The 1,036,383-nt window shown below is 40.6% G+C and overlaps 43 protein-coding genes, 3 long non-coding RNA genes and 1 other non-coding gene across 98 annotated transcripts; 27 read left to right on the forward strand and 20 right to left on the reverse strand.

Annotated features, from left to right (window-relative positions):
* Positions 1 to 17,475: 17,475 nt before the first annotated feature.
* On the reverse strand, positions 17,476 to 18,132 carry LOC144062285 (uncharacterized). The gene is made up of 3 exons (XR_013296373.1): positions 17,914 to 18,132; positions 17,676 to 17,815; positions 17,476 to 17,589 (listed from the first exon to the last, which is right to left on the reverse strand). It is a non-coding gene; the product is annotated as an uncharacterized LOC144062285 (long non-coding RNA).
* A 15,708-nt stretch (positions 18,133 to 33,840) lies between these two features.
* atp11b (ATPase phospholipid transporting 11B) lies at positions 33,841 to 59,032 on the forward strand. Of its 2 annotated transcripts, XM_077583702.1 has the most exons (30): positions 33,841 to 34,147; positions 36,654 to 36,770; positions 37,815 to 37,904; positions 38,991 to 39,071; positions 39,265 to 39,372; positions 40,483 to 40,611; positions 40,894 to 40,997; positions 41,074 to 41,121; positions 41,256 to 41,320; positions 42,105 to 42,186; positions 42,599 to 42,749; positions 43,295 to 43,492; positions 43,688 to 43,846; positions 43,937 to 44,124; positions 44,588 to 44,656; positions 44,761 to 44,834; positions 45,727 to 45,830; positions 46,117 to 46,298; positions 47,153 to 47,356; positions 47,466 to 47,619; positions 48,213 to 48,315; positions 48,401 to 48,546; positions 49,078 to 49,137; positions 49,249 to 49,376; positions 50,202 to 50,340; positions 50,706 to 50,729; positions 51,686 to 51,751; positions 51,866 to 51,969; positions 52,068 to 52,233; positions 58,643 to 59,032. In XM_077583702.1, the coding sequence occupies exons 1-30, from the start codon at positions 34,121 to 34,123 to the stop codon at positions 58,898 to 58,900; spliced, it is 3,528 nt and encodes a 1,175-aa protein (XP_077439828.1). In that variant the 5' UTR covers positions 33,841 to 34,120; the 3' UTR covers positions 58,901 to 59,032. The 2 variants fall into 2 exon arrangements, with proteins under 2 accessions (XP_077439828.1, XP_077439829.1); XM_077583703.1 differs by lacking the exon at positions 50,706 to 50,729.
* Positions 59,033 to 59,916: 884 nt separating this feature from the next.
* On the reverse strand, positions 59,917 to 66,354 carry LOC144062374 (uncharacterized). Its single transcript, XR_013296392.1, has 3 exons — positions 66,180 to 66,354; positions 64,083 to 64,217; positions 59,917 to 60,438 (listed from the first exon to the last, which is right to left on the reverse strand). It is a non-coding gene; the product is annotated as an uncharacterized LOC144062374 (long non-coding RNA).
* Positions 66,355 to 67,278: 924 nt separating this feature from the next.
* Positions 67,279 to 76,590, reverse strand: mccc1 (methylcrotonyl-CoA carboxylase subunit). The gene is made up of 19 exons (XM_077585191.1): positions 76,276 to 76,590; positions 75,832 to 75,875; positions 75,443 to 75,582; positions 75,262 to 75,357; positions 74,408 to 74,529; positions 73,891 to 74,038; positions 73,581 to 73,702; positions 73,390 to 73,501; positions 71,598 to 71,679; positions 71,396 to 71,523; positions 71,139 to 71,322; positions 70,943 to 71,052; positions 69,730 to 69,946; positions 69,579 to 69,665; positions 69,421 to 69,470; positions 68,572 to 68,709; positions 68,160 to 68,267; positions 67,875 to 67,946; positions 67,279 to 67,809 (listed from the first exon to the last, which is right to left on the reverse strand). Exons 1-19 carry the CDS (start codon positions 76,329 to 76,331, stop codon positions 67,678 to 67,680), a joined length of 2,148 nt encoding a protein of 715 aa, XP_077441317.1. The 5' UTR covers positions 76,332 to 76,590; the 3' UTR covers positions 67,279 to 67,677.
* Positions 76,591 to 76,914: 324 nt separating this feature from the next.
* Positions 76,915 to 82,681, reverse strand: lamp3 (lysosomal associated membrane protein 3). The gene is made up of 8 exons (XM_077585193.1): positions 82,626 to 82,681; positions 80,913 to 80,963; positions 78,836 to 78,940; positions 78,628 to 78,710; positions 77,979 to 78,104; positions 77,802 to 77,874; positions 77,529 to 77,699; positions 76,915 to 77,457 (listed from the first exon to the last, which is right to left on the reverse strand). The coding sequence occupies exons 1-8, from the start codon at positions 82,651 to 82,653 to the stop codon at positions 77,318 to 77,320; spliced, it is 777 nt and encodes a 258-aa protein (XP_077441319.1). The 5' UTR covers positions 82,654 to 82,681; the 3' UTR covers positions 76,915 to 77,317.
* Positions 82,682 to 82,703: 22 nt separating this feature from the next.
* Positions 82,704 to 88,856, forward strand: kng1 (kininogen 1). Its single transcript, XM_077585192.1, has 8 exons — positions 82,704 to 82,875; positions 84,153 to 84,293; positions 84,622 to 84,738; positions 84,868 to 84,943; positions 85,980 to 86,149; positions 86,217 to 86,327; positions 86,422 to 86,517; positions 87,696 to 88,856. Exons 1-8 carry the CDS (start codon positions 82,819 to 82,821, stop codon positions 87,981 to 87,983), a joined length of 1,056 nt encoding a protein of 351 aa, XP_077441318.1. The 5' UTR covers positions 82,704 to 82,818; the 3' UTR covers positions 87,984 to 88,856.
* LOC144063170 (phosphatidylinositol 4,5-bisphosphate 3-kinase catalytic subunit alpha isoform-like) lies at positions 88,718 to 108,472 on the reverse strand. 3 transcript variants are annotated; one of them, XR_013296508.1, is made up of 27 exons: positions 108,126 to 108,472; positions 107,682 to 107,776; positions 106,896 to 106,988; positions 106,653 to 106,821; positions 106,357 to 106,483; positions 105,215 to 105,424; positions 104,912 to 105,006; positions 104,645 to 104,800; positions 103,608 to 103,853; positions 103,375 to 103,460; positions 103,039 to 103,144; positions 100,808 to 100,960; positions 100,561 to 100,695; positions 99,015 to 99,139; positions 97,779 to 97,860; positions 97,464 to 97,628; positions 96,488 to 96,591; positions 96,210 to 96,405; positions 95,907 to 96,013; positions 95,709 to 95,830; positions 95,564 to 95,642; positions 95,289 to 95,459; positions 95,102 to 95,219; positions 94,477 to 94,628; positions 93,142 to 93,304; positions 92,021 to 92,339; positions 88,718 to 90,627 (listed from the first exon to the last, which is right to left on the reverse strand). XR_013296508.1 is itself a non-coding variant. In XM_077585190.1 (26 exons), the coding sequence occupies exons 3-26, from the start codon at positions 106,949 to 106,951 to the stop codon at positions 92,232 to 92,234; spliced, it is 3,207 nt and encodes a 1,068-aa protein (XP_077441316.1). In that variant the 5' UTR covers positions 106,952 to 106,988; positions 107,682 to 107,776; positions 108,126 to 108,472; the 3' UTR covers positions 88,718 to 92,231. The 3 variants fall into 3 exon arrangements, 2 of the variants coding, with proteins under 2 accessions (XP_077441316.1, XP_077441315.1); XM_077585190.1 differs by having other exon boundaries at positions 88,718 to 92,339; positions 96,210 to 96,381; XM_077585189.1 differs by having other exon boundaries at positions 88,718 to 92,339.
* Positions 108,473 to 109,796: 1,324 nt separating this feature from the next.
* Positions 109,797 to 123,878, forward strand: zmat3 (zinc finger, matrin-type 3). Of its 3 annotated transcripts, none has more exons than XM_077584180.1 (7): positions 109,797 to 110,046; positions 115,121 to 115,809; positions 116,797 to 116,937; positions 117,863 to 118,029; positions 118,598 to 118,617; positions 118,920 to 119,023; positions 119,214 to 119,361. In XM_077584180.1, exons 1-6 carry the CDS (start codon positions 109,920 to 109,922, stop codon positions 118,982 to 118,984), a joined length of 1,209 nt encoding a protein of 402 aa, XP_077440306.1. In that variant the 5' UTR covers positions 109,797 to 109,919; the 3' UTR covers positions 118,985 to 119,023; positions 119,214 to 119,361. The 3 variants fall into 3 exon arrangements, with proteins under 3 accessions (XP_077440306.1, XP_077440303.1, XP_077440305.1); XM_077584177.1 differs by lacking the exon at positions 118,598 to 118,617 and adding an exon at positions 123,037 to 123,878 and having other exon boundaries at positions 109,800 to 110,046; positions 119,214 to 119,385; XM_077584179.1 differs by lacking the exon at positions 118,598 to 118,617 and having other exon boundaries at positions 109,801 to 110,046; positions 119,214 to 123,878.
* A 1,063-nt stretch (positions 123,879 to 124,941) lies between these two features.
* On the reverse strand, positions 124,942 to 129,023 carry LOC144062617 (E3 ubiquitin-protein ligase RNF14-like). Its single transcript, XM_077584181.1, has 7 exons — positions 128,752 to 129,023; positions 127,814 to 127,944; positions 127,307 to 127,738; positions 127,152 to 127,230; positions 125,689 to 125,901; positions 125,260 to 125,432; positions 124,942 to 125,164 (listed from the first exon to the last, which is right to left on the reverse strand). The coding sequence occupies exons 1-7, from the start codon at positions 128,897 to 128,899 to the stop codon at positions 125,036 to 125,038; spliced, it is 1,305 nt and encodes a 434-aa protein (XP_077440307.1). The 5' UTR covers positions 128,900 to 129,023; the 3' UTR covers positions 124,942 to 125,035.
* A 109-nt stretch (positions 129,024 to 129,132) lies between these two features.
* On the reverse strand, positions 129,133 to 139,021 carry LOC144062153 (ankyrin repeat and MYND domain-containing protein 1-like). Its single transcript, XM_077583189.1, has 18 exons — positions 138,999 to 139,021; positions 138,771 to 138,900; positions 138,264 to 138,410; positions 138,004 to 138,198; positions 136,814 to 137,055; positions 136,478 to 136,694; positions 136,206 to 136,364; positions 135,898 to 135,999; positions 134,928 to 135,106; positions 134,685 to 134,856; positions 133,534 to 133,674; positions 133,353 to 133,457; positions 132,969 to 133,076; positions 132,119 to 132,241; positions 131,779 to 131,880; positions 130,453 to 130,618; positions 130,343 to 130,385; positions 129,133 to 130,280 (listed from the first exon to the last, which is right to left on the reverse strand). Exons 1-18 carry the CDS (start codon positions 139,019 to 139,021, stop codon positions 130,007 to 130,009), a joined length of 2,628 nt encoding a protein of 875 aa, XP_077439315.1. The 3' UTR covers positions 129,133 to 130,006.
* Positions 139,022 to 139,393: 372 nt separating this feature from the next.
* Positions 139,394 to 139,465, forward strand: trnah-gug (transfer RNA histidin (anticodon GUG)). Its single transcript has one exon. It is a non-coding gene; the product is annotated as a tRNA-His (tRNA).
* Positions 139,466 to 140,640: 1,175 nt separating this feature from the next.
* On the forward strand, positions 140,641 to 163,992 carry arhgap39 (Rho GTPase activating protein 39). The gene is made up of 11 exons (XM_077584606.1): positions 140,641 to 140,768; positions 153,489 to 153,920; positions 155,596 to 156,862; positions 157,245 to 157,409; positions 158,804 to 158,989; positions 159,863 to 160,076; positions 160,257 to 160,330; positions 160,417 to 160,616; positions 160,931 to 161,022; positions 161,353 to 161,522; positions 161,958 to 163,992. Exons 1-11 carry the CDS (start codon positions 140,758 to 140,760, stop codon positions 162,150 to 162,152), a joined length of 3,006 nt encoding a protein of 1,001 aa, XP_077440732.1. The 5' UTR covers positions 140,641 to 140,757; the 3' UTR covers positions 162,153 to 163,992.
* A 680-nt stretch (positions 163,993 to 164,672) lies between these two features.
* Positions 164,673 to 174,400, reverse strand: rad54l (RAD54 like). The gene is made up of 17 exons (XM_077584190.1): positions 174,033 to 174,400; positions 173,858 to 173,938; positions 173,177 to 173,293; positions 173,030 to 173,090; positions 171,856 to 171,991; positions 171,689 to 171,758; positions 170,753 to 171,041; positions 169,454 to 169,578; positions 169,229 to 169,379; positions 168,137 to 168,263; positions 167,960 to 168,034; positions 167,103 to 167,233; positions 166,911 to 167,021; positions 166,646 to 166,848; positions 165,469 to 165,648; positions 165,214 to 165,377; positions 164,673 to 164,952 (listed from the first exon to the last, which is right to left on the reverse strand). Exons 1-17 carry the CDS (start codon positions 174,033 to 174,035, stop codon positions 164,748 to 164,750), a joined length of 2,229 nt encoding a protein of 742 aa, XP_077440316.1. The 5' UTR covers positions 174,036 to 174,400; the 3' UTR covers positions 164,673 to 164,747.
* Positions 174,401 to 178,414: 4,014 nt separating this feature from the next.
* Positions 178,415 to 185,318, reverse strand: artn (artemin). Its single transcript, XM_077584752.1, has 4 exons — positions 185,181 to 185,318; positions 183,587 to 183,648; positions 182,180 to 182,354; positions 178,415 to 179,692 (listed from the first exon to the last, which is right to left on the reverse strand). Exons 1-4 carry the CDS (start codon positions 185,209 to 185,211, stop codon positions 179,286 to 179,288), a joined length of 675 nt encoding a protein of 224 aa, XP_077440878.1. The 5' UTR covers positions 185,212 to 185,318; the 3' UTR covers positions 178,415 to 179,285.
* Positions 185,319 to 189,453: 4,135 nt separating this feature from the next.
* On the forward strand, positions 189,454 to 200,827 carry polr1b (RNA polymerase I subunit B). The gene is made up of 15 exons (XM_077583924.1): positions 189,454 to 189,697; positions 190,251 to 190,418; positions 190,793 to 190,939; positions 191,239 to 191,371; positions 192,020 to 192,156; positions 192,754 to 192,977; positions 193,069 to 193,240; positions 194,400 to 194,571; positions 195,683 to 196,098; positions 196,536 to 196,706; positions 196,789 to 196,945; positions 197,008 to 197,204; positions 198,017 to 198,267; positions 198,700 to 199,207; positions 200,393 to 200,827. The coding sequence occupies exons 1-15, from the start codon at positions 189,521 to 189,523 to the stop codon at positions 200,765 to 200,767; spliced, it is 3,405 nt and encodes a 1,134-aa protein (XP_077440050.1). The 5' UTR covers positions 189,454 to 189,520; the 3' UTR covers positions 200,768 to 200,827.
* Positions 200,828 to 201,387: 560 nt separating this feature from the next.
* On the reverse strand, positions 201,388 to 214,399 carry kdm4aa (lysine (K)-specific demethylase 4A, genome duplicate a). Of its 2 annotated transcripts, none has more exons than XM_077583926.1 (22): positions 214,282 to 214,399; positions 212,816 to 212,980; positions 212,579 to 212,754; positions 212,283 to 212,397; positions 212,023 to 212,216; positions 211,290 to 211,339; positions 211,121 to 211,224; positions 210,867 to 211,004; positions 209,842 to 210,047; positions 209,646 to 209,779; positions 208,525 to 208,910; positions 208,261 to 208,354; positions 208,003 to 208,187; positions 206,771 to 206,975; positions 206,621 to 206,697; positions 205,393 to 205,448; positions 205,198 to 205,306; positions 204,726 to 204,914; positions 203,706 to 203,876; positions 203,516 to 203,635; positions 203,114 to 203,206; positions 201,388 to 202,804 (listed from the first exon to the last, which is right to left on the reverse strand). In XM_077583926.1, exons 2-22 carry the CDS (start codon positions 212,951 to 212,953, stop codon positions 202,664 to 202,666), a joined length of 3,081 nt encoding a protein of 1,026 aa, XP_077440052.1. In that variant the 5' UTR covers positions 212,954 to 212,980; positions 214,282 to 214,399; the 3' UTR covers positions 201,388 to 202,663. The 2 variants fall into 2 exon arrangements, with proteins under 2 accessions (XP_077440052.1, XP_077440051.1); XM_077583925.1 differs by having other exon boundaries at positions 208,261 to 208,357.
* Positions 214,400 to 214,796: 397 nt separating this feature from the next.
* Positions 214,797 to 258,539, reverse strand: ptprfa (protein tyrosine phosphatase receptor type Fa). 9 transcript variants are annotated; one of them, XM_077583903.1, is made up of 39 exons: positions 257,737 to 258,539; positions 257,516 to 257,657; positions 256,285 to 256,341; positions 256,130 to 256,155; positions 245,897 to 246,051; positions 245,685 to 245,830; positions 243,729 to 243,870; positions 241,821 to 242,009; positions 240,304 to 240,321; positions 239,159 to 239,269; positions 238,368 to 238,379; positions 235,436 to 235,705; positions 234,753 to 235,334; positions 234,325 to 234,461; positions 233,539 to 233,683; positions 232,489 to 232,797; positions 231,708 to 231,901; positions 228,684 to 228,801; positions 227,851 to 228,432; positions 225,307 to 225,404; positions 224,977 to 225,233; positions 224,811 to 224,889; positions 223,683 to 223,892; positions 223,356 to 223,519; positions 223,189 to 223,200; positions 222,225 to 222,337; positions 222,040 to 222,072; positions 221,531 to 221,628; positions 220,539 to 220,662; positions 220,290 to 220,465; positions 220,111 to 220,230; positions 218,709 to 218,863; positions 218,206 to 218,491; positions 217,557 to 217,735; positions 217,347 to 217,473; positions 217,034 to 217,159; positions 216,794 to 216,948; positions 215,871 to 216,006; positions 214,797 to 215,633 (listed from the first exon to the last, which is right to left on the reverse strand). In XM_077583903.1, exons 5-39 carry the CDS (start codon positions 245,994 to 245,996, stop codon positions 215,565 to 215,567), a joined length of 5,772 nt encoding a protein of 1,923 aa, XP_077440029.1. In that variant the 5' UTR covers positions 245,997 to 246,051; positions 256,130 to 256,155; positions 256,285 to 256,341; positions 257,516 to 257,657; positions 257,737 to 258,539; the 3' UTR covers positions 214,797 to 215,564. The 9 variants fall into 9 exon arrangements, with proteins under 9 accessions (XP_077440029.1, XP_077440037.1, XP_077440030.1 ...); XM_077583911.1 differs by lacking the exons at positions 223,189 to 223,200; positions 238,368 to 238,379 and having other exon boundaries at positions 256,130 to 256,341; XM_077583904.1 differs by lacking the exons at positions 256,130 to 256,155; positions 256,285 to 256,341; positions 257,516 to 257,657; positions 257,737 to 258,539 and adding an exon at positions 249,604 to 250,043.
* An 18-nt stretch (positions 258,540 to 258,557) lies between these two features.
* Positions 258,558 to 261,539, forward strand: hyi (hydroxypyruvate isomerase). Its single transcript, XM_077583914.1, has 8 exons — positions 258,558 to 258,916; positions 258,990 to 259,101; positions 259,724 to 259,841; positions 259,909 to 259,987; positions 260,056 to 260,105; positions 260,169 to 260,238; positions 260,640 to 260,774; positions 260,846 to 261,539. Exons 1-8 carry the CDS (start codon positions 258,706 to 258,708, stop codon positions 260,899 to 260,901), a joined length of 831 nt encoding a protein of 276 aa, XP_077440040.1. The 5' UTR covers positions 258,558 to 258,705; the 3' UTR covers positions 260,902 to 261,539.
* Positions 261,540 to 261,755: 216 nt separating this feature from the next.
* On the reverse strand, positions 261,756 to 306,988 carry szt2 (SZT2 subunit of KICSTOR complex). Of its 6 annotated transcripts, none has more exons than XM_077583898.1 (74): positions 306,844 to 306,988; positions 305,871 to 305,996; positions 305,610 to 305,798; positions 305,207 to 305,377; positions 305,015 to 305,137; positions 303,361 to 303,514; positions 303,175 to 303,281; positions 301,959 to 302,169; positions 300,201 to 300,371; positions 298,844 to 299,075; positions 298,653 to 298,782; positions 297,901 to 298,046; positions 297,655 to 297,807; positions 297,307 to 297,421; positions 296,247 to 296,455; positions 295,932 to 296,171; positions 295,167 to 295,245; positions 294,424 to 294,512; positions 294,177 to 294,345; positions 293,969 to 294,086; positions 293,122 to 293,235; positions 292,835 to 293,038; positions 292,669 to 292,766; positions 291,936 to 292,074; positions 291,578 to 291,862; positions 291,237 to 291,447; positions 290,891 to 291,018; positions 290,327 to 290,594; positions 289,991 to 290,153; positions 289,823 to 289,915; positions 289,361 to 289,439; positions 288,961 to 289,269; positions 288,678 to 288,813; positions 288,494 to 288,610; positions 288,223 to 288,292; positions 287,967 to 288,152; positions 287,133 to 287,327; positions 286,618 to 286,807; positions 285,317 to 285,391; positions 285,002 to 285,140; positions 284,779 to 284,914; positions 284,385 to 284,505; positions 284,155 to 284,307; positions 283,216 to 283,318; positions 283,016 to 283,130; positions 282,244 to 282,331; positions 282,051 to 282,169; positions 281,662 to 281,826; positions 281,189 to 281,273; positions 280,541 to 280,720; positions 279,465 to 279,668; positions 279,125 to 279,321; positions 278,635 to 278,795; positions 277,634 to 277,731; positions 277,423 to 277,555; positions 276,916 to 277,046; positions 276,683 to 276,730; positions 275,827 to 275,990; positions 274,769 to 274,954; positions 270,874 to 271,129; positions 270,573 to 270,652; positions 270,263 to 270,388; positions 269,763 to 269,965; positions 269,475 to 269,571; positions 268,952 to 269,032; positions 268,627 to 268,701; positions 267,632 to 267,697; positions 266,357 to 266,570; positions 265,381 to 265,558; positions 265,193 to 265,315; positions 264,144 to 264,654; positions 263,424 to 263,534; positions 263,276 to 263,344; positions 261,756 to 263,214 (listed from the first exon to the last, which is right to left on the reverse strand). In XM_077583898.1, exons 1-74 carry the CDS (start codon positions 306,967 to 306,969, stop codon positions 263,071 to 263,073), a joined length of 11,178 nt encoding a protein of 3,725 aa, XP_077440024.1. In that variant the 5' UTR covers positions 306,970 to 306,988; the 3' UTR covers positions 261,756 to 263,070. The 6 variants fall into 6 exon arrangements, 5 of the variants coding, with proteins under 5 accessions (XP_077440024.1, XP_077440023.1, XP_077440028.1 ...); XM_077583897.1 differs by having other exon boundaries at positions 292,669 to 292,769; XM_077583902.1 differs by lacking the exon at positions 267,632 to 267,697.
* Positions 306,989 to 307,605: 617 nt separating this feature from the next.
* Positions 307,606 to 311,114, forward strand: ddx10 (DEAD (Asp-Glu-Ala-Asp) box polypeptide 10). The gene is made up of 2 exons (XM_077583913.1): positions 307,606 to 309,043; positions 309,801 to 311,114. Exons 1-2 carry the CDS (start codon positions 307,742 to 307,744, stop codon positions 310,959 to 310,961), a joined length of 2,463 nt encoding a protein of 820 aa, XP_077440039.1. The 5' UTR covers positions 307,606 to 307,741; the 3' UTR covers positions 310,962 to 311,114.
* Positions 311,115 to 312,033: 919 nt separating this feature from the next.
* LOC144062543 (transcription initiation factor TFIID subunit 4-like) lies at positions 312,034 to 320,386 on the forward strand. The gene is made up of 15 exons (XM_077584029.1): positions 312,034 to 312,457; positions 312,649 to 313,050; positions 313,199 to 313,320; positions 313,383 to 313,493; positions 314,482 to 314,604; positions 314,737 to 314,859; positions 314,936 to 315,025; positions 315,158 to 315,313; positions 315,379 to 315,490; positions 316,131 to 316,212; positions 316,347 to 316,638; positions 316,705 to 316,830; positions 318,729 to 318,785; positions 318,868 to 318,975; positions 319,072 to 320,386. The coding sequence occupies exons 2-15, from the start codon at positions 312,657 to 312,659 to the stop codon at positions 319,195 to 319,197; spliced, it is 2,022 nt and encodes a 673-aa protein (XP_077440155.1). The 5' UTR covers positions 312,034 to 312,457; positions 312,649 to 312,656; the 3' UTR covers positions 319,198 to 320,386.
* On the reverse strand, positions 319,060 to 323,945 carry LOC144062542 (uncharacterized). Of its 4 annotated transcripts, XM_077584028.1 has the most exons (5): positions 322,682 to 323,945; positions 322,118 to 322,311; positions 321,351 to 321,495; positions 320,973 to 321,281; positions 319,060 to 320,688 (listed from the first exon to the last, which is right to left on the reverse strand). In XM_077584028.1, exons 1-5 carry the CDS (start codon positions 323,921 to 323,923, stop codon positions 320,536 to 320,538), a joined length of 2,043 nt encoding a protein of 680 aa, XP_077440154.1. In that variant the 5' UTR covers positions 323,924 to 323,945; the 3' UTR covers positions 319,060 to 320,535. The 4 variants fall into 4 exon arrangements, with proteins under 4 accessions (XP_077440154.1, XP_077440153.1, XP_077440152.1 ...); XM_077584027.1 differs by having other exon boundaries at positions 320,973 to 321,498; positions 322,118 to 322,272; XM_077584026.1 differs by having other exon boundaries at positions 320,973 to 321,495.
* On the forward strand, positions 322,870 to 333,381 carry lrrc41 (leucine rich repeat containing 41). The gene is made up of 9 exons (XM_077584030.1): positions 322,870 to 325,021; positions 325,272 to 325,438; positions 326,628 to 327,333; positions 329,308 to 329,532; positions 329,609 to 329,776; positions 330,554 to 330,652; positions 330,823 to 330,951; positions 331,035 to 331,107; positions 332,484 to 333,381. The coding sequence occupies exons 1-9, from the start codon at positions 324,928 to 324,930 to the stop codon at positions 332,701 to 332,703; spliced, it is 1,881 nt and encodes a 626-aa protein (XP_077440156.1). The 5' UTR covers positions 322,870 to 324,927; the 3' UTR covers positions 332,704 to 333,381.
* A 7,063-nt stretch (positions 333,382 to 340,444) lies between these two features.
* On the reverse strand, positions 340,445 to 379,698 carry LOC144062588 (cadherin-2-like). The gene is made up of 16 exons (XM_077584117.1): positions 379,546 to 379,698; positions 376,818 to 376,926; positions 361,077 to 361,303; positions 358,791 to 358,997; positions 357,408 to 357,563; positions 354,156 to 354,300; positions 353,694 to 353,866; positions 352,724 to 352,861; positions 352,467 to 352,652; positions 352,137 to 352,390; positions 350,129 to 350,271; positions 348,698 to 348,934; positions 347,672 to 347,905; positions 347,071 to 347,210; positions 346,214 to 346,381; positions 340,445 to 343,119 (listed from the first exon to the last, which is right to left on the reverse strand). Exons 1-16 carry the CDS (start codon positions 379,591 to 379,593, stop codon positions 342,913 to 342,915), a joined length of 2,772 nt encoding a protein of 923 aa, XP_077440243.1. The 5' UTR covers positions 379,594 to 379,698; the 3' UTR covers positions 340,445 to 342,912.
* LOC144062587 (desmoglein-2.1-like) lies at positions 361,179 to 443,686 on the forward strand. 8 transcript variants are annotated; one of them, XM_077584112.1, is made up of 18 exons: positions 361,179 to 361,327; positions 363,946 to 364,128; positions 367,636 to 367,722; positions 406,924 to 407,089; positions 407,758 to 407,835; positions 408,957 to 409,085; positions 409,200 to 409,355; positions 409,786 to 409,927; positions 410,422 to 410,582; positions 410,670 to 410,804; positions 411,001 to 411,186; positions 411,275 to 411,537; positions 411,710 to 411,852; positions 413,491 to 413,709; positions 436,011 to 436,253; positions 437,585 to 437,715; positions 437,800 to 438,036; positions 438,723 to 441,055. In XM_077584112.1, exons 5-18 carry the CDS (start codon positions 407,794 to 407,796, stop codon positions 439,644 to 439,646), a joined length of 3,111 nt encoding a protein of 1,036 aa, XP_077440238.1. In that variant the 5' UTR covers positions 361,179 to 361,327; positions 363,946 to 364,128; positions 367,636 to 367,722; positions 406,924 to 407,089; positions 407,758 to 407,793; the 3' UTR covers positions 439,647 to 441,055. The 8 variants fall into 8 exon arrangements, 7 of the variants coding, with proteins under 7 accessions (XP_077440238.1, XP_077440236.1, XP_077440237.1 ...); XM_077584110.1 differs by lacking the exons at positions 436,011 to 436,253; positions 437,585 to 437,715; positions 437,800 to 438,036; positions 438,723 to 441,055 and adding exons at positions 413,797 to 414,039; positions 415,301 to 415,431; positions 415,516 to 415,752; positions 416,614 to 418,372; XM_077584111.1 differs by lacking the exons at positions 436,011 to 436,253; positions 437,585 to 437,715; positions 437,800 to 438,036; positions 438,723 to 441,055 and adding exons at positions 413,797 to 414,039; positions 415,301 to 415,431; positions 415,516 to 415,752; positions 416,614 to 418,372 and having other exon boundaries at positions 407,763 to 407,835.
* A 1,191-nt stretch (positions 443,687 to 444,877) lies between these two features.
* On the forward strand, positions 444,878 to 458,893 carry LOC144062586 (desmoglein-2.1-like). Its single transcript, XM_077584108.1, has 14 exons — positions 444,878 to 445,001; positions 449,395 to 449,517; positions 449,648 to 449,806; positions 450,430 to 450,571; positions 450,650 to 450,810; positions 452,205 to 452,339; positions 452,427 to 452,612; positions 452,935 to 453,434; positions 454,004 to 454,146; positions 454,390 to 454,608; positions 454,696 to 454,938; positions 455,726 to 455,856; positions 455,928 to 456,164; positions 456,356 to 458,893. The coding sequence occupies exons 1-14, from the start codon at positions 444,954 to 444,956 to the stop codon at positions 457,514 to 457,516; spliced, it is 3,588 nt and encodes a 1,195-aa protein (XP_077440234.1). The 5' UTR covers positions 444,878 to 444,953; the 3' UTR covers positions 457,517 to 458,893.
* A 2,791-nt stretch (positions 458,894 to 461,684) lies between these two features.
* Positions 461,685 to 468,009, forward strand: LOC144062645 (divergent protein kinase domain 1A-like). Of its 3 annotated transcripts, none has more exons than XM_077584237.1 (5): positions 461,685 to 461,837; positions 464,624 to 464,758; positions 464,847 to 464,954; positions 465,055 to 465,234; positions 465,635 to 468,009. In XM_077584237.1, the coding sequence occupies exons 1-5, from the start codon at positions 461,757 to 461,759 to the stop codon at positions 466,436 to 466,438; spliced, it is 1,308 nt and encodes a 435-aa protein (XP_077440363.1). In that variant the 5' UTR covers positions 461,685 to 461,756; the 3' UTR covers positions 466,439 to 468,009. The 3 variants fall into 3 exon arrangements, with proteins under 3 accessions (XP_077440363.1, XP_077440364.1, XP_077440365.1); XM_077584238.1 differs by lacking the exon at positions 461,685 to 461,837 and adding an exon at positions 462,347 to 462,441; XM_077584239.1 differs by lacking the exon at positions 461,685 to 461,837 and adding an exon at positions 462,379 to 462,436.
* A 657-nt stretch (positions 468,010 to 468,666) lies between these two features.
* On the forward strand, positions 468,667 to 475,915 carry fbxl5 (F-box and leucine-rich repeat protein 5). Its single transcript, XM_077583923.1, has 11 exons — positions 468,667 to 468,979; positions 469,754 to 469,969; positions 470,188 to 470,283; positions 470,755 to 470,950; positions 471,036 to 471,221; positions 472,703 to 472,828; positions 473,124 to 473,269; positions 473,559 to 473,641; positions 474,129 to 474,689; positions 475,087 to 475,235; positions 475,397 to 475,915. Exons 1-11 carry the CDS (start codon positions 468,791 to 468,793, stop codon positions 475,471 to 475,473), a joined length of 2,025 nt encoding a protein of 674 aa, XP_077440049.1. The 5' UTR covers positions 468,667 to 468,790; the 3' UTR covers positions 475,474 to 475,915.
* Positions 475,916 to 476,588: 673 nt separating this feature from the next.
* Positions 476,589 to 499,401, reverse strand: cc2d2a (coiled-coil and C2 domain containing 2A). 5 transcript variants are annotated; one of them, XM_077583919.1, is made up of 40 exons: positions 499,191 to 499,401; positions 498,967 to 499,051; positions 498,058 to 498,111; positions 497,886 to 497,966; positions 497,620 to 497,740; positions 496,914 to 497,005; positions 496,737 to 496,838; positions 495,366 to 495,449; positions 495,086 to 495,268; positions 494,824 to 494,983; positions 494,100 to 494,236; positions 493,898 to 494,029; positions 493,156 to 493,365; positions 492,987 to 493,093; positions 492,762 to 492,902; positions 491,755 to 491,911; positions 491,092 to 491,354; positions 490,737 to 490,914; positions 489,325 to 489,478; positions 489,088 to 489,235; positions 488,260 to 488,392; positions 487,987 to 488,190; positions 486,989 to 487,081; positions 486,784 to 486,875; positions 485,184 to 485,198; positions 484,099 to 484,266; positions 482,918 to 482,975; positions 482,728 to 482,837; positions 482,565 to 482,661; positions 482,379 to 482,477; positions 480,944 to 481,120; positions 480,791 to 480,805; positions 480,516 to 480,710; positions 480,339 to 480,428; positions 479,262 to 479,375; positions 478,671 to 478,805; positions 478,473 to 478,595; positions 478,340 to 478,398; positions 477,044 to 477,242; positions 476,589 to 476,882 (listed from the first exon to the last, which is right to left on the reverse strand). In XM_077583919.1, the coding sequence occupies exons 1-40, from the start codon at positions 499,202 to 499,204 to the stop codon at positions 476,697 to 476,699; spliced, it is 4,965 nt and encodes a 1,654-aa protein (XP_077440045.1). In that variant the 5' UTR covers positions 499,205 to 499,401; the 3' UTR covers positions 476,589 to 476,696. The 5 variants fall into 5 exon arrangements, with proteins under 5 accessions (XP_077440045.1, XP_077440043.1, XP_077440047.1 ...); XM_077583917.1 differs by lacking the exon at positions 485,184 to 485,198 and adding an exon at positions 485,405 to 485,509; XM_077583921.1 differs by lacking the exon at positions 485,184 to 485,198.
* Positions 499,402 to 500,007: 606 nt separating this feature from the next.
* On the reverse strand, positions 500,008 to 506,376 carry c1qtnf7 (C1q and TNF related 7). The gene is made up of 3 exons (XM_077584342.1): positions 506,228 to 506,376; positions 502,508 to 502,732; positions 500,008 to 501,013 (listed from the first exon to the last, which is right to left on the reverse strand). Exons 1-3 carry the CDS (start codon positions 506,247 to 506,249, stop codon positions 500,385 to 500,387), a joined length of 876 nt encoding a protein of 291 aa, XP_077440468.1. The 5' UTR covers positions 506,250 to 506,376; the 3' UTR covers positions 500,008 to 500,384.
* A 955-nt stretch (positions 506,377 to 507,331) lies between these two features.
* cpeb2 (cytoplasmic polyadenylation element binding protein 2) lies at positions 507,332 to 528,786 on the reverse strand. Of its 2 annotated transcripts, XM_077584096.1 has the most exons (11): positions 528,701 to 528,785; positions 522,420 to 523,563; positions 520,824 to 521,099; positions 517,867 to 517,957; positions 516,017 to 516,067; positions 515,911 to 515,934; positions 515,255 to 515,428; positions 514,850 to 515,058; positions 514,603 to 514,717; positions 514,343 to 514,524; positions 507,332 to 512,911 (listed from the first exon to the last, which is right to left on the reverse strand). In XM_077584096.1, the coding sequence occupies exons 2-11, from the start codon at positions 523,185 to 523,187 to the stop codon at positions 512,684 to 512,686; spliced, it is 2,118 nt and encodes a 705-aa protein (XP_077440222.1). In that variant the 5' UTR covers positions 523,188 to 523,563; positions 528,701 to 528,785; the 3' UTR covers positions 507,332 to 512,683. The 2 variants fall into 2 exon arrangements, with proteins under 2 accessions (XP_077440222.1, XP_077440223.1); XM_077584097.1 differs by lacking the exon at positions 515,911 to 515,934 and having other exon boundaries at positions 528,701 to 528,786.
* Positions 528,787 to 532,994: 4,208 nt separating this feature from the next.
* ndnf (neuron-derived neurotrophic factor) lies at positions 532,995 to 544,548 on the forward strand. Its single transcript, XM_077585122.1, has 4 exons — positions 532,995 to 533,309; positions 539,297 to 539,500; positions 539,721 to 539,845; positions 541,797 to 544,548. The coding sequence occupies exons 2-4, from the start codon at positions 539,298 to 539,300 to the stop codon at positions 543,179 to 543,181; spliced, it is 1,713 nt and encodes a 570-aa protein (XP_077441248.1). The 5' UTR covers positions 532,995 to 533,309; position 539,297; the 3' UTR covers positions 543,182 to 544,548.
* Positions 544,549 to 549,300: 4,752 nt separating this feature from the next.
* On the forward strand, positions 549,301 to 584,655 carry prdm5 (PR domain containing 5). The gene is made up of 17 exons (XM_077584176.1): positions 549,301 to 549,410; positions 549,497 to 549,595; positions 551,135 to 551,218; positions 551,381 to 551,503; positions 553,060 to 553,228; positions 553,513 to 553,690; positions 554,063 to 554,158; positions 555,240 to 555,361; positions 555,966 to 556,045; positions 556,408 to 556,492; positions 556,571 to 556,728; positions 557,242 to 557,335; positions 559,144 to 559,304; positions 562,518 to 562,611; positions 576,383 to 576,468; positions 581,946 to 582,050; positions 582,914 to 584,655. Exons 2-17 carry the CDS (start codon positions 549,503 to 549,505, stop codon positions 583,076 to 583,078), a joined length of 1,893 nt encoding a protein of 630 aa, XP_077440302.1. The 5' UTR covers positions 549,301 to 549,410; positions 549,497 to 549,502; the 3' UTR covers positions 583,079 to 584,655.
* A 57,461-nt stretch (positions 584,656 to 642,116) lies between these two features.
* Positions 642,117 to 648,604, forward strand: LOC144062713 (chymotrypsin-like elastase family member 3B). Of its 2 annotated transcripts, none has more exons than XM_077584359.1 (9): positions 642,117 to 642,266; positions 642,694 to 643,167; positions 643,396 to 643,484; positions 643,565 to 643,662; positions 644,506 to 644,634; positions 644,747 to 644,883; positions 645,790 to 645,932; positions 646,352 to 646,504; positions 647,286 to 648,604. In XM_077584359.1, the coding sequence occupies exons 2-9, from the start codon at positions 643,125 to 643,127 to the stop codon at positions 647,301 to 647,303; spliced, it is 810 nt and encodes a 269-aa protein (XP_077440485.1). In that variant the 5' UTR covers positions 642,117 to 642,266; positions 642,694 to 643,124; the 3' UTR covers positions 647,304 to 648,604. The 2 variants fall into 2 exon arrangements, with proteins under 2 accessions (XP_077440485.1, XP_077440484.1); XM_077584358.1 differs by having other exon boundaries at positions 642,694 to 642,866; positions 643,012 to 643,167; positions 646,352 to 648,604.
* Positions 648,605 to 649,480: 876 nt separating this feature from the next.
* On the forward strand, positions 649,481 to 665,156 carry slc34a2b (solute carrier family 34 member 2b). Its single transcript, XM_077583668.1, has 13 exons — positions 649,481 to 651,548; positions 652,388 to 652,441; positions 652,521 to 652,655; positions 653,841 to 653,969; positions 654,048 to 654,191; positions 655,474 to 655,585; positions 655,663 to 655,858; positions 657,569 to 657,658; positions 659,436 to 659,547; positions 660,603 to 660,770; positions 662,089 to 662,205; positions 664,077 to 664,201; positions 664,279 to 665,156. Exons 2-13 carry the CDS (start codon positions 652,396 to 652,398, stop codon positions 664,801 to 664,803), a joined length of 1,899 nt encoding a protein of 632 aa, XP_077439794.1. The 5' UTR covers positions 649,481 to 651,548; positions 652,388 to 652,395; the 3' UTR covers positions 664,804 to 665,156.
* Positions 665,157 to 682,970: 17,814 nt separating this feature from the next.
* psmb11b (proteasome 20S subunit beta 11b) lies at positions 682,971 to 687,387 on the forward strand. Its single transcript, XM_077583484.1, has one exon. The coding sequence runs from the start codon at positions 685,028 to 685,030 to the stop codon at positions 685,817 to 685,819; it is 792 nt and encodes a 263-aa protein (XP_077439610.1). The 5' UTR covers positions 682,971 to 685,027; the 3' UTR covers positions 685,820 to 687,387.
* A 6,413-nt stretch (positions 687,388 to 693,800) lies between these two features.
* LOC144062276 (cadherin-24-like) lies at positions 693,801 to 726,826 on the forward strand. 2 transcript variants are annotated; one of them, XM_077583482.1, is made up of 14 exons: positions 693,801 to 693,993; positions 704,993 to 705,431; positions 712,772 to 713,066; positions 714,650 to 714,769; positions 715,907 to 716,074; positions 719,360 to 719,541; positions 720,582 to 720,838; positions 720,916 to 721,052; positions 721,207 to 721,328; positions 722,040 to 722,157; positions 722,448 to 722,759; positions 723,873 to 724,059; positions 724,133 to 724,514; positions 725,176 to 726,826. In XM_077583482.1, the coding sequence occupies exons 2-14, from the start codon at positions 705,090 to 705,092 to the stop codon at positions 725,860 to 725,862; spliced, it is 3,309 nt and encodes a 1,102-aa protein (XP_077439608.1). In that variant the 5' UTR covers positions 693,801 to 693,993; positions 704,993 to 705,089; the 3' UTR covers positions 725,863 to 726,826. The 2 variants fall into 2 exon arrangements, with proteins under 2 accessions (XP_077439608.1, XP_077439609.1); XM_077583483.1 differs by lacking the exon at positions 693,801 to 693,993 and adding an exon at positions 700,660 to 702,438.
* Positions 726,827 to 729,210: 2,384 nt separating this feature from the next.
* On the reverse strand, positions 729,211 to 735,037 carry cltrn (collectrin, amino acid transport regulator). The gene is made up of 6 exons (XM_077583037.1): positions 734,813 to 735,037; positions 733,143 to 733,201; positions 732,918 to 733,003; positions 732,129 to 732,245; positions 730,801 to 730,995; positions 729,211 to 729,958 (listed from the first exon to the last, which is right to left on the reverse strand). The coding sequence occupies exons 1-6, from the start codon at positions 734,877 to 734,879 to the stop codon at positions 729,802 to 729,804; spliced, it is 681 nt and encodes a 226-aa protein (XP_077439163.1). The 5' UTR covers positions 734,880 to 735,037; the 3' UTR covers positions 729,211 to 729,801.
* A 2,939-nt stretch (positions 735,038 to 737,976) lies between these two features.
* On the forward strand, positions 737,977 to 753,763 carry reps2 (RALBP1 associated Eps domain containing 2). Its single transcript, XM_077585106.1, has 18 exons — positions 737,977 to 738,341; positions 742,364 to 742,487; positions 742,752 to 742,879; positions 743,811 to 743,919; positions 744,267 to 744,386; positions 744,479 to 744,546; positions 745,225 to 745,383; positions 745,706 to 745,759; positions 746,235 to 746,310; positions 746,421 to 746,495; positions 746,618 to 746,669; positions 746,736 to 746,875; positions 746,982 to 747,043; positions 747,257 to 747,316; positions 748,840 to 748,926; positions 748,996 to 749,111; positions 750,590 to 750,695; positions 752,813 to 753,763. The coding sequence occupies exons 1-18, from the start codon at positions 738,141 to 738,143 to the stop codon at positions 752,879 to 752,881; spliced, it is 1,806 nt and encodes a 601-aa protein (XP_077441232.1). The 5' UTR covers positions 737,977 to 738,140; the 3' UTR covers positions 752,882 to 753,763.
* A 5,374-nt stretch (positions 753,764 to 759,137) lies between these two features.
* Positions 759,138 to 822,772, forward strand: nhsa (Nance-Horan syndrome a (congenital cataracts and dental anomalies)). 3 transcript variants are annotated; one of them, XM_077584391.1, is made up of 9 exons: positions 759,138 to 759,623; positions 808,310 to 808,456; positions 809,583 to 809,716; positions 810,275 to 810,337; positions 813,209 to 813,407; positions 815,297 to 815,431; positions 816,320 to 818,620; positions 819,230 to 819,335; positions 819,537 to 822,772. In XM_077584391.1, the coding sequence occupies exons 1-9, from the start codon at positions 759,341 to 759,343 to the stop codon at positions 820,105 to 820,107; spliced, it is 3,939 nt and encodes a 1,312-aa protein (XP_077440517.1). In that variant the 5' UTR covers positions 759,138 to 759,340; the 3' UTR covers positions 820,108 to 822,772. The 3 variants fall into 3 exon arrangements, with proteins under 3 accessions (XP_077440517.1, XP_077440518.1, XP_077440519.1); XM_077584393.1 differs by lacking the exon at positions 759,138 to 759,623 and adding an exon at positions 804,996 to 805,177; XM_077584392.1 differs by lacking the exon at positions 810,275 to 810,337.
* A 990-nt stretch (positions 822,773 to 823,762) lies between these two features.
* On the forward strand, positions 823,763 to 828,046 carry rai2 (retinoic acid induced 2). Its single transcript, XM_077584007.1, has 2 exons — positions 823,763 to 823,949; positions 825,561 to 828,046. The coding sequence occupies exon 2, from the start codon at positions 825,605 to 825,607 to the stop codon at positions 827,018 to 827,020; it is 1,416 nt and encodes a 471-aa protein (XP_077440133.1). The 5' UTR covers positions 823,763 to 823,949; positions 825,561 to 825,604; the 3' UTR covers positions 827,021 to 828,046.
* Positions 828,047 to 828,193: 147 nt separating this feature from the next.
* LOC144062536 (uncharacterized) lies at positions 828,194 to 837,883 on the forward strand. Of its 2 annotated transcripts, none has more exons than XR_013296412.1 (3): positions 828,194 to 828,682; positions 832,685 to 832,858; positions 837,771 to 837,883. It is a non-coding gene; the product is annotated as an uncharacterized LOC144062536 (long non-coding RNA). The 2 variants fall into 2 exon arrangements; XR_013296413.1 differs by lacking the exon at positions 837,771 to 837,883 and adding an exon at positions 833,588 to 833,873.
* LOC144062533 (sex comb on midleg-like protein 2) lies at positions 829,144 to 840,628 on the reverse strand. 2 transcript variants are annotated; one of them, XM_077584006.1, is made up of 15 exons: positions 840,515 to 840,628; positions 839,098 to 839,207; positions 838,928 to 838,987; positions 838,720 to 838,790; positions 837,802 to 838,036; positions 836,715 to 836,803; positions 836,393 to 836,636; positions 834,888 to 835,162; positions 834,662 to 834,761; positions 834,389 to 834,592; positions 833,105 to 833,269; positions 832,724 to 832,852; positions 831,759 to 831,965; positions 831,480 to 831,640; positions 829,144 to 830,743 (listed from the first exon to the last, which is right to left on the reverse strand). In XM_077584006.1, the coding sequence occupies exons 2-15, from the start codon at positions 839,117 to 839,119 to the stop codon at positions 830,618 to 830,620; spliced, it is 2,088 nt and encodes a 695-aa protein (XP_077440132.1). In that variant the 5' UTR covers positions 839,120 to 839,207; positions 840,515 to 840,628; the 3' UTR covers positions 829,144 to 830,617. The 2 variants fall into 2 exon arrangements, with proteins under 2 accessions (XP_077440132.1, XP_077440131.1); XM_077584005.1 differs by having other exon boundaries at positions 834,389 to 834,761.
* Positions 840,629 to 843,444: 2,816 nt separating this feature from the next.
* On the forward strand, positions 843,445 to 872,434 carry LOC144062166 (cyclin-dependent kinase-like 5). Of its 4 annotated transcripts, none has more exons than XM_077583217.1 (18): positions 843,445 to 843,584; positions 846,287 to 846,442; positions 849,147 to 849,181; positions 856,732 to 856,777; positions 857,567 to 857,703; positions 857,794 to 857,914; positions 859,354 to 859,413; positions 860,479 to 860,569; positions 861,432 to 861,621; positions 862,060 to 862,140; positions 862,206 to 862,369; positions 863,119 to 864,112; positions 865,431 to 865,526; positions 866,664 to 866,772; positions 867,450 to 867,573; positions 867,658 to 867,763; positions 868,833 to 868,973; positions 870,143 to 872,434. In XM_077583217.1, exons 2-18 carry the CDS (start codon positions 846,406 to 846,408, stop codon positions 870,473 to 870,475), a joined length of 2,865 nt encoding a protein of 954 aa, XP_077439343.1. In that variant the 5' UTR covers positions 843,445 to 843,584; positions 846,287 to 846,405; the 3' UTR covers positions 870,476 to 872,434. The 4 variants fall into 4 exon arrangements, with proteins under 4 accessions (XP_077439343.1, XP_077439344.1, XP_077439345.1 ...); XM_077583218.1 differs by having other exon boundaries at positions 867,468 to 867,573; XM_077583219.1 differs by lacking the exon at positions 865,431 to 865,526.
* Positions 872,435 to 874,063: 1,629 nt separating this feature from the next.
* LOC144062168 (retinoschisin-like) lies at positions 874,064 to 877,722 on the reverse strand. Its single transcript, XM_077583221.1, has 6 exons — positions 877,630 to 877,722; positions 876,786 to 876,811; positions 876,454 to 876,646; positions 875,308 to 875,449; positions 875,029 to 875,224; positions 874,064 to 874,679 (listed from the first exon to the last, which is right to left on the reverse strand). The coding sequence occupies exons 1-6, from the start codon at positions 877,682 to 877,684 to the stop codon at positions 874,527 to 874,529; spliced, it is 765 nt and encodes a 254-aa protein (XP_077439347.1). The 5' UTR covers positions 877,685 to 877,722; the 3' UTR covers positions 874,064 to 874,526.
* Positions 877,723 to 878,688: 966 nt separating this feature from the next.
* On the forward strand, positions 878,689 to 891,316 carry LOC144062169 (AP-1 complex subunit sigma-2-like). 6 transcript variants are annotated; one of them, XM_077583223.1, is made up of 8 exons: positions 878,689 to 878,791; positions 879,203 to 879,381; positions 881,561 to 881,669; positions 881,761 to 881,898; positions 882,562 to 882,592; positions 887,203 to 887,265; positions 889,211 to 890,235; positions 890,892 to 891,316. In XM_077583223.1, exons 2-6 carry the CDS (start codon positions 879,203 to 879,205, stop codon positions 887,262 to 887,264), a joined length of 519 nt encoding a protein of 172 aa, XP_077439349.1. In that variant the 5' UTR covers positions 878,689 to 878,791; the 3' UTR covers position 887,265; positions 889,211 to 890,235; positions 890,892 to 891,316. The 6 variants fall into 6 exon arrangements, with proteins under 6 accessions (XP_077439349.1, XP_077439353.1, XP_077439352.1 ...); XM_077583227.1 differs by lacking the exon at positions 887,203 to 887,265; XM_077583226.1 differs by lacking the exon at positions 882,562 to 882,592 and having other exon boundaries at positions 884,105 to 887,265.
* A 582-nt stretch (positions 891,317 to 891,898) lies between these two features.
* Positions 891,899 to 1,022,997, forward strand: sox14 (SRY-box transcription factor 14). Of its 2 annotated transcripts, none has more exons than XR_013296494.1 (4): positions 891,899 to 892,126; positions 893,789 to 894,088; positions 979,249 to 979,449; positions 1,022,670 to 1,022,997. XR_013296494.1 is itself a non-coding variant. In XM_077585056.1 (4 exons), exon 4 carries the CDS (start codon positions 991,290 to 991,292, stop codon positions 992,064 to 992,066), a length of 777 nt encoding a protein of 258 aa, XP_077441182.1. In that variant the 5' UTR covers positions 891,899 to 892,126; positions 893,789 to 894,088; positions 979,249 to 979,449; positions 991,282 to 991,289; the 3' UTR covers positions 992,067 to 992,583. The 2 variants fall into 2 exon arrangements, 1 of the variants encoding a protein (XP_077441182.1); XM_077585056.1 differs by lacking the exon at positions 1,022,670 to 1,022,997 and adding an exon at positions 991,282 to 992,583.
* Positions 1,022,998 to 1,036,383: the final 13,386 nt, after the last annotated feature.

Here is a 1,036,383-nt window from a genome sequence, read left to right on the forward strand (position 1 = left end):
TTTACAAAGAAGAATATGTTTATTTTTTTTATTTTTTTTTTTTCCTTCTTTTTATTTTTTACTTCTCCAGGAAAGCTCAGTATTGTTCATTCGATATGACATCATCATTGCTCTCCTTTTTTTTCTTTTTTTTTAAACATATATATTTTTTTATACATATATATATATATATATATATATATATATATTATTTTTTTGTATGTGGGTGAGTATGTGTATGTGCGTGTGTGCGTGCGTGCGTGCATGCGAGCGTGTGTGTATTCATCAGTTCACCTAAAGCCTATTAAAAAAAATCCCATACTAATAATATAATATAATAATAAATTGCCAAATGCAGAAACATCAATGTAAGTTATCACGATGTGGTGGCTCTCGCTAACAGACAGAATTAAGTAACCAGAATTAGGTTAAAAAAATTTATATACGTAGACCATGTTTCTATAAATTTTGATATTTGGTTTTTATTTGAGGCAGATATTTTTTCCCTTAGAAGAATATGTTTAATGATGATGATCTATATTGGTGAGGTCAAGTTCGACAACAAACTCATCCATCTTAGACGCCATTTTGTGCTTTGTGACCGTTGGAAAAGTCACGATGCAATTTAGGCAGAAAATAATTGGCCAATGTGTCGTTTTGGTCTACAGAGGTCAAAAAAGTGAGCAGTATGATGGAGATTTTTTTTTTTATTACTTTTTTATATATAAGATAATAAATAAATACATAAATAACTATATAAAAGAATATATATATATATATATATATATATATATATATATATATATATATATATATATATATATATATATATATATATATAATCAATAAATAAGTAAATAAATGAACAAATAGCCTTTTTTGTTTTGTTTTGTTTATTTCGGACTACTTTAAAAAAAAAAATAAAAAAAAAAAGCTCATATGAACAATTAAATAGGCCAGGCCCTAATAATACCATTATTAAAGGTCATTTAAACACATTTCTTTTTTCAGAAATGTGTATCATATTGGTAGCCCTTCGGATTAATCGGTTCCCAAGAAGTAGCGCTCAGCTGCATAATATTTTCATTTTTGCAATAATGATGACTCTAACACATTACTTGACTCAGTGAAGTAATCTGACTACAGTTACTGTGTAAGGTTATAAGCAGAGTTGGGCAATTTACAACATTTTGCTGGTGTGTCATTCATCAGTCTGTCATTTTATTTTAGCCACGCTTCTGTCATTACTTCATCACCACTTTTTCAGGACCGAGAGACAAAGGTGGGCATTCCATCCGTACTGGCCGTCTTTCATCATTTGTCAACAAAAGTGGCATCCCTCAGTGATGGACTGAGAGGTTTGTTGCTATTTGACCTGGTTAGTGACGATTAAACCCACTTCCGTCAGTATTTAATCCGTCATTTTTTATTTGATACTTTCTCGTCATTTGTCAGAAAAACGGGCATCCGTCAGTACTGACAGAATTCCCACCTTCGGTTGTAAGTGTCCTTAATTCCCCTTAAACATACAAAGAGCTGGAAAATGAGATTTGGAAACTCTCTACCCCATATTTTTGAAAATTTGGCCAAAACGTCATCACCGTTGGTGTACGGACAAAAAGCGTAGAAATATACAACACGGTGAAAATAATCCTGTTTGCATGGACTTGGCCACGATCAAGTTTGACATGAAACAATGTGCTGGTAATCACTAAAACAATCATCTCTACCATGACGACAATCTGTAACTATAAGCGCTGTGTGTCTGGGGCCCTCCCTGGTAGAGAACGCCAGCGGCCCAGCTGAAAATTATCGCATTTAGCTTTCATCAGACGGCTCACTTTACAATCACAAGCAGCATTTACACACAAGGCGGACCTGGCCTCTTTCCTCTCCTTCTTTCCATCCATCCATCCATCCATCCATCGTTCCCTCCTACCTAATCCAGCCCGAACCCTCGCTGGGTTGCTGTCTTTCTTTCTTTGCGGAAAGGTGATCCCCAGAATAGCTCTCAGATCAAGACAGGAAGGTGTTAACTGCAGATAAATGTGATCAAGCGTCTCTGCTATCACATCAGAGTGGCTGGATGGCTGCGTGGCGGCCCCAGCACATTTCCACACCAACGCAGATTATCTGCCCTGCTTTTTGGGCCATCTTGGATTTTCACACCAAGTCAAATAAAATGAGCAGATTGCATTGTGAGATCAAGACAAATTTCCCCGTATGAAAATAATAAAACCACAGGAAATGTTTTTTTTTTGTTTCAACAAGGTAATGAATGTACGACGGCGTATTAGGGCCACGTATAAATATATATTTTTTAGAGGGAAAGGGCAATATTCTGAGAGAAAAAAAAACCGCAAATTTGCCACTTTTGCGTGTTTTTTTTTAAACTCATTTACTGCCATTGACGGCTATAGACGTCCAAAATTCATTTTAACTATTTCCATTAGTTTAACTTTTTTTTTTTTTACTTTTGTTAACACGAGTATGAAAACCTAGAATTTTTTTTTATTGTCCATCTAGAACAGATGTAAAATTTGTGATTCATCGTTAAGTTAACTAATGAAGTCATGTGATTCATTACAATAAAAAAATGCAGTTGCATGACGCCCCTAATTTTTTTTTTTAATCGCGTCAGGCGATGAAAATTTTTAATTGTCATTAATCGCATGACTTCAATAGTTAACTCACAATTTATCACACATTTTATATATGTTCTAAATGTACAATAAAAAAATCTAGGTTTTCATACTCTTGTTAACAAAAGTGGAAAAACATGTTAAACTAATAGAAATAGTTCAAATGAATTTTTGTCGTCTATAGCCGTCAATGGCAGTTAATAAAGTGGCAAATTTGCGAGAAGAAAACTCAGAAACTTACGAGAAATATACGTAGTGTACAACTCGGATGTTTGTGCCAACACTTAAGCATTCACACTTTGAAGCGTTGCGTACTGCCAGCGACAAAGACGCCTCACTTTGCGAAGGTCCACACCGTGAGGATCAAGCATTTAAGTTAATTTGTTAAAATGTATATTTATTTGTACATTTATGTTTCCAGAATCATTATTTGCACATACATTTTGGTTGTTTTTTTTTTTTGTACAGGTAACTAAGTTGACGTGTTGAATCTGCTGGTCTCCGTCATTCGCTTGCATTTACCTAAAGAATGCTAGCTTGTGATTGGTTCGTGTTAGTCAGCTGATAGTGGATCAGGAAGTGTTGTCGCTGTAGCTGCCGTGTATGAAGAGTAAAGTTGTCTGTCTCCATCCTGCCTTTTTATTTTCCATTAACCACCAACAAATCCACACATTCGACTATTGCTACGCTTACTAGTATTTGTCGTAAGTTGAGTAAGTTTACTACTTTGGGAAGTGGCAAATTTGCAAGTTTAATTCTCGGAATATTACTTTCTGAAAAAAAAAATATTGATACGCATTCCTAATATGGCGGCGTATGAATGCCCTTTTGTCTCTTTTTTTCATGAAAATATTTCTATTTCAGTGTAATGACAACATCCATCCTTTTCTAACCCCTTCCTTCTTTCGCCATTTCTCGGCCTGCTCTCCCCCTCCTGACAGTTTACGTGACTGAAAAACCATTTATCCCACCAAGGACGTTTTTCCCATCCAAGCATTCATTCAGTGAAATTATACACTCAACACATAATAGAGTCTGTTGCTATCGTCTCAGCACAGAGAGACCTCAAACCCGCATATTCTCTGAATACCCCAGACAATAAACAATTCGCTCCTCATGTTCAAATGGAATTTTTCGGACAAAATCCCTCAACTAAAAAGGCATAAATTGTTTCGCCGCTGAAGGGGCCTCAGCCGTTCTGTAGATGTAAGGAAAAGTTTTTCTCAGAGTTTGCCGCCGAGGAGATTCCTCTGAGCTGGCCATTATCTCAGGGAGGAAGTTAATTAAAGTGGCCCGCTTGGAATCAATGGGGGAATTTGCCGCAGCGCCGCGGACGGAGCAACAGACTGACAGGGACGAGCAGAGTGACGGCCATGACACCACTTCCGCAAAGAAGATTAGCCCGGAGACAAAACTCTCGCCTGCGATCAGCGCCGCAGTACAGTACGCCTTTCCTCCTGGATTACTCCTCTCACAACCCTCCCCTCCTCTATCTCCTCATTTCTATCCATCCATCCATGCGTTCCCCCCCCCCCCCCCATCTCCCATCCCCAAAGAACTCGGGGGCTGGCTGGGATGCTTGTCTTCAAAGCTTCTCCCCTCCTTCCATCCCCATAATTCCTCACATCATTACCAAGTTTCCAAAACTTAATTTTAGCAATTACACATGCAATTAATTAATAAATGTGCTGTCATTACAGCCCCTTGTGCGATCTGAGCTCCATGAATGGGATGTTGAAATAACGCGGTCAAATGAACCGGGAGCGCTTCACACTGAGAGGGAGGGAAGAATAGAAGCAATGTGATTGTTAGGAAGGGATTGTCAAGTTAATCGTTTAAGGGGCTGCTGTTCTATCAGGCGTGCGTCGGTAGGGAGCCGGAGAGACAGACGAGGAAAAAAGCGCAAGACGGGAAGAGAGTCGGGCCGTGTTTTTGTGTGGATGACTAAACTATGTTGTTATGATTTTGTTTGTGTTGCTGTTATGTCCCGTGTGAGGACGATGATGTTCTGATCCGTGTTTTTGTATAAAGACTTTGCGTTTCTCAACTCCCGTGTCTTGTGTGTGGTCGGGTCCTAATTCCGCACCTCACGTGACAAATGTACGCCGAAGCTTTCTTCTCCTATTGGAAATACCTTCATACATCATCACAATTGAAAGAAATGCCGAGTCACTTTAATGACATACAGTAGCTCTTCAAGCTAGCGCTGATGCTAACGAGTTTCACAGTCTCACAACTGAAAGTCAGCAGGACGTTTTGGGGGTTTTTGCTAGCGCTAGTCTCTCAGTCTTAGCGGTGAAGTGACACAACCAACAGCAAATGAGTTCTAACAAAACCAGAAACGGGAAACCTCGCAAACAATCACAAGAGTGAAAACGCGACTCAAATTGTACACTTGCTTGCATCACGACCTTGTCCTTTTTTTTTCGCTGACGACAAAAGGTGACCATAGGAGAAGGTGGCAACATTGACCAAATCAGTAAATTAAGATTTGCACTATTTAGCTCAATTTTCTCTGAACAAACAGTCCAGTACGGTGCATCATTCTTCAAGCCCAAAACAAAAGAGAACTCTGGTCACATGATTTTCTAGCAGAAATGCGCCTGACGCTCGTGGCAAAACGAGAACATCAAAATGTTGAGTCATAGCAGATCTGAACTGCGAAAAAATTACCTGCATGAAACAGTCTGCACTCTTCCAATTCCTTACACATGCCAGCCAATCAAAACAACAACTTTTCCTGCGGGTTTTTTTAAGCGGAAAAGGGGGCAATTCCACAAATTAAAATGCTTAAATGACAGTCAATCAGGCTTGTAATTTCGTCTGGTATAATTAGAGGCTGGGAAAACTAATTACTGCGGAGAAACCTAACTCTGCTCTTACTCTCGTTCCTCCCACCTACTACAGCAACCCTCATCACCGAGATCAGGTGACAGCTATCAAACTCGTTAGGCTGGCAGAACTGGCGCACACATACGCGCGCGCTCGCACGCACGCACGCACTCTCACAGTTCAGTGAGCAGCCGGGGCCAAAAACTGAGAGGAGCGGGTGATGAGGATGAAGAAGATGAAGCACAGGTAATCAAGAAAAAGTGGCCACAACAACAGATTGGGGTCTTAATCAGTAGTACAGAGCCAGACATTAAAAAAAAATAAAAAATAAAAAAGTTGAAAATATACTGAAATTAGATTTTTTTTTTTATTAATGTAGCAAAAAATATGTGCATTTTTTTCAGTCTTATCTCCGAGTGACACCGCAAACTAACAGTTTGCGATAATTTCTGTTAACAACTTGAATTCCAAATGAAATTGATGGAGCAGAAAATACATAACTCTCAATCAATCAATCAATCAATAAATCAATTAAGCCTGTATTTATATAGCAAAGTGCTTTTCAAAACAAACAATGAAAGTAGGTGAACTTTAAAACTGATCGTTAACACCTCCGTGTTTTCTCTACAGAGAAACGGATGGATTGTGGAAATATTTATCAAATGTTAAAATCCAGCTAACGTGTTATAAAAGTTGAGTCAAACGCAAAAAAAAACCGTTTTCACTTTGTCTGATGCGGTACAAGAAGGTTGTTGAAATGTTAAGATAGGTTTCAGGGTCGAAAACTGAAACATCAGTTTTGTCCTGGTTGAGTTGAAGGAAATTCTCTGCAATGCGGGATTTTATTTCTAAAATATAAAGTATCAATCGTGTATCGCTGAATGTCATCAGCCTAACTGTAAAAACTTATGTTGTATTTCCAAATAACCCAAGTGGCAACAAGTATACATGAAAAAAAAAAAAAAAAGTGATGGACCTAAAATTGAACCTTGTGGAACACCACAATCCAGCTTGTGACCTCCTGACAAAGAGTAGTCACTCATGGTGACAAAATTCTCTGCCAGTCAAGTCGGATTTAAACCAGTCAAAAACAACACCCGAGAGTCTTGAGCAAACAGAAAACACACGACAGGTGAGTACTCATTTTTAGTGTTTGGCACACGCCCTGTTCCAATTGCACAGGCGTTCTTTGCACTTGTATTAATACCGGTGTGCCTCGTAGTTCCCAGCTTGGGTAAACTGATAGGTGCTCCTGGATGGAGTGTAGTCGAAGCCTTTTAAATTGTGCAACGATTAGTCCCTTTCACTTCCCCGCCATGACAGGGTAATGAGAAGGTATCACCGTCAAGACACACTCGTTACACCCCGGAAAGAAAAAAAAAACTGGTTCTGTAAACACGTTGGGATCCAAATTGTGCCTGGGGCTGAATTCTGTCCTGGATCTTTTTTTTTTTAAAGTATACTTTAATGACTTTCTAATTTCGTGTTCCCAGTTGTTTTTTTGTATCTTAATTAAATAAAATTCAGTAAAATGACAAATAAAATATCTTGTAGCTCAAAATGGAACAACCCTCCATAAGTAAGTAAGTAAATAAGTCAAATAAAAAGTTACTGTACATTCTTTTGAAATGACATTGTGAAGGGTGGGGGGTGGGGGGTCGTTTCCAAGGTGACCAGAGTCTCATTTTTCGCCAGCGGCCCATTCCCAACCTGTTACCAAATGAGCCAGTGCAGCAACCACTAAAGCTTCAAAGAGCCTGCGAGCCGCCACGGGGGCCTCTCATGTCGCGAAAGCCGATACCGGAGCCGCAGCTTCAAGATTTCAGCTCAGGCCATGAAGAAAGATGGACAGACACACAACTTGTAGCCCTAAATTGATAAATAAATGTTCCCTCTTCTCTTTTTTTTTGATCATTTATCGAAGCGGTTTATTTTCATCAGCTTCAACCGGCGGTGATGGCAGCACATCCAATCATTTACTTTCTGGGACTTTTTCAAAAGTTTGCGTAAAATTCACTTGATAGTTGGATGGAAACGTTCAGTTACAAGTCTGTCTCATCTTCGACCCCCCCCCCCCACCACCACCACCACCACCACCCCCCTTTAACTCCAGCCTCCATTTCTTGCTGTTTCTTTCCTTCTCTCATTTCTTTCATGCCTCGAGGTTGTCCAGCTTCAAAGATTATTTCTCCCCATGTTAACTGTTTTCTAACAGTTTTGAAATGATTTATCTTGCTCTCATTTTTTTAATATTACAAAAAGCTGGCATTTGAACATGGGTGTGTCGACTTTTTTTTTTTTATCCACTCTAGCTTCAAAGATCATTGGGACAGAACTGTAACCGTCGCTAAATATTGACATGAGTTTCACGTATTTTATAAGTCGCAACAAAGGAACAAACAAATGACTTTTTATGATAACTACATCAGCACCTTACTCAAATCTAGTGAGCGGGATTATTTCCAATAATGATTTCATCTACTGTGGCTGATTATGAGCAGGAGAAAAAGCATTTCCGCCATTTTGGAGACGGTGGACCTGTTAGATCTATGCTAACTAAAGCTGTGAAAGGCAACATTTTTATCACTTCTATTAGAATCTAATCCTGGATTTTCTCAAATGAAGTGTATTTATTTTCCCATTTCAGGAGAAACATGATTGCACATAAGATTCTAATAACCATCATTTTTTTTTCCTGCCCACCCAAAAAGCATAAAAGGAATATACGGCGAGGGACATTTGATTGATTGATTCATCCATTCATCCATTCATTCATTCATTGACCTCTTCAAAGAGTCATTTCCATGGAGACGACCTCAACTGTGAGGCAGGCCACTTCATTATTCCAACACTTGTCAACAAAATTGGAAGAACACGCAGCTCTTGAGGGTCAGGACTGAAAAAAAAATAAAAAAAATCTAAATCTAAATCTAAAATCTACATTTACTACAATACAGCCTGAAAAAGTCCAATCTGAAAACACTGTCAATAAAAGTTATATTCAGAACAAGTTCATTGAGGAGTACTCGTTATTTTCCTAACTGACAAATTTGGCAGATCTGGTTATGACCAATGTGAGTGGGCAAGCGTTGTTGCAATATGACCCCCAGTATGGAGAACCCCAAAAAATAAATAAATACAAGCGTTGTCCACAAGAGAGTGCCAGAGAGAACCTGACGTCCCCGCGACACATGTAAAGCAGAATACGTGTGTTTGTACCTGCGCGTATGTTCAGGCACTGAAACGACAGCTGGCAAACGGAGGAAGCTCCTCTTCGACCTTTTCTTTCCTAACAGATTTCGTGTTTTCTACTGCTACACCAGAGAAGGGCATCAGATTTGGTCACGTATGGGAGGGCGGCAAAACGAACCCCGACCCTGATCAGGTAGCTGACACACTTACAGTTTCTATTCATCTCAACTTGTCCCTGTGGTTTTCTTGCCACTTCATCCCGGCCTGAATGCGATCATCTGCTCCCCCTGTATCCACCTGACTGCCTGCTGATCCATCTGTCTGTCTCTTTGCCTGTCTGTCTGTCTGGGGCCGCGCTCTCTCACCAGGGTTTGATTACAGCCTCAATTGACGCCCTGTAAGACGAGTAAAAGCCAGCGATTCTCTGGGGGGCTCCGGGGAGGCGAGAGGGGGCGCGCGGCCAGGTTTCGTACCTGGGAGGGTGCAGCGCTCTGGGATTAGGAGTGGCCGAGAGGCCCATGGGCATGATGGAGGGACGGATGGGTGGATCCACTGACTGATGATTGTGTAGCCCTGGGGCCGGAGAGACGGAGATCACAGCGGGTAAAGAGAGACCGCCGACGACACTGCTGAGTTGAGTTACCTTCGCGCTGAGCGCACTGCATGAACACATTGATAGGATTTATTGTGGAAAAAATATTCTTCATTTTATTGCACATGTATCCTATTCTTTGGTCAATGGTTGCTGTTTTATACAGAAGCGTATTGCATTCATTTGAAAAAAGAAAACTCCTGTTTTTCTTTTTTTTGTGTAGTGTTTTTATTTTTTGTTTTTCTGAATACATTTTTTGCTGTTTTACTGCATTTTTTTTCTGTCATAAAAAAATTCCGAAAGACGAGGGTTTCGGGGGTCGATATTCAGGGAAAAAAATGGGAAAAATTACTCCGAAAAACAGAAAAAAATATTCAGAAAAACAGGGGAGGGAATTATTAAAAAAACAGAGCACCAGCTTTTTTTTCTGAGTATTTTTTTCTTTCTTTTTGCTGACTCACTAATGGCGGACATTTTCCCGCATGCAATTTGCTTCTATAGAAACTTAACTGTTAGCTTACTAACAGTTAAGCAGAATTTTTTTTTTCAGAAAAACAGAATATGAAAATAAAAAATACACAAAAAAAAAAACCTTCCCAGAAAAACAGGAGGATATTTTTTTGTGAGAATTTTTTTTAAACTTTCAGTTTTCAGTCTTACTGATTTTTTTTTTTTTGGCATTAAAAATATAAAAAAAAAAAACGGGGGGCTGAGAGAACTACGCTTCCGTAGTTTTAAAAATGCTAAAATAAATCTGCTGTCATTTAATTTTGAGAACATTCATTGTGCGGACCTCAAAAGTCAAAATCTCAGGACTCAGGAACTCGGGGCTCTAAAGTGAAAACAAACATTACTGTTAATTTTAAAGCTCATGTGCCACTCCTCCTGCATGACGTACGCCATAATGGAACTTAAATCATATCCGGTTTCCAGTTCTGTTTACCGAGTACGATTTTCTCTCTCCAGAGTGTTTATCTGCAATAGCTAGCCAGCCGGAGCACATTGCTAGCTAGCTTGTGCGACATAAATAGCACCGAGCTTGCCTCAACATCTGACTACTTGCATCCAGCAACAATTTTTTTAGGACTGTCTCGGAGATATCAGAGAAACTTATAAGTCTTGGATTCTCAGTTTTGTTATTCAATCAGTTTCGATGAGACGCTAATTTTGACTTGACCTACAGAATATTTTAGTCTTAAATCGTAACGTATACATTGATGGCGCTCTGCTATGGATACCAGGGCTCAATTAGTGTTGGCATGTCTTTTGATCTGCAGTGTAGATCTGGACAAATTAACTCAATTACAAGTCCAATTAAAAGACACTGTGACCACTTTCTTTCAATCTCGCCTTCTTCCTGACAGTGTGCAGTCCATTCAATAAGAGGCACTAACGCGGTCCAAAAATAGATTCCGTTTCTCCTTTAAGGAGGCTGTTCCATTAAGATAAGTGTAGATTTTGGTGTAATCCTACTTGTCAAATTAACATCAAAAAAACGAGTCTGCCTTGACAGAGCAGAAGAGCTGCTATAAGAGGAGATACATTTTCTCAGATCATTTCCCACATAGGCAAAGCAATGATTTAAAATGCTAATCAATTTCTTCCTACCTGAGGAGTTTAACTAGATGTAGATGTCATTTTTTTCCAAGACTTATTATATTATTATATTATATATATATATATATATATATATATATTTATATACTTATATATTATATACTTTTATACTAATTAAAAAAAATACTAATATTTTATACTTTTATACTATTATATACTTTATATACTTATATATTATATATATTATTATAATATTACCATATTTTATACAGCTACCCATGTAGCATGCAGAATATTGAAAACGGGCCTAAAATAACATTGCAAACGATGCTTTTGAAAGTCCTAAATTAACTCATTCACTGCCATTGACGGCTATAGACGTCAAAAATTCATTTAAACTATTTCTATTAGTTTTTTCTCCACTTTTGTTAACAAGAGTATGAAAACCTAGAGAAAAAAATATTGCACATTTAGAACAGATATAAAATGTGTGATTAATCGTGAGTTAACTGGTGAAGTCATGCGATTAATTACGATTTTAAAAAAATTTACGCCCCTAATTTTTTAATAATCTTTTATTTTATTTATTTAAAAAAGATCAAAGAAAAAACAATTATTAAAATTTTAGGGCGTCAGGCAATTAAAATTTTCTTCTTTTTTTTTTTAAAGAAAAATGAAAAAAATTATTAAAACATTAGGGGCGTCAGGCGATTATAATGTTTAATTGTAATTAATTGCATGACTTCACTTGTTAACTCACGATTAACCACAAATTTTATATCGTTCTAAATATACAATTTTAAAAAATTCTAGGTTTTCATTCTCTTGTTAGCAAAAGTGGAAAAAATGCTAAACTATTAGTAATAGTTAAATAAATTTATGGCACTGAATGAGTTAATATAAAAGGATTGATTATACCATGATGCAAAAGCTCACTTGGGAACTGGACTTCTTGACCAACAGACCACAGACTGTCAGGATCTACAAAACCATCTCCTCATCCATCACCCTCACCTCTGGCTGCCCTCAGGGCTGTGTACTAAGCCCCCATCCTGTTCACACTACTGACCTATGACTGCTCTGCAAAATTCCTCAGCTGTCATTAGGGTGATTTTTGTGGACGACAAAATGGTAGGAAACCGAATCACACACAACGATGAGTCCAAGTACAGAGAGGAGCGAGAACATCCGGTGGGCTGCTGCTGCAACCACATCCTTTGCTGCATTGCATCTTTGGAGGCGATCCAAATGAGCGAGTGCCAGGGATGATGATGTGATACCTGCATGCTAACGAAACAGCTGACACGACCGGCTGTTACAGCTGAATTATGCAGAGAGGGAGTTCTCTGGTTCTGGCCGGACACCTGTTGCCTTCAACAGCTGCCTGTCTGACTTGCCAAGTGGCGACTCTATCGAGCTCACACTTTTGCTATTATGAACTTGGGGACATCACAAACAGAACATGGCATGAACTTGTTACTTATACGCCCCCCCCCCCCCCCTTTTTTGTATCCCACTTCAACAACTTAGAAAAAACAAACATGATTATTTATTTATTTAGTTAGTTAGTTAGTTAGTTATTCATTTATTTAGTCATTTATTTGTTTGTTTATTTATTTATTTGTAAGCAGGTAACAGGTGTGTTGGTGTAAAGCAAGATGGGTGGAGAATGCCGATTACTAACCGGACCATATGGAGAGTGACAGTCAGAATTAGTGCTCCACCCCTCTCCTTTTTAATCTCTGATTACAGTTCACCTTCTTTTCGTCATTTTCCCTTTAGGATCATCTTCAGTTTCAAATCATTGAAGTGGACAAAAGAAAAGTCTGGAAATCTTATAACTTGGGGTGAGATGTCACCTAATCCTGGGATCAAAGATGAATGCCTAAATGGTCATGCAAATGTGAATTAAAACATAGAAGTTACGTTAAAATGCTTCATGAAGTGTCAAGTTTATTTTAGTTTACAAAAACTAACAAAAAAAAACAAAAATTCAAAAACAGTTTTGTTAATGACGTAAAATAAAAATAAAATTGCTTTTTAAAAAACTGAAACTACATTTTATGTTTACAAAACTAGCTAAAACTAACTAAATACACTTATAGCGAAAAAGTCCTTCGTTTTAGTCTTTGGTAATTAATTTAATGCCTTTGGGGATGATCTTAAATAAGATTTTAAGTCGATTTATTTCGATATTAACCAGAATAAGGACGTTTGAAAGTGTGTCACACAGAAGTGATGTCATCTAGCAGCAGCCAATAGAAAAGCACCTTCAAATGTATTACTTTTTTCATTTTACCATGGTGTTTTTTAAATATTGCGCACACGTAATACACATTTAAAAAAAAAAAAAAAAACTAAAAAAACTAAAACTAATACTGAAACTAACTCAAACTAAGCATTTAAAAAAAAACAACCCTGAAAACTAATTACAACTAACTACATTAAAAAATATATTAAAAAAAAAAAAAAGCTCAAAACAAAAACGAATTAAAATGAGAATTCCCAAACGATAACAACCCTGGTTTTGCCCTATTTTGAAGTTTTGACATTTGGACTGAGCCGAAGCAGGAATTTTGAGCAGATTCTCTCTTGCTCCTGCTCGGTGCTACGATGCGTCATGGTAGATTTACAGTCTCCCCCCCTTGCAGCATGTACAGTATATCATGTTGGCATGCAATAAACCTCGTCTCTACACCTCCATCCCACCCCTGCCACTCCTGTCAGTGTGTTTGTTGCCATGAATGGGATTTAGTGTCACACATAGGGAGTGTATGCGTCTTAAAGCATGTTCTCACACACCCCTGTCCCTCCCTCAAGGAGCGGTTGCACGTTGCGTGTGGATGTGCGTGCATGTATGTCACTTAGGGTTAATGTAACCCTGGCACCAAAACTCTTATCACTGTTGGACAGGATTCAACACTCCACCTCAGTGTCAAATGAAACACCAAAAATGTGTGCTTGTACACACGTTATCTACTTATTTCTTGGCATGTCATTAATACTTGGAGAAAGCAATAAACTATTTTATTTCTTGTCAGGCATTGCTGTAAGTATGCACTCAAGTACACCGGCTTGGAGTCTGCTTTGAAATCAGCTTTGGAAAACATTCATATGTTGAAAATATCGGAATAAATACTTTGGTTGAAGTTGTCTGTTATTTCATTTTTACCTTTTTCAATTTAGATGAGACATGACATGAAACCAGAGCTGTCCCTTGCTACTGTGCGCAGGGCCTCTTCCTTAGCTATTTTTTATTATTTATTTATTTTTATTTTTATTTTATTTTTTATTTTTTTGCCATTGCTTTGCTTTTGTATCTTATGGAAGAGGAGGATTAGGACCAGTGAGGGGTGGGGGGGTGGGGGGGATGGGGTGCGTTGTCAGGATTCTGACTTTATTTGCAGCATTCTGACTTTAAAGTGAGAATTCTGACTTTATTCTTTATTCTCCTGACTTTAAAGTCAGAATTTTTAGACGAAAGTGATAAATTCAGAATTCCGAGATTGAAGTCAGAATTCTCTCTTTAAAATCAGAAATCTGAGATTAAAGTCAGAATTCTGTGATTAACTCATTTGCTCCCAAAAACATATAAATATGTTCTATTTTATATGTTTTAAGTGTCCCAAAGACGTATTTATACGTTTTTTATGGGGGGGGGGCAGAAGGCTTTGATGCAGCCTCTCAACTGCAAAGAACGGTTGAAGAAATGGTAGTTATTACACAAACGGCCAGCAGGTGGCAGCAGATAGCAACCAGGGTCATGTTGAAAAAAAGCAAATTTACTCACAGTTCTAAATATATTTCTGAAAAAAATTATGAAAATTAGTTATATTCTAGTGCTAATTGCTGCAAAATGGAAACAGATAGAAATGTACTTTTTTCCTGATGTAAGAAGAACTCGAATCTTTCTTTTGGTAGGTCCCATGTTTTTATAGCAATGGAACACAAAATTTTGTGGGCCTTGCAAAATCAGTCAAAATCCAGTAAAACAGCCGGGAGTGAAGGGGATTGCTTCTGTGAAAATGGCTGGAGTGAATGAGTTTAGAATACTCATTTTAAAGTCAGATTTTTGAGATTAAAGTGAGAATCCTGACAACCGTTTTTATTTATTTATTTATTTTCACTGGCCTTAATCCTCTTCCGTAGTATCTCGTAGTTTACTTCCGTCTCAAGCAATGATTAGCTAACAGCTTATCAAAGTGATCAGATGAATTGTATTGATTTTTTTCTTGAAATATGCAATTTATAAATGTATTGCGGCAGAGTATCAAGGGATTTAAGAAGAACGCACCCATGTGAAAATGGCAAGAAAGTCAGAGGTATCAAAATCTTCCTCTCGATGCAAGGGTGGCCAAAGAGTGAACAGTGGCCCCCCCTGGCCACCATGTAGCGCCGCATCTGGCTCGTCGATGAAATGTTTGATGATTACATTCAATTTTTAAAGTGCCTGTCAATGGACATTAAGACTTAAAATGAAGTATTTAACAATATGCGTTTCAAAATGCTGGTCTTCCTGTTATCTTATCTCTCTTGCTTTTGAAAATGACAAAAACTTGTGTCTGCCAGTGTTTTCCAAATGTACCAGACTGCAAACTATTATCTGGATCAGCGGGATTATTGCAGCCACTTATTTAACAAACAGAGGGCGCCGTCTGTTTGACTCATGTGAGGGTCTCACTCGACAATGTCTCACCGTAATGATAATATTAATGTGTATCAAGTTGGAGTCAAGAAGAACAATTGGAGTCAAGCCGCCACGGGGTGTTTGCCAGCTTATCTCAACGCTGCTGTGGCCAGAGACAATTGGCATTATCTGCGAAACATGTTATTACAAAGACCGTCAAGTTCGAGTAAAGAAGAGGCAGCGCGCAGAGATCCGTCCGAACACGTAAAGATGAAGGCGCAACTTCACACGCAGGTTTATCTGAGAGGTCAAACTTATTATTAACCCCAGGGGTCCCGTGTATTAAAGTCTTCCTCCCAAAGGACAAAAGATCTCCCTGAAGGGAATAACAATCACACACATGAGCCTGATAGCTTTTTAAAAGGAGTGAAAGGGAGATAAATATTCCGCAATTGCCTCCTCTTTCTGCTGTCACCGCGTACACACCCTGCAGGGCCCTCATGGCCAACATTTTTGATTTCATGTGAAGCCTGATTTGGACCATTCCTATTGTTGACAGCCTTTTATGTGGTTATATTAGCTACTGGGGTACAAAGGTAGGATCTAACCAGAGGAAAGCAACAAGAGAGAGGAGAGGGACAATATTAACTCATTCACTGCCATTGACGGCTATTGACGTCAAAAATTCATTTGAACTATTTCTATTAGTTTAACATTATTTTCCCACTTTTATTAACAAGAGTATGAAAACCTAGAATGTTTATATTGTACATTTAGAACAGATATAGAATTTTCATCCAAGTTGTACACTACGTATATTTCTCGTAAGTTTTCTTCTCGCAAATTTGCCACTTTATTAACTCATTAACTGCCAATGACGGCTATAGACGACAAAAAATAATTTGAACTATTTCTATTAGTTTAACATTTTTTTCCACTTTTGTTAACAAGAGTATGAAAACCTAGAATTTTTTTATTGTACATTTAGAACAGATGGAAAATTTATGATTAATCGTGAGTTAACTATTGAAGTAATGCGATTAATTACAATGCAAAAAATTGAATTGCCTGACGCGATTAAAGATTATTCAAAATTAGGAGCTTCAGGCGATTACATTTTTTTTTTATCGTAATTAATTGCATGACTTCACAAGTTAACTCACGATTAATCACAAATTTTATATCTGTTCTATATGTACAATAAAAAATACTCTAGTTAACAAAAATGGGAAAAAAAAAGTTGAAACTAATAGAAATAGTTCAAATGAATATTTGTCGTGATCGGTTCGCTGCAGTCTGTATTTTCGTCATTTTCTGCCACATGGCCTTAAGGGTGATTCTATGAAAGATGATTTATAATTTGTGATCGAAACACCCAAACGCATTCGGACAGCTCGGACAGTTCTAAACCTTGAGTAAGCAAGCGCTTCCAAGAAGTAGATCCTGCATTTCCCATTGCAGCTTGTGCTTTTCAAGGTGAGTTACATTCAGTGCCCTTCGGCAGCTTTTTATTAAAAACTTATTAGTAAATAAATGAATAAATAACAGTAATGGCCTTGGTTGTCTGGCATGTTTTAGTTTTCTCTGCAAATGAAGCTATAGCACGGAATGTGTTTACCCACATTGGTGCAGTGTTGAAAAAAGAAACGCGACCTTTCTGAATGCGCGTTGAGCGGACACCAATGCGACTTTATCAGCGGATGTTTACCGAGCTTGGCCAATTTTAAGATTGTAACGTGTGCAACAACAGGGGGTGAAAGATTCTGTCATTTCGTCGACCGTTCAGTGGCAACCGTATTCCAACAAATGCAGCAAAGGAACTTGATTTCCTTTATAAAATGCATTTTATGCTAATACAGAGAACTGGCATATCCTGGTTTCCATCCTGACACAAGCCTCATTGCACTCGTTTTCGAATTTGGCTCATCTCGCAATTCTTTTTTTTTTGTTGTTGTTTCTGGAGAGCTCAGTATTGTTCATTCGGTAATTTTACCGATTTGACATGTCATCATCATTGCTCTCCCTTTTTTTTTTTTTTTTTTCATCTCGCAATTCTAATGAACTCATCACTTTGATTTGAGGTCCAGTTTCTCTTCTGGGGATGTTTGATGCTGGCATTGTTTGGTGCTCTTTGGTTTCACGGCAGGTCAGGGTGGCATGAGAATGACCTGGCAGGTGGGGTCAGGGGTCACGGGGTCGGGGCGACGCTCACGTACAAGAGTCGCGTTACACACGGGGGAGACTGAGGACTGACCTTGTCATTCACAGTCGACAGATCAGAGCGGCCAAGCGTTACCTCGACTGGCCGGGCAAATCTCTCAACGCAGAGCAGAGTCAGACCATCATCTTCATCATCATCATCATCATCATCATCATCGATCTAAGGTTACTTGTCTGTAGGACGATTGAAATCATAGTTCACATTATGGGGATGGTTAACTTTTTTTATATTTATATATTTTATATATACATATGTTTTTTTTTCGAATTACCTCATATCCAAATCAGGATGGTCCACGGTGCAAGGGATAATGTTTTCCTATTTATTTGGTTGCTTGTTGTTGTTCCAACATGCCAAATGATTTACCTGTGAACAGTAAACGGGCACACACACTCAGATTCATCGGGCTTCAGGATCCGACAGTTTAGCATGAAAGCAAAGGTGAAACTAAATCTGTAAATTGCAGAGCAGGGAAAGGAGGGAGAGAGAGAGAGAAAGAGAGAGAGAGAGAGAGAGAGAGAGAGAGAGAGAGAGAGAGAGAGAGAAACAAGGGTGACAGGGATAGACAGAGCGCTGTTATCAGACCAGGTCCGCGTGTAACCTCATCCCCCGGCTTGTGTTTCCTGATCAGGTCACCTGACCAAAACCTTGGCCTGTGATTGGATGATTGGCTCGAGCAGTCAGGTAATGGTGTAAGGTGAGTGTGTGGGAACAGGAGAGGGTGATAAACCTGGTGTTTGTGCGCTGTATGTGTGTGCCAAGCGCGTTAAAAAGACTTTTTTCCACAGCAGCCATGCGACCCAACCCACTACTGGCCTTTCCTTAAAAGTTGTATGCAAATTTCTCTCCGAAAAAAAAGAGATTCATTTAGCAAACACAAAATAAGTGGGAGGTTGAGAAGCAAAGTGTAAAACAAACCATGAAATCGTACCTCGGCTTGTTTAGCATTCTGCTTCGTTTATGATGAATTACTGTAAGTCCCATTTACATTTTAAAGACAAATGTATCCTAGCATCTATTTTTGACAGCATAATACAAAGGGTTAGGGTTGTATACAACAAAAAAAAATTCAGACTACGAGTATATTTGACGAGTCACCGATACCAAGTACCGTACTTTTGATGCATTAAATTTCCCCACAAAACAATGGCAGATCGTTTTAAAGGCAAACCTACAGTATATAGTTGTTGTGTGTGGGAGGGATTGTCGGTCAGTGGGAAGGGATTTTCTGGGAACTGCACACCACATAACATTTCTTTCTCTTTCTCTCTCTCTCTCTCTCTTTCTCTCCTTTTCTTTCTCTCTCAGTTACTCACACACTCACACGCACACAAACACACACAGAGGCCTGATTAATTGTACCTAATTAGCAATGCTAATGACCAGGTGTCTGAGAATCAGCCAGTTTCTTCCAGCGAGAGGGACTGAGAGGGGTTCGTGTGTGTTCGTGTGTATGTGCGTGCGTGTGTGTGTGTTAGAGCAAAACCTAAAGAACTCAAAAAGTTTTGTTTTTTTTATTTTAATTTTATTAATTTTTTCCTCTACTGGTCATAGAAAGTATTAACACGTCACATAAAGAGTAAGAGTAACTTTAAAAACACTTGGGTCAAAAGTAACCCAATTATGGCTAAAAAATGGACCGGGGTCAATTTGACCCAACTTTCTGGGTTGTTTTATACAAAATGACCCAAATTTTTTGACCCCAATTAAAGGATCTGACCAATATTTATGAGTTGTTTTACACTAAAAAAACAATTTCTTGACCCAAACTTGAGTTGAATTGACCCAAGTAGAGGATCGGTCCATTTTTGACCCACAGTTGGGGTTACTTTTGACCCAACTGTTTTTAGAGTGTACTGTCCACTTGATATTTATTTGTATTATTATTTATTTATTTATTTATTTATTTTTTTATTTTTTTTTTATTTTATTTTTTTTTTTTTTTTATTTATTTTTTTTATTATTTTTTTTTTTAATTTTTTTTTTTTTTTACTTGTTAAAAAATAGTGACCAACCCGCCACAAAAAAAAAAACACCCCGGCTCTATACTAACTGCCTACGTGCTGTATAGGTCTAACCTGTACGTATGCGTATATTTTATACAGTAGTCTGCTCGCAAGATGGGAGGAGCAAGATGGCCGCCCTGTCGCTTCAACGGCTTGCACAGGCGTGTATGTGCTATCGATTATCCAGCCATATATTCTTCTTTTTTCTTTTCTTTTTTAAGTCATGTTGGATCTTTGCTAATGGACTTGCATAAAACTAAGACAAGCTTCGGATTAAGGGATTTCAAATATTTGTTACACACATTCACTTCCTGAGCCCGAGTCTCATGACAGACACAGGAAAACAGAGCAGCCGTTGGCCCGTGAGTGTGCGCGCGTCCGTGTGACAATAATGAGCAAGATGCATCAGTGAGCTGTGTCATCCAAGGGCACTGTTGGGAATTTGGGAAGTGGATGATTTGGGCTCACACACCTCCTGCTGTTTCCAACAAATTCCTCCAGAGGTGGTCTTCTTTCACCCCTTCAACTCACAACAAAACAAGAAAGATTCTAAAAGCACAAAAGCTGCTCGGATGGAATTCATCAAAACAGAACGGAAATGGGTAACATTTCCATCAACTGCATGATTCATTTGTCTGCCTGTTTATGAACTTCAATTTTCGCTTCACTCCTGTAACTGATACGCTCAAAAGATATCAGTCACAATACTGTGTATCATTTAAAAATAAATAAAAATAATCAATATACCCCAAATTCCAAGACGCTTTTATTGCTTTTTTCAAAAATCGCGTCAGGCGATTACATTTTTTTAATTTTAGCAAATCACTGACTTTACTAGTTAAGTCGCGATTAATCACAAATGTTATATCTGTTCTAAATGTACAATCATTTTTTCCCTAGGTTTTCATACTCTTGTTAACAAAAGTGGGGGAAAAATAAACTACTAGAAATAGTTCAAATGAATTTTTGACGTCTATACCCGTCAATGGCAGTGAATGAGTTAAAAAGGCTTTTTATCGATATTTTTTTGCCCACCAAATTTGAAGAGCACCTCGTGTTAATTCTTTCTCCATTTAATGTTGATCCACTGCACGCTCTCTTCCTCTTTTCCAATAAATTAATTATTTGCATCATTTAAAATGAAAAAAATGACCCCAATATTTTGACATGAAGAAATATTCTTAACCCCTGGGCGTTATTTGACCATTTTTTGGCTTTTTGTTGGTTCTGACCAAGCCATTTCAAAATAAAATAACGCCCAGGGGTTTTAATGTCATACGCAAACATTTCTTAACTCTTTGACTGCCAGACGTTTTCAGAAACGGGTTGTCCCCGGTGCCAGCCGATTTTAAGCATTTTGACTGATCTTTCAAGGTCCATAGAAAATTATGTGTTTGGACTATGGAAACACACATACTACCAGATGAAAGATTGGACTCTCATCTTTAATCAGAAAAAAAAGTTTGTTTCTACCTTATTCCGTTCTTCAGTAATCAACAATAGAAAATGGTTAGTTTCACCTCTGTTTTGGAAAAAAACGTCTTTTAACGTCTTTGGCACTCCTCCATAGGATTTTACTAAACGTTATTTAACGTTTTTGGCAGTCAAAGAGTTAAATGCGCCACGTTTAACGTGACCATCCGCTGTCACGCTAAACGATCACCTTCGGTCAAAATTCATTCATGACTAACGCGATCATTTTTTGTGATTAATGAGTTCATGCTTTAACTTTGACAGCACTAGTACACAAACAAACCGTGGTGCTGATCAAATAACTGGACCGAAACTTTCCGCCTCACATAGACTGTACTCGACAAGGTTGGATGTTATTGGATTCAGACGTAAACAATGAACTCTGGTGCTGGTTCACATTCACTGCGTTCGAAGGAAGCTACGGTCTGATTTAATTTGGCAAGGATTGCGGCTGGACCGGCGGCCGCATCGGCGCGAGCCAGGGATCACACATGCTGCTTAAAAGGATTAATTGGAAAAGGTATTCATTTCATTCAGGCCATGTGAACAGTAACAGACGGTATAGCAGCAGACCGCAATCTTGGCCGGCGCGCGCGTCTGTGGAAATGGCGTGAGATTCGGTACCACAAGTATCAGCAATTCACTAAGTGGTCCGGTTGGAGTGACAGAATGACTAAATGGTCCAAAACGGACAAACAAAGATCCATATGCCAACGCTGTGCATATGCCAGCTCCCTCTCACTCGCAGCGGGCCAAGTCAAATCTTGTTGCTAGGTTTTACATGCTGGCAGGAATCCAAGCTACTCATGCATTGAAGTGCCCTGTTGGACTCCCTCTCACACACACACACACACACACACACACACACACACACATCATATTTATCATGCAAAGCAAAAAGCAACCATTGATGCGCAAGCCAGAGTGAACATTTTTAAGACCGGAAAAAAAGGGGAGAAGGGCAGGCAGAGAGGGATGGAGTCGAATTTCAAATTTTCTTGGCTGTCACAAGTTACAAGACTGAACGTTTTATAAAGTTAAAGGACAGCAAACCGGACTATAATGTGATTATCAATTAGGAGAAACAGTTCATGTGAAATGTGTAACGTACCCTTTTTGAGGGTTTAACGTCCGTAAAATAAGTGTTGGAAGAGAGCAAATGCAAGCAATCGCGACTTGTGGACGTTATTTCAATTTTCAAACTATCAACAGCGGAATAGAGAAATGTCCTCAGTATTTATCTTAGAGATTCGCATAAGAGGAAGTCAACCTCACTAAAGATGAGTCAACTAAAATACTGGTTGAATAAAATAAACTTAAAACCAACTTCTTTGGTAGAGAATTCACTTAAAGAATGTACATTGACAACATTTACACACATTAACAGAAGACGCTTTAAAGTAAAGAAATAAAAGTAGCTTTAAAAAATGACTCAATGACTGTGAAATTAATCAAAGGTACGGGAGAAATTAAAAGTTTTTAACCTGGATTTAGAAGCTTTTACACTCATCGCTGATTTCCTTTTCTGTTGGAAGTTTATTCATGTGCATGCATCATAACATCTAAATGCTACTTCACCATGTTTGCTTTGATGTCTGGGCAGTTAATATATAGAAAATGGATGGATGGATAGTTTTGCATGATGATGGAATGTCTGGTTTTCAATCGTTATACTTTAAATGACAAGGTCCCCATTGCCAATTGTGATTTTTTTTTTTTTTTTTTTACATTAAGCTGACCTTAGCTCATTCACTGCCATTAATTCATAAAAAAAAAATTCAAAAAGAATATTAAAAATTAGGGGCAACAGGCGATTACATTTTTTTTATCGTAATTAATCGCATGACTTCACCAGTTAACTCACGATTAATCACACATTTTATATTTGTTCTAAATGTACAATAAAAAAGTCTAGGTTTTCATACTCTTGTTAACAAAAGTGGAAAAAAAATGTTGAACTAATAGAAATAGTTCATATGATTTTTTTACGTTTATAGCCGTCAATGGCAGTGAATGATTAATTAAAAAAAAAAATTTAAAAAAAAGATTATTAAAAATTCGGGGCATCGGGCGATTAAAATTTTTAATCATAATTAATCGCATGACTTCACTAGTTAACTCACGATTAATCACACATTTTATATTTGTTCTAAATGTACAATAAAAAATTCTAGGTTTTCATACTCTTGTTAACAAAAGTGGAAAAAAAATGTTGAACTAATAGAAATAGTTCATATGATTTTTTTACGTTTATAGCCGTCAATGGCAGTGAATGAACATTTTTTTTTTAAAAATTTAAAAGATTATTAAAAATTTCGGGGCATCAGGCGATTAAAATTTTAAATCGTAATTAACCGCATGACTTCATTAGTTAACTCACGATTAATCACAAATTTTATATCTGTTCTAAATGTACAGTAAAAAAAAAAATTGTGGTTTTTATACTCTTGTTAACAAAAGTGGGGGAAAAGCTAAACTAATGGAAATAGTTCAAATGAATTGATGACGTTTATAGCCGTCAATGGCAGTGAATGAGTTAATATGAGGAATGTGTAAAATATCATATTTTTTAATGTTTGGAAGTATTTGCGAAAGTTTAATATCCATCCATTTTCTATAGCAAGAAGAACATAAAGTTGAGATGTTATACCCGGAAACCCAGAATGTGAGACCAACATGTTAACCACTAGCTCACCGTGACGATAAACATTTGAAGCTAAAATCAGAGCAATGTGATTATTTGCAAAAAAATGTGCCCAATGATCTATTCCAAAAATTTGGCAAAAAATATGACTTTTGTCATTGTGTCCAATAAAATTGTATATATCACTCCGTATAATCCTGGGAAAATGAAATTTATCTTCCTGCTAGAATAAAAAAGCTAATTTAGTTATCTTTAATAGAACTTGGACATATGCCACACCTGGTTGAGGTCAAAGCTCTCAACATGTCGGTTAAGGCCCTTTAAATCCATTAGCTCAATCTTACTCTTGACTGTAAGACATCAGAGTCAACATTGACTTCTATGCAACTCGACTCAACTCAATTGGGGTTTTACGTACAATAGATCAAACACAAATACTCTAAACACGCTAATATTGACTCAATACGAAGCCATTGATACACTATAGGGCACACACATGTGTGTGTGTCAGTGTGTGCGTGTGTGTGTGCGCGCTCGCTTCCAGTTTGGGCTGGGATTAGCATCATTACAAAGAGGCAGCAGCTGCTTCAAACAGCAAGTAAACATGGAGAGAGAGTGCACGTTTCCAGTGTATTTGTGTGTACATTAGGCCAGGTGTTAATAGCAATCGCTGGGTTGAGGAGTGACGTCATCTTAAAAAAAACACACACACACACAAGCAAGCAAAAATTTACCTTCATGGATCAGGTTGGTGTGGGGACAACAGTGATCTAAAAATTGAGACACATTTTATTTTATCAAGGCTTTTCACATAAACGTTTTCATGACCAACAAAACTGACATAACTAGTGATACTTGCACCCGTTGCTCTGAATCTGGACGACGTAGTGCTGATTGGTGGGTGGATACTCCCATCTAGTGGTGATTTAGTATATTTAAAAAATATGTATATATGCTAAATGTAATGTTTGGATTTGGCGTTTAGTAGCAAATTATTCGATATCAAAACACTGATTTCAAAAGAAATAATAATAATAATAATGTTCTCCATTACAATGAGATGATGAATCATTGTATGTTGTCTCCCTAATTTTAACATTTAATTAGCAGGTGTTGTCTTCTTTTTAACTCAAGTTAAACATAAAGATAAACAATATGTTGCCTCTAAAATAAATACATAATAACATTATGAAAAATATATTTTTAAAAAAATGAGAAAAAATAAGTAATGAGCCTGACTTTGTTATTTTACTCTTAGAACATTTACCACAAAAAAATGGATGTCCTTTAAATAAGTTCCCTTTTTTTTTAAGAAAATAAGTTTTCTTTTCTTTTTTTCCATTTGAAGTGCATACATACCATTTTATTGACAGGCTTATAAAATGACAGAATTTTACTTCTCATCTTAAAAGCCCCAGCAATGTGCTTGGTCAGGAAATACTTTTATACACTATTATTGTAATAATGACTAAATCAGTTGCTGTTGAGAATTCTAAGATTTCACACTTGTAGCTGCGGTCTAAAAACAATTTAAACTTCATTTAAATAATACGAATAGTCGTGAAGAAAAAAAAAGTTACATGAAGAGCTGAGGCCATTCAATTAATTAGACTTTTGTCAAATAGGCCACACACCAACACGCACACGCCTCGAGATAGGCACTTTTCAAAAGCCCCCGTTTCCTTTTCTTTCCTGCTTGGTCTGTTATGATTAACTGTTGGGGCGGTGGGGAGGGGTTGGAGGTGTGGGGGGTGGCATGCTGCCTCTTTAGAGAACAAGATATGGGGACTGTGGTGATGAAAAACGTACACGAGGCAGAGGAAGGTAAGACAGATGTTTGGTCTGGACCTTATAGAGGTAACGGCTAAACATGCTGGTCTTTCTGTCTCTCAACACAAACATTTGGTTCTGGAAGTAACAGAGAGACACAGACGCCCCCCAACTAAATAATTTGGACACTCAATGACCTCAAAGACTCTGCGCCAAAGAAATAAATTTTGTTGTAAGCCGGTGGGGAAAATGATGATGATGACATTTTTATTGATGAATAATGTAAGCTAAATTATCTTTACCGTAGTTCATATACAGAAACACATTCTCTCTCACACACACATAAAAAACACACACCCGAAGTAGCAACAGTGGTGATATCAGTTGGAACTCCAGCGAATGAAGATAAGCGAAGTTGTGAAACGAACTGAGCAAATCTTTACACTTCAGCTCATATCTAAGCTGTTAGATGATAACGTCCGCCTGTCGCACACTCGCAATTTCAGCCCGCGTTGGTGGTCTTTCTTTTCCCCTCCCCTCCTCGCCCTCACTTGTAGATTAACCAACTGACTGACTGGTATGTAAAGCTCAATTCCGAGACGTTAGTCAGACTGTAGCTGAGAGTTAATCTTCACTCCCCGCCAATCCTGACTTTTAGGTTTGAAGATCAATATGAGATCAACATCTTAGCGTTTACTTATTTCCAGGTCTTGACATTAGGATCTGATCCACAATTTAGAAGATAACACATTTTGTTTTGTCCAATAAATAGCTCTGGATGTTTACACTCCATTTAAGATTTGGGTTTTGTATCGTAATACTATTCTGAAGTGCAAACAACGTGAAAACCAGAGAGGCGTCTACTAGGAACCCTCCAAAGTTAGCTTAGCGCTAGCTTGCTGGTACGACAGACACAACATGGATGAATTTAAAACTTTACCAAAAGCATAACAAAACAAAAAACACATCCTAGGTTCTGTCCACTGACTTATATATGAATGGACTAACAATATCGCTTACCCACCGTAGAGAGAAGGGAAGCTACCGGCGGCCATCTTACGTTGCCACTCGCTAAGCCTGCCTGACTATAATACAATGATTTCTCCGCAGCGTTTTCACGTTATTTTCTGTCTCTATGGCAAAAATGCTACCATGTATGGCATACGGTTGTACCAATAAATCTGGGGGAAAGAAATTCCATCGCTAAAAAGATGTTTTTAAATTTTCTCTTATAGGGTATATCTTTGATGGCTACTCAAAGATTTGCCTGCATCATGTTGTCAGATCTATCAACAACCAAATGAAAAGAAAGCACATCAGGTGAAAATTCACTTCGAAATGTAAACAAACATAACCTCTGAGGATCCTAGTGTAAAAAAAAATGCACTTATAAAAGTGTTTTCATAAAAAAATAAATATAATAAATAACAGTGACAACGTAAAATGGCTGCCTTGGTAAAAACGCTTTGGACAACATGTGTGAAGCACTATTTAAGTGCACTCCGTTTATGATCAAATTAGATTTTTATTGTTTTGTTTTTTGATTAAACTATTCGCATTGATGGTTTGGTATACGGATTTGCGCATGCGGATTTTGAGTGTGAATCCAAGCTATAGTATCCGGGTTGGGAAACAACCAAAGCTGAGAGAAAATGTCAGATCAGCTATTTAGAGAAATATTTGCCATATTTGCCGTAAACATTTCATCTGTCAATTTAAACGAAGATGCAACCAAAACAACATAGATGAGAAGACAATCAAGCTTAAATCAAGCACACATTTGACCTGCTACTGCTAAAGACTACACTTATACACATCGTAACTGGAATTCACGAGTTCCCAATCACTCCGGAGGATAAACGTAACTTCTGCGCAAGACGAGACATATTAACCAGTACCTCTGTGGCTGTGCGGCTGCAGGTGTGCATTACGCGTGTGTGCATGTGTGTGTGTTGGGAGTGGCCAACATTCTCTCCTGGTGCTGGAGCAGAACAAACAGGGATTAGAGCCACACCAGCATGCAGGTAGAAACAACTCCCCGTTCCTCGTCGAGGACACACAAACAGCCAGCTGCTGTGGCTTACATGATGTCAGGGCCATTAAAGTCATGTAGCAAGAGTGGGGAGACGCGCAGATGAAAGGCTTGTCATTGCAACTATTAGAGGACTTATAATCGCTGATGGACTGACAGGTTTTAGCGCCTCAAGGCGTGGAGGCTGCCGAGGCACACGGTAGAAGATATTTGACGCTACGCTCTGAAAATGAATTTGTTTTCTATGATGATTCAGAGTGATTGTCCATCGCTGTAGTCGTCTTTATGAATGAAATACCACTCTGTCTTCCTGTGCCTTGTTTAAATCCACCAAAATCTCATGACACCACCTGCGTCACAATTTAGACCTGCTTTTTGCGAGTCTAAAATACATAAATCCGATGCATTATTATTTTTTATTATTAAAATAGAGTCTACTTTTTGTCACCAAATAGGCAGGCTCAGGGATGCTAGACTAGACTTGCCCCGGCACCAAAATGAAGATGCACCCGTTTTTACGTTGAACGCATAAGCTAGGGGTGGGTTTTTAAAAAATAATAATAATAATCGACATCTAATTGATTTTCCTTTTTGTAGCCCAATATTGAGTCATAAACCATAAATTTATCATTTTAATATGTCCTATTTTTCGTAAGTTCATTAGAAAATAAAATTATAAAGGCCTAAATGTTTTTGAGGCTTAACTTAGACAATTTAGATTTAGCTAAGACAAGTCAGAATCTTTTAAAATGATATTTACAATTATTGAATTACAATTATGAAAATGGTATTTTTACGTCATCCTTGTTGATGTCAATGTTTGTGTAGCACTTAAATAATGGTAACGTGTTTTTTTAAAATAAAGTAAATCATGATTTATTTATTTTTGACCAGTTACTGCTTGCGCATAATTTTATTTGGAATTTAATGTTTGTGAAGTTTTTATCATGTCCTTAATATTTAAGAAGAGTTGATGTTAACATAAACATATGTTTATTAATCGATGTTGGATTGAATTGAGTTGAAGTGAATCAAAGTTATCTAAGGAAAAAAATTGAAATTGAATCAAATCGATTCAGGAAATTAGTATCGACCCAACGCTCTCATATACACTTCACCTTCCATCTTCAAATCTTGTGCAGACTTTGTGTGATCAACTAAAGGTTTTCTAGATAACATTGGCACACATTTTTGCAGTTGTACGTGCAAAACTGTCAAGCAGCAAATCCAAACGTTCCACTAATTCTGTCGAAAACTACTTCTACCATCTACTTAAACCATGAACCGAGATGTCCATCTGCTAAGATGAACCCGTGTCTAACATGTCTGAACACATAGAAACACACACTCAAGAATCAAAAGCAGCTGCTTTTTCCGTCTCTCCCGAGCTGAGGGGATGTGGCGAGGATAGGGGGCCCAAAAAGCCAAGGTCACTGGGACCGAGCGTTACTATGACAACAGCAAACACACACACATGATATTAACCAGACACATGTTGTGATACTCACAGTTACCATAGTAACTTGATAAAGACACATCTTTTCTTGCTCTTAAATGGAAGGTCATTTTACAATATTCAAACACTGACACTTCCGAATAGTAATTGTCAATCCGTTTCTATGCCTCCATGTTGAGTATATTGATGTAATGGATGCGTTGTTTAGTGTGTGGCCATTCCATTAGGAAAGCTCCTGAAGCTCAAAGAAACAAGTCAGCGCGAGGTGGCGGGGTGTGCCCGTGATTGCATGGAAAATGATTGACGCCTTGTTGGTCACACCTTCTGTATCTGATTGGTTGATATTCCTCAGCCTCTGTGATTTCTTAAAAATCTAATTAGATGTACAAGATGGGGCCAGAGAGGATTTTCCCCCCCCCACAGATCATTTTACTTTTCTTTTTTTTTTTTTTTTTTATTACACAAAATTCCCTTTTTTAAATTAAAAAATTGTACACATCCATTTTGAAAATCAAAAGCAGACCTTGAGAAAATTCCACTTTGTACAATTAACTCATTCGCTATAGACGTCAAAAATTCATTTGAACTATTTCTATTAGTTTAAAAAAAAATAATCCACTTTTGTTAACGTTATGAAAACCTAGTGTTTTTTTTATATTGTATTAGAACAGATATAAAATGTTGTGATTAATCATGAATTAACTAGTGAAGTCATGCAATTAATTATGATTAAAAATAGTACTTGCCTGACGCCCCTAATTTTTAATAATATTTTCTTTAAAAAAAAAAAAAGATTATTAAAAAAAAAAGAAAGAAATCAGGCGATTACAATTTGTAATCGTAATTATTCGCATGACTTCATTAGTTAACTCACGATGAATCACAAATTTTATATCTGTTCTAAATGTACAAAAAAAGTTTGCATACTCTTGTTAACAAAAATGGAAAAAACTAAACTAATAGAAATAGTTAAAATGAATTTTGGACGTCTATAGCTGTCAATGGCAGTGAATGAGTTAACATAACATAACATTTTTAATGTTTTTTTAATCAAATTAAAACAAATAATGAGAATGACTATTATTTTATTATCATGAGAGACTGTTTTATATAGTTTGCATCCCTGCTGTGATGCACTCAAATAAATAGAAATAAATATCTCATATTTGATTAATAAAACAAGCCCGGCAAGGACACCCCCCGCCCCCCTTGAAGTTGTAATTCCGCATATTGACCTGAAGAGGGAGACCAACACCAGACATCCCGTTTCTATCGCAGCCCACATCTGTAGACAGATCTATTGCCAAAACAAAATGGACATCATTTTGAGATCATTTAGAGGCAAAGCCCAAAGACAACCCCCACCCCCCACCCCCACTGAGGCTAATGACCAATTGGCATTTGGCCCACCATCCAGTCTAGAATCCACCCCATTCGTTTTCTAAATTGCTCTGAGGCCGGAGCACTATTTCAGCTCTGCTCCTCGGAGCCTCGTTCCCCGCAGAGAGATAGATGTTAATTCTAATGCAAGCAGACATGAATATACACACATACAAAATGGAATCCAAAGCCGGAGCAAGCAACCATTACGGAGAGACAGGAAGTCTGCACAGCGATGGAGAACTTGTCCTAAGCCTATTAATACTAATAAGGATAGTTGGCGGTAATGATTGAAAGCCACTTAGTGCTGGGGTATACAAAGAGGATCAGCCAAGGCACCGTTAAACAGGCCTGAGGGATTAACTCTGTCCAATACTGTACACGCTGACCAAGAGGGAGGCAGAGCAAGGGAACTTTATTGATACAGCGTATCAAATACAGAAGGCGTCTAAAGCACAACAGCTAAAAGTCAAAGCATCAACAAACAGAACTGAAGACATTTGCAGAGCAAAGAGAAGAAAAAGTGGCATATCAATAAAAGAACGTACATTGACAACATATCTGCAAACGAAAGATTTAAAGACATTTAAAAAGCAAAGGAAAGAAATCAAATGTGGCTTTCTGAAATCGTTTTTTTTTTAAATGCTTCAAAGACCTTCCATCGTTGGTGGAAAAAGCAACGTTTTTAACTGGATTTAAAATCATTTATACTTGGGAGCACATTTCACTTCCGATGACAACTTATTCCATCTAGATGCAGCATAACAGCTAAATGCTGCTTCACCATGTTTGTCACATTCATTTTACTTCAGCTTCGGTACACAAAACCAAAAAATGGCGACCAGCTAAAATCCAATCTTGAACCCAATCTGTCGGGTCAAAATAAGCGACCCAGGCATTACCCGGTGATTGATTTAGGAAAGTCAAAGCATCAACAAACAGAACTGAAGACATTTGCAGAGCAAAGAGAAGAAAAGTGGCATATCAATAAAAGAACGTACATTGACAGCATAAGCACATCTGCAATCTAAAGATTTAAAGACATTTAAAAAGCAAAGGAAAGAAATCAAATGTGGCTTTCTGAAATCGTTTTTTTTAAAATGCTTCAAAGACCTTCGTTGGTGGAAAAAGCAACGTTTTTAACTGGATTTAAAATCATTTATACTTGGGAGCACATTTCACTTTTGATGACAACTTATTCCATCTAGATGCAGCATAACAGCTAAATGCTGCTTCACCATGTTTGTCACATTCATTTTACTTCAGCTTCGGTACACAAAACCAAAAAATGGCGACCAGCTAAAATCCAATCTTGAACCCAATCTGTTGGGTCAAAATAAGTGACCCAGGCATTACCCGGTGATTGATTTAGGAAAACAACCCAGCATTTTTTTTATTTTATTTTTTTAACTGTGTAGCAATTTTAGGAAATTTTAACAATTGTGTTTAATTTGACGTCAACGCAATGTCGTGATTAATTCTGTGTGGTGACAGCACTTAACAAGCACTTGCAAAATGACAGAATAGTTTAGAATACAAGACTGGGACCGCAGCCAGGCATCATTTGGGAACTTTGCCATCCATTTCTTTTGACAAGACATCAGGGGCACGAGCCGCACCACTTTTCATTGCAATCGACTCAGACGTGCGCACGCCTGAAGCACACAGCATTATGAGTCGACTACGGCTACAAACACTTGTCACTACAGACCATGTATGTCCATTTTATCATGTCAAACTCACAGATGTCGATGCCGTGGTGGTTTACGGAGTTACATAAATCAGCGTAAGAGAGATTACCGCAGCAGTCACATGGGAGCGATTGCTGATCTTAGGGCTCGCATACAAACACAGACAGATCGAGGATTAAGCACAGGATTTGCACAGTCAATCTGTCCTATAAAGATGGTGTTTCAGCATCTACTCGGCATATACTATAGTGGAGAAAAACACAATGTAGTTGGAACTTGGTTGAGCTGAAGAGTTCATGTTAAAAGTACTGTTGCACAGTCAGTAATTTAGTTAGCCCACTGAAAGCCCTGTCCATTGACTTCAGCCTGGAAATAGGAATTGTAATTGAACAAAATTGCATAGAACGCGCTCATTCTGATGCAAGAATTGCATCCCATCACGAATGAGTGTTTTTACTCTTGAAATGGAATGGTACAAAAGGTAGAAGTATTATTCTTACAATGAAAACAAAGTTGATATTATCATACTGAAGAAATTTCTATCTCAGCCTTTTTTTTTAAGTTCTCATTTTAACTCATTCACTGCCATTGACGGCTATAAACGTCAAAAATTCATTTGAACTATTTCTATTAGTTTAACATTTTTTTCCCACTTTTGTTAACAAGAGTATGAATGCCTAAAATTGTTTTATTGTACATTTAGAACAGATATAAAATGTGTGATTAATCATTAGTTAACTAGTTAAGTCATGTGATTAATTACAATTCAAAAAAATTGCTTGTCGTCACAATTTCTTTTTTTAATGAATTTATGGCAGTTAATGAGCTATATGTTCAACACGGGATCTCTTTGTAGACGTGCGGATTGATCATCTGGCTCATAAACTTGTAGTTTGGGTTTGAAATACATCATATGTGAAACCAGTCCTGGATCTTATCGGACACATCTTGTAAAAGAGAAAGTACTTTGTGTGCAGAGGTTTTTTGGGGGGTCATTTGTTCGCTGTGTTAAGTTGTAGGGCTGCTCGATTATGAAGAAAATATTAATCACGATTATTTTGGTAATAATTAACATCACGATTAGTACAATCATAAAATTGTTGGTTCATTACAAGAAAACATTTTAACGTTAAAAATATTAAGACAAATCAAATTTTTGGAAACACTATAATTATGTCAGTTCCTTTTGGATGAAACAAAATGTATTAAATTAATTATTTTTTTAAAGGTGCAAATAAATATAAATTGAAACAACTCAAACAACTCAAAATTATTATTAATAATCTTTTTTTATTTTACGATTATACTGATTATGTAATTGTGGAGTGTAATAATTGAAATTGTAATTGAAACTTGATTACAGAAAGCTGTCTATATATTTATTTATTTACTTTTACTTGTGTCAATGAATGCAATTGAATCAATAGCTGTACTTTTTTTGTCAGTCTTTTTTCCCCCCCACTGTTGTAATTGTGTGGCTACATTTTGCCACCTCTGCCCAAAAAAAAAATTACCCTAATCATGAACATAACAATACTACAGATCTGACTGTAGCCAAGTAACAGCAAGCATTCACGTCAATTTATATTCATCCAAATGTCCAAAATCTGCGTGGGCCTCCTGTACTGAACGTACAGTCAGTGAGCTTTCCTATCACTCAACAGGGGGCGCTGCAAGGCTGCCCGGAGCGCATCGACTGCGCAGAGCCGCGCACGAGAGAAAACAGCAGCCGCACAGCGTCCGTAAGAGAAAAGCAATGAGATGTAGCGTAGCTTGCTGGGACTTGGTGTGGTCTCTCGTCTGGCACTTTTACGGTGGAGCGTTTGTCCAAATATCAGCTCAAAATGAGAAGAGCCGACTGTATTCTTTTGCACAACGACGCCGTGTGAATGTGTCGCGTGATGCGACCGAAAAGAGTTGCCTTTTGGGGGAAACGTTTATGTTTTGGGACGCTTTCGACGGGAGTGGCTAGTTGCTAGTGCTGGCTAGCGGCTGTCGTGGCTACTTGGGACGGATTTCTGCAAGGATGCTACGATGGATACGGCAGCAGCTGGTAAGATTTCAGAAGTGACATTCTCATGGTGTTAACCGCAAAGTGCATTTGAGACGCGTCACTTGCATGACGGATGACAGCAGCTCACAAAAATGTGGACGAACTTAAGTTGGCCAGTTTGCTAGCTAGCGTTGCCGGATAGCTCTTGTCGATGTGTCATAAATATTTGTCAGCCCCTGTTTTAATCCAGCAATCCGGCCGGCCGGCGAACGGACAGTTGTTGAAAATGACAAAACAATTCGGTAAAGCAGACAGTCGGGTGTGTTCAGTTGAGTTGGCATTGAGTTGGTTTCCAGCTGGCGCAAGTTGAGACGCACTCTTGACATTTGGTAAACTTTTGCAAAGTCAATTTAAAGTTGATTTGGTTCAACTCGTCTAAACGAGTGTTTGCATTGCTGTTGTGTGGGATTACTAGCCGTGTCACGACGAATTAGAAAACTAACAGTTCGTTGTGGTGACGCGGCGACCCAAATCGTCCCCGAACCTCCGCATTCTTGTTGCATGATCACTGGCGTGTAGTTTGTCTAGAAGCCTTAAAATTCTCGCCTGGTACGACTCGTTTCGTATTTGAGGTCACAAGGCTTTGATCGATCAGCATCATTTGTATTCTCACCTGATCTAAATTTATGTTGTTGTTGTTTTTAATAGCATTTGTGTGACGTTGCAAACGTTAGACATGTCACGTGAGCTTTGGAATCTGTGCACACGTTAAACACGAATTTCTGTTTATAGGATATTGTCTTAACTATACAATGTTGGAGCAATGATTTAAGGATGCTGTAAAATTGGCAATAAGCAGAGATGATTGATCATTTTTAGAGTAGTGTTTTTGTTACTTTGACAAGCATGTGACGTCAGCACAAAAAATGACTCCATATGACCATGACATGTCACATGGCAGGGGCAGTATGTTTTAAATGGAAATGGAAGGAGAAAGTAGTTCAAATTGGAAGCAAAAATCGTGTGAGAAGTCATGTGAGAACTGCATGCCTAGACTGATGAATAACATACATTCATTACATTGTCATTGGTCCAATAGAATGTAAAGATTTAATCACACTTCAAGTAAAGCTGTACATTTTTCACCTCGTGCTCATGTTATATTTGATCCCACTTTTTCAAGATTTTATGTCCATACTGCTACTTTGAATTCAAATTTTAAGTTAATTGACTCTTGTCTGTCTCAAAAGTTTGAAGCCTTAATTGACCTCATTGCAAATTCAAATATTACTTATCTGGTCGTGTCCGGTGACACGGAGTCCCGTCCCATTAATATAGTGGTGGTTAATTTGGATGAGTCCCCATGGACAAATCCTACTGTACTGCTTTTCTTTTTCTGCTAATTGGGTAACGTCTCGACTCTCAAAAGACTTTGAGAATACTGTACAGCGGACTTGAATTTTAAATGTTGTGTACTTGACAAGACACTCTTAATTGTTTGGTGTTTGCATCTCAAAAGGCTTACAGCAATGACAGCATACCCTCAAAAATCGAATTTAGAATTTAAATTAACTCATTTGTGTTATTTGTGGAACAGTTAACATAAAAAAATGAAATATTAAATACTCATGTCAGAGGCCCATTTGGCAAATTGTGAGTTCGTTCATTTTGATCCTATTTCATTTACCATTTGCAACTCTATTTGCAGATTGGTGCTACATGGTGTTCGAGAGTTGTTTGTTCAGCCACGAGTCATATTTGTATTGCTGTGTTGACAACAGTCATACCATCAAAAACAGCAGATAGTGAATTTGCAAGTGCAACTCCAAACCTGCGCAACATTTGGACCGTCGAGATTGTACAGTATTTAACGTGTGCGTGCAGCTCAAATGTGTGGCAAAGATGACATTTGATGAACACTGGGGAAAGGCTCTTGTGTTAATTGCAAAAGGGTACGAGACGGTAGTGTTGCACTTGTACACTTGGTGTGACAATAATGATTGTGCAACTTGGTTGCCGACTGTACTGTAAGGTGTGAACTTCCCCGAATACCTGACACAGCAGATGGAGTAATAAAGTGATGGCAACTTTTCTCCTTGACCACCATGCCGCCTCCCTTGAGCACTCATTTGAATGTACCGGCATATTAATGTGTTTTTATGCGGGATTCTTGTACTCGGGCTGTTCAACAGTGAGTCAGCAATCATTTTACCAGATGCGGTTGGCGTTCGGTTTGCGCTTCTCACTTCCTGGCACACGATGTTTGAAATAAAGGTTCAGTTGCAGTTTCCTGTTTCTGTCAAATCTGGTGGGTGACAACTTCACGAGCATTACTGTACATTACTTTGTGCTCACTTTTCAGTGGTGTAACGTATTACTTGGAACGATTTAGTGGTTTCCAAATTATTTTTCTGGTCTTGCAGCAAAATAGACAAAGTAACCACTCTTAACTGAATTGGAATTGAATAGTACTCAGGAAAACGTGTGACGGACAGCTACTGTTATTAATAAATGTTATGCATTTCTTCTGTTCTACATTCTCTCTCGTATCACGTTCACCTCCCAGGGCTTTGACCCCCCCCATCAAAGCGACACCAGGACGGTTTATGTAGCAAACCGTTTCCCCCAGCATGGTCACTACATACCTCAACGTTTTGCCGACAACAGAATCATATCATCAAAGGTACAGTACTTAAATTGCAACAGTTTGATGTGTTCTCTCGTTGTTGTCCTAATTTGGCCTTGTTGATATGTAGACGTAAGAATTGCTCGATTATAATGCGATGTGCCAAGTTTGGTCCGTATTTGGATAAGGGCGGTTCCCATCTTATTGCTATCTAATATTATTAGGTGGCTCGTCATTTATTTGAACATAAGTTTAGCAAATGTCCACATCATATACAATAACAATGCATTAGGTACAAAGTTACAAATAAATAAATACATCTGAAAAACGGGGGGGAAAGTATTCCAAAAACAGGGAAAATTATGAAAAAACAACAACACTGAAAATATATATTCAGCAAAGCAGGATAAAAATTACATAAACAAAAAAATAATTATTTGAAAAATAGAAAGTAATTAAAAAAAATACAAAGCACCCAAAAAATTACTAACAAAAATTTTTTTTTTGGGGGGGGGGGATTCAACTGAATGCGCTTCCGTGAATAAGTGATCATTTGAAAATGTAAACAATGGAAGACATTTATAGAAATAAAGTGTTTCATATTAGTATTGATCTGTTTCCTAATTGTCTTCAGAAAAATAAATGTAATTACCGTATGTACCTGACTATAAAGTGCATCGGGTTATAAGCCACGCCCACCTGGTGTGGATTATTTATTTATTTATTTTCCCCCCATACATATTGGCTGTGCCGCGGGTACATATCATACGTTGTGAAATTAGATAGTCAGGAGCGGGCGTTCACACAGCGACATCCGCATACCACACATATTTTAAAAAATCAATACATTAGCCGCACCGTCATATTGACCACAGGGGTCAGAGTGCGTGGAAAAAATAGCATCTTATAGTCTGGAAAATAGGGTAATTAGAAATTCTTGTCAACCAAATTTTGTGGTCGATTTAGCCGATTTTCTTTTCCAGCTATAATAATAATCCTGAATCAAACTGGTCGCCCTTCACACTAATCAGTAGCCAAGTAGCTCTCGGCTTCAAATAGGTTGGTGACCCCTGCCCTAAATATTGTCGTCTTCTTTTGCAGTATACTATTTGGAATTTTGTCCCCAAGAATCTGTTCGAGCAGTTCAGAAGGATAGCCAACTTTTACTTCCTCATCATCTTCCTTGTACAGGTAAACACACACTTTTATCTCCTCTGTGACATCGATCTTTGCTCCTCTGTCTAGATAAAAATGTGTGTCACGTTAAGGACAGAGGAGCATGAGTGAATCAGCAACTTACGGGTACCAGTAGGACGTCTGTTAATGTACTGAAATGCTGCGCCCTCACATTAGTCAAATATGGAGATCTGCAACCATCCTGAAGCATCATCAGTCCGCCCCGGCCAAGCAAAAATTTGGCTCACAAATGTTCAAATCGCTCCTCTTGTTATTTGAGCCTGTGTAGTGAAGCCCAAGCAATTGACTTGACTCTTTGTAAAAGGCTACATTTTCACCCACTCGACTTGTCAGTGACGCTTAAGTCATATTTGCCTCACGGGATAAAAAGACCCCTTTGCATCTCCACGTTGTGAAAAGGCAAATCTGACCATTTTTTTAAATGAGCTGAGATGGATAACTAGATTCGAGCTGTTGAACCACTCTGCCCTTGTCACACCAAGTACGGTATCATGGCGGCTTTTTAATACAAGACAAATTTACAGCAATACTTTGAATATGGCTTAAATTCATAAAGACGGCGGGTGGATGGGGAAAATCAAAAAAAAAAAAAAAGTTCAAAAAACGCTGATAATTTTTTTTAAAGAATTGTGGGGGGGAAAAGAAAAATTTGCAAATATGCACTGATCATTTCTTGTAGCCCATTAAAGTATTTTTACTTTTTTAATACTGAAAGTAGCCTACCATCTTAAACTGCCTGACGAAGGCACATCATCCGGCGCAACAGTAGAGCAAACGGTCAATATTCCGCTTTCTACAACTAATTTGCAATGACAAATACAAAAACAAGGCAGTTATTGTAGTTTTACCAGAGATACGTCAAACCCAGATACGATACGATACGATACGATACGATACGATACGATACGATACGATACGATACGATATACTTTTTTTCCTGGGCGGGGAAAATAATATATATATATATATATATATATATATATATATATAATTATATATAATATAATAAAAATACCGTAAATATACCAGTAATGCAATTATAATGAATGATTTGATTATGTTTACTCTATATCTTTCCAGTTAATGATTGACACACCGACTTCCCCAGTCACAAGTGGTCTGCCTCTTTTTTTTGTCATCACAGTAACTGCCATAAAACAGGTGAGGACTTCTACCTGGTGACTTCCCTTGTTGTACTAGTTCCTGTAGTACATAACCTAGATTGGATTATTCTGTTGCAAAATGGTTTGATGGTCGGCATTGCACCTTCCAGGGTCAAGCGGTGAATGTTGATGGAGGTTCGCGCCGATGAGTCAAGTCTAATGTTGCGCAATCCCATTTGGTGTCTTGACAGGGCTACGAGGACTGGCTAAGGCACAAGGCGGACAATGAGGTGAACGGGGCCCCCGTGTTTGTTGTGCGTAGCGGAAGCCTGGTCCAGACGAGATCCAAGAACATCAGGGTACGAGGGAAATGGTCACCTCAACAAGATGTGTTCTTTAGCTTCTAATAATACCGTTTTTTTTTTCTCTGCCAATAATATTCTATTCAATGAGAGGGAAAAACATCAAATCATCTGTTGCACAATTATTAGCACCCCTGATGTAGATACTTTGTACGACCCCATTTTGTCAACAAACGAATCATCTCCTATAATGTTTCACAAGATGGAAGAGCACAGAAAGAGGGCTCTTCGACCATTCCTCGTTGCGCAATTTCTCTAAATCATTCAGCGACCTGTGTCCTCTCCCCTGCACTCTCTTTAACACCCTTAACTCATTCTCTCCCAGCCATTTTCACTGAAGCAACCCCCTTTGCTCTCGGCTGTTTTACTGGATTTTGACTGATATTGCAAGGCCCACAGAATATTGTGCTCTATTGCTATAAAAACATTGAACCTACCAAAAAAAAGATTACATTCTCTTCTTTTATCAGGAAAAAAATATATATTTGTATCTGTTACCATTTTGCAGCAATTAGCATTAGAGTATAGCTAAGTTTCATCATTATTTACAAACCTGTTGAAAACACTGGGGAAAAGATCTTGTTGCAACATGACCCTGGCTAATCTCTTATACTCTGCTGCCACCTGCTGGCCGTTTTCTGTAATAACTACCATTGCTTTAAGTGATCTCTTCAGGTCAGAGGCTGCATCAAAGCCTCCTGTGTGCTCTAGCATAAAACAAAAAAATCCTTTAAAAAAACATATAAATAAGTCTTTGGGAGCATGGTAACATTTAAAATAGAACATATTTAAACGTTTTTGGGCGCAAATGAGTTAACGGGTATTCAATGGGGCTGGGGGCTGAGGTCTGAGGACGTCTGTGGGAGGAGCTTGATTTTGTATCTGGTTAGCCATGTTTACAATTTTCTGTATGAGAGTTTGATTCTGCAAACAAAACAAATCAAAAAAACATAGATTTTAACACATCTTATCCAGGGTTGCCAATAACTATGGATGGCACTGTATATGAATACAAACGTGTCATATTTATTTGAAATTAACTAACTTGTGTACGCTATTAATGGATGCGGGTCCATATGTGTCTTGTGTGTTTTCTGGCCTGTTTAGGTGGGGGATATTGTACGCGTAGCCAAAGATGAGACATTTCCAGCTGATCTGGCGTTGCTATCATCGGACCGTTCTGAGGGCACTTGTCACATTACCACTGCCAGCCTGGACGGGGAGACCAATCTCAAGGTGTGTGTGTGTGCGTGTGTTTCTAAGTGCGCCAAGACGCTGGGCTGGATCGAAGTGCGAGAAAATCATTAACAGGCAGGCAGCCATTCGTTTCTGTTGCTGTCCTATATTTTGCTGCCTGGTCCAATGCGGGCCTATTTGGACATAAACATTACGAAGGTGGATCCTAATTTGTGGGACGTAGAAAGATGATACAAAGATGAAATTCGTTCACATTGCCTTAACTTTGTCTTTCAAAAATATTTTCAACATGAAACGGGTTTTGTGTGTCCGTTTTTGTAGACGCACTACTCGGTGGCAGAAACAGCTGTTTGTCAGTCGGTGTCCCAACTGGAGAGCCTGCAGGCCGTAGTGGAGTGTCAGCAACCCGAAGCTGACCTTTACAGGTAATTTCAAACCACAAAACGCTTTTGTATGAAATCCAAGTCAAACCCTGTTCAAAGGCCTGCTGATCCTTTGCAGGTTTGTTGGTCGAATAACAGTGACTCAACATGGGGAGGACATTGTCAGGTGAAATCTCATTTATTTCCTTGTGGAAGTTTGTGTGTGTGTATAGATATAAATATGGCATTTTAATGTGACTGATAATAATGTTTTATTTAAAAAAAACTAATAATAATAACATTGTTTATACTGTATGTCAGACCACTAGGTCCGGAAAACTTGTTGCTACGAGGGGCCAGGTTGAAAAATACCAAAGAGATATTCGGTGAGTCACACTTAGATATTAAAAAAAGGACTTTGTTTAGTGCCTTGAGTTACAGGAAAAGCGGCGATTTAAAACTATAACGGAATAAGTGACTTAAGAATCCGACTTAATTCTGTTTTGAAATGAGCCAATGTAAATTTTGTCTTTTTTGGTGCTGGCGTGCATTCATTATGGAGGTGTCAAAAATTAAACAACTATATTGATAATTAAGCGATCGTTTTTAGCCCTTGTTTATCTTAAAACTGTCCAAATCATCTGATTTCAGCATCTGAAAGTAAATATCTCATTTCTGTAGTCTTTTATGAAAGCAGAATGATTCTCTTTGTGTTTAATTAAAATAAGACAACGTGCAAACATCCGCTTTTGCTTTGCAAAACAATGGTCAATGTTTTTCCCTGTTTTCTATTTCCTATTTTCTATTTCCTAATTTCTAAGTCCTAATCAACTAATGAAAAAAGTATTGCTTGCTGTATGAATAATCTGTAATCGACATGTAGTTGAACCTGAAGCTCAGAAATGCAGAGTTTGCACTTGGTTTCAAAAACTTTGCTGAGTACGCTTTTTTTTTTCACCCCCATTAAAAAAATAAAAATAAAAATATTATATATAAAATTATATCTGCATTTGTTTGATGATCTTAACATAAGTGTGGAAAATGCCAAAAATAATTTGAGACGTTGCAAAATGCTTTTGTTCGCGGCACTCATTACCTAAATGCATAAATGAGCAATCTCACATTCTCCTCATGTAACGCATTCAACCATATTTGTGTGTTTTACTGAAGGTGTTGCAGTTTACACGGGGATGGAGTCCAAAATGGCCCTCAACTATAAATGCAAGTCTCAGAAACGTTCTGCAGTCGAGAAGTGAGCATTTTCAGTTTCAAGTTGCAAATACCGCCATTTCTCGAGAATAACATGCATTCTCCAAAATTGCCCTTCAAAAGCTTTTTCCTCGTACACTGTATTACAACTGTCCCAATTTGCTGCTATCTACACTCAAAAATGTAATAATGCACATAATAGTTTTTGTTCAGACATTTTGTTGTTGTTGTTGTTTTGTTTTTGAAGATAATTTTTCACATCTTGTTAACACTTTTGGCTTTCACCACTTCCTGAAGTGACCACGTGATCACACAAAACCGATGTATAGTACATCAGGATGTTCCAGATATAGAACTAGCTGTAAAAAAAAAAAATAATAAAAAATCATGCTATTTTAGAGAAATGAGGGTAGTCGGGTACGTATTGTTTAAAAAAAAACATTTTCCCTTACCAGATCTATGAACACCTTCCTAATCATCTACCTGGGCATCCTGCTGTTCGAGGCTGTCCTCAGTACCATTCTGAAGTATGCCTGGCAGGCTGAGGACAAATGGGACGAGCCTTTCTACAACCAAAAGACGGACCAAGAGAAAAACAGCAGCCCGGTAAGCAATCTTAATCTTTTTGCCAGTAAGTCCGGTGATTTGCTGCAAATATTAGATGCTACGGATATACAGCACTCCGAAATATACTAGCTAGTTGCTACAAATACAAATAAACAAAGCATTTTTGATTGACTGTGATTAGCTCTGACTATTTAGCATACGGTATGCTTGGGTTTAGCTCATTCAAAACCAAAAACGTATAAATGATTTTGAATACTTTGTCCTTCACTCCCCAAAATGTATTTATACTTTTTTTTTTTTATGTTTTTTTAATGCTAGCGCATACAGAAGGCTTTGATACAGCTTCTGACATGAAAAGGTGGCTTAAAGCAATGGTAGCTATTACAAAAAACGGCCACCAGGTGGCAGAAGAGTATAAGAGCTCAGCCAAGGCTAGCTTTTTTGTTGTTGTTGTTGCTTTATAAGTCAGATTTGTATCATTATTATTGAATATTCTTACATGCTTACTGCTATACATTCCGATTGTTATGCTCTTAACCGCTTACTGCCTTTTTCTCGTCACCGTCCCCGCTTCCCTCCTGCAGATCTTGAAATTCATCTCCGACTTCTTAGCATTCCTGGTTCTCTACAATTTCATCATTCCCATCTCGCTCTACGTTACTGTGGAGATGCAGAAGTTCCTTGGCTCCTTTTTCATAGGCTGGGATTTAGACCTTTACCACGAGGAGAGTGACCAGAAAGCTCAGGTCAACACCTCGGACCTCAACGAAGAACTCGGGCAGGTAGGAGATGGAGGTGCTCACTTCTCAGTGTTGGTACCATGAAGTGAAAACAGTAAAGCACTGAAAGAAAAAAGACAGCAAAATGTGAAGAAGTATCTTAAATTTTGTATTGTTGTTGATTTTGCCAGTTAACTTGTCAAATGTGGAATCTTGAGTGTTGAGACACATGAGAACCTGCAATGATGTGTTTGACAGGTGGAATACGTGTTTACCGATAAGACGGGCACATTAACAGAAAATGAAATGCAATTCCGGGAGTGTTCCATCAACGGGATCAAATATCGCGAAGTTAACGGCAAACTTGTGCCAGAGGGCCGAACGGATGATTCACCAGATGGCTCGTCACCTCATTTGGTAACGCCAACTCTATACAAAGCATACATTTATTGAATTTTAAAACCAAACGTGCACATTGTCTTTTTTTTTTTCTCCTTTCCCATTCAGGATGGAGAGGAATTGTTATTTCTCAAAGCGGTGTCATTGTGTCACACAGTCCAGATCAGCTATGACCAACCAGACTGCCTCTCCGGGGCGGGCGACCCTTTCTCCCACGTGAACGGATTTTCGTCCAATGGAATGGAATATTATGCCGCTTCGCCAGATGAGAAAGCTTTAGTAGAAGCGGCAAAGAGGTCAAGTTTAAAGTTATAAGCGCAAGCGTCCTTCTTCTGGTTAAATAAGTTAAATAAAAAATAAAAATAACTTGAATGTTTATGGGAAAAAAACAATACAGAAAAACAGCTACTGTTTGGTATTTAACTTGAGTTTCACCTTACAGCAGCAGCTTCACATGAGATTTGAACGGGAAAATGTGAGATATTTTGTGCGTGCTAGACTTGAAGTAATACAGAAAGGTTAGAAAATCATCAATGGGCCATGTTTGAATTGTGCAATAAAATGCTTGTGATGTGATACAGCAATCCCTCTATAATGGAAAAACAAGTCTTATTGCTTAATTAAAATTTAAATAATGTATGTAATTAGATGTTAAGAAGAATTATTGACCCATCGCAGTGTTGCTTGGCGAGAGGCCAGCCTGGCTGGATTGTACTGCTTAATTTCTAACAGATTGTTTTTTTTATGTTTTATCCTTAGGATTGGCGTGACCTTTACTAGTATCCGAGGTGATACGATGGAAATCAAAACATTCGGCAAACCAGAGATGTACGTCGTTCGCAACTGTTTGCATCCTGTCGTCACAAAGTTTTGTGGAATTGTTTACTCGGGATGTTTGTTGTACTTTTAATGAAATGTTCTTACATTTTCAGATATAAACTGCTCCATGTGTTAGAGTTTGATGCAAACCGCAGAAGGATGAGCGTCATACTCGAGACCCCTTCAGGTATCATCACTTTATTTTTATTGTTGTTGAGAAACTGTGTATTAATTGTGGGAATCTTTGAATGTCTCACGATTCGATTCCAATTTTTGGGTCTGCGATTCGATTCAGAATCGATTTTTGATTAAGAATGATTTTTGATTCAAAATGGTTTGACTGACAATGATTTTTGATTCAATCTATAGATGTGCAAGGAATCGTAAGGACCTACTCCAGTTTGACTCGCTGATGCTAATTAGCGCGCTACTCGCGGCGCTTTTATCACTCAAAAGAACGGCTCCGCACTGCAAAAAAACAACTTTTATTGGAATAACTTGATCGTGACTTTTTCCTTCTACTCTCTAATGTGGCTACAACTTAACAGTGTATTAGACAGCGTGGAACCACACTGCCCCTAAGTGGCCAAATTGGGTACAACATGAACAGCACTCCAAATAAAGACACACACAGACAAAGGCAAGACAGTATAAAATAATTTAAATGAAATCGATTTTGGGACATTTCAAATCGATTCTGAATCGTACTAAATGAGAATTGCGATTTTATGATAATCGATTTTTTGGGCACACCCCTAGTGGCAATGCTTAGACAGATTGCAGATCACGTTTTCTTTTTATTCATTTGCCATTTAACTACAATTACAAATGTGTCATTTTCACGTAATTTATCATTCAATTTACTTCATAAGCACATGCATTCAAATCTAAACTTTCAGCTAATAGCCTTCAGCTTTTCTGCAGAAATTGCACTTACTCTAGTGTTATTTAGCTAATTATTAACAGCTGATGAAATGAAGAATGCCTTTTATATTCGAACATGTGCAACATTTTTTTTTTTTTTGTAATATATCCATTTCACCTCAAATGTTAATTTGATGCATTGATTGAATTTCAAGGTGGCAAAGTGCTGTTTACCAAAGGAGCAGAGTCGTCCATTCTACCTTTTGCCACTAGTGGTGAGATCGAAAAGACAAGAATTCACGTAGACGAGTTTGCCTTGGTGAGTAATGTGTTGTGCTTATTCACTTCTTTTTCAAAGTGTTTAACATGTTTCTTTTTACATGTGCACTCAGTCTGATCTATATACGACATATACAGACGATGCTATGCTACTCTACGCTAAGCAAAAAAACAAATTAGGGACGAAAAATTGTATAATTGTCATATAATGCAGCCAAGTATAGTAAGTGTTTAAGAAGAGCCAATTTAAAGGGGAATTAAAATGTATTTTCATAAATTGTCAAATTTCTGCTCATTGCTCTCGTCTGGTTTTCTTTCTTTTCCAGAGAGGGTTACGGACCCTGGTGGTAGCATGTCGGCACTTTAGTCCTGAGGATTATATTGAGGTGGACCGGCATTTGAGCAGTGCCCGCACCGCGCTGCAACAGAGGGAAGAGAGACTTCAAGAGGCCTTCAGCTATATTGAAAAAAATCTGCAAGTGCTTGGAGCCACAGGGGTGGAAGACAAGTAAGGATTTCTCAGAACTTGCACATATTGTTACATCTGATAGTGGGTTGGTTACGACTTGATGGTTTTATTGCATTTTAGTCATTTAGAAGTCTTGTTTTCACTTCTCTGAAGTACTATTAAAAGTGTTAACACCATGTCCGTAAACCCAATCACAAGTCAATTCATGTTTCTTTATCATAAACGTGTCATATGCCATTGTTGTGTTTTTTAAGGGAAGTGGGGGGGGGGGGGGAAGCATACACACTTACAATAAGTATAGAAGAAAGTTGCGATTGAATTCTATTAAGTCGTTTTTCACTCATTGGGAAAAAAATTGTGCCTCTGCGTAGTGTTATCTCACCTGTGGGTATGTGTTCCCACAAAATTTGTGTGTGGATATTCATAATTTGAAGGAAAAACACTCCCAAAGTCGATGCTAACTTCCTGTTAGCATTTGAATGGGATCATCCCTTCGCTTTTAGCATTAGCGCTAGGCTAGCGATGTTTTGTATTTAATCATACAGTGGATGTAATTCTGAGCGTCGTGTGTTTAGTTTTACAGTTAACGCCAACTGGGATGTCATTAAACAGCTTAAGGGACGCTTGGGTGGGGGGGGTCAACAAAATAATCAGAATAGCACACTTACTAGTTGCTAATGCTATGTAAGCAATATGGTGCATTCAGGGTACTTTTGCGGCATCGGAAACTTCAGTTTTCTTCGATAAAGTTTTAAAGAAAGGAAGGAAAATATAATTTGGCCCAATTGGCAGATTGTCTTGGCAGATGTTTGAAAGCCAACAATCGGCCGGGCCCTAAAAATAATAAAAATTTAAAAACCAAAAGTCATTCATCTATGATATTTATCTTTCAGACTCCAAGACAAAGTTCAGGAGACCATCGAGGCTCTGCGGCTGGCAGGAATCAAAGTGTGGGTGCTGACAGGCGACAAGCACGAGACGGCCGTCAGCGTCAGCTTGTCCTGCGGCCACTTCCACAGAACGATGAACATCCTGGAGCTCCTGCAGCAACGCTCCGATCATGAGTGTGCCGAGCAGCTGCGCAGGCTGGCTAGAAGGTCTTGTGGAATTACATTTCCTTTTCATTCTTGTATTAATGAGAATGATGATCATGGCTTGAACTAAAACTGCTTGTTTGTAATTTTGCCAACATTTGTTTGTTCCTAGGATAAAAGAGGACAATGTTATCCAGCATGGATTGGTGGTGGATGGAGCCAGTTTATCTTTAGCATTGAGGGAGCATGAAAAGCTGTTTATGGAAGTTTGTAAAAACTGTTCCGCTGTGCTTTGCTGCCGCATGGCTCCGCTGCAGAAGGCAAAGGTAGCAACATTAAGATTTTAGGTTTAGCTTTTTAATAGGCCATTTTTTTGTATTATATAATTGTGGGAATGCTGAAAATATGCCTCATTGGCATTCTTACTTATTATAGCATTTTATTCTCCCCACTTTTTTGCCTTGCAATAAGCCTAATGCATCTGATTTGCACCGTTCAAATTTCATCTGATTGCACATTACTTACAGTTTTCACACAATTTAACATGAAATATCAACTTTTCCTCATTCATTTTCAATGAGACTGACATTGAACTGAAAGTCCCACTTTCCACGCCCACTTCCATATATTTTCAACTTATCATCATTACCAGCTGTCTGACAGCAGTTGGTAAACCAGGAGGTCGCAGGTTCGAATCCCACCTCCGACTGTACATTGCAAATATATCCATGGCCATTATGCTAAGTGATATACATGTATACCAACTGACTATCATATCAGGAAATGGATTCTAATTTCAATGTAATTATTTAAGCACATGCATTCATCTTTTCAGCATTCTCACGCAATTTCTGCAGAAATTGCACTTTTGTCTAGTTATATACAGTACATGTTTGGAATCAATTGACATTTTGTCCAGGTGGTGCGTCTTTTAAAAAGCTCTCCAGAGAAACCAATCACCTTAGCTGTTGGAGATGGAGCCAATGATGTCAGTATGATTCAAGAAGCCCATGTTGGCATCGGTAAACGCCGTCGCGCCTTTTTAATCGTGCACTCTCCCAGTCTGGGAATCCTTGCCCTGATGGCTGTTTTTTTGTGTTGCTGCAGGAATTATGGGAAAGGAAGGTCGGCAGGCCGTGAGAAACAGTGACTATGCAATTGCCAGATTTCGATTTCTGGCCAAACTACTGTTGGTCCACGGTCACTTCTACTACATTCGAATAGCCACACTTGTACAATACTTTTTCTATAAGGTGAGTCTTGCCAAACAAATTGGAGAAGTGTCTTCAAAAAAGGCTATGAATCCGTTTTGACTGCAAATTATACACACTATAAATTATCTGTTAAATCGGTTGGTTCACTCTGAACATGTTAAAAGATAATATTTTTAAATTAGCTTTTTGTCTTGGTTTAGGAAAAGAGCTTGTCAAATGGTTGTTGAGTTAAGAACCAATCCTCATAAGCTGTTGATCATCGCCATTGTCATAAGAAATACTAATAGATTTTTTTTAAATTTAATACAAAAAATGTGTTTTTTTTGGGTGAATTGTCGCTGTCCTGTGAAAAACACTTATGTCCATAATTGTCTCTCTTTTTTTATTTTTATTTATTTTTTTTACATTTTTACAATAATGTGACCAAGTTGAATGCAGACATCCTAGAAATGTAAAAAAAAATGTTTTTTAAATAAAATGGACTTAAATGTTTTTCACAGGTCAGCGATGAAATGGAAATTTGTATTACATTTTCAATAAATTGAATGCAATGTTCTTTCTCTTTTGCAGAATGTGTGTTTTATCACACCCCAGTTTTTATACCAGTTCTTCTGCCTGTTTTCACAACAAGTAAGCTTTTTTTATTTATTTTTTATTTTTTTTGCCATTCTTGTTATTGTTGACTGTGCGTTTTGTTTTTCATTTCCATGTTTCACAATTGATGTTCCGACTTTTTTCTAGACGCTGTATGACAGTGTTTACCTGACGCTGTACAACATCTGCTTTACTTCACTGCCCATCCTGGTGTATAGTCTGTTTGAACAGCTTGTTCATCCCCACGTCCTGCAAAGCAAACCCGTCCTGTACAGGTAACTTAACTCTATAAAACCTCCAGGACGGTTCCGCTCAAACCGCAGATTATTTACTGTGTGAAGGATGTATAAAAAATGATATGCAGTGGCATTAACATGTATTTGTGATGTGATTTCTTGAGACAAACTTTGGGACATATTTTTACTTAAAAAAAAAAATACAGTTTGGCAAATTTCATATTTTATGACATTTGGGGGGTTCAACTGCATTGCCATTCAGGAATCTGCCAAGAACCTGAAATAATTACCTTGGGAAAATAAAATAGTCTTTGTTGAACTTGTTTTTGATGAATGTTCTTACCAGCTGAATCATGTCCCATTAACTCATTCACTGCCATTGACGGCTATAGACACCCAAAATTCATTTAAACTATTTCTATTAGTTTAACTTTTTTTTCCCACTTTTGCTAACAAGAGTATGAAAACCTACAAGAAAAAAAATATTGTTAATTTAGAACGGATATAAAATTTGTGATTAATCGTTAGTTAACTAGTGAAGTCATGCGATTAATTACAATAAAAAATTGTAATGACGGGCCTAATTCAAAAATATATATATTAAAAATAAGGGGCATTTAATCATAATTAATTGCATGCTAATTTTTTATCTCTTATAAATGTACAATTAAAAAAATTCTAGGTTTTCATAAAAAATGAAATGAAGTGATTTTTTTTTTTTTTAACTAATAGAAATAGTTCACATGGATTTTTGACGTCTATAGCCGTCAATGGCAGTGAATGAGTTAAAGTACCAATACAGATTGTTTTTCCATATAATGGAACATTTGAAAATGTTTTGCTTCCATTTTTTTTCTTTTTCAGAGACATCAGCAGGAACTCTCTGTTATCGTTCCGGACGTTCCTCTATTGGACTTTCTTGGGGTTCTGTCATGCGTTTGTCTTTTTCTTTGGATCCTACATACTGATGGGCGAAGACACCACACTTATGGGCAATGGACAGGTGTGTGTTTTGTCAAATCGCATAAATTGAACCCAAACTCCCACCATGCCCAACTTTGTGATGAGCTTTTCCTCCTGTTAACGGTAGATTAGAGCAACTGCAAAACTGTAGAGTCATAATGTCAATGTTGTTGACATCTGCATGGCTTTTTACAGTAACGACTCCTTAACTCTCTGTTTGCATATGTTTTATTTCCCTAATGGGCAGTTTCACTATTAACGCGTATGGCACTCTGCTTTTCTTCATTTCACCTTGCACCTGTTTGCAATTGTGTCATCCTAACTTTTGGTGACTTTTCTCGCTTTCTGTATCTTCTCTTTGCCATCTTTCATTGACCCCTGCCTTCATGCTGTGCATGTTCTCAGATCTTGCGAGCTAACAGGCAGCTGGTAAGCATCAGCTCTACATTTGAAAGCTCTCTTTGGGGCGGGTGGCGCTCAACCAGTTTTTCCAGTGGCAGTATTTCAACAGCAAAAAAATAAATAAAATTGCAGGTTATATTTTTGTTTCCAAACACCAGTAATGATTTTAACCAATTGTCACTTTTGATTCCATAACTTCACTTTAAAATGAATGGTTCTCCTTTGCCAAGTTGGTCACTCTAGTCTGTTGTTTTAATATCTGAAGTTTTTTTTTGTGTGTGTGTGTGTGTGTGTGTATGAACTGCATAAATTCAATCTTTAGCTTCTCTTTCTTTGGATATACCTTTGGCAAGAGAAATAAATGCATGGTTTTACTACTTATGGCGAGTTGAAGGTTTAAGATGGGCATTTATATAACTATTATTTATTCATTATTGTTAACTCATTTTGAAATTAATTTGAAATATCACCATGCTCCCAAAGACGTATTTATACGTTTTTTTTACATGCTTGAGCATACAGAAGGCTTTGATGCAGCCTCTAAACTGAAGCGAATGCTTGAAGCAATGGTAGTTATTACAACAATGGCCAGCAGGTGGCAACAGAATATAATAGATCAACCAGGGCCATGTTGTAAAAAGCTCTTTCCCCCCACTGTTATAATCAGGTTTGTGATGCTAATGCTAATTGCTGCAAAACGATAACTGATAGAAATGTTTTTTTCTTGTGAAAGAAGAGACTCAGTCTAATCTTTCTTTTGGTAGGTTCCATGTTTTTATAGCAATAGAACACAATATTCTGCGGGCCTTGCAAAATCAGTCAGAATCCAGTAAAACAGCCTTGAGCGAAGGGGGTTGCTTCAGTGAAAATGGCTGGGAGTGAATGAGTTAACAGGAAATATTTCAAACTGGATTCAAACAGCTGATGAAAATGACTTATTTTGTTGATAACATTAATTCTATGTAATTATATGTCACCTACAGATGTTTGGCAATTGGACATTTGGAACATTGGTCTTCACAGTGATGGTCATCACTGTCACTTTAAAGGTAAACAATATAAAATGTTTTGTTTTTGTGCATGCAAATTGTCATAAATGTTTTGTAACCTGTCGATATAAATGTTTTACTCTCTGTTATTGCCCTGTCTTACTTAAATAACAGCTTGCATTAGAGACTCACTTCTGGACATGGATGAACCATTTTGTGACGTGGGGCTCGATAGCCTTCTATTTCATCTTCTCTCTCTTCTATGGAGGAATCATCTGGTAAGGAAAGACCTGGAAAGAACCATTTGGTTTTGTTTCATGAATGAACATCCTTCTATCGCTTTAAGCATAACATTGTTTTTTTTTTTCTCTTGCAGGCCATTCCTCCACACGCAGGACATGTATTTTGTATTTGTGCAACTGCTGTCCAGTGGCTCTGCCTGGTTCGCGATCATTATCATCGTCATAACGTGCCTCTTTCCTGATGTGGTGAAGAAAGTGTTCTATCGACACCTCAAGCCCACCAGCACACAGAAAAGTCAGGTAGAATGGGTAGCGAAGGAGTTGGGGACAATATTAATGTCATATGAAATTTTTTTTTTTTTGAGTGGGTGCTGGAGAGCCCTCCCACTGAGGACTCCCAACATTCTGCTGGCTGGTTTTAATAATGCCATCTGCAATGATAGTGAGACCTGTAAAGGCTTGATTGACTAAATAACGCTATCCTTATATAGTTTCTCTTTAGATTTCCAAATAGTCCATCCTGCTACCTTTTACTTTCCATTTGCATTAATTGTGATTGTACCAGTACCTTTTTGCTTCTGCCTTCAGGCATAGACTCCTCCTGGAGCCCGTGCACTGCTGTAATTACATATTCCTCTATATGGACTCACTATTTAATCAGGAATTTAATAATGCAGACATTGCGTGTCTTAAAATATGGCTAGAGCCGCAAGATGAAAAATCTGTGACAGAAAACTTAAGGAAAATTCTCAAATTACCTATTTACATATTCTGCATTTAGACTCTCAGTAAACACATTTTCTTATAGCATATGCAGAGCGTTAGGTGGCACGTTGAAAGCGCATGATCTCATTTTGATATGAAACACAAACACACAGTTGTCAAAGTGTGCATGGTCCTTTTTCTGCAGGAAACAGATTTCATACCTTTTTGTCTGAGGAAAAAAAATGTCTTCTCCAATCTTGTCCGTCCGCTCTAACATTTGTCTAATGTTGTCCTTGTGTGTTTGTGTGTGTGTGCGGTTTCTCACTGTCTAACCTCTCTGTATGCTTTCACTCCTTTCCCGGTGTAGATGTATTCCAACTGTGTGGCAATAGGTGATGACTTCATCGCTCTTCAGCCTCTGTCCCGAGCCAAGAATCAGCTGGGCAAAATTAGGTAGTGGACATGAGACAGAGTCAGCCATGAGTTTGAAATACACTGTGTTCCAGTTTATTATTTATTTATATTAGGATTATTTACATCAAATATCAACCGTCTCGGTAATCCCAACAACCTCCTGATACAAAATCTTTTAAAAATCTGGGCTATTTTGATGGCTCCAGCTGGATGGATAATAGAAAGTGAGACTGCCTGAAGGTGTCCAAATACAAATTCTAACTTATTGTTTCATCAATGATTGCTTAAATCAGGGGTGTCCAAACTGCCAGGGCTATTTTGAAGTTTTCCGACTTTATTAACTCATTTGCTCCCCAAAACGTATAAATATTTTAAAATATTTTACGTATCCCAAAGACGTATTTATACGTTTGTATGTGTTTTTCTATGCTAGAGGATACAGAAAGCTTTGATGCAGCTCAACTGCACAGACCGGTTGAAGCAATGGTAGCTATTACAAAAACGGCTAGCAAGTGGCAGCAGAGCAAAAGAGATCAACCAGGACCATGTTGCAAACGAGCTGATTTGTGAATAATGATGAAATTTAGCTATATTCTAATGCTAATTGCTGCAAAACAGAAACGGATAGAAATATATGTTTTTTTTTCCTGATGAAAAAAGAGATTCAGTCTAAACTTTCTTATGGTAGGTTCCACGTTTTTACAGCAATAAAACACAATATTCTGTGGGCCTTGCAAAATCCAGTAAAACAGCCGGGAGCGAAGTTGCTTCAGTGAAAATGGCTGCGAGTGAATGAGTTAATTTTATATGTTCACAAATTAGACCTTGACACAGTCAGCGCAACATGGAAAACATTTTTGCTTCTAAACCTGAAATATCTGACTTAATTAAATTACAAAGAGAAATATTTCTGTTTTAGATTTGAATGATTTATTTGCATATCTAGAAAAGTAGGCGGTATTTTTTGTATATGCTGAGGGTCGCTAGAAAATGGATGGTGGGCCGCAAATGGCCCCCGGGCTGTAGTTTGGATACCACAGGCTTAAGCAATAAGCATTCATAATGAAAATTAGATCGAAACTCAAATGTTGTTTCCCAGGTCTGAACTTGATTCCGATTTTAGCAGCATGCTGTACTGTTGGAACAGCGACCCCTTATTGATTTTTTTGTTACTGCATGCATTGGAAAATTCAATCGGCATTCTCATGGGACTTGAACGATAAAGAGGGCTCTCGCTCGATGAGATCAAAACGGCGACATCAGTCATCTCAATTCTGTGCATGCCTTGCTTTTTAGCGAGAAGCTAGCTGACTGCAACATTCATTCTGAGATGCCGTCCATTTGTGACTGTTACGCATGATGTCATCATTCCCCCCTTGCCACTGCATGAACAAAGTGCTGAGCAATTTGAGTGGATAAATGATCGTTGAATCACGTAATTACGATAAGGTTTTGGCAGTCGCTCATAACCCGCGGCGCATTCTGGAACGCTACCAATCCTAATAACCATTAATTGAATGGTCAGATCTCCCCGCTGGCCATCTGTAAGACGTCGGCGTGTCACACACACGAGCCATCGATTCGTCTTTGTATTCTCAGTCCAAAACCATCCAAATGACGCCTAGAACGCATGTCAGTCCAGCACCCTCAAAATGTTAAAACCACCTCCTTCCATGTGTCCAAGTGGTCCACTTGCATGGTTTTAAGTTTACTTAAAATAAAAGCAAGACGCCATCATGGCTGCATGACGGACTCTTGGACCGCTCTGGAACTTCCTGCCATGCACACTAGCATGGTGTTGCTGCCTTACAAGCATGATAAGACTTTTGAAATATGAATGACTTAGAGTTGCAGATATCAGTACACTCAATGAGGCAGGGCAATTTGTAACCTCTTAATTAAATTCAGATCAACGACAGTCTATTCTGACCATAAATTCATTGGGTTGTATTTCAGAACATTATTATTAATAATCATTCCTTCAAGACTCTGACATTTGATCATAAAAGCTTTATTAACAAGAGGTAATGTGGTAATATTTCACTATTGAAAATCATTTCTGTAATATTAATATATATATAATATACAACTGTAATATTACAATTAAGCATAAAAAATACTCATGACAGATGAGAAGAGGTAATAATAATAACGTAAGAACTAAGACACACTTAAAATGAACGATCTGCTTTCACCAGTGAGCTAAACAAAAAAATAATTACACCTCATTAGTCGTGTCTTAACATTTAGACTAGTTATGCATTTTTAATGTGATTGATTTTGTTGTTGTTGTTGTTGTTTTTAAATTAATTCTACTATCTATATCTTTATAATTAGATCACAGTTGACTAATTACCAAAAGGTTCTCTTGGGTTTTTTATTGTTTGCTTCTTCTGTCACTTTATAGTCTCAGCAGCAGTTTAATTGCTTTGCATGTGTTACACAGGCAAATCCCTTTTCTTGATACATCTTTTTATGCCTACAGTTAACAAACACATGGTTATTAATTTTTGTCTAATAATGTGTTAAGCAGCAGTTTTGTCAGAAAATCAACTCCAGCATCAGTGACCGACCGCATTCACAATTCAACATTTCTTGGGGCTTTGGCTCTTTTTGAATTTGTTTGTGACCTTCCCTCTTAGTTTTAACTCATTCACTGCCATTGACGGCTATAGACGTCATAAATTCATTTGAACTATTTCTATTAGTTTAACGTTTTTTGCCACTTTTGTTAACGAGAGTATGAAAACCTAGAAAAAGTGTTTTTTTTTGTACATTTAGAACAGATATAAAATTTGTGATTAATCGTGAGTTAATTAGTGAAGTCATGCGATTAATTACGATTAAAAAAAATTATCACCTGACACCCCTAATATTTAATAATCTTTTCTTTTTCCCAGGAGAGCTCAGTATTGTTCATTCGATTTGACAACATCATTGTTCTCCTTTTTTTTAAAAAACAAATAAATTTAAAAAATTTAATAAATGTTTTTTTTTTTTTAAATATATATACATATATAAAAAATCAAGGTTTTTCATACTCTTGTTAACAAAAGTGGAAAAAAATGTGAAACTAATAGAAATAGTTCAAATGAATTTTTCACGTCTATAGCCGTCAATGGCAGTGAATGAGTTAAAAATCATACGATACATTTAAAACGAACCAATAAAATACAGGTAGGCCTTCAATGCAGTTTAAGACGTCATACGAGATCAAAAATCTTTGTTGCTATGAGCACGTGTTGCAACATCAGCAATTTTGCTACACAGCAACAAAAATGACGTGACTTGTATGTTACCTGATATATTGGCATGTGCGTACTTTTTTGCTTTTGGAGTTTGTGATCTTCAACCAGTTTGAGGTGTCCGAGCTATAAGCTGTTCTCTCCAGCCAGCAGAGCTCACTGTAAGCATCTTGTGTCCTTCAGATGGAAAAGGGTGAGGGTTCAGTCGGCCCAGAATATGACTCTGTTAAGGCCCGTCGGCGCCCAGGGGAGGACAATTGGCACCTGCTAGCTGCTTATCCTCCCCCTGCTGCCCCCAGCCCAGACCCTTGATACCTTAGGTAGTAACATTCTACTCTCCCATTGTACTGTACTGTCATTGCCCCGGAGCAAAATGTCGTCCATTGGACCAGCCAACCCTGTGCACCCTCTTACACTTGCCTGCGTCGTCAGTCCTCCTCCTCCCATGCTTGTCAGTCCCAACTTTTATTTTGGTTTTGTTTGTCGGGATGACACCCTCACCTTCAATATGAATTGCTTCATGTTGTCATCTCCGCCCCACCATTTGACAGTGCTCGTCTAATTAGCCCCAAGTTTCCCAGACCTGGTCTCCTGCCCAATATTTTTTTAAATTAAGTTAGGGAGAATGCACTTGGCATGCTGAAATCTTTAGTCATCTTGTTACTTATGTTGTCCTTGAACCATATTTTATTTTATTTTATGCTGCCTGTATCCTATCCCATGTTGAATCTTGTCTGCCGTTACAGTATTTGTATGTATTTATTTTTACATAACTGTAAATGATCAAGCTGATGATGCAAGGACATAAGTGCTTTGTCCCCACGTGACTGACACCTTAACATTACAACTTACAACGTATCATGCAATTGCATTTGGCACCTGAAATTAGTCTTACAAAAATGACTACTATTATGCAAGCGCGCCATCGCTTCAAAGTGCTTGTTTGTACAAGACTGATCATGTATTGTTTATCAAAGTAATGGAAGTGATTTACAAACACACCACATCTCCACTTGAGGACTGATTGCTGTTTCACAGATAAATTAAATGACTCACCCAGTTAGAGCGAACAGAATCGATCACTGTAAATTCTAAGATGATTACAGTATATTTATAGTACACCGTAAAGCAGTGCTTCTTAACCGTGTTGGAGGTACTGAAACCCAACAAGTGTCCTATGCGCCTTCACACACAAAAAAAAAATCGTTTTATTTTTTTTCAAATTCAAGAAGTGGATATTAGGGTTGACTGGTGAACAATATGAACATGAAGAGTAGCCTTTTCATTGAATCTGGCTCTCCTCAACTAGGTTCTGCAAATCATGCAGATAAGACGCTGACTCCCACCACTCAACTTAACTCTATATTTATCGAGCATTTTTAGAACAACCAGCGTTGTTTTCTTAAGATGGAATACAGGGGCGGGCAGATACAATAGAAACATCAGAGGCCCCAGAATTGAGCCCTGTGGAACGCCATACGCTCCGTTATACATGCGAATAGATTTTGCACATGTTCGTCCGACAAGTTCTGCTTGCTATGCAGACATCTCGGACTTCGTGTTGCTTAATAGTCTTCAAAATATCAAGTATTTAACGAGTTGTCTTGCTCATAGTCTGCCGTTGTCGTTTATGTTCTGTTCGTGTTTCTCTGCTCTATATTTTTAATCTGAAGTCAAACAAACGGTGTTAGTTCTGCTATAGTTTAAATCGCGTTGTTGGTTTTACTCTGCAAGGAGTCGTTTCAGTGTAGAGTGGTAAAATATTTGCACGTTTTTGGGTAGGGCTGTGCGAAACGAGCTGCTGGCCAAGCTTGGCTCGTAGTTTTTTTTTTTTTTTTTTTTTTGGTGATGTTGGACGTGAGTGACGGATCGCAGCTATGACAAGTTGACCTGCACTGATCTTCTCGAGGCGACTGTGCCACAACTCATCTCGTTGTGAACCGTCACATTAAAATGCCATGCATGGACTCACTGCAGTGGGATGGATGCCGGGTCCAAGGCTATAAATCGCAGAAGAATGGAAGACATTGATTCTCTTTACTTGATGTAGGTCGTTCGTTTCACTTTATGTCTCCGAATCGATCAGATGTTTAATGGGCTCCTTTTTTTCATGTGATTACAAAACATGGCCAAAGGTTTTCTTGTCATGTCTTGATTGTAAATGTGTCATTTGTCAGCATTTCCGTCCCATTTGGGAGCATGCTTTGAATGTTGTCCATTCCCCGAGACGGCATGTAACGTATCGTTTGAGAATGATAGAGGCTTTGTTTGTGTTGCTAATATATTCTTCTCTTCACATCTTTTCTCTACCCTATTCTTTCATTCTCTTCCCTGCCTTCTTCCAGTCTTTATCAGCCCCCCAGGCCCTCAGCTGCGTGGAGTCCTTGTGCTGCTACCAACATGGGCAGAGCGGCTGTTCCCGCCTGGCCCGCCTCCTGGAGCAAATGAGCGGACAGTGCCCGACCACCAGCAACCACTGCGACACATCCGGCCGCAGCAACAGGTGGGGAGGACGGCGAGAAATGATTTTCAATCCGGATGAAAGTCCACCCCGTCGTGGTTTCCGATATTCCGTCCGCAGGCCTGAACGTTTACGCTCATAATGTGGCTCGTGAGTGCTTGAGTGGCGGGCACACTCATTTGTTCAACATGAAATTATGGGAGAGGGGTATTTTAAATGTTAATGGTGTCAGGCGGCAAAGAACTAAAGGTCAGAGGTGGCAAATCCAGGTCCAGAAAGTAAAAACCCTGCCACAGTGTGGCTTTAGCCATTATTGTTAGCTAGCTAGCTCCCTAGCAGGTAAACGAGCACCATGTGAGCTAGCTATGTAGCTAGCTTTATTTATAATCCAGGTCCAGAAAGTAAAAAACCTGTCACAGTTTGTCTTTAGCCCCAGGTGCCAGCTGGCTAGCTCCCTTGGTGCTCGTTTACCTGCTAGGGAGCTATCTATCTAGCATTGATGGCTAAAGCCAAACTGTGGCAGGGTTTTTAACTTTCTAGACCTAGATTAATAATAAAGCTAGCTCTATAACCAGCTCCCATGGTGCTTGTTTACCTGCTAGGGAGCTAGCTAGCTAGCTAGTATCAATTGCTAAAGCCAAACTGTGGCAAGGATTTTACTTTCTGGACCTGGATTTGTGTAATATCCACTCGGGTCTACCAAGCGCTTGACTGCAAAAGGTTGACTGAATTGATTAAAATCATCATTCATCGTAATGGAGACCCGTCATGATATAAAGGCATGCAGCAGATCTCAGTATTACTCACTAATATGTAACCTGTTTTAATTGTTGGCCATTCATTAGTGTCCTGTTTGGCCCCCTCTGTGTGGTATTTAGGACCTCACTTTTCAGGGACACTTTATTATGCACTTTAACAGATGACTTCAGAATCTATATAACTGACATAGTTAGCACCTTTTAGCTTGAGTCAGTAAACGGCGCCTTCCCAGCAGAGAAGATGTTCAATACGGTCAACTGGTGCCTGAAATTCAGGACTTCAGTGCCCAGAGTTAATAAAGGCATGATTGTATTATTGGAAACAACTAGGCTGGGCTCTCTGTTGCAACGTTCAGTCAACGATGATGAAAGGGTTGGGCATCTTTATTTCTACGTTTTCATTCTAAAATGTATGAACGCTATAGAGTCTATAGGGTGTCAGAAAAGTACAACGTTGTAAAATGGTCCAAGTCCAAATTGGACGTCTCACTTAAGCGTGTGCACATAATTAAAATTGTCGGCATACTTAATAATTACGGGATTGTAGTCTAGGTAATAATCTCATTAACCCACAAGACCTTCAATTATTCTGCAAATAATTAGTGTGCCATTTCAATGAGCTAATCTCTTTGGGCCATCATTTGAAATGACCACAAAGTACATCAAGTAATTCCTGTGCCAGAAAAGATTTCCTTGACCTTTCCATTGAAGTGGCTTCTTCAAACGTCATCATCAGAATACATCCCTAACGTAGCGTTTCCGCAGTCTAAACTCACCGAGAAACCTAAAGTGCCGGTTTTTGTTTGTATCCTTTCCTCCTTCACACGCTCGTGTCCATCTTGATCGTCGGAGTAGGAAAACATCACGTCAGTCCGTGCGGGCTGTTTGCTGGCAACGGCCATCTTGTCTGCAGGCCACAAAGCTGGAAGAGGCATGAGGTGTCAAAGAGGCTTTCCCTGATGAATAAACCGGACGTGGCCCTGTTTGTTTGGCATACCTCTCGGCTCTTTACAAATGTCAAGTCACCTTCACGCGCGCACGCACACACCTTTTACTCAGCCTAATTCCAGTCCCAAGCCAATATTTTGCCGCTGGATTGTAAAGCCTTATATGATGTGTGTCTTGAGGTCTGTTTTTGTAGTCCAAGCAGAAGAGTTGACTGGTTCACATTTTGAGCCATCTTATTTCAAGTCGATTGTTTAGGATTCAGCAGGTCTTAAAACGGTTGTCTTCACCTTTTAGAGCGGAATTGGAAAGACAAGTCAAGGGATTCCGTAGTTGGCCTTGTAGATGATGTTGTTCTTGCCTTTTTAATCACCAATGATTTCTCTTTGATCATCATTTTTGATTTGGGTTGAGTAGATGAAGCCTCATGTCGATTTCGATGTGTTGGTTTTAGTTCACATTTGAGTCCATGTAGGATTTGAGAGTTTGTATGATTTTGCTTTTATACGCCATCACCATAGATTTGAAATCAGATGTGATGGGAAAGACATTCTTCTCACAAAATGGCAGCTGTCAGGACCTTAAAAGTAAATGTAAAAGGCAAATATGTCAAAATAATCAAAATAAAAAAGACGTTTGAAAATGTCTTGCTGTCATGGTCTGAGCTCATGGACGTGGCCAAATTGTAAGTTCCTCCTTGGAAATCCAAGATTTCACCACTTACTACCAAAAAAAAAAAGATTAGAGTCTCTTCTTTCAGCAGGAAAAGTATATTTCTATCTGTTTCCGTTTTGCAGCAATTAGCATTAGAATTTAGCCAAGTTTCGGCATTATTCACAAACCTGTTTAAAACTGTGGGGAAAAGAGCTTGTGGCTGATCTCTTTTACTCTGCTGCCACCTGATGGCCAATTTTTTAAATAATAACTACCATTGCTTTAAGCATCCTCTGCATCAAAGCCTTCTGTGTGCTCTAGCATTTAAAAAAATAATAATAATAATTAAAAAAAACGTCTAAATACGTTTTTGGGATCATGACAATATTTAAAATAGAAAATGTTTATAAGTTTTGGGGAGCAAACGAGTTAATATAATGTTGCTGTATGAAGGCAAAATCACAAACACTGATTTTTTTCAAATCCTTCCGGAAGAAGATTTTTATCCATCATCCAAATGAGGCATCAGTACTTAACCCCCATCAGATTTCCAATTGCACTTTTCCATCCCTCATTGTCGCCTCCTGTTTCCACCCCGCCTGCTCGCGCGGGTTTCGAATGCCCGATTGGCAAACGACAAAGCCGGCTGTCGGCCCGCTGCGCTCGCGCCCGCCTTGTGGCCGGCGCCCTAACCTCCGTTACTGCTGCCTCGTTTCAGGTGTTGGGCTGACGCAGACAACGATCGTAGTGTCCTGACGCTGTCGCCCATCGAGGTCACCCACTGCTGAGCAGACCCCTCCCCACAACCCCACAAACCCACAACCTCTCGTACCGGCTTCTAAGCGTACTTAGTGGACTCAGCTGGAGCTGCTAATGCAACCAAAAAGGACACTTGAAGGTCCTCGGCAGCGCATGAACTTCGTTTGAGGAGACAGACCTGCTTGAAGGACGTCGCACACTTCATGTCCATCTTACGCTACATGCACGACTACACTCGTTGTCCTCAATAGTAAGATAATTCAGTGCACTAGTAAAACACCTTGGGTGTACTAGTAGCAACTGTGTGTGGTTGTTTTTTTAATTTTATTTAATTCACTGCCATTTACAGTTAGAGATGTCAAAGATTAATTTTTACTGGGCTGGCAGTGAATAAGTTAATTACTACCTCCCACTACTATGCAACATTTCTGTGCATTATCATAACAACTACTTGTTAAAAGTTGTCAACGCTGAGCACGAGTTGACAACTGCACTCAATATTAACCAGTACAATCTTGTCACTAGTAGTACGAGCTGCCATCTGCACGCTACTAGTGAAATGCTAAATGATGGCTAGTACAATTTTACATCACTAGTAGTTATTAGCGCACTAGTAGTATTAGCGCACTGCTAGTACCATTTGTGAAGCAGATGGAGTATTTTGTCACCAGTAATGCTAGCTGACGTTTGCATGCTACTTGCAATTAACTTAACTCGTCAATTGTGTCACTCAATCATAGTGACTAGTTGCACTATTTAAGGCCTGCGTGCTACTGATACTACCAGTGAAGCACTAATGTTACCTAGTAAAATTTAATGCCACGATGTACTAGTACTAATGAAGCGCTAATTGTTAACACAATGCTGGCACGAGTACTAGTTGAAATATCAAGTTTGTCAATAACAAAATTGACATCTGTGCACTAGTAGTAAAGTGCTTAATGTTAACTAGTAGAATTTAATGCCACGTACTAGTACTAATGAGGTGCTAATTGTTAACAAAATGTTGGCACTAGTACTAGTTGAAATATCTATACTACGAGTACTAGTGAAGCACTAGATGTTAACAATAGAATGTTGTTACTACTACTACTACTACTAGTAGTAGTAGAAGCACTAGCTGACATCTGCATGCTCCCATACAAGCAAATTTAACTAGTACATTTAGTCACTCAGTTGTACTAGTTACCTGTTTGCCACTGATACTGTCAGTGAAGCACTGTTAACTAGTTGATAACCACATGCGGTCAATGCGAAATGTCAAATAGTAGGATTTAATGTCACTAGTAGGCACCTACACTGCTAGTAGTATTAGTGAAGTGCTTAACGTCTCTCAGTACTAGTTTAGATATGAGCACTACTAGTACAAGATGTTAACAAGTTGATTTTTTTTTATGTTTCTTCTAGTGCCTGCAGCAGTAGTTGACAGTGTGCAGAAATGTCATACAGTTCTGGGAAAAGGGTTACTAGTAAGACTGAGCTCAAGTTGTTACACTAGTTTACTGAATTGCCTTAGTAGTGAGGACAAAGCGTGTACTAGTGCATAGATAGAAATTTAGATGGATATGAAATGCTCTGGAATAAATGCTGAAACGTCTTCCATCAGTTTGCTCATCATCAGTTGGACGGACTTGAACCACGAGCCGCCCCAGGACTGACGAGTTTGATGGTGGAAAGTCTCTTGCAAAAAAAAAAAAAAAAAAACGTGACCACCTTCGCAACCTGCACTTTTTGCTTCACGTTTCCAAATGCAGCCGCGGCCTGCTCGTAGCATCCAGGACCCCGTCCGTCCGTCCGTACGTCCACGCGTTCCCCAATTGTTCGTGGACCTCCACGTGGATACCAAAGAGCTGCTGCGTTCTTTTTCGTGCCTACCCGCGCTCGCGCCCGTGCGGCTTCCTCGTCTCGACTCTCCCGACCTCAAAGTGTGTTTGTTGTTGAAGCCATAATTGTTTTTCAGGAAGCAACCACCCCCCCCCCCCTCTCCCGCCCGCTTATCGCTCAGTTATTGAAGGTACTGTAAATAGATGGCGGCTGGCGAATTTGTTGCCTTTGGTAGTCACGGCTGCTGCGCGCCGACTCTTGACCGACGAATGTTTGCGTCTCGTTTCAACGGCGTCAACGTCATCTCGTCCATTCTCCACGTTTCATTTTCATTTGTCAGCATTTTGTGTTTGCGCTTTGGATGTTGATGTCTTGTTCACCAACCTGATGATGATGATGACGACGCCTGTGCATGTTTGCGGCCTCGTACCACCTCGCTCCAGTGGCCACGTCCTTCTCGTGGTTTCGACGTTTAATCCCAATCAATAAATCGCACTCCAGTGTGTTGGGAAGGAAAAACTGCAAGACAACCGTTTTAAACTTGAAACCATGTGATGTTTTTTTTTCCCCTCAAGATCCTCCACAGCCTTCCACAGTCTGATTGTCTTTTCTGTTTTGTTGAAATGATTGCTTTCCTGTTACTTGTTTCCGTTCCGTAGCAATATTGTATGCGAGTGGGACTGCCACTCGGCCTCATTGCAGTTCATTTGAAGAGTTCAAACATATTTTTGAATCGAACCAAACGCATACTTTTTTTCTACTTGCACCTTTTTTTTTTCCAACCAGTGGACCTCATTGTAGCTGTTAAAAAATTGCGCCACGGTAAAAATTGTTTGCACATGAAGGAGAATTATTTTTGTTTTGCGTATGACAAATGCTTGTCATGATGTCGTCTTTTGTGGCCGGTGATTAGATCAACTTGTGATATTTCTAAACTATATTTGAGAATCTAAAAGCTGTACTTGCTAAATCCCAAATATACAAAAATAAATATTTATTTGAAAATCATTTGATGTAGCCAGCGAGAGGCACTCGAGAGGCATTTGAACAACCTACAATCTAACTTTCTATATAATAATCTTTGGGAATTGAAGGCTGCTTAGATATCACCTAAAGTTCCAAAGCTATTTGTGGGAGTACATTACTCAGCCATTTTATTTTTATTTCTTCCATATAAAATGTAATCCATCTGAAACGCTTTCTAATTCACCAGCGATATCTTGGTACTATTTGCACCTACTGAACACAAGTAAAATGATGTGGGTATATTTATAACAGTTTGTTCTAAATGGGATCGTGTGAGATATTAGCAGCGTCAATGATGCACAACTGCTCAATTCATTCTGGCCAACATCGAGAAAAAAAAACAAACACTTTACTTGGCAAATGGGCCGTTTTCCAATTTGTTTTGGAACAAGTTCAGACTTTGCAGGCCTAAATGAAATAAAATGGCCAAATGAAAGTGTTAACCAATCCGTGCTGTGCATTAGAACTCAGCTGATGTGACTCAGCAGCACTCAAGACACACACACAGCATGTCCGTGCGTTAACTGGGAAGCATTTGGATCATTTCATCACTCCTGTTGGCTGATGTATGTCGTCTATCATTCCTCTTGTCTGTAATACTGTCGTACAGCTGATGTTTATGAAAATGCGGTTATATTTATGAAATAAATACGTTTTTAAGAAGAAGCTGTTTTCTCGTTTTGTTGACCTTAAAAACAATTTTTTAACCCAATGGCTGAGACACTAGGAAACCAACGTTGACACGCCCGTTTTCAGGGCCCCTGAACACGCTCGACTTTCTTTCGTGGCATTAATTAGCTGCGCCCGGCTCCAGGTGGCGGAGTGGAACCGTCACTTGCCTAAGATGCAGGTTGGCGTGGGTTCGCTTTCCCGCCTGGGAGACCATGTTTGTGTGGATGAGTGCAAAAAAAAAAAAAGTTAGCTACGCCCGGACTGACTAGGGTTGAATGTTTGTCATTTTCGATGCTCCAAAAAGTGTTGAAAAAAATGAAATAAACGTGACATCATAAGATGGTGCAGAATTAAATTGCGATTTATTTATTTTTCATGATTCTAACCATTTTTCAACCAGTCATCTAGTGGTTAACTAATCATTTTTAAAACCCATTATTAATTTCAGCATTAGAATTAATCATCGCTACAGTAGGTGGCGTTGGTCCTGGTGGGGCTTGTAGCTAGTGACTGAGCCACTACTTCGAGCGGGGTTCGTAACTTGCCGCACAACGAAAAACTGACAATTATAAACACGCCCGGACGCCCGGAAAGAATGTAATAAAGTGAATATCTCTCAGTAAAACAGCCTAATTCCTCACAAAATCAAGCTAGCAATAGCAATAGCAATGCCAAACACCATGTAAAGTGAAACAGCCAGTTAATTGAAGCACATCCACAAAGCCAATCTTCCCTTTTGCACCATTCTTTATAAAAAAGTATGAATAATTATTTGTCCCTTACTTTGCTGAATATCCGGTAGCTAAAGCGTTGGTCTCCCATCCTTCAAAAAATGGCGTTTTCCCTCAAAACAAAGGCATGAAAATAGTTGTATATTCTCCAGAGTGGCGTCATCTTACCGCTTTGCTTTGCTTTGCACTAAGTGTGTTTTGAATTCACGAATGCACTGTGCGAACGTACGTTCGCATAGGAATAATACAGTGACGTAAAAAGGCTGCGTAGCGATCTGCCTATTTGCGGACTTTTCTACCGGGAAGCTGACTACGCATGCGCGAACACACGCAGATAGGGCTGGGGATGGAGGATAATTTTTGCAGCATTTTTGCCTGCAGGCCAGACGAAGTAATGATTCATTTTTAATTGGAGTTATGAACATCACCAAATGTTGTCACTTTAAACCTATAGGTAGTGTAGGCTTTCTGAAATGAAATAAATAATTAAAATAAATGGAAAAGCCAAACTCCATGTCACTGTAAGGATCGTATGCCGAGAAAAGTTTCTTGGAATGAGCAATATGGCGGCTTCAAAAGTCAGGCCAGACGAAGTAATGAGTCATTTTTAATTGAGGTATGAAAATCACCAAATGTTGTCACTTTTAAACCTATAGGTAGTGTAGGCTTTCTGAAATGAAAGAAATAATTAAAATAAATAGAAAAAGCCAAACAGCACGTAAGGATCGTATGCCAGGAAACGTTTCTTGGGAGGAGCAATATGGCGGCCTCGCGGCTTCAAAAGTCTTGCCCTATCGGCTATCTAGTCATATACTCAGATCAGTGAAACGAACCCAGAAAAAAAGATGAGCCGTGATTGGTCGTTACCTGTTTCCTGAGTATCTGTGATGACATTTTAAAGGCATTAATTGTACATGAAAAACAGTGAAGTTATAATGATTCAAACACAATACCACAGTACAACACTTAACATATGTCTAATTTATTAGTAACAGTAAAGATGAGCCAATGTGTACTATTTGCTTTTAAAACTAATCAAAAACAAGCTAAAAAGCCTATCAAACATTTAGCCTTAACATTCTGGAGGGCCAGGATAAAGTTCTATTATATTTTAAAAATAAAATAAAAAAGTCACACATTGAGTCTGGGGATTGTTTGACACAAGGTTCATTTGCATTAATGGAGTAGACTTTAATACAGGTTTTGAAACAAGATACCAACCATAATGTAGAATCTGCAAAAAACTATTGATCGTTCAAAAAAATCTCCCTCCCTCATCAGTAACTATTTCTATTAGTGTGAAGTTCTGCCAGCATTCTGCTAATTGGTCACTTGTGGTCAGAGAGACGAACGACGTGGATGTTCTTCCAAAGCAACCACGGTGCTGCCACAATTAGCCAGACGGCAAATTACAACGACTCAAAGAAGTAATAAAGGCAGCAAAGTGTAAAGGCCAGTCTCGTGATGATGTTAGCATTTCAACTTGAATCCCTCCAAAACCTCCATTTTGAGCTCCAGTCTCAACCATTCCAGACTGAGTTTACGCCGAACTACTGGGCAGCCTCCTCGTCGGCCCCGCCCTCTTCTTCCAGTTCCACCAATGGGGCGTGTCGATTGGCCTGAGAGCCCTCGCTGAAGAAGACTTTTTTGATCACCCCCGATTTAGGAGCCCGAATGATGTGCTGGTGACACATTAAAGCAGTCGCTCGTTACCTCCGTTGGAAAAGTGTGTTTACGTTTGTCTCACCTCCATCTTCATGGCAATCATGACCATCAGTGGGTCACCGACGTTGACTTTGTCGCCCGCCTTCACCAGCACCTAACGCAAAACGAGACATTGTCAGTCCATTGGGCAGCCATTTTGTCTTGTACCGTCACTTGCTGTGTGATTGTTTTTTTCATTCAATTTTGTTACATTTAAAAACAACTTTCTATCAAGTCTCGACATTAAAGAAGGTGATAACAACGCCGCCGATTTCCATCCCGTCGATCGTAACCAGGCCTGGCAAGGGTGAGGACGAGATGAAGTCACCTTCTCGATGGTTCCGGTCATGGGGGCCACGGCGCCGCCCTGAGCGGCCGATCCGCTCACAGCGGCCAGATACTTTGGAACCGGAACGGACACGTCAGCGCTCCCCTCCTGCGCACGACAACATAACTGTTAACGTCCGTCATGGGGACAATGTGGACTGTCTTTTGAGACAAGGGGTCACAATGTCCACAATATTTCAAATACAGTGAAAATGACGGCACTTAATGTTAAAACTCGTCAATCATGTTTTTTCAATGCGGTTAAGTGGAGGGAGCGAATATATAATCATTGAACACAATATCCTGTGGGGACTTTAAAATGTCAAAATCTTCCAAAATGGCTGCCATTGAATGAGTTACTATATGGGCTAGCAAGGGTATGGAAAAATGCGCTCAAAATGTTTTCCACTGACCATGGAGAAGAGATGAACGCTGTTGTCCAGGATCACCAGCTTGGGCCGAGACTTGACGCCATTGACGGAGCAGTGCAGAAAGGAAGCCCCGCCCTCTTTCTCCAGCTCCCCCGTCACGTCAAACTCCTCCTCGCCCAACTGGATGCACCCAACACAAAAAATTAATAATAATCACATTGCTTTGATTTTAAACATTTTGATCCGAGGTATCAAAATAAATTAAAAGCTAATTGATGATCACATTGAATCAACTATTTTTGTAATGGAGTAATTCAATTAGGGGTGGGAATCTTTGAATGTCCCACGATTCGACTCAATTCCGATTTTTGGGTCTGCGATTCGATTCAGAATCGATTTTCGGTTAAGAATGATTTTTTTTTAATTCAAAATGATTTGATTGACAATAATTTTTGCTTCAATCTATAGATGTGCAAGGACTTATAATGATCTGCTCCAGTCTGACTCACTAATGCTAATTAGCGCGCTACTCGCTGCACTTTTATCACTCAAAATAACGGCTCCACGCTGGGAAAAAAAAAACTTTTATTGGAATAACTTGATTGTGACTTTTTCTTTCTACTTTCTAATGCGGCTACAACTTAACAGTGTATTCGACCGCGTGGAACCACACTGCCACTCAGTGGCCAAACCGGGTACAACACGAACAGCGCTCCAAATAAAGGCACACACAGACAGTATAAAATAAAATCGATTTGGGGACATTTAAAATCGATTCTGAATCATACTTAAATAAGAAACGCGATTCTTATGAGAATCCATTTTTTGGCACACCCCTAAATTCAATCGTGACAGGTAATTTTGATAAGGACCTGTTAAAATGTGGCTCACCTGCATTGTGTAGCTTCCATCTTTGTTGTATGTGATGATCACGTCGACCTCTAAAAAGCAAATAAGAATCGTTTTTGTAAAGGACGGTCATGACTAAAAAGCTATGGTGAAACAAATAAACCACCTTTCCAGTTGAGCACAGGGTGCGAACTACTTACTCTTATCTCCCAGCTGCAGCGTCATGTTCCTGTGCAAGTGCGTGTTCAGCCTCCAGCCGCTACTGGAGCCAAATGGCGAGAACGGATCTGGCGGGCACAAACGCACACGCACTGATGGATCTTTTCCCTTCAAACGGTCGATCGTTCTCACCTGCGGAGGTGCCGGTGAAGTCCTCTGTGCTTTTCCTCTCGTGGAGCAGCAACCCGAGGGCCGCCTGGCAGAGGGTGGCCCCGGAGGGAGTTTCCGGCGCGGGGAAGAGATCGTCGTAGTGCTGAGGGATGAAGCTGGTGCTGACATTGCCCGCCTCAAACTGCGGGTGGCCCGACAGGCTCAGCAGGAAGTTGATGTTGGTGCTCAGACCGACGATCTGACGGAAGAACAGCAAACTCGGTCAACACAAATCGCGTGCTGTTCGTTTTTATAGAACTACTGATCAATTATTCGACAATTAATCGATTACCAAATTAATTGATGGTTATTTCTGGTGGTGGTTCTTGATGGTTATCTATTTTTTTGGCTATTTTCTGATGATGTGTTCGGGACCAAGTCAGTAACGGAATCATAATTAATTGATGTTTGTGCACTGTCAATATGAAATCTGATTCATAAATCAATCAATAGATTGATGGATTATTAAAATAATCGTTTGTTGCCGGCCCTAAATGTAACCATTTTCAGTTGCCAAGATTACATAACATTTTTTTTAAAAAATAGGTTTTATGTTTACTCACTGTAGCATTTTGAGGTTTGATGTCAAATATAAAGTGCTTTACAAATACAATTTATTATTATTATTATTATTATTATTATAACAATGGTCAAGAAATGTACTAAATAATTGTAATAAATTTTTTTGATAGCCCATCAGGATTTCATAATAATAATGTAATATGTGTTATATTTAGTAATATTTATCAATTAAGAGTTCAGCAGGTGGATTATTTTATTTATTTTTTTTTAAAGGTCATGAAAATGTTTGATGAAATCCATATTGTGCAAGCTTTTATAGGTTAAACTTCAAAACAAAAAAAGAAAATATCCCAAAAACCTGATACTCTAGATAGGGTTGGGTCTTAAAAAAAAATAAAATAATCGATATCGAATCGATTTTCCTTTTTCGAGCCTGATATCGATTCATAAAACCATGAATCGATTATTTTTAATATGCCTTAGAAAATAAAATTTTAAAAGTTGAGGTTTAAAAGTATTTTCTAACATTTATGAATGACCTGACTTCATTTACTTCAGAATCTTTTTCATTTATATTTACAAATATTGAACTAGAATTCCAAAACTATTTTCATCTCATCAAAGTTTGGTTAAAAAACAAACAAAACGGATCTCCATGGATTCCATGCCTTACATTGTATTGCCTTAAGCAGTAGCGCAGCTTCTTCAAGGCAGCGGGGCGGTCCTCCCCCCACACCACAAGCTTGGCTATCATCGGATCATAATGAGCAGACACCTCGTCTCCTACAAACACACACAAAATATATGACAAATGTTGCTCACAGACGATATGAACGCAGAAAGAACTTTGGACTGCAAACTCCTCACACCTTGTCTGACTCCAGTCTCGATGCGAGTGTGCCCGTCTGACGGCGGCGTGGAGAGATGCAGCAGAGGCCCCGCCCCCGGGAGGAAGTCATTGTTTGGATCCTCCGCATAAATGCGGGCCTCAAAGGAGTGACCTGTGAGCATGATGTCATCTTGAAGCAGAGGTAGGCGCTCCCCTGCTGCCACCTGCAGGACAGATGGAACCCTAGGTGAGATTTGGGACGCGTCCAAGAGGTCAGAGGTCAAACGCTCGGCTCACCCGCAGCTGCCACTCCACCAGGTCCGTGCCGGTGATCATCTCGGAGACGGGGTGCTCCACCTGCAGCCTCGTGTTCATCTCCATGAAGTAGAAGTTGTGCCGGGCATCCATGATGAACTCCACCGTGCCTGCGCGGGTGTCATGGAAGGTTGCAGGTTGGCGAACGTGCGTGCGAACGTGCGTGCGTGCGTGCATATCTGACCTGCTCCCACATAGTTGACAGCTTTAGCTGCTTTCACGGCCGCTTCACCAAGTTTACGTCGAACCTCAGCATTGATGCCAGGCTAAAAAAAATATACAATTAATTAATTAATCATTTTGCACACCCCCAAGTTCAACCCCCCCCCCCCAAAAAAATGTACTCATTCACTGCCATTGACGGCTACAGACGTCAAAAATTCATTTGAACTATTTCTATTAGTTTAACATTTTCCCCACTTTTGTTAACAAGAGTATGAAAACCTAAAAGATTTTTTTTTATTGTATATATATATAATATATATATATATATATATATATATATAGATATAAAATTTGTGATTAATCGTGAGTTAACGAGTGAATTGCAATTAATTACGATTAAAAATGGTAATCGCCTGACGCCCCTAATTTTTAATAAGATTTTCAACAAAAAAAAAAAAAGATTGGAAAAAAAATAATTAAAATTATTTTTTATTTTATTAAAATTTAGGGGTGTCAGTTGATTAAAACTTTTAATCGAAATTAATCGCATGACTTAACTAGTTAACTCACGATTAATCACAAATTTTATATGTTATAAATGTACAATTTTTTTTTTTTATAGGTTTTCATACTTTTGTTAACAAAAGTGGGAAAAAAATGTTAAACTAATAGAAATAGTTCAGATTAATTTATGACGTTTATAGCCGTCAATGGCAGTGAATGAGTTAATACTTTGTCCTGCACTCCCAAAATCATATTTATACATTTTTTATGTTTTTATTAGAGCTGTCAAACGATTAAACTTTTTAATCAGATTAATCACATCTTACAATTTTGATTAATCGCTTAATTAAAAAAAAAAGCTTTTTTATCCCCAAAAAATTCCCGCCAAATTTAAGATGAGAGGTTATGTGTTCATTCGTTTGACATTTAATGTTATGAGGACGTCTTCAACATTTTTTGATCCACTGCACACGCTCATCCATCCTCCTCTTTTTCTAATCAGTTAATTACTTGCAAAATTTTTAATGGAAAAATATACCCCCAATATTTTGACATGAACAAATATTCTAACTGTGATACGCAAACATTTATTAAATGTACGTAATTATGTTTATTGCTAAAACACCTTACTACCTTAAACGTAGCATCCGCTGTCACGCTAAAGGATAATCTATGGTCAAAATTAATAGTGCGATTAATTTGCGTTAATTTATGACTAATGCGATATTTTTTGTGTGATTAATTAATCGGTTAACGCTTTAACTTTGACAGCACTCGTTTTTATACTAGAAGGCTTTGATGCAGCTTTTGAACGGCAGAGAATCGGTGATGCAATGGTAGTTATAAAAAAATAAAAATAAAACGGCCAGCAGGTGCCAGCAGAGTATAAGAGATCAGCCAGCCAGGGCCATGTTGCAACAAGCTCTTCTTCCCAGTGTTTAAGACAGTGGGGGAAAGAGCCTTTTGCAACATGACCCTCGTTGATCTCTCATACTCTGCTGCCACCTGCTGGCTGTTTTTGTAATTACTACCATTGCTTCGCCAGTTCTCTGCAGTTCAGAGGCTGCATCAAAGCCTTCTGTATGCTCTAGCATAAAAAAAAAAAAAAGTTAAAAACAACATATAAATAAGTCTTTGGGAGCATGGTAATATTTAAAATAGAACGTATTTATCCGTTTTTGGGAACAAGTGAGTTAATGACCCGCAAAATCCCTGGTCCTAACTGCTCATTCCTTCAAACGCTGATCGATTCTCATTCCGTGTTTGGACTTGCTCATGTTATGCGGTTGCCGAAGGTGGAAACTCACTCCCGGCGCTTCCTCGATGATCTTCTGATGTCTCCTCTGCACGCTGCAGTCCCTCTCAAACAGGTAGACGGCATTACCGTGCGTGTCGCCAAACACCTGAACCTCGACGTGCCTGCGCGCACACACGATCACTCGCACCCCAAAGTCACACTCAACACAACGTCGGTCCGTCAAGTTGGATTGTTTCTTACCTGGGATCCTCCACAAACTTCTCAATCAGCATCACGTCATCGTTGAAGGATTTGACGGCTTCTCGTCTTGCGGATTCCAACTGTTCCAAGAAGTCCGACTCGGACTGGGCAATGCGCATCCCCTGAACATCAACATGTCTGAGTTATTGCTTTCAAGTTGATGAGTTTGTCTAGTAGACGCACTTGTGTCGTCAGTTTCAGGTTTGCCAAGTTTGGGAAAATTGCATCGGGGCAACAAAAATCAAGAAGGAGTACAGGCACCTTTTTTTCCCCTGTCAAGTTCCAAATATATACTATTTTGCCGCCTCACCTTGCCACCCCCTCCACGGACCGCCTTGATCATCACAGGGTAGCCTATTTTTTCAGCCTCCGCTTGCAGTCTCTCATTTGACTGGTCATCGCCGTGGTAGCCGCCAATGATTGGCACCCCTGCAGCCGACATGATGTGTTTGGAAGTGCTGAAAAATAAACACAGAAGCTCAATTATTACCCAGCTTGGCACTAAATGTCATTGTACCTCCTTTTTTTTTTTTTTTCCTGGAGAGCTTAGTATTGTTCATTCGGTAATTTTACCGATTTGACATGTCATCATCATTGCTCTCTTTTTTTTCTTTTTTTTTTCTATGTGGGTGAGTATGTGTATGTGCGTGCGTGCGTGCGTGCGTGCGAGTGTGTGTGTGTATTCATTAGTTCACCTAAAACCTATTAAAAAATCCCATACCGTTCACCTAAACCGAACACTTCCAGCCAGAGGCCTGAGGCCGTCAGGAGACCCGAGGAAGGACCAAAGAAAAAAAAAAGGAAAGTGAAATCCAGCACCGACGTACCTCTTAATGCCCATATCTCGGATGGCAGAGGATGGTGGACCAATGAAGATGATTCCATTTTGTTTACAAGCCTCTGCAAACTCCGTGTTCTCAGACAGAAAGCCATAACCAGGGTGGACTGCCTGGACAGAAAACAGCAACGCAGACACAAGGAAAACTGCATAAGTGAACCCTGTGGGATATGGAGGACCAAAACTGCCAAAAAAAAAAAAAAAAAAAAAAAAGACAAAATAAATGAATAAAAGTGAATATAAAAATATAATTCAAAAATTTTATAAAAAAAAAAAAAATGAATGGAAAAAATATATATATATATATATATACACAGGGTGTCCATAAAGTCTCTTTACCATTTAAAAAAATTATTAAAAATGCAATTGATTAGATATTTTATTCAGATTTGTTCTATTGTATTCAGTGTTTAAAAAAACACACAGTGTTTATCATTACTGACCTTAAGCAAAGGATTACTGATGCCATTGCCACAATTGATGAGGCTATGCTACAGCGAACATGGCAAGAAATGGAGTACCGTCTTGATGTGCTTCGTGCAACTAATGGTGCCCATGTAGAAGTGTATTAAAAGAGGTAAAAAAAAAAAAAACAACTTTAATAAACGCTGAATACAATAGAACAAATCTAAATAAAATATCTAATCAATTGCATTTTTAATAATTTTTTTTAAATGGTAAAGAGACTTTATGGACACCCTGTATATATATATATATATATATAAATAAACAAATAAAAGTAAAGATAAATGAGACTTTTTTTTGCTCGACAATTAGTCTGAAGGGACAGTTTTTGTAGCCAATGTTGCTAGAAGTGAAGTAGCAGCTGAAAAGTCCACTTACATGTGATCCAGACTTCTTCGCCACTTCTAAAACCTTCTCCATGCTGAGATAACTCTGCTGGGAAGCAGGCGGCCCGATGTGGTACGCTTCATCCGCCTAGAGAAACACACACAAAACAGAGAATAAACTTGAAATAAGGAACTTTGGTCTGATTTCAAAGTGGAACACTGAACTATCTCACCATGGCGACATGCATCGAATGTCTGTCGGCATCGCTGTACACTGCCACAGAGCGGACGCCCATCTTCTTTGCTGTGCGCATGACCCGACAGGCGATCTCACCTCGGTTGGCTATCAGCACCTTCTCTATCCTTCCCACGCCTGCCAGCAACATCACAAAATCTTTTAGTGACGTTTCATTAAATAAAATTGCTGACTTTTCCCACATTTTATGTTACAGCCTTTTCCCACTATTGATTAAAAAAAAAATCTTTAAATATTCTACACACAAAACAAAACAAAACAACCCATCATGACAAGAAAAAAAATAAGTTTGAGGATTTTGGTATATGAAAAACAAAAACACTTCAAAATCACATGAACATAGTAAATGCATTGTGCATCTCTCACCTCCCGATAGAAGTCTCACTCCTCTTTTTGTCCATAGCAATTTTCTGGAAAGAGATTTTGCACAAAATTAATTGAACGTTGGCTAATCGGTGCTAAACTAATTTAGTTGGTACTGTAAACATCCTTGTCAACGTTAGCTGACAGCTCTGCTGCTACCTCATTTAACCTTGCTCAAATATGAACACAAGCAAACCCCTCTCCAACCACTACCACAGTTTTGACAATACTATAAAATATATGATACACCAATAATAATTTGAATTAAGGCTTAGCGAATTCGTGTAAATTCTCGTCTTTTTCTTCTGGTTAGCTCGGTTAACATTAGTCGACTTGCAAAAGTGATTGGTAGCAAGCTAATGATGAAAAACAGCAGGACGACCGAGTGACACGACAGCGCGGGCTTTATTTTGGAGACAGCGGCGTGTAGGTAAATCATTTACTCACTGCGTGAATATCCTTAAACCGTGGAGAGTTGGGAAACTTAGAATGACTGCAGCCATTGCTGTCAGTTTGGTCGACTGTCTGCAAGCTAGCTAGCTAGCTAGCTCACTGACTTACACTGTGGAAAAAGGCGAAGCGAAAATATACAAAAACATTCGAACGCCACTCTGTCCGCGTTTCAAAACTAACTTAAAATTAGGCAAGCGACGAAACACGTAATTTGCTCAAATATGACGATTCAGCGCTGAATAACAACAACAATAAAACGTAAACATAGAAACAAGTCTGTTTTATTTTTGAGCTTTACAGGGATCCGTAGTGTCGATGACCAATGAGGTTTGTTGATATGGAGGTGGGTGGATGCTGCAATGACGACAAAGCACCAGCAGGTGGGAGCATTTCAAGCCATTTGGTACAGCTAGCGTACTGTACTGCAGAAGACGATTGTAATATTTGTTGCATTGTTTATCCCCCCCCCCCCCAAAAAAAACTAGGTAATTAAAATGTATTTCTTCATTGTATACTTATTTTTTCATGTAAATAAGTAAAAAAAAAAAATTGGTTAATTTATTATAAAAAATAAAGTAAAGATTAACTGTATACTAAAATACTGTAAAAACTTGTAGCGTATAAAATCAATAGTTTTATTATTAATTGTAATTGTATTAATTATAAAAAAAATATTTATTTTTTTCAATTCATAAAAAAATAACTCACTGCTATTTTATTAACATTTGAATGGTTTACATACACATTATAAATTTAATTGTTTTGTTTTCTTCCACATTTATGAATGGCCCATATTTGAAAATCAAATGTGTACCCTTAGAACTAAAGCTTGCCCATCCCTGGAATGCAGCATTCATTCACATTCATTGATCTGATTGTCTTTATTTTTCTGTAATTTTGTTTTAAACTAACAAAATTAAATGTACAATGGTGGAAATCTACTTTCATTGTACAAACATATTGTTCATAATTTCAGGAGATTCACCTGAGAGACAACATCCAAATACTACATGACATCAACCATTTGAGAACAAGCTTAGAGTCTTTCATAGCTACGAGTGCGATTTTCTTTAACCAATAAGAAGGTCACGACAGCAATCATCAAAAGGCCAACTGCGACGCCCCAAAGGATGATGGGAATGATCCTCTTGTTAAAATCAGCCAAACACTCCTCCACTGAAAAAGACGAAGCAGATGTCAATGATTGGAGTAACAACAAAAACATGAGCAAACAGAAGTTCATTCACCGTCTCCATAACGTCCGTCGGGCACACTGAACGCCTGCATCTGGAGAGGTACCAGCTTGATACTCATTTCTGAAGATATCAGAAGCACCTTTGCAGATTTGCACCTAAAGCTTCGACCATAGGATGCTGCAAAGAGCTTGTCGTGTGACACCAAACCCAAAAAAGTCTTATCTAAAAAAGGGGGAGGGATCGCAACAAAACTCACAAACTTAGTCTACATGCTAGAAACATCCGTAAAAGTTATTTCATGTGTCCTTTCTTTTTTGGTCTTACTTGCACATCCTAAGCAGACGGGTTGAGGAGACACCGAAGCTGTCAGCTCTGTGACAGAGAACATATTATTTTCCTATAGGAAGAGAAGACAAATAGTGCTTTGTAATTCCCGGACCGGTCGCAGATACATTTCTGTGTTCTGCACTTAAAATTGCAAAAGTGTTGAACGTGCTGTACCTTTTTGAAGGTGAAATTCAGGCTGGCGGCATTATCGGGTAGTGCGAGAGACAAGACAGCTGATTCCCTGTGACAGGAACCGCTCACTATCACCTTGACGGGGTCCAAGTTGAAAAACCAGCTCTTCTGAATAGTTCAAATGAGAATATCTTTTTACTCATTCTGTCCATGAATAAAAAATAAAAAAAAAATTAAAAATAAATTTAAAAAATATATATATTTTTTAATTTTTTAAAAAATATATATATTTTTTTTAATTATTATTATTTATTTTATTTTATTTTTTCAGGAGAGCTCAGTATTGTTCATTCGATTTGACATCATCATTGCTCTCCTTTAAAAAAAAATGTTTTTTTTTCTTTCTCTTTTTTTTTTTTTTAATTTATTTTTAATTTACTTATTTTTTTTATTTTGCATGATCCAACGATCTCAGGAGTTTAGTTGTCACTTGTCAGGGATTTTACTGCCCTGGTAGGGTCCACACAAGCACAAAATGTCTAGAGCATGTCTCTATTTGTTTTATCTGAAAAACAATACGCCGTTAATGAATTGTCTGGAAAAACAAGAAATTTCACAAATTCCCTTTTTTCTCACAAAATGTGTACACACAATCATGCATAACAGCAATGAGGTGATAAGAGTGTGTAACCTTTTTTATGATGACAATATATTGTGCCCCCAGGGTAGCTTTGATGCACAGTTGCCCTTCTGGGTTTTTCATCGTGTAGGTTCCTGCGGAAAAGCAAAACGCGATAACAAGACTTGGTCCAATTTTGTGTGAAAAACTGATTTGTGCCAAATATGATACTTGTAAACGTAGCGAACTGTGAAGGAAGTCATGTTGTGTCTGTGTGTACCTATGAGAGGGAGGACCTCCGAGGGGTGCAGGACCGGCCAGTAGACGTGAGCCCCAAAACTTGAAGCAGCCGAGACGGATTTATCTTTTCCAACTAAGTGGACACCTATGTGAGAATCCCACCATTTACGCTTACAAATTATTATGAAGAACAATAGTCAACAATTCCCTAAAATTGTCAAAGTGATCAATTTCTTCTTTTTTGGGGGTGACTAAATTCTAATTAACTCATTCGCTGCCATTAACGGCTATAGACGTCAAAAAAATCATTTTAATTATTTCTATTGGTTTAATTTTTTTTCCACTTTTGTTAACCAGAGTATGAAAATCCAGAAAACAAAATTGTACATTTAGAACAGAAATAAAATTTGTGATTAATTGTGAGTTAACTAGTGAAGTCATGCGATTAATTATGATTACAAATTTTAATCGCCTGACGCCCCTAATTTTTTAATCTTTAGGTTTTTTTAATTTTAAGATTATTAAAAATGTTTTTAAAAAATAAATTACTTTTTAAAAAAAAAACAAAGAAAAGATTATTAAAAATCAGGGATGTCAGGCGATTTTTCGTAATTAATCGCATGAGTTAATTCACGATTAATCACAAATTTTATATCTGTTCTAAATGTACAATATTTTTTTTTAGGTTTTCATACTCTGGTTAACAAAAGTGGGAAAAAAATTTAAACTAGTAGAAATTGTTCAAATAATTTTTTGACGTCTATAGCCGTCAATGGCAGTGAATGAATTCATATGTTTGTTAGCCTTTTCAGCTAACAAAAAACATTCATCACTTCAAACTTCATCCTGTGCTTGAGTTGCTCTTCCAAATTTTACATTGTGAAACCACCAGAGCTAACAATGGAAACAATTCGCTGGCCTAAACAGACCAGGCTGACGACACTACCGATAATCGGCACTCACTCACTTCATAGTTAAATAAAGAGAACTAAAGCAATCAGAGTTATTCTATATTGTCATAATTGTCTCAAATGAACTGCATATATTGCACATAGATGTACGTTAGTAGTGAGTTTAAGTCAACATTCTTGAGCAACCAACATGTGCAAACCACAATAACCTTTACTAGTGACGGTGCAGATGGCTCATTGAACCGCACCTTCATTTCAGGGATGCTATGAGTATTTCAACCAAAAATATTTGAATGGATTTTACAGATAGTCCGAAAACTGTCCAGAGAATGGCTGCATATGTACAAGAGAAGAACTAACCTACTGCAAATAAACTTGTCACTTAAAAGCAGGAAGGGGATATTATAGTGAAGGACCTGACATTGACCCTTGAGGAACTCCGTTTGAGATGCTATTAAGAAAACATATCATTCAGAATTCATAGTTTAAAAATGACATCCTGATTAATATTACATTTTGGGAATATGAATTATCACGCAAAATCCAGCCGTTTTTATCCATCTCAGTGGGCGGCCATTTTGCCACTTGCAGGGGGCTCGCTCAGGCAAGGACCAATCACAGCTCACCTGTTTTCTGAAGCTGCACTGTGATTGGTTGTCACCTGAGACCTGAGCGACATCGATGCCATCTTCAGTCGACAGCAAGTGGCAAAATGGCCGGCTGGATTTTGTGCAGTATTAACCAGAATACTGTAATTAGACTAGTGGGGTTGCATAGAACATATTATTGTTTAAAAAAAAAAAAATGGGGTTGACTTTCTCTTTAAATGATATCATACAATTGCACTCAAAATGACACGACCCAAAGGTGACAGGCTTACAGTAGTTGCATCAACACAACTAGTATTACAAATGGAAATGATTAAAGTTGTTGAAAGTTTGTATCATGCACATCAACACCTTGGAAATCGAACTTAAACTTAAAATAAAATAACAGTTGTGACCAAGGGTGAGTGTACTGCAAACGTTGACGAATGTGAGAGGAAACCACAAGAACCTTACTGACAGCGCGGACCGCTAACATGAAACACACCTTCGTTTCAGGGTAAACGATGACTCTTTGAAACTAAAAGACCTTCGTTTCAGCATTATGACGCTTCTCGAATGTATTGTATGAGAAGAAACCATGAAATGTCAGAAAACATACCTGGAATGAAAGCAGCCAAGAAAAGCAAATGCCATCCACTTGTATGATCTCCTTGCATGATAAAGAAGAAAAAAAAGGGAGATTGACAGTCTTAGTGGATGGCGATGCTACCTCCGGGTTAACACCATGTAAATGTTGAGCTTTTTTTTTTTTTTTTTCTGACAACCACATTGAGTCTCTTAGAGAGGAAGTGAAGTGTCACAGAATTGTAGAACAATGTGTCACCCTGCTTCGATACATCTCCATTTGAGAAGTAATTACGTAGTCTCAAAATGTTTTGTTTTATTTTTTACAATATCGGGAGTTTTTATCAAGGATGTAACGATAACAGCAATGTCGTGATATATTAACACATTCACTGCCATTGACGTCTATAGACGTCAAAAATTATTTTGAACTATTTCTATTAGTTTAACATTTTTTCCCACTTTTGTTAACAAGAGTATGAAAACCTAGTGTTTTTTTATATTGTATTAGAATAGATATAAAATGTGTGATTAATTGTGAGTTAACTAGTGAAGGCATGCGATTAATTACAATTAAAAATAGTACTCGCCTGACGCCCCTAATTATTAATAATCTTTTCTTCCAAAAAAAAAAAGATTATTAAAAAAAAAATTAAAAAAGAACTTTAATTAACAAGAGTATGAAAACCTAGATTTTTTTTTTTGTACATTTAGAACAAATATAAAATTAGTGATTAATCGTGAGTTAACTAGTGAAGGCATGCGATTAATTACAATTAAAAATAGTACTCGCCTGACGCCCCTAATTATTAATAATCTTTTCTTCCAAAAAAAAAAGATTATTAAAAAAAAATTAAAAAAGAACTTTAATTAACAAGAGTATGAAAACCTAGATTTTTTTTTTGTACATTTAGAACAAATATAAAATTAGTGATTAATCTTGAGTTAACTAGGGAAGTCATGTGATTAATTACAATTTTAAAAAAAAATAATCGCCTGATTCCCCTAATTAAAAAAGAAAAGATTATTAAAAATTAGGGGCATCAGACGATACATTTTTTTAATTGTAATTAATCTGCATTTCTTTTTTTCACACTCTTGTTAACAAAAGTGAGGAAAAAAATGTCAAACTAATAGAAATAGTTCAAATTAATTTTTGACGTCAATAGCCGTCAACGGCAGCGAATGAGTTAATATCGCCATCCTCCCCACAATATCATGATCATTACCATATCGTGAGGTTCATATATTTGTCGTATTGTGATGTCTGGATATTTTTTTACATCCCCAATCAGTGCTTGATTGTAGTTTTTAATTGTTGATATGCTGAATGAAGAGATTGCTTTTGTAATTTAACCCACTATAGTTAATACCACGGTGAGCAACAGATAGACAAAAAAAAATAAAAATCTGCAAACTGTATGAAAGGTTCAGTGCACTGGATGAATCCAAGTGGTGGAGGATAAAGGTCGTCAGGGACAAAGTACCAGCTAAACACACAAACCGTGCAAACTGTGTGCAAAGGGAAGCATTAAAACACAAAATCCGACGGAAATCTTTTGATAATCTATCATTTATAGCCACTATGAATTAATGAGCAAGAAAGTGTGTGTCGGTGAAAGACACACACGCTCGTCTGAAGTCGCTGATGATTGCGGGGGCCTGTCTCATGATGTCGTGATGAAGTCTTGTCTCTTTCTCTGGCTTTGACTGCGCAGGTCAAACAAACAAGCAAACATTGACTCACCACACAGATTGTCTGTGTATGCGTCCATGTGTGTGTGCGCGTGTGTTCTGTCTGCCCTCCTGTCCTGTGTGTCGATCAGTGAGTCATCATCCTTGTCAGCGACGACAGTATATTTTCAGGAAAACTTCATTCGGTCGTCCATTCCGGGGGGAAGAGGAGTGCAGTCCAATCGGCTCTTGTCAGAAGAAGCATAATGAGGAGCGGAGTGGGTCTGAGTTTGCTGGTTCTGTTGGGCCTCGCTTTTAGCCAGGTAAGAGCATTCAAGTCAAATTTTTTATTTATTTTTTTGGGCTCCTTGAGCCAAGCGTCGCGTGCGAAGGTTTCGAAATGGTTCCAACTATAGGGTGTCAAAATTCATTTTTGAGTTAATTTAATGTTCCTTTATTTTTTTTTATTTTTTTTATTTATTTATTAAAAAAAATTTAACACGCGATTAATGACCGCCCCTTACTTGGAAAGCTTGTACTGGTGGAATTCCAGTCGCAATGCGGCAGACACGTCCACGTCAAAATTTTGCAGTAATATATGTAATAATAATGCATATGTTTGTGGAAACTTGGGTCAAGTTGCATTTTACAATTGTAAAAATGTGCAGAATTTCACAAGTTACTACATGTTAAAGATTAGATAGCGATTAATGTGAAAAGAAAAATGCACTACTGGGCTGTCAGCCACTAACATCTTACAAATGCAATTATGCCATCTAGTGGCAGAAAAATGTCCAACACAAATCAAGATCACACTCATTTTTTACAGTAAATCTTTTTAATTTTAACTCAATTTTATAAATTATTATGAAACTGCTGTATCAATGACTGAAAGGTGAAGCCATATTTCTGTTAGTTTAACATTTTTCCCACTTTTATGTTAACTCATTCACTCCCAGTCATTTTCACTGAAGCTCTTGGCTGTTTTACTGGATTTTGACTGATTTTGCAAGGTCCACGGAATATGCTCTTATATTGCCATAAAAACATGGAACCTACCAAAATAAGTAAAATAATAAATAGTCTCTTCTCTTCTTTCATCAGGAAAAAAATGTCTATCTGTTTCAGTTTTGCAACAATTAGCATTAGAATATAGTTTCATCATTATAGATATAAGTTTCATCATTATTCACAAATCTGATTATAACAGTGGGGGAGGTTTTTGCAACATGGCCCTGGTTGATCTCTTATACTCTGCTGCCACCCGCTGGCCGTTTTTGTAATAACTACCATTTGCTTCAAGCATTCTCTTCAGTTCAGAGGCTCCATCAAAGCCTTCTGTTTGCTCTAGCATAAATAAATAAATAAATAGATTTAAAAAAACATTTTTAAAAAAACGTAAAAATGTGTCTTTGGGAGCATTGTAATATTTAAAATAGAACGTGTTTATACGTTTTTGGGAGCAAATGAGTTAACACGAGTTTGAAAACTTGGAAAAAAATATTGTATTGTACATTTTATTGTACATATAGAACAGATATAAAATTTGCAATTAATTGTGAGTCATGCGACTGCGATTGACCTTTGTCGACTCTTGAAGGACGACGTCCAGCCGGGCGTTCATATCTTCTGCGATGACCCGTCCGTTGAGAGGGCCGTTACGAACGCCTTACACGCTTTCAATGACAAGTTGACCACCGGATACAAGTTGGCCCTCTTTCAGATATTAACAGCCACCAAGGTAAGACGTTTTCAAGTGTACATGTATTCATTTGATTTGGTGATACAGCTCTGTTAGACTACTGCAAATTATCCCTGCCTTGCAGCTAATTCTCTCATAGAGGGAAGTATATTGTGGTTCCTCTTTTATTTAACAACAGTCATCAGCGTTAGCAAATATTAAAATGAATTTCTTTTCTTTTTTTTTTTAAACAAAAAAACAACAACACAATGACAGGCATGCAGATTTTGCTTTTCAGAATAAATATGACCTCCTCATGGCAAAAATATTTTTAAAGAAGTCTGTTCAACAATAAACTGTTTGTGTGTGTGTGCGTGTGTTTCCTCAGTCAGAGAGCGACTCCGAATCGTTCTACTCGCTGCAGTTTTCCAGCAGGAGGAGCGACTGTCTGGCCGGAAGTCCCAGACCGTACACAGACTGCAACTATCACCCTTACGGCCGCAAAGTAATCCCATTTCATCGGCTTTAATTGCACTTTGTGTGAAGTGAATCTCATATTTCAATTGTTGACTTGCAACTGCACATCGCTATGATTGACTAATTGCCCCTCCCAAAATCCCGGTGTTTCGTCAAGGTGCCAATCTCATGCAACGCCACTGTCGTCATGACGGAGACGGAGATAAACACCAAAGAGGTGCACTGTCTGCTCGGTGAGTCGGAGAAGAGGAGGAATTATTCCATCAAAAATAAACAAGTATCATGTATCAATCGCTAGGCAGGACTCGCTCAATGTCGGAAAGATGAACTGCAAATGATGTTTGCCATAGTAATCAATAGAGTCCAAAGAAAGAAAGAACACAAACATTTGCGTTGTCATTGAGAAAAAATGGTCGCATTTACCGTGTGGTTACTGTTTTTGTATAGTCGAAACTTCAACTTAATAGTGATGTTAAGTAATGCTACCTACAACACTGTGACATTATTTGAGGGCGAGGGCGGGGGGTAAAGCAAAAAACAGTAGCCCACGGCTAAACTTTGAGTGGTCCCTTGATTTATTTTCCCCCAGTCAATAAAGTTATTTATTTTTTTAATTCCTCAGGGGGGAAAAAAACTGAAAAAACGGGCAGGTAATGGGGGAGAAAATCATTGGGGAAAAAATATATATTACGCAAGCGTATTGCATTCACTTGAAAAAAAAACGTCCTGTTTTTCTGACTATTTTTGGGGGGGAGCCTTGTTTTGTTTTTAATAATTTTTCCCTGTTTTATTTTTCTGTTTAAAAAAAAACTTTTTCTGAATAATATTTTTCAGCCTGTTTTTCTGAATATTTTTTTTGACAGAAAAAAAAATCTGTACACCTGAAAAAAATTAGTCAGAAAAACAGGAGGTTTTTTTTGTAGTGAATGCAATACGCTTCGTAATATATATACTTCTTTTTTTTTTAAGTTTTAAGAAAAAAATGCTGAGAAGAATCAGTTGAAAAGCATCAACTGTAGTTATAAGTTGTAATGTCACTATTCGCCACTAGGTCGCGCTTACCCTGGGTCTTCTGCAGTACTACAATATGAGTAAGCCGAATCATTTGTTTACAGATTTGGAATGATATGCAGACCAAACATAGTACCTCAATAATATCAACATTTTCAGTGGTTTAATTTTTTTTTGTGTGTGTGTGTGGGGGGGCTCAATGTTTTGTGCCATCCTTGAACGGTCACGAATAGAATCTTTTTGGTAATCTTTGTCCAGATGACCATATCGTGCCAGAGACAGCTTCCTGCCTGGGCTGCCCGATTGAGATTGACCAGAACTCTGAAGACATTAAAGTTCCTCTATCAGTCTCCATCTCCAAGTATAACTCCATCTCCAACTATACGCACCTGTTTAGTCTTAACCAAATTGGACACTCAACAAGACAGGTAATGACTATTGGTTTGCGGGAGAGAGCAAAGTATTCGTGTTAAAAACACGTTTGTGGCCTTTTAGGTGGTGGCGGGCTTCAGATTTGAACTGCGATTCGACATGAAGAAGACCACCTGCGCCAAGGCTGAACACAACGAACTCAGTGACCTGTGCGTGCACGACAACGAGACCATGGTAAGTAAATATGCGCATGTTGGCCTTGCTGTATGTGACGTTGGCCGGGCGGATTTCTCACAAGCTCTCCCCGCTTGCGTGTGTGTGTGTGCAGGAGATCATTAACTGTCATTCCACTGTGGATGTTGCACCATGGAGACATGTGCCCCCTCAGGCCAATATTGAATGCAGAGAAGGTCCTCTGGCTCAGGTAGGCAAAGTGAAGCATATGTTACGACAATACTGTGGCATATATTTAACTTGCGGATTCATTCCTCCTAACACAATTAACTCGGGCGATAATAAAACGATTAGCAAAAGGAGGTAAAGGAAAGCTAGAGATTTAAAAAGTCTACACACCCCCAGTTCAAGTGTTTTTGTTGTTGTTGTTTTTTTAAAAACAAAAAATGAGAAATAATTTCTTAACTTTTTCTACCAATAATGCGACATATAACCTGTACAACAGTAATTTTTTTTTGTGTTAATTTTTTTTCTTTCTTTACTTTTGTTGTTTAAATTGAGTTAGTTTTCATTTTGTTTTAGAGCAAGTTTGATAGTTTTCATTTGTTTTTACTTTTTCCAAAAATTATTAGTTTTAGTATGAGTTTTTTTGTAATATATGATGTATTTGAGAGCAAGATTTTAAAAAAAGAAAAAGAAAAGGTAAGTGTTACGTCATAATCTAAGCTATAATTCTCAAATGGCTGTGACTTTCCGTCATTTGGATGGACGTAAAACAATAATGTCGCTAGAATTGTAGTAATTGATTTAAGATGTAGTTTCAGTTATTTATTATTATTATTTTTTAGAGCAATTTTATTTTTATTTTATTTCAATAATTTTTTATTATTTTTTTTCAAAATTTGAGTTTGGGTTAATTTTTGTTAGTAGTAATCATTGACCATAACAACCTTGCTGTACCGGTATGTCTTTTTTTGTTTTGTCTTTTTGTAGCACGCCTGTCCCGCAGCTAACGTATTTTCATACAAATATTGATTAATAAGTATTGAAATAAATAATTATTTACTGTATTTATAACTTTAGTACTGCGCGAGCATAGATTAGTGATAGTCTACGGTAAATTCCAATTTACTTTAAATAAACATTGCCATGATTGGCACCCCCGCTCCCACCCTCAAAAAGTTGCCTAGAAATGCCACAAGATGGCGGCAGAGCACATGAAGCGCCTAAACAGAATACAACATGGCGTCAAATCGGTGAGCGCCCCGCACCAACCCTCCCCCCCACCCTTGCGACTACTAGTCATTACATAATACACACACTCTTCAATCGTTACCTTCCTGCCATTATATGGCTGAGCCACATTAGGTGATCATACATAAAACGATTCCTTTTCTTCAAATTCTGAGCCACAATCCCCTTGTGCAGAGGATGCATGATGTGCCCATGACGACCCGGCGCCTGCCCCCCGGCTGGACCCCCTTTAGGTCAGTAGAATCTCCCATCTCTGTGTATCGAGTGCTAACCAAAGAGGAATCATCGGAGGAGGACGCGACAGGCGCATCTCCCACTGCCGCAAACGACAACAATCCCTTCCACTGCCCGTCCAAGCCATGGAAGAAATTCCGCCCCGCCCATCCTGTCGCTCCGCCCCCGGATGGCACACTTCCGCCTCCCACAAACGGGCCTCTCCTTGATGAAGACCTTCTGGAGTGAACGCCTCGTCAAGGGAACGTGTTCAAGTCATAAGAATCGACTCTTTCATTATTGGACTGTTGTGAAGAAATATCCAAATGCCAAAAAACAAACAACAAAAAATGTTACGTAAAGAATTAGACATGAAATAGTTGATATCAGTCCAGTGAATAGGCTACATTAACTGTTTGTTGTTGTTGTTGTTGTTTTACTTTATTCAATAATTTCAATTTACAAACAAAAGTTGGGTACATTGAACAAATACCTTTCAACACAAGAACATCAAACAAAAACAACACTAGGGGGTAACTAAGAATACATGTCAAATAAAATTATAAAAGATTTGCTTTTTTTTTCTTGCAATATCTAATTGACAAAATATAAAGCCTGAGTTCGTACATTAACATTTGTATATACCGTTAATGCAACAGAATCATGTCACTAATGTGGGATTATAAATATTTCCTATAGTAGTAGGTTGATAGTGTTTTTTTTTTTTTCTGGGCTGTTCATTTTTCTAATAGAACAAAAGTTCGTTTCAGCCCCTGTTGATGAACTTTGATTTAAAAATATACCCCCAAAAATGTGAGTTTAAGGAAGTAAATAACAAAGGGCTTCCTGTTAATTACATTTTGCCACTAATGTGGGATTATAATGTATATCCTAGTAGTAGGTTGATAGTGATTATTTTATTTTTTCTCTCTCTGGGTTGATTTTTCTAATGGGATAAAAGTTCATTTCAGCCCCTGTAGATGAAATTTGACTTAAAAATATGCCCCCCCCCCCCCAAAAAAAAAAAAAAACTTCAAGGAAGTAAATAATAAATTGCTTCCTGTTAATTACATCTTGCATTGAAGAGTTGAAATGTTTTATTAAAGAGGCCTGTTTCGCTAACACCGATGTTGGAACCACACTTTGTGCAAAAACACACAACAGTCTAGTGAATGTTTAACAAATGTATTTGTACATCTTTTCAGGACGCTCACAGGGTCAGTCAGTCAATCCAGGTACAAACATTTTACCCTGTGACCAAGCAGCCAAACAGAAACATAATAAATAAAAAATAAAAATAAAAACACACACATGTGAATGAGAAGACAAACCGGTCAAGTGATCCAAAAAAAGGAAGCAAACTTAAGGCATTCATTTATCAATATGTGTACTGACTGCTTTTCAATCCAATCTCATGCAGATAGGCTGTGAAAAAAGAATACATTGGCCCAAATGTACATTCATAGTTTCGGCTAAGGTTTTGTCAGCGTGTCATGGTATGGAAATGGACGACATGTAAACACGGCATATTAAAAAAAAAAAAAAAAAAAAAAGTCTGATGACCATATTAGTGTTTCCTTTGGGTCATTTCAGAAGAATGCTCATAAGTGGTAATCAACAATGATTTGATCCCAACTGGAGTTTCTGTATTTGTACAAGTGCATAAGTTTCAAACCCTCAAAATCCGTTTTTAAAGGCTCAACAACATAAAACTGTTACATTCACAACAGGAAAACAAAACGTTTTTTTACAAAAATGAACACAAAACAAAACAATTTCTCCGTTTCACATTAGTATACGTCGTGCATTTGTTTTGCATCGGGTTGTGTTATTTGTTGAAACTCTTTTGACGTCAGAATTTCTCAGTTCATTATAAACGGCTAAAATGTTTTATACGAGAAAAAAGTATTTTCAAAGTCCTAAATCAAATTTCCAAAAAGCATACATTGCTGGGAATCATTTTGAGGCTCATGTGAACAAATACAAACGTATCGACTTGCTAACTATTCATGGAAAAATGACCTATTATGATGTCAGTTTCACATTCACAAAATGGCACAAGAATCCCGCAAGCACTTACAGACAACATTAAAAAAATACACTGTGGTTCAAACATTTCCGATACTTGAAGGAAAATATCCAATGAAAATGTTCAATCTAGTTTTTTTTTTCCCCCCTTTCTGCATCTCCTTACAAGCGGAACCAAATGCCAAAAGATGTACAAGTGCAGGGAGTTGGTGTGCAAACACACACAGACAAATGAACACGTTCAGTACATTCACATGGACAGGGAAGAACATTCAAACACTCATTTAGTTTAAAAAAATAAAAAATAAAACTGCATGTATACTGCAAAATAGTTCATGGCCGTTTTCAGATAACTATTTCTGAAACACGAAAAAAAAAAAAAAAAAAAAAAAAGACTAACTGATTTGCTTGACTGCATGATGAACTTTGAACCACCTCAAAAAACAGACCTAAAAAAAAAAGGGAGTGCACATCTGAAATACATTCAAGCAAATACATTAATGCTGCAACACAACATCGCAGCAGAGCACTTTTTTTCTTTTTCTTTTTTTTTTTCCAAATACAATCAAACGTGAAGTTGGCAGGTTTTCGTTTCATGTCGGGCTAATACAGGCAGCATGCGCACATTTTCCGCTAGGTTCGCGTCTCTGTCCTCAAAGTGTGCCCCCGCAAAATGGTGCCGTTGGGGCTCAATAATGTCAGTTAAGGGTTAAAACCTCACGGTGTGATTTTGCCGTGTCGCATTCCACCTTCTCAAGATGGTCGTTGGAAGATCAAAAGGCAAATTCCCATGCGTGCAACATTGCGGAGTGTGACGCGGTGACACAAAAAGGCATTTTTAACAACAGGAAGACGTCACATTCCCCTGGATGAACACATACAATAAAGCAAAATTCCAGTTAGTGCATCAATAAGAGCCAAGACAAGAGTGTTTGCTTTGCTCAACTGAAAAGTATTAAAAACTTCTTAAATAGTAATAATGATGATAATACAGAAGAGGATTACGACCAGTGAAGAGAAAAAAAAGGGTTGGCAGGATTCTCACTTTATTCTAAATCATAATTCTGACTTTAATCTCAGAATTCTGACTTTAATCTCAGAATTCTGATTTAAATCACGCAATTCTGACTTTAGTCACATAATTCTGACATTATCAGAATTCTGACTTTAATCTCACAATTCTGATTTAAATCACGCAATTCTGACTTTAGTCACATAATTCTGACATTATCAGAATTCTGACTTTAATCTCACAATTCTGACTTTAATCTCACAATTCTGATTTAAATCACGCAATTCTGACTTTAGTCACATAATTCTGACATTATCTGAATTCTGACTTTAATCTCACAATTCTGACTTTAATCTCACAATTCTGATTTAAATCACGCAATTCTGACTTTAGTCACATAATTCTGACTTTAATCTCACAATTCTGACTTTAATCTCACAATTCTGACTTTAATCTCACAATTCTGATTCAAATCACACAATTCTGACTTTAGTCACATAATTCTGACATTATCAGAATTCTGACTTTAATCTCAGAATTCTGACTTTAGTCACATAATTCTGACATTAATCTCAGAATTCTGACTTTAATCTCACAATTCTGATTTTAAAGTGAGAATTCTGACTTTGTGGGGTGGGGGATCAGAAAGTCAGAATTCTCACTTTAAAGTCCGAATCCTGCCAACCTTATTTTTTTTCTCTTCTCTGGCCCTAATTCTCTTCCATAAATCTGTAACCTGCCCCATGACAACTTTGTTTCCATTGAGATACTGAGGACTACCCCCCCCCCCCCCCCAAAAAAAAAAAGTGGCAAGTGGAAAAGAAAAATGACTGCAACTTTCCAAAGTCATCCTTGTGTTTTTGTTTTGTTCTAAATGTCAGTTTTGATGAGGAGGCAACAATCACCCTGAAGTTGGTTGAAAGATCTCAAGGCGCACCACCAACAAATGCTCCCAAGTTTCTTTGAGATCCGGGTGGAAACAAACAAGGACGCCTTGGAGGCAAAAGTGACGCTGACCTTTTTTTTTTTCTTTTTCTGGAGAGCTCAGTATTGTTCATTCGGTAATTCTACCGATTTGATATAAAGTGACGCTGACCTGACGGGGGCAGTGCCAGTTTCACCACAAACATGGTGGAAGACCAGAGACGAAGAGCAGAGGGCAGCCATACTCAATTCAAACATTTAGTTCATTTTTTTTTTTTAGGTTGGGGCCACAGTGCAGCACTAATCAAGCAGCAAAACTCACCCAGTGGCTACATTTGTAGCTAGATGACAAAAATGGTCTTTTTGCAGTCAACTGGTAGTTGTCCTCCACAAGTGCAATGCTCATTGGGTTTCCAGTGTTAAATAATTAAAAAAAAAAAAAAAAAAGTGATTTCAACAAAGGCCTCAGTGCCAACACAACAAAGAATTAGACAACATTGGCAGCGGGGGAAAAAAAAAAGTTTGAATGTGGCTTAGTTTAGTGCATGCTGCCGAATTGTGTGGAAGATCCAGTCCATCTTGGTGGTCCACCCGCCATGGTGGGCGTCGTTCATCTGTTTCATAAAATAGTCCAACGCCTCCTGCAGAAGGAGGAACCACAGACGACAAGATTGGATCATGCAGACGTTCGGGTTAGACCGCAAAAAAAGTACTTCAATTTAACAGACGATCAGCTCCAATTAGTTTGCTGAACATGCTCAAATTCAAGTAAATTCAAATGACTTAATTTCAGTATTTGTCTATATTTTATATACTGTACATACAAAATTATTGTCATTATTAAATAGTTTTTCATATTCTTAAAAAAGACAATTGAAAACCACTTTTTCAGAGCAAAATAACTGTTCAAAACGTTAAAAAAATAAAATAAATGCATTTTTAATGTTGGTCATCATGGTAGTGTACAATACAAACAAAAAATACTTGGCGTGCTAAAAAATTTTTTTGTTGCTGGTACTTGGTGTAAAATTTTGACAATTACTGATCCTAGAGGCTTTTTTTTCCCAGCTGACTTTTGACAAGAGGCTGCCAACCAATCACAGGGCGCATAGAGTCACTACTCGCGAGGGATGAGGACGGAGCCCTGCTGCACATCACAAAAATCACCCAAGGTTTAGAATTGGCTGTAAATGCCACAAAATAGCAACATGCTTTTATCTTGACTATTGACACTCCTCCACTCACTTCAATGTCATTTCTTGTCCCCAACATGCCACAAGATGGCGGCAAAACGATATTTTCATATTGACGTGGCTTTGGCCTATATACAGAAATGGGTGAATAAGTAAGCCCGTCATTTTAATCCGTTCTCCAGATGACGTTAGTGTGGAAAAAAATCGTACCCATATTTCCATCAATAACATAACATAACTTAAATGATACCTGTTCAGTTTTTTCCAGGGCCAACGTCTTCCTAATGTAGGCGATGTCATCAAATGACTGCAACTCAGGCATGCCGGAGCCCAGCATCATGGAGAACAGGTTGATGAACAGGTTGGCATGCTGTCGGATGGCCAGGTAGGCTTTGTAACACATTTCCTGGAACCTGCAGGCATCAAAAGAACGTGAATGTGCTTTGTAGTGCTTAAAAAGGCAAATGACACATCAATGGTAATTTGAGTAGATATTGTATTAAACTTCTGAAGCGGGAGAGCTCTGAAGGCAGCCGCAATGAGGCCATGAAAGGTTGCACATTTACAACAGTCAGGTAAGAAGTCAATATTAACTCATTCGCTCCCAGCTGTTTCACTGGATTTTGACTGATTTTTGCAAGGCCCACAGAATATTCAGTTTTATTCCTTATACCAAAGTATATTTCTATCTGTTTCCGTTTGCAGCCATTAGCGTTAGAATATAGCTAAATTTCATAATTATTCACAAATCTGTTTCAAACTGTGGGTAAATGCGATTTTTTTCAACATGGCCCTGGTTGATCTCTTATACTCTGCTGCCACCTGCTGGCCTTTTTTTTTTTTTTTTTTTAAATAACTACCATTTCTTCAATCATTTTCTTCATTTCAGAGGCTGCATCAACGCCTTCTGTATGCTCTAGCATATATATTTTTAAAAAAAAATGTAAAAAATTTATAAATACGTCTGAGAGCATGGTAATATTTAAAATAGAACGTATTTATACGTTTTTGGGAGCACATGAGTTAACAATTCCACTGTTTTAAAATAAAAAATACCAGTTAACTCATTCCCTGCCATTGACGGCTATAGACATCAAAAATTCATTTGAACTATTTCTATTAGTTTAACATTTTTTCCACTTTTGTTAACAAGAGTATGAAAACCTAGATTTTTTTATTTTACATTTAGAACAGATATAAAATTTGTGATTAATCGTGAGTTAACTTGTGAAGTCATGCGATTAATTACGATTAAAAACAAAAATAATCGCCTGATGCCTCTAATTTTTAATAATCTTTTCTCTCTTTTCTCTCTTTTTCAGGCGATGACATTTTTTAATTGTAATTAATTGCATGACTTCAATAGTTAACTCACGATTAATCATAAATTTTATATGTGTTCTAAATGTACAATACTTTTTTCTAGGTTTTCATACTCCTGTTAACAAAAGTGGAAAAAATGTTAAACTAATAGAAATAGTTCAAATACTTTTTTGACATCTATAGCCGTCAATGGCAGTGAAAGAGTTACTATTGACAAAGTAAGAAATTAACTGGTCAGTAAATTTAAAAAGCGTGCGTGTACCTCTCAAACTCTTTGGTCTTGGCGCACTCCTGGGAGCCCTTACTGATGACGATGAGGAAGTCTTGTGTCAATACGAAGGGCACTCGCTCTCTCTTGTAGCCAAACTTCTTTTTCTTATGATCCAGGAAATGTCCAAAATCGATATGAAATAACTGCGGCACAGTACACGCAAGAAGTCATTGCTCAATTCCTTTTGTCGTACTCGATTCCACATCCTCACTTTTCAAATCCTCGCAACAAAACAAAGCTTGCCTGCTACCACAAGGTGGCGCCAAGTGATTAGGTTTCTTTTTTTTTTTTTTTTTTTTTTTCGGGAGAGCTCAGTATTGTTCATTCGATTTGACATCATCATTGCTCTCCTTTTTTTTTTTTTTAAATCCAACAAATCAATTAAAAAAAATTTAATAAATGTTTTTTTTTTTTGGTTTTTTTTTCTAATGGAAAAGTAGGACTACTACTAAAACTGGCATGGCACCTGTTCATCAAAATGCCACAGGAGGGCAACAAATCCCTGTCCAATAATAATAGAAGAGTTTACTTTGATATTGGACACCATTTTGTGGCATCTTGTTGCCAAGGTCATGACTCTTAAAATCCCGAATCCAACCAGAGTGTGTGCTTATACCTGTCCATCATCTTTGACCATAATGTTGCTGTTGTGCCTGTCTCCAATCCCAAGAATAAATGTAGCTACACAGTAGCCAGCGCAGGACCTCGTAAAAAGGTCCACGGCCATATCATACCTGCAAGACAAATACAGGAAACGTAAAAAAAATGGGACGAGGCAGTCAGAAATGACACGACGGACTTACATCTCTCCTTTGTTCTTGTCTCTGAGCCATTGATGCAGAGTGTTTGAATTGAACTGCAAAGCCCCTTTCAAGCCACCTTTACACTGAATCTGCATGATGGTGTGTGAGCTGCGAACCACCTCAATGAGACCCACGCAGTCTCCTAATGACAGACAGCCATATGGCAGCATGCTGGAGTGGGGGGGGGGGGTTAAAGTGCACACGCATGACAAGCTTCTGACAGTCAGGTGGGAAGTTAAGTGAAAACTACAAACTGTAGTAGAGGAAACATGTACCGGAGGTCAAGTCCCTGATTCTGCCAAATGTTCTCCATGATTTTGATAATCTGCAACGTCAGCATATCTTGGCGCAGGTCTGCAGCGCAAAAAAGACAAGACAGTTAAAAACACAGCGACACCGCAATGATCTGATGTCTTTTACCGTCTCCGTTTTTGAAGATAATCTCATTGTTCTGAAAGAGAAGCTCAGACATGATGTCCGGATTTTCCCAGTTGAGCCACAGCGGCCTCTTTGCCGATGACATGATCCTGCATTCCTCTAGCCTGCGCATTAGCAACCTGGCATTAGTCCCCTTTTACACCGCGGCACGTCCCTTCATGCTTTAGCGTTATCGCTAACCTCAGGTTGCCCAGTTGGTGTGCCGGGTTAAGAGGAGAGGTGAAATTCTGCAGGGCGTCCATGTAGTCAGGTCTTTTCATCTGGTCCACCAGGAAGCGCATCTGAACCTTCACGCACAAAGCAACACAAGCACATAAATATTTTTGAAACAATAAACGAGGTCTGAAGATTTAGCACACCCCAAAAAATAAAAAATAAATAATAATAATAATAATAATAATAATAATAATAATAATAATAAAAATAATAATAATAATAAAAAAATTACAATAAATGAAAAAAATATATATCAATGGGAGTGACCTTCTGTGTCTCATCCTTTTTCTCCTGTTTAAGGATATCAGTGAGATTGATGAGTTTCTCCATGGCCTCCACCTGCCTGCTCAGGTGTTTGAGGTACATGCCACAGGCCCTGCAGTAAGCCTCTAACAGCAGACCGAACCTTTGGCTCACCGTTTTGTTGTGCATTTCGGCCCTGCCAGAAAGAAGAAAGGCAAGACTGCTGATTACATTTGCACTGGAGATCAATTTCAGCAAAAAGCAAAGTTGGTATGCGAAGAAAAAAATGTGAATGAACTCACTTGAGATGCCAAAAGAAAAAATGTCCTATTCTTTGATTAGTTAGTGCCTTTTTAAGTAGAAAACGTGCCAGAGGATTGTCGAGGTACTGCTCATATTTTATAACCTGGCAAAGGAGAGACAGAAATGGACAATCGCTTATAAAGAATTTTAAAAAATTTAACCGTTTTAAGTAACTGAAAATTACAAGACACCTAAAACATCACAAATACAGGAAAGTCAAAAAAGAAAACATTTAAGACAAATATACTGTATCCCAATTATTTATTTATCGATTTATTTATTTAAGTGATGTATTTTATTGTACCGTTTTTTGTTTCAAACCCTTTTTTTTTAACTGTTATTTTTTACTGTACAATAACATGTTTTTAACCCTCAACTGTAGGACTTTGAGATTTTGCTGTTTTTTTTTTTTTGCATTACTATTATTATTATCATCATCATCAACTTTATGTTTCCTTAGAAAGTGGTTCTAAAACTGGAGTCTGCAAGTCATAACATGTGGTGGGGTCAACTAAATATTTTGTAACAATTATTACTACAAAAAAAAAGCCAGCTATGTTGAACGATAAAATAATAGGACTAGACCAATGACCCCTTTGAGACGATTAAAAGCTGATAGAATTGAAACATGAAGTCTTGAAGGCATATTTTTCTGAGAATATAGTTGTATTTTTTATAGAATATGGTTATCTTTTCAGAATAAGTTGTATTCTCAAGATTCCTTCTTCTACAACTTTATCTTAATGATTCACTTATTTACTTAATGAATTTGCTATTCCAACCATATGATTTTTTTTCTCCCTTCAAAGTACGCATTGTTGTTTTTTTATTTTTACATTGTAGGTTTGTTGAATTGTCATTAGGATTATGAGGTAGTCCTTGAAAAATTTCCTCCCGTTTAAGGTGTCCCCCGGATCCAAAAGATTTGAGGACTCCTATTTTAGGACCCCTGATAGACACCGACCATGCACTTACCTGTACAAGCTGGATGAGGTACTGCGACAGTTTGTCATCAGTCAGGTATTTATCAAGGCAGCGGACAGCAAAGTGTCTGACCATGGGGTCCGGGTAGTTACAGTCCAGCAATTCCATGGCTTGCTCTGGACGGATGGACGGCCAATCCTTCAACAGGCAGTACATCTGGCACGCACCAATATAGAGAAAAATATTTTACATTTGCATCATGTTAAAGATGAGCGAATAGCAAGACTAATCTTTTCAAATGCTGTGCATTTGTCAGTAAAAATCTGCTCCTGAAAAATAAGTGAGCCACATTTTGAATCGCAATACCTGTGCTACTTCATCTCTGGAGTTCCATTTCACAGCAAGGAGGATCTTGGGAAGAATTTCTGGGAAATTCATGCAGTAATGCCTGGTAAAAAAAAAAAAAAAACGAAAAACATACAGTATCAACAAGTTGTATGAAAAACAAGCCTATTTTAACATATTTTCTCATTTAAAGTGGAAGTCAACCTAAAACATTTCTGGGCAATAATGTGTCGTATGTGACCTCACTAGTCTAAACATGACATTCTGATTATTATTACATTTGTGAAATATGAGTTATGACAGCAAAATCCAGTAATTTTTACCCATCTCAGGGGGCGGCCATTTTGCCACTTGCTGTCGACTTAAGATGACATCAATGTTGCTCAGGGCTCAGGCAACGACCAATCACAGCTCATCTGTTTTCTGAAGCTACGCTGTGATTGGCTGTTATCTGAAACCGGAGCAAAATTGATGTCCAAAATCCAGCCTTTTTTATCCATCTCAGGGGGGGGCGGCCATTTTGCCACTTGCTGTCAAAGATGTCATCAATGTTGCTCCGGTTTCAGGCAACGACCAATCACAGCTCATCTGTTTTCTGAAGCTACGCTGTGATTGGCTGTTACCTGAAACCAGAGCAAAATTGATGTCCAAAATCCAGCCTTTTTTATCCATCTCAGGGGGGGCGGAAATTTTGCCACTTGCTGTCAAAGATGACATCAATGTTGCTCCGGTTTCAGGCAACGACCAATCACAGCTCATCTGTTTTCTGAAGCTACGCTGTGATTGGCTGTTACCTGAAACCGGAGCAAAATTGATGTCCAAAATCCAGCCTTTTTTATCCATCTCAGGGGGGGCGGCCATTTTGCCACTTGCTGTCAAAGATGACATCAATGTTGCTCCGGTTTCAGGCAACGACCAATCACAGCTCATCTGTTTTCTGAAGCTACGCTGTGATTGGCTGTTACCTGAAACCGGAGCAACATTGATGCCATCTTCAGTCGACAGCAAGTGGCAAAATGGCCGGCTGGATTTTCAACTCATATTCCACTAACGCAATATTAACCAAAATACTGTAATTAGACTAGTGGGGCTGCATAGAACATATTATTGCCAGATAAAAAAATTTGGGGGGTTGACTTCCCCTTTAAAAAGTAAAAGAAAACCATAGCCATCCCATTTTTGTACAGGAAGATTAATGTATATGAAAATGTTACTTTGAACTTCTAAACGTATTACTATTATTATCTAGGCAGCTACCGATGTCTCCACAGGAAGTCTTTCTCCTGTTCAGTGATTTCTGAGAGAGGGTCTCGGTTACTGAGCTGTCTCAGCTGATCAATGTCACTCTCCGTCAGGGCGTGATCTCTCGCCACACGATTGCTCTGCAACACAACAGCGGAGAAAATACACTCGACTTATTATTCATATCATTGGAATGTACTATTCCCATCTCAGGGGAAGCAAAGATGTGAATCGGCGGTGAGGGTTTGACTGCGGGGTAAACAATATAGTGGAGGGCGATTCAGGCATCCAGCCATGCCATCATTGTGCAAAGCAAATGACGCTTGGACAAGCTGCAGTGGTGATGCATTAGAAGCTGTTAGCAAAGCTTCTCAAACAACTCAAGTTACAGATAAAAGCTATCACTTAATACACCAGGTTACTCCTTTATCATGAATAAATCACCTGTGTCGTCTCCCTTCTTTGTGTCAACCCAGTATCTGATAGACCCATTAAAGATACCTGATGTACACATCTGCTTAAATTACAAAACAAAAATGTTGATTAACTTTGGGGGGGGGGGGGGTCTATGTCACTTTTGTAACACAGGACAGGAGAAAAATAGATTTGTATGTTGCATGGCAACATTAATAATTGATTATGAAATCACGTCATGCTGACGGAAGGAACGAGGAAGGCGACTACCTCATATCAGTAGCATCACGTCACTAAGCGAGCGCCTCAGCGTTGTGTGACGTGAATGCGCACGTTTGAGACCCAGAGGCCTGATCTTTTATTGATGAGAGTTCAAATGTGTTTGATAAGACTTTCATAGAGCCTGAATCAAATACTACGTTTTTTCCACGCACTCCTCTGCATTGGCCATGTAAATGGTAAAAATGGTTTTAGTACCATTTGAGAAGTATCAGAACTTTTAGCAGGGATGTGATTTGACCAAAGTGAAATTATCTGAAAATTTAGCCGGGGGTCTGGGGGCCGCTGGCACTCGCTCATGGGTTTTCCGTGTTTTTAAGTACTTTCAATGCACTCACATGACAAAGAAATAGACAAAACAACAGCATAAATTTTCAATGTATATTGAACTATCCCATATAAAATGGCAGTTTTAGTCAACTCAAAATCAGTCACATTCAAAAACATTGGACTGTCTTTGCTTTTAAAAACTATCACTGAGAATATCATCATATCTAACTAATGTGATTACTAAGTTAACACATAAATAATGTTGAAGAGTTCAAATTTCATGAACAAATAATTGTATCATGACCAAATGAAAAGTAACTCATATTAGAGCATACCACAAATGTCTTTGTTATAGCAGAAGATGTTATCTGTCGGAGTCATGTGCATACACAATGAACTACTAAAAAAAATAAAAAAATAAAAAAAAAAATTGGGGGGATAAAAAAAAGCGGAATTCCGCGAATTAGCGGAAAAATCACATCCCTGTTTTAGGCCATTTGACCAGAAAGTCATTATGATGAATTATTTTAGGCGAAAACACCAACCACCCATTCAATGAATCACGCCCAAATTTGTTTGAATGGATCGTCGTCGATACCTGTCCAGAGAGGTTGTAGTTGAAGCCGAGTTCTCTTGAGATGGTCCAGTTGGCGTGATCCTCCACAGCGTTCATATCTGGGTATTTAACTGGACTGCTGAAGTGGTCAAATTCCAGTTCTAGGCACGGTGTTTCCTAAACAACACAAGTCGCAACACTGAATTAAATCATCTATTCTGACACCTCAACTCAACTAAGTGCTTCATCCTGTTTTGTGGCATTGGAGCAGCTGATCTTATTGGTTTACCTTATTGGGGTTGGAGCCTGTGACTCCAATGGGGTTGAGAAGATCTTCTAGGCCATGAGGAACCGGCCAGAGGTTCAGTGCCATCTTGTTGGACACCAGAGTGTGAGTGTAGTCAAACAAGTTGATATTGCCCCAAGCCAGTGGACAGTGCTCCTGTAAGAATGAGCAGGAAGAAAAAAAAAAGTATAAATGTGAAGAATCCAATCAAATCCAGTACACAAGTTATCGGCAGAGGTGGGTAGAGTAGCAAAAATTGTTCTCGAGTAAGAGTAGCACCAAGACGTCATCTTTCAGTTGACTCTTTCGGGTTCTCATCATGCCTGCCAGTCCTCAACCAGGGCCGCATTCTTGTATCTAAGCAATGTATCCACGGAAATGCTCTCACAAGTCAGTCAAGCGGAGCGCTTACCGAAGTCGCACAACATTTACAGATTTTGGAACTCGGCGCACACAAAAGGCGCATCTCATTATTAGGCGCGCCGTCGATTTTTGAGAAAATGTATGACTTTTAAGTGCGCCTTATGGCCGTAAAAATACGGTAAATCCAATGTATAAATGGGGAGGCGGGTAACGACTCTAGTGTAGCCCAATATAGCAAAGTAAGAGCAGCGTTTCTTCTTCACACATCGACTCAAGTAAAAGTAAAAAGTATTGTGTACTCTTAGAAGTACTTTTTTTCTTCTTCCAAAAAGTTACTCAAGTAAATGTAACGGAGCAAATGTTACCTCGTTACTACCCACCTCTGGTTATCGGCTATAATATTCCGTTCTGAAGACTGAATTCTAAACTTTGAATTTGTTTGAACCCTATTTTCATAGACTGGTGCATCTTAATTTTCATGCCGGCCGGGGCAAGCCTAGTTTACAGTACAGTTAGACTGCACTTTGCACTGGGTACGAAAATAGGCCCCTTTGAGTCATCCAATCTTGTGTCAATCAAAACTGAACATCACTGTCTATGTTTCGGGACCCAAATTTATTGTTGCGTTGATGCCTTGTTTTATTGCCACTTTTACTGACACCAAAGAAAAGTTTACGGCAACATCGTGATCTACAAAGAGAGTCGTCAGCGATGGTGATAAACGTGTGGGGGAGGTGGGCAGCATTTCATGTTGGCAGCCGGTCAAATTGTGGCTATTTAAAGTAAATGCTCGAACAAAAGGCTGCTGTCGAGAGGTGTTTATCTGCCATTCAAGTGCCGCATGAAAGAACATCCGCAAAGCTAACCTCAACCTGGTGGGGCACAGCAGGGGAAAGGACGAGCCCCCGGTGTCTGTTTACAGTATCCATGTCGGACACTCACTGACACAATACGCACACACATTTGTCACTAACAGTGTTTTTCACCAGTGCCCTAAACAAGTGTTTGATTTAATGTTGACAGACACTGACCATTTTTTTTGTCTAATTAAACTTTATCTAATTTAGATTAGTTTAAATTATAGTGGATTTTTATCTACTGTGAACAAAAGAAGCAGTAGGAAATGGATGGATGGCTCTTGCTTGATACAGAAGCAATAAGTGATCAATTTCAAGACTGATATTTATGCTATAAATACACAGTAGTAATCCTTCATTTGGCGCCATTAATAAGCTGTAGTGAGCGGAGAGGACGACGACGTCATTCATTCATTTAACGTCGTTAACTCATTTTATCCCAAAAACGTATAAATACGTTCTATTACTATGGTCACAAAAACGTATTTATACGTTTCTTATGTGTTTTTTTATGCTAGAGCATACAGAAGGCTTTGATGCAGCCTCTGAACTGCAGAGAACGCTTAAAGCAATAGTAGCAATTACGAAAAACGGCCAGCGGGTGGCAGCAGAGTATAAGAGCTCAACCAGGGCCATGTTGCAAAAAGCTCTTTTCCCACTGTTTTAAACAGATTTGTGAATAATGCGCTCAAAAACCACCGGCACACCGGGCAGTAATGTGGTTGGTAGTGCAGTTTAGTGTTGAATTTCCCTATCTACCGGTTAGCGCCACGCAAAAGCTATGCAAACATTTAGTGGATCTGGCCCTGAGTGTTGACACAAATGGAAAAGTCCCCTCTCGCTGATAGAGTTTCTGATGACGTATTCTGCCACCACAGACCTTGATTAGGAATTAAGTAGAACCAAAGACGCTCCCTAAGATCCCACCTGAGCTAAAAGGAGAAGTTGCTGTAGATAAATTTGAAACGCTAGCTATGGTGGCAGGTTGCATTCCTATATCACTTTCTATTGTACCTCTTTTGCTCCCTTCCTGCCTTTGACTGAGCAAATGGATAGGCAAAGTCTGGCAGCTCGCGGGACATCTGGGATGTACATGTCATAGGTCAGCCACTCATTCCACCTGGAGGTGCAGAATAAACAAAGAGGACATTTGTCAAACTGCCTGATGGTAGATCAAAAAAGAAAAATGGGAGTAGTGTCGAGAAGGTTTTGCAATGCAGCTGGACAGAAGTGGACTTGAAGAACTGGTGGCTTCTGTTATTTTACTGAGAGGTATTTTGAGGAAACAGCGCCCGTGCAAATAAGGAAGAAAATGTGAGTGTGTGAAAGTTAAACTAGTGAAAGTGTTACCTGGGGTTAGAGCAAGGCACTCTCTGTGTGTTCACATTGTCACACATCTGTTCTCCTCCATGGTAAATACCCGTTCTCACATAAATCTAAAAGAATAGACAAATAAGAAAAACAAATGTTTATAATTCACAAATAAGTCAGGGTGATCATGACGCATAAATTACACACTTCTTAACATGCACCATAAGAGTTGAACTACTAAATCATCTGAAAAATACTTAGTCTACTCCCACCTTGTCTATGTCTCTAATATTGACGTTGACGTAGGTGGCACAGAGGATCCGTATTCGCAGCGTTCCGTTGATGGTCCAGAGTGACTTGGAAGCTGCCTCGCCGTTCATATACGACGACGCCGTGGAGATGCGACGGGAGTATGACGGCATGACAAAGTTGTCAGAAGGCAACTGCGTGTAGAGGCTGTCCTTAGCCATGAGCATCAAGTTAGGCATCCTGCTCAGCATGATGCAACTACGAATGTACTGGTGGGTCAAGGAGAGAAAGTGCATTTATCAAAATATGTGCACAGCGTAATGAGCTTCTAGCAGTTCATCAGTCAGAATAAAGAGGGACTTTCAAAGAAGTCATGTTATGAGTCGGTGGTTCTCAACCTTTTTTCTGTGAAATATTTTTTCAGCCAAATATTCATTCCCTAGTCAGTGCAAAACATTTTGTGTTTGGGAGGGGGTGCTAAAACCGAGTGCTGTGCCATCATCGTCTGATTTTTTTAAACTTTGGAACTCTCTTTGTATTTAGGTGCACTCTTGAACTGTTCGAAAAATTAATAATAATAATTATAATAATAATAATTAATTGAATTACAAATAAATGCTTTGTGCACATAAAAAAATTGTATCAACATTAAGTGTCCTCCTTTGGGCTCATGGTAAAGCTCTGTTCTCAACAAGAAATAATTAACTACATTTTAAATAAAGTTTTTAAGTGATTGATAGGTGGCATATGACAAGTTGGGTCGAACCATTCTGCTATGGGGGAGATGCTGGGTTTTTAGGACACTGAATTTGAATACCCTGCTGAATACAAAAATCATTTTACAAGCTTATATTTTTCTGAAATATTTATATATATTTTTTCAAATATATTTTAATATCTCCCCTGCAGTGTCTACACGTACCCCCATTTGAGAACCACTTTTTAAAATCATGCTCTTGAAATTTCTACCAATCTATCTACTATCTATCTATTGTGTCATGAAAAAGTATTTGCTCCTTTCTCAAATGATGACAGTATGCTTTTTGCATACGTGACTTACCTTATATTGGCTGATTGGGTACTTTTCCAGCAGGTACTCATCACAGCCGCACACTTTGAGGATGTATTTACCCTGATATTCCTGAACACACATTTTCAGTTGCTCGGGCGAGAGCAGCATACTGCGTGTCTTCTTTCGAATGGCCTCTGCAATCACCTGCAATCAACAATGGATGTTTTTCTTTAAGTCTAAATTGTTGGTTTGGTAAAGCGGTGAAGCCGATCTTGTATTTCTGTTTAGCTGGATTGCACACATGCATTCACTGACCTGCTCAGGCACGCAGTCATGGTTGATCTTCAATGTGTACTTTTGTTTGTCGTTATTCGGAGAAACAATCACCCAAATGACAACAATGATTTGACCTAAAACGGACGCAGACAAACAGGTGAGAGATGCTGAATCATGCATTTCTGAGTGGATCTTTCTTGAAGGCTGTGATCATGCAATTTGGGCTGGAATATTGTATTAAAACATTTTCAGTTCACTGGTAGCCTGATTCATTACTGCTGTAGTATTTCACAGACTTTTTTTTTCTTTCAAATAATAGTAAAATCATGCAAACCCGCCTACCTTTGTCCAATTTGCTGTAAATGTGTTTTGGGAGTTCTTGCGTGGATTCTACGTTGGGCGGATAAACGTAAAGGGCTCTGCTGTGGGGCCCAGTGGCATCTCGCAGTTCCACAGAGTCTTTACAGACATTCAGGATGTTTCGCCTGAAGTCCTGAACTTCAGGGTCCTTCACCAGGTCGAATTCACACACGGGCATACCGATGGCAAAACCTGGCAAAACAAGAACGTTTTCATCTTAACAGGTTGCATGAGAAAATTAGATTTATAGTTTCAAACTTCTACTCGTGTTGCCAACACAGGGTTTTAAATTAACGTGACTGTGTTGGGCCGCCCAAAGTTCACTGGCAAATTTCTTAAATAAATATGATAAAATCAACACATTCTAGCATTTTTTTTTCAATTTCAATTATTGAATTCTAAAATGTACTTCACTCTTTAAAAGAAAAGAAATGAAAGGCGACAGAAAGAAGTACAAATCAACACACACAAAAAAAAAATAATCAACACAAAATGAATGACAGCAAGCGGTTATATTAAATGTTCAATATTTTCAGTTGAACCCACTTAAATCCATCAATTATCATGACTTTTTTCACTGTGCTGCGCACATTTTTATTGTGTGTCAATTCAAATCCTTCCATAAGGAATATCTTGAACAAGATATGAAGTCCAGAAAATGTCAAATATTGTTAAATATTCATTAAGATTTATTACTACAATAAAAACCAAACATGCAAAAAAAAAAAGTAGCTACACAGAAGTAATTTTTTAACAGATTGAATAATTTAATATAAAGAAGCGAAATATGAAATAATTAGTGAAACGTATTCTATTTTATCATGAATATCCCAGTTCTGCCTTGGCCACCACAACATGGCTCATGGTGGCGCCCCCAAAAATGTGCAATGTAAACTTCTATTTCTATTAATATTTAATACTAGTGTGTTGTCATAGGACGTCATACTGTATTTCCCCAAATGAAATAATACAAATGCCATTCAAAGGATTATTTTTGCTAATATGCAGCCTGATCATGTATTTGAAATGAACACCAACATTTGTACTTTTCCCTCCTTCTTACTCTTCAAATGAATGAGCCAAAATGGAACATAACCCACTCATCTGGCTCTATTGAGACTCACCAATCTCTCTGTTCAGAATCTTTTCCTCTCTGTTGCCAACTGGTTCAATGACCTTGAGGAAAGGCTGAAAAAGTCGGAGGTCGCACAGCCGCCGTGTCTCGTCAAAGAACTCCTCCCGCTCAGCTTCCTATAGACAAGAAAATTGAGTCTCTCTCTCTCTCAACTATTATGTTCTATAGTGAAAAATTAAGGCAAAATCGAGACCGTTTTCGTTAAGCATTTACACGGTGTGTCAATGCCATTTATAATACTGGTTTCTCTGTCAGAATACTCAAGTGGGGACTATGTATGCTTACCTGAGTAACACTGACAAATATATAAGACGTCTCCTCCTGCAAGAGATGGTGGAGGGGATATTTTCTGGCTTCTTTAAACAGCTCATGCTTGATGGTGATGAGAGTTGCCTCACGGAGGCACTCCAGGGTCAGAATCATCCCATTGGGCAACAGGCAATCCACCAAGATCCTGCAAATACACACCCATTCCTTGTCAAGTACCCAAATGACATGCGTATCTTAACTGAATTTGGCAGGCTCTACCTGGGGGGCATCAGGTGCAGCCCCCATAATTCCCCGGAGGACGGCCTGGGAGGCATCTTCCTCTCCGTCTCCCAGTTCAGCCACACAGAAAAGCTGCAAGGACAAGGATTAATTTATATTTTGGGGGGTTCACACTAATACACGAATTTACCCACCAGAATAAAAAGAGTGTAATTCAATTTATCAGCAAAATCAAACACAATGAACACCAAAAAGACAAATGTTCACATTTTATTCTACTGAAGGAAAATTACTGAGAACTTAGCAGGAAGTCCATTTCAAAGAATGCGTAGTATTACTGTGTAAGATGAGCTTTTTACAAAATAAACAGAGTAAAGGGCATAATGTGCATTGAGCTATTCTGTGGGCTGTGACCCTGATCAGGATGCAGCTAAGCACTTTGGGCCAAAAAAGGAAGCTTCCTCACAAAACAGGATGTGGGGAGTGGGAAAACATTGGCCTCCACACAAGCTTGCTTTGAATTCTCAAACAATAAACAGTTGAATGGACCTGGGACAACACTTAGCCAACCTAAAACAAATCTTTAATTTTGACATATTGAATTGGAAATTTATTTTTAAAAAGCCATTTAATCATTTGCTTTCGACAAATTACACAGAAGTCCTATCATAGAAGGAATTTGTGGTACTATTACCATTTCAACTGAAGCAAGTGCCATCCACCAACATAGGATGTGAATATCAAATTGCAGTAAATTCATACAAATGTATCATTATTTTATTATTATTATTATTATTATTATGAGGATAAACAAGAGTGGCATACCTCAGCGAGCAGAAGGTGAAAGGCTAGTTCCACCCTTCATCTTTCAATCCAAGCTGATGTTGTCACTTGGAGGTGTGGACTGGAGAGAGATGAGACTGCACACAAACATCAACATCAACATCAACATCAGGTCAAACGGGGGTGACGTTAGCAACTAGGCTAGTAACGGGCTAGCTAACTTGAGTGACAGCCCAGTGATGCTGCCAACTCATACTGAGGCATAACGTGACATAATGATGATAAACCTTGTGTGATATTTCACTGGCAAGTACCAAAAACTGCCAAGTTATTGATGTCCATTATAATACACGTTTTTACACATACAAAAATGCTAATTTCGAAACAGCTAGCTTCTCGTTCACTCGCATGGGCTGTCTGACGTTCTATAAGCTCAAAAATGTACTCATGCTGCTGAAATTGTGCTACACCACATACAAAACTAACCTTCCGTTTTCCATGGGCGTCAACGTGGTGAAAGGTTTGAAGATGATGTTGTAGTCTCGGAACGGCTAACGCCAGCCAGCCAGCCAGCCAGCGAGCCGAACCCTCCGGTTCTCGGCGGCGGGTGTTGATGGCTCTCGACGCCGGTGTTTTGAAAAAGAAAAGCGGTCAGTGCACCTATCGTGACGTGGGCGGGACCATTTTAATCCAAAATGGCAATTGATCTCCTCCGCTGTGTTGCAATAATAACTTCTTCGAGGCCAGCGCGTTCAAGCAGGAGAGATGATGAACGCTCGCGACTCGCGAGGATGTTGTGAACTGAGCCGGTCGGGTCAAGTTGTGCAGCGGGATACGTCGTCTGTTGGGGGTCCTCCCTCATGTATCGGCATCTAAACATTGGAGTATGCATGCTAGAGGAATTACAAATCTATGGAGTTTGTCAGTCTACAGCACGTGAAGGTGATATTTTTTGCTCATTTTTCGCCAATCTAAAGTGTTGAAAATGGATTGTGTCTTTTGAGGTTAAGGTTAATGGTATGTTTGAACAAGCTGGAAAGTGATGGTTTTCGAGTTGCAAGGATTCCGCCCGATGCAGTACAAGTCAATTATTAAGTCCTTCAAGTTTCAAAAAAAAATCCTGAGGAATTGTGGCAAATAATCACGCAAGCAAAGCAGAACTGTCCATCTGGCATACAGGGCAGTTGGGCAGTTGCCCGGTGGGCTGGCATCCTATGGGGCTGATAATGTAGTATTTTCCCAGCGGCGGGAGGGCGTCTCGGCTATCTGAAATGCTTCGGACACTGAGACAGACACTACACACTCGCAGCCTCGCACCCGTCGACGGGAACGCGCAAACCGAGTGGCACAAAGGCGGAAGCGCAAGTATTGGGACGCGGCCCACACGTCGCAAACCGGAAACGGAAACAAAGTTGATGGGTGAAAACGCGGAAGTCGGAAGTCCCGCCTCCTCCCTAGCATATAGTCCATAAGGACAGCAAACTGAACCAGCCAACATTTAGCTTGGCAAGGCACACCCACTTTCTTAAACGTAAGACACAAGGCACAAAACAAAATGTGCAATCAAATTTGTTTATATGCTGTGATGTTGGCGATTCTTCGTGAGCAACGTCTCTCTTCGGCGCCGGAATTCCATTATAACACCAATCCTCAAGTTTATACTGCAAGAACAACATAAATCATTCATTACTGTCTCTCTTCGAGTAGACATGTTGAATTTACTCCGTATGCTCGTCTTCACTGATTGCATTGAAAAAGGCATTTGTGCACTAAATTGGATCCCTAGTGATGACAAGGAGTCAAGTACAGTAATAGTTATGGACCTTCATCTGAATATGAATCGAGTAGGCCTACAGTGCAGAAATAGCTTTCCATAAAGTGTCGGAAGCGAAGAGGTAGCAATAAACTGTATTTATACGTGTCATCATTACCGCCCATGCAAATCAACCGCCGTGGTATCGGACGTGGACTATACCATTAAGAAGGGGGTGCTAGGTAAACATTGGCACAAGACCGGTCTCGTCTCTGGGTCTTTTTTGTACCCTAGCGCGTTCGTTATAGTAAATAACCATTATTAAGCGAAATGTTGAGCACTTGCTTGCTGAGTAAGCGCGTACTCGCCCTTAATGGGAATGTCCCCCTTAAATGTCCCCCCCTCCTTCTGCGAACACCGCAGTTCCCCTCAACGAGTGCTAGGCGCTGTCACACTGCCCAGCCAGCCAGCCGGCCGCTTTTTTTGGGGGGGAGAGAAGTTGGCAAAGGGATGCGTCGTCTGCAGTGATGGCGCTGCAGCTGAGGAACCCCGGGGATGCGGCGTATTACCAGAGTGCACAATACTGCAGGAATTTCACCTCGCCCGCCGCCGTCAGCTACAGCGGCAGCAGCCATTATCTGTCCCGCTTGCCAGGTAAGGAAGATGCTCGCCACGCACGACCTGCTTGCTACTGGATGTCAGCAGTTTTTTAATGCCTCGCGGCGCAGCGAGGATGAGACGAGAGGCATTAGCAGATTTTCCATTTGGGACGTTTTGTGCCCTGCTGCTAAATATCAAAGAGGGGGGGAGGACATCAAGCTGCGGTCGTCCGATGCACAGATTGTCTATTTTGAATCACGTGGAGCCTTTCTAATTGAACATTAATGCAGTATTTGACTTGTGTCACTCCTGAGGGTTGTTGGCAGGTGAAGTGCCAAGAGGAGGCCATGCAGCGGTGTTTATTGAGCACACATGATGCTGACATCTCATGTACTGTACAGTACACCCACGCAGTCGCTGCTCAACAACATGCTGCAGCACAAATGATGCAGGTTTGCTTTCCTAACATCTGTTCAAGGAGAAGTCCCATCTTACAATCCCCACATAAATTGTACGTGAATGCTGAGAGGGACAAACACTCAGAATTCTTGAGGTGGACATATACTAGACACTGTACGAGAGCAGTAAGCTAAAAAAAAAAAAGAAAGAAAAAAAGTTGATGGCTTTGCATTAGTGCAGTACAGTAATTGTGAACAGCGATGTAGTATTCATTCAGCCCATGATGCATTTTGTGCTTTTCTTATTACCCAGTGAAGCAGATGGAAGAAGCGCAAGAGGCATGTGCTTCTCATTGCTCCATAATTGATGTGATACAAAGGGTAAAAAAAAAAAAGACACTTGGCCTATTTAGAGATTCTCAGCGGATCCCGTGAGATTGTCATGCTCCAAAAAAGGAAGAGGTTAGTGTGTCTTGATTTGAACCTGGGAAAAAAAAAAATCTGGCAGGGAATAAAACTTCTCAAGAGGTTTGGAAAAAGAAAAAAAGACAGTCGCAACTGTATCAGAGTTTTTCCTTTGAATAATATTGCATATAACCAAGTTTGACAAAGCACAGTTCACAAATGGCAATGCTATTTTTAACGACTAAAAAGTAGTAAAAGGAAAGCTTAAAAGTCTGTGCGTGTTAGGCATCAATTGACTTTGTTTTCTATTTTTGGTGTAGTAACCTTTTGCAGTCCACTCTACGATCAGCCACAAGTAAAATATGCCTTATGCATGTATTACTTATATTGTGTGAGTGAGTCACTGCAAATAAAATGTAGATTGTTGTTGGCTCCAGCTGCTTAAATACTGAAATTATTACTAGTTATTTAACCTGAAAATGCCCATAGGTGAATTAGCCTTGTTACAATACCAAAAACTTGACTTTGATACTATGCCTGCATAATAGTACTTTGTGTAATATATATTTTTTTCATTTAACACTTGAACACAAAACATTTTTAAGTACTAAACATTTTATATATATCTTATACGGAAGATGTTTTAGCAATGATATCATGATCAGATGTAACTGTAAGGTGACTAAGATTATCGTATGCCTCCATCAAGGTTAAACTAGTAAAACAATAATAATAATAAAATTATGCCAAACAACAAAGCAGTAAAATCAATAGCCCAAGCGATAAAAATGAGATTTATAGGAATACACTGACTAGGGGTGTGCCAAAAAATCGATTCTCATTTAGTACGATTCAGAATCAATTTTAAATGTCCCCGAATCGATTTTATTTAAATAATTTTATACTGTCTTGCCTTTGTCTGTGTGTGCCTTTATTTGGAGCGCTGTTCATGTCGTACCCTGTTTGGCCACTGAGGGGCAGTGTGGTTCCATGCGATCTAATACACTCTTAAGTTGTAGCCACATTAAAGAGTAGAAGGAAAAAGTCACAGTCAAGTTATTCCAATAAAAGTTTTTTTTTTTTTTTCAGCGCTCTTATTAGCATTAGCGAGTCAGACTGGATTAGATCATTACAATTCCTTGCACATCTATAGATTGAAGCAAGAATCATTGTTAATCAAATCATTCTGAATCAAAAATCGTTTTTAATCGAAAATCGATTCTGAATCGATTCGCAGGCCCAAAAAATCGGAATTGAATCGTGAGACGTTCAAAGATTCCCAGCCCTGACAGTGACTGAACCTTCCTTGTTCGACCCGCTACATTTCTGTTGCCCTTGGAGACCGCATGGTTATTCAGGATTTGGGATTTTATACCAACCCGTTCTATCCCTTTTCCACTTTTATTTCAGTGGCCCTGCCTTGTTGCTTTAAAATGTTGACATTGCCAGTCAGGCGTAAATAATTGTTTGGGCTTTTTATGGAAGGGAGCCCAGTCCTGCAAACAATGCAGGAACCGTTAAAGCGATCAGCCAGCATAGGAGCTATGAACTGTCACGTCAATGCCACTTTTAGCAGTCGGTCGTATCGGCTTGACAGACGGAGGGAAGATATGGTTACTGTCACGATATCCACGAGTTCACATACTGTGTATATACATAAAACTGTTTTTAGTGTACTGTACTGTGGTTGCAGAGTGAATTGTTGTTGTCTATTACATGAAGGTTTCAGAACTGCCGTTCATATTCACTAACGGTGCATACTATGTTAACTGAACTGTCTTCAAGCACTCACAATGAAGATGTATATAATAAGTTACACTACAATTCCCAACTTTTATTCAGCCAAGGCCCATGGGTCAGCACCAAAAAAAAAACGGCACAAAAAAAGTTAGGCCTGCTCAATTATGAAGGAAATATAAACACGATTATTTTGGTAATAATTGAAATCACGATTAAGATGATCATTTATTTTTTGGTACAAAATTTTTAAATGTAAAAAAAATATTAAGACAAATAAAATTCTTTGAAACACTATAATTACGCAAGTTCCTTTTGGATGAAACAAAATGTATTAAATTTATCATTTTAAACATTTAAACAATGCTCAAATCTTTACATTTAAACAACTCAAACAACCTAAATTACTATAAATTATCTTTTTTTTTTACGATTATGCTGATTTGGAATTGTGGAGTGTAATAATTGAAATTGTAATTGAATTTCAATTAATTGCACAGCCCTACAAAAAGTATGATGGACACACAATTTAATTGCACCTTTTTACCAAACAGTGAAAGAATGTTTTATTGTTCTGTCTGTATTTACGTTGCTGGCATACATAGAAAAACAACAATACATTATTTGTCATAAAATAAGTCGTATTTATGGCTGGTGGATACTAAAGTGACAAAGTAGTGCGAAAATCAATGCAAAATGAGATCTAGTTATTTAACCAACACATCTAATAGCATTCAGTGGGAAACGGCGTCAGCTGATGGTAATTAATGTCCAGCATAGTTTTCTGCTGAGGTCAAGCGTGCCAGGTGACTGTCATGGCCGATTGGAAACACAAACAGCCCAGTGTGTTATTTCGGGGCCATGAAATGCTGCCATTGGGCAACCAGTAGGATTCGGGATGAAAGCTATGACACAGCTGTTGGATGAGGACTGATCCTGCAATGTACACACACACACACACACACACACACACACACACACACACACACACTTACACACACATAGAGTCGCACAATCTGTCACTTAAATGGCACAAACAGCTGATTTCTGAAATCAACCCGCTTTTTGGCGTTCTCTCTCTCATACGTACGCACTTTTATTTGTGTAGCACCCAACTTGGGGCTGTCATCTGGTGCGTGTGTGTGTGTGAGTAAGTGTGCATCTGTGTGTGACAGTCTTTGTGTGCTCGACTGCATTGCTGCTGGCTCATCCTAATCTTTCCAATCCCCAGTCAAGTGTGAAGCTTTTCTGTCCCGCAGTTTTCACTTGCCGATTTCTTCAGATGCCTCCTACTGCCTCCGGGCTTCCTTCATCCCGCGTTTAACACCACGCTTAGTTCCAACTTATTGTCACTGGACATGAGTCAGAGCTTTTAAATGGCAGGTACTTTGTAAAATTGCCAGAATATTTGAAGCATTCACTTTATTCTACTCCAGAAAAACCACAGTCATATAAATGATGTTTTTATTATGCTTAAAAAAAAAAGGCAATAACAGATTTTATTTATTTATATATATATATATATATATATATATATATATATATATATATATATATATATATATATATATATATATATATATATATATATATATAGAATCTGTTATGGAAAGCTTTTCTACAATGCGCCACATATTTTCATTATAAGGCTAACAATTAGCCCTCTAAAAAAATCAAGCTAGCTAGCCACTTGGGTAAAATTCGAATGAAAATATATATATTTAAAAAAAAAAAAAAAAAAACTAATGTTAAAAATACTTTTTCAGCTCATACTACACACTTTTAGCCCCTGGTGTTAGCTAACTAGCACCTGGAGGTGGCAAATCCAGGTCCAGAAAGTAAAACCCCTGCCACAGTTTGTTTTTAGCCCGAGGTGTTAGCTAGCTGTCTAGCTCGTTATCTAGCTAGTAGGTAAAAGTAAAATCCCTGCCACAATTTGGCTTTCAGCCCCTGGTGTTAGCTAGCTAGCACCTGGATGTGGCAAATCCAGGTCCAGAAAGTAAAAGCCCTGCCACAGTTTTGGTTTAGCTCATAATGCTAGCTAGCTAGATAGCGAGCACCTGGAGGTGGCAAATTCAGGTCCAGAAAGTAAAAACCCTGCCACAATTTGGCTTTAGCTCAAGGTGCTAGCCAGCTGTCTAGCTAGTTATCTAGCTAGTAAGTAAAAGTAAAATCCCTGCCACAATTTGGCTTTTAGCCCCTGGTGTTAGCTAGCTAGCGCCTGGAGGTGGCAAATCCAGGTCCAGAAAGTAAAACCCGTGCCACAGTTTGGTTTTAGCCCGAGGTGCTAGCTAGCTAGTTATCTAGTTAGTAAGTAAAAACCCTGCCACAGTTTGGCTTTAGCCCCAGGTGCTAGCTAGCCACCTCTGTGTCTGTTTGAGTGATTTTTTCCAATATAATCATCATCAATCACGGCTTGAAGAAGGTGACATCATAAAGCATTGAAAAAGGCTTTAATAAGTGATCTGTTGAATCGATTTTCTCTCAATTCATGCTTTTAAGGACCCTTAGTTCTAGACTCCAAATGTCTGGAACGGTGGCACGTTTTCCTTGAAATCTGAGACTCACCCGGCCTCTCCTCCCCTCAGGTCCCGAGACCATGTTGAAGCCCGCTCTCAGTCTCTTCAGCCATGCACAGCAGCCTTTTCAACACATGGACTCTTTGCACCAGCTGGGACCGCCACCGATGGTGCCTACGCAGCCTCTCGGCCCCCCGCCCGTCATGCACGCTGCGGCAATCGGACCGCCACATGTGGTCGCCGCCCAGACTCTGGTGCCCCCTCCTATCACTCACACATTGAGGCCTCCCCCCATCGCTCCCATCCATAGTTTAGGCCCGCCGCCTCAGCCACTCGGACCTCCGTCTCTGGACCACTCGCAAGCAATGGCGCCGCCTTCCTTAGAGCTCGCACAACCGCTGGGGCCTCCTCCTTTGAACCACGCGCACGCGTTGGTTCACCCCGTGCCTGCTGGAGCCAACAGATTCCCGCTGCCGCCCAGCCCCTTGTCGTCCCCTCTCATCCCGAGCCCGGAACTCTCACAACTGCCCCTAAGGCCCGGACCTGCCGTCATCTCATCGCCAGTGTCCGGTCTTATTCCAGGTCCCCTTCCAGGTCAGGCAGCCCCGGCCAGCGAGCAGCCCCAGGAAGAGGGCTCTCCTCTGGGCAGGGAGGAGCAGGAGGACGCGCTTGCCCTGGAGGAACTTTGCAAACCTTTGTACTGTAAACTCTGCAATGTTACTGTCAACTCAGCTCAGCAGGCACAGGCTCACTACCAGGTTAGCAAGCACATGCTTATATTTTTTATTAGGGCTGGGTATCGATTCTAATTTCCTCAATCGATTCGATTTTGAGTCACAAGAGTTCAGTTCGATTCGATTTCGATTAGGGCTGTGCAATGAATCGAAATTCAGTTACAATTTTAATTATTACGCTCCACAATTACAAAATCTATATATAATCGTAAGCAAAAATAAAAGATTCTTAATACTAATTTTGAGTTGTTTAAATTTATATATTTACATATTTTTTTATGACTAATTTAATAAATCCTGTTTGGTTCAAAAGGAACATACATACTTACGTTTTGCACCAAAAAACAAAACAAATAATTGTCCTAATTGTGATTTCAATTATTACCAAATTAATCGTGATTAATATTTTCTTCATAATTGAGCAGCCCTAATTTCGATTTTTTTCCCGATATGATTCATCTGAATTCAATCCGATATCAATTTAATTATGGCACATCAATTCTTCTTAAATGTGTAGTACATGGTAAAAAGTCCACAAATATTAAACTCTAAAGTAAATTTTAAGTGTTACACAACATTTCCATCAACAAGGATTAGATGAAAAATATTTTCATAATCTAATTCAACAGTTGTAAATATAAAATAAAAAGATTCAGAATTGTCTTTAAGTCCGACCTTTCGTAAATGTAAGAAAATACTTTTAAATTCATGCCAACTGTAAAATTTTAAGAAAACACTGATACAAAAAAATAAATAAATAGTTGAAATGAATTTTTGACGTCTATAGCCGTCAATGGCAGTGAATAAGTTAAAATTCTATTTTCTTAAAAAATTATGGGAAAAAGGGAGATATAAAATAATCGAGTCATGGTTTTATGAATCGATATCTGGCTTTGAAAATGAAAATGGATTCAATATCGATTATACCATTAAAAAATTATTTTTTTTTAACCCAGCCCTACTTTTTATGTTGAGCATGCTCCACTCGTTGGTCACATTCTGTCTCTGCAGGGGAAGAACCACAGCAAAAAGTTGCGGAATTTTCTAGCGGGCAGTCAGCAGCCGCCAGCCATCAGGATCCCTGAAATCCTCGAGGTCGCCGGACAGACAAACCTCATCTCAGGGTCGAGCGTCTGTGATACTGCAAGGCAGGTAAGGCAGCAACCTATCGGGTGAGCCACTTTTAATGCAGGAGGGATGCCGTCTGCAGCCAACACAAGTCAAATCTGAATCAAAAAGTCAAAGATTTCAAAGACAGTACTGCGGAAACCGGCCGTCATCAGTCATTTCTTTTCATTTTTGGAGGGGAGCTGAGCAGAGAGGGGAGGGGTGAGCAATAGCTCACAGGTGCAAGGAGGGACAAAGAGAAGAACATACACGGGTGATATTTTGCTGTGTTGATTAATGTGCATCGTAAAAAAAAATAATAATAATAAAATAAAATAACAACACAGTGCCAACTGGTACTAGTTTGCCCCAAGGACAGCGCTGTGACTTACATAGAAGAATTGAAACAGAAGGAGAATGTTAATTTTCTTTCTTTCTTTCTTTCACTTCTCTCTTTCCCTCTTTCCTTCTTTTTTCTTTCTTTCTTTCTTTCATTTTCTCTTTTTTCTCTCTTTTGCTTCTTTCTTTCTTTCCCTCTTACTTTCTTTTCCCCTTTCTCTCTTTCTTTTTTCTTTCTTTCCCTCTTTTTTCTTTCTTTCGCTCTCACTTTTTCTCTTTCTTTTTTTCTTCCTTAGTTACTTTATTGTACCAAATATTTATAATGTACCAGATAATTATATATTGTTTAAAAAATAAAATTGTGATTGTGTTCAATGGAAAAACAAAGCTTTTTAATTTACCCCAAAATATATATTTACATTTTTTTTTTTAGCTGTAATTTTAATACCGTGGAAGTGCAGTATTTTCGCTCACAGTTGTCATACGGTCAGAATCTTAATATCAGACCATGCCTATTAGTGATGATAGTGTGATCATTTATGCAAATAAATGTCCTGTTTTTGCTGGTTTCTCTGTTACTGTTGAACCCGTCTGACAAATAACGCTACGCTGTGTTGTCGTGTGTCTGCAGGCGTTGTACAAGGGGCCCACTCGGGTGATTTTGGCCACAGAGAATGACTATTGTAAGCTGTGTGATGCCTCCTTCAGCTCACTGTTAGTTGCACAAGCTCACTACCAGGGCAAGAACCATGCAAAGAAACTGCGGCTCGCCGAGGCGCAGCAGAACTCCAATAACGTGTAAGCGTCAACGATTTGCTCATTGTGCTGGAACAAGTGCTTGAAGATGAAAAAAACATATACAGTCTGCATATCTTGGTTCAGATTTATTTTCAAAAAAAATTCCTTCAATATTTAAACATATAGAAAATTCTTCAGCGTTTTTTTTCTTTTTGTGTTAAAAAAAACGTTTGTTTGTTTTTCAAATGCATTTCAGTGGGCATCAGTTACAGTATATGGAGATTTTTACTCTTCATGGGTCGACCAGGTCCCTAATCGACAGAGTCGACTGTACTTAACTTTTATATTTAAAGTACATTAACAGAATATCAACTGTTTGAAAATATTTGTACAGCTCGCAAATATCTAAACTAGGAGTGTGCCAAAAAATCTATTTTATTTAAATTGTTTTATTCCATTGTTTGTGTGTACAGTACCTTTATTGGCTGTTCATGTTGTACACGATTTGGCCACTTAGGGGCAGTGTGGTTCCGCATGTTCCGATACATTGTTAAGTTGTAGCCACATTAGAGAGTAGAAGGAAAAAGTCATGATCAAGTTATGCCAATAAAAGTTGTTTTCTTTGCAGCGTAGGAAGAGCATTTGCCGGTGAGTAATGTTAAGATGCTTCTCTGTATACCTCCCTGAAGCGTTTTTGCATGAATAGCCGTTCTTTTGAGTGATAAAAGTGCTGCGAGTAGCGCGCTAATTAGCATTAGCGAGTCAGACTTGAGTAGAGGAAAATCGTCTCCGTGAGACAATTAAAGAGTCCCGCCCCTAATGTAAACAGATATAGAGTTTCATTCATGCCTAGGATTTGACAAAGATAAGCGTTTAAATGTTAACATTTAGTTTTTGGGCTTGTCCCAGATCCAGTTTGTCATGCTAAAGACAGTGACCTTCAATTTCAGGGATTGTAGCGGCGAAGTTAGCCCAAGAAGGAACAGGAAAGATGGCAATGAGTACAGACTGGTGAAAAATCGACGTAGCCCACAGCTTCCTACCTCCATGCAAGGTAAAAGCGTGTCACTTCCTCTTGCATGGCTCATATTTAGACGAAAAAATGTTGGTACAATAATTCTAAACCTCTTTTAAATGATTTCTCCCTCCCTGTATGTGGCTATAGGGGAAATTGGTTTATTCTTTCATTAGCAGGGTGCTAACAATGTTGTCCACCGATTTTTTTTTTTCCCTTCTGTTTCCAGGGCCGTACTACAACCCCCGACCAAGGCAGCGGATCCCCAGGGATTTAGCAATGTGCGTGACCCCCAGCGGACAGTTCTACTGCTCCATGTGCAACTGCGGAGCTGAGCAAGAGACGGACTTCCGACAGCATCTGGAAAGCAAGCAACACAAAGCCAAAGTGTCCGAGTTGAGGTACCGCAATGAGATGGAGAACTTGGGCTACAGCTAAGACCGTGCGGGGAAACAAGAAGCGGGATGAAGGAGGATGGAGGGAACAGCATGAGACCAAAATGGGAGAAGGAAAATATTTGTTGCGGGCATTTTATTGAGGGATTAGTGTCAAAATCGAATTTCTTTAAAAACCCTCACGAGACACAAAATGATGCAGCTTTGGTTGTAGTCAAATTAGACATCTGGTCCACTTTTTTTTTTCCAACTCAGGATCCGGGTGAAACTAAAGAGGTCTTGTAGCCACATGAGAAACAAAACCACCGGTGGGGGTCTTATGTAGCTTGTGAATGGGATCAAATCCAAAGCACAACTAAGATGATGTGACAGGAACTCGGAACATGAATCTGTCGGCCTTGGCGGACCCTGACTGGTCCTTAGTTTCAGGCTTAAGCCTTCACCCAAACTGGCCTTGTTTGTGCCTTCAGTCGTCGGGGAACGGAAATTATTACAAGTAAGCTTTGGCCGACCAATTCGGGCAATGGCGTTTAGATTTCTGATGACTTTTCTATATTCTTGCGTGATTGCTTTCTGTGTAAATAATGTTAAGGTAAATTATTCAAATGTATTAGAGGAATACGTAAAGGTAAGTAGGTAGGTAAATATACTGTACATGTGTTTAATATTGGGTTCATATTTATGTCTACTAATATAATATGTCTGTAAATATATAGACTCTATAATTGTCAGGAATTTCATCTACTCATCAGTACTTAGCATTTACAGTCAAAACCAACATGGCCATTTTTTTTCTGATAGGGTACCTTCTTGCTTGTTATATATATCAAAAGTGGCAAAACACTATGAAATTGTAAGAGAAAATAGTATTGATTAGATGTGTCAAAATTAGTGCGTTAATTTAAAGTTCCTTTAACGCCACAAATTTTTTTAGCGCGCTGTTAACAACCCTTTGAAAGCCTTTACTGGGGGAATTCCAGTCGCAACGTCTAAATTTTGCAGTAACAAAGTTAATAATAATGCATATATTTGTGGAGACTGGGGTCAAGTTGTATTTTACAATATTAAAAATGTGCAGAATTTCACAAGTTGCTTCATGTTAAAGATGAGATATCTCTTAATATGAAAAGAAAAATGCACTGTGCTGTCACCATCGTCTTACAAATGCAATGATGCCATCTAGTGGCAGAAAGATGACCTCAACACAACTCAATATCACACTCGTTTTTTACAGTAAATACATATTTTTCATTTTAACTCAATTTTATGAATTATGGAATTACTGCATTAATGACTAAAATATGCAGCCATATTTATATTAGTTACATTTTTTTCCCACTTTTATGTTAACAAGACTATGAAAACCTTGAAAAAATATATTTTATTGTACATTTAAAACATTAAAAAAAAAAATTATTCATTGTGAGTTAACTATTGAATTCATGCGATTAATTACGATTAAATATATTAATCGCCTGACACCTATAGTATTAAAATACTTCATATTTTGCACCAAAGATAACGTAATGTCATATTCTGACCATTATAAGGTTTAGAATTATTGCAGTAATGACATGCAAAAAATGCAAAACATTATAGCCTTGTTAGACATTCTTGTATAAGTTCCAGTGAATATACTAAATTCACTTCAAGTCAAAATTGGCAGAGGTATAAATATTTTATCCACTCATTAATTTTTGGAACTTATTTTTTTTGTAATAAAAAAAGTAACATTTTGCGTCGCCATGTAGATCACACGAGTAAATTAATGATCAGCAGGCGCGCTCCCATTAGTTGCACACTGAAGCATTTGGCAGCTTTCCAGCTTTTGCTCAAGGCCATACAGCGGATTCATCTCGAGCAAACGTCAACGCTGCCCCATCCGTCATCAGTGAAGCGGCGTCATTGTGTCAACCCGGCGGACACGAAAGCCACATGCATCTCTGAGCGTCGTTAGGAGCAACTCAATAGAAGGGAGACCATCATGGGAATTGATGTCGTATGGAGCGAGCGCTGATATTTTTGAGTTTGGAGCATGTGAGCGAGACAATGAGAGACACAAGGAACTACTGGGTTGTTGTTTTTCCTACCGCTGAGGATGGCGGAGTGAAATCTCTGGTAGCATCGGCAGAATCAGTGGTCATGGGGGGGTCTATAGGCTAGAACAGTGGTTCTTAGCCTGGGTTCCATCGAACCCCAGAGGTTTGACCATTCAATCTCAGGGGTTCGTAATTGTTGTTATCCCTTCATACTAACAACGTCGAGCAAAAAAAAAAAAAAAAGTATTTACAATTATAATGGAACGTATGGTGTTCCACAGGGTTCGATTCTGAGGCCTCTGCTGTTTTCATTGTATCTGCTGCCCCTGAGTTCCAGCTTAAGAAAACGGCAGTGGTTGTTTTAAAGTGCTCAGTGAATATTAAGTTAAGTTGAGTGACGGGAGTCTGCGTCTTAACTAATTCTACCAAGTAGTGCCACACAACTCGCTCTCGAGCAAAACTAAAGGAACACTTTTTTCAGATGCGTGGGGAGGGTGAGTACAAGAACAGCAATTTCTGAATTCAAGGTGAAGAGAGCCAGATTCCATGAAAAGGCTATGCTCCCTGTTCATTTTGTTCACCAGTAAACCCTATACTAGGTGTGTGGAAATTAGTGCGGTAATTTTGTTCCTTCCAATGTCAAAATTTAGCAGTAACAAAATGAATAATAATGCATATATTTGTGGAGACTTGGGTCAAGTTGTATTTTACAATTTCACAAGTTACTTCATGTTAAAGATTCGATAGCTCTTAATATGAAAAGAAAAATTCACTGTGCTGTCACCAACGTTTTACAAATGCTGATTATGCCATCTAGTGGCAGAAAAATGACCTAAACACAAATCAATATCACACTTGTTTTTTACAGTACATCTTTTTAATTTTAACTGAATTTTTGTGAAGTTACTGTATCAACGACCAAAAGATGCAGCCATATTAATATTGGTTTAACGTTTTTATACACTTTTATGTTAACAAGAGTATGAAAACTTTTACTGAACATTTTATGCTACATTTAACTCATTCACTGCCATTGACGGCTATAGACGTCAAAAATTAATTTGAACTATTTCTATTAGTTTAAATTGTTTCCACTTTTGTTTACAAGAGTATGAAAACCTATAATGTGTTTAGAAATACAGATATAAAATGTGTGATTAATCAAAAATTTTAATCGCCTGCCGATTATGAGAAATTCGGGGCGTTAGGAGATCGCATGACTTCACTAGTCACAATTAATCACAAATTTTATATCTGTTCTAAATGTACAATAAAAAATATAGGTTTTCATACTCTTGTTAACAAAAATAGAAAATAATGTTAAACTAATAGAAATAGTTCAAATAATTTTTGGACGTCTATAGCCGTCAATGGCACTGAATGAGTTAAAACAGATGTAAAATGTGCAATTAATCGTGAGTTAACTATTGAATCCTGCGATTAATTACAATTTTAAAAATGTAATCGCCTGACACCCCTACCTTGTACTATTCTGAATTTTAAAAAATTATATTTTATTTTTGAGTAAAGAAGGGTTCGATGAAAGCACGTAGGAAACCTGTGGGGTTCAGTACCTGCAACAAGGTTAAGAACCACTGTTCTAAATCGTCTTTTTCAGGAACATTTTACATCAAGGACAACGCATGTGGCCACAAGATGAGACTCAAAAAGAACTTTAAAAAAAAAATACAAAGTTTTAAGACGTCTGACACTTAATTTGCATCGTTTGCATGAGCCTGAAAAGTGTACATGGAGTGTATATTGCCACTTTTTTCAACAAACATTTATAAAAACTGGGTTTAAGCAAGTGCATGATGAGACGAGACACTGAAAAATCCATTCTGTCCCAAGCCAGATTTAAAAATTACATTAATTTCTCAGGAAAGTTTACATTAAAATGGTCTTTGATCTTGGGGGGCGTCCTCTAGATTTTCACATTTTGAACAGACTAATTGTGACAGTACTCGTAAAATTTGTTAAAAGACACTAATTGTCTTCAATGAGTAATGTAGTTTGTATTTTTAAGGTAATAAATAACACATTATTCAAGTTAAAGTCTGTGCCTATCGCGCAGGCGCTTGAAATCTCTTTTGTGCACTCAGAATTAATTCAGCTTGCTGACATTGCTGCCCAAATCTGCACTGGAGTTTTATTTATTTTTAATGTGTTACAATGATACATCTTTTGAGCTTATTCTTTGTGCATGTGCATACCCAAAAACCTGAACTCGTTTTTTAGTATATGTGTATGACGATGAAACTCAAAAGGGACATGTTTTTCCATTCTATGTTGACACGGGTGTATTGGAATTGTCATGATGCTGTTCACCAATGAAAGATGCCACTTAATGACATGAACTTTCTTTCCTGCTGTCGCGGAATGAATGGATGACTGAAGACACACATTTGATGGTGTATATTCTTACTGAAGAATAAACATGGATATTATATTAATAATTAATTTGAGATGATGATTACAGCATTTATGCATTGCAATGCTTCCAAGGTTTAAAAAAAACAACAACAAAAAACATTTGTTTACTTTGACTCATTTCTATTACTCTACCTGGCCAGGACTGCTGCTTAAGCGTTTACCTACATTTAGTGATCCCAATACTGACATATTGATGATGTCATCTCAATTTACTGAACATAAAACTAGCGCGCTCGGAGGATGCTATTATTGACTAAACCATTGAGGACATGAAATGGCTATATTAATCAGAGGTGGAAAATCCAGGTCCAGAAAGTAAAAACCCTGTCACAGTTTGGCTGCCCCTGGTGCTAGCTAGCTGGCTAGCTCCCATGGTGCTGGTTTATCGGCTAGGGAGCTAGCTAGCTCTGCCACAGTTTGGCTTTAGCCCCTGATGCTAGCTAGCTAGCTCACTCGATGCTGGTTTATCGGCTAGGGAGCTAGCTAGCTAGCACCACAGGCAGCCAAACTGTGACAGAGTTTTTACTTTCTGGACACGGATTTGCCACCTCTGATATTAATAAATGTTGTTACAATTATATTGAATTAGACAGTGCTCTAGAATGTTTATGCATTGCCTCCCCCTAGTGGCTGTTGAAGAATATAACAAGGGCACACTCCTTCAAGAATGTACAAGTCCAGGTAAAATGTGTTCCACTTCCATCTCTCTCATAAAATATGAGCCAATTATTCTGAAATGAAATGAAAACTCCTGCATTCATAATTGTTCTTTAACCAAGAAAAAACTTCTGGATGATATTTTTAGAATAGCCAATAAAATGAGTTATCTTAAGATGTTACTCCCTAAAAAGAGGTACCTTGTGTTGCGCGTGGAGCAAGAAAGGTATGTTTTCATATGTTTTATGGTTTTATTGACCATATGTAAAATATAAGTTGAAGTAAAAAAGGGAAAGAAAAACAGGAATAGGACGAAAGTAAAAAGTTATAAAAAAAAGCAGTGCATCTCTTTGTTCTACGGACTTCTTACTCAAACGGAGGCCATGATCTCGATTTGACTTATGAATCATTTTCATTCAATTAAATAAGACAGTGCTCTAGAAGGTCTTTAGTGGCTGCTGAACAATGATGAGCGCATGCTCCTTCAAGGTCCAGCAAAAGTGCGAGGCTGACGCTCATCGATTATTCTAGTATTGAGAACATGCACCCTCCCGAAAGTGTTGGGATGCACTCCCATATGAAAGCATGGCCAGGCAGTTCCAGCAGAACAGTTGTCGACACTGGGAGCACGTCATCATGTTGCACCCAAAGTTCTTCTGCAAAACAAACAAGTGAGGAATTGCATCAAAATATGCTTTCGATAAATTTCCGATAAAATATACAAGATAGGAAGGCTCATGCGTAAACATACCTCGATGCTGCAAAAGCAGTGGGGACAGTTTTTGCTGTTGAACTCAATCCAGTGCTCGCTCAGGCAGTCCTGTAAACTGTCAAACAGGCCCTTTCGACCGTACCTGCTCGTTAGCAGGCGTCGCCTCTGTCCACTACCGCTGGAATAGTCGTCCCATAGAGCCTTCATACCCTCTGAAACACACCCAGCAACATTTCTAATACTGTATGTTGCACACATGTAGGGTGTATAATAATTCAGGTTGGGCATGAATTGACTGGGAAAAAATCGTGTTCTTCATTTTGATTCTAGGGTCATATGTTTGCATTGAATGTTTTTTAAAACACCAGTAAGCAGAATGTTACGTCATTGTGACATTGGATTTATAAAAAAAAAACAAAAAAAAACAGTGACAGCCTCTTTTGTTTAAAAAGGCAAACAAAAGCCTACCAATTGAGTGTGGCAGGTCCGCATTGCCTTCCTGTGGATCTTCTTGTTGCTGGCTCTTCAGCAGCCAAGTTGCCCTGCAGTCACCAGTTCCGTGGTAGGTCTTTTTGCAACTAACGCAGAAGGCAAAGGCACAGACGGAGCACAGCGCCACACAGCTACCCTCCTCCAGAACGACAGGCGAGGCACACGAGGGCCGCGGGCAGTAATTCACATCTGAAGAGAAAAGAGAATATAATGGCTTTTAATTGTTGATCTCTTCCATTCTGTTTCTTCATCAAGTGGTTTCTCGTCTCTTTTTATTATTATTTTTTTTTTTATTAACTCATTCACTGCCATTGACGGCTATAGATGTCAAAAATTCATTTGAACTATTTCTATTAGTTAAGCTTTTTTTTCTTCACTTTTGTTAACAAGAGTAGAAAAACCTAGATTTTTTTTATTGTACATTTGGAACAGATATAAAATGTGTGATTAATTGTGAGTTAACTAGTGAAGTCATGCGATTATGATTACAAATTTGAATCGCCTGACGCACCAAATTTTTAATGTTTTCTTCTTTTTTTAATTCATTCATTGCCATTGATGCTATAAATGTCAAAAATTCATTTTAACTATTTCTATTAGTTAAGCTTTTTTTTCTTCACTTTTGTTAACAAGAGTAGAAAAACCTAGATTTTTTTTTTTATTGTACATTTGGAACAGATATAAAATGTGTGATTAATTGTGAGTTAACTAGTGAAGTCATGCGATTAATTATGATTACAAATTGAATCGCCTGACGCACCAAATTTTTTATGTTTTCTTCTTTTTTTAATTCATTCATTGCCATTGACGCTATAAACGTCAAAAATTCATTTGAACTATTTTTATTAGTTTAACTTTTTTTCCCGACTTTTGTTAACAAGAGTATGAAAACCTTAAAAAAAAAATGATTGTACATTTGGAACAGATATAGAATTTGTGATTAATCGTGAGTTAACTAGTGAAGTAATGCGATTAATTACAATAAAAAAAATATCGCCTGTCGCCCCTAATTTTAATAATCTTTTTTTTTTTATGAATTCTTGGCAGTGAATGAGTTAATTTAGTTTTTTATTTTTATTTTAAAATTATTTGAAATTAATTTTATGGACGTTATTTTATGTTGGGATTAAGTCCAGACATAATATTAATAATATTTGTAAAAAAATAAAAATAAAATGTATAAAAGCACAATTATTGTATGTATGTATGTATGTATATATATATAAATAAATAAATGCCACGTCCCAACAAAATAATTTGAGTCACATCGTGTTGTCAACTGTGTTGTCACAGAGCAATGTTGAATAACCACATCCACACCTAAGTGTGACGTATGCATGTAGAAGGAGCGCATACATTCGAGCACAACACAAAAGCGTGTAAGGCAATATTTAGCCAGCTACCAAGCACTAAATTCACATATAGTGAAGCGCCATTACCTGCCATACAGTCCAGGGCGGACTGCAGAAGAAGCCGGTCGTAACGTCTGAACAGTTCCTCTCCTACCAGACTCGCCACCTTCCAAATCAACGAATCAAAGAAATCGAAAACATCCAAATGCAGCGAATAGTTACAAGAACATTTTGAACTTTACTTGTGCTTGTGTAGGTAAGGCTGAGCATCCCGCCTGAGCACAGGTGACACCGAGGACATTTCCTTCCGTTATCCGGAGCTTGCAGAACTCGGCGAGACAGGCCCGACAGAAGACATGGCCGCACTCCTCTATCTGTACGCAGTCTGATCCCAGATAGCTCATGAAGCACACAGCGCAGTCGTAAACCGTGCTTTGAAAAACCTTCTGAGCCCGGGCCGCGTCATGGATCAAAATCTCAGACAGGAGAGTTTGCGCTGGACTCCGTGAGAGACCAGATAATTCTGTGCCGGGCTCGTTGGACAGCTCCAGCACAGAATCGATATTCAGGAATGTGAGCGTATCTTCTCTCAAAAACTGTGCCCAGGAGAAAAGGACCACGTCACCTCCGGTGGCTCGGTAGAGATCGGTGAGGCGAGCTCCCAGAGCTGCAAGCTGGAAAAGGCGGATGTGATCCATGTCAGAAAAAATTCAATCATGCACACGTTTGCGCGTTGCTCAGATTATTACCTGCTTGTGAGTCAGCCAGTTACAACGTATGGTGAAGGAAGGAGGAGCGGAGGAGGGATAATCCTCAGGGAGTTCAAAGGTCAGAAGCAGAGGTGGAAGGAATGATATCTTGTACTGCTTTACGGTCTCACCTTCGGAATAACAAATATGTGTTCAATTGGGAACTATTACTATATTCGTGAGAATCCTCATAAACATTTGGGTATTCTTGCTTTTGGGTGAAACTTCAAAATGTATCTTAAACAGGGGACATTTTAATTTTTAATGTGGCCTTCTCTTCCGCTTCTGAGCACACGTCCAAGTCTTCCATGTTTCTGTACTTTTTTAAATTACTTTTGTTCTTATAGGCTATATACAGATTTTTTTTTTTGTGGAGCTTTTGTCTGTTTTACAGAATAATTCGTTTTCTGGTTTTCAGGGTATTTTTTGTTTTTTAATAATTGTTTTTCAGAATATTTTTTTCATGTATTTTAAAGATATTTTTTTTCTGTTTTTCCGAATATTAAAAAAATATTCATGGCAATAAATAAAAAAATACACAAAAACAAAGTTCTAAAAAACATTAGTCATAAAAACAGGACTTTTTTTGAGTGAATGCAATACACTTCCTTAGCAAGGAACTGTTTAGTAATTTATTTTGGTATTTCATTAATTTTATTACATAAGAAAGAAATAAAGTATACGTTCATAAACTGATAAACATTTTTTTTATTACTTTTTTTGCTTAGCCTTTAGAATACAAACATACAACAACTTTTTCGTATCCTTGACTTTTGGTCTTACATTTTTCCACTTTTGCCATTTGTTTTTAGTAAAAGCAAATGCTAATTTTTCTACATTTGATGCTGAGGTTGTCTTCACCAGAAAGCTGCTGTAGCGCACGTTCCATTGAAACATCATAACAAAGTCAGTGACAGGGCAGAAAGCATTTCCTTTACCTTCTCGGAGTGCCACCAGAAATCCCGAGGGCAGTTCCACTAAAACCCGTAGCTCTCCAGAGGACTTTGATTCATGGCGAGCAAACTCATCTGAGCCGAAGATACTTTGCAGAGCAAGCAGTTCATTTTCTTGCTCCTCCGTGCCCATTCCCGTAGTAGAAATGAGGAACAACACCTTTCAGGTCGTCTTGTTATTCTCGTGTTGTTTCATGCCTGTCCGTCCGTCCCGCTGCTGACTCATCTGGATGATGTAACAAACAGGAACCCGGAGAAACTGTACAAGCAACTCCACTGCAGTGCGTGTATGACACTATTAATGTGCTATTATTGACGTGCCATCCAGACGTGTTACAACTCTTGTATATATATTGATTTCTTTATTTTTTATATAAAGAAGATAATGGATGCCCTGACACAGGCTCTTGTGGTAATGATGCCCAAAGTATCCCTTTTTTCCCTCCCACTCTTGACTGCAGAAAATTCACACAAAACGTTGTCTCCTAATCCATTTTGTAGACATATCACATACTGAGATTCAATTGGAATGTAGTGACACGAGTTTTAATTAATTAGCCTAGATGACGTCACTGATATTTTAAGAGCATGAGCAACAGGAGGAGTCTGTAATTATAATTACTAACAAAGTACACAGTTTTCCCCATTAATTCCTGCGCTATTCATCCCTTTTTTTTCCCCACAAAAACCGGAAGTTAAGTAATTGTTGTGCGCATCAACTTCCGGTAATCGCTCGAAGCAAGGTGGATCGCTGAGTATATTGTACACTATCTCAAACATTTGCCGATGTGGAAACTAGCACATTCTACAAGAATACTCCATCACGTAAAAAGATGAATGAAGAAAGGGTACACATTTTTCCTCGAGAAACTCATCAAAAAGGAGACCGTCTTACGCTTCATGTGCGTGTATGTCGCCTAAGGTCAGAATACTTTTATGAATGTTATTGTAGTGGTGTGTGCTAACCCATAGATGGCAGTGTAGCGTCGAACACAAGAACATTACAGTCACCAATATTCACCCACACATCTCTACGTCTAATGCCCAGTTCAACTTTTGAAAATATAAAAAAACAATCGCCACACCTTTGATTATATTAGCATTCAGCTTGCAATGATTTATACTATAGACGATGTTTCTGTAAGGTGTTTCAAATTCTTGTTCCATGTGCGATTGATCGCACATGAGTAAAATCTCACTCCTCTGAGTTTTCAGAGGATGCCGGCCTTTGATTCAAAAGTCAGCACGCTTCGCTTCTAAGCCGGCGGCGAGGCGGTGGCGCAGGTATGAACCAGTGGGTGAAGTTTGAAGGAAGGCCATCAGTTATATGTGGCCGTCTTCGACGTCGACGGCCCTTTTGCAGACACGCCCGGACGCACTCTTCCTTGTGGCCTTTGTTCCATGCTTTTAGCTTACAATTGGTTGAGCAGAAAAGAACCTTGTGGCAGCGAGTGCAAGCGTTTAGTGTCACAGCTGCAGAGCGGCCACAATGGTAGCAGAATCGGAATGATTCCCTGGGAAAATATTCAGTTAGAAATATGAACGGGACACTGTCTGAATGAGATTTTTGCGTTACCTTTGTACAGGAGGTTCATCTTCAGAAGAGCCCTCGTCGTCACCTAGGAGCAAAGGAGCTCGTTAACTCTCAACACTTAATATCATGCGAGAAAATTATTATATACTCACTATTCTGTAAATGTCTCCTTTCCCACTCTAAGTACGCTTTTTCTCTCTGGACAGCCTTGTCTCTAAGGATGTCTCCCATTAGGCCAAGCAGGTTACGTCGTGCTGTGAATGTTTCTCTCTCCTCCATGTTGAGCGCATTGAAGGGCGTGTTGGCAATACGAGAGTCCTACATGGCAGTTTGACACACAACTGTCAGGTTACAGCCAGTTGTATTGCAAAATACAAAGCCTTCTGCCGACGCATGATCAAAAGCACTGACCTGCATTTAAGACATGAAATCGTAATCATTTATTTCCAACAGTAAACCGTCTTCATTTCATAGTGTGTCTTGGCTGCACAGATTCAAATTTTTGCAGTTTTTTTGGCGGCCAGCTGTATTACCATATAAATCTCCCTCCGTGTTTGTTTATTTTTTTCATCTATGAATCTTGGGGCGCTAATTAGCGAGCCGTCAGGCTTCGCGTTTTGTCTCCCTCTGTTGGTCATTTTGTGTTTCTCAGCCTGAAGGCAAATTCCTTGTGCGTTTTTTACCAATAAATCAGATTCTGATCCTGGTGTAAACTTCCCACGGCCTTGTTTTTTTTTTCTCACCAATGTGAACCAATCAGATTTTAGATTAAATCATCAAAGCCAGATAGTGGGCTTTTTTGGTGTTGTCAGCATTTTTTTTCCGGCCTCTGATTGGTTCAGAGCTACTCAATTCCCACTGAGGAAAAAAAAAGATGACTGTTGGACATGATTGAAAATCCTTTTTGTGGCGAACTTTAAATAAAACTGAACAACGATTATGGAAAAAAATATCATCACAATTATTTTAAATTGAAATCATGATTATTCAAATGATTATTTATTTTTTGGGTACAAAACCAGAAAATGTTTAAACATTAAAAAATATTAAGACCAATTAAAAACAATAGAAACACTATAATTATGTACGTTCCTTTTGGACCAAACAGAATTTATAATAATATATATTTATTTATGCTGGCAAAAACCTCAAGTTGGAGTGCAGCATGTGCACTGTGCAGTAGGATGATCAACAACAAAAAAATGCAAATATTAAGACAAATTTTAAAAAATTGAAATAATATAATTATGCAAATTCCTTTTGGATGAAACAAAATTTATTAAATTAGTCATTTTAAAATTTAAAAAAAACTGTGTAAATGTAAACAGTGCCTGTTAGCTGGCTTGCTCTACCCTGTTATAGGACTGTGCTTATGAATAAATTATGTCCAAGGTTTGGACAAATATTGATCAGATAGACCGCGAGTATAAAAACACCACAAACAACATTTCACTTCCTGTTTTGAATAGTTGTCTTACCTGGTTGAAAGAGAAGTATGCATAGTCAACTGCGGTCCCTCTCAGATCACCGATGTCAACGATCATCAACATATCAGCACCAGCCTTTTCTAACATGTCCAACTGCATCACACATATAAGTAAAGTTATTGACAATATAAGTATAAACAAAAAAGCGTTGTAAAAAAAAATAACTGACTGTATCCTAAATTCTTTTTTTGGGGGGGTAAAGATTATAAAACTGTGGGTGTTGCTAAATCAGGACTGACTAAAAACCACAGCAGTAAACAATTCAATAATATTTGTTTACCATCTTCAGGAACCGGAATTCAGTGTATAGATGGGTGATTAAATAATGTACCAGTTTGACTCTTTTGTCGTCCAAGTCGTAGCTGAAGTTGCTGAGGGCGCAAAGGGCATTGCCCACTCCAAAGCCCAAGGGAATGTTGGGATCTGCACCTCCTTTTAGCAGCGCCTTCACGGCCTTTACAGAGGAAACAGGTTCATTGCATCATCACAGTCAACCCGGGGCACGTAACAGACAACCATTCATTTTGGGAGGAAACTAGAGTATTGAGAAGCAGGGATGGGGAATATCAAAACTGGACAGGGCCACAATTTTACATCAATGCTACTTGTGCAGCACAAAGGACCATGCACTTCCTAACCAGACGTATGACAAAAATGATTTAAATATAAATAAAAATGGAAGAAATTGTAGAAAATTGTAATATTTTTGAGGTACGATATGTTTGTTCTGCATGTCATTCCAAATCCGCAAAAATAAAAAATAAATTAGACCCAGTGTAAGCAAAACTAAGATATGATGATAATAATAATAAAATTTATTTTTAATGCTATATATTTTTATTTATTTATTTTTTATTTTATTTTTTTTCACTTTTTGGATTTTTTCCTTTTTTTTCCTGGATTTATTTTTTATTTTTTTTGCCATTTAACCCCCATTTTTCATAGAAAATATATATTGAATGTTTATCAGTTTATTTTTATTAAGATTTCTTGGGGGGGGGGGTAAATTTTTAATTAGTAAGAAAGAAAAAAAAAGTTGCCCGTACCTGACCTAGACTACTCCACATTTGAACCCAGGACCCTTCTTGCTGCAAGGCACTTGCAAGCAAATGCACCCACTGTGCTACATTGAGAGTTTCAGTGTGTCTGTGAAAGGGTTTCATGTCAAGGCAGTTAGTTACCAAGTCATTGCTTCTTGATATGGCCAAGGAAAGAGGTGAGTGTCCGCTCCAGAGGAGATCCGTTCTGGCTCTGTGGGAGAGCAAGAGTGACACCGCCTTGCTGGCATTCTGTGTACAAAGCACACAAGTTGATTATTTGTTGCTGTACGTTCTGCAGGTTTCCAGATGACCTCAGTTTCCCCACATTCATTTGTGTCCACTTAGTATATAGAAAAAAAATTAAAAAACAGATGACCAAAAGTAATTTTGAATATGGGCACACACATTTACAATATTACAAAATAAATCTTAAGTGTTATATAAAATGTGAAAAACAACAACCAAAGGAAGCCCTACTGTAAATCCATTCTCACTGTGTGACATTGCTGTACTGTAATCGCTCACCCTGTGGTCAGTTTCTCTCTGGCAGATCATGTGTAGAGCTGTTCGACCTCCTTCTTCCGGACGCTTCCTGGGGTTTCTGCATGATTTTCTTAATATGATGAAAACCTGCAAAACCATCACAACTTGTGCTTAATCATTCTAGACAATCAACTATGTCCAGACCAGAAGACACATGCTGTACCTTATCAAGTTCATAGATCTCATTCTGGTCGGATGCGCGTGCGTCCGGGTCGGATAACGCATGCAGCAAAAGTTCGATGATTTTGGGACTTTCTGGGCCCGGCAAAGCTGCAGCCACGTGCAGAGGATAAAGGCCTTTCCTCTACAACCAAAGGATGAGCGTGTTACATTGACAGGTCAACTGTTTCAAGTTTTTCTGAAACTGACATGAAATTATGCAAAAAAAAGTAACCCAATTATGGATTAAAATTGGAACGATCCACTTTATGGGTTAATTTATTTCAAGTTTTTTTTTGTAAACAATTGTTGACTCAAAGTTGGGTCAAATTTGACCCCATTTTCTGTTTTGTTTAGGGTTTTTTTTTTAAATACAAAATGACCCAATTATTGACCCAAAGTTGGGTCAAATTAACCCAAGTAGAGGATCTGTCCATTTCTGACTCATAATGGTTGAGAGTGGGTTGTTTTATACAAAATGGCCCGGTTTTTGACCCAAGTTGGATCAAATTAACCCAAGTAGAGCATCTGGCCCAACTTTATGGGTTGTTTTATACAAAATTAAGTTGTTGTTTTTTGGTGTGTGTGTGTGGGGGGGGTGGAGTTAGGTCAATTTGACCCAAGTAGATGATCTGACCCAACTATCTGAGTTGTTTTAAAGAAAATCACCCAAAATCTTTTTGACCACAAAGTGGATCAAACTGACCCAAGTAGACAATCTGACTCAATTTTCTGGGTTGTTTGATGCAAAATGACTCAAGTTTTGACTCAAAGTTGGGTCAAATTAACCCAAGTAGAAGATCTGACCCAACTTTCTGGCTTGTTTTATACAAAATTAAGTTGTTGGTTTTGTTTTGTGTGTGTTTGGGGGGGGTCAATTTGACCCAAGTAGATGATCTGACCCAACTTTCTGGGTTGTTTTAAAGAAAATCGCCCAATTTTTGACCAAAAAGTGGGTCAAACTGACCCAAGTAGACAATCTGACTCAATTTTCTGGGTTGTTTGATACAAAATGACCCAAGTTATGACTCAAAGTTGGGTCAAATTGACCCAAAGTAGATAATCCGTCCATTTTTGACTAATGATTGTGCTTTTTTTTTTTACCAAACTGTTTTTAGAGTGCATTAAAAGTGAAAGAAATCCTGAGAATGCTACCTGAAGTGAAAGACAAATACCAGTCTGAGCTCCACTCAGTAAAAGTCTCCTAACAGTCTCAGTGTCTCCTGCCATAATGGCCACAAAGAGGACAGGTAAGGGGACTTTGCATATATTGGGGTCTGCGCCTCGATCCAGTAGCAGATTCAGTGTGGACAAACGAAAACGGTGCCTGGTAACAAAAACATCTCATTTACATACAGTAAATAAATGGGCTAGGTGGAAAGACTATCTCTGACTTACATATACTTTTGTGCAGATAATCTGCGCACAGTCTCCTGAGTATTGAAATGCTGAGGATACCCAGTGCGACTCAGCGCCTCGGCTGCGCCCTGCAGGATCTTCTCCGAGACTTCGATATTGTAGCTGTACATGGAGCAGGAAGAAGAAAAGGATTGTGCTGGGGTCAGTTCATTGTCCTGCTGCAAACACATAAGAAAGACATTCAAGAGCTAAAGTCTGTTCAATTAAGGAGAGATTGTTTCATTATGCGCACTTTCTTTTTAATAATAGTTTTCTACTGCACACTAGGAAGTCGTGCCTGGAAGCCCAAATCTGCATTTGCATATTCATTTAGCATTTATGAAATGAAGATATTAAAAAAAGATCCTAATGGTAAATGTAGTGGATTATATCGGGCTTTATCTACAGCATATGTTGTCCAAAATGCTTTACCAAGCCTCATATTCACTTTTTTGAGTGTACCAAAACTGTGTGTAGCCGATGCGCTAACGCAGCCGCATCAACCTACGGAAAGTTTTCCTTTTTAGTTTAGAATGACATATATTGACTTCCACGATCCCTCTGCGCACACTGGCCAACGGCAGAACCTAGGGTGTTTTAAAAATAACACAACTTTTTGATAAAGTTTTAATTAATTCACCCGTGTGATCCATACATGTCGTGTCTGTCATACTAGCTAGCTTGCGCTAAGCTAACGTGGCTAGTTTGTCTCTCCGCTCCGGTGTCCAAATTTGCTAATTCCCTTCGTGCTAACACATCTTCAGAAGCCAACAGCGAAATAATGAGCATCATATTAAGGTGTTCACTCAAAGTGAGGCAGTTGTTTGTTGTTATCTGGCTAAACATTCCACAAACATCGTAACGAAGAGGACGAGTGACTCCCCATCTACTTACGTACAAATATCGCTAACCTGTGATACTAGTACACCCGACAATAATATGTTGTGATTCCAATCAGATCAACCATCACCTGAACTGGGTTTTCCGAAAGTGGCACCTCCTTCTCCTGGTTGGCGCCGTTCTGATCATCTGGAGGATTTAACTCCTCAACAGTGGGCTCTTCAGTGATATCCTGTGAAAGGTTATGACAAGACATCATTGTAGCAGATATATTTAATTTGTTATTTTTTTAGTAGTATTCTCAGCATTTTGAAAACTTGTATGGTTAGTAATGCTCTCAAACCGTGACTCTTCCCTATGCATCGAAATACACAGCGAGCGCCCCCTCGAATTATTTCGATTTCTGCCCGACTGTCAAAATCCACTCTCAAATCTTACCTGCGTTGGTGCGGGAGGTACAGAAAAGGTGTACAAAGACTGGACGGGATAGTAGAGGACATGACACACTGACAAAGAAGACATGCCCTCAAAATTCAGCTTGTCAATACAAGCCCCCATATCCAATAAGAGGTGAATCACATCATTGTGGCAGTTTATCTGAGAAACACAACAAATCATAACAAAAACACTTCAGTCAGCACGACTGCAAAAACAGCCGGCTAGCAAACGAGAAACTAAACAGAACAAAATGCGGCGAGAAGACGTTTTACTGTGGCAGCAATCAATGCGGTGTGTCCCTGAGAATCGGCGACGTCGGGATGAACGAGGCCATCCAGGAGAATCTGTAAAACAGCCTCTCGTTCCCCGATGGAAGCCTGATGGATCAGAAGCTCTGATGCCACTTCCAAAGCTCCTTTTGGACCAAAACTCTGCCTTTGATATGAAAGAACTTTTTCAATATCCCAGTCCAATTTTTCAACCTGTTGTCTGAGAAACAAATGTAAAAAAAATTTTTTTTTTTTAAATGACAACACAAATGTTAAGACTGTTTTCATGCACTTTTTACTTTGTGCATATTTTGTACAACCTTTAAAGTTGTACCTAACCTGTGCTTGTGAACGTGAGCCGCCATTTTGTCTGCCAAAGGCAGAGGGGAGAGCGGGTCTCGTTTGTAGCCCTCGTACGGCTGAGAATCGGATTCCCACAGCTGGCCAAAAAATTGCTGATCGAACTCTCTGCGAACGTGCGGAGGCAGCGGTAGGTGGTCCCCATCGGTGGAATAATTCTCAATGCCGGAGGGGCGGATTGTATTGTCATCATATAGCAGCAAATCGTCATCTGTGTCTACCTAAACAAAAATGTACATTTACAAATCACGCAGAACCAAAATAGAAATGCAACACTTTTGCTTGTGACCATTTCTCAGGAACTTTTGAGGTCCTGAAAATGGAGGTAGTCATGACCGGAGGTACGCAAAGGATATAATTCTTATTAACACTGTAAAAGCCCAAAATATCTTTGAGAACATTTTAAAGCACTAAATCCATGTAGAAAATCTATCATCATCATCATGTGGCCCAAATTACAAATTAATGAACTCATTCACTCCCAGCCAGTTTCACTGAAGCAACCCCCTTCGCTCCTAGATGTTTTACTGGATTTTGACAGATTTTGCAAGGCCCACGGAATATTGTGTTACAATGCTCTAAAAACATGGAACCTACCAAAAATAAAGATTAGAGTCTCTTCTTTCATCAGGAAAAAAAAATATTTCTATCTGTTTCCGTTTTGCAGCAATTAACATTAGAGTATAGCTAAGTTTCATCATTATTCACAAATCTGTTTAAAACAGTGGGGAAAAGAGCTTTTTGCAACATGGCCCTGGTTGATCTCATATACTCTGCTGCCACCTGCTGGTCGTTTTTTTTGTCATAACTACCATTGCTTCAAGCATTCTCTTCAGTTCAGAGGCTGCATCAAAGCCTTCTGTATGCTCTAACATAAAAAAAAAAAAAACATTTTAGAAAAACGTATAAATGTGTCTTTGGGAGCATGGTAATATTTAAAATAGAACATATTTATACGTATTTGGGAGCAAATGAGTTAAAAAATCAAACATAGTAGTTATTGAGGAAAATACTTAACCCCTGAATGTGTCCTGGCAAGTCCATCAGGGATAACTGTGTGTGGAGTCTGGTAAAGCAACAAAGAATGGACATGTAAACATCAACCCATACATAGTTTTACTCATAAATTAATTGTGTAAATCCAAAATGTGAATTCTTTAATGACTTGCCTGACTTTGAGAATTTGATGCAGCCTTTTGCTCCAAGTAGACGCCATATTCAGTGGACGTTTTTATGCTGAAGCTGCCTGGCACCGAGTTACAAAGCTGTATTAGGTGCTTGCCGTGCCATAGGCCGACATCTTCACATCCTGTTGGCTCACTAAGCACACCAGGACCGAACCTGTGGTCAGCATGGTACAAACCCTGAAAAGGAGAGGAGTCGTTTATTAGCATTCAAGAGCATCTATAAAGTCAAATTTATTTGTCACCTTAAATGTTCCTCCGTCAGGGAAAATGTGTTCTCCGTATCCTTCTCTCCAGTTAAGGTAGAATTTGCCGATGAATTTGTTGCCCGTTGGCCAACTGTACGTTCCGTCGCCATGCCTGTAGTCTTTGTAGAAAAAGCCTTCGTAGAACTACACAAAACAGAAACACTGGTGGATCATAGTGTTTTGCTCAGATATTGTGTATTTGCACTACATTGTGTGCAGTAATGTAATCGTAGAAGTAATAAGTAATTATCTCTGTCAATTCAACTCTGCATTCCACCTTTAAAAGACTGCAATTGTTCTTTCTCTCCTGTAGATGGCAATGTTTTCCACACTTTTGCATTTTGTTTTTACTGATACATGCCGCATGGTGCAAAACACTGTAGAAGCTTTGCAATATGGCGAGAAAGCGAATTTGTGATCTTTTAAGGTAACGGGGGGCAGGATGGAACCCAACTTGAGCGTCTTTGAGAAACTTGAATAAGTCATATGCCACCTTGACCTTACCTCTCCAGTTTTCCAAGTATAGACTCCCTTTCCTTGTTTGAGGCCGTCAACAAACTCTCCCTCATATTTTGACCCGTCGGGAAATTCCTGAACACCAAATCCCTGTCGTCTCTCGTCATAAACTCCTCCGCTACAACACCCTGCCAGCGGTTTTACCAAACCCCTGGCTTCACTAACATCTTGGTGGCTTGACATTTAAATTAATAACTGCTGGATTTGTTTGCATACCTGCCAGGACCTAATTGGAACATTATCACCTTTCTAATATCGTACTTGAGAACAATGACGTACGTGTTGGCAGTAATTAGGACCTCTCATAGTGTGCGAACTAATGATGTAATGTTTGCATGACACTGTGAGAAAAAAATACCGCATCACATGACGTCATCACACAGCGCTACCACTGACTTACGTAATGTATTCCAAAATGTAAATTGGCGCCTAGCTACACATTCTTATGTTCGAAATATTTCATCATTCTTAAATGTAAAATTACAGTAGAGGAAAAAGCTACCCTCAACATTGTACATGCCAATAATAAATAAATAAATATACTGTTCATTTTGAATACTTTTCTAAATGAACTTGGTGGTGAGATCTGCTGTTGTCATTCGACGTCACACGCCGTGATCGTATAGTGGTTAGTACTCTGCGTTGTGGCCGCAGCAACCCCGGTTCGAATCCGGGTCACGGCAGTTTTGATTTGCACGAAACTCTTTTCACTCCATTACATCACATGCAGAATTTAGTTTTCTTTCCAGTGGTTAGCCTACATTTGATATTTTGAGCATTTCTTCTTCTTCTTGAGTATCATTTCGGATGTTGAGTTGTGGCAGCTTTGGCAAACCACCACACGGGGGCGCTGCAGTCCATCTATTCCGATACTGGACAGTACAGAACACGTCCAAAACGACACTTCCATTTTATTTTAATGGTCTATACTAGCCAATGTAAGAAAATGTTGATAATTAAAGCGTGTTTCATTCTGTTGTCCAATATTGGATTTTTTGTACGCAAACATTGCACTTTTGTGGCCAAATATCGATTTTTCAAGCATAATATTTATGTGCGCAAATATTGTACACATTTTGCAGCCAAACACAGATGTTGAACGTTTTGTGGCCAAGTGCAACCTTTTGCAGAATAAATATAATGCTTTTATTTGCAAAATGTTAAATTACCCACGTTTCAGGCCAAATATGTGTCTTTTGTAACAGTTTCTAGCATTTTTGTGTCAAATATAGGATCACATAATTTTCGAAAGAAGACGCTAGTGGATCTGTGGGAATTTTGGTCCATTGACAAGGTCGGAGGTCACTGCATGTTTTTCCACAGTCACACCATGCTCATCCTGCCTGACATTTCTTTATGGAGCTTGCTTTGTGCACGATGTACAAACGGAAAAGTGTTTTAATTCAGGCTGGCTGTTTACACCTCTTTTGTCATGATGTCCGCCCTCAAGCGGACTGGAAGATATCTGTCTGTCTGTCCGTCTGTGCGTCCTTTCCAGGATGCCCCAGAGCATGCTGGGACTGGCGTGCTGTCACGGAGCATGCGTTAGGTCTCGTACGGTTTTCTTCGATTGAACGCCTCACCACAGTGCGCATTCTCCCAGATGTGCCATTCTAGCTAAAATAACCCCGCTCTAGAAGGAAGTTAGTCAATTTCAGAATAAAACGCCCCACTAATTTTTACACAGGATGTAATCATTAAAGGGCCATTGTGAAGTACACAATGTTTCTTAACCATAACGTTGAGACGCGAAACCGTTATTGATTTAAACGAGATACGCACAGTCGGAAGCGTTGGGCTATTGTTTTCACGTGAAAGCCTTAACCGGATGTGCTCTTGGTGCTTACCGCTCTTTTGACTTTCGTCTGGCCCGAGTTGGGGGACTGGTTGGACTGCGGCGGCTGCGTTTTCGGCCAACATGGAGCGAATCTCTGTGGAATTTACTCGCAAGCGATTTTAACAACCGCCGGGGAAAATGGCCGAGAGGTGAGTCTAACCGTCGCGTGTTTTCGTCGTTTCGTCGACGGGATGAAACGAGCGATATTGCCTGGCGAGGACGGCCGGACGGTCGTCGCGTCCGGGCCACCATTTATCAACGTTCTCGCCAAAGAGACCGTGGCAGGTGCGCCTGGCTCGGTGTCAGGTTCTCGCCGACCCTCGCTGGACTCTGTCGGCGGGCAGCGTGGCCGCCAGTGCCCGGTAGGAGGCTGCTGGCGGGCGGCTGCCGGTTGCCTGCGTGCACCTGTCGGAGCGAATCGTCCTCACCTCAGCGGAATGCGGCTAATGCTAACGGAGGATGCTAACGGAGCATCAGTGCGGGATGAGGAGGATGAGGAGTATTCAGCATCCTCACCGAGGATGGACTGAGTCAATCTAATGTTGCCTTTTGTGTCAACAAATGTTGTGTATTTATGGAGAAATAATCTTTCCTCCATATGTTATTTATGGGGTTTGGGTAAAGTCTGTCATTTTTATGGGGTTGGGCAAAGTCAGTCATTTTCTGGCGAAATTCAACTTTTTCTAGTCAGCTACATTGCGTCTGTGCACAAATATAGCACCATAAATCGTCACATTTAGACGTTGAAAACCTAATGCAAAGTTTTTATGGCCTCTCCCTCATCCGGATGATGGATGAAGGCAGACAGCAGGAAGTGCAGCGCCCTTCTGCTTCCATTGCGACGCCTTTCAGGCACACGTTGCCTTCTCCCATTCGGCGACTTCGTCAAAGAACGAGGAGGGATTTTCTATGTGACGTCATAGAGCCGTCAGGCAGCATGGCCGCTATTGGCTAGTTCGCCTGCTTCGCAGTATGGAGGTTGAGGGTTCAAATCCGGTCACTTGCATTCTTGTGAGTTTGTCTGACCAGTCAATTGGTGGTCTATATGTGTCTTGACTTAGGCGACCGATTCCATGGGTTGTCTCTAAAAGTGCCCAAAAAATTAGCTGGCGACCAGTACACTATGTTCCGTGTCTTGCCTAAAAATGCCTACTCTAGCCAAGCACCAAATCCAAATTGATGGATAATATCATATGGCATATTTTGTGTCCGCTGCTGGAGAATGTAACCCAAACTAGTTTGGCAAAATCAGCTGCTTTTAACATGAATTTCAGCCTTTGCCCTTTAACGTCCCTTTGGTGCAGGGAGGCCAAATTTGCAAATGGATGATAAACTCAGCCTTTCCCCATATGCCGAACAGGAGAGCTCATGCTGGGCGTTGGGAAAAGTGCTCTGAGGTGTGTTCCTGACTCACTGCTCAGCTGCGGTCCGATGGAACATTTAAAACAAGCCGAATTTGAATGCGGTCTGGCCCCCGCGGGAAGGCGAGCGCACTCGACCTTTGTTCTGTGGACATTTGGGAAGTTGGGGAGGAGGAGGAGGCGAGGCTAGCTTGCATCTGGCACGCCATGCTACACAGCCATGCTAGCATGGTTAGCCTCGCTTAATAATTGATGTCTGATACATTTGTGTGTCACACGGATCGTGTAACCTCATGCAAATCACGACAGGCTCACAAACACATACACATTTTGAGCCTGGTTGATTTGAGCCAAGGCTGGTTTATGCAAAATGCAAATTTTGGTATGAATACATGAGGATGGATGTGTGTTAAAACTGTTTGGCATAATGATGATCCATTATCATTGAAGGTCAAAATAATAGAAACAGCTGTCAGTAACCACAGTAAAGTACTGTCAATGTTTAAATTAAGTCCTGAAATTTGCCCAGAATACCTGTTTCTAAACAAAATCAATCAAAACAATCACGCCCGTTTCTATGTGGAATCCTTGGAATAAAAATTTGACGCCATACTACGTCTCCATCCATGCAAATTGAATAGCATAGTCAAACTAGCTTCACAATTTAGCGTCACCCATGCTTACCTGCTCCAAATTGGCGCTGATTTGAACTAATTCTATAGTTGGAGTTGGTCAAAGTCCGAGCCATGGAATATGGTTAAAATGGCTGACTTCCTGTTAAATGTTGGCCGTGGATGCAAACAAACATGTCCACCAAATATTGTGGTCCTAAATAAAACTTGAAACCAAAATGGCCGACTACCTGTTCAATTTCAGGCGTGGGTACTTAAACTGATTGATTTCATGAGCTCCTTTATCTAAAAAAATTAATTGTTTGTGTTTCTAAATTTCGAAGTTCTTAAAGGACCCATCCAGGTGAGGGAGTGGCTGGTGCTGAATGGTGGAGAACCAGGAAGTCATTGACTGTAGTGATGATTGATAGATTTTTTTTTTTATTGACGACTGCAGTCATTGATAATAGTTATTAGTTTAGTTAGAGTCTTTTAGGAAAAAAATGAATGGACGTCACACGACAATAATTATTCATTAATTGGGACCCAAATTACAGTTTGAAGTTCCAAACAAAGGTTTCAAGTTAACGTTTCAAATGAATGCTTAAAACCTGGGTTAAGGTTTCAAAGTTGGCAGAAGGAGCGACGATGGTTGGTGGTCATTGTTGACTTGTTGGGGTGCTACGCGCTAATCTTTGCTAGTAGCTAGCAGCAGGTGTCTGTTGACTGGTGGCCCGTGTGTGTGTGTGTGTGTGTGTGTGTGAGTGTGGTTGTCAGCAAGCCGGGTCTATTGGGGGCGGGGGCACTTTCCCACTCTAATAGGATTACGCTGTATTGTTGAAATGCTGCTTCCAATGTGTGTGTGTGTGTGTGTGTTAATGTGTGCGTTTGTATGACCTGTTTGTCAAAGCTTGTGTTTGTTGTTTATGTGTGTTGATTGTGTGTGCGTATACATATTGTGTTGATGTGTTGCTTGTGTGTGTTTGTGCAATTGTGTGTGTTAGTTCATACTTTGCTTTATTGTGTGTGTTGAGTGTGTGCTTGTGTTAATTGTGTGTGTGTTGATGTGACAAGATGCGGGAATGTTAACAAGGAGGAGACCATTTTAATTAACTGTGTGTGTGTGTGTGTGTGTGGGGGGGGGGGGGTCGGTATTACACACACACACACACACACACTGACAGGTTGTGAAAATGAACTAAATCCCGGCTGCCGTTGTTGTTGTTTGAGTGGTGGCGGCAGTAGATCAACGCAAGAACCTGCAGTGGAACACTTTGATTTACGCACGCACGCACACACACACACTTGCGCGGGCACACACCGACACACACTACTCAGTGGGGGAGGTGGCGCGAACTCCACCAAGCTGCCACCGTCACACCCAAAAGTGCTTTTGGGATGCTGAAATGTTAATTTGTCACCTGAAGGAAAAGCTGGCAAACATTGCTAATTGATGCGCTGTGTGGAAAAAAATGAAATTTTAATCCACTTTTGTGGTAAACAACAACAACATCGCAAGTACGGGTAGCAGGATTTTGTTCTCATCTTTAATTTCACTTTTAGACTACAGCCAAGTAATGAGAATGCATACTGTATAACACAACAGCTTAGTAGGCTGCAATAATAGTCCAGTAATAGTAATTAGTTGTTTTATGCAGAGGATAAAAAATTACGAAGATAACGAATTATTAAGAACTGCCACAATGTCTATGCTACTTATCATCGCCCATCTATGGCGTTTTACATTGTGTTTTAGCGTTAAGTTGTAGAGTTAATGTGGTTTTTGCCACCATCTAACACCAGTAACTTTGATTTTTGCTTACAAAAAAGTTGGCACCACTAAATATAACTAAAGAAAATAAAGACAGTTACAATTTATGTATTTAGAACAAGCATAAAACTAGCTTAATGCTAACACTTATTAGCGTTGATGTTGTGGTCCTTGTACGACAGCACTCAACCGTCATATATTATTTATCCTCTGCATAGATCTGCACATATTACTGCCGCGCTGATGAGTTCGGAGAGGAGTTGAGACATTGTTGTGAATCCCGCTTGGGTCTTTAGGTGCAGCGTGTGTTTTGAGTTAAGAGCGTGGACATGGAATGAATTCATCTCATGTCTCCATTAATGTTCATGTGAGGTGGTTCCACCTTCAATATGAAGGAAGGACGGCTGCGGCGTGATGCCGACTATTGAAGCAGAGCTGCTCATTTTGCGCGCGTGTGTGCGCACGTGCTAATGGCTGTGATTGGTCCACAGGGTGTAGGCTGAGGGGTCAGAGTGGTCAAACAAGCCCACTCAAGTGTTCCACTTGCTATTCGAAGCCACTCAACCCCCACAATCTGTCTGTGTGCGTGCGTATGTGTGTGTGTGTGTGTGCGCGCGTGTGTGCGTAATAGAGCTGTAAAAGACTCTGGCAGAGCACAATATGTCTCTTGATGCCCTTGATAGCCTGCTAGGCATATCGTGTGCTGCAGAAAGGGGAACATTACAAAACAAAATTGCAGTCGTGTGAACTTGTTTGAATTATGGTTTCGAGCCAGGTATAGGGTAGCAAATCAAAGTGTTAGTTTCAAACAAGAGTTATGGTTTTAAGTCAGGGGTTTGGGTTTCAATTTGGGGTTTGAACTCAGGTTAGAGTTTCAAATTAAGCTTTAACTCTTTGACTGCCAGACGTTTTCAGAAAAGGGATGCCGTGGGTGCCAGCCGATTTAAGCATTTTAACTGATCTTTCAAGGTCCACAGGAAATTATGTGTTTGGACTATGGAAACACACATACTACCAAATGAAAGATTGGACTCTCATCTTTCATCAGAAAAAAAAGTTTGTATCTGCCTTATTCCATTTTTCAGTAATCAACAATAGAAAATGGTTAGTTTCACCTCTGTTTTGAAAAAAAAAACGTCTTTTAACGTCTTTGGCACTCCTCCATAGGATTTTACTAAACGTTATTTAACGTTTTTGGCAGTCAAAGAGTTAAAAAACAGGGTTGGGGCTTCAAGCCTGGGTTTGGGTTTCAAGTTAGGGTTTGAAGACTGGGTTAGGGTTTCAACGTAACGTTTCAAACATTGGTTATGGTTTGAAGTTTGGGGTTGAAGGCAGGGTTACATTTTCAAGTTAGAATGTGAAATTAAGGTTTCAAGTTTGAAACCCGTGGGTGGTATTGTGACCCGTTTTGGGCTTAATGATGATTCTGACCAGGCTATTTCAAAATAAAATACCATCCACGGGTTATGGTTTCAAGTCAGGTTTGGAGTTTCAAGTTTGGGTTTTAAATGAGTGTTTGTGTCAAGTCTGGGTTACGGGTTCAAACTCAAGTTAGGTTTTCAAATTAAGCTTTAAATGGTTTCAAGTTAAGAGTTTCAGGTCAGGGTTAGGGTTTCAAGTTAGGGTGGGTTAGGTTTTAAATGAAAGTTTCAGGCCAGTGTTAGGGTTCTGAACTCAGATAAGGTTTTCAAATTAAGATTTAAAAACCGCCTTAGGGTTTCAAGCCTGGGTTTGAAGTTTGGGTTGCCGTATAAAGTTAAGTTTCAATTTCAATTTCAAATGTCGTTAAAGTTTCAATTCTGGATTGGGGTTTCAAGTTGGGCTTTTAAGTTACGGTTTTAAGCTTGGGTTAGGCTCTAAGTTAGGGTTCCAAGACAGGCTATGAGGTTGAAATTTGGGTTTCAAGATAGATTGGTTGCAGTTTGAAGTCAGGGTCAGGGTTTCAAGTTAGCATTTCTAATTAAGGTTTCAAGTTTGAATTAGGGTTTAAGTCAGGGTTGGGGTTTCAAGATAGGGTTTCGAACTTAGTGTAAAGCTTCAAACTCGGGTTAAGGTTTCAAGACAGCATTACTATTTCAAACAAGGTTGCAGGTTTTAAATGATGGTTTATGAATTAGGGTTTCAAGCCTGGATTGAGTTGTCAACATTTCCTTCCAGGGACAACAAATTGCCCTTACCCTACCTTACTGTTATACTGTCCTATTCCATTCCTTACCACATTGTACTGTTTCGTACCGTACCCTCCATCGCATGTTGCAACATGATCATGGCATTCAAATAGTCATTGGCATGAATCGATGAGTTGACGTTTGGTCACATTGACATCCTACCAGCTGCCAGAACGTTCCGTCTGATGCGCCATCATGGGATTTAGGAGGCAGGGGGGCGTGGCGGGACGGTGGGATGAGGGAGATGGATCGGGTGGGGGGTTGGGGGGGGACGTCTGATGTCACGCTACCTTTGCAAATGTGGCACATGAGCAGCGGCGGAGGGTCACACCATCGCCAAGGCCCCGGTTGCTAGGAGACCGTCTCCCCCGCACTCCACTGAGACGTAGCATCCGCTGTAACGCATACAATACACTTGTGTGTGTGTTTGTGTGTAGTACAATGTGGGAGAGAGCATCTCTACCGTTGAGTTTTCATGTTCCGTGACAAAGAAACAATCTGTTTTGATGAGGCGCAACATGGAAATTTGGACTCACAAGGATGCTAATATGCTAAAAGCAAGGGGCTTAAGGTCGCATCTTGGGGAATCCCGTTTTGATGCTTGCGGCTGCTGTTTTCAGAGCTTTGAGTCACGGACAGAGATGCCAACACTCCTGTCAGGGTGGGGGGTGGGTTGTGTGTGTGTGGGGGGGCTGATTGATAGTAAACAGAGGATGAGTGAGGGTGGGGGCTGGGGAGGCGGGGGCGTGTCACTCGCTGTATCTCTTGATTGGTATTGACCGTGGAATCCTCCGCTCTGTTAGTCATGCACTGATTGGACGCAGGCCGCTCACTGACACGGAAAGTCATTAGTGGATGTGGACCATCCTCGGCGTAAATTTGATGGGACGACATCCGGGAAAGGATTCACAAAATCTGATTATTATAAAATGCTCAACGTCTCATATAAAGAAGTACTGTGAGTCCTTTTCAGATACACTTGACTTTTTCATCATTTGATTACATGTTCAAAATTACATCCAGTCAATAGATTTTTTTTGTACTCATGTACAGTATTGCTATTGACAACCTTTTTAATATAATTGAGTAGTCTACTGATTATCCCATAGATAAATTGAGTAATGAAATAAAATTGGTTTTGTTTATTAAACATAACTTTTATGTATGAGGTCCAGAAATCTACTGTAATATCTATGGCTTTGAGTGTGAATGGCTTTAAAAGTCAGGGCCCGGCCTCCGCGTCAGCAAATGATTAACAGTGGGTACATGCGTCCTCTTGCTCCCACAAACAGTAGCACCTAAAACACTCTTTCTGAGAAATGAAACAAGTTGACTGCACAGTAGTTCCTCCCCAAAAGTGTGCACTCCCACATTTTCTGCCCTGTTGCTAACCAAAACAGCAGCTCCTACCACAGCAAAAACCGTCTAAAATGAATTCAAGTGTGAAGTCTTGCCGTATGTCCACTTTTAGCGTGTAAGCGGTTGTGATAACGGCCTGCCACAATCGCTGCTCATCATGGTGGCAGTTGGTAGAGTCGATAGCTCGCGAGCTAACAGACGAGCTAGCATGTGCTAACGGGCAGCACGTGCGCTAGCCGGCGGTGCGCAGGACATCTGTGCGGGCGCTCTCACTGTTGACGGTGAGGATGATGGTCGAATGGCGCGAAATCAGCTGATGCTGACTCACTGGCAAGCGTAGCGTGACGGCGGCTAGCTAGCGCCGTGCGTGCGTCGGGAAAGAGCAGCTCATGCATTTCACATGAGCCGGCTCACAAATGGACACAGCAGCGATCAATGTTTAATTAGCCGCACATAGTTTATTAGTCACGCTGCGTGTGTGTCACATGACATTCACTTGACGAATAGAAACGTGTCACTTTGATTCGTTTGGAAAATGCTTTTTATCCGTCGAAAATGAGAGAAGAAAAGTGCACTTTAAGGAAATCTGTTTTCGTGCCCAGCGCAAGTCTAGAACAAAGTGCAGTCTAACTGTGCGCGTGGGTGGAGTTTGATTTATTTTGCCAATTTTGTAGACAGGTGCATGTAGCGCGCTGTTGTGGGAGCGAACACAGCCGACGCCCCTCATTTCTTTTAAGTTCAACATAGAGAAAGATGGGCTGTCATGGCTACATGGCAAGTAAATGCAGAGCATCGGTGCACTCAAAAGTACAAAGTACATTGAGAAAAAGTAGTATTGTTTTGGCTTGTTGCTTTTAATGGCCTGGACAGTTGAAGATGAGACAGGAAATGGAAGCGAGAGGGAGGGACATGCAGGAAAGAGCCACTCGGCACGGGAAGTGAACCGATTAATAGGTCATGTACATCTGTTGGCTTTTGCCTGGATCAAGTCCACCAAAATCACATTTCACAAACTGCGCCACAACTCGGCCCTGCTTTTTTACCTGCTCTAAAGTCTAGTCTACTTCCTGTCAACAAATTATTAATCCATCATGAAAATGAAAATTCGCCCATGCTCTTGTCTACAAAAATGGTGCCCAAAAAGTGTACGAGCGAGGTTTTATGTAATTTTAAAACATTCTTTACAGTCGCCATGTAAGCGTAATTAAAAACAAAACAAAAAACAAATCAGAACTCCAGGTCCCACTTGACTTTCTTTCTTTCAGTGACTCAGCAATAGGGCTGGAGATAAAAATCGACCAAGTCGGATAAATCGACTAGATATAATGATGTATGTGTGATCTAAATGGTAGTGTTTACCTTTAAATGGTAATCGCTAGCATGCTAACGCTAATTGTGTTTGCTAACCGTTTAGCATAGGCTAATTGTGTTGGTGGTTAATAATGCTCATGCACAGAAGATAAATAATTCAATGGTAATCGCTAGCTAGCGTGCTAATGCAAATCGTGATTGCTAAGAATTTAGCGTAGGCCAATTTTGTTGGTGTATAATAATGCATTATATACAGAAGAAATAATAAATATTGAGTGCTGTAGTTATATTCACTTCAACTCATGTTTAACTTCTTAACTTCTTAAGAGAAGAGTGGATCATGACAGCCCTATGCAGCAGGGTGCCCTCGCTTGTTATTTAGGCGGCTTAATGACCACTTAGCCATATGTTCGCCCCCTGGTGGTTGTCAGACTAGTTGAGAAAGTGCTTGATTAGATACGCCCACATTTGAAATGTAAAAATGGCCGACGAACAGTTCATTTCATCGTGGCACAGCTAAAATCGTGATCACGAATTAAAATTTGATTTATTCTGCAGCACATGCATATTTTGTATTGATATTGTTTAATAAATCAAAACCAATTTGTATGCAATTACTTGAATAATTCATGGGGTAATCACGAGAATAATCCGTTCTAAAAATAACCGATAGCTGCGGCCCTAGTGTTTTACATTCCGGCCCCCGGCGTGCTTCCTAAAAAACCCAAGGAAAGAGTTGTTTTTAAAACATAATTATGACTCCAAGAGACTTATAATGGCTTACATAAAATGATTTTTTTCATAATTAGTCATTAAAAGCGGTGTCGTGTGTGGGAGGAAAAGCTGCTACGCTTGAGTTGCAATGACGAGGTGGCACCAAAAGCCTTTGCGGCCGTGTTGTGTGGAGCGGCAGGGGGGGGCGACTGGCACCTCCAGTTTTTTCGGGGTGGCGTATTGTTCTGGCGGCTTTCCTGGAGGCTCTTTTGTGTTGGGGAAGGGTCCAGTTGACCTCAGGAAGCTCACCGGGAATCCGCGGAGAGGAGATGCTGCGCTTGGATTTGAGCGACTGCGACAGAATGAGTGGAATGCCGCGACGCGGCAGATGGCGGGGGAGGAGCCCGTCGCCTCTCCTCGGAATAACTCACAAAAACATTCTCCCTCTTCCTTCTCCTCTTTCCTGTCAACGCCGCTTCAGGACATACCGCGTAGGCCTACAACTAGCGATTATTTTTAGAATCGATTCATCTGCCGATATACTTTATTTTGCTTATCATTGGTCTGTAACATCGGTCAGAAAATGGGTAAAATGTCTTCCGTAATGGAGGACAACAAAAATCTGAGACAGGCTAAAATTCAGAGAACAATTGGGAGTTAATCAATGTCTGTAAAGAATAGATCAATGATCATAATATTGTGGATTAATTTGATAATCATTTTTTAAACAATAATTATCAGGGCAGCAGCTAGCAGATATTTTAAGAAGCGAGTATTCTATCGATGATCAAATCAGCATTATTAAACATTAAACAATAATACTGATACAAATTGAGGTGCAGGTATTGCTTTTGTGCCAAACTATTGTTTTGCATGGAGTGGTGCGTGCGTTTGCCGCAACATTAGCCCGTTAGTCCAGACCTTTTTTTTTTTGTCTAATTATTCATCGTTTCAGTTGCTACACTTCATCAAACTTTTAAATGGAATTTTTAAAATTGTTGTGGAATTTCAATGTTGCAAGCTACCACAGTATTAAAAATATTTGCAGAAAATTTGTCACACATTATAAACAGATATCATAGTATTTTTGATTATTTGTTAAAAGTATGTAATGAAAATTTGCCATGATTTTTTTTGCCCATTTGAAATTATATATAAATCTGAATGTTACAAAATATCATAAGGATGGGCGAGAACCGATATTTTGGATATTTCTGACGGATGCAGAGACCAGCCAGCGATACTTTAAGCAAAAATAATAATAATAATCTGTAAATAGGTCTTAAAAAAAACGATTTTTGTTTAATTTTTGTATTTTTTTGTGTGTGTGTAAAAAATAAAAAATGTTCACTTTTTTTAAATTTAGAATTAAGCGGATGTTAAATTTGTTATTAGAGTTGAAGATTACAAGACACCATTTAATTGTTATAACAAACCACACATTTTGCTTTGTCAGCAAAAACACCGGATCAAGAATGTTTTTTTTCTTCTTGTGTGGTGTTTGTGTGGCTTTTCTCTAAATACTCCGCCTTCCTCCAGAATTCATTGAAAACATTGTTGAAGGCTGTAATAGACAAGACATACGTTGTCAGTGTTGCATAGTAGATAAGACGGGCAAATGTCTGCGTTGACCGTCGTCATTCCGGAAGCTTGTTATGTCCCCAAAAAATCTGTAGAGAACAGTGTTCAGTCTAATTCGAAACGTTTTCCTGTGTTTAATCTGGATTACAATCTGGCGGATTTGCTTAGCCGAGCAGAAGCAAGCGGCGAGCACTTGAAAGCCAGGAAAGACAAAAAGAAAGACATGCACAGGAATGCAAAATAAGCAAGACAAACGTAGCATTCAGAGACATAAAGCGCCGAGGACGCTTTGAGAGAAGCTGGCCAGCGGACGTGACAAGATGTCGGCTCTCGTGGTAAACGCACTTCAAGCCTCTTTGGATGCGCTTGGAAAGTTTGCTTCACGAGATGACACAGAGGAAAAAGAGCTCATTTGGGCGAAAAGGTCCAGCAGAACGCTGACTTTGACGCTAATATTTTTTGATTACGCAACACCTCAAATTGTAAAGCAACAAAAACAAGAATGAGAAAGAGCTTTGTTGACAATTTATTTACGCATATACAACTTTTAATCCACTCAAATCATTAGCTTCTGATATTCAGAAACGTGCTACTGTGCCTGCAATCTTCAGCTTTTAATTATTTTTGCTTACACGAACATGAGCCACTCAAGTGTGTGGAATGATGTCAATAGCGTGCGTGCGGCAGCAAGATGGCCGACGCCTCACAGGCATCAGCTGAGCGTGTGGCAAAAAACTTGCGGCGACCTTTTAGCCGCTCTGATTGTCCTTGTCTACTTGCGTTAGCGTAACAGACGCTAGCTCACACTTTACAACCCCGTCCTGCCATTCCTGCATTTGCCTTTGACACAGACGTCGTCCTGCCTGTCTGCTTTCCGTTAGCACCTCAAAAGTTGCCATGTCCGTATTTCACGCAGAATAGCCACATGGGAAAAATTTACACCGGGTCGAATAAAAAAAAAGTAGAAAAACGTCAGCTTTAACAATCTGTGTGAAAGGGGTTACTGTGTCAATCGTCAGTTTGTCGCTCGTGAATATTTCATCCCGCGTCGTCGGCTTAAAAGTGGGTCATTTGGAACGCAAACGCGTGAAGCAATTACGGCCAATTAATCCTCCCGTCGCCCCTGCGGATTTCTTGTTAACGGCCCCCTTCTGCTCCATTTGACACGGAGGCACTGTGACAGCGTCCATGCACGAACATGTGCTAAATGTGTTTTTTTCGGGGAGGTGTTTAAGGAAATTATTCATCAATTTCATTCCTGTTATGAAACATGCCAGTCAAAATATTATACAGTTTGCAAGTGTTGCCATTTTCACACAGAGAGCTTGCAAAATTGTCCCCCATTCTAAATGGGGAGCTGAAGTCTATCCAGTAATTTCCCCATCTGACAACGTATCAGAAGTGCAACAGAAACTTGTGTGTAAGGGGATAGTGTGGCGTTTCAACACCCAACACTGACTGCTCCGTTGCGGTGATGTCATCTAATGATCTGAACGCAGTCACAACAGTTGTGACTGAATAATTTTGGATCTCCTGATGCAGCGTAAACAAAAAGGGGGAAAATACAGTAATGTAATACAGTTGTACACGGCAAAGATAAATTTATTGTAACAAAGAGAAGCTTTAGAGAAACACATATTTGCCTTTTTCACAGAATTGCAGGGTTGAAGACGATTTGACATTCATAATCTTCAGCAAAAACTAGGCTGTGCTTGAAATACTTCCTGTTTTCACTCTTTCAAATTTAGTGTCAAACATTCTATTGTGCCACCATCTAGTGGCCAACAGTGGAATTATACCCAAAATAAGCAGCAGCTAGAACAAAGTAGTCAAAAGCTGTTAAAAAATAAATAAATAAACGTAAAAAAAATACTACAACATTTTCAGTCCTTGCACCATTTTCAATTTCCTCTGTATTCACTTGGGTGTCGTTAGCATAGCCACATGCTAACCAATCTTAGCTGACCGAGGCTCGCCGTTTGTGTGCCGCCAGGTTGGAATGGGTGGAGATCATCGAGCCGCGCACGCGCGAGCGCATGTACGCCAACCTGCTGACGGGCGAGTGTGTGTGGGACCCGCCGCCGGGCGTGTGCATCAAGCGCACCGGCGACAACCAGTGGTGGGAGTTGTTCGACCCCAACACCTCGCGCTTCTACTACTACAACGCCTCCACGCAGCGCACCGTCTGGCACCGCCCGCAAGGCTGCGACATCATCCCGCTGGCCAAGCTGCAGACACTCAAGCAGCACACCGACGCCGCCAGCCCACGCCACGCCGCCGCCACCACCGGGGGCAGCGGAGGGGGAGGAGCGTCGGCCGACAACAGCCCGGGACGCAACAGCGGGGTCAGCCGGGAGGGGAGCACCTCGTCCTCCCTGGACCAGGAAGGGACGGACAAACAGGCCGGGAAAGACGAAGCCGAGCGGTGAGTGAGGGGACCAACGGGGTAAGATAGCTTAATAGTCAACATTTTCACTTCAAGGTTAAGTAAAACTGCGAAAAAACTAAAATTGGGGGGGAAATGTTAATGAAATAAAATAAACATGAAAATGCTTTTAAAAAAAACTTAATGAAATTACATTTTACATTTATAAAAACAATTTGTGATTACAGCAAAAATGTCCTTTGTTTTCATTTTTCTCTATTAATATCATACATGAGCTCTGGTGGTTCATTTTAAATGTTTTTTTTTTCCCGGTATCGCTGTACATCCGTAGATACAGAACAACCAAGGTCAGTTGTGTGACAAATGTAACTTTGTTAAACAATGCTTAGTTTATCTTGCTATTGACATATAAATAACTCCATAAATTTAAAAAGCTAAAACTAATACTAAAGCTAATGAAAAACAACATCGCAACCGGATAGACTTCATTCATAAAAAATAGGGCCCGACGCGAGTCAGCCAATGTTAGCTCTTTGTTAGCTCTTTTAGCATTGGCAAAAATCAGCTGTTTTTAAATATATATATATATATAAATAAATCAAAATTAATTGCTGTAAGAAAAAAGATGATATTTTCCAAATTAATTGGCTGATCAATTTATCAATAGAATTTTATTCAACCAAATATCAGAATCGGCCCGAATTCTTTTTTAGTTTTTAGTTTTTTTGTATCGATCCTGCCCGAGTTTGAACCCAAATTTACGTTTGTGGAATAAGAATTCAACAAATAATTTTTGTCCATTTTAATCCATCGCATCTTGGATGTTATCGCCCTCTGCTGTCAACTAAAATTACCATCACAACTGCTCTCTCACGAAGGTCAAATGACCAAACTTGCAAAACGGACTCCCTATGTATGCTGCAACAAAGCTTAGTCACAATTTTTTTTGTGTCTTTTTTCGGGAATTTCAAAAATAAATCATGGCAATTATAATGGACATCAATTATTTGCAGATTTTTGCTTTCCGTTTATGTTTTTATTCAACTTTGAACTCTGAGTAAAGAGCAGCTGATTAAGATCTGCGTTTTGAAAATAAAACAAAGTTTTGACATCTTGCATTTATATTGTCTACTTCTCCCGTGTACAAGAACAGTTTTTTTTTTTAAAGCAGAATGTTTGTTTCGAAAAAAGGCCTGCGAAGGCTTTGAAAATGTTGCGTCCGTGTTTGGCCTTCAAAAGACTGGAAACGTCTTTGAAGGCTTCTCTTCTTTGTTGTCACATTCTCACGCTCGCGCCATTCAGCGACCATTTAGCACCCGCTCGCTTCCGGGGTGTGAAAGCGCCAGGTGACCAATCAATTTCACACTCGGGTCCTCTCCTGGTTGTCGGCGGATGAGACGAATGCCAAGTGAGGAGCTCGCTCGCTCTTTCGGTGCCAGATGAAATTCTGGCCTGATTAAAGCTTCAACGTGAACTCAATGAACTAATTAATTAAACACTCGCAACCTTTCATTCTCTAATTATTGACTTAAATTTGCTTTAATCTCCTGCTCTCCCCTTTTTCACCTCATTGTGTCTCTTCACTTTGCATTTTCTCTTTTTTGCTCATCACCTCATCTTTTTCCATCTCCTTCCTGCTCTTTGTCTCCTCTCCTGTGCCCTCATGTCCTTTCCTCCTCTTACCCCGCGTCCCTTCTCCCGATCCCCACGCCAGGACGTCCCCGTTCAGGTGGAACACGGGTACGAAGGAGCGCATGCTGATAAAGGTGACGGACCGCGAGCCCAGCTTCCTGTCCCACCAGGGTAACGGTTACTCCCCGTGCGACCCGCCCACGCCAGGGGCTCTGTCGGGCGGGGGCACGGTCACACGCAGCCGCCGTTCCTCCGGGGGCGGCAATACGGCGCCCTCGGAAGCCGACGCCTCCCCGGCCCCGTATCCGGAGCGCCGGCATTCTCCCTTCCTGAAGCGCGCCGAGCTGGGCGGCTCCCAGCGGCGCTCCTCGGCCGACTCGCAACCGTCGTCGCCGCGCTACGCCTACGAGCCGCCGCTCTACGAGGAGCCGCCCTCCGAGTACCAGCCGCCGCCCATCTACGAGGAGCCGCCCTCGGACATCCACCTGTCGGACTCCTCCTTCTACGGCACCGGGAAGTCGCCCGCCCGCAAGACCTCGGTGCCCCTCTACCACTCGCCCAAGCAGTCCCCTTACGGCCAGCTGGTTCTGACCCGGCAAAAGTGTCCCGAGAAGGCGCAGAGTCTGGAGTACAGTCCTGTGGGGAAGGAATATGTCAAGCAGCTGGTGTACGTGGAGCAGTCGTCCTCAAGCCCTCGCTTCAAGACGGCCGACCGCCTGCTGCGCTACGGCACCACCGGCGGCTACGGCGGCTCCTACGGGGGCTCCTACACCCTACAACACAGCCAGTCTCTGATCAGGGACCCCCGCCTGCTGCTGGACTACAGCGGCGAGGGTGGCGAGGGGGGCCAGAGGTTGCTTTACGAGGACTCCATATCCTGGTCGTCCAGCCAGACTCACTCTCTGTCCTCGTCCTCCGCCGGGCCCTTCTCCCCCGGCGGAAACCGCAAGCGCAAAAGCCGCAAGCCGTCACTGCCCCAGGAGCTGGCCCGCTGCGGAGCCCCCGACGGCGACTTTGGGGGCACGGCGTCGGAGGCCATGCTGGCTCAGGCCCGGCTGGCGTGGGAGGCGCAGCAGGTGATGAAGCAGCGCAGCAGCTGGGACTCGGGCCAGGGCGGCGGCGCGCAGAGCTCCAAAGACGGCTACGAGAGCGACGGCGCCATGCCGCCCCCGCTGCCGGGCCCGGTGGTGAGGGCCTTCAGCGAGGACGAGGCCCTGGCGCAGAGTGACGGGCATCTCTGGAAGAGGAGCACCTTCGAGCGCCTGGGATTCCCTCAAGCCTTGCTGGAGAAGAGTCTGTCCATGCAGACCAGCCTGGCCTCGCCCGAGACGTACCTTCACCCGTCACAGGTACCACGAGATGGCAAACGTTCGCACAAATCATGGTTGTAAAAGTGGTAAAAAAAATTCAGAACAGTTCTATGAGAGGTTAAGCTAGTGAATTGTGAAAATTGGACGGGAATTTATGGGAGTTACCAGTGAACAGAGTCCATGGCAATTCAGATCTCACAAACACATGTACATATGTAAATTAGACACACACAAAAATTGACAATTAAGCTTGAAAATCATAAAAACTTTAGTTTGAGCTGGGAAAATATACCCATCTATTCTTGTAGCTAGAATCGTGACCGAGTACTTAGTATACTTGGTTAGCAGCCGCCAGGACCGGACGGTTACCCGCCTGAAGATTTCCACCAATCACCTGCCTTTTCACTTCTTCCCGTCTCAGTCGGAGGATCTGGGAGCCTGCGCTCAGTTTGAGGCCAGTCGCAACGCCAGGAACATGATGCCGAGCGCCAGCTGCGGCGTTTTCCCCGAATTCACCCTGAGGAAGCCGTCCTCCGAGACCGACATCGAGAACTGGGCGTCCAAGCACTTCAACAAACACACGCAGGTGCACAGGCGCTACCTTTAATGCTCACTTAACTCTTAACATAATACAGTCAAGCAGGTGAGCTCAGTTTTTTTATTTTTCAATTTCATAACTTCTATCTCATAACTTCTCAGATTTGAAGATCTCAGTATATTTGATATTCATTATTTCAACACACTTCATTGAGAACAATTACTACTTTCCTATTAACCTAATAGCGATCAAATGTGTGACTAGCGAATACGCAAATTCATGGGGTTTTACTGTATGGGAATTTGTGAGCGGTGATTAGCTGGATATTGGCTGTAGATATTCATTATTTCAACACACTTCATTGAGAACAATTACTACTTTCCTATTAACCTAATAGCGATCAAATGTGTGACTAGCGAATACGCAAATTCATGGGGTTTTACTGTATGTGAATTTGTGAGCGGCGATTAGCTGGATATTGGCTGTAGATATTCATTATTTCAACACACTTCATTGAGAACAATTACTACTTTCCTATTAACCTAATAGCTATCAAATGTGTGACTAGCGAATACGCAAATTCATGGGGTTTTACTATTTGTGAGCGGCGATTAGCTGGATATTGGCTGTAGATATTCATTATTTCAACACACTTCATTGAGAACAATTACTACTTTCCTATTAACCTAATAGCTATCAAATGTGTGACTAGCGAATATGCAAATTGATGGGGTTTTACTGTATGTGAATTTGTGAGCGCCGATTAGCTGGATATTGGCTGTAGATATTCATTATTTCAACACACTTCATTGAGAACAATTACTACTTTCCTATTAACCTAATAGCGATCAAATGTGTGACTAGCAAATACGCAAATTCATGGGGTTTTACTGTATGTGAATTTGTGAGCGGCGATTAGCTGGATATTGGCTGTAGATATTCATTATTTCAACACACTTCATTGAGAACAATTACTACTTTCCTATCAACCTAATAGCTATCAAATGTGTGACTAGCGAACACGCAAATTCATGGGGTTTTACTGTATGTGAATTTGTGAGCGCCGATTAGCTGGATATTGGCTGTAGATATTCATTATTTCAACACACTTCATTGAGAACAATTACTACTTTCCTATTAACCTAATAGCTATCAAATGTGTGACTAGCGAATACGCAAATTCATGGGGTTTTACTGTATGTGAATTTGTGAGCGGCGATTAGCTGGATATTGGCTGTAGATATTCATTATTTCAACACACTTCATTGAGAACAATTACTACTTTCCTATTAACCTAATAGCTATCAAATATGTGACTAGCGAACACACAAATTCATGGGGTTTTACAATTTGTGAGCGGCGATTAGCTGGATATTGGCTGTAATAATCACAGTAATAATAATGATGATGATGATGATGATGATGTGTGTGCGTGTGGGCAGGGTCTGTTCAGGAGGAAGGTGTCCATCGCCAACATGCTGGCGTGGAGCAGCGAGCCCATCAAGAAGCCCATGATCGTCACGTCGGACCGCGGCGTCAAGAAGGAGGCGGTGGACATCTTCAAGCTCATCCAGACCTACATGGGCGACCGCCGCAGCAAAACCGACCCGCTCTGCGTCGCCCTTGAGGTGCGGCCGGCAAAAAAAAGCAGCCGCTGCCTCGAGTGATGAGTTTTTCCAGCTGTTGTTTCGCTGATTTCTCTGCTTTGACTTGCGCTGTATGTTGGCACGGATCTCAACTCAAATCTCTTGACAACAAACACGCAGCTTTGCTCTAGGAAAGGCCATTTAGCTTCATGCTAATAAACAACGCTAAGTGTCATAGGCAACAATGGTGACAAAAGTCATTGATGTCCTGCTGTTATAAAACGCTTTAAGCAATGGATATTTCAACATAAATGGTGGACCAACAAATGAGGCATACGGTATTACAGTTTTTTTAGATTCGAACAATTATTTATCATTTCCATTACGTTGATGCTAATTACCATTAGCCTGTCAATGGTGTTTTACATTTAATGTTGGCATTAAGCTAAAGGACTTAAATTGTATTTTTCTAAGTGTTTATTTGGATTGTTTTTAACTTTGAAATGTTCATTTTGATGCCCAAAAAAAAGATTTTATGAGCCTTTTAAAGGGAGTTTTAGGACGTAATGATAGGCAGCAGCGCCCTCTGCAGGCGTGGTTTGGAAAGTCCAAAAAGAAAATAGCGTAGTTTTTCAACTTTTTTTTTTTTAAACAAAGCTATTTTTTTAAATAACTTTTTAAGCAAAGGCAATTACATTTCTAAACAAAACAGTTGTTTTTAAATGAAGCCTTTTTTTTTTATTTTTTTTTTTTATTATTATTATTAAAGAAATGTTTTCTTAGCCATTAAGTTTATACCATTTTTAAACTGAATGAGAAATGTTTAATTTTCGAGAGCAAATAATTAGCAATGTGAAGTAAAGAAGCCCACGCTGGTTTTATGACGTCTGCCCCCCACCCCCCCCCCACCCGCAGGTGGTGGTACGCGGGTGGAGCAGCCAGGGCCTGCGTGACGAGCTGTACATCCAGCTGTGCCGGCAGACCACGGAGAACTTCCGCTACGACAGCCTGGAGCGCGGCTGGGAGCTGATGGCCATCTGCCTGGCCTTCTTCCCGCCCACGCCGCGCTTCCACAACTACCTGGAGGGTTACATCTGCAGACACATGGACCCCCTCAACGACACCAAGGGTACGCACGCCCCATCACAAGTTAGCAAAAAACGCTAGCCAAGATGTCGTATCTTGATCGCCTTATTTTTCTACCAACGAGGTTGAAATATTCGGAACAGCTGTCAGTATGAATCGGAATGATTTTTTTTATGTTATTCAAATCAAGATGTTTTTTTATTTGTGTGTGATTTTTTTTCAGGAGTGGCGATAAGCAGCTACGCTAAACATTGCTACAGGAAGCTAACCAAGGCGGCGCTCACCGGGGCCAAGAAGGTACCGCCCCGTACTGCCATCTGATCCCATCTAGTCCGGTCCGGTCGAGTCCAATCCAGTCACGCGTCTCCACGTTGTGTCCTCAGGGTCTTCAGAAGCCGTGCCTGGAGGAGATCCAGCACGCCCGCAACGCCATCTTCAGCCCGTCCATGTTCGGCTCTTCCCTGGAGGAGGTCATGGCCCTGCAGAGGGAGCGCTACCCGGACCACCAGCTGCCCTGGGTCCAGACACGCCTCTCCGAGGAGGTCCTGGGCCTCAACGGGGACCAGACGGAGGGCATCTTCAGGTCGGGGACACACTTTCGGTGTCAATCAATTTGAAAGTGAAGTGAGATATCGACGTCATTCAGAGGGTTTGTCGCATTCCTGAAAAAAAAAAAATCACCCCTCGACAACCGTTTCACCGACTTATGGGAAATTAAAGCGTGCACGAAAAAGTATCAATGGCACAAATTGAAAAGGAAGTTGGACATTTTGCGTCAAAGCGTCCATTTTGAACCAATTCCAGAGCTTGAACTCCCAACGAGGGAATTTGTCCAATCCAAGACAGACGGGCTCAGCTTTAGTGGCAAAAAAACCAAAATGGTGTTTGTATGTCCAGGGTTCCGGGAGACATCGACGAGGTGAACGCTCTCAAGCTTCAGGTGGACCAGTGGAAGATCCCCACGGGACTGGAAGACCCTCACATTCCAGGTCAGCCGCTCACGTACGACACGTACAACAAAAAGTTCTGCATTTTCATCCATTTTGTTTTTTATTCATTTTCGACATTTGGTTTTCAAATGCATTTTTTTTTACTATATTTAGTTTTTAAAGCAGGCTTGCTAACTTTTTTTTTTTAATGGTTAGTTTTATTTTTTTAATACTTGACAAAGTCAAACACGGAGGACATTTCTGCTATAATTTTGCTTTTGTTTTTTTTATATGTCGTGTCAGTTAGTGCTCCCATTTATATTTCATTTGATGAACATTTTTCTTCCTTTATTTGTTATTTTGATTTAACATGAAAACAATCCCGCGCAGCGTCACTGCTGAAGTTTTGGTACCGCGAGCTGGAGGAGCCGCTCATCCCGCACGAGTTCTACGACGAGTGCGTCAAGAACTACGACAACGCCGAGGCCGCCGTCCAAGTGGTGCTGGGACTGCCGCACATCAACAAACTGGTGCTATGCTACCTCATACGCTTCCTGCAGGTACGAAACGTGCAAAATTCGCCAAATGGGGGAGGGAAAAAAAAGCACAATTTTTTAAAATGAAATTAAAGTGCAGTAGTTGAATGTACTGTAATTTAACTTTATTTGAATTTTGAAAAATCATGCAAATTTTTGGGTGTTATTTATAATTAATTTCATTATAATGAAGTGTTTTGTTTTGTTTTTACAAAAATTCATGTTCATTATAAAAAAAAAATCGAAATGCAATAAGCTTGTAACAAAGGGGAAAAAATAAGCATTAATTTCCATTTGTGAGCCAAAATTTGACCAAAGCTTTTTACGCAATAATTTTGAGGAAAAAAAATACTTTAAACCAAAGCGCAAAAATGAGAACATACAAATATAATAATAATAAAAAATAATGAAATGTTTTCGAATTGACTGACGGTCCGATGTTGCCGTGGCGACGCGCAGGTGTTCGCGCAGCCGCCCAACGTGTCGGTGACCAAGATGGACGTGAACAACCTGGCCATGGTGATGGCGCCCAACTGCCTGCGCTGCCAGTCGGACGACCCGCGCGTCATCTTCGAGAACACGCGCAAGGAGATGTCCTTCATCAGGCTCCTCATACACACGCTGGACACCGGCTTTATGGACGCCATCCTATAACCCCGCCCCCCGAAAATAATAAACACACAAACAAAGAAGGCGGCATGACCCACACCCCTGCGGTACTCCGCGTGCCTTTATGGAAAGCCCCTCCTCCATTTTTTCCACGGCCTTTATGTCCATGCGCTAGTACACAATTTGTCCTCACTAGGCAGATAATTCAGCGCACTAGTAGCAACTGGGGCACGCATTTAGACGACTGTCTCACATTTTTTTTTCCCCTTTTGTGTGATTTCTGCATTACAGCAACTTTGATGTACTAGTACAACATTTACATATCACCAGTAAGGCATGCTTAATTTTCAAGCCATTGCACTAGTAGAACTACTCGGGAGCATTAGTACAACAAGTGCAGTAGCTTACTACTAGTGACATTTTCACAACTGCCTTCCACTCCTTTGACATTTCTGCACACTAGTACGACTAGGGTGCACTAGTAGAACTAAATATTACTAGTGAGACAAAAATGCACTAGTTGACATCTGCATGTTACTCGTACTAAATGTTAAACTAGTATAATTTATAGTAGTCACACATGGTTGTCAACTAGTGCAGCATTCCCCTCACTTGTAACATGTAATTGTCCTACTAGTGTGCAGAAATGTCATACAGTAGCCTCAGATGTTCTACTAGTGCTTCAAATGGTTTTATTTGGGAGGACCCAAATTTGAACTAGTTTTTAAGGGTGGATTCAGCTTAGGGTTGTACTAGTATGCCAAATGTGGCACTACTAGTGAAGAAAATGTCACAAGTGCGCCAAATTAATGGTCTTACTATTGAGAAGAAAGCTAGTACTAGTACATGGATTGTAAACTGGGTATGAAAGCTGTGGAGGAAATGCTGCAAGGTCTTTCCATATGCCTTCACAGTGCAGGACCAGGACATCCCGCCCCCTTTGACGCTGTCAGGTCATGTGACTTCCTGCCGCCGCCGCGACTCGCCACTGATTTGTGAATGTGTCTTTTGGTTTACTCGTTTCACACCGTTGAACACAAACGTGCTTCTCAAAAACAAAAAAAAAACAAAACAAAATACCCCTTTCACGCAGCACCGCAAGTGCCGACACTTTCACACATGAAGACGAGCCGGAACTTTCTTCTGTCTGTGCGAAAGGGTACGAGAGTGGTGTGAACACCCGACATTCGAGGCGGGATCAATTCCAGGAAATGCGTTTGGAAAAAGTGGACTGGCGCCTTGAGATACAAGTGACGCAACTTATTAGTTGGCGCCTTGAGATAAAAGTGTTCAAACAAAACCTAAATCATTTAAAAATGTCTTCATGAGGATTTTAAAGGTTAGAGAAGTTGACTGACAACATGTTTTTTTAACCTGCTCTTATTTTTTAACTTGTAATTTATTTATTTATTTGATGCCTTTTTGACGTGTTGTACGCGTGTCAGGCGAATGTGTGTGTGTGTGTGTGTGTGTGTGTGTTGATGTACATTAAGCGTGTACAGACTGTAAAAAAAATAAAAAATAAAACAAGGGGTAAACGACGTATAGAGAAAGTGCTGTGAACGTTAACGTGAGACAAACAAGCTTTTAAAGACTTTGTAAATTTCCTCACGTTGATCGAAGTTTCCGAGTCTATTTAAACGCTTCGTTGTGGGCGTGGCTAAGCCCTGCGAGCGGCCAATCAGCATGCACATATAGTGACATCGAAGCCGATTGTTTCAATTCCAACGTGAAAAAGAAAAAGTTCTTTTTATATCAGGACGTTTTTTTGTTTTTTTACTCAACGGGAGAAGGAGGAAGATCCGTGTTGTATGTGTCACTGTCACTTCCTGTCCAGACTGAACGTGTACCAGACATTTTTGCTTTAATAAAAGACTCAAAGCGACTTTTGTCTCGTCTCGTCGTACTTTTGCCTTGTCAAATGTTTTTAATTGCCTCTCCGGGTTGAAGTTTGTCATAATAAACAATATTTAAAAGAACAACCATAGAAGTGCCTCACTAGAGTCAATTTAGCCCGATGCTAACACGTGATGGAAAACGCCATAGACATGCTAATTATTGGCATTCACTGTGGCCATTTTAGAACCGTTTTGGATATTTGAACACAAACAGTGGTCCAAAGCATGGAGACAATAAAACAATACTCTCAGATATATCTTTATTTAATTTTATAGAGCACTTTAACTAATATTCCTGCGGTTTACACGAACATTTTTTTATGTACTCCGTTATACTGCCCTCCGGTGGCCGAGATGGGCACAGCAGAAGGGAGAGTATTTAAGTGATGCATTGTGACAAAAACGCTTGATTTATTTTTAATTGTAGTTTCAGTTAAACTTAAGCAAAAACTGTTACATTTCTTTTTTTTTCTCATAAGTTTTATGAAGTAGAATGCCACCAGGGACCTGACCCGACCACAAATAGTGATAATTTGCAAAAAAATACGTATAAGCAGGGGAATGGACCAAAACCCAGAAGGAGCAAAAATGTACACAAGTGCTATTTTGTGAAATGACAACTGCAACTGGTCAAAGTTTGAAATACAGACGCACAGCCGTCTAAATGTATGTGGTAACACAAACTTTATTTTTACGATAAAAAAACAAACTAACAGAATAACAAACAAGCAATAAATAGGTGTCAAACGACGCCTCTCTGGTCCTCGTGGGAGCGCTGGTGGAAGACGAAGGAGATGGCGGCGGCGTCCCAGCAGGCCTTCAACACTTGGTCCCTCAGGCCTTTCTTGTCCCAGCTGTGGTGCCACTGCGACAGGTCGCTGGTGCAGTCCAACTCGGGCGCAGGGGGGCGCGACTGGACGCCATTGACGCAGCGGCGACAGCGGAACCTGTGGGAAGTCATTTCAAGTCACGAGTATGTAGCTACTAGCTAATAATTAGCCTAATTAACAGCTATGCTAACTTCCGTTAGCCCATGCAGTCGCATTCGTTAGCATTAAGCTAAATAACTGGTTTATTCAATATGACTAAAATTGTGGGGAAAAAATGACGGATGCAACAAAGTTTGTGTGCTTTGATTTGGATGACAACAAAAGCTCAAACAAACGTCCTGGCGTGCCGACGTACTCGTCAGAAGAGCAGATTCTTACTTGTCGTGCGTGTCGCTGGCGGTCTCGCTGTTGAGCGCGAAAAGCTCTCGGAGTTCCCCGAGCGAGAAGTGGCGCTCCACGTCCTGCTCCTCGTCTACCACGCAGCTGCTCAGCGCCTTCTTGTGCGCTTGCCTCTGCAGGATCTTCTCCTCGATGGTGCCCGTCTGCGGCCCACGATGGTGTCATATACTTTTTTTTTTTTTTTTTTTTTTTTTTTTTTTTTAAATCGTCTGCCGGCCACGCGCGCCAACTCACCGACAGCAGCCTGTAGACGTAGCACGTCTTCTTCTGGCCGTCCCGCCACACCCGCGCCATGGCCTGCTCGTCGTTGGCCGGGTTCCAGTCGGGGTCGAACATCACCAGGCGGTTGGCGCCGATCAGGTTCAGGCCGCAGCCGCCCGCCTTGCTGCTCAGCATGAAGATGAACTCGCCGCTCTGAAACACGACGGCCGCCATCTTAAATTTGACTCTGGAGTTTTTCGAGATACAATTTGCTGTTTTGACTTCTTCTTTTTTTCCGTTTTTTTTTGCTTGGACTTGAATGCAAAAACTCTTCGCAAGTCATTCACTATGGAGGACCAAAACTGCCCAAATTAAAAAATAAATGACTAAAAGTTCAAATAAAAATGGATATAAAAAAATATATAATTCAAAAATTAAATAAAAATACAAAAATAAATGGAAATAAAAACAACAAAATATCTAAATATCCATACATAAATAAATAAAAGTAAAACAAAAATTAAAAACGAAATTTAAAAAAATTAACATAAAAAGAAATGTGGAAATAAAAAAATAAAATAAATATATAAATATATAAATAAACATCAATCAATAAATAAAGACCCGAGACACGCTTGGGGGAGTTGCTGTTCTGTTTTTTGCTTGGACTTGACTGCAAAACCTCGTAAGTCATTCACCTAATGAAAACTGCCAAAATTAAAAATAAACAAACAAATAAATACATAAATAAATAAAAGTCTAAAAGTGAAAATAAAAATGGAAATAAAAACAACAAAATATATCAATATCTATACATAAATAAATAAAGGAAAAAATAAATTTAAAAAAACGAGATTCAAAAAGTAAATGTGGAAATAAATACAAAATATATAAATAGAATTAAAAATAATTAAACAATCAATAAATAAAAACCCGAGACACGCTTAAGACTACCCCCTATTTGAATAATATTTTCATACTGACAGGGTGTCTGCAGCATGAAATAAATAAATGTAAGAGCAGTTTTTTTTTTTTTTATAAATATATATATTTTTATATCCATTTTTGCTTTCACTTTTATGTATTTATTTATCCATTTATTTTTAAATTTGGGCAGTTTTGGTCTTCCCTAATTCACTGCCAGTCCATTCAAAATGACGTCCATAGCCGTCAATGGCAGCGAATGAATGAGTTTCAAAACGTGGCTTACCTCGGGACTGTTGAACCTCTCCACAATCTTGGCCCTCTTCTTGATGGACATGGTTCCGTCCAGGCGCACGTAGGAATACCTTCGGGCGTGGCACAACTTCTCAAAGATGTCCAGCGTTTGCGTGTAGTTGGAGACCAGCACCACCTTGTCGCTGGTGCTGCTCCTGGTCACGGCCAGGATCAAGTCCAGGACCAGCATTTTGCCTGCGACGAGATTGAAGCGCATGACGTCACCCGGGACCACGCTGGCGCCGCCGTCTTCTTACCTGACAGTTGCGGCTCCACATTTTTTACCGAGTAGCCGGCGGGGAAACGATCCAGAGCGCCTTGGAAGCCTTCCTCGCCGCGCACGCACTTGTCGTGGATGAGAGCCGGGTCTGATACGCGACAAGCGCCGCCGTTTGAGTTTTAATGCGTGTTTTTCCACTTGAGGGGAGCGAGTGCGAAAGAAATCTCACGGTTGCAGAGTTTCTTGAGCGAGGTGATGGACGAGAGGGAGGAGACGCTGATCTTGCCCGCCTGCAGCGCCTCGACGGGCTTGGCCTGCCGCAGGAAGCGCTTGTACAGCTCCGTCTGCAGCGCCGTCAGCCTGACGGGAGACAATTTACAATTTCCATCAAGCGCACACGAGGATGGAAAGCGCCTTTTGCGCTGCCTTGGGTTTTTGGCCTGTTTTACTGCCACTTCCCCTCTCTGAGCTATGTTGCACACCATGCTAAAAATTTGGGGTTTTAATCGCAATTAATCGCATGACTTCAATAGTTAACTCACGATTAATCGCACATTTTATATTTGTTCTAAATGTACAATTCATAATTTATAATATATAAAATCAAATATAAATAATAAAAATAAATATGAAATATAATTTCATAATAATTACTAAAATTGAAATTAGAAAGATGTACTGCAATGTAAAAAAACGAGTGCGATATTGATTTGTGTTGAGGTCATTTGTCTGCCACTAGATGGCATCATTGCATTTGTAAGACATTAGCAACAGAGAGCTATCTACTCTTTAACATGAACTAGTGAAATTCTGCATTTTTAAAATTGTAAAATACGACTTGGCCCCAGTCTCTGCAAATATATGCTTTGTTATTACATTTATTACTGCTAAATTTTACGTTGACACGTCTGCTGAGTTGCGACTGGAATTCCAACAGTACAGGCTTTCCAAGTAAAAGGCGGCCATTAAATTAACTCACTTATTTTGACACCCCTATTAAAAATACAATTAAAAAAAATAATCTCACAAGACTTGTCAAATTGTTGAGTCCTAAAATGAGCGCAACGTGGGGCAAATTCCACTTACTTGCAGCAAACCACCTGCTCGATCTTCACAGGCAGATACTTGGACAGGATGTCGGACGTTCGCCTGATTAAACACCTGAAGACACACAACGGTCACGTCCACTTTCACCCCGAAGCGGAGGTGGGGTGCTCGGGAGGAAAGACTCAAAAAAAAAAAAAAAAAAAAAAAAAAAAAGACCTGTTGACGATGCCGATGAGCTCCTTGAGTTGGTCTTCTCCTTGCCGTCGTTCTTTATCGCTGGCGTCGGCGTCGCGGCCCTTCAGGATGGGCAGCTCGAATCGCTTCTTGAACTCCTGAGCGGTACCTGGCGTGACGCCGACATCATTATTCCCTTCAGAACTTGAACCTGCATTCTTGCCTTTTGCTATGAAATGTGCTCAATTGTAAAGCCTGCTTGTTACGCTTGTATGGCAGTTAAAATGTTCAACATCTTTACATCATACTCTGCTGCCACCTGCTGGCCGCTTTTTGTAATAACATTGCTCTAAGAGACCTCTTCAGGTCAGAAGCTGCATCAAAGCCTCCTGTATGATCTAGCATTAAAAAAAAAAAAAAAAAATTAAAAAACGTATAAATATGTCTTTGGGAGTGTGGTCATATTTAAACTAGAAAGTTTTGGGGAGGATTTGAGTTAAAAAAAACAACAACAACAGATTAATCAATTAAAGTAATTAGTATCTGCAGGTAGGGCTGGGCAATAAATCAAATTAATTTGATACATGGTCTGTTTAAAAAATTTGCTACATCGTGAAACCGAATTTTGTCTTTTGGATTTTAAAAAGTTGTTGTTCTTATGTTCTGCTACATCCAATTCTTTTTGTGAGTTAGAATTTTGCACAAGTGGCAGAATGCTGAATGAGTGGTTTACAAGACACGTCTACAATGGCTACCAACTCCTTAATTGTGGCATTGAAGCACAAACTATGAATGCTAAGTTTATGTTCAAACTGATTTAGAATCAGTATACATTATTGTTGTCTGAACATTTTTGCACGGGAATTATTTTTGAATAAATGAAACCGTTAAATGTTTTCTGAAATTATTAGATTAAAATCGATTCAAGTCGTAATCGTCCTGAATGACGGGAAAAATCGCGTTTTTAATTTTTTGGGCTATATTGCCCAGCCCTAATCCAATTGTTTCCAGATTTAAAGCACGTCATCTATTCATTAAGGGTAAAACAAAAATTCCTTTAAACCAGGTGTGTTAGAGGAGGGAACCACGCAGGATGAAATCTGCCTGGCACACTTTGAGCGTGCGAGCGCTCACCCAGGATGCCGGCGTTGACAAAGTGCACCAGGCTGAAATACTCCAGCAGGTCGTTCTGGATGGGCGTGCCCGATATCAGCACCCGCCTCTGGGCACGCATGGCGTTGAGGGCCTGGTACGTCTGGTTGTCAGAATTCTTCAGCCGATGGCCCTGCAACGCAAGCGCAACTGTGTGTGATGCGCCACAAACGGCGGGCGTCATCGCGTCAGGCGGCGTACAAATACCTCATCGCAGATGATGAGTCCGACTTGGCCCTTGTGCAGAACCTCGGCGTGCAGCCGGAAGGTCTCGTAGGAGATGAGCAGGATCGGCGTCGGCACGCGGGGGCCGCGTTGCGAGATGAAGTTCACTAGGAAAGGCGGATGGAAAGAGTTTGAAGTTCTTTGTAGGGCTGCGCAATTAACCGAAGTTCGATGACAATTTTCATTATTACGCTCCACAATTACAAAATCAGCATAATCGTAAAAAAAAAAAAAAAAAAAAAAAAAAAAAGAGAAGAGATTATTAATAATATGGGTGTCAAAATGAGTGCGTTAATTTTGAGGTTATGTAAAGTTCTTTTAAAGCCAAAATTTTAACGCACAGAAATCCTGTCGTGGTGGAATTCCAGTCGCAATGCTACAGACACATCCATGTCAAACTTTTAATAATAATGCATACATCTGTGGAGGCTGGGGTTGTATTTTACAAATTTTTAAAATGTGCAGAATTTCACAAGTTACTTCCTGTTAAAGATTAGGTAGCTCTTAATATGAAAAGAAAAATGCACTGAGCTGTCACCAATGTCTTACAAATGCAATGATGCCATCTAGTGGCAGAAAAACGACCTCAACACAAATCAATATCACACAGTACATCTTTGTAATAATAATTCATAAAATTAAGTTAACATTTTATGAATTATTACTAAATTACTGTATCAATGACTAAAAGATGCAGCCATATTTTTTTTTGTTTAATATTTTTTCCACTTTTATGTTAACAGTGTGAAAAGTGGATATTTTATTGTACATTTACAACAAAAATTTGTGATTAATCGTGAGTTAACTATTGAAGTCATGCATTTAATTATGATTAAAAAAATAATAATTTAAATCACCTGACACCCCTAATTTAATACTAATTTTGAGTTCTTATTTTATTTTAAAATAACAAATGTAATACATTTAGTTTCATCCAAAAGGAACTTGCATAATTATAGTGTTTCAAAGAATTTTGTCTCAATATTTTTTTTACATTTTCTTGTTTTGTACCCAAAAATAAATGATCGTCCTAATCGTGAGTTCAATTATTACCAATATAATCGTGATTCATATTTTCTTAATAATCGAGCAGCCCTAGTTCTATGTATAAAAAAGACATCGTAAATTTTTTTTAATTGACTGCGAATTTTGATGTATGCTAACCCCCCCCCATCCTAAAAAAAAGCCTGGCATTTGAACAAGGGTGTGTAGACTTTCATTTGGTAGGTCTCCAACTATTCTTGCTTGCAATTCAAGTGTTCACCCTGACAAAGAATGTACCCAGTTGCCGGTCGATGTGGTCCTTGGACCCCCCGTCGATGGCCAGGGGTGCGACGCGCGCCCCCAGCCACTTGGCCACCTCGTTGTACCAGTTCCGCACCAGGCTGGAGGGCGACACCACGATGGCCTTGTCGATCTCGGGTTTGGCGTCGGCGCTCTGCCGCAGCAGCGTCCACACCAGCGCGATGCACTGCAGGGTCTTGCCCAGGCCCATCTCGTCGGCCATGATGCAGCCGAAGGAGCCGGGGAGGCGGCGGCCCGTCACGCAGTCCCACAGGAACTTCACGCCCTGAAATTGGGATGCCGGCATTTAGCGGCTGATGGAAACATTCGTACTTTCTTCTTCAAAGATTCGGAATTGTTTTGAAGCGGAATCAATTTTCTAAATGTAAGAAAATTATTTTAAATTCTTGCAAACAGTAAAGCTCAAGAAAAATAATATTTTGAATATTTATAAATATTATTTTAAAAATGATAAAAAATAAAATAAAATTGAAATAAAATTCTATGTTCACATGAATTTATGGGGAAAATACTTATTAAACTGAAAATGATCAATTTATGGTTTTATGAAACGCTATCAGGTTATCAAAATGAAAATTTGATTGATCGATTTTATTTATTTATTTTTAAACCCAACACTGTTGACATTTACAGCCACAATGGCGGATTATCATGTTTGCACTCTTTTCTTGAAGGGAAACTTTTTTTTATGGGAAACGTTATAAAAAAATAAAATAAAATAAAAAGATTGGCTCAAGTTTCAATTCTACCTGTAAGTGTTAAAGGACCAAAAAAGATTTTTTTTTTATTATTAGAGTAATTAAATATTCATATTAAATTTTTCATTTTTCTTTCCTGGTATGTCTTGCCTCATAAAACCTGATTTAAGATAAGATAAAAAACAATCCTTTAATGACATGAAATGGATTTGACCTCTCTCTGGTGAGGTCTGAGCACCTTCCCCAAGATCGGATCCACAACCACGTGCACGGGAATCTTGTCCCTGCGCAAAACAAAAAAAAAAAAAAAAAGGTGACAACAAAATGAACCAATGAAATCATCACAATTGTTATCCGTTTAAAAGTCAAGAGTGCCGCTACTTGTCTGTCGTGAGCTGCCCGTGGGCGCTCAGCGTCTCGGGCTCAAACAGAACCAGGGCGTCATCGGCAAACGGGTCGTGAAGCGCCCGCCTCACTCCGGCTCGCCTCAGGCCCAGCGTTCGGATGCCCAGAGGGCCTGCGGAAACAAGTTGCAGTTCACACGTCAAAGAAAACTGCTTTGTAAGTTCTGTCTGAAGAAAGGACCACGGTGGTAGCTTCATGCTAACTGCTAAAGCTAATGATACGCAGTCAGGTCTGTAAGTATTGGGACACTGAAACAATTCTCATCTATTTGGCTCGATAAATTTTGTTGGTTGCGTTCCCAGGATAGTGGGGTTTTGGGTGGGGGGGGGGATGTTATTGTCCATCTGCACTGTGAAGCGCCGTCCAAAGAGTTCTGAGGCACACATGACCAACTAACAATTGAACATTTATTTTGTTTCATTTCAAATCCATTGTGGTGGATGTCCAAAAAATAAGACTTGTGCCCATGTCCCGGTATTTATAAAACTAATTGTAGGTAAATTACAGAAGCTAAAGCTAACTATTAGGGATGGGAATCTTTGAATGTCTCACGATTCGATTCCGATTTTTGGGTGTGCGATTCGAGTCAGAATCTATTTTCGGTTAAGAACGATTTTTGATTGGCAATGATTTTTGCTTCAATCTATAGACGTGCAAGGAATCGTAATGATCTACTCCAGTCTGACTCGCTAATGCTAATTAGCGCGCTACTTTTATCACACAAAAGAACGGCTCCACGCTGCAAAAAAAACAACTTTTATTGGAATAACTTGATTGTGACTTTTTCCGTCTACTCTTTAATGTGGCTACAACTTAACAGTGTATCAGACCGCGTTTAACCACACTGCCCCTAAGTGGCCAAATCTGGTACAACATGAACAGCGCTCCAGTAAAGGCACACACAAACAAAGGGAAGACAGTAGAAAACAATTTAAATAAAATTGATTCTGGGACATTTAAAATCGATTCTAAATCGTACTAAATGAGAATCGATTTTTTGGCACACCCCTACTAACTATGCATATTAAAACGTCTTCTGTCATATTAAATTCCAAGAACTTTATATACCACTTGTAATTCCTAGAAGTGAAGGCTAAGGCTTCATCAGATATGTTGAGTACTGCAAAAGTTTTGTTGCTCAAAACCTCACCCGTGTAATTGGGGATGGGAACTTTAAATGGCTTGGAAAGGATCCGACGAATAAATTCCTCCTGCGGGAAGATTTCCATCAAGTGAGAAGGCAATTAAACTCAAAAATCTCTGCTCAAGTTAATGGCACATCTTCACGCGCACTCACGTGTTTGTTGCCGTCAGGGCACGCGGGACGAACGTTGAGCTGCGTCAGCGGCCTCCTGAACGGAGACACGGGACTTGGTCGCATCTCCGCTTGGCCGCTTTTACTTCTTTTTTTCCCCTGTGGACCGTCGATCACAAATGTCGCTCAGTGCATGAACATCTTCATCTTCAAGTCAGTTGGGCAGCTTGATTTACACAAACGTAGTGCTTTGCTGCCATGTTGTTGCAATTGTGTTTTTTTAACTTTTGCAATGATTGCATTAGTTTACGTTGAGTGGGATGTGGTACGGAAATTAATGGATTTTCAAAGCTTTTTTGTTGTTGTTGTTGTTGCAAAGAACAAATGTTTCACTTAATTAGGAAGATTACTCTTTTGGGATCATTTGACATGCAAAAAAATAGCGACCTGTTCTTCAATATTTCATTCCCACTGATGGATGAACGTTTGCGACACTAGCGAACGTTGTATTCATGTCAGGAATTGTTAAAAGTCGTCGCGTTTCCTAAACGTTCTCTAACGGTCTTGGGTGAGGGAGAGAGAGAGAGAGAGGGGGGGGGGTGTAACACGTAGAACTAGGTACGATTAAACATCATTCATTATGTTGACATAGTTTGCTTCAATTCACCACAGTGTAATAATATTTTGCTTTTTGAATTAAACTTTAGTGGCAAACTAACTGACCGCCGCACACGTCCACTCTTCGTCCTCATCGTCCTCGGCTTGCTTCCGTTTGGCCACCTGACTGGGAGCCAAACTTCTTCTCTGGGTGGCCACAAAACAAACAGACAAAATCAAACATGTCAACTGGAGACTTTTAACGGTAGTTCATCATAACACGTTATACTTTGGAGCTTACCATGTTTTTTTCTCTCTCGCTGTTGTCTTGTCGTCGTCGTCGCTTTTCGGCTGTAAATTAGCCGGCTAGCATCTTTGCCAGCGCATCGACGAGCCTCCAAATGAGACGTTTGAGCCCCAAAATCAACGTTTGACTTGACTTTTTTTTTTAATGTCTGACTTTTATAGACATTAACGTGCGAGTACGGAACCCAACGACAGGGCTCTTAAACTGCGCGCTAAGCAACTACGGCATGCGCGAAGGGGAAAAACACACTTTCTCTTTTATTCATGATGTACTCTATTAAATAGTAAGACTGCCGTTCATTCAAACCAACATTTTTGTTAGAAATTTAGTACAGACAAAGAAGTTGGAGTGTCACGTCTCTCTTCACCAATCTCAGTTTAATCACGATGTGGTTAATGGTTCATCCCGGTAAACCCCCCTTGTCAAAATCAAAATGGCACGTCCTTGGTCTTACGTATTTAATGAAGCCGGAAGTAGGAATAAACAAAGCGTTACTATATTCCTTCCACTTTATTGGTATAAGTGACTGTTTTCAATCATATATATATTCTTGAAAATTAGTTTTCTAGGGGAACCTAGTGAGTCGGTAGTTTTTTAAGATTATCCACTAGATGTCGGCATTGTCCAGAATTTAATTGACAAAAACTTTCTGTCATTTATCGATCAATATGAATTACCCAACTAATATTCTAAATAAAGAAACACATACAACAGGGTCAGCACCATCCTTTTCATTTATGAGAAGACGCTGATCGTGTTAATGATTTGTTACAATAATTAGGCAACAGATAGTTATCAAAAGTCAACACTATCTTCATAAATCTCTGCCAGTGTTCCTAGAAAATCACAATGTCCCATCATCGCGGGCTACTCATGTGGTCTACGGGGGCTACCATGTGCTCGCGGGCACCACAATTGGTGATCCCTGATCTAGAATAAAACAATAATCACATCAAAATAACAATAGGTACATTTTACCATTCCACAAACATATTTCCGATAAAATAGAAACAGAAGTCATAAACAAGAAATAAAAACACCATCACTAGAACACTTTTAAAATACTTTACTGTGTACAAAATGTGTACAAAAGTTACAAAAATAGTGATTAGAATGCATTATATATTACGAAAGAATGCATTGTCCAGTCCCAAAAACAATTTCCTTTGCAATAAAATGACTCAGATGAATTAGTAGACAAAAACATTAATTACTGATTTATGGGTTGCTTTTATTATTCACTTAATGTGTTACTGTGTTGACATTTCACGTACAGTCCAATAAAGTACAACACGTCTGCACACGATCGGGATTCACGAAGGTGACTTCTTCACACTCCGTCAAGCTCAAGTGGAAAAACAAAGTTTGTGACGCATTTCACAACTGTCAACGTATTTCGTTTTGAAGAAAAAAAAAGTGGGGTGGACAAAAAAAAAAGCTAAATACTGTATATCATATGTGACTCATAAATATCCTGCAGTCACGGTGAATGCAAATAGCGAATAAATAAAATAATTTAAAGAATAAATATGTTTTATTTACAGTAAAAGTCGAGGTGATGCATGGCATCCCACAGCAGCTTTCTCCACTATGTTCATTTTTAAGACGTGATGAAAGTATTCAGGCCAGCTCAGCGTAAAAACTATTTTACACAAACTCTACATTTGACAAATGACTGACTAGAAACTAAACAACGGGGCCTTCAAGAATGATATTTTTGCTCCATTTTGACAGATTGAAGCGATGAAAACACAAAGTAAAACATATATCGGATGTTAAAAGGGAGAAATGCTGTAAGACGAGAATGACTTCAAACAATGTGAAACATGATCAAACAATCTTCCTGAGGCTTTTTTTTCTCCTTGAGTGTCTTAAAGATACAGTACGTGGAAAGTTGTGACTTGAGAGCAAAAACGAGGTGTTCTCTGTGAGCTATTTTTTGCTGATAAGATCATCTGCATGAAAACAAAATCCAAAAATAGCTTGAAAGTTGTATCTGTTTTCATGCGAGCACCACTAAGGCACTTTCACAAAAAGAAAAGATTTAGGAGTTTATACAGTACATGTTTTTGAGGCCATCGGTGATCAGAGAGAGAGAGAGAGAGAAAGTAAACAATGTCTGTTGCACTTTCCAACGAATACATTTTTTTAACCTGCTCTACATATTTGAATGCTATTGACATTCTCAAGGTATACCTAACAAACTGTTACTGCTGCACTTGTTTGGATTTTTTTGTTTCCTAAAAAGAAGGCAAATTGTTGCACTTTCCTAAAAAGAAAAGATTTACGATGTAATATGTAAGTTAAGGCTAAATATGTTTTTGTTTTTTTTTACAACATAATAATTCACACTGATCAAACTGATTCATGTGTCTGCATTGTTCCTTTCCTTAAAAGAAGACAAACTATTAATGTTTCACTTTCCTAAAAAGAAAAGATTTAAGGCATGAATGATTTTACAACCAGACAACTCAAACTGTTACTGCTGCACTTGTTTGGATTTTTTTGTTTCCTAAAAAGAAGGCAAATCGTTGCACTTCCCTAAAAAGAAAAGATTTACGATGTAATATGTAAGTTAAGGCTAAATATGTTTTTGTTTTTTTTACAACATAATAATTCACACTGATCAAACTGATTCATGTGTCTGCATTGTTCCTTTCCTTAAAAGAAGACAAACTATTAATGTTTCACTCTCCTAAAAAGAAAAGATTTAAGGCATGGATGATTTTATAACCAGACAACTCAAACTGTTACTGCTGCACTTGTTTGGATTTTTTTGTTTCCTAAAAAGAAGGCAAATCGTTGCACTTCCCTAAAAAGAAAAGATTTACGATGTAATATGTAAGTTAAGGCTAAATATGTTTTTGTTTTTTTTACAACATAATAATTCACACTGATCAAACTGATTCATGTGTCTGCATTGTTCCTTTCCTTAAAATAAGACAAACTATTAATGTTTCACTTTCCTAAAAAGAAAAGATTTAAGGCATGAATGATTTTACAACCAGACAACTCAAACTGTTACTGCTGCACTTGTTTGGATTTTTTGTTTCCTAAAAAGAAGGCAAATCATTAATGTTTCACTTTCCTGAAAAGAAAAGATTTAAGGCATGGATGTTTTTATAACCAGACAACTCAAACCGTTACTGCTGCACTTTTCTGCATTGTTCATGAAAAGAAGTTGCACTTTCCTTGAAAAAAAGAAAGAATATTTAAGATGGTATTAGCGATTTAAATACTGACCAAATGTGAATCTTAACACCAAGTTACGAGCTAAACTGTGATTTTGGCCGGCACCTGTTGTGAATCCTAAAATCTCCTAGCGTGATTTCCGGATGCGCAAAAGCGTTGGCTGCGCGAACGTCGGCGGCGGCGGCGGCGGCGGCGGCGGCGTTCTTTGTTTGCGAAGACGACGCTTGTTAATGGTGTCGCGTCTCAGCGCATCTAAAATTAAACGGCGTGTTGAAAAGCCGTCACTTTGAAGAACGCTTGGCTCACGTCTATATTTGTCCTGGCATCCCACAACACCGTGTCATCGTGTAAACAAGGCCACTGTGGCGGCCCGTGCGTGTGCGTGCGTGCAAGATATGACAGTGGCATGTTTACCTTGACCTTGGCGGCAAACATTTGACTGCGGTCTGGAAAAGCAGGAAAGAAGTCTGCAAAGTGTTTTTGGTCTTGAATGTGCTCAAACCATCGTCTTTTTTTTTTTTTTTAATGTCCTGAAAATATTAACTCATTCACTGCTATTGACGGCAATAGACGTCAAAAATTCATTTGAACTATTTCTATTAGTTAAAAAAAAAAATTCCCACTTTTGTTAACAAGAGTATAAAAACCTAGAATTTTTTTCATTGTACATTTAGAACAGATATAAAATTTATGATTAACCGTGAGTTAACTATTGAAGTCATGCGAATATTTACAATTGAAAAATTTTGGTCTGGCGATTCAAATTTTTAATCGTAATTAATTGCATGACATCACGAGTTAACTCACGATTAATCACAAATTTTATATCTGTTCTAAATTTTCATACTCTTGTTAACAAAAATGGAAAAAAATGTTAAACTAATAGAAATAGTTCAAATGAATATTTGACGTCTATAACCGTCAATGGCAGTGAATGAGTTAAAGAAATGCCAATTGAGGTTGGCAGACTTGGGTCAAGAAGCAGAAGCCAGAGTTCAAAGCAAACATGGTGAATTAGCATTTAGCTGTTGTGCTGCACGCAAATGGAATAAGATGTAAATTAAGTCAGGTGTAAATGTTTTTAAATCCAGATTTTAAATTATGATTTTTTTTTTAAAAGCAATTCTCAATAATCAATTTTTCCAAAATCTTGTTCCTGCGCCTTACATTCTTTTACTAATTTTAGTAAACTACTTTTAATGTATTTACTTTGTTTTGTTTTTTGGGTAAATGCCTTTAAATGTTGCATCATCAATTATTATAAGCACATTGATTTACCTCGTTTATGAAATACGCTATATAAATAAATCTGCCTCGTCTTTTTTGTAAGACTCGGAAAGCTGATCAAGCACACATTTCCGGTTCTGATGCAGCCGTCGAAGGGAGAAAACTTCCGTTCTCTTTAGGTGGCGTTCATACGCAACGTAATAGAGATGAAAGTGGCGTCATTTTTTCCGTTTTGTGGCTGCAGAAGCCCGTGAATGGGATTTTATAACAACTGGCTCAAAGTTAGAAAACTGAAGTTAGGTATACGGCAGCAGTGTGAAAAGGGGCGGGGCTACAAAGGTAACAGACGAACAGCTGATACTTGAGATATTTGTTACTATGCCCAAAAGTGTTTTCTGTCACTGAGTTGTTCTCTACCATTGACGGGTATACTCGTCTACGTACATACGTTATATACGTTTTACTGCTCTACGATGAATTTCAACTGCCGGCAATGCGCGATTGGCTGCTCTGAAAACATCCGTTTAAGTAAAGACGCAGTGTCGTCAAATAAGCAAATTACCAGTTGGCAATCATCAGTTCCAGGAACTTTCAGATGTAGTACTCGCTCCAATCTGCACAAGTCCGAAGGGCTTCCCCTGAAGAGGGTCTTCTTTTGAGCCACAACAAAATGTGCATCTTCCAAAAAAGCTCTCTTGGGGCGATCTTGGCGCTGGTTCTTCCCACCGGAAGGTTCCGGTTCAGATCCCCAGCTCGCCCGCCTCGAGCGAGCCGCCAAGCCGCCGGCGAGTCCTCACCGTGACATCACGACAGGGTCGAAGCGATCGGTCAACCGACGCAGCCGCATTCGGCGGCCGAGAGCCAGCGGATGGTCTGCCACATGGCGCGAGCGTCCATGAAGGACACGGCCTCGTAGCGGGTGGGCCTGCAGCACGGGTGGCCGCTGACCTTGCGGGCCGAGACGCCCCCGCGCGCCACCAGGGCGCCCAGCGCCAGGTCGTAGTTCCTGCGGCCGGCGCGGCACGAGCCCACGCAGTATTTGAACAGGACGATCTCGTCCGAGTCGTAGCCCAGGCCGAGCTCGCGGACGCGCGTCTGCCGCTTCTCCATGCGGCACTGCGAGCCGCCATTGGGCCTTTTGGGTTTCTTCCGGGATGTCGACGGTTTGACGTCGCGAGGGGAGCGGCGCCACCGGCTCTGAGCGGCGTCCACGTCCTGGAGCAGCCTCCATGTTTCTAAAAATGCACAATAGGCGAACTTTGAGTTTCAACATTGCACGGCACGATGAGTCGGCAAAATGGTGGCACGAGCCAAATCATTAGGTACACTTTATCAAGTGCTCAAACAGTAATGCTAGGTAAGAATACACAAATATTCGAAGAATGAATTTGGGGAAATATAGTGTTTCCCACAGATTTTAAATCTACTTGGGGGGGGTCCTCAGTCGTGTTACTGGTTGTGACACGTTTTCCCCCCTTTTTTTTTTAAAAAATATATTTTTATTACATTTTCTCGAAAACTTAATTTACTGGAAATGAACACTAGAAAATTGAAAAAAAAAAAAGTTAAGTGTTGGAGGGGGGTGTAAACTATTTTTACATTTTACTACAAAATATTGAACAGAAAAAAAAGATAAATTAAATATTTAAAAAACTAAATTATGAAAATTCTTTACAAAATATTTAATGAAAATGAAATTCTATGAAAAATGAAAATAATTCAAAATGTTATACATTAAAATGCAAAAAAATATTCTTTTTTTGCACTCATAGGATATGTAAACTTATGAAAAAGGCTTAATGCCCATAAAATCTCAAATACTGTGGCCATTGTTTTTTTTTTATATTTTCAGAGGTTGAAGTAGACATGAGTAGAAATTATGCATTTTGGTGATGATTCATAGACTATTTGTGTCATTAACTCATTCACTGCCATTGACGGCTATTGACGTAAAAAATTCATTTTAACTATTTCTATGTTTTTTTTTTTTTAAATCCACTTTTGTTAATAAGAGTATGAAAACCTAGAAAAACTATTTTATTGTACATTTAGAACAGATATAAAATGTATGATTAATTGTGAGTTAACTATTGAAGCCATGCGATTAATTACAATTAAAAAGTAGGAGCGTCAGGCGATTAAAATCGTAATTAATTGTGAGTTAACTCATGATTAATCACAAATTTTATATCTGTTCTAAATGTATAATAAAAAACAATTCTAGGTTTTCATACTCTTGTTAACAAAAGTGGAAAAAAATGTTAAACTAATTGAATTTGATGAATGAATTTTTGACGTCTATAACCGTCAATGGCAGTGAATGAGTTAAGAAACATTAAATTTTTGCACATGTACAGCTGTGTTCCTAACATGACATGTAAAGAGGGCATGTAAACTTATGAGCACAACTAAGAGACAAAAGTAAGACAAAAAAACAAAATAGTACTAAGGATCCCTTCAGGGACCTCCGGAAATAGATCACCAAACCAACCATGTTATTATCGGTCCAAATATTCAATAACTATAATAACTACACCACAGTCCCGCCAATGCTTCACTTTCTCTCGGAGCCACACGGCATTGCTTGTCGGTTCATGCCTCCATGTTTACGGCAGGAAAACCCGTACTGTAATCAGCAGCAGGCACACGTTTCGTCGAAATGTTCCGCAGGGGAACAACTCGTCCACGTCGGCTCGCGCAGCCACGTTCAGACACGCACACACACACGCGCGTAATGTCATAATTACACAGAAATATTTTCATGTTGCACGTCACGCTCGGCGAGCTGTGACTGTATAAACACGAACCGTGTTAATCGTTGGAATCGTTTCGCTGCATCGATTGATTTTGATCTAATACGGTGGCGTCTTCATGGCCACCTGGGGGCAGTAGAATACAGACGGTCACGGCGACTCCGTGTGCCGCCGGTGTTGCGCCACTGTTTGTCACCACACACCGATGCTATTTGTTTATAGCATTAAGCTAGCTGACTTGAAGGCTAAGCTATATGCTCGATTTAAATACACCATGTGTATGTAACGCTGTGTGATTTTTGTTGAGTTCACTGCGCACCATCTTATCTCAAATTTCTGCTCTCAAGTCAAAGCAGGTCATGCGGGTGACTCATATCTCAAGGCAGCACTGTAGTGTGAAAATGAAGCAGTTATTGGCGATATATCCCCGCTTATTCAAGAACTTTTCGGGTAAAAAAAAAAAAAACAATTTTTTTTTATTAAATGCAGATTTTTGTTATTCACAGGTTCATCCGGTTCTAATAGTGGGGTTCTACTACTTATCTTGATGATGGAGTGTTTGAGTGCTTTTCCAAAGGATGCTGCGTGGTCGGACGGCTTATTTTTACCCGGGCTCCGGTGACCAAGCTCGGCCTTGAGAAGGTCCAGATACTGTAACTGGACTATATTAAGATGCTCCCATGTGCCAGCGCATTGTAGCGGTTAGCTTAGCATCAGAGTTGGATGAATGGGTGAAAGAAGCAGCCAGTCGAAGGCCGAAACCACGGCTGCTATGCTCATTAGCGCCCCCTGGAAAGTTAGAAGCCCCGACACCACTTCCACTCATCGAGACAAAATAGGGTGACCGTTGTTATCCAAACACAAAAACACATTCAGAGTCGGCCATTTTGCCCATTTCCAGGAGTTTGCATTAAAGCACATGTTTCGTATTCTTCCGTGGAATTGTAGTTGAAAGATGAAAAGGCCTACCGAAGGCTTCTGGCCACAAGGGGGCGACGTGGTCTTGGGTCTCAGGGACAGGTGGCCTCCAAGAAGGCCGCCCGAGGACACGCCGGTGCGGGTCTAGCTGGTTCTCTGGACCGTCGTCCTCAGACAACACGTCTTCCGCCAGGGCGAGCAACGCCGCCATCAGCCACAGCATCACCTGACACAAACAAAATGGATGCCCGTGAAGAGGTAGCAGTGAAGACACGTGATTGGACGAGATTGTGGACATGCAAGCCGTCACTTGGCTGATTTGTCATCCGAGATACGACCATAAATTTGAGCTTCACAACAGTGGTTTCCTTGCAGTTGCTAAATGCTAACAGACTCAATCATTTATTTTTAAACACATTGACGCGACCAAATTAGAATTGGTGGAAATGTGTTCCAACTTGATGAAACAATTGGGACATTTTTCATATACGTTTTGTTTTAAAAAGCAAAAATGTAATCAGCCACGCTTTTTCTTTGGCTTTTTTCCGTGACGCCATCACAAAAGCGGCGTTTAGCATTTAGCATGGCTGTGGTGTTTAGCGTGCGTTTACATGTGTGACACACTAGACATTGTGGAAAGTGCAGCCGCTCGCTCAACTGTCACCGGACACGTGGTCGCTCGCTCCCGCTGAATATTTTACGACGGCTATTGAAGCGAGCGCCTCTGCGGCCGCATCGTCATGGAAACGATGCTTCATGCTGTTCTACTGTATGTGAAATAATTCACACATGTTTTTTTCACTTATCTTTGTTTTTGTAAAATGTAACTTTCATTTATTTGCATGGTGATTTTTCCTCATACACGACGTATTTATTCTTACAAATATTTTTTATTTTGTTTTTTTACTATGACAATTGTCTCCAAGCGTTAACTTATGACATAACAAAAATTAACATAAATTATGAATTATTATTTATTTTAGTGGCTTTTGGAGTACTTTTTTCTTGTAAAATTTATGGTAATGTTGCCACTTTACATATGCCATTTTTCTCATAAATTGTGAGTTTATTCGCATTAAAATTTCTATAACTTTACATATAAAAAATATAACTTAATTTTCAACACTGCGGTTTTTTATTGTAAAATATCCCTAATCGCATAACATTACAATGTTTTCCTTGTAAATTGTGATCTGACATGACTTTTTTCATAAAACATAAATATTGTCAACACTTTGCAACTGTTTATGGTGAAATATGACTATTTGCATAGCGACTTTTTTTTCGGAAATTAAAAACATTTTCACATTGCTACTTTTTTCAATTTTACTCCCAACAGTTTTTTTCCATTAAAATACAAATATATCTCATGAAAATAATTTTTTTCCCCCCCGTGTTCAATTGTACTTTGACAAACAAGGCTGCAGCGTATCCAATTGGCCAGCGCGTATTGCTGACCTTCCAGTTCTTGGGCTGATGCCGACCGTGTGAGGCTTTGTGCCTCCACCAACGTTTTCCATCTGAAAGACAAAAACAACGTCAAGCATAACGAGGGCAGGGAATGCCGGCGGCGTTTCCTCGGAATTACGACACGCAGGCATTGGTGAGAGTTCGCCCGTTCCGTGACCGCGCTGCTTGTCACTGCACAACGCTAGCATCTCAAATCATCTTTCCTCACTGAAATGAATGGAAATGTCATTAATTTGTTCCAGCCTCCCCAAAAACACCAACATTTTTTTTTATAAGAAAAATAGCATGTAACATTATTGAATCAAATGTAAAGTATTCAACAGTATGCGCATCACGATTTCATGTCTGATGTGCACACTTTTGACCACCAGGGGGCAGGCTCATACATACAACTGCATAAAAAATAAAATTGTAATGTTAAGACAATTTTTTTTTGTTTTATGAGAATAAATGTAACTTTTTTTTAGTATAAATGTCTCTTGCATTAGTAGATTCCCCTTTTCTTGTCAATTTTTTTTTTGCCCCCATTAAAACTTTCGGCCAAAATCTTTGCGACCATTTGCAACCTTGAACGAACACTGACGAAGAACAAACATTTACTACATTGACAAAAATCTATAATTCGGTGCATGTTCAATAATTTATGTTAAACTTTATTCAACACATTTTTCAAGCTCAGTGATAAAAATTTTCAATATTCACTTCTAAGCACAAAAAGGAGAACAGCAATTAGTTGCAAAATCCAGCGTGACGTTCTATCCCATAAAATGAGACAACTTACCCCTTGTAGGGCAACGTGTTGACACTTTTGTGGATTTCTTTGCACCCACTGACACAAAATATGAACATGAATACAAAATATGTACCGGAGAATTTGGTCTTTCATTCGGTGCACAATTTGGTTATATATGATATATTGATTCCAAGAAATACATTTAAGTGTGTAAAAAGTGTCACACCAAGCCCTAGTTTTCCCTATTTAACGTTTCAAGTATACAGGACAAATTAATACATACACAACTGTGTGTTTTTAACCATTAAGTACAAAATCTATTTCACTTTTATGTACTATACATTTCAATAGTATGTTGTTTTTCTTTTGGTGCTACTTGGGAAGCAAAACAAATTATTGGGTGCAAAGTTTGCAAAGCACTGATATAATTGTCTGAATAATATCTTACCGAAACATACAGTGCATTGAATGTTGTTTATAGTAATAATAATTATTTCAAACAGCAAAATCGAACACAAAAACCTTGAAATAGCTTAAGAATAATTAACTGCCGGTACTCCTTTAATCAAGGGAGGCCACTTTATTAGGTAGGCCTACACGTGCAGAAAAAGATTGGACTTCTTTCCTCCTCAATCAAAAAGCAATAAAACACTTTTCCCCATTTAACTTTTGACAGTCGAGCAACTCGCATAAAAAAGCCCCACGTGACCCGTTTAGGGTCCCAGAAGTAACGCGTCACGAGAACGTTCTACTGCTTCTACAACGTTCTCCGGCTTTACAGAATCATGTTCTAGAATGAGATGACGTCATTTGGCATCGTTTATGGCGTCGGCGTAATCGGCGTCTTACCTGTCCGCACCTTCCCGCTCCCGCAGATCATGGACGCAGCTCCGAATCCACGCGCGCGTGCGTGCGTGCTCGCTCCCGCGAGCCTTCGCTGCCTGCGTGCGCGTGCGCCTCGCAGCCGCGTGGCCGCGCAGAGGCCAAATGGGTCGTGCAGCTGGCACGCATGCGTGATAGATAGATAGATAGATAGATAGATAGATAGATAGATAGATAGATAGATAGATAGATAGATAGATAGATAGATAGATAGATAGATAGATAGATAGATAGATAGATAGATAGATAGATAGATAGATAGATAGATAGATAGATAGATAGATAGATAGATAGATAGATAGATAGATAGATAGATAGATAAATAGCTAGCTAGATAGATAAATAGCTAGCTAGATAGCTGGCTAGCTGGATAGATAGATAGATAGATAGATAGATAGATAGATAGATAGATAGATAGATAGATAGATAGATAGATAGATAGATAGATAGATAGATAGATAGATAGATAGATAGAAAATATTTTCAACCATAACAAAATTGTCGGTTTCGTATACACACTTGTTCTGTCCCTCCGTCATGAGACAAATATTGCGTGTCTGGAAAAAAAAAAAAATCACATGTGCTCATCTTTTATCAAGATGGACTCCAAAGTCGTGCAGAATCTTCTGAAGTCTCCTGATTGCTGCTCAAAGCCTCAAAGCCTCGGCAGCTTCCTTGTATGGGCCGAGTCAGCCGGAGCGTGACGGGCGACAGGGCACGGAAAGAATCCTGGCCAGGCCGGAGAAAAAGTAATTAGTCCTCGAGGTCAGGCGTCACCAACCACCGGCTACCGGTCCGCAGGGCATTTGGTCACACGTTGTATAATATAAAAGTACTCGCAGTCATATGTTCTTTATCCTCTGCAAAAAACAACACTTATTAGTGACATACTAACATTGAAATTAGTACTCTAGTACTACTCTGGGTAAACAGTTCTATCGTCTGATATCCAGCGCTGGATCTGCTTCTCCAAACATGACAAGTAGTCAGTAGTTGTCGGCGCACCTCCACATGTGTGGGGGGCCACGACCCTCAGCAGGTCGTCGGTCGGCTCGCCGAGGACCACCTCAGGGGCTTGTTGACACTACGCTGACCCCCATGAATGGAAATCCAACAAGATGCCCAAACCTGCAGGTGGAACAACTACCTAAGGCACAATCCGGAGAGGCTCCGACGACCCTCATGAAATCTCACAACTTTTACAATTTCACCTTGTCTATCTGTCCAACCAAAAATGGTATCGGATGCAAATATTTTCTGATGCTCTGGCAAGCAATGTGTGTGTTTTTTTGACAAAGTTCAAACTGGTGTGAATTCCCTAGAGTCTAGATAACTCATAAAAAAAAAAGCTTACTATAACTCATCAAATTTTTGTTTTCTTCCATGTAATTTAATTGGACATTAAATATGCGTGGATTTTTAGTCCCTAGTCTTGTCTGTATTTTCTGGGGGGAGCTAGTGATGGACAAACAAAGCTTCATGAAGCACTTGTAATACTTTTTGACTTCTCTAGATGGCACTCTTGGTTTAAAGATGGAAATTTAATTCATGTCATTGTACTAGTCTTTTTTTAAACCAAGAGCACCCTCTAGAGGAGTAAAGAAAATATCGCAAGTGCTTCATGAAACTTCATTTGTCAAAAAACAATGTTTTTAATCTAACCTGTGTTGTTTAATTGATTGGGTTCCGTCCATATTATATTGTCATTACATTACTTAATATCAGAGATTTGAAACAGCCTTCCAAATGCTCTAAAACGGTTTGCAAAACCGATTTTCCGATTCAAACCGTTTGTCGTTATACAGTACCCGAATATATGTCCGTATATATAACATGGGACATTAAATAGGGGCGTTTTGGCACAATAGGAAACATTAGCTTAGCAATATAGCCAAGAAATGTCGACGACAGGCCCATATGGGAACCCCCTTGTCTCCGGGATGACTGAATGAATGAACACCTTGGCCAGATGAAAGCTGAGCCGAGGCCAAGCCAGGCAGCTCCATCGGTGCTCAGACCACCAAAGCTGAAGCTGAAGCCTCCTTTGTGTTTGACAACAGCGGCCGGGTCAAGGAGCTTCTTTTAATAGAGGACACCTGCTCTGCCGCTTTGGACTTTTTGCGGAACTTTCTATATGTCTGTTGTTCTCGGCGATACTGCATTCCTGACGTGCGTCACCTGTGACTCCGTCTTTAGATGACTGACATTATTGGAATAACATTCAGTTGACTAAACAAGGATTCTGATTCGCAACTGTTCTTTCGTGATGGGATTAGAGAGCAACAGAGGGGTAAGCAGATGTGACCCACTCCAGCACTTGATGCAATTTCTTGAAACTATATTTACTGAAAATAAAGTTCTACATAAAGAAATGTGAGCAAGAAAAAAAAAATGTGAACAAGGATGAACTGACAGTTTGGGGTTGTAGCGCCCTCTGTTGCTTTGGCATGTGCTTGACAACCTCCAGACAGCAAAAAACTAATTGTCCAATTGAGAACATTTAGGTAGTAATAGTTAATAAACTTGCATTCATCTGCATTTTAAAAAGTTGTCATTTTGAGAATTAAAAAAATGCGCCGTAAAAAATAAAGCATTGATAATTGATTGAAATCTCAACATTTGCGTGTTTCATATTAATGGTAAAGCGGTGAGAGAGCGTGAAGCTGAAACGAGCGTGATGACGTCACGCGTGAGTCACGTCTGAAGAATGTGAGCAGCGGGAACACGCTGAGCAGAAGGAGTTTCCCGGGAGATGTGCGGTGATTAAAAAAAAAAACATTACGATTGGAGAAGAAAAAGAAAAAAGGAGAGCTGTGTGCGTGTTTCTGCTGTATTAAATATAATTAACCATCGTGGCGAGCTTTCTGTGGAATGTTGACAACTGGCTAACTTGAAGCAACACGCTCGCTAAAATCGCTACAGGCGACAACGTGGAGAGCAGCAATAACGTCACGCGCCATCTTGATGACATCAGAAATTGTTTCTGGATTAGTAGTGCAACAATTAATCGGAACTATTTTGACAATCGATTAATCATCTAGAGTCTTTTGTTTTTTGACTGTCCAAATCTTCAGTAGGCCTAAATATTGTCAGATTTCTGAAGTCCTGAAGCCTCACCTCCTGATACAACTTTTACATGTCTGATTAGGGAGTGATAAAACTTTTCATTCAACTTTATTGCAAGGTTAAACGCACTGACAGCAAGAGCCAAGGTTCAGTTTTCATAACTGGCTAAAGTTTTCAGACAAGGGGAAGGAATGGAAAACTGAGTTACATTTCTAAACAGATTAGGCTTTCAAGACAGGGTTAGGGTTTTAAGTTACGGTTTCAAAACAGTGTGAGGGTTTCAAACTAAATGTATGGTTTGAAAAAGCGATATCATGGGGCAACAAAAAGAAGAAACTTCAAAAATGGCTAATAATGTAATCCAGTCTGTTCTTTTTCCTACTAAAACTCCAAAACAGGAATATCCTCAATTTAAAATTATTTGTAAGTAAAACGCAGCGATGAGATTAAAGCAACATAAAATAGGCTACTATTCTGCTGTTAAAATACCCGAAAATATATATTTTTGGAAAAAATACGAGTAGTCACCAGTCTTCTTCATTTTTTATTTTGTACGTTACCGCCATCTTGTGTTTAAAAATGGCTGAATCATGACGCAAACCTCGTGGAAATGTTGTAATGTCAATCCTTTTATTCAATGTTGTTTTTAAATTTGCGAGCTATATGTGTGATTTACTTTCAAAATCTATGTGTCACTTAATTACATTTGTTTACCAAAACTACACACGACGTAAAAATGCTCTACGGCAGTTCAAACTGGACAAACTACACGCACAATGAGTGTGCGTGTAATCTGAAGGATATAGCTAATCCTGATCAAATTCAGACAAAGTTTATATACCGGATTTGTTTCCTTAAATTAGGCATTTATTACGTGTCACGTATTTAAGGATTTTAGTTAACTAACGACCGTTTTACGAGTAAAATCCGGATAGCGAAGGAAACTTTCAGCTCCCATCAGTGAAACTTGTACGGCAGCCGCATGGGGACTAACAATGCGGTTGCATATTCGCAACACGTATTTAACATTTAGGGCAATTTAAGCATTTATAATTCATAACCAGTCCTAATTAGTGTACATTATGTAATTATTTGTTACAGTCACTTTCCATTTTTAGATTTTAATTATTAATACAAGTCATTACCTTTAGATTTCAAAACGTGTTAGCAAATCGCGAAAAAGCCTTTGGCCTTCCGTATGCGGCACTTCCGGGGCGAGCTCGCACGTGTGGTAAACAAGCATGGACGCCTCGGAGAAATGGAGCGATGTAGCCAAAAGTCCGAGTTTGAAGAACCTGACGGACGGAAACTTCGGCGTGCTAAAAGAGAACCAATGTGACGCTGTGCAGGATTTGGTCAAAGCGCACATCGACTCTTTCGATCACGCCATCTGCGAAGGACTCAGTCGCGTCGTGCAGGTCCCACAAACTCGCACGATCACTAACTAACTAACTAGTCTCTCAAAAGTAACATTATACGCAGATTTGCTTATTCAGCGTCTACTAGTTGTGTATAAATGATGTGCACTCAGCAGCCATTTCTAATTATATTGATAATGCTCACTTTTGATTGACACAGTCATCGATATAAAGCTGTTAGTGCATACAGATACATATGTGAGTCAAAATCTTAATTTATTTAAATTAAGGCCTTGTTTATTCAAGTTGCAGTTAATCCTTCCACAGCAAAACGTGGCATTTGAAGTGTGTCTTGTTTCTAATTAGGGTTTTAAATCAGTCTTAAGGTTTCAAAATAGGGTTTGAAGCCTGGGTCAGGGATTCAATTCAAATATTTAAGCAAAGCTTTTAAGACAGTTAAGGTTTCAAGCCAGGGTTAACGTTTTAAATTTAAATTCAATTCCATCCACTGTAAATGTGCATGGCAGTAAATGAACACAAATGGCGTGTGTCGGTGTCAATGCTGTGTGAAGCTGCAGTGTACCTAATGAAGCAAGTGTGGGCGTGTCATCAGGCCACAACGCCGTTGGAGTTCATGCTGAAGGGCGAACGCATCAGTCTGGCGTTCGTGGAGGCCGCCGTCCAACCGCCGGCCGTGTCCAAGGGCAGCGTGTGCCGCGAGATGAGGGTCTTCCCGGCAGAGTGTCGCGCCAGGAGGTGTTCGTACAAGGGCAGGTTGGTGGTGAGTAATGATTAAAAAAAAAAAAAAAAAGGCTTCTGCAGGGGAACCATGATTTTTACTAATTGTTTTGAGAAATGCATTTGTTTGAATTCTGAGCTGAGAAATGTACCAACTTTTTTGGTCCCTTAACATCAAACTTTTGTTAAGAAAAAGTTCTGCAAAAATCATCAGAATTGTTTTTTTGGGGGGGGGGGGGTGCATAATGTTTGAATGTCATGATCTGGTTGTAATGTGAAAAAAATATTGGCATAAACCAACAAGACAAAAATCAGCTGGTTTTTGCCAAGTTTTAAGAGCTAATATCAGTCATTGATATCGGCCGGCCAATTAATCGGTCGGGTGCTACTTTTGACCGCGATTTTGTATGCGTCCAGGCGGACGTGAGCTGGTCGGTGGACGGCGTCCCCAAAGGGATCATCAAGCAGGGGCTTGGGCAAATTCCCATCATGGTCAAGTCCAAGTTGTGCAACCTGCACGAGATGTCGCCACAGCAGCTCGTGCAACACCATGAGGAGGCGGAGGTAGGGTTTCAAGTGCCCGTTGGCTTCCAAAAAATCAGGGTTTCAAAGTAAGGTTTCAAGCCTTGTTAGGGTTTCAAATTAAAGTTAAGGTTAAGTTACGTTTAGAGTTTTGAATTGAGGTTTGAAATCTAAGTTAGGGTTTCAAACATGGGTAATAGGGTTTCATGTCAAGGTTAGGGTTTAAAACAAAGGATAGTGTTTCAACATAGTGTTTCTAACAAAGGTTAAGGGTTCAAGCAAGGGTTAGGGTTTGAAAGAAGGGGTTTTGAATAATTCAACGCCGTCTGTGTGGTGTTTAGGAAATGGGTGGCTACTTCATCGTGAACGGCATCGAGAAGGTGATCCGAATGCTGATCATGCCCCGGAGAAACTACCCTATCGTCATATCACGACCCAAGTGGAAGAGCAGAGGCCAGGGATACACGCAGTATGGTAAACACCCCACTCTTCAGCCCCTTTCACACTGCCCGGCAAAGCCACCTTCCTTCCCTAAAAAAGTGCGTAAAAGGTACCAACACTCATTGGGCGTTTTGAGTCCTGCCGCAAATTTTCCTGATCCTAAAGTAGTTGCTGGAGTTAGCACGGCAGTGGCTGTGTAAAACCCGGGACAGATGTGGGATGAAATTTAACACTACTCGTTCACCCATTTGCCCTGCTGATGTTTCAAAGGCATTTGTTACCGTTAAACGCAAACATAATCTCTGATTACCGGGATGCTGTGCTGCTGCCTGAAAGGGGACACATACATCAATGCTGTGTGAAAGGCACAGGCTGAGGAATCCCTACTCACTGATACAGTTTTGCTCAAACTGTGTCAAATCGTCATGATCAAATGGTGCATAAAAGCCAGAAAACAGTAAAACACTGGCACGTCATACAGTGTGAAAGGGGCTTTTTTGGGTGCATTATCCCTGCAAGTTTTCATACCGTCTCCAATCATATCAGATAATTTACATAATCTTGACACCCCCGTCCAGCTATTGGCTCGATTACAGACAAAAGGCCAATTTTGCTAGGCAGCGTTAAAGGGGCTTTTGTTGTTGGGTTGTCCCTGCGTGTTTTCATGCCGTCTCTTGGCAGGTATGTCCATGCGCTGCGTGAAGGAGGAGCACACGGCGGTGAACATGAACCTTCACTATATGGACAACGGAACCATCATGCTCAATTTCATCTACCAGAAGGAACTTTTCTTTTTACCGCTCGGCTTTGCGCTTAAGGTACCGTACAAAACGTTTCAACAAGCTTTTAGTCCTAAACAGGGGTTGGGTTTCAAATTAAGGTTTTAAGTCAGGGCAGGGATTTTAAATTAGGGAAAATTTAAAAACAGCGTTAGGATTTTATTACATTATCAAAGTAGGGTTTCAAGACTTGTTAAGGCTTTCCAAGTAGGGTTACAAACAATGTTACGGTTTTAAGTGTTTAAAAGTAGGGTTTCAAGCCACAGTTATGGTTTGGAACAAAGCTTAGTTTTCAAAGTAGGGTTTCAAGCTAGGGTTTAAGATTGGTTTCAAATCTTGGTTAAGGTTTTAAACAAGGGCTAAGGTTTCAAATTACAGTTTAAAGCTAAAGTTTTGCTTTAAAAGTAGGGTTTTTAAAATTAGGTCACAATTGACTAAAGTTAGGGTTTCAACTAAGCCTGGCTAAGGGTTTCAACTTAATGCCAGTGTTTCAAGATAGGTTTTGACTTTCAACAAGTGGTAGGGTTTCAAATTTGGCTCTTCAAGCTTGGATTTGCGTTTTGAAATGACATTTTCAAGCCAGGGTTGGGGCTTCTGCAGGTGTTAAGGTTTCAAGTCCGTAGTTTTTCTTTGCAGGCTCTGGTGGACCTGAGCGACGCGGAGATATTCTCGGAACTGATCAAAGGCACGGAGGAGAACTCGTTATACCGCAGCTGCGTGTGCGAGATGCTGCGCTTGGCGTCCGAGCAGGGCTGCACGTCGCGCCCCAAAGTCCTCGACTACCTTGGCCGGCGCTTCCGCGTCAAACTCAACCTGCCCGAGTGGTACACCGAGCGGCAGTGCGCCGACTTCCTGCTGGAGTACGCACGCACGCCCGCCCGCCCGCTCGTCGCCACGGCAACAGCGAGTCTGCCCCCCCCCCCGCCTACTAACTGCTTCCTGTTCCCGCAGCGAGTGCATCTGCATCCACCTGCGGACGGGCATGGAGAAGTTCCGGCTGCTGTGCCTGATGTGCCGCAAGCTGTTCAGCTTTGCCAAGCAGGAGAGCCTGGAGGAGAACCCGGACAGCATCGCCTGCCAGGAGGTCCTCACCCCGGGGCAGCTCTACCTCATGTTCCTCAAGGTCAGGGCTATTTTTAGATATTCTATTTGAACTTTTTTTTTTTGCCATTTTACAGTGATTATTTAATTAAGACAAAAATATCAAATTTATTAATAATGTAAACTAGTTTACATATTTCCTTGCACATCCAAACGTTTGTTTTACCTTTTAGTTAATTCTAATTAATTATAAATTAAGAAAATAAGAACTTATTAAAATATTTGACAGTATTTTCCATGGGTTTCCCTTGTTAAAAACAATTGGCTAATTTAATAAATAAATAAATAAATAATAATAATAAAAGAAAAAAAGAGAACTTATTTTTTGGGCAACCACTCTACATGCATGTACATTTTAAAAATATTTTTGATAATTGGTTAATGCTGATTAATTATACAGTAACTTAAAAATATTTTAAAAAACAAACTGTTACATGTACATAGAGTTTTTTAAACTTTCAAAAAACAAATAGCTAATTACAGTTTATTATAAATAATTTTAAAAAATTACACTAACAATTTCGCACATATAAATATTTTTGAACATTTAAAAAAAGTTTATTTATGAACAAATTAATAAAAATGTATTATCATGAAATTATTATATCATAAACTAATTTACATATTTACTTGCACATGCAAACATATCTTTGACCTTTTAGTTCATTGTAATTAATTATAGATTAAGAAAATAAGAACTTATTAAAATATTTGACAGTATTTTACATTAATGTACAGATGTTTTTTTTACCTTTTTAAAACAATTGCCTAATTTATTCTAGTTACATTTAAAAAATAAATGAGAACTTTTTTTTTTAGTAACTATTTTTTTACATGCATGTACACTTTTAAAATATTTTAAATAATTGGTTAATGATGATTAATTATACAGTAACTTAAAAAATATTGTATTAAAAAAAATACAGTTACATGTACATAGATTTTTTTTTAACTTAAAAAAAAAACATGTCTAATTCCAGTTCCTTATAATAATAAAAAAATACACTAACAAATTTGCAGGTATAAATATATTTGAATTTTTTGTTTTTATGAATAAATTAATACAAACGTATTATTATGAAATAATTCTAATAAAAAACAAAACAAAACTGACCCTTGAGCCCAAAAAGCATCGTACCCGTGCGAGTATGCATGACGTCCCGTTTGATGCATTCCGGCAGGAGCGGATGTGGGCGTGGCTTGTGTCAGTCAAGTTGGCGTTTGAGAAGCGAGGCAGTCGGTTGAAGGGCGGCTGCACGGCCGAAAACCTCATCAAGATGTTCAACCTGGGAAGCGACCTCACCAAACCTTTCGAGTACCTGTTGGCCACCGGCAACCTCAGCTCCAAGTCGGGTCAGCGCCGCCTTCCGCACTTGACATGCTGTCAGAGACTTTCAACACAGTGTTAGGGTGTGAAGACGGGATCGGACTTTAAATTCAAGTTTCTAGATTTGGTTAAGCTTTCCAAATAAGGTTGAGGGTTTCAAGACAAAGTTCTGGTTTCAAAGTCGAGTTTTAAAAGTGGGTTAGGGTTTCAGATGAAGGTTTCAAGATCAGGTTAGGGTTTCAACAGAGTGTTAGGGTTTTAAGTTGGAGCTCAAAGATATGGTCAGGGTTTGAAACAAAGATGAAGGGTTCAAGACATGAGTAAGGTTTCAAATTAGAATCTGTAGACACAGATAGTTTCAAGCTTTATTTAAGGTTTCAAATTGGGGTTTCAAGACATGGTTAGGATTTGAAATGAAGTTTTCAAGATGTAGTTAAGTTTTTAAGACATGATTTGGTATTAAAGTAGGGTTTCAAGACAGGATTAGGGTTTCTACTTAGTGTTTAAAGATAGGGTTAAGGGTTCAATTAAAGTTTCAAGACATGTTTTAAGTTTCTAATTAGAACTTCTAGACAAAGTTAGGGTTTCAATTAAAGGCAAGTATTTCAAATTAAGGTTTTGAGCCATGGTAGGATTTCAAGTTAGATATGGTCAGGGTTTGAAACAAAGATAAAGGGTTCAAGACATGAGTGAGGTTTCAAATTAGAATCTCTAAACACAGATAGGGTTTCAAGCTGTGTTTAAGGTTTCAAATTGGGGTTTGAAGACATGGTTAGGGTTTGAATGAAGATTTCAAGACGCAGTTAAGTTTTTAAGACATGATTTACAGTAAGTTTCAACTTAGAGTTTAAAGATAAGGTTGAGGGTTCAATTAAGAAGAAAGAAATGTTTTAAGTTTCAAATTGGAATTTCTTGACAAAGGTAGGGTTTTAATTAAAAGGTACCCTTACCTTTAATTAAAACTAATTAAGGTTTTAAGCTCTGGTAGGATTTCAAGTTAGAATTTCAAGATAGGTTTAGGGTTTCAAACTGAGATAAAGTTTCAAGTTATGGTTTCAAGCCATGTTGAAGGTTTTAAGGTAGGCTTTGTGACACAGTTTGGGTTTCAAGCGTGTGTTGTCAATGTGATGTTGTCAGGTCTGGGCATGCTGCAGACGTCGGGCCTGTGCGTGGTGGCCGACAAGCTCAACTTCATCCGCTACCTGTCGCACTTCCGCTGCGTGCACCGCGGCGCCGCCTTCGCCAAGATGCGCACCACGTCGGTGCGCAAGCTGCTGCCCGAGTCCTGGGGCTTCCTGTGCCCCGTGCACACGCCCGACGGCGAGCCCTGCGGCCTCATGAACCACATGACGGCCAGCTGCCAGGTGGTCACCACGTCCGTGCCCACCGTCACCCTGCCCGCCCTTCTCTGCTCGCTGGGCGTGGCCCCCGCAGACTCCGCCCCCGCCGCTCCCTTTGCCGACTGCTACCCCGTCGTGCTGGACGGCGCCGTGGTGGGCTGGGTGGAGGCCCGGGTGGCCCCCGGGGTGGTGGATTCGCTGCGCAGGTTCAAGGTAGCCAGCTTGACTTCTCGTGGAAATTTACGATGTTTAAATATAGCCTGGGTCAAATTGACCCATTTCAAAATTAAAGTACTATAAATAGTAGTTTTTCATGATGAAACTTGTTAAATTGTTGACTTTAAATATTTGCAAAGAAAGTGGTTTACAATGTTTAAAGGGACGCGCTTTTTATCATTAAATATAGCCCGGGTCAAATTGACCCGGGAACATCATTGCTGTTCCTGAGAAATTAAGCTAACAGGCGGTTTAATTCACGAGAGGTCATTTTGTTTGTTTTACTTTTGTGTCTCATAGTCTACTTCTATCTCATGTACCGATTGGCTAGTTAACAGCCAATCCCAGTGGTCCACGTAGCTCCGCCCCTGAGCGTCTGGTTCCTTCGGGTTCCGTCAACTTTCCGTAAATCCACCGTCAATTTGCCACTTTAGGTCTTGCATGAGAAGAAGGTTCCTCCCTGGACCGAAATCGTTCTGGTCCCCAAGACGGGCAAAGCCAGCTTGTACCCAGGCCTGTTCCTGTTCACCACGCCGTGCCGCTTGGTGCGCCCCGTGCACAACCTGGCACTCGGAAAGCAGGAGCTCATCGGCACCTTTGAGCAGGTAGCCAACCGGAAAGCTCAAGAAAAAGCCAAGCGCAAGCGTCGTTTTCTTTTTTTGCTGACGTTTGCGTCTTGTGTGTCAGCTTTACGTCAACGTGGCGGTGATGGAAGCGGAAGTGCAAGCGGGCGTCAGCAGCCACCAGGAACTCTTCCCGCACAGCATGCTCAGCGTGGTGGCCAGCTTCATACCCTACTCGGACCACAACCAGAGTCCCAGGAACATGTACCAGTGCCAGATGGGTGAGTGACCGCAACGGGTTCCGCTGGTCTTTCCCGCTTCTGACTTGCGCGAGCGTCTTCAGGTAAGCAGACGATGGGCTTCCCCCTCCACGCCTTCACCGAGCGCTCGGACAACAAGCTGTACCGGCTGCAGACGCCGCAGAGCCCGCTGGTGCGGCCGTCCATGTACGACCGCTACCAGCTGGATAACTACCCGAGCGGCACCAACGCCGTGGTGGCCGTCATCTCCTACACCGGATACGACATGGAGGACGCCATGGTCAGTAGTGCTGGAACGGGAATGGCCTCCTGTCTTAGCTTAGACTAGCATAGCCTAGCCTAGCTTAGCACCCTTGGCGTACCCTTTCCAATTGGAGATAGCCCGATCTTCTTTTTCTTCCCCCCCCCAAGACTGATACGATGCGGATTATTAGTAGTCAAAGAGGCCGAAAGTAAAAAAAATATTGGTCAATTTTTTTTTTTTAATACAAATGCCAATCTTGACTTAATGTCTTAAAGCATTAATGCTTATTGAACAATTTTTCAAAGTGTAGATTTTTTAAATTATTTTTTTATTTTATATACACTTCATTTTAAATTAAAAAAATAATAATTCAGGGAGCTTCCAAGGTTATCACAGTAAGTCTTAAAAAGTTAAATAGAAACTGGATACCCATTTATTCTAATGTCGAACAAAAACAAAAGGTTCAGAAGGTTCCCAGGGTCAGCAGCATCTCTTATAAAGTTAACAGTGACAATTTTAAATAAATAGTTTAGCTTTACCTTTTATGGTTTGTCAGATTTGGGGAAAAAGTTGGCAGGTCCAGAAAGTTAAAACTCTGCCACAGTTTGGATTTAGCCATTGATGCTACCATGCTACCCATGGGAGCAAGCTAGGGAGCTTGCTAGCTAGCACCTGGGGCTAAAGGGTTTTTACTTTTTCTAACCTAGATTTGCCACCTCTGGAAAAAAGGCCTGTAACGATAATCGTCAAAATGCCCAATATCGGCGCAGATATTATCCCTATTCCGAGGCATTGACAAATTCCTCCATTTTGTTTCTGGTGCACCCCCCCACTCCCCCACTGTCCAGATCGTCAACAAGTCGTCGTGGGAACGCGGCTTCGCTCACGGCTGCATCTACAAGACGGAACTGGTGGATCTGGCCGTGAAGGCGCGGGGCCAGGACGGTGTGGTGTTCGGGGCCAAGCCGGGAGACCCCAAGGTCAACGAGCGACTGGACGCCGATGGACTCCCACCGGTGGGCGCCATGCTACGCTACGGCGACCCGTACTACAGCTACATCAACCTCAACACCGGACAGGCCTTTGTCACCTTCTACAAGTGCGTTCCACCACATAGCTTAACTGGATCAATGCAAGGTTAAACATAAAAAAATAGTTTCACTTTTTATCTAATGAACTTAAGATGTGTTGGATATTAAGACAGTAGGGAGACACTTTTTTTAAAAGTGACTTTTACCTTGAAGGAGGTTGCCAAGGTTAAAGGTCACCAGAAAGGTCAAAAACCAAATTTGCATCAAACCACATTGAGTTATACCTCAAATTAAAGGGCTTGTCGAATGCGTTCATTATCTTTTTTTTTTCAGTAGGTATGATGGTAATAATAGGTATAACGTAACAATAATCGTCTCTTAAGTCAAAAATCAATTCACTATATACTCCGTCATGTCACGTCTCATTTTAAAGGTCTTGATGAGAGTTTTCTTGAATTGCTGTTATTTTGACAGGAAATAATCCTATGCTCTTCCTGCAGGAGCCACGAGGCGTGCGTGGTGGACAACATCAAGATCTGCGGCAACGACACCGGCTCGGCCTCCTTCAAGCGCGTGTGCATCACGTTGCGCGTGCCGCGCAACCCCACCATCGGCGACAAGTTCGCCAGCCGCCACGGCCAGAAGGGCATCCTGAGCCGCCTGTGGCCGGCCGAGGACATGCCCTTCAGCGAGAGCGGCCTCAGCCCCGACATCCTGTTCAACCCGCACGGCTTCCCATCGCGCATGACCATCGGCATGCTGATCGAGAGCATGGCCGGCAAGTCGGGCGCCCTACACGGCCTCAGCCACGACGCCACGCCGTTCGCCTTCTCCGAGGACAACTCGGCGCTCGACTACTTTGGCGAGATGCTGCGGGCCGGCGGATACAACTACTACGGCACCGAGCGCCTCTACAGCGGCACCAGCGGCCTGGAGCTGGAGGCCGACATCTTCATCGGCGTGGTTTACTACCAGAGGCTCCGGCACATGGTGTCCGACAAGTTCCAGGTAAATACACGGGCCCCATCAAGATGTTTTTTTTAAATGCATTTATTTACTTATATCTGTTTTACTGGATTTAAACAGATTTTGCCAGGCCCACAGAATATTGTGTTCTATTGAAATCAAAACATGGAACCTACCAACAGAAATATTAGTCTCTTTCATTGGGAAAAATAAATAAAATTTCTATCTATCTGTTTCCGTTTTGCAGCAATTAGCATTAAAATATAGCTAAATTTTGTCATTATTCACAAATCTATTTAGAATTGTGAGTAAATTTGTTTTGTTTTTTTCAACATGGCCCTGGTTCATCTCCTTTGCTCTGCTGCCACCTGCTGGCCGTTTTTGTAATAACTACCATTTCTTCAACCGTTCTTTGCAGTTGAGAAGCTGCATCAAATGAAATTATTACTTATTTTTGTTCCCTTAACGTGGTTTAATTAGAAATAGGAGAGTACCGCTCTACCAATAACAGGCCTTATTTCAAGGTCAGGTTGCGGCCATTTTACAAAAGGGAATGTGAAATTAGAAGAATAGAAAACTGAACTGAATAAAAAATACTCGTACATGTAAACAAAAACGTTAATAATCCAAATTTTCAGATTTTTTTTTTTTAAGCAAAATAAATGTGATATTTATATTAATCATTTTCCTAAATCAGCAAAAAAAAATTATTGCCACATAGATGCTATTTGTTAGCCTTAATATCATGTTTCCCATCATGTTAGCCTTAAGCTAGCAAAGGCTCTGCAGTTGTTTTACATGCACATGTAATTGTTCACTATTTGCCAAACTGCAGCTGGTGTTGAAGTGAGTTGAGCTGCTCTCAAGTCAGAGCAAAAAAAAAACAAAAGGACGGCTCGAATCTCAAGGCACCACTGTATTGTTACAAGGGATGTTCGATACCTACTATTATTCTGTATTATGTATACACTTGAGTACTCACCGATGGAGCATTACATAAAACTTCAGTTAACACAATTACAGGTAATTGTGAGTACTGGCAAGGAATAGGCTTGATGTTTTTTTAATTAGATTTTTTTCATTTTTAACCTGACTTATCGGTGGTTGGCATCGTCAACATTCGCAAGTACCTGATACCTTCAAATAAGACTGGTAGCACTTATTACTGTATGTTTTTATTTTTATTTTAAAAAAAAAACTTTCTTACCGTGACGTCTGATGTGCCAGGTGCGTACGACGGGGGCGCGCGACAAGGTGACCAACCAGCCGGTCGGTGGCAGGAACATCCAAGGCGGCATCCGCTTCGGCGAGATGGAGCGCGACGCGCTGCTGGCGCACGGCTCGTCCTTCCTGCTGCACGACCGCCTCTTCAACTGCTCGGACCGCTCGGTGGCGCAGGTGTGCGTGGACTGCGGCAGTTTGCTGTCGCCGCTGCTGGAGAGGCCGCCGCCCTCGTGGTCGTCCACGCGCCACCGCCGCACCGTCTGCGCGCTCTGCGGCAAGAGCGACTCGGTGGACGCGGTGTCCGTGCCGTACGTCTTTCGCTACTTTGTGGCCGAGCTGGCCGCCATGAACATCAAAGTCAAGCTGGACGTCAAGTGAAGTTTCCGCAGGCCCTGTGGGACGTTGCTTTGTGTATATAACAACTTTTTTTTAAACTGAGAGCTGCTTGTTTGGGATTGAATAATGCAAAGCGCTACCAGTTACGTACACACTTCTGAATTGGCTCATTATACACCTAAACATATGATCACCTGGCTTGCAGAGTCAACTTATTTGCATTTTTTTTGGGGGGCGGGGGGGGAACTCATTTTTCATGAGAAAAACGTATAATAAATATTCCTACTTGTACAAGAATGTTTTTTTTCTTTCTTTCCCCAAATCAGTTTTATCGGCTGTCATTTACACGTACGACAAAGCTGGCAGTTTCTTTTAAATGGTGTTCTGGCTACCTTTTTTTTCCCTTGAGTCCTCAAATATTGGCCTTTGCTCAAAATATACTCTAAGACTTAGAGAAGTTAATATTACTACATTTATATTTCTTAAAGGGCATTTTGATAAACACCTTACCACTAATAGATGCCTAGTGCTTTTCCGCAGTTCAGTACAGTCACCATTTGAGAAAATCCTCTTTTCAATACAAAAAAAAGAAAGATCTGATCCGAAATCTACTAATTTTTTGCATATATATATAAATATATATATATTCTTCTTTACTGAAACAACTTTTACAAAATCCTTTAATATCTGGAAGTGTATTTTGACATTTACACACAAAACGCAAACATCTTTTACAAAAGACGGACACTTCTTTAAAAAAAAAAAAAAAAAAAAACTAAAAACATTTTATGAATATATTCTCTCAGCCCAAAATACACAAGCTGCCCTGCTAAAAATTAAAAGCGCTTTAGACTTAAATTACAAAGTTGAAGGGAAGACGTTAAAAAGTGTAATCTATTTAAAAATGTTTCTCTCTCTCTCTGGGGTAGAAAAAATAGTGACATCTTCAGAAAAACAAACGCCCATTCGGTGGAATGACACGTCAAGTTATGTTAGCGTAGCTTAGCATATTTATTATGTTGCCTCGCTCCCAGTGGAGCACTGAATGGCATGTTTTCTCTATGTATATGTGTGTGTATATTATATGTATATGTACATAAATATGTACATATATGTATAACATTGCATAAAACTATTGTATATAATTTTCTGGTTTTAATGTAGCAGTGACAAGCTAGGCAGGCGGCAAAGCTAACATGCTAATGAACAAAACATGACTGTTTTATGTTTTTGTGTGTATAAAAGGCATTGAAAAGCACCAAGTTGAGGTTAAAAAAAGGAAGAAAAAAATATGAAAAGTACAAATGTGTGTGTTTGTGTGAATGCAGTCAGATGTGAACTGGTGTATACAGACCCCCGGACATGACATTGGGAGGAGGAAAAAATAAATTAAATCGTGGCCACAATATAGACAAAACGTGTGCACAAAATGTTCATTTGCGGCCACATCTAACTCATGAGTCAAGGCGGCACTGTATGATTGCCAGACCATCAGGTAAGCAAATGGAGTGCACCTTTTTCAATAGAGAATCACCGTAATGCAGTTTCTCGCAAAGGTGTGCTCCATTTGTTCACCCAGACATCCAAGCCGGTCAAGGGAATGGTATCAAACCCACAATTGAGCATTTTGTGCGCATGTGATATGAATAAAATGATTTGTTCCCAAGTCATGTGTGGGGCGCCTGCACGTTGATGATGTCATAGGCGTTGAATGGCGTGAAGTGAAGACGTATTCCTGCACTTAAACGTGAGGTCAATGAAATGAAACACTTTGCCGCCATTTTTCTTAGGTGTTGTTGCTTTCTTTTGGGGCGAATGAAAAATACTGCCCTTACCTCCGTTTGGGAAGAATAGAAAAAGTCATGAAAAAAAAAAAAGAGTCCCGAGTGGTCCTGGCGGTGAGGGCGGTCGGCAGTCACCCCCCCTCTACCTGGTGGGCTACTCCATGATGGCTCTGTAGATGACGGGTTCGATGTAATCGCCGCGGTAACGGGAGTTGATGACCCGCTGCCTCTTGGACTCCCGGATGATCTCCTTCCCCTCGAAGATGCCGTCGAAGCGCATGTCCGACGCTTTGGACTGCGCACAAAGATGAAAGGTCATATTACAAAATGGGCGAACCTCCACCCGGTCGCAATTTACAATTTGAAAATTCAGTCAACTTATCATCTGACAATATACATGATTAATCATGCCTATATTTACAGTTATAAATTGAGCCATTGCTTTCTGTAGGCGTAAAAAGCAGGACTGAAAAGGATTTGACATTCTAGATCATCTTCAGCAAAAACTAGGCTGAACTTGAAATAGGCCTACTTCCTGTTTTCGCTCTTCTTTCAAATAAGAATGTTAAACAAAACAGCGTGCCGCCATCTTGTAGACACTCACCAGCCTGGACTTGACCCTCTTGGGCAGCTCCTCATCCAGCGAGTAGACGTCGTCTCGCTTGGCCGTCAGCTGCGAGCCGTCCTCAAACTCCACCTGCACGCACCCGCACACGCCGGCTTCAGGACCTTATTTCAAATCGACAGTGCTGAATATGCACAATTTGATGATGATTCAGTTCCTGGTTTGGGCAGCAACATTGGCAAAAGCGATGATAAACGCTTTCCAAAGAAAAATCGGAGAAAATAACACAAAGATAATTCGTTTGCAAAATGCCAAACTGTGATTTGATTGCAGCCTTAAAACTTTCCATTCCTCTCCTGTGAAATGTGCAAAACGGAGTTGGCCCTACTGTGGTTGTCAGCGGCTCGTTGGTCGAAGCTGTAAAGGCGTATTGTTTCCTACCAGGTACATCTGGACCACGCGGCACGCCACAAACTTGGCGCCATACACCAGGCCGTCCGTCCAGCGCACCTGCACCACTTCACCCTGGGGGGGCGGGCCCAGCTGGGCGCAGTCTCGGCCCTGCCGGGTCAGACGGGACGAGTGTGTTTTGACGCTTTTGCAGCAAAATGCATGAAAAAGGAGAACCCACCACAATGTCCTCAGGGAAGAGGTTGTCGCTGAAAGAGCCGTCGTCAAAGTTGACCTGGTAGAAGGTTTCCTTGGACAGTTGCACCACGTCGCATTGGTAGTAGCGGCCGTTCTTGTGCTTGCAGATCACTTTCTGGCCCACCGTCAGCTCCTGCATGGCCGCCTTGTTGCGCTGACACAAACACAAACACTTTTTTTTTTCTTCTGAAAAACATGACTACTATCAAGAATACACAGAACAAAACTAAAACTAAAAAAAAATACAACAAATTTTGAAAGTAGACATCTTTTACTTGAAAATATTAAACTTTTATACTAATACTTTATTTTTTAATATTCCCTTCTTTTATCTAGGAAAAATATGAAAATTAAAAAAAATATACCCTGTTTCTAGAAACTACACAAAGCTTTTATCTTGAAAAATACTATACTTAAACTACAAAAATTCAACTTTATTTTCATAATATGACTACTTTATTATCAGCAGAAATTATTTTCTTAAAAAAGAAATTTCCCAAAAAAATCAATTTTACATTCCACATATACTGATTTTTAATGTGGACAATTTTGATTATTCCTACGAATATACATTTTAATTGAGAAAAATCAACTTTATTGAAAAAAATACAACTTCTTAAAAATGGCTTTATTTGTATATGACTATCTAGAAAAGATAAAAATGTCAAAATAAAAACATTTCTTGAAAATATACGCCTCGACCCCCAAGAATGAACAGCTTTTTTTCTTCTAGGAAAAATATTCTATTTTTATAGTACAACTTTGTTTGTGAACATTTATACAAAAAACTGTTTTTAATCTTAAGTTTTTTTTGTTTTTGTTTTTTTAAACCATCTTATACACACATAATGACTTAACTTGGGAAAATAAAGTCACACTTTTTTTCCCCACCTAATGAATGCACAACTTTTCTAAAAATAAATAAATTAATAATACTACTTTATTCTCATATTATGACATCCATGGCAGACTTAAGTCAAAAAGACGCTGCGTGAGAGTTTACCTGGATGTGCGCAGGTCCTTTGTGCCGACAGCAGGTGACGTGCACGACAAAGGGCCAGTCGTCGGGCTGCATGAGAACGCCGGCGGCCTGCGCGCACGTCGGGTGGTAGGCGGTGGGGCAGCGCCCGTGCGAGCACTGCACGCAGCAGCCCGACGCTTTCTTCATGCGCTTCTTGCAGTAGTAACACTTCTGCAAACAGTATACACCACTAGTTTGCACCCAAATACTCCTCATTTGGGTCATTTTTTGTTGCTGTGTTGGGAGATAAATTCTGCGTGGCCAATTGAAGCTTGTTTTTAACTAATTTTGGAAACAGGTGAATTTTTTTTTTAACCACCTTCGATTGTGTTACATTCCAGATCATCCCCATTCAAGACAACTGCGATATAGAAATGCCCTACTGAAATATTCTCTAGGCACATTTTTATATAATTGATGGCACTTAAGTTTCTATATGATGTATTCTTTATACCAGTTTGAATCTCTGCAGAGGGATGCCGCTCAGATCCACGGGACTTCTCTCCGTGATGTTGACGAAGCGAGCTTCCAGCACGGCCACCGCGCACAGGACGTGCACCCACCTGTCACAGCGAGCCCAACGTGTTAAGTGCACGCGGGGCAATGCGACAACTTTTCAACAACCGACAACAGCACAAAACAAACCTACTTGTTGTTGTTGGCCTTTTGCAGCGCGCCGCCCCGCAGACAGCACAAGCAGCAGTTCTGAAAGACACACACACAAAAATTAAATGCATCCATCTAGATCTATGCACAGATTTTGTGTGTCGGTTACATATTTTTATGCTGGTGATAAACAACAATTACAAATTTAAAAAAATCAACAAGCTTTTTGTTTGTCAGAGGTGTGCACACTTTTTGGGCTTTTCTCAGGGGAAAAAACATGACTTTATTGTCGCCGTTAAGGATTTTTTTTTTAATTAAAAAATAAGATATGTCAGTCTTTTAGAATCAAAATCTTTAAAAAACAAAACAAAAAACAACAACTTTATTCTTAAAAGATTTTTTTTTTAATAATTAAAAACTAGACGTTTGAAAATTTTTTTTTTATTCTTTATTCTTTATTCTTTATTCTCACAACTGTATGACTACTTAAAAAAATATTTCAAAATGAGAGTTCTTGGGGGGGGGGAATAGTAGGGCTTTTTATACTATTCTTGGAAAATGACAACTTTTTCCTGAAAGTATAAAACTTAATCTTGAAAAAAAAAGGCACACTAATCTTGAAAAATAACAATTTCTATATAAAAAAAAATCCATCTAAAAACATTACTTTATACTATTTTACTTTTCTCATAAAAATGTGCCAGTTTAATATTCAAAATGTACAATTTTAGCTTGCAATTTTTATCCTTTTATTTATTTTTTTTAAAATACCTTTTTCTTCATGAACGTAAAAAAAAAGAAAAGTTAATAATAATAATAATAATAAATTTTAATAAAAACTTTTCATCTGTTTTTTGTTTTTTTATTATCATTAAGGCCCGGAGTGCATGAACGCTCTTCTCCTTTTCAAGCCAGGAGAGCGGATACATCATTTTGTTTTGTTTTGACCAATTCTTGGTCTCATAGCCGATGAAGCAAAAAATATACACGAGAGGGTGACGAGGGCCTCGTAGCATGTCCTAGAGTTTTATTCGAGGAGCATTTATGGCTGAGGCAGATTCGTGGGAGACGCGACTGAAGCCGCAATTTGACGGCTTTGTAACAGAATGGACGACGAATAACGCCAAATGTGTAAGCTCTGAAATGTTTTTGGAATTATGTTTCTATCTGCTTCTGAGATATCAATTATTTATAATACTACAATTGTATTATATGACATGAATTATTATTTATTAACAAAATTATTTTACTGCAGCGGCAGACGTCCTAACCTCTGTCATGGCGTTGGCTTTGCAGCGGGCACACTTCCACTCCTTGCTGACGCTGGCAGGATCGACGCCATAACAACCTGGTTGGGACAACATGGCAAGAGGTGAGCGCGCGGCTGTCGGAAGGTTCGGCACGGTGGTGGCGCGACTGACTTGTGTGGACGCGGACGCTGCAGTGCGAGCAGCTGACCAGGAGGCTCGTCCCGTCCTCCTCCAGGCGAGGCGTCGCCGGGGTCTCCTCGCACTCAGAGTCTTCCTCGGTGGTGGTGGCGAAACACGTCTCCGGGATCAGCGGCTTGGTGCGCATGTGCCCACCCCGCAGCATGACGGGCGCGTTGGTGCCGCTCGCACCCTCTGTCTGGAAATGGGAGGAATGTTAGAGCTTTTTGCCGTGACTGTTTTTTTTTAAATAAAAATAAAAAAACATACACACAACTTGTTTGAAATACAATTATAGCCTTGTAAAATTCCAACATTGTTTCCGGTAATCTTAAGATATATTTTTTTTAAGGAAAATAAAAATCATAAAACTTGTTTATTCATCTAAAAAAGGTTTGTTTTTTATTTGAAAATATTTTTAATCTAAAAATAAACAAATCTGATCTTTTTTAATACATAGTAAGAAAATGTGTCTTATGATGTAATTTTTGTATCTGAAAAAATGTTTTTCTGATTTTATTTTATCTTGTAAAAATATTGGTCTTTGAAATTGCACTTTTGTCCCTCATAATGTTACAGTACGACTTTTTCTTGACTTCTTGATTTTTTTTTCTTGAAAGAAATACTACTTTATTCTCCAAATATTTAAACTTTTACCCTTCCCCCCAAAAAACAAACAAACACTAAATTGTTATTTTTTTTCCCTCACAAAAATATGTCGAATGAAAATAACGTGGCTATTTTTATAAAATTGGTATTTTAATTTTGGATTAGCTTGTTTCTTGAAGAAAAATCTGACATTTTACTTTTTCCTCTTAGAAAAAAAACATTTTATTTTAAAAGCACTACTTTTTATCTTGCAAATTCTGACGATCAAAAATAATCCCATTTTTAGCTTGAATTATTAATTTTTGTCTTGCTTTATGTTTGGAATATATTTTAATCTACAAAAAAATGTGTGTGAAAAAAACTTCATTTTTATTCTGTAAAAACTTGAAAATCTGAAAACCTATTTAAAAATGTGACTCTCATCCCTCATGTTACGCCTTGGAAAAAGACTATTCTCCTGATATTGCAACATTTTATTTCAAAATAAAGCATCAATACTACTAAATTTAAATATATATATATATGTGTGTGTATCAAAGTGAATGTGTCCCCCCCTCTCCATAAAAAACAGCTAGGAGGAGGTTGCGGTTGAGGTGGACGTTGAGGCTGCGTCATACCTGCTGGTATGCGACGAAGAGCGAGCATACGGAGCAGTAGGGCGGCTTGGAACCTGCCCTCTGGTTGTACTCGCGCTCCTTCTTTATGTTGGGGGGTCGATTCTGCCACAGGTGGGTCAGAGGCTTGGCCCATCCTTCCCCCTCCAGACCGCCCTCCCCCACAGGAGACGCCTCCTCTGGAGCTTCTAACACACACATGAGCACATCTGAGGACTCGAACCCGTGCACAAAACGTTTGCAGTCCTTAGGAGGGCGCACCTTCATCGCTGTGGCCGTCCTTGATGAGCGGGTGGTGCCCTGGCAGCTGACCCAGATCATTTCGCTCCGCCTCACCTGGCGCTTCTTCTGGCCCCTGCTGGTCACAAGCGGTAGTGTCATTTGACAGCCTTTTTTGCCAACTATTTTATACTTGGTGCTGAGTTCATCTCATTCTGTGTCGGAAGAAGTCTGGCTTTGCCGGGGCGTGCGAAAAGGGATTTTTACAATACAGTAGAGTGTATTGGTCACATTGTCAAGACTCACTTTGCTGACGTCTTTGTTGCCCTCGCTGCCGTCTTCTTCGTCTTTGGGCACGGCGTCTTCCTCGGCGTAGTCTCCTTTGGCGTAACTGTGCACGTGCAGGACATCGGCGGGGCTCAGCGTCCTCTGGAAAGCTTTGCGTGGAGACACGCTGCCCGGCTCGGGATCCTCGCCGCCACCGTTCGGCTCAGGGTTCTCGCCGCCCGCCTCCACAGAGCATGGCGCCACCACCTGGCCTTCTGCAGGCTCTGGCATGTGGTTTGTGGTCGGGTTAGCCTCGTTATCCTCCTCTTTTCTTGATGGACTTTCTTGTCTGTCAGGCTTTGCTTCGTTTTCCTCTCCTTTGACTTCTTTCTTTTGAGGCTTGGACTCCAATTTGACAGTTTGGTCTGGGGAATAAAGTAACATCCCTAATCAAATACCTGTTTTTGTTTTGCTTTTTATCAACAATTTTCCAACGAAATTACTTATGTTTTGTAAATGTGAAAAATTATTAGATTGATAAAAGCAATCTTATTTTTTTTATCTAAAAATAAATGATTTAAGTTTAATTTCATAATTGTTTGTAACATACAAAACAAATATTTTCTGAAAGTATGTATAAAAAATGTAATCAAATAACTTTTTGATGTAAAAAAAAATGGTTTTAAGTTAATTTTATCGAATTGGAAAATTATTATTTATTTTATTTTATTTTAAACTCATTTTTAATTGGGTCAAAACCTTTTTCATACATTACAAACAAGATGTTCCATTCGCAATGGCAACTCATATTTATCCACAAATTAAAATACCAATGTATAAGCTACATTAAACCCACAACATTAAAAAAAACGATTTCTTTTCTTTTTTTTCCATCAAAAAACAAGAGACACACAAAAATAACAAAGAATCTGACCAACAGTCTTGACCAAAGCCTATCTAGCCAAGAGAAATACAATTCGTCACAACACAAAAAACAAAAGTCACAAATATAACCAACAAACCCAGAAAAAAACAACCCCCCAAAAAATTAAATGAGCAAAATTTAAATTTATTTAATCTATTTTGTATATCTGAAAAAAAAAAACAAAAAAAAAGAACATTTTAAGTAGATTTTTTTTCAATATTCATTCAAGCATTACCGTGCGTGTCTGGCTCGACTCGGACGGAAGACTCCATCTTGGCCCTCTTTGGCTCCGCCTCCTCTTGGGCCAACTCGCCTTTGATGTCGTCACCAGCGTCGAGCGGTCGCTTGGCGGCTGTCTGAGCTTTAGGGCTGAGGCGCGGAGACGTCCGTCAAGACGTCGCCGGACGCCACCCGTCCACGTACGAGCTTACCTGGCGGCCGGGCGGTCGTGCTCGCCCGCGTCATCCTCATCGGGGGGCGTGCTTTCCTTGAGGAAGATGGCGGCCTCTGGCGTGGGCTTGGCGTGGTCAATGGGAGCGTTGTCCTTGCCAGCTTTCCAAAGCTTGTAACGCTCTGGCTGGAACTTGCGCACAAACACGTCCATTGAGATCTTCACCATGTCCTGACGGCACGAACACTGACAAGTGGCAGGGGCGGTCAGACAGGAAGTCAGAAATGTGACGGGAAGACCAGTACAACACTTGAATCACGAGTCAATCGACTGCATTCATATAATATATCCACTAATCATTTGTTTGATTAGTGAGTGTATTGTATCAACGCAATATCAAATAAATCAGTGTTAGCGCAATTTTCTCAACATTCCACAATTTTTGAAAATTATCAAATTAAATGATGTGAAATTATTCTATTTGAAAAATAAACTAATTGTTCTTATTTACTTTTTACGTTGAACAAAATAAATAGCATTTTCAAATTAAAAAAAATATTTTATTTTTGTTTTGTTAATTTGTGTAACTATTTTTTAAACATTTATTTAAAAATTATTAAAATGAAAAATCATTAAATTGAAATTTGATTACTTTTTAGATCTTAGTTAAAATTATTATTATTTTTTTTTACATTTCTCATTTTTAATTTAAAAAGGCAGGTAAATAAATTTTAAAAAATCTTTAAATTTTAAGTTAATTGAAATTTGATGAATATTCAAACTTACTTTTATTATTACATTTATTTATTTGAATATAATATGTTCTAAGTTCAAAGGACATTTTAAATTGTATTTTATTTCAACATTTTCTAATGTAAAAAAGTCATTAAAATCTTAGTTAAATAAAAAACAATTCCCATATTAAAAAAACAAAAACAAGTATTGCTTTATTTGAAATCAAGTAAAAAATATTTTTAAAAAAACACACTTTTTTTAATTACTCATGTTTGCCAATAAAATAAAAATGTAATAATTTTTTCAAATTTTGTGTGAAAGCTGGCATACCAGAGTGGCTTGCTTGCCATAGTCAATCCAGCGCTGCGTGGCAAAGTTGGTGGACTCGGCGCAGTTGAAGCCGTGGTTGAATCCGGCGTGATAGCTGAACGGGAAGGTGACAATAAACTGCCCCGCTTCCTGCGTCACCTGCACGATTCACGCCGAGTGTTACCAAACTAGTTGAGCAACGGAACATACCGGAGGGAATCCCATCGTTTTGGTTTCATGTTGCATGTCGACTGTAAAGTGAAAGCAAGCGTCACCTTTTCAAAGGGAATTCCGTACTTCTTTAAGATGGACGGCGAGATCAAGGTCATCTTGTGGCGCAAAAAGGCCTCGCAGCTTTGAGCGTTGCCGGGAAAGAAACCTAAACGCAAACACGTCACGGTAACACCTTCCTCTTCAACAAAAAGACGAAGAGAAAATACGTACCCTTGGCAAGACGCTCCAATCTCCTCCCATGTTCCGGCGGGACGGCGTACCTGGAACCAAAGATGTCTAATATATAGCTCATTATTAAACATGGTTTAAATTTGACAGTAACTTTGCCGTCTGTAGCCGTTGCATTTTGCTTTGCTGTCGACTGAAAATGTCATCACAGTGGCAAGCTGAGCCCTTCGGCACAGTGATGTTATTTTCAGTCAGCAATGAACAAAATGGCCGCCCCCACATGGATAAAATGGCTGGACTTTTCTGCTTGATTGCACAAACACAATATTAATTTACATATTACTGTAAAAAAATAATAATTGTTACTCGAATTCTCCTTTCTGGATACGTGGGAAAGGGACTAAGGGTAGATATCTCTATACCAAAGTGGAAGTTTTTTTTCTGTATTTTGGGGAATGAGATGGTGAGACTACTCATAATAGTCATCCATCCATCCATTTTTTTAACCGCTCAGACATGTCTACCAAAATTTCATGTAGCCAAGTCAAACCTGCCCTGGGGGATACATTTCCAAAATAAATCTTTAGTTCATCATGGAAGGACATATGGAAATTGCCTACATAACCCTAAAATGCTTTTCAGGTATGTTTTTTTTTAACATTTTTTTTTAACTAAGTCTGCTCATGTCTATCAAACTGCATGTTCCTAAGTCGAACTGGTGCCAGGGGCTGAATTTTCCAAAAAAAAAAAAATACAGGGGAGCGAGTGAGCATACCAGGACTTGGGCTCTCCAAAGTGCAAGTAGTTGATGCTGTATAGGTCCATGTCCTCTGTGTGCCAGGCAAAGGCGGCCTTCCACATGCCGAAGTAAAGATAAGGCGTGTTGACTCCTTTAATCTTCACGCCGCTCTCGTTCTCCACCGTGTCCAAGATGGTGTTGAGGCTGCCGATGTTCCACTCGCTCACGTCCTGCCAACCCAAAAATTGCTCAGCAAGTCCGTGACCCGGTCCGCGGTCCGATCCCTGGCTACTCACCGGGTCGTAGAGACTCCCGCTGACGTCGGCTCCGTAGAGCGGCGGATTGAACGTCAGATTCTTCCAGAACTTGCGCTCCAGCTCGTCAAAGTCCACATAACGCGGATGACAGAACCTGGAAAATGGAAAACCTTACACCATCATGTATATCCAAGTGCAATGTTGTTTTGTACTGCAATTGTTTCCAATCACTTCTGTATTAATACATTAAGTATCTATTTTATACACGTCTGTATAAATAGTACATATTACCAGCTACTCCACTCTCTACTCTAGTATGTGAAAGTTTAACCTACTTGTCCATGTTGGAGGTCTTGCGGAACTCTTGCACGGTCATGGGTTTCTTCTGGATGTTGTACTGCGTGAAGAGGCCCGACTGGCCCGTCACCACCTGCTGGATGGGAGCGGGAATGACCAGCTCGTCCATGTCGTCGTACGTCTTCCGTGGCCTCCAGCCTTTGGGAGGGATCACCTGCATCGGGAAACATGTCAGTAGGACCTTCGCCAGGCGGAGGCTTTGTTGCTCAGCGTACCTTGGCCATCCCGGCTCGGTGCGCTCCCTGAGACTCCATATAGGCCACGTAGCGGCAGAAGTCTCGGAAGTCCTCCGCAGATGGCGTGAACGTCATGATCCTGCAGGCCGCACTCTGGGGGGCCGAGTCGCCACTCATCGTGGGACGTCTTCTTTCTGCTGGAAGCTGGAAAATACACCATTTGTGAGTTTTTCCAAACACAAGGCTGTCGATTGGCTGACGACTTTTTAATGTATTTTTTTGCTTTGATGTGCTAGCAAAAGTTGCAGCAAAAAAAATTGTTTTCTTTACCATATATCTAATGATGTCATTACTATCAGTTTTTTTTTTTAGGCTTTGTAAAGCGCTTTGGGCACCATAGATGTAGTTAAAGCGTTATGTATGTGCACTCCAATCTACCACTTATTTATTTTTATTTATTAGTACAATATGCAGAGTAGAACTTTTCATATTAAAGACACATTACAATTTTTTTTTGTTTTGTTTTGTTTTTTTGGGGGGGATGCTGGAAGGGATTAATGGTATTTCCATTCATTACAATGAGGAATGACGATTTAAGATGAGTGTTTTGCATTACAAGCGTAGACTGGGAGAAATTTAAACTTGCATCTTTGACGTTATAGAGGGCTATTAGCGTTGTAAATAAGGCAGAGACATGTAAATATTATATCCGCCAATATTTTTTATTTTTATTTTTTTACACATTTCAACATGAATGAAGAATTAAGACAAGTACAACTGAAAGAGTTTATGATTATGCTATAAAAACAGCAATGGCATTTGTCAAATGAGAGGCTGTTCAAAAACGTAGTTCAGTGTGCCGTTCGTAACCTCAAAGCGTCAGTTCCGTCGTAAACCAATCATTTTTTAAATCTTATTTTTTAAAACAGAAAGTGGTTACTGTTATGGACAGAAGTGCCTAGAAGGCTAATTAGAATGCTGAAATATGATGAAGTGAGTAAACGTAAACTTGGTGTCGCTAAAAAGCCACTACAGTATATTGCAACCAAACCGTCCAATCGCAAACCAGCCCGCCTACTTGAGCGAACCAGTTATACTCATGCCGGCCTCCGATTGGCTGAAGGGCGTGTCTGTCACCCACTGTGGCCCAGTGACAGCAAAGCTCCTCAGCAAAATATTTTGCTAGCTAAACATGCTAACGGATGAGGACAGCGCGCTTCGCGTTGTGGGAATAAAAATCAACTCGGAAGTCAAAAGACACCTAGACTACTTGAAGCAATACAAAGTGTGGGATAACAACTCGTCCGCGTACGAAAAGTGGAAATTTTACAGGGGAAGAAGAGTAGCAGTGTGAGCGCACTGAAAACTGACAGCTGCCCTCGCTTAGCAAGTTAGCACAACTAGCAAACAGCTTGTTGCTTGCCTTCTCTCTACGCTGCAAAACTTGCTTTTGCTCAGACTTTTCCGTGCGAAAAGCTCACGCGAAAGCGTCCTAAATTACTTACGTGCAAAGCAACGCGGACGTGTCGCTCGGCCTCGGAAGCCGCGAGTTAGCGGTGTAGAAAGAGAGACGTGAAGTCCGGGTAGAAAAGACGGTCCTCCATTACGGCGGTGACGCATGCCCAGTGTGGGTTTGTTTACATGGATCAAGAGGGAGGGGCTTACTGGTCTGACAACCAATCAGAAGGCTCCCGTTTTGTTTTGTTTTCTAATACACAAATAATGCAGTTAATTAAGAGTTTTACGTGCACCAAAATAATCTAATTAGTACTTTAAAGCAAACTAAATTATATATAAAAATAATCATCTTTTCTTGACATGTGCATGCATGCACGTTAAATTTGACCTCTGCATGTGAGTCCCAACACAGGTATGTGCAGGCTATGACTACGATCATAAGTAATAATGATATACAGCACAGTACTGTACGTATAGCGTCCTATACAATGGTCAGTGCATTTAGCACTGACAAATAAAAATAGAAGTAAATACAAATGAAATGGAATGAGGAGCCTGAACATCAAGGTTTTCAAGTCCTTTTATTTGCACCATTTTTTATTTAAAAATAGAGAGGAGATCACATATGCGAGACAACATAAAATATGTAGAGATTTATTGAACTTAATGCATCTTTGCCTCATCCACAGATGACTGAAGCACTTCCATTTGTCCACCCACCCCCCAAAAATCTCTAAGCCACACAAACTATATGTTCTCATCTTTGGAGTGACACATATCCTCTGTTTTATTATTATATCTTTGCAAAATCCCAATATCTCAGGGCATGCTCCTTGTCGACTCAGCCACGGCTCACGTGCAAGTAAACAGGAAGTGCAACCAGACCCGCAGTGGCTCAACATCCTGTTGAACATTTTCGGAGCCATAAAGTTTGATCCGTTTGTTTGAAGTGCTCCATGGTCAAAAAGTTAGGAACCCCCCCACCTGTCCCCCCCAAAATAAAAGTAACATTAGAGTATCATCATGTCTGTGGTAGAAAAACAAAGTAGCAGCAGGTGAGTATTAATAATAATAACAATAATCATGATCATAATATGTGGGAGCGTGTTGAAAAAGACATGTCCTCAGCAGTGCTTATAGAAAGTGAAAAGATTAAGACGTGATAGAAAATCATTTGTACAGGATCAACGAAGGGGCAACGGGTGTTCAGGGGCCCGGGAGGGTTCGCCGAGAGTCGGGAGTCAGTCCCCCATCCATCCCCGATTGGCAGTCACCTGATCGTGCTTGGAGCGAAGTCAGCATGGCTGACAGAAGGGTGCTTATCAATGTGCTATGTTGCATAGTGGTCAAAGCTTCCCAGGTACTCCAGGGCGGCCCGGTAGCAAAGCTGGTACTGGTCCTGAAGACATCAAACATAATCAATAGGTCAAAAGGCTTCAAGTTGTTTACTGCCAGTCTAAGTTGAAGTTTACTCATAGCTACGCATTTTACTGCATCTTACTGAGCCAACAGAATTAGCTTTTCCTGCTCACTACAACATTTTTTTGTGGACTTTTTAGTCGACTGTTGTCCACTACAGTATATAGCAGCTTCTTTTTAGTGATTGGGGAGTAGGGTACGAGTACACAAAGGTTACCTCGGTCTGCACCATGGCGGGCCGCTGAGTCCTGAGGGTCTTGACCGTGTGGAAGATGTCGACGGCGCCCTCGTACCTCATCCTCTCCAGGACGATGCTCAGCGTGACAAACACGCCGCTGCGCCCCACGCCGGCGCTGGTGGTCGGGGACACAGTATTAGGGCAACCAATCACAGGCCAGCTACTAACTGACTGACTGATTGACTGACAAGCTAACAAAATGTTTGGGTGACTAACTTACCAACTGTATAACCAGACTAGACTACTAAGTAAGTAAGTAAGTCATTTTTATTTATACTTTTCACAGACAAAAAGTGCTTGACTGATTAAAAAAACAATCAAATAAAAAATACAAGAAAAACTAAATAAAGGTCCCAAAAATATTTATTATTATTATTATTTAAATGATTTACTATGTAAGCAATTAAAATGACTAAGTGACTGACTTAATAACTGACTACCTATATAGTCAGTTATTAAGTCAGTCACACTCTAAATAGCTAGCTAACGGACTAATTAGCTGACTAACTGACTAACTATACTCAACTCAACTTTATTTATGTAGCACTTGAAAACAACCATACTAACTAACTAACTAACTAACTAACTAACTAACTAACTAACTAACTAATTGAAATTATTGAATAACGAGCAAGCTGACTAATTAATTCACTGACTAGCAGACAAAATGACTAACTAGCTGACCAATTAACTGCTTGCCTGACTCACTAACAAACTAAATGACTAATAGACAAAATGACTGACAAAACAAAATTACGAACTAGCTAACTGACTGACTAGTAGACAAAATGGCTAACAGACTGATTGACTGATTAACAAACTATCTAAAATGACTGACCAACTGACTAACTATCTAACCAAGTGTCCCTTAATGTCGCGATGGATGTCCACGGAGCGCTCACCTGCAGTGCACAGTGATGGGTCCGTCTTGGCCGAACTGTTCCTTGGTTTTGTGGACTTGTCCGATGAAGTCGATGAAGCCTTCTCCGTTTTTAGGAACTCCCTGCTCGGGCCAGTCGCTGAACTGAAACTGCCTGATAGTCCTTGACTGGCCATCCTGTCAAACAAACAAAAGGGTCAATTCCCACTTACGGCTACGGTGCGGCTAGTGCAATGATGGCAGACGATTGGTCGCCACCTACCCTGGCGTCAGTCACTTTGAACTCCCTTAAGATGTACTGCGGCATGTTGTACTCCGCCATGGGGTCCACTACAAAGTACTGGTAACGGGCTGAGCGCTCAGCGGGCCAGTACTGATGGCACTTTTCCTGTAGAGTAGGCATGGGCTGATATTAGATTCTGACACTATGATAACTGTGAGCAAAAATATTGTGGCATCACCGTATTAAAATGACAGCTCTAAAATGACTTTTAAAAAAATGGGTAAAAAGAACCATTGAACCCAATCTAGTTTACGTTGCACTACATTTCAAATGTCCTCCATTCGTGTTTTACCCGTCCCATCTCGCGCAGTTTGGTGAGCATGACAACAATGGTGGAGTTGTGTTCCCACAGCATCCTCCAGAAGTCCTCCGTGGTTTCCGCCAAAGGGCCCTGGGAGGCGATGTAGGCTCTCTGCAGCCTGGTGACGCAAACGCAAAGCCGGCCAGTTACAGCCGAGGGCCACCAGGGGGCACTGTGGACACGCAGGACGAGAGGACTGGCCTGTATCCGTCGATGAAGCTGGCGTTGATGTAGTCGGAGCCTTCCACGCCTCTGATGGGCTGCAGACACACGCGGCTCGACTCGAAAGGCATGATGTTCACCAGGCGGTTCTTGAACTTGTTGCACGGCAGGTTGGCGCTGATGAAACGCGAGGTATGTGCTTTGGAGTTGGCCAACTTCTGCATACACACACAGACATACACGTGCAAACATTTGGTGGCTTAGCTGGGTATGTGAAAATAATTAAATTAAAGAAAATACATTTATTGATATAAACATATTACGCAGACGAATATTATTTAGGGTCCACATTTTGGAACATTTTGCTTGTTTATGATTTACTTAGCACGCATTAACATTTCATATAATACATATATGAATAATATATTGTCGCTGCTATGTGAAAAAGAATAATGTCCATTTTTATCTTAAAAAAAATGTTTTGGGGATTAAACTGAATGCAGACATAACAAAAAGTTTTTTTTTTTAAATGGACATAAGTGTTCACATAGGAGCGACGATATGGTATGAAATATCATATTTAACATCGGAAAACTGATTAGCCGATTCATTAGATACACCTCCCGAAAATCTTTAAAATGAATCACAGTGCTGGTAAAATTTCGTCCAAATATCAACCAATACTGACCTTAAACTCCAGCTCCATGGCGGTGACGGTCTCCCCAGGCGGCACGTGGCTGAGCTTGTGTATGTGCGCGTAGAGGTTTCGGGCGGCCACCTCGGTGTTCCCGCACACGGCGGCCTCCAGCAGGGCCTCGTGGATGAAGACGTATTGGTCTTCAGTCTGGACCATGTAGTTCCTTTGGGCCCTCATGCAGGTGACATGTCCGTACACGTCCACCGAGTGCTCGTGCTTCATGCGCTCCAGCATGGCGTCGATCACCATGAAGCAGCCCGTGCGGCCGACCCCCGCGCTGGAACCGTGTCAACACGTGCTATCAGGCTAAGCTAGCATGCCAAATGATGACATCACACAATGACGTAGTGTTTTGATGCTTGCGTTGTGGTCTGATTGACTCCCGTCCACGAGATTATTAAGTCAAGAACCAGGAAAAAACTACACAACGCCGCGATGCCAGCATTTGATGCTATTAAACAATATTACGCAATTGTGCTTTCTTGCGCGTTTACCTGCAGTGGACCACCATGGGTCCGGCGTCAGGGGGATTACAGGCTTTGACCCTGCGCAGGAAGGCCAGCGTGGGGGTGGGATATTCAGGCACGCCGTGGTCGGGCCAGGCCATGAACTGGAACTGCCGCACCTCCCTCCTCTCGCTCGAACCGTTCTGAAGCAAACATGATACAGACATCAAATATGATGTACATGCGACGCTAGCGGTACCATATCGTCATTAAACGTGACGTCCCTTTCAACCCGTTCATGTTCATCATCCACTTTTTTTTATGTAAAACTCTCTCCCCTCCCTTAAAAGTACTCGTCCTTGCATACAACAATATAGCATTTAATGTGATGTAAAATGAGATGTATAGAAATGTGGTGTCTGGACACTAAGTATGATGTAAAATAGGTACATTACAGGTGCATGAAGGTTAATGTGGTACACAAGGGTGTACAGTATACAATAAATCTGATGTAAATTAATAATGTAAATAAAATACCTTAATGTAATATTGGTATATTCGGGGTGTATAGAAATTATATATGTTGTAAAATTGCTACATTGGAGGTGTATAAACACTAAATATGATGTAAATATGGTGCATAAAATATGTATGACAATGTGGTACATAAAGGTGTATACATTAACTCATTCAATCCCAGCCATTTTCACTGAAGCAATCCCCTTTGCTCCTGGCTGTTTGACTGGATTTTGACTGATTTTGCAAGGCCCACAGAATATTGTGTTCTATTGCTATCAAAACATGGAACATGGAAAAGAAAGATTAGAGACTCTTCTTTCATCAGGAAAAAAAAGTATATTTCTATCTGTTTCCGTTTTGCAGCCATTAGCATTAGAATATAGCGAAGTTTCATTATTATTCACAAATCTGCTTAAAATGTGGGTAAATCAGCTTGTTTGCAACATGGCCCTGGTTGATCTCTTCTACTCTGCTGCCACCTGCTGGCCTCTTTTGTAATAACTACCATTGCTTCAACCGTTTTGTGCAGTTGAGAGGCTGCATCAAAGCCTTCTGTATGCTCTAATATAAAAAAAAAACATTAAAACATATCAATAAGTCTTTGAGACACTTAAAACATTTAAAATAGAACGTCTTTATACGTTTCTGGGAGCAAAGGAGTTAAATTATGACTGTAAACTACATTAGTGGTATATAACATTGAATATGATCTAAATATGGCACATGTATAGAGGTACATTAGAGGTGTATGAGATTAAAAATGTTACATTAGAGGTGTATGGACAATTGGACATTAACTCATTCACTTCCAGTCCAGTTAAAATGGATCTTTGACGTCTGTAGTCGTCAATGGCATTTAATGTGGATGCATTTGTGGTATATAGCTTTATATATGATTGAGTTCATGATACGTATGGTACATTAGCCTGACCTTGTAGAGTGCAAAGGTGCGTACGCTGTAGGTGGCCAACTCCACAGTGTCCAACATGGTCACCTGGATCATGCCGTAGGTTTCAGTGCCACGACTGGGCCAGTATTGGTCGCACTTCACCTGCAGGGACACACACATGAACATCCTCCTCTTCCTCATAATCCTCATCACACTCGTACCCGCGACTTCTCCTCCAGGCGCGTCATCATGACGATGGTTGAGGTGCGCTGCTCCCACACGAGCCTCCAGAAGTCTCCAAGGGTGTCGGGCAGCGGTCCCTGCGTGGCGATGTAGGCGTTCTGCTTCCTGTAGCCGTCCACGTAGTTGGCGTTGATGTAGTCGCTGCCGGGAACTCCTGCCGTGAGACCGCATTGGAGTCAAATGAGCTGGGTCAAAAGCTGCAAAGCGAGAGGTGGGTTGGTGCTCACCGTCCACGGGTGCGAGGAGGACTCTGGTGTGGTCGTAAGCGATGACGTTGGCGTAGCGATTCTTTGGCTTGTTGATCTCCATGTTGGAATGTTCCCATGTGAATTGCTGACCGGGGTCAATGGACTGAAGGGAGACACGTAAATGTTGCCTTGATTACACGTATCCATCCCAAAAATTCTTTGGATTCACGCCAATAAAAATCGCAATGTGATACGGTTCACTACTATTGCAATACTAACAATTCACATAAATATAAATTAGGGGTGTCAAAATTAGTGCGTTCATTTTGAGTTAATTTAAAGTTCCTTTAACACCACAATTTTTTTTTAACGTGCGATTAATGACCATACTTGGAAAGCCTGTACTGGGGGATTCCATTCGCAACACAGCAGGCACGTCCATGTCAAAATTTAGCAGTAATAAATTTAATAATTAATAATGCATATACTTGTGGGTTCAAGTTGTATTTTAATTTTTTTTAAATGTGTAGAATTTAACAAGTTACTTCATGTTAAAGATTAGATCGCTCTTAATATGAAAAGAAAAATGCACTGAGCTGTCACCATCGTCTTACAAATGCAATTATGCCACCTAGTGGCAGAAAATGACCTCAAAAGAAATCAATATCACACTTGTTTTTTTACAGTACAGGACATCTTTTTAATTTTAACACAATTTTATGAATTATTATGAAATTACTTTATTAAGAACTAAAAGATGCAGCCATATTTCTATTAATTTAAAAACATTTTCCACTTTTAAAAATATTTTATTGTACTTTTTATTGTGCATTTAGAACAGGTGTAAAATTTCCGATTAATCGTGAGTAAACTATTGAATTAATTAAAATAAAAACTTTAATCGCCTGACACCCCTAATATAAATACAAAATCATTCACACTCCCAAAATTGTTGCATAAGATTTGGTCAATACATTTTGAGGTATTTGTACTTCAATTAGTGCGTTTATGCGAGTGTGTGTGCATACTACCTCGTACTCCTGCGAGAAGCGCAGGCCGTCGTTGGCCTTGAGTCGATCGATGTGGTCGGCCAGGTCGCAGGCGGCGATGGGAGGATGTTGTCTCATTCCTAGTGGAGAGACCACACACGAGGTGAAGAAAAAACTTGAGCTCACACAGACACACTCAAACAAATACATACACTAAAGCAAAGCCGGCCCAAGGCTAATTAAGCACCTGCCTAGGGACCCCTGATGAGAAATTTGGTGGAAAACATGCTTGTAATATCAGTAAAACATGAGGGGAAAAAAATGTGGTTCAGATTTTCTGCAAAATGAAAAGAAAAAATCTAATAGACCCAAAAATTGATGTGGCGGGCCGAATCTGGCCCTCAAGCCTTCCGTTTGACACCTACGGCGTAGATGACGTTCATCATAAGAGAGCAATCAAAAATTTTGACCTCAAAAGTATCAAAATTAAACTTTGCTTAGGTCCCTAGGGACACATGGGCCAGCTCTAGGTGAGGCGAATGACAACTAACTTGGTGTAGTTGGACAACTGAGGGTGCTGCCACCTGTTGGGAGGAGGGCAAAACGTCACAAATGGTTCAGTGGACTGGAAGTGATGTAAGGTGTGGATTTTGTGTTTTGCACACACAATAGCTTGCCAATCGAAATCAACAGTGTGAAGGTGTGTTTTTGTGCGTTCGCATGTGTGCGTGCGTGCCTTGCGTCTGATAGTTGAGCCTCCTCATCTCCACGGGGTCGGCCGAGTTGGCCAGCAGTGAGTCCTTCACGCCTGCCATATGCTCGTCTTTGGACGACAGAGACGTTCGCTTCCTGGAGGAAAAAGAACAACAGAGCATTGAATTAAGTAGCATTGGAAAGGTAGCATTGAATAAAGTAACATTAAAAATGTAGCACTTAAATATCACTGAACAATGTGGTATTGAATAAAGTGGAACTGACTGAATAATGTACTTTGGAAAAGTGGTATTGCATGAAATTATGAGTACTAAAAAAGTAGCGTCGGAAAAGTAGCTTTGAATGAAGTAGCATTGAAAAAGCATCAATGATTTGAAAATATAGCTTAGTATAAAGCATTGAAAGAATAGTGATGAGAAAGTAGCGTTTAAAAAGTAGCTTTGAATAAATGGCAATGAATAATGTACTTTGAAAAAGTATCACTGGTAGTGGAAAAGCAGCAGTGAATATCAGCATTCAGAATAAATTAGTTTAACATTGAATAATATAGGTTTGATTTTTGAATACTGAAAAAAATGCATTGATAAGGTAGCAATGAGTAAAGTAACATTACAAATGTAGCATTTAAACAGTAGTAGTGAATAATAATAAATAATAAATAATAAATAATAAATAATAAATAATAAATAATAAATAATAAATCATAAATAATAAATAATAAATAATAAATAATAAATAATAAATAATAAATAATAAATAATAAATAATAAAGTCATTTGAAAATATAGTAAAAAAAAAAAATTAATAAAACATTGAATAAAATTCCATTGAATAAATCCAATCTATTTTCTATACCGCCTATCTTATCAGGATGCATTTATCAAAATAAAATTGAAAAAGCGACATTGCAAAAGTAGCACAAAATAAAGTTCCGTAGTAAAAAGAGTACAAGGGGATTGTTAAAAAAAAAAAAAGCGCTCGCTCACCTTTCCTGTTTGCTGCATCCAGAGAGAGAGGGAGAGAGGGAGAGAGAGAGAAGAAAAGCAGCCGGCAGAGAAAGAGTTCAAAGGTCAAGAACATGACATTCAATGCAAACGCTAACTTGTGTCAAAAAAAGGAGCGCTGCAGTTGTGTGCAATTCAGTGTCACTGACCTCTTGAACAGTAGAATGGCGATGACGATGATGACGATGAGGATGACGGCCAGCACGGGTCCCATCACCCAAAGCATCTCGGGATCCTCGGAGTGGCGCGCCATCCCGCTGTGGAGCTTCACCAGGATGGCGTCCGAGAACGGGCTGGCCGCCAGCGTCCTCTGCTAAAAAATGGGCCAAACGCCAAATGTAAACATTTAGCATCAAACTGGAAAGAACGCAAGACGATGTTAACAGTTTATATTCTTGTCTTTTTTTTCTCGCCACACTTGTTGCGGCATTCTTTTCTTTGTGTGCTTCTTTTTTTTTTGCAATGGAGACTCTTACAGACTCGCGGTCCGTCAACTCGGCCAGTACGAAGAATCGGTACTGCTGTTGCCCTGGCAACGCCTTGTTGCGGAAGTCGTGGTACACGTGATCGTCACCCAGCGTGAACACCTCAGGAAGCGAGTCCAGCTTGGCCGCCACGTACGGCCGCAAGAAGTCGCTCTCGAGTTGCCTCCTCTTCCTCCGGGCGTCATCCTCCCCTTCCAGGAGCTATACAAAAGATTAAAAAACAAAACAAAAACTTTAACATGATTGATGGGATCCAATGTCGACACAGGTTTTTTTTCCCCCTATTGTCTCATTGAACAAGTTATGAGATTTTATGAGGCTTAAAGGGGAAGTCACCCCCACCCAAAAAAATGTTTTGACAATAATATATGTTCAATGCAGCCGAAATATGGTATTCTGGTTAATATTGCGTTAGTGGAATATGAGTTAAGCAGCAAAATCCAGCAGTTTTTTTTATCCATTATAGAGGGTGGCCATTTTGCCACTTGCTGTCGACTGAAAATGACATCAATGTTGCTCAGGTCTCAGATAACAACCAATCACAGTGCAGCTTTAGTAACAGGTGAGCTCTAATTGGTTGTTGCCTGAGCCATGAGCAACTGTGATGTCATCTTCAGTCGACAGCAAATGGCAAAATGGCCGCACCCTGAGATGGATAAAAACGGCTGGATTTTGCTTCATAACTCATATTCCAAAAATGACTAATGAGGTTACATATAACATAATATTGTCAATAAATGTTTAAGGTTGGCTTCCACTTTAAAGAACCCCGTACTTCATCTTGTTTTTGACAACTGAGGTAAAATAAGGTGTGTATAATAAGCATTTGTTAGTATCTATATTGTTTGAACTTATCAAGAGTATACTTAAATTAATGTACTTTTTCTCTGTTTTGTTTTTGTCCAATGTCTAAATCTATCTAGCAACATATGCTAGTTACCTTAGCTTTATTTTTTTACCTCCACCAAGCTCAAGTGGCATTGTTTTGATTGCCATTTGTTACAACATTAGTCTTACCATATTTAGATCAAATGTTGAGCCTTTGTGTACTTTTAGGGCCACCGTACTTCACCATGTTTTGACAAGTGAGCTAAAACAAGACACAGGTCACACACTTACCTCTTGGAGGTCCATGTCTTCAGGGTTCTCCCACCTCAGGGATGCTGGGGTGACCGGAACCACCACAACATAGAACCACCTGTACATTTGTAACATACGTCATAACGTACCTTAGCGATGTAGATGGAAACATCTGAATATGTTGAATATTCAGGACAGCACACACCTGAACGAGGTTTCCGACGGAACCCGAGGCAGCCGCAGCGTGACTTTCCCGCCCTCCTCCACGTCCTGCGGATACTCTGAAGGTTTGTTCAGGAGCAGGTCAGGAGCGGTCCGAATGGAGACCTGCTGTTGGAGGCCGCCGGCGCTGTTCCCGCGGCTCATTAGCACAAAGGAGTATTCGGTGTCGGGTGTGAGCTGTGTGATGAGCTTCTTCTTGAGTTCGCCGCGCACCTCCACGCTCTGCTGGTTGTAGAGGATCTGCCGGAGATGATAACATCGCCGCGATGATGGCATTGCTGCCGCTACTATACGTCGATTAGAGACTTCCTACCTTAAGGGGCACCTCGGACTCGAAGATCTCAGGAACATCCCAGGTCAGCAGCACGGACGTTTTCGTCACTGCCTTCACACCAAAGTTCTTGGTGAATACTGAGGGAACAACAGAAGGATTGATGATTTATTTTCATTTGACAAAACTTCATTTCGTTGTTTCTTAGCTCTAGTTACTTCAGCGGCTGTGTGTGGTCAAAAACCAAGTCAAAAAGCAAGCTAAGAACCAAGTCACAAACCTAGTTGAGAACCAGTCAAAAACAAGGGCGAAAATCAAGTCAAGAGCCAGTCAAGAAACAAGTCTAGAACCAATAGAACCAAGTCAAAAAGCAAGTCAAGAACCTGCCAAAAATCAAGTTAAACATGAAGTCAAGAATGAGTCATGAGGCAAGTCAAGTCAAGTTAAGAACCAGTCAAGAACCAGATTAAAATCCAATCAAACCAAATCAGTCAAGTACTCAATCAAGAACCAGGAATTTAATAAGTCAAGAACCCTGTCAAAGATCAAGTCAAAAAGTGCCAGGCAAGAACCAAGTCAAAAAACAGTCACATACCCAGTCAAAATCAAGTCAAGAACCAGGTCACAAACCAGTCACGAACCTAGTCAAGAACGAGTCAAAAATCCAGTCAAGAACCAGGTTAAAAACAAGTCAAGTACCAGTTTATACCAAAGTCAAAAAGTGGCAGTCAAGAATCAAGTCAAGAACCACGTTAAGAACCTGACAAAAATCAAGTTAAACATGAAGTCAAGAATGAGTCATGAGGCAAGTCAAGTCAAGTTAAGAACCAGTCATGAACCAGATTAAAATCCAATCAAACCAAATCAGTCAAGTACTCAATCAAGAACCAGGAATTTAATAAGTCAAGAACCCTGTCAAAGATCAAGTCAAAAAGTGCCAGGCAAGAACCAAGTCAAAAAACAGTCACATACCCAGTCAAAATCAAGTCAAGAACCAGGTAATAATCCAATCAAGAACCAGGTCACAAACCAGTCACGAACCTAGTCAAGAACGAGTCAAAAATCCAGTCAAGAACCAGGTTAAAAACAAGTCAAGTACCAGTTTATACCAAAGTCAAAAAGTGGCAGTCAAGAATCAAGTCAAGAACCACGTTAAGAACCTGACAAAAATCAAGTTAAACATGAAGTCAAGAATGAGTCATGAGGCAAGTCAAGTCAAGTTAAGAACCAGTCATGAACCAGATTAAAATCCAATCAAACCAAATCAGTCAAGTACTCAATCAAGAACCAGGAATTTAATAAGTCAAGAACCCTGTCAAAGATCAAGTCAAAAAGTGCCAGGCAAGAACCAAGTCAAAAAACAGTCACATACCCAGTCAAAATCAAGTCAAGAACCAGGTAATAATCCAATCAAGAACCAGGTCACAAACCAGTCACGAACCTAGTCAAGAATGAGTCAAAAATCCAGTCAAGAACCAGGTTAAAAACAAGTCAAGTACCAGTTTATACCAAAGTCAAAAAGTGGCAGTCAAGAATCAAGTCAAGAACCACGTTAAGAACCTGACAAAAATCAAGTTAAACATGAAGTCAAGAATGAGTCATGAGGCAAGTCAAGTCAAGTTAAGAACCAGTCATGAACCAGATTAAAATCCAATCAAACCAAATCAGTCAAGTACTCAATCAAGAACCAGGAATTTAATAAGTCAAGAACCCTGTCAAAGATCAAGTCAAAAAGTGCCAGGCAAGAACCAAGTCAAAAAACAGTCACATACCCAGTCAAAATCAAGTCAAGAACCAGGTAATAATCCAATCAAGAACCAGGTCACAAACCAGTCACGAACCTAGTCAAGAACGAGTCAAAAATCCAGTCAAGAACCAGGTTAAAAACAAGTCAAGTACCAGTTTATACCAAAGTCAAAAAGTGGCAGTCAAGAATCAAGTCAAGAACCACGTTAAGAACCTGACAAAAATCAAGTTAAACATGAAGTCAAGAATGAGTCATGAGGCAAGTCAAGTCAAGTTAAGAACCAGTCATGAACCAGATTAAAATCCAATCAAACCAAATCAGTCAAGTACTCAATCAAGAACCAGGAATTTAATAAGTCAAGAACCCTGTCAAAGATCAAGTCAAAAAGTGCCAGGCAAGAACCAAGTCAAGAACCAAGTCAAAAAACAGTCACATACCCAGTCAAATCCAGTCAAGAACCAGGTAAAAATCCAATCAAGAACCAGGTCACAAACCAGTCACGAACCTAGTCAAGAACTAGTCAAAAATCCAGTCAAGAACCAGGTTAAAAACAAGTCAAGTACCAGTTTATACCAAAGTCAAAAAGTGACAGTCAAGAACCACGTTAAGAAAAAAGTCAAAAAAACAGTCATGTACCCAGTCAAAATCTAGTCAAGAACCAGATAAAAATCCAATCAAAAACCAGGTCAGAGCCAAGTCAAGAACCAGTTAAGAATTAAGTCAAACACAGTCAGGAACCCAGTCAAGAAGCATTCAGTTGCCAAGTCACAACCAAGACAAAAACCATGTCAAGATCTCCCTTGCAAGGTTGAAGAGTGTGAGGGTCAAGTTGTGCCGACCTGGCATTGCGGTGGACATGGTCCTGCTCTGAATGCTGGGGCTGAGCGGTCCGCCCCCCTTGGCGGTGAAGGCCTGCACGCGGATGTCGTAGGTGGTGTCGGGCTGCAGGCCGTTTAGGCTCATGCGCGTTTCCGCGGTGGCGTCGGAGCTCTCGTTCTGGCTGTTGATGTCGCGGTAAACCACCACGTACTTGACCATCTTCCCGTTGCGCTCCGCCAACGGGGGCGGCTCCCATGCCAGTCGGGTGGAAGTGGCGGTCAGGCCCACCACGCTCAGGTTGAGAGGGTAACTGGCGGGCGTGTCCTCGGGGGTGTTGATCTCCTTCACGTACTCTTCGCCGTTGCCCGCTCGGTTCTTGGCGCACAGTTTGAAGATATAAGCGGCCCCCTTGTGGAGGCCGGTGACGGTGAAGTGGTCGTCGGTCTTGTGGAAGTCTCTGACGGCGAAGGCGTCCTCCTCGGCCCGCTTGTACTGCAGCCGGTAGCCCATGTGCTCGCCCACCATCTCCTTGGGCGGCTGCCATTGGATCAGCGCCGTGTTGCCGATGGTGGTGCTGATCATCATGGTGGGCTTGCCGGGAACTGTAAACACAAAATAAGATAGTGACGTTGGATGACCCTCAATATAATGATAAGATGTTTACATGTTTGTAAACAATCAGGATAAGTGAGTGACTACTGACCTGAAATGAAACCGAAACAAAAACGTGCTATTTTGGGGGTTGTGCTACCAAATATACACCAAAAATTTTTTTTCTTTTCTAGATTTCTGAAACTTTTCTCAATGGCTCTGCAGGGTTTCTTTACTAACGCCACGACTTTTGCTAACGCACCTGCCCCCGTGGTGGTGACCAGCCGGGCCTTGCTGTGGGCGCCATCTCCCTTGGTGGTGTACGCCGCCACCGTCAGCGAGTAGCTAGTCTCCGGCAGCAGGCCCGTCAAGATGGCTTCCTGTTGGGAAAGGAATCAAAAACTTTTTGAGAACTGGTTCTCAGTTGTTTTTTTTTAGTAAAATTCTTACTAGAAATGTTTGCTTTAAAAGAGCTAACCTTGAGAACTAAGTTGAATACGCAATTTGCAGCACTAATTGTTTTACTTACCTGATTAGAATTGCTAAGAGAATCAAATAGGAATCAGCCGATAAGCAGTAACAATAATGTGATCATAATCATAATTCTTTTAAATCAATTAACAACATCACTGGACACCACCAGGAATTCAAAATGGAGGACATGACAGAAGAGCTGTTTATCCACCAGACAGGTGAACGACATCACACTGAAAACTTAAAGGTTAAAAAAAGAATGAAAAAAAAAAGAAAAGTCATTTGTTGTTTGTAGAGGTCCAGTGAATGCAGGTGTGTTGAAAGAGGAGGCAGGTGAGGTCACAGTAAGATGGCAGCCGGCGCTGGAGCAGAACGTTCTGCCGGTGGTCTCGGCCGCGTTTTGTTTTGTTCACCCGGAGGAGCGTCGCAGCCGATTTGCAGCTTTCCCGTCTCATCCCGGCCAGCCGCCAAATCCGAGGCGTTCCGATGCAAGCCGCGCGGCTGCCGTGGGTGTCTCTCCAGGGACCTGTCTCACGGCCTCAGCCTGATAAGTTTAGTGGCGCCCCCTGGCTGTGCTGATGCTGACAATGACGCTGATCGGAGGCAACGTGCAATTTCCTCTTCACCTTACACAACACGCACCGCATTCACTCGGCTTTACAGTGCAGCCACACCTGAGCCAAAAATGCTAATAAACGTTAGCACACAACAATATTAGCAAACTTCCTTTTAGAGCATTATTCTAAAATGGAATACATTAGTATTATTTTCTTCAATAATCTAGACTTAACAACCTCCCATATTGACAACGTGAAAAATGTTTTGGGGAAATTTTGGCAGATTTATTAAGGATAAAAACCTAAGCCACAAGCTTGGCACACTTAGTTTGACCCATTTCATCTTTTTGGAGGAGCACCATCAGGTTGGCTGGCGCACACTTCTAGAAATGCTCTGGACTCTGGATGGGCCGCTCCATTCCCAGCCAATCCGAGTATGCCGGCCAACGACTGCACAAAGACAGCGTAGCGTGACATTACATCCGATCACTATAACTAACATGTAGAGAACCCAATGACGACCAGTCAAATATACAGACATATGGAATCCAAGTCACGATTGACTGCGTGACCTTGTAACGCTTCGTGGAGTGATCAGATAAGATTGGTCGCCATCAAGCTGCTCGCCTGAGTTCCCCAAAACAAAACAAACAGGTCACGTGACCAAAAAGCATCACACCCGGCATGTCGACACGAAAGCGAGAACAGGAAGATGCTGAGAAAACGTGAACGGGTTCGAGTCAAACGTGAGGACACAACTTTTTTTTTTTTGGGGGGGGGGGACTTTATTTTCACATTATAAAATTTACCTTGTTCAATCAATTGTAATATTACTTTTATCGTAAAATTAAGATTTTTTTCCTTATAGTATTTTTTTTAACCCCTCATTTTTTGTGATTGATAATTTTGTCATAAAAACAACAAAATATTTATCGGAATTTTAGAATGTTATGATTTTTATTATGAAAAATTAAGGCACGATAGATAGATAGATAGATAGACAGACACTGTATTTTATGAACCCACTTTATGAATCCTTAGGGAAATTCCAGGTGTGATATTCCACACTGTATAAGGATTAGATGATTGCCTGAATGTTTTCTGTAATCATCCTATTTGTTTTCAACGAGGACGTCTCAGAGGAGACGCAATGCGTGTCCTCAGACAAAAAAATGAGATGATTCAGATTGTTCGGGTGCGCGTGGGCACGTCTGTGCGTGTCGCACTCTTCCTCAACCTCATCCTCCTGGCACCCTCAGGCCACGTTCCATTTCCCTCATGCAGGCTGATTCTTATCCGCGTTGCCAAAAAAGAAAAAGGAGAGTGGGAAAGTCCGAGTTAATCTCCTTGTTTTGCACACGGTTTGTTTCCAGGGTGACTTTTCTTGGTGTGACTTGATGGAGCGTCTTTGCTTTCTTTTCTTTTCTTCTTGTTTTGTTTGGCTTGCGTGGGTTTTGTGACAAGCAGGGCAAGATTTCTGTCCAATACTTGCACTTGCCCCAAAGGGGGTAGACAACAGGAGACTAATTGTGTCTCCTTATATGTTATCTAATATGTTTAATATGTTTATGCTTTATTCCACTTTTCTACTCCCTATAAATGTCCCAATACTTTTGTCCACGTTGTCTTCGCTTTCAACTTCCTGTCTCAATACTCTTGTCTACATTGTCTTCATTTTCCACTTCCTGTGTTCTGATACTTCTGCCCAAACTCGACATTTTCTCCAAGGCTCCACATTTTCTAAGTGTCCTAATACTTTTGTCCATGTTGATGGGTGACATTTTGACCGGATTTTCTTCCTGTCCCAATCCTTATGTATACTGCACTTTTTTTTCTTTTTTACTTCTTGCGGGTGTTTCAAAAACTTCAAGTGTTGTAACATCCACAGGAAGTAGGAGGGTGTCCCAATACTTTTGTCCAAGCCCCACAATTTATTCAATTCCTGTAGGTGTCCCAATATTTTTGTCCAAACTTCACTATTGATGTACTGTAAGCATCCAAATACTTTTGTGGAAACTTAAAGTATTGGGACAAGAAGTAGGAAGGTGTCCCAAGTTAGATTATTAAAAAAAAAATATATATATTAGAACAAAGTAAAACCAATTTTACTCAATTTACAAAAAAATTGAGAGATATGATTTTACATGTGACCTCATCAAATACATTTGGAAATATTTGAATTTGTACATAAATGTGGGCAAAAAGTATTAGGACACTGATTGTTTGTGAGTTTGAATTTGAAAACAAGCGAGTACCTGAGCGTCAGGGTGGGCAACGTCCACGATGAGGGGCTGCCCGTGAGGCTCGCCTCTCTCCATTCTGGAGTAGACGATCTGGTAGCCTCGGACGTGGCCATTCTGCTTGATGGTCAGCGGCGGCTTCCAGCTCACACGCACCGCCGTGGCGTTGACGGCGTCCGCCTCCACCTTTCTGGGCGGTGCTCCAGGCACTAAACACATACAACAACAATCGGGTGGATGCCACGGAGTTCCGACTTCCGGCTTTTACACATCAGCGCCGCTTCCGGCCAGCAGCCGTGTTCCAACACTCTACCCCCCCCCCCAACCGCTTCGGACACTGAGACAGACACTACACACTCGCAGCCTCGCACCCGTCGACGGGAACACGCAACCGTGGGGCACAAAGACGGAAGCACAAGTACACACGTCGCAAACCGGAAACGGAAACAAAGTTGATGGGTGAAAACAAGGAAGTCGGAAGTCCCGCCTCCTCCGTGGCATATAGTCCATAAAAACAACAAGATGGTTTTTATCATTGGAAAATGTGGTAAGTAAAATAATGCATATTTAAATAAGCTCCAAAATATAACAAATCATTTAGATTTGCATAATAAATGTGTTTAAATTAAGAATGACTAATAACTACGGTAAATAATATTAAACGGAAATAACAAACTAAACATCAGCATCTCTGCAAATTTTCATGGAAAGCGATTAGACAAAAACACAAATGTTCTTCCAAGGAGGATGAAAGAAGGCCTTTGAAATTCCCGGCGATGTCTTCCCATCCACGTACCGTCCTCCTGCGTCCTAACGTAGGCCGGCGGACTCTCCGGCCCGGGCCCGACGTCGGTGACCGCTCGCACCCACACGGAATATTCCGTCCACTTTTCCAGACCCTTCAGCACGAAGCTACGCTCGTCAGCACTGATGCCCAACACCCGGTGGCGCTCCCTGTCCGGCGCGCAGTAAGCGAGGGAGTAGCCGGTGACAGCGGCGGCAGCATCGTGGGGCCCGGGTGTGGCGGGTGGTGGCGCCCAACTCACTTGGATGCTGGTGGAGCTCAGGCTGAGCAAGTGGACGTCCTGGGGGGGCACCGAGGGGGCTGATGGGAACACAGACGCAGATGGAAGACAAAGTGCTAACATGAAAACACACAAAAAGTATGCACACATGGTGAAATGGCACAAAGACACAATGTGGCGGGGGAGCGAGGACTGACTGGAGATGACGGTACAGGTCGAAGTTGGGCGTAGTGAGGCCTGGTTATCAGCGATCTAAGCTAACATGATAGCTAGAGGAACAAGCCATCTTGTATTTTGTCTTGAAGAGTCCAGTGAGGGTTTAATGAGGACCAGTTTGCATCGTGCTAATTTAGCACAGATCCAAAGGATGTTGCCCCCTTCTCTGAAATCTTCAGGGCCCAAGGAACATTTTGCTCCCTTGTCTTTCATATTCGGTAGTACAGCGATTGTGTTTATAGTCCAGTTAGCATTTTGCTAAACTAGCAAATATCCAGAGGAACATGTTGTCACCTTGACATGTCTCCTTGTCTTTGGTATTGTAGAATCTCCCATGTCTTTTAATCTCAGGAAGTCCTGTGAGTGTTTAGGGTCCAGTTAGCAACATACTAACCCAGTACAGATCCAGAGGAACCTTTCGCCACCTTGTGTTGCTCTTGAGGAGACCGGCTAGCAGAATGCTAACCTAGCACGGCTCTTGGATAATTTTGCTAGCGTGTCTTTGGTCAGTGAGTCATTTAGGATCAGTTAGCATCATGCTAACGTAACCCCCCCGCCCCACACACACACACACACACAATCCTGAAAACACATTTTTCACTTACTGGATCGGGCGGTCCTGCCTTCGACGGGTCTCGTGAAAACTCCTAAACCCATCTCAGACTTGGCGGCCAGGGTGAAGACGTAGACGGTGTCGGCTTTCAAATCATCCACGGCGTATGATCCAGTGGGTTCAAAGGTCACGCTGTGCTGCCAGAGCACAATCAGCATGGTTCATCAAATGTCAACCATCTTGGATCTTCTTCCAATTCAGGGCTGGGCAAACTTTGGTGCTCAAGGGCCAGTTTTTATTTTATTTTTTATTTTATTTTTTTTATAAATGGGGCTAGCTCATTTGTAGATAAAGAAAGAAATGTTTATAAAATAAAATACCTTTTAAAAAATTGTAAATTAGAGTAAACGCGGCAGCCATGCAGCATTATGTTGCCTCAAGATTGAAAGTCTGGATGTTTTTTTTTAAGACAATAACAATATTAGGCTAGATAAGATACATTTGAGTAGGCCCATTTTGTTAAAAATTGATTGTTGTTGAGTAAACGCGGCAGCCATGCAGCATTATGTTGCCTCAAGATTGAAAGTCTGGATGTTTTTTTTTAAGACAATAACAATATTAGGCTAGATAAGATACATTTGAGTAGGCCCATTTTGTTAAAAATTGATTGTTGTAATGCTACGTTGAAAAAGAAAGTGCATCAGCCACGAAGGTAAGGGTGTACTGAATCATTTCTGCCGATTCTGCTGATTCCACGTCAAATAATCACATTCAAATGTGCCCCTGCCCTTGCCCAGCCCTGATCAAAATGGTAAAGATGAATCCAAAGTCCATCTACCTTCTCCTGAGGGTCGTTGGCCTCCCAGTAGCGCAACTCGTACCCGACAACCGGGTCCTGGACGGGCCATAGCCACGACAGCATGATGCGAGAGTCCAGCTCGGCTTCGGCTTCCAAATCTGAAGGCTGAGCAGGAACTGAAGAAGGATGAAGAAGAATCTGTGTTTGATTTATGAGGGTGTAAAAAGGTGCAATTCAGTAATAACTGAGAAGGTCACTTGACTTTGTTGGTGGCTTTTATCTTTCACATGCAGTGTGTAGTCATTTTTCTCCCAGTAGTTGTAAAAGTCGGGGCCACTACGACTATTTTGAGTTGTATGCACTAAATTGATCAATTATTATGTCATTAATTAGTATATTATGGTAGGATGTGATACGATAATATGATACGGAATAGGAGGCGATTGAAAATATTTGGATGCACGCACCTCCTTGCTGCATCTTGATGAGCAGGACGTTAGACGGGGGTCCGTCACCCACTGAGGTGAAGGCCAGCACCCTGAATGCGTAGGTGGCATCCGGGACCAGTCCGGCCACGGTGGTCAGCTGACTGTCATCCGTGTTGTGTTTGTTCCAGGCGCCGAGCGGCTCCTGGGGATCGGCACTGTAGTAGACCCGGTATCCCCGAACCTGCCCGTTGGCCTCCTCGGGGGGCTCCCATTGGACCAGCACGGTGTTGGGACTCAGCATCCGGGCCTGGACGCGAAGAGGAGGTGAGGAAGGCGCCTGCTCGCTGGTGCGTGTGTCCACAAGGGCCCCAGGCGGGCCCCTGCCCACGTTGTTGACCGCCATCACCCGGAATTCGTATTGGGAGAAGGGGCTGAGACCGCCGATGCTGTAGCGAGTGGTGGCCACGCCGTCAACCTCCTGGAAGCCGTTGTCTGATGCCTTAGCTCGGTACTGGATCACGTAGTAGGACACGGGCTCCGAGGTGCCCGAGTCCCACGTTAGGGTGACGCTGGTGGCGGTGGTCTCGGTCACCGTCAGGGAGGTGGGGGGTTTGGGCAGGGCTGGGGGGGTCACAGAGAATTAAATGGAAAATAGTAGCACCCATTGGTGGGAAATAATCCCAAAACTCGCATTGACCAAAAATATAGGGTTTTTTTTCTACCTTTGACGGTGATCTGCGCCGTGGTCTGGATCACACCCAGCGAGGATATGGCCACGCAGGTGAAGTTGGCCGACTGGCGGATGTTATCCAGTTCCAGAACGTTGCGTCCGATGGGCATCTCCTCCTCGCGGGTCAGCTCAGTCTCGCCGCTCATCCACTTGACGTAGGGCATGGGGGCGCCCACCGCCACGCACGTCAGGTTCACGCTGCCGCCGGGCATCACCTCGTGGTGGGACGGCGGAATGGAGAAACGGGGTGGCACGCGACGAACTGCATGGGGAGGACGGAGGACGAGACGTGGCATCAGGGGAGGGTGCTTAGAGAAACGGACATCGGCACGGAAGATGGGCCTTGAGTTTGGAATCACTGATTAATCGAGTCAAATCTTTATATTGAATCAAAAATTGCATATCTGAGATCTCGATTGACCCTCACACAATGAGTTCTTAGATGAATTAGTGGACTCGACGGAAAACACAGCAGACTCGAGTTGACTGGATCAAGCTAGCGGACTCACAGGAAACACAGCAGTAGCTGATGATTTGATTCAACTGACTTGTGTTGATTTGGCTCACTGACTCGGGTTAGTGGACTCATTGGAAACATGACAGACTCAAATGTTTCGGTTCATTGACCCAATTTATTTTAGCTCACTAGACTTGTGATTTGGTCCTTTCACTCGAACTAGAGGACTCGCCTAACTCAGATGATTTGGTTCATTGACTCAAGTTGGTTTGGGTTACTGACTCGAGTTATTTTGGTACAACGGAATAGTTGGTTAGCGTGGGCCGCATGAACTTCAATGACTCAAGTTGATTTGACTCACCGACTGAAGTTAGCTGACTTGCAGGAAACTACAGATTAACTGACCCAAGATTTGGTCCACTGACTTCAGCTAGCATGCATCTGAAACAGGCAGGCTCATGTGACTTTGTCACTGACCAAAGCTGATTTGGTTCACTGACACAAACTAGCGGACTCACCAATAACACCACAGACTCAGGCGATTTGATTTACCGACTCGAGTTACCGGACTCTGGTATGACCACTGTGGACTCACCAGAAACGCATCAGACTCCAATGATTTATTGACTCAAGTTGATTTTGTTCACTGGCTCAAGCTAGCTGACTCACCGCAGACTCATGTGATGTGGTTAACAGACTCAAGTTGATTTGGTTCACCAGAAACGCCGCAGACTCTGATGATTTGGTTCACTGACTCAAAAAAGCGGACTCTCCAGAAACACTCAGATGAGATTTGACTTACTGACTCACTTATATGAACACAGATGGACTCTTGTCTTCACTCTCTTTGGTTCACTGACTTGAGTTGGTGGACTGACAGGAAACACTACAGACTTTGATGATTTAGTTTACTGACACGAGTTAGCGGACTCACCGCAAACACTGCTGGCTTTGATTATTTGGTTCACTGACTCAAACTTGCGGACTCACAATTAGGTTCACCGACTCGAGTCAGCCGAGTCGCTGGCAGACTCAAGTTGACAAGTGACTTAATTGAAGTGGATCATTTCAGTGAGTCAATCCATCCATTCACAGGTTTTGTTTTTACAATACCACATCCCAAAATGTTTTGAGTATGCGAGGATTTTGTTAAATAACGCAGCGTGGACGGCAACTTAAATGACACCAGCATCCTTAAATGGCTTCCAGATGTTTGTGGACACTCTTATTCTCAACAGTCACTGGATGAGGCGTGCTGTGTACCTAATGAAGTGGCCGGTTTCCCCGTTAAGAGGCTGTGTAGTTCTGACCATGCTGGCATGGAGGGAGGCGTTAGCACATTAGCATGTTAGCACGTTAGTCCGATCATGATGCAATCACTTTGATGTTTTTGAGTTTAACCCCCACGCCCAGGTTGCCATGACAACACTGGAATGCACGTAGCGAGGTGATGGGATGGAATCGTGCAAGGTGAGGGTTTGGGGGGGGTTGCAACATGTAAGGATTTTTATTTTAGCTGATATTTTTATTATTTTACTTAATCAAATACAAAATTTTGTCTTTACTTTTGTAAACCTTTTAATTTTTAATAATATGTCAGCATTTATGCTTTATTTTTATGAAATGAATAATCAAGGATTTATTTTATCTTTAGTTAACATCTAGCATTATTTACGTATACATTGGCATTTTTTTTTTTCATTATTTAAGTGAATAATTAAGTATTATTTTTCGAACTTTACTTGTATTACTACTTATATGAACAGCTTTCCTTATCTTATTTGAGTGAAATATAAACTTGTTTTTTATTGTAGTTACCAGTTGTCATTAGTGAACAATAACACTTTTTTCAATTAACTAACATTTCTTGTTATTTCAATCAAGTGAATATTTTTTTCACTTTATGCACCTTTCTTCTCAAATCAAGTCAATATTATTTCTTAATTTATCGAACATTTTTATTATACTTGAGTGGATTTTTTTTTTTTTAAACCTTATTCACTTTTTTTTTTTGCGAGCATTTTTCACAATTTTACTAAAGTCAATGATTTTTTTTTTTTTACTGTAGTCAATATTTGTCCTTACTTGCATTATTTTTTATACCATATTAACCATTATTTAAGTAAACATGATGCATGTTATTTAGTGATGACGGTGTGCTATTATTCGTGAGGTCAAACTTTGCTTTCATGCTTTTTTGTGAACAAAAAAAAAAAAATGTAAATGACCTGTTTGATTTCACAAAATGTGGAAAGGAGTCGAGTGCAGGCATCAACAGGCAAAGCGGTAGCAGGGAAAGGGGAACAGGTGTGGTCTCGGGGCACAGGCTGGGGTGGGGGTTCCGGGAGAGAGAAAGGGGATTGCGAGGGGGGAGGCCGGGACGGGCCTGAGGCGCCTGGCGACATGCCAACGCTGCCTGGCTCCAGTCCAGCGCACCTCCATGTCCAGGGCGAGTGTGGAAACAAACCTTCTCGCTGGTCTGCAGTGTTTGCAGTGTTTGGGTTTTGTTGGATAGGGATGGAAACGCAGGGGGAGTCGACAACAACAACAACGATGACAACAACAACAATGATGACAACAACAACGAGAGAAGGGAAGCCAGGAGGAAGGAGACAAGGAAAAACAGAGAAGAGTAAAACAGGCCCAAAATATGTTTAAACACACGCACACACGCAGATACACGCACACAGAGAAGCCTGATCCATGTTTGACCATTTTAAACATCATCATTGTTTCATCTTTGATTTAAATGTCTATTTGGCATCAGAATTACGGTCAACATTATGCACAGGACACAGATACACACACACACACACACGCATGAATGGATGGATGGACGGACGGACGGACGGACAGCGGACCAATTAAACTAACAAACAAATGAAAGGATGGATGGAAGAATGAATGGATAGATGGAAGAAAAATGAACAAATGGCTGGATGAATATATAACAGAGAAATGATTCATGGATCAACATTAAATGAATGAATGGTAGAACTATCGTCTGATGAAAAAAACAAAAAAACAGAACGAGAAGATAACATCACAGCTGTAAAGATAAAAAAAACAACAAGCACAATTCAAAATGGTGACTGTGCTTCTAGCTAGCCGGTGGCTAACTGCTAATATGGTTTAACAGTCATTTGAACACAAATCATTTAAACCAAGAAGACAAATGAAGGCAGCAGACAAATCTCCAGACAGGAAGTCCTGGCATGACGAGTGAGGAGGCCTTGGCGGAGGTTCTCCTGGTCTTACCTCGTACGTAGAGGTTCGCTGGAGCCGAGTATCTGGTCCCCGCTGAGTTGACGGCCACACATTCGTACTTTCCTTGGTCTGACTCCTCGCTGTTCTCGATCTGAAGAGCGCCTGCGGATGCATGTCAAAGGTCACATCAGCAATATCTTCCACTTAATGACTACTCAAGCGTAACAGAGTTCATATTCTCCTAGTAACATTAGCAGTTAGCCGTTAGCGCCTTTTAGTGTAGGGTATTCACTCTTTTTATATAATAATAACCCAAATTATGATACAATTTACTCTAAGTACAAGACAATTCATTGCAATTATAATACAATTAGCTCCAATTACAATATGATTAACTCAACAATGTGATATAATTCAGTCCAGAGTCAAGCCGGATGTTGGCGAAAATTCATTTCCTGTGTTGGCGGGCAGTTGTCGTTTGTCTTTTCACGCAAAACTTACCTGACATGGCAACTCCTCCTCATGTCCTCGTCATAAATATGTTTGAGAACTTTTGTCGGACATTTGTGTTTAACTTGAGACAGAAAACATAGACGTGTCAATTGTAGGCGCTGTGACATACTAATCATGCAGCTGTGACATGTTTTCAGAATACATTTGCGAAATGCATCATGGGATGGACTTGTAAGATGTCAACATTGTATGTGGAGCAGTGCTGACCTTTCGGGAAATGTTCCCCTAATTAGTACTAGCTGCGGGTGAAAAGTTTCGCCACCCTAGGACACTGTTTTGTTTCCAAAGAATTGAATCGGATGAACTAGTGCATTTGCAGTTTTAAACCAAAACCACAAACTAGCGAACGCACTGCTAACGTAAATACCAAATATTGGGTTTCACTCTAGTTAAGAGTCCTTGCGAAACTTTCTCTTGAATTAGTATTTGGAGCCCACAAGCGGCAAGTGTTCTTCTTAACTGTTGGCGCTAAGATGCAAAGTAAAGCATTGTGATTCCATTCAAATCAAGACAGAAAAGAACACTACAGCTTTTGAGTGTTCTTTTGATAAGAAGCCTCAAGTGTTGAAAGAGGACAAATGGAAATGATGATGATAACGTGGAGGTGGATGAGGAGGTCTGGTGATTTTGAGGGGTTCGGGTGGAGGTTGTTTGGGGGTAGTTCTGTAGTCTAGCATTCTTACCTCTGATCGGTGTACCACCTGGTGAGGTAAAGTCAATGCAAATAAGACCAGAAAGAAGTTTTCATTAGTCGGGGAGGAAGGAGACAACACAAGACTGTTACTCTTAATGTGTAATTAAAATAAGTATATACTAAGTATTTCTTGTTTTTACTAAGCTGTTATTAAGTGCTCTCCTCTCATGTTTTCATTCACACACTATCATTTTCTACAGGTGCTACTTTAAATGGTACACCCTGTTGTCAACATGGACTACAACTGATGTTTACACAGCTTTCAACAGTACACAACAGTTGCTAAGCTACTAGCTACTTAGTTCACCTTCTTACTCACTTAGCTAACGTTAAGTTATCTATCTCACTCATAAAGCAGCTAACTATTTTGATGCACTTTAGCTAACTGGATTTTACAAACAAATTGCTTACCGTTCTAACATCAAGCTGATCTAATCTGAATTACTCACAGACCAGCTAACAACCAGTGGCTAGAGTTTTTCCCAAGTACTGTGCTAGCCAGTTTTGCCAACTATGTTTTACCAACAAGGACGCAGCTAGGCTCGGGTTACACAAAGACTAGCTTACTTACAAGTTACAAAGCATTTCTTGGCTACACTCCAGCAAGTAAATGACCAACAAGCCGAGCTACCTGCTAACAAACAAATTCTTACACACATACCGAATATTTAGCTACAATCTAGCTAACAGGGTTTTTTTTGTTTTGTTTTTTACATATGCTTCATCACTACAGACTACTTAGCTAGCCTCGCGCTCTGTCAATCACAGACAAGATTAGTTTACCAAATACTATTTTATTTTATTTTATTTTTCCTGAATTGCAGATGCCTTGACCAAACTCTTATGAACTTACCGACCACTCAACTACATTGGTCACGACTGCTATATTAGGCCTAGCTAGCCTCGAGCTTACTACGCCAATGACTTATTAAATGTAATTTTAATTAGTAACCACTTAGCCACCTGCGTGGAGCTGCTCTCTGTTTATATCCATTGAGGAAAGCCAAATAAGCTAATTCTGCCGTTTTTGCTAACAATAGCACGCTAAATCTGTTATATGAGTCAGTCACATATGGAGGTGTGGTTACTATGCAGATGTCATGCATCTGGATAATAAACCAAGTCCCAAGACAAAGAGGGGCCCTGGAAGCTGTGTGGCCTCACTTGGCCATCAGCAGCTCTCCAAGGGCCCGGAGACCCGGGTGGGCAGACGGGCTGGACCTGCCATGACACTGCGGCGTCAACTGACAGATTTATGGGGTGTCATTGTGAAAAATAATAGTACTTTATTATCTTTTCACAATGTTTGCTTCAAGAGGGAGGCAGTGGAGCATTAATTAGCGAGTCCGGGGCACAGGTATGTTTGCCTTGGTGGAGGTCTTTCAGTGATCGTCTTTACAGCAGAGGGGATTCCAACCAGTCTGCTACCGCGTTACGTAGCGGCCATGTCGCGTGTCTAAGCGGTAGCCATGTTGTGTGTGGCAGCCATGGTGCGTGTGACTGTACCTGAGCGCAGCTGCTTGATGCGTCCGTTGCTGCTTTCGATGTCCACGGGCAGAAAGTCCTTGAGCCAGAAGATCTCGGGGTCTGGGTTTCCACTGGCGGCGCACAACATGGTGGCCGTGCGCGTCCTCTCCACCACCTTCAGCTGAGGACCCATGTCAATGCTCGGGAAGCCGTGAGGGATCTGCTCCTCTGACACAACATAGCATCTTTTTAAATACAGCCTACATTGAATTGTTAAAAAAAAAACGAAAGAAAAAAAAACAATTGTTTTAAAATCTGCTTTATAGAAAGGGCCTTAATAAAAATGTACTTGAATGCAGTATAATAGTAGTTCCTATGTTTAAGGTCTTGTTGGCCAATCAGAAGCCAGAAGAAAATCATTTGTTGAAAAGGGATATCGATTTGATTATTTTTATGTGCATGAATGGTAAATATTTACATTAAACCCCCTCTATCATTTCAAAATTACCCGATAACATTACTTTCAAAACAAATGCCTTACTATACAGATGATGTGATTCTGAAAAAAACTACAAAATTCTTTTGACTGTTTCGAACCACCACATCGGGCTGCGTCGTAACGTATGCGGAACTTAGATGTTCTTTTCCTTAGCTGAGATTCCAGCACAGATTTGAGAGCCGCTCCGGTTTCAAAACACATCGCGAACAAAGTGTGAACATGAGGCGCCCGCCGTTAAGGCGAGCACACTTGCAACCTGATCGGGCAGCCAAACAAAAGTGACTGAGGGGGGAATGCGGAGAAGGAACTTAAATGGGTTTCGCCACTGGATTCCATTGCACTGACCCAGCGCAACGCTATAGTATAGTGTGCTTGTCAGGTATGCAAAGTTGTACAATGTGATGTAAAAGTAAATAAAAAAAAGGTTTTAAAAAAAGTAAATACAGTAAAATGAGGAAATTAAAAAAAAAACACATAAAAATAAAATAACAATAAAAAATTATAAAATTATAGAATAGTGCAATAAAATGTAAATATAAGTTTAAAAAACACAATTAAAATCAGTAGTAAGCATAAAGCAGTTTAAAATATTACAATATAGCTGCAATAAAAAATTACATATAAAAAAGAATAAATAGCACAGCATAGCAGTACATATACTATATGTACAACATTAAAAGTACCTAATATACCTAAAAATATCAATAAAAATAGAAGCATGGTATAGCCAAAAATAAATACAGTAATAGCATATCTATACTTACTATAGAAATTTTGAGATCAACTAATAAATTGCTAGTGCCTAGCCCAGCTGTCTTAGGATATAAAAATAAAATTTCATCCAAAGTAAGCGGCTCAGAAAATGGATGGATGGATAAACGCGTCACTTTGACCGTTGGCATGTACTCGCCCTCCACGTCTTGACCTTGTTGTGGCGGCCGTGCAAACATGCGCGAAAACATGCGTGCGTGCGGCGGAAGTTATGCCTGCTGGATCACGTCTGTCCAGAAAACAGGTGCGCACCTCAGTATTTTTATGGATATTTCCCAGATCGCTGATACGGAATTGGGGGTACTAAAGGGGGGGGTAGGCTGTCAATTTAAGTGGGTAAGTGACCCAATACCGGGGTCGTGATAAGGAACACCCAGGTCTCGTTTCTGTGTGAAAGCTGCCAGCACGAATGAGGGTTTGAATTCGAACAACAAATTTCCCAGCTTTGTTGCGAGACAGAGCAGAAGCTGTGTTTAAGGGTATCCCACAAGGCCGGGACCGAATAGACAAAATTCACTCCTCCCACACTGTTGTCACATTACAGTGACGCCAAAAAGTCTAATGCTGTGTTTTTAGCCCCTTTACTTAGCATTTTTTTCCCCTGGGGCTTTTTTTCCGTGAGAAAGGTACCCTGTCTTGAGCCCCGTTCAGCCAGCGCACGGAAATGGGCGTCTTACCTTCCAGGACAGTGAGTTTGGCGCTGGCGTTGATCTCCCCCATGCTGTTGGCGGCGGTGCACTCGTAGACGGCTTCGTCACGGTGCGTCCTCAGCGGCTGGATGCGCAAAACTGAACCTGAGCCGTCATCGAACTCGATCACCTGCACGGATGGGAGACAGGCCTCGTTTGGCTTAGTTTAGGTTAGCCTAGCTTAGCTTAGTCCAGCCTCGCTTAGCTTAGTTTAGCCTAGTTAGGTTAGTCTAGCCTCGCTTAGCTTAGTCCAGCCTCGCTTAACTTAATTTCACCTAGTTTAGGTTAGCCTAGCCTAGCTTAGTTTAGCCTCGCTTAGCTTAGTTTAGCCTACTTTAGGTTAGCCTAGCCTATCTTAATTTAGCCTAGTTTAGACTAGTCTAGCCTATCTTAATTTAGTCGAGTTTAGGTTAGCCTAGCCTAGCTTAGTTCACCTTCGCTTAGCTTAATTTAGCCTACTTTATGTTAGCCTAGCCTATCTTAATTTAGCCAGTTTAGATTATTCTAGCCTAGTTTAGACTAGTCTAGTCTATCTTATCTTAGTTTAGCCTAGTGTAGGTTAGCCTAGCTTAGCTTAGCTTCCTCATCATTGCTGGGAAACGTAACTATTTTTCCGTGATCAAAAATTGGGAGGGTACAAGTAGTAGAAGCTAAAATGCATGAATGGGAGACCATGCAAGGATGGGCAACCTAAGTGATGGCGGGGGCCACAATTTATCATGATACATGACAAAAATTAAATTTTAAATCTGGAAAAAGAAAAAAATTAAACGCAGGCCCATCAAAATCAACATATATAACTGAATTGAAATGCATTTGGATTTATGTTTTAAACACAAGCAATAGACTCCCCCCCAAAAACAAAATGAGTAGAACCCCCCCCCCACGCACACACACACAATTATTATTATTATTATTATTAGTAGTAGTATTATATTGAAAAACATTGGGGGGGGGGGGGGGTTGTTGGGGGGAAGATGCTCTGATATTGGCATTTTATTAAGCTACAACCAAGGTTAGATGTGGAAGCGTTTGTTGGTGCGAGGACCACCTAGCGAGGAGGAAGTTTTGCGTCCAATGACACGCCTGGGTGGAGATCAGGTATGTGAGGGGTCTCAGAATTGGAATGGTTGTGGGTGGGGGGGGTGTTAAGTTAACGACTCCAAGGTCGGGCCACGGGGCTTTGCACTTCCGCCGCGGCATTCCTGCGCTAATGAGGGAGGGGGCGAACGGCAGTCTTCCCGACGGGGAGGCGTCACTTTGGCCTTTGGGCTTCACTTGGCAGCCGAGCGGGAAGAAGAAGACCAACATTCCTGGAGAACATTCCGTAGTCCCCGCAATGCCGCTGGCCAATTACGGCGCTCGGGTGTGCCGATGGCGGCTCGACGAGCAAAGAGAGGAGCGAGCATCATCCCAATCAAGCAACAACAAATTCTGTTTTGCTTCTGCCGGCAACTTAACAAATGTTCTCAAGGGTTCTTATAGGCGACGTAAAAGGTGTGAAATTTTCTTTACAAACAAACCGGATTGCGATAAGCTAATTTCTTAAATACATTCTCAAATGTGTCTTCTAGACAAAATGAGTTAAGACACACAAACAAACAAAAAACACCATAAATTAGCATAATTTTTTTTTTTACCTTTATATCATTTAAATTAAAATTCACATATGTATATATACATACACAAGTCAAAATATGTTTATTAATTTTTTTTAAAGATGCTTTCATTTGAATTTCAAATCGGTTCATTTATAGAAAATAGTATGTAAACAAAAATTTTGCACGTAGCATGAATTGTTCGTGGCCATTTGTAAGCCGACGTTCCACTGTATATTGAGAGTAAAGATCTTGTTTTCATTTACTTTTTTTAAGCCTTTTTAAAAAATAAAATCATGTCTATCACCAGCTGGTAGACTACATGCATGTCGTGCCGGCGCCGCACCTCAAATCGCTGCGAGCTGACTTTCTTGCCCTTTTTCATCCAGGTGATGCGCGGCTTGGGCTCGCCCACCGCCTGGCACACGAACGAGGCCACGCCCCCCGAGATGCCCGTCTGGTCGTCGGGTGACTTGACGAAGCTCGGCACACCTGCGAGGACAAACAGCGCCGTAAAGCGACGGGTACCGTAAATGATGCGTACCGTACTGTACTCACTGTCGGCGCGAGACGGCAGCGTCAGCCAGGCCAACGATAACGAGAGCACCAGGAGGGGAACGGCGCCACCGTCGGGCCGACAGATGCGGCCCATGCCCATCGTCTCCTCTCCGGCTGCTGATTGGCTATAAAATCACGCCGTCGTTAAGTGACACCTGCCCGGGAAAATAATTCAAAGTTAATTCATTCACTGCCATTGACGACTATAGACGTCATAAATTCATTTTAACTATTTATATTGGTTTAACATATTTTTCCACTTTTTTTAACAAGAGTATGAAAACCTAGAAAACTTTTTTTTTGTACATTTAGAACAGATACAAAATTTGTGATTAATCGTGAGTTAATTAGTGAAGTCCTGCAAAAAATTACAAATTTTAATCACCTGACACCCCTATTTTTTAATAATCTTTTCTTTTCTTTTTTTAAATAAATAAAATAATTGTAATTATTTTTTCCAATTTTAAATTTAAATTAATTTTTTAAAGAAAAGATTATTAAAAATTAGGGGCGTTAGGCGATTACCATTTTTTATCGTAATTAATCGCATGACTTCACTAGTTAACTCACGATTAATCCAAAATTTTATATCTGTTCTAATACAATAAACGGAAACGGCCAAAATGAGCCCTAAAAAATGATTGTGTAAGCTGATTAATTGTAAAAGCCTTTCAGTCACTCACTCAAACCTCTGAAGTGACATCCACCCACCAAAAAAGCTCTCACAGGTACACACGTGTTTGATCACATCTCAGTATTGGCCACCGCCAACACGCACACGCGTCATGACGGCGCTTGACCGCGTCAAAGGCCTCCGAGTGTCAGGACGTCCTTAAGGTGACGCTTCCTGACCCGGACAGGTGCCCAGCGACGACCTGTCGTAAACACGCTTAAATGTGAACGCCGCGGAGCCAGCGCGTCTACGGCCGCCACAGGCACCCCCAACTACGACACCCGCCTGAGTGCTTCTTCGTATTCAATAATTTTGGGAAAAGTTTTTTTTAATATCACAAAAAAGTGCCAATTGAATAGGGGTGTGAAGACTTTTGTATAGTCTAACAATGTTGTGGTGTGGTATAGTTAAGTGTGCTTTGAAGAGCAGAGAGGGCACTAATCAATGAGCACACGTGTCAGGTGACATGTTTCCTGAAAGAGGAAGTGCACAATAGTGGGATTAGCTACATTAGCGCTGGAATCTCAAAAAAGGCAATTAACCTGCACGCTCACATTCCAGCACGGGGCAGCACGGCGGGCCTCAAACACATTCATTACATTGGACGTAGAAAAGAAGAAGAAAAAATGCATTTTGTTAGTTAAATCAACTTAATAAGCTCTTTAAATGTAGAAAATTAGCCTAAAATGGCCTCTTCAAAACAAGATAGTCAACATACTGTGTGTTTTCAGGCATGGCTTCATGAGACTTTTTTGTGAGTCTACTCATGATAGACGTGATTATTTATTTATTTTAATTAAAATTGGCTGCTTAAAAGCAACTTTGATTATTTTTTTTGAGGGGTGACTCATGATAGACATGACAAAAAAAATTCCATGCTCTTAAGTTGAAACCGACTTCAGGGACTGTATTTTCCCCAAAAATTTAAGGACCCCTGGACAATTTCACAATAAGCTGAAAATAGCTGCTTAAGGCCAAAATGGCTGACTTACTGTGTTTTTTTTTTTAGCATGTCATCTTGAGACTATTTTGTGGTTCTACCAAATTACATGTAGTAAAATGAATCTGTTTTGGGGGGCTGAATTTTAAACATTTTTGAAAATGGCGAAAATGAGCCGGAAATGGCTGCTTGAAAACAATATGGCCGACTTCCTGTGTCTTTTCACAATGCCTCCTTGAGACTTTTCCCCCCTCACATTCTAAGCTATGTTGTATTACGTTTTTATAAAATACAATGCTATCTTCCTTTTATAAAAACGTGACAAAATTTGCTAAAAAAATAATAATAAAAAATTCTATGAAAGTAAAATAAATGAGTTATCAAGGTACTATTGTTTTTGGTTTAGAAGAAAAATAACATCTGAAGTTTGACGTACTTTGGAGCGATAATGTCATGAAAATGAAGGATTAAATTAATGTTAGCATTAGCGGATCTTTGAGCGATGATGTAAGTGAGCAGCCGCGTTCCGCTAGTGGGAACCGACTCGTGAAAAGTGTCCACATTCATGTGTGTGTGTGTGTGTGTGTGTGTGTGTGTGAATGTTGTGTCTCACAGACGTAATTCCAGCTGCGCGAAACTTAAACTTCCCCCGGGACTCTTTTGCTACGCAACGTGTAAGATTTCTCACCGGAAAATGCACAACAAGCAGCCAGCCAGACAGCGCGGAAAACTTTTTTTCTTTTGTCTCTGGGACAACTAGAATTTTAAAAATATGTAACATTATTATTAAGAGTAGACATTGAGAAATCAGTCGTTTAACTCATCACACGTACAATTTTCGTCAAGTTTGACAACCTCAGGACAACTTCTTTTTTTTTTACACATCAAACAAGATACTAGTAACTCAAACACTTGTGGATTTCTGTTTAACCATATCAAATTTACCCTATTTAAGATTTAAGAATTTTTTTTGCCGCTATTCTATTTGTTATTCTTCAAAAAAGTCCACATTGTATTTAACACAAGCAACTTTGCTTTAAAATGCCCGCACTAGCTTCATGCTAACATGCTATAAAACCAAGTTGCGGCATTATACCTCTTTAACAGATATTTGAACACAGAAACACATGTATGAGACAGATAACATCAGAATAGTCATACTCTTTATCTTCTGCCAAAACAAATATTGTTGCAAGTTAGTGAGTTGACTTGACTCTTCTTCGTTTGTGTCTATGTGACCGTAATTTACTGCCCCCTGGTGGTCAGGAAGGAGCAGCAAAATAACCAGAATAGCAGCATGAAAAGATGATGCACAAATTGATTAATTCTTTACGTTCTATTTAATGATGCTATTATGCAATTATTTTAAAAAGGACAATATTATACCGTGCTATTTTCTTTGATTAAAAAACATCCCAAACAATTATCGTAGTTTTTTTGGGAGGCCATAATGACTTATGTTCAATTTTTTCAGATTGTTCCTTAAGTATGTGATCCCAACCATTTGTGTAGACACCTGCAGCAGGTTCAAAGTGCACGACCGGGTCAGTGAGCAGCTCGCCTTGATTCCATTCAATCAGTTACTTACTAACAATTGCAGCAGTTACTAACTTACTAGCCAGCATGGACTTGCGCAGATTACATTCACACTACACTGAAAGCGCAAATAGCAAACGTTACGCTCTAAAAAGAGAATTGCTGATTAATTTAATTCAAATGAATATATTAAGTTAACTCATAATTAATTAAACTTAATATATTCACTTTAGATTAACTTAATTCAATTGTGTGTTACCAATTAATGTAATTTTATTAAATTTCTAATCTAGAATTGGTTCAACAGTTCTCTTTTTAGAGTGTTACAGTGGCGTTTTGAATGCTACTTTATTTTAAACGTTTTTGTTTTATTCACTTTTAAATCTATTTGAACACGACATACACAGAAATTGGCATACAACATAGACAGCTAGCATGGAAAAGGTACACAAAAAAATAGACACGTGATTATAATAAACATAAATCCCATCGACCCTTCCCCTCAGAAAATTCTATTTTTTGAATACAGCCAACATGATGTGCAAGCAGGTGTCTCACCTGCACCTCAGGTACCCCAGATGAAGAAAACTTTCCAGGCAATGAAGAAAACTGACTTCGGAGGGTGAACAAGAAGGTCCGAAGGATACCAAAAAAAGACATCCAAGGGATGAGGAAGACTTTCCAGAAGATGAAGAAGACTCTTCCGAAGATGAAGAATCCCTCCAAAAAACGAGGATGATGAAGAATTTCCTGCAAGAACGCTGGCAAGCCTTAGACAAATTCTCTCGCAAAGCCCCTAAAAACGCTCCTCCTTCTGGCTGCTCAACATGGAGCCTTGGAGTTTTTTTTGTTTTTGGCGGGGGGGGACTACTGTGTGTAGGGGTTCCGGCGGGGTCACCCACAGGTGGAGGCCGGTTGCAGAGTCGTGATCGATCCGACAGCCGAGATCGTTTGCTGGCGTCCGCTGGGAAGCTGCCCGCGTCTCCGGAGTGTGGATGATGTCACGGGTGTTCGGTTTCCAGCCGGGAGGCAGGGGGGGGGGGGGGGACATAACATCCATCGGGGCTTGGGTGGGAACTGTGCTGGAGGTTTGACCCAGGTGAGAGAGGCTCCTCCCTCCAGTGCAAATGGAAGAGGAGTGTTTGTTGGGAAACAGCAGAAGTGTGGATGAGGGTCTTCACAAAGAGTTTTGTTATTTGAAAACACAGTAGTTGCTGTTTTAGAGTGCCTCATTGTGGGCCGTGAGTGTGCGCAGGTCACGCAGAGATAAACAGAAGCGTGAAGAGAAGGGAACTTTTTTTTTTCTTTTTAAAGTTTGACTTGACAGCCAGTGTGTGCACAGGGGCTTCGTGGCCACTCTAGAGCGCCTTGTTGTCCCACTTGAGTGCACGCACGTCATGCAGAGAAAGACACATCACAAAATTTGGGACACCAATGGCGCATTGCTGCTTAAAGTTGGACCCGATGTTGACAATTTTGCGAGTATAAGCCGCGGAGGGCTAGCGAATTTGCAAAATGGGATCTGTGCCGCTGTGGGAGTGGTCACAGTTGACTTCAATCATTGCAAATAGTACTTGCACCCTAAAATCGCAACATGACAGAAGCTTATCTGCGTCATGAAGTGTCCACTTGGAGACCTTTTTTTTTTATAATTGCTAAAAAATAGTTGCCACCCCGCCACGAGCCCCCCATATATGTCTAATATGTACGTATACATATAGTTTATACAGTAGTCTGCTCGCGAGATGGGAGGAGCAAGATGGCCGCCCTGTCGCTTCAACGGCTCGCCCACGGGCGTGTATGGACTATCCAGTCATATATTCAGATCAGTGATGAAAATACAGCCCTTTATCTTTTGTTTGGCACTTCCTTTACATTAATTTGAGCAGTTAGCCATTAGCAGCTAACTGCTAGCAACGGGCACCATGATCTTCAAATGTTTACCAAAAAGGACACAAAAATTACACAGACCAGTTTTTCTTGGGCTAGCTGCAGACAAAAACATGAATGAGGGGTCACTGTAACCCGAGCCCGTTAGCTCAACAAGACGTGAGTGTTCTCTTCCAGGCCATGGTGAACGGCTGTCGTGACTCCTCGGGGTCATGAACTTTGCCCCCTACGAGGAACATGGTGCAGTAAGACGAGCACCATAACGAAAACGTGACACGAGACGCGAGCGCCTCCAGCAGGATGTCAATATGATGTCACATGACCGCGGGTGGCGGTGGGGAGGTGGGCAGGATGCAGCCACACCAAAAGATCGGCCACGCCCATCGGGGAAGGCCATGCCCGCTTTTGTGTTGGTGTCATGTGACTTTTGACCCCGCGTGAGTTCATGTTTTCTGCAGTGATTCATGTGCGGCAGAAACGCGAGCGGGTTGCCTTTAGAAGGCAAAAAAAAAAAGTCTTTGTGTTGTTGAAATGGATACCGCCCCCACCCCACATACACACACACACACTCAACAGTACAGACACAAACCCCGGACCACCGACAAGCCCCTAAAACACTTCCTTCATCACTGGCTGGAGAATAAAAGACTTTTGTTTGCTCTAAAGTTCATGTCGGATCAAGAAACATTCCCTCAAGAAGACACCGTAACCCAATTAGTTGCCAGCTGTGTCATCCACTTCAGAAATATAAACGCCTCCCTCAAACAGACGAGTAAAAAACAGGCAGCGGAGTGTAACGACCTCAGTTCACAGTCGCTTTTGTTCACACATGAAAGCAGCGAGACGATTTCAGCTCTGTTGCTAACAAAACACCAGCTCCTAGTCAGGCATGTACAATTGGACATGCGGTCATGTGACGTGGTCAGGTGATGACGACATGGTCAGGTGATGTGGTCAAGTATTGGCGGCCATGTCAGTCAGGTCAGGTGGACATGCTAATGTCATATGAACAATGTTTAAGTCAACCTTAAACATTTCTTGAAAATATTGTTATATGTGACCTCACTAGTCTAAACATGACATTCTGATTAATATTACATTTGTGGAATAAGAGTTATGAAGCAAAATCCAGCTGTCTTTATCCATCTTAGGGGGCGGCCATTTAGCCACTTGCCCTCCACTGAAGATGACATCACAGTTGCTCAGAGGTCAGGCAACAACCAATCACAGCTCACCTGCTTTCTGAAGCCGAGCTGTGATTGGTTGTTACATAAGACCTGAGCAACATTGATGTCATCTTCAGCCGACAGCAAAATGGCCGCCCACTGAGATGGATAAAATCAGCTGGATTTTGCTGTTTAACTCATATTCCACAAACGTTATTAACTCATTCATTGCCATTGACGGCTATAGACGTCAAAAATTCTATTAGTTTAACATTTTTCCCACTTTTGTCAACAAGAGTATGAAAACCTAGAATTGTTTTGATAGTACATTTAGAACAGATATCAAATTTGTGATTAATCGAGAGTTAACTAGTGAAGTCATGCGATTAATTACAATTGCAAATTTTAATCGCCTGTCGCCCCTAATTTTTAATAATCTTTTTTTTTTAAATGAATTTATGGCAGTGAATGAGTTAACCAGAACACCATATTTAGAGGGTTAGGGTTAGGGTTATTTCAGGAATTATTCGTTTACTTATTATTATTTGATTATAAACTGAAGCCTCTAATTTGTTCTCATCACACCTCCAGTGTATCCAGTGAGACAAAATGTGTGTGTTCATTTTGTCCCTACAGGTGCTGTGAGGAAGTGCAGCGTCAGCACCGTGCTGGTCTCCTTCCCACTGGTCGAAAAGCTGCTACATTTTCACGACCTTCTCACACACACGCGCGCACGCGCACGCCCCCCCCCCCCCCCGGTATTGCGTAAGCACACAATTCCCGTTGATTTTAAAAGCTATACTGCCACGATTACCTCAATGGCTGCCGTGACGGTTTCTATTCGGCAACCGGAATCCAACCGTTTATTTTCCGACGGATGCATCAAGCAGGTTTTTCAACCGTGTCAGATAATAAAAGCAACATTCAATCCAAAATAATCATCGAAGTCGGCTTTTTAGTCAGCAACTGGTATTTTACCATTTTATCCTGTTAACTATTTCAGAATAGAAAACTGCAAAGACAAATCTTTTTTTTTTTCTGGTGAAAGAAGAATCGATGCTTTCTTTTTGTACACAACATTTTGCGTGTCATGAAAGAGCCGGCAAAATGCCGTGAAATTGATACAGGCACATTTTTTTGGTGTGTTTGCTATTTGCTGACAATAAACATTTATGGCTGAGAGAGCACTGTCAACCTTCCATCTTATTTTCTCGGTCCTGTAATTTCACATCAGAGCGGTAAAAAAAAAAAAAGAGCAAAAGTAAAAGTAAAAGAAGAAGAAGAATCCGCTGACTCCTACAGCCATAAAAAGATGAAAGTGTTCTCCATCGAAGCCCTCAGGAGAGCTCGTTAAAGTGAACATCTGACCAGAGAGACGGCAGACGGACACACTGACCGGGACGTCCAGATCACACGCAGCTAACTCCAGAGAAGATCTACTGAACTGCGGGAAATGACAAAAAAAAGTCATCCTGAATGCTGAAGGCCATGAAATGGAGGGCAGGTGCGGCTAAGTGGAGCTCACATTAGAATGCGTCCCAATACTTTTGTCTTAAATCCAAATTTTCGACACTTTTCACTTCCATACCGGTGCCCCAAAAATTTGGTTTCCATGTCCTGCTGGTGTCCCAATACTTTTGTCCACATTTTCTTCACTTCCTTCCGTGTCCAAATACTTTTGTCTACATTCTTTTTTGTTGTCACTTCCCTTTGTGTCCACTGTCAAGATACTTTTACCCACATTTTTTTCACTTCCTGTAAACACTTTGGTCCATATTTTATTTCTTGTCGGCGCCTCCATACTTTCATCAATATTTTCTTCACGTCTTGTAGGTGACCCAATACTTTTGAGTAGAGACTTGTCACTTCTTGATGGTGTCCCGAGACTTTTGTCCACATTTTCTTCAGCTCCTGTAGACGCACGCCCCAATGCTTTTATCCAAATTTTCTTCACTTCCTTCTGTGACCAAATACTTTTGTCCACATTATTTTTTGGTGTCCCAATGCTTTTTGTCCACATTTTCTTCACGTCCTGTTGATGTCCCAATACTTTTGTCCAAATTTTCTTCACTTCTTTCCGTGTCCCAATACTTTTGTCCACATTTTCTTCACGTCCTGTTGATGTCCCAATACTTTTGTCCAATTCATCTTCACGTCCCCACATGTCCGAATTCTTTTGTCCAGATTTGTTTTGTATTTTACTCATTCAGTTTTTTTTTATATAATTGTTTTGGACAATCCAGGACTTTTTGTGTGCAATGTGCATCAGCCAGGCATCGTGAAAGCACGCCCTCTAGTGTCCAGTTGGTGCAAGTGCTTGTTTGTCTGTTTGTTTTTGTTACCCTGGCATTGGGCCGCCCCAAAGCGTCCAACGGAGCGACAGATTGTCGAGCGACGCGAGCGCGCCAAAGCTTAGCGGGGGTCGCATCCCGCCATTGTCCAGGCCGGAGATGTTACACCGGCCGCGCTAACATGGCGCTAACATGCTAACGACATATGGCTGTGATTCATCGCCTGCTCAGGAAGTGCTTGCCAAAAGCTAAAACACAAAAATGACCATCTTTAAGGATAAAATTCACCTTTTTATGGCTTTTTAAAAATGGATTTATGTGTACTTTAAAAGCAATTTTTTGGGGGGGTCAAATGTAGCTATTTTTTTGTGAGTAAATATAGCATTATAAGCACTTACGTATTATTATACTTGCCACTTTTTTTTTGTGTCAAACTAGAGGATGGTATAGTGCAAGTGAAGCGCTGCTGTGGCTGAAGAGTGCGCCGTGCATGCAGACGAGCGCGACTCCTCCAGCATGAATGAAGAAGAAGAGGAAGATGAAGATGAAGGCGGCGTCATGTGCTTCATCAGTATTCCACCGTTCGCTCTCAGGATGATTCGCTCGTCCCCGCACGCCTTTGACGCCGCCACGTAACACATTGCTTTTGGGAATAAAAGTTGACATCGGAACAGGCGGGAGCACATTCCCTGTTTTTGAAGTTTTGTGGTAGTGCCTTGAGATACGAGTACGGTTTGAGATACGAGTGAGTTTCAGACCCCTGACGTTAGATGGCGCCACTATCTGTTTACATTTGTTTCCTGCAGTGGAAAGACAGTACCAGTTGGTGGCGGTAAAGCGTCATTAAGCTGATTTAACAAATGCAATTAAACATGGAAGGACAAATCATTAGGTATAGGCGTGTTTTGAGACACATACAAAACTTGCATCTCAAGGCACCAACTGATATCACTTTTATGACAATCTACATCAATTTTGTGGTGTAAGTATTGTGACAAAACAAAACTTTTTTTTGGTCGGCTATTGCGCTTTGGGGGGCAAATACAAAAAAATTGTGGAAAACAATAACATTGTCCAACGTCATCTTTTTGTTCAGAAATAGATTTTTTCATTACAAAATCTTGAAGTGAACTAAAATCGGAATGGCAATGCACATTTGTGGCTTAAAGTCTTTTATTTAAAATTTACTTTCAAAACAAAAATATTTCGTAGCCAGTTTATTATCAGTATTGCATTTAAATGGAAATATTTTTATTGGAATGTTTACTATTATTACTAATACTATTATTGATTTTACATTATTCGATGATTCAACAATGTGTAGGTTCAAATTGTTTTATTTTCTTATTACCATGAACATTAACAGCAGCTAACTTCTTTTTACACTTGTATGACAGCTAATAATCAAGCAATAATTCAAATATTTTCATAACAATGAATAATACTATAAAAACAAAATAAAAATCGTCTTAACAAATTACTAATAATTTATCATGTACAACTGATACAACATATAAAATAAAATTTTAAAACAACAAGTGTAATCTTAATAAATCGGTAATAATCTATTACATCCAGAATATGTTCTAGTTTTTTTTTTTAATTACTATTGATTTTATGTTCTAAATGATATCGCTAATTGTTATTCAGTGCTGACAGCCAAGCATGTACTGATTTTAACCCAGCGCGTGAATGGCGCGCGTACAGGTGTGACAGCGTGCACGCGCGTACACTCACCATGTTCCCGTGTTGGTGGTCTTCTTCTTCAGGTGGTCCACACCAGAACATCAACAAACACAAGAGCCCCAAAACAAAACAAAAACAAAATCAATCCTCACGTGCAAGATCCACTACCGCAAAATCAGATGAAAAAAGTCCCGATAAATCCTTGCCTCGCGTGTACGTTGTTCTCCTCCTACGGTGCCGTCCGGTGGTTCAGCTCAGTCCGCCTGAGTGGCCGCCCGTCGACAAGAACCACAAGAAGAAGAAAAATAAAAAGAGGAGGGAATGAAAAAGAAGCAGAAAGAAAGCCTCTGAGCCCCGCGCTGATGCCCGCTTGTCGCTCGGGAGACTTCGGGCAAGCTCGGCTCTTTTCGGGAAGGTCCAGCGCACAAGGCTACGCTGATTGGTCGATTAATTTGGCGGCTAACTTGTAGCGTTTACGCAGCGTCATTTGTGACGTGGCAACACTCGCGTCACATTAGACGGTTTCAAATAATAATAATAATAATATTTCATTTGTTTTGAACTTTTATGACATGGCAGTGTATGACTGCAGTCTTAATTTAGCTTAATGTTTATCATTTCAGTGATTCCTTTATGACTAAACAATACACATGAATACAAAAAATCAATACAGGAAAAAATGCATTAAAAAAACTGATATCTGATGTTCTTTTTTTTGTCTATCTATCTATCTAACCAGTCACATAAACCCAACTAACTCAAAGTAAAAAAATATATACGTGATGGTAATGTCCACATATGTACAAAGTTGTGGTCAAGCTGCCCCCCCTCCCCTTTAACCTCCCCCCCACTCCCCATGTTGAAGAAGCCACCAGATGGCCCCGCCCTCCTGAGGGCATGCATGCTAATATTAGCTTTATTCTCTTAAGGTAGACTTCCAGTGGCAGATGGCACGAAGCATACTCGTCACTGCACAATGTCCCTCCACTCGCTGCCGCAAATCATGCACATTACAAACAAAACAATAAAAAAAAATAATAATAATTTCCCATCATTTGCAAATCACTTCCAAAGCATCAAAACAACTTTAAAAAAATGACATTCAAAAATACATTTGTGAGCCCTATTAACTTGCAATAATAAAATCAAGGACAAAAAATGCATTAATTGTAACAAAATAATTAACTCAATGCTAACTGGTAAAATTATATACTGTAATGTCATTCACTTGTAGTAGCATGTAGTTAACTACATTATAGTGCACAGTTTTGCCTTCCTACTAGTAACACATAGTTGAACTACTAGTATGCCAATGTTGTCATACTAATGAGGAAAAAGCGCATACTAGTACTTGGAACGCAGGCATCGAAGAAACGCTCAAACAATGAGGATTTATTCATGTTTGACACATGGCACTATTAGTGGAAAAAAACTTACTAGTACATGCAGCCAGGGGCGTGCAGAGGTGGGGTGGGAAACAGCCACATTGCCCCGGCCCCTGGTTGAGAATTTTTTTTACGCGCCACTGCTTGCCGCCACTTGTGATGTAGCACCACCTGCTTCCACAAACGTGTCGTAACTGGACAGAAAAGTGATGTGTTGATTTGACAGTAGTGATAAAAGTAACTTTCATGGTGATGATTGGTGTAATGACTTGCCTCTGCCAGAGGGGGTGCTGTGAGCCCAAGTGCTAATGAACGAGCGTTGCCCAGGAGGGGTGCGCGGGGTGGCATCGCAGCCAGCTAATTGACTTCTTCACACTGGCACTCGCAAACACACTTGCACGCCAACATCATGGCCGCCAAAGTTGCCGACAGGATGCCTGCAAAATTTCACTAATCACATCAGAGGGGTAAAAAAAAAAAGAGAAAAGGGAACTATCTTTCAAAAGTATTTTCGTGAACACTGGAGCCTATCCCAGCTGACTTTGGACGATAGGTCCTATACAGTATGCCTTTGTGGACTGATTTTGAAGAAAATTAAGTTCTGAATGGTTTCCGCTTCGCTTCTGCATACGTCACAGTGGACATAAAATTAAAAGTTGCCTTTTCCATCTTTAAAAAAAGGTAACAAGAAAATAATTAGATGTTTAAAGTCACGTGACTAGTTACGTTTGCTCGTAATTCCAAACACGTCACAGATGACGTAATAAAACACGATAGTACACATGTAATCATGCAGTGACTTTATTATTTGAATTAATTAATTTAAAAAAACGAACAGATAATACTGGAATTTTAAAAAAAAGTTCTCGTTAAGACGTTTTTTAACGTTAAAAAGACAAACATTTGTACACATTTTAGTTGTTTCTTTAGGTGTTAGAAAACTACTAAACTATCGGGAGTCACGTGACTAGCATCCCTCCACTTCCGTATACGTCTCAGATAGCGATTTCAAAATACAGCTGCCTTACTTGAAGTGACTTTTGCAAGTTGAAAAAAAATAACAGCACAACTAGACGCTATATTACACCTTTATATATGATTGTTTAGATGTTAGAAAAACTAAACTATGATGAGTCACTTGACCACTTTAGACTCGTTGCACTTCCGCCTACGTCACACTTGCCCGCATTTTAAAGTTGGCGGACTTGTTACTGGCGGAGGGAAGGTGAGAAACCCTGCACGATGTCGTCCTCCTCCGCTGCACTTCGCTTCTGCGCCAACATCAGCTGGCTGTTCACCGAGCTGCCGGACTTCTCGCAGCGGATGCACGCGGCAGCCGCGGCCGGCTTCCGAGCAGTGGAGGCGGCCTGGCTCTACGACGCCGACCTGCTGGAGCTCCGACGGGCCAAAGACGACCACGGCCTGGAGGTCGTCCTCATCAACACGCCGCCCGGTCGGGACAGAAGAAACGACATCCCTGCATCTTATCATCATCGACGATGATTCATCGTCATCATGTATTACAGGTGACGTCACGGCGGGCGAGCTGGGCTTGGCGGCGGTACCTGGCAGAGAAGAAGACTTCAAACGAGGACTGGATCAGGCCATCGTGTACGCACGAGCTCTGGACTGCAAAAGGTCACACGCACGCATAAGCACGCGCGCGCACTGCCCTCAGCAACTCATAAATACAGTATATTGTCTAAAATTTAATGCAAACAATTCAAATCATTTAACTTAAAAATATTAACTATATAACAATTTTCCCAACTTGTGTACTTATGTCTATTGAAGAAATAAATTATTTTTTAAAATTTCAAATAATTCATTAAACCTTTTAAAATTTGTTAAAATGATTGAAATTAAATTGATAAAAGGCCCAATTAAAAATGTTTAGAAAATAAAATTGTATACAAAATGCTAAAATTGCCTTATGTAAAATTCTTTGGCCAATTTTGTACGAGTTAAAAGTTATGCTTTTTTTTTTTAAACAAAGATTTTAAATATACAAAAAAAATTCATGATTAAATAAAAAATGCCATTCATTTGAAAGTCTTGAATTTGTATTAAATAAAGAGCCTAATTAAAAGTTTAGCTAATACAAATATATATGGTCTTTTAAAACATTTTTTTTTATCATCTTAACTAATTCATTTAAATAAAAAAAATAAGTTCATTTAAAATTGCATTCAAATTTTATGTTACAATAATGTACAAAGCACCCAATTAGTATGAGTTTTTTTTTTCTTTTTTCTGTCAGGATCCACTTGATGGCAGGCCGTATACCGGCGGGGACGGATGGTGGTGCCGCAGTCGTCCAGGAGATGGAGGCGGTGTTCGTACGGAACCTCAAGTACGCCTCCGAGCTGCTGTCCAAGGTGAAACCGCGGACGTGCCGTCGTAGCAAATGAGACAACAACAAACTCAACCTCCTCTCACCGTTAGGAAGGAATAACTGGCCTTATTGAGCCAATCAACACGCGGCTGACCGACGCTCGGTATTTCCTGTCATCACCTCACGATGGTATAAACTTGTTTGGCCTAAGCCAGAAAAAACAAATTGTCTCTCGAGCTCGTTTCCTTTGTGCGCAGCCGCCGCCATCTTGGAGAAAGTCGCCAAGGACAACATCAAACTGCAAATGGTGAGTGGACGCTCGCCAACTTTTTGTTGATGTCAGCTTAATGTCCACATTTTATACTTCCAGGATGTTTTCCACTGGCAAATTATGGATGGAAACCTGACGCAAAACATCCGGCGATATTTGCCGCTGCTGGGTAGGCAACGCGCTAACCGTTAGCATTAAGCGATGTATCCCAACCGCTATTGAGCCAATGTACTTATTTGAGGAATAAGAAAAAAAGAAAAAAAACACAACAACCAAAAAACTGTAGATGCACAGGTTGATGATGTAACTTCTGCTATCCAGTGGAAGGTCATTTAATTGCCATGCCTGTCACTGTACACCACTGGCATAGATAGTTGAACAAAAATATTATTTGTAGTGGGAAAAAAACAGTAACATGAAGTAATAAAAGAAAAGTAACACCTGCAAACAACCGGAATTCGAATCATTAGAATCGACTATCTTAAAAATAGAATGTGATCAAATTTGATTGAAATCTTCGCAGCATTATTTGTGGCAACCGATGACATCATTGCAACGTTGTCGCGCCAGGTCACGTTCAGGTGGCTCAGGTTCCCGGCAGGAACGAGCCGGACAGTGCCGGCGAGATCAACTACGACTACGTCTTCTCCCTGCTGGAGGCGCTCGGCTACCGAGGCTACGTCGGATGCGAATACAAGCCGCTAGGTGGGCTAACGGCCGTGATCCCAGCATTTGTCCCACTCCATGTTATTAACCTCGCACTTGTACTCTTCCAGGAAGCACGCAGGAAGGTTTGGGTTGGCTCAAAGATTACTGGACACGCAGGAAGTGATGCAACACAGCAAAAAGTTGCTAATGTAGTATGATGGAAAAGTTCATATTTGATATTTAATTTTGTGTAACTGATTTTCACGTGCTTTTTCACCTTTCAATAGTGAATCGCAACAGCTGGTTTAATTTGATTCCAAGCTGGCTGCTCAAGAACTAACAAGGTTTTCTATAACATTACATGACAGGCAAGATTTAAAGTAAATAATTTGAACAGTTGTAAATTGCAGTCGATTGCTTTCCCCCTCCAGTCCTGAAGGTGGCGATCAAACGCATTGCAAAGCGGCTGACTTAATTCTAGAGATCGGAAATTTTTGGTGGGGTTTTCACATGATTCATAAAATTGTTCAACCTGCTCACCCAAATGTTATTAGAAATTGGTTAAATAGTTTCTAAAGGGCAAGACAGGCCCACCATGCTTTTTGGTGGTGCTGCAACATTTACTTGGTAAGCTCTCTCAGCCAACTGAATGTTTTATCTCGTCAACCACGCCCAAGAAATGAAAAATGTGATTTATTGATGATTTTGTCAGAGTGCACAAAGTCACCTGTACTGTATACTAACATATCCAGTCAAATCTTTTTTTTTGTGTGTGTGTGTGTGTGGGGGGGGGGGTATTCATTTTGATACATTTTAATTAAAAACTGTGCAAATCCACTGCATTGCAGCTTCGCAAAAGAAAATATTCTCCAATTTCTGTTTTCCTGCATATCCATCAGCAGTCTGATTATGTTTGTGTTGAATCAAAATAAAACATTTGCTCTTACTTTAGAAAACAGTGAGGAACTTTTTTTTTGCCTATTTTCTGACATGCTATAGACCAAACCAGTCAGAATTCAGAGTTTCATCAGAGTAATCATGTTTTTTTTTTTTAAATCCAATTCATTGAATAATCGCCAAAATAATAAACAGATAAATCAATTATTAAAATATTCATTAGTTGCTACTTTACAGTATTTAGTCTATTGACGATAAAGTTGAAAAGTGCAGTTTTTCTGTTATGTCTTCCAGTGTTTGACATCTCTTGACAACCCTTTCTGGCAAAGTCGTCACTACAGTGGATGATTATTCAAAAGTTGATGAATCTAAAAAAAAAAAAAAAAAAATCCTGATGTAGGTTATCATAATTCATGCATGAAAGGGTTAAAGATCACTAAGTGTGTGTGAGTGCGTGTACATTTGGCTGACAGTGACACTTCAGCGCTGTGCCCCTCAACAAAGGGCGGGGGTAACTCTGTAAATGTCCTCAGAGTTTGTGCGACTCACAAAGTCCCCCAAAAATATTAGTAAGGCACTTTTGGGCAGTGAAAAGCTAAAAAAAAAAAAAAAAAAACACGGACTGAAATCTCAGAACAAACACTGCTGCGGTAGCAAAGTCCAACACAAGGCACAAAAAGTTCAGGCACGTCACTGGCCACCAATCCAAAGTCTGACTTCCCCCTGAACAGGAAAGTCCCAAAATGGATTGAAACGTCCCAACATGTCCTTATCAGGGACTGTACTGTGCGTGTATGCTAGTCCCTGCCATTGATTGGCGACCAATCCATGGTCCTCAGTCAGTCAGTGATAGACTCTGGTTTCACTCTGACCATTGTAAGCGCTACAAGATGGGTTTTCAACATGTCACACTGCTGGTCCTGAGACCAATCCTGGTTCCAAAGCCCCTCAGTCTTCTCCGGCCTCACATTTAATATGTTCCAAGATGGATGAAAAATTCAGGACTGAATGCACGTATGGTGGTCCTGTGATTGACTGGCGACCAATCGAGGATGCAGCCTGCCTTTGCAATGGATGGATGGAAAATCCCATATGTTCCATTTCATTCCGGAGTCTGCAAGTCGTACTTGTGGGAATGTCGTGTCCGGGAGTGTTTTTCAACACTTTCACGCACCACCTTGTCGAGCATTCCTGAGCAGGGACCACTCATTATGAGTGATTCTGCGCTAACTGCTTAGGACCCAAAAGGAGTCCAAATTCAAGAATTTTAGATGAATAGAAATATGATCCAGAAATGTCAAAATAAATAAAAAAAAATTTTTTAGCAGCTTAGCTTAATGCTAACGTCAGCAAGCCGTAACATAGCTTCTGGAGCTAGCCAGCGTGCTATCGACAACTGAAGCAAACTGGGACTCTCATCAGATGCGAGATCAGAGACAAAAAGAGAGCGCGCCGGTTACAATAGCCCGGTCCAGAGGTTGTAGCAGGCCGTGTTGATGACGGACTCCAAGTGATGGTACATGGAAACCAGCTGAAGTGGCGGACTGCTGCCGTCCTGCGGCCTCGGCGGCAGCGGCTCTCGCGGAACCACTTTCAGACCCTGCAATGACAACATTGTGGAAAATGCGCTCTTTGATCGAGTTGCCATCTTGACAACTCACCGTTTTGCCAGCTTGGGAGTCGAGGAAGACCAAAACGAAGCAGTCGGTGAACTTCTGGTTCAGAACAGCCTGTAGCGAAAAAGACAGCGGGTTGGATTTGATGCCCACGTGATGCGGGTTTGGGTGGAGTACGAAGATGAAGTCTCACCAGGTATTGGATGCCGCCGTCGTCAAAATGTCGACAACTTTGAGGGAATCGACCCAGCAGGACTTTAATGAGACTCTGGTACCAGGCCGTACTCATATTCAGGAAGCAGTCCTGCAGGGACACCAAAACCACCAACATGGCACATCATAATCTCACAAGATAACTCATTCAAACCGAAAAACGTATAACTACGTTTTTTTTTTATACTTTGTCCTTCACTCCCAAACACGTATTTATATGTTTTTTTTTATGCTAGGGCATACAGAAGGCTTTGATGCGGCTTCTGACCTGAAGAGGTCGCTTAAAGCAATGGTAGTTCTTACAAAAACGGCTAGCAGGTGGCAGCAGAGTATAAGAGATCAGCAAGGGCCATGTTGCAACAAGCTCTTTTTGCCAGTGCCAGTTTATAGTGAATAATGATGAAACTTAGCTGTATTATATTGCTGCAAAACGGAAACAGATACCAATATACTTTTTTTTTCCTGATGAAAGAAGAGACTCTAATCTTTCTTTTGGCGGTTCTATGTTTTTATAGCAATCGATCTTGCAAAATCAGTCAACATCCAGTAAAACAGCCGGGAGCGAAGGGGCTTGCTTCAGTGAAAATGGCTGGGAGTAAATGAGTTAATGGTCTTCAGTAGGGCTGTCACTATTGAATCTTCTCAAATCAATTATTCACCACCTCCTCTGTAACACTCAAAAGGAAAGGGTGGTTCTCACCAGCTGGGGGTCGATGTCCGCCACTGAGTGGCTCTGCACGGCCTCCAGCAGCTCCTCCAGCTCGCAGAAGGACAACTTGGCCAGCTTCAGCTTGTCCAGGTGCTCGCCGTGGAAAAGCCTCCTCCACAGGTTGTCGCGGCGACAGTGCCCCATGGCTTCCTCCACGCTGGCCTGGATTTGCCGGCGGGCGGCGGCCACCTCATTGCTGAGCAATGGGAACAGCGGCGACGGGTAGAGCAAACCCTGGGACTGGACGGCGGTGCCCACCAGAGGGTAGAACTCATTGCCGTCGCTGGGTGCGCAGGCCTCGGACCCGGATCTGGTGGGTTCCTCCCACAGGTCTTGCTCGGCGCTGGGGGACGTGCAGGCCTCGGGGCGATCCAGGGGCGGCCGGCCGGCCAGCTCGCCGGGCTCACGGTGGATCTGAGGAAGCTTCTTGAAGCGCCGCATGTCAGCCGTGAGTCGGGGGAAGAGCTCACGCTGACTCGTCATGATCACGTAGAAGTGCAACCTGCACAGATACTTTGGTCTTAAAAAGGCGACATTTATGGAAAATGGCTTTTCAATGTCTTGTATACAAATAGTAGTGTGGCTAACGTGACAACCAACCAAGTGTAAAACGTTTCTTGACAATAATATGTTCTATGCAGCCACACAAGTCTAAAAACAGCATTCTGGTTAATATTGCCCTAATGGAATATGAGTTAAGCAGCAAAATCCAGCCGTTTTTATCCATCTCAGTGGGTGGCCATTTTTCCACTTACTGTCTCGACTGAAGATGACATAAAAGTTGCTCAGGGCTCAGGCAACGACCAATCACAGCTCACCTGTTTTCTGAAGCTAAGCTGTGATTGGTTGTTTACCTGAGGCGTGAGCAACTGTGATATCATCTTCAGTCGACAGCAAGTGGCAAAATGGCCGCCTTCTAATAGAATAAAATAGTGGGGCTGCATAGAACATATTGTCAATCATTTTTTGGGGGATTGACTTCCTCTTTAAGTAAACCTTTTGTCAAGCGATAATTTCTGAAAACGCGTCTTCCTTCCTACCTCAGCAAGTTCCTTTCCGCCTCCGACTGCTCCTCAAAAGGAGCGGCATTGTGACACACCACCAGGGACACGTCAAAGTCGTCATGGTGATGAAGGCCCTCCAAGTCCTTGTAAGAACCCGAGCTTGAGCAGGGAAAGAATTTCGAGTCAGGCCAGACAGCTCAGACATTTCTTGCCGTTTGTCCTACCTGTTCCATAAGGCGACCAGAGCGTATTCGTGGAGGTCCGGCGTGGCCTTCTTGGCGTCGGTGGTGACGGCAGCCTTGGACATGCGCAGGGGCTTCAAGCCGTACATGCCGGCGTGGTCGGTGATGTAGTTGTACAGCTGGTGGGCCGTGATCATCTTTGTGGAGGTGGAGAAGCTCCCTTGATCAAGAGGATGGAGGACAAACAGGAAGTCTGCTAGAAGCACTTTAACGTGGAAGTCAACCTTAAACATTTCTTGACAATAATATGATATATGTGACCTCACTAGCCTGAGCATGACATTCTGATTAATATGACATTTTTAGAATATGAGTTATGAAGCAAAATCCAGATGTTTTTATCCATCTCAGAGGGTGGCCATTTTGCCACTTGCTGTCACCTGAAGATGACATCACAGTTGCTCAGGAAACAACCAATCAGAAGTCACCTGTTTTCTAAAGCTGCGCTGTGAATGGTTGTTGCCTGAGCCCCGAGCAACTGTGATGTCATCTTCAGGTGACAGCAAGTGGCAAAATGGCCGTCTCCTGAGATGGTTAAAAACAGCTGGATTTTGCTGCTTAACTCATATTCTGCTAACACAATATAATTGTCCTTTGGGGGGGGGGGGGGGGGTGTTCCCTTCACATTTAAACCCACCACCTCATTATGTGGAAGCTTTTGTGCCAGTATTAAACAATTTTAAACTTTATTGTGAACCGAAATTGTCTTGTGTCTAACAATTTTCACTCATTGTCTAAAATGGCATCCAGACTTTCAGTCTTGTGGCAACATAATGCTGCACGGCTCCCGTAGAATGAGGGAAGAGTTCTACAACACTTTTCACTCAGTTCAATCGTCCAACAGATTTGTGTTAACAGTCCACTAGTATCAATTTATGAAGAAGTATTAACTTGACCATATTTGGACATAGGAAGTTCCTGCCCAATATGCTTTTGGAAGGCTCGTCGTCATGCCCACCTTGGAAGACATGGTTGCGTCCAAACTTGGGGATGTCGGGGTGCTGCATGATGAAGTCCCTGAGGAAGTCAGTGAGCTGGTAGCCCTGGCGCAGCGTCATGTGGCAGCCCACCAGGTATTGGTGGACCACACGCAGGTGGAAGTCGTAGCTGAACGAGTGCACGTGCATCAGGTCGCGCACCTTGTCGCACTCCTCGGTGAAGAGCATGGAGAGCTGGAAGACAGGTCAGGTCGTCAATCTCGCGTCGGTCACACCCCAAAGCAAAGCGGAGCATTGTGGGAAATGAGGAGAAAGGTAGCAAGACCAAGCTGAATCATCAGATTAATGGTGCTGCGTTGCGTACGGTTAGTGAGGATGTTCTGCAGTTGTTCTTTACGTGCTCTATAAACAAAGTTGAGTTGAGTATACTGCACATTCCATCTGGCACATACTAAAGGTAAATTGTTGGCTTGGTGAAGCGATGCCGCCATGAGGGAAAATACAATCAAAAAATCTTTATGGGAACTTTCTTTTAATTTCAACAACTTGCACTCTGTCCTTTGCTCAAATCCAGGAGACGGCGGCTACAAGTGGCAACCATGGTGAAAAGATAAGAACATCCTTTTGACGCGGACGAATAAAAACATGAACTTTTCCATCCCCCCCTTGTGGTGTTCCTGCACTTCAAGCGTGACTATCAAACCGGCGTCATTACGACTAGTCCCTAATCCGCCGTCCCAGAAGGCTCAGTTGGCAGCCAAGTCAACTCCCGCTGTGACTTTGACGGGAAGGTTCAGTCTGAGGGTGACACCACTTGTTAGCTGGGACCAAAAGCATGTTGGGAAAAGAAAAGTCGTCGAACCAGCGTGGGCCCCGAATGTGCGCCCTGGGGAACTCCGCACAACTGCTGACTTTTCATCCGCGTTTGACCCATGCTTGGCACCTTCAACGTAAATAAAAACAAAACAAAGCATACAAGCGAAAGGGAAGAACAAGAAGTCCAAGCAGGAGGAAACTCTTGCAGGAGAAACTGGGAATGAATCATAACGAGCAAGCAGCCAGGAAATTAGAGAGTAGCTCAGCAGGTCAAAGGTTCTATGAAACCTTTGTCGAGGCGACCATTTAGCAAACAAGGAAGTTCCCGTCAATTTGACTGCCAGCCAGCCCGGAGAAGCAAAAGGAAGGGCTGATGAGACTGGCAAGCAGAGCGGCGAGGTAAGGACGAAGGGGGTTCGAATGACCCCCCCTCCCCGGCCCCTCGGCGCCTCCCCCGCCTGATAGTGGCCGGGACGTACCCCACAGTCAGACACCTGGGCGGCGTCCGGGAACGGCTTACAACGAGGTTTGATGAGCAGGCCGCCCTGATGGAGAGATGACAGGAAGTGTGTTGTGTACGTAAGGGGGGAGGGGTGGGGGTGGGTGAGAGGGAAGGGGGAGGGGTTTAAGACAGAAACACATGGACAGGCGGAACAACATCATGGAGTCGATCTGGCGATAGCTAAAAAAAAAGAAGTCATATTCATGATTTATTTACACTGGGCTATACCGAGAAAACATCAAGCCACCTCATGAAGACAAATTGTTGAGCTGACACTCAAAGTAACCATGGACTGATGAGGCACATGCTGGCGGCCTCGTATGCACGTCTGGGCGAGCGTATGGCGTCTGATTGGTCGAGAACCAGGAGCGACCACGGGGCAAGCGCAGCTTGGAGAAAGATTGCATGAATGCCTTGATAGTCTTGAGATTTCACACTACCCTGCGCGGATTCAAGACACGCCATGCTGGGTGTAGCAAAGCAGCCCCAGAAGACCGTTAGCATCATTTTTCTCATGGTAAGTTTCATGATTTAAAAAAAAATTGTTCTGCTAGTTAATTTTAAGTAAATTTTTGCTGAGAGCCTTTTGAAATCTGATTTATTTATTACCCTACAATTCAGCTACTATTATAACAATAACTCCTATAATTATAACTCATTTGCTCCCAAAAACGTATAAATACGTTCTATTTTAAACATGACCTAATCCCAAAGACGTATTTATGTTTTATTTTTTGTGCTCGAATATCCAGAAGGCTTTGATGTAGCCGCTGAACTGAAGAGAATGCTTGAAGCAATGGCAATTATTACAAAAACGGCCAGTAGGTGGCAGCAGAGTATAAGAGATCAGCCAGGGCCTCATTCCAGTGTTTGTGCTTTACCCTGACATTGTGGAATATGGGCGGGGCATGGTGTCAGAGTTTTAGAGTTCTTCTGAGCCGCCATTTTGTGACGAAAACCATAAAGTCCTACCTGTGAGTTGACCGACTGGCCCATGGGGATGCGAGAACACTCCAGCGCGTACTGCTTGACACAGAAGTAGCTGCCCTGCAAAAAAAAAAAAAAGATGCTTCAAAGCTACAAATAATTCTATTAAAATAGAGAGTACCTTTTCCCACATTCTACCTCCATTCTTTGTAGCCTATCATACTGACACAGTTTGCAAAAATTTTGTTAACATTTGCATTAGCATGAAATACTCCTAATGAACACGCCAATGAGCAAAACATTACTATCTTTTTAAAGACATCATTTTGTTGTTGTCTTCAGCGAGCGTGATGCAATTTTTTTATTTTACCTGAAAAGCCAGCTCTATCAACACGATCCCACCTGGCAGCGCCCTCTGGAGGTGGTAAGCGGTGGTGGCGGACACAGTGGTCTGGAGAGTGGATTGACAAAAATAGACGGTGAAAAAGCAATAATAATTACGACATGCGATAAAAGCTTCCTAAAACTTTGTCTTGTTTGGAAATGACATCAACTAAAACAGAAACCTGATCTGAATCACCTATATGTAAAAAATAATAATAATTATATTTAAAAATATTTCACACATTTTTTTTTATTACTGATATTTATAATCACCATCCATTAAATTGTCAAACAAATCTTTTTTTTTAAGTTGAGTGTACTGCATTTGAATTTTTTTTTATTTTAGTTTAAGTGTCATAGTATTGAATTATAATTCAGCAATTACTTTACATGAAAAATATGTCAATCATACATGTAACATTGTGCAGTAAAATAATTAATAAAATAAAATAATTTATTGAGCATGTATTGCAGTTGATGGAATTTCAGGGCCAGTTGCGCTGACTCACCTTGGGGCTGTCTTCACTCTTCTGCTTGACGTAGGAGAAGGACATCCTGCCCTCGGACGACATGGAGCTCAACATGGCGGCGCGAGCGCGGGCGGTGCTGGCAAACAAAATGGAGGACAAGCAGGGGAATCAGTGGAGGTTTCGCTTAAGTCTGACACGAAATTGAGTTAGTTCGTTAGCTAGCAAGGATAGACTCCAGCCTGCCCGTGAGCCAAATGAGGATAAGCAACAGATTGTTGGCATGATTGAATGATGAATTGGATGCGGGCGCCACGGGTGGATACAGACCTGCGAGCGGGTGACTGCGGGCGCACCTGCACCAGGATGAAGCCCAAGCTTTGTAGGTACTGCACATACTGCTGCAGGAAGCCGCTGGAGATGTCCAGCAGCCAGGGCTCCTCCTTCAGCCGGCCGGGCAGCATGTCGCCCGAGTCGCTGCTGTAGCTGCGGTCGCGCCCCGACGCCGTCGAGTCGCTTGAGCGGTGACGCTTCTGCAAGATAGTGTGAATGTTGAAAACTCTTACTCAGCATACTAAAACCAATCCATTAAGCAGTTAAATAGTTTTTTTTTGTCTATACAGTTGTTTAGTGACCAGGCCAGCCCACAAATAGTGAAAATCGCCCAAAAAACATTGACATTATAATAACATTGAAGCCTGGGATATTTTCCATGAAAAACAAGGTTTATTTATAGTATGTTAGGTGCGGGATGCGAAAACACTAACACCAGTCTGGACTTTCTTTGGACACCCCCAATTTCGAACCTCCATTCCCCCCCAGTCCAGTACCTTGACAGGCGGCTGAGCAGCTTGTTCTTCCTGGATCTGCTTGCGGAAGACAGGGTCAAAGAGCAGCGGCGTGGCGCAGTAGTGGACCAGCCGGGACGACTGCTTCAGGGTTTCCAAGTCGGCCAGCTTAGGAGGAGATTTGAAAAGGTGAAGTGAATGACAGGAAGTACAATTTTATGCTCAAGTGTCACAGCGTTATAAAGCTTTAATGGTGACTTCACTGAACTGTAAAGGCGACGTCATTAGTACCACAATTTGTGTGCTATAGCATTTTTATTTACAACTATAACTGATGCAAAAGTGAACGCACCGCGATGGGCATGTTGGACTGCGCCGACCGCTGCTGCCACGTCACAAACAGGTTCTCAATCTTCATTTGCTTCTCCAGCTCTGTACACAAGAAAAACAATAGCAACAATGCAAAGATCATAACAATAAAAACAATATAAAAATGTAGAAATCAAAATGAATAAGCAGTTGCATTTCTGCTCATTTCCGTTAACTTCTCTATGTTGTTTCATATTAAATGTTAGCATTAAGCTAGCAGATTAGCGACTAAGAGCATATTCATGTAAAAGCGCTAGTGTCAGTTAAAATCCGAGTCTGTGTACCTCTCCTCTCAGCCGCTTTGATGTCCAAGAGTTGCCCGCCGTGCCGGGCGACGGCGTCCCCGTCCGTTAGCGTCCTGATGGCGCACACGTCCCTCAGAGCCTCGTCAAAGGGCAGCAGCTCGGAGGGGAAGTGAAGCGGGGCCAGGCTGCGGCCCGAAGACGCCAGGCGACCCTGCTCTTTGCTGGCCAGTGGCGGGACGGCGCTGCGGAGAAGAGTGTCCGGCTCCATGGACGGACCCAGGAAGGGGTTGGGGTCCTGGACAATGAGCGACACCGCTCATGTTATTTCCAATGGTGCATACTGATATCATATTTAATATAGGAACCTTTACTGTCACACTATGTCTTCAATGTAATGGTGCATTTTTAAATCATTATCTATACACATGAACAACATTTAATTAATGGACCTCACATTTAACAATTTTTAATTAATCTACCTGTAATGTACCAAACTGACATCATTTTAATGTCTAAACAACTCTAATGTATATTTAATATGGGTGCCCCAAAAAAATAAAAATAAATCACGACTCTCATTTAGTACAATTCAGAATCGATTTTAAATGTCCCAAAATCAGTTTTATTTACATTATTTTATACTGTCTCGCCCTCGTTTGTGTGTGCCTTTATTGGGAGCGCTGTTCATGTTGTAAACAATTTGGCCACTTAGGGGCAGCGTGGTTCCGTGTGTTCTGATACACTATTGGGTTGTAGCCACATTATAGAGTAGAAGGAAAAAGTCACGATCAACTTAAGCCAAAAAAAGTTCTTGTTTTTTGCAGTGGAGGAAGAGCATATGCTTCTCTGTATACATTCTTTGGAGTGATAAAAGTGACGCGAGTAGCACGCTAATTAGCATTAGCGAGTCAAACTGGAGTATATCATGGCGATTCTTTGCACGTCTATAAATTGAAGCGGAAATCATTGTCAATCAAATCATTTTTTAATCAAAAATCCTTCTGAATCGAATCGCAGACCCAAAAAATCGGAATCGAATCGTGAGAAAGTCAAAAGATTCCCACCCCTAATATTTACCTTATGCATTATAATAGTTTATGTTATGATAAAGCTGCTGCCCCCGCGACCCGACCCTGGATAAGCGGTAGATGATGGATGGATGGATGTTATGATAAGTGCACATTAATGAACTTTTCATAATGAAGAATATTTACATAAAATGTCATTTCTATACAAATATGTACAGTAGCATCTTTACATATTTAACGTCAATGCCCCTCTAACGTAGCCTATTGACATCATATTTAATGTTTGATTGGGTTTCATTTGTTCTAGCCCACCAATGGAGCTCACCAGGGAACAAGATGGTGACTTTAAATCCCCACGCTGGCTGTTTGTCGAGCAACTTTGGGGCGCGTTAGCTCAGCGGAGCAGCTCGGGGCCGACACGACAGAGCGCAGCGGCGGCGGTCCCGAGGCGAAAGAGGCGGGAGGAGCCGGAGAGGCGGCGGGGGCCCGGCCGGTGCCCCCCTCCGCCTCCCGTCACAGCCGTGACAGATGAAGGCCGATTCAGGCAAATTTTCTGCCGCTCTGACTCTGCTTCCTGTCCGAGCTCGTTAGTGACGCGGCCGTGAAGGCCATCAGGGGGAAAGCTAAAGTTCTTTGCGCTTGGTAATTGGCCGCAGGGGGCACGTGGGGCGGGGGGTTGTGGGAGAGGGGGGTGGGGGCACTTAAAGGGCACTTTGCTGGAAGATGCTGCTCCAGTAAATCTCAAGTACTTACTCACAACATGCTACTTTATCTTACTGCAAAATAGATTCATTTTGTTCCTCAAAATTCAAAAAGTCTTGAAAAGTGAAATGCTTGCAATACTTTGTTCTCCTTACAAATTCTACATACAACAACCCATAATGATAATGTGTAAGAAAAAAAAATTTTTTTTTTTTTTACAAATTTCTTAAAAATAAACACTAAATGTCAAAATGCTGTATTTATAGTGGGTGTTGAACCGATTAGTCGACTTTACTGCTATAATTACATGTTTTTGGCACTGGTAATTAACTCATTTGATACAAAAAATTATGTTAATTGATGATGTTTCAGTTTGCTATCTATATTTGAAATGGATTAACGGACTGGTCCATCTAAATTGTGGGCCGGTGTAAAATGGGGTAAAATGTGGGAAAATAATAATCAAAAAAGGTCGGCCCAACGGGCATCTGCCATGCATGTCAGATGGCCAGTCCAGCCCTGGTCCGCATCGACATTTAAAGCTTCAAGTTGACGACTGTTTAAACATGTGAAATAGGGGTGTTGACCAGTTGATTTAACTAATACACATCTACGCATAGAGCTTGAATTTGATTAATTGCTGCTTATAACGAGTTATAAATACTGGTAATTTAGGACACTTTTATTAAGTAGGGGTTGAACCAGCAGGTCGACAAAAAAAGTACAATGGAAAAAAAAAAGTAGGAGAAAAAAAAAAAGAAAGATTTCCTTCATTTAAATCTGCATTCCTCATTCAACCTACCACCCCACATGCCTAAGCAACCTCCTGTTCTCGATTATCAGAACTTTTTGTTTGTTTTTACAGCTCTGTACAGAACAAAGAATGATATTTCTGCTTGTTTTTGTACTTTCAAGTTTTTTTCAGCTTGTTCCCTCATTTATAAAAAACACATCAGCACATCACTGACGAGTTATGTTTTGCTTTTGACTGCAGAAATATCAAAAATCAGCCCGTCGCTGCATATCTAATAAAAAAGCAGCGGCTGTGTTTTTTGCTGAGGCGCTCAGAAGAGGAAACGGACTAGAATGAAAGCTGAGCGTAAAGCCAGAGCTGAAATCGATTTAATCCAAAGCAAATCTCAACACAGCATTTCTTTTTGTGATGACTCATCAATACATTTCCATATATGGACTCACTCCTTGTCACTTCCTCTGTGTGTGATGTGACGATGAACCAAGCAAGACGAAACATGACAAATGTTCAAGCTGCAAGCAACGATTGGAAAAGACGACCACATTATGTGGCATACACAAATAAATTTGACAATTTACTGCTGTCCGTCTGTCTGTCTAGTCAGGGGTGGCCAAGTTCGGTCCTCGAGAGCCACAATCCAGCCTGTTTTCCATGTTTCCCTCCTGCAGCGCAGCTGAATCGAATGATCAGCTAATCAGCAAGCTTTGCAGAAGCCTAATAACGATCCTGATCATGAACCAGGTGTGTTAGGGGAGAGAAACATGGACAACAGGCTGGATTGTGGCTCTCGAGGACTGAACTTGGCCACCCCTGGAGTACATGTGGGTTAAATTTGGCAATCTAATGAGAGAAAAAATGTATTGTTAAAAAGGAGATGAATAGTTATAGAAGCAATATCATTGTTGTATTTTAGTTTTGTTATGTGACTCCACAATGGGAGTTTTTGTTTAGTATGCTCCCTACTGGGCAGCTATTTTTATTATAATATTTATTTTTTACCACCTCCCATATTTAGCCATGTCAGGACGCGACCATTTTGCCTTTTGCTGTTGACTGGAAATGATATCACAAGGCAAATGAGCCTAAAACGGCTGTTTCAAACCAAAATGGCTGACTTCTTGTATTTTTTCCAAGTACAGTTTCTTGAGACTTTATTCTGTGTGTCCACTCATGACAGACAAGCCTACCAAATTTCATGTCACAAATTGAAACTTCAATATTTACATTCTGCATCTTTTAGGACTTACTCTTTTTTTTTTTTTAAAGTGAGTTTAGCAAGGGAGGACAAGGTTTGACTTCCTGGGGCCACAACAGCTGCACGCATCGGGCCGCGGGACCTGCCGCCTGGTGTGGCCCGTGAAGCAGATGCTGGCCTTACAGGTCGCTTCCACCTCAGCTGGCAGAAGCGCCGGCAGATGTCCGCCCGGTGACGTGAGAGGTTGCCACTTACCCGCTTGGAATGGATGTCGTGGAGCGGCGCGTCTGAGAAGCAGTGGTGATGGAACAGGCCCATCTTCTGGCTGAGCAGGCAGTGCAGCACGTGGGCCCGGGCGTTCTGCCACCTGACCAGGCGCACCAGCTCGCGGTTGAGCGAGGCGCCCAGGTCCAGAGACCAGTTGTAGCTGTACAGCGTCACCTGCAGGTGGGTGACATGCAGCGCGTCAAGCCGAGGAAACAGCACATTATTTAGTTTCACACTTATACTCAACAAAAATATAATCACAATTTTATTTTTTTTTGCTTCCATTTTTTATGAGATGAACTCAAGGATCTAAAACATCTTCCACATACACAATATCACCATTTCTCTCAAATATTGCTCACAAGCCAGTCTAAATATGTGATAGTGAGCACTTCTCCTTCGCCGAGATAATCCATTCCACCTTACAGGTGTGCAGAGGTGGCAATTCCAGGTCCAGAAAGTAAAAACCCAGTTTGGCTTTAGCCCCTGGTGCTAGCTAGCTAGCTCCCTAGCAGGTAAACAAGCACCATGGGAGCTAGCTAGTACTGATTGGTTTTCTCACAGAAAACAAAACTGCACCTTTCAGAGTGGCCTTTCATTGTGGGCAGTCTAAGGCACGCCTGTGCCCCTACATGGTGTCTAATCAGCATCTTGATATGGCACACCTGTGAAGTGGGATGGATTACCTCGGCAAAGGAGAAGCGCTCACCGTCACAGGTTTAGCATGGCAATGGGAGCAAAAGCACAAGTGTTGCGTCAGCAGGAGTTATTTCAGTTTAACCACTTTTTTAAGATTATTCAATGTCAAATCCTGTTTTTTACGCCTACACTAAGCAAAGGCTGTATGTTCTATAAGTAAATATTCCTGCGGTTTCCTGAGGAGCTGTGACCATCTCCATGCAAATCCTTTTGTCTGTATTATGCTGCCCCCAGGTGGGCAAATATATAGTTAAAACTGAATTGAATTGAATTTTAGGACCTGTGTGATCTGGTCCAGTTTCCATCCAAATCACATGCTAAAACATCCTCCAATCACCCTCAGTCACCTTTTTGTCCAGGATGCGGATGAAGAGGAACCTCTGGCGGGGAGCCGGTGCTGACGCCCAGCCCGCCTGTTGCTGCTGGCCGGAGAGGCTGGAGCAGTCACCCTGCTGCTGTTGCTGTTGCTGCTGCTGCTCAGAGGCCTCAAAGCGCTGGAGGCCCTTTTGTGCTGCACACATTCAGAAGGACGAGGAAGGGGGAGTCAAGGACATTTCTGGAGGTGGTCAGTGAACAACCACCACAATGTACCTTTGCTTTATGCACCATTACTCAGGGATGTGATTTGACCAAAGTGAAATTATCGGAAAATTTAGCCGGGGGGGGGGGGGGGGGGGGAGCATGACCAAATAATTATATCATGACCAAATGAAAAGTAACTCATATTAGAGCATACCACAAATGTCTTTGTTATAGCAGAAGATGTTATCTGTCGGAGTCATGTGCATACACAATGAACTACTAAAATAAAAATAAAAAAACCGATTTTTTTTGGGGGGGGGGGGGATAAAAAAAGCGGAATTCCGCGAATTAGCGGAAAAATCACATCCCTGATTACTGTACATAAGGTATGCAAATGAGAGTCTCTGAGGTACTTCCGGGTGGCAGAAAAGTCATTGACAACCGCTGACCTGACCCTGACAAAAACTTGTTTGGGGTTGCGCCGCAAAATACTAATGAAATGTATGTAAAGGTGAAGAAGAAAAAATAACTCACCTAAAATAGGTTAGATGTATATGATTAAACATATGTATGCATGTGTACTGTATATATGACAATGCCATTGAAAATTGCTTCAGCTTTGTTTTTGACTTGTTTTTCCACTTGTGTGACAGTTGTTAATGTAGAAGAAGTCATACTTACGTGTGAACCTATTAAGCGCCGCCATGTTTTCCTCCTCTAAACTGTCGTCTGTGACCCGAGATGGAAAGACGGGACGGACGTAAGACGAGCGACAAGAGACAGAGAAGACATGGCTCAACAAGAAGTCATGTTAAGTCAACACGTGTGTTAGACACATATACACAAAGACACAGGTGACGCCAATGACGACAGGACGAGCGGTTAAAGATGTGGTTCAGGTCGGTTGTGTTTGCCTTGCTCGGTGCTGCAGTGCCACTGCTGGAAGTTCCTCCCGATGGCGATGAAGCTGCGGGATGCCTCGGGAGGACGCCACAGGTTTTGCAGGGTGGACAATGGAACGAAGATGTCTCCCGATACGGGACAGCTGGAAGCAGATGGAAGACATTTTTGACACGCTGCATTCAGTTTGTTTTAGTAAAAAAATTAAAATGGCACCGACATACCCTTGAGATACGGGTTTATAATCCGTCCAGTGACCACACTTTTCCTCATTAAAATTAAATTTAAATATCATTAATTTGTACCGCTAAATTATTAAAATGACATATTTTAAAATGCTTTTGAGCTGACTGCACTTATTTGTTTAATACCGTCGCTCAACTTTAACCAAAGTGTGACACTGTTGCCTTTTCTGCATGATTTTCTCCCAGCTAGCGATAGGCTATAAGGTCCTCCTAGTTCAGGATTACGGTGCCGCCTCCCACTTTGCTGTGTGCGTTTTGGCCGCGACAAGCACTGACCTGGTCTTGACGAAGACCTTGATGCTGGTGTCGGCGGCCAGCGATCCCACCAGATTGACCAGCTCGGCCAGGATGGACGGCAGCAGGAAGTGAGATGCCACATCGGCCGAGCACTGCTGAATAGACGGGCAGCCTGTACAAACCGGAAGCAAAACGACATGATTGATTACCGAATTTAAAAAAAAGCCGATTCATGTAGATTAGGGCGTACCAAGCTCGGCCATGAAGGTGATCCACAGCTGGCAGGTGAGCTGGTAGACGGGATGAAGAGCGCCCACGTCACCCTCCTCCAGCTGGCACGCTTGCCTCCTGCAACAAAAAAGTGGACATTTTTCCAACTACTTACACCCTGCAAGCCTTTTCCCTCTAAAATTGGAAGTTGGTTAGTTAAAAAATTTGGAAATTGGTCAATTAAAATCAACGTTTTAATTTGTTTATTGTACTTATTCATCTATATTATTAAAGGTGCTCAATGCAGGAAATTGAATTTCAAATCACTACTGCCATGTGTGGCCAAAAAAAACAACTGCACAGACTCCCTTCTTCATGCCCAGACAGAGGACGGGAAATTCAAACCTAAATCTAGTCTTTAAACAATTGGCCACAGCCTTGTTGGAGTTCCCATTGTGAAGATCTAATGTGTTAATCTGCTAATTAGAAGATGTTTGAGTCATAAATGGTCAAATAATAAATGCTATTGTAAAGATATTTTTTGGGCAAATTGCTCCATAGAGCATGGGTGGATTCATTTATTGTAAATAGTAAAAATAAATAAATAAATAAATAAATAAATGCCATACGTAAATTAAAAAAAATAAGAAATGTATTACTACATTTTCTTCAAAAAACAAATCTTAGTAAAATGATTTAATTTTTACACTTAATTGATACAAACAAATAGTAAATTATTGTATATTTAGCATATGTTTATTTAATTAAATTGTTTTATTGTAAATAATTCAAGTAACAAAATTAATTAGTAATTAAACATTTAATTATGAACTGATTATTTTAAATAAAAAAAACTAGTTAATATTTATATTTACCATATACTGAATACATTTTAGTAAATAATTGGCATAGTTATAAATAATACACTTTCAAAATGAGTATGAATTATTACAAAAAGTATCACACATATTTTACATACAGATCTGAATAATTTATTTGTATTCCCCCCCAAAAAATAAAAGCACGTCTGACTGTACGTACCTTTGTGCCTGTTCCAGCTCACCAAGCTTCTCTTGCGACCACTGCTGCTTGACGCTGTCCGTCTTGTGCCGGCGCCGCGCCACGCGACCCTCCTCGCCTCGCTCCGGCACGATGTCGTCCGTGGTTTTTGGGCTGCCCAGCTCCGACAAATCGGGTTTGCTCTGCGGCCACAAACAGCAACAAGTTAGGGCAGATACGAAGTGTGCTAGTCGTGGCAAGTAAGGAAATATAAATATTTTATTACAGTACTAAAATTATTTTTTTTTAGGTACAGTTGTCCCTTGCTATATCACGCTTCACTTATTGCAGGGTCAGCGTATTGTGGTCGTGGATATTTTTTTATTTGCCGTGCTGCAAGCCCATTTGTAAAAATAAAACAAAACTTATATTACCTTTTTTTTTTTTTTTAAACCGGTGATTAAAAATAAATACAATGCAGTATAGAAATAAATGAAAACATACGATTCGTGAGGATTTTGCACCAACCTACCAGAATGTCCCAGAAGCTGCGGCGCATGCTTTTTCCGGTGGGCGTCGTGGACTCGGGCGTGCTGGTTCCTGTCACTCCAGCGGTGCTGCAGCCGCTGCCGGGATGCGATAAAGTGATGGGCGACGGGCTGCTTCTGAACACCCGAGAGCCGCTACGCTGCCGGGGAGTGTCCTTCACCTCGGGCAGACTCAACATGCCTGAACATTGGAAATTATAAACAAACCGGTATCGCAATGTCATTTTTACATAAAAATACACGTGATGAAACAATATTTTTGTGACGATGTCCTGTGTACAGTTTGGTGTATTCTGCAACATTAGGTGGGCAGCGGTGTGTCACCTTTAGTGGGGTCCTTAAGGGGAACATGTGCATTGGAGTTGGCGCAAGTCAGGCAGAGCGGGTTGGGCAGCACCCGAAGCTCCATGAGTACGTCACACAGGGCGTGGCGCAGCGCCCCCTGCAGCTTGTCGGCCAGCTGCGCCGGGCTCACGTTGCCTTGCTCCCACACGTCGAAGCGCACTAGCAGTGGTGTTGCCACCGCCTCTAAATAATTATTCAAACAAAAAGTGTCAAATTCAAAAAGTCTCCAAGAGAATCGCAGAGAATATTTGCTGTATGCACTAGTAACACAATAAAAAAAAAGAGGAAAATAAATTGGTACTACATTTACAAATATTTTTTTAAATAAATTATTATTTAAATTACAGTTATTTTTTTTAATTAAGTAATTAGGAAACTGACATTTTTAGAAAAAAAATAGTATCTCAATGTCGTGTTTAACAGTAGAAACAAATTTTTAATACTTTAAAGAAGTAAATTACAATATCAGTTACACATTTTTAAAGATAATTTGTATGCAAATTTTAAGTACTTCTAGAAGTAGCAAATTTGAATGTCTTTTGATTTTTTTTTAAGTATATCATTAAAGTGTTTAAAAAAAAGAGAAAAACTCAGACTCATTTACATGTTTTTTAAATACAATAAATTTGTATTCAAGTTTTTTTTAAGAGGAGAAATTTATTTTGCAAACGTATATTTAAATAAACGAATTATTAACCAATTTATGAACATGTGTTTAAATAAATAAAGATGTATCTAATTTAGAAATACATATTTTAAATCAATTGGTCTAAGAATTTACAATTTTTTTCAATTTTTTTTTTAAGAGAAATAAAATTAGGATATAATTTGAAAATATATATTCTTATATTTCTTTTATGTTAATATTTTTTTTTGCAGTCATTGGCTGGCCATCAATGTATTCAAGTGAAATTAAGTCAAAAGTAACAGTGAAGTTACTACATACCTCATTACAACAATTGCGTTATTAATATTATAATGTAAATGAAGGACTTACATGTAATCTGCTATATTTTGGAAGCAATTCTGAAACGTACTGTAACGCAACGCCTCACCTTGGCTCCTGCCATCGTGCGCAGCGTTGGCCTTCACTCTCAGCACGGTAGTCAAGTGGTCAAAGTGTTCAGGCTGCAGTGGGGCAGAGCAGTTGTCGGTCTGTCTGCCGTAGTCCTGGGCGGGGGCCTGGAGGGGATGCCCCAGGGCGTCCACGAACGTCAGAGTAATGCAGGCGATTCCTGCAAAGTGTGAGAGGATGTGAGAGGATGTGATCAATGAACGATGAACTTGACATAAATATCACATTTGTATCTGTGAAGTTGAAGTGGGATTTTGTTTTTGACTGGGTCCTAAACAGGTTGCAGTACAAATTCACAGCAAAGCATTGGAACTGTAGGAATCATAGATCATAGAATGAACTAAGGTGAACCAGCACCAGAGAGTTAAGGTCACTTGCCCGCCTTTGTGTAACCGTACAAAAACATATTTACTGAGTGAGCTTCATTTTAAGGGAATATCCTCTCATTGTTTGTTTGACCAAAAGTTTCCAAAATGGTCTCCCAGAAATGCTGCTGACAATGTACAGTATACTGCAAATATCTTGGGTTCAATAACAGATCAAATTGTCACCTGCAATCATCTGTCTGCGTACTATTTGAGCCATCTATTTATCCATGAAAGTCCAAACAAAGAGGAAGGAGATGTACCTTTGCCTCCCGTCCCCTGACCTCCAGGCTTGTTGTAGAGGTAGATGTCGCCGTCCGCAACATCGGCGTTCGAATGAAAGCAGTGCTGCAGAAAGGAAATGCATATGACCAATTTGCTGAAGTTTAACAAGCTAACATAAGTTGTCTGTCATCTGTCATTCATCATGTCATTCATCAATGTTATGGTAATCAAAATTTGAAAGGAAGCAACTTCTTGTTTGTTGATGAAGATGATTCACCTTAAATCTAAAAGGCTGTTTGAATTCAAAATTTTAGGTGTGACCAAAAAAGGCCCAGTCAGCAGCTTATTTACTTCTTCAAAATGAAGGGATATTATTATGAGGACAACCGTGTCCAAATTTTTGGACAGAGAGGAGAGGCCCACTATTGCAGCCATCTACGGCAGGGGTTTTGGGTTTGAATCCAGGTGGCTCCATTCCATTTTTCCAGAGCAAAAAAAGTTGAGGTGTTACCTTGAAGTGGTGCGCCGTGTTGCTGTCCGTGTACTTGGGCACATGCAGGAAGATGAGCAGGTTCTGGCGGAGGTAGTGAGACACTGCCGAAAGCCACGGGAGACAGAAGTGCGGGAGGCCGAACGTCATCACCTCGCTGGAGGGAGAGCCTGACGGTTGGATGAACTGAACACAGCAGATGAAGCAGCATGAGCTTCTTTCACAAACACAGACGGCAAAATCGATCACAGCTGGAACAGGAGATCTGTTGTTTAGCTTATGGTGTTCAGACAAAACAGGTGTTGGAGAAGTGAGTGTCAGTAAGGGTGCACGCTATGCCACAGAGGGGCGAGGAAAAAAAGCCTTTTTTTTTTAACATTGTGATAGATGCTGCATAAAGAAGAAGTGACCTCCACGTCGGCAGGTGTCAGCTTGCAGTTCCTGACGAGCATGACGGTGATGATGTCCAGCGTGGTTTCATCCAGACGTTTACGCAGGACCTTGACCAGCTCGTCTGTGATCTCAGGACCTTTCGATCGCAGGCAACCATCAGCTGAATTTCTTTGACATTAAGCCGATGTTTGAAGATATCCCATCGGTTACCTGCATTGCCCACGCCATGCACCAGCAGCAGGATGTGCTTGTCCACTTGGCCCACTGGACGAGAACCCTCCAGAGATGACCTGGAACTCTGACAGCCCATACACCAGACATCAGTACTGTTTTAATGGTTTTAGATAATTTTGTATTATCCATGCATCTAGTATACATGACTTAAATTTTGCAGCAATCAGGCAAAATGCCAACACTAAGGCAAGTTCTTTCTTTCTTTTTGAGGTGTTCAAAATGACAGGTTTAAACCAATATGGCAGACTTGCTGTGCATTTTCGGGCATGGCTTCTTGAGACTTATTTTAGGTCAACACATAGATCGCTTGCTAAGCTTTCATGTTGCTAATTAAAACTAGCTTTGGGGCTGAATTAGCAAAAAAAAAAAAAAATCGCCCAAAAGTTCTTCTTTGACGGACCCTTTGAAAAAGGTAAAAATCAAAATGAGCCAAAAAGTGATGTTTCAAACCAAAACAGCAGACTTTCTATGAGTTTATTTTTTTTGTGGGGCTATTTATGGTCTGGAAAAAAATATTTGTTAAACTAAAAAAAATGTAGTACAATTTTGTAGCAATCATAGAAAATCTACATGACAGGCTTGTCTGGAAATGGCCAGAATGACACTAAAATGGCTGCCTGAAACAAAAAAAATGTAATAATAAAAGACTGCTGGTAGAATTGACAATCATTTCAGTTAAGTTTTCTTCATCATTGAACGTGAAGCATTAAGCTCCCCCCCCCCCCCCCCCCCACACACACACACTTACCATGAGGTCTTCGGTGTAAAGCGGCTCCTGACTTCTGGCCAGGCTGAGGGAGCGAGAGGTGTGGAGGCCGCCGTCCACGTCAGAGTATTTGCCTGCTTGAGACGTCTCGTAAAGTCTGCGTGGGATCAAGCAAGACGTGAAATGAGATGAGAGGCTTGGCTAAGGCAACAGGTGAGCAAAGAAGAGATGGTGTCACCAACCTGAGGTAGAAGACGGATTTGGTGGTACGCTCCTGGTAGACAAACATGTTCTTCCTGTTGACCACGCAGAAGGAGTTGAGCACGGATCGTAAGGCCTGGATGGCTGAGATAAAACAAAAAAAAAAAGGACAAACAAATCAAGAAAATCATGCAGAGAAGCGTCTCAGTGTATGATTTATTTATTGATTACAATGGTCGCTTCAAAACAAAATAGCAAACTTCCCGTGTTTTTTCTGGTGTGGTTTCTTGAGATGTTTTCGTCTATTCATGCTAGACAAGTCTACCAAATTTTATGTTACTAGGTGAAACTAACTTCAGGAAATTATTATTTTTTTAATTCCTTGAACAAGTTTCATAAACTTCAAATGAGGCGAAACTTGCTGCCTCAAACCAAAATGGTAGACTTCCTGTGTCTTTTTGTGGATCTCCTCAATATAGCCATGTCTGCCAAATTTCACGTTGCTAGGTGAAACTGACCTTGTGTGCTGAATTTTCAAGTGGGAGTTATTTTATGGAGAGTCCTTGCTGCCATGCTCTGCCCACAGGTATTGACAAAAACATTTAGGATCTAAGGAAATTATGAGTATTTTTGGGAATTGCTTCTTGAGACTGTCAAATTTCATATTGTTCTGTGAAAGCTGCTTTAGGGGTTACATTTTCCCCCAAAATCAGAGAATGGGATCATGTTTGAACACAAAATCGTCAAAATTAGATGAAAAGTGCTACTTCAAAACAAAATGGAAGACTTCTTGTGTCTTTTCAGGCATGGCTTCTTAAGACTATTATGGGTGACTCAAGTTGGAGGTAAATTTTCCAAATAATACCTGGGAACATGTTAATCTTTGAAGAACCCTGAAATGGCCAAAAAAGACCCTAAAATGGCCCTTTCAATACAAAATGGGTCTATTTTGTGGTTCTCCTCTTGAAAGACGTGCCTACCTCTGGACACACCCATATTAGGTCCCATCTTGAGTCTTGGGTGTATGTGGATGACGGTACTCCACACCACATCGCAGGCAAAGTGTCCTGGGATGAAGTGCATTGTGGCAGCCAGGTAATCTCTGGCTTGGTAGCTCTCCTCGGCGTGGTAATCTACAGTGCACCAACACATAGCATCGCTTACTACTCACTCCCCCGACATCAAAGCACGGAGATGTCGGGCAACCGACCGTCCGATGTGTTGCGCCTCTGCCTGTATGTGGACTCGCTCTTCCAGATGTCCTCCTCACTCTCAGCCACTAGCAGGGAGTTGCACACGTGGCTGTCGTGAAGGTCTTGCAGCAGCATGTGCTGATAAGGACAACCACCCAAGGTGTATGGAGGTGAGCACAGAAAATGCTGACATCTCACTGGCTTATACACATTATATGACATCTTCACTAGCAATACGAGTAGCATGCAGATGTTATTACTGCATAGTTTTGCATCAATAGTAGTAACAGTAAAAGAGCATTCGAGTCATTCTACTAGTGACAAAGAACATCAGTGGTAGTGGTGGTATTAGAAGCGATAGTAAAGTCGTGGTTGTAGTAATAATATTAGTAGTAGTGATGGTGCCGTTACCTGGTTGACTTTGCGACACAGCTCTCCAATCTTTCTCACCACCATCTGGTGCAGTTGTAAATATTCCGGCAGCTCTTGCTTGTCTTCCCTGCTCTCCTGATCCTTGATGTTCATCTCCCGTTCCTCACTCACGCTCCTGCACACATTTAAGAAATCTACGACTTTCTGGCTCAGACATGAACCATGAGTTGTTGTTCGGAAGGTTCCAGAGGACCAGCCCCACCTGGAATGCGAGTAGACCTTGACTCTGTCCTGGTCAATCTTAGCCATGAGCCAGAAGTCTGGCATCAGAGGGGTCTGACTCTCCTGCTCGTCCAGGATGGGACTCTCGCATTCTGAGTCGCTGCTGCCACCATCGTATCCTTTGAAGGAAAAAAACAAACAGCTGAGCATCATGTAAATGAGAGGAGTTCCACAAGGGTCAATGCAAGGGCTCAATGCATTTGGTATGGATAACGTAACACGTGATTCAAATTGAGGATTTTCTCTTATACTTATTAATTGTATTTTTTTTTAGAAAAGTGGATTTGAAACTCACCTTGCATGTCAGAATCCAAACTTCCTTGGCTTGAGATGACGCTCTGCACCCGACTCGGCCTTAGCTTCCCGAAGCCTGTGAAAGAGTATAGTAATAGTGCTGAGCACCCCCAAATAAAATTAGAGGTTTGGATGGGGCAGCTGAGTGAACTATTTTGGATATTTGTGTTGTTACCTGTCTTGGTTAATGACTTGGTTCTTAACCTATTGTTTATTTGGGGCAGCCTAGTGGACAAGCGGTTAGCACAGTGGCTCACAGTGTTTTACTTGCCCCTAGGTGTTGTCAGAATACTAGACAAAAAGTCTACACACCCCTGTTTCAAATGCCAGGTTTTTATGATATTAAAAAATAAGAGCAAGATAAAAATGTTCACAATTGTATCCACTGTTAATGTGTTCTATAACATGGACAACTCAAATGAAAAAATAATAAATAAATAAGAAAATAAACTGAAATAATGAGGTTGCACAAGTGTGCAAACCCTCTTCTAATTGGGGGTGGGGCTGCGTTCAGAATGAAGCAATCCAATTAAAATTTGTAATAAATAGGAGTCTGCACATACCTGCCACAATTCAAAGTGCAGATTAACACCAAATAAAGGTCAGCTTCTCTAGTAACTCTCGAAAGACGGCCAACCCCGCTACGGCATCTTTTGCGGTGGTTCCGTTCCAAATACAGGGATGTGATTTGACCAAAGTGAAATTATCTGAAAATTTAGCCGCGGGTCTGGGGGCCGCTGGCACCCAGCTAGGTCCAGGGCAGTGCCCAGTGGGGGGGAGCTCATGGGTTTTCCGTGTTTTTAAGTACTTTCAATGCACTCACATGACAAAGAAATAGACAAAACAACAGCATAAATTTTCAATGTATATTAAACTATCCCATATAAAATGGCAGTTTTAGTCAACTCAAAATCAGTCACATTCAAAAACATTGGACTGCCTTTGCTTTTAAAAACATTCACTGAGAATATCATCATATCTAACTCATGTGATTACTAAATTAACACATAAATAATGTTGAAGAGTTCAAATTTCATGAACAAATAATTGTATCATGACCAAATGAAAAGTAACTCATATTAGAGCATACCACAAATGTCTTTGTTATAGCAGAAGATGTTATCTGTCGGAGTCATGTGCATACACAATGAAAATCGATTTTTTTTTTTGGGGGGGGGTTTTTTTGGATAAAAAAAGCGGAATTCCGCGAATTAGCGGAAAAATCACATCCCTGCAAATATCACTTGGCTGCATTGCAGCGCTCAGTTAAATGTACAGAAAGGTGCTGTGGAGTGGACTCACTGTGAGATGCGGACTGCACCGACTCGGCCAGGCTGACACTAGAGGGGGTCTTGGGGGGCGAGGTGAACTCGTTCAGCAGCTGGAGACTAACGGAACTCTGCGTGTTACCGCCATCTGTCTTCAAAAGACCGTCTGGCTCGCCGAACTCCGCCGTCACCTCTCCGTTGGCGTCAGCAGTGACGTTGGCAGCCTGTGCGTAAAACGATTAGAAGCTATTGGTTGTTTAAACTCCCTGTAAAGTGAAAACAATTGCGTCTTTATTTTCCTTTTCAACCTCCTCACTCTTCAGACTTTCACTGTGTGACATCCATACACTAATGGCAGATAATGCGGCACTTTAAAAGCAGCTCCATCCGCTATATATCGCCACAATTCTACTATATAGATGTCAGTGTTTAGACGTTCACCGCAATCATCTTCAAACGTGGAAAGAATTTAGAAACTATTTTCTGTATTCCATTTTCAGGGTCTTTAAAAGACTTAAAAACTGCTTGAAAATATTAAGACTTTCTTACCACATCTTCGGCCTCAGCATCACTTTCCAAGAGAGACTCTTCCTGAGACGGCGGCGCCCTGTTGGCGGCGGTGCTCTCTGATAGCCTCTTGACGGCGTGGATCCTTTGAGGGTGCAGCCTACTCAGTGACGCGTAGTAGAAGCTGTCCTGCTCGCTGTTGAGCACGTAGTCAGAGAGTGCCATGCGACGGAACTCCTGCAGGGGGCGCAATACAGATTAAAGGGGATTAGGGTACATAGAACCTATATAGACTGGTGCCTTGAACAACATGAATTCATATCTTGTGCCTCAAATAATGTTCATCAATTGAAATGAATGAAAATGCCCTTAACTCTTTGACTGCCAAGCGTTTTCAGAAAAGGGATGCTGTGGGTGCCAGCTGATTTAAAAAAATAAATAAATTGTGTTTGGACTATGGAAACACACATACTACCAAGGCTTTCCTCCACCCGTTTCCCAAAAAAAACATAGTTAACGACTTTTAACGTCTTTGGCAGCCCTCCTTAGGATTTTACTAAACGTTATTAAACGTTTTTGGCAGTCAAAGAGTTAATCCATTCCAGTGAATCCCACCCACCAAGAGAAATAGCATTGGGAGTAAAAATAAACATTTTGAAGCATCTTTTTTGAGGAATTGTTAAGTATCTGCAAAAGTGCTGCTTGTTGTGAAGAAAGACAGGACAACAGAAACTTGCTCCTCCTGCTCTGTTGTGTCCAAAATCATTTTTACTGTCTGACAACAATTTTTCACACCAGACACTGACATCAGCTAAAACTAATTTTTCTGAACACTACTGTGAAGGCAGTCGTATCATAACGAGCGGAGCGACTTGCCTCCTTGAACTTGCCCAGCGACTGCTCGGGCCTGAAGACAAACTGCAGTGGGACGTCCTCGCTGCGACAGTGTGGCCGTCCGGCTGAGTGAACCACGTGTTGCGCCACCTTGAGCAGAGTGGCCGAGCCGATGGTGCGTGAGTGGCGCAGGGCCGACACAATCTCGTCCTCCAGCAGCCAGCGAATCTGACCGAAAGGAAATGGCAAAGAACGTTTAGCGGCCTCTATGGGTAGGAGAGCGTCACTGCACACTCACCTCGTCCATAGTGGCCAGGATGGCCAGCTTGTGAGGAAGCGGCAGCTTGGACAAAGGTTCGCCACAGACCCTGACAGAGGACAAAAATTTGATTTTGGCATCTGTCTTTGCACCAATAAATGAAATCATCTGCCTCCATTTTGAGCTTCAACTTTAAAAAGGCAACATCCACCCATTTTCTTTCTAATCGATAGTCAATCTGTTGATCAGTGGTTGTGCTATTACTTTGGCTAAAGTTAAACACACAAAGAAAAACTTGTTACACTCTCACATGTCCACATCAGCTCCCTTCAGTCCCTCCAGCACGGCCGACAGCTCCTCATCGGACCGATACGACGACGGCTGTCCCGGAGAACGATTCAGGGACACGCTGCTCTCAGACGTGTACCTGCGAGACCACATACACGACGTGATGACAAATTTAAACGCCGCATTTAGCATCACCACCACCTCACCTGTTGTGATGAAAGTCCGCCATGACTTCGATCTCCAGTGGTAGAGTGAGGACAAAGATGTCCAGCGTGACCGAGAGCTCATTCAGGTCCACCAACTGTAAGGCCTCGGCGTCCTCCAGGCAGGAAATGATTTCACCTGCAGGTACAACATTCAAAAGCAGTTTACGGTTGTTAAACTTCACAACCTGGTTCCACCACAGTTGTGCCTTGAGATAAGAGTTTAAAATGTCTTCTTTTTTTTTTATCATCAAGAGAGCTATTACTAATATTTGACCTTACTCACCGAGGCAGGTGGGCAAGGTGTGAATGGGTGTGGATCCGTGGCAGCTCTTGGCGCTGACAGAGCAGGTGACGTGCAGGAAAAGCGGCGGCATGTCCATCTGCGGGCCCTCCGCATCCAGCAGGGAGTCTCCTTCCTCCAGGATGCTGAAGGAGTCTTCATCCTGATCCTGGTTGACCGTGTTGGAGTCCGAGTGCGAGCGTTCCTCACCGCCACTCAGGTTCCTGATGCCGCCGCCGCTGGGCTGCTCCTCGTATTCCACCACCAAATCGTTGTCGCTCTCTGTGGTGATGCAGCCGCCGGATGTCATTTCTGCAAACATAAGGTGCCAGATTACATCTTCCCTCTGATGCGGAAGTGGAAAACAAAATGGTGGCCGGAAAGATGTTGGCAAGAACCTCACCGTCTTCAGTGGCTTGCTCGGCTTCAGACACCATCTCTTCGCAGGGCCTCACCTCCATATCACCGTCCTCCGAGTCCTCCTAGAGAAGCCAAACATGTCACATATTCACATAGTCCTGACATGACGTAACAAATGCACACAACATTGTGGAACTACCACATGTCAGTGTCTACTAGTGAAAAGGGTCATATTGGGGATAATAAGTAACTCATTACGTAATGAGGCAGAAAGGGCTGGGGAAAAAAAGCGCAGTTTCGCCAGAATATAAACATGGACGCACACAATATTGTGGTACGACCAAATGTCAGAGTCTAGAGGGTCTAGAGGAGGGGGTGGGGAAACAACTCTGGAGGAAACGACAAGAACCAACATCGTTTGGACATAAAAAAAGGTGCTGTAGTACCTCAAATCCCATTCAGATTATTTTCAAGAAATTGAGGTGATGAATGTGGACTACCTCACCTCCTTCTTGGACGACGGTGGGCAGTAAAAGAAGTAATGTGGATTAGAAGGCACAGGTTTGAAATACTGGAACACGATCCCCATGAACTTTTCCTGTGGAGGTCGAAACATTTCAGTGTTGGCACAGTAACAGCGTGTCATGCGCCCCACTCCTCCGTGATATTTTACCTGAATTATTTTGTGCACGTCAGGACACATGTCACAGGTAGGATGCGTCTGGAGCAACTCGAGGGGGAACGCCGGGATCTTCCTGGAGACCTCCTGGATGAGCCGGGGTTGGGGGGCGGGACCCCTGGATTCCGCTTCGCTGGCGGCATCTTCCATCTCAAAACTATTTGCGTAAGAGATGTGCAGTTCATATGGAAAGTATTCACAACACACACTACTTCAAAGTGCTTCACTTTTCAAGACTTTTACAATTCTGAGGGGAAAAAATGAATTGTAATCCATCTTGGAATAAGGCTAACATAGCTAAACGCTGTGAACGTCTGCGTGTTCTTCTACCTGGACAAGGAGGCCACAGCAGACTTGACGTCTGCTCGATCCTCCTCTGCCTCTCCGACGATGAAGGTGGCAGACCTCCCGGTGGGTTTGGGGTGCCGAGTCCACGTTGGCGCTTGGCCGTTCTCCCGGAACTCCCGGATGTGTCCGCACAACGTCTGCAGGAAGGTCGTGATGTCAATTTCCTGCAGGGACTCCTCACAGTAGTCCATGGCCATCAGGACATCCTGGGAGCTGATGCTGAGCGACTGCTGGAGGCTCCGGTAGACACCTGAACGCCACACACAAGACAAAAAAGATTACCGTTGTCTGCCAGAAACAATTGCTTTTAACAAAACAGGGTGGGAGAAGTGAGTATCACGTGAAAGGCTGGGGCTGTGGAAATTCACAGTCCAACTTGGACCCACCATACCACATTGAAAACTTTCAGACAGAATAGCAAGCCAGACAATAAAATGTGTAATTACCCCTATGTCTCTTGCCTAGTCTTCTATTTAAAATATGGTGGAATTCCATAACCAGGGTGACTAAGAAAGTATACCCAAACTTGTGGTTTAGGTGGTTCACCTTTGGCGAAGCTCTGCTGGTAGTGTTCCTGGAGCAGGCTGCAGTAGTGGGCCAGCTCTTTGTGCTTGTGAGGCTGCGCCAGACGGTCGGTCCAAGGCGACGGGCTGCTGCGGTCCTGAGAGAGCGACCTGTCCGGACACAATGAGAAGGAAATGATTAGGATAACTACACAAGTGATGGGTTACGACGAGTGGGTATTTTCACTAAATCCACGCCCAAAGAGTTGGAAATGTTTGCAAGCACGTATATCCTGATAAAACGCTAATGCTAATATCAATAATTGCGCGGGGCAACCTAATGTGGGTTGCACGTGCCTAAAGTGAAGACGTGAACGCCGCAAATGTACCTGAAGAAAATGTCCCGGGGCTGCCGGTCGGCGGCGGGGTGTACCAACTGCTCCTTGAGCAGCTCCAAGCAGCAGTTGTATACGTAGACGGGACACTTGAACTGTGTGCCGGCGCTCTGCTGGGACAGCTGGCGGCCCAGGATGCCGTCACTGCTGCCGCCGGGCACGGCACAGCGTTGGACCTCAGAGAAGTGAACTTTGTCACCCAGATCTACAACACACACACACACACACGTGCATGGAAAAGTGTGGGTGAAAAGTGGTTGTTTTAACCGTAAAAAGGGGGGCATTTTGAAACCCTGTAGCAAGGAGACCCCCATTTGCAGCTGCCGTACACTGACCTGAGCCGGGCGTTCCGGGCTGGCTTTCCGACATCCTATTATCCCAGCAATCTGTCGGCAGAGCCTCAGGGGTCCCACTCGGCCCCTCCAAGGGAGACGAGACAATGGGCGACGTTGCGTTGAGGCACCCGCCGCTTGAGCTCCTCCTCATCTCCCGTCCACCAGTGGATTCGGACGGCGAGTCGACCTGTGACTTATTGCGGGGTGTCAGCATGTCGTCCTCCTGCGTGCTGATGTGACTCAAAGGCTCCGCCTCCAGCCCAGAGGTCATCAGCATGAGGACATCTGAAGAGAAGAAAAGTAGACACGTTTATACGTTGTGGTAGTTTGTCAGTGAGCGGGAATAGAAATGCGATACCTGCGTAGGTGGCTGGCAGGAAGGTGAGCAGGATCTGCTGGGAGCTGATGTGCTTGGCGTAGCACCTCCACTGGGGCACGGAACAGCTCTGCCCCGCCAGCGAATGCTCATCAAATACCAGGTCGGCGTTGGCCAAACTCTGACAGTCAAACACACAAACATTCAAAATGTTTAGACGCTTTTCAGCCAATTACTTTATTTGACATTGATGTGTGATGGTTTCCTTCTTTTCATTTTCAATTGTACTTTTAATATCCTTGTATTACATATATTATTTTTATTTATATCATAGTATGTTCATATTTATTTTTCTAACATTTACACTAACATGTATACTCCATCCATCTAATATTATTGTTCGTGTTGTCCGATATTTGGTATTGTTTCCTGATATTTTGGTCATAATATATAATATAGTTAGTTGTATTTCTTTAAATTTATTTTTCAAATATTCAGTATTATTATTTAAATTATTAAATATTGTTGGCAAATACTTTCGTTAAAAATTTTACATTTATCAGTTCAATATTTATGTCTTTTGTTCAATATTTTTTTAGATACAATTTTTCGTACAAACACAAACACTTTTTATGTTATTAAATTATCTTGCGTTGTATTAATTTCCAATATTTTTGTCATAACATTTTTTTAGGAATTTTATTATATTATAGTATTATTTTTACATTATTCTGGGCCATGCACTAACGTTATAAATAAAGTTGTACAGGATTACCTGTAAAGTGCTGGTGGATTCCGTCATCTCTTTACTACTGCCGGTTAAGTGAAATACTGACATCACATCCTGTCTGTCCAGGGGGCTCGTGAAGTCTTCTGCTGAAAAAAACCCAACAAAAAACATCATTAGACTCGTGAGATCTGCCAGGCCGGTAAGGACTCACCGTTGATGACCGGCAGGGTGAAGGGGGCACAGTGGCCGTCGCGCTCGCGCTCCAAGACGTGGCGCATGAATGCCGCGTGGTCGCCAATGGCTACGGGAATCTCGCGGTCGCTGAGTTCCTGCTCCAGGCTGCTGTGGAAGAGGCCCAGGAGCAGCTCGTTGGGAAGGCAGGAGCCGCTGCGGAGGTGCTCCTCCATTTCCACCTCTGTACACACACGGACGGTGTCGTTTGCCCACAATAGAAAACCATCCTGCTTAAGATGTTTCAAAGAAAAATAAATAAAATACCTGTGCTGAATGTAAGGAAGAAGAGCTCCACCTGCTGACATTTGGGCAAGAGCTGGATGAGATCAAACTGGAAAGGAACCATGTGAATGCTCTCCTCTGAGGTAGAAGGATTTCCTGAAACCAGATGAAAAGGTGGAGGACAAAGCCGAGTAAATATTTGGTACACTTTGCATGGTGTAACAGCTAAGGTTTTAGAGTTTTGCAAAAAGAAAAGAAACATGGATGTCTTCTCCTAAAAAAAACGATCGATTTTTTTCCTGTACATTAGTATGTTTACGTAGTCCACTTATACTCTGCCCTTTGATGAGCTGAGTAATTAACTCTTTGACTGCCAGACGTTTTCAGAAAAGGGATGCCGTGGGTGCCAGCCGATTTTAAGCATTTTGACTGATCTTTCAAGGTCCATAGAAAATTATGTGTTTGGACTATGGAAACGCACATACTGCCAAAAAAAGATTGGACTCTCATCTTCCATCAGAAAAAAAAGTTTGTTTCTACCTTATTCAGTTTTTGAGTAATCAACAATAGAAAATGGTTAGTTTCACCTGTTTTGAAAAAAAAAACGTCTTTTAACGTCTTTGGCACTCCTCCATAGGATTTTACTAAGCGTTATTTAACGTTTTTGGCAGTCAAAGAGTTAATTAAAATAGCAAAGTGATTTCACTGCCCCCATCATTATGTCAACTTTTATAGACTGATAGGCTCTAACTGTATTCTGTTAAAATAGTTGTAGTTATTAATGTTTCTAAAGATTGTTCACTAATTGAATTATAATATCAGCCAGACTGGTAATTACATATGGTTGTTAGAAATGAAAGCTGAGAAGAAACTTGAAAAGTTTGGTCACCTATGGTGTCCTTGAGTCCAGAAGGCACAGAGCAGACTTGGTCCTTGTTCTGACACAGTTGACTCAAAAACTCAAATGTCATCATAGTGGACATGCAGGCTGAATCTCTGGGAAAGATCTGGATAAGGAGAAAAAAAAAAACACCGCAAAAGTCAACCAATCGGGGGGGGAACTATTTCGAAGTGGGAATGGTCGCCGAGTGACGCACGGCTTGAGGCACTTCCTGGTAGCTGAGGCCCAGCAGGTGGCGATGTTGTTCTGAGCAGTTGGTGATGGTGCCGCTCTGAGGCTCCACCCAACATTCAGTCACCAGGTTGAGCTCCATGTCCACGTCCACCGCCTCCACCTCTGTGTCGTTGTCGTCGTCCGTGGAGAAGCTGTAACATTTGGGACAACTTTATTGACAAGCAGTGGCGACCAACAAACATCAAGCGAAGGCGCAAACAAGGCGCTACCTGTCTTTGGTGGAGGTCGCATGAGGCGGGAAGAGGATGTACTGGACGATGCACGAGTGACTCTCTCGCTCAGAGTCGGCGGACATACCCTGGCGTGGACACAAACAACAAGCCACATGCTGCTTCACCAAGACAATTCAATTAAATGTTGAAATTTTTCAATTTGCATGTTAATGAACATCACATTGGACACATGCATGTTAACACACCACACCGGATTATAGCTATAGCCTAATTTCCATCCGTTGTCCCCAGGTTGATCACAGAAATGGAAACAAATTATCTGTTCACATGTAAAAAACATTAACAAAAAAAAACATTAATTTTCTACAGCAACGTCATTGGCGTGGCGACGATCAACATTAATCAGTTTTTTTTTTCAATTATTGGTTGTTTGATTCAGAATTATTTTTGTATTTTGTTTTTATTGTTTATTACTTTGTTTAACTGTAATTTGTTACATAGTAAAGGTTTTTGTGAATAGTGATGTAGGCGTGGATGATTGACGATCATGCTTATGTTATCATTTTCAGTGTTTGTTATCTCAAACTATGACAGTGATACTATTATTTTGGATATTCTTGTTTTTTTTGTTATATATTGAGATGCCTTGGTTGGACTGTACATTGACAGTAATGTATATTTACTGAAAACTTTGAAAAAAAAAATTTATATTTAAAAAACAAAAATCTGGATTGTTAGTGCTCTAGTTTTGTATCCAAGATGTAACTGAAGTCATTTACCTTCATAGGCAGCTCAATGACCATGTTGACGATGCCGTCTCCACTGGCAGCAAAATTAAAACCCTCCGACAGGCGGATCCTTCACAAAACAACTTTCAGAGTCAGTCTGCTTGAGCGGGATAAAACAGAAGACAAAAGGAAGTACAGTAGTGCCTTGAGGTACGAGATAATTTGTTCTGTGACCATGCTCGGAACTTAACACTTGCATCTCAAAGCCCTCTTTCCCCACTGAAATGATTGGAAATGCCATTAAAATGTTCCAGCCTCTCTCCAAAAAACTCAACTCAACTTTATTTGTAAAACAAATGTTTCCTTTTCAATTAATAATATCATACTACGACTGAGAGTGGTAAAAAACAATCTTTTTCAAAGAATTGTTGACTTATGGGCTCTGTGCACAAATCCACTACTTCCTGAACTCAATACCACTTCTTCATTTCCTGTCTTTCGTGGTTGGACAAACTGATTAATCCAGGTGTGTCTGGCCATTGTCGTCGTGGTTACTGAGGTCAGGCACACATGGATTAATCAGTTTGTCCAATCATGAAAGACAGGAAATGAAGCAGTGATACTGAGTTCATGAATTAGTCGATTTGTGCAAAGAGCCCTTATTCTATTTGTCAAACTGCTGTTTGTTGCGAAGTGAGTTTACTTTGCCGCCACCACACAGCGCTCATCAAAGCAAAGAATTGCCCAAACGACGACTTGTATGTTGAAAAATTCGTCGCTTGTATCTCAAGGCACCACAGTACGCTGGAGACTCACTCGGACAGCATGGACAGGATGTGGGCGACGGCCTGCATGGCCACGGCCGGACCCTGGCTGTTTTGCACTGCCCAAACCCAGCGCCGGTGCAGAAAGTAGCGGGACAGTGAGGCCAGCGTGGACGAAGCGGCACGGTTGCCCGCCACGTTGAGGGGCGCTGCCCCGCCGGAGGGCTGCGAGGACGAGTTCTCCATGCTGAAGATGAAGGGAGTCCTGAAGTCCAGAGGCAGCTTCTCATATCTGGAGAACAGATCCAAAACACTCACAAAAAAAAAAATAGAAAAGCAACTTTTGTGAACTGAGGCCTGAACCGACCTGATGAGCAGCTTCTCGAGTGGCTTGTTGAGCACTACAACGCACGGCCGGTCCGACAGTGCCTGCTTGGGGGTGGAGAGGGCGGGAGACTTGGATGGCGATGGCTGTCCCGCCGTTGCCTTCCTCTTTGTCTTGGGCGTGGCTTCCTTGCTCTGAATGCGGTGCGGGAAGCGCAGCTTGAGGATTTGCTCGCGGAGCTCGTCCACAATCTGACCGGCGGGGAACACAGAATAGACACTAAGTACGGTCCCAGGATTTAAAAAATAATTGGCTCTGCAAGTACCACTGCAATGACCAATATTGAAATGCATGAGAGCAGTAGCGTAGGAATAAATACTTATCAAAAACAAGACACACTTTACAAGAAAAAGGGCAAAAGATGAAATATTATGAGAAATGAATTGTCTGAGACCAAAACGAAATACAACAAGAAATGTTGAAAAAAAATGTTACAACAAAAAAAAAAACAATCAAACTGATAATGTTATTACATGAAAAATATTTGCCATTTATGAGAATGTCAAAATAAAAAATAAAAAACATCTAATTTAACAGGAATAACGTTAAATTGTTATATGCAAAAACTTTGAATTTTACCCCAAAAAATAAGTAATACATTCATTAAAAATGTATTGCACATAAAAAGTAAATGAAGTAGCAACTATAAAAACACTTATTAAATACCACTGAACTGTACATGGGCAGTGATTCATTCGTGTACCACTAGAAGGAGCCAAAAATTTTAAATGTGAAAATCATTGATTTAGAATGTTGTTGATTATTGATATTGGCTTATGTAGAGTAGATTGCAATGGTAAGCCTAAACCAAAAAATAAAAAATAAAAAGTTTTAAAATAAACCGTTCTTAAAGTTAAATACAACCGAATTACACTTAGGCAGCAATTCTTTCACGTACTACTGGAAACATGGAACCCATGGAACACTAGAAGGGAATCACTAATCTAGTATAGCAATAATACATTTTTGAATCTTTTTGATTATTGACACAGCTAAAGTTCTGAGTGTATTATTGACATGATAATCTGAAATGTTCTGCTACCTTGTTTCGAACATGCGCCGGCGTGCCGATGGGGAAGCCCAGTCGCAGAACCATGCAGGGGGTCTTGGAGATCAGTCGGACCAGATAGAAGGAGGTTGGAGGTTGCTCGAGGGAACTGCGGACACACAATGTGGACCTCACACATGTTGACAAAACAACTGCACATTATGTTTAAAGCCTCCTCTCGAGTTAGAATGGTTCTTTATCCTTGTCAAAGGACTATTATTAAGTTGGGGCTTTGATTGATTAATTTGGCAAATATTTTTTCGATTAATTGATGAATCGGGGAAAAAAAATAAAAAAATTCCTCAACCAGCTCAATGATAATAATGTCCCCATTGTCGTCACCTGTATATGAGCTTGACGTAGGAGTAGCCCTCTACCAGCACGAAGCTGCTCCAGTCCCTCAGCAGCGAGGTGAGCGCAGAATGGGAGATGCGACACTGGATGGTGCTGTAGCGGCCGTTGTTGCCCGCCGTGTGCAAGTGCTTGGGTACCGGCCTGCATACACACAAACAGATACATTTATATGCAACCAAAGACACGTATACACACACAACCAAACACACAAAGACTGTGTTGTGCGCGACTCACATGTCGTGTTCCAGGATGATGGCGATGCGGTGCATGTGCAGCCACCTCTGCCAGAAGTTGGCATCCATGGAGAGGATGGGCTTCCAGTAGGAGGCGAACTGTGACTGCGAAGAATCTTTGGAGCCACCATGTTGCAGGGACAAAACCTGCACCACCCGCAAAACCACATCATGACATGCCCTGCTTATGTCACCTGTCACTCGACTATCATGTGTTTGGACCACAGGTATACAAGCGATATTGGAATTTTGTGTTCAACGTAGGGCTGCAATGATTAAAAAAAAAAAAATGTTAGGTAAGAATTCACTGGGCCAGGCCCCACCTTTTTAATTAATCATGCATACTCAAAGTCACACATACTACTGTAGAATGTGAGGATGGTAACCCCAAGTGGACAGAAATAATACAGGCACCTCGCATGTACATGTGACTTGTGAGTTTAATCATGCAAAATACATTTGTATCCAATTCAATAAATCGACAGTATAATCATTGAGGTGCAACAAATCGATTCATGGACAACTACGCGATTAACAAATTCATTGACTATTTGGACAAACAATTACTTGTTTACATACATTCATTTGCTCCCAAAAACGTTAAAATATTTGAAGTTTCCCAAAGACGTATTTATACGTTTTTTTTACAACTAGAACATCTGAAATTAATCATAAGCGCTTTAAATGGTGAAGGTGTGTGCTGACTTTCTGGAAGGACAGCGTGAAGGTGGCTTCTATTGTTGTTGTGCTTACCGGTGTGGTGGATCCAGGCGGGATGTAGAAGAGCGGAACTCCATTTTTGGTGCTTTCAGGGATGGTGTAGTTCTCCGGAACGGAGTTGAAAGATTGCAGGTGTACCAGCATCTGATCCGTCTGGTTGATGCTGAAAGACAGCCAGCTCTTAATTATTCCATGTCAATGTCGGTTGGCCGTTTGTGCGGTACCTCTGCAGAGTGTTCCAGAAGCGGCGGATGACCGAGGTGCGGTAGGGGCTGGTGATGGGCTTCCTCTGTGTGCAGCTGATGTCGTGCAGGATATCGTAGCTGCCCTCCATGGTCACCTCCACCCGGGTGGTCCGCTTGCTGGGGTCCATTGGCCACGAGGCGGACGCCACATACTCAATGTGCATGTTGTGCTTCCACAGCAGCACCAGCTTCACCTCCAGTTGGCTGCCACCTGAAAGCAAGCAAGACGCACAAAGTCATAATGAGTTGTAATTGTACCAGAAAAAAAAATCTTATGCGAAACAATTCATGGGAAGTCAATATTATGAGACACAATTTGTAGGAAGTCGGAAACTTTTTAGAAACTATTTGTCAGAAGTCGAAAACGTATGAGTGCTGATCTTACAAAAATAACATTAAGAGAATCAACAACAAGAATAAGTCTGCAATATCGCTAGAAAAACACTGAAAACTCAAAAGAAAAAAAACCTAAATTTTTTAGAAAATAGTCATATTTTTAACTCATTCACTCCCAGACATTTTCACTGAAGCAATCTCCTTCCCCTCTGGATTTTGACTGATTTTGCAAGGCCCACAGAATATTTTAAAACATGGAACCTACCAAAAGAAAGATTAGTGTCTCTTCTTTCATCAGGAAAAAAAGTATATTTCTATGTTTATGTTTTCAACAATTAGCATTAGAATATAGCTAAGTTTTATCATTATTCATAAACCTGTTGAGAACTGTGAATGAGCTTTTTTTTTTTTCAACATGGCCCTAGTTGATCTTTTTTGCTCTGCTGCCACCTGCTGGTCGTTTGTGTAATAACGGCTTGGGATCCCGTCGGAGGGGCTGGCTGAAGTGGCTGGGGAGAGGGAAGTCTGGGCTTCCCTGCTAAAGCTGCTGCCCCCGCGACCCGACCCCGGATAAGCGGAATTGAAGACAGAACGGAACGGAACAATAAAAAATATAGTTAAGTTGTAATGAGAAAAAGTCATGGCCTTAAAAGGAAAAAATAATAATCTTGACGAAAAAAGCTATACTTTTATGACAGAGAAATTGAAATATTATGAAAAAACAATTACAATATTCTGAGAGGAAAAAAATCATAAATTTTATGAGGGGAAAAGAGTCATAATATGAGAAAAAAGAAAAAGAAAGAAAAAAATCCCCCCCACAAAAAAGTAAATTTTATAGGAATAAAAAAGGCATTCCCCCAAAAATTAAAAGTTGCAATGAGAAAAAAATTGTAATCTTATAAGGATAAAATCATACACTTTTGAGAAAAAGTCATAATCTCATCTCATGAGGTGAAAAAAAACGTAATCTTATGAGAAAAGGACTTTCTCGTGCAACCTTTGGTGAGGCTGATCTCCCGGATGGTGTAGCCCTCCCTGAGCCTGACAGACACCACGCTGATTAGATAAGCGTGCACGTCCTTCTCCGTGTGCTTCTTCCTGCGCATCACCAGTGCCGGATTGCCGCTTGCCGACACCAGGTGCTCGTTGAATAGCTTGTGCTGGGACACTGCAAAACATCAAACATCCAGAATGTCACAGCAACAACAAAAGCCAGAACCTTTCATGAAAATAAAAGGTCATGTTACCAGAAAATGATGGTCATTTTGTGACAATTTTTTTCATGCAATTTTACAAGAAAAACTCGTACCCTTCTGAGAAATAAGTCAATCTCACGAGAAAATGTAATCATTTTATAATGTAGAATCTTAAAATAAACAATTTATAAAAAATATCTTATAAAAAGAAAGTCTGAATCTGATGGAGAATCAGTGTACATTACAAGAATAAGGTTGTATGCTTGAAGAAAAAAAACAAATAATTTATTACAATAAAATATTTAGGGGTGTGAATTGCCTAGTACCTGGCGATTCGATCCATAGGTCACGATTCGATACCGATTAATCCCGATACGAATCGAAGTCGATTATGGCGGGGAAAAAATCTCTTTGCATGACAATGTATTTATCTGAAACTTCAGGCTTCTAACTGTGAGCCACTGTATTTAACAAACAGGTTGCAATCTGTTTCATGCTTGAACAACATTGAAATAAAACATTAAGGCTTAATGTTCCAATAATATAACATTCTTCCATGCTTAGAGTGTGAACCCTAACCCTGAGTAAGACGTTGTGTTGATTAACTAGTCATAATCTTACAAATTAAAATTTTGAAGAAAATAATTAGACTTACAAGCAGAATTTCCTAATTGAAAAAGTCGTAAAATGTTTGCCTTTTTTTACGAGAAATTAAATAGTAATTTTATTAGAAAAGTTGTAATTTTGCAAGAAGAAAAGTGCGACACCTTACAAGAAAAAAGTTGCAATTAAAAAAAGTGCAAAATCAAACTTTTAAAAGGAAATAGATTTTTTTTTAAAAAAAGATGCAATATTTCAACTAAGCCACAAAAAAAAAGTTAATAGTCTACAAGGAAACACATTTTGAGAAAGTAATTTACAGGGATGTGATTTGACCAAAGTGAAATTATCTGAAAATTTAGCCGGGGGTCTGGGGGCCGCTGGCACCCAGAGCTCATGGGTTTTCCGTGTTTTTAAGTACTTTCAATGCACTCACATGACAAAGAAATAGACAAAACAACAGCATAAATTTTCAATGTATATTGAACTATCCCATATAAAATGGCAACATTTTTTAGTTTAGTTTTTATTTTTAACATTTAGTCAACTCAAAATCAGTCACATTCAAAAACATTGGACTGTCTTTGCTTTTAAAAACTATCACTGAGAATATCATCATATCTAACTAATGTGATTACTAAGTTAACACATAAATAATGTTGAAGAGTTCAAATTTCATGAACAAATAATTGTATCATGACCAAATGAAAAGTAACTCATATTAGAGCATACCACAAATGTCTTTGTTATAGCAGAAGATGTTATCTGTCGGAGTCATGTGCATACACAATGAACTACAAAAAAAAAAAAAAAAAATTGGGGGGGGGGGATAAAAAAAGCGGAATTCCGCGAATTAGCGGAAAAATCACATCCCTGAATTTAAATAAACAATATATTGTGAAAATGTATTTTAAGCAGGTATAGAATAGACCACATGTGAGATGAATGGTCTCACCCACCACTTAAGATGTCCGAGTTGATGGCCTCTGGGGTCTTGAGGAAGGAATACGTGAGGAAGGCCTTGTGGTAGGCGTTCATGTCCTGGCTGTCCAGGTCCAGTGAAGGACAGTTGGGCAGGTAGGATCCGAAGGTGGCCACAGAGATGAACTTCATCAGTTCCACGTTGGGGATGTAGCCGAAGCTGCAGTCGTACGAGTACGGCCCGCCCACCTAAATGGACGCACGCCCAATAATTCCCATCACATTGCACTTGGTATACCGCAATTAAGAGTCTGAGAGACTCTTTTGTGATTAAAGGAATACTTCACTCATTGAGCCATTTTCAGCAGTAAAACGTTAATAGTGTGTTCAGAATGAATTTGATAACGACATTATTTTTTGTATACAATTAATACCTTTAACAACTTTTTTTCTCCACTTGGTGTCAACTGAAGATGACATCACCTGTGCTGAGGAAATAGATAACGACCAATCATGGCTCACCTGTTTGGCCAGCAAACTGAGCCATGATTGGTCGTTACCTACTTCCTCAGCACAAGTGATGTCATCTTCAGTTGACAGCAAGTGGAAAATTTGGATTTTAAAAGGTATTATTCTACATGAAAATTATGAAGTTATCAAGTTCATTATGGACAAAGTATTAACTTTTTACTGCTGAAAATGACTCAATGAGTCAAGTATCCCTTTAACTCTTTGACTGCCAACCGTTTTCAGAAAAGGGATGCTGTGGGTGCCAGCTGATTTAAGCATTTTGACTGAACTTTCAAGGTCCACAGAAAATGTTGTGTTTGGACTATGGAAACACACATACTACCAAATGAAAGATTGAACTCTCATCTTTCACCAGAAAAAAAAATGTTTCTACCTTATTCCGTTTTTCAGTAATCAACAATAGAAACACCTTTTTTTTTTCCATGAATGATGCCACAAACACCTAAACAGTGCTTTACTTCTGTAAAACACTACCACCAACAATGAAAAAGTGTTTTCCTCCACCCGTTTCCCAAAAAACCCCAAAAACAAACATAGTTAACGTCTTTTAACGTTTTTGGCAGACCTCATTTGGATTTTACTAAACGTTATTGGCAGTCAAAGAGTTAAGGACTACATAAATAAACCTGACTTAAGAGTCTGTAGAGGTTGAGGGAGTAGTAGTAGTTACGCATGTAGTAGATGAGTTTAGTTATGGTTATGAGAGTTGAGTTGAGTAAGAACCTGCACAAAGGAGCATGTGATGGTTCCACTCCTCAGCTGGTTGAGCAGCGTTTCACACACGACAACATCGGGGACGCTCATCACGCCGTCCGTAATGATGATGATGCCTGGAACACGCGTGTGTTGTGTGGGTTAGGCTCGCGTGACTGACAGCAACAAGAAAAGCAGCGAGGGAGGCCAAGCTACCGGCACTGGAGTTGGAAGGCAGCAGCTGCAAGGCCAGGATGCCCTGGCGCACCATGCTGACCAGGCCCATGTCTGACGACACCATGGAGACGTTCGGCCTCTTGGGAAGCTGATCTTCCACGCCGTTGCCATGGAGACCACACTCCGCCGAACACTAAAGGGCAAATACAGTCAAATATGACTTCTTAGTAGTAAATGGATGAGGGGGGGAGGGGGGTGGGGGGTGGGATATACCGTATTGCTTCAAGAAAAAAGTCTGAATCTCATGAGAAAAATGTATCTTATGGGAAAATTGAAATTTTGGGAAAACATTTGTAATCTTACAAGGGAAAAAAGTCCTCATTCAGGGATGTGATTTGACCAAAGTGAAATTATCTGAAAATTTAGCCGGGGGTCTGGGGGCCGCTGGCACTCAACTAGGTCCAGGGCAGTGCCCTGGTGGGGGGACAAGGGGGGCCCGGAGCTCATGGGTTTTCCGTGTTTTTAAGTACTTTCAATGCACTTACATGACAAAGAAATAGACAAAACAACAGCATAAATTTTCAATGTATATTGAACTATCCCATATAAAATGGCAGTTTTAGTCAACTCAAAATCAGTCACATTCAAAAACATTGGACTGCCTTTGCTTTTAAAAACTATCACTGAGAATATCATCATATCTAACTAATGTGATTACTAAGTTAACACATAAATAATGTTGAAGAGTTCAAATTTCATGAACAAAAAATTGTATCATGACCAAATGAAAAGTAACTCATATTAGAGCATACCACAAATGTCTTTGTTATAGCAGAAGATGTTATCTGTCGGAGTCATGTGCATACACAATGAACTACAAAAAAATAAAAAATAAAAAAAATCAGAATTTTTTTTTTTGGGGGGGGAGATAAAAAAAGCGGAATTCCGCGAATTAGCGGAAAAATCACATCCCTGCTCATTGTATGAGGGGAAGAATCAGAAAAAAAGTATTTATTTTATGAAAATTAAAGTCCTAATGGTAGGGGAAAAAAAGTAAAAGTGTTGAGATTTAAAAAAAAAAAAACGGTTTTATGAAAAAAAGAATTATGAGAGAAAAAAAAGGAGATTAGTTCATTTGTTGGTGTCTGTTTCCTGTAGTGCTCCGTCCATCCACTTTTGGATTTTTTTTTTCTTCTGCTACTTCCAGTTTTGACGTTTTGTTGTCAATTTTATTTTCTCTGTAATGGCTTTACTCACCAACTAGTGCCCCCATTGTTTAATAAAAGCCTTGTTTTGTGGCCAACTCTTGGTTGTGTGCCTTGGAGTTCCAAGATTTGATAAAAACGTGCTCTAACACTTGTAACCTTATGAGAAAAAAAAGTCGCAATATCAGAAAATGAAGTGGTAATCGTACGAGGGGAGAAAAAGGCGTAACTTTATGAGGAAAATAAGTTGTACCGTTGTGAGGAAAAAAGTCGTAATGTGAAAAAAAAATTCTCAGGAAAAAGTCTTAATTATAGTCATAATCCGTTGAAGAAGAAAAAAAAACATAATTTCACGAGAAAAATCTTTCTCTTTCATGAAAAATAAAAACAGTCATAATGAGGAAAAATTCCCAATTTTCTGAGAAACACAAAGTTATTTGTTTATATTTCATATTAGTAGAAACGATCTTGAAAAGTGGTAATCTTACACTTTCATGCTGCTGATTGAGCACATGGGCGATGTTGCTCTCCACCGCTTTGAGCTGCTGGTAGATGTGATGCAGAAAGTGGCCCAGGTCCGTTCGCTCCAGTTGACATCCCTGCACCAACACCTGCACGAGACCCACAAGTTGAGCCTACGCAAACGCTTCGGCATCCGGGAAATGAAAAAGACGGAAGACCTGATGGGATGAGAGGCCAAAAATGGAGGAATAGACCAGAATGGTGGTGAAGATTTTGGGCGTGAAGAGCTGCTTGGTACCCGGGACCATGAAAGGTTGAGCGAGACCGGCGAGACATCTGGACAAGGCGTGGAAAACCTCGTCGAAAATCATCTCGCCCGTGCTGTCATCCTGGGAAACGGCGCACCTGGGTTAACATGCTAATGCTAAAACTAAGCTAGGGAAATTGAGGGTGCAATCGTGGTTGAGGGTAGTTAAGCATGTTGTAGTTGAGGGGTTCGTTGCGGCCTGCACATTTACGGTTTTAAGGCGAGGGGATTAATTGAATTCCCATGCTTGCAGATGGTTCTTCAGTATTAGTCTGAACTGAAATAAAATGGCGGCCGAGCGGCGCGGAACTCACCACGATCCCCGTGGACGGGCTGAGGTCCAGCTCGATGATGAAGCGATACCTGCGTGCCAGGAAGGTGGCGCGAGTGGAGGGCACCAACAGGGCAGGCTGGACAGAGTTGGCGCGGGGGGACAAAGGCAGGTCTCGCTGCCATCCTTTGGGTAAAATGCTCAGCAAGTCCAGCTCATTTGCGGAGTTGAGCTGCAATTGAGCGGATGATCCCGATTGGTCGCCGGATGGTGGGAACGCAAACGACAAGAAAAAGAAACTCACCAGCTCCGGCTTGGACGTGGGCCAAATGACTTGGTTGAGTTTCCCCAGAAACCAGGCCAGGCGCACGTTCCTGGAGATGCGGTACTCCTCTTTCATCAGCAGGTAGATGTGCTCGGCATCCTCCACCTGGACACATCGGAAAATCAAATATTCATTTTTTTTCTTTAAGTATTGTGAAATAATTTATGTAAGGTTAAAAAAAAAATCTTAAACTACTGTTTGACCTTCCTTCTTCTGTACTTCGTACGTAATGTAAAGCAATACTAAAAATAAATAGATTTCTAATCAACCCTGAGCGCTCATTAATTGACAAAGGCAATAACATTTTTGGTATAACTGTAGTTAGTTTTAAAAACGTAAGATGCCGTTTTAGTCAATTTTTTTTTTTAAGCATTTTGATTTTTATTTTGCTTGTGACATTTTTTTCAATTTTAGTTCTCATTATTTCATTATCTACAATAACCCTGGTGTGTAGTAGAAGAGGGTGTAGCATGCAGTGTTTAACAGTAACAGGTGTATTTGAGGGTGTTGTTAGTAGTTGCGTGTCACAGCTGTTGAGGATGAAGTAGTGTTGCGATATTTGGTGGAGTAGATGGTTAAGGCAGTTCCCTGCTATCATGTACACTACTACAATGACGTCACGATGATGCAATAACGTGACGTCGACATATTTTCCCGCCTATTTTTGACACGACTGCATTTGGATGTTATAATGAATGACAACATGAAGAAGTCTCTCCAACACACTTGTCAACAAACTGAACCTCATGAACTAAGAGCACGGCGGTAGACGTCGGCTGCCGAGCTAATACGAGGTGGCAGCCTTAAAACACAAGTTCATATTGAAAGTGTCCAAATGTGATGTTTCCAATTTGACCTGCTTGCCTGGTTGATGACTAAACAGGAGCAACAGTGAAATCAAACCAATGCACCACTTTTCTCCTTGTAACTGCATTTATTAGGCTCGACTCACCTCAGTATCCTGTCTCTCTGCCATGCCGTGCGTCGCATAAGGACCGCGGGGATGTTGGCGGTCGTCAAAAAGATCGATTTGGAACTTGTTTTTGGCCCAAACTGTCTTCTTGTTTGTCATGTACATGGGCAATGGACGCGTCTTCTTCGCCTCCCCTCCACTAATGTGGTGGTTGGATAACTGCTATCAAACTCACGAGCGCCACTGAACAGTGTGAAGTAGAAACTACAATTATATTATATTATATTATATTATATTATATTATATTATATTATATTATATTATATTATATTATATTATATTATATTATATTATATTATATTATATTATATTATATTATATATTAATCACAATATAGATGACGTGATTTTATGCGCATGTCTAAAACTATGAGACGAGTGGCTCCTGGTTTAATTCGTAGTGTTTGTGCAACATACAATAATGTCTTGACCAGAAAAAAAACCTGACGACTAAAAAGAAGGTACAATGGTACTACATACTTCTTTTTTTTTAAAGACATAGATTTTGTAGCTGAAGTGAGCATCTGCACCGGTTAAATGGCAAATGGAATCTTCATAATAAAATACAAATAATTAATAGATAAGTATGAAGTGTAAAATATGAAAGAGATGAGCTCATTAAGTGTGAACTAAGATCTCTCTTTTATTACATTTCTTTGTACATAAAGGAAAAACAAGCAAAACACTCAATTGATGGCGCTAAAGCCCTACATAGTTTGCAAACGAAAAAGAAGAAGAAAACTACGTTGACGCTTCGTGATGACGCCATGACAACGCGCCGTTCGCCCCACGCTATTACAACCGCGTCCCTTCGTTGGTGCGTGTTTATCTATCTTTTCTGCTGTTGTATTTGTTTTGAATAAATAACAGGAGATAACATGGCAGACAACTCGGATCCAATCAAAGGCTTTGAAAAATGGAAAAAGAAATACAACCTGAAAAAAGCTCGCGTAAAGCGTGAACGAATCCCAATGAAGAAGAAGCCGGAGTGGCAGGTCGAGCGAGAGAACATCGCTCGGCTGGTGAGCAGGTACGGCGACATCGACATCAAGGAAGTCATTAAGTTCTCCGACTTTCCAATTTCCAAGAAAACCCTCTTAGGCCTGCAGGGGTGTCAGTACAGGCAGCCCACGGAGATCCAGAAGCAGACGATCGGCTTCGCGCTGCAGGGAAAGGACGTGCTGGGCGCCGCCAAGACCGGATCTGGAAAGACTTTAGCCTTCCTCATTCCAGTGCTGGAGTGTCTGTACCGCCAGCAGTGGAGCTCCGTGGACGGCCTGGGCGCCCTCATCATCTCACCCACCAGGGAGCTGGCCTACCAGACCTTCGAGGTACTCCGCAAGGTAGGCAGGAACCACGACTTCTCAGCGGGGCTCATCATCGGTGGCAAGGAGCTGAAGGGCGAGTCGGAGAAGATCCATCGCACCAACATCGTCATCTGCACGCCGGGCCGGCTGCTGCAACACATGGACGAGACGGCTGCCTTCCACGCGTCGGATCTTCGCATGCTGGTGCTGGACGAAGCCGACCGTATCCTGGACATGGGCTTCGCCGACACACTCAACGCCATCGTGGAGAACCTCCCCGTCGGCCGGCAGACGCTGCTGTTCTCCGCCACGCAGACCAAGTCGGTCAAAGACCTGGCGCGCCTCAGCCTCAAGGAGCCCGAGTACGTGTGGGTCCACGAGAAGGCCAAGTTCAGCACGCCGGCCACGCTGGAGCAGAGCTACGTGGTGTGCGAGCTCCACGACAAGGTCAACATGCTCTTCTCCTTCATCCGAAGTCACTTGAAGAAGAAGATCATGGTGTTCTTTGCCTGCTGCAAGGAAGTGCAGTACTTGTTCCGCATCTTCTGCCGCCTCCGGCCGGGCATCCCCGTACTGGCGCTTCACGGCAAGCAGCAGCAGATGAAACGGGTGGAGGTCTACGACGAATTCCTGCGAAAGAAGAACGCCGTGCTCTTCGCCACGGACATCGCCGCGAGGGGTCTGGACTTCCCCGCCGTCAACTGGGTGCTGCAGTACGACTGCCCCGAGGACGCCGACACCTACATCCACAGAGTGGGCCGCACCGCCAGGTACAAGGAAGGTGGCGAGGCCCTGCTGCTGCTGCTGCCCTCCGAGGAGACGGGTATGATTGCCCAGCTGCGGGAGAAGAAGGTGCCCGTCAACAAGATCCAGGTGGGTCTCTTGGCTCTCTCTTTGTGTGTGTTCGCTTTCTCGTTTCGGCAGAAAACTTTATGATTACTTTTTGTTTAACATTATTATTGCAACCATTAAGGCAGCAGGCTAAAAAAAATAATAATTTCATCTGCAGCCCCTTTAGGCAGCCAAGTATAACTCTTGTTTACGCCTTGCTTGGATTTTGCTTAGTGATAAAGTATAAACATACAGAACGTTTACTTCCTGTTTTGATTTCTTCTTGAGCCCATTTAGGTAGCAAACTATAATTCTTCCTGTTTAGGATTTGTTTCTGCAATCACATTAGGCAGAAAGTAGAATTTTTTTTTCACTATATATTTCTATTTCTTCTCCATTCCGTTTAGGTAAAAACTATTATTTATTATTTTGGGGGATTTGTTCTGCAGTGCAGTTAGGCAGAAAACTATAAAAGGTTCCATTTACTTTCAGTTTTGATTCCTTCTGTTGCCCGTTGAGGCAGCAAAATAGAGAATTACCTAATATACCTTGAGTTTTCATTTTCTTCTGCAACCTATTTAAAGCAGCAAACAACAAAATCTACTGTTCACTGTTTAAATTTCCTCTTCAGTCCTTTGTGGTAGCAAATTGCAAAATGTCCTTTTTCCTCTTGTTTTTGATTCCTTCTGCAGCCCGTTTATGCAACAAAGTAGAAAAAACGCATTTACTTCCTGTTTTTGTTTTCATAACTTCTAAACTGAGGTTGCGATTTATTGATTGACCGTCTGCTCGATTGCAGGTGAATCCGAATAAGCTGCAGCATGTTCAGCAGAAGCTGCAGGCCTTCCTGGCTCAGGAGCAGGAGCAGAAGGAGCGCGCCCAGCGTTGCTTCGTCTCCTACCTGCGCTCCGTCTACCTGATGAGGAACAAGGACGTGTTTGACGTCTTCGAGCTCCGGCTGCACGAGTATGCGCTGTCATTGGGCCTGGCGGTGGCGCCCCGGGTGCGCTTCCTCAACAAAGCTGAGGCGCAGAGAGCCGAGAAGAAGACTGAGGAAGAGGAGGAATTGAGCAGCTTCAAAGCCCAGCTGAGAGGAGATGTTCCTCGCCAGGAAGAATCTGAAGATGACAGTGACAAGGACGATGATGAAGATGAAGATGACGACGATGATGATGATGATGATGGTGGTGGTGATCGGGTCAAAGCGCCCCTCCTGGATGCAGACGATGACGACATGAGAGAGTTGGACTTCCTCACACTCAAACGAAAGGATGTCTTCAGTACAGAGGAAGAGCCACAAGCCCAGATGGATGACTCCAGCAAGAAGAAGAGTCAAAAGGTGACCAAGTTTAAAGAGGCCAAGAAGATTCTCAAAAGGAACTTCAAAGTCAACACCAAAGTGGCTTTCACCGAGGAAGGACGAGCCATGCAGGTGTGGCCTCCCGTGCAGCGCTCGGCCGCCAGCCGGGATGCGGCGCAGGAGGAAGGCGAGGAGGAGGACGTGTCAGGGATCAACGTGGAGAAGGCCAAGGAGAGGCTGATGAGGGAAGACCGGGAGTTTGACAAGCAGGAGTACAGCCGCAAGGTGAAAGCCAAACATCGCGAGAAGAGACTCAAGGCCAAAGCGGCCAGGAGGGAGGCCAGCAAGCAGCACGCAGGCAAGTCGGAGGACCACGACGATGATGAGGAGGATGAGGTGGTGGCGTATCTGGCCGACAACGGCGAGGAAGAGTTTGACCCCAGCACGCTTCCGGACCCTGACAGGCGGCGCGATGAAGACGAGGATGAAGATCAGCCCGCTAAACGCAGCTACAGCAGCAGTGACGAAGATGAAGCACCAAAGAAGAGGAAGAAGAAGGCAAGGCAGCACCAAGAGGAGGAACACGCAGCGCTGGACACGGGGCTGTCGCTGGCCGAGGACGAGGAACTGGTCCTGCAGCTGCTCTCGGGTCAAGCGTGAAGGCAAGAGGAAGGGGTCCATTTTGTTTCCGTTAACCGTTATCATAGTGTCACATGTAAGACTTGACTCTCATCCAACATTGAAATCTTTGGTATACTGTACATGAATCATATTATTATAACTTGGATATAAAGTTATTCTGTTATGAAATAATTTTTGGTGTTTGTGTTTTGCTTCACGATCACAACAACACCAGATCCCTCCCAGAGATCCTCAAGAAAGTGGTGGTATCACCCCTTTTTTTTTCTTCCTGAAATTCAATAGATTTTTTTGTGTAAAGGGGGGGGGGGGGAGACGAGAGGAACATACATTTATCCTCTTCCAGTGTGCCCTGAAGTTGGCATGTTAGGAACACTTGGCTGACAGAGGCACGTTCAACTGCAAGCATAGTCGCAGTCGACACGACACAGTGAAAACATGGACAGGGTTATTACTAATAAGGACGTTTTCGACATGATTAAGTGGAATGGATTGGATAATGACACACGAGAAGCGTGGACGACCTTACACATGGCAGTACAGGGAAACCAACAGATTTATGATCATATTTTTTCATAAATAAGTTTTAAAAAATATTTTTTTCAGTAAAAAAAACAACTATATATATATATATAGAGAGAGAGAGAGAGAGAGAGAAATACACAACCAATTAATTTAGGGAGGGCTTAAGAACATTTTAGGGAGGCTTGAGCCCCGTAAAATAGGTCTAACGACGCCATTACCCTGAACGCATCGCGTCACTGATAACCACAGTACAGGCAAGGTGCGGTGCGTTCATGTCATTGCATGTTCAAGTCACTGCAGACTACAATGCGATATTTACATAAACTTACAATGAATCTAATGTTTCTTTCTTTTTTTATTCGGTTAAGTCACCTGGAGCGTGCGAAATGTGCATAGTTACAAACAATGATTATACTGTGTTATTTTGTAAGAAGCGTAAACACGAAATAACGAGTATGCCCCACGTTCTTCCAGTTTATCTGAATGCATCACCGGTAACCACTACCAGAGAGTACGAGCGGTAAGGCGGGACGGTGCGTTCACGTCAACTGAAGAGTACGTAATTTAAAAATGCATGCCTCGAGACGACACCGCCGCCTGTTCAACGTACAAACTTAAAACGCCACTCGGCGCCCATCTTTGTAACATCTTATACTTTGTATAACGTGTATCACTTTATATTTTATATAAGATGTGACAAGTGAATGTGGACCTTTAATTCCTCATTCTTAGCAGCGCGTTTCATGTAATGTTTCGTAATTTGGCTAATTGGAAGTGTTAGCAAACATTTCAAAATGGTTTGAAATTAGACTCGTCAAACACGCGATGTATGAAACTCTTGTCGCTAGTGTAGCTAAAACACATTTGACTTTGATAATCCAGTTAAATAGAAATTAACACGAGAACACCTGCCAACACATCGGTTTAACAGAAGCCAAACGGTCATTGACGTTTGGGTATGCTTAGAAAGTCAGCACAGTAGCGGCACAAAGGTAAGTTTACTTGTTGTACTGTAGTTTGTTGAGAGAAAGAAAACAAATAAAAAACATGTGACTACACTTTTTTTTATAATTCCAAGTGTTTCTCTCTTAAATTTAAATTAAAGCACCACATGGACAATATTGTTTAAAAGTGTCTTAAACATTGAATGAATTGCATCAAGTCACATGTGTTTCCCACATAGAAGCAACTATGGCTATGAATAAAGACCCCACGGAGACAGTCCAAGATGGAGAGCCCTGCAGCATTCAAGTGAAGACCCTGCAGGCCACAGCCAAGTGTGGTTTTGTTCCTTCTCCAGGTGTTTCCAAGGTCGAAGTCTACCAACCCACCTCCCCGGTTCCGTCCCCTCAGACGTCCTCCCCCGCCGTCATGGTGGTAACCAAGATTTCCAAGCCTGGCGGGGCAAATGCCAATGGGCCCAAAGCGGTTCTGAGCCAGGCCACAACCACCACCATGAAGAACCCTACCTTGGCCCAGGGGAGGACGGTGGTGATAACGGTGCCCAGGACGGTTGGGCCACAGGTGGCTGTGGCGCCTCGGCTGACTCAGACACGTTTGCCCACTAACATCCAGATTCCACCAGGTATTTGATTTTGACTTCACGACAAAGTCAACATGACAAGATTACCCCAAAATGTTTCAAGTGCTGTCGTTTGTCCTTAAAAAAACAAACAAACAAACTAAAAATTCAACATTTAGATATGTTTACATACGTATATTTATATGGGCAGGTATGATGCTGATCCGCAGTCAAAGTGGTCAGCTGATGCTGATGTCCCAGCAGGCTTTGGCTCAGGCGCAACAGGGAGTGAGAACCGGCAACGGTCCGGCCACCGGAATCCTGGCCTCCCAGGTATGAGTATATCCCGCAAGCCCGCACTCACATGCACTCACGGTGGCGCTCTGCAACATCAGGTGTCCACGGCAGCTCCCACGAGTCAAAGCAACGAGAAGGTTACAGTGATCAGGATGACGGCTCCTCAAACTTTCCAACCGACGGCGGTCCAGAAGACGGCAATGGTCAAGGTAGGAGCACATCCGGGACTGTCCTCTCTCGCCAGAGTGACTTGTTTGTCGATAAAGAGATGAAACACAAAGAAAATTTCATATCCCGATGATGGTGAGCAAAATGATTATCAGTATTATCATTATGAAGATAAAATAAATACTTCAGGGATCTGATAGCAGGAATGGATTGATGGAATATAACACCAAAAAATGTAAATGTAAGATATGCATACGTTAGAGGAAAAATACAACTTTAGTGCAGGAAAACGGTAAAATACATGAGAAACAAATACACAAATTTACAAACAAATTAAAAATATTTTAAACAAACATTTCTTACAAAATATAAAATATCAGCTAAAACTACACATAATAGAAAACATAAACATCAATAATAAAATGAAAACAGTATTAGAAAATAATAATAAAAAAATTGTAGGAAAAAGTATAAACAAGTACTAGGAATAAATTCAAGACAAATAATTCAAAAGGAACAATGCAAAATCTATTTAAAAAAAATTACACATAGAATATAGTTTTTTGATAAAGGTAAAAAAAGAAAAAGAAAAATACAAACATTTTAGTTCAACTATTAGAAACAAATACCAAATATTTGATAAAAAATACAAAAACATTAAAAATTCTGGGGCAAAAAAAGTATTAGCTGAAAATACAGATAGTAGCAAATAATTAAAAAAAAAAGACAAGACAAGAAATATAACAAATATTAAGACTATTAAATGTCAATAGATGCAAAAAATATATCAACAAATAATGTATACAAAAACAAGACAAAGCACAAAAGACATGAAAACAAAAATAACTAAAATATTAGATTAAAATGTACATTCTTTCTTCATCTGTTGGTATGTGAGAGACTGAAAAACAACAAAAGTGCCACTAAATGCAGTAGTAACAATTGTTAAAATTCATAGGCTAAAACTAAATGCTACAAATATTGTCACGGTTTCTGTGTAAAACTTTCACTTTGGCTGTGTGCCTTCAGGTGCTAGGCGTGACTCCCAAGCCAGCGGTGGTTCAGACCGGCGGTGTAGCAGCTGAACACCGGGATACTTTTCAGCCGGTCACCGTGGAAACCAAGAAGAAGCCCCAACCTACATTTAGTCAGGCAAGTGCATTGAACTTGGATATTGGAGAGCATCACTTACTTTAGTTTAATTCCACCAAAAGGCAAATTTCCAAAATACATTTCAAGTAAGTGTGGTCACAGAATCTAGCATTTTGTCCTGCTGACCCCCAGGAGACGCTAGAGAGCGTGAAGAAGTGCAAGAACTTCCTGGTGACGCTGATGAAGCTGGCGTCCAGCGACCCCAAGTCCACCAACATGGCCAACAACGTGCGAGGCCTGGTCCGGAGTCTGCTGGTGGGCTTCTCGATATTGCCGTTTGACTTTCCGCATATTGCTGTCGAGTCACGTGACGTCCAAGTTGTTGTTTTAGGAAGGCAGGATGGAGGTGGAGGAGTTCACCGAGGCGCTCTATAAGGAGCTCAAGTCCACACCACAGCCCTGCTTGGTGCCGTTCCTCAAGGTGAGTGAGAGACAAGAACTTTTTTTTTTAATCATTCACTGCCATGGCATTTCCATTTGTCACTGTCATATATTCATCCATTCTGTTTTCAACGTGACAGTCATGAATACGTTCTTCTTCTTCTGCTGTCAGAAAAGTCTCCCAGCAGTGCGTCGCCTCACCGCAGACCCGCAGGTATTCGTCCAGCAGGCCTGCTCCTCGTCATCGGCGCTGTCCTCCTCCTACAACCCAGCTGTGAAGAAGCCCAATGAGAACCCAACTCCAATTCCGAAAGCCCTCCCTCTTGTGGTCCGTGCTATTTGAATGATAACAATAAAAATCATGTCATATCCTGCTAATGATTGGTTTTGCAGTCAAGTGGCGCAAGCGTGATGGGCCAGTCCAGAACTTTCACTTCCAAGAACTTCAGAACTCCTACCTCGACCTCCAAAGTGATCCCGGTACAGATTGGAAAAAACTTCACAGGTAGGCACTTAAGCTTCTTTTGCACTTGCTCGTGAGGGCCAACATGGCTTTTTCTTCTGTCTTTGAAATTATATTAACCCAATCACTGGCAACCATTTTCACTGAAGCAACCGCCTTCGCTCCCGGCTGTTTTGCTAGATTTTGACTGATTTTGCCAGGCCCACAGCATATTGTGTTCTATTGCTATAAAAACATGGAACCTAGCAAAAGAAAGATTACAGTCTCTTCTTTCATAAGGAAAAAAAGTATATTTTTATGTTTCTGTATTGCAGCAAATAATATAAGAATATAGTAAAGTTTTGTCATTTACATTCCTAGTGAAAACACTGACAAAAAGAGCTTGTTGCAACATGGGCCTGGCTGATTTTCTATATTCTGCTGCCACTTGCTGGCCGTTTTTTCTTGTAATAACTACTTGCTTTAAGCCACCTCTTCATGTCAGACGCTGCATCAAAGCCTTCTGTATGCTCTTGCATAAAAAAAATTTAAACAATAATTTTCTTTTTTTTTTTTGTTTACAGTTTTGGGGTTTGAATGAGTTAATGGTCCACAAATGATGGTGTGAGCTGTCATAAATCTGTGTTTAAAAAAAAAAAAAAAATTATTATGTTTTTTTTTATTTTTATTTTTTTACTATGAGTATTCTCCATGAAGCAGCCTTTTGCTCAAGATCCTCAGTGCACCACCAGACTTGCTTTCAGGGACACTTCAGCCTCATACAAGTAAGAAGATCCTGATGCATTTCGCAAAACAACTGCGCATCCAAATTCTTTCATCTCAAATGTACCACTGGTGGCCACACACTTTGAGAATCACTGAATTAGCCAATCATTTAATCTCTCTGCATCCCCAACAGAGAAGAGGATGACATTAACGACGTGCCGTCCATGGCGGGCGTCAACTTGCGCGAGGAAAACGCTCAGATCCTGACCAGCGCGGTGGGCTCGGTGGTACAGTCCTGTCAGGATCAGCTCTTCCTGTCTCCGGGCCCCGTGCTGGGCCGTATCCTGCGCACGGGACGCCCTCTGGGGGTGAGCCAAGTGGGCCCCGAGGCGGTGGCTCTGGTTTCTCACGCCGCTCAGGAGTATCTCCGCAGCCTTCTGGAGAAGCTCAGCGTGATGGCAGAACACCGCAAGATGACGCTGAAGGTACTCCGGTCGGGCTTCCAGGTTTGTGGTGCGTTTGAGCTCCTATTGCCCGCTTGCCGTCCGCAGGATAACCTGTGGCACACTAGAGTGAGCGACGTGCGCGCGCAGCTGCATTTCCTGGAGGAGGTGGACACTTTGAGGAAGAAGAGGCAAGATGAAGAGGAGAGGGACAGGATGATGCGATTGGCCAGGGTCAGTCTCACGCCACTTGCGGCTTCAACCCTGTCTCACTCCAAATTTACCTCATGCCGTGTTCACTCTCATTCCTGTTTTAATCACCCGAAATCTGCCTCACGTTTTATCGGGTCTAGTTCTTGCCACATCTTGACGCATGCCAAATTCGGTGTCATTCCTGTCTCCTTCCTCTGGTGTCAAACTTGTCTCACGCCACTTAATGACCTGTAAAGTTCAGATGGGAATTTTCACTGGTTCTTTTATCTTGAACGCTCGCTATACTAATAATAACAACCAAGGAGACTGCATACAGACGCTCCCCACCTTACGAACGAGTTACGTTCCGGACGATCGTTCGTAAGGTGAATTTGTTCGTAAGTTGCTTCTGTGCTATATTTTGTATTATAATTTGTGTTTAAAGCCTATATAAGTATATTGAAGGTTTATGTAAGTATGTTTAAGGCTTGTACAAGTAACCTGCATTGGTTTGTACTGAAAAAAACTTAATAAAATGGAGAGAATACGTACAGTACTGTACTGTACTACGTATGTTAGAGAGAGAGAGCGAGAGACACACACAGTATGTACATGTACGTAATAAGATAAATAAAATGAAGTTTAACTTACTTTTGGAAGATGTACTCGATGCTTAAGGAGATGATGGAGGAGGATTTTATATCATGAGAGATTCTTCGTCGTCGCTGGAATCGGCTTCAAAAGTTATTTCCTGCTTCATGGGGACCGGCGTTTTCTTCCTCCTCCTCCTCGCCACGTTGCTCAGCCTCCAATGAGCTCTCACAGCGCCAATCGTCGGTATTAGCGGCGGAAAGAAGCACTACGCGCAATACAAAATCTAACTTACTCTTTCCAAACATTTTTCGACATACTGTACGCGCAGAAATGTTCGTATGTACCGTTGTTCGTAACTCGAATGTTCGTAAGTAGGGGAGCGTCTGTATTCTCAATTGAACTATTTACTGGATGCCAGAAAGATCGAGTACACAGCTAAAGAGCCTTTTCTGCTGAATGCGGAAGAAGGTCTAATCTATTCAAATTGTCTTGACGCCAAGCCAGGACAAGTCACAGTGACACAACGGCCTAGCTTAAATCACCTATCAAATCATTTAAGGTGGATTCAAGGATTTTCTCGAAAAGTAGAAGCCAAATGTCTGTCAGGTTTAAAAAACTGCGCATGCGGAAGACCATCCTACCAGCTCTACTGCTCGTCCGGGGGAAACGCCTCTCAAATGTTTCTAACGTCGCTCATGTTCATCAGTCTTTTTAATCTCTGCCGCCGGCCTCGCTTCAAAGACGGGTGTCCTCTTGGGGCTCTCAGCCAAGTATGCAGTGAAATATGAATGGCTGAATCCGAAAGCTCAGCGGCTACATGCTACAAACACTCCCAAGTGCGCATGCGCAGCTAGGAAGTAGGAATGAGCACGCACGACGTTGTTGCAGAAGATTGATTGACAGGATCAAGAAACAATCGTTAAGATTATCCACCCGGAAGGCGCAGCAACAAAAAATCCTTGAATCTACCTTTAAGAGGCCTAATACAACAGGCCAAGCAACAACCAATCATGGCTCACCGGTTTTCTGGGTTTGGTCAGGTGATGTCCGCAAGCTGAGCCCTTAGCTACTGTGATGTCATTTTCAGTCGACAGCAAATGGCAAAATGGCCGCCTCCTCAAATGGATAAAAATGGGAGTATTTTTCTGCTTAATTCATTTTCCACAAATACAAAATTAATCATAATACTGTACCGTCTTTAGACTGGTGGGTCTGTGTAGAACATATTGGAGGCTGAAATTCAATGAAATTGTTCTTCCCAAAAATACACGTTCACATGTTGGTGTTGACGAGCGCCCCCACATCTGTTGTAATCTTGTCTCTCCGCGTTTGTCTCTCGCCGGCAGAGTCGCTCACACACCGAGGATCCGCTGCAGCAGCAGCTAAAGCAGCGAGCGAAAGAGGTGACTTTTCACTCCGTGTGAATTCCATTTGCACAGTTTGTGGTTTTGCTGACTCGGTTGTTGTTGATGTTTCCTTGTTGAGTTGCAACAAATGGAAGAAGCTCAGCTGCAGAAGCGAGAAGCAAACCTCACCGCTCTGGCGGCCATCGGCCCCAGGAAGAAGAGACCGCTTAGTAACATGGAAGGCCAGGTACGAGTGCGTGTGAGTAGATGAGGGATTGTTGTGTGTAAATTCTGCGTGTGCCAGTAAGATTATTTTGTTTTTGTGTGTGTGTGTGTGCATCAGGTGTCGCTGGCACCCAGACAGGCCGTCCATCGCGTGAGCCGCGTGATGCTTCGGGACCTGCTGGTGTGCATGGAGCAGGACCACTTCCTGCGACACTCTCTCACCTTCTACAAGGCCATGCTCTGACCGCTCCAACCATTCGAACCTGAACCACTAGAATATGGATGCAGTGGTGCCCTGAGAGAAGAGTGGAATTCACGTGTATGGCAAATCGTCTTTCTCGATTCAAATAAATAGAACTACCATCAACTCCGTTCTGGCCTCACCCCAAAAAAAACAAAAACAAAACTGCTTTGTTTAATAAGAAAAAAAATCATAATATAAAACATAGTTGTAACATAATTACAATAGAACGTAAAGAATTCAACATTGTTCAGTTCAAATTCATTGTGCTGCTCCTGTTGTGCCCACTTTAGCCACTGGGAGGAGGTATAATACATTCATGTTGACTAATAAAGAAGAGCTCATTGATACTCAAAAATAAGATGTTTTCAACCCCTGGGGGGAAGCATAGACTAGGGTAAAAAAACTAAAATAAAGTGAATGTATCAGGTGAAAGCACGAATAATCAGAATCACGGAATATTACCGCAAATAATGGGGGGGTGTTATGAAAAAGAGTTCCCAAAATTCATGAATGTCAAACCGCATATACGGAGTGGCCTCTGCATTTGTTTTTTCGCAGAGGATAAAGAATACATTACTGAGTTTTGTCAAATGTTTCTTTTGTTGTATATATCGATATACAGTAATCTTGCAATTACCAATGCTAGTTGTTAGCCTTTCAATAGCTTTTTGCATCAAAAGATAGCATTAAGCTAGCAGGGTTGGTGTTTATGCACAAAGTATATTTATTTTTGTTTCATGTTAAGTTTGACAGTAGTCTTTAAAAATTGTTCACTTTTTGCCAACCAACTGCTTATTGTATCTAAAATTTTCACTCTTAAGCTAAAGCAAAAAATAGCTGGAACAGCAGCTCGTATCTTTTGCAAGTTTAGTATTTTGTGTTTGTTGTAAAATATATTTTTTGTGCGTGTGTTCTTGTTCATTGCAGTGGACCCTGCTAGCAAATACCAAAAATCCACGTATCATTGACGACCATTATAAATGCTTAGGAGGAAAATGTTATACTTTTGTTAACGCCCCAAAAAAATCTTGAAAAAAAAATGCGAATAGGTGAATCAACAGCTGCCGAACCACAAGTACGCAAGGTTCCACTGTATTCCGATGCTGTGCTTATTATTTTGTATATGTTGAAGCTTACATTGAAGCTGTCTTTTTGTTGCACTCTGTTAAATTAAAAAAAATGTCTGCAAGCGTTTTGTGTCATGTTGTGCCTAAAAAATATTTTTCTTCTTTACAGAGGATACACTTTGTGCCGCACTTCCTGTCACATGACATGGTCATCATTACCGTATTGACAAAAGCAGTTTTTCCATGTGTCGTCTGATCGCCGACTTGACTTTTACAGCTCTTCACATTTGATGTGTTCGGCGGGGCGCCGGCCAGCCGCCGCGCCCGCCCGACCTAACAGGTACTGGCTGAAGTATGAGGAGGCGTCGGCGCTGCCGCACGAACCCGCTACCCGGAATCCTCTGTCTTGGAAGCGCTCCAGCACCTGCAGCCGCAAGCAAGTAAGAAGCGAAACTCAACTTTTGAACAGATATTCAAATGACCGAACTTCCAAGTTTCAAACTCCCACAGCAGCTACAAAAACGGCAGCTACGTAAACCACTACACTATGGACCTAGCATTCCTGTTTTCAGATGAAATTCCCTCCCAGACCAGATATTATTGGCATTGCTGTTTTCATAAACGTTGAAGGCAAATTAGTCTTCCATAAACCTCCCAAGCCAACTACACAAAAAGTCCCACAGACACTATATTATCTGTTTTAGATACCTGTACAGAGGTGAGGCTACAGTAGTCGTTGAGAGGAAAGCGACAGATGTGCGTGGCATCGTTCTCTGGTCTATCGCTTCCGGGTTCGCACACAAACTCTCGGACTTCCGGGAAGACCTCCTCCAGGGTGGTCCGGCGACCGTTCACGCTGATCCTCTCGCGCAGGTCTTGAGCAACGTGAACCACTATGCACTCCCACGGCGACGCTTCCGCACTGTTGCTTTCCCGCCTGCGCCGCCAGCGCAAAAGTTCTGCCTGCAGAGGAGCCAGCTGGAAGAAGGAGGCCTCTTCATACAGCAGCGCGTACTCCTGCGGCACAGCCACAAGACAAGAAGAAAAAAAAACGCTAGACGACCAGCCCCGGTTGCGCGTACTCACATTGAAGTCATCCGGGAGGAGGAGCTTGGAGGTTCGCATGAAGTTGAGGATGTAGCGGAACATGGCGCCGTCTCGATCGATGAAGTAGTGCTGCCGCAGACCGTCCAGCACGATAGGCTCACTTCCGTTGAACAGTCGCCCGATCCTGCTGACACACTGCTAGCGCGTCACATAACGAGAACAACCAAGCCAACATTTTTTTTTTTTTTTCGACCAATCAGCACTACAAACTTAGAATTCCCAACAAGAATTCACAAAAGTGGGCTATGCAAACTACTGTATGTAATGAGCCTCCTGCACCGCTACACTGAACTCAGCCCCGTGAAGCACTCCACTACAAATTTTGCATTCATCCTTTTGTAAAAGAGATTTAGTCTTAAAAAGCTACAGAAGTGGTCTACATGAATCGATGTACGTCATGAGCCTTCCACGCAGCTACACTGTTAGCAATGTGAACCGCTACATTACAAATCTCGCACATGCAAATTTTTAAACACAGTTTAGTCTCGTAAACGCTGCAATACAAAACTGCTGAATGTCATAAACCTCCCACCCACAGCTACACTAAGTCAGCAATGTGAACCACTACACAAATGTTGCACTCCTTCTGTAAACACTTGAGACAATTTTGTCTTAACAGGCTACAAAAGTCAGCTACTCAAACCGCTACATAAACAAGGAAGATATTTTTGTCTTAAATTGACCTTCTCGCCACACCAAACCACTACATTACAATCTTGCTCTGTAAACGCTCCAGCGCGTCTCACCGTGACTCGGGGTATTTTGTGAGGGTGTCCAGGCTGCTGGTGTATGTGTGACCCCCCACATCCACGTGGACCGGTGCGTTGCCTTTGCTCAGTTGGGCCAGCGAGGGGACGCCGGACAAACCCGGGAGGGATACTGAAGTCTGCCCTCCGCTGTCCTGGGACACGACACACTCGATCAGCACCTTGTCTGCTGGCTTTGTAGGATTAGAGATAACAAACACACTGATGGACTTAATCCAACTGACAAAAGCGTGTGTGAATAATACTATTTAGCTTTAGGCTGTCACTGTATTGCATGCTGTGTAAATTAATTAGTGAGGTGTGGTTGCCTTGGCAACAGATGCCATAATGTTCTTGCTCAATGGCCACTTCATCAGGTACGTTAATGCAATAAATGGACTCTGGACACAACATTAGGGACACACTAATTCAACAATTGCTATTGATAAAGTATATGAATGAAACAATAGTGTGGTCTTTGTAATGGCAGACGTTTTGGAAAGAGATTACTTGGCCCAGGTGTAGGCTACCTATAATGAAGTGTCCCGTGACCTTTCAGGCTACCTGGGGGACGGTGGAGCGGAAAGGAGACTGAGCATGCGCCTGGCTGCCTCTGGCTCCGGACTCCGCGTGCACTCTTTTCGGGTGAGGAAGGGAGAGACTTCCGACCTGAGCACCCACGTGACCGCGTTGCGTTGCCACGGCAACCAGGCACCGCTCGCTGCCGCCAGTGTCAGCGGTGATTGCCGCGGCACCGCCCACGATGCTGTCGAGCGTCGCTATGGAGACGGCGCCGATGCAGTGGTTTGTGTACGTCCTGGAAAGCTTGGCGGCGCGCGACAGCATCTGCATGCGCGTGCCCAGAAGGTTCTTGCCGACTGCCTTGTTCTCGAACCAGGTGTCGTCGGCCGGACCCCAGGCGTCGCGCGGCCGCTGGAAGAAAGCTCGGCACAGCGGGTTGCGCTTGGCTAGGTAGTGCTCGAAGCTGGCGTACGGGCACAGCGCCGTCCGCGTCTCGTACATGCGCGGCCGCAGGGTGACGTCGTCGTCGGGGGACGTCTTCCGGCTGCCACGCTTGGCTCGGAAGTAGACGAACTTCCGCCCTTGCTCGTCGGCGGCCAGCGCGAACGAGTCTTCGCGGAGCTCGCGCTGCTTCTCGCGGCCTCTGGTGCTGAAGTACATGCAGGTCTCGAACCAAACCTTGTTGAGCAGCCCCGGCGGCGTGGACGCGTCGAACATGGACGACTCATAGAGGCGGCGCAGGTCGGAACGCGCAATTGCCTGCTTCTGCACTACCGGCCCGGAGCCCCGTTCCTCCAGCCGCCGGATGACCGCCGCCAAGGCGAGATTGGCCCCGCGCAGCTCTGGGTCCTTGGTGAGGTCCAGCGTGCGGCAGTGGGGCGGCTCGTTCAGGTAGCGGTTGAGCGAGCTCCGGATGCTGACGAGAGACGACTTGCTGTACAGCTGGCCGCTTTTGGATCGCGCTTCCGCGTAGAAGGAGCGCAGAAGTGCGCACAGCTCTGCCTTGTCCAGGTTCTCGAAGTCCGGCCTGCGCGCCTTGTCGCTCAGATACTCCCGGAAGATGCGCACCGCGTAGCGGGTCGCCAGCCGTGTGTTGTCGCTGAGCCGGCTGCGCTGCGGGGAGGTCGGGTGAGAGTCGGGTGCAACGGGCTGACTGCCGTCCGCGCTCGGGGGGACGACCGCCACTGACTCCCAGCCCTCCTCCCCGGTGATGCGCACCTCCTGGATGTCGTCCTCCCACCCCGTGAGCTCCGTGCAGCCTCGGCTCTCAGGCGCTCCCGCCATATTGCGGTCTGCGTGCCAAGCGGTCCGCCTGCACTGCGCATGCGTTATATTGGACCGCAACGCCACCCCCTCCCATGCACCGCCACCCCCAAAAAAGTCATTTTGTGGTTTAGTGACCTTCATTTGTGCTCGTACTTGTTCTACGTGCAGGGCGCGTGTACAACGACGCCAGGCTGCTCCGTGGATACCAGCAACTCATTGATTATTAATAGAGAATAAAAAATGATTCTTGTAACTTCAAGAATGTTGCTAAAAGTGCGCGTGGCCCGTTTTGTCACCTTAAGGAACTCGTACGTGACGTCACATCATGAGCTTGTGCGTGCATGGTGTGAGGGAGTGCGTATATGATGCGCATGTGCTTTCTTACTTCAAATGCGTAATTATAATAAATGTCTTGTGGCAGAGTATCAAGGAATCTATATGCATTCATGCAAAAATGGCAGGAAAGTCACTGGATTCAAAATCAGCGGTGCATGGCCTGGCCTTGGCCGCCACGTATAGCTCCGCACCTGCTGCAGCGGTGCGCAAGATATGTACATTGAGTCTGACTTGCAGTCAGGCCGATCAAACGTCAAGATGCGCCTTCACAAACTTGTTCACACAGTTCGGAATTGTGTTTATTTATTTAGTCAAGACATTGGGTTGAGAGTGCCAGAGGACAAAATATTTTATTTCATTGGAATGTAGCCTACATTGTGCTTTTTAAAATTTTAGATGAATATGACAATAAACTGAAACTGTTACTGAACTGATTGAAATTGTGAATTGTAAACGAGTGTGATTCTACCACCCCCTGCCAGTGGTGTCGCTAGTGTTCTTACGGTAGCTATTTTCTCCTGTTTGCAGCCATTTTAGAGTGGACGTCACTTCCTGGAAGTTTTTTTTATCAACCTATATTTTGAGTAGTGGAGCGGTGAGGTTTCCAGGCTGCACTCTTGGATATTTTTTATTTTGCACGTCGCCAGTACAGTACACACACGGCAACAATAATTATTGTGTTCAACATGGAGAGAAAGATCACGACTTTAAGGGACGTGTGCTTACAAAAAGTCCATTTTCATTTCAGTGTTAAAGATTTGGGCAAAGCGGCAGTTCTCAGTAAGGGTTTTTGTGTGTGTCATTTGTCATATTTTGATCGTATGTTTACCAAACGCAGCAAAAAAAAAAAAAAATGCATATACGTTTACCAAATGAAACACGTGTTTTTTTAAATTTGTTATTTCGTTGTCGTAGGGAGGGGAAATGGAGTAGAATGGACAAATGGTCACAGAAATACATTCCTTTGCGACAATGGGCTTTTTTCTATCTCCATCTCTGACAAGCTTTTATTTGGTTTCCTTTGCGTCAGATCTGCCATCAGACCTGTTGAAAGATCTCCTTCCTTACATGGACCCAGTTCAGCTGGATCAGCTTCAGCCAGACCTTGAGGTCAAAGGAATATCCACCTTCTCGGCATGGATGAAGATGTACCAAGAGCTGGCGGCGGACAGGAAGCAGGTGGCGGGCAGGAAGCAGGTCACACATGGACTCAACCCCCATTTTTTATTCAAACACATTCACTCTCTGACTTGAGTGCACTGTGCTCGTGCGAATGAGGAACCCCCAGTTGACGGACTTACGATTGACAGACTGCGGCTACTGTGCCCATGAAATTTACTTTAATTTAGCGATGACAGAAGCCCGGTTAAAATAATGTTGACGGATTGATGGATTGCCGATTACAGCTCGGTTCTGTTTGAAATAATTGACGATTGACAATGACGGAAGGGTGTCCTTGCTGTTGACGAATTACTGACACTCAAAATTCATTGACGCGCACACCTCTGCTTATAATTTGATTTCTGTTAATGCATGACTGTCCCTCACTCAACTAATTCTATAAATATTTTGAAAATCATTTTGACGCATCTGTAATGAGCCAGTACAGATGAACAATTCAGTTTTATTTATTGAAGCAATGGAATTGACAACATGTTAGCTACAATGAAAATGGTTTGTGGGAAAAATAATTCTGGTTGATTTCCATTTTGATTTTTAGTCTACTTGACTTTTTTTACTCAAGATTTTTTAATTGAATGTTTTTAATTTACTGTGTGCGTCTCTTGCTTTTATTGTTGCCTGTACTGTGCACTTGGATATTATTTATTTATTTAACACACTTTACATTTATAAAATAAATATAAATTACAATTCCTAAAATAGGAGAAAGGAAAAAACTTCTTCCAAGCAAAGTAAATAATTAGAATACTGCAGTGTTAATGTAGAAACCAAGTCGAGGTAATTTTACTGGAATGTTTATTCTCCCTTATATTAAATTAATTGAATGAAATTAGTGAAAAGGGAGAAACAATGCCATTAGAGGTGCAACAATTAATGGATTAGTTGATAACTGATCAATTATGAAATTAATAAACTATTGTGATAATCGATTTATCATTTAAGATGTATTGTTTATCTTCAAATTGTCCAAATCCTTGAAATTTCATCCTCTCAACAGTACATTTTTTAAATTTTCTCAAGTCCTCCTTTAATGGAGGCTGATTGACAGATTAATTAAAATAATTGTTCGCTGCAGACAGTTTGCCTTATTGAAATAGGAATAAAAGAGCTGCAATTAATAATTATTTTAATAATCAACTGAATCTCTTGATTATTTCTTCAATTTATGCCCATTTTTTTCATCTTGTGGTCTATCTGATTGCAGCAAAGGACGTTTGACACTTCACAAGAGGTGAAAGTGGAAGTGATGCGACGGCTGTTTGCCCAGTGTCTCCGCGACAGTTCCATCAACCTGGACAGCTGGTTTTACATGAGTCTGAGCCAATTCCTGTCGACGGCGGTCAAATATGTCAACCACGTGGCGCTCAGCTCTGACACGGAGCCCGACGTGGACTTGAAAGCGGGGGACCCGCTTCTCGCCAGTCTGGAAAAGACGGTGGAGTCGCTGACGTTGAAGTGGACGGGCAGCAACACGTCCCGGGAATTGGCCGGACTGCTGTCCTTCTTGGTCCATCGCTTTTTGGACCACGGCGTGGTGAAACACGTCAGCCTGTACTCTCCTTACAGCAACTTCTTTTCATGGCTGTTCACTGAACGCGGCCATCTGTATAGACCTGCCATGGATCGCAACAACATTGACAATTTGACTAGCTCTTTTGCTATCTATGGTGAAAGTTTAGACCAATATTGTGATGAAAATGGTCCCAACGTCAAACGCTGCCGGATGGCCAATAATGAACTGTTTTCATGGCATCGTTGTATAGACTCTTATCCCGGCTGCGTGACGCCGTGTCCAGGTTTAAAGATCCAAAGTCTGGTAGTGACTGAGTGTATTTGGGAACACGTGAAGGATATCATCAAAATTCTGCCCACGTTTGACAGCCTGACCAATCTGACGCTGCAAACGCAATGTGAGTGAGTGTAACTTCTTTGGTTGCTGTTGGGACGAGTCCTTGTGTCTCCAAAATGACCTTGTCAGGAAATCCTACCCCCCAAAAATCGCCATCTTGAGTAAACATGACCCAGGATGAAAGACAGATTGTCCAAAGTTTGGGATCATGTCGCAATTACTAAAAGAAGCAAAATAGTGAGTGCAATGTAAGTACAACCGTCTTGAGTTAAACAGCCGCACGCCAAGTAAACCTTGTTAGCGAACTGAATATAGTCAACCTTTGCTACTTGGATGGAATTGCCCCTCCACAACAGGTGGTTAGGATGCAGGGATGGTCTTTCCTTCACTTTATGAAACAAACGGTAACAAACAACTTTAAAGGGGAAGTCAACGTTAAAACATTTCTTGACAATAATATGTCATATGTGACCTCACTAGTCTAAACATGACATTCTGATTAATATTACATTTGTGGAATATGAGCAAAATCCAGCTGTTTTTATTCATCTCAGGGGGCGGCCATTTTGCCACTTGCTGTCTACTGAAGATGACATCGTTGCTCAGGCAACGACCAATCACAGCTCACCTGTTTTTTTGAAGCTGAGCTGTGATTGGTTGTTTCCGGAGACCTGAGCACCATTGAGTGGCTAGATTTTGCTGCTTTACTCATATTCAACTAACGCAATATTAACCAGAGTACCTGTGGGGCTGCATAGAACATATTATTGTCAAGATTTTTTTGAGCGCTGATCAGGGGATTTCCCGCTGATTGGGGAAAAATTATCGTTTTTCTTAATTTGCAGTAATTTTAGGTTTATTATGTACTTTTATTTATTTATTTTTGGTTTATTGTCGACTTCTCGTCAAACTTTTTGACAGGTTTGACGTCACTTCCTGTCCCGCCCCTTCGCTTTAGGTCCCGCCCCATTTACACAAATATGGGCAAATTTCCTATGATGTCATACTTCCGCCCCGCCCCCTATGCCCCAATATGGACTTCATATGACGTCATACTTCCGGTGGCTGAGAACATGTCCCAACATGTCCTGTTTTGACCCCGCCCCTTATGTCCAAATGTGTCCTAGCATTAGAAGGATGATGTCATTTTGGTGTCATAGGAAGTCCATATTTAGGCATGGGGGGGCGGGATGAAAACAGGACATGTTGGGACATGTTCTCAGTCCCCGGAAGTATGATGTCATAGGAAGTCCATATTTGGGCGCTGGGGCCGGAAGTATGCCGTCATAGGGAAATGTGCCTATATTTCGGTAAAGGGGGCGGGACCGGAAGTGGAGATGTGGGACATGAAGTGACGTCACACCTGTGAAAAAGTTTGACGAGAAGTTAGATACTAAACCTTTCTGTGGCCAAATAAGCCAAAGATATATAAATCTTGCCAAATGGAACGGTAATGGCTTATGTTACACAATGGTACGTTTGTTTGTTTTTTCTTTTTTTAACTCTTTGACTGCCAAAAACGTTAAATAACGTTTAATAAAATCCTATGGAGGAGTGCCAAAGACGTTAAAAGACGTTTTTTTTTCAAAACAGAGGTGAAACTAACCATTTTCTATTGTTGATTACTGAAAAACGGAATAAGGTAGAAACAAACTTTTTTTTCTGATGAAAGATGAGAGTCCAATCTTTCATTTGGTAGTATGTGTGTTTCCATAGTCCAAACACATAATTTTCTGTGGAACTTGAAAGATCAGTCAAAAATGCTTAAATCGGCAGGCACCCACGGCATCCCTTTTCTGAAAACGTCTGGCAGTCAAAGAGTTAAAGTGGACAGTGATAGTAAAAAAAAAAAAAAAGATATCGGAGGTTTTTGACCGACAGTGATGCAGCTTTTTAAAAAAAAATAATAATAATTATGTATAGTCTTATATCGTTTTCTCTGTCCATTTTAAATTAGCAATCAAAAAAGAAAAAGTGTCTTGATTCTAAAGTTTGGTGGTGTTTTTCATGGATTGTTCAACTTATGTTTGTTTAGTTGGATATTCGCTTCCCATCTGGGTCATCGAAGACATGGCAGAAGCGCTGGTGTCTTTATCATCACGTCCCCGCCGCTCGCTCCGTCGTGTGTCCATCCGCACGTTGCAGTGCGGGGACGTGCTGTGCGACCTGCTGCAAGCATACCGGGAGCTGAAGGAGCTGGATGTGGGGGTCACCAGAGTCATCACTCAGGACTCCAGGAACAAGCAAAAGGAACTTGAAGGTGAGTGATGCAGTGCTGGTCTGAGATTGAAATGGCCGAAGTGGGTCATCTCTCCATTTCGCTGATGTTCCCTCAGGTGAATTTCAGCTGGAGCAGCTGTCAATCACTCTGGACATGACAACGCAGGACGCAGACTTCCTGTTGACCACATTGAGAGCGTGCCCCCATCTGCTCTCGCTGCACGTTTCGGGCATGCGCTTGCCCACCGGCCACTCCCAAAAGGAACTCCTCAACACACTCGCAGGTAAGCAGTCCGACGTTATGATGTAACACGCAATTTGCCTTAAATGATGAAATACAATGATTACGCAAAAGCGATTTCCCGACAGTTCATTTGTGATAACGGCCACGGCGCATAATAGAAATGTTCAGACCTGTCTGTAAATAGTCTAGTGCTGTCACTATCGAATATTTTTTGAATCGCTTAATCTATCGATTATTCAACTGATTAATTGACTAATTGGATTTATTTTAATTTTGCATGAAAGTTATTATAAAAGCATTTTTTTTCCTTGATTACTGGTTATTAACCAGTGATTAGTGTTTATTTCATACTTCATATTCGTATAGTGATTAAAAAAAAAAAAAGGTGGATTGACGTTGTACTGTTACCGGTTCGGTCATTGATTTCCAAAGTAAAAACAGATGTTTGAAAATGTCGTATTTTGATTAAACAAAGAAGATAATCAGTCTTCTTTCATGAAGGACTACAAAAATCAGGGGTCAATTACTGTTGATATGCTAAAATCAGAGGATTTGGACAATTTATATTTGATTGATATATATATAAAAATATCTGTTGATTAATTTGATAATTGATGACCGATGTGACAAGCGTGCGTATCACACAAGCACTTATTCCAGTGTTCGACGGTGTGAACGATAGTTTAGCAATTAGCATGCCATCGCCATCTTTCTGCTGTTTTATTACTTCACTGAGGTCTTTTTTTAATGTTCTCTTGGGGCTGGATAAGCAATTCACATACATCTGATGTATAATATGACTGACGTGTGCGTTTAGAGTCAAACGTTGACCTGGCGAGTCTCAACTTGTACAACCTCAACTTGTCCGATTGTATGGAGGAGATTATTAAGATGCTGAGTGTCTGCAAACTGGAAGGTAAAAAGCTCCTCCTCCATTTCGCTTCACCCTCCACCGCCTCTTTGTTCTCACCTTCCTCTACTTCATTCCTCACAATCTTCTTAATTGCTTTTTCTTCCTCCTCCTCCTCCTTGTTCTCTCAACCTCCTCTTCTTTATATTCTCATCTTGTCCTTTGTGGTCTTCCAGAGCTCCACCTTGCAGACTGTCGCCTTCTGGAGTTTGCCGCCGACAAGGCTGCGAGTCTGCGTCAGCTGGTGGACGCCCTGAAGACGTTGCCGTCCCTGCGGAAGCTCAATTTGTCTCACAACCGGCTAGGTACTGTAAGCCTCGCCGTCACCTCACCCGTGTCGCCGCTTTCTCACTTGACGGCCAACTCGGTGAGCGTTTGACATTTGCAGCCAAACACGTGCACGAGCTGGCTCAGCTCTTCTCCGGACCTGCGTGCAGCTCGCTGGAGTATCTCCACGTCGGGTGAGTGGTCCCTGGTTCGATTGGAGATAATTAGGGATAGACCGATTGTTGGCTGGGGCGATTATCGGTGTCGATATTCAGCATTTTGACGAATATCGGCATTGACCATTTTGAAGAATCATATGGCCGATAATAGATCCATTTAAATAAAAGTGTTCAGGGGTGGGGTTCAAAACTAAGTAAAATTTTAATACTTTTTTGAAATTTTAAAAAAACTATTTACTGTAGCAAACAATGGGGAGCTATTTATGTTAAGTTTTAAGTTTTAATTAACTCTTTGACTGCCAAAAACGTTATATAACGTTTAGTAAAATCCTATGGAGGAGTGCCAAAGACGTTAAAAGACGTTTTTTCAAAACAGAGGTGAAACCATCTATTTTCTATTGTTGATTACTGAAAAACGGAATAAGGTAGAAACAAACTTTTTTTTCTGATGAAAGATGAGAGTCCAATCTTTCATTTGGTAGTATGTGTGTTTCCATAGTCCAAACACATAATTTTCTGTGGACCTTGAAAGATCAGTCAAAAATGCTTAAATCGGCTGGCACCCACGGCATCCCTTTTATGAAAACGTCTGGCAGTCAAAGAGTTAAAATTTTGAAGGCATGCTAGTGTCTTTGGAAGACCCCTGAACTTTTTGTCAGATTTCTAAAACAAAGATGTCTTGATTAAGATTATTTTTTTTAACTCATTCACTCCCAGCCATTTTCACTGAAGCAACCCCCTTCGCTCAGTCGGCTGTTTTAATGGATTTTGACAGATTTTGCAAGGCCCACCGAATATTGTGTTCTATTGCTATAAAAACATAGAACCTACCAAAAGAAAAATTTGAGTCTCTTCTTTCATCAGGGAAAAAAAGTACATTTCTATCTGTTTCCGTTTTGCAGCAATTAGCATTAGAATATAGCTAAGTTTTATCATTATTCACAAATCTATTAAAAACTGGGGGGGTAGCTTATTGCAACATGGCCCTGGTTGATTTCTTATACTCTTCTGCCATCCTGCTGGCTGTTTTTGTAATAACTGCAATTGCTTCATGCATTCTCTTCAGTTCAGAGGCTGCATCAAAGCCTTCTGTATGCTCTAGCATAAAAAAAAACATAAAAAGTGTATAAATACATCTTTGGGAGCATGGTAATATTTAAAAAAAAAAAGTGCAACAACTGGAATGAATTAAGGGCATTTCCATTCATTTCAATGGGGAAATATGATTTGGAATGTGTCATTTGTAGTCAGGTTGAGGCTCATTATTACCTCAATTTCCAGGAACTTTTACTTCTTCACGCTAGCACCTGGTTGCGCAGAGGGATACTACATCACACGGTAACTTCCAAAGTTTCTAGTTCCAAGGTCAAACTTTTGTTTTCTTTGTCCAGGGCCAACTTCATTCAGCCAGCAGACTTGCTGGTGTTTGCCGAGACCTTGAGCTCGCATCCTCCACCACGCCGACTCACCCTGGACCTTGCGACCAACCCGGGAGATCGCGACGCCGACACGTGGAAGGCGGCGCTCGACAAGCTCCGCCCCTTCTGTCATCTCCTGACCAATGAGTGGGACTCGAGGAACGTCATGGCCGATTTCATCAGTGTCATGTGAGGCGGCTGAAGGACACGTACGTAACAAGCAGAGAAAGTCCTTTCTTAAAACACAACGCCTGCAAACAGGAAGTGACAGCGACATGCTGGCATGCGAGTCGCTGAGGCAAATATGAAAAAGCGTTTGAGCATTTATTTGCTTTCATTGATATCCAGCTCTCATATAACCTTCTCCATTGAAATCCATGGAAAGGCCATCATGGCAAAAATGCTCACATGGATTGGGCTTTTCACTGATGTCATAGTACATCGCTTAATAATGTAAATATGAAGTAGTATTTTTTTGTTTACTTTTTTGCATATTTTTATTTAGTGTATATATATATTTTTTATACTACTATATTGATCCGTGTGCACAATTTGTCAAGGGACATGAGGTAAAATGTGGGTAAAAGTGAGATTTAGTGAAAACTTTCCAGCAAAAACTTACTGGATGTAATGAAAGTGCATCCAGTACTTCACTTTTAAACTTTGATGGGGGGTTAATCAAGCTGTGACTTCTTGCATACATGGGATTTCTTATTTCTTCATTTGTAATAAATTTGAAATAATTTCTCAAAACGGTTTCACAGTGTCATTATGGGATGTGCAGTGAAACTGTGTGAAAACTAGCACTGGTTGAGTATCACTTTTCCCCCTCACACATTTGCTCTCCATATATTTAGCTTGCAGGTATAATGACATCGGTGTCCTCTAGAGGGCAGCATATATCTGCCAGCAAAAACTGGAATTTGCAGGGCGCAAACATGTTGTCCCTCACACCAAAACATCCACGGGCCAGCAAATTGACACCTCAATCGGTTGATAAATTGATTCATCTGAGTCAGTAAGTCGACAAATTTGATGGGCCAGCAAATAGAGATCCTGTGACCCAGTAAAAAGGTATGTCTATAGGCCAGCAACTACACACATTCTTTCAATGTAACATGGACTGATCCAGTGTATACAGTAGCATCGAAACTGAAGTTTACAACTACTATATAAATAGAAAGCTGCCCATGATCCCACCCGTAAGCTAAAAAATAGACAACCGTTTTCCACGTTCTTGTTTCACTTGAAAGTGTAATAACGTATGTGTCCTCTAGAGGGCAACATTTTTCACCCTCCCAGGTTTTTTGGCCTGCAAAGGGAACGCCGTAACTAAAATGTGCTCTCTCATCTTCCTCTCTCGCTTGCCCCTGCTGCTTCCCACAATCTGCCGCTGTCTCGAGGGAGGCAGCCATGTTTGTTGTTGCTCTTGAAATAACCTGTTTATTCTGCATGACGCTTTCATCTCGTGACTGGAGTTTTTTTTTTTTTATCTCTCTCTTTCCGATCTGAGATGTCCTTAACTTGCCCGCTCGCAGTCACCATATTGCAGTTAAAAATAAAAATACAATTAAAAAGAAACTTGCAAAATTTTCAGTAGTACATAACAAAAAGTTATGTCTGAAAAAAAAAATCACCTATTTGTATCTATGCACATATTTTTGTGCTTCTAATACCGCAATAGAGCCAAAACACCTGTTAGCAGATTGGTAGCTAGTGTTGTGACAGGGTTATTGAATAAATGTAAAACAACCACAACTAAATTCTACTTTTAAGGGCTGCCAGGTGGCGACATTCAAACCAGAGTACTTGCCAAATAAAATGATTTAATAGGAATTCGGACTCAAAGGCACTTCTCTTGTGGCACGTCAACACAAACACATGCGATTGCTAACCGATGCGTAAACAGAAACCTTGTTGAAAGAGAAGAGCTCTGTATGATTTACAATAACCACTTGCCATGGAAGAGTCTTCCTGAGTAAGGTTTCAAGTCTGAGCGAGCTCAGTGTGTCTCTGCCAGCACGCTGATAAGAGTCACACTGCCCGCTTCCCCTGGCAGTTGCCACGGCAACCAGTGTCTCAGCACAGAGCCGGCGTACAAAATAAAATATTTCCAAGTCTCCAGACGGACCAGTAAACAGTAGACATTTACTTGCCTGTGCTCCAGCAAATAGACACACCCTTGGAACAGTAAATAGTACCCATCCCTGGCCAGTCAGTAGACAACGATGGGTAAGCAAATGGACGCATCCATGATGGGCCAGTCAAACCTTACAACCCTTCACCAGCGAATAGACACATCCCTTCGCCTGTAGATACATCCATGTACCATTAACTCTTTGACTGCCAGACATTTTCAGAAAAGGGATGCCGTGGGTGCCAGCCGATTTTAAGCATTTTGACTGATCTTTCAAGGTCCATAGAAAATTATGTGTTTGGACTATGGAAACACACATACTGCCAAAACAAGATAGGACTCTCATCTTCCATCAGAAAAAAAAAGTTTGTTTCTACCTTATTCCGTTTTTGAGTAATCAACAATAGAAAATGGTTAGTTTCACCTGTTTTGAAAAAAAAACGTCTTTTAACGTCTTTGGCACTCCTCCATAGGATTTTACGAAACGTTATTTAACGTTTTTGGCAGTCAAAGAGTTAAGTAGACACATCAATGGGCTGATAGATTGACTAATCTTTGGGCAAGTGCATTATCACATTATCATATTGCTAAAATCCAGTAAGTAGACATATCCCTGTCACACAACCTTGGTCCAGTAAATAGACACATCCTTTTGATCCATTATTGAGACATCTGTGACGTTTTCATGAATTCAGAGTCCTCAATTTACAATAATAAGTAGTCGTGTATGAGAGTGCTATCATCATAGTTTGGCAGAAGTTTGAAGATAGTAGAGTGTCAAAAGAAACTTTGAATCGTGGGACGTCTTTTAGTTTGACGTGTGAGTGACAACAATCAGACGTGCTTTTATTGTGCCGGGAAGAGGCAGGAACATGAATGATTGATGTAGAGGATAAGAACAAAGGGAGGAGGAAAAAAAGCTCCTAGAAAGTTTGGACTTCACAAAGATGCCAAGACTGACTCCCATCCATCCTCAATCTGTCAAGAACAAGTCAGCTTCTCCTCCATCTTTGTTGTTCTTCTCTTCCGTCTTTCCTCTGCGGTGCCAAATGTGCCTTGAGCCTTGCAGCGCATGCGGCAAAATGCAAACGATGACGGACGAAAGCACTAACATTGGAAAACAAAAACGTGCTTTGTTTTGTCCTGTAAACTGTCAAGAGGAGAATTATACATATATTTTTTTACAGTATAATTGCCTACATTCATGGTAAAAACCCAAACTATGTCGCAGTAACATTTTAATATAATTTCAAACTAATCTTATAGCGTCCCATCTAAGACGCCGGAACTGGTCTACTTCCTGGAAGTCTACTTACTGAGCAAGGGAAGTGTCTATTTTTAGTGAGCCATGCCGCTGTAATGTTTGACTGACTGATAGATTGAAAGATCTATTTTTAGCACGATAGCACATCAACACTTACTAAAAAGTCAACCAATGGCAGCCCAGTCCGACAGCAGGAAGACGAGACCTAGTCAGCGAGAGAGGAGTAATACATGCCGACTGAGCGAATGTGTTGCTCAGCCAATAACAACACACGGCTGGCACACTTACAGACAGCAGCAGGAAGTCAACATAGAAGAAGAAAAAAAAGATTAGAAGTGTTTGCCAGCGTTAGCACAACGCTGCCAAGTTGTAGGTAGCAGCTATGTGAGCGGTCGCCAACACCTTTCTCACTCGCGTGTGAGCGGCAAAAAGCAGATGGCGACTGATATGGCAGATATGTGTCTTAGTAAATAGACACATCCATGGGCTAGCATCCACATCCCTGGGCTACTAAATAGAAGCATCCAGAATATGATTAATTGGCACTTCCTTGGGTCAGGAAATAGACACATCCCTGTAATCTAGTAAATACTCACATTACTGGGCCAGGAAATAGACATATCCATGGGTCGGTAAATAGACACAATCCCCGTAATTCGTAAGTATTCACATCACTGGGCCAGGAAATAGACATATCCCCGTGATCTATTAACTCTTTGACTGCCAGACGTTTTCAGAAAAGGGATGCCGTGGGTGCCTGCCGATTTAAGCATTTTTGACTGATCTTTCAAGTTCCACAGAAAATTATGTGTTTGGACTATGGAAACACACATACTACCAAATGAAAGATTGGACTCTCATCTTTCATCAGAAAAAAAAGTTTGTTTCTACCTTATTCCGTTTTTTCAGTAATCAACAATAGAAAATGGTTAGTTTCACCTCTGTTTTGAAAAAAACGTCTTTTAACGTCTTTGGCACTCCTCCATAGGATTTTATTAAACGTTATTCAACGTTTTTGGCAGTCAAAGAGTTAAGTACTCACATCACTGGGCCAGGAAATATACATATCCATGGGTCAGTAACTAGACACATCCCTGTAAGCTAGTAAAAACTTTCATCACTGGGCCAGGAAATAGACATATCCCAGTAATCTAGTAAATACTGTACTAGAACTAGACATATCCATGGGTCAGTAAATAGAAACATCCCTAGGATCTAGTAAGTAGACACATCTGTGGGCCAGTAAATAACCACATCCAGGAAATGTATACATCAAATACAAATTGAATAGCCTAATCTCTGTGATCCAGTAAAAAGACACATCCAACTGAGCTAGAATATAGACACTAAATGGCAGCAAGTGACCAGTAGTAGAAGAAGAAAATGTTTGAAAGTGTTAGCCAGCGTTAGCGCATCGCTGCCAATTTGTAGCGTTGAAAATAAATGTGCCAGTGACGTGAATGGTTGCCAACACCTTCCGCACTCATGATGAGTAGAAAGACGCAGAAGGCCACTGCAACCACATGAAATAACTGACAGAAACTTCCCCAAGATTTTTTTGCTTCTATTTTAAATTTAAAAAGAAGTCCAATCTTAATCCGCTTTATGTGTTTGATACTAATATGCTAAGAGACGCTTGTATTTCCAAGGAGCTGACAAGATACCTTCGCCACATGATGCCGTAATCTCCATCCTGGAAGAACGGGACAAACCCCTTTGAACGCGCTGCCGTCAGTCATACTCACGAGCGCACGTCCTCCTCCTGTCACGCTAAACGCTAAATGCTAGCTAGCATCCCGCAGGGGAAGAAAAATTGTAGATTATTCCTTTCTTTGCGTTAATGCTAGCTGTTGCTGTCGCCCTTGTTGGCGACAACATGGCCGCCTTGACCATGCAAAAATGCAAATACATGCTGACAGGGTTCAGGTCTATTTACTTGCACAAGGATGAGTCTATTAACTGGCCCGGTGATGCTTCTGTTTACTATAAAACCTAGAATTGTTTTTATTGTACATTTCAAACATATAAAATTTGTGATTAATCGTGAGTTAACTAGGGAAGTCATGCGATTAATTAAGATGAAAAAATTTAATCGCCTGATTCAATAAAATTAAAAAAAAAAAAAAGAGTAAAAATTAGGGCCATTATATATATTTTTTTAATTAATCGCATGACTTCAATAGTTAATTTTTTCTATCTGTTCTAAATGTACAATATTATTTTTCTAGGTTTTCATACTCTTGTTAATAAAAGTGGATTTTTTTTTTTTAAATAGAAATAATTTTAATGATTTTTTTTGACGTCTATAGCCGTCAATGGCAGTGAATGAGTTAATGTGCAATCAGTTTAAGGTGTTAGACAGTTTGCTTGTTTAATAAAAAAATGTATCTTTACAGTAAACTGTATTGTGCATCTTATACATTTTATTTCCCATTTAACAGCTTGGGGATATGTCTATTTGCTGGACTGTTAAGTCTGGGCTCTGACTTAGAATTATTGGAATTGATTTGGATTTTTTTACCCCTCACTTTAAAAAAAAAAAAAAATCCCTTCTTTCTTATTGCATCAAGTGTATGCCACAATGCATGACTGCTTCCAGAATTTTCCGCTGACATTTGTGTGTGTGTGTGTGTGTGTGTGTGTGTGTGTGTGCGTGTGTTTCTGCTTGTGTGTAAAGAAAGGCTGGTTAATGAAGAAGCTGAACGGCTTTTCATCAGAAGCAGCAGGCTGAACGTCTTTGACAGTAATTGCAGGTATGCAGACACTGAGTGGACCAATCACAGCTAATTATCCTGTCCCAGTGTGTGTGTGTGTGAGTGTGTGTGTGTGTGTGCGTGTAGCCCATCCCCTGCTATTTGAGGATTTGTATTTGGGTCAAAAATTCATAACGGGTTTTATCTTGGGTTGTACGCAGGTTTGGCAGAGATTATTAGCAGAGATTATATCTTGAACTTTGACCCAAACGGCAATAAGGCCGCAACATAAAGTTTCCGGCTGCACTGGACAGCCAGAAAAGTTTTCAGAGCACTTCACTTTTGGAATTTTGCATACATTTAAAAAGTTTCAATGGAAAAAAAAAGCAACAATAAGTAAAGTATTGAGAGTGCGCGTCCGGGGGCGGTCTATGTTCTGGAAGGATAAGCGGCGACGAGCGCTTGAGCAAGCGTCTCTTTAACGTGGAAAAACCTTCAGGCACACGCTCCACTTTGATGATGCTTTGATTTTATTTTTTATTTTTTTAAGCCGCTTTTCGACTTCTCTCCTTTCTGTGACTTCATCCCCTTGTGGTCACTTTATTAGGAACACCACCTTCATCACATTTGCACTTACAAAAGTCAAATGATTTTCTGGTTACATAAAGATTTCTATTCATTGCTTGACTAATTGGAATGAACCTTTTAGATATGTTTTGATTTTTGGTGTGACTAAATCATTTCTTAGCTGCAATTTTCACAATGCATTTTTTTGTAATCAACAAATAAAAACTTTTTAAAATCATTTAAATAAATTGTTACACAGTTTTAAATTCATCTATTTTTTTTTTTAAATGGTGATTAAAACTAAGATTTACATAAAACATTTTTAACTCATTCACTGCCATTGACGGCTATAAACGTCAAAAATTCATTTGAACTATTTCTATTAGTTTAATTTTTTTTTCCACTTTAGTTAAGTATGTAAAACTAGAATTTTTTTAATTGTACATTTAGAACGGATATAAAAATTAGTGATTAATCGTGAGTTAACTAGTGAAGTTATGTGATTAATTACGATTACAAATTTTAATCGCCTGATGCCCCAAATATTTTAATAATCTTTTCTTTTTTAATTCATTCACTACCAGTTGCGGCTATAAACGCCAAAAATTCATTTGAACTATTTCTTTTAGTTTAACATTTTTTTCCACTTTTGTTAACAAGAGTATGAAAACCTAGAAATTTATTTTATTGTACATTGCGATCAGATATAAAAAATTGTGATTAATCGTGAGTTAACTATTAAAGTCATGCGATTAATTACAATAAAAAAATAATCGCATGTCACCCCTAATTTTTTTAATAATCTTTTATTTAATTTTTTAAAATCTTTTCTTTAAAAAATAAATAAATATATAACTAGTGAAGTTATACGATTAATTACAATTAAAAAATGTAATCGCCTGTCGCCCCTAATTTTTAATACTGAATTTATGGCATTGAATTAGTTAATTTGCAATTAAATGTCATTTTAATCTAAAGCTTTCTATTTGAAGTTGGATAATCAGTTAAAATTAAATTTAAAAAATTGATTTAATCTATAATAATGCAAATCTCTTAACAGAATATAAATTGAAGTTAAAAGTCAATAAAAACATTAAAATGTCTCTATAAGAGAAAAAGGTTTAAAAAATGTAAAACTACATTAAAATATACAAAACGAAGACAGTTTCTACATTTAAATTGAAATCTAAGACATGATCTAATGTTTTTTTTTTAATGTATATTTAGAAATTTTGCGTGGGCACTGGTGAAAAATTGCACTTTGGTCATGATGAAAAGCTGGAAACATGCAAAAACATTTTAATGTGTGATCCAAAGAACATGTACAAGGATTGCGATCGTTATCCAACAACGAGAAAAAGCAAATAACAAAAATTTGTACAGTTTACAGTGAGAATCCATCTGGAATGTTCCCTCCCGACAAAAACACCAACAAGGCCCTAGGAAAAAAGAAAACGCAAAGCTTCACTTCGGCTTCAGCGTTTGGCGAACTTGTGCGCTACCAAGTGCAACTGACGATGGCTCCCTCTGGTGGCCTGCGGCTGCATAAGTTTTATTTTGCAAACAAACAGAAAGAAGAGCTTGGCGTTTACTGTACATGTCTTCTTGCCAAAATAAAAGAGAAAAAAAAAGTCAACTTTCGTGTGCAGCTCAAACTTTGAGCCACTCGACACTTGGGGGCTGCTCCTTTATGACACCTTTAGCTTTTCTTAGCCACCAACAAATAAACATTTTGAAAAAGTCAGTAACTAAAATAAAAAAAAATCACTTGGTAAATGTTTTAATATAATTGTATTAGTTTAAATTATTTTATTAATACGATTTTTTCAATGTTAACATAAAGGATAACATCTTAATGCATTTTAATTTATAATTGTCTTTGAAAATTTTTATTTATACTTTTAATGTTTTTATGAGATTTAAAAAAAAAAGTTGGCAAAAGTTTTACTTTCGTTTTTTTTGCATAAAAAAATTAAAATTACTGCCTCAACAAAATTGTACCTTTTAGACATTTTCAATTTATTAAACTATATGTAGGTTTATTCCATGCAGATTTAAATTAAATAGTGATAAAGTAAATTATTTATATATATATTTTTTTACTGTTAAACTTAATTTTAATATTTTTTTTAATTATTATTTTTAAATAATATAGAAGCAAATTAAAAAAATAAAATTTTAATTTCCAATTACCGGTATGTCACTTTTTAAACTGAAAAATGAAACTAAAAGTTGACAAAAAAAAGTTTTGTTTTTTTAATTAATTTTTTTTTTAAATAAAAATCCCGCCAAAACGTTTACTGCGTCGACTTTTTGGTGGCTAAATGCATGCTAACAGCATCGTACCACAAAAGTGCCACTTTTGTTTGTTGTTGTGACGTCAAGATTTGAGCAAAGTGGAGCTGCACAGGAAAAATGACATATTTTTGTTGACCTTTCACCCATCCGTGTGTCCGTCCAGCGTGCCTTTGTGGGAACTGCGCACACGCACAAAATGGCGGCCAACCCTGGGCTTGCTGGAATTATGGGTGGGCAAACTTTTCATTTTTCAGAATTTTTAATCGACACATGCGCAAGTCATTTCAGAGATGAAAAAAAGTGAAAATGTTTATGTAAAGTTGTCCATTTCACTTATTTCATCATTATTAATAAAACAATGATAAGAGAAGGTTAATCAGTTTGTTTATGTTGTTTTAATTTTTGCTTAATTGTAAAATTGTTCATTATAGGGCTGCAACTAGCAATTTTTTGAACGGCCCATCAATCTGTCAATTAATTTTTCAATTAACTGATGAATCAGATAAAAAAAATCTTCATCCCTTTATTAAAAAATGGCAAATATGCAAGGACTATTGTATTTTGATTAACCATTATTTAAAAAATAGAATGATTTCAATGTTTATGTCAAATTTTATTTTATTTTAATTTAATGAATACATTATTTGTACTTTTGACCATTATTTGTTTATTTTAATTAGTTAATTCACTTATTTAATATTATTTTAGAACTCATTTTAATCAAGAAAATTTAAGTAAAACAGGTAAATATTTTATTTTTATTTCTATAATTAACAGCCATTTAATATTGTCTTAGACTTTTTTGTAATTAATTAATTTATATGATAAAAATATTTGTCTAGAAATTGAATACAAGTAAGATAGTTTTTATTTTGTATTTTTATTGACACAATTAACTCATCTAATAAAATGAGTATAATAAAATACTAATATAATAAATGATTCCAATGTATATGTGAAGTGTATTCAATTGTTTATTTTAATAGGAAATTCACTCTAAATTAAAAAGAAAAAAGTAAAAATAAATTAATTCTCATTTTTAATTAATTATAGTTAATTAACCAATTATCTAAATTTAATAAATATTTAACTTTTGCCACTATGTATTGTTATTTACACTAAATCCATTTAACAATTATTAATGAGGACATAAAAAAAAGAATACATTTAAGGGATAACGGGCTGAATTAATTACAAGACTGTTGAAATGTAAAAGTTTGTTGGACCGCATGTTGCCCACGGGCCGCACTTTGTCACCCCTGCTCCAAATGGACCAATCAGAGCCAGCCAGCGCAAGCCTAAGACAAGAATGTACATAAAGGCACGTTTGACCTCAGTGTTCACGTGAGATTCAAGTGGAGTCCGCGTCGCCGCCACGCGTCCCAAATAAAAAGCGTCCCTCCTGGTCGAGGGTCGGATTTCGGGCCGGGCGCCGTCCCGCTCTCAGTCCTCGCCGCCGCCATAGAGGTCGGCCAGCTTGCGGAACCTGGGCCCCCATTCGCCGAGGTAGTCGTAGTCCTGGTCGGCGCAGCTGGAGGCCGAGTGCAGGCTGCTGAGTGAGCCGGCCGTCGAGCCGCCGCCCTCGTAGTCGAACACCAGCAGCGAGTCGTAGGGCGGCGCCGTCGGGTCGTTGTCCGCCGCTTTCAGGCCCTGAAACGAGAATTGTCTGCGATGTTTACTTGTGTCTTATTTTGAAATGATTGCTTTTAATTTGAAAGTCCGCGCTGTATTTCCGTTTCCTGTTTTCGATCCTCCGTTCTTTCAGTTCACGGCGTGCAGTAATAAATAACGACGTGAGTGTCCGTTCTGATTCGTTCCAATTCTATTTCATGCTTATCTGTGCTTAGTAAGATAATATGAGTGTTTGTGTATCTTATATGTTCGTTTTTGGCTGTTGTTTGCACTTATTAGCAGTTGAGTAGTTAGCTAGTCATCGCTAACTGGTAGAGTGTGTGGCTGTTAGTAACTTGCTAATATGAGTAACGGAGAGCAACGATACAGTAAGTTTTCATCCCAAATAGCCGGTAAACATTTATATTTTTTAGTTTATGTGCATCAGGAGTGTAATTTGCTTTTGAATGATAGACGCACTCAGATAGTTGCTTTTAATGTAATTGTTTTCTGTCCTTTATTTCTCCAGATACTGTAAATCTGCGCATGCGAATAAGTCTGCATTTTGAGTTTATTAAATTATTCAGTTCAACTGAAGACTTGCATTCTCTCTTACCGGAGCGCCCTGTGGTGGTTAATCAATCCTAATTGATCAGTTCAGAGTTTGAATCCTCTGACCATTTTCAAAAATTTCCACTAAAATCAAGAAGTATTGAATTCATCATCAAGTCAACTATATAATAAACCAGGAGTGAAACCATTAATCGACTATTCATTACATTGGGATTTTTATTTAGTGGACCATAGTACTCAACTACAATCCATTTTTTAATAATCTCTATATAGTGGTTGAGTATTGCTTAATTGTTTCAGCTGTACAGTCGACTACAGAGTCCACTATATAAAAAATCCTTTAAATTGATTAAATAATATTCGATTAATCGTTTCAGATCTAGAGTCAACTATGTAGTTTGCTATATAAAAATGCTAATATAGTCCCGGATAGGTCTATTCCCCCGGAGTGTGATCACCTGTAACGCTCAACAACCCAGGCAGGAAACCGATTCTCTTCCCATCGCAAGTGTCAATCATCATCACACAATTTGCCGCGAGTACCCGCTACGGGATTACGGCGGTAATTCGGTTTCTCCGTACGCACCATCAGAGCCCACTTCAAGCCTCTCGTCACCTGTGTGGACCCTTTTTACGCTGTCTGACAGGTGAGTGGCACCCCAATGTCAAACTGGCTAACCTCCTTGTTACTCACCCCCCCCCCCCAAAAAAAATCCAACAAACTCAAGTCTTCCAATAATGTGATTTTTTCTTTGTTACCACAACCATTATTTGTCTACTAAGCGTGCATTTAAGAGAGCTGTCAAAATTAATTAATCGACAACTAATCGATTAACAAATAAATTGACAACCATTTGAATAATCGAGTAATCGGTAGGAGCCATTAAATAATATCGACGCCTTCTTAAAATAATCGGCTAAGTAATTTCAGATTTGTCAGGAAACACAAACAATTGAACCATTTGCATCATGAGGAGATGATTTAGGCAAAAAAATAATATTCACAAAAAACGAAGTAGGTAATTATTTTAAGTGAGTGACAATATGTAATATAAAATTATAGTTAATAAATATATGTAATGCAATATAAATAACAATATAATGCACATTTAATATACTGTAATACAAATAATACTACAAAATAATGAATACAATTAGAAATAATTTATATGTATAATTGTATTTTTGGCTTAAATAAATAATTATTTATAGTCAGTAATTGGGGGGGATATGGTCTTGTAATACTGTGCACTTTAATCTGATAAAAAAAAAACAACTTGATTATTCGATTAATTGATAGAATAATAAATTCTGAAATGATCATGACCAAGTGCAGTATTTGCAGGAAATGCGTGTGTTGCAGGAGATAGACAGCAGGCGGCGGCGTGCAAAAAAAAAAAAAAAACAGATTACGCATGGGGAGGATTTGGGTCAAACCGGACAGACGCTGCCTGTTTACTACTAGAGGAGATTCCACAGATTAAGACGAGTAACTTCCATTAGAAAACACACACGCGCGCGCGTGCACACACATTCACAAATAAAAATGCACACTAGATTGATGATGTATCGTGTCAGAAGCTCATGTCAACCAGTTTAGCAACCCAAGGTGACGTTTCGCAATCAAATGAATAAAAATAAAACAACTCCTTTCCAGCCGCACAACAGAACAGTTAAATTTAGCTTCTCTTTATGAACGTGTGTTTATAAATAAATACTGTAGGCCTATACAGAAAGAAATAAAAACCTATCAGCGAATCTCCATTTTTTCTCCTTGCTCGGTTTGTAGCATGATTGGTGTGATCGCAGAGTATGTTTTATTTATTTTTAAAATACTTTTGAGAGTATTTTTTTTAATTTCTCATGTAAATCTATTTTGTCTAATATTTTTTATTTAATGCGCAGGACGAAAAGTACTCAATTTGGTCAGTAGATGGCAGTGTAAGATCATGGTTACCCACTTGTAGTTTAGTACGCATGCGCAAAGGGCCAGTTTCTAGGAGCCGACGAGAACGGGCGAAAGGCAGACAAGTGTTGCGGTGCGGTCTTTGTTTTAACATGTGAACATGTTTTACAGGTGGGCAAAGTTTTATAAATTGCTTTATTATATCCCCATATGTTTGAATACTTTCTATTTGTTTTTTTGTGTGTGTAAAATAAGTGTACAGCCGCTGTGCATACACACCTGTTAGCTAGTGTGAAGTAGTAAAATGGCGTCTACTTGCGATGTGTTGGCGTTTCAGTGTGTCAAGTGTAACGTGACATTATATCCTCTCAAATAGTGTATTTGGCTCCAATTGTGTAGATAGTGTGTTCTTTAACAGTTTATAGCTGTTTCTCTAGCCTAGCATCATGATAAATAAAATTTAAAAAACACAAAAAGCCCAGACACCAACTAATTTGTCACGACCACAAGAGTCTTCAAGCACATGCACACAATCACACACATCTTAGTCAAAGCATCATTTGAAGCCCTACTCGCAGTTTCCAACAGTAACCTCATTTGAATGTGAACAGGTGGTTTGGCGTTGGAGGCCACTTGGAATCCAAATCCACAAACCTCATGGATGAAGTCGCCGATGTCTCCGGGGTGCGGCGCGGCCGACCTGAGCGGATAGCGGTGGTCGTGGTGGAGCGGCCTCTCGTCCAGACGCCGGATGCCCACCTTTGCGCCGCACTCGTTCTCCGCCACCGCGTCGGGCTGCTGCAGCTGGCTCAGGTCGTAGTCCTGAACGCACGCAAATGCAAAAAACGCACATGACACTATTGGAGATGCACAAATCGTCGTCACTGAAAGTTCACCTCTGCGACAAGCAGAGGTGCTATTAAGTCATTTGGAGTGGACTAAAAAAAAAACATTCACTGTCTTAAAACCTTAACTTAAAAACCTACTTTGAAACATGAACTCTCTAGTTCAAAACTCAAACCCAGACTTGAAACCCTAATTTCAAACCGTCACCAGTCTATGAAACCTCTTGATACCCTACTGTGGAACCCTAACCGTACTTCACAACCCAAACCCATGCTCAAAACCGTAATTTGAAGCCCTGTCCTAAATTTGAAATACAACAATCAAAACAAAGACAAAAAAATAATAAATATATAATGACCAAAGATAATCAAGTTAAAACAAAAAAAAACATAAACATGAAATATGAACTGCAAATTGTTAAATGACTTAAGATATAAAATGAAAAATTAGACAAAAGACAAAACTGTAAAGTGAAAAAAATATTTTAAAATTAAAAGCCATTGAAAAATGACAAAATAAAAAATACCTAAAAATTGAAAATAAAAATATGAAAAATTACATAAAAAGGAATTAACAATGTATGTTTCAAAAAACATAATATTAGAAATCAAATGAATTCTGAATGAAAACTTTGGAATGGAATACCAAATGGAACTTGTTGTTACCTGGTCCTCCTCGCCGCCACCCTCCTCATCATACTTGAGGATGTTGTCGCGCACGTCGTCCTCGGGGTCGATGAGGAGCTGCTTGGCCTGCCGCTCTTTGTCACGCCTTTTCATCCACACGCCCAACAGCAGCACCAACACTAAACACACACACACACACACAATCATTTAATTTTTTCCACGAAAGCGTGTTTATGTCCAAAAGGTTGGGAAGGACCTCCATTTGAAAAGTGAATGCTGATTTGAAACTCAAACCTGACTTTTAAACCCTTAAAGGCCACCAGGAGAGAGCAAGCTTGCTTGTCACCAAACAATTTACACTTGTTAAACTCTTGTTTGAAGTTACGTGGTTTGGAATGTCACAGTTGCTAACTTGTCTGTTGTGCGCTCAACTCTTGTTGTTTAGCGCTCTTTATTTTGGAGCATCTTCCTGCACCTTTAGCGATGGGATTTCTCTATATTAGACAAGGTAGAATTATTTGGGAGTATCTTTCGGCTTGCGAGCAGACAAACAAGCCTCTGCGGAGGAGACGCGCGTGTGCGGCATGTGAGTGTGCGTGCGTGCGGCTCTGCTACCGTTTAAGTCAATCTTCAACATTACCGAGCAGCACGATGATGCAGATGAGGATGCCGATGACGGCGCCCATGCCCAGGCCGGCGGCCATGACGCGCTGCACGTCCACGCAGTCGCCGTGGCGGTCGCAGCGGCACACCTTGACGCGTAGGTACGACGTGTTGGTCATGGGCGGGTTGCCTGAGTCGGTGATGCCCACGGGTACCTCGTAGACGCCGTGCGCAAGCGGCCCGCCGCGCAGACGCAGCTGAGCATGCTCACCTGCCGGGCCAAAACCGTATTTTGTCATTGTGGAGACGTCATGATGTCTGACTGATATTGCGTTTGTGGAATATGAATTAAGCAGTAAAATCCACCTGTTCTTCATCTCAGTGGACAGCCATTTTGCCACTTGTTGTCGACTGAAAATGACATCACAGTGCCTAATGGCTCATCTTGCAAACGTCACATTAGCAAACCCAGTAAACAGGTGAGCTGTGATTGGTTGTTACCTGGACTCTGAGGCACTTTGATGACATTTTCAGCCGACAGCAAGTGGCAGTACAGGGCAAAATGGCCGCCCCCCCCTGGATTTTGCTGCTTAATTCAGATTCCACAAATTCCATGTTGATCAAAATACCGTGTTTAGACTAGTGGGGACGCATGGAACATTTTAGATTTGGAAAATGTCGTTTTTACACCAAAACACAATTTTTGATCACAAAAAGGCTAAATTAGGCAATGAAAAATGTACTGTAAGTTTGGCCTAGAAAACACCCAGGAAAGGCTACATCAAGTCACAATAACATAACATTCATTAATAAGATGATAAAACTCTGTTTATACTCAAATGGACTAGTCAATTAAATATTTTACAATTACAACATTAACATATTCTCACAAAAAGGCTAGATTAGAATATGGCGATATCAAGTTTTGCCAGCCAAACCCCGAATTTGTTACCAAAAAAGACGTTATTCTTAGATTTTGTTTTAAAAGGAAAAATCCTACCAATAAAAGACTTTTTTGATAAAAAAAAAAAACTAGGTCTCACTGTGGAGCGCGTCTGCTTACCGCTGAGTCGGCTGAGCGTCCAGTTGCGTCGCACGTCCGACGGGCGGGTGGGCAGCTCGAATGCGAAAGGCCCGGCGTTGGAGCCGAGGTCCGGGTCCACAGCGGTGATGTTGATGCCGCTGCCAATTTCGGGCCTTTCGCACATCTCCACCTCAGGAGGGAAGACGTGCGGCGCGTTGTCGTTGATGTCCATGAGGTACAACTGGAGGGTGCCCGTACCGCTGGCGGGTGGCACACCTGTGCAGACACGCACATGGAAAACACACACACATGCATACACACACACACACACACACACACAATACATAAACACACAAGACCACATAAACAGATGCAGATAAGACACAGAAAACAGAAATGAGCCGATTAAAGACACAAGACACACACATTCAGCAGAGATGCACATATACATTTAACACAGATACACAACACACACACACGGTGTTTTGTGAAGCTGGTGATATGGCATTTCCGGGCGCAAACAGAGGAAGCACGGCTGTGACATTCCATTCTCTCCAGCCATTTTCCATTTTCAACAGACAATTGTTTATTTCTGCGACTATAAAGAACGATTATGAGCAGAACCAGAGGAAGAATTTGGGAACATGGGGAATAAATGCAAGTATTGTAGGCAGTGGACACTACAAAACTGTTGTCCCCCGGAGGGCCGGCGATGGGGTGAGAGCAATGGCAAAAACAACACCATAGCTTAAAAGAATGAGTTTCTGCATACAAGTACTCTCAAAAATGAAATAAAAATTAGCTCAAAATGCTAACATTATACTGCTTATAAGAGGCCTAGTTAATATGATATAATATTTGTCTGCTCTTAGCAAACTAATTTATAATTAAAAAAAAAATGCTACTGCTGATAACTCAAAATGCTAACGTCCTGCTACGTAGATGACGTAGTTGTGATACTGACGTCCACATTTCACTCAGTCGGAAATGAACCAGAGCAATTCATTATTTTGTAAAATAATGCTATGCTGTTATTAGCAGAAAATTCTAACATCATGCTACTTTCGCTAGGCCTAATTATTTTAATTGACTCGATGGGGAAAACCAAATCAAACAATTTCTTATTTCTAACTAACTTGACACTATGTGGTGTTCGCTCAAAATGCTAATGCTATGTTACGTAAGACCTAGTTACTATGCAAGACGATTAAATCTGTCAAAAATACCCCCCCCCCCCCAAAAAAAAACAACCCAAACAAACAAATCAACAGAAACACGTTGACTTTGTCTGCTCCAAGATCAGTAATTTATTATCTGCAGAATTCTGTGTTATTAGCTCAAAATGCTAACACAACGTTTGCAACGTCAATGGTCTTGGCTAGACAATCATCAGGACACTTCATTAGGCACACGGTGTAATCAAAGCCTGTGCCTCGTGTGTGGATGTTGTGCTTGTCTTTGTAGCCTCACCGTTATCTACGGCCATAAACGTGATGTTGTACAGGTTGTTCTTGACGTATGGCGATTCGCGGTCCAGGATGGCGATGGTGGAGATACGCCCGTTGACCGGGTCGATCTCCAGCCAATTGGCGGGGTCGAACATCTTGGAGTACCTGGGGCAGTCGGTGCAAAAAAGCCAGCTGTTAGCCACGGCTAATTTATTCATACACTGCCACCAAATCAACCAAGAGAACGCCTTAAGAAATAAAGTAATTAAAGCGGCTACATCTGTTGAAATGCTTAAATATCAACTGTTACTATGCAGTCGCATTTGGTTAAACTGCATATAATCTAGTCTCGTTTCACGCAATAACAACTTGAAAGGAACATAAAAACATCTCAGAAGGAAAGTAAAAGCACCTGACTACATAAGACACATTCCAAGAGAATCCGTTAAAAGTGAGCCACTGAGGATTTTAAATACAGGCGAGGGACAAGCTCTTTTAAGTTTCACATATTTTTGAAGGCTATTCCCGGAAAGTGGAGCAGAGCACGAGAAAGCCTTTTGTTCAATTTCAGTCCCGCAAGTCAGAGGAGAATAATTTCTCTAAAATATCTTTGAACAATCAAAGAGTTGATTTAAGACGGGAGCATAACAACAATCTTTCTCAGTCCAAGTGTTGGCACATTTGCCATTTGTTTGACTTGACTCAACTTACCCATGGAAAAATTTCAAATTCTTCAAAAAAGAGGATTCAAGCTGTTCACTGCTACGCAAAGTTGAACTTTACTATCAAACTAAATGTAAAACTATGAGAATTACACATTGTGTTTTTAAAACAAACGCATAGCATAGCCTTTTGTCCCGTAGGTTAATGCTAATGCTACATAATGGAAAACATAATGGAAAACGCAAGTATGACCATTAAAGCTACAAATATTAGAACACAAACAGTGAAGCCAAGCCACACATAGACATTCAATATACAGTCATACAGTATATGCTTTATCTTCTGTAAGGATTTTGGAGGATGCCAATACGGTACAATATATACGGATTGCGTTCCTTTTATTTTCTGAGCAGTGTATATGACGCTAGACATTATTTAGACACACACTGACGACGAGTCAAAACTGCTTGGAGGACATAATCCGACAACAAAAAGGAGGCATTACAAACCACACAGCGAGTGCGTTTGAATGTCCATGCGCCTTTTGCCAGCCCCCGATTGGCTGTTGCTAGGCAACAAAAACGGGAGTGCTCCATTTAAGATAAGATAAGATAAGATCCACTGATTGTCACACCCATCTAAGTGGGGCGAAATTTGTTCTCCGCATTTGACCCATCCCCTGAGGGAGCGGTGAGCAGCAGCAGCAGCGCCGCGCTCGGGAATCATGTGGTGATCTAACCTCCCAATTCCAACCCTTAATGCTGAGTGTCAAGCAGAGTGGCAATCTGTCCCATTTTTATAGTCTTTGGTATGACCCGGCCGGGAATTGAACCCACAACCTCCCAGTCTCAGGGAGGACACTCTACCACTCGGCCACTGAGCTGGTTTAGAAGAAACATTTAGAAACAAACAGTCCTGTAGACTCAACTGGCAAACTTGCCGGTCTGGGATCAGTTTTTTCTTCTTTTTTTTTAATCTTGGAGGGGGGGGAAGTAAACGTGGTCTTATCTCTGCCGGGAGGCAAAACATTGACGATATGAAAGTGTGAAAGCGCTACGACGGATGGATTTATTCACGGCACTTTGATGTCACGGAGAGGCACTGTAAAACGCACTCTAGGACCGCAACCCGACTGCAAAATCACAACTAAAAATCACTACATGCCGATGGTAAAAAATCCTTAAGTCATCTGCAAAAAACTGCAATGCGTCTATGAAATGCCAATACTTGACAGGGTACTGTAAAAGCCGATCTAACTACACAAAAGGACAACTGCAAGAAGCCAAACTCAATAGTAAAACTAACATCGGAATCTGATGGTAAGACAACCGTGTCAAAATAGCCGTAACCCTCTTGGGGACTCTTACCGGATGGTCTGTCTCATGAAGCGGTCGGGGTCTTGCGCTGTGAAGGTGGTTAGCGGCGAGCCGGCGGCCAGGCCCTCATCCAGCTTGATGGGTTTGGGATTGGGGCTGAACTCGGGGCTCTCGTTGAGGTCCAGGATGCGGATGGAGACGGAGGCGGTGGACTGGCGCGGCGGGTGGATGCCACGGGCCAGCGGGGCCTCGTTCTCCGCCGCCACGTTCAGCACGTACGAGCGAGACAGCTCGAAGTCGATGGGCTGGGGAGGAACGCGCAGTGGGTATCAGTGCGGCACGGCACAGGGTGTAGTCGGTTATGGGTCAGAGTGTTCGCACCTTGACCACGGTCAGGAGTCCCTTGTTGGTGGAGGGGTCGGTAGGGATGGAGAAATGTCCTTTGGAGTCTCCACTGATGATGCGGTAAACGGCGTTCCAGGCCGAAGAGTGTGGCTGGTCCTTGTCCGTAACCGTCAGGTTGGTTACGATCACGTTCACCAGGTTCTCGTGAACCTCGCCGAAGAACTGCCGTAGACAGCAAGGTCAGCAGAGGAAACCTTTTGGGATGCACCGGTTAAAAACGGGGCGAGACGTACTGTGTCGGTGGTGAATTCCGGCGGGTTGTCGTTGACGTCGGTGATCCTGATGACGGTGGTGGCGGTGTTGGAAAGACCGTAAGTGGGGTTGCCCTCCATGTCGGTGGCCTGGATGATCAGCGTGTACTGAGACACTTTCTGAAAACAAACACAACCGGGAAGAACGCAGAGATGAGTTACCATGTGACAACATACGATACAAATCACTCTAATCACCATGTGACAAGCTAGGATTCTCAGCACATGTGATAAGTTACGGTTACCTTCAATTAACACGCCATAAGATTCAGTCCAACTGCCACACGATACAATACTGTATGGTTCAGTCAAATTACCATGAGACAGGGTGCGGTACAATTTTCTCCAATTACCATGTGATAAGATTCAGTCAAATTTACAGTTAATGTCATTTTCCATACAATAGAATACGATTTATATTTTAAATTAGCATATGACATAAGACGATTCACTTGAATAATCCGATACAATGCACTTCAAATGTGACAACATACAATTTCCCCCAATTACCATATGACAAGATATGGTTCTCTCTAATTACCACGTGGCAGGATATGATTGACCTCATTACCATATGACATGATACAGTTCACTCCAATTATAATGCAATACCATTTATTACAATTACTAGAGACCTCCTCTGATTTTTAATAATAATCTTCAGGTACAACACTCGCGCTGTCATGAAGTGACTTATCAACGGGCATCCTCAGCCTCCATCTTTATGACGGCCCCGTGCTGGCATGCAAATGACAAATGACGTGCCCGTCGGAATGGCGAGAACATTTTGCCGGCTCTACTAGTGTTGGATTATGACAAAAAAAAAGACACAATCTGTCTTTAGCGCTGCGGGAAGCGCTGCGGGCCAGACAGACGCTGACAGGCGGAGACTCCATATGCCCAACGCACACCCCCACCTACCCGTCACCCCAACCCACTCACACACACACACCTCGCGGTCCAGGCCTGCTGCCACGGTGATGATGTCACCAGTCTTGTTGTTAATGGTGAACATGTTGGGGGACGGGCTTTGGGGACTCTGAGTCAGGATCTTGTATCGCAGCATCCCATTCGCTGTCTTGGGATCATCCTTGTCCACAGCAGTCACAGTCATCACAAAGGTCCCTGCAAGAAAGAAGAGAGCGCATAAAAATAAATAAGTAATGATTAAAAAAAAAAAAGTTTTTTATTGTAACATCTATGCAAATTTTACATTAGCTCACCTGTGGAATTCCCTGTTAATATTAGCATTAAGCTAATGAATGTTCATGAGACAAAACAATATTTTGTCTCATGTGACAGTTTAGAGTCAAACTACTCATTTGGTAAACTGCGAGTGGGTAAATGAGAACAAGCATAAGGAATGCTTCAAAAGATGTGTTTTAATATGTTTCATATATTTTGACAATTGCACCTGGTTTGGAGCCCTCCGGCACGGTGCCGTTGAAGACGGTGTGTGTGAACTCAGGCCGGTTATCGTTCTGGTCAATGACGTTGATGTGGATCTCCACGGGCGTCTCCACCTGGTTGCCATTTAGGTCCACTGCGTGGGCGCGTAACTGCACACAGCAAACACATAAACACATACACACAAGCCACAAGGCTACGTTTAGCATTAGCAGCAACAAAACAACAGCAGTGTTTGGTTTGTGGATATGTGAGTGCAAATATGTGATGCGGAAGCCCTCTTAAAAGGTCTCAGTTGTTATCCTAGGACCAAATTTGCATGCTCAAAAATTGACCAACAAATGCCATGGTCACGCTCCCTGATTTTTGATTTTTTTTTTTTCCAGCCCCTGAAGCCAATTTCGCTTGGCCACAAAAAAATTGGTATGTGTATCTATCAGGAGTAGAACCACCAAAAAGTATCATGCCAGAAGAGTGACAGGAAGTCTACCATTTTGGTATAAAGCGGACATTTCAGGGTCCAAGCATTGCGGTATACGGATTACCTCTAGGGGTGTTTGAAATAATCATTGCGCACAGAAAATTATACATTGTGTATACAAACACAAAAACATAGCCTCCACTAACTCATACATGGGCTAACAATTAGCATCTATCTTGTTGCATCAAATCTTGTTACCCTTCAGCGCTGTATCAGAACACAGTGCAGCAACACCAGGTCATTATTGTGTGTTTTGATGTCAGAGTATTATTTTTTTCTTCATTAAAAAGCAATTTTATTTGTTGTTTTGGGAGCGTGGAACAGATGAATGGCCTTCCATTCATTTCAGTGGGGAATGATGCATGTGTTTTTCCAATAACAGCAATCCTGTGATAGCACGCAAATATCCACCCTGGGCTTGTGAACAGCAACGGAACGTATATTGGACACCTCATGCGCATGTAACAATCTCCCTTTAAAGCTATGCAGTTCTATTTATGTTCACCAATACTCTTCATGTAGATTTGCGTTTTTTTTTTGGTCTTTTAACCACAAAAAACACACCCTAGCATTACCATAAACGTTTGTCTCTCAGCATTGGCATCAAGGAGGTACAAAACACCAATGCGAATGCTTGACTCTCAGCATCGGGCCAATTAGACGCCTGGCTGGCTAGTCTTCGCCTACTTTGTTGTTGTCAGCGCGGCAGAGGAGCAAGATGAATGCGTTCGGCATGAAAAAAGGCCAAATATGATGAATAAAGCTATCTGCTGGCCTGCGACCCTTGGCCAGTAAATCGTTTAGGGCGTCCTCTCGCTCATGAATAAACATGGCGGCCCATCTCGGCTCACACTTCTGACAACTACATCCAGCGTCATGAATATTCATCGGGCGGCTTAAATGCAAATGGCCCTGCTGCGACTCCAGATTTGCACTCCCCGGTGCTCCGCCGCGCAGCTTCCGATCAAAAGGTTACGCTCGTCTCTCAGAGAGGCGGGTGACTGCGGTAGACGTCGTCAGGCTTGAATTTAAGGAGAACTTCGTCTTTTTCATCTCTAAGCACAAGAGAGAATTTATTTGGTCCAGCGTGGCAGTCATGTTGAAAATAAAACAGGATGCGTGATTCTGATTCGGGCTCAATTGGCTGCATTCCCGCGTAGTACAGTAAACCCCATTCTATTGCGGGTTCTGGGTTCCATTATTTCATAGATTTTTAACTACATTGTTCTGTTTCCCGTTTTTTATTATTATTATATGGTGGCATAGTAGCTGCGTTTCCATTACAGTTTTTCGCAAAAATAAAAGCGATATTGTACTATTTCGGAAAGGCGCAGTTCTCGTAATGTCCCGTCTCGCGGGATCTCGCAGTTCTGTAGGAGGTGCTCATGATGTTTACGGAAGACAGATTCCCCGGAGTTGTTAATATTACTTAACGACCATTTCTCATGCAAGGATATGGGACGTGCATTGAACGTAGGCAGCTCCGACACGAAAGTGGCCCCGTACTTCCTACTTCCTTTCCTCCGTGATCGGGCGGGGGTCACATGACTACAGGGAATGTGCAAAAAGTGTTTCCATTACACTTTTGCAAAATACTTCTATTTTGACACGTCTCAAAAAGCACCTCATGAGAGCGTAAAAACTTTTTTGCGATATTTGAGAGTTTTCCATTACCAGCTTGCATTTGTGCAACTTGCACCCTATCCTTAAACCCAAAACTGAGGGTAATGGAAACACACTATTTATTTGACACAAAATTTGACGGAAGAATGACAACAGGAAGTATTTCAAGATCAGCCTTATTTTTGCTAGACGATTTAATCTGAATTCCGCTTTAATCCTCATTTTTACAGTTACAGAAAACAATGGCTGTAAATTGATTATACTGTACAATGTACATTTTTTGGGCACGATTAATGATGTTTATTGTCATAAGATAAAATAATTTTGTTTGGATAAAATTGGTTTTGTTTACTCTAAACAGAGAGATTGGTATGCTTTTACACAGTTTGTACAATGTTTTTGTCTTATCCATTGCTCTTGTGCTCTCACTCTCACACGCTCTCTTTCAATGTTTTTAAATGAGCTTGTATTATTTTAAAACTGCATTTAAAGACCTTTAAAAAAGTGTTGTAACTGCTATAAAAACAGGCCTAAGGCAGTACAGTATTTTTATATTGCAGATTTCACTTATTGCGGAACGTAAACCCCGAGATGGAGGGATGATTATTATTGTTGGGTAAAAGTGCAGCATGGTGGACTAGTGGTTACACGTTTATGAATGTCTGCCTCACAGTTCTAGATACGGAGTTAGAATCTCCGCCTGCCTTAGTTGAATTTTCCTTGCGCTTGCTTGTGTTACCACAAGGTAATTAATATCCAATCACTGTTGTGCGTTGGGCACAGTTGTAAAAGTATCCGGAATCAAGTTAAGTTCAAGGAAGTGGTAAAACGCCCACGAGCATGAGCAGAGGAGTTGAGACAAGAATTTGAAGAAGCATGTTCAATTTGTTCGAATTTCTGGTATGTCTTAATTTTTTATCGATAAACATGGACCAGTGAATTTGTGGATTAATAATCCAGCCGTCTATTAGCTAAACATTTTATCTTCACGAGAGTCGCAGGCGTGCTGGAGCCTATCCCAGCTGTCATGGGGCAGTAGACGGGGCACACCCTCAACTGGTTACCAATGACTGAGATACTTCAAAAAGGCCTCGGCATCGCATACAGAGCCCCTAACAAATCCCCAAAAGTCAGCACAGTCCGTACAGAACTTACATGAAAGTTGGGAATGTGCTCCCGGTCAAGAGGCTTGGTGACGGACAGCTGACCCGAGATGGGATTGATGATGAAGATGCCCGTCGGCGGCTGGTCGGCACCAGGACCCGTCACACTGTAGCGCAGCAACCAGCTCTTGTCTCGGTCCGATCGGATCTACGGCACAGGCAGAACCCACAGATGAAGTACTTGGGAACAATAGGAAAGGTGTGAAAGGAGTTTTAGGTTAAATGGAGTGTGGGCGGTGGTATGCATAGTGAGCAGAGGGCAAGGATCGGGTGGGGGTCTTGCCAATCCGTTTAAGATATACATGGACATGTATATTTTTTTCTGCCTGAGCGAATATGAATATAAAGTTTGAGAAGCCTTGCTCTGAAAAGTACCGTCCAAGGATTAACCTCCAGCAGGAATTCCTGTCAGTTGCCACGGCAACAGTGGATCGCTTTCATGTGTCAGAATTCTTGTTGCGTTTGGTTCCCAAACAAGATGGAGATATTTGCCCTCACAGGCTCTCCATCACTTTGGGGTGAATAATGAAAACGTACATGTGGCCCGCTGGGCCCGGCGGCGTGTTCGCTCGGAGCGAGGGTTAACCGCCACGCCTAGGGGCACGCGTTCACTTTCGGATCGCTGCAACTGTCAGCCTGCATTAAATTAAAGGCTTTCCCATGCTGATAAGTCTTTTTTTTTTTTAATGTGAACGATCAGGACACGATAGAACTATTGTAACCCTTTTCCATGGCTCCAGAACCTTGCTGAACACACACATAATCAAGTAAGAGCAAGTCTAAGTAAAAAGCAATGTTTTGCTTAGCTCTGATCTCAGTCTTGCTCAGTCATCTCATGTACTGATTTGCTTGCTGATCAGTCACCATTTTGCAATAACGCCACTTCGCATACAGTCAGCTCAATTATATTTATTCTTTAAATATCTTTACCCTCTTAATTGCCTAAATCATCTCCTCATGATGTAAATGGTTAATTTTTTTGTTTCCTGAAAGAACTAAAAAGAAAAATTAGATATCAAAATTGGCCAGGGGAGTGGCCAGAGAGTGACAAGTGGTGGGTGGTCACAGTCCCTTGTAGCTCTGCCCCTGTCTGACCCCCCCCAAAACAGACAATTTTATATTTGGCCACAAATAAGAATAATTTTCCACAAAAATGCAATAGTTGACCACAAAAAAAGTGACTTCCCTCCAAAACATTAATATAAAGGCTGTAACATACAGTAACGACTAAAATGATAGATTTTTCCTGGCTATTTTACATTTTGTGAATGCGTATTGTGCCTTTGCAATACTATATTTGCTATGTATCCAAAATGTGTTACAGTAGTTCCGTCTGTCCTGGCAGCAGGCATGTTGTGTGCTGCGTGTGTCTTACTCTGACAAGGTCCTCAGGGAACTGTCCTCGCGAGTTCTCTGGCACGTTGATGGGCGGAATGACCCAGTCCCTCTTGACTCGCCGCAGAGCACCGTCGCCCCTGACGACCGCTCGGCTGCTGCCGCTGCTGCGCCACGGGAACAGCGTCTTCATCTCCGTCTTCATCTTGGGTGCGCGCTGACTCAGCGTTGCGTCACCGGGCTTCACCTGCAAGACAAGGTAAATAAACAAGCGTCATGCGCCGCCTGTGGGACGTGCACGCATGCACACTGTCAACCACGTACATGCACACATGAAGACTGGAATATACTCTGACATGCACACAGTTTGTCACAATTACTCACACACTCGCTCTTTCTCTCAAATGCACAACACTGAGACGGGCTCAGCGACTGCATGTACTGTATGAATTGCTGCTCTCATCGCGCTGGCTTGGATTAATGCCCTCATTACTGTCTCTCTGATGAATGGCCGCCACCTGTCACTGTGTGTATGCTTGTGCGCAAGTGTGTGTGTGAGCGCACAGCTCCATCATGGTGGCGGGTCACCATCAAGAAGCGACGCCGGAGGCTTCACCCTGGCTCGTAATAAAAGAGAGGAAGAAAAAAAAAACGCCTGACCCCGGACATTTTCAGGCGCCGTTGGCCGGCTTAAATGTTGTCCAGGGAATAAAGCGCCATAAAAGCCTCATAAAAAGGCCATAAAAAGTAAAATCGTTTGTTGAATAGCATGAAAAATGCATTCTAGGAGGAAAGGGCTGAAGTCAACGTCAGATAGCCTAATTACAATTAAAAGGACAAAAAAAAGTGTGGGAAAAAAATGTGATCCACTTTGATCAATTTCTGATCCCATTTGGCTTTTTGTTTTCTACACACACAAAATGAGGTAGAGGTGGTATCCTGACTATGATGGGTGACTACCGATACAAGGTATCGGTGCCAATACCAGTCTTATTTTAAGGTATCGGTACTCACGGCGGTGACCTATCCCATTATTAGCCGCCCTCCTGCAGCCATTTTACAATCAGGGACTAGAAATTAGAAATTATATGAATACAAAGTTGCCATCAATTTTTGCCATTTTTTAACTACAATCATAAAAAATTCACCCACTAGTAAATATTAAGAGAGAGGGGTCCAAAAGGCTATCGTTAGTGGTTAACAGCGGATCAGTTGCTAACAGCTAGCATACAGTAGAGTAAGTGTGCAGCTATGTATCCACTATTTTATGTAGAACCGAGTCGAAAACATAATTAAATCGCTAATATAAAAAGGGTTAGGGTTAAAATATTAATACAGTTAAACGTTTTAAAAGAGCAATCTTGTTATGCATGATGGGTCTTGGTCTCTAACCTCCACTAAGAGTGAAGTTTCACTGTACTGCGTAGTCAAGCGCTAGTCGCTGCGGCGAGTGTTGACACTGCTTGTTTGCCTGGCTGGCTTCCAAGATGCGTTCAGATGAGAGCAGACAATCAAAGGCGGGTTAAATGCACGCTTATTAACGGCATTATGCGCAAAACAAACTGACAGATGGCTCTTTGACTCGCATTCTGTCTGCGGCAATCGACGTTCTGCCAAACCAATGCCTGCCTGCTGGGAATTTTATAGTGTGCTAGTTACATTTGTGCAGAGTTCATGTTAAATGATTAAGGGCACCCTTTGGGTGGGGGGCAAACAATGTAAATTCAGTATCCTGGTTTCCTTGCAAGGCCATTTGACCTCAAAATAGTAAAAAATTCTGGTCGCTAAAAGGGTTTCTAATTGTTTACATGAATGGGGATGTTTGACATCACTTTTTTGTCAGATCCCTGAATGAGTACTCAACTCTTCAGTACTCACCGATACAGATACAAAGGTACCGCCACCACAAAAAAACAACCTAAATATCCCAATGTAGCATTTTTTTCTTCATTTTAAAATTGCATGAAATTAATGGCAATGTTCTATTCTTCAAATTTCTCATTTCTAGTTCCTGATTGTAAAACGGCCACAAGACGGCTGTCGTTAGTACCAATACCTTAAAATATAAGGCTGGTATCACCACCTGGTATCGATATCGCCCATCCTGGATGAATATTTTCAACCATAAATATACGCTATGATCTCAAAATTCATCTTTCACTACTACTTTTAAAAATAAATGGCTTATATGATCATTTCAGTTCAACAGAGCAAAAACATAGATGTGGCAAAGACTCTACGGAACTTCCGCTAACAGGCTAAGCTTAGCTCCTCCCCTAACATACAAAGATCTTAAACAATCAAGATGTGCCCTCGTCAATCTCACCTGTCCACTCCCCGTTGTGTAGGGCTGGACGTGAAGGCGCACTCTGGTCTTCCAGACCTGTCTGGTGCGAGGGTGTCGAGCGTAGATGACCGCCATTTTCTCCCCTTCTGCCGCACGATTGACCGTGTAGACCACACCCTCCTGGCTCACGTGGAAGTCGGACGAGTCGTCGGCGCTGAGTTGCACCTTCTCTCCGCCGCTGCCATCGTCGCAGTCCCGGAAGCTCACTGAGGAAACGATGGCAGATGGATGTAAGCGAAAACACTCACAGGTTGACGAAATACACACAGTAAAGCACTGTAAAAACTTCACGGATGCATTTTATATGCTCCACAGCGCCACCTGCGGGTCATGTCGTCTTTATTTAAGCAAAACTTTGATGGTTTTGCAGTGGCATGTCAGAGAAGCGTAAACGAATTGTGTGATGTGCTAATTAATCAAGCGCTTCAAAGTGATGAAAGTAAATCCATTTAATCCTCCAATCAAAAACAAGACGTCAGCGCCGTTAGCTTTGTTCTGCCCGAGAGCGCGGTGCCTGCTCGCATCACACCGCACCTGATTTATGCTTAATTGCAGTCACAGCTCGCATTCACGCGTCTATTTTTAAAAATGAATCTACTTGGGAGTCAAAACAAGAACTGCTTCCACTTTTACATAAAAAATATTCACATGTTCTCTAGTGAAGTAGGTGTGTGTGTGTGTGGGGGGGGCACAGCATGAACCTGGAAAACAAATTGAGCTAAAATTAAACAGAATAAAGAGGGGGGGAAACCACTAATATGATTGCAGCTAAGGCTCTTATTAGAGCAGCACAATGAATTGATGCATGAAATTAAGAGGGACAAACATTTAACTATATTACTCTTTTTATAAAATACAATTTTATAGACAGCTATTTTCCTTTAAAAAAATACTTAACAATTATTTTGTTGTTACAAGCTACTAAAAAGTCACATTTATATCACGTCCCGTCGATGAGCTACATATAAAAAAAACAACAACAACGGTAAAGGTGATTAAATAAATTTAAGTAAAACTGTAAAATGGTAGTCAAACATTTCCCATGATGCATCGGTTCTTGGAAAGCTCGCGCATCTGTCCCACTCCGCCCTCCTTTCCCGCCGACCTGCTGGCTGTCAATGCTCACTCATTATCTACGCTGGCGTGGAAAAACAGCCACACCGTTGGATTTAACACACCGCTGCTCCACATGTGAGTGCAAGAAGAAGGAAGTGGAGCGGAACAAAAGAGATGTTGCTGGCTGTTTTGCCTCAGACCGCTCGCGTGGGCTAAAAAAACAACTAAAGGCCGCACGCGCCAGACTCGGACGATGTATGGCGAATAATTTATAGGTTTTCTTTCTAACCTTTCGAAGGACATCTTCACACATCTTCCACTACGGCAGCACAACAAGCTCAACCCTGCAGGGAGGTTAAAAGGCACTTTTGCCCTGCAACCCCCCTTCAGGACTTCAGTGATGGCTGCAAGCAATGTTTAGTGTCTCTTTGGAACATGTGCCATAAAAACACAGCTAACTTTTCATTTGTGCATATTCACACCGTAATTGGGGGATGTAGGCCAAGTGAAAATCTGTGAGTAATTGAGGCTCCCCCTTAAAACGTAAAAAAATTGCATGTCACATGATGGCGGCAAAACACTACATGAAGCTCCTCAACTTATCACACAATCTCGCCCCATCAGAGTTTCTCCACCGATGACTTGGTGGCTAGGCAGGATGAAGATCAGCTATTTTTAAATTAGGCAAAAAATAAATAAATAATTGGCATCATATTTCTCCGGGATCTCAGTTGACCACTTAGATCAACTAAAGTATATTGTGACAATTAACATGCTTTAGTGGCAAGCTGGCACAACAAACAGGCGGTGAGCAAACAGAGCGAGGGTCACCTCAACGTGTTTGGCGGCACACCGACACGGACTTTGACCACGGGGGACATAGAGGGCCGCTCGAACGCTGATCGGGCCGAAAACACAGAATGCTGGCTACGTGTAAAGATGGATTTCGAAGCCCAAATCCCGCCACGGTCGACCGTGATAGGCTTAGCGCACAAAAAGACGCACACGTTTACATAAACACACAAGCACGCACACGCAAAGAGCAAAGATTAAAAGTCAACAAAGAGAACTTAACCGGATTAAAGCCTCACTAGTGAATTTTTCCAAACAATTTTCCCTGTGCTAAATAATCACAAATGCTGCTCAACTTTCCAGCCTGGAGGCGTGTGTGCGTGCGTGTGCGACAGCTGGGTGTTGCTAGATAAAGTGTGTCTTGAAGCCCAGCCAGAGGTTGCGTCTTGGCACTGTCAGCCACCCGGGAATGTGGATAATATGATTTTTTATGAATTTCATTAAGACACGCTCGCTCCCTCTCTCTCATGGGCCGCACCTTCACACACAATGAACACTGTGGAAAATACTCAATTACACATTGATTATCATCGCAAAAAAATGGACCCCTTGTGAAAATAATCGACTGAGAAAATGTGGTTGCACAAGTGCACACACCCCCGGTGGCGACTCCAATAGAGATGTGAATAGGCCGTTAAAAACGAATGCCGAGTCAGAATTTTTTGATTCGAGTCAGAACGGGCCATAGCCTTGTTGCGTTGTTGTTACTGAGTATGTGGAATGAACACACCTTTCAGTTTGTGTCACATATGTACTGTATGTGGTAGGTGAGTCCTGCGTTCTGTGAAAAGCTTGCTGCCTTCGAGGCGGACACCCATAATTGTTTGTGTGTGTATTGGAATATTTAGCCGGGTAATGAGCATTAAATTCGACTGCTAAGCAGTGAGTCAATAAAGCACAGCTCGGCAGTGCATCAACACTTTTGTTTACTTCATTGCAGGCCTCTCACACGGTCACATACGAAGGGTGCCACTCGGACACTGGCCAGACTGGAAACGACAGGTTTTCTTAGCGGTAGCTAACTGGCGTGACGCAATACAGAAGGCTATACTGGAACGAAGCAAGAAAATCACCCTGGATTCTGTGGTTGGTCAGTGTACAACGAGGGATCCTGCAAGTTGAAGTAAGTTATTTTAAACTAAAAAGGAGAACATACCGGTGTAAACTCCGGTTTTATTATTTTATGAATTGATTATTCTATTAATTATACCATCAATTAATTGAATATTTCGAAAACAAAAATGTTCTTTTTTGTTTTTAACCAATTACTGTTGGTTAAATAAGTAAAAGCCCAGAAAATGGGGAGAAAAATAAGTCTTGTTTTGAATTATGTCATTGTCATTTGTGTTTTATATTAGCAAAATGGGGGGGGATTAAAATCCGAAATTTAAATTATTGTGAAATAAATGCGAGATCTAATTTTAAAACCAAATCACCTCCATCCACTCTTAGCTTTAGCCTGCTAACAGCATCTGTTAGCTTTTGTGCTCGCCAAATTCGCTAGCCACCAACAGACGAGCTGTGAAATCCAAATGAAAGCTTTGATAAACAATCTGTCAGCAATAGGAACAACCATGAAATCTTCCCCGAAATAACCACCACTCTAGTGTAACATTTTGTTGGCATCACCTCGGTCTCCATGGCAACCGCCCAGCCAGGAGGATGTTGTCCTCCATGGAGCCTTCAAGCAGCGCGTCAAATCCATCAAAACATCGCCCGGCGAGGTAAACAAAAAGCCACGGCAGCATTTCACACGCTTCCCGTCTGACGGATGATCTGAGGCCAATTAGCGCCGCGACAGGCCGAAGCCGTCACCTGCTGTTCACACGTTTGTCCCTTCATGGACTCCACACGTGGCAGTGTTAATGCGGCCACAAGAAGAAGAAAAATCCATACACTTGAGCGATGGCGGCGGACCAACGGGAATGCTGGCCTCAGCTCCACCGCTGCCATTCATCTTTTTATTACTGTCAGGAAATATGCGCCCATGCTTTTTGCCAACTCAGCACAACTACTGCAGCAGAGAAAAGCAGGAAATTTGAAATTTTAGATTTTCTTTTTTGCAACAGAATGTGGTAATAAATTGGAGTTACTTTGGAACATTCAGTACAAATAAACTGCTGACATTCTAGTAAATTGGATTTCAGATTTTGAGCATTTTGGTAGACAGGCACGCGTGCTTGGCGTACATACTCTGGCACATCTTCATTTTTGTCTCGCTGGGCATTTAATACATTACACGCCTCCGCCGCACCTGACAATTTGGTAGCAGAAAGCAGAGTAGAATTAATTTTGGGATGTCAGCACAAGTTAAGTGCAATGTTCCAGAAAACATAAATGACCCAGAGTTATTTGTTTTCAAATTTGCCAAAGAATTTACAATTTAGTTTTGATATTTCCATCCTGTAAAGTATGTAGTTGGATATTGTCACGCTTATCATGTCCACTTTTGTCATAGTGAAGTACCAATTGATTTAAAAACTGTTCAGAAATTTCAATTATACAGTACACTGTCAGCTTGCTAACTGAAGCTCTGCCATAACCATGTATCCCTTATATGCTAAAATTAGCCAAAAATGTCCTCCTTGTCATTGTCCACCCTGTCAGTAAGCTCACATATATTGTTGTTTGACTGAATGAGAAAAAAGTGTGAGAGCTTGACCAATATGGAGCATATCATCCACTTATTAAACTTCAAATGAAAAAATAAAAACAGATTTGGGGGAGTGAAATGGGGAAGTCTCAAAGGTACTTATTGGTAATATCAACCCCTCTGCATTCCAGAAAACATGGATATTGGATTACTTCAGACTTTCACCTTAGAAAAATGCAATGAAGTAGAAAATTCAACCTGAAATTAAAATAATTTAAGCACATCTGCGAAAACTGTCAGATTTCCCGGATATGTAAAACATCACACGGATAAACAAACAAGTCCGCCAAGTGTTTAATTCGGAATATTAGCACTCGTACTGATGTAGCACAGAAGCGAGCCTAGCCAACCGCTCGCTCTTATCGTAGCAACGCAGCATCACCGGGCCTTCTGCTTAGCATCAAACGGGATGTTTTCATTACGTTTATGTGGCGGCACTGCGTCATGCCGAGGCGCATCGCGGCAAATTGACAACAGAGAAGCGCTGACTCGCCGCCAGATGTAAATCCACTTTATGATGGACATATAAATCTGATACATACACACACACACGGAGCCAGAGAAGTGGTTTAAGGAAAGGCTGCTCTTAAAGCCAGTCGCCATCTGTTATTGCGACAGTGCAGGACACACAATCAATATTTGTAGCGCCGCGCTGCGACAAGCGCTGATGGGCTGGGCCCGCACTCGTGGCCAAATGAGATTTACTTCATTACGCTTCTTTATTTAATTGTGCCAGCGCCTGCATGGAGACGCCAAAGAGCCCGCGGGGAAATCAAACTGCCCGCCGCATTTTCCATTTCATTTTTAATAGAGCCATTCGGCTTATAAGGACACAATAGACGACGACGTTGGCCATCAAAGCAAAACAACGCGGCGGCTATTTAAGATGATGATAATTGACTTTTAGCTTTGCGCCTCGTTTTGCGACTGCTTTGGTCCCACAAAGCAGAAATTTCACGAGAGCTTCGTTCAGAATCACTCTGTCTCCTACTGTTTAAGGATCCTATATAATTAACGACACCCGAGTAGTGTTCCAAACATTTTTCATGTGATGAGTCAACTATACTGTATATTTCACTATATAAGATCCTTATCTAGTCATTAGGGAGGAAAGGAAATGAGTGAAGTGACTCCATAACCAGTACTGGATGTCAGGATTTTCAGTGGACTATTAAGTCAACTATATAAAAATCCCTATCTAGTGATTTGGGAGTACAGAAATGAGTAAAAGATTCCAGCATGGCCAGAGTCTGGTCAACTTGGACGCCTTCAAGACTCATTCTACTGTGGCGGACTATGAAGGTACACAGAACTACACCAACTTCATAGACTTCGGAAAGCTTTTGAGCGGTTACGCCGTGACACCCAAAATGGAAAATCATTCGTTCATCATTTTGCATTAGTTATGCAACACAAAACAATACACCGCAAGTTTCCCTTCTTTTCAACAACCAAAATGATGTTTTACCATCAGAATCATTGTGAATGGCAACCTGACTGAATGCTTCCTTGTGGAACCTGGTGTACGGCAGAAACGCATCGTTTCCCCGATAATCTTCCTGAATGCTATTGATTCTAGACCATGCGTAAGACCATAGCAGTAAGACCTAGCCAAGAGGCATCCAGTGGACTTTTGTCTAGGAAAAAATGTGGATTGGAATGCTACTCTGATTCAGAACTGCTTTTAAAAAGCCCAGACAACCACTAATATGATATATGTGAACTCCCTTTAAGGTTTTGGCAGATCATCACATATCAACTTTTGCATTCAAGAAATTGCCAAAATCAGAAATGTAAGACTCTCATGCCAATCCTGCTCACGACCACTTGGGGGCATAATTTGCAAGGTTTCTGACGATTGCTGTGATGTAGCATCGTTGTCTTCGATTAATTTCTTTCTCTGGTGACACCATCTCTCAGCATTTCACCTGCCATTATTGTGAGATAATTGCATTTTCTCTGCTGTTTGTTTCCAAGATGATTATGCCGAGAAAAGCGATTTCCCCCGGGGCATCCATCTTGCATTGGATTTTCCGACCGGATCTGAGACTTGTGACTTGCCAGGTAAATTACAATCCGTGCTTCAGTGATTCCGCGACTAATGGCAGTCGCCATCGCCGCGCACACACGCACACGCACACAAGCACACGCACACGCACATGCACACACCGGGTGTCATTCACAGGTCCGCTCGCTGCCCCTCGGAAATAGATCACTACTTGAATTTGGGCGAATCAAGCGCACCTTTTGTCCGTCTCGGGAACGTTTAGTGCCGTTCTCGCCGCGGGCCCCCCGAGGGAGGAACCTCACTTTCGAGGGTGTGGGGGTGAAATAGTTGCGGGAAAAATGATCCTGAGTTTTCATCCGAGACCGCCGGTAAACGACGTAAATCTCATTGGCGGAGGAAATCGATGGCGGCGCTGCAGGGGACGAGCAGCCCGGGAAAAAACACACTCGCGCGGATGCACACACAAGCACACACACAGAAAGAGATAAAACAGCGTTTTGGAGCACCTGAGGCTGCTGGGAAGTCTGACCTGGCTTAGTATTCTGAACAACTGCGATTTGAGCTGTTAGCTACATGAAGGTGCACAAAGTAAAGACGTAGACTTCGGCTGTTTACGGAATCACTCTCTTAACCACGATACAATGGTACCTCGACTTTTAGTTTAATGAATTATTATTATTATTTAATTAATTATTTAAACTTGTAAGTCAACGTTTGGAATCCGACACTCAATTCACTACTCTCTCATTATACGGAAAAGTATTTTTCGTTGAAGTTCAAACTCTTCTTCATGTATTTTGTCTGTCTGTATTATACTGCACTGCCCCCTGATGGCCATGGTGCCCATTACAATATGTTTTTACACCGTACAATACAGTAGCTATTTTTCTTACTAAAAATTGTTTTGAAGGTGTTTTATCTGGAGCACGAATGGATTAATGGTGCTTCCATCCATTTAAATGGGGAAGGAGGGTTCAAGATTGGAGTGTTTTGAATCATGGAACAAATTCAACTCGTCATCAAGGCGCCATTGTTGCTCACTTTGTGAAAGTCCCGATACAGCGTTTAGGGAGCATAAAACGAGTCCCAACGTCTTCGTTAGCCGCTAGTTTGCCAGCTCTCATTTTAAGTCGATTTCATCTCCCACAAGCTTCCCATCATCATACCGAAATGAATGAATGAATGGAGTCCAACAAAGAGAGCACAGAGGCCACTAACAGTGACGCAGATGGCTCCATTTGGCACGCCGGTGCTTACTTTACACCACCTTCCATTGCTGATTTGTCACATTTGTGCCGCAATTACGGTTAATAAAATAGCATTTTGGCTCCACTGGCCCCGGACTACTTTGCTGCTCGGCGTGCAGCTTTTAAACGGAATCCAAGCTGACGGGTGTCGTTTAGGTTAATGTGTGTTGTGTTAGACAGATGATTAATTAATTTGGGAAGTAAATCCTGCATTTTTTTTTTTTTTTATGACCTGATCATTTTTTTGGTGTTCCTTTCTGTTGACAATGGTAATCTATAATCCAACCTGATGCATTGTTGTATTACTTTTTAGAAGCTTTAGCAAAACAAATCAGTATTTGTTGGGCAAACATTTGATTAAATCTCAACTGAGCTCAATAGACACACACGCCAAACACATCATGGACCTTGAAAGCAAATTTTGACTTATGTACTACCTCATGACCTCATGTTACTACAGCACTACTTACACCCAACCCTTTTTGTGTGGGTTTAGGTGGCTGGAACAGATTAATGGCATTTCTATTCACTTCAATGAAGACTCAATTAGCCTAACTCCCAAACAACTCACGTAAATATCCCGCCGCGCCCTCCTACACACACATACACGCATGCACACTCATACATACACTGGTAGCGGTTAGTCAGATGTGAGGTCGGGCGTGCAGACATCATTCATTTAGCAGCAAATGGCTGAGAGACAGCGAGAGGGAGGGAGACGGCGGAAGATAAATGGGCGGACTGGATTTAACGCAACACGGGGAGAGAGAGAGAGAGAGAGAGAGAGAGAGAGCACCTACGGGACATCAGGCACACACACACAGACAAACACACACTAGCATGAACTGTGGCGCTGGGATTTGTAAACTCCGTGTAGAGATTGTAATGAGAAACAGGCCTCACACACGCACAGCCAATGTGTGTTTGCTGTGTGTTTTAATGTGATGAAGAGAAGCAGTGACTTTTGTCAATGTCAGCATTTTTTTTTGACACACAGAAACTGGAAAAGGCCTCAACAATTGACTACAAAATGAAATAAGTCTAATTGGTTTTCTTGTCTGTAGAAGATAAAAGGAGCGTAGACAAATCTTCACAGAAAAAAATGATCATTTGCTTTTCTCCAGGAAATATTAGACTGCTTAGAGGGGAACTCTAGGCAACACTTTTCTTTGCAATAATATGTTCTGGCTACACTAGTTTAAACACGGTATTCTGATGAATATTGTGTTTGTGGAATAAGAATTAAGCAAATTAATCCATCCATTTTCATCCATCTTAGGGCGCTGCCATTTTTGGCTCGTACCACCCTCTGCTGTTGTCTGAAAACGGAAGTCAGAGTGCCCTCGGGCACGCATTGTGAACGTCACGTATCTGTTTTTGACACATTTATTGCTTTAATTTAATGGATGTTGTGCTGCTCCATCTGGTGTGTGCGCCTAGGCCACATGGGGCAGTGTAATATATACATACAGATATACACAAAGACAGTTTTAACTCCTCAGTACGGCAGTAATATTAGTTATTCATCGCAGAGGATGAAGAATATATGCCAATGAGTCTTGTTAAGTTTGTCTACTACAATTTGTGTTCAAATATTTGTTGCTTGAGGGGTTATAAGACTGCAACGATTAAAACTATTCGTTAGCCAGTCAATTCTGTTTTACACTATGCATAAAGCTAGCAGGGGCGTTCTTAAGGCACATATCTCAAGGCACGGCTTTAGTCGCACAGAATGACTTCCACGCATGCTGCGTGTCAACGTCATGAGTGTTCTCATCTCTGCGTTTTGTTTACACATTAAACGACGTCGCTCGCTGACAGCTCTCGCCGGGCGGCGCGGCGGAGACGTTAAGTGTTGGGAAGCACACCGCAGAGGCGCTAACAAGCGGAGGAGAGAGCAGCAGGATGGAAAGGCGCATTCAGAGAGGAGGGATGAAGGGATGGAGCGAAGGGAAGGGGGGGATGGGAGCGCTTTGATTCGGGATCCCCATCTCGCTCCATCCCGCATGCAGCTGCCAGGCTGATGTATGAGGCCGGAAGAAAGGAGGACACGCTCCCCCTCCCCGGCTCGCGAGAGGAGGGACCGTTAAGGCTCATTTGTGCCACACGTGAGAAAAACGCTTCCGGAGGCTTCCGTCCAAACGCATTGCAGGAGGATTTGTGTCCAGAAATGGGGGACAGTCATCAGATGAAAAATGTGCACACGTCTAGAAGTGAAACATGTTTAGCACAAGCGCCACGTTTGCTATTCAATGTTAACTTGAAAAGTGATCACAAAATTAAAAAATAATAATCACCTTAATTTAAAAATGTATATTCTCTAGAAAAAACACACATTCAAATCATGAAATGGTACATAAAAAATAATATTTTTTAATTTAAAAAAAAATTGGTCCCATATTATTAGTTAAAAAATGACAAAATAAAAAAAAAGAAGTAAATTACATGTATATTCCCTTGAAAAATAATAAATTTAAATAATGCAATATTTATTTATTTTAGATGGAAAATACATACATTTCAAAACCAAACTATGATGCATACATATACATTAATATAAATGATTTTAAAAAATACACTATATTAAGAATGTATTGTTAAAAATGTGTATGCATGAAATGATATAAATAATATTTTTACTTAATTAATCAAAGTCAAATATATTTGAAAATCACATACTGTAAATAAATGTAAACAATTCAATCTTACACTTGCATATGGAGGAGCACAAGTTACTTATGTCCATTTAATAGAAAATATTATTGCAAATTGAATCAGGGATTTTTTTTTAATTCCTGCAGGCACATACAGTGTGTGCATGTTGACCTACAGATCTTTTTTTTTTCAAATGCATGAATTTTAAAATACAATAATCAAAAAAAAAATTTTATTTTTTTTTTTAATGGACAGATGGATCAGGCCAAGAAAAACACATGGGAACCTATTATTGATTGAAATAAATGTGGTACATAAATATTAACGTTTGGATGAAAATGAGTCTTGGATGTCTTTATGTTGCAAACCAGACAACTCAAAGAAAATAATTCCATTAAAAAAAAACATTAAAGCCCAAGGTTTTCACAAAACATATAACATAGGCTGTAAATATAAATAAACTTGACTTGACTTGTATGTGGTCCGCAGGCCATACTTTGTACACCCTTCATTTTGATTAGAAGAGGCGCCCTCTAGTGGATTCATTGCTAAAGCTCCATCAATGGTTACATGTTTACAAATTTCAATCTATTTTTGCGTCATACTGGGAGCAGAAAAAAGCCTCGAGTGGGAGGCCACGCTTGCTTAATGTGTGTGTGTTGGCTCGAATGGTGGGGTTTTTCCAGTGTGTCTGTGTGTGTGCGCTTGTTAGTCGTATCACCGATGGACACTTTCTGCGTTAATAGGACGGATGGATGGGAAAACGACCAAGGTCAGAACAGCCGGGCCTGTTGCTCGCCACAGGAAGTGCAGAATAGCAGCTGACCTCGGTCTGACTCACACACACGTGCACGCACATACACACACTTAGCGGGGGGACAGTCCTCTGACTAACATGCTGGCCTGGCAGCTGTATCAACTTTCCCTTCCCACATTTTGTTTTTGTTTGCTGGCGTTGTGAAACAGAAACCTGACTCAGTTCCCCGAAACCGTTTTCTCCGTTTTACGACGTTTCCAAAAAAACTTTTAAGAATGCCGACAGGATGCCAGGAATATTTTCAACGCGCAAGACATTCTAGCAGCTTGTTTAAGGCCATGTTAATCAAATTTGATGACACAGTTGTTAAATGACAATAGCCCCTTGCACAATATAGATAAATTATTAGAAATAATTCAATAAGTCAACAAATTGTCCACAAGCACGGTAGATGCATCTTTCAACTCTAATATATTTCATGATAATCACTACCTTGTACAATAGAAATAAATTACTAGAAATAATCTACAGAGTCAAAAAAATGCTGCAAATTGGACTGCAAACTTGGCCTACCTGTGGCACAGTAGACATGTTAATCTATTACTGTAATGCGACCATCCCTGACATAACCACCACATAGCGTGATACAAATAAATAGAATGACTAGAAATAATCCATAGTATGAGAAAGTGTCTTTTAATTAATCATAATCCGCATAGAAGAAAATGGACACACACAACTAAAACATGTCATACAATTAATATAATGCAGTCATTTCTTTAAGACAAACTCTATTTTACACAATAAAAACACCTCCGAATAATTAAAAGAGTCAAAAGTAATCCACGGCATGCCGCGGAGTGTAAAATGCTGAGTCGTGCTGCATCTTCCAGAAATGCACTCGCACAAAAGAGCCCATTATTAAGATGGAAAGGGTTTTTTCCACTACTGGTGAAAGTCGATGGTAAGCGTTTTCAAACAATTGACTTCATCATATTATCTCCACTTCCTGTTTCCTGTTAGCTATCCGTTAACTGTCACCTCTGACCTCCTTTCCCATCATCCCCCACGCCATCATTCTTGTCTGGTCCCGCCAACTTCCATCCTCTCATTAATAACACACACTTGCTCTGCTCCAATTAAATAATTCACGATGCGCAGAGCCGTCTGATTGGATTGGAAGGCGGCCTGCTCGCCAAATGATCCTCAGATCGCTTCAAGCGCTAATTCGCAACCGGCCTGTCGGCCATTTTGGGTGTCATGAACAGCTAGCAAACAAATTAAAAATAAATTAAAAAATCTATTTTACTGATATGGGTATGTGAATTATTAGCAGTTATAATTCAAAAGGAAAAGAAAAAAAATATATTTTTCACACGTTAATGGCAAAATGTCTTCATGATCTTCATCTATTTTGTGATAATGTTAATTCCATTTGTGACTCTGCAGGATTAGGGTTTCACTAACCCTTTTCCTGAAACCTAACATTCGCATGAAATCAACTCTTTAGACCCAAAGCCTTGCCTCTGGCTTCTTTGTGAACCCTAATTTGAAACCCTAACTTGTTAGGCAGTAATAACGTAAACACGGCCGGCTGTCACCCGTGTCCTGTTGTTCTTCTTGTTGTTTTGTGTTCGTTTGTTTGACCGCTGTGTTGTGTCTGCTGCAGACGCTCTCGCCGTGTTCCACTTGGCCGCGTCTGGACAAACTCAGTCAAGCGCAAAGGCGCGCACATGCACGCACACGTTCGGCTTTGTGTCATTGAGACTTTTTGCTTGTCTCATCCATCTAAAGTCACTTTTTTGACCTTTTTGTGATGGAACTGAGACTTTTTCTTTGGTCTGATTTTCACAGTCTGAAGGTTCAAATCAATTTGGTTTCCCCACAAAAAGTGAAGCAGAAGCTTCCTCTTGACATTCTGGCTGAGCCGCGTATTGATCGATGTTTTTTGCAAAAACAAAAGGAGACGCTTCCAAGCAAAAGTCTTGCCTTGTTGTTTTTTTGGCTTCCGCTTGAAGAGGCTGGAAAACGAGTGGCGTCCACTTTGTTGCAGTAGGAGCCTGCCAGATATTGGGAAATCCTCACTTCTTCCTGACTAAGTGATAACTTATCATTTTAAACCCTAACCCATACTTGAAACATTGACACTGACTTCAAGATCAAATTTGAAGCCGTAACTTGAAACCCGAATTTGAAACCATATTGTACTTGGAATCCCTAACTCCATCTTAAAAACCTGATTTAAAATCATTCTTTGAAATTCTGATCCTGACTTAAATGTGACTTTAACCTAGACGTGAAACCCTAACCCTGTCTTGAAATCATATTTTTAGACCCTGACCTGACACTTTAACTTTAATTTGAAACCCTAACCCAGACTTGAAACATTAACACTGGTTTTCAAGCATAACTTCTGTTTTAACCTGTTTCACTTTTGACACTCTAATGCTGACTGAAATCCTAACCCAAGGTCAAAATCATGATTGTGTGAATGTAATTGTTTTTTTTGGAAGGTTCTTTCCTTGACTAAAAACAAAACAAAAAGTGAAGAGAAGTTTGAGTCAGATGAGAAAGTGCCCAGTTTTGTTCCACACAAGGCCTGGCATGACTGAAGGATTAAAGCCAAACTTGATCCAAACAAGTTAAATCGAATGGAATCAAATCGAGTTTTAACTGTGAAGCGATTCATCAAAGTTCAAAAGATAATTCACAGTTGAATTAGCCTGAAAATTAAAAACCTTTGTAACATTTTCCACAGTTTTCTATTCTGTGAAGAAATCACGCGTCAGATCTTTTCTTAAAAACTCTGATTAACCCTGGTTAGAAAGCTTAAATTGAAACCCTAATTAGACTAAGTAGTTGAAAATTAGATTTAACCCCAACATTGCCTTGATAACCTAACCCAGACTTGAAACCTGAACCTTAGTTAGAAATCCAAATTTGAAATCCCAACCCCTATTTGAACCTTAACTTCTGTCCATGACACTGCAGTTCAAAAGTAACCCAATTATGGATCAAAAATGGACCGATCCACTTTATGGGTCAATTTAACCCAACTTTCTGGGTTGTTTTATGCAAAATGACCCATTTTTTGACCCAAGTAAAGGATCTGACCAATATTTATGAGTTGTTTTACACTAAAAGACTCATTTCTTGACTCAAAGTTGGATCAAATTGACCCAAGAAGAAGATTGGTCCATTTTTGACCCACAGTTGGGTTATTCTTGACCCAACTGATAACCCGGTCTTGAAACTCTACATTGAAGCTCTAATTTTGAAACCCTAACTCTAATCGGAAATCACAACTATGCCTTGAAACTGCAACCCTGGCTCAAAAAATTCACACCAGCTTGAAACCCTAACTTGAAAACATCACTTGAAATCTTAATACTCCTAAGCCTTGAATTTGAAACCCGAACCTAAATCCTTGTCTGAAAGCCAAGTTGAGTTGATAGCAGTGACAAAGATGCATGTAGTAAAAACATCAACATCACTTCCTCCATGTAAACTTGTTTTTTAATTTACCCCCCCCCCCCCCCTTTTTTTTTTTTTTAAGGTACTGTAATCTCTTCTGGTGCAAACAAACAGCTTCTGCTTTCATGCCGGGAATCAAACGTAAATATTTAAGTCCCTTCAATCTTAAACTTAAGCTGCCACCACTGCGCATAAGCTTCAAATTTTTTTTAAAACTATTTTTAAATCCTGTTGCTGAGTTGAGGCCAAATATTTGCATGCCTGTGATTAAGTGCGCGCACACGCACATTCACGGCCACGCGCGCGCGCACACACACATACACACACACAGACGAATGTATTCATTTGCCTCCAAGTAAAAGTTGTAAGCTGAGTAGCATTCACGCTCCTGGCATCCAAAAAGAAGTTTGGGACTTTCAGGAAGAGGTTTTCACATTACGTTAAAAATCATAGATTTGTTTAAAAAAAGAAAAAGAAAATAAATGTGTGTGTGTGTGTGGTGTGCATTAAGGGTTTGAGTTTGTGTGAGGCAAGTGTATAAACTGCTGACCTTTGAACTTGTTTTGTCCTCAAATTCAAGTATTGTGCAACAAGACTGAGCACACAAAAGCCTCAAACGTTGAAAGCAGAAATACATGGAATGTGTGTGTGTGTGTGTGTGTGTGTGTGTGTGTGTGTGTGTGTGTGTGTGTGTGTGTGTGTGTGTGTGTGTGTGCGTGTGTGTGTGTGTGTGTGTGTGTGTGTGTGTGTGTGGGCATGTCAAGTCTGTGTGTGTTCATGTGTGTGCGGGTGTGTGATCACAGACATCCAAAGTGTGTGTGGGCTGCTTAGCGGATGCGCCTAATCCAGCTCCACTCTCAGTCTTTGCAAAAACCACCCACCCTCCCCTTCAATCTCCATTGTGGCTCAAATGGCCGCATTACTCTTAAACAACCCCCAACCACCAGCGGGAGATTATTACTCCGTCTGTGTGTGTAAGTGCGTGTGTGTGTGTGTGTGTGTAGCGTGCGAGACTGACCGTTGACGACAGCCTGTCCCTGTTCCAGCTCGCTCTGCGTCTCCACCGTGTATTCGTCCAGCGAGAAGCCTCTCATGCATGGCGAAGGCAGTCCTCCTAGGACCGCCACCTGCATGCAGCAAAAGACAAATGTGGGACAAATGTTGTGCAAAACACAACTAAGCACTGTGTGTGTGTGTGTGTTTTTGTGCTCTTTCGGTAACACCCTAAAACACATTTTTTGTTAATGTTGCTGATAACCATAAGGTCAATATATTAATACTACAGGTTGCTTTTACCAACATCAAACAATACAACCAACACGCCAATTAACCGATTAAATAATAACTAACCAGACCACCCTCAACTGTGCAACTGAACAAACCAACCAAACACTGTCCAACCACACAACTAACAACCCAAAACAATTATATTTCTCATTAACAATAACGAGCCAACCATCTATCCAACTACCGACCAACCAATCAACCATCCAACAGACCAACCAATCAACCATCCAACAGACCAACCATTCTAACAACCAACAGACCAACCAATTATACAACTATGCAGCAAACGAACCAACTAATTAACCAACAATGCAACTAACCATCCACCCTCCCACTTAATCAACCAACTATCACATCAAATAACCAACCAATTACTCAACTTGATGCAATTAACCACCGACCAACTAAATAACTCACCACCCAAACAATTAAACATGAACTAAATAAGCAAGCAACCAGTTAACCAACTAGTCAACTAACCACTCAGCAGGAGTCATTTCATAGGTATGCTTTGCTTTTTCTCTGGTTTTGTGAGTATGTGTGTGGTTTTGTCTTTGCTACATTGTGGGGCCCATACACGCATGTTTTTCCAGGTTTAACTACCATTGTGGGGACCAACTTGAAAATGTGGGGACATTTTGGTGGTTCCCACAAGTTCAGACCTCGTTTTGAGGGTCAAGACTTGGTTTTAGAGTTTAGGATTGAATTGGATTATGGCTGAGGTTAGGGTAAGGAATGGGGGTAGGCAATAATTTTTGATGGTTGGGGTTATGGGAAGGGGCTAGGAAATGCATTATGTCAATGAGAATCCCCCATGATGATACAAAGACAAGTGTTTGTGTGCGCGCGTGTGTTTTAACAATTTTTGTTAATGAATGGTATTGGTGATGTCAGGAAATGGAAGTTATTGCAACATAGGAAGTAAGCCACAAACTCCGATGAAACCCAAGACCCCCTGCGGGAATAATAACTGCAGCGTACACAATTAATGAGGTCAGATCATTGTGAAGATCATTAGTGTGTCTCCTGTTGTTTTCAACATGGACCCCGGTGCCCCTCCCTCCCCCATTCCCGTCTGACGTGCTTGCATGTAAAGCATCTGTTGCAGCTTGTTACCGCTCTAATGGGTTAGTATGTGTGGGGGTGCGATTAAGTGGGGGGCGGCGGCGTAGTATGGCCACTGATTTGCTTCCACTTAACCCAAAAACTTGGATTTAGCGTAGCCGGATTATATCAGCAGGAAGTCGGCTCACATATGGACCAGCCAGCAAACGTTCTACGACCGAGTCTGCTTCCCAAACTAAGCGAAGCTAAACTAAGCTAGGCTATACCTTTAAGCTATTGAGCGTCTTATATTCACTCACGTAGAAGACATTTTATGTTGATCCTTCATTAGAAGAAAACACTAGTAAGGATAGCCGAGAACTGCGAGAACGCCAAAGGATTGATAGTAATAGTAACAATAGAACTAAATTAAATATAGCTATATATCTAGCTAAATAGAACTAGTCAATACAGATAGAACTTGTGAAGATGGCTAGAACTTGTAAAGATGGTTCAAACTATAGTAAAGTTAGTTATATAGATAAAGAGAATTGGTAAATATCAGTTGTAGTAGTAAAGAGCAAATATTGTTAAACTTGTTTTGTCTACCTATATTTGTATACTGAAGCTCATTTAGTATAGATAGAACTACTAACTATAGCTGGAACTAGTATGCTAGATATCCAGCTAAACAGTCAGACTAAACAGACTAGTCAACATACACAGAACTAGTAAATACAGAAAGAAAATAGTAAACAGATCAAAATAGTAAAGATGGCTATCTAGACAAATAGAACTTGTAAATATAGACACTTAGTAAAGATAGAAGATAGAATGGCTATAGCGCAATAGAATTTGCACTTGTTTCGATGGATGGATGGATAGATAGATAGATAGATAGACAACTATTATACAGAGAGAAAACAATATAGACAGAACTAAACTAGTACATAAAGATGAATAGAACCAGCAGAAAAGATTTTAACAGGAATCATTATGGGATGTAAGCAAAAAAGTGTGTGCGTATGTGCATTCGTTCGTGTGTGTGTGTGTGTGTGTGTTCCATCCCACCCTCCAGCAGCCACTGTGCAAATAAACGATGGCATGTCAAAATGAATGACAGGATTACCATGGCAACATCAACATCATTACGAGCTGCTCTCAAATCAGCAACAGCCCCCCTTTCACTAATCATACTGTATACTGTAGATACATCATGATGATGAGCTGATTTCAGATCAGCCACAAGCCCCATCATCCCCACACTGTACTATCACAAAAGCAGCAGCGCGTGTGCGCAAAATCAAGCGCTACTATCGGAGCATCTGTGTGTGTGTGCTGCAGCCAGGTGGGCTTGGTGAGGATGAGTGGGGGTCTCGCAGTGTGTGTGTGTGTGTGTGTGTGTGTGCGTGTACCTGCAGCGGGGCCGCCATGAGCGTCCAACAGATCCACACTGGCCGCATGTCGAGCTCGTTTCTCGGGATCCTGCGTCCCTCCAGCCGCCCGCCTCGCCTGTACTGTGAGCCTCTGCGCTCAGCTGACGAGCCAGACCCCCACTGCCTCCCCACCGCCTCCTCGTTCTCCTCTTTTGCCTCCTCCTTCTCTGTACCCGCCTAAACGTCTCTCTGGCGCCCCCTACCGCTTAACACACTCATGAAAATCTTTTACAGCTAGAGTACACTTTTTTTCATCCCAGGGGAATTGAACGATGTACTTTGAGTGTGATTATATATTTTTTTGTAATTTGATCCATCATCCATGAGGGGCCCAAGAGGGCCTACTCGGGGGCGCACAGATAAAATTGGGCCCCAATATAGTTAGCACGGCCCTGACCAAACCAGTAATTGAGTGAGAAAAAAAAAAATATATATATTTTAATACATTATAAATATTGTTTATGGAAAATGTGTATAATCTAGTATAGATAGAATTACTTAAATATACTGAACAGAACTACAGTAGTACAGAAAGGTACAATTATAGGAATAAAGATAGATCGCGGTAAACAGCTTTCCTGGATATTGTAGCAGGTTGTATCGCATTCAGCACAATGCAGCCCTTTGCTGCGCATCGTAACAGATTGTAGCGCAATGTAGCGTGTCGTTGAAGAATGTGAGCGTGAACGCATGCCTCCTGTACACAAATCAAAATCAATACTTTTTATATAGAGAATGCACGCGCGCACGCACACGGTCGCAGAGTTGAAGCGCAGAGGCGGATGAAATGTAAAAAGTTTTCTGTAAAGATCACAGAGGTGAAGGAGACGGCATCATGGGAATTTGAAAAGACAGAAAAACAAACCAAAAATGCTATAACAAGCTTAAAAAAATGAGCTAAATTAGCCAGGGGTGAAAGGTTGCATCAGTAGCTGCATTCCAGAAAGCTTTTTTTTTTTTTAAAGTTGCCCTTACGATGGCCACAGATTGATCCTGCAACACACTCATTTTATTTACTGTACATTACATCTGATCGTTCTTTTAATCCAAACGATCAGTTTTTATCTGTCAATATGACCAGTGCTTGACATCTTTTTTAAATGTGTATAGCAGTTAAATTGCTATGAGTGCACTTTTCAAAGCAGGCGTGTGGACGTGGGGGGGAAAGCTGCGGGAGAATCTGGCTTCTTAAAAAAAAAAATTCAAAAAAAAAAGATGAAATAAAATGTCGGATTTGGGACGCGGCGACGAAACACAAAGAACGGCTTTGAAAGTGTGACGAGAGGAAGAGGAGGAGGAAGATGATGATGATGATGCTGAGATTTGGCTCACATGAACGCTAGATGGGGATTTGGACGGAATGAAAAGAAAAAAATTGGCCCACTGCATCAATAAGGATATGAAAAGGTGTGTGCGTGGAACGTGTTTGCGCAAACTCCTCATCGTCTTTTTTTTCCGCCGCGTGTCCATCCATTTCTCCTCCTTATCGTCTTTTCCATTCTTCTTCCTCTCTCCTCGTTCTCTCTCTTAAGTAATCTTTTCTCTCCCAGATTGTTGTTTGCCCGCAGGCGTTTTCCTCTTCATCTGTTTGCTCCCTCGATGCTTTCTTCCCCGCTCGCTCACTCGCTCGCTCCTCACACAAACTCACAAACATGCCACGTGCAGTTAGCGGACATAACATTAGGGACACCCACACCAAGTGTGGCTCTGTAAAGGACCACTGCTGCCGTACTGATAAGTGAGACCATTTCCATGTACATTTTATCCGTATACTGCCCCCAAGTGGCTAAGGTGTGAACACCAGAAAGAGCAGCACCATTTCAATTGAAATGAAGCCAAAAATGCGCACTTCATGTCTTGACATTCTGTTTAATGATGTCATCTTATTGTGTATAATCTAAGCACAGTAATGTTTGAATAGCAGACAAGGTGTTGTGCTAGCATGGCGCAAGCGTACCTCATCAATTGCTACGTCACACACGCGTGAATGGTTTCATCTCGTGTGTCAGCATGCATGGCTTCCTCCTTTCCTGGGTTTTCATGTTTGAGGCTCGGGCTCGTGCGCCGCTCGCTCGCCTTTCTCCTTGATTACTCTGTGTTCTCCTCGTCGCTCACCACTGTCAACTCCAATTAGACCACAATGCCAGCCTAATATGTGTGTGCGTGCGTTGGAACGGAGGATGCTTGAGGCAGCAGAGTTTTATAACATCGCGTTTTTCGTTTTTATGACACAAAAGACTCAAAATTGTCGCCAAACATGCACGGTTACAGACACAATTATTTACAATTAGAATTGTTTACAGGGATGTGATGTTTCCGCTAATTCGCGGAATTCCGCTTTTTTTATCTCCCACCCCCCCCACCCCCCAAAAAAATAAATTCCGATTTTTTATTTTTTATTTATTTTTTATTTTTTTAGTAGTTCATTGTGTATGCACATGACTCCGACAGATAACATCTTCTGCTATAACAAAGACATTTGTGGTATGCTCTAATATGAGTTACTTTTCATTTGGTCACGATACAATTATTTGTTCATGAAATTTGAACTCTTCAACATTATTTATGTGTTAACTTAGTAATCACATTAGTTAGATATGATGATATTCTCAGTGATAGTTTTTAAAAGCAAAGGCAGTCCAATGTTTTTGAATGTGACTGATTTTGAGTTGACTAAAACTGCCATTTTATATGGGATAGTTCAATATACATTGAACATTTATGCTGTTGTTTTGTCTATTTCTTTGTCATGTGAGTGCATTGAAAGTACTTAAAAACACGGAAAACCCATGAGCTCCGGGGGGACCCTAGCTGGGTGCCAGCGGCCCCCAGACCCCCGGCTAAATTTTCAGATAATTTCACTTTGGTCAGATCACATCCCTGTGTTTACATACGATTGTTCAAAATGTTATGCAAAACATGGCCATGTTAACTCATTTGCTCCCAAAAATGTATAAATACGTTCTATTTTAAATATCACCATGTTCCCAAAAACGTATATATAGGGTTTTTGTCTTTTTTTTATGCTAGCGCATACAGAATGCTTTGTTGCAGCATCTGAACTGAAGAAAATGCTTGAAGCAATGGTAGTTATTACAAAAACGTCCAGCAAGTGACAGCAGAGTATAAGAGATCAACCCGGGCCGTGTTGCAAAAAGCTAAGGCATGAACCAATCAACAACCAAGTCAAGAAACAAGATAAGAACAAAGTCAAGTACCAAGTCCAAAACCAGGTCAAGAACCAATAGCAATAACCAGTCAATAAACAATTTGAGAGCCAAGTGAAAAAATAAGTTAAAACGAAGTCAAGCAGTAGTGAGGAACCCTGGTGAGAACCCCGTGAAGAAGAGAATCTAGACTCAAGTCAAGAACCACATGAAGAACTGGCCAAGAACAGAATCAAGAACAAGACCAAGAGTCAAGTATCAGTCAAAATCCAAGTCAAGAACCAGTTCTGACCATAATCAAGAACCATTGCAAGAACCCTGTCAAGAAGCAAATGAACCCGGCGAAGAAGCACATTAGGAACCAATTAAGAACAAAGTGAAAAAGAACTATGTTGAGAAGCATTTAAGAAACAAAGGACCTGGTCAGAGTCAAGACCCAAGGCAGCATCCAATCAAATACTAAGACAACAACAATAGCTAGAACCCAGTCAAGAAGCAAATGTAGAACTAAGTCAACAACCGAGTCAATAACCAGTCGAGAACCAAGTTAAGAAAAGTTAGAAATAAAACTACGGCAAGAACCGTGTCATGAACCAAACGTAGGACCACGCTAAGAACCTGGTGTCAACAACCAGGTCGATAACCATCACAAGAACCAGTATGTTCTCATTTCCGACCTCGGTCTCAAACAATCAAGCTGATCAAAGAATGTGATCATAACCATGCATCACATGTGCCAGCACACGCATGTGCACATGCAATATGTGTTGTGCAGCAAAGTGGGCCAGCTTGACAACCCCGCTGCCATCCAATAAAAATAAAATATCTACAACATGATAAAAAGTTGGGGGTGGAAAAGATGTGAAATCGAAAGCGCTTACTTATTCAGAGCCGACTGACTATGTGGGACGTCAAAGTGGGACACGCTTCTCTTTCATCATTCAGCACCAAACTGCACTGTAAAGTAGATGTCATATTTAAAAAAAAATAAATAAAGAAAAAAGATTTCTACCAGAGAAGATGGGGAGGAAGCGTTTACTAGACATTTGATTAGGTACACCTTCAGCACCAAGGTACAAATCCATTGGTCCATTGGTCCCCGGATTCATGCCAAGGCAATGGATGTTGTAAGGTGTTTATTATTTCCTAGCCATCTTGAACACATCATCAGGAAACGAACTGACTGAGTTAACTCACCGCGTAGCTGACAAACAAACTGACTTGCTGATTCTTTAGCGTACTGACTGAATGACAAGATTACTTATGAACCGACTGGCTGATTGGCTAATTAGCTAACTGATTGAATGACTGACTGACAGGCTGACTGACACATGATCAGACTGGCTCATTAACCAACTGACTAATTCAAGCGGAAGCCAAGTCATAAAATGTTGTGCTCCCACTAATCCCAAAAAAGGATTCTGACTGCTGAACTGACTTACTGATAAAAAATAACTGATTTACTGACTGATTTAACTAAAAAATGTGCGAAATGGCTGACTGACTAATTAACTGACTGAACTTGGTGATGCAGGTTGAACGGTGTCAGAAGCGGTGCCTGGCGGCCAGCCGGCAAGTGAAGCAGATGGAACTGGGAGGGGGGGGGCGGATGACGATGTCGTGTTTGTAGTGCCGTTAGTCACCGTGACGACTTTGCCCTCCCGAATGCGGCGGCCATCTTTCATCCCCCTCCTCTGTCTCATCCATCATAGCCGCCAGCCAGCCTGCAAAATTAACGACTGCGCGTGAATCAAAGTTTTCCTGCAGGAGATCACATTTGCACATAAAACAACATCTCTCACGTGGAAAGTGTTTGATTTTTTTCATCTGTCACAGGAAATAATGTTGAAGCCCACTCACATCCAGATCCTCCATTTTGGGATACAGTGCACTCTCATTAATTAACGATACGCAAAATAGCTGCCTTTGTTAATCAATACTTTCATTGATGTGCTACAGAGAAATGAGCAAATCGGCAAAGGTTTACTGTATGATTGCAAGTGTTTGAGTCGGCAGCGGGAAGGAAGAGACTAAAGGAAGGAGTGTGTGGGCGCCAGGCAGCAGATTGAAGCCGCGCGCACGCGCCGACACGTCTCATAATTAAAAGACGCCAGCTGCCAAGTCGGCAGCGACTGACGTCGCTTCTGCTTCCGCCTCCCGATCCAGTTCTTCGTCTTCCCCAGCACGGTCACCTCAGCAATCGCAAGTTTACTGTACGTGACGGGATGATTGGAATGATCTGCTCGATAATTGGCAGATATCAATCGGGTGGGCGGATACGAACTGGACGTGGATATGAATTTGGCGGTCATGAAGTGTAGCGAGCAGGAATGAATTTGGTGGTTATGGGCATCAACTTGACAGGTGTTAACTTAGACGGGTAGAAATTGCTCAGGTATGACTTGGAAAAAGAGCGACAGATGTTAGCAGCACCATTGAGGGACACCAGGATCTATTTTTACGCACTCTTTGGCGCTCGGTGTGGCTGTGAAGAGGAAGAATGCACTCAAGTTAAAGATTGATTAACAAACCCTGAGTGGAACCCAGAAGTACTGAGCAGGATGAAGTTGTTAACGTCAAAGTGACACAAATGACGGCTGCGCATGAAGGCGGCACCAAAGGTGGTGGAAAGTTGACTGTGGCATCAGTGGCCTGTAGATGGCGCTAATGCACATTTCACACCAGAGCCGTATATAGAAAGAGTGCTGGAATCGACTGCTGGTCACATGACATATATGGAAGCCATCTTGTTACCCTGTGTTGGCCGTTTTCTCTCTATAGACGGCTAAAGAAACTCTTCAACCCGCAACTTTTTTTGTGGAGCTGCACCAAAATGCCAAGTGCCTAAACTTGACTTACTAGTTCAATCATGGAATCGGTTCTGATGTCGTATATACATCATTGACTGACAAGCTATCTGACTTACTGCTGTACTTGTGAATGACCAACCAACCGATTAACCGACTAGCCAAGTAATCGACTGCAACTGGCTGACTAAATAACCATCTAACTAAACTGACCAAAATGACTAACTTAATAACTAACTAAAAACAAGTAAAGTCAGAATATTTTTTTTACATTAAAAGTCAAATTTTCCTAAATGAAAACTGCCCCTATTTTAAAGCCACAGTGTGTAATCCTTAGCACCATTTTGTGGTGAACTAATAATTCATTCTATTTAATAGTAATCACTAATTATATTACATGGCTTCTAGTCTCACCTTACAAGATGCTGCCAAATTTCGCTTATGATTATTTTTCGCCGCTTATTTTTCAATGAGTCCCGTGATTCGGGCTCCTTGTCACCTTCTGCTTTGCTCTTGCAAGCTTTTACTAACTTTTTTTCTTCTTTTTTTTTTTAGCTTCTCCCTCTCTCGTTAGCCACTCCAGCTAATGGCGCCCACTAAGCTGCACTAGCTGCTCCAACTAAATCCGTCTCGCTCGGTCTTTCAGCGTCGCTCGGCAAGATGCTCGTTTGTTCACGCATAATAAGAATTGGTAGTAGGCTTGCGAAGTGTGGTCTCTCTGAGCCACCGTAGTGTGCATGCTTCTAAATGCATACATTTTGGTTACATTCTATGCTATAGTGACATCAGTTGGTTACTTATTACACACTGTGCCTTTAAAGTAAAGTCACATTTTTTACATTTTTTGAGATTTTTTTTCAAATATGATAAAAAAAAATTAAGTCTGAGATAAGTTTTTTTAAACTCAAAAAGCCTGACATTTTTGTCCAAAAATGTGTTTCTTTTTAAGTACTTTATTTCCATAACATTAATAAAATGTACTTTATTGTCACTGCAACAGGAACCATGACTTTTCGTATTATTTCCCCCTCCAAACCCCCCCCCCCCCCCCCTGTCAAATTACAACATTATGCTTAAAAAAAAGGTCTTTTGGTACAAGTCGGATGTACAGTAATTGTGTTAATAAAAACATTCCGTTGGAAGGCGATGTCAGTTTGCTTGTCGGCCATTTGGAGTGACAGCAGAGTGACACATGTTGTGAAGTCGACGTGAAAAGCTGCCTTGTGCTTTTTGATGCCGCTCGACAGCTTCTGCTTTCATATGCTAATGCTGAGCAGAAATGACTCACTACAAGGACGCGGTGAGAGAAAAAAAAAAAAAGTAATTCTCGAGACAGAAAAATCACATTGGAATTATAAATAATAAAAACGACTTCTAGGAAGAGCTGCATCGTTGAGTAAACAGGAACTTTCTGACTTAATTTGCTCCAATTAATAAAGCTAACCGCATGTCCACTAATACATTATATATATAAAACACATTTTCTGTTGGTGTTTTTATGGTGCTGGAACAAATTAATGGCATTTCCATTCATTTCAATGGGGAATGAGGATTTGTTATACAGGGTTTGAGTTACACGTGTGGTCACGAAACTCTTAAACTCATATCTCAAGGCACCACTTTAAAATATAGTCAGGATTTGGTTGGACTGCTTGCCAAAGAACAAAGAGCTGCTGTTTTGGTTAGCAACAAAAATTAGCTTAGCTTTCATGTCCTTTCATGAATGTACTTTTTGACAAAAAGTCACGTTTTTGTCCAGAAAAAAAACTTCGGAATCCTGAAGAGAATAAAATCGAATTTCCTAGATGAAAACTTGATGAAAAGTTTTTTGTTGAGAATTATTTTTTTAAGGCTATATTTTCTCTAGTTGCACCGTTTCATTTGCTAGTGCAACGAGTACAAAGCGGCGTTCAAAGGAGCTCAGCAGCGAAGTCGATGAATGACTGTTAATTCCACTTAGCATCATTTTTTTTTTTTCTCCCAGAGAGAGGCAAATATCAAACGCTGTCGTGTCATCAACATGACACCTCAAAGCGGCAAACAATCACGCACGTCGCTACTCTTACAAGTGCGTGCGCGCATGCGGGCGCTTTGCCTCCTTCAATATTTGTGTGGCTAAGCAGCAGCGAGCTGACAGGCCCTCGGAAGCTCCAACATCCTTCTGCTGTCAAGAAACACGCCAGCTGAGCTCGCACGCTGACTTTCACGCAGCTTTTCTACTCACTTCAAAGCGCACACGCACAACACGTATGTTCAGACAACGCTTTGGTGAGCGTGTGTGGAATCAGGAGTGGTGGAGTTTTTCCCAGTTTCTCTCGGTCCTGGCCTCTGATGCCCGTTAAGACTCTTTTGAGTTGAAGGGTTATATCGACAATGACTTGATTGTGTGATGCTTTGGCTTTAGGCCCTTTCACGCTTCTATCACAGTTGGCTTTTACACATTTTCTGCCCCATTTTCAGTGTGAAAGGCACAGATGTAGAAATGTCGGGTTGAGGGTCAACGAGAATTTTTTTTTTTTTGCGAGCAAAGGACGTGCCAGCGTCAGACAAGTATTTCACTGTCATCATCTGCTGTACTTTTCTGATTGCAGGAGGTAATGTTTCAAGCCCCTTTCACACAAGCTATTAGCACAGGAGTGGAAGGTTTAACACCCACTCGAATGAACTGTGAGGAGAGATTGTCACCCAAACTGGTCTCCTCATCCATATTGATGGCGGAGTCGTTCAATGTCACCGGAGCCTGCGTTTCCGTCCGCTTCCGGTAATAGCAACGCCCGCGCAAAACCCCATCCCCCGCCACATTTAGGTCTCATTGATGTCTTTGTCCCCTCTTGCTTTTTACGGTCACCGGCAGAACATGGATCATATTTGTCGTCCTTGACCAGTGACCTTCGGAAAATACAGCAGAAAAAATAGAAAGTTAGTACTTTCTAATTTTATGATGCTTTAGAATCAGTGATACAAAGATATTCATTTTCAAATAGATACTGGACAGTATAACACAAAAGGACTATGTTTAATTGGTCACTACCTGCTAGCCATTAGCAGCTAATGAGTTGTTAACTTCCACCTTAATTGGCATCATCTTGACAAGTTGACTTCCCTGCTAGCTGGCTGACTGACGAACTGGCAGGCAAAATGACTGACTGGTTAATTAAATAAATGACTGACTGACTGATTGACTCTTAATGACTGGCAAACTGTCTGACTGCTTGATTACCTAACTAACTATTTGACTAACTGACTGTCATTGACAAAGTAACTATACTGACTGACTGTCAAACAAATAAACTAACTTGCTGACGGATTGACTGCCTGATTAAGGGACTGACTGAGACTGAACGACTAAGTAAAACTAAAATCGACTGACTAAATACTGACTGACGGACGGATTGACTGACTGATAAACCAACTTGGTGACTGCTTGACAAATTGTCGAACTCATTGAGTAACTGAATAAGTCACTGACAGATTAGGTAACTAAGTGATAGTTGCTGATTTATTGGCACAGTGACTGACCAACTGACCTGAACTTACTGAGTGGATGCCAGTCTGAGTGACTGACAATTCACTGAGTAATTGACAAAGTGATACTAACTAAATGAAACAAACGGACAAAAGAGGTGATCGACTAACTGACTGACCGTCACGTTGATGTTTTTGTCCATTTCGCTTTTTATGGACACTGGCAGAACTCGGATCCTTTTTATTTTTCCTTGAGGAACTTTGGTTCTATCCGAGTGCTTCTCAGCTTCACTGAAGCTGGAAATCAACTTTTCCAATTACATTGCCAAAATAGAACAGCCCCAACGCTTGCTACGCATCGACTGACTTCTCTGTCAGAACTATTTCTGTCCAACTGTCTACAAACCTATGGATTAGGAGCAAATCAGCCATGTTAATTATTCATTTGCATAGTTGGTTGGTTGATGGTCGGTTGTTTTTTTTTAATTGGGTAACTGGTTTGTAGGTAATTTCATAGTTGGTTAGCAGTTGGGTGAGTGAGTATTCAATTATGTAGTTGATTTAGTGTGTGTGTAATCAGTTGTTTAATTGGTGAAATGGTTAGTTTGTGAGTTCCACGTGCAACGCCACCTGCACCAAGCCTCATTTGCATACTTCAAGCCTTTTATAGACAATTGCACCTTCAAGTGAGCCTCTCGCGTGTGTTTTTCCAATTTTCTGTGGCGGTCTCGTGGTGAGAGGCGCGGGATGTCAGGGATCAGAGGGAGAGCCGGGCTGTCGGCGGTAATTGATGCGTTTGAGGAAATTCCGCCACACTCAAACCCGCGGGGACGCCGAAAGGCAGGCAGGAACGCTAAATAGCGAGACACGCCGTTCTGTGTTGACTCTTTCATCAGCAGACATGCACAGAAATGTAATCAGTTTGTACACCTTAACATTCAACTCTCACTTTTGTACTATAGCAAGTGAAACATAAACTGTACATATTGTATGTGTGGATGCATTTATTACACATTAACTCAAATGAAACAAATGAATCCAAATTTGATATAGAGCTTCGAATACATATTTTTTCTCGTATTATTGTGAAAAGTGAGATAGCTTGGTTGGATTTGTTGTCTAGTTGGTTTGCTGTTTTGTCAGTTGGTAGTCGGCTGTGTTTTGGTTGGTTGGTTGTTGACTTGTTTTATTTTTGTTGTTTGCATGGTTTGTTAAGCAGTTTGTTTTGTTAGTTGGCTACTGTCGCTTTTATTGTTTTAATCATAGGCTGTTTGTTGACTGATTGCTTCTTTGTTGGTTGGTTGAAATGCAAGTTTGTTGGGTAATTCACTGATAGCTGGTAGATAGTTGGTTATTACTAGCTAGTTTGGTTAGTTTGTTGGGTGGTTGGTCAATCAGTAGGTTAAATGATTAGTTAGTAGGCTTGTTGGTTGTTTAGTTTGACCATTGGTTAGCAAGATGGCAAGTTGGCAGTCTTTTTTTGTTGGTTGGTTGCCTGGTAGTCGAGTGGTTATTAAGTTACTAGTTGATTGACTAAAGTTAGTTACTATTTGGTTGACTGACTGGCAGTTGAGTTATCTTGCTGGTATGGTTTAGTTAGTTAGTTAGTTGGTTAGTTTGCAGACCATTTGTTTGGTCAGTTTGGTTGGTTACAGGTTTGTTTTGTTTGGTTAATTGGATTAGTTAGTCAGCTTTTTGTTTGTTTGTTTAGTAAGTTGTGTCTACTTTGTGACATATTTCAAATACTGTAAATGAATTGTAAAAGTAAAAGTGGTCATTTCAAATGTTGCCAACGGAATGCTGGTAAGAGTAAATGGGAGCTAAAATGGTATCTTATCACATCTCATCATCACCGTCTTATCACCTCCGCTGTGTGAACAAGTTTTCTTCTTTTTTTAACAGCCCACGTGCTGCGTTACGGTGACGTGCTGATAAAGCTTGCGCATGCACGAAGTTCACGGCACACGCTAACGCTATTTTTTCCGCTGACTGACAATCATTTTGAAACTATGCATGCAGGTTGCCATAGCGACGCACTCAAAGTGAGATGTAATTAAGAGGAAACTCCAGCGCCAAACTTTCTCAGCGGCTAAATTTAGGTTGTCAGGACTCAAATGAGAACATCTAAAGATTTTCAGATTTTCAGGAACATTTTACCTGGAAGTTTCACTGGGGGTGTGAGGATCTTCCGTTGCCATGGAGACCATCTTTAGTGTTCAAGGGGCAGGAAAGGAGTTAACCATATGAATAATGAGGTGGCGGGGTTTACATTTACAGACGCTCCGCAACCTTACGAACGAGTTACGTTCCGGACGATCGTTCGTAAGGTGAATTTGTTCGTAAGTTGCTTCAGTGCTATATTTTGTATTCTAAGTTATGTTTAAAGCCTATATAAGTATATTGAAGGTTTCTATAAGTATGTTTAAGGCTTGTACAAGTAACCTGCATTGGTTTGTACTGAAAAAAACTTTTAATAAAATGGAGAGAATACGTACAGTACTGTACTGTACTACGTATGTTAGAGAGAGAGAGCGAGAGACACGTTGCTGAGCCTCCAATGAGCTCTCACAGCGCCAATCGTCGGTATTAGTGGCGGAAAGAAGCACTACGCGCAATACAAAATCTAACTTACAGCATTTCTTTCCGAACATTTTTCGACATACTGTACGCGCAGAAATGTTCGTATGTACCGTTGTTCGTAACTCGAATGTTCGTAAGCAGGGGAGCGTCTGTACAATCCTGGTTTAAAACACTAACCCTGGCTTGAAACCTCAATTTGAAACCCTGAATCCAAATCTGAACTCTAAAACTATACAGTATCTTAAAACCCTAGTTTCAAACCCTAGCTCTATCTTGAAAATTTGAAAAACGAATCCTTGTTTAATACCCTAACTTTAACCTTAACCTTTAACAGTCCTTGTTTGAAACCCTAATTCGAAAACATAACCCTAGTTTGAAACCAACGCTGACCTTTTTTATAGTCCTCATTTGAAACCCTTGTATGAAAACCCTAATTTGATACTAACCATAGTTGAAAACCCTAACCTTGGCATCAGACCCTAGTTTGAAACGCTCACCCTAGATTAAAACCCTAGCCTTGTTTCATCATTACAGTCTAAACTAGTTGTGTGTCATTTTGGCGTGTGTGCGCATGTGAGTGTGTGTGTGTGTGTGTGTGTGTGTGTGTGTGTGCGTGTGTGTGTGTGTGTGTGTGTGTGTGTGTGTGCTACCTGGCTGTGAATCAGGATAGACTTGAAGCTCATTAAAAGTTTGTTCCTCTGGAGGAGACTTGACTTGTACTTTTGCTTCGAGTTCTGCAAAAAGAATGATGATGATGATGATGATGGTGATGAAGAAGATGATAATGACGACCTATTAGTCTTTTCATGCTGATAATCGCGGCTAAATCCCTCCACTTGGGTTTGACTGAAGGCATGCTGGTGTGATGCGGTAATGAGTGTGCGTGTGCGTACAGTAAGGTCGCCATGGCAACACCGCTCCCCGCGGTCAAATGTTGACGGAGGTCCAAAATCTTGACAAACACACTATACCATATGTTTTATATACTGTCGTATAATAATAATAAGTAATACATACAACACAATCAACACAAGGACGATGATGATTTTATTTGAAATTTACCCTAATTTGAAACCCGAACAGTAGTTTGACACCCTAATTTGAAAACTTAGCTCTGATTTGAAGCCCTCATTCAAAATATAAGCTATTATTCGAGCCTCAGCGATACAGCAAAGTTAAGATTTTATTCATATCTGGATGTATTATTATTCATGACAATATTATGATTTATTGGATTCAAGATTAAAAATGTTCACAAGTGGAATCCTTCCTTTAATATTAAACAAATGTAATAACCTATCTTGAGACCCGGATTGGAAATCCTGATCCTAGTATTGAAATGTAAACCAGGCTTAAAACAAAAAATGTATGACTCTAAACCAGGCTTGAAACGCAAACTGTTTCTTTGTATCCATGTATTCATCGTGTGTTGGTTTTGATTTGCCACCATGATAAAAAATATCAGCCAATTTTTTTCCTTCTCCTTTTCGTTTCAAGTGGTGTCATGTGACCCAGCATTTTTTTTAAAAAACTTTTTTTTTAATGTTGCGTGTTTGAGGACGGCGCTTTAATGAATAATTGAGAGCACGTTCTCTTGTCAGCGCGTCACAGGGCATCTTTGATTCAAACACTCCGGGACATCCCGTTCCTCCTAACATCCTCCCGCCCTCCCGCCGTCACTTCGGCTTTTGATTAAGAAAGAAAAAGAAAATCTAGAAAAATGTCTCCTCGGTGATGATGAGAGCAGGAAAGCTTCATCAGGAAGACACCGTCAGGATCAAACCAGGACACTTGTGCTGAGAAGCAGCTTCATTAAAAAGACACCACAACAACAGAAAATACCTCATAACTACAATAACAACTACAACAATCTACAATATTAATTTAAAAATTACAGAAATAACACTACCAACAATAAAAAAAAAGAAAGAAGACAAACTACAATAACAGCAGGAAGGAAAACACAACAATCAACAAGGACATAATTTACAACAATAATAACGTCAACACCAAAAACAACAACAGAAACTACAATAACCACTACATAAACAATAATTACAGAAATAACAGCACCAGAAACCACAACAATCAACAAGAACCAAGACAAAAAACACAAAAATCTGCCACCACCAGCGACGATAGAAACTACAACAATAACATCAGCAACTACAACCAAAACAATAACAGAAGCTACAACAACACCGCTACCACCCACAATAAAAGGAAACTACATTAACAACAACGGCAACCCATCTTGAAACCTGAATGTGAAACCCCAACTTTAGTCTGAAATCCTAATTTTCAAATCTAACGCTGTCATGAACCCCTTTTTTGAAACAGTAATTTGATTCCTTAACCCTAGTTTGACAGCACGGTGGCTGACTGGTTAGCACGTCCGCCTCCCAGTGCAAAGGACGTGAGATCGAGTCCGGGCTTCGGCCTTCCTGGGTGGAGTTTGCATGTTCTCCCCGTGCTTGCGTGGGTTTTCACCGGGTACTCCGGTTTCCACCCACATTCCAAAGACATGCATGGCAGGTTGATTGGACGCTCCAAATTGTCCCTATGTGTGATCGTGATCGTGAGGTTGTTTGTCTCTGTGTGCCCTGTGATTGACTGGCAACCAGTTCAGGGTGTACCCCGCCTACTGCCCGAAGCCAGCTGGGATAGGCTCCAGCACCCCCGCGACCCTTGTGAGGAAAAGCGGCCAAGAAAATGGATGGATGGATGGATGGATGGAACCCTAGTTTGAAACTGTAATCCAGTTTTGAAACCCTAATCTGAACCCCAAATCTAGTTATAGTATGGGCCCAATAATTGAGTTTTTAAACCCTAACCCTAATGTCTTCAACCCCTAAGCCCAGTTTGACATCCTAATTCTGAGGTTTTGGATATTTCCTTTCTCCAACACATCTGATTCCTGATCAGCTCATCATCAAGCTCTGCATAAGCCTGACAACGATACTGTTAATTAGAATCAACGGCAATTCGAGTAGGGAAACCTCTAAAACCTGCAGGACCCCCACCCACCCCATCTCGGACCGCAGTTTGCCAATCTGAAACTCTAATTTGAACCATTAATCCAGGTTTAAAACACTAATATGGAACCTTGACTCTAGTTTGAAACTGTAAACCCTAATTTTGAATTAAAGCCTTAATTTGCTGCTCAAATTTCCATTCTCGCATCTCCACATTCAAACCAGTGGGAGGTGAAATCAGGCGAATGCAGCCTTACACAAATGGACAAATTTGAACCAATCACATTTTATCGCGATAACAAGTATGATGTCATCCGTATGCGAGAAAATGACATGAGGGTTGAGGCTGCGATCCGGCGGTTAGCGTGAGCAAAATCAGCTCATCGCTAACTGACATTTAAAAAAAAATTCCTTTAGCATGGTGTGAAAATTAGCATGGCACTGAATTATTAATTGCTGCTTATATATTTAAAAAGGAAATGTTTATCTGCGTTGTACTCCCTCTGGTGGCCGAGTCTCATAGGAGCGACGTTCCGCGTTAAAAATCCATGAAAAGTCATTCACACGACATTAATCTCAAATCCCGATTTATGATGAATTATGCAAACCTTTGCACTTATTATTTGTGGGGGGATTAATCTGTACCACTAACCCAGGCTTGAAGCCCTAATGTGAAAGCCTTACCCTGGCTTCAAATCTTACAAACACTAAAAGCAGGGATTGATTGACAGTGGTGGAAAAGCGGATTCACATTTTGATACTGAGCTGCCTTGAGATAAGAATTTTAAAAAAAAAAATCCTAGCGTAGGGGTCACCAACAGGGTGTAGCCCCCAAGGATGACATGGGCAGCCCCCGGGCTCAGACGGATATCCTACAGATCATGCGTTGTGTTTGCCGTTTCTTCCATGGAGGTTTTCCTTTCCTTTGACCTTGCCGTTCCAATACTTTTGGGGGATACTGTAGCTCTCATTTTTGAAAAAGGTCGGTGACTCTTAACCTCGTGTACGTGATGTACAGATGCGTGAATACGAGTGTCAGATTGTGATATGGTTATCTATCATGTCATCATCACAGAAGGGACACGCGACTCTTGGTAGCCCGGATGTGCGTGTCAAGTGAACTCAACACACGTCTTGGTTGTTTTCTTTCATCTTTGATCCTGTGCGCTCATGTTGCGTTTTCTCAGGAAGCCGTGGCGTTAATTCATCTTCCTGCCAGACAAACCCAAAACACACAAACAGACAGCCAAGCATTTGGTTGGGTTTCCTCTTCCGCCGCTGATGTGTTGCGTAGTAAACAAGAGGCCTTAATGAAATCTTTCATCAGCAGCTGACTGGCCGCTGGGGACCGCCGCCGTCTAATGCGCCAATTCATTATGAAAATGACTTACGAGATGCTCATTCCAGGCGGCGGCAGCCATTACGCGCCCCGCGCTGATTGCATTATGACGGCGGAGATGTTGCAGCTCAGCTGAAGGACGTCGCCCTTAATGACACAACACAAGAAAACATTAGCGGCGAGAGTGACGCGTCAAATGCCGCCATCGTCAGACTTTTGGTCTGGTCTCGGATCCCGTGGGACGACAGTGAACCGGGTTTTTTTTTTTTTTTTTTTTTTTTACAGGAGAGCTCAGTATTGTTCATTGGATTTGACATCATCATTGCTCTCCTTTTTTTTTTTTTTTTTTTTTTAAACCAACAAATCAATTAAAAAAAATTTAATAAATGTTTTTTTTTTTTTTAAATACATATACATATATATATATACATATACACACATATATATATATATATATATATATATATATATACTTTTTTTTTTGTATGTGGGTGAGTATGTGTATGTGCGTGTGTGTGTGCGTGCGTGCGAGCGTGCGAGCGTGTGTGTATTCATCAGTTCACCTAAAGCCCATTAAAAAAAAATCCCATACTAATAATATAATATAATAATAAATTGCCAAATGCAGAAACATCAATGTAAGTTATCACGATGTGGTGGCTCTCGCTAACAGACAGAATTAAGTAACCGGAATTAGGTTAAAAAATTCTATATACGTAGACCATGTTTCTATAAATTTTGATATTTGGTTTTTATTTGAGGCAGATATTTTTTCCATTAAAATGTGATTTATGAGGAGGTTAGACCATTGGTCGATATTCAGAGTTTGTTTCTTTTTCCAGTTAACAAGAATTCAGTGAACCGGGTTTATCGCGCTCTATCTTACACAAACTTTTAAATGATCTTTTGTTAAATTTTGTTTTTTACAGCATACTGTACAGGCAACTCTGAGAGTTGTTGTATGTCTTTATTATACTGCCCCCAGGTGGCGACACCAAAAGGAGCAGCACAATGTCCATTGAATTGAAGCACAAAATGTGTCAAAATGAGATTTAATTCTTTGCGTTCTATTTAATTATGTTATTAGGTATTTATAAAATACAATTTTAGTTTAACTCTTTCACTGCCAGACGTTTTCAGAAACGGGTTGTCCCCACTGCCAGCCGATTTAAGCATTTTGAGTGATCTTTCAAGGTCCACAGAAAATGTTGTGTTTGGACTATGGAAACACGCATACTACCAAATGAAAGATTGGACTCTCAGCTTTCATCAGAAAAAAAAAAAAAAGTTTGTTTCTACCTTATTCCGTTCTTCAGTAATCAACAATAGAAAATGGTTACTTTCACCGAAATTCTCTCTTTTGAAACAAAAAACGGAGAAAAAGAGCTTTTTGTGAAACGATGTTACAGTATTTCATGCACTCTAGTGAATTGTACACTTCTTTTTGTCCATGAATGATGCCACAAACACCTAAATAGTGCTTTACTTCTGTAAAACGCTTTCACCAACAATGAAAAAGTGTTTTTTGATTGCAAAATACGTTTATTTCCATTCAACAGTGTAACAATTTGACAAAACAATTTCGCAAACTATTTACAAGTGTGTGCAACTGTGGTACTACTTACAATTATGTGGATGTTTCAAATACAGTTTTACCTTTTGTAACGCTCTCCTGCGTGCAAGGAGACGCCAGGACTCGCACAACAGTTTACTTTCACTTTCACATTGGTCCGTTTTGCGTGCAAACGTTACACTTTCTTGACGGCCTTTTTTTCCGGGGAATAAAAAGCAAGTAGCAGACTGTACACACTTCCTCCGATGAATATGCATTGGACTCGGGGCACTCTCCGTCGTCCGATCGAACGTCCGCCTGTGCGTGCTCGGTTGCGCTCCGCGTTACGACACCGTCATAGCCGCCGCGTCAGCGGTTCCAATTTCGCCGTCAAGCTCGGATTCACCTTCATCATCATCGAGGATGATCACCGTCGTCATCAATGTACTATTTTAGCGTTGGTCGATGCCTTTCGTCTTGTAAGTGTAGAGCTGCTTGCAAACGCTCGCCATTGCCCGTTCCCTCCTCCATCTAGCTCCATCTAACGTCTTCTACGTCAATGCTTCTCAACCACGGAGTCACCACCCTCATCTTCATCATCGATGATGATCATCGTCGTCAACAATGTGCTTTTTCAGCGATGCTTTTGGTCTTTGAAAAAAACGTCTCGGGGCGTGAGCTCCTCGCGACCGGCCGCCATTTTTCCTTTGTCTTCCATTCTCATCTCCTGCTCGACGCTCTAGCTCCGCCTCTACTGACGCCCACCCGATCTTGTCAAAAGAGAGTCATCGCTGCCCTCTAGGGGCCAAAAATAGTCATTAGGAACAACAGACAGACTGGAAACTTTCACCAGACATGCGGAAGGGTTTCCTCTACCCGTTTCAAAAAAAAAAAAAAAAAATCATTGGATGACGTCTTTTGACGTCATTGGCAGTGAAGCGTAGGTTTTTACTTGACGTCTTTAAACGTCAGTGGCAGTGAAAGAGTTAATTAAAATTAAAATTGTATTTTTTTCTGAATATATCCATCCATCGCTTCTCTGGACCCACTCATCCTCACCAGAGCAAACGAGTTAAACACTCTTGCGCGCGTCCCATTTTCTTTCTCTCCGTGTTGTTCTGGCGCCAAAGAAAGAGATAAAGGCGGCAGACGCATCACAAAGAACTCAAACTTGTTTGTTTTTTCTGGCACGCGCTATAAAAGAGTGAGTTGAAACACAGGCCCAGACTAAATGCATTACCGGCCTCATAAAGTCAAACGGGAGACTTTCAAGCAGAGTTCGTCGAGAAGATTTAACAGGAGGTGACGGGGGGCGAAACATTAAAACATTTCAAAAGTGTGACGTGAAGTAAAAGTCTCAAGTAATTGGTACGTACAGGATGTGATGGCGCAACATCAATGACATCGTTCATGCCAGTATAAACCACATCACAGAAATCAGGACACGTGCTGCATTCAAGGAACATGTGAAATATTTAGTGGTTTGAAATATTTAGTGATTTTGCAACGTATGGACCGATGTGTATGCGTGTGTGCATGTGTGTCACTGTCACAATATGACCCACTCCTCGTTCTTTAATCTGTATTAGGGATTCGCATGATCACAAGTCCTGTAATATTTGTTGCATGAATTTAGCTCTTTTCCCCCCTAAAATAAAATATCATGTTATTTTTAAAATGTAATTCGTATTACAAAATGTATCATTGTTTAAAAATATTATTATTGTAAATAATTGGTTGGAACATTATGAAGATAATTTTAAATGATGAAATTAAAAATGTAATATTTATCATTTAACTCTTTGACTGCCAAAAACGTTATATAACGTTTAGTAAAATCATATGGAGGAGTGCCAAAGACGTTAAAAGACGTTTTTTTTTCAAAACAGAGGTGAAACTAACCATTTTCTATTGTTGATTACTGAAAAACGGAATAAGGTAGAAACAAACTTTTTTTTCTGATGAAAGATGAGAGTCCAATCTTTCATTTGGTAGTATGTGTGTTTCCATAGTCCAAACACATAATTTTCTGTGGACCTTGAAAGATCAGTCAAAAATGCTTAAATCGGCTGGCACCCACGGCATCCCTTTTCTGAAAACGTCTGGCAGTCAAAGTTAATAAATCCATTATGGGCAAAGTTTTGCCCACTTATCCTTGCTCGAGTGGATCTAAAAAGTCTACACTTTTTTGTGATATAAAAAAAAGAGATCCAATAGAACAGCTGAACTTTATTTTGGGTTAATTAGTGGCATATTAAATACTGGCAGGTGTTTACCTACTCATTTAACGCGCAACTGAATGTGATTGGTTATTTCTGAGCACAGCTCTGGTTTATAGTACTGGTTTATAGGTTATAGTAAATTAACGTTGGAAAATGTTTTGACATGATTTATTTTGGTCTCATCTTTTTTATGTAACAAAAACCTGGCTTTTCATATCCATTGTAAATTATAAATGCATGAATTATTTGGCAAGTATGCAAATAAGACAATTACTGAGACTGCCAAAACAAAATGCTGTACTAGTGTATCATGATTTTCAGTTTTCGTTTTTTTTGTTTACAGCCGACTGGAGCTCTTTCAAGTCAGACCGAGTAAACTTCCAAGTTTTTTTATTCCCAGTTTTTCGAAGGCAACAAATTATTTCCCAGAAGCCTCACTGACACAAACTCAGACATCCATAAAAGTTGAGAGTGAATAACAAAACACTCCGCGGAACAACAGCAACAGGAGCTACAAGAGATTCTGACATGTTCTCAAGCTGTAGGATCCAGTTGGAGACCTGCGTCATGTTTGGTACCAAACAGTTCAACATCAAAAATTCATTCGCTAGTTGGTGTTCTTGTTTTTTTGGCAGAGGCCGCGGTCTGCATATGCAATGACAAAAAGTCCGTTGTTTAACTTTTAAGGGTCACCTATCTGTCTGGTAAACAACTTTCAAATTTGCTAACAATCAGACAAAATCGGCAACAGAATTTCATTTTGAAGAACCCCCTGGAAATAGCCAAATAGTCTCTTGAATGTGCAATTCAAAGCAAAATGGCAGACTTTTTCTTTCTCTTTGGCCATGGCTTCTTGAGATATTTTTGTAAGTCTACTCATGGTTGACAAGTCTACCAAATTTCATGTTGCTCGGTAAAACTGAATTTTCATAAAATATCATGGCTGAGTTTGTCTTTGAAGGGCATCTGGAAATGATCAAGCCTAAAATGGCTGCTTCGAACCAAAACGGTGGACTTCCTATGTCTTTTCAGGCATGTCTTTTAGAGAATTTTTATGGGTCCACTCGTGATAGACATGTCTACCAAACTTCATTTTGCTAGCTAAAACTCTTGCAAAATACATGTAATGGGACTCCATATCTGATGCTTGTCAACGCATTGTAATGCTCTATAGAGCCCCCTAGTGGCCTGTTTTTTGATGAAAATAAACCCAATCATGACTGAGCATTGCTGTTCGACAAAGTTGGCTCGTATTTTTCTTAAGAAAAAGGACAAAAACAAAACTAGTGTGAGAATTTCAAATGACAAGAAGTTGTCCTCAGAGACAGCCTGCCAGAAAGTAATAAATAAATAAATAAAGGAATAGATGAGAGTCAGCATCTCCTTTTTGGTGTCTCGGCTTGCAGAGGGCTTATGAATATTTGATGACATCATTTTGGGGCTGTCAAGTCACATGACAAGACGCATACACGCTATTGATTAATGATCAGGGCGCACTTATTGTCTTACAGTGACACAAATTCTGTCATTACTGCTTCTCCGCGTGCTTTGTTAATTTTACAGCAAATCATCAAATATAAAAGCTATTTTTTATTACTAAAAAATAATTGGGTAAAATCATCATTAGGAAGCACTAACATTAGTTATGTTTATTCACTGATCTGTATATATTACTGGATAGCCCATAGCCCATACATGCCCGTGCAAGCCGTTGAAGTCACAGGGCGGCCATCTTACTCCTCCCATCTCGCGAGCAGACTACTGTATAAAGTATACGTATACGTACAGATTAGACATATACAGCTCGTGGTGGGGTGGAGATCTTGGCGGGTTGGTCAATAATTTTTAACAAATGGACGTATGTGCTGCTTTGAAGACCCCAATTTTTCTGTTATCGCTCAATTAATAATTCAAAATTATTAGATATGGCAGAGGCATCTTTTGTTGAATTGATTTAGTTTCTATGCTTTCCATTTAAACATTCCACTGTCTTCTTTCGCAGGCTGTCCTTTTGAACAGTGTCTTTCTACTGAAGTTGATCAAGCGCTAGCTCAGCTAATGCTAACAGATGGTTAGCGCATTCCATTTTAAGGTTCAGCAATCTCAAAGCTGAGATGCGGCAAAATCGTCATTAGTGCTAAAAAACAAAAACAAAAAAAGTCCGGCAGGCTATTTCCCCCCCCCCCCCCCAATCCTCAGATGGCGCAGTCTAGATGAAATAAATAATGTGCATGTTGACACTTTAATTTGAGTGCAGCCGCTCATTCGCTGAAGTTGCTGCGTAAACATTTGTCAGGCCCGGAGCACGAGGCGCTAACGTCTTGATGGAACGGGCCCGATCGATAGCAGTAGCGTTCCGCATCGTTAACTCCGGCCTGCCGCGCGGCTGACGCTAAGCTAATTAGCAACATAATGGAGTGAACGCTTTGTGATGCGTTTGACCGAGCTCTTGACACCAAGCTGCTGACTTTTCCGGCCACTTTTAACCGCCGCACTTCGCAAACACTTCATTAACCGGCTAATTAATCCTGTAGTTGGGATGCGGCAGGAACAGGAACGCACTTAAGAGCGTCAAAAGCTTTATATTGTAATACCACATGGTTGCTAGGAAAAAAGTCAATCAAATAAAGTGAAAGTACTCACATGTTGTTGAAGACGTTTGCGAGGTTCCGAATAGTACGACACGCCGAAATAAGGTCGCTTTGTTCCTGTTGCTGTGTTGTCGCCGGTGCAGAACAGGCACAAGGCAACAAGCATATTCGTCCATGCGATGGTTGTTAATAAAGGTACACGATCACTTACAGTTTACAGTGCAGCTAATTAGAGAGTTAAAAATAGATTACGCTGACAAATGGGGTGTCAGTGACACTCCCAGGGGTGTGTGTGCGTGCGTGTACAACAATATTTATGCAGAACCGCATGTGATGCAATGTGTGTAATTGTGTATCTTAATGTGTTTGTGTAGAACAATGTGTGAGAGTGTGTGTTGTGTAGCGTTTAATGAAAGCAGCTGTTGGCTCCGATGGAACTAATTGTGCTTCCTTAAAGCGTCGCATCCGTCTTGATTTGCCTCAGTAAGCCGCCGGAAGCCATTTCACGGAATTAATGGAGGTGAGGCGCGCGGGCCGCATCAACCAGCGGGAATCGCCGCCTCCATTAGAGCGACGACGATGCAAAGACGATGGTGACATCACCAAATCTATCTCTCTCATTATAGCGGCTGATTCATAACATTGACATCAACACCACAGTATACCGTAGTGATGCAACTTGAAGACTTATGCCTGATTCTGATTCCGTATCCCACCATTGATTTAGTCCCCCCTTATCACCAACACGCACATTTGCAGAGGTGAGGCGCCAACGACGCCACAGAGGCTCTGAAATTGTGGCGGCTTCTATGATAAACAAGTCTTCATTAAAGAAGACAAAAAAAGAACAAAAAAAAGAGGACCAGCGCGTTTGAAGGCACAAAAAGCGCCGCGGGGATTTTCAAGGTCTTGTCTAATCCGCTGAAGATTGTTTACGGCCGACGCTAAAAGCCTGCAGAAGAAGAACAACAAAAACGTGAAGATGAGCAAGAAGATGGACAAGAAGAGCAAAAAAGAAAAACAAGAAGAAAAACAAGATCAAAGAAAGAAAAAAACTGAGAGAAAATTATAACAAGAATGAAAACAAGAAAAAAACAACAACAATGAAAAATAAGAATTTCTAATTAACTACTGTGGATTTAAAGAAAGTCCTTGAGCACTTTCAAGTGTGGTGGAATATTGATCAGTGAGTCATACAAATATGTAGCAAGCTGAAGGTGGGCATGTGCGAAATTGGCAAACATTTGCCACCAATTTTGAGTCAACTGTTTAGGGAATTAATAGCAAGAGAGAAGAAGCTATTAGAATGTCTGCCGCTTTTAGTGTGCATTGTTCGATAGCGGCTACCGGAGAGGCCGAGCTAGAAGAGGTGGTGACCCGAATGCTAAGGGTCCGAGAGAATTTGGCCTGCCCTTGTCTTTTCCGGGCTGACGGTGATACAGAAGTCTGCAGGGATACGGGGAGGAGGGGCAGAGAATGGGGGGGCTGCAGTCAGATTCCTCTACTTTCTTCCTGAAGGCTTCAGCTACATTTATCAACAACTCTCCTGGTTATGTGACATGTGCTCAAATGCGAACACTTCACCCTTTTTTACAAAGAAAGGATCTAAATAACTTAGTATGTTAACCTAAAAAGTCTTGAAGTAACCATGACATGATGTCTCCTTCACCTCTTCCGTCTCCCCACATGACCGCAGACAGGTAGGCAAGCAGTGACATCTACAGGCTGAGTGAGTTATGTGCATGTGTGTGTTTTTTCTGTTTGCACGTGTGTGTGTGCGTGTGCTATCGGTGTGAAAAAAAAAGTGGTATTGAACATTCCTAGTATGTGTGTGTTTCCCGAAAATTATTAATAATTTTTATTGCGTCTTTCTGGTCAGAGTGGCCTATTAGTGTGTCTGCCACATTCCTCTTCATCCTCTTCTCCAGCCACCCAAATGAAATTTGATCCTGTGGCCCTTGTAGACTTTCACCCACCTCAGTAAGTAACATGAGAAGTACATCAAAAAAAAAGAGCACACTGGGCTGCACACTAGAACAGACTTTTAAAAAGTTATTTGTAACCAGAAGATAGTGAGACCACTTAGCTCCAAACTGTCTAAAGAGGACATTTGGTCCATTTCGCAAGCAGATTTTCCCTTAAATGTTGTTCAACTTGTGAAAGGTTGACATAGAGACGGAAGAAGAAGAGTTGCCTTGTATGCTAACCTAGCAGCTTAGCATGCTATGATGCTAGCAACTCTTCTTCGTTGGTCTCTGTCGCAACTGGATAAAAAAAAAACAAAAAAAAACGATTGCCTTGTATGCTAATTTAGCAGCTAGCATGCTATGATGCTAGCAACTGTACATCCTTTTGTTGAAAACTGACTAAATCAAGCAGGAAGGTGGGATCTAAACACTCTCTCTGCTCTGATTGGTCAAGCATATTGAATGGCATTAAGCTAAAGTAACCATACAAACAATGAGCGTCTGTTCCAAACCCTCATGTCAATCAACGTGGTCTCCCACGGCAACGCTGATATTGCCTTTGTCGTCCTCTTGTACTCCCCCCCCCCCCCTCGCAAAAAGAAAGCAAACAGCGTTGAGCCATCAGAATTGATGGATATTGCAACTATTGTAACGCAAAGATGTTAAAGGTAATGTTGTGAACGTGTCAGCTCACGCCGTTGGAAATATTTGTGTGCGGGGGCGGAATCCAGCATGAATGTTTGCATTGGACTTTAATGCATGAGGGACTCTTGTAAAGCTCGTAACACACCCAAGGTGTGCTGGACTGCTGACTTCTTGATTGACTGATATTAAATGAATGTGTGTGTGTGTGTGTGCGCGCACGCATGTGCCTTACCGACCAGTACAACGAGTTTAGAGGCCTTTGAGGTTTAGTTGATTGAGATACGTGCAAATATTCAGCAGGTAACTTGATGAAACAATTAAGACAATTATATGCAGATTGTTTTTCCCATATGAATCTGGTAAAGTGGTCGCTCCACAATGTTGTGTGCATCCAAGTTCAGGTTCCAGGGAGCTAATTGTATGCCACTAATTAGTTCTGCCTATAGTCTACTTTTTTGTTTTTCTGTTCTGTCTAGTTTGAATTATTTTCTCCAAAAAAGCGGTTAAGAAAATGGATGGATGGAAGAACTATTCTCAGTAGAGTGACGTGGTGCCCTGCGAGATTGTGTGCATTAATGTTTGTTATGCCACTAATTTGGTCAACCTAGTTTACCTTGTGTCTTGTTATTTGTATTTTAGGCTGGTTAATGACACTATTCTCTGATGTGGCACATTTACAAGACACTTCTTTTCACTTTATAGGGACTTTAACCCACACTGTCCAACATTATTAGGTTCAACTCCTCATGGCCGAATGGCAAGTTTGCATTGAAAGAAATATGTCAAGCAGTTTTCTGACTCACGTCGAAGTGACACTCCTGCACTCAAATGGAAAAACACCGCACACCCTCCCTGCCCCCCCCCCGTCTGATAAGGCAAACACTTGTTGTACGACTCGTTTGACGGATGCCGCTTTAATCGCTACGTCCACCCTGTCATCATGTTTATCACCTTTTAACAAATGTGTCAAACACACACAGCTGCCAAAGGAATTCAAATTAATGCGGAAGGCAACCAGCGTTTCCGTCGGGGTGGGGCGATGGTGACAACCATAAAGTTTTTCCTTTAGGGTTGAGAAAAGTTTCACAACAGACGATAACCGTCATAATAATATCTGCGAAAATATTGAATTAAGCATTCCTGGCTAGTAGGTGATGTCATTGAATGTACACGACATTGTGGAGTGACCACACGCCAGAGTTCCCTGGGGAATGGAGGGAATATTTTGAGAAAGTGGCAGAATCTTTGGAACAAATAAGGAAGGAACGTGAGCATAGATGTACAGTACATGAACATTGTGGAGTGACCACGTCATAGTCGACTGAAAAAAGAAGTACTTTCTGGGCAAAACTAAAGAAAACATTAAGAAACCAGGCAGACTGCATGGAATAAATAAGTGCAGTAGCGCTAAACACAACACACACAACATTGTGGAGTGACCACATGTCATAATTGACTGAAAAAGTACTATCTGGGCTAAACTAAATACATTAAGGAATGAGCCAGATTGCATGGAAGAAATGAGTGGTCCGAAATGTAAACACGATATACGCAACATTGTGGCGCTAACACGTCATAGTCTACTGGAAAAAAAAAAAAGCACTTTCTGGGCAAAACTAAAGAAAACATTAAGAAACGAGGCAGACTACATGAAAGAAATTTGTGCATGTCGAAATGTAAACACAACACACACAACATTGTGGAGTGACCACATGTTAGATTGTACAGGAGGAAACATTTTGGGAGGGAGAGATGTAGAAAGAAGTTAGGGAGACTAAATAATGAAGAGAACAAATAAATATTATTGTTAGGTGGAACATAATAATAGATGTAAACATTATGGAGTGTCCACACATTATTCTACTGTGGTAAACTGCCCTGAAGCTTGATTATGGACGAACACAACATTGTTGAGCAAACAAATGTGAAAGTATACTGGGAAAAAAAAGGAGAAAATCAAGTGAGACATTGGTGGGATCTAAACATTTTGGAGTAACCACATGACAGTAGCTATATCCGATTTGATCTGATCCATTTTGATTTCCAGGGAAGCCATGACCGGTTGGGTCAGGTTGAAGTCTCTTCCTAAGAAGTCGCTGAAGATTCACACAGGACACGCTTGACGGATCCCATTCAAAGGCTTCGACTTCTTCTTCTGGTTTTTCTTTGTGCTGTTGGCAAGCGGGGACTTGTCTCATATCAACTGCATAAAAGTATGTTTAAAAAACACATGACACACGTCCAATATGAAGGATTAAGTGCATAAAAATATATATTTTATTGATGCAATTTATTCATATATAGTATAATAAATCAGTAATACACAAACCAATAATTATTGTACAGTATAACAAATAATGTTTAAAATGTTATCCAATCAACATATAAATAAAAATAACGATTTATGAATTCATAGATTACATCAAATCAAAAAAATAAATAAAACTATACAAATACTGTAAATACACAAATAATATAATGGTAAAAAAAATGTACACATTTTCAATAAAGTGGATAAAATAGAACACAGTGCCAATAATTCCCATTCCCGGAGAACAAATTTCGCCCCACTTAGATGGGTGTGACAATCAGTGGATCTTATCTTATCTTATCTTATCTTATAGTAAAAGTATAAAAGCACACTTTTGAAGAACGACTTCAAAATGTTGATAAATGTTGCTACTGATCCTTCAATGTGCCAATAAGCGTAAGTCAAAAATGTTGTCAATATAATATAATTTTTTTACGAGGGCATCTAAGTTGCTTGTTAATAGGCGGTCCTTATGTCAGAAGTTCATAACATTTTACGCACGCACGCACACACACACGCCCCCCCGAGAGGGCGTTATGCTGTACAAAGCTTCCCTCTCCTCTTTCTCAGCTCAGACCTGAAGAGGACCTCCTGCAAGGCATCATTATGGTCCGAGTGCTTTTTCCTGCGAGTGTTTTTTTTCTAATGGTGAGTGAATTTGAATTATTAATATTTTTGTGTCAGTCAGGATGTGGGCAGGTGAACACTTGGAATATAAATAGGTGGAAAGTAGTAAATCTACTGACATTAACTCACCACACATAAGGAGTGTTTTTTTTTTTTTTTTTGCCTTACATGATGTTGACTTCACACTACAAATTTTTTTGATGGGGTCACGAAGCGTAAACAGGTAGACAGTAAGGATATGTACAGGTGGATGTTAAACACATAAGTGGACAAGAGGAAATAATTGGATTATTTATTTCCCTTTATTATTTATTTGGTGAACATGTAAACGTGGAGAAACCCCCCCCCAATTGAGAACATCTACAGGTGAACGAACATAAAGGACCGGAGGGACATATATATGTGGAGGTGGACAATCGGACATGCACTGGATATAATGTGGAGGTGTCCTGAGGTGGACATGTGCGCACACAAAAGTTGAAAAGTCCAAATGACAAGTGTTAAGCCTTCATTCCTCTGCAAATACATGCAGGTTGCCATGGTGACCAGTCACGTGCTGGTTGACCTGTCTTAAGTTTCACACGGACAGAGCACCATTATGAGCCAGACAATTACAGCCCCCCCCCCCCCAAAAAAAAATCAAGAACCCATGCTGGAAAGATACAAGTGTGACATTTTGCTACCAAGCGGCCATTTTAGAGTGATTTGGGACATTTCCAGTGTTACTACTACAAATTGGTCATATGGACGTTTTATTATTATTATTATGGTTGTCATTAATAAATATCATAGTTTTTTTTTTTAATACAGCTACATTTACATTTAGCAACATGAAATTTGGTGGAAAAGCCTCAAGAGACAAGACACAGGAAGTCAGACATTTTGCTATGAAGCGGCCATTTTTGGATCATTTTGGACATTTTATCCAACTGCCACCAAATTTTAATCAGATATTCTAGACAGACAAGCGACAAAGTTGCTTAGACTTGAGTTTTTTGTTTTTGTGAGCTTAATAATGGACAAAATCGTCCGCAAAGACAAGAACTTAGCCTAAACGGAAGCTCATTGAAATATATGCGGATTGAATGATAAACCTGCTTCGAGTGATGTCATGGACTTTCCTGTTGTCTACTGCGTTATAGCTCCAGAACACACTTGTACTAACGCTCCACTCTGGGAATGAACCAGTCCGGAAAAAAAGAGAATGGATCATACCTCCAAAGCAGCTCAAGGAAAATGAAGATTATACTGGGAAGCAATATATAGCCAAGGTAAGAAACACTTTTATCCACAAGGAGGCGCTACTGGAGCATGTGTAGCATCCCAGCATTGAAGTTCCATTTTTGCAGTTCCTATTCAGTTTTTGTATGTTGTGTCTATTTCAGATTCGATCAGATTTTGAAGTTGACGGGGACATTAGCTACTCCCTGCAGGGCGTCGGCGCAAGCGAGCACCCCTTCGACGTCTTTGTGGTGGACCCCAAAACGGGACTCATTCGTGTCACCCAAAAACTGGACAGGGAGGTCATCAATACTTACAATGTGAGCAACCCCTTCCTCAACCACTCAGCTCCTTTTTGCTGAATACCCGTAAATAAATATATCTTTCTAGTACTGAATCAGAAAACATTTATTGACTTTTTTTTTTGATACTTGATATCTCAATGTTTGGCAAAATGGCCATTTCATTAGGTACAGCTACACCCTTTTTGTGTTTTACAAAATAAAAACATTGAATATGAATTACGTCATTTTCCCCCCAAAATTTAACAATATAAAATAAGAATATAAATTTGAAGACATAATATCAACATAGCTATATGCGAAACAGGCTTTTTTTGTGTGAGTTTTGGGGCTCGTGGCTCAAAAAAAAAAAAAAAGAAATTGGGAAAGGCTGTTGTAATACCTCAAATCGGCCATTGGTGATGCTGTGGAGAAAGTCAAGTAAAGTGACTGCTATTTGTCCTTTCAGCTGTTGGGCATCGCCAGATTCAACGACGGCACCGAGGCGGAGAAAAGGATAGACATCCGCGTAAAGGTGCTGGACGAGAACGACAACGAGCCACAGTTTGACGCCATGCAGCCCGTGGACGTGGACGAACGCAGCCCTGCGGGTTAGAGAACAGATGAGCGATAATAACACTTGAGACATACAGATCCATGAAAGTAAAAACAATTTCATTAACTAAATAAAATAAAAACGAATATGCTTTTCAAAAAAACGAAAACTAACTGAAACTACATTTTATGTTTACAAAACTAACTATAATTATAGCGAAAATGTTTACCTGCTAGGAGAGCTAGCTAGCTAAGCTAGCATCTATGGCTAAAGCCAAACTGTGGCAGGGTTTTGCTTTCTGGACCTGGATTTGCCACCTCTGCGCACAAGTAATACACAATAAAAAACAAAACGACGACTAATACTGAAACTAACTAAGCATTTTGTTAAAGTAACTAAAACTAATAAAAACTAAGAGAACCGCCTTGAAAGCTAATTAAAACTAACTAAATTTAAAAAAACAAAAAATCCAGATGAAATAAAAACTCACTCATATGAAAATTCCAAAACTATGATAACCCCGCATGCTTTGATATCTGTGTTTTTCAGGGACGCCCATCACGACCGTCACTGCGACTGACGCCGATGAACCGGGCAGCCCCAACTCTCAGCTGTTCTACACCATCGTGAAGCAGGACCCACCTCACGACATGTTCCGCATGAACAACGATGGAAACATCTACGTTGACAAATCTACCCTGGATAGAGAGGTAGTACCAGCTCCTCCAAAATCAACCAAATGTCGAAAAAAGCGAGAATCGCACAAACTTGTTCACGTTGTGGTTTTGTGCTGTCAGACAACAGATCGGTACTTTGTAACGGTGCAAGCTCAGGACCTCAACGGGAACCCTGACGGACTCACAGGAACCAGCACGCTGACCATCAATGTGCTGGACATCAACGACAACCTTCCAACGCTGGAAAAACACCAGGTATGTGTTGTTTTCATACCACATGCTTTGCGATTTGGTCTTATTGTCAAGCCTTTGACTGCTACTGGTCATCTCATTGGTCACGCAATCTGTTACAGTCGTCCAGTCTAGATGCTATGAAAGCACGGATCAGAGTTTCAAGAGTTCTTGTCAAAGGTCATGTAATAACCCGAGTTGGTGCGCATTTTATTTGTAGTACGAAGGCAGCATAATGGAGAACACGAAGGGTGTGGAGGTGATGAGGTTCAAAGCTCAAGACTTGGACCTGAAGGACACGGAAAACTGGCAAAGCGTGTTTGATATCGTGAAAGGCAACGAGGCCAAGTACTTCAGCATCAAAACGGACCCAAAGACCAACGAGGGAATCCTGATGCTTGATAAGGTATGCACAAAATAAACAGAAACACGCAGGCTAGCCATGTTAGCTTCACAACAAGCCACAATTTGAAACAATATGTCCGATTTCGCAGCCGGCGGACTATGAGGACGTGAAGGATTTTGTTCTTGAACTCACCGTGAGGAACAAGGCTCCACTTTATGAAGGACTTCAGCAAAGCACGCCGTATAAAGCATACGTCAAAATCAACGTTCAAAACCAGCGTGAAGGTCCACATTTTGATCCCAAAGTCAAAGTGATCACAATATCGGAGGGCAGCAGCACTACTATCAATGATGTCATTGCTCACTACCCGGCACTAGATGGCGACACTGGGAAACCAGCCCAGAAAGTCAAGTGAGTGGATACACACTGTAACATTTGTTCCATGAAGATGTATTGATTAATGCCCAACAATCAATTCTCTTCATCTCTGCTGTTATGTTGCATTTTGTATGGCACCGATGGTTCCGATCGAAAGCCCAGATACCAAAATACGCGGCATTGCAATTGGTGTTCTGTGTTGTAGATATCTTAAAGGTTCGGACCCTGACAACTGGCTCACCATTGACCCAGAAACCGCAGACATCAGACTGATCAAGATGCCCGACAGAGAGTCCACTTTTTTGGTCAACGGGACGTACTACGCTCAAGTGATCTGCATTTCAGAAGGTACGCTGCCACGATTGTCGCATTACGTAACCTCCTTAGATGTTAAGATGCTGAATCATTTTGGTGTTGTGCCGACAGTAGTGGGAAGTAACGAAGTAAACAACCAAAATGGTAATTTAGTGTAAAATTGTTTTTTTATTTTGATCTTCAAAACTCATTTTGACCTCTAGCAAACTTCCCGTGTTTTAATCTTATTTCATAAGCATTCCATACAGTTCAGGAGTCCAGCGTATAATTTCATGCTGGGAGACAGCGGCAAACTGTCACGTACGTTGTGTTACGTGAAGTCATGTTGAATATTTATGAATAAAGAAAGCTATTTATTTTCATATTCTAGTAAATTGTGTCCTACCATTGACAGTCTGTGTTTCCAAAGGGGTCGCCATTATAGAGTGACGTCACATTATAGTCCGTCGTGAAGTGGGGATACTTTTTTTCCCGATTTTGACTTCCTGGTTTGAACTGGGAAAAGTCTGACTTCCGACCATCTTTGAATGCAGCATAAGTCATGTCCACTCACCACTGCAATAATCTTTGGGTCTGAAGATTAAATACAAATGCCGATCTTGACTTTGTTGTAATGTCTTAAAGCGGTAAATGGTGATTGAACAATTTTTCAGACTTTTCAAAATAAAATGGTTTTTTTTATCTTAAAAGTTAAATGAAAACTTAAACAAGTAAATACCATAGCTCCTCTCTATAGTTTTCTACAGAATTTTTTTTCTTCCAAAATTTAAAAATACCTGAAATCTTAAACTTTCACATTTCTAGATTTAATGTCAAACAAAAACAAATGGTTCAGAAGGTTCCCAGGGTCAGCAGCATCTCTTTTAAAGTTAACTGAAAATTTAAATAAGTAGTTCCCTGAGATTAAAATCGTTTTAGATTTATCTCTTATCAGCCGTCGGATTTTTTTTTTTTAAAGGCCGATACCGATATTGGTTACAGGGATGTGATTTTTCCGCTAATTCGCGGAATTCCGCTTTTTTTTATCTCCCCCCCCCCCCCCCAAAAATCCGATTTTTTTAAAAAAAAATTTAGTAGTTCAATGTGTATGCACATGACTCCGACAGATAACATCTTCTGCTATAACAAAGACATTTGTGGTATGCTCTAATATGAGTTACTTTTCATTTGGTCATGATACAATTATTTGTTCATGAAATTTGAACTTTTCAACATTATTTATGTGTTAACTTAGTAATCACATTAGTTAGATATGATGATATTCTCAGTGATAGTTTTTAAAAGCAAAGGCAGTCCAATGTTTTTGAATGTGACTGATTTTGAGTTGACTAAAACTGCCATTTTATATGGGATAGTTCAATATACATTGAAAATTTATGCTGTTGTTTTGTCTATTTCTTTGTCATGTGAGTGCATTGAAAGTACTTAAAACACGGAAAACCCATGAGCTCCGGGAAGCCCCCCTTGTCCCCCCACCAGGGCACTGCCCTGGACCTAGCTGGGTGTCAGCGGCCCCCAGACCCCCGGCTAAATTTTCTGATAATTTCACTTTGGTCAAATCACATCCCTGTGGTTAAAATGCTCAATATCCCTAATGTTGATTGGATGAGGTTGAGATTGGGGGGAAAAAACAGTCTTTTGTGTGATTCCACTTGTGTTTCCCGCAAACAGACATCCCCTCGAGCACCGCCACCGGCACTGTGGCCATCCAAGTGGAAGACTTCAACGACCACTGTCCCACCCTGACCAGCACCCTCGAGACTCTGTGCCTTCCCGACGATGCGGTCGTCGTCAGTGCCGTCGACGGAGATGACTTCCCCAATGGAGCTCCGTTCACCTTTGAAATCCTGGAGGGCACAAAGGGAAAATGGCAGGTGGAGCATCTCAATGGTGAGGAGACAACATCTGGTCTGTTTTGGATCTCGGTGGACTTTAATCTTCAGGCTGAACCTCATGGATTTGAATCTGTGTGGGCAGATACCGCAGCCATCCTGAGGGCCCAGCACTCCTTATGGCCTGGTCTGCATGAGGTGGAATTATTGGTGAAGGACCAGCAGGGAAAGGCGTGCTCGGAGCCACAGAAGGTGACGGTCAAGGTGTGCACCTGCGAGGATGGAGCGATTTGTGGAAGACGAGGCGGACGAGGTCAGCCTGACAAGAAATCCGAGTTGGGACCCGCAGGCATCGGACTTCTGCTACTGGGCCTGCTGCTGCTATTGCGTAAGTGCCATCAAACCAGTGTGGAACATGGATGGAAATCAGGAGGAGAGTTGTAGCGCATGTATACATTGTTGCCAGTAGGGGGAGCCCATGAATCTCTTCATGTTGTCACCTTCATCACACACGTGTTTGACATTCAAGATGTGACTCAGAGTTTCGTTTTTTTATGGCGAGTCATCAAATTTAGTGACAAAAACTTGAAGTGAATATTTGATGGAGATTAAATCTGTAGGAGGTCATCTTTGAGGGTGTCATGGTAATACCCCAAATGATCCAAAGTGATGCGAAACTAATAATAATAATAGATGTGAGATATCCTTGGCGTTTTTCAGGAAAAAAATTGATGTTGAAGGGAAACTTTTTTTGAAGAAATTCCGATGGGTCGCATATCTCTCTCACATGTATGCTTCAAATTTGGTAGAAATTGGACAAAATCTCATATTAAAAGGTGATAATGTAATAGTAGTTGAGTGAACGAGCTACCTCCTTTGACGTTAATAGCGGCCAGTTGTTTTTTTTCTCCTCTGTGAGACATGAATGCATTTTTGTTCTGTTGACATAATGTGCATTATTCCCCCCCAAAAATAAATATGGTGCCATTAGGTACTAGTTAGCCCCAATGATAACATGAGTAGCCCACCAGTGATGGGACACTTAATAAAACAGAAGAAGAATGATAAAATGTATTTATTTATTTAAATTTTTAATGGCACACATATTTTTTTTATTAAATATGAAATTAAATTACATTAAAAAGATTTTGTTGAAATTGTTTTTTTTGAAAACGTGTTGAAAAAAACGAAAATTTTAAATATTTGTTGAAAAAAAATTAAATTAGAAGAAAATGCAGTTTTTTATTTATACAAATTTATATGGTTCATTGTGGCTCAGTAGTAGTGTGGGTTTGATCGCATGCTATTTTGGCCACATCGAAGTACCTTTGAGCAAGATACTGAAACCCCAGTTACTCTTGTCGATGTCTATGTCAATGAGTAGTCTCACGTGGAGTGCTTTTTTAGGGCCTTATAAGTTGGAAAAGCGCTATATAAATGAAGTACCATTTACCAAATATTTCAAAAAAGGACATTTTAGAGCTGTCATTTTGATATGATATTTTTGCTCACAGTTTTGTGTCAGAATTTAATATCATGCCATGCTTAGTTGAGCGTTGGCATTTCTCGTTTATATGCCCACTCATATCAAATAAATGACAGATGAATATTTTTAGATATGAAATGCAAGCGTGTTGTTTTTGTTCCAGTGGTTCCCCTGCTGTTGCTCTTTTGTCAGTGTGGTGGCAATCTGGGCCTGCCGAGAGGTGCTGCGGAAATCCCATTTGAAACCGAGTCCCACTTGATCACCTACTGCACCGAAGGCCTGGGGGAGAACGCGGTTAGTCCTGACCACTCGGCCAGCTCTTGAAATCACTTGTGCAGTTTTTGACTTGTGTCCATCCGTTTGCCGGGTCGGTGGCAGGAGGTGCCGCTAAACCTCATCCCGACGCAGCAGGTCGCCGTAGACAGGAGCGATCACGTGAACCAGTCGGTCTTTGCAGACACCTTCCAGGGAAACATGGAGCAGTCTTGGGGAAGGAGGCAGGCCAACGTCAACACTTACTCCAGGTTCGGGGGTGCAGCGGTGGGAGGTCAGGCCATGGCAGCGTATGACAGCATCGCTCTACCGGACCACCTGATCGCCCAATACTACCAGCAGGTGAGAAGTAGCTTTTGTATTATATATTGAGTGGAATTTATAACAACATTAGGTCAACAACTATGGAGGACGAAAACTGCCACAATAAAAAATAAATAAATAAGTGAATAAATGAATGAAAGTGAAAATAAAAATGGATATAAAAAAAAAAAATTCAAAAATTAAATACAAAAGATAAATATAAATGAAAATAAAAACAAAATATTTATATATCCTTAAATAAAAGTAAAAAATAAAAAACGAGATAACAAAAAATACAAATAAACATAAAAATAAATGTGGAAATACCAAAATAAATATATTAATATAATTAAATATCAATCAATAAATAAAAATACTCTGCTCTCATATTTATTTATTTCATGCTGCAGACGCTCTGTCAAGACAAAATGTTATTTAAATGAGGGGGCGGTCCTAAGCGTGTCTTGGCTTGGACTCCGCCATTGCAAACTGCCTTTCAATGGTCGCGTGAGCAGCTGGACGAAGAAGGAAGTCTCGCCGGCTTGCATGGGAAGCTCCAGCAATGGACGACTATCTTGTCCACTGTCAACACGACTTGTTGTCGAGCAACTCAAGTCGCAAGTTATGGTGACTTTGGACATTTCCACATTTATTTGTAATTTTATTTTTATTTTTTGAATCTCGTTTTTTTTTTTTAACTTGTATTTATTTATGGATATATTTTATTGGTTTTCTTTCCATTTATTGTTATTTATTTATTTTTTTAATTTTATTTTTTATATCCATTTTTATTCATTTATTTATTTTTAATGTTGGCAGTTTGGGTTTTCCATTAACCACAGCACTGGATCAGTTGTAATCATCACAACTTTCAAAATTTTTTATGTCATGTTTCAACAGAGAGTGTACAGCGAAGGCGGCAGAAGCAACCTGGCGGAGAAGGACGCTCACTTGAAGTACAATTTTGAGGGCCAAAGCTCTTCGGCCGGCTCAGTGGGCTGCTGCAGCCTCCTGGAGAACGACAACGACCTTCAGTTCCTCGACGACCTGGGCCCCAAGTTCAAGACCCTGGCGGAGCTGTGCGGCGGCCAGAAGATCCAACCCGATGTCATTCCACCGCCAACAAAGATCTTGACAGAACCAAGGCCGGAACTCATGAAGCTGCCACCAGTTGTCCCCAAGGTAGACCAAACTGTGACTCAGGTGGTGAAGGAAAACATGACTACGCGGAATCAATGCATGACGGCAGTGATGGGAGGAATGGAAAACCAAGGCCAGATGTTCTTGCTCCAGCAGCAGCAGCCTGTTTATTACGCCGCCGCCACTCCCATGCAATACGTAGTCCAGCCACAAGTCCAGAACGCCGTGCTTCTGGCTGAGGCATCGGCTAGCAATCTCCAGGGCGTTGTTCTAGCAGGAGCTGGGCAAGGCATGCTCGTGTCTGGCGGACACACCAACGATGCCGGCCTGGTGCTGGTAGAGAACCCCAAGATCCACACCGGGAATCAGCCCAGCCTCCAGAAGATGGTGGTGGTGGAAAGCAAGCTCCCTGTGGAGTCTGTGAAAGTTCACAGGGGCAGTCGAACCGCCACGGTGCAAGGAAGGGGAGAAGCTGAGCGGATGTCTGGAGCTCAGAGCGTCCTTTTGGTGGAAGGCTCATCCAGCAGAAACCCAGCTGGAAGTATGTCCCAGAAGAGGAACACTTCTGGATCGAAAATGTCCTTCAACGTCAAAAGCACCACCACCAAGTCCACTGGAGCTCAGCAGGCTTCAGGCAGAATCCCAACGTACCGCAAGGTGGTGGTGCAGGAGACACGCAAATGATAGATTTGGGGGCGATTCCCATTGTAATACTTTTCCCAACTGGATTAGGAGGCAATCCTGCTGACTGTTTCCAGTGCAATGAACTCAGTTCCCTCTTTTTTTCTTTTTTTTTTTGGTATGTAAAAGCATGTTTTTTTATACACTTTTCAGCACTAGTAACAAATGTAGAAACAATCCAGGACCTTTCATACCTGCAGATGCAAATGATATTTTTGCCATTTAACTTCTATTTTTCATTTCACTGTTTGCAAATAGATGAAATTGAATGAAATTGACAAATTAGTTAATTAATTTAATTGACCATTTAGTTAATTAATTAAAAAAATTAATAATGCATTTGAATTAATTAGTTAATGAAAACTTACATTACTGCACTAAATAAAAACAGATTTTTTAAATGATAATTATATATTTTTTTAAATAGTTTTTAAACCCGGTTATTTCATATTTTTTAACTAAACAAAAAAAACACACAAATTTTACTCATTAATACACACATTTATTAATAATTACAGTAAGTCAAGTCAAGTAACTATTCAAGAAAATAAATATATAACAACGGAATAAATACGTTTTAATGAACTAATTTTACAGTAAAAGAAAAACGTGTAAAATGCTGAGCTTCATAAAAATAGCATACACAAGAGGAGCACTTTGGGTGTATCTGCTGAGATTGTGTGTGCCTGTGCATTTGTGAGCTCTGTTTGTGAGCTTCTGTTTTCAACCCCCCCAACACACACAACACACTTTTACCTGTTGCCGCTCTGTGAAAGCTCAACATGACGCTTCATAAGCGTATCTGCTCATTTGGACAAATAAATACATGTCAATCTCATTTATGTTTCATATTATAAGTGCCAGGCCCGTGTCTCTATGGATGCATTAATACTTTCGATCTCATGCAGATTTATATAATTCTGTCGTTTCTAATACTTAGATGACGGGCACTGTCAGTTTGTTGACTACTCGCTCTCAGACACACCTGTGGAGGAGGGCAAACAAACCAGCAGGTTTCAAGGCCACACCCCGTCATCTATGCTCAGAAGCAGCGCAACAGAAATACTGAAAAGTATGCATGAAAACCCACAATGCTAAATGTTGGTTTTGACATGGTTTGGCACATCTGCAAACATTCATGTTAGATTAGATTAGATTATGATATATGTTAGTCCTAACCCTAAAACCGCCCCCTAAATGTAATTCTAACCGGAATCCTGACCCTCTTAAACTATATCACCAACGCTGAGCCTAATCTGAGCCACTAACCACTAAACAGTAAACCCCCCTAAACTTTTTCAATGTTATTACTTGCATCTAACCCTAATCCTAATTGTAACCCTCATAATGGTATTCATATTTTGCTCAGCAAAAATTGTCTTTATGTCAATAATATGTTCTGTGTGGCATTCTGATAAATATTACGTATGTGGAATAAGAATTAAGCACAGTAAGAATTTTTTTCTGCTTTTTTTTTTTTTTTTTTTTTACTGTTTCAAACATACACATATGTATCAAAGACAAATATATACAAAAATAATGTTTTTTGTATAGCACACCACAAAATTATAAGACGGAGCAGTATACAATGAAAATAAAAGACACAACAAAATAAAATACAATTAAAAAGAAAACAAAAGCTAGAGCTTTTCACATAACATGTATTTGAGTAGCAAATTTATCTCAGGGGCGGCCATTTTGTCTTTTACAGCCATTTGTTGTCAACTGAAAATGACATCACAGTGCCTACGGGCTCATGTGTCTCCTGCTTTTGGTCATGTGACGTTATAATATATATAATATATAATATTGATCAGTGAGTCATACAAATATGTAGCAAGCTGAAGGTGGGATGTGCCAAATTGGCAAACATTTGCCACCAATTTTGAGTCAACTGTTTAGGGAATTAATAGCAAGAGAGAAGAAGCTATTAGAATGTCTGCTGCTTTTAGTGTGCATTGTTCGATAGCGGCTACCGGAGAGGCGGAGCTAGGAGAGGTGGTGACCCGAATGCTAAGGGTCCGAGAGAATTTGGCCTGCCCTTGTCTTGGTTCTTGCAGTGTGTAAGTCATTTCCGGGCTGACGGTGGTACTGAAGTGAGGTCTGCAGGGACATGGGGAGGAGGGGCAGAGAATGGGGGGGGCTGCAGTCAGATTCCTCTACTTTCTTGTGCGCTCATGAGCACTGAAGGCTTCAGCTACATTTATCAACAACTCTCCTTGTTATGTGACATGTTCTCAAATGCGAACACTTCACCCTTTTTTACAAAGAAAGGATCTAAATAACTTAGTATGTTAACCTAAAAAGTCTTGAAGTAACCGTGACATGATGTCTCCCTCACCTCTTCCGTCTCCCCACATGAGCGCAGACAGGTAGGCAAGCAGTGACATCTACAGGCTGAGTGAGTTATGTGCATGTGTGTGTTTTTTCTGTTTACACGTGTGTGTGTGTGTGTGTGTGTGTGTGTGTGTGTGTGTGTGTGTGTGTGTGTGTGTGTGTGTGTGTGTGTGTGTGTGCGTGTGTGTGTGTGTGTGTGTGTGTGTGTGTGTGTGTGTGTGTGTGATGGGCGAGCAATACCAGGTATCCGGCTGATGCCTGGCCTTATTTCAAGGTATCCGTACTTACAGATGCGTGCTCAAGATGGCATCTTGTGGCCATTTTACGATCAGGAACTAGAATTCAGAAATTAGAAGAATAGTAAATCACCATTCATTTCATGGAATTTTAAGGAGAAATACTATATTGAAATATCTTTGCTATCGGTCTGAAAAAAAAAGTGGTATTGAACATTCCTAGCATGTGTGTGTTTCACGAGAATTATTAATCATTTTCATTGCGTCTTTGTGGTCAGAGTAGCCTATTAGTGTGTCTGACACATTCCTCCTTTTCCTCTTTTCCTCTTCATCCTCTTCTCCAGCCACCCAAATGAAATTTGATCCTGTGGCCCTTGTAGACTTTCACCCACCTCAGTAAGTAACATGAGAAGTACATCAAAAAAAAGAGCACACTGGGCTGCACACTAGAACAGACTTTTAAAAAGTTATTTGTAACCAGAAGATAGTGAGACCACTTAGCTCCAAACTGTCTAAAGAGGACATTTGGTCCATTTTGCAAGCAGATTTTCCCTTAAATGTTGTTCAACTTAGAGACAGAAGAAGAAGAGTTGCCTTGTATGCTAACCTAGCAGCTTAGCATGCTATGATGCTAGCAACTCTTCTTCGTTGGTCTCTGTCGCAACTGGATAAAAAAAAAAAAAAACGATTGCCTTGTATGCTAATTTAGCAGCTAGCATGCTATGATGCTAGCAACTGTACATCCTTTAGTTGAAAACTGTGACTAAATCAAGCAGGAAGGCGGGATCTAAACACTCTCTGCTCTGATTGGTCAAGCATATTGAATGGCATTAAGATGAAGTAACCACACAAACAATGAGCGTCTGTTCCAAACCCTCATGTCAATCAACGTGGTCTCCCACGGCAACGCTGATATTGCCTTTGTCGTCCTCTTGTACTTTCCCTTCTGCAAAAGTAATGTTAAAGGTCATGTGTGAACGTGTCAGCTCACGCCGTTGGAAATATTTGTGTGCGGAGGAGGAATCCAGCATGAATGATTGTAACACACCCAAGGTGTGCTGGACTGCTGACTTCATTGATTGATATTAAATGAGTGTGTGTGTGTGTGCGTGCACGCATGTGCCTTACCGACCAGTTCACGAGTTTAGAGGCCTTTGAGGTTTGGTTGATTGAGATATTTGCAAATATTCAGCATCTAACTTGATGAAACAATTAAGACAATTATATGCAGGTTTTTTCCCCCTAGATGAATCTGATAAAGTGGTCACTCCACAATGTTGTGTGCATCCAAGTTCAGGTTCCAGGGAGCTAATGTATGCCACAAATTAGTTTTGCCTGTAGTCCAAAAAAAATTTCTGTTCTGTCTAGTTTGAATTCTTTTCTCCAAAAAAAGTGCGCGCACACACGCTAACATTAGCTTAGCTTCTTAGCATGACTCAGCCTCTGATCGTTGATGTATTATACTTGACAGTCTCCACTTGGCAGAAGCTTTCCTTTGTGTCCTAACTAAAAAGTTGCCTACCTTTTGTTGGAATGACACACTTTGTCTTCCGCGTGTTTGTTTTGTTCCGGGTAAAGAGAATATTGATTTTCTGAATACAGACTGGAGATCGGTGAACAGTTCCTTCGAAGGATTTATTTTACAGAATACTCCGGACACAAGCGGGTTTACAGAAGCACAGCTGTTCCTCGCAAGTGTGTTCTTACAGCGGTACTCACAGTATTCTTATACTATTTTGAAAGCAGTATCACAAAACCCCCAAACCCCCAGGAAACAGCCCCCCAGCCATGAGTTAAGACTTTTACAGCATTCAATACACATGACGACAGCTGGAAGTAGATAAGACTTTTACAGCATCATTCAATGCACATTGCCAAATGGCCCATTGATGTGGAAATAGAGGAGCCCACCCCCCCCAAACGTTTTATTCATTGATTTTTTTATTCACTTACTTCCTTATTTATTTATTTATTATTATTAGTTATTATTTTATTTTAGTTACTTCATTGACGTCTTTTTGTGGTACCACAGTTAAATAGGCCTTCTATTTATTCAAAAACATTGCTTATTTCCCCCCGAAAAAAATAAAATAAAATAAAATAATAAGAAACAAACAAATAAAAATGTCCGAGCCTTAAATGTTTCAGAAAAACAAAGATTTATGATTTCTACCAGGGGCAGAAGGGGAGATGGGGGCACCGGAGGAACCCCAGGCCCAGCGGGGAGAGGCCCCGGTCGTCACCCCAACGATCTAAGTGAAAAACTAACCCTGTTACTGAGTTTGCCAGCTCGCCGACTGGCGAACTCTACCCCTAAACCGTGAGTGTGACCCCACCCAGTGTATATACATAAGTGTGTGTGTGTGGTGCATTAAAATTGGGGGCAGGTGAACCGGAGCAGAGGGAAATAATATCCCCCTCTGCTCCGATCCACCCGCCTCCCAGGCATGTCAAGGAGCGTATGTGGTGCATTAAAAGAAATTAATGGGGGGGGGGTGACCGCAGCACTACTCCATACTGCGGCCTGCCCCAACCGATGCCCCCCCCCCCCCCCAGTTGTGTGGTGCATTAAAATTGGAGGGGAGCTACCGGGGACCGCCCGAAGTGCATACCGGAGCGGGGCGGGCACAACACCGATCCCGCCCACTCTCCCGGCCCCCGGAGCGCCGAGACCCAGGCCACGGATGGAACCCCTGGCCTAGGGGAGGGGGAGGAGGGCGGACAGGGGAAGGGGAGGGGACGGGGGAAGGAGACGACAGGAAGGGCAGGAGGCAGCGGCAGGGCCGCAGAGAGAGGGGGAGAGGAGGAGGAAGGGCGACGAGGGAGAAGGGACAGGGAGGCGGAGGACGGGCGGGGAGAGGCGAAGAGGGAGAGGAAGCAAGGGGGAGGAAGGGGGAGGGGAGAGGGAACCACGGGGCACCCCGGCGGCCCACAGGCCCCGACCCACGTCGCCGGGCCCAGAGCGACGGACCGCGCCGGGGCGGCGCCGCCCCGAACACCAGGGAGAGCCCCGCAACACAGCACCCCCCACGAGACCCAGGGAACGACCAAGACGCAGCCGCCATCCAGCAGCCAACAGAGGGGCAGACGACGGTTGACAATGAAGGAACCCATCCACCGTCACAGCAAGTTTTCATCCAGTTATTCACACCCCCACACTTCTCACATATTTTTACCTGTTCTCACCTCATTCCCTTCTGCCCCCGTTCTCTCTTCACACCCCGAAGTCACATGCATTTCCTTCTCTCCCACACACTTATTCAGAATGGTTTGATATTTGCCGTAAATTGAACCATTCCACTGTCCCTAAGAAATTTTCCCTTTATTTTGTTTTATTCATTGATTTATTTATTCACTTACTTCCTTATTTATTTATTTATTATTATTAGTTATTATTTTATTTTAGTTACTTCATTGATGTTTTTATGTGGTCCCACAGTTAAATAGGCCTTCTATTTATTCAAAAACATTGCTTATTCCCCCCCGAAAAAAAAAAAATAAAATAAAATAATAAGAAACAAACAAATAAAAATGTCCGAGCCTTAAATGTTTCAGAAAAACAAGGATTTATGATTTCTAGGATTCCATAACAGAACGAAACTACCTTGTGGGTTCCTTAATTTCTCAGAAAAACAAGGATTTACGATTTCTAGGATTCCATAACGGAACGAAACTACCTTGTGTTTTATTCAGATTCTATCAAAACCGCTCAAACTTCTTATTCTCTTATCTCTCTTATTTCTCTTCACTCAGTCATTTCTTATGCGGTCATTTCTTCGTAACGTTACCCCGTATACAAGGACTTAGGTTTCTAGGATTCTACAGTTTCTAGGATTCTAAAATAGAACGAAACCAACTTGTATATTCAAATGTCTTAGTAAAATCCGAAAACATCATTTAAACACTCACCCAGCTCTACTGAGGAAATTAAAACAGTCATAACTAAATCTAAACAGTTATAACCTAAATCTGGGCAGAAGACTCAACAATCCCCAATTCGGACTCAAAAAAATTTTTTTCATTAAAATATTCAACTATAAAAGAGGACATAATTGTGTAAAAAGAACACGTATATCACCCGCTATTAACATTTGTCCCGTAACCGCTCTCTGTACTGCCAACTGTAATTGCCACCCCCAGATTGCATAGGCGGAAGTTTTATCCATCAACGTTCGGGTTGGATCCTGGACGTGACACTTTAATTATACTACTTGATCCCACTTCCTCATTCGCAACGCCATCAGTCTTGCTTTCGCTTTCATTTACACAACTTTCTTATCACTCTCACCCACCCTTTTTTTAATTAATTTTTATTTATTTTTTTTATTTTTTTTAACAGTCAACTCTAGAGCCGCCGCTCCTCCAACTCAAGCCTTTTTCCATTTCTCTCATAAATATCACCAAACACACAGTTGAAGACATTGTAAAAAAAACATCCATTCTCGCAACACTTCTCATCCACTCCCCTTTTTTTTCTTTTAATTTTTACAGTTACTTCTTGGCCTTCTCCTGATTCACTTTCGCTCACCATCAATTGTCTTCTTTCTCTTTCCTTGCTCCCCTCACATCCCTTCCTAGACTGTTTCAACGCACTACCCATTGCCATCATTCTAGCATTAGCCATCATCTTATCTACTTTTCTACAGTTTTCTCTGACTTTTCTTCCTCTTGGAGACATTCTATTTGTCCTTTCTACTTCTTTTTCCAACAACTTTCTTTTCTTCACACATGCTCGTTCCACCTCTCATCAATGAACACCAAACAAGCGACGGTTGACAATGAAGGAACCCATCCACCCTCACAGCAAGTTTTCATCCAGTTATTCACACCCCCACACTTCTCACATATTTTTACCTGTTCTCACCTCATTCCCTTCTGCCCCCGTTCTCTCTTCACACCCCGAAGTCACATGCATTTCCTTCTCTCCCACACACTTATTCAGAATGGTTTGATATTTGCCGTAAATTGAACCATTCCACTGCCCCTAAGAAATTTTCCCTTTATTTTGTTTTATTCATTGATTTATTTATTCACTTACTTCCTTATTTATTTATTTATTATTAGTAGTTATTATTTTATTTTAGTTACTTCATTGACATTTTTATGTGGTCCCACAGTTAAATAGGCCTTCTATTTATTCAAAAACATTGCTTATTCCCCCCCGAAAAAAAAAAATAATAATAATAAAATAATAAGAACAAACAAATAAAAATGTCCGAGCCTTAAATGTTTCAGAAAAACAAGGATTTATGATTTCTAGGATTCCTTAACGGAACGAAACTACCTTGTGGGTTCCTTAATTTCTCAGAAAAACAAGGATTTACAATTTCTAGGATTCCATAACGAAACGAAACTACCTTGTGTTTTATTCAGATTCTATCAAAACCGCTCAAACTTCTTATTCTCTTATCTCTCTTATTTCTCTTCACTCAGTCATTTCTTATGCGGCCATTTCTTCGTAACGTTACCCCGTATACAAGGACTTAGGTTTCTAGGATTCTAAAATAGAACGAAACCAACTTGTATATTCAAATGTCTTAGTAAAATCCGAAAACATAATTTAAACACTTACCCAGCTCTACTGAGGAAATTAAAACAGCTATGACTAAATCTAAACAGTTATAACTAAATCTGAGCAGAAGACTCTCAACACTTTGAAGATATTTAATCAGTAATTGTTGGCTAGTGACTAGCATAAGAAGCTAACATAGCAACACCAGGCATTTAGGATCCAAAACAGTCTGTCAAGTGTTGTGGAAATAAACATCACCAGCTCGTTTACTCAACACACTGTTGTAATGTAAAAAAAATATGTGTTGATTAAAACAAAAACATTTTGAACCAGTCATACCACAATGTTTTATCATCTGATTTAGCCAACGTTAAGAACACACTTTTTCTCTAATATACTGTAATTGCGCCCCTTTTCTTTTGGGGGGGGGGGGGGGGGGGTTGGGTAAATGAAAACTACCACAATACAACCAGTAATTGTTTGAACTGCTGACGGCATATTTTGCACCAACATTTTGGTGGCATGATATGGACATTCAAACTTCAGCGTAGCTCTGTATGAAGACAACATTTTCTCTCATAATAAGCTTCCAGTGTTGAGAAATTAGCATGCATAACATTAACTTTGCAGCTGATTGAAACTTGATCGTTTTGAGGTTCAACTCCTCATGTCCGAATGCCAAGTTTGCATTAATAGAAATATGTCAAGCAGTTTTTTGACTCACGTCGAAGTGACACTTCTGCACTCAAATGGAAACCCCCCCCCCCCGTCTGATAAGGCAAACAGTTGTTGTATGACTCCTTTGACAGATTCCGCTTTAATTGCCATGTCCACCCTGTCATAATCTTCATCACCGTTTGTCGTAGGTGTCAAACACACACGGCTGCCAAAGGAATGCAAATTGATGCGGAAAGAAACCAGCGTTTCCGTCGAGGTGGGGCGATGGTGACAACCATAAAGTTTTTCCTTTAGGGTTGAGAAAAGTTTCACAACAGACGATAACCGTCATAATAATATCTGCGAAAATATTGAATTAAGCATTCCTGGCTAGTAGGTGATGTCATTGAATGTACACAACATTGTGGAGTGACCACACGCCAGAGTTCCCTGGGGAATGGGGGGAATATTTTGATATTTGAGAAAGTGGCATAATCTTTGGAACAAATAAGGAAGGAACATAAACATAGGTGTACATGAACATTGTGGAGTGACCACGTCATAGTCGACTGAACAAAAAAAGAAGTACTTTCTGGGCAAAACTAAAGAAAACATTAAGAAACCAGGCAGACTGCATTGAAGAAATGAGTGGTCTGAAATGTAAACATGATACACACAATATTGTGGAGTGACCACACGCCAGAGTTCCCTGGGGGTGGTGGGGGAATATTTTTGACATATTTAGTGAAATGGACAACAACAAAAAAGAGGGAAGAATCTTTGGAACGAATAAAAATGAAACATAAGCATAGATGTGCACAATATTGTGGAGTGACCACATGTCATAGTCTACTGGGGAAAAAAGCACTTTCTGGGCAAAACTAAAGAAAACATTAAGAAATCAGGCAGATTGCATGGAAGAAATAAGAGCAGTAGCGTCCCAAATTCTAAACCCAACACACACAACATTGTGGAGTGACCACATGTCATAATTAACTGAAAAAGTACTATCTGGACTAAACTAAATACACTAAGGAATGAATCAGACTGCATGAAAGAAATGAGTGGTCCGAAATGTAAACACGATATACGCAACATTGTGGCGCTAACACGCCATAGTCTACTGAAGAAGAAAAAAAAGCACTTTCTGGGCAAAACTAAAGAAAACATTAAGAAACGAGGCAGACTACATGAAGGAAATAGGTGCATGCTGAAATGTAAACACAACACACACAGCACTGTGGAGTGACCACATGTTAGATTGTACAGGAGGAAACATTTTGGGAGGGAGAAAGCGGAATGTAAACACAACACACACAACATTGTGGAGTGACCACATGTTAAGATTGTACAGGAGGAAACATTTTGGGAGGGAGAAATATAGAAAGAAGTTAGGGAGACTAAATAATAAAGAAAACAAATAAATTACATTGCTATGTGGAACATAATTATAGATGTAAACATTATGGAGTGTCCACACATTATTCTATTGTGGTAAACTGCCCTGAAACTTGATTATGGACGAACACAACATTGTTGAGCAAACAAATGTGAAAGTATACTGGAGAAAAAAGGAGTAACCACGTGACAGTAGCTATATCCGATTTGATCTGAATATCAACTGCATAAAAGTATGTTCAAAAAACACACAACACACGTCCAGTATGAAAGATTAAGTGCATAAAAATATATATTTTATTGATGCAATTTATTCATATATAGTATAATAAATCAGTAATACACAAACCAATAATTATTGTACAGTATAACAAATAATGTTTAAAATGTTATCCAATCAACATATAAATAAAAATAACGAATTATGAATTCATAGATTACATAAAATAAAATGGTCATGTTCAATAATGAAATTCTCTAACACTATACAAATACTATAAATACACAAATAATATAATGGTAAAATAAATGTACACATTTTGAATAAAGTGGATAAAATAAAACACTGTGCCAATAATTCCCATTACCAATTATAGAATAAAAACATTTTTAAAAAACATTCAGTTGTAATCCACTCATTAAGTGACTGGATTTAAAATACTAAAACCTACTATAGTAAAAGTATAAAAGCACACTTTTGAAGAACGACTTCAAAATGTTGATAAATGTTGCTACTGATCCTTCAATGTGCCAATAAGCTTAAGTCAAAAATGTTGTCAATATAATTAAATTTTTTACGAGGGCTTCTAAGTTGATTGTTAAGAGGCGGTCCTCATGTCAGAAGTTCATAACCTTTTTACGCACCCACACACACACACGCCCCCGAGAGAGGGCGTTATGCTGTACAAAGCTTCCCTCTCCTCTTTCTCAGCTCAGACCTGAAGAGGACCTCCTGCAAGGCATCATTATGGTCCGAGTGCTTTTTCCTGCGAGTGTTTTGCTTCTAATGGTGAGTGAATTTGAATTACTAATATTTTTGTGTCAGTCAGGAGGGGAAAGGATGTGGGCAGGTGAACATATATATATATATATATATATATATATATATATATATATATAGAATATAAATAGGTGGAAAACGGTAAACCTACTGGCATTAACGCACCATGAATAAGGAGTGGCTTTTTTCTTTTTTGCCTTACATGATGTTGACTTCACACTACAAAACTTTTTGTTGGGGGTAGAGTAGACAGTAAGAATATGTACAGGTGGATGTTAAACACATAAGTGGACAATAGGAAATAATTGGATTATTCATTTCCCTTTATTAATTATTTGGTGGACATGTAGACGTGGAGAAAACCCCCCCAATTGAGAACATCTACAGGTGAACGAACATAAAGGGACAGGAGGGACATGTATATGTGGAGGTGGACAATCGGACATGGACTAGATTAGATTAGACTAGATTTGTTAGTTCAAAAACAAATTGGTCACACGGATGTTTTATTATTATTATTATTATTATGGTTGCCATTAATAATTATTATAGTTTTTTTTAATTCAGCTACATTTAGCAACATGACATTTTGTAGAAAAGCCTCAAGAGACAAGACACAGGAAGTCAGACATTTTGCTATGAAGCGGCTATTTTTTGATCATTTTGGACATTTTATCCAACTGCCACCAAATTTTAATCAGATATTCTAGACAGACAAGCGACAAAACTGCTTAGACTTGAGTTTTTTTTTTTTGTATTTTTGTGATCTTAATAATGGACAAAATCGTCCGCAAAGACAAGAGTTTAGCTTAAACGGAGGCTCATTGAAATATATGCGGCTTGAATGATAAACCTGCTTCGAGTGATGTCATGGACTTTCCTGTTGTCTACTGCGTTATAGCTCCAGAACACACTTGTACTAACGCTCCACTCTGGGAATGAACCAGTCCGGAAAAAAAGAGAATGGTTCATGCCTCCAAAGCAGCTCAAGGAAAATGAAGATTACACTGGGGAACAGTATATAGCCAAGGTAAGAAACACTTTTATCCACAAGGAGGCGCTACTGGAGCATGTGCAGCATCCCAGCATTGAAGTTCCATTTTTGCAGCTCCTATTCAGTTTTTGTATGTTGTGTCTATTTCAGATTCGATCAGAATTGGAAGTTGGCGGGGACATTAGCTACTCCCTGCAGGGCGTCGGCGCAAGCGAGCACCCCTTCGACGTCTTCGTGGTGGACTTCAAAACGGGACTCATTCGTGTCACCCAAAAACTGGACAGGGAGGTCATCAATACTTACAATGTGAGCAACCCCTTCCTCAATCACTCAGCTCCTTTTTTGCTGAATACCCGTAAATAAATATATCTTTCTAGTACTGAATCAGAAAACATTTATTGACTTTGTTTTGATATTTGATATCTCAATGTTTGGCAAAATGGACATTTCATTAGGTACAGCGACACCCTTTTTTTGTTTTACAAAATAAAAATATTGAATATGAATTACGTCATTATCACCCAAAATTTTAACATTATAAAATAAGAATATAAATTTGAAGACATAATATCAACATAGCTATACAGACGCTCCCCTACTTACGAACATTCGAGTTACGAACAACGGTACGTACGAACATTTCTGCGCGTACAGTATGTCGAAAAATGTTTGGAATGAGATGCTGTAAGTTAGATTTTGTATTGCGCGTAGTGCTTCTTTCCGCCGCTAATACCGACGCTTGGCGCTGTGAGAGCTCATTGGAGGCTCAGCAACGTGGCGAGGAGGAGGAGGAAGAAACGCCGGTCCCCATAAAGGAGGAAATAACTTTTGAAGCCGATTCCAGCGACGACGAAGAATCTCTCATGATATCAAATCCTCCTCTTCCTCCTCCTCCATCATCTCCTTAAGCATCGAGTACATCTTCCAAAAGTAAGTTAAACTTCATTTTATTTATCTTATTACGTACATGTACATACTGTGTGTGTGTGTGTCTTTTGCTCTCTCTCTCTAACATACGTAGTACAGTACAGTACTGTACGTATTCTCTCCATTTTATTAAAAGTTTTTTTCAGTACAAACCAATGCAGGTTACTTGTACAAGCCTTAAACATACTTATATAAACCTTCAATATACTTATATAGGCTTTAAACATAAATTATAATACAAAATATAGCACTGAAGCAACTTACGGACAAATTCACCTTACGAACGATCGTCCGGAACGTAACTCGTTCGTAAGGTGTGGAGCGTCTGTATGCGAAAAAAAAAAAAATTGGGAAAGGCTGTTGTAATACCTCAAATCGGCCATTGGTGATGCTGTGGAGCCAGTCAAGTAAAGTTGCTGCTATTTGTCCTTTCAGCTGTTGGGCATCGCCAGATTCAAAGACGGCACCGAGGCGGAGAAAAGGATAAACATCCGCGTAGAGGTGCTGGACGAGAACGACAACGAGCCACAGTTTGACGCCATGCAGCCCGTGGACGTGGACGAACGCAGCCCTGCGGGTTAGAGAACAGATGAGCGATAATAACACTTGAGACATACAGATCCATGAAAGTAGAATTTTGTGGCATTAGATCGATTGCTTGACCTAAGTACAACAACTCGTGCTTGATTTATATTTCACTGAGGTACAGTGTTCTTGTCTGAATAATGTTTATCTTGATCAGGGTCAGAGTTGAAGCCATGCGAATGTACAGTACCACTACATCATCAGTGACAAGTCTATAGTCACGCATTCCCTCCGGTTCTGATCATTGCATAATTCATTGGAAAATGAGGACGAAAATGGTGAAAAATGCCATCTCTATTTGAAAAAAGAAAGAAATGTATTTCTAATGCCACAGTGATTAGAATTTAAAGTAAACTAAAATGTCACACAAAACAAATCCTACATATGTGAAAGTCTGAGCATTGCCGTTCCACTTGAGTCCTGTAGATGGCAGTGTAACGTTACAAGACATGTGACAACTGATGACACAGCCATTGGCTGGATCATTCGGCCTCAATGCCATTTCTTCTTCTTTGGCCCCGGTTTGTTTTCTTTATTTTATTTTATTTTGCATTACCCTAGCATGTCTCCTTGGTAGAGCAAAACTTATGGCATGCTTGCAAGGTTATTTTAGTTCACGAAAACTTCAATTTCATTAACTAAATAAAATAAAAACGAATATACTTTTCAAAAAACAAAAACTAACTGAAATTACATTTTATGTTTACAAAACTAACTAAAACTAACTATAATTATAGCGAAAATGTCCTTCGTTTTAGTCTTTGGTAATTAATTTAACACATGAGCCTTTGGGGATGATTTTAAATGTGATGTTAAGTATATTTATTTCACCGGAATAAGGACATTTGTAAGTGTCACACAGAAGTGACGTCATCTAGCAGCAGCCAATAGAAAAGCACCTTCAGATGACGTCGCTCCGAGGCGACAACGAAATACAATGCTAAGTAAGAAATTTGTTACTTTTCTCATTTAACCATGGTGTTGATCAAATATTGCGCACAAGCAGAGGTGGCAAATCCAGGTCCAGAAAGTAAAAAACCATGTCACAGTTTGGCTTTAGTTTAACCCCAGGTGCTAGCTAGCTAGCTAGCTCCCTGGCTAGCAACCATGGTGCTCGTTTATCTGCTAGGGAGCTAGCTAGCTAAGCTAGCATCTATGGCTAAAGCCAAACTGTGGCAGGGTTTTACTTTCTGGACCTGGATTTGCCACCTCTGCGCACAAGTAATACACAATAAAAAACAAAACGACGACTAATACTGAAACTAACTAAGCATTTTGTTAAAGTAACTAGAACTAATAAAAACTAAGAGAACCGCCTTGAAAGCTAATTAAAACTAACTACATTTAAAAAAACAAAAACTCCAGATGAAATAAAAACTCACTAAGATGAAAATTCCAAAACTATGATAACCCCGCATGCTTTGATATCTGTGTTTTTCAGGGACGCCCATCACGACCGTCACTGCGACTGACGCCGATGAACCGGGCAGCCCCAACTCTCATCTGTTCTACACCATCGTGAAGCAGGACCCACCTCACGACATGTTCCACATGAACAACGATGGAAACATCTACGTTGACAAATCTACCCTGGATAGAGAGGTAGTACCAGCTCCTCCAAAATCAACCAAATGTCGAAAAAAGCGAGAATCGCACAAACTTGTTCACGTTGTGGTTTTGTGCTGTCAGACAACAGATCGGTACTTTGTGACGGTGCAAGCTCAGGACCTCAACGGGAACCCTGACGGACTCACAGGAACCAGCACGCTGACCATCAATGTGCTGGACATCAACGACAACCTTCCAACGCTGGAAAAACACCATGTATGTGTTGTTTTCATACCACATGCTTTGCGGTTTGGTCTTATAGTCAAGCCTTTGACTGCTACTGGTCATCTCATTGGTCACGTAATCTGTTATAGTCGTCCAGTCTAGATGCTATGAAAGCACGGATCAGAGTTTCAGAGTTCTTGTCAAAGGTCATGTGATAACCCGAGTTGGTGCGCATTTTCCTTGTAGTACGAAGGCAGCATAATGGAGAACACGGAGGGTGTGGAGGTGATGAGGTTCAAAGCTCAAGACTTGGACCTGAAGGACACGGAAAACTGGCAAAGCGTGTTTGATATCGTGAAAGGCAACGAGGCCAAGTACTTCAGCATCAAAACGGACCCAAAGACCAACGAGGGAATCCTGATGCTTGATAAGGTATGCAAAAAAATAAACAGAAACACGCAGGCTAGCCATGTTAGCTTCGCAACAAGCCACAATTTGAAACAATATGTCCGATTTCGCAGCCGGCGGACTATGAGGACGTGAAGGATTTTCTTCTTGAACTCACCGTGAGGAACAAGGCTCCATTTTATGAAAGACTTCAGCAAAGCGCGCTGTATAAAGCATACGTCAAAATCAACGTTCAAAACCAGCGTGAAGGTCCACATTTTGATCCCAAAGCCAAAGTGATCACAATATCGGAGGGCAGCAGCACTACTATCAATGACGTCATTGCTCACTACCCGGCACTAGATGGCGACACTGGGAAACCAGCCCAGAAAGTCAAGTGAGTGCATACACACTGTAACATTTGTTCCATGAAGATGTATTGATTAATGCCCAACAATCAATTCTCTTCATCTCTGCTGTTATGTTGCATTTTGTATGGCACCGATGGTTCCGATTGAAAGCCCAGATACCAAAATACGCGGCATTGCAATTGGGTTCTGTGTTGTAGATATCTTAAAGGTTCGGACCCTGACAACTGGCTCACCATTGACCCAGAAACCGCAGACATCAGACTGATCAAGATGCCCGACAGAGAGTCCACTTTTTTGGTCAACGGGACGTACTACGCTCAAGTGATCTGCATTTCGGAAGGTACGCTGCCACGATTGTCGCATTACGTAACCGCCTTAGATGTTAAGATGCTGAATCATTTTGGTGTTGTGCCGACAGTAGAGGGAAGTAACGAAGTAAACAACCAAAATGGTAATTTAGTGTAAAATTGTTTTTTTTATTTTGGTCTTCAAAACTCATTTTGACCTCTAGCAAACTTCCCGTGTTTTAATCTTATTTCATAAGCATCCCATACCGTTCAGGAGTCCAGCGTATAATTTCATGCTGGGAGACAGCGGCAAACTGTCACGTACGTTGTGTTACGTGAAGTCATGTTGACTATTTATGAATAAAGAAAGCTATTTATTTTCATATTCTAGTAAATTGTGTCCTACCATTGACAGTCTGTGTTTCCAAAGGGGTCGCCATTATAGAGTGACGTCACATTATAGTCCGTCGTGAAGTTGGGATACTTTTTTTCCCGATTTTGACTTCCTGGTTTGAACTCGGAAAAGTCTGACTTCCGACCATCTTTGAATGCAGCATAAGTCATGTCCACTCACCACTGCAATCATCTTTGGGTCTGAAGATTAAATACAAATGCCGATCTTTACTTTGTTGTAATGTCTTAAAGCATGTTGATTGAACAATTTTTCAGACTTTTCAAAATAAAATGTTTTTTTTTTATCTTAAAAGTTAAATGAAAACTTAAACAAGTAAATACCATAGCTCCTCTCTATAGTTTTCTACAGAATTTTTTTTCTTCCAAAATTTAAAAATACCTGAAATCTTAAACTTTCACATTTCTTTTTTCACATTTCTAGATTTGATGTCAAACAAAAACAAATGGTTCAGAAGGTTCCCAGGGTCAGCAGCATCTCTTTTAAAGTTAACTGAAAATTTAAATAAGTAGTTCCCTGAGATTAAAATCGTTTTAGATTTATCTCTTATCAGCCGTCGGATTTTTTTTTTTTAAAGGCCGATACCGATATTGGTTACAGGGATGTGATTTTTCCGCTAATTCGCGGAATTCCGCTTTTTTTTATCTCTCCCCCCAGCCCAAAAAAAAAAAAATCCGATTTTTTAAAAAAAATTTTAGTAGTTCAATGTGTATGCACATGACTCCGACAGATAACATCTTCTGCTATAACAAAGACATTTGTGGTATGCTCTAATATGAGTTACTTTTATTTGGTCATGATACAATTATTTGTTCATGAAATTTGAACTCTTCAACATTATTTATGTGTTAACTTAGTAATCACATTAGTTAGATATGATGATATTCTCAGTGATAGTTTTTAAAAGCAAAGGCAGTCCAATGTTTTTGAATGTGACTGATTTTGAGTTGACTAAAACTGCCATTTTATATGGGATAGTTCAATATACATTGAAAATTTATGCTGTTGTTTTGTCTATTTCTTTGTCATGTGAGTGCATTGAAAGTACTTAAAACACGGAAAACCCATGAGCTCCGGGAAGCCCCCCTTGTCCCCCCACCAGGGCACTGCCCTGGACCTAGCTGGGTGCCAGCGGCCCCCAGACCCCCGGCTAAATTTTCTGATAATTTCACTTTGGTCAAATCACATCCCTGTGGTTAAAATGCTCAATATCCCTAATGTTGATTGGATGAGGTTGAGATTGGGGGGAAAAAACAGTCTTTTGTGTGATTCCACTTGTGTTTCCCGCAAACAGACATCCCCTCGAGCACCGCCACCGGCACTGTGGCCATCCAAGTGGAAGACTTCAACGACCACTGTCCCACCCTGACCAGCACCCTCGAGACTCTGTGCCTTCCCGACGATGCGGTTGTCGTCAGTGCCGTCGACGGAGATGACTTCCCCAATGGAGCTCCGTTCACCTTTGAAATCCTGGAGGGCACAAAGGGAAAATGGCAGCTGGAGCATCTCAATGGTGAGGAGACAACATCTGGTCTGTTTTGGATCTCGGTGGACTTTAATCTTCAGGCTGAACCTCATGGATTTGAATCTGTGTGGGCAGATACCGCAGCCATCCTGAGGGCCCCAAATTCCATATGGCCTGGTCTCCACGAGGTGGAATTACTGGTGATGGACCAGCAGGGGCAGGCGTGCTCGGAACCACAGAAGGTGACGGTCAAGGTGTGCACCTGCGAGGATGGAGCGATTTGTGGAAGACGGGGCGGAAGAGGTCAGCCTGACAAGAAATCCGAGTTGGGACCCGCAGGCATCGGACTTCTGCTACTGGGCCTGCTGCTGCTATTGCGTAAGTGCCATCAAACCAGTGTGGAACTTAGATGGAAATCAAGAGGAGAGTTGTAGCGCATGTATACATTGTTGCCAGTAGGGGGATTACATGAATCTCTTCACTTGACACCTTCATCACACACGTTTGACATTCAAGATGTGACTCAGAGTTTCGTTTTTTCATGGCGAGTCATCAAATTTAGTGACAAAAACTTGAAGTGAATATTTGATGGCGATTAAACCTGTATCTTTGAGGGCGTCATGGTAATACCCAAAATGATCCAAAGTGATGCAAAACTAATAATAATAATAGATGTGAGATATCCTTGGCCTTTTTCAGGAAAAAAATTTATGTTGATGTCATTTTTTTTGAAGAAATTCCGATGGGTCGCATATCTCTCTCACATGTATGCTTCAAATTTGGTAGAAATTGGACAAAATCTCATATTAAAAGGTGATAATGTAAAAGTAGTTGAGTAAACGAGCTACCTCCTTTGAAGTTAATAGCGGCCAGTTGGTTTTTTTCCTCCTCTGTGAGACATGAATGCATTTTTGTTCTGTTGACATAATGTGCATTATTCCCCCCCAAAAATAAATAAATAAATATGGTGCCATTAGGTACTAGTTAGCCCCAAGGATAACATGAGTAGCCCACCTGTCTGTTCTAAACATAGCTCACCAGTGACGGGACACTTAATAAAACAGAAGAAGAATGATAAAATGTATTTATTCATTTAAAATTTTAATGGCACACATTTCTTAATGTACACAATATTTAAAAAAAAAAAAAAAAAAGTATTAAATATGAAATTAAATTACATTAAAGATTACATTAAAAAGATTTTGTTGAAATTGTTTTGTTTTTTAATGTGTTGAAAAAAACGAAAATTTTAAATATTTGTTGAAAAAAAAATGGTTTTCAATGGGAAGAAAATGCAGTTTTTTATTTATACAAATTTATACGGTTCATTGTGGCTCCGTAGTAGTGTGGGTTTGATCGCATGCTATTTTGGCCACATCGAAGTACCTTTGAGCAAGATACTGAAACCCCAGTTACTCTTGTCGATGTCTATGTCAATGAGTAGTCTCACGTGGAGCGCTTTTTTAGGGCCTTATAAGTTGGAAAAGCGCTATATAAATGAAGTACCATTTACCAAATATTTCAAAAAAGGACATCTTAGAGCTGTCGTTTTGATATGATATTTTTGCTCACAGTTTTGTGTCAGAATTTAATATCAGGCCATGCTTAGTTGAGCGTTGGCATTTCTCGTTTATATGCCCACTCATATCAAATAAATGACAGATGAATATTTTTAGATATGAAATGCAAGCGTGTTGTTGTTGTTCCAGTGGTTCCCCTGCTGTTGCTCTTTTGTCACTGTGGTGGCAATCTGGGCCTGCTGAAAGGTGCTGCGGAAATCCCGTTTGAAACCGAGTCCCACTTGATCACTTACCACACCGAAGGCCTGGGGGAGAACGCGGTTAGTCCTGACCACTCGGCCAGCTCTTGAAATCACTTGTGCAGTTTTTGACTTGTGTCCATCCGTTTTCCGGGTCGGTGGCAGGAGGTGCCGCTAAACCTCAGCCCGACGCAACAGGTCGCCGTAGACAGGACCGATCACGTGAACCAGTCGGTCTTTGCAGACATCTTCCAGGGAACCACGGAGCAGTCTTGGGGAAGGAGGCAGGCCAACGTCAACACTTACTCCAGGTTCGGGGGTGCAGCGGTGGGAGGTCAGGCCATGGCAGAGTATGACAGCATCGCTCTACCGGACCACCTGATCGCCCAATACTACCAGCAGGTGAGAGCTGCATACGCAGGTGCAGCTTTTGTATTATATATTGAGTGGAATTTATAACAACATTAGGTCAACAACTATGGAGGACCAAAACTGCCAAAATGAAAAATAAATAAATAAGTGAATAAATGACTAAAAGCGGATAAATAAAAACGGATATAAAAAAATATAATTAAAAAATTAAATACAAAAAATAAATATAATTGAAAATAACAAAAAAAAAATATCCATAAATAAATAAAAGTAAAAAATAAAAAAACGAGATAAAAAAAATACAAATAAACATAAAAAGAAATGTGGAAATACCAAAATAAATATATAAATAGAATTAAATATCAATCAATAAATAAAAACACTCTGCTCTCACATTTATTGGACGACTATCTTGTCCACTGTCAACACGACTTGTTGTCGAGCAACTCAAGTCGCAAGTTGTGGTGACTTTGGACATTTCCACATTTATTTGTATATTTATTTTTATTTTTTGAATCTCTTTTTTTTTTTTTTTTACTTGTTTATTTATGGATATATTTTGTTGGTTTTCTTTCCATTTATTTTTTTAAATTATATTTTATATATCCTTTTTTTTTTTTTTTTTTTTAAGTTGGCAGTTTGGGTTTTCCATAAACCACAGCACTGGATCAGTTGTAATCACAAATTTCAAATTTTTTTGTGCCATGTTTCAACAGAAAGTGTACAGCGAAGGCGGCAGAGGCAACCTGGCGGCGAAGGACGCTCACTTGAAGTACAATTTTGAGGGCCAAAGCTCTTCGGCCGGCTCAGTGGGCTGCTGCAGCCTCCTGGAGAACGACAACGACCTTCAGTTCCTCGACGACCTGGGCCCCAAGTTCAAGACCCTGGCGGAGCTGTGCGGCGGCCAGAAGATCCAACCCGATGTCATTCCACCGCCAACAAAGATCTTGACAGAACCAAGGCCGGAACTCATCAAGCTGCCACCAGTTGTCCCCAAGGTAGACCAAACTGTGACTCAGGTGGTGAAGGAAAACATGACTACGCGGAATCAATGCATGACGCCAGTGATGGGAGGAATGGAAAACCAAGGCCAGATGTTCTTGCTCCAGCAGCAGCAGCCTGTTTATTACGCCGCCGCCACTCCCATGCAATACGTAGTCCAGCCACAAGTCCAGAACGCCGTGCTTCTGGCTGAGGCATCGGCTAGCAATCTCCAGGGCGTTGTTCTAGCAGGACCTGGGCAAGGCATGCTCGTGTCTGGCGGACACACCAACGATGTCGGCCTGGTGCTGGTAGAGAACCCCAAGATCCACACCGGGAATCAGCCCAGCTTCCAGAAGATGGTGGTGGTGGAAAGCAAGCTCCCTGTGGAGTCTGTGAAAGTTCACAGGGGCAGTCGAACCGCCACGGTGCAAGGAAGGGGAGAAGCTGAGCGGATGTCTGGAGCTCAGAGCGTCCTTTTGGTGGAAGGCTCATCCAGCAGAAACCCAGCTGGAAGTATGTCCCAGAAGAGGAACACCTCTGGATCGAAAATGTCCTTCAACGTCAAAAGCACCACCACCAAGTCCACTGGAGCTCAGCTGGCTTCAAGCAGAATCCCAACGTACCGCAAGGTGGTGGTGCAGGAGACACGCAAATGACAGATTTGGGGGCTATTCCCATTGTAATACTTCTCCCAACTGGATTAGGAGGCAATCCTGCTGACTGTTTCCAGTGCAATGAACTCAGTTCCCTCTTTTTTTCTTTTTTTTTTGGTATGTAAAAGCATGTTTTTTTATACACTTTTCAGCACTAGTAACAAATGTAGAAACAATCCAGGACCTTTCATACCTGCAGTTGGCTGAACCAATTGATTGGTGAAAGACCCTGTAAAAAGAATTCAGATGCAAATGATATTTTTGCCATTTAACTTCTATTTTTCATTTCACTGTTTGCAAATAGATGAAATGGAATGAAATTGACCATTTAGTTAATTAATTTAAAAAATAATAATGCATTTGAATTAATTAGTTAATTAAAACTTACATTACTGCACTAAATAAAAACAGATTTTTTAAATGATAATTATACATTTTTTTAAATAGTTTTTAAACCCGGTTATTTCCTATTTTTTAATTAAACAAAAAAACACACAAATTTTACTCATTAATACACATATTTATTAATAATTATAGTAAGTCAAGTCAAGTAACTATTCAAAAAAATAAATATATAACAACTGAATAAATACGTTTTAATGAACTAATTTTACGGTAAAAGAAAAACGTGTAAAATGCTGAGCTTCATAAAAATAGTTGAAATGGCGAACACCAAATAAAAGAAAGCATACACAAGAGGAGCACTTTGGGTGTGTCTGCTGAGATTGTGTGTGCCTGTGCTTGTGTGAGCTTCTCTCGCCCAACCGGTTTTCAACCCCCCCCCCCAACACACACAACACGCTGACACTTTTGCCTGTTGCCGCTCTGTGAAAGCTCAACATGACGCTTCATAAGCGTATCTGCTCATTTGGACAAATAAATACGTGTCAATCTCATTTATGTTTCATATTATAAGTGCCAGGCCCGCGTCTCTATGGATGCATTCATGCTATCTTTCGATCTCATGCAGATTTATATAATTCTGTCGTTTCTAATACTTAGATGACGGACGGGCACTGTCAGTTTGTTGACTACTCGCTCTCAGACACACCTGTGGAGGAGGGGAAACAAACCAGCAGGTTTCAAGGCCACACCCCGTCATCTATGCTCAGAAGCAGCGCAACAGAAATACTTAAAAGTGCTCCTTTCACAAGGTCAAATGAAGGCCTAATCTTTTTTTTTTTTTTTTTTTTTTTTTTTTATAAAAATGAAGGCCTAATCTGACCCACTAAACATTAAAACCCCCTAAACTTTTTCAACGTTATTACTTGCATCTAACACTAATCCTAATTGCAACCCTCATAATGATATTCATGTTTTGCTCTGGGAAAAAAAAAAAGCAAGGAAAATTGACTTTTCTTTGTGATATTTGTCAAATTAAAAAAATAAACGTGAGATTAATGAGAAATAAAGTGGTCTAACATTATTTATTTATTTTATCAATAAAGGCATAGCTTTAGAGAAGTCAGGCAAAAATTGTCTTTATGTCAATAATATGTTCTGTGTGGCATGCTGATAAATATTACGTATGTGGAATAAGAATTAAGCACAGTAAGAATTTTTTTCTGCTCTATTTTTTTTGTTTCAAACACACATGTATCAAAGACAAATATATACAAAAATGATGGCTTTTGCTATAGCGCACCACAAAATTGTAAGAGGAACGAGTATACAATGAAAATAAAAGACACAATAAAATAAAATACAATTAAAAAGAAAACAAAAGCTAGAGCTTTTCACATAACATGTATTTGAGTAGCAAATGTATCTCAGGGGCGGCCATTTTGTCTTTTACAGCCATTTTTGTTGTCAACTGAAAACGACATCACAGTGCCTACGGGCTCATGTAACGACCATCACGGCTCACGTGTCTCCTGCTTTTGGTCATGTGACGTTCCCACATTGAGCCCTTAGGTACTGTGATGCCATTTTCCGTTGTGGCAGTAGAAGACAAAATGGCCGCCCCCTGAGATTGCTAAAACAGGTCGATTTTTCCTCTTCATTCACACTCCGCAAACACAACATAAATCAGAATACCGTGTTAAGTTAAACTGGTTGTGAGCCCATAGAACATGTTATTGTAAAGAGTTTTGGACTTGACTTCCATTTTAATAAGATGAATGCTGATCTTTAGTTCCAATTCTGAACTATAGGATGCAGGCAGGAAGTCCATTATTGCACTCAACACTTTCCTCGCCATTTCCAAGATGGCTGCGCCCATGAAAGCAGGTTTCACCATCCCAGAAAGGAGATTGGCAAGTAAGTACATCTTCATGTTGTCATTATATTAGTGAATGTTCATCAACTATTGATACATTTGACAAATGTTTGGACTAAACTAGAATCCGAGGAAAATCCAAATTTTGGTCAAAACAAGTAACCAGAGGAAGTAATCATTGCCATAGAGATCACCCAAAATACAAAATTGGAGTTAGCTCACTCTCGTTCTCAGTGGCGGAAATATTCTCACTAGCTAGCAAAACAAGTTGTTTGGATGGATGACTTGTTTTGGGCGTGGTTTGTCTGCTTTTCAGTCATCATGTAAGCCAATTAAATGTGACTCATAGACTCCAGTCTTTGTTTGTGCTGTCGAGTCTCGGCAACACCGACACGGTGAGGGGCCCAAAGAGTGGACTTCAGATCCAACTTTCACCCCTAGGGGGCATGGCGCTCTATTTTGGCTAACAATGTTTAGACGCAACTGACTCTCTCTATTCTTGCTGACATACTACTAGGTTGGGCAGCCAATCACGAGGCTAAAGTGAAACCGATCCGATGACATATGATCCGGCAACAAAACAGGCCCGACTACTGAAACACAGCCGGTGGAAGCCCAGCTTAGTGACAGCCGCATTGTTCCCACCACTAACTAACTCACCTACACTACTACTTACTAACTTACTCACACTTTCTGGGCGTGGCACTCCTGTCAGCAGTTTTGGGCGAGACAGCGATTCTCACTTCTTCGAGACGTCCTCATATTTTTGGGATGACTTTGACGTTTCTGACATGTGATACAGCCTAAAAAAAAACGTGTTCAGGGATTAAATAGGATGTTGATTAGATGGTACATTAGAAATGCATAAAATATGATATAAGTATGGTAAATTAGAGGTACACGTTTTCAAGTATTAATGTGGGGAAGTATAGGTATTAGGGCTAGGGCTGTGCAATTAATCGAAATTCAATTACAATTTCAATTATTGCACTGCACAATTACAAAATCAGCATCATTGTAAAAAGAAAAAAAAAAGATTAAAAAATATTCCATTGCAGTGATTTAGGAAAATAAAAATCTTCCTCAACATGATTGACATTTTATGATGTGTACTGTGTAGGCGTATGTGATACCTTTCATGGTACTAATCACATTATTTCCATAATTGGGCTGATTTTGTCCATTTTCATTGAATTGTTTGTAATGCTGTTTTAAAAAAATATATATATATATGAAGACTCAATTGACTTTAGTATTAATACTAATTTTGTGTTGTTTCAATTTATACATTTGCACTTCCAAAAGGAACTTGCATAATTATAGTGTTTCAAAGAATTTTATTTGTCTTCATATTTTTTTTTAACGTTTGAACATTTTCTTTGAGCAGCCCTAATATTAGGGCTGGGTATCAATTCTAATTTCCTTAATCGATTCGATTTCGATTCACAAGAATTCAGTCCGATTTGATTTCGATTTTTTTTTTCCCCTTCTTCCCCTGATTCGATTCATTCACTTCAATTCAATTCCATGTTGATTCATTATGGAACATCAGTTTTTAAATAACAAGGACATGACAAACATTAAATTCCAAATTAAACTTTGCGGCCATCATAACCGGTTAGATGATTTGAACTTTTGAGGAAGACTGCCACACAATAAAAACTACAAATGTGCTGACTGCTTTTAAGTCTGTCTTAAGGGTCACTGCATCCAATCAGATCATGACATGAAGCCAACTTAACCAATCATCAGCTAATGTGCTGCCTTGCTTCTTTTTTTCTTTTTCTTTTTTAATTCTATCGGCAGCTGCCAAAATGTCGCAGCACCGCTTGCGTGTTTGATCAAGTTCTGCTCCGTTTAGCAGCGAGAACAACGCCAACTATAAAGGTGCACTTTTCTGCCGCGTAGGTACAGTTGTGTTGAGAATACAGAAATATTGTAGCAGGTGTGTTTAAACAACACAGTCAGAGTCAAAACCATGACAACATTAGACACAAAAGAGTTTGTAAAAACAAAAGTTATCATTAACAGCAAATGTGTTAAGTGGTCTCAAATGTGACAATTGACATGAAAGTAGTAAATAAAGAAAATGTTGTAAAATGTCAGGTCAAAATGCAGGAAATGTAGAAAATGTTGCTCTAACTGTAGAAAAGTTAGAAAATGCAGGTCAAAATGCAGTTAAATGTTGGGTCAAAATGTAGTTAAAATGCTGTAAAAGGAGTAAAACGCTGACATGTAGACAGAAATGTTGGGTCAAAATGCAGTAAATGTTAAAAAAAAATGTTGATAAAGTATTAGTCCAAATGAAGTTAAAATTTATTAAAGTGACTAAAAATGTTGGTAAATATGTAAGGAAAGGAGATCAAACTGTCGTAACTAGAGACAACGGAGGTGAAAAGCAGTTAATGTTGTAAAATGTGTGGTCAAAATGTAGTAAATGTTTTTCAAAATGGGCTTAAGGGTGTAAAATGTAGGTCAAATGTCATGAATGGTGTGAAATGTTGGTCAAAATACTGTCAACGGTGTCAAATGGAGAGTTAAAATGGAGAAACTGTTAAATGGTGTAAATGTATCGGATCAAAATGTGTTATAAATGGTGTGAAATGTAGTAAATCAAGTTAAATAGGATGCTAGAATACTTTGTCTTGACTTGCGTAAAAATATCGAATCACATTTGCAAAACGGTAAAGTTCGCATTTATTGCCACCACATTTTTTTCCGTCCCTACAGGCACATATAAAACACACGCAGTAAGTGGCTAATAACTACACATTGTCTATCGTAATCATCGTGCCGCGAACAAGGGAACAAAATGGAATCTCATAAAAAGCAAAACATCGCCGTTAAAAGTCACGTTCATGAGTTCAATAATGAGGAGCCGATAGAACGGCGAGGCCTCGACGGGGACTGACGTGTTCACATGTGACACGCACACAGACAGAAACTCGCACACACACGAACCTGTCACAGCCTGCTAGGTGTGTGTTTGAGTGTGCGGTGAGAATAAAGTACTCCTCCCCTTGATAAATAAGCCTCCTCCCTGACCGGTTGGTTTCACATTATCAGGAAGCGACGCGGGCCTCGTTTCATGGATGCGGACAGCAGTCATGATTATCAAGTTTGTGTCGCTGTTGTTGGCTGTAAGTACGAACTTTGACATTTTTACGGTTGTTCACCGTCGCAGGAAACCTGTGTGGAATTTTGGAATGTGAAACTTAGACCTCTCGGGCATATGTGTTACTTTTCCATACCTTGTAGAATGTCAATAATTGTAAACGTTAGTTTGGGTGTGTTTATTTGACACTTTAATGTGTTGATTCTTAATAGGTGGTTGTCATAGCAATGCAGGTGCAAGTTGAAAGTAACGCTAAAGGCAGTCAGGTGCAAGTTGAGGGTTCATAAGATTGTGGAAATGCTGCAAAATGTCGGTCAAAATGTACTGTAGGTAAAAGTGGTAAATTGTGTCAAATGTGGGTTGAAATGGAGTACAACGCAGGTAGAATTGAAAGAAAATTGATTAAATCATTCACATCCAATGCCATTTCCTTCATTTTTATAAAAACAAACAAATTTTTACATTTACAGCATTTAACTCATTCAATGCCATTGACGACTATAGACGTCAAAAATCCATGCGGACTATTTCTATTAGTTTAACATTTTTTTCATTTCATTTTTTATCAAAACCTAGAATTTTTTTTATTGTACATTTATAACACATATAAAATTATCATGTGATTAATTACGATTAAACGCCCCTTATTTTTTTTTATTTTTTTTTTATTAGGCCCGTCAGGCGATTAAAATTTTTAATTGTAATTATCACATGACTTCACTAGTTAACTAACGATTAATCACAAATTTTATATCAGTTCTAAATTTACAAAAAAAAAATTCTAGGTTTTCATACTCTTGTTAGCAAAAGTGGAAAAAAATGTTAAACTAATAGAAATAGTTTAAATGAATTTTTGATGTCTATAGCCGTCAATGGCAGTGAATGAGTTAAATGCTGTAAATGTAAAAATTTGTTAAAAAAAAAAAATGAAGGAAATGGCATTGGATGCTGGTGAAAATTGTGTCAAATGGTGGGTGAATGTTGGTAAGATTGTATAATAAATGTGAAAAACGATTGGTCAAGATCTGTTCAATGGTGTAAAATGGTGTAAATTGCGTAAAATGTCAAGTGGCAGTAAAATAGTGCTCTAAATGTTGTAAACATTGGAAAATGCTGGTCAAAATGCCATAAGTGGTGTAAAATACGAGTTAATATTTAACAAATTGAGTAAAATGTTGGTCACAATGAAGTAAGTAAATGAATTGAAATGATGTTAAATGCTGGTCAAAATGCACCAAAATGGTATAAATGTTGGTTAAATGTTGGTGACATCGTGGTAACTGGTATAAAAATGGTGGTCAAAATAGATTAAATAGTGTAAAATTGGTTCAAATATAGTAAAATGACAAAAAGTAGGTTACGTAGATAAAGTTTTTGTGAAAATGCCTGTTGCTCATAAAAAATATGTTAAATGCCATCAAATGACTTTCAAACAATTTATTTAATTTCATTCATTCACACAAAAGCACCCGATATTTCCAAGTGCATAATTCCGTATACTTTACGATAAAACATTTGGCAAGTTGTCCGTCTGCGTCAGCCAATCATCTGCTCAACACACCGTGTTCATTTTCCAAGGTCGTCTGCGCTTGTCATATAAAACCAAAATGTTTGACTGCGCTCATTAAAAGCATGACCCGGGAAAACATATTTGTGCGGGTCGTTTAGATAAGCACGTCACGTTGCACAGTCAACATCAAGTCCACAATGTTGGACGTCGGGCAACGAGGATGTGAATATCGGACAATAACATATTGATACTGTATTGAATTGGATGCTAACGTAGCGATACTCACATGCTAACATATTGATATCGGATGATAACCAGGCCACGGGACACCATCTTTCGGCTATTTCAGACTTACCTGCGGAAATGCTTAACACTTGAATTGACGCTACATTTGAACATAAAACAATATTTAGCAGTTCGTGTTTGTTTGATTGTGAGATTTGTCGACACACTGAACAGGAAATTGCTTTATTCACGCCACACGTAACCGGAGAACGGATACCTTAGCTTAGCTCACCGTTCTTCATTATGCTAGCGCTAGGTGGTTCGAAGGAAGATTAGGTTTAGGGCCTCATATAATATCTTAGGGTTAGCATTTGTGTTGTTCAGAATGGCTAGTTTAGGGCTAGGGTTTGGGCCTTGTATTTGTCAGAGTTAAGCTAAGAGTTCGACCTTATGAATAGCTTATGTTACGGTTAGCATTTAGCCTTTCAAAATAGTTTAGCAGTAGGCTACTGTTGGGCTACTTTATATCTAGGTTAGGGCCTCTAAAAGTAGTTAACGTGATCTTGCTGGCTAATGCTAATGCTCTTCTGATGCTACGAGTAGCAATTCCCTGCGGGAAGGTTTCTTTCACGCCTATTCTGTACATTCTTTACCAAGTGCGTGTGCCGACTTGATGACTTTTGGCAGTCAAAGGATGCGGCGCCACGCCCGCTTGTGTGAGTTTTGTGTCATCGTTGCTCGCATGCCCCAGCATGGAGTTCAGTCTGCGGGCGTGGCAGGTTAGACGGGCAGACAGGCAAGTTGACAGCTAGGCGGGGAGCTAGGGTGTGTCGGCAGCTCCTCTCTGCGTTCATGTGTCTGTTAGGAGGCATGAGGAGCGATATAGTCACTGTGAACTTGGGGGTTAGGGTGAGAATTTAGGATTAGGGTTGGAATTTTAGGATAGGGTGTTAGGGCTGTATGTGTTGCCATGTTAGGATGTTAAAGGGTCAGGGATACAGTTTTAGGATGTTAGGGTTTGTTTTAGGGTCTTAGAGTTATACTTAGGGTGTTTGGATGTTAGGATGTTACGAATAGGTTGTTAGAGTTTGGGTTCAGGATTTTTGGGCATGAAGATATTAGCATGTTCGAGGTTTTGGGTCGCGACAGCGAGCAGTCAAGACGCTTTCAATATAACAATTCTATAAAATAATTCAACAGCAGCATGTCCTTGTGCTATATATATTTATAATGCTAGCATGTTTAGAGATTAGAGTATTGGGTTGTTAGGGTTAGAATAATAAGGATGACACCCAGATGTTTGGCTTAGCATGTTAGCATGATGTTAGCATGCTAGGATTAGAGTTTTGGGATGTTAGGGTTCGGTGGCAGTCTAGTAGGTCGAGGTCAAGGTCGGTGTTTTGATGCTAGGGTGTGTGAATGTTTGGGCTAGTTGGAATGCTAAAGGCTGTGGCTACATTAGCATTTAGGAACATTATGTCATGACCATGATTGAACATCACATTTCAGTGTGAATGCAGAAAAAATAGGACCATTGTGGTGTGATTAATGTGATTCTAATTATTACCATGACGTTTTTATGACTGTTGTTGGCTTATTATAAATTTTGCTGACTGTTGACGAGAGCAGGGCCAGGCCACGTGTTCACGTTAAGTCCGCATGATTTACTGTCACCTTGCCACCGCCTCAACTTTCAGTTGCAGGCCCGACAGGTTTGTCCACATTCAGCCGCCAAACCAGCGCCCGCCGATGTCAGTCAAGTGCCTCAGGCTGACACCACTGTGGGAAGAAGGGCAACACGGTCTATACAAAAACCTCAAGCATGTTGCGAGATACTGGGAACAAGAGTCAGCAGCATTACATGAAGCAGCTGTATATGCGTCCATAAATATGACACATGCGACAGAAAAAGTCGGAAGCGCGATACTGTATAAAGCAGCAACACTTTTCCACAAGTCTTATATATAATAGTTGAGAGAATCACTGTTTACATTAGTTTAGCAGGAAAAAAATTAAAAGAATAATTATTTTAAAAAGAAACTGAAACCAATTTAGTTTTTTTTGTACTTTAAATTATTTTGTAGCTACAGATAAATCAAATAAGTATTTTTAATTGATTTTATTTTTTATAAAATAACATTAAAGCAGAGCTTCTTTTTTTAAAGTCAATTTAGCTTTACTTCTAAACAACAAAATCACGTTTGCTGCTTTACACAATGTGAATTCAAGAAACAATAACTATTAATTATAGAAAAAAATCAATTGTTCAATATGTTATCACGTTTTTTTTTTTAAATAAAATCCTTTCATTGTCCTTGGATTAACCTGGAAAAAAATGCTCCTCAAAGTTAGAAAGTTGCTCTTCAAATGAAGCCATTGATTCACAAAACTGCTCCACAGAGTAAAAAAAAAAAAAGATATACCATACAGGGAGCCACAAGTTTACGTACCTCTTGCTCGCTACCTTGCATCCGCACGTGCACACGTGAAAAGTGCAGCATTTAAATAAAAGCACCGATATTTGACATTTTACTCTGACTTCATGGACCGCTGAGGTTTGTCCTATACCATACTATAAATGCAGTTGTGAATGTAAACAAAAGGTAGCAAGCAAGAATAGTCAGCAGTGTTATATCAGGCCAATAAATACACACGCATTCATGAATGTGAATCCTTTTGCCAGCTCCAGACGGTTGCCCCGGTGGAGGGTGGTCAAGTCCTATCCAGACAAAAAAGGCACTGGATCCCGCCTCCAAAACCTCTCAAGGAAAACTCGGAAGAATTCATCAATGAAGTTGTGGCTAAAGTGAGTACAGAATGCTACAGAACAGTAGCAGGCATTGTTAGGCATGTGCTTTGGCGCCCTCGTGTGGTCAATTTGTGCACAGGCGGAAACGTGAGTGCTTGTATTAATCTATCTGCACTGTACGTTTCAGATTCACTCGGACTCTGATGACCGGAAAGGGAACATAAGGTACTCCCTGGAGGGCGTGGGTGCCAACCAGTACCCCTTCCATGTCTTCGTGGTGGACCCCAATTCGGGCCAAATTAGGCTCACCAAAAAGCTCGACAGGGAGGAATTCGGCATGTACAATGTGAGTTGACAAGGGCCAATCAGCGTCCTTGGTTTATGGGCCAATCAGAGTCCTTGTTTGACAGGATGGGGAGGAACAATCTAATAACAACAACCATATCCAAATTAGGCTTCAAATTCTAAATTGAAACTTCAAGCCTGGTTTGAAATGTAATCAGATTTGAAAGGCTAATTTGAAATGCTCGAACGTTTGAAACCCTAGACCAGACTTGAAACTCTACTTTGAAACCCTACTCCAGTTTTAAAGCCCTGACAAGGTTTCAAACTATTTGAATCTCCACACCAGGCTGGAACCCCTAATTTAACCCACCACGTTGCTTGAAAATTTTAACAATGGCTTTAAACAAAGGTTAGGTTCTGGTTTAAAACCTTAATCAAAGCCTTAAACCCAAATCTAAAATCCCAACCTTCCCAATCCTAATTTAACTTTAATTTGAAGTCTTAAACCCTAATTTGAAACCCAAACCAGGCCTGAAACCTAAATTTGAAACCCTAACCCCAGATTGAATGCCTAATTTGAAACTCAAGGTGAAAAATCTCATTTGAGAGCCAAGGTTGGCATTAACAACCACTGGCTGGAGTCTCGATAACTAAGTGTGACGTGACCGGTCGGCGTGCTTGCAGCTGTCGGGCGTGGCCACCTACTTAGATGGCAGACCGGCGGAGACAAACATCAACGTCCGCTTCAGGGTGGTGGACGAGAACGACAACCCTCCCGTCTTTGACGTCATCCCGGCCTGCTCGGTCAACGAGCGCAGCGGCGTAGGTGAGCGGAAGGGTCGCCTGGGCGGGTTTGTGCTCCGCCGTGGCGTGTGTCTGATTGGTCGCCTTCTTTTTGTTGCAGGGACGTACGTGACTAAAATCAGCGCGACGGACGCCGACGAGCCGGGAAATCCCAACTCCCAGATCGCGTACAGCATCGTCAAACAGGAGCCGTCCAACGACATGTTCTACATGGACAGCGACGGCAGCGTCTACGTCAAACGGATTGACCTGGACAGAGAGGTACGGTGTGGACATGCCTTCAAACCCTAACCCTTGAAACTCTTAACCAGACTAGAAACTAGGGGCATTCTGATCAGGGTTTCGTTAACTTACTCCCTCCCAGCCATTTTCACTGAAGCAACCCCCTTCACTCCCGGCTGTTTTACTGGATTTTGACTGATTTTGCAAGGCCCACAGAATATTGTGTTCTATCGCTATAAAAACGTGGAACCTGCCAAAAGAAATTAGATTAGAATCTCTTCTTTCATCAGGAAAATCTGTTTCCGTTTTGCAGCAATCAGCTAAGTTTCATCAATATTCACAAATCTGTTTAAAACAGTGGGAAAATAACTTTTTGCAACATGGCCCTGGTTGATCTCTTATACTTTTCTGCCACACGCTGGCTGTTTTTGTAATAACTACCATTGCTTCAATCATTCTTTTCAGTTCAGAGGCTGCATCAAAGCCTTCTGTATGCTCTATCATAAAAAAAAAAAAAACATTAAAAAATAAACATATAAATACGTCTTTGGAAGCATGGTGATATTAATAGAATGTATTTATACGTTTTTGGGAGCAAATGAGTTAAGATGCCGGTTCCGATAATGATCATCCATGAGTGAAATCGGCTGAACATTACGGATCATAAGGATTATCTGCACATTTCACATCAATACGTACATCAATTCTACAACAAAACAATTTGTCTTTTTTTTTTCAATTACTTGATAAATTTAATTAAAAAAACATTCTATCCAAATTTCCATCCCTTTATTATACAAAAACATGAGATGCAGATGATCTTTTTTTTGATCGGCAGTTAAAGGCATTGATTGACATGCTAATCACGTACTTTTCCATGGAAATTGGCCAATCACGATCGGTGGTTGACCACGATCAGCGGCCGATCAATCGGAGCACCACTAAGAAACCCTAACTTTGCCTTGAAATGCTCATTTGAAACTTGAACCACTAACACAGTTTTAAAACCCTGATTTGAAACCCTCAAAAAGAATTTAAATCTTAAATTCACATTTGAAACCCTAACCCTTGAAACCTTTCCCACCCAGGCTAGTTGAAACCCGAATTTGATGCCTTTACTGTTGTTTAAAACTCTAACCATGACTTTAAACCTAAATTTGTACCCTAACCTAAATGTAAAAGCTGGCTTAACTACTAACACTGTTGTCATGCTAACTTAAAACCCTCACTCATAAATCTTTACTAGACACAGACTTAGGCTCAACATCCCCATTTGAAACCCTAACTTGCTTGAAATTCTAATTTGATACTCTTTACCCATGTCAGAAACCCGAACCATGCCTTCAAATCTTAATTTGCAAACCCAGACTTGGAAAAACCCTACTTGAACTTGAGCTCTTGTGTTTTTGCCCTGCCGCCAAATGACCTTTCAGGAATCGGAGCAGTACACGCTTACGGTGAAGGGTCAGGACCTGAACGGTGCACCAGGCGGGAACAGCGCCACCAGCACCGTCGTGGTGAAACTGCTCGACGTCAACGACAACCAACCCACCCTGGAAAAGAGCCTGGTAGGTCACGTGCAATCGCAATGCCTCGATTTCGGTGAGGTGTTTGGTAGGAACGGTATCAAATGTCCCGTTGCGGTCTCCCGGCAGTACGAGGGCAGCATCGAGGAGAACACGCAAGGCGTGGAGGTGATGCGGATCAAAGCTCAAGATCTGGATCTGCATGGGACCGACAACTGGCAAAGTGTCTTCAAGATCGTCAAAGGCAACGAGGCCGGCTACTTCAGCATGATCACTGACTCGGCGACCAACGAGGGCGTCCTCATGCTCGATAAGGTACGAAATGTCAAGTAAGGTTGAGTCACTGAGCATTGTAAAGCTTGTGAAGGATGATTTGTAATCAGCATCCATCTTTTGGAAACACTAACCCACACTAAAAAACTCCAAATCTAATCATAACCCTTGTTTGAAACACTGTGCAAGTTCTAGCAATAGTTTTATATTAGACTCGACTTCTGCCTGAGAAACAAAAGCAGCAAATATTGAAGATTGGGCCCCCAAAGAAATCCATAAATAGGCGTCGATTTACTGTACGAGTAAATAATGTTTTGAATTTTACCATTACACAGTCCATTAAAGCGCATGTGTCTTCTTACAGGCTGTGGATTATGAGGACGTGAAGAACCTGGACCTGGGAATTGCTGTACTGAACATGGCTCCGCCCTTTGATCCATCTGACCCATCCACAGCTAGCATAGGATTTGGTGCAGGAGGAGGAGGAGGAGGAGGAGGAGGTGGTGGTGGTGGTGGTGGAGGAGGAGGTGGAGGTGGAGGAGGCGGCGGAGGAGGCGGAGGCGGGGCAGGCGGAGGCGGGGCAGGCGGAGGAGGTACCTCTAGCAGTACCAGTACAAGTTGGTTACAAGGTTTTAACACCGGCATGACGAGTACAACTGGAGGAGTCACTTGGAAAGGCACCTCGTACAAAACCTATCCCATCAAAATCAAAGTCAAGAACCAGCGTGAGGGTCCGCATTTTGACCCCAAAGTCAAAGCGATCACCATGTCGGAGGGAGGCAGCTCCACATTCAACATGGACAGCATCATCACTCGCTACGCCGCGCTGGATGGCGACACGGGGAAACCGGCCACTAACGTCAGGTGAGTGGCTACACCTGATGCAGTCTCACTTCATTGGTCCAAAAAATATTCTTTACAGTATCTCCCACAAGAAGTCACAAATGGTGTAGTAATTTGTGGGTAGGATTGGTAGAGAAAATTAGATTAGATTAGATTAGATTAGGATTAGATTAGATTAGGATTAGGATTAGGATTAGGATTAGGATTAGGATTATATTAGGATTATATTAGGATTAGATTAGGATTAGATTAGGATTAGATTAGGATTAGATCAGTGGTTCTAAACCATATTGGAACCCCACCAGAACTCTTCTTTATTGAAAAATAAAATGACGACCCCCTCTTCTCCGGGAACCCCCACCCAGATTAACTAGAATTGCTCAATTTGGCATTGCAAATTGTGCAGTCACTCAGTTCAACTGTATATTTAAGAGCACTTCAAAACAACCACTGCTGTTATCTTAAGACTGAACCCAAAGGCAGCAGGTGCAATGAAGACAGCAGGGGCCCCACAATTGAACCCTGTGGAACACCATACTTTCTCTTATACATTGCACAAAAAATAGCTGAATGTGTGCACTGTGTTGCAGGTATGTGAAAGGTTCGGATCCTGACAACTGGCTCACCATCGACCCAAAGACCGCTGATATCAGACTGAACAAGATGCCCGACAGAGAGTCCACGTTGTTAGTGAACGGCACCTACTATGCCAAAGTCCTCTGCATTTCTGAAGGTACACAAACCACAATCTGCTCCTGAACCTCTTGTCAGTTCACTCCAGTTTACTTTTGAGTCCCAAAGCGAAACGTGTCTTGTAGACAGGGTCAAAGACAGCTGGGACACCTTGGAAACAGTCAATGCATTACTCTGGAGGGAACTCAAAATCTCTCGACCCCATTTTTCTTCATAAGGTGTTAACGTAGCTTCCTTATCAGAAAAAGACACTGAATCTTGCTGGTCTATTCCCCACAAACAGATGTACCATCAAGTACCGCCACCGGGACTGTGGCCATCCAAGTGGAAGACTTCAACGACCACTGTCCCACCCTGACCAGCACCCTCGAGACTCTGTGCCTTCCCGACGATGCGGTCGTCGTCAGTGCCGTCGACGGAGATGACTTCCCCAATGGAGCTCCGTTCACCTTTGAAATCCTGGAGGGCACAAAGGGAAAATGGCAGGTGGAGCATCTCAATGGTGAGGAGACAACATCTGGTCTGTTTTGGATCTCGGTGGACTTAAATCTTCAGGCTGAACCTCATGGATTTGAATCTGTGTGGGCAGATACCGCAGCCATCCTGAGAGTCCCAAATTCCATCTGGCCTGGTCTCCACGAGGTGGAATTACTGGTGAAGGATGCGCAGGGGGTGGCATGTCCGGAACCGCAGAAGGTGACGGTGCAGGCATGCACCTGCGAGGACGGAGTGATTTGCGGAAGCCGAGGCGGAAGAGGTCAGCCCAGCAAGAAGTCTTCGTTGGGACCTGCAGGCATTGGGCTGCTGCTACTGGGCCTGCTGCTGTTACTACGTGAGTAAAAACTGGTCTTGGTCTGGTTAAGGTATGATGGCGTATTAGGGCAAGGTATCATTTATGTATTTTTCGGGGGGGGGTAATATTCAGAGAAAAAAACTTGCAGATTTGCGACTGCCACTTTATAAAGCGGCAAATTTGCGACGAAAAGAAACTCCGAAACTTACGACAAATACATGTAGCGTAGCTATAATCTAACGTGATGATTTGTTTGTGGTTAATGGATCACTGTTTATAAAATGAAAAAGCAAGAATGGGGACGGAATTATTCTTAATTTAAACTTTACTCAGCCTACACGGCAGCTAGAGCGACAACACTTCCTGATCCACTATCAGCTGACTAGCACTAACCAATCACAAGCTAGCATACTTTAGGTAAATGCAAGTGAATGAGAGTGGCAGATTCGACACTTCAACTTAGCTACTTGTACAAAAAAAATACCAAAATGTATGAATATGTAAATATTAATTCTGGAAACATAAATATACATTATAACAAATTAATTTAAATGCTTTATCTCCTTATTTGAAAACCCGACCATAAAGTATTACAAGCATACGAATTGTACGCTAAAAGTATTTCTCGTAAGTTTCTCCGTTTTTTTTCTCTTGCAAATCTGTCACTTTATAAACCCACAAATTTATGATTTTTCTTCTCGCAAATTTACCACCACGACCAAGAACATAGACAATTCAGCATGCTAGTAGGATATAGAATAAATGCTTGCCATACCAACCGGCTGTTTTGGTGGCGTCTAAACAAAACGACTTTCTGTTCCCGCAGTCATCGCTTTACTGCTGTTCTTCTGCCAATGCGGTGCAGCCGCAGGTATACCCGGAAACTTTATCGATATGCCTTCTGACACCAAATCCCACCTCATCAATTACCGCACCGAGGGCCAAGGAGAGAACACGGTGTGTATTGGAAAACGTCGTCATCTTTACTTGTGCAAGAAATGTTCTGACAAACGTTTGAACGGTCGCAGGAGGTGCCGCTGTTGAACATGCCGACGCAAGTCGATGCTGTGGACGTCCCAACACAAGACGCGCAACTTTACGGGAACAGCAGCAACATATATGGCTTGCAGGAGGACTTCTCCAATATGGAACGAAATGCTGCTTTGGGAATGAGAAACCAGCGAAGAATCTACAAAAGAGAGTCGGGGGCAGCTTATGACGATATCGGTCTGCCTCAACACATCCTTGCACAGTACTACGCTCAGGTGAGACTTGTCAAGCTTGCCCCTTTAAATGTCCCAATCAGAGGTGTCAAAAGTACTCAAACTCTGTACTTAAGTAGAAGTAAAGACAGAGTCTGGTAGACATTAAAGTACTGATTCAATGATTCAATTTAAAACTAGTAGATATTTGCAATACACTTGAATCAAAACATGACCGTGTCCTCCTTCAACAGAAACTGAGCAATGGAGGAGAAGACCTGGCAGTGAAGGACGCGCTCTTGGTGTACGACAACGAGGGCCAAGGGTCTTTGGCCGGCTCGGTGGGCTGCTGCAGCCTCCTGGAGAACGACAATGACCTGCAGTTCCTCGACAACGACCTCAGCCCCAAGTTCAAGACCCTGGCGGAGCTGTGCGGCGGCAAGAAGATCCAACCAGATGTCACTCCACCGCCCCCAAAAGTCGTGATTCAACCGAAGCCCGAACCCCCCATGATACCGCCAGCTGCCCCCAGAGTAGACCAGACGGTGACTCGGGTGGTGAAGGAAAACACGACCACGCGCAACCAAGGGAGGACCGCGGTGATCGAAGGGGTGGAAAACCAAGGTCAGATGTTCCTGCTCCAGCAGCAGCAGCCGGTCTACCTCGCCGCTGCCGCCCCGATGCTGCAGCCTATGCAATACATGGTCCAGCCGCAAGTCCAGAACACCATGCTGCTGGCTGAGGCGCCAGCCAGCAACCTCCAGGGCGTGATGTTGGCGGCTCCGCAAGGCATGCTGGCGGCTCCGCAAGGCATGCTGGTGCAAGGACAAACGGTGTTGTCTGGCGGACAAGCCCAGGCCCCTGGCATGGTGCTCGTTAGCGGAACCCCTGGGTCACCTACACAAGGCATGATCGTCCAAGGACAGACGATGGTATCCGGCGGACAAGCCCAGGGTCCTGGCCTGATTCTGGTTAACCCGGGGTCACAGACACAAGGCGTGGTAGTCCAAGGAAAGAAGGTGGTGTCCGGGAAACAAGCCCAGGGGCCCGGTGTGATGTTGGTAACCGGAACGCAGGCAGGAACCTTACCAAGTGTGACACTTCAGGGAAAATCCACGCTGTCCAGGGGAAAAGCGCCAACCCTCCTGAGTGGTGCTAGCAACCTGATCAACGCAGGGACCCTCTCAAGCTCCCAGACCGTAATGGAGGGCAAGGTCCCTGTGGGGAAGGTGGTGAGGACGAGCCAAACCTCCATCGAACAAGGCGGCGTCCGACTGCCAGATTTCGCCTTGCCCCAGATGAGCAACATCCCCGGAGCTCACAGCACCACCATGACGTCATCCAGCACCGGCGTGAGCCGAGTCCCCACATACCGCAAGGTGGTGGTCCAGGAAGAGAAGCTCACCGAACTGTGACACGGGACAAATGACTCTTGAAAGCAACTTTCCTCAAGGCGTTTCCTCAACTATTTTGTCACCGTGCCGGTCTTATTGGTGGCGGATGTCCTGCGGCAGCCCTGCCTCGGAGCAAGGCTACATGCGGCTGCACGTTCCTGCTATACGGCTCCGAGCCGACGTACACGTTACGCTCTTGCACCCTCAAGTAGAATGTGGAGACACTAGCAGACACTTCATGGAGATCCCGTGCCGGTTTAAGTGCGCGGGTATCTCTTTGTTGGATACGTTGGCTTGGCCTCCATGTTTCTTCGCTAGCTCTCATAACCAACCGGATAATTAGCTAAGCTTTGGCTTCTCCGACTTTTTAACAGCTTTGTGAACTTTCTAGACTTAAGTGTGACACTTGATAAATGGTACTTCATTCATGTAGCGCTTTTCCACCTTACAAGGCCCTCAAAGCGCTTTACATTCACCTACTGATGACGCATCTTGCGCAAGGATACTTCAACATGGTCACAATGGCATGGAACCGAACCCACAACCTCTGGGTTGTGAGAGGACCGCTCTACCACTGAGCCACTTTGGTGTGTCCTAAATGAAGCTTTTTGTTTTGTTTCCCCTTAGCAGATGTCTTAACAACACATCTGCCACATGTTTTTGCCAAAATACTCCAAGGTTAAAGTATTGCAGTACACTTTTCACCATCTTGCTGAAACAATCACCCCAGTATGGATTTGGTTATTTTCCCTGGGGGGAAGCAGCACTTCCTTTGTCAATTTGTGTGCAGATCCATGTATGTGGCTGATGCAGTTTACGTATCGCCAAACACACAATATCTGATCCTCACTGTGTCAAGATTTGTGAGGTGGCAAATCCAGGTCCAGAAAGTAAAAACCCCGCCACAGTTTGGCTTTAGCCCCTAGTGCTAGCTAGCTCCCTAGCAGGCCAAACTGTGGCAGAGTTTTTACTTTCTGGACCTGAATTTGCCACCTCTGGTCAACAAGTAATCAAGTATGTGTCATTGGGCCAATAGTAAACAGCATTAAGGGCATCTTAATGCAGCTCTGCTTACCTTAACGTTTCAAACAGTGGATTAATTAGTTGATTGATGGATGGACAGGTGTTTCCCAAGACTTTGGTCCATGTGGGGTATTTGGCATTCAGGATTTGGTCTTTCTGTTGATGATAAATATTCTGCTGACTGGTGAGCAAACTTGGCTATGGATGTGCTGTACAGTATGGATGCTTATGGATGTGCATTGCACCTGGGTGGGATCATTGTATGTTTTTCATATGTCAGGAGAAGGTTTTTGTTTTTGTTTTTTTTAACAGCGCTTCTCTTTTTGATTGATTTGAAGATGTTTTCTATAGCAAAATAAAAAAATGAGGCGGCTAGATTGATGCGTGTCACTGGTTCTTTCGGCTCGTTAAACACGAGCGACTCATTCGACTTGTCTATGATGAGTTGAATTACAGCACAACACTTTTATGGAGAGATATTCCATAAAGGTCTTTTCACACTGCACTTGGTTTTTATGGCGTTCACAGGGGTTGTGGGGTATGCAGGGTTGACAATGTCCTGGAGCAAGTCTGCGCATATTTGGGCAGTCAACCAGGAAGTAGCCTGGAGTTTTTCGCCCCCCCCCCCCCCCCTTCTTAAATCATATCTAATTTCTCGTGTCCCAAAGATCGGCATACTTGAACATCGCAGTTTTTCCCTCCATTTTTTTCCCAGGCCTTTTCCTGTTCAAGTCCACCAGAATCTTTAGCACTCTGACATCACTCCGCCAACCCCTCTTTTTAGATTTAGAAATTTAGAAATTATAGATTTAAATATTTAAAAGATTTTCAAATATGACATTACTAATTATAAGATTAAACAGTAAAAAACAAATTTGATTTAATAGGAGAAAAATACAATAAATTAAATAATTTAAATAACACGATTTAAGAATTCAGAAAATGTTTAAAAATAGTAAAATAAAAAAATGGTAAATAAAAAAAAATTAAATTAACACACCAAAAAAGGCCACTTTGCTCTTTTTTTTTATTTTTATTTTTTAAACTAAGTAGGATTTTGCTCAGCAAGCTATCTTTGCTACCCGAGAGTTCTGTTGTCCGTTTGAACAAGATAGATAGATAGATAGATAGATAGATAGATAGATAGATAGATAGATAGATAGATAGATAGATGAAAATGAAAGAAATGGAGGGAATAAAATGAAAATGCATGGCAACATTAGCAGTTAGGAGCCCTGTTACCTGCAGTCATACATTTATCCCAGTAGTCATTTTGTTTTTGCAGCTAACAGGAAGTGCTCGGTATCTTGACGGGACCGAAGCCGAGGAGGGAGTCCCGTTGACCGTCGCAGTCCTGGACCAGAATGACCAAACGCCGTATTTTCAGCCGTATTCTGGCAACGTAACGGAGGCCAGCAAGGAAGGTACTTGTGACACCTGCAACTTCAAATTCTGGGGGCAGCCTTGTGATTGATTTTCTCTGTACAACTTCATATTTACACTGGATGCATTTAAAATGTTTCTAACGAACTGAAAAAAAACTCAACCTTTTTTAATACATATATATATAATATATATATATATATATATATATAATATAATTAAAAAAAATACCCTGGTGCTTACCTTATTTAGCTACTGAAAGCAACTCTTGGAATGATTTTCAATCATCAATATAGACAATGTTGCGTTTCATTGCATGCTGCACAATGTAGACAACTGCATTTTTTTTTTTATTGTCAATAGATGATGTACCTAATAAAGTGTCCATCATGTTGTTTTGTTTATCCTCCCACTCTCCAGTTACTCTGCAGCTATTAGCATCCTGATGACATAATGACAGGAAATGAGCGTGTTTGTGCTTCCACTTTTGCCTTTTTTGCTCTCCCTCACAGCAGCTTCGTAACATTTCGCTGTTAGGAATATTTTGTCTCTTTTTAAACAAACCTTTATCTAATTCACTGCAATTTTCTCTGTAGTGAAAAAAAAAAACAAATCTATTTTTGTTTGTTGTCGCTTAGAATCGCTGAGGAGTGGGCGGCAACTGTTTAGCCAATCAGATTTTTGGGTAGGATCGAGGACAGCAGGTGTGCGCAACAATATCATAGCGTTGAATTCAGTGGTACATTTAATAGTTTTTTTTTGTGAATTTAGGATATATAGTTGTTCATATAATCTCCTTCAAAAAGGAAATCATTGTCAATTGATGCAGGTGACTTAAAATTTTGTTGTTAGCTCAAAATGCTAATGTTGCGCTTTTTATGTGAGGCCTATTAGCTCATCCGCATTGTCTTCAAAATCACTCCAAAAAAATCAACACGCACACTTTTGTCTACTCTATGATAAAAAATCTATGTGTATTATCTGTCAAATAATGCTATGTTGTGGTTAGCTCAATGCTAACCGCTACACACGTAAGGTATCAGAATGCCATTTGAACCCACAATAATCTGGTAGTAAATGAATGGAAATGTCATTAATCAGTGCGCGTTAGAAGCGTATTTCTAAATGTGCCATAAGGACCATATATGATGCTAGCAACGGCGCTAGCAACTATTTGTGCTTGCTACGTTATCGAAGAGATTGATATCCGGTTTGCATCCACCAGGGGGCGTAGAGGATTGCTATGACTATTGTAATAATCTTTTTGGGGTTTTTATTTCATTTCAATGAATTGACATACTTTTTTTTTAACATATAAAGTCTGTGTTTAGACTAGAAATGAAATGTGATGTCAGTAGGGAATCGAGATCTACGTGTGTGTGTGTGTGTGGTTTCGTCTTTGCTACATTTCCAGGTTTAACTACCTTTGTGGGGACCGACTTGAAATTGTGGGGACATTTTGGTGATCCCCATAAGTTCAGACCTCTTTTTGAGGGTCAAGACTTGGTTTTAGAGTTTAGGTTTGAATTGGGTTATGGCTGAGGTTAGGGTAAGGAATGGGGGTCGGCAATCATTTTTTAAGGTTGGGGTTCGGGGAAGGGGCTAGGAAATGCATTATGTCAATGAGATGTCCCTACAAAGATACAAAGACAAGTGTGTGTGTGGGCGTGTGTGCAGTGGGCGGGCGGTTTTGGTTTGCATCACGACAGATGCGAGCCTCGCTTGAAAGCAGCCTCTCCGCGCAGCACCTCCGCGTCCTCCTGCTGGGGGGGCGCAAGGCAGGGGGGGGGGTGCGTCACGTCACGTGCGCTCCGCTGGGCTTGACGCCAGCTCGGTGCCAGTTTGCTGCTCGGCCATGGCGAGAGCTCAGCTGCCATGGAGATTCTTCTTCTTCATCATTTTCTTCTTTTTCCGGAAGCCCCTGCACCCGCAGCAGGTTAGTCAAGCTGGCGTGTGCTTAGTTGTGTGTTCGCGCATACGTCCCTGCGGGGTCTGATCATCTGCGTTGCTATGGCGACCGCTTCCACCGTGAAGCACGAATCCATCCCAGTCGTCATGCGGTGAGGCGTTAACTGACTTCTAGGGACTTTGAGAACATAGACTCAGGTAGACGTACGCGTACATGGAATCACAGATTTAATAAGTCTACATAGCTCAATTAGGTCGACGTCATGTAACTCGCTATAGACTTAAAGGACCTAAATTCACATCGACTTGTTTAGATTTATATCGACTCTGTAAGTCACAAGTTTGATAGACGTCTATAGTCTCACTTAGTCACATAAATGGTTTTACGTAGACTCGCAGCACATAAATAGACTCACATGGACCACTCATCATGCGGCGAAAACTTGTTTTCAGTGCGTTCTTGAATGCAACACTGTAAAAAAAAAAAAGTTAAAAAAAGTGCACCACCTGATGAGCGTTAGTACTTGACGAGGGTGACTCGAGGTGAGGAGGGTCCCTGGTGGCCTCAACCACGGAAGTGAAACTCTGATAAGCGATCACAGACGGATAAGGAAGTTGTAACTTGCGGTGAGGTGAGGTTGATGGCTGGTGGTGAAGCGCTGAGCATATTATGGTCACATTTACAATTTTACAAGCCGCGCAAACTTCTTGTGTGTTCATTCAAGGTCGCAAATGTTCGCCAACAGTTCTTTCTTTTGGCCTACAAAAAAGGAAAAATTACAAAGTGACAACTTGTTACTCTAAAAGTACTTGTAAGTCAAGGTACATGTATATTTCACATTGTATTTTTTTTTAAAAGGATACTTGACTCATTCAGCCATTTTCAGCAGTAAAAAGTTAGTTTGTCCAGAGTTAATTTGATAACTACATTACTTTAAAGTAAAGATTGATTTGAAAGAGTATTTCAATATTAGCGCTATTATTTGCACGTGTCACACTAGTGCCATCATTTCATGGAAAGCCCCGCCCACCCCCCTCATGTTTCCATCGGGAGCCCATTAAGCTCCGAGCTTTATCGTCATCCATAATGTATGAACGCCGAACACCGAAGCCAAAACGTTCTGCTCGTCATCACCTCCGACTGCAAGGCCAGTACAATTCAAATGGACACTTCATTAGGGACGCCAGTCACACAGACAGCGCCGTTCATTACATCGTCAAAATGTAACAAAGTCGTATGGGAAAAGGCAGCAACCTCTTCTAATTAAGAGTCGCGATCAATACGCGATCAGTTTGTGGTTGTCGCGTGAAGGCTGCTCAAAGCCAACAGAAGGCCACGAGAATTGATTGCGGCCTTGCGGCTACGCAAGGAAAAACCAGCTGACAAGCGGCAGGTTAATGTAGCCTGCATGGGTGGCGCTTCAAATGAGGGTTTCAAGCCAGAGCTGGTTTATGAAAGTAAGGTTTTAAGACAGGGTTGGGGGGGTCAAATTGGGGTTTCAAGGATTGGTTGGTGTTTAAAACTAGGATTAGGATTTAAAAATGAGGCTAGCGCATCAAGCTAGGCTAAGGGTTTTACACTTTTTCCTTCATAGATTTAACACATTTCTTGAAACTGAGTTGATATTTTCAAATCCGAGTTAGGGTTTGAAATTAAGGTTTCAAGTCAGGGTAAGGGCTACAAATGAGGGTTGCAAGCCTTGCTGGGTTTTGTTGTGGAGGAGATCTTTTCCTCCGCGTGTTCGTTTTCTTTCGGGCAGTGAGAATGTTGGTTATCTGGATACAGGCTGGAGATCGATGAACAGTTCCTTCAAAGCTTTTATTTCTACAGAATATTCCGGGCACAAGTGAGTTACAGACAATGGCTGTAGCCTCTCACAAGTGCGAAGATTACAGAGGACTTACAATATTCTTATACTATTTTGAAGGGCGGTACCACACAGTTTCTAGTAAACAGTTCCTTGGAGTTGACCGGACATGAGATAAGACTTAAGGACATCATTCAAACACAGACAATGGCCCATTTGAGGAATAGAGGAGGTTTTTCAGTCATGACTGCACCTGGCAGAAATTGCGATAAGACTCACAAGGATACATCCGCAGAACAAAGCTCTATTGAGGAAATAAGGAAATTAAAACAGTTATGACTAAATCTGGGCAGAAGACCCTCTTCAGTTTCAAAGTATGGTTTCAAGTCTTGATGAAGATTTCAAACAAGCTTAGGGTAATGGTTTCAAATCCACAGTTAGGGTTTCAAGTTCAAATTTCAAATCAGCGTAAGGGATTCAAATCACGGTTAGGGTATCAAAAGAGAATTTCGAGCATTGTTTTGGGTTTCAAAGTAACGTTTTAAGACTTTGATTGGCTTTCAAACAAGGATGAGAGTTACAAGCTTTGAGTTTTGTTAAAGGCTTCAACGACGTGCTTCAACTAAGCCTTGATTAGGTTTTCAAGTCAGGGTTAAGGTTTGAAATGAGTGGTTTGTGTCAGGGTTGGGGCTTTCAATAAGAGTTGACAGGCTTGGTTTGGGTTTCAAAATAAGAGTTTTTATACAAACAATGGAGTGGGTTTCAAGTCAGGGTTAGGGTGTCTAAATAGGGTGCCAAACCTGGATTTAGGGTTTCAACTAAAGGTAGGGCTTTTAAGCCAGTGTTTGGAATAATATATTGATGATAGAAAGGGAGGGTGAAAAGGAAAAGCACTTTTGTGAAACCTGATGCTGAACTCAAGCACTCTCACTCTGTGTGTGTCTGTCCCCGTCCCCCACCCCCCCCCCCCCGCCCCCGCACCTCACCAACCCCTCCCCCTCAATAGGCACGTTTGTCGTCGGCGCACCTGAAGTGTTTGTTCGTATGTTGGCTGGCGGTGTTGGTGGGCAGCTGGGTGGTCTACGTGGAGTACTCGTCCTACACGGAGCTGTGCCGAGGACGCCAATGTGCCGCAGACATGGTGAACAAAAAAAAAAAAAAAAAAACACTCAGCAGATTTTTGCTTCTTTAAGCCAGCGATCTTGTCTGATGCTGATGTTGTGTTGAAGTGTGCCAAATACAGAAAAGGCCTGCTGGACGGCTCGGCCTGCAGCAGCTTGTGTGACAAGAACACCTTGGAGCTCAACAAGTGTCTCAGCACGCATGCCACCAAACAGGCAGGCTTACTCGAAAGCAAATTCACCGATAAACCCGATTGTATGGTCAGCAATTCTTCAACTTTCTGTTCCTATAACTCTTCTGGATGTGGTTTTTCAGGTGTACTCGGGCATGTGGGGCGATCTGGAGGGCGTGGTCAGGTGTCAGATGGAGGAGGCCCCCGCTTACGACGTGGGCAGCCAGATGGAGGCCAGGAAGGAGGGCGCCGCCCTCTTCGACACCCCCGCCAAGGGGACCTCCATGGAAAAGTTCAGGGAGATGATCCTGGACCACCTCAAGGTAGGCCGTGGAGAACTTTAGACCAGTGAGTGCAAACCAGGGTGCCATGGCACCGTGATAGAACGTATTTTATACAGTATTTGTCTGACAAAAGTTGTGAGTAGTGCTGTCACGCTCTAATATTTTTGGAATCGATGGAAAGAGCATATTGCAACATTGCTTGGTTGATCTCTTATACTCTGCTGCCACCTGCTGGGCGTTTTTGTAATAACTACCATTCTTCAAACGTCCCTCTTCAGTTCTTGTATGCTCTAGCATAAAAAAAGAAGAAGGAAAAAAACGTATAAATACGTCTTTGGGAGCATAATATTTAAAATTGACTTATATGTTCTTGGGAGCTAATGAGTAATTAATCGATTAATTTCCCCCCCAGCTTTAGTTGTGGTTTTGTTCCTCACAGGCCAAAGTGGACGAGGAGCAGGCCAACCTCGGCGAGTTGACCGTCCGTGCCCTGGCGGCGGCCGACGCCAACAAGGACGGTCACGTTTCCTTGGCGGAGGCTCGGTCTTCGTGGGCGCTGCTGCAGCTCAACGATTTCCTGCTGGCGTTGGCGCTGCAGGAACGTGGACACACGCCCAAGATTCTCGGCTTCTGCGGTGACCTCTACGTGACGGAGAAGGTCCCGAACGCCCCGCTGTACGGCGTCAGGGCGCCGGCATGGGTGCCGGCATGGGTGTGGCGCGCCACCGACCACTGGTTCACCCCCGCTTGGCCCCACAGAGCTAAGATCTCAATCGGGCTCCTGGAGCTGGTAGAGGATCTGTTCCACGGGGCCTTTGGAAGCTTCCTTATGTGCGACCTGAGCGCTGCCCACTTTGGGTATACCGGTCGCCATGATTTTAGGGTGGCGAACGCCCAGAACATCGTCCCCGAGGCCACCTTCCGGCAAGCCATCCGGCAGCAGAGATGCGACAAGGACACGGACTGCGTTTACGGCGTGGACTGTCTGACTTCCTGCGATCTCACCAAGCGGCGCTGCACCCCCGAGGTGGCCGAGCCCAACCTGGCTAAAGCCTGCCGAGTCTTGGAGGACTACGTCCTGCAGGGGGCGCCCTCGGACATCCGCCAGGAGCTGGAGAAGCAGCTGTACGCTTGCATGGCGCTGCGGGGGTCGGCGGAGCAGGCCGAGATCCAACACTCGCTGGTTCTCAACAACCTCAAGACGTTGTTATGGAAGAAGATCTCACACAACAAAGACTCCTAAATGATTTTACGGGAGTCTTATCCCTCTTATCCTACCAAAATATATTCTTGGTAATTCTGATCTGGATCCAGATCGATGCCTTTTTAATACGTAGGGTGACCATGTTCCCATTTCCCAAAAAAAAGAGGACACTTGAAATTGTGGTACCAGTCGCAGTTACAGTGTACTTCACCGGACATGTTCAGGATTTTATAAAACCCTCACACGCCCGAACAGGACGTAATAAAATGGTCTGTCCTCCCAAAAGAGTTGGTCACCGTGTTTATACGGACCCATATCGATTCCATTATTTTGATGCACGACCTCCGGGGGGACCGAAGGTAGCTTTAGTTCCTGGAAATGAACTTTTGTGGGATTTACGATCAGAGGTGGCAGATCCAGAAAGTAAAAACCCTGCCACAGTTTGGCTTTAGCCTCAGGTGCTAGCTAGCTAGCTCCCATGGTGCTGGTTTACCTGCTAGGGTGCTAGCTAGCTAGCCAAACTGTGGCTTTCTGGAGCTGGATTTGCCACCTCTGTTTACGATAGACTTAAAATCATCAACACATCATTTGGGGTAGTTTAGGTAGTCTAATTTTAACCGAAACTGTTTGGCTTTTATTTACATAAGCCTTGTTTTAATTGACATTACTTTTGGAGGATTTACGATATTCTTATTTTAACTACTGTCATCTAACCAAAGTAACTATTTGGGGATAGACAAGAGTCTTTAGTTTATTTATTTTTTAATCTTTAACGGTATTCTTTTTAACCAGTACTAATTTAGTGGGAATTTAAAGAAGTCTTTGTAACCGGACTTAACTTTGGGGGATTTCAGGCAGTGTTTGTTTAGCCAGTTTAATTTGGGGGGGCTTGTCTCATTTTTAACCAGTGAATCTTGGGGCATTTGCCGATTGGATCAAACGTAAATATAACCAAAGTGTGATCTGGTTTATGCCAGTTGTATGTGGGATCAACCCAAGAGAAAAGAAGCATTTCCTATCAATTAATTTGAACAAAATTAACCTGTAGGAAGCTGGCCTTCTTCTAGCTCGGTTCCAACATTAGCATTAGCATTAGCATAGTAACAGACTTCAAGAAGGAAGTTGTGCGCCCTCACCTCTTCTTCTTGACCTCTGTGGGAGGTTTCTTTTCGGGGACTGGGCTCATTTCCCCATACTGAAAACGGGAAAGTGCATTTTAGTTAGTCCTGAAATTTCACCCCAAATCGGAATATCACAAACGTTTTGTGAGTAGAGTCATTCACAAACAGCTTTTCTAATATATGTAACACACATTGTTGATGATTTAGTACGTTTACTTTCTACTACTACTTTAATTTGAGCATGAAACTAATCAGTAAGTCAAACTATTTATAATTGTATTGCACACATCTAAATCTGGTTTGCTGGGTTCTTCTGTGTGAAAGGCACATCCAGTTAAATTGAATAAATTAACGTCACAGCACGCACACAGAGAGAGATCAATATTATTTTAATATGTGTATTGATTTTGTGACATTATTGTAGAGTGAGATTTTTCTAATGCAAAATAATATGACTTGGCAAAATAAAGGTTGGGAAATGGTGCTGCATTTTTGAATGAGGTGAGCATTCACTGTCACAGTAGTATCACGCTTTAAGATAATTAGATGCGTGAAAATCAGGCCACAAAAGTTCAGACAGCTCAAATGACTGTTGTTGACTGTCTTTTGAATAACACAATCTATTAAGCACATCCAAATTGAAGTAGATGCCATTTTTGGTTCATGTTGCACAAATCTGACCAAAACCATCAATACTACTTTTGGCAACAAATAAATACAATTTAATTTTCACACGTATTAGAATTTAGGTTATAAAGGTCAGTGCCTTGTTGGCCCTCCGCCCACCATGCGTACAGTGTACTGTGAAAACTGCCATTTTTGGACGATTACTGTCATTCAATTTGTAACATACTAACCCGTATAAATTATGATCACACTAAATTAATATAGTACAGTACTCAGCAAATGTTAAATCAGCGTTGGCAAGTCAAAACAAATTCAATACCGCCCCCTGACGACAAAAGACGTCGTCACAGTCAACGACACATTGGTAGTCACGTGATCCTATTAAACACGCCCCCTTTTTTTTTTTTACCAGAGACGTACATAATTCCCGCCTTGAGTGGGTTAAGCCATTGTTACAAAACGTCCGCAGGTCTGCCATATTGAATGTGTCAGCAAAGTGTTCGTGCGTAACGGCATAGGTATCTATCACACATCAGTGGTATCTATCAAGTAACGGACCTCACGGTGACTCCCGGTTCAAGATGGCGGGTAGAGCTACGCGTCCTCACCCAGCCAGGGCTTACTCTAGTGGTTGTGTATCTCTATGATCTCAGCCATGGACCAAACCCCTACAGTGACGACAACAACAACGACGACGCAAGAGCTAAATGCTAACGTAGCTAAATACACATCTACCAGTCTGGTCAACATGGCTCCCTTTCCGGACGAGGTGGACGTTTTCACAGGCCCGCACTGGCGAATGAAGCAGCTGGTGGGCCTTTATTCCGAGAAGGTGGGAGTTTATTGAGCCTCTGTGATCTTAAAGTCTTCTTTAAAAATAAAAAAAACCTGCACATCGCGGCAACGGTACCCCCAAAAGACGACACTCGCTAGCGTTAGCATGTTAGCTTGTGGGGCTACGTGGTTATGCAACAGGCTTTTATTAGGACACCACACCTCTTTTTTTGTTGTCATTTAGCGGATACCCGACTGAATATTTTCTCATTTAAAACTAAAATATTATGACGGTAATGCGACGTAACGTGCGCTTGTCTTGCAAGCTTGCGTTAGTGAAGGGGTGTTGCTGTTGCGTAGTATGACGTCTAATAAAAAACATTAAATATGTAGCAATTATGTACTTTCCCATCCACAAAATCAAACAGTAACAGTTTCTTTTAATAGACTCATATTTTTAAATTAAAGTTTGTCACAATTTGTGCTTCGATTGAGATGCAAGACGAAAATAAAGAGTCATAATTTATTGAGAATACTGTTGTGTTGCGAAGTAGTTATTTTTGCTTTGACCGGCAACTCGCGAGCTAGCGTTATTTCGCCGTGCATTGCTAATTATCATGTTTTATTTCTAAAAACAGGAAGTTAAAAATCATAGTTTTATGGGAATATGCCACTTTGAGACTTATGCGAGTAGAGTTGTATTAGTCCACCGAAAAATAATAATTTTTGTTGGGAGTTTTTTTTTGCCACCACTTTTTAAATGACCGTTTTGCCTGCCAATCTGTGTTTTATTTGACTTGCGGGGTTCATATGTTTAATTGTTGCTCGGCAGCTGTCGGAGACCAACTTCTCCAACAACAGCGACTTCCGCTCCTTCCTCAAGTCGCTGCTGGCCACCTTCAAGGAGTTCAAGATGCACGAGCAGATCGAGAACGAGTACATCATCAGCCTTTTGGAACAGCGCTGCTGCACCGTCTACAACATGCACTCGGACAACAAACTCTCCGACATGCTGCTGCTCCTCGAGAAGGGCCTGCACAATGTCAAGGTCGGCCTGCTGTCATGCAACTTTATTTTTATATATATATATAAAAAAAAAAATGCTGACTCATTGTGTGTCATCTGGACTAATATGAGTCTCAGCAGTCATTTTCGAAAGTGAAAGCAGAGATAAGTTGCTGTCAGTGAGCATGTTTTGTAATTTGCAGCGACGGCGCTAATGATGTTTCGAAATCAGTCAACAATGCTTTTTGCGTGCGTTTTCAGAGTGAATACGAGCAGCTCAACTACGCTCAGCAGCTGAAGGAGAGACTGGAGGCTTTCACGCAGGACTTCCTGCCACACATGAAGGAGGAGGAAGAGGTAACATATGTGGCGTGAAAAATAGCTTCTTCTTTTTTTTTGTTCCTCAGCCAAAAATGTACATGCACAAAACACTGCTGTTCAATCGTCAAACATGAGAATTTGTCACGGATTGCTCAAAACAACTTCTGATTTGCTCCAAATGACTTGCATGCGGATGCCACAAGATGGCGACAAAGCCCCGGGGATGATCATAAATATAAATATCTTGTATGCATCATTAAATTCAACCCAAACAACTCACCTTTACATCAGGCTGAGCTAGCATACTAGCTTCATTCTTGCATGGAAAATGCTAATTGGGATTATTTAGGAATATTTTGGATTAAAAAAAAAAAATCCCCCTTGACTACAGATATAATTGTTGTCAATTATTCATTGATTTTTGATTATTGGCTTGTACATTTTTTGTTGTCCAAAGTGCGGTCAGTTACGCAGAAGACGCGAATTGACGCGCTTTTTCCGTTTCAGGTGTTCCAGCCCATGCTGATGCAGCACTTCAGCTACGAGGAGCTGAAGGCCATCAAGAAGCAGGTGATGGCGCAGCACTGCACGCAGCAGCCGTGGAATTGCGCCGCCGACGTCCTCAAAGGCTTCAGCCTGTGGAGCCGCGCCGAGGAGCTGCAGAAGGCCTTCAAATATGCCGACCACGAGAAAACCCACTACGGTTAGCCTCACCATGCAGTAGTAGCAGCTTTTAACAAAAACATAACCTAAAATTATATTCTAATACCTAACTGGTCTTCCCACAGAAGTGGAGAATGATGGGACTTGCTCGGTGCACGTCTCCCACCTTCCGTCCGAAGTCGTCTTGCGGATCTTCCGCTATTTGGGCCCTCAAGATCTTTGCCGCTGCAGCCAAGTGTGCGCCTCCTGGTCTGAGCTGACCAAGACCGGTTCTCTGTGGAGGCACCTCTACCCTGTCCGCTGGGCCAGAGGTAATCATGGCATTCATGCAGGGGGGTGGAGGGGAGGGGGGTGCAGGCAATCCTGAAAGGAATCATCGGCAACTTTCTCACTGCTGTCTGTTGACCTCACATGTAATTATTATTATTTTTTTATAATAATTAAATAAAATAAAAAAAGACGTTTAGTCACACACAGATGTAATTACAAGAATTAAAAAACATCACTTTTTTTTTTTTGTTAATTGAGTCATATTACAGGAAAACATCTAATAGTTTGTCATTAAAATTGTAATATTTTCACAAAAGATAAATGAACATTAAATATGTAATTGTACATGCCACAATAGATTAAAAAAAAAAATCTAATATTGCAGGAAAAGATATGAATTTCTGAGTCAAGGAAATTATTTTTGTAGTTGCATATGGAATAAAGTCTGAACAATTTTGTTGAAGTGTGTCTAATGACAAACTATCATTTTCACCCCCCAAAAAGTTATTAAAAAAACAATTTCCAAAATTTTATGCAACTTTCCTAGCATAAAAACCTCACATGTATTTTTTTTATTTTTTTTTTAATAATAATTAAATAAAATAATAAAAGACGTTTAGTCACACACAGATGTAATTACAAGAATTAAAAAACATCACTTTTTTTTTTTTGTTAATTGAGTCATATTACAGGAAAACATCTAATAGTTTGTCATTAAAATTGTAATATTTTCACAAAAGATAAATGAACATTAAATATGTAATTGTACATGCCACAATAGATAAAAAAAAATAATCTAATATTGCAGGAAAAGATATGAATTTCTGAGTCCAGGAAATTATTTTTGTAGTTGTAATTGCATATGGAATAAAGTCTGAACAATTTTGTTGAAGTGTGTCTAATGACAAACTATCATTTTCACCCCCCAAAAAGTTATTAAAAAACAATTTCCAAAATTTTATGCAATTTTCCTAGCATAAAAACCTCACATGTAATTTTTAAAAAATTTTTTTATAATGATTAAATAAAATAAAAAAAAGACGTTTAGTCACACAGATGTAATTACAAGAATTAAAAAACATCACTTTTTTTTTTTGTTAATTGAGTCATATTACAGGAAAACATCTAATAGTTTGTCATTAAAATTGTAATATTTTCACAAAAGATAAATGAACATTAAATATGTAATTGTACATGCCACAATAGATAAAAAAAATAACCAATATTGCAGGAAAAGATATGAATTTCTGAGTCAAGGAAATTATTTTTGTAGTTGCATATGGAATAAAGTCTGAACAATTTTGTTGAAGTGTGTCTAATGACAAATTATCATTTTCACCCCCCAAAAAATTGTTAAAAAAACAATTTCCCAAATTTTATGCAATTTTCCTAGCATCAAAAACAAAAGTAAATAACTTTAATGAGGGGAAAGAGTTACTAATGAAATATGAAATGAATGAGTGAAAATGGAAAAACTTTATTTTCTGAGAAACTAAGAAAGCAAATGGCAATCAATCCCTAGGCGACTTTTACAACGGCCCCCCCGGCAATTGTGACCAGGAGCCGGATGACGGCTGGGTGAAGAGTCGGGAGAACGAAGTGCGCGCGTACCAGGAGTGGGACGAGGATGCCGACATTGATGAATCTGGTGACCTCCTCTTATCCTCATTTTTGACCAGACACATACAACAGTGAAACAGTGATACCTTGACTTAAGAGATGATTTCCTTCCCATAGCAAACTTGTAACTCAGATCACCTTTTTCCCCTCTGAAATGAATGAAAATACTATGAATCCATTTCAGCCACCCAAAAAAAACAAATTCAAAAAATGATCCGATGATGGCTCATTTGACTATTTAATAACAAGTCAAGGTAACACTCTTAAATAAATAACAAACATGACTGTTATAATTCTGATTGAAATGCCGTCAAACGTGTCAGACGAGTGCGGCGGCTCGTTGGCCATCAGCACGGCCCAGCGTGAGAAGCGACTCCTGAACGGAATCATCCAGAACCTCCTCCCGGTGGTGGGCCAGCACGTCAAGTCGCTCGTGCTGGCCTACGGCTCCACCGTGTCCAGCAAAATGGTGCGTCAGAAATGGATTATATGACGATTATATTGACATCCATCACCAATTTTTCATAAAATACCTTCATTTTTGAGAAATTAATATTTTATGTATTTATTTTATGTTATTAATATGCAGTATTAAAATTACACAAATACTGGAAACATTTTAAAAATAAATTGGAAAAATATAAATATTTTTTAATACAACATTTTCAAAAACTTAACTATGAAAAAGAATAAATGGCAAAAAAAATAGAAAGTGTGATGAAGCAACCATTTGTATGAATTGAAATGTTGTCGAACAGGTGCGCCAGATCCTCAATCTCTGTCCTAACGTGGCTCGTCTGGACCTGACGCAGACGGATGTCACCGATTTTGCTTTTGACAGGTAAATTCCAACATTTGGTTGGCCGATCTGCTTTGTTCTTGACAATCGTGCCATGTTTTTACGGTTCCATAATCTACAGCGCTATGCAAGCTAATTGCCGCCAAAACATCGTTCAATATCATATTTTCATGTGAAGGAAATTGCACTCAACGGTACTTTAAAAAAACACAGTAATGTAGCGAAGAGTATTGTACTGAGCACGGAGCCTTGGGGGACACCACGGTTGACACAAAACCATGATAAAGCTACTGCAGCAGCATAGTTGTGACTTCTTTTATCGTCAAAGTTGAGTGTTTTTATATAGAGCATTTTGCAAAAGTGCAATTATCTTTACAAACTTTTCATTTCCACAAATTCAACTTGCCTGATATCTGCTAATGCTCCCTTTCAGACGTGACATTCATTTTGAAAAGAACGGCAGTTGATAATTTGTCGTGGACAATTCTTACTAAGATATTCTTGAAAAATGTCTCCACGTTGTCCTCAGCTGGTCCTACGTGGGCGCCTGCGCTTCTCTGCAACATCTGGACCTGTCCGGTTGCGACAAGATCACCGACCACGCCCTGAAGAGACTTTCCCTGGCGCTGGGGGACCCCGGGGGCTCCCCGTGGCAGTCGCGGCGCCACCGCCGGCAGCGGGCCGTCCTCTTGAAGCAGCGGGCCGGCGGCTGGGGGCCCGCGTGGGTGCCGGCCGACATCGAGGACTCGGCCGAGTGGACGCGGCGAGGCTGCGAGGAGATGGAGGAGGAGGAACGCTTTGTGGAGACTCAGCTGGTGGGCGGCCTGTGCTGCTGTAGGCGGGGCCTCACCGTCAGGAACGGCCCCAACGCCGCCGCCATTTTGCACTACGCCGTTTCGGCAGACAGGTTTTGCGCTCACGCCGCCTGCTGCAATGGCGGCAATGGCGACGCGGCCCTCAGGACTAATGGCCGCCCCTCGCCAATGGACACGAAACGCCCCAACAACAGGACTAACCAATCGGGCGCCAGGCGCACGCTCAACTTTCTCAGCCTGTCCGGATGCTACCAGGTCACAGATGTGGGACTCAGGTAGGTCTACACATATCAAGTAAAAAAAAAAAAAAAATATATATATATATATATATATATATTGAAATGGTTATTTTACTGAGTATCCCACAATTAATCAGATGAAATGTCTTCTTTTTTTTTAATCAAACAGCAAAAAGTGCATTTGATGTTTAGATATAATTTTTGTCCACTTGGGGGCGCCATCCTCACATGTCGCACTAGTAATATATTGACACTGCTATGTGAAGTCATCTTTATTTAAATAGTGTGGTCAACAAATGATAGTTGCTCACTGCAAAGCTTCAACTTTTATCGTTTTTCTTTTACTATTTTATTTTTTATCTCCCCCCCCCCCCCCCCCTGAAAAAATCACACGATTGAGTGTTGAGTGTTTGTTGTCGTCGTTGTTTTCGAGGGCCATGTCGGAGCTGGGAGGCCTTCCGGTCCTGGAGCATCTCAACCTATCAGGCTGCCTGTCGGTCACGGAGGCGGGGCTTTACCAGCTGGTGTCGGCATGCCCCGCCCTCAACGACGAACACTTCTACTACTGCGACAACATCAACGGTACAAATCCGCACGACATAAAAAAGGCTTTTGTGTTGCTGCATTTGTCATCTTATTCTCTAATCCCAAAATCCCCATTCTTGATTTTTAGTGGACTTTTTTTTTTTTTTTTTGCAAACGACATCATACACTGACTGTTTTTTGTTTGTTTGTCTGTTGAGGTCCAAACGCAGACACGGCGAGCGGATGCCAGAACCTGCAGTGCGGATTCCGGGCGTGCTGTCGCTCCGGAGAGTGAACCGACATTAGCCACGCCCCCTCCCGCTATAATTGCACTTTATCCACCTGGGTGTCACTTGCTGTACGTTCCTGTGTGAAACTGTTAAGACGTCTTTTCTCCGTATGCACTCCAAGGACCAGAGTTTCAAGAGCCGCTCTTTCATCCTAACAAGCGTCCATCCTTACTCATCACCCTATTCTTAGTTTTGTGTTTTTGTTTTTATTTTGACAAGCCCGACAAAAGGGTTTTGAAGCAGCTTACAAACACTTATTAAAAAAGGAAAAGCAGAGAGGAAGATTTTCATTTCATGAGGAAAAAAAAAGTTACCCGACAAGACACAAAAAGTTTGTACATTACAAGAGCCAGAAATGTAAAAAAGAAAGTTGAAATGTAACAAACATGCCTGCAATTGTTTTGTTGTAATGGAAAAAGATGTTTGAATAAAGTCAATATTTTGAGAGATGATGTTTGTTGGAGAAAAAAGTTGTATAATAAGAAAGTTGTACTTTTTGTTATTTTTTTAAATGATTGTCAAGACGTTGACTATCTTTTTCTTTTTTAAATACTGCTGTGTTTAACATTTGTGAGATTCTTAGAGGCCTCTTAGTTTCATTTGAATTCCCAAAACAAAATGTCTGATGACCTTTAACTCATTCACTGCCATTGACGGTTATAGACGTCAAAAATTCATTTGAACTATTTCCATTAGTTAAACATTTTTTTTCCACTTTTGTTAAGAGTATGAAAACCTAGAATTTATTGTACATTTAGAACAGATATAAAATTTGTGATTAATTGTGAGTTAACTAGTGAAGTCATGCGATTAATTACGATTAAAAAATGTAATCACCTGACGCCCCAAATTCAAAGGCGGTTACAATTTTTAATTGTAATTAATCGCATGACTTCAATAGTTAACTCATGATTAATCACAAATTTTATATCTGTTCTAAATGTACAATATTTTTTTCCCTAGGTTTTCATACTCTTTTTACCAAAAGTGGAACAAAATGTTAAACTAGTAGAAATAGTTCAAATGAATTTTTTAACGTCAATGGCAGTGAATGAGTTAAAACACTTAAATTCTGCTGGGGTACACACACAAAAAAACGACACAAAATGAAGCCCACAAGTCAAATGACAACATTTTAAAAGCTACTCCCAAATACACGTAGCGTCAAGACACGCCCAAATGGCCACGGATTCCGACGCTTGTCCCTCCAAAATTATTTTTGCGCAGGTCAGGATCGCACGAGCGAGGCCAGGTACACCCAGACGGACAGCACGTTGTTGGGGTACGGGTGCACGTAGACGGCCAGGGAAAACTCCACGTTGGCCGTCTGAATGGTGTGCACCCCCGTGCTGTACACCGCCTCCACCACGGGGCCCATCTCCGAGAAGGCCATGTGCAGCGGGAAACCTGAAATCTGACAAGGGGTAAAAAAAAAAAAAAAGTCTCTATTTAAATGAAAGCAAAAAAATATATACTGAGTGGCTCGTATGTTACAAAATTCAAAGGTTAGGGTGGTCATTTGTATCTCAAGGTGCGAATTGTTGGTGATCTTTATTCGCCGTAGTCGCCACTCACCCGGTTGTCACCCAGCAGGTTCTGCAGCTCGTGGCGGTGACCCTCGGCCAAGTCGCGTCCGGCGCCGCCCCCCACGCCGCTGGCGCTCTGCTCCAGGCTGGGCAGGAAGTGCTTGAGGGCGGTGGTGCAGTACCGGTTCCAGCGGGTGGGCCGGTGGGGGCGCCATTCCATCAGTTTGTCGCGCAGCAGTTTCTCCAGCCTGAACTCAAAACCAAAAGACGACCATTCATGCAAAGGCCACTTCAAATATTGCTTTTTAAATGACACAAAAGGGACAACTTTTTTTTTTTTTTTTTACAGAATTGATTTTATAAAAATTATTTTTTTACGGCGACCTCTAGTAGCAGGGTGTGAAAAAAAACTTTTTATTAATATGCTCTCAATTAATTAATCTGCAACCTCAGATTAACACGTTAAGAAGCAAAGAACACACATTTTGCTATGACCATTAATACAAATGAAATATTAAGACGGAAAACCCCCTAAACTGTTTTCCCATGCCTTGTAAATGACCCCGCCAAAAAAAAAAAAATTTCCCCTCCTTTGGCTTTCTCACATAAATATTAAAATATTTTGTTTAATTAAACCCCCAAAATATTTGTACATGACGAATAAAATATGTTTTAAACAATGTTTTTTACATGACTATTAAAATGTACCTAATTACTGTGCCTAAAAAAATAAATAAATAAAAGGTTTTAAAAATTACCCCAGATCAAACTTTTTTCATAATTTAAATAATAATAATAAATAAATAATAATGTGAAAATCTATGAAAATATTTAATTACATTTTTATACCAAAAAATAAATAAATTACATGACCATTAAATTTTTCCATATTATCTATATTTTTTACATTACTATTTTGTTAAATATAAGTCACAATTTAAATTATATTAATAAACAAAAAATACTCCTTTGTTTGTAGGTTAGTGTTTATTATAATTAAGTTATGTAATAATATATCGTCGCTGTCCTGTGAAAAACACTTTAAGTCAATTTTTGTATTTTTTTTTAAATAAATTAAAAAAAAAAACATTTTTACATTTATAGGATGAAACTGAATGCAGACATCCCAAAAACGTAAAAAAAATAAACTGGAGCTAATTTTTTTTTACAGGACAGTTAATGTTTGGTCTGGAAATGATTTTTTTTCTCCCATTTGCATTAAAAGAAATTGTAAACAGAAATTCTATTTTGTCCCAACGCAGACAGCGTCTCCAATTTTCTCCACTACAACATCAATAACTGTAATGTTTCTATTGCATAGAGTACATCAGGTGTCACCTCTCACCTGTCTTGAAGCTCCGCTGCGGTTGCTTTGTCGGAGTGTCGGTACACCAGCTCTTCCGGCTGCACGCACACACATTTTATAATCAAATAATACACCGGCCGCCATTTGCACACGCTGACGCTCCGCTGGTCACCTGCACGCTGTTAAGTCCAGGATGCGCGAAGGAGCGTGTAAAAAACGGCCGCCAGCCGTTTGCTCGACTCACGTCGAAGCTTATCCTCATGGGGGAAACGTGCTCTTGAATGTTGAACCACACCTGCCGCAATCAGCAAGAGGCGTGATTGTGCGCTTTTACCAGACTGTGTGACGTCGCAAGCCATTATTTACTGACGTTGTCGGCATTGACGAGGCAGCCGACAGCCTGCAGGGGGCAGAAGGTGTCGTACTGCCCGTAGTATTGTCCGCTGCTCGGGTTCCAGATCAGGTAGCGGCCTTGCTCGAGTGTCAGCACGTACGCGCTGGATCCCTGACGACACAAAATAACATTGAAAAGCAGGTGCACGCAACATCCGACCTCCGAGAGGTCAAATCGATAAAATAAAAAAGAAATAATAAAAATGTGTGCACCACACTGCCCCCAAGAGGACAAGGCATGCACAGCAGGAATTTACCTGTTTACTTTTTGTTATTGCTCCTATTTTAGTATTTTGTTTTATATTTAAAGTTGTACTTGAATAATTGTAGATGAATACATTTGTAATTGAAGCTAATTATTGAAATCAATGGTATTGTTTATGAATCATGATTTCAATATCAGTCAAAATGATCATTATTTTTTAACTACTATGTGTACGGTACTTAGCAAAACTGTAATAATAATCATTTGAATTACTGTTATTACTTTATGTTTTAAAGACAATACAATACCTGTCTGTCTGCTTTTATAAAAAAAAAATAAAAAAAATACAAATAGCCGGCTCACCTCCGGTATGGCAGTGCCAATAACGAGCCAGGCTTTCTTGCCCAAGTGCAGGAAGTAGTTGCACAACAACACGGCGTGCTCCTCTTCGTCTCCTGCCAGCAATGTTAGGAATTGCTGGGGGGGCGAAAAAACATACAAAATATATTTCATTAATATGGGGAAAATGGGAGTGTGTTTTTTTTTATTTCATTTTTTTAAATTTATTTTAAGTTTTAATTACAAAAGGAAAAAACATCAAATTTAACATTTTTTTTGTTTTACATTTTCTTTAAAAATGCTCCAAATAGTCAGACAATAAAAACGTCAAAAAATAAAATTTAAATAAAGACGAACCCTCAAAAGTGGGTGGTTATTTTCAAAAAATCTGATTTGACTTTTTTTTTTTTAAACAATACATTTTTCTTTAGAATTGCTCCAAATAATCAGATGATACATAATCTATAATATTCTAATATAATATTATAATATTATTAAGTGAAATTCTTATATGACCTTTTTTTAACAATACATTTTTCTTTAAAATGTCTCCAAACGATCAGACAATACCTAAAAATGTATAATAATTTATTATTATTGTTATTATTTTTTGAAGTTTTAATTACTAAAAGAACCATCAAAAGTGGGTGGGTATTTTAAAAAAAAATCTTGATTTTTTTTTTTTTTTTTTTTACAATACATTTTTCTTTAAAATTGCTCCAAATGATCAGAAATTACCCCCCAAAATTCAAATTAATTGTTTTTGAAGTTTAAATTACAAAAAAAACCTAAAAAGTGGGTGTGGCATTTTTACAAATCTGATTTGACATTTGTTTTACAATACATCTTCTTTAAAACTGCTCAAAATAATCTGACAATAAACCCAAAATGTATAATAAATTAATTATTATTTTTTTAGGGCTGTTCAATGCCACTTTCCAAACTGATACCAGCACAAATTTTAAAGAAAAACCTATATAACCCAATATTACCATTTTCCCTATAATTTGCATGAAATTAATTGCGATTTTCTATTCTTCTAATTTGTAGTTGCTGATCAGAAAACGGCCACAAGAGGGCAGCCTAAAGTATGATACTGACATCACAGGTGCTCCACAAGTCACAGATGCCAGCGAAGGAGACTCTGTCCGGCAAAGACGGGATGAGCGAGACAAAGCGCGCCACCCGAGCCTGCGTGGTTAGAAAACAAACACGTTACAAAACAAAGTGCTACCATTTTGCGCGCATCAACCGCCATTGTTAAGCCGTCGCGTTCACCGCGGCCTCCTGGGGTTCGTCGGCCAGCAGCTCTTGCGGCGGGTTGAGCGGCCGTATGTAGCGCGTGATGAAGACCGTCTTGCCGTTGAGGTCCACCACGGTGGTGGCGCACGGCCGGCCCGGGAACTCGGCGGCCGCCACGCGCTCGAAGCGCTCGGCCGCCTGCAGCAGACGCTCGTCCTCTTGGCTGTCAAACTGGGCGGAAACATTCAAAATTCAACCCGAGGAGGATGGCGGAAAGGAGCGGCCCACGTGCGACTCGAACGAACGGTTACCTTGAGTTCTTTTATCTAGAACATGCAGAGGAAAAAGGGACGTGCCAAGTCCCGGTATTGAAACATAAACATGCAAATAAATGAGTTAAAATGTAAAAACGACATGCAAAAGTAGTTAGTGGTGAAATAACGGTAGCACGTTAAGAGGCGGACCTTCTCCCTGATGGACTCGCCGGGCATGAGCTGCGGCTCGATGGTGATGAAGAGCGTGATGAAGGCTCCCTGGCACAGGCTCTGCATGGCCTCGTAGGCGCCCGTGTTGCCGTGGCCGCGCTCCTTGCTGTAGCCCAGCAGCACGGCCGGCGTGTTCACCTTGAACGTGCCGTCGATCTGCCGCAACACACACACACATTTGGGTTTTTTCAAATATTGGTGTATTTTTGTCGATTTATATTGAAATATTTAATATTTTTCATCCAAAACTTTAGTCAGAATGTTTGTGTATTTTTTGTAGTATTTTTGTAACATTAAAATTTTTTGTATTTTTATTTTTTTTTTACAAATGTTTGTGTATTTTTGTCCATTAAAAAAAATATATGTGCATGTTTCATCTAATGTTTTGTCAGAATACATTTGAATTTTTCTTTTATATTTTGTATTGTTCATGTAATATTTTTGTAACTTCATTAGTTTTTGTTTGTGCATTTTTAGTTAAAGTATTTTTCAAATATTGTTTTAATTTTTTTTGTCATATTTGTATTTGTCATCTATTTTAGCATTTCTTTTCAAATCTGTATTTTTTGTCTAATACTTGCTTATTTTTTAAAAATATCTTATATGGCTTATATTTGTGTATTTTTTCACAATATTTGGATGTTATTGCGTATTTTTGTTTATTTCTTTTTAAACCTTTGCACGTTTTTCATCCAATACTTGAGTCAGAATGTTTGTAATTTTTTTGTATTTATCATGTCATATCTTAGCTTTGTTATTTTTAATCAAAAAAAGTTTTAAAAAAAAGTTTTTTAAAAATATTTTGCGTGCATTTAAAAAAAATTGCATAATTTAGATCTCATATTTTGTCTGAAAATAAATTTTTTCTTTAATATTGTTTTTCATGTAATATTTTCATAGCTGCATAAAAAATATGCGTATTCGTGTATTTTTGTGTTGCTTTGCTGATATTTGTTTGTTTTTTTCACTGAATACGTTTGGATTTTTTGACCTGTGCTTATATTTTATCTAATATTTAGATCAGAATAGTTAGTATATTTTTTCTTTTTGTATGCATTTTTCAAAGATTGTTTTTCATTTATTATTTTTGTCAGAAAATATGTGCATTTATAGCCTATTTTTGTATTTTCTTGTGTAATTAAAATTTTCAATATTAATGTATTTTTAAATTTATCTCATTGTTCCTCTAATATTTGTGTATTTTTGTCCTGAATATTTCGACATTCTTTAATATTGTGGTATTTAAAAAAAAAAAATCTTTTGTATTTTTCAATTTTTTTTTATAAATTTCTTTGAGCAATACTGTGATAGAATACTGACAATCGTGATCATTTTGCTTAATATAATGATGGTTTAATCTGTACAGTGTCGAGTGTATCATATCTCTTATATGAAAAAAAACCCCTCATCTGACCCTGGACTGCGAGTAGATGGTGCTGAAGGGAATCTTGACGGATCCCAGCCAGTGCTTCTCCACCCGAGTGTGCAGCGTCTTGCCTTGGTCATTGTCGCTCTGCGCGCACAACAAGCTCTCACATTCCGACCACCCCGACGACATTCATCGGGACGTTTGGAGAGGAAAAACAAACAAACGACTCACCAGCCCGATTTCATGAACCACCTCATCAAATATGTTGATGAAGACGTCATCCTTGACCGACTGCAAGCTAGCGATGCTGTAGTCCCCGTTTGGTGCACTGATGGGACAAAACAGGAAGTGTTGACAGCATTTCTATCATCATCCGACCGCGATTGTTGTTTACTGAAAAGGCAGCTGCAGCTCCTCGTTCCAGCAAGGGTTGGGCCCGTCGGCGGTGGTGGTTTGGAAGACGTTGCGCTGGAAGGAGACCTCCACGAAAGGCCTCACCTGAACCTGCGGCACAACACAAACACTTCATCGCTTCTTGTTGACCTTTACACCTGCCACCGCGCCCGCCCAAGCGTCCGCCCTACCTGGCTGATGAGCCAATCGCTGGCCTGCAAGACGCCTTGCGACAACTGTCCGGCTTTACTAAAACATGAAGATGAAGTTACACGTTAGGTGAAAAATAGTCAATAATACAGCGGTGCCTTCAGAGTTACTTTGACTTGACTTTTGTGCTCCCCTTTTACCATTTTTGGTGCAGGTATTTTGCCAAATTATCTAACCATGGCTGCTTAGAAAGTACAAAAAATGCTGATAAGAAGATTAGGGATTACAATTTTTAATCGCCTGACGTGCCTAATTTTTAATAATCTTTTTTTTTTTTTTTTTAAATCGTATCAGGCGATTAAAATTTTTGATGATAATTAACTGCATTACTTCAATAGTTAACTCACGATTAATCCCAAATTTTATATCTGTTGTGAATAAAAAAATTTTTTCTAGGTTTTCATATTCTTTTCAACAAAAGTGGAAAAATGTTAAACTAATAGAAATAGTTCGAATGAATTTTTGACGTATATAGCCGTCAATGGCAGTGGATGAGTTAATACTGAAACTAACTCAAACTAAGCATTTTTTAAATGACTAAAAATAACACAACCACCCTGAAAACTACTTATACAAACTAAATTAAAAAAAAAAAACTCAAAATGAAATAAAAACTAACAAATGATAATTTCAAAACTAACAAATCTGCATAAGAATCTCAATTCTCATTTAGTATGATTCAGAATCTATTTTAAATGTCCCAAAATCGATTTTATTTAAATTATTTTATACTGTCTTGCCCTTGTTTGTGTGTGCCTTTATTGTGAGCGCTGTTCATGTTGTACCCGATTTGGCCACTTAGGGGCAGTGTGGTTCAGCGCGTTATGATACTCTATTAAGTTGTAGCCTCTTTAGAAAGAAGGAAAAAGTCACAAATTATTCCACTAAAAGTTTTTTGGGCCGCGTAGTAAGAGCATATGCCGGTGATAAATGTTAAGATGCTCCTCTGCATACCTTCCTAAAGCGTTTTGTATGAATAGCCATTCTTTTGAGTGATAAAAGTGCCGCGAGTAGTTCGCTAATTAGCATTAGCAAGTCAGACTCAAATCCTTCTGAATCAAAAAATTGATTCTGAATCGAATCGCAGACCCAAAATCTTGAGACAGTCAAAGATTCCCACCCCTAAAGAAGACGCAAAGTTGTACGGCGGCGGGCCGCTCACCCGCCGTGCGAGCGGCGCACGGGGACGTCGTACGCCCGCAGGATGTTGACCAGCAGCTTGATGTCGCCGTCGGACAAGTTCTGAGCCGTCACCTTCTTCCTCTCCTTCCGCTGAGGCTTCAGAGGACGCTTGGGCTCAGCCAGGTGGAAGATGTTTAAGCCCAGAATCCTGATTGTTGCCCACAAAACATTTGATCAGCTAATACAATAGTAGTGTCAATCTACATCAGGGGTGTCCAAAGTCTGCCACGCCGTCCATTTGTTAAAGATGTAAAGCAACGAGCTCAGCAGACACGCATACATATCCATATACTGTTTATTAATAGGGCTGTCTGTCGATTAAAGTCATTGCGATTAATTGTAAATTAATCACATTCTTTATCTCTCCTAACATAAGTATATCTTGTTAACATAAAAGTGGACAAATATGGCTACAAAATACAAATGCGGTTGTATCATTTAGTTTATTGATAAAATAATTTTATAGTAAGTAATTCATAAAAATCCAGTTGACAGTTACGGTTCAAGGAGTGTGAAATTTCGAGTCATAGATTTGTGTTGAAATAATTTTCTGCTACTAGGGGGCATTGGCGTTTCATGTTGGATGTTGGTGACTTTAAAATTACATTTTTGGTTTCAAATTCAGAGCAATTGGTATTTTGGAAAATGAAGCAACTTGTGGACTCCGCGCCATTTTGTTAATTGGAAATGACAACTAGTCACCAGTCCCCACAAATAAAATTTTTTCATTACTTATTATTGCTAAAATGTATTACAGTATATATACTGACGTTTGGACACCCTTGATCTACATTGAAGGACAAATTGTCTTCACAGAAACAAAAGCCAACAGGATTATATCTCATAACACTCTTCAGTCCCGCCAGGAATTTGTACAAACTGACGGGTGGACTTTAAAATACTGTGTACACACTTTTGGAGCCAAATTAGAGAATGAAAAAAAAAACATCTTAGCAAAGCCATGGCGGGACTGAATACGACACAAAATCTACTGCTACTAATGAGCTGGGTTAAGGGTTCAAGCTAGCTGGGAAAGGGGGGCAGGAGGACAAGAACTGAACCTACCCTGGACCGGCACCACTGTTAAACATGCATAGCAGAAGAAAACAAAGAGATAAATACAATAGAAAACATGAAAGCAAATAAAGAAAAAAACAAACCCTGACGACCAACTTTGTGATTGCAAACTGCTCCTAAATGACGCCTTGAATGGTGAAAAAAAAAATAAAAATAAAAATAATTAAGATCCACTTTGGAAGACGTAGAAACTCTTTAGGCGTACTTACATCATCAACTCTGCCCTGCAAGTCATTTGCCCGGGATTCCTCAGCTCTAAAAACTCACTGCCATCTCGAAGGTGGCGATCTGGCACTCTTTGTAAATATGCTCTCCTTTTCATTTGTGTGCGTGTGTGTGTGTGTGTGTGTTTTGTTGTTGTTGTTGTCATTTTGGTTACACAAACAGAACAAACATGCAAAGGAAATACAACACAGAAAATGAAATTAGTGCTTTCCCTACAAGGACATGCATGCAGCGTGCAGTCAATACAAGCACGAGGATTGTAAACCTTTTCACCATGATGCCGTCACACATACTTCCGGGTGGCAACAAAACTTTTTTCAACAACAGAGAGAATATTTGGTGCAGAGAAAAATGTCTGCCATGTTAAGTTTAAATAAATTAATGCTCGCATTCTTCTTCTGTTTTAATTCTTCTTAGTAAGTCACAGTGTCCCATCACTGCTGAGCGATTTGTTTTAGAACCTAACCATGGGCTTCTCATGTATTCCTTGGGGCTAACTAGTACCCACTGGCACCATTTTTTAAAACTTTGTTTTGTTTGATTTTTTTTTTTTAAGGTACAATGCATATTAACTAATTTGCTGCCATTGACGGCTATAGACGTCAAAAATTCATTTGAACTATTTCTATTTAACATTTTTGCCACTTTTGTTAAAAAAAGTATGAAAACCTAGAATTTGTTTTATTTTACATTTAGAATAGATATAAAATGTGCAATTAATTGTGAGTTAACGATTGAAGTCATGCGATAAATTACAATTAAAAACATTTAATCGCCTGACACGATTAAAAATAAAAGATTTTAAAAAAATTAGGGTGATTTTTTTTTTAAACTAATAGAAATAGTTTAAATGAATTTTTGACGCCTATAGCCATCAATGGCAGTGAATGAGTTAATCAACAGAGCAAAAAGGCATCCATGCTTGCAGTGCCACTTTGGATTTTGCTCCCTCCCTCCTTTTGCTCCTCAGTGTTTAACTGCTCACTACTTTCTTCACAGAGGAGAAAATAAAGTCAATTGGAGGCAATTCAAAGAGGCGGCTGTTTAATCAAAAGTGTAAGCAGCCAATCAGATTGTGCCCTGCTTAGAAGTCAAAAATGGTAAAGAAGAATTCATTACTGGTGGCAGCTAGTATTAGCGGTTATTGAAACACATCCATTTTCCGAACCTCTTATCCACGGTAAACCATCAAACCGGTAATCAAACCAAAACGAATTGGTGAAAAAAACATATTTGTAGTTGCTCACTTTTGCGCCACCTGGAAGTAGCCTTTGTTAACAAACACTATGAAAAGGTGTGAGGTGAGTTCAAATGATAGAAATGTAGATGAGTGAGATTATTTAGCACTTTTGGATCGGGTTACCCAAAAAACGGCATCTCCTCCTCGATGACCATGTCGGACAACATGAAGTGATGGCTGGCCAGGAGGAACCTGTGGATGACCGCCTCACGGATCTGTGGGGATAAATGTGCATTACAGTGAGCCTCCATTTTGACGGGGAATAAAAACAAGGCTCACATTTAAACAGTTGATAACAAGCGACATGGGATTCTTTTTGCTGAGTCACCTTTTGGAGGTACTTGGCCACCAAGGCTCTGTGGGAATCCAGATGATCTTTGGTATCGATGATTTCGCCTTCTTTCAGCCTCTTCTCGTAATTCTGAAAGAAAAACAGGCCATTCTTATATCGCTGATTTGAGTGAAAATGACAAGACATAGATTGCAGGAAAAAAAGCCAACCGGGGAAAGTTTCAGACTTGTTAAGGTGGTATCGAAGCCATAACAACAAAAAAAGAAAAATTCGACATGTTTTTATTTTCGAGGGGAAAAAAAATTAAAGTTTTGATTTAGGTACCATTAAAAAACTGCTCGCCTGATTTTTGCGAGTTCATTTGATTTGATTTCACATTTAACATTCTTAAACATTTATTTTGTTTTTAATTAAAATCACCAATTTTGAACACTTGTTTAAACTGTTTTTATTTTATTGTTTACCAGATGTTTCAACAGATTTTATGAATTTATTTAAATTTACCAAATACATTTTTTGATTAATCGTGAGTTAACTATTGAAGTCATGCGATTAATTACAATTAAAAATTTTAACTGCCTGACGCGATAAAAAAAGAAATTTAAAAAAAAAAATTTAATCATAATTAATCGCATGACTTCACTAGTAAACTCTTGATTAATTACAAATTTTATATCTGTTCTACATGTACAATAAAAAAATATATAGGTTTTCATACATTCATTTCAAAAAAAATGTTAAACTGATATAATTCAAATTAATTTTTTGATGTCTATAGCCATCAATGGCAGTGAATGAGTTAACCTTTTTTACGTAAAGCATTTTAGACCATACCCAGATAGTCACAACGTTAAAAAGAAAGCCAGCCCGGTCCCTATCCCCAACCAATAAAATTTGAAAAAATATTGATTTATTAGCTGAATTTTTCCTCCTAATTTTTGATGCTACTTTCAGGATGCCACCTTGCATGTGTAAGAGTATTTCTTGATGCCGTGGCTGATTCTTTCCCGCCTCCTTCATTGGAGTCGACCTACCTGAAATACTTTATCTGTGACCTCTCTCTCGCGAGAGGGGACGCACTTGTAGTTGCGAAACTCCGGCACCTCCTGATTCCGCAGCGCCAGCAGGCGGAAGCGCCGGGACTGCGCCAGGTCGTCGTCGCTGGCAAAGTTGAACTCCTCCTGCAGCTGCTCCAGACGGAAGTAGTCAGGAGCCGTCACCTCGCCGCTGCTGGCCACCTGAAACAAACAAATGAAGACAAAAATGTAATACATGAGTGATGATTTCTTTTTTTTTCTGGTGCATACTTTGAGCAGCTGCATAATGGCGGTATTGTTGGGATCGTTGGGGTCCAGTCGAGACTGCATGGCCCACTCGTTGATTTTTTTTACATCACCAGACGAGGCGATGTGGGAGACGGCATCAAAATGGCCGACGCCACTGAAAAGAAAAAAATCATTAAATACTTATTATTAACATGTCACATTGGTGGTTATTTATTGTTTTGATATCGCAAGACTTCAAAATTTGTTTGGACAACTATCCAACTATATAAAATATATATAAAATTGTATTTATATATATATACAAAAAAAGCAGATTTTGTGTGGTTATGTTATTTGTTCATAAAACCTAAAACAAAAAAAAAGTTATTTCATATGGAAGTATGGAACTGCCAAAATTTTCAATAAATATAATAATATATAATATAATAAATAAAATATATTTTGACTGGGGAGTTCAAACATATATAAATATGTACTTGTAGGCTAATGCTACAAAGATAACATATTTTCCCACGCATTGCAGACACAATAATAATAATCATATGAGTTACAAATAAACAATGTTTTGTTTTTTTTAACTTAATTTTCAAGCTTTTTTTTCTTCCCTATTCTCGCATTGACAAGTAATAGTCTGTGGTATTATGGGAAAATATGCTAAGTTTGTAGCATTTAGCCTACAAGTATGTTTGAACGTATTTAGGAGTAAGTTCGAAAGTACTTGCCAGTCAAAAATGTTTATTTAGTTCACATTGGCAGTTCCATGCGTCCGTAATTTCATTCGTTTTTGTTCGCTATAATAACCTTCATACTAGAGAAAATAAAAACAAATTGCGACAACGGCTCTCGTACCCTTGAAGGGCACTTGGATGCTGCGACATGGGAGGCGCGAGCGGCACGTCGTCCTTGCCGACGCCCCAGCAAACGCAGCACGACACCTTGCCGGAGGTCAGGAGGATCACGTTGTCGCTGCCTTCCGCCGTGAAGGAAAGGGGAACATCTGCGCATTTGAGAATTATCACAAAAACATCAGCATCAACGTTTTTCCAATTGTACGTTTTGATATGAACAAAAAAGCGAGACACTGACCGCTGCCCACGCCCTCGTGGTCAAACATCACTCTCTGGTTGCTACTGAACTCAAATTCCTCGATGGAGGAGTTGCCCAGCAACACAGAGGAATGTGGCACGGGCACGTAGACTTGTGCCAGGAGCGAGCACGACGAGCCCACCTCCTCAAAGACCTGCGCAGCACAAACACGCAGTTACATGGATGGCAGATGGCTCAATAGATCTTCTCGTGTTTGGAAACATGTTTCAAATAGGCATGGGTTCACAAATCTGTTTAAAACAGTGGAGAAAAGAGCCTTTTTGCAACATGGCCCTGGTTGATTTGTTTGTACTTTGCTGCCACCTGCTGGCCGTTTTTGTAATAACTACCATTGCAATGGTTTTGTGCAGTTGAGAGGCTGCATCAAAGCCTTCTGTATGCTCTAGCATTAAAAAAAATAACATTGCAAAAAACGTATAAATACGTCTTTGGGACACGTAAAACATTTAAAATAGAACGCATTTATAAGTTTTGGGGAGCAAATAAGTTAAGGACAATAAGCGTCTCCCCTTGTCGCCACCCCCCCCACCTCTCTCCATTCTTCCCTCCTCCTCCTCCTCCATGCAAGACTGCACGTGCAGGTGCTGTAGAAGAAGAAAGTGAATTGAAGGCAATTACCTTCAAATTGGCTCGTAAGAGTTCATTACCGGTGATAGACGGTATTAGCGGTTATTGAAACCTTGATTTTTTTTCAGCTCATGCCTAGTTTGAAAAAAGAAAAAGAAAAAATGCTTTAACTCATTCACTGCCATTGACGTCTATAAACGTAAAAATATCATTTTAACTATTTTTATTAGTTTAACATTTTTTCCCCAACTTTTGTTAACAAGAGTATGAAAACCTAGACATTTTTTTAATAATCTTTTTTTGTTGTTGAAAAAAAGAGAAAAGATTATTAAAAATTAGGGGCGTCAGGCGATAAATTTTTTGAATTGTAATTAATCGCATGACTTCAATAGTTAACTCACGATTAATCAAACATTTTCTATCGGTTCTAAATATACAATACATTTTTTTCTAGGTTTTCATACTCTTGTTAACAAAAGTGGGAAAAAATGTTAAACTAATAGAAATACTTCAAATGAATTTTTGACGTCTATAGTCGTCAATGACAGCGAATGAGTTTAAAAAAAATTGTAATTGGTACAGCAGAAGCTGTGGGTGTGTGAGGAGGTTAAATCAGTTGGATGTCGTAAATAGTTGGAGAAGCGGCAGTAAAACAGTCTAAAATGCAACAATCAGGGGTGAGATTGAGTCAAAGTTTAACATGACATTGAAGGTTTTGTTTACTAATTGAAAGTTCATTCTTTTGCCACTCGCAAGTAAATGTGATGTCACGGTGAAAAGGTGTGGACCGAGTCCACCATATACAGACTGAGCAAATGTAACACCTGTAGGGTAATGCTTCGAGGACAGTTGACAATTTTCAAGTTGAAAATCTGCCCAAAGTGCACTCGGAAGTCGGAAGTGAGCGCGCGGGTGTGAGTCTGCGACACTTCTTTGTCGTTGTACAGAATCTTGACGAAAACCCGCCGTCTGGCAACGTCCTCACGTCGAGCAACTTCACCCCTTAAGAAACGAGGAAACAAAAAATGGTTTCAAAAAATTTGTTATGAACATGAGCGAATTCACAATGCCAAGATGTGAATATTGAAAAGTCTGAAGAATGGTTGGAATGTCTGACTTTCATTTCAATTTGTCCCACTCAATCACTGCCTTCGATTGCAGCAACTGAAGTCCTCGTACCTGGGGCAGAGCTCCGTCTCGGAGACCTTTCCGGACGCGGTCAGTTCCGGAAACAGGTTGGCCTCGCCTGGCTTGCGGCGTATTCTGGACGCTTTCTCGCGGACCTGCTGCTCGATGGCGTCAAAGTCCAACTTTTCCGGCGGCTCCGGCTTGGGGGGCCCTTCGTCGGCGGGCCCCTCCGATTCGCTCGCCTCCTGCTCTTCTTCTTCTGTTTCATCCTGAGTTTGTCCTTTCTTCTTCTTCCGCTTCTTCTTCTTGGATTTCTGCAGAGAGTAAGCCATGCATTACAAAAAAAAAACAATCAAATCTATATGAAAACACTAAAATACATTTCAGTTAAACCACAGCTAGTCTAAAATCTGCTCTCTCAACCTGCTTGACGTTGGAATTTTGGCCTGTTTTACTGCCGCTTCTCCTCTCTCCTGCACCCTCCTCTCCTGCTTGACTTGAATTGAATTAACAGACCAAATGAAGCCCCACGTAAGCAAACACTTTTGGGAATATAGTTTAAATGACACGGGCCAGCACTACTGGTTGTAAAGCCACGCCGTGGCAGATTAGCCTGGCATGGCAACAGAGAGGATAAAATCTGATTGGACAGAAAAATCTAAAATCCACATTCATGTACTGGAAGCAGTCAAATCAAAGGAAATGTTAGGCCACCTGCTTCCTCCTCCAGGCCTTCCACTCGTCCAGCTGCTTTTTGTAGTCGGCCATCTTCCTCTGGTAGTCCACCTCGCCCTCGGCCTCCAGCTCCCACACCTCCGACAAAATGTCCCTCTCGTACTCGCGCTCGTCCGACTGGCGGTCCACGTTCTCCCTGGGGCGGGCCCGCGCCAGTTACACATACAGTAACAGGGGAAAAGTAAACAGATACACTTCTTAAAAACGTGTCGGTTGGACTTAAAAATTCCAGACAAATAAAGTCAGTGTGGATGTGTTACAATTTTTAATCGTAATTAGTTGCATGATTTCGAAGTAAACTGAACTGAAGAGAACGCTTGAAGCAATGGTAGCAATTACGAAAAACGGCCAGCAGGTGGTAACAGAGTATAAGAGATCAGCCAGGGCCATGTTGCTGAATAATGATGAAACTTAGCTATAATGCTAATGCTGCAAAACGGAAACTGATAAAAAAAATTCCCCTGATGACAGAAGAGACTCTCATCTTTCTTTTGATAGGTTCCATGTTTTAATAGCAATAGAACACAATATTCTGTGGGCCTTGCAAAATCAGTAAAAACAGCCGGGAGCGAAGGAGGTTTCTTCAGTGAAAATGGCTGGGAGTGAATGAGTTAACATAAAAGTAGACAAATATGGTGACTAAATACAAATGTGGTTGTATCTTTTAGTTCATTGACATAGCAGTTTTAAAGTAAGTAATTCAGTTATTAGAAATTATAGAGATATAATGAGTCATACATTTGTGTTGAGGAAATCTTCTGCCACTAGATGGCATTAGTGTTTTAGGTTGCATTTTATGTTGGTCGTTGGAGACATGAACAAATCCAATGTAAAATAAAGCATGAACAACAATTGTATATACAATTTTAATGCCTTGGGACGTTATATTTAATGTATATTAATGACATTTAAGGCCTTCATTTCAGCAAAATCCATTTGGTGACTTATAATGCTTTTAAAACAAATTTCAAAAAAAATATCCGTACCGTCTTAGATAGAGCTTGTGAGATGTATTGGTGAACTTCTGAAACTCTCTGAGGGCCTTGAGCTCCTTCCAGACTTTGATCAGATTCTTCAGCAGCGTCCGGTCCTTCTCCTGCTCACCGTCGCGCAGTTGACGCGTGTTCCTGTGGCGACATCCGCACGTGGTGAGAAAATAGGGCGGAAAAACGGGGAACCGGTCGCCGCGATCGCAAAGCCGGTCCGCTCACTTGACCTCCACGCTGTACTCCACGATCCGCCGCTGCATGGCCTGCGAGAGGCTCTGCTCGCTGTGGATCTCCAGCATGTTCCTCATGGTGTTCCTCAAGCCGTTCAACTGCAGCACAAACGTATTTCGTTGACCAATCGGCAACCAGGCAATGAACCGTCGCGCCTTACCTTGTCGGTGAGGTGCTCGGCGAGGTTGTTGCGCTGCCGGTTGAGGTACTGATCGAACAGCTGAGCCAGACGCGACGCCAGCACGTGCTCGCGACTGAAGAGCGGGTGATGGGAGAAGATGAGCCCCGACACGTCCACGTCCAGCTGGTAGCCTTGCTCGCCGTCCGCCGCGTTGGAGATGTACTGCTGCGTGCGCTTGGAATTGAGGGGCTGTGGGGAATCGTGAACCGTCATTTGATCGGATGCGTCTTGTCACGAGAGGCGATTAATTATTATTATTCAAAAATTAACTCATGATGAATAGCAAATTATTTGCACATTTTATATCTCAATTTATATCTAAATTTACAATAAAATGTACAATAAAATATATTTTTTCACATTTTTCATACTCTTGCTAACATAAAAGTGGGAAGAAAAACCAAATAGAAATACGGTTGCATTTTTTAGTCAAACAAATCATAAAATTGTTTTAAAAGTAAAAATATGTACTGTACTGCAAAAAACGAATGTGATATTTATTTGTGTAATTTATTACTGCTAAATTTTGAGGTGGACATGACTGCTGCGTTGCACCTGGAATTCCTCCCCACTACAGGCTTTCATTAATCACACGTTAAAAAGATGAGTTGCGTTAAATACGCAATATTAACAAAATAATTTTGACACCCCTAGTTGTAACAAACATTAATTCTGCAACACCAAACTGCGGCATATTAAATCTAACTGTCAGCCAGCTGACCTTCCTGTAGACCGTTTGCAGGTCGGGGTCCAGGTCGTCCTCCATGTGGAAGAGCGGCGGCCTGGTAGAGGATTCCTTGATGGGGTCCGGCAAAGCCATGATCCTGCCGTCATCGCCGAACCACTTGGCTCCCTAAAGGGAAGGAATGTGTCAAAAAGACAAAGCGGAGGAAAACGACGGTCCGGCGCGGCGGGGACGTCACCTCCTCCATTTTCAAAAGGCGGTTCTCCAGAATGTTCTCGTTGGCGGGCGTCACAACAGGCCGCTGGCCCACGTAAAGGCCCTCATCCTCCAGATAGCGCGGCCTCATGTTCTCAGGGAGTTTGGATGAGATCGGCACTAAGACACCGAGATGGGAAATAGGTTTGGTTTTCTTAACAATGGCGTGAACTTGAACAAATGACTTTCCATTTCGATTCATTTCGTAGAGGAAAATTGGGCTGTGCAATTAATAGAAATTCAATTATAATTTCGATTGTTACACTCACAATTACAAATTCGGCATAATCGTAAACAAAAATAAAATATTAATAATACTAATTTTGAATTGTTTGAATGTATACTTTATATACACTTTTTTATTTTAAAATGGCTAATTTAATAAATCTTGTTTGGTCCAAAAGTAACTTACATAACTATAGTGTTTCAAATAATTTTAATTGTCTTCATATTTTTAAATGTTTAAACATTTTCTTGTTTTGTAGCAAAAAACAATCGTGATTTCAATTATTAACAAAATAATCGTGATTATTATTTTTTCCATAATCGAGCAGCCCTATTTGACACGATGAGTAAATTAAGTTGCATGGCAAGTCGCAGAACAAATTAATTTGATATAATCAAGGTACCACTGAATGTTGTAAAAACAATTTTTTACTCATAAACGGCAAACTATGAAAAAGTGTGGGGGACGTCAACTTTCATACCCGTCTGAGAGCTCGGCGTGTAGACGAGCGCGCGGTGGTGCCGAGCGATCGCCCGCAAGCCGATGTACTCGGCGCTCCTGACTTCCACGAAGTCCTTGGACGTTTGCTCGATGACGAAGACGTTGCCGTCCTCGTCTTGCATGAGAGGCTCTTCCTCGTTCTGAAGGCGAGAGAGCGAGAAACACATTTTGGTTTCCAAATCTGCAAGGACGTGTGACGTCCACAACCACGTTGGATGCCAAATGATTAAACTACATCTTACGTGTTCTTGGTTTTGTTCCTGGCTGTTTTCCTCAGCCTCGTCCGGCTCTTGGCTGCCATCCTCGTCCGATTTCCCCAGCTTTTGACTCTTCACGCTCGTGCTCGCCTCCGGCTCCGGCTCCGGCTCGAAGTTGAGCGTGAAGAAATTGTAAGCCTCCTCAGTGGTTGGGCGCTCCCTCCCCACCTGTTCGACAGCCCCCGGGGATAGAAATGGATGGTTGTAGACAAACAGCTGCATATCCCACTGGTGATGTAACATATTTATTTCGTGGCCGTTTTACGCGTTTGGTGGTCTCTTGGAACTTCACCCTGGTGCTGGCGGCCTGAGGCACAAGCTGAGCGCTGGATTCACCTTCCGAATCCGCCTGTAAAGCAGCAGCGCAAGTTCAGTCGCATGCACTTTGTCCACTATTGAAGGTCAGTCAACTATGTCACTATTGAATATCTTTAGAATCAATCATTTCATGAATTCTGCCACGGATTAATCAAATAATGTAAATCTCTAAAACAATACTTTTATTATAATTAGATCAGTGGTTCTCTACCCTTTTTTTCAGTGACGTCCCCCCTGTGAAATATTTTTTTCAGCCCTAACCAGCGCAAAACATTTCTGATTGAAGAAAAAAAAAATATTTGAACCAAGTGCTGTGCCATCATTGTCTGACTTATTCAACTTTGGAACTCTATTTGTATTTATGTGGCCTCTTAAAACTATTTGGAAATAATAAGATATAACTAAAACAATAAACAAATAAATAAATGTATTAATTAATTATAAATAAAGAGTTGTGCACATACAAATTATTATCAACATAAAGTGTCATCTTTTGATTAAAAAAAAGATTATTAGTACTAATTTTTGACTTAAATTTATACATTTGCACCTTTTTTAAATTTTAAAATAACTAATTTAATACTTTTTGTTTCATCCAAAAGGAACTTGCATAATTATGGTGTTTCAAAGAATTGTATTCGTCTTAATATGTTTTATTTGTTTTTTACGTTTAGACATTTTCTTGTTTTGTACCAAAAAGAAATAAGCAATCGTCCTACTGCACAGCGCACAACCTGCACTCCAACTTCAAGCTTTTGCCAACATAAATAAATAAATAAATATTATTATAAATTCTGTTTGGTTCAAAAGGAACTTATATAATTATAGTGTTTCTGTTTTTTTAAATTGGTCTTAATATTTTTAAATGCTTAAACATTTTCTTGTTTTGTACCACAAAATAAATAATCATTTCAATAATCGTGATTTCAATTATTGCCAAAATAATCGTGATTCTATTATTATATATAGCTATTGTTTTTCTCCATAATAGAGCAGCCTTATCAGCTCTATATTTACCGAAATTTTAAATAAAGTTTTCAAGTGATTGACAGGTGATTCTAAGTGACGTATGATAAATTGGGTTAAACCATTCTGATACGGGGGGAGATGCTGGGTTTTTAGGACACACACTGAAAATGAACACCCTACTGAATATAAAATTCATTTTATTAACTTGTCTGTTTTATAAAATATTTACATATACTTTTTAAATATATTTTCAAATCTCACTGGAGTGCCACGTACCCCCAGGACCCCCATTTGAGAACTACTGAACTAGTTTATGGATTAATCGGTAAATTTTGCCACCTCTACTCACCTCTCTGTCGGACCTCACAAGCGTCGGTCTGTCCCGGAGGCTCTGCAGGCGACTGGCGTCGACCGCCGAGGTCTCCTGACGCTGGAGACTCTCGCCTTGCGACTAGAACGCACGACAACACGCAAATTAACAACCGTCTTGTCCTGCTCAAACAGTCAAAATTTCTTCCTGGCTCACCCTGGCCGCTCTCAGCTTCTCCTCCAAACGTCGCGTCACGAAGCGGTCGAACTGCTGCGTGGTGCGACTCTTCGGGGCTTTGGAGGCAAGGCCTAGATAAGGGGTGTCAAACATACGGCCCGCGGGGCAAAACCGGCCCGTCAGCAGCCTTAATATGGCCCGTGAGGACACAACACAAACTGCAGTTTTTCACTCAAATTTGTACTTTCCTGCAGGTGGTCATTCCCTCTCCCGTTTCCTATCAACTCTTCAGCTGTCCTGTCAATTAAAGGCTAAAAAGCCCCCGCCCAAAAAATATATATATATATATATATATATATATATATATATATATATATATATATATATACACATACTGTTATTGCTTATTTTATACACTGGGGGGCGCACTAAGGACCAGTTCAATGATATTCTGAAATTTTGGCTGTTACTCACGATTTAATGCGAAACAATCTTGCGCTCATTTTTGTGAATACATTTCAGATTTCCCTGCAATAAGATAATATTAAATAAGAATAGTTTCCAAATGTACTTGTAATTATTTGCACCCAACAAAACAGGAAATATTTTGATATGTTGTTTATTTCAAGATTATAAGGCCACGGTCCGGCCCCATTGAGATCAAATTTGAGTCAATTAAATGAGTTTGACTCAGCTCTCTAACTCCATCTCATGTAGTTTGTAGATATGAAAATAAAGTAGTCACTCGTTGTTGGAGGGTCTGCGGTCCTCCTGGAAGAGCCTTCATCTTCACTGAGGTGTCGAGCGCTGGAAATTTCCTCCACGTCGTCACCAGAGAGCTCCTGCACGGACATCTGCTCCAAAAGCTTTGACACAAACACAATTTGCAAGTACAGTAAGTCCCACTGTAGTTACAAGGAGTGGTTTGTTTACTAATATTGCCACTATATTGACGTATGTGTGACATCATGGTGAAATTGTCTGCGAGAATTAAGTGCAAACAACACAAACCCTTTTCCTTCTCATTTGTCTCTGGGCCCGTAATTTTTGCTTCAGCGTTTCTCCGGGGTCTTCCTCGCTGCTTTGAGGATCCTGCAACACAACAGATAACACGCATAGTTAGTACGCTAAGAAAAATATGAAGAAAGACATTAAAAATACAAGAATCGTACTGTACACCCACCCTCATTGGTGTCTGTAGCGACTCTTCACTCAGTCTGGGGGACGGAACCAGAGCCTGGAAAGAACGTGTTGAGTCACGTTTGACGCGGTGCATTCAAGCACACCCGAGCGTTTTAGTCTTACTACATAAACAATAAAAATAACACTTAAGTAAATCTACTCTGGTGCAACGCTTTCAAATATTCGCCAAAATGCCACCCTAAACGCCCGGCCCCGACCAAGTACAAGAGTAGTATAATAGAAAAAAAACTGACAAAGCAGATTGAAGTGTGACAAAAAAACTACAAAATAATACCCAAAATTCAGCAAAAATGAAGAAACTGACAAAAGCTGACAATTAATTATAAGACTTGAACAAAAATGTGACCAAAAAAATGACAAAAACATGTAGAAAATTAAATAAATAAATTAAAAAGCAGACAAAAATACTGTATATGTAAAATTCAAACACACAAAATGCCATGTAAAATTAAGAAACCTGACAAAAATCTGACCAAAATACTTAAACATAAATCTGGTAAAGACAAAAAATCAAACTCAAACAAACAAATAGCTGTCAAAACACGTCAAAAGAGAGAGAGAGAGAGAGAGAGAGAGAGAGAGAGAGAGAGAGAGAGAGAGAGAGAAACGTTAACTGAATTAGCCCCCCGCCAAAAATGGGCAATAATGCAACTTAAAAAATAAGGCAAAAATGGCAAATGTCAAATATGCACACAAGCATTTTCTTCCACAAAGAAAATCCGGAGTCGAGGTTTGAACCCCGAACCAAAGAGCTGCGAGGCAGACTTTTGCCAACCACATCCCACCAATGCTGTTTATGAAATCATCTGTTGTTCCATCAGCATCAAAAGTACCCCAGGAAGCGTTTTTCATAATGAGGAAAGCAAAACACACTGTTGTGCTACTTTACCTGCTCGTCGTCGCCATCATGTTTGAGTTTCCCCAAAGTTTCTTGCAAGGATCGCCGCTGCTTTCGCAGTTTATCTCGGATGGCGCTAGTAGAAAGAAAAAGAAGGGATGGAGAACCGCTAGCGTTAGCTTAGCCGCGTGGCTAACTGTCGCTGTTTAACATGGAATTACATTGAATTGTCGGAACTGGCTAAAGCTAAAAAGATGCTAGCTATTCTACATTACCTCGGAGAAGCCATGGCGAGAGTAGCGGATCTGTTTGACGATAAAATGTGATTATTCCATCGCGGCTGTTTGGTTCATTATAACCCCCTTGTGTGGGTGTGCGGTACACGTTTAAATACTTGTTCTTCCCGTGTTATAATTCCGAAATACATTTTTAACGTCAAGAAATTGTGGCTCTAACACGGCAAACGTTTAAGTGACTTTCTTAATCCCCCGGTTGTAATGTACGACAACAATGTGACGTTTTGCAGTATGAGATTTTTCATTGGCTGGTTAAAAATGTCTGTCACCAAGAAACGCTCTTCTATTGGTCCTTGTGTGATTAACCCGCCCATATCAAAAACGCTCCCCCACCCCCAGCGTTGCTTAGTAACGACACGACGCCGTCTACTTTACGACGGAACGTGAGAAGCCGCCATTGTGCTATAACCGCAACGTAATACAAAGCTTATTAGCATGGCAAATTGCTTCAAACAAACAAAAATACACATTTTGAAGCAAATAAATAAGGGAATAAATACATAAAAAAAATACAATAAAATAAATATGTATTAGTAACAATGTAAAGGTAGCACAATACATTATTTTTATGCACTTTGTATCATAAATAAATAAAGTAAAGTAAAGTAAATACAAAGATCCTAAGTCCAGTACTTTTCAATGAGCGGAGGAGGACCCTTTTGACTTATGGTCCTAAGCTCAGAATTGTCCATAGTGCAAAATCTCACCAATAATATGGAACCAAATACAGAAACTTGAACACCATTATTCCTCCAAACAATGTTTATTTAACTTATTTAGAGGGTCAATACACAGATCCATACACACAACCACTCACTCACATTCACACCAATTTCTAGTCTTCAATCAACCTGCCATGCATGTTTTTGGAATGTGGGAGGGAGACACAGGAAGGCAGGCTGGAGCCCGGATTCAAACGCACAACCTCTAAACCAGTCATACACCATATTACTGTAAGCCATTCCACAAATAATAAATTTAATATTCCTTCTGGGTTTCAGCCAAGCTCAACAGCTAACTTAACTTAGGCATTTATTTATCCAGTTTAGGTGGATGACACAGAGGGGTGGCCATTATTTGAGGAAATACAGTAATATTACAAATCCTTTGAAAAACAATCCAATCAAACCCAGAATATTTAGCTTGCTAGCTTAGCTCGATTCTCGGTTTTCCTTATGCGTAGTCTGCTGCCAGTGTGTCAAAGTAGTCGGTGTCGGCGTAGAGCAGGAAGCCAGAGAACAAGCTGTCCGCCCAACCCGGGTCGGCAAATAAACCATTCTGGTCGTGATAAAAGATCTCCAGCCACACGCCGTCTTCGGGGTTGAGGAACATCACTGTGGACCCCGAGGCCACGTCGTGGTTGCCCGTGTTGGCGTCGAAGGTTTTGATGCGATGCTGTCCGTTGTGCATCAGAGCGATGGCCAAGTGTTTATTAGCCAAGGTGATGTCATAGGAGAAGTAATAAATGCCAGGATACGCACAGATGAACTTGCCCGTTTGGGGGTTGTAATGGCCGCCCTCATTGAGGAGGACCTTGTTAAACTTAATAGGTGTGTTCTCTGTCGGGTAGCTGTTGGTGATGCCCGCGGAGAAGGCGGATTTGGGTGTGAGGCTCCCGCATTTGCATTTCCCCGGCGTCCCGCGAATGCCGCGTTGGCCCTTTTGTCCTTTCGCACCGATGTGGCCAACAGGGCCCAGAAGACCTTCGTCTCCGTTTTCCCCCGCGGGACCTCGTTTTCCCAAAGGACCTCGCTCACCTCGCTCGCCAATCTTACCTGTGGGTCCAACTCTGCCCTTTAAACCTGAAACGCAAAAGTCTAGCATTAGGATTTGATACTGACGGAACTCATTCAAACCCAAAAACGTATAAATATGTTTTTTTAAAATATTTTGTCCTTCACTCCCCAAAACATTATGTTTTTTAATGCTAGACCATACAGATGGCTTTGGTGCACCTTCTGACATGAAGAGGTGGCCTAAAGCAATGGTAGTTATTACAAAAAACGGCCATCAGGTGGGAGCAGAGTATAAGAGATCAGCCAGGGCCATGTTGCAACAAGCTCTTTTTTCCAGTGTTTTCAACAGGTTTGTGAATAATGATGAAACTTAGCTATATTCTAATGCTAATTGCTGCAAAACGGAAACAGATACAAATATACATAATATTATATTGAAAGAAGAGACTCTCATCTTTCTTTTGGTAGGTTTCGGGTTTTTATAGCAATAGCACACAATATTCTGTGGGCCTTGCAAAATCAGTCAAAATCCAGTAAAACAGCTGGGAGGGGTTGAATGATAATAATCCATTAGAACATTAAATCATTAATCATTGTAATTAATTTAGATGGTGAGCCAGTTGTTGGTAATGAAACTCATTTTGTTATTAAGCTAGACAAAAAAATGCAACACTAAAACATCATAGCAAAGTTTACAGACAGCACAACTGTTCTAGAGGGAGCCATCTTGACCTGAACACCTCCAAATCAAATGAGCTCATAGTGGATTTCTTCAGGAAAAAGCAGAGGAGCTTTTTTTCCCCCCTCAACATACAGTAAATGGGGCTCAGGAGGTGGCTAGCATCAGGTACCTCAGCATTAGCGTCTCATCCGTCAATCTTAGAGAGCTGATGGGATTCAAGGTCACCTTGAGGGTGCTCAGGAACCTCAACAAGCAGACCACAAAGACTTCCTGACACCCCAACAACAGACTCTCAACAGACTCTCAACAGGCTGCTGAGGGCCAAGAAGGAAAAACTGAGAAAAAAAATCTTCTTTCTTGTTTGCTACTTAAACCTTAAAACTGTGTGGAGGCGGGATTACGTAACCAGAGACCCAATTGCTTGCGTACTGAACAGGCAATTGAAAAGCCAAGTTACCAAAACACCCTTAACACCTGGCTTCCCTCAACACTTGCTCACTATTTAAAGAAGAAAACGGAAAAACTCCGTGCGGTGTCACGCATGAAATCACCTCGGAACGCGGCCATGTTGACAATGCCGCGTGGGCCACACGATCTGTTCCCCAGCCGCCTATTTTCATGCGAAGGATACGCCGTGACCGAGCAGCCTTTGAAAACTTCCACTCGCTGTGTGTTTTTGCGTGCTAAGGTGAAATATATGCTTCATGGGAAACTTCCTCAATAAAAAATAACTCCGTACGACGCTGTAAACAAGCATGATGAACGGAAATGTAATTATTTAGGGCGTACGCAGCTCCACCTTTGCTAATAATAATAGTGGCTTTAAATTGAAACCATATGGAAGCTGACGACACATGTTATGCGTACAGTATTATTACCTGGGTCTCCCTTCTGCCCCTTCTCCCCTGTCCTGCCATCTCTGCCATCTCTTCCGGGGACGCCGGCGTTCCCGTCCACTCCCGGTGTCCCGCCCGGGCCGGGCTTGCCGGGCGGTCCCGGCGCCCCTGGGACGCTGCAGAGGAGACGCGGCGCTCCTTTCAGCAGCTGTCCGACGACGCAGTGGCACAGGCACACGGCTCCCATCAAGGCCCACATCTTCACATCTGCGACAAAAATGAAAACAACAAAGATGCTAAAATGTTGTCTATCAATGTTATCTCTGTTTAATAAGGTTTACCAACAAGTTTATCTTCACAATTAATATTCCAACTGACCTAGTTTGCCGGCTGTTTCCTACCTACCGACCGTCCGATCTACCTACCTATCTACCTTTCACCGTTTGAAGCACAGGTCTCAAACTCCGGTCCTCGAGGGCCGGAGTCCTGCATGTGTTTATAATCTAATCACATCATTATCAGGCTTGTTGAAGAAAATAATCTTTTTCTTCGCGTGTTCGTTTTCTTTCGGGTAGAGAGAGAATGTTGATTATCTGAATACATGCTGGAGATTGGTGAACAGTTCCTTCGAAGGTTTTATTTTTACAGAATATTCCGGACACAAGTAAGTTTACAGACAAATGGCTGCATTCTTCTCGCAAGTGTGAAGTTACACAACATTCTTATACTATCTTGAAGGGGCGGTAGCACAACGCCCCCTCCAAACAGCCCACCTGGAGTTCACCGGACATGAGATAAGACTTTAAACACATCATTGATTACATTGTTGTGGAACTAGATGAGATCCCAGTCATGGCGATAAGACTTTAAAAAACATCATTGATTACAGACACCTGGCAGAAATTGCGACATCACTCACAAAGACACATCCACAGATAAAAGTTCTACTGAGGAAACAAAAAAATGAAAACAGCTATGACTAAATCTGGGCAGAAGACCCTCTTCAGGCTCCCGCAGAGCTTGCTGATGAGCTGTTTGTTTGAAACGTGCCAATTCCGGCCCTCAAGGACCGCAGTTTGAGACCTGTGATTTCAAGGACCGTGTTATCTCCTTAGCTATCTCCTGCTGAACAACATAACTACCTAACTACCAACCTTAGCCACCATTTATATACTTAATAATAGCTAGCTAGCTAGATATTTACCAAGGATGGAATGGTACTCGGTCTTAGGTACGCTCTGCGTGGGAGAATACGATAAGTTTTGCAAGTCATTTGCAATTCACTTTGTATTGACGCTCGCGCAAGCTAGCAGGAGTAGAACAATTGAGAAAGAACAATTTGAATAACCAGCTTCATTTCAATATTCGGTGTGGATTCAATTGGTTTATCCACTGAATACAACAGCGAGAGAATGAAAACTGAAGAGAACAGAACCATCCTTCTAAGGAAACAGGAGCAATATGAACAAGCGTCTCCTGCGTTCGTAGAGTTGGCGAATCCAGATCCAGAAAGTAAAAATCTTGCCACAGTTTGGTGTTGGCCAAAGGTTGAGTAAAAGCACCAGCAGCCAAAGCCAAACTGTGGTAGGGTTATCACTTTCTGGACCTGGATTTGACACCTCACAATTGAGTTGACTCGAAAAGGTAACATTAGCAAAAATAACAAGTGTCTACCTTTGAACACACCAACCGTGTCTCTTAAGATAAACAAAAGAAAATAAACCGTGCATATAGGGAACATTTATCTTCTGGATACAGAGAAGCGGCGGCTTTACTCGGACGATCTCTTCGATCTCTCGAGCTCTTCTCGGACGATGAAGGGAGAGCCCGGACACCCTGTGGAGGAAACGGATTTGTTTCTGCAGTCATTTCTTTCGGTCAAAACGATTACTATCTACTAATTATCTCGTTTTATGAGAAAAAAATCATCTATGAACCTGTTAGCACATCTTCCCAACTGCAATCTCACCTCGTTAGCTACCGTACCTATGACTAACTTACCCATCCAACTGCGGAATCTACCTACCCGTTTGTCTGTTGATCTACAAAACCAATCTAGTCAGCCAATCAAATTTGACGACAGAGTTCGGAAGAGGCCAGATGTGGTTCTCACAATGAGCAGATTACAACTTGACTCATTTTCGCACTCTCATCTTCTCAAGCGACCCTCGGGCTTTTGTGCATTTGCGAGAGTCTCGAAATGAAACCTCTTGTCCACGAGCCAACTCCAGCCCTCGTGCCAAAACATTCCCGAGAGATGACATCACGCCAGGCATTATTTTTTCTGTCTGTCCAGGGGAACCTCGGCATGCAGTTGCACTTGTGCAGACAGAACGCCAAGCAGGAATGTTGCTCACGGGGAAACAATCCCCATCGTGTGCGAGTTGCAACACAGCTGGGCTCCGATCCCGTTCGTCTGGCAAGCGTGCCGATGTCCACCAGAACACGGGGATTGCGCCGATCAAATCGTTCTCGGTCCTTCGTACGTTTGCACGTGTGGGTGTGAGAAAAGGAATCAATCAGCAAAGGGGTGGGCGGAGAAGGGAACATGTGTGTCAGCCCTGCAGGCGTAAATCAAACGTGCCATGTGGAAGCACGCTTGGACAAGTTGATCTGCACGCAAACAGGAAGTCAGAATTGGACGGACAAAATGATCCTGACCCGGAGCCCTTTGCGGTGGCGTCAGTGCGGTTTTGAAGAATGAAACCCCGCCTGTGTATTTGCCTCCAAAATCGTGATGATGTCAGCATTTGTTGATGGCCGTCCCTCAAGAAACGACTACAAAGTGTTTGTGCTTTCCATGGTCGGATTTGCGCTAGGGACGGGCACGACCGTTCTTTTAAGTTTTGAGTTAATTAAAAAGAACTGTTCAAAATATTAGTTTATGGAATCGTTCTACCAGCGAGCATGAAAGTAGTGTTTTTTCGGTGACTAGTTCTTTCCTTGGAGAATCGTGAATCACTCAAGGCAAGACTACACTCACCGACTGAACTGGTATGGAAGTACGGTGACTCGATGAATCGTACGCGAACGAGAAATGGATGTAGGACGTTCACTCGCTGACTCGTTCATGAACACAAATAGCGTGGCTGTATGTTCAGTAAAATCCCACCCCCGTCTGACGCTGGCTGCTGATTGGTCGTTCGCTAAGACTGACGGAAAGAGTGCGGCGGAGCTCAAATGAACTGAGAAAAGAACGGATCACTTCAGGAAGTGATCCGTTCGCTCACGTTCATTGAAAAGATTGCTGATCGTGAACGACACATTTGCGCTAAAAATGTATTTTTTGTAGCCTGCATTGTATGTTTCCTCTATACTGTCACTTCCTTGTAACTGTTCCTCTTGACCTAGTCACCCTTTTGTGAAAGAGATCACGATCTCACCCTCATTGGTTGAATGAAGACAAGTAAAAGTCTTATAAAAGTCAAGTAATATTTTGTTAGACCGTTACACCGATGCTGCATTAGCCTGTCTATGTTTTGCTTTGTGTGTTAGCATTAAGCTAGCAAAGTTCAAAAGTGTAATTCTCCTTGAATAATGTCAATCAAGTTTGACTGCAAACTTGAACTAAGAGTGACAATAAAAGACCTGAAGCATCTTTTTTTCGCAATCACAATTATTCCTGGCTCGTCTTTTGAAAAACACAATCAAACCAATTGCAGGCACGATTACCGCTAATGGCAAAATCTCCCGCACATGCACCAAACGCACGGATTGCCAATAGATGACCCGATCCATCAAGTCCAAGCAAGTGAGTCTTACCCCCCATGTGGAAGCCGTTCATGTGCAGAGCTCGCAATCTTATTCCGCTAACATGTTCCTCGTCTTTTTGCGTCCGTCAGACGTGCGCGAGCGTTGCTTGTGCTTGACGGCGTCCTGTATGTAGCGAGTCGGCGAGAGCAGCTGGATGGACTCCCTCCATGGAATCCACCCTCCATCCCGTCCTTCCCGCCCGCCCCTCGGCCCGGATCCACTCCCCTTCTCTGTGTCTCATTCCTGTTCTAAAGTCAGCTGACATTATCCGGGCAATAAGCAACATGCAGACGCACTCGAGACACACTTGACTTTTGCAGTATCTGAGCCGGTTATCTTCACTCGGGTCGCAGGTGAGCTTGATTAAATCCCAGCTGACATTGGGTGAGAAATGTGGTAAATCCTGACAATTGCAGAGCACTTAACAGAAGGACAGAGTTTCCGAGTCTGACCATAGCCACGCCCCTCTCTTACGTGTTCTCAAGTTCACTAAGAATGCATAGACAGCTTCAACAAAGTAGCGGTGCTAGCAATGCTAAGCTAGCATTAGCACCGTAAGATGATACGCTGATAGCAGGACTCCAGCATCTTCTCTCTCTGATTGGTTGTTTTTGCTTGGGGGCGGTGGTTGTTTTGTTGTTTTTAATCGCACACTTCGCCTTTAAAGTAGTTGAGAATTAAAGTTATTTTAACATATTAAATATTATTTATAAAAAATAATGCTGTGAACATGATATTTCCTTTTGCTGCAAAAATTAAGGTAAAATAAAAATCTAATAGCGATGAAAAAATACACCAAAGACAATAAAGCAAAGAACACATGTAAAACAAAAATCAATGGAGAAAAATATTAATAATGGAATACTAATTACAAAATTAACAAACATATGTTAATCATACCAAAAATAATAACATATATTTATAGAAAGAAAAATCTACAAATAAAATAACATACAAAAAAAAATAGAATGAAGCACAATTTTACAGTAAATGGCATCCTTACTTTCAGTTGCAATATAATGTTTTTACAATAATTTTCAATAAATAAAAAGACGATTTGTAAAATACACAACGTATTGGGAGTTTCTGATGACAAAATCAAAGCAGCCATAGTGTGTCCAAACAGAATGGGTCTTTATTTAGCAAGTGACTTGAAACAAAAAACAAACAAAATTGTAATCACCAGTTAAATACAAAACAAGGCCAAATAAAAAATAAAACTCAATGTTCATTTTTCATATCAAAAAAACATTCAGGAATAATCACTACCATTAAAATACCTCATAACAATCAGCTTTTGTGAGTCTGTATTGTAAACTCTGATTTTAGAAATAATTGAACAATAAAATTAGAAATAGTAGCTTAATTAAAACATCTTCCGTAGCTCCACATCAGTATACAAAATAATACCAGTGACATAAAAAAAAAAAGTCTCAAGAATTCTGCTACTGTTGGGTGAAAAAAAAACAGAAGAAGGTTAAAACAAGGTGAAAATATGCATGAAAAAGTTCTCTCCTTTTGTTAGCAAAACACTATCCAAAATAACTACAATCATTTACATCAGTACAAAGATATCTGGATTTAAAAATAGTTGCAATGAAAAAACGGGGTCTGGTTCCTTTGTCTTTTTTTTTGTTTTGTTTCTCCTCATTGGACAGTAAAAAAATGACACTGTGGATCAGAAAACTCTGCAAAATATGCAATGAAAAAAATAAAATCTGCATCTTAAAAAGGTTTTACACGGCAAGTCTTACTATTTGTACAAACATTAGAAACGGTATTGCACGTCACAACACAGAATCGAGGTTAGTCAGCCTTTCAAAATGTGTTATTCGAGAGAGAGAGAGAGAGAATAATAATTCAAGTTTCAAAGCGGGAGAATCTCAAGTGTCTTCTGGAAAAAAGAAGAACAAAACTTACATGCTGCCTTCGTCACGCGTGTGTATGAAAATAAGAATCATATCAAAAACTGTGTATGTGAGAGTGTGTGTGAGTGTACGATAACCTGTTGTGTTGGAACTAAAGGTTTGGACATAAGCAACCCTCCTGTTACTGTACTGGGTCAATTTGACCTGGGGCATGTTTAATTATTCTTGTGGCAGATTTAAAAAATATATTTTTTTTTAGTCTGTGCATCATAATTTATTCATTGTGACTCCTTCCGGTGTGCACAAATTGGCCAACGGGGGCAGTATAATACTGTCATAAGATACAAACGAAGAAGACTTTTAAAACTAAGTAAGTGTGTCGTCATTCTTCGCAGAGGACAAAGAATATATGCCGGTGAATTTTTGTTATTTATATAACATTATGTGTTAGCATTAGCAAGCGGAAGACAAATCTACCTGGGTGTTTTAAATACAAAATTTGAAATTCTATTTGTTTTGTTGTTAAGTTTGACGGTACATTTCAGATTTTTGAAGATTATTTACTATTTACGTCTGACAAATTGCAACCTTGTTGAAGTCTCAGGAAAAAAAATAAAAAATCAGGTCACTAGTCTCTCAAGGCACCATTATATCCACCACCACTTTACTATTTTTTTTCCTAACCAGGCCCAGTTTCGTAGTGTTACCCCCCCCAAAAAAAAATAAAATAAAATAGGTTGTATTTATTTCTGACACGTTCGGATAATGAAACATCCCAGGGTCAAAGTGACTCAAGAAATTCATCACTGTAACAGGAGGGTTAATAGAAGGGCAATATAATCATTTTTAAATAGAAAAATACAATCAAAATGAAATATTTTTTTGTCTACAAAAATAGTGAAATAAATGTGATTTTTTTTTCTTTACAAAAACAGACAACAAATAATTTTTGTTTTTAGAAAGAACAAAACAAAAACGACACAAGTCAAGTGTTACAGGTGACCGTATTCAAACATCAGGGACGACATTTAAGAATATATTAAAAAATATTCAATTCCTTCTCTATCCACACACACACGCACACACAAACGCACAAACAGATAACTTAAGACTTCACACGCTACACATGAAAAAATTGCACAATAAATCATCTGTGGGACAATAAATAACAGGAGGCTTTTGAAAAGAATCTGCACTTAAACCACAGCGGGTGAATAAGAAATATATAGAAAAGTAGTGCATAATAATATATATATATTACTGTATTAAAAAAATGCAATCAGGGAAGGTCCAGTGAGGGGAAGTAGTCAACACAAGCGACAGCGTAACCATGACAACACAGCAAATACACACTTGTACAGTACCATCCGAGGAAGATTGGCCCGAAACACCGTCCAATCAAATCCTTTGCATCCCTGTCACCATAGAAATGGTAAACCCCGCCTCCTACCCACCTCTTGGCGATGTTGGTTAACCAGAGCCTCGGTCTACGCACACACACACGCGCACGCGCGCACACACAGATGGACGGACGACAACAAAACAAAACACAACCACCGAAGAGCACACTTTTTGTTTTTTTCGTCCACTAAAAGTCTACAGCAGAATCACGTTTTCGGCTTAAACGGACAGATAAACACTGACGCATGCAAGATTAAATATGTTTTTTTTTTTTTGTATTATTTCACTCGGGAGTTTCACCCCGACACACACACTCCTTTTAGCTTCATGCTACTTAGAACTGATTTGTCTTGTTTTTTTTATTGTTTGCTCATTTGTGTACGTCCATCCTAGCATGCTAGCTGATTTCAAACATGCGCTGCCATAAATGCATCACTGCATTATTTATTTATCTATTTTTAACCCTCATGTTACGTTAAGCATGTTCAGGAACGGCAACAATGAAAAAAATCTAAATAAACATTATGTACAGCTTTGGGGAAAAATTAGAGTGTGCTGCAAAATGATCAGTTTATCTGGTTTTGTTATTTAAAGTACAGCTCTCAATGTTTTTTGTTGGCTAAATTTTGCGACGGTTTTAGTATGTCTGCTCAAATTTCGTACAAAAAAAGAAAAATATATGAATAAAAAGTGTTTCACGGATTTGGTGCAATTTGGTTTTAACCAGACTTTCTGGAACGGATCGTCACGAAAACCGCGGTTCCAAAATATATGTTTGAGTAAAATAAACCTTTTTGATTTATTCTATAAAATATTTGACAACATAAATCCTAAATTCTAAATATTTTCATTTAGAGCATTTGTTTGCATCTTCAAAATCTTTTTTTGGGGCTCTTAATTTTTTCCACTAACAATTTGCCGCATAAACTGCATCAATCCATTTTTAAAATAGTTTTCTTGCGTTAAAAAAATGTAACAGGAGGGTTAAACGCCATCAAATATTTGTCCTATAGAACTACTCATACAGTATATACGTTATTTTCTTAATAGCAGCGAGGTTTCCTACGATAGCTTGTTGCGTATACTGTAAATATAGTAAGCAGTGAAAAGATTCTGAGGTATCATTCCATGGAAATCACAATGCGTGGCGTTTCTGCCCCCCCCCCGCCCCGTCTCTTTCGCCCGTGTCACTGATTTATATAAACGGCATTGACACGAAAATGGGAGGTGGGCAAAGTCGAGCCAGAAATGCGTTTCCTCAGGAGGTAGTATTGGAGCCGTAACTTTGCGCTGAAAGCAATTGTCGTGTCGTCAAAATGTCGTGTTGGGGCTAATTTGATTAGCTCTCAAGTAATTTGCTGTCTAATAAACATGACACCAGTGTATCCAATCATTAGTTTTCCAAATAAATCAATTTTAGACCCCGGTAAGTGAATTCAAAGATTTGTTTGTTACATCATTCATGTTTGAAGAGAACTGCTAAACTGTGTCGTACTAAATTGTAGAGATTTAGCGTTCAGCATTTCCTGACTGTTCGGCTAAAACGGCATCAAGTGACACATTTCGGCATCCGGCATGTGTCGCTCCTCCTTCCTATATAAGAACTTTGTCCACATCAGCAGTTAGCTGCTGCTATCGGGACATGCTGTTAGCTAGCTAGCTAGCTAGCTAGCGAGCTAGCTATTGGTCTACACCCCCAAAACACTTCTACCCTTCAGATAGTCCACTGATGCAGCTGCTTTAGAGCGCCTTGCTGTTCTCAGAGCTTAATAAAAAGTCAGTCGAGAGCGATTTACTTTTGTTTCGGGCAGAAGAAAGACGCAGAACCAAGTAGCGTCCATTTTCCAAGCTTGTAGAAGTAGTGTTTAACAACGTTAACGTATCATTTAAAAACACATTTTATATACTTGACACTTATCTTAATCATTCAAATTTGATAGTTTTTTTTATTTTAAATAACACTCTTCTCTGGAGTGTGTCAAATTTACAAGACATTTATTGTCACTTTACAGGGACTAAATCTAGTGCCCATCACTAGTTCTGTGTGAAAGGCAAAGGCGGACAAATTCTGTCACGGCTCTGGTGTACGCTAGCACTTTAGCAGGAGCGAAGCTACAATCGCAGTTAGTTTGCTCTCTAAATGAGATCTATCAAGGAAATATAGTGCTCATCCGTTATTTAAGAAAGACAAAAGTTCCGCTTTTGCAGGACCGAACCAACAGTTAGCGTTTAACTGTTGGTTTAGTCTCGATTAGTCTTCTGTCTAAAAGATTTTTTATCATGGAAATTTTAGCGCCCATCCCAGTTCTGTGTGAAAGGCAAAAATTCTTCTGTGACAACTCAGATTCGGCAAATTTGCAGGATCTGTTTCCTGAAAGAGGCTAAAAGTCAGTAGTCTCACGTCCTAGAAGCGCGTCGGCATTTTTTCTGCTTCCTATCGTGGTTTGCTACCTTTGGTTAGTGTCCTCAGCAGGCTTGAGGGCCGGATGCGCACCGACCGCATGCGGGTGGCTAGCAGCGGACCACCACCCCATGTGCAAACATTCCCACATAAAAATAAAAATAAAATAAAAAAATGTATAAAACTCAATTTCTTGTTTCACCTCTAGAAGATGAAGGTACCACAAAAAAGAGCCTGAGATGTGAGATGGAAAAGAAGCGATGCTAAAAAAGCTCGGCCGCTATCTAAAATGGCGCGTATGCGGTTTAGTGCAGGGCTGTCCAAACTTTCTCTTCCAAGGGCCAAAAATGGACAAATCAAAGGATTCAAGGGCCACTTTGACATCCTGCAACTTTATCACGTCAAAACCACGCCAAAATGGTTAAATATCGTTGCTGTCGGGTGGAAATATGTCCGAATATGGTCAACTTTTTCGCAAATCGATTCTGTGGTTCTGACCTTACATCATCTGCTATTTTTTACTTATTATTATTAAACTGATTATTAACAAATTTAAAGTGTTGAAAATAGCTTGAGATCCAATCTTTTAAGTCTCTTGAACTGATTTGAGAAATACTGTAAAACGCCGCCTGACTCTGTGGTCGCTGAGCTGTCTCAAGATCGGCTACAAGACCTTTGGAAAAGAGTTTGGGAAGATGACTACTGTTTGGACACCCCTGCTTCAGCGTTATGAGTTGGGGTGAGGGGGTTGGTGGGGTGTGTGTGTGTTGGGTGGGGTTGTTATACTGATAGCTTCTAGTTCCAGCGGAAGTGGATCTGGCGCGGACGGTCGGCGCCCTCCTTGACCAGGGGCTTGTGGAACTCACGGCCGGCACGCGAGTGGATGTTGGCCCAGCAGAACTCGCAATAGTACTGCAGGCAGGTGACGTTGGCGCAGAAGAAGGGCGCAAACTTGCCGCCGCAGCGAGCGCCCTGGCACTCGTCGCACAACTGGTCGTCCAGCACGTACGGTTTCACTTCCACCTGCGACGCCAGCACACCAGACAAAAAAATGTCAATCTATTCACCAATCTCAATGCAGTTTGTCAGTATGTCAATCAGTCATTGATCTAAATCTGGACAGTCAGTCTGTTGGTCGATCGGACAATCTTTCGACCAATCTCAAACTGTTCTGTCAATCAGACAATCTCAATCCGGTCTGTCAGTATTATTCGTCCATTGATCAGTCTGTCCAACGATCTACATTCTACCACTCATTATGACCGTCAATTGATCGGTCGGTCATTCAGTCTTTACACCAAATTATCCACAAATCTCAATCCCGTCAATCAGCAAATCCTCTAGACTAAATCTAGTTAACATTGTGTCAGTTATGATGATCTGTCCACCAGTGTATCCACCAATCTCAATTTGGTGTGCCAGTTTGTCCACCAATATCAATCCACACCGTCAGGACAATATGTCAGTCAATCTGTTCAACGGTCAGTCATTAAATCAATTGGTCGTTGTGTAAATTGGTCTTTTCCACCAATATCAATTCACTTGCTTGTTCATTCTGTCCACCAATCTTAATCCGGCCCGTCAATCTACCAGTCTATGCGCCAATCTCAATCCTGTCTGTCAGTATGGCCATCAGTGTTTCCACGAAATCTGGTCATTCATTATGACAATCAGTTCGTTGGGTGGTCGGTCAGAGGGTTGATCAGCCGTTCAACCAATCTAACCACCGATCTCAATCCATTAGATTGGTCAGACTTCCTGTCTGTCTGTCTGTCAATCTGTCTACCAGTCGATTTCCTCAAATAGTCACATAAAAGAGTCACCGTCTGTTTGGTTATTCGGATAAAAATGACATCAGTTAACTCATTCACTCACAGCCATTTTCAGTGAAGCAAGCCCCTTCGCTCCTGGCTGTTTAACTGGAGTTTGACTGATTCTCAAAGTCTCTTTGTCTCTTCTTTCATCAGGAACAAAAGTATATTTGTATCCGTTTCCGTTTTTCAGCAGTTAGCATTAGAATATAGCTAAGTTTCATCATTATTCGCAAACCAGTTGAAAACACTGGCAAAAAGAGCCCGTTGCAACATGGCCATGTCTGATCTCTTATACTCGGCTGCCACCTGCTGGCCATTTTTTAGTAATAACTACCATTGCTTTAAACTACCTCTTCATGTCAGAAGCTGTATCAAAGCTATCTGTATGCTCTAGAATAATTTAAAAAAAAGACATGAAAAATGTATAAATAAGTTTTTCGGAGTAAAGGACAAAGGATGAAAAAACATATTTATACGTTTTTGGGTTTGAATGAGTTAATACTACAGAGCTGACTTTGCTGAGTTTAATTCATACCACGACCACACTTGCAACTCAAATCACTTGTACAGCAAACCGACTTTTCCTAATGAAAAGAATGGAAATTCCACTGCAATGCTGAAGACAACAAAATCATCATACCCGTTTATCGATGTCGCCGTGCTGCAGCTGCACAAATCGGGCGCTGATGGCGGCGATGTAGCTCTGCTGGTTGGAGAAGGCAACACGCCCCGCCCCTTTGGGGTACTTGAGCTCCGGGTCGGTATCGATCCCAGCGTAGCAGACGCCCCCGTAGAGGCGGTCCATGATCATGGCCAGTTCGACTAGGCGGGAAGTGAGACCACCACGAGTTAGTGATCTCAAAGATCCTGATGAAGAAAAGACAAAATGGCGGTCATTACTTGCTCTCAGGGGACGAGGGACGCCTCCCACAAAGATGGTCTTGCGAGGGTCCAAGGGCTGAGAACCATCCATCACAAAGTCGCTGTCGCTCAGGTTCCACGGGCGGATTTGCACCTGCAGATGAAACACTCCTTTATTCTCTTTGATTCTCACCATTTCAACACAAATTCTGACAAGACATTCAATTAAAAGATAAAGTTAGATCCAGTTTTTCATTTGCAATATTTCCAATGCTGTCCTCCTCACAGGTTTATCCTTGATGGTGGGGCTGGAGACGCACAGGTAGAGCTTCCCGTCCTCCTCCATGCAGGCTTCAATCAGGGCCTGCACTGACGTCTCCTCCTGGAACAGCAGGAAGGCGTATCCTTTGGGTGGAAAGTACGATTTGCTCTCAGCTTTGTGCGGCCAGTCAACCACCAGGTGACCGAAGCGGCGGAAACTGGACGTTATTTCGTCTGCGGGAGAAATGGAAACAAAACAAAAAAGGACGTGACTGTAAATATTAACGCACTAACATAAGCACTTTTTTTGTGTGTTTAATTTCAAAATTAAATATAAGTGAACAATTTATTTTTATTTTTGGATTACCACTAGAGGGAGCCTGCATACCACACTGTCTTTGCAGACCCGATTAGGGCCGGTCATTCTCACCTTCATCTATGTCAGGCGGCAACCCGCCCACGAAGACCTTGCGCGAGAAGCGCTCGATGCGCTCGCCGTTCTGATGCGGGAAACAGCCGGCCGAGCCCAGAACCCCCGGGATCCCCTGGTTGCCATGGCCATCATCCAGGAGATTGTCGTCGATGGGGAAAAGAGAAGAGCGCCCTGGAGGGGGAGATTGAGAGCAGGTGACATCAAGGGCAAAGGCGTTCATGTGTTATTGTGGTATTTCGGCACCTACGAGGATTATCCGCAATTGATTTGAAACACAAAGCTGGAAAGAAAAAAGCCTCCCCTGCTCAATCCAATAACATCAAGCATGCCCCGTCTTTATGCACAACACAAAAAAAATGGATGACATTGTTTTAACTGCACATTGAACATTTTCCAAATCTATCTATTTATCCATCCATCCATCCGGTTAGCAAAAACAGCATATGTGTAATAATTTGGAATACAGTGAGAAACAAAATGGCCTCCTTTTCGATGGTGTCATCATCAATGAACATTAATCAGTTAATTACAGGCTGCTGGCTTTTCTGAATCCAGACAAAAACAAAAGCACAGTAGGGGAAAAATAAGTCACATCTAAAAAATAAAATAAAAACACATAATAAGCAGATGTGTTTAATTAATTGAAGGTTTACCTCGACGTCTCCCATAGCTCCTAGCTGCGTGTAAATATAGGAGAATTTTTCAGGTCGTAAAAGTGTCGCTGGAAGTGAACAACTAATGACATGAAAAGATAATTACCATTGAGCATGAGGAGCCCGTCGGCAGTCTGGTTCAGGCATCCAATACGCCCTGGCCAAAGAAACACACACTCAGTCAGACATAGCTGGAATATTGCATGTTAGCTTAACATGCTACCCATCGCGTTATGATCAATCGAAACTTAGTCCCGTGAACGGCCACAATGTTTAGGGACCGAGCACTGCCGCAAACTGCGGAAATCAGCAAGTAACTAACTGACACACCCTCAAAAGGTTTGTTAGTGACTATAGATGGCGTCAAAACACTACTTTTCGGAGAGGTTAAAAAATGTATAATGTGTGGCTCTTGCTAGCAGGAGGATTGCTTAACTTTGACAGTTTCTAATGGCTGTCAATAACGCTAAACAGTGACATTTTAGAAGGCCTTGAAAAAATCTTTTCACAACAGTTTTCAGCTTGCTGACCATTGAGTATTTTGCTAAAGTAGCCATTGGGCTAGCACTGTTTGTTAGAATCGCTAGCTTGTTTGCCTCGTTGTTTTTTTCCCCCTGTGATATAACAGGATGCTATTATGCCACATAGCTTCGTTTGCTAGCTAGCTATTATCAATGATCTAAAATTAGCAATATTGTATTTGTAAAGGCATAATTTTTCCTCCAGCTCTTGTGTTTTTCTCTTAGCAACTCATTAATGTATTGTGTAACTATTTAGGAATTAGCCTATTCTAGCTTACATCTTCTAAGGTAGCCCCATGGGTCTGCCAGATATCTTATCTTTAACATTTATGAATAGCTTTACAAGTTTAAAAAATATATATTACTCCAAGTAGTAAGGGTCAACCCAGCTAAAACAACTTAATTTCTAAAATTGCATATGAAGTCCCCAGCGTTTGGAAGCTACTAAAAATAGCAACAGCAGCCCACCCTGGCCAGCCTTCCTTCGCCTTAGCCCGGCTACTCCTGGCTGTCAAACGCAGCATGTGAAAGGGCGATGGCGTCTAAAATTAGCCCTACTCGTTATCCCGCAGTCTCTGCTCGGCCCGTGTCCTTTCCATCTGCTGCTACAGGAAGAATAACAAAGCTGCCCGTGGAAAGGGGGGTCCGGTGGTGTGTTTATGACCTCCCCCAGGGTGGTTGCATATAATACATCATCCCCTGTTTGCTCATAAGAAGGATTATGCATACTGTAGAGAATGTTTGCCATGAAACTTTGCAAGGGTTGGGAAAGGCTGGTGGAAGAAATAATTTTAATAAGCCCTGTTTACGGTTCAATTCAGTTTGACACCATACACTTAGTAGATGTTTATCAATGCCCCCCCCCCCCCCAAAAAAAATTTGGGGGTTAAAAATGTTCATTTTATTTATTTCAATGCATTTATAATGACATCAATTATCCATAGATTTTTGCTATTCCCCACTAATTGATGTTATTCTTTTGTGAGGCTGTGACGGATTGATGGCATTTCCATTCACGTCAATGGAAAAAGATGATTTGGTTTACAACTGCTCTTACTTACAAGCATGGCGGCGGATTAAATTAAACTTGTATCTCAAGGCACCACTATAATACTTTCTTGCTTTGGCTTGAGCACAAAAATAAAAACAGAGAATAGGCTCAACATTTTGAAAAAAATCTTGCGAAGCTGCAAATTTGTAAATATATGGCGGTTCACTGTACAGTACACTCGCCTCTACGGCGTTTTCCAGGTTAACCGGATCAGAGTCGCTTGGTGGTGTAAATACCCAGCAGGAGGCCCACACATATTAGGCTCTCAGTAGGGGAGAAAATAAGCTTTGGTGCAGTAACATTACACAGCTTCTCAGGAGGCCTCCCATTCGACACACACGCACACACACACACACCGTCAGAAAAGTGATAGGCGGCGCTCACCTTTCATGGGATCCTGCTCGGCTCGCATGATGTCAATCAGGGAGCTCTCCAGCGAATGCATGTTGAGACTCTCGTACAGCCTGGAGCGGTCCTGGAAGCACAACAGAAAAGGTGTGAGACGGTTTTATGTCATCACAATTTGTCTCAGGAATCATACTTCTAATAATAATAATAATTTTAAAAAAGCCTGGCCAGTGTTTAGCCTGGCCGGGATTAACATTCTTTCCGTATTTATTCAGTTTAGAGGTCCGCAAGGTATGCTGGCCAGGGCTGTATATGGGCAAGCCCCCAGATTTACGGGCCAAGGGAGTCCAGGAGTGGAAACCAGAACTGAGAAGACAGTAATGAAACACATGACGCACTCATTGGCGACTATTTTGGTCTCCTACTAACATGATGAGCTCATGCTATACTGTATGTTGAAATGGAATCAGCACTCGAGTAGATGGCATGACCCGATTACATACCGTCCATTGTATGTTCCATGTATGTCCATGTACAGTACGTACGTATGTCAATTTTCACCCAAGCCAAGAATATTCTCAAAATAATTGTCTGTCACATTGATTTTTAATAGGAATAGACCGATTAATCAGACGGCCAATTATATTGATTGATTGATATTCTGACTTTCCAAATAATACCCGAGTTTTGCCGATTAAATCTCGATATACAGTAAACACTACTCAATACGTAACGGCACGTATGATAAGTTCTAACATAGAAGTTATCACGTTCAAATGTGAGAATTGTCACATTCTTACGAGATAATTTTCACATTTTAATTTTTACATTTCAGCATCATTTTTTCGTTTTATGTGAAAAGTTTAATGTTTTAACATGATATTTTTTTCTGTTATAATGTTAATATGTTTCCTGTTTTATGGGATATCACATTTTACTTTGATAAATTACACAATTGCTGTAATGCCAATCCCTCTTTTACATCTGATTTACGTTCAGTCAGTGTGTTTCCATCCATCCATTTTTATTCGAGTTTTCAAAAAATGCGAAAATAAAACTGAATGGAAACGCTAGAAATTCGAAAAAGGGCCCAAAATTTGCAACAACAAAACAGAAAAGTTTTTAGGCTTAGATGGGGTGGATTTTGAAGCATATCAAAAAAAGGAAAATGCGAATTTTGGCTACGGAAACAAGTTTTGCGAATAACCGCTGGCAAGACCGGATACACGTCGCACGTTTTGACCGAATATTACGTCACACGTACGTTTGTAGTCCCAAAGCAATGTCAGTCGATAAAGTAAGGTATAGTTGTGGGGACGACGAAACAGAAATCTTTTTGGAATGAATTAAAGAAGCGAATATCAATGCTATTTTAGATAGAAAACAGCAAAGAAACGCTACGATTTATAAAGAATTACAAAACAAAACTCATATGACGTCATCGCACGGCGCAGTCGCTTCCTGGTCTTCTTCTTCTTCTTCTTTTAAATTACTGGTGAATCACATCTCTATGGTGTATACCGCCATCTAAGGCGGCGGAATCCCCTCTCAACAGATGGAAACAGGCACAAATCGCATTTTCAGTCATTTCGAAACAGTTGGATGGAAACCTGACAGCTGTGTTGCATTTGAAGAGGTGGGATTTGGGAAAGACCGATTCTTGATATGAAAGACGTTTTTTTTGTCCACACTCACTCAGGTTGAAAACAATGGGACTGCATTATTGGCACCATCCAATGGAAAGTGAACACAATGAGATCTGTGGATTATCGTATCGCTGATGTTTTTCTGCTCTTTTTTTCTTTCTTTGCTCGAGCAACCTTCCGGTGTACGTATTCTTCTAACGTTTGAGCTCAAAGCGGGGAGCCATTTCAACAGTGCTTGTCACCGACTGCCAAACATTAAGCAGAGAGGAAGGAAGGAGAAGGTCTTGGAATCTGAACAATTCCTGCTGTGACAGTGTTTATGGAAATGAAGATCAGCGCCATCCGCACGGTCGCCGCCGCTTCCTGAAGCAGGAAGCATTGTACTTCATCGCATCCATATCTGAAGTCATTTGGTTTTTCGGTAATCCGTGGTGACTGTGGATTCTTCCGAAATGTCTTTCCACAGAGGAAAATGCAAGTTTATATATCGAAACTACAGTATCGATAGACAAAACATAAGAAAATATTATTTTATAAATGTGTAATACTGTTAGTTTTGCAGTCATAAGGACTTTGCGCAAATTGACACCCCCCAGAAACGGTTGTAATTGCCTGTAGATGCCACAAGATGGCAGTAAATAATTATTTCTATTAGACTATTTGAAGATTAGTAGAATATTTTTATTTTAATATTAGACATAGCTTTGGCCTGCGCATAAAAACAGTTTAAGAGGTGATCCCCCCCCCCCCCCCCCAAATTCACCAATGCCAAACTACGAATATGGGGCGTTACATTCTTGTATCATATATTATTCTTCAGTGGAATCCTATTCATGTCAACTTGACGTAAATTGTAAAAAAAAAAAAAAAAAAAATGAATTTGATATTATTACAAAAATCACTTTCCCAAAATAAGTGGCTCTGTGTTATATGTAATGTTCACATATCAAAAATGATACCGTTTTTCACTTCAGCGTACAAAAGGGGAGGTTTCAAAACACGTCAAGTATGGACAGAAATGTGATTAATCGTCTTTTGTCCTTCTCGAGAAAAGGCAGTAATCTCATTTTGGCCAATTCCAGCGAGATATGATCACCAAACCAGGATGACACACAAGCCATGTGGAGCACTTAGCGGCCAATCACGTCAGTCCCCATGTGAGTCGGCGGCATGAAATGACATCATTTAATTTTCCGGGAAAGACATTGTACACGCCACGCGTATTGGGTTTCATCAGATTCATGTTATCTTACCTCGTGTGAGGAATAATAATGTTTTAACACCAGACGAGCCTCAAGAAAAAAACAAAAAGTGGGCGGGGTCAAATCCATCCCACCTGTCACATACCTGGAGTGGCATCAAAGTGTTACTGTTGCCGTCGGTGCGAAAGACGTTATCGTCCAGCCACGACTTGTGCCCCAGCGAGGCGGCCGAGCGCGGGAACTTGGGCGGGGCGATGACGTTGCTCTGGTAGGATTTCTTATGGGGCGACGAGGCGTGGCCGCCCTGGCCCGGCATACCCTGGGCGCCCGCCCCCTTGCGGTGGTCCCGCCCCCAGGACACGCCGCCCGAACTCCAGCCGTTGCCCTGGTGAGCGCCCCAGGGGGACTGCTTCATCACAGGCTGTGGGGGGGGTCAACGGAAGTAATTAGGAGATGGAAAAGTGAAGGTTGGATGTAAATGATGTTGTATGATTTGGATCATGGGAAAACCAGAGAAATGTTTGTGACATTATTACATATGCCAACTTCTGTTTTTTGTGGAAAATGCCTGTTGAAGGTTAATCTGCGTTTTTTTGAGGAATTTTGGGGGGTTTACCCCAAAAAATTCTAATGCATTTGGTCCCCACAAAATTTACTCAGTTGCGCCCCATGGAAAGTTAAGAATTGGGGGTGTCAGGCAATTACATTTTTTTAATAGTAATTCATCGTAATACTTCAATAGTTAACTTACGATTAATCACAATCAATTTTAGATCTGTTCTAAATGTACAATAAAATGTACAATACTTTTTTCATACTCTTAACATAAAAGTGGAAAAATGTTAAACTAAAAAAATATGCATTTCTTAGTCATTAATACAGAAATTTCAAAATAATTCATAAAATTTAATTAAAATTAAAAAGATTTACTGTACTGTAAAAAAAATTAGTGTGAAGTGTGATATTGATTTGTGTTGGTCATTTTTCTGCCACTAGATGGCATAATTGCATTTGTCAAATGTTGGTGACAGCTCAGTGCATTTTTCTTTTCATATTAAGAGCTATCTTATCTTTAACATGTATTTTACAATTTAAAAATATGCAGAATTTCACAAGTTACTTCAACTTTACCCCAGTCTCCACAAATATATGCATTATTATTATTACATGCATTACTGCTAAATTTTGACGTGGACGTGTCTGATGAGTTGCAACTGGAATTCCCTCAATACAGGCTTTCCATTAATCGCGCGTTAACAAAATGAGTGGCATTAAAGGAACTTTAAATTACCTCAAAATTAACACACTAATTTTGATACCCCTATTAAAAATATAACAAATAAAGAAAAATATCCCCCAAAATCAGTTTGACCAATAATCACAAATTGGGTGACATATCTATCATAACAGAACAGTCTTAAGGATCATTATTCATAATCAAACTAAAAGTTGTTTTTTTGGTTTGAGCTCTGTTGGGGACCTTCTCTGCCTCTTCCTCTTGCTGTTATTATGCGTCATCTCTTCCAGGAATTATCAGTGCTGTCTGTCATGTTGCGGTACAATGTGGCATTGCAGTGAACGCGCAGCTATAAATGGGGACTTGCTTTGTAAATTAAAAACCCAATGACAAAAAAATGACTGCTTAAAATATAGTACTATAGCGAACGATAAACCGCGATATAGCAATATGCAGGGGGAAAAATGACCACTTTCTGCCTGGCACATAAGGTCTGGCGCCCACCTGATGTTGGTTGTAGTTGTTCCTATGCTGCAAGAAGGCGCCCTGCTGGTTGTGCATCTGCGGGCTGATGGGAGAGCGGCGGATCTGCGGCGAGAAAGGCCCGCCGAAGCCCTGCACGTTAATCCCGGAGCACGGATTAGCCGAGAAGCCCTGGAAAAAGGCCGGGTTGACGGACGACGATGGCATCCCCGCGTAGAAGCCGCTGCTGTCGGCGGAGGTGCAAGGCGCAGGTGGAGCGGGAGGAGGCGGGGGAGCAGGAAGGGGGGGAGGAGGGGGCGACGAGCTGCAAGTCTGCACCGACCAAGGCGTGCCGAAGCCCGCAAGGGAGGGCGAGCACGAGCCGCCACCTCCGCCGCCGGTGCTTTGCATCTCCGGGAAGGCGGCGCCCAAACCTCCGGGCAACATGTTACAGTCATTGCCGTTGCTGACGTGGTGGGCCCCGGGGGAGTCCATTAGGACGGCGCGCGGCGGAATCACGGAAGTCGGCGGCGGCGATGGCCTCGCGGCATTTGCGGCGTCCTCGCGCGGGTCGAGGGGCGAGGAAGGGGCCGCCGACTCGGGGGCGAGCTCGCCGGATCGTCGCTGTCTTTCCCGGCCGATCTGAAGGTCACGGGCGGGCCGCGTAGGACGGAAGCCTCGCCGCTCGTAATCTGGCGGCACCGGGCAGGGGCGGTCGGTTGTCGCCGGCTGTCGGCCGCAGCTGGCGGGCTCCTCGTCGGTGGACGGCGGCGTCTGAGTGCGTGTCACCCCCGCAGGCTCATCCTGCATGTTTTGCGGCACCGTTCCGCCTCGTTACGCTTGTAAATGATGACAATGTGGAGGGAGGATGTCTGGCAGATGAGGGAGGGAGGGGGTCCGGCCTACGGAAACCAACACCGGCTCCCTCTTTGGTGTGGGTCGCTATGGCGAGCTTTCACCCACGACCCATCGAATATGCTTTTTTGGGGGGGGTAACGTGAGGGGGGTCCTGCTCGCCGTTAGCTCGTGCGGTCCACGTCGGTTGCTGGCTGCCCCCCTCCTCGCTCCTCTGCTGCTGCGGCAGAGGGATTAAAGGTCTCAGACGGAACCGACGTCACGGTCGCATCACGCCCGGGTGCGCGCGCCTCGACGCCGGCCTGCCTCGCCTCGCTTGCTGCCCGCCCGCCTGCAAAGAGCGCCGCAGAGTTTACGTCATTTTTCCTCTTTGGTGCTTCATTATTCATAAAGTGCAGTGTGGGGCGGACACCCTTTTTGCAACTCTAAACGTAGAACCGATACTGTTATAAATAATGCTATATACAGTACTTTTAAAAATAACTTATTGGAAGGAATAAAGGAGGAAGGGTCACCACCAACCCTATTTTAAAACCCTAATATTAGCTTGAAAGTTGCAAGCACTGGCCTTGAAATCTTAACCCTAATTTTAAACCCTAACCAAAAATATATGATTGGAAACATAACCCAGGCTAGAACCTTGAACTTGAATTTCAAGTCCTTGGTAGAAACCCTACCTTGAAACCCCAATCTTGTCTTGAAACCCAACTTTGTCCTTCAACTCCATGTTTGAAACCCCAATTAGAAACCCTACTTTGGAACACCAACCCAGGATAGAACCTTATTTTGAAACCCTAACCCTGTCTTTGAACTAAAAAATAAATACAAATCTTAACCCTGGCAAATCTGACTTTAAAGCAAACCCTGCTTTAAAACCCTAATCTTTGGTTGAAGCCATTTTTTTTCAAACCCTTGTCGAAAAACCTAACACAGGCTAAAAACCCTAGTTTGAAACCCAAGCTCCAAATCCATATTTTGAAACCCCACTTTGAAGCCTTAACCCTCACTTGAAACCCTTGGATGTAAAAAAATAAAATAAAATAAAAATCTCAGCACTGGGGTGCCCCAAGGCTCCATCCTCTTGCCACTGTTTTTCTCTGCCTAGACTAATGGCACCGGATAGACAAAACAAACAGACAGACCGACTGACCCCACATCAGGGCAACGTGGGCCTTGGTGGATCCGCACTCCTGTCAAAGTGGCAAATGCATCACATTTTAGTGGGATTACTTCCTGGTGTAACCCATCCGTCCTTCTCACTGCACCTTAATCCTTTTTGGGATGTAAGAGAAACCCCCCTCCCCTCCTTAAACTCTCCCACCCTGAAAATTCTCACCGCAAGGTCCCAGATGGGACAAGCCGTGCGGTGGCCTCGTTTGGTGGGCCAGTGATTAGCCAGTGTTGGAGGAGGGAACGAGAAATGGGGCAGGCTGCCAGCTGCTGATAGTTGCAGGGTGGTTTTTGGGGGGTGGGGGGATAGAGTGAGTGTGTGTGTGGAGTGTGGTGGGGTGGGAGAGATTCCCAGCTGCCTCCACCACATACACAATGTGACACAGCTATCCAAAAGTGATAGGAAAAAAAGCGATATTATGGTGGCAAAAGTAGTCGCACTCCATACTTAAGTACAAGTACACATTTTTGTGTATGACTCCATTTCAACTTCTGTGCTTAAGTAAAAAATAAAAAACGTACAGATTTAGGAACGTACAAATGAATTTTTAGTGTCAGGTACATAAATAAGGCAATGATGCCAGCCAAGAATGTTTCAATAATTTCTTAACAATGGCCCCAACATCGGTTTTCAATTAGATCAACCAGAGTGAAGTGAAGGAAAACTGTTCATTTTATCTGTGTTCTATTGTCTTATTTTGTAAATTTGACTGATTTATGGTAACTGCATTCATTTCAATGGGGAAAGGTGATTTGAGATACAAGTGACGCTTCTGTAAAAAATAACCCAAATTAGATAAAAAAGGGACAGACACAGCTTTTTTGGTTAATAATTATCACTCTTAAAACTACTGCATCAAAAATAAGCCAATTTTGGTCAAAAGTTGGACCAACCCACTAATTGGGTCAATTTATTATTATATTTTATTTTTTAGTACAAAATTGTGTTGTTTTGTCAATTTGGGTCAAATTTACCCAAGTAACAGGCCGGGTTTTTGTGTGTGACCAAAGCTGGTTTATGGGTGCAAAAAGTTGGGCCAAATGAATAACCCACATAGCACGTTTCTTGTGTGTGTGTTTTGTATAAAATAATCAATTTTTTATGTTGTTTTTGTTGTGTTATTTGGGGTCTCTGTTACCCCGTTTGGCTTATTTTGGTCTGTTTTTTGGTCCTTGTTGTCGTTAAAATACACACAAGCCACTCACAAGCACCTGGCTTTGCTAAAGCTTATCAAATGTGGCCGTGTTTGTAAAGCATGTCGTCTCTCATCCTGTCGTCATAGCAACAGGTCATCTGCATTACTTTGGCTGTGCTTGATTACTCGACCGGGCTCATTGTGCGTATGCGATTACGACACATTGATCAGTTCATCCTGTTTGACTATCGGCCGTGATGACTCCCATTAATGGGAGTGGCCCTTGTACCTGTAATCCCATCTGGTGTGGTGTGGACCACTCAACATGGGTGCTGATGATGCGGAAGACGACATCAGGGTACTGATTTGTATAGTCATATAGTCATTTTCTTTTAAGGCCATATCAGCTAGCAGCTAGCCATACTTGAGGCTAATGTTAGTGTGCGTCAATGTTTTTATATATATATATATGTATATATATATATATATTTTTTTAAATGTTTGTATGTTTTGGCATCCCTACCATGGCTTTCATGGCTCCATCTGATTGGGTCATTGTTGTGGTTTTACTGAGGTGTCTTTGTTGCTCTCAATTGTCCCTTTGTGTGCTCTCCCTGGGAGCTGAATAGCTCTTTGTGACGCCGGCACTTTTTTCTTTTCTTGTTGTCGCGTCGCTACACCGCACACTCACCGTAACCACGTCAGATCGCAATCATTTGTTTCTATCTGCGAGGGTCACATGACACATGTCACATGGCACATGGCCGCCTACTGCCTACATGCGGTCACTCCATTTGGATGGAGTACATTCAGCAGAGTTCCTGGCACACCTGTAAGAGGTGAAAATCACTGATATAGAAAGAGCACATCAAAGAATGTTTCAATAGTTTGACCAAAACACATTTAAATGTATTCAAAAACGTATTAAAGGGACACTTAACTCATTGAGCCATTTTCAGCAGTAAAAAGTTAATATTTTGTCCGGAATGTTTTTGACAACTAGATTATTTTTTGTACACAACTAATACCTTTAAAAAAAACTAAACTAAACTAAAGATGACATCACCTGTGCTAAGGAAGTAGGTAACGACCAATCATGGCTCACCTGTCCTGTGGGTTTGGTCAGCAAACTGAGCCATGATTGGTCGTTACCTACTTCCTCAGCACAGGTGATGTCATCTTTAGTTGACAGCAAGTGGAATTTTTTTTTTTTTAAAGGTATTAATTCTACATGAAGTTATCAAATTCGTTCTGGACAAAGTAATAACTTTTTTACTGCTGAAAATGGCTCAGTAAGTCAAGTATCCCTTTAAAACATAAATAAATAAATTAAAATATACATTGTAAAGTATTCCTTAGTATATATATATATATATATATATATATATATATATATATATATATATATATATATATATATATATATAAATGTTTATTTATGTAGATTTATATGCTAAACCTGTGTAAGGACAAATATGTGAAACGTCATAGACAGGCTAACTAACAAGGCTTAGGGTTTTAAAGTAGGGTTTTAAACAAGGGGTTAGGTTTCAAAGTTGTGTTTCAAACCCGGGTCACAATTTATGACAGTGGCTATAAAATTACTGGTTTAAAAAAAATGTAACTGTCAAAATGTATAACCTCTGTTTTCAAATTTGGGTTTCAAACTATGGTTAATTTTTCAAATTAAGATTTTAAGATATGTTAGGGTTTCAAATTAGGAGTGGGGTTTCAAATTAGGGTTTTAAGCTATGCTTAGGTTTTCAAACTAAGGTTAGGGTTTCAAGGTAGTGTTTTTAAATTAGGGTTATGGTTTCAAAGTAGGGGTTTAAACTATAGGGTTTCAGAGGAGGGTTTCAAAGTAGGAGTAGGGTTTCAAAGCAGGGTCACAATTTGTAACAGTGGCTCTAAAATGAATGGTTAAAAAATTAAACGGTCAAAATGTGTGACCTCAGGTTTCAAACTATGGGTAGGGTTTCAACCTAGGGTTCGGGTTGAGTCGAGTGTCCTCCTCCTGCTAATGTATGCCTTTAAAATGGACGCTGTTGATATGGAAAACATGCTTACTGCACATGCTTCCTGACAGGGGGGCTTGTGATTGAATCAAGGAGGAAGCACCTGTCTGCATTAGTGCAGGTAATGTAGTTATATGTGCGTACATCTGCCTTGTGTACAATGTCGGGGGGGTTGACGGGGAATGGGGGGGGGGGTCGCCTGTGTCCCTTAAAAAAGCAGAGGGTGTCTCCAGACGTCGATTATAGAGCCAGCAGGTGGACTTCTTTCATGTTTTTTTCGCCCCCGTTTTTTCGTGGGGTATAAATACAGATTTTTAACCCCTAAAACGGTTAACACGTCTTGTACTCATTTTTAATATCTTCTTATTTTTCTTAATTCAAGGCCTCAGTATAACTATAAAACTGTTACACTACCGCCATCCAGTGGCCATTGTGGTTACTGAAGGTAGTGATGCCGCAACCCGCCTTTCTGTCATACTAGCAGTAAAAATAATAAATATAGATAATAAAATGCATGGCATAATTTTTTTTTTCGCGGTACAGCATTGCTATACCAGCATCATGCAAACCTGCAAATACTGATTTTGTATCATCTCGCAAGGTAAAATATCAATAAACCAGCACCAAACATTAATATTACCATGAATTGTTATTGCTCACTGTCAAGATGAGGTGGTGTATTGCACCGTTATTGGACAGGAAACTTTGAAATACAATAACGAAGTATATCTGTGCCATCAGATTCTGAATTTGTAATGCTAACGCTAATTTTCCTCTAAAAAAACTATGGTTATTAGGAGGGATTTTTCTGTAGTTACATGTTGAGCCAGCTGAGGGCAGTGTTCACCAGCTTAATGACTGGCTGAAAACAATACCTGACGGAAGAATCCTTACCTCCAAGGAGTCTATTGAGAGATAAATATTGGCTTCAAGTATTGCTCTACCAGCTTCAAATATTCTATTGATATCAGAATGTGGAACATCGTCATTTTTCATGGTGCAGTATTGACTTAGTGATGTATTGTTCTCTCTGAAGGTAAAGCATCCATACGGCTTTATCAGATAATGTTATCATAATGTAACGCACGTTAGCATCAGAATTCAAAACTGTCGCTCACACAAAAAAGCATTGATATACGATGATCACCTGTTTTCTGAGTTTGGCCATATGACACTTGCTGAGCCGTGATTGGTTGTTACCTGAGCCCTCAGCAACTGTGATGCCATTTTCAGTCGACAGCAAGTAGCAAAATGGCTGCCCCCTGAAATGGATAAAAACAGGTAGATTTCACTGCTTAATTCAAATCCCACAAATGCAATATTAATCTAAATAAACTAGTGGGGGGCACATGGAAAATATTTCTGGAAATACATGTTTTCTGGGGTTGACTTCCCCTTTAGAACGCAGAAATAAAACGAACATCTCAATTCTCAATTTCACACGGTCCAAAGTAAGGTGTAACTTTGTAGCCGTATGTTTGATGACGTCATGCTTTCCTCCTCTCTAATCTCCCACCGAACCTGAGAGCGTCTCCTCATCTTCGTCTTCTTCCTCACCGTCTTCCTCGTGTTGTCTGTGTTTACTCTACACATTCCTCGCCCGGAGCTGCTCAGCTCTAACGTTTCACTAAAAGGACTCAACAAGGCTTGCGCCATTGTCAATGTAAACTTTGGCCTTTTGTTTACATGCGGCACCACTCCCCCCCTCCCTCCAGTCTTCCCTTTGAGGCTAATGTCGCGATCTCCTGCCCTCTTATTGGATAATGTCGACATGAGGCGCTCGCTCGTGTCCACTTCACGTCTGCTTTCAATTGAGCCTTTCGGGAGTTTTTGTCTCATCGGCAGCCAAAAGATGCTCTGATGTTTTCCGAGAGCCTGACTTCATGCCAGCATGGGAAACCTGCGGTCCCAGGGCCATGTGGGGTTCGTTAGGAGCATCATGGTAGCGTTTTTGGCTAACCAGTTGACAGCAGCGTAATCTAGTTGTAGTCGAGGATAGCACAGGAACATGGAAAAGTGAAAACATGATAAAAACAGCAAAAACATACAAATAAAATATTTAAAGAGCTTATCACCCCCCTCCCAAAAATATGTCAGTAAAATCTGGGAGACGTAAAATATGGTAAATGGCAAAAATGAGAGAGAGAAAAATATGCAAAATTGATAACAGGTAACGGCCAACAAAAGACAATATTTGACAAAACCTAGGAAAAAATAGCCAAAAAACGTATTTCTAAATCAAATCATCCGTGTATTATTTATTTTGAAGAACATTGTAAGATGTGTTGTAATGGTTGTGAGAATGTTTTGTCACTTGCTAAGATTATGTATGGTTTTATTGTGCTACGCATAACACTAAAAGTTTTTTATTTGGGGGGGGGGGGGGGACATTCTTATGTCAATAAATAAGACAGTCAAAATAATTAGAAACACATGCAGGATTATTTAAGAAGTACGGAATACTTTTTTTGTTTTTGTGGCAGGCTAAACCAAGGAAGATTAATCAAGTGAGAATGACCAAAGATCAGAGACTATTAGCAGCAGTGACAATGTGACCACTAATAACCACATACAGTCCAGTACGCGAAACAATGTGACATGATTTGAGTGCAGACCGCTGCCAAGGCCCCAAAATGGAGCGTTGGTTGCTAAGTAGGCTACTTCCTGGTTCATAGAAGATGGCGGAATTGGACACTGCCATGATGCCACAGTGACCAATAAATTCCATGATTCTTTTTCATTTGCTATATCAAATCGGGCAACTAAGCCGCAAATAACAGACCTAAAAAAAAGGTGACAACATTTGGAAATACAAAAACATGACAAAAGCAAAAATATTTTATACCTCTGGCAAAACAAATACAGAACAAAAATGTGTAAAGAAAACAATAAGTGAAAAAAAAAATGCAAAAAAAGCACAAAATGTAACAAAACTTGGCAATCAAGTGGTCAAAACACAAACACATGCCAAAAATTGATTGTCTGAAAAACACATTACAAAAATTCAACTTTCAAAAAGCTGGGGGAAAAAAAATAAAATAAATTGTCACAAAAACAAAAAAAAAAAAAAGGACTGACAGAAATAGCCCCCTCAAAAAAAAACATTACCCCCCCCCCCCACACACACACACCACAAAAAAAGACAAAAGCACAACAAAATTGAAAAAAAAAAATCCGACAATATTTGACAAAAATTCTCAATGATATGATAAAAAAAAAAGGGGGGAGGAAAAAAAGTTTAGCAGATGTGATGCTGTGTGGAGCACTGCTGAAGGCAGAGAATGAGGAATGCTGATGGGAAATGTCGGACGAGGACGTCCTGGCTTTGGCCGCCGTGTTTCCTGTTCCGTGTGCCCACCTGGCGGTCAGCAAACAGCTCGTCTGTCAGCGCACGCCAATGACACGACAGCACACAAACACAAACGGGAAAAGCTGTCTTTGTTCTACCGGGGGCCGTTTTGGGGACAAGGCCCTCTCGGAATTGATTCCTTTTCACGGCTTCTCCATACTCAAAATGTTTGTAAATTTCAGCTTCCGATGACACAGCTTCATTTATGCAACGTAAAATTTGATAGACCTGTCAGTCTGGGGGTTCCAAAAGTCATTCTGAGAATATTTTATAGATTTTTTGGGGGAACGGTATGTGTCTCGTTACATCTGGCATAAATGTAACACAGCATTTTCTGGGGATGCTTAGTTGCTTCAGGACCTGGATGACTTGTTGTTATTGATTAACCATGAATTTCTTTACTAGAAAATCCTGAAGGAGAATTTTTGGCCATCAGTTTGTGACCCAAAGCTGAAGGAAATCTTCTGGACAACAATCAAAATTACATCAGAAAGTCAACTAAAATAAATAAATAAATAAAATTTTTGAGTGCAGAATGTCGGCGGAGAAGTCCAAAACTGAATCTAACTGAAACGCTGTGGCAAAACCTTCAAAAAGCCATTGATGTAAAAAATAAAAAAATCTAATAAAAAAATAAAACTCGTGTTGCCGAATTAGATTTAACAACTGCATTCCGTGTTTACTTGTGCCGTCCTTGACTATTATTTAAATTTGTTGATGACGGTAAAACAAAACCAGAAAATGACCCATTTAAGATCCCTCCTGACACAAACTACTCCACGCATTACACTGACAGTCCTCCTACATCCGCTAGATGTCACTATTTCACCAATTTTAGTTGTCTTCCGTCTGCTTCATCAACTTCCCCATGAATACATGGCTAACTTATTATTGACATATTTTTTATCCAAAGTGTTAAAATGTAATTAGAGGAATGCATGTGCATATAGTGGAGTGTGTACACAGAGAACAGGAAAAAGCAGCATCCCATAATTCCACATTGTGTGCCCCCCCCCCCCCCTCCAGCATTGAAAGCACCATTCACTCTTATCTGAGCACAAATATTGACTTACTCGTGTTGCTTTTTGTCTTCCCAGGGAATGATCAACAAGGAGGACACAGTGGGAAGTGGCGCAAACCAAAAAACAATCAAACTGAATTGCTCGGATTCTTCTTGCCAGCTGAAGAAGGCCGAATTTAAGGAGCACAATCATTTGCGCTGAGGAAATCAGTCCACTTTTTACACATAATTTCAGCAATGTATTTGGGTAAAACTAGAAGAATCCCCTGTGAGTTATTCTTGTAAAATTGAAACTTAATTCATGTACAAATTATGGTAATGTCACAACTTTATTATCATTAAAATATTCAATTTATGATAAAATAACTAATATTATTATTTTTGTAAAATAGCAACTTCATACTTTTTGAAAATTAGGAAACATTTGTAACAAAACTAAATAGCAATAGCAATTTAATTTAGTTCATTATTGTAAAACGTTTTTCTTCATTAAACACTTATTCTTCTAAAATTACACATTATTTGTAAATTAGTCCTTGAAAACGACAAACGCATTTTCATAAATTTACAAATATACGTTCCTATTTTTCCTGCCTTTTTAACGTGTCGTCCTCCGTGAGGTTGAAAAAAGTAATTAGCCTAGTTGGGCAAAGCAAGGCGTAGAAAGTACAGGCATCTGTTTTTTAAGAGTAAAAAGTCAAAAAAGATTTCCAATTGCCTACAGATGTCACAAGATAACGGCGATACACTTTCTTTCTGATTAGACAAGGCTATGGCCTGATGAAATGAAGCTCCTCCCCTTATTTTAGTATGAAAGATTAGTATACTAATATGCCACCAGATGGCGCCAATGCAATATTTTCTGTTAGATGAGACAAATAGGCTCTATTTTCATAATAGAGAACCACATGGGGGGAAAAAAAGTTAATTTGACCGTTTTATTAAGGCAAATAAACCCTCTGCTATTCATAGTCAGAAAAATCTATTTAAATCTAGTAATGGAGTATTCTTACTTGAGTAGCCGCCATCAGTGGTGTAGGGTTAGGATACTTCCTCATGTCACCACTTTCTCTCTTTCCACGAGTGGGCTGGCGCGTCCAATCCGCTGGAGGTCTCCGGAGCGGCGGGGGAGGGACGCGCGCATGCATGCGGGATACCCTCTCACCCTCTCACTCGCTCCTGGAGCTCATTTTGGCGCTGGCTCCCACGCAGGCACACACACCACACGAGAGAGCAGGACACAGCGACCCTGAGAGAGGGAGAGAGTCAATGTGAGAGCGAGAGAGAAAGAGAGAGGACTACTTGCCCGCGAACAGAACTTTTTCTTCAGTGGAGCTGCAGCACAACATCCATCGGAACACGGCAAGCTGCTGGTTATTTCAAAAGGTAACTTTCGTCTTCTTTGCATCTATGATGCGTTCAAACGACTTCTTCTCGTGGGACGTCCCCCCCCCTCCCCAGCTTTTCCCTTGTGCTCGTTCAAAGAGAGGAGAGAAGAGAGGAAGTGGCTTCTTTTGTTTTTTATTATTTTGTGCGGTTTGCATCCCTGGGATCAGTTAAAAAAAAAAGTTTTAAAGAATCAAGACGCGGCTCGCACGCAAACTTTGCAGTGGACTCTAAAAGCAACATTAAGTGTTTTCATTCAATCGAGAAGTCTAAACGCAACGCGAGTGTTTTGAATCACAATTGTTGGCAAGAACTGCTCGCTGTTTGAATTGCGGAGCCTGAACACAGCACTAAGTGTTTTTCATTCAAGACAAAAAATGACAGTTCAATTGAGCATCCTGAATGCATCAAAAGTGCTTAAATTTAAAATAAAATAAAATTAATCTTGCTGTTTATTTGCGGACAATGAATGCAACACCAGTGTTTTGACTCATTGTTCGTCATTATTTAAAAAAAAAAAATTGTTTAATTTTCTTGCAAAGTTTGAAATGCAGACCCTGAATGAAACGCATTCAAGAAATGACTTAGTTGAATTGATGAGCATGAACGCACCACTAGTATTCTAATTTATTATTTAATCATTTTGATTTCAATTTGCACATAAAAGTCGACTTGTCGACCCTGAATGCACCGCTAGTGTTTTAAGTAAATAAATCCTCTTGTGGGTTTGTGGACACTGAACGCAACACTAGTGTTTTTCTGTTTTAACTAAAGAAATGACATTAGTACATTGCAGACCCTGAACACACCATTCATCCATCTAATGTTTTTAATTAAATCCAAAAGGTACCTTTTTTGACCTTTGAACCCTGAAGGCAACATTAGTGTTCTAATTGATGAAATCGCCCTGTTCTAAACCGGCATTAAAAATTCAGAATTCCGGACCCTGAATGCAACATTTTATGCAATAAATTCAAACTTTGAATGGGGGACCCTAAATGCACCATGAGTTACTGATTCATGGAAATGGCTGTGTTATTATTTTACACTTGTAGGGTTTAGTACATCCGTCTCACGTTTTTTCTCTGGGTTTTCCGGATTCCTCCCACATTCCACAAACATTCATGGTAGTTTAATTGAAGACTCTAAATTGTCCGTGGTTAAGAATGTGAGTGTGGATGCTTGTTTGTTTATATGTGCCTTTGCGACTGACCAGTTCTGGGTGCACCCTACCCCTCGCTCAAAGCAATGTCGCCATCTACAGGGATCTTTTAGTCATGACAGTAATTTGTGAATCTGAATTCCACAGACAAGGCGTGAAGGCAACTGATAAGTGAACTGTATAGTCCACTACACCAACATCCCACCATAGTGGTTATGAAGTACAGCGTCAGGACTCATTCCCTACACCCTAAACACCACAAATAGATTTCTACTGCACATTTTATGGCACTATGAAGTCCACTATATAAAATTCCCAGTGATTAGGGAGTAGGAAATGAGTAACTGATATGTGGTAGGTTGCATGGGCGGGTGGGAGAGGAGGCACTAGCGAGGGTGTTGGTGGGGGGGTGTTGGGGTTAAACTGTGAATAAGTGAGTTTAGTAGCGGGGGTGAGGCCACAATGAATGATGAACAACAAAAAAAAAAAGAGAAAGTGTTGAAATGGAAAGGTCCGCACGGCATAGCGTAACTAAAGCCACATTTGCATATGAAAACTTGCGGCTGAAAGAAATTCCGACAGTGTTGCTGCTGTTATTGTCGATCGGGCCTAAGCGCTATTGCCGAAATCAGTCATTCTCTAAGTGCGAAGAATCACTGGATTAAATGTCACAACTATGCATAATGTTAGTGTTTTAATCCAGGATGCAGTTCAAATGAATTTAACTTTATAGTACAGCACGTGTTTTGAATAACAGTTTTTCTTATTTAGGTACAATTTTACATTTTACATACATGTCACATACATCGATTTTAAATAAAGTTGTATAGCTAGATCCATAAAACCATTGGGTATGATGTGTTATGCTTTGGATCATGTGCTTTTCCTAATTAGACCGTTAGATAAATGTAGAACATACAATGCGGTATCCTTTAGATGGATGAATTATCCATCTCCCTCCCAAGCCTCGTTCCCGCCAGTCATGGAGCAGAGTTTAGAAGTCAAAGTGTATTTTTTTTCCCACAAGGCTTCCCCTTGCATGGCCCTTTGGGGAAGACTTTCTTTCCCATGGGCCATCTTCCCTTGGCCGAGGCCACAAAGCCACCACATCACTCGGATGTCCCTCCCTCATGCCTCCCTTTCTTGCATGAATTTTTCAGAAAAAAAAGCTGAACAGAAAAATGTGTCAAAAATATGTTACAAGAAGTAAAAAATGTCAACAACAAAAATCTGCCACAAAATGGCTTAATAAATAACAAAAATGTGTCCAATGCTCATTAAAATTACAAAAATGTTTAAAAAAAAAGAGAAAAAAAACAGACAAAAATACATACAAAACAAACTGTAAAAAAAATCTGGCAACCCCCCTCCCCTCAAATATGTGATAAACCTTTTCCCTTTCTCCCATCCCTGAATGACATTTTGTCGGCAGCTGACCCCACTGGCTCAACATTCCAGGATGCGGCGCTAAGTGCAGAGCAGGGGAAGGAAAATGGGCTCGCGCTATCTCGCTCGTGACCGCCTGGAAAACTCCGGAGCTGCCATGGATGATTGTTTTGGATGGCAGGGAGACAGCCATGATGCCAAGAAATGCAACCGCCAAGTCGTACGCTGTATTGGATCTTGAAGCCTTACTTAGTGTTCTTTTTTAAAGTGGGTTAAGGAGTATTCAAGAGTAGCGGACTTGCTTTGGAAGCCCCTCATCTTCCTCCAAACAGTACAAAGGCCCCCGCAGAGCCACCGTAAAATGTCTTTATTTGACTTGAAATCAAACTGTATTTTTATTTCGTTAATGAATTCCATGTGGCCGAGAGCAGCTCGCGTTTTCATCCTGATGAGGAGCCGGAGGGAGAGATGAAGTGACAGAGGTGGGGGCAGAGCCACTTTGTTAGTATGGTAAAACGGACGAAATGAGACAAAAAGCTACCAAAAATGTAAGGAAGAAATTTTTCTCAAAATAATAATAATAAAAAAAACTGGCAAAATATATTTTTTAAAAAAAAAAGGCAAAACTTGGGCAAATAAACAAAACAAACAAATAAATTAACAAAAAAATAATATGAGGAGCAAGTGAAAAAAAACATGACCCAAAAAATCGAGCCAAAAACAAACTAAAAAATATCAAAGGTTTGATAAAAATTGAGAAAAAGAAACTGACACAAACCTGGTACAACTGGAAAAAATATATTTAAAAAGCAACAAAAGTTTACATTAATGTGACAAAAAACTAAAAAAAAGACACAAAAAAGAGGCAAAATTTGGATCAAAAATGGGGAAGAAATGGCAAATATGACAAAATGACACGACAAAACCGAATATACAGTAAATGTGCCAAAACGTATAGAAAAAGTAAAAAACAAAAAAGTTCTCAAAAATGAAAAAAACAAAAAAGTTCTCAAAAATGAAAAAAAAAAACCTAGCAAAAATGTGACAAAACTTAGACAAATAAAAATTGACAAACCAACCAAAAATACAACACCTAGCCCTGAAATTTGACAAACTGAAAGCAATATATAAATAAATAAATAAATAAATAAATACTCAAACCTGATAAAAATTGTGTAAAACAGAAGTAGCCTGTGTGGTAGCGGTTGCATGACCTCATATTTCGATAAAGCCGATACTAATGTGATGGAAGTCAGCTTGACGTCGATTGGACCCCGATGACATAATTGAGTTTTTTTCACTAATCAAGAACATCACAGGATGATCTGTTACAGCTGACACTTTATTGTGGTGCGCCTGCCAGAGGGTGGGGTGGGGGTCGGGGGGGGGGTGCAGGAGATCCTCATTTTATTATAATCATTGCGTAACTCGTAAAGTCGACTACTGTGTGGTATGCTTCTGATCACGAGTTCTTCCTTTTCGTCAACTAAAGACGCTTTTGCCTTTTTGAATGCCCTTTCCCCGCCCCCCCACCAAACTATCATCATGCAGTCATTGCTACAACGTAGATCACACGTTCCAGATGCAATTATTTTGTTATTATGTCACGCAATGACAGTGTGTGTATGTGTGCGTGTGCGTGACCATGTTGACATAATAGTGTATCTCAGCACGGCTGCTCCGCACGTGTGCTCGTGTGTGTGTGTTTCCTAATGATGATGACATCATGACACTGAAGGCACAAATCTTAATGTGACAGGATGTGACATAGGCGCTAAAAGTGAAAACATTTGACTAGAGTGTTATGAAAGCCTTATTTCTTCTTCCTTCCTTCCTGTCTTTGACATACAAATATGAAAATAGCAAAGCCCTCCGGAATGTCTTTACATCTTGTTTTTTTCTAGCTTTACATTAATTTGACTTCCAACATGAGTAGGAGATGAGAGGTGTAGTTGCTGTGGTATGCTTTGGATCAGGAGGCGTTCCTTTTAGTTAGCTAGTTAATTGCTCATTTTTAAACTGCTCTTAACATACTTGTCGGTACAAAAAGTGATGTTTTGCTGTATGTGTGTGGTCAGCAAGAGAGAGGCTGCTTGGTTGTTGTTTTTTGTTTTTTTTTGGTTGGGTTTTTGGTTGGTTGCATGGGTCGTTTAAAGGACACGGCGTAGATGGCGGTAAAGTATCTGGCTAATCTGCAGCCATTACGCTGATTAAATCGCCAGGGATTTGAGCGTTCCCATCAACTGCAATCAATGGCTCCAAAATCAATAGGACATGCGAGATCCTCTCAGCAGCACGCCCATCTGTGCGCCAACAAAAACGTCAATAAATGTTAAACGACACGGATTTGGGGGATTTTTTAAAAATGTATTATTAAGCGGTTTATGAACCTGCTGTGGTTTCCCTTCTTCACGCATCCGTGTTTTAAAATTTAATCCCTCCGTCCGCTTGGTCGCTCGCCATCCTTTCACTTTTTATCTGTCACGCGATAGCTAATCTGTCACTCGCGTTTAGCGTTAAGTAAGGTCTCGCATCCGCAAGGCAAAAAAATAAATAAAATACAAATTAAGAGACCATTGCAAAATTACAGTTGATCCGATTTTCCTCTTTATAGACATATGTTAGAGTATAACCAACATTTTTGTCATTCTATGTACTACTGATAACAAACATTGTTACCAGTCACTTGGAGAATATTTTTGCACAAAATGAAAAATTGCCAAAATAACAAAAAGGTCGAGTATTTCTTTGGTCTCTTAAATTTCTTGCAGAGTGTATATACAGTGATACCTTGACGTACGAGTGCCCCAATTTACATATTCAAGTTATCGCTCAGTCAACTTTCTGCTTTGTGTTGCAAGCAAAAATTTGACGTGCGAGTGACCTTGAGTGAAACAACAACAAAAGAAAAACGGAGTAGCCAAAATTGTCACTTTTGTTCAAAAATTTTTTTTTTCAAGTCCCACATTTATGTCATCTTTTTATGCTTTTGTATAAGTAATAAAAACAGAAAAAACTACAGCTACAGCTACGTGTCCTAACATGGTACATACCATAAGTTATTTATCCAACGCAACTATGCTTCATTACTGCTTTTTAAAAAATAGATTTTTGTACTATAAAAAAAACAACTGAAGCTATAGCCATCTTAGCATGTGCCTGAAGTAGCGTTAGCTTAGCTCGCGTTGAACTAAAGGATAGAAAAATTAACTAAAAAGGAAAAAGTGCTTGAATTGTTATCTTGAAATATTTTTGGGTACAAAAACGTTAAAGCCTAATTAAATACACAGTTACTGTTAGTTATCATAATTTATTATGAGACATGCTAGCTGTTGTTAGCATTGCTCTATCGAGAGTGAAGCTAAAATTGCTGAAGCTAACATGAAGTGAGTGAATCAAGGTAATGTAAATTGACAAATATCATTTGTTTGTGTTCCAGGATGAGGCAGTGTAAAGGATGGAGTAGTGGGCTGCTGCTGCTGGTTCTACTGGGGGTTCTGGGGACTCTGGCGCAGAAGCTACCCACACGAGATGAGGGACTTTTCCAGATGCAAATCCGAGACAAATCTATCTTCCACGACTCATCCGTTATTCCCGATGGAGCAGAGATCAGTGGCTACCTCTTCAGAGACACGCCCAAAAGGTAAGAATCACAAAATAACCTCGGCAACATTGTTTTGAAGCACCCAACATTGTGGAGCAAGCACATTCGTGTAATGTAAATCAACTTTAACGCTGTGCGGGTTTACAACAAGATCAATCATTTATCTGAGAGACATGTTGACATGCCTGGCTTGGTGCTGTGGTTCAGTACTTGATTTGACGCCAAAATCTGACGCTGGTACTGGTAATGGTTCCCCCAGGTACTACTTTGTGGTGGAAGAAGACAACACGCCACTGTCGGTTACGGTGACTCCGTGCGACGCGCCGCTGGAGTGGACACTGACGCTGCAGGAGCTGCCCGAGGAGGCTAGCGGCGAGGCGTCAGGTAATGGACCAGGAGGACCGCGAACGGGCCTTAATGAGTAGTTTGATGTGGAAAAGTGTGTGTGTTGGCCGGGTTTTCATTAAGTCGCTCCGTCTGACCGCTTGTGGGCCGGCATGCCTTTAATTTGAGACTCGGTGCGCGTGAATTAAAGCCATTACGTCCCTTTACTTAGGCCGCCCTCATCGTTTCATGTTGGGTCCCACTTTGTCTGTCTGTCTGTCTGTGTCCTGCTTCCCTCCTCTTAAAAGTCTAACTAGAAACCTAAAGTATCCTCCAGTTCTTTTTGTTTGATGCTGAGGCATCACAAAAGCTTTTACCAACGATACCAATACTTTCATACTTTGCCAGTGATACTGGCACAAACCTTTGCCATTGATAACTGACTGTAGCGTTTCTGTATTGTCAGCGACAGAGACAGTAATAGGATACTTTTCTATATCGCAAAGCTTTTCTACCAATAACTTTTCTTTGTCATCTTTATGGATACTACACCAATATTTCGACAACGAAACTGGTAGTATCATGATACTTTACCATTGATACAAATACTATCATGTAGGCTTTACATGATCAGGATATTTGGGGCCGAACACGATCACAGATCAGCGAGTTGAAAAAAAAAATAATAATAATTCCGGTCACTGATCCGATCATAAGACGGAGCAATACCTCTATTTAAATACCGGTAACTTATTTATTTACTGTATACAAAAACAAAAAAAAAAGAGGCTTTACAAGATCGCGTTTTTTTGCGGCCAATCAGCGAGTTGTACAAAAATGATAGTCAATCTCCCATTCAATCAAAAGATGTAGAAATAAATCTAATTAAAGAACTTGCATATTTACAGTCTCAATAGCTAAAATCCACGTATAATTGACGCCCATGCCATTGCCAATGACACCGATATTTTCACTATAGTTTGACAACATTGTAGATATTACCACCATATTTTGCAAACCATACGACTAGTATACTATAGTACTTTTAATGCGAGCAGTGTAGATAGTATCATGATACTTGTACATATCACCACTGTGCCAACAATACAAATAGTATCACGATACTTGGCCAAGTTACAGATATTAGTACCAGTACTTTGACTGGGCATCTGAAAATAAAAGACTCTCTAAGCTTGGGTTGTCCAAAGTCCAGTTTGTGAATTTGCCAACCGCCACATACTGTATACTAAAAAATACCTTTGACATGGCCCTCCATGCTATTTTAAAAAGAAAGAAGTGCGGGATAGTATTGGGGGGTTAGTGAGGGCTCTCTGTGCGACATAAGCATCTAAATGGTAATATACGTGAACACCTGGACGGATGTCACGTCAAACCTCAGCCAGATGATTTATTGCTCGCATTCACTGTCAAGGACTTGTTCCTGGCATCAAAAGTAGCAGAGTTGCTTCCGTAAGTGGCGCAACCATTTCAAAATTGGACTGGGGAGTTTGTTCTCATGGCTGTGCTGGGAGCAGATCACTGGAGCGTTAATTTTTAGTACACCGCCGAGAACACTCTCTGGTTGTCAAACATAATATTATGGTTTCTCTTGCAAGAGCTTGAACTGTTTCCGAAGCCACAAGGCGCTCCTTTGTAGCCAAGGCCAAGTCAACGGCCGGCCGGCGCTGTGATCTTTTTGGGATGTTTGCAGTGAAAACACGACGGGCGTGTTTGTGGATAATTGTACGCGTGAAGCTTTCCTCGTCGTCTCACTGCATCCAACCTTCAAAACCCTCACATCAGCGATACCAAAAGTATCAAGATAGTTTGCCAACAACACTGATGGTATCGCGAGACTTTGCCAACAATGTTTTGTCAATGATATCAAGATTATGTAGTTATCATGTATACGGTTTGATGTTAAACTGCCAACAATACCGATGGTGTCAATCAACTTTGCCAATGATATGGACCGGGTCACTAAACCTTGTTGTGCCTGTGTTGTTTTCAGGGGAGCCTGAGCCATTGGACCAACAGAAGCAGCAGGTGACGGTGGACGAGGGCACGGAGCTGTTCACCTACAAGGGCAACGATGTGGAGTCCTACGTAGCCACCAGCACGCCATCCGGCCTCTACCAGTTGGAGCTGTTGTCCACCGAAAAGGACAGCAACTTCAAGGTGTACGCCTCCACCACACCAGAGTCCGACCAGCCCTACCCGGAGCTGCCCTACGACCCACGCGTGGATGTGACCTCGCTGGGTCGCACCACGGTCACCCTGGCCTGGAAGCCCACGCCCACCGGCTTCCTGATGGGCCAGCCGGTGCAGTACTGCGTGGTCATCAACAAGGAGCACAACTTCAAGAGCATGTGTGCCGCCGAGGCCAAGATCGGCGCCGACGACGCCTTCATGCTCGCGCCCAAGCCGGGCAGGGACTTCAGTCCGTTTGACTTTGCCCACTTCGGCTTCGTCCCGCCCGGCAAAGATCGAGGCCTGATGAGCAACAAGATCTCGCGGGCGTACCCGCCCAAGCCTAAAATGTCGGACATTCACAAGTTGTGCATCGGAAACAAAAACATCTTCACCGTCTCCGACCTAAAGCCTGACACGCAGTACTACTTTGACGTGTTCGCCGTCAACTCGGCTACCAACACTAGCACGGCCTACGTGGGCACGTTTGCCCGCACCAAGGAGGAAGCCCGGCAGAAGACGATGGAGCTCAAGGATGGCAAAGTGTCAGATGTGTTCATCAAGAGAAAAGGAAGCAAGTTCCTTCGCTTCGCCCCCGTGTCCTCGCACCAGCGGGTGACGCTTTTCGTGCACGCCTGCTTGGACTCTGTGCAGGTGCAGGTGAGGCGCGACGGCAAGCTGCTGCTCTCGCAAAACGTGGAGGGCGTGCGACAGTTCCAACTGCGCGGCAAGCCCAAGGCCAAGTACCTGATCCGCCTGCGGGGAAGCCGCAAGGGCGCCTCCACCCTGAAGGTGCTGGCCACCACCCGAGCCGGCAGCAAGCAGCCTTTCCCGTCCCTGCCCGAGGACACCCGCATCAAAGCCTTCGACAAGCTTCGAACCTGCTCCTCCGTCACCGTGGCCTGGTTGGGAACGCAAGAGCGAAACAAATACTGCGTCTACCGCAAGGAAGTGGCCGACGACTACGGCGAGGAGCAGAGGCGGCGTGAGCAGAACCGCTGCGCCGAGCCCGAGACGCGGCGCAAGTCGGAGAAGGTCCTGTGCAAGTACTTCTACAGCCCCAACCTGCAGAAGGCGGTGACCACGGAGACGGTGGCGGGGCTGGAGCCCGGGAAGAGCTACCTGCTGGACGTCTACGTGGTGGCGCACAGCGGCCACTCAGTCAAGTACCAGAGCAAACTGGTGAAAACGAGGAAGTACTGCTAAAAATGACTACGCACAGAGGAAGAAATCTATTATAAATATATATATGGAATACGTTTATTTAACTCTTTGAAAGATATACAGACTGACTACTCACTTGCGGCGGAAGACGGAACTGTTGCTGGAGACATCCACCTGTATATTTATGTTGACATTTCCCCTCCGCCTTGTGAGCAGGCTTGTCTTTCATCGTCGCTGCATGACTCTTGACTATCGGAAATCAAAAAAAACAAAAAAGTGACTGATTATTTTGGTACCTGTTTTATTTATGGAACATATACAAACAAAAGTAAAGTCACATCTACGAGTTCTGACGGTGGGGGTTCGAATATGGGCATTCCTGTGTGGAATTAGAATCTGTACTTTTTTTTTTTTCAATTGCATTTGAAACAGTTTTTTACACAAGAATCTGTACTTCGACTTACAGAGTGTGACTACGTTTGCCATCAGTGCACGTCACAATCAACCTGGACCACGATCGTGATTCATCAAATGATCCATCCGTCTGTATTATATCAAAGACAAATGTGTTTTAAGTGTTATTGTACAGTGTTCCCTTACTATGTCGCAGATTTTTAAGCAATCATTTTTCTTGTACTGTATAATTACTTCTTGTGATGCCCTTGCATGTGGGAAAGGACAGCCACAGTTGCCGATGCACTTTTCAGCCATCAATTCAAAGCTGGGAGAACAGCAAAACCTAAACGCTGCTGCTGTCGGCCACAGCTCACACAAAGACACTCAGATGGAGACTCGGCAATACGTTACAATATGTACGGTATTTTGTGTACATTTTATTTTTTTGTCTTTAAATTTGTACAATGTGTTTAAAAAGTGTTTTAATAAGTTCATGTGTTCAAAGTGTGTTAAGGGTAAAACTATAACAAAGATATCTTTTATATGCTTTCTCTATATTGCAGATATTGACCTGTTGTGAACGTGTCCACACAAAAAAAACATCATATTTTCATTTGAAAACAAACAATTAAGAAAATAATCAGTCACTTTTTAATTTGATGATTTTCGCTGGCCAAATGAAAATAGAAGGAATGATCCACGGATTGAGGACGCCATCTTGTACAGACCTCTCGCTGCCTATTGTCCACCAAGACTTTTAAATTATTTTATACTTTTTCTCTGTGTGTTTCACTTGATGAAGTGTTACCATGACATTCCCTCGTGTAATCGCTCTCTTGTAACTGTGTCCCGTGCTTGGCGATGTTGTGTTATTATCACTGTATCAATGTGCGTGTGTGTTTGTGTGTGCCATGGCCTGAATGTGTGCGCGAGTGTGTGTCATGAGTACAGAGTTGTCCTGCCAATATTCATGTACATAAACACTAAATATAGAAGACGTAATCTCTGTGTCACCCCGGGTGTCGTGTTCTTTTCGTCCGAGCACAATCGAGATAAAAGTGCCTCATGTGATAGACCGTAGAGACATTTGAAACAATCACAATTATGCTGACAGACTAGTAAACTTGACCGTCTACAAGTTGAACAACAGTTTTTTGTAATCGCGTATATTCTTGTAATTATCCATATGCAGTAATTTAAGCCACTCACTCAGTAGCACCCCTTGAGAAGTTAGCCCGCAAACTATTTTACCTATCAAAATTAAATTTGGTTGGTATAATAAAATACCTGTATACATAAAAATGTTGAGAAACCATGCTGCAAATCGAACAGGAAATCAGCCATTTTGGTTTGAATCGGCAATTTTTCACTCTGTAACATGAACAGTTTTTCCCCGCCAGCACCATTTTCACCAGTTAACGTTAAATTGGGTGGACTTTTGTGCTATAACATGACAAACAAAAAACTTTCAAGGACCCATTTTGGAAATTTAACAGTGAGTCAGCCATTTTGGTTTGAAGCAGCCATTTCTTACTCTGTAATGTCCCTTTAGAAAGTTAGTCGACCACATTAGAGGGTATAGGAAAGCCAGCTCGGCAATTTAGTGTTGCCCATCTTTCTCGGATACTGACTTCCAATTGGGGTTTGTTTGGTTGAACTTCCTAGTAGGAGTTTGTCAAAGTATGAGCGCTATAATTTAACTGCCCCAAAATGGCTGCTTCAAACCACACTATCCGACTTCCTGTTCAATTTCTAGCATGGGTCCTTGAAACTTTTTTATGCATCTTACAACATGATTTTATGTTGGTAGGTGGAACTTGTGTTGGTGGCATTTTTCTCTCTAAGTTTTTGTGGTTGAAAATGCGATCAAACTTTGAAGTCATGGGCTGCTCCTATTGGTCGGTGTAGGCCAGGGGTGTCCAAACTATGGCCCGGGGGCCTGCGGCATAAAAATGACATATGACATGGCCGCAAGGCTCGTTAATTTTTTGTTATTTTTTAATGTGGAGGTGGGCAGTGTGAGAAAGGAGTGTGCCCAAAAAAAATAGGTTTCACTATACTGCTAATAAATTGGATTATATACTGTAGAGCTTTGCTAGATAGCTACTTTGTATGCAAAGATACTAATAAAGTATTTATAATGAAAATAATAATAGATTTTTCTCTTCAAAACACTGGGGTGAATAAAGATAATTCAATTTTACAAGCAAAAATGTTTTCTACCACTTTCTGCTCTGTGTCATGGGCAGATTTATGAACATTAACGATCCTCAAGTAACTGTTTAAAAACGGTCAGCTTACACCAGTTTGCTCTTATTTTGGATCTGAACATGGATTTGGTGGGATAAGTTAAAGTAAAAAAAATTCAAAGTGGCCCTCATATCATTTCATTTGTCTGTATGGGGCCCTCAAAATAAAAAAATTTGGTCACCCCTGACAACCTTGCTTTTGCCACCCGGAAGAGCGTGTGACGTCTTGGCGAAAAGTTCTTTTCAGGGCACTGGTGAATGTTGTCAAGTACGCTCAGCGACAATTGGGCGCTTCCCCACTTGGAGGAAGTGCAGGGAGGCTCCTGCCACCTGAATTCCATTAACCTCCTGTTGCCCCGCAATAATGCGGAGGAGCTTCCAAGGAGCTGCCAGAGTGTCATGGATAGCCTGATAAAAAGCGGATGCATGTACTCACTGCATATGTGAATGCCATCTAATGTGTGTGGTTAGTTGTTTTAAGCTTCAACACACACACCAAGTAAAATCAAAGCAAAAACGATTCATATTCCACAACATTGCTTGACATTCATTTCCTCATAGAAAATTATGGTAATTTTATAAAATGATAAAAGTAGCCTTAAAAGGGTATGGGAAGTGGTTAAAAGTTTCTTTCTTCAAACCAAACTGATTGACTCACCGCCGTGAGAATTGGCACTAAAAAACATAGCTCAATTCTGACTGGTTTAGAATCATGTCATGATCTCAAAATGGGCTCCAATACTTCCTGAACTCAATAGCTTAATTTCCTGTCTTTCATGAGTGGACAATCTGATTCATTCAGGTGTGCCTGACGTCAGTAACCATGACGACAATGGCCAGACACACCTGGATTAATCAGTTTGTCCAATCATGAAAGACAGGAAATAAAGGAGTGGTATTATTAAGTTCAGGAAGTAGTCGAACTGTGCCCATTAGCTTGTGGTACCATGTGGTCCATCCCGAAATCTTCGTCCAAACACACTGGTTCTTTTGCTGATTCCAACAGCCAAAAAGGAGGGCCTTTCTGCTTAAATTAGTATTATATATATATATATACCTCAGTAGAAATATTTAGATATCTACTTAAGATTTATTTTTGTACCAAATGTAGGCCTGTTTTATTACCGCTTCTCCTCTTTCTTGCTCCCTCCTCTCTTGCATAGAGAGAGGGCGAGTTGAAGTTGGTACGGCGAATTCCGCATTGACCGACCAGTCCGGGTCGTTATATTTTAAATATTACCCTTCTCCCAAAGACGTATTTATATGTTTTTAAATGTTTTGATTTATTTATGCTAGAGCATACAGACGGCTTTGATGCAGCCTCTGCACTGCAGAGAACGGTTGAAGCAATGGTAGTTATTACAAAAACGGCCAGCAGCTGGCAGCTGAGTATAAGAGATCAACCAGGGCCATGTTGCAAACAAGCTGTTTTCCCCACAGTTCAAAACAGATTCGTGAATAATGATGAAACTTAGATATATTCTAATGCTAATTGCTGCAAAACAGAAAACACAGATAGAAATATACTTTTTCCCTGATGAAAGAAGAGACTCTAATCTTTATTTTGGTAGGTTCCATGTTTTTATAGCAATAGAACACAATATTCTGTGGGCCTTGCAAAATCAGTCAAAATCCAGTAAGACAGCCGGGAGCCAAGGGGATTGCTTCAGTGAAAATGACGGGGAGTGAATGAGTTAAAAGGACTCGCACATTGTTCTAACGCTATCATTGTATAGTACCACATTATGATTTAAATGATTCAACTGATATTTACACAAAAAAGTTATGGCCCTATGACAATCAAGCCATATTTATTTTTTAAACAGATTTTTAAGAAAAAGATGTACTTTTCCCCCAAAAATTTAAGTTTTTTTTTTTGTTGAATTTTAGAAATAGGAAGTTGTTCTAGTTTGCGTAAAGGCTCGTGTACGGGCTGTGAAAATGGAGCTGCAAAACAAGGGGAGACTACCTTGTAATTTTTTCCTGCTTCATCAGCACTGTAATTCCCCCAAAAGACGACTCAGGATCGTCCAAATGAAAACACGGTTCGTCCCGTGACCTCACCGCCTCAGGAAATGGTTTATTCGGCCTTGAAATAGGGAGTTGCGGCGAAGCAGGCGGGCTCCCCCTCCCAATGTAGCAGTATCAGGTTTGGGCCATTTGAGGGGGGTTGGGGGGTGCACACATCAATTTTGGAAAATGGTGTATGGAAGCATTTGTGCGTTGGCCAAATGGGAGGTTTTCCCTCCAGAGAAAATATTTGCTCCAGTCTGAAAGAATCTCCACTCGGCCGTGTCCTAAATGTGATTTGTGTCGTTTTTGGCGCGGGCTGACATCAGTCGGTGGTCCGAGAAAAAGACAGCGCCCGGACGGCTGGCGGCGGTCCATAGAGTCTGAGTGTTGGTCGGGAACGTCTTTAATTAAGAGACAAATGCGTCTCTATCGTCTGCTTTGTCAATTTGTCCAACGTATAGCACTGCCATCGTCCATCAGGCTGAAGCGGTTGGCGATGTCTAGGCCAGATCCCGCTGGAAATTTATAATAACTGGGGAAAAAGTCTGTCATTTTAAAGCCATTCACTTTGCTCGTGCCAAAGAATGTGACGCCCGTCTGTCTAATATCAAATATAAATAGCATCATATAGCTTACAGTCATATGTCAAAGGTAAAGAAAGACGTTCAAACAATTCGGAAATTCAATGAAATTTGATGTCGTGCGAAACATTAGCCAACTACCTCAAACAGGTGATCTGAATTTACGAGGACCCTAATCTTAATCCATTTTTTTAAAGAAAAAAAAGTTTTTGAATTTCAAAAACTCTTTTAGAAAAAATAAAATATTTTAATGACAATGTTTTTTGTCAGTAAATCGTACGACAATAAAGTTTTTGCGTAAACCAGGGAGTAGCCTGCTAACTGACGACTCAACTTTTGGTATCATTTGGGTGTTGGCGGAGGTCTAGTAATTTAAACTATATATAATGATTTCGATAATAATATGAACAGTAGAACGCACGCAAGGATGCAAGGTATGCAGTCGTATTTATTTCAAGATACATAAAAATACAATAAAACAATACAATGCAGATAAAACACAATAAAAATACAATAATGTGAATGTTATCAAATTCAAGATGTAATTTAGTAAAGTACTACTGACAAAAATGAAATCATACGATACAATCTGAACATTAAAGCAACAACGTACTACAATATAAATGTATCTAATAAAATAATTATAAATCAATAACTAAAGGATAGTAAAATAAACATGTATCTTAAATGTAATAATAAAATATGTATAACTGTGCTATAACAATACTAAAAAAAAGAAATCTTAACAAAAATGTTAAACAATATTAAAATATATTTGAAAATATAATAATAACCCAACATATATAATACAACAAAAATCACGTTGGAATCAACCAAATCCTGATTTTGCTGAGTTCGCATTGATTGGATGCAGCAAAAGGTACAGCTTCTAGTTACAAACTTTTTAGACCAATCAGAAGGCGCCGTTTGCCTTTCCTGCCCTGAGCAGAGTAGCAACAAGTCCGACCTGGACCTGGACCCGCACCTAGACCTGGACTAACCCCGCCGTGGAGGACGTGAAGAAACACAAAAGTGAGAATGCTCCCTCGCCTCTGACGTCCTGCCTCCAAAACGTCCATTTTGTCGAATGTTTTGTTTTGTTTGCCCGCTCATGACAGAACACCATGTTGGGGATGTACGTGCCGGACAGATTCTCCCTCCAATCGTCCAAAATCCAGGATGGAATCGGTCTGTTCACGGCGCGACGGGTCAAAAAGGTTTGTCCTTCTTTCCCCACCTCGACAAAGCTTACTTGAAATCCGCGTGTTTTGTTTCGAGGTGGCCCCTCTTTTCAAAGTGGCTGTCAAACGCGAGAGAGTTGTGACGTGAAGTGCCACGTAGCAACACAACTTTTTTCCCCCCTCCACACCACCACCACCATTTTTTCCCCTTTTCACGTTCGCCGAGTTCACATTCACGACAGCAACTCGACAAAATAAGTTAACTTTACTGCAAATGACGTGTGAATAATCCAGAAAGGCACTTACGGAGCATCTCCTCGGTGTGTTTATATGAAGTAGTTCTTTAAAAAAAGGGGGGGAAGATGACGTGTGCGGTCAACACGCCCCCCTTGCCTGGAGTTTAGGAAGTTGAAGGTGCGTTCACGTGTTACACGCAAGTGTGGGACAATTTATTTCTACGTCATCCACTGCAAAAAATAAAAATAAACCTGTAATAATTATTATGTAATATTGCAGCGATAAAGTGATTTTCGTTGGCGCTCCAACAGTCAAAACACGACATTCTGATTAATATTGTGTTTGTGGAATTTGAATTCAGCAGCAAAATCCACTTTTAATTTAATTTTTTTTTTTAACCCATCTAAAGGGGCAGCCATTTTGCCACTTGTTGTTAACTAAAAATGATATCACAGTAGGCCTACCTACGGCTTAGGACAGGTAATGACTAACCTTGCTCTGCAAGATGAATTCTTGCGGTATTTGTGAGTTCACAAACTCCGGACAATTTATCTTGTATCGAGCCTGTTGATTTCCACTGATCCGAACCACTGATGGTTCGAACCAATCACAGAGCGACATTGTGTTTTGGGCATGATATTCAGGTGTGACGAAACCAAGAAGTCGGGCAAAAAAACAAACCTTACCTAACTTGGACGAATGAGCGCTTTAATTAAACGTTTCACAGTTTTCTTGTTGAACATTGAGAGGCGCATTGTGCATTTTTAGCTGGAAAAGATGTTTGTGCACCCCCCCTTTTTTTTTTCTCTTATAAGGGTGTTACTCAAAGATTCGTCTGCATCATGTTGTCAGAGCCATCAAAAATCAAGTGAAAGTCAAGCACATCAGTAAAAAAAAAAATGACTGCGAAATGTAAACCTAATCTCTGTGAGTCACAAAATGGTCAATGCAAACAGGGAAGTTTGCTCTTTGCAAGGCTCTCATTACCCCATACAGGGATTCAAGTGTAAAACGTGCTCCGATAGCAACCAATGGCAATGCAAGATGGCTGCCCTCTGGCTTCAGCTATGAGGAGCATATGGACATTCCATTCATATTGCCTGTTTTCTGAATTTGGTCATGTGACGTTCACAAACTGACTTTCCCTTTAAAGGTACAATATACAAATGCGTTTGCGGCCATACCCCAATCACTCAAAAAAAAATTCAATATCATGTAATAATGTGATAAATATCATGTTTTAATGTGACAAGTTTCACATGCTAACGTGATAAGTTATCAACTTTTATCAATGTTTATTACTGTTTGACAACATGTTCTGTTATTTTGTCCTCAAAGGGAGAAAAGTTTGGCCCCTTCGCAGGTGAGAAGAAGCTGCCGTGCGAGCTGGACGAAAGCTCCGACACAAGGCTTATGTGGGAGGTGAGCGCATGTATGCTACATTACCATAGACTGGCTAACGGAACTAGCATTGATATTGTGGTGGTGTCTTATGAAATCATAATGGAAAACCTATTAAATAATTGTACCGCTGTATGTTTTTATAAAGTGTTATAGTATAGTGTGCAATTTTTCTCATTGCAGGTCCGTGGCAGTAAGGGTGACGTCCTGTATATCCTGGATGCTAGCAATCCGCGCTACGCCAACTGGCTGCGTTTTGTCCACCAGGCGCCCTCGCAGGAGCAGAAGAACCTGGCAGCCATTCAGGTACATTTCGTCTCTATGGCAGACACAATGGAGCCTTTTAAAATGACTTTTAATAAGTCACGCTAGACAATAGCATGCCTCTCTACTCCAAAATGTTTGTGGTGTGTACCGCATGTTGTTATTATTTTGATTATTGTGATTATCCTTGTCAATCAAACATCTCTTTGTAAAGCCTTCCCCCCGCAATTTTTTTAATTTTTTTTTTATTAATTGCAATAAATTATGAGCTATATGAAAAAAAAAAAAAAAAACTAAAATATGGAATGCTTGTAAGTACATTTTAATTTACTGCTTTTGTTTCCTTATTACAAAATAGATGCCATTACATTTTTACTCAAAATTCTACAGACATCTTTTTTTTGGGGGGGGACAAGTATACCTGATGAAAAGCTTGTCCACAGTACTTTTGAGCTCAGACTGGGGCGACGGTTCATCTTTCAACCCTAAGCACACAGAACCAAGATATCAAAGGAGTGGCTTTGGGACAACTCTGTCAATGTCCTTGAGTGGCCCAGACAGAGCCCAGACTCGAATCACATTCAACATCTCTGGGGAGATCACTAAAATGGCTCTACACCAATCCACCCCAATGATAGGTGAGCCAAGCTTGTGGCATCATATTCAAAAGTCCCGCGTGACATAAGCAAATCAAAGGTGATATATTTGAGCCTTACAACTATGTTGAGTGACAAGTGAGCCTGGTTCAAAGTTCACCAGATCAAACCCTTAAAAAATGTCTTCATTAACTTTGTTGTCCCGAGACATCCGGCTAATGACGTCAAACTTCTATTTTGCCAGAACAGGGGTTATTCCAAAAACGCATAAATAACGATTAAGAGGAGGAAAACGGCACAATAAATGTCAGCGCTGACGAAAGGCAGAGCTTTAGGACACATGCGGGTGACCTTTGGGCGGCCAATCACGTGGGCCGTTCAGGGTATTAATGCAGTGAGGTGCACCTCTTTGACCTGTTGTTTTTTCATTTTGCTGAAGGATCATCTCCTTGTCACAGACACGCGAATTTAAAGTGAATGAACTCATTGACTGGAAGCCGTTTGCAAAGCAGAGTTCCCGTATTGGCAGCCATTTCAGAGCATTTTGACTGATCCTTCAAAACCTACCAAAAGTTCTCTTCGTTCATTAGAAAATAACTTTTGTTTCTAGCTTCTTTAAACAACAGTAGAATAAGTGTTGGTTTCACCAGAAACACCTGTTTGTGACCAAAAAATAGGGTAAGAAAAGTTTTTTGAAAAGCCGAGTTGTAAAAGGACCTCTTCTATGCCTACCTGTTAAAAAACGTATTTGAGGAATACAGTATGGACAGTTGACAAATTTAAACCTCCATGTGAGTTCATTGCTTTTTCTTCTGAGCCAGGAACTGTGGGATGTTCAGGGTCTTGTGAGCAGTCACATCGTCATGATTAAGCAAAATAACAGGGACTTAGAGTTTAGCATTTGAGTCATCGTCGTGATCGCTGTGCAACGTTGTTGAGCATCCTTTTTGATGTTCCGTAGAGCTTTACACTTTCATCTTCAAATCGTCCTGCGCTTTTCAGGACGGCGAGAACATCTTCTACTTGGCCGTGGACGACATCGAGACGGACACAGAGCTCCTGATCGGCTTCCTGGACAGCGACATGGAGGAAGAGGAGGAGGAGGAAGAGGAGGAGGTTACCAAAGACGAGGACGAGAGCAGCAAAGAGGCAAAGCACCTGGTTGAAATGGGTAACGCAAACTTTCCATCACCATCAATTGGAAACAGGCAGTAAGGATTTGAAATTAAATCCCAGACTTTTTTTTTTCTACAAAAAATATTTTTTTCCATTTTAATGATTTTTTTTCTATTCTCTTTTAGAAAGCGAATGGCATCTGTTTAATGATTTTTTTTTATATTAATATTTATCATCAACCAAAAAGTGTGAATTTGAGAAAATCTAATCAGCCCTACTGCCACCACATCAGCAAATGTTCATTTATCTTATCCCTGTGCCTGACTTGTGCGACCCCAGAACTGGTGATCAAGAAGGAGGACCACCCGTGTCTATTGTGCGAGAGCAGCTTCCCCAGCGAGGAGATCCTGGCCGCCCACCTGCAAAGTCTGCATCAGAGGCCCAGCACGGACGAGAAGGAGTTCAAGTGCAGGAACTGTGGCAAGAAGTTCCCCGTCAAGCAAGCACTGCAGCGCCAGTGAGTTCACTCTTCATACAGTGAGACCCCCCCCCCCCCCCCCCAAAAAAAAATCACGTTTGTTGCACCAGAGTCATAGAAGAAATAGACTGGTTCATCATGATGTCACACCTGCTACCTTTGTTTGGGTTCAGTTAGTCACTAAGGAAAGAGCCCGTCGCCTATCCACAAAAATGTGCACAGTATGTGCAAAGGCTGCAGTCATTAAGAGGATTGTTTTTAGTAACTGAATTGAAGAAGTTTGCTGTTTTAAGTGCTAGTCTGAGACGAGACATGACTAAATCCTTCAAACTGTGTTCTCAAGGCCGGCCTCGAGTGTTACTACTACTACTTTTTCTAAGTACTGTGATTTGATTTGAACTTTTCCTCCAGTGTTTTGCACTGTTCAGAGTTGGTGAACCCTTCGGGAGACTCCAAAGGTCATCACCAGTGTTCCCTGTGCCACAGCTCCTTCGCTTCAGAATCCAGGTAGTCTTTCACATTATTTTGCAGCTGGTTCGGGATGAAGGGTGACTCAAGTCACATGATTGGATCCTAATATAGTATTGTAGTAGTTTTTCATGTATTTCTCCTGCAATATTTTTGCTTAATTTTTTTTATTTTTTTTTTTACGAGTTTGATGTGAAGCTAACGCTTCATGTCGTGACCCAAGTTAACCCAAGTAAAGTAATGACTTGACTTGACTTCCTTTGAAATGTAGTGGTGACTAGGGTTCGGGCTTGCACCCAAAATCTGCACTCGCTATTTGTTTCATATTTAAGCAACAAATCCCGAATCAACTCAAATGGGTTACTGAGTGTACGCTTACCGAAAAACACATAATAGAAGAAAAAGAAAAATCCAATTTCATCATAATGGTAAATGGAGTGCACTCATATAGCGCTTTACCTACTTTATATGTTGTTCAAAATGCTTTACGAAGCCTCATATTCACTTTTTTTTTTTTTTAAACATATTGGAGTACATCAAGATAGTATGCGGCCGACGTGTTGAAGCAGCCGCATCACCCTACAGCAGGGGAGCCCAAGTCTAAGACCGGACTTAGGCACCTTGCCCTGCAGAAAGGTTTTACTTTTTAGTTTAAGATACACTCTAAAAATAGTTGGGTCAAAAATGACCCAACTATTGGTCAAAAATGGAACGATCCTTTACTTGGGTCAAACAATTGGGTCATTTTGTATGAAACAACCCAGAAAGTTGGGTCAAATTGACCCATAAAGTTGATCGATAAATTTTTTATCCGTAAGTGGGTTACTTTTGACCCAACTGTTTTTAGAGTGTAACTTACTTTAACCTCCTGGATCCCTCGCCTTACACTGGACAATGGCAGAGCCCAGGGTGTTTTTTGGCTTTTGGTTTAAATTTGAACAGCTAGCTAGTGCTAAACTAACTTGGGAGGGTTCATCTCTAGTAATTTTCGCCATAGTAACTTGGGACTTGAGTTTCAGGCTTGCGACTTACTTCATCTAACTTGCACATATTTACAGTATCTTCCTATCTTTTACATATCGAATCCTCCTCTCTACTGTCTTTGTCTTCATGTGTGCAGCTTTGAGCAGCACAAGGAGGCGTGTAAAGGCGACGCCCGCTTCATCTGCAAGGAAGAGAGCTGCGGCAAACGGTTCAAGAGCAAGGACGCACTGAAGAAACATAAAGGGAACGTTCATACAGGTCAGCGGCGCTTTTACGGCTCCTCCAGTAGCTCTGCCATGTTCGCCTCTAATTACCACGTAATTGCACAGCGGCACCTTCTGGGCTCCGGATAATTTGGCTATTTAGGGCAGGATGTAGGCCACGGGTGAGCCGCGATGGAGACTTTGATATCACCGGGTGATTGAGCTGAGATTTAGGGTCCCAAGTGTGGTCTGGACGGTGGGTGGGGGAAGTGGATCAGACAGGACAGATTGGGGTCATGTGATCACCAAATAAGATCTAATCGCCATTACAGTACTTTTTTTTTGTTTTTTAGTCCTTTTCTTATTTTTTATCTGTCACACTAATTGAGGTCGTAAAACTGTAAAACTGACCCATAAAACAGAAAATATGTAAACACAAAAATGTTCACCCAAACCATATGATTTCGTCTAACGAAATCCATGTGCGAACATATAATGTGAAACCCCATAGATGGAATAATGGAAATTAGCATCAGTTTTACAGTTATGATAAAACTTCACAACTGCTACTTTAACATATAGGGACCAGCAACGCATACAAACATAGCATATTTAAAAAAAATTCTCTATTTTTTTTATTGCTTTTTTTTTTTTTTAAGGAAGTGCACGAAGGAAACTCACTTGCACCATATGCAACAGGAAGTGCTCGTCATCTCTAAATCTGCAAGAGCACAGAAAGGTACGGAATATTAGATATTAAATATATTTAATAGGTATTGGGTTTCTAAAAATATTTTTGCCAAATTTGAGCTGGGCTATAGTACTGTTGCTAGCTCCCAGGCTAACATCAGCTCAGCAAGATTTGGGGACAGATTTGGGGACATTATTCCTCATTGTTATGTTTTTAAGGTTAATTTAGCGCTCCAAGCTAAAACTATAAAAAAACTGGCACATTTTCCAAGGACTAACTGGGTTGTACTGTAATAGCTCCTAAGATAATGTGCTAGTTAGCTAAGGAAGCTTTTTTTATGAGTGTAATACAAAAATACAAAAAAAAATGAAAATAATAATAATATGAGCATTGTTTTTACTATCTCCCAGATCCACGAAATATTCGACTGCCACGCATGTGACAAGAAGTTCATCTCTACGAATCAGCTCAAACGACACATGATCACACACTCAGGTGAGATAAAGCAGCCTCATAAACATCACTTTTCTTAAAATGTGTACTATTAGTTTTTTGGGGGGCGGGGTTTGACAGAGAAGCGTCCGTACACGTGTGAGATCTGCAGCCGATCATTCAAGCGCCTCGATCAGGTGACAGCGCACAAGATCATCCACAGCGAGGACAAGCCCTACAAGTGCAAACTCTGCGGCAAAGAATTCGCCCACCGGAACGTCTACAAGAACCACAAGAAGGTCAGAAATTGACACCGTATTAAAAACATACACACACCTCAACTGATTAAAAGATACTTTTTAAAGTGCTTCTTTGCACCTGTTCTTACTCTCTTGTTGTCAAGAACTGACAGACTAACGTCACTTTTGAGTAACTGAGAAGACTCCCTTGTTCTCATGTCACAAAGCCTGCCGTCCGAGCTGCCCATCAGGGTCTCACTGGTGGCTACAAGTATAATCTGCGCTCCCCACCGCGACCCCTTGGTCCCCTCCATGTTTACTTTGGGGATCGAGGTGTCACTCAGACAGATAAATAGAGGGCAGCGTGGCGGAGGAGCAAAAACAGAAGCACTTTGAACTTTAATCCCCTTTGAGCAGCTTGTCTCCATCAAGTCAACAGAGCTGAGCGGCGCGAGTAGCGAGCCTCGTGGATGATCCCGTCATGTCGACTTGGATAAATACGCTGACGCCGCTCTGTTGTTCTCTCTCTCTCTCTCTCTCTCTCTCGCTCGCTCTCTCTCTTTCTGCTTGTAGACCCACTCAGAGGAAAGACCGTTCCAGTGTGATGAGTGCAAGGCCCTCTTCCGTACCCCCTTCTCTCTACAGCGCCACCTACTTATCCACAACAGTAAGGACAATCTCATCATCTCCAGTTTTGATGGTTTTGTGTTAAAAAATAATCAGATGAAATAACGCTATGTTTAACTCATTCATTGCCATTGACGGCTATAGACGTCAAAAATTAATTTCTATTAGTTTAACATTTTTTCCACTTTTGTTAACAAGAGTATGAAAACTAGAAAAACAAATATTTTATATTCAGAACAGATGTAAAATTGTGAGTTAACTAGTTTTTTTTTTAAATCTTTTCTTTTTTTTAAGAAAAGATTATTAAAAATTAGGGGCGTCGGGTATTTTTTTTTTAAATTGTAAGTAATCGCATGACTTTACTAGTTAACTCATGATTAAAAAAAAAAGAAGAAAAGATTATTAAAAATGAGGGGTGTCGGGATTAAATTTTTTTAATCATAATTAATCGCATGACTTCACTAGTTAACTCACGATTAATCACACATTTTATATCTGTTCTAAATGTACAATAAAACAAATTCTGGGTTTTCATACTCTTGTTAACAAAAGTGGGAAAAAATGTTCAACTAATAGAAATCGTTCAAATGAATTTTTGACGTCTATAGCCGTCAATGGCAGTTAATGAGTTAAATAACATATTTCTGCAAGTAGTAAAAGGGTGGCATTTACAGTTTTTACTGAACTGTGGATGAGAAATATAAAAAAATTATATATTTTTTCTTTGTTTGGGTGGTATGATTTATAATACCACCATAATATAAAAGAAAGAGAAGTGGTTCCCCTCTTAGATGTTTTTAAAACTAAAAAATGCACGTTGTTTTTCTTTTCTACTTGTAGCCCTTTGAGATCTTGCTATGTAAAGGGTATTATAAATAAAATCCATAATAATAATTATTATTATTATTAAAATTGAGCCCTGCGGGACTTCCTTTGCGAAGGCGAATAGGTCAGAGTTGATCCTTTTTGGTGTGTACTATGTCCAGTGAGACTTGATACCAGAGCTGGGAAAAACCGTCATTCATAAGCCCATCGTTGACGGATGTCCACCTTTCGGCAAGTGCGTCCGTATTTTTGGCGAGTGAAAACCTCGGAAAAACACACACAAGGACGGTTTTGCCCGATACAATGCTGACATACTAACAGTAACCTGCATGGATAAAGCACTGAGGCAGATTGATAAGGATTGTTTTTCCCCATGGCTTCGTGCCGTACCCGTTTATTCCAGGTCATACGGTAGCAAAAGAGTCTCACGCGTATCTGTAAGCTTAGCATCAAGATATTGTGTTTGCTGTAGGCTGAGTGACTGAATTGGTTCGTGTGGTCCTCATTGTCCACAAACGACAAAGACGTGATAAAGCTCAAGGCATTTCTCACCACGGTTGTATAGAGGCAGGCCATATGATAGCAGTGTTCCTACAACGTATCAGTGGATGATGTCACTGCGGGTGGCTCAATAAGATACTGATTAAATCTGTCACCAATTGTTGAAAAAATAATGAAAAATTTGATTCTTTCTTGTTACTTTAACTGTTTTGGTTTTGACCCAAGAGATATTATTACTGTTCCTGAATGACAAAGAAAGAGAGGGTCAAATAAGGAGAAAATCTGTCACTTGTGGCCCAATTTACTGTCTGGAGTTGTCTTTTTTTTTGTGATTCTATTCTGTCAAACAGCCATTTAATGTTCACTTTAAACTTACATCACATACAATACAGGACAACATTGTTGGCTACGGGTCGCCCTTTGTAGTCCCCGTAATGGCCTCAGACAAATTGCTCCGGCGCGACAAAAAGATCATCTAGCCCCGGAGAAGCTTTTGTTGACAAATATACATTCTCACCGCAGGTGAGCGGACGTTCAAGTGCGACCAGTGCAACGCTACCTTCAAGCGCAAGGACACGCTCAACGTGCACATCCAGGTGGTGCACGATGGACACAAGAAGTACAAGTGTGACCTGTGCGAGAAGGCCTTCGTCACGCCGTCTGTCCTCAAGAGCCACAAGAAGGTGAAAAATGGTGTCTTCTCTTTGTTCGACTACGGGTGAAATGCTCACATCAAAACATTAGGTACACTTCTGAATCTAATGAGAGCCAATGTAAAAATCTATACAAAAATATGAGTGTGAACATACGCAGATACTAGAATGTTTGACAAAAATACACAAATACTTGAGGGAAAGTGTACAGTAATATTAAGTGGGGAAAAAAGTAACCAAAAAAGTAACCAAAAAAGTAACCAAATCCAAGAAAAAAATAAAAAAAATGGAATTATTTGGAAAAAAAATTATTAGACAAACTTTGGGGGGGAAAATCAGCAAAAATACCCCCAAAATTTTGGGGATAAATTGGGAAAAATAGTAACAAAAACAAATAATACTCAATATCCCACAAATGCTCGGAAAAATAGAGAAATTAGGGAGTACAATACTTTACGTAAAAATATATCACAAATATTAGAAGAAATTTAAAAATATTATCAAATACACAAATATAGAGACATTCCAAAATGTTATGACAAAAATAGTAAATATTAGACAAAAAATACCAAAATATTAGAAACAATACAACAACATTGAACAACAATATCAGAAAACAATACCAAAATAATAGGCTTACTGTATAAGTGCATCGCCTGACTTTGGAATGATTTTAACGTCTTCCTGCCTTCCATATTGCCTCTCAAGTAGGTTTCATCGCTTGCCTTGGCCACGTAGGTGCCTTAAATATAAATGTAACAGTGTTGATGGCTGTCAAGAAACGTCCATATCGACCCAGGTAGGGAGGCCCTTATAAAATTTGGGAATTTATCTCTTCCTTGATTTAAAATGGCAGCTTGTCCATTAGCTCTACGGGGTTTCAGAGCCTCAAACTGATCCAGCCGCTGATTAGCAGCCCCCCCGATCTGACAACGTGCGTTCATATTGAAATCGTCAGTGGCTTCTTGCAACGTGGCCAATGGGTGCCGCTCGGGGGTCGTCTCTGAACAGTGGGGACCGCGGAGGCTGCTGCGTGATCGCGGATCATGATCAAAGTGGTCCTCGCGTAGGAGACGACAACCTGCTGGCGGCAAACTTTGCCCCGTGGAAAATAATGGCAAATCCTTATCAATGCCATGTTCGCTTAGGCTCACTATGCCTGCTCTCATTTTGTACAAATGTTACAAAGAAATGGAAAGCATAAGGAATAACACCCCCCACAAAAATGCCAGAATTTTTTTTTTTTAAATAGTAGATTGAATTTTTTTATACTACTATTTACTATTATTAATAATATTTTATAAATAATAATTTAAAAAAAAATATATATATATATATATATTAGGTACTTTATATGCATTTTTCTTTGTCTGTTAGACCAAAACTAAAGACATATTTGATGAATTATACATAAAATATTAGCCAAACAAATACTCTACAAAAATATAAAAAAATGCCTATGCTGGAAAAAGATGAAAAGAATGCTAATAAATAGCGATGCCAATGCGGGCTTTCAACCAGCTGGTCCTCGGCCCCACAAAGTGGCGATCAAAGTTTTGCTGGCGCCAGAGACGACAACCTGCTGGCCGCTGACTTTGCCCGTCACAAAATAATGTCAGATATTTCTCAATGCCATGTTCGCTCAGGCTCACTACGGCGCGTCATATTTTGCTGGGCCTGACGCAACGCAAATCACAAGTAATAGCGGCGAAGAGTGAAGCCAAACAGCTCGAAGCACGTTCTTGGTTTGATCTCACGGCCATTACTCTTCGAAAATGCTCGCCTTGGAATGCGAGGCCTTCCTGAGCTTTCAATCATTGTTTCAACTGACAAATGACTTTGTACAAATGAAAAATGTCTTCAAAAGTTCACTCGGCCGCTGTCGATCTGGAGCTGGTTTAAAAACGCTGGAACGGTGGATATTCTCAGCAGAAACAATTGTAATCAATAAGCCGAGTGTCAGAGGACGTTGTGTTGACACTGCCAAGGGTTCGGGATTCCTTCCAAACCAATAGCAGTTCTAGCTCTGACATAAAAATGTGGCAAAACTGTTTAATTATTTAAATTGAATTTAATTCTGTCATTATGATATATTTGAATACATTACAATTTTATAGTGTTTTTTTTTTTTCATCAAAACAACACATTTTTGTTTTATGTTTTTTATATATCTGGCATCACAGCTGGTACTTTCCCATCTGGGTGAAACAAGTACATGCAAGCGTTGTACGTTTTGCAGCAGATTATCTCATCTCTGTCAAAAGTGCAAATGACAGGCTCACTGGGTAAGCAGTCACATTCATACCGGGCTATAAAATATGTTTGCAGTAAATTCCCCACATTCCCCAGTCGAGCATTTCCCCCCACGGCTGTGGGTTTACGAAGCGGCATCACCGACAATGTTTGCTCGATAGAAGCATGTGGGGCTTGCGCGCTTTCGAATCGGTGGAGGTTTTTGCGGGAAGGTTGGTGTGTGCAATGGGGTTCGAGAGGGGGTGTTGGGAGGTGACGGGAGATGAAGAAAAAGGAAAAAGGATATGAGGGCACATGTGCACCATGACCTTCAGCGCCTAAACGTTACAACCTTGTGTCAGGGCAATATTTGCTATACAGTAATAGCTTCAATTTAATTGCATGTAGTTCCTCCACAAGTTTCTTTTTTTTTTTTTCTGGAGAAGAAGTTTCTAACACAATTTAATTGTATAACAAATCATTTTCCCAATTGCAATGAATTGAAATGCCATTCATTTGTTTAAGACCCCCAAAGTACAATTTTTTTTTTCTTACGTCTTTTTAATAAAGAAAAAAATAACACTTTTATTTTGTAAAAAACATAATAAGATCAACCCACTTTAAAATTGTTTCTTGGCTCTAAAATGCTACAAGAAATTGACAAAGCACTACCTTAAACTCCTCAGTTCACTTCAACATAGTTTCTTGGTAGCAAGATACCATAAGATAGCACCAAAGTAAGAAGATTAGCTTCTGCATTTTGCAAGGGCTAATAGGGATCCAAACATACCAATAAACCAAAAAACGAATAATGTTCGATTAGAAAATACTTGAGTTTTTTTGGCTGGCAACACGATGCGAAAAAGTTGATCAAGTGACATCTTATTTTACCTTCAAAGATGTTTTAATACCAGAGCGGAGCAGGTAGGTGTTTACATAGCAAAACTGTCACCTGCTTGAACAAACAAATGTGACAAAAACGGTATTTACGCAAAAATGACTTTGTTTCAGACGCACACGGGCGAGAAGGAGAAGATCTGCCCATACTGCGGACAAAAGTTCGCCAGCAACGGCACACTGAGGGTCCACATCCGCAGTCACACAGGTCAGTCATCTCATGCCTAGCCTCGTTAGCTTAGCTGGCTAAAATCTCACGCTAGTAGCATAATGTTAGCTCTTTGATAAATGAGCTCACATCAACACTTACACTCAATCAAGCCGTGGAGTACTTTTATGTGCCATGCTGTGATTGGCTCGTCTGTTTTTTTAGGTGGGGGTGTGGCTTAGTAAACTTAAAAGGCCAAACTAGAACAAAATTGAAAAAGATACATTTCCCAGCTGTCTTATTAATAACATATCTGACTTATTTTCATTGAAATAGCCCCAAAATCAACAACTAAAGAACACCTTTTCACTGCATTTCTTGCTTAATTAAATTAGCCCCTTTTTTAGAGATGAAAATGTATTAAAGGCAACCACAAACAAAAAGTCATCCAGTTATTCGATACATTTGTTATTGGTACATTTTTATGTTGATTTCACCCCCCCCAAACATGATCTGGAAATGCGCTGCACACACGGCTACCAGACAGAATGGAGCGCTTGGATGTTCATTAAAGGGCCTTAAACTGGAAAGCTACGCATTCCTGCGCATCTCCTTACCAACTGACTGCTGCCGAGACCTGGCATGACCACACACATACACACACACACACACACACACACACACACACACACTTGGCTTCCCTACTCTCTCCCCCCATCTTTATTCTCCGCGGTGTTCTCTCCTGCCATGATGGGACAAATGATGTCAGTTTATTCCTGTCAGCAGACGGAGTTATGCAAATGACATACAGTGAAAACAACATACAACCCGATCAAGCATTTTATACAAATGTGTGAGAAAATTTAGTTTAGTTCCCAGTGTGTCCCATTATCAATTTTTTTTTTCCAGTCAGCAGTACCCTGGAACCTTCTGTTTGCAAAAGTGTATTGTGATATGGTTTTTCCATATAAGCCTGCCTTCTGGGGAGATTTCACACCTCCATTTGCTTTAGCGCACAGTTACCCTTTTAGGAAAGGGAAACGCAAACATTCATTACAAACTTTCCACTATTGACTTTACCTAGCCCCTCCAATTAACTTTATGACTTGAGGAGAGAAAAGCCCCTTCTACGCTGCTTGTAAAACAAAAAGAAAACCAACCAATAAAAAAAAAAGAATTGCTTTTGAGTTAGTATCAGACATAACAAAAATAGAAAGACGCCAGAAATATACATATGTACGTATGTTCTATACAGTACTCACAAAAAGTTACGGATATTCGGCTTTCGGGTGAAATTTCAAATTTGACCAACCAATTTCCTGGTTCAATTCATATTGGTATTTAAACTGTCTTCTTCATCATGATGTTCATATTTTGACATCATAAGGCCAAGACGACAGCAAAGCACTGATCAACGCACGCTTCAAACAGGAAGCGGCCACTGACCTAAGAATGTCCAAATTATCATCAGCGTGCCGCAACAGAGATTCAGAAAGACTTGAACTGACATAAAACTCAAAGGAGTTGACGTCCTTGGCTACAGCTCAAACACCTGTTGTAAATTTCGCTGTTCAGCACCTTGTTAGAAAACACGTTGTGCAAAAAGTACTGAAACATTTGGACAACAGTTGGACATGTGCATTCAATAAAGTCAAATAAAGTTCACCTGTAAAAGCTATAGAGCTAGGTTTATCCTTAAATTTCGTGAGAAATTTAGCCAAATGTTGGTGGTTTCGGTGTGGAAATGCTGGAGCTTATGTTCAGGAACATCTAAAGCCGTCGCCAATGTACAGGGGTGCAGGAAGTTTGAGGAATTCTGGATCTTCTTTTGCGGCTTCGACATGCTGGTTTTGTGGAATACGGCTTCGAGCCATTACAGTGGTGTGGCACTCATTTTGCACCAGGAACCTTTGGAGGACCTTTGTATTTCTGGACCTAAAAAATAGTTGGGAGAAAATGTACTACGGTTCCAGGGTAATTTGTGTGGCTTAAAAAGAAGGCTGCTTGTGGGGTAGTACTTTTGATGGGTCCAGGGACCTTTTGGGGGACGTGGTCTACAGTTTAGTTCAATCCGATATTGATTAATTATGGAACATCAATTCCTTTTAAATAACAAGGACATGATAAAAATTAAAAAACTCCACAAATATTAAATTCCCCCAAATCTTTTTTACAGAGGTAGTAACTGGTTAAATTGTTTATTTCTTAATGAAAAAAACACGTTATAATCACTTAAATGTTACACAAACAACAAACATTGACATCAGCATGGATGAGGTAAAAAAAATTGTTTATTTCTTAATGAAAATAACACGTTATAATCACTTAAATGTTACACAAACAACAAACATTGACATCAGCATGGATGAGGTAAAAAAAATTCATAATTCTAATTCAGTAATTTTAAATATGAATCAAAAAGATTCTGAATTGAAAAGTCAGGTCTTTCATAAATGTAAGAAAATACTTTTAAATTCATGTGAACAGTAAATTCAAAAAGGCCTTTTTTAAAATTCTATTTTCTTGTTAATTTATGGGAAAAAAGAGATGAATGGTTTTATGAATCCATATCACGCCCGAAAAGGAAAATCAATTCGATATCGATTATTTGATTTTTTTTTTTTTAAACCCAGCCCTAGTCATTGAAGTAGCTTTTTCCACCTCACACAGCTGACAAAAGGTAAAGCCTTTTCTTACACGGCAGAACTTCCAAACCATAATAATAATAATCCATGCCTTCATCTGGATGCTGCGTTGCTGGAGAAAAGCGCACACAGTCACGGCAATATCTCAGGATCTCTGCGTAAAACAGACGAGCGCAAGGACAGGTGTGTGAAGTTCAACACTCGACACTCACTTTACACCAAGAGCTTGACTGCGGAACTAGGAACTTTTAGACCAGGTGAAAAATGTTCTGATGTGTGGGATGCTGTTTTGTGGCAATAGCTGCGTAGAAATGTCATTGGCGGATCTTCCGTTTCATTGGCTGCCTTCAGGTGTTGCTGCGCTCAGTGTGGTCTCCATCTTTGTCAACAGCTTCCTTTGTATATGTGTGTGTTTGTGTGCATGTGTGTAAGGCAGGAGAGAATGTAAAGCCGTGTGGCCCGGTCTGATTGTATTTATGTAGAATAAACAAAAGCGAGGAATGCTGGGGGAGGGGTGGGAGCCGAAGGGACACCTCAAAGAAAGAATGAAGTAAAGGGAGAAAAGAGCACTCCAAGAAAGCATCCAGCCGGACGACCCGTGACCCTGACTGGCTGTAAATCTGTCCCCTCCTTCTATAGGTGGGGATTTTTGTGTGCGTGTGTTTGTTGTGTGTGTGTGCGTGTGTTTGTGTGCGAAGCTTCGGTGAAAGGCGTGAGTCGTTCCCGGAGCGGCGATCCCGACAAGGTCACGTTGTTCTCAGACAGAAGAAGAAAGACTCCGGACTTGTATAAATGTTGTGTCGGAGCTGTGATAAGTGTGAAATCAACAGCGTTAATGTAGTAAGAAACAACTTTATCCCTCCGGTTAAGTTTGTATCAACTGATTATGGGTCAAATTGACCTGGGCATGTTTAGAACATGAGCAGTTAATGTAGTTAGAAAGAACTTAAACCGTCATGTCAGGAACAGCAAAAAGACCACTGGGTCAATTTGACAGGGACATTCTCAGACACGAGAAGGACTTTGTATGTGTTTTCTCGAAACTGTGGAGTGTGTTACCTCAAGACAGTTTGTGTAGTAAGAACAAACTTAAACCCTCCAGTTTTTTTTATATGAAAGGATTTTGGGTCAAATTGACCCGCATATTTACATCATGCATAGTTAATGTAGCCTGTAGTTCACCCGTCCTGTTTTGTTGTGTTTTCAGGAACAACAATCATGTTGCAGGGTCAAATTGACCCAGGTACAGTAATTAAAGCATGTTATGTTAGCATTAACGGATCCTGGGTTAAACTGACCTATGAATATTTAAAGCATTGCACAGTTCATAAGAAAGCGTGAACTCACCTGTTACGTTCAGGACCAACATTGTTCATGGGTCAAACAAAAGCATATTTATAAAGCATATGCAGTTAAGTTAGTAACACGTCTCATTTGTTTTTCAGGAACAGTAATATTGTCCCTGGGTCAATTTGACCCGGGCATTTTAAAATAACACAGTAAATGTACAAGTAATATTGTCCCTGGGTCAGTTTGACCCGGGCATGTTAAAACAACATAGTAAATGTACAAGTAACATTGTCCCTGGGTCAGTTTGACCCGGGCATTTCAAAACAACACAGTAAATGTACAAGTAATATTGTCCCTGGGTCAGTTTGACCCGGGCATGTTAAAACAACATAGTAAATGTACAAGTAATATTGTCCCTGGGTCAGTTTGACCCGGGCATTTCAAAACAACACAGTAAATGTACAACAGTAAGGAAGAACGTCAACCTCCTGTTACATTCGTTTTCTCATTTATGAGAAGTCAAATTGACCCGGTAATGTTTAAACACTATGCAGTTAATGTAGTAAAATAAAAGAATTGGCTATGCTGTTATGTTTGAGGAACAATGTTCACGGGTCAAATTGACCCAGGGCATGTGAACTGGAGCCCTTTTCGGCTGACTTTTGGGCGAGAGATGGGGTGCAACCCTGGACGAGTCGCCAGACAATCGCAAGACACTTGTAGACAAACAAGCATTCTCACTTATGGACATGTTTTTCAGATTCAAACCCGTAACCTCTCGACTATCAGGCAGACACGCTAACCATTACCCCACCATGCTGTCCATATGAAAATATACAGTTCAAATCCAAAATGGAGCAAAAATAATCAGAATTACTGGAGCATCACCGATCGCATCAAGTAAACCTGTGGTGATTGTTTTATTTCCATTTTTGTTACCATTCCAGTGTCTGATGTGACTTTTGGAAACATTTACAATGAAAACATATTTTTTTATCATATCTGCAAATTTTTGGACTCACTCCGGGACTCTGGCAACCGGCCGCTGCGGCCCTGGCTGTCAGCAATGTGCGAAAGACGGCCTCCAGCCGAGCTAAAAACCTCATCAACGGACAACGCCGGGCTCATCTTGTTTGTCTTCCTGCTGCACAGGAACCTTTCGCCCGTTGATTATTTATCCGCTACACACAGACGACTTTGTAAGGGATTCCCAGGAGCTTTCCTCTCCCTCATCTCAATACCACTGAACAGTGGATGGTGCGATGAGAGACAGAGTTGGCAAAAGTACTCACACTCTGTACTCAAGTAAAAGTACTCTCTGAAATTTAGTAAAAGTAAAAAAAAAAAATCCCCTTTTTTCTTATCTATATACAGTAAATAGTACTTCTTCTTTTCCTTTCGGTTTTTCCCTGCGGTCCAACTTTTCTGGGGCTGGTTTCAGAAGGACTCCATTATGATGTCCAAAAAGGCGTGGCCAACAAGTTTGCACCAAACAATGTCGCAACCACTGATATTGCCAATGTAGGATCATTCTCATGATGTTTTGAAATTCCCCCACAAGCCTTCAAAATCAAGATTCTGCAGGAAAACACTTTAATGACAACATTTGTGGCGTGGATGGTTTGTGAATCTAAAATCCATTTTGGTAGACACGGGTCACATCTGACTTGGAATGGTCTCAGTGTACATAAACTTTGTAGACTCTACAAAAGAACATTTTCAAATATTTGGAACGTTGAAATGGGGTATTTTGGGTCATTTCATAAAAAGTCCTCAAATTTCAGGGTGCAAAAACACAATTCTAGGTGTTTTTATTGTGGTCGAAAGATCCAAACAGATCAAATTTGATGCTTGGAATGTATTTTAAGAAAATATATCACAGCTTGAAAAAAGTCAATATTACTTGTTTTTAATCTAAAAATACAATTTTCAAGACTGCTGGGCCTAGTATTATTTTCTTATTTTTAAAAATCTTACAGGTAAATTGAAGTAAAATTTTCTTGTTCTGTTGGCAGATAATTTTGCTTATTTAAAGTAGTTTTCTTATTTTACTATATATTTTCTACTGTCCTTTTTGCAGTGAATAGTTTAGTTTAGTAACCAAGTATTTATACTTTGCAAAGTCCCACCACTGATGAGAGAAGAGGGTCAAGCCGAGAAACGGAATACAGGAAAAACGCCGAGCCGTAAATCTCGTCGTCGTGGCTGTATATTTAGTTTGGATTTAGTTTCCCTTTAATGGTGTTTGATCACGCTGAAGTCAAACAAATTAGTCGTCGTCCCGCAGCGGCTGGCGCGGCCTGGCTGAGCTGCCCCGCTATGAGATCACCAACAAGCCATAAAATGCCAGCTGTCAAAAAAACGCTGGACGGAGCGCGGCCGCGACCTTGTGGAACTCGGTAGTCATGATGGATCTTTCTCTTCTTTTGCTAATTTATTCTCTTGGCCCTCCTCAGACTGGCGCAAAAATGGCTCCGTCGCGACATCAAAACGCGGCGAGGGTGGATTTTCCCAGCATGCGTGCATGTGTGTGTGTGTGTACATGGAGAACATGGCCAACAACCAAAAGTGGGACGGTGGAGAATACTGAGGCCGTAACTCAAGTGTCACTCTGACATCATTGGAAAAGTCAGGTGCCGTTTGGAGTGTAAACCCGGGAACCGCGTTTGAACAAATCAGGCTTTCATTCTTCCCAACCTTAAAAAAAAGTGGCTGCACATATTCATGAAAAAAAGCCAGGAGGCTCAAGTCATCTTTGGAGGAGCTACGATCTACACCGGGGCTGTCCAGTGTTTTTTTCCGAGGAATTGTTGCATAAAAAAAACTATGGATGCAAAGTGAATTTAGATTAGTTTCGAAACAGATTATATATTTGTAAAGATGATTGCTGAAAAAGCGCAGACTGAAAATTGCGAACTACATTGTAAACTCCAACTTAATGCTGCATTTATATTATGTTCCCGGTGTATATGGCAATCACGGATAGAGAGACGCAAATGTGACAGGATGTGATTGCCGTGGATGCCGTGCCGGGCCAGATTTTTCAATTGTAAAATATTTTGCCACGACAATCCTAGTGCAAATGAGAAACCGAGTTGGCCATAATAAAACCGGGTACAACGAAACCTGAGTACGTAAAAGAGCCAATCAAAAACTTGGAAGCGGTCCGTGGTGGGACAGGAAGCATATTTTTCTTCCCCGGCAGTCCTTGGATGCAATGCAACACAGTGGTTTATCTGACCCAGTAATTAGTCATTCCCCACTCAAGTTCTGATACTAACAGCAGTTGACATCCCAATCCTAATGACATCAACAACCCCAAATTATCAACTGGGCCATCACTATTCAAACCGTTGCACCATTGTCAACTGGAGTGTAATCACAGCATAATAGCCAGTTTCCAAATCAAGCTCAACGGGCCGTTCCAGACTCCCCCCCCCCCCCCCCCAAAAAAAAAGGAAAGCGCTGCCACTTAAAATTATGAAGCATTGCTGTAATTACACAAACAAGCTTGTCATTGAGTCTAATGTCCTACAAATGTCTGCTGTGTGTGCTGAGCTGGCGCTGGCATGGCATCAGAGAGCGGACCGGTGCAAACGTTCCCTTCACAGGGGAGACAACTTCCAATAAACAAGCCGATATACAGTTCACTTTGTTTCTTGGTCCTGATTTCTGAAGTCACTTGTTCATGTAATGGTCTCCATCTCGCTGTCATTTGTTACGCTAATTGTGCGCAGGCCAGACTTGAAAAGTACGGAAAGACGATTTAATCGGGAACACGGTTTGTTTTGGTCGCCGCTGTTGTCATGGTGACAGCTTGGAATGTGTTATTAGTCTGTTAAATGTGAATAGCGTATTTGCCTCGCAGGCCAAAGATCTGGGTTCCATTCTCCGGCTCTTCGGTTCCTTCTCGTGTCCAGTTCAGTCCCTGCTCACCATGCATTTTTTTTTCCCCCAGCAGTCGGCACTTACAGTTTTCTGTCCGAAATAACTGGAAAACTTTTCACTGAAGACGAATTGTCCATTCACGGCTAACCTGGTGATTGTGAAGCGTTGGCTTTCTATCCAGGCCGGACTGCGCTTCCCTAGCCAAAAAATCATCTGGGATGAAGTCCAGCTCCGCCATGAATAAGCATTTGAAAACATATGCACGGATATTTCAAATGTCTGATATGGATATGTCACACGTGCCGGGGTGCAAAAAGGGCTTGCGGAAGTGGAGGTGCTTGTTGTAGCACTAAAGGTCAAGTTGAAAAAGTTGTCAGGCATTCCTCGGGGCGGATCAAAGGCAATCTCTTATCCACGATATCGTATTACTCTGCAGCCCCCTGTTGGCATGCGAGAAGGACAGCGCACTGAGTGGACTGTGGCTCAAGTGGAGGAAGCCGGGGGATTAATCGTGACAGACAGCGCTAATGTCTTTCAGGCTCCGGAGTTCCAAAAGCGTTCTCCGTAACAGCAGACCGCGGCAAGGCCCGGCCATCTGCTAAACAGACCCGCCCGACAGCGCTGGGAAGTAACAAATTACAAATACTTCGTTACTGAAGAGGGTGAAAAGTGAGGAATAAGTTTTCATCTTTGGGGTGTTTTGACAAAAGCACGTTGCCGGAGGCGTGAATTTTTGAAGCAAGTTGAAATTTGTACGGTGTGAATAAGACATTTTATATGGGAGTTACTGCATGGCAAAATAAAGCATTCCCACAACTAACAGAACCACCTTGAAAACTAATTAAAACTAACTAAATGTAAAAAAACAAAACTCAAAACAAAATAAAAACTAACAAAAATTAAAATTCCAAAACTATAATAACCCTGAAATACACCTGCACTTTCTACTTCTTTGTCAAAATAGAATTTGTAAGCAAGTATGAACGTGCTAGCGCACTTGTATTAGCATAAAAACATTCTTTTTACACGAGTTGTCTGTACTTCTACGTACAGTAAGTTAGAGAGTACAAGTACTTTTCCCATCTCTTCTCCTGGAAGGGTGGGACACAAAACGGATCGATTATCAGAAGAAGGCGCAAGGTTTGTTGCGTCTAGATGCCCGGGGGTCAAAGAGACGGTGTTCCGTTTCAGCACATGCTAAATCAGTTAGCGTCACGGCACTCGTAAAGCCTCCGCCGCCTCCTCGTAATCCCCGAGCAATCTGCTTCAATCTGGAGAATAAGTGCAGGTTTCCCGTTACGGTCACTCAACCTCGCTGGTGAAAAGCAACACGGTTACAGAGAGCGGCCGCAGCTCCGTGGTGCAGTTGTTACTTCCGCTTGGAAATATCGAATGCCAACGCGCCGCAAAAGTTCAAGAAACTGAGCCAAAGGAAGAAGCCGTTTTTGATAGATGACAATTTCCAGTAAATTTAAGTTTGTGGTTTGGCATTTGCACATTTATTTATTTATTTATTAATGAAATGACATAAATACATTTTAAAATACCTTTATGGAAATTATAATGATGAATTCAATCACTCACACGAAGAAAATTAAGAGACCCAAAAACACTGGACCATGCAAATGAATGCATAAATAACAACATATGTATTTGTAATTTGTGCATTATGTTCAGTAGTTTCTAAAATGTTCAGTTTACTCAGCATAACAATAATGAGCAAAATCAGGGCTCAATATTGTCTTTTTGTAACATTTTCTCCCCCTAGCAACAAACTTTTTTTTTCATGTCCATGTTTGAACAGCAACATGTCAAAACTAAGGTAATTGGTACATTTGGGGGAAGTTTTTTGTTTTTCCACGTCATTTCCAGTTTCCTAAATCCTAATAATATAGTACTGTGTGCAGAACTTGTTTATAAAAAGCATTAAGTCGCTGTATAGCTGAATGACTGAAATAGGTGCTGCTGTTCTGGTTAGCAACATGGATCTCTTGTGTTTAATGCCATTGCGTGAACAGTAGTATCTATGAACTGAGGCAATTGATTACCAGGGTAGACAGTTATTGATTACAAGTGGCACAATTTCCGATTTTACTCTCTGTTGTGAGCCAAATTTGGAGTTCCGGGCAAACTTCAGATACGGCGTTGCTGGATTAAAAAATTAGAAAAAAAATATATATATATTTTTTTATAAATCAAAATACAGAAATACAAAATTAATGTTGTTTGAGGGGGCAGGAAGTCCTAAGTGAATGGCGCACCCAGCTATTGTGTAAATACTTTATATTATAAATAGATTAAACACTGCAGTGTATATCAGATTTTCAAACATCCCTCGAGGCCTGTCTTTGCACTCAAACGCCACAAAAGCTCGCAGGTCCGAAAATTCCCCGCGAGAGGTCTTCAGAAGAGGCGCGCAGTGACACGATGACGTAAAACGCGTAAACCTCAGGTTGGCGTGCAAACGTCAACTTACCCTGCCCGATGACACACCGCAACATGTCCCGAAATCCCCTTTCCCATCCCTGGTGCATTTTCAGCCCGTCGGTCTTTTTTTGTTGTTGACAAACAGGAAAATGTGAAGGCCAGATGTGTTTTGAAAGCGAGTAAACCCGATGCCTTGTGTAGCGTGTGTGGTATCGGGTTGAGTCCTGGGGAAGGCATTAGCGTGCTAATAGCGGCGCAGCAGAGTGTGCCAGTGTATGCTGTGGCTTTGGAAGGCGGCCCTCGCAGGAGCTGGCTATTGTCCGCTAATGCGGGGTGCAGACGGCCACGCCCGGTTGCCGCGCACCCGCCAAACCTATGCCAGCGAGCTTCTAGTTGCTAGCTAACTAAATGCTACTAAACTAAACTAACTAACTAGCTAAAACTTGAAACGGCTTTTTAGTATTACTCACAATTATAGACGGCCACGCCCGGTTGCCGCGCACCCGCCAAACCTATGCCAGCGACCTTCTAGTTGCTAGCTAACTAAATGCTAAACTTGAAACGGCTTTTTAGTATTACTCACAATTATTCACTATTTCATTAGCTCATTGCACTCCAGTTTTCAGTTTAAAATGACATCGTGATCACGATTACAATTCGATTAATTGTGCAACTCTAGTCCATGTTACATATTTTGGAAAATGGCTGATTAATTGCATGCCCGTCGCCACAATCGGAATAAAACGGAATTGCGTAAAATTGTTTTGTTTAGTGTTTCCGTTGAAAATAAATGCAGTGATTCAAAGTCGACACATTTGTGCCACGAGAACAACTTCATAATTGGATTTTAATGAAACAATAAAAACGTTATTTAACGACATTGTCATCATGTTCATGGCGTCTTGTCTGCTTAGCTGTGAGAAAGTGAAGAACCCATTATATATTGTTTTCCCCAGGACACCTTTTGGATTTATTGAGCGCGTTCGCATGGCACATCCCCGAGCTAATGCAGCTAATTAACCTCAAATAAAGCACTTGCTTGCCTTTGCAAAAATTAGCTGGCGACGGGAGATGATACGTTCCACACTCATTTGCTATAGGTGGAAATTTGTGACATTACAATTACAAATAAAATGTATTATTATTATATTGTTTTCTTCTGCTGGCGTGTCAGGTGCCCAAACTCGTTGTATGGCTTCCGTGTTGGCATTTCTCAACCCCATAATCAATGTGAGATGATTCTAATGTTTATCTTCTACGCAAAAGCTGTGCAGATCTCAACTCGACCGCCAGTAACCTCAATTCGTAAATGAGCTTTATCTGATTTTAAAGAATGCTTTAAAGTACACTGTGCTGACATTTATTGAATTTATAAAGGTATATCTGATACAATAATGTCACATATGGTTGACTCGCTTCACTACGTACAATCTTCCCAATGCTATAAAATGTGAATCCAGGATCGTTGTGCGTGGATCCTGTCAAAAAGTTTTCATGGCTCATAAATAGTGACCTCATGCTTCTTCTTTTTTTTTTTTTTTTAAAGATCAGCAATCAAATGTGGTGCAAGCGGATCAAGCACACGCTAAAGTAGATCCATGTGTCTGTGCGGCTTTTGACTGACAGCCTGTCACTTCTCCTTTGTCATCTTTCAGGGGTGCGCTCAGATCATTTTTTTTTTGTGGGGGGGGGGGGATTGAAAAATTATTTATTTTTATTTTTTTGGGACGGATTCGCTTTTACTCCGACCGGGGCCGCCTCTGAAGTGCTCCCTGAAGCGTAAGGACGGCGAGCCAGGACGTTTTTTTTTTTTTTGCTGGCCAAGACAAACGTTTGTTTGCCGGGCAGCGGAGACTTTGCAAACGCTTGCGCTCCGCCGGTAGCCGGGTCAAGTCGGCTTTGGAGATCACACAGAGATAAAGCAGTCGAAGCAGCTGTTTTAGGATGACCTGATTGAAGACGCGTGGTCCTTTACCTGCCGCTGTGGAGGTTATGCAACTTGTTTGTTTTAGCTTGTTTTTCACCAAGCGGTACAATTGGGTCAACTATTGTCAAAAAAGTGTAAGTCACGGTGGTATGTGTTCACAAGTTGCAGGTTCGGATTTGTTTAATGTGAATGCAAACTCCGATTCGCATCAATAGTGGGAAGTAACCAAGTATCAAGATTCAACTAGATTTTGTATGAATGTGTACAATTTTTGATCAATTTTACTTTTACTCATCTAAATACATATCTGTACTTCATACTTCTTACTTTGTCAAAATCATCTCATTAGTATTTTTTTCCAACCTCTTTGGATGATGACATGACGTAAAAATACGTAAAAGTCAACTGCAGTTGAGATTTTGATTGATTGAGCTCTTGAGGTCTCATAAGACAGGAAGAAATGCCACAAATGAAAGTTTCAGTTGTGGGTGAGAGGAGGGAGAAATGCAGGCTAGCAAGAGTAGTCTTAAAAAAATACATTTACAAATACGAAAGGCAAACAAGGAACAAATCAGGATTTAAACACTAAATTAACAAGGACAGACTCAAAGTAACAAAACAAAAAAACCCACAAGGAAACAAAACTGTCACCACTGCAGACTATGAGCAACATGGCATGACAAAGACGATGTGTCTCACTACAACAAAAAAGCTGAAACTGATTGAAAGAAACCAGGGAACTAAATAGAATCCAACTGATGAGACAACGAGGCACAGCTGGGCATGACAAAAGTAACTGGAGGGAGATCATCGGTAGACGCAAGGCTGATGAGAACAGGGGAAGACAAAAACCTAATAAGGAGTTAAGAAAGAAAAAAAACGAATCCAAACAACGTCAACAAAAACATATCATGACAGCAGTGGTGTGCAACGATGGCGCCGAAAATTTATTTGTTAACAGGTGTTGTTTCTTCAATTTCATGCCCCCCTCAACATGCCCATTTGTCTATTATCAATCGGCCCCCAAACACAATTTGGTCGACAGAGAGGAGGTGCTTTGGGCCGATACCAAAGACCTTCGGCAAGGCTCTGTTCTCACACTGGTTTGGTTCAAATAAACTCGGGTTTCATTTCTGTAATTGTTCAAGTGTGAAAGCTAAAATCCAAAGTGTTTTTAACCCTGGAGAACCCACGGGGTCAAATATGGCCCCTATAAATTTTGCTACTCAAATAACAAAGACCTTTTTTTTCCCAGCAGTGATTTTGTGTTCTTGTTTCCATTGGCCAAAGTGTGTTTGGACATTCAAAATCCAGTTCTAAAAAGCAACAAATAAAACAAAAATATTATTTTGTTCAATGTAGCTGTGTATTTGATTGATTATTTTCTTAAATTCTAAATAGTTTACTGACAGTTTTTGTTATTCTGATTTTTCGAAATGATACCTCTAAATCCCAAAAGGGTCAAATTTCGCCCTAATCCTAAATTAGGAAATAAAGGGTTAAAATTGAAAAAACATATATTTTGGTGTTCAGTGAACTTATAGCAGTCATTTAATGTATAATTCATAATTTTCCAAAGACACAGATAGACAACATTTTGGTCCATTGCTGAGGATTCAAATGTTGCTTTCAACATATCAATGTGATCCCGCAGGTGAACGTCCCTACCAGTGCCCGTACTGCGACAAAGCCTTCAGCAAGAACGACGGCCTGAAGATGCACATCCGGACGCACACTCGAGTAAGTCTTCTAAGCAGCCCTTCTTCTCTCTTTTGGCCAGCTGCCGCTATTGTCTTCCCAAATACGCAACTTCAATGCAACGTCCAACATCTGGATCGTCTCACCGGCATACTCATTACCGACGTGTTGGTAGGATTAAGCACGGCACGGAACGTATGCCCAAACTTTTGACTTTAACTACGTGAGCAATTCAGTCTGGATGGCAGAAATCCATGGAGCTGAAAAATCTACAATACAAGTTCAACGAAATTTACAAAATCAGCGATTCTCAATTTGGAACAGTGCATTTCAATGTTTTCATAAAAAAGTCATTATTATTATTATTATTATTATTATTGGGAGGCTTGCCCCTAAACATTTATATCACACATCTACAATTGATGTCTTGGAAATATTGTTGACTTTCATTTCAGTTGACATTTATTTGTGATTTGTTTATTGAACAACATATAAATATAAATACAAGTAGCAGAAAAATAAAAATAAAGATTTAAAAGAAGAAAAAAACCTTATGTTCAAAAGACTTATCTAGTCCTACCCCTTATTTCATTATTGATACAATAATAGGTTAATATATTTCAATAAAAGAAAAATGTATAAACCTGGTCATGTATACAACTTTAGGAAATGACTATTTTAGCAAATAAATTTTACTTGAAAGATAAATCCAACTGAACTGTTTAGAAATGTACTGAGCTCTTTGAAAAGTAAAAAACGCACACGTATGACACCATCTAAAATGTTCCTCTGTTTATCCTTCAGCAACTTTAAACCTATTGAAACTTTTTAAAACACACCTTTTAAAATGTTTGTGTAGGCCTGTTGTTTTTGTTTTTTGGGCTGATTGTAATCATAAATGAAGAGTTTTCCAGGAAGTCTGTTTCTCCCAACTATGGTTGTCCTGTGGCCTCTCCATGACCCGCCGTCCCGCCACTCGTCGTGATTCACGCTAACTGACTCACCACACATTTACCCCAATAAAGCTTCCTCTGAACCGCAAAAAAGTAGCATGTGGATAAATACATGTGGGAAGTCGCTTATACTGTACGTGTTTAGCTTTTATCCATATTGAGGCACGTCCTCTGTGACAAAAACCTCACCATTTTATATATATATATATACACACACCGGCAGGATATACAAACTTGGGAAAGTAGCCAGACTCGCCGTCTCTGCATTGAGCGATACGTTGACATGCTTAAAAGTAGCCAGTGTTTACTCTTTTTGTAAACAATCGACTCAACAAGGCGACTGTGAACTTTTCATACAAGCGTGTGAATGTAAAGTCAAGTCACTGAGGAGCAGGAAGGAAAATTCCGCCGTCATTTTGTTCCGGTGTTTGGCATGTGCACTATTTTTCAATGCATTTTGGAGGCTTTCCCGTACTGGAATTCTTTAAAAATTCAACCCCGAAAGCTGTTTCGACTAAGTTAAAGTTACAGTATTTGCGTTTTACAAAGTAGTTGAGCAGACTCACAAAAACATTTCAAAGACCAGAGGTGGCAAATCCAAGTCCAGAAAGTAAAAACCCTGCCACAGTTTGGCTTTAGCCCCAGGTGCTAGCTAGCGACCTCCCTAGCTAGCTTTTACTTGCTAGGGCGCTAGCTAGCTAGCACCTGGGGCTAAAGGCAAACTGTGGTAGGGTTTTTACTTTCTGGACCTGGATTTGCCACCTCTATCAAAGACCCATGCTTGAAAACACACAAGAAATCGGCCATTTTGGTTTGAAGCAGCCATTTTAGGGTCATTTTAGCCATTTCTGGGTATCTCTCTTAGACAACTTTCAGGTTTGTGTAATACAGTCATGAAAATTAAGTTTAGTGAATGCGAAGGTAAAACTGTTTAATTCTTTACACTGTGATTACTTTCTTTTTTTAACATTAAAATACTGAACACTGCTTTTTTTCCCATACAGTATAAAAAAACAACAATGGTGTTCTTTGGTGTCACGTCATCATAGTTATCCATTAATGACTTCACTCGGCACATTTGTTTGCTTTTTAACGCTATCCAGATCACACAGGTGTCATTATCGAGCGCGCCGCTGATTAGCTTGTAAACGTTTCCCTACTCCCGGCCGCCCGCTCTGTCTTTGCTCACGCTGAAATATTCTCCGGAGCGGTTCAACAGCGCAGACCGATGATTGGTTTGAGCAAATCTAATGACGACTTCAAGTGCAAAAGCTGACAAGCGCTATTTAGCCAAAAATGGAGCCACGCCTACTACTAGCACGCTGCCTGTTATCAACATTCGATGATGCATTTCTGAACACTGAAATGTAAACCTCGTAGAAAATAATGTTATTTCAGTAATCATTTTAATAAATACAACCCCAAAAAACAAGATTCTTTTGCTGTTGCTATGCCCTTCACTCCCAAAAACATATTTATACGTTTTTTATGCAAGAGCATACAGAAGGCTTTGATGCAGCTTATGACGTGAAGAGGTGGCTTAAAGCAATGGTACTTATTACAAAACATGTCCAACAGGTGGCAGCAGAATATAAGAGATCAGCTAGGGCCATGTTGCAAAAAAAGTTTTCCCCAAGTGTTTTAAACAGATTTGTGAATAATGATGAAACTTAGCTATATTCTAATGCTGCAAAACGGAAACAGATACAAATGTACTTTTTTCCTGATGAAAGAAGAGACTCTAATCCTTATATTGGTAGGTTCCATGTTTTTCTAGCAATAGAACTGTGGGCCTTTCCAAAATCAGTCAAAATCTAGTAAAACAGCCGGGAGTGAAGCGGGTGGCTTCAGTGAAAATGGCTAGCAGTGAATGAGTTAATAGTGAAGCAAATTTAACACTGTTCAGTATTGTACTGCATAAAAACATATAAAAACAGAATGTGAAAAAATAAACTTCCTAACTACTTTTTTTTTTTTTTTACTTCATTTGGGCCACGTTTTCAACATCTTTAGCAGCTTCTCCATCTTCTCATGTAAACAGGATTTTCACGCATTCCCTGCGATAAACGGAGGTTCGACTATATTTGGCAAGCTGCTTCAGCTATCAACATTAGCACGCATGGCTCAGGGTTACGCTTTTGTCCTGCGTATTTGGACACAAAACCACATCAGCGGCGAGTCAGAATGAAACACATTTGAACGTCCATGATTACGAGGAGCTTTTTAATAAAGTCGTTTTTTTTTTTTAAACCGCTCGCGTGGCTTTGGCAGCACGGCGGCGCAGCCAGTAGACGTTTATATTAAAAGGTGCCTCGGCGGGTCAACGGGGGAATCATCCAGCGAAAATGTTTTTGTTTGATTTCAACAGTGACCTGCGTCAACCTCAATTAAAGACAAGCACATGCTGCCATGTGTGTTTAAAACGGCCATGAAAGGAAACTTCCGTATGTAATGAGAAGCTGCGCGGCCGCAAGCTTGCGCGCAATAACAACAAGCCACCAGCCCAAACAAAATTGAAAAGTTTCAAGATGATTCATTCAAATGTGTGCCCAATAAAACACTTAAAACGAGCTACGTCTAGTAAAAATTTTTTTTAAAAATCTTTACGTGCCTCTTCAATTATCGATCGGCCACTTCCTGTTCGCACGTGGCTTTACAAACGAGGACGCCACGCGAGGAAGTGAGCTTTTTGTCCCTGTAAACAAACAAAGACCCTAAAAAGCTTTGCCTTTTCCATTGGGTCGGAGGTCACCTGGCTGAACAGCTGGCGCAGAGTGAAGGTCAACAGGTACAGATGTTGCGTGTTAGCGGGGTCACGATGCATTGTGGGTACTCTAAAAGCCCCACGTCCATGTGCTTCCTGACCCTTGACCTTTAACCTTCTTGGCTAAAAGAAATTCCATGTGATCAATGCGTTCAAATGCGTGTTTCAAAGCGACCTTTCTGAGGAGAAAACAATCACACATCTTTTGGTAATATGAATGCATTGATTGTAGATTTGCAAAATGGTAAAGGAAATATTTGCAACTAAAATATCAACATTTCTATTCATAACACCCTGATGAATAAAGATAATTCAATTAGAGGCAGGAATAGTGATGGAGAATGTATAACTTCAGCCCGTCCTTTTTTCTTTTCTTTTCTAATGAGCCCATTTGTCATTTAATCGAATATTGTAGATGAAAATAACAAACATCAACACCGCCATTTTTCACTGTGCCACCATTTTGAATTTCTTGAAAATCGCGACATTCTTTCGAAAGATACCACCACATAAAACGTTTCTTTTTTTTTACCGTTTCCCGACTCTAATGAAGCCTAGAATGTTGTATTTTGCTTTCCTGTACACCAGGGGTGCTCAAGTTGGGTCCTCGAGAGCCCCTATCCAGCCTGTTTCTCTCCACTAACACACCTGATTCATGATCAGGATCGTTATCAGGCTTCTGCAAAGCTTGCTGATTAGCTGATCATTAGATTCAGCTGTGCTGCAGGAGGGAAACATGGAAAACAGGCCGGATAGGGGCTCTCGAAGACCAACCTTGCGCACCCCTTCTGTACACTCTCAAAATATTTTTACATTTGCTGCCAATTTTCCTTGTGTGCCGCCACAATCGGTGGGCAACATCAGAGATGGTTTTTAATAAGAATAACAGCCCCTAAACATCTATTTGGTCCAAAGAACTACCTAGAAACAACTAACATGCAAATAGTACAAGTGCAATACATTTTATAGAAATTTCACAATTTTCCAAAAATTCAAAATGGCGGCACACGGTTAAAAATGACGGGAAAATTCTGAACATCGATTTTTGTTGTTTATTCATCTTCCATTAACTTAATTTCGTTAGAAATTCCAAACTTTTGCCAAAATGAGGAGAGAGAAAAAAAAGACCAATTGACGGCTTGTGAATAAAAAAATCAGTCAAGGCTCTGTATAATATATAATGATAATAATAATATTATAAGGATATCATATCTTTACTTATAGTAATATAGTTGTTTTTGTGAAAGAAATAAAAGTCCTTCAACTTTTTTCCTTTGGATGAAAAAGTTTGGGCACCCTTGAATTAGATGCACACACACACACACACACACACACACACACACACACACACACACACACACTGCCTTTTGTATCCTGTGTCAGCCGTGCCCCGCCCACCTGATAGCGCTTTTTCCCAGGACCTCAACTTCCTGCATTCACCCCCGTTGCCTTGACAACTCGGCTCTAAACATGCCCAAAGCTCTTGCTATCGCACCCACAGCGACTGAAAGCGCCCGGGACGACAAACAGCGGCGTCCAATCAGGGCTTGGGTGGGCCTTCATATTTGAGCCACGCCTTGACAAAGGTGAAGAAGACATCTTAGTACAGGCGAGCTGATACGCGTTCAAATCTCTTACTGTGATTGCGTTGTGGTTCAGGTTGAGTATTTTTGATATCCCTGTAATAGTATGTTGTTTGTCCTCGCTAGTAAGACAATTCAGCGCACTAGTAGAACTTACTAGTAGTACCAGTGCCATGTTAGCATTATGTAACGTTGTGTGTGTGTGTATGTGCGTTGCAGGAGAAACCATACAAATGCAGCGAGTGCAATAAGGCCTTCAGTCAGAAAAGAGGCCTGGATGAACACATGAGGACGCACACGGGAGAAAAGCCTTTCCAGTGTGACGTGAGTATCCCTCACCTCCACGCTACGCTATTGTTTGACAATAACAGGACGCAGAAAACCTACCAAAATAAAACCAGCAAAAGTAGTCTTAACTGTATCAATGAAGTCTCCTAGGAACCAAACCAAAGTCCTATGTTGACCAAAAGAGTGGATGGTCTGTGCATCTTGTTAGCAGGCTAGGTGTTAGCGTGTTAGCATTCAGTGGTTAGCATGCTAACTGTTAGATAGGAACCCTGAGCACATTCTATCTATCTTGGTAGGGTTGAGACTTTTCGTAACTTTAGTCGTTAGGCCCACGCGGGTTGTTAGCATGCTAGTTGTTAGCATGGCAACTGTTAGTAATTCTACTTACGGAGAGTATTTTAGATTGTTAGCATGGATGGGTAATCTGCGAGTGTGTGTGCGTTCATGTGTTTGTGTGTGTAATAAGAGAGATGTTCTGGAGCGAGTCCAGATGTGGGGCGGAGCCACAAGTGATAGCGATCTCGCCAGGGCCTGATCTCCAGTAAACACACTGACATGATCACAGGGAGGAATTACAACCCCCCGCCAAATCGCCCGAACACACACTTTTCTTAAAACAGACCACATGGAACACAAGTGACAAGCATATGGTGGATAACGTAGTATTTGAGATCTTCCAAAATAAAAGTTATTTTTTTTAGTTTTTTTTTAAAGCTGCATCTGAAGCTAGTCAGTCGCGATCAAATCAATGTCAATCATATTAGCATCTATCCCTGCAATCTGAATAGCACTTTAGCACCTGTCCATTGCGATGTTCACAGATTACCATGGAAGGATCCGCACAGGTTGTTAGCACGCTATCTGTTAGCATTTTTACGATTTCCATTTTGTCCCCGCAGGTGTGCGACCTGTCCTTCAGCCTGAAAAAGATGCTGAGTCGCCACAAGTTGACGCACAACCCCAACCGGCCCATGGCCGAGTGCCAGCTGTGCCACAAGAAGTTCACGCGCAACGACTACCTCAAAGTGCACATGGAGAACGTCCACGGAGAGACGGACGGATAGACGGACGTAATGTGTTGAACATGAATTGCTCAATAGGCACCTTTTATACAGATCCAAAATTGTATACTAAAGATGTTTTCAATATGTTTTTCTCAGTGAAAAACCGAGCACCCGTTTAAAGTACAGTGTTTGTTTTTTGCTTGTTTTTGGTACGCCATGCAAATAGATGACGCTTGTTTTTGTTATTTATCATTATTCTGTTTACTGTATTTACAGTGGCGCTTATTGCTCCGCGGAATGACAGTGATCTAAATCGACTGGATCGCGGAGCGACATCTGTAGCTTGTAATGTATCAACAAAATGGCCGACAATGCTAACTTCCTTAGCATCAGGGTCTCGTGTGTAGACCTTGTCACCATGATGTCACACATACTTCCGGGTGGCAGGAGACGAACCTGTCACATGCTTCTATTGTCGGACCTTTGAGCAAAACTAGCAAATTGAATGAAGAGAGCGTGTGAAGTGTTAATCGAAAAAATGATGCCAAGTGAGGTAAATTGAGCGGGAACGCCGGCTGTAAGTTCAAAAATACACGTGGGGGGAAATTCAGACAGCTAATATTCTCATCGAGGGACTGATGAATTGAAGTTAGTGCAATAGTGCGTCAAACATCCGTCAAGTCTATTAACTCATTCACTGCCATTGACAGCTATAGACGTCAAAAATTCATTTGAACTATTTTTATTAGTTTTTTTCCATTTTTGTTAACAAGAGTATGAAAACCTAGTTTTTTTTTATATAAAATCTGTGATTAATCGTGAGTTAACTGATAAATTAGAAATTTTAATCGCCTGATGCCCCTAATTTTTAATAACCGTTTCTTAAAAAAAATATATTTTAAATTTTTAATCATGTTTTTTTTTTAAGAAAAAAATTTTAAAAAATTGGGCAATTACAATTTTTAAACGTAATTAATCGCATGACTTCACTAGTTAACTCACGATTAATCACAAATGTTATATCTGTTCTAATACAAAACAAAATTCTAGGTTTTTATACTTTTGTTGACAAAAGTGGGGGAAAATGCTAAACTAGAAATAGTTCAAATGAATGTTTTACGTCTATAGCCGTCAATGGCAGTGAATGAGTTAATAGTTCATAAAAGATGAAAAATACTGTAACATGCAGATGCACATTCTCTGAATCTGCTTCCATGGGCTGAGTTGGCTCAATGTTGCACTGAGGAATCAAGAAAAGTGCAACAAAAGATTGCCACCTACATGGATTCATCTGAAAGATTTTCCTTTTCAGCATTTATTTCTGCACTTAACTTAAAATGACCAAAATGGAGTTAGCCCACGCGAGTTCAGGTCAACTGAAGTCATTCACTTCTCTGCCACCCAGAAATATCCTGACGCCGATTGTTTACAAACATTATGGTCGATTGTTTTCTCTGAAAAGTGCAGCTACGTGCAAAATGGCACAACTTTTCCAAAGTGGACCTCGGTGCCTTGTTTTTGTCGTTCGTATGTATTAGTCATGTTTTATTTATATTTGTTCAAATGTGCACACAAGCGTATTGCTGCTAAACGAAAAAAAAAAAAAGAGACTTTGTATCATGTCATTAACGGTACATGAAAAGTTAATCATTATCATATATATTTATAGGGTTAGGGTTAGGGTTAGGGCTAACCCTAACCCTAACCCTAGATATATTTTATGTTGCAATGCGAACTTGTATTTCGTGTGATGTTTTCATGTTTGATGTTTCCTGCATGGACTTGAGCGGATCCGTTTCTGATACCGTCGTGTCTGATACCGACGTGCGCCTCTCATGCGCTGAATTTGATGGTGATATAACGTGATGATGTCACATTATAAGCATTAAAACGTCCATCCATCCATTATCTGAACCGCTTACCCTCACGAGGGTCCCCCGGGCGTGCTGGAGCCTATCCCAGCTCTTTCCAACAGTAGGCCCGGGTACACCCTCAACTGGTTGCCAGCCAATCGCAACAAAAAAAAATCACAAAACATTAAAATATAACTTGAAATATTGTGCTACATTCTCATTACTTAATTTGAAATAATGTGCTAATTTCATATATATCTTTAAATAACGTGACGAACTGCACAAAACATATCTTGAAAATATTTCACGTTATGGAGTGAAAATTTGTATCTTGATTAACAATATTTTAGCATTATATTGTGAAAACATATCTTGAAGTAATTTCACTTTATGGAGTGAAAACATTGTATCTTGATTAAACCTTAAACATTTCTTGACAATAATATGTTATATGTGACCTCACTAGTGTAAACATTAATATCACATTTGTGGAATATGAGTTATGAAGCAAAATCCAGCCGTTTTCATCCATCTCAGGGGGGCGGCCATTTTGCCCCTTGCTGTCGACTGAAGATGACATCACAGTTGCTCGTGGCTCAGGCAACGACCAATCACAGCTCACCTGTTTTCTGAAGCTGAGCTGTGATTGGTTGTTTACCTGACACCTGAGCAGCATTGATGCCATTTTCACTTGACAGCAATTGGCAAAATGGCCGCCCCTCAGATGGATAAAAATGGCTGGATTTTGTTTCATAACTCATATTCCACAAATGACTAATGAAGTTCCATATAACATATTATTGTCAAAAAAATCCAATTACAACGTGAAAACATATCATGACATGCCGTGTTAAATTCGCATTATAACAAGAAATATTTATCATTATAACTTGCTCGGGTAAACTGCGATGCATTTTCACTTGAAGCCCCGTTTGATGTTTCTCCTCCCGCCATTCTGATGAGTTCATGTAATGGCATGTTAGTGAGACGCTGATTAAAAGTGTTTGCGTCTTGTTGTTAATCTGTCTTCTATTCCGGGCCGGGCTAATTGAGGCCTTTCATTGGGTCCGAGCGGCGTCACGCTAAGGTGCCTCTGTCATCTGCGCTTCCCAGCAGCCCGTGCACACTCGCGCCGCATTTAGCTGTGTGAGAAGATGCCCTCTTTGTCAATAAATTGCGGCGGGAGGATTTGTCGCGCGCCGTGTTCTGGTTACGGCGCGCGGCCGCGTCTGCGTCAGCGAGGGATGATGGAAGATGCGGCCGGGTCCGACCTTCATCCCGCCGTCTTGTTCTGAGCCCCAGCTGCTGTGAGCACAATGTCGTATGTGTTTGCTTGTTTGGGACTCCAGTGGAAAGAAAAAAAAAAGAAAGAAAAAACATTCCCACGCACGCCAACGTGTTGTAAAAAGTCTTCCCACAAAAAGTGTTGGGATGGGGGACAAGGTCAATAGAGTGGAGTGCAATGTGGAGTTTTAATATGCTGCCGTTGAAGTTGGACAGTGCAATAGCATGACTATATAATACATAAAGTAGTGCAGTAAAGTGTACCAAAGTATACTTTTGTATAGTAGAGTACAGTGTAGTGCAGTAGTCAATATTAGTTTCGAACGTCATCATTTCCTCGCGACAAGAAAAACTGTCAGCGACCTTTAAAACTGTTTCTGAATTTGTGACCTTGAACCAACCCTGACGGAAAATTGTTTGCCGCTCACTGGGATACTGGCTTAATTTCCAGTTTTGGACCGATTTAAACGTTCCAACTTCAAACTGTTCAGCTCATCTTTGAAAAAAAAAAATCCCCCAAAAATTTCGGAATAAAAGCCAAAATGTTGGGGTTTTTTTGGTATTAATTATAATTTCCCCATTTTCTAAACGATCCTCACAGTTCCAATTTTAAACTGTAAAACTCATCCTTACATTTTTTTTTTCAAAATTTCAAAATAAAAGCCAAAATGTAAGATTCTTTTGTATTAGCTATAATTTCCCTTTTTTTGGTTCTCACAGTTCCAATTTTAAACTGTTCAACTCATCCCTACCATAATTTTGCTTTTCAAAATTTTCAAAATAAAAGCAAACATTTATTTATATTTGTTTTCTTCTTCTATTTCCACACTTTTTGACTGATTCAAACCATTCCAACTGTTCAGTTCATTACTACAATTTTCTTTTTCAAAAAAAAAAAAAAAAATTGTTGTTACCTCTAATTTCCTCTATTTTTATTTTTTTACCAATTGACACCATTCAAAAAGAAAACATCCATCAGTAGTAATTCATATAAAATGACGGACTGATGATTACAGTTTGTTCCACATTGTTCAGTATCATTTCATATCAATATCATTCCATTATATTCCAAAGCATTCCACATCATTCGACATGCTTCTGGAATTTTGCTTTCACACACAATTTCTAGAGAAATAGCATTTTTTTTGGTGTAATGTAGTACAGTAGCATACGAGTGTAACTTATTGTTATGCCCACTGTTACCGTTCCCACTTTTGCGTCTGTCTTTGGCAACATGTGATTTTCTCTCGGGACTTTCCCAGCCGGTCGTCACGTCGCCGCTTGCCTCGCTCGTCTCGTCCTCCGCTTCACTCAAACCTTTTGTATCGTGCGTGTGCGTGCCTTTAATTGCACGTTTTGAGTGGAAAACTCACTTTTCCGGCCCCCCAGCCCTCGCGTGCGCCCCATCCACTTTCCACAGATCATGTCATTACGCCAATTTACAGCCAAGCGCCGGCACGCACAACAGGCGCCACACAAACAGCAGCAGCGGCAGCAGGTGTTGCTGTGGCAACAGGTAAAATGCACCCGGGGCCAAGGGGGTTCAAAGGTCATTTATTATACTGCAGAGGTCAAATATTATGTGAGCTTTATGGATAGGTTAATATGCAGTTTGTGCGTGAAAAGCACGTCGTCATGGCAACAAGACAGCAAACGCGTCAGTTTGGGTTCAAGGTTCGACGCTGCAAGGTTTGTGCTAAAATTTGCTAACCCCGTTTAAAACCCTAATTTGAAAACCTGGTTTGAATCCCGACTGTAACCCTGTCTTAGAACCCTTAACCTATTTTTAAAACCCTAACCCTAGCTTACCTTTTTACAACACAACCGCTTTTGAACCCCTTTTTGAAACCACAATCCTGACTTGAAATCGTACATACCTTAAAACAACTCATCTTTAATTCAAAACCCAAAAACCCTCTCTCGAAACACTTTGAACCTCCAACCCTTGAAACCCAAACAATGAATTTTGTGAAAAGCTCAAGAAGAAGAAGCAGTTTGACGGTGGCTGAGCTGCGCCTGCGCCGTCTTCGTGTGTTGCGGCGTGATCGCCGTCTGACATAATTTTGTCCTCGCTCATGTTTTGAATTTGCCCGTTTTTGCGGTCGTAACACAACACGGTCGCCGCCGCCAACCGGGCCTGTTTCCTGTCAGGGGGGCACACAGTACGCACCCACCCACCTTTTTCATGTGCTGATTTGTGTTACGCTCAACTGAACCGTGACACACACACGCACATACACACACACACACACACACACACACACACGCGCGTGCACTCTCGCGGGGTGCTAACTTTTGCGGCGAGAGCCCCACCCCCACCCCCCCCCTTACTCGCCAACTCCCCCACTCACTTTGTCCCTTGGACGAGGTTTTGCATCTGGGGTTTGTGAATTAACCACTGAACCCAGACCACACACACACACACACACACACACACACACACACACACACACACACACACACACACACACACACACACACGATGTGAATGCTTAAGACCCTAACACAGACTTCGAGCTACAAAACCCTACATTTAAACCCAAGCCTTTGTTTAAAACCCTAACCCTTGTTTAAAGCCCTAACCTGGTCTCAAAACCCTACTTTAAAACCCTAACCTACGTCCTCTATAACAATGTCTTGAAAATTTTTCAAAACCCTTAACTGGATTTAAACCCAAATTTAAAACTTGAATCCTTTCATGAAACCCAGAGTTAAAAACCGAGACTCAAAACCCTAATCTTAAACCGTTACTGTTGTTCAAAACCCTTAACTGAACCCCATTTGAAATTTACCCCTGTTTTGTAACCCAAACCCACATTTAAAACCCTAATCTAAAACCCTGACCAAGTGACCATGGACAGAAATCACCCTTACCTGGTCATTTAAACTAACTAAAACCCTACTTTAAAACCCTAACTCAGGCCTAAAAGCCCTAAATGAAACCCTAACCGTTGTTCAAAACCCTAACCTGAGCCACAAAAACCTAATGTAAAAATGTAACCCTGTTTTGAAACCCTACTTCAAAACCTTAACCCAGACTGAAACCCCTAATCTGTTGTTCAAAACCCCAATTCTTACTTTTGTTATTGAAAGTCTAAATCGGTCTTACAACCCGAACCCATGCTTGAAACCCTACTTTGAAAAGGAGCATGTGTACATGAGTACGCTGTGTTGTGATGGCGAGCAGCTGCTGAGGCCAAACAAACCTTACTCAGGAAGTCAAACAAACGAAACGACTGTTGTTCTCGTCTTGTTGACCGTGACTCCGTCTAACCGCACGCACGCACGCACGCACTGACAAACGTGCATCCCGTGTGCCGCTCACACAGAAGCAGAAGAGCGGCAAAGTCAAGGTCATCGGTCGTCGTGGCGATAAGTAACTTGGATACTGTACTTAAGGCTATATTTCGTACAGACACTTTCAAGGAAACGGACAGAATTTACGTAAATCTGCTAGCTTAACGCTAACATCCTTTTGATGTAGTCTCAGTCACAATTTCGACTGGATTCATTTGGAATTTTTTGGAAGGAAAACTACCCCCCAAAATAAACCTTTCGTGTAGTCAACCACCCAGAAATCTCCCGACAACTATTATTTACAAAACATTTGAAACGATTCTCATTACGCAACAAGAAGAATTGACGGAAATGGTAGCAAAAAGAAGGCAAACGGCGTCCAGGTGCTTCACACGGATGAGGAATGTCGGGCGCTCCGGCGACAGATTTATGGCGGCCGTTCAGCGCTCCTCCACGGGGCTGATCAAATCAGGAAGTGAGGAGATACTGTGCCGCACACGCCGGCCTTGATCCCATAAGTCAGGCGTCAGACTGAAGGATGAGCATCCGCACCCGTCGGGACCTTCACGTGCTCGTAAATTACATGCTTGTTAGAAATAAAGCCGGAAAGCTGCTGAGGCCGGAATATCTCAGGAGTTATTTTCTGGCTCCGGGACTCCAGACACTGTAACTCCTACCTGCACTGGAGTCCTTGTTCATGAAGTTGACATTCCCAACAGATTAAAGGTAGTAATACGGCGAATCCCAGGATCGGCATTTGTTTGTCTGCCATGATGGAGGTCGGGATCAGGAGGTACGCTTGAAACGGTAAGTCATGTTCATTTTTGTTTGTTTGTATCACACTATTAAGTTTATATTTATACATTTTCCAATTTCTTTAGATGTGCTTAGATGATAGCTAAAACGTTGACAGAGTATCATGAAACTTTAGATGCGATACAAACATCTTTCATAGTTTTAACTGCGTGCAAAAATATACGCTGAAATGAAACCAAGGGATAGTTGACAGTTTGGTGAGCTTTAGCTAGCTTTACATTAGCCTCGAGGCTAACTAGCAGTCAGCATCGTGGGAGTGAGCAAATGACACAGTAATCAACTGATATTGAAAGCAGGATATGTTTTATAAATGCGTGTTCCTTAAGAGTGATGAACTTAACTGTAAACATTGGAAAAGGAGGTACGAATGTAGCATGCTATTCCTAGCATCGCTAAGTGTTAAAGTGTTTTAGGATTAGCGGCGATTGGAATAGCCGCAGCTAGCCAGGCTAACTGCTTTTCTCATCTACAACCAGCTTGTTTGCGTATTCTCAAACAAAACTAAGTTTGTGTGGCCTTGTTGGTTGGACATTTCGCTAATCCACGGGACGTTTTAGTGTCTGGCAGCGGCAACTAATGTGTACCAAACTACCCAGTTATGGAGGACCAAAACTGCCCAAATTAAAAATAAATAAATGAATACAATAAATAAGTAAAAATAAATACAAAACTAAAAAACAAGAAAAAATAATTCAAAAATAAAATTAAATTAAAAAACAAGAATAATAATAATAAAATAATTCAAAAATAAAATAAAACTAAAAAACAAGAAAAAATAAATAAAAATAATTCAAAAATAAAATAAAAATAAAATATCAATCAATAAATAAAAACGCTCTACTCTCACATTCATTTATTTCATGCTGCAGATGCTCTGTCAGGACAAAATGTTATTCAAATGAGGGGGCGGTCCTAATTAATTAATTTTGGCAGTTTTGGTCCTCCATAACCTGCCAAAGGCCTATTTAGCTACGTACTTGTCCATCCATCCTTCCATTACTGAAGTGCAGGTTCGGATTGGGCATCCATCTGAATAATGAAATCCACGTTCCTCGCTAGATTTCTTCAACATTCCTAAAATGGTGTCCGGACTGACCGATTGGCCCAAGCGCCTTCCGTTCCACTTCCTCTTCATCTTCGCAGTTCTGAGGAAACCCAAGTTCTTGTTTCTCCCAAATGTTTCCAAACAAGCTGAAACTCTAGACGGCACAAAAACCAGACCGCTGAGCCAAATTTGTCAGGCTGGAAACTGGAGAGTTTGCAGGGGCCTTGTTTTTGGAAAGGCGGACCTTCTGAAGCGCCGGTCAACCTTTGGCAACGACTCCGCGTCCCGCACCTTTTGTTCTCCAATCAAAAAGCATGTTTCGGTTTGAGTTGTATTAAAAGCACCTCCGGAAATCCAATCCGTGGTTTTGTAGCCGGCCGACGGGAATATTTGGTGCAAGGTAAATGGAATCAGATCGGCCTAAGATCTTCATCGAAAGTTTTCTCATTGATTACCACAAAACCGCTCAACAGGTTCCGACAGTTGAGATTATGGTCTTTGGTTATGGCTTTTTATGCTCCCAGGTTTACCATTCCGGTTGCAGCAGGTGCTTTTGTGAATTGTTTGCCTTCGAGGCGACGTCGCTCTTCCTCCATCTTACAATCCGCAGACATTTTCCATAGAAGAAGAACTCAAATGGTGCCGTGTGCAGACACTTGTCACGGGACCTCTGACCTTTTCACACGGCGGCCGAGGAGGTGCGAAAGAACGGCGCCGCGCCAAAATGACGGATCCCTCGGCAAATTGCTCCCGTTTTGATGTGAGGGGAAAAGTGATCCGTTCATGTCTGCAAATATCCCCCCCACATCATTAGAGGTGAGCTTTGGGCTTAGGAGGCCTCCCGGGAGCGCCGGAGCGCCGAAACATCTCAGGGAAGAGCTTCCAGATGGGACGTTGTCAGCGTCACTGACGCTCACTGTGGATGAGATGGGAAAGGGGCGGGTTCGGGGTCACTTAATGAGTGACAGGCTCTCCGTGTAAATGAGTACATCACTCAGGGAGTGACGGGAAAAATAATCATCACTTCAATGGGAACTTGTCTTTGAGGCTGCAGATGAAGACGGTTACAACAAAAGAGACGTTGTGGACGGTTGAGATATTTTGGACATAGCGGAAATTTGAAAAAAAAAAATCCACAAAAATCTAATCCAATTTTGTTTTTAGCGAGTGTACAACGTTGAGTTAATTGACTCACTCAATGCGAGTTGGCCCTTGATTAATTTAAAAATAATAATAAAAATTTGGAATTGGGTTAAAGTTTTTTGAGGGAGGATTGTAGACATGTTTTCTCTACTTAAATGGACTCCTTGCATACTCAATCACAGAATTCATTTTTCAGTATTTTTTTTTTCAGTAATTGTAATTTTTGTCTTGTTTTGTTGTTTTGTTCTGAGGGCTTTTGGGGGAGGGGTGAGCAAACCCCTGTTCTTCCTTTTTTTTTTTTTTTTTTACAGGAGAGCTCAGTATTGTTCATTCGATTTGACATCATCATTGCTCTCCTTTTTTTTAAAAAAAAAAAAATCCAACAAATCAATAAAAAAAATTTAATAAATTTTTTTTTTTTTTTTTTTTAATCTAACCCCTGTTCTTCCTGGAAATTGTATATTGGAAATTTATCAGCATTTTTGGGGCTTTATACATACATACATATATATATATACATATATATATATATATATATACATATATATATATATATACATATATATATATATACACATATATATACATATATATATATATATACATATATATACACATATATACATATATATACACATATATATACATATATATATATATATATATATATATATATATATATATATATATATATATATATATATATATATATATATATATATATATATGTATGTACATTCATCTGACATCAATAAAATAGCCATTTAATTGATCCAAAAAAGGGTTCGTACCTGGCAAAAAAAAGCGACCTCTCCCCCCCCGAAAAACAACAAATGACCGCTTAGGACTTGAAAAATGTGAAAGTTGGAGGCATTAATATTAAGGTATTAGTGTGATAGTAAAATTAGGATACACCTGTGCACCACATTGAAATAGTCGTTTCTGCCTCACACACGCACGCACACACATTTCCTGCACTGGCAGCGCACAGCGACTAAATTGTGCGTAATGAATCTTAATTCCCAGGATTCCGAGCGTGTGATGGTGCGCGTCTGGCCAAAGTGCGTGCTCAAGTGTGTTTTTTTGTGGTGCGTCTGCGGGCCATATGGAACCGAACTGGCCGCCGGCCCCCGCCCAAAAAAAAAAGAACAAAAAGTGGAAGCCCAGCTGGATTAAACGTAGCCGGCTTGAATTCCTTAAAAGAATCGCACATCCGGCTCGGAAACACCTCAGAGCAGGCAGGCTGGGGGACACGTGCAGGAAAGCTGCAGGGTGCCGACACATTTGAAAGCTCACAAATCCACAACATACTTTTTACAGACACTGTATTTCTTGGTAAAAATATTTGGATTTATCTGCAAAAAAAAGAATTGAACAATTTGAGGACAAGATGGTTGGTCAGAAGGGAGAAAATGATCAAGGAAAGCCATTTTCAGTGTACTCGCATAGGAACCCTGTGGAATCCCCCAAACATGGACTTGGAGCACATGTCAGCCAGATGCATAAGGCCCTTCAAAGTGACAATTAGGGCCAATTATCGCAACATATAAATGAATTTCATCCATGATTAAGAATGTTTGCGCCGTCCAGGTGTTTGTAATCACGGCTTCACTCTCAGATCGAAAGCTGTTTATACAAGAGAACGCTGCCTTCGCCCCTCCCCACTTGCCCATGATGGCTGCCCCCCACCGGTGAAGGCATCTGTCCCTTAATACCGCTTTAATGAAGGCCATTGGTTTTAATAGCCTCATTTCAAACGCCGCTAATTAGAGCTGGCCCGGCACTCGGGCGCGGGAGCTTTGTATATGTAAACGACGCCACCCGACCTCGACAGCCACGAATTCGGGATAGCGTTGTGTTGATGTTGGTCGCAACTACAATGTCAGTCAGAGAAACGTCTAAAAGGGAAGTCAAGCTAGCCATCACGCCACAACGTGGGCGAACTTCAAAGTAAAAGTGGCCTAAGGCTATTTGCATTGCCGTCAATGGTATTACTGTATTTGGTAAGCTTTATTTTGAAGTTAGCCTTAGCGTGTTCCGTTGAGTATGTTTCAGCTTCCTTGAATGGTATCGAGTCGACTGTGAATGCGTACATTGTTTTTTTTTTTTTGTTCCCCCCCCACCAACCAATCCGCGGATCGGGCCTGATTCGAACCGACCACTGAACAATGATGATCCGTTGCACCACAATTCTGTCATAAGCCCACCACCGGCTGCACATTACATTTCTATCACGACTTCATCAGCACGAGACATCACATGAAGTATTATCCCCGGGATAACGCGTGCACCCCATCCGTCAAAATGGTGTCATCTTCCCAGCATGCTTTGCTGCTTCCTGCCGCCAGACGCTCTAATGCTGATGTACGAGCTGTGAAGAAGCGTGAACGCAATATTTTTCTCTCTCTCTATCTCCGATGGCACTGGGAGGCCCCGCCATGTTCCGTCTCGGCCGATGATGAAAGCGCGAGGCCACTGGTGGCAGACGGCGCACATCCATCAGATCAGGAGGGGGCGGAGACATGGGCGGAGTCATGGTGGTGCGGTGAAAAGCGTTTATTCCATGTCCTTGATGTTCAGTTCAAAGACCCTGTAAAATCAATCGAATCGACTGGGAATTATGTACTAGCAAGTTGGGGTTTAGTGTAAAACATTTTTCTTACCGTTTCAGAATTAGCATTTAATGTTGCTTTACTTGTCTTTAATTTAATTCATCGATTTTTATTTTTGAAAAGGAAAATAACGCTTGATACTATTGTACTTTATAAAAATGTATTGTCATAACATAATCAGCCCCGACAAATTAAACAGTTTAAACAAATTCATTGTTGCTCCTTTTTGCCACCGGGGGGCAGTATAATACATTCATGGCAGAAACAAATGAAGAGTTTCACAACTACTGCAAGTGATTCAGTAAAGCTGCAGTTATACAAGTTTTTTTTTTTTTGTAGAGGATAACCATTTGTGTCCATTATTCCATTTGTTAGCATGTCTACAGCAATTCTGATTATGTGTTAGCATTAAGCTAACACATGTTGTTTGTGTGTTAGCATTAATCTAAAACATAAACAACTTGTAATTCTCCTTGTCTAATATTTACTTTGACAATAAACTTCAACTGTGAATGGCATTGCTTGAAGCAACAGCTTGAAGCTCCTATTAGGAAGAATTGCCACCAAAAAGTTCTCATATCTCAAAATACCCCCCCCCCCCAAAAAAAAAAGCCAAATAACAGCTCATATCTTCAGAAATTGTTAAAAATTTTAGAGTTTTTTCTTTTTTAAGTTGGTCCAAAGTATCTTTTTGCCCCTTTTCTTCAGTGTACTTGTATAGGAACCCTGTGGAACACCCAACTTAGACTTGAAGTGTCTCATGTGGACATGATACGTATACTGTGCATATGTAGCATGTGCCACGATCGCCCAAACAGCTGCACATTTTTACTGTAGCAACGCATGCCATTTTTTTCTCTTGCTCGTCAAAGCAAAACAAACACAACAACAACAACAAATGCTGAACGACACCTCATTTGGCAAGTTTGGTTGCTACGGTAACGTTATAGCAATGTTTTTTTGTTAATAAAGTGTTGTTGTTTTTTTCTGAAAATCTTCATGGGAAAAGTTCCTATCTTCAAGAGGGAATCTTTTCAAAAGCTGAGTGGCCAAAGCCAAGGACAAAATGTGACTTCCTTTGCGGATGCGGTTGTCACACGCGAGCTGCTATCAAATTGAGTCGTGATGTATTTCTGCACTTTATCCCGCAGGCTTACAGTGACATACGAATCTGTGAACATTAGCTCTCGCACCCTCCCTGAACCCCCACCCGCTAACCCCCCACAGCACCCCTTTTGTGTGTTTGCTGATTGCTTCCACACACTTGCAACCCAAGTCCAGCTGGAGATTGTAAAAATAAACGGCATGGTGGAAAAAAAAAAAAATGGTGGAAAAGAGCCTGCTCAATTTCTTGCGTTTCATGTTTTTGTTTTGTGCGTGTTTGTAGCGTGTGTTTGGAGCGTGGCACGGGAACGCAGCACAGGGCAACTTTGGGACCAAAGTGGAGGCCACATGGTGGATGTCCTGCGAGAGAGGCGCAGGTACATGGTCAGGTGGCCTGACCATGAGAGGACATCAGGAACATTAGTAAAGATTGCTTCTCACACACACTGTTGATTTTTTTGCCCGCTTATCATTCTCAAATGGACTCATATACTCTACTATAATGAAAACACCCATACTAAAACAATCTCACACGTATCGTAATGCTCTCACACACTACTGAGTATCGTGTGAGAGCAAATGCTTTCTTGTGATGAATTGTTTGTATAAAAAACTCTAATGTGCATTACTGAAAAATACTCGCTACTACAACACTCACACAATATTGAAATGCTCTCACACAGTGAAATGCTCTCATATATTTCTAAAAATCTGCAACACACTTTAGAAACACACTCACACTACTGAAACAGTGTCAAACATACTACTCAAACACTCATACACTTCTGAAATGCTCTCACACACTACTGAGTATTGTGTGAGAGCAAATGCTTTCTTGTGATGAATTGTTTGTATAAAAAACTCTAATATGCACTACTGAAAAATACTCGCTACTACAACACTCACACAATATTGAAATGCTCTCACACAGTGAAATGCTCTCATACAGTGAAATGCTCTCATATATTTCTAAAAATCTGCAACACACTTTAGAAACACACTCACACACTACTGAAACAGTGTCAAACATACTACTCAAACACTCATACACTTCTGAAATGCTCTCACACACTACTGAGTATTGTGTGAGAGCAAATGCTTTCTTGTGATGAATTGTTTGTATAAAAAAAACTCTAATACGCATTACTGAAAAATACTCTGATCAACGCTACTACAACACTCACACAATATTGAAATGCTCTCATAAACTTTGAAAAATCTCCAACACACTTTAGAAACACACTCACACACTACTGAAACAGTGCCAAACATACTACTCAAACACTCATACACTTCTGAAATGCTCTCACACACTACTGAAATAGTATCAGACACTGCTGAAATGCTCTCACGGGAGCTACTGGAGAAAAAAAATGCTTTTGCCTGTATATACAGTCATCAAATTGTTCACAGTTGCTCTCATCTGCCCGGAGCGGCGGTGCTTGATTGTAAACAGAAAGTCAGAAAAAAGCCGCACTTATCAGGCCAATCGTGGCGTTGCACTGATGAAAGGGCGGAAGAAAAAAAAAAGGCCAAGAAAAAAAGTAAGCTGTGGCAGGTGCAGAGCCGCTTGTTGACTTCATGGGAACCAAAATGACTGCAAGTTGGCTTTATGACGTAAAGGACGTTCAGGGAGACACATTATGCAATTTTCTAAAACAGCACCCAAGTGAATTCTCAGTAACGCTAGAGAATGCATTTTCTACAGAAAGTGCGTGAAGGTTGAAATGCTGAATAAAAATAATATTGAAGCATGTAGAATGACATTGGATGATGTTGAAAGGTACTGAATTATATTGACGAGACATTGGGAACGAATGGGGATATTTTTGGTGAAATATGTGAAATATTTGAGTAGAAAATTTAGGAATGTTGAATAATTTTGTCTCTGATTTGAATTGAATGATATAAACATGTAGAATTTCCAATTGGAATGATTTGAATCATTAAAAAAAAATATATATATATATATATATATATCATTGGAATGAGCAAAACGTAAATCTGTTTAGCTGAATGTGGGATTTTTATGTGGGATGTGGCAAATTTTGGCATGTTGAAAATCGCTCCCAAAGTGAACTGAAAATTTTAAAATTTAAAATTTGGAATGGGAATGATGTGAATCTGCATCACTGATTGTGTCATTGAGAATTCATGGCCATTTTTGAGGGGTGAAAAATGTGGCAATTTAGGAAACTGGAATTTTTGCAATGAGAAAAAAAATAGCACACCTGATGTGAATTTTTGGAATGGTGAGAATTGGTAGAAAAATGTGGAAGTCAAAAAAGTGGTGAGAATAAAATCAGCAAAATAAAATGGTGTATGTACGATTTAAAGATTGACGATACAGTGAAATTGAACCGCAATATGGCGAGGGACAAATATGAAATGCAATTACTGTTTATACAGTAGTATTTGTGTGTTGGATGTGTGCCTTTAAGGGGCGTGGCCCAGTGAGTGACATCAGAATCTGGAATCCGCTTTGCCATCTCGTCTGCGTGTAAACATCTGGGCGTGAGTTGTGGCCTACAGCAGACTTCTGGATGAAAGTGCATCCACGACTGTGGCTCTCCTTGCCCACAAGCGAGGGCATGACAGTACCTTCATTGCTCTATTCATTTTCCACTTCTTCCAGGGTAAATTGAGGACAATTGGGGAATAAGCAGGTCGTGTCGGGGGGCACGTCCTCCACATGGCCGCCGCCGCCGCCGCCGCTCGCTTTTCAACAGCCTGTCATTTTTTCCCGCCGCCACCCGATAAAAGCTTTTACGCCTCACTCGTCACCAGGAGGGCGACAGCCGGAGCGAGAGGGCTTAAAAATGAGCCGCCGGCGAAAAGCCATCGGGAGGCTTAATTACACATAAGCTCACTTTAATAAGCGGCGGATTGTATATCCCAGGCGCACAACATCTGGACGCTGGTGAATGCCAGCGCTGAAGAAATGCCAGTAGCCGAGTACAAATACTCAGTTACTGTACTCGAGTATATATATTTTTTTACTTTTACTCCCTGCATTTGAAAATGGACTCCATCAAAAAAAAAAAGGAAAAAAAAAAGAACAGTGGCCATTTGTGGTACTGGAACAACAAAACAGTCTTATCTTACATAAATCACAATCAAATTAAAACCAAACGACCAAGTGCTACTTTCTTAAAATTTCCAAATGGGATGGTCTTTGCAGGGGGAAAAAACATGCACACACATTAATCGCTCCCAAAATCCCCAAGGACATTTAACGCCGGATATCTTTGACAACATGTTTCACTTTAGCTCAACTTTAACTTTTTTGGGGGGGTGGTGTGTGTATGTGTGTGTGTGTGTGTGGGAAGGGGGGGGGGGGCATCTCTCGCCTGTGTTTGTTTTACACCAGTTCATTTCAAGCATAATTTATTGCCGATGATATTTACGAGCCCGGAATGAAAATTCATGGTAAGATTGACACATTAATGAATCTAACATGCAATGTGATTCATCGGCCTGCGGGGGAAGCATCTGTTTTCTTCACGCCATTTGTCATCGGCCGAGAGGAGCTCGTGTTCGCGTCCGTCTATTGACATTGATACTGTGAGCGTGTGTGTGTGTGTTTGTGCATGTGTGTGTGTGTGTGTGTGTGTGTGAGGTCTAAAAGCGCTTCACCCGTCTGGTAATTACACAGTAGGCGATGCAGCTCCCGGGATACATCGCCGCACTTTTTTGGCAAGATGGGAATCCCCCCCATACCCCCCCCCTCCCCCATCTCCCTCCACCCCCGCCAGCTCGCAGGCATTTGAAGGTGGAACGTTCCAGAAGCATTTTTCCAGAAGTTGCAGAGTTTTTAATGAGGGCTTCTGTTGGAGATATTTGCCGGTGATTTGCAGCACAGGAAGACGCAAGCCAACGTTAAGTGTCTTAGCAAGGCCACGGAGGGTTCTAGAAGCAATTGGGAAATGTTTACCCCCACCTTGCCCCCACCCCCTCAAGGTCAGACAATTGTTTGAGGCATCCAAAAAAAAAAAAAGGGCACATATATTGGTTTTATGTGATTCTGCTCACACTTGGGTTGAGTAAAACATGAAACTGCTTTTGCTTTGAGTGATATTTATCTTTTCTTTTTAGGAAAGTGCAACATCAAAAGCGTGTTTTCCTTGTGAGAAATTGCAACATCAATTGATTGTCTTCTTTCCGGGAAAGTGCAACATCAGTAGTTTTTCTTTTTAGGAAAGTGCAACGCCACTTGTTTGCCTTCTTTTTAGGAAAGGGCAACCTTAATAGTTGGTCTCTTTTTCAGAGGAATTGAAACTTTAGAAGTTTGTATTTTTTTTTTAGGGAAGGCAAACATGAGTTGTTTGTCTCTTTTTTTTTGTAGTTTTTCAGCTTAAGGAAAAATTTACTTTTTACAACAGTCCAACATCAATCATTTCTTCTTATTAGGAAAGTGCAACCTCAACAGTTTGTCTCTTTTTCTGGGAACGTTCAACATGGATATTTTGTTTTCTTTTTAAGAAAGTCCAGTATGACTTATTTGTGCTCTTTTTAGGAAAGTGCAACAACAATAGGTTGTTTTCTTTTTTGGAAAGTGCAACCTCAATAGCTGGTGTCTTTCCGGGAAAGTCCAACATTAGTGCTGTAGGTTTTCATCTTTTTAAGAAAATGCAGCATCAATAATTTGGGTTCTTTTTCAGTGCAACATCATTCGCTACTTGCCAGTTTTCTCGAACGTGGACATACCACAAGGCCGCTTCATCACAGAGCAACAAGAAACTTAAGCGTCCGTATCAAGCTTGACCAAAGACGTGATGATTGGGTAGAACATTTTTCTGGAACTTTCCAACTTCCAACACATAATCAGAGCTCCTTGAGGGGAGCGTTTCACTTTCACAATTTCCGCCTCTCCACATTGACGGCACCGCAAAATTCACTTGCACCCCCCCCAACCCCCCCGGGCACCACAAATCACACAAAGTACCCAGTATGCTTTTTGTGGGGTTACTGGTTTGCTTTTTCCATGCCCGCAACGGCGCACACAGACGTGACTTCACGAGCGGGACAGACGCGTGAAACTCGGTGACTACGCCGCCTCGCTCGTCACCTGACTTCTTAATCAGTTCAAGTCCAACGCCCCGCGCCAGCCACTGATTGGCCCGCCGGCTCTGCCCAATACTTTCTGACATGTTTACACAAATTTGACTCGGGGGAGTCGTCTGACGGGCTTGTTTGAATCGTAGCAAATCAGTCGGAGGGAAAAGTGGAAAACCTCAAACGTCAGGGTCAACGTGGCTTTGGTTCAGGTTCAAACGGCAAAGTAAAGTTCCCAGTAGTCTTCTACCTAATTCCAGCTTGTTCCGATTGGTCGTAATGAGTAGTAGATATGGACTACCAAAAACATAAATTTCTGACCCAAAAGCAGAGAAACTGAGAACATTTTCAAAAACTTAACCCAGTAATCGGTTGGATTCCACTTGATGGATTTACACGCCCACAGCAGTGAATCAGTAAACTGGAAAAAACATTGAGATTTTTTTTAGTCTTTGGATGCTCATCTTTTCCCCAGATTCGATTTTTTTTTTCCAGTGTTGCTGTTTTTTCAACTTCCTGGTTTTCACAATTTATGTTCTCATTCAATTGAATGAAAAAAAGACAAATAGAAATATAAAAAAAAAGTGGCCAGGCTCCATAAATAAAAAGACAGTGATGACTAATTCAGCAAGTGAACAACCAAATCACAATCGAGGACAGTTTTACAGCACATTGAGAAGACCGAAGTAGCATTTTAGTCCCCCTTATGCAATGATTTTGCGTAAGTCAGCCGCGAAAATCATTCCCGTGTTTTTGGGGAGGCCCAGTGAAATGTGCTTTTAGCACCGCAAACCCAGTCAAGCGTTACCTGGTCTTAAAGTTAACCTCCGCACACAGGCACTGGAAAACTCTCTTGCTTGGTCCAAACAAATCATTTTGAAGAATATCATCATTAGGATTTTCTATATCCGATTTCAAAATGTATACTGTACTACTATACTACTTAATATTCAATATTGATCATTGATTTGTATTTTTTCAGTGTTTTTAGCACCCAACAAGTACATTATTATTATTGTGAAATATCATTACAGTAATCTGTTCCTGCTCCCTGTAAAAAGTGTAAACCGTAATATTGTACTCTATTAAACATATCATAAGGTCATATGAAAATAACATGTAAATACTTCAATTTGTTTTGTTTCAATCCATTTTTGCTCTACATCATGTGGTTACGTTGACGACATGCATACGGAATTACATGGTGCTAATCAAAACTCGTCATTCACTAGTCATTCCTGGCAGAGGATAAAGAAAACACACCTGTGAGTATTGTTATATTATCTGTCAATATGTGTGGCTTCATAGTTTGTGTCCAAATAATAACTCCAAAGCTGTTTTTTAGCCTGTTTATAGTATTTTGCATTGTTCGTTAGCATTTAGCTAAACTGGTAACTTTTTACTTTTTTTTTTTTTATGTTGGATTTTGACATTACCTTGGAGTGACTAAAAACTGATGTCTTGGACTTTGTGGCCAGATTTCCACCACTCTTCAAATCTCAAATCTGTTTTCTTCAACCTCAGTGTGCACAAAACAGGTCAAATTTGAACCTGAGCTGTATGTAAGGGTTAAGAGTGTAAAAGCAGTAAAAATTTCCAGAAAGATTAGAAAGGGCACTGGAGGTGTCCATTAGTCAACTGCTAAAAAGGCTCCGCGCAAGGTTAAATCCTCTTTACGGTTAGCGCTCACCTGTGATATATAAGTTGGGAAAGAATGCCAGCGGAGGAAGGCGGCGGGAGGCGGAGGTGAGCGGACGCATTTGTTTGGGTGATGCGGGTTCACGCTGTGGCTGATGAAGTGCCGCTGCTTTCCCAAAGGACAGCCAAAGCCTGACAGCTCAACTTTTCATGCGCGTTTGGCTCTTCAAGTCACTTCGTCTCTTCGGAAGCCAAATACATTCTCAGGGCTTTCCCCATACTGAAAGTATTTAGCACTAGCCAAAATTGTCTAGCTAGCACAACAGGAATGTTAGGAAAAAGTCCGCTCCCGAAGCCACTTTCATTTAGCAACAGAGTATAAAATCACTTGCTATAGTTCTATTAACATTTTTTTTTTTGCATATGAGCACATTGATGTGGTATGAATGCACATGTAGCGATTTCCCCCGTCCTTAACCACCGCCCTGCTAGCGGCTAAAGTTCAAGTTACTCCTCCTCTCATTCCCTTTATCAGCATTCGCAACCTCAGCGGTTGTTTTTCCCCGCGTGTTCTTTTTCAGCGTTTTAGCATTTGCTATCATATTACCTCATAAAGAATTTATAACGCTATATGAAGCGGCTGCGGCAGGAGGAGCGACAGCGGAGATATTCGCTCACCGTGCTCGCCACCTCTTATTATTGACGGGTCGGCGGAGGAAGGCAATAAAAGAAAAAAAGAGCGGCAGCGATATCAACTGGCCAGCGCCCTTCAAGGCCAACTTAGCGGTCACGTCAGCATCCTTGAAGCCTGAAAATTGCTCATTTTCTGTCCACACAGATCATATTTTATGTTCATACATTTAGTATGCACGATTATTCAAAGTTCAAACGAATGCCGAATCTGAATTTTCTCATTCAAGTCAGAACACGTCATTGCTAACACCTTGCGGTTGGCTGGCTAACGTTGTGCTAGCAACAAACAAAAGGGGGTTTGCAAACTAGGCGAACTAGCTTAGCACTAGCTATAGGATGAGTCTAGTAGCAACAGAGATGGATTTTAAAATGGGACCCAAGATAAAATACATGGTTTGTTCTGCCATTGGCAAGGGTACGGCATAGGATCCTGGTGATTCAAGAAAGTCATTTTAAACTAAAAAGGTTAACCTTTCAGTGAGTTGATAAGCTACGTTGGCTAAACTCTGATGCGTTTGAACAACATAGCTTTGTAAACATATGATCAGGATAAAAACATTACAGTTAGTGCACTCTAGTTACCATTTTGATCAAATTGGATTTTCCATTTGTTGGACTATGATGTGTTTTTCAGCAAAACTGCATTGAGTAACCCAGTCAAGTTGATGCTGTCACTCAGTGGCTAATGTCAGTATATATAGCAAATGTCGATATTGGGTTGAGTCAAAGCAAGACAAAAACATTTGTTAGCCCCATAATAGGTAAATACAAGCATAAGAACATACAAATACTAACAGAAAATCCAGATAAGTAAGACAGGAAACAAGCAACATGACATGACAAAGACAATTGATAACAATGAACCAAACAGGATGGAACAAACCTGGCAACTAAATACAAACAAATTGACGAGACAACGAGACACACCTGGAGAAGACACGAGCCGAGCTGACTGATTGAGGCCCCTCACGGACGGAAACAAAGCCGGCTTCGTTCCTCAAACAAATCTCGGAAAACGTAGAAGAAGAATTAGCGAAGAAGAAGACAAACACTTTTTAAAAAAAACTTTATTGCAATTTACAGAACAAAACATGGCTTTGCATGTATCGAAACGACATGAAGAAGACGAAGACAGGAGAAGTGACAATGGCGGCTGATTCAAGTACAACGACGCTTGTTGAACGTGGGGATAAAGAAGCTAAATATTTTGTATATATATATATGTTGTTGACAGACTGGCGGTCAGGCAAGAATTGGCGCATACAATCTGTCGTCATCGAGCTGCGACTATTACGTCATCACTGGAGGAGTCTCCTGCAAGTGGTGTCCGGACGGGGGCGTACGGGCCGCGTATTGAAAACTTTTCCACTCTGGAGCCCGGTTTCAAAAGTTTCAAGCTCCGAAACCGCGCCGTCATGTGGACGAACGGCCTAAACGGTAAGAAACTTGCGAGGATACATTGAGACGGGCTTTTGTGTGAACTAAAATCTAATGAGTCAACAAGAAATAATCAAGGCCACGAAAAAACAACAACTAAGTGTTCAGGGTTAAGTTTAATGGTTACGTTAGAGTGCGTTAAGTTGATTTGAATCCTACTTGAGGTCCATTTGACCAACCATGGTATGAACTGTTGAGGACTCGTTGTCCGAGGATCTGTTTGTCCAGATCTTGAAACTGACTGTGTTCATTTTGTACATATTGTGGCGTCTGATAATAGCAATCTGCAAAAAAAGAAAAAGAAAACCGAAGCACCCGTCTGGCCTGTGCAGTAAGCTGTGGGACGACCACAGTCAGTCCCACAGCGCCCTCCTTCGCAATGAGGCCAAACCGGGGGGAGTCGAACCGGAGCAACACTCATCTACTAGGACTTTTTTTTTTTTTTATTGCTTTATTGCTTCCTGCCAAAGTGAAAGAGCACAAAGAACTGTAGAAAAGCCCCCCAGGGGGATCCCCCCCCCGCCCTTTGGCTCCCCTGCTGTGAAGAACAGCCCTGCGGTGGGCAAGAGGCCCCCCCCTCTTTCTTAAGACTGGCCTGTGAATAGTAGGATGCCGTCATCGTTATCCTGCCAATTAACACTCGTTTGTCTCCCGTGAATTCAATTAGGACCGTATTCATGAGTGACCAGAAGTGGGGCGGGGGGGGGGGGGGTTGTCTTCACGAACCCACACTCCTCCTCCCAGGCCACCCGCTGACTCTTCAGAGAACTTTTAGGGGTCGGCCCGTACATGTAAGCTCACCTTTTGTGTGCGTTCAAAAAAGGGGGGGGGGGGGGACAGCGAGGAGGGAAGGATCACGCAGAGTTGAGGTTAAATAATGTTAACAATCAAACAAAACATTTCATTATCAGCGACCTCATCCTGGTTTGATTGACATCCCGTCACATGAATAGATTCAGTAGAGTTCGTAAGTACCACCACCAACACGAATCAGTCAACTGATACAACCAGACATCTGAGTCCGCTGCAGTTCCACTAAATCCGTCAACTTGAGTCGGAGTCCTGACACAAACCGAATTGTTTGAGTCTACAGATGAAATTATGAAATTGAAATGATCCCGAATCTCCTGAGTTTCTGCTGATTTCGCTCGCCCAAGTCAGCGAACTGATACAAGTCTAATCGTCTGCGTCCGCAACGTTTCTGCCGACTCCATTAACTCAAGTCAGGGAACCAAAAAAGGAACCAAACAGTCTGTGTCCACAGTGTTTTTGGTGAATCCACAAATTTAAATCAGTCAATTGATGCAATGCAGATTATCGGGATCTCTCGATGAACGGACCTGCCGTAAACCTGCGAATATGCTGTGGTTCCGTTGAGTCTGCATACTCGATTCAGTGATCCAATACCAACAAAACCACTTGAACCCTCATCATTTCTAGTGAGTTCGCTAACTAGTCAACAAAATTTATACAAACCGATCATCTGACTCTGCGGTGTTTCTGGTTAATCTGTTAATTTGAGTCTTCAAATATCAGGATCGACAAAGTCTGCTGTGTTTTTTGGGCGAGTCTTTGATGCAATACTAGCAAATCTGCTGCGGAGTCGACTGGTCCAATACGAGAAGAATCATTTGAGTTTGCAGTGTTTGTAATAACTTGAGTTACTGAACAGGTAAGCGGTGGGCACTTCCGCCAAGTGCTTCTGCATTTTCGTACTTGCTTTTATGAAGCCTCACAAAAAATACACGGAATGAGAAGGACCGTCTGTAATCACCTTAATGTGCTCAGGTGTATTTCTGTGAGGCTTCGATTGACGGAAGTGCTCACCTCGGGAACTGATACAAACGGAATGATCTAAATCATTTGAATCCGTTTTTGTTTCTGTGGGTTAGACTAACCCTAACCCTTGAGTCATCTTACTGTAGTCAGTGATCCGAGACCAACCCAAACCACCTGAATCCTCGTTTTCAGTAACTAAGACAGGCACAGTGTTTCTGGTGAGTCAGCAAACTGATACAAACAAATAGTCAGCTAGCAAATTTTCTGGGGAAGTCATGATCTGATAAAAGAAAAATCTGAATCTGCGGTGTTTCTGGTGAGTCCCCTAACTCGAGTCTGTGGCGCTTTCCTGCTGGTCAATGGAGACGTAGAACAAATGACTTCTAGTTCACTGAGGATTCGGGTAAGTTTTAGTCAAGGTACTAACCAGCCAACCAACCAACCAGCTCCGATGAAAAGTCTCGGCAGACTATTTTAGTATGCCACAAAAGTCTGTAAGATTTTTTTGGCCATGGATGAGGTCCTTGCTCTACTGAGAATCAATAAAGTGGCTGGTCGGGCGCAGATACATTTGGGCGTATCCCTTCGAGACGTGTTTTGGGCACTGAAGAGTTCTGAGAGGGAAAATGTGTGTTGCAAATGAATTTCAGTGGAAGAAATGTGATTCAAATTATGTCATTAAGAGTAAAAGTCACCATAATCTCTAAAACATGCCGCGACACGGAAAGAGCCGCCAGGGTGGATCGACTGGACTCACCGCACGCTCACATTCCGAAGGTAGCGCTCGTTAACACACATGGGCCCGCGCACGCTAGAGGGGAAAGTGTGTGAAGGTGCTTTTAGGCGTGAGCGGCAGCCGGCGTGACGGTACGACCACAGCGCGCTTCTTAAGAGGATCCAGTTGAAAGCTGCTAATGTCAGTATGTTTTATATTAGCCATGGATCAAATGACTTCTTCTTCGACTTCTCGCCTGTAGTGACAAAACCACCTGACTGGGGTCCCGACTCAGCTTTATGGGCCTTTGCACGTGTTTGGCAGCTTACTGCTTTGTGTTTTGTCAAGTGTTTTTTTTCGAGTAACTTTTGAGAGGTGAATCATACCAGCGTTAATGTTGTGTAAAACTTTTACAGGCGGTCGCGCAGCTAAAGATGCAGAACTCAACAGTTCATTAAAAATGTTGACGTGTAACAGTCGGTTGTGCTACGGTTTTATGCTAATATGCTAATCTATGTTGTTATGCTACAGTGTTACGCTATGACATTACACTATGATGTTACTCTGTGTTGTTATGTTACAATGTTATGCTACAATGTTCTGCTACGGTGTTTTGCTAAGGTTTTATGCTATGATGTTACGCTACTTAGCTAATTTTAAATGCGCTACGATGTTTTGCTACAATGTTACACTATTATTTTATTTTACGTTATGTTACGATGTTATGCTATGGAGATATGCTACGGTTGTTATGTTATGGTTTTATGCTACGATGTTACACTAGGATGTTACGCTACTTTGTTATTTTACAATGAAATGCTAGGACGTTATGTTACGATGTTACACTGTGTTGTTATGTTACAATGTTACGCTACGGTGTTTTGCTAAGGTTTTATGCTATGATGTTACGCTACTTAGCTAATTTTAAATGTGCTACGATGTTTTGCTACAATGTTACACTATTATTTTATTTTACGTTATGCTACGATGTTATGCTATGGAGATACTGTATGCTATGGTTGTTATGTTATGGTTTTATGCTACGATGTTACACTAGGATGTTACGCTGCTTTGTTATTTTACAATGAAATGCTAGGACGTTATGTTACGATTTTACACTGTGTTGTTATGTTACAATGTTACGCTACGGTGTTTTGCTAAGGTTTTATGCTATGATGTTACGCTACTTAGCTAATTTTAAATGTTGTGCTATGATGTTTTGCTACAATATTACACTATTATTTTATTTTACGTTATGTTACGATGTTATGCTATGGAGATATGCTACGGTTGTTATGTTATGGTTTTATGCTACGATGTTACACTATGATGTTACGCTACTTTTGTTATTTTACAATGAAATGCTAGGACGCTATGTTACGATGTTACACTGTGTTGTTATGTTACAATGTTACGCTACGGTGTTTTGCTAAGGTTTTATGCTATGATGTTACGCTACTTAGCTAATTTTAAATGTTGTGCTATGATGTTTTGCTACAATGTTACACTATTATTTTATTTATGTTATGTTACGATGTTATGCCATGGAGATATGCTACGGTTGTTACGTTATGGTTTTATGCTACGATGTTACACTAGGATGTTACGCTACTTTTGTTATTTTACAATGAAATGCTAGGACGCTATGTTACGATGTTACACTATTTTGCGCCGCTTTGTTATTTTATGAGGCTATGCTACAATATTGTGCTACGATAACATGCTATGATGTTACACTGCAACAAAATGTCGCGCTATGACATTCCTCTCGCTATGAAGCCACTTTACGCTGCCTGGCTACGATGTCTCGCCACTGTATCGTACTGCAACGTTAAATACGATGTCACAGTAGGATGTCATGCGACAGTGTCAACGATGATTCTTCCACGAATAGTTGATTATGTAAACTCCAGAATAGTAAAGCTTGAGTAGGCACTTTTTTCTGCCCGTAACAAAATAACTTACTGAATGGCTGACTGGTAAACTGATTAACAAATTATCGAATAAACAAGTGAACTAACTAACTTACAAAGAACCGACTAACAGACTTTCCTAACCTACCATAAAAATGCAATGTTGTATAAATACTCTTTTTTTTTTTTTTTTTCCTCACTCTCGAACGATGGAAAATAGCCTCGCGCTCGGTGTGTTTGGTCTGGAACCAAATGGCCTCATTGCGAGTGAGGGATGAGCGCGTTGACATAATGCGACAGTGATCCAAATCCAAGTCTAAGACGGCGAACTCGCTGCGTGTTGGATGGCGTCGCCGGGGCGTGCACGTGATCCGTCGATTGAGCACTAAAGCGGCCTTGGTGCACATTCATGTCATCGGCCGCTCATCGGCTAGTGTGTGTGTTGGTCCTGATTTCATGCCGAATGACTCGGTGGCGGTCATCCGACCTCTTCCTCTAATGGCTCATTATTACTTGGGAATAGTTTAACCACTGCACTCGATTCAAGTTGATACGCTCGGCCCCTCTTTGGATCCGGGACACGGGTCAGGCCAGCGGTCCGAGTTCCAGCGCTGCGGCTGATGTAACAGAGTAACACTCAGTCAGAGTAAATTATGATGATTATTTGGTTTTGTTCGACTGAAACTGCACTTTAACCCCTTACATACTGTTTAGGTCATATTTGACACGTTTCAATACCAAATGTCATTCTTTCATTGTGACTATTTGATACATTTTGGTTCAGTTATCCAAAATGCATCAATACAAATTTTAGTCTTAATTCTTTGGTACTAGTCGGTGTATAACGAGGCAATTCCGAGTCAAATTCACCTGGGGGAATTTTGTGTTGGATCAAGTAAAATCATGGTAATGGCGGCAATACTAAAACCGTAAAATGGGATGTTTGCGATGATAGTAGTTTTTTTGGGGGGATTAGTTTTGGTATTAGTTTTACTTTTTCAAATATGTGGTATTTCTTGTGTGGAAGACATAAATAGGCAGAAAAAATGATAGACAGGTTGATGCATAGAAATATGGATACGGTTAGTCATAGCCGAGCCGAAAACAAAGGACAATTTAGCTACTATTGTAGTTAGCAATGTTATTTGAGTTATTTCATTTATTATGATTCATATTATTTCATTTACTTTCGTGAGCTATAATAACCTTGTAAACGATATATGCCATAAATGTGTATTTTTAGGGGACAGTGGTTGAGTGTTCAAGAGAGAGCTTGAAACCGCCTCTAGAACTGTCTATGTTTCCACCACATTTGCACAAGGTCAGAAATGTCCATCTGTTGGTCTTTGGAGGTTCGTGGCGGTATCTCAAAATAGTAAAAGAGTAAACGATCATGCATACTAAACATAAGAAAGCGGTAGTAGATATGTTTTATCTAAAAAGAAATAACATGTACATTTTCTGTGAAAACATTAAGGTTTAATTTCATCCATTTTGAATGTGAAACAAGCTAAGTATACGTTTTTTTTTTTTTGCTTGCTTCACACACGCCTCATGACGAGGTGTTGGGTGCACCTGGCTTCGTCTCCTACACCTGCTGCCAATCAGACTGAAAATATATAACGAGAGGAAGAGGGTCAAGACTGTTTTGGTTTTCTTTCACCTCAATTGGGAAGTCAACGCGATCAGTTGGCGCGCTCTGAATTTTAAAGTGTTTCCATTTTAAGGTCCATTTCATTTGTCTGTCATTTTGATAGAGTTTGTGGGTTGTTCGGGTGAAACGTATCCTTTTGATTGTATTTTTTGTTAGCAGAGACCCTGTATAATAATTTGTTCAAGTGGGAACTGAGCCACAAGCAAGGAATATGTGGAAAAACTCTGTAGTTCATATTTTGATATTGAAAATGAGCATACTTCGAGCGAATGAAAAACAAATGTGAGGTTTAAGTCAGTGAAAAGTACATTTTCCATAATACAACGGTACCTTGATATACAAGTTTAGTTTGTTCCAAGAAGTACTCATTTCTCAAATTAAATGACATTCATTCGTAAGAAAAATATATTTTGGTTAATGTTCTGATGATGTAAAGTTGTTCCTGTTTAAATCATATTGTACACCTCTGTATACAGTTTACCTTCGGCATAGCTTCAGGTGGCCTATGATTTATTTTTTTTTTGTTTGTTTTTTTAAGAGTGGACCCTGAGTCTGGAATAAACTGAATCGAATTGAATAGTATTGTAATTTATGAAAACATAAAGTGATGACACAAAATGGAATGTGTTTAAAAAAAATTTTAGCTTCAAGCTAAATGTGCCAGTTTTTAACTCAATCACTGCCATTGACGGCTATAGACGTCAAAATTCATTTGAATTATTTCTATTAGTTTCAATTTTTTCCCCCACTTTTGTTAACAAGAGTATGAAAACCTAGAAAAACAGAACAGATATAGAATGTGATTAGTCATGAGTTAATTACGATTAAAAAAATTAATCGTCTGACTCCTCAAATTTTTTAAAATTTTCCTTTTTGTTTAATTACTTAATTATCTAAACTCAAGATTAATCACAAATGTTATATCTGTTCTAAATATACAATTCATTTTTTTCCTAGGTTTTCATACTCTTGTTAACAAAAGTGGGAAACTAATCGAAATTTTTGACGTCTATAGCCGTCAATGGCAGTGAATGAGTTAAAGACACATTGGGCAATCGATTTTGTTTAGTTTGAAAGTATACCACAACTGGGGTGGCATAAAACAACTTAAAGCCAAATTTTTTTTGAAAACCACTCTACACTCCCTTTTGATCATAAAGAACATTTTCCATGCTAGCATCTTTCAGGCGGCTCTTCTTCTGTAGCTAACCTTAAAGTTCTCCAACCTGAATCAAATTATTCTCATCTTGTGAAATAGAAACCCCAAATTCCCGACGTGTTCAGATGCCGGAACGTTTCATGTTATTGTTTGTTTTAAGAAAACAAACGTATCTCGTACGCGCGCCTCAACGTACAGTGCATGACATGTTGAACAGGACAAAAAAATACAGCAAAAATCTTTACGACTGGATAAAAGGTGTTGTTTCACCGAGCAGCTGCGATTCATCACGTGTTGCTTACACACCAATCACGACGCAAGTTTCCTCTTGAATAACACACTTAATATGCTTTACTGATGGGACTTCATTGATGTCAAGGAATGATCTCACAGTTCCAGTCAAAACAGCAGGAAAGCCGTCCGGCAACAAAAACAACTTTTGTGGTCGGCGGCCGTTTGCGGGATCACACACGTTTTGAAAGGTCGCGGAGGTTTCAGTAAAAAAAAAAAAAAAAAAGAAAAATCCCATCTGGACGAACCTATGACACGGGGGTGCCGAATATCGGGTAACACTTGGCTTGTATGTTTTCCGTACGTGTCAACTTCAGAAATGTGAGTTGTTTTCGGTTCCGAAGTTCCTAAAAGGGATGCTTGTGGCGCTTCTTGATGTGGGCCCGCCAGCGTCACACTCCAGACGTTCATTTACAAGTCAGGCTTCTACTTTTTTTTTTTTTTAAGATGTCTGATTGCTAATTCAATGTTGCTTTTTGTCTGGGGTGGTGACAAATAACTTTGGTAGCCAAAGAACGGGACGCTTTTATTGCGCGGGATTAAACGTAAGCAGCTGTGAGGTTAATGGAGGGATGTGCCGTTTGGTTTTAATTAGCGCAATGTCTTTGATGAAGTCAAGTTGAAAAGAAGGAAAAAATAAAAAAAGGCTGGATGGGGAAGCCTCAAGGAAATCCGTTGCAAAAACATCCTGCCATGTTTTTACACAAGCGGGATTTTGAAGTCGGGGTAAAACGAAAATGTTTTCCAAATTTGACACACCGCAGGCACACATTTTGTCAACCACTCTGCTAAATAAGAATTATGAAAAAAATATCAGCAAGTATCTAAAATGAGGCTTCGAAATTGCGAAAAATCAAGCCATTCTCTTTGGTCTCATATGCTGCGGACGTGTCCGCCGAATGTGGTGAAACCACACTCGGCTCATCTGTAAACTGTCAATCAAACACCACGTCTATGACCTGGAAAAAAATGGATGCTACCTCTTCTAACATCTTCCTTATGCCTGCACATCTTTGAACTACAAACGTACTTCAAGCCTCCACTGAGTGGAATATTTCCCACTGGGCCGTCGCGTGCCTTTACCACGCTGTGACGACGAGGCGCTCTAAAGCGGCCAAGCCGGCACGGCTGTCACATCGGACTTAAAAAAACAACAACTTTTTTTTTTTTTATCATTTTCCCCTGTACATGCGTGCATGCAGTGGACAAGGTGCTCAGAAGTAACCCCACCAGTGGACTAATGCTGGTCCCTTTAAAAAATAATAATAATAATTATCAGGAAAACTAAAATGGTGAAAAACTGTTTAACACTATATACTACATAGTTCTCGGTCTTTGAAGGTTTCAACAATTAAAGATGTTGAATGTATAAAATGGACCCCTAGTGCTATCTAGTGGTGAAACTGGTAAATCTTTATTTATTTTTTTTAATGACTGTTTATGTAAATAGTATGCAAAAAACATGTTGTATCGCATAAACATATTTTTTTTTAATTTTCATAATCGTAGCTCTAGTAATCACTAATTATTACATGGCTGTAGTCTCACCTTACAAGAGCTGCCATCTTCCTGCTAAGGGTGCCCGGGTGGTATTGCATCGAGTGTCGGACCCAACGGGTCGAACCGCAGCTTACCTTCCACAGCTCGAGCTCCCGTCGCATGTCTCCTTCTGCTTTGCTCTCGCAATTTTTTTATCAACTTTTTTTTTTTTACTAGCTCCTCCTGCTAGCCTCTCTTGCTAGCCACTTAAGCCTATGGCTGCGACTAATCCCGCTAGCTGCTCTTGTTAGCTGCTCCGGCTAATTCTGCGCGTCGCCGTCGCTCGCAGAGATGCTCGTTTGCTCGGAATTGCTGGCAGGCTTGCGAAATGTGGTCTACCTGAGCCACCGTAGTGTGCCTGCTTCTAATGCTATTCTTTGACCACTAGATGGCGCTAGGGATCCCTGAATATCCCTTTAAGAAACAAATCTCTAGATTTACTTTACAGGGTCCTAAAACAGGAACTCTTGACGGGCCTCGTACATGTTTAAAGATTATCAACCTGTTGCTACCACGGACAACAAATTCCATATTATTCTGTTCTATGAGATTTTTTTTTTTAAATTTATTCAGCCGATAATCTGGTCCAAAACAGGTCGGGACCGACATTCTTTTCACGCTGCCTCCGGGATTTTTCCCATAGTCTTTTCTTTCAGTTTTAGTTTGGGACTTTTACGTAAAACTTCCAGAATCCCCAAACCACCATCATTCCCTCCTCTCGTGTCTCCTCTTCAACTCGCTCGCGTTCTTTTTCATATTTGGAAAATGACGTATAATCATGCAAGATATCTGTTTTAGAGGTCTGTAACATAAAATAAAATCCAATAAATCTATTCCCGACGAGCTGGATTTAGCTGACTCTTCTGCTCGCTAATGGCTCCTCCACCATCAGTTCCTGTACAAATTTGGCTCTCAATTTGACCACAACTCCTGTTTCTCTCCCTTTTTTTTTTTTTTTTTAATAGCGGGTTTGAGACAACGATGACACAGACGCAGCTTTTAATAGCGCAAAACTCTCTCTTGCTGTTTACACAGCGTTGTTGCAGCTGATGAATTAAACAAAATACTTTAACCAGATACTTCTTGAAAAGGGTTGCGCTGTCACTTCAATCAGAATGAGAAGTTCTCGAGCACGTTAAAGTGTCTAGTGTTGTGGAACGTTGATCAACGACAGTTATACAAATGTGTACAGAGCTGAAGTTACAATAATAGTAGGACAGAGTGGGAAGAGGTGGTGACCCGGGTGTGGAGGGTCCAAGACGTTTTTGCTTCCCCTTGTCTTGGCTCTTGCAAGACCGCAACACCAAACAAGGCTTTTATGCTGTCCTGTACAAACCAAATGGAACCGTACCGGACCTACCACTTGTGTAAAAGTGAGCCCTTTTTTTTTTTGGGAAACATACCGTGGGAAGGACGGCGTGCATCGGCGGGGCTTTGTAGTGCGTAAATACATCTGTCAAAGTGCAGATTACGCAGCTGGGACGTCCTGTTTTTTGTTCCCGTCCATCAAACGGCGAATCCTAAACCTTCAATTTGCTCCCCGCCAGAACACAGCATGGGGGCGGGGGAAGCGGGGGACGTTCGAAAGAGTGCGGTGCGCGACAGTGGATAAGTGAGGTTTGCGGGATCGCCCGACAAACCCGCGCTGTGGATTGTGGGGGCGGGACTGGGCCACACCCACTTGATTGATTCATGTGTAATTAGCAGATTTGCCGCTTGACAAAAATACGCAACAAACAGGAGCCGGTGAGTGCTCGGCCGCCATTTAGCCACGCTCGGGGGAATTCCGCGCCGCTTTCTTGTGTTGGCAGCTGGAAGTCGGCGCGTGACGCTGCCGCACAATCGTCGCTCGCTGCGACCGTGCTGCGATGGTGGCGGTGGCTCACATCAGGGAGGCCCACTTTGATGGATGAACTCGGCGTGATTAGTCTCGTCAAATTGGGATTTGAAAATGGAGTTTCAAATGTTCAGGTTAAGCGTGGTTGAGAAACTGGAAACATTTGATCCGAGTCACAAGTTTAGCCGTTTAAATAGAGAATTGGTGGCAGGTGTAACTCACATTATGGTTGTAGGCTAGCGGGCTAGCTAGCAAGAAGCTACAGCGCGTAGCATGCCGCTGGACTCTCAGCTCAAACTTTCGCTCCGAGTAAGTTCCAGTGACTGGTCGCCATTTCCTCCTCCCGTCCGTGAATCTTTTTCAAACTGCCCGCGTGTGGGGGACACGACTACGGTCCCACTCGGTCGAGCGTACACGCGCTCTCTCTCTTGCCCTCTTTCGCACTCTCTCAGCGTAGAAATTGTAATCCCTGGGTGGTGGGTGGTGTCTGGTCGGTGCTGGATTTCACTTTCCTTTCTTTTCTTTGGTCCTTCCTCGGGTCTCCTGACGGCCTCCCGACTCTGGCTAGAAGTGTTCGGTTTAGGTGAACGGTATGGGATTTTTATAATAGGTTTTAGGTGAATTAATGAATACACACTCACATGCACGCACACACACATACTCACCCAAATACAAAATTTATTTTTATTTTTTTTTTAATTACATTTTTTTTTTTTTTTAAACTTAAAAAAGAGAGCAATGATGATGACATGTCAAATCGGTAAAACAATACTGAGCTCTCCAGGAAAAAAAATAAAAAATTGTAATCCCTCAAAGTAACCCCCATTTTTAATAAATGTACCTGTAATCTGATTACATGTTTTTTTCCTGTAACTGTAACGGAATACAGTTAAAATTTTGGGGGTAATCTGATTACGTAACGGCGGTACATGAATTCCGTTACTTCTTAGGAATCCAAGTTAGGGACAAATAGCAAAAAACGAGGTGTAGGAGAGTACTTGCGATTGTTTTTTGATGCTGCCGAAAGGTCCTCGGAGCAAAACTTCAGCCTCAGCCTCGTAAAGCAAGCAAAGTCCTTGTAGATGCACAAAAAAGGAGGACATAAATCTCGTGTATGCGCCTCATGACACTCAAGTCTTTGCAAAGCCCCACAATGCAACACTTGACTCTAATATCCCCCCTCGCGGCTTCCAAACGGCACGCACACACGCACGCACACACACACACACACACACACACGCTTTACAGTTGAAACCTTCAGTGGCTATTCCGGGCTCCGGCAGCATGTAATTAAGTTCCTGTCGCTCTCCACTCTCAGACGTTGTCGACATAAAACGCGGGCCCGGGTTTAGTTAATTAGTTCCAGTGTGCGACCACGAGCCCCGCGCGAGCGCTGCTGGTGGGATGGATGGACGAGGGAGGGGTCGCACACGGGAAAAAAGTGGGACAGCCGGACAATGAAGCCTCCACTCCAAAGCCACTTCATTAGGTACACAATCGAATGAGAACCAATCCAAATTTTCTGGCTTTGTAAAGATTGTCAAGTCAATACAGAATTCGAGAGCATTTTTGAAAACCGGATCATTTATTTGATAATACAACACCATTTTTTCCCACTTCAATGGGTCAAAGAATGCAATTGTAAATGCCCAAATTACGATGCTACAGCTGTGAGCGAGTCTAATTGAGGTATGGCGTTTATTAGTGTGGAGGCCAGGACTGGCATTTTGATTTAGGCCCGCCGGCTTGACTTGCCTATCATGTAGTTCTGCCACATGACAATGTTTCAAAATGGATTCACGACATGGTCCCTTTAAATTGTGGGCCACTCTCTCGGAGTAAAATGTATATAATAATTAAAAAGCACTGGATCGCCCCCCAAAATAGGCCCGCCGGGCATCTGCCTTGTACGTCAGATGGCCAGTCCAGCCCTGGTGGAGGCCACACTATTAAGAACAAAATATCATCTACCCCAATCCAATTCTTGTTCAAGGGCAAATTTTGGAGACTTCCTGTAGGAAATGTTTCATCGACAGTGACACAGTAAATATTTTTTTCTCTGCATGCTGTGAAGTCGGGTGAAGGATGCGCTCATCGATCACACGGCGAATTTCCCAGACATGATGTATGCTACAGTGTGTGTGTGTGTTGGACAGATAAAGTCGTCTCGGTTTCATCAACAGATGCAATTACGGCACCTGGGGACGGCCCGTCTGCTGATTAATGCCGCCCCGTGATATATCGCCAGGCAAAATAGAAGTCGTTTAATCTCCTCCGCGACGGGCCGGTCGGGGCTCATCTCTCTCGTCGGGCCGTGAATTTCCCGCCCTCACCTGTCACCTGATTGGAGTGGCGGCCCTTAAACACTTTTCAGAAGCGCTGACCTACATTCACAGGTGGAATTCTATTTGTTCCGCGATTCTTAACAGTAGACGGTGACGTCACGCATATTCGCGGTTTGTGTTGAACTGAGTTGAGGAGTTTCATTTAGACATAAGTAGTGATTTGCTACCATCTGTGGGAAATTATAAAACGGGATTTTTGCTACTCGCGCTAAGCATCAGTTCACGTCATTCAACTTTTGTTTTTTCTTGGCTGTATTGTCTTATCATTAGATTATTATTCTAATTTATTTATTTTTTGTCCAATCAGATTTAAGATGCTGTGTTGCCATGTCATTGTAATCCACCCAGGGTCTTCACAATTAGTAATGTTGGTCAATGCCACTTTGATTACGAGAGTTGCTGGCTGCCAAGTGTGGTCTCTGTATGCGCTTTGGCTGCATTCTATTATATAGCGACATCTAGTGGTGAACTTTTAAACACCGCCCCTTTAAAGGCATTTCATTCGTTTTTTTGTGCACTATTGACGGTTTGTATAACTGCGACGGGACAGCGCCGCGATTAAGACCGAGGTACCAAACGCTCGTCCCCACCACTGCCTGAACCCCGTCTCGTTTCCGAGGGTCAATTTTCCGTCTGTTGGCTGAGCAGTCCGGCGGAGAAAGGCGCTAAAAAAAAGTTTGGGATTTCAAGTGGAGCGGAGGATTATCGGATCAAAAAGGCAACGTCGCTAATCCCTCCCCGCCCCGTCATTAAAGATGATGAAATGACAACACATGCAAAACTTCTCCAAACTTGCTTAGCGTATGTAAGTACTTAGCGGAAGCGGGCTCACGAGATGTGAAGGTTTTTTTTTTTTGTGCGGGGGGGGTGGGGGCTCCGAGCTGGATTAAGCGGGAACGATGGGGATGTTGATCCCGTCGTGGAGTGCGGAATGAGATGGGAATGTAGCGGTTGCCGGGGTTGTCTCGGCACCGCCGCTGCCGCAATTATCTCCCGGAGCTCTAGCAGAAGCTAATTGGAAGAGATGTGGGATAAATCCCCGCCCGGGGGAGAGGGGGGGGGGGGGGGATTGTGCTCATTTCCAGCTGACCTAATAAGAGTCCATCCGCTGCCACAGGAGTGATACAGTCTGAAAATCCACGAGGAGAGTGTGATCTGGCAACGGTCTCTCTGCCTCTCGCATCTGGTGCGGTTCTTGCCATCTTCCAGGAAGGTTGTTACTTCTGGGAACGCGGCCCACCGGTAACTCCGAAGAACATCCCAAACGGCACGGACGCTCACGGATTCCTCAGGAGCGCTGGAGTGTGTACAAGTGCAGACGTACAGATAAAAAATAAAACCACTGTACACTTTCGAAGAGGTCCCATCCTGTTGTTTTGACTCGATAGCTTAGAAAAAAACGTATTAAAAAAACTTTGAACTTTTAACAGATATCACTCTAAATTCTAGACAAGGGAAGACAAAAATGGAAATAATCCCTGAAATGTATGCTAATCTGGATGGAATGTTTTCACGGATTTGGGTTGAGACTTCAGCCATTTTGAGGGAGATACTTTATCGTCGACGGAGTTCAAGACGTTGTCCTCATCAAGTTCTGTTGCGTCTATTATGGCGAGTCATCAAACTTTGATGTCATGCTTCATCCGCACGCTTAACAAACATGTATGATTTTTTTTTTTTAATTTGTGTATCCGTCTACAATATGCGGTTTAAATTTGGTAATGATTGGGAGGGGCGAGGGGGGGGGGGGGGCAAGTTTGTCTATGAAGGATCCATTAAAAAGGCCATCATGACCGGAAAATATACACCATACCCCACTTAAAAAAAAAATACAAGCCTCCCTCAAATACATGATGCCAGTCTACCAGATGCCCTAATTATTTTGCTGATGATGTCATCCCTTAGGATAAGCGACTCCCTCAAAAGCGTCATTCTAACAGATGCCAGGCACTTCTAATCAAGACAAATAAATGCCTCCTTCAAATAAATACCATGCCCCAATTACTTGCCTGGTAAATCATCCACTTAAGAGGAATAAAGACCTCGCACAAATAAACGCCATGCTGCAAATATTTAGTGGCTGAATTATCATTTCAAGAAAAATTTATTCCTCCCTCAAATAGATGCCATGTTCGAATTATTTGAGATGAATAAACATCTCGCTTGAATAGAGACTTGAATTGTTGGAATTTAGATGTCTCTGGGGTTGGTGAAGGACTCTGGTTGGTGGCCTGGTGGGTGGTGTCTGGTCGGTGCTGGATTTCACTTTAATTTCTTTTCTTTGGTCCTTTCTCGGGTTTCCTGACGGCCTCACGACTCTGGCTGGAAGTGTTCGGTTTAGGGAAACGGTATGGGATTTTTTTTTTTTGGTTTAATAGGTTTTAGGTGAACTAATGAATGCACACACGCACATACACATATTCACCTACATACAAAAAAATTAATAAAAATACAAAAAATATATAAATATTAAAAAAAATAAAAAAGGAGAGCAATGATGATGACATGTCAAATCGGGACTCTCAGACTCCGACATTTGTCTCCAATGCTTACAAAACACTACAGACACTTATGTTCATGCTTTATGGTTATGTACTCCGGTTATGTATTTCTGGACTAAAGTCTTAGAAAAACTTTCCGCTATTTTGGACTGTAGGATACCTTTATCTCCAAACTTGTGTTTGCTAGGTGACCTAACAACAACTGACTTACCACATAAACAATTTCAATCTACACTTGTAGCCCTTACTATCGCTAAAAAAACAATTCTTGTTAACTGGAAAAATAAACAAACTCTGAATATCGACCAATGGTCTAACCTCCTCATAAATCACATTTTAATGGAAAAAATATCTGCCTCAAATAAAAACCAAATATCAAAATTTATAGAAACATGGTCTACGTATATAGAATTTTTTAACCTAATTCCGGTTACTTAATTCTGTCTGTTAGCGAGAGCCACCACATCGTGATAACTTACATTGATGTTTCTGCATTTGGCAATTTATTATTATATTATATTATTAGTATGGGATTTTTTTTAATGGGCTTTAGGTGAACTGATGAATACACACACGCTCGCACGCACGCAAGCACACACACACACACACACACACGCACATACACATACTCACCCACATACAAAAAAAAAATTAATATATTAATATATATGTGTGTATATGTATATATATATGTATATATATTTAAAAAAAAAAACATTTATTAAATTTTTTTAATTTATTTGTTTGTTTGTTTTAAAAAGGAGAGCAATGATGATGTCAAATCGAATGAACAATAAAAAAATAAAAAAAATTTAAAAAAAATTTAAAAAAAGAAAAAGACGGTAAAATTACCGAATGAACAATACTGAGCTCTCCAGAAGAAAAAAAAATTATTGCCTCATCCACTGTAACTGCCGCAAATAAACGCTCTCAAATAAGCCACAATTAGATTTGTAAGCAAAAAAGCCTTTGCTGTTCAACTTTTTCAAAAAGAAAGCTTTGACACCATGTAAGAATGTGCAAAACATATTTTTGGTTTTCAGGCTGGCACGAGTTTACCTTGCGACAGATAAACATTTGAATCAAGCCGAGAGCTTGCTTGACATGGAACATGTGGCCATTTTGACTTTTTGGACTCCGGCTACTATATCACTGAAAATGAATGCGGTTCTTTGTTGCATCGAGACCTGTGTGGTCCCCGTCGCGTCTCAGTGTGGACAAGCTGCTTTGAACATGTTTCACACCACAAAAACATCCTCTTCGCTCGCGTTCACAGGCTTCGCCCGCTTGTTGGGAATCAACAAGACACGCCCTGCAACAGATGCAAGCAATGACACGCAAACGGCGTCCCACAGGCCAGCACATCATGTCATTTAATGCTTTTGTTTAACAAGCCGAGGAGGGAAGCGATTACCCCCCCCAAAAAAAGGATGCCCCGCCAAGGACACGGATATCCCCGAGTTCATTGAGAGCGGCGTCAATCTCCCGACTCCCTAAAGATCGAAAATAGAGGGATCTGCGGAGATCTGGACCGTGTCAGAGCGCACTAAACACATCAGGCTGGACTCGCTCACTCGCTCCTCCGACAGCCAAAAACCAAAGGAGGCCCCCGACAACAATCTGCCGTAATTGATGTTTTGCTTCGGCCAATCGGTTGCCAGCTCTCGCCGCAAGCCAGTTGCACTTCAAACACTTGGATGGCCAAAAGTTCATTTGCAAAAAACAACAAAAAAAAAAAAACTACAATCATGTACTCAAAATAAAGAAACAAATCCCCAAACAGACAGAAAAAAATCCCTTCTGTTAAACCCCTCCCTCAAATAAACCCCAACAATTGAATGCAGTACGTTGTCTCACAATTTGGAGCTTTCCACTAATACCGACTCCCAGTTTCCCAGTGCATCATCTATTTGAGTCAAATAAATACCTCCCTCTAGAATTTGGAAATACCTCATTCTGAACGCTAACCACCCTACCCTAAATAAACACTTCCCACAAACGCAATCGTCACGAATCTGGAAGATTCTTCCTCAACTAGACACCATGCCCCAAATGATGACCAGGTGTATCATCTACTTAAGAGAAATAATGGCCTCCATTAAAGAGACCTTGCCCTCTCCCTTAAATAAATGCCTCGCTCAAATACATACCTGCTTTTTCCATCATGAATAAAATGGGTAGAAACTCTCAGTTAAGTTCCTCAGTCAAATGAATGCCTTTTTTTTTAAATAGATTCTACACTTTGCGTCTCGAAGTCGCTGGGTCCATCATCAATTAAAGATGAATAAAAGCCTTACTCAAATAGACGGCTTGCCTTGTCCATCGGGAATTAAATTACTAGTAACTGTAATTCCCTCCCTCAAATAGACACCGCCCCCCTAATAGATGCCGCGACACAATTTTTCACCAGATCTGTCCATCTACTTCAGAAATAATAAATGCCTCCCTCAAATATCATGAAAATAAACACCTCCCTTAATTTGACGCCTGCCTTTTTCCTCATGAATTTTTTTTGGGTCATTTTGAGTCCCTCTGTCGATAAACACATTAGACACCGTGGCCTAATTAGTCGACGGCTACGGGACTTACTGAAGACATAAACGCCTCGCTCAAATATCATGAAAAAAAAAAAAAGCGAGATTGTTGGTTCTTCACTCAAATAAACACCTTAAATAGATAGCCTAATTGGTCAACAGGTGAGTCTGTATAAATAATAAAAAATAAACACCTCTCTCAATTAGAAGCCAACCTTTTTCTTCATGAAAAAACAGAGTAACTTTGAGTCCCTCCCTCAATAAACATCGTCTAAGCAGTTGAGTACATAACTGAACGCAATGTACTAACCTCATGATGACTTTGTGATCAGCGCACCCCCCCCCCCCCCCCCCCCCCGCCGCCCCCCTCTTTTTTTTCCCTTCGGGGTGAGCGCAGGTCGACGTAGACGCAGAGTGGCATTTACGAGCACAGTTGAGCCGGGTCAGGTCCAACTTCATGGCTCTCCAGGAGATCATTAAACGCCTCCGAAAGCAACAGCATGGGGAGGTTCAAACGTCACCCTGGGACATGGCGATAAATACATTTACACTTCTGGGACACGTAGAAAGAAAGTGTCTAGTGGCAGCGCCGAGAAAATATAGCGGCCACTCTCTAGGTGACCTCATTTGTTTATTAGCAAGCTGTGTAACCGGACTTAAAGTACTGTACATATTTTAGCAACATTTTCTGAATAAGTGAATAACAATAATAATAGAATTCAGATGAGATATTTATTAAGACACATTTCTTAGCCGCATTAGCATTAGCGTTGACGTAGAAATCAATGCTAAACCTCTGAATTCAAATGCATCTCCTTTTTTTGTGCGTGTAAAAATGGACTCAGTAAGCAGTAACATTAGTTTTTCTTCGCAGAGGATCAAGACTATATGCCTATTGCCAGTGTTTCATTCCATATCGTTTCCGACGGCGGATAGAAATGTGCTTATCACTGTCACGGTGTTTCTATTTCCGAGCTTTTTGTGTTTCACATTTCACACGCCTCTCATCCTTCCCTCCATCTGTCACATTAATGATCACGCCCCGTTCCCGATATCGCAGGCCGGCTCGCTCTCGTAGGCAGAAAGAGAGCGGAGAGCCGAGCTGTTTCCTCATTGATTTCGGATCCGACCTTCCTGTAACCCCCCGGAGTAAAACAATCGGCAACTTTATCACACTTCCCTCCTGACAGCAAAGAAAACACCAGGGAGACAAAAAGGCGGCCGCCATTCCGAACCTCCTCGACCGCGGCCCTCAAACATGTCGGGAAGTCACGCAGGACAACTAAATCCAGTTAAGGGTTTTTTTTCTCTCGCTGGTAGGATGAATGATTCCGCCTCCCGTCCCACAGGGGGCGTAGACAAATGAAGCGCAGGGTGAAAAGGTGAGGCCAAAAATATCCAGCAGCGAATTGGCCCGCGAATTGATGTTGAGGCGGAGGTGACGGGCGCCGCCGCCTGATGGTGCCGATTACATGCCACGCCGTCCGCCACACAAACATCACTAGATAGTAAATATTGAAATATTGTTTATTTAAATTGTATTATTATTATTATTATTATTGTTGTTATGTAATCTTACAATGTCAAGTTCATTTATATAAATGTTTATAAATAATTGAAAACAACTGAATTATTGAGACAAAATTCTTTCAAATGTGCTGCTTAAATTACAAAAAAAAAAAAGAAATTTATGCGATTCTTTATAAATGAAATGAAATATTCCAATATTTTTTTTCCATGAATTACAGTATTAAAAACGAAATTAATAGAGAAACTGTTTGCATAAAAATAATTGACAACATGTGGACTACAATAACTGCATTGATTGATTGACACTGTGTGAGAGTTAATATATTATCTCTTTCATGTTACCCCCCCCCCACCCCAAAAAAAAAACCTTCACCAAAATATTAGGGAAACCTCCATTCTTCATTGTTTGTGCCCTTACAAACAAAGCAAAAAGGTGCCCCTTTGACCCCTTCCACATCAAACAACCCCCCCCCCCCCTGCCCCACCAACACCACACACACGTCATCGTGTTGAGCGGGGGCGCCGCTGCTTTGGGTTAGTGATGGATGAGTGCAGTGCAGCGGAGAGACCTGTGGAAGGAACAAGTTGACATGAGCCCAAAACGTCTGCAAGGGAGCACAAAGGTCAACGACCTCCAACGGTGAGCTCGCAAAATGGTTTCACTTGTGAACGTAAACTATCTTTTCAACAGATTACCTTCTCTTTTCCTCCATTTATTTTTTATAATATATATATAAAAAATAAATATATATATAAAAAATAAATATATATATAAAATATAAATATAAAAAAATAAATAAATATATATATATATATATATATATATATATATAATTAAAAAAAATCTCTTTATTTTTATTATTTTTCTATTTTATTTTTCAAGGACATCCTACGAAATCGCATACTCACCGAACACAACGGTAATGAAGGTACGCCAAAAATACGAATAATAAGACGCAGCCGTCAGCATGGCCTGCGCATTTAACAAAGAGTCTCCGAAGGCGATAGATTATGTCGACTTGTGTTATTTGCAATGAGGGCGATCCATTAGTAGATAATTTATTCACATTCATTGCTTTCTTTTTCTCCCCCCCCGACTGTCATTTCGGTATCGCCGGTTTCTAATGAAAACTCTTTTTTTCCTCCTCCTCCTCACTTGCTAATTGCTTTTTTTTTTTTTGAGAAATAAAATCAACAAAAAATAACCAGTGCCGCATTCCAGATAAGATCTCTCCAGTTTCTGCCGTCTACTTTGCTGCACATGTGTCACATTTGGATGCGGTAAACCACTAACAACGCACAATTGCGACCTGTCGAGGGGCGCCCAATGAGACGTTCCACAACTCGTGGAACTCGGTGTGGATTCCATGGTGGGTTTGGGCTGGACAAAAAAAAAAAAAAGAGATACACATCCTCATTATAGATTGTATTGGTGAAAAAAAAAGACAATACATTGGGGGGGAAAAAAAATAAACTTTGTCATTGGATAGACAAGATCAAGTGAGAAGGAAAGCAATTTGGAGAAACCAAACACGGCATGCGTCGTCATCATCATCATCATTTTTCAGCAGTGGCTTGGGTCAACGAAGAGAATCCCAAAACACAAACAGATCCAGTTGCCCACTTGAGGCACTTGTACAGAAAAAAAAAAAAGAAAAAAAGGGGGGAGAGGCAGGCAGGGAACACCTGTCTTCCCAACATCACCACAGTGTCGTAAACAACATTTTCCATGTGTGTGGGGGAATTGGTGGGGGGGGGACGTTTGTTTATTTCCCCCGGCGACCAAAAACAGAGTCAATATTTGTCTCATGTTGGACAGCTGCTCAGAAACAGGATACAATTTGTTGTGCATTTTGCTCATTTACTGTAGACATGGACGTGTATGACTTGTCCGTGTACGTCCCCCGGGGACGACAATGGAGCAAAGACCTCCACCAAGGCCAAATGAGATCAATGCGAAACTGGATGGATATACGCATGCTGTTCAAGTCTTTGCGGTTGAGATTGGCATAAATTGCGTTGCTTAACTACAAAGTGAACGGGGTACCGCACGAATGCTAGTTTTAGACCGCAAGGTCACATGACTTCAGTAGCTTGAGGTCAAAAATGAAATTCATTTGAACTATTTCTATTAGTTTTACATTTTTGTTCCACTTTTGTTCACAAGAATATGAAAACCTAGAAAACATTTTTTATTGTACATTTAGAACAGATATAAAATTTGTGATTAATCGTGAGTTAACCAATGAAGTCATGTGATTAATAACAATTTAAAAAATGTAATCGCCTGATGCCCCTAATTAAAAAAAGAAAAGAAAAGATTTTTAAAAAATTAGGGGGCGTCAGACGATTACAATTTTTAATTGTAATTAATCGCTTGATTTCAATAGTTATCTCACGATTAACCACAAATTTTATATCTGTTCTAAAAGTACAATTAAAAAAAATATTTAGGTTTTCATACTCTTGTTAACAAAAGTGGGAAAAAATGTGAAACTAATAGAAATAGTTCAAATGAATTTTTGACGTCTATGGCCGTCAATGGCAGTGAATGAGTTAAGTGTGGTGGTGACGTATATCTTGCGGTACCCCATTGATGTGTAAATTAATAAATAAATAAATAAATAAATACATGTTTATTATTCACATTTTTCTTGAAGATGAACTGGGTAATTAACTGAATAACTGATTGTTTCAGTAGTGGAGTAAAAAAAAAAAAAACAGACTTATTAACTGACTAGCTAACCGTCTGGCTGACTGATTAGTTTACGAACAACCTATTTAACCAACAAAACCTAAAAATATCCACACTGGATCTTGCGACATCTGACCTCCAAAGGTTCCAGTCGGCCATCGACAAAACAAAACAAAAGTCCAATGGGTGCGATAAATACGACGGCGTATCAGGGCCACATACAAATATATATTATTTAAAGGTTGAGGGTAATATTCTGAGGGGAAAAAAAAACTCTTTATAAATGTGATGTTTCTCTTGTGCATATTTAAATGAGGGTGCAGGGCGTGGCTCCGGCAGCTGATAATCCAGGAAGTGAGGCAGCCACGACTTCACGCTCCGGCGCGCTTCCCACTGCCCCGCAGACGCCGTTATTGATTCATGCTTTTACTACACTGCTTATTAACCCACACGCCCCCCCCCCCCCCCCCGCACCCGCAAATAATGACACAAAGCGGGAGGGCCCCGCATGGCAACGCCACTCATGATTGAAGGCTGTAACCGGGGAGGGAAATATTTAAAGCTCAATTTATGTGTTTTTTCCTGGTCGGTGTTTATTATGTGACATTCTTTCAGTCTGCTTGCATTGAGTGGCGACATTACCATCTTCTTTGATGGACTCCATCGGCCCCGAAAGGAGACGGGACGCGAGGCTGTTTATTTCCAGGCGTCGGGCTTTGTGGGCCCCTTAAATGCAGCTCTGTCTTCATTGCGCCTCCATTCAGTGCCGCGCACAAAAAAACCTTTGACCCCTTTCGGTTACGCCCTCCCACCTCCCGGGAACTCAATGTTACATTTCCCAAATTGACAAATTTCCCGTTCAAGTGAGGTAGCTTCTCTTGGGAACGTTCGGCCCAGTCAGTGATGTCAGGAGATGGACTTGTGCTTGTCTGCGTGTGAGATTCTGGGTGTGAGTTGTGGCCTTCAGCAGCTACTTGCGAGTGAGAGATATGCTGCATATTTTCTAGAAATTTTAAAATATTTTTGAGATTTTTTTTAATTTTTTTGCAGTGGTACTACGGTATCTCTTTGACTGCCAGACGTTTTCAGAAAAGGGATTCCGTGGGTGCCAGCCGATTTAAGCATTTTTGACTGATCTTTCAAGGTCCACAGAAAATTATGTGTTTGGACACACATACTACCAAATGAAAGATTGGACTCTCATCTTTCATCAGAAAAAAAAGTTTGTTTCTACCTTATTCCGTTTTTGAGTAATCAACAATAGAAAATGGTTAGTTCCACCTCTGTTTTGAAAAAAAAAAAAAAAAACGTCTTTTAACGTCTTTGGCACTCCTCCATAGGATTTTACTAAACGTTATTGGCAGTCAAAGAGGTATTTTGTTTTCACTTCGTAACTAATTATCTAAAGTACTTGCTAGTTTAACTGAGGTAGCTAACAGATTAGCAAACAAACATTTCACGGTATGAATGCAGTAAGAAAAAAGTCTGAAAAATGAATGACCTAACAAAGATGAAAAAAAAAAACTGGCTGAAGCAACTAACTAACTAAATTATTTTTCTGAAGTGACTTACTAGCTAATTTAAAGATTAATTTAGCTAACTAAGTAATCCATGGATGAATTAACTAACCAAACGACGTAATGGGAAAGAATAAACTAACTGAAGTAACAAATTAACGAACTAAAATAACATAGAAGCTAACCAGCAGATGAACAACTAAATGGTTCAGGGTTCAAACAAAGTAAGGAATGTAGAAAACTTTAACTGAAGGAACTTATTGACAAATTAACCGAAGTAACTAACTACCTTTGGCTCCCAAAAAGTAATTAACAAATGCACAAACAACATAACTACCTAATTGATGTAACTTACTATGTCATTGAAGTAGCAAAATAACTCACTAACTTGACTACTTACTAACTAATGTAGTTAACTAATGGCTTCACAAGGAAAACTGAAGTATCTTACTAGCTAACTGAAATACTGTAAACAAACTATGAAAGAACTACCTGAAGTAACTTACTAAGTAAAGTGGCTAGATTAACAAGTTGACACAAAGTAAGTTGTGAACGAAGTAACTAGCGAACAAAGTGCCAAAGAAATTATTTTTATCCTTTTGTAAGAAAATTCGGTAACTTCTCTGCAGCAATAAACCTCGCCGAAAAGTGAGCAGGTTCTCCAGACCTGCTTCCAGATCAAAATCTCACCAAAGAGGCATTGTCATTATTTGAGCTAATATTGAGCTTAACGCGTCCGTCTTCTCCATACTTGGGAGAGATTAGAATATTTCATCTGTACAAAAGAGGTTTTAAACTCCTGCTCGTTAATTTCCTCGATATTATGGGTTTATTCAAATCACTACTGAGGTGATCTGAAGGTCACGAGCGATTCATCGAGTTTTTCTTTTTTATGAAGTCTCTTTTTTTTTTTTTTATGTAGTCGCTGCGGATGCTTTATGTTCAGTTTGAGAATGATGGCAAGGTCCTTGAATGCACCGCTGTCCAGTTTGCAAAGTACACAACAAAGCAAAGAATGTACGAGTTAAGTACCGAAACACCTCGAACTAACTAACCGAGATAACAAAATGAATAAATGAATAAACTAAGTAACTCAATATCTCATTGACGTAGGTAAGAGATTAAAAAACAGTTTACAGTTTAAATGAAGTATAAAAAAAAAGTAACAAATGAACCAAGGAACTAACAAAGAAAGTACTAAAAAGAATAAACTAATTGAAGTAACCAACTAACTGCAGTAACTCACAAATGGCTTACAGTTCAAAAGAAGAATGATCATGCAAACAATTCAACTAAGTAGCTTACTAAGTAAACCGAGCTAAATTGACTAACTGCAATATCTTAAGTGCTGTAACTAACTAACTAACTAACTAACTAACTAACTAACTAACTAACTAACTAACTCATGATTGGTTACAGGCAAAGTAACCAACAAACTGAAGTAACTAACAAATGGTTCATAGTTCACACGAAAAAAGGAGCACATGAAGAAAGTAACTAACCAATAATGGAAGTAAATGAAATAACAAAACCAACAAAGTTACCAAAATAACAAATTACTAAGTGAATTAGCTAACTAATGGATTAGCAAACCAAAAGTTCACAACCACAGTAATTAAAAGAACAAAAGGAACAGTTCATTTCCGTTTCAGCTTTTCAACATTCACACACAATTTCTCTGGAAATTTGCATTCTCTCGTTTTTGTTTGTCTTGACTCTGCTTTTCAAGTGTACAGAAAACATTTCTCGCACGACTCACTGACTGACCGTTGTTATAAATCGGAGCCAATTTACGATCCTCGGGTGGACCGCAAATGTCCCCTCCCCATCACGCACGGGACAAGGTCAGCGTTCCACCGCGTGTTGTCTTGGACACCGAAGGTCTCCGAGCCCCCCCCCACCCCCCCGACGGTGCCGTAAAACAACGCGTGTTATATTACCACACTTACCCACATTTCACGCCATATTTTCAGAAAGTGTCGCTATTAAACAGGTTTTACCAGCCAGGCGTCAACTTTTTTACAGTAGAGAAAACCAAGGTTGGATTTTTAGCCATCTTTCACTGATGCTAACATTTTGTAGCTTCCAGGTTGACCACATTGTTACACTTAAATGTGGTCATTGTTTTCATGCATGTACCTAATAAAGTGTCCGGTTTTAATTCATTATTTAAATTGAGCACATGCATTCAAATCTTAGCACTTTTGAGTATTCCCACGCAATTTCTGCAAAAATGGCACTTTTTATGTATATTATTGATATTACTGCTATTTAGATTTACTCCTATTTTTTTTCAATTACCGGTCATTTAAAAATATGACCCTATTCCACTAGCTGTGTGTGTGTGCGTGTCAGAGTTCATGACAGTGAGGTGAGGCAGGTCAGTATGAGGTCAAATGGACTCTTGCTTGGTGGTCTGCAGATGCCGAGTGAGGGTGTGCGGCTCGGGGTCGAGGCCCGGAGGAGGAAGAGGAAGGGGCGCGCATCTTATCTACGCGGCCATCGTGCGCTCGGTGACATGTTATGGCTACGGCCGCGCCAGCCGCGGCGGTCAGTCGCGGTTATCAGTGACAGGCGCTTCGGACAAAACGTTACAGCCAATAAGCCGCTGCGCTCATGCGTGTAAAAAGCGCTTTGATGATTCATGTGAGTCTAATGACAGTTATGCCGTTTGTTTGCGTTAGCATTTGAGCTTAAAAGATAAGCTAGCAACACTTTTCGGTTTTTGATTGATTAGTTATGCCAAGTTATTTAGAAGGGCTGTAGTACTAAAGTACAAGTAAAGATATTTTGATTAATATTATGTTTGTGGAATATGAATTAAGCAGAAAAATCCGTTTAAATCCATCTCAGTGGGCGGCCATTTTACCTTGTATTGATACTTGAATATAAGATACTGAAAATGACAACCAATCACGGCTCGTTTGTTTTCTGAGTTTGGTCATGTGACATTTGCAAGATGAACTGAGCTGAAAAAATATGGTATCTGCCGTCCCTATGCCGGTCCTTAAAATTAGCCACAAAAGTCTCAGTCGGGACGCTTTATATTGGTCCCCATGCTAAGCGCGAAGAAACTTCCCGCCCCCTTATAGCCCCCCACCTCCCAAAATGGCCTGTTCTAATGTGACTTTATTGACTGTGACAAACTGAGCACGGAGATGATGACTAAACAATTAAACGTGGCCCCAGAGGTCGCCTCATTGCACACACACACACACAAACACGCACACACACGCACACACCAGTCAACTGCTTTTGTGTGCTTCGACGTATGTGTGTGTGTGTGTGTGTGTGTGTGCGTGCGTTGAAATCTCACAACTGCGGCTAATAAAAGTAACCCAAGCTTGTAGTCTCGAAAGCGTTGTAGTATTTGTGAGAACATTTCAGTATATGAATGCTTCAGTAAAAAAAAGGAAAAAAGATTGAATAATATGTAACGGGAGACTCTAGTGTACTAAAGCGCTTCAGCTCCAACAGTGAACCGCTAGCGCCATCTGTTGGAGGCGGTGGGGCACTGTTCTACCTGCCCCAACACGCACGCACGCACACATAATAAGCACGGCGTCTCGTTCTGCTTCTGTTGCATGGTCACTAATGGTCCTGCGTGAACCCTGATCTTCCGTGTCCATAAGGGTCAGGGTCAGAGCCCCCTGCCCCCTCTTTAATGGCTTCCATGAAGCACTGTGACCACCCACCCCCCCCCCCCCACCCCCATTGTTGACATGTAACTTTTAGCCTCAGATGCTAATTGGCTGATAGGCGGCTAATGCGACGGGCGCCCGTCACTTGTCACCAAGCGAGCCCTCGTTTGTCCGTCCGCCTTTATTAGCGTGACGTCATCTGTCTCTTTTTACCCTCTCCTGGAAACAATCACACACGTAAAGAGGACATGTGCAGCCCAACCAATGTTTAAGGGATGCGTGTTCGCAATGGCTTTGTTACACGCTGGATTTAATTGAAAAAATGTGTGTCGTCATCAACCCCCTACCGCAATGATTTGGCTACGGGTGATGATGACATCAGCGAGGAAAGGCATCAATTATATTTTACGCCTTTGTGGAAAAATGTTGGGACGCCCTCAACAACCACCGTCCTGTGTTGGTGCAAATCAAGCTGATATTTTTTAGGGGAAAAAGTAAAATATCCCCCCCGATAAATGCATATAATAAATAAAGAAATTTTTAAAAATTATTATTGTGGGGGGGAAAATAACCTACTTTCACAAAAAAAAATAATAATTGTGGAAACACAAAATGTTAGTGAGTTGGGGGGGAGGGGGCATTGTTATACAGTCATTTTTTAAGGAAAAATTTTTGAGCAAAAAAGTATACTTTTTTGAAAATTATTTTAAAAAAATTAAGGAAATGACTACATTTAAAAATAAAAATAAAAAGTCTTTTTTTGGGGGGGAATTCAACTGCTTGAAAAATTCTGAGGGAAATTTTTCAATTTGTATATATGAGATATATATTTTTATGGTTAAAAATTTTTTTTTTAACATACTTTTTTTTTTTATTAAGTTGGAGGGAGTCAATTTTCCAACATAATATATATATATATATATGTATGAGAATTTTTTAAATTACAAGAAGAAAGAGAAGTCACATTTTCTGATATTGGAAAATTGTTGCATCAACTTTTCGGTGGCGACATGAAAAAGTTGAAGAAAAAAAAAGCTTGATAATATAAAAAAAAAAATCCTTAAAAAGAAATGACTTTTTTTTTTGCAAATGACTTCTTTCGTCAAACATAATGAGCCCTTTGAAATGACCTCCTCACGTCCAACAGACAAATGACAATGTGGCGTATGGCGGGCATACATTACATGCAAGTCACAAGTTAAGCATTTAAAGGGTGTCACTTCCACTTATGCACACAATATTTTCCCCCCCGCCCTCGTCTGGAGGTGTCGGGTTCATAATGGGGCCATTGAGCAGCGTGACTTCAAGTCGCACTCGCGTTTGACACCTGCAAATTGACCGGCCACTCGGGCCTTTAATATGCTGAGCGCCCAGGAGGTCATAAATCACCGGTACACTCACAAAACAACTTTCACAACCACGCCTGATCCAGCTCGCAACTCAATTGACGCGAGTAATATTTTCTCAATATTATGCGACATGTGTTCTTGTTTCGAACCCTCACCTCCTGTTTAATGGTCAAAGCTCTGTTACAATACCCACTGAGCCACAAAATACTTTTAGTATTCGTGTGAGATTAGAACCTTTTCTTAAATTGAAAATGTCTTTTTCGCCAAAACAGTTTTCTTGAAACCGAAAACTTTTTCTTGGAAAAAAAATCTATTCAAAATTCCATGAATGACATTGTAAGATTACAACTGAAAATATCTGCCTTTTTTTTTTGCTCAAAAATAAATTTCTTGTTGTAATACAACTTTAAAATGTAAAATGGTCAACCTTTTTTTTTGTGAAAATATTCTACTTTATTCTTGAAAAACAAATTTTCTTCTGATAGTACTTCTCAGAACTATACAACTTTTTTTGTCAACAATAACACTAGTCACACTAAGATTAATTTAAAAAATAAGATTAATTTAAAAAATATATATAATTATTATTATTATTATTATTATTATGGGTAATTTAAAAATCAGGGGGGAAAAATGCTATTTTCATAGTATACAACTTTTTTTGTCAACAATAACACTAGTCACACTAAGATTAATTTAAAAAATATATATTATTATTATTATTATTATTATTATTATTATGGGTAATTTAAAAATCAGGGGGGAAAAATGCTATTTTCATAGTATACAACTTTTTTTGTCAACAATAACACTAGTCACACTAAGATTAATTTAAAAAATATATATAATTATTATTGTAAGTTTATTATTATTATTATTATTATTATTATTATGGGTAATTTAAAAATCAGGGGGAAAAAATGCTATTTTCATAGTATCTTGCAGTCCCCCCTCATAACCCCCCCAATGGGTTCATGAAAGTGACGACTTGACCTGTAACTTAACGCTTTAGGCAAACACGTACAAATCACGACGACGCCACAGTGGGCGCTCTCACAGGACGGCGCCCGTCCAACCCCTGCAGACCCCCCCCCCCCCCCCTGACAGGCAAACACACCTGTTTATTTATCATTTTATGCAAACCTTCGACAAATATGTTGGCAAAGTCTGCGACACCGAATTGGAGCCTGCGGGCCCGCTGCCCAAGGTCAAGCAGCCGCACAATGAGGCCTCTGTCTTCACACACACACACACACACACACACACACACACACACACACACACACACACACATGCACGCACGTACATGCATACACGCGTGTTAGTGCTCAAAATGTACACAGCAAACTTCATTTTCACATTTTTCACACTAATTGATTTTAATGTTGGCAAAAACACACAAGTAGCACACTCAAAACGAGATACTACAAGATGGCGGCAAATCACTTAAAAATGAGAAGATCATAAAGCATCAACGCCATGCATCTAGTGACCAGGAACCCATGTTACATAGGAAACTGTATTCAGTAGTTTAATTATTCAACACAAATAAAAACAACTTTATATGAGGCTCATTAATCGTACTAGCTAGCGTACTAGCCTAAATAACATGCTAGCGCAAACTGTTAGCAAGTCATTATACTCACTTTTTGACATTCACACAGACTAATACAGGCAAATTGTAATTGTATGCAGTGGTTGACTAATGTGTGTTTGCCTCTTCCACTAACACTTCCAATTCCATCACTTGAACTTCATTTTGCAGTTGCGTTGCTCTCCCAAATTTTCTATGATGGCAACCGTCAGCGCAACCCCAAGTGCCAAAGTCTCTTTAAAATACTGTAGTGCCTTGAGATAGGAGTTCAATTTGTTCCGTGAGCATGCTCGCAAGTTAAGTCGTGTGTATCTCAAATCATCTTTCCCTATTGAAATGAATGTCAGTGTTAAAACAAAATGCTGGTATGTTTTGTTAATTGTAAAAATACGCACTCTATCGTGTTGTACTTTGTAAAAACACACAGTAATGGTGTATTTAAATATTCGTAATAAAAGAAAGACAGACGGATATAGTGCACATGGACGTCTGTACGGTATAAACAGCTCGTCTATATAATATTACTCTTATTAAAAGTGTTCTAATATCAGTTGCTTTATGTTTTCCATTATGTGTTAGCATTAAGCTAGCAGACTAAATACTTAGTCATGTGTTTGTTTTCAATACACAACATGTAAATCTCCTAGTTTATGTTTAGTTTTAGAGTAAACGTCAACTGGGAGTTTCAATTTTGGCTCCTAGTAAATCCAAGCCTTTGAGTCTTCAATGAACGGAAGCTTACTGAGCGAACACGCTATTCAAATCCCGTTGGCACATAGCAATGCTAACCGCTGTAAAAACTGTTCTGGAACTGATTTAAGTGTAACGAAACCAGAACCAATATGTTGGAGTGCAAATGGAGCTTAGATGTTTGCTTTGTTGACATGCGGTCTTTCCAGTTCATCTCTGCAAAGGATTCAATCTGGAGGGGTCAGGAAGTGTGGGGGGGGGGGGGTCATCTTTATCCGTCACTCACTGCGACGTAACATTAGCCGACGTGGGGGCCGTCTAACAAGGCGGCTCGTCTCTTTGCCGTTTCGCTCGCCGTCCGAAAGGCGGGAAACGTTTCAGCCCGGCTCCGCTCGGTTCGTGTTAGGCGGCGAGCCGTCTAATGGGAGCCGACAGGCCATTTTGGGGGCCATTAGCCATCACAAAGTCGCCGTTTAGGCCAAATTACGTCCATTTGCTTTTGATGTCGCACGCCGCCAAATTGTAGATCTGTTCGTTCCAATTTGATCTCACGCTAGCCAGATGTCCCCGGCCGCAACGTCTTAAATATGGCGGCCAATTGGATGCAGAATGTAAAGGTAGCACAAATCTTGGTTCATTTCGGTCACGTAAACATGAGGCGTAAAACAGGCGTATTGCAGGTGGCAGAATTCAACATTAACTGAAAACAATGACAAAAACTTGCTGCGCCGCCAAAATGTTGAGGTATTTTTCTCCGATTTCTTCAGAAAAGCGGAATTAATCCAGCGGAACCTGTGGCTGAGGAGGTTAAATTGAATATTTTCATGAATAGTTATACAGAGAAGATCATAAGACTGCCTGATGGGGCGTAGTAGCCACTTCTAAAAGGACACACTGGAAACTGAACCGCCATCATCGGGTTTGTGGAAAACATTTTGCCACAGATATGCATAAAATGTTTAGTTGGGTTGGCATTCAGTAAAGCATACTTGCTAGCCTGCTAGCTTACGTCCGCTCTACAGCGTGAGATCCATTCACTGATCTGTATTTAACTGGATAGATGATAGGCCTATGACTTTTGAAGCCACGAGACCGCCATATTGCTCCTCCCAAGAAACGTTTCTCGGCATACCGTCGACTTGTTAAAAAATAGTGACCACCCCGCCACAAACCCTCCCACCCCCCGCCGCCGGCCCTATTCTAAGAGCCTATGTCTAATCTGTACGTAAAACATATAGTTTATACGGTATGCTCGCGAGATAGGAGTGGTAAGATGGCCGCCCTGTGGCTTCAACAGCTTGCACAGGCATGTATGGGCTATCAGCTATCCAGTAATATATATACAGATCAGTGGATCCATTTCAGTGTCAGTACTGTGCCATTAATCCGGGCAACAGGAACGTCGGTAAGTTAGCTCCTCGCTAAATAATCGTTTTAACTGCAGTGGAACCTTGGCTCGAGAATTTTGTCCCAATTCTGTTTTCATTCATTGGAAACGGTCCGCTCCAGACTCGGCCACTCATTTCCTGGAATCAAGTGCCTAAATTACGGTGGGCTTTTCATGCACATTCTCAACTTTGTGTGTTTTCTTGTAAGTGTTGTAAAACTTGCTTACTACTTGCCTAGGCGCTGGCTTTGGTATTTGAGTGAAGCCCATTCAGTGGATATTTTTGTTTTTATTATTAGTTTGGGAAGACTTTTCCATTGACATTTTTTACATACATTTTGCATTTAATAAAAGCTTAACGTGTTGTTTAATGCCAATTTATCCGGTTCACTTGTCATTTATATTTTGGGTTGTTTTCTATAAAATGCTGCTTTTGTTCATATTTTTGGCTGTCTAGAACCGATTAATTGGATTTCCATTATTTCCTATGGGAGATAGCGCTTTGAATTTGGTTCAAGTTACTTTTGTTCGACCTTTTTGGAACTGATTAATCGCAAAAGCGTGCTTTATGCCTGAATTTTTTTATCCTTCTCATTCTGTTGAAATACAAATTTCAAACTTTGGGTCTCACTTGCAAGCAATTCCCCTCACGTAACATCTTCTTGCCCAATGACACATTCCAACTATGGCAGTAAAAAAGAAGGTCAAAAACATTATTTAAGCTATTTCTCCTGTTTTCCCAAATGACAAAAAAAGGGTTTGTTTACTATTTGAATTCTTGAGCTTTTGCCACCCGGAAGTTCGTGTGACGTGACGGTGAAACAGTCTACACATGAATATTTTATTGATTACGGGCTCCTGATGCAACCTTAAACTGTTTTTAATTCCCACAATGAGGTTTCTATTAGGAAGGGCAGACTCGGTATGCCGGGCAGGGGAGGGTGGCTGGCTGGCAAGCGGCCTGAAGTGGAGTGGATTACCAGTAAAACGTAACGTGTCCAGCAGGTGGCCGAGGTGTTGACGTTTTATCATTAAACAGAGAAGCTGTAATAAAAGATGAGGTTGGCGGGGGCGGCGTACCCCTGCTCGGCCCCAGTGGGGGGCCGCGCTTATTTTGGAATTGGGTTTCCTTCATCTATCAGCGACAATTACCAGCTTGGACGCCTCTGTCGTCTTTTCGGAACCTCAAAAGGCGTTTAAAAAAAAATATTCACGTTTGATCCGCCTGCTGAAAAGAAGCCCGCCATTATTTCTGGTCCAGAACAAGACTCTGGAGGATTGAAACAACTCGACTTGAACCGAAACTTAACAAGCTAAAATATTGCATTTCATTTGGGGCGTACCCCAGTCCCGTCTCCCCCTCCCGGGATGAAATTAGCTCAACCCAATAGTCGACTGACATCTTAATGTTGAACTCAACAGAAAATTGCTCCACATTCTTGCGTGGAATCAATTTGAAATCGGACACGATTAAGACTGTGTTGCTTTGTGGGAAAGTTCTTGTAATTTTTTATTTTTATTTTTGTAGCATGACCCAAGTCCGAAAAAAATATATGCAGAAATGAGCACAAAAACAATTAAAAAATGCAGATATTAAATAAAATAGCAGGATGGTTATTACGGCATTTACAAGGAAATGCATCCCCAGTGAAAAATGGTATCTGTGACGTGTGACGTGAAATATGTCTGTTTATTACCAAACGTCCTCTTTTTGGAAGGACAGACCATTTTCTTGTTAGCAAGTGTCCTCTTTTTTCTATTTTTAAATGGGCATATGGTCACCCTAGTGTTTATCGACCGCTGAACTGTCCTTGTGTCCATGCTAGGTGTATATGTACGTGCCTATGATGTGTGTATATGCTATGTGTATATGCTACGTGTCTATGTACGTGTCTATGCTAAGTGTATATGCGGACGGCATGCTACATCAGCTCCAATCGACAAAGTATGTTACGTTAAAGTACGTTAATGGGACGTAACGTAGTTTGTAGATTGGAGCTGGCGTAGCAATGCCGCCTTCGACTCCTTTACACGTAGCATATACAACTAGCGTAGACATGTACATAGACACGTAGCATATACAGCTAGCATAGACATGTACATAGACACGTAGGATTTACGCGTAACATATGCTTGTAGCATATACACCTAGCATAAACACGCACATACACGCGTAGCATATGCATGTAGCATATACACCTAGCATAGACACATACAAAGACACGTAGCATATACACGAAGCATATACACGTAGCATATACACCTAGCATATACACCTAGCATGGACACGAGGACAGTTCAGCGTTCGATAAACACAGACATATGTCACGTCATACGCCCATAGACATAAGAAATAGGCGCAACGACATATTTTTGGCACTCATGGAACCCCCATTAAATGGAGGTTTACTGATTACAGTGCTGTAGAACCACACACAAAAAAAAAAGGATCAGTTAAAAATCGGCGATATAACGGGACGCTGAAGGTGAACTGCGAAATAGTGACGGTTGACCGTATGTGGCGTGTTTTTGTGGCAGTGCAAGTCTGCGTTTGGTCGGCTTGATGACACGCAGCCCTAAAGTGTGATTTATGTTGCCAAGGTCTAATTGGCAGCGTTGCGAGCGAACGGCGGAGAACGTTGGCCCTAAACGCCGCACAGGCTGCTGGCACGTCATCCATCTTTTATCCCGCTTCACTATTCCTCTTCGGAAGGAATGATTTAACACTGTCCACCACCGCAACGTCTCCATGGGAATCTCTTTATTTATTTATTTTTTCTTTTACAGCGAATAAAGTACAATCGAGTGCAGGGAGCTTATGAGGGCTTCACTTGATTTTACACATTTTTCCAGCTGTTTGAAATGTATAAAAGTCGTAAAATGTTACGTCTTGGAATAGGATACCTTTTTAAGTCCTGCATTGATGTACAAGCTGTCTGCTTTAAGCCAACATTTAAACATCTTCATTATGCAATCTTTTTTTTTTCCTTGGTATGTTTGTCCAAATTCTAAATTCACTCTGGACCACCAACAAGAAAATTATAATAAGAAAAAAAATCTGCCCCAATCACCAGTTTTATCAGTCAACATGAAATTTAGTGGACGTGTTTCATAACAGGACCCACAAAAAAGTCCCATGGACCCATGGAAAATATTTAACAGGAAGTCAGCCATATTGCTTTGAAGACTCTAAAAACAGAAGAAAAAAAACACAAAATAATTTGTTTTAAAGTGGACCATTACATTACATGACTTAACAAAACAACCTAAAAACCCAATTTTGGGGGGGTTGTTATACACCAAACAACCCAATTTGACCTAGCACGTTGGGCCAAATTGACCTTACTACTGGATTGAACCGTTTTTTGACGCAAATTAGATTATTTTTGACCCAATTGTTTTTAGAGTGGCTCAACCAATTTGTACTTGGCAGAACCCCATGGAAAGTTAGAAGGGGAAAAGAAAACAAAAAACACCAGTTTTAGCATACAGTATGAAATTTTGTATACACGTATCTCATAACAGGAGGGACAAAAAAGTCATGTCCAAAATTGAACAGGAAGTCGGCCATTTTGGGGGAAACCCTTCAAATCGGAAGTAAATATTCAAGACAGATGTTCAACGCTAAATGACCAAGCTTTTTTGTTTACAACAAAAAGCAGCTTTGAATCCTTGAGCGCTGAGCCGTGGAAGTGTTGCACAAACGACTGCTTCTTAAACGTCCCTCAAGGAGACACGCGGTCACCAGCAAGAAGTCGTCGGTGGAGGCAACGTTGCTTTGATTTGCCTCATAAAACCGGGAAATTTATCCACGTTCACCGTCCTCCCCGGAGAGCCATATTAAAAAATAAAAAAAGAAAGAAAGAAAGAAGAAACGCACATCTCGGCCAGGCGTGAACAATTGCCTCCAGATTGTGCATACAGCAGGCCTCTTCTTGGATCTTCCAAATGTTACTGATGGGGGGAAAGTAGTAAAAAAAAAAACATCAAGTTTTAAGTTTGGTGGTCACAGCAGAAGGATGCTCTGTGTGTGTGCGTGTGTGCGTGTGTGTGTGTGTGTGTGTGCGTGTGTGTGTGTATTTTTTAGAGGTGGGGTAATATACTTTCTAAAATGGCAAATTTGCGAGTTTATAAATAAGAAGATAGTAATTGCTTTAGCAGAGATTAACCATATCATGTTAAGCATGCTTGAAGCGTTGGGTACTGCCAGCGACAAAGACGCCTCCCTTTGAGAAGGTCCACACTCGGACGATCAAGCATTTATGTTAATTTGTTAAAAAATTATATTTAATGTCCATTTATGTTTCCAGAATTATTATTTACACATTCATATATTCTGGTATTATTATATATATATTTTTTAGAAGTAGTTAAATTAATGTCGAATCTGCTGCTCTCCGTACACTATCTTCTGATTGGTTAGTGTTAGTCAGCTGATAGGGGATCAGGAAGTGTTGTCGCGCTAGCTGCCATGTGTGGCGAGTAAAGTTTAAGTTAAGAAAGAATCAATCTCCATCCTGCCTTTTTATTTTATGAACAGTGTGCCATTAACCACCAACGAATCCTCACATTGGACTCTAGCTACGCTACGTGTATTTCTCGTAAGTTTCTGAGTACTTTTCTTGCAAATTTGCCACTTCATAAAGTCTCAAATTGTAAACGTGGCCCAAATACGCCGTCGTAATAATACATAATTGAAAGGAGAAAAAATAAATACAGAAGTAAAATGACGATTTAAAAAAAATGCTGCGGGTAATGAATAAATAAGTTTCTGAGTACTTTTCTTGCAAATTTGCCACTTCATAAAGTCTCAAATTGTAAACGTGGCCCAAATACGCCGTCGTAATAATGCATAATTGAAAGGGGAAAAAATAAATACAGAAGTAAAATAACGATTTTAAAAAATGCTGCATGTATTTAATACATAAAGACTAAATTACACATTATAAAAGATAAAATAAATGAGATAGTTTAGTGTTACAAAGCGATATGAAATGATGATTTTGAGTGTTTACCTCCCACCGATAGGTTTAGCTGGTGCTTCCCCATCACGCAAAGTGCAAAAGAAGATTTTACGAGCTCACATTGAAAATGCATGAAGAGCCTCACGGGATTCCTGCAGCAGCAGATGGACTTTTCCCACTTGTCATGGAATTGTGGAGCCCACCTTTGACCTGCACTTTCAAGGTGGCAAGATGGTGGTGAGTGGGGAAAGTAGCGAAACCTGAGCGCATGTATGAGAACCAGGTGTACCTAATGTTGTGGCTTCACATGGCACGTTGTTTGTATATGATACGAGCAGCTGTATCCAAATCCCCAAAATTAATCCAACCATCTGTGAAACAGGAAGTTCTTCCCATGTGGACAGATCCTGATAGCCACATGTTTTGGTGGGGTGGGGGGTGGATAAAGGTATAATAAGACGGCAGTTGAGAAGAGATCGACAGACAGAAATCATCATGCTGCCGATACTGGGTCTCCTCGTCCTGCAAGTAGCCTTGGGTGAGTCATAGTCACTGACTGAAGCACAACACGGCATACTACAATTTAGTAATTTCTGTATGTCTCAGATTAAATGCCTATGACCTGTGGAGTTCCCCATGGGTCAATCTTTAAGCCCCTTATTGTTCAATCTGTACATGTCTACTTATTAGCAACTAAAAAGTGTTGTGTTTTTTTTGGTGTATTTTACCAAAGTTCTAAGATGTCCTCTTGTCTTCATTTTGTCAGCGCTTGGGTGTGGTACACCAGGAGTGCAGCCGAACACCGATCGGGTGGTAAACGGAGAGGATGCTCGCCCTCACAGCTGGCCCTGGCAGGTAAAAAAAAAAAAAGCAATGTCTTTCCAATCTAACGGAAGTGATATAAATCACTGCAAGCGATTTTTTTTTGGTCTCAGATCTCCCTGCAGGTGAAGCACGGCAGCCGCTACCACCACACTTGCGGAGGAACTCTGATAGCGCCTCGCTGGGTGCTGACGGCCGGGCACTGCATCTGGTGAGTGACCCCATCGTTTGACATATCAAGTATGACATTAGACCACTTGCAGCATATTTTAAAAAAGGAAAAAGAAATTCAGGGGTCTCTTTAGCCCATTTCTGTGTTCTTTAAAAAAATAAAAATAAATAAATCACTGGAATTATATAATGTTTGACCATCCTTGCATTACGGCTCTGATTGATCGTGTCCGACGTTCCGTTCTTTATCAGCTCTGAGTCCGACTTTGCCCCACTGTCGTATGGTGTTCCTCAGAGCTCAATCTTGGGGCCCCTGTTCTTTTCATTGCATTTGCCAGCCCTGGGTTTCAGCTTTAGAAAGCACCTTTCACTGCTTTGCAGATGACAGTCCTTCCCTTTTGAAATGACCTTTCATTAAACGTTAGGCAAGACCCTTTCACTGCCCAAAAACAAAACTTGTCTTAACGAGGAAGTCAACCTCAAACATTTCTTGACAAGAATATATTGTATGTGAATATATTGTATGTGAGCTCACTAGTCTAAATAGTCACACACATCTAGTGAGGACAGAACACGGAGACCTAAGCAACTGTGATGTCATTTTCACTAGACAGCAAGTGGCAGAAATGGTTGCCTTCTGATATTGCTAAAAACTGCTTAACTCATATTCCACTAATGCAATATTAACCAGAACACTGTATTTAGGCTGGTGGGGCTGGATAAAACATATTATTGTAAAAAATATAATTTAAAATGGGGGAGTTGACTTTCCCTTCTTTGGCTTTCAACTCAGCATGAGACTCGGCATTGTTTTAGTGTTTAACTGTCTTTATTTTTATATGTTTACTTTATAAGTGCTCTTGAGTTGAGTTGGTGTTTTCAGGCCGGGGGACATTTACCGCGTGGTGCTAGGCGAACATGACATGAGCCAACAGGAAGGTACGGAGCAGATCCGCGACATCCTGCGTATCGTCGTCCACCCGAAATGGGACATCGAACATGTAGGCGATGGGTGAGTTTGCCCTAACATTATTATTTTTTTTTTTTTTAATTGCTGTCAAAATGGGTCAAATTTGACCTTTCTGTACAGTAATGTTAAAAGCTTACCTGTCTTATTTTATTAGCAATGACCTGGCCCTGCTGAAGCTGGATAAGAGTCCCATCATGACTGACAGCATCAGCCCGGCTTGTCTCCCGCCGGCCGGCGAGATCCCCGCCCACGGGGCTGCGTGCTACATCACCGGCTGGGGCAACCTTTACAGTAAGACTCATTTTGGAATAATTCAGCTCCTGACGTCACGTTCACTTAGATACGTGAAATTTAGTAGACATGTCCATCATGAGTAGATCCGCCAAAAAGGCTCAAGAAGGCATGTCAAAAAAGACTCAGGAAGTCGGCCATTTTGTTTTCGAAGCTGTCAATTTATGGTCATGTTGGCAATTTCCAAGGGAAATTTGGTAGACATGTCTACCATGACTAGAACCACTAAAAAGTGTCAAGAGGCCATGGCGGAAATTCACAGAATGTTTGTCTAAAGCTGACACAGAGCAGTGCACTTCACTCCCAGCTGTTTTACTGGATTTGACTGATTTTGCAAGGCCCACAGAATATTATGTTCTATTGCTATAAAAACATGGAACCTACAGAAAAGAAAGATTAAAGTATCTTCTTTCATCAGGAAAAAAATATATTTCTGTTTTGCATCAATTAGCATTAGAATATAGCCAAGTTTCATCATTATTCACAAATCCATTTACAATTGTGAGTAATTGAGTTGTTTTTCCAACATGGAAATGCCTTGGGTGATCTCCTTTGCTCTGCTGCCACCTGCTGGCCTTTTGTGTAATAACTACCATTTCTTTAACCGTTCTTTGCAGTTGAGAAGCTGCACCAAAGCCTTCTGTATGCTCAAGCATAAATAAACAAAAATAAAAACATAAATGTATAAATATGTCTATGGGACACTTAAAACATATTTATACGTTTTTGGGAGCAAATGAGTTAAGCGCCATGACCAGGGACCCTTTCGAGACAAACTTCTAGATCTTTTGACCAATCTCATATATTAGAAAAGAGGGGCGACGCAAAAATGAGTCATTTGAGTTTTTGTCATTGCTTGAAGTTTGATGACTCGCCACATTGATGAGGCTAAATTGTTGTTTTCAGGCCACGGTCCGATGCCGGCCAAACTGCAACAGGCCTTGCTGCCCGTGGTGCAGCACAGCGTGTGCAGTCGGAGCGACTGGTGGGGCATCAACGTCAAGACCACCATGATCTGCGCCGGCGGAGACGCTGTGTCGGGGTGTAATGTACGTTAAGGACGCCGTCGGTTACAATCGGGGGGAAGCCAACGACCGAGGTGGGGACTGACTTGAGCTGCCAATTTGAGGGTTTGGACTTGCTTGGCTAAAACTGATAAAAGACTCGACTTGGCTTGGATTTGGAAATCATGATTTGAATTTGACTTGAGAAAGCTGACTTGCAAGCAGGCTGACTACTGCTCTGCCATCCAATCACTGATTAGGACTCAGTCTATACACGTTCAAGGTCTTGCAAACCATTGGAACTTAAAGAATTTTTAACATCATTTAATGTACAGTAACTTTGACTCAACTTGTTTGCTTTTTTTTAAAAAAAAAATTTAACTTGAAGGTGAAAACTTGAGAGACTGAATTGTGACTTCCTTCCACCTGTAAGCACTTCCGGTCTCTTTTTTAAATTTTTTTAGGGCGACTCCGGCGGCCCTCTCAACTGTCAGGGCGAGGACGGCCGCTGGTACGTGCAAGGCGTCACCAGCTTTGTGTCATCACGAGTGTGCAACGAGTCTAAGAAGCCAACCGTCTTCACTCGAACCTCCGCCTTTGCCCAATGGCTCAACGACGTAAGTCGGCACACGCATTCACAACCTCCAGGACATATTTGCAAATTGTAACATTTTTCTTATGAACAATTATAACACTGATACAATTTGGAGTTTCAACAACAACAAAAATCAATCATGTATAATGCCAGCAAAGCTCATGAGACATCAGCTCAGTGAGCATTAACATGAGTTTCTGAGTCAGGAAATACGAAGACAAACAGATTTGAAAATTCGTAACTGTCATACAAGTGCCAAAATATGTAAACTACTTGTAAAAGAAAACTAATAAGAAAAGGTAGTACTCGCCCTTTTGTAGACACCATTGAGAGCGGACAGAATAAACCACAAATAAGAGTCTGCTACCACCTACTGGTTAAACTTTGAACTACATCAGTTACAGTCATGGACCGTGTAGGAATATTTAATCCACATAATAGTAATTATATTAATAATAATAGTCCAATTTTATTTTTGATCACTTCATATATCTTTTGTTTTATGCATTTAATTCATTATTTCCATTTATTATTTATGTTTATCATGTATTTATTTACTAATTTTAGTTATTTAATGTAATAATTTTTATTATTACATTATTATTTTAAATTAATTTTAATCTTTTTCTCATCGTCACACTTTCTTTAAAAACTAAGTTAATCCATTCGATGCCCACTGAGCTGAAGTCTCACAAAGTTTGCTGATGATGATTCGTGAGTCTACCATCTGAGATTCCAAGACCGAAAGTAAAAAAATTAAAAAATTAAAAAATTGAAATTGAGTAAAAATCGTGTCTCCTCAGGTGATGCAGCGCTACTGAAGATGCATAAATGGAAATTAGGAAACCTTTTTTTCGAGAATTTTTTTTTTCCCTGCCAAGACAAAAACACACCCCAAATTTTTTTTGTATTTCATTGAATACAGAACATCATTCATTACAAAAATATAAGGTTGTTTTCCCTTTGGGGGAAATGAAGGTACTACCGATACCGAGTACAAGACAAATATTGAATAGCTTTTATTTAATAATATATTATTTGTTATTTATTTAACAGCATGACGAGCAACAAATGTGACTTTTGTTGTCATCAGTAATGCGAAATGTGATACAAGCTCAGTTTTGCTGATGCTAATAAAACAAAAACAAACAAAAAAATTGGGATAATTTTTTATTGTAAATATCAGACAAATTGAAGATATAGGATACACATTTACTAGAATTTTCATGCAGGAATTATTATTATTAGTAAATCCCAAAAATATGTAACATAATTTTCTGGAATACTTTTTTTTTTTTTTTTAACTCCCTGGAAAATATACGCATTTTTTCCCTTGATTATATACACGTTTGTTTTTTTTTGTTTTTGTTTTTTAAATATACATGATATAAAAAACAAACTCTAGAATGACTACACTTTTTTTTCTGTAAAAAATACAACCTCACATATCCTTTCTTTCTGCTTATGTATTTATTTCTGCGGGAAAAAAATTTATTTCTTCCCCCAAAAATTTGAAGGAAACAAAAAACTTATTATATAAATATTTATTTTTGAAAATACACACATTTATTAAAAAAAAAAAAGCTGCATTTCTTTGTTGACAGTAATGACTAAAACTAAAGTTTTTATCATTGTATTTATAATTGGTGTGAAATTTTTTTTTATACTTATTTTTAATTGAATTGTGATTTATTATTGTTTATTATTACGGTACATTATGTTCCATGTTTTATGTAATGAAATAAACTAGTATATTAATATGTATATATAACTAACAGGGACACACACAAAAAGGTGTGTTATGACATTTCAACCAATAGATGGCAGCAGACTGTTCTCCAACTATTGGAGGACGCTTCATTTATCCTAATGTCCTATTTTATTTTATTTTTAAATCGTCAGTGTCACACACACTCACTAAACATCAGTCTTTGGGAGTCGGTGACCTCTCACCAAATTATCAAGGGTCTTAAGGCGGATGTCACCATGCTAACACACTTCTACCATTTGACTTGTATGCCTTTTATGGGGGCCGCCGTCGCCGTTTTGACCCCCATGTGGACTGTGCCAACAAGGCAAACCTCACCCAATCAACATCGCTCATTAAAAAGGATGGGATGAGTGATAAGTGTGGATTATTGCATAGGGAGTGGTGACAGTATTGTGCCTTGTGTGTGTGTGTGTGTAATTACAAGTCCTTTATGGAGACAGCGTTCCAAAAGTCAAAGGTTTGCCTCCTCGGAGGCTACGTTAGGGAAAACACACACATCCCATTCCCACCCCCAGCCCTCCTACTGGTACACTTTGCAGGCTAAGGTCAAGGTTTCATTAAATATAAAAAATCAAAAGCACTGCTGTTCTTTCCACGCAGGCTATCAGCATCTGCGGTGATAAATAGATATTAAAATCCACGCGGCCACCGCGATTTTATTGGCTGTGTCGGCGCCAGATAAATGATGATGCCGTTAATAAAGTCGCTCAAACGCAGCCGGGCGTAGGCACTAGAAGAACAGGCGGCATATCTGGAAACACGAGTCGATTACATTTCAGTCAATGAGCTGCATTTGATTTATTTGGATAATTTTCTCTCTCTCTTAATATATATATATATATATACATGATATATATATATATATATATATATACATGATACATATATATACATGATATATATACATATACATATATATATACATGATATATATACATGATATATATATATACATGATATATATATATATATATATATATATATATATATATATATATATATACACATATATATATATATATATATATATATATATACATGATATATATATATATATACGTATATATATATATATATATATACGTATATATACGTATATATATATACGTATATATATATACGTATATATATATACGTATATATATACGTATATATATATACGTATATATACGTATATATATATATATGTGTGTGTATATATATGTGTGTATATGTATATGTATATATGTATGTATATATGTGTATGTATATATGTGTATATATATATATTTAAAGTTTTCATACTCTTATGAAAGTGGAAAAAAGTAATAGAAATATGGCTGCATCTTTAGTCATTGCTACAGTAATTTCATAATTCATAACATTGAGTAAAATTAAAAATATGTACTGTACTGTAAAAAACAAGTGTGATTTGTGTTGAGGTCATTTTTCTGCCACTAGATGGCTTAGTTGCATTTTTAAGCCATTGGTGACAGCATATTTTTTTTCATATAAAGAGCTGTCTAATCTTTATAACATATAACTTGTGAAGTTCTGCACATTTTTAAAATTGTAATATACAACTTGAACCCAGTCCCCACAAATATATGCATTATTTCTACATTTATTACTGCTAAATTTTGACGTGGACGTGTCTGCTGCCTTGCGACTGGAATTCCCCCCCAGTATATGCTTTCCAAGTAAGGGCGGCCATTAATCGTGCATTTAAAAAAAATGAGTGGTGTTAAAGGAGCTTTAAATTAACTCAAAATGAACGCACTAATTTTGTCACCCCAGATATATATATGAAATTGTTGTTCTTATTGATCCCAATTGTCCCGGTTTGCGTTGGCACTGCCCAATGGTCGGGTACATGCTAATTCTTGGATGATGCAACGTATTGCCTCTCTTCTCATGTTGCAGCGAGACTTTACAGGTCTAAAGGTTGTTCTGGTAAGAACATTAATTGTCACATTTTCCATAGCCAAACTGCCACCACTACGTTGTAAAACACGTCATAACATAATCAACCCGTTGAACCCTGCTTTTTTTATTTTTTTTTATAAGTGAAGGATTAGAGCCATCTTTTTTTTCTCTTTTTTTTCCAAACCGAACAGAGTAACCTCCCTGTGAAACATTAACTCTTTTTCACGCCATTTATGGCAGACGCAACGGGCAATGTTGTTGCTGTGCCTATCAAGGCCCCGTAAATGCACTTCTAATGAGTAATAAATGTGCAAGGCCATGGCTGTGTGTGTGTGAAAGTGAATATCTGAAATTGATTTAATTTGGGTATGAAATAGAGCGGTACCTTAACTTTGGAAAAAAAAAAAAAATTTTAATTATTTTCATAATTTATGCTTGTAACTCAAAACACTCATATCTCAAAACATTTGTGCTCAGGGGGTCACATTTAATTTTTAAAATTGACAGATGGGCCAGGTAGATGATGTAAAAAAACAAACAAAAAAAACTCATTATTTATTTATTATTATTCATTCATTATTATTTATTTTTTAATATATATTTTTTTATAATTGATTTAATAAATGTCGAATGAATTAACCAAAGTTGCTGATGACGTAGTGGTTCACTTGCCTGACTTGTCTGCAGGCAGTGTGGGAGAGATGGGGGTGGGGCACAGACAGAGAGGGAGTAACAGGAAGAAGAAAAAAAAGAGAGAGAGGGAGAGACCGAAGGGGAGAAACAGAGAGAGAAGGTTGGGGGGGGAGTAACAGAAAGAGAGAGAAACAGAAAAAGAGACAGCGTGAGTGAGAGAGAAAGAGCAAGGGGGAGAAACAGCGAGTGAGCGAGACTGAGAGGGAGTAACAGAAAGAAAGAGGGAGAGAGAAAAAAAGAGACACTGTGAGTGAGAGAGAGAGAGAGAGAGAGAGGGGGGCAGTAAGAGAAAGACTGGGCGGGAGTAACAGAAAGAGCGAGAGAGAGAGAAAGAGACGAAGGGAGTGAGAGAGAAAGCTTGAGAGGGAGTAACGGAAAGAGAGAGGAGGGGGAGGAACAGAAAAAGACGGAGAGGGAGTAATAGAAAGAGAGGGAGGGTGTGAGAGAGATGAGCATACGTGTGTAGCCGACCTTTGCACCCAGTCTGTGTGTGCGCGCGTGTGTGTGTGCACATGTGGCAGACCTATAAGAGCAGCATGCCGGGCCGGCCTACCCGCAGCAACAGGTGCCCCAGGTGCAGCGTCCCGTCCCCTTTCGGCTTTCGGAACTCGGCTTTCGGTGGCGTGACCTCCCTCGGGTCTGCTGATAAGAAGAAAACAGGGAACGGCACGGCAGCCCAGGAAATAATCCCACTCAGGTGAGTCTCACCGGAAACGGCGGGGAAATGTTGTCGGATTGTGCTTGATTTGCAAGGGCCGGGAAAAAAGGCCGAATTGGAGGCAATAGGATCTTTTTGAAATTGTGTTTGCAATTCTCTGCAGATTTGAATTGTGGCCAAACACTTCATGAAGAAACTTTTTTCGTCAAGTCCAATTCCCTCCGAGGCACGTGCGACTTCTATCCGCGAATCTCTACTTTTTATCATTAGAAATCAAAAACAAAATCGTAAATGATGAATTTATTTTTGGACATAAGTAATCAGAAAATGGAGAAAATACGCATTTGTCGTGATTATTTAAGCTCATGTGAGGTTTAAAAAAAAAAAAACCTTCAAAGGAACTAAGTGTCAGCAACTTCTGACATTCTCATACACACCAGTAGTAATTTGCCTCTTTGATTGCTTTGAGGCAAAGGCATAAAATTGCCTGGTTAGCTTGTAGGATAGTAACAATGATCTTGTCTATCCGAAATTCCCTCACACAAGCAACGATGTGCCTCTTTTGCAGTTCTGATCAAATCTCCAAAAACGAAAAAAAAAAAGTCTTCTTGAATTGGTTACAAAGCAACATGGCAGGAAAAATGACACCCTTGCATTCCCTTGCACACAGTCAGCGTCCCGCCTGCTTTATGGTTTGGATTACCCCCACAATACCCCACCCCCACCCGACCTCCGACCCCCCCCCCCCTTCCCTCTGGAAGCCATATAATTACAGCTGTCGTTTTTTTGGATACAGTAACAAAAATGGCTTACAGACTGTCTGCTGTTCGGGGAATTCTGTTACACGCAACGGACTAAACGGTGATTTCTTTCTCTAGATCCAGTCATGGGGCCGAGGCCACAAGTGGGGGCTGAGTCGTCCCCCAGCTTTGGTATGTCGCACTCCACTCCACACGTGGAGCCTCCATGTTGTTTCCTCTCTATAATGGCTCCTCCACACTTCCCTTGCAGAAGACAAAGATAAGGGCGGGAAGGACAAAGCCATGCTGTCGGCCCACTCCACCGTGGACCTGGTGAACGATGACGCGCCTGAAGAGGACCCGTGGGACCTGCCGGAGCTCAAGAATGTGGGTGTCCGGTGGTCAGGTGAGATTGTTTGGGCTGAGAAAGGTCCTGGTCTGCTTTTGTCAAAATTGTATTTGCGTTCTTCTGAATTTTTTTTCTTCAGAAATTCAGCCCCTGAAGACATTTTCTTTAAATTGCATGAAATTTGGTAGGCAGGTCTGTCAAGAGAAGAGTCACAAAAAAGTCTCAAGAACCCATGCTTTAAAATGCACATGAAGTCTGTTATTTGGATTTAAATGTCAGATTCCTGTGGTGCGCCACAGAGCTTCGGTCTAGGTCCTCTTAAAATCCAAATTGTCGCATGAGTCTGCAGCACCACACAAAATTTAGAAAGTAGCCCTCAAAGCTAATTTCATCGTCTTCAAATTCTCCAGAACTCATGATGCAAAATGCAAAAGAAATCTGCCATTTTGTTTTGAAGTGGTAATTTTGGTGACCTGTAGATGTTTTGTCCAATTGCTACCAAATTGTAACCAAATGCTATTTAATCACTTCACAATTTTTTAATGCCATTTCCCAAAGCTGGTTTCTTTCATTCAGCATTATGGAATTTGGCAGGACTGTCTCTCATGGCCATAACTACAAAAAAAAAAAAAAAAGTCTCGGGATGTCTCTTACCCTAAAATTTGTTGGCGTGTCTGTCATGAGAAGACCCACAGAAAAATCTCAAGTCATCCCTGTGGAGATTTGGATGAAAAGAGTTTTCAAAGCTGGATACTTACCTACATGCAACTGATCCGATCAGGGCGGGACTGGCCCGATTCCTGACCACGTAGCTCTACCACTAATGTTTATTGGTTCCGTTTGATCTCTATAATATAAATGGATGAATGGGCTGCTCCTTCTAAATTGTGGGCCGGCCTCTCGGGGTCAAATGGAGTCAATTCATAATTGAATAGCACCACATCAACCCCAAAGGACACTGGCCCACCAGGTATTTGTCCGGTATGCCAGATGGCCAGTCCGGTATGCCAGATGGCCAGTCCAGTCATCCTTCCTCTTGTGGACCACCAAAACACACCAAAATCAGTTTTACAATTCCAAAGTTGACCTTTCTGGCGTTTACCAACAAGAAACCACATCATCCTTAACAGTAATGATGAAAGTGAAGCGTTATATCACCGGCCCCAAGCTGGTAGAACTGTTCCGCCCGTTCATATCGCAAGTGGTGCATCTTTGATCCTCACCACGGTGCGATCCTTTCAGATCTGGACACCAAGGGCAAGATCATGCGCGTGTTGACCTCCATCATAAAGCTGGCGTTGCTACTCGGACTCCTCTACTTGTTCATCTGCTCGCTGGACGTGCTCAGTTCGGCTTTCCAGCTGGTCGGAGGTGAGACGGACGTTGGAAGATTTGGACACTTTTCCGGCAGTGAGACGCCCGGGATCATCTTTGATGTTTTGTGCGCAGGCAAAGCCGCCGGAGACATCTTTAAGGACAACGTGATCCTGGCCAACCCGGTGGCCGGTCTGGTGATCGGGGTCATGGTCACCGTGTTGGTGCAAAGCTCCAGCACGTCGTCATCCATCGTGGTCAGCATGGTGTCCTCAAATTGTAAGAACTTGAAATAAGTTGGGATGATTTCCATGATGTTTTTGTTAACGAGTATGAAAACCAAGATTTTTTTTTTTTTACATTTAGAACAGATATAAAATTTGTGATTAATCGTGAGTTAAGTTATGCAATTAATTACGATTACAAATTTGAATTGCCTGATGCCCCTAAATTTTAATAATGTTTTCTTTTAAGAAAAATAAAAAAATATATACATTTTTTTTTATGTTTTTTTTTTTTTTTAAAGATTATTAAAAAATTAGGGGCGCCAGGCGATTACAATTTTTAATCGTAGTTAAGTGCATGACTTTACTAGTTCACTCACGATTAATCACAAATTTTATATCTGTTCTAATACAACAACAAAATATAGGTTTTCATACTTTTGTTAACAAAAGTGGGAAAAGATGTTAAACTAGAAATAGTTCAAATGAATTTTTGACGTCTATAGCCGTCAATGGCAGTGAATGAGTTAAGAGCTATTTAATCTATAACATGAAGTAACTTGTGAAATTCTGCACATTTTTAAAATTGTAAAATACAACTTGACCGCAGTCTCCACAAATGTCTTTATTATTACATTTATTACTGCTCAATTTTGATGGGACGTGTCTGCTGCCTTGCCACTGGAATTTCCCCATGCATTAATCCGCGCGTTAAAACTAGTAGTGGCATTAGAGGGACTTAAAATTAACTCAAAATTAACTCATTCACTGCCATTGACGGCTATAGACGTCAAAAATTCATTTGAACTATTTCTATTAGTTTTACATTTTTTCCACATTTGTTCACAAGAGTATAAAAACCTAGAATTTTTTTTTATTGTACATTTAGAACAGATATAAAATTTGTGATTAATTGTACGTTAACTAATGAAATCATGCAATTAATTAAAATAAAAAAATGTAATCGTCTGACACCTCTAATTTTTAATAATCATTTTTTTCCAATTGTTAACTCACAAGTAATCACAATTTTTATATCTGTTCTAAATGTACAATATATATATTTTTGATATAGGTTTTCATACTCTTGTTAACAAAAGTGTGGGGGGGAGGGGGCCCGAAAGTGAAACTAATGGAAATAGTTCAAATGAATTTTTGACGTCTATAGACGTCAATGGCAGTGAATGAGTTAATGCACCAATTTTGACACCCCTAGCAGACCAAAACAAAGAATAGGCTCTCTTCTTTCACGAAAAAAAAAAAAGTTTGCTTCAAGCTTATTCTGGTAGTCAAATGTTTTCAACAAAAGCACCTTTTTTTTTTTTTTTTTTTTGCAGTGCTTGATGTCAAGTCCGCAGTGCCCATCATCATGGGTGCCAACATCGGAACGTCGGTCACTAACACCATCGTGGCCATGATGCAAGCAGGCAACCGCAACGAGTTCCGCAGGTAAACGAAATAGCCTTTTTTTTTTTGTTGTTTGGCACGTACGTTGAAGAACGTCACGGCGCGTCTCCGCCGTCCAGGGCCTTTGCCGGCGCCACCGTGCACGACTTTTTCAACTGGCTTTCCGTGCTGGTGCTGCTGCCCCTGGAGGTGGCCACGGGGGTCCTGGAAAAGCTCACCCTACTCATCATCCAGTCTTTCCACATCCAGTCGGGGGAGGATGCGCCCGATCTGCTGAAGACCATCACCAAACCGCTCACGGACTCAATTATCCAGGTAGAGAAATCAAAGGGACTCTCCTTGACAAGCTTGCAAATTAAAAAAAGATGAGTAGAAGGAATTTGGCTTTCATTATATTTAATTATACCTCTTATTTTTTTTTTTTTAAAGCAACCGCTTTTGAACACCTGTTTATATGCAATGGCTGAATGAATTATCAACAGTGCTCAGTTTGGATTGACAGTCCGAAGGCTGTTATTTCAGGTGACCATTTAGACCAGGGGTCTCAAACTGAGGGTCCGGGGGCCATTTGTGGCCCGCTTGACAACGTTCTGTGGCCCTCTACAGGGATGTGATTTTTCCGCTAATTCGCGGAATTCCGCTTTTTTTTTTATCTCCCCCCCCCCAAAAAAAAAATCCGATTTTTTTTTTTATATATATATTTTTTTGTAGTAGTAGTAGTTCATTGTGTATGCACATGACTCCGACAGATAACATCTTCTGCTATAACAAAGACATTTGTGGTATGCTCTAATATGAGTTACTTTTCATTTGGTCATGATACAATTATTTGTTCATGAAATTTGAACTCTTCAACATTATTTATGTGTTAACTTAGTAATCACATTAGTTAGATATGATGATATTCTCAGTGATAGTTTTTAAAAGCAAAGGCAGTCCAATGTTTTTGAATGTGACTGATTTTGAGTTGACTAAAACTGCCATTTTATATGGGATAGTTCAATATCCATTGAAAATTTATGCTGTTGTTTTGTCTATTTCTTTGTCATGTGAGTGCATTGAAAGTACTTAAAAACACGGAAAACCCATGAGCTCCGCCCACTGCCCTGGACCTAGCTGGGTGCCAGCGGCCCCCAGACCCCCGGCTAAATTTTCAGATAATTTCACTTTGGTCAAATCACATCCCTGCCTCTACTTGGCCACCAAAGTTGAATATTAGCGCAGACACCACCTTTTTTGCCATGTCATTATCCTGGGCGCTTATGTGGTTCAGACTCATGAAAGCTTTCAGAGATGGGAAAAGTAGTGACATTCTCTACTTGAGTAAAAGTATAATTACTTGTGTAAAATACAACTTTGGTAAAAGTACTCACTCAAATAAAATTTAAAAAGTACAGGCTCGGAAATGTACTTGACGAGTAGAAGTAAAAAGTATTTTTACCGGATGTTTCCGGTGAAAAAATAGTCTAAAAAATAAATACTCAGGAAAGTACCAAGTACTGAAAAAAAATACTGAAGTACAGTATACTTCGTTACTTTCCATCTCTGAAAGCTTTTGGCAAATCGGAATTCTGACGTGACATCAAGCGGAAGGAAAACCAGTTCCAACTCGTGCCAGTCATGAAAAGTTGGTAACGAGAATTGCCAATTTCAAGAAAAACATGCGACGCCATTTTTTGTTTGTTGAGCCACGAGGGGCATCCGACATGTGTTGAACTTGCGGGAAGTTACTCAACTAGACCATGCTGAGGAGTATGCAGGGAGATGAGCGAGAGGACCAAGTCTTATTCACGTTCAAGAACCGTTTATATTCTAAACTGTCATTAGTAAACAGTGAAGATTGGGATAGTTAGACTTTTTTTTATATATATATATATATATATATATATATATATATATATATATATATATATATCTGAAGTTTTCTCAAACCTGAGGACCCGGCTTCTTTGTACGACGAGGCCCCAAGTAATTACTTTGGGAATGTTTTGATCTGTTCCTCCAACGCTGCTATCTCTTCCTTAGTTGGATAAATCGGTCATCAGCGATATCGCCACCGGAGGTGCCGGAAACAAGAGTCTGATTAAAATCTGGTGCAAGAAGAAAGTGAACACGGTAAGAAAACATGCATGGATTCCGAATGGAGGGCTCCACTGCACAAGCGGTACCTTGACTTATAATGCAAAGAAATAAACCGGTTGGTTATGCTAAGTGTAACTAGCGATCTGATCACACGATCGGAAATAGCCGACGCCGTCATTTTCCCGCTAATCGTATTTGTTACAAATAACAGCTGCGTTGGGTAATATAATATACGTATATGTAACCCGGCGTAGCAATATGAGTCACAAGTCAAGTTTCCATCCAATTGTTTAGAATTTTTTAAGCGAATTTAATGAAAATGCGCAAAAAAAACGGTTGTTGTTCTTTTATTGAAAATATTGAGAGGGGACTCCGCTGCTGTAGGTGGCGCTATACACCATAGACATGTGATCCACCAGTACTTTAAAAGAAGAAGAACAACAGGAAGCGAAGTATGAGTTTTGTAATTCTTGCTAAACCGTAGCGTTTCTTTGCTGTTTTCCATCTAATATTTGCTTCTTTAATGAATTCCAAAAATATTTCATTTTCGTCGCACCCCCAAACATACCTTACTTTATCGTCCGCCATTGCATTGGGACTACAAACGTACGTGTGACGTAATATCCGGTCTTGTCAGCATTTATTGGCATTTTCCTTTTTTTCGATACACTTCAAAATCCACCCCCTCCAAGCGGCAAAACTTTTTTTTGCGAATTGTAGGCCCTTTTTCGAATTTATAGCGTTTCCATTCAGTTTGATTTTCGCATTTTTTGAAAATTCTACTTTTTAACTCTTTGACTGCCAGACGTTTTCAGAAAAGGGATGCCGTGGGTGCCAGCCGATTTAAGCATTTTTGACTGATCTTTCAAGGTCCACAGAAAATTATGTGTTTGGACTATGGAAACACACATACTACCAAATGAAAGATTGGACTCTCATCTTTCATCAGAAAAAAAAGTTTGTTTCTACCTTACTCCGTTTTTCAGTAATCAACAATAGAAAATGGTTAGTTTCACCTCTGTTTTGAAAAAAAAACGTCTTTTAACGTCTTTTAACGTCTTTGGCACTCCTCCATAGGATTTTACTAAACGTTAGTTAACGTTTTTGGCAGTCAAAGAGTTAAAAAAATAAAATAAAAATCTTGAAAATTCTACTATAATATGGGTGGATGGAAACCCCACTACAGAAATAAGGCTTTGAAATAATCAAAACGAAAAGGATCACAGTTTCTAATTTGACATATCAAGCATAACTACATCATTATTGCTCATTACATTATTTCCATGGATACGAATAGGTAGATATGACATATGCCCTTTTACGCTACTCAAATGAACGGCAATAGACCAATCAGAGGCCAGCATTTTGGGGTCCCAAACTCTAGCATAGCAACTGTTGCTATGCTAAAGTTTATTTATGGGAAATTCTGTGGATTTCTAGCCTAATCTGAGCTCATAATGATGTAGATGTGAAACGAGTATGAATTTGGCAAAAACGGAATTGCCCGCTTTAAACTGGACCGTACCGTATGTTTGTGAGTCCCAAGAAGTAAAAGTTTGACCCACTGAACCAATATTGACTCTTGTAATCTTCCCTTGGGACTTCCGATTCATTTTGTTATGCTGGGCCGCACATTGTAGCGCGACTTAAAAACATCCAGCATACATTCTAACCCTCCAACGTCCTTGATACGAACATTAGAAAACAAAGCGCACGCATTCCGATGGCTTGCTATCTTTCACAAAGAGGAATGCAGTGATGTGCAACGTCTGCTGAAAATAATTTGCATCTCTCTTGGGGAAAAATGAAGACTTTCTGGAACGAGACAGTGACCAGCTGCCCCGCCGGCGCCACCTGCTGGGAGGAAGGCAACCTAACGTTGGCTGAGATGAACACCACTTGGACGGACTACCAAGAGAAATGTAAGCCCCGCCTCCCTGTCTTTTGGCGAACACCTGAAGTGTAATTGGAGGCAACGAGCCTCCTCCCCCCCGACCCCGCGGAGACCCGCTCGGACAAGGACCGCCTTTGACTGGTCTTGGTTGCTGACTCTGCAAATACCTTCTACCTGCTCAATGAGGCTATTCATGCTAATCGGAGTGGCCGGCTAAACACAAGCCAGTCTGGAATTGAAAGTCAATGATTGTTTTTTGTAGACCACCGGTTTGGATGACGGCAACTGACGATATAAAGACGACGTAAATAGTGAGAGAGGTCAACTTCACCAGATAACAATGACAACAGCGACATGGAGGAACGACAAACAGATCCCGAGGAGTAACAGATTACAAATACACATGATTTAACTCATTCACTGCCATTGACGACTATAGACGTCAAAAATTCCTTTTTTTTCATTTCATTAAATTTTTTATGAAAACCTCGATTTTTTTTAATTGTACATTTATAACAGATATAAAATAATCATGCGATTAATTACGATTAAATGCCACTTATTTATTTATTTATTTATTTTTACTAAATAACCAACGATTAATTGGTTCAAAATTTCCCCCCAAAAAAATTCTAGGTTTTCATACTCTTGTTAGCAAAAGTGGGAAAAAAATATATAATAATAATAGAAATAATTCAAATGAATTTTTGACGTCTATAGCCGTCAATGGCAGTGAATGAGTTAAGAGAAGTGTTTCATGCCAGCTCCAAGAATGATTTGCGAAGTTGGGTCCGTGACGGTCAAAAATTCCCGATTTCGTCATCTGGACGAACTCATACAAGGAAAGTTGTTAGCGTTAGCTAATTTAGCTTCTTTTTTTGTTTGCCAGTCAGTTCCGAACGTTAGCAAAGCATCGGGATCACATTGTTTTGATACGCTAAAAGTTGAACCAACGATATCCAGCTCTTAACATGTGACATGTAACAAACAACTTTGATGTTGTTCTCTTCGAGCGGGAAAAATATTTCCAGTTTTTCCTTGAAAGTGTCGCGGCGTCAACACTTTTGCCACCTGCGCTCGCAGGCTCCCACATATTTGTCAACGCCAACCTGCCCGACCTGGCGGTGGGCCTGATCCTGCTGGCTCTGTCGCTCTTCATCCTGTGCAGCTGCCTCATCCTCATCGTCAAGCTGCTCAACTCCATGCTGAAGGGCCAGGTGGCTTTAGTCATCAAGAAGGTGCTCAACACAGGTGAAAAGATGCGTTTTTGAATAACAAACCGCTCTGGGAAAAAATATTTTTGGTTGTTTGATGATTTTTCTGCATATGAATGCGCTAAATGACAATATTTGCTTTTGTTTAACTCTTTGACTGCCAAAAACGTTAAATAACGTTTCGTAAAATCTTATGGAGGAGTGCCAAAGACGTTAAAAGACGTTTTTTTTTTCAAAACAGGTGAAACTAACCATTTTCTATTGTTGATTACTCAAAAACGGAATAAGGTAGAAACAAACTTTTTTTTTCTGATGGAAGATGAGAGTCCAATCTTGTTTTGGCAGTATGTGTGTTTCCATAGTCCAAACACATAATTTTCTATGGACCTTGAAAGATCAGTCAAAATGCTTAAAATCGGCTGGCACCCACGGCATCCCTTTTCTGAAAACGTCTGGCAGTCAAAGAGTTAATTTATTTAAAGAATATGTTCTATGCAGCCCCACTGGTCTAAATATGGTATTCCAACAACGGCCAATCACAGCTCACCTGTTTTCTGAAGCTGAACTGTGATTGGTTGTTGCTTAAGACCTGAGCAACATTGAAAGTGAAAATGCATCCAAGTTTACCCGAGCAAGTTATATAATGATAAATATTTCTTGTTATAATGCGAATTTAACACGGCATGTCATGATATGTTTTCACGTTGTAATTGGATTTTTTTGACAATAATATGTTATATGTAACTTTATTAGTCATTTGTGGAATATGAGTTATGAAACATCCAGGCATTTTTATCCATCTGAGGGGCGGCCATTTTGCCAATTGCTGTCAAGTGAGAATGACATCAATGTTGCTCAGGTGTCAGGTCAACAACCAATCACAGCGCAGCTTCAGAAAACAGGTGAGCTGTGATTGGTCGTTGCCTGAGCCACGAGCAGCTGTGATGTCATCTTCAGTCGACAGCAAGGGGCAAAATGGCCGCCCCCTGACATGGATGAAAACTGCTGGATTTTGCTTCATAACTCATATTTCACAAATGTCGTATTAATCAGAATGTCATGTTTAGACTAGTGAGGTCACATATTGTCAAGAAAATGTTTGCGGTGGACTTCCTTTTCGCCACATTGACATTGCGCCTGTTTGATAGTCAGCACATCTACTTTGGTGGTGTTGCTTGATGAGCAAAGCAGGCACAGCCACACCTGACGCTTGACAAACTCACCCTCAGGCTTCCCTTTTCCTGAACGGTGCGAAAAAGAAAGCTCAGGGACAAAACCTGTCGTGACGCGACTTGTGCGCGCCGCGTCTACGTCATGGCGATCGTATGTCATCTTTTTTTCTGTGATCCCCGCAGACTTCCCCTTCCCGTTCACCTGGGTTACCGGTTACATCGCAATCGTGGTGGGAGCCGGGATGACCTTCATCGTTCAGAGCAGCTCCGTCTTCACGTCGGCGATTACGCCTCTTGTCGGTGAGTTGAATTGCGGGATTTGGCTCGCATCATTTTGTGTCCAAAAGTCATCCGGGATCGGTTGCCGGCTCTCCCCGCAAACCTCTTGAAGATGAGCGTTACCTCAGATGGAAGAGAACGGTTGAATCAAGGCAACTGGAATGTTCTTTTTGATGTCGGTGCTGGATTTCACTTTCCTTCCTTTGATCCTTCCTCGGGTCTCCAGACAACCTCACGACTCTAGCTGGATTCTGAAGTATTCGGTTTAGGGGAACGGTATGGGATTTTTAATAGGTTTTAGGTGAACTAATGAGTGCACACTCACATGCACTTACTCACCCACATACAAAATTTAAAAAAATAATGATAATAAAAAAAATAAAAAAAAGAGAAAGCAATGAGGATGTCATGTCAAATCGGTAAAATTACCGAATGAACAATAACGGAGCTCTCCCAAAAGAAAAAAAAAAGGAATGTTCTTTTTGTTGTCGGTGCTGGATTTCACTTTCCTTTCCTTTCTTTGATCCTTCCTCGGGTCTCCTGACAACCTCACGACTCTAGCTGGATTCTGAAGTATTCGGTTTAGGGGAACGGTATGGGATTTTTAATAGGTTTTAGGTGAACTAATGAGTGCATACTCACATGCACATACTCACCCACATACAAAATTTTAAAAAATAATGATAATAAAAAAAAAAAAAAAAAAAAGAGAAAACAATGAGGATGTCATGTTAAATCGGTAAAATTACCGAATGAATAATACGGAGCTCTCCCAAAAGAAAAAAAAAGGAATTTTCTTTTTTTTGTTGGTGCTGGATTTCACTTTCCTTTCCTTTCTTTGATCCTTCCTCGGGTCTCCTGACAACCTCTCGACTCTAGCTGGATTCTGAAGTATTCGGTTTAGGGGAACGGTATGGGATTTTTAATAGGTTTTAAGTGAACTAATGAGTGCACACTCACATGCACATACTCACCCACATACAAAATAAAAAGAAATAATAATAATAAAAATAAAAAAGAGCGAGAGAGCAATGATGATGTCATGTCAAATTGGTAAAATTACCGAATGAACAATATGGAGCTCTCCCGGAAAAAAAAAAAAATGAATTTTTGTTGAACTCACCTATAAAATCTTAAAGGTTTCTTAAATTCAATATTTTGTATGCTGTCTTGTGGCAAAACAGCTCAAAGCTACTCTTTGGATTTTTTTGAACATAGGCAGCTTCTTTTTATGCCTCTTTCAAACTAGAGGACCGAAGAACCCGATGACATGTCTTCAACAAGCCAGATCCGCTTTTGTGGATTACCGCGATCTGGATGACTAAGAATTTGCAAGGATATCTAAGACAAGCATTTGGTAAAAAAAAAAAAAAAAAAACTCAGGACATGGTGGGCAGGAACAGGAACATGCTTGACAAGAAATCTTAGATAAAACCGCATTTCTCCTCGGGCCACTTGGTCCAATCATCATTTCTCAGGTTCACCTCCTGGTGGGACGTACCAGGAACGACCCCCTAAATCCCAAACACTCTACGGACGAAACTCGTTTCGCATTTTTGTATCCGTGATCTCGGTCTCTCAGGCAATACCAACAGCTCATGATTTGAGTTGATGACGGGAATGAAATAAGAGAATTTTCTTCACCACGACCCAACCTGGTCCAGAGTCTGAATCCCTGCTGACTCAGGATCTCATCCCTTTTTTCTGGTTGAGGACCACAGTCTCATATTTGGAAATGCGGATTCTCCTCCTCAAGGGGTTTGGAGTCCAAAAATCTTGGGATCGTGTCTGGAATGATGCAGAGTCTATGTCGGGGGAAGATTTGGCCGATTTTCACTGATCGCGAGTTCTGGAAAATCGGCAAAATCGTGAACGATTCTTCCTCTCGCTAGGTATCGGTGTCATCAGCCTTGAGCGGGCCTATCCGCTCACTTTGGGCTCCAACATCGGAACGACCACCACAGCCATCCTGGCGGCGATGGCGAGCCCAGGAGACAAGCTGGCCAATTCACTGCAGGTACGAGAGAAGACGTCCCACGGCGTCTTTGTCGTGTCGGCCACTTTTGAGATCTAATCGTCTGCATTTCTCGTTAGATCGCGCTCTGCCATTTCTTCTTCAACATCATGGGCATCCTTTTGTGGTACCCGATCCCGTTCACGCGGATCCCCATCAGGCTGGCCAGGGGTTTAGGCAACCGCACCGCGCAGTACCGCTGGTTCGCAGCCTTCTACCTCATCCTGTGCTTCCTGGTTTTGCCCCTGACCATATTCGGGCTGTCGCTCGCCGGCTGGCAAGTCCTGGTGGGCGTCGGCGTGCCCGTGGTGGTCCTCGTCGTCTTCGCCGTCTTGGTCAACATCCTGCAGTCGCGCTGCCCTCGCGTCCTGCCGCGTTTCTTGCGCACCTGGAACTTCCTGCCGCGGCCCATGCGCTCGCTCGCACCCTGGGACGAGCTGGTGACTTCCTGCACGGGCTTCTGCGGCCGCTACTGCTGCTGCATCTGCAAGTGCTGCAACTGCTGCCAGGACCAAACCACGCGCAAGAAGAGCCTGGAGATGTACGACAACCCGGCCGCGATTACGGACGACAACCCGAAGGTCATCGAAGGGACTCATCTTTAAAAGCGGCGCCGCCCGTGAAATGCGTACGATTATGTACCGTCGTCATCTCTTGACGTTAATGATTGCCCCGACTGGACTGTCTCCTCCACACTGTAATCTCAATGTTGGGCTGCTATGAACTGTCTTAAACACTGGACCTGGTGAATACTTGTCTAAATAACCTGCGAATGCTAGCTACACTCACTCACTTTGGGACTTTTTGTATTTTCTGTATGGATGGGGGAAAAAATTCTCTGAATGTTAAATGTAGAATGTATGTCTGTTTTTCTTCAGTATTTAAGACAAAAATGTGTGTTGATAAATTAACTTCTTTTTTCTTTTTTTTAAAGTAAAGTCTACTCTTTTGTTGTTTATTTAGGGCCTGCATTTGCTCTGCTATCAAAACAATGTGTTCCCACGTCTTTGCTAACGTCGTAAAAATGCTAAATTAGCTATTGATAACCACTAGGGATGTTAGAAAAAAATCGATAGAAAAAATCGATTCGCCAATATATCGCGATATTACAGCGCGCAATTCTTGAATCGATTCGATATGCAGCCGAATCGATTTTTAAACATCAATTTTTTATGGGAATATTCAACAAAACATCTTACTTAGGGTTAGGATTCACACATTAAGCATGGAAGAATGTTATATAAGCCTTAACATTTGATTTCAGTGCTGTTCAAACATGAAACGGACTGTTTGGTAAATGCAGTGGCTCAGTTATAAGCCAGAATTTTCAGATAAATAAATGCATTTTCATAAAAATCTTAGTGTACATGTACAAGTTTAGTGATTAGTATTTTCTAAATTTGAGTTTTAAAAAAAAATCGCAATAATCAATTTTTAGATTCGTATCGGGATTAATCGGTATCGAATCGAATCGCCAGGTACTCGGCACTTCACACCCCCTAATAACTACCGTAATTATTCTCGGATCCAACGACATAAAAAAAACAAGCAATTCTCTCAACAAAGGCAACGGATGAAGAACGTCTTGCTTTAGGTTAGCGTTAGTCTCGTTGCTCCGTGTCACTGCAGTCCCGCTTTTTCCTACCTAAAGAGTCGGCAAGATCTCATAAAGGTCTCAAGGACGGTTGACTTTCACTCTCTTTATTTAAATGATAATAAAATAACAATACCAAAGATCATGAGCACAAAGCTGAGGTACGCCCCAAACCATATGTATGTAAATACATACAGTATATATCTATAGCTAAGCTCATAAATTATGTATATTATGTATAAGTTTTGCTGGCGTTGGGCCAAAACTTTGTACCTCACTTTTCAGGAGACCCCCCCAAAAAAACAATTTTTTTTTTCCTTTTCCAACCATTAGCATTGCATCATCAAAAACAGCAAGCCATTTTCAACACTTTAAATTGGTCGTTAACTCATTCACTGCTATTGACGGCTATAAACATCAAAAAATTCATTTGAACTATTTCTATTAGTTAAACATTTTTTCCCACTTTTGTTAAAAGTATAATAAATAAGTAAGTAACCAAAAAGTAAAATTTATCGTGAGTTATAGTGAAGTCATTTTTTACTTTAATAGTTAACTCACGATTAATCACAAATTTTATATCTGTTCTAAATGAACAATAAAAAAAAATCGAGGTTTTCATACTCTTGTTAACAAAAGTAGGGGAAAAAAAAGATAAACTATTAGAAATAATTTAAATTGTTTTTTGACGTTTATAACCGTCATTGGCAGTGAATGAGTTAATTTGCAAAAATGACACCCCCACGTGCGGACTGAACAAAAGGTATAGATTAAATAATAATAATAATAATAATATAATATGAAATTTACCAAATTGTGATTTAGGAGGTTTTATAAATATAAAGTTGTGGCAGATGCTGGTACTTGGGGTATTCTTTGGTCCGCTTGATTATCAGACCCGATAAGCACCCACACACAAACACACACACACGATTGATAACAGCTTGATTGCTTTTCATATCTGATGTGCCTTTGAACAGAAACTTCGTGGAGTGTCATCCAGGGACTTTTCAATCTGCAGATAATTTTTTTTGTCCTCTTGGAAGATTTATTGTGCACTTTTAGTGCCTTAATAAACATTCGCACATATAAAAATACCTTAAGAATCCCGATTTACAGAATATGTCCAATTTTTAAGTCTTTGTGGATTCAGCCTGTTTCGAGAGGTGGTCCATGTCCGAGGGGGTTTTGCCGATGCGAGCAGCGACTGCTAGCCCGTGAAAAGGAAAATAGCAAGATTTTTTTTTGTTGACTTTGTTTTGCTTCAATTTAGTTGTTTCCATATGTTCTCCTCAGTCTTTTTTTCTTTTCTTTTTTTTCTTTTTTTTGTTGTTGAGAAATGCATGTCATTTCTGGTGCACGGAAAATGCATTCAAATCACATCGATCGCAATGTTCCCGTGACTTAACGAGTCCAAGGACACCACTTTATTGATTGCCGCCAGTCCACGTAAACAGCGTCTTTTATTACTGCAAGAAGTTATTAGATGACATGATAACAACATTAGGTACATTTTCGCAATTCAAGTCGATAATTAGGCCACAACTCGCTGGAGTCTTTTCGCCGGGATTGAAAAAGAATCCAAAAAGGAAATAAAAAGGAGAGTCATGGTGCAAATAATTCTGTATGCATGTAGCAATTAGCATCTTGGGTGCATTTAATAACATTCAGATTTAGAAGGTTTAACGCAAGTGATTTTTGTTTGTGAATGAAATCTTAATCAAATTTATTTATTCAAGCTCAGAAGCTGTTTGGGTTGAAGCAGTTTGGTATTTTCTAAAACATTTCTTAAATAAATAATTAACATTTTGGGGAGGTAAATTGCTTCATCTATATTTGTTTAGTGTAAGTGATTTTTTTTTATGATTTAGTTGAAAATTCTACAAAACACATTTTGTCCAATTTAAATTTCCAATTTATTTCCATTAAGTTTGAATTTAAGTGTTTGTTTTGATAACTCATATTTTGACATTTTTGTACGAGTTTGATGCATTCGATTTCATTCAAAATTGCCATTTGAAAAGCAAAAAGGTCATTTTATGTCTACTTTGATTCATTTCACCCAAGCAAAGGTACTATTTTTTAATAAATAATAAACATCAAGTGAATTTTGGTGAAATTATAGCTAAGCGTTACATCTACTTAATTTTTGTGTTTTGACCGGGGAATTAAATTGGATTTTTTATTTTATTTTTTTTACAAAAAAGAAAAAGGGGTTGGGTTGCATTTGGAGATAATTATGGCAACTTAATATATTTTTGGGGAATCAGTCCAAGTGGATCTCACTGAGGCATGCTAGCTTTTTTTTTTTTTTTTAAATAACAAATGTAAAATAATTTGACAGTGAATGGGGATGTTGTTTGTTTGAGTGGGTTTTAATTTGTGCACATTTTTGTATATTTTTGTGTGTGTGTGAAAATCAATAAATATATTAAACACAAATATTAAATTATTATTTTTTTTTTTAAATGAATGAATGAATAAATAAATATGTCAAACAATTCCTCTCCATGAGTAATGTAGGCTTTATGTTCACTTTTAAGAGAATCAATTTTATGATGGGGGGGGGGGTGAACATTTTTGAGTAAATGACACTGGTATGCATTCCCTCCTGCACAATATTAAAATAAGATAAGAAGAAGATAAGACTCGATTTTAAAACCACATGAAAAATGTTCAAGTCCAAACAATCATCGTCAGGATTTACAGGCCGCTTGTGGCGTTTGCGTTTTAACGCTTGCAAAGTCAATGTCTCATCAAGACTCATCAAATCGTAAAGCGTAATCTTCTCCTATCATGTTCACGTGGCAGGGATGATCTGCAAACAATAAAACGTTGCGGGAGGACACCCCCGTTGGTTGGATGCCTCCTGGATCTTATATAAGATGTTTTGACTGCTGTCTTATTGCCCATAAAAGCGTTATTTGATTGCAATGGCTTTTAACGGCAAACACGTGACGAGACGCCCATATCGCCGTTTTACCCGTATCATTCATTTGTGATGCGTCCATCCCTAAAGGTGCGCCACATTAAAAAGCTATTTGTGATTTTTTTTTTTTTTTTAACAAAATGTAAATGACGAACAAGTCCTGCTTTAGCGAACAAAGAAGAAGTATGTGTGGAATATGAGTTAAGAAGCAAAATCCACCAATCACGGCTCAACTGTTTTATGAAGCTGAGTTGTGATTGGCCCTGAGCCACATTGATGTTATCTTCAGTAGACAGCAAGTGGCAAAATGGCCGCCCCGAGATGGACAAAAACGGCTGGATTTTGCTTCATAACGCTTATCACGCAAATGTAATATATCAGAATGTCATGTTTAGACCAGTGAGGTCGCATATAACATATATTATTGTCAAGAAATGTTTAAGGTTGATTTCCACTTTAAAAGTTTCTTAATTTTAAAAGGTCGTATAACGATATATTGCACTGTGAACCCCCCCAAAAAGTAGGCTATATAAGCTATCGTATCATTATAATGATACAGTATGTGTGTTATTGCGTTAGCTTCCTTGCTAAGCTAACGTAGCATGTGAGATGGGAACACAACAGTCAATTTCCCATGACATCATCCTCGTGCCTCAATCTCCAGACATGACCAATCGACGCACGTTTAATCCAACCGTTAGATAAGTGTCACAGCTGAATTGATTGGATTGTTGTGATACTTGATTTCCACTTTAAAAGTTTCTTAATTTTTTAAAGGTCGTTTAACGATATATTGCACTGTGAACCTCATCATTATAATGATACAGTATGTGTGTGTTATTGCGTTAGCTTCCTTGCTAAGCTAACGTAGCATGTGAGATGGGAACATAACAGTCAATTTCCCATGACATCATCCTCATGCCTCACTCTCCAGACATGACCAATCGACGCACACTTAATCCAACTGTTAGATCAGTGTCACAGCTGAATTGATTGGATTGTTGTGATACTTTATTTTTGACTGAATATTGAATTAATTGCACTCTTTTTTTATGCTAAGCTAACGTAGCATGTGAGATGGGATCATAACAGTCAATTTTCCTTGACATCATCCTCGTGCCTCACTCTCCAGACATGACCAATCGACGCACGATTAATCCGACCGTTAGATTAGTGTAATAGCTAAATTGATTGGATTGTTGTCATACTTTATTTTTGACTGAATATTGAATTAATTGCACTCTTTTTTTTATGTTGCAGAGGACTCAGTCTTGGCAGATATTCACAAGAATTGGATTTGTGTATAAAAAAAAAACAGAACAGTTAAAAAAAAGAAACAATGACGGTTGAAGACCGACTGAATCACTGGAAATGTTCGCCAAAAACAAACACTCAGATGATTCATTGTATCGGTTCAAAGAGCCAACTTAACCGAATCAGTGCAGACTAACGTTGATTCTATTTGACATAGACATTAGATTTCATTTTCATTTGAGAACAACATTGAGTCAAATGACTCACAGAGTGCGGCCAGTGGAGCTCGTCATGTAAACAGTGGCTGTCAACATCCAAGGTCGTGTCGAGGTCAGTGCTTGCCTTCCACAAAAAGTCCAAATATGTGAGTAAACGTCGGGTATCGCCGCAGCGTGAGTGAATGAACAATAGCACAATGTGTGGGGTCGCTCGCGAATCTTATCGACTTCAGCTTGTTTAGTGCAGCATCAACAGAAAAAAAGGAAAAATAACGTGACTGGGTCAAGGTCAGCATAACCAAAAGTAACATGGAGGGGGGGGGGGGGGTGTTTTGGTTGTGATACAGAATGTTCTTGGCACACTGCTGAATTTTGCTTGTGGGACTTACGATGGGGAAAAAGTGGACGACTCATTCAATCACTTTACTGGAAGGAAGGAACCAAACATTTTGCAGAGTGGAAACTCATTTCTTTCATTGGAAAGTTTTTTTCAAGAGGAAAGTTGAGCTGGTTAATTTCCGCTATATGAGGTAGTATTGGAATTAGGGGTCCATTCTTTTTTTTAAATCGTAATTAATCGCATGACTTCAATAGTTAACTCACGATTATTTTAATTTTAAATATTTTTTTCCAAGTTTTAACTTTAACATCATAATGTTACAACTTAATCTTGAAAATATACAACTTTATCCACACAAAAGCCGGACTTTATAATCACAAAAAAATGTCTACTACTTTTTTATTTTCATTTTTTAGTTATTATAAGCAAGTCTAAAACTATTATGATATACATATATGTGTGTCTATCATATAATAGTCATACATATTCATGTTGTATAAATATAATAATAATAATAATTATTATTATTATTATACATTTAATATTTATGATATATTGATTCAGTATTCCATTGATTAATTTTCAATATCATTTACCCCATTCATAGTCGTGTTGATACAAATTAAAAATACAAATAGAACAATCACATTAAGTTAAAAAAAAAAAAATCTAAATAATAAGTAACACCAGCAAATGTGCAACATTTTTGAAAATGTAACCACAACCCAATTTGGGGACCATTAGTGTGTGTGTGTTTTTAATTTTATTTGTAATTTATTTATTTATTTAAGTGTACGACGATTAAGAAACTTCTCATGTGACTTATACATATTTAAAAATAAATTGGACACCAATTAAGAATCTTCTAATGTGACATTAAAATTAAGTCGCGTTTATACAAATTCAAATCCATGGCAACAAAATTGTCTCTGAGGCTCCCATCCAAATGTGAGGAAACAGCGTCATCTAGAGGCAAGCAAGGCAACAGCAAGTCTCTCAGCAATGACAACAGTCAGACGCATTAATCCTCCAATACAGAAGAAGTGCAGATTGTGTTTGAAGATTGTGACACTCTGGAAATAGCGAAGCGTCTTCTTCTTTAATGTCTAATTCATGGCCCGCGGCTCATTTGCGTTGGCACATATTTCAATTATTAAATGTAGACATACGCCGCAATTATCAAAGGATGGTTGGTCGGCTGTATAGCATCGTATAGCATAACATAGAATGTGGCGCAACGTCTTGACTCGTTTTTAGCATCCAGGCTCTCCCCCTTTTGAATGGCAAACAGAGAGACAGAGAGAATCATGCGCTGACTTCTTCACCTCATCCTCCAGGGAGAATCGAGTGAAGTGCTTGTCAGACTTTTTACCCCAACAACCATCTGGAATTAAAATGCTTGGCAGTCCACAACTTCCGCCAGAGAGCGCCGATGTATGCGCATGCAGCTCGTCACCAGGTGCTCGATTTCATCCCTGGTGATGCGCTGCCAGGCCTCGACCGCTAACGGTCTTCACTTCCTGCTTGTTGCTTGGGGCATTTTCCCTTCAGATTTGTCTTCAGCAAGTGAAATGCACGCTCATTTGGATTCAGGGCAGGTGATTGACTTGATTCCACTTTTGTCAACTTGAAAGAACTCTTATTCCATTTGTGTGCAGCGTAGCGGCTAAATGCTGCTTCACCTTGTTTGCTTTGAAATCTAGGCACCATTGATTGGCCTGAGGCGGCAGACCTAGGAGTGCTGCTGGGTTTACATTCAATCAGCATTTCTTTCATGTATTCAGGAGCCAAATCATTCAGTGATTTATAGACGAGTAGCAGAATTCTATAAATATAAATGGTATAATAAATACAAATTGGTCCAGCCAGCTACTACCACCACCATCATGCGTCTCTGATTATGATGTGATATAATACTTTACTATGAAATGCTACGCTATACTGTCCTATGCTATGCTACAGCACTGCAGGCCATACGTGAGAAAAAAAAAAGTTTGTCCTTGCTTTGCGTAACGGTGGAGCTGATGATAAGCAGCAGAACTAATAATAGTAATAATAACAACAATCAATTTAATTAAGTTTATCGCCGTGCGATGAGATTACGGCCGAGTAAATCTGTCGTCCGCCCAACTCCTCCCCCCCCAAAGAGCGCTCAGACCGGCGCCACCGCGATAATGAGGAGTTAGTCGTCGGACGCGTCGCGCCGTGCAGATAAACGCCACACGTGCACAGCCACAGAGGCTGAGGCCAAATGAAAATGGGGAGCACATTTTGGAGCATATCTGCTGACAATCAGAAATGACGAGGAAGCAGGAAGTTATTACTGCCTAATCGTAACTCTTTCGCTAATAATTCGTTTACTAATATCCTTTTAAAACGTTGCAACCGCAGAAGTCAGATAACATAGCATAGCATAGCATAGCATAGCATAGCATACAATGGAAATTGGAATTCCAAGACAAACTGGAAAACCTTGTCAAATTATATCAAATGCTATGCTGTGCTAATCTATGCTATAGTGAAAAAAAAAATACAATTATCTTAAACAAACATACACTTGACTTGCAAGTCGACGCGTGAGTGGAAAAGTGTGTTGTGGTCACATGAAGCTAACATGTTCCGTTCTTATGGGAAAATGAATGAAAAGTACAAGCCAGACCGCCTTTATGACCGCATATCGTCATGAATATTTCAACACTATTGAATAAAAAGCAGCACATAATATGAAGACACGGCTGCACAACACTTGAATACTACATTCAAATGTCTCTTAGTCGGAAGTCACCAGACAAAGTATTTCTCCTTTTGTTTCATTGGCAAATCAGGTTCATTATATTGTGTTGAGGTTGATCGATTTGGGGGTAGGGAAGGAGAATGGAAAAGTAGGTTGAGATTTAAAATAATTAAAAAAATGTATATATATATATATGTAATTATTTATGTATATATATATTTATCCACCCTAATAATGTCCTTTACAGGTAATATCACAATTCTTTATGAGTTGTTTGAATTATCTTCAATCAGTAGGGAAAAAAAATAATAATCAAAACGTACCAGGAAGTTAAAAGCAAGTAACAGGAAGTGGGGAAAATATAAAAGGAGACACAAAAATGAGCCATAAATGTTAGGAAAGAAAGATGAAAGGAACTCCATAAGCAATACATGTAACATATTTAACAATGTTGAATAAAAATGGATTATTCACAGATTATTTACATCGTGGACAATCAGTGTGGGGGGAATTAATAAAAACGTTCCAGGAAGTTAAAAGCAAGTAACAGGAAGTGGGGAAAACATAAAAGGTGACACAAAGGTGAGCTGGATTGCAGAAATGTGAGGAAAGAAAAATGAAATGAACTCAATAAACAATACATGTGACATATTTAATTAACAATGTTGCATAAAAATTGATTATTTACAGGTTATGTAAATCGTGGACGGATGATTTTTGGACCTTCTTGGACTTCTTTCTGCTGCCTGAAGATCTGTAAACAGCAAAGCTAAGTGCTAACTGCTATTAACTGCACTTAGACTGCTATTTTTTTTATGCACATGCACCCATGCAAAGTGATTTTCCGTTAACTGCCTAGCAACAAGTGCCCACGAAATCTGAATGAATGTGATCAACTGTTAAAAAAACAACTTTCATGAGTTAAATCTTTATTAGGATTTTCTGTTTCCTGACAATCCATTGAATGAGCCACTGAGGACTATGATGAGCTACCTTCGTTTTTGTTATTTTTATAGTTTTATGCCTTAGTTTTATGGCAAATTACACACTGTTTAGTTTCATAGGTTGGATCTTTGTTCGTATCATTGAAGAAAATAAACAAACTGGGATTAGAAAAAAAAAAGTTTTGGAACAGCAGTCCAAACACGTCCATCAAATCTATCAATATTTTAGGAAAAATGATAAATAACATTCACATATTTGTACTTTTTTTTTTTTTTTTCAGGAGAGCTCAGTATTGTTCATTCGATTTGACATCATCATTGCTCTCCTTTTTTTAAAAAAAAACAAATACATTAAAAAAAATTTAATAAATGTTTTTTTTTTTTTAAATATATATACATATATACACATTTACACACACACATATATATATATATATATATGTATATATTTTTTTTTTGTATGTGGGTGAGTATGTGTATGTGCGTGCGTGCGTGCGAGCGTGTGTGTATTCATCAGTTCACCTAAAGCCCATTAAAAAAAATCCCATACTAATAATATAATATAATAATAAATTGCCAAATGCAGAAACATCAATGTAAGTTATCACGATGTAGTGGCTCTCGCTAACAGACAGAATTAAGTAACCAGAATTAGGTTAAAAAATTCTATATACGTAGACCATGTTTCTATAAATTTTGATATTTGTTTTTTATTTATATTTGTACTTTCTGAGTCTTCCATCATTCTCTCAACCTCACATTTTGCAATTTTGCAACCCTAGGTGAAACCAGCCCATGTTTTACTGCTGCTGATTACAAAAGTACGGAAAAGGCTAGAAACACACTTCTTTTCTGGTGAAACTCTGCTTTGAGAAATAGATTTTAACACTTTTTCACATTATTGGCATATGTGAGGGATGATGATAATAAAGTGAGCAGTAGCTAAAAACTAATGTCCTCCCAGTAGTCCCTGGGGGTGTGCTGGGCGAGCCCCCGGGTCATAAATCCAACATCTCTGCAGAGCTTTTTTTTTTTTTTTTTTAAAGGTAAAAAAGACGAATGACTTATAATTCACCCCATGTAAAGATGAAAAATATCAATTCCTAAAATAGTCTCCCAACTTGTTGAGGTCGCAGTAGAATAAAGCCGCTAAAGCACCGGCAGCAGCAGCAGCAGCCTTTTTATATTCATGAGATAAAAGAGAAACATTTGGCAATCTGTAAGCCGGACGACGACGGCGTTTTCAGATATGCAAATAAAATGAGGTGGCGACCTTGAATTAGCCGCCGTCATTGAAATGAGCTGCGGGCTGCCGGCCGTCTGCTCGGCCGCGCTAATAAAAGAGAGAAGAAGCCTCACATCACTATTGCATCGTGGGAATCCACTCGCAGGCGTCCCCTTGCGGCCTCCGGATGCTTCCAGTATCTTCGGTGACACACTCACTCGTCATGAGACGCACTCGGATGAGGTCGGATGCAAGAGCGGGATTAGAAAAAAAATATATAAATAAATCAGCCAAATCACAGCTCGCATCTCAAACAACTCAAAAGTTGAGTCACTTGTATCTCAAGGTAAGACTTGTACAAAGTATTCGTTTATTTGATAAAAATGCCAAAGGAGAAGTTGACAGTTTGCTCTGTTGAACTTTGCATGTAACTGAATAACAATAATAACAATATAAACAATAAATATTTAAATTATTATTGATGGGTTAATATTTGAGTAAATATATTATTAAAGGTTTTCTTTGCCTAAAATACATCTTCGTACATACAAACTTCAGAGATAAAAGGACCATTATAATCTTCTATAATAGTTCTATGCAATTTGCATATAAAAGCCATTTTATAAATCATTGAAATGCAACCTCGTCGGTCGAACCTCATAGAAAATTGCAAATGCAATGAAAATGCAAATGTGTATTTGACAATAGTGAAAGTTCATTCTCAGTACGTTGAGCCTCGAGGCTTTAGGATTCCACAAGATAGGCGTGTAGCAAATGCCACGCCGCCATTGGCTGAATCGGAATATTTGTGGCACTTGCTTGACAGGTCACTTGTCGCTAGGCTAAAATTAAATTAGCGATAATATTTGTGTCCCGTAGGCCGTTGAAGTTTGAATGAACAAAAAAACATGACAAACTGAAAAAATAAGAATAGCTGGACTCACTTTGTATTAAATATAAAATACCAAACATCTACTTGTCCTTTCACAAACATACTTTTTATGCTTACTTGGAATCCATGTAAAAATATGTCTGTCCAATCTTTGACCAGATAAAAGTTTATTTCTAACCGTTTGCATTCTTTAGGAATAAGAAGTTGGCCGAGTGTCCCAACAATTTGATGGCGCACAATGAAAAATTAGGGTTACTAAGCTTTTGAGTGAAACTTTAGGATGGACCGAAAACGCACTAGGCTTTTGTTGTTGTTTGGTATTTTACCAAAAACACCGTTTTCTGATAATAAGTGGAGAAAATTCGCTTTTTGCGATGCCAAGCAGCACAATGACTTTGATGCTGATAATTATTGCTTTTGTGACTTCTCAAACTATTAAATAACAAAAACAAGACTGACAAAAACAAGATTTTGATGGCAATTATTTATTTTTATAGATTTATAGATATATGACTCAAAAACGACTCACTGCTTAGTAGGGCTGTGCAATTAATTGAAGTTCAATTACAATTTCAATTGTTACACTCCACAATTACAAAATTGGCATAATTGTAGAAAAAAAAGATTTTTAATACTAAATTTGAGTTGTTTAAATTAATATATTTGTACCTTTTTTATTTTAAAATGACTAATTTAATAAATCATATTTGGTCCAAAAGAAATGTGTTTGTCTTAATATTATTTTTTAAACATGTTTAAATATTTTCTTTCTTTTTTTTTGTATACCAAAACAACAAATGATTGTCCTAATCGTGATTTCAATTATTACCAAATTAATCGTGATTAATATTTTCTTCATAATCAAATTAGAAACAATTGAAATGTCGCCACCTTGTGGTGTCTGTTTGTCACTGCAGTTATGTCGAAGCTTGAATTTCACTGACAAGCTGAGCTTTCGGGTAGCTTTGCATACCGACCCGTTGAAAAACGTACTTGACGAGTATATTCGTCATTGGCAATAAACGGTTGGGCTAAAGTTTAATGGCTATTACGTTCATGTCGTGAATTTGTCAGGCATGGAACCAAAATATGAAACTCAATACGAATATGTGAAGTAAACGACTTCGGGCCATGCTTTGGACACGCCTGGCATTGAGGGAAATAAAATTGCAAATGAAGGAGCGGCAGTAGATTATTTGCGCTCGGGTTTGTTTAATGCGGCGTGGACTTCATTCCTCCACGGGACATCTGTGCTGTTTTTCGTACCTCCACGCAAAAATTCCAAGGTTAAACGTTTCCCTCCGCTTTTTTTTACGCAACTTGCGTCAAACCCCAGCGGTGCACTCACCTGAACCCTTCCAGGCGCTAATTGAGCCCCCGAGCTAGGAATCAGGAAGTGCTATTCATGCGGCGGCAAACAGATTGATGAGTGCACTCGTAAGGAAGGCGAGCGTGCAGGTGGAGCTTATTTTCTCGCACCCCCTGAAGGAACGGACATCAATCAGGCAATCAATAAGTGCCACAACGCACACACAAAAACACACACACACACACAACAACAACAACAACGACGGCAAGGCGGCGCATGCAACATCAAGCATTTAATTTGATCTTTTCAAATAGACTCAAAGCGCTTTCATCAGCAACACGGAGACACTCAAGCTTGTCCTATTTGACAGCATTCGGAACTAGGACTCTTCGATTAGGAGGGAGCAAGACAAAAAAAGACACTGTGCAAACATGGATGCCTTTTTGCTCTGTTGATTCATGTTTATTGTCCTAAATTTGTATTTATTGTTTTGAAATGGGGCCAGCGGGCACTAGTTAGCCCCAAGGACAATAACAGGCTTGTTCGAAATGTTTAATGTAATGTTTAACAGAATGTAAACGTCCGAAACTAGGGGGTGTCAGGCGATTAAAATTTTCATAAAAAAATTACATGAAATGAAAAAAAAAAATGTTAAACTAGTAAAAATAGTTCACATGAACTTTTGACGTCTATAGTCGTCAATGGCAGTGAATGAGTTAAAGACCGTGCACATATTTGCATTATTCGTACATGTGATTGGACAGAAACCTTTTCCCCTAATGTTTCCGTGAAGTGTGTATGTAAATGGCGCCTGGCAAAGAGGCTAAATGTGTTTGCGTATGTGTTAATTGGGGGATAATCCCTCGTGAAGGCACCGACAGATGTCTTCAATAACAACATGGTAGCTTTCAGAACAGCGTGCGGTCCGCAAACAGCGTGTGCGCGCGCACATGCTAAGCTGGAGATTTGCCACACCAAACGGTAAAAAAAAAATCAAATGAAAAGTACACGACAGCCGCATGAATGAAGCCCCACCCCCCGCCGAGTACCCGTAACACTTTCTTTCCCTTGAAAGCGATCCTGGAAATAATGTGACAACCGATACACACACACACACACGAGGGAACCCGGCTGGAAGTGGCAAAAATCTGTATTCTTTTTTTTTTTTTGCCCCTGAAGAAAATTGGTTGAGTCCAATGAATTTCATTTCCATTTTTTAGAGTCAAATAATGTTATATTGTGTCCTTCTTCGGAAGATACGTTGAGAAAATATTTGAGGATATGAATTTATGTTGAAAATGAGATTTGACTTGTTGTCACATGGGTAAGTTGTCACACTGAAGTTATCTTCTCCACCATATTCTATCTTCTTTATATATGGTAAGAAGTCACATCCTGTCTGAGGCGAGGATAGCGCATTGTGAGCTGAGATGAGCGCCGGTGAAACTTTTTGCATAATGCAAAGTATAAAATTTGAAACAAAGCGTCGTCCAGGTGCAAATTTTAGCAGCGATACACGTGGACTTGATTGAGGAGAGATTCAGACGTCTTGTCAATATCTGTCATTGTTCTTACTTTAAACTAGAGCTAGTATTAGCACACATGATAGTTTAGGGCAACATGTCGCAGTCATTTTGGGGTTAGTTGTCACGTGACATGCAAAGAATGGGGCATAAATAATAATCATTTTGTTGGCTGACTTCAATGTTTACTTTTAAGTGAAAAGGGGAGAACGGCAATAATTTTTCCTTGTTTTATTAGTTGCAAAATCCAGTGTGACATCTTACACCATATAGTGAGACAACTTACCCCACGGTGGAGCAAAAATGTCAGATGTTCTCACTCTATATTTTATTGCTTATAACTCTCACAAAATATGAACATAATATGAATCTAAAATATATACCTGAGACTTTGGTCTTTCATCTGGCACATATTTTTTGTTTTATTGATTCCAATAAATATAAAAAGGTGTAAAAAAAAAAAAAAAAAAGAAGTGACAAACCCATGGCTCCCCTAGCCTCTGTGATGCTTGTGGACTTTATAAACTGCCCTGGTGCTTTGTGTTGAATAATTTTACTAGGTAAGTAGTTTAATTTTAAAGCTTCAAATAGATTTTTCACTTATAATGAATTTTAAAACTATGAAAGGCGATACAGAACTCGGGAAGGGAAGTAAAACATAATAAAATAAGATTACATTCTTATCGATCAGTTCCAGACTAAGTTTTATTTTTGATTTGAAGATATCATCATCATTATTATTTTTTTAAAATTTTTTATTAAGATAAATATTATAATTATTGCTATGTTTTGTGCTGTGATTTTATTTATTTATTTATTTATGGGGGAGAGAAAAAACAACCCAAAACTAAATGTTTGTTTTGTTTTTTTTCTCCCAGGATTTTTCGTATTTGTCACAAAAAAAAAAAATCCGATTTTTCAAGCTGCTGATAAAACAACCTAAAGTCCCGGAGATCTGGCCTCTCTTTTATTCTGTGCATTTCTTTCTTTTTGAAGGCATACACTTTTGGTGTTGGCGCTCGGAGCGTGTGTGGGCGGCGTCTTTGTCATTCCAAGTGCTCGTAAAAAAAAAAAAAACACAATTGAGCAGCTGTTATTCAAAGTGGTGCCGCTCTTCATCCTCATCATTCTCCTCGCGAGCGTCATTTTCTTGAAAGCCGCACGCAGAGGACGAGGAGGCGCCGAAATTACCTCGCGCGATTGTTGTGACTTGCATCAACATCGGCAGCGCGTTCGCACCCTGGCTGGGTTTGCGGGCACCTCCAGTAATTATTGCTATTCAACAACATCCAAGCTATTTACAGGCTGCTGATTGGTGTTTTTTCACGGAGCGCGCGTGTGACGTAAGCACTGATTATGTCCGTGTCATGTTCACTCAATGGCGTTTAATTAAAGCCGCGGTCGCACACAGAAGGGGGAAAATGTGCGTAAGAGGGAAAAGGCAGCAGCTGCGGACATTTTGTCCAATTCATTTCATGGCTAAAATGTGGGCATTCCATGTCAGATATGGCCTAGTAGATGTTAATAAGTATATTTTTTCAATTCTGTATTATTGATATCTAGCGTCGCTTTCATGCCCTCAAAGTCGGTGTTTGTGATTTTCAGCAGTGATTCCTCCATATGGTGTGGACTTTCCCAGTTGGAAAGGAAGCATCTCCGGGGACTTTGACAGCTGTTCCAAAACAGAATCACAACAATTCTCCAAACGGGAAGAAGTTCTGCATGCAAACATTAAACAAATGTTTATTATGGTCATTTGCGGGGCGCATAATCTCGTCGTAGCGCTGCAATCATAATAAACACATTCTATTGTGTTCTTTTGTCAAATATTGAGTAACAGTCTATTTTTTTAACAAAACTTTTATTAAGGCCTGATTTTGCCGTGAGGGTTTTAATGCGGGCAGAGCATGGCGTGAAATTTGAATGATCGTTTCAAGGATCTTTGGGAAATTAGGGGATGAAAACATGTTGTGCCCGCCTGAAACGCACGAGCGTCTGGTGCTCAAAAAGTTCTTTGCCGTTAGGCTGCTTTGTGTTGCTCATGAAGAACAGGTTGCCAGCTCACTCCTGATCATGGACTCAGAAATTAGCTTGCAGAAAAGTGAGCACATTGCAAGTTCATAAAATAGGGAAACTGTTTCGCATACGGAGAAGGTTTTTGGTGGAAAGGAGGTTAGACAAAAGAGTTACAGTTACTTACAAGAATGCCTTTTGATTAATGTGCATTATCCTTAAAAACAAGCAAACAAAGACATGGTGCCAGTATGTACTAGTTAGCCCCAATGACAACATGAGCAGCCCGCAGCTCTGTTCTAAAAAGCAGCTTGTTAATAAATTGTTCACATTTTTTGTTTATTTTTTTCATTTAAACTTAACATTCTAAATGTACCACTTGATAAAAAAGGATGCTGACACTGGGAACTCTACACTTTTTATTAAAAATAAATAAATCAAATTAAATATAGAAATTATGTTGAAATTTTGGAAAACTTTAGGGAACTATTTACTTGCTTAGTTTTTAACTTAACTTAACACATGCTGATGACCCTGGCAGCTCTCTGCATTTTTTGTTCGAATTTTTAAACAGAGCTGTCAATACTGTAAGATTAAAATTAAAATATATATATTTTTAATTCTGATGCTAATATTTTCTCTTTTACTGCAAATTAATAGCAGCTTGTTTTTATTTTATTTTTATTTTTTTATTCTGACACAAATATTTTCTCTTTTACTGCAAATGAATGAAGGCTTGAAATATCGATTATCGGTCTCCTTGATTACTAATAATCGGCATCGGCGTTGAAAAAAAACATATTGGTCGATCGCTAATATATATAAATTTGGGCTCTTTGCTCTCGGTTATAATACCGTCAAAATTTAATATCGGCCCATTCCTAATCTGGACCATTAAATTTTTTTTAACACAAGTAAGCATACTTTTGCCACCTCTGCCTTTATATAAGCATGGCTACGTCCACTATGAATTCCTCACGTTAGCCTTTGTGTCACACGCACTTGAATGACGACGTCCCCTTCACAGAAGATATGACACTCGTATATTTCAGCGCAGGAGAGCCGTAAGGCTCGTGATAAATACGCCATGCACTCGCACGCTCCTCTCATCTCACAAAACACACATCATCACTCACTGCTCATCTCACGCTATCTCAAATCGGTATCAGGTAGAAGACGCGTGCCGCGGCCCGCCGCCGTCCGTTGAGCGTCCGTTGAGCGGCGGCGTCACCACGCAGTCACGGACGCTGTCGCCATCAAGGTGATGGATGGTCGCCACAGAGCAGCTGATGGCGGAAGCCTTCCGAGCCTGACCCACGTGAGGCTTGAAACCCGATTGGGCCGACCGATCTCGCGGGCTGCCGGGCGTGAGGCTGAATTAAAAATGAGTGACCTCGTTGGCTGGCGGTGACCATAAAACAAGAGCGCGTGCTACACTGGAGCGGACGCTGGAAAAAGTGGAAAATTTTGCCCCAAATGATTATACTCAATTATTCAAATACTTTTAATTAATTTGCTAATCGATAACTTGTCGATTAATTTTGACAGCTCTTGTCAGTTTTGATAACTTGGGACATGGAAGCTACTGTAATGGCTTGATGACAGAAATTGATGACGCCCGGTGGGTGGTGTCTGGTCGGTGCTGGGCTTCGCTTTTCTTTCTTTTCTTTGGTCCCTCTTCGGGTCTCCTGGCGGCCCCACGACTCTGGCTGGATTTTGAAGTGTTCGGTTTAGGTGAACGGTATGGGAATTCTTTTTTTTTTTTTTACACGCACGCACGCACACAAACACACACACACACACACATACAAAAAAAAGTAATTAAAAAATAAAAATAAAAAAAATATTTAAAAATAAAAAAAATATATAAAAAAAAAAAGGGAGAACAATGATGATGACATGTCAAATGATCAATACTGAGCTCTCCCCAGAAAAAAAAAATTGATGACGACAAATATGGAAATGGGTCGGTAAAGACGATATGAAAGGTTCAATGACAAACGGTCCACAAAACCAAAGTAACAACAACAAGGCATGGCTGATGAAGATGATAAAGTATTGACATTGAGAACCACAAAAGATTGAAGACAACGCCGATTATAAAGGCAACAACAATGACAAATGACCGGCGAAGAATCTGAAACGATGGATTGCAATCGATAATAAAGACAAAAACTATTGGAAAAAGATGGCTAGTAAGGGTTGAAGAAGAGTCGGTGACAACGAAGGATCAACAGCGGCGACAGAGACGACATACCCACACTGACGATCCCAAATGATCGAAGGCAACAACAACGCCGACGCGCTAGAAGAAGAGAAATGACCGACGAAGAATCAGAAATGAGGACGAGCTGGCGACAATATAGGATCGATGACAAAGAATCGCCACAGGATCGACAAGAATGGCAATAATGAAGAAGGAAGACAACCATGAAACATAGAAGTCAACAATAATCAATAAAGACAACAGGAAAGGACGGACAACAAAGGGCCAAGCTAACGGAAGCTAACGAAGGCTTAACAATGGCAAAGAAGATGAGAAAATATCTTAAGTTGTCAAAGGCAAAAATAACAATGACGAAAGCAACGACAAATTACTGACCAAGAGTCTTTAACGAGGGATTGGCGCGCCAACAAACGCTCATTGATCAACGAAGACAACAATTGGGACAAAGAAGACCAACCAACCAACGACGAAGATGATGAAAAAGGCCATGGCGAATGACAAGGGATCAGCCATGAATTATAGCGTCATGCACTGTATGTTTTATTTCTAAGCAACTTTCTGGGGACTCAAAAAAGCAAAAAAACAGCAACCAAACGTAAAACCAATGAATCATTAATATCATTTATTAATGTACGGCAGGCTATTCATTCATTTGGAAAAGATCTGTATTCCATAATATGATATACAAAAATATGATTATATTCTTGGCTCAGTCAAAAATTGGCCTAACAATGCATGGAAAATGAACAGGATGAACTTTAAACGGCTTCCTGTTTTATTGCGACATCAACGCCGGTCGTAAACGACAATCCACAAAGGCCACATTTCTCGCACTGAGAGCAATAAGATGCGCGATGCAAACGTTCCACGCAGTCAGTTGAGATACATTAAGCAGCGCTAACAAAATAGGCTAATGAAAAGCGGAGGCCTGATCCAGCTGCACGTCGATTCCAGCAGCTGGCGTCGGCACGCACATGCGCGCTGACGCGGCCCGTCGGGCCACGCTAAGTTTCTGGTGTCGCGTGTTTACATGCTGCGCCTGTAATGGGACACCTCACTTTCTTTTTTTTTTTTTGTACACGCTCGGCTGGACTGATGCCGCCTTAGTCACCCTATTTGGGATTCTATCCGAGAACAAGCCACAGGAGAGACGCATCAAAAGCTGCCGAGTCTAACTTCATTTGATCCGTCGGCCGCCGCCGACTCGCCGGCCGCCGCCCGCCGACGCGTCTTTGAAGAAATGTGATCTGAAAAAGGACCTGGGACGAATGACTCACGGGGCTGCTGAGTGTTTGGCTTCAGAGGAAGGACGCGGTAAATTGTAAATGTCGCTAAGTCCTCGGGTACAAAAAGGCAGACGGGCGCGCAAGCTACAGAAGACCAGTCGAGATTCCTCGGATGAGATCAACATAGACGGTGACAAAGATTTGATGACGAAGGACCGCCAATCAACTCGGAGGATTGACAACCTTAAAGGATTGATGGACAACAGATGACTGGCGAAGGATCGACAAAGAAAAAGAAAACGAAGGTATAGAGAAAGCCGTAACTCTCCCTCCGGTATAAAAAGCAGAGGGCCTACGACTCGCAGAAGATCTGAGACCGGTCGCCAATCAACGATTGTGCGATGGCGTTACAAGACCTGTGTAAATCCCAAGACGACACTCGGCCCACGAGCCTATTCGACTTTTACATCCCAATTGTGGAGTGTCTTCAAGAAAAGCCCCAATCCAGCACGGTGACAAACCCCCCGCCCTTCGCCATGTCCCACGGCACCACCACGCTGGCGTTCACCTTCCAGGGCGGCGTGCTCGCAGCGGGCGATACCCGCTCCAGCTGCAACGGCCTGGTCGCCAGCCCCGACGCCGAAAAGGTGGAGCCCATCCACAGCCACCTGGTGGGCACCAGCTCGGGTACGTCGGCCGACTGCGCCACCTGGAAGCGCATCCTGGCGCGGGAGCTGCGGCTCTACCAACTGCGACACGGCCGCCGGCTGTCCACCGGCGGCGCCGCCAAGCTGCTGTGGCACATGCTGCTACCGTTCAAGGGCACCGAGTTGTGCGTGGGCACCACCTTGTGCGGGTGGGACGACGGCGGTCCCGGCGTCTTCTATGTGTGCAGCGACGGCACCCGCCTCCGGGGGAGACTTTTCTCCGTGGGCTCGGGGTCGCCTTACGCTTACGGCGTGTTGGATCAAGCGGTGAAACGGGGGATGGCGGCCGAGGAGGCCACGCGGGTTGCCAGGGAAGCGGTGTACAGGGCTGCCCGCAGAGACGCCTACTCGGGCAATTGCGTGGACATCTATCGTGTCACCTCCGAGGGGTGGACACGCGAGGAGCGGGAAGACTTGAAGGACGAATATTACAGAGAACAAGACCGCCGAGGTCGAATTTTTGCGAATTCGGAAAATGACAGTTAAAATCGGGAACGAGGTTGCATGCTGGATGAGTGGTTAGAACTTCTGCTAAACAGTCCTGAGGTTTGGGTTTCAAATCCTGTGTCCTATTAACTCATTCACTCCCAGACATTTTCACTGAAGCAATCCCCTTTGCTCCCGGCTGTTTTACTGGAGTTTGACTGATTTTGCAAGGTCCACAGAATATTGTGTTCTGTTGCTATAAAAACATGGAATCTACCAAAAGAAAGATTAGAGTCTTTTATTTCTTTGGGGAAATATATATATATATATTTCTATCTGTTTCAGTTTTCTAGCAATTAGCATTAGAATATAGCTAAGTTTCATCATTAGTCACAAATCTGTTTAGAACTGTGGGGAAATCAGATTGTTTGCAACATGGCCCTGGTTAATCTCTTATACTCTGCTGCCACCTGCTGGCCGTTTTTTGTAATAACTACCATTGCTTTAAGTGACCTCTTCAGGTCAGAGGCTGCATCAAAGCCTTCTGCATGAAAATTTTTTTTTTTAAAAATCTATAAATACGTTCTTGGGACCGTGGCAATATTTAAAACGGAACAAGTTTATACGATTTTTGGGCGCAAATGAGTTAAATCGTTCCAGCCCCCACCTAAAAAAGAAAAGTAAAATCTGAAAACATAATAAAAGAGAATGTAAAGAAAAGAAGTGGTTTTATGTCGTGTAATTAAACCAAAAGTCGCAAACATTAGTAGAGTAGTGAATTTTGTGCATTTAAGGGGCCGTGGCCTAGCAAGTGACTTACCGAGCTCTTTCTCTGACTACGTTGTGCCATTTTTCACGCACTGTCTACTCCATGCTCCTTGTGAGTGTATTCATTTTGTAGTTGTGTGTTTGGCTGCTTGTCCTGCTCAATAAACAGCTATAAGTGAGTGTGGCTCTACTTTTTTTTTTTTTTTACTTCACTTGACTAGCGTCATATCTACAAATCCCTTGCAAGTCTCTTTTAAGATTTTTTCATTTTTTTTTTTTTAATAAAGGTGTTGAATCATTTCTTGTACTTTTCAATCCGTATCTGTACTGTGCGTACTTTCGCCAACCTCTGATTATTTCTTCCAATGTCCTCGAAGGACCTTCCAGGTCCCAGTGCAGACACACAAAAAAAAAATGTCTCTGCGCGTTGTGAAGCGGCGCGAACGTGCAATGGCATCTTTTCAACAAATAGTAAATTAATGAAGAGCGCAGGCAGTTGCCTCCGGCCTTGTTTGTCATCTGATTTGGCCGCGCATATATCGGAGCCTCTCGTAAACAGCTTGCACTATATTTGCACAGACGATAAAGTGTCCTTAAACAGCACACCGCACTGCCCGGCATTTTGAGTGTATTTTTTTTAATTTTTTTTTTATTGTTCCAAGCTACGACTGATGGAGCATCCACAAATTCATAATAGACCATTTAACCATAACGTCACATTTACCTCCAGATGGCACCATTAGTAAACAAACCCTTCTATGCAGTGATGTGTTTGGCAGCCATTTTCATTTTAGGCGTAGTCATTTTTATATATTATTGTTACATGCGGACATGTTGGCGTCAAAATTTAGCAGTAATAAATGTAATAATGATGCATATATTTGAGGAGACTGGTCACGTTGTATTTTTTACAAATTTAAAAATGTGCAGAATTTCTCAAGTTACTTCATGTTCACCCATTTCAATTTAATTTACAATTTTGTCAATTTTTAATAATTAATTTTAATTTAATATTTTCAGTATGAAATGTCAGAATATGTTGTTTGTATGAAATGTAGGCATGGAATAAATTATCACATGTTTACTTCCTGGTTGCACTTTTAGAAGAAGATGGCTTTCTCAACTCGTCCCAACATACATAAAACATACATTTTCACCTACTTGTCCATATTTATTTATTTATTTTTAATATTGATTATTTGATTTTAATTATTACATGTCTGGGAAAAATTAGGGATTAATTAGAAATTAGGTAGCTCTTGATATGAAAAGAAAAATTAACTGAGCTGTCACCAACGTCTTACAAATGCAATTATGCCATCTAGTGGCAGAATTATGACCTGACCACAAATCAATATCACACACAGATCTTTTTAATTTTGACTAAATTTTATGAATTATTATGAAATTACTGTATCAATGACTAAAAGATGCAGCCATATTTCTATTAGTTTAACATTTTTTTCCACTTTTATTTGAACAAGAATATGAAAAAATATATTATTGTACATTTTATTGTATATTTAGAACAGATATAAAATTTGTGATTAATTGTGAGTTAACTATTGAAGTAATGCGATTAATTACGATTATATATATTTTTTAAACAAGTCGATATACCCACAGTTCTTAACAGATTTGTGAATAATGATGAAATTGTAATGCTAATTGCTGCAAAACGGAAACAAATAGAGATATCCTTTTTTTCCTGATGAAAGAAGAGACTCTAATCTTTCTTTGGGCAGGTTCCATGTTTTTATAGCAATAGAACACAATATTCTGTGGGCCTTGAAAAATCAGTCAAAATCCAGTAAAACAGCCGGGAGCGAAGAGGGTTGCTTCAGTGAAAATGGCTGGGAGTGAATGAGTTAAGGGTTTATCTGGCAGTGTCATTGTTTTCAATTCAAGTCAGCGGTATTCCGCTTTTTTCTGCCACCACTTTAGTTTAAAAACATTAAGAAATGTTCTGTCATGCAACTACTGTATATCTCAGTCGGTGCCGGTTTCTCGTGCAACCGTCTTGATTGATTTCCATAGGGCCGCAATAAACGATAATGAGACAAAAATTGATTTGCGGCCCGACGCCACGGGGATTCCTCCCAACTTCCTTGTGCCGCTTAATGAATACGCCAGATTGTGCTGAAGTCGCCCGTTTGTGGCGTTTGCTCGTAAATTAAGTCATCACGCGAGGCGCGGAGCGAAAAGAGACGAAGCTCAGACGTGTCTTTTTGAGTGTGAAGATAGCACAATGGCGGACGGCCCGAAGACGTCAAAACGGCGACGCGATAATTAGGTGTGCGCTTTTTCTTTTTTTTTTTCCCCTTCCCTTTTTCTCCTGCCCGTAGCTAGCGTGTGCATCATTACAAATAAATCCCAGGCGGAGTTGCGAGACCACGCTCGGCGCATTCTAAGCCACCTCTTAACGAGACAAGTATGATTGAATGGAGCGAGACTCATCCATAATAAACCTGAGTTGGAAAGTTCATTAATAGCACAATCTATAACTGGGTGATGAACAAAAACACATTTGCCTTGCCAATATTCTGTAATATGACTGTAATAAACGATGGGACACACCGAGAGTTGACTTTTAGGGTAGAAAGTGGAGAGATTGCCAGAGGTGGTCCACAAATCCAGGTCCACAAAGTAAAATACCTGCCACAGTTTGGCTTTAGCCGCGGGTGCTAGCTAGCTAGTATAAAGGACCAAAACTGCCAAAATTCTAAATAAATAAATTACCAAAAATGAAAATAAAAACGGATCTAATTTTTTTTTTCAGAAAATTTATTCAAATAAAAATTATATATAATTAAAAAAATATATATATATATATATATATTAGGGTTGTTCGAAAAAGCGATTCGGCAGTATTAAGCACGCAATTCTCGAATCGATTCAATATGCGGCCGAATCGATTTTTTTTAACATCACATTTTTATGGGAATATTCAACAAAACATCTTACTAAGGGTTATGATTCACACATTAAGCATGGAAGAATGTTACATTAATGCAACATTAAGCCTTAACATGTGATTTCAGTGCTGTTCAAACATGAAACAGACTGCGACCCGTTTGGTAAATGCAGTGGCTCAGTTATAAGCCTGAATTTTCAGATGAATACATTTTCATACAAATCTTACAGTGTACATGTACAAGTTTACTGATTTGTATTTTCTAAATTTGGGAGAGAAAAAAAAATCACAATAATCAATTTATAGATTCGTATCGGGATTAATCGGCATCGAATCAAATCGTGACCTATGAATCGTGATACGAATCGAATCGCCAGGTACTAGGGAATTCGCACCCTAATATATATATATATATATATACACATACACATTTGTATTTAATTTTTTAATTATATGTTTTTTATATCTGTTTTTATTTTTCACTTTTAGTCTTTTATTTATTTATGTAGTCATTTATTTATTTTGAATTTTGGCAGTTTTGGTCCTCCATAAGATTGGTCCTCCCTTGCTTCCTCCTCGGGTGCTTGGGAGCTAGCTAGCTAGCACGAGGGGCTAAAGCCAAACTGTGGCAGGGTTTTTACTTTCTGGACCTGGATTTGCCATCTCTGGATATTGTATATATTATCATAATCTTTATCATGCTCATCTAAAAATATTTCCATTTCATCATCATCATATTTGTATCTCATTTTTGGTCTTCAAGACAAGTCATTTGGTGCCAACCCTGCTTGGTAAATCCGTCTCGTCTGTCACCATTTGCAACCACCACAGACGACACGATGATGGTCATTCCCTTTCGAGAACCTGTTCAAGTTTGCCCTCGGTTTGCTCCCGAACCCGGAGTGACGGATCGATCACCTCTTGGCTTTGCAATGTGCTTGCGTGCAACTTTTTAGCATCGATAAACGCACCGCGTCCCCGCGAGGCATGCAAAGAGTGACTGGAGTGAGTTGGCCCGTTTCTCTTAAGGGATCTCTCGTTGGCCTGAATGGTACAGGGATGTGATTTTTCCGCTAATTTGCGTAATTCCGCTTTTTTTTATCTCCCCCCAAAAAAAAAAAAATCCGCTTTTTTTTATCTCCCCCCCCAAAAAAAAAAAATCCGATTTTTTTTTTTTTTTTTTTTTTTTTTAGTAGTTCATTGTGTATGCACATGACTCCGACAGATAACATCTTCTGCTATAACAAAGACATTTGTGGTATGCTCTAATATGAGTTACTTTTCATTTGGTCATGATACAATTATTTGTTCATGAAATTTGAACTCTTCAACATTATTTATGTGTTAACTTAGTAATCACATTAGTTAGATATGATGATATTCTCAGTGATAGTTTTTAAAAGCAAAGGCAGTCCAATGTTTTTGAATGTGACTGATTTTGAGTTGACTAAAACTGCCATTTTATATGTGATAGTTCAATATACATTGAAAATTTATGCTGTTGTTTTGTCTATTTCTTTGTCATGTGAGTGCATTGAAAGTACTTAAAAACACGGAAAACCCATGAACCCTGGACCTAGCTGGGTGCCAGCGGCCCCCAGACCCCCGGCTAAATTTTCAGATAATTTCACTTTGGTCAAATCACATCCCTGATGGTAGGACTTGATCAGAACCGCCCCGGAAGACGATTAAAAACAAATCACATTCGCTAAGAAGCTGTATGAATATTTTTCTTGGATTTGTGAGAAAAAAAATGTTTGGTTTATTTTAAAAGAAAACAGGTTTACACATTTAGGACAACAATAATGATAAATGACATAAAAGCTTTGGTCAAATCACATGACGGGATTTCTTACTAAATCCACTTGAGAACGGTTCGTCTACGCAAAGACCTTTGTAAGACGCTTTTGTTTCCACAAAGAAATCATATTAAAATTCCCCGTATAAACAAGACGGTCACGGGATCTCCCGACCTTTCGATTGGGATTAACGTCCCGTAATCCGGACGGATTAGTCGCGAGTCAAGACTCCTCATCTTTAAAAACAGAGCCGGGATGGCGTGCGTCACGTCATGCGCCAGCCGCCATGTTAGACTTTCTCCCCTCCGATGGGACTACCCACAGTGTTGTTGTTTTTTTTACCCCGGTTTTCCTCCGTGGGGATTTCCGCTTTGAGAGCAGCCAGAGAGGTTCCCTCTCTGAACTCCCAGCGCACGTAGCGGAGTGCATACAAGAGCGCTTTCCACGCGCAAGCTCCTTGATGGAAGTAATAAGCTTCGCGAGCAAGCCGAGCGCAGCGGCACATAAATTGTCTGGGAAACGTTCACTTCATTAAAACTATTCCTCCAGCCGGGAAATAAAAATCCCATCAAAGAAGCGTGAAGCCGAGGAGAGGAATTCCACTCGTGTGTAGTGGGAGAGAGAGAGTAAAAAAAAAACGCTCAGGGTGAAATTCCACCGTTGTTGCTCGCGTCCTTGACTAACGACTCCCTCTTGGCTAGACAACTTTGCCGGGCCCAAATATTAGGTACACCCGCACCATCTAATTTTCCATGGCAAAAGCCCAAAATGATCATCAAAGTTTGACGACTCCCATCTGCCTTCGATACAAGCTCATTTAGGGCAATTCCCTCGTCGCAATTTGTCCTAAAATGTCTCAAAATGGTCACTTTAAACCAAAATGGACGGATTTCTGTTCAATTTTGGGCATGGGTCCTCAACTTATAATTACAAATTTTGTAACAATTGTGAAACGGCGGTCACAGATACCTATTTTTATTTTATTTTTTATGGCTGCTCCAAAACAAACTTCTAATTCAATTTACATTAGAATTAGACCGATATGGTTTTATCAGGGCCGATACCGATTATTGGTAGTCAAGGAGACCGATAACCGATATTTAGAGCCGATATTCAGTTTCAGTAAAAGGGAAAAAATATTGGCGTGAAACTTTTTTAACTAATTTACATTAGAATTAGACCGATATGGTTTTATCAGGGCCGATACCGATTATTGGTAGTCAAGGAGACCGATAACCGATATTTAGAGCCGATATTCAGTTTCAGTAAAAGGGAAAAAATATTGGCGGGAAACTTTTTTAACTCTTAACTTTGTTGGAATCCTTGAACGCATATGTTTATTGAACAACTTTTCAGATTCAGAATCTTAGACAATCGTCATATATGTTTTAAAATTCTAACAAAAACTTCAGGGAGCTCCCAGAGTCATAAATACTGTATGTCTTAAAAACTCAATAAAAAAAACTAAACAAGTAAATGTCATAGCTTCCTATAGTATTCTACAAGAAATACAAAATTCCAAAATAACTTCAACTTTACTTAAAAAAAAAAAAAAGATGCAGAGTTTCTAGGGTTTTATAAAGCTAACTGGAAATCTAAATAAATTGTTTGCTGAGGTCAACACAGTTTTATAAGATATCAGCCATCAGATTTAAAAATAAATTAAATAAAAAATACCAATATTCGTCAAAATATAATTGCTAATATATTACAAGTATGTCAACAAGTGGATTCTATGGCTACATGCTACAAGCTAGTAAATTAGCCAGCATTAGTTAGCGGTTGGAATGTTATAGCCGTTGGATTAATGCTACGTAATAACTATCATTTACTTTTTTTTTTTACCTTTTCACGGTGAATCTGTGTCACAGACAGATGAGTAGACAAGATTTTACAAAATCATATCATTTTCCTCTCGTTTTTCCTCATGTACTAAGATGTCTCGTCTTCATCAGTCGACGAAAATGCATAGTGATTTAGCCCCAGTTATAGTTTAAGAATGAGGGTTTTAGTCCAGTCTAGTCTAGTTGTCAAATGCGCGTCGACAAAATTATTTATTATTTATTATTTATTGTGTCGACTTGCGCTAAACATTTCCGCCGTCTCGTTCGCCATTTGCCAAACCGCTGCCGGTTGTGAGACCAGCCGACAAGTTTGCGCTCGCAAGTCAAAACAATAAATGTATGCAATATATACACTGCATGTTTTTGTTGTGTCACTTGATCAATTATTGATTCTGAGCTGCTCCAGATGATATACGTGCCGCTGCTGTGTGCTTGTTATGTTGCATTGTTGGATCACGTTGTATAATTGTGACGCGCAGCAGTTTTTAATTGAAGGCCCAAGTACAAAAATGAACGGCTTGCCAATGGTCAAAAGTTAAACTGGTTCAAATAAGTGTGTGTGTGTGTGTGACTATGTCTTAGTATGTGTGTGTGTGGTTTAAATATAAACGAGACCCCCCCCCCCACCCACCTCCCCTAAATGCTTGGCAAAGTGTCCCTCCTCAAAAATAGCAAGCTTTTAGAGAGCCGCCTCCTTCACGCTGAAGACTAATGGAGGGAAAAGACGAGCGAGGGAGGATGAGAGTGATGAAGAGAGAGAGTGGAGGAGAGTGAGCGAGAGAGAGAGAGAGAGAGAAAGTGAGAGTGCGAGAGAGGGAGTCTGGGTGAAGGGGACGGACCTCACGTCAAGCTCACATGAACCTCGGCGTCCTCCTCCGCGCGCCGGATCGCTTTCAGCTGCGCACCCGGGTATGCATTGCCAAGCTTGACTTTCTTTCCTTCTTCTTTTGCACCATTTTTCTTCTTCTTTTTTTTTTTTCTTTGCACGTGCATGGAGGAGGTGCTCATCATCATCATCATCATCATCGTCATCATCCTCGTCGTCATCACCTGCAGCTTATTGGTGCCAAATGATCAGCGGTGTTGGCTTGGTTATAATACACGGCTCAGCCCGAGTGTGTGAATCACGTCAAGGGGTGGGGGGTGCGGTTGGGGGGGGGGGGGGGTCTGTACATCAAGTAGGTCACTTTATTTCATGTTGTTATTATTATTATTATAATACTGTCCGGCCTCTTAACGAGACAAGGTCACGCCGCGGGCTGATTTAGTGCGTCTCTCCGCTAACTTGGGAAGCACTAACAAGCAGGGCCAGATGTGCGTGCGTGGCCGTGTGAGTGCACTTGTGTGTGTATGATACTGATGTTTCGTCAATGTGCATTGTCAGTTCTTAGATCATGCAAGCAGGAAATTCAAAAAAAAAAAAGTCCAGCAAATTCTTGATGAACCGTACAGACAATTTAAGAACAAAATCATTCTTTTTTAGGTTTTTATCTAACAATGGTTAACTTCTTTTTACACTTTTTTTTTGTGTGTGTGTGTGTGTGTGCATATAATCCCCTATCTTTTATATTGTTATTTTATGATGTTAAAAACTAATAATGACAGTGAAATTAACCCTTATATTCCCTTAACTTCCAAGTTCTGAAATGGCCGCTTCAAAGCAAAAAAAGCCAACTTCCGCTTGAATTTTGCGAACGGGTCCTTGAGACTTTTTTTTATTTTTATTTTTATGTGTCTTGCTATGATGGACATGTCCACCAAATTTCATGCCAATCGGTAAAATGGTGCCTGAGGCTTGTTTTTCCTAACTTTCCAAATGGGGGCACCTTAGCGAAAAATGAGTGACAAACCAAAATGGCCGACTTCCTGTTCAATCTCCGGCATGGCACCTTGAGACTTTTTAGTGTGTCCTATTATGATGGACATGTCCACCAAATTTCATGCCAATCGGTAAAATGGTGTCTGAGGCTTGTTTTTCCTAACTTTCCAAATGGGGGCACCTTAGCGAAAAATGAGTGACAAACCAAAATGGCCGACTTCCTGTTCAATCTCCGGCATGGTACCTTGAGACTTTTTAGTGTGTCCTATTATGATGGACATGTCCACCAAATTTCATGCCAATCGGTAAAATGGTGTCTGAGGCTTGTTTTTCCTAACTTTCCAAATGGGGGCACCTTAGCGAAAAATGAGTGACAAACCAAAATGGCCGACTTCCTATTCAATCTCCAGCATGGTACCTTGAGACTTTTTAGTGTGTCCTATTATGATGGACATGTCCACCAAATTTCATGCCAATCGGTAAAATGGTGTCTGAGGCTTGTTTTTCCTAACTTTCCAAATGGGGGCACCTTAGCGAAAAATGAGTGACAAACCAAAATGGCCGACTTCCTGTTCAATCTCCGGCATGGTACCTTGAGACTTTTTAGTGTGTCCTATTATGATGGACATGTCCACCAAATTTCATGCCAATCGGTAAAATGGTGTCTGAGGCTTGTTTTTCCTAACTTTCCAAATGGGGGCACCTTAGCGAAAAATGAGTGACAAACCAAAATGGCCGACTTCCTGTTCAATCTCCGGCATGGCACCTTGAGACTTTTTAGTGTGTCCTATTATGATGGACATGTCCACCAAATTTCATGCCAATCGGTAAAATGGTGTCTGAGGCTTGTTTTTCCTAACTTTCCAAATGGGGGCACCTTAGCGAAAAATGAGTGACAAACCAAAATGGCCGACTTCCTGTTCAATCTCCGGCATGGTACCTTGAGACTTTTTAGTGTGTCCTATTATGATGGACATGTCCACCAAATTTCATGCCAATCGGTAAAATGGTGTCTGAGGCTTGTTTTTCCTAACTTTCCAAATGGGGGCACCTTAGCGAAAAATGAGTGACAAACCAAAATGGCCGACTTCCTATTCAATCTCCGGCATGGTACCTTGAGACTTTTTAGTGTGTCCTATTATGATGGACATGTCCACCAAATTTCATGCCAATCGGTAAAATGGTGTCTGAGGCTTGTTTTTCCTAACTTTCCAAATGGGGGCACCTTAGCGAAAAATGAGTGACAAACCAAAATGGCCGACTTCCTGTTCAATCTCCGGCATGGTACCTTGAGACTTTTTAGTGTGTCCTATTATGATGGACATGTCTACTAAATTCAATGTCGATCCATGATACTGCTGTAAGGGGATTATTTTTCCAACTTTCTCGAGGGCAAAACTGAGTGAGATATGGCTAATTCAAACCAAAATGGCTGACTTCTTGCTCATTTTTTATGTGTCCTTGAGACTTTTTCATGTCTACTGTTATGATGGACATGTCTGCTAAATTCCATGTCGATCCATGAAACTGCTGTTAGGGGATTATTTTTCCAACTTTCTCGAGGGCAAAACTGAGTGAGATATGGCTAAAGCAAACCAAAATGGCCGACTTCCTGTTGAGTTTTTGCTGTGTGTCCTTGGGACTTTTTCCTGTGTACTGCTATGATGGACACGTCTGCTAAATTCCATGTCGACCCATATAACTTCTGTTAGATTGTTTTTCCAACTTCCTTCAAGGGCAAAACTCTGCGATATGGCTAATTCAAACCAAAATGGCCGACTTCCTGTTCAATTTTTTTTTGTTTTTTGTGAGTACTTGTTAGTTTGTGCTAGCATGTTATTCAGACCGGTATGCTAACTAAAACTTTTACTGAGCCTCGTGAAGGTGGTTTGTTTGTTTTGAATAACTTAACTACTGAAACAGTTGTTTGTGTAAAATGGCTTCATGGTTGTTTACATGCTGGATGCCTGGTGTTGATGCTTTATGATCCTTTCAGTTTTAACGACTTTGCCGCCATCTTGTGGCATTTCTGTGCAAGTACTGCTTTTTGGTTCCAAAGCCCAGCACATAGCTACTACTGTATGTGTACGTGTGTTCTTGTCTTCCTATTTTTATGTGGCACAAATCTTGACATTCACCTTTCATTCCAGCACGGGGACATTTTTGTATTGTCCGCGTAAGAAAAATGCCAGGATGAGCTCCTTTGGATGCGTGCGTGCGTGTGCATCAGCGTGAGTGTGTGTGCTCGCTAAGGATGGATGAGAGCTCTATAAGCACTAAGGCGACCAGAGATGCTCAAATGGGACAGAATGTGTCTCCGCTTTGGTCATTTCTGCCCGCCAAGCTTGTACCCGCTCATGTACTTTAACCATTAACCCCCCCCCCCCCCCACACACACACACACACACACACTCCTCCCTCTCCTCCATCTATCTATCCATCCACCCAAGCATCCACCCATTCATCCCTTTCTACTCCATCTACGACCAAACTTGAAAGGCCTGCCATGCTTTGCACGGCGGGTTCTATTTTTATTAATAAAAATGGACGTTGTTGCAGAGCAAAGTGCGACGGTAACAGCGATTTGCCATTTGGAGCGATGTCGCCACTCATCATCCCGACCAGCAAATCACGCTTTCAGCTTCATCATGACAAAAAAAAACCACACATACTCGCAACAAGAGTGAATGACACAAAGCCACCAAAGCTAAGCTGTGCTAAAAAAGCACAATAACCGCCAGAGACAAAAAGTGCTGCAGGAGATGTACTTTTTTTTTTTTTTTCTAAGGATTTAAAAAAAAAATTAAAAAAGGAGCTTTTACATCGCTTTAGCGCGAAGCGGTACATGTGGATGATGATAAATGGTGTCAGAAATGTGTTAATCCACGAGGCAAGCGTCTCCTTGGGTGGGAAGCGCGTTGGGAATTGTCTGGCGTGTTGAAAGGAAACATACTCGATTTGGAAACTCAAGTGGGTGGTCTTGGTATGGATCCTGCATAATGATGACATTTTTTTTTAATTCAATATTGTGCTATGAAGTGATGGATCATGTAAACAAATGGGGAAAAAAGTCTTTTTTTTTTTTCAATAGTTGTGTATGTTCTAAAAATTTTTTATTAGTAGTAGGGATTTAAAATTAAAATTAAAAATCATACTGATAGCACTACCAGCATTCACTCTGAGTCCTCACCGATACCAAGTACCGATACCCCTCATACTTTTTTTTTTTTTCCCCCTGAAGAGCTTAGTATTGTTCATTCGGTAATTTTACCGATTTGACATGTCATCATCATTGCTCTCCTTTTTTATTTTTTATTTTATATATATATTTTTAAATTGTATGTGGGTGATAATGTGTGTGTGTGCGTGCGTGTGCGTGCGTGCGAGTGAGTGTGTATTCATTAGTTCACCTAAACCGAACACTTCCAGCCAGAGTCGTGAGGCCGTCAGGAAACCCGAGGAAGGACCAAAGAAAGGAAAGTGAAATCCAGCATAAACCTCTCATACTTTTTCATTGAACACCTTGACATAAAATTGATGACGCGCCGATGTGCCAAACTGCCCCATTATAGCGCCACCTACTGCTGAGGAGGTCTTACTCAATGTCAGATTTTGTTGGCCTTAAGTATCGGTGCCTGGTATCAGTAGCCTCCACGAGTATATACACTGGCTGGGGTCACATTCACGGTGAGCTGACAAACTCAGTAGCAGGGTTAAATTCTCACCAGGCACGCTGGCGTGCCGACCTCGACATTTCCCCGTTAAAAAGTTTTTCTGTTTCTGGCTGCAGCTCAGCGGCTGTTTGGGAAGCTTTATGGCCGTCACGCGGCTCCATAATTCAAAACAAATGACGCTGTCCACGGCTAATTTCTCCAAACCTGATTAAATCAGCGCAGGAGAGGTGCACAGTCTACATGGCTGGAGTCCATGCGGGACATCGACACGTTTAATGAATTGATTTCTACAATGGTTCCCTGTCGTCAAATGAGATCCACCACACATATCTGCGGAGCTCAGACTCTCACTAAAATCATGTTACGCCACTTGCACCACAACTTAGACATGCTTCCAGGCGGTCTAATGTTTAGCCTACTTTAATTGTCTACACTGGAGCAGTGTGATGCCAATAAAGCTTCTGGAACTGCTGCAGTCAGGAACAGAAACATTTTTGCAACGCTGCTCCAATGTTGATTGGCAAGCCATGGGCAAAGGAATGAGGTGCTTAGAAAAACTGCAAATGACAAGTGACGGCTTCACGTCTGTCCAAATCTGATGCCGTATTAGGGCCATGTGTGTGTATATTTTATTTTTTTTTAATTTTTAAATTTTTTTTATTTTTATTTATTGGAATATTACCCCTAATAAATAAATATATATATATATATATATATATATATATATATATTAGGGGTAATATTCCAAGAAAAAAAAATATATATATACTGTATACACATGGCCCTAATACGGCATCAGATTTGGACAGATGTGAAGCCGTCATTTGTCATATATTTATATATTAGGGGTAATATTCCAAGAAAAAAACTCACAAATTTGGGACTTTTTTTTCTCGGGAAATTGACCCCCCCACCCCACCCCCTACAAAAATATGTATTTATATGTGGCCCTAATACGCCGTCGTAGTCCAAATGATGCCAAAACAAAACCAAACTTAGAAAAAAGTAACTCTGCAGGGCTTGTCTACTTCATAAATGCGCTTGGAAAAGTTGACAGCACACAACTCTCCAAGGTAAGCTTAATGGTGGCGCTAGTGCTAACCGCTAACGCAACAGCAGAGTTGGCCCTGACAGGTGAGCCAAAAGTCTGTGATTGAACACGGCAACCAACGAGCGCACCTCCTCCCTCCCCTTTAACAATCTGGCATGGCATCACTTTGCGACGGTTAATTGAGCCACAAGTTATTACGTAGCGCTGCTTTAACTGCCGTGACAATGTTGTGTTGCTGTTTTACGGCGTCATCAAAAAGCGGCTCGGGGCTCATTTGCATGTAAATGGATCAAAGCGCATTTGTTTAGTCGCCGTCATTATTCGCGCCACGTTTTAGCCGCCGCATTGATCACGCACGTGGCGGAATTTGAGCATTTGAATCCGACACACACGACTTTAACCAGATCTGTTTGCACATGCGTGTGCGTGTGTTTATAATGCCTGAGAGCCTGCCATGCGTGCGTGCAAAGAGGAGATAACAGATGCCAGCAAAATGGGAAGTGCGGGTGGTTTCAGGTGATGCGTCCCAACACGGAAAAGGAAGCAGTCACGTCAGGTTTTTGGGGGTGATGAGATTTGATGAGGTCGTGTCATTGATGATGATATCTTAAGGGAAGGCTGAGGCAGCAGGAGGCCATCTTTAGTGAGGTCATCATCAGTCATCTCAAGGCAGTGTGTTGGCAGAGCTTGGAGGACACATTTGGCTGTGCTATAAATGTTGGATAAATTCAAAGGTGGCAAATCTACATCCAGAAAGTAAAAACCCTGCCACAGTTTGCCCTTAGCCCCTGGTGCTAGCTAGCTACCTAGCTAGCCCCCTAGCAAGTAAACGAGCACCTTGGAAGCTAGCTAGGGAGATAGCTAGCTAGCCCCCTAGCAAGTAAACGAGCACCTTGGAAGCTAGCTAGGGAGATAGCTAACTAGCCCCCTAGCAAGTAAACGAGCAACTTGGAAGCTAGCTAGGGAGATAGCTAACTAGCACCTGAAGCTAAAGCCAAACTATTTTTACTTTCTGGATGTGGATTTGCCACCTCTGGATAAATTATTTAATTTTTTGTAGACAAAAAAATATTTTTGTGATTCCCACTGATTCAGTCCAAAACCTGCAAAAAAAAAAAAATAAAGTAGCCTAGTCTTGTTTTCACCTGCAGACGAAAAAGTTTGTTGAACTTTTCCGTTCTTTTGGAATCCGTACTAGAACATGAATTTTTCTAATGTTGTTGGCTCAATAAAGAGTGGGAAAAATTGCACTCAATCAGCTCACACACTCGTTTAAAAGCCAGTTTTATAAACAGGTATGTCACAACAGCCATTTTGTGGTACATTAAAACATGGCGTAGCTTTGAAAAAGTTGTAGGCGGCGGGTATGGGCGCTTTTCTGTATGCGACAGTGTTCGGGTTAAGTCCCTCTCAAACACTAGCGGAACCAAATGGGCCTTTTATTTTATGGAGCATTGTACGCCTGTGGTCTGAAAACACGATTCTCGGAGTGGGTAATGAATTCTCGCACATGGCCCTGGACGCGCCTAATGCACTTTAACTGCATGTGATGCAACCGTATGCAAATGAGCAACACTGTTTTTCTTATTTATTTTTTTATTTTTTTGTCTTTACATCATGGTTCGCAGCCTCAATAAATAGATTAAAACATAGATTTAAAAAAAAAAAAAAAGCGCAGAGGAGTACAGCAACCCACCGACCCGCCCGCGCACTCACCTGCCCCCATTATGTTGTAGATAGGCCTACTTATGTAAAAAAACAAAACAAAAACTCAATGTTGAACAAAAAAAGTACAGTGCTTCAGTACAAAAGTGAAAAGCATAAAAGAATTTTCACCATCAATTATTTACAGTACCCGTTTTGATAACTTGGCCCAACGCACAAAAAACATCACGGCACACAAAATGGTTTCCCTCTTCTGTTAACTTGTCATGCTCGTACTGTAAAGAAGAAAAAAAATGGTTTTAATATATTAAATAGTATAGTACAGTAAAACATAATTGATTTTTTTTAATAATAAAAACATTTATAATAATAATAATTTTAAATGATTATACAATCGTTCTTCTTGTTTTTATTTTTGACTTGCTGTCCAGGATCAAAAGTCACAAATGTGAATATTTTCCGCTTCAAAGTGACGTTCCAATTGTAAAAATCACCACACAAGTCAATCATCCTAACACACTTATTGGTCTGGTTTAAAAAAAATAATAATATTGTCCCTCTGTGTGTGTTTGTGTGTGTGTGTGTGTGTGTGTGTGTGTGTGTGTGTGTGCTGGGGGTTGAGTCCACAATGTTTTTACAGCCAGCGGAGCAAATGCGCTGAGTGTGGAAAATAACTTAGAACTCTGGAACAAAAAAACTGCATCTTTCACATCCGGGTCAGGGCACCAATTGAAAAGTTCTGAGCGAACCTTTACCCGGTCCTTTTAAGTTACTTGGCGTTTGCTTGTTGAGAGATCACTTTACTAATTTTATGGATGCATTTTTTAACATTTGTATCTCCCGTTGTGTTTTGAATATATTATTGGTGTCCACCCTGTCTCCGACTGCCTTCATGATACTCATGACCCCACACCTCCCCTCACTCTTTTTGCATGTACTGTACTGTTTTTGCTGTCTTACTGCAAAACCAGTTTTCCTCCAGGCAGAAATGAAGGAATAAAGTTAAAAGTAGATGTGGCGGCACAACCGCTGGCACAGCAAGTTTTCGTCACGCTTTCAGGTCAGGCCATCGGAGGTCACCCGCGTTCCGACACCCGGAAGTAGCAGCGCCTATTGTTTGCAAACCTTATGTGAAAAGGGCTCAGGTTGGATTTTATTACCCTTTCAGCTTGTTCGTGCTTTTTTTTTTTACTGCACAAAGTTTATAACACCGGTCTGCAATATCCATTTATTTGTATTTTTAACCCTTCCAATTCTATTTTGAAGTTCTTCCAACATGTTTTCTTACATTGCTAATAGTATTGTTTTTCTACAGCTAGCAGCGAGGGCTTCCACTTCTTAATTAAAATGTAATGGTCCTCCATGGTCATCTCCTCTTCTTCTAAATTGCGTCATTCATTTGTTCCACTAGAGTGCAGTAAGCCATTAAGGCCTCTTTCGGGAACTAAGAATATTACACGAATTTGCATCCTTATCAAAAAAGCTGATAAATATATCATCTGTTAGAGAGAAAAAAAATATTTGCGCCGCGTGTAGAATGCATCCCATTTTCCCAAACAGTATGTTTAAATCATGTGAGCAACAAGGAATTAAACATTACAGCTGCAAAAAGATCCAAAAGGTAAATTTTGAACGGTATATTATTGATAGTTTGAGAGCTGAGCGCTGAAGTTAGAAATGACAAAATCAGACACACAAAAAAAAAATCTCCATCCGTAGACCTTTCATCACATTTGTGTTAGCACAGCTAAAACGGTTGAAATGGCCAATAGAGAGCCCAAAAGGTTAATGAACTAATTATGTCTTCTCTCCTGTGATTGTAATGGCAAAATTGCTAAAGTCAGCGCTTTAAATGTTCTTCTTCTCTTAACTTATACACCTTGTGAATGAATGGAAGCCTTCTGAAAACATGTCCTTTGAAATGATAAGAGCGACCTTTTCCCGGTCTTGGTCGGTAGATAATAAAAAAAGTGTCTCCTCTCCTCTGCAAAACTTCAAGATAGCAGCAACGTGCTTAGTGAATGTCTGGCTTGTTACAGTTCTCTGCTCGGTGCTCTTTGCTATTTCGGTCAAGGTGTCACAGTCTTTTTGCTATGATATGAGTCCGAGGAACAACGACAGAGAGGAGATGCTTTGTTGAGCATGTATTCTTGTAAGACATTTCGCAAAAACGCGTCTGAATCCTGGTTATTATAGTTAACAAAAAGTAACAAAATAGCTAAAAATTTTCTTGACAATAATATGTTATATGTGATCTCGCTAGTCCAAACATGACAATCTGATTAATATTACATTTGTGGAATATTAAAACAAAACAGTTTAGTTATGTTATTTTTTATTTCTTTTTTTTCATTTGCAGAGTGGGTTTGACAGTTTTTATTTGTTAAAAAATTTTTTTTAATGGTTTATTTAATTTTGTTTTTATTAGTTTTAGTATTAGTTTTTCCCCCCATTTTTTAAATTGTGTGTATTACTTGTGGACTGTATATTTTTTTTAAATCTGATAAATATTGTATAGTAAAAACTAAACAAAATTATTATTTTAACAACCATCCACAAATAAAATAAAAGACAGGTACTGTATAACAGTCCACAGAACATTTATCAGTTAGCCATTGGTATAACACTAGTTTTAGTTTTTCATTTTTATTTAATTTCATGAACAAAATTTTTTTTAAAGGGGAAGTCCCCCACCCCAAAACATTTAAAAAAAAAAAAAAATATTGGCAATAATATGTTATATGTGATCTCGCTAGTCCAAACATGACATTCTGATTAATATTACATTTGTGGAATATTAAAACAAAACAGTTTAGTTATGTTATTTTTTATTTCTTTTTTTTTATTTGCAGAGTGGGTTTGACAGTTTTTATTTGTTTAATTTTTTTTTAATGGTTTGTTTAATTTTGTTTTTATTAGTTTTAGTATTAGTTTTTCCCCCCATTTTTTTAATTGTGTGTATTTCTTGTGGACTGTATATTTTTTTAAATCTGATAAATATTGTATAGTAAAAACTAAACAAAATTATTATTTTAACAACCATCCACAAATAAAATAAAATACAGGTACTGTATAACAGTCCACAGAACATTTATCAGTTAGCCATTGGTATAACACTAGCTTTAGTTTTTCATTTTTATTTAATTTCATGAACAAAATTTTTTTTAAAGGGGAAGTCCCCCACCCCAAAACATTTTAAAAAATAAATAAATATTGGCAATAATATGTTATGTGTGACTTTACTAGTCTAAACATGACATTCTGATTAATATTACATTTGTGGAATATGAGTTATGAAGCAAAATCCAGCCGTTTTTAATCCATCACGGAGCGGCCATTTTGCCACTTGCTGAAGATGACATCAATGTTGCTCAGGGCTCAGCTAACAACCAATCACAGCTCAGCTTCAGAAAACAGCTGAGCTCTGATTGGTTGTTGCCTGAGACTGAGCAACTGTGATGTCATCTTCAGTCAAAATGGCCGCCCCTGAGATCAAACCCACTCTGCAAACTAAATAAACTAACTCTATTTAAAAAAAAAAAACTAAACTAAACTTTTTTGTTATTTTAAACCCCGATCTTTCCCCCCCAATTCTGATCAACTGAAAATGATGTACCCCGGACCGATTAACGATCACATGATCGAGATCGGGACATCCCAAATTGTAACCCTGGTCTGAATCAGAAACTTTTCTGGCAGAGTTTGCAGGACATGATCCAGTGTAGCATGATGAAGATGGACGTCAACGTCGCGCCGCTGATCATCTCCTCACCGCTCGTCCACTGAGATCTCAGCGATGAGAGGACACGTCGTCCTCCTTCTTCTCTGCATGTGCGCCGGCCGTGTCACTTCGCAAGATCTGCCAAGACTTCGTCCATCTTCGGACTTAGCGGCTAAACTTAGCGCCGGACTAACCGTGACCCAGCGGAGGACTCGTGGGGAAGATGAAGGGCTAATTGAAGAGGGGTCCGCCGCTCTCCAGTTAAGCTCAGAGACGGGCCAGGAGAGTTCAGAGTCGGACGGCGTAAGTCTGCAAGGAACCAGGCGGCCAGGTTCTCGCCGGAAGAGGAGCTGGCTGTGGAACCAGTTCTTCGTCATTGAGGAGTACCGAGGCCCTGAACCTGTGCTCATCGGACGGGTAAGTGGAACCAAAATGACTGTCAACTAGCATGAAGTTCTACACAAGGTTCTGGTCCATGTATCAGTCTCTTTTTTTCTTTCTCTTTATACACTTTTGGGGCAATTTTTTGACATGAACTCATTCACTGCCATTGACGGCTATAGACGTCAAAAATTTATTTGAACTATTTCTATTAGTTTAACATTTTTTCCACTTGTGTGAAAACCTAGATTTTTTTAATTGAACATTTAGAACAGATATAAAAGTTTTGATGAATTGTGGGTTAACTAGTGAAGTCATGCAATTAATTCCATTTCAAATTTTAATCGCCTGACGTCCCAAATTTTTAATAATCTTTTCTTTAAAAAAAAAAAATTGCGTTAGGCGATTACATTTTTTTAATTGTAATTAATCATATGACTTCAATAATTAACTCAATTAATCAGTAATTTTATATCTGTTTTAAATGTAATTTGTTTGTTTTCTTAGGTTTTCATACCCTTAAGTGGAAAAAGTGTTAAACTAATAGAAATAGTTCAAATGAATTTTTGACGTCTATACCGTCAATGGCAATGAATGAGCTAAAATACGCCAGAGGCGGCAAATCCAGTTAAACGAGCACGATGGGGGCTTGCTAGGGAGCTAGCTAGCTAGCACCTGGGGCTAAAGCCAAACTGTGGCAGGGTTTTTACTTTCTGGACCTGGATTCGTCACATCTGAAATACACACACACACAAAACATAAACTTGTCATGAGGGAATCTTGAAACAGTGAGCGTAACACAGCGTAAGAATGATGATATATATACTAAACATAAGGAACAGAAGTCATACATAGGTCAGAGGGCGCCTTGAAACTAGTTTCTCAGGAGGTTGGATTTTCTTTGTTGTTTGTTTCTAAGTCTCCTTCCTACCCGAGGTGCTCAATGCCGCCTGCTTTTCACAATCTAAAGCAAGTTTCACTCGGCAACATGAAATTCATCTCAAGAGTCTCAAGGGGCCCCCGAGCCCGGAAAAAAAAAAAAACATTTTAGTTTGCAGTGGACATTTTAGGGTTATTTTGGTCATTTCAAGGTGTCCTTCAAAGACCAACTTGCAAAGTTTGATGACTTTCCATAAAACAGGAAACTCATAACCACAAGGCCAGAGCGTTTCCAAATATTGTGTTTGTGGTGAATGTCACGCCTAGGAAATATTCACAGGGGGGAAGCTATGCACGCGATCAATCTGTTCTGACAGTCGGATATACAATATGACCAACTCTGAAAAGATGCACAAAAAATTCTAATAACAATATGAAGTTTGCAAGGCACGTCTGACACAAGTCTCAAGAAGCCATGCCCAAAAAGACAAAGGGAGTCGGCCATTTTGATTTGAAGGGACTCTTTTAGTATCACTTTTGGCCTTTTCGCTTCCTAAAAATTGAACTTGTCTTGAAGATTTTCTACAGATTTTGACCAAATGTTACTAAATTTGAACCACAACCAAAAACAGTACTCGAAGCATGCATGGCAACAACGTTTAATGACTCGCCCAATAAAGTATGAAACAAAGATCAATTTAAAAAAAATGTCTGGTCCCGATGCTAGCTTCACTTAGCCACTTGAAATTTGGTAAGCACGTCTATCACAAATTGACCTACAAACAAGCCTCAAGAAGCCATGCCGAAAAAGACACAAATGGCGGCCATTTTGGTTTGAAGCTGTCCTTTTAGAGTTCGGTTCTTCCTAGTGAGTCTGTCCAATTGCTACTAAATTGGAACCTCGCATACTAAGACAGATGGACAAAGCTTATTTACAAAGACTGAATTTTTGTCATTACGTGAGGGCGCAGGCACACAAAAAAGAACATGGCAACAAAGATTGGAACTGAAACTTAAAAAAATAAAATAAAAATAAAAACATGTGTCCCAAGAAGTTAGGTCCACTTCAAACAAGAAATTTGGTTGGTGTGTCTATTGCGAGTAACTCCACAAAAAAGTCTGAGAGGCCGTGCCTGAAAAGACACAGGAAGTCAGCCGTTTTGGTTTAAAGCGGCCATTTTTGCGTCCCAAAGACAACACATTTTGTCCGATTGCTACCAAAAGAAACCCCAGAAGCTAGTTCCACTTAAAACGAGAAATTTGGTCGATGTGTCTATCGCGAGTAGAGCCACAAAAAATGTCTGAGGCCATGCCTGAAAATACACAGGAAGTCGGCCATTTTGGTTTGAAGCAGCCATTTTAGGGTCCCGAAGACAACACATTTTGTCCGATTACCAAATTTGAAGCGACAGACAAAATAATGAAAATGTCTTGTTTTCGTTATTACGAGCATAGCGGCCAAGTTTGACGTGTCTCCACTGATGACTTTCATTCTATTTGACCCAAAAAGATACAAACTTTTTGTATTTAATCCAACTTCGCATGCCTCTGGCTGGGCTGAAATCCTCTGACTCTTCACCCCGGCAAAGTGCCCGAGATGCCCACCTGAAGCACGCTGCCCCACGGGAGCCCCCCCACGGGAGCCCCCCCACTTGTGGCATTTCCCAGCTTTGCTTTAATGTCAGCGCAAGCGGCGAGTCAAAGTGGCGAGGCGTAACGCTAACAGGCGAGCGCTGCCAGCCACTTCGGAGGCGGCACGATATACTTTACAATGACAGCCTGGATTGGTTTCTTAGCCGTGCGGCGTACTCCTCATAAATGTTTAATATCCCGCTCTGCTTGTTATTGATACAGTCGGCGAGCGGCGCTAAAGCAATCAGGGGAATGCTGCTTCCATATTTGCGCAATAAAGCCAGGGCGGCGTGTTAAAATAAAGCCTGGGTTCTCCTTGCGGCTCGGGTTGTTTGGCTGAAAATCAGAGGTGGCAAAAGTACTTGAGTACAGATACTCGTGTAATCAACTGAAGCACTGATTTCAATACTTGAGTATCTGAAATGTACTTGTAGGTACAAAAGTAAAAGTGAATTTTTAGCGGCAATTACATTTTTGTCAATTTTTTAAAAACACATTTTCGGGGGGGCTTAGAATAGATTAATGGCCTTCCCTTCATTTCAATGGGGAACATTGATTTGTGATACTTTGAGTTACAAATGTGGTCACGGAACAAATTCAACTCATACGTCAAGGCACCACTGCGTTTGTATTTTAGCACTGCGAGGCAAAAAGTGGTGTCGCCACCTTTGCGGCGGGAGGCGGCAGAAAGTTGGCGGCTGATTGCGAACGGCGTCATTGTGCTTTTGCCGCTTTGCTTGCCAGGCGGGGGGAAAACACATTCCTCCTTCCTTTTCACACCGACTGAAGCACAGCAGGACTGAGACAACAATTAAACTCAGCCCAGGAGGGGGTGATGGGATGGCACGCACATACACAATGCGCGGTAGCTTTGAGGAAGAAATGAAGGCAATGGGGGGATGAATTAAAAAAATAAAATATCGCTTATCGAGCAAACTGTGGGGTGTTGGGTGCGCTATTATGACTTTTTTTTTTTTTTAATCCTCAACGTTATCCGCCAGCACAGATGTACTTTGGGCTTATATTCAACCCTGTCGACTGCATGCAGGCGTGCTTCATATACACACTCACTGGCCTCTTCATTAGGGACACCTGCACACATAAACTATCTCACAAAAGTGAGTACATCCCTCACATTTCTGCAGATATTTAATTGTACCTTTTCAGGACACTTTGACGCAACGTCAGTACACAGTTTCAATAACAGTGTGTTAATCATTCTCTCAAAAGTGAGTTCCATATATAAGTGCCAAAATCGTCTACCAAACCATATAATTTCGATGAAATGTATACTGTATGTATGTAATGCATGACTGGATTGGACGAGACTAGGCTGGTCGCCAAGACTGGATTGGACGAGACTAGGCTGGTCGCCAAGACTGGATTGGACGAGACTAGGCTGGTCGCCAAGACTGAGTTGGACGAGACTAGCCTGGTCGCCAAGACTGGATTGGACGAAACTAGGCTGGTCGCCAAGACTGGATTGGACGTGACTAGGCTGGTCGCCAAGACTGGATTGGACGACACTAGGCTGGTTGCCAAGACTGGATTGGATGAGACTAGGCTGGTCGCCAAGACTGGATTGGACGTGACTAGGCTGGTCGCCAAGACAGGATTGGATGAGACTAGGCTGGTCGCCAAGACTGGATTGGACGTGACTAGGCTGGTCGCCAAGACTGGATTGGACGTGACTAGGCTGGTCGCCAAGACTGGATTGGACGAGACTAGGCTGGTCGCCAAAACTGGATTGGACGAGACTAGGCTGGTCGCCAAGACTGGATTGGACGAGACTAGGCTGGTCGCCAAGACTGGATTGGACGAGACTAGGCTGGTCGCCAAGACTGGATTGGACGTGACTAGGCTGGTCGCCAAGACTGGATTGGACGACACTAGGCTGGTCGCCAAGACTGGATTGGACGAGACTAGGCTGGTCGCCAAGACTGGATTGGACGAGACTAGGCTGGTCGCCAAAACTGGATTGGACGAGACTTGGCTGGTCGCCATGACTGGATTGGACAAGACTAGGCTGGTCGACAAGACTGGATTGGAGGAGACTAGGCTGGTCGCCAAGACTGGATTGGACGAGACTAGGCTGGTCGCCAAGACTGGATTGGATGAGACTAGGCTGGTCGCCAACACTGGAATGGACGAGACTAGGCTGGTCGCCAAGACTGGATTGGACGTGACTAGGCTGGTCGCCAAGACTGGATTGGACGTGACTAGGCTGGTCGCCAAGACTGGATTGGACGAGACTAGGCTGGTCGCCAAGACTGGATTGGACGTGACTAGGCTGATCGCCAAGACTGGATTGGACGAGACTAGACTGGTCACCGAGACTGGATTGGACAAGAGTAGACTGGTCACCAAGACTGGATTGGACAAGAGTAGACTGGTCACCAAGACTGGACAGGATGACTTGGCAGAGCGTGGGCGACTTTTCAGAGCGTGGGTGACTTGACAGTGACAAGGACGACTGGACTGCGACGAGGACGACTTGACTGCAACGAGGACGAATGGACTGCAACCAGGACGATTTGACTGAGAAGAAGACGACTTGACTGTCACGAGGACGACTGGACCGCGACGAGGACGACTTGATTGTGACGAGGACGACTTGACTGTGACGAGGACAAAGGAAAAAGTTGGGGGGAATTTTTATTTTTATTTTTTTAAGTTAAACTCATTACTGCCACTTACAGGATTGGGGTGCAACAGCGTCACCCAATGAGCCGGATGCATATATTTTGGATTGTTCGGGCTTGTCGGAAGGTCTGAATTTTAGATTCTAGTTTTAGTTACATGATGATAAGCTCATAATGTGAGAGTAAATATGTGCAGGCTTGTGAGTAAGACTGGTGAGATTACGATGAGCGCATGTGGCCCCGGGGTGGAAGGATAGCCACGGTTCCTGGTCAGAAAGCTCAGCAGCTGACTAATCTCTTTGCGGCCTCGCCATCTCTGCACGCACGCACACACACACACGTGTCTTTGCCTTGCAAACTTGCCATGCAGCATACATTCGCAACACGTTAATGTCAATGTAAAATTTTGCTTATGTTTTTTTTCTTCATATTTGCATAAAAGGATCACTTAAAAAGTGCCATTTTGGGTAACTTCTTAGCTTTTTGGTGAGTATTGTATCCGTTCTCATTTTACATGAAAAATAATTATTCATTAAATTTGCATTAGTACAGTATGTGGGAGAAATGTTAGAATTTTTTCAAATCACAAAAATGGTTTTCTTCGCCAAGCTTTTTTTCCCTTCATATTAGTGGAATATGTTATGATTGCTAGGCAAAAAAAAAATCGTAGAGAAGTGACAAATTCTTTGGTTTTTAGAAATACATTTTATATCAACATTTTACATGAAAAGTATCACTAGCATAAAGGTGACATATTTGTTAAAAATTGCCATAAATTCTTGATTGAAAATTTGCGGGTTGAAAAAAATTTAAGAAACTGAAAAACTTTTATCACTGGCAATTTCTTTGTTTGTACAATTTATTGATAAATTATGTCAAGTTTGTAGCAAAAAAAAAAAAAAAAAGTCCTTTCCACCTGAATTCTCAGCTCTCACCGCAATTATTTCTCAGGGAACCCTCAGACAGGTCACTTCGCCGCATGTCCATGTCTTGTTCCATATGACGAACACACACGTCAAACATCCTCCCTTGGATGTTGCGAAAAGTGAGCAGATGGTTGGAGAATTTGTAGTTGGGTACACGTAGGATGTTGTGGAGGGTCCGCATTGACGAGAACTCCTCTGGCTTTTGTGCTTGGGTCGAGTTAACGAGCCGCACGCATCAGTACGCTCCCATTAGCGCCGCATACACACACACACATGCGCGCACAAACACCTGGTACCGTCGGTTTCTTTCTTTTTTTTACATTTACAAAATGTTTTGTGTCGAATTGTAACCTTTTTTTTAATATTTAATATTTAATATTTAACTCATTATCGAATATTTTTAGAATCGATTAATCGACTAATCAGATTTTAATTTTGCATTTTTTTCCCTCATTCATACTAAACATACGACAAAACGAATTTTAACACACATCGAGCTGCAGCACATAAAAACAGAGTTATAAGAGGATTAAACATTGTATCGAATTATCGAATATTTTTAGAATTGATTAATCGACTAATCAGATTTTAATTTTGCATTTTTTTCCCTCATTCATACTAAACATACGACAAAACGAATTTTAACACACATCGAGCTGCAGCACATAAAAACAGAGTTATAAGAGGATTAAACATTGTATCGAATTATCGAATATTTTTAGAATCGATTAATCGACTAATCAGATTTTAATTTTGCATTTTTTTCCCTCATTCATACTAAACATACGACAAAACGAATTTTAACACACATCGAGCTGCAGCACATAAAAACAGAGTTATAAGAGGATTAAACATTGTATCGTTCCATTTAGCAAAACTCTGCTAGCTTAAAGCTAACATATAATACAAAACGCCTTCATTGGGATAATGCAAATTAGCCATAATGTTACGGTAATTAATTATTAAACTCCAGAGAGTTAAGGTCACTTTGCCCCGTTGTGTAACTGTACAAAAAGAGGATATCCTCATATTGTTTTGAATGCCCAAAAGGCTCCAAGAATGGGAGGGTGTTCCCAAAAAAAACTGCTATGTATAAATACCCTGACTTCAATAATAGAGGTTATCATTTCCACAATAATATTAACAATTGAAGAACCGCATGGAACTAATGAAGGGGGAAAAACAATATTGTATATCACAATATGAATATTTTTGCCCTTGCCTTTGCCAGTCAAATGAATGTGAATGCCAATTAGCCCCCGACGCTAAAGCTGTTTGTTTGTCTTTGGCCCACCAGCTGCACACGGACATGGATCGAGGGGACGGGCACACCAAGTACACGCTGGAGGGCGAAGGAGTGGGCTCGGTGTTTGTCATCGACAGCAACACGGGCAACATCCACGTCACCAAGTCTCTGGACCGCGAGGAGAAGGACCAGTACCGCCTCACCGCCACCGCCACAGACCGCCTGACGGGCCGCGCCCTGGAGCCGTCCTCGCACTTCATCATCAGAGTGCAGGACATCAACGACAACCCGCCCATCTTCTCCGGCGAGCCCTATATCGCCACCGTGCCCGAGATGGCCAACATAGGTACAGTACGCAGAGATTGACGTGAATCTGTCTGTTGTTCATTTTGGTTGAGTGACCAAATGTCCTCTTTGTACTCGACTCTTTATTGTCCAACTATTGAGACTAGTGCCCGACTGATTAATTGGCCGCAGATTATAATTGGCTGATTAATGCCCGTCAAACTCCGGCCAAAACACTCCAAATGTACTATGGCTATTTTAATTGTTCAGCACCTTGAGTTGTGTTTTAATGTATGAAAGGTGCTATATAAATAAAGTTTGACTGATTGATCGATTGATTATTTTCCCCTTAAAACGTAATCATCGAAGAAAACCGAATTTTCCAACGCTGTGAAAGTACCCCGAATGCACCATTTTGCTTGCGTGCCATTAGCAACTACAAAGTGTGTAGCGTCTATTGTCCCTAAGCGTCTTTTAAGATGTTTAATGACACCCCAGTTTGAGTTAACTGTAAAAGTAAACACTCGACGATAAGAATTGCATCCAAAGTATATTTAAATACAAAACAAGCTTCGTTTTTAAATCATCGCTAGCCTAGCGCTAATGCTAAAAGCGAAGGGAGGATCCCATTCAAATGCTAACAGGAAGTTAGCATCGACTTCGGGAGTCTTTTTACTTCAAATAACGAATATTTACACACAGATGCTGTGGGAACACATACCCACAGGTAATATAATCCTACGCAAAGGCACATTTTTTTCCCAATGTGTGAAAAAATTGTTATTTTAATAGAATTCAATCGGAGTCCAGTCAAGTAACGTTCTTCTGTACTCACTTTAAGCGTGGAAACCATGGATGCACGGCACCATACTGCCTCCAAGAGGCGAAAACGCACAGGAACAGTCAGTATTAGTTCTCACTGTTTTTTTTTTTTCAGTTGCTATTATTTTAGTTTATTCTAATCTTATTTCACGTTCTTATTGTCACCGTTTGTCACTGAAAATGTGAAAAAGTATCCCATTTGCTTTTTTACTGACATCTTGGTGTCAAGAAAGTACTGTATGATGAAATTCAATGTACCACTGTCTTCATTATTATATAAACAGCATTCTTTTTCATGATTCAGATTTAGCTTTTGCCTTCTTTTCTTTATAGGCCTCCAATATTTTAAGGATAACAATGGGTCAAGTCTTTGAAATTCAAACACCCGAGCTGCCACGTATAAATATTACATTCGCATTTATCAAACCTTTGTGCTGACTGACATTCTCTTACCTTAAACCCTCCGGAAAGAAATGACCAAAGTCAGTTTTTACGGGGCCGTAATCTCTACACAAACATTTCCGACAATCCACCCAATCATCCAGCGAGCAGATTATTGCAGCATTGACGCCTGCCTCTGCATAATCCACTTCCCCGCTGCGCAAAAAGCTCCAAACCTAAAGCATTATACTCCAAACAATCAACCGTCAGGTGCAGGCTGCGCTCCAGTGCTTGCATCATGCTTTCTAGCATCATGTGTTTAAAATAAATAAATAAATAAATCATCGTCAACATATGGACGGACATCCAAGCTTATCCGATATTAATCCTCCGTGAGAGTGCAAAGTGTTGATTTAATGCACCTCTGACCTACCGGCGCAGGCACGTCCATCATCCAAGTGACGGCCAGGGACGCCGACGACCCCACGTACGGAAACAGCGCCCAGCTGGTCTACGCCATCACCGATGGAAACGATTACTTCTCGGTGGACCCGCAGACAGGTCAGGAGGGCGCCTTACTTGCTTTTTGTAGAATTTCGGATTCATCTTCAGACTGTTGTTTTAAATTATATATGAAAAGTAATGCATTATAGTTAGGAGGAAAGTGACTTGTGATGCCGTTCATTACGGTTATTTTATTTTTTGACTAAAAGACTGAAAGTAAATTTTCATATTAGTATGATTTATAATTAGTCAAATAATTAGTAGAATATTATAATAATATTATAATTAGTATGTGTGAGTGTGTGTAAAAAAAGAAGAAGAAGAAAAAAAAAAATATATATATATATATATATATATATATATATATATATTAGGGGACTCAAAATTAATGTATTTATTTAAAGTTCCTTTAACGCCATTAATATTTTTAACATGCAATTAATGACCAGCCCCTTACTTTACACACGCACATACACATACTCACCCACATACAAAAAAAAAATATATATATATATATGTGTGTATATGTATATATATATATGTATATATATTTAAAAAAAAAAACATTCATTAAATTTTTTTTAATTGATTTGTTTGGGTTTTTTTTAAAAAAAAAAGGAGAGCAAAGATGATGTCAAATCGAATGAACAATACTGAGCTCTCCTGGAGAAAAAAAAAAAAAAAAGACCAGCCCCTTACTTATAAAGCCTGTACTGGTGGAATCCCAGTCGCAACGCAGCTGACACGTCCACGTCAAAATTTAGCAGTAAAAAATTAAATTATATATTTGTGAAGACTGGAGTCAAGTTGTATTTTACAAGTTAAAAAATGTGCAGAATTTCACAAGTTACTTCATGTTAAAGATTAGATAACTCTGAACATGAAAAGAAAAATGCACTGAGCTGTCACCAATGTCTTACAAATGCAATTATGCCATCTAGTGGCAAAAAAAACACAAATCAATAACACTCATTTTTTACAGTACAGTACATCTTTTTTTATTTTAATTCAATTTTATGAATATATATGTGTTAGTGCCTGCTCTTGTTGACTCATCTTGTCCGTATGACGCGCGCACATTTTGCCAGCAGTGCCGCTTTTTTTTTTTTTCATTGTCCCAGTTGACCAAGTTTGACGTTGATCCCGAGCGACGTGGTCGCGCTGATTCGAGTCTGTCCTCCCTCCTCTGTTCAGGCATCCTGAGGACCGCCATGCCCAACATGGACCGAGAGACCCAGGAGGAGTACGTGGTGGTGCTCCAGGCCAGAGACATGGGGGGCCACCTGGGGGGTCTGTCGGGGACCACCACAGTCACCGTGAGGCTGAGCGACGTCAATGACAACCCGCCTCACTTCAGACGCAGTAAGTAGCAAGAGCAATTAGCTTGATGATATTCGCTCACTTTTTTTTCCACTTCCTTTCTTGTAGATGGTTAAAAAGGTTTTAGTAACAGTGGTGTGTGTATTTTGAGACACCATTTCTATGATTTAAAATGTGCCCGTGATATAACAAATTGTTTTAACAATTACAAGCAGCACATATTAGGGCTGCTTGATTATAAAAGAAAATATTCATCACAATTCATTTTAAATAATTATATTATATATAATATAATATATAAAATAACAATCATTTGTTTTTTGGTAAAAAAAACAAGAACAATTTTATAGGTGTAAAAAATATTGGTTAAAAGTTCATTTTGGACCAAACAAGATTTATTAAATTAGTTATTTAGAAATATAAAATATATATATATCAATTTAAACAACTCAAAATGAGTATTTACTCACTTAAACCCCAAAACGTATAAATATGTTCTGTTTTAAATATTACCATAGTCCCAAAAACATATTTATACGTTTTTTATTTTTGTTTTTGATGCGGCTTCTGAACTCAGAAGAACGCTTGAAGCAGTGGTAGTTATTACAATAACGGCGGCAGCAGAGTATAAGAGATCAACCAGGTCCATGTTGCAAAAAGCTCTTATCCACCACAGTTCTTATGAGATTTGTGAATAATGATGAAACTTAGCTATATTCTAATGCTAATTGCTGCAAACGGAAACAGATAGAAACATACTTTTTTTCCTGATGAAAGAAGAGACTCTCATCTTTCTTTTGGTGGGTTCCATGTTTTTATAGCAATAGAACACAATATTCTGTGGGCCTTGCAAAATTGGTCAAAATCCAGTTAAACAGCCGGGAGCGAAGGGGGTTGCTTCAGTGAAAATATCTGGGAGTGAATGAGTTAATAAACTTTGATTTTTGTTTATGCTTATTTTGTAATTGTGGAGTGTAATAATTGACATTGTAATTTAATTTCGAAGTGGTTTTTTTTTTTGTAAATTATACGGTATATTTTTCTTGTCTGCATGTGTGTTTTATCAGTTGCTTGAATGTTTATTATAAAACTGCAAAATCCATGCTAGTTTCTTTAGCTCATCTATGGCTTTATCCATTGAATTTTAGCATTAAGCTAGCGGACTTGAAGCAAAGTTATGTGCTTTGCTTGAATCCACAATGTGTAAATCTGTTAGCTACTAAAGTCTGTTCGGTTTCAATTGATTGCACGGTTCCTAGCGCACCTGCGGCAAAAATGACACTTGTCCTTTTAAACGCTCCCGTTTGCCGTTTTTTTTTTTTGCCTCCGCAGCCTCCGACGGGCGCCGCTTCTCGTCACACAAGAGCGAAATAGCATGTCCGTTTCCTTCCCTGTACCGTGCTATTAATAATTCACGTTAAAGTTCAGTGCGTTGTGCTTGGATAGGCAGCCAAATCAGCGGCGCGACACTCGGGCTGGTGAGACGTATGCCGCGTTTCTGCGTGCGCTATATCATCTCTCTGCACGCGCCGGGCGGCCATTCGTCATCGCATTTAAAGCCACTGGCAGCTCGTCCCTGTGATATATTCTCCCGCCGCACGTTGCTTTATAGAAGCTGTTTAATATTAACGTGCCGCCAGTGTGTTATTTATTCACTTTTAATCTGACTGCTATGACCCCCCCCCCCCACCCCTCACCTCCGCCGCCCCCCCGGGCCTCCCGCCCCGTCCTTTACAAGCCACAAAGCCAAACCCGAGGTCATTAATTTCTCTTAGAGAGATAATTAAAGCAAATGTTCTCGTTTGGGACGCTGGTTGAATGTGAAGGGGTGGGTTTTTTTACCTTCAATTTTATGCGTGTTGTTTTTCTTTTTAAACATTTATTATGATACATTTCGGCCTATTTGAATCATTAACTGTCACTAAGGACGCTGGTTCCGATTAAACCGGAGTGAACGTGTGTGACTTTGCAAGCGAACCACTGGCTGAACTCGCACAAGGCCGCAAAATGCCGTTAAAAATGAGAAATACAGCCGTGCCTTGACTTAGGAGTTTAATTCGTTCCATGACAACGCTCAATAAAATCGAATCACAAATCACTCATTATGATACATAGTGTACCGACATACTACACAAAGATTTGATGATGAAATACAAAAATAGACTTTTAAAATGTACAGTAAGTTGTTTAAAGCTTTATAATTACCACATTATTGTTGCTAACTTCATCTACGTCTATGGGGTTTGCCATTATGTATGAGCATTAAGCTAGTATACTTTGCTATGTTTTGCCGTTTGGTTAAATACACAATGCATAATTAATCAGCCCCGTGATGTATGCATACATGTTTATGTTTAATCGAACTGTGTGATTTATTACTTCCACTAAGTCTGCCTTGTGTCTTGACATTTCTCTGCATTTCTTCAGTGCCTTTTCACCAGTTGATCCGACACATGGTTGCTCCACAGCGTTGTGTATATTACTTTTTTGATCTGGGGAGCTTCAAGACTTGTTAGTTTCAGTCAATGTGCCTCCTTGCTGTTTCTGTACATTTCTCCTTAAGATTCCCTTTTTCCCAGACTTGGACTTGTGAACATTTCACAATGTTGTGTGCATCACTTTTTTTTCAGCTATGAAACAAATTAGTTACACCCAGTATGCCTTTTTTTTGCAGTTTCTCAAAAATTTTCATAGTAGTCCCTTTTTCCGTACTTAGACTTGTGGACGTTCCACAATGTTGGGTGCATCACTTTTATGTTTTGGGGAGCTGTGAGACTTACAATAGTTACATGTAATCTTTTTTTTTCCCAATGTATTTGTATTTTTTCATGATAGTTCCTTATTCTTCCAGTAGTCACATTTGGTTGCTCCACAATGGTGTGCGTGTCCTTGTTTATTCCCGGTTGGAGCTAAATAACTTTTTCTTTCCCAATTTGCATAAATTCTTGTTATTTCTCTGCATTTTTCTGTTTTAGCCATTTTTTCTTTACAATACTTTGACATGGTCACTCCACAATGTTGTGTGCATCCATGTTTATGGCTCAGGAAGCCCCATAACGCAGTCTGCCTTGTGTTTTGCCATTTCTCAGCATTCCAACAAAATAGCCCGTTACTTTCCAGTCAGTTCAACATGCCACTCCACAATATTGTGTCGCATTTATGCTCTGAAGAGTTATGCAACATACAGCTTAATGCGCGATTAATTATGATGGATCTGTAATGATGTCAGTAATGATTGTCATTTTGCCCTTGTGCTCACCAGGAGTTTCATCATCATTAACGCCTCATTACATTCGGCTGTTGTGTTTTTTTTTTGTTCTCTGGCAGGTGCGTGGTCGTTCTCCGTATCGGAGCTGGCGGCGCCGGGCGTGGAAGTGGGCCGTCTCACCGCCACCGACGCCGACGTGGGTGACAACGCGCTGCTGGAGTTCACCATCATGGACGCCGAGGAAGCGCAGACGTTCAACGTCAGCGCCAGAGAGCGAGAAGCCATCATTGTGCTGAACAAAGTGAGCGCCTCCGATATAGCAGCAAATAAGTAAAGAAAAGAAAAGAAAGATAAATACAATTATTTAAGTGTATTTCCCGCACAATTTGAGAGAGACTGATGCGTATGACCCTTTGAGTCACTATTCAACTTATTCAGAAGGCCGTACCACAGCAGTGTGTGACCAGGCTGCAATGGCTTGTTTGGCATGCCACTGAAGCTTCTAAAAGATTTTTCACATGCACACTTGTGCCGCTCGTCTTACAAATGTGCGTTTCATTCTTAATTGACAAAAAGCATCGTTACGACGGAGAAATAATCCACCAAGCATTTGCCAACATAATGTTTTATGTTTAGCCATTAAAACTGTCTGCGTCATTCCGTCTGTGATCCGAGGAATAATGTATTAAAATTAGCAGGTAAATGTGTCTTTGTGCTCAGGCAGGGTCTTAACGACATTCGCAGATAATGACCGTACAGCCAATGTTAAATTAAGTGTGCAAATCAGGTCCCTAATGAGAATTAATCCACCTCATTAGAGCCATCCGGTGAGATAAAAGGAAGTCTAAATAAAGATAAAACTATCTGCTAAACATTTTTTTTTACCACATTACTAAGGAGCAACAGACTGCCTGTAAAAAAGATATATAGATAGATAGATAGTATAGCTAACATAGCATAGCCAGCTAATGATTTAGCTTGCTCCTTATTTACTATTATAGCCAATTAATTAAAAAAAAGTTCTGATCAAATGTTGCCACAAGGAGGACGTCGCAAGTCTTGGTCGTTTAGCTGGCTAAGAGTTCATGTCAGTAGCATAACATTAGCATTTTAGCCTACAAGCTAAAAGTATTCATATTTGCCTCAACAATTGAAACCATATCTGTAACACAAACTATAACTAAACTATCCAAAAAGGATGCAGTGATGGGCAGTAGCTTTTTGTTTGATATGTGAACCGTGAGCAAAGGGACACATCAAAGCTAGACCAAAAACTGTCAATGTAAGTTGCAGGTACTAACCGGAACAACCCACCGCATTGTTTTCTTCTTTACTTACCAGCTGCTGGACTACGAGACTCGCAATTCGTACTCGTTCACCGTGGAGGTGGCCAACCCCCTGGTGGACCCCCGCTACCTGAAGGACGGCCCCTTCAAAGACCAGGCCATGGTTCGAGTAATGGTCTTAAACGCCGACGAGCCGCCGCGCTTCTCCCAGGCCCGCTACCACCTGGACGTGTCGGAGAACTGCCCGCCCATCTGCTCGGTGGGCCGCGTGCACGCCGTGGATCCTGACACGGGACAAAGCGGCAACATCAGGTGCTTATCACACCATCGCTCACTTCCTTTGTCCCCACGCCGCCCCGCTCACTCTTTTGTTGTTTCCCGCCCCGCAGGTACTCCATCGATCCTCAGTCGGACCCAGAGGCTCTGTTCCGCATCGCCTCCGACACGGGATTCATCAGCACGGTGATGGAGCTGGACCGTGAGCGGGAGCAGTGGCACAACATCACTGTCATCGCCACGCAGAGGGGTGCGTTTGCAGGGCCCGCGGGGCCCCCCTGCCGGAGACCGGGGCCCTGCCGCTCGTATATCAGCCAAAGCACCGTCTGCAAAGTGCGCGGTGGAACTAATGGAACTCCAGGGATGACTTGATGAACATTTATAGCTTTTCCATTTGTGTTTAGACAACCCCAATCTTGTGTCAAGAGTGGTGGTTGCCATAGAAACGCTGGACCAGAATGACAATGCGCCCGAATTGGACAGACAATACACCACATCGGTTTGTGACTCCACCGCCCCGGGACAGGTTTGTTGCATGTTTTCTTCCTCAATATTTATGACATTTATTAAACGCTGTTTAAACATTTCTTCCACATCCATGATATCCATCTTAAAGTAATCTATTATGGAGGACCAAAACTGCCAAAAATAAAAAATAAATAAATGATGAAATGACTGAATAAATAAAATAAAAACTATATATATATAAATGCCAAAATAAAAAACGACATTTAAAAATAAATATAAAAAATAAATGTGGAAATAAAAAAATAAAAAAAACATGAATAGAATTAAATATCAATCTGATCCCGCATTTATTTATTTCATGCTGCAGGCGCTCATTTGAATAACATTTTGTCCTGACAGAGCGTCTGCAGCATGAAATAAATAAATAAATGTGAGAATAGAGCGTTTTTTTAATTGATTGATATTTAATTCTATTTATATATTTGTTTTTGCATTTATTTCCACATTAATTTTTGTATTATTTTTAAATTTTTGAAACTCGTTGTTTTTATATATATTTGTACTTTTATATTTATATATATAAATTTTGTGTTTTTATTTCCATTTAGATTTTTTTTTATGTATTTAATTTTTGAATTGTGTTTTTTCATATTCATTTTTATTTTCACTTTTGTCATTTATTTATTTATTTAGTCATCTATTTATTTTTTAATTTTGGCAGTTTTGGTCCTCCATAATCTATGAGTCATGCCATGTCTGCGTCCCGCAGGTTGTTCAGGTTCTACGTGCTGTGGACCGAGACCCGGGAGGGCAGGACGTGCCGGTCCACTTCAGCATTGCACCTGAGTCCAGCTCCGCTCTCAACCTCTCCATCAAGGACAGCGGCGGTAAGACTTGAGTGGGTGGTAAAAGACGGTAGGGTGCCGTTCCAATACTTTTGGAGGGTCTGTTAAGGGCCAGTAAAAAAAAACGGTAAAGGGTAATGGAGGATGTAAAACAACAGACACTAAAGCATGGTAAAGAATAGTAAAGGTCTGTAAACAGCGGTAAAGGACCGTAAACAATGTCCGAAGACAATAAAGGATGCTAGTAAATGACGTTGAAAGACAGAAAAGAATGAAAAGGAATGCTAAAGTTGCGCGGTGACTCGGAATTCCATTTGTGTTTTTACCCTCAGGTGTGACGGCCAGCCTGGTGTTGCAGTCGTCCTTGGAGCCGGCGCCCGGATACTCGTCGTCCTTAGCCAGCTTGTACGTGCCCGTGGTTCTGCGAGACGGTGCCTCAGGCCTGGCCAACACGGCCACGGTCACGGTGACCGTCTGCCCGTGCCTGCGGGGCGGCATGCGGACGGAGGAGCGCAGCCCCCGGACGCGGGGCCGGCGATGGGAGCGGCGCGCCGTGTGCCGACCGTCGCCCTCCGCCTCGCCCTCTGTCGTCTTCACCCTGGTCATCCTGATGGCGGCGCTGGCCTGCGTCACCACTCTGCTGGGTAGGTCAGCGGTTCTCCTGATGAATGGGCTCCGCAAAATCATTTGCAGAAATTATTGGTGGAAAGAATGTTTTGAATTTTATATTTATTTATACAATGATATCATTTGTAAATAAACATAAAAAAAAATTATATATATATATTTTTTTTTATTTATTTTATTTTATAAATAAACATAACATTTGTTTATATATTTATTGGTTTATTTATAAATCTGTATTTTTAAACAACTGTTTATTTTAAAACATTTCTACTGTATTTCTACTTTCAGGATTAATTATTATAATAATTCAACATAATGGAGTCACTCGGAGAGCGAATGTATTTCTTCCAGCCGTTACTTGATACAAAAAGTTTGAGAACCACTGAACAAAAAAAATACAGTTTCTGTCGAAATTGCATGTGAATGTTTACAACAGTGTGGAATTAACTGAATTCTACAAATGAAGATTACTAGGAGTGGTTTGATTTGGGAATTTTATTGTAAAAATGTGAATTTGGGAAGCATGTGGATGATATATTTTATCATTTAATAATATTGTAAAATATTTCCCCTATATCAGTACATATGTACTTCTTTTTAGTGTAAATACACTGAGGCTAGTCACATTGTCCCTTTACTGGTGAGCTATTTTTAGAACAGACCCGCCGGCTACTCATGTTGTCCATAGGCTAACTAGTACCCACTGGCACCTTTTAAGGGCATTGAACATTAATCAACAGAGCAAAAATTCATCCGGGTTTGCTTTAGACTTGCTCCTGCCTTCCTCCTCCATGCACAACTGTTCACCCCTCCCCTCTTTGCTCGCTGAGAAGGGGGGTATGTGACTATAGGTGGCTCGTTTACTCCACTTTGTTACTCCACTGGTGACAGACAGTATTAGCAGTTACAGAAACCTTAACTTTTAAAGACCACGGAAAACTGTCAAACCAGTACCCAGCCCAGGCCCACTGTCAACCAATCAGAATTGAGCTCAAAAGTCATTTCTCACTAGCCCAGTTGTTCAGTGTACTGCACTGCATGACAAACATATTACTTAATTTAAGCAAAATTATCTGCCAGTGGAACGGGAAATTTGATGCGGTCGCCCGTCTTATTTTTGCCCCCCCTAGTGGTGTGCGCACTGTCCTTGTCGCTAAGGCGTCAGAAACGCGACGCCCACTCGGCGTTGGAGGACGACGACATCCGGGAGAACATCATCTCCTATGACGACGAGGGTGGAGGCGAGGCGGACACGGCGGCCTTCGACATGGCGGCACTGCAGAGCATGCACAGGATCCAGAACGTGCACAGGAACATGTGAGTCCCACGTGAAGTGCGTGAAAAATCCAGTAGCAAAGTATTCGTACTTGGTAACTTCCTGCCTGTGCAGATGGTACACACAGCAGAGCGCGCCACCCCCACGGGCCAGGACGTACAGCATGACCCGTAACCCCTACCCGGGACCGGAGCCCGAGCGGCGGCCCGGCTCGGCGCCCCTCTACGGGCGGCTGTGCTACGGGGTCCACACGCTGCCTGCCCTGCGGGACTACTACTACCAAGCCGGGCCGCTGCAGGCTGGAGTGCCGCTGCCTCTACCGGGGCGACGTGACGGCGCCGCCGCTCCCGTCATCCGGAACCAGCCGGGGCAGCAGCGCCCTCTTGAGGTCGGACGAGCGAGTGTATTAGCGGCGCACACCCTGAGCAGGCTGATGAGCAGGACTGAAGATGGGGCGAAGGTGCATGTTGACACACAGAAGCAAGACCACGTTAAGGTAAAAATGTGCATGTTCTTTTTTTTAACCTACCTCCCTATCCGCTGTTCTCCCTGCTTGGCTTCTTCGCACCCATCTAACGTCTGGTATACCCATTTAGCTACCTAACTATAAAGCCACGTCCATCCCTCCATCCATTTTCTACCGCTTATCCGGGGTCGGGTTGACGGGACATCAGCTTTAGCAGTGAAGCCCAGACTTCCCTCTCCCCAGCCACTTCATCTCGCTCCTCCGGCCGGATCCCAAGCCGTTCCCAGGGGCCACCTGCCGGTGGAACATGCCTGGAACACCTCTCCAGGGAGGCGTCCAGGAGGCATCCGAACCAGATGCCCGAGCCACCTCAACTGGTTCCTTTCAACTTTGAGTCCCTCCCGGATGACCGAGCTTTTCACCCTATCTCGAGGGGGAGAGCCCGGACACCCTGCGGAGGAAACTCATTTTGATCGCTTGTATCCGGGATCTTGTTCTTTTGGTCACGACCCACAGATCATGACCATAGATGAGGGCAGGAACGTAGATCGGCCGGTATATCACCACAACCGATCCACCTGTCGATCCCCTGCTCCATCCTGCCCTCACTCGTGAACAAGACCCCAAGATACTTGAACTCCTCCACTTTGGAACTACATACTAAATTCCTCACACTCATTCTTTTCTGCAGAAAACTCCAGCAGAGGTCCAATCTGCGCCAATCAGCGGTCCAGCCAGTCTGAGCTGCTCCGACCCTACCGGTTCTTCCTGCCAGAGTCCCAGCAGCTCGTCGGCCAACCAGACTCTAATCAGCACCGGCGCCACCAGCTGCACCATGGAGGACGCCGACACAGACTGGTCGCTACCGTCCATTTCCGAGCGGAGTTACCCCGACGCCAAGCTCCCCGTTTTCCCCATGACGGACACGTACAGCATCGTGGGCTCGCTGAACGGAACCGGCGTGGCGACGACCTTACCCAGGACGATACCCAACAACCATCAACCCTTACGAATGGAGGACCTGCTCAACTTCCGTCTGAACCGGGTGACGTCCGACCCGTCGCAGCCGCCCTACGACTCGCTGCAGACTTACGAGTTCGAGGGCCGCGACTCTCGGGCCGAGTCGCTGAGCTCGCTGGGGAGCGATGACGGGAAGGACGACGAGCAAGGTGAGAACGGAACGGACCGGGATCCGACGGCGGGAGGAATGGAGGAGCTCAACGACAAGTTCCAGCGGCTGGTGGCGCTCATCAGGGAGAGGAAGAGCAGCAAGGAGCAGGACGCGGGTGAGGATCCCGCCCAGACCGGCCAGGTGCAACCTGTTCCATCCCAGACCAGCCAGGTCCAAGAGAAACCGGTTCTGAGGTGGGACTTTTAAGGGAAGGGATTTGCATTTCCGGGCTAGTCCCACAGGGAAGAGGCCCAGAGAAGACCAAGGAGACTGGAGAGACTACGGGCCTGATTTACTAAGATCCATTAATTTTGAAGAAGCCAGCAACTGCATAAAAGCCATCTTTTGTTTGATTGAACTTTATCCGGATGTTATCTGCCCATTCGACTTTAAAAACTGGGACAGAACACCTGAAATAATTTCCTAGGAAAGGCCATCACCAATTTTCAAAGTGCTCTGAAATGACCCAGACGCGAGGAAATGCAAAGTCCAAGTCAGAAGCGATATGGCATGACTCCTTCTTGTGATTGGCGCAATCAATTTTTTTTCCCGGTGTTTAAAAAAGGTTGACACAAATAGAAAATTTAAGTCACCTCTTATTTTTGTCTTTGTCACAATAACCGCAGTCATGGTTACGCAGAGTGGTACAACCTTTTGGTAAATCAGGCCCGAAGTCTCTCAGCTGGCCTCCCTGGAGGAACTAGACAACGTGCTTGGGGAGAAGGAAGTCCGGGTTTCCCTTTTCAGGCTGCGACCCCGAAGAATATTAATGGATGCTTTCTGGATTCTTCGGGGATTTCTTGGAAGCAGCACGCGGGCGTATCACTATCGGCACCCACCACCACTGTCATTTCACACCCGCCGTGATTGCAAATGCACAGAAAATCTTTCACTTTACACACTGGCTATTTAATAATGCACTTGGGCTTTCAACACAAAGCCTATGAAAGATTCACATTTATTGAAATATTAATTTCAAGCACAGCCTGAAATCTGCATTGTTGGAAAATAGGCCCTCATGCAATATTGATCAGGATATGATATTGCATAGGAATCGGACTGATCTGATTGGATGTCACTGTGGAGGCTTGTTGTGTTCTTTTGTCAAAGTTCAGTAAAACAACATCCTTGTGGAGACCAATCACAACTTTGGTGTGGCTGATTTTGGCTCATGTGTGGTCAGTTGGTTGCAGGGGACACAAGGGGGTGATATTGACACTAGATTTTGCTCATCATTTGAACTGGAAAAACCTCCGACTTCCCATCAGGTACATTCCCATCTACCTTTTTGTCCTACCAGCCAACCATACTTATCTTCCAACCTTCTTTTTCATTTCCATAACAACTTACTTTCCTTGCCTTCCATGCCTACTTTCCTTCCTTTCCTTCCTTCCTTCCTTCTCTGCTTCCCACCAACCTACTTTCCTTCCTTCCTACCTACCTATCTAACCTACCTACCTATCTACCTACTTACTTTCCTGCCCTGCTACCTACAGACTTCAGATGCCCTGATTCCTGCCTGCCTGCCTGCCTTCCTTCCTTCCTTCCCTCCCTAACTACAAATAGACCTTCTTACATTCCCATCTACCTTTTTGTCCTACCAGCCAACCATACTTATCTTCCAACCTTCCTTTTCATGTCCATAACAACATACTTCCCTTGCCTTCCATTACTACTTTCCTTCCTTCCTATTTTCCTTCCATTACTACTTTCCTTCCTTCCTACTTTCTTTCCATTACTACTTTCCTTCCTTCCTACTTTCCTTCCTTCCTTCCTTCCTACTTTCCTTCCTTCCTTCCTTTCCTTCTCTGCTTCCCACCAACCTACTTTCCTTCCTTCCTACCTACCTATCTAACCTACCTACCTATCTACCGACTTACTTTCCTGCCCTGCTACCTACAGACTTCAGATGCCCTGATTCCTGCCTGCCTGCCTGCCTTCCTTCCTGCCTTCCTTCCTTCCTTCCTTCCTTCCTTCCTTTCTTCCCTCCCTAACTACAAATAGACCTTCTTACATTCCCATCTACCTTTTTGTCCTACCAGCCAACCATACTTATCTTCCAACCTTCCTTTTCAAGTCCATAACAACATTCCAGTCCCTTGCCTTCCATTACTACTTTCCTTCCTTCCTTCCTTCCTAACTGCCTACCTACTTACTTTCCTGCTTTGCTACCTACAGACTTCAAATGCCCTCATTCCTGCCTGCCTTCCTTCCTAAAAACTACACACCAACCAACCTACTCTCCTTCCTTTCAACAAGTCCTTCAATCCATCCTTCTTTCCAACCAACCTAATTTCTTTCCTTCCTTCCTTCATTTCTTCCTTCCTTCCTTCCTTCCTACCAACCTACTTTCCTTCCTTCCTTCCTAAAAACTACACACTCCTGTTCAAAGTAGTTATATAAATGAGACCACGATAAAAAAATACCTACCTCTTGTTCAGGCCGCTGACTATTATGAAACATGTTTTGCCCCCAAACAAAAAAAAAACAAAAAACATAAATAGAAAACAAAAGAAGCGCACATCCGAGTCAATCCCTGGACACTGAGGTGAAGCAAGCGCACATTCTTAGACCAAACGTCTGTGTTCCTTTAATGAGTTTCCCCAACAACAATAACACTCTAAGATGTGTGACTCATTTCTGCAGCTGTTTAGAGACAAATCCATTCATTTTTCCTCCGGCTCTCGGGCCGACTGTTAGGATAAAAAAAAGTACGCTCGAACTTCAAATTGAATTATTCGTCCCCTCCGCAAAGGGATGTTGCGTCTCTTTAATCAAGTGCCCCTCGTACCGATGTGACACATTCAACAAATTTGAGAGCCACGTTCTTGCGTCATCAGAGGAAAAAATCAAGTGGAGAGCTGCCAGGTGTATTACATGTGGTGGCCATTTTAGAGAAAGGCTTAACCCAAGGTCATTTTTCCTTAAAAAAAAAAAAAAAAAGTTGTTCAGAAACCAAATTGTAAATCAGGATGTCTGTAAACTGAAGTTCCACTCTAGGTAGTCGGGTGAAATGAAGACATTTTTACACTGTTGCGAGGTTTGCAGCCAGACCTGATAAAAATTTGTAGCTCAATTCTGCCCCTCACCTGCAACTAGAGGAAGTGCAGCTGTACAATTTCACATTTGGTCATACACTTATAGGAAATGAGCATTCTTGTTTCTTTGCTCAAAATTGCCATTGAAGAAGGTGTGTCAATCTATTTATCGTCAACCGTAAGCTGTTTGGAGTGTCAACATTATTTAGCGGGCCATGTTTTCAACAATTAGATTGTAATCCCGCATTCTGTTGATGTGTCAGGTGTTTGAATCCCAGTTGAGATCGGGCGCCTCCTCCGCTGTCACTTCCCAGTCTGGCGTGTCGCAGAGATGAAAGATGAAGAGTTTGGGGGTTCGTTACCCGCCTCATTTCATTTTGACACAACACTGAAGGCTTTTAAATCATTTACAATGTTTCCAAATGTGTGTCATGACTGAAGAAAATGCAGCTTCATAAACACGCTGCACAATTTAGCTGAACTCTTTCAATCACACAATAAAAAAAAAATCTTGTGATTTTTATATTTACTCATTTTATTCATATTTGGATTCATTTAGTATGTACAAATGTATCTAAAACCATACAGATCAAAAAAGGTCTTGCATAATGATTGAAAAACAAACAGTTTCACATAAAGACTTTGCTGTATTAGGCATGGGCCAATATTAGATTCTGATGTTATGATGACCAAGAGGGGAAAAAAATGTCACAGTATTAAAAAGTCATTAAAAATATATATTTCAGTAAATAAAAACAATGTTTTTTTTATAACAAAATATAGATTTTTTTGTCAAGAAACATGTACTATGTTAAATTTATGTTAACATTCTTCACTTGTGAGCTATTTTTAGAACAGACCGGTGGGCTACTCATGCTGTCCTTGGGGCTAACTAGTACATCATGGCACCATTATAGATTTTGTTTTCAGGACAATGCAAATTAATCAACAGCAAAAATTCATCCATGTTAGTTTTAGCAGTTATTGAAACCTTAACTTCTTAAAACCACAGTAAAGCATCAAAGTGGTCATCGGCCCATACCTCTACTGTATAATATAGTATAATATATGTCAATATTTGTCCCCCAAACTATTTGGAATTTCAAAATTACATCTGTGTGACTCGCTCGTCATCAGCAAAGGCGATGTTGGAGACGCCGCTCAGCTCCTGCCGCACGCTGCCGTTCTTCAGCGGTTTGGGCGACTGCGTCTCCACATCGCCGTCCTCGTCCTCGGTGACGTCCTCCACGTTCTCATCCTTCTTTCTAAGAGTCACAATGGAAAATAGAAGAACATGTCAAAAAATAGACTTTTTATTTATTTTTATTATTATTATTAATAATTCATGTTATATTTAGCTTGTTCCAGGTGATGTCTTTTTTTCTTGTGTCCCATGTTGATGTCTTGTCTGCTTGTTAGACTTTTGGCTCCACTTCTTCTCGTCAGCTTTGTTCCTTGTGTCAACCAATCAATCACCTCCCTCCAGCCATGTCATGCCCAAGTGTGCCTCGTTGTCTTAATTTCGTTTGCATTGAGTTTCCTGCTGTCGGTAAGTCGCGTTTCACTTGTCATGATGTTCCCTTGCCTTTTACAATTATTTGTATTGCTATTATTACACATTTTGTTTATATTAGGGGTGTCAGGTGATTTCAATTTTGAATCGTGATTAATCGCATGAATTCAGTAGTTAACTCACGATTAATTGCACATTTTATGTCCGTTCCTAAATGTACAGTAAAATATTTTTTTCTAATCTTTCATACTTTTGTTAACATGAAAGTGAGGAAAAAAGGTTAAACTAATAGAAATGTGGCAGCATCTTATAGTCAATTATACACTAATTTCATAATAATTCATAAAATGGAGTTAAAATTAAAAAGACGTACTGGACTGTAAAAAAAATGATTGCCACTAGATGGCATAATTGCATTTGTAAGACATTGGTGACAGCTCAGTGCATTTTTCCTTTCATATTAAGAGCTATCTAATCTTTAATATGAAGTAACGTGTGAAATTCTGCACATTTTTAAAATTGTAAAATAAAACTTGTATGCTAATGTTTTTTGTGTGTAAAAAAAAAAAAAAAAAATGCTGTGACGTGACCCACCGTCTCTTCTGCACCGCCGAGGAGACGACGAGGATGACGAATCCTGCGCACACGGCGCCCATCACCACCCCGAAGGCGATGAGCCACGGCGGTGTGGCGGGCAGCACGGGAGCCGACAGAGTGGGCGCGATGCCCACGAACTCCAGAGTCCGATCCGTCAGCAGGAAGGCGCTGTTGATGCGGTTCCGAGACTTCCTGACAGGTACAGTTGACAAGTGGCATCGTTTACACGAGGAGGGGGGAGGAGACTTGACTGGATTGGAAAATGTTACTTTTCACTTAGTTTAAATTACAAATTAAAACTTTTTTTTCCAATATATAAAAATGTAATGTGGTTAGCTTGCTTGACTTAGAAGTTTTTGTTTTAAGCTTTTAACTACATTGACTTGAATAGCAAATCAATTTTCCCCATTGAAATTCATCCATTCCAGCTCCAAACAAAAAAATACAAAAAACTTTTTTTGTGGTGCAAAAAATTATGTATTCATCAACAACTAATTGAGGAGTAAATTGACTACAATTTTTATAATAGATTAATTGTTCAGATACCTTGTTTAATTTGAAATTATGAAAATTCTCGGAATTTCAACTCGCAGCAATAAATATTTTCCGATTATTATTATTTTTTGTCTTCCATGAAAGCAGGCCAACTATCTTTTTGTGTAATCAGAATTTGACGTTTTCAAACCTCTGCTTTTACTTTGGAAAACTACGATCAACATTTTTGCCGATTTTTTTTTAACGGCTGTGATGGACCAAACCAGGAAATGATTCAGTTTGTTGAATTTGACAATGTCCTGTTTTTGAATAAAGGGAAAGGATTAGGAATAAATAAATATTATTTATTGATTATTCATCAGCTTGATCTATTATTAAAATAATTTTAAGTTGCAGCCCTAATTGTTTTGTTGCATGTTTGTAATAAAGTAAAAATAGCGCTGTGTGGTATAAAAACAATAACAGAGAATGTAAACTGTATTTATAAACTATTCACCATACATACTGTCATATTTTTTTAGCCTCGTAGCATAATTTCTTATGTCACTTTTAAATTTCTCTTACACTATCAATACAAATAAAATAGTTTTTCTTGTTGTAATATGACTTACGGTATTGGGATAATGATGAGTGACTTTTTAGGGGCGTGGCCTAGGAGCTGGAATCCGGTTGGTCGTCTTTTTTTTTTTTTATAGAATTAATTATATCACTAAGGAAATATAGGGTATTCTCATTCTTTTCACATTGCAAATCCACATGCGTCAGATGCTCCTAAAACTCATTTGGAGTGAGACAAAATGTCTCCGAACGGGCAAGTGAGCGGACGTCACCTGACTGCCAGCTCCACCTCGCCTCCTTCCACCAAGCGGCTGGCGTCGTTTGGCCACGTGACCACGAACCAGAAGGACACTCGCAGCGTCTCGTCACAAACCACGATGTTGGCCACTCTGTGGAGATGTTCCATAAACAAATAAAATGCAACTCATTGGCTTTTATGGAGCGATAGTCCACATGCTGTTGTTTTTGTGCAACGAGCATGTACTGTTAACCCTTACATACTCTAAAATAAAAGCCTCCTAAATGCCTTTGTTTCACTTAAATTTGATGACAAAACAAATGAAAATATTCAACAACGTGATGGTGGCAGTCTTGGAATTGTTAAACTGCACTTGCAGTAAATGTGTTTTTTTTTTTATGGGGTTTCTTAAATCGTATTGCTCCGTGGAAATGAATGGAAACGCCCTTAAAACAAAACAACAAAATAAAAAAAAGTTTTTAATGGCACTCTATATATAATATTGTACTTTATTTAAAAAAATGTTATGTACACAATGGCCACATGGGGGCAGTAAAATACTGACACACACATACATATAGAGCCTTCTCCTTCTAATTAAAGTGCGTTAATATTAGTCATAAAGGGTTACTACACTTCCACATAGATGGTATTCGTTAGCCCGTCTATAGCATTAAGCTAACAGAAGCTATAGTTTGAACTACAACAGCTTGAAGCCTCTTTTTGGAAGAATTCTCTACCGACCTGTTTCTTGTCATGAACTAAATTGAGTTTAATTCACTGTATGTAAGGGTTAAAAACAACAACGTATTTGTTTCCTTACTCAAATTCCTCCCCGTCAAAATGATTCCTCATGGCGAAAGCCAGCGTGGCTCGGAAGAGGAACATTTCGTTTGGGTTCCAGACATACTGCATTAAACAAGAAAAACAACAAGAAGAGCACATCAAAGGCTGTAGAGGGTCGCCAGATGGGCCTGGTCGCCATAGCAACAGGGGCCGTTAGCTTCTATTAGCATGCTTAATGATGATGGAACCAGATAGCACTCACCGCATTGTCTCCCAGAGCTGTTCGGATGCTCAGCCGAACTTTGTAGCCATTTGAAGCGTCTGTAGCCATAAAAGGAAAAAAAAAAATAATTCAGAAGTGATTTTGGAAGTCGTTAGCTGAGCTAATAGCACACAGAGCTGCAATTAGCTACACATTTTGTCCTTTTACCTTTTCGTTGTTGTTGAGTGCTACTTTAATGTGGATAAAAAAAATTCTAATTGTATTTAAAAAAAAAAATAAAAAATGGCTACAACACTTAAGTACCATAGCTGTATCGTTAATGAGATGCAGTCACGTGATGAAAAACATTGGATCTTTTTGACAAAGTACAATATTTTATACATGATAATAATTGTTTGGCTGAACAACGCAAGTGTGGAAGTGCCAATGTGGCGTAAACATCTTTGACTGACGAGTATGTTTACTTGCAAATATGTAATAACGTACTTGTAGGCTAAATGCTACAAACCTAGCATATTTTCCCAGAATGCCACGGGGTATTACTTGTGCATGTGCGAGTGGGGGGGAAAAAAAACGCTTTTGGCCCACATTATACCACTAAGTTTAAAAAAAATGAGTACAAAAACATTGCTGATTTATAACTTTTATGATTTATTAAAATATCTGCAGTACATGATTTAGGCTCCGTAATTTTTTCACGGGGTATTAATCCCGTGTAGCATTATGGAACAATATGCTATGTTTGTAGCATCTAGCCTACAAGTACGTTCAAACATATTTGCAAGTATGTTCGAGCATACTCGTTATGCGAGTATGTTTGAACTAGAGGTGTCAGGTGATTAAAATTTGTAATCGTAATTAATTGTGCCGACTTCAAGTTAACTCACAAATAACGCACATTTTACATCTGTTTTAAATGTACGATAAAATATTTTTTCTTGGTTTTAATTGATCGCATGACTTCAATAGTTAACTCACGATTAATCAAAATTTTTATATATATTCTAAATGTACAATAAAATAAAATAAAAATAATTTTTTTTATATTCTTGTTAACATAAAAGTGGAAAAAAGTTAAACTAATAAAAATATGGCTTGATAAAGTAATTTCATAATTATTCATAAAATGTAGTTAAAATTAAAAAGATGTACTGTTCTGTAAAAAAAAGTGTGATATTGATTTGTGTTGAGGTCATTTTTCCTGCCACTAGATGGCATGATTGCATTTGTAAGACATTGGTGACAGCTCAGTGCATTTTTCTTTTCATATTAAGAGGTACCTAATCTTTAACAGGAAGTAACTTGTGAAATTCTGCACATTTTAAAAATGGTAAAATACAACTTGACCCCAGTCTCCACAAATATACGTATTATTATTAAATTTATTACTGCTAAATTTTGACGTGAACGTTGCGACTGGAATTCCCCCAATCAGGCTTTCCAAGTAAGGCGCGGTCATTAATTGCGCGTTAAAAAAAAAATTGCGGTGTTAAAGGACCTTTAAATTACAGGATAACTCAAAATGAACGCACTACTTTTGACACCGCTAGTTTGAACATTTGCTACGACAATTTTTAGTATTTCAGTGCGATTGTTATCACAAATGTGCAAACATTTGAGAGAACGACAGCAAGATCACACATTAATATATATATATATGCTGTATACATATATAAGATCGAGTCGATACGTGTGTTTTTTTTTCCTACCTGGAGCGCAGAGCTGCTGAGCCGACGAAAGCGCCAAAGACAAGAGAAAAATGACCTTTCCTGACATTTTCCCAAGTGAATGTGTGGCCACACGCAGTCAAGTTTAATGGTTAAGGCAGGACGCACCTGAATTAACCTGCCTGGCCACGGGACTCTCTTCCCGTCTGGGGAAACCGTAAACTGGCAAAAAAAAGTGTTTGTTCAGGCTTCGGTGTGGGAGAGGTGACCTCCCCGATGAAAAAACACCAGCGTTTGAGTCTGTTTACTCAGCGCGGAACAATGTGCCGACCACTCAGTACCAGCCGAGCACTAAATGTTCTGACCTGACACATGTGGTCGACGTCATAAGAATGTGCTTCTTTTGAGTTGCATGACGGTGACATCCTCGTAAACAATCCTTGAGCAAAGGTAAACGACTTTGGCTGGTATATTGCCGTACAAATCGGCGACGGGTGCCAAAGAGGGATGCACACTCGCGGTTAATCATCCATTCTGCGGCCGGTTCATTAATGAACGACCGTCAAGTGAAGGATTTAGCTCTTAAGAAAACATAAAAGAGCCTTAATGTGTCGTTTATACAGCGCAGCGCAATCCCCAGATGACATGCAAGTCGGGGCTAGACTGGTACCAAAAAAATCGACAAGGGCATAGCAACAAAGTAAATGATTAAAAATACAATGCACCATTTTGCTCAATTTAATTGTTATACAGTAACTAGACTAAGTGCAATTTCTAGGGAAATGGCGTGGGAATGCTGAAAACTGAATGCTAATAGATGAATGCGTAGATTTGAATGCATGTGGAATCCTTATGAAGTAAATTGAGAGATAAATTATGAAATTATGACCTCCTGGTTACTGGGCACTTTATCAACTGTGCCACCGAGCAGTATCAGACACCTGGTCATGATGATAATTTATATGTATGGAAGTGGGCGTGGAAAGGGATTCTTAGAAAAAGTTCAATGTCTGTCCCATTGAAAATGAATGGGGGAAAGTTGATATTTGACGTTAAATTGCGCAAATACTGTAAGGAATGTAGAATCAGACGATTATACACCCCGGGAGGCGTGAATTTTTGAAGCAAGTTGAAATTTGAAAAGTGTCAATCGGATGTATTATGTGGGAGTTGTTACGCGGCAAAAAGGTGTGGAGAATAAAAATCACAATAACATATGATTAGCGGGAGTACTGTTTTTCCTCACCTTAGCGGGGATATCGTAGCTAGGCTAGGCTAATCATTTCTCCGTTTTACTCTTTGTATTTCACGTTAGCGCATTTGAGGATAGACTAGCATGTTTTGCAAGTGATCGTACTACCAGGCTCAGTTTCGCTAAAGTATTTCCACACTTGTAGCATAGTACGGCCGTACGCCGAAATAGTGTTGTAAAGTGATTGAAAATGTTGTGATGAAGTTTTTAAAGCTCTCATTATTAAACATTTGTTGCCGGAGCCTCACTTGGCACCGCCTCCCTCACCATCACTTTCCCGCTGGCATGAAATAGGCTAGTGGTGATCGTAACAGTCAAAGCTAGCTGGGCTAACCAGCTAGCTAGCTAGCTTTACGTTTTGATACTTCACAGAGATCCTTTCCGTTATAATTCTTTCTTATATATCTTATGATCAGTCGTCACCAAAATGTATTTGCTCATATCTACTCATGCCCACTTCAACTTCTGTAAATATTAGAACAGTCGCCCAACATTTTGGATTTTGTGGATGTTAAGAAATTTTCTCTCCATTGACACTCAATACAGAAGCTTAACGACAGCATCCCAGCACCGTTGAAAATTGGTAGCACTATGATTGGATGAGAGAAAGTGATGCCATGAATTCGCCATTTCTGCATTTTGTTTCACTTATTCAGAAAATCTGATATTTGGTAAGCGATGAGCATTTGTCCTGACATAAGTACTTAACTATAAGGCATCTCAAACGACCCTCACATTTTATTTGAGAGATTCACAATCCGAGGCTGTTAATCTTTTAGAACAAATTAAAGTCTTCAAATTAGTATCCAAATCACATAATAAAACAACAACAAAAGTGCTTCCGCCTCAGTACACATTGAACTTTCTATTCTCTCATTACTTGTTTTTATCACAGTGAGGTTGTGCAAGCAGACTACAATAAAATGGTATTTACAATCAAGCTGAAACCCAGTTAAACTTTGTGGTCCCTCATGACCAGAAACAATAAACATATAAATGAATAGTGCTGGCCTGTGCTTTTCCATTCAATTTTACGGAACGAAGTGACATCTTAAGTGAATTATTGTTTAAAAAAAAAAAAAAAGATGGAGATGCAGTTATTTTCCTGGACACATGATGGCAGTGCTCCTCTAGAGCACAATCAAGACAAACTTGAAGGCTGCCACATGCAGTATTAGGCTATATTGAATTTCAAAATACATTGTTTTATTTTAAATTTTCGTGATGATTATTTGTGTGTTCTGTAATCAGATACCAAAGTGCCTTCAACAGTTGCAGATTCTGTCATTCTTGTGAGGGGAAATAACGCATAATTTCTCCTTTTAAGTCAATGACGGTGCTATTTTTATGTGTCCAGTGTTACATTGTTTTGTGGGATATAATAATAATGCAAGTAGAGTTTACAATTTGACTGTATTGTATGCTTCATAGTAAGTGACTGTTTTTAATGTATTAATTCCAAAGTAATCCTGTTAGCTATCAAGCTAGCTAATTGATTACTGTAAAATAAAGGCACTCTATTGCCCCTAGCAGGCATGAAAATGTACTGCAGCGCTTTGTGATAACGTGCTTTCTTTTGTTCTAAACTGGACTGGTAATTATTTATATTTATGGGTTATTTTATGGCATCTAAGTGTTTTTAAGTTAGCCCTTTAAAAGTTTATTTTTTGGCAAATGACTACCTCTAAATTTCGGTTGCTTGTCTGGTAATTAGTGATATTTATAAGTTATGTGGCATTTAAGATTATTTTTAATGCACCCTGTTGGGTTTTCATTTTATTGATTCTCTTCTTCACTTCTATTCGTCTACAATAATTATATATGTGTAACATATATATATATATATATATATATATATATATATATATTTTTTTTTTAAATGCCTTTTGATATTTAACTTGCTACGTTAGCAGCTAGCATCCTTGAGGATGTATTTCAGTGCTCTACCGCCCCCAGCAGCCGCGGCGTAGCACTGCAGCTTGATTGTATCATCATGACGGCCAGCAGGGAGTGAATGATCCGCAGCTGAGGTGTGAACGGCAGCCGGGGTGTGAGCACGGTGCAGTATGATCACTCGGTTGTAGCGCGGCGGCGGCGGCGGTGGTCAGGAGCGATCAAATGGAGCCGGAAGGCGGCGGTGGCGCGGTGTCTGCAGCGGTGTGCGCCGGAGGTGTGATCCCGCTGCATGAGCACGAGCAGCGCTACTACTCAGGTCTGCACGGGCTGTGTCAGGCGGATCCCTCCGGGAAGCAGCTGTCCTCCTCCAAGGTGGCAGAGCTCTTCAAGGCGTCCCAGCTGCCTGCTGACGTGCTGCACAAAGTGAGTGTGAAGGGGTGAAGAGGTGGGAGGGGGTTTGTCGTGCAAGGGGCACACCTTAACACAGTTTGCCATCGCTAGCCAAGGCACAGGAAAAATGGCAAAACAAAATGTCAACAACAAAGGGTTAGACGGGTTAATTTATGTACCGTTTATCTTTATCACAAACTTTTTTACACCAAGTAGTGTACCACTACCAAATAAATAGCGCTCAGTCTGTCAACTGTTCTTAAATAATGATTCTATTAAATGCTCTGCTAATAAAAGGTAAATAAAATTAGACCAAAAAAAAAAAAAATTAAACAAGCAGACATCCAGATTAAGTGCAAATGTGCTACATCTTTAAAACATTAAATACAACTGAAATGCACTTAGGTGATTATGTTTTTACATACCACTAGATGGAGCCTGTGTGCCTCTTGTAGTACCACACTGCCGTCATCCCTGCACAACAAAACCAAGCGCAGTGTGAAAAGGGCCTTGAATTGAACCAAAACGAGATGACGTAGAAACATATGATGTTTGAGGAATGGGCTAATTAATTGACTTTTCTGTTCCTTGGATTAATGGCACAGACGGAAGTTTATAGCAGACCGTAGAGCTGATGTTAGCTAGCAAGCTAAGTCATTATGTTTCGGTAAATTACACAAAGAGAACCCAAGCAAACATTTTATACATACTGTGAAAAATGCTTTCCACAAATCCGCTAAATGAACACACAGTAGCATTTGTATGAATGCTATGCTAGGTGAAGCTAGCAGCCGCAGTTTATGAGCTAGCTGCTGTGAGTGTTTTTGCTGAGCCATCATGATGCTTTATCAGATTTGTGCATTCATTCCGGTGGGGGTTTTCTGGGGGTCCGTTACCACCCTATTGTGCCTGTCGGTGTGCTCCGGCAGGAAGTTTGGCACGGAGCTCATGCGGCTTCCTTCCTGACTGCCGCAGATCGGGGTTGATTGACAGCAGGCGCTTTGAGCCTCGGCCAGGATGTGTGCGCGGTGACTCTTGCGCTCTTCATCGTTTTTTGTTTTTTTTCCCCATTATTCACTGGTAGTTTTTGAAGTATCAAGTCATTTTTTATTTATTATTTAAAAAAATATGTAATGCATAAAATAAAAATAAAAAATCATTTTCAATGGGTGTCACTTACGCACAAACTCAACTCTATTAAGATGCTCTGCTTTGAATGACAAGTATGATTAAAAAAAAAATGTCATGAAGTATACAAGGTTATTGTATAGATGTATGTGTCAATAATAAAGCTGCTGTAAAGCATTATTTTCACAAGTCTTGGGACTTACTGGGCTAACCTGGGACCTCTGGGATTGTATTTCGTGCCATGTCATGTGGAAATGTGTGTTAAAACAAAAAATAATAACAATAATAACCTTGGATGTGTGCATCCTTGAATTTTGACAAAAGAAAGTCTTTAGATTCTTGAAATACCAACTTTAAATACTACTTGAAAGGACAATGACAAAATAAAACTATAAGAATAGAATAAACTTAAATAATAGCAACTGAAAAAACAAAACAAATACTGACTGTTCCTGTGCGTTTTTGGCCGCTTGGGGGCAGTGTGGTGCCGTACATCCATGGCATACATACTTAAAGTGAGTACAGAAGAAAGTTGCGATTGAATTCTATTAAAATAACTCGTTTTTTACACATTGCGAAGAATTTTTGCCTTTGTGTGGTATTGTCTTTTCTGTGGGTATCTGTTTTCATAGGTTTTGTGTGTGAATATTCATTATTTGAAGGAAAAACACTCCCGAAGTCGATGCTAACTTCCTGTTAGCATTTGAATGGAATCCTCCCTTCGCTTTTAGCATTAGCGCTAGGCATGCTTCGTTTTTAAAACGAAGCATGTTTTGTATTTAAATATACTGTGGATGTAATTTTTAATATCGTGTGTTTAGTTTTACAGTTAACTCCAACTGCGTTGTCATTAAATAGCTTAAGGACGCTTGGGAATAACAGCATATAATTGCGGCAGTGAGCGTCACAACATCCGGCCACCATCCGTTCGCGTGGTTACTTTGCAGTGAAAGATCTTTTTTGTTTTCTGCCTTCTGGTTCCTAGAAAGTGGTTGCTTAGAAGAAGCAGCTGAGCCCATTCCCACTTGTCTCTTTTATTCTTGCCCACGTGCTCTCTCTGTGGCAACCCTCTCCTTCCTTGACTGTTACTCTATTTTTTAATGGTTTAATAAAAATGACCAAGTGTAATATACTGTATGTGCAGCCTGAAAAGCCTATTCAGGCTCGCTGTTTATCGCCGCCGGGTGTCCATAGATCAAATGGCTCAATGCGTGTGTGTGAGTAGCTAACTGTCATTTTTATGCAATGGTCCAGTCCAAGCCGGGTTCGAGCACTTTGTGCCGTTAAAAAGGTTTGCCCCTTTTTTTTCCTGCTTTAGTGGGAAGCAGTGCCTTCTGTTCCAAATTGCAAATCAAACAACAAGTATGATGTCCTATGATAATTATTTTTTAAATTGTCCGCCCCGTGGATTCTGCTTGGCAACGAGCAGTCAGCTAATATAAAAAAAAAAAAAAAAAAATCAAAGCTAAATTCCAGCAGCTTGATTTAAGGCACAGACTTGGAATTGGTCACCCTGACCTGTTGTGTAAATCCAATCTTAAAAGTCTTTAGTGACAAATCTCAGCTCCCGCATCACATTCCAGTTGAGCGGATGAACTTTATTAACCTTTCACGGGCGCGTATAATGAAGTTATTGTTATTAGCAGCCGGATGGAGTCGCGGCCCGGGGGTTCCTGGTTGTCTTTATGCCAATCGCGTTAGTAGTGGTCGTCTCCCATTTGTAAGGATGTGGGTTCGATCCTCACCCCTGGTGGCCATGTCGAAGTGTCCTTGAGCAAGACACTAAACCCCGAGTGGTCCTGGCAGCAGTCGATCACTGGTGTATGGATGTGAAGCTTAATCGTAAAGCGCTTTAGGCACCATATGGTGTAGTTAAAGTGCTATATAAATGCAGTCCATTGACCATAAATTTTTTATTTTAAGTTTTTTTTTTTATGTTTTATAATTTTCCATTTTTTATATCAAGTGAACTTGGCATTTGAACAGGAGTGTGTACACTTTTAATAGGCACTTTAAAAGTTGCAATGTTACATTTGTTTTCCTTGAAAATAATATGTAATGTAATTGACCTTTTTTTCGTTTTATATATGCAAAAAAATAACCCAAAAATACTCAAATTACAATGTTCTCTAATATAGTTTTTAAAAATTCTAAATACTAGATAATTTCAAAAAAATGTGGCTTTATTGTGTATAAATGATGTATATATTTATTTTAGGGGTGTCAGTTGATTAAAAATTCGTAATTGATCGCTTAACTCACGATTAATCAAAAATAAAATAAAATGTACAAGTTTTAATATTCTTGTTAACAGTGGAAAAATGTTAAACTAATAGAAATATGGCTGCCTCTTTTAGACATCGATACAGTAATTTCATAAAAATTCATAAAATTTAGTTTGAGATTTTTCTGCCACTAGATGGCATAATTGCATTTGTAAGACATTGGTGACAGCTCAGTGCATTTCTCTTATCATATTAAAAGCTACCTAATCTTTAACAGGAAGTAACTTGTGAAATTCTGCACATTTTAAAAATGGTAAAATACAACTTGACCCCAGTCTCCACAAATATACGCATTATTATAAAATGTATTACTGCTAAATTTTGACGTGGACGTGTCTGCTGCGTTTGCGACTGGAATTCCACCAGTACAGGCTTTCCAAGTAAGGGGCGGTCATTAATCGTGCGTTAAAAAAATTGAGTTTAAATTAAATCAAAATGAACGCACTCATTTTAACACCCCTCATTTATTTATTTTCTATGTGTTAGAAAAAATATATTTTTCTCTTAAATTCTATAACATCGTGAAGCATTTATTGCAGGATTATAATGACACTTTTTCTTTGCGACCGCTTCCTGTCATTTGCGCCACCAGGTTTGAACTCCAACTTTTGGTTGACTTTTTTTTCCCCGTCCTCTCGCCAGGTGACGGAAGTGTGCGGTGCGAAGCGCGCCGGCTACTTCGGCACGACTCACTTCTACGTGGCCCTCAAGCTGCTCGCCGCCGCCCAGGCTGGTCTGCCCGTCCACCTGCAGAGCACATCGACCAGTAAGTCTCCAGAGGGAGATCAAGAGATTATTTTCAACCTGACGGGATTGCGGCCTAATCTGGATGTAATCAGGCGGGTCAACGCGTGGGAAGAGCTCGCCCTCGTGTCAAATGGGCACCTTAGCGTTTGAGGTGTTTTAAAATGTTCGGGAAATTGTGTTGCATTGTGGGACGTGGCAGCCATTTTGGGTCATCAGTTTCCATGGTGAACATTCGTAAACGATGCCAAACCAAACCAGGTCCTAATAACTCTGTCTATCGCAGATCTACCTCTGCCCAGATTTGTGGGGATCACGACAGACCCAGAGATGAGATACATCGCCAACGTGCCCGGCGCCATCGAGGCCCAGTGCGACAGGGTCCGATGTTTGGATTTGGGTGCAGAGCAGAAGGTAATCTGGATTTCCCATTCAAATGAATAGAAATGCAATTAACTCATTTGCTCCCAAAAATGTATACATACGTTCTATTTTAAACATTTGAAGTGTCCCAGAGACGTATTTATATGTTTTTTATGTTGTTGTTTTTTTTAATGCTAGAGCATACAGAAGGCTTTGTTGCAGCCTCTCAACTGCAGTTGAAGAAATGGTAGTTATTACACAAACAGCCGGCAGTTTTTGTTGCTAAGTGTTACACATAATGGTGGAATGCTTTAGATCAGGGGTGGCCAAGTTCGGTCCTCGAGAGCCACTATCCAGCCTGGTTTCCATGTTTCTCTCCACTATCACACCTGATTCATGATCGGATCGTTATCATGCTTCTGCAAAGCGTCTTGATGAGCTGATCATTAGATTCAGCTGGGCTGAAGAAGGGAGACATGGAAAACAGGCTGGACAGTGGCTCTCGAGGACCGAACTTGGCCACCCCTGCTTTAGATCTTGACCTGTGTTTATTTTTTTATTTTTTGTCTGTTTATAACTTTATAAGATTTTTGTTGTTTTTAGGCTTGCATGTCCAGCCAGCAGTGCAATGTCACTCCCAGCAGCTCAGCCAATTAACACTTTGAGAATGAAGATAAAACACAAAAGACATTCCGCGCCGCCATAAACATTAAAGCAGAAAGTGCCTCCATTTGGAAAGATTAGCGGAGGACAAAATGTTCCACTAATGAAGCGTGCACACGGACGAAACGAACATAACGCAGACAGTTTGAATGTGGAAAAGCTCTTTTCAGCATGACGTCACACGTACGTCCGGCTGGCAGCAGACGGAGAATTCCGCTAATTAACAAACCCTTGTGTCGTTTCACCAAGGCCAGAGGTCTTGGCTAACACGTTTTGGTCATTATTTTTAGTTGAACGCGTTTTGTGAATGTTTTGGAAGGAGCCGCCCCCACCGCTGCCGGGCAGCTCGCCGCCTCGCTCCCCGCTGGCGTACCGCACCTACCAGTACAGCACGCCAAAAGAAAGACAGATGGCCGACTCGTACATGGGTATGACATCGTTCTCATAAATAGCTCCAACTTTGCTTTACATATTATAGTATAGGGCTCAAACCATTGTTTTAATAATCAACTAATCTTTTTTTTTTTTTTTTTTTAATGAAACGGATTAATTGCTCATTGTTTTTCAAATATTTTATTATAATTCAACAAAGAGAAAATCCGTCTGCTTTCATGGAGGACTACAAAAATCTGAATATTTGCTTATTAGAGGCTGAAATTCAGAGGATCTGGACAATATTAAATTAAACAAGTTGTAGATTCCAATAGTTGCCAACTGTTTTGATAATTGATTAGTCGTTAATTTAATAATTTCACCTCTTATTTGGATGCTGTAGAGAGGGGTTGCCAGCAGGAGTGTGACGATGACGACCCCTGGAGGATCACAGAGGAACAGCGCGAGTATTACACCAATCAGTTTAAAAGCCTGCAGCCCGACCTGGGGGCTCTAATACTGGGTATAATGAACCGCCATTCCCTAAATATACTTTTTACATATTATCCTTACAATATTCACCTAAGTGTAAGTGGATTTAACCTGTTTTTCCAGGTGCAGTTGCAAAGAACTTCTTCACAAAGTCCAAACTTCCCATACCGGAACTGTCACACATTTGGCAAGTGATGATTTATTTACTATATACTGAAGAAAAAAAAGGTCTAAATTACGCTAATTCATTTAGAGGCAGGTTTTAAATTAAGCAAAAAGGTGGTAAATTATTTCTAATCTGTTAATAAAAACATACAAGCTATCAGAGGGAAATTAGGGTATGCTATGCTAGCTATGCTGCATGCTAAAATACATTTATGTTGTGTTTTCTAATAACGATATAGTGGACTAAAAATTAGTGGGGATATGACATAATCTCGTTATCGCCACATTTTTTTCCCTACATTTTAATATATCGCACTCTCATGACCAACTATGTGAAGTTGTTGTCAGACACACAGGACTAGCTGCTCCGTTAGCCTAGCAACCACCATGCTCTCAAATGTATTTTGTTTGCTTTTCTATTGAGTCTTAGTTTGTCAGTTCATGACAGCGACTGTTAAACTGGGATGAATTTTTGGGCCGTGTAGTTTGAAATGGACTTGTTAGCTGCTTTTAGCTCATATTTTTAGCTTGTTTCATCAAAAGCAGCAATTCTCAAAGTGTGGGCTCCCTCTAGTGGTATGATGAGGAATCTGAGGTATGCTGTTTTTAGCTTTTAAATTCAGTGCGTTTTCATGTTTTGTTTTGTTTTTGCATAAAAAATGATTCAGTTGCAGTTTCTCAACCTCTTTTGAACTTTTAGGGAGCTGAGCGATGTGGACCGGGACGGCGCTTTAACCTTCCCGGAGTTTTGCGCCGCCTTCCACTTGATCGTGGCCCGCAAGAACGGCTACCCACTTCCCGAGAGCCTCCCCCCCGGCCTGCATCCTGGATCGGGACCGCCAGATGAGGATGTCCCCCCTCAAGTATGTGAAGATAAGTTATAGATAAAACATATGCAGCAATGGTTGCTTTAAATTGATTTATAAATAAGATTGAGTTGAGCAAAAATATTTTCATTACATTCAATTTAATGATGTTATTACTGTGTGTTATTCTAAAATGCAATAATATAAATTTGTATATACTGAAGTGAAACCATATACATTAGAATTCAAGGAAAACATTTTTTACATTTTAAAGAAGTGTTTGGTGACAAAAGGCCGTGAAATTGAGTTATTTCAATATTAAAAGTGAAGGAAATGTATATTTTGATATTGGTGTTTTTGTTTTGTTTTGTTTTTTCAGCATTCTCAGTTTCTGATCGCCCTTGAAGATGGCGCAACAGGATTCCGTCAGACGGTAAAGATAAGTTGACTGGGTGTCCTTTCATGTGCAGTATCACATTTCATGCCAGTAGGGGGCGCCAGTAACCTTAATATATACTGCAGTTGAACAAAGACTCATTTTGCGGTAGGTTGTACTGAATTAGTTTTACCCTCAAGATTGCTAACATTATTTCGATTTATTTCTACAATAAAATTTCAAACATGGATTTACTATTTATTTTTTTCATTTATTATTTTTTTTTCTATGTCCGCTAGTGGTACGCAAACAATACTGTTCTGGTGGCGTTTTTATTTTTATTTTTAAAATCCAGTTTGTTTAATAAATTTCAGTTGTATTCAACTTCTATTTACAATACAGCTTGTTTTGTTTCCAAACATTTCTTTACTATTTTTTCTAGGTGGTTCCTCTGTTGTAAAAAAAATAATAAAAAAATAAAAATGGAGAACCACTTGATGCCATTTATGTTAATGTTTTTACTGTCACGCAGGATCAGAGCATCAAGCTCCCAACAAGTGCGACCAAGGCCAAACAAGGTTCCAAAGAGGAAGCAAGTAAAAAACAAGGTTATTTGAAAGAATTATTCTATTGAAAATAAGCACAATGATGAGAAAAATACACTCCAGTGGACTTTCTTTCTTTACTGATGATGTCAACAATCTTTGTAACATTGCAGAATGCAGTTTCAGGGGCGTGGAGACGTTAAAAGAGGGAGCCACTCTGCAATTTGCCACCTTTTCCCACAGGCCAGGTAATGCAAATAAAACATCAGAATAAAAATAATAAAAACAATCAACGTTAACCACAACATTGCAGATAAGTCGATTTTTTTTTCTACAAATTTTCTCAAAGCAAATGTTTTTCTCCTGGCAGAGCCGTCCTCTCGCGACCTTGACCCGCACAGCAAGATGAAAACTCGACCAAGGTTCGGCTCGAATGTGCTCAGTCGGGCCCAATTCTTCAATGACGACCGTGATCGCTTCCTCTCCAGGTCCTACTCCAGCACCTCCATTGACGACGCCATAAGGAAGGCCGAGGAGCCTCCCACGCCGCCGCCTCGACCCCAGAAAAAAAGCCACTCCAGGGCCTCCTCGCTGGACCTTAACAAGCTCTTCCAGCAGGGGGCGCCAGGTGCATTTCACTCACTTCAATTCTCTTACAACTTACTGATTCATGTACTTCTTTTTTTTTTATTATGGAACTTAACTTATTATGATACTTTTCTTGATTTTGAAAGGGTTGATGAGTGGATGGTTGCCCCCTCCTCCAGCGCTCCCTCCCAGACCGTCCGCCTTGCAGGTTTGATTTGACGATTTGAAATCATGAATATAAGCGTTCAAGTGGTTTGCTCGTGCCTTGAAAAAAATCGTAAATTGGGGTGCTCTTAAATCAAGGTATTACTGTAACCCCACTCACATTTCAAATGTGGAAAAAGTTGTCAAAAATAAAAATTGCTGAACCTCGTGCATCTTAGTTTTAACATTCTAAACTTTTGTCTCTCTGTGGTCTCAGGTTGCTTCGGCTAAAGTACAGCAGCCCAACTTTGCAGACTTCAGTCGCTTCACAAAAGAGGTGAGCCGACATCGCAATCGAACTATGCTTACTCATATCGGTGTGAGTATTTTATTGAGAAACACTCTACACAACAGCCAAGGAGACATTGCATCAGGCAAATTAACTCATTCAAACCCAAAAATGTATAAGTATGTTTTTTTAATACTTTGTGCTCCACTCCCAAACACGTATTTAAGTTTTTTATGTTTAAAAAAAACATAAAAAGGTAAAAATATATTTGTATCTGTTTCCATTTTGCCGCAATTAGCATTAGAATATATCTAAGTTTCATCATTATTCACAAATCTATTAAGAAATGTGAGTAAACGTGGCCCTGGTTCATCTCTTGCTCTGCTGCCACCTGCTGTATCCGTTTGTGTAATAACTACCAGTTCTTAAACCATTCTTTGCAGTTGAGAGGCTCCATCAAAGCCTTCTGTATGCTCTAGCATTAAAAAAAACAAAACATAAAAAACGTATAAATACGTCTTTGGGACACTTATAACTTTTAAAATAGAACATATTTATACGTTTTTGGGAGCAAATGAGTTAAGAAGAAAACAAATAATGTTCTAATTATAATTAATAATTATAAATTCAATTTATAAATTTTAATAAATAAATAATAAATACATTAAATTTAAATTAATGTAATTATAAATGATATAAATATAATTAATTATATTATATTATTATTATTATTATAGGTAACAACCAAACACAGCTCAGCTTCAGAAAACAGGTGAGCTGTGATTGGCCGTTGCCCGAGCCCTGAGTAACTGTGATGTCATCTTCAGTCGACAGCAAGTGGCAAAATGGCCGCCCCGTGAGATGAATAAAAATGGCTGGATTTTGCCTCATAACTCATATTCCACAAATGTAATATTAATCAGAATGTTACATTGAGATTAGTGCGGTGACATATAACATATTATTGTCAAGAAATGTTTGAGGTTGACTCCCACTTTAAAAAGATCCAGCACCGCCTTTCAAATGTTTCCAGTGTCCATCCATTCCTCACTTCTTTTTTTTTTTTTTTTCTCTCGCTCTGGTTCAATCAGCTGCAGAGCCGCGAGCCTGTTTAAACCATCAGCATCACTGAAAAGCACTTCAAGTGTGACGCCGCATTGAGGTCAGCTCGCTCTAACACGAGCGCCTTCAATCCGCCCGCATGACAAGGAAACGGAGCGAACTTGAACATCCACACAACTCATCTTGCAATCCAAGAGAAGAAATTCACGTGTAGGGCGTGCAGAAGTATTTCCATATAGAGCTTAAACGGTGGCAATTAGGTTATTCATCTTTTTTTGGGAATGACAATGGAAGATTGAATCCGAAAGACGTCTTTCCTTACTGCATAAGCAGCCTTTGAAGTTTCTTATCTGTAATCCGTTTTTTCCGTTAGCGCTTGTTCTCGTTAGGGTTGCGGATGAGCCGGAGCTTGCAGCAGCTGACTTTGGGCAAAAAGAAAGTCAAAGTACAACCTGAATTGTTCGCCAGCCAATCGCAATGTCAGCCCAATGTCTTTCTATGTTTTTCAGGAGGAGAGCGGCGAGAAAGCCAAAGAACTCTCCCTACGCTCCGCATATCATCAAAGTACCGAAGACGTGTCCAATTCTTCACAACAGGTTCAAAAATATTTGCACAGTCGTCACGTGATGTTAATTCTTGCCGTGACGCGTCTTGCCTCTTTGCAGGGGCCGACTCACAATCAAGCCCCGCAGAAGCCCGTCCGAAGGAAGTTCCGGCCAGACAGTCAGAATGTGGAGTGCTTGGCGCCATCTACTGGCTCGTTCTTAAAAGCCACTCAAAAGTGAGTCAACTCGACAGCCTCTTTCACGCAGCGATATCCTGCAATATCAGCGCGGAAGAGGCGGAATATGTGCACTACTGACAAACGATTGCTACTTTTGTTATCCTTCGCAAGCGTGTCAAACTCAATTTTGGTCATTTTTATGACGTGACAATTTGAAATCTTGGTAGATTTTAGTCATGTCATGGAAGTTGCAAAAAATGATGTAACATCAGTGAATTCATTACATCAACAAAGAAAATTACTACCATTTTTTTTTTTAAATCAAAACCAGGCAAAAAAAAACTTGACAAAAAATATGACAAAACATTCAAATTTGACAATACATTTAAAAGAAAAATTGGGGAAAAATGTTGCAAAAATTAACAAACTTGGCAAAAATCTGCAAAAAAACCCCAAACAAAATTAAAATACCCAAAAATTGCAAAACTTGGACTTGAACTAAAATGGACTAAAAACCTGTCCAAAAATGACACACAAAAAAGTACAAATGTGACAATGACTTCAAAAATAAATATTTTTTTTCAAAACTGAAGAAGCTGGCAAAACAAATAATCTGGCAAAGACAAAAAATTGAAAATAAAGCAAAAGAAATTAATTACGGCAAAAATGATAAAACAAACACAAAAATAACAACAACAAAAAACTGACAAGAATGCTAACACTGTAAAAAAAAAAAAATATTGAAAATGTGTGAAAAATTAACAAACTTGGCAAAAATCTGGCCAAAAAACCAAAACAAAATTAAAATAAATTTAAAAAAAAACTTTGAACTAAAACACAAAAAGGTACAAATCTGACAATAACTTCAAAAATACAGTTTAAAAAAACTGACCAAAAAATTAATCTGGCAGACAAAAAATTGAAAATAAAGATTTTTTTTTTTAATTATGGCAAAAATGTGATGAAACAAACACAAAAAAACAAATAAAACCGGAAAAAAAGAATGATAACTTTAAGCACAGTCAAAAAAACTAAAAAATCTGGCAACCAAATTGACAAAGAGCTGACCACCGTCTAGCAAAAATATGTCAAAAGTCGTTTATTTGTATAGCACTTTCACAACAGCTGTAAAAGAAACAAAATTCTGTCCAAAAAAAAGAGATGACAAAACAAGTTGCCCAAACAAGATGTGCAAATATTTGTTGAAATGACATCTCCTATATTTGATGTAAATCTTGCCCTCACAGCTATTAAAGTATCGGGGCCCTCTCCAAATGACAGTAACATACGCGCTCGTGTCTCCAGGCGGCTCGTTGGAAATGTCAAATCCGCATCAGCCACTTCTCCCAGCGCAAACGCATCACTTTTTTATTTATTTGCTTTTTTCCTTTTATCTTAAGGCCTAATCCCACTCAAAACAGCCGCTCGGACCACGCGCAAACAAACGCAGATTGCCGGAGGGCTTATTTATTTGCACGTCTCGGTTTGTTGTTTGGACTGGATGAAGACGGATGAAGTATTTCTGTCCGTCACAGAACGCTGTCCGGGCAGAAGAGGGAGATCCAGATGGCCATCCGCAAAAACAAGGAAAGTCACGCGGTGTTGACGCGACTCAACAGCGAGCTCCAGCAGCAGCTCAAGGTGGGCGCAAATTCATCATCAGCATTTATTTTTTCATCAATCCATAATCATGCTTCATATTATAAAAGGTCATCGCCGTTAAATAACATGACGATCTTTGGCTTAGGGTGCCTGTAATGTGATTCCAAAAGTCGCAGACATTCATTTTGTCTCTTTTTCCCTAAGCACGGTCGTGCGATTTTTCACGTTTTAACGTTATTCCAACACTTGTCAGATAAATGCAAGAAAGTCAGTTTGACGCTTTGTCAAGTCGGTGCGACGCAAAAGGTGCCGGTTGGTGCCGTCACAGCAGCCCGGGGTCGACGGGGGTTCAAGTCGACCATCATACATGGGTAGAAGAACAAGTATGGTAACAGGAAGTAAAGTCATCTAGTTACATTCATTACAAGCAGGCTTGAAAGGATTAATGGAATATATATATATATTTTTTTATTATTATTATTTATTTATTTTTTAAAAAAATTTGCAAGGGCTGATATCAATGCAGATTCACGTGCCACTCTGTCAAAAGTTATTAAACAAATAAACATGGAATTAGGGTCAGCTGGCAGATTTTATCATCCAAAATTAGCTCTTTTCAAATCATCCAATTTGTGTGTGTGGGGAAGGATTTTTTTTTAACACATTACTGATAAAAAAAAAAAAAAATTATCTGCAAAAAAATTGCCGATATTTGACCTTTTTTTGTTGCTGATGTAAAGTAAAAAAAAATACTAAAGGAAAATAATGTAAAAGAGTCAAAAGTTCTGCCTGTAATTCATATTTTTCATTCACTGACACCCACGTCACTCACCAGATCAAGCCCCACCTCTTATAGCAACACACATTTTGTTGTTTTACTCATTCACTGCCATTGACGGCTATAGACGTCTATTAGTCTATACGTCTATTTCTATTAGTTTCTTACTTTTTTTACCACTTTTGTTATCAAGAGTATGAAAACCTATAAAAAAATGTTTATTGTACATTTAGAACAGATCAAATTTGTGATTAAGCGTGAGTTAACTAGTGAAGTCATGTGATTAATTACGATTAAAAAAAATTACAATTTTAATCGTAATTAATCACATGACCTCACTAGTTAACTCACGATTAATCACAAACTTTAATATCTGTTCAAAATGTACAGTAAAAAAATTCATACTCTTATAATAATACAAAATCTATTTTTATTTATTATAAGTTACTTGATTCATCGATGTGATAATCAGATAAGTAATTCTCAAAATACCTCAAGTGTTTGACATTTGCTGTACTCAAGTATCAGAAGTAATTTTCTGATTACAAACGTACTTAAGTATTCGAAGTAAAAGTCTTTTTTTTTCCTAAAACGGGTCTGTTAGAATAATAAAAAGTCCCATTTAGTTGAGTAGCTGATGAGCAAAGTTAGCTAGCACACGTTAGCCTGGCCGTTATATTAAGTACTAAACCAACCACTTAATTACCTGTTAAATGTGCATATCTACAAAGTATTTACTGCATTCTAAAAAAAAAAAAAAGTTAAGTACAGATACTTAAAATTCTACGTAAGTCCAGTTACAAAGTATTACATTACAAGATTGCAGTTTAGCCGTTAGCATCTGCACTCGCTGCACCTGTCACGTTCCCGCCATTCCTCCCGTAAAACCATCCAGCGGTGATCAACGCGACGGCATCAACGTCTGATGACAGCGCAACGCCTGACGGAACGACACGCACGAGATCATCTCGCCGCTGGGCCCGGATCGCCGGCGTTCCGCTGCTTCGCGAGACATGTTTGGAATTTGAGAGAATAGCAAGTGCGCGTCTTTATTTAGAGACGCAAGCCCGGCGGGAATAGCAACGACCGGCCGCTGGCATTCTCAACTGTCCGCTTGAAAATTCGAGACAGCTCCCGTCCCAAATGCGACAAATAGCTCGCTGGAAACAAGAGAGCGGCGGGTGAAGACCTCTGCCAAGGCTTTGTCCCCTGTTAGAAGTTATGGGGTGAGGTCGGGGACAATTTTAGTTGGATTGGCAAAATAAAACACGGTTCGCTTTTAAAAGTGACAAGAAAAAAAAAATCAAATGTTGAAGGTTAAACTGCACGGACACGGAATGGCGGATGTCATGTGACCGCTCCCTCCTATTGGCTGCAGGTGGTGCACCACCAAAGGGTCACCTTGGAGACCCAGCTGGACCTCCTACGTCCCGTGGCCTCCACGTGACCCAAGCTGGAAAATCCCCAAAAAGTGTCCTCGGTGAATCTGGGACGAATGTTCAAGTGAGCGCAATCCACCAACAAGCAAAAGTGGTACAGTTCGTTTTCAATCCTTCAATCGCGATCAGACGTTTTGATGCTGTTACTTTTGCACGACAGGCTAAAAAAAAAAATACTGAAAAAAATAATTTTGAAGTCATGAGTTTTTTGTGTTCTGTTCTATATTTCCTATTCATATATTCACTACAATGCCACAAATAATGAAAATCGCCCACCCAAGAAGGTTTGTAATTCCATATTGACGCCACAAGATGGCGGCAAAGCATTTTTGTTGTCTAAGATGTGGCTACGGCCTGACTACGAATCTCCTTCCGAATGGACTTGTTTGGTCACCGTCCAATGAAAAGCAAATTTTCTGCAAATATTCCCAACTGGTTTGCGAGTCAAGGAAAAAAAAAAGCAGCACAATTTATAGACTTAGCGAAAAAACATTTTCAGTTAAAGCGCCAATTTTTTGTTGGAGACCAGCATTCAAATGAGTTCGTTTTTACCTTTCATTCCTCTCAGTTTTTGGTCAAACGTTTTGTTTTTAGCAACTTTTATTTCCTGTGCATCCGCCAAACGACAATAAAGAAGGTCAAAATGAAATAAACAAGGATGAAGAAAACAAAATGTGTTCATCCAGCACAAGTGATGCCAGCAGGTGTGCTATGCAAAAACCAGGTGCTGCTTTGTGAACTGTTTCATCTCATGCGGGTTGATTGCGAGTGGAAATGATGGCATGCTTGGGCTGCATGCTGACCACGTCGTGATGATGACGTCATTTATACTGAAATGAAGACTGGAATCAAAGTGATTAATAAAGTTGCTTATTTTTCACATTTGTGAATTTGTGATGTTTTTTGAGAGGCAAGCATTTGGAATTTTCTGATGTTAATTCTTTTTTTTTTTCTTCGATCCAAATTTCCAACTAAAAACTTTTGTTTTTTTTTCATCTGCAAATTTGTTCATGCCTGTTTGTTGGCGGAAGCAGCAAGTTTAACTCATTCACTGCCGTTGACGGCTATAAACGTCAAAAATTCATTTTAACTATTTCTATTGGTTTAACATTTTTCCCACTTTTCTTAACAAGAGTATGAAAACCTAGAATTTTTTTAATTGTACATTTAGAACAGATATAAAATTTGGGATTAATCGTGAGTTAACTAGTGAAGTCATGCGATTAATTACACTTAAAAAATTTTATTTAATTTTCTAATTTTTAATAAGCTTTTTTTCAATGAATTTATGGCAGTGAATGAGTTAACATTGGTATATATTTTTTATAGTTACATTTACATTTGTATCTTCTTTTTAATTTACAATGCACAAAAATGTGTTACAAATTTAAAATGACAAATGAAAGTAGAACTTCTATACATCGATATCAGAAACAAAACAAAAAAATATAACTAAATTGTAGACATGCAATATTCAAAGTTAGGTAAAATAATTTAAGTTAAAAATCTTTTCTCTTTTTTTTTGCTTTTTTCCTCAGTCAGCGACGATATTGTTCCAATTTTTCCTACAATTACAATTAAAAATTTTAAATCTAGAATGCAAATTCAAATTTAACTAAATTTTTAAAAAATATTTGTAAAAGATTACTTGCTTTATTCATAACACAATAGGAAAAATATGTTGTCTTATTTGTCTCTTTTTTTTTTTTTTTACTCCTACACATTTTTCAAAAAATATTTTGTCATTTTACACAAAACACAAAATTATCACCATACAAATTGTTTGTACATTAATATTAAAATAAAAATACAGTCGTGTTTGGGAAAAAAAAGTTTTAATCTCCAAAAAATACAGTTGTTTTTTAATATATCAAAAGAGATACGTACAAAAAAATAATAATTAAACAAATAAATAAAAACTCAAATCTTCTGCAAGAAATACTTCTTTGTTATTGTCAAGTTAAACTTATCTGTCATCTCCATTATCCTCATTTGATTGATGCTAGCCATTGTTAGCATTCATGCTAATGCGAGACTGTAGCCTAACAGCTGCGTGTCTTATCTGTTGTTTCTCGAAAGGCAATTAGCGAACCCTCTGATCGCCAATTCCAAGAGTAAAAGGCGCAGCGTCATTACGGAAATATCAACATGCCGATCCCATCCTGCAATTAGGTCGACACGGACAGATGAAACGGCGCGGGCACACGGGGGACGAAAACAGCTGTTTTCCAAACACAGACACAACAAGAGCAGGGGGGAGAAAAAAAAAAGGTCAACAGGAGCATTAGTGATGGCCGCATTCCCAGATCCCTCCGCCACTGTTTGTCCCCCAAAATATCCTCTGACACACTTGGCTCCCTGTTGAACACCTCACACACTAAGTGACTGAAGCGCTAAATGATGGCAGGATCGCTAACGTGGTTAGCATGAAATGATCTGCATGATTTAATAGATTTTGGAGAGACGTTTCACTCTGGTGTGGTCGCTTTACTGCACCTCGTTGTCCGCCATGTAGAAAAACACAAAAGGCCGAGGAAGTGGTAACTTTTTTTTTAATCCAATTTGACAACCAGCATATGGAGAGAAGCTTCACGCATGTGTGACTGCTTTAGAGCGCCTCATTGTCCGCTGTGAGTGCGCACATGCCACGCAGAGAAAGACGGAAGAGCGAGGCGGGAGAATTTTTTTCTTTAAAAGTCTGACTTGGGAACTAGCATCTGCACAGGGCGGTGTGGTCGCTTTAGAGCGCCTCGTCGTCCGCCATGCAGAGAAACGCAGGAGGCTGAGGAAGTGGTAACTTTTTTTTTTAATCCAATTTGACAACCAGCGTATGGAGAGAAGCTTCACGCATGTGTGACTGCTTTAGAGCGCCTCGTTGTCCGCTGTGAGTGCGCACATGCCACTCAGAGAAAGACGGAAGAGCGAGGCGGGTGAATTTTTTTCTTTAAAAGTCTGACTTGGGAACTAGTATCTGGACAGGGCGGGGTGGTCGCTTTAGAGCGCCTCGTCGTCCGCTATGCAGAGAAACGCAAAAGGCAGAGGAAGTGGTAACTTTTTTTTTTAATCCAATTTGACAACCAGCGTTTGGAGAGAAGCTTCACGCATGTGTGACTGCTTTAGAGCGCCTCGTTGTCCGCTGTGAGTGCGCACATGCCACGCAGAGAAAGACTGAAGAGCGAGGCGGGAGAATTTTTTTCTTTAAAAGTCTGACTTGGGATATAGCATCTGGACAGGGCGGTGTGGTCGCTTTAGAGCGCCTCGTCGTCCGCCCTGCAGAGGAACGCAGAAGGCCGAGGAAGTGGTAACTTTTTTTTTTTAATCCAATTTGACAACCAGCGTATGGAGAGAAGCTTCACGCATGTGTGACTGCTTTAGAGCACCTCGTTGTCCGCTGTGAGTGCGCACATGCCACGCAGAGAAAGACGGCAGAGCGAGGAGAAAGAAATTTTTTCCTTAAAAGTCTGACTTGGGAACTAGCATCTGGACAGGGCGGTGTGGTTGCTTTAGAGCGCCTCGTCGTCACAGTGTGGAAGTGGACAAGTTTGAGAGCTGACACAGCTTGATTTTATTATTTTTTTATTATTATTTTTAATCATTCACATTTGGTCAGGTTGTCGGCATAAATCTTCTCTGCTGCGTGTCAAATTGATGTTCACTTTACAGGGACTGTCCGATCAATACAGCGTGATGACATCATTAACAGCAGGCAGCTGGACTATAAATAGCACTTCAAAGTATGTGCTTGGCATTGCACAATAACAGCTGGGCCGAAATGTGACGGCCATTTGTCGCCTTAAGTTATATACGGGATGCACCAGGCTTAAAATACAAAGTTGGGATTTTTCATTATAGTTAGTTTTCTTTTCTTTGTGACTTTTTTTTTTTAATCAAGATCGTTTTAAGTCATTTTTAGTGCACGTTTGTTTAAATTTTAAAAAAAAATGCTTTGTTTTAGTCGAAGTTTTATTAGTTTTAGCCTTAGTTTTAGTTTTAGTTTTTTTACAAGCGTTTGTCATGAGTGACAACAATACAACACCTTTATTTATGAGTGTCCTCACTTTGTGATGTAACTTCCTCTCCCTAATCTTGTCGAGGCAACTCCTTCCGTATCAAAATAAATGTCAGCAAAAAAAAAAAAAGCCAAAGAAAAAGCAAAACGTGCCCAATTAATCCTTCGCAGCTCACTGACACCGAGCGCTCAGATTATCATCTTTTGTGCGCTCAACTTGGCCCTTTTGTCCGCCAAAGCATGACGACATGGCATCTCTCTCCAATTGTCCCGACCGCGGCTTTGCAAAGGTTGCACTTCTGCGCTAGCGTTAGCGTTAGCGCCAGACACAAGCGTGGCAACAGGAAGAGCTTTAGCCCGTCAGCCGGCCGGGATTTAGATAAACACGCATTCAGCACATCTGAATGAAGAGGCCGCGGCGAAAGATTAACCTTCACACGCGCGCAGACGACAAGATTTTTTTTTTTGGGGGGGGGGGGGGGGTTTCTATCTTTGCTAGCTATCGGTGATTCACATATCGACGGAAATGCTCGTTCCATGATCCAAGCATACCACTCCGTATGTCACACATAAATCAATCCATCCATTTTGCTATGGATCTATTTATATATATTTAGGGATGGGCAACTTGAATCAAACTCATTTTGTGCATTAATTTTTTTTCACAAAAATTAACTCACTCAAAATGTTAATGTTATTAAGATAATATGTTTGTCCTGCATGTCATTCCATATCTAAAAAAAAAAAAAAAAAAAAAAAAAGGAAGTCCTACTAATGTTGTAGTAGAGGGCGGTATAAGACCAGGTAAGCACAACTCAGCCATGTTGCCATCTAGTGGTGAATGTTGACATTACAACTTAAAACTACAGTCGATTCATATTCAGTTTTGCATTTTTTCCCCTGTATTTAAAAAAAAATAATCATTTGGAAAAAAAATCAGATTTTTAGGTCAGATTACCCCCCCCCCCCCCATTTGTACACCTGTTTCCATGACAACACACTGCATATTGTACTGTATATTTTTTATCACCCTGTTTTAAAGAATTTTGGAGGTTTAAAAAAATATATATTATTTTAATTTATTTTTTAATTAATCAAGGGTTCTGCGAGTGGCTGGCAACCAATTCACGGTGTACCCCGTCCACTGCCCGAAGCCAGCTGGGATAGGCTCCAGCAACCCCGTGACTCTTGTGAGGAATAAGCGGTTATGAAAATGGATGGATGGGATAATCAAGGGGTCACTCAGAGTGTGATCCCACAAGCTGCCAATTGCCCAATTCTTACATATGTATTTTATTCACATACCCGTCTAGCTAGCAAGCTAGCTAGCTAGCAAGGCCCCAGGTGTCCATTTTAGGGAAAGGGCAGCCAAACAATGGTGATGACTGTTGAACAAGGTGTGGATTTTTTTTAACTTTAATTCCAAAGTCTACAGACAACAATGCTATCTATCTAGCTAGCTAGATAGATAGCAAATCATTAACTCATTTACTGCCATTGACGGCTATAGACGTCAAAAATTCATTTAAACTATTTATTAGTTTCACTTTTTTTTCAAGAGTATGAAAACCTAGAACATTTTTTAACTGTACATTTAGAACAGATATAAAATTTGTGATTAATCGTGAGTTAACTAGTGAAGTCATGTGATTGATTACAATTAAAAATTGTAATCGCCTGATGCCCTTAATAAAAAAAAGAGAAGAAAAGATTATTAAAAATTAGAGGCGTCAGACGATTAATTTTTTTAATTGTAATTAATCGCATGACTTCAATAAATTAACTCACAATTCATCACAAATTTTATATGTTCTAAATGTACAATAAAAAAAAGGGTTTTCATACTCTTGTTAACAAAAGTGGGGAAAAAATGTGAAACTAATAGAAATGGTTCAAATGATTTTTTTTTACGTCTATAGCCGTCAATGGCAGTGAATGAGTTAAAATATGTTTTCAAAATTGTCACCTACCTTTTCCGCTGCAGTCTGTCATAGTGTTGTGTTATAGTTTTCATGTATAAGAGCAATAAAATAAAATAAAGTAATTAAATGTTGTTTTTTGTTTAATCTGACTTTCACTCGAATCTCGTGCGCTGTTGTGTTTTCCCAGCGTCCCTGAAGGCACCACGGTCGTCCACTTGTAGTAGGTTCCTGCTCCGCGTGCTCCGCGTACTCCGCTCCAGGTTTTACCACCTCCTCCGCTTTTAGTTTTTAAAAACCACCTCTAGTTACCGTGGAGCTGCTGCGGTTGTGCTGGGGAGGGGAGAGAGAGAAAAAAAAGAAAGCCAGGCAGCATCGGAGGCAGGCAGACGACCGGAGCGCCTCAGTCCGCCCTCCCAGATGCAACAAGCATGGGGCGCACCTGAAGCCACGCCGAGCGGATCACGGTGGTGGTTCGAGGCGTGGACCGCGTCCGCGCCCACTTTCGCCGCACTTTTGCCGGATTTACGCCGAGCGACATGCCGTTCTTCAAGCGGCTGGTGGAGCCCCGGTCCCTGTGCCGCATCGAGGAGGGCGAGGGGGACGGGGGCTCGCCCTTCCACGACCTGCTGTCCGTCAGCCATGTGGCGCTGGCTCGGACCCTCCGCCAGCTGTCCGACCTGGCCAAACACGCCTGCTCCGTCTTCCACGAGCTGGAGGGCGACCTGGCCGCCACCGGACACAGGCTCCGCGGGCTGCAGCGGAAGGTCGGACGGCTCCAGGAGACTTGCTGCGAGTTGGACCCCAAACAGGAGGCAGTCCGTGAGTACACACCAACTTACACTACGGCTATTGTGGACTCGATCTAAAAAACGCACTTTCACTGAATTGACCTCATTCGTTTCTTTCATAAAGGCACTTTTTGTGTTTTAAAAAGTCGTTTTGAACCCTTTTCTGTTCGGTTTGTCGACATAAAATGAAATTGAGCTACCTATGAGATATATGTATCATGTGTTTTTTTTCCAGTAATATCACCTCAAATAAATACTTGAATACTAGCAGAAACATAAAAGCGCCCCCCCCCCCCCAAGTGTTCATCAAAGACAAGGCAGTCAATTAAAAAAAAAAAAAAGTATTTTTTTTATTTTGAAGTAGTCATTATGACTTGACAGTAGCACTGAGAAAAAATCTGAAAATCTCGGTACCAGTTTTTGCCTTTAAATTTGCTAATCAAAAATACAGCCGCGCCTGAGGAAAAACAACCAATCAGTGACCGAAAGTCTGACTTGTGCTGTCAGTCATCTTGCACACTTTAAGAGCTTTGATTTGGAGCTCCAAACAACTACGCGTATAAATTCACCAGACTTTTTTTTTTTTTTTTTTAAAGTGGTTGTTGAAATGTATGGCTTTAAATTAGTGATGTCCCAAATTAATAAAAAAAAATTGCACCTAAGTCCAAGTGACTTGATTTTGAGTATCTGCCAATGCGGAGTCCTGAAAAAGAAGACCACATTCAAATGGTCTTAATTAACTCATTTATTCTTTTTTTTTTTTATCTTTTTTTTTTAATAGAGGTATCCCAAAATGATACCTTTTTATATGGCTGTAAATCAGCAGTAACTCAAATCAAGTAAATGACTAAAATATGTTATTCTTGCCTATACAGAACATTATTACAATCTGATTGATTGATTTTTTTTCCAGCCGATTTCGATCATCTGACAATCACGTGATCGGCCCTGATTTCCAATCATGCCGATCGGACCGGGACAACCCCTACTTTAAATCAAGATTCTGTTCGAATGTAATACAGATAAAATGTGGAAAAATGTATCTGTATAAATTCTTAAAAACAAACCGGTCATAATGTATTAAATGTAAACGTTAAATACACTTGAACTGATTATTTGTACACTCTAAAAAGAGTTGGGTCAAAAATCACCCAACTATGGGTCAAAAATGGATCGATCTGCTACATGGGTCAATTTGACCCAAGTTTCTGAGTTGGGTCAAATTGACCCTCAAAGTCAATTTTTGATCCATAATTGGGTTACCTTTGACCCAACAGAGTGTATGCACCACAACGGGGAACCCGACTCACCGCCTTTTTTTCCATATCAAATGATTAAGTATAAATCGTAATCAATGTTTCAGAGAAAAGTAAAAAGCATTTGGTTGATTTTCTGCCACTAATATGATTTGAAAGTTGTCCTGTCCTGCAATAACACAATGATGTGATATACTACAGTCACAAGTGTATAAGTAGTAATCAATCCAGCAATTGGACGTTATGTGAAAAATCCACCTTTTTCTTTTTTCCATGTGATTTTTTTCAGTGGCGTGTCCGAACGGCCTTCTCTTATTTGTGGCATTCATGCAAGTAAACAGGTTGAACTCTGCATGGCTGCCGGTTAAGAATTCATGACCCAGATAACACAGCATGTGGTCATGCCTGGCTCTTTTAAAACCAAGTGACCCCCCCCCCCCCACTAGTGACAGTGAAGGGGAGGGGGCGGGGTCTATGCGAAGGGAGAGTGTATTTATGTTTGGTGAAGCACACAGCGGGAAGCACTTGAGCATCTCTTGGCTTTAGAAAAATACGCATCCACCTGAAATTTCAGGAACTTGCTGGATGTCTCCGAAGTAAGAAGTTAGAATGAATTGTAATCCATAACAATTGACACCATCATTCTACACTGCACGTGCTAATGCTATAGTCAGGAAATAGTTATTAAACTAATGCTATAGTCAAAAAAAATAGTTATTATGGTAATGCTATAGTCCAAAAATAGTTATTAAGCTAATGCTATAGTAAAAAAAAAAATTGTCATTAAGCTAATGCTATAGTCAAAAAAAAGTTAATATTAGGCTAATGCTATAGTCAGGAAATAGTTAATATTAAGCTAATGCTATAAAAAAAATAGTTATTAAGCTAATGCTATAAGAAAAAAAGAAGTTAATATTAGGCTAATGCTATAGTCAGGAAATAGTTAATATTAAGCTAATGCTATAGTCACAAAATAGTTATTGAGCTAATGCTATAGTCAGGAAATAGTTATTAAGCTAATGCTGTAGTCGGGAAATAGTTATTAAGCTAATGCTATAGTCAAAAAAAGTTAATATTAGGCTAATGCTATAGTCTGTAAATAGTTAATATTAAGCTAATGCTATAGTCAAAAAATAGTTATTAAGCTAATGCTATAAAAAAATAAGTTAATATTAGGCTAATGCTATAGTCAGGAAATAGTTAATATTAAGCTAATGCTATAAAAAAAATAGTTATTAAGCTAATGCTATAAGAAAAAAAGAAGTTAATATTAGGCTAATGCTATAGTCAGGAAATAGTTAATATTAAGCTAATGCTATAGTCACAAAATAGTTATTGAGCTAATGCTATAGTCAGGAAATAGTTATTAAGCTAATGCTGTAGTCGGGAAATAGTTATTAAGCTAATGCTATAGTCAAAAAAAAAGTTAATATTAGGCTAATGCTATAGTCAGGAAATAGTTAATATTAAGCTAATGCTATAGTCAAAAAATAGTTATTAAGCTAATGCTATAAAAAAAGAAGTTAATATTAGGCTAATGCTATAGTCAGGAAATAGTTAATATTAAGCTAATGCTATAGTAACAAAATAGTTATTGAGCTAATGCTATAGTCAGGAAATAGTTATTAAGCTAATGCTGTAGTCGGGAAATAGTTATTAAGCTAATGCTATAGTCAAAAAAAGTTAATATTAGGCTAATGCTATAGTCAGGAAATAGTTAATATTAAGCTAATGCTATAGTCAAAAAAATAGTTATTAAGCTAATGCTATAAAAAAAGAAGTTAATATTAGGCTAATGCTATAGTCAGGAAATAGTTAATATTAAGTTAATGCTATAGTCACAAAATAGTTATTAAGCTAATGCTATAAAAAAAAAGAAGTTAATATTAGGCTAATGCTATAGTCAGGAAATAGTTAATATTAAGCTAATGCTATAGTCACAAAATAGTTATTGAGCTAATGCTATAGTCAGGATATAGTTATTAAGCTAATGCTATAGTTGGGCAATAGTTTTTATGCAAATGCTATAGTCAGGAAATAGTTCATATTAAGCTAACGCTGTAGTCAGGGAATTGTTATTAAGCTAATGCTATAGTCAGGCAATAGTTAATCTTAGTCAACAGAGGCAAGGGCAACTAATCGAATATTCCACTTTGGCAAGTATAATATGGTGTGCTGGGTTGTGTGGCTGCATCAGAGCCATTTAGCCCTCGCCTATGCTTGTTAGCATTTTTCCGTTTTCAGGCTCCCTGGTGATGTTTGTGTGATTGTCACGTAAACGATCCAACGCCTTTTCCAGATTTATTTTGCTTTCATCATGAGCGATTGCATATTTACTTGTGAAAATTGAGAGGCTTCTTGATTTGATTTGAGTAGCGGAGTGACAGCAAAAGGCTAACACACCGTAGCACATGTTGTCGTGTCCGTGCGAGCTTAACAGATAAACGCCTGCAAAAGGTCGCCTAATTAATCTTAATTGTTCCTTTCACATTAATGGTGTCGGGTTGTGTGTGTGTGTGTGTGTGCTGTAAAAGGTTGATATCCTTAAAAAACAGGGCCGTGCCTCATCTGCATAACAATCGGTGTAAATGAGGGCACGGGGGTTGGGGGACTTTTAGAATTGCGCTTATTTATCCATGGAACTAATGAATAAGGACATATTTGTCATTTTTGTCTGGAATGAAGCGCTTGAATTATTACTTTATTATTATTGCCAGCCAATCGCAGACCCCTTGATTATTAAAAACATGACATCAGTCCGCAACATTTTTAACGCGACGGCAGATTTCTTACAGTAATTTGAAGTTGCAAAATTCCCAGTGCTTTTAAATGCGTTCATAAATTTGGGTGTTTAATAATCAAATATTTAATCTATCAATCGATTATGTATTTTATCATATTATTATCATCATTCACATCCTAGCTTCAAGGCATTTTTCTCAGTTCGAGTTAGAAAATCTCTAAAATCCTAGTCTAGTGAATGCAGCAATTAACATGTTTTAGTAGCCAATACATTTTATACTTTAGTAAATTAGCATATTTTTATTAATATTATTATTATTAGGAGTAATAGTAATAGTATTGTGCATTTTTCCTCGATTAATGCAGCATTAAGAAGGATGCCAATGAATCGATTATTATTGCTGCGCGCATCTCGCAACAGCAAAACTCAGAATTCCCAGTTTTCTTGAATGTGTTTTAACATTTAGTTAATTTGATTATTGAATGATGTGCTTTAACAACCAATTAAAAGATGATTATTATGCACATCGTATTTGAGTTAGTTTTAGTTTCCTTACAAAAGTGAGCAAGCGAGGTTCTCTAAAAAAAAAAAGCTTCCATTTGATTTGAATGAAGCTTGAATCGGTCCGCCGGTGTTGGGTCGCATTCCCGTGAGGGATTCGGCTCAAATGACACCAAAACTTTTCACTCCGAGTCCAAAGAAGCTGGAAGAAGGCGTCTGGCAAACGTCCAATCAGGCACGTGTTTGGACAGACATGCGGACGTTGCGCTGGCCAGACGGCGTCCGTCCGTCCGTCCTTCCCGGGTTTTAAGTTACGTGGCTTTCCCCAAACGGAGCACATGGCTGGCAGCTCAGCACATTCCTGTCCCAAAAGTGAACAGCTTCTCGCATGGGCCGTCGAAATAGAGACGGCAAGGAATATTTGTAACATTCCCAACTGTCATAAAAGTCTGTAAAAAGATTTTTGGTATGCTTTGGATTATTGAGTGTGAAATTAACCATAGATTAGATGGTACAAAGTAAATTCAGAAGGATACGGAATGCTTTGGCTCGTAGTCCTTTCCATAGACGGATCTTGGATAGTTGATGTGGTATGCGTTGGATCGGGATTGTTCTTGCCCATAATAGATAATAGATAATAGATTTGGGACATTCAGCATGATGTGGTATGCCTTGGATCATGACTTGTGCCATACAATTGATCGGTTGTTTTGGATTTTTTTTTTTTACAGAATAACTATATTTACATTTTTGAAATATCGAACATGAATGTAAATAAATGAAATTAGCACTCCAAGTACCACCATCATGACTAAATTATTTTATTTTAAAAAGTGCATGAAATATTATTGTAAGACACGAAAAAGATCACTTTATGGTTTACTTATGAATTTTCCCAATAATATAAAAAATAATAAAAGATCACTTTATAGTTTACCTATTTATTTCCCCAATTATTTTTTAAAATTTAAAATAAAAAAAGATCACTTTATGGTTTACCTATTAATTTTCCCAATTATTAAAAAAAAATAATAATAATAATAAAACATCACTTTGTGGCTTACCTATTAATTTCCCCAATTATTAAAAAAAAATTGTACAAATTAAAAAAAAGATCATTTTATGGTTTACTTATTGATTTTTCCCAATTATTAGAATTTTTTTTTTTTAAAGATCACTTTGTGGTTTTCCTTATTAATTTTCCCAATTATAATTTTTTTTTTTTTAAAGATCACTGAATGATTTATTTATTAATTTTCCCAATTATTTATTTATTTATTTTTTAAAGATCACTTTATGGTGTACTTATTAGTTCTAGTAATAAGTACACCATAAAGTGATCTTTTTTTGTGTCAGACAACCGTAGTTCATGTACTTTATGAAATAAAATAATGTTGTCATGATGGTTCTACTTTGAGTGCTAAATATTTTTCACGGTTGTCGCTTGAGTGTTCTTTTGCTGACGTTCCGTTTGACTCTTGAGGTTACGGTGCGAATGGAAGGCGTTGTCCAGCCTTGGCGGAGGTCTCCTCTCCGTTCATGTCATGTGCATTGCGTGTTACGCAACATCCCGCATACATTTTTTTCCACTGTCTCGTGCCGCTTCATTTGTCCCGCTGCGCCGTCGCGACGTTCCCGCCGCCTTTTCCGGGCCGGGATGACACGGAAGAGGAGTTTTGGCTCATCCTTTACGCCGCCTGGAAAAGCGTAACTCTGCACAATAAATGTTGAACGTGATGTGGTATGCATTGGATCATAAAGTCTTCCTTTAGGTCTGTTGATTCATTGATAGTGAACATGATGTGGTGTGCTTGAGATGGTCCGTTAGAGAAAGATATATGTTGGACACATGATGTGGTATGCTTTGGATTGTTCCGTTTCAGAGATGAAGTGATAAATGTTTGACGGACAATGTGGTATGCTTTGGATCATAACTGTGACATATGATGTGGTATGTTTTGGATTGTGCGATGTTCCTTTTCAGCGACAGATAAATAAATGTTTGACATATGATGTGGTATGCTTTGGGTCAGGAGTTGTGCATTTCTATAGAGAGATCATGTAAAATAAAAAAAATGTGCAAAAAATCATATCCAGTTCTGAAATGTGAATTGATCTCTTTGACCCGTAAGTGTAAATCCGCCCATAAAGACGAGCGTCGGCGATCCGTTTCCGTAATGGGCCACTAAAAATGCTGACAGGCAGGCAGGGCGAACGCACCCTGGGATATCTTGCGCCTTTTACGACATGTGAGGATCTTTTTCTCTTTCATTATCGCAGGCATATTTCTGCAGGTCCGGACAACCTGCCATTGATTTAGTGGCCCTGCTAATTACAGAGCGCCTTTTGAAAGCCAGCGCCTTCCCCCCCTCCCTGCCCTTCGTCTTACTTCCCAGACGTTGACTGGGCCCAGACAGCCTTGATACGTGTTTGTATTATTCCACTGATGTCATCGCCGCTTCCTGTGGAGATTGTACGCAACATTCTGACACTGCAGCTTCTCTATTTTTTTTTTTAAGTCACCCCTCTCCATGTCGCAAATTTCTTTTGGTTTTGTCCAGTAAACACTATCGAGTTATGCGCCTTTTAGCGTAGTACCACATTGTGCCACAACATAGCGGGCAGCACTAGAAGACACGCAGCCTAATTAAGAAACGAGAAGAGGCAGAGAAGGCGTCCAACTAGTACTGAGGTCCCCAACAGAAATTCATGTTGTACGTTGTGTTTTTTTGTGTGAAAGTAGCAGTTGTTTGAAGGTTTATCATTTCCGTAACATTAATGCTATTTTCTACTAGCCCGTCTATTTTAGCTTCTTAAGGTAGCAGACTTTCTTTTTGACAAAAGCTTATGGTCAAGTTGTATAATAACTGTTTAATTCTCTTTATTTGTCCATGCTCTGTTTTTGTGTTCTTGTTCTGTGTGTGAAAGTAGCAGTAGTTTGAAGGTTTAAAATTGTGTAGCATTTATGCTAATTATTGTTAGCCTACCGATGGCATTTTTCATTATATGTTGGCATTAATTTAAGCTAGCTGACTTTTATGGTCATATAGTTCGGTTGAACATCTTGGTGTTTAACTCATTCACTTCCAACCATTTTCACTGAAGCAATCCCCTTCGCTCCCGGCTGTTTTACTGGATTTTGACTGATTTTGCAAGGTCCACAGAATATTGTGTTCTTTTGCTATAAAAACATGGAACCTAAGTCTCTTCTTTCATCAGGTAAAAAAAAGTATATTTGTATCTGTTTCCATTTAGCAACAATTAGCATTAGAATATAGCCAAGTTTCCTCATTATTCACAAATCTGTTGAAAACAGTGAGGAAAAGAGCCTTTTTTTGCAACATGGCCCTGGTTGATCTCTTATACTCTACTACCACATACCTTTAAGCGTTTTTTTTTTTTTTCAGTTCAGAGGCTGCATCAAAGACTTCTGTATGCTTGAGAATAAAAAATAATTAAAAAACGTAAATATGTTTTTGGAACCATGGTAATATTTAAAATAGAACATTTTTTGAGTTGAATGTATGTTTGACTCTTTGTGTCAGTTTTACCGTAAGTGAGAGTACGGACTGGCAATTTTTTCCCTCTCAGTTTAAATAGGTTTACACTTAAGCATGTGCGAGTATTGAGGGCGGAGTTAAAAACGGGTCCACGGTACGACCAAGCAAAATCCTCGGCGACCTCTCGAAGTGTTTGCCACTGAAGCCTTCCTGTCAAGTCAAGCATTCTCAAAAAGCCAGTGAGCAGAAAACCCCGGGGCTGGTTTCTACTTCAAGGACTTTGCCCCCCCCCACACGTGCTCCCTAAATTTGCAAAGTGCGCTTGTTGTAGGGTTAAAGTGAAGCGAGCGAGGGGGGGGTTCCGCTAAAGGCAAGGTTGAAGATTTCAATTGCCCGGTGGGGGGGATTGGTCGAGAAATGTGTGAGTGATTACACTTTAACATTCCTGCGGCGGGACCCTCCGCCGGAGCAAGTGCTTCCGAGATGGGGGGCCTGAATCCGAAATCCCTCCCAGAGGCTTTTTTTTTGTGTGTGTGTGTGTGTGTGTATATTTTCGACGGTCTAGGCTAACATTTGTGTTTTAAAAGCGGTCTCCGTCGGAATGCAGGTGGGAACAAAAGCTCTCCTCCGGGTTCTTCTAAAGAAAGACCACCAAAAAAAACAAACAAAGACAAAACCAGTGTGGGATAAGAAACCTAGCAAAACCGTCTCAGCCTTGAACGGAACTCCCAAGACTCCGTTAAATCCAAACGCGCTTTTGATGTGAAGATCGTGGGATGGTTGACCTTGAGAGGGCTTTTTCTTCATCATCATCATCATCACCAGCAGCAGAAAATAGATCAAGTGAGTCCAGAATGTGGACGGTTGATCGAAAATATGGTCCAAAGTAGGGAGAGGGTCCAGAATTTGGGCAGTCAAACAACTGGCTGACTGACCTAAAATTTTTAAGGAAAATGGAGTCCAAAAGTAGAAGAAAGGTCCCAAATTTGGGCGGTTGAACAAAAAATTTAAAAACAGAACGAGAGTCAGAAATCGGGTCTGTCAAACCAATTCAGTAACTGATCTAAAATTCCAATGAAAATGGAGTCCAAAAACTCAATAATAGAATGAGTCAGAAATCTGGTCAGTCAAACAATTTCGAAACTCATCCAATATTTTAAACAAAATGTGTAGGAAAAGAGTCCAGAATTTGGCCATTCAAATTAGTCAGAAATCAAAATGCTGAAGATTTAGATCCAAACCTAGAACTAGTGTCCAATCCCAAATCCCCCCAAATCCCAGCCCAGACTTCGTCCAGCTCTTCCGCGGGGCTCTCAAACCACCCCAAAACATGATCCTAACCCCAAAATAAAAAATAAAATAAATAGATGTGGGCAGTCGTGAAGCGGCGCATGAGGCCTTTTCACCCCCATGAAAAAAATGTCCAGGTGCTTCATAGGCAACGAGGGCGGGATGATTGACGATGAAAGGGCTTTTTTTTTCTCTGCAGCGCGTCCGGCAGATCCAGGTTGACATTCCAGTCGAATCCCAGTCTAAACACCTGCATGGCGAAGGCCGCAAATTCACACGCGCTTCCTTCCTGTTGAAAAATGCCGGGTGGCATGTTTGCTCGCCGCCGCCGCCACCCAACTTGTTCAGCCAAACTTCTCAACTTGCGTCCCCTCAAGACGTTTGAAGACAGAAAGTGAAACACAAAAAATGGTGATTGATATCATGACTCATAAAAACGACTTTACTGCTTTTTATCCAGATGGTGACTCAGCACTTTTATCCCTCATTTCCGCCTAATCTCTCGCAGCAGATATCCGAGTCATAAAATTGAACTTTTCTATCTTTTTTTTTCTCACCTTTGCGTCTTTTGTGATCTCCCGCAGGCGGGCGGGTTTGATGGTATCGCTTTAAAAGCCGCCTTCCCCGCAGGTGGCCCGAATCGCTCCCGGCAACGGGCGGCAAGACAAAAAAAAACGAGCAAAAGGGCCCACACTAGTTTTATTGCCCTCCCGAGATGTCAATATTTCTCCAGGTTGCCACGGAAAAGAATGCGAGCGGGAGACGTCATAAAGGTTTGAGCCAAACAAACGCAGGATTTACAAAAAGCGGTCGCAGAAAAAAAACAAAACGCTGAGCCAGGCGACCACTCCGAAAGATGAAAACATGGAGGGCGATGTTGAGCTTTCAGACTAAACCAAGTGTGAGCGTGTGAATGCAAGAACACCCTCGAACTGTGTTGGTCAAACGTGTGGTCTTGGTGCAATTCTGGGTCCGTTTGCTAGTTTTCTGACTGCCCAGAATATGGACTCTAGTTCTTCTTTTGGGACATAGGTTCTTTGAGGGTTTTTTTTTTTCCAGATTCTGGACTCCTATTCTACTTTGAGGCCATGTTTTGTTTCAGTTAGAACTTTTGGCTTTTTTTTTTTTTAGTTGTTCAACTGGCCAGTTTGTTGACCCTTGTTCTACTTTTGGAATAAATGTTCTTTGAGTTTTTTTGCCCAGATTCTGAACTCTTATTCTACTTTGGGGCCATGTTTGACTTTGGATTTTAGGTCTGTTCTCAAGCTGGTTAAGTGGCCAGATTCTGGACTTTTGTTCTACCTTTGGATCATGTTTCAGTTACAACTTTTTTTTTTTTTTTTTAGTTCAACTGGCCAGTTTGTTGACCCTTGTTCTACTTTTGGAACACACGTTCTTTGAGCTTTTTGCCCAGATTGTGAACTCTTGTTTGACCTTTGATTTTAAGCCTCTTCTCAAGCTGGTCAAGTGGCCAGATTCTGGACTCTTGTTCTACCTTTGGATCATGTTTCAGTTACAACTTTTTTTTTTCTTTCTTTTTTAGTTCAACTGGCCAGTTTGTTGACCCTTGTTCTACTTTTGGAACACACGTTCTTTGAGCTTTTTGCCCAGATTGTGAACTCTTGTTTGACCTTGGATTTTAGGTCTGTTCTCAAGCTGGTCAAGTGGCCAGATTCTGGACTCTTGTTCTACCTTTGGATCATGTTTCAGTTAGAACTTTTTTTTTAGTTGTTCAACTGGCCAGTTTGTTGACCCTTGTTCTACTTTTGGAATAAATGTTCTTTGAGTTTTTTTGCCCAGATTCTGAACTCTTATTCTACTTTGGGGCCATGTTTGACTTTGGATTTTAGGTCTGTTCTCAAGCTGGTTAAGTGGCCAGATTCTGGACTTTTGTTCTACCTTTGGATCATGTTTCAGTTACAACTTTTTTTTTTTTTTTTTTTTAGTTCAACTGGCCAGTTTGTTGACCCTTGTTCTACTTTTGGAACACACGTTCTTTGAGCTTTTTGCCCAGATTGTGAACTCTTGTTTGACCTTTGATTTTAAGCCTCTTCTCAAGCTGGTCAAGTGGCCAGATTCTGGACTCTTGTTCTACCTTTGGATCATGTTTCAGTTACAACTTTTTTTTTTCTTTCTTTTTTAGTTCAACTGGCCAGTTTGTTGACCCTTGTTCTACTTTTGGAACACACGTTCTTTGAGCTTTTTGCCCAGATTGTGAACTCTTGTTTGACCTTGGATTTTAGGTCTGTTCTCAAGCTGGTCAAGTGGCCAGATTCTGGACTCTTGTTCTACCTTTGGATCATGTTTCAGTTAGAACTTTTTTTTTAGTTGTTCAACTGGCCAGTTTGTTGACCCTTGTTCTACTTTTGGAATAAATGTTCTTTGAGTTTTTTTGCCCAGATTCTGAACTCTTATTCTACTTTGGGGCCATGTTTGACTTTGGATTTTAGGTCTGTTCTCAAGCTGGTTAAGTGGCCAGATTCTGGACTTTTGTTCTACCTTTGGATCATGTTTCAGTTACAACTTTTTTTTTTTTTTTTTTTTAGTTCAACTGGCCAGTTTGTTGACCCTTGTTCTACTTTTGGAACACACGTTCTTTGAGCTTTTTGCCCAGATTGTGAACTCTTGTTTGACCTTTGATTTTAAGCCTCTTCTCAAGCTGGTCAAGTGGCCAGATTCTGGACTCTTGTTCTACCTTTGGATCATGTTTCAGTTACAACTTTTTTTTTCTTTCTTTTTTAGTTCAACTGGCCAGTTTGTTGACCCTTGTTCTACTTTTGGAACACACGTTCTTTGAGCTTTTTGCCCAGATTGTGAACTCTTGTTTGACCTTGGATTTTAGGTCTGTTCTCAAGCTGGTCAAGTGGCCAGATTCTGGACTCTTGTTCTACCTTTGGATCATGTTTCAGTTAGAACTTTTTTTTTAGTTGTTCAACTGGCCAGTTTGTTGACCCTTGTTCTACTTTTGGAATATATGTTCTTTGAGTTTTTTTGCCCAGATTCTGAACTCTTATTCTACTTTGGGGCCATGTTTGACTTTGGATTTTAGGTCTGTTCTCAAGCTGGTTAAGTGGCCAGATTCTGGACTTTTGTTCTACCTTTGGATCATGTTTCAGTTAGAACTTTTGGCATTTTTCTTACTTGGTAAACTGGCTAGTAGTTTGATTTGTTTTTGAATACTTAGAGAGCAGCTGACTGACAGATGAACTCCCCGATAATTTTGAGTTTCTCAGTATCACAACTTGAACAGATCGGAAGTCAAACACATGAAAAATCAACCTAAAACTTATAGGAAATGAATGTCGAAAAGTGGACGATGATCTACGATCTGAGCAACTGAAGGACTCGGACACGCCAATGAAAATATGGTCCAAAAGTAGAAAAGTCCAGCATCTTGGCTGTGGAACAACTTGGAAAGTGACCCAGGAAAATATGGCCAACAAGTTTAACAATAGTCCAGAATTTGGGCAGTCGGACAACTCTGAAACTGACCTTAAGTTCCAAGGAAATGATGGTCCAAAAAAGGAGCAAGGGTTGAGAATCTGGGTTGTCAGGCAAATCTGAAATGGATTTCTCATTCCAAAGAAACGGACCCCTTGGATTTTCTTGGTGACCTCCCGTGGCCCTCCATTTTCCAAACACTGCTCTTGAGGTTTTCCCGCAGCTACCAGAACATCAAAAATGAAGCACGAGCTTGTTTAAGTCATTGACTTGACAGTTTAATGATGGTGGCCTCTCGCACCGCCATTTGACGCCCTGCTTGACCTGTCGGCCATTCACCGTCTTGTCAAAGAGCAAATCCATTCTAATTGGTCACCCCGCAAGATGGAGGGCGTCCGTGTTTGCTCTTTTGTGTTGTGAAGGGAGGGGGGGGGAGGTCAGAAAGCTTTTGAGGTTGGGGGTCAAGTCATCGTGACAGCTACCCCCCCACCTCTTCATCAAGACGAGGAGGAAGATGGCTTCACATGTAGATAAAGATCCAATGCAGCCAAAAGACAAACGCCAGATTCACGTCACAGGACTCGATGTGAAAGTTTGAAATGACCCTAAAATTGCCATTTCGGAACTCATGCAGTGAAATTGGCTTTGAAGACAAATTTTTCTAAATTGCTGAATTATTAGAATTAGAAAGTTTTATGGCTTGTCATCAATTCCAGGATGTATTTATTTTCATGACCCATTTGCGTAGTATACAAATGTCCGGTTTGTTAGCAATCACAAATCACTACAACAAGATTGTCGGAAATGCCCCAAAAAGAGCCTAAAATGTACTCATCAGAAGAACCCGTGGATGGTTTCCTGTGTATTTTTAAGCATGGCTTCCTGAGACTTTTTTGTTGGCCTACTCATAATGGACATGCCTACCAAATTTCATGTTGCTCATTGAAACTGGTTTCGGAGGCTGAATTTTTAAATATGTAGAGTGATTAGACTTTATTGTTTTGTGGCAAGTCATCAAAATGTCCCGCCTTGCTGTCACAAATGAGGGTACAATTTAGTACCAATTGGATAAAGTCCGACTTTTTAGGATCCCTTGAAGTGGCCAAATGAGTCTTCTCAAGCCAAAATGGCTGATTTTCAGGAATCATGTTTTTTGTGGGTCTACTCGCGCCTACCAAAATTCAAAATAATTTGAGGTATGCGTGTGGTCACCAAACAAACTAAACTCTTAAGCCAAGGTTACCACTGTTTGTGAAAACTTTCTACTGACTATAAACATTGTTTGTTTTGTGACTATTTAGGGTCTAGTCCTTAATTTTCAGGCCCCCGTTCTGGTTGTTATCAGTGGCATGTTCCTGCTCTTCCTCACTTGTCAGGCGAACGCCGGAGTGGGAGTCGAGCCGTGTTTACGTAGCCGCGTCTCAAAGCCTCATACGCACGTTTGGGGGCTCGCTCTGCTTCTCGTCACCGCGGCGGGCCAACGGAAGCCTTTGAACGCATCGCGCTTCCAAGGCTTCGCGCAATTTTTGACAACTCGCCATAAAACACACAACTTTAGAATTCGGCTCTGGCAGTAGAGTGGAAGTTGTTAGATTCGAGTTTTTGCCTGAAATCTGCCCAAAAAAGACGGTTTCACCTAGCAACAAGATATTTGGTAGGCATGTCAATCATGAGTAGACACACAAACCAAACCCACAAAATAGTAGGGGTGTGCCCAAAAAATCGATTCCCATAAGAATCGGGATTCTCATTCAGTACGATTCCGAATCAATTTTAAAGGTCCCAAAATGGATTTTATTTAAATTATTTTTTTATACTGTCTCGCCCTCGTTTGTGTGTGCCTTTATTGGGAGCGCTGTTCATGTTGTACACGATTTGGCCACTTAGGGGCAGTGTGTCTCCGCGCATTCTGATACACTGTTAAGTTGTAGCCGCATTAGAGAGTAGAAGGAAAAAGTGACAATCAAGTTATTCCAATAAAAGTAGTTTTTTTTGCAGCGTAGGAACAGCATATGCCGTGGAGTAACGTTAAGATGTTTCTCTGTATACTTTTTTTGTATGAAAGGCCGTTCTTTTGAGCGATAAACGTGGTGCGCTAGCTAATTAGCGCTAGCAAGTCGATGGCACTTCCCATTGTGCGTTAGTCTTAGCTAGCTACGTTCGGGGAAACGAGCGAAACAAATCACTGCTTTCATCGTCCACTCTGTAAGGTCAGTGAGAACGGAACAGGGTGAAACGGGTTACCAGCATTGGACTCGTTTTGAGGGAGTGTTCGCTGTCTGCTAAACTAGTCGTCTAGTAAACTAGTAGTCGGTCTGCTCAGGGAGGGCAGAATACTGTATAATGTAAAAGCGGATAAAAATTAGCTAGCTACATACTAGAGTAGCAGTTGCACACACTTTCCTTACAATTCAAAACGTAATAAATGTTTAAATAAAAAAAAGATCATGAAGATTCTTTGCTTATCTATAAATTGAAACAGAAATCTTTGTCAATTAAATTATTTCAAATCAAAAAATTCTGAATCGAATCGCCGACCCCAAAATTGGAATCGAATCAAATTGTGAGACCTTACAAAAAAAAACTAAAAAGATTGACATTTTGCTTAGTAGTTGCTTCCGTAGGGTCATTTTGCCCGTTTCCACGACTCATTCCAAGAATTTTGTCCGATTGCTACCAAATATTAACGTCATATACTCGATCTTATGTTGATGATTTTCCTGCTTGAAGGAGCAATAAAAGTTGCGGATTAACCCGAGGTCAGCGCGAGAGGACGCATTTTGGGCTTGTTGTGCAGCGAAGCGCACGCGAGGAGGCGGCGGCGCCGGCGCCTTCCACTCGGGCTTTTGTTGCTTCCTTTTCACCCTCCTCCTTCATCTTTTATTCTGCGGGCCCCCTCGGGCATGTTGGTTCCTTTTCTCTGACTGGCATGCGTGCTTTCGGGTCGCTCTTCTTTCTCTCGCTATCCCACTTTTTTTTTTCATTTTTGGTATTGGGCCAAACCCGCTTCGCAGCACAGGCCCGCTGGGGCGGAGAAAATAATGGATGACCCGCTCGCCATTATGTTCTCAGTTTAGCCGGATGCTTTGTCGTCTGGCTGAATCACTTTGGAGTTAATATTTGATGGGAGTTCTGAGGACCAAATGGACAAAAATAATGCCTGCTGTGTTTTTAGGAAATGTGTAAAAATAGACACCGAGCTCGCCGTTCCCAAACTTCTCTGGTGTCTTGTGAGCAATCGAATGTTTACTTTCAGTTTCTTCCTTCTAACTTGCAATTCCACGAATGGGACGATCCGGTTACCGGCGCAAAGGTCGCCCTCGGAGGGAACTTCCACTTCTGACATCCGAGCAATCGAACAAGACGTCTTATTGTTCTTCCCAAAGAACGTGTAGAATGAACTACAGCTGTAAAGATTGAATGGCTGGTGAACTTTTTGTCTCACTGGGACAAACAAGGTTTATAGCCTCAATTTTCCGCAGGGCTTTTGGGATTATTCAGTTAGCCTGTTTTGGCAATCTCACTACAGGGACTTTTTTCTTCTATTTTACAACATCATGGCGAATCCTCAATGATCGAATATGACTTTGAAGTTTGACGATATGCTCTACTTAAAAATATGGTTTCTGAGTCGGAGTTAGTAAAAGTACTGTACAATGAAAGTCACCCAAAATAGCAGCCTGAAACAAAAATGGTCGCCCTCCTGTTCAATATTGGGCATGGTTCTTTTTTGTGGGTCTACTCATGGTTAGGCATGACCACCAAAGTGAACTGGCATGAGGGACTGGATAGTCTTAAGATCTGGCGATCTCCATCAGGTTGATTGCTAAAACTGTCTAATTTTGATCCGTTTTAATTGAATTGAGTAGCTTCTGACTGGGGCTCCACATTTTCAAAGAGGAAGACCTGGAATTTACTCACAGTGGCTGCTTTAAACCAAAATGGGCTCAATTTGAGACACAGGTCTTTGAGACTTGAGAGGTTCTGTTATGATAAACAAGTCCACCAAATTTTGTGAGCTTCCAAAAAGGCCATCCACTAAATTGTCCCTCTTTCCTGGTGAATCCTCAAAATGACCATCAAATGCAGACGCCACGTCATATTAGCATCAAAGCTTCTTCATTTTGACTGCCTATCTGTCTAGGTTACCTCTGATACTTCTTTTCTTTATTAAATTTTTTATTTTTTTTATTTATTTTTTATTTTATTTTTTTCTGGAGAGCTCAATATTGTTCATTCGGTAATTTTACCGATTTGGCATGTCATCATCATTGCTCTCTTTTTTTTTTTTTCTTACTTTTTTTTTCTTCTGATACTTCTGATTGTGGGACATTTGGGCAGATTCCGTAATAAGAGTTCACTAAAACCGTGGACTTAGCCCAAAACGGCGATTTCAAACCAAGATGGCTAACTTCCTGTTCAAAATCCAGCATGGGTCCTTAAGACTTTTTCATGTGTCCTGTTATGATTGACATGTCCACCAAATATCATGTTAATATGCTGAAACTGGTAGGGTGAGAAGCTCGGTCATCCGGGAGGGACTCCGAGTCGAGCCGTTACTCCTCTGCGTAGAGAGGAGCCAGTTGAGGTGGCTTGGGCATCTGGTTCGGATGCTTCCTGGACGCCTCCCTGGAGAGGTGTTCCGGGCATGTCCCACTGGCGGGAGGCCCCGGGGACGACCTAGGACACGCTGGAGAGACCATGTCTCTTGGCTGTCTTAGGGATCCCGCCAGAGGAGCTGGTTGAGGTGGCTTGGGCATCTGGTTCGGATGCCTCCCTGGAGAGGTGTTCCGGGCATGTCCCACTGGCGGGAGGACCCGGGGACAACCCAGGACACGCTGGAGAGACCATGTCTCTTGGCTGTCCTAGGGATCCCGCCAGAGGAGCTGGTTGAGGTGGCTTGGGCATCTGGTTCGAATGCCTCCTAGACGCCCCCCTGGAGATGTGTTCCGGGCATGTCCCACTGGCGGGAGGCCCCGGGGATGGCCCAGGACACGCTGGAGAGACCATGTCTCTTGGCTGTCCTAGGGATCCCGCCAGAGGAGCTGGTTGAGGTGGCTTGGGCATCTGGTTCGGAAGCTTCCTGGACGCCTCCCTGGATAGGTGTTCCGGGCATGTCCCACTGGCGGGAGGACCCGGGGACGACCTAGGACACGCTGGAGAGACCATGTCTCTTGGCTGTGTTAGGGATCCCGCCAGAGGAGCTGGTTGAGGTGGCTTGGGCATCTGGTTCGGATGCCTCCTGGACGCCTCCCTGGAGAGGTGTTCCGGGCATGTCCCACTGGCGGGAGGCCCCGGGGACGACCCAGGACACGCTGAATAGACCATGTCTCTTGGCTGTCCTAGGGATCCCGCCAGAGGAGCTGGTTGAGGTGGCTTGGGCATCTGGTTCAGATGCCTCCCCTGGACGCCTCCCTGGATAGGTGTTCCGGGCATGTCCCACTGGCGGGAGGCCCCGGTGACGACCTGGGACACGCTGGAGAGACCATGTCAGAGAAGCTGGTTGAAGTGGCCGTGGAAAGGGAAATCTGGCCCCGTGACCCAAACCCTGGATAATGAGTTAGGGTTAGTCTCCTAGGGGTTCTACTGAGTGACTTCTGTAGGTAGTATTTGGTCCGCTTCCAGTACTTCAACGCTTACAATCAGGGGGAACATCAAATACATGCAGTGACTCCAAAAGGGCCAAAATCGAAACTTTCTCTGTGTTTCTGTGCTTTTGGGAACATAACACAACCCTCTCTGCTGGGATTGTTTACCTTGGAGCCAAGTGAGGAATAAATCCCGCGGGATGGGAAGAAGTTATTCCGGTAGAGTTATGAGGAAGGCTTTGGGCGGCAGCGAGAAGCGGGAGGCGGGAAGCGGGAGGGATCATCGGCCGTTGCCAAAGAACAAAGGTGACTTCAATCCCGAGCCGGGATTTGAATAATCCTTTGATGGCACAACACAAGGTGTATTACCCCTCTTCTCATGAAAAAGTTTTTCCCATAATCCCAAGCGTTTGATCTGCGGGATTGTTGTTGTTTTTTTCCAGAGGTCCGATTTTGGTTGCTGTAAAACCCAGGAGAGTTTGATCTTGTAAAAAGCTTTAAAAGGCAAATCATGTGTGGGAAATGTACGAGAGTGAAGTTGCATCACACAACTAATGGAAGGTCAACGTAGCGTGTAGTCTGGAGGGGGGGGGGGGGGGGGTGTGGGTGTGGGGGGGGCGGTCCCACCCTCTGGGAGGAAAGTACCTGAATTTGCAGCCAAGCAAGCGGGACCTCCATCTGTTGGCCCACGAGCCCGCGGCTGGCTTTCATTACACTTTCACTTTCTGTGCAGACAAATACAGCGAAACCCCCAAAGTTTAGCGCCCCAAACACAACTTGGAGTTTGACCAACATTTTCCAGAAAAAAAAAAAAAAGCCCGTTCGTTTGAAAACCTTGGGGAGTTTAAGTTATTAGAGTTTCAAGTTTTATGGCGACGCCGGACTCTGGCCACAAGCAATGAAAAATGAAAATTGCTCCCAATTTAACATTGAATTTCTATCAATCAAATTTGGGAGCAATCAGGCGAAATCTCTTCCAGGCCGAGTCTACTTTTAAAGGACGCCCGGAAAAAGTCTCAATGACCCTTGAATGGACAATTCAAACCAATTCTGTGTCTTTTCAGGCATGTCTTATTAAGACTTTTTTTGTGGTTCTACTCGTGATTGACTTGGCTGCCAAAGTTCACGAGGCTCAAGAAAACTGGCTTCAGGGACAGAATTTGTTTTATTTCAAGCAAGAACGTGAATCTGTAACGAGTCTCGCCGTACTGCCAAAGTGAAACCAGAGCTCGCTAATGATTTCTACTGTACTGTCAAAGTGTACAGTTTTGCCAGAGTGTAAGCAGACGTCAATAACGATTTCCACTGTAATGTAATGTAAGACTTTGGTAACGATTTCTGAAGAGTACACGGCTTTGCCGGAGTGTAACCAGACATCGGCAACCGCATTGCCAGATTGAAACTGGAACTCCGTAATGACTTTTTGTGCATTTTTTGTATAACAAGCCCAAGCATCTTGTCCATTTTTTTTTTTTTTTTTTAAACATAAGCTGCAATTTTACAAACCTTGCCCGATTTGCTGAATTGGCTCATTTGAAGACGACGACTGCCTAAATGCTTTCACCAGAAGAGGCTCTCGTACGGTCAAAATGTCCGCCTTTGGGGGAAAGTGCGTACTTAAGAACCTCGGATTTCAACATGTGTGGTCGGCTTTCGTGTGGTTTCGCCGTCAATCCCGTTTTCGGTGCATTCTTCGTGTATTTAGTACGTGTCATTCCTGAAGGCTTTTTGCTTGTAATCTGATCAGCCGAGTCAGATTTTTTGTCCTCCAGAGCCCCCTTAACACTGGCAAAAGGGGGCCAAAAAAAAAAGAAGGAATCTCAAGAGGTAAGACAGACAGACAGACACACAGACCGGCCCAACTCTTTCTTTGCGCATGCCAGCTGGCTTGAACTTCTACCGTTGAAAGTTTTGTGTCCATTTACGGACACAAAAGGCAGAAAGTTCTCTCCTGCTGTTTTCACCTTCAACGCGAAGTCGAGGCTTACCTGCTGTGATGGCGACCAGTCGTTTTTTTTGCAGCGCAGCCGCACTTGTAAAAGTTGTTTGAATGAGCCGCTCGCTAGTAATTCTTCCCATTCACGTTTGTGTCTGGGGCGTTACCTCGACAGCACTTTTGTCCAAAAGAAGAAATGTGCCATTTGGCTGAACACGTTGCTGGCCTCTCATTTGGAGTCTTTGACTTCCAAGAGTCCTTACAGCGTGTCAGTGTCTTGTTTGCTGCTTTTATAGCACTGCTGTTTGTATACTGTCGGACTAAACGCCAAGCGTGACAAAAAACAGCCTAATTTATCACAGTGATGACATCTATTAATTGATGCCTTCAATGACCCGAGGCAGTATAGGAAAGCTTCACTTTTACTTTATTGTATAATATTCTAGTTAACTTAAAACAGAACGAACACAATGGGCCCTATTTTCATGCCCATTTGTATTTTGGTATTTTCATCGACAGGCGCACTTAATTTATTTGCTCACAAAAATGTATAAATACGTTCTATTTTAAATTATTATCCCCACTCATTGTTTTTTTTTCCTTCGTTTAACAGCAAACTATACAAGTAGTAATATAATTAATTATATTTATATAATTTATAATTACATTAATTTAAATTTAATGTATTTATTATTTATTTATTAAAATTTATAAATTGAATTTATAATTATTAATTAATTATAATTAGAACATTATTTGTTTTCCTCTTAACTCATTTGCTCCCAAAAACGTATAAATACATTTCTATTTTCTATTTTAAATGTTATAAGTGTCCCAAAGACGTATTTATGCTTCTTTTTTTTATGCGAGAGCATACAGAAGGCTTTGATGCAGCCTCTGAATGGAAGAGAATGCATGAAGCAATGGTAGTTATTCCAAAAAGGGCCAGCAGGGGGGCAGCAGAGTATAAGAGATCAACCAGGGCCATGTTGAAAAAAGCTGTTTACTCCGCTGTTTAACCAGATTTGTGAGTAATGATGAAACTTAGCGATATTCTAATGCGAAGTGTTGCCAAATGTAAACAGATAGAAATTTTTTTTCTCTAATCTTTCTTAGCCATAGAATAACAATAGAACACAATATTCTGTGAGTCTCGCAAAATCAATCAAAATCCAGTAAAAAATATGTTTTTGCATGTTGTGTGAGTGAACACAGCCAACTCGATTCCCAGCCAATCGAAGCGACTCCCCCTCAGTCCCTTCAACGCAGGAATTTATAAATTGATTTCTTCAATGATTCACAGGGTTTGATGCACGGCGATATCAAATTTATGAATGAAATTTGATGACATCCACCACACATATCATCGAGGCACAGAATCTGACTCCCTGCGCCTGGATCAAATCCGCCATAATTGTTAGCCCACCTGCGCCACAACTTAGACCTGAAAGTCTAGTCTACTTTGTCACTAAAATGAGGCGTGCAATAGAAAACGCCCTCAGTCTGCTGGAACGTGAATTCTCAAGCACTGTAAACGAAAACTTTTTCCCGAGCACAAAAATGAAGAAGATACCTCGAGCCAATGTTCACCTGGCTACGAAAATCGAGCTCAAAGTGTTCCGTTTGATACGAATTACTGCGCGCATCAGCCACTAAGTTCTCACAAAAACCGGTTCAATGTGGTTGCTGATTTAATCTCTGACAAGCTAGCAATGAAAATTCCCTAAAACAAAACACATGTGACCAAGATCCAGGTTGTATTTTCGGTATGTGTGAAACACGGCCGCTCTGTTATTACGGATTTAAAAGCATCATAAATACCCGAACGCATACCAAGACGGATTACTCGGACCGATCGGCCGGCGAAAGCAATTTCTCCTCCTTGGCTCGGCTTCTCTTCTTCGTATGTTTGTGTGCGTTTGGATATTTCGTCCGGAATCATCCCGCCGGTGCCGCTGCCATCTGTGACACTGCAGATGGCTCTGCCGGTTAAAGTGGGCCATAGTTGGGACCCCCATCTCCTGTCCGGGATGGGACAATGGAGATTACGAGTGTCTGATCTCTTTAAAAACGTCTGGGGACGAGGGGGAGGGGCCGTGTGGGCTTTGGATCAGCACCACAGAATCAATGAATCACAAGACTTGAGGCTTTTCGGATGCAGAGTTCTGGTTCTGTCCTGCGTTCGCCATTTTTGTTTACCTCTGCTTGTGTATTTCCTGTCTGGCATTTTCGCCGCAGACCGGGCTGGACTGGCCATCTGGCGTACAGGGCAGATGCCCGGTGGGCCGGCTTCTTTTGGGGCAGAGGCGGTGCTTTTTAATTATTGTTTTCCTACATGTCACCACAAGAGACTGGCCCACAATTTAGAAGGACCGGTCCGTAGGACTACACGTCCTACACGTTAGGCAAGAGTCGGCTGGGCCGGCGGGCAGGCCTAAGTCAAAATGCCAGGGTCGATTTTTTTTTTTGTGCAAGTCCAGCCCTGGCTGTAGAGACAAAGATTTAGGCTAGTTCATCGAGTGGCAACGTAAAATGGCCGCCGCACATACAAGTAGTTCAGACCAAGTTTCCTTGTGAATAGAGCATGCACAGAACAAAAACCAAAGTTCCATTCAAAGGAGGTACCCCGATACTTGTTTATATGACCAAAATATTCGGGTTAAAAAAAGGGTAACCCACGGGTCTTATTCACACTCTAAAAACAGTTGGGTCAAAAATAACCCAACTATGGTTAAAAAATGGACCGATCATCTACTTGGGTCAATTTAACCCAACTTTGAGTCAAGTAATTGGTCTTTTAGTGTAAAACTACTCATACTACTCATAAATATTGGTCAGATCCTTTACTTGGGTCAAAAAATTGGGTCATTTTGTATAAAACCACTCAGAAAGTTTGGTCAAATTTGACCCATAAAGTGGATCGGTCCATTTTTGATTCATAATTGGGTTACTTTTGACCCAACTGTTTTTAGAGTGGAGGTTTTGAAAAACCCTAATATATATATATATATATTATATTTGGAATTTTGCGTGTATGGAAATTTGATGATTATTGTAAGGTTTGGTAATGGAAAAACAGGGTGCGAGGACACGTTCATAGCTGCTCGATTTCACTCCCTTTGTGCGTGTTATGCTTGCTTGATGGTTGCGAAACACGGTTCTCTGCCAAGAAATCTTTTGTTCAACCTGTTTGGCTTCTTCAACAACAGTACACTTGTTATTCGCCAATGATTGGGGAAAAAAATGCTTTGCCAGCGTCATCTGACTTTTTTTTTTGTGGGCGTCAGTCAGTCAGTTACTTGCGAATTGCCGCTATTTGCGACACTAATTTAAAACATTTTTGGTGGGGCTTTATGTTTTTTCTTAAAGATAATTTTGCTTAAATGAAGTACTAAATAGTTTTGCAAGTGGCGTTTTTGAAATGAAATGTTTGTTGACGACGTACGTTATGACTATCAAAGTCATCAGAGTTGAAGGAAACGGGCGGCGAGCGTCTCCAATTTTCACAAGCCGCAATAAAACGGCCGCACGTGCGCCGTCCCAATCCAGCGCGACGTAAACGTGCGGCACGGTCGACTTTTATGCTAGTTGGCGTTCAGAGTTACGGCGTAATCTTTCCTCTCGTCCTCCCTTCGCTTTTCTTTCAACGACCTCGACGTCGGCGGGCGGAATGCGAGACGTTGGGAACGGGCCAAGGCGCTCGGCGGTGGATCTGATTTACCGCCGCGGTTAATTCCTCCTTATCTGCGGAACACCTTGTAATTTATGACGACGTCTCGTCAGAGGGAGGCCAACTGTCTCTTTTGCCGCCAAATGTGAGACACTCGGCAATAAGAATTTATTGGCGATAGCATTAGGCTAATATTTTGTCTCTGTCCTATCACTTATGGGTCTTTGCAAAATTGGAGGATAATTTAGACACTGACATTTTTGAAAATCTGGTCATTATTTAGTTGTTGTTTTTGTTATGGTTAGAACTATCAACTGTACACTTTTTGTGACAAGCAGTAGTGCCTTGAAATACGAGTGACCCGATCAAAAAGTTTCTCAAGATACAAGCTGATTTTTGTTTTGACATGCAAGCAAAAAAATTGAGAATTGAACTCGACTCACTTCAACGAGCAACAGTTGAGAACTAAACATAAAAAAGAGAATTGCATGTTGTGTATTTGAAACAACATAACTTTGCCCTAGGAAAGTCCGCTAGCTTAATGCTAACACGATGCTACCTGGTCAAGAACAAAACTAGAAAATACAAAACAAAAGCTCATGTTATGTTGTTGTGTATGTTATGCTATGAAATATGTAAGCGTTAGAGGGTTACGTTGGTTTAAGTGACAAACAGAAAAACCTTATCTTGATGATGTCATTTCTGCTGAGTCGTGTAACTAATTTCTTTCTCATCCTCCAGAGCGTTAAAAAGGTTTTTAGTAGCAAGGTTGCGTGTCGGTTAAGAGCAGAGATGGCAAATCCAGGTCCAGAAAGTAAAAACCCTGCCACAGTTTGGCTTTAGCCCCAGCTGGTAGCTAGCTAGCTAAGCTCCCATGGTGCTCGTTTACCTGCTAGGGAGCTAGCTAGCTAGCTAACACCTGGGGCTAAAGCCAAACTGTGGCCGGGTTTTTACTTTCTGGACCTGGATTTGCCACCTCTGGTTAAGAGACACAATTATTTCAATTTAAAATATGTATGTGATAAAACAAAACATTTTGACAATTACAAGGAAGAAATATCAACAAAATCCTACAGAAAAAAAGTTTGATTTAAAACATATTTTATGAGTTATATTTAATACATAAGCTAGCTTACATGCTAGCTAGCATGTCGGTTAAGAGCAGAAGTGGCAAAATCAAGGTCCAGAAAGTAAAAAACCTGCCACAGTTTGGCTTTAACCCCTGGTGCTAGCTAGCTAGCTAACTCCCTAGCAGGTAAACGAGCACCATGGGAGCTTAACTAGCTAGCTAGCCAAACTGTGGCAGGGTTTTTACTTTCTGGACCTGGATTTGCCACCTCTGGTTAAGATTATTTCTATTTAAAATATGTATATGATAAAACAAAACGTTTTGACAATTACAAGGAAGACATATCAACAAAATCCTACAGCAAAAAAAGGTGATTTAAAACGTTACATATGATATCTAACCTAGTTTAAAAGAAAATGTCTCCAAAAGCACCTTTGCTAAAGCTAGTTATATTTTGTCAGTTTACGCAATTAATATGTGTGTTTGTGTATTTCATGTGTGTGTGTGAATTTCATAAAATGTCCTCCCAATTCTGAAAATGAACCCTTCCAACCAGTGAGTACCGTACACACACACACGCACACACTTGTGGCATATTTGCAGCTGGGAATGGCATCTGGTCTAAATCACCGCATTAAAAAAAAAATGAGCGTGTGTATATTTTCCCAATGGGTCGCTACGGTGGGATTGGCACCCTTGACCCCTGGGTCAGGGGCTCTTGCCAATGAGCAACAAAGCCCCTTGGTGGTGCGTGTAGTTCTATTTCACAGACGGAGAGCCAGAAAGCAGCTGCCCGTCCGTCGCCTTTGAAAGCAGCATATTTGCATGTAACGTATTTGTCGCTTACATGACATCATCGGAATGTTTGGCTGACTTTTTGTTGTTGTTGCCCGTCTCACGTACTACATAGACACAAGAAAACACAGATTTTTGTTATCTGGAAAAAAAATGCCTTTCAACACTACGCCGTCATGTCTGCCAGCTAGTGGTGAATGGTGATATTACAACTGTTGGCAGTTTGTTCCAATTATTGGTGTGTGTTTACCCCGCTTAAGAAACAGAAAGTCCATGTACGTCATGACGGTCTTGTTTACAACCGCGGGAATTCGCTTTTGCACGTGGGCACGAAAGGGAAATCATCCCCCTCCCAAAAAAAAAAACATTAAAGCGCTCGGTGTTTGAAAATGTTATACTAGCTGGTAACATCTTGAAGAGATTATATAGCAGCATCTGGACGTATAAAGTATGACGATGGAGGCGGAATGTTAACATCCGTACGACGGTTGAGAGGCTTTGAAGTCGGCAGTGAATTTACCGTCGGTGACATATGCACTTCGCCACTTAATATTTATTTTAAGTACTGATTGGAAAGAACTGCAGTTGGCTGGCAACCAGTCCAGGATGGACCCCGAATCATGTTCAAAGTCAGCTGGGAGAGTTTGGATGGATATTAACTCTATTCACTCCCAGACATTTTCACTGAAGCAACCCCCTTCGCTCCCGGCTGTTTTACTGGATTTTGACTGATTTTGCAAGGCCCACAGAATATTGTGTTCTATTGCTATAAAAACATGAAACCCATTAAAAGAAAAATTTGAGTCTCTTCTTCCATTTTAGAAGAGCTAAGTTAGCTAAGTTTCATCAATATTCACAAATCTGTTTTAAACAGTAGGGAAAAGAGCTTTTTTGCAACATGGCCCTGGTTGATCTCTTATACTATACTATATGCTGCCACCTGCTGACCGTTTTTGTAATAACTACCATTGCTTCAAGCATTCTCTTCAGTTCAGAGGCTGCATCAAAGACTTCTGTATAAAGAAAAACATAAAAACGTATAAATACGTTTTTGGGAACGTGGTAATATTTAAAATATTTATACATTTCTGGTAGCAAATGTGTTATAAATGAAGAGTGTGAATTTAACATAGCTTCAAAAATAAAATTTGATAGACATATGAGCTCTAACAAAAAAAGTCTCAAAGACGGGAAGTCAGACATTTTGTTTTTCAGAAACCATTTTGAGGGGTATGCCAGTGCTCGTACTTTTACTCTGGAATTTGCCAAAAAATGAGCCCCAATTGGAAGCCGGTATCACTGACGGTAGAGTTGTCCAAATTAATCGGTTAATCAGCAACTAATCAAATAAATCAACAATTATTTTGATAATTGGCAAACATGGTGCATCAGCATTTAGCTGTTATGCTGCATGCAAATGAATTAAGCTGCCAACAAAGGTGAAGTTCCACCCAAGTGTAAATGCTTCTAAATCTAAAATAATCAATTAAAAAAACAAACACACTAAAAGCCCTACCAGACTGCTAGATGATACAGAATGACCAATTTTTTAAGACTATACCATTAAATGTGGGCGGAGCATGGCATCAAAATTTGATGATGAGACTTGGAAAGTAAAAAAAAACAAATAAATCACCAGTTCACAAATCAACGAACGCAGTGAAAAGTCGCCCATGCCTGAAGTCATTTCCAGATTTGTTTTGCTAGTTTAAGTTTCTGCGGTCATCCCACATGGCTAAAACATCGGTCACGGTCCTCAGCGCAGGTCAGGAAAACATCGGACTGGTGCCGAGGAGACGATCCGTTGGCCAATCGGCCTCGGGGATGCGGGTTTGTTTGTAGCATTCCGCCGAGCACAGATGTGACCCCAAGATCCATCTGGACTTTTGCCGGCGCAACGAGAGGAAATGTGAGGTGCGACGCCGTCGCGTTTCTTGTCGGATGTCGCGCCGCTAATGCGGCCGTTTCACACCCGAGCATGTGACAAGCGTAAGCGGCAAGCCAGCGGGACCTCATTTCCTTGCGTCAACAAAAGTGCGGAGGGCCCACTGAGGGATGCGTGTGCGCCGACATTACTCATTGTTAACAAATGTGTGCAATGCAGCAACGTGCCATTTACAGGCTCACAAACACAACGCGTCACGTCAGACGGCCGATGACAGCCAGGAACAAAACGTCAGCCCCAAAGCGTCAACGCTCAAAAACAAAATAGTGCAGCTATTTGACAAGCGTGAGCTCCACTCGTGTACATTTTCCGCTTCAGTTTAAACTCTTAATGATCTTGATTCCTACCGATTTCATTCAGACAAAATGAACATGTGCTTGTGTAATTACATAGTAGTAACTGTATGCCATGTGTTATTACATGCTAATAACTAATTTAAACTAACAAAACAACTACCGACACCTTATATTTCACAGCAAATGACAATATGTGTTATTGCACGATAATAACTCCTGAATAATCAAAATATCATTGTAATAACATATTCACACTTGTTATAACATGATAATTACTTGGCACTAGTTAGAATCAATAGATTCTAGATGTATACATGTATGCAATTAATTCAAGCTACCACTACTACAAACTACTTGATACTCAAATTCTGTGTATTTTTTTATTTTTTTTAATACTCATAACTACATGATAACAACTATTGAATACAGATTTTAGAACTACATAACTACTGAATACCAAATACATTGTCGTACCAAGCAGTGCCGTACTACTAAACATGTGTGCTATAACATGCTAATAATTGTTGAATATTTAAAATAATGTAGCCTGTGTTATTGCGTGATAATTAGTCAACACTTATTACATGATAATAATCACTGGATACTCAAACTATTGCAGTACTGACCAATTAATATTTATTTTATTACGTGATTAAAATTACTGGGTACTCAAAATGGTGCTAATAACTAGTGAACACTTGTTTTATTATGCAATTACTATTTAATACTCCAAATATTGAAAACTATTGAGCACTTTGCCACCATGAAAACTACTGAAAATTGTCATCATGACGTGATAATAACTACTTACTTTACAAAATATTGTATTCTTTTTACTTTTTTTTCTTTCTTTTTTTTCTGGAGAAAAAAAGAAAAAAACAGAAAAAATAAAATAAAATAAAACAGAAAAAAAAGGTCATCTATTTACTAAAGGCTTGTGTTATTACCCAACTGTTTACAATGTGTTATTACATGATAATAACTACTTTGTAATTGAAATATTTACTTTGACATAACAATGGTAGTAATATAGCACCGGTAGTTATTACATGTAATTGTGATTCCTGAGGGGTGTGTAACGTCGCATAATAATTCCAACCGTGACTGAGCATGAACAGGTCAAATCGTCACCATGTTGCCCGCTGTCGGTGATGTCATCTATTTTGCACGTACATGTTCTGTGTATTAAATACATAACGTCCATGACTGTTGTTATTGTGGAAGCTTTGAGGATGTTTGCCGCTTGGTGAGTGTCACCTGACCCCTTTAATCTGGGTCGTCGCCCCTAATCTGCCGTCCCCACTGTCACTGCTGCTCGACGGAGACAAAGCATGTGTGCAGTCAGTCCTCCTTATTAATATTCCATCTCAGGCCACGCCCACCCCGCTGACATCTGGCCTGCTGATGTTGCTGACCCCGTATTGTTATTGTTATTATGTGCACTTTTCTTCCACATGCTCCACTTTCATACGTGGTTCTGTGTTCGGTTCTGCATCAACTACATGAATATGGAAATGTCGTTTTCTCCATGGCGGGGTTCTGCCGTCGAGGAGTGTGATGTCACGGCGAAAAGGTCAATATGAAATATTTAACGTTGGCTGGTATATTCTTTGGGCCAGTGGAGTTTAAAGATAAAAGACTGGTGTGTTTCTGTTCATGCTTTCAACGACTTAAGTCCAAGGGATGGCCGGAGGAAGACTCGGCTTCTTTGGCAGATAAAAGCAGATAGGACAGGAGGGGTCGGCGGTCGCGCATAACTGGCTACCAATCTGGGGGTCCGTCGCCTACAACCCCCCCACTGAGTCTGAAAGAGGACTTTGGTAGAGCTGCTTCTATTCAACTGACACTTTGTTCTTGGACGATGGAAAAGAAAGCTCACGAGATAGCAAGATTACTTCTTGTTGTTGGTGTACTTTTCAAGCAAGTAATCAGTAAGTAAGTAACTATAAAAGTAATTTATTATACAACTTAATTTTTAAAACCAAGTCGTCAGTAGTTAAGATGCTTTTTAAAGTAAGTAATCAGGTAACTTTTAACGTAGCATGTCATCTAACTTAATGACTTTTAAAACCTAGTAATGGTAATAAAGTAACTTTTTAAAGCAAGTAGTCAGTTAAGTAACTATTAAAGTAACTTTTTAATCGAACTTAAATTTAAAACCAAGCAATCATTTATTAGGTGACTTTTTAAAGCAAATCAGTCGAATAATAAAGTAACTTGTAACTTAATTTTAAAAACAAGTTATGAAGTAACTACTTTTTAAAGCAAGTAATCAGTTAAGTAAGTAAAATGGAACAGAAAGCTCACTAGAAATCAGTTTACTGAGCATCTAATTAGATAGCTATATAAATCCGATTATTATTATTATTACTGTTATTGTCAATTTAAGCAAGTAATCAGTTATGTAACTATTAAAGTAACTTGTAATCTAACTTAATTTTAAAACCAAGTAGTCAGTAATTAAGGTAATTTTTAAAGCAAGTAATCAGGTAACTATTAAAGTAGCTTGTAATCTAATGTAATTACTTTTTAAAGCGAGTAATCAGTTAAGTAGCTGAATTACTTAGGTAACTAAACTGGCAACACTGGTAGACAGCCAGTTTCGGTAGAATGTATTTTATTTCATTTCAAAACCTTTATTCAAATCTTGAAAGGTCATCGTGTTCAGTAGTTGGGTATCAACATCGGCAGTTGTGAAATTGGGGAATGAAAACGTTTCACCTTTCAGCTCGCATGTCAGCTCATTTCAGCAAACACGATCAAAGTGTGATGTTGAAGCGCGGACACGCCCCCCCCCCCCCCCCCCCCCCCCCCGTTGTGTTGAAAGCAACCACAACTGTTTTACACGTCACACCGTCTAATGATGTGATTGCAAGTGTTGCCATGTCTCTGCGTGAAAGCGCGCGCCGTGGCGTCGGCATCCCATAAACGTCGTCCATTTACCAACAAATTGCGGGTGTAATCACAGCCAGATTGTCGTGACGCCGATGCTACTACTACTTTCCTGACAACCTGTCTTCAGTTAACTCTGCCTGGTTGGTAGCTTTGCCGGAGGGAAGCTTCCGGAAAGATGCAAACTGCGGTCAGGATAATCAGAATGGAGTGTTGACAAAAGTGTGTGCGTGTGTCTTCCAATATGGACGCAAACGTAACTGGCTTCCACCAGCCTGTTTATTCAACAAATTATATCCCTAAATGGGGAAGGCCAATGAAAAGACGGCAGACAATGAAATCCCCCACCAACTCCCCCCCTCCCCTCCCTCACACAAAGCCGAGCGACGCCATTGGCCGACAGACCACGCACTTGTGTCCAATTACGTCCGACCTACTCCTGAGTGTGTTTTCATTTAAACACAGATAATGGCTTTTAAAACAACCAACCAACGTCGGGCTTTTTTTTTTTTTTTTTTGTAGTTTGCCTTTCATGTGCCGCAGCCAATCAGACGGCGGCGTGTTGTTGACGGCACGTGAATTGTCTTACGTAACGCCGACATGTCACGGAGAAAGAGGCCGATGACTTCATGGGCTCTCGGCGGAGCGTGTCCACCTCCCCGCTGAGGTATTTTCTTCTTGGAAGCTGCAGCCGTGCGTGAAACCTGAGAGCAGTGCCCGGGTGGGGGAGGGCGAGCGAGGCGGTGGGGGTAAAATGTCCTAATTGATTAACATAACGGTCCTTGTTTGCCTTGTAATGTCATCTTGTTGAAGGATTCTTTAACAGTTCAAAGCCAACCGGAGAAACCCGTGGAGAGAACATTTTGAAGTCCACATGCAAAAGGCCCAAAAGCCCCTTTCACATTGACGGCCACTCTTCCCAGTGTCGCTGTTCTGTGTGAAAGGTACCGATTTGGGCTTGGGGGTAGAAGTCAACAATTTCAGATGGATTGTTATTTATTTGACTGTTTTGTTTGACAGGCAGGAAAATAAATGTTTCATGCCTGATTGGCAGCTTCTGTTAAACTCTGTAGCCCCTTTCACACTGCCTGCGATGGATGACACCTTTTTCCATTTTACTGTTCTGTGTGGGAAGTACCAGTGTGAAATTGGGGCGGAGTGGGATCTTAGTTGATCTAATTACCCAGTTTTAGAGAAGTGTACCAGAATTCCGCAAAATTGTCACATCAGAGATCGTACATTTCTCACCTATGTAGCCCCTTTCTCACTGCCTGTCAATAGCAGCCATTTCCCTTCTCCTTGTTCCGTTTGAAAAGTAGCAATACAGAACCGGTGTGTTTAAATCAACCTGTCCAGGTGTCAGTGACGTAACCGAGGCGGTATGTTGGCTGTGTGAAAGATAATATGCCGTGCTGCAGCTTGAAACATTACTTGCTTTGCTGAGCTCTGTGTGAAAGTCACATGCGAATAAAAAAACAACTTCTGTTGCGTCTCTGATGCAAAAGTTTTGCTGGAAAAATCCTGCTTCACTGTGTTTTCGTGCCAAAGGCATACAAGCCAATGAATGCAAGTTTTGCAAAAAAAACCTCTGCATGACAGGGGCAAAGGGTGGGAATTTCTCGCTGTTTTATGTCCGTAATTACTTGAGCACAAACACTGTCAAACGTTTGAAGACGCTGAGAAAGTAATGAAGAAATTCCACTCAGCCTCCAGCAGATGCCCCCTTGTGCAAAGCCCCCCCCCTCCCACAGGCGTTTTTTCTCTCTCTCTTTTTCAATGCCTGAAGGCACTCGGAGCCTCGGCTCTGGAGGGGGCGTGTCCCCGGAGGGTGAGCCAGGAGGAATGTCCATATATGGTCACGAGGCCGGGCTGATGGACAGAAAGGAGCAAAATGAAATGTAAACACCAGCAGGAGGTTCACAGGCGCGGATACGCTTGACTGCCAACCTGGCAAAATACAACAAACTCAAGTTCTGAGTTCTTGTTTTCCCCACATTTTAAAATATAAAGTTTTAAAAATGTATTCTTATTTTTAATCATTAAAAACAATATTTTTTACAGTTGAATTTTATTTAAAATGTTGCCCCAAATCCCACATTTTTACAATAAAATTTCCCCAAAAACTGATATTTTACACAAAATTATTATAAATGTATATATTATATTTTTCAGAAACGTCAACATATCAGCAACACAAATAAATAAAAATTTAAATCAAAAGTTGTTTGACAAAAAATCCCACATTCTTACAATAACATTTCCAAAAGAAGAGCTATTTTACACCAAATTATTATAAATGTATATATTATATTTTTCAGAAACGTCAACATATCAGCAACACAAATAAATAAAAATTTAAATCAAAAGTTGTTTGACAAAAAATCCCACATTCTTACAATAACATTTCCAAAAGAAGAGCTATTTTACACCAAATTATTATAAATGTATATATTATATTTTTCAGAAACGTCAACATATCAGCAACACAAATAAATCCACAGCATTTCATTTCAGCTTCAGCTTTTTCACCCAAAAATTTAAATCAAAAGTTGTTTGACAAAAAAATCCCACATTCCTACAATAACATTTCCAAAAGAAGAGCTATTTTACACAAAATTATTATAAATGTATAAACTATATTTTACAGAAAACTTTAAAATATCAGCAACACAACCAATTCCACAGCATTTCATTTCAGCTTCTTCAATTTTTTTGACATCAAAAGTTGTTGGGCAAAAACGGCGTCTCGTTGGCGTGAAAGCTCCTCACTGGAGTTGTTGTGATTCCGTTTGCGAGGCAGCTGAGGGAAATACGAGCCTTCTGGGAAAGAAAGACAATACGCGCCCGATTGGCCGGATGACAACTCGTGGGCTTCCTTACTTTTGGATATTTGGGCCGGCAGCCAGGACGCCCGAGGCGACGTTACAACTAGTAGACATGCACTCGCTAGGATTTGCCAGTATGACAGCACATTTTCGTTGAAGTTCAAGACGTTTAGTGCCATCTGCGCTTTGATTTTCTCCAGACAGGAACAAAAGTGGTTTTAATTTAAGGAGAAAGTGACCTTTTTTTACTTAGCGGGACATAGATGTGACTGTCAGTGAAAGAAAATATCATACTTACTTTGGATGGAATCCAGGGGCAGCAAATTCAATAAAAACAGCAGGGGCCCCAAAATTGACCCCATGTGGAACACCGGAGTGGGACTCGGAGCAAGCAAGGCTATCATACTAACTAATGAATAACTAAACTAAACTTGAGTTGTTTCTGAGAAGTGTTTCAGATCTGTGTTGCATGTATTTGAACAGCATCCTACAATTTCTTGTATTTTTTTTTTTTATTTCTCATTGCAAATTCAATAAAAACAGCAGGGGCCCCAAAATTGACCCCTGTGGAACACCGGAGTGGGACTCGGAGCAAGCAAGGCTATCATACTAACTAATGAATAACTAAACTAAACTTGAGTTGTTTCTCGGAAGTGTTTCAGATCTGTGTTGCATGTATTTGAACAGCATCCTACAATTTCTTGTATTTTTTTTTTTTATTTCTCATTGCAAATTCAATAAAAACAGCAGGGGCCCCAAAATTGACCCCTGTGGAACACCGGAGTGGGACTCGGAGCAAGCAAGGCTATCATACTAACTAATGAATAACTAAACTAAACTTGAGTTGTTTCTGAGAAGTGTTTCAGATCTGTGTTGCATGTATTTGAACAGCATCCTACAATTTCTTGTATTTTTTTTTTTTATTTCTCATTGCAAATTCAATAAAAACAGCAGGGGCCCCAAAATTGACCCCTGTGGAACACCGGAGTGGGACTCGGAGCAAGCAAGGCTATCATACTAACTAATGAATAACTAAACTAAACTTGAGTTGTTTCTCGGAAGTGTTTCAGATCTGTGTTGCATGTATTTGAACAGCATCCTACAATTTCTTGTATTTTTTTTTTTTATTTCTCATTGCAAATTCAATAAAAACAGCAGGGGCCCCAAAATTGACCCCTGTGGAACACCGGAGTGGGACTCGGAGCAAGCAAGGCTATCATACTAACTAATGAATAACTAAACTAAACTTGAGTTGTTTCTCGGAAGTATTTTAGATCTGTGTTGCATGTATTTGAACAGCATCCTACAATTTCTCATATATATTTTTTTTATTTCTCATTGCAAATTCAATAAAAACAGCAGGGGCCCCATAATTGACCCCTGTGGAACACCGGAGTGGGACTCGGAGCAAGCAAGGCTATCATACTAACTAATGAATAACTAAACTAAACTTGAGTTGTTTCTCCGAAGTGTTTCAGATCTGTGTTGCATGTATTTGAACAGCATCCTACAATTTCTCGTATTTTTTTTTTTTATTTCTCATTGCAAATTCAATAAAAACAGCAGGGGCCCCAAAATTGACCCCTGTGGAACACCGGAGTGGGACTCGGAGCAAGCAAGGCTATCATACTAACTAATGAATAACTAAACTAAACTTGAGTTGTTTCTCAGAAGTGTTTCAGATCTGTGCTGCATGTATTTGAACAGCATCCTACAATTTCTCATATATTTTTTTTCTTTCTCATTGTGTTGTATGTAAACGACTACATTAGCTTGCCGCCCTCGCATCCTGAAGGTCTTTTTGGATGGTTTTACGACTGGTCCGAAACTCCCCACAGGTGCTCCGAGCGAACGAGTGCAGCTCGTTTGTTATGATAGCGTCTTCCTGAAACGGAGCCATTGTTTAGCACGTGCGCGCTTTAGACGGGAAATCTATGGAAGCGTTTCCACTTGGGAGACTCCGGAACGGCTGATAACAGCCCCCGCCCCGGCTCAGGGCCGTTTATTATCTCGCAGAAATGTTTTCACCGTGTGATTTATTGAAGTGAAGTTTGCCTCAGTGGGATTTGACTGGTGAGAACGCCACAACTGGGTGGCTCCCCTCACCCCCCAACCCCCCCCCCACCCCCCTTTTTTTCCGACAGTGCTATTAGTCTGGTGGGCGTCGGCATAAACTTGTTAAAACAAACTTTTGAAAGTAAGCCGTAGTTCTCAGTCTTTCTCTTGCACAGCTCTCCGAATGAGAAGCCAAGCGTGTTTGCTTCAAGCTGTTTATTTGTCACTGCCAGGTGAAGGATAATATGAAGCAAAAAAAGAGTCTGAAACATCGCATATTCAAAAACTCAAACGTTCCAGCAAATCGTATTTTAGCAAAAATCTGCTAGGTTAATGCTAACATTAAATGTAAAATGTCATACAGGCTAATGGAAGTTAGCATTGTTGTCACTGTAATTTAAACTTGATTGATTTACACAATTTAAACAAATAAAACTTAATTTAATTAACTATAATTTTAATAAAACTTAAATTAATTGTGTTTGAAAATGACTAGGAAGTGTTCTTAGAAAAAAAATAATATATGTAATTAATTTAATAAATTGGCATTTAATACATTGGCACTATATGACTTTATATGAATGTCGATTTGATGAAAGTCTTAGCAACAAAATAAATTTTAAAAAAGCAATATGTAACACGGCCTTATTGTACACACTAATACAATAGCACACATTAGCAGTATCAGCAATATTTTATATTAATATTATTATATATTAATTCCGTCCGTCCGTCTTCTTCCGCTTATCCGGGGTCGGGTCGCGGGGGCAGCAGCTTTAGCAGGGAAGCCCACACTTCCCTCTCCCCAGCCACTTCAGCCAGCTCATCCGACGGGACCCCAAGGCGTTCCCAGGACAGCCGAGAGACATAGTCTCTCCAGCGTGTCCTGGTCGTCCCCGGGGCCTCCTGTCGGTAGGACATGCCCGGAACACCTCCCCAGGGAGGCGTCCAGGAGGCATCCGAACCAGATGCCCGAGCCACCTCAACATATATTAATTAATTAAGAAAAAAAACAAGCACATATACTGTGGATAAAACATCTTCAAACAATTAAAACAGAAGAGAATTAAATGAATATTTAAACACCAAAACATTGGGCCAACAAAAGGCCATTAGCATGTAATGCGAAACACCATAGATGAGCTAACGCAAATTAGCATGTGCGCTATATTGCGTATATTCTTAAGCCGAACACCCCAAATTTTCAACCAAACTGTACTCTTAATTTTCTGTGATAGATTGTTGATGTTATCTTTTACTTAGCAGTACGGTTCAGTCTTATCGTCTTGGACGACGTGATTGACAGCAATATCGTCATCTCTGGTCGGGATCAATGACTTTTTAATCACGTTTACACATTTCGTCGGCGTTGCCGTGTTTTCTTAGGTCGCACCCCGTCGACTTTAACGCTGATTTGTGGTACCTTTCAGCCTCATCCATCTTTGCTGTTTGCTTTTTCTCTGTCGTGTTAACACCAGAGGTTCGTTTCCCACATCTTGTTCTTGGTTTGAGAACGTTCTTTTCATGCCTCGTCCCCAGGACCGCTGATTTTGACCGTTCGCGGTTAATTAACTGAAATGAATCAGGTTGCGACTTGTAACGCTATGTCAGGTATTTAAGGTCACGATTTGGTTTGGTATAAGAAGGGAAGGTGTCAAACAAAACTGCTTAACTTTAGCTTCATTTACATGGCTTGTCTTCTTTTTAGTAAAGTCAAACAAAAGTTTGTCTTCTTTTTTCGGGAAAGTACAAGGTTAATAGTTTGTCTTTTTGTAAGGAATTGCAAAATCTGTCGTTTGTCTTCTTTTCAAGGAAACTACAACAAAGTGTTTCTTCTTTTTCAGAAAGTTTAACATTCGCCTTTTTCAAAATAGTTCAACATCAGTAGTTTTCTTTCTTTCGAGGAAAGTACGTGACAACTGTCTTCTTTTCAGATAAGCGCAATATCAATAGTTTTTTTCATTGTCTTTTTCGGGAAGTTCTACTGGACTTCAATGTTTTAACTTATTTTTAGGAAAGTGCGATATTAATAGCTAATGACTTCTTTTTAGGAAATGAACACTTTCAGCTTGCGCCAGCCTCAGGCTGAGCTCCACTGGGTTTGTTTACAGACAAAACGTGTCAATAGACAAACTATTGATGTTGCACTTTCCTAAAAAGAGAATACTTTAAGCCCTTTTACATAATTGCTTATTTAGTTTTAATCTATCTGTGTGCATTGTGTAATTTATTAGAGCCTAATAATTTATTTGTTGGAGAATTTACTTATCAGATTTTTTTTTTTTTTACATTACAAAAATCTATTCCTGTTTACACCAAAGATCAGCAATTTTATGTTTTGCATTTTGTAATAAAAAAAAAATAATAATAAATAAATAAAATTAAAAAAAATAAAATAAATATATATATATATATATATATATATATATTATTTTTATTTATTTATTTATTTTCAACCCCTTTTTTTTTCCCAAGTATGCGTTTCTCGTACAGTAGTCGTCACGGGTGGCACGACATCCCTAATTCTGGCGTTACCCATCATTACGCCAACATTCCTTAGGCGAGGAAGTCGCGAGGGGCAGGAGAGAGAAAACAGGAATAGCGAGCGCTTTGGTCTGACCGCTTTGCGCTGCACTCGGACCACACGCGGGCCCCCGCAGGCCGACTTCCTCCATTTTACTGAGCAACTCTTCAGGGACGGAGACAAGTGAGAAACAATCCAGAACGTGTCAGAGATTAGCAAGAGGTGACGATTTGGGCTTCCGGCCTCACCGCATATGGAGAAAGATAAGCGGTGTCATATCGTTAGCCCATTGAAATAATGGCTGAAGGGTTTTTTTTCAGTTTTTTCACGAAAAACTGAACCAAATCAGGGGTAGAATTGAATCATCTGTTGAATTGAGGTTGGAGCCGATTTTAGCAGAGGTGGTCAGCATCCAGAGTGACGTATAAGGCAAAACATATACACTTTTGTCAAAACATGATTTAGGCTTGTATTTCAAGAAGGTGACGTTCCCAAGCATTCCCGAATGTCTTATTGTTTGAGAGCCGCAAAAAAAAACAACTGCAATTTTTGTTGTTTTGTATGATTATATGCCCAAACAAACTCAAACTGGAAAGTACAACTGGGGTAGTAAACATCATTTGTGCAACATCAAGAGTGTGTCTTGCTAGTGCAAAGTTGATCGATTGTCTTCTTTTTAGGAAAGTGGAATACGAATATTTCTCTACTTGTGTGACATCAAAACTGTCTGCTTGACTTCTTTTCAGGAAAGTGTGACATAAATACCATAGTTTGTCTTCGTTTTAGCAAAGTGTGACATCACTGCTGTAGTTTGTCACCTTTTTAGCAAAATGTGACATCACTACTGTAGTTTGTCTTGTTTTTAGGAAAGTGTGACATCAATATTGTCAGCTTGTCTTCTTTTTATGAAAGTGTGGCATCGATACTGTCCGTTTGTCTTCTTTTTATGAAATGGGGCATCAATCCTTGTCTTCTTTTTAGGAAAGTGAGACATCACTACTGTAGTTTGTCATCTTTTTAACAAAGTGTGACATCAATAGTGTCAGTCTTCTTTTTATGAAAGTGTGACATCAATATTGCCGGCTTGTCTTCTTTTTATGAAAGTGTGGCATCAATACTGTCCGTTTGTCTTCTTTTTAGGAAAATGTGATATTACTACTGTCGTTTGCCATCTTCTTCTTTTTAACAAAGTGTGACATCAATAGTCAGTCTTCTTTTTATGAAAGTGTGACATCAATATTGCCAGCTTGTCTTCTTTTTATGAAAGTTTGGCATCAATACTGTCCGTTTGTCTTCTTTTTATGAAATGGGGCATCAATCCTTGTCTTCTTTTTAGGAAAGTGAGACATCACTACTGTAGTTTGTCATCTTTTTAACAAAGTGTGACATCAATAGTCAGTCTTCTTTTTATGAAAGTGTGACATCAATATTGCCAGCTTGTCTTCTTTTTATGAAAGTGTGGCATCAATACTGTCCGTTTGTCGTCTTTTTATGAAATGGGGCATCAATCCTTGTCTTCTTTTTAGGAAAGTGAGACATCACTACTGTAGTTTGTCATCTTTTTAACAAAGTGTGACATCAATAGTCAGTCTTCTTTTTATGAAAGTGTGACATCAATATTGCCAGCTTGTCTTCTTTTTATGAAAGTGTGGCATCAATACTGTCCGTTTGTCTTCTTTTTTAGGAAAATGTGATATCACTACTGTAGTTTGCCATCTTCTTTTTTTTTTTTTTTTGCAAAGTGTGACATCAATATGCCCGACAGCCACTCCTGCCCTGCCTGGTGCCAAAAGTTTACAAAATTGTGGTTTCTAATGATCAATGCTACGAATGCAGCAGTCTCTACGGTACATCCGTCCTCGCCGTCATCCGCCACCCTGTTAAGACCTCTTCTTCCCATCATGCCGTGGGATATTTGCGCAGCTTAAGAAGACATTCCCACAAGCGGGTCACCGGCCGTGCCCCGGGCCTGACTGCGGTGTGTTTCATTTATAGCTTCTCCGCCGCTCCGGCTCAAGTTTGCCGGTCATTGTGTCTCTGCGAACCGCAAAGACGTCCCCTCCTCGCTCGCTCGCTCGTTGTCTGCATTTTTTTCCTCTGGCTTTCACGCTCCGTCTGCTGGCCCGGCGCAAACCAGCGTCAGACATTTTTATATATGAGGCCGTCTTCGCTGTCCGTCCGTCCACCTGAGACACTTTTGTTGACACGGAGGCCATCAGTCAAATGTTTCTGTAGGCTCCGTTCGACAAGACAGACTTGTGACCTCTCACCTATTCAAGGGGTTCTGATGAATGAGCTTCTCTTTAGTCAGGAGCTGCGTTTTCTTCTTCTTCTTCTTCTTTCCAAGTCTGAAAACATTGCGCAATCACATGAATCTCCCCTTTCACACGACAGCGCTACCTTGACTTGCAAGTTCAATTCATTCAAAGCGTTGTAATGCGATTTCTTCAAATGACATATCAGTTTTCCTCACTGAAATGTTGTGAATGTGTTCCAGCACCCAAAAAAAAATAAAAAATAGCACCACCGCTTATTTTTCTGCTTCCACAACAGCCACTTTTTAGTGTACAACATCAAAATGGGCCAAGCTAGAGTTGCTGGACTTCAAGCTCCCGTTCCGTAGCGGACCTTCCACATAGCCCAAGCGAGCCAGTGGTGTTAATTCCGCCAGCCTCTGAGCCTTTTTTTCCGGAAATGAAAGCTGCCAGTCAGCACCGATGAACAAAGAGCAGCCGCCGACCAATCACGCGTGGGCCTCGCCAGTTTATTACAGACGATGACGCGCACGTTTAGACCACCACGCCTTCCGGAATGGCCTCACCTTGCCTTCACCTGGAGCTTTGATGTGGGAGAGGAGGTGGGCGGCGTTGACCTCTGTCTTGCAATGCGATGCTGGGAACTGGAAAAAGAGGGGGGGGGGGTGAGCGGGGTGGAGACGGTGTGTCTGACGCCGCTGCTAAAGCTGTAATCAAGCAGCGCTTTGCTTCCTCAACACAAGCTACTTCATCACCTGCCTGACAGGTGGAAAGGACTCGGGTGGGAGTCAAGTGACGACGCTTGGTTCGTGGCTGCTGTTTTCTTGAATGATGCAGTTGAAGTAGAGCTTAGGCGATTAAATTATGATTAGTTGAGCTCAGATTTGTACCAAAGATCCACATTAGCGCATTCGCTATTCGTATTGACATTAGCCACTAAATGACCCAAAAGGTTCACATTTTTTTTTAGTTTAAAATAGTTTGCTTGAACCTCTAGAATTCCATGTCGTACCTTGGCCAACGACTAAACAAAGCATGTTTTCTCTATTTGGTCACACTTTAAATCTACGTTGCTATTAGCTTCATCTTAGCTAGCGCTAAGCTAGTTCAGGTACAGCGTCCCTTTCGTTTGTTGCTAGCGTAATGTTAGCATAGCCAACAGCGAGGTGTGATCCGGCCAAATATTCCCGTTGCTAGGGACGATGTTAGCCTGTAGGCTAATAATTGTCATAGTTGTGTTAATCTTTTGCATTTTTTTTTTTAATTTCCAATTCCAATACTTCATATGTTAATAAAATGTTGAAGTACTGTTTAGCTTTCAGTACACTGTTTGAAAACTGGTGTTTTAAAAATAGTATTAAAAAAACGTAAGTACAATAAATGACATCGGACATCTATTATTTATTTATTTATTTTCTATCCATATCGCCCAATTTGGTTGAAGATTGCTGGTTTGACAGTTTACCATGGTTTTAAAAAGTCACGGTTTCAATAACTGCTTTTTGGGGGGCTTTTAAGCAGGGCACAATATAATTGGCTGCTTGCAAAGTTGAGTAAACAAACCGTCCCTTTGAAGGAAACTGAATCAAATGAACGGTTTTTCTTCTCCTTCTCGGTGAGCAGAGGGCAGGGGTGGGCAGTTACGCATGGAGGAGGAAGAGACGAAGCAAAACGAAAGAGATATTGCAAACACCGATGCTCTTTTTGCTCTATGGCTTCATATGAATTTTCCTAAAAAAAATCAATAAATAAATGGTGCAGTGGGTACTAGTTAGCCCCAAGGACAACACGAGTAGCCAAAGTATATGAAGATGGGACATTGTGACTTCCTAAGAAGAATTTAAATTTGTAATTTATTTATTTTATTTATTGATTTATTTAAACTCAAAATGATACATGTTTCTTCAGTGCCAAATATTCTATATTTTGTATATTAAAAATAAAATGGATCACATCCAATGGGAAAAAATATTAAGATTTTTTTTTAAATCATTTTAGAGCTGTCATTTTAATATCACAGTTATCATACTGTCCAAATCTAATATCAGCCCATGCTTAATACTCATAACAATCCATAGAAAGGAGATTGTAAACTTATATATTTTTTTCTCCCCCTCTAAGAATATTTTCCATTTTTTGTTTGACACGTGCCCGCTGCCACGCTTCCGGAACTCCTCATGACGCTCCAAAAAAAGTGTGTGACGCCTGTTTACGCAGCCGCTTCGTATTACGGCAACCCGCCGTCCCTGCATTGACTTTCCGTGGCGAAAACCTCAACTTCGCCGCTCACTTTCTCGCCGACCGGACAGTTTTTCCCCCCCGGAGATTTGGGAAAGACCGCTCCACGGATATGTCATACGACGCCTCCAATCTGTGACATGCTTGGAAACATTTTCTATGTCAAGCGCACATTCCTTCCCTTGAGTGTGTTGCGGATGGGAACCAGTGTGTTTAATAACGCTGTAACACATTCATGCGGCTTTCGATTTCACTCACAAACAAGAAGTCGACATGTGGAAACACATTTGGGTTGCGGTGGATTTGATTAGTACACAATAGTCGTGTGTGTGTGGAGGGGTGTGTAGAATTAATCTCCTCGCACGTGCGGTCGTAACTACATCAATATGGGTGATGAAATGTCGACTAGCAGTCATTAGAATTTTGATACATGCACAGGATAGGCCAATCATCATCTAACTTTAACGCCAAGCTCCGCCCACATTTGATGGCTAACGTTAATCAAATTTTGATTAAAGTTTGTAAAAGTGCGTAAAATATCTGCTACGTTGATGCTGTTAATGGCCGCACTTTGCCCGAGCTTCCCACAGGAAATTCGGAAGTCTTGTAAATGGAGTGCCTCAGGGCTCATATATTGTCCCACTCTTTCTTCCAGGAACTGATTTCCCTAGCCTGCAGTCGTGTTCACTGCTGCCTGGGCAGAGGAATTGCGGTCCGTTACGACCGCCAATCATCTACTAAAGCCGCGTGAAAAAGCATTAGCGTGACTTTACACGCACGCCGACGGGCTCGTAAATATCCGCTTGAAGATATGTACTGCGCAGATGGGGTAGGAAAGGGGAGCCTTCACGCCCTTTTATGCAACCTCGTCGCTAAAGAAGTCAAACTGGATGACATCACAGCGTCAATAGTTACGAGAAAAATAATCTACATGGGACGGGAAGTTACGACAACAGGAGTATTAAATAGTTTTTTTCATGGTTGAGCTCTCCTGTTGTTTGTTTCTTAACGGCGTTCATGGGTCAATGTGACCCGTTCATATGTTTAAGCATCAAAAAATATCACATAACGCAAATTCAATGTTTTTAATATTTAAAAAACTTAAAGTAAATTTTTTTTTTTTTTACTAGATTTTCCAAACGGGTCAATTTGACCCACAACATAATTAGTTAATAAACATAATAACATGTACATGAACTTTAATGAGAAAATGTACGTTTTTAATTAAAAATGTCTAAATAATATTTTAGTAAAAAAAAAAAATAATAATTCTAGATTTTCCAAACGGGTCAATTTGACCCACAACATAATTAGTTAATAAACATAATAACATGTACATGAACTTTAATGAGAAAATGTACGTTTTTAATCAAAAATGTCTAAATAATATTTTAGTAAAAAAAATAAAAATAATTCTAGATTTTCCAAACGGGTCAATTTGACCCACAACATAATTAGTTAATAAACATAATAACATGTACATGAACTTTAATGAGAAAATGTAAGTTTTTAATTAAAAATGTCTAAATAATATTTTAGTAAAAAAAATATAAAAAATTCTAGATTTTCCAAACGGGTCAATTTGACCCACAACATAATTAGTTAATAAACATAATAACATGTACATGAACTTTAATGAGAAAATGTAAGTTTTTAATTAAAAATGTCTAAATAATATTTTAGTAAAAAAAATAAAAAAAATTCTAGATTTTCCAAACGTTTCAATTTGACCCACAACATAATTAGTTAATAAACATAATAACATGTACATGAACTTTAATGAGAAAATGTAAGTTTTTAATTAAAAATGTCTAAATAATATTTTAGTAAAAAAAATAAAAATAATTCTAGATTTTCCAAACGGGTCAATTTGACCCACAACATAATTAGTTAATAAACATAATAACATGTACATAAACTTTAATGAGAAAATGTAAGTTTTTAATTAAAAATGTCTAAATAATATTTTAGTAAAAAAAATAAAAATAATTCTAGATTTTCCAAACGGGTCAATTTGACCCACAACATAATTAGTTAATAAACATAATAACATGTACATGAACTTTAATGAGAAAATGTACATTTTTAATTAAAAATGTCTAAATAATATTTTAGTAAAAAAAATAAAAATAATTCTAGATTTTCCAAACGGGTCAATTTGACCCACAACATAATTAGTTAATAAACATAATAACATGTACATGAACTTTAATGAGAAAATGTAAGTTTTTAATTAAAAATGTCTAAATAATATTTTAGTAAAAAAAATAAAAATAATTCTAGATTTTCCAAACGGGTCAATTTGACCCACAACATAATTAGTTAATAAACATAATAACATGTACATGAACTTTAATGAGAAAATATACGTTTTTAATTAAAAATGTCTAAATAATATTTTAGTTAAAAAAATAAAAATATTTCTAGATTTCCAAACGGGTCAATTTGACCCACAACATAAATAGTTAATAAACATAAAAACATATACATGAACTTTAATAAGAAAATGAGGGCGGTTAACGTCGACATAGTTTTCGAGAAGCGAAAGGCTCGTCATCATCCTCGATGGGTCGGCTGTGAGCTCAGAGCGGATTAGCGGGTCAGCGGGGTATTATTGTTATTATTCCGCCAGACTCTGCCGCTCTTTGTGTTTCACTAATCAGACCTCCGAAAGACTTTCACTAGTCGCCGGCGCGCTTCGGGAAAAAATAAACGGAAGTCTGGATGAATATCATTAATATTTGGTTCGTTAGCGCCTGGGCTCAGGTGAGTCATCCGTCGTCAGCGTTGACGTTTAAGCGCATTCGGGCAAGTGACGTATACGCAATTGGATTGCGCAAGATGACGTCATTTTTGGAGGAAGGAGAGATTTGGCGAAAGCGAATTAATTAGTTTCTTCTGAACATACTTTTGGCAAACTGCTCATTTTAGCGCTTTCAGATTTCTCTTGAAATGTAAAGTGCATTACAAATACAATTTATTATTATTATTATTTAAAAAAATTTTTTTGTTTTTTTCAGTAACAAAACGTTTTGCATATTAAATATAATTAAATTATATTTTAATACTAAAAAAAAATATTTAAAAAATGTAATAAAAATACTGTACATAAAGTGGCCCTAAGTAATTCACAGGCTTGAGTTTTTGATAAACTTTCTCCCAAATTGGCCAAAAGTTGAACAAATATCAATCTAATGATCATGTTGACTCTTGGTCGCATCATTGTGACTGATTCCCGCCACTAACCAAACCTTTGGTGGTCCTCCGTCGCGGTGCGAGCGCCGTTTGGATTAACTCCTGTAAACAGATTATGGAGGGTGAGGTCGGGGGAGGAGCGGCAGCAGATGTTGAGCATTGTTGAGTTTGGGGGAGGTCACATGGGAGGGGAGGGGCGGGGCGGTGGGGGTGGGGGTGTCTTCATCCAGCCCAGGAGGTGCACTGGAGTTCAAAGCCGGACTCCGACCTCGAGGTAATTGCGAGGCGCGTACCTCTCATTAATTTTTTTTTTTGCCAAGACGACATGTTGTGTGCGAGTGTGCGTTTACGCCGAGCGTGGCTCCTTTTTTTTTTTTTTCCCAGGCCGTCAGGCAAAAATGGTCGGTGTGTGACGGTGTCGGGAGGTTTGGCTTGGCTCCCGGCGGAGCAAATTACAAGGCTGAGGCGCAGGCTTGCGTCCCGCCTCCTCCTTGTGGCCTGGAGGTCTCGTCCTGACTGCTATGCAAATGAGGAGGAGGAGCCAGGATTGGCTGATGGGGTCACGGTGCTGATGATTTGTGACGCATTTCTGCAAGTGGGCGAGTGGCTAGCACATGCAAAGCACTATTTTTGTCCCAAAAAAGAGCCTCAATGCACTTCGACATACTGTAGTTCCTTGGTACCAAGATATCAAAAGATGGCAACAAAGCACTACTTTTGTCTAAATGAAGCTATTCGACTCACTTCAACATACAGTACTTTAGGTCCTTGACACCAGAATGCCATAAGATGGTGGCAAAGCACTACTTTTGGCTAATTAAAGCTCTTCAACTCAATTCCACACAGTTCCTTGGTACAAAGATGCCCTAAATTGCTGGCAAAGCACTACTTTTGGCTAAATTAAGCTCTTCAACTGACTTCAACACAGTTCCTTGTTACCAAGATGCCATAAGTTGGTGGCAAAGCACTACTTTTGTCTAAATAAAGCGCTCAACAGACTTCAACATACAGTATTTTAGGATTTTGACACCAGGATGCCATAGGATGGTGGCAAAGCACTACTTTTGGCTAAATGACGCTCTCAACTGCCTTCAGCGTGGTTCTTTAATACTAAATTAGTGGCAAAGCCCTACTTTTGGCTAATCAATGTTCTTCAACTCACTTCAACACAGTTCCTTGGTACAAAGATGCCCTAAATTGGTGGCAAAACACTACTTTTAGCTAAATGAAGCTCTTAATTGACTACAATGTGGTTCCTTAATACTAAGATGCCATAAATTGGTGGCAAAGCCCTACTCTTGGCTAAATGAAGCTCTTCAACTCACTTCAACACAGTTCCTTGGTACAAAGATGCCCTAAATTGGTGGCAAAGCACTACTTTTGGCTAAATTAAGCTCTTCAACTGACTTCAACACAGTTCCTTGTTACCAAGATGCCATAAATTGGTGGCAAAGCACTGCTTTTGTCTAAATAAAGCGCTCAACAGACTTCAACATACAGTATTTTAGGTTTTTGACACCAGGATGCCATAGGATGGTGGCAAAGCACTACTTTTGGCTAAATGACGCTCTCAACTGCCTTCAGCGTGGTTCTTTAATACTAAATTAGTGGCAAAGCACTACTTTTGGCTAATCAATGTTCTTCAACTCACTTCAACACAGTTCCTTGGTACAAAGATGCCCTAAATTGGTGGCAAAACACTACTTTTAGCTAAATGAAGCTCTTAATTGACTACAATGTGGTTCCTTAATACTAAGATGCCATAAATTGGTGGCAAAGCCCTACTTTTGGCTAAATGAAGCTCGTCAACTCACTTCAACACTAGTTCCTTAATACCAAGATGCCATAAGTTGGTGGCAAAGCACTACTTTTGTCTAAATGAAGATCCTTAATTCACTTCCAAACTCAATGACAAACTGCAAATAAGTATTGTTTGCAGTATATATTTTTTTAAACAAACTGAATTTGGAATCAGAGGTGATAGAAAATATTCACTCATTCATTCTCTTATGTGACAGATGTGCTGAGTCTGTCCCAGCTGTTTTGGGGCGAAAGGCAGAATGCACCCTAAACTGGTCGTAAGGAATTTGGTGTTTGTAATATCTGTCAAAAAGTGAAGAAAATGTGCAACTTTGGCGCGTTTCTTTTTAAGCAAGAGACATCTTAATTGCGGTCAAGAGTTCAAGCAGGTGATTTGTCGCCAACACGTTTATTTTAGCCGCCTCCTCCATTTGCTGGAGAACAGCTGACCATAAAAGCTGACAGAAACCTTTCAGGATGTCACGCTTTTCATGACTCACTCGGCTCAACGTTGGACTTTCTGTCAAAGTGGAAGTAAAGAGCACACAGGGGCTGCTAGCTTGTTGTGAAAATCGCACACGCCGATCGCCAGAGTGGGGTCAAAAGGTCAAATCCCAGCATGGAGGCCTGCTACAATGTAACAATAACAACATCACAGGACTGGTCACGTGAGCGGTCACATGACGAGTGTTAGTTCAAGTGTCACGCTCGCTTTTACAGCACACAAGAAACAAAAACAGGAGACTCAAACCAGCAATTCACGTAGTTCACACACTGACCTATTGGAGGCAGTGTTGCACCACTGAGCAAACGGAAAGCAAAATTAAAAATGGCTGTGGTGTGTAAGAAAAACCACGACATTACCTGAACATTTTATTGATCTTATTTGTATTGTTTCTGCAGCTGTGTCTGACCTGGACGTGGAGAGCAAGCTGACGCGTCACTTCCGGTCTCCCTGGCACAAGCAGCGGAATCTCCTGCGCCCGGCCACGCGCCCGCCATGCCTGCAAGACATGCACAAGGACGCCGACCTCTGGCACATGCGCACAGGTAACATTCAATTACAAGGCTCATGACCAGCTGGTCTTTGGTGCCCCCTAACGGACACGTTGCTGTACAGCTGCCGTTACAGGACGCTCCAAAAAAAAAACCAAAAAAACAAAATAAAAACGCATATTTAACGTTATTGTAAGCCAGTAGACAACATTAGAACTCATTTTAAATATAGAAAATTAAACATACAAAAAAGCTCTTTAAAATGATGGTTAAATTAAAATGTATTGCATGCATTAATTAATTAAACAATGTTGATTAAAAAATGTAACTAAATAAATTTATTTTATTATTATTATTATTATTATTATTATTTTAAGTGAAATTGTAACGTTAAATACAAATATATATATATATATAAAATCTTTTATGATATTTTAGATTTTGTAATACTTGTGTATTTTGTCTTTTATTTCTGTATGTCATGGATTTTTGCCCAATTTTGTTTGATATTTTTGATATGTTTTCTAATATTTTTGTGGTATTTGTCTAATAGTCTTGTATAATCTTCTTAATTTTTTTTTTTCTCTGATATTTTTGTATTTTTTTCCTCATAATTTGTTTAATATTCTATATTCCTTACTAATGCTTTATGAAATATTTATCGATTTAGTCTCTAACATTAGTGTATTTTGTCTAATGGTCTTTTGTTTCAATATTTTGTATCATTTATATTATATATTTAGTAATATTTTTGCCAACTAATTTTTTAACTTTAAATATTTTCTTTTTCAAATTCACTTTTCATAATATTTGTGTATTTTTGTCTAATTTTGTCTCATACTTTGTATTGTTTTCTAATATTTTTGTCTAATATTTCAAATTTTTTGTGTATTTATTTTTTGCTATGTATTTTTCATCAAAATTTTTAATTTTCTTTTGTCTAACAGTTTACATTTTTCTTTTCGAAGACAAAAAGGGAAATTAAATGCGATAATAATGTGATATATGTAACATTTTAATGTAATAATAATAAAAAAAACTCATGTGTATGCAGTATAGAAGGAAAAAGATGATGTTGGGTGCAAGCAGTTGTGGCTGCACAAAAACAAATAAATAAACACAAAAGCCAAAAAATAAAAAATAAAATTGCTATTCGTTTTGGTGTGTTTATTGTTTGCAGACAGTCAGAGGCGGCGCTCGTCCAGCAGGGAGCGCCGAGTGACCGTCTCCATCTCGGCACTGCCGCCCATGCCCATGTACCCATCCACGCCCAACGCCACCAGGAAAGCGAGGAAGGGGCTGCGCTTGACAGCGGTGAGACCACACACACACACACACACACCACAAATTTTGTGGTTTCTTCGTTGGCCATTTGTATTCACCTCCATTCCTTTTTCTTTTTTTTTAAAGCTGTGTTAGTGCTCCCTCTGCTGGCTGTAGAAAGATTACAGTACAGTGGTGCCTTGACTGACAAACACTCACTTCATTGCAGCCCCCGGAAAACACCGACAATAATTAAATAAATAAATAAATAATGGCTTGTATCTTGAAAAACTTGTAAATCAATTATATTTATGTCAAAGTGCCACTGTATAAGGAAAAAAAATCATTCTTCCAAACCAGCTTCTTGTGCAAATGTTAGTTAAGAACTTTCGGCATTAAAAGAAGCAAAAAAGTCTTATAAGTAACCGACAATGGCAACGAACAAGCTGAAAAAAGTGAGCAAAATGCAGCAAGGCCTTTGTGTTCCAATCACCTCCTCTGTGTTGTCACTTTTTATGTGCGTGTCGTCACAAATGTTCATTGTCTTCATTTTGTGTTTTTGTTTGTTTGTACCTCTTTTTTGTTGTTGTTATTGTTGGTTTAATTTAGTACCCCAGCTCCCGCCCGTCCTCCCCCACCGAATGTTGCCACTTCTCCCCTTGGAACAGAAAGGTAACACACAACACCCCCATCCTTGCACCCCTTACTCGCTGTCCTCTCACTTCCTTTCTCATCATCATCATCTTCATTTTTTTGAATACACTCCCTTAAAAAAAGGATGGGAAAAGCCACACCAATTGATTTTTTTTGTTACGCTGAAAATCTGGCACAAAAAAAAAATCTGAAAATGAGGTAAAAATAAGAAAGAAATTACAGAATTATGACAAAAACATAAAAATCTGACAAATTTAGACAGAATTATGCAAACTCGGATAAAATGACAGAAAATGGACTAAACATTGACACAAATGATAAAAACAGATTTTAAAAAGTCACACAAAAACAAACAAATATAACATCTGACAAAAATTAAAGGAATTGGGGGTAAATGCAGCAGAAAAAAACTGACAAAAAATGGACAAATGACAAAAACTTTTTTTTTTAAATTAAAAATAAAATCAGGGGAAAAAACAGCCAAAAGCATGACAAAAAATTTGGGGGGAAGGAAAAAAATACATTTAAAAAACTAACAAAAAAATCTGACAAGATTTTGAAAAATAATAAAACAAACTTGAACAAAATGACCAAAAATGGATTGATGACAAAAACTAAAATGATAATTTTTAAAAAATAAAAAATAAAAAATCAGGGAATAAAACAGCCAAAAGCATGACTAAAAGTATTTATTTTATTTTTTGAAAAAGGAAAAAAATACATTTCAAAAACTGATATATTCTGACCTAAAACCCCTACCAAAAATCGGACAAAATGTTGAAAAATAATGACACAAAATGACCAAAAATGGATTGATGACAAAAACTAAAATAATAATAATAATAATATAAGAAGAAAGATAGCAATAATTATAATAACAATAATAATAATAATAATAATAATAATAATAATAATAATAATAATAATAAATTGGGGGGGGCAGCCAAAAGCATGACAAAAAGTAAAAAAAAAAAATACATTTAAACAAATCCGATATAATCTGACCAAAAAAAAAAAATAACTACAAAAATTCTAGGCAGTAGGTTTTTGCATGTTTTGGTGCATGTGTTAAGGGAGACAAATATATGGTTGACTGTGAAATTTTGTGGCGCATGAAGGCATGCCGGCCGCCCACTTCCTGTCCTCTCTGCTGTCCCTCCTCCTCCTCCTCCTCCTTCATCGTCGTCCAATCGGCCGCAGTCGCTCCCCGTCTGACTTGTTTCCAGTCGGGAGAAGTTTCCAAGGAGATCTTTTGTTGAGTGTGGGGGTTTTGTCCTTTGTGCGTGGGTGTCGTCGGGAAGCACAAAAGTGTGTGTGTGTGTGTGTGTGTGTGTGTGTGTGTGTGTGTGTGGGCGGGGGGGGCAGCGCTGGCGTTGAATCGTGGGGGTGGCGGCCGGACGGGGGGGGGGGTTAGGGGGGGGGTTGGGGCAGTGAGAAACGCTCGGACCCGACGGGACAGCTCCCCACGTTGGCTCTCCAGGTAAACGCTCGGAAATGCCAGAAAAGAAGCCTTCTGATTGGCTGGACTGCGAAGGTGCCAGATGGGCACAGCGTGACTGACGTGCTGCCGCAACATATTTCCTTCCCTTTTACAATACTATTTTTGCATTTTAGCCAAATATTTTTCTTCTTTTCTTAAAATTGTTGTAATTAGTGCAACATTTTGTGTATTTAAAAAAAAAAAAAATTCTAGTAGGAGGAAGGTGGGGAGTTTCTGGTGGTGTTGCAGATGGTCTTAGTGTGACTAAGACATTCCACAGCTGCATGTTGCCATGACAAATGAGCGCTTGTGGCATGTTGTTAGCGTGTTAGCCAAGGAAGCGTGTTCAACATCCGGCGGACAGACTGCAAATGCTGGAGTTTTCCCATCCACACGCTTAATTCATGTATGAAATCTGTGAAAAGTGAAAAGCTCCATTGTTTGGATTTGGAAGCAAGTATAAAAGGAGGGTAACGTTCGTCTAAAACACAATGACTTATGCAACCATTCTTTACTTTAATGACACATGAGGTGTAGGTAGCGGTTTACTTTTTTTTTTTTACCCCCTTCTACATAGTTTTTCAGGTAATATTTTTGTGGAATTAAGTCAATTAATTTCCTCATATTTGTCAATTTTAAGAAAATCATAGTGATTATTATGTATTTGTATTTTTTCTCATATTTTTCTTTTTCATTTAATGTTTGCATATGTTTATTTTGTAATGGTTTTATCTAGCATGTTTATATTTTTTTTTTTCTCATATTTTTCCATTTAATAGTTTTTGATTGTTTGTGTCATTTTGTTATTATTTTTTAACTTAGTTTGAAAAAAAAAAATCCTTCGTACTTTTAATCACATTTTGTCTTTTTGCCCTATTTTTCATTTAATATTTTTGAGTTTTCAATTTGAAAATAATATTTTCCAATATTTTTATCATACATTTAAAATTTTGTCCTATTTGTTTGTTTGTTTTCTTTTACTAATAGATTTTTAATATTTGTCCAATCTTTTTGTATTTCACCCTAATATTCCTCCCAAATTTTAATATATGTATATTTTTAGCCCCCAAAAATTTTCTCTCACATTTTTTACGTTTTCCCTTCTAATGTTTTAATATTTTTGGATTTTCTTGTAATATTTTAATACTTCCCATGTGAGACATTTGTACATTTGAAGCCGATTGTCAAATTTCCCGTCTTGGGCGGTCGCCATGTTCTACTGAGCAGCCAGAACAGAAACATCAGAAATTCCAACATTGCGATTTTAAAGTTGGACTTTTGAGCTTCCGCTGTTTTTCCGATTCTTTCGATTTGCCTGCCGGGCATGCTCGCCGTTTCCGTCTTTTTACTCGAATCCGTTTATGACCACAAACCCCGAAAACTTTATTGACATGCGGTTGTGTTGGCAGGCGACCTCCTCTGACCCCGACTCGGTGGCGTTGGCGTCCCCCGGTCATCGCTCCAAACTGCTGCCGGTCTCCAACACGCCGAGCACCTTGGACAAGCAGACCAACTGGTCGCGAGCGCTGCCGCTGCCCACGCCGGAGGAGAGGATGAAATGCCACTCGCGGGTGGTCGCGTCCTCCGTCATCCCCATTAACGTCACCGGTAAAAAAAAACTTCTCATGCTTTGATTTTGCTCATTTTGGTTTTAAAATTCAGCCCTGGCTACCTGTTTCAAACCACGCTTGAAACGGAACAGGAAGTCGGCCATTTTGTTTGCAGCTATCATTTCTGTTTGAGTAGCAAGCCAAGGAAAAATGGAAGAAAAGAAAAAAAATAGCCCCACCCTCCAGCTTCACCGATAGAATTGAAATTTGGTGGACAATGGCCCAAAGTGAAAAGGACGTCGGCCATTTTGTTTGAAGCTATCATTCCTGTTTGAGTAGCAAGCTGAGGAAAAATGGAAGAAAAGAAAAAAAATAGCCCCAGCCTCCAGGTTCACTGATAGAATTTAAATTTGATGGACAGTGCCCAAAAGTGAACAGGAAGTCGGCCATTTTGTTTGAAGCTATCATTTCTGTGTGTGTAGCATGCCGAGGAAAATTGGGAGGGAAAAATAGCCCCAACCTCCAGTTTCACCGATAGAATTGAAATTTGATGGACAGTGCCCAAAAGTGAAAAGGACGTCGGCCATTTTGTTTGAAGCTATCATTCCTGTTTGAGTAGTAAGCCGAGGAAAAATGGAAGAAAGGAAAAAAAATAGCCCCAGCTTCCTGTTTCACTGACAAAATTGAAATTTGGTGGACAGTGGCCAAAAGTGAAAAGTACGTCGGCCATTTTGATTCTAAGCTGACAGTTTCTCCCTCTCAAGAAGCAGTTTAGCATTTTGGGAAAGTTTCGCATGTGTCCGCTAACAGTCCCGTGATGACTTGCGCTGCAAATTCCGCGGTTAAATATAATAATTGCGCCACGCGGGCTGCACCACTTCACAATGCGCTGTCTGTAAACGTCCCCAACCTTGAAGAAAGAAAAAAAAAACAGTTGCACAATTAACTGCAGCAGCGACGGATGAAGTGACGATGAGTCTGAGCTTTTGTGCGAGCTCTCGAGCGCTCGGGGCTCGGCTTTGTGGCGCCACAAAGCGGCGTGATGGCGTGACACCAATGCCAATTAGTTGCAACCAAATGCGACCGCTTATTGACTCTCACTTGCTCCGATGGGGGACTCGCACCCGCCCCGGCTTGAAAGAATCAACATTGTTAGCAAAGAGGGGGGATCGCCATGGCGCTCCATCACATGATCGCAATCATGACCAAGGAAGAAAGGCGGAAAAATCGAAAGAAATTCAGTTGGCTTATTTGGAATTATGCGTGATAAACTTGTTTATTGTTTGGGGTATGTTTTTTTCTTTCTTCTACAATGACTTATTTACAAGTATTTAAAAAATACTGTTTTATTTTTATTTTTAATTTCTGTTTTATATGTATTATATATATATATATATATATATACACATCTTTTTTTATCTAATTATGTATTTTTAATTGTTTTTCTAGATGTTTTTAAAGTTTATTTAAACTATGATACTTTATTAATATAATATTTAATAATGCTGGTTTTGAAATAGTTTTTAAAATAGATATATTATATATTTTTTTATATTTTATTTTAAAAAAATTATATAAATTACATTTGTAGGTATAAAAAAAAAAATATATTGTGATTTATTTCTGTAATATTTTACTATGTATTTTTTAATCATTAAATTTCTTCTATACACACACATGTACATATATATTTAATTTCTTACTCAAAATATTTTTTTATTAAACACAATTACTCATCCATCCATTTTCTTTTTGCCAAAATGTGACGTTGTTGGCGATCCTGTTGTTTCAATTTCGTCAAGTGAGATGTCACGAACTCTTCTCCTTTTTTTTTAAGTAGACAGCGTGGGAGCGTGTCCCCCTCGACAAAGCCCCCTCACACATCTGCCCCGCCCGTCGTACACCCCCCCTCCCCCTCCTGATCCTCCTCCCTCTCTATTTTTGCAGGCGTGAGCTTCGACAGAGACGCCAGTGTGCGCTGCTCGCTGGTCCACTCGCATTCGCTGCTGCAGCGCAGGAGGAAGCTGAGGAGGCGCAGGACGGTGGCCGGCATCCCCCGGCAGCTGCAGGACTTCGCCTTAGGTATGTTCTCTCGCACGTACGCAACACCTCGATGGCTCATTGTGCATTCCTTTGACTTTTTAATCCGTTGGAGATTGTGGAACAGCTGTTTATAACGGCACATACGTTCCAGCACAACCCATGATAAAGACAGTTGATATTTGACTTTATTTGTCATCATTTAATCCACTTTATTTTGATGTATTCAAAGAATACTTTTACTAAATAGAAATTTTAGATTTAGTTCTTCTAAAGATTGTACTGTTTATTTTTCCTATTTTTTGTTTTATTTATTAATATAATAAGTGTGTGTTTATTTTATTTTATCTTATAAAACATTATTTTTTTGTAATCAGTTGGTTTTTGAAGTGCATTTTTATTTTCATTTTATTAATATTTGCAATTCTTTAATTATATTATAAAACATTGATTGTTTTTAGAATTGTATTATTTGTTTATTCATTTATTTTATTCCTATGAAACTATCATTCACTCTATAAAATGTTTTTTTAAATTTAATTTTCATTTTATTAATTCCATTTAAATTCTTTACATTACATTTACATACAAAACATTACATTTTTAGAAAGTATTTTTTAAATTGATATTTTTGCTGTATTATAATGAAAACATTTTAATTTTTTTGGTTCCACCTTTGTCATTTTATTTATTTTTATTATTTTATTATTTCTATTTATTCTTTCTTTTTTATTCAACCATATTTTTATTTTTGTGCTTCGTCATTAATCATTTAAAAAAAATTAAGTTTCTTTTAACTCTAAACTCTCATTTTTATTTTTTATGCAAATAACATCCAAACAATTTTTTTCCTTAACTTCGTCTTTTGGACTTTTCCTACGAAGCGCTTGGTTGTGTGTAATTGTTTGTGGGTTTCTTTTGTCCCCCCAGACTCTGACGACTCACCCGGCTCCGGCGAACGCGGCGTGATCGTCCACGTCAGCCCGTCCAGCGAGGACCTGGCAAGCCATCTGCTCACCCGAGACTCAGGTTGCCAAACCGAGGACTTCCTGATCTCGGTGGGGCCTTCCAGCAGGAGAATCCGGGCCCAGCGTGGCCACCAGGGGGTGGCGCTGTGCCTCTCTCAGTCAGCGGGCGACATCATCGCCCTGCGGGACTACCCCGACGACGACGTGTTCGCCTCCCGGCTGCAGACGCGCAGCCTCCCCCGAGATGGTGGGCGGGCCAGGCCGGACGACGACGAGGATGAGGCGGAGCTTTCCACTTTCAACGGCGAGGAGGAGCTGATCCTGAAGGACGAGGAGGAAAGCGCCGACGAGCGGGCCGGGTCGGAGCAGCTGTCAAGGACCCCCGAGCGGAGCTGGGTAGAGCGGGCCCGCTCGCAGCTGCCCCGCATGGCCGACATGGGAAGCTGCGACATGTCGTCCAGCTCGGACACGTTCAGCAGCCCCGTGCACTCCGTGTCGGCCGCCGGGGTTCTGGGGGGCGCCGTGGACCACAAGGACGAGCACCAGTCCTCCAGCGGGAACTGGAGCGGCAGCAGCTCCACGTGCCCCTCGCAGACCTCGGAGACCGTCGCCCCGGGCACGTCGCCGCTGGCTCGCTGCGACTCCGAGCTCTCCCTGAACGCCGGCGCCGTGGACCACCCCGGCTTCACGCTGGATCCCTTTGCCGGGCTCCGGACCCAGAGGGCGGGCTCCTTCTCCTCCACGGCTATGGACATCTTAGAGGAAGCCGGTGCCCCCGAGGAGGGCGAGTGGAACTACTCGCACCAGGATCCCGCACGCCGGCCCCAGGACTTCAGCCCCGAGCTCGGCAGGGAGGCCGAGAGCAGTCTGGGCTGCCCGAGCTTCACCAGCATGGCCACGTGCGAGAGCAGCTTCTCCGACAAGCCCCCCTCGGAAAAAGCCGACACGGTTTCGCACTACTCTGAGGACACGGAAGGTTACTACACTTCCATGCACTTTGACTGCGGGCTGAAAGGCAGCAGGAGCTTCACCTACATCTACTCGGACCACGGTACCCTGGGCCGACGCTGTCTTTCTTTGAGGAAACCAAAGGCTAAACCGTGCCCACCCAGGCGCAGCTCATCGCTCCGGACGATCCACAACGAGGGTGTCGTCCCAATTCTCAAGGAACCAAAGCTGCCCCTGTCAAAGGAGAAAAACCTGCAGCTGGTTTTGTCCAGCTCGTCGGGTTGCATCACCAAAGAACCCCCCGGTATCTGGGGGGTGGGGGAGGGATCTTTCGAGCTGCCCGATTTGGGCGTCTTCAGTGCCACAGACGCGCATTCCTTCAAAGACGAGGGCGTGGTCCAGGCCGACTATGCGGACCTGTGGCTCCTGAACGACTTGAAATCCAGCGACCCTTACCGCTCTTTGTCCAACTCCAGCACGGCCACCGGCACCACGGTGGTGGAGTGCGTCAAGTCGCAGGACAGCTCCGAGTCGCAGGCGTCCCAGTCGGGCTCCAGGTCCACCACGCCCTCGCTGACCCCGGCCGAGGGCGACTTCAAGCTGGCGGGCCTGGCCAGCCCCTCCAGCGGCTACTCCAGCCAATCCGAGACCCCGACTTCCGTCTTACCCGCCGCCTTTTTCCCCGGCCCGCTGTCGCCGTCCAACGCAAAGCGGAAACCCAAAGTACCGGAAAGGAAGTCGTCGCTTACCCCCAAGCGGGATCCCGAGTTGCCCATCGCCCCCTCGTCGCACCTGGATTTAAGTGCCTTTCGCTGCGTCGACGACGACGACCGGGTGCCGATCCAAAACTCGGCCAAAGCCGGGATACCGAACGGACCTTCCCTGAGCATCACCCCCGCCGCGCTGCACGCCGTCCAGCTGCGATCCATCCCCAAAGAACCAGACCCAAGTCCTCATGACGACAACTGTTCCACCGTCGACGCCGGCAACGTAGTTGACACATCACAACTTGCTCGGCAACACTCGGACGACCTCCAGCTGGCGCTCCCTTCCAACGAGGAGCTTGTCAACGGCGAGACCGCCACAGAGTCGTCCCCGCCGCCGCCGCCGGATGAGGAAGTAGAGGAAGACGCAAAGACTTCCTTCCCGCCACCTGCTGAAGATCTCTGCCCCCCAACGCCAAGTCCACCCGTCGGTCTGGACCAAACGCCGGTCGCCGGTTCGGGATGCGATGAAGGAAACCAAGACGCAGAGTCAGCAGGGAATCCGGCGGGAAAAGAGGAAGAATCCGCCACTGAGGACAACCTGAACAAAGGTACGGGAAAGGTCTTGTATGATTTTAGGCAGGAGAAAATTATATACAATAATCCTACTAAATTTATATTTAAAATAGATAAATATAAATGTTTATCTAGAAAATATGACTATATATTTTAAAAATATATTTTTTAATTTTACTACTTTTTTCTTATGTAAAATATAGAGAGAATACAAATTATACCGATATTTATCAATATAAAAAAGTACAGTATTTCATTTTTCTTTAGGCCGTTATTCTTTTCAAAAATGTTCTGAGCAAATATTCAACTATTTCTCAAAAATGTACATGACTATATATCTAAAAAATAAAAAAAACTTTCGTTATTCTCAAATATGCATTTCTTTTGTAAAATATAGAAAGAATACATAAATATACAGATATTCATCTATACAAAAAAAGTATAAATTTTTTCTTTAAAATGTTATTCTTTCAAAAAACTTCTCAACAAATATTCAACTATTTCTAAAAAATGTACAAATGATCTTAAAAATACACATTTTTTCCTCTAAAATAAAGATTTTTTTAAATATCTTGAAAATTTCTCCTCAATGTTGTGTATTTTTCGTCTCAAATGTTGTGAATTGTTGTCATGTGTTTGAGCAGACTCGGCATCAGCAGCGAGCGACGATTCGCACGTGGAGGACGACGGCGTCTTCCGAACCCCCACCAAAAGTCGAACCACCGACGACCTGTTCGCCGTCATCCACAGGTGAGCCACAAATCAAATCGTCAGCCTCTTCAAATCATATTTTGACCTAACGAAAATGTGCAGGATGCAAAATAATGTCATAATTGTGTGGCAATAAAATATTTTTGAGAAAAGTTTTTTCTAGAAACTAAATAGCTTCAAGCCCGTAATATAAATTTATAAATTAATCTGACGACTAACTGGAGATGTTTTTCCGCTCAGGTCGAAGAGGAAAGTGTTGGGCAGGAAGGATTCCGGCGATCTGTCTGCAAGGAACGGCCCGTCGTCCTTTAGCAGCACACCGCCGCCCCCTGGTGGCTCCCCGTGTCCCGCCGGATCACCCTCGTCGGCGGCGTCGCCCTCGGGCCCTCAGAGGGCCCCGGGCCCCATCTACAGGAACGTTAAGAAGTCCAGCACCTCCAACGAGGAATTCAAGCTGCTCCTCCTCAAGAAGGGCAGCCGCTCCGAGTCCGGCTACCGCATGTCGGCCACCGAGATCCTCAAGAGCCCCGTGACCCCAAAAGGGTACGCGGCGGGAGAGGATGAGGCGGCGGCGGAAACGACAGAGGTGAGCAGGTCGCCCGACCCGGACTGCTTCTACTCGCCCAAATCGTGGGCGTCGCCCCAATCCAGGCCGGGCCGCGCCAGGGTCCCGCCGGCCGCAAACAGTAGCCGATACGCCGCACGCGCCCGCTTCTACTCGGCGCCAATGCAGGCCATCTCGGAGGGCGAGGCCGAGAACTCCGACGGGAGCCCCCATGACGACGAGCCGGCCGCGCCGCGTTTCGCCTGACAGAACCGTCTTCGTCCTACTTTCTTCCTTTCTATGCCAGAAGACGCTTTCTACTCTCGCCTCAAAGGATTTCGCAATTAGTACCGCCAAAACATGTCAGCTGTTCCACTTTTCTGCTAAAAACAAAAAATTGGGGGGAAAAATTGTCCAGGGAAAAATATCTAAATAATAATAATAAATTATAATATTTTACTGAAAAAAATTGTGTTTTCCAGCAATCCAATATTTTAATAGGAAAGATAATTTCAGACAGAAAAAGTCATCTTTTTTTTATTTGTTTCTCATTTTCACAATGTATGAGAATGGAATAGTACAGTATTAGGGGGACACTTTTATGATTTTAAAAGTAGACTTGTATGTTTTTAACAAAAAAAAAAGGATATTTTCAAGATTTTTTTTATACTTTCAAGAACATAACTTGAATATGTTGGAGAAAAAACAATGAATTTTTTGACATGAAAAAACATTGTCAAGAAACTAATATTATATATTAATATAATAATATATTAATAATAATATATTGATTATATACTAATATTTCCCCGCAAATAGTCAGGTTAAAAAATTTTCAAGGAGAAAAAAAAAGATTTTCAAGGAAAAGTTGTACAGTATATGTTTGAGCAAAATTTTTGATTGTTTTGTGTAATTTTAATTTTGAGAAATGTATTTTGTCTCTTTGAAAAAAATAGTTTTTTTTTGTTCTTCCTTTCGGACATTTTATTACAACTGATTTCACTGATCACATCATTTCAAGTTCAATATATTCATGAGAAATTTAAATATTTTTGTGAAAGAAAAGTATGTTTTTCAAGAGGAATTTTTTTTCATGAATTATAAAGGTAAAAATTTTCCCTCAAACATTCATATTGAAAGTGCATATTTTCTAATTTAAAAAAGATTGTTTTCCAAGCAAAAGTTTTATTTTTTTAGCAAATTTTTTTCTATTTTCAAGAATTTTTGAAAAATGTTTTGGAGAAGAAAAGTTCATTTTAAGAAAAAAAAAAGCTGACTATTTTCAAGGAAAAAAATCTTAATCATTTGAATAAAAAAATATATATATTTATATATATTTTTTTTTTACAGAAAAAAAAGTTATATGATTTTTTTCCCAACAAATAGTCATATTTTCAAAGAGGAAAAAGTCTGATATTTTCAGGAAAAAAATTCAATATTTTTAAGAATTAAAGTCAGGCATCAGAAATATTTTGAAGATGTTCTCGGACTGTTTAAACATTACTAACATTATTCCTTTTCCAGTCAAAATGTCTTTTCTACGACTTTACCCACAAAAAAATCTTCTTTTTTCTTGAAAATATACAGTAGTCTAGTTAATTTTGAAATAATTTCACTTTTTTCACCAGGCATTTTTTTCTTGACAATACTCAATTTAAAAGCACAAATTTCATATTTCAACTATTTCAACAAAGTGACTCTTTTTTTTTTTTTTCACCCCCCAAGTGGACCACAATTATTTTCTCATTTTCACATTTGAGTGACTTTGAACACTGAGCATTTTGAGCGACTCAAAACTAGGAACAACCATCTAGTTTTACTGAAAAAATAATAATAAAAAGAACAAGAAAATTTTCAACATGTTCTAGTGGGTTGAGGTCATAAAATGTAAGATTTGTTTGTTAAAATATCAAACCGTTCTTTCCCTGAAAATTATATATATAATGTTTGAAAAAGACAAATCAAAAAAAAAAAGAAAAAGTAAAGTACATTTCCCCCCTAAAATGATAAACCTACACAGGACTCTTTTTCTACCTTGTTGGATAATGCTATTGTTTTTTCTTCTTTGTATCTCAGATATTGTCGTGTGTATTCTGTGAATACGTCACAACAAGTCTGAACGAAAACCACTCGAGATATTTATCGCACGGCGGTAAAAGTGAAAAAAGTGTACGATATGTGCAGAGGTGGAGAGCAGGTATAGTTTTACGTAAGAAGAAGAAAAAAGCGAGGGAGATGTCGAAACGGCGGGAAGCGGATCGATTTTTTTTTTTTTTTCAATAAAAAAATAAAAACGTGTTTTGTTTTTGGGTTTGGTTGACTTGGTGTGTTTTTTAAGAATGTTTGCAAACGGTTGAGTAAGTGTGACGCATGTCGGAATCAGGTTGGACGCCAATGTGGTGACCCCGCCCCCATCCTCGCACCCCCATTCCACAATGATGCAATAAAATCAAAGAATCTATTTTATCCAGATCTCTATAGTTTTATAAGACAACTGACTTTTTATTGTCCACACCTTCCAAAAACAAGCGACTTTATGCAAATGCTGCCCCAGTCCATCTCCGCTTGGCCTTAAAACCCTCCCTCCCACTAACTGGTCTTGCGTATACAGTATATAAATAATACACGTTATCGTAGCGAAGATGCTAACAGGGTACACAAAGAATTTTATGTCATTCCAACTTTTTTGTTTGTTTTTTTAGCACTGACAAAGTGATTTTTGTGACCTCTGTTTTTTTTGGCTGTACTTCCTCGTACTACAACAGTGACAAGGGTGCGTCTCGACGTGGTACCGGATCAACTTGGACTACAACGCCACCTTGTGGATGTATTTAGTTTTTGTACAAAGGTGTAAATGGAATTAGCGTTTGGTGAATTGTGTACAAAAAAAATGTGTTTTCATGGACTTTATCATATTGTACATTTATGAGCTCTGGGGGCGGTGGGGGGGGGGGGACTTTTTGTCTTGTATTTATTTTGTTAGTCAACGACGTGGAGTGCAAACGTGTAGCCTACAAAAGGAGAAATAAATGTGACTGCTTGGAAAATTAACATGTGTTCATTTTCATGTTGATGCGACCGCAAGTTCAACTTGTTACCACTAGAGGGAGACACATTCTCTGATTATTATTTTTTAATACAGATTTTTTTTGTTTGTTTGAGTACGATCTTAATTTTTTATCGAAGCATATCGAGTCGTATCTCAAATAAAAGATCTTCGTGAAGGCTGTCTAGAAATATTGATACTTTGTCAATGTGCTTTTATGGTAAACTATAATTACCAAGAAGATTTTTTGGGGGCAGGGACATGCAACTGCACCAAAATCCGCCACCCGGGCAGCACGGAGGGGGGGGGGTTGGACTCATTATAGTGCATTAAAGCACCTCCCCATGGAATAATGAAGCGCCCCCACCCTTCCCTCGTGAGCCTGGGGCTGCTGGAGACTGATAGGGACCCTGGGGGGATCCCAACCCAACCCTGCATCAATACTGCATATTTTACAAGACAAAAAAAGTTTGATATTTTTAGGAAAACCCATTGGATATATTTCTGGGGGGGGGGGGGGGTTCTAAGTCCAGTCATCTTTATTTATATAGAGGACAGTCACTTATTTTCAAGGGTAAAAAATATTTTCAATTTATAAAAAGGCATATTTTTTTAGCTTCATACGAAATATATATTAATTTTAAATAAAAATAGTAACATTTTAAAGAAAAGAAGTAAAATATTTTTGAAGAAATAAGACAAACCCCCTCCCCTAGCTCGCCCCACAAAACAAAAACGGTAGTATGTTTTAGCAAGGACAAATATTTTTGAGGGAGGGGGAACATGTCTATTTTATGTATTGGGGGGGGGGGGGGGGTGGGGCGTGGCCAATGTGGAGACTGCGCACGCAAACCCGACGTGGCGTCACTTGGCCAATGAAGAGGAGAGCGAGCCCCGCAATGACGAGATAAGCCCTATCTCCTTTTTTTCCCGGGGATCTGTTAGTATTAGTATTATTTTATTTTATATTTTTAGCAACCTTTAAAAATCACGGAGGCTCATCGTCGCGGGCTGGGCTCGAACTGCTGCCGTCCGCGTGCTTCGCTGTTCTAATGTGCTTGAGGTGAGTACTTGAACATTTTATTTTATTGATGGACCGACGTTAAAGGGAAGATGATAATGACGCAGGCTCGGCTCCGTTTTATCTCATTTTTAAATAAATATTCGCAATGTTCTGCCTCTATAGCTTCGTGTTGTCGTTCAGATGTATTGTTTGGATTTGTGTGGCTCGCTGTTGTTGCGTGGCTCGGCTTGTACGAGGCTAGTGAACCTAATGTGGGATTTAGCGCAAGGTTAGCTAGCATGTTAGCAGGCTAGCTAAAGTGTCACTCGCGGTGTCCGTCTTCTGTTCTTATGGCAACCGAGGCGCGCCCCCGTCACGCGCCCCTTCTACGTGCGCGTCCCCGCGAACGTCGTCGTCCTTGACGTCAAAAACAAAGGAAAACGTTACTTTTTTTTTAGGAGATAAGAGTATGGATTTAAAATATTTATTTTGATCACAAAATAATGACAATTAATTCTAATTTTTTAACGTTAACTAATAGCTAAGCGCAAAAATAGTTTAATGTTATACATTTTTTATTTTTAACCGTAGTTGGTTAACAATTGTTCAGTAAAATACATTTTAATGCAAACGTGTATGGAAAACTGCTTGATTCTCATTTTAATGGTATTGTAATAATGAAGCCACATTCCTAGCATGCTTGTAATAGTTCTACTGACAATTCCGAGTTTTTTGTTTCATTTATTTTTCCTTTTCGGACACATTATTACAGGTTACCTCGATCACATAATATCATTTGCAACATTGACATCCGGAAGAAGGTTTGACGGGTAGAAGTCGTGGCTTATTGGTAAAAGTATTAAGTAAAAAAATAGCGGCCTTACTCGGTGAAATGACGCTCTCCTCTCATTGAAAAGCATTGATTTGTGAGAATTATTTTTGATTTCAAAATGTGATGAAATGTCGTTTGACTACTTTTACAATCTGCTTGGTTTGTATGCTAGTCACACGCTTAAAAGCAATACAATCCGCCATTTGTTTTCACCGTATAACGGAAACATTTGCATTGCGTTGGATTGCGGGAATAACAGAAAGTCCGTATTGTTTGGAATTGTCAGTATGTTATAAAGTTAAAAGTTGCTATTTATTTGCTTTGTCAAAAGTGTCTTGAAATTCAAAGGGACATTTCATCTGGAGAAATCCTTCACAGAATGTGAGGGGACTGTAACAGAATATGACGAGTCAGGAGGGAGCAGCCATAAAGTGCCTTTGACCTTCCGGGACTAGCAGACGTTAGCCCTATGGCCCTTCACCGATACCCTGATGGACTGTGAAAGAACACAGCAAAAATTTGTGTCTTGGATAAGGATCTTTTTTTTTTTTTTTAAACCCATGACGCGTCACGTTTTAACCAAAACGTGCTGCCAGGTTTATAATGAAAGCATACATTGAGCTCGCTGCCCTTAAGATGAACGTCTGTCACTACAACGTCGCCTATTTGCATGTTGCCGCCCCTCCCCCTCCAGTCATGAATAATTGACCCGCATGTCATCGGATCTTGCACTCGCTCCGGGTGGATGAAGCTTGACAGGCGGGACGGGACGATGTGTTGTGGCTACTGGAGATGGTTTTGTTGAGCCACTGAAAGATCTCATGTGTTTTGTGTTTCAGATTTTCCTAGAAGGACAAGGTCCGATTGTCGCCACTAGCGCTACATGAAGACCCGAAGCCTTGGAATGATGGAAGCGTCCGATGAATTGTCCCGCGTGGCGGGAGAAGCAGACATTCCACAGAAAGAGGACCCAGGCTTAATTCCGTCCGTTTCCCAGGAGTCCTGCGCAGCAGGATTAAGCAAGGTCGACCTGGTGGAGACGCCGGGGTCAGCGGTGGGAGTGGACGTCGGCCCTGCAGCCGGCGGCGTGGCTGTGAAAATGGCCACTACCGTTTTGCACCCTGTGTGTCTGGGAGAGAACCCGCTAATGCTACCCATCCACCTCCAGATGGCGGCGGCCCCCGGGCCCCAACTGGGTCCGATGGGGGCGGCGCCCTACTTGCTGACAGGCCCCAACCAGGTCTCCCTTCCACTGGTCCTGGATCCTGCCGTGATCCCGCAAAACAACATCCTGTGTCCCAATCCGTTGTCCTTTGTGGAGCAGAAGTCCGTAGCGGGACCCACGCAGGACACCAACCTGCTCGCCCTCCTCCAGAATCCCGCCTTTGCCGCAATCCTACAGGATCTTTTCCCGCCCCAGACCGGTCCCGCCGGCTGCCAATCCCCGGGCTCCCCATTCTTCCCGCCCACATACTCGTCCCCTCTAGCACCACTTGTCCCTCCCGCCACTCTCCTGGTCCCGTATCCCGTCGTCATCCCGCTGCCGGTCCCTTTACCGATCCCGCTACCAATTCCCATTCCCCAGACGGAGGACTCCAAGAGCAACCTGCCCAAAGCCGTCTGCACGGAAACCAAAAGCACTCAGACTCCCCGAGAACTGGACTCGGTGCAGAAAAGCCCGTCCCCGCAAGTGCTGGACCTGTCCATGCGAGGACCGTGTCCCGTAGAACCCAAACAGGAATACCTCAGTCCACAGCATCAAGACAGCGTGCTGGACCTGTCAGTGCCCGCCGCCCGCAAACGCCAAACCCCGTCCCGTGGTCCCGGCTGGTGTCTGGAACGCAGCACCAGTCTTGACTCTAAGATCCTGGGCAGTCTGGCATCTCTGGACTTCAGCCGCCAGCACAAGTGGATGGTGGACGGCGGCGCCGGGGCATCCGCCTCCCTGGGGCCGGTGTCGCCCAACCTGGAGCTCGTCGGCACCTCGCAGACGGCCAAGGTCATCGTCTCGGTCAAGGACGCAATCCCGGCCATCCTGTGCGGGAAGATCAAAGGCCTGTCGGGGGTGTCCACCAAGAACTTCTCCATCAAACGAGACGGCAGCCAGGGGGCGCCACCTCAGCTGTTTGGGGTGCAGCAGTCCCTGACGCCGCCAGCGTCCCAGAACGGTCCCGACGTAACCCTCAAGAAGGGCCCCAGTAAAAACCGAGCCATTAAGCTGAAGAAAGTCAGCTCGCAGGAGATCCACTTCCTGCCCATCAAAAAGCAGAGACTGGCGGCGCTCTTACCCAGGAAGTAAGCCGGCAACTCCGCCGGGAGCTCAACAATCACTGGAACACACGAAAGCAGGGTTTGCTCAAGTGCACACGCAAGGGCTTTTTCTTCTTCTTTACGTACGCCTTACGTCCATGCTAAAGGGAAAGTCAACCTTAAACATTTCTTGACAATATGTGACCTCACGAGTCCAAACATGACATTCTGATTAATATTACATTTGTGGAAAAAGAGTTATGAAGCAACTCTCACTTGCTGTCGATTGAAGATGACATCACAGTTGCTCATGGCTCAAGCAATGGCCAATCACAGCTCACGTGTTTTCTGAAGCTGACCTGTGATTGGTTGTTACCTGAGACCTGAGCAACATTGATGTCATCTTCAGTTAACAGCAATTGGCAAAATAAACTGTTAGCATGTGGCAGCACCATTGGCCTCCATTTTTATTTTATTTTTTAAATCCCGACCAATACAAAAGTTATACTTTTTATAGCCTGACTGTTGGTAATCCAAATTTGCACCATTGCAAAAAAAAGAAAAAGAAAAAAAAGTCTTCTTTAACTTTGACCACAAGTTTGTTTTTGTGTATTCCCGACGGCATTTTGTTTTGGTTAAACTGTGTGCGTACGTATGTGTGTCATGAATAGTGTTAGTGTTAGCAGTGACGCTAACTTGGCTGTTAGTTTGTTTACCTTCCCGAGTGCAATTTGTATAAGTAGTTTAGTGAACAAGAAGGAAAAAAAAGAAAGGTGACAGGGTTTTGTGCCCGTTGAATTGTGATTATGTTTGTGATGAACAAATGAAAGCCTTACGCACAAGCTCCATATTTATTATTATTATTTATACTGTACATGTTTCTCATTGTTTGATCTGATCAACTTGGTTAATTTATTGTTTGTAAAAAAAAATAATATTTATACAGCGCGTAAAAATAAAATCATGCAAGTGACTCTCTTTGGCGACCCCTGCTGGGACAACGTGAACGTCACAAGATGTGCACACGAACCGTTATTTTCTTCGGAAAACTTTTAATAAAGTTCTTTACACCTAATCTATATGTGTGTGCTTGTTTTCCGAACGTCAGTCTTTTTTTCCTCACCTTTTATTATCCATTTTTAAAACCTGTGGGCAGTATTTTATTTTGAAATGGCTTGGTCTGAACCATCAAAAAGCCCAAAACGGGTAGATGCCACGGACTTCCGACTTCCGGGTTCCACACATAAGCGTCGTTTCCGGTCACTGATGGCCGCGTTCCAACACTCGGATCAGACAGACACACTCGCACCCGTCGACGGGAACGCGCAACCGAGGGGCACAAAGGCAGAAGCGCAAGAACTGGGACTCAGCCCACATGTCGCAAACATGAAACGGAAACAAAGCTGATGTGTGAAAACCAGAAAGTCGGAAGCCCCGCTTCCTCCGTGGCATATACCCCATACCGCCTAGGGGTAATTAAAACGTATTTTTATTTCTATGCTCAAGGAGGGGGCGCTACTGCACCAAAAGTATTTGACAACCGTCAAAGGGAAGTAGAAGAAGAAATACAAGCCGAGTAAGAGCAGTCCGTACGCCGCAGTCGTGTGGATTTGCAGAGGAAAGAGGATGTAGCATGTAGCTACAAGGATTAGAGCAGCAAGGTGCTAACCTACCAGGATTCACTCTAATGCGATGCAGAATTCTAGTTCAGGTAAGCCATTTGAAACCAACAAAAAAACAAACAAAACCCTTTTGTAGTGGAAGTTTCATCCAACCAGAACTTGCAGTCCAAACTGTGTTTACGTGTGTATTTTTTTCTAGCGGTAGAGAAAAGAACAAAAATAAGGCGAGCAGAAATTTTATTCTATAATGTTTTGTGTATTTAAAAATAAATAAATAAACAAAGTTTTACATGTCAATTAGACCCTCAATGGGATAAGTATAAAATTAAGTCATTTTATAAAAAAAGGTTTTGTCTTGTATAGAAACCCCCCCCCCTCCAAAAAAAAAAACGTCTCTGCTGGTACTAATTTTTTTTTTTTAATCACTTACTTTCTAATTGCTCTGTAATGGCGTTTAACAAAAACAATGATAACCAAAACACTTGTGTATGTTCTTGTGTTAGAGTACTTGTTTTTTTTGTGTATATGAAAAGTAAATTGGACAGCAGAGTAAACACGAGTCATTTATCTAATGCAATGTCATAACAAACGTTACAAATACAAATTGGCAGAATGAGGAAGCATTGACTGGATGTCATACATCTGTCGAGACAAAATTCAAACCAGAGTACAGTGTAACCCGCTATTTGTGGTTTTTGCATCCCTAAATTTGCAATAAAAAAATAACGTATCCTCCGTTATGCCTATTTGCTGTTTTTGTGTTCAAATCTCAATAGATGCCACAAAATGGCAACAAAGCATTTTTTTCAATTAGACAAGGTGGCCTGTCTAAATGAGAAATTTCAAAATCATTACTTGGCACCACAATGCCACAAGATGGCGCCAAAACCAATATGTTAACAGTAGACGTGACCTGAGCACAAAAACAGCAAGCAAGATGAGATTTTTTAATTGAATCAAATCTAATCCTGAATCACAAACTTGCTGGGTTTACTCACTGTACATGTGTTTAAAAAAACAAAGGGCGGGCGCTAAAAAAACACCACATGGACCTGAGAGATGTCGCTTGTAAAAGCGCCGCATTGGGACAATATTTCATATTTCTCGACACATATAGCCTAAAAAAATATCATCATTTACAAAATGTACATTCAGCGGCACAGTTATCGTGGTTAAACCCAGGAAACGTGCGCTAACAAATAAGAAGCCAAATATAAAGTTCTTATGACCATGTGGTGAGTGCATTGCTAACATCAGGGATGGGCATTTCACCACCTCTTTAATCAATAGATTTTTCTAAATCTTTATATTAGGAAATACTAAGTTAGCACGATGCTGTGTTGTTCTTCTTCAGGTGTGTTGAGAGGTAAACAACAGCGCCTCTGCTGGTGATGCACTCGTGCACTCCATTTTGCCTCCATTTGCTGCAGGATGTGATTAAACCCACAGAAATCCGTTATTTCAGAATGTATTATTTTAACAATTAAAAATGTAAATGCTATGTAACAAATAGCTTAGCTGTCATGTTCTTCTTTTAAATGCAAATGTTGTGCACTCCATTCGACCTCTTTTCCTTCTTGACATTGAATTGACAATAAATCAACAGAATTCTCAACAAGCCTTTTTTCTTAAATCATATTTTGAGAAGTAGGGTGCACACACACACACACTATTTTTGCAGCAGAATACGGAACAAGTCCTGTCACAAATAGTAACAATCCTCTAGTAGTTAACGAGTTAAAGGCAGCAGGGGTTCACTGTAGTTGATGACGGTGTCCATCCCTTTTTAATACGGCGTTAAACTAGACAAGAAGGTGTGTGTGTGCACCTAACGGAATGCATTGGGAGACATTCTTCAACTCTCCATGGCGGACCCTGGATATTATAAAAAGTCATCAAAACACGATGGAGAAGAAACCTTCACCGTCTTTGGGGAAGTAGGAGAAGAAGGTAAACACTACTGGGGCTGGAGGTCCTCTCGTTGCCCTCCCTTTATGTCAGTCACATGACCTGGTTGCTGCGGGTCACACTTTGCCCTGCTTCAGCCTCTCGATGTGGTGGCACAGCTTGAGGGCGGGCCCCAGCTTGAGGCCCATGTACTTCATGATCATGTCGCTCCGCAGCAGCATCAGCGCCTTGCCGTCAATCTCCTGACAAGACGCGCGCAAACCGAGTTAGCGGGTTAGCATGCTAATAGTGCAACGAACCCTCAATGAATAAGTAAAAGCTAAAAAAATTTTTTAAAACTGGCAACATTCTGGAAATTGTGAAAGATGTGAGCTTTCCATGAGAATTAATCAGAACTTAAGCTAATAAACCAGCAATTTACAAAATTGAAGGCGGTCTGTTAACTTTTTAATTGAAGCAACCCCCTTTGCTCCCGGATGTTTTACTGGATTTTGACTGATTTTGCAAGGCCCACAGAATATTATGTTCTATTGCTATATTTCCGTTTTGCAGCAATTAGCATTAAAATTATAGCTAAGTTTCGTCATTATTCACATTCCTAGTGAAAACACTGACAAAAGAGCTGGTTCCAACATGGCCCTAGCTGATCTCTTATATTCTGCTGCCACCTGCTGGCCATTTTTTTCTATAACTACCATTGCTTGAAGCCTCCTCTTCATGTCAGAAGCTGCATCAAAACCTTCCTAGCATAAAAAACGTCCTTGGGGCGAGAAGGACAAAGTATTAAAAATGTTTTTACATGTTTTTGGGTTTGAATGAATCAACAGGGAACTAAAATAAAGTTACCAACTTGTATTTTCTAAAAACAAAACTCAAACGCTAACTGAACCTTTTTTTTTTTTTAAATAACAAAAGCAAACTTAAAACCACAATGCTACTGTAAGTTCAGAGTTATCAGCGAATAAAATGCTAACTTACATGTTTCCGGAATAATTCTGCATGCGGCGCCAAGGCCGCAGGGTCGGCGTCCCTCACAAACTGCATGACCTCATCGATGGACCATGATGCCGGGTTCTTAGCGGGCATCTGCCACCCTTCCCTCTCCGTGGCGCTGCTCTCTGGACCTGTGGTGGAGCTGGCTGTGGCCCAATAACAACGTTTAGCTATCAGACACGCGTTATACATTTTTAATTGGCAATCAAAACAACAAAAAGTGAAAGATACGCAACATGAAGCGAGGAAGCTTTTGCCACGCACCTTCGACTCGCCGCAGCAACTGCGCCGACACCAACTCGGAGGGATTGGAGGCGAGTCGGCGGGGCACGGGGGCGGCGCCGGACGGCGAGGAGCGGTACTCTGAATGACTGCGTGCCATCTGCGGCCGAGGTGTCATGGAGTTGGAAGCGGAACCCATGTAGTGCTGCTCCTTCATCAGGACGTTGTCTTCGTTGGGCAGCGTCTCGGCTGGTAAACACGCAAAATGTTTGATCGTAGCCAAAGAACAGGAAATAAAAACACAAATTCAATCAGTCAGTTATTGTTATAGCTATTTACTCATTTGTATCACAATAATAATAATAATAGTAGCTTAGCTTTATAATGCACATTCAAGGGGCCTTAAGGAGACTTAACAACTCATTTGGGTGATTACTATGTTGGGAATGCCTTATATTGTATGTCACGGCCAGCAGGTGGCAGCAGAGTATAAGAGACCAACCAGGGCCATGTTGAAAAAAGCTCTTTCCCCACTGTTTTAAACAGATTTGTGCATAACGATCAAACTTAGCTATATTCTAATGCTAATTGCTGCAAAACGAAAACAGATACAAATATACTTTTTTTCCTGATGAAAGAACGGACCATAATCTTTATTTTGGTATGTTCCATGTTTTTATAGCAATAGAACACAATATCCTGTGGGCCTCGCAAAATCAGTCAAAATCCAGTAAAACAGCCGGGAGCGAAGAGGTTTGCTTCAGTGAAAATGGCTGGGAGTGAATGAGTTAAATTAATCATCAAAAAGTAATTTTTTTCAGATTTTTCAGGAAACACAAAAACTGAACCATTTGCATCATGAGATGGTTTAGGCAAAATAATAATAATAATAATAATAAAAGACTTAGGCAATTAATTTAAGAGGGTGACAATATACTGTGTGAAGGTCTCATTGTTTTTATTTCCAGAAGAAATCTTGATGTCATGAGGAGGAGGTTGCTAAGTACCTTCCGAAGGGTGTGCGTCTGTGCGTACATGTTTGGGCGACAGCGGCGCGGCGTATGGAGGCGAAACCCCAGCCAGGCCTCGCTTGCCTGCCCGGGCCAGCGAAGGCGAGTCCAGTGCCTCCTCTTTCACTGCAAGTAAATAAAAAAAACACAACTTGTGGGAATTATCCTTAACAAGGTTCACTGTTTCCGCGACCATGCTCGTAACTCAAATCACTCATATCTCAAATCGATCCTCATTCCTCACAGAAATGAATGGAATTGCAATGAGTTTCTTGAAATACCCAATGTTTTGATTCCTTTCTGAATGCGTTGGGGCCCATTCCGCGCTTTAATTTCCTCCACCCCATTAAATGAATGAGGCACAGAGTGTCCGTTTACCTGACTTGGCCCTGTCGTAAGAAGCGGCGTAGTGGCTGAACGGCTGGCTGCTGAACAGGTTGTCACACTGCAGGTGGCGGCACACGGTTTCCAAGAAGCGCAGCACAAACGCGGCGCTGGAGGCCGACGGCAACTTGACCATGCGGACACCCCCGTCCGTTCTCACTGGGAACAACACGGACATTTCGATTGCAAGATCATATTTTCAAAACAGCGCAGGGAGCTTGCATTTAGACCCCAGACTGTATATGTGCCTCGGTTGGTGCTGCTGTTTTGGTTAACAACAGGGTTTGTGAAAATCACGTCAAATGAACTAGGGTAAATACATTTATCGCCTGTTTTTTTTCTCTGAGTCAGAAAAAGAATGTAAGCATTTATTTTAAGTGGATGACACCTCTATTTGAGGAAATACAGTATGTCTTCTTGTTTTGAAATTTTGGCACTAATCTAAGTTCGGTTGATAAGGATATCATTGCCTTCTAGATGGTGTTGGTTTCAGCATCAGCATTCAGAGTGCGCAGGTGCCAGCAAAGTATTGGAGTGGGTTTAAAAGTTTGAAACGCAGCACTTTTGACCCCTAGTGGACTGAGGTGGAAGAGCATGGACATGAACGACCAGCCCTCGCACACTATTTGTGAGAGAGTCCAAGACCTGCTGAGAATAGCAAAATTACTCAAGTCATTGAGAAAGGTTTATAATAGCCTATGGATGCCACTAGATAGCCGCAAACCACTGCTTCTTCCTAAATAAAGCTCCTTAACTCATTCAACATAGTTGCTGGGCAAGTTGTTGTTCTGACTTATGTAGCGATGACCTCCTCATTGCAACGGCACTCTGTCGTAAACCTGCGTACTGCGAATAACTGCATATAATAATGATATAATAATATAAAAAAGTATAACTAACAATAGTTAGTTATACAGTTATATAGTTATAACACTTTCATCATGATTCAATGAGTTTTGGGTCACATCGGTTCACTTGTAAGCACTTCAATTGTAAGAAATAGATGAATACTACGCAAAGATGGTGATGTCTAATTGTTTTTAAAAAAGAGATTTAAAAATTCACTTAGCGGTTTTGCTATTGCACAACTCTTTTTATTTGGAATTTCCCACTGAATGAGTGAAGGTGGGTTTACTCGTACCACTTTTTCTTTTTTTTAAAGACTAATACCAGTATGACTACTCCACTCTTGAATAATAGTATAACTAACAATAATAACTCGACCAGTTTTTGAAAATGTGTCTTTTACTCGAGGTGATGACATTTTGTGTGCGTTACCTCTGACTACCTTTCCGCTTCCCGAGTGCGTCTGCAGAGCGCCGAGCAAGACTTGGGGCTGGTGCGCACAGTCCAAACAGGACTGGACCACCTGCTGGAGCACGGAATTGACGGGTGCCGGACCGAAGTGGTCCGGCAGATGCTGGATCTGCTTGCGGTCCAGGTGCGGGCCGCAGTTCCCGTGTTTGTTGACGTACACGCACACTGGCGCGGAAATGGAAAGAAAAGTGAGAATGTTGCAATGAAACGTGGGCGTGGGTGTGATGTCAGCACCTGTTGATACCACAGTGGGCAAGCTGGCGGGGCTGCCACGTTGAACCTTGATGGCGGGTGCACCTGGATGTGACAAGCTTTGAAGAAGCTTAGGTTTTCGCTAGAAACACACAGAAAGTGACGCAGATCAATCTTGATGCTCTAATCGCCCAGCCCCCAATCACATGCATTTTTTGGTGGTCGTGGTCAAGCACAGTCCTGATCCCCACTTTTACGAGAGTCTTACCTTGCTTCCGGGTTTCGGGCCTCTCTTCTTGTACGGTCGAGGCGTGAGCTGTAAGTCATGCATGGCGGTGCCCGCGTTCTGGGCGGCCGCGGCGGCTTCGGCCACGGCTTTGAGAAGGGCGAGGGTCTCGCTCTTGGGCCGGCGACCGCGTACTCCCTTCCTGACAGGCAGCCGGGGCAGCGGGTTGGGGAGTCTGTAGGGGGCCTGCAGAGGGCGCCTCCTGGGCTTAGAAGGCGATGATGTCAGGGCGGGTGGGTTCTTTGCCAGGGTGGTGACTGCAATGCAAGTGCAACATCAATAGAGTCATAATGTGTACTGTTGTTGACTTTTTGATTTGGTTTTCTTTCATGTTTTGTCATATTTTCCATGTGTCATGTCTACTAGAAATAGACCGATATGGTTTTTTCAGGGTTGATACTGATTATTAATAGTCAAGGAGGCCGATAACCGATATTTGAAGCCGATATTCATTTTCAGTGAAAAGGGGGGGGGGGAATGCTACAAATGCCAATCTAGACTTTGTTGTAATATCTTAAAGCATTATTGCACGTTGAACAATTTTTCAGACTTTCCAAAAATGTTAGAATTTAAAAAAATAAAATTAAATCTTAGACCGTATACTTCATTAAAAAAAAAAAAAAATCATGGAGCTCACAAGGTTATCAGCACATCTTAAAAAGTTAAATGGAAACTGGAAACATATTTCTTTGTTTTAATGTTGAACAAAAACAAAATGTTAAGAAGGTTCCCAGGGTCAGCAGTGTTTCTTATGAAGTTAAATGAAAATTTAAAGGGGGTTACTTGACTCATTGAGCCATTTTCAGCAGTGAAAAGTTAATATTTTGTCCAGAATTAATTTGATAACTTCATTATTTATCTTGTACAATTAATATCTCAAAAAAAATCCACCCGAAGATGACATCGCCTGTGCTGAGGAAGTAGGTAACGACCAATCATGGCTCAGTTTTCTGACCAAACCCAGAAAACAGCAAGTAGAAAAATTTGTTTTTTAAAGTATTACTTTTACAGGAAAAAGTTATCACATTAATTATAGACAAAATATTAACTATTGACTGCTGAAAATGGTTCAATGAGTAAAGTATCCCTTGAAATAAATTAAATAAATTTTATTGGCCATCAAATTTTGAAAAAAGGCTGATACCGATATACGTCAAAATGTCAAATATCGGCGCCAAACCCAGAAAACAGGCGAGCCATGATTGGTCGTTACCTACTTCCTCAGCATAGGTGATTTCATCTTCAGTCGAAAGCACGTGGAAAATTTGTTTTTTAAAGATATTAGTTGTACATGAAAAATAATGAAGTTATCAAATTAATTCTGGACAAAATATTATCCCTAATGTCTACTTCATTTCTACCAATAAACTCCCCCCACCCACTTGTCTTATCCAGTTGTGCCTCGTTATTTTTTTTTTTTTAACTTTCTTTCACTCTTGGTCACCATGTCACCTGTGTGTAAGTGTAATCCGAGCATGAGACTTTACCGCTGTTGCCGGGCGGCTGCAGGCTGTGCTTGGTCAGCGAGCACCAGCCCACGGCGAAGATGTCCCGCGAGTTGTATTTGCACCAGTAGTCGAAGGCGCCTCTCCATCCGTCGAACGTGACAAAGACCTCATCGCCCATCACCTCGCCAATGGTGGCCGGGCAGATGAGGTGCGGGTTCTTCTTGTCCACCGCCTCCAGCTTCATGCCCACTTTGAAACTGTTCTGGGGGGGCCTCTCGGGCTCCTGAAAGTGAGGGTGATGTCATTGCGACAACTGCAGTGACATGGTGGTGCATGCTGGCGGCCTTTGCGCTAAGGAGACCTTCTTGAAGGCCGCCGTTGGAGCCATCTCTGCTCCGTTCAAGGTTCTCAGCAAGAACATCGGCCATGAGGAGGCGTTCATGCGAAATCCTGGAGAATGACAAATATACCATGAAATTGACCTGATTTTTCCACTGCCAGTTCAATTTTACGGTAAAACTAAATTCAAAACAAAGGAATTACTCATTATGTATTTAACCAAACAACATGAATTTTCCTTATTGAAGTCGGCTAGCTTAATGCTAACACATAATATGAAATGCTATAGACAGGCTAATTAAAGTTGGTTATAAACCTTTAAATATCTGATATTTCAATATTTTTTGTTGGTTTTTGGGCGCTTTAACGAATTAATAGCCTTTAACGCCAGGGATGAAAGTTGTCATCAGGGTTGTTATAGTTTTGGAATTTTCATATACAGTTTTTTTTTGTTTTTATTTTGTTTTGAGTTTTGCTTTTTATATGTAGTTATTTTTAATTAGTTTTCAGGGTGGTTCAGTTAGTATTTATTAGTTTTAGGTTGTTGTTTTTTTTTTAAATGAATGCTAAAAAAAATTGTTGCCGACGAGGCAGCGACATCATCTGAAGGTGTTTTTCTAGTGGCTGCTGCTAGATGACATCACCTCTCTGTGACACGCTTTCAAACGTCTTTATTCTAGTTAATATTGAAATAAATCTACTTAAAATCACAATGTTTTGGAAACATAAAATATAGTTTCAGATGGTTCTGTTTTTTTGAAGCATTTTTGTTTTTATTTTATTTAGTCAACAAAATAGTTTTAATTGTAGTGTTTTTTGTTAGTTTTCGTTAATTAAAATAACCTTGGTTGTGATGATTAATTGTCCGTATTGCAATAAATTAAAATGACAAACTGTTACTGTTGAAAAACAATGAGCACTTTAAAAAAACATTGAACAGTTGGACATGCGCTTACAATAGTTTAGAGACGGTTCAACTATGGTTATATTACATTTTTTTTAGAATTTTGAAATTTCATCCCAAAGCCCAACATAAACATTTTTTTGTGAGAAGTGTATGTACTATTATGCCCCAAAGTGAACCCAATGTTGGAGGGCGACTCTCTTACCCAGCGGCGGCTGCAGCATGTCTCCGTTCTTCTCGCACGTGCCGATCGGCTGAATGTCGGAGGAATCCACCAGCCTCCAGAAGTCGTTGCTGTTGTCGCTCCCGTCCAGGCGGAGCCGCAGGCGCACCCCCGTCAGGCCCATGACGGTGGCGATGCACACTGAGGTGGAGTTGCGTGGGTCGTGGGCCTCCAGCTTCATGCCAACCTTGAAGTCGTTGGATGGTGGGACATGAGCCTACAAGAAGAAAGAAGAGGTAAGAACCCCGTAACTGCTCTTTTGTTAACCAAAACAGCAGCAGCTGGATGGATTTTAGTTACACATCTTATTTTCTCTTCTTAAAATATATTTTAAAAGCAAAATTCCCCATATTGTTACTCATTTTAGAGCAATTAACTGATCTTTCAAGACCCATAGAATGTAAATGAAAAATAAAAGCACCAAACCGCTCCCCAAAAAAAGTAGACTTTCTTCTTTCACCAGCTTTTTTGTTCTTAAGTAATCAGCAGCAGAACATTGGTAAAAAGCAGCTTTTTTTAAGCGACAGTGTTTTTTGGTTTTTTTTGTTTGTTTTGGTCACACCTCAAACTATAAAACAATAAAAAGAAGCCTGATGAAGGGGTTTTGCGGTGCACGTCAATGAGGATGTGTTCACCTGTCAAGTATGGACGCCTCTAAGAAGAAAACAATTGATTTAAAGGGACAAAAAATGAACCACACCCAAAACCTCAACTGATCACCCAGCCCTAGTTTTGACTGAAATAAGTTTTTTTCCGGGTACGCCGGTTTCCTCCTACATTCCGAAAAACATGCACGGTAGGTTAATTAAACAGGATGCCCCGCGACCCTCTTGAGGAAAAGCGGTTACGATAATGGATGGATGGAAGCAATATAAAAGACATGACTTCACAACATGATACCTGACGAAAACAACTCTGTGGCGCTGGTAACGATGATGTTTCTTTTAGATATTCTTCCCAGGCAAAAGATTCTGAGGAAAAAGACAAATTTAAGTTAACTTCGGTGTTTACTGAATGTACCATACATCTATTTATTTTTAATTGAAAACACTTTTTTGTTTGTTTTACAAAACATTTATGGAGGTAAAAACTACCAACAGTAACTTGCCTTTGGTTACTTCTGGTGTTGTCCCCACTGTTGGTTTCTCTTTTTTGCCATCCCTTTGCTCTAAATAGGAATTTAACAAATACATATGAAATTTAAGGCTGGAGGTGTTCTAGTGTGTTTTTCAAGTATCTTAAATAAATGAACGATTTCATTTGTGTCTCGTTTCTTGCCTTTTATTGGTGTTTTTCCCATGTTGCCTGTCTGGTGTGCGATGGCCAAACTTGATGTGGGGCCACTTGGAACCCGCTAAGCTTTTTCTTCTGCTTGCGGGTTTTTTGTTCTACAAAAAACAAAAGATGAAAATGCAATCAGACATGGGCACAAAATGATTTTATTCTTGGAAAATTACATATTGTTGTTTTTCTTTTAATATTACACTTTACATATTACACTTTATTATGGTAAAATTACCACCTTTTGTTGTAATATTTTGACTTATGTTACATTTACATTCTCATCTATTTTTGGTCTATGACTTCATTATCATAAAAGGAACATATTTTCTTGTAATATTACAACTTGATTTTGGTAAAATTGCAACTTTTGTTCAGAAAACATTCCAACATTACACTTATAAAATGGACACTTGCTTCTAATGTTAAACCTTCACTCTCACATTTCAACTTAGTTGGTAAAATGGGCCTTTTTTTTCTTTTGCTGATTTTATTTGTGTAAAATAATTCATTCTCCTAACTAAATTGCAAAATTTAAACTTTTTCTCACAATGTTACATATTTATTCCCATATTCCAGATTTATTTTCTTGAAATTTCAATCTGTTATGACATCTTTATTCATGTCAATTATGACTCGATTATTATAAAACAAAGACTTTTCTCTCGCTCTAGTATTTCTACAGTACTTTATTTTCATATATTACCACTGTTACTTGTATTACTGTGATTTATTATTCCAAATATGACAAATGTACAATTTCTTTATTGATTGTATTACATTTTCTTTCCATAAATAATAACACTATTGTAAAATTGACACTTCCTTTCATTTTAAATGCTATTCTTGTAAAACCACAAATTTATTTTCGTTTTATATATTTAAAAAAAAATATTGTAATATTACGACTTTTTTAAAGAGATAAACATGGTATGGTGTAAAACGTGAAACGTACGGTTCAGTATATAGTGTAATTATGTAACATTTCAAGCGTTTCTTATTGCTGCCGGTTATGTAATGAGAAAATGTACTTATATCTCTTTACATTAGCCAGCTAACGTCCATAGGTAAGTCTAGTGTTGTACACACAGTATAAAATAAATAAATAAACTAACTAACTAAAGTGGCCGAGAGGAGTCCACGAATAATAGACCGGACACGGCTATGACGTGCACGCATTACGCTATTTACAGTACTGTGCCAGCTAATAGCCGGAGCCCCGTATTGACAAGTTAGCCGCGCCTGCTAATTCGGTTGGCTAGCTGTTCTTTTCTTTTTTTCCCCTTCTTTTTTACACTAAGGAGGGCGATGTCTTCCTCACTTCTATCTCGATTCATTTGCCTAACTCCCCTTTTCGTGTTTTATTTAATAGTCGCTCTTAATATGTTTCATTTCGTAAGCAGAGTAAACTTACCGGTGACGACTTTCTTGGGAAAAATCGAGGAAAAATTTAAGCACTTGTTTTTCTTTCCCTAATCGCCAGCTGCCATTTTTTTCCCCTCCACTGTTTTGTGTGCGTGTGTGTGCGACACGCATGTAATATGTGCCAAAGATCGGACGCTTACAAATCGAACAAAGATTTGATTGGATGACAGGTAGATGTGGCCAATGAGACTTCGGAGATTGTCATGAGCAGAGCCAATCAGAATATGTTTTTGTTAACGTTAGCCAATCATATTTCGGACGTGTCTGAACGCTGCATTTGGGCTTCCGGAGAGTGAGGGGAGCCGGTTGTCCCGCTTGATACACAGGGTAGTAAAAGATTTTTAAATGTCGAAAAAAAGTTATATATATTAATTGTTAAGTATATTTGTTTAAACAATCAAATAACCTAATAAGAAACACTAAATTAAATTGTAAGAAATAGAGGAATACTACGCAAAGATGGTGATGTCTAATTGTTTTTTTAAAAAGAGATTTAAAAATTCACTTAGCGGTTTTTCTATTGCACAACTCTTTTTATTTGGAATTTCCCACTGAATGAGTGAAGGTGGGTTTACTCGTACCACTTTTTCTTTATTTTAAAGACTAATACCAGAATGACTACTCCACTCTTGAATAATCATTGATAACAATACCTACTTTTGATTCATAACGTTTCCCCCAAAAAACAGATGACAGATTAGAAAGACCTTTATATACCTATGTAGCATTTCCCTTAAAATTACATGTAAATTAGTGGAAATTTTCTATTCTAATTTCTCGTTTGTGGCCGTACAACAGTTTAGTTTAGTTTATTTGGTCGTAACAATATTAGCCCGATGTGACCCAAAACTCATTGAATCATGATGAAAGTGTTATCTTGTTTTTGTTTTTGTTTTGTTCTCAAAACATTACAGCAGATGACTTGATTTAATTATGGTCAAATTATGGTCATAGTATTTTAATTGCATTTCTTTTAATTATAAGTCTTTTTTTTGTTGTTGATAAAATTCAAACACAATTGTCATATTAAATAAAATGATGACTATTTATTGTACAATATGACTATCATCATCATCATCATCAAATTACCACTTTTATTTTCACAACCTAGTATGAGGAAATTGACGTTGTTTTCCAATTTCCAATCTTCAACTTTAACTATTTATATCCAGTTTTTCCTTGTAAAATTCTAACTTTGTTTACATTACTGTGGAAAAGTCTTTACTTATCAAGACACAATTTCCTTTTTTTGCCACTAGAGGACAGTATTATGTGTTAAAAATAAAAACACATTCCATTTGTTGACTCAATCACCATAATAAAATCTGAATTAATTTGTACGGGCATCATTGCTGTATATACACAAGAGAAAATAAATGCTAAGCACAATAAGATAAAATAAAGCAAAACCACTTATTCCACTGTAGCTAAATGGCAACGGAGAGAAAGCAGGAAGCCATTTGTTGAGCCATACCCTTCACTGAGTGGCTTTGGTCACGGATTTATTTATGAATGGACTAACAATTGGCCCCCTGAGGCCAGAGGGCAGCCATCTTACGTTGCCACCGTTGCAGGCAAATTCTGTTTGGTTTTGGTGCGTGTTTTGCGCAGGATCCGAAGTAATCGAGAGCCTATCAAAGAAACAACTTCACTGTTTGCATCAACCTTTCGGACTATTACCCTAGCATCATGAATCGTGATTTATGGAGGTTATGAGTACATTTCAAAGGATTTTCCTCCTGAATCTCTTTAATTTCATTGTTCATGGTTCTGAAAAACATACATAGCCTAAATACTTTGAGTAGCATTTAGAGGTAAAGGAGAAAATGTGGGGCAGCACGGTGGCTGACTGGTTAGCACGTCCGCCTCCCAGTGCAGAGGACGTGAGATCGAGTCCGGGCTTCGGCCTTCCTGGGTGGAGTTTGCATGTTCTCCCCGTGCTTGCGTGGGTTTTCACCGGGTACTCCGGTTTCCTCCCACATTCCAAAAACATGCATGGCAGGTTAATTGAACACTCCAAATTGTCCCTAGGTGTGAATGTGAGTGTGGTTGTTCGTCTCTGTGTGCCCTGCGATTGGCTGGCAACCAGTTCAGGGTGTACCCCGCCTACTGCCTGAAGCCAGCTGGGATAGGCTCCAGCACCCCCGCGACCCTTGTGAGGAAAAAGCGGCCAAGAAAATGGATGGATGGATGGAGGAGAAAATGTATAATTGTATTTTTACAGATAAAATTGGCTTGTAGCGCTTGTAGACTTATTGTTACAACTGTACACCACATGGTCTTGGCTTTATACCACGGAGAAGTCAATGTATTCAAGTTAGGCGCATTTAGCGAGTGACAACGTAAAATAGCCAACGGTGGCTTCACTTCTCGCTACATCATATATAAATCCGTGCCTTTTGTCTGGTACTGCTGGAATTGAGCTGATTCTAGGGTCATAGATAGCTAGACATATGATGTGGTATGCTTTGGATCATGATGTTCCTTTCCAGGTAAATAGATGTGGGACATATGATGTGGTATACTTTGGCTCATGAGACCTACTTTCCATAGATATACTAGATTTTGGATATATTCTGTATATGGTTTTGATTTTGATCATGATATAGTTTTGATTTTGATTATGAGCTGTTGAGATAGACAGACAGACAGACAGACAGATAGACTGACTGACTGACTGACTAGAAATTTGAACTCGTGTGCTTGTCCGGAACGTGGCGTGTGATCCTGTGAATTATGTAATTGAGAAATTAGAACAACAATATCCCACTTCGCACTAAACACGCCGCCAGCGCCGCAGCGACGAGAGCCTTTCTTCGATTGGCCCATTTACTTGGAGGCGTCACCCAAGAGAGCGCATCGGCCGCTGCGATTGGCTGCGCTTCGCCGCCACTCAAAGACGTTGCCACGGTGACGGGTAGCTAGCAGCTTGTCAAAAGCGCACTTTAGCCAGTCAGTCGGTGGATTGGAAGCTGCCCGCTGGCCAGTGAAAGAGCTCCTGCGTTAGCGGGTGGATGGACGGGCCCGCTTTGAGCATTTACCTCGTTGATATTGACCGAGTGAGTACTTTTTTTTGTTGTCTTTTTGTTACGACGTGAACGCGGAGGAGGAGGAGGAGGCGGTGATGAGTGTTTACGGCGCGTCTGGTTGCTGATTTGAGTGTTTATGTAGCGAGGAATAAAACACGCAAATAGCCTCATTTTTAGCGTCACTTAGTTTATAAATCATTATGGACTCCGTTCTAGTGGTCCACTTCAGGCGAGGACGTTCGTTGTTGATGTTATGTTGCACTAGTTGGGTGTTTTTCAGGTTGGGAGTTGAATGATCCCACGCATTCGCAAATGCACTTACGCCGACCAGGTTTCCCAAACAGAGGTTCGCGGGTCCTTTCTTTCGTGTCCCGCTGTTTGCCCGAGTAAAAATATTTACAGTACTGTAATGTTTGGCAAATTTGAAATGAATCGTTAATTAATTAATTAATCCTTAATGTATCTTTTAGAGAAATTGTAAAGTGTATGCACCACTCATTTTTTGCAAAATCCATCTATGATCAATTCCTTATGTTTAGGATTTTCCTATGATGTTCACCGTTTTGAAATTTGAAGTTCCCTTAAAAAAATACACACATTTACAGTATGGAATACACAGTTTTAAGATTTCCACCATTAGCATTATTTTTCTTTGATTTAACGCACACAGGTAGATCTAAAATCCATTTGACACAGGTGAAATTTACACAGTGTACTCAAGTTAAAAAAAATAAAAATAAAATAAATTGTGTACAGTATTTGGAGTCACTTTAGGGAAAAAGTGATAATTTTTAGGCTTTTTGTATTGCTGTCAAAGGATGTCAAAACTGGTTCAAGGGTTAGTATTTTAGTTATTTTCAAGCAAACTCACAATTTCTTGCCAAATGGCTATACTCATATCCATGTGTTTTTTAGTGTTAACATTTTATGTGCCGTAAATATAGTCAAATGTGAAACTGTATTTCACAAGGAGCAGCCCGCCTTAAACTGATACGTTACCCGCTTAAGACGACGAATAAACACCTCGCCCAAATAGATATCCAAAAGGAGAAAAACAAGTGGTAGTAACGAGGATCGTGTTCGTTTAAAGCTCTCATTTACATTGTTGAGCATGTTTGTTACCAGCAAAAACAGCAAAAGTCAAAAGTTTGATTGCAGCGGGGACCTCAGCTGTTCGCAGAGGACAAGGGCCAGTCCGGCTCCTGTTTTTCTCAATTACAGCATCAAGGAAATGTAAACCTATCAATAAATGCCAATATTTTGTTGTTGTTGTTTTGCCCCTTTTAAATGCCTTTTGAGCCAATTTCACCTTGGGAAAAGTGCATTGATGCTATGGGGGGAAAAGGTTAAAAGTAGTGTATATTTTCAGCTCCCCGCACAGACACCCGTTATCCTCACCACGCATGAGTCACTGTGTTGATAGCGAGCGCGCCAAGAATCCACACAACGATCCACAGCCCTGCCGTTCCTGTTTTCGGGCCCTGAAGAGGGGAGGGAGTAGACGATTGGTGGGTTTGTTTTGGGGAAGGCTCAGAAAGCTCGTGTTGACTATTCATTAGTACACAAAGGCGGGGGTCCGCGCTCAGTTGTTTTGGCACGTCGACAAGCTGGAGAAGATGAATTGGAGTAAAAAGTGGCGTATGGAGACTTGCGTGATTCAATATGTGAAGAAGGGTCCAAGGAGGCACTTTGATCACTTAAGTCACAAATATATAAGCCACAGTATAACATTAAAAGCGATGCATTCCCATTGCTACAAGTCTCGGAAGACTTGTGTAGCCCGTCGTTTCCAGATTGGGTTTCGCCAGATTGCAAGCAGGTTTGCATTTGGTGAGAATAAACAACAACGTTGTTGATGCAACAAGGATAGTTTTTTGGGGGGGTGGGATCAGGACAGTATTCCCAGTCCTAATGCATTTTTTGTTCTGTATTCTTCTTGCTTCCTGTGATGGAAGAGGTCAGATGGATCATCTGTTAATAGGGCTGCCTGATTATGGAAAAAATAATAATCGCAATTATTTTGGCAATAATTAAAATCATGATTTTTGAAACGATTATTTATTTTTTGGTACAAAACAAGAATATGGTAAGCATTTAAAAATATTAAGAGCAATTAAAAAAATAGAAACACAAGTTTCTTTTGGACTAAACAGAATTTATAATAATATATATTTATAATAATATATATTTATTTATTTAGGTTGGTAAAAACTTGACGCTGGATGTTGCATGTGCACTGTGCAGTAGGACGATAATTTGTTTTTGGGTACAAAACAAGAAAATGTTTAAATATACAAAACAAAGAAAAAATATTAAGCCAAATAAAATTACGTAAGTTCCTTTTGGATGAAACAAAACATGTATCTGTGGTTATTAGAGAACCGACTACAATGTTTCCAATGATGATGGCCTAGTTTGTTTGTTTGTTTTTTGCATTTCATTACTTTTCATTGGTCTGACTGCAATGTGTAAATTTTAAATTTAATTTAAAAGTCATGGAAAACTGCTATTTAAAAAAAAAAAAGAGTAAATCCTGTGTTTACTTCTTGACTATCACCGACTTTGGCTGTCCTTGCCCACATGTGAGGGCATTACACAACGTTTACGGCTTGATTATTCATTTTTTTTTTCAAGGTACCATGTACTGAATTTGTGCACAAGCATTCCAAAGTCAGTTTTTCATCATATGTCCCCTTTAAGTGAGGTTTTACATGACCGCGTTTGCGTTGCAGATGACGGCCATGCGGCGAGGGGTGCTGCACTCGACGGGAGCCAGCAGCTGGCCACGCCCCCCTCTGCCCGAGCGTCGTGAGCCTTTGACTCCGTGAAGACCCGTGACGCCGGTGATGTCATGAATAAATTTGAGGTCCTTGGGATTGTGGGTGAAGGTGAGTCCCCTTGCCGTTGTGAAACCTTTTATTAACTCATTCACTGCCGTGGACATTTTATATGCGGCAACCGTTTACTGCCAACGACGAATATATTCGTCGAGTGTGTAGGCTGATCGTGAACGAGAAAAATGCCAACATGTTGGAAGTCAGACATGTTTAGGCACCTCACACTTGAAGGGATATACAGTATGTATTGTGTAAACAGAGTACAGTATGTGTCACGGTAGCTAGTAGAAAGTGTTTGTCGCCATTGTGAGAAAAGATGACACTTCATGGAGTGAATGAGGAACGCCGTGTAAACAAAAAAGTCACCGGCATTCAACTCTAGCCATGTGATGAGTCCGAGCAAAGAGCACTGCACTGTGTCCAGCACGGTCATAGATTTTTTCTCCGTCGACTTAAGGTCAGTCAATTGTTGTCAATGGCTCACGCGGATGCGCCACGGACACTATTCACTGCTTATGTAATTAAGCACTTCTGCGAGCCCATGTGAAGGAGGGTAATGACATTTAATTAGTCATTCGGCACATCATATTTTTCATGGCAATCCTCAAAATGATCTTCAAACTTTTATGCTATTGTCCCATCTGTTGAGGTTGCTTCCGATTGGAGCTCATTTGGATGCATTTCCTAGGAAGAGTTTGTCCAAAATGACAGACTTTCTGTGTCATTTCATTTGGGGTATATTTCATTAGGATTTTTGTCCCGTTATGATAGACACATCCAGGGTTGGGGAATCCGGGTCTAGAGAGAACAAACCCTGAAACAGTTTGACTTTAGTCACAGGTGCTTCTACCCAACAGGTGCTTTTACCTGCCGGTTAAGTAGAAGCACCTGTGGCAGGGTTTTAACTTTCTGGACCTGGATTCCCCAACCCTGGACACATCTACCCATTTTTGGGACAGTCGAATGGGGAAACTGGTCTTATGGACTAATTTTTTAAGGACTTTCCAGGAGGCACTAAGGAGCGACTTTTGAGTGCTCAAAAATGTGTGTTTTTTGTTATCTTGTGGCCCCTTAAAGCAACACTAAGGAACTTAGTAATAATTTATCATATTAATCAGTGTTGTGGATTCGTCACCCACATGGACCTCGTTCCTATTACACTTTTATAAAAATTCTTAGTTGTGCTGAAACTGAGCTTTGGATTGAGTCTACCCTGTAATCATTTTGTAGCGCCATTGGAATTTAAAAGGGGCCAATCCTCAATTTAAAGACATCGAGCGAGAGATGAGCTGGCGAAAAAGTGGCGAGCACAGCTCATTTGCCTGCTCTCTCCAACAATCCATCCTGGGGCCATCACCCCCACCCTCCTCCAACCCACCCATGGGGGGGCTGAGCGAAGAACTGCCAGGGTCGATAACATCACAAGAGCAGTAACTCGCCAATTCTCGTGTCCTACTTCCTTAGCCACCTGTCCCTTCTCGAGTGCTAGATACTTTCAGGCAACATTAATAGCCCTTAATAGACCTTTTTCTACCAGCATGCTGAATAATACAGGGAGACTGCCATGAACCCTCTAAAAGTTGCACGGGTTCGAATGATACTTCAATGGATCCCCACAACATAAGCAAGTTAAATTATGGCCACTGTAATCCTCCCCCTCAAATTGCTCTGGTTAAAATAAAAGGACCGTAAATCCCCCAAAAGTTGCACTGGTTAAAATGAAACTACCGTAATTCCCTTAAATTGTGCACATTATAATTTGACTACCCGAACCCCCCAGTACAGTACTATAAATCTTTCTGTCTTTCTCTCCTGGTCAAAACGTGTGAGCACAATTGAGCTTTCGCCACGTCATCGCTGAAGAGACGCTTGCAGTTGTATGAGAAAAATGTTTTCTTTTCTTTCTTTTTATTTTTTTTGCCAGACTCTGTTGGCATGACAACAGCACCAGCAGAAGCAAGGGAGAACACTTTCACATGCACTCACTCGCTGGCCACAACATTAGGCACACCTTCACAGTGTAATTGATAAACAATACGGGGACTTTGCTGCTTTATAATGTGCAACCTTCACACATTGGTCCAAATATGAGATGCACTTTTGCCTCCTTTTCCATTCTGCCGGTTCCGCCCCGTGTGTTGTCACTTTTCCGTTACACTTTGGGGGATGATGGAACACAGGAACAGTTGATCAGAACCTCTTCCAACCTGGCTCTAGAACCCATGCCGAGGTGGGCCGTGAAACATCACTGTCATCTGATTGGCTGACAGATGTAGGTGTTCCTTTAAGCGATTTTAACCACAATTTTAGTATTTCATCCACAGGTACATAGGAAACTAGAAAAATTTCCGCGAAAAATTATTTGGTGTAGACTATCTTCCTTTACCAGAAAAAAAAGTTTCTTTGTAGTCTTTTCTGAGCATGGGTTGGTTTGACCAAAAACACTGTTTTTTGAGCAAAAAGCTGCAAAAATTTGCATTTTGTGTGTGTGTGTGTGGGGGGGGGGGGGGCAACAAAAACAAGCCTATGAGGGGGCTTTTTTAAACGTATTTATTTAAGTTTTTAAGTATTTGATATGCGAGTTAGTCTTTAAACATGGGTGCTTAAGCCTATTTGTTGTTTTAAATAATTTCAGGAATTACTTTTTAGACACCTACAACTACATTTGATCTCATGAGTGCATGTTTGTGTAATCAATGCATGGCAGAAAAAAACCTCCCGATTCTGTAATGACCCCCTTTTCCCTTTCTTCTAGGTGCCTACGGCGTCGTTCTCAAGTGCAGACACAAGGTAAGATCATTCTTATGTTCCATCAACATTAAACCTAAAGTATGGTAGCACATATTGAGCAGCAGTAAGTGGCTCAGCGACCCACACTACCGCCTCTCGTCTTGCTTGTCATCTCGCTCCATTTAAGGAAAAAGATGAGCTGAGCGTTGACACCAGAACCACGGAGGAAGGGGGGAAAAAAAGCAAAGAGAAATAGGCTGCCTCCTACCTAACAACAGATCTGCAGTAAACACGCTCTCTCTGTGTGTTTTTCTTCTTCTTCTTCTTCTTGCATCTTTACAGTAGTTGACCTCCACTATAGCCTGCCAGACGCCCGGGCTGCGAGAGTGCTTAGCTGTTCATTGATTAGCTGATGAAGATTCAGCCTCCATCTGCCATCAGCCAGTCAATCACAATGGCGACTAGTCATTATAGAAACTGTGATTAAGACTTTGTATCCCCCATTCTGGGCTGTAGAAAATCAGGATCAGCTTTTACAGGCACTGCGAAATAAGCGACTCGGGCTACTTTCAAAGTTAGAATACAACATTATTTTCACATCTCAAATCAACTTTCCCCATTGAAATGAATGGAAATGCAAATGATTAATTTCAGCCTTCAAAAAACACTTACAAATGTGTAAGAATTACAACACAAAACAAAAAATACAAAAGAAATAGAGCACTTTGAAGTACTATACTTAGAAATACGAATTGAGCAAATCTGAGTATTATTTTACTGCTTGCTTTTAGATCCAATTCCTTATTGACTATCATTGTCTTATCAATTCTTATTGGGTGAAGGAATGAAATAATCCAAATGATTATATCACTGATGCCATTATATATCCACGTTAGGGGTGTCAAAATGAGTGCGTTAATTTTTAATTAATTTAAAGTTCCTTTAACGCCACAATTTAAAAAAAAAAAAGCATGATTAATGTAATAATATAAGTAATAATAATGCATATATTTGTGGAGACTGGGGCCAAGTTATATTTTAAGATTTTAAAAATGTGCAGAATTTCACAAATTACTTCATGTTAAAGATTAGATAGCTCTTAATGTGAAACGAAAAATTGACTGAGCTGTCACTAACGTCTTACAAATGTAGTTATGCCATCTAGTGGCAGAAATATGACCTCAACACAAATCAATATCGCACTCGTTTTTTTTTTTACAGTACAGCACATCTTTTTAATTTTAACTACAGTTTTTGAATTATAATGAAATAACTGTATCAATGACTAAAATACCCAGTCATATTTCTATTAGATTAACATTTTTTTCCCCCACTTTTACTTTAACAAGAGTATGAAAACTTAGGGGAAAAAATTATTGTACGTTTTTTGTACATTTAGAACAGAACACATATAACATTTGCGATTAATCATGAGTTACCAATTGAATTCCTGCGATTAATTACGATTAAAAATTGTAAACGCTGCGCAATATCAACCCCCCCCCCGCCCCCCAAAAAAAACTTTGCCTTTGTCGCACTACAACTTCCAGCTTTTAAAGAAAATATTAAAGGAGCTTCTGATACTACCACCAAAGCCAGAGATGCTTTCAGTCAGCGTCTTTTTATTTATTTTGGTTTGTCTGGCGTTAAGCACCAAGTAGTGCAAAACTTCGCCGCTCTCACTCTGCGGGAAAGTCACTAATAGATGCCGTCCGCATCTTTGATGCGTCTAAATGCGTGGCACGACGCGTGGAGGCACAGCAGGAAGAAAAACTCTGGCCGCTGATCAATGTGGACCGTTGCCATGTGGAAACTATTGTATTGTTGGAGTGAATGGGCCCACACGCAGCTCACGGTTGTGTGCGCCCACCAAACGTGGCACGGGCGGCGCAGGGGGAGAGCGTGCCGGCTGCAGAAAATGGCGCTTGATGGGTCGCAGCTGCTCAGCGCTCACGCCCACCTCACAAATGAGAAGCACAATGAATGTGTTTAGTAGCCCAATGAATGAGGTCAGAAATAGAATAGAGGAAGGTTTATACAGGACAGCGACATGAGGAATCAAGTCAGAAAAATGGCTGGCTTTTAGTGTGAAAATGGCGAGTGATGTAAGGGTTGATTTCCTTCCTTGTTCCGTGCGAGTTCGGTTCATACAGAACAGCGACACGCATAAAAAGACTTTGACAGGCAGTGTGAAGGCTTCTGATATGAACAATTTTGTCCCAAGTGGTTAAAGATCTGCATGCCTGGCCGACGCACAATGCTAGCATCTATTTTTCTCATGTGAACCGAAAATATTAGCCTTTACAGGCACTGCTGATGCTACTATGTAAGGCTGCAAATTACGAGATTGCCCCCCCACACACACACAGAACAGCAACAGGGGAAATAGCAAAAACGCAGTGTGAAAGGTGTTTGGATGCTCCCTCTGTATTTGTATTGGTGGCGATAAAAGCATTTATGTAGTAAAGACCCTTGTGATATATTCCTGTTCCACTTTGTTTGTCGTTTGATGGTGTCAGCACTAGCAGGATTAGCAGTGTGGAACCTGCCCCCGTTTTTGTGTGCGTGAGACCTAGAGAGTTGCCGGCACGTTTGAAGTTTTTTTTTAGATTCTGGAAATAAATAGCATTTTTGTTTCTTTCAACATTCCAAAATGAAGTGATAACTTGACGTGGTCAACATATGAGATGAGAATCAAACAAATTGATAAAAAAAAGTTTTTTTTGATTTTGTTAACATTATGTGTTGTTTGCTGCTTACTTTTATGAAGAAAAAAAAAATCAAGAGGAAGCCAACCTCCAAAACTGTCTTGACAATAATCTGTCCCACAAATCTAAATATGGTATTCTGGTTAATATTGCGTTAGTGGAATATGAGTTTCGCAGCAAAATCCAGAAGCTTTTATCAATATCAGAAGGCGGCCATTTTGCCACATGCTGTCGACTAAAGATGACATCAATGTTGCTCAGGTCTCAGGTAACGACCACAGCTCAGCTTCAGAAAACAGATGAGCTGTGTTTGGCCGTTGCCGGAGTCCTGAGCAACTGTGATGTCATCTTTAGTCAACAGCAAGTGGCAAAATGGCCGCCCCCTGAGATGGATAAAAACGGCAGAATTTTGCTGCTTCACTTATCTTCCACAAATGTAATATTAATCAGAATTTCATGTTTAGACTAGTGAGGTCACATATAACTTATTATTGTCAAGAAATGTTTAAGGCTGACTCCCACTTTAAGGGTCTGTAACAGATTAATGGCATTTCCATTCATTTCAATGGAGAAAGTTGACTTGAGAAACAAATGATTCAAGCCATTGCATTTATAAATAACCAAGCATGTCACTCTCTAGGAACATAGCACGCTAGCACATTAAAAGCAGCTTGAAACGAGATGTTATGCTGGTAATATACATCGGCTTTATGTCACATTTGGCGATACTTTGCCATTGACTGTGAGTGGGCTGCACCAGCTGCCCTTTTATTGTTTATTTTAAGCCCTTAACAAATCCCACTGACAGCCAGCCAGCGCTTGCTAATGTGGGAGCGGAAACCAGCCCGGGTGAATGATTGTTTACTACGAGCGACACCAAAGATAATCGTAGCCAGGAAAGAGGCATCTGGATAAAGGTGCATATTTTCTACAGGAATTGGAGTCTCTACGTTATCAATGGAACAATCCACCCCCCTACTTAGTGTTAGCGTAGCATCTGACGTGGCCACTCCCCAATGTTGTTGACATTACAGGAGCTAAGCTACTTATTTACGTGGTGTGTTTTTATAGCCTATTATGTACATAAAGGATAGTATTGTTGATGTTGGTTTTAATGCCACTGGTACAAGGCACAACGCAGTCTGTCAAATTCCCCAAAATGGAAAACTAGACTTGCCCTGGCACAAAAATGAAAGGATTTTACGCCCCTTTGGGCCCTTAATGTTGCACTTTCCTAATACAAAGACAAGCTCTTGATGCTGTGTTTTCTTAAAAAGAAGAAAAAACTATGTTGCACTTTCCCTAAAAGAAGACAAACTGTTGATGTTACACTTTCTTAAAAGAAAAAGAAAAAAAAAACATTTATTAATTTTTTTTAAATTGATTTGTTTTTTTTGTTTGTTTTTTTTAAAAAGGAGAGCAATGATGATGTCAAATCGAATGAACAATACTGAGCTCTCCTGTAAAAAAAAGAAAGAAAAAAAAAAAGAAAAACAAACTGATGGTGCTGATGTTTTTTTTTTTTGAGACAGCAATGATATTTGGATCAGATTTAGGTCACATTAAGAGAGAGATGCAAACACTTACAACATAGTCGAGCATTTCTGCTAGAGCGCTCCAAGTCAAGGTGACCCATTTAAGTCCCCTTTTTCCTCTCCTGTCCTACTTTTTCCTAACGGGCCTACATAAATAACCATTCCTTCAAAAAAGGGGACGGACAGATTATTATAATTTTTTTTTTCTTTCCCACCGCCCGACAGCCGCTCTGTAGTTGAATTGTGAAAGAAATAGATTGCATTGTCCGCGTTACGCAAGCCAGAAGAGTCCGAAAATAAAAGACGGGAGCCGTCTCTGATCAACATCAGATGTTCACGCTGACTCACTCCACAATGGCGGGCGTCATCTTGTAAAATGATTAAATGGATTCTTTGATCATTATGCAATCGTTTAATTTGCACTTTGGAAGTAATTGCATTCACTTAATGGATTCTCCTACTATGTACAGTGTGGACATGAGCACATCAGCAGAGGCAGGTTTTCAGTATTTAACACGTTAATAGCATCTAAGTAATTGAGAAACACTTCTAATGTCGACCAATTGTATTGTGCCACATAACAATGAACACATATTTAACTCATTTGCTCCCCAAAAACGTATAAAAACGTTCTATTTTAAATATTGCCATGGTCCCCAAATTATTTTCCATCTAAAATCTAAAATCCATTTATTTATATGTTTTCTTTCTTTCTTTCTTTCTTTCTTTCTTTCTTTCTTTCTTTCTTTCTTTCTTTCTTTCTTTCTTTCTTTCTTTCTTTCTTTCTTTCTTTCTTTCTTTCTTTCTTTCTTTTAATGCTGGAGCATACAGAAGGCTTTCGCAGCCTCTGACCTGAAGAGGTCGCTTAAAGCAATGGTAGTTATTACAAAAAAAACGGCCAGCAGTTGGCAGCAGAGTATAAGAGATCAGCCAGGGCCATTTTGCAACAAGCTTATTTCCCGAGTGTTTTAAACAGATTTGTGAATAATAATAAAACTTAGCTATATTCTAATGCTAATTGCTGCAAAACAGAAACAGATAGAATTTATTTTTTTTTCCTGATTAAAGAAGAGATTCTAATCTAATTTCTTTTGGTAGGTGCCAAGTTTTTATAGCCATATAACACAATATTCTGGGCCTTGCAAAACTAGTAAAAATCCAGTAAAGGCATGTCTCTGGGGCAGTACCCTCAAGGGTACACCGTACCCCATAAACAGTGCACATATTGGGACCCTTGTCCATCCATCCATTTTCTTGGCCGCTTTTTCCTCACAAGGGTCGCGGGGGTGCTGGAGCCTATCCCAGCTGGCTTCGGGCAGTAGGCGGGGTACACCCTGAACTGGTTGCCAGCCAATCGCAGGGCACACAGAGACGAACAACCACACTCACATTCACACCTAGGGACAATTTGGAGTGTTCAATTAACCTGCCATGCATGTTTTTGGAATGTGGGAGGAAACTGGGACCCTTGTAAGTTGTACAATTTGTTGGCAAATATGTAGCTTAGGGTACATATTTTTACCCCTTTGTAGGGTTCTGTCTAGTTTAGAGATGGGCAACTTTATAAATAAACATGATTCCCCTACATGAGTTTGAAGTTGTAATAACACCATTCACCAGTAGATGGCAGACATCACTTAGTTTTACTAACATCGGTTCATCTCCATTGAGAAACATAGAGATGGTGATTTTGTGGCATTTTAGGATCACTGAAGGGAACCAAAGAGTAGCTGGTACATCACAAAGAAATTGTACCTTGGAGAACAAAAATATGGACCCCGTTTTTTTCTGAAAGTGTACCAACACTGTAGTTTGAATGTATGAAGTGTCCGTCAAAAAATATGTAAAGTAAGTTAAAGAAAAATGGAAGCGGAACACCAGTGGTCATTTGCTTTACAACAGTTAAGTTGATTTAAAAATTCTGACCTAGTTGATATGATCATCGAGGGATTGGCTAATGAATTGACTTTACCATTGCTTGGATTCATGGCATCATCATTAACATTATATGTTCTAAAGGGGTGGTTGGGGGGGCTAATAAAAAAAAAAACTGCACACATTTTGAGGATCTTTCTTTGGAAGATGGATGAGAGGAGTCAGAGCCGAAGCGCTGTTAATGTTTTACTAGTGTGTAGACACAGGGACTCGTGCAACGATAAGCCCATTCAGGGGTGCATTCCTGCACTCCGCGCTTAAATCAATAGTGAGCACAGCTATGTTTACCCTCTCCTCTCTCTCGACGCACTTTAGCCAGCAGCAATAGATTTGGATTGCAACAACAACAAACAAGTCTTTTGGTTTGTTTTCATTTAGAGCCGAACACTTACTAATCATATGCTAATAGGATTCAATACAAAAGCTCCACACGGTAATGGTGAATATTAATTTTCAGGGTTTTACCACATTCAAAACCTCACCAAATTCTGCGGCCATTTTAGGGTCTTTTGGGGTGTTTCCAAGGGTCTTAAAAACCAAACTCCTCATGGATTTGTTTCTCTTTTTTTTTTAATTCACCCCCCAATGCTGTTTTTTTTGGTAGGCATGTCAATGATGAGTTGCTGCACAAATAAGCCTCAAAGACACATGCCCAAAAAGACACAGGAAGTCTGCCATTTTGGTTTGGCGCAGCCATTTTAGGGTCGTCTTGACCATTACCAGATGGTCTTCCAAGAAAGACTCAATCTAGCGATTTTGTCAGATTGCTACTAAATCTGACTGAAGCATAAAAAACTGTTCCACAACATCTAATTTTGGTGTGTGAATGGCGTCAATTTTTGATGTCATATCAAGGAATTTGGCCCCCGAAAATGGGTGTGTGGGGGCTGGATCTATTTTGTTTTTATTGTTTGTCAGTTAACATGCGAAAATTCTACAATTGAAGTTGCATTCAATGTAACACGCATACCACAGCGTGCCTCAGTTATCCTCCACTTGCGTCCACTTGATGGCAAATAAATGCCTCCCTCAATTAAATGACTATTTGAGGAAATACAGTATGTTATGATCAATAAATCAATGTTGCACACTCTTACACTGATGATCATTTACTGTGTTTCGCAGAGCAGTTTGTAGGGTGTCATCTCTCTTTTTTTCCCACCATGTTTGCTGCCTTCAGCACAGCTCCAAGCACAAATGCCAGCGGGCCTCGCAAATAGGGCATGAAAAGAAGAGTGAGCGTCTTGTAAAAACAAACAAATTGTATAAAAATTGAACTAAAAGTGCTGATAAATTTGTTCTCGGTTTATACTGTTGCCCTCATTATGCACCTTTTTGAAGGCAGATAATGGAGATAATCTCCTTTGTTTTTATGACAGGAGCTCTCTTAAATGTGTTACGTGCATGAAGATAATCTGTGTTTTTCTTGCAGGACACCAACGAAATTGTGGCTATAAAGAAATTCAAAGACAGCGAAGGTAAAATGACTTTTTAGCTACTAATTATACTTATTCGTTTTTTTGTGGGATTTACATTAGTGTTATTTTAATTTGAGCAACTTTATTGGGAGTTAAAGTAGTGTTATTTTAAACGGCACAATTTTTTATGAGATTTAAGGTCATTTCATTTTGGGGGCTTAATTTAGCCTCTGCAACTCTTAGAGGGATTTTTGATAGTCTTATTTTACCAGAGATTTATTGTAATTCCTTTTTCTGTCGGGCAAATTTTTTGAAGCTTTATATCTTTATATTCTTTATAATCTAAGCCTGTTTTCAAACTTCTTCTTTTTTTTTTTTACAGTGGGTTTATTTTAACTTGTGCAACTTTTGGGGGATTTATAATTCTTTTAAGCAATGCAACGTTTTGGAGATTTACATAACTTGCATTTTAAGACAGACAACTTTTTGGAGATTTAGGGTAGTCAATTTTTAGTCTGAACAATTTGGGGGGATTTACGGTATATCGTACTGTAGTTTTGCGACTTTGTAAAGCTTTATGGCTTTATTGTCTTATTTTAAGTAATCGAGGATTTACTGTAGTCATTTAATGTTTTGGAGATTTATTTCACCACAACTTTTTGGCGATTTTAAAAATCCTGATACTGTAGTGGGCATACCTACCTCTTTCAAATGTCTTAATATTCTCATTGGTAATAATTAAAAATTCATTCAGCGGTTCATAAAAACCTTGGAATCAACCGTACATGCTCACCAAAAATGATTTCTTGCTGGCAAAGTTATGTCTCACAGGCTCCTGTTTTTCCTCAGAAAATGAAGAGGTCAAAGAAACCACACTGCGGGAGCTCAAGATGCTGCGCACTCTCAAACAGGAGAACATCGTGGAGCTCAAAGAGGCCTTCCGCCGGCGAGGGAAGCTCTACCTGGTCTTTGAGTACGTGGAGAAGGTGAGTCGCCGTCCTTCTGCAGCAAACCAGGATGAACTTCAATTTCGTTTCTTTTATTCAATGTGTTATTTCTTTTTTTTTCCTCTCTAGAACATGCTGGAGCTGCTGGAGGAGCTCCCCAACGGCGTGCCGGCCGAGAAGGCGCGGAGTTACATCTACCAGCTGATCAAGGCCATCCACTGGTGCCACAAGCATGACATCGTTCACCGGGGTAAACGTTTCACACAATCACGTTTCATCAGAGGTGGCAAAAAAGTGCTCTATTTAAGGAGAGATACAAGAATTGATATGTTTAAAAAAAAATAATGAAAAAAATAAAAGCAAAACCTGCCACGTGAGCTTTTGGTGGACAAGCGGCCAGATGGCACTCGGCCGTCCAAATGGCCGCTGGGATCTCCCCGCGCTCTGGTACGACTCCTTCTGCTTCCTTGGGTTTGTCCTTAATGAATAAGTCATGCTTTTTTCCCACTTTACAATCTGTGAATTTTCATGTTTTTTTAATCGCTGGATCTTTGTAGTTGTTATCCCGAAGGGCATTTGGACACACTGAAGTTGCAAAAATAGATGACATGTGGGCAGCAAGCCAACAAATGGATTGGTGGGGTGATGCTGAACTTAAAGCAGACTTGTTAAATGGAATAAAAAATATATATATTTTAATGTGCACAATTTTTGAGGAATTTTGGTTAATTTTGTTGCGGGTTTACGGTAGTCTTATTTTAACAAGTGCAACTTTTAGCAGTGTTAAAGTAGTTTTCTATTAACTTGTGCAACTGTTGGAGGATTTGAGGTAGTCAGTTTGAACCCGCGGCACTTTTGGTGGATTGATAGTACTATTATTTCATCCTGTGCAACTTTTTGGGAATTTACTGCATTCTTTTTTTAAACTGTTTTCTTTTTTAGGAAAGTTATGGTAATGTTACTTAACCGCTGCAACTTTTTACAGTTATTCAGTAGCCCTATTTTAACCTTCTGTTGGGTTTCAACTTGGAGAACTTTGGTGAGATTTGCGATTTGCATTTTTTGCTTTATTTTTTTATGGTTGTCTTAGTTTGGCCTGAGCAAGTTTTGTGTGATTGACGGTTGTCCTAATTTCACTAATGCAACTTTTGGGGATTTGTGGTAGTCTTAATTCGATTTTTGTGTGTGGATGATATTCAAGTATTATTTTAACCATATTAATGTTTTTGGCATCCAATCTTGAGACTTTTCTCCTCGTGAAATTTAATAAGGGCTGGGCATTATATCGGAAAAATTTTGATATCGCGATATTGGCCCCACGCAATTTGCATATCGCAAAGACATGTAATACATTTCATATGGAATTGTATGTTTTTATCTGAATTTGACCAGTCAGACACAAACTTAAATGTGCATCACCATCTAATAGTTGAACATTATCTACATTTAATTGACTAAGAATACATTAGGCTTGCTTATTTTGCCCCATGGGATTTTTTTAAATTCTTTCTTTAGATAATACAAATGTTATTTCTTTAGGTACATGTTAAATATCACAATATTCAACAACCATATCGCATGTTTTTTCCAATATTGGATAACTAAGGTAAGCCTTTTCTTTCACCCACCTTTTGTTTTTGCTCTGTTTGATGATGTCATAATGCTCAATGTTGTGTGCTCATTCTTCAGACATCAAGCCGGAGAACCTTCTCATCAGCTCCGATGACATCCTCAAGTTGTGCGATTTTGGTGAGCTGCCAGTCAAGCTGCGATACAGCTGGAGATTTTATTTTAGCACTGAAGCTATATTTGGATGAAACCAGCACATCCGGTTATCTAGCAAGCTCCACGTGCGGCCCACTCTCTCACTTCTTATCCTTGCTTCGATCGCAAGCCGTTTGAGCATTTATTGCACGTTCTTCAGATCCAGTTGAAAGTACTCGTACATTCTTTGCCCACTGGAGTAAGACAATCACCACGGATGTCAAATAAATGGTTATCCATACGCTTCAGTTCACGAAGCATGTTGCAACGCGACAGGCTAATGTCGCGTTTTGATCCAATCTGGCAACCGAACGGGGGGATATGGCGGACGGAAAACATCATGCGGGCAATCTGCTGTGGGAGACGGGAGGCCATGTTTGCCATGGAACACATACAGGCCAAGCAGATGCCAGTTTATAGTAGGTACTAAGGCTGGGTGGTATGCCCTTGAAATTCAATCTTTCATTTTGTTTTCCAAAAAAAAAGTGATATTAATAGATTTTCTTCATCCTCTGTTATATCAAGTCTCAAATGAATGTCTCTCAAAACAAGTTTAGATTTTTTTGCTTTCCGGGATTTTCTTTATTTGTCCTGATGTCAAACAAGCACTGAAACGTTTTTTGCATTCTTATTTTTTTTAATTAAATTTGTTAGCCGAGACAGTGCTGTGATAGAACACAGGCACGAGAGGACCACAAGTTATTTTTTTTCAATTGGAGAAGGCTGTGGCCAAAATAAAAGTCGATATTTTGCACGTGACGTGGCCTCAGCATGATCGAAGCGAATCTGTGAGGTTAACGAGTAATTTCCTCTAAAAAAGCAACAACAACAAATTCTGCATATTCACAAATTCTGACCCACAAATATGTGGGGGTTCACTGTATGGATATTGTGCAGAAAACTTGAAATAATTGATAAAATGGCTGAATCGCACAGCCCTATAGACTACTGCGTTTCTCCAACGCTCTGACCCATTTTATCTTTTTAATGAGGACACTGTGTTCCGGACTGGTCGCCACTATCTGGACTCATCTTGTCTTCTCTTGCCAGGCTTCGCACGTAATCTCTCTGAGGGAACGGACGCCAACTACACCGAGTATGTGGCCACAAGGTGGTACCGTTCTCCGGAGCTTCTGCTCGGGTATGTCTGTCAAGAAACACCCATAAATTATATTAATTAATACATAAATAAAAGTTGAGTTGAGATACCAGTCCTGATATTTTTTAAAGATTCAAGATTAGGGTTGTGCCAAAAAATCGATTCTCGTAACAATCGCGATTTTCGTTTAGTACGATTCAGAATTGATTTTAAATGTCTCAAAATCGATTTTATTTAAATTATTTTATACCATCTTGCCCTTGTTTGTGTTATTGGGAGCGCTGTTCATGTTGTACATGATTTAGCCACTTAGGGGCAGTGTGGTTCCGCGCCTTCTGATACACTGTTAAGTTGTAGCCACATTAGAGAGTAGAAGAAAAAAGTCACAATCAAGTTATGCATAAAAGTTGTTTTTTTTGCAGCGTAGGAAGAGCGTATGCCGGTGAGTAATGTTAAGATGCTTCTCTGTATACATTCCTGAAGTGTTTTGTATGAATAGCCGTTATTTTGAGTGATAAAGGTGTCGCGATTAGCGCGCTGATTAGCATTAGCGAGTCAAACTGGAGTGGATCATGGCGATCCGTTGTACATCTATAAATTGAAGCAGAAATCATTGTCAATCAAATTGTTTTGAATCAAAAATGGATTCTGAATTGAATCGCAGACCCAAAAATTGGAATTGAATTGAATCGAATCAAATCGTGAGACAGTCAAAGATTTCCACCCCTATTCAAGATGGAGGAATCTGAAATGGGCACTAGCTGTAAGCAATAGATGCAGATTTTTTTTTTACTTAAAAAAATAAATAAAAATAAAAAATCCAGGGCCAGTATCTTCTGTACAGATATTGATATACTATGATAATAATTCATGTGTCTTGTCTTCCCATTACCCGCTTTTCCAGGGCTCCTTACGGCAAGGCGGTGGATATGTGGTCGGTGGGCTGCATCCTGGGAGAGCTAAGCGACGGACAGCCCCTCTTCCCGGGCGAGAGCGAAATCGACCAGCTCTTTACCATCCAGAAAGTTCTCGGGCCTCTTCCTCCGGAGCAGATGAAGCTCTTCTACAGCAACCCTCGCTTCCACGGGCTGCGGGTAAAAAAAAAAAGAAAGAACGCATGCCGTCTCGCCTCCGTCTTCCATCACTCCTCCTCTTCTCTCTGTCTTGCTCCTCACACACTCTGCTGCTTTTATTTAAAAAAAAAAATGTTCTTCTTCTGGCTGTGCTGTGACTGATTGCATGGCGGTGACTCATGGTGTATCATGTGTCCTGGAAGCCGGGTCGTCTTTCCTTTTTCTTTTTACATGCCCACGCCTTAGGGATGCATAATGATCACTTTACAAATTGCTCCCTTTTGTACTGATATGTATTTTTTAATATAAAGTGGTTGCATTATCAAATTGCCGTTCTACTAGCAGAGTTTGGTATAATTAACTAGAAACAGGGCCAGTATCATAATATGGGTCCCAGTATGAAGTACTTTCTTTATACTGGTGTGCATCTCATGTATTTTGTTGATTTTTTTTTCTTAGTTCCCTACTGTAAACCACCCACAAACATTGGAGCGCCGATACCTGGGAATCATCGGCGGAGCCCTGCTGGACCTGTTGAAGGTACTTTGCATGATGATGACGGCGGTGAGTCAGCCGAGCGCAACCGTCTCTTTTGCGCATTCCAGAGCCTTCTTTTACTCAACCCCGCCGAGCGCTTCCTGACGGAGCAGGGCCTCAACCACCACGCCTTCCAGTCCCTGAGGCTGGCAGAGCGGCCCGGGCCCCCCACGCCTACGCTGGTGCGCTCCTCCAAGAGGAAACCCCACCATGGCGACACCACACCCAGCAGGTCAGTCCCACATTTACGCCTCCTTTCCCCCCCATCCGTTGACAAAAAAAGGGAAGTAAAATGGTAAATGGACCATGGGTGTCAAACTCATATTAGCTAAGAGGCCACATGGAGGAAAATATATTACCAAGTGGGCCGGATCAGTAAAATCATTGTATATAATAATAAAAAATAATAAAAAAATTGCCGTCAATTATACGCTGATTTTTGCTATTTGCGGGGTGCAACTGTAAATATATTGTCCCAAAAACTAACACTAAAGCAAATGAAACACTTACTTACTTTTACTCCTACTTACCAGGGATGTGATTTTTCCGCTAATTCGCGGAATTCCGCTTTTTTTATCTCCCCCCCCCAAAAAAAAAAATCAACTTTTTTTTTTTTTTTTTTTTGTAGTTCATTGCGTATGCACATGACTCCGACAGATAACATCTTCTGCTATAACAAAGACATTTGTGGTATGCTCTAATATGAGTTACTTTTCATTTGGTCATGATACAATTATTTCTTCATGAAATTTGAACCCCTCAACATTATTTATGTGTTAACTTAGTAATCACATTAGTTAGATATGAATGTGACTGATTTTGAGTTGACTAAAACTGCCATTTTATATGGGATAGTTCTATATACATTGGACCCTGGACCTAGCTGGGTGCCAGCGGTCCCCAGACCCCCGGCTAAATTTTCAGATAATTTCACTTTGGTCAAATCACATCCCTGTACTTACTGTGTTTTGTCTTCTGCAGGAGTCACGGCCTGAAGAGCTCGGGCAGCCATCGCTCCAGCCTGCGCGACTGCTCCAGCTTGCCTCGCCACGAGGACCTGCACCCCAACAGCAACAGCGCCGAGAGCGGCGGCGGGGGCGGGGGGTTCCTCAACGGCAACCTGCCGGCACCAATCAACCTCAGTCCCACGCTGCACCCCAAGAGCTACCCGGCGCAGATGTTCAACCACTCGCCCTCGTGCGGCGTGGAGCTACCCCACCTGCTCAGCCCCGCCGAGGCCAACAAGGGCGACTTTGACGTCAAGAGCTCTGACGGCCCCGGAGCGAAGTACCTCAAGTCCAACTTCCGCTCGCAGCAGCACCGCCACTCCTTCGTGGAGGGCAAGACAAGCACCCTCCAGTCGACGGAGAAGCACGGCCGCCATAGCTACATGGAGGCACCCGCGCCCAAGTTCTCCTACCTGAACCTGTCCAAGAGCTACGGCACGCTCAGCGACGCCAAGTCGGTGGGTAACCTGAACGACGTGCACCTGTACGCCGACGAGCCCACCGCCCGCTACTTCCCCTCCAGCTGCCTGGACTTAACGGCGCCCAGCAGCCCGGCCGTGCGGCGCTCCGACCGACGGGGGAGCACGCGCACCGAGCGTGAGAGCAACACCCTGGACTCGTCTTACCGACGCTCGTCCGCCCGCCATAAGGACTCTCCAGACGGCCTGGACCCCAACGAGGGCAGCGGCGGGGGCGGGGGCGGGGATCGGAGCCACGCACACTCGTTGTCGGCCCCGCACGAGCCCTACGCTCAGGGGTACAGCAGCCCCTTCTCATCACAGCAGAGGCCGCACCGCCACTCCATGTACGTGCGGCGGGATCACCAGAGGACTCACGGGGGAGACGAGGGGCTGCTGGTGGGGCAGGGGGTGCCCACCCGGGCCAGCAGCCTGCAGCTGCTGTCGCCGCAGCTGCAGCACCGCACGCTGCCGCACCACTCGGCCTCCAGGGAGGAAGACATGAGCCGGGTCAGTTTATCCTTCCAGTCAAATCAGTTATGGGGATTGGTGAAAATCTACGATATGGAGACCGTTTTTTTTTTTTTTTTAATACGGTAGTTTTACCACCCCTACATATTTTAAAAACCTTTAAACTTACATGAAACATGGTTAGGGCTGGATTTATCCAAATAGCAGGTGCTAAATTGCGTGTTCCACCATATTTAAAAGAGGATTTTGCACTTGCGAATGGTTTTCACCTCAGAGAATTTGAGGAAGCTCAGCAAGCACAAAATGAAAGCTGAAGTGATGGAATTGGAAGTGTTAGTGGAAGAGGCTAACAAATTATTACAGTTGAAGAAAATAAATCTATCGCTCTAATAATTTTTGGGAAACTAGCTGCCACATAAAAGCCATCATTTGTTTTATTAAACTTTCCCATAGTGCGCGAAAATTGGGAGAATCTGGCCAATGACCATCCTGCACAACATGATCATACCCAAAAAAAACTGCACTGGCAGCACCACTTAATGAACCAAAACCAAAATGGAAAGTTGATGCAGTGTTTTGTCATTGGCGATATGGCATGACTCCTTCTTGTGATTGGCTTAAAGTTAGCCCTTGAATTATTCACAAGCTCCACAATTATATTGCTGAATAAACAATATGTCGTCTTTTTCAAAAATGGATATAGTGGAAAAGATCCATCCTCACATCACCTTTCATTTTTCCTATGCTTCATAATCGCCACAATAACTGCAGTCACGGTTACGCAGCAAACAAGTCGACAGTTTGCTGTAATTATGAGGTGGAACTTTTATTTGGAAAGTAATTTTGACAGGCATGCATCAGAAACTTTATTACTTGCTGATGTAAACACAACTTACAGCGCTATTTAAACAGCCCCTCACATCAAAAATGTCATTGTTGTATTTATAGCACAATAAGTCCGACTGTTAAAACTGTTCGAGTGCTTTGGTCTGAATCCTTTGTTTCCTCAAAAGTAGAGCTCAGTGCAAGATGTTCATTTTTTGTACTTGTTCATCCTCATTTTTATTAATAAGCTACTCTGAAAGGCACCAAATAGGATAAGCGCTACAAGCTATTGTTGAACAATACATGTTATTTATTGTTCTTCACTTCTCTACAAGTGGGTTGCAAGAATAGAAAAATGCCGGTCCCACGGTGACAACGGTTGAAACTGATGCACAAACAATAAGCACCGCTGTAGGTTGTACCGTGCGCTCCTCGATGCTCCTGCGGGCTTTTGCATTGTGTTGCGCATGTGGCTGTTTGTTGTGCGCTTCCTGTTGTTGATGTGAAGCTGCTGTATGTGTGTTATGTCCAGAGCGATCAGGCCCCCACTGAGGCGGCCCTCCACACCAGACCCCCAATCAGGGATTCCACCAGGGACAACTTTCACACACAGAGGCAAAAAAGCGAGGTCCATCCCTCTTTCTTGCTCATGACCTCTCTCTTTCTCTCTCTCTCTCTCTCTCATTCTCTCCCGCTCTCTCATTCTCTCCCTTTCTCTAGCTCTCCATCTCCCTCCCTCCTTCTATCCCTTTCTCCCCATCCTTTCTCCCATTTCTTTCTCTCTCTCTCTCTTTTGCTCTCCCTAACTAATTTTCTATCCCTTTCTCACTCACTCACTCACTCTCTCTCTCACCTTACTCTCTTTCTTATTGTCTTTCTCTCTCTCACACTGTCTCTCACTCTCTGTCTGTCTCCATGTTTCTCCCATTCTCTCTCTAGTTTTCCATCTCTCTCCCTCCTTTTCTATCCCTTTCTCCTCATCCTTTAACCTCTCTCGCTCTATCTTGTCTCTCTCTCTCTCTCTCTCTCTCTCTCCCTACCTCATTTTCTATCCCTTTCTCACTCACTCTCTCTCCCTCTCTCTCTTTCATCTTACGCTCTCTCTCTCTTTGTCTTTCTCTCTCACACTGTCTCTCACTCTCTGTCTGTCTCTCTCTCGCTCTCTAGTTTTCCATCTATCCCTTTCTCCCCATCCTTTAACCTCTCTCTCTCTATCTTGTCTCTCTCTCTCTCTCCCTACCTCATTTTCTATCCCTTTCTCACTCCCTCGCTCTCTCTTTGTCTTTCTCTCTCACGCTGTTTCTCACTCTCTGTCTGTCTGTCTCTCTCTCTCTCTCTCTAGTTTTCCATCTCTCTCCCTCCTTTTCTATCCCTTTCTCCCCATCCTTTAACCTCTCTCTCTATATCTTGTCTCTCTCTCTCTCTCTCCCTACCTCATTTTCTATCCCTTTCTCCCTCTCTCCCTCTCTCTCTCATCTTACTCTCTCTTTCTCTCTCACACTGTCTCTCACTCTCTGTCTGTCTGTCTCTCTATCTCTCCATGTTTCTCACATTCTCTGTAGTTTTCCATCCCCCTCCCTCCTTTTCTATCCCTTTCTCCACATCCTTTAACCTCTCTCATTCTCTCTCTCTTTCTCTCTCTGCCTGCTTTGCTGCTGCGCTAATGTGACAGTTAAAGCCTTGTTTAGATTGCCTTCTTATTATTATTATTGTTACAAATGGGGTATGCAAGAACTGCTGCGTGTTGATTGCATTTGTGTCTCAGGTGGGCCTATACCACGAGTCTCAGGTCGAAGATGGCGGCGCCTCCTCCAAAGAGAACCGCAACATCTACAGCGAGTCCATGCCCCGCAAGGTCGGAAGCTTCTACCGAGGTGGGTTGATTGGACGTACGGTGTGGCATGCTTTGGATCGTAACATGTTGCTTTCTTTAAAGGGGAAGTCAACCCCCCAACAATATTTTTTGCAATAAAATGTTCTATGCAGCCCCAGGGGCGGCCATTTTGCCACTTGCTGTCGACTGAAGAAGACATCAATGTTGCTTAGTTCTCAGGTAACAACCAATCACAGCGCAGCTTCAGAAAACAGGTGAGCTGTGATTGGTCGTTGCCTGAGCTCTGAGCAACTGTGATGCCATCTTCAGTCGACAGCAAGTGGCAAAATGGCCGCCCCCTGAGATGGGTAAAAATGGCTGGATTTTGCTTCATAGCTATTTTTCCACAAATGTAATATTAATCAGAATGTCATGTTTAGACTAGTGAGGTCACATATTATTGTCAAGAAATGTTTAAAGTTGACTTCCACTTGAAATAACCGGATGTATACATATGATGTGGTATGCTTTGGATCATGAAATTTGCTTTCCATTGATAGCTCGGTGTTTGACATACTGTTTGATGCTGTATGCTTTGGACCATGAGGTGTTTCTTTACATAGATAGATAAATACTGGACATCTGATGTGGTATGCTTTGGATCATAGTACGTGTGTGTTCTTGTGTTGTGTTGTGCTTAAAAGGCAAGTGATGGTCTCTGTGGTGTTTGTTGAACAGTCCCTTCTCCTCGGCCAGACAATTCCTTCCACGACGGCCGCTCTCAGGGGCGAGGCTCGGGTATGACAGGCGACGCCGGCAACCTGGCCAACCACTCCAAACGCCAGACCGCCTTCGATCACTGGTAAGTGCCACGTCCTTGGCATTAAAACCCCAACCTGTGTTGCGCCATCCCTGCCTGCCCTAACGCGCGTGCTTCCCCTCCGAGGGCGGGCCCGGACACCGTGGTGCTGAATACCGCCGAGCCGTCCAAGGAGAAAGAGAAGCAGGGTTTCTTCAGAGCAATAAAGAAGAAAAAGAAAAAGCCTCAGATGGTGAGTTGGTGACTCACTCCCACGCAGGTGAAGTGCGTTATCGGCACAGCAAGGTTATCTTTTTTTTTTTGTTGCCAATTCCTGACGGAAGGCCCGCTGTCATAAAAAAATGTTTTTTAAATAAATTTTTGTACCTGCGTTTAACCCAGAGAATAGAAAATGCTGTTTATTGTCAGCCCCACGTGATGTTTACTGTCAAACGTAAAATATAAATAATATAAAAAGTATAACATTTTGTCTATTTCAAACGACTACATCGCTTCAGCTTAACATGTTCGTTTAGCTTAATGCTAACAAATAATGCAGTGCGTCAAAGATAGGCTAACAAATAGCATGGGTGTCATATTTTTAGAATGCTAGAACACTATTACAATAACATAGGCATATATTCTTTATTCTCTGCAAAGAACGGATAGAATTACTGTGGCTTACTGACTGTCTCACTTTATCTTTACGTTTGTACTATACTGCTCCCTGGTGGCAAAAACAGTACAGTAAATAAAACAAAAGTGTCTCAATACAAACTTTGAAAAGTATACAGTCAAGTATACAGTTTTTGTAGTAGATAAGGACCAAGCCGTATCGCAAAAATAAAAGTGAAAAGTGTCTTGATATTGCCACAGGAATTTGAAATGCAACGTCAAGCATGTACAGTTCATGAACAGATGTGTGGAAGGGGGGCTCTTTTTCTTTTTTGGCTGCTGCTTTGTTGTCAAGTTAGGGCGAGGAGGCAAATAAACACAATCTGCCCAGCAGGAAGCAGCAGGGCGTATTTTTAGCTTCTCATTTTCTGCCTCTGTGTGACACACGCTCACAAACACACAAAACACTTCGTCAGAGCAAGAAGCTGCTAGAATGATGCTCTGGATGCTGGTCATGTTCACATTAGAAATACATTCATCTAAAATTGTCTTATAAAACTAGTGTATTTATTTATATTCAGTTTTTTTATGCAATACCGTTACATTAAAAATGTAACAAAAAAAGATCTTATTTTTGCTGGTATGAACGAATGGCATTTAAAATCATTTCAAAGGAGAAAATTTGATGTTTGAATTTTTTTTGACAGGTCCCCAGCGAGGAGGCGGTCATGCAGAAGTCGGCGCGCTCCCACCAGAGCGGTCGCCACCGGAGCCGCGACAAAAGCCGAGAGCGGGAGCGCGAGCGGGACAAGGAGTGGGCCGACAAGATGGCTGACTCGCACTCGCCGGTATGGCCGGTCTGTCTAGACTAGGATTTGACGAAACACAATCAGAAGCGCTTATTTACATTTACAACCTAATTCTAATATTGGTCTCATGAGTTTGAATTGTTTTATTCCCAACAATGTATTCTCTTTACTGCACATTATTTTTTTTTTTTGTCCAATCAGATTTCATCCTCTTTGTGTTATCATGTCAACATGTCCCATGTCATTTAGACAGGGTTGTGCCCTGTCTAAATGACGCTCCTCTTCTCACTTCAATGCAGTTCATTGGCAACAAGATGCCACCAGATTGCACCAAAGCAATATTAGACATGGCTTTGGCCTTCTGCAAATAATGGTGGATAGGTTCCCACAAAATTCAGCAAATTGGTGAATTAGCAAATGCTAAACATGAATTTGTATCGGGGGTCACAGAATTTTATTTAAAAGTTTTCTTAGGGGTGTCAGGTGATTAAAATGTTTAATTGTAATTAATCGCTTGACTTCAATAGTCAACTCACAATTAATCGCAAATTTTATATGTGTTCTAAAGTTAGTCTGTGTACAAAAAATTATTTTCATACTCTTGTTAACATAAAAGTGAAAAATAATTGCTAAACGAATATTAATATGGCTGGATCTTTTAGTATTTTCATAATAATTCATAAAATTTAATTAAAATTTAAAAAATGTACCGTACTGTAAAAATGAGTGTTGATTTGTATTGAGGTAATTTATCTGCCACTAGATGGCATAATTGCATTTGTAAGACATTGGTGACAACTGTATTTTTCTTTTCATATTAGGAGCTATTTCATCTTTAACATAAAGTAACTTGTGAAATTCTGCACATTTTTACAATCGTAAAATACAACTTGACCCCAGTCTCCACAAATATATGCATTATTATTAAATGTATTACTGCAGAATTTTGATGTGGAAAAGTCTGCTGTGTTGGGACTGGAATTCCCCCAGTAAAGGCGTTCCAAGTAAGGAGCGGTCATTAATCGTGTGTTAAAGCAATTAGTGGCGTTAAAGGAACTTTAAATTAAGTCAAAATTCACGCACTAATTTTGACACCCCTAGTTTTTTATAGTAGGTCCATTCATTTCAATGAACACGGCCCGCCACTGTTACATCAAGCCTCTTATTCTGCAAAATCCCTCGTCACACTTTTTATTTCGTCCTCCCAGAGCCAACCACTGAAGTCACTGCGCAAACTCCTGCACCTCTCCTCATCCTCGTCCAATCAGACGGCGGCGTCCGACATGCGCTACCAACAGCTGCCAAGCCCCGCCTCCGCCCCCCAGGGAGCCTTCTCCGACGGTCGCGGCCACTCGGGGGTCAACACCCCGCAGATGAAGAGCAGGCAGTCGGCCTACCCGCAGCTGGAGCCCGGCTGGCACGCGGGCAACCCGTACCCCGAGCAGATGGCCGTCAAAGGGGGCCAGAACGGGCATGGCTTCGGGCGCCCCTCCAGGTCCCGCATGGCCAACCTCAACGATCTGAAAGAGACGGCGCTGTGAACCAAGATCACAAAGGAAGTACTGAACTCACTCACGCTTCTGGGGTGAACTCTCCAACACCTCCCAAAACTGCCAAAATAAAAAAAAAATAAAAAATTACTAAATAAAAAAATTAAAGTGAAAATAAAAACGGATATAAAAAAATATAAATCTAAAATTATTATTATTTTTTTAATATAAATAGAAATAAAAACAACAAAAAATATATATACCCTAAATAAAAGTTGAAGTAAATACAAAAATAAAAAATGAGATTCAAAAAATAAATATATGAATACAATTAAATATCAATCAATAAATAAAAATGTTCTGCTCTCATATTTATTAATTTCATCCTGCAGACGCTCTGTTTGGTCGAAATGTTATTCAAATGAGGGCGCGGTCCTAAGCGTGTCTTGGTTTGGGCTCCGCCGTTGCAAACTGTCTTTCATTGGTCGAGTGAGCGGGTCTCGCCGACTTGCATGGAGAGCTCCAGCAATGGACGATTATCTTGTCCACTGTCACCAACTCCAGACATGTTTAGGACCGCCCCCTCATTTGAATAACATTTCGTCTTGCACAAAATAAATAAATGTGAGAGCAGAGTGTTTTTTTTATTGATTGATATTTAATTTTATTTATAAATGTATTTTTATATTTATTTTTATTTTTTTAATCTCGTTTTTTATTTTTGTATTTATATTTACTTTTATTTATTTATTTAGGGATACATATTTTTTGTTGTTTATTTCGATTTATATATATATATATATTTTTTTTTTTTTAATTTTCGAATTATATTTTTTATTTTCACTTTGATTCACTTATTTTTTTATTTAGTCATTTATTTATTTTTAGTTTTGTAAGTTTTGGTCCTCCGTACTCCTCCACACACACACACAAACACATACATATAGAGTATATACAGTACAAGCACACAAAAATGAATCCATGTCTTAAATTTTTCCAAATATTTGTTTTTATGGGACCAGAAAATAAGTCACCAGAAGCAATGATATCTAAACTGCTGACAACAAACACCGCAAGATCTAATCAAATATTTACAAAAATGTGAGGTGTGGACTCGCTTTTGTGAGATGCTGAACACGCACGCACGCACGCACGCACGCACACACATACACACACATTGCAAAGGGGTGAAAAATGAGCATTGTCGTGTTGATCAGACAGAATGTTCACATGAAGAACACGCACGCACACACACACGCAAAGTGCACCGCTTGCAAACTGGAGGCCAAAAGCCTTCTTGTGTCTTAATGTTTTTTTTAAACGCTTCCAATGTTTGATAGACTTTATAAGAGGCTTCACTTGTATTGTATTATAAAGTATGTATATTACAAATGGAATATTTAAATATATATATATATAGCTAGATTAAAGTGTGTTTTAGTTTGAATTGAGTAGGAGAATTATATTTAGTTGTAAAATGCGTGGTATTTCTTTTAAGGCAAATCCCGTCGTCACGGTAACGTCACATGACATCATTGCAACGCTACACACACAAATGCGCGCACACACATCAGCTGAGTTGACAATCAATTACAACTACTTTTGATTTGTCCTTATTTTTAGCACATTACTGTACAGTTACTGCGCTCTTAGTTATTATTATTATCATCAAAAACAACAATATTGTCAAGTAGTTTAACGGGCACTAAAATTGTGTCTACTCGGTAAAATCTGCCTGGCGACAACATGTGTTGGAACAAGCGCGTGTATTATATTAATACTACTAATGTGGGAGCCTTTGTCGTCTGCTACTTCCTCACAAACACACACACACGCTTGTTTGTTTACGGGCGGGCCAAAGCACTCAGTGTTACATTTGGGATTTTGTTACATACACATTTGTAGCATAGTCATGGTTTTTTCCTCCCCCTGCGACAAACAAATGTGTAATATTCATGTTTACATATGTAACACTAAAGCTCAAATAAATTGCAAACTGGTTTCATTTGACACGTGTACATTGTATTTTTTTCGGCAATATGAAATATTTCAATATCATTACGTTTTGTTTTTTTTTCTCTTGAGGAAAAACGTGTCATGATGGAACGTGAGTGGATGAGGGATGGTGGACCCAAATGCAGGGAAACCCGAAAGTGCAATGTGTGGTACTTTTATTAAACATGGGGAGAAAGGTGAGCAGGTGACGAGGACGACTTGGCAGTGATGAGGACGACTTGACTGTGACGAGGACGACTTGACTGTGACGAAGACGACTTGACTGTGACGGGGACGGCTTGGCAGTGACGAGGACGACTTGGCAGTGACGAGGACGACCTGGCAGTGACGAGGACGACCTGACTGTGACGAGGACGACCTAACTGTGACGAGGACGACCTGACTGTGACGAGGACGACCTGACTGTGACGAGGACGACCTGACTGTGACGAGGACGAAATGATTGTGACGAGGATGACCTGACTGTGACGAAGACGACTTGACTGTGACGAAGACGACTTGACTGTGACGAGGACGACTTGGCAGTGATGAGGACGACTTGACTGTGACAAGGACGACTTGACTGTGACAAAGACGGCTTGGCAGTGACGAGGACGACTTGGCAGTGACGAGGACGGACTGACTGTGACGAGGACGGCCTGACTGTGACGAGGACAGCCTGACTGTGACGAGGACGGCCTGACTGTGACGAGGACGACCTGACTGTGACGAGGACGACCTGACTGTGACGAAGACGTCTTGACTGTGACGAGGACGACTTGACTGTGACGAGGACGACTTGACTGTGACGAAGACAACCTGACTGTGACGAAGACGACTTGACTGTGACGAGGACGACTTGTCTGTGACGAGGATGACTTGGCAGTGACTAGGACGACTTGACTGTGATGATGACGACTTGACTGTGACGAGGACGAATTGACTGTGACGAAGACGACTTGACTGTGACGAGGACGACTTGGCAGTGACTAGGACGATTTGACTGTGATGAAGACGACTTGACTGCGACGAGGACGACTTGACTGTGACGAAGACGACTTGACTGTGACGAGGACGACTTGGCAGTGACTAGGACAACTTGACTGTGATGAAGACGACTTGACTGTGACGAGGACGACTTGATTGTGACGAAGACGACTTGACTGTGACGAGGACGACTTGGCAGTGACTAGGACGACTTGACTGTGATGAAGACGACTTGGCAGTGACTAGGATGACTTGACTGTGATGAAGACGACTTGACTGTGACGAGGACGACTTGATTGTGACGAAGACGACTTGACTGTGACGAGGACGACTTGGCAGTGACGAGGACGACTTGGCAGTGACTAGGACGACTTGACTGTGACGAGGGCTTAGCTTTGACAAGACGAGACGCACGAACTTCCACACATAACGTCAACAATGCTCCCACACCAACTGGACAAACACAACAGACTAAATACACCAACACTATTGAGACACACCTGGGGAAACACAAGTGGCTGAGGGCACTGATTGGTCACACAGTGGGAATTGAAAAGACACACAGGTGGATGTGGTTAGACATAACGAGACTAGGGAAGAAACCAGGAACACAAAGAAAAACCCAACCCCCACAGAACCGAAACATGACAAAAGGGGTAAAAATCAGATTATTATGCATTTTTGGGAGAAATTTGTTACAATCTTACAGAAAATTTTTAAAAATCATATTAAATACTTTAATCTCATAACAATACAGTACAATTTTTTTATTTTTTAAGTACAATTTTCTCATAATATTAGTCATTTTTTTCTAGGAAAAATATACCTTTTATTTTCACAAACTTCTACAACTAATTGTCCTTTGCTGTATAGAATCAAAAGAGATGACAACACAAAAAGTTCAACATTTATTTATCATTTTGTTATCGTATACTGAATGTTTTCCCATAAATCCTAAAATTGTAATATTTCAATATGCAACGACAATTGAAAATGCAAATCTTTCGTATGTAGCTGTATATGATCAAGTTATCATTTTGTTGTTGATAATTTCATGAACTTCCTCCCATCGAGAAGAACGAGTGTTGAGTTTAGGGAGCGTGTTTTCCCGGCAGGTCCCTCACACGCACTTTCCCATGCACATGAGCAGCTCCATGCGAATGGCAATTCGGGTGTGCCAGCCCAGAGGCAGCAGGCGGATGTAGCGCGCCACGATGGGCGGGCGCAGAAGGTTCTGCACCGTGGACGAGCGGTCCGAATTCCCATAGAAGACCTGAGAGGTAGACAGCCAACGTGACATATTCGTAACGTGGAATATTCATTTATTCATTGACAGCCCAGTCAAAATGGATTTTTGACGTCTGTAGCCGTCAATGGCACTCAATGATTGTCTGTCAAAAAATTACAGATTTTTTAAATTTATATATATATATATATATATATATATATATATATATATATTATTATTATTTTTTTTTGAATTATTATTTTATTTATTTATTTATTTATTTATTTTTTTAACTAGTATTAATCGGTAGTCTGATACTGGCATCAGCCTTAAAAAAAATCCATATTGCAATCCTGCCATATCCACTATCGCCGTGCTGCGTTTGCGTACGTACTCTGTTGTTTCCCGTCTGGTCTTTGTAGTAGACCCAGTTGAGCGTTTCCATCGTGCGGTACTGGACGCTGTACTTGGTGATCCACTCGTCCGAGTCACAGCGACCCTGCATCAGGATGCCCGACACCACGCCCACTTCCTGCAGGTCGATCTGCAGCCACTGGTGCAGGTCGTTGTACTTGGACAGCCACGCGCACCTGATACACGTGCGGATGGTTGGTTGTCTCGCTGCCGTGTGATTGTCTTGCTACCAGTGAATTGGGGTGCTGAGGGGCCCTACCCGAAGCCCTGGTTGTTGAGTCGTGCCTTGTTGGGGACCCAGGAGGTGTACCAGCTGCTGTACTGATCCTGATGGGAGCAGCTGATCTGGTCCGACGTCACCGAGCCGGACTCGAAGCCCAGGGCTCTGTGGTACGGACACTCTGGGTGGACGAGACCAGCACAACAATAAATGCTTGATGCATCTCTAGTAGGTACAGACCGATTATTGGCCGGGCCGATAATTGGTGCTGATATTTGGCATTTTGACTAATATCAGCAAATATCGGCATCTGCCTTTTTCCTAATCTGATGGTCGATAAAGATGTGGAATGCTGGCGAACGTAGCGAAATTTAGGGTTTTCATCAGGATTTGTAGGATGTTCACAGACCGTTTTTAGTTTTCACTAGACCATTTTGAACATATTCTGACAATTTTGACTGTCTTTTGACACCTTTTATGAACCCTGACGAAAACTCTAAATTGGCTGCATTCGCATGCATTTGTCGCCCAGGAAACTTTTCATTTATGGATTTATTTAAATTTCCACTTTACAACACTGACACTGGGAACTCCCTACACTTTTTATTAAAAAAAAAAAAAACTAAACTATTTTTGTTAGAATTTTTAAACAAAGCTGTCAATTCTTTGTATGTTTAAGATTAAAAGAAACAGTAATTAAATTTTTTTTGACACTAATATTTTCTATTTTAAGAAGGAATATCGGCTTAAAATATCGGTTATCGGTGTCATTCACTCTAAAAACAGTTGGGTCAAAAGTAACCCAATTATGGATAAAAAATGGACCAGTCCAATTTATGGGTTAATTCGACCTAACTTTCTGGGTTGTTTTATACAAAATGACCCAATTTTTTGACCAAAGTAAAGGATCTGACCAATATTTTTACACTTAAAGACCCATTTATTGACTCAAAGTTGGATCAAATTGACACAAGTAGAGGATTGGTCCATTTTTTTTATCCACAATTGGGTTATTTTTGACTCAACTGTTTTTAGAGTGTTGATGACCAAAAATCAGTATCTGTATCGGCCTCGAAAAACCCATATCGGTCTATCACTAATCTCTGCTTCTCTTCTCAGGCACCACGAAACTGCGATTACGCAACCACCTGGAAGCTAAAAGCGTGTGACGTGACGTGACCTCACCTGGCATGCAAGTCAGCGATTGGCCTTGAGATGGCTCTGGCGCCGAGGTGGGCCTGACGGTGTCGGGGAAGCTGGTGGGCGCGATGGCCTCACAGTCGCAGGTACACGCTTTCACGTTCCTGGCGGTCCACGTCTCTTGGATCTTCTGATCCTCCTCCTGCAATTCCTCCTCCACTTGCAGGATCTCCTCTTCCTGCACCAGACAAAATGGAAAAGAGTTGGGAATATCATTTTTTACAGTGTATGGAAACAACAAGTGCCAGGGTACTTGTGGGTGGCACAAAAATAGTCTATTAGTAGGAACAAGTCAGACATTTTGTTTGTTTTTTTACCTCCTGAGAGTGAACTGCAGTCAGGGCTGTAGCACATCCATGCATGCATGGAACATAAAAAGACATCTCTAAAGGTTTTATAGACAGTAGTTAAATATGGTTCAGTTTACAGTGGAACCGGCAAAGTTCAACAAACACAAAAGTGGATCAATTTGGTCTTTAAGTCGCGCTCATTTCAGGCTTGCAACCCCAAAGATGAACTAGCATTTACTGTCAATAGACAGAACTGGTGTTGGGGGCTCTTTTTTTTGCCCTAAAATGGCTACGTCAAACCAACATGGCTGACTTCCTGTTCAATTTTTGGCCTGGGTCCTTAAGACTTTTTCCTGCGTCCTGTTGTGATGGACATGTCCACCGAATTTCGTGGCAATCATTCAAAGGACTGCAGGCTAATCATTTTTTTCAACTTTCCATCCAAAAATGGCTGACTTCCTGTTCAGGTTTGGGCGTCATTCCTTGGGATGTTTTCATGTGTCCTGTTGTGGCAGACATGTCTACCCAATTCTGTGTCCATCAATGAATCTTGTGTTGGGGGGTAATTTTTTTTTTAGGCTTATTGAGACCATTTTGGATATTTCCATTTATGGATGTACACACTTTTATTGCTAGCAGTTTAGCATTAATGGCCGTATTGACATACAGTATTTCAAAGACTCGTGTCTTCACCATGAAAATATGAAATCAAACATTAAAAAAAATTGAGAGCTACTCCACATCATTTCCTCTGGGAAACACGATTAACAGAATGGCTTGTGGTCACTTTCAGAGGTTCCACTGTGCATTTTGCCTTAATAAAAAGGACTATTTTTTATACTTCTAATGTCAATTAGCTTTGTAGACTTACCCTGCAAGACGACAAAGAGGAAGAAGAGCGCGGCCCAACGAACGCTGGCCTCCATCTCGCTGCTCGGCCGTGCTGGAAATGGGATGCGAGCCGTGCGGCGGATTGGGATTGAGATTACACTAATCCAATGCAGTAAAGCGTGAGGGCTTCATCTAATACGCATTATTGGCTCACTAAATAAATGAGAGACACTTCCTGCTTTCTCTACAGCCATTGTATACAAGCAGCAGAAAGAAAAATAAGATTTTAAAGGTCAAATCTCTTGTTTGGTTGTCAATGTGCATGCATTTCATGTATCACTAGTGATCTCTTGGTGCTTTTTACATGTTATGTATAAGTGAAATCAAATGGAAACGTTCATATTAATTTTATATTCAAGGTCCTCATTTTTTCATGACATTGGCATATGCAGTTTATAAATTTTAATTTAAAATAATACATTTATTAATTATTGTTGGATGATTGTATTTTATTATAATGTAATTGTTGTTAAAACAACAGTTAACAATGTATCCCTATAAATTAATCACCATTGTTATGTTTTTATTTTGTCTTTTTATTAAATAATGTTATTTTGAAAAATACACCATGTTTTATTTTGTCATTACAGTTTAAAGTACTGTTCTTGTATTGCTTGAATATTGTTAAACAATACAAAATATGGCTTATATTGTACAGATACTATTTAAAAAAAATGTAGGATGTATTTTTATTTTATTACTGTACTGTTAAATAAGATATATAAATAAAGATGGCTTGACTTGATTTATAGTAAATACTGTTAGATTGTGTTATTTGGTTTAATTTTTAATTAAAAAAGATGTTCACTTTGTCTGAGAAGATATTTTATCAATAATAAGGTATCACTAATTATGTTTCACTTCAATGTACCGTAAAAATGTTTAGTACTGTAATCTTATTTAATCATCCAATCAGTTTCTCCGTTGTTTGATCGACGTCTATGCAAGCCATTCAGCGTGTTAGAGCCCCCGCGAAAGGCGGAAGTAAACCCAAAGACCAATGAGCGTCGACCTGCCGGCGGCTCTGGCCAATCGCAAGCTTGACTGCGACTGGCATCCGCAGCTTCTGAGCGAGGGTGCTGCTGAGTGCTGATGGGTGGCTGATTTCTTCCTCTTCTTCGGAGCTGTGTCCAAATTTAAAGGTAATAAGTTGGCAATGTTTGTTTTTGTTGACGTCTAAAGTTGGCCTCTCGGGGCGTGTGCGCCGTTTTTGTGAGAAGTAGTCGCCGAATAAATGACGGTGTTATCTGTATGCTACTGTTACTTCCCGTTAGCTTGTGTTGTGCTCTACCGCTACTTTTAATATTTGGATAAGCGGGTTACTAACAAGTGGCAGGAGCAGATGAAATAGAGTATTATAAAGCTGTATCTTTTATTATTATTATTTTAGAAATAACGTTTATGTAGATTATTAGTCTGACCACTATATACCATTTATCATGTAATAATTGTTGAATGGAGTGATTTGAAAGACTTTGTGCGACCACCTCAGCCACCATTTCCTCAAGCGCTTGTGTGCGGATCATTCCGATGATGAAATCCTTTCATTTCAGATGCAGTTCATGCTTCTGTTCAGCAGACAGGGCAAGCTGCGGCTGCAGAAGTGGTACGTGCCCCTGTCGGACAAGGAGAAGAAGAAGATCACCAGGGATCTGGTGCAGACCATCCTGGCCCGCAAGGCCAAAATGTGCAGCTTCCTGGAGTGGCGAGACCTCAAGATTGTCTACAAGAGGTGAGCGGACTTCAGTTTGTGGCAGTTAAAACAAAACAAACTCTGCAATTGGCTGGTAACCAATTCCATGGTGTATCTATTGCTTCCTGCCCCGGAATCAACTGTGATAGACCATCTCATGAAAGAGAGCAAAAGCTCAAGAATTCTTTTGGTAAACCAACAAAGCTCGAAAATTGCCACGTCGACTTTGTCCGCCCGTTCCGTGTCAGTGCTGTTATTCATACATAAAAAAAAAGGCAGAAAATGTTGTCTTTTACAGGCTGTTTGAAAGAGGCTTCGCATACTACATCTGAAGGTGGAAAATTACCACGTTGACGTCTTCCTCCATTCCGTGTTTGAGCCCTTTTATAGAGAATTGACCAGCCAGTGTGAAAAGCACTTTTGATACTCCACCCAAAGTTGGAATATTGCCAGGTAGACTTCTTCTCACCCACATGACTGAACAGAACAGAACCGCAACATGGGTAAATGGTCACAGTGTAAAAGTGGGCCTTAGGTACTACCTCCAAATGCGGAATATTGTCAGGCCGATTTTGTGCGACCGTTCTTTGTTGGAGCTGGCTTAATGTAAAAGATGTGGAATTGTTGCTTAAAATACAAAAAAAAGATGCGTAATGAGGGATCGAGAAGTCTCTTGACTGTTGTCCTGTATCTGTTTTATTAAGCAAGGTGTAATATCCGTCTTGGCTTCCTGTTTTTATTAGCCAGTGGTCACATGTTTTAAGAGCGCGTGAGGGATTATCCCGGATAAAGGAGTCGTCCCCTGCTGGGCGGCAGGAAGAAGCTTAACTTCAGAACGTGCAGGCCAACGGATCACCTGCAGGTCCTCTCATAAGGCAAAATTGCTGCATCAGCGTCATGAATTTGACTCGACTCTGTTGATTGCACCTGAGAGGACAAAGTGGCGAGTGGGAGTTTTTTTTTCCGTCTTGGTGGTGATTGATGAAGAAGGCGTTTGATAGGCTTTTAGTTACTCTCGAAACTCATCAAAGCATGCTACTCTGAAAATGTTTTAATATAGTGTTAGGGCTGTGCAATTAATCGAAATTCAATTACTATTTCAATTATTACTCTCCATAGTTACAAAATCAGAGTAATCTTAAAAAAACGATTATTAATACTCATTTTTGAGTTGTTTAAATTTATACATTTGCACCTTTAAATTTAGGAAATTGTATTTAATCCAAAAAGAACTTGCATAATTATAGTGTTACAAATCATTTTATTTGCCTTAATATTTAGTTTTTGTTTTTTTACATTAACATTTTTTTTTGTTCAGTACCAAAAAAACAAATGATCATCCTACTGCACAGTACACATGCTGCACTCCACCTTCAAGTTTTTGCCAACATGAATAAATAAATATATATATTATTATAAATTCTGTTTGGTCCAAAAAAAACTTACATAACGATAGTGTTTCTATTTTTTTTTATTGGTCTTAATATTTTTTAACTTTTAAACATTTTCTTGTTTTGTACCCAAAAATAAATAATCGTTTTGAATAATCGTGATTTAAATTATTTCCAAAATAATTGTGATTATTATTTTTTCCATAATCGAGCAGCCCTAATGATTAATTTGGCAATAATTGAAATCACGATTAGGATGATCATTTGTTTTATCAAAAAAAAAGAAAATGTTTAAACGTAAAAAATATTAAGACTAATACATTTTGTTGAAACACTATAATTAAGTTTCTTTTGTACCAAACAAGATTTGTATTAAATTTGTTATTTTAAAATTGTAAAAAATTGCCAATATATACATTTAAACAACTCAAAATTGGTATTAAGAATCTTTTATTTTTGTTTACGATAATGCTAATTTTGTAATTGTGGAGTGCATTAAAAATTGTAATTTAATTTCTATTGATTGCACATACCTATATAGTGTACAAAATCCCAACAAGCAGGATTGTTTGTTTAGAAAAAAAAAAGTGGAGATATCTTGGAAATATTTGAATGAGTTGCTTACAGATTAATTAATTATTATGTCAATGAATTATTATGTCACTCATGGCTCTAAGACCTTTGGAAAAGGGCTTGGGAAGATGATGTAACTTTAGTTGTTTGGTGAAGTTGTTCCTTTGGTCTGGTCAGGGGAAAGTTCGGACGTTCCTGGTCTGAAGCTTCAAGCCGAAAGTACCATGACGACTGTGTGTAACGTCTCTCGGCAGATACGCCAGCTTGTACTTCTGCTGCGCCATCGAGGAGCAGGACAACGAGCTGATCACGCTGGAGATCATCCACAGATACGTGGAGCTGCTGGACAAATACTTTGGCAGCGTGAGTGGGACGGCTGGCGGCTTACCGCGGTTACCGCTTACACACTTAATCTCCAGGTAACGCTTCCGTTCCGTCCCCAAAAACATGAAAGGTGTGCGAGCTGGACATCATCTTCAACTTTGAGAAGGCCTACTTCATCCTGGACGAGTTCCTGCTGGGCGGCGAAGCCCAGGAGACGTCCAAGAAGAACGTGCTGAAGGCTATCGAGCAGGGCGACCTGCTGCAAGAGGTGAGGAGCGCGCGCCGTTTTCACATCAACACAAAGGTCACGCTCGTTCAGAAAAAAATTCGGGAATTTTCAAAGTTGTGAGTAGGAACAGTGATACTGATTTGATCAATCCAATATATTTTCTTATCTCATGGAAAGTTTCCACTTTGGAATATTTCCAAAATTCCACATCTTAACTTCAACAGACTTTTGGGGGGAATATTTCCACCCCTTCTGTGCACTCATCCTGTGTTCCACTTACTGCTCGGCACAATTATGAATGTGGAATTTCACTCCACGACAGTAGGGGGAGCCCTGGAGCAAAACACCTGAAGACAACTCAAATGAAAATAAATGAGATGGCAATTTTTTTTGTCACTTGCATTTTTGGTGGTACCTTGATTTACGAGTGCCGCAATGTCCAACAACACCACATTAATTAGACTTCGTAAAACCTGTTTATTTTTATTCAATACATTTTTATTTATTAAAAACAAATAATCTGTTGGTTTGGGGGAAATAGAAACTGACGAATGGCTAAATCAAGGTACTGCTGTGTTTTAATGATCTATAATCTGCATGCTTGCCTTCCTTCCTTCTTTACATTCTTGTGACTTTTATTTTCTTAATCATGTGTCTTTTCTCTTTGCTTTTGTGTATTCTTTTACCTTTTGTGATTTGCAGAACATAGACTCTCAGACGCGCATGTTTGCAGGTACACTTTGTGTAGTTTTACTAGTGTTAGATCACTAGCTAGTCCAGTAGTAGTTTTGGCAGTTTAGTTTTGAAAAGACCAATCAATTTACCGAATGACTATTTGACAGCACGGGAAAACATTTCTCGAAACGATTCCATTTCCACTGCATGTTTAAACCAAGAGTGCCATATAGAGGAGTCAAAAATATCGCAAGTGCATCATGAAGCTTCATTTTCTCATCAGTAATTTTTCCCCGTAAGATACATACTTTCAAGATGATAAAACTGTTTTTTTTTTTTTAAGTTATAAACGAATTAAAAAAAAAAAATACAACTATTCAATAGGCTAATTCCCTACTATGCATTGGATGTGTTAAAAAAAAAAAAAAAAAACGTGATACGAATACATACATTTGAAAAAATGATCAAAGATTTTTTTTATTTTTGTGATGAAAATTAAGAATAAAATTCTTTAAATTCTTAAGTGATATAAATTAAAATCATATAATCTATATGTAAATGGAAATATTATCAAAGCAATTTTTCCATTAAAATTAAACAATATATAATTAACAGACACAATGCATATAAGTGTGCTGTATAGAAAGTGAAAATAAAAAATACGCATTTTAATGACTACAAAATCACTGATTTTCAAAATAATAGTCAAATGAAAATTTGTCAAAATAAATGTTTAAAAAAAACAACAAATTACAATTAAATGTTCAAATGTGTACAAATATATACCAAATAGTATTACCACTTTTTGTACCGTAAAAAGTGTTTTCATAATAACTTCATACACTGATATATAACCTAAGCTACTTGTTAATTTTATTCTAGTACAGTATACTAAACTACCGTAGTTTTAGTTGCTTGAAAGTGTGATGATGTAGAAACTAAAGGGAACACAATTTTTTCCAATATTCAAATAATTAGAAAATGAAATAATACGCCATTACTAAAAATGAGCTAAGATATGTTATAAATAATAGACAAGTTGTACAATTTAGTTGAAATAAAAATTTGAAGAATGTATTTTAACAGCATAGATAGCAAGTTCTAAATCTTCTGTCCATTAAATAAATTGAAAAATCAGTTAAGTGTGCTCCCTGGTAATTTAATATCTGTTTAAATACTGAAATTGATATGGCTGCTTTCTTCTGCAAAAATATTGCCAGCCAAAACACACATTTTTTTGGAAGTTCGGAGCCAAACAAGGTAGGGACGTACTCTAGTCATCTGAGGTAAGTCCTAAAATAATGTGCAATAAAGTAAAAAATTAATCACAAGGTGATCCAAAGTTGTTTCCAAGACAAGCGGGCCCGTTGCCAATTTCCTGGACCAGGTGTCGAGCAATCATTTACGTTTGCCACATGCAGACTTTTGCTTCTAAATATAAACTCTCCCTCCAGCGAGTGACTTGTCTTATTCATGTTGCATAATTACGGTCGCTTTAAGTCTCCTCCGAGGACGCCCGGGTCCTCGGACACTCGGGAGCTCTCTGATTGGCTGGCTTGTCTATTCATAGAACCAGAGTGAAGACTGGGGAGGTTTGCCCAGTGACGAGCTGTTGTAACGCGCCGCCGACCTCACGTGGGTAAATACTGCACGGAGGGATGGTGTGAAAACGCCGCCGTGCACCTTGAGCATGCTTGACGGGCATGAGTTGCTCGGAAACTTCGCTACTCACGAAAAAAGAAAAAAAGTTTGGCATATTTGGCTTTCCCGGTTTCATTCCAGGATGAACCTAAAATGCACTTAAACCTTGAAAGGTGAACTTAATTGGACCTTTTGTAAACTCTTGGAATGGAATTGTTTATTCTCTAACAAAGAGCCGAACGTCAATATTCACAAACAGGTGTTTCCAACGACGTCCATCTCTTTCTGTGACTCTTCCGGTCTCTCTGCATCTATTTTGACGACATTATAAACTCATTGGACGCTTTCTGTTTGAAATCTTGCAATGGCACAAAGTTATTGCTTAATTATTTGCCGTTGTTTTGCTCACGTGATGTCAAAATGTGTAAAGACCTTTTCACGATGATGGGATATCTACCTCCTGGTGGCAAAAGACAGAGCTTTCGCCAATGTCACTATCGGCAGTGGGGAAAAAACAACAACAAAAAACGATTTATTTTAGTCTTCTGTAACACTCTAGTTTGAATATATGAAGTGTCAGTCAAACAAAATTCTTCATACGGAAGAGGATTGGGGCCAGTGAAGGGGGAAAAAAGTGTTGGCAGGATTCTGACTTTATTCTCAGAATTCTGACTTTAAAGTGAGAATTCTGATTTAAAAGTGAGAATCCTGACTTTACTCTCAGAATTCTCACATTATCACTTAAATATCAGAATTCTGACTTTAATCACAGTCTGACTTTATTCTTAGAATTCTGACTTTAAAGTGGGAATCCTGACTTTAATCCCAGAATTCCCCATTTTATCACTTTAATCTCAGAATTCTGACTTCAAAGTGAGAATTCTGACTTTATTCTCAGAATTCTTATTTAAAAGTGAGAATCCTGACTTTACTCTCAGAATTCTCACACTGTCTTAAATCTCTGACTTTAATCTCAGAATTCTCACTTTAAAGTCAGAATTCTCCCTTTAATCACAGTTTGACTTTATTCTTAGAATCCTGATTTTAAAATGAGAATCCTGACTTTAATCCCAGAATTCCCCATTTTATCACTTTAATCTCAGAATCCTGACTTTAAAATGAGAATCCTGACTTTAATCCCAGAATTCCCCATTTTATCACTTTAATCTCAGAATTCTGACTTCAAAGTGAGAATTCTGACTTTATTCTCAGAATTCTTATTTAAAAGTGAGAATCCTGACTTTACTCTCAGAATTCTCACACTGTCTTAAATCTCTGACTTTAATCTCAGAATTCTCACTTTAAAGTCAGAATTCTCCCTTTAATCACAGTTTGACTTTATTCTTAGAATCCTGATTTTAAAATGAGAATCCTGACTTTAATCCCAGAATTCCCCATTTTATCACTTTAATCTCAGAATCCTGATTTTAAAATGAGAATCCTGACTTTAATCCCAGAATTCCCCATTTTATCACTTTAATCTCAGAATTCTGACTTCAAAGTGAGAATTCTGACTTTATTCTCAGAATTCTTATTTAAAAGTGAGAATCCTGACTTTACTCTCAGAATTCTCACACTGTCTTAAATCTCTGACTTTAATCTCAGAATTCTCACTTTAAAGTCAGAATTCTCCCTTTAATCACAGTTTGACTTTATTCTTAGAATCCTGATTTTAAAATGAGAATCCTGACTTTAATCCCAGAATTCCCCATTTTATCACTTTAATCTCAGAATCCTGACTTTAAAATGAGAATCCTGACTTTAATCCCAGAATTCCCCATTTTATCACTTTAATCTCAGAATTCTGACTTCAAAGTGAGAATTCTGACTTTATTCTCAGAATTCTTATTTAAAAGTGAGAATCCTGACTTTACTCTCAGAATTCTCACACTGTCTTAAATCTCTGACTTTAATCTCAGAATTCTCACTTTAAAGTCAGAATTCTCCCTTTAATCACAGTTTGACTTTATTCTTAGAATCCTGATTTTAAAATGAGAATCCTGACTTTAATCCCAGAATTCCCCATTTTATCACTTTAATCTCAGAATCCTGATTTTAAAATGAGAATCCTGACTTTAATCCCAGAATTCCCCATTTTATCACTTTAATCTCAGAATTCTGACTTCAAAGTGAGAATTCTGACTTTATTCTCAGAATTCTTATTTAAAAGTGAGAATCCTGACTTTACTCTCAGAATTCTCACACTGTCTTAAATCTCTGACTTTAATCTCAGAATTCTCACTTTAAAGTCAGAATTCTCCTTTTAATCACAGTTTAACTTTATTCTTAGAATTCTGATTTTAAAGTGAGAATCCTGACTTTAATCCCTGAATTCTCACTTTATCACTTTAATCTCAGTAATTCTGAGTTTGTGACGTAGAGCTACGAATTGCGGGGGGGAGTCAGAAAGTCAGAATTCTAAGAATAAACTCTGAATCCTGCCAACCTTTTTTTTTTTTTTCCCCTCTTCACTGGCCCTAATCCTCTTCCGTAGTTACGTGGGGAGAATCGTATGCTAACCATACTTTACATTACGACAGGTAAATTGACTTTAAAAAAAAAAAAGTGATGTGGTCAAAATGTAGACATAAATGTTTGCAAACATAATAACAATAACAACAAGCCCGGTTGTTCCTATGCTTTTATAACTATACTACTACTACTATATTACTGTAGTGCATTCTAGTCTGAAGTTCTGACGGCATCATACCGAAAGCTGGTTTTAATGTTTATTTTAATACCTTCAATGTTTTCTCCACAAGGTTGAGTTGAGCATTAGCGGTTCACACTGTGCTGTAATTACACACGGCTAACATACCTCTGCGGATTTAGACAAAGCTATTTTTCATAACAAGCCCTCAATGGAGCATTTGTCAGGCGCGCGGTCATTAGTTTGGTGCCAGCTAGCAGATCTTTGTTTGGAATAATGCCGCCCCACAAGGTTTCCCCGCACAGATGATGAAGACTTAGTGGATGCATCCATCGTCTTGCTTATTTTTTTTTATCATCAACTTGTTTGACTCCCAGGTATAGCAGTTCCTAGTGTGACTTCAGAGACTTCTGGACTGTTCCAGAACTTGACCCGCTGAGGTGAATACAGTCTGTGGATTTACTGTGTAGGTCACCAATGCTAGTACTAACTAGTAAAGCCGTTTAGTGGCAAGTCCTTTTTGACGTATTTTGTCCGTCTGGTTTCATGTCTACTACTGTCTGGTTCTTGAGTCAGTGCACCTCATGTGGTTCCTGTTCTAGTCTAGTTTCTCCCATCTAGTTTTTACAGTCGACTTCATGTCTACTACTAGTGTTTCCTGGTTCTTGTCTAGGTTTTCCCAGTCCCCAGTCATGATCTGATTCCAGGTACAGAACTCTGGATCTGGTCACTGCTCAAGCGTGACTGGTCTAATTTTTGATACGGTGTTCATTGTGTGGGTCTGGGTCAAGTGTTTCAGTCCTGGTTCCTCTACCAGTGATCCTGATCTGGTTCTTGTTCCAGTGCTTCTGGTCTTTTGTCTGGGTACAGTGCACCTGGTCTGCTTCCAGGTACAGTGCTCCGGATCAGGTTCCTGATGCAGGGTCCGTCCGTCCGTCTTCTTCCGCTTATCCGGGGTCGGGTCGCGGGGGCAGCAGCTTTAGCAGGGAAGCCCAGACTTCCCTCTCCCCAGCCACTTCAGCCAGCTCATCCTACGGGACCCCAAGGCGTTCCCAGGACAGCCGAGAGACGTAGTCTCTCCAGCGTGTCCTGGGTCGTCCCCGGGCCCTCCTGCCGGTAGGACATGCCCGGAACACCTCCCCAGGGAGGCGTCCAGGAGGCATCCGAACCAGATGCCCGAGCCACCTCAACTGGTTCCTCTCAACGTGATGCAGGGTGGCTGGTATAATTCTGGGCCTACAGATCCTTGTCTGGAACTGGGTAAAGAACCTTTGGGTCTTGTATCCGGTACCATTGTTCAGTAGACTTGGGGGCAGGTCTAGTGCGCCTGGTCCAGCACTTCTGGCGTGGTTCTGTGTCTGACACTAGTTTGGGGTTAAGCATTCCTGTTTAGCTTCCATGGAGAGTGCTCATTCTCTGGTTCCAGACCAGACTCCAAAAACTGTACCACCAATGTACCAGTCCAACGGTACTGATCCTGATCAGCTGTCTTGGGACAAGTTCTGGGTGCCCCTAGTCTGAATCTGGGTCTAGTGGTCCTAGTATAGTGTTCTGAACTTGTGTTCTGGTCCAGCACTCTTGGTCTGGTCTGAAAGTAGACTAAGAGCATCTGAGTCTGGCTCTGGTTCCTGTTCCAAATTCTTCCAGGTACTCCGGATCAGGTTCCTGATGCAGGTTGGCTGGTATAATTCTGGGTCTGCTAATTGGTGGACTCCGAAAACTGTACCAGTCCAATGGTTCTGGTCTGGATCCTGTTCAGCTTTCTTGGGACGAGTTCTGGGTGCCCCTAGTCTGAATCTGGTGCTAGTCGTCCCCGTCTGGTGTTCTGATCTGGCGTTCAGGGCCAGCACTTTTGCTCTGGTCTGAAAGTAGACTAAGAGCACCTGAGTCCGGCTCTGGTTCCCGTTCCAAGTTCTTCTGGTTTTTGATCCTCCCCCATTCTAACTTTTATGTCAACACAAGCAGATATTAAGATGTTGTTGTGTGTCACACTGTGTTGAGTGTTTTCGTTGCATTAACGCAAAATGTCCACTGCACACAGCGCCTTGACTTATGAGTTTCATTTGTTCTGTGGTAATGCTTATAACTCAAAGCGTAAATGTTATAGTCTGTTTTAGCACCACGAAAAACGTTTATTTTTTTTTCTCCATAAGAGGATTTTAACATTCGTAGTTTTTTTTTTTTTTTCTTATTTTGACCAAACTTTTGCTACTCATAAGTCAAGGTTCCACTTTCTTTGTTCCCTGCAAAGCATGTCTTTACACACCGCCTACAGATCCGACACGGCATCTGTAAAGCTTGAACGCTGCGGTGGAGTTGAAAGAGAAAGTCAGGCCTCCTGGCTGCGTGTTGTTGTGTTCTAAAAGCTTTCTCTCTCTCCCTCAGCCCCGTCATGAGTACTTTAATGTGCCTGTGTACTGACTGGCTGCTCTGCCGCCGCGCCCCCCCCCCGCTGCTGCTGCCGCCGCCGCCACCGCCATGCCTGCCCCATGCATGCCCAACACCTTTCGCTCCGCACCCTGTCCTTGTGCCTTGTAGCTACCCAGACTGTTCACCACAGGCTTGATACACGACAACTGTCATCGGGGTACCTCGCAACTCACTCAAATTGTTTAGTGGTACCTTGACTTGCGAGTTGAAGTTGTGTCGTGCAGCAATACTGCTTGCTTTGACTTTTTTTTTTTTTTGTCCAACCTCAACTTCCTGAGTATTTTTTTTTTTTCTTGCATGTCATTCATGCATGTGTTTCCTTTTCTTTTATCTGGTCAATTTGTAGTTATCCAATTGTTTGTATTTATGAGGACAATCTTTACAAGCAAACTTTATGTTCATATTTTTAGTGTGGTATTAATTAGTGGTAGGAAAATCAAGCTTCATGAAGCAATTACAATATTTTTTTTTTTACTCCTCTAGATGGTGCTCTTAAAGATAAATGCTGCAATGGAAATTGATTAAATTTCAACCGCATCTTTAAAGCAAGACCGCCATCTAGCGACGTCAAAACATATTGCAAGTGGTTCATGAAGCGTCATTTTCCCACCACTAGTATTAATATGACAAGAGTCTTTGCTATTTTTGCACCAATTTTGAATCAAAGGCCTCTTCGGCCTTCCACGTGATTATAAGTATTATTCAAATGAAGCTTTATGTAATAAGCTGATAGATAGATCTGACTAATGAGCACAGTTTTTGTAACGACTCATGATAGGGTGCAATAGTTTGATCAAATGTAGGTTTATAAATAATAAATATTTTCTGGTTCTTGTTCAGCGCCCTGGTGTTTTTCTTAAACGGACTTACATTTTCTTTTTTGTTGCTTCTGGTGCCTTAAAGTGTCATGTTTGCATGTGGCTCTAATCCAATGTGTTGTTCTCTTGACTTTGTGTCCACGCTGCTGTTAGGATGTAAAAGTAAGTGCTGCTACTCTGCTGCCTTAGAGCATTTATTGAAAAGATAAAAAGAAGAAGAAAAAAGATGATAATATCGAAACACATTTCTTATAATTGCTATTGTTTTCATTGCATTATTACAGTAGTTGTATTTATACTTTATTGGCATAAACGGTACGTTACGTGAGGGGAAAAAATAAACATTATTATTATTATTATTATTGCATTGACAGTTCTGCTTTAATATTTGTTCATGCCTAACATTTTACTGTAAAGATTATTATTTTTATTGATTTATTTTTAACAAATTGAACTCTAAAATGAATTCATATATTTTGGTTAAGAAGATTATTTGCATTAATATTACACTGGCCAAAAATGGTAAAGCAGGATGTTCTCAAATATTTGCCTTTTAAAATTTAGTTTTTTGAAAATTGCTTTTGGGCAATATGTAATAATAGGTGTATTTATAATATTGTTACATTTGTATTTTATTTTTTAAAAACAACTAGTCTTTGAATTTTTATTATATTATCAGTTTTACTCTATTCCTACATTATCAAAAGTTTCGAAAAGTGTGTTTTAAATTTAAAACCTATGTGTGTGTCCCATAATGATGACATCATCAAAGTGTGCATATTCGTCCTGTATATACTGTATAGTGTTTGTTTTTGCAGGATGGCGAGACACCACGAAGCGTTCTGGAGGAAATAGGACTGACATAAAGAAAAACAAAAACAAATCGCCATGCACAAGCCACACCCCCTTCAGCATAACTTGACATTTTCCCAGCAACAAGTTTTTTTTAATTCTAAAATGATGTAGCACTCTTTTTATATGCAATTCTTGACTATTGCAGAGGAGATCATTTTCATGCATAACCAAAGCTGGCACATCCACTGTAATGAAGAATATATATTGTGTGTATGAAAAAGGGAAGTCAAAAGTATTACAATAACAGAACCAAAGAGTTGTTTTTTTCTTTTTGATACTCTTACTTTACACTGGAAGGCACTGCTGTAGTTTATAAAGTGGTGACGTCACTCTGACCATTAAATATTACATTGGACGTGTTCATTAAAATAAGACATTCAAATACCAAGCTGTTGTGTCGCTCATTTGCATACCAATTATATGTAAAAAATTAATTGCTGTGTTCCCTCGCTACATAGAGCTGCTCACCTTCAGTGTAGTACCGCATCGTGCCACAACATGCCAGGCAGCACTAAGCTCCACTAACAAATATGCAGTGTCATTAAGAGCAACAAAACTAAATAGATTATGTAAGTATCTTCCAGTTAAGGAAAATAAACATAAGCCTTTGACTGTTGCTGCTTGATGTAGCTTCAAGAAACAAATGTTTTAAAAATGCATATTCACCGTAACACTAATGCTAATTCCCATTAGCCTATCTATAGCCTTTTGGATTGTATTTTAGCATTTAGAGAGGTTAAATTATAGGTTTGATTGAACGGTTTGTGTTGAAATATCGCTGGTTAACTTGTGTTTTCTTGTATGCACTATTTGTGTATTATCTTGCTGCTTAGCTTCTAGTTGTTTATCTAAGTTTTTATTTTATTTTATTTTTTTAACCAATCACATTTTAGATTCAAAACTGCACTTTTGGGAGGGCAAAGAGTGACGTCGTCATTTTTGCATCCTCTGATTGGTTGATCGCAGCTGCTCCAAACGGTTTCAAAATTTCAGGCAGGTGACTGCAGGAGGGGACAAATGCCGGACATTTATTAAAAGTTCTTTTTTAGGGGAACTTTTCTACCAAAACTGGACATTGGGAGGATAGGTCGGCCAAATTATTGATTTATTTCCCCCTCCCAAAGAAGCAACATCTAGCTAGCTCCGACTAGCCAACACAGCTAGCTAGAGAATCCTGTGTCTATTAAAAAAAAATCTGGTAGGTACAAAACATTTTATTTGGTTGTGTTTTGTCATGTTATTAGATAAATATTGATTGTATTATTTTTGAAACATGCACACACAGTCTGTCGCAATGTAAAGGCATAAATAAATGCAGCTACAGTTGTCGTCCACAAGAGGGTGCCAAAGAACGCATTGAATGACAGGCAGAAAACAAAATGTGCGTTTTATGTTTGAGCTCTTGCTGTGAGGCGTAATCACGACACAATTAAGATAATTTGCCAGCGACGGCTGGTGGCAAGAAAAGTAATTTGGTCGCCCGTAAATTGTAATGTGACGCGTGGCTGTCAGATGAAGATAAAACAGCTGATTGTGACCCAATTGTCTCAGCTAAATAACTATTTGGAGACATCCGGGGGCCCTCAGGGCCTGATTTTGTTCCCTCTGAGCTTGTCCACTTTAGATACACTTGAGTTTTTTTTTTTCTTAAACTTCTTCTTTTTTTTTCTTTTTTTTTTTTTTAAAAAACTCATCTTCTTCTTGTGGCTTATGTGTTTTCAGGAACTTAAAGAGGATACTTGACTGATTTAGCCATTTTCAGCTGTGGGTAGTTAATATTTTGTCTATAATTAATTTGATAACTTCATTCTTTTGTTCATGTGCAAGCAATACCTTTAAAAAAAACACTTGCCACTAGCTGTGGACAGAAAATGACATCACAGGTGCTCAGAGCTCAGGTCATGACCAATCACGGCTCACCTGCTGTGTTTGGTCATGTGACATTCGCAAACTAGGCCAAGATTGGTCATTATCTGATCCCTCAGCACACGTGATGTCATTTTCTGTCGACAGCAGGCGGTCAAATGTGTTTTTAAAGGTATTAATTGTACATGGAAAAATAATGAAATTATCAAATTAATTACTGACAACATATTTACTTGAGTCCATGTATGATCAATTTACACTGAAAACATACTAAAAAGTATATTACGGCAAATACACTAGTAGAAAAATGTTACAAATATTATGACAAAATAAATGAAATATACCCAAAATAAAAAAATTGGGAAAATATATGAAAATATTTAAATATTAAGGGACAAAAATAGGAATTAGAAAATGGTTAGGAAAAAAAAGTAATTGTGGACAAATAAATTTAATTAAATGGCATTGTATTTAGTTTATTAAAAACATACTAATTCAATTGTTGACGTCTATTGTTATTTCATCCACTAGATGGCAGTGACACTTCAGCAATTGCTGATGTCTTCCTCTAGTCAAGTGCTCGCCTGCATCATCTTTCACTCTTTCAATGGCTTTTGATTCCACAGAGTGACTGATTAGCATGACTGAATTTGTATTGTCATTCCAAGAGCCACTTGAGAACTCTGCTTTTAAAGAAAAAAATATCTATCTATCTATCTATCTATCTATCTATCTATCTATCTATCTATCTATCTATCTATCTATCTATCTATCTATCTATCTATCTATCTATCTATCTATCTATCTATCTATCTATCTATCTAATAATAGTAATCAAGTTACATTACTTGAAAATGTATGGTACTCGGATTACATTACGAGTAACTACGTTTTAACAGGTAACTGGGAAATGTTTTGAGAAAGTATTTGTTAGATATAGAGTCATTGTATTTCCCCCCCCAAAAAAGACTCTTATGTTTGTTTGTAATGTCAGCCACATGTAGGGTTCGAGAGGCGATAGAGAAGTGACAATCTTCAGCCATGATCCTCGTTCTTGACCTTTGTCATCCGGTGGCATCATGTGACAGCGGCAGCGAGGAGGATGACATGTCGCCCTTTCGTGTTGGCTGTCAGGCGAGTCGCAGTATTTGTGGCACCGTGGGCCGCCGCTCGCTTTTGGAAGCGGAGCTGTGGTTACTCGGGCCGGATTGAGGGCAAATCTCCAGCGTGGGCGGCGATAAGTCTTATCTGCTGTCGGAGGCGCTGCAGAGAGAAGAAGAAGAATGTCACTCAGGTGAGAGCATGCACACACCTCCATGACTTCTGACACACACGTACATACTCGTACACACGTCATGGTTTCTGTGTGTTGTGGGGACTGGAGAGGCTCTTTAGCGCTCTCTGGTGGACAATGGTTGTAATGTTTTTTTTGTTTTTTTTCACGCCCTGCGTTGCTTGGGGTGGTCGGGGGTCATCACAAAGTCCCTGAGCAAATGGAACTGTGGATGGGATGGATATTTTATCACCAGTAGAGTTTTTAGCTTGTTCTAGCTTTTTAAAAATGATAATTTTTTATCTGGGCTTGGGACCAGCAGTGGTTGAGAATCGGCAAATAGTAGGGCTGGGTTTAAAAACATTGAATAATTGATATTATTATTATTTTATATTCCCCCACCCTCCCATAAATTCTCAAGAAAATATCATTTTAAAGGCCATTTTTAAAATTCGTATCTTATTGTTTTTTTTTAAATTTACTGTTCACATGTATTTTTCTCACATTTATAAAGACCTGACTTATTAATTATTTTTTTAAAAGCTGTTTCCATTTTGCAGCAATTAGCATGAGAATATAGGTAAATTTCATCATTATGCACAAATCTGTTTAAAACGGTTGGAAAATAGCTTTTTTGCAACATGGCCCTGGTTGATCTCTTATTCTCTGCTACCACCTGCTATTTGTAATAACTACTATTGCTTTAAGCATTCATCTTCAGTTCAGAGTCTACATCAAAGCCTTCTGTATGCTCTAGCATAAAAAATAAAAAAACATACAAAACGTATAAAAACGTTTTTGGGACCATGTCAATATTTAAAATAATAATAAATAATCTATATCGGATTTAATTGAATCGAGTTCACTGGATTTTGACTGATTTTGCAAGGCCCACAGAATATTGTTTTATTGCAATAAAAACATAGACCCTACCATAGGAAAGATTAGAGTCTCTTCTTTCATCAGGAATTAATAAATTAAAAAAAATCAGTTTTCTGTTTCCATTTTGCAGCAATTAGCATGAGAATATAGGTAACTTTCATCATTATGCACAAATCTGTTTAAAACGGTTGGAAAATAGCTTTTTTGCACCATGGCCCTGGTTGATCTCTTATTCTCTGCTACCACCTGCTATTTGTAATAACTACTATTGCTTTAAGCATTCTCTTCAGTTCATAGTCTACATCAAAGCCTTCTGTATGCTCTAGCATAAAAAAAACATACAAAACGTATAAAAACGTTTTTGGGACCATGTCAATATTTAAAATAATAATAAATAATCTATATCGGATTTAATTGAATCGAGTTCACTGGATTTTGACTGATTTTGCAAGGCCCACAGAATATTGTTTTATTGCAATAAAAACATGGACCCTACCATAGGAAAGATTAGAGTCTCTTCTATCATCAGGAATTAATAAATTAAAAAAAATCAGTTTTCTGTTTCCATTTTGCAGCAATTAGCATGAGAATATAGGTAACTTTCATCATTATGCACAAATCTGTTTAAAACGGTTGGAAAATAGCTTTTTTGCAACATGGCCCTGGTTGATCTCTTATTCTCTGCTACCACCTGCTATTTGTAATAACTACTATTGCTTTAAGCATTCATCTTCAGTTCAGAGTCTACATCAAAGCCTTCTGTATGCTCTAGCATAAAAAATAAAAAAACATACAAAACGTATAAAAACGTTTTTGGGACCATGTCAATATTTAAAATAATAATAAATAATCTATATCGGATTTAATTGAATCGAGTTCACTGGATTTTGACTGATTTTGCAAGGCCCACAGAATATTGTTTTATTGCAATAAAAACATAGACCCTACCATAGGAAAGATTAGAGTCTCTTCTTTCATCAGGAATTAATAAATTAAAAAAAATCAGTTTTCTGTTTCCATTTTGCAGCAATTAGCATGAGAATATAGGTAACTTTCATCATTATGCACAAATCTGTTTAAAACGGTTGGAAAATAGCTTTTTTGCACCATGGCCCTGGTTGATCTCTTATTCTCTGCTACCACCTGCTATTTGTAATAACTACTATTGCTTTAAGCATTCTCTTCAGTTCATAGTCTACATCAAAGCCTTCTGTATGCTCTAGCATAAAAAAAACATACAAAACGTATAAAAACGTTTTTGGGACCATGTCAATATTTAAAATAATAATAAATAATCTATATCGGATTTAATTGAATCGAGTTCACTGGATTTTGACTGATTTTGCAAGGCCCACAGAATATTGTTTTATTGCAATAAAAACATGGACCCTACCATAGGAAAGATTAGAGTCTCTTCTATCATCAGGAATTAATAAATTAAAAAAAATCAGTTTTCTGTTTCCATTTTGCAGCAATTAGCATGAGAATATAGGTAACTTTCATCATTATGCACAAATCTGTTTAAAACGGTTGGAAAATAGCTTTTTTGCAACATGGCCCTGGTTGATCTCTTATTCTCTGCTACCACCTGCTATTTGTAATAACTACTATTGCTTTAAGCATTCTTAAAGCGTTCAGCGTCTACATCAAAGCCTTCTGTATGCTCTAGCATAAAAAAACAACATACAAAACGTATAAAAACGTCTTTGGGACCATGTCAATATTTAAAATAATAATAAATAATCTATATCGGATTGAAGTGAATTGAATCCAATCAGGAAGTCGAAATCGAATTGATTGAGGAAGTTAGTCGATACCCAGCACCTAGCAAATAGTGTCGTAGTAATGTTTAATCGGCGATAGTATTCTGTGGGGGTCCTTGGAAAAATATCTGCCCCGAACCCACAAAGTTAGAGAGAGCCTGTTTTTAAAGCAGATCATTTATCCTTGATGTCCTCGCCCTTGGCGGCGTCCTCCCTGCGAGTCGCACGTACACACAGCAAACTTTCCGCAACATTTTGCAAAGGCAACTTTTCTTTGGACTTTTTACGAGAGCGACTCCATTGTCAGGCACAAAAGGGTGCGCGCGTCTAATAAAAGGCGCCATTCAGCCGCGTTCACGTGGCTTGGTCTCGTGTTTGTTGCGAGCGCTCCAAGGTCCCTCACGTCGACGTGAATGGGCGGATTGTTTGATGTCCATTGTGGCGTTATTCCCCTGGCCAGGTAGCGTTGAGAATGGCGCTTTTCTTCCCGCCGTTCTTGATCCACAATATTGGCAAACGCTCCTTAATTCCCGTCCCTAACTTGGGCTTGCAAGTCTTTGACGGGTTCCGGGGCTGAATGGCGGCCCAGTGTTGTCGCGGCGCCACAGACTCAATAAACGCCGGTGATTTATTCAAGGGAGAGACGTGGGACACAACAGTGTATTTTTTTTTTTGACTAAGGATGCTTTATTTTCCCGCCACACAAGGCAAAACACATTTGCGGCCGCTCAGTTCTTTGTGTACGCACAAAAGGAAGTCAATTGGTGTATTACAAGAGTACGTTTCGATTCATGCATTCAACTTAACTTCATTATTTGTATTCACATAATATCATGGAAGTTACTTTTGAAAACGTTAATCTTTAGATTCTCACATTTAAAAGTTTCTTTAGTAAAGCTCAAATTAATATTAATCCCGTACCCTCCTTATGCTAACTCATTTCACTTTTGCACGTTCCTTTATTAACCATAACCCTAACTTTATAATACTAACCTAAACTTAAGACAAACATCCTGACAACCCTACCCCTAACTCTAACCTCAATCCGTTACCCCAATCCTAACTTTTACTCGCCCACCAACATTTTCAGAAACGGGCAGATGACTAAACTTGACAAAGTAGTTTGCGATTAAAAAAAAACAAAAACATTTTGTCATTTGTTTGGGGGGGGGGGGGGAGCAGCCGTCTCAGTATACATCCAACCTATCAACCTAAAACAATAATAATTTAAAAAAATAATAGAAAACGGAAGCTGAGGCACCTGATAATTGCAGAATTAGCGTTTTAATTAGCATTAGCATTTCATTTTTTTTTTTTTCTTGACTGGTGTGTTTATCACTTCTTGTCGATTTTTAACGATGATTGTACGCTACGAAAACCATAACTTCAAACGGCTACCATTTAGAGTTCTCGTAACGTGTCATTACGAAAAAAGTCATGCTAGCAACCTAGCAGCTAAGCTAATGTCAACTTGTTTACAGTGCTGACGCTAGCTTGGTTTTGCTAGCACTGCTGGATGTGCCTTTTCTGTGATCATTTCAATCAATCAAACTTTATTTATAAAGCACCTTTACTTGCATTCAAATGCAACTAAAGGTGCTGAACCATTAAAACATCCATAAAAAGAAAACCCACGATTACACACTTTTTTTGGTCAGAGAGTCGAGGTTTGGGAAAGGATTTGCAGAATGAGACAACTGTACCTTCAAATCTTGGTAAACTGCTTTTAATTTCACACTGGGTGGGTGGGCAGGTCATTGCAGACGTACACGTTTTTATACAAGGTTTAAAAAAGTCAAGTTTGCACAATATGTCCCCTTTCAAATCAATCTTTTTCAATGGTTTTGTTTGTTTGCTGAGCGTCGACGTTTGACGGCTGTCAGGCCTCGTTCGGGATTAAGGGCAGCATCAGACACATTTGTCCTTTCTTGCTTTTGTGCCCCCCCCCCCCCCCCCATTTATATATATATATCTATATATATATATATATTTTTTTTTTTTGTAGTTATCACCGTCTGAAATATAATTTTTATCGGACTGACAGTTTCCTCAAAGTCGCGGCGCGCCGCACGGGGATATTCATTACTTTTTGTGGACCTGCCGTCAAGTCATCTCCCGTCATATCTCATCTCTCTCAGAAAAGCACTTTTTATTTATTTTTTATTTATTTTTCTCACAATCCTAACCCCCCATCCCCCCCCCCCCTGCTTTTACTTTGCTATGACCTTCCCGCTTAAATTGCTTGGCTTGTGTTATTCAGCGTTTGAGATTTACCCGGGTGAGAATATTGCGGTTGAGGATTTCCCGCCCTCTTAGCTGCCCAATAACTTGTGACAGGAATTCCGCCATGCAGGCGCTTGTTTGTATTCCCGCAGCTTAGGTGCAGATGATGGGAGGCTGGACTGCACGACACGCGTTCTGTTACCTCTCGTGCGGAAAAGTACTCGGGGAAAGTATTCCCCGATATTGACGTGCGGTGTATATGCCTTGCCGGTACAGTACGCCGATCAATATTTTCAACGAGGGTAAATAAATCAATAAAAAAATGAAAATAAAAACTGCCAGTATGTGGAGGTCGACTGTCTATACTCTATCTTCAATGTATTAATTTCTTTTTAGTAGGAGTGTCAAGCGATTTTTTTAACTTCAATAGTTAACTCGCAATTAATCACACATTTTACATCTATTCTAAATGCATTGACAATAAAATTAGAGCTGTCAAACGATAAAAAAAATTTAATCAGCTAAAAGATCATCTGCGGTCCAAATTAATACATAATTAATGCGATAATTTTTTTAAGATTAATAAGTTAACGCTTTAACTTTGACTTTACTCGTTTTTATACTCTCGTTAACATAAAAGTGGGACAAAAAATGTTAAACTAATAGAAATATGGCAGCAATGTCATAATTCATAAAAGTGAGTTACAATTAAAAAGATGTACTGTGAAAAAAACTAATGTGATATTCTTTTGTGTTGAGGTCATTTTTCTGCCACTAGATGGCATGATTGCATTTTCAAGACATTGATGTCAGCTCAGTGCATTTTTCTTTTCACATTCAGAGCTAATCTTTAACATGAAGTAACTTGTGAAATTCTGCACATTTTTTTTTTTAAAAATTGTAAAATACAACTTGACCCCAGTCTCCACAAATATTTGCGTTATTATTAAATTAATTACTGCTAAATTTTGACGTGGACGTGTCTGCTGCTGCGACGTGAATTCCACCCAGTGCAGGCTTTCCAAGTAAGGGGCAGTCATTAATCGCGCATAAAAAAAAATATAGTGGCATTTAACTTAATTAACTCAAAATTTACGCACAAATTTTGTCACACCAAATTTTTAGTACAACCGTATTTTACGTAAATTGAGTTAATCGCACATCGTAGTTTATATAAATCAAATGGTACGCGCACACACTCTCTGTCACTCTTTGGCGCTTTGTCATATTTTACATTCAAGTGGAGGTCATGACCCACCAGGCTGGCCCCGCCCACTAATGTCTCTATGAAATGTCCGCATTAATAGCCCTTTTGGGCCTCATTCAAAGCACTTCACCTCTTGTCTTGTCAAATGTGCAACGCGTGCGCCCGCCATAATAGTCCCGATAATCATCGGCAGTGTGGCACTGCTTGTCCATTTGCTGCCTTTAATCTTTCTTCATTAGTTCCCAATTTGGCAGAAATTTGCTCGTAATGTCTCTCCGCCTCTCCCCGATGGAACTCTTTGACTCCCTTCCCCCCCCCCCGACCCTCGCCGCCGCTTTCATCTGGCAGGCGGGAGGGTAATTGGGTGCGTAAACACGCAGGTCACGGACAGACGGGGGCGTCCGTCCGGGATGCCGTCGCCAGACGACGCCTTGGTAGGTAAATCTGCGCATTTGTGTTATTCGCCGGAACGACGGGAATTGACCCGTCGGGCCACACTTGGCAAATGTGATTGTGCCGGGTCTTTGGGGGGTCACGCTACGCCCGCGCTGTTGTGCAATTTATTTGGATGTCTTACATGAAACGTTTCGCTCCAGCTGTAATTCTGTTTGTAGCATTTGACAAAACTTTGCTGGGAAATTGGCCATGTGGAAGGAGGATGGGTGGGGCTGTGCGGTGTTTGTGACCGTTGCAAATGAAGGGGAATAAAACTTTACAACTTGCCTAGTCAGGAAAACTTAAGATTTTTATTGGTCTATTTTTTTTAATTTTTCCAATTATTTTGGTATTCATGTGTAATTTCATATTTTCTATCATGTATTTCATTTACCTTATTTTAAATTTAGTATTTTTTCCTAATGTGTATAATTTTCTTTGCCAAATATTGATGTATTTTTCATCTTTTATTTTTTGCAATTTTTTGTTAATTTTCTACCCTACTTTTTTCCATTTTTTCCTGTTGCAAACTTTAGTTTTTGTTATTATTAATATCATTAAAACGGGAACTTTTGAAAAATTCAGGCCCCCAAGCCTGTTTTCCTGAGCAATATGGATTTTGGTAGACATCTCTATCATGAGCAAACCCACACAAAAAAAAAAAGCTCCAAGAAGCCATGTCTTAAAAAGACACAGGAAATCAGCCATTTTGGTTTGGTTATTTCCAAAGCTCCCTTCCTCCAGAATATATATATATTTTTTTAATTTTTAGCCCCTGACCTACTTGTCACTTGGCAAAATGAAATTTGGTAGACAAAAAGTCGCAAGAAACCATGCTTGAAAAGGAACAGGGAATCAGCAACATTTTGTTTTGAAGCAACCATTTTAACTCATTTCCAGATATCCCTGCTGGAATTTCACCATTAAAAATTCCGCTTCAGTTGCTTCAGTGAAAATGTCTGGGAGTGAATGAGTTAAAGTAAGAAAATGCTTTTAAATTCATCTGAACAATAAATTTCAAGAAAACAGTAAGATACAAAAAAAATAGCCTTTAAAATGCTATTTTCTTATGGATTTATGGGGAAAAAAGGGATATTAAAATACTGGATTCATGGTTTTATGAATCACATCAGGCTAAAAAAAACGAAAATCGATTCGATATCGATTATTCGATTTTTTATTTTTATTTTTTTAAACCGAGCCCTAACGTCTATCATCAGTTGACCCATCAAAAAATTCTCAAGATTCAATGGCTGAAATGTGGGTCACGAAAATCGATTCGATATCGATTATTCGATTTTTTTAAAAAAAAATTTAAACCGAGCCCTAACGTCTATCATCAGTAGACCCATCAAAAAATTCTCAAAAATCAATGGCTGAAATGTGGGTCACTTTTTAGGGTTCTTTCGATAAACCTGAGATTTTGTCCGATTGTGACCAAATTTGGAACCATGTCATGTACTCGATGGATGCGCGACTAAAATAAAAGCCGCATGCATTTTTAGTCATTGCGTTCGTCACGGACACCTCTCAGCCTTAAATGTGTACATACACTATGGTATCGGCAAGGAAGTGCGTGGTATCACTAATGAAAAGTGATGGCAGGCAGACGGCAAGAACGAGGAGGAACTGTTTGGAATTAAGCATTCAGACGAAGAAAAGAGAGCAAGGCAGGAAAAAAGCGGCGAAGATGTCTTCCCGGGTCCTAATCTTTTCGCTGGGAGCGGCGCACACTGGCTTAAGCTTGGCGTTCTTGCCGCTGACAGGTCCCCCACCTGGACAAGCTTGGACAATGTCTGGGCCGTGTCTGGCTTCTTGTGGGAACACTGGCTTAATCAGACGGGCCAAGCGAAGGCAACCTGCCCTATCTGCCTCTCCATTTGCCGGGGAAAATCTGAGAAAAGAGGCTAAAGCTCACTTTCATGCTTGTCTTTCATTCACGGCCTGCACGAGAGCTTATCGAAGACGACCCCCCCCCCCCTTCCCATGCTAACCCCCCCCCCACCCCCAAGCCGCCATCTTCCCTCCTACAAGCATTTTTTTTTTTTTTTTTCCTTGCGAGGATGCTCGACGTAAGTACAGCCCATCTGGCTAAATAGGAATCTCTCCTCGCTGTCACCGCTGCCACATTATGCCCCTGAGGGAACATTCTCTTCATAATATCATAAGCTGCTTAGCGGTGTGCTTCTATTTAAGGCATACATATTAATAGCTATAAGCAAATCATATTGGAAGTCTTCTCTGGCTGTGTCTCGCTGCCTTTTGCTGCTGTTGTGCTGGCTGGCTGTAAGAAGGTGCTAATAACTGCAAGGCCCCTCACACACTGGACCATCTAATCCCGATAAGCGCTCCTCCACGAGGCGGGGGAGGGGGGACGGATCACAAGACCCCCCCCCCCCCCCCCCAAAAAAAAAAAATAGAAGACCACGACTCCCCTTTTTCCTTTCCTTTTTCAAATTGTTGTAATCCGTCTTCCGAGAATTCCAGTTCAACTTCTTGTCATGTGTGTGCAGGAAATCGAGAAGAACATCTTACTCCTTTTGTTTAGTATCCTTATATGCATTTTTTTTTGGGGGGGGGGGGGGATTAAATATGAATTTTATGCAATATAGTCAAGATGCACAAGTACTTACATTTGAATACTACCAGGCATCGATACTTCATAGTGATATTATGTCTTGTAATTATGATGGAAATGTTTTATTTGAACCAAATATTGTTCAAAAACACAATACATAAACTCAGTACTGGTATCGGTGCATCCTTAATACACAGTATATGAAAATATAAAATAGTTTTTCATCATTTTTATTTGTGCATGTTTTATAGTCTACTTTTATTTTTCATTATATATTTTATTATTTTTGTGCTACCTATGTATTTTTTACTTGAATTGTGCTTTATTTTAGTGTATTTTTTAATTATATAAATATATATTTTAAATGATGGCATTATATTTCTTTATTTTATATATACTAGTTTTTATTTTCTGTACTTTTAAACTTACCAATAGTATTTATGTTTTTATTTATAGTTTTCATATTTGTTCAAAATATGTCAATTATTCAATTGTTGAAATCGGAAATTATACAATAGTCCTTAATGCATTTTTCTGTAAAATAATATTGACGAATGAAGTATTCATTTAATTGTTTTAAACAAATCTAAATGTGTGCAGTACAATTTTAAAACTGTGCTTATCATATTACATGACTCACACTAGCAATTGTAATTACTGATTTTACATTTTCAAAAGTTCTGAATGCAAGTTGATATATAATATATAATGCATGTTGACATTTACACAAATGACCCCTTTTGTTTTAAAACATGACATTGCATGATAAAAATCCCTGTTATGATGTTGCATAAATGCCAGTTATGCTCTCAGTCAATCCCATAAACACGATACAGTACAGCACATTTGCATTTTGTGCAGAAGAAAGTGCTTTTTTTTTTTTTGGGACGTGATGCTTTTGGAGGTTTTTGCAGTACTCCTGGCGTGCAGTAGGGGGTGCTACTGCCTTGCAAGGCCGCCTTTTTGCGTGTATGTTGCTAAGGTAGCAGCAGCATCAGCAGCAGCAGCAGGCTGAGCCTCGATGAGTGCTTCAATTGTGGGGATATTTCCCCCCTCTAAGCCTCGCGCTTGACAGCAACACAGTGCACTTATTTAAAGCAATTTCAAACATGTCTTGTCTGACAAGTTTTAAATCCCGCTTAACAGCCCGTAACAGCCAGCAGTTTACTGTCACAATTAAAGAAGAGCCGGCGTGCTCAAAAGAGGCGAAGCAGGGGGGCTGAAGGAGCGATTGGGGTGTGGGGGGGTGATCACTTTCACTCTGTTCGGCGAGCTTGTTTAGACAGGGCGTGCCGGCTGCGTTTACCTGACCAATTTCATCGTCATCGTTATTGTTGTCGTGTTAGTCTATTAATGTGACCTTTTTTTAAGGTAATTCTTCTAAAAACGATATTCATTTTAGAGATTCGTTATTGCATTTTATTTGATGTATTTTTTTATATCATTTTATTTTACTGTTATCCCCCCTCCTTTTTTTTATGTGTGTATTATATTTTGTTTCAGTGCCCAAAACTTAACTTCATCGTAAGTTGTAGAAAATAAATTAGCAAAGGCAAACAAAATTGTTATGTTAGTTTGTTTATAAGATAGCACTATTATACAGAAAGGATGTGTGCACCATTTATTACTTGGTTGGTTAGTTAATTGGGTTGTAGGTTAGTTGGTTAGTACCCTGCCACAGTTTGGGTTTAGCTATTGATGCTAGCTAGCTAGTTAGCTCCCTAGCAGTTAAATGAGCACCATGGGAGCTAGCTAAGGAGCTAGCTAGCTAGTACCCGGGGCTAAAGCCAAACTGTGGCAGGATTTTTACTTTCTGGACCTGAATTTGCCACCTCTGCCAACAAGATGCCACCAGATGGCGAGCAAGCAATTCTGTTATTGCACAATAGCACTTAATTAGGCTATTTTTTTCCGGCAAATACGGTAGGGTTAGGTAAAAAAAAAAAGAGAAAGCAAAAAGGGACAAGTTTGCAAATACCAAAGCGTGGGTCCACTGACAGTTTACTCTTCTTTTATTTGAAGGATTTTCTCTCCAAACTTGATCATGATTTGATTGCGATGGTTGATGGCATTTTTTTCCTTTTAACGCGGGCCTGCCTTCCTGCCTTTTTGCGCTGGCGACCCGCACAGATGGACTCCCCCCCACCCCTGTGCTCGGATTCCTGGTGCGTTATCGCAGCCCCAAAGAAGAAAACAACAAACCAGCAAATGTAACAATCTGGGCCCTGTCCTCCTTGGGCGGCGATAAGCGCAGCGCTACGTGTTGTTGCTGTGTGAAAGACACCCTTTATCGGCTCATGCCTCGGCCGCGTGCTTAGTCTAGTCAGCCGGGGAAATATGACGGGAATCTTGATAGGGAAGCGGGCTCCCATCTCACCGTCATCCGTGTTTATGCGCCGCCTTTCTCGGGGGGCCAAACATGTCAACAGTGTCGCGGGAAGCGAGAGGTGTCGTCTCGCGCAAACAACACAATGCGGCAGGATGGCTAGCGGCGGGAAAAACATCAAGAATGTTACAGTGCTGACTTGCTGTACTGCTGTTGACATGAGGTGAAAGTGGAAATGGTATTTCGTCAGTTAGTCATTCAGCAGTAAGAAAACGGCAGCAGAATTATTTCAAACATTTGAACACAATGATGATTTTAATTGGCCGCATTGCACAAACACAATATCCAGAATCTTATCTAGCTAGCAGTAATATGAAAAAAAAACAACAACTATATCCATGCTAGTCAGCTGCATAGGAAAAAAACTAGGCTTATCCACAATTTTATTTAGTCAGCAGTAATAAGCTAAAATTAAATCCACAAGTTATTTAGATCAGAACGTAACACGAATGAGTTGGTTAGCTGTAAGCTAACAAAATGTAAGCTAGCAAAACCTTTAGCCACAATGTTTAGTCAACAGTACTGTACAAAAAAAACATAGCCACATCGTTATTTAGTCAGTAGTATTTTACAAAATCGATGTACAATGTTTTTTTCTAATCTGTTGTGCTAAACATATCCATGCTGGCCAACGGTATTACGCAAAAATGACATCAGCAATGTTAATAGACAGAAGTGCAGTGGGACTGGGATTGAGCCTTGCTGTGAAAAATTGACATTTCCCAAAAAGGCAACAGGGCTGTACTATGATTAAATGCAGCTCCTCCCCTCACTTCAACATAGTTCTTTGCCACCAAGATGATACCAAAGCAATACTCTTATATTAGACATGCTAGTGAGCTATGAGCTACTTAGTTAGCAGCATGATATAAACAACAATGGCTGACTACCACAAACTTTCTAAGTACCACACACACACACACACAAACAAAGCCCCAGAGAGTTACATATGGAGCGCTTTGTGACTTCCAGGTTCTGTCACCGATCCCTGGAGGAGGTCTTATTTTGCCACCATCTGGCTTTAGAAGCCGAGCGAACGGCGATGCGGGTATTTGCAGGCAGGATAAAGGAGATGCTATCCCGGGCTAAATGAGGGAAGCTTCACGCGGCATAATGAAGGGTAGCTGATGCGTATCTAAAGGGAAATGGGCCGGGTATGTAGTGTTTATCATCCGCTGCGAGCACGAGGCCCCACATGAGGGCCCCGTGGCTATCAGGGACATCGCTTTTGATTCTTGTTTTATCTGCAAGCGTTGAGAAAAATGTGACACATTGCATTCCAGTGCACACATCATAATAGATGCACAAGCAAGACCAAGAGGAGACGACACTTTGCAAAAAAACAAGTTTACCTTAGTGTATAGAATCGTATCGTTCCATACTGTATTGTACTGTATCGTATGGTATCATATAAATAAGCCCTACTGGACACTTTTATATCATATCAATAAAATAAACATTTTTTAGGGGCATAGTGTTTGCTACCTTTCCACATAGTAAGTAGTGTACATTGAGAAAAGCCTTTTGTGGTGCAAGTGCGTCGGTAGCGCGTGATTGGCCGATGCAGATGTTTATCGCGATGGCCGCTGACTGCTTTGTGAGTGTTTTGCAGGCTTCACAATGGGCCGGGCCGAGTCGCACTACCCGACGCTAGGCTGAAATTATATTCTCTTCATGGCTGGCTGGCCTGCAGCTCACAAACAAGCCGCTTACGGAAGCCTCGCCACAGATCGGCGATAATAGAAGCTTCACATCCAGTTGACACTTTGTTCCCACCTTGCCCCTCCTCCTCCTCATCCCCCCCCCCTTTTCCTCCTCCTCCGTAACCAATAGCTCAATTGCCCAAGTGACAATCTCGGTCCAAGGCTAGGCCTCCTCGGAAGCCCTGATTTCCAGAGGCTCTGACGGGGGATTGGCTGGATCCTATTCCATATTTATGCCTGTCACTTCCACGCCGCTTTGTGTCCGCTGGAATTCCAGCCGGGGCCGAAAGTCAGCAGTAAACTACTGTGACATGGTACATTGAACATTGACATGGAATGTACTGTAGTGTCACATTTTGCTGCATTGAATCATATTATATTGTCATGTCAATATAGTGCCAAACTATCGTTTTAGGTTATGTGCTCCGTCTTACGTGTTCCAGTTAAAAGGCAAGCAGCATTAGTGTTTATTTTGTCAACGAAAACACATTTTTCACCGGGCCGGAAAATCTATGGACATTTTATTGATGATGAAAATGATCTAATTTTTTCATAGTGAATAGTAAAAAAAAAATGTTCAATTGTAATTATAACGTAACATTAATACGATACGATATACTTTTATTTTCCCCGTGGGGAACTTTTTCCTGGACATAACGATCTAACAACGTTTTTCCGACCGCTAACTAATACTAGCTACTTTACTATCTTGTCGCATGACACCATAGTAGCCACTTGCCAATATACTGTAATTATATGTGAAATAGTTTTATATCCGAAACGTTCATTATCTGCTGCCCAAAAAATATTGTAATGGGTAAAATGATCGAAGTGATTAAAACGTGAACCGTTTTTGTTGACTAAAACTAGATGAATAAAAGTATGTTTTCTTGGACTAAAATAAAGCTAAAATGCTAGATTTTTTTGTATCAGACAAAAAGTGGACTATATAAAAATAACAAGCGCGATTGAAACTAGACTAAAACTGAGACTACATTTAAAAATGATAAAATTAACACTTGAGCATTTGGACCAACTGGAGGCATTAGTGGGTGGATACCGCGCTAACGCCATGCTAGCAACTACTTGAAAGGTTGTTTGCAAACTTGGATGCTGGAACTGAAAAACAACCTAGCTTAACGTTAGCTAGGATGAGGCTACTTAGTAGCGACTTCGATGGGTTTAAAATAGGGATCAAAGAGGAACAACATCCTTTGTTCTGCCAAGGTACGACACAGGATCCTGGAGAACAAAGTAAGTTATTTTAAAATAAAAGGTTTAATCTTTCCGTGTGTTTACGTGCTAGTATAGGCTACACTCGGATATTTTTGAATGAAATAGATGAATATAGCTTTGTAAACATATGATCATCGATTTTTTTTGTTTGTTTTGTTGGTCCTAAGTTGGTGTTTTTCAGCAAAAGTACATTGAATAACTGGTTCGAGTTGATGTGGTCATTCACAGGCTAATGTCAATACGAATAGCTAATGCAGATCTTTGGTGTCCTGTGGTATTGTCAATTTGTATGGTGACATAAGATAATAATGCTATGTCAGGAAGATAAATCAAATTCCAATTAAGATTAAAGATCCTTTCATATTCCTGGAGAAATGAAGAAAGTGTCGCAAAATGTTTGGTTGCGCTAGCACGCTAGCGCAACCAAACAATAGCGCCTGCTATTTTGGGCTTTTCTTCCTTGGAATTTCACGGTTATGGACGACAAAAGGAAAAAACATATTCCTGCCATCCAGCTGAGCAGAGCAGAGCAGGCTCGGCACGTGCGAGTGTTTTGTGTCACAGCGTTTGCTGACGAAGCTTTTTGATGAAGGCCACAGACAAAACAAGAGCGTTCCCGCCGCTTCCTGGATGCTTCAAGTATCGCTCCGCAGCTCGCCGTCCGTGGCCGTGTCGTCTGACGCGTGGGCGGCCACAAAAGAGGCGGATGATTGTAGCCACAATACTGATGCCATCTGGGCCTCTTCATCTCCCCTCGTCATCTTCGCAAGACGAGGAAGGTGAAGAATGTGCCAAGAAAGGTGGAGAGTCCGACGATTGGATTGCAGTGGCTGAATGGGGGGGGGGTTAGCAGCCAGGCTTGGAATATTGGAATTTAGGAAGCGTCTGTTAGGGCCAACCCTCACCGTAGAGACGTCTTGATTTGTATTTTTGGAATAACCCTAAAACTTTTACACTAGCCTTGACCCTTGAATCAAATGCATTAACCCTGTACTTGACCTGTAACCTTTGCCCTAAATTTAACCCTTCCTTTAACTCTAATCCCTGACCAAACACCCTAACACTTTATCTTCTTATCTTGACCCTAAATCTAACCTTTAACCCTTTAACCAAAACACCCTAATCGCCCTAATTTTTTACAGTAAAACTCAAATCTAACCCCAATCCCTAAAACAGTAACTCAAAAAATGAAGTTTACAAATTCATCTGTTTGTAAAAGGAGACCATGGAAAATGACTTTCTTGAACCCCCACTGCTTGCTTAATTACACCATTTTTCAAAAAATACATTTGTTTTGGATATTATACTTCCCGTCATCCTGAGCCATGTGCCACAGTCTAGTACCCTCCGTGGGAATTGTGTTTTGACCCATCTTAACCTTAACTCCTTGAATCACTCTTGTCCCGCAACAACCCTGCCAAATTTCGGACCCCCTAACCACATTAAAGGCCCCCAAAATCCATTCGTTCAGGGCAACTTCATTAAGGGTACTTAGCTCTCATTTAATGTTAACATTTGATCTTAACAGCTAAATTTATTCCCAAACCTAATGTTAACACCAACCTTTCGAAGGAAGACACACTATTGCTGTTCCTTTTTTCCTAAAAAGAAGTTGAACTAAAATGTCCAGAAAACGCAGACAAACTATTGATGTTGCACTAAATGTCATTTTCCCCATGAAAATGAATTGAAATGCCATTACTTCGATCTAGCCTCCTAAAAAAAAAAAAAACAGCAACATTTTTTTGGGGTTATCTTTTTAATAAATTCAAATGTTGCTGTGTGGTGTAAAAATACAATAAACAATGATGGAGAACGTATAAATAAATGTTTTTGAAGTGTCATTAGGTACTGTGGATCCACACTATCCTGAAAAACATATGCATGAGAAACATCCTCTCACACAGTGTTGAAAAGTGCAAATCTCAAAAACAAAAGTCAGCTTCATGCACGTGTGAGCGAGTCGGACACTGCGGGCACGTTTTTCGGAGGAGACGATTCGTCCTTCGACGCGGCGGCGGCGGCGGCGGCGGCGGCGGCGGCGGCGGCGGCGGCGCTTTGTTTCTGAGGTTCACGCAAGGCCAGTGTCTTTTTTTTTTTTTAAAAAAAAACTTTTTTTTATTATCCCACTACGATAGTTGAGATAAAGCGGGCAGTACAAGGATAGAAGAAGAAATAAAATAAAAAAAGAAGCGTCACATTGTGAAGCCATGTGGGGCAGAAGAATGCTGCCCTGCTGGAGGAAAGCAAAAGGCAACGGGCGCTTAATTAACCTCTCCTACCTTAAACGCCTTCCGCCTTTAATGCGCCGGCGACCTTGCTGTCGGGAAGAAGCGGGCCGTGATTTAATTAAGGGAACGCGTGTGTTTAATAGTACGCGATTGGCGCACGACCGCTGATATCATACGTGGACGCACGCCACATTATTAAATAGGAAAAGGTCAAGTCAGACTTCACACGATCAGGATTTTGGAGCCGATCAACGGAAAAAAAACAAAAATGATTGATAACAAATCATTGGATAAATTGCTCCATTTTGTTCTGCTTTTTTGATCAATCGATTTAAACATGTTTATTTACTGTACATTCGATTCCCCCACGATTCGCAGAGGATTTGACCGGCCCGGCCCATGAATAGCCAAAATTCTCGTATAATTGACGCTCATTGAAATGCATTTGAAAAAAAAATAAAATCTGCTCCCGAGGTATTAACTCTTTGACTGCCAGACGTTTTTAGAAAAGGAATGCCGTGGGTGCCAACCGATTTAAGCATTTTTGACTGATCTTTCAAGGTCCACAGAAAAGTATGTGTTTGGACTATGGAAACACACATACTACCAAATGAAAGATTGGACTCTCATCTTTCATCAGAAAAAAAAAGTTTGTTTCTACCTTATTCCATTTTTCAGTAATCAACAATAGAAAATGGTTAGTTTCGCCTCTGTTTTGAAAAAAACGTCTTTTAACGTCTTTGGCACTCCATAGGATTTTACTAAACGTTATTTAACGTTTTTGGCAGTCAAAGCTGGAAAATATTGCCTGAAAAGTCCGCCATTCTGGTTGGAAATTAACATGTTGACTTCAACCATAAAAGCAATTTTAAAATGTGCAGTTTTTGCTTAAATTCTGTTTTTTGGAAAGTGAACAGCCTGCCTTGGCGGAGGCTGCACAAGCGCGCGCCCCGAGCTTCTTGAAAAGCGGCGCTATCGTTTTCCGAGCGGAGGATCATAATATTCAAATCCGTCTTTAACCTTTCAAGGCAGAAGGATTATGCGTCAAAGTCTCCATTCCGAGCGCTTCGACGGCCCCCCGACTCGCCTGCCGTAATAACGATGATTATCGTCATTGTGCTCCGAGAGGATTAGCACGTCCTGCTATGAAAACCGCCGGCCTGCTCCGATTAGGACGCACCGGCGACCTTTCACTGTGGCGCAGGTGACCGCCCAGCTCCAACCTCAACATGGACGCACGCAAGACCAAGACCGGACTGACATTCGGAACTTTATTCATTCCTTCACTTGAAACCCTAACCAGGCTGCCGACTCTAATTTGAAGCCCTACCTCTGACTTGTATTCCTTATTAGAAACCCTGAAATAAATTTGGTATCGTAATCTCTGAATTGAAACCCTACTTTGAAACCCAAAGCTGGCTGAGACCGTTCTTTGAAACCCTACCCATTGTTTGAAATGACTTGAAGCCCTAATTTAAAACGCTAACCCTATCCTTATTCTGACTCTCTATCTTCATCTGGAAATCCCAAATCTGTCCTAAAACCATACTTTAAAAACCTAATAAGTGACTTAAAATCCTTCAATCAAACCCTAATCCTTCTTTAAAACTAATTTGAAATTCCAACCTTGGCTTGAAATGCTACTTTGAAATCTTAATTTCACACCCCAACTCTGGCTTGGAACCCTAACCCTGTCTTGAAACTTCAAACCTTAACCCCGTTTTGAAACCCTAACTTGAAATCCCAATCATGGCTAGAAACCCTAACTTGTAAACTCTTAACCGTGTTTTAAACCCCGTACTTGAAATTCGAATTCTGGTTTAAAACCTTAACTCGAAATCCAACTCAACAATTGAAACCCTTATCCTGTCTTCAAAACCTCAATCCTGCCTTTAAACCCTCGGGTGAAACTCTAATCCTGACTTGAAAGCCTCACAACGGCTTAAAACCCTACTTGAAAAGTTTAACCCTGTCTGGAAACTGTAACACTGGCATGAAACCGAACCCGTCTTAAATCCCTAAATACTAAAACCTTAACATGAAACTCTAACCCTTCCTTGAAACCCTGGCCCCTTTCGAAGCTCCTCTCCTGTGTTGTGTTTTTGTCTTTTGCAAAGTGCGAAGATGTGTTTCGGCTCTCATTAGATGTTGCACTTGAATAGCGTTTGCGAATAATACAGACAAAGCTGCGTGCGCCTCGGCCACAATGGCGTTCGCACCCGCATAGAAGAGCAAATGGACTCCCCATTGACGAGTTATTCATAGTCCTTGTGATTCCACTTCCGCCATCTCTAATGTGTGATTTCTTCCTCCCCACAATGCCGAGCGAAACGTGGCACTTTGATGGCAGCTTTTGTCTGCCGCCTCCTCCATTATCGGCCGGCGCCGAGGAAGAGGAAGTCAGATTAAAGCGCTCTTCCTCGCCTAATCAGCCCGGCAGATTTTAATTGTAAGAGAGAAGAAGAAGAGAGCGGCTGGCTCGGCTTCTTGTTTTTGTGCCTGACAAAAATCTGACAGTGGCTTTGCATGGCAAACCTGTTTAATGAATGACTAATCCCGCCAGAGCGCATTATGGCGAGCTGTCACATGCGCATTGTGGCAATATTAACTTGAATTTACATTATCATCCGCTGGTAATGCCGCAATATTTAGATTCCCATTAATGCGTGGCCCTGCAAAGAAGAAGAAGAAGCAGCAGCACAACAGCAGGCACGTTGAACTCAATCTGTTTTGCGCCGCTCCTGATTGGCTCTCGCTCACAGCAGCTTTTTCTTTTTTATTATTATTATCATTATGACAGCTCGCAGGGCTTTCGCGCCATCAAGCCGGCAAACAAAAGGCCCGCCCGCATTACTCCTCGAGCTCTAAAGACAAACTCTTATTACACAGCCGGGACGGCGCTGTAAATCAGACGGGACAAAAGAGGAAGCGGCACAATCGGGACGCCCCGACGCCGTCGTCTCTTTGCAACACAGAGCTGAGGGACAATGAGGAAGGGACTACTTTATTTATCGCTTATTTATCCTCCTTAGTCTTTGTTTTTGTTTGTTTTTCCTGACACTTAGCTTAGTGATGATAGCTCGCGGCACCAAACATGACTCAATTCCTCTGAACAGGAACAATTGTTGGCGAAGAACGTGTTTATCCTCCTGCTAGCCTTTTTGTTTTTCAGACACGCTAGCCGTCGCGTTGACATGTAGCTTAGTTGTGTTAGCACCTAGCACCATACATGACTCGATTTCTCCAAACAGGAACTAATGTTGGGAAATAACTTACTTATTCACCCTCCAGATAAAGTTTAATTTTTGTATTTTTTTTTACACTACATCCACATGTTGACATGTAGCTTAGCATTGTTAGCTTTTCGTACCAAACATGACTCAGTTCCCCTAAAAAAAAAAACTTATTTAATCCTTCAGGTAGGCATTTGTTTGATTTAAAATTTCCAACACTATAATTGTTGTGTTGGCACATAGCGTAGCGTTGTTAGCTATCAGTACCAAATAATTTGGCAATAAAAGGATTACATGTAGACGAAGAACGTGTTTATCTAACTGCTAGCCTTTTGTTTTGTTTTGTTTTCTAACATGGCAGAGGCTATGTTAATACATAGCTTAGCATCGTTAGCTCCTAGCATGAAACATGACTAAATTCCTCTGAACAGGAACATATGTTACCTTTTGTTTTTGTTTTTCTGACACGCTAGCCGTCGCGTTGACATGTAGCTTAGTTATGTTAGCACCAAGCACCAAACATGACTCGATTTCTCCAAAATAGAAACTAATGTTATAAAGATAAAGTTTAGTTTTTAGTTTTTTTGCACTACATCCACATGTTGACATGTAGCTTAGCATTGTTAGCTTTTCGTACCAAACATGACTCAGTTCCCCTAAAAAAAAAAACTTATTTAATCCTTCAGGTAGGCATTTGTTTGATTTAAAATTTCCAACACTATAATTGTTGTGTTGGCACGTAGCGTAGCGTTGTTAGCTATCAGTACCAAATAATTTGGCAATAAAAGGATTACATGTAGACGAAGAACGTGTTTATCTAACTGCTAGCCTTTTGTTTTGTTTTGTTTTCTAACATGGCAGAGGCTATGTTAATACATAGCTTAGCATCGTTAGCTCCTAGCATGAAACATGACTAAATTCCTCTGAACAGGAACATATGTTACCTTTTGTTTTTGTTTTTCTGACACGCTAGCCGTCGCGTTGACATGTAGCTTAGTTATGTTAGCACCAAGCACCAAACATGACTCGATTTCTCCAAAACAGAAACTAATGTTATAAAGATAAAGTTTAGTTTTTAGTTTTTTTGCACTACATCCACATGTTGACATGTAGCTTAGCATTGTTAGCTTTTCGTACCAAACATGACTCAGTTCCCCTAAAAATGAACAGATGTTGGCAAAAAAAAAAACGTATTTAATCCTTCAGGTAGGCATTTGTTTGATTTAAAATTTCCAACACTATAATTGTTGTGTTGGCACGTAGCGTAGCGTTGTTAGCTATCCGTACCAAATAATTTAGTAATAAAAGGATTACATGGAGACGAAGAATGTGTTTATCTAACTGCTAGCCTTTTGTTTTGGTTTGTTTTCTAACATGGCAGAGGCTATGTTAATACATAGCTTAGCATCGTTAGCTCCTAGCATGAAACATGACTAAATTCCTCTGAACAGGAACATATGTGACCTTTTGTTTTTGTTTTTCTGACACGCTAGCCGTCGCGTTGACATGTAGCTTAGTTATGTTAGCATCAAGCACCAAACATGACTCGATTTCTCCAAAACAGAAACTAATGTTATAAAGATAAAGTTTAGTTTTTAGTTTTTTTGCACTACATCCACATGTTGACATGTAGCTTAGCATTGTTAGCTTTTCGTACCAAACATGACTCAGTTCCCCTAAAAATGAACAGAGGCTATGTTAATACATAGCTTAGCATCGTTAGCTCCTAGCATGAAACATGACTTGATTCCTGGGAGCAGGAACATATGTTACCTTTTGTTTTTGTATTTTTTTTTTTAGACACTACAATTACCGTGTTGAACCTTAGCGTATAGTAGCCTTTTGGTTTTGTTCTTCCTTCCTTTTACCATGGCTGTGAAGATTGACATCTCGTTAAAAATCATTAATGACGTCCTCTCCTGTTTTTATTTGCAGTTTTAGAAATTTTAGCCCCCAAAGCCAGTACCACATAGCAACTTGAAATTTGGTAGGCATTTTAGGCTCATTATGGCCATCCGATTTTTTACGGTAGTGGACTGACAAAGATGACTTGCGGCCACCATCAAGTGTGCACGAATGCTAATAAAATACACGGTAAAATACAGAAAAACCAAAGCAGCAAGTTTGCATTATTCCTGAGCCAGCAAGTGGTGAAAATGCAAAGTGCAACACGGGGGGAAAAAATGGGAATGAATGCTTTCTTAGCCCCGGAAATCCTTTCACCCGCTCGCATTGAGCAGATCAGATTAAGAGAGCGCTTTAAGAAGATTCCGACACGCACTGGGGGGAAAAAAAAAAACGAGCGAGCTGTGGGAGGGGAGAATCTTGGGTGTTGGTGAGCACTTTGTAATTCTTGGGGCTTCGGGCCATTCATCAGCCCAATGGAGTTTTTCCCAATGCAGCATCCTGACGATCCCTTTTTTTGCCCCGTCAACAATTTCGTACACCGCGATGGGAACGGCATCGGGCGGGGAATTTTGGGCGCCCTCTTTCTTTGACATTTCACATGCATACGGGTCCGTAGAACAGGAAGTTGTGTGTTGTCTGTCCCTTCACTACATAAGCAATAACATTTATGAAACGTCACTAGGCTTTATTCATTACAGCAATACCTATAAAACACCACTAGGTGACAGTGTTGGCCCGCTAACAACCATTGTGTTTCGAGCGGACCCCTTCAAGTACGTATATATCCGCTAAGTACCTTTTTCAGTGGGGTAGGTGTGGAAGGGGGTCTCACCCCTACCCTAAACCCCCTAATGACGTACACCGTTGAATCATGCATGAACTGTACAGCTAATAAAGATTTTATGATGTGAGTAGTTTTACTACTTCTGTTTTAGTTCAATTACCTTGTAGTTGTGTGACAGAAACATTAAAACTATGGGTGTCAAAATTAGTGCATTCATTTTGAGTTAATTGAAAGTTCCCTTTAACGCCACTGACTTTTTCTTTTAAACGCGCGATTAATGACCGCACCTTACTTGGAAAGCCTGTACTGGGGGAATTCCAGTCGCAACGCAGCAGACACGTCCACGTCAAAATTAAAAACAATTTTTTTTTTTTTTAAATGTGCAGAATTTCACAAGTTATTTGATGTTAAAGATTAAAATAGCTCTTAATGAAGATATGAAAAGAAAGACGCACTGAGCTGTCACCATCTTGCAAATGCAATGATGCCATCTAGTGGCAGAGAAATGACTTCAACACAAATCAATATCACATTCATTTTTTATAGTACAGTACATCTTTTTATTTTAACTCAATTTTATGAATTATGAAATTACTGTATGACTAAAAGATGCAGCAAATTTCTATTAGTTTAACATTTCTTTCCACTTTTATGTTAAGAGTTTTATTGTACATTTAGAACTCATAAAATTTGCGATTAATCGTGAGTTAACTATTGATGTTGTGATTAATTACGAATAAAACATTTTCATCACCTAATACCCTTAAAATTAAAATGCTTCTAAAAGGTGCTTAAAACATCTCATTTCAAAAAACGTCATTGTTTATATGCTTGAATGTTTTTTTCACTTCATAAAGTTTACAAGGCGTACCACAGAGCAGTATCACGGGGCTTCTTCTAATTCCGTTTCAATCCGTCACGTTTGTCTGAGGAGTGGGAAGCGTTGGCCTCGTAAAAACGACAACAAAAGGGCAAAGTTTGTTTAATGGCGAGCGTCGTAAACACTCCATACATCCTCCCTCTTGTCACGCCCCGGGAAAAAAAAAAAAAAGCGATGGTCTCCGGAGAGTTGTCGCCGTCGTAAAGACAAGGCCACGTCCGCGCCATGATTGCTCTCATTGAGGGCGACACTTTGGGCCTTTTCCCGACCTTTAATCTGCCGCGCCGACGCACGCCCGGGATGTGGCCTTGTCACCCCATCGAGGTTTTTTTTTTCCTACCCCGCCTCCTCTCGGCATTTATCCGACATGGCTTTTTAAATTTTGATTTATTTGACAGTTTTATAATTTCACACTATTCATGCACATTAATGTCCAAATATTATTTTTTATTAAGTCAAGTTGTGCTAAATAATCCTCGTTCACTTACAAGGTAAATTTGTGTTACCGCGCCAACAAAACGCTTGACAAATAAAGTTAAGCGAGCGTTTGTTTGCTTTTGACTGACACTTATTGTTATTCATGGCAGAGCAGCGTTTAGTTATTAATCAGCGGGGTCATATGCTGAGTGCTGTCAGCGCTCAAATAGCTTTAATATGGACTGCCCCTGTGGGACCCGCGTGGTCATTAACTCCACTGCCATTTTCTGCTACACAACACACCAATGCATACCCCCCCCCCCCTCCTCCCGCTTCCCTTCATTGATTCCAAAAAAAAACAGCGAGGCAAAACGACTCCCAAGACGACGCTGGGAAATCCAAAGACTGAACCGGAGGACATCACCAATTTGTGGCTCGTTAGGAGGCGGGGGTGGGGGTGTTTCGGGGGTGAAGGGCACCCACGGAGAGACGGGCAGATGAAGACGGGGGGGGCGGAGCGCAGATTTGACATGTTTAAACATGGCGATCGATTGGGCATTCTCCCACTTGGAGCATCAGTGGCTAAATGTGGCTATTATTGCATTTGCTCGTCAATATGTTGACCGTCCGTATCGATTGGAAGGAATCTCTATGAAGGGATATTAACCACAAAATTAAGTACCAAAAGATACTGGAGATTAACGTCGGGGCTGGTGTGTGTCGGAAGTCAACGTTAAACATTTCGTGACAATAATATCTTATAGGTGACCTCACTCGTCTAAACATGACATTCGGATGCTTATTCCATTTAAGAATATGCAGCGAAAGTTTTTGTCACTATCAGAAGGCGGCCATTTTGCCGCTTGCCGTCGACAGAAGATGACATCACAATTGCTCAGGTCTCAGGCAATGACCAATCACAGATCACCTGTTTTTTTGAAGCTGCCCTATGATTGGTTGTTACCTGAGACCCGAGCAACTGTGATGTTTTTCACTTGTGGCAAAATGGCCGCCTTCTGATAAAACGGCTGGATTTTGCTGCTTAACTCATATTCCATTAATGCTATATTAACCAGTATACCGTATTTAGACTATAAATTATTGTCAAGAATTATTTTTTGGGGTTGACTTTCACTTCAATGTTTGTATTTTTTTCAATTTTCGTTATTTGCTTTTGACTTCACTTCCAGTTTTTGCTTCTTAATTGTTGACTTTATAAGAAGTTCTTATCACTTGAATTATTATTAACATAAAACTTTTGCTCTTAATTCTTGGCTTCCCATGAACGTACGACTTTTGCAGTTAGTTTCAAAGTTCTCATTAACATACAAATGTATCAATTGCCGGCTAGTTAACATCACAATTTTGTCCGTTACACTTTTTGTTAGAAAGCGTAAAGTTGCCTATTGAAGAAAAGCTTAAAAGTCGTTCATTGACAGACCGCCAAGAACTGAACAGATTCACGACTCTTAAGACGACTTTTTCACAACTTTTTCATCTTGACATACAAAACTTCCTTTTAACTCTTAACTTCACGTTAACGTACGACTTATGTTCTTAAACTCTTGATTTATTGTTAATTTGCAACTTTTGACTTTTGTCTAACTTCTCACTTTTTAGCTCTTGATTTCACGTCCAACTTTAGTTCTGGTCTTAGATTCAAACTCGCACATTGATTTTCCCAAGCGAAACCCAGCTGGGTGACTTTCAGGCGTGCCGGGAGCTGACGGACTGTCCGGAGGAAAAGGGGGCGGGACTTGAAACCGAAAGGTGAATCCCAACCAGGCAATGACAAAAAAATAAATAAAAATCGTAAATAAACCAGGAAGCGTCTGCTGATGTTGAAGAAACGAATATGAGCGTTGGCCTCAGCTGTTGTCTATTAATTAGATGTCCTTGAGAGATAGGTCGCCTCGGCGAGCAACAATGGATCTTTTCATCATGCTTCTCTGGCTCGTCTATTCAGGCCTTTTTTTTTTCTCTCCCTCCAGCAGACCGTTCAAGGCAACCGACTGCTGGCTCCTCTTCTTCTTCTTCTTTTTTTTTGCTATCGTTTAGAGTCAATGTTATCTCTCTGTGGATATTTCAATTACATGCCTTCTTTAGCACAATGTGTTCCATTCAATCGCCGCTTTGGATCACTAATGGTCGTGTGCGGCGCGCCCCCCCCCCACCCCATCCCCCCACCCCCCTCCCAGGACTGCGTGTGCTCTTTACAATATTATAGAGCAATGTGGGCACATGCTTCAAAAAGTATTATAAACATATTAAGAAGACGTAACTATTGAATTAAAAGGAAGGCCTTTATAGAGATACAAAGACATCAAAAAGTGTAATGAAATCATGTGCAGTAAGTGAATATGGATCTGAGGGATAAAAACACATCATACTTATATTGCATATGCAGACGGGAAATTACACAGAAGTATTACAACAACAATTTGAAACAGGACGTGATGGTTCGAATCCCACCTTAAACAGATTGCAGTTCAAGTGTTCTTTTTATTCGTTTATCTTTCAACTACACTTAATACTCTGTTATTTTCACATCATTTATCTTTCAATTCACTTCATAAGCATTCAGTTTAGCATTCACCTTAGCATTTAGCTATTAGCATTCAGCTTTCAGCATTCCCATACAAATTCGGCAGAAATTGCACTTAACCTAGTTATTATCATTATTATTATTATTATTATTATTATTATTATTATTTGCTCAACAATAATAGAAAAAAAACAACTGAGTACCAATACTAGTACAAGTATTCACTCTTGAGTCCCGATACCTCTAGGATTTTTGATGTATAACATTTAACCAGAAATTGTTACCAGAAAAATGTCTTTCTGATGCAGATGATGATTCATCGATGTGTCAAAAGACATTATAAAAGTGTACTCTTCGTCTCGGCAGAAATAAAGCACATTCTGTATAAACACTTCCAACAGCAAAAACATACAAGGCATTATTGCAAATAAAACATGAATGGCATTTGCAATAATTATTATTTTTTTTTTTAAAAAGGGGCTGAAGAATCGTACGCGTGTGCTGTGATGTCTTCATTCAGCACACACATGCACTTTACATGTCAAGCACGTGTCAAGCATGTTTGCGCGTGTGTGTGAACAACTTTGCCATGACTGCAGTGCAGTGCACTGAGCCCCCCCCCCCCCCCATGTCCCCAGTTAGCATGTTAGCACGTTAGCAGGCGCTAAGCATACATTCAAAGTTTTCCCCCAGGCTTTATCAGGTCTCAGTTTCATCCTTGTGTTCTTTGTTAACACAAAGGGGTCACCTCCTCATGAAAGAATAACAAAGACCCCTTCACCAGCAGCACTCCTCCCTGCACCCCCAACCCCCCCCCGCCTCGCTATCATCTCTCTCTTTCTCTCTTGTGCTCTCTCGCTCTTGCGCTCTCTCGCTTTCTTTCTCTCTTGGGCAGGGCAATAGGTAGAATCCTGGTTGGGTTTGCACCTTTTCCTTGTTGTGGCTGCAGAAAAAAAAAAAAAAAAAAAAAAAAGCTTTATTTGCCAAATTCTCACTTGGAATACCTGAAAATGTCAGATTTTGATTTAACATATTAAAAAAAAATGAAGTATATTAAAACAAATGGATGTAAAAAAAAATATATATATATATATATATATTTTTTTTTTAAACTAAACCTGCCTGAAATTAGATTTTGTTTAAATTTTTATTTTTTTTTACAAGTCTGAAATAAATCATGTTTGGAATAAAGTAATTAAAAATTTAAAAAATAAAAATATTATTATTATTATTATTATTTTTATATCACTCCAAAATGAATTTGAAAACTAAATCTGCCTGAAATTAGATTTTGTTTAAATTATTATTTTTTTTTACAAGTCTGAAATAAATCATGTGTGGAATAAAGTAATTAAAAATTTAAAAAATAAAATTATTATTATTATTATTATTATTATTATTATTATTTTTATATCACTCCAAAATGAATTAGAAAACTAAACCTGACTGACATTCCCACTGCCTAAAAATCTGACAGTTAGATTTTGTGAACTCAATTTTTTGCAAATCTGAAATAAATCATATGTTTCGAATAAAGTAATTTAAATAAAAATAAAAAATATTATTATTATTTTTAAATCCCTCCAAAATGAATTAGAAAACTAAACCTGACTGAGATTCCCACTGCCACAAATTTTCTATCACAAATTTTGAAAAAAACAAAACCCCAAAATTCTCAAGACATTTAATAAATAATGTATTTCCTGGAAAAAAAACAAAACAATCATTGCTTGAAAACGGCAGCACCATCGAATTGTCGGCGGCAGCTACTAAAAGGAAAGAAGCCCTCACGGCTGCCTCCCAACATGCCTGTTGAGAAAAAGGCAGTTAGTTGAAGCAGTTTGTAATCAGGCAAAACGCACGCGTGCAAAGACAGCTCGGCCCGCCGCTGATAAATTCCTATCGCTTATTTGCATACGGTGGAAGCTCCCCTTTAATCACCGCCTCTAATCCCTGACGGTATTAATGATTTTTTTTTTCCCGGCAGCCTCCTCCTCCTCCTCCTCCTCCTCTTCTTCTTCTTCTTCTTCCGCGTCGGTATCATGTTTGCTAATTCCAAAGTGATCAGCTTCCTTGTGTGCATGCTGCTTTCTCTACCCCCCCCCCCCCCTCCCTTTTTTTTTTTTTTGTGCGGCGGCATAATGGCCGAGTAGAGAACTTGTGTTATCCTACTCGGGCACATAATTAGGACGACAAAAGGACGACAAATGGCTCTGAATGGGACTCATAAAGAAGATATCCCTTCTTCTTCTTCTTCTTTGATTTCTTTCTTGGAGACTTTTGGACGCCAAATAAAACAACACAATGAAATTTCCCGTGCAATTATGCCTCACACGTCTGTGACTAATATAGCAGGTAGTGCGGGATTGGTCGACACAAATGTCAACAGATTTGATTTGCAACTCTTAAATTCCAATTCCAAGTATTTTTCCTTCAGATCATTTATTTGCTAGCAATGGAAAAAATGGTAAAAATACCCAAAAAAGTCTTCTTTTTTTTTTCCCTTTGGGGTCCTCCATTTTTCCCAGGGCTAAACTGTATAGTATATTGATATGTAGTGCAATGTGATACAGGAGATGTGAAAAGTTCGTTTATTAGTTTTATTCTTAATTATATTAAAATTTACAATATTTTTATGTAAGTCATTTCAATTATTTTTTTAAACATTTTGTTATGTTCTTAAATTTATTTTAAATCTAGTTTATAAAATATATTTTATCATTATTGTCAAAATCAAAACAAAAATTACATGTCGTACTTTAGGTTGTTAATTGTGTAGGATTTTTTTTTATTTTTTACTCTTATTTTTTGTTTTCATTGTTTTTATTCTTTAATTGTTTCAACTATAAAATAGCAGACATCAATAATACATCATACCCAACATACACACTCAGAGAGAGAGGGGGGGGGGGGGGCGACCATTCGTAAAAGACCAACATGCCATTCCTATTTTGCTAACTTGAATCCTGCTTCTGGCACCAAATCCCTATTAAAGCCTTCTGGGAATAATACATCTTACATGATGCAATATTTTCACTAAAATAATAAATCCTGACATGAATAAGAGGACCTCCATTTTGGTTCCCATGTCACTGGAATCCCTCTTCTGTCGCCAATCTTCACGTATGCGTTACAACTACAGAAGAACTCATTTTACATGAGAACATACACAATGGCCACTTAAATAATGCATGTTGATATGAATAAAATAATTAACTGGGTTCTGGAAGCGTAACTGGATCCCATGTTCTGACACCAAATCTTCACTCAAGCCTTCTAGTAATAGGATAATTCATCTTCTTTTTTTTTTTTTTTTTTTTTAAAACAAACAACAAAAACACAATATTTCCACTAGAATAACAAATGTTGACATGAATGAGGCTCCCACCATTTTTGCTCCCACATCACTGGAACCTGGAACCCATACTCTGACACCAAATGTGCACTGAAGCCTTGTAAAAAAAAAAAAAAAGCATTCCACTTTCCATGGGATTTGAGCGCGCAATACTTTTGCTAAAATAATGAATATGGACATGAGCAAGAAACCTCCATTTTGGCTAACCATGTCACTGGAACCCATGTTCTGACGCCAAATCTTCACTCAAGTGAAATTGACCATTGAATTAAACGGCTAGTGGGCAAAAAGTTAACTAAATAACCATGTTCGGGGGTCCAATAGCTTGCGTGTAAGCGTCGGATTAGAAATGAAAGGAGGAGGGGTGGGGGCACGAGTGGTGGTGAGGAGGGGGGGGGGGATCACTGAGCAGAATGTCAAGGAGGTGCGACAGTGACAGCTGATTTATACAATTCATTTGGGCCATTACTTTTCATTAAAGATCAAATGCAATGGGTACTTACTTACTAAGAGGCCTTCGGGGAGCTGAATGGCGACGGCGAAGAAAGAAGATTAAACTTTACATTCAGCCCCAAATTTAATTCAGAAGTAATCAATCGCATAATGGGGCCGAGCGACTGTAGGCCCCGGCTTGATTGAAACGAAATTACCATATTTTTAATCTTAATTTTCCACACTGTTTATCTGACAGTGTCAATATAAAACACAAACAGATAATGAAACGGCATTATATTGACACTACAATCATCTCTCCAGCAGCCCTGTGTGATTAAACCGCTGGAATGTTTGATTACATTTTGTTGGCTGACATTACAAATGACACGGATGCTTCGCCCAGACTCGCTGCCGGCCGCGAAATGAGCCCATCCATCACGCCGGGGCTGGCAGCCGCTCCCTCGCCGAGTCGATCCGGCACCACCCTCCCCTCGCCCGCGCCGTCACGCCGTTTAGCGAGCTCACCAGCGACAGGGCGGAGGGGAGGGTGTCGCTCTTTCTCCCGGTGATTCACGAGGCCTCGCCGCCGCTAATGATACAAAAGCAAAAAAAAAAGAGGAGGGAGAAAAATGGACCCGCGGCACGTATCGCCCGCGCAGGCCTGTTCTCGGGGCGTTCCGGGAAAAGCCACCATAAAGCTGGCCCTCAATGGGACCCCCCCCCCCCCCCCCCCCCACTCCTCACAGGGTGACGGCCATCAGCCTCAGCCAGCATCAGATGCCAGGATGACTTTTTAAGAGGCTCATCAATTACCTGCTCATTCAAAGAAGTTGAGCCAAAGCCGTAACAAGCAACTTGACTCACTTTTGTGGATGACTTCCCGTCATTGTGTGTTTTTCTATCGGGCAAAGTGGCCATTAGCATTCATAGCTAGCAAGGGACAAATTTACAGGACAGCGGTGCCTTCAGATACCTCGACTTAGGTGTGCTTCGAGACATGAGCGGTTGGGCTGTCTAATTGCTTTGACTTGTGAGCAAAAAAATTGACATTTGAGCTGAAGTTTTGTGTCAAATTAAACGTAAAACAAAGAGAATCTTACGTGTATTTAAAACATGCCAAGGATGCAAAAAAAAAAAAAAGATGGCTCGCCACGATTCACAGATTTGCTGAGTAATCAACAGCATGAGGTGGCAAGTCCAGGTCCAGAAAGTAAAAACCCTGCCACAGTTTGGCTTTAGCCCCTGATGCTAGCTAGCTAGCTAAAGGGGCTAAAGCCAAACTGTGGCAGGGTTTTTACTTTCTGAACATGGACTATTATTATATTACTACATTAATATATATATTACCAATATTACTGTTGCTTACTGAGTCACTTACAGTAGTTGTGAAACTCTTCTTCATCTGTGTCTACATAACTGTATTATAATGCCCCCTGGTGGCCAAGCCACTCATAACAGAAGGATCTGCAAGGTTTCATATCATGATGGTGAATCATGACTACATTATGAATGATGAAATTGATCATCAATAATTATATGCCACACACGCATTGCGCTTGTCTCCGTTTTGGATGATTTGGATTATCATCAGTCGCTCTGCTTATTTTTCTTGTTGGCGGTTCGCATGCTACTTCCTCCAATGCTGCTTCATCGTTGCCATAGCAGAGCCAATCAATTGTTTGCTCCAACTTCAGTAGTAGAAATTCTGACAGATAATTTTCCATTCCTTGGAAATAGTTAAAAAAAAAATGCAAACAAAAACCATCAGAGGTCACAAACAAACACGCGTTTCAAACAATCCCAACAAACGGCGGCAGCAGAGAAGAAGGATCGTCGCAATTGTAGCATCACAAACTTATCAGCTGCCTTGAAGGTCACGCCGATAACACCCTGGGATTTCCGCCTGAGAATTGCATTGTGCCGCGACCTTGAGACCCCCGAAGTTGATCAAAGCGTCCGGTTCACACAGATCGAGGATCAGCGCCCACCGGCCCGGAATCATCCGCTCGCAAGCCCCGGGAAAAAAAAAACACACGAGGGACACTTTCACACCGAGATCCAGCCAAACTGCCACATCGAAGATGACGTTTGGTCACCTTTTCGCATTTTTTGTACGGGACTTTGCCAAGTCACAGAAATGGACAAAATTCCAATTTGTACGTTTTCAGACGACAGGAAGAACAAAGCTGCAGCATTGGAAAATGCATCCTCTACAGAGAAAAAAAAAAAAGGAAAATACATCCTTAACTAGACCAAGTGCAATTTCTGCAGAAATTGCGTGGGAATGCTGAATGCTAAGATGAATGCTTATGAAGTAAATTGAAAGATAAATGATGCGAAAATTACAAAGTATTTATTGTGGTTGAAAGATAAATGAATAAAAAGAACACTTGAACCCGGGGCGCACATTTTTTAAGCATTTATATGAAAAAGTGCAATCTGAAAGAACCTTCCATTCATTTAGATGGAAAAGTGGAACTAGTGATATCCAGCATTGGGGGAAAAAAAACATTCAATGCTTTTAGCATTCCCACAATAAATAAGGAAGTTAAATTCAAGTTGTTATACATTCTCAAGAAATTTGAATGTATTATTTAATTTATTTAATTTGTAATCGTTGACAATCTATAGGCCGGCAAAAAATACTCCCCACATCATTGAAATGAACTTCGACTCCAGTCCTGTAGATGGCAGCAACGCGTGTAACAGTACACCACAGCTCCCTCTGGTGGACCTTGTGGGTCACTGCCACATTTGGCCACAATGCAAGTAAACTGTTTATTGCTAAACGTGAAAACAAATTCCCCAAAAGGATGCGTGTTGCAACAGAGCCGTTGATAGAGAAAATTGGGCTAACTCTGTTTCGGCAGGGTAACAACATGGCGTCCATATGTCATGTGAACAGCAGTTGACCAATCACAGCGCTGTGATTGGCTCACACAGCTCCGTGTTACAATACACCACAACTCCCTCTGCTGTCCCTAGCGGGTCACTACATCATTGGCCCCAATGCACGTGGACTGTAATTGCGAAAAACTGATTTGTCCTCTTTTTATCTTTCATTTAGCTCGAACTCGCTTCCCTTTAGTGTTTGTGCTAGCTTTATCACATTTGCTGAGATGAATGAATAAATCAAAAATAAAAATGTCAAGTCACTTGGCATAGCATCTTGAATTTAGCATAGCATAGTCGCTGCCCCACAATGTAACTGCTAAATAGGAAACAGAAATATATTTTTTGTTTGTTTTAAACAAAGTCTTCCAAACTAACTAACAAACTGTAATCAGAACAGTACATCTGGCCTTGGCGGAGGTAACAAAGCGCAACACACAGTATGTGAGCGTGTGTCACAGCCAAGCAGTTTTGTAATTTCCTAAATGAAGTTGGGGCACATTCAGAGCCGCTTGGCACGACGCGGGAGCAATATGGCGTGGTGAGGGCGCGGCGCGGGGCTGGGGGTCGCAAGGGGGACACGCCGGGTCGAGGATAAACAAACAAACCTTGACGAGGCTGGGGAGGGGGAAGGCGGGAACGGTCTGCGCCACGACCCCCGCCCTGGCAGAGAGGGGGCGGCTCGCCAAGTGGCGACCCTGAACTGCGACGACGCTGCCCGGCTGCCAGCGTGCCGTGAATTATCAAAGGGTGGGGGGGGGGGGATGGGCTCCGACGGCCGGCAGCTGCCGTTTCGTGCTACCCGGTACCCCTCAGTGCCCCCCCTCCCCCCACCAATGCCCTCGCTTTTATGAAGTGCCTCCCTGACGCCTCCGATAGTGCAATCAGGGCCGCTGCAGAGCCCAGGCAATTTCTCCTCGGCGTTGTGATAACCTCGCTCGCTCGCTCGCTCGGCGCGGCGCGGCGGAAGCCAACAGCAACAACGGCTCAATTGGAAGAGTGGCGGCATTCTGAAGAGGCGGCAGAAAGGTTACGCCTCTGGGCGGGAGACCACTCGTCTGGTTTGAAAAGGCTCTTTGTCGGCCAACAGGTGGCGTCGCTCCAAAGCCATCGTCCTCTCTTCACGGACTTTTTTTTTGTTGAGGGACAAAACGCACAGGAAGTTCAAAGTCACTTCCCTTAGCACCTTATAGCACACCAGCGTAAAAGTGCAATAGTTGATCGATTCATCGACAACTAATCGAGTCCCAAATTCATTGCAACTATTTTGATTGAGGGTTGTTTGATACCACTTTTTTTTCCCCCCAGACTGATACCAATATCGCATTTTCCTTAAAATTTCATGGAATTAATGGCAATTAGAGCTGTCAAAGTTAATCGATTAATCGACAAATCAACGATTCTCATATTAGTCGACAAGTATTTCTCCAGGTCAGCAGACAGGGCATCAAACTCGGGAACCTGAATTGCAAAATGTGAACGATTCCGGGAGAATTGGAATGTTGGTCCCGATTCCAATCAATTCTCAAGACTCGATCCTCAACCCGAGCCTTGGTGGAGGTTTGTGCCACTCTAATTAGTTGTACATCAACTAGAGCTGTCAAAATTAATAGAGGAATTAATCGACAACCATTTTAATAATTGAGTAGTCATTTGGAGACACTTTTAATTAAATTTTTTTCAGCATATCAACAGTAATTGTTCACCGATTACTTTAGTCCTTCATCAAAGACCGATCGCCTTCTGTGTTTAATCAAAATAAGAATTTGCAAACACCTGTTTTTACGTTGACCTTTTTAAAAAAAATCACAATACGAATATGAAGTACGAAATAAACATCAACCACTGGTTAATAAACAGTAATTGGCGAAAAAATGCTTTTTTAATACATTTTAGATGCAAAATTAAAACAAATCTGACAAGTTGATTAATCGATTGAATAATCAATCGATTAATCGATTCTAAAAATATTTGTTAAGCAAGTGCTGTAGAATTGAAAAGACTGCAGAGTTTTGGCTGGTTTACGCCGATGCTCATCACAATGCGGCGAGTAAATACCCGTTGTAAGCACATATTTAGATGTTAATATAAGCCGCCATCTGGGAGGGACGAGGGGGGGTGCGCTCGGAGGGGGTGCGATTATGTGACACGCTCGTAAATCTCAACTCTTCATCTCCAATTGCAAGCTCAAGTTTATTACCCTCAATAAAAGCCTTGATTTGTTGTGCTCTCAAGTGTTTGCTTGATAAGGTCGGAACGCCGCCATCGCTTACCCCCCCCCCATTCCCACCCCTCCCTCTCCCGCCACCAATGCAGTCAACCAGCACGTCAAATGAAATTAAAGCTGTCATCAGCACTGAACGGGCTGCTCGCGATGACTTTTTTTTCATGGCCGTTTAGCATCGCCCATCTGTCGAGGGGACCCGCTTTCCGACTGGGCCTCATTTGGGTGAATTTTCCAAGTACCGGCCCCTGACACTTCAAACCAACATGGCCGACTTCCTGTTCAATTTCGGCCATGGGTCTTTGAGACTTTTTAGTGAGGATCTATTGATGGAACGGAATGAAAAGTTTTGCAATTTAGTGGCACCCAAATGATGAGTACACCTGCTTTTTTTGGGGGGAGTGAATTTTGTGAATTCCCTCGCAGGAGTTCTAAAATACAAAACAGGAGGCCTTAAATTCGTCTCAAAATGTCTGCTTCAAACTAAGCTGGCCAATTGGTTTTTGAGTTCTGAGCATGGGTTCTTGAGACTTTTTCGTGCGTTCAGAAATGACAGAAATGTCCACCAAGTTTGGCGTCAATACATAAAACTGGTGTTGGGGGGCTAATTTTTTTTCTCCTCAATTTCAAGTATTTGAATTTGGCCCAAAATGGCTTCTTCAAACAAACATGGCCAACTTGCTTTTCACTTCCCAGCATGGGGCCCTGAGACTTTTTTTTTTGGTGCGTCGAGTGTCTTGTTGGGGGGGGCAATTATTATTATTATTATTTTTTTTTAATCTTTCGATCCCAAATTTGTGAATCTATTGAATCGTGCCTGTGATACACTTGCCCCAAAAAGTGTGATTTATTTTCTAATGTTTACTTCCAAGCCCAGGAATTCAAAGCAAAATGGCCGACCTCTTATGCAATTTCATTTATGAGTTCTTGAGACTTTTTTTTTTTCTCCCATGTGTTATTATTCTCGACTTGACCACGGAGTTTCGTGTTGTTCAGTAGTGGAGTTTCCGTTTGTGAATTTTCAAGAAACGTGAAAATAAAACTGAATGGAAATGCTAGAAATTCCCAAAATTCGCTTACAAATTTCGAATCATTTGGATGGAAACCTGACTTGTGAAACTGGTGTCTGGGGAAAAAAAAAAAAAGTTCCAAGTTTTCTTGCTTCTGCCACCCGGTTATGGGAATTGGTTGGAGGAATGACGTCTAGAATTGCTTTTTTTTTTTTTTTTTTACAAAATCCCCAAAAGGTCACATGATACCGCCGAGTGGCTTGTAAATCTGATTAATCTCACGTTTATTCCACCGTATTTTAAATCACAAACTTTTTTTCCCCCGTTAATGAGGCGGACGCGAGTGCGCGGTAATTGATGGACGGGATTGACCCGTGAGACCCGTTGAATGTCCAGAGGAACTTCCGCGGGCGGACGTTGTATTAAAACATGCTAAAAGATTTCTGCCAAGGTTCCATGTGGCTCACCTGGACGTCAGGGGGATGCTTCATCCCAGGTGCAATTACAGATGACTTTACTTTTACTTTATTGATTTCTTTTTTTCAATAATTATAATGAAAGAAAATAAAATAAAAATACTATATGTACATAAATAAATAAAATAAAGATAAATACATTTAAATTTAATAAAATAAATTCTTATTTTTGAAAATTCAGTCCCTGAATACATTTTGAAAAAAAAACAAAAAAAAAAAAAAACAGGGTGTGCATTGGTTAAAAACGACAAACTAAACGTCAGCTTTTGCAGTATTTTGTCGTACATTTAATGACAATAAATTCAACATTAACAGCTAACATGTCACCTGCTTCATTTGATCAAAAAAAGACCCCCCGTGGGCCCACCGTTCCCCCTGTCCCACCGGGAGACGCGTGGGGGGCTGATTTTTATTTTTTTTTTCATTTTTTTTATTTGTCTGAGCGGTGTGGGGGGGGGGGGAGTAGGTCCCTCTCGGGGGACCCAGCGGAGGTTAATGATCATCTCGCCACCTCTGCTTGAATAAATAAACGCATAAATCTCTCTTTAGCATCAAGCACCAGTTGCTAATGGGTGTTTTGTTAACCCCCCCCCCCCCCCCCCCCCCGTGCTGCCTGAAAGGGACAAAGTGGGGGGGGGGGTGAGTGTGTGTGGTTGAGACACTGATGAGTTTACACACACAATAATGTTTTTTGTCAGGGGAGATTAAAGGTCTTCTGGGTGATGGCTGTGGGGGGGTCGGGGGGGTCAAATCAAGAGTGACGCCGCGAGTTGCTTTTTTTTGTGTTTACGGCCCTGCTGATTGTAAAACACGCAAGGGAGTGGAAGGGGGGGGCAGCGGGGGTCTGTCATGGTTGGACAATGTCTGGTCTCTTTCTATCATCTGGCCAAGCGTCATCCAAAAAAAAAAAAAGTAATGCTAATAATGATCAATTATAACAGCTTCATAATCAGCTTGAATATGCACCACATATTTTTTTGTCATGTCGTGTAGGTTGCATTTTTATTATTTCATGTTACGTTCATATTATTTTCAGTAATATTTTTCATGATGATTTTAATTGAGCGGCATATCAGTTTAAAATGTTTTTCCAATTTTAATCAATATTTCCTACTTTAAATTTATATTTATTCAATATTATTGCATATTTGAATCAAGCAGCATGATTTGAGTGTAAACAAAAAAAAAATGTAAGCATTTTTCATCTTTCAATTCAATTTAGAGTTGTCACACCCCCCAAAAAAAAAATCCAATATTTTCAATAATATCAATCATGCTGCTCGCAGTTGGCGCTAAATAAGAAGTAACTACCTTCAGCCAAGTCAATCGACTCATCGACTAATCAATGAAGCCATTCACAACTAATTAGGACACTCAATTAGTCAAATGTAAAGAGATATAAAGATGGAGTGCAGACAAAACATGGCAGAAATTGGCCACTTGTTGTTGTCATTATTTGTTATGATTTGTTGACGGCCGTACTTTATTCAAACGGTTTGTTTTCTGTAAACACTTTGCGTCTTCATCTTGAGTTCAAAGAGAAACAAAACAGAGAACAGATGATATCAGAGGTCCAATTATAATAGGAACTTAAACTTTTCAAAAACATATTGCTAGCATGAAAATTGTATTTAATATTTCTAAAATAAATTATTTTCACATAAAAAGACTTAAAATAAATCACATTTATTTTTTATTTATCTTATTATTCTTCCAAATATATTAAATTGTATATGTTTCAAATGAATATAAATGGTCATTTTAAATTAAATATTTTTTAAATAAAATTGAAGAAATTAATAATGACATAAAATTGTTTATTATACATTTAAATTAGTATTTTAAATTCCTCTAATTTACAATTTCATTGAATTGAAAACAAATAAAATGCAGCAACATTTTTTATTTAAAAAATATATATATATTTTTAATTCAGTTATGTTAAATTTGTAGTCAATAATCAATTTAAAATGAATTAAAATGGATGTTTTTGTAATGATATTTTTCAATGCAAAATAAAATACAATGACATTAAAATAAAAATGATTTTCAATTTAATTTAAAAAAAAATCAAATCTCATTCAAATAGCCTTTTTTTAAATAAATTATATTGAGTCAAAATGTCCGTTAATGAAATAAAAATACATTTACATACAGTACAGTATGTGTTTATCATACGTGTATGTACATTGTTAGTTTCATAATAAAAGTTTCACCAAAGAAACAAATCCCAAATCGTTTATTACGGTGATGACGATATTACTGTATTGCAATGTTTGGGTTTGCGAACGCACGCTTTCAACTCGTCCTCTGTGGGAAGAAAGCGCCTTTTTCTTCATCTTTATTTCAAGGTGAAACGGAAGAGAGCAGATTATAGATGAAATCGCAAATGTGTTGACTTTATTTATTTCACAAAAATGGCAGCCGGCACAACAAAGCCAATAAATAAATAAAGTCATTACCACAGCTTATAGAACACAGGCGCCGATTTGCTCTTTTATCCCGCCACAACAAAAAAAAAAAAGAGGAAGAAGACAGAGGAGGAGGAGGAGGAGGTGGAAGAAATAACAAAAAAGGAGAATATTGCACCAAGGCTTGCTTTTTTTTCCTCTTTCTTTCTCTCTCGAAAATGCTGCATTAGGTCTTTTTTTTTCTTTCTTTTTTTTTTTTTTTTTCCTCGCAGTCACTTTTCATAGTTCAAAGCTGGCAGTTCAATAAATAACTGCAACCGGCACATCTCTGTTCTCGCGCAAAGAAATCAATGTTAATCCTATTACCGCCAGTTATCACCTCGCCCAGAAACGTGAGGGGAAAAGAAGAAGAAGGAGGGGGGGGGGGGGGGAAAAACTGAGATGTCAAAGCGGGCGAGAGAGGCAGACTGTGTGAGAGAGAGCGAGTCACCCTTCATTCACTTTCAAACACACTTTTGATAATTTACTTCTGTGGCAGAAGGAAGGTGTGTGCGCGCGTGTGTGCGTGTGTGCGCGGCGACTGATGTATTCGCACATAATGCCGGGATCAGACCCTGCTGGTGTAAGCAAGATGTTGGAGGCACAAAAAAAAAATTGTTTTTTTTAAAAGGAAGAAAAATATTCCCATTGGAAAATCTTTGCCCTCCATTTGAGCCTCCCTGGCGGCCTCCCCCAAGGTGATGGGCGTCTCTCTGTCCATACGCAGAAAGTGGACTTCATTTCAAAAGCGGACTTAAAAGGAGGTCAAGTGTGCACGGTTTATGTGTCACTGGTGTTAGGGTCCTTGAACGGCTCGCGGTTGTGCTTGAACTATAGCGCGACGCGTCAATGAGCCTCCAGACCAGCAGGTGGCGGCGGCTCACGGTCGCCAGTCAAAAGTGGCGACACGTACCAATCGAAAATGCTTTTCAAGTAAAATGTAATAGGCTAGAAACAAGGCGAAGATTTTATTAGATTTTTATTGTTTTATTCAAATATGGCATAACGCTAAAAATCTGTGCTGGGTATGTAAGCTGGTAAGGATGTTTTGGGCGGGTTTGTCCAATTTTTCATTGAAACATTTTCAAACCAACTTTGTTTTTTCAATTGCATTAATTGAATTGTGCCAATCATCAATCTAAAAAAAATATAAGCTGACCCAACTTTCTTGGTTGTTTTTTTTACCAAAATAACCCAACTTTTTTTTTTTACTCACAACGACCCAATTTTTGGGGTTGTTTTATAGAAATCACACAATTTTGAGGCTTATTTGAAACAAAATGTCGAAATTTTTTGTGGTTATGTGCAAAACAAATTGGGCAAGTAATGAATTGGTTCATTTTTGACCCAAATTGGGTTATTTCAAACTGTTTAGTTTAGCCTAACCCTAACCCAGTGAAAATATAATTCTGTAAGATTTATTTACAGTCGTCCATCTCACTTTCTGCAGCTTTACCGAATCGCAAATTTATTTTATTTACATTTTTTTTTTAAATATACTTATATCACTGGATTTTGTCGTGATTATTTTTCCGCCTGGGCTGTTAATGCAGACTCGTGTTAGCAATAAGCACGAACCAGGATGAAACTGCGCACACAAAAAAAAAATAATATTCAAAGTTTGGAATAATTTCACACTTAAAGCTTATTTTGAAATAAATGCACTTAAATAACTTCACTTTTTAAATATATATATTTTTGTATAACATAGCTACCCAGAAAAAGGTATTGTTTTTTTGCTTGATCAGAATTATCAAAACCATTTATATGATTTTCTTTAACGAAAATTTTTTTTTTTAAAGGGAGTTTTGTGACACTAGCGTCACCTCGCGGCGTTTTGTCGCCACGACTCCCAGTAGGATGTTTGACGGTGCAAAGCGAGTGCTTGGAAGACGGAGTTGACCCTCCAGAGTGACGACTTGATGTTGAATGTCAACGTGAGATACAAGATGGTGGATTGTGTCGCACACAATGCGAGTAAAAAAGTGTGCGTTGGCGCACAAAGCGTCAGCTTAGACGTCGGCGTCACTGTCACCACAAAGCCGGCGGATTAAGTCTTCTCCTGTTGTTCTCGTGCGTATTGTTCCGCCGCACAAATAATTACACGGGAATCTCGTCAAAGCCAATTCAACTCTTGCCGGCTTGGCTTTTTTGTTTTTTGCCTTTTTTTTTTTTACCTCCGCCAAGTGCAAAAGCACACAGGCAAGATGTTTTGTTTTGATTGTCCTTTGTTACTGAGTAGGATTACACAACAACTACACAAGGAGCCAAAGAAGTACACGTTACAATTTGGTGAAGATAAAGACGTTTATTTTCACTTTTCATCCTTTTCGAGTGGGACTTCTTTCAAACTGTAACACGGTGACACTAAACCCTTATGCCCCACCCCCGATCATTAACCCCAACTGTCCCTGATGGGAGTTTGGGAAGCTTCATGATAAGTCGCACTGCTCCAATACGGAGTCAAAGTTGGTAAACAGGATCTGTTTTGACAAAGCCACACCGATGAGAGGTAATGAACTCCTAGAGCAGGCGTTCCCGCAAAGCCAGGGAACGTCTACCCAGTGGAGCCTGATTTCGCAGATGCGTTGAAAATTGGTAAACCTTTAGCCGTACCGACTTCCGGTCGTCGAGCATCATAATCTTGAGGCCGTTTTTTTTTTTTTTTTTGCGCGAACGCCGCCTGTTCTAGGAGTTCTGTGTTTTCATCAGTGGAGGTTGGAGCAAGCTTTCCGTTGTGTGGTTTGTCAAGAACAGTATAAATAAAATTGCACTCCACATTGGAGTTTTGCGATGGCCATCAAACTGTTCCTGAACTACATAAGCAAATGGAAAAATCGCATTTGTTAACATCCTTGCCAAGGTTTTATTGTTGTGACCAAAAAAATGCATGTTGGGACTTGTTCACCTTGAATCCACTGACGTTGCTTGATGTTTTTTTTTTTTCCTTTCCTATCGCTTGACCTCATTCTCTAATAATAAATTAGACGGCGACGGCAGGGTTTTAACATGTAAAATAGCGGTGACATGCTAAATAATGAGGCGGGCCAGAATTACGGCTCAGGCTCTGGGGGGGGCATTCCCAGGCCTCGAAGCAGCCCGGACCTTCTCTCAAGGAGGGGGCAGGGCAGTTATGAATCTGAATAGGAAACGAGAGAATACAATTTGTGTAGAAATAGAGCTGACTGATGACCTGAAATGCTGTAGAATGAAATGAAAATGTAGGAAAATTCTATACTCATAAAAACTGCCAATATATGCTATAGCAAGAAGGTCAAAAAATGTAGAATATAAATTTAGAAAATGTCTCCCTTAGTTTGGAAATGTCATGTAAAATGTAGAATATTGAAAAATGTGTGACTATTGTAAATAATTAGTCCAATAGATGTGTTGAAGGAACGGAACGGTTTCAAGATTTTAGAATTAGAATTTGTCAAAAGATGTGGACGGATTAGGTGAATATGTCAAATGGAAATCAAGTCATGTAAACTGTACTGCTCATACGTACATCCTGGTTGAGTTCAATGTTTATACGTTGGTATACTTTGAATCGGTTGAGAAATGTGGAAGTCTTAGAACAACAAATAGATTCTCGTCAGCCTTGACACTATGAATGTAGCGTGTGACAATGTTTTGGCGGCAGCCGCCTCATGTTTTTGACCGGCGACAAACACTGGCAGCTTTTATCCATGCTGGAAAATTGTTGTTTTTACGACTCCCGGGTGGCTTGCGAGCCGCATTCGGCTGTTGTGTTTGTTTTGATTGAAGTGGGTCATTTCAAGCGTAATGGCGGCATCATTTCGCGCCGGTTTGGGTGGCTTTTTTTTTGGGGGGGGGGGGGTGACTGATGGCAGCGATAAAGACGCGAGCGACTCGGGATGGGTCGCACAATGACTTTGTCTGCGTTTTTTGAGCAACACGGTGAAAACACTCGCAAACGCAACCTTGAAGCTCGCTGGCGAACTCGGCAGTTTTACGGTCGCCGGACAGATTTACCAGCCGAGTTTGTTTGCGGGAAAAATTGCTTGTAAAGCTGCTTTACAACCCGCCCGCCATGTTTTTTTTTGTCCAGAGGGGGATTAGGTGATGAGCGCCGCGCGTCCTTCAGGTGACTGGGCGCGCCGGCATGGCGGTTTATGGCCGCCTTTCTACAGTGACTGATGAGCATCGCTCGGGCTGTTTTCTAAAAGAGAAAATGCAGCTTCCTTTCTCTACAAAACACTTCCGCTACGAGCAGCAGCACAAAAGGTGCTTTGGGATTTGTTACCTCTGCCAAGGACAACAGCACAGATGTCTCTTACGCAGTTTTGCTCATTGTTGAGCGATTCATTTGGTCATTTGGTTGACTTTCTCCATTCAATTCTTTTTAAGTCCAACCCCAAAATAACATGAACAGCCTTATTTTCCCCTAATGTTAACTTCTGAAATCCAAACCTTAACCAGCCATTAACCATCAAACCCCCAAAATCTTACCCTAACCACTCTAAGCCGAGCTACCTTTTATACAAATTTTAACCTTCATCCCAAATTCAAACTCCAATCCAAACCCTACCCTTATCCTAGACAAAGGAACCCTAAACCGAAACCAACCCCTCCTACCCGAGTCCCTACCTTTTAACCCCTAACACGATCATACCCTTAACCCCTAACGTGATTGTAATCCCTAACCCACATTCATTACCACACCCGCTAAACGCTACCTTTAAATAACTCCAACCCAAATCCCACTACTTAAGCTCCTAACTTTAACCCCTAACCTTACGCTAAGTCCTAACCAACTAACCTAACTACCCCTACCCCAACCTAGGCCGTTCTAGCCCTAATCTTTACCCTACCCCTAAAAGAAGTCTCTAACTTTCACCACACCCCAACCTAAACCACTCTAACCCTAACCTTACTTCACAGCTACCCTAATCCTAACCCAAACTACCCAAACCCATATCCCCTTAACCATACCATAACTACCAAAACCATAACCAGGGATGTGATCTTTCCGCTTTTTTTATCCCCCCCCCCCCCCCCCCCCAAAAAAAAAAATCCGATTTTTTTTTTTTTTTTTTTTTTTCTAGTAGTTCATTGTGTATGCACATGACTCCGACAGATAACATCTTCTGCTATAACAAAGACATTTGTGGTATGCTCTAATATGAGTTACTTTTCATTTGGTCATGATACAATTATTTGTTCATGAAATTTGAACTCTTCAACGTTATTTATGTGTTAACTTAGTAATCACATTAGTTAGATATGATGATATTCTCAGTGATAGTTTTTAAAAGCAAAGGCAGTCCAATGTTTTTGAATGTGACTGATTTTGAGTTGACTAAAACTGCCATTTTATATGGGATAGTTCAATATACATTGAAAATTTATGCTGTTGTTTTGTCTATTTCTTTGTCATGTGAGTGCATTGAAAGTACTTAAAAACACGGAAAACCCATGAGCTCCGGGGGGCTCCGCCCCCCTTGTCCCCCCTGGACCTAGCTGCTTCTGCATGGACATATTTTCATGTTTCTGGCTCAAAGTTGGAGAAGAAAAGTCAATCTGGATAGAAATGAAAGCACCTTTTGCAATCTTTCATCCAAACGTGATTCATTTCCACACTTTATTCACAATATATATAAAAAAAAAAAAAGTCAATGTTTTCCTCCAAAATGTGAAGTTTTGGTTATGTGTCATCACTAAGCAAACGGGTTAAATGCCACAAAAAAGGCGTTTTTGTGTACTTCAACAAGGTCGTTTAAGCGATGAAGTAGGAATGTCATTCTTTGGCCTTTTTCCCCCCCCCCAAACGGCAGACGGTCTCGCCTCAAACTTGGCCAGCCTCACCGTTTAATTTGGACACAGAATTCAAAAGTGATGACTGTATCTTGGGTCGCGTGCAGTTCAATTGCGTTCCATTCGACGGCGGCGCGAACGGAAGCCGAAAGCCGGCGGTCTTTGAGAGACGGTGCGCCGCCGTTGAATGAGGAGCTATTTGGCCATTAACGCAGCTCATCGCTGGCATTCAGCTCGGCACAACGAGTCCGGTTAACAATCGCCGGCGGGGGGGGAGAAAAGGACGGGAACCTTCAGAATGCAGCGATCTCACCTCGCTTTTAGGCGGCCCTGCGTGAAATTAAATAAGCGTGGATGTTTTCTTCTCAAAGGACGAATGAAAGCGCTAATGTGAGAGTGCACGGGGGGCCTCGCAAGTAAAGATAAACGAGGCGAGAATGAGGAAGATCTAATATAATGGCGCGTCACGCAGAGACCTTGGCTATTTTGTTTCTGAATGGCGAGCCCACATGAATGGCGGCTATTCAGCGCGCTGCCTTTTATCTCCAGAAAGGATTTAATTGATTTTTTACAAGGCGGCTTTTCAGAATGCTGTGCCCTCACTTTATTCCTAATTGTCCGGTGAAAGGAGGCGGCGTGCCGAGGCCTGCGCCGTGTCAAGTTCACGGCGGCGCAGACGGCACAAGTGGCCCGATCGGGCTTTGTGGCTAATTTCAATGATGTCAGGACAAAAGTGGCAACGCCGTCACATTAGCTTCCCGTAACTGTGTGTGTCGGTCCAGGTTGCTAAAAAGTGATCCTGTTGACTGTTTTAACCAAACGCGGCTTCCTGTTCTGACTTGAGCTCACAATCACCCAAAAGCCCTCAAACCCCATCCATCGACCTCCCGATCTCCACACTTTACAATTAGCACCCTAACCTCTAAACCCACCACCAACCCTAGCACTTTAATCTACACTAAACACTCTAACCTCTAGCCTGCCTAATCCTGATTAACTAACACTTAAAGAGGAGTTTGCAATTTTGAACATTTGCCATACGGGTCAGTGTAAACACGACAGTAGTAGATAAATACAATGGTCTCGGGGTTGTTGAGGTTTTGGAGGTCTTCCCTCCCGGCCCATCTTGTACTACTAATTTGACTTTTACAGAACCCGTGCCAATCAGAAACAGGAAGTCTGACCAACAAAGTGTCAATCATACACTCACTTTGACTCGTATCCTTGGGCTTGAGGAGCTTTTCTGAAATGCGGCTATCCGCTTCGGTTGAGCAAAAAAGTTCATAAAAAGTGGTCAGATTGTGAGACTTAAACGGGGTCAAGTGAATATAGAAGCTGTCTTTCAGAGGTGGAGGAGCCACAGGCAACTGAAAAGATTGAAAAATGAGGCGGAATTAGCGGTAATTCTGTCCGAGAGCTAAATTTGTGTGTCTCAAGATGTGCGATGTCGCTTTGGTCAAAACTCGGCAGTTTTTGAAAATTGAAAACACTCCCTTTAAAGCACTATCATAATTGCCTGGTGAAAGGAGACGTCCCGCCAGGTCAACGCGGCTCAAGTGCACGCCATCCACGTGGCAAGAGGGCAACTCTTCAAGTGGGTTGGTCAGGATGGCGAACCGGGCTAATTCAAACGACGGCCATTTGTGGCACCGCCAGGCCAGGAGTGGCTCCCGGCGTGGCATTAACTCCCAATAACTGCATTTAAGTCCGGCGCTAATCCGCCGGCGTTCACGTCGCCCGGCCGAGCTGCCTCCTATCAGCGGCGGCTTCAGCAGACTTACGGCATCAGGACGCTAATAAGCACTTAGCGCGCAGATAGGCTGCTAATATCTGCTGGTCCAGGTAGTCGGGAGTTTAAGCTATAAAAATGTCATTTTACTGCTGTAATCCCGTCGATTAGTCAGAGGTTTTAGGGGTCTACTTGTCGCAGCAGACAAATTAAACATGTTCACACGCCACGCGACTTTATTAGGGAATCAAACATTTGGACGGCCTTTGAACTGCAGATCATTCGGTTTTATTTCATTTTTTTCTCTCCCGAAACAGATGACAACGTTGACTTGCGAAAACGGTGAAATATGCAAATGTGTGGATATGAGTTTGGAATTTGATCCATCGCGTAGATGAAGTGCTGTGCCGAGGTCCTAACACACTAAGTTTTACATCCGAAACAGAGCCTAAAGAAATGCTCAATTGACACCGCGGCCGAGTGAGTTAACTAACAGTTTACAAAACCCAAGTAGCAAAACGAGGAATAAAAATAAGAATCCATCCATTTACTATGCTAACCCTTTTTCTATTCAACAGATGATGAATTAACTGAATGACTGACAGACTACCAGACTCGAAAAATAACTGATTAACTGGCCTACTGTCTATCTATATAAGTTAGAAATAATTAACTAACTCACCTATCAACCGACTGACAGTCAAACCGACTAACTTCTTGGCTAATTGACAATCAAACAAACAAACAGATACCAAACCAGCTAACAGATTGACTAAGTATCCAACTAACCAATTAACTTACTAACTCAACTGACCTACTAACAGACCGACTACCTAACCTGGAGAGTAGATAACAAATGGAAGATCTCACCGGCTGACCAACTAACTGACGACCTGATTATCTCACTGACTAAACGACTGACAGTCTAACCGTTAGATTATCAGTCTTTTAGTCATGAGTTAATCAGCTAGTTTGGACTCTAACGGATGAACAATCTCACCTGATTTTTGATGAAATCTATTTGTACTTCAAACTCGAGGTTCATAAAAATACATGGTTAAAATTAGTAAAAGGAATAACATCGACTTATACTGTACAGTGCAAATTATTACGTTAACTGTGATAAATCCAACTAACTGAATATTAGATAACAAAAGGATTATCTGGCTCGCTGTCTACCTGACTGATAGACTAGCTAAGACATTCAAAACAAAACCTCTCTCCTTAACCCTGGAGAACCCACGGGGGTCAAATTTGGCCCCTATAAATTCTGCTACTCAAATAACAAAGACCTTTTTTTTTTTAACAAATTTAACTTCAAAAGTCCAGAGTGCCACTTCTGACACCCTGCATGGGGCCATCTAGTGGATGAATATTGCACTTACATGAGCCAGAGTGGTGGTGACAAGATGGCTAAAATGCAACATATAAAACCCAAAATGATATTGTTCAATGTAGCTGTGTATTTGATTGATTATTTTCTTAAATTCTAAATAGTTTACTGACAGTTTTTGTTATTCAGATTTTCGAAATGATACCCCTAAATCCCAAAGGGTCAAATTTCACCCTAATCCTAATTAGGGAATAAATTGAAAAAAACATTGAAAAAACATATATTTGGTGTTCAGTGAATTTATAGCAATCATTTAATGTATAATTCCATAATTTTCCAAAGAAGAAAAGGGTCTTGGCTTCTCCAGGGTTAATAACCCTCTTTTGTGTGTTATTTTTTTTTTACACTTCCAATTCACACCTGTAGGTGGAGCCTGTGACTATCATTTGCCTCGAGCGTTCTTGAAAAATAAGAACTGCTGATCTTAAATCTGCTGACTAAAGAAACAAAGACAAATCCATTTCCGTCCCGTTAGCTGTCTCTAGGGACAATTCTTCCCCCAAAAAAATCTGCTTGAGAAACTGTAAGCGAGTAAATATAGGCACGTTGCTACCACCATTTCTTCCTCGGAGCTCTCGTGGCAATTTTTATGTGACATTGCTTGAAAGCGTAGATGTCATTTAAAAGGCTGTGTGACACGGAGCACGTATCGTTTACAGTCCTAGTGAAGCTGCGGGGTTCGTGTCAGCGGCTGATCGCTTCCACATGACACGTCCGCTTAAGTGCCACTAATAAGCGGCGATGGTAAGTTTGCGCCGGGACGGGACGGGGGGGGGGGGGGGGGGGGGGGGGAAGAAGGTAGGCAGAAGGCGGTTCCGGTGCAGAGTTTGTGTCTCCGCTTGGAGAGTTGATATTTTATTCTTTCTTTTTTTATCATTGTGAGGGCCTCACAATGGCCGCAACTCAATTCCTCCTCCTTCTCACCTCCTCTGCGGGCCCTCCCTATGTTTATCAAGGTTGGAGGTGCGGGGGTAGCGGGTGAGGGGGTCGGGAGGGGCTGCACTGTATTTTGATGTCAATAAGCAATTTTTCTGCCTGCTCTCCTGCCTGACCCCTTTAATCCATCAATATATTATTAGAGATAAAGTTTGGCGGACGCCTGCTGCAGTCACAAGATAAATGACATCTCTGAAGTCGCGCATTAAAGACGAGATTAAGGCCCCGGCGACTGTGTCTTGGCCGCTCATCCGGGCGCCTGTGTGCGACCCATCACGCTAAGTGACAAGAAAGAAAAATAATGAAGTGAGGCAGAAGAAGCAAAGAGATATTTCTTTCACACGCGCAGCCGGCGTCTGTCTTGAGCGCGGATTAGGGACGCATTAGACGGCCGGCGAGAGGAGGAGCGGCGGCGAGGGAGCGCGCGGACGTTTGTCTCGCCTCAAAGACCGCAAGACAATTTGGGCTCTTTCGGTTTTGTCTGCAACAATGGCTCTTTCTTTTTGGGCTTTTTTTTTTATCCTCTGGATTGTTTCAAGCACACTGTAGACTTTTTTATACTGTGTCACAAAGTGAGGGAGCGTCTGGAAGTGTCTGACAAAAGCGTCGTAACTCTGGAACAGGGATTGACAAACTGGTGGGGATTATATATAAATGACAATCGGTTAAAATATCAGTATCTCCTCTTTAACCAGAGGTGGGCACATTTTTTTCAAGCCCAACCAAACTCTAATCGTCAGTCCGTCATTTTATTTTAACCGTATTTTTCCGTCATCACCGACAGGCGGAGGCGGGCATTCCGTCATTCGTCAAGCGTCAACAAAACAGGCGGCCGAATCGGTGGAAGCTGATGTCTGTGGATCTCACTCTCGCTTCGTCTATCCTTCCTTCCTTTCCTTAGTCTTTCCTTTGGTCTCTTGAGGTCTCCCTAATTTGTTTGGAATTGAGATGTTTCAGGGGTTTGGTGAAAGACTCTGGTTGGTAACCCGGTGAGGAGTCGGTGATGTCTGGTCGGTGCCGGATTTCACTTTCATTTCTTTTCTTTGATCCTTCCTCGGGTCTCCTGACAACCTCACGACTCTAGCTGGATTCGGAAGTATTCGGTTTAGGGAACGGTATGGGATTTTTAATAGGTTTTAGGTGAATTAATGAGTACGCACACACACATACACACGCACATACAAATAAAAAAATAAAATAAAAATGATTAAAAAAAGAGAGCAATGATGATGGCATACATGTCAAATCGATAAAATTACTAAGCTAAAAAAAAAAAAACAGGCGTCCGTCTGTACTTAACCTGGTTAGTGACGAAGATGAAAACGCACTTCCGTCATTGTTTTAGCCGTCTTTTTTTTCTTCTTCTCCTCACGATTAGTCAGCAAAACGGGCGTCTGTCATTTTTTCGGTCAGTTGGTCACTCGATTAGACTTTGCTTATGTTAGTCATTCATCGGTTAGTTACTCATGTCATTTGTCAGTTATTTTGGTCATTGCTCAGTCGGTAGGTTACTCATTTGTCATGTTTGTCTTGAGTCGTGTTAATTTCATACGACATTTTTCAATGTAGTCCGTTTTAGTCACGCTTGTTAGTTTTGATCATAATTAGTCCATTTTTTTTTAGTCGACTACAAATCTAGCATTTTACTCTTTTAGTCAAAGAGAGCATACATTTATTCGTCTAATTTTAGTCAACAAAAACTGTCGTTTTCGTCTGGTTTTTAGTCAGGACAATGATTTTACCCCTGTATATTTTTGGTCAGCAGATTATGTTGAACATTACGGATCTGAAACGATTTAGTCCCAGTTATTGTTTATTAATGAGGGTTTTAGACTAGGCTAGTCTAGTTTTAGTCCGGTGAAAAATGTGCGTTGACGAAATGATTTTTGTTTAGTTTTCGTTGACGAAATTAACAGTAGACTAAGTCAGCTATTCAGTCACTTATTTGTCAATGGTTTAGTCCGGTAGCTAGTCGGTTTAGTTCGTTGGCTAGTCAGGTCAACTGTTAGTCCTTGATCAGTTACTCAGTTACTCTGCAGTTGGCTATTCAGGAACTTAAGACAGCGAGTCGCTTATCAGGATTCCACCAAGCTTTTTCGTCGGAAAAAAAAAAGTCAGGAAAGAACCATTCCTTTGGCTCTGAATGATTTGAAATTGGACGTGTGTAAGGTGGACTTCTTGATCTAAATATTTTCATGCATTGCCTGACAGTTGAAGAGCTGAGGATTCCAATCTTGGTGACTTCTCCGACGGACACCAGCTTCCCAAATCAGGCATGTTAGATCAATTGAAGCCTCGAGATTGCCTGTCCGTGCCCTGCGCTTGACTGCCAACCAATCGGGCTCCCCCAGGACGGCCTCCAGTTCTCGAACGGGAGAGTTCAACTTGAAGAGTCCTCCTGAAAGCTCAGATTTAGTTTCAGCTTTTTGAAAAGGTCAAAGATCTCCAAGTTATTAATATTCTCAAAAGGGGATCAAAGCTTTGGTGTAAACATCCAAACTGAGCATCCGGCCTGAATTCTTCCATTCACACGTTTTTTTATGTACCGATGACAAAAAAAGACATTTCCCCGCCAGAGAGGCTAACAAAGCAACTTTTGGAGAGTTTGTTGCGAGCTCGTCCAACCGGGCTTCTATTTGCACAAGGAGTTGCCTGGGAAAAGGTATGAAATCCCGTTAAGTGTGGCGCTTTTTAACTTTTTTGAAACTCACACACACAAACGCGTGCATTGTGCGTTTAAAAGCAGCCAACACCTTGACCGCACACTCCCAATTGCCAGCACGCCATTGCCGGGAAAGTCCTTAATTACCACCATGGCGCTTCTTACGATGGATTGCGATAAAGCGGCAGGCTTACACGTATCCCCCCCCCCCCCTTTTCCCCTCCTTCATCTTTTGCGTGAAAACCCACGTTTGGAGTCGGCCGCAATCCCAAATCGATGTCAATTCTCACCCTTTCACAGCCTCCAACATGAATGCACTTTACTATTACAAGATAAAGCTACAGGGACGTATTACGGGCCCGGCATATCTCACTGGGCCGTAATAGCACCGAGTCAGCATTCAATAAAAGACATTTGCAAGCAGGCATTTCTCACAACAACAACACTTGTTGGCCGAGATTTAAACGCCGCTAAATTAGGAGCCGCTCCCGCTGCAAAGGTGCCGGCTAAGCAGCGCCGCGCTTACTTCCAGAGTTGTTTATGACGGAGCGGGTGGGGGGCGAGCGGGCGGGCGCTTTGCAAGGGGAGCACTTTGCGAGGCGCTTAGCTCCCGACGACGGCGTCCGGCGACAATCAGCGCACATAACTCACGTCGGCCTCGGCCTCGCCGGCTGCCGCTTTGGGGCGACGCGGCGGCCATGAATAGCGATGTCGGGCCGATGAATCACGCGGCGGCGCTTTTGCTGACGCTCGGATTCGCGGCGGGATCGGGAAGTTTCACAACAAACGGTGTGTCAAAAAGAACTTTCTCCATAAAAAGGAACGGAAATGACATCAATCCATTTAAAAAGTTGTTTGTAAAACAAAAGAAAAATAGAAGTCTGATGTATATTATTGCACCGTATAAAAACATAAATAATATATAAAAATTATATATAAAATAAGGGTGCCAAAATTAGTTAATTTTGAGTTAATTTAAAGTTCCTTTAAAGCCACAAAATTAAAATTGATCAGTAATATATTGAATAATAATAATGCATATATTTGTGGCGTTCTGGGGTCAAGTTGTATTTTCCAATTTTAAAAATGTGCACAATTGCACAAGTTACTTCATGTTAAAGATTAGATAGCTCTTAATATGAAAAGAAAAATGCACAGAGCTGTCACCGTCTTACGAATGCAAATTATGCCATCTAGTGGCAGAAAAAGGACCAACACAAATCAATATCACATTTTACAGTACAGTATATCTTTTTAATTTTAACTCAATTTTATGAATTATGAAATGACTGTATCAGTGACTAAAAAATACAACCATATTTGTATTAATTAATTTTTTTTTCCACTTTTATGTTAACTAGAGTATATTTTTTTTAATTGCAAAAATCAGCTCATTTGAAAATGTGCTGTGTTTGACTAACAAAAAAAAAAAAGTATTGGAACGGCAAGTTTCTGGTTACCAACAACAGTTAAATTGGAAGTCAACCATAAACATTTCTTGACAATAATATGTTATATGTGACCTCGCTCGTCTAACATGACATTCTGATTAATATTCAATTTGTGGAATAAAAGTAAAATCCAGCCGTTTTTATCCATCTCAAGGGGCGGCCGCTTTAGTATTAATCCAATCAGGACGGCTATCAACAATACCAACATTCCCACCGCTAATTTTGGCCTGTTTGTTGCCGATTGATTGTTTAGTTGTAGTCGACCGTGGATGACGACTCAGCATAAGTAAAGACCCCCCCACACCCCCCTCCCCCCCAGCTCCCCCGTTTGCGTGATGGATCTTCCACGATGACTTAAACGCACCTTGATGATAAACTAATGAATCAAGCGCCGCATTCATCATCACGCCGCCGCCCGCAGACGAATGGAGATGCTAACGTTGCGCGCTAATGATAAACTAGCAACGGTTAGCATGCCAATAGGGGTGTGGGGTGCACTGGTGGGGGGTTTAAATTACACAGCGGGCTTTCATGCATAATCTCAGCAGATATTAATATCCCACCCTGGCCGCCTTCGCCAACATAATCACATTTCATTAGCGGCCAAAAGCCGCGTGATTAAACGTCGTGCGCTGCCAGTTCATTGCCCGCCACTCAAACGGGCTCCGCCCTCCTCATCGCTCTCCAACTCGCGCCCTGGGTCCCGGACCCCCCGAGAACCCTGACCATGCGTCGTCGCTGCTCGTGCCGTATGTCAGTCACGCAGGTCCCCGGAGAGACGGCCACATGGCGGCCATCGGAAACACTTTGGTGGGATGACTTTCTTTTATAATCTGAAGATCGGTCTTTTCAAAATGTATTTATAGCCTGGCTGACATTAAAATGAAAAAAATATCAATGTTGCTAACTGCGTCATAGGTTGAAGATGTTTAATAATTTTTCTGTTGTTTGACTCTTTTACTATTTTGAGATTGACAAATGCACAAATGTGGTGGGAACACAGACAGTTCTCGGCACTGCCCGTCATTCGTCCATCCATCCATGCTTAAAGCCCTAAACCCAATTTAAAAATGTAACTTTTGTTCGAAACCCTAACTCTGGTTTAAAATCCTAACTTGAAACGAGACAAGCCTGGAAAGCAACTTTGAAACTCTAATCCTGGCTTCAAACCATAATTTTGAAATCTAATCCCTCACTTGAATCCCTTATTTAAAACCTTAACTCTGATTTAAAACACCAATTTTGATTAACCCTAACGTCATCATTTTTATTCAAATATTTTTTAAATTGTCATTTAAAATTTTAAACAGTCTTGGACCTGAAGCCCTAATTTGAACCTATAACCTTAATTTCCAACTCTAATTTTAAACCCCAATCCTGTCTCGAAACCCAAATTTGAGGCCTGAAATCCTAACTTGAAACTCAAACCCAACCATCTGAAATTGGGTTTGAAAGCTCAATTTGAAAACATAGCACTTGTTTTAAACCTTGATTTGAAACCTGACCCCAGCCTTGAAACCTCAGATTAAGGCTCTAGCCATGCTTTGGAACCCTAATTTCAAACCTTAACCCTAATTTAAAAATGGAAGCCTGCTAATAATTTGGTCTTGAAATCCCTGTTTGAGATTCAACCCCTGGATTTGAAACCTTAATCTCAATTTGAAACCGCCCCCTCCTTTCTAACCCTAAATTTTCACCCTCATTTGTAACCTTAACCCAGGCTTGAAGAAACCCAAATTTGACCCCCATTCCTGTCTTGAAACCCCAATTCTAATTTGAAAACATTGCCCTTGCTTGAAACCCTAATTTCAAACCCTACCCAATGATTGAAACCAACATTTGAGACTCTGGCACGAAACCTTAACCCACTTGTAAAACATAACGCTCTCGACGTCCATCCTTTTTTTTGTCCACCTCTGGCGACCGCTCTCTCCTTTCCCATGCGTCCGTTCATTAGTCGCCGATCACGCGCGTGCCGACACGTGACGGCGGCTCGTTTTCCTTTCCCCGTTAACTGTCATTTCCTTTTCTATCTCCCGTATGACTTGTTAATCCGTGTGAATGCGCGGCCGATAATGTTTTTTGGGCCAAATAACACGAGAGGAGAGATAGACTCCCAAGGACCAAATATCTTTATTGCTGGGAGGATAAACGGATTATGTCAGCCATTTTGCACCGCTGACAGCTTTTCTTATTAAGCGTTTCTTTTTTTTCTTTTTTTCTTTTTTAATCTGCCACTGGAAGAAACGCGGGTTTTATGTCACAATAAAACGCTGGTCACATCTAATGCTGCCCTCAAACAAACAGATTGCTCAAAGCCGGGATAGGAAATAACTTTAAAAAGAGGAGGGGGGGGCTGGGTTGGATGGAGGGGGGTTATTGGGGGCTTCATCCACAATCAAGTGAGGAGGAAAAGGATTTCAAGTCCTTCACACAACTGCTGTCTTCCTTTAAATGCGAATTCTTCTTTCTTTTTTTCACTGTAGCTGCTCGGTGTGTGTGTGTGTGCGCGTGTGTGCGTGTGTGTGTGCGTGTGTGTGGTCGTAACTCTTTCGCACTTTAGAGCAAAAAGTGAAGTCACTATAGCACTACAGTATACTAAAGATGGCCAACTGGTGGTCCGTGGGCCACATGCGGTCTGTATCTGAACTTGAGTGGCCCCTCAATTTAAATAAAATTAAATAATAATAATAATAATAATAATAATAAATAAAATTTAGAAAAAATTGGGGCATTTTATTTTATTCACCCTTGCATAATTATTATTTTTTTCCCCCTTTTAAATTTTTTGATGGATTTTTTTTTTTCATGCAAAATGCATATTGATGGTTTGACTTTGACTTGCACTAAAAGTTTTTTTTTCACGGGCCCAAAAATATTCTCTATATTATAATAAAAAAATATAATAAAAAAATATTGAATTAGGGGTGGATATACCACCATTAAGGCTTTCCCATGAAAAATGCAGTTGCTTCCTCAAAAAAAAAAAACTGGTGGGAAAAAATCAGTGAATGTCATAAATGTCACTGGTTTGAAACCCAGTTTTTGAAACCCTAACTTCAAACCCAACGATAATTTAAAACCTGACTTGAAACCCTGCTTGGAAACCATAAGCCTAGATTGAAAACCCGACTTTAGCTAGAAACCGTGACTTTAAAACCTACTTGACTTCCCTTGAAATTCACACCCTAATCTAGAAAAATTACTTGAAACTCTACTCATTTAAAACCCTAATTCTCTTCACATTAATCCTCATTACATGCTGTAAAACAACCCCCCCCCCGCAACCCCCACATGGCAATTACTCGGCCTTGAAACCTAATTGGAAAACCCAAGTGTGGCTTGAAACCTTAATTTGAAACCCTAACCCTGGTCTGAAACACCTCATTCAAAACTGTAGCCTACGTTTGAAACACTCATTTTAAACACAAAATCTTCTTTGAAATCCTAACCATGGCTTGAAACTAATTTCAAACTCTAACCTACTGTAGCTGTAAAACACTGATTATAGTAACTCTTGTTTGAAACCCTAAATGAGGCTCGTGAAACTCCAAAAGAAAACCTAACCCTGTCCTGAAACCCGACTTTGGATTCATATGCTACACCATTAGCCTTTAGCATTCATCAAAAGGAGGATTTATTTAGTGGAAAAAAGACGCCATCATAATGTGATAAGTCAGGTAGCCATGTTGAGGACTTGCACTTATTATTATCATTATTATTCAAATCTTTTTTTTTTATATATTCATTATTCCACATTTTTAATATTTATACAATTGTTGGCCGTGTGAAGTAAACAGATTTTATGAGCTAATATATTCCCCTGCCATATTTTTCACTTAACCTGTGTGACCAAAAAAAGAAGAAAAAAAAAAGAGTATAAGTAAATAAATAAAAAAATACAATATAGTGTTAGATTATATTTTTCCTTGCAGGTTTGTAAATGGATTTTTTTTGGGCTTGTACACAAACCGTAGCGGCTGATGTTTATTCAGGGAGGCATGATTGAGCACGATAGCGTGTGTGTGCGTGTGCGTGCGTGCGTGCGTGTCAAAGAGCGGAAATAGTGACATCAGTGCAGATACGGAGGCAGACACCTGGATGGTGTCGCATGTCATTAAAGCGTCCCGATGCAACAAAAATAAATAAAATAAACAAACAGGACATCTTGCTGTCACAGGCGAGTAAATAACCTTGTATTATAAATTGTATCTTTATGCATCATTATACAATATATTCTTATGCATCACTATGAAGTCATGCATCACGATACAATATATTCTTGTGTATCTTTATACAAGCTTATGCATCATTTCCGCAGTTTATTCTTGGGCAGCGCCGTGCATCATGTCGTATCTTTATGCCGTCGAGCGCACGCTTGTGTATCTTTTTTGAAATATGAGCTATCCTCATACAGCCTTATACAACCGGATGTACCCTTTATGGAAACGTGCGCGCGTACAGGACCTGTCGAACCTTAAGGAGGCAAAAATAGTCAGTCAGTCTTTTGAAGGACATCTCAGGAAAAAAAAAAAAAAAAGCCAAAATGACCAATTGGCCACTAAGCGCCACTCATACTGATGACAACAACTTTTGTATTTCATATTTCATGGTCACCCATCTGTGCGGTTGATGGTTCGAATTGGGAGACGTTGAAGGGCACCATAAAACTCCAAATGAATGGTTGGCAAACTTCTCTCATTGCGTTAAATGCTTTATTTGGTTGTGATACTGTCGTACCCCCCCCGACCCCCGCCCCCGCCCCCCGACCCCCACCCTAATATGGCTTGTTTATTTGCAGCAGGGCTATGAAAGTGATTAAAGCAAGCGATCAGTCTTATCTATGAAAAGGAAACATCAAGAATTAGCGCCAGTCGCTATCATTAATAACAACCCGGCTTGTTTTCTCCTCACCTTTTTTTTTTTTTTTTTTTTTTTTAGCATAACATTTGCGCGTCTGCTAATTGGGGAAGTTTGATGAAACGCGGCCCCTAGTGTTGACGTGGCGGCCATATGTTGATTTCAGGGCGTCAGAGGGTGAGGGGGGGGGGGGGGTGGGGGGGGCTCGCTGGTTTTGATTGCATCTCGCCCCAACTTTGCCCGTTTTTGCCGGCGACCTTTTAATCTAGCGCTCGCAGAGCGTCGCCATCTATCATGCTTGTCACTTTGAAGTGCCTAATCTCGCCTGAAAAGTCTTTACAAGCGCGCGTGGATTACTCGTGCGATAATTAATCACGTTTGCGTGAAAACAAATTTTTGTTTACGTGTTTTTTTTTTTCTTCTCTTTCTTCCCACCCTGTCGCCGCCCTCCAGAAAGAAAAAAAAAAAAAGAGGAAGGTGAGCGGCTCATCTGCATATCGTTTACATTAATAAACAGGCAGGAACATCATTTCATTTTTCACTCTAGTGATATTCGGGTTTTTATCTCGATTGTTTTATGTCTTCGAGGCAGTCGTTAATTTGATTCGCCAGGATGTGCGACTCTTTCATCGGGGGGAAAAAAAAGTATATTTGCATCTATTTCCGTTTTGCAGCAACGAGCATTAGACTAAAGCTAAGTTTCATGATTGTTCACAAACCTGTTGAAAACACTCCCAAAGTAGATTATTTGGGTCAAATAAGTTAAAAGGCAGATTCACCCTGGACTGGTCGCCAGGGGGATTTATCGAGCCAGACAACCGTTCACTCTCGTGTTCATACGTAGCAGGAACACATGCTAACGCTGCATCCAAGTCCGGCAAGTGTAGCACTGCTTCATTACGGGCGTATCTGGAATGGATTAATTGGATTTACATTATTTCTGATGGGAAATACTGATTTGGTTTTCGTTCATTTCAGTCTTAACCTGACTTTTTGGAATCAAGCTTCCACATATAAAATTGAGACATGTATTGGGGTGTAGTTTGAAGTGCTGTACTATACTTGGAAATCAAAGTTATTTTATTTATTTATTTATTTATTTAAGAAAGTATAATGAAAAAAAAATTGGCTGTAGATAATATTATTCACCACCGTTTAATTGAAAATAATACATTTTTATTTATCTATATATATATATTTTAAATGCAATTAAATAATAATGTACATTTATTTCATTTTGCTGTGTGTTTAACTAGACTGCAATCGTTTTTTTTCCAAAATATAAAATGTTTTATTTAAATAAAAATATAAACAAACATACAGTGGTACCTCAGAGTTTGAACGTAATTCGTTCCTGTGAAGTGTTCAAAGTCCGAATTGTTCAACCTCTGAAACTTTTTTTCCCATAGGAAATAATGTAAATTCAATTAATCTGTTCCCAAGCGCCAAACACAGAAAATTCCTATTTTAATTTCTATTTATGTTTTTTACATTTACAGTACAGTACAGTATTTAAACAATAAAAATACCTTAACTGTTGTGGTTTGATGGCATCAGCGGATGATAAATGCTTTGTTATCATTTAGTTCAGTGCAGAGTTTGTGTATTTTACATTGGGCATATTGTTAGACTACTAAGCGGTCCTTGCGTGTGTTGTTTAACATCAGGCGCGTTGTTGAACAGCTCAGGGTGGTCCTCGTGCGATTTTTTTTGGGTTGAAGTCCGAATTGTACGAGTTCCGAGACGTTCAAACTCCGAGGCTTCCGCTGTATTTGTAACCATTTAATTGAAACATTATATTATGAAATTTGTTGTCATGATGATGTCATGTCATGAGAACTCTTCCTAATATTTTGCTGCCTTCGTTCATGACATTTGAGGGTCTAAATGTTCCGAGTAGCTTTCAGGATGATGACAGGACCTCCTCAAAGTGGAAAAAACGAGGAATAATAATCGAATATATTTGGTCTCCCTCCCCCGAAGAGCCACTCTGCATGAAGCGCACACACAGCCACCCATTGAAAATCATTCAGCGACCATTCAGACAATGAAGAAAGGGAGCTCCTCCGAGCTTTATTAGATATGAAGATGGACAATCAAAATCAATTTCTGCCCCCTTTTATGCACTTTAAATGACAAAGCGGGCGGCGGCCATTCAGCCATTGTGAGCGGCAAAGTGATTGGGCGGCGGAGACGGGCGGGACGAGCGGCGCCGACACTTTGTGACCCGCCGGGGCGGATTGGAATGGGATGCCGAGCGGACGGATAATAGACGGCCACTTAATAGCGCCTGTTGAGGAGAGCGCAAAAAAACAAGTTATCTCATCTCGTCTGTCGGCGAGATGATGGGTCGACGGTTCAAGCTGTTTCTCCGGCGAGAATACTAAGCAGGCGAGGGATCGGCTGGATGGGAATTTTGCAGTTTTTCTGATTGGCAAAACTACAATACACTCGCTATTAGTTCAACAGACTGGTCGCCGGCAAATTGCAGTGAACATACTGTATGAGTTAATTGGACTGGTCGCCGGTCAAATAAGAGGGAATCCTTGGGGCTTGATTTTCATAGACACAATTTGGTGACGCAAAGTAGACTAGACTTTAGACCAAGTAAAAGAAGGTCTAAGTTGTGGCGCAGGTGGTGTAACCATTTTGGATTTGATCAAAGCGCAGGCAGACTCCACATTCTGAGCTCCGTGGATATGTTTGGTGGATGTCATTGTATTTTATTAATAAATACGACAACCGTGTGCATCGATCCCTCTGAATCGTTGTGGATATCAACTCATTGAATGCATCATAAATGTTTAAGATTATACAACACATACATAATTGAATTTAGAATAGGAATATAAATACATTTACAGACTAGTATTTCTTTTTCTTTTTCAAATAAAAACTATGTATTTATTCACTTATGCTATATTTTTGAATAATTTTAAAATGCACAACCCATGGGTGAATTTAATCATATTTTTTTAAATTATTATTTACTTTTTTGTACTTTTATTCGATAGAAAATTTATCATTTTTTTTAAATATATTTACACAAATTTAATTAACAAAAAATACATAATTTAGTGATTAAATTCAGTTACATATTTTCAACGAATGTAATAATAGTAAATTTTGACATGATTAAAAACAATATGACATTATTATTAAAAACAATTTATTGTTTTTTTTTAATTTACTTTTTTTTGATATTGCATATCATTCATTAAAGTAAATGAAAATTATTTTTATGCACAGTTCATGTTCGGCAAAATTTTATTTGGGGTTAATCAGAGTCTCCCAAAGTTTGCAGGTGTGTGCTGACTCCCCTTTGACATGAGCGTGAATGTGATTGGTTAGTTCTGAGCACAGCTACAGCCCCAGTCGTTGGGGTGTGTACACTTTTGCAACCACATTATGTCAGTTGTCTTTCTTTACTTCTCTTCTAGAATAGATGTATTTTTTTATATATATGTGTGTATTTGAGGTGGAATGGAGTTTAACCTATTCATAATAAAATATGAATATGATTGGAAATGGGTATTTCCATGTTGTTGTTTTTTGGGTGTGCTTCTATTGCTGTTGTGTGATTGCGTCCTCTTGTGCCCTTCTGTCAATTTGTACGCCTCACAACTCGGCTAAAATCCGCAATCTGCATGAATTAGTGTCCGCAGCTAATTGTCTTCCCAAATAATCCTTTTAGTCTTTTTTTTTTTTTTTTGGCTTAAAAAATGCTTAATAAATAAATAAGTGAATAAATAAATGGAGGGCGTTGTGAAGGAGGTGTCGGGGGAGATGTAGTGCAAAGGCGCGATAGCGGCTAAGCTAGCTTATGACATCTTTGTTTCCGCGCGGACGTCTCCGGAGCCGCCGGAGGATTTCTGGCAGCCATCGTTTTTTTTTTAAATTTTGTTTTTTTTTTCTCTCCCTGTTGGTGTTGTTTTGACACAATTGGAGAAGTCGCCACCTGGAGGCGTGGCTCACTATCGGAGCATCAGAGGAGCCCCAGAACAAAAAAACGAGCCGACGGAGGTGGAGGAAGGCCGCGCTGGCGTTCCCCGTGGACGCCGCAGCCAAAGCAAGAACAAATGTTGGTTGTTTCACGCACGTTAGTTCCACATTTCAGGCCTTGAATGCCACGCGACCGCTGGCAAGTTCTCCTTGCCGGGAATTTATTGATGCCGCCGCACCCCGCTTTGACACACACGGAACACTTTGGGGGCCTTGAGGGCTCGTTTCAAATCTACATGGGACCGGTCCCCGGACAAGCCCATGGTATGAATAGGAAGACAATGGACTTAGTTGACAGTCATTCCCTTGCCACAAGTAAAAAAAATTAATAAATAAAAAAGTTGGACTGGTTGCCAGTTAATCTCATGGCACTTGGAAATAAACATGGGACTGGTCGCTAGAGAGTCCCATGGCACACATCGACAATTTTGGTAGATTCACTTCGCTTTTAGAGCCGGTTTATTTTTATTTAGTCAAAAATGCTTTGTTGTTTTGTTTTTTAGGTAATTTTATATACGCAAAATATATTTTTTGTTTTTATTTCTTTTTTTCGTTCTTTTTTTTTTTTTTTTTTTTTAGATTTAGATTTAGATTTAGTCAAATAATGAACTGGTCGCAATTCAACCAAGGGATAGGTCGGTAGTAAATTGAGACAAACAATTGCTCATCGAGTAGCCACAAGGCCCATTACGAAAAACAAATGGACTGGTCGCCAGTCAATCGCAGGGCTCTTTTGGAGGGAATTGAATGACCAAAAAAATGAACCCGTCATTCAATCGCAGGGTTTATACAGACAGACAATTGATTGGTCGCCAGTTACTCACATAGCACGGATAGACAAACACTGGACTTGTTGACAGTCAGTCCTGTGGAAAATATAGCCTAGCCATCGACTGATTGGTTGCCACTTGCCAGGCACTTACAGACAAACAATGGACTGGTCGCCATGGCGCATAGAGACAAGCAATGGGCTGGACTGGTCGCAGCAGCTGACTGTGAATCTATTGATTGACAGCAATAAACGATATTGGTACCTTAAAGTCCCCCACGACTTCCCGTTAGCACGGCAGCGCGAAACAATCGGTCGCCGGAGGAAGGAGCAAGAAGACATTTATCTTCTGCCATTCATCCATCTTGGTGTGTGTGTGAATGAACAAACAAGTCCTTTTCATCAGCGCCCGATCATCCGTCTTGCGTCAGTGGGGGAAGATGACCTTCCATCACCCAAGGTAGAACACATCGACAGTGACCAATCAAAAGCATGTTGCTCCACTTTACAAGCAGTTGTCCACATGTAGCAGGAGATTGACTGGCGACCAGTCCAGAGTCTTTCTGGATTTTCTCTGTGATTTACTGACAATCTGATGCTTCCGGAAGCGGCTTCCGAAAAAACTGCCGTTTGTTCCCAGCAGCTTCCACGGCCAGGCCAGTCGACCGCCTGGAGAGAGAGAGAGAGAGAGAGAGAGAGAGAGAGAGCGGGCGGGCGAGTGTGAATCAAAGAGGGTATTAGGCAAGCGGGGTTATTCCCCGCACTTTGCTGCAGGCTGCCGCTAATCTGTGCGCCTTTCTGGAGAAACGAGGTTAGTTAAGCATTTTAATGGCCCTCGCCCTGTGATAATTAGGCCTGCCCCGGAGGGAGCCCCACTTGAGCCACTCGGGCCTTGAAATCGAACCCGGCATGCACACACACACAATGATCCTGAACTAATTCCCTGAGTAAATATTTTCTCCCGCTCCCTCTGCGGCCTCTTTCTCCTCAAACTTGTCTTTTTTTTTCTACTCCTTCCCCTCCTCCTCTGCTTTTATTCCCATGAGCGCCACCGGTTTCCGGCAAGATGACAAGCGGACTGTACGGCAAGTCCTCCAACATAAAACCACCATATTGGTGGTTTTCCCATGCACCAAAATTGGACCAAGTGTTATCGGAGTTTAGCGACCTCTATCGGCCATATTTTATAGGACTCGAACCCCAGTCGTCTGGTCGGACGACAAATGTCAATCTTACTGAGCTAACAGGACAAGTAATGATCTTAGTGTCGCCAGTTAGCTCAGTCAAGACCGGGTTCGAGTCCCAATAACTCCACTTATGGTTCAGTTGACCATACACCTTTCAAAACGACCTACGTGGTCGTTTATTGCTGGAGGACTGTCTCGGACTGTACCATTTTTGATTCGGGGGTGTTAACTGTCAACTGCCAAGGACTACAGATATCAGTGAAAAATTACTGTTGATAAATCAGATCATTTGGACCATATTACATAAAAAAATGGCTCCAACTCCATTATTGAAATAGTTGTCAACTTTTGGATAATCGATTACTTGTCGATTCATCGATGAATTTTGACAGCTCTACAAAAGTCTGCGGGGGCTGGAATGTTTCCCACTTCGTCGGGACTTTTCTAAGTCACAACAACAAGGCACTCTAAAGTGGCCATGCCAGTGAGAAGGCCTTCCCACACAAAATTGCCACGTTGAACATTTCTTGTGTGCACTCATGGCCAACAACGAGGCACTCCTGGTTTAGGCAGGATGACCTAATACAAGGAGACTGCACCAGTTTTTCAAATTTACTGTTGGGGTCTCGTTTCTGTGTTTGCTTGTCCATCCTCTACGAATTTTCCTAGTTCTTGGTTTTTACGTTTATTCGGATCCTCAACAAAACGGTTCCTCCTTTTCTGTTGACAAGCAGCACTCTGCCCGGATTTCCATTTTCCTCCTTTTCTCTTTGAGATAAAAGCGACATGACACAGCTTTTAACATTTTCCCTCACAATCACTCAACACTTTGTGTCTTGTCTGACTGGCGTGACCCTTGACCCCGGGATCCCGCATAGGGACCCCCCGTGACTGACGGGGGCTGCGGCCCTGGAGGGGATGGGGAAGCGTCAGAAACATTGTGGGGCGTCGCAGGAACCCCCCCCGAGCTGGCAGCCGGCATTGTTCATCGCCACAAAAGACGGACGCCGCCTTGGAAGTGCGCCACATCCACTTGAACTCGCTTGATTGGTCTTTGTGGACGCCGCTGTCAAAAGACAACCACGGCGGAGCGTCATCAAATATTCATGAATGTGCGTCTTGTACTCGAGACCACCTCAATGGATCCCACTGGAACGTCTGCCATTGTTAGCGAGACGTTTTCAATGGCTTCTATTCTATTGCTGCTTGGGATGATTGGCAGGTGGACCGACCAATGGCGGTATGAAGACTGGGTCACACAATCGAATAATAATATCCCTGTCCATCGTCACTGTTTGACCGTTCTCCTTCTTCCAGACACTTCCGACTTATATTACCCTAGCCGCTAAGCTAACAGGAAGGAGTGTTTTTACTGTATTTCGAACAGAGGTGGCAAATCCAGGTCTGGAAAGTAAAAACCCTGCCACAGTTTGCCTTTAGCGCCAGGTGCTAGCTAGCTAGGTGCTCGTTTACCTGCTAGGGAGATAGTTTGCGAGCTAGCTAGCTACCTCCCATGGTGCTCGTTTACCTGCCAGGGAGATAGTTAGCTAGCTAACTAGCTAGCATCAGGGCCTAAAGCCAAACTGTGGCAGGGTTTTTTACTTTCTGGACCTGGACCTGGAAGAGAGGTCCGCTCAAGCGCTCCATCAATCACACGCCGGCCTGCAAATGTTTTGCTGTTAACGTCTAATTACTCCATGCTGATAAAGGAGCAAATCAATCAAGTTCTCCCTGTTGATGAACTGCAAAGTGTTGATAAGTCACATATTGAAATGCGGCTTTTATGTTAACATCCCGCCACGGACATTCAGACCATCCATCAAAGGGCGCGCACGTGTCCTCAATGTTGGGAAAACATCCGTCTTCGCGGTGGGAGGCTCGTCCTTGGGATTTCGTAAACACACACACGCCAGACATGTAAACACACACACACACACACTCCAGACAGCCTCAGTGTCAGAGATAAATGACGGCTGACACCGCAGCCCGGAGAGACGGCGTGGAGATACTTGCCGCAAAAGGTTCCCGCAGCGAAACAAGCGCTGACGTGTGGGAAAAGCGGGATGACTGACTCGTGTGTCAACGAAAACGTCCTCCAAACAAACACCGTCGCTAGGAAGACTTGACGACGGGACGCCGGACCGGATTCAGTTTTCTTCTGTTTCCACGCCACCGTTTTAAAATCATCAGGGCGTCGGCTTCTTCTTTTTTTTCTCCTGCACTTTTACTTGGGTTTCTGTCATGTGACTCTGACTTCATCCAGCTGTCGATCGGTCAACATGTCAATCATTGATCTCCATATGGTTCTGTAAAAGGATTTTGTTACGTTAGCATGAATTCTTTCGCCGCGCTTTGATTTGCAGTCCTCTTAAAGAGGAACTCAAGGCCACAAAATCTGAATAAGAATTAAGATGATTAATCTAAGGATGCCTTTACCACCCTCTGCTGCCAAATGAAATTGTCGCCAACATGCCCTCGGGCTCGCATTGCCGACGTCACATGACCGAACCCAAAAAAACAGGTGATGTCAGCAATGCGAGCACGAGGGCACTTTGGAGACATGGGTCAGCCGACATGTCAATCTAGGACTATTTTTGGTGGGATTATGTGGTACTGGGAACAGTAACATTTAACCAACCATTTTAAAAATACTAGTGGGAGTATTTTATTGGGAGTAGGGACATGTTGCAACAAGCTATTTTTGCCAGTGTTTTCAACAGGTTTGTGAATAATGATGAAACTTATAAAGCTATATTTTAATGCTAACTGCTGCAAAACGGAAACGGATGCAAATATACTTTTCTTGATGAAAGAAGAGACTCTGATCTTTCTTTTGGCAGGTTCCATATTTGTATAGCAATAGAACACAATATTCTGTGGGCCTTGCAAAATCAGTCAAAACCCAGTAAAACAGCCGGGAGCGAAGGGGGTTGCTTCAGTGAAAATGGCTGGGAACGAATAAGAAAAAAAAAACATCATTTGCAGTCTTAACTTAATCTACGTCAAACTCAACGTGATCAGTGGCAGTCATTTTTTTACATTTTGTAATCCTTCCAACACGCACAACGAGCTAGCGCGTTAGCCTCACCTCTGGCCTGCCTGCAATTCACGTCCTTTATCCGGCGCCGTGTCACTCCCAGCCTGTCCTCGGCCCTCCGTCTTTTTGTCCCGTCTCAAGGCCATGCGACCCGCCCTCATCCCTCAGAGTCGATCCCTCTCCCCATCCCGCCCCCTCAACACCCCCCCGCACCCACCCACCCGTGCTCCGAGGCAGGCGTCTACTGACCCTTTGTGGCACCTTTATCACACGGACTTCCTCACCGTGGGCTATTTAAGCGCGGCGCTAACTGCGAGTCCTGCGGGTCCTGCGAGTGTGTGTGTGATTGTGCTCCGCATTGAGCGCCGAGATGAGGATTAACACCGACACTCGATAAAGGGGTCAGAGGTGTGCGCTGATTATTTTTGTGCGTGTGTGTGTGTGAGGGCGGTGGGTGCAGGTGGGAAAAAGGGGTCTTGGGGGGACGTGGCTGCAAGGTTGAGGTGAAATAGATGGATAAGGTTAGCCAAGTTATCAGACAGGAGCATCACAATCAAGCTGTCAGCTCAATGCCTTCTCTCTCCCTCTCTTTCTCTCGCTCGCCCGCTCGCTGCCTTCCTTTTGATAAACACGGGAATAGGATTACAATTGGGAGTGGTCCCGGGGCAGCACGTCCGACCCACCAAAGAGATTCTACATACTAGTGTATTATAGAAACATAAAATATGATCGCATCGTGTGATTTCACAAAGGAAAAGCAAAAATACGTCTTCCCGGGCTTATGACGGTCGATTGTCAATAGAATTCAAACTAGCTTTAAGGACCTCAAAAAGTGACGACATAAACCAGGAAGTAGACTAGCTTTGAAAGTGATGATGTCAGAGATGCCGTCAGTTTTGCTTTTTTTTTTTTTATTATTATTATTATGAAGAAATCACGAATGCTAGCTTGTCACGCGCGCAATGTAAAACAGAACAGAAATACTTTCTACTCAGCGACGTACTGCTCGCTCATGGGCGTTAAGCTAGCAGACGAGTCCCACGTTAGCTGAAAGCTAACAATTTGAGGCTAATCCCGATCAACACTAGCCTCAATACGTTTGATTTTGGCTTAAAGTTCCATTTCATCACCTGATCATGCCCAGTAAAAACACATTGCTAACGACAACTTTATTCATCGTAGAAAAACAAACGCCACGACTCAACACTGTTACTTTCATAATTGCTAAATTAATACCTGTTGGAATACGGCAAATGGCCACGGCTCGTTTAAGTGTAGCCAATGCTGTGATATTTGTACTAATGTGTTTTTATTTGACCAATTTAATTTACTTATGACTGTTTTTATTGTCTTTTCTCTGATTGGCTGAAACTACAAGCTTGTCTTAAACATTTAAACCTCATTTTTGTTGATTGTTTTTGGAAGGCGAGCAAAGGAGACAAACGCACACACAAATTAATTAGCATAGTTGTCATAGCGGTAGATTATCATATGTATGTACTTGTTCTTTTGTGTCTGGGAGGTGCAAACTTGTTTTGGCTGCGAGCGTTCATTGTCTCGCCGCAATAGGATCAGGAACAGGAAGAGAACAAGTAACAACAAGTGCAAACACCGACACACTCATCTCTCCGCCATTCTTCCCCTCGAACCCAAATCCCTTCTTTTCCCTCTGAGCCCAGCCGCCATGTTGCCGGCTGGTCCAGCCAGGAATCCTGCCGGATAAGAAGGAGGCGCCGCCACGATGGCCGACGCCAGAGAGCGACGCCAAGGCAAATTGCTCAGGGAGACGCGGGTCCAATTGGACGGCATCCCTCGCTGTGTAATTCCCACGCTGGCAATGGCCATGAACGCCTCAATCAGGTATTGGGGGCTGAGTGGAAGAGACCCGGCTCATTTGCATGTCCAAGTATGAGTGGAATTCCTCTAAGGGAGCAGACTGGCTTTGATGTCGGCATTCCCACTTGGATTTATGGCACGGAAATAGATGGTAATGGATCAATCATCATCCGACCCGCCGTCACCTTCTAAACCGTGCTGAGCTTCAAAGAGACCTTCAAGAACCGTCTTTCATTCCTGATAGAGACCAAAAAAGTGATGTCGTAGACCAGAAGCAATCACCAGGAGGTGATGATCTAGAAAAAAAAACGATGACCAGAAAGTGATGACAAAAAACTGATGTTGACTTGGAAGTGAGAACCAGGGAGGTAAAATGCAGATTTAAAGATGATGACTAGAAAGTGACTAAGAACCGATGACCAGCATGTGATTACGTAGATCCGGAAACAATGACCAGGAAGTGATTCATGTAGACTAGGGAGTGATGACCAAATTAGGATGTGATGACCAGGAAGAGACAACAGACTAGGAAGTGAGGTCCTACTGTGGATCCGGTCATAACGTTAACCAGGAAGTGATGACCAGAAAGAGAAAATGTAGACGAGGAACCGATGCCCAGAAAGAGACAACGTATGCTGCCAGTAATAATAATAATAATGATAAACAGGATGTGATGACTTGATCCAGAAGTGAATGATCAGGAAGAGATGATGTAGACTAGGCAAGTGTTGAGCAAGAAGTGATGACCTCGATCCGGGACAAAGTAGACTTGGCACTGTCTTAGACCAGAAAACAAAGAGCACAAACTGATTATCAGGATTTGATAACAGATGACGTAGACCACGAAATGGAGACCTGGGAGTGATGAAACCGAAAATGATGACGTAGACCAGGAAGTGATCACCGGGTAGTGATGACATTCTGTAAATCAGCAAGTGAGGACATGGACCAGGAAATGTTGCTGTAAACAAGGAAGTCATGTTGTCAACTTGAGAGGGATGGCATAGAACAGGAAGTGAGGATGAAGACCAGGAAGTGAATGAAGTAGACTAGGAAGTGATAACCAAATCAGGAACTGATGACCAGAAAGAGACAACAGACTATGAAGTGAGGACCTAGATCAGTAAATGATCATAACCTAAACCAGGAAGTGTCGACCTACATCAAGAAGTTACAACGTCGACTAGGACGTAATGACCAGGATGTCATGACTTGATCCAGCACTGAATGATCAGGAAGAGATTGACCAGGAAATTTTGCTGGAAACAAGGAAGACATGTTGCCAACTTTAATAGGGATGGCATAGAACAGGAAGTGAGGATGAAGACCAGGTAGTGATCATGTAGACCAGGAAGTGATCATGTAGACCTCTAAATGATGATGCAAACCAGAACATGAGGACCAGGAACACATGACTTAACAAAGGTAGGATAGGCACGAGTTAAAATTCCCAACCAAGATTTTATGTTACACTTTGGAGGTTCCACTCTCTCGCACCAGTGACTGACTCCTCACGTCGGCCATCTTTGTTGACATGAGAAGCACTTGCAGACGAGTTCCAGGTGAGTGACGAGAGGACACTCGCAAGAAGGAGAAGGAGCCACAAGGGAATGAATAAAAAAAGATAAAGAGTTTGACCTTATGTTTCTGCCAATTTCCACCCTCCTTTTTTCCCTCTTAGCCTCCTCTCTTCCTTTGCGCCCTCAGCCCTGTGTCGGACCAATCCTTTTTGCCGGGATAAATAGCGGCGGTGCGCTTTGATAGCCTCAGTCCCAAACAGCCGCTCGCCATAAATAAAAGGAACTTTCCCCATTTTTTTTATCTGTGCCGGAGAGAGAGAGAGCGAGAGAGAGAGAGCGAGAGAGAGAGAGAGAGAGAGAGAGAGAAGTTCCTATTAGGGTCCCCGTAGCCTGGGGCGTCTTCCTTCCGCTTTGTAGATTGCCTGCTCGCTTTAAGGTGCTATTGAGCGTTCACCAGGACAATTACATGCCGGGACCCCCACTCTCCCCCCCCCCAAAAAAAAAAAACCCTGAAGGGAATGTCCCGTCCTGTGCCAGCATTGCATGAGATGTTGGGCCACGATACAGGCCCGTCCTGTAATTGTGCGCGTACGACAGAGTCCCCCCACCCCCCACCTCCCCCCTCCCTTTTCTCCAATGTGGACCGAGGGGGTCCGCGGTGATAATGGCTCTCTGAATGGAGAGTATCATTGCTGAGCGCCTGGAGTCAGACACTGATGCTAATGCAAATGGTTTTTACCCCCCCCCCCCCCCTCCTCCACCAGACCCCCACGCCTGCTATAATGATAGCCCTCCAAACTGTATGTATGAAGAAACAGAGCGGAGGAAGTGTATAAATAAACACACACACACCTCAGTGGAAAATGACTTTTTGTTGCCTTCGGGGGGGGAACTCAAGTCGCCACCTTCCTTTAACACTCTCCCTTCGGGGCCTCCTCTATTCCCTCTTGATATTTTTTTTTTCATCATTTGATAACATAAAATAGAGATTCTCCCCGCCCCCCCCCCCATAAAAAAAAAATAATATATATATATATATATATTTTTTTTTAAAGACTTGGCCCCGCAGACCAGACGTGTCAATCTCATTTCCCGCAGCCTCGCAACATCAACACAAAGCGATGGGGTGGGGGGGGGGGGGACAACACCACGTGTGGGGTGCACGGGTTCAAGGCTCAACCTTTACAAGACACCGATAGTGGGCGGCGGGAGGAAAGTGTTGTTTGTCTTTGGGCTAAAGCGGCCGCCTCCCAGGAGAAGAGGCCATAAATCTTAGGGCGCGCAGGGAGGCGGGCCGGAAGGCTGATCCGGGATCTTGGATGGGGGGGGGGGGGGGGGGGGGGGGACCCTCAAACTCTTTTTGAGGACTTTGAGATCACTTTTTCAAAGACATTGACGATAGCTAGTTTCTGGTCAGTTGCTAATTGGCTGATGCTTTATTTTTTGTTTGTCTATGGTTAGTTTGTTCAGTTGTTGATTTGTGGTGAACTGCTTCATTCGCAATGTGTTCATAGTTAGCTAGCTAGCTAGCGAGTCATGGTCAAGTCGTTGGCCAAGTTTGCCGTTAGTTTGCTAGTTGGGTCATCAGATTAGTCTTTCATTGTTCATTTGTGATTTGTTAGTTAGCTAGCTTGTCTTTCATATTTGGTTTGTGATTCCGTTCGCCATTTGTCTGTTCATAAATGGTTAGTTTTTTTGTTTGAGCCGTATTATTTTTGTGGTTAGGTTATGACTTGGTTTGTCATTTGTTAGTTTGTTCATCTGTCCTTTGTGGCTAGTCACTTCAGTCAGTCTTTCTTTTGTGTTAGCTTGTTTGTCATTTTTGTGTTGTTCGTTGCTTGTTAGTCAGTTCGTGGTTAGTTTCCTTTCTACTGTATGTGGTTAATTTAGTACTTAGTTTTGCTTGTCTGTAGCTTTTCATTTGTGGTTGGTTTGTTAATTGGAGTTTAGCGTGTTTGTCATCACTATCATGAGTTTGTCCAAGGTTATTTAGTACATTCCTGATTTTTTGTGTGTGCTTGGTCTGTTTATTTCTTGCTAATTTTTATTTAATTCCTCCGCCATTAGTTAATTTGTTCGTGCTTAATTTGCTCATGTTGAATTTGTTCCATCGGTAATTTTGTTCTTGGTTTGTTCTTCCCACGCTTGTTCATTAGTTGGTTCACGGCGAGTTAGTTCTGTGGTCTGTCCTTCATATTTTTTTTTAGTTTGTTTGTTTGCTCTACAGTATCTTCACGATTATTTTGTTCATGGTGAGCCGGTTTGTTCATCCTTCGTTTGTCCTTTGTGGATTATTTGTGTCTTGTTTGCGCTTCCTTTCTTTATTTGTCCTTCATCGCATCGCTGTCTTTGTCGTGGTTAGTTCAGGACCATGTTGTCTTCCGGCTAGGGCCATAAATCTTCCGCCACACTGGGAGGTGGGCAGGGAGGCTGATCTGGGATCTGCTGACATGATGGACCTGCTGCTGGAGGCCTCGAACCCTCTTAGAGGACACATTTTGTGGGGGGGGGGGGGGTCTACTTCCACTTTGGAAGAGTTCAAGGTCATTTCGTAGTTAGCTTGTTTGCTATTTACTTCATTTGTCCATTTTTGTGGTTTGATTATGACGAGTTTAGGAGTTCATGCTTAGTTTCTTCATTCTTTGTTTTAGTTTGGTGATGTTTCGTTAGTTTGTTGTCTTTGAGATTCATTTGTTGTTAGTTTGCCCTTCGTTTGTCGTCGGTTTGTTCGTCGTCAGCAAGAAAGCCGTAAAAAGCACACTTTCTTCCCTCTTGACTCGGCGGCGCAGGTGAAAAAAAGGTCCCCGCCTGCTCCCGCCAACATTAAAGGACGACTATAAAGGGCCCGCGCTTCCCCACAATGCCTTTTGTCACGTATGCGGCGCGCGCTAATATGTGGCCAAAGTTTCACGGCGCCGCCGCCTTTTAGCTAAGTGCTCTTAGCCGTCAGGTTGCGGCGATAGCGACTCTCCGGCGGCCCTCCCTCCCTCCCTGGGGCGGGAGAAAGGGGAATAAAAGAGGAGAAAAGGGAGGGGTGAAAAAAAAGAAAAAAAGACGGGAGTGGGAATTGACAGCCAGCTTGGAGAGCAGCCAGCGCAAGGCCTCCGATGTACGAGCGGGGATTTATTTAACCGGCGAGAAGAGAGGACGGCTTCACAAGCGACAGATTAATTCCCGCTTTTTATTCTCAAAATAAAAGCCACTTTGAATTATTAAGAGATAGCGGGATTAGAGGGCCTCTCTCTTTTTTTCCCGGGCCCAATCGACGCCTCCTTTTAATTTCCGCTTTATTGGAATTCTTTTTGAAGTGTGTTTTTTTTTCTTCCACGCGGACAAAAGGCGAGAAGAAGAGCGAGAGAAAAGCGGGCAAATATTAAATATCAGTTAAAGTGCCGGGAACATAAGCCGCCATTCTCCCACTGACGCCTCGCAATTATCGACGTTCACTCGCCGATGAGGCGGCTTCTGAATACTCAACGCCATGGAGAACTACAAACACGGCCGCACGGGCCAGGGTGAGGCGGGGGGCACGGGAAGCGATTGCCTCGGGGGGGGGGGGGGGTGAGGGTGGTAAACCATCTTTGACAAGTGCTTTCCATTGGGGTCTATTATAAATCCTATTTTTCTACGCGCAACATGATGCTCATTATCGCCATCTACAGGACTGGAGGCCTTCGAAATGCCTGTTTTGTTTGTTTGTTAAGGCAGATTTCAATTTGAGAAAAAATTGATATCATTGCGAAAACACTGCGCAAATTCTTCAGGTTCTTATTCTGATTGCTGTTGTAGCTCTTTTGGGTCCAGTTTTTCTGATCCTTGTTCAGCTTCAGTTTTGCCTTGTTCCAGTTTTTCTAGTTCTGCAGTACTTCTCAAACTGGGTCTTCAGTCTTCCTCCAGTTTTTTTGACTAGTTATTGTTCTGATACGTCTTTTAGTTTTTCTTCTGGTTCTACTTCCTTTAGAACCGGTTTAGGTTATTCTTGTTCAAGTTTCTCTGGTTCACGTTCTGGTTGTACTTCTTTTGGCTCAGTTTGTTCTTTTCTCAGATTTTGAACGTCCCTTAGTCTGATTCATTTTTTTCTATTTCTTCTGAATTTTCTACTTCTACTTCCTCTGGTCTTGATCTGTTAGGTCTTGTTCTGGTTCTCCTGCTTCTTGTTCTGGTTCTTGTCATGGCTGTATGTCTTCTGGTTGACCTGGTTCTTCTTGTGATTCTTTTAATTATTTTTGGATTGGCTTGCATCCTTCTTGTTCTGGTTAGTGCAGTTCTTCTTCTGATTCATGTTTTGGTTGTTGTCATTCTTGTTCTGGTTCGTCTTCTAACAGTTGACCTGTTTGTTCTTTTGGACCTTGGTCTGGTTCTACCTTTCTTCTTTTTTATGATGGGTTGTAGTTCTTGTGTCTTGTTTTATTTGACTGGTTGAACCTTTTTTTGTGATTATTCTGGAACTTCCTGTTGTGGTTTGTCTCGTTCTGATTCTTTTTTTGGGTTGTTCTGGTTCCACTTCTTCTGGTTCTTCCTCTACTTCAAGTTCTTTTTACTATGTTCTCATTTTATAGTTCTGGTTCTGCTTCAGATTTTGGTTTCACATCAGCTATTTCACTGTTTGTAATGAACATCACTGCCACCTGCAGGCTCGGAGTGGAATCACACATTATCACCATTGTGTAGCTTTAGCGAATACCTATTTACAGACTGTCTTTTCGAGATGTTTTGGCGCCACCTGTTGTTGCTCACACTGCATGAGATATTTTCACCGGGAGACTGAGTTGTTTTGCTTCTTCTCTTGACCTCAGAGGGTGTCAAAAATGTTTTTAAATAATGCGGACATATAGCACATAACACGCTTCACGGCGTATTTGCTAGCCCGGCGAGCATCGGGGGCCCCGGCGGTTCGGTCCCGCGCCGCCCGACTGAGCGTGCACGCGTGCGGGGCCCCTCTCCAAATCTCGGCAGCCGTAGGAATTTGATTGTGCCGGAGGATTCTCCCGCTGTCAGGCGAGCGCGGCGTAATCTCCGGCGAGTCTTTGTGCGGGAGGATTACCCGCCAAAGTGTTAGCACATATTTACAAGTACGCTGCTAACTCTCAACAGGCTCTCTCCTCCCGCATCCGTCGGGCTCGGACGCCGCCAAGCCGGCGAGCTAAGCTAAGCCTCGCTTAACATCGCAAATCAAGCTGAGATTTAGGACATCTCCAGCCAAATCTCAGGAAGAAGCGCGGGTGGGTTTTTTTTTTTTTCCCCCCTCTGACGTGCGAGGATTACCTGGGAAAACACACACACACACACACACACACACACACACACACACACACTTGACATGGTGTTCCCCAGGGATGGATCAGTGTCCCCACAATAAACACAGAAGTCATTGAAGGGAACATCATGTCTGTGTTTGTTTGTGTGTATGCTGACAGACAAAAAGATGCCAAATTCCGATTTTTTTTTTCTCGTGTTGAGAGTCCGCCATTATTCTGCTCCGTAACGCTTTGAGCCATCCATTAAAACGATACGTATTAATTCTAATTAATCACAGAGGGGAATTCTGTCGGACGGATTTACTCTTATTCTTCTTTCTCTTAATCTTTCTCACCCTTCGTTCTATTTTTATCCCCAATCAGTCTTCCTCTTTCTCACTCTTATTCCTATTCTTATTTTAATCTCACTCCTTTTTATTCGCATTTTCTTACTCTTATTTCTTCGTCTTCCTGTAAGTCTTTCTGTCACTCTTATGATTCTGAATATATTCTTTCTTTATTCTTATTCCTTGTATTGTATTTTATGAGTCATTTTGATTCTTCCTCTTAATTATTCCCTCTATTCTTTCCTCTTTATACTATTCTTCTTACTCTTTGTCCTAATTTTTCTCTCGTTTCTATTTGTCTCACACATTTTATTCTGGTTTTGAATTTATTGTTTCTTGTTTACTCTTAGACTTTATCTAGCCTATGTTATACTTCCTGTTAATATTTCTTATTCTTACTCTTTTGTTACTCGTTATCTTTTTGTACTTTCACTTTTTACTCTGTGTTACTTCTATTCGTTGGTAATATTAAACTTATTCCACATCCTCTTATTTTTGTTTTCTTGTTCAACCTCTAGATGTTACTCTTCATATTGATTCCCGTTTGTGTGCTTACTCTTCCTTATTCTTTATTACTCTTACTCTTTCTTATGCTTATTTTCATTTTTATTAAGCATTCTTGTTCTTGTTTCTTACCCTAAATTGTTCACATTCTTTGCTTATCCTTAATATCTTCACGATTATTCACGTTCTTTCTTGCTCTTGATATGCTCAGAATCAGAACTTATTATGATTATTATGCTCAGGTATGGCGATTTCAATGATATGCTTAAACTGTGATTGGCTTTTTTAGAGCCATTTGTGCCCCCCCCAATCACAATGCTGATGTCATGTGTCAGCATGTCCATATAAGGGCAAACATTTAAAAAAGTTCCGGTCATTGTGTATGAGTGGTGGCTTGGCAGCGCTCCTTGTTGCGTTTTAACCACCCCCCCACCCCACCCCACCCCCGCCCCGCCCCCTCCCAGCAGCATCTGCGGCGTCTTATCGCTCCATCGGAAGCCAAGTGTTTCATTCAGCAACGCAGCAGATAGGCCGCGTGTCGGCCTCTTGTTATTGAAATCAAGCAAAAAAAGCCCCCACCCCCCCAACAACCCCCCGGCTGTGCACCCTACTACCCACCCGACTCGCTGCCCCTTGTCTGTCCTCAACAAATGTATCTGCAAAAACACGCCAGCTTGTTATGTTAATGAACAGCACCCCCCCCCCCCCCCCGCACCCCCCACCCCCCTTCCAATCCTCTCTCCTGCACATGCTGGGTTCGACCTTTTATATGGGATAGTTAAAATGTTCATAATGGCATTTTTGCTGTTTAGGAACACATTTTACTGAAACTTCTGTCTGTGCAGAAAGAAGACGTTAAAAAAAAAAAAAATGCAAACGCACACACCGACACACACACATATAGAAAGCAAACTATTATGTCAGCCAAACGGGTGGCATATTTAAGATCTTATTTCCATCATAACACACACACACACACGAATCTAAAAAAAATAATAAAAAATGGCGGCCCGCAAGCTGACAAGCATAACCGCTGCGGCGCGAAAATGGAAATCAGCCGCTATCTGATGCCAACAACAGTCGGGCGGCCGAGGAAAAGTGACGGGAGAAATCCCCGGGAAATAATCTGCGCTGGATGGACAAACACGCACGCACACACACAAACACACACACAAACAAACACACACACACCATAATTAAAATGACCCATTCGGATGACATAATAGCGTCAAGCACATGATTTCTACTCTTGCTCTTCTTTTTTTTGTATACTTACTCTTTCTGATGCTTATTTTTCCCAAATTCTTTCTTAAATTAATTTTGCTGCCATTTTTTTCTGGCATTTAATCTCAATCTTAAACTTGATTGTTGTTGCTTTTTGTCTTATAGTCTTTCTTACTCTCACACTGACGCGAGTATTCTGTCAGACTCCTGTACGTTCTTTTATTTTTTTCTTATTCTTTATCTTATGCTTCCTTGTTTCTTACTCACGTTCTTATTAATTATTAATTATTATTATTATTATTATTCTTAGGGATGGGCAAGTCTCGACACCAGGTATCGGCATTGGACGGAAACCGGGCCTTATTTCAAGTTATCAGTACTTGTGACGATGGCCGATACGAGGATCAGCTGCCACCTTGTGGCCATTTTACAACCAGGAAGTAGATATTTGAAATGAGAAGAATAGAAAAGTTTCTTTATTTTCATGCAATTTTAAGGATAAATGTTATATGTTGGTATTTCTTTAAAATGACCTGTCATTGTTTTTTTGGCGGGAGGCAATTTTATGTATCAAAAGTACTTGTGGTATCGGTGCTTGGTATCGGTAGTTGAGTACTTGTACTGGTATCGAACATTGCTGCTTCTTTTTTCTGATGTGTAATTTTTATGTAATTATTATTTGCATTATATTTTTCCCTCGTACGATCCTCACTTGCTTTTATTCTTTCTTGTGTTTAAATTTCTTGCTCTAATGCTTCTAAAAATGATTTGACGGGTCAGGAGCTCGTTTAAAAGCCAACCAGTGTGCAAATAAGCCGCATGATGTAAATGGAGACAAATGGCCTAAAGTGCGCGATAGCGATCGTCCATTTAGACAAACGCGGCGCTCCGGCGCGCTGCAACCTTTCATACATAAAATATGTGCTGTCACTGATATTGCGCCTTATCAGCGGCGAGGCCAAATTTGCGGGGGCCCTCGCACCCGGGCGATAGAGGCCCAGAGCTGGAGATGCTCGCCGCCGATAGCAGCCGTCTGTCTGTCTGTCTGTCAGCCCACGGGGGAGAAAGTGGGTGGGTGTTGTTAGTATTGGGAGGGTGGGGGGGGGGGGGGGTCGATTCAAGCCACACCGGTAGGATGTGTTCCCGGCGGAGCGTGAAGTCAACAGGCAAGCGACGACAAATCCGGGTCGGCTGGAGTTGGACTGCCTTTATCGCCCCCCCCATTCTCCACCCCTCTCCTCACCACCTGACCCCCGCCCTGCCTGTGACCTACCTCGGTTTTGGTGGTGGTGATGAATGAACACGCCGGAAGGGAAGCCAAGGCCGCGGTGGGAGTCTTGCATGTAAACGGTAATCCCCCCGTGCATTGCTGGTTCACTATTCACAAATTCACCTGCACTGCTATAGTATCATTCACTTACCCCCCCCCCACCCCCCCAAAAAAAAGAATATTTTTCTGGGAACTCAATCACTGACCACTATTGAATTAGCGCTGCCATTTTGTTATTACAGCAAAACACAAATTGAGGTCAAAGTGCCTTCGGGCTCGCATTGCAAAACGTCACGGCTCACCTGTTTTCAGAGTTTAGTCACGTTAGCTAACACTCTGGGGAAAATCTGAAATTTGATTGGTTAAAGAAACCATCCCATTCGGCCAGCACTGCTGATCGGCGTCAAAACAGCCGCATTTTCATTTTCATGCCAGGGCGCGTCTTTTACCATATCTGGGAATTCGGCAGACTGCACTACGCCTTGATTGGCGTTCCGGCAGACCGAGTGTTTTTTTTATTACACGTCCCCCCCAATTTAGTGACATAATAGACTATACTTTACCGGGTCTAATTTGTGGTGCAGGTGACATAACGGGATTTTGGTGGATTTTTGTATTATTCATTTTTATTGACAAAAAAAAAAAGGTTCAACCAATCATACCATCATATCATCTTTTTGTTTTTATAAATTGAACCCCAACAGAACTCAAAAATGCAATGCCATGACTTTTGAGAAACAACCACATGGATTCTATAACTGAATGATTTGGGTCTTAAATGCATTTAAAAAAAATGCTAATTGAATATAAACCCAGTAGGGCTCTGAGGTCTGCTTACTTGGGTCAATTAGTGGAGCCCAGAGTTCAAAGCAAACATGGTGAAGCGGCATTTAGCTGTTATGATGCATGCAAAATAAATCCACTGCCAACAGAAATGATGTCAGCCCCGAGTGAAACTCTAGCAAAAAAAACAAACTATCCCCCCCCCCCCCCCCCTATACCTTCAATTATTAAATGTCAGAATTAATATTTTAAATACAGGTGAGTGCTTTGGATGCCTCGGATGGTCCAAAGCAACATGAAATTGTCCAAACACACGACAGTGTTGTGCATTGAGCATGCAGTCACATTAGCCAGGCATTTAACACGCATGTACAAGCCCTCGTTTCCCGATACCTGGGCCCTCCGCGTTCAAGCGGGGCAGGATATTTAGGCGGGATTATCTGCACAAATAAGTCGGCCGAGATGCGAGATGCCGCCGCGCCGGGAAAATTCCATTTGTCAGCTCACTGGCTTTCATGAATACTTAAGAACCAATCGAGTGGCGAGTGTTTGTGGGACTAATTACACCCGTAGCGCATAAATAAATAAATAAATAAATGCATGCCAAAATGCAGCGCGGTGCCGTCCAGCCGCCATTATTGTGTCTATTGTTCCTCCGAATACAAATCGTCGATATTCATCCAATTTCTTCCATAAAAATCCTGTTTGGAGTCTAAAATTGAAGTGGAAGAGTGCGAAAAGAGAAACACATCAAAGTGCGGCGCATTGATGAGACCTTGCCATGACATTCATACATTTTACACTTTTACTCGGAGGAGTAAAAAAAAAAAAAAAAAAACTTGAAGATTAATAAGATGAGATACGAGAGTAATGCAAACAACTGCCTTAAAAATCAATAAGAACCTCAGCCCCAATGAATAATTACGTTTGTGATTAGTATTGATCAGCGCTTCCACTGTGGCAACTCTCAATTTTTATTACTAAAAATGTGAATTCATACATTCCATAGCTTCAATCTTATTAAAAGGTGCTTTTACACACCGCTCGTGTGCTTTATTCAACCAGTTTTTTTTTGTTTTTAACATGGGAGGAGCATTACAAGAAGCATGCAGCAAAGAAAAAAAGGACGCAATGTTGAAAGGGCAACACGCCAACATCCATAGGAGGGACGGAAGGCAGACGAAGGTAGGATGTTGGAAGGGGGACGTAGGAAATATATTTTCAGGATGTTGGGAGGATGGAAGAAGGACACAGGATAGGACGCAGGACAGATGGAAGGAGGGTGTATAAGGATCGTTGGAAGGATTTAGAACATGTGTGGTGCATAGAAAAAGTCTACACACCCCGTTTAAATGCTAGATAAATCAAAATGGGAGTCTGCACACAACTTAAGTGCCACTGATTAACCTTAAATAAAGTTCACCTGTTCTAGCAGGCTTTTCCTGACACTTTTTTTCTCTCTCACAGTAGCCTGAGGGTTTTGGGCTAACATCAACTGCTATTTCCAGCTGTTTATAATTCCTTATAAATTGTGTAAGGCCCCCCCAGTTCAAGCTGGAAAAAGAACCGCCCCAAGCATGATGCTGCCACTACTATTCTTTACTGCAGGTGTGGTGTTCTTTAGTTGATGAGCAGTGTTTGCATAAAAAAAAAGTTCCTAGTTCCTAAATGTCATGAAAAGGCGCCTAGAACAACCAAAATGTATTTAAGGTAAATTAGAGGCACTTAAAATGGCGGCAGGTGTGTTTGAGTGTGATTGGTCAGATCCGAACACGGCCACATCCCAAGTTAGGAGAGGGTGTGCACACTTTTGCAACCACATCATCTGTCATTTTTTATTCTGCTCTCAAAAAAAGATTAGTTTTTCCATTATTTTTTTACATCACAAAAGAGGGGTGTGTAGACTTTTTATATCTGCTAAAGAGGTAGGAAGGATGTAGCCTTAAGAGTCAATTTGCTATCAAGCCAGCACACAAAACACATTGAGTCGTTATTATTAATTATTACGTGCACTGCTATTCCTCTTGACGTTTTTGTTCATACTAGAAACAATTAAGGCACTTACTTTTTTTTTTCTTTTTTTTCATGAGGATTCTGCCATTAAAGGCCACTCGTGCTTCTTATTGACTGTGAAGTGTCTTTTTGTTTTTTAGTGCGGATTAAATGGAGATAGCGAGCGCACTCACACACACAAACGGAGTTGCTAATAACGCGGCCGAGTGTGAATGAGGAGGCAAAGGCGTTTTGTGGCGATTGTCGGGAGATGCGTTGGCGGGTGGCGGGTTGCTGCGAGGGCCCCCAGGACGCTGATAGAAAGCGGCAGTGGCTGGGCGGCGGGAGGTGATTTATGGGTAGCGGGCGTGCTGATAAGGCGCCTCCCTTCATTTAACGCCTTATCGGCAGTGTTAAAGAGAGGCCGCAATTTGCAGCCTCCTTCAGAGGCCACATGTGACTAATCTGTGCCAGGCGCGACGACAATCTGTCTCTGGGAGCGCGATACATCATTCACTTGTCCCGCCCTTTTGCACCGCGACCACACAGGAGAACAAACAGCAATGCGATTTGTTTTTAAAATGAATAACAAACCGCAACATGTTTCACCAGATGCCAAAAGCAACTCATCCTTCCTCTACTGTATATTTTGTTTATAATGTCTTAGCTTGGGGAGAAGAGATTTGTTGTTGTTGTGGTGGTTTCAGTTCCAGGCTAAAGCAAAAAAAGCTAAACTACTTACGTTATGCTACTAATGTGGGTGCTTATAGTCTGTTGAATCTGTCAAAAATCAACTTAGGTCGACTGTGTTCTCTTAAAATCACTAAAATAACCAAATGCTAACATTATGCTAGTAGCGTGAAGACTACTCCTTATGCTAAGCTAACAAGGCCAGCACCTTGCTCCTGTAGTCGAGCCTTCCTCCAATGGCGCAGCCGGTTTGGGTTAGCTTGGTTGTGAGAGGGAAAATGTTTACTACAAAATCAACAACTAGCTAAATGCTAAAATAATCTATAATCAAAATGCTAACGTCATGCTACTAATGTGAGGCCCGTGGCCCGCATAGTCTGTCAAATCAGCCTAAAATCAGTTTTAGTCTGCTTTAAGGTAAGTAAAGTACTTTTTAGTGATAATCAAAATGCTAATGTTATGCTATTAATTTGAGGCCCAAAACCAATCCTATCTTCTGAATAGTCCATTAAATCTTTCCAAAATAAATAAATAAATCATTTTTTTGTCTGCTCTAAGGTAGGATATGTTTTTGTAATCCTGTATCTGCAAATTAACCAAAATGCTACAATTATGCTACTAACATGAGGCCTCGTAAGTCCTTATGCTAACTAATGATGCTAGCTAGCGCCATGCCTCATAGCTTTCCTACACTGACAGCAAAATATAGCGATAAGTAGCGGTTGCTTTCATACTGTTATCCATCATTTCCCCTCATAAATAAAAAAAAAAAGGAGAAAGCTTTAGTGTTAGCATCTCTCAAAACTTTTCTCAGCTAACCATGCTAACTTGCCTTCGTAGCCACCCTGCTGTGTTACAACTATTCTGTTGCGTTTTATCATGTCCGTTTCTATAAAGCTATTAAATGACTGCCGATGGACAAGGAAAGATGTCAACTTTTATTTTTTGTAAAATAATCTTCAATCCCCCCCCCAAAAATAAAACATCATGCTGCTAACGTGAGGCCTTAAAGCTATCCGGATTGCCCGTTGAATCCATCAAAAGTCAACGTTGGTCTGCTCCAAGTTAAGATATGTGCTTGTATTTTCTGTATAATAATCAAGAGTAAGTAAAGCCAAAAATACTAATGTAATGCCTTCTTATGATGCTAAGCTAACAAGGCTAGCGACGCTTTGCTTTGGAATAAAAAGTCAACAGAGCGCCGCATTTGCCCCACGGCGCGTTAAGTGGATGCTCATCATTCCACACGTGAGTGACAGGTGATGGAGGCCAACGCTCAAATCCCGGTGGGCTGCGTTCAACCAAAGGCCGCGGGGTGCGTTCAAAGGCCGCGGCCCGCGCTGTTGTTGCGTTGCGTTGCAGCAAGCAGATTAAAAAGGACGGCGGCGCGTTTATCTCCCGCTTGTAAATGAGCGAGTGGCCAGTATAGTGGCTGGCGGGCTCGGCCGGGCCAGGCGAGGCTGCTGGAACAAGAGGCTTAAGATGCTATCGCCGCCCTGCAGGCGCTGGCCAGATTAGAAAAGACACGCTGTTGACAAACAAGCCAGGGGGAGCTTATTAAACAATAATTAGATGCTAAGCTAACGCGCTATCGCCAACGCAAAGCTGAAGAGATGTCGGCGTCCCTTTTATCAAGGTCAGGAGTCATCGCTCGCTTTGGTTTACTGGCAGCGGCAAAGGCTTCATTTTGCAGGTTTGAATTCTTCTTTGGCTTTTATTTATTATTATTATTATTACAGGTACATGGTTTCGGCCTCTGAGAGACTTGTTTTCCTTATGTTTGTTTTGGATCAGCAATTTTACGCTATTTTTTCTCTTTCACTATTTCGAGATTACCATATGACCCCGTGTAAAGAACAACAGGTAAGGTGTGGTGGGAACACTGACAGTTCTCAAGCTCCCCCTTGCTCATAGTCTTCAGCTTTTCCCTCTGTTTTGCCTCGCAGGAGTCTGGTGGCATTCAAATTGTTATTTATGATAACGCTCATAATTGTGCGCTGCCTGGCTGGCCGAGGGCCAGCTCGCTTGTTTATGCATTCTTCCCAGACGTGACAGCGAGGCGAGTTGCAACAGGAACAAAGTGACGAGGAGACGCGTTTTTGTCTGCATTTCCATCTTGCACGACTTTTTAATAACTTTCAACCACAGCAAAGTCAAGCTGAAGTAAAAAGTTGAAACAAACCAAGATGTGAAATATACACAATGAGAGCAGACTAAATGCCTGACCTTGCGGAGCAAAACATATCATTTGATAACACCTTGGTGGCTTGAATGCATTAAATAAACACAATTATGTCTACAAAAAGGCAACTCAAAAGCACAAAATTTGAGGGGAATATTTCAACTAGCAAGTTATATCAGCTCAGACAAAAGAGGTTAAATCAAAACACATTTTCAACTTCTTGATTAGTAGTTTTAAATGAACTACCATTTGTTTGAAACACCAAAGAAAATGAAGAAAACAAAGCAAGCATAGTAAAGACATAACACCCCCTTGAAAAACTTGCACTTGGTACAACCCAGGTAGGACTTCCTGTATTTGAGTCTGCTTCCTGTTTGAAGCTTTATGAACCACTCCAAAGCCAACAAATACCAACTTTGTGAAGCATTTACTATTATTTTTTAGGATTTTTTTTACTCATTATGTATATGCTGCAAAATGGAACTAAAGTGCTTTTTTTCACTAATATGGACAATCCAATGGATTCCAACTTTTGGCAGGAAAATGCTCCGGTTTAACGTCTGGCCTGGTGATGGTCTTCGATGGTCTTCTGGATTGTGTTTGGCCCATCGGAAGATTCCGAGGATTACTGGGATCACGGCTGTAAATACACATCCTGCTCTTCACTCAGTCAAAGGCCACAAAAAAAGACGCCGGAGGTTTGCTAGCAGGAGGTGGTCACGGGGCGGCCATTTTGCCAGGTAGGCGACTCAAAGTCAGTAATGAATCTTGCTTGGTTACAGTCATGTACAAAATGAAATTGAGATCAAAAGTGGTTAGGTAAATAGTTAAATAGCTACCAATTAACTACTAGCTAGGTAGCTAACTACTAGCCAGTTTGTAGTTAGCTACCTAAGCTAACTACTAGCCAGTTTGTAGTTAGCTACCTAGCTAGGTAGCTAACTACTAGCCAGTTTGTAGTTAGCTACCTAGCTAGTAGTTAATTGGTAGCTATTTAAAAATGTTAGCTAACTACTAGCCAGTTTGTAGTTAGCTAACATTTTTAGTCCTTTTTGAAAAGATGGTCGATTGATATTGTTTCCTGTGTGTCCTTTAAAATGTCATGAAATGTAAATATAGCAACATAGCATCTGAATTGTTTTGTCTAGCATTACATGTGTATACCAGCACTGTTTGTTATAGATACAATATCAGCAACACATCATTTAAATATATCATAACGTACAGTTACTGTATCATACAAGGCATAATAAAACAAAATTGCAGTGTATGTTATCATTACGCTATCTATAGCGAAATATTTTCTCTTACAATACCAGTAATCGCTAACAATACAGGATTGACAGGTTTTCCATTCACTTTGATTTATTTCCAACGTTTTCTAAGCAGCCGGCGTGCGCGCGTTTGCTCCAATTCTCTCATTTGCGCTCATTTGTCATGTGTGTCTGGAAAAGTTGGATATGTTGTCAGCCGCGCGTCACCTTTGGCCGCCTCAAAGCCGCACGAAACAAACCAGAGAGCAAGCAATTTTATTGTTCACTGCTATCTTTAATTGCGATGAAAGGGGATTATGTAGATTTGCGCTAAGCCTCCCTGACAGGACACATTTGGACGTGAAAGAGGGCCGCGCTGGAGGAGTATGTGTCGCTGGCGGGGGCTTAGCGCGGGGGTACGTCTTCCCAATAAAATAAAATAAAAAAGGGTAATCCCGGAGTCGAGGGATCCCTCATTTAGCCTCTCAGCCGCAGATGATGGCTCCAATTATAGCCTTTTGCTCTCCTGCAAGACAAAGAGCAACGCTGTGTGACTAAATGTCATAAAGATACTGGAGTGTCGTTATCGTGCGCGCGCTCATTGTGGCGCGGCGACCAGTCGGAAGCAGACAGACACAGAAAGCAACTTTATGGCACTCAAAAGAACAATATGCTGACACTTCATGTCATGGATTGCCAAAATAAACCAAAAATCTTTTTTGAAGGACCATGGAAATATTTTGGGGAGAGAAAAAAAAAACTTATTTTGTCATTTTTCACTTGAAAATGTCCTCTGGTTTCATTTTAAAATAAATAAATAAAAATCTTTAAATGTCACTGTAAAAAGATGTCAATTTTAAAGAAAATTTGCAAATTGCTGAGAATAAAAGTTTTTTTTTTTTTTGATTTTTTGCGTGCATACTTTTGAGAGAAAAAAAAAAATAATAATATATATATATATATATATATATATATATATATATATATATATATATATATATATTAGGGGTGAGAATTGCCTAGTACCTGGCAATTCAATTCATATCATGATTCATAGGTCACGATTCGATTCGATACCGATTATTCCTGATACGAATCTATAAATTGATTATTGCGATTTGTTTTTTGTTTTTTTTACTCAAATTTAAAAAATATTAATCAGTAAAACTTGTACATGTACACTGTAAGATTTGTATGAAAATGGAGCGCATGTCTGCTGGGAACTCAATGGTTTTGCTGGGGGACTTCATTGCTCGAGTGGGCAATGGCAGAAAGACCTGGTAGGGCGAGGCTGGGACGAATGCCCCCCCTACCCCCCCCCCAATCAGAAGTCAGGTGATGTTTGATGTTTCTCAAACCATAAGGCCGCAGTTTGATGACTGACTTGGTCTTGGACACTCGGGTGAAAAGAAAGGAGGAGCTCTCAACTAATCATGCCTGTCAAATGGCAGACCCAAACATATTGGGAGGATCTGCTGGGAAGATCTAGCAGAGTCCCTTGTCAGAAGGAGTTCCAATTCCCACCTACGACCGAACTTCACCCGTGTCCCCAACGAGACATTGAGCCTGAATGGAAAGCATTGTCGGCGGACTCCCAGATGGGCTCTCGATGAGTTTTGACAATAAAGTGATAACATAGACTAAAGAAGAAGAAGAAGAAAAGTAGAACGTTGACAAACACGTGGTAGGGCGGCGTCCTAGCGCCCCCTGTTGACCAGCCGCCACTGGTCCAAAATGTCAAAATGTGTCCAATTGGACCGGAACAATATGTCAAAGTTATAAATGCCGCCTGTGTTTTTCCACAAGTGGCACAAGACAAAAGTGTCTTTGTCAGCGCCACCTCGCACCTTCTTCCGCCCGGCGCTTCGGACAAATTCAATTCCGCCCGGCGCATTTCACGGCCAATTTGACCGCCGTCCTCCTGAAAGAAGCCGTCATCAATTCTTCACAAGCGGCCGCGTCTGCTTTGCTTGCCGGCGTGAAATCGCATCATGATGTTTTATTTGTTTTTGTTTTTTTTAAAACGACTCACTTCATTGAGGAGGAAGGAGAGTCTTTGTTTATACTTCCAACCCCGTCCGTGTCTTGGTGACTTATTTGCTAGAAATGACAAGTTTTTTTTCTAAACAAAAAAAGGCACTCATGTTCAACGAAGAGACTTTTTGTGTGAAAACGGTTGTCTGTCTGAATAAAAAGTTTTATACATTTTGGGAATTAAAGTTTCAAACAAATAGATCATCCTCTTTCTAGGAAACTGGGTTTCACGAAAAAAAAAAAAAATCGCGAAATATAACTTTATTTTAGTACAATTCTGAGTATTAAGTCATGTAAATGCAAAGTTAGTATAATTTTTCTCTCAAATCTAGAAAAAAAAGGTAGTTTTCATAAGGAGATTAGTTTTTTGCTCTAAAATATTTTCCCTAAATAAAAATATACAAATATGAATAAAGCTTTTTTTTTTTAACTGTCGTTTTATGCTTTTTATTTTGAAAAGTACACTGATTTTTATTTTGAAAAATATTTTTTCCCCTCAAAAATTTTCCCTGTTGTATATTTTGGAGTAAAGATGTATTTTCAAGAAAAACATGGAAATTAAAATTTCTTTTTTTAAATAAATATTTTTTGTAGAAGTAATTGACTTTTTTTCAGATTCCCCCCCCCAGCCTCAAATCCACTTCCCTGAAAGTAAATGACTGATATTTTTCTCAATATAGACTACAGCCAACTTTTTTCTGAAAATGTTCTTTTTTTTTTTTTTGCAAAATGCACAACCATTTTCTCATTTTTTTTCTCCTTTGTATATTTTTGAGTAGAAAGTCTTTCTAAGTAAAAAATTATCATTTTAACCAGAGAATGTTTCATCTATATATATTAGGGGTGTTAGAAAAAATCGATTTGGCAATATATCGCGATATTACAGCGCGCAATTCTCGAATCGATTCGATATGTGGCCGAATCGATTTTTAAACATCATGAATCATGACCTATGAATCGTAATACGAATCGAATCGCCAGGTACTAGGCAATTCACACCCCTAATATATATATATATATATATATATATATATATATATATATATATATATATATATATATATATATATATATATATATATATATATATATATATATATATATAATTTTGTAAAGTTGTAACTTTTGTTGAAAAAATTAAGCAACTTAAAAAAAACTTCTGTCTTATTATTGTATATCACGATAGTTTCCTCCAATTTTTTTTCTCATAAGCATACAATATTTTCCTCATACTGCTTCACCTAATATTATCTTTGCACCCTCGTACCCGCCAGATAGCCCCCCCCCCCCCCGCCATCCCTTTTCCCTTCTTATTTCTTATTCTTGGCGACTCCATAAGAACTTTGATATGAAATAGATTCGCCGCGACCAATGGCGGCACATTAGCCCGAAAGTGTCAGGGGAGGGGGTGATGATGATGATGATGATGATGATGACGGTGATGATGAAGACGGAGGCAGGCCCACCATGAAATGAGTGCAAAGAAAACAATTCCTGCAGGCCGAGCGAGTGTGACGCCTCTTTAATTTTCCTTGGGTCACCCGCCACGCGGCTTATGGGCAACTCGGGAGCCTTGGCGGAGGGCCCCGCCAGGTGTTTGTAACCAAAGCTATCACTTAAAAGTAGCACACAAAAAAAGGGCAAGGAAAAAAAAAAAAAAAGACTCCAATCTATCCCCTTCTCTGAATGGACTCTTTTCTTTTCTTCCTGCACTCTTTCTCTCCACTATCTTTCACTCCGTTTGTATGTGAGGGAGAAAATTCTCATGAATGATTTATATGTGTCTTGTTATCAGCAGCCATTTCTATAGACCCCCCCCCCCCCTCCTCCCAACGCATTCAGCGAGACATTTGTGGCATAATTGTTAATTTTAGCGCCCATAATGGCTTCAGATGGCGGGGCCGATTAGACATTTATTACACAATTAAATGAAACATACTCGAGAATCACAAAAGGGCCCCCCGCCGTAATTATTTCAGGCCATTAATAAAAGGGGGCATTAAATTATATTGGACACAAAAGGCAAGCCAAATAGATTTTCCATTAGAGCAATAGAAGCAGAGAGAGGGGTAATAGATCCAGCCTCAATTCACTCTCAAATTAATTGTTGCCTGGCCTATTTCCACTTACACACGCACTGGAATGAGAAGACTAGTTGGTGGCCCCCGGTGTGTGTGTGTGTGTGTGTTATTATATATATAGAGGGTGGGGGGGGGGGGGTCCCCATTGTTTGACATCCCACAATAGAGACTTTCCATCTCAGTCCACCCCTCCACTTTTCTGACTCGGGCTTCATTTCCTCCTTTCAAGCGCGTGAATAAACGGCAATGAAAGATGCGCATGCGTCATAACGTGCGCGCTCAACTTGAGATTATTAAACATTTTCCATCAATTTGAACCCATTCGGGTCGCGATGCAAAGTTGTGTTTTTGCCGCGAGTTTGCTAGTTGGTTAATGGCTTCCTTAACTTTGCCGCCGTTTCCCGCCCGCACACGCGCATTGACAAAAAAAAAAAAAGTGGCATTCGTCACAGATCTGTGTTGTGGTTCAAAGTTGGCAGGCGTCGGATGAAATTGCGGGGATACGTTCGCATTGGAGAGATGCGTGAAAAGGAGCGAAATGAGCCGAAGATGGCCGCTTCAAACCAACATGGTAGACTTCCTCTGTCTTTTTGGGGTGTAAGTTCTGGAGACTTTTTTTGTTGGTCTACTCATGATAGACAATTCTACCAAATTTCATGTTGCTGTGGGAAACTGGCTGCAGGGACTGAATTTTCAAAAAAAAAAAAAAAAAGTCCGCACCTTTAACTCATTCCCTCCCAGCCATTTTCACTGAAGCAACCCCCTTCGCTCCCGGCTGTTTTACTGGATTTTGACGGATTTTCCAAGGCCCACACAACATTGTGTTCTATTGCTATAAAAACATGGAACCTACCAAAAGAGAGATTAGAGTCTCTTCTTTCATCAGGAAAAAAAAGTATATTTCTATCGGTTTCCATTTTGCAGCAATTAGCATTAGACTATCGCTAAGTTTCATCATTATTCACAAATTTATTTAGAAATGCGAGTAATGAGCATTCTTTCAACATGGCCCCTGGTTGATCTTGTTTGCTCTGCTGCCACCCGCTGGCCGTTTTTGTAATTACTAACATTGCTTTAGGCGTTCTCTTCAGTTCGGAGGCTGCGTCAAAAGCCTTCTGTATGCTCTAGCATAAAAAAATAACATAAAAAGGTATAAATAAGTGTGGGGGGGGGGGGATTACGCCATGATGGTTGCTTCAAAGCAATATATCAGACCTTTTTTGAGACTTTTTTTGTGGGTTTACTCATGATAGACAAGTCTACCAAATTTCATGTTGCTGTCTGAAACTGACTGCAACCACGGAAAGGGTTAAAGGGATTCTAAAATGGCTGCTTCCGACCAATATAGCAGACTTCTTGTGTCATTTCAGGCATGAATTCTTGAGCCTTTTTGTGTGTTTAACTTCCAGTGATGATGGACATCCCCACCAAAGTCCGCTTGCTAAATGAAACAGGCTGCGGGGGCTAACATTTCTAAAAAGGCCTCAACTTTTAAATGAGCTTAAAATGGACGCTTCAAACCAATAGGACAGACTTCCTGTCTTTTTTTTGGGCATAACTTTGTGCGACTTTTCTTGTCAACCAAATTTCACGTTGCTAAGTGAAAGCAGTCGGACAATTTTTGTGACGAGGACCTCTTGCTTGATGAACAATTGTGCAGTGTGTTGTTAGCATTATTAGCATAGCGGTGTCATGTATTTACTTTGCGTGTTAAGAGAAGAGATATTTGTTGTTGTTGTTTTAGCGCGCCAAATTTGAGAAGATGACATTGCATCTTCATTAACTCATTCGTTGCCATTGACGGCTATAGACGTCAAAAATCCATTGGAACTATTTCTATTAGTTTAACATTTTTTTCCACTTTTGTTAACAAGAGTATGAAAACCTAGAAAAAAATGATTGTACATTTAGAACAGATATAAAATTGGTGATTAATCGTGAGTTAACTAGTGAAGTCATGCGATTAATTATGATTTTTTTTATTAAGTTTTAATTGCCTGACGCCCCTCATTTTTTAGCACTCTTTTCTTTTTTAATTAAAAAAACTAATTTTAATATATATTTTTTCATTTTTAAGTCTTTTTTTTTTTTAAAGAAAATATTATTTAAAAAATTAGGGGCGTCAAGTGATTAAAATTGTTAATCGTAATTAATCGCATGACTTCACTAGTTAACTCACGATTAATCACAGATTTAATATCTGTTCTAATACAATTTAAAAAAATTCTAGGTTTTCATACTCTTGTTAACAAAAGTGGGGGGAAAATGTTCAACTAATAGAAATAGTTCAAATTAATTTTTGACATCTATAGCCGTCAATGGCAGCGAATGAGTTAATGAACATCAAAAAGAACATTTCTTTGGCGACCTTCCTCCTTTTTTTCTTTTCTCTTCACAATAAGTCACCTTGCGTTGGTATCACGAGCCGAGGTCAGACATGACAGACTAATAAATCAGCACCATTCAATCCAACAAAAGGCCGCAATTGTCTCTTTGTGCTCCATCGCAAGTTCATTGTTTAATGAAGTATTGGCTCCCACTTTACATTTCGACACTCTCGACTGTCAAAGGCAACGTAAAAGGAAGTTATAGTTTGCATTTTTGTCCTCAAATGTCAACAAGTTGCAATGGTACGGAGCCCTTCCTGAAATAATAATTGATGTCAGACCGTCCGTTTATCTGAGTCCGATTAAACAGCTGCACAAACATACCTAAAAAAAAAAAAAGCCCATCAGCGAAATAGCGATGAGGCCACAAGGTGCACCACATTGCAGCGAGGGTTCACTCTAATTGGAAGAGTAATAGCGTTAAGGTGCTAGTGCGACATGGCTGCTTCTTCTTTTCTTGTTTTTCTCCAATGAATTTCTTTCTGTTAATGAAGGTCAGCGGTGAGTCACATCGTCTTGGCTTTTGTGATCGTTTATCAGACCTGATCTCCGCCGGGCCCCTTTAATCCTAATTGTGGAGTAGAATGTGGGCCGTTTGGACCCGCACGCTCTTTGATGTTCTTTTCTTATCACCGTTGCCTCCCCTCATCCCTCGCTCCCCCGACAACCCCTGACATTTTTTAATATATATATATAAACGCTCATATAAATGTGCGGCCATTAGTTAAGCTTTGCACGGGGTGGAGTGGAATAATGAATGGGAAAATTATTATACAAATAAGAAGAATTAAATGAAACTAACTTTTTTTGATCATGTTTCACATAAGTTTGTTAATTTTGCACAAAAGTAGCAGTCAATGTTAGCACACAAAAAAAGGCAAGAAAAGCCTACTAGAGCAGCTGAACTTTGTTTGGGTTAATCTGAGGCACTCTAAATGATGGCAGGTGTGCACCGACTCCCATTTAACATGACTTTGAAAGGGATTGGTTCATCTGAGCATTCTCACTTCCTAGTTATGAGGGCGTGCACACTTATGCAACCAGATGATCTCAGTGATTTACACTCCCCTGTTTGAAAATGTATAAATATAAATATATTTTGACTTGTACAGGTCAGTGTGTTAGCACAAAATTAACAGTCATTGTTAACGCAACACCTCCAGGCTTCTGGGAAAAGGGCATGAAAAGCCTAATAGAACAGCTACGCTTTATTTGAGGTTAATCAGAGGCACTTAAGATAGCAGCAGATGTGAATTGACTGCCGATGAACATGGCTTGGGATGTGATTGGTTCATCTGAACTCAACCACTTTCTATCTCTGAGGGTGTGCACATTTATGCAACCACATTATCTCAGTTGTCTATTTCCCCCTGTGGAAAAGTTTAAATATTCTTCTAGATAGGTCACATTAAGGGTGGGAGAAGTTTGGAATGTTTTTTTTTTTCATATCACAATGCATTTAAACGAGGGTGTGTAGACTTTTAATATCAGCTAAAAATGAAGAGTGGCGGTCCTATCCTATTTTATCTTTCTTTTGCGGCTGCGTCAAATAGGATTCATCAGACAATCGTCGCGTGTGTGTGTGTGTGTGTGGGTTCGGCAAATTACACGTGAGCACACAAAAAGAAGCTTTTACAAAAAAAAACGAAAAAACTGTGATGATATTATTGGAGTGAGGCGTTAAGAGGAAGGCAAAACATTCAAAGCTGGCGATTGTTTTGTTATTGTTGGCTGCCGCGGTGGGCGGGGCGGGGCTTGAAGTTGAACGTCTGGCGAACGTGAAGAGCTTCAGCACCACGGACAGTTACGCCGGGCGGGAAGGGAGCGACACGTGCACGCACACACGCAACCTCCACGTGTGCGCGCTCGGGCAGCGGGCAGGCCGCCACGAGCACGCGCAGCGCCGAAGTAATCATCTGCTTGCGTGACCATAGATAGAAAAAATATATAGAATGCAATTATGTTTTTAAAATGTATTATGTATTATTTTAAATGCATATTTACTTCTTTTTTTTTTTAATTATTTGTAGTGTTTATAGACAAATCATATGAGTTTAAAGAAAATAAACTGCATCATATTAAAATGTAAACATGGATACCTATTTTTTTAATTAGAAAATTTTTATTTGGCTTTTTTTATTATTATAAATGAATATAAACTTGCGTATTTCAAATATGTTGCATTAAATTGTAGAAATGTCCAATAAAACAACTTAGTCAAATTATTCTGGTACAAATCTATTATTATAGTTATAATAACTACTATTTGTCTGAATTCATAAAAATGTATTCAATCTTTAAATCACCATCAGATGAGGAACTCACTTATCAATCACGAACAGCAAATTGAGACCCATAATAATAATAACAATAAAGCATTCATTCCCGCTGTCTTGTCTGTTGTTGTTTTTACACCAACATGCAATACATATTTTATGAATATTAAAAAAAAATAATAATAATAATAATTTTACCTGGTGCGCTGCTGAGCCTCTCGAAGTCGCCTCCTACCCGCTGCCTGATTCTCTCCCCTGTTCCCTTCTTCATCTTCATCTTCTTCACCCCCCTCCCCTGAATTTTTTTTAATGATCCCCCCCCCCCCCCTCCCAGCGAGTAAATGTTTGGAAATCTTCCTGCTTCTTGACGCGCGATGACGCATGCGCAGAGAGGAGAGGGGGAGGGGGAGGGAGAAAGAGAGAGAGAAATCCCAACATGGATATTATTATTACAGTAATTATTATTATTATTATTATTATTAATTCGATTCCTTGCGCAATTTTGCAGCTTTTGCATCAGTTTTTGATGTGAGTGTCTTGTATCATATATCACACAGTGGCCCCTGCGGGGGCATCTTTCCTCACCCATGCACCCTCACCAATTATTATTATTATTATTATAATGATTTTTTTTTTTAAGCCAGCCAGCACGCATGCAGTCGATCTGCCGGTGGCTCCTCAACATCAAGTCAATCATTGTTTTGGGCGTGTCTAATTGTTGTCATGGTTGCACTTGTGCTATACACTGCCTGCATGTAGTTGCCTCTTAATAGCTGCCTTGAAAGACATATAATGACATGTAATCACGCCCGTCTTGTACTCATTAAAATATAAAGGTTAACTTTGATGACAGACAATGAAGAGAAATTACTGTAATTGCTACTTTGAAGGTGTAGTGCAGTGTCTGACTTTTAGCGAAGTGTTATGTATGCGTTTTGTTGAGCACGATGTTTGAGTTGGGCTAAAAAATTTTGATCGATTTTTTTTTCCTCCTTAGTTCCCCAGCAAAAAAAAAAACCCACAAAAAATAACCCACTTTGTATTATTACTGAATTTTTTTTCTATCTTTTTGGTAAAATGATTGATTGATTTGTATTTTGGTTTCTTTCTTTCCTTTAAAAAAAGAAAAAGTGATTTTTTTTTTTGTGTGTGACTGTGTTGAGTGTTGTGGCCTATTCAAGTTTTCGTTTTTATTAAACAAATGCAAAGCTTATTGTAAAATTAATCTTTTTTTGTTGCAATGTTATTAAATTTTGCTACAATCTTTTGCAATCAAAACCAGATCATACCAAACTAGACAAACAAAATGATTTTTGGTGGGATTATTATAATTTTTGTTGTATGTTTTATCTATTACATATTTTCTTTGCATTATTGTATTTTTGGGTAGAATTATTTAAAATTTAAGATGCATAGTAATGTATTTTTGTGGATTTTTTTTTTGTATGACATAATTTTTCTGTGGGATTTTTAAAAACTAATTAATCACATACTTTGCATTGATTATTATTATTTTTTTACTCAAATTATAGCTTTTTTGTTTTATATCCTTAATCAAATTAAAGAATTAATCAAATTTGGGAAGACATTCATATTTTTAATATATTTTTTGTCGTGGTATTGCCATTTTTTTATATAATTATTTTTGAATTATTCTTTTTTTGGTGGAGAAAGTCCTATTTCATATAGGATTATAAAAAAAATTGGGGATAATTTTTCAAAAAAAAAATCCCTTTTTTTTTTAAAATTGAATCAAATTATTCCCATGTTTTGTTAGTTTTTTGTTGTTTTGGCCGCTCGCGTTTTGTTGTCGCGGTCTTTGCTTTTAATTTGACGTCATGAAAGTGCACGCGCACGCACATTGCGCGTTGTCAGACGAAGGTGCGTCTGGGGGCTGATCGGTGTCAGCAAGGCAGGTCGTCTCCTTCCACCGCCGCCGCCGCCGCCGCCGCACAGCAGCTCACCGCACCTCTGCGCGTGACGTCACGTTGCGTGCAAGAACGCCAAGCAAGCCCTGCCTTTGAAGTGGGCCGCTTTTGGCTCGCTCCTTGCCGCTTTCCGCGCTCATTTGCAAGGCGCGCCAGGTGGTGCAGCTCCACGGAAGAAGCGGACGAGCGAGCGCACCGAGCGAGCAAACGAGCGAGCGAGCGAGCGAGCGAACAACACCACAACAAAAAAAGAAGAAGAAGAGAGAGAGAAAGAGGACAGAAGGAGGGAAGGAAGGAGAGACTTTATTGCTTTCACCTTTTTGTGGATTCTGCTTCTTTTCTTCCCACGTGCATGCTCGCAGTCGCGGACTTTTTGCGCGCGCTCTCTTTGGATTTTCAGCGCCTTCTCTCCTTTTTTTTGCACTTTTTCTCCTTTTTTTGTTCGCCGCCTGAGACGCGAGCGTGTCATGCCTGCAGCCTATCTCGCATCTTCCCGGCAGCAGGTGAACTCCAGATAACTTTTCTTTTTCTTTTTTTTTCTTTTTTCCTTCCCTTTCCAACCTCCCCCTTTCCCACCTCACGCGCCGGCCGCCGTGCACTCGCGACAATTAAGGCGTCATCATGTCCAAGCCGGCCGACCACATCAAGAGGCCCATGAACGCCTTCATGGTCTGGTCCCGGGGCCAGCGGCGGAAGATGGCCCAGGAGAACCCCAAGATGCACAACTCCGAGATCAGCAAGCGCCTGGGCGCCGAGTGGAAGCTGCTGTCCGAGGCCGAGAAGCGGCCCTACATCGACGAGGCCAAGCGGCTGCGCGCGCAGCACATGAAGGAGCACCCGGACTACAAGTACCGGCCGCGGCGCAAGCCCAAGAACCTGCTCAAGAAGGACCGCTACGTCTTCCCGCTGCCCTACCTGGGCGACACGGAGCACCTGAAGGGCCTCCCGCTGCCGTCGGACGCGCTGCTGAGCCCCGGCGACAAAGCGGCGGCGGCGGCGGCAGCGGCGGCGGCGCGCGCCTTCCTGCCGCCCACTTCCGCCTCCCCTTACTCGTCCTTCCTGGACGCGGCGGCGGCGGGCTTCGGCCAGAAGATGGCCGACCTGCCGCACGCCATGGCCGCGGCCGCCGCCGCCGGCGTGCCCTACTCGTCGCTGGGGGGCTACCAGGCCGGCGCGGGCGCCTTCGGCACGCTGGGCTGCGCGCCCACGCAGCACCCGCACTCGCACCCGCACACGCACACGCACCCGTCGCCCACGAACCCGGGCTACGTGGTGCCGTGTAACTGCAGCGCCTGGTCCGCGTCCAGCTTGCAGCCGCCCGTGGCCTACATCCTCTTTCCAGGTATGAGCAAGACTGGGATTGACCCCTACTCGTCCGCGCACGCCGCCGCCATGTAAGCACGCGCATGTCCAAAAAGAACGAAAAGCAAGAGTGACTTTTTTGTTTTCTTTTTTCTTTTTTGGAGGGAGAGGGGGACGTGCATGTACATAAGACCACGCGCTGGGAACCGGAAAGGACTTTTTTTTTTTCTCCCCCAGGGGTGGATTGTAAGAAATGTCAAATGTTTATATACGGCAGCCTGCCAGAAGAAACAAAAAAGAAGAAAACAGAATAAGGAGGCCTTTAACTTTATTTATTGTGTACATTTCAATGATGATTTGTGTTGATTATTATCGATCAACTAATTATTATTACTACCCTCCCCTCAATTGGCACATACGGGTTATCGGTTAAGGTTAATTGTTTTACGTTGGCATTTTCTTCCCCTGTATTTTCCAATTTAATTTGAATGTGTATTTTCTATGGAAGACAAAAAAATAATAAAAAGATCAAATGTCATGTATCTATAGAAGGCTGGCACCTCTTTGCAGCAAAGAGAAGAAGAAGAGTCCAATAAAAAGACAATCTGGCTCATTTCATGCTTGGACAAAATATTCTTCAACCTCAGAATTCAGATTTTTTATTTTTTTTTTAAAGACATCTAAATCAAAAAACGTGATTTGATAAAAGATGCTTTTTCCATTAAAAAAAAAAAAGAAAGAAAAAAAGTTGAACTTTGTGGGATCCGGGACGGCGGTGGAGAGGAGCGGAGGCCTCCCGGGACGGGCGCCTGTCGGACCAGTTGGCGGCCTCGCAAGCCTGCATGGGGAACCCTGGAGCTTGCTGGAGGTGGATTTAAAAAAAAAAAAAAATGAAGAAGCAGAAAAAATCCAAACATCAAAACATCGTCTTGCACTTACTTGCCTGCAAGTTCGACAACTGTGCAAAAAAAAAAAAAAGGCGGTACCTTCAAACGAAGCGATCACGTGTTTCAACATGCGCGCTGACTCATTAAGACAAAAGACTTGAAGAGCGCACACACAGGAATTCAATTCGCGTGCGTGCGTGTGTGTGTGTGTGTGTGCGTGTGTCAACTGGGAGGCTTGGAACGGGAGCGAGAAGCGCGCGTGCGCGCTGTTGCGAGCACGCGCCTTTTCTAATTAAGAATTTCATTTTCCACGTGCAAATTGTTGACTTTATCTGGCGGGAACATATGCTGCACACGAGTGGAGGTGCAATCTATCCCTGGGGGGGCGCAAGAGGAGGGGGAGAAGGAGGGGGGGGGTTGAGTAGGAGGGGGGGGGGCTTTCGGTTCGCACAGCTTGTAAATGAGGATACTTGAAGTTGGATACCTCAAAAAAATGGGGGTGTCATTAATTGTTTTCAGATGGATTTTTGTTGTTTTGCTGCATTCAAATTTGATCACGCGCGATTATTTTCTTATACTTTTAACAGCACGATTGTTGCCTTATTTTGTGGCATTATTGATAATTATGATTGCACTCATCTGCATGCAGATTTTTGTGGCATCTTTTTGTCGTTTTGATGACGTTATAATTTGCATTCTGGATTGATTTTTTTTTGTCTTTCTTATTTAGTGGCTTTAATTTGAGATTTTACAATCCATAAGTCATGAAAGGCTCGCGTTGGCATGCTCAATTTTGATTCATTTTGTTACTATATTTGATTATGCTTTTATTGTTTATTTAAAAAAAAATAGATTTTTCTTTTAAATCTCAATGGAGATGTCAATCAATTTTTAAGAAACATTCTCATGCATTGGATTTCTTTTTTTTTAAATTAACTATTATTTATATTTTCTTCATGTCACATTTTAGACACAATAATTATTGTAATCTTGTATTTCCTCGGATGATGATTTCATGGCACCCAATTAATTATTACATCCGTGCCAATTTAGTTTCAGTTATTTATTTTATTTTATTTTTTTTTCATGTCACCCATTTTTTTTAAATAAAGTAATTATTTGCTTTTTTTTAAGCCTTAAATTGTAGCATTTTTATTGTTTCCTTTGTTTGTTTGTTTTTCATCTTCACGTAATACCTTTTTTTTTTAGACGTTATTATAAATATTCTGACTACTTGTTTTTTTCTATGTTAGTATAAATATTATTTTTTTAATGATTATTGCAGGGCACACATTACGTCGTCAAGATTATTTATATAGCTTTATTTACTACAGTATTTACTTCCTTTTGATTATTATTTTTTTAAATTTACATTAATAATTTGGGTGACATATTCATGGCACTACCATAAAAATAAAAATAAAGTATTCTTGGAACGTCATGTTTGAAAATGGTTGCAAATAATGGCGGTGTTTGAAGGCTTTTTTTTTCCATGAGTCTTTTTTTTTGACTCCCTGGTGGACTCCCGCGAATCGTTGGCGCGCTTTCTTATCTGCTCGGCGGCGCCAACTCATCCTCTTCCTCATCTTCATCCTCATCTTCATCACTTCACGAGGAGAAGAATTGTTCTTGATTTCATTTCATTCGCGGGCGCGCGCTTTTCTTTCGCGCCTTTCCAGGTCATTTATACGCTTCATTTGCTGATAAAAGTCCACGGGGGAGGGACGAAGGGGGGGGGGGGGGGGGTAGTGAGGCGGGCGGGGGGGGGGGCGCTACTTTTCCCTACGAGACACTTAAAAATCAAAGACAATTAGCGCTTTATTTTTTTTTGTGTGTTTAATTAAATCGCCTGCACTTAGCGGCGTTTATTTGAGATTGTCGCAGTTTGAAAAGCTGAGATGTGATCCCCAAATTTAAAATAAAAAAAAAGAAAAGAAAAAAGCATGCGAGCTGCAGGAATTGTGAAATGCTTGTGTGGGCGCATCCACACAGGCAGAGGATGAAACTGATCTCATTTCAGCATATTAAATATTGTCTCCCAAAAAGGATGAAAAGCACCCTCGTCCATATCTGAAATTGAATCTGGGATAGCATTTGGACGTGCAAGGCAAGGAAAGAAGAAAAAAGAAAATACACACATTGTGTGTGGTGTTGTTTGAAACGGGATGCTCTTTTTTTTTTTTTTTTTTTTTAAGCAAAGAAATGATAAAAATGTAAAAAAATATATATGTATTTATTTATATATTTAAATGCAAGGAAGCTTAGAGGGGAAAGAATCTCATTGCAACGCTTGTTGAAAGGTTTAAAAAAAGAAAAGAAAAAGATTTGCATCCACACTTTAGTTCTAAAGACACTGAATGCTGATTTCATTTTATTTTTTTATTTTTAATATATTTATACTTTTATCCTATTATTTGTCCCGGTGAATGGCATTTAGGATTTTTATTGTCAGTCACATCAAAGACATCTTTTACTTAAACGCAAACTTGACTCCATCAAGTCATTGTTTTTGTCATCAGGAAGATATTTTGTAACAAGTTTTCTTTTGATGTGTAATATTTGATGGAAACGATCAATCAGATCAAAACATTTTACCACGCGTTAATGTGATCAAAGACATCTTTTACTCAAATGCAAATTTGCACCCATCAAATGGATTTTTGTGGCCGTGAAGACATTTTTCTTTCATCTTAATAATTTTTATAATATCATCCTTCAGTCAAATAAGATCAAAAACATCTTTCACTCAAAAGCAAAGTTGCATCCGCAGTATTGATTTTTGTCACGGGGAATCTATTTTAAAACCTGTTTCCTTTGATGTTTTGATTATAGACCAAAGTCAATAACGTTGATTTGTCATCACCCAAGATGTTATTCAACACATTTTCTTTGATGTAAAGTCATTCTTTTGTATCGTTAGCATAATAGCATCATTTCACAAGTCATTTAAAAAATAAAAAAAAATAAAACTTTTTTTTCCAGAATTGTATTGATAGGAAAGTGGGCTCAAATTGATTAGGCCAATATAACGATACCATCTTATACAAAATATTTCTATGGTTATCGTCATTCCGATCAAAGTCTTCCTCGACTCAAATGCAAAATTGCGTCCATAAAGTTGATTTTTGTCATCAGGAGGACATTTTCAAACATGTTTGCTTTGATGTTTAACAGTTAGATTACGCATAATGCTCAATGGGATTTCATTTATTTATTTATTTATTGTCAACAGCTAACCTGCGTCTATTAAGCAGATTTCTGTCATCAGGAAACCATTTAAAGTGTGTGTGTGTGTGTGTGTGTGTGTGTTTCCATTTTTAATCATCCTTCAAATGGAACGTTTTGTCTTATTTCGCAATCTGAAATTGTATTCATGATCAATAAGATCAAAGAGATTTTTCGCACAAAAGGCAAAAGTTGCGTCAACCGCATGAAAGATGATTTTTGAGGTTACGACCCGGAATGAGTGAATAATAATTGAGGACGTTCTTGAAGCGCTTTTCTTTGAAGTTGGCAAAATATATTTTTTTTATTTCAAACCACAAATAAGGCACAATTTGAATCTCAAAACACAGAAAAAAAAAAACTTTATTGCAACATCTGTCACATACGTGCGCCGTTACAATGAATTGATTTCATACGTTCATGTTTTTGTATTTGTAACCCCGGGTTGAGATTTCAAAACGAACGACCATCTAATCCCAAAGTGTGCAATCCATGACCTAAATGTGCTCATTAATCGATAATCAAAGTCGTCCATAGAGTTTTAAATGCTCTTTTGCAAATATTAAAAATCAAGAAAATGTGCCATATATTTATTAGAGTTGTTAAAATTAAACGATAATCAAACTACTATTTTAATAAATGAGTAATCATTTGGAGCCAATTAAATTTTTTTAAAAAATGGTCCAAATCTTCGGATTTTCAGCATATCAACAATAAATGTTGACAAAAATAAGACATTTGCAAACATCTGTTTTTACTTTTACCTTCTTCTTTTTAAAAAAAATCATTATACAAATTCAAAGTATGAAATAAACGCCAATCTCCGCTTAATAAACAGTCATTGGCGAAATAATGCTTTTGTAATACAGTTTAAATGAACTCATTCACTGCCATTGACGGCTATAGACGTCAAAAATTCATTTGAATTATTTCTATTAGTTTAAAAAAATCCACTTTTGCTGACAAGAGTATGAAAACCTAGAAAAAAAAACTAGAATTTGTAATGAATCGTTAGTTAGTGAAGTCATGTGATTAGAATTTAAAAAAAGTAATCGCCTGACGGGCCTAATTAAAAACAATATATTTAAAATAAGGGGCGTTTAATCATAATTAATTGCATGATAATTTTATATATGTTGTTAATGTACAATAAAAAGAGTTTTCATAAAAAATGAAATGAAATGAAAAATTGTTAATGTAATAGAAATAGTTCACATGAATTTTTGACGTCTATAGTCGTCAATGGCAGTGAATGACTTGAATCCGATTGGTCGATTAATCGATTGAATAATGGATAGATTAATCGATTCCAAAAATATTCGATAGTGACAACACACATTTCTGATGATCAATACGACAGATTTCCTTTCCAATCTGAACCCGAGCACGCAATACGTTTTGTGCAAACGCTGTCTGACAAATCGGAGAAATTGCTGGTAAGCGTTGAATGAAATCGATCAATAAAAGCCCAATTTCATCCATTTCTACATGTAAACGCTTTTTTCGTTGTCGTTGCCGCCTGCAGCAGCGTCGGACGGCGCCAGCGACGTCAATCACCCGCCAGCAGCATCACCCGATGCCGCGCTCGGGTCACGCGCGCGCCCGCCACATCGTAAACGCCTCGTATTGTTTGCGCGTTGCGGTTCGACCTGAAATGTTTCGCAAGGTTTGCCGTGTTGCAACATCCTCCTGTTGTTTTCCCGTGACCCAACACCACAATGTCGACGGTTTGTGCCGACCGAAACCCAGCGACTTGCAGGGCGGCGTGCCGAGCCGCTTGCGCATGACGTACCTTTCCAACGGAAGGAAAAATAAATAAATAAATACATTTAAAAAACGAGCACCGATCACGGATTGGTTTTGACTTAAGCATAGAATGAGTCAACAGTTTTTTCCCCAAAATGCGACTTCAAGCTGTTAATAGGCAATCGCATGTTAAACAAAATAATGTGCATAGCCTCTGTTAGCTTAATGCTAACACATAATGGGAAGCGTCATAGACCGGCTAATAGAGGTCAAGCTTTCTTTTTTCAAACGTTTGAAAAGGGGATTTCACCTCCAATATGCATTATTGGTTAGAAGAAAAAAATAATAATAAAAAGATGGTGGGGGGGTCTTTAAATCTGAATTTATGTATATATAATATTCTTTCGGAATAATAATAATGGGAATTGTTGGCTTTTATTTTGAAATTTTGAAAAATAATTAGTAGTATGTTTTATTTTTTAAAAAAATACAGTCAACAGTGTCAAAATACAGATATTTATTATAAAAATAAAAAAACACATTACAGTATTTTCCTGTAATCAGCGATCCAGTAAAATACTGTAATCAATAATAATAAAAATTACAGTTATTAATTGGATATACATTTTCAGTGTCATACTTTAAATCAGTGGTTCTCAAATGGGGGGGTCCGTGTACCCCCGTGGTGGTACGTGAGATATTAAAATATATAATTTTCAAAAGTATATATTAATATTTCAGAAAGTTATAAGTTCATAAAATGAATTTTATATTCAGAAGGGTATTCAATTTCAGTGTCCTGAAAACCTAGCATCCCCCCCATACCAGAATGGTTTGACCCAATTTGTCATATCTAGAATCATCAGTTAAAAACTTTATTTAAAATTCTTTTTTTTTTTTTTTTTTTTACTATGATCCCAAAGGAGGACACTTAAGGTTAATCATTTTTTATATGCACAAATTAGTAGTTATAATTCAATTAATTATTTATTTATTTTGTTGTTGTTATATTTATTTCCAAATAGTTTTTTTTTTTTTTTTTTTTAAACCACAGTATATACCTCAAATAGCCTCAAGTATCAAAAGTATGCTATGAATTTATTCTTATTATGATTATCATGAATGGAAGCATTGCATTCACACACAGTCAAGTTTTGTTCCTCATGCCGCAAGTTGGTTCGCTCGCTCGCTCATTTGCAAAATCGTGTCGTCACATCATCGGGCATATTTCTTTACTCTCACGCATACCGAGCTCATATTTTTCATGCCACCTGCGAGTGAGTCATTACGCGCATCTGGAGCACAAGTCGTCCCTCCTGTCAACTTTTAACCCCAGAGCCTTTTGATGGTAATCGTAATCGTTGTGAAAATAATCATGAATCACCCTCGCATTGAAAACATGCTCGCCTTTGAACGCGCTCACACGTCATTGTCAATAAAATAAAAAAAATAAAAAGGATGCAAACAATGAAAAGAGCTTTGGAGAAAGATAAAATGATGATGATTATATTAATAGTAGTAATAATTATGTCATTACGAGCTTAGAGTTGGTTATTGATGTATTGTTCACAAAGTGTAAGCAAAGACATTTGAATGAACTCGGTTGCCGTTGGGGATTATTTTATTTATTTATTTCGCTCTGTAGGAACGCGCATTACTACGAAAACCCAAATTGTTTACTTTCACGTTATAATGTGATGAAAAAAAAATGAAAGTGATAAATTTCACGCTTTAACTCGATAACTTTCACATGTCGTCGTCTCGTAACAAAGTTCATTATTATGTTAAAATGTGATGAAGGGTCACGAAGGTGATGAATGTCATGTTTTAACGCGATCGGTTATCGAGTTACAACACGGTAAGTTTCACGTTTTAATGTACGGTTATCATGCTTAAATGTGACAAGTTTCATATTTTAAAATGTTATCATATAAAGATACATTTCACATTATAATATGTAGGCTGGGTTAAAAAAAATAATCGGTATTGAATCGTTTTTTATTTTTAATATCGATTCACAAAACCATGAATCTATTTTAATGTTTTTTCCTCATAAATTCTTTTAAAAAAAAGTTTGGGTTTTTTTGTATCTTAAATGATAGTAAAAGTATTTTCTTACATTTATATTTATTAATATTTTTCATTTATATTTACAATTATTGAATTAGAATTATGAAAATATTTTCAGCTCAATCTTACTGATGACAATGTCAACACGCGTTACTGCCATTAATTAAAAATAATAATAATTTGACCAGTAACTGTCTCAGCATAATTTACTTTATTATTAAAATTGAATATTTGTGGAGTTTTTATCATGTCCTTGACATTTAAGAAGAATTGACGCTCCAAAATTATTCAATATCGGATAGAACCGAAGTGAATCGAATTGTGAAAAATCCAAACAAACTGAACTCGTGTGAATCGAAATTAGAATCGATTGCGGAAATTAGAATCGATACCCAGCCATAAGAATATGAGAAGTTCTGTCTCATGTTAACTCATTCACTGCCATAAATTCATTTAAAAAAGATTAATAAAAATTAGGGGCAAGAAGCGATGACATTTTTTTATTTTAATTAATCGCATGACTTCACTAGTTAACTCACGATTAATCAAAAATTGTATATCGGTTCTAAATGTACAATATTTTTTTTCTATGTTTTCATACTCTTGTTAACAAAAGTGGAAACAATTTTAAACTAATAGAAATAGCTCAAATTATTTTTTGACGTTTATAGCCGTCAATGGCAGTGAATGAGTTCAAATGTTACAATAAATGGAGTGAAACCAAAACGGCGTTTGAGGAGTTTGAAACAGTTGTGAGCATTTTCCCTTCCGACCACATTTTCCACGCGTTGCTGCAAAAACACGCGCCTGTTGGCCTCGGAAGACTTTTGCGGGACTCTCGAAAAAAACAGTGGGAGAGGTCAAAGGTCAGAAGGCTCGTCAAGATGGCAAGTCAAGGCCTGATGTCATGATGACTTGTGGTTATCGTCACGACGATCATGTCATTGAGGCGGGAATGTGTTGGCAGCACATTGGGAATGCTTAGTCACGCACACGCGCGCGCGCACGCACGCACGCACGCACACACCTGGCTGGCTTGTTTGAAGGGCCAAGCTAACGGTGGCGGCGGCCAAGTTCCCGGACCAAATGAGATTAGCTCGAGCGGGATACGTGGCAGGGATGTGTGCCGGGTTCTGGAGGTGAAAGGTAAAGTCACTTATCAGGAGGAGGAAAAGGAGCGAACCTCCCCCCCCCACCCCCGCCATACACACACCTCAGGGTCCTCAATCAGAAGCTCTCAGTGGATTAGACTAATCAGCCAGGAGCAGCTGGGGGCGGCGTGCCGACGACCACTTTATCTGGCAACCCGACACGGCGCTCCCGAACGCAGCCTACAGAAACGTTTGCAAACGTGAACTCGCCCGGCTTTGATCTTTCTTCGTCATCGACTTGCTTCTCTTTTTTTTGTTTTTTCGGCAGCAAAAGTAATCACGTAAGTCGAAGGTCATCTGGCGCTCGCACCTCGGGGATTTTTATTTTTTATTTTTTTTTTATTTTTTATTTTTTTTTCTTCAGGAAAGCTCAGTATTGTTCATTCGATTTGACATCATCATTGCTCTCCTTTTTTTATTTTTTTATTTTTTTAAATAATAATAAAAAAATTAAAAATAAATATTTTTTTATACATATATATATATATATATATATATATTTTTTTTTTTGCTCACGAGTCAAAGCAAAAAATAAAATTGGTTGAAAATCTCGTGTTTGGTCACTCTTAAGTCAAGACACTTGAAAATCGACTGGAGTCGCCACATTGGCGACTTGCCGGCGGTGTAAAAGCGGTGAGAGAAAAAAGAAAAGGTATATTTGTGAATATTTCTCGGCGGCGCAGGCAAGGCAGGCCCTCAGCGAGATAACAGACACTTTCACACTTGCGATTACCTCGCCACTAATCTGTTTCTTCAAGGGACGCCGCCGCCGCCCCCGCCGCCGCCGTTGTGGACCCTCCGCTCGCTTTCAAACCCAACTTCTTCAGACCGCTTGTTTCACCACATAATCCCCGCAAACTGTTGTGCCTTTTGAAAATGAGGCAGAAAAAGCACCTGTTAAAAAGTCTCAAAGTTGTGAAGAAGAAAAACAAACAAACAGCTAAGCATTGGATTTGTTTCTTGGCTCGGGAGGTTTTGTGGAGGGTGATACCATTAGGATTCTGAGGAGGGGGGGGGGGGTTATTTTCATGGGCAACCTTTTTCCTAACTGTTACTAATGTAAATACGTATCTGGGAATGGTGGACTCAGAATTTAATGCATCCAAATATTAGCATCCAGATGCTAATTTGCAGATGCTAATATTAGCAAATTTACTGGAAATCGCAGCAAAATCCCCTTTTAGTTGATCAATGTTATCTTAACTCATTCACTGCCATTGACGGCTATAGACGTCCAAAATTCATTTGAACTATTTCTGTTAGTTTAACATTTTATTTCACTTTTGATAGCAAGAGTATGAAAACCTACAATTTTTTATTGTACATTTAGAACAGATGTAAAATTTGTGATTAATTGTGAGTTAATTATTGAAGTCATGCGATTAATTTTTAATCTTTTCTTTTTTCTTTTTAATTCATTCACTGCCATTGACGGCTTTAAACGTCCAAAAATCATTTTTAAATATTTCAATTAGTTTAACATTATTTTTCCACTTTTGTTAACAGGAATATAAAAACCTAGAATTTTTTTATTGTTCATTTAGAACAGATGTCAAATTTGTTAACTAGTAAAGTAAAGTAAAAAAAAAAAGGATTATCAAAAATGAGTAAATGTTAGCGATTGTCGGCACACCTAGTGGAGATCGCAGGTAGTGCAGTCCAAAAGCCTCAACACGATATTTAACTAACATGTCAGTGAGGGAGGCCAAAAGGTGAAAACAATCATTGTGAAACGCCATTTGTGTTGTTTTTATTTAGCTAGCAGGCTACTTCCTGGTTGATGCTGCTCAATGCTAGCATTTTGATTGTGTGCGGTGGATGCTATCGTTGATGACTTTTAACCAAACTGTTGCATAGTTTTAGTTTTTCAAAGAAATATTCTAATGCTAGTTTATGATTGCTAATGTTAGCGTTTGGGAACTTCCTGGACATCAGTATCAGTGTAAGTGCAATGAAACAGTTTTCGATTTGTTATATCATTGTAATCATGAATATATTGAAATCATATGCTACTCGCTAGCACGTGGATCTCCACCAAGGCCAAAACTGGAAAAATGTTATAATAGTGACATGTTGTTTGATCTAGCTAGCAGGCTAGCTCCTACTTCATGGGGGATCTAATGTTAACAAGTCTTAAAAAATAGCAACATTTAAGCTAACGTTAGCAATTACTGGCAACGCTCTGGAAATGAAACTTGTAAACGTAACCCAAAATAAATAATTAACAAAAATAGTGAAGCTCCTTATTTGGTTGTCCTTCTATTAGCTCGTTTTACTTCCTGGTTCACGCACAACAAACAGACTGCACTATTTTGATTCCGGGGTGACGCTCTTCTGATCTGAACAGCGAAATTGAATCGTTTAGTAATCGGAAGAATTTGGTCGGACTTTATACAAAGTCTTGCGCTGCAGATACGAGCAAGTCATCGAGCATGTTTTTGGTTGAATGAAGATCCAAACCAGCGTATCGTAAAACAATCGTTGACTTGTAACATGGCTTCCCCTGAACATGGCGGAACGTAGCGTCACTCGCGCTCGGTGGGGATAATCGGCGAGGGAAGAAACAATAACGAGATCCTCGGCTTGGTTCGTCTCGATTCACCTTCAGTCACTTTCCGTGTGGCGCCAGAGCGCGCGGAACATTGTTATCGGCACAAAGCAGTACGGCGTCGATTATGAAGGCTAATTACGGCGTCGCATACTTGATGAAGCGCGGCGGCAGAAGATGATGAGGAGTGAGATATCGCCGGCGAGATTCAGCGAGTGCAGGTGTGCATTCTTTGACAAAAGTCAGCCCCCCCCGGAGCTCGATTCAAATAGCAACGTGAATTTTTTAGGCGGGATGTCAATCTTGAATCCACTTGGGGGAAAACGTTGCACGAGCACGTCTGAAGAGACTGAGCAAGTCTGCCATTTTAGTTGAAAGAAGCCATTTTAAAGAAGTTGCTGCCAATTCCAAAGGTCCAAGTAGACAGTCAATTCTGTCGAGTAAATTTGACTCTACTTAGAGTAATATTGACACTTGAAAGAGAGTAAAATAAAGAATTAGAAGAGCTATGCCCCTCCTACGTTTGCCCGTATCCAAGAGGAGACTACCAGAATGTTTAGTTACGAAGATTCCAGATGACACGCACCATATACTAACGCAGCAGCTGTCTCCCAAGCTGAAGGTAGTGAGTTTGTTCCACAACCCTTGAGTGACTTTTATTTATTTTTTTGCCCCCTTTTTTTTTTTTTTTTTTTTTAAACTCTCTTCCAACTGTAAATATTACTCTAAAACTGAGTCTATTTGGTCCCACTTTAAATAGTCAAATTTACTGTGTTGACATTTTTGTCTGATTGTAAACAATTTTGAAAATTTAGCCTCGGACCCGTTTCACTTAGCAACGTGTAATTTGGTCAACATCATGATTAGACTTAGAAAACAGAGCCAACAAGCCGTGTCTAAAAAGAGACTGGAAGTCTACAATTTTTGTTCTAAGATGCCATCTTAGGGAAATTTTGGCTTTTTTTCAAAGATGCATCTAAAACAAAATCATCCTAGGGACTTTAGTCATTTGCATCCAGATTTGAGCTCAATACTTTACTTTCGCTTCGGAAGCTGAAATTTGATCGATATGTCTAACTATGTAAAAACGTCCAAAAATCCTGACTGTAGAATTCTGCCGTTTTGATACGACAAAGACATTTTGAAGACATTTGGGCAGATTCCGGGGGTCTTTCAAAAATGGACTTTTCAAAATGAATTGTGTCCGATTGCGTCCAGATTTGACGACGGCTCCTAAACTGTGAAGAATTTGAGTTTTTGTAACTACATTAGGGTGGAGTCTAGCCAATTTGGTGGCTCACCATAAAAGACAAAACTTGGCAAAAAAAAAAGGCCTCCATTTTCAAAGTTGTGCTCCTGAAACCATTTTTCACTTGGAAACATAACAGTTGATTGACATGTCTAGCATGAGTAGACCTACAAAAAAAAGAAAGAAAAGAAAAGAAGCCATGCCTGAAAAACACAGACAGGCGGCCATTTTGGTATAAAACTGCTATTTTATGCCATGAAACACGAATGGCTTTTTTTTTTTTCGTTCAACTGCTGAAGAAAGTTTCACACAACATGAAATTTGGTTGGCGTATCTATAACGAGTAGATCCATTAAAAAAAGTGTGCAGGAGGCCATTCACAAAGTCTGCCAATATGGTTAGAAGCGGCCATTTTAGGACCATGTTGTCTATTTCCCGAGATCCTTCCAACTTAAACGAATGATTCCTACACATTTTTCCTAAATCTGAGACATAACAACTCCACAGGTGAGCAAAAAAATACATTTTGCCACGGCAGTTCTTCTTACGGGCCTCTTTTGTCTCCGGGTAGAAAATGTCAAGGCGTAATTGATATTTCTCAGTGGGCTCGTTATCTTCCAGCCCGTGTGATCGCGCTTCTCGCTGACCTTTACCACAACACTCTTCTTCTTTCTTTCTTCTTCCTCCTTCTTCTTCTTCTCCTGCAGCTGAAAATAGCTGGACAAGAATTTGGCGTTGAAATATCACAAACCTTCATGGCCCCGCCCATACTTGAATATGATTTTCACAATGAACTCATTCACTGCCATTGACGACTATAGACGTCAAAAATTTATTAGAACTATTTCTTGTTAACAAGAGTATGAAACCCCCCCCACCAAAAAAATGTATTGTACATTTAGAACAGATATAAAATTCCTGATTAATATTGAGTTAACTAGTGAAGTCATGTGATTAATTACAATTTTAAAAAATTAATCACCTGATGCCGCTAATTAAAAAAAAGAAGAAGAAAAGTTAGGGGCGTCAGACGATTACATTTTTTAATTGTAATTAATCCCATGACTTCAATAATTAACTCCCGATTAATCACAAATGTTATATCTGTTCTAAGTGTACAATAAAAAAAAAAACTAGGATTTTATGCTCTTGTTAACAAAAGTGGAAAAAATGCGAAACTAATCGAAATCATTCAAATGCATTTTTGACGTCTATGGCCGTCAATGGCAGTGAATGAGTTAAACAATACAGAAAGTAGCTGTCAAATGAACCTTGTTCAAATTTGTGAAGAGTCATCTGGATTTTCTAGGAGTTTGTTCAAGTACGAAAACTGCCAAATTGTGAAAAATTGTACTTTCAAACCAAAATGGCCGACATTCTGTGCCTTTATCAGTTCTTATTTTATTTTTGCGCGTCACGTCAAAGTGAACATACTGGTTCGTTTTAGTTTAATGGTGAAATCCCAAACTTTCTCACCAAGCTACGTCTTCTCCCTGTTATGAAAATTCCCCGATTTTTACAATGGCTGACTACTTGTAGAATCGAATTCGATTTTTGTGCATCCTTTCATGATGTTCATGCCAGATTTTGTAAATCCAACGCACTGGTCTTGCGTGCTTCTATTTTTTTTAACACACTGGGAGAAATGTTGTATTTAATTGCAAATCATCAAAATTGCTGCCAAGTTTGGTGCACACCAAAGAAAAGCTCACAATTTTTAAAATTGAGTTTATTGAAATTGTATTTATCCGTCGTCTATATCTGGTTCAAAGTAGAGTTAGTTAACACACAACTTTTGGAAATATCCCCAAAACGGCAACTTGAAACCAAAATGGCCGCCGACCAGTGTGTTTCGCAAGGCAGTTTCTAGTTTCCTTCTGTTGCGTCCAGTCATGATGAACGCTCATTGTCAGATTTGGAAACAATGAAACATTGGGGTGGCGGTTGAAAATGTTTCCCGACTCTACGGCACATGCGTGGGAACGATGTAGCAAGATGAGCAAAAAAAAAAAACAATCAAAAGAACTTCAACTTGATCTGAATCAGCAAACTTCAAAGTCTTAGAAACTGAATGCAAAACAAAATAAACCAACAATAAGCAAAGTTTAGGTATCATTCTCCGTTAGGCTTTGATGATTTATTTTAAACTGGCAACTTCTCGTCAATTATTATAATTGACAGAAGTTCTGAATGTCACCTGCAACAAAGGCGTTCATAAATCACAGTAATAAAAACAAGCCGCTGTGATGTTTTCCTTGGCTGCCACACAAAGAAAAAAAAAAGAAAAAATCACAAGGAGAGTCAATAGGAACAGGAAGTGGGACTCATCCAAGTCCAAAAACAAGCGTTTCGCAACTCAATCGCTTCTTTGTGTCCTACGTTACACACTGTACTGTTAAAAAGGCTTTGACGTGAATAGCAAAAACGTCTCCATTATGAATGGCCACCAAAAATATTCAAAATGGCCTCAATTTGTAGTTTGAAACCTAAATCTACCACTATAATGGATCCCAAAATGTAAACATTAATAAAACGTTTTTGACTCAGCAATACATAAATACGCTCATTTTTTATAATGCCAAAAGTATCACGTGTTGCTTGAGTTTTTAAAAATTCAAAGTTCGGACGCCTGTTTAAATTGAATCCCGTCACGGTGACGGTATATGTTGCAAAAGAAAGCAAAGTGTAAAATGTATAGAAGCAACCTTAAAAGAAGTCAAAATGAAAACTAGTCCAAACAAACCCAAACAACATTACATGAGTATACTTTTTTCTACTTTTCACATTAGCGTAGCAGGTTAGCATGGTTTCGCATGGATACTTTAATCCTCATCCTCATTTTGTTACGACGAGAGTTAGAGGAGTAAAACGTGAAACGACGACGTTTGGCCGCGCTAGCTAGCTAGCCGTAGCTCGTAGCCGCTAGCCTGAGCCCCGATTTCAGTCAAGTAGCTTGGTAGATTTTCTTTTCATTTAACCAAGTTAGATTGATTACAAAAACTGGTTGTATGGATTGAGTTGAGTTTTCTCTAACCATTGTGTGACAAATCAGTCGAAAATAAGTGGAAGGGAGACAAAATTGTAATTTACAAGTTGACCTAAAATAGGCATTGTAGAAATATTAAATATAGTCAAAATGATCACTGAGTGACTGGCTAGTTAATCGACTGTTGACAACACAGACGAGCTCGTTTCATGCTAAAATGATGAAGAGCCGACGTTAGCTAGATGGCTAGCCGTTATGTTTAGCTAGCTTTAGGAGTGGCTGCTACATCTTGCAAGTTCTTATTATCATTTCACTTAAGTTTAGCAGTCATCACTCACCTTCCTGCTGACTGGAATGACTTTATATGGAGTGCTGACTGGATATTGTAGCGTTTTTTTTTATTTTTTTATTTTTTTAAACCATCAGCTGGATCAAATGGGACACAGCAGCTACACAAACTTGAGCAAGTGACTTGTTTGAATTAGTTCCCCCCGGTATATTTTTTTTTTGTGCCACAGCACGCTAGATTTCCACGATACCCACGAGCAGCTTTTTGCCCCCGATGATGCGTCCCGGCCGTCCTTATCTCCCGCCAGGACCCCCGACGGCAGCGTTTCCTCAGCTCAGGCCGCCGTAAAGTCCTTATTTAGTGGCCTTAGCCGTCGGGTCCCGCTGGCTTTGTGCCAGGCCTCGGCAAGCTAAGTCGCTAATGTCGCCAATAAGCATCTTTTTAGCGCTGCTAAGAGATGAGCTAATGCGTTTTGCAAACATGCTGAACGATGGGATGCTCGCATGTTTATTCAACGGGGGGAATCAACCCTGTGACTTTGATGAACTCAGGAATGATCAAACTTTTGGAGTCCAGGGTAGACATTTTTTTTTCTAGGACACCACACTCCTTACCAGTTAACCATAGAATATATAACAGTTTAAATGTGATGGTAACAAATGTAAAAAAAAAAAAATTCTGAGAAAAAAAGTGTAACATTCCAAAAAAATAAAGTAATATATTTTTTAAGTAAAAAGATGTCCTCTTGTCAAACAAAGACATTTGTTGCATTAAAAAGTCATAAATCATAATATGATTTTACCGGTAATGTTTAACGAGATACGAGTAAATGTAAATTTCAAAAGATGTTATTCTCTTTTAATTCTGGTAATAAATATGCATTAATTCTCTATAAAAAAAAATAAAAAATTCGATTTATATTTTTTACTTGTTTACATATTTCAATATTACTATTCAGTACTTTATGAGCAAAAGTATGCATTAAAAAAAAAAACTTTATTCATGCAGTGATGTCCGGTTTGTGACGCATCACAATGACATCATCATCATCATCATCATCATCATCATCATCAACATCATAACTGAATCCACGAAATGTCTCATTGATCCAGGCCTGAAACTGAAAAGGAAGTCCGCCATTTTGGGTCTAAGCAGCCATTTTGGAATCCTATATAGGGAATACGGCCGAATGGGGCCCAATCGCAACCAAGCGTACTTGACCGATGGCTGATCCCAAATTGTCAAGCTTTGCAGGCCAGGCCGTCTAGTATTGGTCGGGCATGGCATCAAAAGTTTGACTCACAGAAAGTTTAAATATAAAATCCCTTGACAAGAATTTCGCTGGTTAACACAGAATTTGGTGGTCATGTTTATCATAAAAGGATGCGTGAAAATGTCTCACGAAAGCAGCCATCTTTTAACCTTTGACACAAATTTCTCAGCTCGACACGAAATTGTGTAATAGAACCCAACTGAACAAGGAGTCGGCCATTTTTGTTTGAAGCAGCCATTTTGGGCTCATCATTGGACAACTTCCACCGAATTGCGAAGGATTCTCGCCTACGCCACCTACGAATGTGGGCGGGACTTAACTTCAAAATCATTTTGAGGATTTTGAAATGACATTTCTCGAGACTTTGACAACAACCGGGGCGGCGCGGGGATCTTCGTAACGTCGGTGAAAATCACACGGGGCTCGATGGCCTCACCGCGGCGTGTCATTAGCATTCATTACAGTCCCATAAGCTCGAGTAATTACAGGCCCGGGTGCAAGGGAGGAACGGCAGTTTACAGCGCTTTGGTAATTTGATTTGCATCTACGCTATTAACTTCTTTTGTGTGTGTTTATGTGCCGTGGCGGAACACAAGTGCCATTTGGCTGCGGGCTGTAAGAAGGAGGCGAGGAAAAGAGAAAGCCTTTTAAACGTCGGAGATTGAGTTGCCGTCGCTTTCAAGCGCTCAATCTGACGCTAACGCGCTCGGATTAGCGCTGGTGACGTCCACAAATTTGGGTCAGCGACATTGGTCGTCTCTCTCCGTCTTTGAAATCGGCTTTCAACACTGAAATCTCTTCCGTAATGCAAAATGTTTTGTAGCACAAATTCAGTTATGGTATAACAAAATGGAGTATCAAGATTTATTTTTAAAAATCTATTTTTGTACACAGCGTGTGCGTGTACGCAAAAAAGTTTCTTACCCGTGTCTGCTAAAAATGGATTTTAGATTACAAACTGGAATAAATGTGTATATTATTTTTAACAGTTCACAAACTTGAAACGGTCCTGAGAACTGTCTATGTCCCCACCACATTCCCGCAACTGTTGCTCTTGAATGTTGTTGAATGTTTGCTTTAACGAAGCTGTCAAACGCCAACGCCCATCTTGCGCTGTCGCCGCGGCGGCCGTCTCCGCCGTCTGCACCATCCAGTTCTGCAAGTGTGCGGCGAGGCCTCGGGCCGCTTGAGGTGACTTAGGAACGCGCTACATTCATTGGCTTACATCACTTGTCAGCCGAGTTCAAACGGAGCAGACTTTTGACTTTTACGCGAGTATTTTGGTCAGAGAAGAAAACATTCTGCTTACTATTTGTATTTATTTCTTTTGCATTTATCTATTATTTGTTTTGGTTTGTCACATGAATGAGTTCATATCAACATATGGTGTCATGCAGACTTCCCTACCTGTGAAGCCATTTGATGTTCTTCTGTGATGAAGGGCTGCAGTATATAAATAAATAAAAAAATTTTTTTGGAAAGCTCGCCGTAGCTCGTCTGATGACAACTGAGAATAGAGACGAGCTTCCACAAAGCTGATGAGGTTAAGACGACACTTTTGTGGCCAGACAATGACTTCCTATTTACCGGACGCTTTCTTCACCCTGACTCAAAGAGAAAATGGCACCTTTTGTCTCCTTCAGATTCACTTGGTTGAGCCTCTTGACTTGGCCGCCAAAAGGCTCCGAAGGTTTCTTTATGATGGCTTTTTTTTTTTTTTTTTTTTTTTTTAGGTCAGGGGTTGCACGTTTTAACACATGGATAAAATTTGATTAAGTGAAGAACTACATCTTATAATGCCAATAAAGTGGACATAGCTGTATTATTATTATTATTTTTTTTTTTTAGGACTAGTAGTGTCACGTTGCCACACAAAGGCAAAAATGCTAATGCTATGTTACTCCTCTGTAAATATTAGCAAGATAGCATCACTGTGCTTACATAGGCAGAAAATGGGCAAACAATGTTTCTACAGAACTTTTTTTTTCATTAAATACTACTTGCGTATTGCATAACTGCTTGAAAACAATCTTAAAATTGGTGATGAAGTGGAAATGCAAGGTTTTTATTTGCCTGTGACATCATGTTAGCATTCTGAGCAAATGCTAATCATGCTATGCACTTATTCATTAAACACTAATGCTGGTTTTTATCATTATAGCAATAGCATAGCATAAGTAACTGCACTGGGCACATAAAGTGGATTTAGAAGGTTTTTTATTGGATTCTCTAAACCAGGTCAGAAATACTTATTATGAAATTCTAGTATTCATTAAATACTGTTATAGCATCGCATAATTAGCATAACTGCTGAACAATCTTAAAACTGGTCAAAAAGTAAACATGAGGTTTTTATTAGACCGCAATTGTGATTGTATTCTGAACAAATAAACCAAAAAAATATTAAAAATCTATTAGTCATTAGGTCAGGTCAGGGGTCACCAAGTAGTCCCCAAGGACCACATGAGTAGGCTGCTAGCCTGTTCTAAAAATAGCTTACCAATGATGCTAGATTTATAGAAATATTTTTTTATCAAACTAGTAGCCTGCCACATTCATCAGTGGCCAAGGAGTATAATAGCTCTGTTTGAAAAAAGTTGGTGACATCCTGCATTAATGCTCTATTAGCCATTGGCTGCTAATAGCATAGCAAAGCATAACTGCCCGGAACATTCATAAAACGTTAAGTGTTCATAAAGTGGGCATGCAAGGTTTTCATTGGACATCAACATCATGTTGCCGCTAAAAAAAAAAAAAAATCGCTAATGATGCTTCGCTATTATTCATTAGCAATAGCTAATAATAGCTATTATTCATTAGCAAAATAGAGACGTAACTGGACTTTAATAGTTTCCCTACAGTTAGCATTTCAATTAGCTTCTTGTTCAAGTCTGTTGACTTGATGGTGACGCCATCTTGGGAAGCCAGCAGACAGATAGAAAAACAGCCCCTGCCCCCCCCCATCACACACACTTGCCCCATCTAGCAGCTCTCCTAATCCGCCGCTAATGGTTAGCAATGGAGGCCCAGAGGACGACTCAACCATTGGGGTGTGCAAATCCCCCACCGGAGTGGGAGTGTCGCGCTTCAGGAAGTACTCAGCCAAGCACGACCCCGATGCCATGGCCGCCACCGGCTCAAGGTCATCTCGCATGGAACACACGTGCTCACACCGACACCTACACACACTCCTACACATGCTCGCCAATAGCAATCACAAACTTACGCACACCTAGACACCCAAAAACAATCCTACACACACACACACACACACACACGTACACGGACACACACGGTTTGATTCCGATCAGTGTCTGTAAAGACGAGATCTTGGCTTTTCTGAGAAGTGCTTCAAATCTTTCCCCATTGTCGCCGCCGGATGTCATTTGTGCGGCCACTTCTTCCCGCGTGTGTACTCAAAAGATAGCAACACTTTTTCTGGTTCAAGTGCGAAAGTTGACGCGAGCTGCTTCTTAGGTAGCTACCGAAGGTTTTAAACAAAGGCTATTGTTTTATATTTAGTGTTGTAAGTCAGATTAGGTTTTCAAATTAACCCGTGGGCAGTATTTTATTTTGAAATGGCTTGGTCAGAACCAACAAAAAGCCAAAAAATGGTCACAAGAACGCCTAGGGGTTAAAGGCGTCGAGACAGGGTTGGAGTTTTAAAGAAGATTCGAGTGTGAGTTAGGGTTTTAAAATAGTGAGTTAAACCTTGTTTGAGATTTTAGATCATAGGTTAGTGGTTTCAAGCCGAGCTAGTGTCAAAGTAGAATTTCAAAATAGGGTTTTGTTTTCAAGTTAGGCTTAAGATGGCAGCTTGAAAAACCTTTTTAGGGGTTTCAAACCTAGTTTGAAGTTTCAAGTTAGGGTTTCAAATGATGTCGTCAAATCTTGTTTGAGGTTTCAAGACAAATGAAATCCTACTTTGAAAGCAGGTTTGAAATCCAAACCATGTCTTTCAATCACTCAAACCCCCCCACTTTCAACCTTACTTTGAAATGCTAAGCGTTACTAGAAACCCTATTTTGAAACCTTACCTTAAACCCCTAACCGATGCAAAGGCAGAGTCTGCGGCGCGTGACCAATCTTGTGTCCGTCTCGGGTCTGGAGCGTCTCAGCTGTGTCGTGCCTCCGTGGACACGACGCACTTTCACCACAATTAACCTGTGGGCGACCAGTTATAGGTGTATCAATAATGGATGACAACGGACAAACGGACATTCTGCTTGACCCCATCCGGGCTACCATTATTTATTCACATTGATGGCTAACGGGACGGTGATTGAGCATTTCGCGCTAGGCTGCCTTCTTCTCCCACATAACCTATTTGCTATTTATAACTTCCGTTTCTTCTTGTGTGATTAGAGTATTATGATAGCTAATGTAATGTCACAAGCAAACATTGTAGCTATCATTGGATGCTCTTTGAAGAAGCTGATGCTTAAGACATTGACGCTAACGTTAAAAGCTAACATTGAATGCTAAACGAGAGAGTTAACCATTGAATCTTGCATTGAATGCTAGACCTAAAGTTGGAAGCTAACTTTGAGAGAGCTAACTTTAAAAGCTAAAATTTAAAGCTAACTCAGGGGGCTAATGTTGGAAGCTAACAATGAAAGCTAACTTAGGGAGCTACGGTTAAAAACAGAAACTAACTTTGGAAGCGAACCTAGAGAGCTAACGTTGAAGCTATCATTGGTAGTAATTTTGGATGCTATTTTAAGAACCTAATGTTGATGCAAACTTTGGAAGCTAAAATTTAAAGATATTAAAGCTAACGTTGGAAGACAATTTAGGGTGATATGGTTAGAAGCTAACATTTAAAGCTAACTTAGGGAAGCTCACGTTAGAGGCTAACATTAGAAAATAACTTAGGAGCTAACGAAACTAACAATGGAAGTAGCATCAGACAAGCTAATGTTGCTGCAACATTAGGAGCGAACGTTAAACCTGCGGTTCTAAAGTTGAAGGGCTTGTAGGAAAGTAGGAATTGGTAGTTTTTTTTTTAATTTATAAATTAGAATCCACAGCCCAGACTTAAAACCTCACTTTGAAACTCAACTTGGTTTCAAATCTAGCTGAAAATCCAAACCCTGGCTTGTGACCCTACCTTGATATGAAACCCTAGCAATGTTTGATGCCCTACCTTGTATGAAACCCTAACCTGGATTTGACACACTGCTTAAAGCCTTTATTTTAAACCCTAACTCAGGTCTAAACTTCGAAATGACACCAAGTTATAAACCCTATTTTGATACCTCAATTCTTATTTATTTTGAGACTCGAGTTTGAAACCCTAATTTATACGCCCTAACCCAGTCTTGAAACTCTTCTTTTAAAACCCTAACCTAGGCTTGGAAATTTGAACCCAATTGAGAGGTTAGCGCCTCTTGGATCCGTATCAAAGCCGGATGCCGCACCACCTGCTGCCTTTTTAAGCCCGGAAGCATTTTTGTTCCTATTTGTTTGTCTGTCTTGGCTGCGGTAGCGTGCAGTTTGGCAGGCAAGTGAAACTGCTCGGTTAAATGATTACGTTGTCACCAGGAAGAAGCGACCGCCAACATTTTGCCGTCATCAAAGCCATTATCATACCAAAAAAGCGCTCATTTGCGGATTTCACTGATGTTTTTCCAGAAGGTGACATTCAGCTGTTTTGTGGTCTGAAGAGTGAAGGTCGGGTCAGGTTATGACTTCTTTGCACAGTGCACGTCTCCAAGTTGCCATGTGGCCATTTTCTACTTTGTTTTGATGTTAAGCTTGAAACCCTAATTTGAAACCTTTGCACCGTCTTGTCACTATACTTCAGAACACTAGAATTTGTTTGAACAACGATTTGAAACCCAAGTGAAGCCTTGTACTATATTTTTGAAAAATAGAAATGACTTGAAACCCTACTTTGAAGATGAAAATCATACCTGCAGTCTTAATTACTCAACCCTAACCCAAGCTTGAACCCTTACTTTGAAAACTTGAGTCTGTATTGAAACCTTAAACACTAATTTGTCAAATTGACCCTTGTATGAAAGGCAAACCCAGATTTGAAACCATACTTCAAAACCATAACCGAGGATTTAAACCCAAATTTGAAACCATAACCCAGGATCAAAAGCCAAACCTAACTTCAGAAACTTTACTTTGAAACTGTGCCACCAACTTTAAACTCCAATTTTAAAAGCTAACCCTTCCTGCAAACCCTACTTTGAAACCCTAATCTGGGTTTGAGACCTTAATTTAAAACCCAAGACCTGTATTAAAATCCTAACCCTGAATTTAAATCATAACCACGTTGGAATCCCTGACTTGGAACCCTATCTTGAAATTTTGACCCTCCTTTGAAACACTGCACTTTTTTTGAAAGCCCAACCAATGGTTGAAACCCTACTTTGAAAATCGAAACCTGTTGTGAAACCCTCCTTTGAAGATCAAAACCACACCTGGAGTCTTAATTACTCAACCCTAACCCAAGCTTGAACGTTTACGTTGAAAACCTGATTCTGTATTGAAACCCTAAACACTAATTTGTCAAATTAACCGTTGTATGAAAGGCTAACCCAAATTTGAAACCCATACTTTAAAACCCTAACCAAGGATTTAAACCCACATTTGAAACCATAACCCAGGATCAAAAGCCAAGCCTAACTTCAGAAACTTTACTTTGAAACTTTAAACTCCAAAAGCTAACCAGGGTTGGAAACTCTACTTTGAAACCCTAACTTCAAACCCCAAGTCCTGTCTTAAAACCCTAACCCTGAATTTAAATCATAGCTACTTTTGGAAACCCTGACTTGGAAGCCTATCTTGAAATTCTAATGCTGTCCCCTACTTGGAAAGCCCAACCAATGGTTGAAACCCTACTTTGGAAATCTAAACCTGTCGTGAAACCTTACTTTGAAAACCAAAACTCGAGCTGGTAACCCCAATTTGAAAATGGAATGCAGGTTTTTAAACCTCAATTTTACTTGAACCCTTAACCCTGGCTGGAAACCCACATTTGAATCCCTACCTTCCCAGCTCCGACGCGTTGCTGTTGTGTGGTATGCTCTTCCCCGGGCTCTCCAGTTGGTCCCTGGGAGCCCCGGGGCCTTGCTCACATGAGCGTAGACACACAAAAGACAGAAGACACCAAACTGAAGACACAGAGGACAGAGCTTATCTGCTCACCTCATCTTGATTGTCTTGCCGTCTTTTCATCCCTGCCGGCTTGAGCCGGCCGGGCCCTCGGCTTTCTTCTCTCCTGGGAGCCAAACATCGCGCGCGTGTGTGTGTGTGTGTGTGTGTGCGTGTGTGTGTGTGTGTGCGTGTTCATGTGTGTGTTATCTATCATCAGGTATTATCTATCAATGCATACAGCCAGTGTTCACTGGATAGACTATTAATCGGATCCTCAACCTTCTTCCATCAGGCGCAAACGCGGTCATGACATTACCAGACAAAATATTAGGAACACCCTTTTCATGTTTGTTACTTGAGTATTGAGAAATTAAATGTTTCTTTTAAATGTAATTAAATGTAAATGTTAAAAATAATAATAATAATAATAATAATGAAGAAGTTAAGACCAATTAAGTGAAATTTGAGATTTTTTTTTATTAAATATACATTATTTGGAGAAAATAATTTTGTGATCAATTAAGATATTTGAAAAATGTCTAATTGAAATGTTTACTTGAAAATAAAACACATTGCGTGTAGTAAATACAAATATTTTCGCACCAATTAATAATATATTATATATTATGTATACTAAATGGACAATGATTTCCGGTCCAATTAAGGGAAATTGGATCATTTTTAATCAAATGTTTGTTAATTACAAATACATTATTTGGGGGAAATAATTTTTAAGATAAATTGAACATTTTCAAATTATTTTTTTTTACTTTAAAGAATACATTAAATGTAGTAAGCAAAAAATGATCTTCAGACCAATAAATAATACATCATTTTTTTATTTAGCAAATGGAGAATAATTTTCTGACCAATTAGGTGAAATTTAGATCACCACTCATTCAAATTAAATGAATTAAAGTATACATTATTTGTAGTAAATACAGATTAATTTTTTGGACCAATGAAATAAAATCGGCTCATTTTAAGATTTGAATTTGTAGTCAACTAATGATTGATTGATTGATTTTTTTAGCATGAAAAAAATAAAACTGGAAAGTTTCCCACGGTTGGCGAACATAATCTGGTTTGTCCATTTCGCCGGTGAGTCAGCACCACCAAAAGAACCCGAAGTAGACGTTGGCGTTTTGCCAGGAGGTGCCCTTCCCACAATTAGTGGACAATTACACGTCTGTTCTCCGCGGCCTTAATTGCGGGTGAAAAGGTTCATTCCATGCCGGCTGCCAAACCTGTTCCTCGTTTTCCGAATCTTACGCTCCTAAAATGTTTTTTTTTTGCACCAAAATTCTTTGTATGCATTTATCATTATTATTCTCTCTACTTGTTTGTCCCATCACTTTCACGTTTGCGCAACCGACGCAAACTTCCAAATATACACAACATTTACAGCAATGTTTTTTCTCCTTTGTGTATAGTCGAACACGGGGTCCCGCAGGGCTCCGTCCTTAGCACACTGCCCTTTTCATTATAGCTAGCACCATTAGGTCAAATTGTGCGCTGCATTTCATTGTTATGCTGATGACTTGCGATGATGGATGGCAGTTCGTATAGGAAATGGGTTTGCTGTTGACAAACTCGCCTCTTGATTGGCTGAAATCGTAAGCAAAAAAAAAAATTTTTTAAAAATGAAACTGTCTCTTGATGACTGTAGGATTGGTTGCAAGTGTATCATGGGACAGAAAAAAATGCTCAAATCAGACCAATCCTCACAGCTTAAGACGCAGAAATTTGAATTCATGCTTTTCTGACTGGCAGTAAAATCAAAGACTGCAGTGCTCTTTTATATGGCGTACTTAAAACGACAAAATAAGTGTCTGCCGATTGTGTTCCATTTACTCATTTTTTTTTTTATTATTATTTCAAATGAAATGTTTATTTTTGTAATTTTATTAGGGGTGTCAGGCGATTATTATTTTTTTAAAATCGTAATTAATTAATCGCATGACTTCAATAGTTAACTCACGATTAATTGCAAATTTGCTCTAGATGTACAATAATTTTTTTTTTTAAACTAATAGAAATATGGCTACATATTTTAGTCACTGATACAGTAATTTCCTATTTCATAAAATGTTAGAATTAAAAAGATGTACTGTACTGTAAAAAAACAAGTGTGATTTGTGTTGATTTGTCATTTTTCTGCCACTAGATGGCATAATTGCATTTGTGAGATGTTGATGACCGCTCAGTGTATTTTCCTTGTCGTATTAACTCATTCACTCCCAGCCATTTCCAAAACAAGCAAAACCTCTCACGAATGGATTTTGCAAGGCCCCCACAATATTGTGTTGAAGTTTAAATGAATTCAAAATTAACTCACTCATTTTGACACCCCTAATTGTTACACATTTTTTTAGTGATCTGTACAGCACTCTCTAATTAAATTCATTTCACATATTTTCACAATGAATATTCCCAATTGTCCTAAATATTCCCAAAAGAGGAGATATTTAAACTCCCCCTTCCTCACGTCTCAACCCATTCAAACCACGCCCACAAATCTCTCATTCCGACATTTCAAAATCATTCTGCCGCGTTTGACTTCCGCTTCAGCTTTCCTGCTTCATTCCTACAGAATTGTCTCGAGCTTGTTGTTTTGTTGCTGCCAAAGTTTTGTAAACACAACAAGAAGGCGGAGGAGGAGCAGAGGGAGAGGATTTGCTGCTCCACGTGTTTAGCAATCAAAGCATCATAATGAGAGAGTGCAACAATCTGTGCAACCATCGCTTGTCTTGATCTGATGCCGCCGTGGGAGGCCGCACAGCGGAAGAAGAAACGTGCTGTGCGTGTGCGCGTGTGCGCGCGCGCCTGGTTGGGGTGGGGAGGAGAAAGGCTGGGCTGCAGTGCCCTCTAGTGGCGACTGGGGTCATTGAAGAAGATGCTGCTAGGGCAAACTGATGCTTAAAAGCTGTGCGCTAGCTGACATCTGCACGCTAGTCCTAAAACTAGTTAATCGTTGGATATTAACTAGTAGAATTGCTAATAAGTAGAAAAATAGAGATGTTTTTTTTTTTTTTAATCCAGTGAATATGTAATAACTACATAAGATTCACTGGTTGTAAAGTCAGATTACGTACACAAAACGGAGCACTGTTTTTGGAGAAATAATTTAAAATAATAAATTCCACAAATAGCTAACAAAACAGATGACATGAACTCTTTTCCATAAATAAATAACCTCTGAGTGCCAAAAAACAAAAGATAAAAAAAACATAACTAACTTTAATGAAATGCAGCTTAAAAAAAAAACTGATTTGGACTAAATTAGAAAGATTTGTTTGTTTGTGAATCATTTTACGTAAATACAACATGACTGATTTCTAAAAAGTGAAGAATAGTTAACAGTTTAAGTTAGATATAAAAAATAGATAAATTCTTCAGAACATCAATTTAGCAAACAAATCAGACTACATGAAAAATCTGTAACTGATTTTAACGGAATGCAGATGATACAAAATGTGTTGACGTGATTTCTACCAAACTTTGTAGACTAGTTAGTTATCAAGTCCGATCATGTTCTAATGGCCATAAGGACTTTCCAAATGTGGTATATATTGATCGTTTACTTTGCCAAGTGATGCAAAAACGGCCGGAGAATCACCGCATTGACGGATGGCGACACAATGACGAGAAGACGACGGCGGCGAATCTTGTGTGAATCGTCTTTGTGGCTTAGCCGAGTTTTGGCTTGCGCTGCGTTCTGGATGCCTTCAATGCGTTTGCGCGCCCGCAGGCCTTGAGATTTTCCTCGCTTTCCAGCCGGCGTGGATCCTTTTCTTTGTTTGTTAGGTTGTTTTTTTTTTGAATCGATCGGCTCATTGCACGCTTGTGACGGCGGCAGCACAAGGCAAACGCCAGCGATGCTACAATTCCCGATTTCCTTTTCATTCTTTCTGCCGTCCGCGCACAATGAGCAGAACCAAAGCACTTTGAAAGGCCGCCTTCAATTGATTTCGTTTAAGTCTGCTTCTTCGGCAAAGGCGGCGGCGGCGGAAGCGTCCCAGCTTTTTTTTTTTTTTTTTTACCGTCACATTCACCTTCTCAAATTTTGTACATTAGCTTTCAAGTGAGACAATGCAAAAAAAAGAAAAATCTTATTTGTTCATTATCAGGGTAGAGTCGGCAAAAAACACACATTTTGCAGATTTGCTAGCTCACAAGTTAGAATGCACCTGATTTTCTATGAAATGTGATTATATGAAAACACTATTATTACTGATTACATTTTTTTTTTTTTTTTTTTTTTTTTTTTTTTTTTTTTTTTTACAGATAGTTAGCTAACAAATCAGACTACACTCTAAAAAACGTTGGGTCAAAAATAACCGAATTATGGGTAAAAAATGGACCGATCCTCTTCTTGGGTCAATTTGACCCAACTTTGAGACAAGAAATGGGTCTTTTAGTGTAAAACAAAATTGGGTCATTTTGTATAAAATAACCCCAAAAAATGGGTTGAATTGACCCATAAAGTGGATTTTAGAGTGTACACTCTAAAAACACTTGGATCCAAAATAACCCAATTATGGATCAAAAATGGACTGAGCCACTTTATGGGTCAATTTGACCCAACTTTTTGGGTTGTTTGATACAAAATGACCCAATTTTTGGACCCAAGTCAAGGATCTGACCAATATTTATGAGTTGTTTTACTAAAAGACCCATTTCTTGACTCAGAAGTAGAGGATCGGTCAATTATTATTATTTTTTTTTTTTACCTATGATGCGGTTATTTTTGACCCAATTGTTTTTAGAGTGTATCTAAAAATAAAAATAAAATCACTAATGATTTATACGAAATGTTCAAGATCAGTTATAAAGACCGATCATGTAAAATATGCATAAGTATCTTTTCGAGTGAGATTACGTTAAAAGCGACATACATGTACATTGATTACTTAATAGGTCCGTTGATTCAAGTCAGCTTCTTCCTGAAGATGGACAGAAGCAGCCCCCCCCCCCCCCCTGCCAGCCATTGATCAGCTTCGGTGGCCAGGAAGGATCCACTGTGAAGTTTCCAGATAGTCATCGCGGCAGGATAAACAAGTTGCGTTCAGAGCGGCACAGAGGAACATGAAAGAGGAATAAGAATACAAAGTCCCAGCGGTGGGAAAAATCAAGGAGCGGAGAAGGCCATCTGAGCTTCCATATCATATAGAAAAGCAAGAAAAGCACTGACGTGACATATCTGCAAACACAACTGCAAAATGAATGAATGTCTTTTATGTTGAAAGTATGTGACGCAATGAAGCCTTTTGATGCCGGAAGCGTCTTTCTTTTCTTCCTCCGCATCAAAAGGTGAGAACCTTTTCCGATTACCGCCGCAGAACGGAATTCATGGACAAGTGTGCCACCGTTAATGACAGTATCCATAAAAATTAAATATATAATTAAATTGAATGTATGGAGGGATTGTATATTTTATTAATAAAAAAAAAAGTTTAGTTTTCATAAGTTGATGAGAATTGTCATGGCTATGGAAATGTATTTTCATTCAGATTTTAAAATAAATAAAATAAAAGAATTTTCCTTATCCTTGAATCAGCAAATATTTGTATTTGTTTTAATTTTCACAAATTGCAGTAATTTAGCTTTTTTTTTTTTAAATATATAACTTCTATTATTTATTAAAACAAAAACCCCTAAAGAATCGGTGTCCTTATTCCACCAATTAAAACGTTTAAATTATTTTAAGTATTAAAAAAAAACATAAAATACTTAATAATAATAATAATAATAATAAAAAGCTAAACAAAATAAAATGTTGATTTTGAAAAATAAACGATTTTTTGTGCAAAATGACAAATATATATAAATACATAAAAACAGTAAAAATGTTTGAAAATGTTCTATAATCTGGCAATTAAAATGCTTTATTTTTCAAATTAAAAGCAAAACACTTAATACAAAATTTATTTGATGTGACAATTTTTTATTTATTTTTTGCCATTTGCTAAATAAAAAAACACAATTCAAAACTTAACTTTCCTGAATCCTAACAAATTCAAAACGTCATGAAAAATGTAACTGATTCGGCAGATAAACTTTTACTTTATTTTAAATTAAATAAAACACTAAACAAGAGTTCTTTGACTTCTTTTATGTGATGACATCAAACAACGACTTCCTGATTATGGCTCCATTGCGGAGGAAACGGACGTGAGGACGACGGCCAACTTGGCCCGACTGCACTTCTTGTATCCTCGCGCCATCCGGCCTCATCTGTTCCATTGAGCCTCCCAGTGCTTTAATGTGGCTCATTTCGACTAAAGGATGGCGCAACAATATGACGGACGGCCTCGAAGTGGATGCCAAGCTGGACGTGTACGGCGGGTTTTTTTGCGCGACAAAAGGCGCAATTAGAGCGGTGACGTCAAGCACTCGTTATGCGCTAGCTAACGAGCACGCTAACAATGCTGTGTTGATCACGGGTTCGTTCTGTCCGCCCTCCCGGCCGACCGGTGGAAACTTTAACAAGAATCGCAAAATTAAATATCACAATAAATATCATGACATTTCAGTAAAATAAACGTGTATTTTGTATTAAGTAAGAATTTTTTTTTTTTTTTTTTTTCAGTAGCCTGCTGACTCAGTCTAGTGATTGATAACTAGGTAGGCTAGTCTACAAAATTTAGTCCGAACAATTTACGTCGTTTTTCAAGAATTGAAATCTGAAAGTGTCAAATCAAGATTTTCTGATTTGCCAACTAAGTCATGTATAAAAAAATAATTAATTCAGTTTTGTAGTATTTAAGTAATCTGACTAGAAAAGTAACTACAGTAATCTACAAAATGTTATAGAACTCAGTTATGCATTCCAACGTCATAAGTATTTCATCTGCAAAGTTGTTTTTTTTTGTAGTTTTCACATCAACTGACTTGAAAACCAACTATTCCCAAAAAAAAATCTCAAAACTGAATTACTACTTAAAAAGCTATTTTGAGGCAATCTGTCTTGATATCTAACATTGGTAAATGGTCATTTGATGCACGACATAACAGGAGGGTCAAAAACTCAAGGGACCGCCGACCGGGCTGACAAAAAGGCCAAACAAAAACAAGAAACGACAAAACTAAAATCCGGTCAAAACCCAACAAACCAAAACACAGATCATGACAAGTGTACTTTATATCGGACAGATCAATGTCAGGAGTGCCATTCAAACTAACAATAACCCTAGCTAACTAACCTATACTTTTTTTCTTTTCTTTTTTTTTTGGGCTAGGCTATACCAGACGTCAAGTCAAAATGACCCACAACATAACAGAAGAGTTGAAAAGCATCACATTGGCAATACTGTTCATACGCGATATCGACTCGATTGATGCGGGACGTTATTCAAGCTAGCAATAGCCTCAAGCTAACTCAACTCCGCTTTTCTGACTCTAGACTTTTTAACACAGGTCAGGAATGTTTCAAGTACATTATTGATATCTGCGTCAGTAACACTTGGCAGTGAACGAATCAACATAAAGGCTGCGATTAAATCAAACACCAACATCTCGCTAACTAGCTAATGTTTATGCTAATGCTAATCATTAGACGGGCCAATATGGCTTCTTGTGACTTTCGTTTTACTGAAACCACGGATCCGTTGTGATCTTTTCCCCCAAAAAAGAGCCTGTCCCTGTTGCGTATCTCGGCGGCACAAGACCCCGCCGGCGGACCCCCGCAGCGAGACGGCACGTCGCGGGGGAGAAAGCGACCTCAAACGCTTTTTCCCGACCTGAGCCGCGACAAGCAAATCCTTCTAATCCAGTACAGTACACTTAAGGAGTGACCAGCGCTCGAGCCCGAGCATTAATAAGCTGTCACCAGGCTTACTCATTCTGCCTTTTTCTACAGACACTCAACTGGCAGGGATGAGTGCTCACCCCCCTGATCTTTACACCCCTCTTAAAAGCGGGTAAAGGGGGGGTGGGGGGGGATTACGGTTAGTGCGGTAATTGTGGCGAGGTGTTGGGGAAGTCAGGATGCGGCGTTTCTGCTGGATTAAGACAAGAAGACGGGGCTAATCTTGGATTGGGAGAGGAGACACAAGGGGTCGGAGTTGTTGCCGAGCCCCCCCCGGGGCCGTTTGGAAAGCTTCAAGAAGAAGAAAAGATGCCAGGGTTTATCCGCACTTGTCTTGTGCTGAGGAAGGAAAGAGAAGAAGAAGAAGAAGAAGAAAAAAAAAAAGTCGGCTGAAAATGGCGCCGCCTTAGAGCACATTATACGCGTCCGGGCGTCGTCACGCTAAGTCTGCAGAAAAAAAAAAGTGACGACGTTAAGTGTAAGACGGATCACTTTCATTTAAAAACGGCGACGCTAACACCCTGCAGCACAAAGTCGTAATAATGCATTGTCAGGAGTTTATGCGGACAAATAATACTCTTTTCGTTTTTGATGCAAACTGAAGCATAATAGGACGTAATCAGCAAAATTACGCAAAAATCGCTTGCGTTGTTTTTGCATCGCACGACTCAATAGCGAAATAAATAGTTTACAACTTTTTCATGGTGTAATCCGACACAAAAACGAATTATTCTACAAACTACGTAATCTGTTTTGGTAACTAGTTAATCTACAAATTGACATAGAAATCAGTTATGCGTTTTTTTTTTTACGTAATCCGAATTGATCATTTTTAAAGTTCAGTAGGAACCAGTTACATTATTTTGGCATAAACGGATCCAATAACAAATCCGAAAAAATGACAGTGAAATCGGTTGCGTAGTCTTAGCGAGCTAAATGATCAACAAAGTTTTGTGGAAATTAGCTGTGCAATTTTTGTGTAATCCGACTCAATTCTACAAAAAAATTGGAGTTTGTATGTCATCTAAAATCAGTCATGTACTAGTCAGCCCCCCAAACCCCCCCCCCACCCCGCCTTTTTTTGGGTGTTATTTAATCTGATTTAACTGACCGGCCAGCTAATCGACGAGAAGTCAAATTTTTGTTCAATTTCCAACTAAATAGTCGTTAGGGGACATTTTGTGATTGCTGTTAAGTAAAACCGATAAGAAAAGTATCTTATGAACTTGATGATTCATTTAGCAAAATTGTGACCCATGAATTAAAAAAAATTACAGACTCTTACTAAATCTTTCTTGATTTATCCTCCATTAACTCATTTGCTGCCGTTGACGCCAAAAGACGTCAAAAATTCATTTAAACTATTTTCTATGAGGTTTTTTTTTTTTGTACATTTAGAACAGATATAAAATTTGTGATTAATCGTGCGTTTACTAGTGAGGTCATGCGATTAATTACGATTACAAATTGGAATCGCCTGATGAATTTTTACTCCTCTTTTCTTTAAAAAAAAAAACATAAATCATAATATATAGTTTTTCTTTCTTTTTTTTAAGAAAAGATTATTTAAAAAAAATAGGGGCGTTAGGCGATTACAATTTTTAATCATAATTAATCGCATGACCTTAATCAAAATTTTTAGATTTGTTCTAATACAATAAACAAAAAATCTAGGTTTTCATACTCTTGTTAACAAAAGTGGTAAAAAAAAATGTTTTACTAATAGAAATAGTTCAAATTAATGTTTGACGTCTATAGTCGTCAATGGCAGTGAATGAGTTAATTAAAACCGTAATCTATGAACTCACTATATCCAAAACCACAAAATCGTCATTCTGAGACACGGGATTGGGATTGTTGTGAAAACTGTCATCTATGACTATATTTAATAGGAAATTGTTTGAAAATGTGTATCATTTCCTACTAAATAATCCCTGGGGGGCATTTTGCAATATTTCTGTCCTCCATTGATCCATTTTGTGATCATCAACCTCATGAACGCCACATTTTGCTCACATTTCTGTTCCAATCGCGAGACAAAAACAAGTCCCGCGCGCTATTGTGCTTTTAATACTCCTAATAATTGCTAACCCGCGCGAGGTGCAAACAAGGCTACCCCCCCCCCCCACCACCACCACCACCACCACCACCACCACCACCACCCAAATCTCAGCCGCATTATAAAGCAGTCAAATTTGGTTGCGTTTGCTCCTAAATTCCCATCAGAAGACGACAATAGCCGCGTTTTTTTTTTTGCCTTTGTGTCTGGCTTGTGCCTCCATGGCGTCCCCGGGGGGTGGGGGGGGGGGGAGGTGACCCCGTGTCTGCCGCTTGTATCGGCAGCCCCTGCATTGTACTGGAGGGGAGGGATTTAGCCTCTCAAAAAGCATCTTCACAACAAGCCCCCCCAAAAGAATCTGCGCAGACATTAATCTCGCTCGGCCTCTTCTGCCGTACGCGCGCGCGCACGCACACACACACACACACACATATATGTATTTTTGTGCACGGCGCGAGAAGGCGAATCAAGCACCAGGGCATTGTTCCCAAATCATTGTAATATCTATTTAGAGTGGATGCCTGACGCTGGGTTATTCACAGAGCGTAAACCAAGCGAGCCTTAAGATTCAGAAGGAGGAAAAAAGAAAGAAGAAAAAAAAAAAAGAAGCTGAAAGGGGGCTTATCCCTATATTCTTAAAGTCCCGTCTTTTATGCCGGTCTTAGGCTTTAAGGATAGGATTGTGCCGAGCAATTGTTCAAGGAGTGAGTGTGTAGACGTGGGTGGGGGGGGGGGGGGGGGGGGGTTGTTATTTTTTAAAATCCTTTTCCCTTTTTTAGTGTAAATATGAAGTGTGTTCTTAACTCCTAGCGCAGTAATGTGCTTTTAAGGATACATTATGTGAGAGATTTGCAATAAGAAAAGGCTATTTTTTTCCCCCTTTTGCCGAGTCTGAAAACAAAATTCGCCACGCTGGGAAAGAAAGGGGAAGAAGAAAGGCGGGACGAGAACTTTTTCCGGCGGAATGAAGCGGAAACATTTTCATCCCTATTCTGTTTATTTTCCCATCTTTTTTTTTTTTTGGGGTGGCGTTTGAAATCGGCGCCGCCGCCGCCTTTTCTTCGGCGAGCGTGTAGCGAGAAAGCGATTGAAAAGCGCCTTTTTTCAAAGCACAATGCCGAAAGAGACGCAGACAAGTTTTTAGCGGTTCCGCCGGTGAAAGTGGCTCAGTCGACAGCATTGTGACACGGGCTAAGACCTTCACGCCGTCGTACGCGTCCCGCCGTCGTGGCGCGCTTTAATGCGGACGCTTTCAATTTCGCTCAGCTCTCCACATTTAAACATTTTTGAACAACAATGACAAACTTCAAAATACCGTTTTTATTTTTAGATAGCATTGTATCACCACAACCAATTTTTTAAATAAATCTCAATTTATAAATAAATACATAAATAAATAAATAAAGAGTAATAGAGCATTTGGAAGAAAAAAAAAAATATATATATATATAAATGTTGACTAATTTGTCTGTATTTTCGTTTTTATTAATTTATTTTATACTCCAACTACAACCATAGCAGTAATCGTACGCATCCACCTTTGTGACGTGCTTTAATACCGATGCTTTCGATTTCGGTTTTGAAGATGAATGAGGATTTCTAACGCCCTCTCGCTAACTTAGCTGAGTATTGCTACATCCGAGGAAGGGAAGGGGAGTCAGATTCACTTGGATTGTCCCAGTTCCGACCTCAAAGCGTTTGAGGCGAATGTAAACAACAAAGATGGCTGATTCCGATAAATTGTTTGTTGTTCTGGTTCACGCAATTCAGGTGTGAAGTTACTTATTTTGAATAGCTAGATTAATGTCATAATAAATAAAGAGATCGATATATGTATATTATCATCTCAGTTATGTTTTACTATTCACCCCTCCTAGCTTCTAGCTAAGCTAAGCTAGCTAGCTAGCTAGCTATTTTATCAAGCAACCAAGCTAATCTGTCTATCTCTCTATGAATATATTCCTTTCAGTCAGTCCAATTCCGTTTGTGACGTCTTTCATAATCCGTATTGTGGTGTTTCCCGCCGTCTTGTTGACTTGAATGACGAAAATCTGCTAGAAGATGAAAACAAGTTGATGTGATTAATGAGCAGGAAGACTGGAGCAGTCATCCATTTTGCTTGTTGTTCATCCCCGTCTTTTCCATCGGCTGTGGGGGAGGGGGGGGGGCTCTCCTCTGATTAGGATTCATGTTGCCCTTCCAAAACAATCAAGCTCTTCAGTGTGCACACTAACAGGAAGTGAAGCTAGCGCGTGCTACTTTTCCCCATCGGAATTGCATGTTTGACTTCATTAGCGACTGCTACAGCAGCTGCTGCGCTCCATGCGCAATTTGATTGATTTATTCAATTTTGAGTGAGAGCGGGAGTTGCTGTGATTGTGCATAAAATGGAGCCATATTTTGGTCAAATTCATTTTTTTAAAACCCCGTTGGAAGTATTCCAAAGCATTATTATTATTTTTTTGTATGTAATTTTTAGAGATTGTTCCACTCCAGTCCTCTAGGTGGTGATACTCATAATCAAAATGTGTAGTCTTTTACAGTATTAAAAAGTAGTATCAACCTTTTATCTTTACATCCCCCGCAGTCATGCTACACCGGTGCTTCTTTTTGCGTCTTTTACCTTGTCACTCATTGTACGACAAAATGACACTTCAAATAAAATATTTCTCAAATTAGAATATATATACAAGTGGGAGCAGTCTGTTTATTTAGCCGCGGGATACGGACGTCGCCGCCGCCACCGCCGCCGAACGCTAACTTGTGCATATTCTAATTTGTCCTTGTCATGTTTATCATTAATCTTTTGACCGCGCGTTGCAATTGTCCACACGTCCCCAGGGACGAGGTCGGAAAAAAAGAAAAAAACACATTCCGATATGATAATGGCATTATGGCGGCGTCAGTGGAAACGTGTCTCATATAAATGTATAAATGATGCGTTACGAGTGCAGCTCCGGCACGTGTCACTCCTGATGACTTCCCGGCGTTCCCTCGGCTCCTTTGCCGCACTCATTGGAAATCATCAACACGCTTCATATTTATTCATAGACGCACGACATCAAATGTGGGGAATGAATGACTCACTTTATTAGGCACATGCGATACATGAGATTCCAAACAGGATTTTGGTATTGACATGAGAAATGTTCATCAATGTTTTGCAGTCAGATGACCTCGTCATGCAATCTCCAATCAAAATGCAGCCATTTTTATGTTCTTTGTTCCAACTACATAAAAACGATTGTATGTTTGTAGCCACCAGACAAGCCGTCCTCAAAGGCTCCCACACACTTTTTTTGTACTTCCTGTTCCAAGTCATATGAAACAATTGTATGTTTTTAATCACAAGCCGCTGTGTAAATCTGAAAATCTTGCGTACTGCAATCCTTGCATACTGTATATTCTATACTAGGGGTGGGAATCTTTGAATGTCTCACGATTCGATTCCGATTTTTGGGTCTGCGATTCGATTCAGAATCGATTTTCGATTGACAATGATTTTTGCTTCAATCTATAGATGTGCAAGGAATTGTAATGATCTACTCCAGTCTGACTCGCTAATGCTAAGTAGCGCGCCACTCGCGGCACGTTTATCACTCAAAAGAACAAAACAACTTTTATTGCAATAACTTGATGGTGACTTTTTCCTTCTACTCTCTAATGTGGCTACAACTTAACAGCGTATTCGACCGCGTGGAACCACACTGCCTCTCAGTGGCCAAATCGGGTACAACATGAACAGCGCTCCGAATAAAGGCACACACAGACAAAGGCAAGACAGTATAAAATAATTAAAATAAAATCGATTTGGGGGCATTTAAAATCGATTCGGAATCGTAGTAAATGAGAATCGCGATTCTTATGAAAATCGATTTTTGGGCACACCCCTATTCTATACTTTGTCTTTGTCATGGTTATTTATTTTTTTGTTTTATTAGGTTTTTTTTTGTTTGTTTTCTGGAGAGCTCAGTATTGTTCATTCGGTAATTTTACCGATTTGACATGACATCATCATTGCTCTCCTTTTTTATTTATTTATTTTGTATTTTTTATTTTTTTGTATGTGGGTGAGTATGTGTATGTGAGTGTGTGTGTATTCATTAGTTCACCTAAAACCTAAAAAAAAAATTGTTTTACTAATGGTCAACAATTGTATGTTTGTTGTGAAAAAGCCACCCAATGATTATGTCTGATCAATGCAAACTCTTCATTAAAGCTAATTGTGTTCTTCCCGCTAACCGCAAACAATTGTATGTTTTTGATCAGAAAGCCAGCCGATGTTTTTGCATCCGATCAAAGCAACCTGGCCCAGTTAGAAGATGAAATTTTGCCCCGCACAAACTCCCCTCATTCTTGCGAGGAATAAACGATAAATAACACTCTCGGTGTTTTGCGAGGTTTACCAGCCACAGAGAAAATATTGCAATGTTATGCATCAAAGAAAAATGGGCTGGCAGAGATGAATTAGAGCGGGAAAAGCGCTGGAGAGAACTCGCAGGTGACGTGAAAGAAGAAAAAAAAAAAGGCAACAGAGGCTAAAGAGTTTGGGCTTTGTGCGAAATGGGACAAAGTGTAAAATATATTCCAAAGAAAGTGTGGACTTCTCCAACTTCAGAAAGCCATTTAGCTCATCCGTCCGCCTGACGCGAGGGGAAATAATATACTTGACCCTTTTGTCTGCGCACTCTGAGAAGTTTGTTAGAATGTAATAATTCAGCGAGCCCTCATGTATATTAAGTAGAACGCAGCCGCCGCTTTTTATGATGAATTGCCAGGGTAACGCCGGGACACCTCTTTTGCATTTCAATGCGACAACACAGTGAGAAAGAGAGAGAGTGTCAGATTCTTATTTCATTACCGGGCGACACATTAGCTGATGGATTTTAATTTTGTCTTCTTTTTTTTTCTTTTTTTTTTCCTCCTCTCCTCTCGCGATCCACAGAGACGCTTTGAAACAGCCGAGGTTTGAATATGAGAAGAAATGTAATAAATAATTACACATCAGTGTCAAGAACCCTTATTGCAATTTTGAAGCAATCACAAGATGGAGGGAGGGAGGGGGGGGGGGGCGGTGGTGGTGGGGGGCTTTTTGCATATATTGGCCGTCCACGCGCCAGCACAGGTGCTGAGTGGACACTATGTGCCGCTTTAATTCGGATGATGATGATAACAATCAGCGCGTGCTGGAATCTAGGCCAGGCCCAAGAGGGCGTGTCGCCCACTTTGAGTCACGTCAGCCATTTTGGGTCAAATTCCATGGCTTGAAAGTTAGAAAAGATGAACCCCTTACGCCAGTTCCACCGATAGAAATTAAATTGGGTGGACACGTGAAAAAGTCTCAAGAACCCGTGCCCAGAATTGAACATGGGGTCGGCCATTTTGGTTTGAAGCAGCCATTTTCCGCAAAATTCCAGGGCTTGAAAAAGGTATCATGGACAGATCACTGACATGAACTCATTCACTGCCATTGACGGGTATAGACGTCAAAAATTCATTTGAACTATTTCTATTAGTTTCACATTTTTTTGAGTGTGACAAGCTAGAATTTTTTTTATTGTACATTTAGAACGGATATAAAATGTGTGATTAATCGTGAGTTAACTAGTGAAGTCATGCGATTAATTACAATTAAAAAAAAGAAAAGGAAAGATTATTAAAAATTAGGGGCGTCAGACGATTACATTTTTTAATTGTAATTAATCGCATGACTTCACTAGTTAACTCAAGATTAATCAAGGATTTAATATCTGTTCTAAATGTACAATGCAATATATTTTTCTAGGTTTTCATAGTCTTGAAAAAAATGTGAAATAAAGAGAAATAGTTCAAATGAATTTTTGACGTCTATAGCCGTCAATGGCAGTGAAAGAAAGAGTTAAACTGCAAAGGATTTTAGCCTTTGTCATATAATGTGGGTGGGGTTTGATTATTGAAATTAGCAATGATTCTACCATGTGTATTGTACTCCACATTGACAAGCGAGACTGTAGTAACTTTAAAAGCGGTGGTAGGACCGTGCATCCCCTTCCCAGCATGCATTGTGTCCACATTGACCGTAGGCTAGCGTCAAAGTAATTGGAACAAGCCAGCCGGCCAAAGCTTCAATTAACACGGAGCCGTCGTCTCCCTTCTGCCGTAATGGAGGGATAATGGTTTGATGTTTGGGAGGGCGCCCGGTCACCGACGTTCACGCTCACAATCCCCACTCGGACGTAATCTACATTTTAAGTCGCATTCCGGATTTTTTTTTTTTCTCCCCCATCTCCGATGAAGACGGACGGTGGCGGCGGTGTCTTTGCGTCGCTCGTGGTCACGGCGAACGGGAGTTGTAATTGACTACTGCCGACCACGCAACACCCGCTCTTAATTATGACTCGGGGGGGGGAACAGCGGCTGGCCGGCGCGGATTCAGCTCGCTTAGCACTCCAAGCTAACGCACTCATTTTACTGGGAGAATATTGAAATGTGGTTTTGTTTAGCAGCTTTTTTTTTTTTGCCTCATACACACACCAAGAATTTGAATAAAAGAAGAGGATGTAGAGATGAAAAGCTGCAAGGCTAGGCTAGCTAGCTAAGAGGGCTAGCTCACGATACAAATATGCCAACGATAACAATTAGCAGCGGAGCTAACGATAATGATAATGATAATATTTGGTCACAAGCCATTATGATACGACAATTTAGTGACCATGCTGAAACTATACCGTTATGCTAACATTTCAATAAAACAACTCATGTTACAAAAATGCTATTGATTACATGCTAATGCTAACATTAGGATACAAGCCATCATTCGATGTTATTATCCAGTGTTTGAGTGATAATGCCAATATAACGATATATCAATTACTTCATAACATTAATACAATACATTGATTCTCTAGAAAAAAGAAAGAAAAAGAAAAAAAAAACAATACATTGATTAATTGATAATGACAACATCACTATTGCTATTGCTAACGGCAAGATACAATCAATGGCTAACGCTAACATTACCATGTAGCATAGATGTCTAGTAGGTAAAACAATAAATTCCGAAAACATCACGATATCAATGTAATAAAATAAGGAGAAAAGGAAATTATACATCTACTACGAAAAATGAAAAGTTATGTGTATTTTTTTTTTTTTAATTAAGCGCGTAGCTCTGCAATTGGACGTGAGACGGCGCCAATATCACTATCCAACTCAGCTGTATCGATAACCCTTTCAATGAGAAGTTATTTGTTCTTTCTTTTCTCCATTAACGCAGCGTCTGAATACACGTTTTGTTTTCCTTCCCGTCCCCGCCTGCCCCGAGCACGATAAGACGTCAGCCGGCGACGCCGTAGCGTGCTAGCGCAGCGTAATTCCTCCGCTTTCCGTTCGGCGCCTGCCGACCGCGATACCGCCTGTGCCCGGGCGCGGGCGGATACGGACGAGGGCGGGAAGACAATTGCACAAAATGGCCCCTAATGTGCTTAAAGAATCTTGTGTCTTTAATCAAAAGCTCACACACATGCCGGCACAAAAGCGAGGACTCTGGCTCATGGTGCTTGTTGTTGCCTCATGGACACAGCGGGGATTTGGACCTTCAACACTGGACGGGAAGCTTGTGTTCTACAGATTAGACGCCTTTGTTTGGTTTGTCATGACTCCTCACAAAGAGCCAAAGATGAACTGCCTTCTTGTACACACCAAGATTCGAACCCTGACTATCTCCGCTGCGAGGCAGACGTGCTAAACGCGACGTTACCGTGCCGGCCGCCGTCGTTTCCTATGGGACGAAATTGTTAGTGTTTACATGTTTGTGTTGTGGCGGCATTTCCAGCTAAAGTTCCAGGAACTCTTCATTCATTTTGATTTATTTTATTTTGTGTTATTTTATATTTGCACTTGTAGCTTCAGACCCCTCCCCAAAGGTTCACGGATCTACCAGCCATGTTCACTGAAGCAATCCTCTTCACTCCCGGCTGTTTTACTGGGTTTTGACTGATTTTACAAGGCGCACAGAATATTGTGTTTTGTTGTTATAAAAACATAAAATCTACCAAAGGAGAGATTAAAGTCTCTTCTTTTATCTGGAAAAAAAAAGTATATTTTTATCTGTTTCCGTTTTGCAGCAATTAGCATTAGAATATAGCTAAGTTTCATTATTATTATTCACAAATCTATTTAAAATTGTGAGTGAATGAGTGTTATTTTCGACATGGCCCTGGTTGAGCTCTTTTGCCCTGCTGCCACCTGCTGGTCGTTTGGGTAAAAACTAACATTTCTTTTCTTTTCTTTTAGCCAAAATCATCAATTCCACAAAAGTATCCCAGGAAACTTAACAGGATTTAATTTTCAATTCCAGGAACTTTTAGATCTTGATACTTGTAACTTCTCGAACTTAAAGATTCAGAGCTGCAGAATCAAACCCAAGGGTGTCCAAATGCTGGTGTCCTCGAGGGCCCTTGTCCCGCCTGTTTTATTTGTTTCCCTTCTTCAACACACCTGATTCAAATGATAGCTCATCAGCAAGCTCTGCAGTAGCATGATAGTGATCCTGATCATTAGAATCAGGTGTGTTAGTGGAGGGAAACATCTAAAACAAGCAGGACCAGATTTGGACACACCTGCTCTAGCCCAAAAGTTCCCTTGTCTCTGGAAAGCACCACCTCCATTTGCAGCCATCTTTTCGATTAATTCAAGATGAAATTCCACGGGCCTCTTGTAATCTGCAGTTCATGGAACTAAAAGTTACAAATCTGCAGACCCAATCGTAAATTACACAGAACCTCGGGTGGGTTTTCCCTTGGCCATTTCCAGCTAAAGTTCCAGGAACTTTTACCACTCATAGTTCAAGGAACTACAGAGACTTCATTCCAAAAGTTCCCGAACCTCTGGAAAGTACGACCTCCCTACTAGTAGGGTCCACATTTGATCCTGATGACCTTGCAACTAAAGCACAACATGGTCGTCCAAAAGTCTCCGGTTCTGGGGTTAAAGTTCCTTGAATGTAACCACACTACAAGTGTGAAGACAAAAGAAGTGACCCAAGAACTAAAAGTAAAACTTTGCTGAAAATGACACGTGTTGAAATAAATGATTTGACAGTTCGGTGCTCGACAAGCCCCCTAGGTGGCGCTGAGGATTAATGAACAGTCATCTCCTTGACTTTCTGGGTGGAGCAGTGAGGTTCACGGTCCTTTTTTAAGTGATTATCCTTAACCCAATGGCGCCATCAAATGTCCCATCTTTAAAAAGCTCCTCGTCTGTAATGTGAACATAAAAAACCAGCGCTCGCCTCATGACCCTTTGCGTAACATTCCAGTAGGGAGAGTGTCCCTTTGTTAGCCGCCCCCACCCCGCACCAGCCCCTCGTCTTCTTCCTCGTCGTCTTCTTCTTCCTCCCGCCTGGCAATTATCGAACACTCCACTCGTGCTGCCCTCCGAGCCATAGTTGGAGAATGGCTACATTTATAATCATTTTTTTTTTCACTGTGTGCCCGTAGATTAATTTTCCAAGAAGGCCTGCTGTCATAGGCGGGGTGCTGGTGCTGGTTTGGGGTGGGGAGGGGGAGATTGGGGCTTTTTTTTTCTCCTTGACAGATCATTTTCCACGCGGGGGTATCAGGGGGTCTGGCCGATAATTGGCATGCAGATTGCGGCTGATGGCGTCCCGCCACGGAAGAAAAGAGGCCGGGCTAGTTAGAATAATGAGCCGGCCTGCCTGATGGATGGGCTGAGGAGGAGGAGGAGGTCACACAAAATGCCCCCCCCCCCCCCTCCCCTTGTACACCCTTCCCAACACCTCACACCCCCCCATCCTCCCAATTTTTATATTTCTATTCTCCACAAAAGCCCTGATGTTTCATTATTTCTGCCGTGTCGGGCAAAAGAGAGCGCCTCGTCGTCCCTCCCTCCCGATGCACCTTTTCACTTTTTCCCAGCATGCATTGCACAGAAAAAAACATAATAATAAGAAAGTCACAACTCATTAGGCGTCAGGCGGCCTTAAGAGACGGCGGAGTTGTAATTACAAC

The sequence above is a fragment of the Vanacampus margaritifer genome, chromosome 13 (genome assembly GCF_051991255.1).
Source record: "Vanacampus margaritifer isolate UIUO_Vmar chromosome 13, RoL_Vmar_1.0, whole genome shotgun sequence".
Taxonomy (NCBI): domain Eukaryota; kingdom Metazoa; phylum Chordata; class Actinopteri; order Syngnathiformes; family Syngnathidae; genus Vanacampus; species Vanacampus margaritifer.

What these genes read in the sequence shown, in the direction of transcription:
- atp11b (XM_077583702.1), top strand. Translation starts at nt 34,121, where the DNA reads ATGCTACGATGGATACGGCAGCAGCTG. An exon ending in AGAAGCCCATGTTGGCATCG is followed by an intron (nt 48,316 to 48,400) that starts GTAAACGCCGTC and finishes GTGTTGCTGCAG; the next exon opens with GAATTATGGGAAAGGAAGGT. An exon ending in TCATCACTGTCACTTTAAAG is followed by an intron (nt 51,752 to 51,865) that starts GTAAACAATATA and finishes CTTAAATAACAG; the next exon opens with CTTGCATTAGAGACTCACTT.
- mccc1 (XM_077585191.1), bottom strand. Translation starts at nt 76,331, where the DNA reads ATGGCTGCAGTCATTCTAAGTTTCCCAACTCTCCACGGTTTAAGGATA. An exon ending in ATTCGATGCATGTCGCCATG is followed by an intron (nt 75,358 to 75,442) that starts GTGAGATAGTTC and finishes GTGTTTCTCTAG; the next exon opens with GCGGATGAAGCGTACCACAT. An exon ending in ACTGCTTAAGGCAATACAAT is followed by an intron (nt 69,947 to 70,942) that starts GTAAGGCATGGA and finishes TTCTTCCGTCAG; the next exon opens with ATCGTCGGTCTGAGCACCAA.
- lamp3 (XM_077585193.1), bottom strand. Translation starts at nt 82,653, where the DNA reads ATGGACGCATACACAGACAATCTGTGTG. An exon ending in CTTGGCTGCTTTCATTCCAG is followed by an intron (nt 78,941 to 80,912) that starts GTATGTTTTCTG and finishes ATTCTCACATAG; the next exon opens with GTGTCCACTTAGTTGGAAAA. An exon ending in CGACGGACGTTATGGAGACG is followed by an intron (nt 77,458 to 77,528) that starts GTGAATGAACTT and finishes CGTCTTTTTCAG; the next exon opens with TGGAGGAGTGTTTGGCTGAT.
- kng1 (XM_077585192.1), top strand. Translation starts at nt 82,819, where the DNA reads ATGAGGAGCGGAGTGGGTCTGAGTTTGCTGGTTCTGTTGGGCCTCGCT. An exon ending in TGGGCCTCGCTTTTAGCCAG is followed by an intron (nt 82,876 to 84,152) that starts GTAAGAGCATTC and finishes CGACTCTTGAAG; the next exon opens with GACGACGTCCAGCCGGGCGT. An exon ending in TGCACGACAACGAGACCATG is followed by an intron (nt 86,328 to 86,421) that starts GTAAGTAAATAT and finishes GTGTGTGTGCAG; the next exon opens with GAGATCATTAACTGTCATTC.
- LOC144063170 (XM_077585189.1), bottom strand. Translation starts at nt 106,951, where the DNA reads ATGCCTCCCAGGCCGTCCTCCGGGGAATTATGGGGGCTGCACCTGATG. An exon ending in GTGCCTTGCTCTAACCCCAG is followed by an intron (nt 103,145 to 103,374) that starts GTAACACTTTCA and finishes CTGCACCTCCAG; the next exon opens with GTGGAATGAGTGGCTGACCT. An exon ending in CCCTGGAAAAAACTGAACAG is followed by an intron (nt 92,340 to 93,141) that starts GTATCATTTAAG and finishes CTCCTTCTGCAG; the next exon opens with GAGGCGTTGGACTATTTTAT.
- zmat3 (XM_077584177.1), top strand. Translation starts at nt 109,920, where the DNA reads ATGGCGCTGCAGCTGAGGAACCCCGGGGATGCGGCGTATTACCAGAGT. An exon ending in TCTGTGATACTGCAAGGCAG is followed by an intron (nt 116,938 to 117,862) that starts GTAAGGCAGCAA and finishes GTGTGTCTGCAG; the next exon opens with GCGTTGTACAAGGGGCCCAC. An exon ending in GCTTCCTACCTCCATGCAAG is followed by an intron (nt 119,024 to 119,213) that starts GTAAAAGCGTGT and finishes TTCTGTTTCCAG; the next exon opens with GGCCGTACTACAACCCCCGA.
- LOC144062617 (XM_077584181.1), bottom strand. Translation starts at nt 128,899, where the DNA reads ATGGGCACGGAGGAGCAAGAAAATGAACTGCTTGCTCTGCAAAGTATC. An exon ending in ACTGGCTGACTCACAAGCAG is followed by an intron (nt 127,739 to 127,813) that starts GTAATAATCTGA and finishes CGCCTTTTCCAG; the next exon opens with CTTGCAGCTCTGGGAGCTCG. An exon ending in GGACCTGCCACACTCAATTG is followed by an intron (nt 125,433 to 125,688) that starts GTAGGCTTTTGT and finishes GGTGTGTTTCAG; the next exon opens with AGGGTATGAAGGCTCTATGG.
- LOC144062153 (XM_077583189.1), bottom strand. Translation starts at nt 139,021, where the DNA reads ATGTTCCAATTAGGTCCTGGCAG. An exon ending in ACGACAAAAGAGTCAAACTG is followed by an intron (nt 131,881 to 132,118) that starts GTACATTATTTA and finishes TGTGTGATGCAG; the next exon opens with TTGGACATGTTAGAAAAGGC. An exon ending in GATGAACCTCCTGTACAAAG is followed by an intron (nt 130,281 to 130,342) that starts GTAACGCAAAAA and finishes ATATTTTCCCAG; the next exon opens with GGAATCATTCCGATTCTGCT.
- arhgap39 (XM_077584606.1), top strand. An exon ending in GGGAAAGACGAAGCCGAGCG is followed by an intron (nt 153,921 to 155,595) that starts GTGAGTGAGGGG and finishes TCCCCACGCCAG; the next exon opens with GACGTCCCCGTTCAGGTGGA. An exon ending in GGAAGACCCTCACATTCCAG is followed by an intron (nt 161,023 to 161,352) that starts GTCAGCCGCTCA and finishes AATCCCGCGCAG; the next exon opens with CGTCACTGCTGAAGTTTTGG.
- rad54l (XM_077584190.1), bottom strand. An exon ending in GCCCTGACGGCAACAAACAC is followed by an intron (nt 173,091 to 173,176) that starts GTGAGTGCGCGT and finishes ATCTTCCCGCAG; the next exon opens with GAGGAATTTATTCGTCGGAT. An exon ending in TGTCAACGCCGGCATCCTGG is followed by an intron (nt 168,264 to 169,228) that starts GTGAGCGCTCGC and finishes GCGTCACGCCAG; the next exon opens with GTACCGCTCAGGAGTTCAAG.
- artn (XM_077584752.1), bottom strand. Translation starts at nt 185,211, where the DNA reads ATGATCTGCGGGAGCGGGAAGGTGCGGACAG. An exon ending in GAGCGGGAAGGTGCGGACAG is followed by an intron (nt 183,649 to 185,180) that starts GTAAGACGCCGA and finishes TTTGTCTTTCAG; the next exon opens with ATGGAAAACGTTGGTGGAGG. An exon ending in CTTGTGGCCAGAAGCCTTCG is followed by an intron (nt 179,693 to 182,179) that starts GTAGGCCTTTTC and finishes GTGCATTTTTAG; the next exon opens with AAACATGGAGGCTGCTCCAG.
- polr1b (XM_077583924.1), top strand. Translation starts at nt 189,521, where the DNA reads ATGGACGCCTCGGAGAAATGGAGCGATGTAGCCAAAAGTCCGAGTTTG. An exon ending in CCAGGGATACACGCAGTATG is followed by an intron (nt 191,372 to 192,019) that starts GTAAACACCCCA and finishes GTCTCTTGGCAG; the next exon opens with GTATGTCCATGCGCTGCGTG. An exon ending in TCATCGGCACCTTTGAGCAG is followed by an intron (nt 196,707 to 196,788) that starts GTAGCCAACCGG and finishes CTTGTGTGTCAG; the next exon opens with CTTTACGTCAACGTGGCGGT.
- kdm4aa (XM_077583925.1), bottom strand. Translation starts at nt 212,953, where the DNA reads ATGAGTGGCGACTCGGCCCCCCAGAGTGCGGCCTGCAGGATCATGACG. An exon ending in ACGGAATTCCCTTTGAAAAG is followed by an intron (nt 211,005 to 211,120) that starts GTGACGCTTGCT and finishes TGAATCGTGCAG; the next exon opens with GTGACGCAGGAAGCGGGGCA. An exon ending in GCGTGGTCCAGATGTACCTG is followed by an intron (nt 203,207 to 203,515) that starts GTAGGAAACAAT and finishes GGGTGCGTGCAG; the next exon opens with GTGGAGTTTGAGGACGGCTC.
- ptprfa (XM_077583903.1), bottom strand. Translation starts at nt 245,996, where the DNA reads ATGGGCATGGGCCGCATCTGTCGGCCCGACGGTGGCGCCGTTCCCCTC. An exon ending in GCTGCCGTCTCGCGCCGACA is followed by an intron (nt 245,831 to 245,896) that starts GTGAGTACAGTA and finishes TTGTCCTCGCAG; the next exon opens with GTGTGCCGAGCTTCGTCAAG. An exon ending in GCACCTTTGCACTCTACAAG is followed by an intron (nt 218,864 to 220,110) that starts GTCAGGCTAATG and finishes TGTTTGCTTCAG; the next exon opens with AACGGTTCGAGCGAGAGGAG.
- hyi (XM_077583914.1), top strand. Translation starts at nt 258,706, where the DNA reads ATGTCGTCCTCCTCCGCTGCACTTCGCTTCTGCGCCAACATCAGCTGG. An exon ending in CGAGCTCTGGACTGCAAAAG is followed by an intron (nt 259,102 to 259,723) that starts GTCACACGCACG and finishes TTTTTCTGTCAG; the next exon opens with GATCCACTTGATGGCAGGCC. An exon ending in CCTCCGAGCTGCTGTCCAAG is followed by an intron (nt 259,842 to 259,908) that starts GTGAAACCGCGG and finishes TCTCACCGTTAG; the next exon opens with GAAGGAATAACTGGCCTTAT.
- szt2 (XM_077583897.1), bottom strand. Translation starts at nt 306,969, where the DNA reads ATGTACATGACAAACAAGAAGACAGTTTGGGCCAAAAACAAGTTCCAA. An exon ending in CGCTGGGCAAGTTCAAGGAG is followed by an intron (nt 287,328 to 287,966) that starts GCAAGTCGCTCC and finishes CGCCCCCTGCAG; the next exon opens with GAGTTCCGTCGCATGGCACT. An exon ending in ACGGCGGCATCCAATACCTG is followed by an intron (nt 263,345 to 263,423) that starts GTGAGACTTCAT and finishes TTTTCGCTACAG; the next exon opens with GCTGTTCTGAACCAGAAGTT.
- ddx10 (XM_077583913.1), top strand. Translation starts at nt 307,742, where the DNA reads ATGGCAGACAACTCGGATCCAATCAAAGGCTTTGAAAAATGGAAAAAG. An exon ending in TGCCCGTCAACAAGATCCAG is followed by an intron (nt 309,044 to 309,800) that starts GTGGGTCTCTTG and finishes GCTCGATTGCAG; the next exon opens with GTGAATCCGAATAAGCTGCA.
- LOC144062543 (XM_077584029.1), top strand. Translation starts at nt 312,657, where the DNA reads ATGGCTATGAATAAAGACCCCACGGAGACAGTCCAAGATGGAGAGCCC. An exon ending in AGAAGACGGCAATGGTCAAG is followed by an intron (nt 313,494 to 314,481) that starts GTAGGAGCACAT and finishes GTGTGCCTTCAG; the next exon opens with GTGCTAGGCGTGACTCCCAA. An exon ending in GCCTGGTCCGGAGTCTGCTG is followed by an intron (nt 314,860 to 314,935) that starts GTGGGCTTCTCG and finishes TTGTTGTTTTAG; the next exon opens with GAAGGCAGGATGGAGGTGGA.
- LOC144062542 (XM_077584025.1), bottom strand. Translation starts at nt 323,923, where the DNA reads ATGGCGGGAGCGCCTGAGAGCCGAGGCTGCACGGAGCTCACGGGGTGG. An exon ending in TCCGCTCCACCGTCCCCCAG is followed by an intron (nt 322,312 to 322,681) that starts GTAGCCTGAAAG and finishes AATCCTACAAAG; the next exon opens with CCAGCAGACAAGGTGCTGAT. An exon ending in GTAGCCTCACCTCTGTACAG is followed by an intron (nt 320,689 to 320,972) that starts GTATCTAAAACA and finishes TTGCGGCTGCAG; the next exon opens with GTGCTGGAGCGCTTCCAAGA.
- lrrc41 (XM_077584030.1), top strand. Translation starts at nt 324,928, where the DNA reads ATGGAGAGAAAGATCACGACTTTAAGGGACGTGTGCTTACAAAAAGTC. An exon ending in GAGTGTCTGCAAACTGGAAG is followed by an intron (nt 330,653 to 330,822) that starts GTAAAAAGCTCC and finishes GTGGTCTTCCAG; the next exon opens with AGCTCCACCTTGCAGACTGT. An exon ending in CTGGAGTATCTCCACGTCGG is followed by an intron (nt 331,108 to 332,483) that starts GTGAGTGGTCCC and finishes TTCTTTGTCCAG; the next exon opens with GGCCAACTTCATTCAGCCAG.
- LOC144062588 (XM_077584117.1), bottom strand. Translation starts at nt 379,593, where the DNA reads ATGCGGCCAGTGTGGATCTGTTGGACGCTCATGGCGGCCCCGCTGCAG. An exon ending in GCCGGAGGGCTCCAAACCAG is followed by an intron (nt 353,867 to 354,155) that starts GTGCAATTGTCA and finishes TCTTTCTTGCAG; the next exon opens with GGACCTTTGTGATGACTGTG. An exon ending in GACGCTCAGCCGACTCAGCG is followed by an intron (nt 347,906 to 348,697) that starts GTAAGCAGACGC and finishes TTGGCCCGGCAG; the next exon opens with GTGAGCATGCTCAGCTGCGT.
- LOC144062587 (XM_077584109.1), top strand. Translation starts at nt 426,524, where the DNA reads ATGCGGAAAGAAACCAGCGTTTCCGTCGAG. An exon ending in CGAGTGTTTTGCTTCTAATG is followed by an intron (nt 428,684 to 429,575) that starts GTGAGTGAATTT and finishes ACTGCGTTATAG; the next exon opens with CTCCAGAACACACTTGTACT. An exon ending in GGGCCTGCTGCTGCTATTGC is followed by an intron (nt 436,254 to 437,584) that starts GTAAGTGCCATC and finishes TTGTTGTTCCAG; the next exon opens with TGGTTCCCCTGCTGTTGCTC.
- LOC144062586 (XM_077584108.1), top strand. Translation starts at nt 444,954, where the DNA reads ATGCGGACAGCAGTCATGATTATCAAGTTTGTGTCGCTGTTGTTGGCT. An exon ending in CAACGAGCGCAGCGGCGTAG is followed by an intron (nt 450,572 to 450,649) that starts GTGAGCGGAAGG and finishes TTTTTGTTGCAG; the next exon opens with GGACGTACGTGACTAAAATC. An exon ending in TTGCACAGTACTACGCTCAG is followed by an intron (nt 456,165 to 456,355) that starts GTGAGACTTGTC and finishes CTCCTTCAACAG; the next exon opens with AAACTGAGCAATGGAGGAGA.
- LOC144062645 (XM_077584237.1), top strand. Translation starts at nt 461,757, where the DNA reads ATGGCGAGAGCTCAGCTGCCATGGAGATTCTTCTTCTTCATCATTTTC. An exon ending in AGCCCCTGCACCCGCAGCAG is followed by an intron (nt 461,838 to 464,623) that starts GTTAGTCAAGCT and finishes CCCCCTCAATAG; the next exon opens with GCACGTTTGTCGTCGGCGCA. An exon ending in TGATCCTGGACCACCTCAAG is followed by an intron (nt 465,235 to 465,634) that starts GTAGGCCGTGGA and finishes TGTTCCTCACAG; the next exon opens with GCCAAAGTGGACGAGGAGCA.
- fbxl5 (XM_077583923.1), top strand. Translation starts at nt 468,791, where the DNA reads ATGATCTCAGCCATGGACCAAACCCCTACAGTGACGACAACAACAACG. An exon ending in CCCTGTCCGCTGGGCCAGAG is followed by an intron (nt 471,222 to 472,702) that starts GTAATCATGGCA and finishes ATCAATCCCTAG; the next exon opens with GCGACTTTTACAACGGCCCC. An exon ending in TGCCGACATTGATGAATCTG is followed by an intron (nt 472,829 to 473,123) that starts GTGACCTCCTCT and finishes CAAACGTGTCAG; the next exon opens with ACGAGTGCGGCGGCTCGTTG.
- cc2d2a (XM_077583917.1), bottom strand. An exon ending in GCCTTTTGAAAATGGAGGAG is followed by an intron (nt 494,030 to 494,099) that starts GTGACGTCCCCG and finishes CCTTCCCTTTAG; the next exon opens with GGAGCCAAGTGGTTCGGCGA. An exon ending in CCATCTACTCGCAGTCCAGG is followed by an intron (nt 481,121 to 482,378) that starts GTCAGATGAGGG and finishes GTGTTGCGGCAG; the next exon opens with ATCGACGGCACGTTCAAGGT.
- c1qtnf7 (XM_077584342.1), bottom strand. Translation starts at nt 506,249, where the DNA reads ATGAACGGCTTCCACATGGGGG. An exon ending in GAACGGCTTCCACATGGGGG is followed by an intron (nt 502,733 to 506,227) that starts GTAAGACTCACT and finishes TTTTTGTCGCAG; the next exon opens with ATGTGAAGATGTGGGCCTTG. An exon ending in GGGGCAGAAGGGAGACCCAG is followed by an intron (nt 501,014 to 502,507) that starts GTAATAATACTG and finishes TTTGCGTTTCAG; the next exon opens with GTTTAAAGGGCAGAGTTGGA.
- cpeb2 (XM_077584096.1), bottom strand. Translation starts at nt 523,187, where the DNA reads ATGCAGGATGAGCCTGCGGGGGTGACACGCACTCAGACGCCGCCGTCC. An exon ending in GCCGCCTGACATAGATGAAG is followed by an intron (nt 515,059 to 515,254) that starts GTGAGAATGACC and finishes TTTCTCCCGCAG; the next exon opens with ACGAAATAACGTCCAGTTTC. An exon ending in CCACCATCAAGGATAAACCT is followed by an intron (nt 514,718 to 514,849) that starts GTGAGGAGGACA and finishes TTTCATCTGCAG; the next exon opens with GTGCAAATCCGCCCGTGGAA.
- ndnf (XM_077585122.1), top strand. Translation starts at nt 539,298, where the DNA reads ATGAGGCAGTGTAAAGGATGGAGTAGTGGGCTGCTGCTGCTGGTTCTA. An exon ending in TTCAGAGACACGCCCAAAAG is followed by an intron (nt 539,501 to 539,720) that starts GTAAGAATCACA and finishes TGGTTCCCCCAG; the next exon opens with GTACTACTTTGTGGTGGAAG. An exon ending in GGCTAGCGGCGAGGCGTCAG is followed by an intron (nt 539,846 to 541,796) that starts GTAATGGACCAG and finishes TGTTGTTTTCAG; the next exon opens with GGGAGCCTGAGCCATTGGAC.
- prdm5 (XM_077584176.1), top strand. Translation starts at nt 549,503, where the DNA reads ATGTTGGGGATGTACGTGCCGGACAGATTCTCCCTCCAATCGTCCAAA. An exon ending in TAAAGGGAACGTTCATACAG is followed by an intron (nt 555,362 to 555,965) that starts GTCAGCGGCGCT and finishes TTTTTTTTTAAG; the next exon opens with GAAGTGCACGAAGGAAACTC. An exon ending in CCACATCCGCAGTCACACAG is followed by an intron (nt 562,612 to 576,382) that starts GTCAGTCATCTC and finishes GTGATCCCGCAG; the next exon opens with GTGAACGTCCCTACCAGTGC.
- LOC144062713 (XM_077584358.1), top strand. Translation starts at nt 643,125, where the DNA reads ATGCTGCCGATACTGGGTCTCCTCGTCCTGCAAGTAGCCTTGG. An exon ending in CGTCCTGCAAGTAGCCTTGG is followed by an intron (nt 643,168 to 643,395) that starts GTGAGTCATAGT and finishes TCATTTTGTCAG; the next exon opens with CGCTTGGGTGTGGTACACCA. An exon ending in CGGCTGGGGCAACCTTTACA is followed by an intron (nt 644,884 to 645,789) that starts GTAAGACTCATT and finishes TGTTGTTTTCAG; the next exon opens with GCCACGGTCCGATGCCGGCC.
- slc34a2b (XM_077583668.1), top strand. Translation starts at nt 652,396, where the DNA reads ATGGGGCCGAGGCCACAAGTGGGGGCTGAGTCGTCCCCCAGCTTTG. An exon ending in TGTGGGTGTCCGGTGGTCAG is followed by an intron (nt 652,656 to 653,840) that starts GTGAGATTGTTT and finishes CGATCCTTTCAG; the next exon opens with ATCTGGACACCAAGGGCAAG. An exon ending in GACGGACTACCAAGAGAAAT is followed by an intron (nt 659,548 to 660,602) that starts GTAAGCCCCGCC and finishes CTGCGCTCGCAG; the next exon opens with GCTCCCACATATTTGTCAAC.
- psmb11b (XM_077583484.1), top strand. Translation starts at nt 685,028, where the DNA reads ATGGCGTTACAAGACCTGTGTAAATCCCAAGACGACACTCGGCCCACG.
- LOC144062276 (XM_077583482.1), top strand. Translation starts at nt 705,090, where the DNA reads ATGAGAGGACACGTCGTCCTCCTTCTTCTCTGCATGTGCGCCGGCCGT. An exon ending in CCATCATTGTGCTGAACAAA is followed by an intron (nt 719,542 to 720,581) that starts GTGAGCGCCTCC and finishes TTTACTTACCAG; the next exon opens with CTGCTGGACTACGAGACTCG. An exon ending in CTCCATCAAGGACAGCGGCG is followed by an intron (nt 722,158 to 722,447) that starts GTAAGACTTGAG and finishes TTTTACCCTCAG; the next exon opens with GTGTGACGGCCAGCCTGGTG.
- cltrn (XM_077583037.1), bottom strand. Translation starts at nt 734,879, where the DNA reads ATGTCAGGAAAGGTCATTTTTCTCTTGTCTTTGGCGCTTTCGTCGGCT. An exon ending in TCAGCAGCTCTGCGCTCCAG is followed by an intron (nt 733,202 to 734,812) that starts GTAGGAAAAAAA and finishes TTATGGCTACAG; the next exon opens with ACGCTTCAAATGGCTACAAA. An exon ending in TCGGCGGTGCAGAAGAGACG is followed by an intron (nt 729,959 to 730,800) that starts GTGGGTCACGTC and finishes TGTGACTCTTAG; the next exon opens with AAAGAAGGATGAGAACGTGG.
- reps2 (XM_077585106.1), top strand. Translation starts at nt 738,141, where the DNA reads ATGGAGCCGGAAGGCGGCGGTGGCGCGGTGTCTGCAGCGGTGTGCGCC. An exon ending in ATGAGGATGTCCCCCCTCAA is followed by an intron (nt 745,384 to 745,705) that starts GTATGTGAAGAT and finishes TTGTTTTTTCAG; the next exon opens with CATTCTCAGTTTCTGATCGC. An exon ending in AGCTCCAGCAGCAGCTCAAG is followed by an intron (nt 750,696 to 752,812) that starts GTGGGCGCAAAT and finishes TATTGGCTGCAG; the next exon opens with GTGGTGCACCACCAAAGGGT.
- nhsa (XM_077584391.1), top strand. Translation starts at nt 759,341, where the DNA reads ATGCCGTTCTTCAAGCGGCTGGTGGAGCCCCGGTCCCTGTGCCGCATC. An exon ending in TCTCCCCTTGGAACAGAAAG is followed by an intron (nt 810,338 to 813,208) that starts GTAACACACAAC and finishes TTGTGTTGGCAG; the next exon opens with GCGACCTCCTCTGACCCCGA. An exon ending in CTGTTCGCCGTCATCCACAG is followed by an intron (nt 819,336 to 819,536) that starts GTGAGCCACAAA and finishes TTTTCCGCTCAG; the next exon opens with GTCGAAGAGGAAAGTGTTGG.
- rai2 (XM_077584007.1), top strand. Translation starts at nt 825,605, where the DNA reads ATGAAGACCCGAAGCCTTGGAATGATGGAAGCGTCCGATGAATTGTCC.
- LOC144062533 (XM_077584005.1), bottom strand. Translation starts at nt 839,119, where the DNA reads ATGGGAAAAACACCAATAAAAG. An exon ending in AACACCAGAAGTAACCAAAG is followed by an intron (nt 838,791 to 838,927) that starts GCAAGTTACTGT and finishes CTTTTTCCTCAG; the next exon opens with AATCTTTTGCCTGGGAAGAA. An exon ending in CAGAATTATTCCGGAAACAT is followed by an intron (nt 830,744 to 831,479) that starts GTAAGTTAGCAT and finishes GCGTCTTGTCAG; the next exon opens with GAGATTGACGGCAAGGCGCT.
- LOC144062166 (XM_077583217.1), top strand. Translation starts at nt 846,406, where the DNA reads ATGAATAAATTTGAGGTCCTTGGGATTGTGGGTGAAG. An exon ending in TCTTTGAGTACGTGGAGAAG is followed by an intron (nt 857,704 to 857,793) that starts GTGAGTCGCCGT and finishes TTTCCTCTCTAG; the next exon opens with AACATGCTGGAGCTGCTGGA. An exon ending in AAAAGAAAAAGCCTCAGATG is followed by an intron (nt 867,764 to 868,832) that starts GTGAGTTGGTGA and finishes TTTTTTTGACAG; the next exon opens with GTCCCCAGCGAGGAGGCGGT.
- LOC144062168 (XM_077583221.1), bottom strand. Translation starts at nt 877,684, where the DNA reads ATGGAGGCCAGCGTTCGTTGGGCCGCGCTCTTCTTCCTCTTTGTCGTC. An exon ending in CCTCTTTGTCGTCTTGCAGG is followed by an intron (nt 876,812 to 877,629) that starts GTAAGTCTACAA and finishes GATGTGCTACAG; the next exon opens with CCCTGACTGCAGTTCACTCT. An exon ending in ACCAGACGGGAAACAACAGA is followed by an intron (nt 874,680 to 875,028) that starts GTACGTACGCAA and finishes TCTACCTCTCAG; the next exon opens with GTCTTCTATGGGAATTCGGA.
- LOC144062169 (XM_077583223.1), top strand. Translation starts at nt 879,203, where the DNA reads ATGCAGTTCATGCTTCTGTTCAGCAGACAGGGCAAGCTGCGGCTGCAG. An exon ending in TGGACAAATACTTTGGCAGC is followed by an intron (nt 881,670 to 881,760) that starts GTGAGTGGGACG and finishes AAAACATGAAAG; the next exon opens with GTGTGCGAGCTGGACATCAT. An exon ending in TCAGACGCGCATGTTTGCAG is followed by an intron (nt 882,593 to 887,202) that starts GTACACTTTGTG and finishes TTTGACTCCCAG; the next exon opens with GTATAGCAGTTCCTAGTGTG.
- sox14 (XM_077585056.1), top strand. Translation starts at nt 991,290, where the DNA reads ATGTCCAAGCCGGCCGACCACATCAAGAGGCCCATGAACGCCTTCATG.